General features: G+C 43.9%; 1 protein-coding gene across 1 annotated transcript; it reads right to left on the reverse strand.

Annotated features, from left to right (window-relative positions):
- Positions 1 to 260,536: 260,536 nt before the first annotated feature.
- LOC126354239 (collagen alpha-1(XVIII) chain-like) lies at positions 260,537 to 765,242 on the reverse strand. The gene is made up of 20 exons (XM_050003737.1): positions 765,155 to 765,242; positions 732,053 to 732,102; positions 722,097 to 722,207; positions 657,000 to 657,068; positions 599,875 to 599,959; positions 578,394 to 578,482; positions 567,901 to 568,050; positions 559,460 to 559,577; positions 554,678 to 554,764; positions 546,211 to 546,341; positions 535,770 to 536,015; positions 528,039 to 528,125; positions 499,497 to 499,646; positions 488,036 to 488,141; positions 478,582 to 478,742; positions 395,658 to 395,750; positions 351,667 to 351,780; positions 282,110 to 282,304; positions 271,019 to 271,134; positions 260,537 to 263,843 (listed from the first exon to the last, which is right to left on the reverse strand). The coding sequence occupies exons 1-20, from the start codon at positions 765,240 to 765,242 to the stop codon at positions 263,549 to 263,551; spliced, it is 2,541 nt and encodes an 846-aa protein (XP_049859694.1). The 3' UTR covers positions 260,537 to 263,548.
- Positions 765,243 to 1,153,433: the final 388,191 nt, after the last annotated feature.

The raw sequence follows: 1,153,433 nt of genomic DNA on the forward strand, positions 1-1,153,433 counted from the left end.
GCAGCTTTGCGGATGTGATCGTTCCAAATTAAGGCGGAACTGAGAAGAAGTTGGAGAGAGCCTCATCCAGCACATTTTGCAACTTGTGTAGAAATTGGACGACCGTTCAGACGAAATACGCGCATTGTGGTACATTGCAAACTAGATACCGATACTACAGTCTGAAGCAGATCTGCATCCATTCACAATTATCAGCCCAACACGCTATCTTCGTTATTCTTTACCATCCAACAGAGAAAAATCAAGTACTATGAAAGCTCCACTGACTTCATCCGATTTAGAACTCACCTAGGTGTCATTGCAACAGCGATGACGCAGAGTTGCCATGTGGATCCGCCGCAGAGAGAGAGTTGTTGCGATGCTTCCCAGAATAGCATTCCTAACGCGACGTCCATCCGTAACCAAATTTACCTGTCAAACTGCTGCTGCTGCCGATGTGGGACGCTCTTATTAAATATACAACTTTTGATCAATTTCAGAGGGCAGTTTAAGATTTCATCGCTCATGCTGTAGGAGGATGACCGTATCCCACAGACTATATTGTAAGTCGCAACAGATGCTCCCTGTGACCCTGTGTCATGGTTTGAAACATTGTTTTCTAACACGCTTTATACACTGCCATACATTTTGTTTTTCTGCCATGACTTCAAGGCCTGTGATTAAGACGTTCCGATCCACAGCATCTCGCAGAAAACTAAACGTCGCACCATGTAAATCTTTTTATTGCTGATGATGCCATAAAACGCTACACACACATTAACACCGGATGGCTTTCAGTAAAAGAGAGTTACAACATATACCAATTTGGGGAGTTTTTGCAGGGTTGTGGAAGGTTTTAGAACTACAGTCCAAAAGTGATTCATGAGGTCTACATTTACACTCGTCTGTCATACTCACGGAATAGCTGAGGATTCTATGATCCGTCCTATTGCAGTCATGTATGCAATCACTATTTCGGTGCTATCCACCCCAGAAGTTGCTGTCCATCCACCAAAACTCTTTCTCCGTCTCAAACAAGCGATATCAGTCAATCATTATGTGGTTACCACCAGTGTGCCTATGCAGAGATGGAATGGAAAAGACACCATTGATGCACTCTAAGCACGGCAGTGGATAGTGCGAACAATTTTCAACACCGACCAGTGATGTGACAGCATGTTTCTCAGTTTCAGTATCGTAGCTAAACCACCCCTCCTCCACTTTGCGAGTATGATTGCGAATGTGGATAGATGACTGTGCTGTATGTCCATTCATTGTTAATTCTGGAACACATACACCATCAAAGTATATCAGACAGCACTCTACATATTTCTAACACCTCGAGCATAGTGCTTTCTTTACGACCTATCTCTCTGCATATGGGAGTCAGAGCATTCTCTCTGTCTTAGGGTAAAATTAGAGAGAGAGAGAGAAAGTTACAGAGTGAAAGACCCTCCTTCTCACAATGTCATTGACCAACCCGCCCTGCAGCACACTTACTGATTTAATCTTCAACCGACCAGGAGAAGACCGCTGCATTCCACATCTCGTAAATGAATGCAGCTTGCCAAGTCCTCAGCTATCCAAGTGCACAAGTTTTCTCGAGATGTCCCCATGCCGAGGACTTTAGCACTCATTATCGATGTATAGTAACAGTTTGAAAGTGTCGTTATGTAATATCAGACGTTTAAGAAGAACAAGAACGTATGATTTTTATGCTTGATGCAGCTCCAGACGGACAGAGTTCGAAGCATTTTTACGTAAATCAGACAAGCTATCAATTTTATACTATTATCCCACAGTCTAGGTTCAGGACCTGGAAGGTATAAGTAAGAGAGAACATTAACACACATACTCCTAAGGCTAGAACGTTCTGCATTTAAAACGAGGTATAACGTTAATTGCTTGCGTTTCCGATCTACCAGTCATATGGAGTGTAGCGCTATTAATATTCCAATGTAAGAAATATATTTGAAGTGCACCACATACATCCTTATTTCCGGTTTCTTTATGATAAACTGTGTTATCGAACAATAAAACGAAGAAACAACTTCTGTAAAATATTTGCTCTGCGTGATACGAGCACAATATAGCTTTCCGGAGACGTGTAGCATCCACTATTCATATCCGATCACGGTTCAGTAATTATATGATGTCTGCATCAGTCCTATATAAAATGATCGTTAGTAACGGGGGACATCTCTTACAATGATACAGATAAACACACAGCAGCAGCGCCTTAATGTCAGTTTAGAACCTGACATAGACCTCAAAGTCGCGGCAACAAAACAAAATGTATGGCAGTGTACAAAGCGCGTTAGAAAACAATGTTTCAAACAATGACAGGGGGTCGCAATTAGCTTCTCTTGCAACTTACATTATAGTCTGTGAGATTCGGTCATTCCCCTACAGTACGCATGATGAAACCTTAAACTGCCCTCTGCAATGGATTAAAAGCTGTATACTTAATAGAATCATCCCGCATTGGCAGCAGCAGCAGTTTGACAGGTAAATTATATGACAGACGAGGTGACCCATTAGGAATGCTATTCTGGGAAGCATCGCAACAACACTCTCTCTCTGCACCAGATCAACATCGCAATAATGCGTCATCACACCTGCAACAACACGTAGGTGAGATCTATATCGGATGAAGTTAGTGAAGCTTACATAGTTCGTAACGTTTCTCTGTTGGATGGTAAAGACTAACGATGATAGCATATTTGGCGGATGGATGAGAATGAATGCAGATCTGCTTCGGACTGTAGTATCTGTATCTAGCTTGCAAGCATACCACAATGCGCGCATTTCCACCAAATGGTCGAAATACTGTCCTGTTCCACTAACTCACGTCGTTCTATTGCTATACGGATTGCAGAGAGTGGTGGATATGTCTTTCTCCGACTTATGCTCAGTTCTGACTTAATTTGGAACGATCACATGCGCAAACCTGCATAAATGGGAGTAGGATACGTAGCGTCTGACTAAAAGCATGTTGGAATTTTACTGTAGTAGTTAGGTACGATGAAATGATAGAAATATGATTCACTTGTGGCTGTGATTCTATCCAACTATGTAGTGAATGGAAGAACTTGATTTCAGATCATAGACATCTTTCCTAGATGATAGCGTACAATAGAGATCTGAAAAGCTACTGGACATTTCTAAAGGACTTCAATTGGCACACCATCTACCACCGTTTGTGATCCTTCTCAATTAGTCATCGCCTACAACTCAGTGGATATATTGCACAACTTCTGATATGGTATTGAGACAGGACATGTTACACATACTGGAGAAATATCTAGTGGAATGAGGGAGTTGCAGATAGCAGTTTCGTACCAAGTCCTTTAGCCGAAACACTTTCAAAATTGTGCAATTTTATTACGAGGTTGCATTGTGGGTTACTTGTAAGTGGACTGCTGGTCTGATAATATACATTCCTATGATCACTGTCTCGGTATCTGTCTGGAAAAACCAGTTCATTCGGGGATAATGTCATACTTCAGTGGGAGAGCAGCGTAATTGAGTAGGAGTCTTTTCGTATTTGATGATATGTAGGGTACGTGGTGATATATTGATGGTTGCAGGTTGGTTTCATGTTCTAATACTCAATCTCCTCTCCTCAGTGGGAGAGCCACGTAACTGTGTAGGAATCTTTCCGTGTTTGACGATATGTAGGGTACACAGTGGTACTTTGATGGATTGCAGTCAGTTTCACATTCTAATATTCTAGCTCCTGTCCATGGTGAGAGATCATTGTAATTGTGTAATATCCTTTCCGTATTTGACAATATGTAGGGGCACTTTGCAGGGTTTCATTGTCAGTGCAATAACGCAATTTGTTTAAAACAATTTTTATCCCTGAAAGTTTCATCTGCAGAAAGAAAGAAAATGTGGATGGTGCTTCATTACCGGCGGCGTCAGTAATTCGGTGGGTAAATTCGATAAGAGCCAATCATATACTTGATTCATTCACAAGACATTCTTTGTGCTGGGATATAGAAGACGTTATACAGCTGTGGGAACATTTGTGTGCGTTGGAAGCAGGAAGGGTAACATGTGATGGACGGGGTATCACGTTAGGACCGCTAGGAAGACTGCATTCGATATTATTCTGCGCTAATTTCGTTAACAGTTTCCGTTAGGGCAAGGATTTCAGTGCCTACATGCTGAGACAATACAAAAACTCTTACAAAAGTGCATGTTAAGTACTTCTGGGACACTACGCAATTTACTAGGGTTCGACTTGGTTATTATTTTACATAGCCATGTGGCTTCAGTATATGTTATGTAGCTACGTGCTACTACGGGTCAGACTCATGACTTGCGTGGTCCGTTGGGCCGCGCAAATGTGTGTTCGCTGCTGCTGGTGTGAACCCTCCTTCTAGATGCAGTCCACAGAAAAGCTAATTGCCGAGCGACGCAGTACATGCGGCTTTCTCCCTAGCGAGCGTCTGTGCTCTGTAAAAAGGTTTTCACTCGCGTCCGGTAGCGTCATCAATGGTGTGTGGGTGATCACGTATTTTGAGAGGTTTTTGTCAGATGTCAAGTATGAAGCGGATGCCGTCACCTCATGCTTGTAGGAACCAATTGTGCCACATGTGCATGCCTTGGCAGTTGACATTCGCATGACTTCAAGGAAGCTGCCACTAGCCTCCTGTGTGCTCTAGTGGACAGTGGGCGATGGACCATGCCTCTGTACATTGTTTGTGTGTCTGTTGCATCATTTTGTGTGCACGTAGGTACGCCGTGCTGTGCATAATTTGAACACTTTAAGAGTTGATTTCGTGTCTGCACATCTGTGTACTGCATTATTCAGGAGGAGTTTGCACGACTGTACTGAAATTATTTCGGTAATTTAGGAGTTGTTTGTGTGTCTGCAGAGCGATATTAGGGAGTAGTTTACAGGTCTGTGCGTTGTGAGGCGTGACCCCAATCATTTCAGAGTTTTGTATTAATGTGATAAATATACTATCTCAGGTCGCTCCCTAAATAAATTCTTCCAAAGTAAATACAGTACACTCCTTCCTCTCTCCAACAGCCCAGACAGGCTGTGTCATTTCCCCTCAAGACTGTCATCTCTGATTAAGTCACAGAACAGGCGACAGCGCCGTCTGGTGACAGTACTGTGTACTAGTTTGAGACCTCATGGCGACCACACAGATTCCTGCTATTTTCCCACCATCTTGGTTTACATCACGGGACAGATGACCGTGCACTCTGGTGACAGTACTATGTTGAGACCTTGTGGCAGACACACTGTTTTGCGCCATCTTGGATAATGGTACTTGCGTCATCAGCTGACATCATTGCCGCCATCTTTGATTACGTCACGGAATGTATGACAGCGGCTTCTGGTGATGGTACTGTGTAGTTGGTCAGTTGGACTCTGGACCTTGTGGAAAACACAGTGGATAATAGTAGTGCCTCAAAGTGTTTAAATAAAGACTAGTGCATGATTTCCATAGTTGATGATTGGGAAGCATGTTTGCAGAGTCTTTTAGATTGATTATTACTTTGACAATTTACTTCTTATTTGGCTCTCTGGACATAAATTTAGTGCATTGTTTACGAGTAGTTTGCATGTCTTTAGGCTGTGTGAAATATCAGAGTGTGTGTTCTGTATCACTTTGATAAATATACTATCTTTCAAAATCCATCCCTAAGTAAATTGTTCGAAAACAAATACACCCCTTTCTCTCTCCAGCAGTCCAGCACAGTCTAAGTCATTTTTCCGCCAATCCCTAGGAAGAGGTGGCAGTCGGGTGACTTAGGTTAGTGGAGGTAGTCCAAATGGCCTTTCTTTCTCGCCATTTTCTTAGGTTAGTAGAGATATCCATGGTATGACACATTATCCTGTTGGAATCTGATCTTCCCATCATTTTTCTGGTTGAGATGAGGGGAGTTTGGTTAGTGGATGTAACCCAATTGACCTACTTTCCCGCCAAAATTCAAACTTCCCATCAAAATCCGCCATCTTTGATGATGCCACAGCTGCCATCTTGGATGACGTCATCAGTGCCATCTTGGACTATGTCATCGTTGCAATTTTGGATAAAGGTACTTTGGTGTAGAGCCCCCTTTGCTCCAATACTGACAGAAACACAACCTTCCAGTCATGATGTCCAAGGTTCGCTGCATAGTTAGGAAGAGTGAGAAAAGACCATGGAAAGTGTTCCTTGACTGTATCAACCGTTCCACTTGTTCTACAGAAGTATTGGAGAACATCCAGAAGATTTCCATTAAACGCAGTTGTTTAAAAGTAGCAACAGTGCTGAAACGGGTGTGTATCCAACCAATCCCTGGAGGCATTCCTCAGATGATGGTAGATAGGATATCTTATTCGACTGTTTTAATATGATATGACAGACATGTTATTTCCCAAAACGTGAAAAGACGCATTGTGATACCTCACCTCAACCAGGAAAGGACTACAAACGTATCAGTAGTTACCACAGTATCACCTTAACGAGTTGTGTGGAAAGACCCTGGAGCGCATGATTAACCATCGTCTGCTCTATTTTTTGTAGACCAGGAAAGTCCTTAGTCGCAGTCAGTCTGAATTCTTGTGGTTTCGGTCCACTGTTGACAACCTGACCCAGTTATAGGGGGCTATTTAGCGGACTTTCCTACTAAAACATCACTGTCTCAGCATGTTATTTAATAGCAGTAAGATGTACCTTTACGAAACTATTTAGAGATACAGTATTCTTCCGCAACTCTATCAATGAGGTTTTCGCTGCCATCTCCCCATTTTCATACAGTCTCTCCTGTCTCAACGGTTTTATATGACCGGAATTGGTAAGACGGTGTCAGCTCGTTTTGAGCAGGAGAATAGAGGTCCTCAAGGTAGTGTTTCAAATATTACCTTCCTTGCCATAGCCATAAACTGTACCACGTCTATGGTAAGGATTTATGTAGAATGCTCGTTTGTGGATGATTTTGCTGTTTCTCCTCGAGTGTTGCAACAGCGATCTGCCAATTGCAACTTATAGTGTGGAGGTTAGAGGAGTGGGTTGCAAAGACTTGCTTTTAGTTTTCTGCAGGTAAGTGTGTGTGTTTTCATTTTAATAATTCTCGTTGTATTTTTGATTTACCTGGCTCTTATGTGTGGGACACCATTCTACACTTTGGGGACTCGGTGAGATTTCTAGACCTCATTTTTGATTCCAAATTACCTTGCTTACCACACCTAAGGAACCTGAAAACCAGAACCCTGAAAACATTGAACATCTCAAAGGTCCTAGGCAGTGAACGAAACACGTCTCCTCTGATCTTATAGGGCTTTCAAGTTCGCAGCTAGACTAGGGGTGCATAGTGTATGGACTGGTCCACCACGAGCGACCATGGCAATCATAGGACCAGCCCTATAACCAGTCTCTTTGTTGAGGCTAGTAATCCGCCACTTACAATTGGACAGCAGCTCTTCATGGTGCTTGAGGCATATAAGTTGTCCTCAGTTCCGACTTCACCTGATGCCCTACTGTTGCTCGTCCACCTCTGAAAAACCGTTTCTCCAACCGTCGACGAGCAACAAGGCCATTCGCTATCCGTGTGTGGCGTGTGCTGAAGTCACTTGGAGTTAGTACAGCCCCAAATCCACAGTTTTAGCTGTCTGCCTACCTGGTTACTGCAGAAGCGCTAATATTCTATTTGTTGCAGTACTGGAGAGATTGTGCTAATGAATATGCTTTTAATACATTATTTTATGTAATTTTAAACGAGCGCTAGAACTCCGCTGTTGTCTTTACGGATGGGTCGAAACAGGGGCATTAACTCGGTTTATCCTTCGTTTTCTCTGATCGTGTCCTCAAAGTCCGACTTCCTCCGGATTTTAATGTCTTTGACACCGAATTATATGCGCTCTTGTGGGCACTGGTGCAGATTAGATGTGCTCCTATCTCTTGCGAGTTTCTGAGTGACCTTGACTCTGTCCGACACTTGTGACCAGCAAATAAAGTAGTCGAGAACACCCAGGATGCTCTCTTCCACCTACAACGGTTGAGGAGGGAGGCGTCTTTCTGCTGGGAACCACGGCACATAGGGATTGTGAGGAATCGAAGCGGGGTTGTAGCAACCAATGTGGCGTGCTGTTATTCTCAATTGTTTCAGTGTGTCATACCCTGCATGATATCACCTCGCTGCTGAGGTACAGTCATGCGTCGATGGGAAGACGAGTGGCTGTAAACGTCTCGTCACGTTCACTATACGGTCATGGCGCAATGACGGGATGAGATCGCCCTCACTCGTCTTCGCATAGGTCACCGCCCTCTGACGTACGGCTTTTAGCTCCGGCGAGAAGACCCTTCAATTTGTGGTGTTTGAGGCGTACTCATCACTGAACGCCACATTTTACCAGACTGTATTTTCGTTTCGGGAGAGACAGCAACGGCAGATTTCCCGGCGGACCTACCCTCTATTTTGAGTGATTGTCAAACGCGTGTGGTGCAGGTTTTACTGTTTAATAGGCCTAATATGTCCAACTTGTTTCCCAAAATTTTCGGGAGAGGTTTTCAATTTGTTAACATGGTGGCACGGTCATCCATGTTTTTCTGTGCTTTGCAGCTAGATAAATTTCCCTGGGCATTCCTTTCAGCCCTTCTACAGTTTCCCACGTTTAGCACATTCCACCCTTTCTCAGTTGTCTTCAGGTGTGTAAGATAGAGTGACTGTGTAGCTCAACGCGAGTGAGGTGAAAATGAGTGAATGAATGTCCTTTTACAGATTTTATCCCCACTGCGAGCAACACTCTAAAAGATTTTATCCATATTAGTTTGTTTAATGGATGTAATGGCCCTAATAACCTCACTGTTGAGCCCCCATAAGCTCAAAACGCCCACCCGCCCACCCAACCACCCACTCCCCCTAATACCCACCCATCCACCTACACACACACACACACACACACACACACACACACACACACACACACACACACGCACATACACATACACACCTTGTGGTCATTGATGAGCTATTCTCTATACCTTGCTGCATTATTTGTACTGAATCTTCGTACACTTGGAGGAATACAAGTTAAGTAAACCTTTTGTTTGTTGTGTTGACTTCTTCACACATCATTTCCGCTCCTGTCCAGCTTTCCTACGACGACAGCTGCCACACTGCTCCGACGCCCACCTTTTCTTCCCGTCGCGTACGACGTCGTGCACAAAAAGACCTGGCGACACGGATTGGATTCGAACGCATAGGTGAAAAGCCATGTGAATATCACTGTCTTCGTCAAATTTGATGAAGTTACAGGATGGCTGAAACAGGAACGGCTTGGCCATTGCAAGCCTCAGCGTGTGGTGCGATATGCAAAATTTAGATTGGCCAAGTAATTCGTAAATGCTATGGTTGAGCAAAGTCACTGAAACTCCAGTGTCAAGTTGAAAATCAAACACCCTCTCTGGAGTCGTATGGTGTAAAACAACAAGTAATCAAACACTCACGTGTAAAGTATATGTTATTTATGTGTATGTTCCACATTTCTTTCGACGTCCCTGGATTCACTTCAAACTTCATACAAAGCTACTCTCTCTCTGCAAATATGTATTGTGGGGGTAAAAAAAAAACTAACGTACCATTGGAGTGGGGGTGATGAGGATAAAGTGATGATGGACAGAGGAAGAGGGTAGGAAGAGATGGACAGAAAAAAGGTGGAAGAGAAGTTGACAGAATGGGGTGAGAACGAGGTGGGTAGGGAGAGGCGGAGGGAGTGATGGACAGGGAAACAGCGAAAGAAAATGGAGAGGGAGAGGGAGATGGGCAGGTAGAGATGAGATGGACATACAGAGGGAGCGGAGGAAGATTGGGGGCAGATACAGGGAGATGAACAGAGAGAAAGGGGAGGAAGAGATGGATGAGAATGGGGGAGAATGAGATCTAAAGCTAGTGGAGGGTACAGGAGAGGAAATCTCATACATGGCGATGGAGGGGGAGCAAGAAGAGGATATAGAGGGTGTAGGAGGTGATGGACTGAGAGAGGGGGAAGAGGAGATGGACGGAGAGGGGAGGAAGAAGGTGATGGACTACTAACAGCTTGGAATAAATAAATATCTGGGAAAAGCAAAGTTTCAGAACTATAGTCCGATTAATATTATGTGATAGTTGGAACTTGTCACTTGTGCTACAGTGTTGCCACATAAGCTGCCATTCAGTTAAAGGTGAGATGCAAACATGACGGGTCACTCCACAAGTGCTGTTACGCGTAATGTGGAGGAATGTTGGGTGGGTGCCGTCAGATATGACGGGACCGTAAGATGTTCTGTCTAACCAATTACTGAGCTGCGTCAGAAGACGGGTTTTGTAGCCCTGAATCTACATTCGTCTCCTAAGCTACCCACAATCTAGAGACGTGCAATTTATCAAAGAGAATTGCGTTTATCAAACTTTAACAGCTTTGTTAATCTCTCTCGGTATGTTCATGGCGATTAAAGCTGTCTCTACAAGCATTCTGATGACAGAAAAATTTCAGCTTTAGCACTAAATGTGAGCGTAATTTCCCACATTCATTTGTTACCTGAAACACTGGCTATACGAGCTACCGTAGCACCAACCGACGAGCAGTCCTGATTGGCAGTTGGTTACAGGTTGTAGGTGAAACAGGCCAATTGTTAGCGAAAAAAGGATGATGGGAAGAGAAAAAAGGAGAATGATGACAATCGAGTAACAGAGGATTAAGAACGAGAAAACTACATTTGAAACAATTGATTGAATAAAAATTAATAATAGAAGTAATTTTGATAAATATTTAACAATAAAAGAATGTACACGCATAAAGAAAGGTCTTGCATCATCTCGGTTCCGAGAGTTCCGGAATATGTACAAAAAATTGGAATAGAGATCAACATAAACATTATTTCCGCCCCTTTTATTGCACATGAAAACAGCATATTGCATGTTGTACCACCAAACAGCGAGACCTTCAGAGGTGGTTTGTCGAGATTGCTGTACATGCCGGTAACTCTAGTACCCAGTATTGCTTCCTCTTGCATTGATGCATGCCTGTATTCGTCGTGATATACTATACACAATTTCATCAAGGCAATGTTGGTCCAGGTTGTCCCACTCCTCAACGGCGATCCCTCAGAGTGCTTGGTGGGCCACGTCGTTCATAAATAGCCCTTTTCATTCTATCCCAGGTATGTTCGATAGGGTTCACTTCTGGAGAACATGCTGGCCACTCCAGTCAAGCGATATCGTTAACCTGAAGGATGTGCACGATGGGGGCGTGAATTGTCGCCCTTGAATACGAATGCTTCGGGAATATGCTGCCGATATGGATGCACTATCATTCGGATGATGGCATTCACTTATCGTACAGCCATTACAGCACCTACCAAGATCACCAGCGGAGTGCGTCGGCCCCACATAATGCCACCCCAAAATAGCTGGTAACATCCACCTTGCTGCACTGGCTGGATAGAGTGTCTAAGGTGTTCAGCCTGGCCGAGTTGCCTCCAGACACGTCTCCGATAAGTGTCTGGTTGATGTCAATTGCACCACAGATCGGTGAAGAGTAGGTGATGCCAATCCTGAGCGATCCATTCGGCATGTTGTTGGGTCCATGTGTACCGCGCTGCATGGCGTCGTGGTTGCAAAGGTGGACCTCGCCGTGGACTCGGGAGTGAAGTTGCGCATCATACAGCCTATTGCGCACAGTTTTAGTCATAACACGACGCCCTGTGACTTCACAAAAAGCATTAATCAACATGGTGGCGTTCCTCGGAGGCATAATCGGTAGGTATCGGTCATTCACTGCAGTAGTAGCCCTTGGGTGGCCTGAGCGAGGCATGTCATCGTCAGGTCCTGACTGTATCTCTTTCGTGTCCGAGACTCCTTCATACCTCCCTTGTTGAGAGCCCTTCCTGGCACAAAGTAACAATGCAGACGTGATCGAACAGCAGTATTGATCGTCTAGGTATGGCTGAGCGACACAGAACTGCCTGAATGTAGTAACCCACACAACTGTTCATGCCCTCTAGCCACACAAACACACGTTAAGGTACTCGCGGTGGTTTCCTGTATAGGACTACACCACCTCTGCCTCAGAGGATGCGACCCCGCCTCTGCCTGGCGTCCTACGAACCGGGCATCCTCGTACTAAATGGTTACCTGCATTTAAAACAAGTCCCTGATTTCACTGAACCGCGTACTATACCTATCATGTTACGCTCGGGACCGGAGTTCTGATGTCCACCGATTAACTCATTTCGCTGGTTGTCGGCAGAGGACAATTTCGTAACACAGTTAACACGATTCTTTCACTCACTAACAGTGGCCGGAGGAAGAAAGAGTGTCATCCGAGAGCTATCTTCAGGCCGGATCTGTTCCAAGGCATTAGCAACTAAATTCGCCTCGTAAAAATTCCTACGCAGTGCCGATACTGCCTCCCGAACCCGCTCTACATTTTCAAACAACGATTTGTGGGACTCGTACACTACATCATTGTGCATGAGGTCCGATAACCTCCACAATCGATTGCCTCAGCTGCCCGATCATCCTACCCTGCTGTAAGGTTTCGGGTAGCAGATTACTTAGGCTACCTCCCCCTCCCCCAAAAAAAACCATCGACCTTGCCGTTGGTGGGGAGGCTTGCGTTCCTCAGTGATACAGATAGGTGCAACCACAACGGAGGGGTATCTGTTGAGAGGCACGACAAACGTGTGGTTCCTGAAGAGGGGCAGCAGCTTTTTCAGTAGTTGAAGGGACAACCTTGTAACACTAACCAACACGGCCTTGCAGTGCTGGTACTGCGAACGGCTGAAAGCAAGGGGAAACTACAGCCGTAATTTTTCCCAAGGGCATGCAGCTTTACGGTATGGGAAATGATGATGGCGTCCTCTTGGGTATAATATTCCGGAGGTAAAATAGTCCCCCATTCCGATCTCCGGGTGGGGACTACTCAGGAGGGCGTCGTTATCAGGAGAAACAAAACTGGCGTTCTACGGATCGCAGCATGGAAGGTCAGATCCCTTAACGAGCAGGTAGGTTAGAATATTTAAAAAGGGAAATGGATAGGTTATAGTTAGATATGGTAGGAATTAGTGAAGTTCGGTGGCAGGAGGAACAAGACTTTTGGTCAGGCGAATACAAGGCTATAAATACAAAACGAAACAGGGGTAAAGCAGGAGTCAGTTTAATAATGAATAAAAAAAATAGGAATGCGGGTAAGCTACTACCAACCGCACAGTGAACGCCTTATTGTGGCCAAGCCCACGCCTACTACAGTAGTACAAATTTATATGCCAACTAGCTCCGCAGATGACGAAGAAATTGAAGAAATGTATGATGAAATAAAAGAAATTATTCAGATAGTGAAGGATCACAAATGTTTAATAGACATGTGTGACTGGAATTCGGTAGTAGGGAAACGGAGAGAAGGAAACGAAGTAGGAGAATATGGATTGGGGCTAAGAATTGTAACAGGAAGCCGCCTGGTAGAATTTTCACAGAGCATAACTTATTCATAGCTAACACTTGGTTCAAGAATCATAAAAGAAGGTTGTATACATAGAAGAATCCTGGCGATACTAGAAGGTATAAGATAGATTATGTAATGGTAAGACAGAGATTTAGGAACCAGGTTTTAAATTGTGAGACATTTCCAGAGGCAAATGTGGACACTGACCACAATCTATTGGTTATGAACTGTAGATTAAAACTGAAGAAAGTGCAGAAAGGTGGGACTTTTAGGAGAGGGGACCTGGAGAAACTGACTAAACCAGAGGTTGTACAGAGTTTCAGGGAGAGCATAAGGGAACAATTGACAGGAATGGGGGAAAGAAATACAGTAGAAGAAGAATGGGTAGCTTTGAGAGATGAAGTAGTGAAGGTAGCAAAGGATCAAGTAGGTAAAAAGACAAGGGCTAGTAGAAATTTTTGGGTAACGGAAGAAATATTGAATTTAATTTATGAAAGGAGAAAATATAAAAATACAGTAAATGAAGCAGGCAAAAGCAATACAAACGTCTCAAAAATGAGATCGACAGGAAGTGCAAAATGTCTAAGAAGGGGTGGCTAGAGGACAAATGAAAGGATGTAGAGGCTTATCTCACTAGGGGTAAGATTGATACTGCCTACAAGAAAATTAAAGAGACCTTTAGAGAAAAGAGAACCACTTATATGAATATCAGGAGCTCAGATGGAAACCAAGTTCTAAGCAAAGAAGGGAAAGCAGAAAGGTGGAAGGGGTATGAAGAGGATCTATACAAGGGCCATGCACTTGAGGACAAAATTATGGAAATGGAAGAAGATCTAGATGAAGATGAAATGGGAGATATGATACTTCGTGAAGAGTTTGACACAGCACTGAAAGTCCTGAGTCGAAACAAGACCCCGGGAGTAGGCAACATTCCATTAGAACTACTGACAGCCTTGGGAGTACCAGTCCTGACAAAACTCTACCATCTGGTGAGCAAGATGTATGAGACACGCGAAATACCCTCAGACTTCAAGAAGAATATAATAAGTCCAATCCCAAAAAAGCTAGTGTTGACAGACGTGAAAATTACCGGACTATCAGTTTAATAAGTCACGGATGCAAAATACTATCGCGAATTCTTTACAGACGAATGGAAAAACTGGTAGAAGCCGACCTCGGGGAAGATCAGTTTCGATTCCGTAGAAATTTGGAACACGTGAAGCAATACTGACCCCACAAGTTATCTTAGAAGGTAGATTACGGAAAGGGAAACCTACGTTTCTAGCATTTGTGGACTTAGAGAAAGCTTTTGACAGTGTTGACTGGAAAACTCTCTTTCAAATTCTGAAGGTGGCAGAGGTAAAATACAGGGAGCGAAAGGCTATTTACAATTTGTGCAGAAACCAGGTGGTAGTTACAAGAGGCAGGTGACAAGAAAGGGAAGCAGTGATTGGGAAGGTAGTTAGACAGGGTTGTAGCCTCTCATCGATGTTATTCAATCTGTATATTGAGCAATCAGTAAAGGAAACAAAAGAATAATTCGGAGTAGGTATTAAAAAGCATGGATAAGAAATAAAAACTATGAGGTTTGCTGATGACATTGTAATTCTCCCAGAGACAGCAAAGGACTTGGAAGGGCAGTTGAAAGGAATGGATAGTGCCTTGAAAGGAAGATGTAAGATGAACATCAACAAAAGCAAAACAAGGATAATTGAATGTAGTCGAATTAAGTCGGGTGATGCTGAGGGAATTAGATTAGGAAATGAGACACTTAAAGTATTAAAGGAGTTTTGCTATTTGGGAAGCTAAATAACTAATGATTGTCGGAGTGGAGAAGATATCAAATGTAGACTGGCAATGGCAAGGAAAACGTTTCTGAAGAAGAGCAATTTGTTAACATCGAGTATAGATTTAAGTGTCAGGAAGTCGTTTCTGAAAGTATCCGCATGGAGTGTAGCCATGTATGGAAGTGAAATATGGACAATAACTAGTTTGGACAAGAAGAAAATAGAAACTTCGAAATGTGGTGCTACAGATGAATGCTGTAGATTAGATGGCTAGATCACATAACTTATGAGGAGGTACTGAATAGAAGTGGGGAGAAGAGGAGTTTGTGGCACAACTTGACTAGAAGAAGGGATCGGTTTATATGACATGTTCTGAGGCATCAAAGGATCACCAATTTAGTGCTGGAGGGCAGCGTGGAGGGTAAATATCGTAGAGGGAAGTCAAGAGATGAATACACTAAACGGATTCAGACGGATGTGGGTTGCAGTTTGTACTGGGAGATGAAAAAGCTTGCACAGGATAGAGTAGCATGGAGAGCTACATCAAACCAGCCTCAGGACTGAAGACCACAACAACAAGAACCGCCTGCTAACGGGTAGAGAGTCATAAATGATGGGGGAGCCTTAATGCGCCAGCATGCGACTCAAACGTAAGTAGCAGCCAAAAGCCATTTTCTATGGTTTAAAAAATGGTTGAAATGGCTCTGAGCAGCATGGGATTTAACTGCTGTGGTCATCAGTCCCCTAGAACTTAGAACTACTTAAACCTAACTAACCTAAGGACATCAGACACATCCATGCACTGAAGCGCTTGGACCCGCTCTGCCACTGCGTCCGGCTGTCTTTTCAAGTGACAATTCCCGACTACTATTTAATAGACACGGCATCGGGTTAAGGAGGCGGACTAAATATTCCCCAGATTGATCACTTAGACGTCGGACGACGGATCCACATTCGGCTGTTGGATTGTCAGCAAAACGTTCAATATTATTTGCATCAACCCTACTGAAATATTGTTTCCCAGGATACAGCGAATCAGAAGGTTTTGTTCCTGGATAGTAAGGCCCTGATCCTTCGGGACAAGGAATATTGGGGAAGCATAGGCAGATGTCAAATGCCTAATAACCCCTTGCTCAAGCATTCTGGATATTTTAGCTCTCAGTATCTTCACCTTAGTGTGTGAGAGGCGATATGGGGACTGTCTAGCAGGAATTTTGCGTGTATGGTAATTAAGAACATTAGTAACACCCAACTTACCTCAAAGACGCTCAGGGGACCTCTGTAGCAAATCCTATAGCTGAGACGCCTGATGTAGGGAGAGGTGTGGGAGATCGAATTCATTAGGCACAGCCTCATCTGCCAAGATGCAGGCATTTGGATGATCAGTATGCTTAGCACAGTCACAGAAACCAAACTTCTCCACAGGAGCGAACTTAAAGTTGTGCCTTGAATAATCTAAGACTAACCCAGGTTTACTGATGAAATCACACCCCAAGATTAAATCGACTGGCAGCTTCTTGACTAAGGCAAAATGACAAGGGCCAGGAGAAATCCCCAACCGATATACTCCCTCGGACCCAACCATGTAGAGGCAACACCTGGCAATTGGCCACCCGACATCTCTGTACCGGAGAAGGGACCGACTGAAGATTCGTAATATGACCAAATTCAAGAAACCATTCGACGCTCAATAGTGAAAGGGAGTTACCAGAATTTAAAAGAGCACAAATCGTGTCCCCACCTGCTCAAGAATAAATATAAGGCAAGGGCGGTGATGAAGGAGGGACAAAACGGGTACACTAAGGGTTAAAGGTTGGATCCCGAGGTCGCTGCCTAGCTCCGCGTCATTTAGTGGCTTTGGGTGCACGAGGGTGACTGCAAGAGCGCACGAAATGAGCCGTGCTACCACACCTGAAGCAACGCCGGGTTTCCCTTTTAATAGCCCAGCTGATGTAGGCAATTCGGAATTTCCCTTGACAATGCCAGTGGCCTGACTCTTAACTTCACGACATACATCGTTCGAAAGAGGCAACGCAGATATCGCTACAACAGCGGCATGGAGATCTTCCAAGTTTGGAGGACGATCACGAAAAACAAAGTGCGACTTATCCGCCGCTCGCATTCCCCTAGATACCCACCCTCTTCTGACAACAAGACCAAGCAGGCCGTCTGAACGCTCTCGACATACTGATGTAACTCCTCTTTATCCTGGTGCGCCTCCCAAATGTAACGACACTCAAGTTGTTTCTGAACTCCGGTGCTCAATCTCTGGTTAATGAAAAGCTCCCTCTATTGCCGCAAGGAAAACCTTTCTGCCATGGCTCGGGATAGGAGGTTCCGCGACTTACCTCTAGCTAATGGGTACTATAGTGACAAAACTACTTGTGGTGAATGCGAAAGGCAGCAGCATGTTGTTCAAGAGGAACCAACATCCATAATAATTTTACGATCTGATCAAGTCAATCTACAACTAATTCAGTAATATCTCGAAAGAAATGCTCCAAGAGGATTAGGCAGTTTGCCAATTGCTACGTCTAACTTCGCAGAGGATATAACAACACCACTGCTGGGCTGGCTCCCAGTTCCCCATTGATATAGCAAGTCCCGCTCTTCAGTCCTCTTCCCACCCAATTCTAAACATGTAAGCTTAAACTGCAATACATTAACCAAAGACCCCAATTCGACTGGTAACTTTTTATGATGAACCTCCAAACCTAACATGCATAAATTAGCTATCCAATTGGTGAAATGCACTAACTGTGCCTGCACCCTCTCCAGTTGACTGTCACTAGGTTGAGTGCTTTTCAAAACACAAATGGTGCCCTCAAGGCCCCTAACAGCCTTAAAAAAATGTTCCAAGGCTGCTTTTATCTCAACCACCACCACCAGCGTGACGTCAACGTGGTGAAGAACGGTTGCATGCAAGTGGGCCACTAAGTCTTGAACACTGACCTCAATAGGCTCGCGCCTTATCGCCAGCTCGTAAACGGGGTGGTCCTTTCTCAACAAGTCGATCCCCGGGCACTTCCTACCTGTCATTAAATAAGTCACCTGAAACAATCAACAACCAAAAAAGTATCGTGCAACACTAACAGAAATAAGCTGTAAACAACCAGTAACTGTAATGCCAATATCACAATCGTAATCACGGTCTGCTACCAGTTGAAATCTGGTTTCGCAAGGTAGATAGGATCAGGTTATGGTCGTGGAGCGGGCCGTAATCAGTTACTGTCAGTTGTACAGAACACACAAACTTTTATTTTTCTAAGAACCACTTAATTACACATTGCCTTAAAACGATCAAAATAAAACAATATGGCTGAAGGCCTAGTTAAGAAAACTTGAGATACCTCCTGGAATGAAGGCCCAAAACAACGCCAAAAACAAACATGGCTGTAGGCCTGAACACAAGCAATAAAAATTGCTTTGAAGAATACATGCGGCTGAAGACCTACTTAAAAAAATATTCACGTAAATACTCGGCTAAATTTCACACAAAAGACATTGAACAACTCAGGGCTTAGGGCCTGGATAACAAGAATTTCAGATAGAAAGAATAATTTAATAAATCGTTGTAAACAAATGAATCTTCAAATTTTACTTTAAGATGGCTGAAGGCCTTATCTTAAAAATATTTCAAGTAAAAGTTCGTCTGAAGGCCACACACTGGACACTGAACAACTCAGGGCTTAAGGCCTGGATAACAAAAATTTCAAAATTTAGTTTTTAAAAAAATCAATCAATCTTCAAATTTTAATTCAAGTTGGCTGAAGGCTTTACTTTAAAACAAACTAAATAAATAGATGGCTGAAGGCCTCCCACAGTACTTCAGACCAAAACGAAAACGGAGCTGTACCTCGCCCGTCGCCGGGTGAAACAGCGGTGTTTACAATCGCGCTAGACACAGTTTCTCTTATTAAATGCCCTTATGCAACACATGAAAACATATAAGTAATATTGATGACAAGAGCGTTTCAATTACTTAAACAGACGACGTATTTTCTTTTTTTTTTTTCAATTTGGAAACTGTGTGTCGATAGGTTTGGTGTTACGGTGTGCAACTATCCTTAAGAGTTAAACAAATTAGGAAACAATTATGACAGTGATAAGGCTTGGTTCAAAGCGAGCAACCTTTTCATTTCAATCAGCAACGAAGGTGCGACTGGATCCCAACCCATCCCTTTTGACAAACTTATTCTGACTAAAGCCCTGGTGGCAGTTTGCTGTTAATATGTCAAAAGTTAAACAGCTTCTCAGTTGTGATGGTAGCTTTGAAGGAACGTTTTAAAACATCTCGTATGAGCATTTATTACAAGAGAACTCACTCGGCGGAATCACAAAAGACAGGACCAAACCATTCACAGGCAGGGTGACGGCTCCAGCGAGCGACCAAATGTTGTAAATTGCCATGAAGATGACCCCATCGAGGTTTGAAACCGGTTGGTGGCAAAATAAATTATGCCATTCTGACTGTCATTTTGAATAATTGACAAAAGACAGGAATGCAAAGCTTGTATTGTGTATTGAACTGGGGACCTATAAACGACGGAGAGGCTTCGTCCCGGCGTAGCCCTCAGTGGTTCACAACCCCACAACAGGCCACAGCAGTCCACCCACCCCACCCTACACTGAATCCAGGGTTACTGAGCGGCTCGGCCCCCAGTGCACCCCTCTCGGGGACGTCTCATACCAGACGAGTGTAACCCGAATGTTTGACTGGTAGAGTAATTATGGTGTACACGTACGTGGAGACAGTGTTTGCTCAGCAATCGCCGTCATAGTGTGACGGAAACGGGAAAAGGAGAACCAGCGCGCATTCTCCGAGGTAGATGAAAAGCCGCGCTAAAAACAGGCTGGCGGGCCGTCGATACTACCCGTGAGCTAGTGGCGCCAGACAGAACAGTCTACTAATTTAATGTCGCCACGGGTCACTGTCAGTATAATTTAGCTATAAATGACTCTTGTGGGCATCTACCGACTGAGATGCCCAAACATGACTCAATAACGCTCCCTGACATGTATATTTCAGTCAGTGCCACGTCTTCTACCTTCCAGTTTTTACGGAAGCTGTCGTGCACAGCTTCCATGTCTACCAGTGCACGAAGTAAAGCTGTGAGTGTTGGTCGTGGATCGTGCTTGGATTGCTCAGGCGGTAGAGCACTCAGCCACGAATGGGAAAGATTATAGGTTCGACTCCGGCTCCATCACACAGTTATAATAAATCAGTAAGTTTTAAATCAGTACACAATCCGCTGCAAGGTGAAATTCACTGCGGAATTTACTACTTATTTAGAAACCAACAAATCCTTCACCAAAGAAATTAGAAATTATGAACAGTATAGAAGCTGGTGATGTGTGGTAACTTTAGACCACTGCACTAAATACCATATAAACAAAAGAGAATTTAACTGTCTGTAGTGACACTGCAGGTGATCTGCAAGAACAGCAAGATACATTGCCTAAGGGTTCAGGGACTTGCCAGAATCCTCTGACGAATGCTGTCATGTATTGATGACTTATGGACTTCTATTTTGTTAAGCTTACGGCTGTTGGAAGCCAGCGAAGGGCCTTCAAGATAGGAAATCAGTCACACGACGCAAAGAACCGACAGAAGTGTTAGGGATAGGTTACCATAGTACTGGTAGAAGCCTGAGAACTTGCACATGCTCAGACCAGATGCCCCAGGCTAGAGATTTCATTTTCGAGAATTAAGAGGTAACGTCACACACCGCCTAGGTACTGTTGTGAAGTGTCGGTGGACTACAGGCAGAGACAGAATGTTGCCACATTCCTTATAAAACCCTGGATTGTCGTTTCCAAGAGGTTTCTTATATCGTGGGGACACTCACTGTGCGTCGCTCGTCGTCAGACTCGGGTAAGCTCCATCAAGACCGTTTTGATACTTCTGTTACTGCTTACCCCAATTGTCAGATACTGACTTCTGTTGCATCCCTTGGTATTTTAGTGCTTGTAATTGCTTGGAATTATCCTGCAGTGTAATAATTACTGTTTAGAAAATAAGTTCATTCCAATCCTTGAGTCCCATGTGCCCGCTGAGAGTATCCTCACTGAACCCCAAATCCCTGCCTCTTTTAGTGTCCGGCACAGAGGGAACTACTTATGTGTGAATTTTCTTCCAGTTGAGAAGAAGTAAGAACTATTTTGTTAGACAGCTACGCATGTAGGCATGCTTTAGATTTCTACACCTGTAGAATGTTCCCCAGAATGCATTCAGTGGGAGAACTAATTCCGTATTGGGACAATAAGGTAGGTTTGCTTCACAATCAATTCCGTGAAGCTGTCCATGGTGCAATATCCGCGTCATAACTGGTGAGATCTTTGACGTTAGTAGGAAAGTTAAGTAGAGCACTATTTATTCAGAGACTGTATGGTGAGTGCGTACAGACAACTGCGTATGCAAGGGGCGAAAACATTGAGGTACGTATTACGCAGCAATAGCCAATTATGCAGTTATGTTCACCAAAAAAAAAAAAAAAAAAAAATTAAACGTAAAAATCCTCAGGGCAAAATGGCAAAAGTTACCATTAAGTGTTTCTCATGCTGACGTTTAGGGAACACGTCTAAGGATCACAGAAAAATATTATGTGCAAAATGGGTGGTAAATTGCAGCATTCAATTTGAGACTGCCGACTTGAGAAAATAATGCGTAAAGTAAAAGCAGATTAACTGTGTCTAGGGTCAGATCTGAAAGTTGCAGCTTAGTGGGGCCTAAATTTATCTGTAAGAAAGCGAAACCATTTGTATATTTCACGTGTCGTAAGCCAGAACACATGGCTAGAGACAGTACTGAGAACACGGGGTACTCTATGAAAAATAAGAAGCAGGGAAATGACGGATAAGGATAAGATCACAGTCGCCGTAAGCTGGATTGATAAAGATTTTCAAACCCGGCTGTGAAATTAAAAATACGTTTGTAGAAGTGGTCTGCCCACAGAATACAGAAATTCAATTAAAATTGCTTCTATCTGATGAAACATGGATAATGTTGCTTAATATGGAGTATCTGCGGAGCCACGTCGGGTATACCCCGTGGAAAGTATAAAATTGAAGATATTACAAGTCCAGTCACACATACAATCAGATGGCTGTTTTAGATCTTGGAATAGGTGTGATCTGGTTGTAGGCGAGGTGGATATTCCCTGTAGTGCTGTAATTGATAGAGACCTTTTTTGTGAAGAATAGTGTAGTAATCGATTATTCTGTGCAAAGTGAGAGGAATGCAAGGTGGAAATATACAGTGGCAGGCGCTCAGAAGAAATGCCATAGTTAACAAACTACTGGTAGACGGACGCTACAGAGTTTAAGATAGATCAGGTAGCTAAAATAACGTTATTCTTCTCGACAAGAAGATTTTGAGGGTAAATGTTGCTAACATTAGACTAGGAGAAGGTATTGTTGAGAAATACGAATTGCAGCAAGGTGTGTACGTACCAGACAGAGGTGCTGCTGAGAGAATGAAAAAACTCTCCTTTAATTAGCCTGTTATATACACGAGAGGGTGCGGTTTCTATCGAGCTGCCATGGCGTAAGGTGGAAGAATTTCCGCAGTTTAGCACAAGGTCGAAGCATAGTACGCATAAAGTAAAAAAGGTCTGTAATGAGAAAAAAATCTAGGCTCACTTTATTAAAAAGAATACTTATGGTTAGATGGTTTAAATATTGTAGCTAAGCAGTCCATAATAGAGGTGGATTGGGCGTATATATTTCAGAAGATAAGCTGACATTTACAGATAGAATTTCTATAAAATGAAATTGATTACCGGAGCAGAGTACTAGTAATTTGTCTCGCCCTTACAGAATACTCGAAGCACAGGAAGAAGTGTTACACAGGAGGTGATTTACATGTCAGACAATGATATTCAACTAGGTCCTGGAATTTTCCGTTAATACTGCATCCCAAATAAATAGACACATCTGGTGAAATGAATGGAGAGTATTACCTGATAAGAGGAAACTAAGTGCTATTATTGTTACGAGCTGGCTTCCGCTTAACTCCCTCAAGCTTCCGTGGTGGAAGCAGTAATTTGTTCCTGGCCGTGAACACCATCTAGACGATGACAGTTTGGAACTCTTCGTGGCGCAACTGCGTGACGAACGTCATCCTAATGTCGCCGTCGCTGAGTGCTGTACCACAGTGGATATATACCCGGTTTCCAGAGGTCTACTGGTCATCATTATTGTTATTTGTATGTAATTTTTGTGATCTGCTGAGTAAAACATATGTAAAATTAATCATAGGCTGATCATCATCATCATGAGTAATGACACTAACAAAATATATAAATGTTTAATCGAATCCCAGGATGTTATATGAAATTCATTTTAAAACTACTTGAAAATCTTTTTCCGATCTGCAAACGAACACTGATACGAAGAAGAATACTAACAAGAGCGGAAATGTAGGTCAGTAAGATAACGAGAAGTGACTCGGGGAAAACTGCAAACGAGAACGAGAACGGCAGCAAACTTCCGCCCTAGACAGTTAATTAAGCGTTTAATGTAATTAGAGCCTTCCCTGGAAAGCGGTATAATGGGGATTAGCTTTTTTCCCAAGTTTCTGGAAACGAAATCCCACAATTTCGGAGAACTACTTCTTTTTTTGTCCGGCATACCCGCCACAACCTCGAGGAGAGTTTACCGCCCACAGAACAGGCACCTACCCCCTACATCCCACGATTGATGAGTGAGCGGAAGCAACTGTGTGACCCATATTGTTTTCTTACTTACGCTACAAAATGCGCTAGAAACGGCCAGCAAAACTCAAGATGCAATTTCATCCCATACTTTTTACCTTCAGCCGAAAGCTTTCTAGAGGCTGTCCCACTTCGCTACCAATAGTTCCATTGTACTTGATCGAACGAACGGCCACGGATGTGTGGGCGAACTCCTATTTACAACTGAATCCAGAGAATAGACATTTGTGTTAGACCCGTCCGCTTGTGAACCATTTTTCAGATTAACATGCAGAGATATCTCTCGCATATGAGACGATAATAGGATAACTGTTTAATCAGAACGGACTTTTGTCGAAACTCTACTGAAATACGCAATACCGATATAAGCCACCGGCGAAAAAATAAAGACACAATAGACTTCCAATTCTCTGGGATATTTAGAGAATGTGCGACGAGCAGCGTTGAATATGAAGCCTTTTGTACTGCATTTCATTCGTTATCTGGTTATCTTCGCTTAAGAAGAACTCAAAATCAGAGAATTAACATGTAGAGTACAATCAAATTAACGACAACTAATACTCCTTAATAGGAATATCGCCATTTCGTCGTTACTGCACGATATTTGCGGTTGAATAACAACACGCAATGTGCATGGGGCATAGATAAACGTAGCACACTCTTGTATGAATTATCCAATACTTTATAGCTCACAAGAGAAATACTGTACTTTAAATTCCAAAGTTCAGTATCTAGATCTTATGTTCATTATGAGAGGGATAGTATTATAAAAATAAAGCAAAGGAAAAGAAGAGCATTCTTAACATTCGGATTTTAAAACTTCGAAATATCACTATTTAGTTTAATTTAAATTATTAATATGAAAATAGGTGAAGAAACTGAACAGAGATTATTAATTCTGGAGCACACAGACAACTGTGCAGTACATTAAATCTCATTGACAACATCAACTTCAATAAGAATAAAAAATAAAAACAGGAAAAAGTAACACTTACGATTAAATTCCTCCAGTAGTATGAAGACAGATACGTTTAGAGGCTATAGGGATGATATAACAAAATTTTTGTATTTTTTGAGAACGAAGTACAGCAGGAAAGTGAAGATAAAGAAAGTCAACTGTAGTAGTGACGGTAAAATAAATTTGCTACAATACGTATAATGTAGGACCATCCATGCCTGAATGGTTTTGGTAATCATTTGACGTATGCAATCAAGTGCACGAAATTTTGTAGCCCCTATAACGTCTCAGAATAAATTGACATAACTAAGTTTCGGATATGGTTTCTATGTCAGATAGCTCTCAGTGTTACTTGTACCAGTTCACTCTAGCAGCTTACCACGGCATAGTTCGCAGTAGATTCAACCTTATTAGAGCTGACGTAGTGACAGATTGCATAGACAAGTCATAGTTGTATACTGGCCACTAAGATAAAATTTCTGTCAGTTATGTGTTTTTGCTTTTTCTTTGTGCTTCTGAAGTGTTTGAATTTTATTTGTTTTCCATATGGGGTAGTTTTCTGTGATGTTATTGTCCATTCTAAATGCAATTTAACTACAGCTTACGCAAGTAAGAGGGAGATAGCGCATAGCAAGGCCATATTTGCATGTTCTGGTTAACAAACCCACTTCGGTTACTTTTCACTTATTTCTTCTGACAAGAGACAGTGCAGTCCTCTCTGACTGACTATGAGCCACTTTATTTTTTCGATCAGATAATAAGTGCTTGGCCGATTTCATTTGCTAAACCTCATCATTATGTTTTGATTATTATTTTATCATATCTATACACAGAGTATTCTTCATGTCACTGATGTTCTGCATGCCACTGAATCGCCTGTGTTGTGGGCTGCGATTTATTTTGCTGCATACATCCTATCACTATCTGATAGTGTGACGTCTTTAATTCAGTTATAGAAGACCAAGTAAATAATTACATTGAAGATGCTAAATGAAAAAAGCAACCGAGAATTTTGCTTGTCTGATTGACACTAACTCTAATTGCGAATTGAGAATATGAGGCTTGTTTTTGGGAAATAAATATAGTCTGTATACCAAATTACCTAAACTTTGATCTTGTTACAGAATGAAGTCCGTATAATCCCTGTCAAGACAAACTCCAAATCTTTAATCTCCTCTTTCTCTTTCCTCTTTGCTGATTGTGCTGACTGTTGAGAGGATCAGGGTGAGTTGACCGTTGTGCAATAATTCAATTGATCGGAATAATAAAAACTAAATCATTTATGTTTTTTCATTTATTGAACCGTAAATAATGAGGTAAAATCGTATACTCTGTCGTCATTAATCATAGCAATGAGAAAGAGGAAGCGAATGATCAAAGAACAAAGAACCATCAGATTTATATGCCATAAACAATTTTTTGCCATTGAATATAACTAAATTAATTAATTACATAGAAGGTACTCCTGGTTAACAACTGTAAATTCAACGACGACCAATAAAATGGTAGGTTTGCAGAATCAGAACTTATGAACAACACCACCGATTCATTCCTGCTTCAGACGAACGCAGTAAGTAGAGAAAATACTTTCCTGTTCCGAGGCTCTCCAGGTCGAAAATTGCTGAGTCATCATAAATAATTTTACAGTTTCGGTCATTATCTATCGACTCAATTTATTGTTATAGGAACATCAAACACTCATTTTGAATGGTGCACAGATCTCATTACTCCCATTTTAATCAACTTCAATTAAAACGTTCTGAAAGCGATAACTCAGACGGACATCCAGCAACTCTGTCAGTCATGCCAAGCCTCGTAACTGCATGCAGAAAGGCCAGGGGTGGACCAACGCGTTAGTGACTTGCTCAGTTTGTGAAGCTGTTTCTCTTGAATATATCATACGGTTTTTGTTAAATTTTAATCATTTGTTTGTCTGCACATGTACAGCACGCATTTACTTATGCTTAGCATGCAGTTGTACTGATGCAGGAATATGCTCTTTTCACCTATGAAGCACGCATTTACTTATGCTTAGCATGCAGTTGTACTGATGCAGGAATATGCTGTTTTCACCTATGAAGCAACCGAACGCTTAATAAAACTTAAATAAGATCTAAAAAAAGGTAAAGACGCTTCACAAAGGAATTATCCGAATGCGTAGGAAATCCATAGGTAGGATTCACATGTACAAAGAACAAAGATTAAAATGTCAGAGAAGTTGGCTGACATATTCAAGAGAACGAGTTTCACAAACTGAGTACGTCATTCACGAGTTGGTCTACCTCTGTCCCTTATCCAACGAGTTATTGATAAAGTTTTTGCGTGTTCTCCTGAGGGATATCGTGTCAGGTTCTGTGCAATTGGTTCGTAATGTCGTCAAAATCCCGAGCTAATTTATGGCCCTGCCCGTAATACTCCAAACGATGTCGGTTTGGAAGAGATCCGGCGTCCTTGATAGCCAAGATAGGGTTCAGCAACCACGAAGACAGGCAATAGAAACTCTCGCCGTGTGTGAGCGGACATCTAAGCCCACAATGCTTGCCATGAAGGGCAAGAGAATGGGGTGTAGACATACCGCCGTGCTCTAAGGCCCTGCCTGCCAGCTGTTACAGAAAACGACACCCCAGTCCATCACACCTGAGAAGTTTGTCGACGACAGCCAGGTTGGTCCTGCGGATCTCCACATCCGCCTTCGGCCTGGAATCTCATTGACTGGAATAGAACTGTCTTCAGTGATGAGTCCCGCTTCTAACTGAGCCCCGATTACCAGCGAAGACGCGTCTGGAGATGCTCCAGACACCAGTAGGATACCAACCTGCTGTAGCCCGCCATGTAGTTCGACAGCCAGGAGTGATGGTCCCAGATGCCTTTCCTTTTGATAGCAGGAGCTCTTTGGTTGTCATACACGGCATCCTTAGAACATAGCTGTAGGTCGACGATATTGTACGCCCCGTTTTGTTGCCCCTCGTGGCATGTCATCCTGGGCGTACACTTCAGAAAGACCTCGCCCAAGCATGACAATAGTTTCTACCGCTTGCCTTCGAGCTTGACTAACCCTATGTTGGCTAGGAAGTCACCGGATCTCTTCCCAATTGAGAAAGTTTGGAGCATTATTAGCAGGGCCCTCCAACCAGCTAGGGATTACGACGATGTAACGCACGAACTGGACAGAATTTGCCTCGACGTCCCTCAGACGGACTATCAGCAACCCTGTCAGTCATGCCAAGCCTCACAACTGCTTGCAGAAAGGCCAGGGGAGGACCAACGCGTTACTGACTTGCTCAGTTTGTGAAGCTGCTCTCTTGAATGTATCATCCAATTTTTCTTAAATTTTAATCATTTGTTTGTCTGTACATGTACAGCACGCCTGCCGGTTTGAATAATTCCTTCGTGGTACTTCTTATTTTTGTTTTGCTTTACAGTGCATTTATCTTAAATTTCTCCAATGATATGTCAGATTCCAGTTATTTTCAAATTAGTAAATTTTTAACGAACTTTAAATTTTACTCAACAGTTATCAATAGTTCAATTTAAAAGTTTTACATTTTTATTTCTTCCCACCTACCAAAGCAACCGTTGGCTATCTCTGTTAGAATACATTTTACTGTGTTTCGTTGTTCTTTTAATAGTAGTAAGTTAAATTCTATCAGAATATCAAAGAATTTGGGTAGGTGCGAAGGACCCGCACGCTGAAAGTTCCTTACAAACTTCTTATGTATATAGGCAGTTGATCCATTCCGTGAATCGACAATCTCGATTACTTTTGTTGGTTATCGAAGTGATACTGACAAGGTCCCAGTGATTCCAAGATTTTCAGAATGTTTCAATGATGTAAATGTAACATACAGTTATCAGAATGCAGGCGACCATTCATATAACAATCAGTAGTTCTCCATTCAGTCTGACTGTATCGCAGTGGTAAAAGTGAAATATTAGGCTAGGAATGACTTTGTTTCTCATACGAGATACACTAGAGTGCGAATGTTCGTTTCACATACAACTTGAAACTCTATATCTACATGCAATAATCGCTCATGGATTTCAGTTGATGGATAATTCCGGAAAGGAATTGAACCAGATCACTGGCCGATCATCAGCGATCGGCTTGTTATCTTTGGCGCGTATGTAATTTAAACCTGTTTCTTTGGGACACTGCTGTTCAAACAGGAGTGACGTAATGTTAATGAGTATTTGTTATTCAGCAAATGAAATGTATTTAATGTCTTGCAGTTTTATGGGGCACGCAGCTCTGTTGTTGAACTCATTTTGAAGTGTTCTGTTGGTTGAATGACTGCTCCCCACTTCAGTGTATTCTTTTGAGTAGTATTGTAAAACTTTTTGGATGTTTGTCAGTGGGGTGTATTGATTCAATTTTGTTTTTCTCTTTCTTTTGAATTACGGAGAACTGTTTATTTTATCTGGTTATTGCCTTAACTGGCGCTTCACGCACTAAATCAGCTGGTATTGAAATTGTTTTTTTTTTTTATTCCTGTTCAGTGTCAGACAGATTCAAATGTAACTTTATTTATGTTATTTGAAATAAATGTGTTGGATTGACCTTAATGAATTATGTACAACCGAAGTAAGTGACACAGTCCTTCATTAGTGCTTAACAGTGGCGTGTGGTACGGGTTGTGAGCTCCGTGCTCGGACCAGTTCTGGTAGCAGAGCGTGGTTGCTCTGTGGTTACTGCTATTGAACATGGTTCATGTTTTAATTAATGAATATTGTCTTTAAATTGTAAATTTGTTGTTCTGCTGTGTGCTGTTCGTGTGCATATTTTACAGAATTATCATGTCAGCACGTGCTGTCATGGGCTTTGGGTGCCTGAAGAAGGACCAACTGCAATACGAGTTAGGGATTCGAGGCAGCCTGACGAAGGCGGCGTGAGTGAGCTGTCTGCGCGGCGGCGAGGCGCGATGCCGCTCGCGGTGCAGGTGTCCGCGGCGCGCGTCGGTCACGTGGGCGACGCCTTGTTGTCTTGTAGCGCCTCTCTGGATCAGATTCAGTCAAACTTAGATTTACTAACGGGTAGTTCTCCCTCCCGCTCGCAAGTATACCATCTGCAGGTACAAATCACTCACTTCATTAACCGACTTAGTGATCTTGTTCAGGTGGCTGTCGGCCCGGTTTTTAAGCATAAGGCAAACGAGGTACGGGAGCGGGTTTTGAAATTGCAAGTCCAGCTGAGTGCTTGGGAACGGGAAAGCGCTGCGGTGGAGGGTGAGCAGGGAGGTGACCCTTCGTTGAATTTGCCAATGGAGTCCTCTGGCACCGGATCCCGAGATCAGACTACTGGGGATAATTATTTTGCTAAACTTCCAAACCTCTTGGTGTCCATATTTCGGTGAGTTGAGTCCTTGTCGATTGAATCCGTGGAGCATTTAGTTCAGTTTTTGTGGTTTTTAGTTAAGTTGGATTGCTGAAGTGTTAAATGCGCCGGCAAGGGTGGTGTGTCAGTTGCTCTATCCTTTGTCCAGTGTTTCCTTGACTCAGTAGCATCCGTTCTTGAGAGTGACAGTAGCTTGAGTGGGTTGCGAATAAAGATCGTGCAGGAAAGGTTAACCGCTTGGGGCAAAAGCCACCCAGTGAATAAATATGTATTCAGAGTACAGAGGAAGCAGGAGTTCCTCAGTGACTACATAACCGATGTAAGTAACCGATGTACGAACAGCTGTGCTAGCCTTTCACAGTCGCCTCCCGGAGCATGAAGTCGTTTCAAGTATAGTGTGGGGGTTGAAATCGGAATATCGGAGTTGTGTATTGTTCAGTGAAAGGCCGACTTCTTACGCAGACTTGGAACAGCTAGTTCATGAAATTGAGGGGGCTTCGCGAGCAGCTGACATGCGGGAGTGCGAAGGAATTTCCGGTAGCAGTGAGTATAAGGAAAAGGGAAGGAATTACCAGCCTGCAAGTAGCGTTCCCGCTAAGGTTGTGTGCTACCGTTGTAACCAACCGGGACATTTCGCACGTGAGTGCAAGGTCAAGGGGGAAGCAATGTCAAACATCTGACGCCAGCTGGCACGCAGGCGAGGTCGCCGCGGTCCCATGCCTAGGGCCTGCAATAGAGTCCGGGCGGTGTCGAACGCAAGATTACCGTTCGCTTCCGTAAGTTTCAACAATGAGCCGGTGTGTGCTCTGATTGATTGTGGCAGTAATATATCTCTTCCGACTATCGGTGGTATCAAAGATATTAGTCCATTTGTAAGTTACCAGTGTTGCGAAGTGTTCGGTAACCTTTCGCGGTGCGAATGGCCAGCATTTAGATGTGGTTGGCGAAATGAAGGTGGGGTGCAGACTTGTCGATTTTTCTTGGCCTGTTAAGGTATGTGTAGTGAGGAATTTGGGAATAGAAAACCTATTGGGGTGTAACTTTATAATAGAGCTTGGTATTGGATTACGTGGGAGGCGTGTTCTATTTTCGATTTTCTCCAGTTACCACGTTTCAGTTTTGTACCCATTATACGAGGGAGTGTCGGGTGTGTAGTCCTAGTAGTAATGCCTCCGGTTGTAGCTTGAGTCATCTTACCGAGCAGAGAGCCTCGCAGTTGTTGCAAGTCTTGGAGAAGTTTCCTCGTGTGTTAACGGACGAGCTGGGGGTCACCAATAAAACTCAGTACTGTATCCGTGTCACCGATAATCAACCGGTGAGGCAAGCACCGTATAGGCTGTCGCCTCCTAAGATGAAGGTGTTGAGGCGGATAGGTGACGACATACTCGAAAAGGGGGTTTATTCGGCCGCCTACGTCGCCTTATGCTTCCCCAATATTCTTGGTTCCTAAAAGTAATGGAGATGGCTACAGACCGGTGGTTGACTATCGGGCCTTAAATAAAAAGGTGGTCTCGGAATCGGTCCCACTTCCTGATTTGCACAACTGCTTTACATGGATTTTGGGAGCTCGTTACTTCACTGTATTGGATCTCAATCAAACTCACCACCAGATTCCGCTGGCCGAGGAGTCTAAGCGCCTTACTGCATTCACGACAGATTGGAATTTATACGAATTTAACCGCGCGGCCTTTGGTTTAGCGACCGGAGCCGCGGTTCTTTCTAGGCTTCTAGACTCTGTTTTGGGGGACATAAAGTTTCAATTTGCTTTTAATTACTTGGATGACTTGGTCATCTATAGTCAGACCTTCGAAGAACATTTAGGACATACTGATAAAGTGCTAGCTCATTTGGAACAGGCATGGTTAACTCTTAAACCTTCTAAGGTCGAGTTTGCCCGTCAGGAAATCTCCTTTCTGGGCCATGTGGTGTCCTCCAGTGACATCAAGGTTGATCACTCGAGGACCCATGCCATTCGTGATTTTCGACCACCTAAGAGTAAAAAGGGGGTGGCTAGGTTCGTGGGTATGTTACATTTTTTAGGAAATTCATTATCCATTTTCCGGAAATGGCGGTTCCGTTGAACTTTCCGAGAAAGAAAGGGGTGCCCATTAATTGAGCTAAAAAGCCAAAAAGGCGCCTTCGATGCTCTTAAAACTGCTTTGAGTAATGCCCCGATTCTGGCTGTTCCGAAATTTGAGCCTGCCAAAGTGGCCGAGTGGTTCTAGGCGCTTCAGTCTGGAGCCGCGTGACCGCTACGGTCGCAGTTTCGAATCCTGCTTCTCGCATGGATGTTTGTGATGTCCTTAGGTTAGTTAGGTTTACGTAGTTATAAGTTCTAGGGGACTCATGACCTCAGATGTTAAGTCCCATAGTGCTCAGAGCCATTTGAACCATTTTCGAACCGAATTTTGTTTTCCCCTTGATTTCTTCAAACGGATGCTTCAGGCTCCGGTATTGTGGGCGTGTTGCTTCAGGAACGGGATTGCGAACGCCGACCGATCGGTTATGCCTCACGTGCCCTTACTGCCACAGCGATGAAGTCTTCCACCCATGAATTGGAGGCGTTAGCGGTGCTTTTCGCCACCGATCGATTCAAGTTCTATTTTGAGCATCGCGAGTTTCTTTTAGAGTCCGATAATCAGGCTCTGACTAGGGTTTCGGCGCGACCACGGAAAATGGGTCGGATTGCCCATTGGGCTGTGCGTTTGTCGGCCTTTAAAATGTGCTAGCCGACACCGTGAGCCGCGTGTTTGAGGATTCCGATGAAGAGGCTGGCGAAACTACGTTTCCAACAGGGCACATGAGAAAAAGCTCTGTTAGCTGCTGTATTAGGGGCAGTGCATCAGGACAGGGAGTTGGCCACGATCAGGGAGTGGCTGGAAGCCGGAGGTACTATCTCGAGTTACGAGCTTCGGAGAAGAATTTTGTGTTTTTTTACTCGCTATGATCAGAGGTTTCAGATTTGCTTGCCCAAATCCTTGATCCCAGCCATCTTTATGTATTATTACTCTTCGGTTCTTGGAGGACATCTGGGGGTCTTTCAAACTATTAGTAAGATTAGAGAATAATTGACGTGGCCAAACCTATATCGGGATGGTAGGAAAATGGTGAGAGCCTGCAGGGAATACAGAATGGCTAAACCCAGTTGTAACGCGCGTCGGGGGTTGTTTCAGTCTTCACGTGCTGAGCGTCCTATGGAGTGCCCCTTTATTGATTATATGGGCCAACTGCTCCGTACCCAGGCTGGGTACAAATATATTTTGGTGGCGATTGATGCTTTCACTCGATTTGTCTGGATGTTTCCGATCACTGGAGTCACTGCCAAGAATACTATTGCTCATCTTGAGAGGATTTTCTCCTTGTTTAGTCTGCCCAAGGGTTTGTTTAGCGATAATGCGCCTGGCTTTGTTTCAAAAAAGTTTCGAAAGTTTTGTTTTCATCAATCGGTGACTCATGTCACACTATTATCTGCAATCTTCGTTCACTGAACATTTTTAACAGAAAACTTAAATTAGACTTGATAATTTATCACGAGAAGAGCCAGGCCAAATTGGACAGATCCCTCCCATGGCTCGATTTGGTCTTCAATACCGCCCGCCACGAGTCTCATTAAACCTCCCCGCCCACTTTATTGTTGGCACACTCTGTAAATTCTCCACTTGCTAACTTGTGGTTGATCCCGGACTTGTTGCCAGAGGAGATAACAGCAGAAATTATCCACGCGAATTGGCAGAGAGCAAAGGCCAATTTAGATCTCGCCCACAAGAGGGAGGCGGCACAATACAACAAGGATGTCGTCCTGCTAACATCAGAAGGGGCAAACTGGTTTTTGTTAAGTGTGGGCCAGGACGGGGGAAAGGACACAGAGCGTCATCTAAATTTGAGTCTCATTCTGAGGGCCCCTATCAGGTTTTTTCAAGTCCTCATCCCGGTGACCTACCGTGCACAGCATCAACAATCTGGCCACGAAAAAAGAGAGTTCGCATTGTGAGCCCGTACTCGGACAAGTTCTGGTGAGCACGGGCTCACAACCTGAACTACACGCCACTGTTAAGCCCTAATGAAGGACTGGGTCCCTGACTTCGATTACACATAATTCATTAAAGTCAATCCAACACATTAATTTCAAATAACATAAATGAAGTTACATTTGAATCTGTCTGACATTAAACAGGAATAAAAACAAATTTCAATACCAGCTGATTTAGTGCGTGAAGCGCCAGTTAAGGCAATAACCAGATAAAATAAACAATTCTCCATAATTCAAAAGAAAGAGAAAAAGAAAATTGAATCAATACACCCCACTGACAAATATCCAAAACGTCTTACAATACTACTCAAAAGAATACACTGAAGTGAGGAGCAATAGAACACTTTAAAATGAGTTCAATAACACGGCTGCATGCCCCGGAAAGCTGCGAGACATTAAATACACTTCATTTGACGAATAACAAATACTCATTAACATTACGTCACTCCTGTTTGAACTGCAGTGTCCCAAAGAAACAGGTGCTTATTCTGAAAGAACAATTTCTTTTTATATGTTTAATATACAGCATTAAGGAATTCCAAAAGATGTCGAATAGAACCCCGCCCCCCTTTTCAGCTGAGGCACAAATCTTTCCCCTTTCTAGGTGGAGGCTGAGGCAGAAACACAGAATGAAACAAAAACACAGTTTTTCTGTGAAATCTTACATGAAACCCAGAAGCAGTAACAGACAAGGGGTCGGCACCCACAAATAACACAGGCTGAGTCAGACTGGGAGCACACCATACAAGAACTTGTTCACACTATGCTCACCACAAACTGCAGACATTCCAGCTGCACATCCACTTGCGGTGGCTGACAGAAGGACGAAGCAACCAACAGGCCCACGCTGTGCTTCTCACACAGGCACCTCAATTTGTACAAACATCTCGGCCAACCCCAACTCCGGACTTCCCTCTCACTACGAGGCTTGGCACAGTTTATATGAAATGCCTTCCAGGCAACCAGTAACTACCACAGGAGCTAACAGTATCACCGGCTGCTCATTGCCCAGAGCCGCACACTTCCGTTTTTCTGCCACCACCACCCTGTGTGTTCTCCGACTCACAGATTTCGAGGCTCTGTGTGACGCAGACAACCATGTGAAGCCAGCCATGGATAAACAGCCACAACGTATGAGGGAGGAGGCACCACCGGCTGCTGGAGAGGAAGAGCAGCAGTCTCAAGAGGCTCGTGATGTGCCGGGGCCTCGTTGTGAAGACAAAGACCCAACTGCTGGGCACCAGGAAAACGTCGCGGTTTGGAGGGGCTGCCTGATGCAGCTGCTGAGTCTCCAGCGCTGGAGAAGGCTGGCACCAGCGGGCTGGAGTCAGGGATCTCGGCAGATTAAGCTTCTCCAGAAGGGCAGGAGAAGCCCCCACAAAAGAAGTCTGTGTCGCTGGAGCTCTCCCTGGAGCAAGCAGGTGTGAGCACCTCCAACCAGCGCGAGCACCTCCAACCATCAGCAGGAGAGGGATGGCCAAGAAACTCTGCCAGATGGCTCCAGGAAGAGAGTGTACACTTTAGAAAGCGTCTTGCAGGATGAAGTGAAGAAGCCCGTCTCGCAGGGCGTGCGCGCGTTGGTGGGGCGGCTAGTTCCTCCAGCCCGGCCACCAAGGGCCAGGTGGGCACCAACGGCGGTAGCTCGCGGGACCTGACGACCTGTCGGTGCTGCAGTAGGAGACACGTGCGAGGTGAGGGGGTGCTTCAGGGTGCTGATGCTCGGCTCGCCCACGCCGCAGTCGCTGACGACGGCTCCGCTGCAGCCGCCCCCGCAATCGCTGACAGTGAGTGACGCGATGCGTTAGATGTTTTCCTCCAGCACCAGCGACGTGAACTGGCCAGCCAGCATCCCCTCATCTCTGGAAGGCAGCCTGCTGGGTTCCAGGCCATCCTCCAGCCCCACCTCCAGCATCACCAGAGCTGAAGGGCAGAGTTTGCAGAACATGCCACCAGAACCTGATATGTCTCAAGATGCCACTGAGGGGAAAAGCATGTTGGAGGAGGAGGCGGAGAAGGAGGCCAGCCTGTTCCCAGGGCCGGACCTTGAGGGCATGTTCACGTGCTCTGCGACAGGCATGTTCCAGTCGTCCATCAGCGAAATACTAGCACTGAAAGGCATTGCAGAAGAGCCACCTAAAGAGCAGCAGAAAGTGGATGAACATCCAGTGTAGCATGAGACAGGTCTGGGGACAACACAGGGCCAGAATCAAGAGGTGGGCACACCTGCTTGGATGCTCGGGCCTCTAGCACCAATGGCCTCCTCAGAGTATGGCGAGCTGGAGCAGAAGCCAGAGCAGCAGCTGACAGCTGAAGAAGGAGACAGTGGGCAGCTTGTGGAGCAGCAGACAGGAGAGGGTGGGTGATGTTGCCTTGCGCCCATGCAGTATTACACTGTGTGTCTTCCCAGTGACCGAAATGACCAAGTCAGAGGACGTACGTTGCTGCAGAGTGAAAGCACACGTACTGTGGCAATGATGTTTGGGTGTGAGGAGCCACTGCTATTTCCCTTAGACTGTGGGGCTCTGGATGCCACAGAGGCGAAATTGGAGTTGGATATTGCCTCGCTGATGCTGTCCTAGCTGGGATGGCGCAGCAGGCACCCCGACTCGTAGCTGCCACGGCTGTAGAGGACAGTGAGACGATTCGCTGGTTTGTTGAGTCTGAGGACAGACCGAATGCAGCACCTGCACAGAGTGTGGTCGGCGTGGGTGAAGAGGCTATCCTACGAAGCTTGCTAGTCCTAGGTGAGGGCCGCGCCACGGGGCTGGACCTAGAGGCTGTAGCCAGGAACCTCTTCACGGCGCTGCCCGACGTGGCGGTGACGCTTAAGTTTTCCACGACTCGGCTGCTGCTGGAGGCGGGCGCACAGGTCGAGCTGGACGACCAGACGCCGATGGTGAACGCGGCCATGTGGCACGACGCGGCGCAGTGCGGCGCCCTTCTGGACGCGGGAGCCGACGTCGCGGCGGGGCAGAGGGCGCTGCACGTGGCGGCGACCCCGGGCGGCACCGGCGCGCTGAGGCTGCTGCTGCCGGCGCGTGGTTTGGCCGCCGCTGCGGGCGCCGAGGACACCCTCGGCCGCACGGTGCTGCACTGCGCGCTGCGGAGGTCCCCGCTGGAGGCGATGCGGCTGTTGCTGACTGCGGCGGCCTACACGCAGCGCATCGACGACACCGGCAGCACGGAGCTCCACTGGGCGGCCGCCAACGGCACGCCGGACACACGCCGGACATAGTGGAGCAGCTGCTCCGCCTCGGGCCGCCCAGGTGGCCCTGCGATGAGTGAGGCATGACGCCACCGGTGCGGGCGCTGGAGGTGAGCAACAAGTCTATAGTGGCGCTGCTGCTGGAGGCGGCATGCTGCCTGGAGCCGGCAGCCGACGCGACATGGCTGACACCGCACGCGCCGGCATGCCAGGGGCCGCGGCGCGGCTTGCTGGGGCAGGCTGACGGTGTGGGCGCCCGACGCAGAGGGCCGTGACGCGCTCACATGGGCGCTGCTCGCCTATGACGTGAAGACGACGGCGGCGCTGGTGCACCTCACGCCGACAACTTCAAAAATGGTTCAAGTGGCCCGGACCACTATGGGACTTAACATCTACGGTCATCAGTTCCCTAGAACTTAGAGCTACTTAAACCTGACTAACCTAAGGACATCACACAACACCCAGTCATCGCGAGGCAAAGAAAATCCCTGACCCCGCCGGGAATCGAACCCGGGAACCAGGGCGCGGGAAGCGAGAATGCTACCGCACGATCACGAGCCGTTGACCCGATAACTTCGGGCGCACCGTGGCGAAAGTAGCTGCGACGCGCGCCTGCTCCCCCATGTTGCTGGAGCTGCTGCACCATGGCGCCCACACGCACGCGGTGGACGCGGAGGGCCTGACTCCGCTGACGTGTGCGCTACGCTACAACGCGGTCGCCGTGGCAGACGTCGTGCGGTGCTACTGTGCCGACGTGGCGGCGATAGTGGAGGAGGACCGCAACGCGGGGTAGAGCGTGCTGCGTTGTGCCACTCTGCACTGCCAGGGGGGGGGGGGGGGGGGCAAACTTGGAGCAGGTGACGGGGTAGAAGGTGGGTGCCAGCAGGTCCGAAACGCCCTGGAACGAAGAGTTTGTAGGCATACTTCGTAAGACAGCAAAAAGGACAAGTGCCTCCTGGAGTGCAAATGATTAGTCGTCCTCACAACATGTACCATTTATCCTTCTATGCGGAAGAAAACTGATCATCCCTAACAATAAATTCGTTCCATGCCCAATATCTGACTTTCATCTTTCCTACCCAGTCAGCATGAATGCACAGCTACTGATTGCTCTAATGCAAAGTTTCAAGTCGTGTGAGAGATAAAGACAAATTAACGATTTTCAGTTTTTTTCCTTAACTTGTACTGTGACACCTTGCTTCTTACACAAATTTCACGATTTTAGGTCAATGAGAAGTACCATATAGATTTGCGAGTATCAATCTATGTGACATAAATGGCCGTACCTTTTAATTGTATTGACTTAGCAGCTAACGGTTTTTGTGCTGCCAACAGATCATAGATCTTAATACGTGCCATACATTTCTATTTTAAGCGTCTACCCTTTCCTAAGATAAAAGACATAAAGATGGACGAATAGACAAAGAGTCGGATAAGAAATAAGAAAGAAAATTTTGTTCATGTCATATGATTACAAATTAACAGTTTCTAGATTTAGTTATTTGACTGTACTGTGAAACCATTCTTATTGCCAGATTTCTTGATTTCTGGTCAACGAGAAATATAGTTTTTGGTGAGTGAGTAGCGAGCATTAAAATACGTGACAAAAATTACCGCGTCTTTTGATCATATAGACTTAGAAGCTTCAATTTCCTACAATGCCAAAGATCACAGACCTCAAAATGTGACATAAATTTCAACTTTGTACATCTACCGATTCCTGAGACAAAATGTGTTTTTAATTGTCGGATTTACCGACGCACAGACGGTTGACAAAGTGATCCTATAAGGTTTATATGTTTAATAATTGAGGTGCACTTTTTGCAATTCTAATAGGACCAGTACTTTGGCTGGTGGTGGTGATGGGGAGTTCTGTATTGCTGTCGACGAGTATTGTGCACATACAACCACACCAGTTTCATGGCTCACTGATGGCTATCCTTCCAATTACCAGTTGCTATGAGGCATAATTTGGGAATTTCACGTCATTTATAAATGCATCCATATGAGTCTCCAGTTTCAGGTTCACGCTAGGTGACGAATGGTTAGATGCTGTGGACCAGGAGGTACTTTCTCCACAGGTGCCACAATCTCTTACTCTCTTACACTTTTTACTCTGGCATAAATTTGCCGCCATAACACAGAGTGATAATTGACCACCCTTGTCTGTTCTGTCCTCATGATTCTAACTGTAGGCCCCATAATGGACCAGTAAACTCCACCGCCTGACAAAAAAGGGAAGTCCCAGAAGGAGAAGAGGAAACAGAATCAAATGGTTCAAATGGCTCTGAGCACTATGGGACTCAACGTCTGAGGTCATCAGTCCCCTAGAACTTAGAACTACTTAAACTTACCTAAGGACATCACACACATCCATGCCCGAGGAAGGATTCTAACCTGCGACCGTAGCCGTGGCGCGGTTCCAGACTGAAGCACCTAGAACCGCTCAGCCACACTGACCGGCAAACAGAATCAAACTTCACATATTGAAATGGTATGTGATGCTATTTCAGATTTCACAAAATGGAAAAAAAAATTATAAAGACCTTGTCAATGTGATCCCACCTGTCTGTTTGACAGTAGTGTCTTATTAAAGTAAAGTAAGCAGAGATAACAAACTTATATCAAAGTTGCTAGTAACGACTTCCGCTATCAGGTTGCACATTTGGGTGACATTTGAGGTCACCCTCATTTCCCTCGCACGGGACACCATCAGCACATGTTCGTGATACACTGAAGTTGATCCACAGAGACCCCCATACCTTCCTTCCCTTCCCCTTGCACTTGGTGACTTCATGGTTTCTAGACTGGAGTCAGTCCTCTGTCATCATAAGACCTGGGCATGCTTCAGCGACCACCGTGCGGCACGGCGATGAAACGTTGTGTGTCACAGTAAACGGGGATCTTGGCTTGACTGTCCAGATAACGAGGATTGTAAAAATCTCTTTAAAAAAACCTCAATCACACAATGCACTGTGTGCTGATGAGGTGCATGCTGTCGAGATGGAACAGTCATTAGCGGCTAACCTCTGGGGCCTGCCGCTCCTCAGTTGTTTAAATGTCCGCAGCTTCTGGTCTAGTAACTAGCGATGCTACCTCTGGAACACGGGGTCTCGGGTTCGATTCCCGGCCAGTTTGGGGATTTTTTCTGCCCAGGGACTGGATGTTTTTTTCTGTCCTCATCATTTCATCATCATCATTACCATTTGTGACAGTTGTTAGATAGGACTGTGTAAAAACTGGACTGTGTAAAAATTGAAACTTTGTACTGGCACTGATAATCTCACAGTTGAGAACCCCACCATCATCAGTTCTATAATACTTACTCCGGCAAACAGGAGTCTATGTAGATGGACTATTTGTTTCACTAATTGCTCGTTTTAATGTGGGACCATTATGCAATCCACGACTTTTCATTCACTTGCTATTGACAGTTCAGGTGGTCCATTGGGTACTACTGTTGCCCATTCTGCAATACAATCACGGGAGGATAGCCCTCCTGAGCAATCCTCCTCTATAGTGCTGGCGTTGTATCGTAAAAAGGTTGTGCCCAGAATGTTAAAATGTGTTTCTTGTGATATGGAGAGAAGATGGTACATTTGGGAAGGTACTGCCAATGTGTATACTAAAAGACCTTGATGGTTTGGCTGGAGCTTTCAGATCTGTTAAACGGTTGCGTAATGGCACATTTATGATCGAAACGGCAACATTAGAGAAAGTTAACAATCTTTTGAAGACCAAATTTTTGATCGACTAATATCCTAGTGTCGTTCAACAGCACTGTGTACCCTTAACTGCAGGCAAGTGACATTATGCATATAGACACTTCTGCCGGAGGAATGGTCTGGCAAAGATGTCATTGAGGTGAAACATGTAGTGCATCGTGTGGATGGAAAATTGGAAGACTCGACTCATTTACACTGATGTTTGATTCGCCGGACTTTCCAGACTATATTAAAGCTGAATTTTTAGTACTGGAAGTCAGACCATACATCCCCAAACCTCATTTCTTATCCGACTCTTTGTCTATTCGTCCGTCTTTAGTCTTTTAACTTAGGAATGATCAGACATATCAAGTAGAAACGTATGGCAAGTACTAAGATCAATGGTCTGTTGGCAGAGGTGTTTCAAGTGCCAGGGTTTAACGGATGAGCTTCATGTGGTAAATGTGGTATGGCCGACCACGCTGACAGAACAACGTGTACTTCTCCTGGCGTTTGTGTCATTTATACAGGTCTACGGCCAATTTGAGCAGAGAGTACATGGTGTACATGGCAGAAATTAAAATTAAGGAAGTAAAGGTGACTAAGCACGTGTCATACGCAGAGTCGAAGAATATGGACAAACCTCTTCAACTCCCAAACTTTCCAATTTTCTGCAGTACTCATTAAGAAACTTGCGACTGTGAGTGTTTCCACACATACATCACCTATAGACCTTGATACCAACAGATGCTCCTTTAGGTGCACCAGTGGCAGCAACAGTTCAGATGGAACTGTTTCTGTCTCCATGACCGTTCCATTGGTGACCACTGCTTCCTTCCCTGTTGTTGATGCCACTTTGCCAGTCCGAGTGCTGCACAGTGAGTCGGCAGAGTCTAAATCGGTGTCGTCCAATCTGAAGGAGAAGAGTATTCAAGTGATTATGAAACAATACCTATTGGTTTGTGACGATTTTTAACACATTCTAAGTTGATTTCTGAGCGACTCATAAGTTTATTTTTGAATGCGTGCATAGTGTATGAGATGTCTCTGCTAGGGAAATCGCCGTGGCATCTAACAATAAAAAAATTTCTCGCAACAAAAGGGGACGGGACTATACGCGCTGAGCCGAATAAGCCCAAACAGGTGAATGCCAATCGCTGTTTGTTGATGTGGTTGTTTGGGTGGGCGAATGATCAGCGTTGTTGTAATTACTAGCGAAATCCATTGATTCAGACTACCAGAGTGGAAATAAAGGACTAACAGCAATAATAGGTAAGAGAGATTACACATTGTCTTCTCTGTGTAACCAAGAAAATAAAATTCTGACAGGAAATTTTTTCGAGATGGCTACAATACTAGACTACAGTTGTACAGTTCCCGGTTAGCAACTGCTGAGTTCTATTTTCGGAAGAGTAGGGAAATACCTAGTACGAACTTGGAATAACGCCTAACGGGAAAATAAACGCGGGAAAACTAAACCGATGATTCTCGTAGTGTTAGGGAAGTTAACCGGAGAATAAGTTTTGACAATGGCAGGAATAGTTAACAATTAGTGGTGACAAGATTGTTTGTGAGAACAAAGATGGACAAGAAACGAGGTCATCACACAAATTATATGGAAGGATATTGTTGTTGTTGTGGTCTTCAGTCCTGAGACTGGTTTGACGCAGCTCTCCATGCTACTCTATCCTGTGCAAGCTTCTTCATCTCCCAGTATTTACTGCAACCTACATTCTTCTGAATCTGCTTAGTGTATTCATCTCTTGGTCTCCCTCTACGATTTTTACCCTCCACACTGCCCCCCAATGCTAAATTTGATGCCTCAAAACATGTCCTACCAACCGGTCCCTTCTTTTTGTCAAGTTGTGCCACAAACTCCTCTTCTCCCCAATTCTATTCAATACCTCCTCATTTGTTATGTGATCTACCAATCTAATCTTCAGCATTCTTCGGTAGCACCACATTTCGAAAGCTTCTATTCTCTTCTTGTCCAAACTAGTTATCGTCCATGTTTCACTTCCATACAAGGCTACACTCCATACAAATACTTTCAGAAACGACTTCCTGACACTTAAATCTATACTCGATATTAACAAATTTCTCTTCTTCAGAAACGACTTCCTTGCCATTGCCAGTCTACATTTTATATCCTGTCTACTTCGACCATCATCACTTATTTTACTCCCTAAATAGCAAAACTCCTTTACTACTTTAAGTGTCTCATTTCCTAATCTAATTATCTCAGCATCATCCGATTTAATTTGACTGCATTCCATTATCTTCGTTTCGCTTTTGTTGATGTTCATCTTATATCCTCCTTTCAAGACACTGACCAACCCGTTCAACTGCATTTCCAACTCCTTTGCTGTCTCTGACAAAATTACAATGTCATCGGCGAACCTCAAAGCTTTTATTTCTTCTCCATGAATTTTAATACCTACTCCGAATTTTTCTTTTGTTTCCTTTACTGCTTGCTCAATATACAGATTGAATAACATCGGGGAGAGGCTACAACCCTGTCTCACTCCCTTCCGAACCACTGCTTCCCTTTCATGTCCCTCGACTCTTAAAACTGCCATCTGGTTTCTGTACAAATTGTAAATAGCCTTATGCACCCTGTATTTTACCCCTGCCACCTTCAGAATATGAAAGAGAGTATTCCAGTTAACATTGTCAAAAGCTTTCTTTAAGACCACAAATGCTAGAAACGTAGGTTTGCCTTTTCTTAATCTTTCTTCTAAGTTAAGTCGTAAGGTTAGTATTGCCTCACGTGTTCCAACATTTCTACGGAATCCAAACTGATCTTCCCCGAGGTCGGCCTCTACCAGATTTTTCCATTCGTCTGTAAAGAATCCGCGTTAGTATTTTGCAGCTGTGACTTATTAAACTGACGGTTCGGTAATTTTCACATCTGTCAACACCTGCTTTCTTTGTGATTGTAATTATTGTATTCTTCCTGAAGTCTGAGGGTATTTCGCCTGTCTCATACATCTTACTCACCAGATGGTAGAGTTTTGTCATGACTGGCTCTCCCAAGGCCGTCAGTAGTTCTAATGGAATGTTGTCTACTCCGGGGGCCTTGTTCCGACTCAGGTCTTTCAGTGCTCTGTCAAACTCTTCACGCAGTATCGTATCTCCCATTTCGTCTTCATCTACATCCTCTTCCATTTCCATAATATTGTCCTCAAGTACATCGCCCATGTATAAACCCTCTATATACTCCTTCCACCTTTCCGCCTTCCCTTCTTTCCTTAGAGCTGGGTTCCCATCTGAGCTCTTGATAGTCATACAAGTGGTTCTCTTCTCTCCAAAGGTCTCTTTAATTTTCCTGTAGGCAGTATCTATCTTACCCCTAGTGAGATAAGCCTCTACATCCTTACATTTGTCCTCTAGCCATCCCTGCTTAGCCATTTTGCACTTCCTGTCGATCTCATATTTGAGACGTTTGTATTCCTTTTTGCTTGCTTCGTTTACTGCGCTTTTATATTTTCTCCTTTCGTCAATTAAATTCAATATTTCTTCTGTTAGCCAAGGATTTCTATTAGAGCTCGTCTTTTTACCTACTTGATCGTCTGCTGCCTTCACTACTTCATCCCTCAAAGCTACCCATTCTTCTTCTACTGTATTTCTTTCCCCCATTCCTGTCAATTGTTCCTTTATGCTCTCCATGAAACACTCTACAACCTCTGGTTCTTTCAGTCTATCCAGGTCCCATCTCCTTAATTTAGCACCGTTTTGTAGTTTCTTCAGTTTTAATCTACAGTTCATAACCAATAGATTGTGGTCAGAGTCCACATCTGCCCCTGGAAATGCCTTACAATTTAAAACTTGATTCGTAAATCTCTGTCTTACCATTATGTAATCTATCTAATACCTTTTAGTATCTCCAGGATTCTTCCATATATACAACCTTCTTTTATGAGTCTTGAACGAAGGATTAGCTATGATTAAGTTAGGCTCTGTGCAAAATTCTACAAGAACTCAGGAAAAATCCAGTTCCATTAATTTACATAGACAATCATGACAGTTACCATTAGGTTCTCAAAATGCAATCAAATTCCTGGTATTTATCACCTCACACAAAAAGTGGTCATGACAGAAAAGTCTCGTTCTTTAGAAAGTTTAGAATGAGATGTTCTAAATATTACAGATTTCATTTCTTCCCCCCAATCCATATTCACCTACTACGTTTCCTTCTCTCCCTTTTCCTACTGACGAATTCCAGTCACCCATGACTATTAAATTTTCGTCTCCCTTCACTACCTGAATAATTTCTTTTATCTCATCATACATTTCATCAATTCCTTCATCATCTGCAGAGCTAGTTGGCATATAAACTTGTACTACTGTAGTAGGTGTGTGCTTCGTATCTATCTTGGCCACAATAATGCGTTCACTATGCTGTTTGTAGTAGCCTACCTGCATTCCAATTTTCCTATTCATTATTAAACCTACTCCTGCATTGCCACTATTTAATTTTGTATTTATAACCCTGTAGTCACCTGACCAGAAGTATTATTCCTCCTGCCACCGAACTTCACTAATTCCCACTATATCTAAATTTAACCTATCCATTTACCTTTTTAAATTTTCTAACCTACCTGCCCGATTAAGGGATCTGACATTCCACGCTCCCAACCGTAGAACGCCAGTTTTCTTTCTCCTGATAACGACGTGCTCTTGAGCAGTCCCCGCCCAGAGATCCGAATGTGGTACTATTTTACTTCCTGAATATTTTACCCAAGAGGACGCCATCATCATTTAATCATACAGTAAAGCTGCACGCCCTCGGGAAAAATTACGGCTGTAGTTTCCCCTTGCTTCCAGCCGTTCGCAGTACCAGCACAGCAAGGCCGTTTTGGTTATTGTTACAAGGCCAGTTCAGTCAATCATCCAGACTGTTGCCCCTGCAACTACTGAAAAGGCTGCTGCCTCTCTTCAGGAACCACACGTTTGTCTGGCCTCTCAACAGACACCCCTCCGTTGTGGTTGCACCTACGATACGGCCATCTGTATCGCTGAGGCACGCAAGTCTCCCCACCAACGGCAAGGTCCATGGTTCATGGGGAAGAATATTATAATTTCAAATTTATATAGGAATTTCGTACTAATACTTTTCGACTGCGTGCAAGAGAAACTATAGCTTATGAATGAAATGTGAAACTATTTCCTAACATAAAAGTGTTTGCTTCTAGTAGGCCTAATAGGCATTTGATATTGCTACTCCTCGAATTGTATCCTGTCGTGATATTTATGTAAATGAGATACATAAAAACGACCGTTTGTTCCAAAACATTCTCACTTATTTGGCGTGTTTGAAATTGCTGCTGTATTAGAAAGACCTATTTCGTTTTATCTAGCGGACAGTGACAAAATAGACGTAATCATATCAAGAAATCGCACCAGCCTGGGTACTATAAGTGTTAACAGCTTTTTCAGTATTAGACAAAATTTGGATTTTTCCTGTAGCCAAACGTTTGACGAACTTTGATGAGAAAAAAGTTTCTTCCGCAGAAAAAAAGCACGTGATGTAAAGCTGTAGCAAGATTAGAGAGACAAAAATCCTGGGACCTAAAGATTGTACGAATGTGTACTGTCTTGCTTGCCTCTTGGTTCTTCCTGCATTTATGTTTTCTATATTTAATTTTATGCCACCAAAGGAGAAAGTTATTAAATAATAGACAACAAAGAGCGCAAATTTTCCTAAGATTTCTTTTTTTCCCGGTCACAAATAATCGTATCCAGTATTAATGTTCAGTTTTTTTTAAAGGGGGTTAGGATATAAAACCGGCCGACTGGGAGCTGGAGAGGCACCACTACATATAGTAATTTCCACCGCTCTGAATATAGGGTTGATGTCTTCCATTACGAAACACACATGTTTGAATTCCACCGAGTGAAACACCTTGCAGTTCAGCACACTTAACACCAAATAACGTCTTACATTACCTCGAACATATATTTTTTATACATCAAACTCTTCAGGAGGATGTCAGCTAAAACTGAATATATTTTTGAAAATTCAATATTTAAATTTTTGACGTCTTGTCTCAAACAATCGATGGGGTACAGGGGATGGGCTCTACTATATCGAAGATCGGGAGCTGTCCGCTCGCTGTTACGATCTCTAGTGTGTATCTGCCGACCAATGAAAGTTTGCGTCGGAGGGTCTCTACATCTACATCTACATGACTACTTTGCAATTCACATTTAAGTGCTTGGCAGAGGGTTCATCGAACCACAATCATACTATCTCTCTACTATTCCAATCCCTAACAGCGCGGGAAAATGGAACACCTAAACCTTTCTGTTCGAGCTCTGATTTCTCTTATTTTATTTTGATGATCATTCCTACCCATGTAGGTTGGGCTCAACAAAATATTTTCGCATTCGGAAGAGAAAATTTCGTAAAAAGATGTCGCCGCGACGAAAAACGTCTTTGCTGTAATGACTTCCATCCAAATTCACGTATCATATCTGCCACACTCTCTCCCCTATTACGTCATAATACAAAACGAGCTGCCCTTTTTTGCACCCTTTCGATGTCCTCCGTCAATCGCACCTGGTAAGGATCCCACACCGCGCAGCAATATTCTAACAGAGGACGAACGTGTGTAGTGTAAGCTGTCTCTTTAGTGGACTGCCAATGGAACGCAACCTTTGCCTCACCTTCCCCACAATATTATCTATGTGGTCTTTCCAACTGAAGTTGTTCGTAATTTTAACACTCGGGTACTTAGTAGAATGGACAACCTTGTGAATTGTACTATTTATCGAGTAATCGAATTCCAACGGATTTCTTTTGGAACTCATGTGGATCACCTCACACTTTTCGTTATTTAGCGTCAACTGCCACCTGCCACAGCATACAGCAATCTTTTCTAAATCGCTTTGCAACTGATACTGGTCTTTGGATGACCTTACTAGATGGTAAATTATAGCATTATCTGCGAACAACCTAAGAGAACTGCTCAGATTGACACCCGGTCATTTATATAGATCAGGAACAGCAGAGGTCCCAGGACGCTTCTCTGGGGAACACCCGATATCACTTTTGTTTTACTCGATGATTTGCCGTCTATTAGTACGAACTGCGACCTTCCTGACAGGAAATCACGAATCCAGTCGCACAACTGAGACGGTACCCCATAGGCCCGCAGCTTGATTAGAAGTCGCTTGTGAGGAAAGGTGTCAAAAGCTTTCTGGAAATCTAGAAATACGGAATCAACTTGAGATCCCCTGTCGATAGCGGCCATTACTTCGTGCGAATAAAGAGCTAGCTGCGTTGCACAAGAGCGATGTTTTCTGAAGCCATGCTGATTACGTATCAATAGATCGTTCCCTTCGAGGTGATTCATAATGTTTGAATACAGTATATGCTCCAAAACCCTACTGCAGACCGACGTCAATGATATAGGTCTGTACTTAGATGGATTACTCCTACTACCCTTCTTAAACACTGGTGCGACCTGCGCAATTTTCCAATCTGTAGGTACAGATCTATCGGTGAGCGAGTGGTTGTATATGAGTGCTAAGTAAGGAACTATTGTATCAGCGTAATCTGAAAGGAACCTAATCGGTATACAATCTGGACCTGAAGACTTGCCCGTATCAAGCAATTTGAGTTGCTTCGCAACCCCTAAGGTATCTACTTCTAACATACTCAAGCTAGCAGCTGTTCGTGTTTCAAATTCTTTAGCGGCACAGTCGTCGGTAACAGTACCATCGGCACTGCACAGCGAAGGTATTGACTGCGTCTTGCCACTTGTGTACTTTACATACGATCAGAATTTCTTCGGATTTTCTACCAAATTTCGAGACAATGTTTTGTTGTGGAACCTATTAAAGGCATCTCGAATTGAAGTCCGCTCAAAATTTCGCGCGTCTGTAAATTTTAGCCAATCTTCGGGATTTCGCGTTCTTCTGAACTTCGCATGCTTTTTCCGTTGCCTCTGCTACAGCGTTCGGACCTGTTTTGTGTACCACGGGGGATCCGTTCCATCTCTTACCAATTTGTGAGGTATGAATCTCTCAATTGCTGTTGTTAGTATATCTTTGAATTTGAGCCACATCTCGTCTACATTTGCACAGTCAGTGCGAAAGGATTGGAGATTGTCTTTTAAGAAGTCTTCTAGTGACACTTTATCCGCTATTTTAAATTAAATTATTTTGCGTTTGTTTCTGATGGATTTGAAAGAAACAGTATTGAGCCTAGCTACAACGACCTTGTGATCACTAATCCCTGTATCAGTCATGATGCTCTCTATCAGCTCTGGATTGTTTGTGGCTAAGAGGTCAAGTGTGTTTTCGCAACCATTTACAATTCGCGTGGGTTCGTGGAGTAACTGCTAGAAAAAAATTTCGCAGAAAGTATCTAGGACAATCTCGGAAGATTAAACAAGCATTTTTGCCACATATCGAGGGAAGGTTGAAGTCCCCACCAACTATAACCGTATGAGTGGGGTATTTATTTGCTTCGTGACTCAAACTTTCTCTGAACTGTTCCGCAACTGTATCATCGGAGTCTGGGGGCCGGAAGAAGGAGCCAATTATTAACTTAATTCGGCTGTTAAGTGTAACCTCCACCAATACCAATTCACACGGAGTATGTACTTCGACTTCACTACAAGATAAACCACTACTGACAGACACTAACACTCCACCACCAATTCAACCTAATCTATCTTTCCTGAACACCGTCTGAGACTTCGTAAAAATTTCTGCAGAACTTATCTGAGGCTTTAGCCAGCTTTCTGTACCTATAACGATATCAGCTTCTGTGCTTTCTATTTATCTCTGACATTATTCCCTATCGCCCTCAAACTAACCTACTTGTAGTAGCTTTTATGCATAAAAAGCACTATAAGGATCACCATAAACATGTCCCAGAGGTAGCGCTATCGAAAACCCTTATGGGTCAGATGAGTTATGGCTTCTTAACGTTGGCTGTTGCACACGCTTTAGTACTGCAATGCAGTCATTCTCGGCCATTAACATTGCTTGCTGTTCTCCTGCTCTTGCCGATAATGGATACCGAGAAGTAGTAGACGACTTGCTTTCCAGTGACCACTGCCCTATCTGGATCTACCTCTCAGATAAATCAGCCTCTGAAAGGAAACCGCCACAGTGGATACTTATCAGTGAAAACTGGAAACCTTACCGTCAATTAGCTGTTATTGGACGTCGAGATAGTTTCAAGGACTACGTAGATCACCTTACTAATATGACCTACCATATTGCTCGGAGGCGATATGTTCCATAGTGGAACAATGAGTGCTGATCCGCCATTAAGAAGAGAATGCATGGCCTTGATGCAGTTTAAATGTCAACCTTTTGCTATGCTAAAAGCACAACAGACAATTAGAGAGAACAAGAAGAGTTCTTGGCAAGAGTTTCTCGACCCGATCAATCGTTCCATTATCTCTTCGAACGTATAGGAAGACATACAGAGAATATCTGGCAAATGTGACAGACAACGTATAACTACTGTACTTCGGCAGGGGTGCGTATGGTCTGTACCTGGGGACCTAGTGAATGCCATGGCAGATTACTTCAGTTCGATCAGTGCCACTGTAAACCAACATCCAGCTTGCCATCGCCGTCGGGCATTGGCTGTGAGTGATGGTTAGAATTTTAATTCTTGCATCACCGAGGACCACAGCTGCCCCATTCCCGAGACCTAGCTTCAGTGTGCCTTATCTTGCGTCAAGAAGACTACCCCGGGCAATGGTCGAATCATGTACAGTATGTTACGGTATCTTCACCAGGATACAAAGGAAATACTCCTGTCCTCTTCAATGCAGTCTGGTTGACCGGAGACTTTAACAACTAAACGAGGGAGGCTATTTTATCGTTATGTGGCCCTCACTAGATGCATGGGAAATACACTAGAACACATGGGCAGCCGCTGTCTGGTTTGGGTCCTGATTTCTCACCCGTAATATTATTCAGCTGTACTGTACCACTACTGCTGCAGCAATAGCAAAAACTTATCGGGTGCCTTATAAGTAACTGCCGTCACTCGTCCACCTAGGCTAATGTTTCATTAGTGGATGAATCGGGACTCAAGCGTCTCATTTAAATAATTGTACGTGAAAGGTAGATGCTTAATCAGTTGTTCTTACGTACCTGCTAAATCACCATGTCTACCACGGAGTAGGAAAAATCGGTTATTGTTATCTGTTTCACAAACAACAGAGTGCAGTTTAATTGTAGGAGGCCCATTAGTCTAGCGTCGTGCATTCATTTTATATTGTTTATATTAGGGTTCATAGATGAAAAGCAGATATCATTCTTAAGCCCTACAACTAGTGTGAGCGGCGGGATTTGCTATTCTGTCATTCTACACAACGGATTAATCTGAGATGTACCCTTTGCCCTGTCGCTCCTGCAAAATGCAATTTCCACCCTCACACTACTACAGAAGTCAGACAGGCGCTCCTAACGTTCTAAAGAGAAATGCCTGAAAAACTTTCAGCAATAAATATCTTCTGGAGTAGTCAGCTGAAAGGAAATGACACAAAAATCCACAAAATTTCTTACGTACCTAGTAGCATACTTTGGTACTGGAATAGTGCTAGATAGTGTAAGAAAAACATGAAACTAAAGTAAATTATTATTTATTTTTGCAAAAATTCTGAAAAATCACAATGCCAGTTTTAGTTACGTACTTAACAATTTATTTCCGGGTTCTGTTCGGATGTGAAGTTATCTCTCAAGGATAGGATTCACTAATGAAATTTCTATACAGAGTTTACGATTATTATTGACTTGGCAGAATGGCTGAGAGATGTGGCTTCTCAACTTGAATAATTATCTGTTAGAATGTTGCCAGGTACGGTCGAGGCTGTCGATTGTGAAATGCAGTAAAGTGTACTGCTGTGGAGGAAATATGGGGCTCGCTACCTGCGCCGCTCGCTGCTGACAAATAAAATAACTCTCTTTGACCTTCACCAATCAAACTCTCCCTACGCCTTGATGAAGTCGAGTACTCCTACTCGCCCCTAGTGTAACTAATGGCGTGGTACACCGGTTAGATAACCAGCCCACCGCGATGTCCCTCAAAATTCGCTCGCAGGCGTTTTAACTATAATATGTCCATTCACACCGCACAATAAGTGTGGCGGCCAACACAGTGAACAACGCTTAATCGTAAGGACGCAGTATAGAGTCGCATTTCGATTCGCTCTCGACAGAGGTGCTCTCCCAGTGAAGGAGAACTGAAGAGAGACTTGTTCCTCGCTCTTTGAGTACACGTACGAGGGCGCACGCTCTCGTTACGTGATCTCCCTCCAAGAGCGACAACGGAACCGCCCCTCTCCACGCCAGACGTGAAGGGGTATATCTTTCGGTCTCTTCCATTACTCCTTCAACTCAAGGCGTCAGAAATATCGTCTGCCAATCAGTATTTCTCTTCTAAAACGGGAGAATGACGTTACGTTTAAGGCGACCAATCTGGAAATCTGTAGTATCAGCGATTGGCGTTTGCTGTCTCCCTGTGAAAATCTCTGAAACTTTGTGCTATATTGCAAAGAATGCGTAGGCTGGCCGCTCCCACACCAAGTAGCGGAATTTGCTTTTAAGCCAAACACGGGGTCGTTCCTCCTTTCCCTCGGGCGAACGCCGTCCGCTCCACGGGGGTCCACCGGCCAACGTAGATGGGTTGGGACTGGCCTCCTTGCATGCGGTTGACTCTCTCGAACTAAAAGCTCCTGTGACCGTCGTGTCTGGAATGTATGTGTGTACCCCAGCCTCGAGTATTTCAACCACGGTACGCACGTGCGATTTATTAGTTATTTGCATACCGTTCGAATAAAGCGTCTTCATGTGCTGAATATGATTGTGAGGGTGGAATATGTAAGCAGTGAAGGGCAGGAGACCACGACGGCTAAGACAAGCAACGTAAATGTGTGAAATGTTACACTGCAGAGTTATGAGCTGCGCTGCAAAGAAGTAATACTGCACTGCATTCGAATCGTTGAAGCTGTCTGTAAGTTTCCCATAAATGTCGAAAGGCACTTAACAAATACTACGTTATTTCAGTCTTGAAACTCGTAGCGGACAGCAGTAACTCCCCACTCGTCATCCTTGAAGTCACAATCATTTAGATACGCCGTAACACGGTCAGCAACATCCAGAACGTCTGGGTTCAGTCATTTTCTTTAATGCATCAAATGTATGCAGTCACTTTTCTCCCTGAATTTTTAGGTAATGGTGGATGCATCAGCGAACCTGACTTTCAGTATACGTTAACAATTAACACAGTCGTTCCACAAATGAGCACCCCATTGTTCATTATGGATGAACTGGCAGTAGAGGCTAGCGTATTCGTCATTTTTACACCGATTACAATCGATGAATAGCTCATCGAGTCGTGAGAGAACTGGCGAAGGATTAAGATGGTGAGGTGCTTAGTAGCAGGTGATATGAAGAAGTATCAGCCATGTAATGTGGCAATTATGTTGATTAATGTCAGATTCAGTTGAAACAATACGAGTTGTAAACGCTTCCGCGTCAGTTTGAGATATTAGTGGGAGTTTCAGCCATTGGTTTCATTAGAAGTTTCTCAGTTTTGTGATGTTAAACCGGTATTATCCATATATGAATGGAATCGACGCTGTGATACGTCAATGCATATTTGTTCATTATTGCACAACAAAACGCAAGTTTCTCAGTTTTGTGATGTTAAACCGGTATTATCCATATATGAATGGAATCGACGCTGTGATACGTCAATGCATATTTGTTCATTATTGCACAACAAAACGCACTCACGGTCTGTAATGTTAGTAATATTGTCACAAGAGGCGACTTACCAGGAAAAATTAATGATTTTAACAGCAGAGTGTGCGTACATCTACAGGAACAGACGTTTCAAGAATCTAATGTACGCAAGTTACTCTATAAAGTATGTTGCAAGACTGTACACAAAGGTGACAATCGTACGTCCGCCAATACTACGAGACATTGTGGAGTAAACTGTTGAGGGCCTCTCGCTAAACTCTGCACCCATCGAAAAAAACTGTCACTCAGCTGTATCATTGATCTTGTGCAGGTATGGAACTAGAAACTTATCAGCTAAGTGTGCCAGATGCAGGCACAAAACTGCAATCATATTTTAAGTCTGTTAATGTACCCTGCAATTCGCAAGTGTTTACAAATAAAATAGTTTCGGAGTTACACATTTATGTATTCTCAATAAAAAAAACACGATGTGCCAAAGTACTTAGTCATCATCAGGAATGAGAAGATGAAATATTACTTTCATAAGAGTCTTGTGGCAACCGGCCAGTCCTGCAGTGATTATGTTGGCCATCTTCGCAGAAGTATATACATATGGTTTTAAAAAACACTGTTTTAGCCAAAATATCAACTCTTGGTTGAGATATTACATCACATTGATGGGATAATGTAGCAGATTTTCGAAAAGCAAATAAAAAGAATGTATTCATTGTTGATGATATTACTCTGGAAAATCGGGATGAAATCCAGAAATACTTTTGCTTTTGCCGCCAAATGCAAGTCGACATATTTTATTTGCATTTGACATACTCAAGAATCCCAAAGCAGTTGGCTTGGAATAACGCGAACCTTATTATCGCTTTCAAACAAGACAATCTGAATTCAAAGCACGTTTACCAAGCACACGTAGGAATCAATAACAAATGTTTTACCAGCAGGGATTACTGGAATAACTTAAAGTAGGGCGTTCTGGTTATTAAAAGTAAATGTCGTGCCAGTAGGGCCTCCTGTCGGCTAAACCGTTCTCTGGGTGCACGTGTATCGATCTGAAGCCACTTCGGCGACTTGCAAGTCGATGGGGATGGGATGATGATTAGGACAACACCCAGTCCCTGAACGGAGAAAATCTCCGACCCAGTCGGGAATCGAATCCAGACCGTTAAGTTTGACATTGTGTCGCGCTGACCACACAGCTACTGGGGGGCCGACTGTTCTGGTTATTGACAAAAGTAAGAAACTGAGTGGGAGCAATAAGGACGAAACTTTGATAAGATTCTGTTCAAAAAGTAGTGCGCTAAAATGTAACTGTGTCAGTATATTAAGCTGTTGATAAATTCGCATGCATGAAATGTCATGATGAGAGGAAGCATAAGCCAAACATACATCGACAGAAAAATCGAGATAATCAACGCAAGAGTAACAGAATTGCATAGTTGTGTGGCTGCAAAAGGGAAATCTCAGCCAAATGATACAATCCAGTGAAGTGAGCAAGCAATCAACACAAGATTACCGTAATTGAATAGCCATTTCAATGCAGCAGTTACAAAAAGTGAATATCAGTTGAATGACAAAATCTAGCTAGCTGAGCAACCAATAGACACAAGGTTAACTGAATTGGATAGCATTTTGAATACAGTAGTTACGAAAGTTGAACAGTTGAGTGAGAGAATTCTGCTACATGAGGCACATGTAAAGGTAAAAGCTGAACCAGTCAATGGGCGTGCCAATGTACGAGTAACAGTAGTGAACGGGTTTTCAACGGAATAGCTATACTGCACGAATCTCTGAGTTGCGAGACCAATTAAAGAGCCCACTGACATGAATCGGAGGCAGAGGCGTTAAGGTGAAACACCCACCACCAGAACTAGCCCCGGCCCCACCCCTTTGCCTCTCATACTATTTTCTGAAAGGAAAGAAATCAAAGCTTAAAGATTGCATAATGACAAACACGCAAATGCGCGACAATGTTGCAGCAGGAAGTTTATACATCCCAAAGAGTAGGATATACATCATCATTAGTAGAGCAGTGTTGAGGGGTGAACATAGCGAAGACCAAGGCACTCACGCTAACCTTATAAAGCTGAACACAGTAGCTCTGGAGTTTACATATTATGATGACCGTAACAAAATCCCCCACCAACGCTTAATAGGTATGATATAAGAATGTCAGTAGGGAAGTAGCGACTAATTCTAATTGCATGTCATCCACTTCCTGCAATGCAGTGGAGAAGGAGGAACGTTCATAACTGTGCACAACTGTCAACCACATTTTGGCAAGTCACCAGTTGTGGACTAGGCACTAAAGCCGGAACAGCTGCCAACACAATACTTCAGCAGATTTATTTAAATCGCATCGATGGGCCTCATCCACCCACAGAAGGAAATAAAACAACTGGCTAAAAGAACACACAGTACTTTACATCCTGACAGAGGGTTTCTGCCTGTACTTCAACATACAATATTACAACATCATGAACATAAAAGGCTACAAGAATAAATTTATCAGCTTCCTAAGAAACATAATTGTGTGATATGTCGACATATGACAGTGAATGAGAATCAATCGGACTAAATGAAGAACGATAAAATCATTAAGAATATTTTTATATCATAAATTCAGTTTCAAGTTTCTGTCAGTGGGGAATTCAGACGTTTCTTCCAATACGATAGAGAAGAGGTTCCTTTATTTTGTTGTAACGAATGAATGAAGGAAACATTCTCTTTTTCCTAACGAACAATGAGTTAATTTGAATTTTATTCATATGTAAAGTCTATAACTATCTTTAATTTAATTTTAATCCTGGACAAGCAATTTGTTTCCCATGACACGTTTAAGGTTTAATCATAAGAAGAATTCAGATTATTTTCATATTCTGAATCCCTTTAATGGAAAGAGAAAACTCAACTGTAATTAAAACAAAAAAATTACAAGTACCTATGGCGGATAAAGCCAGCACCGATGAAGGCCAATAATAAAGATTGGAAAGATGGGTTTTAGAGGGGAAGAAAAAGAAAGTAAGTCAAGTACACCACCTGGCAATTCGTCTGCTCAGGCTCGATTCCCGCAGATACCATAATACTTTTCTTCGTTTTACTTCATTCCCCACAATGTTAACAGATTAATTTTAAAATTTAAATGAAATAAGTAATACAGCTTATGTACATAAAATCATTATATTAAATTTAGTTATGATTGCTACCCTAAGTTAAAATTCCAGGTGGTGGGAAAAAACAGTATACGAGGAAATTTTGCATGAAATTGTATGAAAATAGATGATGTGTGGGTATGATGTTCACCATGCAGTTTTCTGCTTTCCATGTTTCTTATTTGGGAACAGTGATGTGTGTAATAGAGGATGAGCGGAAGATCTATGAGGGATTAACGCATTAATAGAAAAAAACATAGCGAAACATACTTGATCTTAGTACATTAGGTGAAGCTAATTTGGCCTGTCGTGAAGACACAGTCAAACATTGTTTCTGTAATACTGTAGCACATTGGTAAAATTTTCCACTAGCCACCGCAGTGTTTTATATTTGTAACTGTTTTATGTGTGACTCAATATGAGCATGTGGAATTAGCTCACTAGTTACGGGCAAGAGCAGAACTGTGATTAGATTTGATTAGATTTTGTGAATGTCTTGTACTGGTCTATTTAGACGCAACAGCAACTGGCTTCAAATGGTTCAAATTGCTCCTGAGCACTATGGGACTTAATATCTTAGGTCATCAGTCCCATAGAACTTAGAACTACTTAAACCTAACTAAACTAAAGACACCACACACATCCATGCCCGAGGCAGGATTCGAACCTGCGACCGTAGCAGTCCCGCGGTTCCGGACCGCAGCGCGCAACAGGCTTCGAGGAGACATTTTCAGAGTTGGTTATTGACTGACAGCAGGCAGTCCTTCAATCATATTCTCAGATATTTAGGTATGAGAGAGAGATATACAAGCCTACTATAGTGGTAGTCCAGTGCTATTTAGGCAGCGTGTCAGGCGTATTAAATACACTGAAGAGCCAAAGAAACTGGTAAACTTGCCCAGTACCGTGTAGTGCCCCCTCGAGCGCGCAGAACTGCCTCAGCACGATGTGGCATGGAGTCAACTAATGTCTTAAATAGTGTCGGAAGGAACAGACACCATGAATCCTGCAGGGATTTTCATAAATCCATTAGAGCACGAGGGAGTGGAGATCTCTACTGAACAGCACCTATCAAAGCATTGCAGATATGCTCAATTATGTCCGTGACGGGGAGTTTGGAGTTTTTAAACTCAGAAGAGTGTTGCTGAATCCACTCCGTAGCACTTCTGAACCTGTGAGGTGTCGCATTGTACTGCTGGAATTTCCCAAGTCCGTCTGAACGCAAAATGGAGATGAATGGATGCAGGTGACCAAACAGGATTCTTACGTATGGGTCGCCTGCCAGAGACGTATCTAGACGTATCAGCGGCCCCATGTAACTCCAACTGCACACTCCCCACACCATTACCGAGCCTCCACCAGCTTAAACAATCCCCTGCTGACATAAAGGGACGTTGGATTAACGAGGCTGTCTCCACACCCGTACCAGTCTATCGTCACCATACAACTTGAAACGAGTTTCGTCCGACTAGGAAACATGTTTCCGTCATCAACAGTCCAATGTCGGTATTGACGAGCCCAGGTGAGGCGTAAAGCTTTGTGTCGTGCAATCATCAAGTGCACACGAGTTGGCCTTGGGCTCCGAAAGCCCACACCGATGAAATTTAGTTGAATGGTTAGCACCCTCGCACTTGCTGATGGCCCAGCATTGAAAAATGCAGCAATTTGTGGAACGGCTGCACTTCTGTCACGTTCAACGATTCTCTTCAGTCGTCGTTGGTCCCGTTTCTGCAGGATCCTTTTCCAGACACAGTGATGACGGAGATTTTATGTTTTACCGGATTTCTGATATTCACGGATGTTGTTGTTGTGTTCTTCAGTCCAGTCTCTCCATGCTGCTCTATCGTGTGCAAGCTTCTTCATCTCCCAGTATCTACTGCAACCTACATCCATCTAAATCTGTTTATTGTGTTCATGTCTTGGTCTCCCTCTACGATTTTTACCTCCACGCTGCCCTCCAATACTAAATTGTTGTTCCCTTGATGCCTCAGAATACGCCCTACCAAACGATCCGTTCTTCTAGTCAAGCTGTGCCACAAATTTCTCTTCTCTCCAGATCCATGCAGTACCTTCTCATTAGTTAAGTGATCTACCCATCTAATCTTCAGCACTCTTCTGTAGCACCACATTTCGAAAGCTTCTATTCTCTTCTTGTGTAACTATTTATCGTCCACGTTTCACTTCCATGCATGACTACACTCCAAGCAAATACTTTCACAAACGATTTCCTGACATATAAATCTATACTCAATGTTAACAAATGTCTCTTCTTCAGAAACGCTTTCCTTGCCATTGCCAGTGTACATTTTATATACTCTCTACTTCGAAAATCATCAGTTATTTTGCTCCCCAAATTGCAAAATTCCGTTACAACTTTAAGTTGGTTGGTTGTTTTGAGGAAGGAGACCAGACAGCGCGGTCGTCGGTGTCATCGGATTAGGGAAGGACGGGAAAGGAAGTCGACCGTGCCCTTTGAAAGGAACCATCCCGGGATTTGCCTGGTGCGATTTAGGGAAATCACACTACTTTAAGTGTCTCATTTACTAATCTAATTCCCTCAGCATCACACGACTTAATTCGACTAGATTCCATTAATCTCGTTTAGCTTTTGTTGATGTTCATTTTATATCCTCCTTTCAAGACACTGTCCATTCCGTTCAACTGCTCTTCCAAGCCCTTTGCTGTCTCTGACAGAACTACTCGTGAAATGGTGGCAGGGGAAAATCCTCACTTCATCGCTACCTCGGAGATGCTGTGTCCCATAGCTCGTATGCCGACTATACCATCACGTTGAAACCAACTTAAATCTTGGTAACCTGCCACTTGAATACGCATAACTATACGAGGTTTTTTTTCCTCTGCACGGTATGGAAGAATATTACGATTTCATATTTATACAAGAATTTCGTAGAAGCTCACATCTCGAGTGCAACATAAAATTATTGCGAGACATAAATGTCAATATCGATCTCATGGGGCAACTGTCGGTTCGAAAGTGGAGAGGGCAAAAGTTATTTTTTAAAGTATTCACACTGTTAGCAGAGACTGCGTCCAGCTCTTTACGTTCTCCCTTCTGTGCCGCGCTCGGAAGGCGAGTAACCGAACCACCGCCTGGGGGATGACGGGCTCTCTACTCCGCAGCACAGAGCGACCCACCTCCGGGGATTTGCTGCATTGCTGCAGGGGGCGGTCTGCCTCTCGACCCCCGACTCTCGGTGGCTCTCCAGATGACCCCCCTCGGGTACCCCCGGCCGCGGTCGCGCCTCGCTGGGCAGCCAGAGCCCTGATTAACGACACTTGTCCGTACCGCTCGTGCGTTAATTAATAAAACGCGGAAGCCGCACTGACAGACACTGGGCGCGCGGTCCCCCCTGAGTCCCGGAATAATGCATCAAGCTGGCCGCACTGTATTTGCCCTGGGGAAGCGCAGCCCGCTTCATTAATACTTGTCGTCTTGTGAGGGGCGGGCGTGCTCACAGTCGACTTCTAAAGGAGTGCCGAATTTGTGAGGTGTCTTAAACTGCATGACGAATGAGGCGCAGTTCCAGCACCAGATGGACAGTAAATTGCGTCCTCGCGTTAACATGCAGTCTGTTTAGAGCCAGGAAGTTGCAACGAAACAATCTCAGTGGCGCTCCCAATTCACATCACCTCGCACATCTCCACGTGTTGCGGCCACTAAAGTCGGGTGATTTCGGAAAAGTAAGCCTTTGCAAACCGGAATTTTTCTGATGGTTATATTGACACATTCTTCACACTGAACAATACTATTGTACGTTATTTAAGGGGGGTAGGACGTCAAACGGGTCGATTTGGAGCAGGAGAGTCACCACAGGACATTTTCGTTTCTACTGTCTATACTTTTACAAATAAATTCATAAAACTTTGTCAGCATGATCAGGAAGGATTGAGGACTCACACTTATCGCAGTGGAAGTTCAGAAATGTAACAAAATTCCTTTTTTTTTTTACATGTGAAATTTCATCAATTTTTCACTTATTACTGGCTGCATTTGTTGCTATACGTACACTTTTCTTCCTAAGTAAGAGAGATTCTTCGATGAATTTTTCATAGCATACAAACAGTAGTTACAGGTGTATGAAACTCTAGAATTTTCCAAATCTATTAAAAAACTGTGGAAAAATTGAGGTAATTAACTACAAAACTTGAGTTTTTTTCTAAATACGAAATTTAAAATGTTCACTTTTTCATAAATTAAATAACTTCCAGAGTTTCATACACCTGTAACTATGTTTTGTATGCTGTGCAAAAGTCATCGAAGAATCTCTTTTACTTAGGAATAAAGGTGTGCCTATAGCAACAAATGCAGCCAGCAGTAAGTGAAAAAATGCAGTAATTTCACATCTAAAAAAAAGTGTTTTGTTACGTTTTTGAGCTTCCACTGCTATGAGTATGAATCCTGAATCCTTCCTGGTCATGCTTGAAAGGTCTCTGTTAGATTCCTTTCATGTTAATTTCTTAAAACTGTTGTCATTTACGGCATAAATTCCTCTTCTAAATTTACTGTGGCGATTCTGACTATCCGGGAGGTGACTGAGCAGTGAAACGTGTTACTTTTACACATAAACAAGAACGATCTGTCACACTACTACACTTTAAAACACAGTTTATATGTAATTCATGTCACACAGTCTCATACGGAACCTACATCCGCTTTCTTCTATATACTGTATATGATAAGATACTGTCATCCCCCTTCCCTTCTGGTGTGAGAGGATGACTGAACAAATGCATTTCTAGTTGCATGCTTGAGGGTAGAAGACAAGCCTGTCTGCTAGAGAACAGTAGGACCAACGTCGGAAAGGTAGCTACGCTTTCTAGAAGCAAAGAGATTTCTATTCTTAGTATGGTCCTGTCCGTCCCTTGTCATGTTGGTATAGGTAGCTGCCTCTCTGGTCACTTCCGTTTGTATTTGTGAAGCACGCTCGGTAGGAGCCCAGCAGGTCAGTCTGTCCGCGGCGAGCGTCTGAAGTGGTAAGATCTCCGGCCAAGGGCGTGTCTGCTAAGTCCGTAGGACAAGGGATTTCTTAAGTTCTGCCTAACTGAAAATTTAATCACCTTTATTTCAGGTTTAGTTCTAAAATATCTAATGTTATCTTAAATTGCAACGCAGTGTATTTCGAGTGTGAACTTCAGAATATCTTCCAGTAGTTGCTTTGTCACTACTTTGTGAGTAAAGTGGAACCACGTGTTGACCAGAAACTCTAACTAAGATCATCAATCTTAAATGCGAATCAGCGTGAGATTATAACGTCTCGTATTAACAATATTTTTCAATATAGCAACTTTTCTTTATGTTCAACCCACGTGGGATGTACTTTGTGAGACCAGTACCACGTGCTTATACAATTGTTTGACCCATCAGGTTAATAGTAAGACGATAGTAACCAGTTCGAGGTTTTTCTTTTGTAAATTGCTTTTCGATCTAATTTATTTTAATTATCAGAATTATTGTGGAGTTACACTCTTTGTGTAAGCTAAGTTGACCACGTGAAGCATGTGGTGTAATCATCAAAGTACCCCTCAGCTATTCTTTTCGGGAAGATTTCACAGAGAGTTAGTATGAATTTAGTATACCAGTGTGTGTGGTAATTACATGACGGACAGGATTGCGTTACGAACGTAACTTCTTTGGGTGAAAATTGAATCGGTTCGTTGTGGTTAATTTCCTCTTGCATGTGTTTCAACGTTCTTCATGTGTTATTTTATGAATGCAGTGTTGTATGTAGTCTCCCAATCTTGGCTCCATATTTGATGTGTTCTGTAAGATTACAATCTCACAATTTCACAATCCTAAATAAGGCACCAGTTTTGTTATGAATCAAGATTAATATGCAGAAATTTCAATGATCAATGGTAAAATAAATTTCCAAATATAAACTGATTTACTTCGTTTCATTTAAATTCTCTTATATATATATATATATATATATATATATATATATATATATATATATATATATATATATCAACGGTTGTCGTATGACTATCAAATGATTATAATTAATGTTAGTCTGGTTGGGAATTTGGTAAGCTAGACTGGATACCTGGTCAAACATTTGCGCAGTAATGCGAGGTTAACTTTCTCAGATAGCTCACAGCTTTTAAACCAGTAAGCACCGCTTACATCTCAAATTAAGCAGCATCATTACACATTGCGACCCTGTTCTGTGATTCCGCTAGTCTCTAGAATCTCTGAAACGTTAGATTGCGAGCGTTGTATAATCTTAATTTCTTTTCTTCCCTGCATCGCTCAAACAACTTCTGCGTTGTTTCTGAGCAGACTTTCAAATTATTCACGGCGTTGTTGAGCGGCGTTGTGTTGTTTGTCTTGTTGTCTTGTTTTCTTTTGCTATATTTGTGTGTTTTATATGTGTGTGTGTTTTTTTTTCTCGCTTGTAAATTGCACTGCTTTGATCAAAGATAAAAATTTGTTTTGCTTGTGAAAAAGTGCGTACTAGGTTGGGCACCTTTCATGTAACTGTTGCAATTTTTGGGGGATACATTTATTGTGATTAGTGTGTTTCGTACCGCTTATAAATTGAACTAATGCAGACACGTAACCAGGCTAAAAGTAGGCGGTCCAACAACTTAAGCAACATGGACCAAGGGGATAATTTGATTTCGAATATTAACGCCTCGGGCGGTTCTGAAATCGTAATGGGGAATACTTCAGACGAAATGCAAAACAGGACGAACGGGCTCACAGCAGAGCCAGAAATTAATTTGCCTCCTACTAACCAAATTGATTTGGCAGAACTCATGAAAGCCTTATTGCAACAAAATATAGAAAACGCAGAGAAATCAGAAAAATCGTTCCGAGAACAAAAAGAATCATCTGAAAAATCGATACGAGAGCTAGGCGAACAAATTACGCAGAAATCTGAAAATTCGATTCGAGAGCTAGGCGAACAAATGACAAAGAAATCTGAAAAATCGATCCGTGAGCTAGGCGAACAAATGACGCAGAAATCTAAAAAATCGATCCGCGAGCTAAGCGAACAAATAGACGAAAAACTAATCCAGCAGACAAATAAAGTCGAGAAGTCGATGCAAAGAGTGTCCGATGATGTCTCACAAAGAATAAATAATCTGGCAAGTGAAATAAAAAGTGGTATTATGAAAGAATTAGGCCGTACGTTTAAACAAATCGATGAGCGTCTGCAAGCCTTAGAACAGGGCAAGCGGAGTCGCGATGCGGAATCCAAAGAGAACGAAGAATAGCTACTTAGGAATTTCCAGGCGCTGAGAGAAGAATGCCACAGAGAACACCAGCAGGTACTTTCCCGCGTCCATTAGCAACACAGTAGCGGACAACAGTCAAGCGATTCACGCACTCGAACACCAAGTAGAACAATTGAAGCAGACTGGGGCGGAGGACAACAGACAAATGCATGATAAGATTGCGGCATTAGCGGACATCGTAGGCACGATGAAGGTGGTAGAGAGCGATAACAATACTACACCGGTAGCGGTCGTAGAGACCGAAGAAGTGCGTTCGCTTCTTAGATTTCAGAAGGGACAGTTCGAAGTGAACAGGCGGCACAAAGCTGTAACAGGCGAATTACAAGAACGCGTGGCGCATCTGGAAAGCCGCATTGGGTGTGATTCCGAACTCGCCAATAGCACTAAAAATAGCCGTACGAACAGTGCAGAGAAGGACTCCGGCCACGAGGGAGATTTTGAAGACAGGGAAGAATGTATTTTGAGTGGCAGATATGAGAAAAATATAAACATTCAAGAGCCTCGCCGGGAGGAAATGCGAGGATTTGATTTCAAACATTTCCTTACGGTGAGAAAGTTTGAGATATTTCGAAATTCGCAAAAAGTAATACATCCACGAGCATGGCTCGAGCAATTTGAGTTCTGTCTCCCCCCCCACGTTCACATAAGATAGAATATTTCTGTGGCTATTTGGAAGGCGAACCGGCGATTCGCATGAGGTCGGCAGCCCGTCACTGCAACTCCACCGGGAGTTTCGACAAGCCTTTCTGTCCGCCTATTGGTCGGAAGCGGCACAAGATAGGGTCAAGCATGGGATAATTATGCTGCCAAACTTGAAGCAGTCTGGTTTCGGCAGCCCAGCATGCCTATTCGACCACATGATGCAGGCAAATCAATTTCTATACGACCCATACGGGCCTGCGGAACTAATTAGGATATGCATCATCAAATTGCCGATGCACTTGCGCCACGTCATTCTTGAGGGACGATGCAAAGAGGACGTGGAAACGTTTAAGACACTTCTCCAAGAGTTGGAATATAATACAGCAGAATGCCCGCCTAATCAGGCACAAAGTTATTATGGGGCACAGCAGCGCGATCGCAGTCGTGGCCGTAGTACTAATCAACGGCGTGACTGGTCGTCGCGACGCGAAAGGAACAATAATCGGAACCGGCCGTATAGAAACTGGGGTAACAGTCGCGAACACAGGTGGAACAACGGAAATGATCGAGGACGTGGACAAGATCGTGAACGCTACAGGTACGGCAACCAGAATCGATACTACGATGAATACGGTGGGAAAGGACTGTAGGCGGAGCACCTCATGATGTTGAAATTCGGCATCCTAACCCTAGACATAATCGAGCAAATGGAAATGAAGAAAACCGGCAATGACAAACGATCAGCGCAGAAGGCGCCCAATCGGAACAAATGAGCGACATGGCAAATGAGTAGAAACGAAAGTGAGAAGTAGAGAGGACGATGGGGAGAAAGAATTGATTAGTTTAAATTTGTGACGTATCCATTTTGAATAATATGTTGGTAAAAATAATGATAAAGATGTTTCTATGTGATTGATTAAAGTACTGTTTTTAGTTTTTTTTTCCTTGTGCAATTAGGATTTAGGTTGGTTCAAATGTGAAGATAAAAGGTTTCTTTGTGAACGAGTGAAATGCTGTTTATGGTTTTCTTTTTTTTGTGTAAATTGAAAAGAGTCGCTCCTGAGAGAAGCAAGATCTGTGTTGAATTAACGCAAAACTCAGGGGAATATCCGATCTGTGGGTATTATGGGTCTGGCAAACCCAGGCCCCAGCTGTTAGTAGCCCTGTTTCCTATTTTCTGCTTTCAGTGCTACTATCTATCTATTACTATTCTATATCTGTAAGATAGGAGAACTCTGAGAAAGGAATGAGTAAGTTTGGAATCTTGAAAACAGGATGTGATAAAACGATTATTTAACCAATGGCTTCCCAATATGCGCTAATATGTTAATATTGAAGATATATCTTTTTTTTAGCTCAATATGTAAAGTGCTGTCTGTGGATTTCGTCGGTATATTGATTCCCTTCACGGTGAAAAAAGAATTGTGGTTTGTGTAATTTACGTGGCCCTGAAATATTGTGGTAGTCAAATACGGGCAGTTTTTCAGCAAATGGAGAATGGAACAGAAATATGGATCCTTTCTGTAGTCTTGATTGATGTTGAGCCAGAGCCTGAAAAATTATTCTGCGTTAATACTTGTCCTAGAAATGCGACGTTTATGTATTTTGCTGATGCTGTGAGCATTACAACTTACTGTTTTCGCTGGTGCGGGATGCACTGCAGTCTATATGAGTTGAATTGAAGAAATTTCCCTCTTGAAGGTAGAGGAATATTAATTACTTTTGATTATGGGGCCGAAGAGCTTGGTTCCATGTAATAAAGATGAAGCAAATCATTTGTAATTTAAACTGCAAGAGGATTCGGATCTCTTGTGTATGTTGTAAGTACAAGTACAACTGTTTTACAGAATAGAGGAGACCACAATTTTGCCAGTCATGAGAAATGAATCCAGAATAACCACCACAGGCGAAATAACTGATTTGAAAGCGAAAGGTAACTTAAAGAAGGAACGAAATTGTAGCAAAATGGGTAATAAAATGTAATACAACGTGTAGGATAAAAAAAAAAAAAAGTTACCGTTCTCAGAGTCATCTGTGTGATTAATTCTTGTGATAACTTAATTATAGATGAAATTGTCTTACTGTTTTATGTATGAACATATGAGTATGATATATGTATAATTGCGAGTCTCTTATCAGGTGTGTAACTGGTATAAATGTTTTGGCGTGTAAATAACCATTGTTCTTTTTACTGTGTATGTTTAATGAAAGTTTCTCCATATTTGTCATGTGAGAAGACGTATACCGCGAGCATCAGGAAGAGGACGAATTAGAACAATGTTGTAGTGGTATAAACACTGTGTTGACGTAGCATTGAAGTAACTTGTTGGGTTAACTAGTAGTGTACTGAAGTAGAATTTTGAATAATACATGTTTATGGGTAGTTAGTTTGTAGTATAGGCAACAGGTGTGCATGTGTGTGTAAATAATATGTGAACCCTATGTTGTCCTGGCCTATACTTCCACAAGGCATAATCCTATTCATGTTAGTGAAGTAATAAGTAGCATTTGATTTTTTAAAACGCAAGTGAACACATTAGTGATGTGGATTTAAATATTATATATCAGTTCAATTAATTTTTATTTTCATACTGTCAAGTCATATCACTTTTATTTTTTATATTGCTAAGTCATTTAACTTTTATTTTCATATTGTCGATTCCTTTTATTAAAAAACTTTAATCTCACTTTTGTTCTCAAAAATTGTGAAAGACAATACTAAGTGGTATTATGTATGACATTTTGTAATCACATAACTATGATGAACAATTTCTGTGAATGCAGTTGAGAACGTGAAAGCGAAGCGGCTAAACTCTTACGAGACGGCGGGAGCAGCGAGGAGGAGGACTAGTTATAAACAGGCGGGTTTCCCAGCAGGACACACTGCCAGCCGGGCCACTTCGGCAGCGCGGTGGACAACAAAAGAAGGGATGCGGGGCAAACACTTTCCCTTGCACCCGGAGCTAATGGCCGGCCGCACCAGTGCGACCCTCCGTGGAGGCGATGAGCTGAGATGGGCGAGCGGTCCACCGCGCGGAAATCGATCTGCTGGCAACGCACCACACGCACGCGACCGTGGCGAGACGGGAGCGGTGAAACGACAGGGGATAAAGGGGCGTGGAGCCTTCTGACAGGTACTGTCAACGACGCCTATCAACATTTCCTGGCGGAAGCCCATTTGTCAAGCGACAGTAAATCATGGTTCGGTGTTCTCTGGTTGCTAAGGATGGGACAAAGAAGAGCCAATAAGTGTCATCCTTGCCCAGGAATGTCAAACCGGCGCGCTAATTGAGGATAACTCAAGAATTTAACAACACAAGGGGCGTGGAGCCTTTTGACACATACTGTCCAGAGAAAGTGGCAGACTTCAACGAGGCCTATCAACATTTCCTGGCGGATGCCCACTGTCAAGCGACAGTAAATCATAGTTCGATGTTCTTTGGTAGCTAAGGGTGCCACAAAGAAGAGCCATTAAGTGTCATCCTTGCCCAGGAATATCAACCTGGCGTGTCAAACGAGGATACCGCACGAATTTGACAACACAAACATGGAACCAAATCGAGATCTACGTGACACGGGCCACCAAGATAAACTTCATGAGAGGACAGAGACGGCGGGATTGCACGTAACAGATAGACAAAAAACCCTACTGACAGCTACGGCGACGAACCCCCCCCCCCCCCCCCTCTTAGTCCAATTCATATACATGTGTTCTTTCAGAGAAACTTTGATCGTGTATTTTGCAGGAGTTTGATTTATTGGTGTTTTTTTGTTTTTGTTTTTAGATGTTGACTACTGTACTTTCAGAGCTGTTTTATTTCTCAATGTTTGTTTTTGTGTGATGTATTAGATTTGTGATATTTTGTTTCGTAAACTCTTTTCTGTGGCATTGCTTCGTTTATCAGTCAGATAGCTATTCAGTCTCATTGGACTGTGATCGATTTGCCTTTGCATGGGGCATATTTATAGTGACGAACCCCTTAAGGGTAACAATTGAAACTTCCCCTTCGAACAAATATACATGACTGTGCTTAAACTGACATACAATATTTTTTGCGCAACGCAATCTGACCTAAAAAAATCTCTACAAAAAATGGCCCTGACTAACATTAACCAATATGTTTCACAAATCGCTTACCTCACAAAAATCTTTGTTACTCGAACTACTGCAATACAGCGAGCGCCACTACTGCCAGCTAAATAAAAGAGTCTCAAACTACTGAAGGCACGAAGTACTGACAGGCATAGTTAGCAAATGAAAGATTTTGATAGAGAACAAACAATGTGTTTACCTTAATAGTCATAATATATATATATATCAGTTCATGACATCCATTCTTACCAATTTCAAAACTCCGCCATCTCTCTCCCCACATCCACCACTGCTGGCGGCTCACCTCCAACTGCGCAACGCTACGTGCTGTTCACATCCAGCTGCCCAACACTACAATGGCGAGTATTACAACAATTCCAACCAGCCACTGACTGCACACAGCACAGTCAGTGATTTTTCATACAGAGCGCTATGTGGCGTTACCAATAAAAAAAACCTAAACAGGCCCTATGCTCCCCACAAAAAAAATTGCAAATTGTTTTGGGAAGTGGCCAATACAGATTTGAAAATTTGTTTCGTAATTACAATAACAAAGAAATGATATGCACACACTTATCGATACAATGTTGGTCAAAAGCTAAAATGTTCTCACTGTCCATAAAGACAGTCCTGATCGTTCATCACAGTAAAATAGCAGTGTTTTTGCTCAGTGTCTGAGCAGTAAAAGAAAATGCATATGGAAGTAGTGGATTTCCATTCAGTCTTGAAGAAGTAGTGTTGTCCTTCCAACGGAAAGATAGTGCTAACGCTTGACATGCAGACAGGTAATAGGCCACAACAGAGCAAACCCACAGCAGAGTCAGTCGAAGTTGAAGAATATTGGTAGGTTGGTCATCACAGAGCAGACCCACTGTAGTCCTAGTAGAGATTATGGTATTGGTGAGCCACCAGAGGTGCAGACCCACTGCAGTTCTTGTAGAAATAATGGTATTGGTGAGTCATCAAAGGTGTAGACCCACTGTAGTCCTTGTAGAGATGGCTAGCAGCCAACTGTTGCGACTGTGCAGGTGCACAATCACCATCGAAGAGTCTTGTGGACAATATAGCAAGTCCATAAACCACCACTTGCCCACTCACAAAGAATTTGTTTGAAATGTCCTTAGAACCAACAATGCTGTTATCCAGTCCCTTGCTGAATTATTAACACATGTGCAAACACTACCAGACCCTACTTCTCACATATTGTCCATATACTATGACCTACAGAAACGTGTGCAGTGAAATGTAATTTACAAGTTACTTAATTTGATGAACTGGTGTCAATTACAATTTTATAACATGAGAATACAATAACAAAGGTACAAAATATATCATTAAAGAACATAATAGTACAGATAACATTTGCAGTAATACAGGCTTTACAAAAGAATCGAAATAACAAATACATCAGTGTTACAAAAATTATGACATAAGTACAAACATAAAAGATCAGAATAACTTTTGAAACATCAACTTCACACATGAGCATTAGAACAAAACAGAATAAATAATGTGTAAACATCATTACGAAGTAAATAACATGTTATTAATGCAAATTATATTTGGGGATAACAGTATTCCTCATCATAGTGAATGTAGCTTAGTATTAAAAGAGAAAAAATTCTATGAAACAGTACACAGAGACAGGAAGAAAATGAATACACAATGGTACACAAACACATAGTGGGATAACACAAAAGGAAAGGACAGGGTTTGTTTTCAGTGTAACATTTGGTACTGCAGTCCAACCCAAAACTTCATTCCATAGATCGTCCCTCTTATTTCAATATTTGCTCCAGCCAAAAAAAGAAAAAAAAGAAAATATATCCTATACAAGCATGCTTTCTGTACACAACTTTTTGGCCAAACCATTTTCTTATAGCTTCCCAATGCTTTTCTTCCAATTCGTCATAGTTAGTTGCTTATATAGCCTACCCCCTCTTAAGGTAACTTAAATCTACTGAGCTCAGATGCTTAAACTAAGGGACGAGGCAATGCAGCAGCACAAAACAATTAATACAAACAGCAATGAAAAAAATGGAAATTGTCAAAGCAAGCAGCAATATTACAACTTATATAAGGCAATGCACAGCAAACAAGAAAAAACAAATCCGTAATAAAACTGGCTTAACAGAGTAATACAAAGTCAAATTCAGTAGCACTATGCCTGGCAAACAGCAGCAGCAAATGCAATAGCTTATATCTAAACATGACATAGCTCAAGCTGAAAAAATAGTACACTAAAGACAGGAATGCACATAAGGGAAATCTATATTCACATCTTAATGTCTATGTAATTAAAGTGTTGAACCACAAAAACTTATTCTATGAAATAAATTGCAAAGTACATGAAAAGAAAATTATGTATGCAGTTCCTGTGAAGGGAAATGTTTTTCTGTGCTCCCTCATTTTTTTGGAAGTATATCGCATTATTATTAGATAGTGGATCTGTAGACAGAAAATATTTATATTAGTACATCTATAAAATTTTATTTTAACCAATGCTGCAGTGCAGCTAGAAACTAGATATTAAACAAAATAGGCAAAGCAAGGCGTGAAACGTCATTCGCTAACCATAAGGCATTTTATAATGCAGTAAACAATCTTCCAACTAGCAAGACAATAGACATGAAACGTTTCTCATCATTTCATTTCAGTAAATTTCATAAATTAAGAGCTCCACAGTTAATCATATGTTTTCAAGTTTGAGTGTGTCGTATTTACGATGCTTTCTACAAAGGAATGTCAATATCGAGGATAATGGCCTCTTTTTTTTTTTTTTTTCTTTCTCCACCTGTGCCTCTGACAGGCACACACTAATGGCTTTTGTTCCAGGCTGGGTGCCCACGACGCATTACGTGAAGTTGGTCACTTAACTTTCTTACCGAAATTTTTTCGACAGCAGTTTCCGTTACAGTGACTCACATATAAAAATTTCAGAGGTCGAGAATTTGCGTTTCAAATCTGTAGAAACAAAATCCTGTAAATATAACAGTGTCCAAAAAATTTTCGGCGGCATTGTAATACATTCACGCATTTACATACATTTCAAAACTCTTAAAGTACGATTCTTGATTTCCAACAACCTTTCTCACAAACCAGAGTCCCTAACCACTACTTGTTATTCCTTACCTTATTCGTCGACACTTCTTCAATATTTTATCATAACAGATACGTAGCATAATCAAATAACTCATATAGCATCAGCTTATTCATCATAAACATACCGCAACAGCATAATATACATAGTCATCGTAATAATAACATCATAACACCTCAGTCAACTCTCAAAATCGTCGTAGCTTCTTCCAATAATTTCAAAACCTAAAAAAAATTCTTTGCTCATCTGCCTCAAACGTACTTTAAAAATCATGATCCCATACCAAATACATCATTCAAAACTCTCACAATATCACAATGGTTCCGAAAAAATATGAACATTTCACAAAGTACAGACAACATACAATTTCATAAGTGTGAAGCTATCCAACCGTGTAATTACGTAAACATCTGTCACTGATGTAGTAAAATAAATATTGGTCTCTCTCAGTTAAATGATCAGCTAGCTGTGTAACTAATGCGTTAGAGAAATATGGTACCGATGTGTAAAGTTGAATAAGCAAATACCATATTAGCTAGGGCTCCTTGTGCTTGCCAAACACATGGTACACAAAGTAAGCATTTACCCCACCTGAGGATTAATGTAATTATATCCTCAGGTGTTGCAGATTACAGCAATGGAATGAAATGTATCACGGAAAACCTTTGTATCATTGAACTTCAAATACCTTTAAAAATAAATGTTTTAAGTACAAAATTAGTCACTCAAATACGTGTACTGTAGCACTAAACTGTGCGTCTTGTTGTAAGATAATCTCTGTGGAAGTGTAGTAGTTATCGTTAAGCTAAGTTCTGCAGAAGTCAATGTACTTACCTTATGATAAACAAAAGTGAAATGCTTTGCGTATAGATATCGCAGTTACTACGGTTATTCCCGTGATGGAGTAAGTACTGTACTGTAACGTATTGTTGTGGTACAGAAAAGGCTGTCTCAATGTACCTATACCACAAAGTTACTATTAAAACATGTTTTCCTTTCCAGAAGAATTAAGAAAAACTGTGCAGATGTAAAACAGATACACCGCAAAAGCACAATGTAAATTGTGTGACACATTAGTAGCGCCGTGATATAATCGTGTAGCTATCAAAGAAACCAAATGCTAAGTCATCTTTAATCTCACGGAAAGTACTTCAAATAAAGGATGTCTTTTCAACTAAACGAAAATGTTGCATCAAAATCTCATTAACAGAATATGTTCTAAGTATGTGAGCCTTATGGTCGTTACGTAATCGTGCAACTAACAAGTAAGAATGTACACACACAATAACACTGTGTCGTCTGTTCGCTGTAACAATGCATTCGTAATTTCTGTTTAGATAAGTTCTCTTGGTTCTTGATTGGATATTTAACTTCGAAAATTGTTGCATGTTAACAGATTATAAGTCTGACAAAGCATACTAGTAATGTAAAGTGAAAAGTTATATGGCAAAGACAAAGTTAAAAAGCAGATTATCTTTCAATAAACGGTTTTACATGTGAAATGTAGTACAATCCTTTACTCTCCCTAGTGCTCAGAATTAACTTGAATGCAATTATCATGCGGTATACGTCTGTAAAGAATACTGGAACTTTTCTCAAGGTTTGCGTCTATGTTATTTTTCGCTGAGCCAGCCGGCGCACGTGGCTGCCTGCGGTGTGACTCATTGTCTGCTATCTCTTTGTTGGCGCGCGCAGTTATTGGGATTAGGAAACCTAACTTCTACAAATTCACCTTGCCGAGAGAGCCCTGCCCTGTTTGAGCCCCGCCAGTTCTGATGCAATTCAGGTCTGACGTTACGATCACATCGTCTGTCGTCATGTCGGTAGATTCCATAGTTTCTTTCTTGTCGGTCACGTAGTGGAGAATTTCTCCCTGAATTATCACTGCACGGTGGACCGTTGCGTCTGAAGTTATTCTGTCGCCCATGTTAATAATAGTTCTGGTTGCCATATTGTCTGTTTCTATGATTGTCTCTGTTATATTCATTACTACGGAAATGCGATCTTTCTCTGTAACTATTACTATGCCAGTGGTTGTCATATGGGTGGTGTCTGTTTTGTTCACGGTTTGCGCTGTAAGAATATCCTTGTCGTGTCCAGTTATTATTTCTTTCATCGCGGAATTGCGACGGATGTGATCTGTAATTGTTGTGTTCCTGTTTTCGCGCTCCGCGATTGTCAGTGTCAATTTCTAATTCTTGTAAGAGTCCCTGAAAAGCTTCAATGTCGTCTTTGCAACGTCCTGCCAAAATAATATGCCGTAAATGTTCAGGTAATTTGATTAAGCAAATGCGGATGAGTTCTTACGGGGTGTATGGGTTTGACAGGTACTGATTCTTGTGCAACATGTCTTTAAAATATTTGACAAGACTGGAAAATTCAGATTGTCCGAAATGTTTCATCATTATGATGCTATGTTTTACTCGGTCTTGTGTAGCTTGAGACCAATATGCTGAGAGGAAGGCATGATAAAATTCTCCTTCACTGTGACAATCGTGAATGACCGATCGCATTCTTACAGCTTGTTCATTCTCCAAGTAGCCACACATAAATTCTAATCTGTGCTCCAATGACCAGTTGGGAGGAAAACAATGAGAGAATTGATGGAGCCACGCTTGTGGATGAATGTCGTTGACAGAATTCTTAAATGTTTTGAATTTACATGTAGTAATGAAAAGCTTATAGTCAAAATCATCATGTCGGCGAGTCGCATGTCGGTCACTGTTACATCGTTTCGGTGGTTCCATCTCAAAATTCGGTGTACCTTGCCAATTTCTTTCATAATTTTCGAAGTGCCTTGTGTTATTATTTTGTGGCTTTTCCGTATTTCTTTGTCCCTCTTCCCGTATTGGAGGGCGAGTGTCCTCTGAAATACGTAATTCTTGTATTACCTGTGTCAGCTGATCTTGTACTTCCCGGATTTCTCTTTGGTGTTGCGTATTAATTTGATTCAGACTTTGTTTGAATTTCCTAATTTGTTCGAACTCTTCTGTGTCATTAAAGACTACCTGTTTGGTGTCATTAAGATTATCATCTACCTTCGTAGATAAATTATTTAGCTGATCCTAAAGTTCAACTACTTTCTCTGATAATGAACTGATTTCCTCCATGTGTCTTTCTGAACCAATTTTCAGAGTATCTACTGTGTCCTTTAAGTTTTCCTGAGTTTTTGCATGTTGCGTAACCGAATCGGTAGATGCAACTGAGTCAATTTTAGCTTGCAAGGTCTCATGATTTTCATGAACAATAGTTTGCAGTTCTTTTATGGCTGATTCGTGATTCTGTAATCCATTTTCATGCCGCGAAAAAATAGGTTGAAAATGCTCACAAATTTGTGTTTTTACGTCATTACATACTTTTTGATATTTCGATTCGATTTTATGTGACTCAGTAGTTAAATCTTCATGTGTTTGTTCAAGTGTATGTTCCAGTGAGTCTAACTTTTGAAGCTTTTGTTCCATTGTGTCTAAATGTTGCTGTGTTTGTCTCTGGTGTTGTTCCATTGTGTCCAACTTTTGAAGATTTTGTTCCATTGTGTCTAACATTTGAAGCTTTTGCTGTGTTTGTCTCTGGTGTTGTTCCATTGTATCTAACTTTTGAAGATTTTGTTCCATTGTGTCTAACTGTTGCTGTGTTTGTCTCTGATTTTGTTTCATTTGTTGCACTAATTGCAATGTGTTAGTGTCTGGAATCTGTTCCTCTATGCTTTTCGGCAGTGCATTTGCACCGGCAACATTCAAATTTTGACAACCAGAAAATGTATCTTTACTTATTTGAGAAAAAGGTGAAGATGCAAAACCTGAATGTACAGTACTTGCAAGATTGTGTCCTGTCATTTCGGATTCCTGACGCGAGCTGTCGCCGACCGATCGATCGATAATGCTTCCCTGTTTACTAATTGTTTCACTGCCTACACCATTATTTGCAGCCCGCTCCATTTCCCTATGCACTGTTACCAAATTACTACTTTGAACATTAGTTAATTCGTTACATGGTGGCGCTAACACACTGCTTTTGTCTTCACTGTCATTTCTCACGACAACACAGAAAACCACAATTTGAAGAGCAAAATAAGAGAACCCATTAACATAGCAAATAATATCTAGTTAATTGCAAGTGCAGCTGCGAAATACTTGGTGCAAATCTACATGCATGCCACAACTGTTTTACTGTACAACAATGAAAGACTACAACTACAAAGGAGATTCTCTCTACAATTACGCGCTAGCAATAAACAAAATCTACACTCATTACACAAACTACAACAAAAAATCAGAAGATTCCAGTGAGGTATCCTCGGCTAAGGGTCGACATATGAAACGCCCCTGTAGAAAAATTTATAGAGGACTGTGCTGAAAGTGACACACAATATTTTAAGCGCAGCGCAATCTGACTTTCAAAAATCTCTACAAAAAAATGGCCCTGCCTAACATTAACCTATACGTTTCGCAAATCGCTTACCTCACAAAAATCTTGGTTACACGAACTACTGCAATACAGCGAGCACCACTACTGCCAGCTAAATAAAAGATTCAAACTACTGAAGGCACTAACTACTGACAGGCATAGTTAGCAAATGAAAGATTTTGATAGAGAACAAACAATGTATTTACCTTAGTAGTCATCCATTCTTACAAATTTCAAAACTCCGCCATCTCTCTCCCCACATCCACCACTGCTGGCGGCTCACCTCCAACTGCGCAACGCTATGCGCTGTTAGCATCCAGCTGCCCAACACTACAATGGCGAGTATTACAACAATGCCAACCAGCCGCTGACTGCACACAGCACAGCCAGTGATTTCTCATACAGAGTGCTATGTGGCGTTACCAATAAAAAAAAAACCTAAATAGCCTAATTACACACTCACATAATTAATTGTAGTTTCAGTATAATGACACAGCAATCATTGTTTGCTAACTAACTGAAATATAGTAGAGTGATTAAATTAGTGCCACAAAGTTATTTTAATTCTACAAATTATTAGTTTTATAAGATATAGAATTTTTTGCGATAACCACTTTGTAAAACATGTTTTTTCTCTTATCTTCTTTTTGCTTTTGCGGATTGTGCATTGTAATGTTCTGCTGATGTTATTTTCATTTTTTTTTTAAATTGCTGTGGCACCATTGCTATTTTCATTAATTTTACTTGTTAACAAACAGTCATAAACTTTCCTTTGATCAGTTGGCTCTTGCAGTGAGCAAATACTGGTAAACTCCACAAGGGTAACAACCAGAAATTGTTTTCATATTAGTGACACAGGGACCATTGTTTTTACTTGCTGACCGAATTAGGTTTACACTATCTTTTAAATAGATGTTTTTTTCTCTTTGAAATTGGTAGATTCTAAAGATGTGTTAAAATTATTGTGTTTTAGCAAGTAGCTGGTGACCTTTTGCCTTTTCTTTACATTTTTGGTTTAAGTTGGGTGTGTCCTAGCAACTTCCTCACATGGCTCACAGCTGTTAACCCACTTTTATGGTGTTGAATAGCAGCACCGCTAACACCTCAAATTGAGCAACATCATTACATGCTGTTAAAGTTTTATGAATTTCTTTTTAGAAGTATAGACAGTGGAAATTAAAATGTCCTGTGGCGCCTCACCTGCGCCAGGTCGGCCCGTTTGACATCCTACCCCCTTGATGAGAATTATAAAACGATGTGAACGTTTCCCATCCTTTGCATTTTAATCGTTTAAAGTTTTAGAGAGCTACATACAACATGAGATGGGAACGTGTAAAAAACTTATTTTTCGCATAAAAACGTTTTTATTTGAGATATATGGTTACAGACATAATTAAAGTAAGTAAAAGTTATTCACCATAGTAATAACATTAATGCCAGAAGAGAGGTTACTCAAGTAAGTAAAAATTCATGATAAAGTTTTTAAGTTTATGTTTTGAACAGACATTATTTTAACTTTGAAATGAAGAATTTGTCTCACGTATTGTACAGGTAGGTGAGCTGTGTATGGACATAATTCTCTTGAGACGACAGTTTACAAATGTGGCAATGAATTCAGCCTTCAACGAATGTTTCGTTGATGTTACAACATTATTTCCTGTTCAGCACTGACTGATTCTCGGAAAAAAACTTATTATTTCGTAAAACAGGTTTTAATACCATTCTTTGCTTCCTCGAAAAACCTTCAAGTTTATAACCTAACATACTTATTGGAACTCAGTATTTTTCCCTATTTGTGATTTCGAGCAGTTTGAGATTTCTTCACTTTATCCATGCTATTTTCGTTCCACTTGTGGGTGACATCTCCTTATTTTTACGCTAAAGTGGAAATGGCAGTAAAAAATTTAATTTTTGTCGTATCTGTTTTTTCCGCTACTATCTGACGTTGTTCTGTATGATAGAACCGTAGCGTACCGCTGTGGTAGTTTAACGCTCCCATTGGCATCTTAAGGACTGGACTTTGCCACATTCTACAATTTCACTTGTATCTAAAGATACAATAAAAGTATAATGCTTCACTCCTTACTTGAAAACAATACACAGCATTCCAAGATCCGAAAGCGTTCTTGTTTTGAATCAAAATCATGTGACCGGTCCTACTATTGCGTACCTGACTCTGCAGTGGCGCTCTACGTGCTTATACTAGCGCTGTGGTTTAGAAATAATTTTCTCCGATACAATGCATTGTCCAATAGGACGCGAACGTTCTCTCAAAAGCGGCACGATGAGTAGAGTGTTGTCCATTTACACATGTTTCATAAAATATAAGGCACTGCAGACTCTGATGGTTATTCGCAATTGACGAAATTTATTAGTATCAACAATGCAAAGTTAATTTATAAAGAAATAATAACGTACAGTGGAATCCAATTAATGCTGAAGACTATAGCGACTGGCAGATTCACTAGACATGTGTATCAGGTATTACTTGGCAGGAAGCTAAACTGTTACCTGAAACAATGTATGTTAGCACATGTACTACTTACAGAGCTAAGTCTACAAAACAGAAGTCACGGAACACAGTAGGTTGTCACAGTTCGAAGCAGATATCTAGAGACCGATATACCCATGCATTGAAAATTACGTAGAAGTCTACATGTTACCTTTGTCAGGTGCCCATATTGTCACAATTCCTGTATTTTAATCATGTCACTGGAACTCCACACGGACTCCGCGAATGAAGGAAGAGTGTACGCCAACGTAGGAACTCCTAAGGTGCGAAATATAGATCCGTAATTAGTTGCTCTCCTTAGTTTTTAGATCGGTTAATATTCAAACATTGATCGCACAGAAATCCAGAGGTTTTTAGACACATCAGGGTGTTAGGCTACATGCACGATTTTCATGTGCCCATTCCCATTTACGCGGGCTCGTCACTTTATCCAGGTATAGGACACAGACAAGCCATTAAAATTAAGACTGCCAGCGTGTTCGTCCTGTTTTGAAACGCAATACAGGAGCGATAGTGGTGACATGGTTCAAATGGCTCTAAGCACTATGGGACTTAACATATGAGGTCACCAGTCCCCTAGAGTTAGAACTACTTAAACCTAACTAACCTAAGGACATCACACACATCCATGCCGGAGCCAGGATTCGAACCTGTGGCCTTAGCAGCAGCGCGGTTCCGGACTGAAGCACCTAGAACCGCCCGGCCACAGCAGCCGGCTGTGGTGACACGGATTTGCCAAGTCCTTGGTAGGTGTCACAAGATGTCAACGTACAGGTCGCGCAATTCCCATAAAGAGCAGGTGGTTTGTGTGCGGTTGCGGGGATAGCGCCCGTTACACTGCCAGCTGATGTGGTCCTTCGGGGACGGATAAGGGGAATTTCTTGGTCGTCAATGTGGGTTCACTGCCACGCTCCGTAGACTACCGTTGCACGGTTGTGGCCTTGTGACAGGGACATTTATCCTGCTAAAACCTGACATCTCCGTCAGGGAAAACAAGCATGATGGTATACAGGTGGTTCGTAGCTGTCAGTGTGTCTTCCATTACTACCACAGATCCTATGGAAACACAGGAGAATAGCTCCCATACGAAAATACTGCCTTCACCAGCCAGCGTCCGTGGCGCGCTACACGTTTCGAGCCGCTGTGTACCTCGATGACTGCATTTATTGAGACGACCATCGACCCAGTATAGCAGAAATGTGGTTTATCCGAATGCCGACACGGTTCGATTGATCGACGGTCGAATACCAATGGTATCCTTCCCACTGCAATAGTAACTGACGATGTCGCTGAGGCAACATGTGAGGGTGGTCTGTTGCATAGCTCCCTATTCAACAATGTACTATGAACGGTGCGTTCACCAGCATTCGTCTCTTTCGGCAGAGGTGCCATAGATCACAATCTATCCTATTTTACAGAGCACACAAGCATGCGAACCCCACGTTCTTTGAAGAGTCGTGGATATCTAAACATTTAGCGCGTAGAGGTAGTTTTACTATGCGTCTACGTCTTCCCGTAGATGCTCACAACAGTAGCACGTGAACTTTCCATCAGCTTCGCCGTTATCCAGGTACCCGTTCACAGGTTTTTCGTAATAATAGTCTGCCTTTTGTCAAAGTACCTTATCTCACTGTATTTCCCCATTTGCAGTCAATATATTCGCTAAGGTGATCCCCCGTCCGTGTACGCTTGGCTCACATACTTTCTGTACAGCGTCACTTGCCAGCATCCACGTAGCAGTGAGCAGTGGTCATAATGTTTTGGCTTATCAGTGTATCTACCGACAAGAATTGTGAGGGATGGAAAAGACCCATTGTGGTTTGGAAACAGAATTAGGAAACAGTAACGAAAGCAAAAGGGGCTTCACTGTCGAAGGCTCACAGACATACAAAAACTTAAGAAAGCCAAAAATAATGTTTGAAGGGCTACACGTGAAATGTTCAACGAGTAAGAAGGTAAAACTCTATCTACCAGCTTGACAGAAATTTCTAAGACGATCTGGTCCTACTTTAAATCAGTAAAACCGTTGAATTCACCTGTCCTTGGCATTAAAACAATGGATGGTACCAAAACGGCCGAAATACTACACGTCTTTTTTCCAAAAGTGTTGCAGAGGAGAAGATCACTCTTTCTTTTCTAGTTAAATCGTTACACGAACGAGAGAATGACGGACATCGAAATAAGTGAGTACGAAATAGAAAATCAACTGAGGAAGGACATCATAAAAAAAAGATATGACGGGATGCCAGTTTGATTCAACACTGAGGACGCAAACAAAATTGTGTACTAATTATTATTGCACTATGTTACAAGGAACTGTACAGACATGTTAATTACTATGTACAAGAATATAAGGATAACAGAACGTGGTGATTATGTCTATTGTGAGCGCAACATCCGGCGATTCCCTTATCTACAGCTTCCGCTCATTCCAGGAATGGCCTTACATTGGAGATGTGGTGCAGACCTTTCGATTGTTTGGATCGAAGTGTCTCCACTTCCAGTGCGTCGGGATGTGGAATGCGCCGTACCCGATATGGTCCACTGAGAACACTGAGAAACTTTTTGTGGTTTCTGACGAGGACCTTTTGTCAATCTGAAATACAATCGTTTTAACTCTTTTCTTATACAGCCTCTACACCCTGTTTAATGTTCTTCACTTCTAAATCTATAATTGCTTGACGCTGGAGTCACCACTCGTTTGGCCAGGAAACTGCCTCTTTGATCTTACTTGGCGGTTCCTTGTGTTTCAGTACCAAGATTGGGGGTAACCAGATCGATGAATGCGGCAGTTCGTTTAGTATGTCCTGAAACGATTTCATTGCTTGTACCACGTTCTGTGGTTACTGTGGCCATAGACCTTGCATAACTTTACGAGTTCTAGTATTACGCGTTCCGCGGGATTACAGCTCGCTTGGTAGACTGAAATGGAAGTAGGCATTACTCTCCCACGTCTCAGGATTTGTAACCATTCTTAGAACGAAACTGCAGACCACTGTCGGAAATCATCCGCTTCACAGGTCCTACTTGTCGCAAGAAGTTGTTTGCGAGCGCCTTTGCCACTGTCTTGCCAGTTGCTCAATTCAGTGGCGTGAGGGAAACAAAGTTGGATGTCAGTTTCACAGCCACTAGCACACAGACAAAGCCTGATCTAGTACGGACTACTGGTCTGAACAAGTCAACTGCGGCAATGTCACTAAATTTCGTGGGGCTTACGGGGTGGAGAGGTGCAGCTTACGTCACTGCGACTGGTTTAGCTCGCTGGCATGGCCCGCATACTCTAAAGACGCGACGTATTCGCCTGAACCTGTCATTAAAGTAACAGGTCTCATGTAGTTTCTTGAAGCATTTCCTCGCGCCGATATGCCCATAACTTAAGTGAATGGACCACACTAATTTGTCCACAAATACATTGGGAATTACTAGTAGCCAGAGCCTATCGTCTTTTGAATAGAACACAGTATTCTATTAAACAGAAGTGACAAATCGCCGCGTTATCGCAATCGCGCGATTTTTCTTTGATGTCCCTGAACACCTCATCTCTGTCCTGCTCGTGTGCGATGTCTCTTAGAGAAGTTGTTATGGAATTTTCTTCTGCCACCCCTTCCAAATATGGGATGCTGAAGTTGATGCCTCCAGGAGCACCATCTTCTGCATGTACTAATACTGCAGGTACACGCGAGATAGCGTCTGCAATGACGTTTTTTTCCCCGGGAATGTACACCACCGTAAACCGGAGTTCTTGGAGGTACAACGCCCACCTTGTTAGTCTCTTGTGGGATAGTTTAGCCGCTCATCAGAAACTACACAGTGCGGTGGTCGCTAAACATCCTTGTCGTTCGACCAAAAAGGTAGTACCGGAATTTGGTAAACGACCGCGCGATAGCCATCGCCTCCAATACTGTAACCGAATAATTTCTTTCACTGCCAGTCAGCACCCGGCTTGCAAAAGAAATTGCTTTCCAAGAGGATAGGTCGTTGATATCCTCTGCTTGGAATAAAATAACGCCCAAGCCTGGCAATGAGCTGTCAGTCATGGCACAGATATCCTGCGGTAGGTCGGGGTGGCAAGAATAGGTGCATTGATTTTGAGTCTTGAAAATTCGTGTTGCTCCTGCTGGTCCCAGACCCACAGAGCGTTCTTGCCAGTCAGGGCACAAACACGTGGTGTGGAGGTCAAGCTTCGGTTCAACAAACGCTTGTAGAAATTACAGAGTCCTAAAAACATCTTAATTGTTTTTTGCTAGTTGGAGTTACGCATTCCGCAATCGCACTAATTTTGTCCGGGTCGGGTCGTATTCCGTCCGCAGATACGATGTGTCCTAAGAATTTTATCTCCTTTCTGCCGAACTGTGACTTGTCTAAGTTTGCAGTCATTCCCACTTTCCAGACTTCCAGTAAACGGTCCACCACTTCACTGTGGTCAGCCCATGACTTTTCTGCTACCAGAACGTCGTCCACATTTGGAGTAACATGTGATCGCAAATCCTCCAGAATGATGCTGTTAAGCTCTCTAATAAAGGCGGATGATGAGATGTTCAGCCGAAACGGAAGGCATTTGAACTGATAACAGCTCCCATAACACAGAAACGCAATGTACAGTCTGCATGAGGGGTGAAGAACAATTTGCGAAAAGCTTGAATGTAAATAAATTGATGACAAGACTTTTACACCATGGAATCGTTGCAAAATCTCGTCCAAGCTCTGCGGTCTGCCTGTTTCATGTATAATAATAGTATTCACCTGCTTTGAGTCTATTACTAAGGGTGCAGACCCATTACACTTTGGAACTACAAATAATGGTGAATTGTACGATCTTCCCGCTCGTTCAATCACGCCCTGATCCAGCATGCCATGTATCTCCTTTTCCATTTGCACCCTATACGTCAGTGGAATGTGGTATGACTTCACTAAAAATGGATTGTGTTCACGCACCCTAAATTAATATTTGAAGCCTTGGATCGCGCCAGGCGAGCCCGAAAAATGCGGTATAGCCTCCATAGGTCAACTTCCAACGCTCCCATGTCGGCAGTACACCTCTCTGCACTCTTCGCGAAAACAGAATCTCTGTAATGCTCGTCGGATGGATAGCTCAAACCACTAATGTAGTTGACAAGGATCTCCATTTCGGGTTGCTATCCGGACCGAACACAAACGTTCAATCAGCTCACCTCAGATTCGTCACGCAGGACGCATTCATTAAAAACAAGTATCGTGGAACGTTCCCCAATTTTAACCGACATGGTTCCTCCACCCAGGTCAATAACCGCCTGGTGGGCATGGATAAAATCAGTGCCCAGAATTGCTTCTACAATAAGTAGCGATACTATTAAGAAATTCCATTCAAATTCTCTGCCTTGACGCTTAAACATAATTCGATTATACTTTCTCGTTTCGATACTCTTTCCGTAGATCGCTTCCCCCATCTTCGCTCCATGCAACGGAAGAGTCGGCCAATCCCCTGCTTCCTCACATCTTCGAAACTCCGTTTCGCTCAGAGTGCTGAACGGACTCTCAGTGTCGAATACGCACGAAAGTGACACTTCTCTAAATGAGATTGAAACCACAACGGCTAACGGCTGGAACCGTCATGCAAGTAGTTTAACGCCGTAATTCTTCTCTCATGTCTTCCCTAGCAACATCATGCAATACACCGAAAAAGTTGCCCGTTGAGAACCCCTTCCGTATCCAAGAAACTTCATTGCGGCATCCTCGGTCTGTCATTTGCCCGATTGTGGCGTGGATTAGCTGACCTTATTTCAACGTCAAGTCCCGGAGCAATGTTTTGATTTTGGTGCCTGCCATGTTCCTTGCGGAATTGGTCGTGGTTGCCGTGAGTGCGACTGTTATTATTTGCGGCGTTTCGTTCATTACGCCTATTGTTCTTGGCGTCGGCATTCCGATCATTACCCCCCTTTACGTTATCAGTCGCAATGGTATGGCTGCTGTCGGTTGTCACGTTGACTGTTTCTTCTCGTCCGACAGCGTTCGCGACTCTTATCGCGGGAGCACGGGCCGTAATTACTTCGTGGGGCTTGCACATCGTTTCATACACCCTCACTCGCGTCGTACTCCAGCTCTTGTAGGAAGTTTTTGAAACACTCTAGCTCATCCTTGCTAGGAGTATACGTCGAAGATGCGGTGGCAGCTTTGTGGTACAAATGCAGATAAGCTCCACCGCCCCATACTGATTGTACAGGAACTGATTTCTTTGCACCATTTAATCTAAGAAGCGCGCCGGACTCGTGAAGCCGGATTGGTTGAAGTTTGGTAGCATTGTGATACCATATTTCACTTGTTTCTGGACCACTTCTGAATAGTAGGTCGAAAGGAACGCCTCATAGAACTCGTAAACCGTGTTGCAGTTCCGACCAACCGATCTCATTCGTAATGCCGGTTCTCGTTCGAGATAGCCGCACATAAACTCCTTATGTGCGTGATGCCATGTGGGAGGCAACTAAAACTGGAATTGATCAACCCAGGCATTAGGATAAAATTCCGTTCTTATAGTTTCTGAACAATTATAATCGCCTGACGGTGAGGAAATGCTTATGGTCGAAATCGTGCGTTTCCCCTCTCGTCCACGCGCCACTTCGCTTTCGTGCCTGAGATCAAAGTCGTTCTCATGACAAGAGTCTCTGTCCTCAGTGTACCACCTGTCTTTTTTATTGTTTTCTTCTCTAGCTTCATTACCTTTGAGCCGGTTCTCTAGTAAAGACACGCCCTCATTGAAGTCCTCAGTAGCCCCTCTTTGTCTCCTGTTGGCTTCACGCTGCACTTCCTCTTTTTCGTTTACTGGCGTCGGCACAGTTTGTTCACTATCCGCAGATGCACTTGGGTGACTCTCGCTCTCCGCAGGTTTTTCTGGATCGCGCTTCGTCTTGGACATATACTCCTCGCAATGTCGTTTCCCTCTTCGAGGGAAGAAGTAGCAGAATTGTTCTTATCTATCCTAGCATCAGCGAAACTATTGTCCTCCGCCCTTGAGCTTTCCAGCAACACCAACGCTACTTTGCTTTCGTGTTGACACTCTTCCTTAACGGCCTGGATATCCCGCTCTATTCGGTCGCTGCATTCTTCGTTCGCCTTTGGCAAGAGTACCTGCGTCGCCTCTATTGTGTGTCATGTCTGCTCCGCTCATATAAGATGGTTTGTAGATAGAGTTTTACTTTCGTATTCGTTTCACACGTAGCCCTTCAAACGTTGATTCTGCCTTCCGTAAGTTTTTGTATGTGTGTGAGTCTTCGGCAGTGAAATTCGTTTTACTTGCGTTGCAGCTTCCTAACACTGTTGTCAGACCACTATGGGTCTTTTGTAGGCATGAATTTAAACTCGTGTCCTAGGCAGACCACATGTCGTGATGAGTAATGTACCTGAGAAGGCGGTGGTCAGCAGTCTCCGGCACACCTAAAATCACGATCGCTTTCTTCACAGCTATTAAAACTATCGGGAATATTGTTTAGTTCATTAGCGTTGTTTTCCGGTTTCCTTGGCGAAGTTTCTCCGCAAGGCACGGTGTTTTCCGTTTCGTAGCGCCAAGAGTTTCTCTCAGAGCGGCTACGCGCGTCCATTATTTATAGCTGATTAATTTCGCGCGCCAGTCACTTGCTGCAAGAACAATGCTTAGTATGCGAAAATTCTCATACGGTCCTAGTACCAAAATTACCGTACGTTACGCGTAGACGAGAACGTGATTGCAACAGCCTAACACGTCCCCGGAAATTGATACTGTCACACGATCCTACTATCGGACAATGAATTAACACACTAAAAATACACACATAAAATCAGAAATAAAACGAAAGAAACAACTTCGTACAGATCACAATTCCAGCCTGCCACTTGAATCAAGGCAGAAAATGTTCAAGAGCGGAAGGGGAAAAAAAATCTGAATAGTTGGTGCAGTGATACATTCTAAGAAACCTGAATTTTTCACAGAAAATTCCTAGGAAGCGCGTACTCAGAGATCAGGGTCATCCTATGAAATGAATTTTCACAGTTATAGAGTATCTTGGCATGTAATCAGAATGTGGCGGGTAAAGTGTAGCCCAAATACAACTGTTGGGTAAAAGGAATGCAGTAGGATGTGCCGTACATCAGAGCTGGATGAAGCAAGGAGTCGAATTTTATCGGTGAGAGTTAACACAAAAATTCTGGAAAAAGAACATGTATTAGATCGCTAAATTTAATTACACACACGAACGTGTATAATGAGTAATATGATAGTCGCTGTTGCTTGCAATCTATAACCCTAGAACTTTACGCGTTCTTCGGAGTCCCGTACGAGGTCTATCACCTATGGAAGGGAAATGATCAAAGCATCACGAACACTTACATTCACACGTACATGAGAAACTAACAGGAAGGAAAAGAGCTAAAAAGTCTTCGCTACAACCATACGTGGAAGTGGCCATAGGAACCCCTATTAATGTGCCAACCGATACAAAAGGTTCGCCCAAGGCAAGAAGAAACCTCTTTGCTACTTGGTACGTGTTTGCTACAGCTACACTCCCTCAGATCTACGCACTGAATTCCTTCCACACTCTCATTCATACATTCAACTCATCGGACAAGAAGAAGAAAGAATAGATATATTTAAATATGGCACTTAAATGTATGAGATAGGCGTGTGGGGCTCCGACAAGTACCAATAACCCTATGAAAAGTTAAAACGAAATACAGATAATACACCGTGGCCACCACAAACACGCTCAGCTGCTCAGTCTTTTCCCTTTTCTTCTTCACACCTAGGGTAACAAACTATTTGCGCCAACAATGAAGGTGCCAGAGGCAAACAGATGAAGCTGTGTGGTATGGCAAAATCATGAAGAGGCTTATGCAGAGACCCTTCACACGTCTTTGGAGTAATGCGAAAATAAATTGGAGCAATAGCCGTAGATTTTCTTTTGAAGAAGTACATTTGAAAACGGAGTTCAGCGCTTCAGCTTTAGCTTTCCTACCCTCAATTTCAATATCTATGGGATTCAGTCTGGAACCGCGTGACCTCTACGGTCGCAGGCTCGAATCCTGCCTCGGGCATGGATGTGTATAATGTCCTTAGGTTAGTTAGGTTTAAGTAGTTCTAAGTTCAAGGGGACTGATGACCTCAGATGTTAAGTCCCATAGTGCTCAGAGCCATTTGAACCATTCAGTATGTATCTCGTCAATAAGTGACAACACACTACCTTTTGCACCACTAACACCTCTTGCAAGTGATCAGAATTTCGCAATTTCATTGGGTTTTGTGACAGATCCCTCTATAACATTCTTCAGCATCTTCCTGTCTATAGCTCCATGCTTTTTATTTACACCTGTTACGCAGTAGTATTCCTTAGAAGAGTCTTTACAAAGACTTATCCTGCCGACGCTGTAACAGGACTCGACTAGGTTTCAGCAACGCCAGATTCACTAGGCTGTCCTAGTTACGTGTTGCCCGTAGTTACGAAAAGTGTGTGTGTGGTTTCTTTTTTTTTTTTCTTGCTGTGCTAGCGATAACCGTTTGGTAACCGTCTCTTGCACTTTGTCTTGTTGACAACCCGGATCCGTGGCTTCGTGGATCTTATGCCACCTCCAAAACCTGCCATCAGTTATTACCAACTAAAATCTGGACTGATGTGGCCATGACACGGATTTCCAGTCGTCTAGGGTCCAACAGACATGATCACAAACCCAGGATAGGCTCTGCAAGCGATGTCGGGCTGTTGGCAAAGGCAGTCGTGTCTTTCGTCTGATGCCATATCCCATTAACGCCGAATTTTGCCGTACTGACCTATCCTGTACGCTCGTTCCTCATTGATTTCTGAGGTTATTTCACGCAGTTTTGCTTGTGTGTTAGCACTGACAACTCTAAAGATACGCGTCTGCTCTCGGTCGTTAAGTGAAAGATGTCGGTCGCGCCGTCGTCCATGCTGAGAGACAATGCCTAAAATTTAGTATTTTCGGCACTCTTGACACTGTGGATCTCGGGATACTGAATTTCTTATCTATTTCCGAAATGAAGTGTCCCATGCGTCTAGCTCTAACCACCATTCGACGTTCCAAGTCTGTTAGTCCCGGTCGATATCCTTTTCACATGAATCACCTAAGTACAAATTACAGTTCCGCCAACTCACTGTCTTTGTACCTCGTGGACGCGGTACTACCGCCATCTGTACACGTGCATATCGCTTTCCCATGACTTTCGTCACGTCAGTGTATACTGTAGGTGGCCAATGAATTTCCATATCCAATTTTTAATCCCAATTGTTTTCTGGCTCATCATTCTTCTGACTGGTTTGATGCAGCCCGCCACAAATTCCTCTCCTGTGCCAACGTCTTCATCTCAGAGTAACACTACAATCTCTGTCCCCCTCAACAGCTTTTGCCCTCTACAGTTCCCTCTAGCACCATGTAAGTAATCCCCTGATGTCTTAACAGGTATGGTTCAACCTGTCCCTACTTCTTGTCAGTGTTTTCCACGTATTTCTTTCCTCTCCGATTCCTTGTCAGTCCACCTAATTTTCATCAATCGTATGTAACACCATATCCCAAATGCTTCGATTCTGCGACTGCTACGGTCGCAGGTTCGAATCCTGCGTCTCGCATGGATGTGTGTGATGTCCTTGGGTTAGTTAGGTTTAAGTAGTTCTAGGTTCCAAGGGACTGATGACCTCAGATGTTAAGTCCCATAGTGCTCAGATCTTCGATTCTCTTCTGTTCAGGTTTTCCCACAGTCCATGTTTTACTACCATAAAATGCTGTGCTCCGAATAAACTTTCTCAGAAATTTCTTCTTCAAAGTATGGCCAATGTTTGATACTAGTAGACTTCTCTTGGCCATGAATGTCCTTTTTGCCAATGGTTGTCTACTTTTGATGTCCTCCTTGCTTCTCCGTCATTGGTTATTTTGTTTCCTAGGTAGCAGAGTTTCTCGACTTCCTCTACTTCGTGATCATCGTTTATTTTATCGTTCTTCTTATTTCTGCTAGTTCTCATTACTTTCGTCTCTTTTCGATTTACTCTCAATCCTACTCTTTACTCATTGGACTGTACATCAAATTCAATACATCATGCAAATATTCTTCACTTTTAGTCAGGATAGCAATGTCGTCAGCGAATAGTGTCATTGATATCCTATAATCCTATAGCTGAGTGAACAGTCTGCCGCCGGCAGTGCTGCGAGGCGGTCACGCGCCAGAGCGCTGCGGGCGAGGCGCGCGCGGTGTGTTTGTGTTTACTTCGGCCGCTGTAAGTGCCGTTTTCCCTTCTAGACCACCATGGCGCACAACTATCGAAAGAAGACATTACAACTTTTGGTCAGACTTCACCAGACCCATGGCCCTGGAGGCAGAACGATTTATTCGCGACGAAGTTAAAATACCAACAACGGGTCTAATTGGTATCCACCTGTCCATAGTTAGCAGTACCGTATACTTCAAAATGATCAACGATGCGGCGTGCGACAAGGTGCTTCGAGAGGCAAAACGTGGACTGCGCTTCTGTCATTCCGACGGCAACGTCTGACCCGTTGCCGTCGATCACGCAGGACTCGGCACACGGACGATAAGGATCTTCGAACTGCCGTTCGAACTACCTGCAGACGTCGTCATCGAGGCGCTCCATCCCTATGGCAACGTTCTGGAACATGTTGCCGAACGATGGGTACAATTTCAAACCTATCTTGCTTTAAACGTTCTTAGACAGGTCCGCATTGAGTTGCAGAAACACGTGCCTTCCTATCTAGGTATCGGACGCTGCTGTGCCGTTATAATGTTCGACGGACATCCTCGCACCTGTTCCGGTTGCGGGAAAGAAGGCCATTTACGGTCTGAATGCATTCAACGACGTGTCGCGCAGCTCCCGTTGTCTGCAGCGTCCGTCACACACATTATGACCGCCCTACTAGTCACTTACGCAGCGGTTCTTTCCACGTCTACAGTATCTTCCAGCCCTTCGCCCGGTCCCTCTGACCGGCACGTCCCACGTCCCAGTCACCTACGGACGGTGCGGACGTCCCACCTGACGACCTTGCCGCGGAACAGTGTCCCGCGCAGAACGCAGAGGAGACCAGTACTTCTTCACAACACCTGTTTGACACTTTCGTTGTACCCACCGACGCCTTCGAACCAGGTCGCCGCTCCTCCTTGCCGTCGTGCGACACTGAGGAACACGTGCGCAAACAACACGTAGCCACAAACGCCGCCGCCGTTCACTCTCAAAGCGTCGCCACCCCAGAGGACGAAGACGACACCCAACCAGCCGACATTTCCACGCAGAGGTCGGCGGACAGCTTTCGAACCATTGCGCTGTCATTTGCTCCCTGGCTTTACCACCTGAGTCAGTATGGCGCAGCAGAGGTTACTGGAAGCTTAATGCCTCCCTCCTTATGATACACATTGCCTAAAATGTATTGCCACTACGTAGGCGTCTTGCGAACGATGCCTCCCGCAGTACACATCCACGTTCCTTTGTTGGCTCAAGTGTGCCAAACCTGTGATCAGAAAGGTCATCATACAGTGTGGCAAGGAAGCAGCAGCATGGTATCGAGATACCACAAATTTTCACTATGCCATCCTCGGTCAGCTCGATGCGCTCCTTCCATCTCCTGACACCTCCAGGGAAAAACGGCGTATTAAAACTCTCGTCTCCTCTGTCTCTAACCTGTACGACTGTATGGTTTTGTCGTGCGTTCCCGACGACAGGACCTCTTTCACGGCGAAAAGCCATCCATAATCCATGCCGCATCCGATCATCGTCGTCGACGTCGACTTCTCGCCCTCCGATGGTGTTCACCACACAACACAGGTGGCAGTGCTGTCTGCCTTTGCTGAACATTATCGCCAATGTAATGACGATGAACCGATGTCAACACCGTTTCTTGATTATCTCCATCCTCCCCCTGATCGGACCCTTACCGTAGCGTAGTCAACGTCCATGATGTCTGCAATCATCGCAGAAGAGGTGGTAGATGCGATCAACAAAGGGGCTAAGAACAAATCGCCAGGACCAGATGGTCCCCTAGAGGAGTTTTCCCGGGCACTGGACGGAAATTATTCAGGATCTCTAAACTCCGTCCTTCCCATTTCTACCTGAATTCGTCACTGGCATTCTTCTATCTTCTACCTGTGCCTAAGCCGAAGGGAGGGCCTCATGTATTTGAATATCGCCCCCTTACACTACTGAATGCAGACTATAAAGTCTATGCACGCCTGTTACGAGCGCGCATACGCACTAGGCTCCTTCCGCTGGAGCAGACTGCACGTGGTTGTGGGGCCACCCTACAAATAGCCTAGGAGAATGCCGTGGCGGCAGTTTGTCGCCATCGTGCAGCACTGGCATCCATCGATTTCACTAATGCCTTTGGTCGCGCTCGACACACATTCCTCCTCATGAGTTCCCATTACTCCTTGTCGATGCTTTTCGTAGCTTACTACTTCCATGGTTTCGATGTTACAAGTCAATGGAGGCTTGTAGGACCGATTCCTATACGTGCGTCAACGATGTTCTATGCCTACTTTACTAAACGCCATTGCACTTGAGCACCTCATCACTGACCTTACCTCTAAGCTGCAGGGTCTCACTTTACGTGACTACACCTTTCACTACAGGGCTTATGCGGACGACCTCCTCTTTCTCACTTGCTCCTCCGCGGAACTCAGTGACGCCATCCAATGGATCCACCAGTACGGATGTATTCTTAACGTCCGCAAATCGACTGTGCTGCACATTGGGCGTGGCCTCCTGGTTATAGTGCCGACCCCGCTCTCAGTCAGTTCCCCCCTTCGTTACTTGGGTATCGAATTTACGAGCTCCACACGCCACACAGTGGCCCTCGCTTACCGGCGACTTTTACAGTCAATTCGGCACCACGTTCGCGGTCAAGTGCACCGTAACTTAAACCAACTCCAACGTGTGTCCTATGTCAACATGTAGTCGCCCCTAAGCTGGTGCACATAACTCAGATCCTCCCAGTGTCGTTACTCCTTGGCCGCCGCATCTAACCAGCCTTTGGGTATTTCGTGTCAGCAGGCGAACTTTTCAAAGTCCTGTTAAAGGTGGCCTCGGACTCGTCAACGTGCAGTCACGATCTTCTGCACTCTTTGTCCATACTATATTGCTGCACTGGCAGGGGCCGGTCCCGTCAGCAATACGCACTCTCTTAGAAATCCTCCGACCAGCTTCTCTCGCAGCACCGATCAATGTGGCACCTGTTTCTCTATTATTGTACGATGTTGCCAATTTTTTCATAGAAAGCATTTTTCTTTCGTAGCTTACTGCAATCTTCTCAGAAACAAGCGCTTTTATTGGCGCAAATGCCGCTACCGGCGAGCCGTGGTCGGCCAGTTAGCTGGTAGGGGCAGAGTCTCTGGACAGCCAGGAATTTTTTGGTCCGTTGCCGGGCAACAACAAGGTCGGCGCAGAATCGTTGTGCCGCCGTGATCCGAACGTCGACGCCACAGCTGACGATTGCCGACGGCGTCTTCGACGGTGACGACGCCGACGTCGACGACGTTGAAGCAGCCGCACAAGGAGCCACATTACGCAGTCGCCACGCAGAACACGCACGACGAGGTAACTGACGCACGGACCCGTCGCCGGCGTTTACTCACTTAGATCCACAAAAAGAAACTGATGCTATGTAGACAGCTGTTGCCGCTGACGGAAAGGAGACTATAATAGGTCAGTTGCTGGCCACAGTGAAAGCGCAAACTTATCCAATGAGAATAGCAAATTTCCGAGTTAGTAGAAAAACTTGGTTAACAGACGCACGCTTCATATGCCCGTAATACACAGAGAGACGAATTTTTTTGTCGGCAAAAATTCTCAGAATTTAGATTTGCAGAGACAAGGAGAAGTGCTGAGTCAAGTGCTGTTGAATCTAAGCAGGGTTTGATAAACGAAAAATTCGAGGGAATAAGCGAGCAAAAGATTACGCTGGATTTACTGAACGATCGAGTAGGAGAGACTGGCATAGTTCTTTCAGGTCACACTGAGCTGTTCAGAGTCATTGACACTTGGTTAGAAGAGGCCGAGGGAAAAGTGAAAGAAATGGTGTGGCTGAAAAGACTGCGGCGCAGTACACAGTGATTAGCCAATTGATATCCCGTGTAGAAGGTCAGAGGTTACAATCTCGTCACATTTCTAAAACTAATCAAAACAGTTTTATTATACTTCTTTAATTAATTGGTTTAAATGTAATTTTTTATTTCTTATTCTTTGACACGTTATTTTCATCGCCGTATTGATCTTTTGAGTTCACATATTTTGCTTCCTATCATTCTTTTTTCATCGAATCCAGAGAGTTAAGGTTGGTGACAAGTAGGGGTGGGCAAGAAATCTCGTATCTTTTATAAATAACAGTGACTGAGAAGTCACATACATCACAACAACAACTTTACAGAATCTAGCTGCGATTTCAGTCACAACCATGAGTCGCAAGTAGCCTTTAACTTTCAACACCATGTGCAATCTGTTGGTCGAATTTGATTACTTTTTCCTGCGAACCTGTTGTCTAGCTGCGACTTCAGTGGCAAGTCGCAAGTAGAAGTCGCAAGTAGCAACTAAACGGAGTAGTTAACATTAGATGCCGTATGCGATCTGTTGTTCTACATCCGTGCTTTGTTCTGCCAGCATTGTGTCTCTCGATGTGGATGTATTACATGGTCGATGAAATGAATCAAGTAGCTAATTTGCTCTGAGAACAATTTTATACTCGGTTGACAATTGGTGCAGCCAAGTAATATAAAGGCCAAATAAAGATTGTGCTAACCCCCTTACCCCTTGGTTGCTCCTCTACTCTCCCGTCCCCAGCCCCTGCCACGCCTTCACTGTTGTGTCCCCCCTACACTCCATCTCTACGCCCTTTATCTACTTTCACAGGGTGGCTTCCATCAACTCCCCATCCTGGATGATGCCCTCTCTCCCTCCATTTATCCCTCCTATCAACTCTGATCCTCACCACCCCTCCCTACTTTCCACCATCCTTTCCCTGGGCTCCCTCTTCACCCTTTGCATCCTGTGTTGCTCCCCACCTAACCTCTCACTACCTATCTTCTACCCCACCCCCCAAGTCCTTTTGCCTTCCCGTCCTCTGCCTTCCCCACTCCCTGTCGCATCTGCCCAGCACCCCCCCACCCTCTTATGGGTCCTCATCCTCCATTGGTTCCTTTCCCACCTCCCCCCTTCGGTTTTCCTCACCTTCTCCCTTTTCTATTTTTCCATCATCTGACAAGTCTCCTCACACCTGCTCTCGACTGTGGTATGTCATATTTTAGTGCAGTGTTCCAGTGACTGTTCAGTGTCGTTTCGTGTTTTCCCATGTTGTGAACAGAAACCACGCTGTCGCTGGGTGTGAATTTTATGTCTTTTGCGAACATAAACCAGACTGTCTATTATTTTACCTGTCTGCTTCGTATGTATTTTATTAGCATCATCATCCCTTTGTTCTCTGTTTTAAGTTCGACGATTTTTTCGCCATGTTACCCTTTGTCTCCGATTTTGTCGTATGTTTTTTTTTTATTATATATTATCCTCTCCTTTTTTAAATAAAGTCTGTAGGCTGAATAGTGGCATACTAAACTGCAGCCAGCCCCCCCCCCCCCCCCCCCCGTTTGGGAGGAATCAAAATTCAATAAAGAAAAAAAAAGATATCTAAAGCATAGCGTGAAATTTTCATGACGTATTAGACACACTCTTCATCATAAAAGCTAAAATTTCACGGTAGTTTTAAAAACAGATAATGGATAAGTCTCCAATGAGTATTTTGATGCGTATTGTGCACACATACATCCAACATAAACTACAAAATAATGCAATCTGACATCTATTATGTAACTTTTACCAATTGTTTAACAACTGAATTTACAAGAAGGATACCTTTTTTCCGACAGCAGTACTGTACGCAATTCAACATTTGTCTATTTTGAAATATTGCATTAGTACCACTCAAAATTTCAAATTGGAAGTGTAAGATCAGCGCTTTGCACTATTTTGACTTGCACATCATCAATCTTAAAACACGCAACCTTCCAACCTAACCTAGACCATGGGCTACGCTTCAAGCCAATCTGTCATCACACCCAACATTCAAAGTGGGAGGGACAGACGGATCAGTATCACATTCTAGCAAGTCTTCATCATGAAATACATGGCAGAAAATTTTGGGGTATGGGATTAGAGTTGAGAATGGAATTTTCATTATTTACTCACAGTATAGTTCTAATTTATTTATCATCCCTTTCAAATCACATAATGACTTCAATGACACACTGTACCAATACTCATTTTGCACACTTATGTCATCAATTATGGCTCTTTTACTCTGCGAATTCTTCAAGAGTCGTTTTGAGTCCTCACGGTTACCTCTCTTTGATGTGAATGAGCACAGAGAGCAGGCAGTAATCGAAATGGGAACTGCGACTAGATCACGACGATTAGTAAAATTTTATACTGCTACTAATAACTAACAATGTAATTCACATTATACAGTAGCTAATACTTCTCGTAATGGAAGCACATCAGTGGGGGGGAGCTTTCATACTTTGTATAAACGATGCCCTGCGTTCATTCACAAACTTAGAAACTAACATTACTTATGATGAAGACGGTGTAAAGTCTCAGTGGCAACTTTTCCAGCACTGCTGTTACTTATATTTTCAGTTATCGCTGTATCGAGTGATTAATAACGTCACCCATAATACAAAGCTGCTCCCACCGGTCTGCGTCCAGCAGTTATCCTGGATGACAGCGTATCTGGACACGACCATCTACCTGGTTTTGCAATAAACGGAATTCATCCGACCACGCAACATGCTTCCAATGATCTTAGCTTAAATCCCGATCATCCCGTGCCCACATCATAACTGACGATGTTGGTGAGCCAACACGGGTGCAAGTTGGGGCACTTTGCTGCGAGACACCATGTTCAGCACTGTGCACTAAACGGTGTGCTCCAGAACACTTGTGTCAGCGCCAGCACTGTACTCTGTCGTCAGATGTGCCACAGATCGCCGCCTATCTTGCTTTAGAGAGCAGGGAGGCCTCCAATCCCTGTTCCGTGATGAGGTATGGACGTCCAACTCCTTGCCACCCACTTGTGGTTTAGCGTTCTTCAATCACTTTCCATAGATGCTCACGATTGTAGCAGGCGAACAGACGACCAGTTTCGCCGTTTCCGAGATGCTTGCTTCCATGCAGTGGACCATACCACTCTGGCTTTTGTCAAACGCTGTATAGTGGCAGAATAAATTAGGTCAATTCCGCACCTTAAATAAGTGTTTTATACATCGTAACGGGAAGGTGAATGTGACACCCAACTTACTTGTATCGAGCAGAATTGCCTGTAAGTATGTAAAGCAAAAGGGATGACACTCAATCGACAGTATTAACACACCGCTCCTTTATAATGCATGTCAGTTGTAAGTAGGCTGTTTAGGTTTTTATATTGGTAACGCCACGTAGCGCTCTGTTTGAAAATCACTGGCTGTGCTGTGTGCAGACTGTGGCTGGGTGGCATTGTTGTAATAGTCGCTATTGTAGTGTTGGGCAGTTGGCTGTTAACAGGACGTAGCGTAGCGCAGTAGGAGGTGAGCCTCCAGCAGTGGTGGATGTGGGGGAGAGAAATGGCGGAGTTTTGAGAGCGGAACTGCTATATATATTATGACGTTTGAACACTATTAAGGTAAATGTATTGTTTGTTCTCTATCAAAATCTTTCATTTGCTGACTATGCCTATCAGTAGTTAGTGCCTTCAGTAGTTAGAATCTTTTATTTAGCTGGAAGTAGTGGTGCTCGCTGTATTGCAGTAGTTCGAGTAACGAAGATTTTTGTGAGGTAAGTGATTTGTGAAAGGTATAGGTTAATGTTAATTAGGGCCGTTCTTTTGTAGGATCATTGAAAGTCAGATTGCGTTGCGCTAAAAATATTGCGTGTCAGTTTAGTGATATTCAGAATAAGAAAACAGAGAAATGTCTGAGTACATTCAGTTTTGCTCAGCTGTTGGAAAATCAAATTATGTAAGAGGTTTATCAGCACAGTGATTCATTAAATTTTCTTAATGGATGCGTCACAGTGGGCAGAAGGTGAAGCAAGCAGTGAGAGCAAACGTTTTGTGTGGAAGCAGGTGCAGGCAAAAAAGAGGCTCCACCATGGGAGGCACCACTAAAAGATCTTAGGGGGCATCCCGTGGTGGGAATAAGTGACCAGGCGTGTGACGAATACTGGAAAGCAAGTAACGGACCACCAGAAGTAGGACAGAAAGAAGCTTTAGTAATCTGCATTTCACAATTCCAAATGCATGCAAACAAAACCATTGATGCAGTTGATCACGTGAACAGCGAGTGGTACACATGTGATGTACGCATGTAACTTTTAGGTGTCTGGAGAGGGCACAAAACATCTGGTTGGCGAACTAGGAAGGAGTAAAGTGCCGAGATTTCGACGTAGTTTAATAGTAGGGCTTTTGCAATTGGAAGAGAGTCTTTTCACAAAATAAGTCGAACGCTCCTATTGGTCAAAAAAAAAAAGCCGTGACGTGGAGAACTAAAGAACCCAGGTGGGGAAACAGTTTGGCTACGAGAAAGACAAGAGCGAAATTTTCGAGGACTTTTCTCTGAACTAGCGTCAAGTACAGAACGGGGTGCATAACACTCTAAACGCCGCAGAGGAGAAATTTGTGTGAACACTGCGTTCACTGTGGCTGACATTCAGCTAGATGTTAGTTTTAGCATCGTTGAGCTCCGACCGTGAAGAAACGAACCAGGCGGTTACTTAACTGTTCTTGTGAGGACTGAGAGGGCATTTTAATATACATGCTGCTCTAGCCGTGTGTGCATATCGCCATGCTCCAAGACTAAGGTTCAAATGGTTCAAATGGCTCTGAGCACTATGGGACTCAACTGCTGTGGTCATTAGTCCCCTAGAACTTAGAACTACTTAAACCTAACTAACCTAAGGACATCACACACATCCATGCCCGAGGCAGGATTCGAACCTGCGACCGTAGCAGTCGCACGGTTCCGGACTGCGCGCCTAGAACCGCGAGACCACCGCGGCCGGCAAGACTAAGGATGAGTATATGTTTTCTTGCATAATGAGAAACATAGAGAGAGTTTCTTCTGGAAAAATCAGCAAAGGCTTAATTCGTTTTTATAGGAATTTCAGAGAACGAGAGAGGCCATGCAGAAGACAGCTCCCCGCAGCTAAGGTAAATACTGTGAGCAGAGGCGTAAACTTTTGGTTCACCAGCTTGCGTCCACTGTAAACTCGAGCGACCTTAGGTAATATTTTGCTCAACTTATCAGAAAACTAACCATCCTACGTAGATCTGATTGTCATCCTAAAAAGTACCGAACTTTGAACCGGAATCAGATGATTTATGGTAGTACTGGCCAACATCATGATGAAGTTGTGAGAATAATTATGTAAAGAAACTTCTAGTTAAAATTTACCATTGGTGTGGTTAGGATTGTTTCACTTTCTGAGGACAAGATGCGATCGTTTAACAAGTGTTGTATCATTGTCACATTGTAAAACATGTAAATTCTTGTATTTGTGTAATACGATTGCAACATTAAACGAAAAATATTTACAGCTTACACAATTCTTGTTCTCTACTCAAAACCTTACAAGGCGCTTAAGTCGGCGGATTTCCACATTTACACCACTTATATTAGCTTGACTAAAATGATTCCCTAGTCATGTCTGCTCCGCTCATATAAGAGGGTTTGTAGATAGAGTTTTACTTTCGTATTCGTTGAAAGTTTCACACGTAGCCCTTCAAACGCTGATTCTGCCTTCCGTAAGTTTTTGTATGTGTGTGAGCCTTCGGCAGTGAAACTCGTTTTACTTGCGTTGCAGCTTCCTAACACTGTTGTCAGACCACTATGGGTCTTTTGTAGCCATGAATTTAAACTCGTGTCCTAGGCAGACCACATGTCGTGATGAGTAATGTACCTGAGAAGGCGGTGGTCAGCAGTCTCCGGCAGACCTAAAATCTCGATCGCTTTCTTCACAGCTATTAAAACTATCCTTTAGGAGCAACCTCCAGACAGAGGAAGTTCAGTTTCAGCGGTAAAAGCAAACTGTAATTTCTTTCTGTTACTGATTACCTGAAATTATCCTGTCTGGCTACACGAGCTGCCACGTCACTAACCGATGAGCAGCCCTCGTAGGCACCTGGTTGCAGATTATCAACGACACAAGGAGATTCGATGAAAAAACAATGGTATGTAGCAAAATAAGAGCAAATAAGAAATTCAATATGATGGTATAAATGACATGGTAAGTAATTAGAACTAAAAAAATGTATTTGTACCGCATTTTTTTTCCTTCAAATATTCTTTACTGAACATAATGAGCATTACACACACGAAGAATGGTGTTTTATCTACACACGCTATTTTTCCAAGTAATCTCCATCCCATTTTATGGTCTACCTCCAGCGCGAAACTTGGCCGTGTATGGCCTGTCAGTACCAATCTTTGTCCTGGTGACGGAGCCAGTGCTCCACTGTGTGAGCCACCTCCCCATCGCCTAAAAATGTCTTCCACTTGCATCCTTTAATGGACCAAACAAGTGGTAGTCAGGGGGCGGGGGAGGGGGGGGGTGCTATGTCAAAGCTGTAGGGTGGATGAAGTAACACTGTCCAACCCTTTTTGGGATGTGTTCAGCAGTCCTCAGACTTGTATGGGACCGAACGCTATCGTGTGGCGCCGTAGTCGCCGCAATCGGGTCTTGAGTTTTGTTGATGTGTCGGCGTATGCCTCTGAATTAGTGGTACCACCTCTTGGCACCACATCTTCACAGCCCCAGAACACGGTGATCATGACCTTACAGGCGGTAGCAGCTGCTTTGAATTTCTTCTTCTGTGGGGAGTGGAAATGGAGCCATTCCATATACTATGGTTTTGTTTCAGGGTCAAAATGGTCAAACCCGGTTTCATGACCTGTCACAATCTGGGACAAGAAGACCTCCCCCTCACCTTCAAAACTTTGCAACAACTCAAAACAAATGTTTTTTTCTGTGCGGCTAGAGGTCCACCGTTAGACACCGCGGGACCCATGTTGCACACATCTTGCGCATCCAAGAGTGCGGATAATTGCATCCACAGTTCCTTTGCTGACTGACAGATGCGGCGCCAACTGCCTAATCGTACTGCGAATGTCCTCGCAAATCACTTCAGCTCGTCGCAGGGTGTCAGGTGTGACAGCCGTGAGTGGTTTCCCCGACCGCTGCAAATCGTGGAGCATTGCCGAACCGCCATCTGATGACCTCACCCACTTTGCCAAGCGACTAACTGATCTGTCGACAGCAAGTGGTCCATAGACTTTGAACAAGCCTTTGTGTATATTCCCCACAGTTTCTTTCTCTCCAGTGAGCAATTTAATGACAGCACGTTCCTTTTAACGTGCATCACCTACAGGCGGCATTTTGAAACTGTCCTGCAGCTACGCTATCTGTCGAAAGTCACGGAAATTTGACGCTCTCACACAGGTGACTTCAGATAATACATACGTAACGTTTCGCATTCGTAGCATCGTTTATGGTTGGAAAAAAATTCGATGCAAACGTCGTACGTATTTTACCGCGTCACGTGCCCTCAGCACCACCAGGCAACGAACAACTGATATCTGGGTCTCTTAGATGGACAGAGCGAAGCGGGTTTCCAGACTTTTGTCTTCGGAATCCATGTTTACTCTTACAGGGGAGATTTTGGGTCCCAACCGCCGTACCCATATGCCGTCGTACTCCACAGTGCAACGTTTTTCGTGAGTGTTCAGTGTTGTGCGTCCCCTTTTTTAGGTACTCAGAAACCAGACTGTCACCGTGTTTTTAATTGTGCCTGTCTATTTCCTAAGTGTTTTTAATCAACATCACTGGCCTCTTTGTTTTTTATGTTTTTTTACAACTTTTTCCCCATATACCAGTTTTAAACAGTCACCGTTATCTCACCTCTTTTTATTGTTATATCTCCTCATTCTGTATTGTAACTTTATCTGTAGGCTGCAGAGCAGCGTATTACGCTGTTCCCAGCCCGGCAGCTTGAGGGGGGGGGGGAGGGCTGATGATTACAGACAACGTGCAACATACATGCAAGTAAATCATAACAACGTGGAAGCCTCTGGCACTTCCAATGAGCATTCACCATAAATTGGCTAAAAACAATTTGTTCGGGATCGTTTTCACACCCGACTGCATTGAGGGTGTAGTGTCTGAGGACCAATACGATAGAAATCGTCTTGGTCCGAGAAAAACGAGAAAGTCCGGTCATAGAAGAAGTTCAATCGAGAAAGCGGCTTTGCTGTTCGGTTAAGGAAATCCAGTTGTCGGCGGATCCAGTGCCAGAATTCTCGTCCACAAGAGACAAATCTGTGTGATAATATATCAGGCTCATGACATGTGTCGCAAAGCCCAGTAGAACTATGACGAATGTGATGGAGCCGTTCATTGGTCGAGATTACATTGTGAGTGGCCCTATAACACATTGAGGCGACTTCCATTGGGAGGATAGGAATACTAACGTGAAACCACACTGTTTCGCAGGATACCTATGGGGCGGCTATTTTAGCTGGGGAGAGCAAAGATCTGGTAGTAAAGTGTGTCATTAATAAAATGTCAGCTCCCAGAAAACTTAATATACATTATAATCTCGTTATAGCGAACTCGCATAAGACGAACTCGCGGTTAACGCCAGGAATACATTCGTTCTGATGGTATGTTTTATCGGTTAACAGGAATTTCGGTTAAGGCGAATTACGAACTTTGCTTCAGTTCCTAGCGTAATTAAATTTCACTGTAACCGAAACTCCCGACCTTAGAGTATTCTAAAGCGTAATTTTTTTCCGAAATGAATGTAGGAAATGTAGCTACAAAGCTAATTATACTTATTGTTGACTCGTTTTTAACGTATTTTAGGTCGGTAGCCGCGATTATCACCTCAACAATCAGCGTATGCTCTACATTGTAAGACATTCAATAATATGTGCAGCAGCATTTAGGAATGTACTCAGTGACAGATTTGACAGGTGTTCTGTTAGTCGTAGCCGTATCGAGTTGGAATACTGAATAAAAACTACATTTACAACCGGTACCGTAGCACGCGAAAATGACAAAGAGGAAACAGACAGCTCTAAATTTACAGTTAAAGCTTAAGATTGTAGATGAAGTGGACCGTGGTACCACGAAAACAGCAATCGCAGAGCAGTTTGGAATACTCAAATCTACTTTATCTACGATTATTAAGAATCGAGAAAAAATTATTAATGCTGCGACATCAGGTTCTGGAAATAAATGTGAAAGACGTCGTACCGCCAAGTATGAAGACACCGAGAAGTTACTTTTACAATGGTTCAATCATATGCGTGCATCTAACACACCTTTAACTGGCCCTGTGATTCAGTAAAAAGCAAATGATATTGCTACAGATATGGGCATCGAAGACTTCCGTTGTTCTGCTGGTTGGTTGTATCGGTTCCAAAAGAGACATTCAACTTCATCTGTACAAATTTTTGATGAAGCAGATAAAGTTGATGAAGAAAGTGTGAGCAGCTAGTTGCATTACTTCAACCGAGTGCTGGAAAAGTATGTCTCGTGTGATGTGTTTAACATGGATGAAACTGTACTTTGCTACAATCTTTTTCCGAATCACACCATGGAGGATAAAAGGTGATAAGTGTCACGGTGGAGCACGAAGCAAACAACGTGTGACTGTTGTACTGTGTGGTAATGCTGACGGCAGTGAGAAGTTTCGTCCCTGGGTTATCGGTAAATCTGAGAAACCACGTTGTTTTAAAGACATAGATATGGACACTTTACCTTGCATCTGATCTCACCACAAGAAAGCTTGGATCGATGGCACATTATTTCGCAAGTAGCTTCTTCGTTTCAACAGTCGAGTGTTTGCTCAAAATAGACATGTTCTTCTTACATTGGACAGATGTACTGCCCATAACCTTCATGATCTGAACCTATCCAACATAAAGGTTCAGTTTTTACACCCAAGGCCACAAGCCGCCTTCAGCCTACCGACCACGGCATAATCTCTCTCATAAAGAGAGCTTATCGCAAGCGACTTGTAAGTGCTGCAATTCGTGCTGCTGAAAACAATATTGCAACCCCAAATTGGAATCTGCTTGACGCAATAAGAGCCATTGCAGCAGCCTGGAACTCAGTATCGCCACATCATATAGGAAAGTGCTTTAACAGAGCTTGGAGACATGGCAACACTGAAGATGTCCTCGCGATAGAAGATGCCACTTCACCTGACGAATGGACAGTTCTGCAGGACGTTGCGAACCCTGGGATTAGTTTCGAAGAATTCGTTAGTGTAGGCGACGATGTTGCCGTGTGTGCTTCTGAGGAATTGGATGTGCCAAAAGCTATGAACGAGGTGCAAGGAAGTCCATCAGAAGAAAGTGAAGAGGAAGAGCATACAGATACCATTCCACCTAACCGTCAGGAGATGTTTACAGCCTTAGATTGTTTAGAACGGTTCGCTTCAACATCCGACCTCACTGCTGGGTTTACGGACGCTATCATTACAATTGGTTGTGAAATTACGTAATATTATCGTTCCCATGAATGTCAGCGAATCATGACCGAATTTTTTCCAAGAAAGTAACGTACATAATTTCTGAGTACTTGGATTTTACAATCACTTTATAGTGTTATAAGTCTGCAATAACGTGATTGATATTGTAGAGTATTACACATTAGTGTACTTCTGTACATGTTTACTTATTAAAATCTGTGTTTTTCACTTAACACGAATTTTTTTAACAAAAACTCATGATTTTTGGGTCCCTTCGGATTCGTGTTAACGAAGTTTTACTGTAATGTAAAATTCACGTACGTGCCGCAATTTAGAGTTAATCCGGCCAACATCGGCAGAAGGAATCAAACTCAGCGGTAGAAGACACGTAAATAACTGAGATGTATTAGACTGAGTTGCTTGACTACATGTTAAACCGTATGTGGTGTGGTTATCACTTATGATGAAAAACAAAATGAAAGTGCGTGACCCATTAATAGAGCCGGACAAGGAACAGGAAGTTAACTGATAAATTGTTGTGGCAGTGTGGCAACGGCGAACGGTTCAAGCGTCACGTTTACAGCTCTGATTTGAGGAAATCAGCTGCAACACGTGTCAGCCGTCAAGTAATTTTAATCAGTCTACAGTAACAATCGGAATGCTAACCGGTCCGGATAGACGAGCTGTCACTCTGGACGGGGACTGGGCAACGACGGCGGACACAGCAAACAGTCAGAAAGAAACGTGATGCCGACACAATTTAGCAACGCCCGGGGTAGAAAGCGAAACTCCAGCCACAATCGGCGCGTTCTTGCGCTAACCACACCGCAGCTGGAGAGGGTAGCGACTACCGACTTGCGTTCCGAAAACTAATGGCCACATCTGAGCTACTCCCGCGCGCTTGTATTACTGAGATACGGCAGCCATGAGTGACTACACACAGGACTAGTGTGCGCCACGCAGCGAACAGTCCAACTGAGCGTTGTTTCCGAGACGTCGCAAAACTAACGAGAATTCAGGGCTCGAAAAAACACACAAGGTGGGTTGAACACGTCCCGCAGTACTATGAGATTATAAATGTAATACACGACTCAACGGGCCACTTCGCAGCCGATGTCGTGTTGCTCGGGCCAGAAAGGGCAGTGGCAGCATTACTCCCGTTCCCTGAAGGAGATCTGCAGTCATAGCTGTCAGAAGAATTAGACGAGAGGAAGCATCAAGAAAAGGTATGACACCGCCGTACCGGCGATCGATAAACAATTGGGAAAGTCTCTACCATCACCGGTCTGACAAAATCGAAAAGAAAATTGCGAAGTTCTACCTTTTATACGACGGTGTCTGCCGAATAGATGAAGTACTGGGTGACCATCCTAATATTGTTGTCGACTCTGATACTGGCGCAGAGGAAGGAATCCACAACATCTACAAAATTAAGCAGTTTGTCTGCTAAACACTTCTCGGTTTATAGATTACTAACCCCAATATCTGAAGCCTTGTTTACGAGTGTATTTATTGTGATAGTTGCTTGGTCAGTTAAAATTTCATTGAGTAATAAGTAAAGGAGTGAGGCTGTTTTTATTTATTTTATTTATGTGTACGCCGAGGATATGATATCACCTAATTCAAGATTTAAGCTGTGATTTGAAACTGTCCTTTACTGTACCTTCCAAGAGCGTAAGCAAGGGTAAGAAATAGTTTCAGAAACTGTTGAGGAGGGACGTACTTCGGAGAAGAGGACAGCGAGTCAGGCGCGTGTCTCGAAAGAAAAGGGGGGCAGCAGCGCGTGGGCTGTTCTCACAGGACACCCTCGGCAGTCCACTGCCGTGCTTGACGGGCTGTAACCGGTGCTGTCTGTCGAAGGCAGGTCGATTCTGAGAACTGAACTACCTCAATGAACTGCTCCCAACTCAGTAGGATAGTGTCACTGGATAACTCTGCCAAAAGCAGGAGAAACACACGAGCAACATGCACCGGAAGATGGAAAGGGATTTACCATCTTGGATGCCGAAGTAGAAAAGGCGCTGAAGGAGATGAAGAATAGGAAGGCATGTCGAATTGATGATTTGCCAGCAGAACTGTTGAAGAGTCTGGGAAACAAGGCAAGTAAAGAAATAGAGTACCTCTGTAACGAGATATATGACAAAGGAGAATGGCCTGAGGACTTCGTTGCAACAGTTATGATACCAATAGAGGAAAAGAGAAACACTAAAAAATGTGAAGAGCACCGGACCATCAGTCTAATTACCCTTGCAGCTAAAGTCTTGCTGAGAGTGTTGAATAGAAGGTTATATGGCAAGCTGGTCGGCTTTAGAAGAGGGAAAGCAACAAGAGATGCTATTGGCCTGTTAAGAACTATACGGGAAAGATATATGAAAAAGGGTAGAGAAATCTTTGCTGTTTTTTTAAGATTTAGAAAAGGCTTTTGACAGAGTTCAGAGGAAGAATCTTATGGATATTCTGAAGAGGAAAGGAGTAGATTCGAAAGAGAGACGACTGATACAGAATCTATACTTACACCAGAAAGTAAGGATAAGGATTGGAAATGACTGTTGCCTTTCCCCATTGTTGTTTAACGTATATCTTGAAGAGGTTATTGCGAAAAGCTTAGATGGAAAAAGACGAATATGTATTGGTGGAAAGAGAATAGAATGTATAGGATTTGCTGATGACGTGGTATTAGTGGCAGAAAGTGGGCGAAAAGTGAATAACATGCTCAAAGATCTGAATGAAGCTTGTGTGGAATATGTGATGCAAATAAACACAGCAAAAACAAAGAGTATGGTAATCAGTACAAGACGCAGACTGTCCAATATTAAAATAGGACAATCTACCACTAGCCAAGTAAGTGAATTTAAATATCTTGGAAGCACAGTAACTGAAGACTTGAGATGTACAATTCTCAAGGCTGTCAATTCAACTAAGTACCTGGGTGTTAAAATTACAAACAACTTCAGTTGGAAGGACCACATAGATAATATTGTCGGGAAGGCGAGCCAAAGGTTGCGTTTCATTGGCAGGACACTTAGAAGATGCAACAAGTCCACTAAAGAGACAGCTTACACTACACTCGTTCGTCCTCTGTTAGAATATTGCTGCGCGGTGTGGGATCCTTACCAGGTGGGATTGACGGAGGACATCGAGAGGGTGCAAAGAAGGGCAGCTAGTTTTGTATTATCGCGTTATAGGGGAGAGAGTGTGACAGATATGATACACGAGTTGGGATGGAAGTCATTACAGCATAGACGTTTTTCGTCGCGGCGAGACCTTTTTACGAAATTTCAGTCACCAACTTTCTCTTCCGAATGCGAAAATATTTTGTTGAGCCCAACCTACATAGGTAGGAATGATCATCAAAATAAAATAAGAGAAATCAGAGCTCGAACAGAAAGGTTTAGGTGTTCGTTTTTCCCGCTCGCTGTTCGGGAGTGGAATAGTAGAGAGATAGTATGATTGTGATTCGATGAACCCTCTGCCAAGCACTTAAATGTGAATTGCAGAGTAGTCATGTAGATGTAGATGTCACCAGGAGGTGAAAACTCGAATTACCATACCGAAGGAGACCTTCAACAGAAAGAGGAGACTTATGTGGCAAATTAGATAAAGGACTAACGAAAAGGCTTGGCAAATGTTTTGTCTGGAGTGTGGCACTATATGGGGCAGAAACATGGATGCTGAGGCGAGAGGATGAGAAAAAGGTCAGAAGCATTTGAGATATGGATGTGGAGGAGAATGGAGAGAATAAGCTAGATGGAAAGAACGAGTAATGGAAGAGTATTGGAAAGGGTTGGTGAGAGAAGATGTCTGCTGAAGGTTGTAAGAGAAAGGAAAAAAAAACTGGTTGGGACATTCACTGAGAAGTGAGTGCTTGCTAGCAGATGCTTTGCAAGGACTGGTTTGTGGGAGAAGACTGAGAGGAAAAAGGAGATACAAGATGATAGAAGACATAAAGGGAAGAGGAAATTATGCAGACCTGAAGAGGATGGCAGAAGACCGGACAGCCTGGATAACTACCATGTGAAAACCTGCCTTTTGGCAGAAAACTTATGATGACGACCTGCACATCATATTTTGATAACTGTACACTTCCCTTGTGAAATGTTCGCTTGTAGACACGCTTATTTGATTTCGTCACTCTATGAATCAAAGGATCTGTTCTCGGAGGCACTAGTTCCTTTGAGACTAACTTTTCCTGATAATTTAGTTTTCACATTTCACACTCCAGGAGAGTGTGCGCTGATAAAAAACTTCCCAGAAGATTACAACTGTGTACCAGACTGAGACTCGAAGTCGGGACCTTTACTTTTTCGCGTGCGAGTGCTATACCGACGGTTTTTTCTTTCTTTATTTTTTTTTTTTTTTTTTTTTTTTTTTTTTTTTTTTTTTTTTGCTGATATCATCTTGTTCACTATTTTCCGTTCGTAGGACACATGTTTAAGTTCGTCGTTGATCCGTTGACTTAGTTTTTTCTCTTGTATTACAGTGGGTAGCTAACCCTCTGACAGAACACGCTGAGCTACCGTGCCGTCGCCGACTGAGCTTCCCGATCACCACTCACAATACGGCCTCACAGCGTTACTTTCCTGTTAGCATTTGAAACAGATTGAACGTAGTTCATGTTTACGCTGCACACGAGTTCCTATTCGTGCACAGTAAACAACCGACTCCAAACACAAACTGCCGTTTGAGGAAATGATTAAACTCAAGTAGTAATGTCTACCAACATGGCCACTTCAGTAGAATACGAATGAGGCGCCGGAGATCCATAAGGGCCCAAAGCTTACCGCCGCCGAGCCCACGTTTAAGTGAATATCACAGAAACGAGTGGTACAGCTTTTCGTGAATTTTCGTATATACAAAGGGGGCCTACAGCACAGGTAAACCTGACTCACCATAAGATCAACACATTTCAGAATCATGAATAAATGCTACAGTCTCACATTCGACGGTGATTTGCTTTATGTCCTTATGATTCACCCTCAAAAATGGATCACCGTATGATAAAATTCATGACTTAATATTCTATAACTCATTTATTAACCCACAAAATAGGTTTTCTGTCAGTAAAACTTTAACATATACTGTAAAGTTGTAGTCGAGTGAGAAGGATTAGCTGTGCACATCGTGAGCCGTGCACACTGTTTATCAAATCCGTATATATTTAACCTGTAATACAATTACGCCACGGGAGCTGTGCATACACAAAAGGTCCTAAAAACATGCACAACTGAAGGTGGTGTCCCGACAGTGATGCCAAGTTTCACAGAGTCTAGGGGCGGACTATCGCGGTAGATTTAAGACCTTGTATTTCAGATTGCAACATTTATATACGTTTAACAGCATTCAAAGGAAAATAGCCACTAAATCCACAAGGTGTCGAAAGTTGGGGTGTTAACGTGCTCTTGTGGTCATACACAGTAGCTGCCGCTGCTTACCACAGTATAAACTGCGTTAGGGTGACCTAGGAAACACTTATTCCAATTTAAAGACAAACCATTGGTAAATACACCCGTTCTTCCAGAATGAAATTTTCGCTCTGCGGCGGAGTGTGCGCTGGTATGAAACTCCCTGGCATATTAAGACTGTGTGCCAGACCGAGACTCGAACGCAAAGGTCCTGAGTTCGAGTCTCCGTCCGTTAAGCAGTTTTAATATGCCACGAAACTTCACACCCGTTATTGGCTGCAAGTGCCAAATGTCACCAACGGAACTTGCTTCTCCCGTTGTGATTAGTTTAAGATTTTGGAATGTGTATTTATGGACAGAGATAGAGCTGTAAGAAGTGTAGATTTTTGTTTGTGTTGTTAATTATTGTGGCTTGTGTATTTAAAATTTTGTGTCTATTTGTATGTTACTTGTGTATGATCTGTAGACAAGGATCTCGGTGTCCAGAGCGGACAGCTCTTTTCCCAAATCCGTAGGCTTGAGGGGGCGGCTGTAACGCAGAGACTTTTTGAAGGCATACAACGACCAGGGCGCGACCACAACGGCTGTACTGGCCAGGTCTCATCAGAAAGGAAGAGAACCATAGAGAATTAATTCGGAAATTCTCACCACAGAATAACCACACAATTTCAAACTCATTGATAATAATCGGAATATCTACGGATCTTTAGGTAGCAATTCATAAATCTAAAGAGCTCATTAAAGTAGCATTCCACAGACAACATGCTTCAGCGAATGATTGTTTACATGGAGCACAGTCAAATGGAGGGGAAAGAGTGAGTTTCGCAGTCTCCGTTTCGTTAAGGTAGAAAATGCTCAAAATGGTGAACGTCCTTAACGTTTCCTGGCCGTTACGTTTGAATGTACGGTGAAGCAACGTGGTGATGCAGGCATACCTGTTTTCCCCTCGTTCGGAGATTCACGCACGCACAGGTACACCCCGAGGTGTTGTAGTGTAGACATCGCGTGTGAGCTGATGGCTGTCTAATGTTGCGTCTGCAAAGGAAATATTACGCCTATTAATAAGTTCGAAACAGCCCTGCCACTTACAACTTACATCTAGAGCAATACATTAGATGAGGTGTCTAGATCTACTGATGTTCTACCCCTAACTTAATTAGTAGCTCGACAAGGTAGAATAGGATCAAACTGGAATTACTATAATGAGATACCGTAAAATTATTTATTTTCAAATAACAAAAACATGCAGAAATACAGAATGTTAAATCTTACGCTTACTTCATCTTTGAGATTGAAAGAACACCTGTGCATTTCCTCAGAAATCCCGCTCCCTTTAATGAGGCGGGCACACTAACTTCGTTGATACTGGTTATCCCAATGAAACAGAAGACGTCCACCCCGAATGGCACTGACAGTAAACAGCTCAGTGAATGAGCAAATGCAAGTCAAAACAACTACTGTGATACTTTTCCGATCCGCATGTAGCACCGATTACAGTGCTGTGATGAATTGTACATCAGCATCGATCTGCTTGGTGCAGTTTGTCGCAATGCAGAGCCTGTACGTTGCTTCTCGATAAATTCTCTCTATGCAGTAGATGTATAATACAGTCTGTAAATCCCTAGAGCTGAAACTACCTCAGTACAACACAGAAAACGAATCAAGCTTCCTGTTTGAGCGTAAGGCGGGAATGGAAACTCAGTTCAAGCATTAGTTCATACAGAAGCACTTCCGTATCCTCAGACTACATAGAGAAGCACTGAATCATCACTCTGCTTACAGAGAGGATTGACAGTGTGAAGAGTGTGCTGAGAATACCAAATTTGAGACGTTGTCGCTTACCACGCACGACGCAGTGGCCGGCGGAATTAATTTAACGACGGGGAGCAGCTGCATTTGCGTGGAGTTGCCATTGCTAACAGACAAGCAACACCAACTGAAATAACAGCAGAGATCGATGTGGGGCGCACGACGAACGTATACGTTAGCAGAGAGCTGCGGTGTGGCGTCGATGGGCGATGGCAGCAGGCGAACGACCCCAGTGCGTTTGCTAACAGCGGGACTACTGGCCTACTGAACATATCAGTTGGACCCTAAAAGACCGGAGAACCGTGACTTGATCAGATGAGTCCCGATTTCAGCTGGTAAGACCCGATGGTAGGATTCCAGTGTGGCTCCGACTTCACGAAGCCATGGACCCAAGTAGTCAACAAAGCACTGTGCAAGCTGGTGGTGGCTCCATAATGGAGATCATTTACAGCCATTCGCGGACTTCGTGTTCCCAAACAACAATGCGAGATGTCACCGGGCCCCAGCTGCTCGCGACTGGTCTGAAGAACAGTCGGGACAGTTCGAGAGAATGTTTTAGCCAACCAGATCGACCACCACGAATCGCGTAGAACACTGGTGAGACATAACAGAGAGGTCTGTTACGCACAAAATCCTGTACCTGCAACCCTTCCGCAGTTATCTACGGCTGCAGAGGCAGCACGGCTGAAGATTTCTGCGTGGGAGTTCCAACGACTAGTTGAGTTGCTCCACTACGCCTGGGAGAAGAAGGTATGACACTGTGTTAGGTGGTATCCCGTAACTTTTGTCTGTTGTTGTTGTTGTGGTCTTCAGTCCTGAGACTGGTTTGATGCACCTCTCCATGCTGCTCTATCCTGTGCAAGCTTTTGCATCTCCCAGTACCTTCTGCAACCTACATCCTTTTGAATCTGCTTAGTGTATTCATCTCTTGGTCTCCCTCTACGATTTTTACCCTCCACACTGCCTTCCAGTACTAAATTGGTGATCCCTTGATTCCTCAGAACATGTCCTACCAACCGATCCCTTCTTCTAGTCAAGTTGTGCCACAAATTCCTCTTCTCCCCAATCCTATTCAGTACTTCCTCATTAGTTATGTGATCTACCCATCTAATCTTCAGCATTCTTCTGTAGCACCACATTTCGAAAGCTTCTATTCTCTTCTTGTCCAAACTATTTATCGTCCAAGATTCATTTCCATACACTCCATACAAATACTTTCAGAAACGACTTCCTGACACTTAAATCTATACTCGATGTTAACAAATTTCTCTTCTTCAGAAACGCTTTCCTTGCCATTGCCAGTGTATATTTTATATCCTCTCTACTTCGACCGTGATCAGTTATTTTGCTCCCCAAATAACAAAACTCCTTTACTACTTTAAGTGTCTCATTTCCTAATCTAATTTCCTGGGCGTCACCCGACTTTATTCAATTATCCTCGTTTCGCTTTTGTTGATGTTCGTCTTATATCGTCCTTTCAACACACTGTCCATTCCGTTCAAGTGCTCTTCGAACTCCTTTGCTGTCTCTGACAGAATTACAATGTCATCGGCGAACCTTAAAGTTTTTATTTCTTCTCCATGGATTTTAATACCTACTCCGAATTTTTCTTTTGTTTCCTTTATTGCTTGCTCAATATACTTTTGGCTAATGAGTGTATACGCGCTCAGCAGATGATCAGCAGTCCTGAGCACGTGTCAAATCAGTAACCTATGTCGTCATATTACCCTGGCAGTGGGAGAGGGCGATGTCGCTGCAGCCCGGCACCCACATTGCGTATGAGCTATAAGATGATCACTCAGCCTTAGCCATCTCGCTTGGCTGTGTAACGGCGGCAGTGTTGAGTGTACGCTGGGGGCCCAAACTTATTAGTCTGTGCCAGCGTGGTGGACAGTGTGGTATGCCGCCTTGGGGGACCCTTGGACCGTAGTCCCTTTGGAGGAGTGCTTCTACACGGCATGTCAATCTGTACTATCTTCGCCGAGGAAGTCGGCGCTCGCTAACTTACGTAACTGTAATCTGCAGTTGTAGCTCTTTCAGGTAACTGCTGTTTTTCTCATTATAAGCGCCTAGGCGGCCATTTATTATGTAACACTGTGGTCCCCCTTCTTTTAAAAGTGTAATTTTTTTAAAAAAAAATTATTGGCCGAGTTTTTGTAATTTGTATGGGGAGCTATTCCTGTTGTAAACTATCCACACTTTTGGTTTCGTAGTTTATGTAATGTGACTAGAACGGCACTGGATTTGGACGCTTCGCAGTCGGTTTGGGCACACTTGACTGTATTTAGTAGACGCGGTGCCTAGATACAAACAAATTATTCTTGTTTATTCCTTACACTGCCAGGTCATCGCCCTGGTCATCATCCATGCTAAACTATACAATATGATCAACAACGCCTACCTCGTTAGACTGCTCAGCACCCTCCTCCAAAACCCCAGGTTTCTTGTTGAATTTCAAGGACAACGCAGTCGCTGGAGAGCGCAGAAAAATGGTCTACCACTTCTCTTCCACATCTGTACCAACGACCAGCCATTGACCCCAGGCACAAGGAGATTCTTATATGCAGATGAGCTAGCCCTTGCTACGCAGAGCTCATGCTTTAAAAGAGTGGAGAGAAACCTGACAACTGCGCGTAGAACACTGTCAAGCTACTGCAATTGGAACCAACCCAGACCAAATCCTTCGAAGACACAAGTGTGTGCCTTTCATTTAAGGAACAGGGAAGCTAATCGTGAGCTACATATTGCATGGTCAGGCATCCAGCTCCAGCATCATCACACACCTAAATACTAGAGAGTCACTCTCGATAGAACTCTGATATTCAAAACTCACTGCAAGAACACCAAAATGAAAATCTCCGCTCGGAACAACCTAATTCGCAAACTAGCCGGGACACAGTGGGGGTCACATCCACAAACTATTCGCTGTTCTGCAATGGCACTGTGCTTTTCTACTAGTGAAAATGCTTCTCCAGTCTGGTACAGGTCATCTCATGCCAGACAAGTAGATATTGCTCTCAACGAAACCTGCACGATGATCACAGGTTGCTTAAGACCGACCCCAACTAATAAGCTCTACTGCCTGGTTGGAATAGCGCCACCATTGATACGCAGAACAGTGGCTGCCAACGAGGAAAGATTGAAAGTGGAACAGGACAGTGCCCATCCACTGCACGGACATAATCCACCACAGCAACGGCTGAGATCGCGAAAGAGCTTCCTGAGAACATCCGAGAAGCTCACCATTTCACCAGAGAAGGCATGGCTGGAGTTATGGAAGAAGTCGACGACTCACCTGAAGACGCCAGAAGCTGAAGAACTGCCACCTGGACACAACGAGAGTTGGCTGGTGTGACAATCTTTAAACAGACTACGATCAGGAGTTGGACGATCCAGAGACAACCTGAAGAGATGGGGCTTCATGACAGAAGATACGTCCTGTGATTGTGGACAAGAACAAACCACAAGCCACATGCTCCAGTGCCTTTTGTGCCCTACATCCTGCACGAAGATTGATCTCCTGCAAGCCACTCCAAGCGCCTTGGAGGTTGCAAAGTACTGGGCACATGTAATATAAATACAATTTACGTATATATATATATATATATATATATATATATATATATATATATATATATATATGTGTGTGTGTGTGTGTGTGTGTGTGTGTGTGTACATATTTATTGATGTGTATGGGTACTGTAAATTTGTATGTTTCTGATTCGAGAATAATAATAATCGCCCTGTAGGGTTATATTTATTGTGTTTTATCTCTGCTGGTTTTCCTTGATATTGAACGTTAAAGAAAAAACGTGGTGGGGATGGGGGTGGATGAGGGGGCAAGAGCAGGTCCAGCACCAAATTTTAAATTTGTTTTGCACTAATTGAATTCTGAGGTTAGCTGAGGCGCTAGAATTTCTTTCTCACTGGAGATATAGACGCAACGTCTAGTCCTGACATTTCGCATTTGTTACTTCTTTAAATTCTAAAATTCAGGCAGTTGTTCCTAAGTGTAATGGTTGTTAAGTATTGAATCAGCGCAGTGGGACAGGTGTGTAATGTCCTTGTCAAATGTTGTGGAAAATTGTATTTGACTCTTCTGCGCGCGCTAACGTTCTAGTAAGTTGTATTCTTTGTTAAAGTGTATTTAGTCCGATAGTAAAATTTTAGAGGTTTCCAGGTTTAGGGGCTCGTCTATAAAGAGTTATAATTTGATAAATAGCACTGTGTCATTTTGTATCTGTTGCCGCTATCCAAACTCTCGAGTAATGTTTTTGTAGCAGGGCTCAGAAATATTCTGATGGTGTATGTAGCGTCTTTTTAAATGGAAATAATGTTTATCAAATGGCAAATGATGTTTACTTAAAATCCCTGCCCAGTCCTTTCACTTGTTTGATTTAGTTAAGCCGCACTCTGAAAGGTCAGATTTCAATGGTCGTTCAGAGCGTGAGAACTCTACCTATCGCATAATTGATCATTACCTGGGTTATTTTTTTTAGTTACTGTAGTTTTTTTGTTGTGTTTGCTTATTGTAATTCACTGTTGTAATCATTCTGCTCCATTCGCATAAGTATCGCCAAGCATGGTGTCACGCCTTTGTCCTGGTATTTCCCTTCATAAGGAACATCATTTACCCTATGATGCCAGGATACGACAACTCTAGGCTGATGGAACTGTCACCGAGTTAGTCGACCGTCTGCATACAGCCATGGACAGCCCATTGCCTCTCACCTTGATGCTGTAGGAGTGATGGGCACCGCATTATCTGACTGCGCCGCTGTCGTATTGGCCTTGCGGCAAAAATGTAGAAGCTTGTCAACCTAACCTTGAATATGTTTATAGAATCCAAGCCCAAGTAATTCAATGGGGCAATCGTTTATGCTCTGTTCGGCAGTTTAAATTTAGTTCCGAAGAGGGTAGACTCGCTGAAAATTTGAATGCATAGGTGCAAGATTTATAAGCAAGTTTATGCCGGCAAGGTTTAGATGACTTGGTAACGGCGAGTGGCCAGCAGAAATCCTCACCTGGACGAGTAACGCTCGAAAGCAGTGGTGAAGTGGCAAGGCGGGTACAGCAGCCAGCTGGGGGTGCCTTTGGTAAATCGACTCTGTATGGGCTTTATTCTCCAGGGTATTAAGAAACTCTCAGTGAAGAATATCAGCGCCTTAGAATCCGTTTTGTGGTTTACTGTTAAATTTGAACTCCATGTTAACACTTCGGAGGGTTACATGATACTAGACTTCAGTTATCGTATCCTTTATCATGTGGTGTGTTAAGCGGTATATTTTCCTAAATTTTGTATGAGAAATAGAGCCTGAAGCGTCTGGAATGGCACATTATTTAGTTTAAGTTTTGGCTCCATATTAAAAATCAACGGCCGGCCGGAGTGGCCGAGCGGTTCTAGGCGCTACAGTCTGGAACCACACGACCGCTACGGTCGCATGTTCGAATCCTGCCTCGGGCATGAATGTGTGTGATGCCCGTAGGTTATTTAGGTTTAAGTAGTTCTAAGTTCTAGGGGCCTGATGACCACAGCAGTTAAGTCCCGTAGTGCTCAGAGCGATTTGAACCATTTTGAACCAAAAATCAACTCGAGCGAAAACACTTTCGAGAGTTCAGGCCACCGATGAGACTTGGATAGGTATATTAAGCAAATTTTGACTGTAGACTCAGCCTTGGAGTTCCAGGTTGCTGAAACCCAAATAGTTAATAAAATGTTGGAGGTTGTGAGGCCGGCCGACTGCCCGCGTCTTCCCTTCGCTAAAAGCCTTCCTCCATCCTTGAACTGGGTGTCTTAGTTTCTACGACTGAGGGTTAGGTTTCACAGACCAGGAGCTTGGTGCTATGGAGCGTCATTGTCTAAAGAATAACAAGGCGATTCCTTAAGAAGGGACACCTTGTGTTCCTCTAATAGCTCTTTGAAAGATTGTAGTGTGTTGTGCCCCTCTGGAATATTCGAGGTCAGTCACTTGAGTCAGAACGAGGCCAATAAATTGTTGCAGATTCTTAGGCGTTTCGAACAGTCTTAACTGATAAGTTGCAAATAATGAATAAGTTTCAGTATTTTGATGATCTGTAGTGATGAGGCCTCAGTTTGGCAAACTCCATATAGGCTACTTCTTCCAAAAATGAGTAACTTAGTTCTTTGCTAAGTACGTGTTACGTGATGCAGTGATCAGACCCTCTACACCGCATTATATATCGCCCATATTCCTAGTATCTAATGGAAGTGTGGGGAGTTCCGTCCAGTAGTTGATAATAGATTAGTTAACCAAATGGTTGTTTTAGATTCTGTACTCTTGTCTGATTTACGTAATTGTTTTACGTGGTTCGCTAGGGCAAAGGTCTTTACGGTTCTTGATCTTAATCAGGCATATTGTTAGATCCCTTTATCAGAGTATTCTAAACATGTTACCGCCTTCTGTACGGACTGGAGTGTTATAATACAACAGGAGTCTGCCTTGGGTAATCTGAAGTTTAACTGTGTGCAAAACTGTCTTGACGATGTTGTGGCTTATGGCACTACCATCGCTGATCATTTGCAACCCCTGACTGTTCCCGATTCTGAGCGCCCGTTTGTTATCCAGACGGGCGGTTCTACTTGTGAAAGAGCGGCCGTTCTACTGCGAGAATAATACCGGAGAGGGGTCGCGTAGCTTACGCTCCAAGGGAATTGTTATCCCCTAAAACTAAATATTCCGTCTACGAATGGAACCTCCCTCCATGAACCACGAACCTTGCCGTTGGTGGGAAGGCTTAGGTGCCTCAGCGAGACAGATGGCCGTACCGTGGGTGCAACAACAACGGAGGGGCATCTGTTGAGAGGCCAGGCAAACGCGTTGTTCCTGAAGAGGGGCAGCAGCCTTTTCAGTAGTTGCAGGGGCAACAGTGTGGATGATTGGCTGATTTGGCCTTGCAACACTAACCAAAACGGTCTTGCTGTGCTGGTACTGCGAACGGCTGAAAGCAAGGGGAAACTACAGCCATAATTTTTTCCGAGGGCATGCAGCTTTACTGTATGATTAAATGATGATGGCGTCCTCTTGGGTAAAATATTCCAGAGGTAAAATAGACCCCCATTCGGATCTCCGGGCGGGGACTACTCAAGAGGATGTCGTTATCAGGAGAAAGAAAACTGGTGTTCTACGGATCGGAGCGTGGAATGTAAGATCCCTTAATCGGGCAGGTAGGTTAGAAAATTTAAAAAGGGAAATGGATAGTTTAAAGTTAGATATAGTGGGAATTGGTGAAGTTCGGTGGCAGGAGGAACAAGACTTTTCGTCAGGTGAATACAGGTTTATAAATACAAAATCAAATAGGGGTAATGCAGGAATAGGTTTAATAATGATTTAAAACATCGGAGCGCGGGTAAGCTATTATAAACACCATATTGAACGCATTATTGTGGGCAAGATAGACACAAAGCCCACGCCTACTACAGTAGTACAAGTTTATATGCCAACTAGCTCTGCAGATGACGAAAAAAGTGAAGAAATGTATCAGGAGATAAAAGAACTTATTCAAATAGTGAAGGGAGACGATAATTTAATAGTCATGGGTGACAGGAATTCGTTAGTAGGAAAAGGAAGAGAAGGAAACGTAGTAGGTGATTATGGATTGCGGGGAAGAAATGAAAGAGTAAGCCGCCTGGTAGAATTTTGCACAGAGCATAACTTAATCATAGCTAACACTTGGTTCAAGAATCACAAAAGAAAGTTGTATACGTGGAAGAAGCTTGAAGATACTGAAAGGTTTCAGATAGATTATATAATACTAAGACAGAGATTTAGGAATCATGTTTTAAATTGTAAGACATTTCCAGGGGCAGATGTGGACTCTGACCACAATCTATTGGTTATGAACTGTAGATTCTAGAGGTGGCAGGGTTAAAATACAGGGAGCGAAAGGCTATTTACAATTTGTACAGAAACCAGATGGCAGTTATAAGAGTCGAGGGGTATAAAACGGAAGCAGTGTTTGGGAAGAGAGTGAGACAGGTTTGTAGCCTCTCCCCGATGTTATTCAATCTGCATATTGAGCAGGCAGTGAAGGAAACAAAAGAAAAATTCTGTGTAGGTATTAAAATCCATGGAGAAGAAATAAAATCTTTGAGGTTCGCCAATAACATTGTAATTCTGTCAGAGACAGCAAAGGACTGGCAAGAGCAGTTAAATGGAATAGACAGGGTCTTGAAAGGAGGGTATAGGATGAACATCCACAAAATCCAAAAAAGGATAAGGGAATGTAGTCGCTTTAAGTCGGGTGATGCTGAGGTAATTAGATTAGGAAATGAGACACTTAAAGTAGTAAAGGAGTTTTGCTATTTGGGGAGCAAAATAACTAATGATGGTCGAAGTAGGGATGATATAAAATGTAGGCTGGCAATGGCAAGAAAAGCGTTTCTCAAGAAGAGGAATTTGTTAACATCGGGTGTAGGTATAAGTGTCAGGAAGTCGTTTCTGAAAGTATTTGTGTGGAGTGTAGCCATGTATAGAAGTGAAACGTGGACGATAAACAGTTTGGACAAGAAGAGAATAGAAGCTTTCGAAATGTGGTGCTACAGATGTATGCTGAAGATTAGATGGGTAAATCACATAACTAATAAGGAGGTATTGAATAGGATTAGGGAGAAGAGAAGCTTGTGGGACAAATTGACTAGAAGAAGGGATCGGTTGGTAGGACATGTTTTGAGGTATCAAGGGATCACCACTTTAGTATTGGAGGGCAGCGTGGAGGGTAAAAATCGTAGAGGGAGGTACTCGGAGATGAAGAAGCTGGCACAGGATAGAGTAGCATGGAGAGCTGTATCAAACCACACTCGGGACTGAAGACCAGTACAACAACGTCGAATGGAAAGCATCGGCGCTCCTCTTTACCTTCGAGAAATTTTAGTTTTACCTTAAGCGCAGGGAGTTTCTCCTAGAAACGGGCTGCCCGCTATGGCCTAGCGGTTCTAGGCACTTCAGTAGGGAACTGAGCAGCTGCTACCGTCGCACGTTCGGATCCTGCCTCGGGCATGGATGTGTTTGGTGTCCTTAGGTTAGTTAGGTTTGAGTATTTCTAAGTCTAGAGGACTGATGACCTCAGATGTTAGGCCCATTAGCGCTTAGGGCCATTTTAACCATACTAGAGACGGATAACTAGGCCTTGTGTTGTGTTCTGTTACGTCCCAGAAAGACTAGGGGAATAGCGTATTGGGCGATTTGAATTTCCGCCTTTCGTTTGACAGTCAGATACACTAGGGTCCCTTACAATTAGTTGGCGGTTGTCTTAAGCCGCGTGTTCGAAGGCGAGGTCCTGGTTCACGAGGAGCAGGGGGTCGTCCAAGGATGGGGCTGCACGGGTGTTGACGGAGGTCCCTGAACTACATGCTAACTTGAAGAGGAGGTGAGAATTTGATCATAGAATTGCTGGGATTAAACGTAGGTTATTAAGATGGGAACAAGTCTCTGTGTAAAGTCTGCACAAATGGTATAATTCACTACAGCTGACGCGGAGCACGCAAACGTAAGATTTCTTTGCCCAAGGAACTGTCTGTCCTGTATTCTGTTACTATCATGATACTGTGGTAGGCGACTACTTAGGTGTTCATGAAACCATTGCCAAGTTTAAGGAGCATTTTCCTTGCCCTTTCCTTTGTAAGGATATTCGGAGACTGGTGGGTGAGTGTGAAAACTGCGAGAGCGCTAAGCGCATGTCTGACTCACGTAAGGGACTCTTGCAGTCCTCTAGAGAGGATTGTCCTACGGAGAAACTTTTTATCGGTTACGTAGGACCCTTCCCTCGTACTCATGCTGCTAATGTTTATGTCCAGGCGGTTACTGACGCCTTTCGCCGTTTCTTCTGGTTGATTCCGAGAAGCGGGGTTAAGGCTCCTTTAACATTCACCACCTTCTGAGAACTTTTCCCACCTTTGGTCGACCTAGGTCTGTTGTAAATGATAATTCTCCATCTTTCACTTTCAAAGTGTTTAAAAGGTTTTGTTTTAAGAATGCCGTTAACGGTATCCCCACCACTCCGTACTGTCAACAACAATCCCCTGGGGAGCGACTCAAGAGTAATTTGAAGGCAGCACTGATCATTCTTCTTGGGAGTTTTTTGAGGAAGTCGGATCTTTCGATATGCTGGCTCATTTTCGGGTCCTATACATGCCAGCATGTCTCTTATATTTGCTTATGATGTGAATTCACCTTTAGCGAACTTATGGTCTGCAGCAAATTTATCCGGAAATTATTCAGCGGAATTGGGGGAGGGCGAGACGCAACATCCGCAACGCCGATCAGAAGTTACACTCATGCATGCAAGGAGTTTGAAGAAAAAGCGTTGGACCTAGTAAACGTCGCCTTAAAATAGGAGGCAGGTTACACTAGTAAACTGGCTCTACAGATTCTCAGTCACTGTGAGACAGTGCGCATAACAAGTCCTGTTAATTTTCTTTTGCGGAATATCCAAAAAGGAATATGTTATCCTAGTCAAGGAGAATCAGTTAGTTCTATCAAAAAGCAAAAAGGGGGTGCAGGCTGCCCACTTTTTCTGGTTCTTGTGGTGGATAGAGGGGGGGGGGGGGGGGGGGGGAGCGGGTTAGGGAAGTTGAGCCGTATCACATCCGTTCCCTATTTCCAAATTGTTCACCTCGTCCACATGAGACCGTGACCGTGGTATAACTGCGCTGCTCATCTAGGAGTCGTGGTGATGGTCTCGCGATCGGGGAAGCGAGGCGTTGTCGCACGGACTAGTGAGCTGGGACCCGTAGTACATGGGTGGCGACGTCCTCCTGTCTCGGTCACATGGATCGAAGAATTTGCGGTTAGGTATACTACTCTGAGCATTGGGAAGTTTATGTGTATGCACTGGCTTTCTGGGATAACGTCCTTTCTTCGTGTACAGCTCTTGATTAATCTGCTGTGTAATAATCTAGTTGCACATGGTAACTGATTCGTGACTGTGGCTTTAAGCCCCCTTACTGCTTGTTCGCCTAGTGTGGATTTTTGCTCCGAGAAACCCTCTTCTTGCCTGAGAGCACAGATCGAACTTTTGGAAGTGAGACTGGTTGTTTCTGACCCTACAGTGGCCTCTCTGCCTCACCTGTCTCGTTACCAGTACCTTCGTAAATCGAAGAGGAGCATAGGTGAGTTGCAAATTTCTGTCTGTTTAGGTTTCTTAGTTCATACTCGGCAGTACATCTGGAATTATTTTTCTCTCCTACCAAGTTGTTTTACGATACCCACAGTGCATGGGTACTTTAACTTGTTTACTCAACTATAGCCATCGAATGGTTCAAATGTCTCCAAGCACTATGGGACTCTACATCTGAGGTCATCAGTCGCCTATACTTAGAACTACTTAAACCTAACTAACGTAAGGACATCATACACATCCATGCCCGAGGCAGGAGTCGAACCTGCGACTGTAGCAGGCGCGCGGTTCCAGACTGAAGTGCCTAGAACCGCTCGGCCACAGAGTCCGGGCTATAGCCATCTCGCTCATGGTGCAAGTGCGGCAGTGTTAAGCATGCAGTGGTGGCATGAACGTAGACGCGCCGTTAGTCTGTTCCAGCATCACAGAAAGTGTGGTACGCCACCTTACGGGACTCTTGTACCGCAGTCCTTTTGCAGCTATACTTCTACATGCACGTCAGCCTGCACAATCTTCGTGATTATTTCGTGTAAATATTTCTTTCTTCGCTCTTAAGGCCTAGCGATCATTGGAGGTCGTCACTCGATAACTTAGATAACTGTAATCTAGTATCTCCTTCCTGTAAAAGTTGTTTTTCTCATCATAATGGCCTAAGTGCCCATTATTCTATGCCAGTCTGATACCCCTTGTTTTAAAAGTGTAATTTTTCTTTCTATTTCGCGTCTAAGGTCACAAACGTGTCGGCCCTCAGACTACAATTCCGGTCAACAATGGACATCTTCAGGTCTATTTCATAATGACATGTCGTGATACAATGGAGCGATAGTGGCATCGTCAAATGCTAAACACAAATGAAATTAAATGATCGAATGGCATTGTTGGCCGGCAGGCCCCATGCGGGAGTTCGCCTGCCATATTGCAAGTCCTTTACAGATGACGCCACTTTGGCAACTTGCGGGTCAATGGTGATGAAAATAATGATGAAGAGTCCGCTGCCGGGAATCGAACCCGGGCCCCTTGCGTGAGGGGAGTCATTCAGCAACTCCAAATTTCTCTTGTCCGAAAACATAATATTTTAGAGAAGGGAGGCGTCTTTCTCACGGTAAGCATGGCCATGTTTTGGCAAAAAACATATTACCTATATAACTGCTAAAAGCTAGTACACGCCCCCCCCCCCAAAAAAAAAAAAAAACTCGTTGGCAATATCCCCCTCTCTCTCCACTCGTACACACATACGGTATAAACATCATAAACAGAAGGTACTCTCGAACATATACTTCATTAGGTTGGCAACAAATAGGTAAACATAGCAAAGTAGATGAAACACGAAATGGAGTCGCAATATTCACGTTGCGAAAAACAGTGTACGACGAAATAGTTGTATCGAGTGACAAAGGAACAATGTTCCACTACAAAAAAACAGTGAGAAGCATGATGAACAGTGTCTTGATGGCGAAAACACAAAGATGTTAATATAGGACAGTGATAAAAGTGGTAGTGCGACCTCCAAACCAGATGTGAGGAAACACAGATCAGCAAATCGTAAATAATTACTTTTTTTTACAAAATAAAATTACGAAGTGAACTGTTTAATTATCTAAAACTAACAAAACTATATACTTATAGATCCCACAGATGAGCTCTTAGGAGAAGACGAAACGCGTATGGGATAAATAAAGTAACTAGCAGCAGGAGAAGGCAGTTTTATTTACAAAACAAGTATTTATATGCTTGCCGCGGAGTATGGCCACACAAACAAACTTGTTATTTTGCAGTTTTTTTATCTTATGATGAGTTTACTAAACGATAAACGACAGTCTCATCTAGAACAACCTAACACGGCTGCTCAGATTGTCTCCTAAATTATTTTTATAGGTAAGGAACAGCAGATGGCCTATAACACAATTTCGGGGAACGCCATAAATCGCTTCTCTTTTACTTGATGACTTTCCGTCAATTACCACGATCTGTGTGTGACCTCTCTGACAGGAAATCACTTATTCCGTCACGTAACTGTGATAATATCCCATAAGCACTCAGTTTCACTACAAGCCTTCTGGATATCTATAAATTCGGAATCAATTTGAAATCGCTTATCAATAGCACTCAAAATTTCCTGCTTGTACAGCGTTACTTGTGTTTAACAAGGACGTTGTTTTCTAAATACGTCTCGACTGTGTGTCAACAGGCAGTTCTCTTCGAGGTAATAAACGGGAACACTGAGATCACCCCCTAAAAAAAAGAATGTTAATCTGATTGACAATATTTTTAAAGTGAGAGAATTGCTTGCCACCTCTAAGTAAATTGAAATTAGAGTATTTCAGTTTTATGGGCTTGCCTATAAAGAGTTATAATTTGATAAATCACCAAGTGTCAGCCGGCCTGAGTGGCCGAGCGGCTCTAGGCGCTACAGTCTGTTACCGCGTGACTGCTACGGTCGAAGGTTCGAATCCTGCCTCGGGCATGGATGTGTGCCATGTCCTTAGGTTACTTAAGTTTAAGTAGTTCTAAGTTCTAGGGGCCTGATGACCTGAGATGTTAAGTCCTATAGTGCTTAGAGCCATTTCATTTTGAACCAAGTGTCATCTTATACCTGTTGGCGGTATCAAAACTCTTATTAATGTATGTGTCGCTGATTTCTGAGATGTTTCTCTTAGTACAAGCAGGGTGAACATTAATAAAACTGACAAACTGCAGAGATAGATTCCTGACTGGAAATGAAGGAAACGATGGTCCTGTGAAAGTGTGTTCAGAAATGCATGACTACCACGGTAGATGGTGCTGATTAATGACTGTTCCTCTGACCTCGTTCGGCGTTTCCTTGTGTGATGCAAGTGATAGGGATGGTAGCCGTTGTCACGCACGATATACGTAGCTGCAATTTCTTTCACCGTGTTGGTGGGCCACCGGTCTGGATTTTGTACAAGGGCTCGTCTCAATACCCTATATAGCTCGCTCGTCCCGATCTGGGGTATGTACAGTCCGCCGCCTTCCAACACATTCTGGAGCGATCCATGACCACACAAACGTCCAAAAGGGACGTGACTTTGGTTGGTGTCTATGAAGATACTGCCTCTCGACCGTTTCCATGTCCTTGTCCGCATACAGATTGTCTCTGCTTGTTCCCGGGCTGGATACCAGACCATTCTGCTGCTTACAGTACGCTGCGTCCATTACACAGGCTGCAACACACAAGGAACACACGGCACATGGTCAACGGAACTGCCATTCGTAGGAGCCACCTGCCGTATCACTGACACATTTCCGGTCATGTGTTCACGGAACCCTTTTTCGTTCAATTCCAGTCAGGAAACCGTTCCTGCAGTGTATCGGTTTTGTTAACATTCACACTGAATAGTGTTTCTTTTTTAATACTAATATAGTCTGACAAATGGTGAATTATGTCTACTTATAGCTCTGTCCCAGTCCTTTCAAGTGTTTAATTTTGGTTTACCCACACACTGTCCTCGTGTGACTAAGGCCACCCGTCGCTAGACCTTTCGCTCGGTGCAAGTCTTTCGATTTGACGCCACTTCGAGGACTTGCGCATCGATAGGGATGAAATGATGATGATTAGGACAACACAACACCCAGCGGAGAAAGTCTCCGACACAACCGGGAATCGAACCCGGGCCGTTAGGATTGACATTCTGTCGCGCTGACCACTCAGCTACCGGAGGAGGACTGCCACGCACTGAAAGGTCAGATATCACGTGCATGTTCTTGCTGCCTGTGCCGAGATGGAGAATCAAGGAGCTTTATTGTGGTTCTTTGACCACGGAGAGATTCTTTTAATATTAGTCAAAGTGTTCATGTCAGTTGTATTTGATGCTGCAGAAGGAACTGAGTGGTTGAGCCACTTACACAGCAACAAGCCGTTTTGCTTTTGTGTGGCAGGAGGAATAGTTCCTCTTCCATCTTTCACCCTTCGTGTTTGGAAAGGGGTACATTTGGCAGATAGGGTTTACTCTGACAGTCCCAGCGCCCCAGAATAATAAAAAATTGCAACAGGAAATTGCGTAATAGAATGACACGTTAAAATTATTAAAGCGCTCTCGTCGCACATTAACGGGAGACTGCTCGTTAAGCCGTGGGACGCCAGCCATCTTTTTGCCAACGAGCGAAATTCGGACGTTGTTTGATGCCTGTGTTACCGTGGGAGCAAGCACTGGTATTTCATTCGTATGCTGAATCTCATTTGTTCCTTTCTTCTTAATGACGTTGTTGGTGAAACGGTCTTTTAGTGATGCTGTGGTCCATGATGTTGAAGGATTTTCTGTCTGGTAATTAGTTGTTGTCTGCAGTTCTTCGTTTTGTGCGTATGTCTCCTAGACAAAAGTAGAAAAACCAGCTGTTATTAAGTCTTAGCCGTATCTGTAGTATGTCATACAAACAAGTCAAACAAACGTAACAGCTAATACTAATATTCTGCGTGTATACATGATTAGGAAAATCCTCTACTTGATACATGAAGTTTTTTACAGTATGTGATGTTTATTTTAAGTATGTGATTTAAAAGCTTTTCTTTTTTCCAAAAAAGAAAAAAGAAAAGAAAACAGCAGCTGTCATATTGTGCAACTCGTTTCATATTGGTAGTTTATATTTTTAAATTTCAAAAGGAAAATAAGTTGTCGAAGTCGAAGAGTGTTTATATTTCGAGACTGTTTTGTTACATTAAGATTTCATAAATTCGTTGCCACATAAAGTGTAAATGCTAATAAAGTTGTGTTAAACGTCGGATATTAAGCTATTAAAGTTGTGTTAAAGGTCGGATATTATTTATTAAAATGGGGTTGGACACAGTAATATAGTTATTCAAAATTATAAATTTTGCGTCTGCCCACTTGTCTAATATGAGCGCCTAGGAAGCTATTTCCTAGGATCGCTAGACAACACTTCAAACAAATCGTATTGATAGAATTTATTACAATAAGTTAAATCGACAATACTTAACTTTCCTTATTCACAAAGATGCGTGGCAAGCAAATGGCGACGTGCAAATAATCAATGTCCTTTGGTATATACAATTTCATTGCAAGCAAAACAACACAGTTCATAAGCAACTGCTGTAGTGTCGTATGACGCCTCGTCTTCCACTACGGCCTCGACTAGACAGCGCGGCGCTTATATTCTCGTCGTGTAGAGGCCACCCCTGTCTTGGTTTCTTCTTTCGTCAGCGTACTATTGGCTGACGCCGTCTCACTTCCGCCTGTATATTTTCGTTCTTTATCGTCGTGCCGGCGCTTTTCGGTATGCCGGAACAATAAACGCTTGTCCAACAAGTTGTACGAAGCCTATTCGGAAAGTAAGGTCCCATCGGCCGCTGAATGGAAACCACCGTGAAAATCAAAAATATTTTACTTGCAACAGTTAGCTACACTTTCCAGTCACCACTCCGACGTAGACATTGTTTAACGTTCTACCAACTTCCCCACACCCCTCCTCATAGAAGGAAGGCGCCTGTGCTTCTTGCCAATTCTCTAAGCTGGTCTACAGCTCGTTGCTTGTGCCAGAACGTTTTCATATCCAGTGGTTCATATGAGTCACTTACGGGCCCCACCGAAAAAGCTGCAGGAGCATCTTCATTGTCGCTTCAGACTGCGGCCGAGAATTGTCATGCCCTAACCACCGTCTGCTTCACGTCTGCTGTGCAGCGAGCTACCTTAATTTAAGTATTATCTGTATTTTTCTTCCTTGTCACTTCTTCTTCCGTGTGTTTTTGCTTTTAGGAAGCTTTAATTGACGAGTGCTATTAATAGTGTTCCATAGATTTTGTGTTTGTTTTGAATACAGTCAGAGAGAGTCCCTTTAGTCAGCCATAGTGCCAGTAGTGATAGTGTTTGTTTTCAATACAGTGCAGAGACAGGTAGTGCTATTATCCTTGTTTTCTACAAGAAGTGGTTAGCAATCACAGTTTAGTCAATAATAATCAACCGCCTTTAGTGAATTAGCAGTCTAGTTAAAAGTTGAATAACACGCTATAGTAAATTGATTTCTTAGGATGGATAGGATGTGTGGCTGCTGTGTACGGACGCAGGAGGAGCTGGCCACTCTTCGCGAACAGCTGAGCGTGTTGATGGCCGCGGTCAGCCGTCTTCAGGCTGCTGCCTCGGAGTGTAGCGGCAGTGGGGAGTCTGGTGCGTCGCAAGGTACACCCCAGGTGTTACATGCTTCACCCACTGTCCCTGCTGTCGAGACATCTTCGCGGGTACCGGGCGCGGTTGGGCCACCCTCTCCCCAAGGGGAGTGGCGGGTTCAGCGGCGTTCGCGGCGCACGAGGCGGAGGGTCAATGTGGAGGCTGGCCGTGTGGCATCGCCCGCTCTGCCTGTGAGTGGACATGTAGCCGCTCCTTCAGCAAGGTCCGAGCAGGCACACGGGGGGAGGGGTTTATTAGTTATTGGGAGCTCCAACGGTAGGCGGGTGATGGAGCCCCTTAGGGAAATAGCGGAAAGGTCGGGGAAGAAGGCCAGTGTTCACTCTGTCTGCTTGCCGGGGGGTCTCATCCGAGATGTGGAGGAGGCCCTACCGGCGGCGATAGAGAGCACTGGGTGCACCCGACTGCAAATTGTTGCTCATGTCCACACCAATGACTCCTGCCGTCTGGGTTCAGAAGTCATCCTCAATTCGTACAGGCGGTTGGCGGAGTTGGTGAAGGCGGAAAGCCTCGCTCGCGGGGTGGAATCAGAGCTAACTATTTGTAGTATCGTTCCCAGAACCGATCGCGGTCCTCTGGTTTGGAGCCGAGTGGAGGGCTTAAACCAGAGGCTCAGACGATTTTGCGGAGAGCTGGGGTGCAAATTTCTCGACCTCCGCTATCGGGTGGAGAAATGTAGGGTCCTCCTGAATAGGTCAGGCTTGCACTACACGCCAGAAGCGGCTACGAGGGTAGCGGAGTACGTGTGGAGTGCACATGGGTTTTTTTTTAGGTTAGAGAATTCCCTCCCTAGGCCCGACAAGACGCCTCCTGAGACGCGGCAAGGCAGGAGTAGGCAAAATGCAACAAGGAATAACAATATTAATGTGCTAATAGTAAACTGCAGGAGCATCTATAAAAAAAGTCCCAGAACTGCTCTCATTAATAAACGGTCACAACGCCCATATAGTACTAGGAACAGAAAGTTGGCTGAAACGACATGTAAACAGTAATGAAATCCTAAACTCAGATTGGAATGTATACCGCAGAGATAGGCTGGACAGTGAAGGGGGAGGCGTGTTTATAGCGATAAGAAGTGCAATAGTATCGAAGGAAATTGACGGAGATTCGAATTGTGAAATGATTTGGGTGAAGGTCACGGTTAAAGCAGGCTCAGACATGGTAATTGGATGTCTCTATAGGCCCCCGGGCTCAGCAGTTGTTGTGGCTCAGCACCTGAAGAATAATTTGGAAAATATTTCGAGTAGATTTCCCCACCATGTTATAGTTCTGGGTGGAGATTTTAATTTGCCGGATATAGACTGGGAGACCCAAACGTTCATAACGGGTGGCAGGGACAAAGAATCCAGTGAAATATTTTTAAGTGCTTTATCTGAAAACTACCTTGAGCAGTTAAACAGAAAACCGACTCGTGGCGATAACATATTAGACCTTCTGGTGACAAACAGACCGGAACTATTTGAATCAGTTAATGCAGAACAGGGAATCAGCGATCATAAAGCGGTTACTGCATCGATGATTTCAGCCGTAAATAGAAATATTAAATAGGTAGGAAGATTTTTCTGTTTAGCAAAAGTGACAAAAAGCAGATTACAGAGTACCTGACGGCTCAACACAAAAGTTTTGTCTCAAGTGCAGAAAGTGTTGAGGATCAGTGGACAAAGTTCAAAACCACGGTACAATATGCGTTAGATGAGTATGTGCCAAGCAAGATCGTAAGAGATGGGATAGAGCCATCGTGGTACAACAACCGAGTTAGAAAACTGCTGCGGAAGCAAAGGGAACTTCACAGCAAACATAAACATAGCCAAACCCTTGCAGACAAACAAAAATTACGCGAAGCAAAATGTAGTGTGAAGAGGGCTATGCGAGAGGCTTTCAATGAATTCGAAAGTAAAGTTCTATGTACTGACTTGGCAGAAAATCCTAAGAAATTTTGGTCCTATGTCAAAGCGGTAAGTGAATCAAAACAAAATGTCCAGACACTCTGTGACCAAAATGGTACTGAAACAGAGGATGACAGACTAAAGGCCGAAATACTAAATGTCTTCTTCCAAAGCTGTTTCACAGAGGAAGACTGCACTGTGCTTCCTTCTCTAGATTGTCGCACAGTTGACAAAATAGTAGATATCGAAGTAGACGACAGAGGGATAGAGAAACAATTAAAATCGTTCAAAAGAGGGAAGGCCGCCGGACCTGATGGGATACCAGTTCGATTTTACACAGATTACGCGAAGTAACTTGCCCCCCTTCTTGCAGCGGTGTACAGTAGGTTTCTAAAAGAGCGAAGCGCTCCAAAGGATTGGGAAAGTGCACAGTTCATCCCCGTTTTCAAGAAGGGACGTCGAACAGATGTGCAGAACTATAGACCTATATCTCTAACGTCGATAAGTTGTAGAATTTTGGAACACGTATTATGTTCGAGTATAATGTCTTTTCTGGGGACTAGAAATCTACTCTGTAGGAATCAGCATGGGTTTCGAAAAAGACGGTCGTGTGAAACCCAGCTCGCGCTATTCGTCCACGAGACTCAGAGGGCCTTAGACATGGGTTCACAGGTAGATGCCGTGTTTCTTGACTTCCGCAAGGCGTTTGACACAGTTCCCCACAGTCGTTTAATGAACAAAGTAAGAGCATACGGACTATCAGATCAATTGTGTGATTGGATTGAGGAGTTCCTAGATAACAGAACGCAGCATGTCATTCCCAATGGAGAGAAGTCTTCCGGAGTAAGAGTGATTTCAGGTGTGCCGCAGGGGAGTGTCATAGGACCGTTGCTATTAACATTATACATAAATGACCTGGTGGATGACATCGGAAGTTCACTGAGGCTTTTTGCAGATGATGCTGTGGTGTATCGAGAGGTTGCAACAATGGAAAATTGTACTGAAATGCAGGAGGATCTGCAGCGAATTGACGCATGGTGCACGGAATGGCAATTGAATCTCAATGTAGACAAGTGTAATGTGATGCGAATACATAGAAAGATAGATCCCTTATCATTTAGCTACAAAATAGCAGGTCAGCAACTGGAAGCAGTTAATTCCATAAATTACCTGGGAGTACGCATTAGGAGTGATTTAAAGTGGAATGATCATATAAAGTTGTTCGTCGGTAAAGCAGATGCCAGACAGATTCACTGGAAGAATCCTAAGGAAATGCAATCCGACAACAAAGGAAGTAGGTTACAATACGCGTGTTCGCCCAATGCTTGAATACTGCTCAGCAGTGTGGGATCCGCACCAGGTAGGGTTGATAGAAGAGATAGAGAAGATCCAACGGAGAGCAGCGCGCTTCGTTACAGGATCATATAGTAATCGCGAAAGCGTTACGGAGATGATAGATAAACTCCAGTGGAAGACTCTGCAGGAGAGACGCTCAGTAGCTCGGTACGGGCTTTTGTTGAAGTTTCGAGAACATACCTTCACCGAAGAGTCAAGCAGTATGTTGCTCCCTCCAACAAATATCTCGCGAAGAGACCATGAGGATAAAATCAGAGAGATTAGAGCCCACACAGAAGCATACCGACAATCCTTCTTTCCACGTACAATACGAGACTGGAATAGAAGGGACAACCGATAGAGGTACTCAGGGTACCCTCCGCCACACACCGTCAGGTGGCTTGCGGAGTATGGATGTAGATGAATGTAGATGTAGATGAAGGAAACGTATGACAGCTATGTTTTGTGGGCTGCATGCCATCAGGCGAAATCCCACACCAGACCTTCATACTGGGCGGCAGACCCTATTGTTCTAATCATCTTTACCTGCTCACTGTGCGCTCAGAAATGAAAAGAGTGACGTGTCTCGATCCACAGGCATACTAGAGACACTGTCCAACACATCTGTGCATAGCTTCATCGGATTTTCCTTTCCGAATAGCCTTCGTATTTATTGTTGTAATAAATCGCTATTGAAAACTGATTGTTAAGTGTTGTAAGACAGAAGTAGGAAAACAGCAGCAAGTTCCAGTTCACAAACTGTTGTATCTGCCGACACAGTTGTTATTGTGTGGTCTTCAGTCCTGAGACTGGTTTGATGCAGCTTTCCACGCTACTCTATCCTGTGCAAGCTTCTTAATCTCCCAGTACATACTGGAACCTACATCCTTCTGAATCTGTTTAGTGTATTCATCTCCTGTCCTCCCTCTACGATTTTTACGCTCCACGCTGCCCTCCAGTACTACATTGGTGATTCCATAATGTCTCAGAACATGTCCTACCAACCGATCGCTTCTTCTAGTCAAGTTGTACCACAAGCTCCTCTTCTCCGCAATTCTATTCAATACCTCTTCATTAGTTATGTGATCTACACATCTAATCTTCAGCATTCTTCTGTAGCACCACATTTCGAAAGCTTCTATTCTCTTCTTGTCCAAACTATTTGTCGTCCACGCTTCATTTCCATACATGGCTACACTCCATACAAATACTTTCAGAAACCCCGACACTTCAATCTATATTCGATGTTAACAAATTTCTCTTCTTCAGAAACGCTTTCCTTGCCATTGCGAGGCTACATTTTATATCCTCTCTATTTCGACCATCATCAGTTATTTTGCTCCCCAAATAGCAATCTAGTAACCTCAGCATCGCACGATTTAATTCGACTACGTTCCATTATCCGCGTTTTGCTTTCGTTAATGTTCATCTTATATCCTACTTTGATGACACTGTCCATTCCGTTCAACTGCTCTTCCGAGTCCGTTGCTGGAAGAATTAGAATGTCATCTGCGAACCTCAATGTTTCTATTTCTTCTCCGTGGATTTTAACACCTACCGTCACGGTATTGTCCACTTATGTGGCACACACTAGGAAGACGAAACTCAGAGAGGTGAACCTGGCGACGTGGCCGACGGCGTTGCCTCGGCGAGGGGCACTCAAGTCCCCGAACAGCGCGCATGCCGCGGGCGCAATCAGCGGGCGGCACGCTCGCGCGCTCACCACGATGACGTCGACGCGCCCCCGGCGGTGCGAGGGCGGCCGCGCGCCGCCGACGCGCTCCAGGATGAGCCCTTTTTAAGTAATTGAATTACAGATGGCGGCCGCTATCTCGGTGGCTAGACCGGCGTCCGCCTTCCCCTTTCTTTCTCCTCCGCCGCTCCGCTTCGCGCCACTTTTCTGCCGTCAGTCGCCACTTACCCTCCACCCCCTCTCTCTCTCACTCGTTCCACCCCGTATTTCACGTGGAGGGAGGTGGCGAGTGGTTCTCAGCGGCGACGCGAGCGCTATCTACCGGAACGCGCAAACAGGCGGGCGCAGCTAATCGCGTAATTTACGCCCCCCACTCGGTAAATGTCGCGGATTAACGCCGTAAAAAACGATTGCGTCTGAAGAGGAGAGGAGGGGTTGAGAGAGCGGGAGGGGGGGTTGGTACAGAAATGTGTGGAGGGCGAGGGGGATGAAGAACAGTCCTCACCTGAAGGGGTTTAGGGGACGTCGGGACCAACTCAGTCCTTTCGCTAACCGAGGATCCGCCACCGCACCGGTGTGACTGCTAATCCGGCGTATTCTTGCCGTCATATTCTGCACAGTATTCGTCGCTTATGAGTCGGTCAAACTCTGCCTACCTGGTTTTGTTATTTAAAAAAAAGGAAAAGGAAAAATATGGGTGTGGAAGAGCTGCGGCGGAAGCCGGAGAACAGGAAATTAAGCGGAGCGTGCTGCATAAAAATTAGCTGTCCCGCTACGAATGTCCCCAAGTCGGAGCGACGCGCGAATGAACACTGCCGGGCCTGTGTACACAGCGCACTTGGTATCGTCTGCAATTTACGCTCTGCTGAACGTGAAGCTACCACAAAAATGCGTTAATGCTTTCTGTCTGCTCTATTTTCCTGCACAAGGACTGACTGCTTTTTGTTTTGCGTTCTCTATCCGTGCTGCAGTACCCTCAGTGTCCACGGTGCACCACAGTATAATAAAGTTGTTCTGTGGATAACAAAAGATGGTACAAAGGAAACATAATGGACAATGACGTAAGGATATCCATCCAAATTTGTGATTTATTCAAAATTTTCTCGTAATCCAAAACCCAAAAATAGGCAGTATACTGAAGTTAAAACCTTCTGGGTTATTAGGCCGCGTCATGTTTCTTCTAAAATGTTCGACTTTTCGACGCCTCTGCTGGGATCTTCCTGAGGATCTTTTGATTTCCACTGCTACTGTGTTCCAGCAGTAGTGGACACTAAAAGGCCCTGAAACGTCCCCGTGGAAAAAAATATGGATTACTGTGCTGATAAAACTCTTACGCTATTTGATTTTCAAACAGCTGAGCAAAACTGAACGTACTCAGACATTTCGCTCTTTACCTATTATGATCAACACTAAACTGACACACAACATTTTTAGCGCAACGCAATCTGACTTTCAATAATCCCCACAAAAGATCGGCTGTGTCTAACATTAACCTATACCTTTCACAAATCACTTACCTCACAAAAATCTTCGTTACTCGAACTACTGCAATACAGCGAGCGCCACTACTGCCAGCTAAATAAAAGATTCTAACTACTGAAGGCACTAACTACTGATAGGCATAGTTAGCAAATGATTTTAATAAAGAACCAACAATGTATTTACCTTAATAGTGTTCAAAAGTCATAATATATATCAGTTCATGACATACAGTCTCACAAATTTACTGTTTCTGATGGACACACGTCCACATCATCCGCTCTCAAAACTCCGCTATCTCTCTCCCCACATCCGCCACTGCTGGCGCCTCACCTCCAACTGCGCAACGCTACGCGTTGTTAACAGCCAACTGCCCAACTCTGCAATGGCGAGTGTTACAACAATGCCAACCAGCCACAGACTGCACACAACACAGTCAGTGATTTTCATACAGAGCGCTACGTGGCGTTACCAATACAAAAACCTAAACAGCCTACTTACAACCCTGAGGATGATCCCAGCAGAGGGGTCGAAAAGTCGAACATTTTAGAAGATACATGACGCGGCCTAATAACCCTGAAGATTTTAACTTCAGTGACAACGGCCACGAAAGCCTGCAGACTTACATAGGCAGTATACATCACCACATAGTGAACAAACTAGTATCTATATGCCATCGACAATGGAGCGCTACTTCATGCCATATTTCTAGATATTCAGAAGGCTTTTGACGCCGCTCTGTACAAGCGACTGCCAATCAGATATTGTGGCCAATGGCGTTACGCCGATGGGCCCTGGGGCGCCAATGGACTGCAAGCTTGGTGGCCCAACACATCGGGCGAATGTAATTTTTATAATCCAGTTGAATACACATCGTAATTTCTTTGCTGCCTCTATGTGTCTTATGACGTGTGATGTTTTTAACAGATTAGACGCTAGTATTGAACAAATAATACTTTAACAAGTGTTTTAGCTGTAAACATGTATCTGAGACATGTGCTCACTTCTTTCTTCGTAAACAATGGAAATGAATGGTAACAGAGGAGTCTATGGCTGTAGACAAGAGTAATATTGTCCAACAAATAATGGAATAGTAACAGAATCATAATAAGGTCTACAAAAACGACATGTTGTTTTTGCTGCAATTACATACACTTTCTAAAATATATATCCAGGTCCAACCATGGAAGAAGCGGCTGTGAACTGTGTGTCCATCTCTAAAATATTATTGTCGTTGTGTGTGTGTGTGTGTGTGTGTGTATGTGTGTGTGTGTGTGTGTGTGTTAACCTTGTATTCTTAAGATTTTGTTATTACTACTACTACAGTTATTATTATTACAGTTTTAGCTTAACTAGTATTACCTGAACCATAACAACAGTGACAATAGACCTCAGAGCGAAGGGTAACATCAGAGTGTTCCTGGTATTGACACTCAACATCTTCTTCATTACTGTAATTGCTAGTTGTGGAAGAATGTATTACACAAAAAGTGTTTTATTTTAAACCAATAACAACACACACACACACACACACAAACACACACACACACACACGCACGCACACACACACACACACACACACACACACACACACACACACACACACACACACAAACAAAGGGTGTAATTCTGGGGTAACAGTTGCAATAAACCTGTGTACATAACTGTAATTCTGCGGATTTAGCTCAGTTGAAAGCCTTTAAACATGTGTGGTGTATTATGTAGTTGGAATTTTGTAAGCAGCAGCATTCCCTCTCCACAAGATGTGTTCCTGGCTCATCAGAACTCTTGCCTTTCCACTATGCTGCAGAGCACAGCCCCAACAGCGACTGCCTGCAGCTGAAAAAGGACTTAATATATTGTGGGCAGGATTACTGTACCTGAAGACAGAGGTGTTCACTGAGGCACAGTAGCTATCTTCTACTTCGAGTTTATTTGGATTGCCAAGTAATCAGGTAGAATATTGCAGGATAATGAGTGGCTGTTACTGAAACTGTCTGTTGTAAACTGATGATATACAGGGTGTCTGACCTAATTCTGTGTACTCATATTTTTCTGAATCTAAATAAAGTGTGAAAAATGCAGTTGTACAGAGATGCACTTGTCTGAGGGGCTCACGCAATGGACAGGAGTGCACCGTTCATAAAAGTAAACAAACGTCACTTCCAATATGAAGTTAGTTTTTTTAATGCAATTTGTACCAAAACGAAAACCAGAGACACAGTCAGTAATGATAAACTTGGTTTCAGGGTTCAAACTCCATACCTTCTGAGTCACATAGACTTTAAAAGATGGCAATGACGACACAGTTTGTGCCCTAATGCCTACCGCAGGTTTAAAGGTAATGCAGGCAACCCACATTGTGGCATTACAGCAGTAGCTGTGGCGCCATTCCTATTATTCATATTTATAGATTCCAGGAAGTATGAGGTTTAGAGCAGTGAAACAAAGTCTACCATCACCAATTGCACCTCTAGTTTTCATTTCGTTGAAAAAAATCATACATGTGAAATCGAAAAAACGTAACATTATGTTGAAAAAGTGATGTTTGTTTACTTTTATGAACTGTGCTTCCCTGCTCATTATGTGAGATTCTGAGGTCCATGCATCCCTGGCCAGTGGCATTGTTCGCATTATGTTTCATTTCAGAAGTATATGAGTCCTTGGAGTTAAATATGATACCCTGTACATAAACGACGGAAAATATACTGCAACACCAAAAGATAGTCAATGTAGATTAATTAAACTTCGAGAAGACATTCTCTACGTGACGTATATATGGATGTGAGATATGTCACTGCAAATGTGTATTGCTTGTATGTTAGTAATGAGTCTAACAGCCAGAATGCTGAGTGTATTGTGCTTTACAGGTGCTAGACATCAGTTTGTGGGATGGAGTTTCTTGCCAGTTCCACTTGGTCGGTCAGGCAGGCACTGTTAATGCTGGTTGCAAATTACACTGGAGCTGTCATCCGATGGTGTCCCATATGTGCTCTATTCGAGACCGATCTGGTGAGTGACAAGGCCAAGGCAACATGTCGACACTCTGTAGAGCATATAGCGTTACTACAGCACTATGTGGAAGAGTGCTGCCTGTTGGGAAACACACCTGGAATGTTGATTATGGGTGGCAGCACAAGAAGTTGAATTAGCAGAATGACGTACAAATTTGCAGCCAGGGTGAGTGAGATAACCATGAGAGTCGTCTAGCTGTCATACAAAATCGCGCCCCATACCGTAGCTCTCGGTATACGTCCAGTGTGTCTACCACACAGACAGTGTGGTTGCAGGCCCTCAACTGGCATCATAACCAACACATGACTGGCAACGAGGTACAACCATCTTTCATCAGAAAATACAACAGTTCTCCACTCTGCCCTCCAGTGGGCTCTTGCTTGACAACAATGAAATCGCAAGTGGCGGTGGTTTGGGGTCATTGGAATGCTCGTTACACCTCATCTGCTCAGAGCTGTACTTAAAGAAATAGATTTGTTACAATTCGTTGTGTCACTGTAGTGCCAAATTCTGCTCAAATTGCTGCTACAGACGCAAGTCATTGCGCCAGAGCCGTACACCGAACATGGTGATCTTCCCCCTCCTTAATGCCATGGGTGGCCCTGAACCCCATCTTCTTCTGACCGTACATTATCGTGACCACTGCTGTTAGCAGTCATGACAAAAGTTACATTCCTGCCAAGTCATTCCGTAGTATCACAGAAGGTACATCTAGCTTCTCGTAGCTCTATTACACGACTTCGTTAAAACTCAGTGAGGTCTCGGTATTAGCGTCTTTGTCGTCTTAAAGGCATTCTTGGCTAACACCAACTCACCACGTCCAGCCTCAACGGTAGCCAACGCTCAAGAGCGCTACGGCATGTATTTAAAGGAAACCTAATAGGCATCCTCGTGCTGGAGCTACTAACGATACTCAAATGCGACTGGCGCGAAATGGTTAGACATCATGTTCCAAATGTGGAAACACGCCTATCTACTTTCTTTTATGTAGCACAACTTCTTCTTGGTGTTAACACCAGGAATTTTTCCAGTCAGTGTATGTATATAACATACGTCCTATATTTCTTTTTCGTTTTTCTACTCTATCATTAAATAACAGCACACAGTCACACACAATTGATGTAAATGCAGGGTATATGTTGGATTTACACTAGCATAATATTTTTCAACGGCATGTCGACACCACATACACAACACACTACAAATACGCTGAAGCGACAAAGAAACTGGCATAGGCATGCATACTCAAATACGGAGATATGTCAACAGCAGAATATGGTGCCGTGATCGGCACACCTATATAAGACAAGTGGCTGGCGCAGTTGTTAGACCGGTTACTGCTGCTACAACGGCGGCTTATCAAGATTCAACTGAGTTTGAAAGTGGTGCTATAGCCAGCCTACGAAAGTTGGGATGCAGCATCTCCGACGCAGCGATTACGTGGGGATTTTCTCGTACGACCCTTTACGGGGATGCCGCGAATATCGAGAATCCTGTAAAACATCGAACCTTCGACGTCACTGCGGCTGGAAAAATACCCTGCAAGAACGAGACCAACGACGACAGAAGAGGATCGTTCAACGTGAGATAAGTGCAACCCTTCCGCAAACTGCTGCAGATTTCAATACCAGGCCAGCAACAAGTGCCAGCCTGCGAACCATTCTACGAAACATCGTCGATAAGGGCTTTCAGAGCCGAAGGCCCACTCGGGTACTCTTGATGACAGCGCAACACAAAACTTTACGCCTCGCCTGCTCCCATAAACACCGACATTGGATTGCTGTTAACTCCAAAAATGTTGCCTGGTCGGACGAGTATTGTTTCAAATTGTAACGAGTGGACGGACGTGTACGGGTATGTCAGCAGAGGACTGTTGAAGCTGGTGGAGGTCCTATAATGCTGTGGAGTGTGCGCATACATCTAGATACGACTCTGACGGGTAACACGTACATAAGGATCCTGTCTGATCACCTGCATCTGTTCATCTCCACTGCGCATTCCGACAGACTTGAGAAATTCCGGCAAGACGATGCGACATCCCACACGTCCAGAATTGCTACAGAGTGGCTCCACGAACACTCTTCTGATGTTAAACAGTTCAGCTGGCCACCAAACTCCCCATTAATGAGCTTAGCTTTGACGCCCTGCAACGTGCTGTTGAGATGAGATCTCCACCCCCTTGTACTCTTACGGATTTATGGACAGCCCTGCAGTATTCATGGTGTCAGTTCCCTTCAGCACTACTTCAGTCATTAGTCGAGTCCATGCCACGTCGTGTTACGGCACTTCTGCGTGCTCGCAGGGTCCCTACACGATGTTAGGCAGCTGTACCAGTTTCCTTGGCCCTTCAGTGTAATAAAAGCCATAAATAACGTAGTTTACAGAAAAAGTAAATTTTTTTAACGTAGGAAATACCTTGTCTCCGCATATAAACTAGCTCCCTGGAGAAAGAAATATATGATTGACATGTAGATTTAAGTTTTAAGTTAAAATTATGCTGAGTGTTATTAAAATTACATCATACATAGATATATTAAGGTTTGGTCTCTCTGTATAATTACAAATGGCAAAAATTAATACAGATTTTATTCCAAAATATTTGCTTCTCCTTTTCGCTATCCCACCGCAGATCCTAAGATTTTACAACACGAAAAACTGTAGTGTTTGTGCTAATCTGTGATTAGCTAGCGCACATTGGTTCTTCTATATCTTTACCACCAAGAAAGTAATGTATCTCGTGGAATAATAGCTATTCTTGCAGTCCTCTAGCGGATTTTGTCATTATTCTTGATGCTAGCACGGAAAAATCCACTTGGAAGTTGGTCTTCTGTCAGCCAAGTCACCACAAATAATAAACCTGTTCCCCCAGTTATATGGCGTAAGAACTTGCAGCAGTCCACAGCAGTCTGCTGTCGTATTCCAATGGGGAGCCTCAGTGCATGCAGCAAAAGTAAAGGCTATGTATGTGTGCTGTTATCCAGTTTGTCTACAGGAGTAATAAGCCTGGGTAATGTGTTATTATAAGGAAAAAAAGCTAATAGTGTTGACTAGTTACTTTTACAAGCCCCAATTTGTCAACACGAACATTCCATCTACTGTTCAAATCGGATGTCATGTGTAAATCTTTGCCTATGTCACAGTACAAGTATTATATTAAAGTACCAGGAGAAATGTTTCTTTTCGCCACACTGCTAGCAAGCAATGTTATTTTGTAGATCTTAAGAAAACAGAACCAGTGTATCATATGCATATGATTATTTACCTATCTATAGTTTTAATGATAATACTACGAAAAGTATAGATTGCCACTCACCATATAGCGCAGATTTTAAGTCACATAGATGCACAATAAAATGGCTACTAAATAAATAAGCTCTCTGCGAGATGGCCTTGTTCTGAAATAGACAACATACACACAAACGCAGCTCACACATACATGACTACTGAGGCCAGACTACTAGAAAATGTGCGTGATGGTAGAAGCAGTCTGAGTGGTGGGGAGAAAGTGGCGGTGGGGAGTGGTTACAAGAGCAGAGTTCGGTGGAGTCCAGTATGGTGCTGTTTGCGGGAGTATGCAGGGATGAGGTGGAGAGAGTCTAGGGTAGCTAGGAGCAGTCAGGTGGTTACATAGCGGGTGTTAAGGGAGGAGGCGGAAAAGGAGGTAAGTAAAAAGACGGTGAGAGCGCTTGTGAATAGAAGGCTGTGGAGCTGGAACAGGAAAGGGGATAGGTGGGTGAAAGACAGTGGCTAATGAAGGTATAAGCCAGGAAGGCCACGGAACGTAGCCTATATTGCAAGGAGAGTTCTCACTTGTGCAGTTCAGGAAAGGTGATATTGGTAGGAAGAATCCAGATGCCACAGTCTGTGATGCAATCATTAAAATGAAGAATGTTGTTTTGGGCAGCATGCTTATCAACTGAGCGGTCCAGCTCTTTTTTGGCCAACGAAATTCTGCAAGAATATATATTAGATGAGCTAATTGCCTACACCCAGGCTTATGTGGAGTATTTTAACAGCGGCCTTATGCAGTAGATACTCTGCATGGTGAGTTTAACATGGACGCTGAGGAGTGATTGGGCCGCACCCACTTGAGATCACATTTTGAGAACTCAGCTCTGAGTGCTGTGGCACGATCAAGTTACCGAATTTGGGCATATGCATGTAGCTTTCAATGCTGAATACTCTGGACTCTTAATGATACGAAAGCAGTGTGATTTGAGTTAGTAAAATTTTGTGTATATCTGCTGACTGCTTCTGAACCATCAAGCAGTCATACTTTAGCCTCTGTAGTATGTGTCATGACGATTAAATATGTGGTATGCACAAGCTGACCGTTGCATTAATCAAAAATAGCAGGACGGGATATGTAAGCTGATGCCAGATGTAAATATGTTTCTCTGAGAAGGGTTTCTTCAGTCAATTATAGTTGCTGATTATTTTAGCGCAAATACGACGTCTGGGGCGGTGATAGCAATATTGTAGATAAATATCATCTTTCATTATGTGATGACAACAAATGATCATTGCTCTTTAATGAACGAAGTATGGCTTTCCAGTATATACACTGTAAGTTTACATACTCATGAATTTCTTTAAATGCTTTAATCGGTACATCTAAGACGCTTTTTCTCTCGGTGATCGGAACTCTGTCATACAAATGTGTGAGCAGGACAGTAACATGTCATCTCTATTGCTTCCCTAATGCATAATTCGCAGGAGGGCAAATACAAATATACTCGTAACTATTTTATATATTTGTTTCTTACTTATTTCTCATGTGCTCCTATGTTCTTCTGTAGCTGCTACTGACATGAATTGCCACAGGTCAAGATGACTTTTTATATTGTGGGGGATGTCATCGACCACTTATGTGCAGATATGTGAGTAATACTATTTATTCTGAAAATATATTAATAGTAATAATAATAATAGTAACAATAATTATTCACGTTTGAATAAAGGGACTGTGTGTTTCTTTTTCTTTTAGACACACTAGGCAGTAACATAGCCACCAATGTGGTGTTTTATTAAATGAAAAAAAAAAGAATCTAACTATATGCCCACCATCCCAAATGCCGGAAATAGGAAATGGTTAAATTCACATACCAACAATGGTGAATCACAGCAAATGTATAATGTATTATTATTGATGGATGTCTATTTCTTTTGCATGCATAATACTTATCAATCACAGATGTGTGTGGTAGCCGCATGCTCCTAGGCACATTGCCGCAGTCCACTTCAGAGTTTCGAGTCCTCCATCAGGCATGGATGTGTGTGTTGTCCTTAGTGTAACTTAGTTTAAGTTATATTAGGTAGTGTGTAATCCTAGGATCCGATGACCTCAGCAATTTGGAGGAAGGCTAACCACACCACCAATGTTTATGTACTCGTCAACCTGCAGTGGAGCCTCAAATCTGTGGCCACATGCACCACAAAACAGACTATCACACTCATTGTGATCATCACTTGTGACTCCCATCACCAAAGCGTGGGTTGGTGCTTGTCATCACCCCAGACTGGACCATCAGAAGGGTGTCCACAAGCACCAAGGGCACCAGTTGCAACTCTGTGAGCTGGAACATACCAGGAATTAGTTGTTTCTAGACATCTATGTTATAGTGGAAGTGAAAAATCATAAAGGGGAAACGTTCCCTGGTGGATGTACAACATCACTAAAATGATCAATTAGCGCTTAGCATAAACTGAAAAAAAAATCCAATTGTGAAGGTGAACCATCACTGTACTCTGCTAGCGAAAGTATACATTAGGATATTATCAACTACTGAAGGTGTACCATGGCTGTTCCCGGTTATTAACGAAGCGTTCAACAATTCTACTCATACCTTGCATCAGTGTGAATGTAATTGTAGTCAGCTCGTTATTGTTATGTTATACAGCAGTATGGTTGTGGTTGACAGTAGTGCAGTTGTGGTTGACATCAGTGCAGCTATGATTGAATCAGTGAAGCTCTACGAACATCTTAGAGTGGAATGGGGAAATCTCAGCTATAATTCTGTCTTCATGCACAGAGGAAAGTATGAGTCACTTATCAGCAAGTCTAAATCACTAAAATCTAGACGAAAGAGGAACAGCAACGACTTCAGGTTTCTGAATTGAGATGAAGTGCTGGAAGTGAATGGACTGACCAAATTAATACAACCTGTAACTGAAGATAGTAAGGTTAATTACTATGTTTGAGAGGTGGCAGAAGCCCCCTCTCATATTTCTATCTTACTGTGAGTTATTCGATTTTCCTCTCTTATTGCACGCAGTGAAAAGTTGCTATTCCTTCACACGCGAACTTCCCACGCGGCGTCTCTCGTCACACAGGTGGTCCGGTGACAGGCAGGCTCTGCTGATCTTGAAAGGATTAAGCCGATGAGTGTGAGAGAGTCGAGTGAATGCTTTCCAGACGCCGACATTGCCATAATAGCGGCGGAGACACGCCCGCAGGGGCCTGAAGGCCTGAAGGAGCGGCTGGGTTAGAGGTTTCTTTACTTCGCAGAAACTTTGCGAAAACACTTTCTGGCGGACTACCAGCGAGACGCGGGAATGACTTATGTCCCCAGGCAGTCTTGGCGGGGAAATTCCCGCTTTTTCTGCAAAATCGTAACTGTGATTGACAAATTCGTAATGGTTTATCAGGACCATCTCACTAAATTCGTTTTTCTCAGGCCACTGAAACCCAAAACAGATGAAGAGGTATGCGACAACATTATTGACATTTCAGGTTGTTAGGCGCACCCTCATTGTTGTAGTTTGACAATGGTAGAGAGTTAGTTACTAAAATAATGAGCAGTTTAACTGAACTATGCAGCGTCGAGCGAGCAAGTCAAGACATAGGAGCACAACACCACGGAGAGGAGCTGTGAATTAAGATTTGTGCAGTTATTGAAGAACAGCACTGTACACATTGGAATTAAAATATCTCTGTACAAAGCAATGTTTGGCTGCCCTCCTAAACATGATTTGTCTTCTCCAAGTTTACCTCCTGAAGCATTGATGAAAGTTCACTGTGAGGATGACCTTGAAAATATAATTAATCAAGTGAGTGTTAGCAGTGAGACAGGAACTGAAACGTTGCAGGGTAATGATCACAATAAATCTCCATTGCAAGAGGATAACATACCAACAGGAACAGAGGCTGAGAACAGAGTGAAATAAAGTATTTCTGATAATAATGACTACTGCTTGACCAATTTAGGCGAGTTATCTCGTGCTATTAAGAAACACAGAACTGAAGCGTACTAGTACTTGGAATAACAAGTGCAATGAATGCGGCAGTGTTCAGACCGCTGCTTTCCAACTGCGGAAAAGTGCTGTACTGTAAGAGTTCTAGTTCCTGGCTTCGATATGGAAGAGGAGATGCTACGTCGATCTTGGGTGTCACCCTCGAGACAATGACTGATGGCTTCTACCGAATCGGGATGAGAGATACTCTGTTGCGCCAACTACACACACGGTAATAAATGGTTTGTTTTAAATAAATATGGAAGGGAAAATACAATATGCCACAGCGGCTACAACTACAACATTTTGTTCCAGGTCCCATCTCAGTAATTGCCTTCTAAGAATAATCTCAGAGAAGGAAGTTCCAGGAAGTTCCAACAGAGGAAACTATTGCCTGTGAGGAGAGTTGCGACGTCTAAGTCGATGGTAAGCGACCAGGGATTCTTGAAATGCAACTGCCAGAAAAAATATAGATTTTTAGATACTTTTGCTAAAACAAAATTCTGTTCTGCAAATCAAAGAGCCATGGTGTACGTCCTTGCTGCAATAAATGAATTTTACATGATATGATTATGTTTTTAAACTGCAGATGACAAATGCAACACTCGAAGTACGTCTGTGTTATTAAAGCCATGGTTCACATTCCATACCTCTTGTTAAACCGGCCGGGGTGGCCGAGTAGTTCTAGGCGCTATAGTCTGGAACCGCGTGACCGCTACGGTCGCAGGTTCGAATCCTGCCTGCGGCACGGATGTGTGATGTCCGTATGGGGGACTGATGACCCGAGCAGTTGCAGTTAAGTCCCATAGTGCGCAAAAACCATTTGAACCATTTGAACCTCTTGGCAGTTAAGGTATACATTCACTAGTGACAGTGCACTATCCCTAGTCAGTGTGTATACTTCGGCAGAACTGGAATCATCTAAATGGGCCATTGAAGGTGAACTATCACCAGTTACGGTATACTTTCCTTGAAACTTCCACATTCACCATAACATATATAACTTTTGCAAGCGAGTGTACGTTTTCATGATGCTTATCGCCCTCAGGGGCTCAACATTTTTTTGGCTGAGTATGGCCTTGGCGACCCTGGAGGTCCCAAGCTGGGAACTGGTAGGCGTCGCCAGTTCCCTGACACCACACGGCCTGGGCATGCATCAGCGGCTACTGTACGGCTTGGCAGTGGAACCTTGTATGTCACAGCGAATGGGGATATTTATTTGTCCAGCTGGATCACAAGGATGGTAGAACTCTCCATAACAGAATCCTCAACGTCCAGGTGTGCCATGTACTGATGAGATTCATGGCTATTGGGCAACGTCTAAGGCACTTTATACACCTCAGTTGTATAAGGCTTACCTAGATACACTGGTTTCTGCCTAGGTGGACTATTTTTTCCCTAGCTGCTACTGTCACCGAGATTGGCCTCTTGTGACGAGCCCTCCAGATCCTGTAGTTGTCAACAGCGTTTTAATATTTAGTAACAGAATGCTTGATGCAGGTCAGAATGTACTTTAGCTAGGTTGCTCAGTGGGCACTATTTTTTAGCCATTGCCATTTGTTAAGTAGTGATCGCCCTTTACTTCCTGCTCATTGCCCTCATCATTTGACGGTTTGCCATGTCCTGAGAGTATGCGTTTTTTTCCATCACTTACGTTCCTGTTTGCATTTGCCGTCTGGGTTACCGGCGGTTTGAGCGAACGACTCGCGGGCTGTCGAGCACGTTTCACTTTTTATCCGTTGTAACAATATGGCGAAGGACACTTAGTTTTTAGTTCAGGACCTTCTTTCACTCTACGGCGTATTTTAAGGACCTTTCTCCAAGTCCTTGTTTTTAGCTGTCTTCCCTTCCGTCGATTGGGCTTGACGCCTAGGCGTTTGTAACCTCTTTTTTCGTGTTCGTCATCTAAGGATCCGATAAGGGCGCGTATGGCCCTAGTTATTTTTTCACCCTAAATCAAAACAAACAATGCTCTGCAGAAAGAGATTTTCACTCTGCAGCGAAGTGTGCGCTGATATGAAACTTCCTGGCAGATTAAAACTGTGTGCCGGACCGAGACTCGAACTCGGGACCTTTGCCTCTCGCAGGAGAGCTTCTGTAAAGTTTGGAAGGTTGGAGACGAGATACTGGCAGCAGTAAAGCTGTGAGTCGTGCTTGGGTAACTCAGTTGGTAGAGCACTTACCCGCGAAATGCAAAGGTCCCGAGTTCGAGTCTCGGTCCGGCACACAGTTTTAATCTGCCAGGAAGTTTCAATGCTCTCCAGTTTGTCTACTGGTGTACCGGTAAACAAACCATCTAATCACTGTTATTGCTGTTAACTATGTTCTGTCTTCAGACAGCTTTAATAAAACCCATTGCCTCCAACAATTACGACATGGATGTTCTGATTAAAGCAAGAGAAGGATATTCCTTTTACCATAATACCCACAAACAATGTTATATTGTTGGTGCCCGATTTACTATGTACGTAATTTCACGTATCAGGATCGCGACAAGTCCTGTAATAATAAATATTACTAGCAATCGCCGACTCAGTAGAAATGCATGTTTGTGTCGAGACAGGCTGAGACTTGCATAAACCCCAATATTTTAAAGTAGCTGCATGTAGAGGGCAGTGAGAAACATAATTCCTCGATGCAATGTTTTCTGCCAGCCGTTGTGAGCTAGCGGTTGTAGGCGCTTCAACCGGGAACCGACCTACTACTACGGTCGCAGATTCGAATTCAGCCGCGGGCATGGATGTGTGTGATGTCCTTAGGTTAGCTAGGTAGTTCTATGTCTAGGGAACTGATGACCCTCGATGTTAAGTCCCATAATGCTTAGAGCCATTTAAACCAATTTTTTCGATCCAGTTACCCATTCCAAACTCGTATCACAGATCTGCCTCAGTCCGCCCACAATTCTAGATCTGTGCTCTGTACAGCTACTACGTGAGGACAACAAACAGTGAATGACAGATGCAGAACCGAGATACATTTTCAGTACAGGCTACAATTCGACATTGCAATTAGCTCTCGCTCCATTGCTCTTTTGGGTAAAGACATACACGTGAAGTCAGGCAGGTAATTATTTATACTGATCGCATCTTTTTCTCTATACACTTAGTAAATAGATACACACACACACACACACACACACACACACAAACACTTGCATAAAGTGTCAAATTTTGGCTGATACATCTATCTGCATTGAGGCGCATCGCATCGACCTAAATTTTTACCACTCCGCAGCTTTGGCAGCACTCGATTAACATTTTGCAGACTGAACTATGACGTCACTATTTTCTTGTACTGTCAAGTGCATTACCGCAGCATATGTACGAGGTATGTGCAGTGTATGTAACGTGTAATTGTGGTTTATACGCCAATGTCAAACGTTACGCCAGCATATTTGTGCCAGCGTAAAATAATGCCAAGTAGAATAAAGTTAATTTGATAAATGACGAACACTAACTTCACTGAACGAAGGTGTATTCAACACTTGCACATACAAGAGCGTGGAGCGAACTGTCTGTGCCAGAACACATACAGTATATACAAACTACAGAACATTCCAGTACATTGATTCTTGACAAGTGTGTATACTTCTAGAATATACTCGAACCGAATGTAGAAATTAAAATTGTACCGTCCCGCTGAGTTTTGAACTCACGGTCCTCCAGGGAACATATTAGTATCGTAACCACTACAGCATGGCGCTACTCAGCTTCTCTTGCGACATTGCTCCCTACTTAAGTGAACAGCCTCTCGGAGTTACGTCATCCTAGTCCGAGAACGAGTCATAGGTCCTGCATACTCGGACTCCCCATTACTAATGCCGCCCTGGCGGGGATCTTAGAACTTCTTTTGCCGTTACCCTCTTCGATCACCTTTCCGCTTGCTCCCTGTCGCTGGAGGTTAGAAATTACCTTAGATGGCAGGATCCTTATAGGGCTTCATTCGAAGGACGTGGACCATGTCTCTGATCTTTCGATGTCTTGAGTCGGAGTCGAAATCTTCATCTTCATAGTAACATCAGACAACTTTCTTGCAACCTTTCAAGGTCCAAAGTAGCTCCTGAGGAACTTCTCAAAGAGACCAACCTTCCAAACAGGAGTGAAGATCCAGACGAAGTCACCAGGCTGGTAGACAACAGGGCGGTGGCTCGCGTTATACCTTCGGCGATCGTTTTCTTGAGCCTGGAGTGTGTGGAGTGGAGCTAACTGCTGAGCTCCGTCTGCTCTGGTTAACACCTGGTAGATTTAGACATCGTTCACGTCATCAGGATGTAATGGTAACACGGTGTCCATCGTCGTAGTCGCCTCACGTCCATGCACCAGGAGAAATGGCGTAAATCCTATGGTGTATTGTTTGGCGGTGTTGTAGGAAAACGTCACGAAATGCAGCACCTCATCCCAGTCGTTCTGCTCAACACGGACGAACATTGGTAGCATGTCGGCCAACGTCTTATTAAGGTGTTCAGTAGGTCCGTTAGTTTTCGGATGGTAGGCAGTCGTCATATGATGAGTTATGTTGCACCGACGTTTTATCTCTGTCACATTACACAAACCAAACGGCATTACCTTAAACTCACACGGGCCCTCAGAGGTCATGAATGCAGTTTTCTTACGATCAGCCTCATCTACTTCGATTTGCCAGTATCCCGAGTACATGTCCGTTGTTGAGAAGAACTTAGCCTTCTTCAGACAATCCAGTGTATCGTCAATTCGTGGAAGAGGGTAAACGTCCTTTTTAGTTATTAAGCTTCCTGTAATCAACACAATAGCGCCAACTGGTATCCTTCTTCCTCACGAGGATCACTGGTGACGACCATGGGCTCTGCGAATGCTGACTGATGCCATTCTTCATCATTTTCTCTACCTCGTCGCGAATTACTCGACGTTCCGTCGCTGACAAACGGTATGCTCTCTGGCTTATTGGTTGATGGTTTCCGGTGCTAATCCGATGCTTCACCATCGATTTGTTTTATTTTCTCTTCACCTGTGGATTGAAGCATTCAGAGAATTCTCGAAGAATGGCAAGTAGCTTCTTCTGTAGTTCCTTAGTGAGATATGGTGATAGTCTATCTAGAAGATCTTGTCTCGTAGTTGTGGCACTAATGTCGTCCACAGTTTCGGCATGGGAGGATTCTATGACGTTCATCTGTTCTTCAGAGCGGTTCAGCGTTTGCTAGGCGCATACGTTTTGGAAGTATCTGCGGTACTCGGCGACAGTTAATTATCCACAATTCACCGAATCCGTTCTTAAGCGAGACGACGGAGGCTTGGATGACCAAGTTATTCTTCAGTGGTATGCTTCTCTTACATTCCACTACAAGATCCATGGGTTGATGCATGGCATGACACATGACAGCGACCTTTCTAACGCTGACTGCAGGAATGATCACCTCATCCAGCACGCATAGTCTCCATACACGTGGATGCTCATCATCCTGTCCACAGTACCTCATCTCGTATACCGTAATCTTCGATCGACCACAACCTATAATTGCTGAGGAAGATTTCAAAAAGTCCCATCCGAGAATGACGTCGTGTCTACACTCTTGTAAGACGATGAATTCCAAGGGCTCCGTATGGCCACTTATACCCACACGAAAGGTACATCTTCCTGTACGTTTTACATATTTCTCATTAGCTACCTTCAGCAGACATGTTTTTGAGCCGTGCGCGACTCGTGTTCGTGCCGTCTATTATTTTACATCTTGTCTTTGCGGTACTGCCTTACCGTTCCTTATTCGATTTACTGGCATTACAAGGTTGCTGGCCTGCCTGACCGTGAGTGGCAGCAGTAGCGATATCGATAGTGCACTGTCGTACTACCTTTGGAGCGACCGCTAGTATTTCCGGGTCGTGGATTGCGGTGAATTCAGTCGGGGACGGAGCGCCAGTGAGGCGCGGACAGTCAGAGCTTGCCGATCGCTGTACGACGGAAGGAGATTGGAGCTTGAACGACCACCGACTGGCCGTTCGTTCGGTCGTCTTATCGGGCGAAGTGTATCGGGCGTCGTATTTTGACCGTTTCTGGGCCTCGTCAGTTGGTCATCATGCCGGACGTGGATGGGTTCCTTCCTCGTGCAAGGATGTCGTCGCCGATGGGCAAGAGTTACCTCTGCATGGCTGGGTCCGAGCCAGTGTGCCCAGGTTTTCGTGTCCTCGAGTTCCGAACGGACATCGAGTGGAGTCGGGTAGGAGCTGCAGTGAGGTCCAGACAGCCAAGACTCGCCAGGCATAATTTGAGTGGGAACGGCCCTGGTTGGTCTTTCGGTCGGTCGTCTGATCGGACGACGTTTATTAGGTCGCCGACAGCTTATGTTAACTCTGTGTGTGTCGACTTGTCATTTCTCCCTATTGTTCCACGGTAAATGGTTTAAGGACTGTAGGAGTTTTGGTGCAAGTCATTAAGTGGAACTGTGTGTACCTTCTTTTCGGTTGTCGTTCCGTTGGTCCGGTGGAAGGGAATTGATTAGGTTGTTGGTTGGTTCGTCAGACGTCCCTAGGTCGTGCTGCCACCCGATTACTTATGGTGAAGCTCGGCTGCCTGTTTCACCTAAACTGTTGTTAGAGTTTCCTCCCCAGACCGACCCTTGGAACGCTTCTGAGCACCACTGTTCTTTTGTTTGTGATTGTGATTTTCTTTTGTCGCAAGTACTGTGTCAGGCCTTCAGCCGTGTTTTAATTTTGTCTGTTCTACATTCAGTATATGTCCTTCAGCCGAATCTTATCTGAAGTATTATAATATTAGGCCTTCAGCCGTGTTTTATTTAAAATTCTTGTTTGCTCAGTATGTAGGCATTCAGCAGCGTTTGTTTTAAAATTTGTGGCTTTGAGCCGTAATGTGTAAATTCCTGTATGTAAGGTTCTTCATTAATTATCTTGAATTCTTAAAGTGGCCTTCAGTCGTACTGTGTAAATGCTTCTCTTAGGGTTTCTCTTTATTTTGAATAATTGTTTGGGCCTTCAGCCGTCAAGATATTTCAAGTTTACTTAAGGTTCTGTTGTACTGTGTAAATGCTTGTATTTAACGGTTTCCTTTTATTATGTTGAAATATTATTGGGTTTTCATCATAGGAATTAATTTAAATTTTCCTTGTTGTGGTCTTCAGTCCTGAGACTGGTTTGATGCAGCTCTCCGTGCTACTGTATCCCGTGCAAGCCTCTTCATCTCCCAGCAATTAGTGCCACCTACATCCTTCGGAATCTGCTTAGTGTAGTCATTTCTTGGTCTCCCTCTACGATTTTTACCCTCCACGCTCCCTTCTAATACTAAATTGGTGATTCTTTGATGCCTCAACACATGTCCTACCAACCGATCCCTTCTTCTGGTCAAGTTGTGCCACAAACGTATCTTCTGTCCAGTCCTATTCAATACTTCCTCATTAGTTATGCGATCTACCCATCTAATCTTCAGCATTCTTCTGTAGCACCACATTTCGAAAGCTTCTATTCTCTTATTGTCCAAACTATTTATCGTCCATGTTTCACTTCCATACATGGCTACACTCCATACAAATACTTTCAGAAATGACTTCCTGACACTTAAATCTATACTCAATGTTAACAGATTTCTCTTCTTCAGAAACGCTTACCTTTCCATTGCCAATCTACATTTTATATCCTCTCTACTTCGACCATCATCAGTTATTTTGCTCCCCAAATAGCAAAACTCCTTTACTACTTTAATTGTCTCATTTCCTAATCTAACTCCCTCAGCATCACCCGACTTTATTCGATTACATTCAATTATCCTCGTTTTGCTTTTGTTGATGTTCATCTTATATCCTCCTTTCAAGACACTATCCATTCCGTTCAACTGCTCTTCCAAGTCCTTTGTTGTCTCTGACAGAATTACGATGTCATCGGCGAACCTCAACATTTTTATTTCTTCTCCATGGATTTTAATACCTACTCCGAATTTTTCTTTTGTTTCCTTCACTGCTTGCTCAATATACAGATTGAATAACATCGGGGAGAGACTGCAACCCTGTCTCACTCCCTTCCCAACCACTGCTTCACTTTCATGTCCCTCGACTCTTATAACTGCCATCTGGTTTCTGTACAAATTGTAAATAGCCTTTTGCTCCCTGTATTTTACCAGTGCCACATTTAGAATTTGAAAAAGAGTATTCCAGTCAACATTGTCAAAAGCTTTCTCTAGGTCTACAAATGCTAGAAATGTAGGTTTTCCTTTCCTTAATCTTTCTTCTAAGATAAGTCGTAAGGTCAGTATTGCCTCACGTTTTCCAGTATTTCTACGGAATCCAAACTGATCTTCCCCGAGGTCAGCTTCTACTAGTATTTCCATTCGTCTGTAAAGAATTCGTTTTAGTATTTTGCAGCTGCGGTTTATTAAACTGACAGTTCGGTAATTTTCACATCTGTCAACACCTTCTTCCTTTGGGATTAGAATTATTATATCATTCTTGAAGTCTGAGGGTATTTCTCCTGTTTCATACATCTTGCTCACCAGATGGTAGAGTTTTGTCAGGACTGGCTCTCACAAGGCCGTCATTAGTTGCAATGGAATGTTGTTTACTCCGGGGCCCTTGTTTCGACTCAGGTCTTTCAGTGCTCTGTCAAACTCTTCACGCAGTATCGTATCTCCCATTTCATCTTCATCTACATCCTCTTCTATTTCCATAATATTGTCCTTAAGTACATCGCCCTTGTACAGACCCTCTATATACTCCTTCCATCATTCTGATTTCCCTTCTTTGCTTAGAACTGGGTTCCCACCTGAGCTCTAGATGTTCATACAAGTGGTTCTCTTATCTCCAAATCTCTCTTTAATTTTCCTGTGGGCAGTATCTATCTTACCCCTAGTGAGATAAACCTCTACATCCTTACATTTGTCCTCTAGCCATCCATGATTAGCCATTTTGAACTTCCTATCGATCTCATTCTTGACACGTTTGTATTCACTTTTGCCTGCTTCAGTTATTGCATTTTTATACACTCCTGGAAATGGAAATAAGAACGCATTGACACCGGTGTGTCAGACCCACCATACTTGCTCCGGACACTGCGAGAGGGCTGTACAAGCAATGATCACACGCACGACACAGCGGACACACCAAGAACCGCGGTGTTGGCCGTCGAATGGCGCTAGCTGCGCAGCATTTGTGCACCGCCGCCGTCAGTGTCAGCCAGTTTGCCGTGGCATACGGAGCTCCATCGCAGTCTTTAACACTGGTAGCATGCCGCGACAGCGTGGACGTGAACCGTATGTGCAGTTGACGGACTTTGAGCGAGGGCGTATAGTGGGCATGCGGGAGGCCGGGTGGACGTACCGCCGAATTGCTCAACACGTGGGGCGTGAGGTCTCCACAGTACATCGATGTTGTCGCCAGTGGTCGGCGGAAGGTGCACGTGCTCGTCGACCTGGGACCGGACCGCAGCGACGCACGAATGCACACCAAGACCGTAGGATCCTACGCAGTGCCGTAGGGGACCGCACCGCCACTTCCCAGCAAATTAGGGACACTGTTGCTCCTGGGGTATCGACGAGGACCATTCGCAACCGTCTCCATGAAGCTGGGCTACGGTCCCGCACACCGTTAGGCCGTCTTCCGCTCACGCCCGACATCGTGTAGCCCGCCTCCAGTAGTGTCGCGACAGGCGTGAATGGAGGGACGAATGGAGACGTGTCGTCTTCAGCTATGAGAGTCGCTTCTGCCTTAATGCCAATGATGGTCGTACGCGTGTTTGGCGCCGTGCTGGTGAGCGCCACAATCAGGACTGCATACGACCGAGGCACACAGATCCAACACCCGGCATCATGGTGTGGGGAGCGATCTCCTACACTGGCCGTACACCTCTGGTGATCGTCGAGGGGACACTGAATAGTGCACGGTACATCCAAACCGTCATCGAACCCATCGTTCTACCATTCATAGACCGGCAAGGGAACTTGCTGTTCCAACAGGACAATACACGTCCGCATGTATCCCGTGCCACCCAACGTGCTCTAGAAGGTGTAAGTCAACTACCCTGGCCAGCAAGATCTCCGGATCTGTCCCCCATTGAGCATGTTTGGGACTGGATGAAGCGTCGTCTCACGCGGTCTGCACGTCCAGCACGAACGCTGGTCCAACTGAGGCGCCAGGTGGAAATGGCATGGCAAGCCGTTCCACAGGACTACATCCAGCATCTCTACGATCGTCTCCATGGGAGAATAGCAGCCTGCATTGCTGCAAAAGGTGGATATACACTGTACTAGTGCCGACATTGTGCATCCTCTGTTGCCTGTGTCTATGTGCCTGTGGTTCTGTCAGTGTGATCATGTGATGTATCTGACCCCAGGAATGTGTCAATAAAGTTTCCCCTTCCTGGGACAATGAATTCACGGTGTTCTTATTTCAATTTCCAGGAGTGTATTTTCACCTTTCATCAATTAAATTCAATATTTCTTCTGTTACCCAAGGATTTCTACTAGCCCTCGTCTTTTTACTTACTTGAACCTCTGCTGTCTTCACTACTTCATCCCTCAAAGCTATCCATTCTTCTTCTACTGTATTTCTTTTCCCCATTCTTGTCAATTGTTCCCTTATGCTCTCCCTGAAACTCTGTACAACCTCTGGTTCTTTCAGATTATCCAGGTCCCATCCCCTTAAATACCCACCTTTTTGCAGTTTCTTCAGTTTTAATCTACAGGTCATAACCAATAGATTGTGGTCAGAGTCCACATCTGCCGCTGGAAATGTCTTACAATTTAACACCTGGTTCCTAAATCTCTGTCTTACCATTATATAATCTATCTGATACCTTTAAGTATCTCCAGGGTTCTTCCATGTATTCAACCGCCTTTCATGATTCTTAAACCAAGTATTAGCTATGATTAAGTTGTACTCTGTGCAAAATTCTACCAAGCGGCTTCCTCTTTCATTTCTTAGCCCCAGTCCATATCCACCTATTACATTTACTTCTCTCCCTTTTCTTACACTCGATTTCCATTCATCCATGACTATTAAATTTTCATCTCCCTTCACTATTTCTTTTATTTCATCACACATTTCTTCAATTTCTTCTTCATCTGCAGAACTAGTTGGCATATAAACTTGTACTACTGTAGTAGGTGTGGGCTTCGTATCTATCTTGGCCACAATAATGCGTTCACTATGCTGTTTGTAGTAGCTTACCCGCATTCCTATTTTACTATTCATTATTAAACCTACTCCTGCATTACCCCTATTTGATTTTGTGTTTATAATCCTGTAGTCACCTGACTAAAAGTCTTGTTCCTCCTGCCAGCTAACTTCACTAATTCCCACTATATCTAACTTTAACCTATCCATTTCCCTTTTAAAATTTTGTAACCTACCTGCCCGATTAACGGATCTGACATTCCACGCTCCGATCCGTAGAACACCAGTTTTCTTCCTCCTGATAACGATATCCTCTTGAGTAGTCCCTGCCCGGAGATCCGTAAAGGGGACTATTTTAGCTCCGGAATATTCTACCCAAGAGGACACCATCATCATTTAATCATACAGTAAAGTTGCATGCTCTCGGGAAAAATTCCGGCCGTAGTTTCCCCTTGCTTTCAGCCGATCGCAGTACCAGCACAGCAGTCAATCATCCAGACTGTAGCCCTTGCAATTACTGAAAATTCTGCTGCCCCTCTTCAGGAACCACATGTTTGTCTAACCTCTCAACAGATACCCCTTCGTTGTGGTTGCACCTACGGTACGGCTATCTGTATCACAGAGACACGCAAGCCTCCCAACCAACAGCAAGGTCCATGATTCATTGGGGGAGGGGGGGGGGATGTAACAATATCAACTCAAAAAAATCGATTCTCTGTACTAGTGTAAATGGCTTTACAGTTGCGTAAATGAATATATGATCCTTTCCAAACATAGGACATTATCGTCATATGTTACGATATATCGTAGCATCTTTGATACTCATATGTTTGTAAGCTCTTTGTACGTAGCAGAATGTGTGGTGCGTGATAGAAATCTCCTCAGTCACAAATCTAAAGTGTTCAGTGAGAAAAATTTACGTGTGCAACAATAAGAATTTAGTAGGAATGTATTCACATTTGTTGGACAAATGTGATGCAAGCAAACACTCCAAACCGACATTTCACGTAAGCCACATGCAACGAAAATCTGTAACGCAACCATCTGTGTGTGGCATGTTTATAATTATGTATTATTTATATTTTAGGACAATTAATCTGTAAAAAAACACACTACATGTCATAAACAAAGCGTGTAGTCCGTCTGAGGATGAATCACAACGATTCGAAACCAGTAACGGTACCCTTTGAATAAGGGAACTGAAAGTAAATTTGTGGCTGGTTGCTGTCCCAACACCATCAACATTTGTCTTCAAACAGAAGCCACGGTTCCCGTCATGTCATCATATGACAAAATTGCAAATGGTAGTCTGTTCGAAGTCGATGTGTGTACGGTTCTCCTGCGTGGACGATTTCTTGTAGTGAAATCTGAAGCTTCGCCCTTCGTTTTGCTATCTAAACAGCCGCACCAGACTGGTGAACAAGCTTCTGAGAAGCCTTAGACCCACTTAGCGATTTCACGTAGGAGCAGAGTGAAACTGTGCAAAAATGTGCCAAAAAGTTGGAAAAAGTGATAAATCCAGGAGTAGTGTACATCTTAACATGGGTAGCTCCCCTATGGACGGCGAAGTCAAAATTAGTCGCAGCAAGTACAGACATCTCAGCTATTACTCTACCTACGCTCAATACGGGAACGGAGCGCTGAAGTATCCCTGCTGCACGGTACGACGGTAAGATCCCTCTGCACCGACAGTCAGTACAGCGGGTGGGGCCTGAGTGAGCCCAGCAGTGCAGCAGACGCTATTGGATTGTGGCTGCGGCACAGCGAGCACTCTGCTCGCCCTTTCATCTTCGCGAGAACTCCTCTGCAGGGAGGCCGAACTGTCGCCGGCTCCACCTCTTGGCGGTTACGCTGCGACGCCCGCAAACCGCGTCAGACAGCGGATACTTCGTCCTGAAAACATTTGTGGAGGACACTACCAGAGACGCAGAAGAGTGGGCTACAAATCAGAAAAGACTCGGGCCAGATTCCGGCTCCGAGGAGCATTCGTCGAGTTATTATTATTTATTTTATGGCCTTCATTGGACCTCTCTAGTCAAAAATACAAAGTTCTAAACAAGGTGTTACACAGGGAAACAATTTGGTTCAACAATAACTTAATATGATATTTAGGTAATATAATTATTAGAGTCTATTCTTATATGAAAGTTGTTTTTCTCTTCTGTCTGCCCAATATTTCTTCATTCTTTCAGATCTTTTCTTTCTTTCTTCATCTGAGACCACTCTTCCTGTACTCCTTTAATTGATTTTCATTTGTAGTCTGGTTTGCGTGTCTTGCAGTATTCTGGTTTTCTCTTTTTTTAGGTCATCTACTGTAATTTGAAGTTCTTTTATATCTTCCTTAATTTCTGTGATCCATTTAATGTCGCTCTTGGTATTCAACAATTTTTGTATTATTTTTGTACTAATTCAGTTTTCTGCAGTTCTCATCAGATGTCCAAAGAATGAGGTGCGTTTCTTCCTGATTGTGCTCATGACTGGTTCTATTTTCTTATATATTGTTTCATTTGACGCTATTCTTGAATGTCCATTTATATTATACTGTTTATTTATACATGTCCTAATTATACTTCTTTCTATTTTTAGTATTCTGTCAATTTCTGCTGTATTAGTTGTTGTGAAGATAGTTTCAGCTGCATACGTTATTTCTGGTTGTGTAACTGTTTCATAGTGTTTTAATTTTGCATCTATAGATAGGCTTTTTTTGTTGTATGTAGTTTTGGTAATGTAATTTACGTAGTTCAGTTTTTTTATTCTATTCTGCCATGATGGCTTTTCATTTAGATTGTATGTTATTATTTCGCCTAAATATTTAAATTTATCAACAAATTAGATTTCCTGTTCTCCTATTGTAATTCTGTTTGCAAGTGGTGGATCAATTAGCATAATCTCCGTTTTTTCAAATGATATTCTAAGGCCTATTTTCTCTGCTATTTCTTGTAGTGATTTCACTTGTTGCCTGGCTTCTTGAACGGTTTTGGCTAGGAGAGCAAGATCATCAGCGAATCCCGAGCAGTTTAAGCTAATATCATCTTTTGCACTTCCAATTCTTATCCTCTTTGGATTGTCCTTGTACCATTCTCCCATTATGTATTCCAGTGGACAGTTGAACAGTAATGCTGATAGGCAGTCACCTTGTCTTAATCCTGTTTTTATCAGGAATGGTTCCGAAATTTCTCCTCTAAACTTCACTTTCGATTTGGTGTTGGTTAGAGTGAGTTGTATTATTTTAATTAGTTTTGGATGGAGTCTTAGGTTTCTTAAAAATTTTAATACTGAAGGTCCGTGGAGACACTCATATGCCTTCTTAAAATCTACAAATGTTATTGCCAGAGGTTTGTTCCGTTTCTTGTAGTACGCTATAATCAATTTTAAACTAATTATCTGCTCTGCACAGCTTCTCCATGGTCTGAAACCTCCCTGATATTCCCCTAAATCCTGTTCTAATTGCTCCTTGATTCTTTCATATAGGATCTTGGATAGAATTTTGTATGTGCAATCTAGGAGAGAGATTCCTCTGTAGTTGTCTGGGTTCCTCTTATCTCCCTTTTTGTGTAGTGGGTGGATGATAGCTGTGGTCCAATGTTCGGGAAATCGTTCTGTTACCCAAATTTTTGTTAGAGCCATGTGTAACTAGATTCGTATTCTAAGGAAGCGAGTTGATGTAGATTGACGAGGCAAAACATTATGAGAACTTGTCACGTGTTGATGACTTACTGAGGGCACTCCGAGACAGGAAACCAGAGACACAAAGCAGGTAGCGTTCAGCTTCCAAGAGGTAAACAGTAACGGCAGAGGCCTGCGAACTGCAGACGCTGCGCGTAGATGTTTCAGGGTGAAAGGTTCACTTCAGAGAAATATCTGGTAACTCCAAATATCGCTTCGAGGTTGTTGTAACCTGTAGTACTAGATGATGACTGCAAATAGCCACGTCTTCCTATATGCAGCATAACTTATTATTGTGCTCCTCAGAACATCAAAGTCAGTAGAGTCACACAATTTAGAGTAAGATGGGAAATGAGTAAAATTGCTAGAACAGCCGATCCAACTACCGAGAGAGAAGTCTCCACATGTCCTGGAGGCAAAGTGACATAAGGCTCTGTTGTTGCTGGTCGTGCAGCGAAGGGCTGGCCAGAATCTCTAGGGAGATACGCAGACGCACGTCAGGCTGGCCTACGCTTGTGAGTTGACGACTACAAACGGTGAAACGACCCCTTAGAAAAATTTATGAATGACTGTGCTAATAAACCCCTTAAGTTATTTGATTTTCAAACAGCTGAGCAAAACTGAACGTACTCGCACATTTCTCTCTTTACTTATTCTGATCATCACTAAACTGACACACAATATTTTTAACGAAACGCAATCTGACTTTCAATAAACCCTACAAAAGAATGGCCCTGACTAACAATAACCTATAACTTCCATGAATCACTTACCTCAGAAAAATCTTCGTTACTCGAACTACTGCAATACAGCGAGCGCCAATACTGCCAGCTAAATAAGAGATTCTAACTACTGAAGTCACTAACTACTGATAGGCGTAGTTAGCAAATGAAAGATTTTTATAGAGAACAAACAATGTATTGTGTTCAAAAGCCATTATATATATATATATATATATTAGTTCATGGCATCCAATCTATTTACTCTCTCTGATAGACACACGTCCAGATCATCCGCTCTCAAAACTCCGCCATCTCACTCCCCACATCCACCACTGCTGGCGGCTCACCTCCAACTGCGCAACGCAACGCGCCGTTTATATACAACTGCCCAACACTACAATAGCGAATATTTCAACAATGCCAACCAGCCACAGACTGCACACAGCACAGTCAGTGATTCTCATACAGAGCGCTACGTGGCGTTACCAACATAAAAACCTAAACAGCCTACTTACAACGGAGACGATCCATGTGTCAGCACGATACCATAAAACCTATGTTTTCCATTGAGAAGAGTTCTCTCTCAGATCCTTGGGACGCCCCCTGGGTGTCGCTCAACGTCAGCCTTGTATAAGCTCCGTTGCAAGACTGTTTCCTCAGTTGACGTGCAGCTCTCAAATGACAGTACTCTGATACGCTGCTAGTGACGGCTATTGCAGGTAGCTCTCACTCCACTGACTGAGACACCAATTTCTGATGTGCCGTCAAACTGTTTGCTTAGAAACAGCTTTCAAGATAGTAGTAAGTCTGAATTATCCCATAACGAATGTATTTCATACCCTGAGGTCCTTGTCTCGCCTCACGTTGGTGTCCTGTGACAGTGTTTTGCGCTGATACAAGAAGTCGCTTGCCATTACTGGAAGTTTGTATTTCTGCATTTTCTCCAAACAGATTGGAAACTTCAGAGTGACCTGAACTCCAATTTAAGCTCTCATACGCCTCCTCTGTCCGTCACCAGGACACGACACACTGTCGATCGCGACACCGAACCCCGCATGGATGCATCACCACCTTCTGACGCTGAAAGGAAATCGTCAGAGTGGCGCAGAGATAATTGATGAGGTGGATGAGCAAGTGCGGATGATCACTGAAGGGAAGGGACGAGTAGGCGACAATGTGTCGGACGTCCACAACTCGGCAGAGAGCGCGGAGGTCGGAGCCCCGCCTGCTCTGTAAAGTGGACTCACCTGACGACAGAGCACAGTGCTGCTGCAGCCAAAAATACTCCGGACCTCGTCACTCAGTGCACACAGTCGAAGACTGAATTCGGTAGCGGACTACTCCTACGTGTTCTCATATTCAGCCGACCACACTGTCACTTACGACTGCAGATGGGCGCGGGATCATCGAGACAGGACCGTTGATCGATGGCAACGTGACTCCTAGGCGCCTAAGTCACGTTTGTTGTAACACCAGATCGATGGACATCTCATGATATTCCGATATCTAGGATAACTGCTGCTCCAAACATGCACTGTTCCAGTAACATACAATGCCGACATTAACCTGGGCTCAGAATGAAATTTTCACTCGGCAGCGGAGTGTGCGCTGATATGAAACTTCCTGGCAGATTAAAACTGTGTGCCCGACCGAGACTCTAACTCGGAACCTTTGCCTTTCGCGGGCAAGTGCTCTACCAACTGAGCTACCCAAGCACGACTCACGCCCCGTCCTCACAGCTTTACTTCTGCCAGTACCTCGTCTCCTACCTTCCAAACTTTACAGAAGCTCTCTTGCGAACCCTACAGTACTAGCACTCCTGAATGAAAGGATATTGCGGAGACATGGCTTAGCCACAGCCTGGGGGATGTTTCCAGAATGAGATTTTCACTCTGCAGTGGAGTATGAGCTGATATGAAACTTCCTGGTAGATTACAACTGTGTGCCGGAGCGATACTCGAACTCGGAACCTTTGCCTTTCGCGGCCAAGTCCTCTTTGGAAGGTAGGAGACGAGGTACTAGTAGAAGTAAAGCTACGATGACGGGTCGTGAGTCGTTCTTGGGTAGCTCAGTTGGTAGAGCACTTCCCCGCGAAAGGCAAACGTCCCAAGTTCGAGTCTCGCTCCGGCACACAGTTTTAATCTGCCAGAAGTTTCATTAACCTGGGCTTCTAAGGGACCTGTGGCAGTAATCGTATGCACAGCAGTGGACTACGCTAGCGCTTCTGACCACCGCCTGTGCCCCACCTCCTTGGGGGCTTCCCCAACGGTGATGGCGTCTTACAGCGGGGTAACTGTTGGTGGTACAAAGCCATGATCAAGCTACAGTGGTTTGAGGCGAATGGAACTGAATTCACGCTGACGTCTTCACCATAAAAGTCAACTGATCTGAAGCCGATGGAAGACATCTGGAATGCTAAAAGGTGCCAACGACACGCCCACGACGTACTGGGCCCAGTTTTACGGAAAGTGTGTGCATTATGCGCAGAAATCTGGTACCACATACTCCTGAAACCACAATACACCGTTGTTGTATCCATTCTGTGCATAGTGTCGATGTCCTGCATTCCAAAGATGCACCAAAAGGGTATTCAGCAGGTGGTCGTAACGTTCTGCCCCGGCAGTGTAACTCACGACGCACTCGGCTGCCTACGGGCCTTTGCTGTTTCTTGAGAACCTTTAAGACTGGTCGCCTCTCGACATACTTAAAGCTAGAAAAATTCAGTTGTTCAAGGAAGCACGAAATACACTCCTGGAAATGGAAAAAAGAACACATTGACACCGGTGTGTCAGACCCACCATACTTGCTCCGGACACTGCGAGAGGTCTGTACAAGCAACGATCACACGCACGGCACAGCGGACACACCAGGAACCGCGGTGTTGGCCGTCGAATGGCGCTAGCTGCGCAGCATTTGTGCACCGCCGCCGTCAGTGTCAGCCAGTTTGCCGTGGCATACGGAGCTCCATCGCAGTCTTTAACACTGGTAGCATGCCGCGACAGCGTGGACGTGAACCGTATGTGCAGTTGACGGACTTTGAGCGAGGACGTATAGTGGGCATGCGGGAGCCCGGGTGGACGTACCGCCGAATTGCTCAACACGTGGGGCGTGAGGTCTCCACAGTACATCGATGTTGTCGCCAGTGGTCGGCGGAAGGTGCACGTGCCCGTCGACCTGGGACCGGACCGCAGCGACGCACGGATGCACGCCAAGACCGTAGGATCCTACGCAGTGCCGTAGGGGAACGCACCGCCACTTCCCAGCAAATTAGGGACACTGTTGCTCCTGGGGTATCGGCGAGGACCATTCGCAACCCTCTCCATGAAGCTGGGCTACGGTCCCGCACACCGTTAGGCCTTCTTCCGCTCACGCCCCAACATAGTGCAGCCCGCCTTCAGTGGTGTCGCGACAGGCGTGAATGGAGGGACGAATGGAGACGTGTCGTCTTTAGCGATGAGAGTCGCTTCTGCCTTGGTGCCAATGATGGTCGTATGCGTGTTTTGCGCCGTGCAGGTGAGCGCCACAGTAGGACTGCATACGACCGAGGCACACAGATCCAACACCCGGCATCATGGTGTGGGGAGCGATCTCCTACACTGGCCGTACACCTCTGGTGATCGTCGAGGGGACACTGAATAGTGCACGGTACATCCAAACCGTCATCGAACCCATCGTTCTACCATTCCTAGACCGGCAAGGGAACTTGCTGTTCCAATAGGACAATGCACGTCCGCATGTATCCCGTGCCACCCAACGTGCTCTAGAAGGTGTAAGTCAACTACCCTGGCCAGCAAGATCTCCGGATCTGTCCCCCATTGAGCATGTTTGGGACTGGATGAAGCGTCGTCTCACGCGGTCTGCACGTCCAGCACGAACGCTGATCCAACTGAGGCGCCAGGTGGAAATGGCATGGCAAGCCGTTCCACAGGACTACATCCAGCATCTCTACGATCGTCTCCATGGGAGAATAGCAGCCTGCATTGCTGCGAAAGTTGGATATACACTGTACTAGTGCCGACATTGTGCATGCTCTGTTGCCTATGTCTATGTGCCTGTCGTTCTGTCAGTGTGATCATGTGATGCATCTGACCCCAGGAATGTGTGAATAAAGTTTCCCCTTCCTGGGACAATGAATTCACGGTGTTCTTATTTCAATTTCCGGGAGTGTATTTCAACATGGAATTTCATTCATCAATATCGCTAACTATATATTCCATTAATGTCCACTATTAACATAGTGCTTTACATAGTGCTCTAGCCTGTTGGTACTCAACATTGAAACAATCACAATGAATTCTAGACTATCCTTTACTGCTACAAAGGCGAACGAACTGAGAGGTGATGGTTAGATTACATGGGAATTCCTCTTTACTAAGTTGCTGCAATATTGATGGCACTCCGCCATCAAGCAATTACAAAAGGCATGATCGGTACAGGGAACTACGGGCGTGCAGTGCGAGCCCACCTCTTTCCTGTGCTCTACCTATCAGCAGGTGGGTGGCCTGGAACGGCGGTTAGCGAGACAAGACGTGACGTGGACGACAATTCAGTAGTGCAACCAAAATCTTAGCTGCTGCGATCGTTATCTACTAAAGTAATAGTGCTATTTCCCTGACTACCGTACTGCGGAGGGTCAATGTGGAGGCTGGCCGTGTGGCATCGCCCGCTCTGCCTGTGAGTTGACATGTGGCTGCTCCTTCAGCAAGGTTCGAGCAGGCACACGGGGGGAGGGGTTCATTAGTTATTGGGAGCTCCAACGTTAGGCGGGTGATGGATCCCCTGAGAGAAATAGCGGAAAGGTCGGGGAAGAATGCCAGTGTTCACTCTGTCTGCTTGCCGGAGGGTCTCATCCGAGATGTGGAGGAGGCCCTGCCGGCGGCGATAGAGAGCACTGGGTGCACCCAACTGCAAATTGTTGCTCATGTCGACACCATTGACCCCTGCCGTCTGGGTTCAGAGGTCAACCTCAGTTCGTACAGGCGGTTGGCGGAATTGGTGAAGGCGGAAAGCCTCGCTCGCGGGCTGGAATCTGATCTATTTGTAGTATCGTTCCGAGAACCGATCGCGGTCCTCTGGTTTGGAGCTGAGTAGAAGGCTTAAACCAGAGGCTCAGACGATTCTGCTGAGATCTGGGGTGCAAATTTCTCGACCTCCGCAATCGGGTGGAGAAATGTAGCGTCCCCCTGAATAGGTCAGGTGTGCACTACACGCAGGAAGCGGCTACAAGGGTAGCGGAGTACGTGTGGAGAGCACATGTAGGTTTTTTAGGTTAGAGAATTCCCTCCCTAGGCCCGACAAGACGCCTCCTGAGACGCGGCAAGGTAGGAGTAGGCAAAATGCAACAGTGAATAACAATATTAATGTGCTAATAGTAAACTGCAGGAGCGTCTATAGAAAGGTCCCAGAACTGCTCTCGTTAATAAACGGTCACAATGCCCACATAGTACTGGGCACCTGAAGGATAAGTTGGTAAATATTTCGAGTAGATTTCCCCACCATGTTATAGTTCTGGGTGGAGATTTTAATTTACCGGATATAGACTGGGAGACTCAAACGTTCATAACGGGTGGCAGGGACAAAGAATCAAGTGAAATTTTTTTTGACTGCTTTATCTGAAAACTACCTTGAGCAGTTAAACAGAGAACCGACTCGTGGCGATAACATATTAGACCTTCTGGTGACAAACAGAACCGAACTATTTGAAACAGTTAACGCAAAACAGGGCATCAGAGATCATAAAGCGGTTACTGCATCGATGATTGCAGCCGTAAATAGTAATATTAAAAAACGTAGGAAGATTTTTCTGTTTAGCAAAAGTGACAAAAAGCAGATTTCAGCGTACCTGATGGCTCAACACAAAAGTTTTGTCTCAAGTACAGCTAGTGTTGAGAATCAGTGGACAAAGTTCAAAACCGTCGTACAACATGCATTAGATGAGTATGTGCCAAGCAAGATCGAAAGAGATGGAAAAGAGCCACCGTGGTACAACAACCAAGTTAGAAAATTGCTGCGGAAGCAAAGGGAACTTCAGAGCAAACACAAACATAGCCAACGCCCTGCAGACAAACAAAAATTACGCGAAGAGAAATGTAATGAGAGGAGCGCCATGCGAGAGGCGTTCAATGAATTCGAAAGTAAAGTTCTATGTACTGACTTGGCAGAAAATCCTAAGAAATTTTGGTCTTATGTCAAAGTGGTAGGTGGATCAAAATAAAATGTCCAGACACTCTGTGGCAAAAATGGTACAGAAACAGAGGATGACAGTCTAAAGGCCGAAATATTAAATGACTTTTTCCAAAACTGTTTCACAGAGGAAGACTACACTGTAATTCCTTCTCTACATTGTCGCACAGGTGACAAAATGGTAGATATCGAAATAGACGACAGAGGGATAGAGAAACAATTAAAATCGCTCAAAAGAGGAAAGGCCGCTGGACCTGATGGGATACCAGTTCGATTTTACACAGAGTATGTGAAGGAACTTGCCCCCCTTCTTGCAGCGGTGTGCGTAGCGTTCCAAAGGATTGGAAAAGGGCACAGGTCATCCCCGTTTTCAAGAAGGGACGTCGAACAGATGTGCAGAACTATAGACCTATATCTCTAACGTAGATCAGTTGTGGAATTTTGGAACACGTATTATGTTCGAGTGTGATGACTTTTCTGGAAACTAGAAATCTACTATGTAGGAATCAGCATGGGTTTCGAAAAAGACGATCGTGTGAAACCCAGCTCGCGCTATTCGTTCACGAGACTCAGAGGGCCATAGACAGGGTTTCCCGGATAGATGCCGTGTTTCTTGACTTACGCAAGTCGTTCGATACAGTTCCCCACAGTCGTTTAATGAACAAAGTAAGAGCATATGGACTCTCAGACCAATTGTGTGACTGGATAGAAGAGTTCCTAGATAACAGAACGCAGCATGTCATTCTCAATGGAGAGAAGTCTTCCGAAGTAAGAGTAATTTCAGGTGTGCTGCAGGGGAGTGTCGTAGGACCGTTGCTATTCACAGTTTACATAAATGACCTTGTGAAGGACATTGGAACTTCACTCAGGATTTTTGCGGATGATGCTGTCGCATATCGAGAGGTTGTAACAATGGAAAATTGTACCGAAGTGCAGGAGGATCTGCATAGAAATGACGCATGGTGCAGAGAATGGCAATTGAATCTCAATGTAGACAAGTGTGATGTGCTGCGAATACATAGAACGAAAGATCCCATATCATTTAGCTACAATATAGCAGTTCAGCAACTGGAAGCAGTTAATACCATAAATTACCTGGGAGTGATTTAAAATGGAATGATCATATAAAGTTGATCGCCGGTAGGGCAGATGCCAGACTGAGATTCATTGGAAGAATCCTAAGGAAATGCAATCCGAAAGCAAAGGAAGTAGGTTACAGTAAGCTTGTTCGCCCACTGCTTGAATACTGGTCAGCAGTGTGAGATCCGCACTAGATAGCGTTGACAGAAGAGATAGAGAAGATCCAACGGAGAGAAGCGCATTTCGTTACAGGATCATATAGTAATCCCGAAAGCGTTACGGAGATGATAGATAAACTCCAGTGGAAGACTCTGCAGGAGAGATGCTCTGTAGCTCGGTACGGGCTTTTGTTAAAGTTTCGAGAACATACCTTCACCGAGGAGTCAAGCAGTATATTGCTCCCTCCTACGTAGATCTCCCGAAGAGACCATGAGGATAAAATCAGAGAGATTAGAGCCCACACAGAGGCATACCGACAATCCTTCTTTCCACGAACAAAACGAGACTGGAATAGAAGAGAGAACCGATAGAGGTACTCAAGGTACCCTCCGCCACACACCGTCAGGTGGCTTGGGGAGTATGGATGCAGATGTAGATGTAGAAGACGTTAGGCTGCCAGAATATCCAAACATACCACTGGATCACCAGGCTCGAGAAGAAGAAGATAAATTAGCAGAAGTGTAGAACAGGATTGCTCATTCCCAACACTAACAGTTAATTCGTATAATTATGAAACAATAAAGGAAATGAAGGACTCGTTTGATGTAGGCGCTGTTTTTCAATGACAGAAATCTGCATGTCACGGTTCAGTTATGACGTACTGGTCATCGCATGGTTTTGATGGCTTAATGAAGTTTTATGATTACAGTGAAATGCACATAAACGAAAACTGTGGTAACGTTGGTCAAACAGATGGATGTACTGACTGCCTACATGCAAGAACATGTGCAGAAGACTTTTGAAGAGGTGGATGAGCTGTTGTCTGCTAATTGGAAAAATAAGCAACGCAGATGCAAGAAAGTCGTAGTAGCACGGACCGAAAAAAATTTATCATGTTAAGAAGCATGTAAGATGCTATTGTGTAAAATCTTTCACCTTGAGATCAGAGGAAAAGGTGAAAGCTCGCATGTAGGTGTAAGAATGTGAAGCATGGACTCTGGGGAAGACAGATGAAACTGTTAGAACGTCATGTTATAAGATAATTCTGGCTATATGAATGACCGAGTTACGAACAAGGAGGTCCTGCAACGAGTCATGCAGAATAAATACCTAAGAATGTAATGAATGTTTGTGGCAGAATGGGTGGACAGAAATTATTGCTGAATCTATAGTTGAGTGTTTTGTGGCAAGAAAGAATTACCAGAATATTTGTAGCTATGAGTTCGTACAACAGATCGTTGGTAATGTACATCGCAGCAGTTACATAGAAACTAAGAAAAGGCGAGACGAATGGAGAACTGCTTTAAACCAACATTACAGTTGATGACGGATACCACACTCTTGGGCAAAGAGGTTTTGACGAGCAGTTACAGTTTAACGTTCGTTGTCCAGAAACAAAACAGCGTATCATCTGATTTTGACAATATGAAACATTTTGTTACCAAAGATTGGTTTCAGATCAAATACGTATGAGAAGTTTGTGAAGTTTCCATTGTATAATGGCTGAAGTTCAGTTTTGCATTAATCTCGTCGTTCCTAATGTTCGTTAGATCAGAGCGCGGAGATGGGAATTGTTTATTGAGCACAGTACAAATGACAGAATTCACTAGGCGAACAACCCTCCCTCTCATGCAGACTCATTTCTTCACCCGAAACCACACTTCACTACACTACCGCTCTCAATGGTCCAATACTGATAGTACGCACACTGCGAAACGACAATGAAGCCGGCTGGTGTGGCCGAACGATTCTAGGCGCTTCAGTCTGGAACTGCGCTGCTGCTACGGTTGCAGGTTCGAATCCTGCCTCGGGCATGGATGTGTGTGATGTCCTTAGGTTAGTTAGGTTTAAGTAGCTCTGAGTTCTAGGGGACTGATGACCTCAGCTGTTAAATCCCATAGTGCTCAGAGCCATTTGAACCATTTCTTGAGACAGTGAAACACCCAGAGGACATTATGTAATCTAAATGTAACTTCAAATACGTACACACTATCAGCTGGTACCTAAATGATTACAGTTACAGTTCTCTGTGGCAAGTGGAACGGCTATCAGAGTACGGTATTTTTGTTCATTATACTGTTGTTGCCAGATCTGGTATCGTATGCAATGGGGAGCGAACAGCGTCAGGTGTTGAGTGACCACTGTGATGGACGCGGACATCTCGCATTCTCGTGTGAGACAGAGCCAGCAGCACCGGCCACAGACTGGAGAGTGCCTCGTTGTTTGCCTCCATTAGGCCAGTATTTCGAAACGTGCGATATCCAGGTTTCTGGGACAGTCTGATACGAACTGTCCTGTGTCGACACATACCGGACTAGCGCATAATTGCTCCGTGTGTAAGCTGCCGTTAACAACACAGACGGTTGCTTTTGGAGCGGTGCCGTGTCCGGAAATCATGGACTGCTGAAGAGTGTTGTCGCGTTGATTGTGTTCAGTGATGAGTCGTCGATCTGTCGTACGCCAAAAGACCACGAGCGACGCGTATAGCCGCTACATGCGCTGAACTCGACGTCTTAAATTAATTTGGAGAGGCGCAGCGCTGTTACGACGGTATGGGCAGCCATCGGATACGAATCAGGTCAGGCTGGTAGTGAGTGAAGGAAATCTGTTCGCTGAAGGGTACCAGCATGTCACAAACATCCTGCACCCTAACGTGTTACCTGTCATGCAACGCTACTGTGGTACTATTTTACCAAGACAGTTCTCGTTCAAGCGTGACACGTGTCTCTATGACCAGCCTGCGTGATGTAGAGACACTACCATATCCAGTAAGAACCCAACATCTGTGTCCGATAGATCGTGCGTGGAACTAGCTCCGACGTCAACTCCGTCCATGGGACAGTTTCGAGGATATCAAGCCTATGTTTCAGGAGAGGGCAGGGAGCAGGGGCCTTGTGACAGCCTCCCCAGGCATCCAGGCCATATAGGGTGCCACTTCATACTGATGGGTGGACTGATGATGCTAATTTCTCAACTTTCTAATAACTGAAGTAACATCGCATGCACTCTAAGCCCTTAATGTTTCATTTCGTCCCCTCCCTCCCCATCTGACAGATTCACTTTTTTTGGTAAACAGTCCACAGAAGCGTCTGTCTCTTGTCACCTCATCATCACCACATTCAACACATGCTGGCGTCAATAGTGAACGTTTTCAGATCAGTTGACTGTATTAGCCAGTTTAAAGTTTGGTGGGAGCAAATCCTTTGCTCGAAATGTAAACGCTAAGAGAGAATACTGTACAACAGAATGCTGAACGAAAGCTAATAGAATTCCATTTCACCAATATAAACTAATCACAGGGACAGAATCAGGTTTCTGATATTCCTAGTTGTATAGCCTCCAGTTCGAAGGAAATGTGACGGATAAATTTATCAAAGAAGACAGCAGTTCCATTCGCGCTCCAGGATGGGTTAGGAACCATACGCCCAGAGATTTAGGAAATATGTAAATGTGAAAGACACAAGCGGTATATCATATTCATGAAACATTTCGTTAGGATAGTGGACTATTCCATTTGCTAGGAATTTTTTAGATATTTATTCTAATTCGTTATGTGATGTGTGGCTATAATCTGGTGGAAAAGCTGATTTAACTTTTGTCTGTAGTAACCGCAACTTTTTGCTGGAATAATTTCCATTTTTGTGCCACATGCATACATTTAACAATAATTTTGCAAGATCTAGTGTTTTATTAAATCGGAATTTATTGATGGAATGACTGCGCAAATGTTTCATGTCGAATTGCAGTAAACATTTTCCATCTGACACAATGACATAATTCAAGTTCCAAAAATTGCACAGGCCTTCGACCAGGAGACCAGAGCCATATGGTTTGCATACTGCAAAACAGTGTTTATCGTGTACACGCCCCCAAATGCTTTCAAAGTGCTCATGTAAATAACATGTATTTATCCACTTCCCTGACCGGGATTGCATGTTAATTAACCAAGTAAATTTTCCTCAGCATGTATAAACGGTCATGGTTTCATGCCAACTAGAAACTACAGCATTTCCCGCCCACGTATGAACACAAAGTGAACTCATTGTCAGTGCCCTGGATGGTCCCAGGTTCGCAAATGTCTGTTCGGCAGTCGTTACATGTGTTAGCGATTTTATCTATCACATCTTTCATTGAAAGAATGTTGGTTACATGGCACAAAATGACTGAAGCTTGACCACAAGTGCTTCTTCATCTACATCTCCATAACGGTTCTGTAATTCACAGTTCAGTGTTTGGCAGAGGGTTCATCGAACTAGCTTCAAATTATTTATTTACCGAAACAGTTCCGAGCAGCACGTGATTCATCACTGTCTTCTCATTTCAATATCTGGTTCTCATTAACCCGGGAGACATGACTAGCAGCATCATTCGATTTAGTTTTCGTAAACAAAACCGTACTTAACAGCTAATAACTCGAAGTACCTGTTTCATCCTTGTCACTATTTTTATTCAGAATTTTAGGTTAAAACCCGCAGTAGAGTATGTTACCAGTATGCCGTAGCTTTGCAGCAGCGTAAGATGTGGGTCCTCCTTGGAAGATAATCCAACAACAACATTCGTAAGTAGCAAGGTAATTGGTCTTTTTCCCTTTTCTTGCGTCGCTCCATGAGACTACACAAACCGCGTTTATGAGCTGCCATTGTATACTCACTTTCGACAGAACCTCAGGGTGTCTAATGGACGATTTTGCGTGTTTTACAGGCTGTTTCACAGTTTCTGTTATAGGCTTCCAGAGGCTGTACAGAGGAGTTAGTAGAAAAGGTTTTAATACGAAATCCATGTCCGGAAAAGTGCTGTGTTTGAAGACTGGATCGCATTAAAATTTCCACTTTACGATATGCACATAAACTGACAAGCGGGCACCATCGTCAGTCCGTGACGTCACACATACCACTTTCGTCCAACTATAGCACCGGCTGCGAGAGACTGATATGTCCGCCACTGGGCCTGTTGAAGCGGTGCACTTTCGTCTTTGAACAAGACGTCCTTCGTCCCGTAGATGACAACCAGACGGCGAGCACTCCAGACGCTGACAATCCCATTGCCTCCTGTAGAGTACAGTGGTTAAAGGTCATTCTCTGGTGAGTGCGTGCTGTGAACCAGGAGCCTCGAAAATCATCCAAACGGGTACTGTGAAGTAGGAGCGTCGAATGTGATCCAAACGGTACGTTCCCAATCATGGGCTCATTGGGACCATCTACCAAGTGGCCGAGAAACGCGGCATTATCCTGGTATTTATTTATTACAGGCCACCTTCATCTCTGTCCTAACCCTGCCCCTCTCCTCCTTACGCCACTCTCTGTCCACATCTCCCACCCCTTTGTCTCTGCCCATCTCCTTTTTCGCCTCACTCTGACCATCTCCTCCTCCACCTTCCGCCTGTGAACTTGCCCATCCCACCTCTCTCCATCTGCTACGTGTCTCTGTCTGCCTCCTCCTCCTCCACCACCCTCTCTGTCTCCTCCTCATCCTATCTCTATCCATCTTTTCCTCTTTTCTTTCTCTGTCCATCTCCTTCTCTCCTCTCTCCCTGCCCATTTTCTCCTCCCCTATCTCTGTCCATCCTTCTCCTACTTACTGTTCCTACTTCGTCATTGCCCTTGCTGTTTGTCCATCACTTCGTCATTCCTTCTTTCTCCACGTTACTCCACTCACACCAGTCGGCGATTAGTGGTTCTTATCTTCCATCATTTTTTGTGACATCACATCTCCTGAACTATGTACTGTACAATGACCTAATTTTGCAATAACGTCTACTGGTATATGTAGATACCGTCCCTTAAATGTGTTGTGAATAGAGTTAGCAGTAAAGACGTAATAAATTAAAATGTCATGCAAGATGTGGCAGTTTTTTACGAACCTCCGTTCTTGATGTCCTGAATTACGACATGATATATTTTTATAGATACTTTCGGCGCCATTTGTGTATACTTTATGCTGAAATGTGTTATGAATGGAGTTTGTGGCAAAGAAAATTGGAAATGACCGTGTGGTATCGTGGACTGGGAGGCCCCATACGGGGGAAGGTCGGCCGCCGAGTGCAAGTTTTATCTCAGGGGCGACTTGTGCGCCGTGAGGACGATGAAGTGATGGTGAGCGTAACACCCAGTCCACTAGCGGAGAAAATATCGAACCGGGCCGGCCATCGAACCCGGGCCCGATGAACGGGAGGCAAACACATTACCGCCAAGCTGAGCAGGCAGACTGTGGCAAAGAAGTAATACATTAAAACGTGATGCTTTCTCTCGTATCTCAGTATCTGATGTCATATCGCCTGTAGTATTGAGACGACCGTTCATTTGAGTGCGTCTTTCTTTACAGTATAGTCTATCAACCATATACGGTATTTTATCATTTTCATACGCCATCTTTATCATTTTCCATTTTCTACTCAGACCAAAACCTATGAGAAGTAATCTGTGAGACTGAGTTTTATTTTAATCTGACTTTCCCTTTATGATCAGCGGTCTCTATTTCATGAACAGTCCCTACATAAAGCCCATTTTGTGTTCTCTGCAAGCTTAGTAACGGAGGGCTGCACAGGACAATAGCAGACGTGGGGGGGGGGGGGGGGGGTAAAGTCGAAGAACAAGGTGAGAGATTGTTGCAGAGGACACAAGCCCTCTATGTCTTAACGTAATCATTTGGAACAAGTTGATGGAACTATCTTCCCTTCCAGATTCGCGGACATGTGTTTGCATTAGATTCTCGAAGTTTTCAATAGGCTAGATGTTTTCAAATCTTTCAAGAAGGCATGCTTTTGACACGTACCGATTGGCCCGTCTCATTTCTAGCCCAGAAGCTACAAATGAGACTGGTCGAAAGGTTATAATATAATAAAAAATAAAATTTAGATATACATGGAAATAATGAAATCAATTAATGGCAGATAAGAGAGTAATAAAGAGGTGATCTGAAATTGGAATTCTGATTATTGTGTCTTATGAAATTTTCCGGTGTGTCGGACAACAACAATAAGCGGAGCTATGCCTGTAAATGGGTTAAAAATCTTTTCATATTAGTTCCACATAAACGAAATAGTCTTTCTCTTATTGTAGATTTATGTTTACCAATTAATGATACTACGTCCGATCAATGTATACAGCTACAAATCTTGACTGTGTCTTTTATATTGTTGTAATCGAATCTTCGTGGTAACTCCGAAGTACACAGGTTGGCTTCTTGGTTTCCTATACAGGGTGAGTCATCTAACATTACCGCTGGATATATTTCGTAAACCACATCAAATACTGACGAATTGATACCACAGACCGAACGTGAGAAGAGGGGCTAGTGTAATTAGTTAATACAAACCATAACAAAATGCACGGAAGTATGTTTTTCACACAAACCTACGTTTTTAAAAAATGGAACCTCGTTAGTTTTGTTAGCACATCTGAACATATAAACAAATATGTAATCAGTGCCGTTTGTTGCATTGTAAAATGTTAATTACTTCCGGAGATATTGTAACCTAAAGTTGACGCTTGAGTACCACTCCTCCGCTGTTCGATCGTGTGTATCAGAGAGCACCGAATTACGTAGGGATCCAAAGGGAACGGTGATGGACCTTAGGTAGAGAAGATACTGGAACAGCACATTACGTCCACATGGTAACACCTTTTTATTGGTCTTATCCACTTACGCACATGTACATTTCGGTGAGGGTTGAGGTACACGTACACACGTGGTTTCCGTTTTCAATTACGGAGTGGAATAGAGTATGTCCCGACATGTCAGGCCAATAGATGTTCAATGTGGTGGCCGTCATTTGCTGCACACAATTGCAATCTCTGGCGTAATGAATGTCGTACACGCTGCAGAACATCTTGTGTAATGTCGCCCCAGGCTGTCAAAATACGTTGTTTCATATCCTCTGGGGTTGTAGGCACATCACGGTACACATTCTCCTTTAACGTACCCCACAGAAAGAAGTCCAGAGGTGTAAGATCAGGAGAACGGGCTAGCCAATTTATACGTTCTCCATGTCCTATGAAACGCCCGTCGAACATCCTGTCAAGGGTCAGCCTGGTGTTAATTGCGGAATGTGCAGGTGCACCATCATGCTGATACCACATACGTCGACGCGTTTCCAGTGGGACATTTTCGAGCAACGTTGGCAGATCATTCTGTAGAAACAAAATGTATGTTGCAGCTGTTTGCGCCCCTGCAATGAAGTGAGGACCAATGAGGTGGTCACCAGTGATTCCGCACCATACTTTTACAGTCCACATTCGCTGTCGCTCTACGTGTCTGAGCCAGCGAGGATTGTCCACGGACCAGTAATGCATGTTCCGTAGATTCACTGCCCCGTGGTTAGTGAAACCCGCTTCATCGGTAAACAGGTAGAACTGCTACGCATTCTCTGTTAATGCCCATTGACACTATCGAACAGAAGAGGAGAGGTATTCAAGAGTCTCCTTTAGATTACAATATCTCCGGATGTAATTAACATTTTACAATGCCACAAACGGCACTGATTGCGTATTTGTTTATATATTCAGATGTCCCAACAAAGCTAACGTGGTTCCATTTAAAAAAAAAAAAACTTTTGTTTGTGTTAAAGAACATACTTCCGTGCAATTTTGTATGGTTTGTATTAAATAATTACACTAGCCTCTCTCCTCACGTTCGGTCTATGGAATCGATTCGTCAGTATTTGATGTGGTTTACGAAATATGTCCAGCGATAACGTTAGGTGACTCGCCCTGTATATTGCAGTACTACTAGGAGTGAAGACTCATCCTTTTTTTCACTGGTAAAATAATACTTTTTTCTTCTTTCGAGGTACATCAAAAACACAAAATTTTCACTTATTCTCATAGCCGATTACGCTGTAAAATAACATTCGTCTACCTTCGTTCATTAACAGAGAGTGAGTCCTTCCTCTTATTGAGGAACAAGAAGAAATCTTTTTTTTTAACATTTGAAAACCAAAAGACATGACGGTAGGCGAAGGCTCTGCGCTGGGCTACCGCTTCACATTTTTCTCTTTAACTCTGAAAAAAAAAAACGAAAACGTAAGAAAAAGAAATACAAAAGGTACATCGTAAGGTTGCGCCAAAATGTGTGTCCTCTAGCGAACGCGGCGAACGTGGCAGCTGAAGATGGTACGAATTACAGGCTGGACTTGTTTGGGATGCAGCTGAACCACTAAGCAGCGATGGTGACACACAACGCAGCTGCTTTGCTGGCGTAGCGTTAGGTAGTTCGTGATAGGAGCTGGCCAGAATAGCCACTTCTTCCTATACAACTATTTCCGAATTGCTGAAGTCTCTACCACATGTGTCGTAAACCAAATTCTGTACACTACTCTGTTTTAGGTTGAACAATGTGTTCGTTCTACTAAGTAATTGTGACGACTGTATTTCTTAAGGGACAGTAGCAGTTAAAAACATTATTTGTTGGACAGTTCAACTTGCCCCATGTAAAAGGTAACTGTAATAGAGCCAAAGATTTAAAGCGAGTCCCTTCCTTTGAGTATTACAGGTCATATTTAGACGCTTATATATATGACAGAGCTAAACACTGGGTTTGTCTCCCAGACCGTGCTGCTTGTTTCGGGTAAAGAGATTGTTTTACTTCTTTTCAGAGGAATTCCTGCTGCTTTACTTAACCATAGTGTGGCCATTGCACTTATGGTGTATGTCAATAGGGATTAGCAGTTAAATATATTCAAGTCAAATTGTTGCCTATTTTTGACTAGAAACACAGATGATCACTATTTTGCCAAGAGATCACTCCATACTACCACACATAAAAGCACAGCCGGCACCTTGTACTATGAGTCGTAAAATGATATATTTGTGGAGCTACATTCAGCGACAAATATTGGTACTCCGTGAGGAAAGTGTTGCGATTAGATTTAGTGACAACCAAATTTTAAATTTAAACATCTCCTACGATGCGGCAGTGTATCACACATTCACGGTGTATGACATTGTATCTCCAGAACTAAATGTTGTACAATGTAGTTGTTGAGGTACATTCAATATTATATGTCAATACCTACTGCAAAGTGTGTCAAAAAAAAAAAGGTTGAAATGTGTGTGAATACCTAAGGGACAAAACTGCTGAGGTCCTCGGTCCCTAGACTTACACACTACTTAAACTACATTAACCTAACTTGTGCTCAGAACAACACACACCCATGCCCGAGGGAGGACTCGAACCTCCGGCAGGAGTGGCCGTGCCGTCGGTAACATGGTGGCTCAAACCGCACGGCCACTCCGTGCGGCAAAGTGTGTCATGAATACCTGAGAGGTGGCATGAGCCCCCTCTCATATTTCTTACTTATTCTGAGTAATTAGATTTTCCTCTCTAATTCCATGTGGTGAAAACTTGCTATTCCTTTACACATGGACCTCCCACGCAGCGTCTCACATCACCCAGGTGGTCTGGTGACAGGCGGGTTCTGGTGATCTTGAAAGAGTTTAGCTGACGGGTGTGAGGAAGTAGAGTGGATGCTTTCAAGGTGCTGACATTGTCATAAGAGTGGTGGCGACACGCCCACAGGGGCCTGACGGAGCGGCTGGACTAGAGATTCCGTTACTTCGCAGAAACTTAGTGAAAACACTTTCTGGCGGGCTACCAGCAAAGGCGTGGGAATGACTTGTGTTCCCAGGCAGTCTTGGCGGGCAAATTCCCGATTTTTCTGCAAAACCCTAACTGTGGTTGGCTTGCTCAGGGGATAGCTCCATGACATAGCAAAATCGGTGCAGAAAAGGCACCAAGTATCTCCATTGGTGGAATAGTAGTGCTTTGGCAATAGAGTGGAATTTTCCGCCGGTTTTCGAGTTGCTGATTGGAACGTTTAACCACAGTCACTGTCGTGGGGGCAGGAATGTTCTGTGTTCGGCTTGTACAGGTGCTCCTGAGAGAGTCGGCTCTCGCCTCTCGGTCAGAGTAGATTACAAGACTGAGCTCTCGCTGCTCTGTACAGCCTGCCTACCGTTGGCTATATTACTTTTATTTACTTCTAACTGTTTGACGAAGTTGCTGAAGTTTCGACTTCAACGTAACATTCCGAGTACAGGTGGCAATTGCGCCTTCTGTGTACAAGCGGCCTATGTTGTCCGTCTTGAGCAGTTTGGGCTAAAGTTGACTGTATCGGAGTTACTGTTGACTTCGCTTGTTAAAATCAATCACTGACAGTACAGCCTTATTCGTCTCCCTCAGAGGTGCATTTGTATTGATACGAAGTCTTTAGTCTGGAACAACCAGACCAGGATAATTTGTTTCAGGCTATATTCGCGACATTATCATCACCACGACTGGACGTCGAAGCAACCAGCCATAGCTTCCAGTACGCCAGGTCGTGTCCTTGCAATTAAGAAGACAGCTTGGTAATGTATGTCTGCAGCACTGGCAGATTAGGGAATTTTGCTCTGTGACAATCAGAGCTCAGCAGAGCGCGCCTGTTCCCGTCTTTTCTTACGTGGTTCTGTCTTGGGTGTTCATTGTCTGAGTTCTCACTACGGTAGCAGCAATTAATGTTGGGTTGGCTGGGTATTTCTCTTAAGATTTGAGTTGTAATCAATTGGCTCCCCACACCATTTGGTCATAATCGTCACAAGCTAGTATACAGACAGTTTCACCTTCACAGCATTTATTTGAGTATCCAATTTGACGTGTTGTAAATAGTTCATGTGTTGTGTTTATTATATTGAGTATTAGTCGTAATAAATCAAATTTTTATTTTGGGCCAGCCGCGGTGGTCTGGCGGTTCAGGCGCTCAGTCCGGAACTGCGCGACTGCTACGGTCGCAGGTTCGAATCCTGCCTCGGGCATGGATGTGTGTGATGTCCTTAGGTTAGTTAGGTTTAAGTAGCTCTAAGTTCTAGGGGACTTATGACCCCAGCAGTTGAGTCCCATAGTGCTCAGAGCCATTTTTTGTTATTTTGGACAGAACTTTCATTCTGTAGTTCTGTAGAGCAACCCTTTCATTACTCACCACGTTAATGAAACTTATTTATTTAATTAAATTATTACAGGTGCCAAACTCTTTTCTACTCCACTTGCAGGGTCGATTACAGTCAGTTCGCGTTTATTCTTAATCAATGTGCAACAGCAAAAGTCGGAGTTATAAAAGGGGGGGGGGGGCTTAGAGTATGATTTCCATATGAAGACTACAGAAGAATATAGTGTTAAATACACTGCTAGCCCCGGCACCTCGCATACCGTTAGTGCTAAAGAAGTAATAAGTAAATAAGTCATGTTTCATGTGGATGAACACCGAAAATATCGTTAGCGACAATTGTCTTCCATTCATCATATTCTGGGGGTCGTCAGTGAAAAAAAAAATTGCGTAAAGGTTTGAGATGTAGGAGGAGGGAAAAAATGGGAATGGACTCGATATCAGCTGCAACAGTACTTTGTACGACATCCTTCCCATTCTCTCCCCTCCTCCTTCAAATTACATAATATGTATCACAACCGTACATTCCGCGTGGCATGCCGAAAGAACAGACACCAAACATTCACTGATTCGCCTCGGTGGGCAATGAAGCCATCACACTGAGTAGGGATGCACAACTACGTCCGATCTCTTGAGGGAATCTCAGAGTAGCGAGCACGGAGTACATGGACAGGGACTGTGGACAGGTGGCGGTAGGTGGTTGTGTTGGTCAGCTGAGATACGTGCCGAGTCGGCCCGCACAGCTACCACACACTCTTGTGTCCAACGGGTAGCCTGCTTTCGGTAGTGGTGAGGCGCGCGCATACTTTGCGTCGAACCTGTTGTGCCGCTTGCGAGCCAGCGCGCGTTTCTTTACTTCCGCGTGGTGGCTTGTTCCGAAGTCCGACTTCATCGACCATCAGAGGCTTTTCTTACCGGCAAACCACAATTGAATTAACTTGGCCTTTGGATCGCGAACGACGGATGGCATACGGTTCAAATGGCTCTGAGCACTATGGGACTTAACATCTATGGTCATCAGTCGCCTAGAACATAGAACTACTTAAACCTAACTAACCTAAGGACATCACACAATACCCAGTGATGGCATATGAGGGAGAACGTTTTATACGGGATGAAATGCGTCTCCCACCACAAGATGTTCTCAGCATTCATTTCTGGATCCTTAATACTACTGTGTACATGAAGCTGGTGAATGACGAGCTGTGCGCCGACGTTGTGCGGTGCCACGGTAACGCCCTCTAGTTCTGATACTCTGACGGACATAAAGGGACTGTCGTGGTCGATCACGCAGGTTTTGCCCTCCAAACGTTGCGAGATTTCGAATTCCAGTTTAAGGCACCGTCGGACCTAGTGGTGGCCGTCCTTAAACCTTACGGCAACGTCGTGAGTCACGTTACTGAAACGTGGAAGACTTCGAAATAGTGTCCGTCAGATAAAAATTTAACTACGGAACCACGTGCCTTCCTACTTGGTTATTGCCGAGTGTACGGCTGTCGTCACCTACGCAATTCGCAAGCCTGGAATTTTGGCAGCCCATGAACTCAGCCAGGCGTTCCATCAGGTCGATCACGACAACCTGGAAGGGGTACTCCGGAATATGGGGCGCCTGATACTACCGTCGACGTCGTATTGCGTCTCCTTCTTGGAGCTGCGTTTCGTGTACTCTACAATGGACTCTCACTCCTCCCATCTCGATCCGTCTATCAGTGCGTCAATGCCGCACTGATGTATGCTTTCGCCGTGGAACCGTCGCTCTGCGGCCTCCGACTTCTCCCTGGGATGTCCCTACGTGACCACGTATTCAGCTGTACTGAATAGTGCAGTCGATCTTGTTATTGTTCATCGAAGCGTTTCTGAGGTCAGGAAGTCACTGGAATGGGCTACCACCGACGGCGAAGCTTCTGGTAGCTGCCTTTACGCCCGAAAATATGCCCTCACGGCTATAGATGTGGGGTTTCTTGCAGACAGCGCTGCTCCTTTGCGTGTAGCTGATACTACCAGATGTTTAGGACTCGATTTCGCAAGTGATCTGCGGCGCGCCACTGTCCTCAACTGCCGGCGCCTACAATGCCAACTATTAGATCACCGCTTACGAGCACTCTGTCCTGTGCAATGGTCACAATATGTAAATTTTTATTTGGCGTCACGTATCCGCCACTTCCTGTTCCGCCATCCACGGCCCGCCGCACCCTGCTAGCGGCATTTGTTCCATTTGTTTGCCGTGGCTTGCTGTTGAAGGTAAGGTACGAGACCCTCACCCTCCCGCGGTGCAGGGGCAGTTTAGGTCCGTGTCGTGTTGCTTGCAGAGCGATAGCCATTTCATTAGCTCTCACAAAACGCTGTGGCGCCGTTTTCCTACGTGCCTTACGAGCCTATTGATGGAGGCCCTTGCACCACACTTTCTCTCAGCGCCACCCACCGTCTTTCTGTTACTTCCGCTACTATTTGCTCGAACCTGGCTACACCCGTACTGCGATAATGCCAGCGCACATGACACCCACGAAGGCGATTTATGACCTTCTGCAGCAGCACAGGCTACGAATTTGATTGAGGGTAAGGATCTCCAAGTCAACCGGTGTGCCGTTTTGCGACCGGTGTGCGCTCCTTATTTTGCCACTGACGACCGGTCTGCATCGTACTTTACTGTCAATGGAAAGTAAGTATTCCGGTCACGCTTTCACGCGACTCGCCTCGAAATCACCCGATTGTGTGTCACCTGTGATGTTTTGGACGCTGACGAGCATTGCCTGGTGTGCAGAACGTCAAGAGGTGTCTAGTTATTGGTGTGACAGATGTTTTCCCTAATTACCCGTACATCTACATCTACATCTACATGACTACTCTGCAATTCACGTTTAAGTGCTTGGCAGAGGGTTCATCGAACCACAATCATACTATCTCTCTACTATTCCACTCCCGAACAGCGATCGGGAAAAACGAACACCTAAACCTTTCTGTTCGAGCTCTGATTTCTCTTATTTTATTTTGATGATCATTCCTACCTATGTAGGTTGGGCTCAACAAAATATTTTCGCATTCGGAAGAGAAAGTTGGTGACTGAAATTTCGTAAAAAGGTCTCGCCGCGACGAAAAACGTCTATGCTGTAATGACTTCCATCCCAACTCGTGTATCATATCTGCCACACTCTCTCCCCTATAACGCGATAATACAAAACGAGCTGCCCTTTTTTGCACCCTTTCGATGTTCTCCGTCAATCCCACCTGGTAAGGATCCCACACCGCGCAGCAATATTCTAACAGAGGACGAACGAGTGTAGTGTAAGCTGTCTCTTTAGTGGACTTGTTGCATCTTCTAAGTGTCCTGCCAATGAAACGCAACCTTTGGCTCGCCTTCCCGACAATATTATCTATGTGGTCCTTCCAACTGAAGTTGTTCGTAATCTTAACACCCAGGTACTTAGTTGAATTGACAGCCTTGAGAATTGTACTATTTATCGAGTAATCGAATTCCAACGGATTTCTTTTGGAACTCATGTGGATCACCTCACACTTTTCGTTATTTAGCGTCAACTGCCACCTGACACACCATACAGCAATCTTTTCTAAATCGCTGTGCAACTGATACTGTTCTTCGGATGACCTTACTAGACGGTAAATTACAGCATCATCTGCGAACAGTCTAAGAGAACTGCTCAGATTGTCACCCAGGTCATTTATATAGATCAGAAACAGTAGAGGTCCCAGGACGCTTCCCTGGGGAACACCTGATATCACTTCAGTTTTACTCGATGATTTGCCGTCTATTACTACGAACTGCGACCTGCCTGACAGGAAATCACGAATCCAGTCGCACAACTGAGACGATACTCCATAGCTCCGCAGCTTGATTAGAAGTCGCTTGTGAGGAATGGTGACAAAAGCTTTCCGGAAATCTAGAAATACGGAATCAACTTGAGATCCCCTGTCGATAGCGGCCATTACTTCGTGCGAATAAAGAGCTAGCTGCGTTGCACAAGAACGATGTTTTCTGAAGCCATGCTGATTACGTGTCAATAGATCGTTCCCTTTGAGGTGATTCATAATGTTTGAATACAGTATATGCTCCAAAACCCTACTGCAAACCGACGTAAATGATATAGGTCTGTAGTTAAATGGATTACTCCTACTACCCTTCTTGAACACTGGTGCGACCTGCGCAATTTTCCAATCTGTAGGTACAGATCTATCGGTGAGCGAGCGGTTGTATATGAGTGCTAAGTAGGGAGCTATAGTATCATCGTAATCTGAAAGGAACCTAATCGGTATACAATCTGGACCTGAAGACTTGCCCGTATCAAGCGATTTGAGTTGCTTCGCAACCCCTAAGGTATCTACTTCTAAGAAACTCATGCTAGCAGATGTTCGTGTTTCAAATTCTGGAATATTCCATTCGTCTTCCCTGGTGAAGGAGTTTCGGAAAACTGCGTTCAATAACTCCGCTTTAGCGGCACAGTCGTCGATAACAGTACCATCGGCACTGCGCAGCGAAGGTATTGACTGCGTCTTGCCGCTTGTGTACTTTACATACGACCAGAATTTCTTCGGATTTTCTACCAAATTTCGAGACAATGTTTCGTTGTGGAACCTATTAAAGGCATCTCGCATCGAAGTACGTGCCAAATTTCGCGCGTCTGTAAATTTTAGCCCATCTTCAGGATTTCGCGTTCTTTTGAACTTCGCATGCTTTTTCCGTTGCCTCTGCAACAGCGTTCGGACCTTTTTTGTATACCACGGGGGATCCGTTCCATCTCTTACCAATTTATGAGGTATGAATATCTCAATTGCTGTTGCTACTATATCTTTGAATTTGAGCCACATCTCGTCTACATTCGCATAGTCAGTTCGGAAGGAATGGAAATTGTCTTTTAGGAAGGCTTCTAGTGGCACTTTATCCGCTTTTTTAAATAAAATTATTTTGCGTTTGTTTCTGATGGATTTGGAAGAAATGGTATTGAGCCTAGCTACAATGACCTTGTGATCACTAATCCCTGTATCAGTCATGATGCTCTCTATCAGCCCTGGATTGTTTGTGGCCAAGAGGTCAAGTGTGTTTTCGCAACAATTTACAATTCTCGTGGGTTCGTGGACTAACTGCTCAACTGCTCCTCTTTTGGGACGTTTGATACTACCCGCAGGCGAAGATGATCTCTGTAATGCGGATTTGTGGACACGCAGCTCACTACTTGTTTTCTGAAGGTGAGGAAATTATCCTTGATTTTTGGGGTTTCCTTAATGAATGCCATCGTGCAGTTGTTCGCAATTTTTCTCCAATTTCTTTTGCAGTGTCTTCCTTAATCCACCCCAAAGTTGGGGTGTTCCTGTCATGAAACGTTGATCCCCACCTCTTCCTCACTTACAAACAACACATTCTCTGGTCATCGGAATGTTCTTCTTGGGAAAACTATACGTCGACAGTCTCATGGAGTCTGACGCCTTCCTGCGCCCTCCTCCTCGCGATGCCAGTTCCCTGCTATTCTCGACAGTATTAATTTAAGAAAAAAATGGAATAAAAATACATAAACTATTGATGTCCATTGTACCTGTACTCCACGTTCCCTATGCGTTCCTTGGTTCCCCAAGGGGGGAACCGAATATGATGGCTAGGCTTGCGACCCCTGCCCACTTTGCCCCCACCCCTACCTATGGGAGTTAGGAAGTTCCCTATATAAAAAAAAAGGAAAAGAAAAAGGTTGGTACAGCACTTGCCCTGGAAAGTCCGTAGTTCAAATCATGGTCGGGAAAACACTCTAAGAAAGAGAAAGTGGTACAGGGGTTAATGCAAAGGCTTACCAAGCAAGAAATTCCGGGTTCTAATCACGGTATGACACCCATCTTCGTTCGTCGCAGATGATGTCGCGCGACGTTCTGATGCAGCTGACATCAATAGTCCCGTCCCTTTTCGTTTTTCTCCCTATTCTCCTTTGTTTTACGTAATATATATCACAGCTGGGGATTCCGCGTGGGTGTCTCTTCTTTCGGACATGATCAAAACAATATACATGAAATATTCATACAAAGCATGGGCTTTCTCGATTCGTGGGCTGCAGTGCTTTTGCAGCCCCAGTCGCATTCCTTTGATAGGTGGGTGGTTCTTACCCACATAGTGATTTTTTTTTTTTTTTTTTGAGGGGCACTATGGGACTTAACTGCTGAGGTCATCACTCCCCTAGAACTTAGAACTACTTAAACCTAACTAACCTAAGGACATCACACACATCCATGCCCGAGGCAGGATTCGAAGTTGCGACCGTAGCGGTCACGCGGTTCCAGACTGTAGCGCCTAGAACCACTCGGCCACCCCGACCGGCACGAAGTCTAGTTGAAATCATTCTAGTGATTTCGGATGAGATGTACAACATACATATATAATTTTTTATAACTTGCATGGGCTCCTCTCTAAAATAAACAAATTTTACTATTTCCACATTAAAGCATTAGGATTTAGCTAGGTAGAAGAGACTTTTGTGCGTTTCCCGAATTTCATAGTCATATATTCTCGCGATCGTTTCTCTCCCACTTACTCGACTCGAAGTTTTTAATCGCTCTTGACAAACGAATGTAGTTCAACCAGATGAATGGGTTTACACGCCAGAATGCAACTTAACCCGTTAGTACCACTCTGATGCTTGAAACTTAAGGAAAACTGCAAAAAATTGAATGCCACACCATTTGCACGTGAAATACAAGAAAGGAAATATGTTACTGGAACCGCCCCACGGAATACGTGACATCTGTCAGACGTGGTGTAAGATATCGACGGAACTAGACAGTCAGTAAGAGTATTACGTAGGCGCTGTATTGCGTTTATATGTTGCCGCTTGGACAACCAGTATCTTTCCTCCTACTTGTCGTTTTACCGCCCAGCAATCGCTTTCCAGAGATGCCCACATCAGTGGCAGGCGTACAGCCACTCAGCTTTGCCATTGTCGAGATTCTCGTTCACACGTTCACAGACGCCGGGCCATAACCACCTGCTCTTTGTGAAAATGAATTATGACACTGGATCTCCGCATTTGTGGTCCGTATAGTCGACAGAATGATTGACATCCGCTTAGACAGCCTCATGTGCCTGCAGACCCACCACACAGCATACACTCTGTGATGGTGGACGTTGGTCCTAGTGTTTTGGTTCACCACTGCGGGTGTGCTTCGGCAGCAGCAAGAGTAAGTGGGATACGAATTCGTTAACTTCTCGTAACGTTTGGTGATCATCTAATTTCAATAGTCAGCAACAGTCAGCAAATCTCTAGCACGTTTACATACAAATAAATGAAAGGTGTATATGCTGATGAGCCGAAACATTATGACAACCTGCTTAATAAGTTGTTTTTCTGTCTTGGGAACGAAACACATACTCTGCGTATCAGGAGTTCAACAGTTTTTTGGTAGGTTTTCGGAGGTATGTGGCGTTAGATATCTACGCTTAGGTTATGTAATTCGCTTAAGGGGGGTAGGACGTCAAACGGGCCGACTTGGAGCAGGAGAGGCACCACAAGACATTTTAATTTCCACTGACTAGACTTTTACAAATAAATTCATAAAACTTTAACAGTATGACCAGGAAGGATTCAGGATTCATACTCATAGCACTGGAAGCTCAAAAACGTAAGAAAACACATATTTTACATGTGAAATTTCATCATTTTTTCACTTACTACTGAATGCATTTGTTGCTATAGGTACACTTTTCTTCCTAAGTAAGAGAGATTCATCGATGACTTTTGTACAGCATACAAACCATAGTTACAGGTGTATGAAAACTCTATAAGTAATTTAATTTATGAAAAAAATTATGGAAGTGTTACCTTTTAAACTTAACGTTTTGAAAAAACTCAATAGATAATTACCTTCTTCCACAGTTTTTAATAGATTTGGAAAATTCTAGAGTTTCATACAACTGTAACTACCGTTTGTATGCTGTACAAAAGTCATCGATGAATCTCTCTTACTTAAGACGAAAAGTGTACCTATAGCAACAAATGCAGCAAGTAATAAGTGATTTCAGTAACAGGAAATTTAACCAGCGGGTAATATTACATTATTTCACTTGTGGAACATAACGTCCGTTGCACTGTTTCAGTGCGTGTGCCTGAGGGTGACGGCTGAGAACAGCGAGGCTGCGTTGTATAATAGGAACCTTATACATTTTCGTCACTCCATTAGAAGTACTGACGGCCTTGGGAGAGACAGTCCTGACAAAACTCTACCATCTGGTCAGCAAAATGTATGACACAGGCGAAACACCCTCAGACTTCAAGAAGAATATAATAATTCCAATCCCAAACAAAGTAGGCGTTAACAGATGTGAAAATTACCGAACTATCGGCTGCAAAATACTAACGGGAATTCTTTACAGACGAATGGAAAAACTGGTAGAAGCCGACCTGGGGAAGATCAGTTTGGATAGGGGAACACGTGAGGCAATACTGACCCTACGACTTATCTTAGAAGCTAGACAAAGAAAAGGCAAACCAACATTTCTAACATTTGTAGACTTGGAGAAAGCTATTGACAATGTCGACTGGAATACTCTCTTTCAAATTCTGAAGGAGGCAGGGATAAAATGCAGGGAACGAAAGGCTATTTACAATTTGTACAGAAATCAGATGGCATTTATAAGAGTCGAGGGGCATGAAAGGGAAGCAGTCGTTGGGAAGGGAGTAAGATAGGGTTGTAGCCTCTCCCCGATGTTATTCAATCTGTATATTGAGCAAGCAGTAAAGGAAACAAAAGAAAAATTCGGAGCTGGTATTAAAATCCTTGGAGAAGAAATAAAATATTTGAGGTTCACCGATGACGTTCTAATTCTGTCAGAGACAGCAAAGGACTTGGAAGAGCAGTTGAACGGAATGGACAGTGTGTTGAATGGACGATATAAAATGAACATCAACAAAAGCAAAACGAGATTAATGGAATCTAGTCGAATTAAGTTGGGTGATGCTGATGGAATTAGATTAGGAAATGAGACACTTAAAGTAGTAAAGGAGTTTTGCTATTTGGGGAGCAAAATAACTAATGATGATCGAAGTAGAGAGGATATAAAATGTAGACTGCCAATGGCAAGGAAAGCGTTTCTGAACAAGAAAAGTTTGATAACATCGAGTGTAGATTTAAGTGTCAGGAAGTCTTTTCTGAAAGTATTTGTATGGAGTGTATCCATGTATGGAAGTGAAACATGGACGGTAAACAGTTTGGACAAGAAGAGAATGGAAGCTTTCGAAATGTGGTGCTACAGAAGAATGCTGAAGATTAGATGGGTAGATAATGAGGAGGTATTCAATAGGATTGGGGAGAAGAGGAGTTTGTGGCACAACATGACTAGAAGAAGAGATCGGTTGGTAGGACACGTTCTAAGGCATCAAGGGATCACCAATTTAGTATTAGAGGGCAGCGTGGAGGGTAAAACTCGTAGAGGGGGACCAAGAGATGAATACACTAAGCAGATTCAGAAGGATGTAGGCTGCAGTACGTACTGGGAGATGAAGAAGCTTGCACAGGATAGAGTAGCATGGAGAGCTGCATCAAATCAGTCTCAGAGCAGAAGACCACATCAACAACATACATTTTTGTTGCATAGACAACCTTTATGTACGAGTTAATAAACACCGAGTGTTGCGCTTTCAAATCAAGGAGACATTTTCAAATTTTTAGGATACAGGCTCTAACAAGTTGAAAATTTCAGGACTAGACCCCAAAACAAGGGAACAGTGTCAAGCGCCTTTAAAGCTTGTCTTGTGTTGCATGTGCTCTAAACAAAATAAAATTATTTTCGCCCAGGACAGTTTTCTAGTTGATAGGGAAAAGAAAGAGCCTTGTTTGTGTAGGGTGGAGCAGTTTATTGTGGAAGTTTCTCTAATATCCTCTGCGCCCGTTATAGTCGGCGGGTCACGGCGGCCGGTCGTGTTGTTTTGTGCTCCTCTGAAAAGCCGCCCTATCACCGACCTGGCTATTGTGTGGCGGCGGCCGCGATAACGAACGAGAAACGGCGTTACGGCGTTTCGCATTCACCGGCGTCCGCCTGCTGTCCCCGTATTCTCCTTCCTCTTCGAACAACTACAATATCCTCTCAGACAGGATCCCCGACCCAACCAACCCCTATCCCATCCTCGCTCTGCAGTTAGTTATATGTCTGGACGTGCGCCAGTACATGCGTCCGCGTAAGTGTGTGTCTGTCTGTGTGCCAGGGTGAAACAGAGAGAGAGAGAGAGAGAGAGAGAGAGAGAGAGAGAGAGAGAGAGAGAGAGACTCACACGTGTCCAAGGCGAATCACATCTGCTTCCAACAGGACCGTGCCTTCTTGTCACCAGCTCTTTCGTCCAAATTTATAGTATATCGGTAGCCTGACCAGAAGTGAAAGTGACAGATGTGGTCAACTTCAAATAGATAGGCACTCAAAAAAAAAAAAAAAGTGAATTGGCACGGGTCAGAGAGGTACGTTAATGTGATTTTGAGGCTTGGTTGACGCAAAGGAAATACACACTTCAAAAATGTTTTGCATCACTCTGGTTCCCATAACTCCTGAAGATAGACGTTGACTGTGGATATTGTATCACAGACACAGTCCCTTTGACTGTTCAGAGAAGTCACTAAACACGCCCAAAGATGTAAACAACCATGCATGAGCAGCGCCCATTCACGGAGGGGGTCCGACAGCCGATCAGTTCCAGACATTCCACCACGAAAGAGGTACACGACTCGTGTTGTCTGTAGTTCAACAATGCCTATACGATCAATACCGCGGTTCTATCGCGTCCGCATTGTTACCTTGTGACAGGAAGGGTTCTCAACAAGCCAAGTGTCCACGCTTTTTGGAGTGAAGCAAAGCGATGTTGTTCGGACATGGAGGATATACAGAGGGACAGGAACTGTCGATGACATGCCTCGCTCGTGGCGCCAAAGAACTACTACTGCAGTGGATGACCGCTACCTACGGATTATGACCCGGAAGAACCCTCACAGCAACGCCACTATGTTAAATTATGGTTCATGCAGCCACAGGACCTCGTGTTACGACTCAAACTGTGTGCAATAAGCTGTATGAAGCGCCACTTCACTCCTGACGTCCGTGGCGACGTGCATCTTTGCAATCACGACACCATGCACCGCGTTACATATGGGTACAGCAACATGCTGAATGGACCGCTCAGGATTAGCATCACGTTCTCTTCACCGAGGAGTGTCGCATATGCCTGCAACCAGACAATTATCGGAGACGTGTTTGGAGGCAGCCCGTTCAGGCTGAACACCTTAGACACACTGTACAGCGAGTGCAGCAAGATGAAGTTCCCTACTGTTTTGAGGTGGCATTATGTGGGGCCGACGTACACCTCTGGTGGTCATGGAAGGCGCCGTAACGGCTGTACCATAGGTGAATTCCATCCGCCAACCGATAGTGCAACCATATCGGCAGCATATTGGCGAGGCATTCGTCTTCATGGAGGACAATTTGCGCCCCCATAGTGCACATCTTGTGAATGACTTCCTTCGGAATAACGACATCACTCGACTAGAGTGGCCAGCATGTTCTCCAGACGTGAACCCTATCGAACACGAATGGGATCGACTGAAAAGGGCTGCTTATGGACGACATGACCCACCAACCTCTCTGAAGGATCTACGCCGAATCAGCATTGAGGAGTGAGACAATTTGGACCAACAGTGCCTTGATGAACTTGTGGATAGTATGCCACGAAGATTAGAGGCATGCATCAATGATAGAGGACGTGCTACTGGGTATTAGAGGCACCGGTGTGTACAGCAATCCGGACCACGATCTCTGAAGGTCTCGCTGTATAGTGGCACAACATGCAATGTGAAGTTTTCATGAGCAATAAAAAGGGCGGAAATGATGTTTATGTTGATCTCTAGTCCAGTTTTCTGTTCAAGTTTTTGGAATTCTCGGAAAGGAGGTGACGCAAAACTTTTTTTGATGTGTGTAGTACAGAATAGTAGTCTGAGTGTTGTAAAGTCGAATCCGTATTCAGAAACGTTTTTATTCTCAATTTACAATATTCGCTCTGTCCGAAATAATTCTCAGTATATCGTTTTTGTTGTGTACGACTTCATACACAATGCCAAGAAGAGTTGTCTACAGAGCGTGTTAACACAGAAAATACAGATAAAATACTTCCTGCGCCATCCAGAATTTTCGCCGTTGAGTATTTGTTGATAACTTGCACTGCACTTCTGATTCTGAAGCCGTAAGCTGTATTACAGAAACTGTATTTAATGAGTAATCGATGTACTAGTGTATTTAATTTTGAATGTGTATAACTGATTGTAATTATAATGAAGATATTGTAAATTGTTAGGTAATAGCCAAGGGAACTTTCCTGAAAAGCCTCGAAAGCAACGATGAAATGGTAATAGCTGTACTATTTTTGTGTGGAGAGTCTCTGTTATGCTCGCGCAAGTGCACACGCATCTGATTTGTTAACCCGCCAGTATTGAGAGCACAGTAGCAGTGGACGGACGGAGGAAGCTGCAATTTCAGTCATTGCCTGTTCCATAATCATCCGTGGCTCTGGAGCACATTGGGTGTTGTTCTCACCGAGCAGCAGCAGCATCAGCAACGGCCGCTCAGCATTGTCGTTGGCTACAATATTTGTCGTCCGCACAGCTACAATGTCGTAAGACTGTTAACTGACAAACATAGTAATGTAGAGGCTTTGCCTAGTTGATTTTCTCTCACAAATTATGAATAACCTGAAGAATAACTTGCTATAGTTAAAACTTGAGGGCAGCTGTGTTGTGATTGTTCTCAGACAGTATTACCAAGCACGGTCCCTTACCTTTCCATGCAATCACCCAGTATCGTAAGAATATGAAAAGGGATTAACTATTTACTGCCAGTTAGCGTGTTTAAAAATCCCGTTTCAATCTAAATTTTCTGCATAGTAACTGTTCATTCCTGTAGTCCATAACAGAGGCTACTTAGAGTAAAGTAAAATTTCACTGGCAAAACTAATAACTAAAGATACAGCAGGGAGCAGTATGTCGTCCTGAACGGGATAACTTCAAGAGAAACAAGAGTAACTTCAGGTGTACCACAGGGGAGCGTAATAGGTTATCTGCTTTTTACGATTTACATAAACGATCTGGTTGATGGTATTGACAGCGGCCTTAGACTGTTTGCCGATAATTCTGTAGTCTATAAGAAAGTAGTATCACACGAAAGTTGTGAACAAATCAATGAGGATGTGCAGTAAATAAATGTGTGGTGTAATGACTGGCAGTTATCTCTCAATATTAGTGAGTGTAACCTACTGCGTAAATCAAGGCGAAAATTCCCATTAATGTATGAGTACAAAATAAATGATCAATCTTTGGAAGTGGTAACATTCGTCAAGTATGTGGGTGTGACTATTCGAAATGATCTCGAATGGAATGATCAGATTACACAAGTAACGGGTAAGGTGACCTCTAGATTGCGGTTTATTGGTAGAATCCTGAAGCGATGCAGTCCTTCAACCAAAGAAATAGCTTAGAATACGTTAGTTCGTCCAGCCTTATTGTTCGTCTGTATGGGACCCTTATAAGTTGGGTCTGATTCAAGAGATCGGGAAGATCCAAAGAAGAGCGGCAAGATTCGTCATTGGTACATTAAGCCATCACCAGAGCGTTACAGATCTCATAGAAAGTTTGAAGTGGGACACACTTGCAGATAGACGACGCGCTAATCAGAAGGGGCTCCTCACTAAATTCCGAAATCAAATCTTCACCGAGGATGTAGAGCATATATTATTACCACCAACTTTCAAATCGCGTAATGATCATCATTCAAAGATAAGGGAAATAAGAGCTCGAACTGAGGCGTTCAGACAGTCGTTTTTCCCTCGCGCGATCCGCGAGTGGAACAGAGAGGGGGAAATATGACTTAGGAGCGAATTGTGCCCTCCGCCACACACCGCTTGGTAGTTAGCGAAGTATATATGTAGATGTAGATAGAATTAAGAGCGCGAACTTTCATTTATTCTGTATTTAGCTTAGCGAGTGACTTCTGATGGCTTGGTATGTATTTTATTGTTATTTTAAAAGTAAAACCGATTGCTCATTTGACTTAGTATTAAGAAAACAGTCTTAATCACGATTTTTTTAATTTAGTGCCGACCGGTTTCAGCAGGGGTCATCTTCAGGGCGAGCATATGGTCGACTGCTGGTGGCGTCACGTCTACCGAGGTGTGACAGTCTCCTGCCGGTCTCCTGCCAGTCTCCTGCCAGTCCCGTGCTAGTCTCCACTAAATAAAAAAAATCGCGATTAAGACTGATTTCTTAATATTGAGTTAATTTATAGCAACCGCTGTTCCTCCACAAAAATGTTGTCCAAATTGCTCATTTACTTAAAGTGAATTCAGTTCAATCTTTCATTTATCAAAAGTAATTTTTTGCGTTTTTCTTAATTTTGTATTACGTTACACTGACGGTACTGAAAGTATATAGACATAACAGAGTTTAAGTTAATCAAGTCATTCATTTCACCAATAATTTCATTTAACGCTACTTTCAAAATTCATTATTTTAGAATAAGTAACTGCAAACTCAGTGGTTTCTGACTCATTTATTTTCTTGTGAACTGTTGTGCTGTGGAAAAGCGTGTCAATCTTCTGTAGTGTCAATCTCCTCTTATTTTTTAAAATAAACCTTGCTTCTGTTTTTGTTTCTGGTGTTGAGAATTTATAAGTTCCAATTTTTTTCCAGAGTCTTTACACCTTTATGAAAGTTGCTTAAATTTCTTTCCATTACCTTTGTTAATATTGTGGAGAATCATTGCCCTATCGAGCTGGTGACCGTTTAATTATCTTTTTTGGCTAATGAAAGTTTTCTTCGTGTTATCAGTGACTTTTATAGTAAATATTACGTGGTACAATACCCCCCCACCCCCCCTCCTTGTGAGGTTCGTGATCGATTGCACAATATTCCACCCATTTCAAAATTATCATCTGAATTTTGCTTAAGTGTAAAATAGATTCTTCCTTCAGAGTAGTCTGTTGTGCACTGCGCTCCAACTAGCCGGCGTTATTTACCTTCGGTAACGATAGCTTTACAAACTGTAAAGTTTCATTAGGCACATGAGATCACGGTCAGTTATATCGTAATCAAGTAGGCCAATTATAGAGGGGAAGGTGGCAACTGTCATCGTAGGCAGGCTGGAGAGGGGCAGAAATGTTAGCGCACATGTTAATGCAGTAAAGAGAAGGTTTATTTAACTTCTATTTCTCCGAGCATACGAAGACTCTTTACAAATAACGCAGCAAAAAGTGGAGTCGAGCTGATAGAATAGCAACTAGGATAAGGCGCGCTATACTGCGTGCTTTTTATGGTGTTGTAATGATGCTCCAGATGCCGGCCGTCCTATGCTGCGCTAGGAGAGGGCGCCCGTGGTACCGAGCTGCTGGGAGCTTGGCTCCGCGGGTGTGCACCACTGAATCTGCCAGACACCACGCGACTGCTGTCAGTGTCAGAAGGAAACTTGCGGATCTGTTGCTATGATGCCAATGGGGTGGGCTCGATACGTGATACCACGTCCCTCTCTCCCATATGTCCTCACCATTGTCGTGCAGTGTAGATGAGAGAATGACGGTGGGGGCAGAGCTGAATTCATGTGGCAGTGAGGAGATTGAAGCTGAAACTGAGACCGTTGCTGAGTCCCCAGCCGCGCCTCGACATACGCTCTGAGCCTGCACGGGAGCACCAGCAAAAATCCAGGCAGAGGGCGCTCACCCACATCCAGAAGGGCAGCAGTAAACAAAGACGGAGGCATCTCGATGACTTCAGAATGATCCGAGGTAGCATGTAGGATAGCCGCCGTTAAGAGAGACCCGCCTCCAGACGACCTAGGATGTGGAGGGGGCGATGAATGTGAAAGGGCGCTGACTTCCATCAGCTCCAGGACTCGCGCCGACGGCACGGGGCTCATGGGAGCGGATGCAGCGGGGGGAACTGCGTCCAGATAGGCTTGGAATCTGAAAGCAGAAAGTCTATGGCAGGACCACGCAACTAACAAAGAGGAATCTAATTTTGATAGTGTCGCAGGCATCCTCTAAGTCCCATTGTGCGACGTGAACATACAATGCTGCCGCACTCCTAGCTTCTCCATCCGCCATACAGTATGTAAAAGGGCCAAATCCTTAGTTTGATACTTTGTCTGTATGGGCAGAGTTGTTGCGGCCCACCGTGGCGGGTACAGCAACTGAAGCAAGGTATGGTGACGCCGTTCGTTTAACAATTCCACCGGCGATAGTGCGTCAAGTGGCTAGGAGCTGTAGGAAAACAAGGATACCAACAGAGATTGATCCCGTGTGTTTGAACCACGAAGTTCGTCCATACAAAGAGCTCAGCATCACCACTGAACTGTGTATAGTGCAGTGCACTTTTGATGTGACTGATGTCGGAGGCGGTGCAAAACCGGTCGAACTCGGCGGCAACAAGTTGAGGCCCATTGTCACTCACTATCACTTCAGACAAATCTCTGATGCAAAATATCGACGACATGGCATGAGTTGTGGAAAGAGCTATAAGAGCTACAATAGAGTGTGTAGGCATCAAAAGGGGAAATTTGCTGAAAGCTTACAACGACGATGTGCAGTGAGGACATAAGAAACCCGAATGATGATGTTGCCAATGTGCCTGCTTTTTGGACCATGCAAAAAACTCCTCAGGTGGGACTGACTGATGTCCAGGACAGGCCTGGCACTGAGAAGACAACTTTTATTTTTATTTTTTTATTTTTTTTTTAATTGTGCCTAGGTCTTACAGAACCACAATGGTCATCGGTCCCTAAGCCTACACACTACTTAACCTAAGTTACACTATGGACAACACACACACCCGTGCACGAGGGAGGACTCGAAACTCCGATGGAGGGAGCCGCAAGACAACTGTTCAGTTGGCACATCCAGGCTGTGGCAAAACCGCAATGACTATACACCAACTGCTGGTGCGAACGACGCATCAGTGACCTTGGTGTAGAAAATGAAACAAGTCATGCTGGAGATCATGGAGAACCACAACAGTTGACAGGTCATTATCGGTGTGAATCAAAATGATCGCTTGATGAAAAGTAAGGGCATGCCGATAGGCAGTATATCAGCGAACCATAGAGCTACGAATGCGTCTGGCCGAATACAAACAACCAGTAGGGATGGAGCGCAACAAAATCTGCGAATCGGAATCTGCTGCTGTAGCCTAGGAAAGTTGTCGCTGATTAAATGAAAAGTCATTGAGCCATGGTAAAAAAAACTGGTGTTCGAAGAGCACGCAGTTGCGCGTTGTGCGAAGCAGTCTCTCTCCGTTTCTGGCGGTGGCGTCGTTGTGGTAATCGCGGCCTTGGTGTTTCCCTCTGGTGTGAAAGCTGAAAGGCTGCCTGTTCATGTGCATTTAAGGGGCGCTGTCAGGTCATCTGGGGCTCAGTCGGAGTGAGGCTAGGTCAGTCCTGCGTCACCAGTTGCTGGCCTGTCTCTCGTCTGCATTTTTGCAGCAGTTAGTGTCTGTCTGTCGCCGGAGTGCTAGAATGGCTGTCGTTTGGATCAAACCTTAAAGCCAGAAAATGAGAGTCTTGCCACTCCACCAGAAACAGAACTCTGCTAGTGGTCGCCCGGTCGGGGCTGAGTTCTAGCATCTGTCTGTGCGTTAGGCCACCAGTCTGCTCGAGTTGCTCGGGCAACGGTCATTGGCGGTTAGATTGGTCGGTTGGTTGGTCGCGCACTGAGACACGAGATGACTTGTCCGCCTTGAGCGTCGGCGCATGTGAGGTCCCCACCTGAGTCCAGTAGGCCGAGGGGTAGTAACTTCGCGGACGACATGAGAGAAACAGGAGCGAAAACACGACATCGGGCTGGCCGGTGCGAGCTGCGATGCCGTGAGACGAGAGATCGGCGCGACATCCTGCGTCCGTTGAAGCGGCTGGCAGCGGACGGTTCGGGAGAGCATTGAGGGTGCTGCGCCAGGTCTTCGCCAGAAATTGCAGTTTATTAGTCGTTAAGTGATTGGAGATATGTTGTTTTATTTACTTGTTAAATTCTACTTGTTTTCTTGGTTAGGTCACCGGCCGCTTTGTTGTGGGGTCATCCCACCATTCTTCTCCGTTTTCCCACCCACGGGAACGTGGTTATTATGAATTGGATGGTCCGTTTTTCCCTTGTGGAATTGGGGAGGTTCAAAGCAATCTGCGGTTCGGGTTCTTCTGTAACCCCCTCCCCCCCCCCCCCCCCACCGTCAATCTGCGTACGTTAATAGCTGCCTCTGTCATGGTTGTCGGATTCGCTGTCGACGAAGTTATTGTTTAAAGGCCAAATTCTTGAAATATGTTTCTATCTTGCTTATCTTTTTCCGAGGAAAAGCTTGACACGCTTCCACCGCAAGAGTCCTTAAAAAATGCGCTTTCGGTGGCAAATAATTTGAGGGTTGTACCATTTCCATTACTCTATTACTCTTACGGGGTGCACAGTTTACACGTTTGTGTGAGTTGTTAAAATTTTTTTGTTTAAAGTAATCTGGTGAGTTGCAGATTTGCACTAGTGTACTCTTTCAGAGGTTGTTGTGAGCGGTCATGACTACGGCCGTGTTGAAAGGGAGCAGGGAAACTTCTCAGCCAGAAGGCTCCTACTGCTAACATTGTTTTTTGCCTCTAAATAAAGCTGTTACTTCATATTTCGAGTGTGCTTCAAATTTTAAATCGTTTTTGAAAAGGCTTTTAGGAATAAAATTCACAATTGTGACTTGATATTTGGAGTGTGCTTTTCTGCTTATAATTTTAAATCTGTTTTGAAAACACTTTTAGGAATAAATTCGCATTTGTTAAAAGTAATTTTCCATCAGTTACTTCCTGGCAACTACATCCACGCTCACCTTGTGTGAAAATGTGTCAATGTTCTTGATGAATCGCTAGGAAGTAAAGTAAATTCTAAAAAAAAAAAAAAATTGAAAGTAAATTCAAAGTTCAGTCTTGAAAAGCATCTGTGTCTTGTGCATCAAGAAGCAGAAGACTCACCAGATGTCGAATATTGGAACGTTGTTACTTAACACCTGCTTTGTTTAACCTTTAGATCTAAAGGGAGTGGAAGGTGTGACCCAATAAAATGAACATTTCAATTCCAACGTGTTTATTAACTACCAAATACAATCTCACATAAAAAATTGACAGACGTCACTCAGCAAACACTCTGCACATAAAATCGTAAGTAAGCTGATAAATCATTAGCCAAAATCTCCCATAAACATTGAGAAACGCCACTCTCTCATTGCATAAAATCATTAATAAACTAATAAACCATTAGCAACGATCTCATATAAAAATTAACAGAAGCCTCTAAGGATGAATCTGACCATAACTTTAACAAAGCAACTCTATTTAAGACACGTTATTTAAGACTCTTCCAATTCCAATACTTTTACATTACATGTAAAATAACAGTTGACACACAGACTCAATTTTAACACGAATACTTAGAACACATTTATTAAAATGTAACTTGTGCCATCTTGCAAATTACTGAACCACGAAATTATTCAATTACCCATTGGCTTGCAAAATGGGCTTTTAGGGCATAGAAAGTTAGACTTTGTACAATCATAAACGTGTAATAACAGAAGTAAGGCTCAAGCTTGTAAGGCCGAAGCTTAACCACGAACGGTGGAGCCGATTGAGGGAATTCTCAAATATCGGCTCGGAGATTAAGATAGTTGGCATTATATATATAAGATCGTTCAATTGGCTCTGAGCGCTATGGGACTTAACATCTAAGGTCATCAGTCCCCTAGAACTTAGAACTACTTCAACCTAACTAACTTAAGGACATCACAAAACACACAGTCATCACGAGGCAGAGAAAATCCCTGCCCCCTCCTGGAATCGAACCCGGGAACCCGAGCGTGGGAAGCGAGAACGCTACCGCACGATCACGAGATGCGGGCCCCGGCGTCTCCTCCAGAATTATGTGTTATAGAAGGAGGTGTAATTAGATGAATAATGAACACATGATATCGGGCGTTATCGTCGCGAGTAGGATTCAGTAACATCAGCCGCAATTTTCGTGCATTGGCTTGATAATAACTTCAAAACACTTATATGAGCGGCATAGTAATCGACTTGACGCTTAAAGCAAGCGAGAAGTGATTTACTGTCGGGATACGACAAATAGTAATCATTGCATAGTCAGCTTGTTGATACGTTGCCTAGCAACTCATAAACAAACAGTGATATGATCTTTTAAGTATCAATAAACACTACACACACATCAGAAATTAACTGCGCTAGCTGTGAGTGACTTCTGGATAGGGTGAGGTTTTTTTATTTTGTATTTCAGCTAACTGGTATCAATAAACTTCTTTCGAGGTTGAACTTGATCAATGCTGTCACAGGCATTAAGTTTAGTAGAACGACAGATAAGACTAGCTACGCTACTATTTATAGTTTTAAAAGAAAAGAGAGCACACACCTGCTTTTCTTTTGAGAAATGTTAGTACTTCAGTCATCAGTCTTCTCAAACCAGAGGCAATAAGGACGTTTCCTCACGGCACTACAATATCGTGAACAACCACATACATGTGCCACCTTCACACTACATTTCTCCATTGAAAACCCTGAGATATAGCCGCGGTACGACGAAGGAAGAAAGAAGAGGAAACATCAGCGAAAGAAACGGAGCAAAGAGAGAAGGGGAGGTCACATTTGGCGCCTGGCTACGTTGCAGAGCAGAAGGCATCTGGCCACGACGTCTAACTTCGCACGGACTGACTGAATAAGTACTCGCTATTGAAATGCGAGACACGCAGGTATGAGCAGAGTAGTGAATTAAAACTTGTTATTGTATTCTTTTGTGAGTGTCGTAACTACGTCAGTAGCAGTGGTGCGTTGGGAGATTTAATACTCGAAGAAAAAGAGATTTTAATAAGAGTACGAAAAATATGGACGCAGGGAGTAGTGATCAGGAAACAGAAATTGAGTCTCAGGGTGGGACGTTTCAGGAATTAATTGTGGCACAGACGTTGCGTAGGCTAAGAGAGGAGAGCCACGAAATGTCACAAGTGAGACAGATAGAATCACAAACACCATGTTTGGGTGAGAGTGATGCGCATGGTACTGAAACAGATAGGGCGATAGGTGCCACAGCCCGTGTCCCAAGTGAGGTGGAGATGTCCACTAGCGTGATAACGGACGGAGACACCAAGGTATTGGATTTGTTGGTGGCACTGAAAGCAGACATACATTCACTGAACACAGGCATAGGTTCACTGAAAACGGAAATGGGTCCTATAAATGAGAAATTTGAGAAATTACAGCTGGGAAAGACAATTAATTGCTAAATTCGAAGAATTTGAAACAAAAGTATCTAAGAATATTAATGATTTATATTCTGAACTTAAACGAAAAGTAAATGAAGTAGACAGTAAATGTGATATGATTTCACGAGGGCATACCGATTTATCAAACAGACTTAGTAGTTGTATGAAAACCGGTGTGCAGACCGAGGATCTGTCCAGAAAAATGTCAGATTTCGAAAGGGACACATGTAAGGGTACTGATAAGTACTTAAAGGAACAAAATGAAAATTGGAGGAGGAACTTAACGAATGGTTTAAGATTAAGAATATGGAGGTTGAGGAGAAATTTAATAACGCTCTCGAAGTGAAACGATCGGAACTTATCGAAAGGAAACTGTCGGAACACGACGAACGTTTGAAATTGTTTACTGATGAATTTTAGGCAATTAAAGAAAGGATGATTGAAGAACTGCTGAAGGGGCAAAGCGACACGAATTTTAAAATGTCTGATTTAGGTCGGAGGTCATCGCAAAATGTTATGACTGACGATAATCATTCAATGTAAAAATCGAAAAACAGTAGATACTTTTCAAATGCTTCCAGGAATTATCAAAGAGTTCGAGTTTAATATTCAGACCTATACTCGTTAACCCTTTTGTTGCACTTAATACTCTATTCCGTGGTCTACGAGATAGGCAGTGAAAAAGAAATCACTAAGAAGTTAGAGTGGGGAATAATAGAACCTTCTAATTCTCAATATTCAAGCCCTATCTTTTCTGTCATCAAATCGAATGGTGATGTAAGACTATTTCTTGACGCTAGAGAAATTAACAAAATTATTATTTCACTACAAGCGAGACCAGAGAATTTAGAAGAACTTATTCAGAAGTTTAACGGTGCCCGCTTTTTGACATCCCTGGATATGAGGAGTTCCTAATGGCAGACAAGGATATCACCTGAATCACGGAAGTACACTGCTTTTATCTTTCTTGGGAGAAGCTATCAATTCACGGTTATGCCATTCGACATAAACATCAGCGGAGGACAGTTTACTTCCGCATTATGTATCGTACCCTCGGAGTAAAAAAGAATTAAATTCTTTTTTGTGGCTTGCTTCATTCCTCTGTCGATTTCTACCTGACCAGATTATTAGCCAAGACTGTTTCCTACAACTATTGGCTAGGTTCAAATGGCTCTGAGCACTGTGGGACTTAACTTCTGAGGTCATCAGTCCCCTAGAACGTAGAACTACGTAAACCTAATCAACCTAAGGACATTACACACATCCATTACCACAACTATTGCGAAGGAACATTCCTTGGTAATGGTCCTAGGAATACAGCCAAGCGTTTGATAAAATCCGTCATTCATTGAATAATGCAAAACTTCTGCACCACCCGAATCTTGAACAAGACATTGTACTGCAATGAATGATTCAGAAACAGGTTAAGTTGTCATATTGGTTCAAACAGATGATTCGCGAGACCTGAATACCTTCAAAATTATAGGCTTTGCAAGCAGAACATTGTCTAAATGCGAGAGAGCATATCCTACCGCTGAGTTAGAGGCGTTAGCTGTTATTTGGGCACTCAAGAAGTTGAGATATTTTGTGTATAGCAAGAGGACTACAATATACTGTGATCCTAAGGCTTTATCAAATATACACTCCTGGAAATGGAAAAAAGAACACATTGACACCGGTGTGTCAGACCCACCATACTTGCTCCGGACACTGCGAGAGGGCTGTACAAGCAATGATCACACGCACGGCACAGCGGACACACCAGGACCCGCGGTGTTGGCCGTCGAATGGCGCTAGCTGCGCAGCATTTGTGCACCGCCGCCGTCAGTGTCAGCCTGTTTGCCGTGGCATACGGAGCTCCATCGCAGTCTTTAACACTGGTAGCATGCCGCGACAGCGTGGACGTGAACCGTATGTGCAGTTGACGGACTGAGCGAGGGCGTATAGTAGGCATGCGGGAAGCCGGGTGGACGTACCTCCGAATTTCTCAACACGTGTGGCGTGAGGTCTCCACAGTATATCGATGTTGTCGCCAGTGGTCGGTGGAAGGTGCACGTGCCCGTCGACCTGGGACCGGACCGCAGCGACGCACGGATGCACGCAAAGACCGTAGGACCCTACGCAGTGCCGTAGGGGACCGCACCGCCACTTCCCAGCAAATTAGGGACACTGTTGCTCCTGGGGTATCGGCGAGGACCATTCGCAACCGTCTCCATGAAGCTGGGTCACGGTCCCGCACAACGTTAGGCCGTCTTCCGCTCACGCCCCAACATCGTGCAGCCCGCCTCCAGTGGTGTCGCTACAGGCGTGAATGGAGGGACGAATGGAGACGTGTCGTCTTCAGCGATGAGAGTCGCTTCTGCCTTGGTGCCAATGATGGTCGTATGCGTGTTTGGCGCCGTGCTGGTGAGCGCCACAATCAGGACTGAATATGACCGAGGCACACAGGGCCAACACCCGGCATCATGGTGTGGGGAGCGATCTCCTACACTGGCCGTACACCTCTGGTGATCGTCGAGGGGACACTGAATAGTGCACGGTACATCCAAACCGTCATCGAACCCATCGTTCTACCATTCCTAGACCGGCAAGGGAACTTGCTGTTCGAACAGGACTATGCACGTCCGCATGTATCCCGTGCCACCCAACGTGCTCTAGAAGGTGTAAGTCATCTACCCTGGCCAGCAAGATCTTCGGATCTGTCCCCCATTGAGCATGTTTGGGACTGGATGAAGCGTCGTCTCACGCGGTCTGCACGTCCAGCACGAACGCTGGTCCAACTGAGGCGCCAGGTGGAAATGGCATGGCAAGCCGTTCCACAGGACTACATCCAGCATCTCTACGATCGTCTCCATGGGAGAATAGCAGCCTGCATTGCTGCGAAAGGTGGATATACACTGTACTAGTGCCGACATTGTGCATGCTCTTTGCCTGTGTCTATGTGCCTGTGGTTCTGTCAGTGTGATCATGTGATGTATCTGACCACAGGAATGTGTCAATAAATTTTCCCCTTCCTGGGACAATGAATTCACGGTGTTCTTATTTCAATTTCCAGGAGTGTAATTACGGGTCGAATGTTACATTCACGGTTAACCCGATGGACCCTGTTGTTACAACAATACGACGCTTCGCTGCAATACATAAGGAGAAAAGACTACGTAATTCCTGATGGGAATTTAAGGTGATGGGACCTGGATAAACTGACTAAACCAGAGGTTGTACAGAGTTTCAGAGAGAGCATAAGGGAACAATTGACAGGAATGGGGGAAAGAAATACAGTAGAAGAAGAATTGGTAGCTTTGAGGGATGAAGTAGTGAGGGCAGCAGAGGATCAAGTAGGTAAAAGGACGAGGGCTAGTAGAAATCCTTGGGTAACAGAAGAAATATTGAATTTAATTGATGAAAGGAGAAAATATAAAAATGCAGTAAATGAAGCAGGCAAAAAGGAATACAAACGTCTTAAAAAATGAGATCGACAGGAAGTGCAAAATGGCTAAGCAGGGATGGCTAGAGGACAATTGTAAGGATGTAGAGGCTTATCTCACTAGGGATAAGATTGATACTGCCTACAGGAAAATTAAAGAGACCTTTGGAGAAAAGAGAACCACTTGTATGAAAATCAAGAGCTCAGATGGAAATCCAGTTTTAAGCAAAGAAGGGAAAGCAGAAAGGTGGAAGGAGTATATACAGGGTCTATACAAGGGCGATGTATTTGAGTACAATATTATGGAAATGGAAGAGCATGTAGATGAAGATGAAATGGGAGATATGATACTGCGTGAAGAGTTTGACAGAGCACTGAGAGACCTGAGTCGAAACAAGGCCCCCGGAGTAAACAACATTCCATTGGAACTACTGACAGCCTTAGCAGAGCCAGTCCTGACAAAACTCTACCATCTGGTGAGCAAGATGTATGAGACAGGCGAAATAACCTCAGACTTCAAGAAGACTATAATAATTCCAATCCCAAAGAAAGCAAGTGTTGACAGATGTGAAAATTACCGAAATATCAGTTTAATAAGTCACAGCTGCAAAATACTAACGTGAATTCTTTACAGACGAATGGAAAAACTAGTAGAAGCCGACCTCGGGGAAGATCAGTTTGGATTCCGTAGAAGTGTTGGAACACGTGTGGCAATACTGTCCCTACGACTTATCTTAGAAGCTAGATTAAGGAAGGGCACACCTACGTTTCTAGCATTTGTAGACTTAGAGAAAGCTTTTGACAATGTTGACTGGAATACTCTGTTTCAAATTCTGAAAGGGAAGCAGTGGTTGGGAAGGGAGTGAGACAGAGTTGTAGCCTGTCCCTGATGGTATTCAATCTGTATATTGAGTAAGCAGTGAAGGAAACGAAAGAAAAAATCGGAGTAGGTATTATAATCCATGGAGAAGAAATAAAAACCTTGTGCTTCGCCGATGACATTGTAATTCTGTCAGAGACAGCAAAGGACTTGGAAGAGCAGTTGAACGGAATATAAGATGAACATCAACAAAAGCAAAACTAGGATAATGGAATATAGTCGAATGAAGTCAGGTGATGCTAAGCGCATTAGATTAGGAAATGAGACACTTAATGTAGTAAAGGAGTTTTGATATTTGTGGAGCAAAATAACTGATGATCGTCGAAGTAGAGAGGATATAAAATGTAGACTGGCAATGACAAGGAAAGCGTTTCTGAAGAAGAGAAATTTGTTAACATGGAGTATAGATTTAAGTGTAAGGAAGTCATTTCTGAAAGTATTTGTATGGAGTGTAGCCATGTATGGAAGTGAAACATGGACGATAAATAGTTTGGACAAGAAGAGAATAGAAGCTTTTGAAATGTGGTGCTACAGAAGAATGCTTAAGATTAGAAGGGTAGATCACATAACTATTGAGCAAGTATTGAATAGGATTGGGGAGAAGAGGAGTTTGTGGTACAACTTGACAAAAAGAAGGAACTGGTTGGTAGGACATGTTCTGAGGCATCAAGGGATGACCAGTTTTGCATTGGAGGGCAGCGTGGAGGGTAAAAATCGTAGAGAGAGACCAAGAGATGAATACACCAAGCAGATTCAGAAGGATGTAGGTTGCAGTAGGTACTGGGAGATGAAGAAGCTTGCGCAGGATAGAGTAGCATGGAGTGTTGCATCATACCAGTCTCAGGACTTAAGACCACAACAACAACAACAATTCCTGATGAAGAGGAGGGTGACCTGTCTTTAAATTTTAAAGTAAGACATACCAGTAAGTTACTATGTAGTACAAGTTTCAGAGCTGTGTCAAAAGCTATCACAGTTGCAAGAAGAAGACCTACTTTGAAAGCCTATTAGGGAAGTGATCAAGCACAACAATCCTACTGATACTCAATATCAATATACTGTACAATATAAGGTATTAATTAGGAAAGAAACTACTAATACCAACTGTAAAGTTTCTGTCCCACAGTGTTATATACGATCATTACTTTGGTATGGGTACTTTTGTGCCTTCTAAATGTAAAACGCAGTTTGATGAATATTGCTACTATCCGAACCTAGAACGAGTAGCGAATAATATTCTGAAGAAATGTAAAATATACCAACAGACTAGATCAATAAATTATAGTCGAAGTATCGAACTACATTCTATTATTCCTCACCAAACATAACAATAATAGCTTGCCATGTTTTTGGTCCGTGTAATACTGCACGAGGAAGGTTTAAGTATATACTGCTTGTTAACACTTTTTTTAATATGTAAAACTATATCCGTTACAGAGTCTTCACGTCCGACCAGTGTTACGGAGATTTATCAGCAGTTACATTACTGATTATGGGAAATCGAAAATGATTCTGACGGACAATGTAGCATATTTTACTAGTGCATTGTGGAAAAGAACTATGATGGAACATAACCTCAAATATATATATACATTTCCGGGTTTCATCCTTGTCGGAATCCGGAAACCACTTTCCAAGGGCACATACACCACAGAACCAATACGAGGGAATTCGATAAGATCTACAATGACCTACCATATGTTTCTACTGGGTATTCACCGAATCAGATAATGCATGGGAGAAACGAATTTCAAAACTAATTAGGGAATTGGCCCAGAATTCAAGATGATGTTCGTACACAAGGGGATATTCTGCAAAAAGTTTATGAGAACGTACAACATCAGGCTAAACTACGGAAAGCAAAGTTAGCAAAAGTGCAAAGTAAGTATTCACATATACAGTTGGTGAGAAAATACTATTAATAAATCATCCAAAACCTTCTAGCAGGAAAAAACTCAACAAAAAGTGGCAGTATTTGTATACCGGGCCTTACAACATAATTCAAATACCACGTGAAGGAAGTAGCTGATTGTGATTCACATACCATAAAAGGATTGTTTCACCATACAGAAATTAAGAACTACTTTCAATAAGAGGAGAAGGAGAATAATATGGAAATAAACTGCAAGAAAGAAAAAGAAAGAAGAAATTTGATACTGAGACACCATTAATGGAATAAAGCCTAATGAATGATACAAAGGCGTATCATGAATGTTATTGTGTGTAGGTAATAAACAGTTAAGAAGAGCATTTTGATTTGTTTTTTGTTATGAAAATAGTATATGTACACAGTAGGAAGTATTATATGTGTGTTAAGAGGAGATGGAATGAAGAAAATCATAAGAAGCAAAAAGAGGTATCCGAATTGGAAAAATAATTGGATAATAGATTTTCTGTTAAAGAGAGAGGGAATGCTATCGGTTTTCAGAAGTGTTAGTCAGGGGAATGAATAATCCATTTAAGATTTGTAAATATTTTTCTTACATTTTTAAATGTTTGTAAATATTTTTCTTACATTTTTAAATGTTATGAAGAATATATTTTTAATAATAGTATTAATATCAAAAATAATTTCATGTGTGTGTGTGTGTAGTGGGTATGAGAAAGAAAAGGACAGGACTTTATAAGAAGGAACATGCATATGTAAAATTAAAAAGATATCGTAATCGTCGCGAAGATGATCTGCAACAGACCACATAGGAGAATTCATTGTCAGATTGAATCTGAACACGAGATATATTAAAATAATTTTATGACTATTATCCCAAAATTATCATCAGTAAGGTACGAAATGGGAGAACGAACATCGCGTGGACATGAAAATGATCGAAACGCTGGAATGGTTCACCGAAGTAGTTTAGAAACAACGGCAGATGGGAAAGGATTTTAATATAAAATGGAAGAGTATTATGACGCAAATTAAAAGTGACTCGCAAGCAAAAATACTATAAATATACTCACTGAGTCAATGAAGGATAAAACAATTCAACATTGAAGTGAGCTCACAACAGATTCGTGGAATGTGTCACACGATAGTGAAGTATGTATTCAATAATAAACAAATGGAGTACAGTAAACACGAACAAGTGCCAAGCTGTGTTATTAATGTTAATATCTCTTATCAAATTAAAATTTGGAAATCATTCGCCGTATAATTGTAGATGAAAGCCGGAACAGATTACGTTACCACATGCAACGACGTGTTGATAAACATGAAATGTCAAGGATACAGTGCTCACATCAAAGAAAATCTATAGACGCACAGTTGAGAAATAGAGATGACCCTATCACCTGAACTATTAAATAACCCGGCAGTGTGAGAGACCTGTTTAAAAGCTGGAACCGAAAAGATGACAGAACTGTCTCTAGCAGCCTGGACAGTTCGGTGGCAGACACTGCCTGGTCATTTTTCCGTCGAATCTGGCTGCAATCCCTGCTTTGTACAGTCAGTTAAAGAAGGGCTTCTCAGCTAATAGTGTTGTGAAGATAGTTCAGTGAAGTGAAAGTGTAATATTTGTGTGAAAAGTGCTTAAACAGTTTGGACAAATATTATGACGTTTGTGGTTTATTTAATTGGCAGATCCTGTTAGGCCTCACATTTAATCAATGCTGTAAAGGTCGATGTACGATGTTCATTTTTTTCGTTTTTTGGCCACGACTTCGAGGCCTGTGCCAGCTTCTAAACTGATGTTAAGAAGTTCTGATCCACGGCCTTTCGCAGGAAACTAGACACTGCACAATCATGTTCTTACGGTGGATGCCATAATACGTCACACATCGGCTGATTTTAAATAAAAGTCAGATACAACATAAGGAAACCGGAAGAGTTTGCTCGCATTGTGTAGAGTCTCCAAACTACACTCCAAAGGTGATTCACGAGCTCTACATCTCACACTGACTGAATTGCTGATAACTCTACGTTTCGTTTCGACTGATTCTTCATATTGCAGTCATGTTCGCCATTACTGTTTCGGTACTATCCATCCCACCCCAGCCGCCAAAACTCTCTCTCCAACTCAAACAAGCGATGCCAGTCAGTCATTATGTGGTAACCAGTAGCGTACCACTGGACTGATGGGATGGAAAAGTCAACATCGATATACTACAAACATAACAGTTGATAGTGCGATCAATATTAGCAATTTTACACTAATTTCAACATCAAGCAGTGATGTGACAGCATTTATCCTAATTTCGGTATCATAGCTAAGGCACCCCTTGCCAACTTTCCGAGCGAGTATCATTGCGAATGTAGATAAATGACTCCACAGTATGTCCATTCAATATTAATTCTCGAGCACAGACGTCATCAGAGTATATCAGACAACACGCTACATGTTTCTAACACCCCGAGCATAGTGTATAATTTATGCTGATGAGAGCCACAGAGCATTCTCGCTATCCTAGGCTAAAACTAGATGGTGAAAGACCCTCTCCCAGTCATTGGCCAGCCCACCCTGCAGCACCGCTACCGATTTAATCAGCATCCGACCGGAAATAGGTGGCTACATTCCGCGTCTCGTGAATAAATGGAGCTTACTGAGTCCTCACCCATACAAGTGCAGAAGATTTCTCGAGATGCGCCCATGTCGAGGAGCTTAGCACTACTTATCGATGTATAGTAACAGATGTAATACCAGACGGTTAAGAAGAACAAGAAACGAATGACTTTTAAGCGCGATGGTGCTCCAGATGGATGGAGCTCGACTCATTTTTACGTTAATCAACCAAGCTATCAACTCCAAGGTATTGTTCTTGCGTCTAGGATCGGTACCTGGAAAGTATTGGCAAGATATAACATACACACATACTCTTAAGACTAAAACGTTCTGCACTTAAAACAGGCTTTAATGTTAGATCGCCTCCGCTTCCAACGTATGAGTCGTATGGAATGTAGAGCTGTTAATATTCCAATGTGAGAAATATACTTCAAGCGCGTGACATACATCCTTCTTTCCGGTTTCTCTACTATAAACTACGTTATCTATATGTAACACGAGAAAACTACTTCCTTAAAACACTGTCTATGCGTGATACATGGACAATATAACTTTCCAGAAATATATAGCATCCACTGATCGCATCCGATCACGTTGCATCAGGTCTATATAAAATGATAATTAGTAGCAGAGGATACATCCTACAAGGAAACAGATAAACGCATTGTAGCAGCGTCCGATATGTGAAAATTACAAGTCATCTGCCAGGCAAATGTGTACACGGGGATGGCAGCGCCTCACAAGCAAGTATTGCTAACTCTGTTATGACGCTGAAGTCTCGATTTTACACCTAAGATGCGACAGTGAGGATGGAGTACATCGCGTAAATCAGTTTTCGTTTAGAGGAATGTGTCGAACTTCGTCACACATGAGATGGAAGTCCTCTGACGACCGACAGGTTTACCGTTAACGACCGCAAGTAGAAGAGTGCTTTAAACCACATATAGAACACGTGGCTGTATACGAGTAGAACGCATGCTATGCTATGCGACTAATGCATCCGGAGAGAACAGTAGGAAAATTGACCTGCAGCAACTTCTCCATCTCTAGAATGCATCAGTGAACCATTAAATTGTACCTCGTTACAGCTCCATCTCAATTGATCACCCCGTCCACTCTCTGTTACCCTTTAATGCAGATGCAAGTAAGTTTGCAGGTAAATTGTCCTCTGTCTTCCTGAAAAGCATCAAATACAGTACATTCGCATATATCACGGGTACCTCAATAGACGTACAGTATAATGCTGCCTCGACGGAAAAACAATGACTGCCTCCCTGATTCCCTTCGTTTCGATGTCGACGTATTCTCGTATTCCTGTCGTTGCCGCATACTTATTCTCATGTACAAATAGTTCTTCGCGAACCAGAAGATACGCAAGTACTTCCTCAATTTTCCCCCATTTCGGTGTACATTAAAGAAGAGATGTTATGTGGACATGTGTCCGGAAACGCTTAATTTCCATGTTAGAGCTCATTTTAGTTTCGTCGGTATGTACTATACCTCCTCGATTCACCGCCAGTTGACCCAATTGAAGGAAGGTAATGTTGACTTCGGTACTTGTGTTGACATGCGACTCATTGCTCAACAGTACTAGCATCAAGCACATCAGTACGTAGCATCAACAGGTTAGTGTTCGTCACGAACGTGGTTCTGCAGTCAGTGCAATGTTTACAAATGCGCAGTTGGCAGATGCCCATTTGATGTATGGATTAGCACGGGGCAATAGCCGTCGCGCGGTACGTTTGCATCGAGACAGATTTCCAGAACGAAGGTGTCCCGACAGGAAGACGTTCGAAGCAATTGATCGGCGTCTTAGGGAGCACGGAACATTCCAGCCTATGACTCGCGACTGGGGAAGACCTAGAACGACGAGGACACCTGCAATGGACGAGGCAATTCTTCATGCAGTTGACAATAACCCTAATGTCAGCGTCAGAGAAGTTGCTGCTGTACAAGGTAACGTTGCCCACGTCACTGTATGGAGAGTGCAACGGGATAACGAGTTGTTTCCGTACCATGTACAGGGTGTGCAGGCTCTATCAGCAGTTGATTGGCCTCCACGGGTACACTTCTGCGAATGGTTCATCCATAAATGTGTCAATCCTCATTTCAGTTCAAATGTTCTCGTTACGGATGAAGCTTCATTCCAACGAGATCAAATTGTAAATTTTCACAATCAACATGTGTGGGCTGACGAGAATCCGCACGCAATTGTGAAATCACGTCATCAACACAGATTTTCTGTGAACGTTTGGGCAGGCATTGTTGGTGATGTCTTGATTGGGCCCCATGTTCTTCCACCTGCACTGAATGGAGTACGTTATCATGATTTCATACAGGACACTCTACATGTGCTGCTAGAACATGTGCCTTTACAATTACGACACAACATGTGGTTCATGCTCGATGGAGCTCCTGCACATTTCAGTCGAAGTGTTCGTACGCTTCTCAACAACAGATTCGATGACCGATGGATTGGTAGAGGCGGACCAATTCCATGGCCTCCACGCTCTCCTGACCTCAACCCTCTTGACTTTCATTTATGGGGGCATTTGAAAGCTCTTGTCTACGCAACCCCAGTACCAAATGTAGAGACTCTCCGTGCTCGTATTGTGGACGGCTGTGATACAATACGCCATTCTCCAGGGCTGCATCAGCGCATCATGGATTCCATGCTACTGCTGGTGGATGCATGTATCCTCGCTAACGGAGGACATTTTGAACATTTCCTGTAACAAAGTGTTTGAAGTCACGCTGGTACGTTCTGTTGCTGTGTGTTTCCATGCCATGATTAATGTGATTTGAAGAGAAGTAATAAAATGAACTCTAACGTGGAAAGTAAGCGTTTCCGGACACATGTCCACATAACATATTTTCTTTCTTTGTGTGTGAGGAATGTTTCCTGAAAGTTTGGCCGTACCTTTTTGTAACAGCCTGTATAGTATATGGCAGAATGCTAAATCAGATGTCGTATATTGTGGATCTGCACTCCAACACCGCTTTGTAAATTGCGCGTGGCACATCCACCTTCAAACTCTGTCCTGTGCGTGGCATATTGTGGATCCGCATCTCAACATCGAAGCGGATATAATGCGCAGTGGATCCACATTCGAATGCTAACTTGGGTCTACTCAGGGTTGCATCGTCAATGTGAGGGTGCGAGGGTTACAGTAAACTGGCAGTGGTGCACGGGAAACAAGGTACTTGACTATGAGAAGAAGTTCCAAATGGTGACCGTAGCTGCGTTAGTTGCCTGGAGAAGTCCGCATGGAGCCTGCAGTATTCCGTCGGGAAGCAATGTCTGTGTTGCATAATCTTTGTGAGGTTTCGAGGATTACAATATACTCCCAGTGGCGCATGGGAAACAAGCAAGTTGACATCCTGGAGACATTAAATACGGTTACGGTAACCCCGTTTGTCGCTTGGTTAAAAGTCTGCATTCAGCCTATAGTAGACAATCGCGAAGCAACTTCTGTGTTTCATCGTAAACCTGAGAAAGCGATTGCTCCAGTAAACTGGCAGTGGTTAATCGGGAAACACCTACTTGACTCCCAGGAGAAGTTCAATTCGGTGATTACAGCCGCGTTAGTCGCCTGGAGAGAAGTGACATGGAGCCTCCAGTATACAATCGCGACGCAATTTTTGTACTGCATGGTCAATGTAAAGGTGCGAGGGTTACAAGGAACCAAAAGTGGTGCATAGAAAACAAGCTATTTGACTCCAAGGAGAAGCTGCGTACGGTGATAGTAACTGCGGTTGTCTCTTGGAGAGAAGTCGACATGGGAATACAGTAACGAATCGCGAAGCAATTCTGTTTTGCGTTGTCAATGTAAAGGTGTGAGAGTTACAAAAAACTGGAAGTGATGCATCGGAAACAACCTATTTGACTCCGAGGAGAAGTTGCTTGGAGTTACCGTTATGCGAAATGTCTCTTGGAGAGAAGTCTGTTTGGAGCTTGTGGTATTCAATACCATAACAGTTTGTGTGTCCCATCGTCAATTTGACGGTGTGAGGGTTACAGTGAACTATCAGTGGTGTTCGGAAACAAGCTACTTGACTCCGAGGCAGAGTTATTTACCTTGACCGTTGCGACGTTAGTCGCTTGGAGAGAAGTCGGCATGGAGCTTGTAGTATTCTTGAACGCAGTTTCGGAGATGCATCGTCAATGCGAGGTTACGAGGGTTATAGTAAACTAGTAGTGGTGCATCGGAAACAACGTACTTGACTCTCAGTAAAATTTCCATAGGATGACCCAACCAGCATTAGTCGCTTGAAGAAAAGTCACCATGAAGCCTGCAGTACTTTATCGCGACGCAATTTGTGTGTTCCATCGTGAATGTGAGAATGCGAGTGCTACAAAAAACTGGAATAGGTGCATCGGTAACTACCATTCGACTATGAGGAGAAGTCACACGTGGTGACCATAGCGGGAGTAGTCGTTTGGAGAGAAGTCGGTACAGAGCCTATAGTATTCAATCGCAACTCAATTTCTGAATTGCATTGTCAATGTGAGTGTGCGATGATTACACTAAACTCGCAGTGGTGCATCGGAAAAAAGCTACTTGACTCCTAGGAGAAGTTGCATACGGTGACCGCAGCCACGTTTGTCGCTTGGAGAGAAGTCCGCATGGAGACTGCAATATTCAATCGCGACGCAATGTCTGAGTTGTACAGTGAGTGTGGGGTTGCGGGGGTTACAGTTAAGTGCTAGTGTCGCGTCCCAAGCGTGGGTTTTGCGAGGGATTGAGCGACACGGTTCGTAAACGGGAATTAGCCGGTTGACCTAATTGAGAGGGAGACTTTTGATCTGGCTAAGATGTTAAATTCCCTGGTGTGAAGGTACAAGGCTAGGATGTTGGTAGAAGTAAACTCGTATGGACGTTATAAAAGTTCTAATTTATTCATAAAGAATACAGATCACCCTAACTTCGTAGTGATTGTACCTACAGAATAGCCAAGCCCATTACAGAGACGGTGACTGACTTCCACCGTTCTGGCTGCCTGATAGAACTTTCCAGCACTTTGCTGCCCACACTAGCACCCTACGTCAGAGTCCCGCGGTCGCTGCCTAAACGCTCATCGGCGACTATCTCCAACTGTCTGCCTGCAGCCCGCCCTCAGCCCAAGTCGGCTGCTACTCACGCTGACTACCGTCGCTGCCTAAACCCGAGAGAGAGAGCTCCGGAGCGGCGTGCCTCCGAGTTTTGTTAGCTCTTCCCCTTCGACCCCGCCAGCGCTTGGCATGACGTAGCGTCGAATGCAACTTTTCCTTATTAGGGATTGTTTTAGTATTAACTTCAGTACTTTTCTTCATAAGCTGGGTGGAGGGGTAGAGGGACCTCTCCCTATATGGTCACGCACTGCGTCCTGAGCCCTTCATTGGCTCCTCATGACGTAGTGCGGTCCCCACCTAGGGCCCTCTTTCTTTCTCTCTCCGCTCCCAGACTTCTCCCTCTAGCCAAGAGTGTTGATACTGTAAGTTATTGCTTATTAAGGGACCTGCCCAGAGCGCCCTTTTTATCTTAATAGCTGAGTCTGCTTCCTTGCTTATCACGCGCAGCTGCCTGGCCGCTTGGACCGCCGCCTCGGCTATCTGGCTGCGTCGTTATCTTTTGTGACCCCTCTGACACGCCTGGCGTCCCCTGTTAACTCTATCTCCCCGTATGATTTCTGGTGTATCGTCTGAGAACAACTGCATTTAGACTTGGCTTTTCTGCGGTTACAACACTAGTGATGCATCGCAAACAAGCTATTTGACTTTTTGGAGATGTTCCATACGGCTATATTAACCCTTTTTGTCAGTTGGAGAGAAGTCGGCATGGAGCCTGTAATATTCAATGGCGACGCAATTTCTGTGTTGCATCGTCAGTGTGAAGGTGCGATGGATACAACAAATTAGCAATTGTGTATCGGAAACAAGCTATATGACTCCTAGGACACGACCTCTGCAGCGACCATAACCACGCTAGTCGCTTTGTGAGAGGTCTGCATCTGGTTGTAATATTCAGTCGCGTCGCAATTTCTGTGTTACACAGTCACTGTGAATGTGCGATGGTTGCAGTATAGTAGTAGTGGTGTACCGGAAACCAGCTACTTGACGCCTAGGAGATGTTCTTTTCGGTGACCATGTCCTTGTTAGTCACTTGGCGAGAGGTCTGCATTCAGCCTGTAGTAGAAAATCGTAACGCAATTTCTGTGTTTCGTCATCAGTGTGAGGGTATGGAGGTAACAGTAAACTAGCAGTGGTGCATCGGAAAGAAGCTATTTGACTCCGAGAAGAAGTTGCATACAGTGACAGTAGCCGTGTTTGTCTCTTCCAGAGAAGCCAGTTTGGAGCCGGTGGTATTCAATCGCGTAGCAATTTGTGTGCTGCATTGTCAATTTGATGGTGTTCGGGTTACAGTTAACTACCAATGGTGCTCGGAAAGAAGCTACTTGACTCGGACCAGATGTTCCATACGGTGACCGTAGCCACGGTAGTCACTTGGAGGTAAATCCTCATTCAGCCTTTAGTTTCCAATCGCGACGCAATTTCTGTGTGGCATCGTCAATGCGAGTGTGCGAGAGTTACAGTCAACTGGCAGCGGTGGATCGGAAACACCCTGCTTTGACTCGTAGGAGAATTTCTAAATGTTGACTGTAGTCACGACAGTCATTTGGAGAGAAATAAGCATGAAGCTTGTAGTATTCAATCCCGACGAAATTCCTCTGTCGCATCCAGAATGATAGGGTAGGAGTTCTACATTGAACTGACAGTGGTGCATTGGAAAGCACCTACTTGACTCCCAGGAGAAGTTTCATTCGTTGACCGTAAGCGCGTTAGAACCTTGGGGAAAATCCAGCATGGAGCTTATAGTACCAAATCGCGATGCTGTGTGGCATCTCCAATCTAAAGATGCGACTTTTACAGTAAACTGGCAGTAGAGCATCGGAAGCAAGCTACTTGACTCCCAGGAGAAGTTACATACTGTGAACATTAAAGGTGGTAGAATAAATTAAGGTCGGACTCGCACCTTATATGAAAGCTTTATACATCGAAACGGGATGGTGAATACGACTCATAACTTAATTCGGCGGTAATGAGCAAATTCGTCTAGCAGTATTTAATGTAAAAAGGGATGACACTCAATCGACAGTAATCAACACAGCCTTCGTATGATGCAAGTTTGAGTGGAATGTGAAACAATCAGCGAGATTCATCTTAGATTGTACTTCACAGGATGAGGGCGGAGGCAAGGCCGCGCTACAGGAGGTACCACGGAAACATCTTAAAGGGTTGTCCCAGGTTTAAAGTCAACGACCGACCAGGTGACTCAGAGGGAGAGAGTGAGTATAACGGCCCATCTGAGAGAAGACAGGAAAGAAAGCTTTAGAAAAAACTGCATTTCGTAATTCCAATTCGATACGAATCAAGACCAAGGACACATTTTCGATCACGTTTCCAACGAGTGATACACACGTATGACAGCCAATGTACGTATTTAGGCGTCTGGAACGGGCACAAAACGTCCGACTGGCGGAAAAGTGCTAGTAAGGTGAAAAGAGCCAAACTTTCGACGCAATTTAATGATACGGCCTTGCGATTGGTAATGAGAGTTTCCACACGATAGGAGGAACGCTCCTATTGGTCGAAAAAAGCCGTGTCATGAAGAACGAAAGAACCCCCAGGGGGGGGGGGGGAGACAAAAAATGATTCAAATGGCCCTGAGTACCATCCGACTTAACTTCAGAGGTCATCAGTCGCCTAGAACTAAGAACCAATTAAACCTAACTAACCTAAGGACATCACACACATCCATGCCCGAGGCAGGATTCGAACCTGCAACAGTAGTGGTAACTCGGCTGCAGACTGTAGGGCCTAGAACCGCACGGCCACTCCGGCCGGCTGGTGGAGACAGTTCGACCATGAGTAAGACAAGACGGAAAGTTGGTGGATTCTTCTCTGAAGTGGTGTCTAGTGCAGAACATTGCGCATAATGCTCTGTATGACGCAGAGAAGTAATTTGTGTGAACACTGCGTTCACAGCGGCTGATATCCATACAGAAATAAGCTGTAGCATTGTTCAGCTCCAACTGTGGCGAAACGAACCAGCCAGTTAGTTAAGTGTTCTTGCGTGAACTGACAGGGCATTATAATATGCTCGCTGCTCCAACCATGCGCGGTACATAGCCACGTTCTAAAACTAGGGATGAGTACATGTTCTCTCGCCTAACGAGAAACATTGGGAAAGTTTCTGCTGGAAAATACAGTAAAGGTGTAATTAGGCTGATAGGAATTTCAGTGGAAGAGAGTGACCTACTATATGACAGCTCATCGCAGCTTAAGGTAAATACCGGTTGCAGAGGCGAAAAAGTTTTGGTTTAGCAGCTTCCATCCACTGTAAACTCGAGCAACCTTGGGTAATCTTTTGCACAATTTGTCACATAAATAACCATCCTCTGTAGACTTGATTGTCATCCGAAAAGTAGTACTGAACTTTGAAGCGTAATCGGACGATTTTCGTAATGTTTACCCACATCATAACTTAGGTGTAGGAACAATATTGTAAAGAAAAGTCTAGTTAAACTTTAATATTGACGTGTTTAGAATAATTTAAACTTCTGATAGTTAATATTTAATATTGCTGTGCTTAGGATTATTTCAATTTTCGTTTTTGATGAGCTGCGTTATCCTGACTGTGTGAAAGCGTGTGTTTTTGTGCCAATTTTGCGACATTAAACATGTCATTTCAACTTATGCAGTTGTCTTAAGTCCTAGAAAATTAAACCAAAAATATTGTCCTTTACAAATGGCGACCCTGCCTGGAAAGCAGTTGCTGAAATTAGTAAGAAAAAGATTTTTATCTTGGAAAAACAATTACGCACACGAGAAAAGAGCAATTTGGGGCGACACATGTACCAATTGCGCAATTTCCAAGTTCCAGTACAGCAGGATGTAGACACAATACAATATGAATATAATGCAACACTGAACCATTAACGGGAAATGTAAACGAATCTTTCAGTCCGATACACGAGGAACTTTTTTTTTTGTCATTAGTCTACTGACTGGTTTGATGCGGCCCGCCACCAATTCCTTTCCTGTGCTAACCTCTTCATCTCAGAGTAGCACTTGCAACCTACGTCCTCAATTATTTACTTGACGTATTCCAATCTCTGTCTTCCTCTACAGTTTTTGCCCTCTATAGCTCCCTCTAGTACCATGGAAGTCATTCCCTCATGTCTTAGCAGATGTCCTATCATCCTGTCCCTTCTCCTTATCAGTGTTTTCCACATATTCCTTGCCTCTCCGATTCTGCGTAGAACCTCCTCATTCCTTACCTTATCAGTCCACATAATTTTCAACATTCTTCTATAGCACCACATCTCAAATGCTTCGATTCTCTTCTGTTCCGGTTTTCCCACAGACCATGTTTCACTACCATACAATGCTGTACGCCAGACGTACATCCTGAGAAATTTCTTCCTCAAATTAAGGCCGGTATTTGATATTAGTAGACTTCTCTTAGCCAGAAATGCCTTTTTTGCCATAGCGAGTCTGCTTTTGATGTCCTCCTTGCTGCGTCCGTCATTGGTTATTTTACTGCGTAGGTAGCAGAATTCCTTAACTTCACTGACTTCGTGATCATCAATCCTGATGTTAAGTTTCTCGATGTTCTCATTTTTACTACTTCTCATTACCTTCGTCTTTCTCCGATTTACTCTTAAACCATACTGTGTACTCATTAGAGTGTTCATTCCGTTCAGCAGATCATTTAATTCTTCTTCCCTTTCACTCAGGATAGCAATGTTATCGGCGAATCGTGTCATTGATATCCTTTCACCTTGTATTTTAATTCCACTCCTGAACCTTTCTTTTATTTCCATCATTGCTTCCTCCATGTACAGATTGAAGAGTAGGGGAGGAAGGCTACAGCCTTGTCTCACATCCTTCTTAATACGAGCATTTCTTTCTTGATCGTCCACTCTTATTATTCCCTCTTGGTTGTTGTACATTTTGTACATGACCCGTCTCTCCCTATTGCTTACCCCTACAATTTTCAGAATCTCGAACAGCTTGCACAAATTTATATTGTAAAACGCTTTTTCCAGGTCGACAAACCCTATGAACGTGTCTTGATTTTTTTTTTAGCCTTGCTTCCATTATCAGCCGTAACGTCAGAATTGCCTCTCTCGTCCCTTTACTTTTCCTAAAGCCAAACTCATCCTCACCTAGCGCATTCTCAATTTTCTTTTCCATTCTTCTGTATATTATTCTTGTAAGCAGCTTCGCTGCATGAGCTGTTAAGCTGACTGACCGATAATTTTCGCACTTGTCAGCTCTTGCCGTCTTCGGAATTGTGTGGATGATGCTTTTCCGAAAGTCAGATGGTATGTCGCCAGACTCATATATTCTACACACCAACGTGAATAGTCGTTTAGTTGCCACTTCCCCTAATGATTTTAGAAATTCTGATGGAATGTTATCTATCCCTTCTGCCTTATTTGACCGTAAGTCCTCCAAAGCTCTTTTAAATTTCGGTTCTAATACTGGATCCCCTATCTCTTCTAAATCGACTCCTGTTTCTTCTTGTATCACATCAGACAAATCTTCACCCTCATAGAGGCTTTCAACGTATTCGTTCCACTTATCTGTTCTCTCCTTTGCATTTAACAGTGGTATTCCCGTTGCACTCTTAATGTTACCACCGTTGCTTTTAATGTCACCAAAGGTTGTTTTGACTTTCCTGTATGCTGAGTCTGTCCTTCCGACAATGATTTCCTTTTGGATGTCTTCGCATGTTTCCTGCAGCCATTTCGTCTTAGCTTGCCTGCACTTCCTATTTATTTCATTCCTCAGCGATTTGTATTTCTGTATTCCTGATTTTCCCGGAACATTTTTGTACTTCCTCCTTTCATCAATCAACTAAAGTATTTCTCTGTTACCCATAGTTTCTTCGCAGCTACCTTCTTTGTACCTATGTTATCCTTCCCAACTTCTGTGATGACCCTTTTTAGAGATGTGCATTCCTCTTCAACTATAATACCTACTGCGCTATTCCTTATTGCTGTATCTATAGCGTTAGAGAACTTCAAACGTATCTCGTCATTCCTTAGTACTTCCGTATCCCACTTCTTAGCGTATTGATTCTTCCTGACTAATGTCTTGATCTTCAGCCTACTCTTCATCACTACTATATTGTGATCTGAGTCTATATCTGCTCCTGGGTACGCCTTACAATCCAGTATCTGATTTCGGAATCTCTGTCTGACCATGATGTAATCTAATTGAAATCTTCCCATATCTCCTGACCTTTTCCAAGTATACCTCCTCCTCTTGTGATTCTTGAACAGGATATTCGCTATTACTAGCTGAAACTTGTTACAGAACTCAATTAGTCTTTCTCCTCTTTCATTCCTTGTTCCAATTCCATATTCTCCTGTAACCTTTTCTTCTACTCCTTCCCCTAAAACTGCATTCCAGTCGCCCATGACTATTAGATTTTCGTCCCCCTTTACATACTGCATTACTCTTTCAATATCCTCATACACTTTCTCTATCTGTTCATCTTCAGCTTGCGACGTTGGCATGTATACCTGAACTATCGTTGTCGGTGTTGGTCTGCTGTCGGTTCTGATTAGAACAACCCGGTCACTGAACTGTTCACAGTAACACACCCTCTGCCCTACCTTCCTATTCATAAGGAATCCTACACCTGTTATACCATTTTCTGCTGCTGTTGATATTACCCGATACTCATCTGACCAGAAATCCTTGTCTTCCTTCCACTTCACTTCACTGACCCCTACTATATCTAGATTGAGTATTTGCATTTCCCTTTTCACATTTTCTAATTTCCCTACCACGTTCAAGCTTCTGACATTCCACGCCCCGACTCGTAGAACATTATCTTTTCTTTGATTATTCAATCTTCTTCTCATGGTAACCTCCCCCTTGGCAGTCCCCTCCCGGAGATCCGAATGGGGGACTATTCCGGTATCTTTTGCCAATAGAAAGATCATCATGACACTTCTTCAGCTACAGGCCACATGTGCTGTGGATACACGTTACGTGTCTTTAATGCAGTGGTTTCCATTGCCTTCTGCATCCTCATGTCGTTGATCATGGCTGATTCTTCCGCCTTTGGCAATTTCCCACCCCTAGGACAAGAGAGTGCCCTGAACCTCTATCCGCTCCTCCGCCCTCTTTGACAAGGCCGTTGGCAGAATGAGGCTGACTTTTTATGCCGGAAGTCTTCGGCCGCAGATGCTGATTATTTATCAAAGTTTAGGCAGTGACGGGGATCGAACACGGGACCGAAGACGTATTATTACGAATCAAAGACGCTATCCCTATACCACGGAACTGTGTAGATGACTGACCACCACTGCATACATAAGATACCAGATGGGGCATAAATACGTCATACCAAGACCCAAATGTGGTAGAACGAGTACAAGAGAACATGACACAGTCGAAGAGAACGAGTAATGTTGTAAAAACACGAACGCCATACGGTGAAAGAGAAAAATTGAAAACGATCACATTTTGACAATCAGAAAATTCCAACATTACAAAGAAAGTGGGAATGGCTTACATCGGCGCACATTTACAAATCAATTTCAGATCGGTTTACCAGAGAATTGACCACTTAGCCATAAACTTGACTTCATTTGTCGGCATACGGACAGCGCAATAGCGGAATCCATGCGAAGAGAAGCTGTAAACTGTCAATCCTATGATTTCCGCATTCTCGGAGTGATACTGGTCCACAGAAACACAAAATAAAGTACAGTTATTACAGAAAAAGTTGTTCGAAGGTTCAGGAGAAAAGAACCCATTAGATTTTTCGAGGAAATGACAAAAGGGAATCATTGCTTAGATAATCCATACAAAGATGGGGAACTGATACGGATGTGCACAATAAAGATACCGTTACCTTATGAGCAGTCACTGGTTAGTAGGGCAGGAATGTTAACAGAACTTGGATTCATATTTTGTGAAGATTACGCAAAGAAACAACGTAAATTCAGAGAAAACAATAACAGGGGGCGTAACAGCAACCTGTCAGGTTTTAATAGTAATAATTCCAATGGCAATAATAACGTAGATAAAGGTTAATGGTTTTGGAGGGAGTGGTTGTCGCCCTTGGGATAATAATTATAATTATGGTTTTGAAGCCACATGGATTGCAAATAACAATTAAGGTTTTGGTGGGCCGCGGAATTAAAATGGTGGATTTCGTAACTATGATCTTAGATACAATCCCCGTGCACACGAAGGTGGAAAGTTTAGAGGTTTTCAGCAGAAAAATCCAGGTTATTCAGGTGGTAATCAAATGGCCAGAACGCAGAAAGGCTGGGAAAATCAAGTTTCAGCGGGACAAAACACGTGAAATGAAGCTGTAGAGGAGGTCGATTTGAGGCCACCAAACCGAGGTGAAAGACAGAATTGGAGAGACGAACAGTAAGAAGACCAATAGTAATACCCAAGTTAGAAGTCCCTCCATTACCGAAAGTAAAACATCGACATTTTGTAAAATTAGCCCCAAGGTTACAGCGTTGAAAACAAATTCTTTTCTATTTACAAAGGCCCCATGGCAGTTAGTAAAGTAGTACATAATAATGCAGTCGAATTGATTAATCCAAAAACAGGTAAATCATTAGGAGTGGTTAGGCATGAGAGGAAAGGACGCTGAGTGTGAGTGCCTGGTACGTCACCTACGAGTTGACGAAAGAAGAGATCTTGGTGGAAGCAACGTTCCTAGAGGATAACTCCTCTGTGGAAAAGTTTGGAGAGCTACAACGCATCCTGGATACGATCAACATGTACCATGACATGATCTTTATTCATATGAAAGCCACACAAGCGTTATAACAATAGTTTTGGGAAAGTTTTCGATATGTGGCACTTAAATCACCAACTATTCAAAGCAGCATATGAAGCGAAAATGGATGTCCATCGAACCGGAACGGAGGCAGACATATTACGGCGAGGACGAGCGGAGACTTAGATTCGTCACAGGAAGAAGAAGAAACGCATTTCTGCAACTCAGTGTGCAGAATAGCGGAAAATGTTATCACACCATATGAAATGCGGCAATTGAGAAACAGTCAATGAACACTCATGGCACGGAACTAGAAAACGAAGGAAGGCTGTGCAACTTATGTAGATGAACAACCGATTAAAATGAAGAATACACAACAATTGCAAAGGAGACGTCATAAGAACGGTTTAAACGAGAACGAGGTTAAACAGGTCTTCGGTCCTAATTCCCGGTCCAGAAAAGAGCGAAGATACAAGAAAGAAGACAGCAAGATGCACCAAGAACCGAAGATGCAACGCAGAATATTTGGAAGAAGGAAGTGCCTGGACCAGGAGAGATCAAGAAACCTTTACAAATCCCTTTCCACACACGACCATTGTTGCATTTAACTACCAACAAGAATCCAATTTAAGTGTCCTAGCGATATATGCGTCCGATATTCTTTATGGCAAATTGCAACACCTTCGGATGTCATACCGAAAAACGGGAGATAATAACTTGTATGGAAACTCTATGCTCAACAGAGACACCACGAGGTGCACGACCGACGGTCATCCATCTTCGACGGTGACACGTCGAGACACTCGAAGAAAAACAAAAAGACAGTTTTTAATAAACCATGTTAAAGCTGTAGGAGAAAGACCTGTCTGTGACAGACTACTATCCGAAAAATGGGGGATTTTTCATTGGTTTAAAAATACGTGAATCTGAAAATTTGAGGTGTTAGAAATAGATCTTTATTAACGATGTTATTTTTATTTTATCTTGACTGTCAATAATATTTTCTTATGTTGCATATTTTTTTAAACATGTTTAAGTAAAGAAAACGTAATATTAACATTTTTGGAGGCTTAAGATTGTAGTGTAATGTCTTCATTAAAAATATAGGATAGATAAGTATGAAGGGGTTTCAACATTCCATGATACCAGTTTAAATTTTCTAAAGTAATAAGTAGGACTAAACATTTAATCTGTTTGTAAAAGTCAAATTTGAAAATTTTTGTAAAGTCTTAATGCATAGAAGTAAGACTTTTGGGGAATATTACAATGTTAATGTATACAAGTATGCATGTAAAGTCATCGATGTGGTTGAGTTATAGATCATAAAGCTTAATTGTAAGAAATCAATGGATCTTCAATTAGGATTAAAAAAAGGTAGAGAACAGTAACATTTACTTTAAAAGGGGAGGATAATATTAAATTAGAAAAACCATATCAGTCTCCAATAGTGAAAATTTTTGAGATGATTCATACTCATAAATGTATTATCAAATTATTTTAATTACAATTAAAATTAAAAATATAGTCAACTATTTTGAAAGAAAAAAAATACTTATACAATTTAAATAAAAATGTATAAAAAATCAGAAAATTAGAGTCAATGATAAGTTATAAAAGAAAAAAATAAAGAAAATCACTTACGAAGTCCAATCTGTAGACATGAAATCAAGTATAATATAAAATAATGAGACTAAATCCAACCACTGTTTAAAATATACAAAATATTAAAATAGGAAGTTTTTCATTAAATTGGAAATTGCTATAGTAAGCAGTTGCAACCAATTTTGCACGGACTTCTATCAGTTACTAAACCACTGATTGACCCAACACAAAATTCAACACATAAGAAGGAGGATATGTAAAGTGGCTGAAAAAATGAAGTTCAGATTCGCACCTTACATGAATGCTTTATGCATTACAACGGGAAGGTGAATATGACATCTAACTTAATTTGGCAGTAATGAAAGATTGCCTAGCAGTATGTAATGCAAAAAGGGATAATAATCAATCGACAGTAAGTAACACACCATTCTTGTATTGCATGTTTGAGCAGAAGGTGAAACAACCAGCGAGAGGCGTTTTAGTTTGAAATTCCGAGGGACGAGGGCACAGGTAAGGCCCCACTACAAGGGGTACCATACAAAAACACTTCAAGGACTGTCGCAGGTGGAAAGTCAAGGACCGACCAGGTGATTCAGATGTGGAGAGCGACTGTAATGGCCCATCTGAGGGAGGACTGGAAAGAAAGCTTTTAGAAAACTGCATTTCGGAATTCCAAATCGATACGAAACAAGACCAAGGACGCACTTTCGATCACGTGTCCAGCGAGTGATACACACTTGAGAGAGTTAAGGTACATATTTAGAGGCCTGAAACAGCACAAAATGTCCTATTGGAGGAAAAGCGATAGGAAGGAGGAAAGAGCCAAACTTTTGAAGTAGTTTAAAGGTAGTGACCTTGCAATTGTTAGAAAGACATCCCAGAAAATAAGTGGAACGCTCCAATTGGTGGAAAAAAGCTGTGACGTGATGAACGAACAACCCAGGTGGGGGAGGCAGTTCGACTATGAGTAAGACAAGACGAAAAATTGGTGATGGATGACATAAATTGCATCGAGATCAATACATCAGTCTCCAACCGACTTCTCACTAAGGGTCTATGCAGACATGGTCACTGGTTGGACGTTCTCCGGGGAGTCAAGTGTCTTATTTCCGACGCAAAACTAACCCCGGCTCTCTCGTATTGACGATGAAACACACAATATGCGTCACAATTCAATACCTCAGTCTCCAGCCAACCTCTCACCAATGGTCTAACGCTGAGGCGGTCAACGGTTGGACGTTCTCCAATGTGTCAAGTATCTTACTTCCGACACAAAACTGACAATTAATTGTAACCCTCGCACTCTCATATTGACTATGAAACACACAAATGGCGTCGTGATTCAATATATCAGTCTCCAGCCGACTTCTCTCCAAGGTCTAACGCAACCATGGTCACCGGTGGGGCGTTCTCCTGGGACACAAGTTACTTGATTCCGACGCAAAACTGACAGTTATTTGTAACCCTCGCAGCATCGTAATGAGGATGGAACACACAAAATTCGTCGTGATCAATACATCAGGCTCTAGCCGACTTCTCACCAGGGGTGTAACGAAGCCGTGGTCAATTGCTGTACGTATTCCAGGGAGTCAAGTATCCCATTTCCGACGCAAAACTGACACGTAATTGTATCTTGATTCCGACGCAAAACTGTCACTTAATTCTAACCTTCGCACTCACGTATTGACGATGAAACACACAAATTGCGTCGCGATTCTATGCATCAGATTCCAACCGACTTTTCTATGAAAGACTAAAGCACCCACGATAACCGGATGGACGTTCTCCCAGGAGTGAAGTTTTTTGATTCCGACGCAAAACTGACAGTTATTTTTAGCCGTCGCAGCGTCTTAATGAGGATGAGACACACAAAATGCGTCGCGATAAATACATCAGTCTCCACCAAGGGTCTAAAAACGCCACGGTTAGTGGTTCGACGTTCTCCAGGGATCCAAGCATCTTATTCCCGACGCAAAACCGACACTTAATTATAACGTTGGCACTCTCATATTGACGATGAAACACATAAATTACATCGCGATTTTATATATCAGATTTCAGTCAACTTTCCTATGAGCGACTAAAGCAACCACGCTCATCGGATGGACGTTTCCCTGGAAGTGAAGTTTGTTGAGTTTGACGCAAAACTGACAGTTATTTATAACACTCGCAGCGTCGAAATGAGGATGGAACACACAAATTGCGTCCCGATCAATATATCAGGCTCCTGCTGACTTATCACCACGGGTGTAACGAAGCCGCGGTCAATTGTTGGACGTACTCCAGGGAGTCAAGTATCCCATTTCCGACGCAAAACTAACACGTAATTGTAACCCTCGCACTGTCGTATTGATGATGAAACACACAAATTACGTCGCGATTGAATACATCAGTCTCCAGCCCACTTCTCTCCACGGGTCTAACGTAGCCACTATCACCGGATGGACGTTCTCCTGGGAATTAAGTTTCTTGATTTCGACCCAAAACTGGCAGATTTTTGTTACCCTCACAGCGTCGTAATGAGGATGGAACACACAAATTGTGTCGCGATTCAATACATCAGTCTCCAGCAGCCTTTCCTCCAAGCAACGCAGCCAGGGTCACCGGATGGACGAACTTCTGTGAAGCATGTCATCTGTTTCCAACGCAAAACTGACAAATAATTGTAACTCTCCCACCCTCCTATTGACGAGACGACACACAAATTTCGTCGAGATTCAATACATCATTCTCCAGACGACTTCTCTCCAAGTGACCTATGCAACCACGGTCGCCTGATGGACGACCATCTGTGATTCAAATCTGTTATGTCCGACGCAGAACTGGCTGTTTATTTTGACCCTCCGATTCTCCTAATGACAAGGGAACACACAAATTACGTCGCCATTAAATACATCAGTCTCCAGCGGACTTTTCTCCAAGGGTCTAACGCTGTAACGGTTATGAGGCGTCAAGTATCTTCATTCCGACACAAAACTGACATTAATTGTAACCCTCGTTCCCTCGTAATCAGCATGGAACACACAAATTACCTCGCGATTCTGTACGTCAGACTCCAGCCGACGTCTTACCCATATACTTACACACCCACGGTCACCGGCTCAACGTTCTCCTGGGAGTCATGTTTCTTAATTCCGAAACAAAACTAACAGTTATTTGTAACCCTCTAACCCTCGTAATAACGATGGGAAACACAAATTACGTCGTGATTCAATACATTACTGCGCAGCCGACTTCGCTCCAAGTGACTAACACAGCCACGGTCACCGGATGGACGTGCCGCTGGGATCTACTTTCTTGTTTCCAACGAAAAACTGACGGTTAATTGTAAACCTAGTACCGTCGTAATGAGGATGGGAGACACAAATTGCGTAGCAATTCAGTACTTCAATCTCTAACTGACTTGTCTACAAACGATTAACGTAGCGACGGTCACCGGGTGGATGTGCTCCTGACACTCATGTTTCTTGTTTCCAACAAAAACTCAGATGTAACTGTTGCCCTCGCACCCACGTATTGACGATTTAACACAGAATTTGCGTCGCGAATTAATACAGCAGTCTCTAGCCGACTTCCCTCCAAGGGTCTAACGCAGCCATGGTCACTGGATGGGCGTTCTCCTGGAAGTTTTTTAATTCCGACACAAAACTGACAGTTATTTGTAAGCCTCGTACCTTCGTTATGAGGATGGAACACACAGATTACGTAATTCTATGCATCTGTCTCTAGTAGACTTTTCTCCAAGCGACTAATGCAGTCACGGTCACCGGATAGACGTTCTCCTGGGCGTCAAGTTTCTTTATTCCGACGCAAATCTGACTGTAACCCTCGCAGCGTCGTAATGAGGATGGAACACACAAAATGTGTCGCGATCAATTCATCAGAGTCTAGCCGACTTCTCTCCAGGTGACTAACACAGCCACAGTCACCGGATGGACGTTCTCCTGGAATTCAAGTTTCTAGTTTCCGACGCAAGACTAACAGTTAATTGTAGCCCTAGCACCCTCGTATAGACAGTGGAATACACTAATTGCGTCGCCATTCGATAACCAGTCCCCGACCGACTTCTCTCCAAGCGACTAATACAGACACGGTCACCGGATGGCAGTGGTGTAGCGTGGTTGTGAAGCCTGGGAAGACTGCACTTATTATAGGGAGACAAAATTCTACAATAAACAATGATTTAAATAAATGATAAAAAATGCATCAAATAAAACAACAACAGCTACTACTACTACTACTACCACTACCACTATCACTGCCACTAATAATAATAATAATAATGATGATAATAATAACTAACTTGTTCAAGAAACTCCAGCAGCAAGAATGGAAGCACTTATATATTCTTGTACACAAGTGCAATACACCTGTCTTTTCTTTCCACGAATAAGTCTATAACACGGTCTACAAAGGTCTGATCACTGGATATCTGTCCAAGTAGTGTGTTTTCTATTGATAACTTGCTCAAATACGACAGTTGGATGTTGGACATTGAATTCCTTAAATAATCCTTCACTCGTTTAAGAGCACTCATGCTTCGTTCACTGCTTGCTGTAGTTGCGGATAGGGTCAAAATCAATCGCAGGAACTTCGTTGTTTCTTCATAAACGGAGTCTAAATCATTGTTGATAATGTACTATAACAGGAGTCCTGGATATAAGTGTTTTTTCTCATCAGCTTTCATGTTACACATTTAATTTTCAAGTTGTTCTTGTTTGAACAAAAGGTACTATTCTAATAATTGATGCAGTTTCAACTTTGGGAATTCTTGTTGATAATTTGGGAAACAGTTTTCGTTCAAAAGTTCAACAAACTGAATCTGGGGAAAGTCATGAAATCTTCTTTCCATCTGAACAATTTTCAAATCCAGTATCTCGTAAGTTAGAGAGCCCTGAGAGATGTCTTTTGACTGTCACAGAATGATAAGTTGCCATTCAAACACAAGCTGCATTTAATGCACTCATCAACTAATATTTCCGTTCTTAATTGTCGTAAGATTCTCAAAACAGTTCTTATTTCGTCGGGGCAAGCAGTTATACTGACATGTTATGACTGAAGAACATTAAAGAGATGATCAACATAAACAAAGCACCCTCGATAGAAACAAAGCAAGTAGACAAACGCAAGATCATCCATCCGTCGTTTCATTCCCACTGCACAGCTCAAAGATCTTGGATCCCACTGAGAGTCTGTATCATCAAATATATAATTAGAAACACTATACAGTCCTAAGAAATGCCTAGATATTCTTGAAACTGCCCTGTAACGAAAGTTCCAGCTAGTGTTGCTTGTGTGTGGCAGTTTAAATCCATTCTCACTTGGCAATACATATCGTTTTGATTATTTGCTGAAAAACGAATGGAATGTAGTAAGATCACTTACAAACATACGTATTTGTCATATGATTTTGGGAGCATGGAACAGTTCCAAATTCGGTTGGTGTGCGTAACAATGAATAAACATCGCGTAGGGACAGAACTGCTTCCCCAGTTGTTGTAGTCTCTTTCTCTGCCCGCCAGTGCTGGAGAGCCATCATATGTTTGACTAGCCACTTTTCCTTCTACATTCCATTCTTTCAATACTGCATGAATAATGTTTGACGAACTTTCAGCAATTTTATCACCAGAAACATCATAAAATCCAACGAATCTTTCCTCAATTTTATCAGCAATACAGTACATGAATATTATACTCATTTTACTCTTGCATGACGCGTCTCATGTTTCATCAGCCTGAATCGAAATGAAATTGCAGTTTTGAGTTTCAGATTTTATTTTCTCATTAACTACCAGTGTTATCATTTCTATTACATCATTCTGTATATCTGGAGAAGTTCTTTTAAAGGGTGAAGATGATGACAGATGGACTAGGATTAACTGCTCTCCTTGAGCTAGTAAATCCATCAATTCCAGATAGTTACCTTTGTTGCTGGAGGATTCGTCTTCTCGATGGCCGCGAAAGGCTAGTTCTTGTTTACAAAGAAATACAATTGCCTGTATAAGACGAGCCAATACTCTGCTGCTCAATAGAACTTGTTTGTTGTATTTTATTGCTGTCAGACGAGCGGCTTCAGAAAGGACGTGCTCAGTTCTACTTTTGCCCAATAGCTGAAATGATTTTTTGTTCTGCAGGTGACGTTTTGATATCTGATACTTTTGCGCTTTCAAAGTTCTTTATTGTACACATGCCCCCCTTGCATCATTCCTTTTCACCGCCAAACAGAAGACATATACAACACTGTAATCTGTTATTAACAGCATTCGCAGTCAGCCAAGCATACTTTTCGCACCAGGCTACCTGAAAAGTGCGTTTTTGTTTGGCTTCACTTAAAACACGTTAACGTAGAGAAAGGCGTTTTTAATAAAAATTCTATAAGGTGATTAGTTGCTGGCTCACTCATGTTGGCGACACAACGAAAATATGCACTAAAATAACACAAGAATGCCTATGAACACAAACCGCGCGACTGTTCACTTCCGTGTTAAAAGCCAGCATAGAAGAGGCAGAGACTATGTCTCGATACCTGCCAGCAAGTCCAGCGCACCGGCCTTCGTGGTAGAGGGGAAGTGGAGGGGAGCCAAGAATGCCATTAACTCTCAGGCGCACACAGCCAGGTAAGGGATAGGGAGGCAGAGACTGAGAGCAGTCGAGTCTCAAGCAGGCAGATACACCAATACTCGGTGCGGCGGCGCAGGCTTCAAAACTGATGTCTTCGCAACATTTAGTGCTCTTAGTAGAAAATTCTTTATGTTTTTATTATGAATTACTGTTGCATCTTATTTAAGCAGGAATACATGGGAGACCAGGTCTCGAAGTCTCTCCTCACGCTACGCCACTGCGGGATGGACGTTCCCCTGGGAGTCAAGTTTCTTGATTCCGACCAGAACTGACAGATATTTGTAAGCCTAGTAATGAGGATGGAACACACAAATTACTTCGCGATTCTGTAAATCAGTCTGCAGCCGACCACTCTCCAAGCGCCAAACGCGGATACGGACACCAGATGGACGTTCTCCTGAGAGTCAGGTTTCTTCGTTCAAAAACAAAGTTGACATTTAATTCTAACCCTCGCACCGTCTTAATGACAAGGGAACACACAAATTACGTCGTGATTCAATACACTTGTCTCCAGAAGACTTCCCTCCAAGGGTCTAGTGCAGCTATGGTCACCGGATAGACGTTTATTAAGAGTCAAGTTTCTTGACTCCGACGCAAAACTGACGCGGTCATTCTCACCAGATGGACGTTCTCCTGGGAGTCAAATTGTTCCGACTTAAAACTAACTGTTAACTGGAACTCTCGCAACTCTGTAATGAGGATGGAGCACAGAAACTGCGTCGCAATTCAGTACATCGGTAACCACCCGACTTCTCTCTAAGCGACACACAAATTGCATCGCATTTCAATACGTAAGTCTCCAGACGACTTCACACTAAAGGCCTAATGCTGCCACAGTCACCGGATGGGCGTTCTCCTGATACACAAGTATTTTGTTTCCGGCGCAAAACTTACATTTAATTGTAACACTCGCACCCTTGTAATGCGTATCGAACACACAAATTGCGTCGAGATTCAATACATCAGTCTCCAGCAGACTTTCTCCAAAAGTCAAACTCAGCAAAGGTCACCGGATTGACGAGCTACTTGGTTTCGATGCAAAATTAAAATTTAATTTTATCGCTAGAACTCTCGTAATGAAGATGACACACACGACTCGCATCGCATTTCAATACATCAGTCTCCAGCTGACTTCTCTCCAAGGCCCTAACGCTGCCACAGTCACCGGACGGTCCTTCTACTGGGACTCAAGTTTCTTGTTTCCAGCGCAAAACTGTCATTTAATTGTAACTCTCGCAATCTCGTAATTGGGATAGAACACACAAATTGGGTCGCAATTCAATACATCAGTCTCGATCTGTGTCATCACCAAGGGTCTAACGCAGCCACGATCACCGGATGGACGTGCGCCTGGGAGTTAAGTTTCTTGTTTCCGACGCAAGACTGACAGATAATTGCTACCCTCTAACCCTGGTACTGACGTCATTTCACAAAAATTTCGTCGCGATTCAAAACATCAGCCTCTATCCAACTTGTCTCTAAGCGACTGAAGCAGCCACGGTCACAGGATGGGCGTTCTGCTCGGAGTGAAGTTTCTTGATTAGAACGCAAAACTGACATTTAATTGTTATCCTCGCACCGTCGTAATGAGGATGCAACACACAAATTGCATCGCGATTCAGTACATCAGTCTCCGGCCGACGTCTCTCCAGGGTCTAACGCTGCCACCGTCACCTGATGGACGTTCTCCTGGGAGTCAAGTTGTTTCCGACGCAAAACTGACATTCAATTGTCGCCCTCGAATCCTCGTTTTGTCAATAGAATACACTAGTTGCGTCGCCATTCAATACGCCAGTCTCCTGCCGAAGTCTCTCCATGCGACTGACGCAGACACTCTCACCAGATGGACGTTTTCCTGGGAGTCAAGTTGCTCCGACGCAAAAATGACTGTTAATTGTAATTCTCGCAGCGTCGTAATGAGGATGGAACACAGAAATTGTGTCACGATTCAATACATAGGACTCCACCCGATTTCTCTCCAAGCGACTAAAGAAGTCACTGTCACTGGATGGACGTTCTCCTGGGAGTCAATCCCTCGTACCCTCGTAGTGAGGATGGAACAAACAAATTGCATCGTGATTGAATACATCATCCTTAGCCGAATTCTCTCCAAGCGACTAACTCACCCACGGTCACCGGATTGACCTGCTCCAGGGAGACAAGGTTCTTGGTTTCCAATCAAAACTAAAATATAATTTTCACCCTAGAACTCTCGTAATGAGAAAGGAACACACGGCTTGCATCGCGATTCAATACATCAGTCTCCAGCCTACTTCTCTCTATGAGTCTAACGCTGCCAGTCACCTGGTGGACAATCTCCTGGGAATCAAATATCTAGTTTCCTAGGCAAAAACGTCATTTAATTATAATACTCGCAACTTGTAAAGAGGATGGAACACACAAATTAGGTCGTGATTCAACACATGAATCTCCATCCGACTTCTTTCCAAGGGTCTAACGCTGCCGTGGTCACGTGATGGGCGTCCTCCTGGGAGTCAAGTTTCTACTTTACGACGCAAAACTGAGAGTTGATTGGAAACCTCCCACCCTCTAATGAGGATAGGACATACAAATAAAGTCACGATTCTATACATCAGACTCTAGCCGACTTCACTCCAAAGATCAAACGCTGCCACAATGACTTGATTGACGTTCTCCTAGGAGCCAAACTGGGAGATAATTGTAACACTCTCATCCTCGTATTGACGTTAGTTCCCGCTCATCACGTTTCTTGTTTCCGACGCAAAACTGACATATAATTGTAACCCTCGCACCCTCGTAGTGAGGATGGAACACACAAATTGTGTCGCGATTCAATACATTAGTCTCCAGCCGACTACTCTCCCTGCGACTAACGCAGCTACGGGTACCTAAGCGACGTGCTCCTGAGAGTCAAGTTTCTCGTTTCCATCAAAATACTGAGTATTAATTGTTGCACTCGCATCTTCGTATTGATGATGGAACACATAAATTGCGTTGCGATTCAGCACATCAAACTCCAGCCGACTTCTCTCCAAGTCTATAACTCTGCCACGATCACCTGATGGTCGTTCTTCTTGGAGTTAAGTTTCTTGTTTCCAACGCAAAATTGACAGTTAATTGTAACCCTCGCATCCTCGTATTGACATTAGTTCACACAAAATTAGTACATCAGCCTCTAGCCGACTATTCTATAAGCGACTGAAGCAGCTTCGGTCACCAAATGGTCGTTTTCCTGGGAATCAAGTTTCGCATTTGCAACGTAAAAGTGTCAGTTAACTGTAACCCTCGCACCCTCGTAGCGAGGATGGTTTGAGGGCAGTAAACTGGCAGCGATGCATTTTGAACAAGCTACTTGACTTTCAGGAGAAGATCCATTTGGCGACTGTGGCGCCATAATTCACTTGCAGAGAAGTCACCCTGGAGTCTGTAATATTCAATTACGACACAATATGTGTGTTGAAGCGTCAATGTGAAGCTACGAGGGGTACAGTATACTGCCAGTGGTACATAGGAAACAAGCTACTTGACGCCCAGCTGGAGTTACATATGGTGATCGTAAACTCTTTAGACGTTTAGAAAGAAGTCGGCACGGAGCCTGGAGCAGCCGCGAGGCAACTTCTGTGTTTCATCGTCAATGTGGATGGACGAGGTTTAGGTAACTGGCAGGGGTGCAAGGTAAACAAGCTACATGACCCCTAGGAGAAGTTGCATACATTGACCATAGCAGCGTTAGTCGCAAACAGAGAATCAGCCTGGAGTCCGTAATTTTCATTGACGACTCGATATATGCGTTGGATCGTCAATGTGAACCTGCGAGGGATACAGAGAACTACTAATGGTGCATTGCGAACAAGCTATTTGACTCACAGGAGAATTTCTGTATGGTGACAGTAAACTCTTTAGACCCTTGGAAAAAAATTCGGCATGGAGCATGTAGCATGCAGTAGCGACACAACTTTTGTGTTTCATCATCAATGTGAGGGTACAAATTGTATAGTAAAGTAGGAGGGATGTATTGGTTCGAACGTACTTGACATCCCGGGAGAAGCTCCATTCTCTGACCGTAGATGCGTTAGACGCTTGCAGAGAATTCATAATATAATCTGTAATACACAGTGACTAAGGAATATATGTGTTGGATCGTCATTGGGAAGCTGCGGGGGTACCGCAAACTGGCAGTGGTGCATCACAAGCTTGCTACTTGACTCCAAGAAGAAGTTAAATGCGGTGAGAGTAAACTTTCTAGTTTCTTGGAAGAAAGTAGGCATGCAGCCTATAGTACTCAGTCGCCGCGCTATGTGTGTTTCATCGTAAATGTGAGTTTACGAGGTTTTAAGTAAATTATCAGGGGCTCGTCGGAAAAAACCTGCTTGACTTCAAGGAGAAGATACATACGGTGTCCGTAGCCGCGTTAGTCACTTGCAGAGAGTGAGAGTTGAGTCTGTAACATTCGACGTCGACACAATATGTGTGCTGGATCGTGCATTTGAAGCTGCGGGGATACCGTAAACTTTCAGTGGTGCATCGGAAGCAAGCTACTTGACTCACAGGAGACGTTCCCTACGGTGACAGAAAAACTCTTCAGACGTTTGGAAATAAATCGGCATGGAGCCCGTGGCATGCAGTCGCGACGCAAATTCTATGTTTTACCGTCAATGTCAGGGTACGAGTTTTATCGAAAACTATCAGGGGCACATCGGAAACAAGCTACTTGACTCCCACGAGAAGTTCCATAGGGTGACAGTAAACGTTTTAGACCCTTGGAGAGAAATCGTCATGGAGCCTGCAGCATTCAGACTCGTGGCAACTTCTCTGTTTCATCGTCAACGTGAGGGTACGAGGTTTTAAGTGAACTGCCAGTAAGCATCTGAAACATTCTACCTGACTGTCAGGACAAGTTGCATACACTGACAGTATCCGCGTAAGTCGCTTGCAGAGAAGTCGGCCTGGAGTCTGCAGTTTTCAATGGCGACGCAATATGTGTGTTTGATTGTGCAATGTGAAGCTGCGAGGGTTATAGTTAACTGGTAGTGGTGCAACGGAGACAAGTCATTTTTCTCCCAAAAGAATTTCCGTACGCTGACAGGAAGACTCTTTAAATATTTGGAAAAAAAGTCGTCATGGAGTCTGTAGCATTCAGTCGTGACGCTGACTCTGTGTTTCATTGTCGATGTGATTGTACGAGGTTTATAGTAAACTCTGGGAGTTGTGCATCGGAAACAAGCTACATGACTCTAAGGAGAAGTTCCATACGGTGACAGTAAACTCTTTGGACGCTTGGAAGGATGTCGACGCGGAGTCTGTATCACTCAGTCGCTACGCGAATTCTGTGTTTCGTCGTCAATGTGTTGGTACGAGGTTAATAATAATACGGCAGTGGTGCATCGGAAACAAGCTACTTGACTCCCAGGAGTAGATCCATGTGGTGTGAGTAAACTCTTTACATATTTGGAAATAATTCGACATGGAGCCTACAGCATTCTTTCACGACGTAACTTCTGTGTATCATCCTCAATGTGAGGGTACTAGGTTTGTAGTAAACTGGCAGGGATGCATTTGAGGCTGACTGTAGTACAGTTTTACTGCCTCCAACTTAAATTTCGCGGGAAGACCACAAAGATAAGATAGAGAGATTAGGGCTCGTACTGCATATAGTCATATAGGCAGTCATTTTTCCCTCGTTCTGTTTGGGAGTGGAACAGGGAGAGCAGATGCTAGTTGTGGTACTCGGTACCCCCCGCCACGCACCGTATGGTGGATTGCGGAGTATGTATGTAGATGTAGATGCATCGGAGGCTAGCTGCTTGACTCCCAGGAGTAGTTCCATACGGCGACAGTAAACTCTTTAGACGCTGGAAAAGAAATCGACATTGAGCCTGTAGCATTCAGTGGCGACGCAACTTCTGTGTTCCATTGTCAATGTGAGAGTCCGATGTTTATAGTAAACTGGCAGGGATGTATCGGAAACACTGTACTTAGCTCCCAGTAGAAATTACATACGTCGACCGTATCCGCGTTAGTCATTTGCAGAGAAGTGGTGCTGGAGTCTATAATATTCAATTACGTCGCAATATGTATGTGTGATCGTCTATGTGAAGTTTCGAGGGTTACAGTAAACATGCAGTGGTGCATCAGAAGCAAGCTACTTGACTCCAAGGAGATATTCTGTACAGTATCAGTAGTCTCTTAAGACCCTTGGAAAAAAGTCGGCATGGAGGCTGTAGCATTCAGTCACGACACATCTTCTGTGTTTCGTTGTCAATATGAGGGTACGATGTTTATAGTAAACTGGCAGTGATGCATTGGAAACAAGCTACTTGACTTCCAGGAGATGTACCATATGGTGACCGTAGCCGTGTTCGTTGCTTGCTGAGAAGCTAGCCTGGGCTGTGTAATATTCGAAGGCTACGCAATGTATGTGGTGGGTCATCAATGTGAAGGTGGCAGAGTTGCAGTTAACTGCCAGTAGTGCGTGGGAAACAAGGTTCAAATGGTCCAAATGGCTCTGAGCACTATGGGACTTAACATCCATGGTCATCAGTCCCCTAGGACTTAGAACTACTTAAACCTAACTAACCTAAGGACATCACACAACACCCAGTCATCACGAGGCAGAGAAAATCCCTGAATCCACCGGGAATCGAATCCGGCCGTGGGAAGCGAGAACGCTATCGCACGACCACGACTTGACTCCCAGGAGTAATGCCATACGGTGACAGTAAACTCTTTACATGCCTGGAAATAATTCAGCATGAAGCCTGTAGCATTCTTTCATGACGCAACTTCTGTGTTTCATCGTCAATCTGAGAATACGAGGCTTATAGTATAGGTGTGCATCAGAAACAAGCTGCTTGACTTCCAGGAGAAGTTCCATTCGGTGACCATAGACGCGTTAGTCTCTTGCACAGAAGTCAGCCTGGAGTCTGTATTGTTCAGTGACGACGCAATATATGTCTTGGATCGTCAAAGTGGAGCTGCGAGGGTTACAGTAAACTGGCAGTGGTGCAACGGAAAAAGGTACTTGACTCTAAGGGAACATGCCATTCGGTGACCATAGCCACATTTATCGATTACAGAGAATTAATCATAGAGCGTGTAGTATACAAATGAGACGCAATGTCTGTATTGGATCATCAGTGTGAAATTACGAAGGTTACAGTAAACGGGTAGCGATGCATCTCAAACAAGTCGGTTGACTCCCTGGATAAGTTCTATACGGCAATCTTAGCTGCGTTAGTCGCTTGCGGAAAAGTCTGCATGGAAGCTGTAAAATTCAATGACGACTAAATATATGTGTTGGGTCGTCAATGAGAAGCGGAGATGGATACAGTAAACTGGTTGTGGTGCGTCGGAAACAAGCTACTTGACTCCCAGAGGAAGTTCTATTCGGTGACCGCAGCCGCGTTAGTTGCTTGCTGAGATGTTAGTCGTCGGTACTAGTCTTATAGTAAGCTGGCAGGGTTGCATTGGATACAAGCTACTTGACACCCAAGGGTAGTTCCATTAGGTGACCGTAGGTGCGTTAGTCACTTGCAGTGAAGTGAGCCCAAAGTCTGTAATATTCAATGGCGACGCAATATGTGTGTTGTATCGTCTATGTGAAGCTGTGGGGGTACCGTAAACTGGAAGTGGGGCTTCGGACGTAAAGGTACTTGATTCATAGGAGAAGTTCCATACGGTGACGTTAAACCCTTTAGACACTTCGAGAAAAGTCGTCATGGAACCTGTAGCAATCAGTCGTGGCGCAAAGTCCATGTTTCGTCGTCAATGTGAGGGTACGAGGTTTATAGTAAAGTGTCAAGCTGCATCAGAATCATGCTACTTCACTCCAAGGAGCAGTTGCATGCACTGACTGTAACTATGTTAGTCGCTTGGAGAGAAGACAACCTGGAGTCTGGAATATTCAATGACGACACAATATGTGTGTTCTATCGATAACGTGAAGCTGCGAAGTTTGCAGTAATCTGGCATTGGTGCATCGTAAACAAGCTACGTGACTCCAAGGAGAAGTTCCATTCTGGTACCGTAGACACGTTACTCGCTTTCAGGGAAGTCAGCCTGGAGCCTGTAATGTTCAATGACGACGGAATATATGTGCTGGATCGTCAATGAGGAGCTGTGAGGTTTACAGTAAACTGACAGTGGTGCGTCGGAAACAAGCTGCTTTACTCCCAAGAGAAGTTCCATACGGTGGCAGTAAACTCTGTGGACGTTTGGAAAGATGTCGACACGAAGTCTGTATTATCCAGTCGCCACGCTAATTCTGTATTTCGTCGTCAATGTGTGGGCACGAGGTTTATGATAATCCGGCAGGGTGTGCATTGTATGCAAGCTAACTGACTCCCAGAAGAAGTTCTTTTCGGTGACCGTGGACCCGTTAATCTCTTGGAGACAAGTCAGCCGGGAGTCATTACTATTCAGTAACGATGGAATATTTGTTTTGGATCGTCAATGAGAAGTTGCGAAGAATACAGTAAACTGGCAGTGGTCCATCGCAAAAAAGCTATTAGGCTAACAGGAGAAGTTCCATACGGCGACAGTAATCTCTTTAGACGCTGGAAAAAAGTGGACATGGCGTCTGTAGCATTTAGTGGCGACACAGCTTCTGTGTTTCATCATCAATGTGACGTTACGGTCATTGCAGGGGTGCACTGGAAACTAGCTACTTAAGTTTCAGGAAAGGATTCATACACAGACCGTAGCCGCGTTAGTCGCGTGAAGAGAAGTCAGCCTGGAGTCTGCAATATTCAATGCTGACAGAATATATGTGTTAGGTCGCCAATGAGAAGCGGCGTGGGATATAGTAAACTGGCTGCGGTACATCGGAAACAAGCTTCTTGACGCCCAGGAGAAGTTCCATACCGTGGTAGTCAGTGAAATTCATGTATGAGAAATGTATTAAGTTATTTAAGGAATAAAGCATTCAATTAGCAATGAACTATATTCTGTTTCAACTACAAGTTACAAACATAAGTGTATTTCTCACGTGAAGCTGAAATTCACGTATTACGTGTATGAAGTGCTCAATTAGCACTTAATCTGTATAATATGTGTAAACATACATTAGCGCAAACCACTTGGGATGTGAATAGCTCGAGGTTGTACCGAGACCTTCTTCTCTGAAATAGATAGAAATAGGCCATTACCAACCAACACGCTACTTAGACTGCATTACACATCCTAATATAGCACAGCACTTCCCTTTATATATTACAAATTATCCTTAACCACACTCATAGTGTTACATCGTCTTTTTTTCATATTTCATTGAATTTTGCATTATATAAAATAAATTATATTCTCATCAACTAGGTTGTTACAAATTATATGGAACCATTTCAACAATGTTAAGCATTCAATTCACTGTAACCTCAGAGAAATCTTTATATATTGTGTTCTTCATATTATTTAAAAAAATCATTAACAACTGTATACCAATAATACTGTAACAATGAGAAGTCTTTGCTATTAAATTCAGAATCATCCGACCCACCTTACATTTCAATGCAGTGCTTTACTCTGTACTGTCAATGACTTAATAAATAAATAAACTCCTAGGAGAAGTTACATTCGGGAATGTAGACGCGTTAGTTGATTGTAGAGATGGCAGAATGGAGTCTGTAATGTAAAGTGACGACGCAATATGTGGGTTGGATCGTCAATGTGAAGTTGCACGTGTTACGCTAAACTGGCAGTGGTGCATCGGAAAAGAAGGGACATGACTCCTAGGAGAATTTCCACACAGTGACAGTAAACTCTTTAGACGCCTGGAAAAAGTCGTCATGGAGCCTGTACCATTCAGTCGCGACGCAACTTCTATGCTCCATCGTCAATGTGAGGGTCGAGATCGATATAAAACTGGCAGGGTTGCATCGGAAACAAGCTACTTGACTCCCAGGAGAAGTTCCATTCAGTGACCGTAGACGCGACAGTTGCTTACGGATAAGTCAGCCTGGAGTATGTAATGTTCATGACGACACAATATGTGAGTTAAATCATCAATGTGAAACTGTGAAGCTTATAGTAAACTGCCAGTAATTCATTGGAAACAAGGTACTTGACTCATAGGAAAAATTCCCTTCAGTTACCACAGCCGTGTAATTCAATTACAAGAGAATTTGGGATGTAGCCTATAGTACTCGAACGCAACGCAATGTCTGTGTCAGATCATCAGTGTGAGGGTGTGACGGTTAAACTTAACTGAGATTGGTGCGCCGGCATCAAGCTACTTGAATACCAGCAGAAGTTCCATATGGCGACAAGAGCTGCGTTAGTCACTTGGGTTGTAGTTGGTATGCGGCCCGTAGTGTTTAATCGCAAAGCAATATCCGTGTTGCATCGACAGTGTGAGGGTGTGAGGGTTACAGTTAAATGTCAGTGGTGCATCGGAATAAAGGTTATTGACACAGAGGAGAAGTATCATACAGTGACAGTATCTGTGCTTGTCGCTACGGGAGAACTCGGCATGGATCCTATAGTGTTCAATCGCGACACAATTTGTTTGTCGCATCGTTAATGTGAGGGAGCGATTCTTACAGTAAACTGGTAGTATTGCATCGGAAACAAGCTACTACAGCCTGAGGAGATATTCCATTCGGTGACCGTAGCAGTATGAGATGCTTGAAGAGAAGAAACATTCAATCGCCTGCAGTTTAAGTGTTGCATCGTCAATGTGACGGTGTGAGGGTTACAGTAAACAGGCAATGGTGCATCGGAAACAAGCTACTTGCCTCCCATGAGAAGTTTCATTCGGTGACGGTAGCAGCCTTAGTCACTTGGACACAGGTCAGTATGGAGATTGTTGTATTAAATCGCGACGCAATTTCGGTGTTGCGTCATGGATGTGAGGGTGCGAAGATTACAGTGAATAGGCAGTGGTGCAACGAAAACAATCTACTTGTCTCCCAGGAGAAATTCCATATGGTGACCATTGCGATGTTAGTAGCTTCTTAGAGAAATCCTCATGGAGCCTATAATATTCAAACATGAAGCTATTTGTGATCCATCATCCATGTAACGGTGGGATAATTACAGGAAACGAGCAGTGGTGCATTGCAAACAAGCTATTTGACTCTCAAGAGAAAATCCGTACTTCGACCAAACCCGCAATATACACTTGGACATCAGTCAGCATGGACACTCTAGCGTTTAATAGAGACGCAATTTCTGTGTTGCATCGTCAATGTGAGGGTGCGAGAGCAATAATAACTCAGATGCACTTCGGTAACAAGGTACTCAACTACAAGTAGAAGTTCCATGCAGTGCCCGTAGCCACGTTAGTCTCTTGCAGAGAAGTCAGCATAGGGTCTGTAGTATTGAATGGAGGCGCAATTTGTGTGTTGGGTCGTCAATGTGAAGGTGCGAGGGTTACAGTAAACTGGCAGTAGTGCATCAGAAACAAGCATCTTCACTCTCAGTAGATGTTCCATACTTTGACAGTTGACGCGTTACTCACTTTCATAGAAGTAAGTATGGACTCTGTAGTATTCAATGGTGACGCAATTTCAGTCTTTCATCGCCAGTGTGAGGGCGCAAGTATTATAATGGACAGGCTGTGGTGCATCGGAAACAAGCTACTTGTCTCCCTGAAGAAGTTCCATTCGGTGACCGTTGCCACATTAGTCGTTTGCAGGTAAATTAACATGAAGTCTGTAGTATTCAATGGCAACGCAAATTGATGGTGGATGGCCAATGTGAAGATGCAAGGGTTACAGTAAACTGGCACTATCGTATCGGAACCAAGATACACTCCTGGAAATGGAAAAAAGAACACATTGACACCGGTGTGTCAGACCCACCATACTTGCTCCGGACACTGCGAGAGGGCTGTACAAGCAATGATCACACGCACGGCACAGCGGACACACCAGGAACCGCGGTGTTGGCCGTCGAATGGCGCTAGCTGCGCAGCATTTGTACACCGCCGCCGGCAGTGTCAGCCAGTTTGCCGTGGCATACGGACCTCCATCGCAGTCTTTCACACTGGTAGCATGCCGCGACAGCGTGGACGTGAACTGTATGTGCAGTTCACGGACTTTGAGCGAGGGCGTATAGTGGGCATGCGGGAGGCCGGGTGGACGTACCGCCGAATTGCTCAACACGTGGGGCGTGAGGTCTCCACAGTACATCGATGTTGTCGCCAGTGGTCGGCGGAAGGTGCACGTGCCCGTCGACCTGGGACCGGACCGCAGCGACGCACGGATGCACGCCAAGACCGTAGGATCCTACGCAGTGCCGTAGGGGACCGCACCGCCACTTCCCAGCAAATTAGGGACACTGTTGCTCCTGGGGTATCGTCGAGGACCATTCGCAACCGACTCCATGAAGCTGGGCTACGGTCCCGCACACCGTTAGGCCGTCTTCCGCTCACGCCCCAACATCGTGCAGCCCGCCTCCAGTGGTGTCGCGACAGGCGTGAATGGAGGGACGAATGGAGACGTGTCGTCCTTCAGCGATGAGAGTCGCTTCAGCCTTGGTGCCAATGATAGTCGTATGCGTGTTTGGCGCCGTGCAGGTGAGCGCCACAATCAGGACTGCATACGACCGAGGCACACAGGGCCAACACCCGGCATCATGGTGTGGGGAGCGATCTCCTACACTGGCCGTACACCTCTGGTGATCGTCGAGGGGACAGTGAATAGTGCACGGTACATCCAAACCGTCATCGAACCCATCGTTCTACCATTCCTAGACCGGCAAGGGAACTTGCTGTTCCAACAGGACAATGCACGTCCGCATGTATCCCGTGCCACCCAATGTGCTCTAGAAGGTGTAAGTCAACTACCCTGGCCAGCAAGATCTCCGGATCTGTCCCCCATTGAGCATGTTTGGGACTGGATAAAGCGTCGTCTCACGCGGTCTGCACGTCCAGCACGAACGCTGGTACAACTGAGGCGCCAGATGGAAATGGCATGGCAAGCCGTTCCACAGGACTTCATCCAGCATCTCTACGATCGTCTCCATGGGAGAATAGCAGCCTGCATTGCTGCGAAAGGTGGATATACACTGTACTAGTGCCGACATTGTGCATGCTCTGTTGCCTGTGTCTATGTGCCTGTGGTTCTGTCAGTGTGATCATGTGATGTATCTGACCCCAGGAATGTGTCAATAAAGTTTCCCGTTCCTGGGACAATGAATTCACGGTGTTCTTATTTCAATTTCCAGGAGTGTATATTCCATTCGGTGACAGTAGCGGTATTAGACGTTTGAAGAGAAGTTGAGACAGACCGTGTAACATTCAATCGCCACCCATTTTAAGTGTGGCATCGACAATGTGATAAAGTGATGATTATGGTAAACTTGTAGTGTTGCATCAGAAACAAGCTACGTGACTACCAGCACAAGTTCCTTGCAGTGACAGTAGCCACGTTAGTCACTTAGAGACAAGTAATTACGGTGATTTTTGCATTCAATCGCGACGCCACTTCTGTGTTGCATCGTCGGTGTGAAGGTGCGACTGTTACGCTGAAGAGGAAGTAGTGCATTGGACACAAGCTACTTGTCTCCCAGGAGAAGTTCTACACTTTAGATACTTCCAGGCAAGTCATCATGGAGTCTTTAGTATTCAATGGCAACGCGTCAATGTGTGGGTGTGTGGGTTACCGTAAACCTGCAGTGGAGCGTCGGAAACAACTACTTGACACACCGTAGAAGTTCCATATGGTGACCGTATCTGTGCTTCCTTCGAGAGAAGGCGGCATGGAGCCTGTGGTAGTCAATCGAGACGCAATTCCTGTGTTGCATCGTAATTGTGAGGGTGCGAGGATTACAGTAACTGGAATGTTGTATCGGAAACAAGCTACTTGGCTCCCACGAGAAGTTCCATTCGGAGACCAGTTACCCGTAAAGTGACTTGGAGAGAAGTCGTCATGGAGGCTGTAGTATTCAACTGCGACTCAATTTCTGCGTTGCATTGTCAATGGAGGGGGGGGGGGGGGGGGTGCGAGGGTTCCAGTAAACTGGCAGCGGTGCATCGGTAATAAGCTACTTGACTCCCAGGAGAAGTTCCAGATGGACACCGTTGCCATATTAGAGAAGATGGCGTGGAGCCTATTCCATTCAATCACGAAGAAATTTCTGTGTTACATCGCCAAGCTGATGGTGCAAGGATTGCAGTAAAGCTGCAGTGGTGCATCTGAAATAAGGTACATGAATCCTAGTGGATGTTCTATATGGTGACTGTAGTCGATTTAGTCGCTTGGAAAGAAGTCATCGTGTATCCTGTAGTGTTCAATCGCGACACAAATTGTGTGTTGCGTCGTCAATGTGAGGGTGCGAGGGTTACAGTAAACTGGCCGTAGTGCATCGGAAACAAGCTAACTGGCTCCCAGAAAAAATCCATAAGTTGACTGATGTCCCATTGGACACTTGGAGATAAGTCGGCATGGAACCTGTCGTATACAATCACGACCCAATTTCAATGTTGCATCCCAAATGTCAAGGTGCGAGGATTACAGTAAACTTGCGGTGGTGCGTCGGAATCAAGCTACTTTAGTCCTAGGAAAAAATCCATATCGTCACAGTAGTCGCTTTAATTGCTCGGAGAAAATTCGGCGTAGATCCTGTAGTATTCAAATGCGAAGCAATGTCTGTTTTTCATCTACAATGCGAGGGTGGGACGGTTACAGTAAACTGGCAGTAGTTTATCGGAACAAGCTTCTTGACTCCCAGGAGAAGTTCCATATGGTGACCGTTCGCATTAATCGCATGGGGAGAAGTTGGCATGGAGCGTGTGGTATTGAACCGCGATCCAGTTCCTGCGTTGCATCTTCATTGTGAGGGTGGAAGGGTTACAGTAAACTAGTAATGTTGCATCGGAAACAAGGAGACCCTAGCCGCGTTAGTCGCTTTGGTATGTTTGAACGGTTTTACCACGTGTACCGGTATGAAATGAGCGTCTTTTTGTGAAAGTGTAACACTAATTTTGAATTGGAAAGTAAAAACATTTTATTAAAAGTACTGACCATTGCTTTCAATACATTTTAACCAACTTTCTGGAAATTTGTGCACACCACGCCAATAGAAATGTTCGTCTTTTGAAGCAAAGCAATCAGACGACCAATTTTCGACTTCTTCATAGGAATCGAAGTGTTCCTCAGCCAATGTGTTTCCCATTGATGAAAACAAATGGTAGTCGGAAGGGGACAAGTCTGTTGAATACGACGGGTGGGGTAGCAGCTCCCAGCCAAGTGTTTTGATTGTATCCCGAACCAGGTTTGCTTTGTGTGCAGGTGCATTGTCGTGTAAAAAATTTACTTTGCCATGTCTTCTGGTCCATTCTGGTCTTTTATCGATCAATTCATCGTTAAAATTGTAGTGATTAGTATTCACAGTTTCACCGGGTTTTAGAAGGTCATGATACACCACACCTTTCTGATCCCACCAAACACAACGATCTGGTTTTGCAGTCGATGTTGATGGCTGTCCCGGATTAACCCATGACTTTTCCCTTTTAGGATTCTTAAAATAAATCAATTTTTCATCGTCAGTAACAATTCGATGCAAAACTGATTTTCTTTCATGCCTTTGAAGCAAATTTTGACAAACGCTTTTTCGGTTTCCCATCTGTCTTTCATTCAATTCATGTGGCACCCATTTTCCATACTTTTGGATACTTCCCGAAGCTTTCAAAAGGTCAGAAATTGTTTGTTGTGCAACATTTAGCATTGAAGACATTTGCTTCTGACTCAAAGTATCATCTTCATCCAACACTGCTTGCAATTCAGCGTCTTAGAACTTTTGTTGTGGTCTTCCACGTTCTTCATTTCTTACATCATTATTTCTGAACCGTTGAAACCATCTTTTGCACGTTGCAAAGCTGTTGAAAGCTTTGGGAAATATCCAAAAGTATGATGTTTGTTCCATGATTTGATGTAACTAAATATCTTTGACAGATGTCATACCAACCAAACAAACAAAATTAAGGCTTGTCCACAACAAACGTTCCCTATCGACATATTTGTATCTTAACACTCATTTCATACCGGTAAACCTGGTATATCTTTCGTTCTCACACAGTTCACCCATGGTGGATTCCGACTTGGTCCGAAAATCTGAAAAACAGGGAACAACAGGATTTGGAGGTATAAAGGGATAAGATCACGAAAACTCAAAACAGTGGTTGACAGTCTCGTAATTATGCAAACGTTTTGAATATACAATTCCCATACTGGGTAAAATCAGTCGAAAATAGGTTTCGATTCCTTGGAAGGAAGTTTTCGATTGCAGTCTTTCCGTATTGCAGACAGCTCACAATACACTTCTACAACTCAAAATGGAATATTGTTCTTGAGACTTTGTATTTGGGATACATGTGAATTTGTTCTAACAGGGTATACCTACAGCTGAAACCTCACTACATCTACATGGTTACTCGGCAGATCACATTCAAGGGCCTGGCAGATGCTTCATCGAACTACCTCCACAATTCTCTATTATTCCAATCTCGTACAGCGCGCGGAAAGAACCTGTATCTTTCCGTACTAGCTCTGGTTTCCCGTATTTTATCGTAAAGATCGTTTCTCCCCATGTAGGTCGGTGTCAACAAAATATTCTCGCACTCGGAAGAGAACGTTGGTGATTTTAATTTCGTGAGAAGATTCCGTCGCAACGATAAACGCCTTTCTTTTAACGATCTCTAGCCCAGACCCTGTACCATTTCCGTGATCCTCTCTCCCATATTTCGTGATAATACAAAACGTCCTACCTTCTTTGAACGTTTTCGATGTACTCCGTCAGTCCCATCTGGTAAGGATCCCACACCACGCAGCAGTATTCTAAAAGAGGCCGGACAAGCGTGGTGCAGGCAGTCTCCTTAGTAGATCTGTTACATTTTCTAAGTGTCCTGCAAATGAAACTCAGTCTTTGGTTACACTTCCCCACAACATTTTCTATGTGTTCCTTCCAATTTAAGTTTTTCGTAATTGTAATACCTAGGTATTTAGTTGAATTTACGGCTTTTAGATTAGACTGATTTATCGTGTAAGCGAAGTTTAACAAATGCTTTTTAGCACTCAGGTGGATGACCTCAGACTTTACGGTATTTAGGGTCAACATCCAATTTTCGCACCATTTACATATGTTTTCTAAATTGTTTTGCAATCTGTTTTCATCTTCTGATGACTTTATTAGTCGATAAACGACAGCAGCATCTGCAAACAACCTTCGACGGGTGCTCAGATTGTCTCTAAAATCGTTTATATAGATAAGGAACAGCAAAGGGCCTATAGCACTACCATGGTGAACGCCAGTAATCACTTCTGTTTCACTCGATGACTTTCCGTCAGTTACTACCAACTGACAGGAAATCACAAATCTAGTCACATAACTGAGGCGATATTCCATAAGCACCCAGTTTCACTACAATCCCCTTGTGTGGTACAATGCCCAAAAGCCTTCCGGAAATACAGAAATACGGAATCGATCTGAAATCCCTTGTCAATGGCACTGTACACTCCATGTGTATAAGGAGCATGTTTTCTAAACCCATGATTACTGTGTGTCATTTGACAGTTTTCTTCGAGGTAATTCAAATGTTTTAACACAATATATGTTCCAAAATACTGTTGCATATCGACGTTAACGATACGGGCCTGCAATTTAGTGGATTACTCCTACTACCTTTCTTGAATATTGGTATGACATGTGCAACTTTCCAGTCTTTGAATACGGATGTTTCGTCGAGCGAACGATTGTATACGACTGTTAAGAATGGCGCTGATGCATCAGCATATTCCGAAAGGAACCTAATTGGTATACGTTCTGGACCAGAAGGCTTGCACTTATTAAGTGGCTTAAGTTGTTTCACTACTCTGTGGATATTTACTTCTACGTTACTCATGTTGGCAGCTGTTCTCGATTCGAATTCTCGAATATTTACTTCGTCTTCTTTTGTGAAGGCATTTCGGAAGGCTGTGTTTAGTAACTCTGCTTTGTCAGCACTGTATTCGATAGTATCTCCACTGCTATCGTGCAAAGAAGGCATTGATTGTTTCTTGCCGCTAAGATACTTGACGTACGACCAGGATATCTTTGGATTTCCTGCTAGGTTTCGAGAAAACGTTTCGTTGTGGAAACTGTTATAAGCATCTCCGTGCTAAATTTCGAGCTTTTGTAAAGGATAGCCAATCTTGGGGATTTTGCGTCTGTTTAAATTTGGCATGTTTGTTTCATTCTTTCTGCAATAGTGTTCTAACCCGTTTTGTGTACCAAGGAGGATCAGCTCCGTCGTTTGTTAATTTATTTGGTAAAGATCTCTTAATTGCTGCCGATACTATTTCTTTGAATTCAAGCCACATCTGGTCTACACTTACATTACTAATTTGGAATGAGTCTTCTTTTTTGAATAGGTATATTTTTCATTTATTTTTGGAGGATTTTCGGATTACAATATTCAGTCTTGCTACGAAAACCCTGTTTTCACTAATCCCTGTGTCGGTTTTAATGCTTGTTATTAAATCAGGATTATTTGTTGCTTGGAAGCCAGGTGTGTTTTCACAACCGTTTACTATTCGTGTGAGCTCATGAACTAAATGCTCGAAATAATTTTCAGAGAATGCGTTTAGCACGATTTCCGATGGCATTTTATGCATACCTCCTGAATTAAACATGTATTTTCGCCAACATATCGAAGGTAAATTAAAGTCACCACCAAGTATTATAGTACGCGTTTGAAATCAAACTCAAGTTTTTCTTTGAACATTTGAGCAACTGTCGCTAAAAGGAGCCTTTTATTATTTTATTCTGGTTGCCATGAAGCACTCTATGGAGTACCAGGTGGTTATAATCAAAATTTCCCTACTTAACACGTACTAATGTCGAAACCAATCACTCTACGAGGACCAGGCTTGGTAACCTTAATGTCAATGACGTGGGGAAGAGAAATAATGCAGTATAAATTCAGCTGAAACACTTTCAATGTTCTGCTACGGTACATCACAACATTACATACTGGTACCATTTGTGCTACAAAAGTGGTTCAATATCGTGCCCATCAGTGTCCAGAAGTCTGAAAGCGCAGGATTGCAACTGTTGAGTGGTACTTAACATAGGTAAATAAATTAGTGAAATCAATGTGAAGTGAAGTATAAATTAGAAAATAAATGAAAAACTTAGTTTAGTTTAGAAGAGTTACACACTGGCAAACAGCGGGCAGAGCAGAAGATGCAATGACTGTGAAGTCATCACGTTGAGGAGGGGCCATCGCCCTCCCCACATAAGAAGTAGCTGTCGATTCAGTCATCAGGGCATCGACCGACCGGCTCACGTGTTTCTCAATTGTTACATGTGATCCCCTCGCCTACATTCCAAGAGCCAATGACCAACGTTAAGAAGATTCTTCGAGAAGCTTTTCAACGTGACAGAAGAGGCAATGACCGTGAAGTCGTTCACCTCCAGTGAACTGAAGTGAATAAATACGCGAGATGCAGTGGGCCGAACAGTAATTTTCAGTTCCGTTTCGGTTCGAGTTCAGTTCCAGTACAGTTGAGTCGGTGCTGAAGACCGTCATGCAGGAAGAGTCTACATCGTACACAGAAGCACGAAGTCCGTCGCTGTAATGGAACAGCAAGCAGCAGCCTCGGTGCCAGAAGACAGAAGGTATTTGATTTTTATGTACCTGGGTGACACGTGAGGATGGAAAGAAGACGGCCTCACATCAGAAGTCACCTGTGAGCTGGGATGAAGATCTGACAGCCGAAGACAGGCAAGCTGGAGTCCGTTGTTAGAGTCCGGGACACTGGCCTTCCCCCGCCGCACCGCTCCACTGGCCGACGCACAACACTGACACACGCGGCCTCATAGAGAAGAGAAACACTGGGAAGCCACATCCGAGGTATCACCATCCGATTCACGACTTCGTTCTCAACAATTAAATGGGCCACCTAGCGATGCGCGTCTCCAGTCAAATAGGCGAAACAGCGACACGAAATATACACCGCCAAGCGTAATCAGACGCCGCTGCTCACGCAGCAAGGCTTCGCAAACGACACAGCTGCTGCTCTCCCAGGCTGAACAATACAGTAAGGAAACCATTGCACAAAACTTTCAATTAAAAAGTTGTCTTACGTATAAATGCTGTTTCATTGTACCTCATACCCGAGTCAAGGAAGAACTCACCCTGCCCACATGTTGTTAAGAGAGAAAAAGTAATTTATTTAGTGTTTTTCATCCAGATATAATGCTTTAGAATCGAATGGCCTTTGCAGCAATACTCATCCTCACAGCTAACTAGCATCAAGAGATGTCACCCAGCTACACATCGAAGCATGTCCGCAAATATTCTGTCTGCCTCTCTTGATATGCTGCGCTTCAGATCAGCACATGTGTGAATGTTTCGCTGGTAAACCCAACCATTCAGGTAGACCCACAACCAGAAATTACAGGGAGTGAGATCGTGTGATCGTGCTGGCCAAGCATTTGGAAACGATCGGCTGATAATTCGATCGTTTCCATATGTATTTCGGAGAAGCAGAAGAACTTCACGAGCGATGTGCGGTGGGGTTCCATTTTGCATATAAACTGTTGAATTCAATGCGTCTCTTCCCTGTAGGGCGGGTATGGCATGCAAGCGAAGCATTCCAGTATCGCTGGCACATCTTTGGTCCTTCAGCACCAACCGGGGCCACACCATACGGTGACACCTTCACCATAAGGACTAACTTCTTGCATAGTGATGGGAGTTGATGATCCCCACACTCAGCAGTTCCTTGTGTTCACCTCACCCGTGTCCGCAGCTCGTGGTCCAGTGGCTAGCATTGCTGCCTATGGCTCATGGGCTCCCAGGTTCGATTCCAAGCCAGGATGGGAATTTTTCTGTGCCTGGGGACTGGGTGTCTGTGTTCTGCTCATCATTTCACCATCATCATCATCATTCGTGTCGGTGGTTAGACTGGACTGTGCACAAAAATTGGGCTGTGTAAAAATTGGTACTTTTTACAGGCGCAGGTGACCCTGCAGTTGAACGTCCCACAGACCAAACATCATCATCACCTCATCCATCAGGGAAAAATGAGCTTCGTTTGTCAATAGGATGGTCTATGGCCGGCGCTTGGTAACTTCAATCCTTGTGAGAAAGTGGAGAGCGAAGTCAACATGTCGTTGTGTGTCCTGTGGTTCAAGCTGCTGTACCATATGGATCTTGTATGGATACCATTTGAGAATGGTTCAAAGCGTCTTCTGTATAGCGGACCACGGGATGGCCAACTGTCGTGACGCAGCACGATCACTGCGTGACGATCGGGAACTGCACGCAGGCTTGCCTGTCATAGCAGCAGCGATTGCACCTGCGGTCCAACCTGTCATCGGCTTCTTCCCGGAGCGACGCCCAGTTCTCCAGATGATCCGAATTTCTTTATCATACTCCACACAGCAGGCGGAGAAAGAAGACCCTTCTGTAATCCTTTCAGCCGGCGATATTTTCGAATTGCAGCTGCAGCATTTCTGTAGTTTTGATAATAGAGCTTCACCAACAATGCCCTGCTCCTCTCGTTGACACGTCAACAAGTGCACTTCGACTGGTCAGGTGTGTGAGACTAGGAATCACGATGACTGATCACAGCACCCGGAGGCCATTATTGGAACTGGACGGTGGCGCTGTGGCGCATGGAAACCATGCACCTCATACTCTGGACGTTAATGTTACGAAGCATGGTATTTGTACGGTAATTAGTTTCTGTATTACAATGTGTTAAATAGGGAAAATTTAATTATAAACCGATATGTAGCAGAGGGTATTTTTCGTTGTACTGAGTATTGGCATGTTCCTCATCGCATTGTGTACGAAATGTGGGAAGGATGACGGCAGAAATGCATCTCAGCGCCATTTAATTAGGCTTAGCTTATCTTCGCAGCGCATATCTGAACGATAATTTGGGTTGTCTAGTGTATTCTTATGTTACCATTATAATACTGACGCCCAGATTTTGAAAATACACTTCTAGTGAATTTTTAGTATCTATTTTCAAGTACATGACATTATTGAGGGTCCAGCCTAACTTCTTCCATACGTCTAGCCTTCTTTGTATACACACCTTCAGTGTTTTCTGTTAATCCTGTTTAGGTCCCACACATTTGAGCAATATTCTAGGATGAGCCAAACCAGTGTTTCGTAAATAATGTCCCTTCATTTAGATCGTGTTTTTGGAATATCGTACCAATAATCCCTAGTCTACTACCAGCTGATTCTTTGTGATCATACCACTTCTTGTCACCACAAACTGTTACACCTAGGTGTTATCAAAAATGGAATGATTCTAATTTTAGCTCAGTGATACTGTAGCCTCATAGGATACTACTTTTTTAGATTATGTGAAGTAAACACTTTTAAGTTTCTCAACATTAATAGGAATTTTTCATTCATTGCACCAATTTGATTACTTATCAAAATTTGACAGTGCAATTTGCGCTCTTTCTTTCAGACAGCACTTCATTGTACGCAAATGCATGATCTCCAAAATAGTCTTAGGTTGCTGTTAATATTGACTGGCAGGCAAGTGAAAGCAGACAAGAGATGGTGGAGTGAATAATCATAGGCATTTGGACAAGAGTAATGACTAAATAATCACAGTGTCGCCCTAACCGCCGTCTGCTTCACGTCTGCTGTGCAGCGAGCTACCTTAATTTAAGTATTAACTGTATTTTTCTTACTTGTCACTTCTTCTTCTGCGTGTTTTTGCTTTTAGGAAGCTTTAATAGTCGAGTGCTATTAAGTGTTCCATAGATTTCGTGTTTGTTTTGAATACAGTCAGAGAGTCCCTTTAGTCAGCCATAGTGCCAGTAGTGTCAGTGTCGCCCTAACCGCCGTCTGCTTCACGTCTGCTGTGCAGCGAGCTACCTTAATTTAAGTATTAACTGTATTTTTCTTACTTGTCACTTCTTCTTCTGCGTGTTTTTGCTTTTAGGAAGCTTTAATAGTCGAGTGCTATTAAGTGTTCCATAGATCTCGTCTTTGTTTTAAATACAGTCAGAGAGTCCCTTTAGTCAGCCATAGTGCTAGTAGTGCTAGTGTTTGTTTTGAATACAGTCCAGAGACAGGTAGTGCTATTTTCCTTGTTTTCTACAAGGAGTGGTTAGCAATCACACTTTAGTCAATAATCAACCGCCTTTAGTGAATTAGCAGTCTATTTAAAAGTTTATTAACACTCTATAGTAAATTGACTTCTTAGGATGGATAGGATGTGTGGCTGCTGTGTACGGACGCAGGAGGAGCTGGCCACTCTTCGCGAACAGCTGAGCGTGTTGATGGCCGCGGTCAGCCGTCTTCAGGCTGCTGCCTCGGAGTGTAGCGGCAGTGGGGAGTCTGGTGCGTCGCAAGGTACACCCCAGGTGTTACATGCTTCACCCACTGTCCCTGCTGTCGAGACATCTTCGCGGGTACCGGGCGCGGTTGGGCCACCCTCTCCCCAAGGGGAGTGGCGGGTTCAGCGGCGTTGGCGGCGCACGAGGCGGAGGGTCAATGTGGAGGCTGGCCGTGTGGCATCGCCCGCTCTGCCTGTGAGTGGACATGTGGCTGCTCCTTCAGCAAGGTCCGAGCAGGCACATGGGGGGAGGGGTTTATTAGTTATTGGGAGCTCCAACGTTAGGCGGGTGATGGAGCCCCTTAGGGAAATAGCGGAAAGGTCGGGGAAGAAGGCCAGTGTTCACTCTGTCTGCTTGCCGGGGGTCTCATCCGAGATGTGGAGGAGGCCCTACCGGCGGCGATAGAGAGCACTGGGTGCACCCGACTGCAAATTGTTGCTCATGTCGGCACCAATGACTCCTGCCGTCTGGGTTCAGATGTCATCCTCAGTTCGTACAGGCGGCTGGCGGAGTTGGTGAAGGCGGAAAGCCTCGCTCGCGGGGTGGAATCAGAGCTAACTATTTGTAGTATCGTTCCCAGAACCGATCGCGGTCCTCTGGTTTGGAGCCGAGTGGAAGGCTTAAACCAGAGGCTCAGACGATTCTGCGGAGAGCTGGGGTGCAAATTTCTCGACCTCCGCTATCGGGTGGAGAAATGTAGGGTCCCCCTGAATAGGTCAGGCGTGCACTACACGCCGGAAGCGGCTACGAGGGTAGCGGAGTACGTGTGGAGTGCACATGGGGTTTTTTTAGGTTAGAGAATTCCCTCCCTAGGCCCGACAAGACGCCTCCTGAGACGAGGCAAGGCAGGAGTAGGCAAAATGCAACAAGGAATAACAATATTAATGTGCTTATAGTAAACTGCAGGAGCGTCTATAGAAAGGTCTCAGAACTGCTCTCATTAATAAACGGTCACAACGCCCATATAGTACTAGGAACAGAAAGTTGGCTGAAACCAGACGTAAACAGTAATGAAATGCTAAACTCGGATTGGAATGTATACCGCAGAGATAGGCTGGACAGTGAAGGGGGAGGCGTGTTTATAGCGATAAGAAGTGCAATAGTATCGAAGGAAATTGACGGAGATTCGAATTGTGAAATGGTTTGGGTGAAGGTCACGGTTAAAGCAGGCTCAGACATGGTAATTGGATGTCTCTATAGGCCCCCAGGCTCAGCAGCTGTTGTGGCTCAGCACCTGAAGAATAATTTGGAAAATATTTCGAGTAGATTTCCCCACCATGTTATAGTTCTGGGTGGAGATTTTAATTTGCCGGATATAGACTGGGAGACTCAGACGTTCATAACGGGTGGCAGGGACAAAGAATCTAGTGAAATATTTTTAAGTGCTTTATCTGAAAACTACCTTGAGCAGTTAAACAGAAAACCGACTCGTGGCGATAACATATTAGACCTTCTGGTGACAAACAGACCGGAACTATTTGAATCAGTTAATGCAGAACAGGGAATCAGCGATCATAAAGCGGTTACTGCATCGATGATTTCAGCCATAAATAGAAATATTAAAAAAGGTAGGAAGATTTTTCTGTTTAGCAAAAGTGACAAAAAGCAGATTTCAGAGTACTTGGTGGCTCAACACAAAAGTTTTGTCTCAAGTACAGACAGTGTTGAGGATCAGTGGACAAAGTTCAAAACCATGGTACAATATGCGTTAGATGAGTATGTGCCAAGCAGGATCGTAAGAGATGGGAAAGAGCCACCGTGGTACAACAGCCGAGTTAGAAAACTGCTGCGGAAGCAAAGGGAACTTCACAGCAAACATAAACATAGCCAAAGCCTTGCAGACAAACAAAAATTACGCGAAGCGAAATGCAGTGTGAGGAGGGCTATGCGAGAGGCTTTCAATGAATTCGAAAGTAAAGTTCTATGTACTGACTTGGCAGAAAATCCTAAGAAATTTTGGTCCTATGTCAAAGCGGTAGGTGGATCAAAACAAAATGTCCACACACTCTGTGACCAAAATGGTACTGAAATAGAGGATGACAGACTAAAGGCCGAATTACTAAATGTCTTCTTCCAAAGCTTTTTCACAGAGGAAGACTGCACTGTAGTTCCTTCTCTAGATTGTCGCACAGTTGACAACATGGTAGATATCGAAATAGACGACAGAGGGATAGAGAAACAATTAAAATCGCTCAAAAGAGGGAAGGCCGCTGGTCCTGATGGAATACCAGTTCGATTTTACACAGAGTACGCGAAGGAACTTGCCCCCCTTCTTGCAGCGGTGTACCGTAGGTCTCTAGAAGAGCGAAGCGTTCCAAAGGATTGGAAAAGGGCACAGGTCATCCCCGTTTTCAAGAAGGGACGTCAAACAGATGTGCAGAACTATAGACCTATATCTCTAACGTCGATCAGTTGTAGAATTTTGGAACACGTATTATGTTCGAGTATAATGTCTTTTCTGGAGACTAGAAATCTACTCTGTAGGAATCAGCATGGGTTTCGAAAAAGACGGTCGTGTGAAACCCAGCTCTCGCTATTCGTCCACGAGACTCAGAGGGCCTTAGACACGGGTTCACAGGTAGATGCTGTGTTTCTTGACTTCCGCAAGGCGTTTGACACAGTTCCCCACAGTCGTTTAATGAACAAAGTAAGAGCATACGGACTATCGGATCAATTGTGTGATTGGATTGAGGAGTTCCTAGATAACAGAACGCAGCATGTCATTCTCAATGGAGAGAAGTCTTCCGAAGTAAGAGTGATTTCAGGTGTGCCGCAGGGGAGTGTCATAGGACCGTTGCTATTCACAATATACATAACTGACCTGGTGGATGACATCGGAAGTTCACTGAGGCTTTTTGCAGATGATGCTGTGGTGTATCGAGAGGTTGCAACAATGGAAAATTGTACTGAAATGCAGGAGGATCTGCAGCGAATTGACGCATGGTGCACGGAATGGCAATTGAATCTCAATGTAGACAAGTGTAATGTGAAGCGAATACATAGAAAGATAGGTCCCTTATCATTTAGCTACAAAATAGCAGGTCAGCAACTGGAAGTAGTTAATTCCGTAAATTATCTGGGAGTACTCATTAGGAGTGATTTAAAATGGAATGATCATACAAAGTTGATCGTCGGTAAAGCAGATGCCAGACTGAGATTCATTGGAAGAATCTTAAGGAAATGCAATCCGACAACAAAGGAAGTAGGTTACAGTACGCTTGTTCGCCCAATGCTTGAATACTGCTCAGCAGTGTGGGATCCGCACCAGGTAGGGTTGATAGAAGAGATAGAGAAGATCCAACGGAGAGCAGCGCGCTTCGTTACAGGATCATTTAGTAATTGCGAAAGCGTTACGGAGATGATAGATAAACTCCAGTGGAAGACTCTGCAGGAGAGACGCTCAGTAGCTCGGTACGGGCTTTTGTTAAAGTTTCGAGAACATACCTTCACCGAAGAGTCAAGCAGTATATTGCTCCCTCCTACGTATATCTCGCGAAGAGACCATGAGGATAAAATCAGAGAGATTAGAGACCACACAGAAGCATACCGACAATCCTTCTTTCCACGTACAATACGAGACTGGAATAGAAGGGAGAACCGATAGAGGTACTCAGGGTACCCTCCGCCACACACCGTCAGGTGGCTTGCGGAGTATGGATGTAGATGTAGATGTAGATGTAGATTCTCTATATCTCACTTTTAGAGTGGAAACTGCGTGTTTTCTTTGGTCTCTTAAGCATCGACACCGGAAACGTCTTGGAGATTGAAGTACACTCCTACAGGTGTTGGAGGAATTATTATTCCCGCTCTCCACTGTTTACTGGATCGAAAATAACCGTAATAAATCCAGTTTTTTTAATATTTCGACGGAAACGTTAAACACTTCACATTCGATATGATCCCAGTGAGAAAAAAATTCCAGAGTATTGCGATCTGTTGGCCTTGGAGGCCAAGTTACAGGTTCATTTTGACCAGTTCATCACCTTGACCACATTCGTGAGTTGAATATCGTTGAAAATATGGTGCAGTGAATTTTACAGTCTTGTTTAGCGTCACGAGGTGTTTTGGGGGCGTTAAGTATATGTAATTCACGGCAGACACAACAGTTAAGTTAGTATTGTATCCAAGTGAGAGGACGTCATGTGAAAGACCTCCTCCAGCGGGCAAGAGTGTACAGGAAATTGTAACACCTAACGTGCTGAAGGTGTATTTCATCCCTTGTTAATGTTTGCCATAGGTGTAATTTGAGACAAGTCAGGTAGAACTTAAAAAAAATTTTACATTTTAAATGCTTTGTGCTCAGTGAGGCACTATTTCATAATGGATTCAGCGGCGTATCGTTAGCAGTTAACTCACAAGCAGCTAGTTCGCGGACCTGTGGTAACAGAGTGCTTATCCTGCTGTCTCGTGTACTTTCCCTGCATTAGTTTCTGTGTTAACTATAATGGAGACTGTATAGATGGCATGCTCACAGTCTAGAAAACTCACCTTATTTCTCAGCAAACATCTGGAAACACTGTATTTCGAAGAAAATTCACCACTCCATGAATAACGTAACTGCTGAATAATGAGTATCACACACTTTGGAAAATGGAATAGGAAGTAACGGGACTACTTGTAAAGACAATAACAAACGTAAACACTCGACATAGATTTATTTCTTATACCAGTGTAACTGAAATCATAATTGATCTACACAGCTTCTAAACATCAACAGTGTTATTCTTAACTAGACAAAAAGTATTGGGTACAGAAGGAAGGATGTTGTTTAACAGTTAGGCAACATTTATAAACTTCCATTCTTACATGAAGTTTCAGACATTTTAAGTTTACTTGGTTTTATTCGTGGTTTTAACACCCCTTTCGCAAAAATGAGAAAGTAAGGTAGGCAGCCGAATGACTGCACACGCCAGAACGTATAACGATTTCAGTTGCATGAAAATGTGAAGTAAGACTTTAGCTTCATTGTTCATTGAACAGATACGCATCAAATTTCCACTTTTTTGAAACAATAATAAAATCTTTTGCAAGTCTTTGAAGTACGAAGGAGATATGTTAAATAGTCGTGGATATGTATAATTAATTAGAGAAAAAATGTTTAACAATTCGACAGTAAGTACATCTTATATTACGGCAAATATCAAATAATACATGGCAGTGGAATTGTTCGCCTTGTCAAGGAATATTTTACGTCTGTTCTGTCAGAAGAAAGTGATCCCTGAATACAAACATTACTTGTCGACGCAAATAGTGTAAGAGAAGGAGATGAATTAAACACTATCAGTGAAACGATGGTCAGACATTTGTTCGTTCACAACTTTACAAATATTCATGTTACGCAGACGGTAGGTAGAATATCTGCAATTATGGCACGTTTATAAGTAAGGAACGCTCTAAAGTTTGTACAAAAATTCAAGCGGCCGGATTCTGAACAGGGATCAGTATTGCATCGCCACGTATAAGCTAGCTACCGCGCACAACACAGACGATCTTCTATCTTAAAAATCACTCAACTCTTCCATTCCTACAGTTCTACATCTCTTATAGCGACTTCAAAATAGGTGTTTGGTGAAAGCACTAAACAACATTCTGTACACACATATCTTACGAAGTTGCCCGTCTTGGGGAATATTTGTGCCAACATTGCCTCGTGTAGCACACTAACGCGTTGAAAAATAAAGTCACTTTTATTATTTTCTGTAAATGTAACACGTTTGTTATATACACTGCCAACTAATGTACACTCTATCTTGTGACACAAGTTAAAATTGCACCTTTTTCTTCTTGAATTATTAAGTATTATAAACTCTTTTCAAGTTTATGGTAGCTTTAATAGAGTCTGTGCTAACAAATAGGAGGTTTAAATATAGCCCAGGAATCTCAGAACCTGGTATTGTCCAATTAAGTAACATGTAGATGAGCATTCAGTATAAGCTTATAAAATTAAGGACGGTCATTCTTGTTGTTGATAAATGCACTACATGTCTCAGATTTGACAAATTTGTTGTCTCTGTCAGTACATTTAAGTGTGTTTCGAAAATTAAATAATTTCATCATCATCCCTGAAATAATAATCAAATGCAGAATGAAAATATTATTTTGACATTGTTTGATTAAAACGCTGTATAAGTATAAACAGTTAATATTTAAGCAAAAAAGAATTTTTAATGAAAGTTATGTTGAAATAAAGTTACTGTGCATGTTATTTCTATTCAAAGGACAAAACGAAGCTACATATTATATTTGTTATGATGGGAAGCCTACCAAAATTATTCCAAGTTACATTTACTGTATTCCAAAACATTTACGATGAGTTCCCATGGTCAGAAAATATAGTTCAACCAATTTATGTTCTAAACATCACGTAACATTTTGTCATCTGGCAAAGTGCATTATATATCACTGCAGCATTCATAACAATATGACAGTGATAGAAGAAAATATAAGGAGTATGAGTTCTAAAAATTTAAATTGTATATAGATCAAACTTAATGGACAGATATAGGTAAACATATAGAGAGCAATTCTTGTTTTCACCACATTGACATAGAATAGTATATATTAAAACTCTGCAAATATTGTTTGCAAGGAATGTCTATCAAAACCTGAATTCATTAGACAAAGAGATATTCATTACTATACAGTAGAATGGTAATAATAGAAAGATGAATCAAATAAAATTAATCTATCGGTGCAGACTTACAGCTGCTCGAGAAAATGGGTAAGATATTTATGGTACCAGATAGAGTCATACCTGTAGTATTTCTACAGGTTCACAGTTCCTCAATCTAACAGTTTCATATGAATTTAACTGATAACGTCTTGGATGACTAGTATTCACATACATTGTCATGAAATACATCTTACGACAAGTGAATTAGAAAGGTATCACACATACATCAGCAACGATAAAAAATGTATTGAGTGTGCACATGATACTTGAAGTGCTGTTGTCCATATTATGTGTCATTAATTATCACTAGATATTACTAGTGTTATTAAGATATATGGACACACTTATTTGTCACTCTGTGAAGTGAGGGAATATTGCACACCATTTTGCCACAATCATAGTGCATGGCTCCTTGTGGGACACATAGATAGGTAGATTACAACGTATATAAACTGCCTAGACTATAAAATCAAAACTGCAGTATTCATATTTACTGGAAAGGGGCAACTGAAAAACATCCGTGTTAAGCAGTTTTCAGTTTTTTATGTAAGTTGTTAGTAGGTGTAATATTCATACTAATGTTTACCTCAGTCAGGGTATTTGTGAAAAAAATTGAAACAGCAAGTGATTAGATCGAAGGGGGGAATTACATGTAAGAAAGAAAATGAAGATATCATACGTTTTTGATTCTATTTGTAGAGTGGTATCATGTGAGCCAGTCGCAGAAACGATCTGTAATAGTTTGTAAGTGCAATGGGCGTTTTGTGCAAGAGTGTACGGAAGATGTTAAAATTTACTTTTTCCGTGATGAACACATACTATCTGACACTCATGGGTGGAAGCCTACGCCAGTACACAAGAGTCAGACGATTACGGGGTGTTGTGTTTCATGCACAGTAGTCCAAAACTCCCGGCACACACTCTTGTCTGTTCTGTGTTGTCGCGGGCGTTTTCCGGCAGACTCGGCGCCTGCTCTCACTGGTGCTCGTCGTCCAGCGGCCGGTACTCTCCCGCGTCGTCGTCATCTTCGTCTCTGCCGCCGCCGCCCCCGGCGCCGCGGCGCCGCCTCCTGGCCGGCAGCTGGCTGCTGGCCTCGATGCAGAGCACGGCGAGCCGCGCGCCGCACGCGAACCGCTCCTGCGCCAGCAGCCGCCCCGACGCCAGGGGCGACGCCAGACCCTCGCCGCTCGTCGACTGCCACGCGTCGCAGTAGGCGTCCATCTTGCGTTCCCCTTCCGGCGTCGAGCCGTGCCACACCAGCTTCTTCGACCTGCAACAGCCGTCTCTGCGTCGGTTCGCTTCCTCGGTTCCTACCGCTCTCACAGCCTGTCACAGGTGGTATGCTAACCGCAAGTATTGTCAATCATTTTGATGCGGATGGAGTTTCTATGGAGCATACCGGGACATAAAGAATCTACCCTGTGTAACGTCCCTCTCAATGTGAACGGACAGTCGGCAGCTCGTGGTCGTGCGGTAGCGTTTCCGCTTCCCGCGCCCCGGTTCCCAGGTTCGATTCCCGGCGGGGTCAGGGATTTTCTCTGCCTCGGGATGACTCGGAGTTGTGTGATGTCCTTAGGTTAGTTAGGTTTAAGTAGTTCTAAGTTCTAAGGAACTGATGACCATAGATGTTAAGCCCCATAGTGCTCACAAGGGAACCTCCCCATCGCACCCCCTCAGATGTAGTTATAAGTTGGCACAGTGGATAGGCCTTGAAAAACTGAACACGGATCAATCGAGAAAACAGGAAGAAGTTGTGTGGAACTATGGAAAAATAAGCAAAATATACTGAGTAGTTAATGTGCAACATAAGGCACATCAAGTACATTATCAGCTCAGGAGCGCCGTGGTCCCGTGGTCAGCGTGAGCAACTGCGGAACGAGAGGTCCTTAGTTCAAGTGTTCACTCGAGTCAAAAAGTTTTAATTTTTTATTTTCGGTTTATGTGACAAACTCTTATATTTTCATCACTTTTTTGGAGTGATTATCGCATTTACAAGAAAACCTAAATCGGGCAAGGTAGAAGAATTTTTTACCCATTCGCCTAGTGTACAAGTTAGGTGGGTCGACAACATTTTCCTGTCATGTGACGCCGTCACCAGTCTCGTAAAGAATATATCAGACGTGCTTTCCTGTGGAGCGATCGGTTGACCTATGACCTTCTGATCAAATGTTTTCGGTTCCCATTGGTGAGGCACGTCCTTTCGTCTACTAATCGCACGGTTTTGCGGTGCGGTCGCAAAACACAGACACTAAATTTATTATAGTGAACAGAGACGTCAATGAATGAACGGACAGATCATAACTTTGCGATAATAAAATTTTCACTCGAGGAAAGGCTTGAACCAAGGACTTCTCATTCCGCAGCTGCTCACGCTAACCACGGGACCACGGCGCTCCTGAGCTCAGCCTACCCTTGATGTTGCCTATGTTACACATCAACTACTCAGTTTGTATATTTTGATTACTTTTCATAGTTCCACACAACTTCTTCCTGTTTTCTCGATCGATCTGTGTTCAGTTTTTTGAGGCCTATCCACTGTGCCGGCTTATAACTAAATCTGAGGTGGGTGCGATGGGGAGGTTCCCTTGTCAGAGCCATTTCAACCATTTTGTGAACGGACGCTTCTTTGGAGTATAGTAATACTCTTATGTTATTTGCGTCATATCTGTTATGTGAAGAGAAAAGAGCGCTTACTTTTATTGAATGTGCGTATGCAACACATTCATATTTTCATAATTTTTGTGAATGAAATAAAAACTTAAGTAGTAATAACGTAGCGGAGCTCGTAACTAATACACTACTGCCCATTACAATTGCTACACCAAGAAGAAATGCAGATGATAAACGGGTATTCATTTCACAAATATATATACTAGAACTGACATGTGATTACATTTTCACGCAATTTGCGTGCATAGATCCTGAGAAATCAGTACACAGAACAACCACCTCTGGCCGTAATAACGGCCTTGATACGCCTAGGCATTGAGTCAAACAGAGCTTGGATGGCGTGTATAGGTACAGCTGCCCATGCAGCTTCAACACGATACGACAGTTCATCACGAGTAGTGACTGGCGTTTTGAGACGAAACAATTGCTCGGCCACCATTGACCAGACGTTTTCAATTGGTGAGAGATCTGGAGAATATGCTGGCCTGGGCAGCAGCAGACATTTTCTGTATCGAGAAAGGCCCGTACATTACCTGCAACATGCGGTCGTCCATTATCTCGCTGAAATGTAGGGTTTCACAGGGTTCGCATGAAGGGTAAAGCCACGAGTCGTAACACATCTGAAATGTAACGCCCATTGTTCAAAGTGCCTTCATTGCGAACTAGAGGTGACTGAGACGTGTAACCAATGGCACCCCATACCATCACGCCCGGTGATACGCCAGTATGGCGATGACGAATACACACTTCCAATGTGCGTTCACCGGGATGTCGCCAAACACGGATGTGACCATCATGATGCTGTAAACAGATTCATCCGAAAAATACCGTTTTGCCATTCGTTCAGCCAGGTTCGTCGGAGAGTACACAATCGCAGGCGCTCCTGTCTGTGATGCACCGTCAAGGGTAACCGCAGCCATGGTCTCCGAGCTGATAGTCCATGCTGCTGCAAACGTCGTCGAACTGTTCGTCCAGATGGTTGTTGTCTTGCAAAGGTCCCCATCTGTTGACTCTGGGATCGAGACGTGGCTGCACGATCCGTTACAGTCATGCGGATAAGATGCCTGTCATCTCGACTGCTAGTAATACGAGGCCGTTGGGATCCACCACGGCGTTCCGTATAACCCTCCTGAACCCACCGATTCCATATTCTGCTAACAGTCATTGGATCTCGACTAACGGGAGCAGCAATGTCGCGATACGATAAACCGCAATCGCGATAGGCTACAATCCGACCTTCATCAAAGTCGGAAACGTGATGGTACTCATTTCTCCTCCTTACACGAGGCATCACAACAAAGTTTCACCAGGCAACAACGGAGAACTGCTGTTTGTGTATGAGAAATCGGTTGGAAACTTTCCTCATGTCAGCACGTTGTAGGTGTCGCTACCGGCGCCAACCTTGTGTGAATGCTCCGAAAAGCTAATCATTTGCATATCACAGCATCTTGTTCCTGTCGGTTAAATTTCTTGTCTGTAGCACGACATCTTCGTGGTATAGCAATTTTAATGACCAGCAGTGTATTACTGTGATATTCCTGCTGTCAGTACCAGCCATGATGCACCATCATAATTGTGACGACATAACAGACATAATTTGAAGTGCAGAGGAGATACTACTTGTAATCGCAATTATCATGGGTAAAAATTTTTGGCGAAAAAAAAGGTACGTATCGTCTACGATCATTTTTTCGATGTTGGATACTCGGACCTTCATGAAACGAGTATTCTGTTTAGCAGTCCAGTGCATAGTGATTTCTTCGCGAATTAACAGTACTGTGCGAATCTGCTACCATCGTGTCCCGAACGACGTGCAACATTCCGCTGTCACCTTGTATGTTAAAGACGTTGCCTTTTTTTGTTATACAGGTCAAAATTTTAAAACCTCTGCACCTAGAAAAAAATCAAAAGAGAGTTTAAACCCAGTAGCTGTCTTATCTGTGTCAAAGTCAGAGGGCCGGCCGATGTGGCCGTGCGTTTCTAGGCGCTTCAGTCTGGAACCGCGCGACTCCTACAGTCGCAGGCTCGAATCCTGCCTCGGGCGTGGGTGTGTGTGATGTCCTTATGTTAGTTGGGTTTAAGTAGTTCTAAGTTCTAGGAGACTTATGACCTAAGATGTTGAGTTCCATAGTGCTCAGAACCATTTTTTTTTTCAAAGTCAAAGGTCAAGTTAATTAATTTTCTTTACGGCGTAGCAGTTCATTACAAATTCGTAGGATTCTTTTTTTAAATATACAGTCTGGTGGCAGTGAAATAGCAGAAGGAACGGAAATAATTATTACAAATGTGTGTCGGTTACTCAGTATTTCTAGACAGACTGCAGCTATCTTTGAATGCATTCAACCTTGTGAAATGCGTCGCTTTATTGCTAGACTGGAGCATCTCGTATTTCATTATGTTTCACTCAGTTCATGTCAGTATGAGTCACACTCCTGCCAGTTAACAATAATTTGGCGCTCAAAGCTCTTAATGGCAGTGGCTGTAAGCATAAAGCCAATAACCGCTACCTAAATTAAGAATTAACTCGCAAAATGTGATTATGGTTCCACTTTTGCTGTAGAATACCTCAGCACAAATGTGAATTTTTGCCGGACTGGGACTCGAACCCGGATTTCCTAATTGTCGAGAGCGGCCACTCTAACCGCTTCGGCTACCCGAGCACGCTTACAGAAGCAGCCAAGGACAAATGGAAATATGGGCTGGTCCAGGAACCGTGTTCTGGTACACATCACTTATTTCCTCGTATTTATACAGTAGTGTACCGGTACTGTTGCCCAGTTTCACCTGTCGCACAAGTCACAACAATGTGCATTAAAATGAGTTCGAACTATGCAGGTGTACCTTTACGATACCAAGCTAAACAGAGGACTCCTTTATTACTGCATATTTTAAATATACTTATTGTATGGCCACCGTGGTCGTATTCTCTTTGGCGGCTGCCCCATTCTCACCGAGGCGTCGGCTGCCCAGTGCTACACAAATTCAGACAAGGTCTGCACAACGGGGCCGAGTTCCTGACATCGCTCTTTCCGCAACATTCTTTTCTCTTTTACTATAATCGGAGAGAGAAGTTTCCTCCAGTATGGACCGTGCTTATCTTCTTAGATGGCACTATATAAAATATTCGCAGACAACTAGGGTTGAGTAATGAAGTAAACTATAAGTGAGCCGTTACTAAACATAGTATCCAACTATTCGCCAAACAAAACAAAAAAGTAAATTAATAGACAACAAAGTAAGTGAGACATGGAATAATACGAGGGGCGCTCAGTAAGTAATGTTTGGTTTTATTCAGGATTACAACGCACCATGGTATTCCACTTGTATCTATAAAACCGTATTTTTTATCATAATCTCCGTCCAATTCGAGGGCCTTACGGTGAGGGCCTGTAATCCCGCATGCTACCATTCCACTGGTCGACGTCAGAGCCACCGTCTTACTACACCGGCAACATAACCTCCCTGTCGTCCACGTACTGCTTCCAGCTGAGGGCATCCTTCATTGCGCAAAACAGGTGGAAGTTGGAAGGTCGCGAGGTCCAGGCTGTAGGGAAGGTGAGGAGAACAGTCCAGTGAAGTTTCGATATCTTCTTTCTGGTGCGTAGACTTGTAAGAGACCTTGAGTTCTCATGGGGAATTTCGTTAGCTTTTTGTGGTGACAGACACGCAGAAGTTTCTTCAATTTTTTGAGCGTAGGACAATACATCGGGTGACCAAAAAGTCAGTATAAATGTGTAAACTGAATAAATCACTGAATAATGTAGATAGAGAGGTACAAATTGGCACACATGCTTGGAATGACATTGGGTTTTATTAGAACCAAAAAAATCATAAAATTTCAAAAAATATCCGAGAGATGGAGCATCATCTGATCCGAATAGCAATAATAAGCATAACAAAATAAGACAGAGCAAAGATGATGTTCTTTACAGGAAATGCTCAATATGTCAAATGGTTCAAATGGTTCTGACCGCTATGGGACTTAACTTCTCAGGTCATCAGACCCCTAGAACTCATAACTACTTAAACCTAACTAACCTAAGGGCAGCACACGCATCCATGCCCGAGAAAAGGTTCGAACCTGCGACCGTAGCGGTCGTGCGGTTCCAGACTGAAGCGCCTAGAACCGCTCGGCCACCCTGGCCGGCTCAATTTGTCCACCATCATTCCTCAACAACAGCTGTAGTCGAGGAATAATGTTGTGAATAGCACTGTAAAGCATGTCCGGAGTTATGGTGAGGCATAGGCGTCGGATGTCTTTCAGCATCCCTAGAGATGTCGGTCGATCACGATACACTTGCGACTTCAGGTAACCCCAAAGCCAACAATCGCACAGACTGTAGACTGGGGACCTGGGAGGCCAAGCATGACGAAAGTGGCGGCTGAGCACACGATCATCACCAAACGAAGCACGTAAAAGAGCTTTCACGCGTCTAGCAAAATGGGATGGAGCGCCATCCTGCATAAACATCGCACGTTCCAGCGGGTGTTTATCATCCAGGCTGGGGATGATACGATTCCGTAACATATCGGAGTACCTCTCACCCGTCACGGTAGCAGTTACAAAACCAGAATCACGCATTTCCTGGAAGAAAAAAGGACCGTTAACTGTAGATGTGGTAAATCCAACCAATACCGTGTCTTTCTCGTCGTGCAGCTCCCGATTGTCATGCGCTGTCACTGACGTTTTGCTGTCCAGCACCATCTGTCGGACATTTTGTGAAATTTCGTTTTTGTTTTAATAAAACCCGATGTCATTCCAAGCATGTCTGTTAATTTTTACCTCTGTATCTACATTATTCCGTGGTTTATTATGTTTTCAAATGTATACTGACTTTTTGATCACCCGGTACCCAGAGTCGATCGTTGCACCATGAGAGAGGTCATCAAACAGAACAACCCCTCCTGAGTCTCAGAAGACGATGGCCACGCCTTTACCGTCTGAGGGTGCGACTTCGAACTTTTTCTTCAGACGTGGTGTGGCGCCACTACACGGTTCGCTGCGTTGTTTACGGTCCGAAATGATGGAACCACGTTCGACATAAAACTGCTACCCTCAGTCTCGTAACGAGCAAGCAATTCCGCACAGATAGTCCTTCGTTGGTCTTCTTCGAGGAACACACTGGGCACTTTTGAGTATCCCAAGTAATGGACGAGAGTGCCTAGCGACAGAGACGTCCAACTGTGCAGCGAGGTGTTTGATGGTAATTAGTCAATATTCTCCAGTGAGCGTGTCCTGACGTTTCAACATCGTAGGTGTCTCAGATGTGTGCGGTCGGCGGCCACGCGGGTGATCGGATAGGTTTACGCGAACTTGTTGCGATGGCGACAGACACCTCGTCCAACGACTCACCGCGCTTTTGTTCACCGTCAGGTCTCCGTAGTCACTCTGCAAGCGACAGCGAATGTCTGCGAAGCTCTTCTTTTCGACTAAAAGAAACTTAACGACAGCTCTCTGCTTGTGACCCACCTCCGTCAAGACGCAATTTTGAAGTATATGTGTAGCACAGCCATATATAGGAAATTCGTGAAACTATAGGGGCTGAAGCAAGAATGCTCCACAACGTCCCTCAATAAATTCTTCATTTATCAAACGAAATTAGTCAAGAAGAAACATATGTTGCGTTACTTACCGAACGCCCGTCGTATGTGCTGATGGTAGATGCTGCTATATAAGCAAAGAAAGAAACAGCTTATCTAGTTGCCCACAGGCACTTAACGTCTGTCGCTTTCATAAAGCACAGCGACTGACTAGACCTCAACAAATGGACTTACCAGCCGTAGTCGGTCATGATGTTCTTGCCGTTGAAGCTGAAAATTCTCGCTGCTCGCGGGAAGGGTGCTTCGTCACCGTTGAACATATCTCTCCACGAAGTGAACAAGATTTCGCCCTGCAAACAGAGAAGCATATTGTCAGTACAATGAGATAGACAGCCCAGATCGCTCGTCTGGTGACGATTTATGACCGCTTCATTACGATCTTTATAGTATTTTCTTGGAGTATAGTAAATCGTAACTTCTCGAGTGAAAAACATATATTACAATCAGCTGTGAGGTCGCATTGTCGTGCTGTGGCGCTCGGAGGTAGCCGCTTCGAATCCTACCCCCGTATATAGAGGTGACGGCCTACAGTTTGTACACTACTGGCCATTAAAATTGCTACATCACGAAGATGACGCGCTACAGACGCGAAATTTAACCGACAGGAAGAAGATGATGTGATATACAAGCGATTACCTTTCCAGAGCATTCACACAAGGTTGGCACCCGTGGCGACTCCTACAACGTTCTAAAATGAGGAAAGTTTCCAACCGATTTCTCAAACACAAACAGCAGTTGACCGGCGTTGCCTTGTGAAACGTTGTTGCGATGCCTCGTATAAGGAGGAGAAATGCGTACCATCACGTTTCCGACTTTGAAAAAGATCGTATTGTAGCCTATCGCGATTGCGGATTATCGTATGACGACATTGCTGCTCGCGTTGGTCGAGATCCAATGACTGTCAGCATAATATGGAAACGGTGGGTTCAGGTGGGTAATACGAAATCGTACCACTAGCTGTCGAGATGACAGGCATCTTATCCGCATGGTTGTACGGATCGTGCAGCCACGTCTCGATCCCTGAGTCAACAGATGGGGACGTTTTCAAGAAAACAACCATTCTGCACGAACAGTTCGACGACGTTTGCAGCAGCATGGGCTATCAGCTTGGAGACCATGGCTGCGGTTTCCCTTGACGCTACATTACAGACAGAGGCGCCTCTGATGTTGTAGTCAACGACGAACCTGGGTGCACTAATGGGAAAACGTCATTTTTCGGATGAATCCAGGTTCTGTGTACAGCATCATGATGGTCGCATCCGTGTCTGGCGACATCACGGTGAACGCACACTGGAAGCGTGTATTCGTCATCGCCATACTGGTGTATCACACTCCGTGGAGGTATGGGGTGCCACGATTACATACCTCGGTCACCTCTTGTTCGCGTTGACGGCACTTTGAACAGTGGAAATTACATTTCATATGTGTTACGAACCGTGGCTCTACCATTCATTCGATCCCTGCAAAACCCTACATTTCAGCAGGATAATGCACCACCGCATGTTGCAAGTCCTCTACGGGCCTTTCTGCGTTCAGAAAATGTTCGACTGCTGCCCTGGAGAACATATTCGCTAGATCTCACACCAAATGAAAACGCCTGGTCAATGGTGGCCGAGCAACTCGCTCGTCACAATGCGCCAGTCACTACTCGTGATGAACTGTGGTATCGTGTTGAGACTGCATGGGCATCTGTACCTGTACACCACATCCAAGGTCTGACTCAATGCCCAGGCATATCAAGGCCGTTCCCCATGAACCATGGACCTTGCCGTTGGTGGGGAGGCTTCCGTGGCTCAGCGATACAGATAGTCGTACCGTAGGTGCAACCACATCGGAGGTGTATCTGTTGAGAGGCCAGACAAACGTGTGGTTCCTGAAGAGGGGCAGCAGCCTATTCAGTAGTTGCAGGGGCAACAGTCTGGATGATTGACTGATCTGGCCTTGTAACAATAACCAAAACGGCTTTTTCTGTGCTGGTACTGCGAACGGCTGAAAGCAAGGGGAAACTACGGCCGTAATCTTTCCCGACGGTATGCAGCTTTACTGTATGATTAAATGATGATCGCGTCCTCTTGGGTAAAATATTCCGGAGGTAAAATAGTCCCCCATTCGGATCTCCGGGCGGGGACTACTCAAGAGGATGTCGATATCAGGAGAAAGAAAACTGGCGTTCTACGGATCGGAGCGTGGAATGTCGGATCCCTTAATCGGGCAGGTAGGTTAGAAAATTTAAAAAGGGAAATGGATAGGTTAAAGTTAAATATAGTGGGCATTAGTGAAGTTCGGTGGCAGGAGGAACAAGACTTCTGGTCAGGTGACTACAGGGTTATAAACACAAAATCACATAGGGGTAATGCAGGAGTAGGTTTAATAATAAATAGGAAAATAGGAATGCGGGTAAGCTACTACAAGCAGCATAGTGAACGCATTATTGTGGCCAAGATAGATACCAAGCCCACACCTACTACAGTAGTACAAGTTTATATACCAACTAGCTCTGCAGATGACGAAGAAATAGAAGAAATGTATGATCGAATAAAAGAAATTATTCAGATAGTGAAGGGTGACGAAAATGGGTGACTGGAATTCGGAAGTAGGAAAAGGAAGAGAAGGAAACGTAGTAGGTGAATATGGACTGGGGCAAAGAAATGAAAGAGGAAGCCGATTAGTAGAATTTTGCACAGAGCACTTAATCATAGCTAGAACTTCGTTCGAGAACCATAAAAGAAGGCTGTATACATGGAAGAAGCCTGGAGATACTGACAGGTTTCAGATAGATTATATAATGGTAAGACAGAGATTTAAGAACCAGGTTTTAAATTGTAAGGCATTTCCAGGGGCAGATGTGGACTCCGACCACAATCTATTGGTTATGACCTGTAGATTAAAACTAAAGAAACTGCAAAAAGGTGGGAATTTAAGGAGATGGGACCTGGATAAACTAAAAGAACCAGAGGTTGTACAGAGTTTCAGGGAGAGCATAAGGGAGCAATTGACAGGAATAGGGGAAAGAAATACAGTAGAAGAAGAATGGGTAGCTCTGAGGGATGTAGTAGTGAAGGCAGCAGAGGATAAAGTAGGTACAAAGACGAGGGCTGCTAGAAATCCTTGGGTAACAGAAGAAATATTGGATTTAATTGATGAAAGGAGAAAATATAAAAATGCAGTAAATGAAGCAGGCAAAAAGGAATACAAACGTCTCAAAAATGAGATCGACAGGAAGTGCAAAATGGCTAAACAGGGATGGCTAGAGGACAAATGTAAGGATGTAGAGGCTTATCTCACTAGGGGTAAGATACTGCCTACAGGAAAATTAAAGAGACCTTTGGAGATAAGAGAACCACTTGTATGAATATCAAGAGCTCAGATGGAAACACAGTTCTAAGCAAAGAAGTGAAAGCAGAAAGGTGGAAGAAGTATACAGAGGGTCTATACAAGGGCGATGTACTTGAGGACAATATTATGGAAATGGAAGAGGATGTAGGTGAAGACGAAATGGGAGATACGATACTGCGTGAAGAGTTTGACCGGGCACTGAAAGACCTGAGTAGAAACAAGGCCCCCGGAGTAGACAACATTCCATTGGAACTACTGACGGCCTTGGGTGAGCCAATCCTGACAAAACTCTACCATCTGGTGAGCAAGATGTAAGAGACAGGCGAAATACCCTCAGACTTCAAGAAGAATATAATAATTCCAATCCCAAAGAAAGCAGGTGTTGACAGATGTGAAAATTACTGAACTATAAGTTTAATAAGTCACAGCTGCAAAATACTAACGCGAATTCTTTACAGACAAATGGAAAAACTAGTAGAAGCCGACCTCGGGGAAGATCACTTTGGATTCCGTAGAAATGTTGGAACACGTGAGACAATACTAACCTTACGACTTATCTTAGAAGAAAGATTAAGGAAAGGCAAATCTACGTTTCTAGCATTTGTAGACTTAGAGAAAGCTTTTGGCAATGTTGATTGGAATACTCTCTTTCAAATTCTGAAGGTAGCAGGGGTAAAATAGAGGGAGCGAAAGGCTATTTACAATTTGTAAAGAAACTAGATGATAGTTATAAGAGTCGAGGGACATGAAAGGGAAGCAGTGGTTGGGAAGGGAGTAAGACAGGGTTGCAGTCTCTCCTCGATGTTATTCAATCTGTATATTGAGCAAGCAGTGAAGGAAACAAAAGAAAGATTCGGAGTTGGTGTTAAAATCCATGGAGAACAAATAAAAATCTTGAGGTTCCCCGATTACATCGTAATTCTGTCAGAGACAGCAAAGGACTTGGAAGAGCAATGAACGGAATGGATAGTGTCTTGAAAGGAGGATATAAGATGAACATCAACAAAAGCAAAACGAGGATAATGGAATGTAGTCGAATTAAGTCGGGTGATGGTGAGGGAATTACATTAGGAACTGAGACAGTTAAAGTAGTAAAGGAGTTTTGCTATTTGGGGAGCAAAATAACTTATGATGGTCGAAGTAGAGAGGATATAAAATGTAGACTGGCAATGGCAGGGAAAGCGTTTCTGAAGAAGAGAAATTTGTTAACATCGAGTATAGATTTAAGTGTCAGGAAGTCATTTCTGAAAGTATTTGTATGGAGTGTAGCCATGTATGGAAGTGAAACATGGACGATAACTAGTTTGGACAAGAAGAGAATAGAAGCTTTCGAAATGTGGTGCTACAGAAGAATGCTGAAAATTAGATGGGTAGATCACATAACTAATGAGGAAGTATAGAATAGGATTGGAGAGAAGAGAAGTTTGTTGCACAACTTGACCAGAAGAAGGGATCGGTTGGTATGGCATGTTCTGAGGCATCAAGGGATCACCAATTTAGTATTAGAGGGCAGCGTGGAGGGTAAAAATCGTAGAGGGAGACCAAGAGATGACTACACTAAGCAGATTCAGAAGTATGTAGGTTGCAGTAGGTACTGGGAGATGAAGAAGCTTGCACAAGATAGAGTATCATGGAGAGCTGCATCAAACCAGTCTCAGGACTGAAGACCACAACAACAATAACAACAAATGGTTGTTCTGGGTACTGATTTCACAGGATCTAGGTACCCAAATTGCGTGAAAATTTAATCACATGTCAGTTCTAGCATAATATATTTCTTCAATGAATAGCCGTTAATCATCTGCATTTCTTCTTGGTGCAGCAATTGTAATGGCCAGCACTGTAGTTACCTGACGGTGTGCCAGCGTCCTGGGTGAAATTCCAAGCGTCTGGGCAGTGTCCCACGGAGCGAGGGCACGTGATATTATGTTGACAATCTGTCCACCTGATCGCCAGATGGGGACGTTCCGCTCGGTGGACCCCAAACCCCAGCGTTTCTATTCCAGAGTAGCAGGCTGTGTGCCGGCACACAGAGTTCCAACCACTCTCTTCCTGTCTGATCGCAATAAATAGGACAAACACTGTGCACAAGTTACCATTCAGGCACAAATCACGCATTGCGAAGTAAAGATTTCATTAGGCGCGAAGGGCAAAACCATTTCGAGCTGGCTGGCCGAACCAACCGGTTGGGGCTTCTTAGTCAAGAATACCATCCAACGCTCCCTTTAGACGAGTTTTTCCTTCAGATCTTCATTTGTCCGTCGTGCAAAAATCTTTCCCGGAAGGCTGAGTTTATATGTTGACGGTATGCGCATCAGCTTTCAAACGTGGGCACTGCTCTTTAATGGGTGCTATTTCCTCGTGAATTTTGAGTTCACGCGGATCTAGTCGCGGGCTATGCGTAATTAAAGCAAAACTTTTCCGGCATCAGTAATTTTTTGCTCGAATAATGACGTAGGTGCAGTTTCTCATATTGTAGTTATTGTTCTCTACTGAAAGCACCTTTCATTCGTTTGGGCCATCGATATCCATGTTTTTTCATCATCACGGACTGATAAAAAAATCTGTGATTGCTTTTTATTTATTGAGCCTGCAAAGCATCGAAGGCTGTCTAACGATATAGCACCTTGAAAATTTCTAAAGTGACTGGTGCAGTTTTTAATACATCCATTAAATATCCGGAATGTGTCCAATGAACAGTGGGGAGCGCCAAATAATAAGCATCGTAATGAAGGTAGAAGCTGGACTCAGATTCACTGGAATAGTACTCAGGATTCTTCCGCGAAAGGGAAAAATCTAATTCGACCGATTCCTCAGTATCCTGTCTCAGCCTGTGTCCTCTACTGGGTACTATTTACGGTAAACAGAGAAGACTCAAAGAAGAGCAGCATATTTCATCACGGATTCATTTAGTACGAACGAGAAACGTGTCAGGGATACCAACCCAAGTAAAACGCCAAACACTGGAAGAGACGTGTTCAATAATATGACGTGGTACGCAGTCGTAATTGTAAGAAGAATTACCTAACACATTTTTTCCCGTATATCTCACAAAGGACCGTGAAAGAAAATCATTTCGCGACTGGAACAAGGAAATGCAGGGGGGAGGGGGGCGAGGGGGGGTTGAGGAGCTTGGTACAGGAAATCTACATCTACATCTACATTTATATTCCGCAAGCCACCCAACGGTGTGTGGCGGAGGGCATTTCACGTGCCTCTATTGCAGAGTCTGCCACTTGAGTTTGTTGTACATCTCCGTAACGCTATCACGGTTACCAAATAACCCTGTGACGAAACTCGCCGCTCTTCCTTGGATCTTCTCTATCTCCTCCGTCAACCCGATCTGGTACGGATCCCACACTGATGAGCAATACTCAAGTATAGGTCGAACGAGTGTTTTGTAAGCCACCTCCTTTGTTTATGGATTACATTTTCTAAGGAATCTCCCAATGAATCTCAACCTGGTACCCGCCTTACCAACAATTAATTTTGTATGATCATTCCACTTCAAATCGTTCCGCACCCATACTCGCAGATATTTTACAGAAGTAACTGCTACCAGTGTTTGTTCCGCTATCATATAATCATACAATAAAGGATCCTTCTTTCTATGTATTCGCAATACATTACATTTGTCTATGTTAAGGGTCAGTTGCCACTCCCTGCATCAAGTGCCTATCCGCTGCAGATCTTCGTGCATTTCGCTACAATTTTCTAATGCTGCAACTTCTCTGTGTACTACATCATCATCCGCGAAAAGCCGCAAGGAACTTCCGACAGTATCTACTACGTCATTTATATATATTGTGAAAAGCAATGGTCCCATAACACTCCCCTCTGGCACGTCAGAGGTTACTTTAAAGTCTGTAGACGTCTCTCCATTGATAACAACATGCTGTGTTCTGTTTGCCAAAAACTCTTCAATCCAGCCACACAGCTGGTCTGAAAATTAAACTTTTTACTCTACGGAAGACTTGAAACAAGGACCTCTCGTTCCGTAGCTGCTCACGCTAGCCACGGGACCACGGGGCTCCTAAATGGTGAATGGAAGCGAAGACAATACACAAAGTGAAAGCGAAGACAGTACACAAAGTTCCCTCCGCCACTAAAATAGATGGCGGAGATAAATCTAGATTTTGGCGTTTGCTACTACACAGTTATCGCAATGTTTAGCCCCTAATAGAGAATAAATAAAATAAGGCAATAACACGCGTCTCTCGTGTTAACCGGTTGTCCTAATATCACACAGTTCAACCAATTTTGGTTACATACTATAAGTTTTTTCGTACTGAGGACAGGTCACACTCCTCACATACTCGAGGAACAACCTTTTACCCGTTTAGCAATGTCACTGAGGTAAACAGAGAAGACTGAAGGAAGAGCAGCATATTTCGTCACGGATTCATTTAGTACGAACAAGAAACGTGTCAAGGATACCAACCCAAGTAAAGTGCCAAACACTGGAAGAGCCGTGTTCTATAATACGATGTGGTACGCAGTCGTAAATGTAAGAAGAACTACCTTGCCGTTCATGCTCGATGCATGTAGTTTCGTTAAAGTCCGAAGTCCGGCAGAAGTCAAACTAGTCGCTTTGTACGCAGGAGAAATTTTTTTCGACTTGCATCACTGCTCGAACGGTCCGACTGTCCACTCTGGGAAAGGGGGAAATGCCACTTTTCCGATTTTCACACTGTGTAACTTGTCATAGCGTAAATACTCATTCCTAGATCGATATAAAAGTCGCACACTGATGCACGACGAGAAATAGTTCATTTGTATTGGAAGCAGTGTTTTACCACTTCTGTCAAATGCTGATGATACCTAATCTATGTTTACTTAATGTAATAGTTGACGAAAACGTGTAAGCTTTCAGTGCTATAATAAATTCAAAACTACTCAGTGGGGTATGCATGGTGGTGGAAATTACTACTAGGGGTAGAAAAGTACACAAAACGATGAAGAAACAGTATGAAATGGGATAGGAAATTAGGCTGGGAATGAAAAGAAAAGGAGAAAGGAGGGGCATGTAGTCATGCGAACGACTGGTATATGCCCGAAGGTACGATCTACGAACTTATTTTTTCATCAGTGGATTTACGTTCCTTGTGAGAAAAGAATAATGATAATTTTCATTTAGCTTTATTTGTTATTTATATAATGGTTGTCGGTTGATTTTGATGGAAGTACGCAGTTCAAAAATCACATTTTTTGACACTGTAGTAGTGTGAAATCTTAGCTTCTTAATAAACCACTTAACTTTTCGTAAGTCGTAAAAATCATGGTGAACAGACACTATTTGTCAGCAATGGACGGCACAGGGTTATTTCTCCGATTTTGTCGCTACAACAATTCGCGAAACGTGTGTGTGAACAGGTAGTATGTTGCTCCACAGTTCTTAGAGTACACGCTCCCAAAAACTCAATAAAGAACATTTCCCTGATGCACGATGCCTCACTTTTAACGCCTGGCAGAAGAGTTTGTGGAGCATCTGTGTAACGGACTCGCGCTTACGATCATGTGACGAACATGCCGCTCTTCTCCGGTTGTTGTCTATCTCCTTGATTAATACGTGCAAGAATCGACTAAAGTAACAGTTAGTAAGCCACTATTTTATGTGCATGAATTACATTACGTTGTTTTTTATCATTGAATCTGAACCTGGCGTCTGCTCTTCTACTGTCCATTTTATATGGGCATCACAATTTATGGCTCTCTGAAGTATTATTCCCAGATCCTTTACGGTTGCTACTACACTCCTGGAAATTGAAATAAGAACACCGTGAATTCATTGTCCCAGGAAGGGGAAACTTTATTGACACATTCCTGGGGTCAGATACATCACATGATCACACTGATAGAACCACAGGCACATAGACACAGGCAACAGAGCATGCACAATGTCGGCACTAGTACAGTGTATATCCACCTTTCGCAGCAATGCAGGCTGCTATTCTCCCATGGAGACGATCGTAGAGATGCTGGATGTAGTCCTGTGGAACGGCTTGCCATGCCATTTCCACCTGGCGCCTCAGTTGGACCAGCGTTCCTGCTGGACGTGCAGACCGCGTGAGACGACGCTTCATCCAGTCCCAAACATGCTCAATGGGGGACAGATCCGGAGATCTAGCTGGCCAGGGTAGTTGACTTACACCTTCTAGAGCACGTTGGGTGGCACGGGATACATGCGGACGTGCATTGTCCTGTTGGAACAGCAAGTTCCCTTGCCGGTCTAGGAATGGTAGAACGATGGGTTCGATGACGGTTTGGAAGTACCGTGCACTATTCAGTGTCCCCTCGACGATCACCAGAGGTGTACGGCCAGTGTAGGAGATCGCTCCCCACACCATGATGCCGGGTGTTGGCCCTGTGTGCCTCGGTCGTATGCAGTCCTGATTGTGGCGCTCACCTGCACGGCGCCAAACACGCATACGACCATCATTGGCACCAAGGCAGAAGCGACTCTCATCGCTGAAGACGACACGTCTCCATTCGTCCCTCCATTCACGCCTGTCGTGATACCACTGGAGGCGGGCTGCACGATGTTGGGGCGTGAGCGGAAGACGGCCTAAAGGTGTGCGGGACCGTAGCCCAGCTTCATGGAGACGGTTGCGAATGGTCCTCGCCGATACCCCAGGAGCAACAGTGTCCCTAATTTGCTGGGAAGTGGCGGTGCGGTCCCCTACGGCACTGCGTAGGATCCTACGGTCTTGGCGTGCATCCGTGCGTCGCTGCGGTCCGGTCCCAGGTCGACGGGCACGTGCACCTTCCGCCGACCACTGGCGACAACATCGATGTACTGTGGAGACCTCACGCCCCACGTGTTGAGCAATTCGGCGGTACGTACACCCGGCCTCCCGCATGCCCACTATACGCCCTCGCTCAAAGTCCGTCAACTCACATACGGTTCACGTCCACGCTGTCGCGGCATGCTACCAGTGTTAAAGATTGCGATGGAGCTCCGTATGCCACGGCAAACTGGCTGACACTGACGGCGGCGGTGCACAAATGCTGCGCAGCTAGCGCCATTCGACGGTCAACACCGCGGCTCCTGGTGTGTCCGCTGTGCCATGCGTGTGATCATTGCTTGTACAGCCCTCTCGCAGTGTCCGGAGCAAGTATGGTGGGTCTGACACACAGGTGTCAATGTGTTCTTTTTTCCATTTCCAGGAGTGTATTTCCAGTGATTAATTGTGTACAGTAAAATCGAACGGTAATTGATCTCGTACATTGTTCATACACAATATCTTGCGTTATTTACGTTCGGTGTCAAATGCCTACAGCCGGTCCTCTGCAAGACTTCCCAGACGTCGCTATACTTTTGTGTCATACTACCATTTTAGAAACAACAGCATCATTTGCTAACAGTGACACTGAGCTTCAGTTGTTACTCACTGGACCACATCTACATATACTGTGAACAGTAACGGCCCCATGACACTTGATACTCCGCTGGACTACCCCCAGGAGAGATACCTACTACACTTTACTAAAACGATCTCACATTACGATTGTTTGTATTATTTTCCCCAGTCTCAGTTCTGATGACCTTAATTAGGCGACATGAGAGCTTTCCATCGTCAGCACTCTTCTACAGGACCAATTAAACTCGTTAAATTAAACGTAAAAGGCTTTCCATTCTTGTACACAACACTTATCTCATTTTTGGTATGTTAATCAGTTTACCCTTGTGTTACAATGATTAATAATAACTGGAAGCTAAAAATAAATTATTTTCCATGCTCTGTAACAATAGTGACATTGGAATAATCAGTTGCTTGTCAAATGGTAACTGCCAGTTGCATGAGGTAGACAATTTGTTTATAGCCGCTATAGGAAACACAGCTTGCAACAGCAAAGGCTTTTGATGAATATTATTAGATTTGCACGGCGCGTTAGACCTGCTGTTACAGAGAGAACAGAACGCGGTACCTTGGTGTTGACGACGGGCAGCGAGCGGTCGGCGGGCCGCACTATGGAGTCTGCATTCTGGACGCGCGACGCCAGCAGCGCCCGGAAGGTTCCCCGGAAGCCGGCCCTGCGAGCCTGCCGGTAGCACGCGTTGTCGGCGCCCCGGATGCCGTGCATGTCGCCCGACAACGGCTCGTTCAGCGCCGCCAGCCGAAGCTGCTGGCACAGGAGAGCTGCGTTTTGGTGTCCCACAAGGTTCCATCTTAGGTCCATTACTTTTATCTATTGTTTCCATACTGTGTCAACTACTAAACAAACGTTATTCGGAGCAAAGAAACACTTTTACTGATTCAGATAACAGCGAACTTCAAGTTACTGTGTTAGCTTCTGTCACAAGCGTATCTTTATTCCTGTGGTTGATTGTGATACACTGTTCTGTATCCCATTAAATTCCGGGAACCCACACAAAGCCAGATTACTGCGGTTACTGGTGACAGAGCGGTAACTTTCTTCTGTTTTTACATGAGAATCACCATTGGGGAATTATGCTGGGCAATATGTTAAAATAACGGATGAACTCCACAAATGCTTAAGAGTCCACAGGAAAGTATGGTTTACTAACTTCATAAGAATAGTACAGTACTGATCGATTAAATAAAAAAGCTTTTTGTTCTCTTAAGAGGTAGATATTCTGTGCCTCTTTCAGTTCTACAAAACCACCGGTGATAGAGATATTAAATATAAAAATTTGCACTCTAGCATCTTAGTAATGTATAACTAATACATGAAAAGGAGGAATCGTTATATTTATTAAGACCGAACACAATTTCAAAACATGGAGACAAATAGATTTTGTTATGACCACTACTGAGATGTGTGTGCTTGTAGGTTAGTGCTGAAAATTAGATCAGTTTCGACTGTAGCTCTATTTTCCCACTGGAAAATTTTAAACTTTTTGTGGGTAATTTGGATTCCTTAGCAAGCTATCTGTCAGAAAGCAGTTAATAGTTTGTGGCGATTTCAAAGTAGATTTTCTAAATGATTTTCACAAGAAAAAGGATCTGGAAACCTTATTTGCATCCTAATGTTTCAAGTCAGTATCTCAGTAATAAACTTTCCAACAAAGGTGGATAAACACAGTGAGATTGTGATTCACAATTTTTTATTATGAAGCTGAAAGCATAGAATAATTGTACAACAACCGTATACAGAGTAACAAACGTTGTTTCTGATTATGATGCACAGTTAGTTAGGTAAATAAGATAGTCTTACAGTACTGAAACAGCTACGTGAAAATCATCTGCAGTAATCAGTCACCCTGGAACAGGTGTTTCTAAGAATAGTTTACAAGAGATGAAGTGGCATGAAATTCACAATGAACCAAATGCTCCCATTAAATTTAATATATTCCATCATAAATTCATACAACGTTTCGATAATACATTTCTGCGTAAGCTAATCGGGACGGACATTAAACTCCCATGCAAAAAATCTTGGCTCACTAGAGGGTGCCAAGTATCAGTAGTATCTCGTCAAAGGAAAAGAGACCTTTATCTGTTGGAAAGAATAAGCAAACATCCTTAGGTATTGTACAGTACAAATAAAATTACTAAGAATTTTTTTAAAAAAGAGTTAAGACACATGCACATATGTCGTATATCAGTAATTCCGATCACTGACCTAAAGACTACATAGAATGTACTGAAACGGAAGACGGGACAACTGGCCACAGAACAGGGTAACCTCACTACCGAATTAAATGGACAAGCTAAAAATGATGAGTCACAGATAGCAAGTAAGTTCAATTATAATTTTAGAAATACAGCGGAAAATTATGGACAAACGGACAAAAAGGAGAATCGTGGTAGTATGCTGAAACTGAAAGTGTCATAAAATTCTGTTATATAATGTGTTAACAACTTCTTTTGAAATTAGGAACATTACGTATTCTCTCAAAAACAAAAGCTCATTTCATTCTGATTACACTTCCAACAGAGTACTAAAGATATGTTCCTGTATAAGAAGCCGTCCTTTGTCTGAAATACGTAATTCATCACTTATCTCAAGCAATTTTTCCAAAGATATTGGCATTTTTTTGTTGAAGCGCTCTACAAAATATGTTAGAGATGTAAATCACTTCTTGCCTCTCCTCAACAGACTGCGTTTTATGCGATTAATGATATAGCCAACCAATACATAATGTCATATAACAAAAGAATACAGAAGCTGTATTAAGTAGCTCAAGCAACATAATCAGCGGAGATTCTTTTGACTGGGGAGAAAACAGTTATTGTATTCCCCACGGCTTAATTTTAGTTCTCCTATTGTTCCTCATACCCGTAAACAATCTCCCATGTAACATACAAGCGTATACAGCAACGGAAGATATGGTAAGCAATGTTCTTAAAAGTGCTGTTAACTGATTAACTGTGAATGACTTCACTTTAAATTTTTAAAACCATAAAACATTCAGTTATCCACATATAGAAGCACTACATAAATTGTAAATGTAGCACATTATGAGAAAATAATGAATATAAAATACTTACGTGCCCTTATTGATGAGAATTTGAAATGGAAAAATCACGTTTTGAAATTCCTAAAAGCCACATTTGCACTTAGGATCGTTGAAAATCTCGGCAAGAGCCACACAGTAAGTTGACATACTTTGCACATATTCATTCAGTTATGTGGGGCAACCCAGCTTAAAGAACGAAAGTCATCATTGTTCAAACACGTGCTATGACAATAATATGTGGTGTTCACACACAATCACCTTTTAGACATGTTTAAGGAGTTCAGCATTTTGATTACTGCTTCACAGCGCATCTCCCCCCCCCCCCCCCACCCCCAATGTAGTATGTTGTAAACAATCCACTACTGTTCAAAAGGAACAATGATGCACATAAATACAATTCCGCAAGAGAAATGACATTCGTTACTCCACAGTGGGATTTGTTGTTAGCACGAAACAGGGTAATAAAAGTTGCAACCAAAAATTTTGAGCACTAATGCGGTGATAAAAAATGTTTGATACACACCAAAGCAAAATTAATCAAACTGAAAAGTTTCTCCATCACAACATTCCATTCTGTAAAGGAATTTCTATTATTGGAACATATAAAAGGTGGTGGGTTGCAATTACTAACTCACAACATCATATTAAAAAAATAAAATAGAAAATTAAAAATTTTGAATCATCAGCATAGTCACATTTACAAATAAATTTGTGATGTGAATGTAAAATGACTTGCTCCACATTATTACCATTTGTCGTGCAAATGAGCCATAGAACATTGAATTCATTACTTAATCAAAGGTTAGTTGTAACTTCAACTGACACCATACTGAAATTATGAGTGTGGAGACACTTGAAAATGGAGCAATGCTTCTGATGGGAGCGGAACAAAGTTGTATCCTATACTCAGCTTATACGTTGAGTAAGCAGTATAGGAAACCAAAGATAATTTTCGAAACGTTATTGACGTTCAGGGAGGAGAAATAAAAACTTTAAGCTTTGTTGATGACATCGTAGTTCTGTCAGAGGAGGGAAAGCATCTGGAGTACCAGTTGAGTGGAATGGACTGTATCTTGAAGACAGCATATAAGATGAAAATCGACAAAAATAAAACAAAAGTAATAGAATGAAGTTGCATAAAACGAATGTTAAAGACCACTCAAAGTCAATATCGCACAAAATACGGACAGTTTCAAAGTCTTATCTGCCGCCTTCAGGTCTTAAATATTTTTTGTAATAAAAGTTCATTTTACACTAATCCTGATGCACAAGATGTCAAGTGGACAAAACTAAGCACATTATGAACTTTTGCCATCGCTAAAGTGTTTAAAAACACACAGCACCTAGTCCAAAAGCTGTGTACCGTATTTGTTTCACGTAACAAGCATGTGAGCAATATGTAAATGGACATTGCCTTTTGGACAAAATGCTCTTTGTTTTTAAATATTTTAGCGATGAAAAACGTTTATAATATGCTGAGTTCTATCCAGTTGACATCTTGGGCATGATGTTTAGCGTAAAATAAATATGTTTTACTACAAAAAAGTTTATGGCCTGAAAATGACAGCTAAGACTGAGAAAAACTGGTTGTCTCGAATAAAAAATATTTTGTGCGATCTTGGCTTTTGAATGGTTTTTAACAATTAAAACAGGTCGCGCTTCAGTAATCTCATAGTAAATAAATTATGTCGAATGAAAGAACATGATTATGAAATAGAACATTGAACGCAGCACACTAATTTCGCCCTTTGGGTATTTGAATGACTCATGATAGCAGAAATGAAGAAGATACAAAATGTAGAGTTGCAACAATAAGAAAAGATAAGTTTCCTGGAAAAGTGGCATATAAATACGCTGAATATTTAAATTTATATTGTAGGAAGTTTTCTGAAACTATTTGTATGGAACCTACCCCCGGACAAAAACAAAACATCGAAGATAAACAGTACAGTAGGAAGGGAACAGCATCTATTTAAAATTGATCCTACAGAAATGGGAGTGTAGATCTAAAGACATCCTCCTGAAACGAAGAGGAAATAAAAGAATTTTATGGCAGAAAGTGATTAAAAAAAGAAACTGTTATTAGGACACACCCCTCCAACATGAATAGATAATTAATGTCATCATGAATATAAGAATGATGGCTTCGCTACAGTAAGCAGATTAAAGTGTATGTGGGTTGCTACAGTGATGCAGAGATGGGTAAGTATGCACAGGTGGGACTAACATGGAAACCTGTCTGTAACATATCTGTGGACCAAAGACACTAACAACAAGATCTTTACTCTCGTGTTTAACTTAAGTTATAAATCTGCTCTAAAGGACGGAATTTTGCAGCTATAGCCAATACAACTATAACAAAATCAGAGCTGTGTCGAAGTATTCTTCAAATCAAAGAGGACACTTGTCACGCCAAATTTTCGGTGTACGTAACTTGTGGAATGGAACAGAGAGTAACAGAAGCAATTCTTCACTCGGAAAGATGACGTAGGAAATCTCTCTGTCTGACGGAAGGTTTCAGTTACTTAATGGTCGATACCACAAATAGTGACATGTTCGTGAGCATTGTCCGTGGTGTAAAACCAACATTTGATATGTCAGGTGTTCTGAGTTAACTTGGGAACAAGAAGGGTATTTGTGTTACAATGTTTCTGTGTTCAAATCACTGCTTCAAAGACGCTGCTTTATGACAGGGTAAGTTGTTATTGAAGAAATGTATGACGAAATAAAAGAAATTATCAGATAGTGAAGGGTGACGAAAATTTAATAGTCATTGGTGACTGGAATTCGGCAGTAGGAGAAGGGAGAGAAGGAAACGTAGTACGTGAATATGGATTGGGGCTAAGAAATGAAAGCGGAAGCCGCCTGGTAGAATTTTACACAGAGCAAAACTTAATCATAGCTAACACTTGCTTTAAGAATCATGAAAGAAGGTTGTATACATGGAAGAACCCTGGAGATACTAAAAGGTATCAGATAGATTATGTAATGGTAAGACAGATGTTTAGGAACCATGTGTTAAATTGTAAGACATTTCCAAGGGGAGATGTGGACTCTGACCACAATCTATTGGTTATGACCTGTAGATTAAAACTGAAGAAACTGCAAAAAGATGGGAACTTAAGGAGATGGGACCTGGATAAACTGAAAGAACCAGAGGTTGTACAGAGTTATAGGGAGAGCATCAGGGAACAATTGATAGGAATGGGGGAAAGAAATACAGTAGAAGAAGAATGGCTAGCTTTCAGGGATGAAGTAGTGAAGGCAGCAGAGGATCAAGTAGGTAAAATGACGAGGGCTAGTAGAAATCCTTGGGTAACAGAAGAAATATTGAATTTAATTGATGAAAGGAGAAAATATAAAAAATGCAGTAAATGAAGCAGGCAAAAAGGAATACAAACGCCTCAAAAACGAGATCAACAGGAAGTGCGAAATGGCTAGAGGACAAATGTAGGGATGTAGGGGTAAGATAGATACTGCCTACAGGAAAATTAAAGAGACCTTTGGAGATAAGAGAACCACTTGTATGAATAGTAAGAGCTCAGATCGAAACCCAGTTCTAAGCAAAGAAGGGAAAGCAGAAAGGTGGAAGGAGTATATAGAGGGTCTATACAAGGGCGATGTACTTGAGGACAATATTTTGGAAATGGAAGAGGATGTAGATGAAGATGAAATGGGAGATACGACACTGCGTGAAGAGCTTGACAGAGCACTGAAAGACCTAAGTCGAAACAAGGCCCGTAGAGTAGACAACATTCCATTGGAACTACTGACGGCCTTGGGAGAGCCAGTCCTGACAAAGAATATAATAATTCCGATCCCAGAGAAAGAAGGTGTTGACAGGTGTGAAAATTACCGAACAATCATTTTAATAAGCCACAGCTGCAAAATACTAACACGAATTCTTTACAGACGAATGGAAAAACTAGTAAAAGCTGACCTCAGGGAAGATCAGTTTGGATTCCGTAGAAATACTGGAACACGTGAGGCAATACTAACCTTACGACATATCTTAGAAGAAAGATTAAGGAAAGGCAAATCAACGTTTCTAGCATTTGTAGACTTAGAGAAAGCTTTTGACAATGTTGACTGGAATACTCTCTTTCAAATTCTAAAGGCGGCAGGGGTAAAATACAGGGAGCGGAATGCTATTTACAATTTGTACAGAAACCAGTTGCCCGTTATAAGAGTCGAGTGAAATGAAAGGGGAGCAGTTTTTGGGAAGGGAGTAAGACAGGGTTGTAGCTCTCCCCGATGTTACTCAATCTGTATATTGAGCAAGCAGTAAAAAAACAAAAGAAAAATTCGGAATAGGTATTAAAATCCATGGAGAAGAAATAAAAACTTTGAGGTTCGCCGATGACATTGTAATTCTGTCAGAGACAGCAAAGGACTTGGAAGAGCAGCTGAATGTAATGAATAGCGTCTTGAAAGGAGGATATAAGATCAACATCAACAAAAGCAAAACGAGGATAATGGAGTGTAGTCCAATTAAGTCGGGTGATGCTGAGGGATTTAGATTAGGAAATGAGACAATTAAAGTAGTAATGGAGTTTTGGTATTTGGGGAACAAAATAACTGATGATGGTCGAAGTAGAGAGGATATAAAATGTAGACTGGCAATGGCAAGGAAAGTGTTTCTGAAGAACAGAAATCTGTTAACATCGAGTATAGGATTAAGTGTCAGGAAGTCATTTATAAAAGTATTTGTATGGAGTGTAGCCATGTATGGAACTGAAACATGGACGATAAATAGTTTGGACAAGAAGAGAACAGAAGCTTTCGAAATGTGGTGCTACAGAAGAATGCTGAAAATTAGATGGGTATATCACATAACTAATGAGGAAGAATTGAATAGGATTGAGGAGAAGAGAAGTTTATGGCACAATTTGACCAGAAGAAGGGATCGGTAGGTAGGACATGTTCTGAGGCATCAAGGGATCACCAATTTTATATTGGTCGGCAGCGTGAAGGGTAAAAATCGTAGAGGGAGACCAAGAGATGAATACACTAAGCAGACTCAGAAGGATGTAGGCTGCAGTAGGTACTGGGAGATGAAGAAGCTTTTATAGGCCACAACAACAACAACAACAAGTTGTTATTCTCATACAACCATCGTTCCGAATTGTTCCTTTTCTATACACATTGTATAACGCTGTGAGATGTGAACACGTCCTTCCGTATTTAGCATTTTCTTAAGCACTCTGTGGGGGCCGCACTCTAACTATGAACACCACCCACACACTATAACATCACCTCTTCCCAATTTCACTGTCGACACAGTCGATTTGGGTAGCCTTAGAATTGTTGAAATGTCCGCGGTACATTTGTTACACAGGGGACATGCAGTGCTTAGTTGACGTTCGAAGTCTCGCAGCTCTCCTGACCGATCCGCTGTGCTTTTACTGCTAACCGTCGGACAGTCACAGGATACAGCGTGACTACTACAGCACTCACATACCGTCCAGTCGATCGCTCTTTGCGCCATTTCGAGAGACGCATACTATTCTGTGCAGGAATTAGAACCTACTTGACCTCTGCACGCCAACCTTTTTAACTCGCTTTGTGCACTCATTGCACTAGCTGTACTGCTTATGGCACTGTGGAACTCATGAGAGATCCCTTCAGATGATTTTTAGTATTTTGTGCTTCAATCAATTAGAAGTTTTGTTATCCATCTGTTTCTGTGATTCCTAATACCATTTTTTCTGAGGAACAGTAAGACGAATCAAGTTGAAATACATGTCACATGCTATTGTATACGTTTCCTTGTTGTTGTTGTCTTCAGTCCTGAGACTGGTTTGATGCAGCTCTCCATGCTACTCAATCCTGGGCAAGCTGCTTCATCTCCCAGTACCTACTGCAACCTACATCCTTCTGAATCCGCTTAGTGTACTCATCTCTCGGTCTCCCTCTACGATTTTTACCCTCCACGCTGCCCTCCAATGCTAAATTTGTGATCCCTTGATGCCTCAAAACATGTCCTACCAACCGATCCCTTCTTCTAGTCAAGTTGTGCCACAAACTTCTCTTCTCCCCAATCCTATTCAATACCTCCTCATTAGTTACGTGATCTATCCACCTTATCTTCAGTATTCTTCTGTAGCACCACATTTCGAAAGCTTCTATTCTCTTCTTGTCCAAACTAGATATCGTCCATGTTTCACTTCCATACATGGCTACACTCCAAACAAATACTTTCAGAAACGACTTCCTGATGCATAAATCTATATTCGATGTTAACAAATTTCTCTTCTTCAGAAATGCTTTCCTTGCCATTGCCAGTCTACATTTTATATCCTCTCTACTTCGACCATCATCAGTTATTTTACTTCCTAAATAGCAAAACTCCTTTACTACTTTAAGTGTCTCATTTCCTAATCTAATTCCCTCACCATCACCCGATTTAATTTGACTACATTCCATTATCCTCGTTTTGCTTTTGTTAATGTTCATCTTATATCCTCCTTTCAAGACACTGTCCATTCCGTTCAACTGCTCTTCCAAGTACTTTGCCGTCTCTGACAGAATTACAATGTCATCGGCGAACCTCAAAGTTTTTACTTCGTCTCCATGAATTTTAATACCTACTCCAAATTTTTCTTTTGTTTCCTTTACTGCTTGCTCAATATACAGATTGAATAACATCGGGGAGAGGCTATAACCCTGTCTCACTCCTTTCCCAACTACTGCTTCCCTTTCATGTCCCTCGACTCTTATGACTGCCATCTGGTTTCTGTACAAATTATAAATAGCCTTTCACTCCCTGTATTTTACCCCTGCCACCTTTAAAATTTGAAAAAGAGTATTCCAGTCAACATTGTCAAAAGCTTTCTCTAAGTCTACAAATGCTGGAAACGTAGGTTTGCCTTTTCTTAATCTTTCTTCTAAGATAAGTCGTAAGGTCAGTATTGCCTCACGTGTTCCAACATTTCGACGGAATCCAAACTGATCCTCCCCGAGGTCTGCATCTATCAGTTTTTCCATTCGTCTGTAACGAATTCGCGTTAGTATTTTGCAGCCGTGGCTTATTAAACTGATAGTTCGGTAATTTTCACATCTGTCAGCACCTGCTTTCTTTGGGATTGGAATTATTATATTCTTCTTGAAGTCTGAGGGTATTTCGCCTGTCTCATACATCTTGCTCACCAGCTGGTAGAGTTTTGTCAGGACTGGTTGTCCCAAGGCCGTCAGTAGTTCTAACGGAATGTTGTCTACTCCGGGGGCCTTGTTTCGACTCAGGTCTTTCAGTGCTCTGTCAAACTCTTCACGCAGTATCGTATCTCCCATTTCGTCTTCATCTACATCCTCTTCCATTTCCATAATATTGTCCTCAAGTACATCGCCCTTGTATAAATCTTCTATATACTCCTTCCACCTTTCTGCCTTCCCTTCTTTGCTTAGAACTGGGCTGCCATCTGAGCTCTTGATATTCATACACGTGGTTGTCTTCTCTCCAAAGGTCTCTTTAATTTTCCTGTAGGCAGTATCTATCTTACCCCTAGTGAGATAAGCTTCTACATCCTTACATTTGTCCTCTAGCCATCCCTGTTTAGCCATTTTGCACTTCCTGTCGATCTCATTTTTGAGACGTTTGTATTCCTTTTTGCCTGCTTCATTTACTGCATTTTTATATTTTCTCCTTTCATCAATTAAATTCAATATTTCTTCTGTTACCCAAGGATTTCTAGCAGCCCTCTTCTTTGTACCTACTTTATCCTCTGCTGCCTGCACTACTACATCCCTCAGAGCTACCCATTCTTCTTCTACTGTATTTCTTTCCCCTATTCCTGTCAATTGTTCCCCTATGCTCTCCCTGAAACTCTGTACAACCTCTGGTTCTTTCAGTTTATCCAGGTCCCATCTCCTTAATTTCCCACATTTTTGCAGTTTCTTCAGTTTTAATCTACAGGTCATAACCAATAGATTGTGGTCAGAGTCCACATCTGCCCCTGGAAATGTCTTACAACTTAAAACCTGGTTCCTAAATCTCTGTCTTACCATTATATAATCTATCTGATACCTTTTAGTATCTCCAGGGTTCTTCCACGTATACAACCTTCTTTCATGATTCTTAAACCAAGTGTTAGCTATGATTAAGTTTTGCTCTGTGCAAAATTCTACTAGGCGGCTTCCTCTTTCATTTCTTAGCCCCAGTCCATATTCACCTACTATGTTTCCTTCTCTCCCTTTTCCTACACTCGAATTCCAGTCACCCATTACTATTAAATTTTCGTCTCCCTTCACTATCTGAATAATTTCTTTTATTTCATCGTACATTTCTTCAATTTCTTCATCATCTGCAGAGCTAGTTGGCATATAAACTTGTACTACTGTAGTAGGTGTGGGCTTCGTATCTATCTTGGCCACAATAATGCGTTACGTTTCCTTAGCAATGTGTAATATTTAAACTATTAAGTCAATGTAATCAGAAGATACGGCCCTTTATGTCCATATCTCGGTCCCCGACACCTCCCTCATCATAAACTGTAGGCCCCATTGACAAGCAGCAAGGTTTCACAGTACAAATGAAGGAAAAATATCTGAAGATTGTTAATCTGTAACAATATCTCATTAAAAAAATTATTGCCACTGGTTGCCCATGTGTCTCTCTGTCGGTCTGTTAATACCGCTTTCCCTCATGAACGAGTATAAGCATCGAGTTGAAACTGATGTGAGATGCTAGGGTCTACGGTCCCCTGGCGGTGTAAGAAATTTTAAGCATATTTTGATATGCGCTATCTACCTCCATACTGATCCTGGAAACCTAGCAGTCAGTTGTGCTTGGAGCGCCGAATGGGCCAGACGTGTTTACTCTGCCACAGCGATTCGAGTCCTACATGACGAGTCGGCCGGAGTGGCCGAGCGGTTCTAGGCGCTACGGTCTGGAACCGCAGGTTCGAATCCTGCCTCGGACATGGATGTGTGTGATGTCCTTAGGTTAGTTAGGTTTAAGTAGATCTAAGTTCTAGGGGACTCATGACCTCAGAAGTTAAGTCCCTTAGTGCTCACAGCCATTTGAACCTACGTGACGTGTTGTGACATTTGTGAGTGGTTATTCGTCATTGTATCATCTACTGTTGTAAGTGTGTTTGTGGCAGCGGTTCCGACCGCTTCGTTGTTGTGATGGCGGGCAATTTGATAACATGTAAAGGTACTGTTGCTTTTGACGAGTCTACTCGGGATGCTTAGCCAAGTTGCCTCCAGAGTCGGTTAGTGGAAACGCTTGATGTTACTTCAGATAAATACTGCGTATTTCGACACTGGGCTTTATGTTTTCTTTATAAAATTCGTGAACCCTCTCCAAGTAGAGCGGCTGTACTTCAAAACGGCAATCAGGTCTCTTTCCGTCGTACAGATGGGTGAGCTGGTGTTGTACTCCTTGTCGATGCTGATGTTGAGTATACCGATGTGCCGGATTTCAGCTTGCCGCCTAAAGTTGATGATAAGCGTCTTAAAAACGTGACGCTTCAATCTGGTGATGAAAGGGCATTCGCTGGGAAAGCTGGTCGAGTAAACATTGCCTTCAATGGTATAGTGCCACATGTTACGTCGACGAATACATTAAACAGAACATCTCGAGATTTGAGGTTATCAGATCCATGTTACTTATAATGGTCAGGTGGGAGCAAGCTTCTTATGTAATGAGAGTGATCACCGACGTCTCAATTCCCCGAAGCGGGCTATTGTTCTCAAAAATTCTATTCAACAGTGACATGAATTGACAGTAGCAGATTTCTCTCCACCTCGTGCTCCGATGTCGATTCTATTTGCAATCCATTGCCCGATTTGAGTGTATCCGCTGGCAGTTTTCCGCAGTTAAAATCTATGACGGATCTTGCGCCGTCTGCCCCAGTGCCGAAGCTCAGGGGCAGCAAATGTTAGCCTCTGCTGTGTCGAGTGTCTGTCTCGGTGATAGTAGTCTGCCGTCCTGCTCTGGAGGCTGAGGGGGACGGCGGATTTGGGCGTTCGTTCGGCCTGTGGCACGGGTCTTCCTCCTCACCGCCTGTCCAGATGTCGCAGCCTGACGAACACTGGAGCCTCTCCTTCCCGTGTCGACCGCCATAGACGCTGCTTCGGTTACGCAACGTTCGGAGCTCCGCCGTTGAATCTTCTACTGCAATAGCCACCCCACGTTTTATGAGTCCTGCCGCCTGCTGCGCCTGTTGTTCAGTCCCCGTCTGTCGTGCCAGACAGTTTCTCTGCGATGTGGGTCACTTTTCCTGGTCCGTCGCGGGACTAATGCTTCATCTCCCTACTCCTCAGGCTGCCTCACGGTCAGCGTACACAGCGTATCCAACAGTATCGCGCTGTCTTGCGTCATAAGGGATCTGTCGGGCGTGTGACTAGTCGCCTTCCCGCGGAGTCGTCTACGCACTCGGCAGTGGATTGATGGTCAGAATCTGGCACAGACGGATTTAGCTTTTGTCCGTCTTTGGTAGATGACTCAGGCATACACCCTTGATACTTTGAAAGTCAATCGCACTGAATCTCAGTTACGTCTCGCTTTTCCCAGTCAGTTTATTTACGATTGTAGTGCAGACATTACGTCATTGTAGGAACTATTGTTTACTACTATTACTCTCCCCGGGTTTCAGATTTTTCTTAATACAGCACCTAAAGAATCGACAAGTAGTGCTCTGTTTTATCGGTAAGGTATTTCTAATTTCCATCAGTTCTCGATTTTAGCCGCGAGACTGGTTCTCATCTCTCTGTCCTTATCCCGATTGTGCTTCATTCACCGTCTGATACGTGTCAAACGGTGGCACGGTTGAAATTTTACAGAGAGGAGTTCCCTTATATTTTCCACAGGATGCTATGAAGGATTCGCTAGTTCGTCATTTCAGCTGCGTGTTGCATCCCGTTGGTCATTCCCCCCATTTTAATTTTAGTCATGATCTCTATCAAGCGGTTCGTACTAAGGGTTTGAGATGTATCAGAACATAAATTTCCACGGTTGGTGGAATGTGTTTCTTACTGCATAGTCTAGCAGATTTCACAGGTTTTGCTGCTTCGATGTCCGCCCCTGGTAGCTGAGTGGTCAGCGCGACAGAATGTCAATCCTAAGATTCCCGGCTGGGCTGGAGATTTTCTCCGCTCAGGGACTGGGTATTGTGTTGTCCTAATCATCATCATTTCATCCCCATCGACGCGCAAGTCGCCGAAGTGGCGTCGAAAGTATTGCACCAGGCGAACGGTCTACCCGACGGGGGGCCCTAACCACACAACTTTTTTTTTATTGCTTTGATATTTTGCGTCATCATATTCTTGCAGTCGACGTAATTCCTGAACCTTTCACTGGTTACCACGCTGTTGCAGGGGCTATCAACCTCGCCCGACAACCGATGAAATACTGTCATGCTCAATGGATGCCCATAGCTGATGCCGTGACAAGTGCTGAGTGGGAGTTTCGCGACCGCTCGGTAGAGCGATACCTTTCGTTATTCGCATGGCTGTCTGAGTAGGCGTAGCCGCGAATACAAAAAACGCTGATAAGCTATTGTGCTGGAAGGGCGAGAGACTTTCGGAACACGTATGACTCTTATTATAGCGTTCTTCGTGAATTACGTGCATGACCAGGTGATGCCTCGATGAGGATCGCTGAAGTTCGGTGGGTCAAGGCCAAGTTGCTGCTGAGTAAGAAGCAACAGGTGGAAGGGTCGACGGTGAAGTCGAAGTCACGGCCTCTCGTCAACAAGAAGCAGACATCCTCGTATCACATGCTTCGCCACTACACTCCTCGTTGCCGCTGTCGTATTACCTCTCTCACCGCCGCCAACTGACCACTCAGGGTGATGCACCTGAAGCTTTACATCAGGGTCAAGCACAATTATGAACAGCACATGATGCCTTAGGCCCCCCTTCCGATGCTAGTTTTGCTGCCGTCTGTGAGATGACTACGCCCGATCAGATTGTTGAGTTTTTTGCAGATTTTCAGCAGAATGATGCGTTTTATTTTATTGCTGACTGCCCCTCTCATAAATCCCCTGTCAAGGTCGGATTTCCCAAACAATTTTATTTACATTTTTTGCATCTCTTGCGTTCCACTTTTACTTCGCTTTTAGACTATATTTTGCGCCGCTCTGCTATGCCTACGAGGTTTAAGGTGGGGAAAATTGTTCTCATCCCGAATTAATTGTGGCCGTTCAACAGTGACTCATAACCGTTCCCACATGCTACGCAGTTCTGAGAACAAAACTGTTGCAGGGCCTCTAAAGACCTAATTGTCCATATTGTTTGGATGTGTGATTGGTACACACCAACGTTGCCTCCTTGGCCTTACAGTTTTGACTCCGGACGCAGAATAAAGGGACGTGGTTTCGGTTGCAGTTGTTACATCTATTCACTGCGCTTTTTCCTTCTTTTTCTAAGGCATGTGATTGCGCTACTCACGCGTATCTCGACCGCCTGTTCGAGACTGTAGCTCTCACATTTTCTGCACGTGTCGTTCTTTCTAACTTGTACAACAACATTGCACCGTCACTAACGTCGCCGGTTGTTCTGTGTAGGGGAGTGCCTCATGACGTCCCCTCTCCATGTATTTGAGAGTCCTGTGTCTTGAATCGTTGTTGTGCCGTTCCTGATCGGCTCACAGTTCTAAAACTGTGAGTGGGAAACCTCACAGTTAGGGGTATGCCGATGACGTGTTGGTCCTCCTCCGTCGATTAGGCGCTTCAGTCTGGAACCGTGCGACTGCTACGGTCGCAGCTTCGAATCCTGCCTCGGGCATGAAGGTGTCTGATGTCCTTAGGTTAGTTAGGTTTAAGTACCTCTAAGTCTAGGGGACTGATGACCTCAAAATGTTAAGTCCCATAGTGCCCAGAGCCAGTTTGAACCATTTTTTTGAACCAACGCTCGATTACCATTTTGTAGGAAGTACAAATATTGGATACCTATATTTTGTGTGAGGCATTTTATACCGCGCCGAACTTTTCCCTTCCCAAGATGGTAGCAAGGAAATCAAATATCTTGCCGATTTAAATAGAAAGATCATATATTTAAACTACGTCACGAGATTCTGACGAATCCGCGCACTGAAAGAGGCTTCTCTTTGTCAGATATCACACGCAAATGGTCTGCATTATATGACCGATGCATGATACCGATAGCTACCTATGGTTACCTACTAGCACATCAGGACTCTTTACTCTCGTACAGCCAGTGAGTATAATGATGAATTACGTACTACCACGTCACGACCCTTCAGCCTCGTACACACAGTGAGTATTGGTTCGCCTGTTGACGTGGGTCGCATTCATTTCAAACTGCGTCACGTTCGAGAAATTTATATTCCGGTGAGCTGTCTGAGAGACGACATCTTGAGGCGGCGGCTGGTCACCTCACAGCTCCTGCCTGCTCGAGGGGACGGGGTAGTCCGGCAAAATCCCGTTAAAAGTATTACCACAGCGCATTCCTTCGAAGAGTGAATGGACGAGCATCAGCCTCCCGATTCACACAATGGATGACACAGACGCATTAATAACTTATTACAAACAAATCAACGTCTACACCGTTAACGATCCGTTTACTTGTTGTCGATGTGGATTCTTGGTTACACATCCACACAGATGTAGCTGCGGTGGTAACCCGGTGAACTGGCTCTGCTGCGGCATCATCTTGCTTTCCAAACCACCGACATTATCCACCGGTCGGATTTTTCCTTTCTGATACGTAAGCCGCTTTTCTTTTCTCAGCATGGCTCTATGATTTCGTGTATGTGGCATCTGAGATGTAGTCAAGGGAAAAGAAAAACATAATAAGGCATCTGGGTAGAGAATTTAAGGTTGAAGAACCGAATGTCGGCTGGGTCTCGTTTTCTTTTTTTGTACTCTGCCCTTCAACCTAGCCCAAAAATGGCGGTAAAGCACGTGCGTGGAAGCCGAGAGGATTGTGGGTCGAATCTCGGTCGGTCCACGGATTTCTCAGTATTGATTTTAACCCAGCCTTCATCTCTGTGATGAGTCTACGTTAAACCTCAGGTCCCGTTTCCTCCGTCGCATAACTCTAGTAGTCGACAAAGTGGCGTCCAATAGAAAGATCTACCCCGGGTCATTCACCCACACGAAATAATTTTATGTATATCCAACTATTTCTGTATAGAACACTGAGAGTGTGAGCGCTACTCACACTTGTCCGACTGTTTTCTTTACATCCACGCTCTACAATCCTCGATGGTCCCTTTTAGCGAATGTATGCTACCCCCCCCCCCCCCCCCCCCCATGAACCATGGACCTTGCCGTTGGTGGGGAGGCTTGCGTGCCTCAGCGATACAGATGGCCGTACCGTAGGTGCAACCACAACGGAGGGGTATCTGTTGAGAGGCCAGACAAACGTGTGGTTCCTGAAGAGGGGCAGCAGCCTATTCAGTAGTTGCAGGGGCAACAGTCTGGATGATTGACTGATCTGGCCTTGCAACATTAACCAAAACGGCCTTGCTGTGCTGGTACTGCGAACGGCTGAAAGCAAGGGGAAACTACAGCCGTAATTTTTCCCGAGGACATGCAGCTTTACTGTATGATTAAATGATGATGGCATCCTCTTGGGTAAAATATTCCGGAGGTAAAATAGTCCCCCATACGGATCTCCGGGCGGGGACTACTCAGGAGGATGTCGTTATCAGGAGAAAGAAAACTGGCATTCTACGGATCGGAGCGTGGAATGTCAGATCCCTTAATCGGGCAGGTAGGTTAGAAAATTTAAAAAGGGAAATGGATAGGTTAAAGTTAGATATAGTGGGAATTAGTGAGGTTCGGTGGCAGGAGGAACAAGACTTCTGGTCAGGTGACTACAGGGTTATAAACACAAAATCAAATAGGGGTAATGCAGGAGTAGGTTTAATAATGAATAGGAAAATAGGAATGCGGGTAAGCTACTACAAACAGTATAGTGAACGCATTATTGTGGCCAAGATAGATACGAAGCCCACACCTACTACAATAGTACAAGTTTATATGCCAACTAGCTCTGCAGATGAAGAAGGAATTGAAGAAATGTGTGATGAAATAAAAGAAATTATTCAGATAGTGAAGGGAGACGAAAATTTAATAGTAATGGGTGACTGGAATTCGAGTGTAGGAAAACGGAGAGAAGGAAACATTGTAGGTGAATATGGATTGGGGCTAAGAAATGAAAGAGGAAGCCGCCTAGTAGAATTTTGCACAGAGCACAACTTGATCATAGCTAACACTTGGTTTAAGAATCATGAAAGAAGGTTGTATACGTGGAAGAACCCTGGAGATACTAAAAAGTATCAGATAGATTATATAATGGTAAGACAGAGATTTAGGAACCAGGTTTTAAGTTGTAAGATATTTCCAGGGGCAGATGTGGACTCTGACCACAATCTATTGGTTATGACCTGTAGATTAAAACTGAAGAAACTGCAAAAATGTGAGAAATTAAGGAGATGGGACCTGGATAAACTGAAAGAACCAGAGGTTGTACAGAGTTTCAGGGAGAGCATAGGGGAACAATTGACAGGAATAGGGGAAAGAAATACAGTAGAAGAAGAATGGGTAGCTCTGAGGGATGTAGTAGTGAAGGCAGCAGAGGATAAAGTAGGTACAAAGACGAGGGCTGCTAGAAATCCTTGGGTAACAGAAGAAATATTGGATTTAATTGATGAAAGGAGAAAATATAAAAATGCAGTAAATGAAGCAGGCAAAAAGGAATACAAACGTCTCAAAAATGAGATCGACAGGAAGTGCAAAATGGCTAAACAGGGATGGCTAGAGGACAAATGTAAGGATGTAGAAGCTTATCTCACTAGGGGTAAGATAGATACTGCCTACAGGAAAATTAGAGAGACCTTTGGAGAGAAGAGAACCACGTGTATGAATATCAAGAGCTCAGATGGCAGCCCAGTTCTAAGCAAAGAAGGGAAGGCAGAAAGGTGGAAGGAGTATATAGAAGGCTTATACAAGGGCGATGTACTTGAGGACAATATTATGGAAATAGAAGAGGATGTAGATGAAGACGAAATGGGAGATACGATACTGCGTGAAGAGTTTGACAGAGCACTGAAAGACCTGAGTCGAAACAAGGCCCCCGGAGTAGACAACATTCCATTAGAACTACTGACGGCCTTGGGACAACCAGTCCTGACAAAACTCTACCAGCTGGTGAGCAAGATGTATGAGACAGGCGAAATACCCTCAGACTTCAAGAAGAATATAATAATTCCAATCCCAAATAAAGCAGGTGCGGACAGATGTGAAAATTACCGAAGTATCAGTTTAATAAGCCACGGCTGCAAAATACTAACGCGAATTCTTTACAGACGAATGGAAAAACTGGTAGATGCAGACCTCGGGGAGGATCAGTTTGGATTCCGTCGAAATGTTGGAACACGTGAGGCAATACTGACCTTACGACTTATCTTAGAAGAAAGATTAAGAAAAGGCAAACCTACGTTTCTAGCATTTGTAGACTTAGAGAAAGCTTTTGACAATGTTGATTGGAATACTCTTTTTCAAATTCTAAAGGGGGCAGGGGTAAAATACAGAGAGCGAAAGGCTATTTATAATTTGTACAGAAACCAGATGGCAGTCATAAGAGTCGAGGGGCATGAAAGGGAAGCAGTGGTTGGGAAAGGAGTGAGACAGGGTTGTAGCCTCTCCCCGATGTTATTCAATCTGTATATTGAGCAAGCAGTAAAGGAAACAAAAGAAAAGTTTGGAGTAGGTATTAAAATTCATGGAGACGAAGTAAAAACTTTGAGGTTCGCCGATGACATTGTAATTCTGTCAGAGACGGCAAAGGACTTGGAAGAGCAGTTGAACGGAATGGACAGTGTCTTGAAAGGAGGATATAAGATGAACATTAACAAAAGCAAAACGAGGATAATGGAATGTAGTCAAATTAAATCGGGTGATGCTGAGGGAATTAGATTAGGAAATGAGACACTTAAAGTAGTAAAGGAGTTTTGCTATTTAGGAAGTAAAATAACTGAGGATGGTCGAAGTAGAGAGGATATAAAATGTAGACTGGCAATGGCAAGGAAAGCGTTTCTGAAGAACAGAAATTTGTTAACATCGAATATAGATTTATGTATCAGGAAGTCGTTTCTGAAAGTATTTGCTTGGAGTGTAGCCATGTATGGAAGTGAAACATGGACGATAACTAGTTTGGACAAGAAGAGAATAGAAGCTTTCGAAATGTGGTGCTACAGAAGAATACTGAAGATAAGGTGGATAGATCACGTAACTAATGAGGAGGTGTTGAATAGGATTGGGGAGAAGAGAAGTTTGTGGCACAACTTGACTAGAAGAAGGGATCGGTTGGTAGGACATGTTTTGAGGCATCAAGGGATCACAAATTTAGCATTGGAGGGCAGCGTGGAGGGTAAAAATCGTAGAGGGAGACCGAGAGATGAGTACACTAAGCAGATTCAGAAGGATGTAGGTTGCAGTAGGTACTGGGAGATGAAGCAGCTTGCACAGGATAGAGTAGCATGGAGAGCTGCATCAAACCAGTCTCAGGACTGAAGACAACAACAACAACATGCTAGCCGCTTGTAGTGAAATCTGCAAAATGGTTCAAATGGCTCAGAGCACTCTGGGTCTTAACTTCCGAGATCATCAGTCCCCTATAACTTAGAACTACTTAAACCTAACTAACCTAAGGACATCACAAACATCCGTGCCCGAGGCAGGATTCGAGCCTGTGACCTTAGCGGTCGCGCAGTTCCAGACTGTAGCGCCTAGAACCGCTCGGCCACTCCGGCCGGCGTAGTGAAATATACGTAACAGTCCATTGGTAGTTCAAGTTGTATACAAGCTAATGTGAAAATTCTAGGCTCCTTTCTCCTTTATCATGCTGTTTTGATTTTCGTTTCATTCTTGTTTCTTCTCATTTATTTACAAATTTTGAACAAATTATCCGTTTTAAATGCTGTTCAGTAGCATTTGAGAGCATGTCGGAATGAGAGATTCTCCGTGAGTGCACTGGACACTCACTGTACTTGCTGCTGTTTCTCAATAGACTGTTTCAAGCATGGTTCTCCGAGACTGATTAGTACAATGCAAGTATAACATTTTGCATTTCCCCGCAGACCATGAAGTCATAATTATAGCCTGTGAAGGGGATTATGTATGATCTACGTTGAAAAATATATAAATGTGAGCTTTTAAGGTAGGTGCTGTCTGAAGACAGATCCACGAGTAGCGGAACTCGTCCACAGGGACATTCCGTGCGCGTAGCGTGTATCGTTGGCAGATTACTAGAGTCACCCATTACAGGGAGAATTTTCATTAACATACGTTGCCAAGACACTTTTCTTATGGGGTTCATCCGCTGGTAAAGATTAGCACCTACTTTCAGTACCCTACGGTATGTCATCTAGAAAGTTTCTGTGTGTACTTTCAACGCGAATACGTACAAGTACTTAAAGTTGCAGTCTCTCCCATGCAGCTGTGTGACTTCGATTTTAAAATTATGTCCAGTAGAACATCAGCACAAATCAAACTTAATACAATATTATGACCATACCTCACATGGCGAGTCGCAAGTTTACAGTCTTTCTTTGTGGGACCCTGTGGTGATGTGATGTTATTGTTACGAATCGCTGTGTGATATGTATTCATCACACGTTCAGTTTATCGCCGTTACGTTTGTGGACACTTGGACGATGTGTCGGAAGAAAAAATCGTGCATCCTGCTGGCGTTTTCAGATTGGGTTGGGTGTCCTTTACTTCGACTCACTGCGTCCAACACGCCTTCGTGCGGGCAGACTAAGTATGGCATAAGTCAGGTTGGCAAGCGGGTTACGGCACTCTGGGTGGTGGACTCAGTGTTTGCATCGCCCATCATTTCAGTGCCAACAATGTGAGTACGCAAAGAGGAGAATGTTCTTCGTCTTTAGAACGAGTTTTCGAAAATTTTCCGACAATTCTCAGCTGTCACATTGACAATAGTGCAGAGCCTGCGCCCCCCCCCCCCCCCCCCAACACACACACAAACACTTGGAATTTTTTAGAAGTAAGTTGTGCAGGAAGAAGGAACTTTCCAGGGATTCAAAGACAGAGCTTTTGAGGGAAGTGGTCGGTGATCGAGGGAAGCTACAGATGACGACCAGTTAGGGCTGTTTCGCTGCACTCTGCTGATCTGATCAAAGATAAATTTTCTCAGTCCACAGTAGCGTGACCCCTTGTCTGAGCAGTTCGATCCTCGTATGTTTTGGATGTGCAACCTGAGGTTCTGTCTTAATTTCGAGTCTGATCTTGGGTTCTTTAATGTTGCGAGACTAGGCTGCACAGATAAAATAATCCTGGTGCTGAAGCCCCCATACGGTTCCTCACACAGATTACGTTTGATCAATATTTGTTTTATTCAAAACGGAAGAGAAATTCTGTTAAAGGCAAATAACTTTTGATCTACGTTTGTTCACATTTAGAATAAATAAAAAATTATGTAAAAATCAGACTTGACTTACACTACAAGACCATTAACATGTCCTATAACTTTACTGGTAGGCGACTATTAAGACAACCTGGTACACTATCAAGCTGTGCGTTGTTAAGTTCCTGTTGTCCTTCGAATACAGTGATCAGATTAGATGAAACGACAGTATTATATCACACGGCGTGCAAGAAGGAGCTGTATCTCTCACGCTGTGTAACACATATAGAACCAAATTTAAGACTGCCCCCCTGCCCTTCATGTGGAGTTGTAGAGAGTATTTTAGCCCATTCTGAGTGAGAACTAGGCTGCAGCCACAAAATATGCTTACGTCGTGCATGTGAATGTTGTGTTTTGCAACAAATTATTGTATTTACGTTTTTGTATAGAAAATTAGTGTGTGAGTGAAGATTTTACTTTGTGACGATTCATTGTATTGCGGGTGTCTTTACTTTTCGTGTCTAGGGTCACTAGTTTGTGCTGAATTTTGTGGGGTAGTTCTTTTAATTTCAGCTGTTGTATACATAGAGATGCCCAGTCGGTCACAATCGAGACAAGAAAGAAAGGATTTAGGGCTAGAGGATTCTATGCAAACAGAACAGTCCGCATTGGAATTTTCAGTAGGAGAGCGCTACCAACAACTTCCTTGCCTGAAACCAAGGATATCGAAGTTACAGCTGAATTCGCGAGAGAGAATCGACTGTGCCACATGGCAGTACAAACTTTGGAAACGTGGGAGGCATGCTCTAGGGATAACCCAAATGGTAGATGTTGTGGTTGGCAGGAGAGCCAACACCGTTTTATTAAAGGCGGCCGAAATGCACGCGTTTTAGCTCACGCAGGCTGGCGTGAGGTCTGGAACACGACAAGGGAATTAGAATTGAGAAAAACGGACGTAGCTGGTGGAATACTTAACTTTAATCCATTAATGACGAACGTCGCTCTTGACGGTACATGATTTACAATAGCAATAGAAACTGATCATGGCGCCTTGCTAGGTCGTAGCAAATAACGTAGCTGAAAGCTATGCTAACTATCGTCTCGGCAAATGAGAGCGTAATTTGTCAGTGAATCATCGCTAGCAAAGTCGGCTGTACAACTGGGGCGAGTGCTAGGAAGTCTCTCTAGACCTGCCGTGTGGCGGCGCTCGGTCTGCAATCACTGATAGTGGCGACACGCGGGTCCGACGTATACTACCGGACCACGGCCGATTTAAAGGCTACCACCTAGCAAGTGTGGTCTCTGGCGGTGACACCACAGTAGATATAGCGCAAGTGGACAGAAGAAAGGCAGAAGAAGACAGAAATAGGGCAGAAGAGAGAGGGAGAATAACAGACGAAGGCAGGAGAAAGGCGGCAGCAGATACAAGGAAAGCGCAGGTGAGAGTGGCAAAGGCCGAAGATGATGAGAGGTAAGCAGATGCAGACAGAAAACTGTTAGAGAAGAGATGCCAGCGCTGCACGGAGAACCTGATGAGAGAAGCAAGTCCATTGAGGAAAAGGAGGCTGACGTTTCATAGACAGTCGTAAGGAATGTGAGCAGTCTGGTCCAGGCTGACACAGGTCTCAAGAAAGTGAAGGAGGCAAATGCTTGCTTATATAGATAATACAGATTCTACAAGAGGCCTGCACCACATTTTCTGCGAGAATATAGGATCTGGAGGAACGAGCTGATTCTGCAGGTAGAGAACCAGTGTGATTATCCAAAACTGAGAAGTCTGTGTCACTAAAACTAAGTTTGGAGAATATATGAATAGAAATAATGGTGCCACGAGCCATGGGCGATTAATGTTTCTAGCAGAGAGTAGGATGTAGATTGTTAATGAACGGCATAGTTGTGCGAATTCAGAATCTAGTTGTGTGCAGTCAGCGACCAGCATAGGGTGATCACGAGAGAATCGTTTCGGTCATAAAGAACCGTGTTCGTCAACAGAAAGGACTTTGATGAAAATAACTGTTTCATTTATGCGTAGGCAGAGACTTCCACGTGGAAATCTCGTTAGGCCAATTTAGAGGCAGTCTGTTGAATTCTTGGCCAATACACAGATAATTACAGGTCATGATTAATAATATCAGTGAAGAAGTTAAAGCGAAAGATAAATGTATCACATTCGATTGAGTCGGATAAGAAATTTTTGAAAATGTAATGGTCGGCCACGAAGTATAATAAGTATAATAAAAGACCCATCACTGGCAGCAACACGGTTCCAATCTTATTCTCAATACCTGGACGAAATCTGGAAGAGAAATCAGTATGTCAGATCAGTTTTTTATGTGATCTAGAGGTGTAGTGTTGTCGTCATCATCGAGAATTATGAGCGGATAATCACGAAATACAAAGGTGTTTCTGCAATGTAACAACTACTGTATCGTTCCTCCAAAGCTGTTCCTTTTTCGGGATGCTTGGACTCATTGTCTTGACATATGGCCAACGTCCTGTCCAATTCTAACTTAAATGCCGAGATTTTGTATAGGGAAAACTTCAGCATCTACCCTTGTCTTTGGGTTTAGGTGATTGTAACGGTCTGTTTTGCGACATTGGAGGATTCTGAAGTGGGCATGAGCACCAAATGTAGTTTCCTTGCTCGCGCATGGACAGTACGCACTGCACATGTGATTAAGGGTTATTCGACTTACGAGAGCCCTGCGATATTGTCAACAATTTTAGGATTCTTAGGACGTCAGTTTTCCAGAGAGAGCGCTGAGCGGTACTAGCTGTGTTTCCTCACCGTTTCTTTTTTCTGTTTTCACTTGCCTAAGAGTGCTCATAAAGTTGATAATCTGTAGTACGCAACCCACTCTGCTCCAAACGAACGGATAACGCAAATCTCTCGTTCAGTCAGCATGTGGACAGATGTATAGTAGTGCACCAATGTAATTTTTTGGTTTAAGACCTTTTGTGGGTAACTAGACCGTTTAGTATGAGGACTTGAAATTAATTTCTGCTGTGCAAAACATGTCTGTTTGAGATCATTCAAAGCTAAAGAACTTAAGGAAAGCATTCCATGGTCGCACAGTTCACATCATGGGGTTATCTTACACTGTGTCGACCACGTTACACGGACACAAAAACTCACTGAAGCTTTCACCTGTTATAGAAAGACGAGTAAGGAGAAAATTACTTAATAACTTACAGTGAGCAGTTTTTTATGACAACTACGATTTGTCACAATAACATGTCCATTAAAATAATGATAATCTCAGAGTAACTTTCCACAGCGCTCATTCTGAGTTTTACATTGAACAGGACGCTGGCTGGCGTGCTTCTGCACTTGCACCAGTGCGTCTCGTAAGCAGGCAGCCTGTGATCGTCGTGTTAGCAGAAAACGATGCCACACTTTTCGCGTGAGATTAGAGGGAGCAGCTGTTGTGTGCTTTGCTTCACTCTGGCGAAGTCACTGACTGTGACTGATGTTCAGCGGTGGCACAACTACACTCGTGAGCCACCTTCCAACAGGTTACATAGCAATATCTTGCAGATGAGATGTTTTCTCTGCCTCTGACGCCTGAAAGACTGCGCTGTGATCTGATCAGTTCTTTTAATTGAACAGCTCGGTTACTACATCTGAACAGATTACTTGCTAGCAGCTTTTGTTGCTTCATAGCAATCCCGCCTTTTCCCACTTTCCTAAAATGATCGATGTAAGAATATTTGCTACTAATGCTTAGCTGAAAGCAAGGGCCGTAATTTTTCCCGAGGGCATGCAACTTTACTGTATGGGTAAATGATGGTGGCGTCCAATTGGGTAAAATATTCCGGAGGTAAAATAGTCCCCCATTCGGGTTTCCGGGCGGGGACTATTCAGAAGGACGTCGTTATCAGGAGAAAGAAAACTGGCATTTTACGGATCGCAGCGTGGAATGTCAGATCCCTTAATCGGGCAGGTAGGTTAGAAAATTTAAGAAGGGAAATACATAGGTTAAAGTTAGATATAGTGGGATTAGTGAAGTTCGGTGGTAGGAGGAACAAGACTTTTGGTCAGGTGAACACAGGATTATAAATACAAAATCTAATAAGGGTAATGCAAGAGTATGTTTAATAATAAATAAAACAATAGGAATGCGGGCAAGCTACTACAAACAGCACAGCGAACGCATTGTTGTGGCCAAGATAGACACAAAGCCCACGCCTACGACAGTAGTACAAGTCTATATGCCATCTATCTCTGCAGACGACGAAGAAATTGAAGAAATGTATGATGAAATAAAAGAAATTATTCAGATAGTGAAGGGAGACGAAAATTTAATAGTCATGGGTGACTGGAATTCAGTAGTAGGAAAAGGGAGAGAAGGAAACGTAGGAGGTGAATATGGATTGGGGACAAGAAATGAAAGAGGAAGCCGCCTGGTGGAATTTTTAAGCTGCATCAAACCAGTCTCTGGACTGAGGACCACAACAACAACAACAAAACTTGTTCCAAGAATGCTGGGAACTGCATGTCCAATGGCCCACAAAGTTTATAACATCTAGTTAGTGATATGGTCCATCAAGTGAACTGCCGAGAACCTTACGTACCCTCATATGTCAACGTGCTGTTATTTCCCACTTTTTTCGGTTATTAAATTATCAATTTTTTCGCATCATACTTCGACAAAGCCCTCAAAGTTGGCAACGGGAACGTAGGTTTTCACCAGCCGCGAGAGCAGTCGCGCAGAGTCGCGGCGGATGCAATGGTGAGTGCCTGCTGAGCCACGCCTCCAGTGACACCGACTACGGGCGCCCTCTGCCGCCGCAATATACAGTAGGCCGGCCGACGGCAGCAACACACCCAGACTCAGCCGCCCTAGGACAGTCTTCAGTCTTTGTCACCTTCAACAGTTCGCTCATGCATTATTAGCAGAAGCCTCACACTGCACAATATCCTTCTGCTTCTTGTAATAGCTGGACTTCATTGCTCTTCGTTCTTCTGTAAAGTTTTCTGCGGCGCTTGGAGATACCTACAAGCTAACTAAAACTTCCGTTTATTATATTTCTGCTTCCAAACGACAAAAGCTGCTACACCACTCTATAGTCCAGCGCTCCTTATCGTTACGTATTAAACTGTACCCAGCAATTCGTTTCACTGATGGAGTGATGTGCAACCCACACACAGCTTTGTTCACCTTAGGTAACAAGTGCTTGCCAAAAGTTGGTCCTAAGATTAGTCTCGGTTCCACACAGGTAATCTTTAAAGCAAGATACCCCCCCCCCCCCCCCCCATTTTCAGATGAGAATTAATGCGCGAATTGCACACGCCCGTCAAAGTGTTGTCTCGGCTGTCTAGAGTCCAGTGCGTTGTTTCTACACCTCCCTGCCCCTGCCCCTCCCCCATGTATCAATGCTTCTTTTCTGTATGTATTCATGAGCCTGTAAAAATAAACGCTGGAACTGAAATTTTTTATCAGCCCTAGTCTCATTCATTTGCATCTTTCCACCCACGTTGTGAAGTGCAACGAACATTAGTACGCACTCGTGGTTCATTAGAGTGTTCGGTGCGTGGAATGCATGGCCATTACCCGTTGCACATATCAGACAGTCTGCTTGTTTATTGAGCATGACTAGGATTATTTTCGAATGGCAGTCAAAATTATACATTCGTGTTGTAACAGGACATCCTCCTCTAGCATTACATTTTCTCAACTGTACTTATCTGTACCAGTAATTTTTTTTCTCGTGTGTTGGACAGGTCAATATTGTCACAGTTGCTTTTCTGAAAACTTCCATATAATTTTAAACACAGTATGTTATATTTGAAGCTAAAATGTATGAAAAGGAATTAGTTAATAAAATATATTTGTTTCGATGATACAGATCTGAATGAAAAAAGAAATTTCTTTTAGAAACATTTGATATTAGGCATTATTTGCGCAATTAAAACTTCTTTTATTAATTTACGCAATCCTCCCCCGTTTATTATGTTTATTTCTGGATACATTTATGAAATAATAATCGAAATTAATAACGTTACGAAAGCTAATAGGAGTTCGTTTGTGAAGAAAAATGGTAAACCCTTTGAAATATTGTTATTTCCGAAGGGTCAGAAGCTTGCCTCTGATGTCGCCGAACGTAGTTTTCACAATAGGTGCGAACAATGTAATTTCGTCTTTGAAGATGCGAAAAATCAAAAAGTTGTATGAGATACTGAAATGTGAGAAAATCAGCGGAAAATATACACTCCTGGAAATGGAAAAAAGAACACATTGACACCGGTGTGTCAGACCCACCATACTTGCTCCGGACACTGCGAGAGGGCTGTACAAGCAATGATCACACGCACGGCACAGCGGACACACCAGGAACCGCGGTGTTGGCAGTCGAATGGCGCTAGCTGCGCAGCATTTGTGCACCGCCACCGTCAGTGTCAGCCAGTTTGCCGTGGCATACGGAGCTCCATCGCAGTCTTTAACACTGGTAGCATGCCGCGACAGCGTGGACGTGAACCGTATGTGCAGTTGACGGACTTTGAGCGAGGGCGTATAGTGGACATGCGGGAGGCCGGGTGGACGTACCGCCGAATTGCTCAACACGTGGGGCGTGAGGTCTCCACAGTACATCGATGTTGTCGCCAGTGGTCGGCGGAAGGTGCACGTGCCCGTCGACCTGGGACCGGACCGCAGCGACGCACGGATGCACGCCAAGACCGTAGGATCCTACGCAGTGCCGTAGGGGACCGCACCGCCACTTCCCAGCAAATTAGGGACACTGTTGCTCCTGGGGTATCGGCGAGGACCATGAAGCTGGGCTACGGTCCCGCACACCGTTAGGCAGTCTTCCGCTCACGCCCCAACATCGTGCAGCCCGCCTCCAGTGGTGTCGCGACAGGCGTGAATGGAGGGACGAATGGAGACGTGTCGTCTTCAGCGGTGAGAGTCGCTTCTGCCTTGGTGCCAATGATGGTCGTATGTGTGTTTGGCGCCGTGCAGGTGAGCGCCACAATCAGGACTGCATACGACCGAGGCACACAGGGCCAACACCCGGCATCATGGTGTGGGGAGCGATCTCCTACACTGACCGTACACCTCTGGTGATCGTCGAGGGGACACTGAATAGTGCACGGTACATCCAAACCGTCATCGAACCCATCGTTCTACCATTCCTAGACCGGTAAGGGAACTTGCTGTTCCAACAGGACAATGCACGTCCGCATGTATCCCGTGCCACCCAACGTGCTCTAGAAGGTGTAAGTCAACTACCCTGGCCAGCAAGATCTCCGGATCTGTCCCCCATTGAGAATGTTTGGGACTGGATGAAGCGTCGTCTAACGCGGTCTGCACGTCCAGCTCGAACGTTGGTCCAACTGAGGCGCCAGGTGGAAATGGCATGGCAAGCCGTTCCACAGGACTACATCCAGCATCTCTACGATCGTCTCCATGGGAGAATAGCAGCCTGCATTGCTGCGAAAGGTGGATATACACTGTACTAGTGCCGACATTGTGCATGCTCTGTTGCCTGTGTCTATGTGCCTGTGGTTCTGTCAGTGTGATCATGTGATGTATCGGACCCCAGGAATGTGTCAATAAAGTTTCCCCTTCCTGGGACAATGAATTCACGGTGTTCTTATTTCAATTTCCAGGAGTGTATTTACGTAAAAAATTCTGCAACAACAATCTTCCAATTTGTTTAGTTCAAACCAACTGTGAGGGCCTGATGTTACATTTTTCATCTTCAAGAATCAGACCCTTAGACAAGAAGAACTCGAGCCATCTCAACATGACAGGCTAAGTAAACCCGAAAGTTTATTGTAACCTTCATTCCCCCCAAATCTACATAAAAGTCTTTGCTCATTAATTACTTGGATTGGGCATTATTTAATGTAGATAATAGACAGAAAAAGGAAGGAGGAGGGAGGTTACAGTGTGCAAAACGTAAGGATGAATGTCACATTCGCATGATGTGTCATTCCCAAGCAACATAGCTCGAAGGAACTTGGACATTACATAGAAAAAACTGCCGCAGTGTACCACAGAAGATAACTGAATGATATACGCAGTTAGACGGTTCAGTTACTCTGAAGTCAGCAAGATTCGAGGTGATCCCTCGAACATAACCAAAGATGCGAACATGGTTCTCAGTGTGTTGTGTGAGCACAAATGGCGGCAGTGCATACTCTGCCACCTGGTTTCACGCTCCCCACTGGGGAGTCATTCGGGTACGGTGTTCCATTCCTCAGTCAGCTCGTTTGCCAATCGATTGGAGGTTTCTCGCGCACGTGGAACTCCTACAGTACGTCTCACAAGCGCTCGATGACATTTAAGCCGGGGAACAGACAGGCCATTCCGTTCGTCGAATACCCAAGAACCTTCAACATCGCAGCGCGTCATCAATCGAAGGTTAATATATTAAAAAACTAAAAACCCGCCTCGATTGCGAAAAAAGCACCCAGTGTTAACCCCGGTTTCGGCGTAGGTAACTACACCTTCTTCAGAACAGCAATAAAACCCACAAGTGCCTAAGAAGACCTTTGTCAATGATTAAAAGAACACCATAGGTATACATTAATAAAAGAAAAGGAAAACACAAACAGTACATATGTACAAAGTCAAAACCACTACTTAACTTAATAGTTTATGGCAGAGTCATGGCTCATCGAACATAGGCCGGTGTCAGGTGGAGCGTACACTATTAAGTTAAGTAGTGGTTTTGACTTTGTACATATGTACTGTTTGTGTTTTCCTTTTCTTTTCCGTTTATAAATGTATAGCTATGGTGTTCTTTTAATCATTGACAAATGTCTTCTTAGGCACTTTTGGGTTTTATTGTTGTTCTGAAGAAGGTGTAGTTATCTACGCCGAAACCTGGGTTAACACTGGGTGCTTTTTTCGCAATCGAGGCGAGATTTTTAGTTTTTTAATATAAGAATATCCAAGAGCTTCTCATCTGCGCTGTTCGATGCTGTCTGTCATAATCATTAATAAAAATGAAGTAATGGCCGAATCCACCCTGAAAAGACTTAGTTGCTGAAGGAGTACAGTGTTAAAACAACGTCTACCAGTGTTCAAAGATTTGGAGGCCAGTGTGTCTATGCAACATTGTGCCTCCCAACATCATAACAACTGGACCATCAAAACCATCGTGTTCGGCAGTGCTAGACGCGAACATGTAATGCACCAAGGAACACTACCGAAAACGATCGTTTTGGCGGTGCAGGTGTTACGTTGTAGAGAGATAAAATGTGGCATGGGCAATCTGACTCCCAAATCGTTGTAAACGTTATAGTTACCGGTCAACGTTGTTGAGACACTGTACTCCCTGGTACTTGAGCTCTTGAACGAATGAACAGGCTTGCCGGTTCCCCCAGCTGAAACACCGTCGAGGACGTGTGGGATGAGTCTGAGATTCGTACTGCAGACACGTCTGCATACACCAACGGCTATCCAGCAGTGGTGAACGACGCTAGTGGAGGAATGGGAACCCCTGCCGCAAGAACCCCACACCTGGCCTGTGGGCAGCCTGGGAGCGCGCTGCTGAGCAGGCTCTGCCGTCCGTGGTGGTCACACGCCCTATTAAGAACCACGGCCCACCTTCTGTAATGTCAAACGGACCACAAGCAATAGCGGCGAATTCAGTGTATCTTTGAAAAAGAGTATCAGTTCTGTTCGTCTCACTGCGCATTTCTTCCAGTTATCTTTTGCACTATACTGTGGCAGCTCTTTCTATGTATGATCCAAGTTTCATCGACCCATACTATTTGGGAGTGACATGTCATGTGAAAGTTACTTTCCCCCTGAAGTTCTGCATAGCAATGTATCTAGCTCCTCAATCACTGGATTGTTCAGTGAGCAGGAGAAAGTTTAACAATGAACTGTAATGAAGAAAATAGTCATTGATTAACGTGATAATTAACTCAAAATGAAATAAGGTTGTTGTAACAATATTGCCTGAACTTACGCGAGATTCTTGGAGTCAGTGTGCCTTACACATGACCTAACGGAAAGTCCAAAATAGACCAGGCTTAATTTTATTTGTCATTATTATTTTTCATGACTTTTAATAAACACTTCCTTGCCACAAACGGTCTGCTTCTCCACTGACGCGCCACAGAAATTGGTATAAACATGCAGTTTCAAATACAGAGATATGTAAACAGAATATAGCGCAGCGGTCGACAACGCCTATATAAGACTACAAGTGTCTGGCGCAGTTGTTAGATCAGTTACTGCTGCTTCAATGGCAGGTTATCAAGATTTAAATGAGTTAGAACATGGTGTTACAGACAGCGCACGAGTGATGGGACGCCGTACCACTGAGGTAGCGATGAAGTGGGGATTTTCTAGTACTACCATTCCATGAGTGTACCGTGAATTCCAGGAATCAAGTAAAACATCAATTCTCCGACATCGCTGCGGGTGGAAAAACATCGTGCAGGAACGGGCCCAACGACGAATGAAGAGAATCGTTGAACGTGACAGAAGTGCATCCCTTCTGCAAATTTCTTCAGATTTCAGTGCTGGGTCATCAAAAAGTGTCAGCGTGCGAACCACACAACAAAACAGCATCGATATGGGCTTTCGGAGCCGAAGGCCCACTCGTGCACCACTGATTAGTGGACGACACAAAGGGTTACGCCTCGCCTGGGCCCGTCAGAACTGACATTGGACTGCTTATGACTGGAAATATGTACCTTGGTCGGAGTAGTCTCGTTTAAATTTTATCGAGCGGATGGGCGTGTACGGTTAGGGGAACAACCTCATGGGCCCCGCATGTCAGCAGGGGACGGTTCAAGCTGTTGAAGGGTATGTAATTGTGTGGGGCTTGTACAGTTGGAGTGATATGGGACCTCTAATACATCTAGATATGAGTCTGACAGGTGACACGTACGTTAACATTGTGCATTCCGACCGACTTGGGCAGTCCCAGCAGGACAATGCAACATTACATTTTCCAGAATTGCTACAGAGTGGTTACAGGAACACTTCTAATTTTAAACTCTTCCGCTGGCCACCAAACTCCCGCGTTATAAACATTACTGAGTATATCTGGGATGCCTTGCAGTGTTCTGTTCAGAAGATATCTCCACCCCATCTTAGTCTTACAGTTTATGGACAGCCCTGCAGTATTCATGGCGTCAGTTCCCTCCAGCACTACTTCAGACGTTAGTCGAGTCCATGCCACGTCGTGTTGCGGCAGTTCAACGTGCTCGTGGGGGTGCTACACGATATTAGGTAGGCGCACCAGTTTCTTTGGCTCTTCAGTGCAATTACTGTTGAAGACGGCTCAATTAATGAGGTTTTCATGGACGCATCCTTACTTCGTACCATGTTGGTCAAGCTAAATGATTTTTCCGCCAGCAACGAAACCAGCGGAATGTTAAACCGGGACGTAAGCTCTCGCACTACTTGTGAATGCGGCCATTGTCAGAACTGACACAAAATGCCGTAAAGTGCCAGCCGTCTCACACAACGGACATATTCTACGTCTCTGACACATGCGTCATCGAATTCCACAGTGAGTGGCTGCAGCACTCAATTGCTGTGGTAGAACACCTGTTTTCTGTATTACCGACCACTAAAGATTACGATTACCTGTCAGCTGCGACCTAGCAGGATTATAAGATCATTTACTGACAGTTGACACAGTTTTGTGATAAATGGCAAATTAACAAACATTTCCCCACGGAAATTAAAATTCAAATACGTTTCGGAGCTGCAGCTGGTCGTTGTTTACTTCGAGGCGCAATCTTTCAGCTGCACGTCTGTCACTCGCCGTAGATCAGTGACGTACATCTTTTACTGGAGTATTCCACGCTTTTTTCGTGCATGTGTAAAGTAGTAGACTAATGATCAAAATTTAAGGATGAAATAAGCTTTTGCATTCCGTTAAGTTTTCGACGAGATTTAAGTTAGGGGGGACTGACAGAGATGTACAGTGGTGCTCAAAAGTATCCGAACGTCCAGAATTGCATTTCGCCTGATCCGAATGCAACCCACATAGCGCAGCTGTCTAGCAGGTCCTCTAGTCGCCCCTCGGTACAGTCGTTTTACTATTGAAAATGGTTCCAACAAGTCACCACTAGAAAACACTGATCTGTATCACATTAACTTCAGATGTAAAGTAATACCAAGGTACAACAAATATCAGGGAACATCTTATCACCGATAAGACGGTTCTTAAGGCTTGTAAGCTCACATTTATTACAATAAATGACATATGTGCAATGTTACAACTCTCATTGTTACGTCAGATAGCTAATTCACGTAGTAAGTTCGTCGTTTTCATGATTTCCTCTTCAAAATAACATACAGTACGTATTATTTAACACAAAATGTCATTAAGAATTTAAGTTATTCACGAGCACTTAGTTGAGAATATGTATGAACTTCAAATGACACGACGAACCGTCTCGTGCTGCATGTTGATTCAAACCCAGGTCATGCAGACTAAGCAAAGACTTCGTGACTGGCGCATACTAACAGTCATTCTTGACTAGGCATACAGAGAGTGATATACCTCGATTTTAGACAGTATCCGTTAGCAAATATCAACTTTAAATTACATAACGTAAACATTTTTAACGGACGCCAATTTCTACCCAGCATTTATTGTCCTTGTTAACGAACTACGAGATATGTTAAATATGGCTCCTTCACAAGTAACTTACTTGAAATGCCGTGAAGTAAAGCTGTGTGTTGGACAGGGATTCGAACCTAGAACCTAACTGGATTGTCATCGAAGCACATGCAGTAACAAAAGATTGTAAATTTAATGTTTTCAGACCAGGAAAGTCGTTGCACGTGAAAATCGCATCTAATTTCGTCCCTGAAATAGCGGTTTACGAGTTCTAGCCACTATTGGTCTCGTAAGAGGAAACCTAGACGCATGCCTTTTCCGTAGCTGTGTGGAAACGTGCTAACCTGTGAGAAAGTGTGTGTTATGGTTTGCGGTTCCAGTCTTGCTGACTGTAACGTTTTTATCCCTTCTGTGAAAGAGCTACAAGCAGTCAGATCACACATCGATAAGGAAATCACAAGAAAATACTTTCGGCTCAATGTTGAAAAACTTACAATGCTGCACAACAGGTAACTTCTCTATCCGCTGCTGATAAGGAAATTTTGGGTTTCTAAGAATACTTAACTTCATTTATGAAATGTCACATTTGCATACCACTTGAGTATGACACAGCATACCAATCAAACACAGACCCAATCAAAATCTAAGTGATTAGTATTTTACTAATTCGTGCCGATAAAGGCACGCTTGTGTACAGATGCTCAATTTAATTGAAACAGACTTTCCTCGTCAGTTTACCCCTTTTTCCACATGCGACTATTTTGGGTTGAGAAGTGAAGGGGATTATGTTCAAAGTTCCATTAGATCGATAACTTCAGCAGACAGCAGTACGGCGTTTTTTAATACCATGTAGCTGTGAATGTACCCAAACTCACGATGTCTTATCAACAGTGCGCGACGCTTACCGTTGGGCTACTAGCTAACACATAGCTACAACACTTCCAGAACTACCGCATTGCACAGTAATGTGAGATAATGAATATGGCCGGATCTAGACTTTTGAGAGACAGACATTTACAGCTTTTCTTTTGCACTGCACGACGTTTTTAACAAACTTACGGTCTGGGTTCGATTCCAACTTCTGCTGATGAATTTTGATAATGAGAGACAGATTCTGATCTCTTCTGGCTACGCCAAGTGAAGAAAGTATTATGGCATTGTGGCCTGACATTCACGTTAAAGCCGGCCGCGGTGGTCTCGCGGTTAAGGCGCTCAGTCCGGAACCGCGTGACTGCTACGGTCTCAGGTTCGAATCCTGCCTCGGGCATGGATGTGTGAGATGTCCTTAGGTTAGTTAGGTTTAAGTAGTTCTAAGTTCTAGGGGACTGATGACCACAGATGTTAAGTCCCATAGTGCTCAGAGCCATTTGAACCATTCACGTTAAACATGATATTCGTTCTCTACCAAGTAGACGTTACGTTGAACCACAATAAAGTCAGGAGTCGCGACACGTAGAAACTCTATCAACAGCAACCTTCTTATACTAGTTATTTATTTCCAGTGACGAAACAAACGCTATGTATGGCCGCAGGACACTTATTCCATCTTTTATTTGAGCTCCTGTGTGTCGATAAAATTGGTTCTGAACTGGGAATGCAACTCAGACTGCCCTTAACGCGGAATTTGATCCCTTCGTGACAATACAGCTCGACTGCAATTTGTTGTTTGTTCAAAACTGCAGATTCCTCAACATCTCCACATATTGCACTTGAAAGAGTTCGAATCCTGGCAAGGCACTAAAGCTTTCATTATGCATTATCAAGCTCTAGCATGAGAACACCTATCTGCTGGTGGGTAATAATTTTGATTTTTAATGTATTTTCATTCGTTGTCAACAATAACGATATCTGACGTTTTTGAGTCCCAGTGAGACACAGAACTGTTTGCGAAATCATTTTAAATTCAAGGATGTTATTCCGAGCTGCTGGTGGAGAAAACTTCGGTAGCTGACGCCTCTTAGTGTGCAGTCAACAACGATATGTGAGGGGCTCGATTCCCAGTCAGCACTGAACTCATCGTCATATTATTTCTAGGTCAAACATGCTCACGTATCGCTGCTGGTGTAACAAACCCATACTTACCGTTCGTTTCCTCTAGAATATAACAGCAATAGGTACCAATTTGGAGTCCTGAGAAGGAAAAAATTAATGTTTCGTCTCGTCATTTCAGTTAAAACATCTAGCTACTGCCGAGAAAATCCGATATGTCACACTTGATTGTGCTTCGATGACAATCCAGTTAGGTTCTAGGTTCGAATCCCTGTCCAACAAAAAGCTTTACTTCACGGCATTTCAAGTAAGTTACTTGTGAAGGAGCCATATTTAACATCTCTCGTAGTTCGTTAACAAGGACAATAAATGCTGGGTAGGAATTGGCGTCCGTTAAAAATGTTTACGTTATGTAATTTAAAGTTGATATTTGCTAACGGATACTGTCTAAAATCGAGGTATATCACTCTCTGTATGCCTAGTCAGGAATGACTGTTAGTTTCCGTCAGTCACGAAGTCTTTGCTTAGTCTGCATGACCTGGGTTTGAATCAACATGCAGCACGAGACGGTTCGTCGTGTCATTTGAAGTTCATACATATTCTCAACTAAGTGCTCGTGAATAACTTAAATTCTTAATGACATTTTGTGTTAAATAATACGTACTGTATGTTATTTTGAAGAGGAAATCATGAAAACGACGAACTTACTACGTGAATTAGCTATCTGACGCAACAATGAGAGTTGTAACATTTCACGTATGTCATTTATTGTAATAAATGTGAGCTTACAAGCCTTAAGAACCGTCTTATCGGTGATAAGATGTTCCCTGATATTTGTTGTACCTTGGTATTACTTTATATCTGAAGTTAATGTGATACAGATCAGTGTTTTCTAGTGGTGACATGTTGGAACCATTTTCAATAGTAAAACGACTGTACCGAGGGGCGACTAGAGGACCTGCTAGACAGCTGCGCTATGTGGGTTGCATTCTAACCAGGCGAAATGCAATTCAGGTTGTTCGGATACTTTTGAGAACGACTGTACATTCGCGGATCGTCGAATATCGTCTGATTGCAAGAGCTCTGATGGAAGACCAGCGCTGTTCAATGCTGTCGCACGTTATCATCCATTAAAATGAAGTCAGCAGCGAATGCGCCATTGGAAACAGTGGAAGGAGTACGGTGTCACAATAGCGTTGACGGATGAGTATACATTCTTCAGGGGTTTGAAGGTCCTTACGCGAAACGGTCATGTTCGACATTGCTGGACGTACCTTCATAGGGCTAGAGGCCTGAAGTCGTAATACACTCTGGAAAACTGTCAGGCATGATTGGCTCGGTGAAGGTGGTGTTATGGTGTGGGGAGCCGTAATGTTGCTTAGGCATACTGAGTGCCAAATCTTGAAACACGGTACACTCAACGGGTAATGTTACGGTGACCCTTTGCTCCTAACCCATGTGTGGCTTTTCAGGAGTGCTTTCACCCCTAATTTCATTTTTATGGATGACAGTGCGCGGCCGAATCGTACAACGTTGGCGGAGGTGATTTGGGAATGAGGAACGAAAGAATATTCGACATACAGAGCGGTTTCCCGTTCCCGCGATTTAAGCCCCATAGAGAACGTGTGGGAAGAGTTGGGGAGACGTACTGGAGTCCGTCCACATGCACCGACAACCATCTAGCGGTTGTCAGCCGCACTGGGGAGGACTGGAACGCTCCACCACAGGGACTCCTCAGCAGAATTGTGGCCGGCAGCGGGGCACGCAGGCATTGTCGTCTATTGTAATCACACTCCTACCGAAACTTGAAACGCCGAGCGGACATTTACGTCCCACAGAAAAAGGTTGAAACGCCCCCATCTTTCTAATTGTTTTAGAAGGTGGATGAGGTTTCATGTTTTTAAATATTTATTTGCTTAGTTAATTATGAAATAGAAGTTCAGGTTGTCAGAGCAAATATAAAAGTAATTTAAACCGTTGGATGCAACATTTTTGTCCCAGAGAATAAACTCAGTGCTGTTGTTTGTTATACATTGTTGGTTGCCTTTATTGTGTCTGCTGCTGCACTACAGATGTGAGACTGTAAGTGAGGTGCCTTTGAAAAGAAAAAATTTATATGAGTAGAATAAGCAATCATGCGATATAGTGTAGTGTGGTCTCATAGTGAGGAACTTGAACCGAAGGCAGAATATGTAGATTGATTCTGATTATGATGCAAAAACGGACGCGAAATTGAGGTACAGAGTTTGAAGCGCCTGGCAGAACGGAATGAAAAGTAGTTCCTTCCACTAGTGGAACACGTGGTAGGCTTGGACAACATAATGTTCTGCGGGAAAACTATTATGCTTCTCCATACGTGGAAGCTTGGGCGATGAGCGACTTTCCATCCCGTTTTTGACGTTTGCTTATTAATAAGTATATTCTCAATTACATTCAAAAATGCATTGAAACACAGAGCTTGATACATTTCTCCCTACTCTGTTCGTCCGGGGTGCCACGAATCGAAAGGAATGGAAGCAGATGTTCTTTGGTCAAATACGTGGGGAATACAGTTTTATGAATCTGTGATGCCACATAGCTGCTTCAGGAAAAACATGAGGTTCCTCGAACTTGATCAGAGGTCGGTACGAGCTGAGTGACCAAAAAATTACAAGTTTGCTCTTACGTCAAACGTATGGGAGAGAAAAACAGCAAACTGACAAGCGTATACATTACACGTATACATATTTATGTCGATGAGCCGTTGTACGAGTCCAGCTGTAGATATTGGTGCACACAGCTTAAGGCCTCAGAATAGGAGAGCTATAGACGGAAATACCGGACGGTTGTCGATTATGTTTCCCGTAACTTGGCGACAATGCAACTCTTCCTGGTGGTGAGCGTGTTAGTGACTTTGTAGTGAAGCAACTTGTAGATCCATACCTAAATTACGGAAGAAATGTATGGAGTATTCCGTCGGTTCTTGGAGGAACGCAGTCATATTAATAACTTGAATACAACCTATTGATGTTCCACAATAATATTTATTAGTTGGTTATGAACCAGCTTTCGGCTTCTTACGCAATCGTCACATAACTTAGTGATGAACAGATAGTCCACACAACTTCACCGAGAATTATAGCTGTACAAAGATATGTGTCATTTTATGACGCTGTCGAATCAAAACACAAGCGTGATGTAATACCTAAACAGAGTGTGAACAAATAAAGCTTATATTAGTGTATATTCACGTATTGAACCTATGTGAGTGTATAAAACACAAAAAATTAAATGAGCGTTTGGCGTCATTGGCCGGGAGGGCCCTTAAGGGGCAGGTCCGGCCGCCTAGGAGCAGCTCTTATTACATTCTACGCCACATTGGGCGACCTGCGCGCCGGATTGGGATGAAATGGTGATGAAGACAACACCCGTCCCTGAGAGGAGAAAATCCCCGACCCAGCAGGGAATCGCATCCAGGCCCGAACGACGCAAATCCGTCACGCTGACCACTACTTTATTTTCATTTTGTTCGTTGTTGATCGTTGTGTTTGGTCGTTGTGGACGTCACATGACATCCGTTTAAGTTCGTTTGTTGATCCTTCCACTCAGTTTTTTATTACTGAGGCCAATCAGCTCTCTGACCGAAAACGCTGAGCTACCGTGCCGGCGACCACTGAGCTATCGGGGCGGACTATAAAACAGAAACATTGTACAAGCGAGTAAAGGGGGAGACTACTGCATCATATGGACAAATGGTGAATGTGATGAGCAGACCGAATAAAGGGAGCGGAAGGAAGACGTCTATGGAAAGTGGGTAACGGTGAGACAAAAATCAACTGCCCACCACTTTCATAAGGGTGGGTAATGGAACTGTGGTTGGTCATTAAGGAAAAGATAACCATTCTTTGATTGGCGTTCATTAATTGGAAGAATTTCAAGTAACGTTAGTTTTTTCCCTTTACTTAGTTTATGAATAACATCACATTTCACATCATTTGAGTGCCATTCATTCAGAGCATGTTCAGCAGAGGTCTAATCTTTGTAAGTCTCTAGCTCCTTTCACTCTCAATCAGTCTAATAGTTATAGCCCTACCTGACTGACCTTCATATAATTTTCCACACAAATTGCAAGAAATTCTGTAAATTCCACTCTGTTTTGAAGGTGGAATCTTATCTTAACAGTAGGTGGGCAACAGTATTCCCAGTGTAAACAGTTGAGGTACATTTCTTGGATTTTAATTTCCCGGCAAGAACCTGTGAAGTCCTAGCCAGGTGTAGCACGGTTGCCCACTTGCTATCAGTGCGGTTTTGTGCTGTCTGAGGTGGATAAAGGAGAGTTGTTATCCTGTGTCTCTTCCTTGTCAATCAGCGTAGTACTATAACGATTACTGAATGCTGTTTGTTTAGTTATTTTCAATTCATTTTCAAAATCTGGTTTCGTTTGCGGCACAGATAGTAGGCGGTGCAACATCGAGTGGAAGGCTGCTTGTTTATGTGTTATTGGGTGCAGGGAACTGGCTGTCGAGGCTAATTTTCTGTATATCTTAAATAAATGCTCGTAGTTACAGGTGTCAGTGAAGAGTGGCAAAATACATGTCAGTCAGTCAGATAGGGTTATAGCTACCAGACTGATGAACTGACTAGACTGAGAGTCTAAATGACTTATGAGGCATCAGTGGTTGGATAATTTACAAAGGAGTAACAAAACCACCTTTCCTTCTCAAGCTCGCAGAGAAACTTGCCGACGACTATTCAGAAGGCAGGGTCAGGGCTCTAGGCATTCACAGTGAATCATCAGACGTTGGTGGAAGCCACTGCCTGCTGGGTGCGAAAATCTTGCAGGGAAGGGAAAAGTTCACATAAATGTGCATCGCGTGACAAGTCAGTTTGCAGAATGTGCTTCTCCTGTGTCTGTGAAGATTGCAAAGTCGTGTCTACAGACAACGACGATCTGAAGGTATCGAAAAATTTAGCTCTATAACAGACATTTACAATATATTTACTGCGCATTATCGGTTCTTGCTTATTTGTAGAAAATTTCACTGTGTACTAAACCTTGTTATATATATATATATATATATATATATATATATATATATATATATATATATATATATATATATATATATATATATATAAGGTGTCTTCGTGAGATTACGAATAACTTTCAAGTATTTGCATACTTCAGTTATTCTGGAAAAAAATTGAGGTAATATTCAAGTTTTAGTTCGTTACATGAAAATATTTTGTAAAAACTAGGAGTTTTTGGCATGACGTACTTAATATTTAGAATTAAAACTAAACAACGGACAATTAGTATGATTATTTGTTACAGAAGTACTCAGCCGCTAAAATAAACAGATTAAGAACAAGCTATTAGCACATTAGCTAGAGATGGTACATTTCTGTTTCGACGTCCGCCTCCGTAGCGTAGCGGTAGCGTTACCGCCTACCACGCAGGGACCGGGTTCGATTCCCGGCAGGGGACTGGGTGTTGTGTGTCCTTCCTCGCAAGTCGCCGAAGTGGTTTGAACTAAAAATACTTGCAATACGGCGGCTGAACTCCACCGAATGGGGCCTCCCGGCCAACAATGCCATACGATCATTTCCATTTTTTTCTGTTTCGACGCGCGATTTTAGAGGGTTCGCAAGCCCCAGCGGTTGTAGTGTCAGCAACCATGTCCCACCTTCTCCAAGGGACCATGACAAATCTTGTGATTTGAGCGTAATTATTGTCTTCGGTATTTCTTTCACATGGCTTCTGTTCTACAGGGTAGCAGTAATTTCTACGTGTGGTCGAAGTTCATTAGCCATTGACAGATCAGCTGGAAGTTACTTTGGTCCTTAAGTTCCCGAAACTGGTGCATTAACAAGACTGTAAGCACTTCCGTGTAAAACGGAGAGCTCCACTAATGATGAGATTTCACTGTGAGATGGAGGCGGCTAGTGGCTTGCCGCTTGCCGTGGCAGTAGGCGTACTCCGCTGTCTTCGCTGACAGTGAGAGCAGCTATTCGAAACGACGTGAGCCGTCCACGCATTATCCATCGATAGCTACTACTACGTCCTCAGTTGATGGGGGCATTACGTCAATCTTCGACACTTTACCTAGACGCTATCTCGTCTAAAACAGGCACTGTGAAAACCGTAACTGTAGTGTAAATTTAAAGTTCGTAGTTTGAAACAACAATCAGTCAAAAATATGGTACCAAAAAATTTATTTAAATCAAACCATTACCGGTTTCGGAGTTCTAAATAATTTATTTTCATAAGCCATAATAGTAGACCCAGCCACAGTACAGAATTTAACTTAATGTTCAATATTAAAACACATTTTTTTTTTTACAAATACAACGAATAGAATATTTTGCTCAGGTATTGCACACAGTTTAGGACCGCATATAATTTAACTCATTTTAAAAAAAATTTCAATAAATTTCATCAGTTTAGGGAAGTCATATTTAACCGCGTCCGTGTATTCTACACAGCGTTTGCAACAACATATTTACTACTTTAGCACCACTGAAACTAACGCTTTTGTTACCTATGTGAAACACGGCCACGTTATGTAAACCTGGAGCGTGTTTGCTGCCATAAAGAGTAGGATACTGTGCATTCAACCAGGTTTCTGTAACTTAACAGCACTCACGTGCCAAAATGTGGAATTTTCAAAATGTGTAACAGAAACACGCGGAATATACGTCATACAGAAATGTACAGCACAGTAGTTGTCCCCGCATCTCACATTTTATTAACTTTACGAGCTTTTCGCATATATTTTTCTGCGTAGTACAAAAAGAACCTAATGACTGTTACATTTACCGATTTTTGAATGAAAAACTTTTATTTCTGTGTGCAGAACCAATAACGACTAAACAGCAATACTGCAGCAGGAAAACAAAAAAAAATCGAACCAAATCTCAAACCCATAATGATTTCATTCACATACGCTTCTCTAAACCGTACTTCTGGCTGAGTGCAGTTTGAAATTATGGACATCATACCTCCTTTAAAGAAGGCCAGCATGTGTCCAGTAGAGTGCCAGTTCTGCGAAGTCAAGGACGGCCAGCTGTTCAATGAAATTTCCATTCAAATAAATACATGATTAGTCGGCGATTGTTTGTTCTTAAATGTTGAAGAGATTCGTTACAGTCAGCCTTTGCCAGCAAGATCGAACCAAATTGAGGATAAAGCTACGAACAACCTATGACGGCTCGCTTATACAGGGTGTGGCGCATAAATCCGTACAAATGAAACATCTATTTAAAGCAAATTTATTAAAACAAAGTAAAAATTAAAATCGTATGTTCAAATGTGTGTGAAGTCCTAAGGGAGCAAACTGCTGAGATTATCGGTCGCTAGACTAACACACTACTTGAACTAACGTATGCTAAGAACATCACACACACCAATGCCCGAGAGAGGACTCGAATGACAGGCGGGAGCAGCCGCACAATCCGTGACACGGCGCCTCAAACAGCGCGTCTACTCCGCGCGGCAAATTGAAAATCCTTTTACATATAACTAATGATTCCTTCTTTCAAGAGTAACATTACTCGATGTACCTCCCCCCCCCCCCCCCCTTCAGCCACAATGGTCGCTTCCAATCTTGTCCTGAAGCAATCGCACGCACTCTTTAAAACAACGCTGTCCATAGCCGCCAATACTGCTTCGATAGCGGTGCTTAGAGATGAGACATTACGGTGCCTCGTCTTCCTGCTAACTCTTTCGACTACGCTCCAAACATAGTAGATAGTAGTCCTGTCGCCGAGCGGTTCTAGGCGCCTCAGTCCGAAACCATGCTGCTGCTGCGGTCGCAGGTTCGAATCCTGCCTCGGACATGGATGTGTGCTGACCTTAGGTTAGTTAGGTTTAAGTAGTTCGGCAGTGATGACCTCAGCTGTTAAGTCTCCTAGTGCTTACAGCTATTTGAGATAGTTGTCGACCCGTTTCAAATAGGGGCTATTCGTGGGCCAGAACTCCTTTGACCCGAACATGTCAACGTTATCCTGGCTGTAGTGGACATTAACTCTTCATTACTTTGGACAGAGCTTAGCAATGCCGCTCGAATTCTTTCGTCGTTTCGGTCTTCTGACGATCGCGAGTATTTCGCGGTACAACGACACAGCAGTAGCACCAGCCGTGTGGTGAGATTAATACAAGTTTGCGGTCCCTCCCGGTCCGGACTCCCCAACACCGCCCCCTTTTTTTGAAGCCTGAACCTGGTTCTCGTCGTTTAGCAGTCTCTATCGGGTGTTTTCGCAGTTACGATTGTTCATCTCTGGTTCATTCCTGATTCTGTGTATCGTTTTGTGATTGTGTCGGTGCAGACTGCCCTCAGTCCAACAGTACCTTGTTACACTGATCTGTCAAAAATTGCGTCCACCTAATTACTAGCAGGAATGTCCATCTTTGGCACAGGCGACGTGTCGTGGCGTGGAAGCAGTGAGGCCTTGGTAGGTCGCTGGAGAATGTTAGCATCATATCTGCCTACACAAATCAGCTAATTCCGATAAATTCCGGGGAGGGGGTGATGAAAACAGTGGGAGAGGGCGATGAACTTATGTTCAATTACACTCGATGGGGTCCAGATCTGGCGAGATGGGGGCTATCAGGTAAATTGGATCTCGCAACTGTTTTCCCCGAAGCACTCCATCACACTCCTGGCCTTGTGACATGTGGCATTATCTTGCTGAAAAATGCCGCTACCGTTGGGTAATGTGATTGTCATAAAGGGGTGAAGGCGGTCTGCAACTGGTGCACGGTAATCCTTAAACGAATCCACTGGGCTCACGGATGACCACGTGAATTTTCCCCAAATTATGATGGAGCTGCCGCCAACTTGTCTACATCCAGCAGTACAGGTGCCAAGGAGATGTTCCGATGGAAGAGTACGAATTCGCGATCTCCCATCGGCATTATGAGGAAGGTATCGGGATTCATAAGACTACATAACACTCTGCCACTGTACCAATCTCCAGTAGCTACTGCTGTCGTGGTGTTAACATTGATACGTGCATGGGTCATAAGCTGCGGGAGCTTATGGTTACAGGAGTTCGGTGCACTGTTTTCAGACACACTTGTATTCTGCCCAGCATTAAAGTCTGATGTTAGTTCTGCCAAAGTTCGCTGCTTGTTCTTTTTTACCAGTCTGCCCAGTATACGACGTTCGACGTCTGTAATGAGGTGTGCCCGCCCTTCCTCTCGACGTCTGGTCATGGCTTCATCTTGGTTTCGCCCTGTGTTGAGGATACTCACCACATTAGCTCTCGAACCTGGCAAGTCGTGCAATTTCCCAAATCATCATAATCTGCCCTCAGTCAAACTCAGATAGATACCACGCCTTCCCTATTCTACACACAGCATCTGACTAGCACTTACTCCCCTCCAGGTGACGCTGCCATCGTCTGGATGGATTTATAAAGATAATAGGCCGGTGGTATTAATGTTCTGGCTGACCCTTATTCCAACTTACTCAGAAAAAATATCAAACAAACAATTTTGCCGGTATAGTTCTGGTTCGCCCTGTGTACGTGGTTGAGACCATTACATTGGGAAGAAATGGTGCAGAACAACAAGAGGTAGAAGAGAGAAAATACTATGCCCTAAAAGAGATGCATGCGAAGCAAGGGAAGGAAGTATACAGCCACTGATATGCCAGAGATCAACTACAGAGGAAGATCTAATAAAGGATACACAATCACTAGTCGAGCGGACAAGGGAAACGGATACCGAAGATCTCGGAAGAAGAGCAGGAGGGGAGAAGAGAAAGCATCAAAAGGTACTCGGAACAGAAAAGGACAGTGCAATCCGTAGAGGGTCCCGCACGGGACACCACTACTGTATTTAATTTGCTTGTATACCGCAGTAGTAGCGAAGACCAAATAAATAAATAATAACTTTACATCTGTGTGATGCTGTTAATTTTTCGATAATATGTTGCTTTCGTGACTAGACAGTGATAGGTACTGTCAAAATCACGTATTTTCATTTAGAATTAACGTAACAAGTGTACCGAGAACATCTAATACAAATTTTCATTCTACTTCTGAAACTACAAAAAACTAATTGGATGAACCATTTAATTAGTGGCTGAAGGTGTCAAAATAATTCTGTCGAAAGTTGTGGCATATGTTAATATAAATTACACGGCTATACTTCTCCGTGTTGTTAATTATTCGAATCACTTGATAAACATAATCATCATTACGATAACTATTCTCTATGTAAGCGTCCACCACATGTAGCTTGAATTGGAAGTTCAATGTGCCACCCTCGCCCTCCCACGGGTGCATGGTTGGGTTGGCTTAGTCCACATGCCGGACAGAGTTATTGCAGTTTCGTTAGCTCACAACTGAAAGTCTTGCGCCGTTGTCCGACGAGCCTCGCTGGCCTGCTTTTACATGCACTGATCTCCATGTCAGCCCCAGACATGTTATCACACATGCCACCCACGCTTATTACATCCGGCATTTCTGTGTACAACTAAGTTGCGCCCTCCAAGTCTTACTACTTCCGCAAATACTCTGGACAAAGACTGTACATGACGCATTACAAGTGCACCGGCCCCCCAATCCCAGCAAACACAAGTTTCCCCGGATTACATGGACAGCGGTGCATGAGGGCTTTCTCGACCCCAGAGTCCAATCCGCCTCATGTATTACCATCAATAGCAAACAGAGCAACCAGTTTCGTTTGTACTGCATCCTCCTCGCTGACGCAACTATACTGGGTGTTACAAAAAGGTACAGCCAAACTTTCAGGAAACATTCCTCACACACAAAGAAAGAAAATATGTTATGTGGACATGAGTCCGGAAACGCTTACTTTCCATGTTAGAGCTCATTTTATTACTTCTCTTCAAATCACATTAATCATGGAATGGAAACACACAGCAACAGAACGTACTAGCGTGACTTCAAACACTTTGTTACAGGAAATGTTCAAAATGTCCTCCGTTTGCGAGGATACATGCATCCACCCTCCGTCGCATGGAATTCCTGATGCGCTGAGGCAGCCCTGGAGAATGGCGTATTGTATCACAGTCGTCTACAATACGAGCACGAAGAGTCTCTACATTTGGTACCGGGGTTGCGTAGACAAGAGATTTCAAATGCCCCCATAAATGAAGGTCAAGAGGGTTGAGGTCAGGAGAGCGTGGAAGCCATGGAGTTGGTCCGCCTCTACCAATCCATCGGTCACCGAATCTGTTGTTGAGAAGCGTACGAACACTTCGACTGAAATGTGCAGGAGCTCCATCGTACATGAACCACATGTTGTGTCGTTCTTGTAAAGGCACATGTTCTAGCAGCACAGGTAGAGTTGTTGTTGTTGTGGTCTTCAGTCCTGAGACTGGTTTGATGCAGCTCTCCATTCTACTCTATCCTGTGCAAGCCTCTTCGTCTTCCAGTACCCACTGCAACCTACATCCTTCTGAATCTGCGTAGTGTAGTCATCTATTGGTCTCCCTCTACGATTTTTACCCTCCACGCTGCCCTCCAATACTAAGTTGGTGATACCTTGATGCCTCAGAACATGTCCTACCAACCGATCCCTTCTTCTGGTCACGTTGTGCCAAGAGTATTCCGTATGAAATCATGATAACGTGCTCCATTGAGCGTAGGGCAAGAACATGGGGCCCAATCAAGACATCACCAACAATGCCTGCCCAATGAGTCGCATGTCAACACAAGCACCGAAGTCAACACTACCTTCCTTCAATTGGGCCAACTGGCGGTGAATCGAGGAAGTACAGTACATACTGATGAAACTAAAAGAGCTCTAACATGGAAATTTAGCGTTTCCGGACACATGTCCACATAACCTCTTTTCTTTATTTGCTTGTGAGGAATGTTACCTGAAAGGTTGGCCGTACCTTTTTGTAACACCCTGTATGTGTTCCCTGTGATGTGGTCGGCACAGACGCCCACTGATTCTCTTGTGGTCCATAGTCTGACATCTCGAGACTTGTGCAATTTCCTTATCCGACAGACAACCGATCAGGTCACTTTACAGACTCTTTTATTCCTAGACGTGATTCATTATCCCGTGGTGCCTTTTTGACTCCGATGAGGAATCAGCTCTGGGTTATCGGGCGTACCTTAGTGACTGACACTGTGCATCTGTTCGCAACCTCAGATAAAAGCAATTTTTTCAAAGTTTCTATCGAGCGCGTTTCACGATACACGTTCCAGCTGAAACTTCCAAGCCGTGAAATAAATGCTGTTGCTTATTTTGCCGACATGATGCTCTGAACCAACTGGGAACGGAATCTCATTTTGAGAAGACGTTTGAATGTTACACCATCTCAAGGCGCGAGGGACTCCCGGAACCTTGGTACATAACAAAATAAATAAAAATAGATCAGTGTAAAAAATAAAATAAAAGGAATGACATGAAAGCCCCTACGCAAGTACCTGTGTGTGCTATCCCCCTACTTTGTTCCTTTCCTACCCCTTCACCCTTTTAGTAACAGGTCAGTTGTTTAGGGATAGGCGTAGATAGGCTCAAACTCCTGAAGAGATGCAGTTCTTGTTTTCTTATGACAGAAGAAAAAAAAAGAGTGGTCAGGAGAACCCGGATTCGAATATTGGTCAAGCGCACAGTTTCGGTCGTTCCGGCTAATTTCGCGTATGGTCTCGGTGCAGCTGATATCACCAGTTCCTTCCCTCACCTTTCCTTCCCTCCGCGACTATCCAAATTCAGTTTACATAATAAAATCGTTTAATAAAAGGCAGTCTTCCGGGCCAGATATTGTACCTACTAATTTGCTTTCAGAATATGCAGATGAAATAGCTTCTATTTCACAACTCATATACAATCACCCGCTCGGCGAAAAATCAGCTCCTCATTACCTCAAGACTGACGGGTCAAACCTATAGGCGAGGTAAGATATGTAATTACCACCGCAGGATTACAAAATGAAATCCTTAACATTGGTCTGCAAGAGGATTTTAGAATGTATACTGTGTTGAACATTATGAAATACCTCGAAGGAAACAATTTATTGACTCATGGTCAGCAGGGATTCAGAAAATATCGTCCCTATGAAACATAAATGGTTCCTTATTCATAAGAAGTATCGATTGCAATCGACAGGGGGTCTCATATTAAGTCGATATTTATAGAATGAGATTTTCACTCTGCAGCGGAGTGTGCGCTGATATGAAACTTCCTGGCAGATTAAAACTGTGTGCCCGACTGAGACACGAACTCGGGACCTTTGCCTTTCGCGGGCAAGTGCTCTACCATCTGAGCTACCGAAGCACGACTCACGCACGGTACTCACAGCTTTACTTCTGCCATTACCTCGTCTCCTACCTTCCAAACTCTTCTGCGAAGAGCTTCTGTAAAGTTTGGAAGGTAGGAGACGAGGTACTGGCAGAAGTAAAGCTGTGAGTACCGGACGTGAGTCGTGCTTCGGTAGCTCAGATGGTAGAGCACTTGCCCGCGAAAGGCAAAGGTCCCGAGTTCGAGTCTCGGTGGGGCACACAGTTTTAATCTGCCAGGAAGTTTCATTTCGATATTTATAAATTGCCAGAAGGTTCTTGACATTGTTCCTCACAAGTAGCGTCGAATGAGATCGGCTGGGTATGGAATACTGTGTCAGGTGCGAGTCTCGATTTGTTATTTTCTGCCAGAGAGTCCAGAGATTATAGTACCTGACGGGAAGTCGTAAATCGATGTCCACGGTTCCAATGGGAGCGTCATTGGCGCTCGGCTGTTCAGAATTTATATGGAAGATGTAGGAGAGTCTCCGTCATCAGAAAATCAAAACGAATTGCAGAGTTATTTAGACAAAATACCTGATTGGTGAGAAATGTAGCTGTTGCCCTTAAAGAACAGTAGTTATTGTCCTTAAAGAATAAGTGGTGTGAAGGCCTTCACATGAGTACTAGGTTACAGGATGTGTATCACAGATTCAAAGGTTGTCGATTTAACTAAATAGCTAGGGATTGCAATTAATAAGAACTGAAATTGGAACCATGAGGTAGAAGAGGTTGTGCAGCAAGTGAGCCAAAGACTGAATTTTATTGGGAGCACACTGAGACGATGCAACATATCTTTTAAGACACTGCCTACAATATGCATGTCCGTCCTGTTACTGCACGGAAAATGTATTGATGGAGAACATCCGAAAACTTCAAAAGAAGGGCAGCTCGTTTTGCATGAAGGCCAAGAAATGGTATTTGCCTAGAGGAAAGGCGTTTCTCTTTGTGGCGCGATTTTTTCACGAAATTTCAACGCCAACACTTTCCTCTGGACACCAAAATATTTTATTAACTCCCTCTTACACGTGGAGAAATTGTTACAGGAATAAGATAAGAAAAATCCGCTCCCACACGACATTTTTAGGTGTCTATTACTCCCACTTGCGGTTCGAGAGTGGAACTCCCGGGAAATAATCTGAAAGTCGTTATGTGAACACTATGTCAAACGCTTGAGTGTGTACTGAAGACTAATCATGTAGATGTGGATATAGCCTGTATTTTTAACAGTCCATGTAATAGCCAAATTTAAATGATGAATGTAAGAGACTCTTTGCCATTGTTTTGCAATGTTTTCCTTTTGCAGCATGGTGTAACAATATTTATGGACCGTACTTATTCGATTAAAACATCTAAGTAAAGTGATAATATTTTCCTCTGCAATCTGCGAATATTTCCAGCGTTCGGGCGATGGGGATGCAAATTTCGAGGACTGATCTACGCGTTGCTTGATTATCATTCAGCACGTTTGCACTGAGCGGCAGAGTTAAAACAGGCGGTTGTTTCGGATTTATTCACACAGACATTTCGGAGTCTATGTTGACGTGAGTTGGACGAAGTACTGAATGGCAGCGCGATCAAAAACTGCGCAATAATTGCAGCGGGCAAGCGATCTTTTATAACGACGGTGGAGCAGTGGTCGAGTCCGATGAATATGAAACTGCACGCAGCAGATATGTTGGGCGAGACGCATACAAAACGACAATTAGCTATGATTTTAGCATATTTATGAACCGTTAATTTTAATTAGCGCTTTCTAGGCCGCCGATGCTCAGATAATGGCACAAATAACAAAGAAATTGACTATTCAGTTCCATTTCCATTGTCAGGCGCGGCTGCGAAACAGACAGAGCCCATTCTGCTCCTAGCTTTTTTTATTTTTTCCTTCTTTTTTCCAGTACTCTTTTTTTTACTTTTTTGGGTGGGGGAGGGGGATACCACTGATCCGCATTTCGGCCGCGTATCTGCCTGCAAGCCAGACGCCAGCCAGCAATGGAACGCACATTAACTGGGCTTATGAAAGGTCTTCACGCCGTCACCCTCGTTAATACGTCAGTTCAGTAAAAAAATGTTGCCCTCAAATTTTTTTTTGGAAAACTGGATTCAGTGCTAATTAGTTATCGTTAATTTTTTATACGATTTCTCTGTTTCTGTCATATATTGTCGACATCGTGGACAACACTTAAACTGTTTTGGAAGATAATTTTACAGCTCCTAAACGTGTTTGTAGTTTGTGTGTGTGTGTGTGTGTGTGTGTGTGTGTGTGTGTGTGTGTGTGTGTCGCATGTCACGTGATGGAGCAGAGAAGCTTTCTGCTGACGCAAAAGTTACAGGGTGAGGAGAGGCTAAAGTCGCAGCTATCTATTTCGTTCGAATAGGATTAAAATGATGGAAATGTACTTTTCGTAACAGAATATTTTGAGCTAACTACATTGAATTATATGATTCTTGTCTTAATGTTTCAAAATTTTTGCAGGATGTTCTTCGGTTGGAGAAACCCATTGCCGCAGTCTATAACTTTCAGTCTGTGAGAGTAAATAAGGCAGTGTTCCACTGGATTACGATAATATTAAATGTAACAAAATGTCAGCTTTGGGGAAAGATGAAGATGGGAGAAGGAAAGGACAAGAAAGGTGACTGTATACAGGAACAAAAATTTTACCCTCGAATGAGAGACTGAAATTGGTAATGAACTTGAAAACATACAATTACTTCATTCCTGCTACTGGCAGATCGTGTGTTAGAAGAGAAAAACAAAATGTTTTCTATTTGAAGAAAACAAAAATATGAGGTATACCCAAGAAGTGCCATTGTTTCTTTCCCATACGACACAAAAAGCGAGCGACAGCGCAGAACAGATAAAGTAAAGCTGGTATGAGAAATGCAATGGAAACAAGCTGCGTTGTTTCAGCAGTTCCCGAGTTCTAGGAAGGAGAGATTATTCCGTGAAACGGACGGCACGGTAGAATAAAAAAGGGGTTTCTTTCACCGTAAACAATAATTCTCAATTGTAAACTCTTCACACGACTGGAAAGCATTTAAAGTTTCGCTGTTACTGAAGTGAGTGGGAGTCGCAGTTTCAGTCACAAAGGCTTTCCTGACGAATTGAGCAAATACGTTTCAGTGGCAGCATTCACTATGTCCTGCTGAAAATCTACGTCACGGTCATTCCCTACTAGACAACCTCTGTTGGCGGTTTACGAGTCGTTGGAGATGGAGAACATACGGACGAAACTGGTTACAGTGGTTCAAATGGTTTAAATGGCCCTGAGCACTATGGGACTTAACATCTGAGGTCATCAGTCTCCTAGAACTTAGAACTACTTAAACCTAACTAACCTAAGGACATCACACACATCCATGCCCGAGGCAGGATTCGAACCTGCGACCGTAGCCGTCGCGCGGTTCTAGACTGAAGCGCCTAAAACCGCTCGGCCACTCCGGCCGGCCTGGTTACAGTGGGATAAACTAAACGCGGTTGTACTACTCAAGTTTTGATAATGTATCAGCGTATCTATTCAGCAAACACGATAGAATCTGGCGATATAATGACTTTAATCTAGAAACGGTATACCTATTACTGTAAACACGGACAGATTCTTTAAGACCCTTTTTGCACCTGGAGAGTCATTTTCAGTGCTGCACCTTGTTTAAACCTCCTTTTCTTATCTACTTCCCTGCGAAACTTTGTTCTGAATGCGCTGCCAGTAATTATATGTAATAGAAAAATGTACTTATCGGTTTGTATCTTCTTTAGATTAAAAGTTTAATTCAAGCAGCGTCTGATGCAACTTGCGGGAGGGTGCTCGGACGTCAAGCCGTCGGGTGATGCTACATGAAACGAATAAAATTTCCCTGATTACGGCAGAGTGCAATCGAAACGCGCCGTCATTCACGGAATTTGTGCCAACGATGTGTTCCACGACATTCCATTCTTACTTCCTCAAGGTGTACTATCAAAAATGCGGAGGAAACAGAACCCCTGGCATAGCTCGCAAATACAGCTTATGTACACGTTTATCTTGCGGGTCTTGTGAAATTGTGGAAGAAAACACAAGCGAGAATCTTGAACAAGTAAATTCAAAACAAACAAGCCCGTACCAGGAACAGTGAAGTTTATGTGATATGGTTGTCTTTCTCTGCGAGTTGAACTAATATAAGCCTCTCACGTTTCCAGGCGGGTCAGTTAGTCGAAATGGAACGATGTTTCGACGAGTGTCACTATTGTCATCTGATGGCGAAGGTGGACAGAAGACACGTAGCGCCATTTCAACGAACTGACGCGCCTCCAAATTCTCGAGAGTTACCTGAGTGCAACTTATGGTTAGTGCCGTACCAGCTATCGATGGGCTGCGAGCTGTGCTTAGCGCTTCCAACTTAACTTTCTAACTCCTCACACAATGCAGATATAATACGCGCAGTTATAATGGCGCCACATATTTTAAGCTGGCGTTCACCACGTTGGTAACCCCAAACATTAGCTTTTGAGGGAAGTGTTTCGATAAAAACGTGCCAGATCGCATGATTAAGAGGCATACTAGTCGTTTTGATTATTGTCCAAAACGAAAAGGACTCGCATTTCATTCGAAAGTGGACTCGATCAAGCGACATTTTCTTTTACGGTATATACATGAGTTGTAGTTGCCCTGCCTATTTTTGCTGTAGTACTTTGATTTCTGTAATTTAACTTTAGATTTCGTGTCAACGCAATTCTAAGAGCGCTCTGGTTGAACGCTGCGAGGAGGAACTGTTACAAACCGCCCAGACATAGTGAAATTGTTCTCAGCATTTTCGGGAAGAGAACACAGATTGGACAACAGTTTCCTCATTACTTATTAAGGAGGACGTTAGATTACGAAATCAGCCTCTTCACATCACATACATCGCTTCTAGATTATTCGGAACGTGTAACAACAAGGAATTTATTGTAAAGAGGGCAAAAGCGTCATATTACCGGTTCAAATATACCTTTACGATCATTAAAGTGTCTGAAAAATGCCTTCCTGAGACATTGTTATTCACGAATTCACTGTAGCATTTACTATTTAAAACAATTATTTCGCGGACACGACGGAAGTTAAGAACACGAAGTAATTGTGAACATTAGTCTATTAATGGGCTCAAAGCAAAGCAGATCGTTGTGTAGCTCCACCTCTCCTCGCTGTACCTTTGGCCCGTACGAACTTGGATGCGCCTAGTCAGAGTTATCGATCCATGTGGGCGCTACACAAAGGGGTCTATAAGTACGGGACATCCCCTGGTAATTTGTTAAATATTCCAGCTAACCAGCTCTGGATATCTTTCCCACTTGTCTGACTTATTGAATGTGAGAGGAAATCAGAACTATCACGAAGGCTGAAAAATTTCCACGTCCGCGGAATCTACTGCTGTTAAAGGAATAAACAATCTGTCATCTTGACGTAAGTATTTTTCACACAGCAACGATTGTTCCTTCTCACGCTAAACACCAAGTCAAGATTCTCATTAAATCTGTATGTCTTATTCTTATACATATATCGCGCCGTTATTCCCCGACAGCGGTTCAAATTTAATGACAGTTAACCTAATCTGCCACGCACAGGCAATAGAAGACACCTCTCTTGACAAAAGAATAAGGACATCTCTCTTGACAAGACAGTGCAAGACAACCGAAGAGCCGCGGTTATCGAAGTCTTCGCGCTGGGCGTTTTCCCACTGAAATATTTTGATTCTTCGGGTACCCGAGAAACTGTCTACGATATTGTGGCCAAGTATAATGTGTCGGAGAGGTCTGGGGCATGTTCCGCTAACCCGGCGAGGAAACCTCATTCAAGGAACGCGTGTCACGAACCGCGGCACACGTGGAAAAGGCTCAATCGTTGATGTCGGAGGTCCCGGGGAATCGCTGAGGAAACTGGCGTCAATATTGAATGTCAAAGAGCGAGCAATGAGTCGGATGACAGAGTCGGACAGAGTCTGGGGCGCCGTGTCACGGTCCGCGCTGCTCCCCCAGCTGGAGGTTCGAGTCTTCCCTCGGGCATGAGCGTGTGTGTTGTCCTTAGCGTAAGTTCGTTTAAGTTAGATTAAGCAGTGCGTAAGCTTGGGGACAGATGACCTCAGCAGTTTGGTCACATAAGACCTTACCACAAATTTCCAATTTCCAAATACTTATTGCGAAGACGTGGTTGCAAGAGATATGGAAACTTCTGGTCCTCTCAAGGAATGAGCTGGAGCTGTAAGTAGCTTTCGGCTGTTGTTGTTTTGAGAGGTAATAATTCGTTCAAAATGACGGCGAGCGTTATACAGATTCAGTTTTGAACAGATGTGGTAGTGGGAGGCGCAGGGATACAGAAACCCCTCCGTCCTGGAGGTTGTGTCGGCGCCAGGGCAGGCAACCCGTGTGGCAGAAACGGAGCCGCCAGTTCTAAGGCGCAGCACGCGAAAACCAGCCGTCAGCGCACCGTACAGGTTGCCACCAACCCCATTTATAGGAGGCGCAGGTGTATGCCATCCACTCAGCTGGCGAAACTCTGAGAGCCGCCATAGCGGCAATCTCCTTCAAGAGCGGTTAAAAAATTTACTACCTACGACTCACACTTTGTCGGAAACGACCATCACATTCAGTATGGAAAAACAAGGCTCGTACTCATGTCACGAAGTCAGTAATTGTTTTCTGTAAACAACATATGTTCTGCGGCGTTTGTACTTATGTGCATCCAACCCTTTAGCTGTCCCCACAGGAAATAGATGAAGGGCCGTATATCAGAGGAATGTGGCTGTATCACAAAAGGCTCTGTCCCACAAGTCATATCCAATTCCTCCTAAAGTGTAAAACTGCTTGTGATCACAAATCAACAATGCAATATGCCGGGGGTCCACGCTGTATTGCTCTAGGCGGAGCTCTGCAGTTCCACGAGTGTACTGTCGGGAAACAGGTGTTTAACTGCACCGCGCGAGCCATGACAACTTTGTAGCTTCGATGATGATGTTTCGCGACTGCTAGGGTCGCAGGTTCGAATCCTGCCTCGGGCATGGATGTGTGTGATGTCCTTAGGTTAGTTAGGTTTACGTAATTCTCAGTACTAGGGGACTGATGACCTTAGCTGTGCTCAGAGCCATTTGAACCATTTTTGATTATGTTTGGATTGTGGGGCGGTCAACTGCGCGGTCGTTTGTGCCCGTACATACACTCCTGCAAAATTGAAATAAGAACACCGTGAATTCATTGTCCCAGGAAGGGGAAACTTTATTGACACATTCCTGAGGTCAGATACATCACATGATCACACTGACAGAACCACAGGCACATAGACACAGGCAACAGAGCATGCACAATGTCGGCACTAGTACAGTATATATCCACCTTTCACAGCAATGCAGGCTGCTATTCTCCCATGGAGACGATCGTAGAGATGCTGGATGTAGTCCTGTGGAACGGCTTGCCATGCCATTTCCACCTGGCGCCTCAGTTGGACCAGCGTTCGTGCTGGACGTGCAGACCGCGTGAGACGACGCTTCATCCAGTCCCAAACATGCTCAATGGGGGACAGATCCGGAGATCTTGCTGGCCAGAGTAGTTGACTTACACCTTCTAGAGCACGTTGGGTGGCACGGGATACATGCGGACGTGCATTGTCCTGTTGGAACAGCAAGTTCCCTTGCCGGTCTAGGAATGGTAGAACGATGGGTTCGATGACGGTTTGGATGTACCGTGCACTATTCAGTGTCCCCTCGACGATCATCAGAGGTGTACGGCCAGTGTAGGAGATCGCTCCCCACACCATGATGCCGGGTGTTGGCCCTGTGTGCCTCGGTCGTTGCAGTTCTGACTGTGGCGCTCACCCGCACGGCGCCAAACACGCATACGACCATCATTGGCACCAAGGCAGAAGCGACTCTCATCGCTGAAGACGACACGTCTCCATTCGTCCCTCCATTCACGCCTGTCGCGACACCACTGGAGGCGGGCTGCACGATGTTGGGGCGTGAGCGGAAGACGGCCTAACGGTGTGCGAAACCGTAGCCCAGCTTCATGGAGACGGTTGCGAATGGTCCTCGCCGATACCCCAGGAGCAACAGTGTCCCTAATTTGCTGGGAAGTGGCGGTGCGGTCCCCTACGGCACTGCGTAGGATCCTACGGCCTTGGCGTGCATCCGTGCGTCGCTGCGGTCCGGTCCCAGGTCGACAGGCACGTGCAACTTCCGCCGACCACTGGCGACAACATCGATGTACTGTGGAGACCTCACGCCCCACGTTTTGAGCAATTCGGGGGTACGTCCGCCCGGCCTCCCGCATGCCCACTATACGCCCTCGCTCAAAGTTCTTCAACTGCACATACGGTTCATGTCCACGCTTCGCGGCATGCTACCAGTGTTAAAGATTGCGATGGAGCTCCGTATGCCACGGCAAACTGGCTGACACTGACGGCGGCGGTGCACAAATGCTGCGCAGCTAGAGCCATTCGACGGCCAACACCGCGGTTCCTGGTGTGTCCGCTGTGCCGTGCGTGTGATCATTGCTTGTGCAGCCCTCTCGCAGTGTCCGGAGCAAGTATGGTGGGTCTGACACACCGGTGTCAATGTGTTCTTTTTTCCATTTCCAGCAGTTTATTCCGTATCTGTTCACAGACCAATCCAGTAACTTTTCATGAATGATGACGGAATGATAAGAGCAACAGAAAAACTCAGTTACAGGGCAGAGAGAAATACGAATCCAGGACCCTGTGATTCACAGCTAGCACCACTAGAAACTACACCACGAGATGATGAGTCCTAGCTTCGATATTTTAGCGATGTTATTAAGTTGTATAAAATTTATGACGCTGTCGCTTAAATATTTGCATTCAGATGAAAACTGTTTCTTTCGTATTCTACTACATAACATCAGTATCCTCGATTCTTTAAAAGCATCGGAATCTTGTTATCAAAACAGCTTCAAACGTTTTATTTCTTTATAAATGTGTTACTGTGTTGAATATTAAACGATAGGGATATAATATCTTTATGACTGAAGGCGGAAAACCCCATTTGTCTTGGATTTGTTAGTTTCGGGTCATCCAATGGACGAAAATGGTCTGGGTAATTTGTGCTTGTTATTTAGCCGTGGTCTAGGGGAAGCGTCTGTGATTCATAGTCAAAAAGTCTTCAGGTCCGGGGTTCGATACCCGCCACTGCCTAAACTTTGATAAATAGTCAGCACTGGCGGCTGAAGACTTCCGGCATAGGAAGTCAGCCTCATTCTGCTAACGGCCTTGTCAATGAGGGTGGAAGAGCGGATAGAGGTTCAGAGCACTCTCTTGTCCTAGTGGTGGGAAATTGCCCCTAAAGGCGGAAGAATCAGCCATGATCAACGACATGAGGATGCAGAAGGCAATGGAAACCACTGCATTAAGGACACGTAACGTGTATCCACACGACATGTGGCCTGTAATTGAAAAAGTGTCATGATGATCTCCCCATTGGCAAAAGATTCCGGAATAGTCCCCCCATTCGGATCTCCTGCCAAGGGGGAGGTTACCATGAGAAAAAGATGGAATAATCAACGAAAGGATAACGTTATACGAGTCGGGGCGTGGAATGTCAGAAGCTTGAAAGTAGTAGGGAAAGTAGAAAATCTGAAAAGGGGAATGCAAAGGCTCAATCTAGATATAGTAGGGGTCAGTGAAGTGAAGTGGAAGAAAGACAAGGATTTCTGGTCAGATGAGTATCGGGTAATATCAACAGCAGCAGAAAATGGTATATGAATAGGAAGGTAGGGCAGAGGGTGTGTTACTGTGAACAGTTCATTGACCGGGTTGTTCTAATCAGAATCGACAGCAGACCAACACCGACAACGATAGTTCAGGTATACATGCCGACGTCGCAAGCTGAAGATGAACAGATAGAGAAAGTGTATGAGGATATTGAAAGGGTAATGCAGTATGTAAAGGGGGACGAAAATCTAATAGTCATGAGCGACTGGAATGCAGTTGTAGGGGAAGGAGTAGAAGAAAATGTTACAGGAGAATATGGGCTTGGGACAAGGAATGAAAGAGGAGAAAAACTAATTGAGTTCTGTAACAAGTTTCAGCTAGTAATAGCGAATACCTTGTTCAAGAATCACAAGAGGAGGAGGTATGCTTGGAAAAGGCCGGGTGATACGAGAAGATTTCAATTAGATTACATCATGGTCAGACAGAGATTCCGAAATCAGATACTGGATTGTAAGGCGTACCCAGGAGCAGATATAGACTCAGATCATAATATAGTATCGATGAAGAGTAGGCTGAAGTTCAGGACATTAGTCAGGAAGAATCAATAAGCAAAGTTGTGGGATACGGAAGTACTAAGGAATGACGAGATACGTTTGAAGTTCTCTAACTCTATAGATACAGCAATAAGAAATAGCGCCGTAGGCATTACAGTTGAAGAGGAATGGACATCTCTAAAAAGGGCCATCACAGAAGTTGGGAAGAAAAACATAGGTACAAAGAATGTAGCTGCGAAGAAACCATGGGTAACAGAAGAAATACTTCAGTTGATTGATGAAAGGAGGGAGTACAAACATGTTCCGGGAAAATCAGGAATACAGAAATACAAATCGCTGAGGAATGAAATAAATAGGAAGTGCAGGGAAGCTAAGACGAAATGGCTGCAGGAAAAATGTGAAGACATCGAAAAAGATATGATTGTCGGAAGGACAGACTCAGCATACAGGAAAGTCAAAACAACCTTTGGTGACATTAATAGCAACGGTTGTAACATTAAGAGTGCAATGGGGATTCCACTGTTAAATGCAGGGGGAATAGCAGATAGATGTAAAGAATACATTGAAAGCCTCTATGAGGGTGAAGATCTGTCTCATGTGATAGAAGAAGGAACAGGAGTCGATAGTCGATTTAGAAGAGATAGGGGATCCAGTATTAGAATCGGAATTTAAAAGAGCTTTGCAGGACTTACGGTCAAATAAGGCAGAAGGGATAGATAACATTCCATCAGAATTTCTAAAATCATTGGGGGAAATGGCAACAAAACGACTATTCACGTTGGTGTGTAGAATATATGAGTCTGGCGACATACCATCTGACTTTCGGAAAAGCATCATCCACACAATTCCGAAGACGGCAAGAGCTGACAATTATCGCACAATCAGCTTAACAGCTCATGCATCGAAGCTGCTTACAAGAATAATATACAGAAGAATGGAAAAGAAAATTGAGAATGCGATAGGTGACGATCAGTTTGGCTTTAGGAAAAGTAAAGGGACGAGAGAGGTACTTCTGACGTTACGGCTGATAATGGAAGCAAGGCTCAAGAATAATCAAGACACGTTCATAGGTTTGTCGACCTGGAAAAAGCGTTCGACAATATAAAATGGTGCAAGCTGTTCAAGATTCTGAAAATTGTAGGGGTAAGCAATAGTGAGAGACGGGTCATATACAAATGTACAACAACCAAGAGGGAATAATAAGAGTGGACGATGAAGAAAGAAGTGCTCGTATTAATAAGGGTGTGAGACAAGGCTGTAGCCTTTCGCCCCTACTCTTCAATCTGTACATCGAGGAAGCAATGATGGAAATAAAAGAAAGGTTCAGGTGTGGAATTAACATTCAAGGTAAAAGGATATCAATGATACGATTCGCTGATGACATTGCCATCCTGAATGAAAGTGAAGAAGAATTAAATGATCTGCTGAACGGAACGAACAGTCTAATGAGTACACAGTATGGTTTGAGAGTAAATCGGAGAAAGACGAAGGTAATGAGAAGTAGTAGAAATGAGAACAGCGAAAAACTTAACATCAGGATTGCTGGTCACGAAGTCAATGAAGTTAAGGGATTCTGCTACCTAGGCAGTAAAATAACCAATGACGGACGGAGGAAGGAGGACATCAAAAGCAGACTCGCTATGGCAAAAAAGGCATTTCTGGCCAAGAGAAGTCTACTAATATCAAATACCGGCCTTAATTTGAGGAAGAATTTTCTGAGGATGTACGTCTGGAGTACAGCATTGTATGGTAGTGAATCATGGACTGTGGGAAAATCGGAACAGAAGAGAATAGAAGCATTTGAGATGTGGTTCTATAGACGAATGTTGAAAATTAGGTGGACTGATAAGATAAGGAGTGAGTAGATTCTACGCAAAATCGGAGAGGAAAGATATATGTGGAAAACACTGATAAGGAGAAGGGACAGGATGATAGGACATCTGCTAAGACATGAGGGAATGACTTCCATGGTACTAGAGGGAGCTGTGAGGGCAAAGACTGTAGAGGAAGACAGAGATTGGCATACGTCAAGCAAATAATTGAGGACGTAGGTTGCAAGTGCTACTCTGAGATGAAGAGGTTGGCACAGGAAAGGAATTCGTGGCGGGCCGCATCAAACCAGTCAGTAGACTGATGAAAAAAAAAAATAAAAAATAAAAAAATAAAAAATAAAAAACTGCTCCGTTTAAGGTTTTCCACGCATATCAATGTTTATGGCATATCTCCTGATCAGTATGTCGCACAATGGTTAATTTTTCATGTACATTCGGTGCTGTATGTGGATACTGTCTGCAATATATGTTACGAATAGAGTTAGTTGTAACAAAGTACTAAATTAAAATGTCCTGCTGGATGTTGAAGTTTTACTAAATGACCAGAGAGAATGTAGCAAGGGCGTTCATTAATTTGTGCGGAGAAGGGGTGGTGACAGCGAGAAAAAGTTTTGAAATTATGTGTAAAGCTCTCTTTTCGTCAAGTGCTGGTTGCGTAACTCGTGTGCGGCGAGTTACGCTGCCTCAGAACATGGTTCCTAACTTTTAATACTGGATTTGTTGTTTCAAACCTGTAAAGTAAGATTATGGCAGATTTTAAAGTTTTAAATTCGATAAGTATTATAAATAAAGAAAATCTAAAAGTTTTGTGGGCCCCGGCAGCCGTTAGAAGCGCGACCTGCAAAGAGGATTGGATGATTGTTTAGTTGATTAGTAATATATGAGGGTTGCCCAGAGAGTAATGTACCGCATTTTTTCCTCAGCCGAAAACAATGCTACGACTGCCAGACGTAACGTGTGTTTCATTTAAAGTCTTTTAACTGGACGCGCCAAGTTCCCGTCACCTGCGACAGATAGCGTAGCTCCAGGACAGTTTCAAATTGGAGTCTGTAGGTGATATACGTTACGAGCAACGTGCCGTCATTGAATTTATCACTGCACTGAAGAAAACTGTGGGGGTTATTCACAAACGCTTGTGTACAGTCTATGGAGCATTATGTCGACAGAAGTACAGTTAGTGGCTGAGCACGGAGGGTGAGATCATCAAAAGGCGGTTGGGCGGAGCTCCACGATTTGCAGCTGTCGGGGAGGCCATCCACGGCTGTCACATCTGACATTTTGCAGCGAGCTGATATCATTCGCGAAGAGAGACGCTTTACGACTCGGCATTTTGTGCTGCATCTGTCAGTCAGCAAAGGAAGTGACGATGCAATTATCCGCATTCTTGGATATTCAAAAGTGTTTGCAAGATCTGTCCCGCAGTGTCTACCGGTCGATCACAAATCGCACAGAAAAAACATTTGATTTGTTGCAACGTTATTAAGCTGAGGCAGGAGGCCTTCTTGTCTTGGATTGCGACAGGTGATGAAACCACCAACCAAACAGGTTCACCATTTTGAGCCTGAAACAAAACGACAGTCGATGGAATGGCACCATTCCCACTTCTCACAGAAGAAAAAATTCAGAGCAACTGCTGCCGCTAGTAAGGTCACGTTCACCGTGTTCTGGGACTGTGAAGGTGTTATTATCATTGATGGGATGCCAAAAGGCGGTATCATTAATTCAGAAGCATATGTCAACACATTAAGAAACTCAAGACGCGCTTCCGGCGACGTCGGCGTCACAGCAACCCAGGAGATGTTTTACTGCAACACGAGAAGGCTCGGTCCCACAGAAGTGTGAGGTTGTTGAACACATCGCAAAACAGGGTTGGACAGTGTAATCCCATCCACCCTACAGCCCTCACCTAGCCCCTTCGGCCTTCCACTTGTTTGGGCCATTAAAGCGTGCCATTCGTGGAAAACATATTGAGGTCGATGAGGAAGCGATACACACAGTGAAGCACTGGCTCCTCCACCAGGTAAAGGATTGGTACTGACAGGGCACACACGCCGTTGTTTCCTGCACATCGTTCATGCGTGTGTGTAATTCTCTTTACGTTCAATAAAGAATTGTTGAAGAAAAAACTTCGGTGCGTTGCTTTCTGGGGAACCCTATTAGCCAAGTGGCATGTAGTAGTCAGAGCACAAGACTGAACTACTTAGTCTAGTATCTCTTTTCAGACACCTTTTCTCAATGACAATTAAATCATGACCTTAAGTTGTCGACCGGCGTTGATATACCGGTACATCAACGGACACAGTTGAAAATGTGTGCGTCGACCGGAACTCGAACCCGGGATGTCCTGCTTACATGACAGACGCTCTATCCATCTGAGCCACCGAGGTCACAGACATGTCAGAAAGAACAGATACCATCTCCATATAGTTAAGGCTAACCGGCCATAGACCTTCTTCTGTGCGGATGCAGACGCATTGCCCGAACTCTTATGGGACTCGGTAAGATTGTCTGCCGCCAGTAATGAGTGTAATGGGCAGGTGCACTACGAATGTAGTGTGTGGACATTAAGTTAGGAATGTGGGTCTCACGGGGAGCGTGTTCTATGCTCTGTGCCGTCGATGGCTCAGATGGATACAACGTCTATGTCTGCAGCTCGTGGTCGTACGGTAGCGTTCTCGCTTCCCGCGCCTGGGTTCCCAGGTTCGATTCCCGGCGGGGTCAGGGATTTTCTCTGCCTCGTGATAACTGGGTGTTGTGTGATGTCCTTAGGTTAGTTAGGTTTAAGTAGTTCTAAGTTCTAGGGGACTGATGACCATAGCTGTTCAGTCCCATAGTGCTCAAAGCCACACAGCGTCTGCCATTTAAGCAGGAGATCCCGGGCCGGCCATGGTGGCCGAGCTGTTCTAGGCGCTCCAGTCCGGAACCTTGCGACTGGTACGTCGCAGGTTCGAATCCTGCCTCGGGCATGTATGTGTGTGATGTCCTTAGGTTAGTTAGGTTTAAGTACTTCTAAGTTCTAGGGGACTGATGACCTCACATGTTAAGTCCCCTAGTGATCAGAGCCATTTGAACCATTTTTTTGAGATCCCTGGTTCGAGTTCCGGTCGGGGTACACATTTTCTGCTATTCCCGTTGATTTATATAAACGCCTATCGACACCTTAACGTCTTGATTTAATTATCATTTCATTCTAGAGACTGCACGGTCACGGATGGTCTCTGTTCTCTCGGGGACATGTCCGAAAAAACAGATACAATTTTCATATCTTTTCTCGATGTCTAGATCCGTTCTCTGTTGACCTGACGCTAGTTCAGTGGCCTCTGAGGAGTAATATCAAATTTCCATTACGCCTTGCAAAATATTTGATTTTTTTAAATGATCTTCAAGTAGCATGAGCATAAAAAGGATATTAATATTTCCAAAGAAAGCAAACGACGTACTGCACAAGAGCACTAAAATTCTGGAAAACCACAACCATACATTCATCTTAAGAAAACTAAAAGTTACGTGTTTTGCGCAGTCTCGTACCGATGAACACGACACAGCAACTCTGTAGAAGGACCAAAAAATCCTCACGAAAATTCAGTATTAGTCTGATAATTTCAGTGGTTCAAAATAACAAGACTGCACACAGTCAGCCCTCAAAAATGATATTACCCTGGTAATTCTTGAAACAGCGGAAAACTTAAATTTCAGTTCTGTGGAAAAGTGCAAAACATCCCCACATCTCCTACTACGGCGTGCATCAGCTCTGACACAGACACCTGTCTCCGAACTGACGTAGCGCTCCATTGATTCGGGCTGAGACACCCTTCCTTACTGTAGGACATCTGCAAGATCCGCCATGGGATGTACAGCGGCGAGGGTATACAGGCGGACGCCCACTCACGGAACAGCTTGTGTGAACCTGCAGACTACAGAGCCCGTCATCATGCAAAACATTTCCAATCAACGTTTTGTGCTGGAAAATATTTGAAAACTCCTATATATGTTCAAAGCTATGTTCGAAAACATTTCTCATATTTCTTTCATTATACTTGGTAAGCCAATGGAAATGTTAACAAACATTCAGAAGTAGCTTTCACACTAAACTGAACTGAATTATGAGCACTTTGAGAAAAGTGAGTTGGCCTAGCCAAACAGCGTCCCGGGCGCGCTCCTGCCCAGCGCTCTGAGCGCTTTTTCCATCGAGTGATGCTGAGGAACGAGGAGGGACAGGAGAAGAAAAGCAAGGCTCCAGCCAGACGGCGCTGGGGCGCGGCAGTCGGATTGTCACAGTTTGCCGACAATAACAACCGTGGTAAATTAGAGCTATGTTCTGAATTAGGAGCACCGTTGTGTCATGCAGTTGTTCAAAAACAAGAAAAAAGTAGAGAAAACACATCACTTAATGCTGAATTGGAATTGCTTTCCGCACACAATGCAAAATGCTTAACACGTCATCGCACTATCACGACCTCTAGAAACATTCAGTGGAACACTGTCACAACACCAGCCACTGAGACGGCGTGATTAGGGCGGAAACTGAGCTGAAGAGAAAACAGAGGAGTGACTTGAGCTGACAGACGTGCAGTGTAACACCCGGCTCTATGACCTATTAGTCGATCTAACAATTTACTAAATCTTATAGAATGTTGCCACAAGAAACGTATGCTTGACTGAACGGACAAGTTGGTGAAGTTAGTTCAGTGTCTGTATGCGTGTGAATTTTGTTCTGTTATGAAACTGAAAACGTCATCCCCACTATCGGGCTTCACAGATGTTGTATCACGAACCGTAGTTCCAGGTACATTACATACTAGCTTAGCACTACTCTTTTGCTTGCTTAGCCTGTATGCTCTACAATTTTTTTTTCTTTCATAACATTTTTACGTTGTTCAAATATTGCAAAGCTTTATAAGGCAACAGAGACGTGGTCTTTGCGAATGTGCTTCTCACCATAAAGCAATTCTGGTAGCTGGAATCCAAGGTTTTTGTAATTCATACCCTTCGCGGTTTTGTGGTGATACTTCAGTACGAACATTTATCACCTAACACATATTTCTTCATATCTAACTAAGAAGTCAAATATCACTTTTCATAGACTTAGCTCTAAAAACTTTTTCACAATCAAATACTTTCATAAAACTTTTCACCTCCTATGTCACCCCACTAGGACAGAATTTCAAAAAAATTTGACGGGTGCAATATTTTTTGTTTTTACCAAAGAAGCCAAATACAACTATTCATAGACGTAGAGTCAAAAATGCTTGCATGACGAAAGATTTCCAGAAAGCATTTTATGCCCTATTTTACCCTCATACGGGATGAATTCCGAAAAACAGTATTCCGTGTTACAACCGAGAGGCCAAATGCAAATTTTCGTAGATTTAGCTTTGAAAAGGCACTCGTAATATAATATTTCATAAAACATTTCGCCTCCTATTTTACATCATTAAGGGCTTAATATGCAAACACACTGAAACGTATGTTTTATTTGTAACTCAGAAGTTAAGTGTAATGATAAGAGATGTAGCTTCAAAAAATTTTAATATTTCTTTAATAATGATATATTTTCAAGAATGTTTCACCCACTATTTCACCCCCATAGGAGTTAAATTTCCAAACAGGCTGAAACACGTATTTCTTTTTTTTTTACCGGGAAAACAAATACCAATTTTCGTAGCTCTCGCTTAAAAATTGCCTTAATAGATTTCTTAAAAGACGCCTACAATATAAAATTGACATCCTACCCAAATTTCATGTTTCTATCTTTAGCTGATCTTCCTGGACGATGACGAGTCAGTGAGTGAGTCAGTCGGGACGTTGCGTTTTGTGTGCAGAGATGGTGAAAATCAAAATCACTGGGACCGTGTGAGGGCTTTACGAGCCTACTAGGGTGGGTACACCTGGGCGGTCCAAACAGTTTCGGGTGGTTTGCTGGCATTTCAGTCACAAAATATATTTAGTATCATCTACTATGTTCTCCGAATACGGTACTAAATACGTTATCGATACTGTGTAGTGACGTAAATCATACACTACTGGCCATTAAAATTCCTACACCACGAACATGACGTGCTCCAGACGCGAAAAAGGTCGGGGTGGCCGAGCGGTTCTAGGCGCTACAGTCTGGAACCTTGAGACCGCTATGGTCGCAGGTTCGAATCCTGCCTCGGGCATGGAAGTGTGTTATGTCCTTAGGTTAGGTTTAAGTAGTTCAAAGTTCTAGCGGACTGATGACCTCAGAAGTTGGTTCCCATAGTGCTCAGAGCCATTTGAGCCATTTGAACAGACGCGAAATTTAATCGAAAAAAATGGTTCAAATGGCTCTGAGCACTGTGGGACTTAACATCTATGGTTATCAGTCCTCTGGAACGTATAACCAAAGGACATCACACAACACCCAGTCATCACGAGGCAGAGAAAATTCCTGACCCCGCCGGGAATCGAACCCGGGAACCCGGGCGAAATTTAACAGACAGGAAGAAGATGCTGTGATATGCAAATGATTAGCTTTTCAGAGCACAAAGTTCACGCAGGTGGCGACACCTACAACGTGCTGACATGAGGAAAGTTTCCAACCGATCTCTCATTCACAAACAGCAGTTGACCGGCGCTGCCTAGTGGTACGTTGTTGTAATGCCTCGTGTAAGGAGGAGAAATGCGTACCATCACGTTTCCGACTTTGATAAAGGTCGGATTATAGCCTATCGCGACATTGCTGCTCACGTTGGTCGAGATCCAATTACTGTTAGCACAATATGGAATCGGAGGTTTCAGGAAGGTGATACGGAACGCCGTGCTGGATACCAACGGCCTCATATCACTAGCAGTCGAGACGAAAGGCATCTTATCACATGGTTGTAACGGCACGTGCAGCCATGTCTCGATCCCTGTGTCAACCCTCTGCACAAACAGGTCGATGACGTTTGCAGCGGCATGGACTATCAGCTCGGAGACCGTGGCTGCGGTTACCCTTGACGCTGTATCACAGAGAGGAGCGCTTGCGATGCTGTACTCAACGACGAACCTGGGAGCGCGAATGGCAAAAACGTCATTTTTTGTGATGAATCCAGGTTCCGTTTACAGCATCATGATGTTGGAATCCGTTTTTGGCTACATCGCGGTGAACACACATTGGAAGCGTGTATTCGTCATCGCCATACTGGAGTATCACCTGGCGTGATGGTATGGGGTGCCATTAGTTACAAGTATCGGTCACCTGTTGCTCGTACTGACGGCACTTTGAACAGTGGACGTTACATTTCAGATCTGTTACGACCCGTGGCTCTACCCTTTATTCGGTCCCAGCGAAACCCTACATTTCAGCAGGATAATGCACGACTGATGTGGCAAAAAATGTTCGACTGCTGCCCTGGTCAGATTTCTCAGCAATTGAAAACGTATGGTGAATGGTGGCCGAGCAACTGGTTCGTCACAATACGGTAGTCACTACTCTTGATGAACTTTGGAAACGTGTTGAAGCTGCATGAGCAGCTGTACCTGTACACTCCCTCCAAGCTCTGTTTGACTCAATGCCCAGGCGTATCAAAGCCGTTATTACGGCCAGAGGTGGTCGTTCTTGGTACTGATTTCTCGGGATCTATGCACCCAAATTTCGTGAAAATGAAATCACATGTCAGTTCTAGTATAATATATTTGTCCAATGAATACCCGTTTATCAGCTGCATTTCTTCTTGGTTCATCAATTTTAATGGCCAGTAGTGTAGTACAGGCTAAATTAACATAAAAGAAGATGTATGGCGAGAATTTTTACTCACCATTCCGGGAAACCACTGCGGCAGCGTGAGGGGACAGAAAGGATTAATGCTAGTTAGTACGAGCAAGTTGGGCAGGACACAGCAGAGGCAGTGTAGCAGGAGTGTGGTAGGAGTGTACTTACACTCGGCTCGTTGACGACGTTGAAGGCCTCGATGGGCAGGGCGCGCGTCGACGGGCGCTCCGTCGTCGTGGTGGTGGGCGGCGGCTGCGTCGATACCGCCATCAGCGACCCCAGCTGTGGGCACAGAGCGCCGTGAGTGCGCGGCCGACACAGTTCTGAGGCTAAAAAAACTTGCAATTCGCGATTCAACCCAACACAAAACCCGAGGTAGGCAACCCAGGTTACATTGTCCATGCCCAGGACAAATGGTGCAAAATGGGCTGCCTATCTTGAGGTGCGTGAAATATTTTCCTGGGAGGTTTTATTTTGCCCACGCTCTACACCTAGATCTATGTCCACACTCCTCAAACCACTATGAAGTATATGGCAGAGGCTATTTCTCACTTATCTGTAATTAGGGCCTATTCTGGGCCTGTTCATGAATGGAGCACCGGAAGAATTATTACTTAAATGTTTCTGTGCGATTTGTAATTGGTCTAATCTTATCCCCGCCGTCCCTACAGCAGCGATGAGCAAAAGAGTTCTAATATATTCCTAGATGGATCACTTAAAAGTTGAATCTTGAAACTGAATATTTGGACTTCTCTCGGGAAAGTCGACGATTATCTTGAAGCATCTTCCAATTCGGTTCTTTCTGTATCTTTATGACATTCTTCCATTGTTCAAACAATCCTCTCATCTTTCGTCCTATCTTTAGCTGTATATATTCAATGTCTCCTGTTAAGTCCTTAATGGTATAAGTAGCGCATACGTTAGTAATGTTCTAGTATGTTTAAACTAATGTTTTGTAACCAAATTCCTTTATAGAATTACTGCATTTTCCTTGTATACCATCAACCTGGATCTGCTACCTGCTTTATCTACGACGAAGCGGATGCGATGATTCTATTTTATGCCCCTACGAATGCTTACACGCAGATATTTCCGGGACTTGACCAATTCTGGCTGTAACTCGTTGATACTGTAGTCACAGTATACTAGGTATTATTTTCATTTTTTGCAATGCAAAAATTTTTATTACTAAACATTTAAAGCAAGATTCACTCCTCTGAAATTTTCATTATCAAGACCGAATTGTGTGCTGTTTCAGTACCAAGCCTGAATATTTGTGCAGTCTTTTTTCACATAGTACTTCATCATACGTAACTTTAGCATTCCCAAAGAGTCTACTGTTACTATTAATATTCTCTGAAAGGTCATTAACACGCAACATGAAAAACAAGAATCCAACACCTCCTTCTGAGCCATACCTCAAACTACTTCTGTTTCGATGTCTCTACATCCAAAATACCGTAGACGTAGGCTTCCGCAGCCGTTGTCACAGTCAATAAAATTCTTCTGTGTTTCAGGCCTAATTGACAACTATATAATTTCGACGTGTCAGTGACTACTGCAAGACGCCTTCATCAGGGCGTATGGCTTGTGAGTAGTATTAACAACCGACCTACAAACTAGCGAAAGAATTGCCTCTGTGGCTTAGATGTCCAGAAAGCCACACAGATTCATACTTCAGGGACTCCGTCGACTTTGTAGCACTTTTGAAAGTCTCGGGTACGATTCTGACGGTCAGTTTTGACGTCAAGTCTTTATTTACGCATGTAACAGTGACGGACACCATGAACATCTTAGAGGAACGCATGGCACATGGCACCTGGTATATGCGAGCTAGTGCGCCACTGTTTGACGACCATCTCTTTCAGGTGGAAAGGGGATTTCTATGAGCAGACGGGCTGTGTAGTTATGGGTTCCCCTATATCGCCTGTCGCAGCACGCATTTTTATGCAAGCGTTCGAAGAACCACCACTCCAGTCCGCACCATTACGCCCAGAGTGCTGGTTACGACACGTGACGACACCTTTGTCATCTGTGCCACACGAAGAAGAAGAGCTTCAGAACTGCCACCCACGTCTCAACCAGCAGCACAGCAAAATTCACTTTACCATAGAGATAGAAAAGAACGGGGTACTGCTTTTTCACGATGTGGAGGTATACCGTATGCCTGACGGGAAGCTTGGACACAGAGTTCATAGGAAGCCATCAACACGGACAGGAACCTGCATGGATCCTCCCACCACCATCCTATACAAAAGAAATCGGCCCTGCAAACTTTAACTAAGAGAGCCTACAGGATCAGCGACGAACCCAATCTCGAATCTGAACTACAGAACCTCAGGCCCATTTCTGAGGCTAGCTGAGGATGATACATAAAACTATGGCGCCAACGGAGGAAGATAATAGGGAGGTACAGAACGAAGCACAGAACACCGTCCTGCTATCATACGTACAAGGGGTTACTGAATGTCTGGGTGAAATTCTCTGCCGGGCAGGAAATAAGCCGAGTTTCCGTAGCGACAGCAAAATAAAAGACGTCCTGGGCTAGACGAAAGATACAATTGACAAGTTTCATGTCGCTGGAGTTTATGAAATCAGGTGCGAATGTGGACTGGTGTATGTAGGTGAGACTGGGCGTCCAATAATCACAAGGTTATCTGAACATGAGAGATATATCCGTCTCAAACAATACAACAAATCAGTGGTGCCAGAACACCAGGAACAGTGCACGATGAAGATCGAAATTCGAACGGCCCGTGTACTTACGAAAGAGCCGTTTAATTTAAGGCAAAATATTGGAGAGGATATAGAAATACATCTAATTCTACATTTATACTCCGCAAGTCACCCAACGGTGTGTAGCGGAGGGCACTTTACATGCCACTGTCATTACCTCCCTTTTCTGTTCCAGTCGCGTATGGTTCGCGGGAAGAACGACTGTCTCAAAGCCTCCGTGCGCGCTCGAATCCCTCTTACATTCGTGATCTCCTCGGGAGGTATAAGTAGGGGGGAAGCAATATATTCGATACATCATCCAAAAACGCACCCTCTCGAAACATGGCGAGCAAGCTACACCGCAATGCAGAGCGCCTCTCTTGCAGAGTCTGCCACCTGAGTTTGCTAAACATCTTCGTCACGCTATCACGGTTACCAAATAACCCTGAGAGGAAACGCGCCGCTCTTCTCTGGATCTTCTCTATCTCCTCCGTCAACCCGATCTGGTACGGACCCCACACTGATGAGCAGTACTCAAGTATAGGTCGAACGAGTGTTTTGTAAGCCACCTCCTTTGTTGATGGACTACATTTTCTAAGGACTCTCCCAATGAATCTCAACCTGGTACCCGCCTTACTAACAATTAATTTTACATGATGATTCCACTTCAAATCGTACCGTACGCATACTCCCAGATCTTTTACAGAAGTAACTGCTAACAGTGTTTGTTCAGCTATCATGTAATCATACAATAAAGGATCCTTCTTTCTATGTATTCGCAATACATAACATTTGTAAAGGGTCAGTTGCCACGCCCTGCACCAAGTGCCTATCCGCTGCAGAACTTCCTGCATTTCGCTGCATTTTTTCTAATGCTGCAACTTCTCTGTATACTACATCATCATCCGCGAAAAGCCGCATGGAACTTCCGACACTATCTACTAGGTCATTTATATATATTGTGAAAAGCAATAGTCCCATAACACTCCCCTGCGGCACGCAAAAGGTTACTTTAACGTCTGTAGGCGTCTCTCCATTGATAACAACATGCTGTGTCCTGTTTGCTAAAAACTCTTCAATCCAGCCACACAGCTGGTCTGATATTCCGTAGGCTCTTACTTTGTTTATCAGGTGACAGTGCGGAACTGTATCGAACGCCTTCCGGAAATAAAGGAAAATAGCATCTACCTGGGAGCCTGTATCTAGTATTTTCTGGGTGTCATGAACAAATAAAGCGAGTTGGGTCTCACACGATCGCTGTTTCCGGAATCCATGTTGACTCCTACAGTGTAGATTCTGGGTTTCCAAAAACGACATCATAAGCGAGAAAAAAACATGTTCTAAAAATTCTACTACAGATCGACGTCAGAGATATAGGTCTATAGTTTTGCGCAAATGCTCGACGTCCCTTCTTGAAGCCTGGGATTACCTGTGCTCTTTTCCAATCATTTGGAACCTCCCTTTCCTCCAGAGTCTTGCGGTACACGGCTGTTAGAAGGGGGGCAAGTTCTTTCGCGTACTCTGTGTAGAATTGGTATCCCGCCCGGTCCAGTGGACTTTCCTCTGTTGAGTGATTCCAGTTGCTTTTCTATTTCACGGACAATTATTTCGATTCCAGCTATTTTTTCGTTTGTGCGAGGATTTAGAAAAGAAACTGCAGTGCGGTCTTCCTCTGTGAAACAGCTTTGGAAAAAGGTGATTAGTATTTCAGCTTTACGCGACCCTATAACGTGAATATAGAAGACTGGGCCGGCCGCTGTGACCGAGCGGTTCTAGGCTCTTCAGTCCGGAACTGCACTGCTGCTACGGTTCGAATCCTGCCTCGGGCATGGAAGTGGGTGATGTCCTTATGTTTAAGTAGTTCCAAGCCTAGGGGACTGATGATGCTTCAAATGACTCTGAGCACTATGTGACTCAACATCTGAGGTCATCAGTCCCCTAGAACTTAGAATTACTTAAACCTAAGGACATCACACACATCCATGCCCGAGGCAGGATTCGAACCTGCGACCGTAGCAGTCCCGCGGTTCCGGACTGCAGCGCCTAGAACCGCACGGCCACCGCGGCCGGCGGGACTGATGACCTCAGATGTTAAGTCCCACAGTGCTTAGAGCCATTTGAACCATTTCAAGAGAAGTTGGGCACCGACTTCCAGCGTATGGCTACCAGCAGTCACAGCTTTGCTGAAGGTCAGCTCACGCAAAGCAATAGGCGCGCGGTAGGCCGCAGCGGCGGGGGGTACACAGAGTACTGACGTGCCCTAGAAGGTAGTAGGCAGCAGTATACAACGCTACGCTGCAGTCGTCGCCTAGTTTCTACCAACGGCAAACAATAATGGAAACTCCAATGGAAAATGCCTATTTCTGACAATGATATCACGTAATGCAAAGACCAATAAAATAACACCTAACAGCCTTCCCACTCAGCCTCATTTCCAACGACGGTACTCCTCCATAGTGTATAAGTAACTAAACGAGTGCTCGTTCAGCAGTTAGCAGTACACCCTGAGGAAGGCGACTTGCAGTAGTCGCAAAAACGTCGAAATTTAATAGTTCACAATGCCGCCTCAAACCCAGGAGAATTTTGTTGACTTAAAAAAATACTGTATGAAAAACGATTTCCTTGATCCACGACTTACATGATGTCATGTGAGAACAGTGAGTGTAGAGTTTCAAATGAGTCTGGTTTCCCTCATCCGTGATGATTGCTATGGAGGAAAAGAATCTCGATCGAGACACCTTATTGTTACAATTTAGCTCAAAATATGTTCTTACATTCTCCACAAATGTTTTTAGGGGAATTGTGAACTGGTGTGACACACGTTCTCATGCAATCACTGGTTGCGGTATTTTATTGAAGGAACTTACCGTATATTATGGTGGCTAGCGGAGTATGGATGTAGATGTAGATGTAGAAAGGAACAGAATCCGGTAGGGACACGACCGGACGTTGGAGCTTTGTTCAGTTTTCACGATATCAGGACGACTGGCCCTGAAATGTGTGTAGTATATCAAGCGAACTGGTACAATAGACAGAAATTTCCATTCAGTGATTCCTGCGCCTTTTGGCGTAAGTCATTTTGCTTCATCCAGAAGTCGTTCTTCCCCATATAAAAGCTTCGACATACACTGATGAACCAAAATATTATGACCACTGCCCACCGCGACGGCGGATGCCTCCTGGTGGCGTCTTGGGCAGGGGGCGCGCTATGAAACGTATGTAAGCGCAGCAGAGATGGATGGGGATCACCCTAGCGAAGATATGGGCTCCAGGTAGGGAAGTCCTCTGAGATAAGAATTTTTCTCAGATTATTAATAAGAAAAGCTTTTGAACGACTATCTAGAAAACGGGGGAGCTGGTCCAATGTTCACGTGCTACTGTCGCGTGCATCTATGTAAGAGGATAGGGCAGCGAAACTACCACTACGCGTTAAATGGTTGGGCGTCCAAGATTCTTCAGAGGTCGTGGTGTGCAGAGGCTTGTCTGCTCTGTAAAGTTGAATAGATGGCGATATGTCGCATCTCTGCCGAAAGAGCACAACGCTAGTGTTTCGGAAATAGCGTTAATCGTACATTGTTGTACACGGAGCTCCGCAGCAGACATGTACACATGTTGACCCAACGAAATCGTCAATAACGTTTGCAGAGGGTATGGTACCCTCGGGATTCGACCGTAGATCAATGGAAACTCCGCTCTTTTCATGAATCACTTGGTTGCTTCACTAGGTCGCTGATCGTCCTCAGAAACGCCGTCATAGGGTGAAAAGCGGCTTGAAACGTGCAGTGTGCTACGGATGCAAGCTGCTGGGAGCAGTAGTACGCTATGGGAGACATTTTTCTGTGTTTGCATTGGACCTGTGGTAGTAATAGAAGACACACTGGCAGCTGCGAACCCCCTGCATCCCTTCTTGTGTGAAGTCTTCCCCGATGGCGACGTCATCTTTCATCAGTATAATTCTCCGTGTCTCGGAGCCAGGATCGTGTTACAGACGTTTGCGGTGCATTGTAGTGAACTCACGTAGATGTCTCGGGGACAAAATTTGCTTGATGTAAATGCTAGGGGACCTATCTGGGTCGCAATCTGGCACCATCACCGCATGTGAAAGTCAGCGGCGCTTTATTTAAGCAAATTACGAGACCTTTTCGTAGACATCTAATGTCCAGTACCTTCAGAAACCTAGTAACGAAGTGTCGGATCCTTGATACACAGAATCAGTGACGTACGTCTTTCTAAAGACAGGCGAACAGTTTCTTAAGCAGGCAGTCATAATGTTTTGGTTCTCCAGTGCATATTAGAAACAGATCTATGAAACTAGAGGTAAAGTTCAGCTTTAAGTTGAATGCAACATTGATCGCAAAGGCACCCCGAATACCAGGTGTACTAACTGAAGCTATCGCTTTCACTGCTTCACAGCGGTTACAGGGTTTTCTCTACACCAGGACTCAGTCACACTTCGTACATAAGGTGATCAGAACCTGCAGGCAGTGCCAACTCTTTTCAGAGTGAACATTTTTTTAAACCATCATCTGATACATGAAGTACATAATGCAATTGTCATGTATTCGTAAATTGATGTTATATTTTTCGGAACTGAGTTATCCTTGTAAAATCATACAGTGCTATGAAATAATTAAGTCTACGGCTTCTGTAAATCTTCCATAGGATGCAGACTGCCGCTCTAAGAGTTCGAGCACCTAACTGGAGGCCGTAGCTGAGAATGAAGTGGAACTAGATTGTAGCCTGTGCCCCTGTTATTTAATCTGAACATCGAGTGAGCAACAAGGAAAGCAAGGATATATTCAGTAGAAGGAGGAAAGTGCCCCATTGTGGAGGGTATCTCCTCTACATCCTCCTAGAAAGGAACGAAACGTTGGCTTCCAGCAAGAAATTATTGGAATATTTTAATACGTGTGACTTTGCAGACGTTTACGCTTTACAACTTTCTGTTTCCGTCTGCGTGTCTAGATGCGCGTGTGTTTGGAGGGGTTTGGAACTGAAGGATAAGACGACGTGGGATAACAAATACTGATGACAGACTGAGAGTCGTAACCAACTCACTCACAAAGGAAGCAGCTTACAAAGCAGCGATTCGTCCTGTTACTGAACGATGCTCGCCATTCTGGGAGGCTTTCAAGGTGGAATTAACTGAGGAGATAAGACCCTAGCAAAATGAGCGCGTCGCAACGTGGTTTAGTTTATTCTGAGGAAAGCACAAAGAAACTATCTGGAGCCCCTTCTGCTGCAGGTTCTGAACGAGTATATATGGCGAGAATCACCGCGCTGCAGTTACCGCCGTTTTGTTTCGAGTGTTGCCTTCCGTCACTTGGGGAGGAACCTCGTGTTTAGCGAGCCGCGACCTGTTCGTCACGGTTTGCGTTCGGAAGCGCACCGTAGCTGGCGTCGCTCGGACTGGGCTGCCGCGAGGTATCGGCATTCCACGTCCACATGTCACGACGCGGTAATCTTTACACTCCACCCTCAGTCAGTATCCGTTACCAGTAACTGCCTTCTTTCCTTACCGTGTTTCAGTTGCATTTACGTCTCGTATTTTCTTCCTAATGACTTTGTTCTGCTACTGTAAGTACTTCCGGAACTACCTGTAACACCTAACTTGTCCTACAGCAAGTCAGTTTCTCTCCGCTTGTCTATTACCTGCGACAGTTAGCTTTTGACTGGGCTACCTCGTATTTCTTCGCCCATGAACCACAGACCTCGCCGTTGGTGGGGAGGCTTCGGTGCCTCAGCGATACAGACAGCCGTACCGTAGGTGCAACCACGACGGAGGGGTATCTGTTGAGAGGCCAGACAAACTTGTGGTTCCTGAAGAGGGGCAGTAGCCTTTTCAGTAGTTGCAGGGGCAACAGTCTGGATGATTGACTGATCTGGCCTTGTGACACTAACCAAAACGGCCTTGCTCTGCTGGTACGGCCAAAGGCTGAAAGCAAGGCGAAAGTACACCCGTAATATTTCCCGAGGGCATGCAGCTTTACTGTATGATTAAATGATCATGGCGACCTCTTGGGAAAAATATTCCGGAGGTAAAATAGCCCCCCATCCGATTCTCCGGGTGGGGAATACTCAAGAGGATGTCGTTATCAGGAGAAAGAAAACTGGCGTTCTACGGATCGGAGCGTGGAATGTCAGATCCCTTAATCGGTCAGGTAGTTAGAAAATTTACAAAGGGAGATGGATAGGTTAAAGTTAGATGTAGGTTGAATTAGCGACTTTCGGTGGCAGGAGGAACAAGACTTTTGGTCATGTGAATACAGAATCAAGTAGGTAAAAACATGAGGGCTTGTAGAAATCCTTGGGTGACAGAAGAGATACTGAATTTAATTGATGAAAGGAGAAAATATAAAAATGCAGTAAATGAAGCAGGCGAAAAGGAATACAAACGTCTCAAAAATGGCTAAGCAGCCATGACAAGAAGACAAATGCAAGAATGTAGAGGCTTATCTCGCTAGGAGTAAGATAGATATTGCCTACAGGAAAATTAAAGAGACCTTTGGAGAAAAGAGAACCACTTGCATGAATATCAAGAGCTCAGATGGAAACCTAGTTCTAAGCAAAGAAGGGAATGGAGAAAGGTGGACGGAGTATTTAGAGGGTCTATACAAGGGCGAGGTACTTGAGAGCTATATTATGGAAACGGAACAGGATGTAGATGAAAATGAAATGAGAGATATGATACTGCGTCAAGAGTTTGACAGAGCACTGAAAGACCTAAGTCGAAACAAGGCTCCGGGAATAGATAAACATCCCATTAGAATTACTGACAGCTTTGGGAGCCTGACAAAACTCTACCATCTGGTGGGCAAAATGTATGAGACGGGCGAAATACCCTCAGACTTCAAGATGAATATAATAATTAGAATCCGAAAGAAAGCAAATGATGACAGAACTATCAGTTTTAGACGAATGAAAAAACTGGTAGATGCCGACCTCGGGGAAGATCAGTCTGGACTCCGCAGACATATTGGAACACGTGAGGCAATACTGACCCTACGACTTATCTTAGAAGCTAGATTAAGAAAAGGCAAACCTACGTTTCTAGCATTTGTAGACGTAGAGAAAGCTTTTGACAATGTTGATAGGAATACTCTCTTTCAAATTCTGAAGGTGGCAGGGGTAAAATACAGGGAGCGAAAGGCTGTTTACCATTTGTACAGAAACAGTCGGGAGACATGAAACGGAAGCAGTGGTTGGGAAGGGAGTGATACAGGGTCGTAGCCTCTCCCCGATTCTGCATAATGAGCAAGCAATAAAGGAAACAAAACAAATATTCGGGGTAGTTATTAAAATCCATGGAGAAGAAACAAAAACTTTTAGGTTCGCCGATGCCATTGTGATTCTGTCAGAGACAGCATAGGACTTGGAAGATCAGTTGATCGGAATGGCAGTGTCTTGAAAGGAGGATATAAGATGAACATCAACAAAATCAAAACGAGGATAATGAAATGTAGCCATATGAAGTCGGGTGATGTTGAGGGTATTAGATTAGGAAATGAGACACTTAAAGAAGTAAAGGAGTTTTGCTATTTGGTTAGCAAAAGTAACTGATGATGGTCGAAGTAGAGAGGATATAAAATGTAGACTGGCAATGGCAAAGAAAGCGTTTATGACGAAGAGAAATTCGTTATCATCGAGTTTAGATTTAAGTGTCAGGAAGTCCTTTCTGAGAGTATTTGTATGGAGTGTAGCCATGCATTGAGGTCAGTCATGGACGATAAATAGTTCTGACAAGATGAGAATAGAAGCTTTCGAAATGTGGCGCTACAGAAGAATGCTGTAGATTAGATGGGTAGATCATATAACTAATGAGAAGGTATTGAACAGAATTGGGGAGGAGTTTGTGGCACAACTTGACTAGAAGGGATCGGTTGGTAGGACGTGTTCTGAGGCATCGAGGGATCACCAGTTTAGTACTGGAGGGCAGTGTGGAGGGTAAAAATCGTAGAGGGAGAGCAAGAGATAAATACACTAAACAGATTCAGAAGGATGAAGGCTGCAGTACGTAGTAGGATATGAAGCAGCTTCCACAAGATACAGTAGAATGGAGAGCTGCATCAAACCAGTCTCCGGACTTAAGACCACAACCGTAACAACAACCTTGCATTTGTGTTTCCTAATTTATGAAAATATGGTTCCATTACGAGAATCTACAATCTTTCAGTAGTCTGTAGCTTTCCTGCTGTCCCTCCTGTCTCTAATTAAGTCATTACTAGGCGATGGAACACTGTAGTAGGACAGGACCACGCACGGTCCGGGACAGAGCATTAACAAGTGGGTGGTCTGTTAGGCAGCAATGAGATTTAGTAAATCTTTGAAAGTCATTCATTCCATATTTCCATAGTCTGCGTAACAGCAGACAGCTAGAAAACTTGGAAAGGCCGAGTGGACACACAGACATGATTGAAACTTTTTATACTTTGCAGAGCGTTTGGATCTTGTGTCAAAACCCTAGAGATTTCCGATGGTTGTCTCCGGCCATGGAATGTTGTGTGTGACTTACAGTCGAGGCCGTATAATATTACCACGATACTACACCTGCTAATTAAGGGAATGAAAGAAAGGAGGGAGCGAATCATGGTACTGGCACCTAAGTCAGCATCAAGTAGGCTGTCGGACATCACATTCGTGGAAGAGGTCTCAGTACTGCGAAGTGTGGAAAGCAGTTCTTGGAAAAATCCTAGCTGTGAAGGAGGGTAATCGATCAGCGTGTAGGGGCAGTTTCCGTCAAACACTACGCTCCGACCCTGAGTCTCGGTCTTAATCTGGTAAGGCTGCTCACAATATGAAATTTCCTGTTGCAGGATGAATGATTAATTCCAGAATCAACCCTTGGACTGTGAAGTTCGTCCCCGATATCCATTTTCCTATACTCCACTGCACTTTCTGGTGTTTAAGGTCCGACGTTTCAATGTTGTCATGACAAATACTGTATGTAGGTAGGTGGAAAATCGCCTTGAAGTCTCTGCTTTCTACAAAATCAAGTGAAAAATCTGAAATTCACGTATCGATCTATAGGATCTGAAACATGTCGAAAATCTGTTCTCAAGTAAAGGCTTTTCATCAGAATGAAACCGTCGCAAGAAAAACTGCGTCAAACGATTGATGTGGTTTTTTAGGAGAACGATACGCAACAGTTTCACAGCAGCAGACTGCTTTCCATTCGTGTCACACATTTTCGGTTCTGATAAAATTAAGAATGAGTACAAGTAGGTGACAGATAGATACCGCATACACGAAAATTAAAGAAACGTTTGGAGGCAAGAAAGCAGCTGTGTGATATTAAGAGCTCAGATGAAAAACCAGTACTAAGCAATGATCGGAAAGCCGAAAGGTTGAAGCAGTGTATATGGGGGCTATAGAAGGGAAATGTTATGTTATGGAAAGGGAAGAGGACGTAGTTGAAGTTGAGACGGCAGAATTTTTCAGGCCACTGAAAGTCCCAAGTAGAAACAAATTCCCTGGAGTAGATGACATTCCCTAAAAGCTACCCACATCCTTGGGAGACAATGTCATGACGAAGCTATTCCACCTGGTCTTCAAGATATATGAGACAGGCGAAATACCACCAGACTTCAAGAATAATGTAATATCTCCAAAGCAGGAGCTGACAGGTGTGAATATTACCGAAATATCAGTTTGATAACTCATGGTCGGAAACTGATAACACGAATTATTTGCAGAAGAACGGAAAAACTGGTACAACCCGATCTCGAGAAGGATCGCTTTAGATTCCGAAGAAATCTAGGAGCACTCGATGCAATACTGAGCATGGGCTTGTTTTAGAAGACAGGTTAAGAAAAGGCATTTGTAGACTTAGGGAAAAATGTTTTGACTGGAAACCTCTCTTTAGTTAGCATGGGTATGAGACAAGGATCTAAAGGTTAATTACGACTTGTACAGAAAACAAGACGGCAGTTACAAGACTCGAGGGCCACGGAAGGGACCCAGTGGCTGAGAAGGGAGTCAGAGAGGACTGTAATCTATGGTCGATGTTATTCAGTCTGTACACTCAGCAAGTAGTACAAGAAAGCAAACAAAAGTATGACGCATGAATTAAGGTTCAGGTAGAAAATTAAAAAGTTTACAGTCTGCCGATGGCATTGTAATTCTGTCAGAGACAGAAAACGACGCGAATGGACAGTTGAATGTAATGGTCAGCGTCTCGAAAGGACGATATGAGGTGAACAGAAGCAAAACAAGTCTGATCTAATATAGCTGAATTAAATCAGGCGGTACGGAGGAAATTACGTTACGAAACGAGATACTGAAAGTGGTGGACGAGTTTTTTCTATTTCAGTGGTAAAACAGTTTGGGATGGTCGAAGTAGAGAGGATATAAAATGTGGACTGGCTATGCAAAAAATAGGAAGTCGTTTCTGAATGTAGTTTCAAGAGTGTAGTCTTGTATGAATACTAACGTGGAAGATAAACAATTCAGGAAAGAAGATATTAGAGTCTTTTGAAATGTGTCGCTGCAGAAGAATGCTGAAGATTGGATGGGTAAATCGTCTAACAAATGAAAACATATTTGACAGAATTTGAGAGAAAAGAAATTTGTTATACAGTTTGACTAAAAGATGAGATCGCCTGATAGGGCACATTGTGAGACATAATGGTACCGCCAGTTTGGTATTATAGGAGAACGCTGGCGGTAAAAATCGCAGAGGGAAATCGAGACATGAATACAGTAAACAGATTTTCAAGACTGTAGGTTGCAGCAGTTATTCGGAGATGAAGAGGTTTGCACAGTATAGAATAACATTGAAAGCTGCATCAAACCACTCTATGGACTGTAGGCCACAACATCAACAACAACAATAACACAATTAAAAGAATTATGGATCTACTGATGCGGAATAAGTAACTCCTAGCTACGATGATGCAAACAGAAATCGTATTCCTGTTCAAAAAGCGGCACATTTGAAACGTGTGACGAGGTTGAATCTGCAACGAGACGACGAAAGATTAAAAGAAAGGCGTACAAAACCGTAAGTGAAAAAGACGAACTGTGAACAGTTACTGTGTGCGCACGTTTAAACAACAAAGTTTCAGGTACGTGTGACTAACAGTGTCAGGTAAAATTACTGCTCATACAAAGTGCGCCTACTACATTCTTTACATGAAGTGTGTGAAGAGAAGAATGAGTAACGTCAACACAGGTATTCCCGCGCAGTATACTTTTTGTGTCGTTGTAAAGAAGAACAAGTTTAGAAAACGTTTTTGAAAAATGTAGTTGAGCGCCTTGAGGTGCTGGTATGTTAGGCGAAACATAAAATTGTCAGATGATAAAACAATGAATACTCTGCTGGTATCGTATCATAAAAACTGAGCTGTGGCGTGTGCACATTCACGTTAAAACGATCATCGTCACTAACGATGTGAAAGATAAAGCGTTAACGTGAATGGGTACAGTCCATATCACAGTTTTTATAGATTGACGATGTCAGTTATATTAACACAGTTGAAAGAATTATGAATCCACTGATGGGGAAGAAATAACTGCTAGCTTAATGGTGCAAACAGCAATCGCATTTCTGTTCGTAAAAAGCGGCAAATGTATTTTTTATGGTTTTATCATCTGACGATAACGATCTTGCATTGACGCTGTAAATACTTTGATGAATCTGACGTTGATCAGACGACTGAAATTGTTCACTGGAATAAAGTATTTTACTAGCAGCTCAAGGCGGTAATATGACGTTTTTAAAGTATATAACTGTGGCGCACACCCCTTTCGATAATATATTTTAAAAAGTAATTTGAAGTAGTTTATGGTATAAAATATTGTTACTAGATTATTTTATTTTATGAAATCTGTTCCATAAAAGTGGGCAGAAAATCTGTTAAGGAGGAGAAAGACGTACTGTCAAGAATGAGACATATGCCATAAAATATGGAAGATACATCTTTGTGTAAAATTACTAATCCTAGTTTCTAACAACCACCACGGACATCATTAATATTTTTTTCACATAAATTAGAGTGATGACTCATAAAAATTGTTTTCATTTTCTTCACCACTGGAGCACCGTCTGCCGATACGGAACCTCATTCATTAATTGAGTAGGGGATACGAGTATTAGTTCCACCAAGCATCTGAATGAACTGTTACAGCACTGCCCAGCCTCACCAGCCTCAGATTTTATTAGCTTCTCCGTCCTGAGTCATCTGCCTGTTTTAATGCAGCCCACCACGATTTCCTCTCCCGTACGAACCCTCTCGTCTCTGAGTACCGACGAACTCTCTTAGTTACATTCTGGGTATACGTCTTATTCTTTTTCACGTGTGCAGTTACTTCTCTTAACACGGAATTTATTCCATGATGGCTTAATACAGATCGGGTCATTGTATCCCTTCTTCTTTTACGTACATTCCTTCCCCTGGCGGTTCTCCAGATGATTCAATCACTTCTGATCTGAGCAGCCCATTTCATTTTCAGCAACCATCTCGAGCACTTGGTTTGTCTTCTTTTCCGGTTTTCTCTGTGTCCATTGTACATTTGGTCCCTAAGTTTGATGTTAAGTTTATGACTAATATCGTTTATAGAATGAAATTTTCACTCTGGAACCGAGTTTGTGATGATATGAAATTTCGTGGTGGATTAAAATCGTGTGCCGGCGAGATTCGAAGTCGGAAACTTTGCCTTACGCGGGCAAGTGCTCTGCCAACTGAGTTCCCCGAGCACAGCTCGAAAGCCGTCCTCACAGTTTCACTTACGCCAGGCAAATGTCATAAGCTCGAGTCTCGGTCCAGCACTCACTTTCAAATCCTCCAGGAAGTTTCAATATCGTTTTGGATACTTCCGATTACTTTCGCCTGTCTTTGGTCTACCGTCAGTACACTCGACTAGTGTCTGAAGTCGTGCTGAAGGCAACTGACACCGTGAACCCTGCTGGGTTCTGCGTAAATACCTAAGGCATGCTGCATAATGTTCGTGTCTGGGGAGTTTGGTGGCCAGTCTAAGCGTTTACCCTCAGAAGAGTTTTCCCGGAGCCACTGTGTTGCAATTCTGCACGTGTGAGGTGTCGCACTGTCGTGCTGCAATTGCCCAAGTCTGTCGGAATATACAATGGACAGGATGTTTACGTACGTGCCACCTGTCAGATTCGAATCTAGACGTATCAGAGGGGCCCTTATCACACCAAATTCACACGGCCCACACCATTACAGAGCCTCCACCAGCTTGAACAGTCCCCTGCTGACTTGCAGGGTCAATGGATTCATGAGTTTGTCTCCATACTCGTGCACGTCCAACGGCTCGATACAATTTGGAACGAGATTCGTCCGACCAGGAAGCGTGTTTCCAGTCGTAAACAGTACAATGTTGATGCTGATGAGCCTAGGCGAGGAGTAAGGTTTTGCGTCGTGCAATCAAGGATGTCTCGTTCAATGGTTCGCACGCTGACACTTGTTGATGGCCCAGCATTGAAATCTGCTGTTATTTGCGGAAGGGTTGCACTTCTGTCACGCTGACGATTCTGTGGTTTCACCGCCAGACACCACACTTGCTAGGTGGTAGCCTTTAAATCGGCCGCGGTCCGTTAGTATACGTCGGACCCGCGTGTCGCCACTATCAGAGATTGCAGACCCAGCGCCGCCACACTGCAGGTCTAGTATAGAGAGACTCCCTAGCACTCGCCCCAGTTGTACAGCCGACTTTGCTAGCGATGGTTCACTGACTACATACGCTCTCATTTGCACAGACGACAGTTTAGCGTAGTCTTCATCTACGTCATTTGCTACTACCTAGCAAGGCGCCATATTCAGTTACTACGAATGTATTCTGAACAAATAATATTATGACTCATGTACCGTCAAGAGCGACGTTCATGGTTAATGGATTAAAGTTAAGTATCAAACTAATTCCGTCCGTTTTCTGAATTCTGATTCCTTGTCATGTTCCAGACCTCACGTCAGTATAGTCCTTCCCTCCTCACGCCAGCCTGCGTGACCTAAAACGAGTGCATTTCGGCCTCCTCTAGTAACACGGTGTTGGCTCTTCTGCCAACACAACAGATCCTTCAGTCAATGTTGGTCCCGTTCCTTTTTTGACCGCAGCGATGTGGGAGATTGGATGTGTTACAGGATTCCTGATATTCACGGTACACTTGTGAAATGGTCGTACGGGAAAATCGGCACTTATCGCTACCTCGCAGATGCTGTGTCCTATCGCTGATGCGCCGACTATAAACCACTTTCAAATTCGCTTAAATCTTGAAACTAGATATTGTATCAGCAGTAACCGATCTAAAACCTACACCAGACACTTGTTGTTTTACACAGGCGTTAGCGATCGCTATGAGGTATTGTGCCTCTTTCGATATCTCTGTAGTTGAATACACATGCCTACACCAGGTTCTTTGGCGCTTCAGTGTAAATGTGTCACTGATGGGTACTTCTCGCGTACAAGTAGTGCTGCCGTTCGCTGCTCCATCTATATTTACTTATCGATTCATCTGTGTGAGCGCACAGCGGTGACAATTTTTTCGTCACATCAGCTTATTTATGAAGATGGCCTGCGAACACGACGTCGGGCTAGTTTATCGGAGGCAGCGATTTGTCGTGTCGAAAGCAAAGAGCAATAAACGTAAAACGCCAGTCCTACCGACTGGGTCGCAGTGATACAGCTTGTATTATACTCACATGCCGGCCCCGCGTCTCGTATTTCGCGACGTAACACTCGTAAAGAGTTATCGCGGGATCCGGGGCGTTCTGGAAGCCCCCACGGCAGAGCGGCGGAGCCCCACTTGCCGCGGCGTAGCACAGTGGCTGCAGCGCCGGCACTCCATAACGCGGCGCTCGTAAAGCGGCCGGAACGGGCCGCGTCTGTCTGCGAGCGCCCGGCGGCGTTTATTCGCTCGCTGAGCGCTTTATTCGGGCCGGCAAAAGGTTGCCGCCTACTCGGCGGCTCGCCGGCGCCGGCAGCTGGACCGGGCCGACGTGAGGGCCGCTCGACGGCAATCACAGTTTACGGCGGCCGGCCTGCGACCAGGGCGGGGGTGCGGCTGCGCCTCCAGTTCCGTCCAGTGGCGCGCGGCGAGGCTCTGCCAGGTGGCGCGCAAAGCCTTGTTTACGACTCGCCGCCGCGCTAAATCTCGCGAGATGGCACCGTGAACGCTATCCCCTCACAACGTTCTTCACACGGCCTCCGCCGCGACCGCGACCGCGACGCTGTACCACTTTGCTACGGCTACGACTCGCTCTCCGTTGTCCCGTAGTGGGATCTTCTCCAGGAGCAGGTCTTTCTTAGTGGTTGAACGATCTACATTCCAGTGTGTGAGGTTCCAGTGCTCCCATTCCGGCAATGATACGTTTTCATGAGTGCGTAATGTACAATGTAGAGATGGACAAACTGAAACACGTACCTGTTTCCAGACAAATGCAACAGTACAATGTAATGTTTCGATACGCTGTTTGGAAACAGTGAAACAGTGTGTGTTTTGAAATCTAATATCCTTATACATTTTATCAAAAAAATGGCTCTGAGCACTATGGGACTCAACTGCTGTGGTCATTAGTCCCCTAGAACTTAGAACTACTTAAACCTAACTAACCTAAGGACATCACACACATCCATGCCCGAGGCAGGATGCGAACCTGCGACCATAGCAGTCGCACGGTTCCGGACTGCGCGCCTAGAACCGCGAGACCACCGCGGCCGGCATACATTTTATCATTTTGAATGTCTACTGTATAAGTATGTCCATTGTTGTTGTTGTTCTTGTGGTCTTCAGTCCTGAGAGTGGTTTGATGCAGCTCTCCATGGTACTCAAACCTGTGCAAGCTTCTTCTTCTTCCAGTACCTACTGGAGCCTACATCCTTCTCAATCTGCTTAGTGTATTCATCTCTTGGTCTCCCTCTACGATTTTTATCCTCCACGCTGCCCTCCAGTACTAAATTGGTGATCCCTTGATGCCTCAGAACATGTCCTTCCAACCGATCACTTCTTCTAGGCAAGTTGTGCCACAAACTCCTCTTCTCACCAATTCTATTGAATACTTCCTCATTAGTAATGTGACCTACCTATCTAATCTTCAGCATTCTTCTGTAGCACCACATTTCGAAAGCTTCTATTCTCTTCTTGTCCAAACTATTTATCGTCCATGTTTCACTTCCATACATGGCTACACTCCATACAAATACTTTCAGAAATGACTTCCTTACACTTAAATCTACACTCGATGTTAACAAATTTCTCTTTTTTAGAAACGCTTTCCTTGCCATTGCCAGTGTACATTCTATATCCTCTCTACTTCGACCATCATCAGTTATTTTGCTCCCCAAATAGCAAAACTCCTTTATTACATTAAGTGTCTCATTTCCTAATCTAATTCCCTCACCGTACCTCGACTTAATTCGACTACATTAAATTATCCTCGTTTTGCTTTTGTTGATGTTGATCCTTTCAAGACACCATCCATTCCGTTCAATTGCCCTTCCAAGTCCTTTGTTGTCTCTGACAGAATTACAATGTCATCGGCGGACCTCAAAGATTTTATTTCTTCTTCATGGATTGTAATACCTACTCCGTATTTTTTTCGGGTTCCTTCACTGCTTGCTCAGTGTACAGATTGAATAACATCGGGGACAGGTTACAACTTTGTCTCACTCCGTTCCCAACCACTACTTCCCTTTCATGGCCCTGGACTCTTATAACTGATATCTGCTTTCTGTACAAATTGTAAATAGCCTTTCACTCCCTGTATTTTACCCACTGCTTCCGTTTCATGTCTCTCGACTGTTTCTGTACAAATGGTAAACAGCCTTTCGCTCCCTGTATTTTACCCCTGCCACCTTCAGAATTTGAAAGACAGTATTCCAGTCAACATTGTCAAAAGCTTTCTCTAAGTCTACAGATGCTACAAACGTAGGTTCGCCGTTCCTTAATCTAGCTTCTAAGATAAGTCGTAGGGTCAGTATTGCCTCACGTGTTCCAACATTCCTACGGAATCCAAACTGCTCTTCCCCGAAGTCGGCTTCTACTAGCTTTTCCATTCGTCTGTAAAGAATTCGCTTTAGTATTTTGCAGCTGTGACTTATTAAACTGATAGTTCGGTAATTTTCACATCTGTCAACACCTTCTTTCTTTGGGATTGGAATTATTATATTCTAGAAGTCTGAGGGCATTTCTCTTGTCTCATATATCTGGCTCACCAGATGGTAGAGATTTGTCAGGACTGGCTCTCCAAAGGCCGTCAGTAGTTTTACATCTACATCTACATCTACATGACTACTCTGCAATTCACATTAAAGTGCTTGGCAAAGGGTTCATCGAACCACAATCATACTATCTCTTTAAAATTCCACTCCCAAACAGCACGCGGGAAAAACGAACACCTAAACCTTTCCGTTCGAGCTCTGCTTTCTCTTATTTTATTTTGATGATCATTCCTACCTATGTAGGTTGGGCTCAACAAAATATTTTCGCATTCGGAAGAGAAAGTTGGCGTAAATAGATCTCGCCGCGACGAAAAACGTCTTTGCTTTAATGACTTCCATCCCAACTCGCGTATCATATCTGCCACACTCTCTGCCCTATTACGAGATAATACAAAACGAGCTGCCATTTTTTGCACCCTTTCGATGTCCTCCATGTGGTAAGGATCCCACACCGCGCAGCAATATTCTAACACAGGACGAACGAGTGTAGTGTAAGCTGTCTCTTTAGTGGACTTGTTGCATCTTCTAAGTGTCCTGCCAACGAAACGCAACCTTTGGCTCGCCTTCCCCACGATATTATCTATGTGGTCTTTTCAAATGAAGTTGTACGTAATTTTAACACCCACGTACTTAGTTGAATTGACAGCCTTGAGAATTGTACTATTTATCGAGTAATCGTATTCCAACATATTTCTTTTGGAACTCATGTGGATCACCTCACACTTTTCGTTATTTAGCATCAACTGCCACCTGCCACACCATACAGCAACCTTTTCTAAATCGCTTTGCAACTGATACTGGTCTTCGGATGACCTTACTAGACGGTAAATTACAGCAGCATCTGCGAACAACCTAAGAGAACTGCTCAGATTCTCACCCAGGTCATTTATTTAGATCAGGAACAGCAGAGGTCTCAGGACGCTTCTCTGGGGAACACCTGATATAACTTCAGTTTTACTCGATGATTTGCCGTCTATTACTACGAACTGCGTCCTTCCCGACAGGAAATCACGAATCCAGTCGCACAACTGAGACGATACCCCATAGGCCCGCAGCTTGATTAGAAGTCGCTTGTGAGGAACGGTGTCAAGAGCTTTCCGGAAATCTAGAAATACGGAATCAACTTCAGATCCCCTGTCGATAGCGGCCATTACTTCGTGCGAATAAAGAGCTAGCTGCGTTGCACAAGAACGATGTTTTCTGAAACCATGCTGATTACATATCTATAGATCGTTTCCTTCGAGGTGATTCATAATGTTTGAATACAGTATATGCTCCAAAACCCTACAGCAAACCGACGTCAATGATATAGGTCTGCAGGTAGATGGATTACTCCTACTACCCTTCTTAAACACTGGTGCGACATGCGCAATTTTCCAATCTGTAGGTACAGATCTGTCGGTGAGCGAGCGGTTGTATATGAGTGCTAAGTAGGGAGCTATTGTATCAGCGTAATCTGAAAGGAACCTAATCGGTATACAATCTGGACCTGAAGACTTGCCCTATCAAGCGATTTGAGTTGCTTCGCATCCCCTAAGGTATCTACTTCTAAGAAACTCATGCTAGCAGCTGTTCGTGTTTCAAATTCTGGAATATTCTGTTCGTCTTCCCTGGTGAAGGAATTTCGGAAAACTGCGTTCAATAACTCCGCTTTAGCGGCACAGTCGTCGGTAACAGTACCATCGGCACTGCGCAGCGAAGGTATTGACTGCGTCTTGCCGCTTGTGTACTTTACATACGACCAGAATTTCTTCGGATTTTCTACCAAATTTCGAGACAATGTTTCGTTGTGGAACCTATTAAAGGCATCTCGCACTGAAGTCCGCTCCAAATTTCGCGCGTCTGTAAAGTTTAGCCAATCTTCGGGATTTCGCGTTCTTCTGAACTTCGCATGCTTTTTCCGTTGCCTCTGCAACTGCGTTCGGATCTGTTTTGTGTACCACGGGGGATCCGTTCCATCTCTTACCAATTTATGAGGTATGAATCTCTCAATTGCTGTTGCTACTATATCTTTGAATTTGAGCCACATCTAGTCCACATTTGCATAGTCAGTTCGGAAGGAATGGAGATTGTCTCTTAGGAAGGCTTCTAGTGACTTTGTTTCTGGTGGATTTGGAAGAAACGGTATTGAGCCTAGCTACAACGACCTTGTGATCAGTAATCCCTGTATCTGTCATGATGCTCTCTATCAGCTCTGGATTGTTTGTGGCTAAGAGGTCAAGTATGTTTTCGCAACCATTTACAATCCGCGTGGGTTCGTGGACTAACTGCTCGAAATAATTTTCGGAGAAAGCATTTAGGACAATCTCGGAAGATGTTTTCTGCCTACCACCGGTTATGAACAAGTATTTTTACCGACATATCGAGGGAAGGTTGAAGTCCCCACCAACTATAACCGTATGAGTGGCGTATTTATTTGTTACGTGACTCAAATTTTCTCTGAACTGTTCCGCAACTATATCATCGGAGTCTGGGGGTCGATAGAAGGAGCCAATTATTAACTTAGTCCGGCTGTTCAGTATAACCTCCATCCATACCAATTCGCACGGAGTATCTACTTCTACTTCACTACAAGATAAACCACTACTGACAGACAAAAAAACTCCACCACCAATTCTGCCTAATCTATCTTTCCTGAACACCGTCTGAGACTTCGTAAAAATTTCTGCAGACCTTATTTCAGGCTTTAGCCAGCTTTCTGTACCTATAGCGATATCAGCTTCTGTGCTTTCTATTAGCGCTTGATGTTCAGGGACTTTCCCAGCACAACTACAAAAATTTACAACTACAAATCCGACTGTTCCTTGATCCAAGCACGTCCTGTATTTACCATGCACCCTTTGAGATTGCAGCCCACCCCGTACTTTCCCGAGGCCTTCTAACTAAAATTAAAAAAAAAAAAGCCCAGTCCACGCCAAACAGCCTCTGCTAGCCGTGTAGCCGCCAGCTGAGTGTAGTGAACTCCTGATCTATTCAGCGGAAACCGAAACACCACCACCCTATGGCGCAAGTCAAGGAATCTGCAGCCAACACGGTCGCAAAACCGTCTGAGCCTCTGATTCAGACCCTCCATCCGGCTCTGCACCAAAGGTCCGAAGTCGGTTCTGTCGACGATGCTGCAGATGCTGAGCTCTGCCTTCATCTCGTAAGCAAGACCGGCAGCATTCACCAAATCAGATAGCCGCTGGAATCCAGAGAGAATTTCTTCAGATCCAAAGCGACACACGTCAATAGTGTCGACATGTGCCATCACCTGAAGCTCGCTGCACCCTGTGCTCTTCATGGCATCCGGAAGGACCCTTTCCACATCAGGAATGACTCCTCCCGAAATGCACACAGAGTGCACACTGGATTGCTTCCCCTCCTTAGCCGCCATTTCCCTAAGGGGCCCCATTACGCGCCTAACATTGGAGCTCCCAACTACCAATAAGCCCAGCGTCTGCGATTGCCCGGACCTTGAAGGCTGAGAATGATCCTCTGAAACAGGGCAGGCAGCTGCTTCTGGCTCAGCCAGAGAAAGTGCCTGAAACCTGTTTGTCAGACGCACCGGAGAGGCTTTCTGATCAGCCTCCGGGGACGTTTTTCGCTGCCTGCCACGCCTTGGAACGACCTCCCAATCAACCACAGGCGAGGGCTCAGCCCCACTGCGGGCACCAACCGGGGCAACCACAGCGGCAGACCGATCTGGGGACAGACGGGACGAGGTTGACATCCCCGTGATAAAGAAAGTCCGGCTCCCCACAGTGGTACCCATCGGCAACAGCCTCAAGCTGCGCGACCGAAGTCAGCAACGCTTGCAGCTGTGAGCGAAGGGATGCCAACTCAGCCCTCATCCGAACACAGCAATCGCAGTCCCTGTCCTTCTAATCGATGTTGAACAACAGTTACTGAAACACGAGTCTGTGCCTAGATAACGCAAGCGAAACACGCAAAGAATGTATTAACTAACCTGTACAAATGCCTAACGACTTCGCTGCAATCTGCCTCAATTTACGATTACAGTAACTAAAACTCGAAATTACACCTCCTATATGAAACTCACACGCAATTTAAGTAAGAATCTACGAAGTAAACAGTGAAGCGCTACTCTACAACTCTCAAATACTAAAATACGCCTGAAATTTATGAATTAAACAATGCAAGTACCAAAAACACGCAAAGAAATTCCAATGGAATGTTGTCTACTCCGGGAGTCTTATTTCGACTCAGGTCTTTCAGTGCTCTGTCAAACTCTTCACGCAGTATCGTATCTCCCATTTCATCTTCATCTACATCCTCTTCCATTTCCATAATATTGTCCTCCAGTACATCGCCCTTGCATTGACCCTCTATATACTCCCCACCTTCCTGCTTTCCCTTCTTTGCTTAGAAACGAGTTTCCATCTGAGCTATTGATGTTCATACAAGTGGTTCTCTTTTCTCCAAAGGTCTCTTTAATTTTCCTGTAGGCAGTATCTATCTTACCCCTAGTGAGATAAGCCTCTACATCCTTACATTTGTCTTGTAGCCATCCCTGCTTAGCCATTTTGCACTTCCTGTCGATCTCATTTTTGAGACGTTTGTATTCTTTTTTGCCTGCTTCATTTACTTCATTTTTATATTTTCTCCTTTCATCAATTCAATTCAATATTTCTTCTGTTACTCAAGGATTTCTACTAGCCCTCGTCTTTTTACCTACTTGATCCTCTGCTGCCTTCACTACTTCATCCCTCAAAGCTACCCATTCTTATGTCCATATTAACACAAATTAGGTGCGAGAGCGCTAATCACATCGCAGAAAGTATGAAACTATCACTTAGGTGTCTTGGTAGTTTCGTATTGCTGCAGCAAATGCGCTGCTTTCGTGTCGTGTGACTTTCATAGTTTTCAATTGGTTGAGGACAGCGATAGCTGAAGACAGAAGAACCACAACGAACAGGAGGTGGGAGCAAACTGCAGAAACAACGGATATGCTACTGGGATTCCCACATTCCGTTAGTATGGGTAATATACCCATCCTGCTAATTTCCAAGTACACAAAGGGAATCATTGTGGATAATAGGCACAACGTATATAGACTCACAAATAACGCTAAATAATTCGAATAAATAGCAAAATATAACAGAATTTTTTTTCGAACCGTTACTATAAATTCACCATGCTTCCCAGACCTTCCCGTTCACCATTACACTATCAGTGATATGTCAAACAGATTGCATGCAATTATACCTACCTCAGATTTATGTATAGGTCTAATAGCTGTCACTCTGCGCCTTGTTTTGTTCAGAAAGTTGTAGGCTTACTTGCGTTTGTCAATATGATTACTGCACATGAACAGAGAAGCGTATGTTATTAAAAATGTGTAATTTAACTAAATGATTTTCACATATTTATTATTTTGAATGTGAATAGTATACGTTGTTTTGTTGTTTGGTTAGTGTTTATTAAGCATTGCCATTACGGAATAGGACAGTCAGCTAGAAACGAGGCTTTATTTTCGGATATCTTAAGATTCATGGTATTGCTTGTCAAAAAGATCTCGATACTCTTGAAAGTGTTTCATGAAGTGGTATGTTGTGTTTCAGTACCTGAGCCGAGACCGAATCTCGTCCGACACAGTGCGGAATGAAACATCGCTGTTTCGATACAATTAGTCCGTTCCAAGCACAGGTCGACTGAAACAACCTTATTTTGAAACAACGGTACAGTTTCTGTGTCTGGTTCGAGATCGAATCTGGTCTGGTTATCTGAGACAGGGGCGGAATGAAACACCACTGTTTCGAAACAGTGACCCACAGCCGCTCCGAAACACAGAAACAGTTCCACGTATCGAGACACTGTATCGAAACATAGAAACAGTGAGCAAGTCTAGCAGAGTGCGTATGACAACGAGGGGCGAAAAACAAGAACGGAAGAGCAAGAACGACTTGCTCGGAATGGAAAGAACATGACACAGGACTGCAGTCTCCCATTCCCCACTGTTCAATATACAGGACCATTCAAAACTGACGTCTGGATGCATGCTCCAAAATGCAACCTTCAGATCTATGATTTTTATTGAGTAGGAGAGTCTGTTTCGCAGAAGCGAAGACGAGGAAAGGTTCATAGCTTATAACGTATGCAATTTACAGTTTGACACAAATGGAAAAAGTCAGTTTAGTAGTGGGGTTAAAATGCAGGTTGAGAAGATATCAAAAATACATTGACGACATTGCTATTGTCACGGCGTAAAGTCAACCACCTGCGTGCCAGTACGGAAAGTCAATGAATAGAAGAAGGCTGTGAGAAGTGGGTCTACCGCACGCTGACCGACCACCTTCCAGGATGACAACGCGACGGCAGCGGCCCCTGTGTGAAGAGGACATAAGCGCCGTGCCCGACTGGTGGCGGTCCACTTCAACAGCGGCTTCAAGATGATCGACTTCGATAGCAGCTTCGACGTTAGCGACTTCGTTAGGAATCTCTATGTAGCACAGACTTCTATTTGTCTCCTATTTGTCTTCTATTTGTTTTCTATGACGCCCTTTGCTGCGACATTTCTTTCAAGGATACGTACTGTAGTTTTCTTATTGTATGTAATACAACTCATTAACACGAGGCGTTTGTTTCTCTAGCGAACCAAGTAGACAGGATTCCTAGACAGAACAGCTATCATTGATGAAACTGAAGAAGAATCACAGCAGATGTTGAACGAAATGAACAGTCTGATCAGCACAGTAGTATCAGAGATCGTCTTTAATCTGTGGAAGAAATTTCAGAGAATTTATGTTTCGAGGACAGCATTGTATGCACGTTAATCAAGGAGTCCGGCATAACGGGAGAACAAGACAGTCGATGCTACTTCAGACGGATGTTTAAAATTAGGTGCACTGATAACATAAGGGATGTGAAGGTTCTCCGCTGAAACGACGAGGGGTGCAACATGGAGAAAACATTGACTAGAAACAGGGGCTGGACCCTGGGACATGTGTCCCTACATAAAAGCATAGTGACTATGGCACTAGAGGGAGCTGTAGGTCACAGAAACTGCGGCCGAGGGTCGGAATGTGCGCGAAAGTAATTGATGACGTGCTAGTGCTACTCCGAGAAGAAAGGGTTGGCAGAGGAGAGGAACTCATGGCGAGCCGAAAAAGAGGAGACAAAATACTGATGATACCTACACATCAACGCATAGTGTTAAACAATCGTAAATGAACGAAGTTAAAAGCATCGTTATAGTCGGCGCCATAATAATGTATCCGAAAACCACAGCGAGTCTGCGAGGCTCAGTTAGCTTTAGAAGGTCGGAATTGTGAAGTGCATTCTCGCTTTACGCACTACGTGACCATTTCGTCCTTTGACGTAAACTAAGAAAAATATCAAAAAAAGTGAGATCAGTCAACAGTTATTTCATATGAGTGTATCAGTATGAATGACTCGAACGTCCCCCGTGTTTACCATGTTTTTCACAAGCCGTCGTGCTCACTGCTGACCTTCGTGACGGCACGAACCGACCGTCTCAATTGCCGAGGGTTACCAGCTTCTCTCAAGGCCTGCTGAGCAGGGAGAAGGGAAGTGTTCGTGCGCTCACCCCTCCACCTTCTATCATCTCTCCCCCTCGCTCTCTTGCGCTGAATCTTCCCACCCATTTTCTCCATCTCCATGTGGCTAAGGAAATGAAGAATTATTTTCTTGCCAAGAGAAGAAACGTAGCTGGTGACGATGAATTTTTCAATGATGCATGTTTTACTTCTTGTTTCGATCCACTGTAGGTGCAGCATCCTGCGCCAGCACCAAAGCTCAAATATGGCTTCAAACTCTGGCTTTCAGGGTACACATTTCGCAACCGTAAAATATGACAGGAAACATCATGTTTCAACAAGACGGATCCCTGTACTGTTCGTTGTCGCTATATTCCGCCAGATGTCGTTGATCTTTTTCATGGCCTCCCGCCCTAGAGTGATTCGACTTCGATCTCATCTTCACACTCCACGTGTTGCAAGTGGTTGACCCAAGGTAGATGAATAACGCACGATTTCCCGTTCTTTTTATAGACCTGTGAGTTGGACCTGTGCTCCCGATCATTTATCATAAGTTTAGACTTGTCGAGATTCATGTCTAGCCTGTACTTTACTCAACAACTACGCATATTCGCTGCTGACTGTAATTCAGAGATTGTTAATAGTTCTTGCAGCAGTTGTGGCGCCTTTACTGCAACCACTAAGAAATATGTTACATTAGAAACCAAGTAAACGGTGTGTAGACGGACCGGTGATCCCAAAGTCAGCCACACTGCACCAGGCAGGCACATGCCGACAGCGCAGGCGTTTCCCATGCAGCCAACGAGCACTACGTTGGTTACATGGCGCGCAGTGCTCGTCATTCTGTTTGTTTAAGCAGCCGACTAGGTGGATATATGTCTCATCCGACAACAGCGCCTTGTTTCACACCTCGTGTCGGCTACTAAAATTTCCAGAAAGTGCAAGGCGAAGGTTTATCGGGCAATTTTATCTTGTTCGTTTCATTGCTGTTCGACCTGAAATTTGTCGTGGTGAAAGTGAAAGTTATCACTTGATGATTTGCCGCAGGGAACGATCTGAAACTGTTGGCGCGAGGACACGTCAGGCAACGGAATGGCGACGGGCTTCGTAGAGTGTTTGACGCGCCTCCTGCGTTCGTTCCGCGGTCCACCGTGTTCTTCATCGCCCTGGACTTCTCTTTTGCACAAAATGTAGTAGTCCTAAATTACCGAACCCACCGTACAACCGTTAGTTGTAAAAGGGGAACTATCACATACTTTCAGCTCGAAACGGTAACGAGAGAGTCGCTGAAATGTGTTGGGAGACCTTATAGTTGAAGTACGCTTCGACAGCGACTGCTCGACGCGATGAAATCCACTATGCTGCAATTACAAATGGCAGTCCTACCTCACTGCATCATGCGCATACTTATTTCGCGCGGACCCTGTACAATGCTCTCGGTTTTCCGACAACCTCGTTGTATCTGGGTTTGATGCATTTATCGTTATGTTGCCAGATAGCTCGTAAATTCAGCTCTGCACATTCAACACTCGCTCTAGTGTATTCATTATCATGCAGACTCCTCTCATCCAGTGTTATAGGCCATTTCTTTTCCGCTTTAACAGTTTCCAGTAGTTGTCTTTTCTCGTTGACACAACCTCACTCTTTACTTTATCTGTGCATTACCCAACATCCGTTCTCTAGATTCACATAGCAGAAGTTCCTTAACATTTATCGTCTCTCAAACGGGCCAACACTCCATAGAAAACACTTCGCATATCTTTAACTTAATTTTTAATCTGACAGACCAGAGAAAATACTCCTCCTTTTTTAATAGACACCCCTCTTTTTCTTTCTTGATTACATGTCATGTTACGGGAAATTTTGAAGGTAGCTATCTGGATTTCTTAACCTGTTATACTAACTTATCATTAAATGAGTAACCTAGAAACGTGTAAGGGGATAGCAGAAAGTTTCGAGACTAGCTCTGTAACTCTCCAGCAGATCACAGCACAAGTCTGCCAGCAAAGGCACAGGGAGCAGCGACCTTGACAAAATGGTCACCTGACACCAGGCATCCACTTACAGCTGGTGCTATTCTGACTACGTTTGTTAACACTCCTGTTATCTTAGAATCGGCAGCAAGTTATAACAAGGAGCGAACGTGATATTCTGTATGAAACTGGGGAAATCCGCTACAGAGGCGCATGTCATGATTCGGCAGGCCGGCCGTTGTGGCCGAGCGGTTCTAGGCGCTTCAGTCCGGAACCGCGCTGCTCCTACGGTCGTAGGTTCGAATCCTGCCTCGGGCATAGATGTGTGTGATGTCCTTAGGTTAGTTAGGTTTAAGTAGTTCTAAGTCTAGGGGACTGAAGACCTCAGATGTTAATTCCCATAGTGCCCAGAGCCATTTGAACCATTTTGAACGATTCGGCAAGTACACATCGATGTCGTAACGTGTAGTACGAGGTGTTTTGAGCGGCACGCCCGCTTCTGGAGCGAAAGAACGTCTTCGGAAGATAACGAGACATAACGTCGACCTCGCACAAGCGAGATACGAGGAAATGTCGGCAGCAATCAGCGTCCTGTGCACGTGGACCGTCGGCGAACGATCCATAACATCACTGCCCATGTGGGCGTGTCGTACGGAACAGTGCACGCAACACTTAAGCGGAAACTCAAGGTGCGGCGTGTGGCCGCCAAGTACGTCGCCACGACTAGGGTGATGAAGTCACGAGCGAGAGCAACAGTCTGTACAGTGAAGGAGCCCTTCACGACCGAAAGAGACGAGGCATGTTTGGTGCGCGGCTAAGAGTGTGCTCAAGACCTTTCTCGAAATTGGGGGCGTTTCGCATCACGAATTCATATCCAGACGCCATACTGTGAGTAGAGAGTTCTACCGGTAGGATTTAAGACGTCCGAGGCCGGAGCTACTCCTCGCGAAAAAGTGGCTACTCTTCGACGAGTGCACACCCTGTCAGTACGCACTCTTCACAGGCGAGGTTCTCATCAGAAACAAGATAATCGCACTTCCGTTCCCACAATACTCGCCGGATTTGGCTCCTGCCGACTTCGCCACCTTCGCAAAGCGAAGATACAGCACAAAGGTCGCCGTTTTCCTACCGCTGTGAAGTCCAGCGCGGCTTCCGGAGGGCATTTGGTATAATATTTTGGGGTAAATCTTCAACTCAAACAAAAGTTTCCAGAGTCCAAAAGAGTACAATATTATTTGTGGAGTAAATTCACGGACTCTTCAAAGAACTGGGTATACTAACTACTGCCTCTTAGTATATTTACTCCTGAATGAAATTTGTCCTAAATAATATATCTCTTTTTACAACAAACAGCTCAGTTCATACATACAATACCAGGAACAAAAATGATCTGCACAAGGACATAAAAGCACTTACTTTAGTTCAAAAAGGGGTCCACTACTCAGGAACACTCATCTTCAATCATTTGCCAGCAAACATAAAAAATTTAGTTACAAATAAAGATCAGTTTAACAGGAGCCTGAAAGACTTACCAGTCGCCAACTCCTTCTACTCCACTGACGAATTTTTTAATAGAAAAAAATGACGTATTGTATATATTCATACTATTAGTATTGTTATTTCAGCTTAAAAAAAGATTGACATGTTCCACATCCACGAGTATCTCCTCAGCACGGATCTATGGAATGAAAAACTAATCTAATCTAAACGCTTCGGTAAGGAGATTTCGGGTACAAGTTTCAGCTGAGAACTCTGTATTGCAGTACAAGGTGACCATTTGGAAGGTGAGAGCGTGTAAACGTAGATACGTAAATGAAGTACTTTGTTATAAACGGAGACAGTCTAGAAACTCTGTACGTACCACTCTCTTAACAGCCGTGAAAACAAGATTAGACTAAAGGCAAATCACACAGAAGCATCTGGGCAGTCAATTTTGACAGCGAAGAAACCTTAACATCCTGTACAGATTCAAGCATCTTCTGCCACGCACATCACAGCTGTTTGGTGATTGTGGTTGTAGTTGTACAGGGACTTTCTATAGTATGAAGGAAATGGAGGTTTGAATAATATGTATAATTAGTTTGGATTCCGTAGAAATATTGGAACACAAGAGGCAATACTGACCTTACGACTTATCTTAGAAAGATTAAGGAAAGGCAAACCTACGTTTCTAGCATTTGTAGACTTAGAGGAAGCTTTTGATAATATTGACTGGAATACTCTCTTTCAAATTCTAAAGGTGCCCGGGGTAAAATACAGGGAGCGAAAGGCTATTTAAAATTTGTACGAAAACCAGATGGCAGTTATAAGAGTCGAGGGGCATGAAAGGGAAGCAGTGGTTGGGAAGGGAGTGAGACAGGGTTGCAGCCTCTCACCGATGTTATTCAACTGTATATTGAGCAAGCTGTAAACGAAACAAAAGAGAAATTCGGAGTAGGTATTAAAATCTGCGGAGAAGAAATAAAAACTTTAAGGTTCGCCGATGATATTGTAATTCTGTCAGAGAAAGCAAAGAAGTTCGAAGAGGAGTTGAACGGAATGGACAGCGTCTTGAGGAGGATATAAGATGAACAGCAACAAAAGCAAAACGAGGATAATTGAATTAAGTCGGGTGACGCCCAGGAAATTGGATTAGGAAATGAGACACTTAAAGTAGTAAATGAGTTTTGTTATTTGGTTAGCAAAATAACTGATCATGGTCGAAGTAGAGCGGATATAAAATGTAGACTGGCAATGGCAAGGAAAGCGTTTCTGAAGAACAGAAATTTGTTAACATCGAGTATAGATTTAAGTGTCAGGAACTCGTTTCTGAAAGTATTTGTATGGAGTGTAGCCATGTAAGGCACAAAATGGCTCGGAGCACTATGGGACTTAACATATTAGGTCATCAGTCCCCTAGAACGTAGAACTACTTAAACCTAACTAACCTAAGCACATCACACACATCCATGCCCAAGGCAGGATTCGAACCTCCTACCGTAGCAGTCGCGCAGTTCCCCAATGAAGCGCCCAGAACCACACGCCACCGCGGCCGGCAGCCATGTAAGGAAGTGAAACATGGACGATCAATAGTTTGGGCAAGAAGAGAATAGAAGCTTTCGAAATGTGGCGCTACAGAAGAATGCTGAAGATTAAATGGGTAGATCATATAACTAATGATCAAGTACTGAATAGAATTGGGGAGAAGTGGAGTTTGTGGCACAGCTTGACAAAAAGAAGGGACCAGTTAGTAGGATATGTTCTGAGGCATCGAGGGATCACAAATTTAGTATTGGAGGGCAGCGTAGAGGGCAAAAATCGTAGAGGGAGACGAATAGATGAATACACTAAGCATATTCAGAAGGATGTTGGTTGCTGTAAGTACTGAGAGATGAAGAAGCTTGTACAGGATAGGGTAGCACGGAGAGCTGTACCAAACCAGTCTCAGGACTGAAGGCCACAACAACAACATCATATAGAAGTGGGTAAGCCGCTGGACAGAGCGAAAGTGACCGTAGTATGTGAGAAATCTCACAGCCGGTAACACGAAGTAAAAAGCGTCAGCGACTGCAACAGAGTTTACGGTGGCGGGATGCGCTGCAGCGAGTTAGGCTGCGAGAAACGGCGCCGCCGGAATTTTTCTGCCGCCTCCCACCAGCTCAGTTATTAGTCGCAATTACGAGAGTATTAATTTCCCTCGCCGCCGAAAGCGGGCGAAATTCATTAGCGGCCGTTGGCACCCGGCTGAGCGCCTGCTCGCCCGAGTCGCCCGACAGTGGAGCTCCGCGGGTAAACTGTAATGGTGAATTATGGCCCTCAAAAGGCGAAAATTCAGTCGTTAATTTAATGGCCTGCCCGGTCCCCAAGGAGGCGCCGCAGACGGAGCGATACATTTTTTTAAAAAGCCGCGTGCGATCTTGTATAATTATGCGTACGTACGCAATGCACTTGTCCCCTCTCCCTGTCTCGCCTCCAGACCGCCTCTTTCGCCATTTGTCTTCCTCATATTCTCTCTCTCTCTCTCTCTCTCTCTCTCTCTCTCTCTCTCCCTCAGCGTTGGTACTTTCGAGAGCATTCGACGTCGTTTGCGCGACGGCCACATTAAGCAGATACGCTCTCCACTGAGGACAGTAATTATGAGACGAGGTCGTTGGCGTAGCTTCGCACCTCGGTCAAAATTTTCTTTCCCTCTGCCGGCAATAATTTTGAGTGCTCAGCCACAGTCCTACCTCGCAGAATGAGTAAACCTTGTTCGTCGTCGATACACTTACAAACACTAACACACAGACACAAACACGCAGAAGACATGCATGCATACACACACACACACACACACACACACACACACACACACACACACACGTATGCACTTTTCGAAATGGATGATCCGTCATCAGGTAACGGTCCTCATTTGCTGAAAGTGCTGGAGGAATATTTTTTTTTCGGTCTACGGTGGTATTCCTCTGAGACCAAGATTCGCCGACGAGGAACTAGGTCACTAGTGGTGCGGCTGTCACATTACCGGCACGCGCAGTCTGTGACGTGCTGCACCGCTGGGACATCGACTCCCACGCTCGCCAGAACAGAAGTAACAGAACGTCTGCGCTCCGGAAGTGCCTCTCTATGATGTATGCCCAATCCTCATTGGAGATAATCTCGAAAAAATAATCCGGTACGTATTGAGATTGAGCAAAAGTGAGTTTTTAGTGTAATTAAGGATCTGCTGTGTAGCGCTGCTTCACAACTTCACTGAACGACGATATGGCACGCTTCAAACTGCTGCCCAGCGGTGAACAGTGAATACTTTGAACGTAGTCTGGAGGGAGTGCAGAAAGAGGTTCCAGCCAATTTTGGTACTGCTATGTTCCTGTGCAGCTTTGGATGAACGCCTCAGCAGGGCGCAACACATCGTCGCGACGTGTGCTCGTCATCTCAGAACAACCTCTGCTCTTGCAATCGAACGCAACATGGCACGTGTAGTGAAAATTCTGGTCTGGTGGAACTGCCTGTAAACGCTCGTGTGCGTTACACCTACAGACTCTTTTGTTTGACATTCAGCGTACGTGACTGCCACGCGGAACTCCTACTTCACCTCAGCGCGCGTGTGCCGTAGTACTTGTGACAGACAGCACGTACCGTACCACGGACCTCACCATAACGCCCGCTGTTACCATTCTTAAAACAAAAACATACCAGTACCCGCTGCTGCTGCTCGCTCTCGAAGACGGTAATCCTGTACGCTGAATTACATCTACATCTACATCATAGTTCGCAAGCCACCTAATGGTGTGTAGCGGAGGGTACTTTCGGCACCACTATCTCATCCCTCCAACCTTGTTCCACTTGTGAATAGTGCGTGGGAAGAATGATTGTCGGTAAGCCTTTGTATTGGCTCTAATTTCTCTAGTTTTCTCCTCTTGATCAATACGCGAGATGTACGTGGGGGCAAGTATTATGTTATCCGACGCATCCTGAAAAGTGCTGCCCCTAAATTTCAGTAGTAATCTCTCCGCAATGAACAACGCCTCTCTTGCAACGTCTGCCAGTGGAGTTTGTTTAGCGTCTCCGTAACACTCTCTCGCCAGCTAAACGATCCCGTGACGAAATGCGCCGCTCTTCGTTGGATCTTCTCTGTCTCCTCTATCAGTCCTAGATGAACAATACTCAAGAATCGGGCGAACAAGCGCCTTATAAGCGACTTCTTTCGTGGATGAGTTCCTTAAGGTTCTTCGGATCTGCTTTTCCCACTATCTGTTTTATGTAGTCAATCCACTTAAGGTGGCTCTGGATAGATACGCCTAGATTTTTGCGGCAGACGCCGTCTCTATTTCTACATCTACATCCATACTCCGCAAGCCACCTGACGGTGTGTGGCGGAGGGTACCTTGAGTACCTCTACCTGTTCTCTCTTCTATTCCAGTCTCGTATTGTTCGTGGAAAGAAAGATTGTCGGTATGCCTCTATGTGTGCTCTAATATCTCTGATTTTATCCCCATGGTCTCTTCGCGAGAAATACGTAGGATGGAGCAATATACTGCTTGACTCCTCGGTGGAGGTATGTTCTCGATACTTCAACAAAAGCCCGTACCAAGCTACTGGAGTTTCTCTATCATCTCCGTAACGCTTTCGCGATTGCTAAATGATCCTGTAACGTAGCTCGCTGCTCTCCGTTGGATCTTCTCTTTCTATCAACCCTATCTGGTACGGATCCCATACCGATCAGCAGTATTCAGGAAGTCTCCATTTCTTTAACATCAATACTGTAGCTGTACAGCAATGGATTTCTTTTCCTATGTATGCGCAATGCGTTACATTTATTTACGTTCAGGCTCAACTGCCAGACCCTGCACCATTCATCGATTCTGGAGGTCGTTCTGTAAATTCTTACTAACTTCTGGCGTTGCTACTTTGGTATAGACAACTGCATCATCTACAGCTAGCCTTATAGATCATCCTACGCATTCTACAAGAACCTTTTATTTATATATCGTAAACAGCAACGATCCTATCACACTTCCCTGTGGTACTCCAGATATTGCCTTTACATCTGTCGACGTTTGTTTCCGTAAAGAGCGGTGTGTCGAGTTCTGTCTGCAAGAAAGTCTTGAATCCAATCGCAAGTCTGCTCCGATACTCCGTAAGTTCGTGTTATTTTTTCATTAAACGGCAATGCGGGACTGTGTCAAATGCCTAACTGAAATCAAGAAACACCACATCATCATCAGAGCAGTTCTCCACTGTGCTATGGGTCCTTTGGGTCTCATGCAGGAACAGAGCGAGCTGTGTTTCGCAGGATCTCTGTTTGCGGAATCCATGTTGATTTTTATAGTGGAGATGTTTATTTTCCAAGAATTTCATAATTCTTGCGCATAAAACATGTTCCATAACTCTGCAACGATAGAAGTCTATAACTGTATGGATCTGTCTTACGGACTTTCTTAGAAACGAGAATGACCTGTGCATTTTTCCTGTCGTTAGGTAGCTTCTGTTGCTCAAGCGATCTACGATAAATTACTGCTATAAGGGCAGCAAGTTCTTTCACATTATCTTTATAGAATTTTATAGGCATCTCATCTGGTCCTGACTACTTTCCACTACTAAGCGATTGTAGTTGCTTTTCAATTCCGCCACCATTTATCTCAGTAACTACCATTTCGACGTACGTACGACGATTGAAGGAGGGATAGTGTTAAGATCTTCCGCGGTGAAACAACTTCTGCAGACCGAATTCAGTATTTCGGCCTTCTCTCTGTTTCTTTGCCGGTGTGGTCGCTGAGAGAATGAATAGATGGTTTTGGCCCACTTACTGATTTTATATACGATCAAAATGTCTTTGGGTTTTTATTCAGGTCGGTTGACAACGTCTCACTTTCAAAATCATTCAACGCTTGTCTCACTGCTCTCCTTACGCTCATTTTCGCTTCATTTAGCTTTTGTTTGTCAGCTATGTTTTTACTTCTCTTGAATCTAAGATGAAGTGCTCTTTATTTACGCAGCACTTTTGTAACACGGCTATTAAACCATGGTGGATACTTCCTATTCCTTAAAACCTTACTCGGAACGTTTTCCTAGGGCATATTGAACGATATCTTTTCATTTTTTCCATTTGTTCTCCACATCTTCGTCCACATCACCGAATACTTGATGCTGACTGGTGAGATATTCTGAAATTTGTATCCTATTACCCTTGCTTAGCAAATATATCTTCCTATCTTTCTTAACATTCCCTGTAAGACCGGTCGTCATAGATACTGTCACAGCCTTACAATCACTGATACCTTCCTCTTCGTCGATTGAATTCGATAAGTTCAGGGCTGTTTGTTACCAGGATGTCTAAGACGTTACCGTCACGAGTTGGTTCAGTAACTTCCTGCTCAAGGCAATTTTCGAACAAGACATCCAGAACAATACCATACGGATCACTGTCTCTGGCACCAGTTTTGGTGGCATAACACTTCCAGTCTGTACCTGGCAAGTTGAAGTCCTCCCCTATTACGAAGGTATGATCAGGAAAAATTACTAATGATATTCTGAAAGTTCGCTCTACAACTACCTGACCCAGGTAGTCTATAAAAGCATCCATTCACCATTTATGACCGTTCTTTGATACTCAGTTTCAACCAGATTAATTCACATCCGAAATCCATGACAACCTCACTAGATTTTATCGAATTTTTTACTGCAATAAATTAGGTGATATGTTGATGAATACAAAGATGAAGTAGCCTACTTTTGTCATCCTCGTAACTGTGTCCTTAAAACTTCTCTGAAAGAGTTAAGCACATTCCACCTTGTCCTAGTTGCAGTGATTTTTCTTTCTGTTTCTCGGTGACGGCCCTATCTCTCCCCAACTCGTTATCAGTACTGCCCTATCTCGTTACACTCCCTTTTCCTGTTATATGTACAGTACAGTCGGAAAGAGTCTGAAAGGGTGTTGCAGGGCAGCTTCTGATGAGAAATAACTGTTAAGAAAAAATTCGGTACATTGAACCATTTCCGAGTTAATTCGTATACAGGTTGGCCGCTCGGGCCGTTGCGCACGCCGATTTCAGAGGCCCGCGCGGAAATGGTGATCGCCAGAGTGTTTTTCCTTGGGTTTCCTAAGACCGAACAATAGAGCGATACGAAAATTGGACATGGGACAAGAGTAAGGAACGAACCCGAGGCAAATCCTGGGCAGTCTTGTTCACTATCATCTACGCTACGAGAAAAACTGGCACTAGTTGTATCTGGCAGGCGGCTTCAGTCTGCTCGTGTAATGATCTAATTGGGTAACTTCGATGCTAATTAACTCGACAACGGTGCAACGTTTTTTTTAACAATTATTTCTCAGTTCAACCTACCCTGCAACGCACTTACCACAAGCTTTACATTCTGTTTCTGATCCCTTAATATCAGTCTGTGGTAACGGTGCGCTGAAAAAGAACAGTTGCAAACCCCCCGGGAAAAGGAAGCTGGAAAACGGTGAGAGTAAAAAGAAAGTAGGAAATGAAGAGAAACAAGATTCTGAGCTGAAGAACAAGAACGGGGAAGCAGTACCGAGTGACCGCAAAAGAAGATAAAGAAGATCGGAAGAATGGCAGAAATAGCGGAATGACCGGAGATATCGGATGTCTGCCAACTTTGAGGTGACGACGGTGACGGTGATTACAATAATCAGTTTTCTGGTACGTGGAAATCACTACCGACACGTAGTGAAGAAATTGATGAGTTGCATCCGTGAACGAGCTGACGAAACAGTGAACTGTGGTACAGGTGTGTTCGTTCTTGTGCTGTGCTGCAAGTGCTGGAGAAGACACCCCAAACCAATGCCTGGGATGACCGCTTTTCGGGGAACTAACGTTCTAAAAATTGTTCGGATGCGGCAATGAAATTTTTTGTACATTCCAAACTTCGATGAATGTGTCAAATTAATATTTTTGCGTATATGCGAAGTATTCTCCGACTTTCCTCTCTGGAGAAATGTTCTATTTTGGTATAAGATACCTGTTGTCTTCGGCGGCTCGTTACAGAGTCATTATGTTTCGTTTCATTTCTTACACTCATTTATCTTTTTGTCTGTATTGCACTGGAAACATGTGTGCCGCAGCGTAAATGTTTGCGGCCTGCACTTCGAGTCTGTTCTGGAAACAGACCTGTTCCACTGACGCACGGTACCCGCGGTCGACTACACTCTTCACCCTTCGACCCAAGCTTCCCTCCAGTACAGCTCGTTACATGGCTCAGAAGAATTACAAAATGAAGATGAGCGACAAACGATTGCTTATTGTACACGAGGAAACATCACTAAACGTTATCAACGCAATAGATCGTATGAAAACGTTTCTAATGGAGGAATAATGTCCCTCTATTATATTTCAACATTATTCTTCCATTCAGGAACAGTTACTTTGTGATAGAGATTATAGAGCTTATGGTTTTAAGACGTGCGTTACTACTTGAGAATATTTTGTCTTATTTTTGTACTTAAAATGCTATATACGATGAGTTTGTTGTGAGTTCGATACTGCCCTGCACGTTGGGCCTCCTGTACAGACCTTCTCATCTCCGGATAATTATTGCAGACTGCACCCATTTGATCCTGCTTATTGTATTCGAGCCTTGGGCTCCCTCTACAATTCCTACCCTCTACATTTCGCTCCATAACCAAATCGGCGATTCATTGACATCCCAGAAGGTGTGCTATCATCTGATCACTTCTCTTAGACAAGCTGTGCCACAAATTCCACAACTCTTTTTTCCCCAGTTCAAATTAGTACCTCCTCCTCATTCTTCTGTAGCACAACTACCAAAAATGTACGTTCTCGTCTTGTCTGAGCTGCCTATCGTCCACGTTTCTGTTCCAATCAAGGCTACACTACACACAAGTACCTTCAGTAAAGATACCCTGACTTTAAAATTTATATTCATTATTAAGAAATTTCTCTTTTTCAGGAACGTTTGACTTGCAGCCGCCAATATGCATTTTACGCCTCACATACTTTGACCACTTTTAGCTATTTTGCTGCCCTAGTAGCAAAAGTTATCGATTGGTTTTACTGTCTCACTTCATAATTTAACTCTATGTGAATCATCTGATTTAAACCGACTATATTTCATTAGGTTTGTTTAACTTTTGTTGATGTTCATCTTACAATCTCTTTTTCAAGCCAGTATTAGCTCCATTCAACAATTGTTGTAAGTCCTTCTCCGGCTGTGACAGAATGACAATGCCATCGGCAGACCCTCAAATTAATATATCGTATCCGTGTACTACAATTCTCCTTCCAAATTTCTCCGTGGTTTCCACGCTGCTTGCACAATGTGCAGACTGAACAACATTAGAGAGAAGGTATAGCCCAGTCTCAATCGTTTCTCTACTACTACTGCCATTTCACATTTTCGATTCTTATAACTGCAGGCTTTTCTGTTCAAAATGTAGACAACTTGTATTTTTCCACTGCTACATTCATAAATTTAAAAATTAAATTTTGAAAAAGTCTTAGTACTATGAAATGAATTGTTTGAAAGTAATAAATAAAATGGATCATCGAAACATTTGACACGCCTTTCAATGAGCTCGAGATCATGGAACAATTACCCTACGCACCCTTAACAATTTTCTGGTACTAGGTTAAACATTGAATTGCATACTCTCAACTGGCACCTCATTTGTTGTACATGAGAGAATGATTTCGAGCATCATTCAAAGGCGTGTCAGATGTTTCTCAAATGTATTTCATTATTTACTTGCAAATAAATCGTTTCATTATTATTAAGAGAATACAGATCAAGAGAAAGCGGTGAAGTGTCAATTTGTGCTGTAATTTGATATTCATTTCATTTTTTTCAATACGAAAGAAATAATTCCACAATTTCTACACCAGTACAACTTTTTTTGCGTAGAAAAGTCCTAGAAGAGATGAACTTCTTTAATATTTGATTTAAATAGCTAGTTTAATCTGTTAATGAGCTATTTCAATTTTCTCTTAAATCAAAATCTACCTTATACGCTGCTCAGTTTAGTTCTTCATTTGTCCATTTGCGACTCATCGTTCGTCTATGAAAATTACTGTGGTAATTTTCCTTCATATCACTGATTAAATTTTCCTCAGTTCCCTGATTGCTTCCAAGCAATTAAATGCTCTTTTCGAAACAGGACCCCACGCTGGTCAATATGGTACCCAATTTATCGGTTTCTGGCTATGAAAATTCCGAAAGAGCCCATTGGGTAATTTTAATGAGTCTTCTTCCGCACCGTTCAAACATTCAAAGAGAAAAGACATTATAGTACTAAGCCGTGAAATATTATTTTGAAAACACTGTCCTATTTCATTACTTAAGAAACTGCAATTAACATTTATTAAGGGAATGCACTTTTCATTCATTGAAAATTCATGTGTTTGCCACATGTATAAGATGTGGAAAAACCACTTATACACAACTTATGGGTTAGAAGACATAAAGAGAAACACTTTACAGCGTGATGAAAATGGCTCTCCGCTAGCGGCCAAGGAAGATCTTGACAGTGACGTTTACAGTCGGTGTTCAAACTTCCGTGTGATGAACGATACTTTGAAGGTGTTGTTAATTGTTTTGTCATTTTCCGTTAATGGTCAAGTGGAATCTGCGTGGTAATGATTGTCTAACACGGTCGTTCGTGGAATCACTTTCGTGTGATTTGTTTCTGTACCACTTTCGAACATCACGCGGTGAAAACTAGCACTCATATCTTTCCGAGCGAGCTCTTAGTTTTCTTAGTTTATTACTATGATCATTCCTCGCTATTTAGTAGGCATTAACAAAATATTTTCGCATTCTGGGAAAAAGTTGGAGACTGAAATTTTGTGAAAATATCTCGCCGCAACAATGTTTTAGTGATTGCCGTCCCAACTCGCGTATGTATTCCTCACACTCTCTCCCATATTCCGCGATAATACAAACCGAGCTTCACTTCTTTGAAGTTATGCGACGTACTGCGTTAATCCTAGCTGGTACGAAACCCATTCCGCACCGCAATACATTCGCAGAAAACGGACAAACGTAGTGTAGGCAGCGTCTTTAGCGGATTTGTTTCATCCTGTAAGTTTTCTGCTAATGAAATGTAGTCTTTGTTTTCCATTCTCCACAACGTTGTCTATGTGATAGTTCCAATGTAAGTCGCTCGTAGTTGCTGAATTGATAGTAACTTTTCTGCAGGAAAGCATGAATCTGAAAATCTAGGGAATGTAATGAGTTTGATATCACCTGGCGATAACGCTCATTACTTCGTTGTGTTTCACAAGAGCGGTATTTTCTGAATCCGTGCTATGTATCAATACATTGTTGTTTTCGAACTAATTCACAATGTTCGATCACAGTGTATGTTCCAAAATCCTACTGCATACGGTGATAATGGTCTATAATTCTGCAACTCATATTTCATTTCTCGAGTATTGGTGTGACTTCTGCCACTTTCGAGCCCTTAGGCACGTGCCTTCCGTCGAGCGAAGAATTGTCTACGATTCCTAAACAGGGGTCAAACAGAAGTTTCACGCATAATGGCCTCAGCTTGAGCCAAACGTGCAGGAATCCGTGCTGGAGTATCTGTCGGTGACCGGTACACCAGGTGCTCCATCTCACGCCACCAGAAGAAATCATTACGAAGTGAGCAGCACATATGAAACCATAATCATGCTCAGCCTTTGATAAGGACACACTGTTCGTGTAACTTCAGTGTTAGAAACAAAAAGTCTTTCTTGTTTTCTTCTCTAAAAAGTTTCAAGTTCCTTCTAAGAAGTTTCTTTTCCGCACTCTATACAGGGTGAAAAGTAGGCTATTTAAACCGACAAACTCTGGGAGGTTGTAGGGGACATCAAAAGAAATATTTTTCCCTAATCTCGTTTTTTCCTATGAGGAGTACTTAAACCGTTACAGGAAGATTTCTTTGGTCGCAAATTAATTAAACCAAGAAACACTTTTCCATTTTTTTATCACCAAGAGACAACACATTAACACCACCCAATTTCATTAGATTTTCAAAAATGCCTCCATTGACACGTAAACAAAAGTTACACCGTTGGATCATGTTCTGTCTGAAACGGGCAAAAACCCCAGGAGTATCCTGAATTGTTCCTGTTACTGCTACTATCCGGGCAACCAGATCCTCTTCAAATGCAGCAGGGGTTGCGTAAACAGGATTGCGCATATAGCCCCGCACAAAAATGTCCAGAGGGGACATATCTGGGGATTGAGCAGGCCACGGTACAGGACCACCTCTGCCAATCCACATCTCTAGGAACCGTCGGCCCAGGAATCGACGCACACGACGACTGAAATGTGCCGGCGCCCCGTGATGTTGGAACTAAATGCGTTGTCTTGTAGGGAGCGCGACGTCTTCCAGCAATTATTGCAATGCCCCGGCGGGAAAATTGTAATAGTGACTGCCATTTAATGGCCAAGGTAGCAGATACGGCCCAATTACGCAGTCCCCAACAACAACGACCCACACATTAACGAAGAACTGCACTGATTGAAGGATCCCGCTCCACATGCCGCAAGACACGTTCCTCAAATAGCAGCGTTCTTACCGTTCGACGGTGTCCCTGTCCAGGTAATCTGATAAATGACCCGGTCTCACGCAGACGTTGGTACACAGCGGCAAAGGTCGTATGATGCGGGATACGGCGATTAGGATATTCTTGTTGATAAACCCGCTGTGCAGCTTGTCCGTTGTGGTGCGCTACGTAGTACGCACCGACCGTATCAGTGTACTCACTCCAGATGTATCGCTCCATTAGTAAACAGAGACAATGCACAACTACACTAGGGAACAGCAGTTGCCACTACTGAAGAAAGTAATACGGCCCCTAACAAGTGACTACCGTAGTACGGCCGCCACCGGTTTAAATAATCCTCTTAGGAAAAAATGACATTAGGGAAAAGTATTTGTTTCGATGTCCCCTACAACCTCCCAGAGTTTGTCGATTTAAATACTTTTCACCCTGTGCGTGTGGCAGCAAAACATATAGTACTGGAGGTAGTAGGCAAGCTACTGTGTGTGTGGGGAGGGGAGGGGGTGCTGAACTTGGCTAAAACTGCTCTAGTAGTTCCAGAGCTGTGCTGGAGCGTATACTCACACACACACACACACACACACACACACACACACACAGACACACACAAATCCGTTATTTGTACATAGTTTTGTAAAACATAACGCAGAGTGAAGTGCAGTGTGTAGAGGGTAAGTGGTTGCGGGATGTAGGAGAGATGGGCGACAATTGGCAGGGCGCGCGCCAGCAGACGGACAGCCGTGCAGCGCGGCGGCGCGCCAGCACACTGGCGCCAGCTGGGTACCGACCGCGACGTACTGCCAGCCGGCGGCGACGCGCACCAGCAGCGCCTGCTCGTCCATCACGTACGCCAGCGTGCCCACGGGGCTGGCCGCCGTCATCTGCAACACGATGGCGTGTGGTCACCACCCTCTGCCCTTCTTTGCCGCGGCCACGATGTGAACACACCGCCCCTCCGCCTGCGTGTACACACAGGGTACAGAGCTGCTCTGCTCTACTGCAACGTCACTACACTGTATTACAACTCATCGCCCACTTTCCACGAATGCTGCGGAAAGGAACCTCTCCAATAAGGAAAGGCACAATACCCCGAATTTTTTAGAAAAGTGATAACAATGGAGGAACACTACATGTGAACATTTATTGTTAGCCTTTACCCAGAATTATCGAATGAAACAAGTTTAGTACGATAATGATGCAAAATGAGGAAATGAATTAAAATTTGTATCACAGTCGCGACTGGAACCCGCATCCCCTCGTTTACCGAGGCAGAAATACTGACCACTACTCCACCACATTACTACGGTTAGCATCGCCGCACGAACTATCCAAGTCTAGTGCCGTTCCCAACACAAACTTCAATTGATATCTTCAGTTTATTTTCCCCCTAAATCGTTACTATTACCAGGACTCTCCGGTATTGCAATCGCAATCCAACGTTGGACGTAATGTCGAAATGGGAAAGTCCTGTACCTTGGGTGGTGTAATAGATATACAGGATGAGTCGCATAAGACGTAACACCCCCTTTATTCCGGGGGCGATTGCACGTATCGGCATGCGGTTCTCGGCGAATCATAGCCGACTATGGGGCACATACTTCGATACGTGCACAATAATCACAACGTTTTTATTGACCGAGATAATGAGGCAAGTACATGTTTTTTAAATGGGACGCCATGCTTTTCTTACCATCATTCGAACGCTCTTTAAAAGTCGCGAATAGTGATATAACGCATGTTGTTACTGCGATTCAAACTTTGCTTAAACCAGAGCGGATGAGGATGTACCTACGTATCGTAGGCCGTGCGTGCTGCACAGAGCACGGCAACTCGGCTCGCGGGTCGTGCGAGGCGTGTGTACAGTCTGCAGCCGCTTCCGACCGCCTCGACCTCCAATCGTCCAATATTTCCCAGCGTCTTTTAAGCGAAGTTTGAATCACAATAGCAACGTGCGATACATCACTATACGCGTCTTTTACACAGCGTTCGAATGATGGTAAAGAATGTATAGTGTCCCATTAAAAAGAACATGTACTTGCCTCATTATCTCGGTCAATATAAACGTTGTGATTATTGTACATGTACCAACGCATGTGCACCATAGTGCTCTACGATTCGCCGAACACCGCTTGTCGATACGTACAATCGTCCCCCGGAATAATGGGGGGTGTTACGCGACTCACCCTGTATATAGATATATACCATCGAGTGCTAGGGTGCTATTCCAGTGCTGGAGAGTCCTGGAAATAGTGACGATTTACGGAGAAAAGAAGCTGAAGGTATGAACTCTGAGTGAGGGTGGGAACCGCATAGGCAAGACTGTTACGCCTAGCGCTGTGGCACTGTGACGGTCAGCATTTCTGTCAAATAAGCAAAATGACCCGCGTTAGAGTCCCGGCATTCGCACAAATTTTAGTATATTTCTTCAGTTTCCATCATCATCGTAGATAAAGATGAGACTTAAATGTCTCGGGGAAAATTAATTCTAACAAGTTTAGTGCTGCCTCTCATTTATTTCTATGACACGTTGCAGGGATTTAAACTTCCATCATCAGGAGGATTAATGTGGCTTGTATTTGCTGTTTTATAACTTTCGCGTAATCTCCGACAGTGGTACACGCAATGTAGCACGACATATAAATCATTCTGTGACCACTGGAAACATTGCCACATGTTACCCCAGGGTCATTTTATAACGCAGACAAGACACATTAATCCACATGATGATGGAGGTTTAAACTTTCGAAATACATGACTAGTAACAGTAAATCTGTTTTTTCATTCGATAAAATGGAATAACTAAACGTTTTGTCATATTATTGTATTGGCTAATACTAAGTACAAAATGAAGTTGGAGCATTAATTTGAAGAGTTCCTGCGAAGACACTCTTCAGTGGTATGGTGTAGAAGGTGATGCACCAAAGATGGTTCTTCATTTCTTTCTTGAACTGTAGTACATTAACTTCTAAATGCTAATATGTATACAATTACTGAGCACATAATAAACACTTTAAATGATAAAATACCGTCAGGAACTTCAGTGGCCGAGTGAAGGCATCTAACTTCATCTGTCGCAATTTTGTTTTAGAAAATTTAAGCTTTTCGTCGATTACATACTTCAGCACACGCCACATATACTTTTTATTTGAGAAACAGAAGGCAAAAATCTGCTCTAGGTTCTACTAACATGTAGCACAGTTAGTTGCAACGTAATTGTTGGGAGTAGCATACAAGTAACAGCCAGCATCATCATGTGTGCTGGGAGGAAGGCTTGAGCACACGAGGTGGCGTAATGGTGTGCGTATTGCTGTCGGTACACGTTTAATGAGAGCCACACAGTTTCGTGGGCAAGATAAGTGTCACATTTAAAATTTAAAAAACAATTTCCAAAAGTGCGTCTAATATTAAGAAAGAGTAATGACGCAAAAGCAGACAAATGTTATAAAAATATTGTGCTATATTAAGGAAAGTCATTAAAGGTCCAGAAGTATGTGTATTATATCGGAGATTACCTACTATGGTGATAAAATTCAAACAAAATGGAATATTATTGAAAGAGAAACAAGCCAAGGAAGAGCACAGCAAGACTGAATGAAAACATTATTAACAGAAATCAGACGTGGAAAACAGTTTAATAATCATTTTTTAAATGTTGTGGAGAAAATAGGATTCACATGTTCATGAGAAAAGACAAAGCTACATATGCAAGAGGCAATACCTATCGAATTTGATAAAACTGAAATTCTATCCACCTTCTGAAGTTAGGAAAATAACAAACTAACTCAAAATTAAAAGCTTCCATGGAATTATTGGTATCTGTGACAAAGTACTGAAGGCTAGTTCTCTACGGATAAGAACGACTCCCAGCCACATGTGTAGCAGTTCACTGAAGCACGTCATTTTTCCTGATAGATTGGAATAGCCTATAGTTAAACCATTTCAGAAAACAGAGGACAGGTCTGATGTCAGCAGCTACTGCCCAATCTCACTTCTGACAGCTTTGTCATCATCACTTGAAAAAGTAACGTATTCAGGACTAGCTTCACATAATTGCAAAAATATAGTATTAACAAAATGTTAATTTGGTTTTAAGAACGGAGTCTTACAGAAAATGCTATATACGCTTTCACTGATCAAATATGAAATGCTCTGAATAATCGAACATCACTAGTCCGGATTTTCTGTGACTTTTCAAAGAGTTTTGGGTAAGTAAGTCGTGGAACCGATATCGATAAGCTTAGGTATTGTGGTATGAGTGGAACAGTGGACAAATGGTTCAATTCAAATTTAACTGGAAGAATACAGAAGGTTGAAATAGACAACTCATATAATGCGCAAAAATCATCAGATTCCTGAAAGTAGGGAAATACCAAGAATCCGGCCCCATAAGCTTTAATCTTGGGCCTTAATATGTACACTAGGAGATGAAAAGTGTCAGGACACAAGGCTGAAAGTGACTTACAAGTTCGTGGCGCCCTCCATCGGTAATGCTAGAATCCAATACGGTGTCGGCCCACCCTTAGCCTTAATGACAGCTTCCACTCTCGTAGGCTTTCATTTAGTCAGGTACTGGAAGCTTTCTTGTGGAATGGCAACCCATTCTTCACGGACTGCTGCACTGACGGGAGATATCGATGTTGGTCGTTGAGGCCTGGCATGAAGTCGGTGTTCCAAAACATCCCAAAAGTGTTCTATAGGATGCAGGTCAGGACTCTGTGCAGGCCAGTCATTACAGAGGTTTTATCGTCGTGTAACTACTCCGCCACAGGCCGTGCATTATGAACAGATGCTCGATCGTGTTAAAAGATTCAATCACCATCCCCGAATTGCTGTTCAACAATGGGAAGCAAGAAGGTGTTTGAACATCAATGTAGGCCTGTGCAGTGATTGTACCACTCAAAATAACAAGGGTGTAAGCCCCCTCCATGAAAAACACGACCACACCTTAACAACACCGTCTCCGAATTTTACTGTTGGCACTACACACGCTGGCAGATGACGTTCACCGGGCATTCGCCGTACCCACACACTGCCACACGATCGCCACGTTGTGTACCGCGATTCGTCACTTCACACAACGTTTTCCACTGTTCATTCGTCCAATGATTATGCTCCTTACACCAAGTGAGGCGTCGTTTGGCATTTCCCGTCGTGGTGTGGTTGATGAGCAGCCGCTCGACCATATATCCTTTTTCTCGCCTCCCGCCTAACAGTCAGAGTACTTGCAGTGGATCCTTATGTACTTTGTAACTGCTGTGTGTGGGATGGATAGATGTCTGCCTATTACTCATTACGACCCTCTGCAACTGTTGGCGGTCTCCGTCAGTCAACAGACGAGGTCGGTCTGTACGCTTTTGTGCTGTACGTGTCCCTTCACGTTTCCACTTCACTATCACATCGGAAACAGAGGACCTAAAAAGGTTTAGGAGTGTGGAAATCTCGCGTGAAGACATATGAGACAAGTGACACCCAATCACCTGACCACGTTAGGAAGTCCGTGAATTCCGCGGAGCGTCCCATTCTGCTCTCTCACGGTGTCTAATGACTACCGAGATCGCTGATGTGGAGTACCTGGCAGTAGGTGGTAGCACAGTGCACCTCATATGAAAATATATTCTTGGGGGTGTCCGGATACTGTTGATCACACAATGCATTAATGACTTGCCACTCCATATTCACAAAGATGTGAACCTAGTTTAGTAATGCAGATGAGAAAAGTAAACATGTCCAACAAAGAACAAACAGCTGAAGAAGTTGTAAATTACGTCTTTCAGAAAAGTACTATTTGGTGCTCTGTAAATGGACTCTTGCAAAATTTTGATGAAACACAACATGAACAAATATAGATTGGCGACTCGGCAGAGTGCTGTGTGCACAACGACCATATGATAAATAAAATTAGAGAGATGGTCATCGTTGGCCATAATTCTGATGATTTATTAACAGCAAAATCAATGTTCGATCACAGCATCTTCAGTGCTGGAAGTTAAAAATTTTCACATAGCGATCAGTAAGAAACTAAAGACCACAAATACACCTGAGTATAAACCAACTGTTGGTAAGAACATGCCTTTACCGTACAAATTAAAGCTCGTAAGCACTGGTGTCTAGTTATTAGCAGTAACAGAAGCAATGAAACGATCACAACAACTAAAGCAGCTTTTTACATTCACCTATACAGCAGACCTCCGTGTGGCAGGGGCACAAAACGCCTTCTATGTGACATGTGTCACGTGAAGACTGAACATTGCTTTATTTGGCAAGAGATTACCACAAAATACCAAATGTGCACTTGCAAATCATTAATTGAATATTTCAAATATAAAATTGTACATTAAAAACGCATAGCAAAATGGAAGGGGGAAATTCACATTTTGCCAACATACATTGGCATGTTAGTTTCAAAACAACTTAAAAAACATCCAATAATAAAAATCAACATGTAAAATTATAAGGTGTCAGATTACAGGAATAGTAAAAAAGAAAAATATAAAAATAATGTAACATGAAATATAACAGAATTTGTTATAACACAGTAACCGCCACCTGGCGTGGGAAGTCAGAGGTGCAAAGTTCTTAATAAAATATTACTTTGAAACCGAGAAGTCAAATACATAAATAGTGGTAATTTACAATATGTGTCACGATTTAAGAGGTCAAAATTTGATGAAACACATTATGTTGTATAGAAACTCTAAAACAATTTTATACAGCATAACGTATTTCATGACATGTACATAGCTTCAAAACTAGGATAGACGCTGATATTCACTACTCTCTCTGACTTTGACACAGAAAATCTTTGTTCACTTAGCAAATAGCTTAAAAAAAATCTGACAGATAGCTAACCAATATTTAAACACAAATTACAAGAACTTCTTAAAGACAACAACTTCTGCTCAACAGACGGATTCTTTGATATAAATAAGTAATATAAGAACTAGAAAACCTTGGCTTATGCTATGTAAAGAACCCTTTTGTTAAACTGAGATATTGAAAACAATTACGAAGCTCTGAGGATCCCTCTGAGCACATATGGTGGTGCTGGTCATTGCTTCTATGGTACTTGAACAGTTAGAGTCTATCAGAGCCAATTGTGCTACCTTTATTTCACATTTTAGTAACGAGAGTGTATTGTATCTACAATGTTATAAAATTACATTTGAGTGAAAAAATTACATAAAAAGACCTATGACTGCACGAGAAACCGCTGAAAATGGTAACTGGCATCACGGAAGGGGTGAAGTGCATAGTGCCATGGTGACATGGTGAGAAGACTATGTTTTCCATCAGCCTGTAAACAGGAATATAATGGTTTGAGTCACTTATAAGGAACTACACGACTACCCGAGGCTCCCTGGTTTCTTATCGTACCCGTAATGTCACAAATGAAGCAAACTTACCAGCAGTATAGATGGTCAAGTTCGAAACCCAGTCTAACACTAATGTCAAACTATCAACAGTGTATTTATTCCTTTTCAATTTCTGTAAAGATATCGATCATATCACTTCCTTCATTTAATTCAAATTAATTCCATTTATTTCAAAGAACTGAATTTAAATGTTTCCTGTACACAAATTCCTTAGGCAGAGCAAGCTGAATTTTTCCACCGAATTCGGTTCCCCAGCGGTACTGTTCCAATGCGTTCCGTGAACCAGGAAACGACGAGACGAAACGTCAGTGGCAATATTTTAGTCGTACGCAGAGACTAATCTCAGAAAATCGCCGCTTCATTACCTCGTGGACACAAAGTTAACGCAGGGCATTACAGTTTATAAAGGTTGATGCTCGTCAATAAAAGACGACTGTTATCTTACTGAACCCCGTGGAAATCGGTACGAACTCAAAGAGAATATTTATTTAATTCCATCTGCGTATACAGAAGAAAGCATTTGTTTTATTTTCCTCTCGTGGAATGAAATCACACAATGAAGATCTGACGGGCAAGGCTAAATACGAAGAAGTGTCATACAGACTCAAGGAATTTTTGTTATACATTCCTAAATGTCTGATAACAGTATGCGACTTATAGTGCAAAATACGTTATTTACAATTTTACTAATTAACAGTTAAAAAGTAATTTAATTTTTAATTTAATATCCACTTTCAAGACATGAATCAGTAATCCGTAGCTGAACTCGCTCTTCAGCAAGCAAAGTGCTATGTTGCGGGTTGAATACATGAGTGCAGACACCACTCCACAGTACGTAACAGACCCTGTAAGACGTGTATATTTCTATTGTCTATTGTCAAACCACAATTTATGAAAAATGTTTATTTTTCATTAATAGGATTAAGTAGCAATAATTAGTATTTGTCATGTTGGAAATAATTGTGGTAGCAAGGAATGTCTGCACCAAAGTATTGTTGGCAAGAGAGACCGCACATTGACATAATTTTTAAAAGGGCGGAAGAGACCGCGTATGGATACATTTTAAGAAAAGAACGGGAAAGACAGCGCATTGATATGTTTTGTAATGGCAGAAGGGATTGTTTGCACCAGAAAGCTTTGTTGGCAGGAGAGTCCGCACTTCAGCGTTCGTAGAAGTCAGTAGTAAGCGAGATGCGAAGTGAGTCGGTAACAGGTCTGAAGCGAGAGGTTCAGAGGAGCAGTGTGTCTGCCAGCCACCAGCTATGATTTACAAGAGATTATAAACGGATGTATAGAGACATCAGATAACTATTGTCATAAGAGGAACTAATATTATTGAATTAATTTTTTTAGAAACTCATGTTGCTAGTTGTAAGATTATTGTAAGTCCCATTTGAACGTTTGTACAATCATTTTATTCAGAATATAATTAACTTTTGCCAGCAATATTGCATTACTGATTAGAATCCATCCCAAAAACCATCAACGAAAAAAATTTGCAAAATTTTATTGTTGTCAGGAAAAAGGTTAACTATAAACTACGTAACTTCAGTCAAATTAATTAAAGAATAACGTCAGCTTTGCTATGAAAGAATAATGTCAGCTTTGGTAATAAATGCAGCCACTTATTATGACAGCCCACCAGCGGCTAATAGGGTATAATAAAACAGAGCAAGTATATTCATGTTGCAGTTCGATGTAGCAGTCAGATGGCGATCCAGTCACAGTAATAAAGGTAAGGAACAGTTTTGGGTTACTGCAGATAACGACTGAGGGCCACGACGACGACACATTCTATGTTTCGTCGAAATGATCAGAAAATCACTTTTAATAAGCAGCAATTACATTTGTATGCGAAGATTGAGAAAGAGAATAAATTTCAAAGGGAAGATATCATTTGTTATTATTAAGCAAGAGGGAGAAATCATAAGGAAAGATTTCATAGGTTATTGTAGAAGGGAACAACAAAGCTATAGAAGAGATGGGAAGGTTTCAACCGCTGATGTGACTAGTTGGTCCTGATCGAAACGCTGTTATTAAAAATAATCGTATTCACTTACGGTTTTAAAAATTATTTCACTTTTGGTCATAGCGATTACAGTTCCGAGAAAAACTCAGAAATTTCAAATAAAAATACGACTCCGGCACGTCCGCTAGTCCAAACATCAAGCGAGGACGAAATGTCCAAGACATAGACTTCACAGATTGACACAAAAACGGGTAAAACCAATGACAGTAACGTATTTCTTACGTTCGTATGGTTCCGTTTTACAGTTGGATTACATTTGCTCTTCGCTAACACAATAATTATTAATGATGTTTTAGTCACACACGGGATGGATCAGGTACCATCTTTTTTGTCGGATATTAAAAGGAAAAAAGATGATAGGGAGGTAATTTCATCGAAAAGAGAATATGAATCAGAGATCTGATGTGAAAGGAAAAGGTTAAATATTTGTCAAGCATGGAAGGCTTTCATGAAAATAATCCAGAGCGAAAGTGAAGTGGGAAGAAGAAAGTTTTCTTCTTTGTTTCTTTTTTAGTTGGGATGGGGAGGACTCAAGGAGGTAGCAAAATCAAAGTGGACCTGGGACACTGTTGCAACTCTGGTGGAGCGAGGATACCGAGAGCGGGGGACAGCGAACGAAATATTCTTCATGAATCACAGACACCACGACCCGCTCGTGTGGCGTAAACGCATGAGCCTTGTTTCCAAGACTGCAAGTCACAACCGGACCCAATCCGCGTGGCGCATTAACGACCCCCGACCACAACTGAGGTATCGGCAGGACTATGAGCGGTTTCTAGACGGTTTCGCGCGCTCTTTTAAAGAAATTCTGCGCTGGTTGCCAACACCCACATCAGAAAGTGCAGTAGATGGACAGTTAAAACACGATCGCAAGCAGAACAAAGTTCGTACAGTCCAATGAGAGGTCGTGCGCAAGATTCCCTGCCTTCGGAAACTGACAGCTGCGGCTACAGGGAGGGCATTAGACAAAAACAGTTAAAGAAATCATTTTGGCAAAAGTTGAATACTATAAGTGTTTGACGCTAAGAAAAAGCAGAATCATACACTCGAATCACTTCAACTATGACAGATACAGTTAAAATACCTTGCACAGAATAAACATGTCCGTTATTTTAATCTATCGTGTGTTTACTTGGAGCAGCAAACTCCAAGCTCCTTCCACTGCAACGCAGCAGATGGGTCTCGGGAGGCGAACATTCACATCGAGTCCATTATGACATGGCGTCCGTGACACGACACTGATTACAGCTGCGTCGTGACAAGGCGCATCTGATACTGGATTTTTACACTGCTTCCCCGTCTCACAACCCTGCTGAGCATGAAATGAGATTCTGGAACAGCGGCGGAGAGATGACGAGAAGAGGCAGTGAGGGAGATGCAATTGTCTCAAGGATGATGAACGAGGTGGTACGACGTGACGGTAGCGAGAACTAATGACCTGACGAAACCTTACTATCTACTGGGATGTAACGTCTTGCAACACCTGACAAATGTTTGCACATTATTCTGGATTTTATTACGTGGCATCTGGTGGCATAACCTGTGTGTGGAAATCCCGGTAATGCGTGGAAAAGTATGAAAGGAACCTCTACATCTACATCTACATCTCCATTCACACAGATACTCCGCAGGCCACCGTACGGTGCGTGGCGGAGGGTACCCTGTACCATTACTTGTCATTTCCCCTCCTGTTGCACTCGCAAATAGAGCGAGGGGAAACGACTGTCTATATGCCTCCGTATGACACCTAATTTCTTGTATCGTGGTTTCTTTACGCTCAATGTATGTTGGCGGCGGTAGAATCGATCGCCAGTCGGCTTCAAATGCCTGTTCTCAGGTAATTACGTATCTCGAAAATAACGTCGCCTTCCCTAAAGGAAATCCCATTTGGGTTCCCGAATCATCACCGTAACACTTACGTGTTGTTCGAACCTAACGGTAAAAAAACTAGCAGCCCGCCTCTGAATTGCTTCTTCATCTTACTTCAGTCCGACCTCATACGGGTACCAAACACTCGACCAGTACTCAAGAATAGGTCGCACCAGAGTCCTGTATCTGACCTCTTTCACGAATGAACCACTCTTTCCTAAAATTCTCTCAATGAACAGAAGCTAACAATTTGCTTTACCTGTCACAGTTTTCACGTGGCCGTTCCGTCTCATATCGCTCTGGAACTTACGCCCATATATTCAAACAACTTGGATATGTCAAGAAAGACACTAGCAATACTGTATAGGAACAGCAGTGGATTACGAAGGGCTGAATCTGAGGATGACGGGCGATCTGAACTTACCTACCAGTAAAACTGTGTGAAAGCGCGATCTGTATTGGAAACTGACAGGTTTTGTGACAAATTTGGACTTGAAGAGACGCAAAGAATGTCAATAATTTATTTTGCCACTGCGGGCTCAGTTCAAAAAGGTATAAAAATAGGCGCGCAGTGTCAAATACAAGAGGCAGAATGTAGTCTTTAAACAATACTTTTAAGGTATATGTATTTCATTTATTTATTTATTCATTTATCAGGTTTCGTGAGACCGTGCAAACCTAAGTAACTCCGTGACGAAACGTGTCGGCATATAGTACATAACTCTGATTAGAAAATTTATAAACAGGGAAGTAGCTAATACATAAATCTCGAAAAAACAGCGACTATGGCAATAAATAACACATTACAGAAAAACTTTCTCAGGTACTGCGAGGAAATGTTCTACAGAATTGATGAGGTGTGCCACAAGAAATACCTTGAACTCGGATCCGAATATTTGGGATTTACCCCAAATTTTTTTTCAGTTCTGCTAGAAAACTGCAGTTCTTCTAGAAACCTATTTAAAATAAAACCTGCTGAATAGTTCAGACCTTTCAGTACAATGCTCAACGAAGTGTTAGCCACGTCTATATCGTTTGACCGTCCAGTGTTCACTGAGTAAGTGTCGAAGTTTCTTCCGAATGGATCAGTATCGCCAGTAAGAAATCCTGCTTTGGGATGTATGCACAGGGACGTCAGGGTCAGAATTCCAAGACACCGAAACAGCGGAGCAGCCTACACGAAATTCGCGAGCTGACGCCACAGTTATGTCTCATCACACTTTTCGGGGACAAGAACATTCCTCGTGTGCGCACTCAGCTGCCCCAATATACAACAGCATACGAGATAAAAGGGAGCAGCAGAGTTAAAACTCTGAGGAGACGCAAATTTACACACTGTGTAGTGACATAAACCCACTAACACACTATGCCAAGACAACAGTGGAATCGCTACGTGAGCATCACGTTGTTTTACGATTCGCCACGTATGTCACGTGACATACGTTGGTACAACGGTCGGACGAAATATGGAAACATGGTGAGAAATACGAAAATGGCTCTGAGCACTACGGGACTTAACATCTGAGGTCATCAGTCCCCTAGAACTTAGAACTACTTAAACCTAACTAACCTACGGACATCACACACAGCCATGCCCGAGGCAGGATTCGAACCTGCTACCGTATCAGTTGCGATGTTCCGGACTGAAGAGCCTAGAACCGCTCGGCCACCGCGGCCGGCGAGAAATACATATTAGCCAAGTATGCTGGTTGTGCTGTCGTATGTGACCACCTGTGCCGTGTCCTGATTGGTGATGGTTGCGAAGTCTTTGGTGTTTCATAAGGCACTATATCGAAAAATTTTGCAGCATACAGGGAGAGCAGAAAACATCAACCACTAAGTCACAACGGGAACGAAACTGTATGCTGAGTGATAATGAAGGACGGCCATTGAAGAGGATTGTGACGAAATTTTAGAGGAAGTAGGAGCAAAAGTCCCTGCAGAACAAATCTCGCACTGGCAAACTCTGTCAGCACCAAAACTACGGGAGTTCCATGAGCAGGGAATTGTAGAAAAAGCTGAAATTCCAAAAACACTAATCACTGATGCAAATGCCCATAACAGGAAAGTGTGGTGTCGAAACCGTAATGCCAGCTCTATGGAGCAATGCAAGGAAGCCATTTAGTCGGATGTGTCTTCCTTCACATTGTTTCCAAATTCTGCCAGAGTTTACGTCGCAAGACTTCAACATGTCAGGGTTTCGATGATGATATGGGCAGCTACATCGTGGTATACCACGGGCGCCAAGATTACTCTGTACGATCACATTACTGCCAAGATTTATGTGGCCATTTCAGCTGGTCAGGCCTATCCTGTGGTGTGACGTTTGCCCCGGTAGTGATGCTGGATTCCAAGACGACAAGGCCGTTCCTCACACGGCTCATACAGTCGATGACTGGTTTCGTTACTTTTTATCGCAACTCCCCAGGCCACCACAGTCAATATCTTTGAACCTTCGTGGCGAGCTTTGGAGAGAAGGCTGTGTGATCTCTGCCCCCCACCTGTTACCTAAACGTATCACTAGTTTCCAAGAAGAATAGTATGAGATTTCCTTGAAAACCATACAGGATCTTTATTTATACATTTCGAGACGACTCTGTAAGATATTTTGGAAGGTCAAGGGTTGTTTGTTTCTACGACTCACAGCAATCCGTTTTGACTGTGGTGTTTCCATTCTTGGCCACCCTTTGTAGGTTTTACAGCTCTCTATATGAAAGTGCTGTGGGTTCTATATACACGTTCTGAGTTATTCGTGTAAAGCAGACCCTATGGCTTATTCTCTCAAATGGTTTATGTAGTTAAAGCTTGCATCTTCTTTCATTTGGGAAATTTTCCACGAGAAATTGCCAAAGTCGAGTGTTATAGCGTAAAAGTAGTCCGAAATCTATTGCAAATATTTTGCAGAAATCTTCTGATACTCCAAAAAAAAAAAAAAATGTATCTGACTTCCGTGACAGGCGGTTGTTCAATATTTGTCAATCTGTACTTAACTCTATAAATGAGTGAATGTATTACTGACCAGGAATGTTTAATCTTGGACCTACTGAGTAAGAAGTGACACTTAGTGATCAGAACGAACACAGAAGAACTTACTTTAAACCTCACAGTTTGCTATCATGCCAATATTCTTACTTTTGCATTGAGTTAGAATAATTGCATAACTCAATTTCTCTTTTTATTACTTAAATACCTGCAGATTATGTTAGACAAGCGAGAGATAAATTCTGTAGAGCATGAGCTGTGAAGAGAAATGAAACAAATTATAGTAAAATCAATAGGGAGGTTGTGAAGCGAGGTCGTTATCATACGGGAATGGATCGCTCTAGAAATTGGTTGTTCCGGTACTGCCAGCCAAACACTAGGAGTAGAAGAAGGAAAGCGACACTCTAGTAACAACATGGCAGTTAATTTAGCAACTGTTTTATTAGAGTAGCGTGCGACGAACCCCTGCTCACAACTATTTTTCTATGGAGAACCTATGTAGTCGTTCTTTATATTTTATTATATAATATTTTGTTGGCTGTGCATTTGTTAATATAAATTGCAAATTTGTCTTTAATATCATGGTATTTCCATATATGGATAGCTAATATTTATTATGAGGACTTGTGTGTGAGTGGAGAGTCAACCATCAATAATGTAGAGACTCGCGAGTTCTTCACCCTATCGAGCGGATGCTACAGGATATTTGTGTGCCGCGGAATTGCTAAACTGTCGAAAATGCCATGCGACCTGTGTTAACAGGGAGAGGAGGAGGCCAGTAGGTGACACTAAACAACCAGGGCGGAGTACAGCTACATCCACCAACACAGTCACTCGAAAACCTGGGACTAACTTCAGGTGCGGCGCGGGGGTGTGTGTTGACACTGCTTCTGTTCATGCTGTATGTTGATTATCTTGCAGACACTATCGACAGGCACGTCAGACCTTTCGTAAATAATGCGCTTATGCATAATGAAGTCTTATCATGAAAAATATTCTGCCGTATCTTGATAACATTTCAAATTGTTCAGAATGGTTCAAATGGCTCTGAGCACTATGGGACTTAACTTCTGAGGTCATCAGTCCCCTAGACCTAGAACTACTTAAACCTAACTAACCTAAGGACATCACACACATACATGCCCGAGGCAGGACTCGAACCTGCGACCGTAGCGGTAGCGCGGTTCCAGACTGTAGCGCCTAGAACCGCTCGGCCACCCAGGCCGGCTTCAAACTGTTGCAAAGCTAAGCAACACACTTAAGATATTCGTAAGACTAAAGCATAAATAGTCACAACAAACATCGTTCAAGTCACACATGTACCCAAGTGTAACACTTTCTGGAATCTGAAATGGAACAATGACACATACTCCAACGTCGGTAAAGCAGGAGACAGATCAGTTCATAGCTATGAAATTGGGAAAACGGTGTTGGTCCACAAAGAAGGCTTACAAAATTCTTTTTCGATCACGAACGTACCAAGCAATTGAAGTGGCAGACGCCTGAAGATCCCGTGAAGACGACTTAAAAAATTTCAAGAACCATCTTTTACGTACTGAATCTAGGAGTATACTAGAATCCCCTGTGTATTTTTCCTGTACGGATCGTGAAGAGCAGTTTTAGGCTAATTACAGGGCACACAAATGCGTTTCATGAATCACTGTTACTGCCCTCCATGCATGAATGGTACTGGAGGAAGTCCTAACAACTGGTACACTGGGAAGTACTCTCTACCATGTGAGTGTGTGTGTGTGTGTGTGTGTGTGTGTGTGTGTGTGTGTGTGTGTGAGAGAGAGAGAGAGAGAGAGAGAGAGAGAGAGAGAGAGAGAGAGAGGGTGCATTCGTCGACGTATGCATGCACTCGAAACTGTCTAACTGGCATTGATATCAAGAGTACGAGAAAAGTGAGAAAGTTTTCCCTCACACGGGAGAGTACGCAAAGGTTTAAGTTTTGTGTCTGAGGATAAATTCTCATCTGTCTTACGTAAATGTACAGGCAAATTGGATTTAGTGAATAGTATGGAATAGGACAGTGTACGTGTAATTACACTTCATAATTCATTACTTGGGGCGTGCTCGCGAGGAACACGTCTGATGCTTACAACGCTACGATGTTTCAGCTTCGACGACAAAACCCAGAGGAAAGTAACAGGAAAATTGTTCAAAACGCACGGACCCATTATCTTCGAATACAGTATCGCCGAATGTCAGAACCGGCAACCATTGAGGTTCTGGAAGAATGGAATCCAGTCATGAAATCGTGTGAGACACAAACGCTGAGACTTTTGTGACAGAGTTTAATGTTAAGTAGGTTCTCATTTACGCAAATTATGTATTAACTGCTCTCTATTTATAATTGAAAAACGTATAGTTTTTAGCAGATCGAAAGTAATGTATGCAGACGTTGATGGGTTCGTAATTAACGACATTCCTTTTATATTCCCTTTTCTGTACTAAGTATTTGTTGCCACTGAAACTTACGTAATTTACCGCTCAGCCATGTAGATAAATTTGGCTATGAAATTACTTTCTTTTTGTAAAGTCAAACCAGCCAATATTAATTTTGCGAATACATTAACGTATTACCATCAATAGTGAAAACAAATAAATGTTCAGAATTAACACGAGATTGTATCAAAATATTATTTAAAAATGATTTTATACCACAAACAGATGCCAAAATTCAACTGATAAATTGCGGTCGCTGTCATTAAAGTGCATATTATTGCGCACTTCATCAACAGAGCCCAACACAAAGCTCACATTTCCTCTCATTCGCATATTACAATTATACATGTAAATGATCATAGTAGTACACACACCCACACACACACACCAAAATTCATTTCATGTATGTTACAAAACCATTGAGCTATAATTCACGACATAACTTCTTTTTTTTTCAATTTCCAAGTGCCTATGAAAAATAAAACTGGTTAGATTATAAAAAAGTAAAAAGGTAATAAACTTCATGCTGTTACCGTCTTCAGTCCGAAGACAGGTTTGATGCAGCTCTCCACGCTACTCTGTCCTTTGTAAGCCTCTTTGATCTACGAACAACCTCTGCAACCTACATCTTTTTGAATCTACTTGCGGTGTCCATCTCTTGATTTCCCTCTGCGATCCCCCCCCACCGCCACACTTCTACTGCGTCTACATTTACATCCACACTACGCAAACCACCGTGAAGTGCGAGGCAGAGAGTACGTCACATTGTACCAGTTACTGGGATTTCTTTGCGTTCCCTTCAGCCGGACGGGGTGACAGAGCGGTTCTAGACACTACAGTCTGGAACCTCTACGGTCGCAGGTTCGAATCCTGCCTCGGGCATGGGTGTGTGTGATGTCCTTAGGTTCGGTTTAAGTAGTTCTGAGTTCTAGGGGACTGATGACCTAAGAAGTTAGGTCCCATAGTGCTCAGAGCCATTTTTTTCGTTCCCTTCACGTACGGAGCGCGGGAAGATGATTGTGTGAATGCCTCTGTGTTGCAGTAATTATTCTAATCTCATCTTCACGATCCCTATGTGAGCGAGACGTAGGGGGTTGTAGTATATTTCTAGAGTTATCATTTAAAGCCGGTTCTTAACACACTCTCTCGACATAGTTAGCGACTATCTATAAGTGTCTTCCTGTTCAGTTCCTCCAGTATCTCTGTGACACTCTCCCATGGATGAAACAAACCTGCGATCATTCGAGCTCCCCTTCTCTGTACACATTCAATATCCCCTGGTAGTCCTATGTGGTACGGGTACTACACACTTGAGCAATATTGCACAACAGGTCCCACGAAACGTTTGTAAGCAATCTCCTTTGTAGAGTGATTGCGCTTTACCAGTATTCAACAAATAAATCGAAGTCTGCCACCCGCCTTATCCACGATCACTTCCATTTTACATTCGTACAAAATTTGACACCCAGGTATTTGTATGCATTGGCCGATTACAACAGTGACTAATTGATATTACACTCGTAGCATACTACATGTTTCCATTTTGCGAATTGCACAACTTTACATTTCTGAGCATTTAAAACAAGTTTACAGTATTCGCAACACTTCGAAATCTTATCAAGATCTGACTGAATATTTATGCAGCAGATAGTACTTCACTGTAGATAACTGCATCACCGGTAAGAGTCTGACGATACTATTAATATTCTCTGAAAATCATTAATATGCGTCATGAACAACAAGGGTCCCAACACACTTCCCTGGGAAGCACCCTAAGATACTTTTACATCTGACAATGATTCTCCATTAAAGATAACAGGCTGAGCGCTCCCTATCAAAAAGTCGTCAATCCTTTCACAAGTTTCGCGTGAGATTCCCATGTGTTGGTACTTCTGACAATATGCGTAGCTGTGGCATTGAGTCAAATACTTAGCGGAAATCTAAAAATATTGCGTTTACCAAGTTAATCTTAAGCTTTCAGCATGTCATGTAAGAAAAGTACAAGTTGGCTTTGACACGTTTCCGGAATCCATACCGGTTGTCACTGACTATATCATTCTGTTCGAGATACTTCATTATGTATGAGCTCAGAATATGTTCCAAGATTCTACGTAACAAATCGATGACAAGGATGTTGGACGGTAGTATTGTCGATCACTTTTACTACACTCCATGTAGACGGGTGGGACCTGCGCTTTTTTTCGAGAGCTGGGCACGGTTTTTTGATCGAGAGATTCACGATAGACTATAGAGGAGGGGCTAGCTCAGCTACAAGTTCAGTACAGGATCAAACAGGATTCCACCGGGACCTGAAACTTTGTTCAGTTTTAATGATTTCAGCTGTTTCTAGACATTACTGACGCTAATACTGGATTCTTTCATCATTTCAGTGGTACCGGGATTAAATTTGGGCAATTCTCCTGGGTTTTCCTCTGTACGGGAAAATTTGAAAACGTTCAGCATTCCAACTTTCGCTTCGCTACCCTCAATTTCAGTTCCTGTCTCATTTGCTACGTGCTGAACACTAACCTTGGTGCCACTAACAGCCTTTGCATATGACCATAATTTCTTCGGGCTTTGTGAAATATCTTTTGGCAGTATTCTGTTACTGAAGGCTTCAATCATTGGTTCACAGCCAAAAGTGTTTCATTCAGCATGTCTCCATCTATAGCCCTACGCTCTGTTTTACACCTATTATGCAGCAATATCGGTTTCTCTAGAAGTACCTTTAAAGTGACTGTATACTATGGAAGCTCCCTCCCATTATGAACTCTTCTACTGCGTACATATCTATTCATTGGATAGTCAAATATTCTGTTAACCTTCACATAGTAAACTATTCTTTCAAACTTCAGCCATAGTTCCTCCACATGCTCCTCCCCTGTGCTGAAAGTTTGAAGTTCCTAGTGTCTCTTTGTCTAGTCTACTGAACGTATGTATCTTTCTGCTTGGTTTAGTTGTCCTTTGTACTTTAGTTATAATCACTGTTGCCACAACCGCGTCATCGTCACTAAACCAGTTTCGATATGGACGTCCTCCAAAAGATCAGATCTATTTTCTGTCATTACATTCAATATATTTCCATCATGAGTGGGGTTGATAACTATGTGTTTTAGGTAGCTTTCACAGAAGGCGTTTATTCATGTTTTGATGGATGTCTTATCACAGCCACCACTAATAAAATTGTAATTTTCCCGATTAATTGTTGGATGTTTAAAATCTCCAACGATGATTACAGTATGATTTTGGAATTTACATGCAAGTAATCTAAGGATTTCACTTAAGTTTACGGTTACATGAGGAGATGAGTTCCGTGGGTAATAGGATCCAGTTACTTTATGTTGAGATGTGCCCAGACAACTACACATGCAGCGTCAATTTCTGCCTTGATGGACCTGAGTTCCTTGTCTAATACGACAAATACACCATCTCCGTTTCTCATTTGCCTATCTTTTTTGATGTACACTTACATATTCCCCAGAAATCTCACTGCTATCAATTTCAGGTTTCACCCAGCTCTGTGCATCTGACGTTATGTGAGCTTCACTGCTTTTCAGAAGCTCTTTAAACTCGGGCACTTGCTTGCGAATGCTTCGGCAGTTAACCATTAGAATTTTAATATTCTCTACTGTGGGATGTCTTTCAACTATACACTGATACTTTTGCGTTTCCTACAACCATAGTTATCTGTATTCGATGGAGATTTGCCTTATCTATAAAACCTTTGGGTGCACCCTGCACTTAGGCCGCTACCTGATTAGCAGCCTCTGATGTGTAGTGCACACCTGACCCATTTAGGGGCACTCTACAGTTCTCAAACCAGTGGCATAAGCCCATGAAGTCGCAGGCTCGCTTTTCACAGAATCTTTAAAATCTCTGGTTCAGGCCTTACACTCGACTCAGAGCCAAAGGTCCAGTATGAGTTCTAGGGGCAATGCTGCAAACTGTGAGCTTCGTTCAATCTCCATGCACAACTCTGGTCTTCTCATCCCTGTCTACCAGTCGCTGGAATGATCCAAGTATGAACTCGGAGCTCAGACGACAGGCATCATTTGGTCCAATGTGCGCCCCAATCTGCAATTGGTTGCACACTGTCCCCCCAATGGCCGTTGGAATAGCCTCTTCAACATGTTGAATGCGGCCCACACGCATACACGCTGAGTGCACATGGTGCCCTTTCCTGCCACTTGTTGCCATTTCTCTAACAGCTACCATCATTCACCATACGTTTCAACTGCTGGCGATTAACAGATCACCAGTGTTTTGGGTTTGGCTCGTCTTGACATCGGACCAAACAGGATTCCAAAAAACAGGTGAGGTGAGTAACACTGGCTGAGTTTCAGTTTCAGTAAAGGACAGCACCCCAAACTTTTTGTGGGGGGGGGGGGGAGATTAGTACAACGCCCTGAGTCTTCTCTGGTCCCCATCCAGCCTGTACGGGCCGCCTAGATCTACCATTGACAGGCCACTAGCAGTCACTTGGGCGAGTAATGACAGATGCCGCGCCTCTTGCAGAGGAGACCAGATCCACAGCAGAGGACAGTACTTGTTGTACCCCTGGTATCAGTATCACAGGTACACAACTCTCCGGAGCTCCTCCAATACACCGACTCTTAGCAGCTGCCAAACACTTGACAGTAGTCAGGTCGTTTTCCAGCTGCTTACGAACATCAAAAACTTATCCCCTCTTCGAGAACAGGATTCACAGTGGGGTTGCAATGTATTACGAGTGAACAAATAACTTTAAATTAAACCAGCTGATTATCTTTCAATCTGTTGAGCTCATAATTCATTATAGGAATTGAAGAAAATATACAAAACGAGTTTTCTATTAAGCCAATACAAAAAGACTGTGGCAAAAATTACTAGTTTCCTAAAACGTTTTGAAGTTAGTCAAGTTGTTAACTAAGTTGAAAACAGTTGTTTTACAATGAATTTAGATAGTATGTGGGACCAATCCCATTTAAGGGATACTGGATGTAACACAATAGCCGGCCAGAGTGGCCGAACGGTGCTAGGCGCTACAGTCTGGAACCGGGGGACCGCTACGGTCGCAGGTTCGAATCCTGTCTCGGGCATAGATGTGTGTGATGTCCTTAGGTTAGTTAGGTTTAAGTAGTTCTAAGATCTAGGGGACTGTTAAGTCCCATAGTGCTCAGAGCCATTTGAACCATGTGTCACAATACGTTAGTTAGAATATCTGCTACAATAAGTAAATAACAAAACGCCGAATTACTCGTAGATTCTGCAAAGGACAATGGTTGTCTCCGAAAATTCTCATTACCGGAAGTTTATTTGCGTTTATATACTAAGAAATTCAAGAGTAATGTATTCTTTGAGAGTAATTATAAACCACAAACGCTGATTTGCTACGAACTCCGTTACGTATCTAAAACGCTCGTACTGGGGTAATCTACGCAGATCTAGTTTTGTAAGCGTCCGAAAATTCTCAAAAATAACGTATGTCTCACATAATTTTACAATGAAAGAAAGGAAGATTCTTTCGAACGACGATAGGCCTAGTGTTCTCAATACTTTTAAAGAGCAGAATTAAATTTAAGCCTACAACTGAAGACAAAAGTACAAGTTTAACGTGGCACACGCGAATGCACTAAATTTCCCGATGTATCACAATAGGAACGTGGATTGATCATTCAATGAAATACTACGCAGTAGCGACGCTAACAGCAAAATATGCGAATCTAGAACTTCATATCAGAATACTACTCTTGTATCCATGGTCTCACACAAAGGAAAATTCCGAAGTCGGCTTTTATATATGAATACACGTGCGCTCTGCACGGATTTATCACTTAGCTGTTTCTGTGCACACTTCTACACTGGCGTGCCAAAAAAGAAGTCTGAAGTACTAAACTGGTGATCCCTTGATGTCACAGAATGTGTACTACCAACCGATCCCTTCTTTCGGTTGTGTGGCGCCACAAATTTCCAACGTGTGTAGCACGGAGAAGCTGCGCGATGTCTGCAATGTCCCGGAGCCTCGGCACGATAATTTCGGAAACTGCCCGACTTTTCGGGTGTTCGAGGGGTGCTGTGGTGAGTGTCTTCAACATATGGCGAAACCAAGGTGAAACCACGTCCAGAGCGTCGTGGGGTTGGGCACCTACCCCTCACTACAGAAGTCGAACGTTGTACAGGGGCAGACTGGTAAACCAGGTCAAGCGACGAACTGTGGTGGAACTAACATCTGACTTTAATGGTGGACAGAGTACAAGTTTGTCTGAAGACGCAGTGCACCTCCAGAGCTGACTACCCATGCACGTGTCAATGTTAACAACACGTCATCGGCAACTACGACCGAAATGGGCAAGTACTCATCAGCACTGGACATTAACGAAGTGTCAGAGCATTGCATGGCCTGAAGAATCCCAGATACTTTCCTCAACATACTGATGGGCTGGGGTAGGGGGCGCGAATCAATCGTCTTCCAGCCGGACAGCTCCTTGACACCTACGCTGTGGGATGGACACATGCTGGTTGCGGTTCCACAGTATCCTGATGATCTTTTATGTGTAAGCATCCATAGGTCCATAGGAGCTCTTACAAGGCACTGAGATGGTCGAGTAGTACCGTACACTGATTGCCGACCATGTACACACCTTCATGACGATTATGTTTCCTAACAGCAGGGGCAGTGTTCGACAAAATAATGCGCCATGTCACAACTCCAGGAGTATGCTGGTGGGGTTCAAGGAGCATAGTGGCGACTTCTAATTGTTGTGCTGGCTGCCTATCTCGCCAGATCTGAATCCGATCGAACACATATGGGATGTGATTGAACGTGGTGTCAGGACTCATTGGCTTCCTCCCCGAAACTTACAGGAATTAGGTGATTTGTGTGACTAGATATGTTGCGAACTACACAGTGCGCACTAGCTTCCTTCCCCTCCTTGGCAATCATGACCCTCTGGGACGCCACACCACGCCTAACATTGGATCCCCAACTACAAATAATCCCACCCTCAGTGACTACCTGGAAACCGCAGGCTGAGAGAGGTTTCCTCTGAAGCAGACTTCGTTTGGCTGATGGACATTGTCATTCACACTAATTGGGGAGCCCTAAGGTTGAGTCCCTCCCTGGAAGCCTTTCGCAGCCTGCCATGTCCTGAGGTGACCTCCTATTTGACTGCGAGTGAGGGACAACAACCAGTACCGACAATAACTGTGCTGGCCACCTGTGAAGACCGATTGGCGTACACGTGGGTCTTGCTGGACGTTCGTTAGATCCCCGCAGCCAGTCCACAACAATAATTCCCATCCACTGCAGCCTCAAACTGTGTAACAGAAGCCAGTACAGCCTCTAGCTGAGAGTGATATGTCATCAACTCAGTTTGGATCCGCACACAACAATCGCAGTCTCTATTCATACAAAGGACAGTGGAGAACTATACCACACAGACAAACATATGACTATCGGCATGCGCCAAGGAACTCTACTGTAGACATTAACTAAAATGCAAGAACTGTATCTCACGAATTACATTAACACAAAGACATTCAGGAACTAAGCTACCAAAGCACGCAGGTGAAGGTAAATAATTCGCTCTTGGTTGGGAATTTTGAGAGAAATCACCTTTACATCCTTTAATGTGAGTTTTCGTGGTAGTATCCAGTGGCTGTCTTATAATGTAGTTTCGTCTGATCCTCCAGCTTTAACAGAAGTAGAGAGGGAGAGAGATTTAGCTTGGTCATCAGTGTTGGTACAATACCACACAAAAGATTTAGGTTGGCAGGTAACACATGTGCATCTTTGATGGATTCGCACCAGGGGTATAGCGGAAGCGGCAGTCTGGAGGCTGAAGGAACTGTTCTGTTGGAGCATGGTGAGTGCGGACTGACATGTGCGCAACCCAAGTATGGAAGTATTTGAATTATGTAGAGTGTGAATCTCAGTCACTTTTACTTTGTTCCTTTGGTAGTCACGAGTAATCGTGTTAATGATCGTGGGAATAACTTCATGTGTTGGTTCTTGAGATTTTCAGTAAGAATACGGTGTGTATAAGTGAGCAAGGCTCGATATGTAAGACATAACAAAAATGACTTTGGCTTCCCAGGCGGTAAGTGTAGCAGATTCGTTCTCAGTTTATAAAGTAAGTTCATTAAACGGAATTACGAGAAATTCGGGATTGCATTTTAGATCGTAATTTTTTTTAACTTCAAGGTTGGTGGTTTTGTACAAGCATACTGCCATAGGATCGATGGCAGAGTCTAACCACATTCTTTGTTATTCTACAGTAAATGTCCGTACTTTCAGTACGTGAGCATTGTATGAAATGCATTGCGAATTTCTACTGAATTTTTCTGTTGTAAATATATGCTTTGCACAGTGGAAATTTGGGTTTCTCAACCAAGTATGAGCAACAGTAAAGTGATTACATGCTATGGTGTGGAATATGTGTTTGCTTAACCAAGTCTCTTTGTAATTCGGGTCTTGAGCACTTCCGCTGTTTGTGGAACTTGATCGGATTTAGTTCGTCCTTTTATTATTTGTCTAACGACTTCTCACGCCTTCGGCATTAGTGTATCGTTTGTACCCTTTACTATATTTCTGTACATTCTTACGAAGGTACAACCGGGGCTTTCCTTTGTATGTATTGTGCCACGTTCTATCTCACCACTCTAGTCAAGATACTCTCTGCAGAGTAGTCATTGTGTTTCGTGGTAGTTTTGGTAGTAATAATACGGTTTTTATTTCGATGTGTTGGTGCATTGTGGTGTGTGTGAGTACACGAGCGGATGATTCGCAATTCCTGTTCTCTTTGGTTTCCTAACGAATCAAAGTTATTGTTCGATTTGGGGGCCTGGTGTACTTCATTGAATCTTCACGTAAAGTAGGGAACTACACCAGCCCTTTCCTCTAACGTAATTGTGTGAGTTCAGAACCTAATTATTTAATCAGAAGTCCTGCTCTGTCTCTTTGGATAACAGATTAGTTATAAAAGAGATTTTTCCATTGTGCTTTCTTTTCAAATGATTATCAGAAGAAAGCAGTGAATCGGTCTTAAGTTAGATCTGAAACGTAAAGAGCTTTCTCGAAAGTGAAATAACTATTTTAATCTAATCCTCGACTTGCACGTTTTAATAGTACCAGGTAAGTTTCAACTTGTAAAAGTCACAAAATTGGTTACTTCCCGACACAAAGAAAAACAGGAGAACTGTGTCTAGAAAATACAGTATTACCAGGAAAATTCTAAAACTAAACTATCAAAGCACACAGTTCATGATTAGAAACCGGCAAAATGTTGGAAAATTGGTTTTCTTTCGTGTTACCGCTGCTCTCGGCCTGCGGCTGCTGCCAGATTGGAATCAGGGGACACGTGCAAAATTCCAATGCGAACCACTTCAACTGAGGACGATTGAAAGACGATGGCACATAGCAGAAGAATGTCGCAGACTGCTTTAGCAGCGGCATGGAGGGGTTGGACGGTGCTCCGGAATGAACGTAGCTACGAGTCGCGATTGCATTTCCGAGTCATCTTACTGTCATAGCAAGCGAGCAACAAGATTATTAACTGCATGAAATTTTCACTCTGGAGCGGAGAGTGCGCTAATATGAAACTTCCTGGCAGACTAAAACTGTGTGCCGGACCGAGACTCGAACAGACAGTTTCTGTGAAATTTGGAAGGTAGGAGACGAGGTACTGCCAGAATGAAGCTGTTAGGGCGGGTCGTGAGTCCTGCTTGAGTAGCTCAGATGGTAGAGCACTTGCCCGCGAACGGAAAAGACCCCGAGGTAGAATCTCGGTCTAGCACACAGTTTTAGTCTGCCAGGAAGCTTCAAGATTATTAACCGGTTAGTCGGAGGAACAATTAATGATCTTGTTGCTCGCTGACTATGACACCTAGCGAGGCAGAGCTCTTGCTGAGAGGCTTGTTTAAAATCCTTGATTTCAAAGAGAAAGGGACATTGCGTACATGACTCTGCTTTTGATATCAGACCTAACTGTGCCAGCGTGCGGAATTCTCAGTTATGTTATGGCGTCCGAAAGTGGCTTCTTATGGCAGCTAGCCTCTCTATATTCAGTCGCTACCACAGAACATTGAAGTAAACAGAGGGGCTTCCGTGCGGCGAGAGGTGTGTCAAACTCCCCCCTCCTCCCACCTCCCCTCCCGTTTGGGCAACAGCAGCAACTGAGACGCTCCTTGCTCCAAGCACGATGCACGAGGAGTGAAATTTCAGGTTACTCCGATTTGCCCAGAAAACTTGTTTTATGCAGATGAAGCAAAACTACATAGGCGTACATCTCTGTAGTTAGTTTCTCAGTAAATCTTTCAATTTTCGTATAAAAAAATTAAAATCATTCTTTTGGGGTTGCGTTAATTCTCCACTATGCAGTAGTTTTCATTCGATTTTGAGGAAACTCCTCGGTAAGAAAACATTATTTTTCGACATCTTATAGCCACAAATTGCATCTTGATAATAATTCCTTCCGTTATGACCCATAGTTATTGCGATTCTTCGAAGTAAAGTACAAAATCGCGTACATTTTCAAACGTTTCGAGTAAAAAATGTAGTCGCTAACCAGTTTACGTGTCTGGTGTGTCTTAGGTCATAGGCTGCTGTATACGAAATGTACCTCACATATCGAAATTGGTTTTAACCGTGGAGGGAAATTTATAGCTCTTTCCGTTCTCGAGAAAATACTTGAGATATATTAAAGATTATTCGCGATGAGGTTGGCAATTACCGCTTGCTATGCCCTACTATACGAAGTGCGCAGCTGCCTCGTGTTTCCCTTCTTCATGTGCTATAGACACGAAACGAGCCTGGATAATGAAATAAAAACTTGGTTAAATAAAAAAACAACAGGGAATTATCAGCTCATGACGGTGGCTGTATACTTTTTCAGTCCATGCTGCCTGATTTCAGGAAAACATGTCGCCTGTATTTTTTTCACATCGTTACCTATATCATTTTGTTCACAACGATACCTGCATTATTGAATTTGTTCGCTCATTTATGTGTACAACTTGTTCACATTGAAATTGCAGTTTTAGCTAATCCCGCTGCGAACTGTTGACATTTTCTGTATTGGTTGTTCCGGATGACGCACGAGGGATATAACTGCGCTCACTCAAAATGTAACACGTTTCCTGAATTGTACTTGCTATAAGTGCAGCAAATAGATCAATCATTCAGATAACACAAGTTCACAGAAATGTAATCGAAATTAATGATAGGAAAATAAAAAAATGTTTCATAGTGGAAAATGCACCTGTGCGTGTAGGAGACAACGGTATTTTCGCTTTTAATATATTTTACAGGAAAGCGGCGAAATGAAAAAAAGAAAAAAACAAATAACAAATGGCTCTGAGCACTATGGGACTTAACAGCTGTGGTCATCAGTCACCTAGAACTTAGAACTACTTAAACCTAACTAACCTAAGGACATCACACACAACCATGCCCGAGGCAGGATTCGAACCTGCGACCGTAGCATTCACGCGGTTCCGGACTGCGCACCTAGAACCGCGAGACCACCGCGGCCGGCGAAATAACATGAAGCTGCCGTTAAAGTCTAGTAAGCGAAGCGAATGTGTCATACAACTGTTATCAATACGTTCTTATAGAAAGAAATGTACGAAACTAAAATAATACTGTTGTTTTACGATCTAATAACTACAGTTGTGGCTCAGCTCATAGTTTTAAATTTATTCGCACCTTTCTCGTTTTCTCTCATTGTTCTAAGAACGTGTGTAGGCCATGCTACAACGTAATCCCCTTTAACCAGAAATCCTACATTCACTTTTTTTTTTTTTTTTCAAGCGAAGAAAACCTTTCGGTGTTTCATCTCGATTGAATTGAGCAACGTTACTCATCAACATTTTTCTATCTGGGCGTATTCTTCGATAACGTATATTTACGCGATAACTATCTATTTCAGCAGACGCTTACACAGATGTAGTAGTGCACTATGACTATAACAGTAACCATGTACAACGCGGAGGTGCGTGCGTCAGCCGTGTACTGCCGAGCATTGTGGGACGGCTTTGCTCCCGCCTATACGTAAGCGACGTTCTGCCGTCGGCAGTTGTAAAATGAACAAGCCATAGTTAACTTGAAAACTAACAAACCAAAAGCAAATCCAACAGGACTGCGACGGAGTAAACAGCAGTGCGCTGTAGGTATCGGGAAAGGCCCCTCTACTGACTACTACCCTTTGTGTGCGCAACTACCGTATTGCTACGGTACGCTTGATGTTCTTTGCCTGGAGTAGGGATGTCCAAACCTAGGCCCAGGGGTAGTATGCTGCTCAAAGAAAGTACCAATGCGGTCCAAGAAGTGAGCATCAATCACACGATCATTCGTTTATGTAAAATTATGTTAAACGTAATATTATCATTCAGAAAGTACCCGAACACGATGCCATTAGTCCATCTCACTCCACCCCCTTCTCTCTCTCTCTCTTTTCCTCCCGCTCATTAGTTACTGTTAAGTATATTATGTGCGGCCAAAAACTGCTCGTCGTCTTCCAACGTGGCCAAGGTAAGCTATAACTTTGGACACCCCTGATCTACAGAAAAGTGGCCATGTTGAAGTGGCACAATTAATCATTCCCCTCCAAAATAATGAATAGGGTAGTGTTTGGCTAAGAAATTAGGCAGGAGTCTCAGTTAATCCCGTTTACTACATTAGAAGCAAGCGATAAAAAACAGCTGCAATGGTTGACAAATGAAACCTAATACCTTGGCAAGGATAGCTAAAGCTGACTCTAACAAACGCGTACCAGTACAAAACAATGATACTCGCGAAGCTTACCACGGAGATGTTAGTATTAAAATAGAGATATCACATATATGTACGAAGTGCCGGCAGAGAAACAGGTTTACACGCGTCGGTGGGATCTCTGTAATTAGTCTTGACTGTCCTTCGCGATCCGTATGGGTGCGATATGCAAGGGATGTAGTATATTCTTAGATTCCTCATTTAAAGCTAATTCTTAAAACATCGTAAGTACACTTTCGCGGGGCAGTTTAGATCTACACCACTGGCCATTAAAGTTGCTACTACACGAAGATGAAGTGCTACAGACTCGAAATGTAACCGACAGGAAGAAGATGCTGTGATATGCAAATGGAATCGGTGGGTTCAGGAGGGTAATACGGAAGGCCGTGCTAGAACCCAACGGCCTCGTGTCACTAGCAGTCGACATGGCAGGCATCTTATCGGCGTTAACAGATCGTGCAGCCACGTCTCGATCGCTGAGTCAACTGATGGGGACGTTTCCAAGACAACAACCATCTGCACAAACAGTATGACGACGTTTGCAGCAGTATGGACTACAGCTCGGAGACGATGGCTGCAGTTACCCTTGACGCTGCATTACAGACAGGAGTGCCTGCGATGGTCTACTCAACGACTAACCTGGGTGCACGAATGGCCAATCGTCAGTTTTTCGGATGAATTCAGGTTCTGTTTACAGCACAATGATGGTCGCATCCGTGTTTGGCGACATAGCGGTGAACGCTCATTGCTAGCGTGTATTCGTCATCGCCATACGGGCGTATCACCCGGCAACATGGTATGGGGTGCCATTGGTAACACGTCTCGGTCACCTCTTGTTCACATTGACGGCATTTTCAGCAGTGGACGTTACATTTCAGACGTGGCTCTACCCTTTATTCGATCTCTGCGTAACCCTACATTTGAGCAGGATAACGCACGACCGCATGTTGTATGTCCTGTCCAGGCGTTTCTGGATACAGAAAATGTTCGACTGCTGCCCTGGCCAGCACATTCTCCATATCTCTCGCCAACTGAAAACGTCTTGTCAATGGTGGCCGAACAACTGGCTCGTCTCAATACGCCAGTCACTACTCTTGATGAGCGGTGGTATCGTGTTGAATCTGCATGGGCTGCTGTACCTGTACACGACATCCAAGCTCTGTTTCACTCAATGCCCAGGCGTATCATGGCTGTTATTACGGCCAGAGGTGATTGTTCTAGGTACTGAATTCTTAGGATCTATGCACCCAAATTGCGTGAAAATGTAATCATATTCCCGTTCTAGTATAATATATTTGTCCAATGAATACACGTTTATCATATGCATTTCTTCTTGGTGTAGCAATTTTAATGGCCAGTAGTGTATCTTAAAGGGTGTACAAGTTCAATTTCTTCAGCATCTCTGTGACAGTCTCCCATGAATCAAAACAGACGTAAACAGTGGCGCCGTCCATATTTGCTAACAATCAGTACCTTTCGTTAGTTCTACACGGTATGGGTCCGACACAACGGAGCAATATTCAATGATGTCGACTGGTTGTATTTTCTTAGTAACCTACCAGTGATCGCTCCAACCTCTAATCGCCGGTGCATCTAGACATCTGTATGAGTTGACCAATTCGATTTGGGACCAACATGTAGTGTCGGTACCGACAGAATACTACAACTATCGTTTTGCGAATTGCAGTGTTTTACATTACTGAACATTTAAAGCAGATTCGCCGTCATTGCATCACTTACAGATTTTATGAGTATGGCTCTGAGCACTATGGGACTTAACATCTGTGGTCATCAGTCCCCTAGAACTTAGAACTACTTAAACCTAAGTAACCTAAGGACATCACACACATCCATGCCCGATGCAGGATTCGAACCTGCGACTGTAGTGGTCACGCGGTTCCAGACTGAAGGGCATAGAACCGCACGGCCACAACGGCCGGCTTTTATCAGTATCTGACTAAAAATTTGTCCTTCTTCCTCTTCCCTTGATGTAGCAGGGGAACTGCATGTCACGAGAACTCATCTTTTGTATGGCTTTTTACGCGCCTTCTTCCACTACGTTTGTAACTGAGGACCTTTACCGTCTTTCCCCATCGATAATGTTTACATGTTCCATCCCCTTCCTCCTATTTTCCTTTATTTTTCAGCTCACGCTGAATATTCCTAACGCTTTCCCTCTATCCTGTTACCTTTTGCAATCTTCTCGTGTACATATGTACAGAATGTTTCGGCGTAAAGTCAAGCGCCTGCACGCCAGTCAGGAAAGACAGATCAGAGAGGGCTGTGACAAGACGTCAGCCAATCGCACGCTGACCGACCCCTCTCCAGGACAACAACGTGACAGCAGAGGCCTCTAAGCGAAAAGAACATAAGCGCCATTCCCGATTGGTCGCGGGGAGTTCTACAGAGATTAAGGTTAGTACTTCCTTGGTTCTGGGTACCTTCCCTGGCCTTGACCTGTAAATTTTATGTGATCGTTCCACATATCGAAGTTAATTCTATAATTTTTTATGCTAGTCATCTGTATATTGATACGTGATGTCTTATCCTAGTTATTCAAAATGCTTATCTCGCTCTAATGTTTTAGCATTGAAAACTTGATCTTACTGGTTGTAGGCTCCGAAACGCTGTAACCTTTGTTTTATCCACACACAATTTACGGTTTTAGCATCAGGCTAACAGCAGTAATTTGTAGGTCATCTTCGTTCTCTGCAATCAGAGTTAGGTCATCCGCATATAAAATTGCATTAAGTCTAGTAACACGGTCTAAAAGTGCTCCTTTTTTATTCAATATTTGGCATTTACTGACCACTTTGTCAACAGGTATATTGAAGAGCGTCAGAAAATACGGCATCTTTATCTTATCCCTCTGTTTGCGGTGAATGACTCTGTGATTGTATTTCCCTTACCTATAAAAATTTTGGTGTTTGTGTAAAGCCTCTTAATAGCATTTATGAAACGACATAGATAACCTTGTTCAGCCATTATAAAGGGTGGTCCATTGATTGTGACCAGGCCAAATATCTCACGAAATAAGCGTCAAACTAAAAACCTACAAATAACCAAACTTGAAGGGGGAAACAAGATGGCACTATGATTGGCCCGCTAGATGGCGTTGCCATACATCAAACGGATATCATTTGCGTCTTTTTTTTTAAATAGGTGCCCCCATTTTTATTACATATTCGCGTAGTACATAAATATATATGAATGTTTTTGTTGGACCACTTTTTTCGCTTTGTGATAGATGGCGCTGTAATAGTCACAAAAGTATAAGTGCGTGGTATCACGTAAAATTCCGCCAGTGCGCACGGTATTTGCTTCGTGATACATTATCCATGTGAAAATGGACTGTTTACCAATTGCTGAAAAGGTCGATATCCTGTTGATGTACATATACTCTACACCTCCCACAGCCTTGATCCCCCTCACCCCCTGGTTGCTCCTCTCCTCTCCCATCCCCTCCCCCTGCGACGTCTTCACTGTTGTGTCCCCCCTACCCTCCATCTCTACACCATTCATCTGCTTTCCCAAGGTGGCTTCTATCAACTCACCCTCCTGGATGATGCCCTCTCTCCCTCCATTTATCCCTCCTATCAACTCTGATCCTCACCCCCTCCTCCTTTCCTCCGTCCTTTCTGTGGACTCCCTCTTCCCTCCTGTGTTTCTCCCCGCCCAACCTCTCCTTACCTCCCTCCCCTCCCCTGAGTCCTTTTGTATTCCCATCCTCTGCCTTCCCCACTCCCTGTCGTGTCTGCCCAGCACCCCTCACCCCTCTTATGGGTCCTCATCCCCCTTCGATTTCCCTCATTTTCCCCCCTTTTCTATTTTCCAATCATCTGTTCAGTTTCCCCCCACCTGCTCTCGGCCGTGGTATGTCGTATTTTAGTGCAGTGTTCCAGTGAATGTTCAGTGTTGTTTCTTCTTTTCCCATGTTGCAAACAGAAACCATGCTGTTGGTAGGTGTGAATTTTAGGTCTTTTACGAACAGAAACCACACTGTCGCCGTGTTTTATAATTGTCTGTGTATTATTTTACCAGTCTGCTTCATGTGTATTTTATTAGCATCATCATCCCTTTGTTCTATGTTTTAACTTCCACGAGTTTTTCGCCATGTTACGCTTTAAGTCTCCGATTTTATCGCCTGTTTTTTATTATGTATTATCTTCACGTTTTTAAAACAAAGTCTGTAGGTTGAAGAGCATCATACTAAGTAGCTGCCAGCCCGCCCCCTTCGGGGGGGGGGGGGGGGGAATCGAAATTCAATAAAGAAAAAAAAAAGTTGTGTGACATACAGGAAAGTTTGTAGGTGTGTTTCTACATCTGCAAGATTATGTCTATTGAAATTTCCCGCCAGTCGCAAGTTTGCTGTCGTGGGCGTTAGTTACCTCTGAGACTGGACGTGGTAAGTTAATGTTACTTACGAACGCCTTTAAGGCGACAAAGACGGCATAATCAACCTCACAGATTTTGAATGAGGTCGTGTAATAGGGCTACGAAAAACCGGATGTTCCTTCTGCGATATTGTAGAAACACTTGGAAAGAATGCAGCCACTGTACATGATTCTTGGCAGCGGCAGACACGGAAATTTAAAGTAGCTGTGCTCTGGATGGCCACGCGGCACTGCCGAGTGGGAAGAACAATGTGTTCGGCATATGGCAGCAATGTGAGCAGCAGTTGGCACCACAGTGACACAAGGAACTGCTACAAATCGGGTATTTCGAGGACAGCACCGTTCTAGACTACCTGTCTCACTGACTCCATCCACCGCCATTTGGGACTTGAGAGGTGTCAAGCGTGAGCTCATTTGGGGGCCCAGTAGAGAGAGGTGTTTTGTGTTTTCTGAAGAAACCTGGTTCTTCCTCAGTGACAGTGAAGGCCATGTGTCGGTTAGAAGAAGACCAATTGAAGGCCTGGAAAGAACCTGTCTGCGTGATAGACACACTGCAGCTAAACCTGGAGTTACGGTCTGGGATGTGAGTTTCTACGACAGCAAAAACACTCTCGCGGCTATACCACGCACTGCAACTGCCAATCTGTAGAACAATCTGATAATTTGACTTGTTGCAATTCACTGATCGCGTTCCCGTTTTCCAACACGATAACGCTCGCCAAAGTACCATTGTTGTAATCCAACATGCTCTACCGAGGCCTACCAGAAAGACAGGCCGCGGTGCGTACTTCAGGAAGGTAGGCCTGAGCTTGCTCGCTCGCTCAACTCAGCAGTCAAAATGCGTTTTTACGTATGTTAACTCGTAATGAGGTGTGTACATACTAACGAAAATTGCATCTTCTACTGGAATCAGCCATTATGGAGTCTTACTGTTATTAGTTCTACAATGGTCGGAAGTCGACAGGCCTACTTATAATTTGTTACGGCTGTACTGCGATTCAATAACATTAAAATCATGTCAAAATAATTATCATTTGCATAATCCACCACTTCTTGTATGAAATGGGGACGTAAGGAGAAGAGACTAAATGCTATAAACAAGGCTTTATACCATTTACATCGAGTATGGATCTTAGATTAAATTTTGTTGCAGTACTGTTAATCAGTAAGACCTCATAATAGCAGATTCCCGTAGACGATTCAATTCTCGTTGGAACGTACACGTCCAGCTGCGAGTAAACGGGTTTGAAACGAATTTTGTACGCCGAGCTGCGCGATCGAGCAAGTTCAGGCCTACCTTGGTGACGTACGCGCCTCTGCCTCTCGTTCTCGTAGGCTTCGCTCAAACGGTTCAAATGGCTCTGAGCACTATGGGACTTAACATCTGAGGTCATCCGTCCCCTAGAACATAGAACTACTTAAAGCTAACTAACCTAAGGATATCTACACTTCCATAACCGAGGCAGGATTCGAACCTACGACTGCAGCAGGCGCGTGGCTCCGGACTGAAGCGCCTAGAACCGCTAGGTCACAGAGCCCGGCTGTAGGCTTCGAGCTCTACAGGGTGACATAATGTCGCCTTGGCTTGATCGATCAGCAGACCTGGCTCCAATAGGGCACATATGGGACTCATTGGACGATAACTCCAGCGCCATCCAAGAATAGTGTTAATCGTCCCTCTATTGACCGACCAAGTGCAACAGGCATGGAAGTCCATCCCACAAATTGATATCCGGTACATGTACAACAAATTGCATGCACGTCTGCACGCTTCCATTCGTAATTCGGGTGGATACATCTGTTATTGCCAGCGTTTTACATTTGCAATGACTTACCTAGCGCTTAAATTAACCTGTGATCTTGAAATGTTAATCACTTAAATATATTGCCAAGACAAATGTATTCCAGAAATTTCATTATCTACATGAATTAATTTTTGGCACTGCAATTTTTTTCCGCCTGTGTATTAGGTGTTGTAGTATAACAACGTTGACAATACTTTACAGTCCCTTTCTAAAACATGACTGTACTCAGAAATCAGTTTTTGACGACAATTTTTCCATCTTGCGCTGGATATTTTGGCAGTTGATTTATTTTTATCACCTTTTTCAACGAAAGATATGGATTTGGAATTTTTTCAGACAATAGAGGATGTAAAACTTTTATCCATTCTGGATTTGGAACACTGCGACTGTCTTGTTAAAGGTTTCAGGAATTACTGCAACCAATCGCCGTTTTTTCTTCAATTTTTATTTATTTATGACCGGTTTCGAATCACCTGGAGATTCGTCATCAGTTGATAGAATTTAGATAGTAGTATTGTGGGGGTCGTGCATCTGTGGCAAATATAGAGACCAGAGGATGTATCAAAAAGGATCATTCGATTTAAAAAAAAATCATAACTATTACGTTATTTGAGATTGTGTGTGAACAACGTATTGTTGGAAAGAGGAAACTCACGAGTCTTACATGGTTCCCACTACGTAAGAGCAGTGTAGGCCCACTTCAATTCTAGAAAAACGGTGTCTGTACAACAGAAAACGTTTTGTGTTCTACGTTTTGCGCGTTGCGCGTTGCTTGTCAGTAATAACTGTTCGGCGTGACTCGCACTAGGTATGGTGTGGATCCTTCTACACCACAGAGCATTAGACGATGACAAGAACAATTCAGAGAAACGAGTTGTTTGTGTAAAGGCTAATCGCCAGGTCGTCACCCAGTGTCTGACACAGACGTCGAACGCATCCGCCATAGTTTCATAAGGTGTCTGTAGGAATGTGTTTGCTGTGCAGCTCGGCAGCCAGCAGGTGTGGCCCTGCGGTTCTAGGCGCTACAGTCTGGAACCGCGCGACCGTTACGGTTGTAGGGTCGAATTCTGCCTCGGGCATGGATGTGTGTGATGTCATTTGGTTAGTTAGGTTTGAGTAGTTCTAAGTTCTAGGGGACTGGTGACCTCAGATGTTGAATCCCATAGTTCTCAGAGCCATTTGAACCATTTTTGGCAGGCCGACATCTCAACATGTCTGCAATGTGCTTCTTCAGTCACCAACATGATGGGGCACCTCGAGAATGGCTTCTGGAAGTGCGGGAATTTTTAAATCCAGGGAGTGCTGAATGATGGATCGGTCTCACTGGACCAAATGAATCAGCCTTATATCACTGGCCTCCAAGGTCATAGAACCTGATTGTAGGAGGCTATTTCTTGTGGGGGGTTGATAAAAGACTGTGTTTATGTGCCTCCGTTCCCAACAACAGTGAATGAACTGAGACATCGCATAACAGGAGCTGTGGAAGGTGTCACTCAAGACATGCTCGCTGCAGTGTGGGAACAATCTCAATACCGCGTTGACATGTGCCGTGCATCTCAAGGGGGCGTATAGAACACCTATGAAAGGGTATGAAAAAAAAAATACTTTTTAAGTATCCCGCTCATCAAAAAACAAAGTTTATTGCGTATGTTTATTAGTTTCAGAAATATAGATGTGCCAAATCGGACGATTCTCTTCGATGCGCGCTATAGGTGACGAGTAACGCTGGTGACGGCGACGCGTGCCTGCCACGGCCGCCTCCCCCATCAACGCCCCTACTGCCGGGGCACTTTGCGCCGCGGGCCGTGTCACAGCTCTTCGGAACGGCGCGGCGCCCGCATCTGCCGGAAGCTCGTAGCGGGCCTAGATTGGCTGTTAACAGCGCCGCTCTCCCGCGTCGACTGTGGCGCCCGGCAGCCACTCACCCGGCCGATCGCCGCGCAAAAGCTGGCCGGCTCGTATCGCCGCGCGCGGGTCGAGTGCGGCGCGCTTCCCGACCCGCTGCTCCATCGCGCTCTCAACACTGCACTGTGCGCCCTTATCGTCGCAACGGCGCCGACTGACAGCACCGGCACCGACGCGGAGGTAACGTCTGGGGGGCGAATGAGGGGCTGCTCTAGCACCGCAGTCCCTGTAAACGAGCCAACGCGCCGCGGGTACGGCCCCAATAGATACCTGGCAACATGTTGGTCGTACTTTCGCGTAGGGTACGCAATATATTGCACTAGAATAGTTTCCAACAGTTCTGAGGTGTGGGGTTGATCTGTTATTCTGCACAACGGATTAATCTGAGATGTACCCTTTACCCTGTGGCTCCTGCAAGGTGCAATTTCCACCCCCACAGTACTACAGAAGTCACACAGACGCTCCTAACGTTCTAAAGAGAAATGCCTGAAAAACTTTCAGCAATAAATATCTTCTGGAGTCGTCCGCTGTAAGGAAATGACACAAAACTTCACAAAATTTCTTGCGTAACTAGTGGGATACTTGGGTACTGGAGTAGTGCTAGTTAGTGAAAGAAAAACATGAAACTAACGAAAGTTATTATTTATTTTGCAAAAATTCTGAGAAATCACAATGGCACTTTTAGTTATGAATTGAACAAGTTATACCCTCGTTCTTTTCGGAATGTGAAGTTACCTCTCAAGGATAGGATTCGCTAATGAAATTTCTATACAAAGTTTAAGATGGGTGTTGACTTGGCAGAATGGCTGAAAGGCGCGCCTCCTCAACTTGAATAATTGTCCTTTAGAATGTTGCTAGGTACGGTCGAGGCTGTCGCGTGTGAAATGCAGTGAACTGTACTGTTGCGGAGGAAATATGTGGCTCGTAATAGCTGTATGCGCCGCTCGCTGCTGACAAATAAGGTAACTCTCGTTCTACCTGGATTGACCTTCGCCATTCAAACTCTCCCTACTCCTTGATGAAGTCAAGGATTTCCATTCGCCCCTAGTCTAACTATTGGCGTGGTCCACCGCGATGCCACTCAAAATTCGCTCGCAGGCGTTTAACTATAACTCTGTCCATTCACACCACACAATAAGTGTGTCGGCCAACACAGCGAACAACGCTTAAGCGCAAGGACTCAATATAGAGTAGCACTTCGATTCGCTCTCGACAGAGGTGCTCTCCCAGTGAAATACTGGGGAGAGACTTGTTCCTCACTCCAAGAGCGACAACGGAAGGGCGTCTCTCCACGCCAGACGTGAAGGGGTATATCTTTCGGTCTCTTCCATTATTCCTTCAGCTCCAGGCGTTAGAAATATCGTCTGCCAATCAGCATTGCTCTTCTAAATCGGGAGAATGACGTTTCGTTTAAGGCGACCAATCCGGAAACCTGTAGCATTGGCGTTTGGCGTTTGCTGTCTCCCTGTGAAAATCTCTGAAACTGGGTGCTATGTGTAAAGAATGCGTAGGCTGGCCGCTCCCTCACAATGTAGCGGAATTTGCTTTTAAGCCAAACACGGGGTCGTTCACCCCTTTCATTCGGGCCCACGCTGTCCGCTACACAGTCGGTCACCGGCCGACATAGGCTGGGTCGTCCTCTGAAGGGACCAGCCTCCAGGTGTGTTGTCTACCTTCCTCTAACTAAAAGCTCCTGTGACCGTCGAGTCTGGAATGTATGTGTGTATGCCAGCCTCGACTATTTCTTTTTAATTGCATATCGTTTACATGAATTCATACAACATTGACTTTATCTTACCGAGTTTGGGTTCGAATGAAGCCTTGATGTGCGGAATATGATTGTGAGGGCGGAATATGTAAGCAATGAAGGTCAGGAGACCAAGACGTCTTACACAGTTAACGAGAGTTTCCCAGAAAGTAATGCACCATTTTTTTTTTCTCTACCGAAAACAAAGCTGCGAATGAGAAACGTAACGTATGTGTTATTTGAAATCTTGTGTGTGAGCGCGCCAAGTTTCCGTCATCACCGACAGATAGTGTACGTGCAGTACAGTTTCAAAATTATGATGTACGTTACAAGCAACATGCCGTCACCGGATTTCCCAATGCAGAGGAAGAAATTCTGGGGAATATTCACAAACGCTTGTGCAAAGTCCATGGAGCATCTGCTGTCGACAGTTAGCCGTTACGCAATCGACAGTTAGCCGTTAGGCAAGGAGGGTGAGCTCATCAGAAGGCGGTTCGACGCAGCCCCACGCTATCCAGCGGTCGGGCAGACCGTCCACGGCTGTCATACCTGTCATTTTGCAGCGATCTGATGTTGTCACTCGCGAGAACAGACGCATTACGACACAGTGGTTTGCGCTGCATCCGTTAATTTCACAATTGGAGCGTAGACGCAATTATCCGCAGTCTCGGATATTCAAAAGTGTGTGCAAGATGGGTGCCACGGTGTCTAACGGTCCATCACAAATCGCGCAGAAAAAACATTTGTCATAATAGGTTGCAACGTTCTGAAGCTAATGGGGAGACCATGAACCGAATTGTGACAGGTGATGAAAGCTGGGCTCACCACATTGAACTTGAAACAAGACGACAGTCGATGGAATGTCGTCATTATGATCACCGTGTTCTGGGACTGTGAAAGTGTGATACTTATTTGGTGGGATGCAAACAGGCGGTACCATTAATAGAGAAGCATATGAGAACACATTAACAAAACTCAAGAAGCGCTTCCGGCGACTTCTGCACCACGGCAATCCAGGAGACGTGTTGCTGCAACACGATAACCCTTGGCCCTACACAAGTCTGAGAACTGCTGAACACATCGCAAAACAGGGATGAAGAGTGTTACTGCATCCAGACCACAGGCCTTGGTACTTCTGCTAGTCGGGACATTAAATAATGCCCTTCGTGGAAGACATTTTGAGGAGGTGATTTACACAGGGCACTGGAGGAAGGCCGTAGAATGGTATGGAGATTACGTGGAAAAATATGGTGTGTAGATGTAACCCCATTCTTTTCTGTGTGTAGTTGTCATTATGTTCAATAAAGAATTGTTGGAGAAAAAATGCGGTGGATCACATTCTGGGCAACACTCGTACATTAAACTGAAAAACTTGTGGCACTACAGGAACATAAGAAGCTTTCATACGAGGCCTGAACTCGTAGCCACTTACAGCGGGTGGACAAAAATACGAAAAACAGAATACGTTACCGTGTCCAGGAAAACCATTGGCATACAAATCAGCTACTAGTCGCCTCAGGATGGATAAATACAGGTGCTGTATCGTTTTCAAGGGAATATTCTACCATTTTCCCTAAAAAGACCTGATGAGCCAAAATGGTCATACAGTCACTGGAAGTAGTGCTGTCTTGCTGAGTACCAATGGGAGCCATGGAATGCGGTGCATTACATTCTGGGCAACACTCGTACATTAAACTGAAAAACTTGTGGCACTACAGGGGCATAAGAAGCTTTCATATAAGGCCTGAACTCGTAACCACTTACAGGGAGTTGACAAAAATATAAATATACGAGAAACACAATACGTTACTGTGCCTCGTAGTGTCTGAGAAAACCCTTGGCATCCAAATCAGCTACTAGCTGTTTCAGAATGGATAAGTACAGGTGCTGTATCGTTTAAAAGGGAATATCGTCGTAACTGCTTCACGTCTGCTGTGCAGCGAGCTACCGTAATGTAAGTATTAACTGTATTTTTCTTACTTGTCATTTCTTCTTCCGTGTGTTTTTCCTTTTAGGAAGCTTTAATTGTCGAGTGCTAGTAATAGTGTTCCATAGATATCGTGTTTGCTTTGAATAGTCAGAGAGAGTCCCTTTAGTCAACCATAGTGCCAGTAGTGCTAGTGTTTGTTTTCAATAGAGTCCAGAGACAGGTAGTGCTGTTTTCATTGTTTTCTACAAGAAGTGGCTAGCAACCACAGTTTAGTCAATAAACAGCCGCCTTTAGTGAATTAGCAGTCTTGTTTAAAGTTGATTAACTCCCTTCAGTAAATTGATTCCTTAGGAAGGATAGGATGTGTGAATGCTGTGTACAGACGCAGGAGGAGCTGGCCACCGTTCGTGAGCAGCTGAACGTGTTGATGGCCGCGGTCAGCCGTCTTCAGGCTGCTGCTTCGGAGTGTAGCGGCAGTGGGGAGTCTGGTGCGTCGCATGGTACACGCCAGGTGTTACATGCTTCACCCACTGTCCCTGCTGTCGAAACATCTTCGCGGGTACCGGGCGCGGTTGGACCACCCTCTCCCCAAGGGGAGTGGCGGGTTCAGCGGCGTTCGCGGCTCACAAGGCGGGGGGGGGGGGGGGTCAAAGTGCAGACTGGCCGTTTGGCATCGCCCGCTCTACCTGTGAGTGGAAATGTGGCCGCTCCTTCAGCAAGGTCGGAGCAGGCACACGGGGGGAGGGGTTTATTAGTTATTGTGAGCTCCAACGTTAGGCGGGTGATGGAGTCCCTTAGGGAAACAGCGGAAAGGTCGGGGAAGAAGGCTAGTGTTCACTCTGTCTGCTTGCCGGGGGTCTCATCCAAGATGTGGAAGAGGCCCTGCCGGTGGCGACAGAGAGCATCGGGTGCACCCGACTGCAAATTGTTGCTCATGTCGGCAACAATGACTCCTGCCGTCTGGGTTCAGAGGTCATCCTCAGTTCGTACAGGCGGTTGGCGGAATTGGTGAAGGCGGAAAGCCTCGATCGCGGGGTGGAATCAGAGCTAACTATTTGCAGTATCGTTCCCAGAACCGATCGCGGTGCTCTGGTTTGGACGATTCTGCGGAGATCTGGGGTGCAAATTTCTCGACCTCCGCTATTGGGTGGAGAAATGTAGGATCCCCTGAATAGGTCAGGGGTACACTACACACCGGAAGCGACTACAAGGGTAGCGGAGTACGTGTAGAGTGCACATGTGGGTTTCTTAGGTTAGAGAATTCCCACCCTAGGCCCGACAAGACGCCTCCTGAGACGCGGCAAGGTGGGAGTAGGCAAAATGCAACAGGGAATAACAATATTAATGTGCTAATAGTAAACTGCAGGAGCGTCTATAGAAAGGTCCCAGAATTGCTCTCATTAATAAACGGTCACAACTCCCATATAGTACTAAGGACAGAAAGTTGGCTGAAACAAGACGTAAACAGTAATGAAATCCTAAACTCAGATTGGAATGTATACCGCAGAGACAGGCTGGACAGTGAAGGGGGAGGCGCGTTTATAGCGATAAGTAGTGGAATAGTATCGAAGGAAATAGACGGAGATCCGAAATGTGAAATAATTTGGGTGAAGGTCACGGTTAAAGCAAGCTCAGACATGGTAATTGGATGTCTCTATAGGCCCGCTGGCTCAGCAGCTGTTGTGGCTGAGCACCTGAAGGATAATATGGAAAATGTTTCGAGTAAATTTCCCCAATATGTTATAGTTCTGGGTGGAGAATTTAATTTGCTGGATATAGACTGGGAGACTCAAACGTTCATAACGGGTGGCAGGGACATAGAATTCAGTGAAATTTTTTTAAGTGCTTTATCTGAAAACTACCTTGAGGAGTTATACAGAGAACCGACTAGTGGCGATAACATATTAGATCTTCTGGTGACAAAAAAAACGAACTATTTGAAACAGTTAACGAAGAACAGGGAATCAGCGATCATAAAGCGGTTACTGCATCGATGATTTCAGCCGTAAACAGAAATATTAAAAAAAAGTAGGAAGATTTTTCTGTTTAGCAAAAGTGACAAAAAGCAGATTACAGACTACCTGACAGCTCAACACAAAAGTTTTGTCTCAAGTACAGATAGTGTTGAGGATCAGTGGACGAAGTTCAAAACCATCGTACAGTATGCTTTAGATGAGTATGTGCCAAGCAAGATCGTAAGAGATGGAAAAGAGCCACCGTGGTACAACAACCGAGTTAGGAAACTGCTGCGGAAGAAAAGGGAACTTCACAGCAAACATAAACATAGCAAAAGCCTTGCAGAAGACAAACAAAAATTACGCGAAGCGAAATGTAGTGTGAGGAGTGTGAGGAAGGCTATGCGAGAGGCGTTCAATAAATGTACTATGTACTGACTTCGCAGAAAATCCTAAGAAATTTTGGTCTTATGTCAAAGCGGTAGGTGGATCAAAACAAAATGTCCAGACGCTCTGTGACCAAAATGGTACTGAAACAGAGGATGACAGACTAAAGGCCGAACTACTAAATGACTTTTTCCAAAGCTGTTTCACAGAGGAAGACTGCACTGTAGTTCCTACTCTAGATTGTCGCACAGATGACAAAATGATAGATATCGAAATAGACGACAGAGGGGTAGAGAAACAATTAAAATCAATCAAAAGAGGAAAGGCCGCTGGATATGATGGGATACCAGTTCGATTTTACACAGAGTACTCGAAGGAACTTGCCCCCCTTCTTGCAGCGGTGTACCGTAGGTCTCTAGAAGAGCGTAGCATTCCAAACGATTTGAAAAGGGCACAGGTCATCCCCGTTTTCAAGAAGGGAGGCCGAACAGATGTGCAGAACTATAGACCTATTTCTCTAACGTCGATCAGTTGTGGAATTTTGGAACACGTATTATGTTCGAGTATAATGACTTTTCAGGAGACTAGAAATCTACTCTGTAGGAGGAAAAAGGCGGTCGTGTGAAACCCAGCTTACGCTATTCGTCCACGAGACTCATAGGGCCATAGACACGGGTTCGCAGGTAGATGCCGTGTTCCTTGACTTCCTCAAAGTGTTCTACACAGTTCCCCACAGTCGTTTAATGAACAAAGTAAGAGCATATGGACTATCAGACCAATTGTGTGATTGGATTGAAGAGTTCCTAGATAACAGAACGCAGTATGTCATTCTCAATGGAGAGAAGTCTTCCGAAGTAAGAGTGATTTCAGGTGTGCCGCAGGGGAGTGTCATAGGACCGTTGCTATTCACGATATACATAAATGACCTTGTGGATGACATTGAAAGTTCACTGAGGCTTTTTGCGGATGATGCTGTAGTGCATCGAGAGGTTGTAACAATGAAAAATTGTACTGAAATGCAGCAGGATCTGCAGCGAATTGACGCATGGTGCAGGGGATAGCAATTGAATCTCAATGGAGACAAGTGTAATGTGCTGCGAATACATAGAAAGATAGTTCCCTTATCATTTAGCTACAAAGTAGCAGGTCAGCAACTGGAAGCAGTTAATTCCATAAATCATCTGGGAGTACCCACTAGGAGTGATTTAAAATGGTATGATCATATTAAGTTGATCGTCGGTAAAGCAGATGCCAGACTGAGATTTATTGGAAGAATCCTAAGGAAATGCAATCCGAAAACAAAGGAAGTAGGTTACAGTACGCTTGTTCTCCCACTGCTTGAATACTGCTCAGCAGTGTGGGATCCGTACTAGATAGCGTTGATAGAAGAGATAGAGAAAATCCAACGGAGAGCAGCCAGCTACGTTACAGGATCATTTAGCAATCGCGAAAGCGTTACGGAGATGATAGAGAAACTCCAGTGGAAGACTCTACAGGAGAGACGCTCAGTAGCTCGGTACGGGCTTTTGTTGAAGTATCGAGAACATACCTTCACCGAAGAGTCAAGCAGTATATTGCTCCCTCCTACGTATATCTCGCGAAGAGACCATGAGGATAAAATCAGAGTGATTAGAGCCCACACAGAAGCATACCGACAATCCTTCTTTCCACGAACAATACGAAAATGGAATAGAAGGGAAAACCGATAGAGGTACTCAGGGTATCCTCCGCCACACACCGTCGGGTGCGTGCGGAGTGTGGATATAGATAGATAGATGTAGATTCTACCATTTTCCCTACGAAGACCTGATGAGCCAAAATGATAATGCAGTCATTGGAAATAATACTGTCTTGCTAAGTACTAATGCGACCCATGGAATAGCACTAAACGGCTGCGCAAGTCATCACCGATCACGGCTATGTTTCACTCATGCGACGAAAAGTCGGCTAGAAACTGGAAACAGTGTGAAGCAAGACGCATTCGACTAAACGAAAGTCTTCCATTGCTCCTTGGTCTAGGGTTTATGGCCTTGGCGTCCTCGTGTGGCAGTCATTTGCGTCACTGGTGAGTGGTTTAGGAATTGCAGTTTGCGCTACATTTCCAACTCATTAAGCAAATGTTTTGGTACTGAGGGGATTCGCGAGTGCCACATTGGGCTCTGCAGTGACTTCTGTAGCTGCCTTCCTCGCAGGTTTCATCACAATCTTCTTCAATCACTCAACATACAGTTTCGCATCCGTTGTGACTTGGCAAATGATGTTCCCATCTTTCCTTGTATGCAAAATCAGTTGGCTCTGAGCACTATGGGACTTAAAATTTGAGTTCATCAGTCCCTTAAAACGTAGAACTTCTTAAAGCTAACTAACCCAAGGACATCACACATCCATGCCCGAGGCAGAATTCGAACGTGCGACCGTAGCGGTCGCGCGGTTACAGACTAAAGCGCCTAGAACGGCTCGGCCACAGCGGCCGGCCCTTGTACGGAGTAGAAATCTCGAATACGGCGCCTTTCCAGACACTAAACGCTTCTGTTCCCTTACTAACGGAAGCAACCACCATTTGAGTACCAACAGTTTGCGTATTACCTCCGACATAACGGACGCTCGGTCACACAGGACACTGTTCGGACTTCGAGTGACACTTGTCACGTAGTGAGGACCCAGCGCACGTGGTGTTCGTGGTCAACAACAGTGCAACCTGCAGGCTTGGCCAGCATTTGCATTCATGTTCAAGCACGCGTTTCTCGAGCGTTTGCACACTTTTGCCCACACCCCTGTGTCTAGGCAGGGACATCCTAAAGTAACCTACGCATATTATCCCACGGTAAAACAACAGAACAACACGAGTAGCACATTGTCAGAAGAGAGTAAACATTCAGGCTCTCCTGCAGACACAGCTGGTCTGCAGTGCTGATATCAGGTGCGAGACTGTGTGCGCGTCACTGGAAATATACTCGACACTTGAAGTTCGCTGGGCAGTAAGATTGTGATCGAAACATCTGAACTGTACATAGATCCGCCACAAAATTCTGGCGGTATGTGGACGCAATGCCGTGTCGCGTGCAGCCGTAACGAAGCGGTGCCATCAACTGGGCCGAGGACTCACAGCCGTGGGCGATGCTAGTCGCGGTAGACGACATCGGCAACGACCAGGGGCGACGATGAGGGTCTGTTTCGCAGCAGTCGCAGAACCGCTATCGTGGACATCGCTTGGCAGGCGGTGACCACTCCATCGTCGCAGATAGTCTGCGGACTTGATAACAGTGCGAACGGTGACATCAATGGCGTCTGTGGACTTCAGGGAGCGCTACGCACTGCAAGGCAATGATTTCCTAAACAGCATTATTACGAGTCGTGAGGTAACCGTCCATCATGTATTGCCTTCAACAAGGAGAGCGTCTGTGGAATGCAGATACAACTTCTGGGCTCCGATAAGGAAATGTTACGCCATCAGCACGGACGGTCATGACCATCGTTTTTTACGACTGTGAAGGAGCTGTATTTACAAAGTTTATGGTAAACGATACAGCGATTTGTACAAAGCAACGCCAACATCGATGCTGGGCCTGGAAAATTACCGAAAGGCATTCGAATCCTGCACAACAGTGCAACAACCTGTACGTCGTGCTGAATACAAGCTTTGCTTCAACGTTATCAATGGAAGGTATGGAAGCATGCGACATACATTCCAGTTCCCGCACGACCACGGAATTTCCATCTTCTCGGCAAGCTGAACGGCTCTGTGACCGAAGAGTGGATTCCTGTTGTTCAGCAACTAAACGACTGGCAGAACCTTGTGACAGTTGTCTACGGAGACTTGCTGGCTTCGTTGAAAAACGTACAGTCCCACGTGTCTGCGTCGCCTTGAAGTGTACTGCAGCATTCGGTGTAATTTACGTGGCCTACAACACTGCGTAAGCGTGGGCTGAAGCCGAGCATGTAGCAGCGGTTGTCCATCACACACCAACCACGCAGATACCTGTCACCAGCACGCTTTCACACGGAAGAGCGCTCGCCGAAGTGCCAACGTAAGAGGCGCATATGCCTTTCCACGCGGCTGTCAGTCAAAAACTGGCAGTTAGCTACGTCACAACGCAGCTCGCGAGGCCCACCTGAAAGACACGTCGTGGCGCTTGCGTCACAGAACGCCACACTGCAGGTCTTACATAGGGACAGCAGCCGTCATCGGCGGGCAGCGAGTAACTGTTTCAGAAAAGTTTCATTATTCTTGGCTGCGTGTTTAAACGCTTGCAAGTTTTCAGTAGCACACGAAAAAGTTGAATTAATTACTTATTTCCCGTGGGCTCTGCACGGAGCCGAACCTGCGCGAAGTGTGGCGGGTAAGACGATTAGCGCAGCCGGTACCTCGTCCACCCCAGCTGCACGGGTCCTAGGGAATGGTTATACCTTGCACCCACTGCAGTTCGCGGCCTACGTGCACGCTCGTGATCTCCGAGTGCCTATGCGAGCCGCGCATTACGTGAACTACTGCCGCACGTCCTTGGCGACTTTCGCCAAACGGTTCGAAATTTATGATTCCGTCTCTGTAGCAGACGGTAGCTGAGCCAAGTCATCGCGCATCGAGGCGTTATCCAACAGCGCCCGTCCTCCCACACTCGTGGCTGCAGCTCTGGAAAAACGACTGTCGATAAACCTCCGTTCAACATCTGTTGGTCTGAGTAACTCATCCCGGGAACTTCCTGAGGTCTATGACGGAGAAAGTAATACTTACCTAGATTCTTCTTAGAATGTACGCTTTCAAAATTTCAACAACCAACCTTTCCGTGATGCACAATGCCTCTGGATCCCTGTAACGCCTTACTCTTACTAAACGATTGCATCCCGAAACGTTGCGCTCTTAGTAAGACCCCCTCTACGTGTTCTACAGCGTAGGGCTAATAAGAGTGGCCTGGAGAACGGAGTTACTGGGTACAAAGAAACACAGAAAAGGAAAGGAATAAGTACTATATTTACCATAGCAGATGTTGAAACTGAGCACCTTTCGCCTCTTGGCACTTTTGGGCCCTGGTTTGAAATGTTTTTTGACACGTTCAAAACACACCTTATATGACGCCGTTCTCCGACTAAGCGTTGCATGAGACTTTTTGCTGGCACTTCGACAAGATTAAAGTTCTCAGTAAACATCTGACCGCACCGTTTCCACGACACTGTCGTGACGTAACTTTCCACAACGAACACCGGCTCCTCCACAGTGAGTGACATCGTTTCCTTTGCACTGCTCCACTCACACTGACGCAGCCCGTACTACGGTCTGAACCAACGTCGGGCTCACAAGTGGTGTACGCGTGACGGTGTGTCGTTATACACAAACATTCACGTCCAATCGTATCCACTCGTCCGCGCCACTTTTATTTGGCCCATCCTGTATTAATATCACGTGCTTATACTCCTACAGTGATAAATAACCTTCAGGCACAAAGCTTAGAAGAGTTTTGCAAATAGCAGAAGAGAAATGACAGCACGTGAATCTTATTTTTGATGAAGTGGAAATCGACTGCTGTCATTTTAAAGTGGCTGCTGTAGTGGCGTATTACAGTACTATGGAGCGGCAGCTACAGAGTGTACCACAAATTTGGACAAGTACCTGAAAACAGACAAAGTATTTATGGACAAGTACCCACAAACAGACAAAGAATTACTTCTTTTGCTGTGGAAGTTACAACTTGATGCCTGCCCAGTGCACCTCTTGTCTGCTCACCATAGCGTGTTCCACCTCCGTTTGCAGTCTCAGTCTAACTACACTACGTGATCAAAAGTGTCCGGAAATTTGGCTGAAAATGACTTACGAATTCGTGGCGCCCTCCATCGGTAATCCTGGAATTCAGTATGGCATTAGCCCACCCTTAGTCTTGATGATAGTTTCACTCTCGCAGGCATACAGTGAATAAGGTGTTGCAAGATATCTTGGGGAATGACGACCTATTCTTCACGGAGTGCTGCACTGAGGAGAGGTATCGATGTCGGTCGGTGAGGCCTGTCACGAACTCGGCATTCCAAAACATCCCAAAGATCTTCTATAGGATTCAGGTCAGCACTCTGTGCACACCATTTCATTACAGGGATGTTGTTGTCGTGCAACCACTCCGCCACAAGCCGTGCATTATCAACAGTTGCTCGATCGTGTTGAAAGATGCAGACGCCATCCCCGTATTCTCTTCAACAGTGGGAAGCAAGAAGGTGCTTAAAACATTAATGTAGTCCTGTGCTGTGATAGTGCCACACAAAACAACAAGCCTCCTCCATGAAAAACACGGCTACATTATAACACCATCGCCTCCGAATTTTACTGTTGGAACAACCCACGCTGGCAGATGAAGTTCACCGGGCATTCGCCATGCCTACACCTTGCCATCGGGTTGCCACTTTGTGTGCCTTGATTCGTAATTCCACACTATGTTTTTCCACTGTTGAATCGTCCAATGTTTACGCTCTTTACACCAAGCGAGGTGTCGTTTGTCATTTACCGACGTGTTCTATGGCTTATGAGATGCAGCTCGACCGTGGAATCCAAGTTTTTTCACCTCCCGCGTAACTGTCATAATAATTGGAGTGGATCCTAATACAGTTTGGAATTCTTGTGTGATAGTCTGGATAGATGTGTGCCTATTACACATTAGGACCCTCTTCAACTGTCGGTGGTCTCTCTCAGTCAACAGACGGGCTCGGCCTGTACGCTTTTGTGCTGTACGTGTCCCTCCCCGTTTCCACTTCACTATCACATCGGAAACAGTGAACCTAGGGATGTTTAAGAGTGTGGAAATCTCGCGTACAGGCGTATGGCACAAGTGATACCCAATCACCTGACCACGATCGAATTCCTTGAGTTCCGCGGAGCGCCCCATTCTGCTATCTCGCGACGTCTAACGACTACTGAAGTCGCTTATATGAGGTACCTAGCAGTATGTTGTAGCACAGTGCACATAACGTGAAAAACGTATGTTTTTCGGGGTGTCCGGGAACTTTTGATCACATAACGTATGGGAGTGGGAGATGATTCCAGTATAAAGGGCGGAGGAGGGAATGGTTAATTTAAACTAAAATAAGCGCTTAAGTACGAGGTGCAAACCCAGAAACAGGAGCGATTAAATAAATAAACATAAAATGAAAAACTGTAGGTGCTGAAATATTATTCCTAGGAAACTACCTTATGAGGTACAGACACACAGTTAAAATTTCTTCTTGTACATTAATGCAGCGGATTCACTGTGTTTTACTTAATCTGTGTGGCAAATGCTGGGATGCTACGTTTCAGTCAGGCAGCACCAGCCGGTCGACACACAGGCACCAACAAATAAGTAACCGATTTTGTGAAATTTTACGAGCTCCTAACCAGGAACGAATTGTATAGTTTCACCTGTGCGATTTTGTACTTTAGTTTCTTCAGTTTCTGCGTGTTACTTAAATATTTAATAGACACAGTTCTCACGTTTTCGATTGCGTCGGAAAGTAAACCGATTTTGTGACTTATTACAAATTTCTAATCAGGAGCGAATTATTTAGTCTCTCCAGTGTGCTTTGGTAGTTCAGTTTCTGAATCTCTGCGTGTTACTCGTTTATTGGACACAGATATAGCGTTTTCCTCAATGTCCACAAAAGAGTTCCATAGTGCGTGTCGATGTTTGTCTGTATCACGAATATTTCCATTGGATAGGGACTGTGACGGTTGTGTGTCGGTGTGAGCCGACTTGGTGAAGCTTTGTTCTCAGCTCCAGGCTGTGATGGCTTCGGTTACCCAACTTGAAACTGCAGTGAATTAGCATCACTGTTGTGGCCAGCTGTGAGGATCCAATGGGCGTCCAGGACGTCCGAGTAGTCTCATCAGTCCCCACCAGTGGCCAGCCCAGTTACTGCTCGCACTCAGGTTGACGATTCACCTGTGGTCGACTATGAGGTCGCCTCAGGATGTGGCATGTGGCAAAGGCTTCCCAGGGGACCGCACGTAAAGCCTCCACCTTTGGTCTGACAAACAGCTTCCAGGTGCTGTCTGCGGCTGACACTGTCCCTCAGCCAGATATAGTCACTTGTCCTGTGTCAGTCTGCAAGATCCAGGCAATCACAGAGGGTGGAATTATTGATAGTTGGGAGCTCCAACACTAGGTGCGTTGTGGGGCCCCTGCCAAAAAGGGGAGAGAGACAATGTGCACTCTGTGTGCATACCGGGTGGAGTCGTCCCAGACATGGAGCAGGTCCTTCCAGATATCATGAAGAGCACCGGCTGCAACCACTTGCAGGTGGTGGCTCACGTTGGTATCAATGATGTGTGCCACTTTGGATCGGAAGAGATTCTCTCAGGTTTCAAGCGGCTAAGAGAAGTAGTGAAGGCTGCCAGTCTTGCTTGCGAGATGAAAGCTGGGTTCACCATTTGCAGCATAGTCGTCAGGACCGAGTGGGCTGTGGAAGGTCTGAATTAGAGGCTCAGGCGGTTCTGTGACCGTTAGGCTGCAGATACCTCGCTTTGCGCAATAGAGTAGTTGGGTTTCGGGCCCCGCTGAATAGGTCAGGAGTCCACTGCACACAGGACGTGGCTACACGGGTAGCAGGTGCTGTGTGGCTTGGACTGGGCGATTTTTGGGGTTATAAGGTCTCGGGAAAATACAAAAAGGGCTTCATTCTCAAAGGGAACTGGTCAAACAGAAGAATAACGTAGATACAGGAACCATCGGTATAACAGTTGTAACCGTGAGACCGACGCAGTTCCGAGGGGAGAAAAGAGAACAGAAGCTGAGAGCAGAACCGTGTTAAGCTAGAAGGCCCTACGATAAGGGACGGACTGGACACCCACGTCGCCAGCCTACCTCTAAGACTACGCCCCGCACGTTTTAGCGTGAGACTTTTTCGCGTCTCTGTTACATTAGGACCACCCCCCAGCCCATGTTAAAAGATAGAGTCCTCCAGAAGAACAGTATAGATCTTACGATAACGCTAAAAGGACCACACCAGTTGCAGGTTTTAGCGTGAGACTTTTTAGCGTCTCTGTTACGTTGCAAACCTTAAAAACATTGCCCCACCACGAAAAGTATAACGTTTCTCATTGGATAGACAGAATTTTTGTAGGCGGAGCTTAAGGTTAACATTGAGACCCTGATTGGTCAGATGAAAACACAGCCAGATAGTTTTTTTCAAACCAACTTCGGTAAATTGTAGTAAGGGGAACTTAGGAGAGAGTTGCTTCCGAGACGGCGAGGTGAGCGGAGCTGCGCCGGCCGCCGCCCCTGACAAACACCAACAAGGTAATGAACGGACGCGATGCCAAATAACAGCGCATAAAGCTTCACTCAGAACTGCAGAAATCTAATCTGTTACACCCCCTTTTTGCGTAATACTAGTGTCGATCGTCAATTAAAGCTCATGGTGTTCACATTTGCCACTTGAAGTAAAAATCTGAAACGCGATGATTTCTCTGTTATATAGATATTGAAAAGCCACATTAGCCACTGTAATTTACGACAAGTTAGATAAGTTATTAAAGATAATTGAGGGTCACTGTAGACTATTTTGATAGTTTTCTCTTTTGTGAAACTTAATTTAAACCTAGATTAGAGATGTGATATGGCATAGATCATCCTTCGATCGATTGTAGAACTTGGAAACCCATTCGGGGAATATTCGTTCACATTTTTGTTGAACGCAGTTGGTTTTTACCATCCTGTATTAAACCATTTCCTTTTATCAATAGTGTAATTTATAAACAATGTTTTGTGAGTAGAATAAAATTTCCAATGGTAAACTTAACTGCTTTTTCGACGTTATTTTACCAGCTAACTAAAAATAGGAAAGCCTTGAACCCTTTCCACTAAATTTAGTTAGTATTAAGATTCTTTTACAGGGAGTGCAATGGAGCTGACGCTGAGATCATTTAGTATTTGGTTATATCATCGCTAGTCTCACTGAACTCTACTGAATTCTACATGTCATGCGTGGTCTGGCGTCTCCTTACCAGCATCAGGTCCCAGGTTCAAACTAGTCAATTCCCTAAAAAACACGCTCAGAGCGTCGTTGCGCGAAAGTGGTAGGGAGACACGATATAGAACAATCAGACACCACCATGAATGTTAGAACTAAAAAAGCAGAAAAAAATCAATTGACAGCTTCATGAGAGACAACTTTCACTCCTTCCAAATTAACTGCGTAAGTGCACTATTCAAAGAAATAGCGTGGACAGCAGTTGAGAGATTTATACCAAATAAATTACAAATGACGTAGCTGTTCCTCCATGATACACAAAAAGGGGTTGGAAAACTGTTGCAGAAACAACGAAATCATGTCAAATTCAGAGGACCTCAAAATCCCCAATATTGGCTTACAGAAGCTCGAAATTTAGCGCTGACTTGAATGCGAGATACTTATAATAGTTTCCACAAATGAAACTTTGTCTCGAAACTTGGCAGAAAATCCAAAGAGATTGTGTCCTTATGTGAAGTAAGCTAGCGGCAAAACAAAATCAATGCCTTCTCTGCACGACAGGAATGGAAGTGCCATCGACAATAGCGCTTCCAAAGCAGTTAGTAAACACAGCCTTCCAAAATTCCTTCACCGGAGAAGACGAAGTAAATATTCAGAAACAGAATCAAGAACAGCTGGCAACACGAGTAACATAAAAGTAGATATCCTCGGAATGGTGATGCATCTTAAATCACTTAATAAAAGCAAACCTTACGGTCAAGACTGTACACCGATTAGTTTCAGAGTATGCTCACGCCATAGCTCCATACTAAACAATCATATACAACCGCTCGCGTCATGAAAGATCCGTACCCAAAGCTTGGAAAGTTGTACAAGTCAAACGGATATTCGTGGAAGGTAGGAGAAGTAATGTCTATATTACAAGCTCATATCATTATCGTCGATATGCAGCAAGATTTGGAGCAGATATTGTATTCGAACATTATGAATGACCTCGAATAGAACGGTCTATTGGCACACAGTCAACACAGATTGAGGAATATCGGTCTTCTGAAACACAACTAGCCCTTTACAAATGCAGTGTTGAGCGGTATTGACAAGGGATTTAAGAACTGATTCCGCATTTCTAGTTTCCCAGAATGCTTTTGACACTGTAGTACACAGACGGCTTGTAGTGAAATTGCGTGCTTATAAAATATCGTCTGAATTATGTGGCTGTATCCGTGATTTCCTGTCAGAGAGATCACAGTTCGCAGTAATTGACGGAAAGTCATCGTTAAAGCAAAGTGATTTCTAGCATTCCCCAAGGCATTATTATAGGACTTCTGCTCTTCGTTATCTATATAAATGATTTGGGAGTCAATCTGAGCACCCATCTTAGAGCGTTTAGCAGATGATACTGTCATTTACCGTCTAGTAAAGTCATTAAAAGATAAAAACAAATTGCATAACGAGCTATAAAAGATATCTGTATAGTGCGAAAATTGGCGATTGACCCTAGATAATGATAAGTATGAAGTCATCCAGAGCATTGCTTAAGAAATCCGAGAAGCTTCGGTTACACGATAAATCAGTCAAATCTTGAGGCGGTGAATTCACCTACATACATAGGAAATACAATTACGGACAACTTAAATTGGCACGAACACATAATAAATGTTGTGGGGAAGGCTAACCAAGGACTGCGCTTTACTGACAGTACACTTAAAAAATTTAACAGGTCTACTAAAGAGACAGTCTACAGTACGCTATCCTTTCTCTTCTGGAGCACGGCTGCACAGAGTGGGATCTTTACCACATGGGTTTAACGGAGTACATCGAGAAACTTCCAAGAAAAGCAGCACGTTTGTACTATCGCGAAATAGTGGAGACATATTACAGGATTTGGGGTGGGCATCATTAAAACAACGGCGTTTTTCGTTGCGGCGGAATCGCCTCACGAAATCACGATCAACAACTTCCTCGTTCGAATACGAAAATATCTTTTTGTCGCCGACCTAAGTAGGGAGAAACAATCAGAATAAAATAAGGGAAATCAGAGCTCGCATCGAAAGATGAAGGTGTTCGTTTTCTCCGCGCGCAAACCATGATTAGAATAATAGACAATTTTGTGAAGGTGGTTCGATGAGTCATCTACCAGGCACTTATATGTGGTCTGCGGAGTATCCATGTAGATGTAGATGCAGAAAAATGCTGTGGTTGATACAACAGCAATCTTTCTTCCTGTTCGAATTCGTATTCTGTTGTTAATTACATCGTAATCGACAGGACATTAAATCCTAAAAATAGCCTTGAAAACCATTAAAGGTTGAAGCGATATAGGCTGGATCATTTACCACAATATGTTTTTGGTTTGGATGTAACGATTTTACTCTGTGTCTAACTGACTGTGGAATGTTCTCATAAACGAAGAGTTGTGATCATGGGGTGAGCCACTAACGCATTCAATCCAGTTGCATTGCACAGTCTACTCGATTTGATTATTACCAGAGCAGCGGTACTCAGTCTCCGGATATCGTCGTACTGACGTCTTGTTGTCAAGTCTTCGAAGGAAGCACTCGAATAACGAGTTCACGGTATCCAGACACCGAGGCTCCAGTATGGCAATATCGATAATCTGAATGCCTATACATGAGGTGTATGTAGGATCTGAAATGGCGTACTGAAATACCGAAAGAAGTTGTCAAAATGAAATAAACTAACTTCTCAAAACGTACGGTGATTTTCCTTTGGGGAAAAAATATTGATATCCTGCTGAAATATTTGTTACCAGCACATACACTTTTCCGTTTGCTTGGGTTCGATGTCGTCAATCTAAGATTTTTGAACTTTCGGGTCGAGTATTATTATTTGTCTGTCTGAGGACGATTGCATTGCCTTGTGTGCGGCAGGACGCCGTTAAATTTCCCGTCATCCTCTGGTCCTTGTGAGATGGGGAAGTCTGTAGTGGGGCCTCGTGACGCCAGGTGAGGAACTGTTTGGTTAAAGGAGGAGCCTCAGGTTCAGCTACCGCCAATAGCAGCTGGAGGGCCCAGACACACGCTTCCCCAGCATGTTATAGTCTTAGGTGGAGATTTCAATTTACCAGATATAGACTGGGACACTCAGATTTTTAGGACCGGTGGTAGGGACAGAGCATCGAGTGACATTATACTGCGTGCACTATCCGAAAATTACTTCGAGCAATTAAACAGAGAACCGATTCATGAAGATAACATCTTGGACCTACTGATAACAAACAGACCCGATCTTACGGCTCTGTAAGAGCACAACAGAGAATCAGGGATCATAAGGTCGTTGAAGCATCCCTGAATATGCGGTTCAATCCCGCGTCTGGCCATCCTGATTTAGGTTTTATGTAATTTCCCTAAATCACTCCAGGCAAATGCCGGGATGGTTCCTGTGAAAGGGCACGCCCGACTTCCTTCCCCATCCTTCCCTAATCCGATGAGAGCCAAACAACCAACCAACCATCCATGAATATGGAAGTTAATAGGAATATAAAAAAAGGGAGGAAGGTTTCTCTGTTTAGCAAGAGTAATAGAAGGCAGGTTCCTGACTATCTAACAGATCAAAAAGAAAATTTCTGTTCCGACACTGACAATGTTGAGTGTTTATGGAAAAAGCTCAAGGCAATCGTAAAATGCGTTTTAGACAGGTACGTGCCGAGTACAACTGTGAGGGACGGGAAAAACCCGCCGTGGTACAACAACAAAGTTAGGAAACTTTTGTGAAAGCCAAGAGAACTTCACTGCAAGTTTAAACGCAGCCAAAACCTCTCAGACAAACAGAAGATAAACGATGTTAAAATTAGCATAAGGAGGGCTATGCGTGAAGCGTTCAGTGAATTCGAAAGTAAAATTCTATGTACCGACTTCACAGAAAATCCTAGGAAGTACTAGTCATACGTTAAATCAGTAAGTGGCTAGAAACAGCATATTCAGACACTCTGGGATTATGATGGCATTGAAACAGAGGATGACAAGCGTAAAGCTGAAATACTAAACACCTTTTCCAAAGCTGTTTCACAGAGGAAGACCACACTGCAGTTCCTTCTCTAAATCCTTGCACAAACGAAAAAATGGTTGACATCGAAATAAGTGTCCAAGGAATAGAAAAGCAACTGAAATTACTCAACAGAGGAAACTCCACTGGACCTGACGGGATACAAATTCGTTTCTATACACAGCATGCAAAACAACTTGCCCCCCTTCTAGCAGCCGTGTACCGCTTGTCTCTAGAGGAACGGAAGGTTCCAAATGATTGGAAAAGAGCACAGATAGTCCCAGTCTTCAAGAAGAGTCCTCGAGCAGATGCGCAAAACTATAGGCCTATATCCCTGACGTCGATATGTTGTAGAATTTTAGAACATGTTTTCTGCTCGCGTATCATGTCGTTTCTGGAAACCCAGAATCTACTCTGTAGGAATCAAAATAGATTCCGGAAACAGCGACCGTGTGAGACCCAACTCGCTTTATTTGTTCATGAGACCCAGAAAATATTAGATACAGGCTCCCAGGTAGATGCCATTTTCCTTGACATCCGGAAGGCGTTCTATAGAGTTCCGGAATATCAGACCAGCGGTGTGGCTGGCTTGAAGAGTTTTTAGCAAGCAGAACGGAGCATGTTGTTCTCAATGGAGAGACATCTACAGACGTTAAAGTAACCTCTGGCGTGCCTCTGGGGAGTGTTATGTTACCATTGCTTTTCACAATATATATAAATGACCTAGTACATAGTGTCGGAAGTTCCATGCTGTTTTTCGCGGGTGATGCTGTAGTATACAGAGAAGTTGCAGCATTAGAAAATTGCAGCGAAATGCAGGAAGAACTGCAGCGGATAGGCAATTGGTACAGGGAGTGGCAACTGACCCTTAACGTACACAAATGTATGTATTCGCAATACATAGAAAGAAGGATCCTTTATTGTATGATTATATGATAGCGGAACAAACACTGGTAGTAGTTACTTCTGCAAAATATCTGGGAGTATTCGTGCGGAACGATTTGAAGTGGAATGATCATATAAAATAAATGTAGGTAAGGCGAGTACCAGGTTGAGATTCATTGGGAGAGTCTTTAGAAAATGTAGTCCATCAACAAAAGAGGTGGCTTACAAAACACTCGTACGACCTATACTTGAGTATTGCTCATCAGTGTGGGATCCGTACCAGGTCGGATTGACGGAGGAGATGAGGAGATAGAGAAGATCCAAACAAGAGCGGTGTGTTTCTTCACAGGATTATTTGGTAAGAGTGATAGCGTTACGGAGATGTTTAGCAAACTCAAGTGGCAGACTCTGCAAGAGAGGCGCTCGACATAGCGGTGTAGCTTGCTGTCCAGGTTTAGAGAGGATGCGTTTCTGGATGAAGTATCGAATATATTGCTTCCCCCTACTTATACCTCCCGAGGATATCACGAATGTAAAATTAGATTCGAGCGCGCACGGAGGCTTTCCGGCAGTTGTTCTTCCCGCGAACCATACGCGACTGGAACAGAAAAGGGAGGTAATGACAGTGACACGTAGAGTGCCGTCCACCACACACCGTTGGGTGGCTTGCGGAGTATAAATGTAGATGTAGATGTAGATCACATGTCCCAGGATTAAAGATCGCTCCTCGTACTGCCTTGTATCCAGCAGTTGGCTTGATGGGTGAATAGAGTATTGAGCTTAAAAAATTAGATACAAACGCTGTATCTCTTAAATAAGAAGTACCCCTGTCTTTACGAACAAAACTTAACAACACAACCCAGTAGTAAATGTGCCATGCAGACGTGATGCGCTCATTGGTAAAGCGAATTGGCGATTCCAGCAGCCTCGTATTATGAAATGCACAGCAGAACCTATTTCGTACAGCTTCGTTGATCTTTGCTGCAAGAGCATTGATTTTCCCTGGGCCCAAATTATGCCGACGAAAGCATTAATCCGGTTATTCGAAACCAGCGGAAATTGTGGCGGTGGGAACGGAGTGGCGAGACACGGCAGCGGCCGGTGCTGACAGCGGGGCAGCAGAGACTGGCCTAACGCTGGCGATATTTCGCTAATCGGATACGCGCGGCGGTCGGCCGCTCCCAAACAGCCGGATTAACGCTGAACGAGGACTTTCCCTCGCCAGAGGGAAATGGAAAACGCGCCCGCGCACGGCTTCCGCGGGGGATCAAACGGCGGGGCCAGCAATGGCGCGTACGCACTAAGAGGCTGGCGCCACTTCTACCAGCCCAAGCAGGGTCGGGTCCTAAAGGTCGCCAGATGCAACTTCTACCGACCACTCACAATCTGCGCTGATGAGCCAAAATATTATCGCAATCTGCTTAACAGCTTCTTTGTCCGTCTTTATACCGAGATACATCACTGAGTCTGTATATCAGGGATCCTACAGTTTGTTGGGAGGTATGTGGCATTTCATGTCTACCCACAGGCCGTGTGATTAAGGTAGATAACAGGCCACTGACTTGCGTATGCGTTGGTCGTGCCCGATAGCGGCCCACATGGGTTCTACAGGGTTTACATCATAGTATTTGGTCGCCGAGCCATCATACAACTGTATCCATCGAACTACAGACCTATATCATTGATGTCGGCTTGCAGTAGAGTTTTGGAGCACGTACTGTATTCAAACATTATGAATCACCTCGAAGGGAACGATCTATTGATACGTAACCAGCATGGTTTCAGAAAACATCGTTCTCATGCAACGCAGCTACCTCTTTATTCGCACGAAGTAATGGACGCTATCGACAGGGGATCTCAAATTGATTACGTATTTCTAGATTTCCGGAAAGCATTTGAAACCGTTCCAAAAAAGCGACTTCTAATCAAGCTGCGGGCCTATGGGGTATTGTCTCAGTTGTGCGAATGGATTCGTGACTTCCTGTCAGGAAGGTCGCAGTTCGTACTAATAGACGGCAAATCATAGAGTAAAACTGAAGTTATATCAGGTGTTCCCCAGGGAAGCGTCCTGGGACCTCTGCTGTTCCTGATGTATATAAATAACCTGGGTGACAATCTGAGCAGTTCTCTTAGGTTGTTCGCAGATGATGCTGTAATTTACCGTCTAGTATGGTCATCCGAACACCGGTATCAGTTGCAAAGCGACTTAGAAAAGATTACTGTATGGTGGGGCAGGTGGCAGTTGACGCTAAATAACGAAAGGTGTGAGGTGATCCACATGAGTTCCAAAAGAAATCCGTTGGAATCCGATTACTCGATAAAGTAGTACAATTCTCAAGGCTGTCACTTCAACTAAGTACCTGGGTGTAAAAATTGCGAACAACTTCAGTTGGAAAGACCACATAGATAATATTGTGGAGGAGGCGAGAAAAGATTGCGTTTCATTGGCAGGACACTGATGCAACAAGTTCACTAAGGAGACAGCTTACACTACACTCGTTAGTCCTCTGTTAGAATATTGCTGCGCGGTGTGGGATCCTTACCACGTGGGATTGACGGAGGACATCGAAAGGGTGCAAAAAAGGGCAGCTCGTTTTGTATTATCTCGTAATAGGGGAGAGAGTGTGGCAGATATGATACGCGAGTTGGGATGGAAGTCATTAAAGCAAAGACGTTTTTCGTCGCGGCGAGATCTATTTACGAAATTTCAGTCGCCAACTTTCTCTTCCGAATGCGAAAATACATAGGTACCTACATAGGTATGAATGATCATCAAAATAAAATAAGAGAAATCAGAGCTGGAACAGAAAGGTTTAGGTGTTTGTTTTTCTCGCTGGTAGAGAGGTAGTATGATTGTGATTCTATGAACCCTCTGCCAAGCACTTAAATGTGAATTGCAGAGTAATCATGTAGATGTAGATGTGGATGTATCACGGTTCTGGCTCCGAGAGACAGACAGATATACTACTGAAATCAGGCATGAAGGATGTAGGCGGTTCACATCTGTCAGCGTGTTTTCGATTATTACCACAGTCCCATGTCTTCCACCGAATAATACTGCTCCCACCAGCCTGCGTCCGTGGTCCGCAGCGCGTTTCGAGCCACCGTTCACCTCGGTGACGGAGTTTGTGAAGATGACCAGCAACTTGGTGTAACAGACATGTGATTCCCCCGAAGAGGCGACACGTTTCCACTGATAGATGGTCGAATGCCAATGGTCCTGTTCCCACTGCTGCCGCAACTGACGGTGTTGAGTCAACTTGTGAACACGTAGGGGCGGTCTGCAGCGAAGCTTCGTGTTCAACAATGTGCAGTGAACGGTGTGCTGCGAAAAACTAGTGGGTGCACCAGCGTTGTGAACTTTGGCAAGGGTGCCACAGATCACCATCCATCCTACGTTACAGAGCAGACTAGCCTCCAACTCCACAATCTGTTAAGAGCCGTGGACGTCCAACCATTTAGCGCCTAGTTGTAGTTTCACTGTCATTCTACCTCTTTCCGTAAACGCTCACGACAGTAGCACGTGGACATTCGATCATCTTCGCCGTTTTCGAGCCATTCGTTCACAGGCCCATCGTAATAATAATCTTCCCGCTGTCAAAGTCGCGTACCTCAATGTATTCCCCATTTGCTTCACATGTCTGCACCAGAGTGATACCTTGTCAGAGTTCGTTCCGCTTGCATACCGTGTGGTGATAATTAAACCTTCCGTATTTAACATGTTATAACATGTAAACTAACTGCCGTGCGAGGACCTAATTTGGTGGCATTAATGTCAAGGACACGGAGATGAGAAATAATGCAGAATCAGTTCAGTAGAAACACGTTTAATGTTTGGCTACGGTACATCACACCATTACATATCAATACCATTACTGCTACATAACGGGGTCAATACTGCGCTCATCAGTGTCCAGAACAATCTGAAAGCACATAATTGCATTATGAACAGCGGAACTAAGCATGTTCGTAAGTATGTTGGCTAGCTAATTTGATATGCTGCGCTTCAGATCAGCATGTGTGTGATTGTTCTCCTAATAAACCCTGCCCTTCGGGTCGCCCCGCAACCAGAAATCACAGGGAGTGAAATCAGGTGATCGTGCCGGTCAAGCATTTGGAAACGATCGGCTGATATTTCAATCCTTTTCAAATGTGTTTCGGAGAAGCAGGCGAACTTAACTAGCGATGTGCGTAGGGACACAAGTTGCATGAAAACTTTTCGAGTTCGATACGACTCTCTCCAGCAGGACGGGTATGATAATGTGGTGAAGCATATCGCAGGAACACTGGCCAGTCACACTGCACGTCTTTCCGTCCTTGAGCGCCAAATTGTTGAAAAAAGAATGGACCAACGATGAACGTAGCCGTAACGTGTTCACCATACAGAAAAATTCATACAGAGTGACTGAAAGTGAATGTCCCCACACTCAGAAATTCTGTGTGTTCACGTCATCAGTCAGTCAATACGTCGTTGTGCGTCCTGCGCTGCAAGTGTTTTTTACGGGTACTAATATATCCGCCGTCCGCGGATAGGAATATCTCAGAGTGTAAGTTATAGCATTTTTATTCAAACTTAAGTCTTTCTTCAAAATTACAAAACAATATTCGTGAAGTAGGACTGATCCTCCAAGCCTACCAATATCTAAATCAGAGATTCTTCAAAACATAAACTGTCTGTAGTAACGATATAACTTCACCAAACCAAGCCCCGGGCGTCTCGTGAAGAGCGGCCCGGAGTCCATGTTGCCGTCACCTGAGTCGGAGGACAAGAAGAGGTCCTGCGGGCATGGCTCCGCTACACTGGCCGCGGTGGACGATGACGCGGCGGCTACCATGACACCAGTGGGCTCGCTCGGCGTGAACTGCCTCCTAGGTTTTTTTCTTTATTGTTATATTCAAACCTGTTTACAGGCAGGCCTGCAGCAGCATACTACGCCACTCTTTGGCCTCAGAGAAACACACAAGATACAAATGACGACAATGTGAGACAAAAATACCGTGGACATATAAACAGAGACAAACCCTTATTAAAATACATGAAGCAGTTCACGGGCGTAGAGTCCAAGATAAAAGTTGTTCAGACACTTGGACACATACATAGACGAAAATTGTCACACGTGAACGTAGGTGCACAAAAGCGAATAACACTGAACCACTTAAGCAAAAACGACGGCACACACAGAAACACGAGGCGTTGATCTCTGGCGCGCGAATGTTCACTAACCGTGAATGAGTCCGGGGACCTGCAAAGAGAAGAGGAGTGGGGGAGGGGGGAGACGGAGAGGGAGAAGGAGAGGAGAGAAACGATGCCATGGGCAGTGGTGATAGGGGGAGGGGAGAAGGAGCGAGGCCTGGGGGAAGAGGGGTGGAGGAGGGGGATGGGGGAAAAGGAAAGAGAAGGGAGGGAGGGTGTCAGGAGGAGAGGACACAGGAAGTGGGGGCGGGGAGGATCAAAGTCGACAGGAGGGGTAGATTGAGGGGAGGAGGACATCATCAGGGAGGGGCAGCTGGCGGAAGCCACCTTGGGGGAGGGTAAGCAGGGTGGGACGTGGGAATACAGGCGCGGCAGTGGGCAGGGGTGGGAGAGGATGGGCGAGACAAGCGGATGAGGAGGGTCGAGTTTGCGGAAGGTGTACAGGATCCGTATCCTTTCAAGGGATAGGAGGAGTTGGGGGAAAGGAATGAGATCGTACAGGATCCGCATTGGGGAGGGGAGACGGATGGATTAGGCGAGGCGGAGAGCATGGCTTTCAAGGATTTGAAGGGATTTATAAAAGAAAGGGGGGGTGGAGATCCAGGCCGGATGGGCGTAGCAACGGATAGGGCGGATGAGGGCTTTATAGGTGTGGAGAATGCTAGAGGGGTCCAGACCCCACGTACGGCCCGAAAGGAGCTTGAGGAAACAGAGTCAGGAGTGTGCCTTGGCTTGGATTGTCCAGAGATGGGGGGTCCAGGAGAGGCGACGGTCGAGGGTGACGCCAAGGTACTTGAGGGTGAGAGTGAGGGCAATAGGACGGCCATAAACGGTGAGATAGAAATCAAGGAGGCGGAAGGAAGGGGTGGTTTTGCCTACAATGATCGCCTGGGTTTTGGAGAGATTTCCCTTGAGCAACCACTGGTTCCACCAAGGGGTGAACCGGTAAAGATGGGATTGGAGAAGTTGTTGGGAGGGCTGCAGGGTGGGGGCAAGGGCAAACAATGCGGTGTCATCGGCAAACTGGAGAAGGTGGACGGGGGTGACGGCGGCGGCATGTCCGCCGTTTACAAAAGGTACAGAAGGGGGGAGAGGACAGAGCCTTGGGGCACACCGGCGGAGGGGAAAAGGGTGTAGGAGTCCGTGTTATGGATGGTGACGTAGGAAGGACGGGGAGAGAGAAAAGAGCCGATCAGACGGATGTAGTTAATGGGCCTCTCAAGGCCCCTGCGCCAGCCTAAATACTGCTCGGCACATGGATATGGTTGGCTCTATTTGCAGTCACGTGTCGAATGTAAGGAAAGAGGTCCGCGGCTGTAGCGACCTCATGCGGCGCCGTGGACGCCTCCTGGTGGTCTCTAGGAAGCGTCTGTTTTTCCGGGACTACCGGCCAGGCTCACCCCTACTCGGTCCGGGGCCCGCTGTACCGCTCTGCTTCGCGGGAAGCAAAGGTTGCAGGCGCTTAATCTGGACACTTTAGGTACAATTTAAGAAGGTTCTAAGTACCTTCCGTACAATGGACCACTGGATGTTCAACTGTCGTGACACAGCGTGCGCACTGCCTGACTGGAATTGCGCGCAGCGTTATTTGCCATAGCAACAGAAATTTCATCCACCACCTGTGGTGCAACTGGTAGTCGTCCTGTTCCCGGAGCGATCTTTCTAACTTCTTCATCATTTTCCGCACTGCAAGTGTAGAAGGAGGTCCCTTCAACTATTAATCCTTCCAGCCGGCAACATTCTCGAAGTGCAGCTGCTGCGTTACTGTTGTTTCGATAATAGAGGTTGACCAATAATGCTCTACTCCTTTTATCCAATCTCATGTTGACACCTCAACAAGTGCTCTGCGACTGGTCAAGTGTGTGAGACTATGAATCACGATGACTGATCACAGCACCCGGAGGCCGTTATTGGAACTGGACGGTGGCACTGTGACGCATGGAGCGGTTGTAGGCGCAACAGTCTGATACCGCGAGACCGCTACGGTCGCAGGTTCGAATACTGCCTCGGGCATGGATGTGTGTGATATCCTTAGGTTAGTTAGATTTAAGTAGTTCTACGTTCTAGGGGACTGATGACTTCAGAAGTTAAATCCCATAGTGCTCAGAGCCATTTGAACCAATTTGTGACGCATGGAAATGATGCACCCCACACCCTGGACGTCAATGCTTCCACGTTTGGCACTCGTACGGTAATTAGTTTCCGTGTTATAACGTGTTAGATAGCTAAAGTTTAGTTAAAACCATCCACTACTTCTGTTACAGCGTCACGAGGCGGCAACACCACCAGGCAGCACCCAAGTTCGCGTTGGCCAGTGCTAATAATGTTTTAGCTGTTGAGGTCAAATGTAAATAGTACGTGTAGTGTACATGCGAATAGAAACAAGCGTGATTTTCGAGACCAAAGGCATGGAAAAAGCGGTCTAAATATTTGTGGGATGGTAGAGAAATTCTCTACGCGTAAAATAGCATTAAATGCCCTCAGGACAATATTAATCAGGCCTAGTGAATCTATCCATCAGACTCCAGTAATGTGTGTATATGTGTCTGCCTGTAGGTTTTTCTAAGCGAAGTAATGTCGGTGATCTTCGGCAACTGTACGAGGCTTCAGCAGACATAATCTCCCTTTCCGTAGCTATAGTTGTTTTCAGTTATTTTTACCTAAAAATATCTCCACTGTCCATCCACCTCTATCCTTAGGGGAAAATATTATCTGCAGTCTCCCCAATCAGACTACCGATCCCGTAAACTATAAAGTCGATGACAAAATCTGTCGGTCACGATTATTTTTACAATGATACGTCATTAGTACCCCCACCCAACTGCAGGGAAGTCTCAATGCGATCGGATTGTGTTCCCTATAGCAAATGCGGCTTCACAGTTCAGCTCGTTGGGGCGTGGGGGGCAGGGGGGAGGGAGTCACAGTTTGTGAGAGTCTGCCCCTTCCCACCCCTCAGTTCTGAAATATACGCTGCTCTCACTCTCACACACGTTTACAATAATAATTACAACTTTTTCAGGAAAAATTTCAGTCAGTTGCAAATAATTTTTGTTGGGCTTTACAGCTTTCGACAAATTAATTTGTCATCTTCAGAAGCTTAAAAATTAAGGACATTATAAATCTTTAGACTTTGGCTATACATTTATGTGAAGTACGGAAAGTGATCCATGCCTCTTCTTGTCACCACTTTAAACACAACCTGGCATTCATTCACACTATGTTCGAACATACCACTGAGATGCCGCTAACCCCTTCTGCTACTGGTAAAGAACTTAATAACTTAAAGCATATAGCGGTCAAAAACGGCAATTAAACAAACCTTGTAGAAAAACTTTACAATAATAAAAGAAAGAAGAATATAAATTCCACTACACTTAATAAGAATGGCCTTACTATAAGACATACACTACAATTCCATTTCTAGGCAACAATTGATACCGTATACCCAATTTCTTAAGAAAATTTGACTTGATCAGTGTCACTAAGTTGCTCTTTATACATAATCAGAAACCTCCTGTAACGTCCCCTCAGAAAAATTAATGAATTACTGTGCTGATAAACCTCTTACATTATTTGATTTTCAAACAGCTGAGCAGAACTGAACGTAGTCAGACATTTCGCTCTTTACCTATTCTGATCAACACTAAACTGACACACAATATTTTTAGCGCAACGCAATCTGACTTTGAAAAATCCCTACAAAAGAATGGCCCAGACTAACATTAACCTATACGTTTCACAAATCACTTACCTCACAAAAATCTCCGTTACTCGAACTAATGCAATACAGCGAGTGCCACTACTGCCACCTAAATAAAAGATTCTAACTACTGAAGGCACTAACTACTGATAGGCATAGTTAGCAAATGAAAGATTTTGATAGAGGACAAACTATGTATTTAGCTTAATAGTGTTCAAAAGTCATAATATATATAGCAATTCGTGACATCCAGTCTTACAAATTTACTGTCTCTGATGGACACACGTCCAGATCATCCGCTGTCAAAATTCTGCCATTTCTCTCCCCACATCCACCACTGCTGGAGGACCTCCAACTGCGCAACGCTACGCGCTGTTAACAGCCAACTGCCCAACACTACAATAGCGTATACTCCAACAATGAAAACCAGCCACAGACGTCACATAGCACAGCCAGTGATTTTCATACAGAGCGCTACATGGCGTTATCAACATAATAACCTAAACAGCCTACTTACACTCCAACTGACAATTTTTTCAAATCCAGACAATTCGTGTAAGTCAACGTTTGCAGACCACCTCAAAACAGAGAAACAAGCACTTCCTCTCCGTCCTTGCTTAATAGAGAAATTTTATATGACACTGACAAGTCTTACAAAATGAACCTCTTAGAAGAATTTGAAATACACAAACATTATCACCCAAATTCAAAACACTTGTTGAATAATCAGCCTGCATTAAAAAATAGACTCTATTTTGATTGTGTATCATTTCTTATAAAATATGGAAATTGCCCCTTCTTTTCCATTTATTAGAATTATGCGTTACGTTTTTTAGGTGTAATATATATAATTTCTTCATATGCCTTATATTTTTATATATGCTTTTATACATGTTGCTCTCTGCTAGCATAACAAATACATATATGTGATTCAGTTATTGTAAACTGTCAAACTATGCTTAAAATAACCACGTACAGTATGTAAATTTCTGAGCATACCATGGCATTATCGCTCTAAGAAGAAGATACTGACCATATGCTAAAATAAATGAGATTCTGTAGTATACGTTTTATACTTCATACTTGACGCGCGAGTCGCCGAAGTGGCGTCAAATCGAAAGACTTGCACCAGGCGAACGGTCTACCGACGGGAGGCCCCAGTCACACGACATCTCATTTCATATACTTCATATAAATGTACAGCCGAGGTCTATAGATTTATATTCCTAGATCTGTAGGCTTCTAAAGACAGCTAGATATATAGATTAATTTATCGCAACAGGTAAAAGATAATAAAATTTATCTGCAACTGATGACTGAAATTTATCCTGAAAAATAATACTATAGTTACTGTAAATTACAGCCATGAATGTAATAATAATAAAATCTACGCGAAATAATACAACCGAAAGTTCTCGGCAAGAAGCGAACATTGCAATGGCAGGACAAATGGTAGCGGATTTTCAATTAACAAAAAACTTGTACAACAAAAATTCCTTATCCGTAATTGGAAAACTTTGGTACTACTATACTGTCATGAGTCCATAATGCCTTTATGGTGCAGAATGGCTTTCGTTAAAGGCAGCCAAACAATTTGGTGCAACGGAAAAGAAAAGGAGAAGAGTCCAGAAGATACTGGGACCACAATCTGACAATAGGAAGTGGAGGTTAAGAAATAATAAAGAACTTTAAGAATAAACACAATGAACAGAACCACACTCTGTGGAAGAGAATAGTTGAATGAACATGTAAAATGGGTGCATGAGAAATCTATAACAAAGGAATTTTTAACTTCTTGATAGAAACTCAGACATGAAAGACGTGGATCAAATGAGTTAGAGCAGTCCCGAACGAAATGGTAATGACGGAAGAAGTAAAAGGAAAAAGACAAAAGTTCGAAGCAAAAGTATAAAGAGAACTTTTCCTCTTCATACTTTTGCTGCGAACTTTAGTCTTAGCCATGTGGATGAACAAAGAAAAGAACAGTAGTGTGAAAGAATGAAAAACTAGCTACAGAAAAAAAGGAATATTGAGTACGCATAAGCTCCTTCATTTGGTTCTCTGTAGCACAAAACACTAAAAACTGTTTTAAATCCATAAATAATGTGTTGAGACAGGTATATCGCATTAGTATAACATCGCAACAAATTGAAATTTCGAAAAATGCACCATTTGAAATGTATTTGTCCGAAAATTTGAAGAGTGACTATATATGTGTCATTCAAATGATTTAAGAACTATAACTGCAACAAACTCACATTTGTGGGCAAATTTAAATTCAAACAGTGCACTCTACTCTACAGGCTTACTCAACTTCTTTCCGTTAAGCGGTCCTGCGTGAGGACTCAGAACCGTAACGGATTTGTCGTAGACAGTACGTACGACAGGACACAATTCGGTCCACGTGGGCTGTAAGCTAACAAGTGTCTCGTGTCAAAGACGATTTGCACTTTACTACAGTTCCTCATTTTTCGCTATTCTTAGTTTTCGTGCTACTTTACCCACCCAAAATTATCTGAGAAAATTGGAAATTGACGTAAGTAATAATGAAAACACTTCTACAAAAATGTTTTCTATTACGGGTGGCGGCCGGTTATGACCACCTTCAGCCTACTCCATTGGATCCACTGTTGCCAAGTAGGAAATCACATGTGTGCTAAAAACCGTGCCATGGACTCACAAATACCCCCTCTTACAGTTGTTAAGTGTTTCAGACAAAAAATACTTTTCTAATTACACTACTGGCCATTAAAATTGCTACATCACGAAGACGACTTGCTACAGACGCGAAATTTAACCGACAGGAAGAAGATGTTGTGATACGCAAATGATTAGCTTTTCAGAGCTTCCACACGAGATTGGCGCCGGTGGCGACACCTACAACGTGCTGACATGAGGAAAGTTTCCAACCGATTTCTCATACAAGCAGCTGACCGGCGTTCCCTGGTGAAACGTTGTTGTGATGCCTTGTGTAAGGAGGAGAAATGCGTACCATCACGTTACCGACTTTGATAAAGGTCTGACTGTAACCTATCGTGATTGCGGTTTGTCGTATCGCGACATTGCTGCTCGCGTAGGTCGAGATCCAATGAGTGTTAGCAGAATATGGAATCGGTGGGTTCAGGAGGGTGATACGGAACGCTTTACTGGATCCCAACGGCCTCGTATCACTAGCAGTCGAGATGACAGGCATCTTATCCGCATGGCTGTAACGGATCGTGCAGTCACGTCTCGGTCTATGAGTCACCGGATGTGGACATTAGGAAGACCACAACCATCTGCACGAACAGTTCGACGACGTTTGCAGCGGCATGGACCATTAGGTTGGAGACAATGGCTGCTGTTACCCTTAACGCTGCATCACAGACAGAAGCGCCTGCGATGGTGTACTCAACGACGAACCTGGGTGCACGAATGGCAAAACTTCATTTTTTCGGATTATTTCTGGTTCTGTTTACAACATCATGATGGTCGCATCCGTGTTTGGCGACATCGCGGTGAGCGCACATTGGTAGCGTGTAATCGTCATCGCCATATTCGCGTATAACCCAGCGTGATGGTATAGAGTGCCATTGGTTACACGTCTCGGTCACCTCTTGTTCTCACTGACGGCACTTTGAACAGTGGAAGTTACATTTCAGATGTGATACGACCCGTGGCTCTACCCTTCATTCGATCCCTGCGAAACCCTACATTTCAGCACGATAATGCACAACCGCATGTTGCATGTTGCAGGTACGGGCCTTTTTGGATACAGAAAATGTTCGACTGTTGTCCTGGTCAGCACATTCTCCAGATCTGTCACCAGTTGAAATGGTGGATGAATTGGCTCGTGAGAATACGTCAGTCACTACTCGTGATGGTATCGTGTTGGAGCTGCATGGGCAGCTGTACCTGTACACTCCGTCCAAGCTCTGTTTGACTCAATGCCCAGGCGCATCACGGCTGTTATTACGGCCAGAGGTGGTTGTTCTGGGTACCGATTCTCAGGATCTATGCACCCAAATTGCGTGAAAATGTAATCACATGGCAGTTCTAGTACAATATATTTGTCCAATGAATACTCGTATATCATCTGCATTTCTTCTTGGTGTAGCAGTTTTAATGGCCAGTGGTGTAGTAAGTCATTATGTTCCAAATTGAGGTGAAACTGCTTCCATCATTCCATAGCAGTATATGGAAGTAAGTGCCGATGACAATGCAGAGAATATGAAAATAATTTTATTACGTCTGTTACGTACTTCACATTTCCAAGTTTCTGCCATGGACTTAATGTGTCTTGTTTGATACTACTTCAGCCAAAATACACATACCGTCATTTCTACAGAGGAAAATAAATGTTGTGAATTAAATTTATATTGTAGAGAATTTAAAGATTCCCTTCTTCAATCTGCCGGCTGTTCTTATAGTTCTAACACACGCTAATACAACTACTCTGAATTTATACAGTGGGTACTGTACAACAGAACACTGTAAAGTATAATCAACCTAAGAACGCCAGGCAGTACGGTGTAAGGGCACGGCCCGTTTGGGCGACATTGCCTACTCCAGCAAAAACCACTATCTGACCGAAGGGGGTGTGGTCGCCGGGAGCAGGCTCGGTCGGCAGCAGTCTGCTCCACCTGCAGTCGACACAGCTCGTCACGTGTCACTCCAAACAGGTGTCTGCTGACGAAGAAGGGTAGGAGGTGTCTGAGTCTGACCAAAAACAAGCGGTGCGTGCTCCCTTGTGTCCAGTGTGAAAGCATGCGGCCGTCTAACGGACAATTTGAAACCACTGTCGCAACAGGAAGTCCACTAAGCCACAGCTATGTAAGCATACCGGATTGAAGGTCTCGGTGACACGAAACAGAACCTACGAAGAACCTTGTAACGCAATTTGTTTTAGGAGCTGCAGAGCCTTAAAGTAATACAAATTATTCGAATATGTTATATTTTGTTGTATTAACTGTAGGTAACGACGATTCAAAATACGCGAATTTCAAAATATAGTCAGAGTTTCGGTTTCACAAGGAATCACTTATCTATTCCGTTTCGCAAGGATTTTTGAGTTCGCCTTCTCTACTCTGCACTGACATTGAGTTTGGTCCTGAGCTTGATGATGGAATGCAGACGTTTCTGGGATCACGAAGAACCCGATCCTTAGGTGGTTTGCAGATCTCTCCCACACAACAGCTTCCTGCAAACCTAGCGACTGGGAAGCTGCTGTACCATAAGATGAGAAATTGTATTTTTTTGTATGAGGACTTTCCCCTATTTTGGACATAATTTTAGTACAAATAGTGTTAATGTTGATTTAAAAATAAGAAACCCAGCGCTGCCTGATGAAGCAGAGCCAAAGGTGAGTCGACTGACATGTTGCGTCCTAAGGTGCACTCAATCTGACCCGAGAAACCGTCACTAAGCCGTTGAAAAAGCACGACTGCCATCGTCCGAAACAGCACCAAAAAGTAGAGTCCCCTTCCAAAAACACCCACCACATGAAAGCTGATGATCTACTTAGATTAGATTAGATTAATTTTCGTTCCATAGATCACTGTTTAGGAGATCCTCGTGGATGTGGAACATGTCACCTTTTTTTAATTTTTTATTTATTTTTTAAAGCTAAAATAACAATACGAATAGTACAAATATATACAACACATCATTTGTTTCTATTAAAAAATTCGTCAATGGAGTAGAAGGAGTTGGCCACTAGTAAGTCTTTCAGGCTCCTTTTAAACTGATCTCTATTTGTAACTAAATTTTTTATGTTTGCTGGCAAATTATTGAAGATGGGTGTTCCTGAGTAGCGGACCCCTTTTTGAACTAAAGTAACTGCTTTTACGTCCTTGTGCAGATCATTTTTGTTCCTGGTATTGTATCTATGAACTGAGCTGTTTGTTGGAAAAAGAGAGATATTACTTAGGATAAATTTCATTAAGGAGTAAATATACTGAGAGGCAGTAGTTAGTATACCCAGTTCTTTGAAGAGGTTTCTACAAGAAGTCCGTGAGTTTACTCCACAAATAATACGTGTTACACGCTTTTGGACTCTGAAAACTTTTGTTTGACTTGAAGAGTTACCCCAAAATATTATACCATATGACATTATGGAATGAAAGTAGGCAAAGTATGCAAGCTTTTTCACTTTTATGTCGCCTATGTCTGCTAACACTGGAATTGCAAATACAGATTTGTTAAGGCGTTTCTGCAGTTCTGTGGTGTGCTCCTCCCAACTTAATTTATTATCAAGTTGCAATCCCTGGAATTTAAGACTGTCAACCTCTTCTATCTGCTCTTCCTCGTACTTTATGCATATGCTGGGTGGAAAGCTCTTACAGTTTCTGAATTGCATATAGTGAGTCTTTTCGAAGTTTAATGTCAGTGAGTTGGCTTTAAACCATTTATTAATATCCATGAAAATATCATTAGCATATCTTTCAAAACTACACTCGACATACTATTTATTGCAATACTTGTGTCATCTGCAAACAAAACAAACTCTGCTTCTGGCAGTGTAACTGATGAGAGATCATTAATGAACACAAGAAAAAGCAATGGCCCTAAGATGGATAACACATGTAATTTCTTCCCATTCTGATGATGACTGATGACTTAATTCACTAGTCCCTTGCACTGACACCCTTTGTTTCCTGTTAGCGAGGTATGACTTGAACCATTTTGCAGCACTGCCCGTGACACCATAGAATTCTAATTTATTTAAAAGGACGTTGTGGTTTACACAGTCGAATGCCTTTGACAAATCACAGAAAATACCTGCTGCTTGCAACTTGTTATTTAATGAATTAAGTATATTTTCACTGTAGGTGTAAATAGCCTTTTCGATATCAGAACCCTTCAGAAATCCAAACTGTGTTCTTGATAATATGTTATTTGTGGTCAGATGGTTGAGAAGCTGACTGCAGATTCCTTTTTTAAAAATTTTGAGAATGCTGGCAAAAGTGAAATCGGTCTGTAGTTTGATGGCATCTCTTTATCCCCTTTCTTGAATAGAGGCTTAACATCTGCATATTTCAGCCAGTCAGTAAATGTCCCAGTTATAATTGACTGGTTACACAAGTAACTTAGAATTGTACTAAACTCACAAGAACATGCCTTAATTAACTTTGTTGATATCTCATCATAACCACTAGAGTGCTTTGTTTTTAAAGATTTTATTATGGAAGTTATTTCTTTTGGTGATGTGAGCAACATATTCATGTTCCTAAAGCTATTTGTAAAGGCTAGTTTCAGATATTCAAGGGCATTATTTACTGACCCTGACAATCCCATTCTATCCGTAATGGATATAAAGTACTTGTTAGATAGATTTGCCACACTATGCCCATCGGTTACTAATGTGTCGTCTACCCTTAGTGCTATTTGCTCCTGTTCCTTTCTGGTTCTACCAGTCTCCTCTTTTACTATATCCCATATTGTTTTTATTTTGTTCCCTGACACTGCTGTCTTCTTCTCGTAGTGGATTTGTTTAGATGCCTGAATTACTTTTTTTAATATTTTACAGTATTCCTTGTATTTAGCTAAATCATCAGTATTGGAGCTATTCTTGGTTGACAGATACATTTTCCTTTTTGTCTTACAGGAAATCTTTATTCCTTGTGTGATCCATGGTTTTATTATAGACTTCTGTTTAATTTGAGTAACCTTTAGAGGAAAACAGTTTTCATACATGGTACTGACATTGTTCATGAATGTGTTATATTTTTTATTCATGGCATGAGCACTATAAACATCTTTCCAGTTCATATCTTTGAGCAGTTTTCTAAAACACTCAATTTTTGGTTGATTGAATACTCTCCTGTACTCAGATTTAGCAGTCTTGATAATCTGCTTAGAATTTACATCTGAAACAAGGAGCTGCATGTCATGATCTGATAGTCTACTTATTACAGGTTTTACGATATGATTTTGTTCCTTCGATTTGTCTATAAAAATGTTATCAATGGTTGTCCTTGAGGATTTAGTGATCCTAGTTGGAAAATTTACAGTGTGAGTTAGATTGAAAGACAACATTACTAACTGCAGTAAATGTTTACTGCAAGATTGAATTAGAAAATCTGTGTTAAAGTCACCAGCAATCAAAATTTCTTTGTTTCCTACTGTTAAATAAACCAAAAGAGCTTCTAGATGATTTATGAATAGATTATAATTTCCTGCAGGTGCTCGGTAAATAGTTACCATTATATAGGATCTGTTATGGAACTCTACTTCTGTTGCACATGCTTCTAGATGCTGCTCTAAACAGAATTTATTAATGTCAATGTTCTTGAATTTATGGCAGTTTTTAATAAGTGTGGCAACTCCTCCTCCCTCCATATCTACTCTGCAGAAGTAGGAAGCTAGCTTAAATCCTGAAATGTCTAACATATCCATACCAGTGGTCACTTGATGTTCAGAGAGACAGATTACGTCAATTTCGTTAGATGAATTCATTTCATTGATACAAATGAGTAGTTCATCAACTTTATTTCTGAGTCCCAGAATGTTCTTGTGTAATAAAGATAACTGTACTGCATACTAATGCGATTATAACTGCTTTGGTGAAGATGAACTCGCAGTTTCTGATTACTTTCTGTTAAACATTGTTTAAATGGAGGCTGTATGCTGAAATCTGACTTCTGTTCATCTATTTTCTCAAACTAAGTCTGTCTGCCAATCTCTCTTAAAACTCGTTTTCTATCCCCCTTCCCTATCCTCTGACACCTGTGACCACTGGTATTTTACCACTTGTGACAGTGTCCCCCCTTAAGTTTTGTGCAATCAAGCCAGACAGTTTTCCCTTCCCTTTCCTATTGAGGTGAAGGCCATGCCCAGTGTAGTCCCTCCTATCAGTAGCATCCACAGGAATCAAACCAATATGAGACCCTATATCCGTCCTAAGCAGCCACTCCAACTCCAAGTTCACCCTCCCTACAGAAGAGTTCAAATGAGGCCGATCATGGCGTCTCAACACAGACACAAATCCCACACTCGTATGCTTCGTTGCTGATGCTATCTTCACCAGGTCACTCTCTATGGAATATTCAGAGTCTCTGTCAATGCTGTTTCCCGGACCACCCACTACAACCACGGCATTCTCCTTCGTGAAATCCTTGCATAGAGAACCTATATCCTCTGTTACCTGACCCAGATCTGCACTAGGCTTGAAAAAGTTTGTGACCTGGTACTGTGGACCTAGATTTTCTTGCAGTAGTTGGCCAACTCCTCTACCATGGGAACTACCTAACAACAGAACTTTCTTTCTCTTTACAAATTTCCCTACCTTTTTCAAGTCCTTGAAAGCTTGTTGTGCCCTTTCTACAGCTTCAGTTACATGAGGCTCATCCGATTCTGACTGAGGCAACAGGTCAAATCTATTTTCAAGATTTATCACAAAGCTGTCTGATGCTTTCCTTTGCATGTTCCCCCTATTACCTGTTACCACTTCCCACCTCTGTTCACCCTTCTCCCTCTTTAAACTGTCCAGATCCTCCCTTGCCTTGTCTAGGTCAGCTTGAAGAGCTGCAATTTTCCCTTCCTGTTCCAGTATTTTCCTATCTCTACTGCAGATTCTACAATACCACTAGTGAACCTCATTTATGTCCCCAGTTCCCACGCCACTACATTCGCCCCAATGAAAGAAACTACAACATCCATCACACCATACCCCGGAACTAACGATCCTACGGCATGTCACACACTTCTCACTCATGGCAAAAGACAGAAATCGTATAAACTGATTTAAGTACTGGTTAATACGTAAACAAAGGACCCTAGAAACTATTCAGGCAGATATAAATAACTTGAAAGCGTAATGAATAAAAAACACTGGAGATTACATATAAGTTTAAGTCACTGTTTACTTAAGAAACGCGTGCGTGAAATTAAGCCTAAAGTCTGTGCTATAGGCGCGAGAAGGAAAATAAATTTCTTGTCCCGTTTAATCTTATTTAACACTTCACCAACACTTCCACTAATGTAACAACACTTATAATATATTTATACCAACTGGAAACGTTTTTCCTATAAGTTTAATTCACTGCTTACTTACGACTCGCGATCGTGAAATTAGGCCTAGGATTCGTGCTACAGGCGCGAGAAGAAAAATACGCTTCTTACACCGTTTAATCTTATTTTATTCTTCACTAACACTTCCACTAATTGAACAACACTTATATTATGTTTATAACACCTATAGACGTTTAAAAATAGCTTAATAACAACGCTTTTTTATAATTATTTAGCGCAGCAAATACTCGAAGAGTCCACGTCGGTGCAGTGTTGCCAAATGCCTCCTCAGCATATCACACTGCAAAAACCACATGTCTTTGTGTAACTTTTAAATTACGTAGCATTTTTTTGGCACTGTACAGATCGTATGGGAGAGGTATTACTCACAGAGAATTTGTGAACATCACACTATATGTACGCCTTAAAGATGTGAAACGGGACATGTATAACGCTTTTGCAACTTGAGAAACTTCTATTTAGCGAAGTAACTTGTAATTTCAATGGCTACGATGAACGCTCCCTTCCACTGTAAATAGTCCAACACGGGCGCTTTTGCAGGAAGTCTTTTGTTCGCCAACATTGAAGACGGCCATGATGGCGAGGGACAGGATGGTGGTGAGCGATGAAACTGCCACATTTGGCACTTGGAGATGTTCTGCAGATTGTCTAAGGTGTGAAAGTTAGAAATATTACGGCTAGTATTAAAATTTTTCTGCAGTCTTTGGACGAAGAAGTTCTGCTAACTGCTAGATTGTGGGACTTACAAAAATATTTCTACTGAACTTTGAATATTGTCGACTATCGTCGGAATTTGAAATATTTTCTGCAGTTATCGAACTTTGAGCCACTGAAAGGCACCTTTGGGTTCTGGAATATTTCGGACGATGTTCACACTTCAAATATTTCATGTGATGCGGGAACACGGCAGGAATCTAAACACTCAGGCAGCGATCATAACCCATTCACATTACATATGACCAGCATTGTGTTCTCAACGCCTACGCTGAGTAACGGAAATAAATACGGAGTCGAGGATAAGGATAAAGACTAAGGGTTAATAGGTCTGTATGATAAGACTTGCTAATGACGTTACTACACTCTTGAAAGTGAGGAAGAACTACAGGACACATAAAAATACCCGTTGCCTTTCAAGGAAAATAGCATATGACGGCAACGTAAGGACGATATAAGGAGTATACTCACGTCCACATAGTGGTCCTATGAACTAATGTGTCTTATGCGTGCACTTGCCATGACCTGATCGTGATTCAGTGCACTGAAATTTCTAGTTAATCCAGTCATAATGACCTGATTGTGACCCAATGAACTGATACGTATAATATGTCCAGCAACCATGACCAAATCATGATCCAGTAAGCAATTATGTCTAATACATTGAGCCACATTGAGCAAATTGTGAACCAGTGCACTGACATATCTGATAACCTAATTATGATCCCGGGCACTGATATGTCACTACCAGATCTTGATCCGGAACATGGGTATGGCTAACATATAGGACCGCCACGACTTGGATGTGATGCAAGGCACTAATATATGTAATGTCTCCCTCCACCACAACTTTATCTTGATCCGCTACACTAGCACGTCTAACATTTAGGCCACACTGACCTGATAGTGATCCATTGTACTAATATGCCTAATGTACCTTCCACCTATGTGATCGTGACCCAGTGTGCTGATATGTCCGATGCATCCAGCCACCATGACTTGATCATGATCCTCTGTACTGATTCGTCTAACATGTCCAATCACACTCACCTGTTGGTGATCCAGTACATTTACATATCTAATGCATATGGCCGTCAGGACCTAATTGTAGTTTAATGTGATGATACGCCTAATGCATCTGGCCACCATAACTTGATTGTGATCCATTATTCTGATATGTCCAATGCATCCAGCCACCACAAACTGTTCGTGATCCAACATGCTGATATGTCACATGAATCCAGCCAACACAACCAGATCATGATTTGGTGCACTGATATGTCTAATGTGTAAGGCCACAGCCACCTGATCGTGATCTGATGCGCTGCATCTAATGCATCCAGCGACTACGACATTATTGTCGAGTACACTGATAGCATGGCTCGCACGACATGATCATAGCCCAATATGCCTATATCTCTAATGCATCTGGCTGCCAACACCTGATAATGATTTGATGGTCTGATACGTGAAATGTATCCAGTCACCATAACCTGATCGTAATCGAATGCACTGATATGACTAATGCGTCTGGCTGCCACATTCTGGTCACCATGTAACGCACAGGTTTGCCTAACTCACTTGGCCACCATAACATGATCATCTTGCAGTGCAGTGATATGTTTAACATATCCCGCCACCACGATCTGGTCGTGATACAATAGGCTTATGCTGTTGCCCTATCAGTCCTGTTCTAAATTGTCTTGCTAGCGACTGACACCAAGTCTGCTGACAAGTGACACGCTGTCATTAGCTGTTTTGCACAAAGATATCTGCGCCGGCCAATGGGGCCGAGAGGTTCTAGGCGCTTCAGTCTGGAACCGCGCGATCGCTACGGGCGCAGGTTCGAGTCCTGCTTCAGGCATAGATGTGTGTGATGTTCTTAGGTTGGTTAGATTTAAGTAGTTCTACGTTCTAGGGGACTGATGACCTCAGATGTTAAGTCCCATAGTGCTCAGTGCCATTTGAACTATTATTCAAATATACCTGCTGTCTCTACAATGAGGTGACGAAAGTCATGGAATACCTCCAAATATCGTGTCAGACCGCTTTTTTCCGGCGTAGTGCAGCAAATCGACGTGACTTGGACTCAACAAGTCGCTGGAAGCACCCTACAGAAACATTAATCCATACAGAATCTATAGCCATCCATGATTGCGATAGTGTTGTCAGCGCAGCATTTTGTGCATGAGTTGACCTCTCGATTATGTCCCGTAATTGTTTCACAAGATTCACTCGGGGTTCTGTGTGGCCAAATCATTTGGTCGAACTGTCCTGAATGTTCTTCAAATCAATCGTGAGCAGTTGTGGTACAGTGACTTGGGCACTGTCATTCGTTCCATCTGTGAATGGCTGCAAATGGTCTCCAAGTTGCCCAACGTAACCATATCCAGCCAATAACAGGTTCAGTTGGACAGGGGATTCAGTCCATTACTGCCTACACTATTATGGAGCCACCACCAAGTTGCACAGTGCCTTGTTGACAAGTGCGGTCCATGGCTTCGGGGGGTCTGCTCCACACTCGAACATCATCTGCTCTTACCAACTACAATCGGGACATCTGAGCAATCCAGGTTTTTCTAGTCGCATATCGTCCAACCGATACGGTCGCGAGCCCAGTAAAGGCGCTGAAGGTGATGTCGTGCTGTTAGTAAAGGCACTCGCGTTGGTCTTCTGCTATCGGAGCCCATAAGCGTCAGATTTCGCCGCACTGTCCTAACGGATACATTCGTCGTTCGACCCATATTGATTTTTGAGTTTATTTCACGCAATTTTTCTTGATTGTTAGCACTGACAACTCTACGCCAACGCCCCTACGTCCTTACGTGAAGGTCGTTGAACACTGCGTTGTCCGTGGTGAAAAGTAATGCCTCAAATTTGATGTACTCGGCACAATCTTGACACTGTGGATCTCGCAATATTGATTTCCCTAACGATTTGCGAAACGTAATGTCCCAAGCGTCTAGTTCCAACGACCATACCGCGTTCAGAGTCTTCTAATTCCCTCCGTACGGCCATAATGACGACGGAAACCTTTCCACATGAATCACCTGAGTACAAATGACAGCTCCGCCAATGCACTGCCCTCTTATACCTCCTAATAGCGAAATTACCACCATCTGTATACATGGATATCGCTATCTCTGTAACGTCAGTGTAATTTATTGTGGGTGCGTATAAAAATTAAAAACATACAGAAGTATATAACCGTGCCCCCCCCCCCCTTTGATCATCATAATGATTTGAGCGCCAGAGGTGAGTTGTGTATTGTCTTATCATTCCACAGTAACTCTTATGAAGTAATTATTTGAATGGAGACCCAATGCTCTGTTGAGCTCTGAAGTCACAAGCAGGCACGCTGTGCAGTTCTCATTTGCATACATACATCGTGGCCCATCAGTATGGTTTCATGCACACATTGGTGTCCAAACGTAGGTTCAATAGTGCATCTGGGCTGGGGATGGGGGACGGGGGAGACGGCAAGGAGGTGGACAGGAGGATACTGTGACACCTTGTTGATTAATTGGTGAGTTCCATAACTGGCATATCTGGCATTGTCCTTAATGCCTCGCCATATAGAATTGTTGGGTACAAGTAAGTTCACAGAAAAAGCCGTCTAAACCCTAATCGCTTGGAAAATGAGATGTGTAGTTAGTAATATTGAATGGCTCGTCAAGATGGCGAACAAATTTAAAGTGAGACCTTGGTGTTCAGAAGCTTGATGCAAACCTCATGACTAAAGATTCTTGCTATCCAAAACTTACACGTATTTCTTAAATATCAAGTACATATCATACCCATCTCGAGCTGTGGATATCACTTGCATGTAGTTGAAACTTCCTGGCAGATTAAATCTGTGTGCCCGACCGAGACTCGAACTCGAGACCTTTGCCTTTCGCGGGCAAGTGCTCTACCATCTGAGCTACCGAAGCACGACCCACGCCCGATACTCACCCCTTTACTTCTGCCAGTATCTCGTCTCCTACCTTTCAATCTTTACAGAAGCTCTCCGGCGAAGTTTGCAGAACTAGCACTCCTGATATGAAACTTTCTGGCAGATTAAAACTGTGTGTCCGACCGATAGCAGAGATGGTAGAGCACTTGCCCGCAAAAGGTAAAGGTCCCGAGTTCGAGTTTTGGTCGGTCACACAGTTTTAATCTGCCAGGAAGTTTCATATCAGCGCACACTCCGCTGCAGAGTGAAAATCTCATTCTTGCATGTAGTTGTTTGTTGTCGGTCTCTGATGCCTAATATGAACCCTAAAACACGCATTAAGCGTTATTCGCGTTAAAGTAGAAATGGTAATTTCATCTAAGAATGTATCTTCGGTTAAGTCCTCCACTAATCATTTGGATTTTCCTTGCCCAACTCGTTGGTCAAAAGTACCCAAGATTCATCAACGGTTGTTGTTGTTTTGGTCTTCAGTCCAGAGACTGGTTTGGTGCAACTCTCCATGCTACTCTATCGTGTGCAAGCTTCTTCATCTCCCGGTACATACTGCAACATACATCCTTCTGTATCTGTTTAGTGTATACATCTCTTCGTCTCCCTCTACGATTTTTACCCACCACGTTGCAATCCAGTACTAAATTGGTGATCCCTTGATGCCTCTGAACATGTCCTATCAACCGATCCCTTCCTCTTGTGAAGTTGTGCCACTAACAGCTCTTCTCCCCAACTCTATTCAATACCTTCTCAATAGTTATGTGATCTACCCATCTAACCTTCAGCATTCTTCTGTAGCACCACATTTCAAAAGCCCCTCTTCTTGTCCAAACTATTTATCGTCCATGTTTCACTTCCATACACGGCTACACTCCATACAAATACTTTCAGAAACGACTTCATGACACTCAAATCCATACTCGAATTTAACAAATGTGTCTTCTTCAGCAACGCTTTCCTTGCTATTGCCAGTCTAAACTATTTATCGTCCATGTTTCACTTCCATACATTGCTACACTCCATACAAATACTTCCAGATACGACTTTATGACACTTAAATCTATACTCGATTTTAACAAATTTCTCTTCTTCAGAAACGCTTTCCTTGCTATTGCCAGTCTACATTTTATATCTTCTCTACTTCGACCATCATCAGTTATTTTGCTCCCCAAATAGCAAAACTCCTATACTACTTTAAGTGTAGTATGTAGAAAACGTATATATGATAATTTTCGATTCCTATTGTGTATTCCTAAAAGGGCTACGCGTCCTGCTTCATTTCGAGTCCTGTAGGGAGACTATTCACACAAACGAGATCTGGGAGAGAAACCATTGTCTGTTGTTGGTCGCTACTGCAGTTCCGTTTGCAATTAACAATATGCCTAGAGGCTTACCATAGGTCGATAGGTCTTTTTACACGATAACACAACAACTAAATGTTACTTGTCTGGGTGCCTTTTGGCTAAACCCAAGCCACTCTGTCATACACACACTTACACACACACACACACACACACACACACACACACACACACACACACACACACGCACACACACACATACATACACATACACACAACAAGCAGTTCTCCCATTATACGTCTCGCAAAACACTGCCGCAACACACGAGACGTAACTTCGAAGTGTAACGTAAATAAAAGTTTGTCCTGTGATCTTATGTTTCAAGTGTCAGCATGTCGTTGGGATAGTATGTATTATTAAGTTGTCATCCGTAGTTTGCGTCAGTGAGCGGCTACTGACCCTCGTCATGGCGTCTGTGGTGTCGAAGGTGACGGCGCCCGGCACGATCTTCACGTTCCGGTCCTCCTCCGCCCCGTAGCTGGCCTTCTCGCTCCTGAAGCGTTCTTCGAACGCCGTCCGGTGGGTGTGGCCGCTCCCATTGTACTCCTGGGCCGCCGGACCTGCCGAAGAGCGATTATGTGTTACCCGCAGCAATCACCGACACGAACGCGAAGCTATGGCTAATTATGGACAACGAAACGAACTTATCGACTGATGCACTTCTCATTAAGCGAAAGGATACAGTAACATATCTCATTATGTTCAAATGTTTCTTTCCAGATTAGTTACTCTACATCCGCACATATATATACATTCCGCAGGCCACCTCATGGTACGTGGCGGAGGGTACACTATACAACTTTCCTGTTCCACTCGCAAATAAAGCCGAGATTTCAACAGGAAGAAATGGAGTGAAAATTGTTCGTAACATAAATAGAAATGGGAAAGGAAAAATGGTGTGTAGAGTTGTTAAAACACCTGCAGTAATTTTCTCAGTAATGCATTTTTTTCTGAACTCGTGACTGTGCACTTTTTTCTTCATAAAAGTCTTACAGCGAGAAACTAATACCTCTCTTCGTTGCTGCACGCTTCCTGAAACGTGAACCACATGTCAAGTGCCAACAGTCAGAATACTGCTGCACCTTTTTATAACCGCATTAATATGAAAGGTAAAGATACTGTGAGACGGAGATAGCACAAAGCGGCACGGTTCTAATATGTAGTGATTTTGTTTGTGAAAAAATTACGCAGTATTTGAGTTTCACGTAGAAACTATTTCTTCATTATAGTAAAATAAACATCAAAACGTAAACACCTTTTAACAAGAACTGAAACACGTCTAAAAAAAATTCGGAACTCAATACGTTAAGACTAGTTTTTTAGTGGTCCACTGGTTTCCCAGGTAGGACGTACAAAAAATTATCTCAATATTGATCAAAAACAGAAGTATTTGAATCAGGAAGCTACACTCTCAGTATCACATTTTGATTGACCACGGTCGTTATCGTCTTCGACTAACGGAGGAGTCTACAAAAACCTACATATAGAAACTGAGCCATAATTTTACAATATCGACCGTTGTCATCTTCCAAAATCGTCTTCCTGCTCTTACGCTTCCTCTTCGTCTATATCATCCGCTGTCAATCCACTCAGTTGCTCCCAACGTAAACAAATCTTCCACGTTGTGGGATGTATTTTTTTCAGAAACACTGGTCTGGGACTGTCACCTCAGTGCATACATACACCCATAGAAAGAGATCCGTTTAACTAAAAAAACACTGTTTTTCTTCCTTGTTTCACAATTTTATTTCTAATGTTACTGCACAACCTAGGTTTCGGGCTATATACCTATTTTCAAGAACATTATTGATTCCCAAAGAGTATAATGCCCAGATAAACATGATGACAAGGCAAAGATATCAACTTCTTGAAGTATCGAACCATAGCTTAATGTAAAATTATGGCAAAGACCATTTTTTAACAAATTGCTGGATATTGACGTAATTTTGCATTAAGCTATGGATCGATAACTTAAGAAGTTGAGATGATTATCTCTGCCTTGTCATCATGTTTATCTGTGCATTATAATCTTTGGGAATCACTAACGTTCTTCAAAATGGGCTTATAACTCGAAACCTAGATTTTGCAGTAACATTAATAATAAAATTGTGAAATAAGACAAAAACGGTGTTTGTTTAGTTCAGTTACAATGTTTCAAAAAGAACCCACAGTTGATTCAATTAAAATGAGATCCTTTTTTTCACTTTAAAAACTAAAAAACATTTCTGTATTGAAAATATTTTACTTATATTGCGTTAACAAACAATGTAATAACATTAAAAATATTGCAAAGTTACTAACAATACTTGTGATTTCGTTACAATCGAAAATAAACTTTTTCAGGATTAAAGACAGTCACGTACCCGTATCCTCAAGGGAATGCCTGAGTTCCTCCAGATATGCCAATTCTTCAAGTGCCCTAATCTCTTCCAAACGCCGTCGTCGTCCTTATGAGAATCCAGAAGTGAGCAGCGTGCAACAAAACAAATTTCCTTTTTTTTTTTACCACAAACAACTTGTGTAGAGTAGCTTCTCAGATACGGGCTTCTACATTACGCTGTACGATAATACATGGCCTTTCATTAAGTACAAATAATTGAGACAAATACCGAATATTTTACTACACCAGTAGTGGTGCAAAATTTTAACACTCAGTAAGATTTCGCTTGAGTCATATTTGTATAGGAGCAGTTGTGATTAAGAGGTGATGCAACTATCGCGGAAAGCTTTGTTGAAATAGTATCAAACGGATTGTCTCACTGAGGAAGATTGTAAAGCGGTTTTTCCTTCAAACCGTAGCATTAACCTCAAAATTACCCTTATGGGTATAAGTAACGACAAGATAGGAAATAATGTCTAATCACTCAAGAGGGAAAGGACGCTGGTCCTCGTGGATACCAACAAGATTCTACATAGAGTACGAGAAAGAACGGGCGTCTATTCTAGCGCCAGTCTACCGTAGAACATTGGAGGAACCAGTGTTTCTCAGCGATTGTAATAACGTGCACGCAATTGCCGTTTACAAGAAGAGTCGTCGAACACACGAACAAGACTATGGGTTTATATCGCTGATTTCGGAGAACGAAAAATCTCCTCCGAAGGAACCAAGACGGGTTTCGCAAACAACAGTCGCGCGGTCCACGAGACCTAGCGGGAAGCCTTATGTATTTTAAACTTGCAGAAGGCATTCGAAAGAGTTCCGCACTGCTGCGTAATGAATAAAATACGAGTGTACGGAATACCAGAGCAAATGTGGGACTGGGCTGAGCAGTTGCTAACAAACACAACGCAGCGTGTCGTTAATAACATCCTAATACGTTAATGTAATTTCAGGCCGCTGGACGACTATTGGGTGGCTAGATCGCTTTATATTCCAGTACGCTATACAGTACAGGAGTCTGATTCCTATTGGCCTGTTTTCAAACTACTGTGGGGCGTGGCGTGAGGAGCAACAGGAGGCATCGACACTGAACGTGGTGCTTCACTATTTTCAAAATATCAAATTATGGTGCTCCTCACAGAGTGGAAGTTTCTCTTGTGTCACTGGACAGCAAACTTTTGTTTCAATTGCTATTGCTACACGTCTACGATTTTCGTTCGACTCAAAGTACAAACAACTTTCTGTGAAGGGCAACCACAGGTCAGGGCATTATGAATAACAATAACATCATTCAGATCCCAGAAACCATTTAATTATCACAAAAATTTCAACAACTAAGAATGAGGAGGTGTTTCCAAAAGCCGCATAGCTCTATGAAGGTGTTTTATTCGCAGTTGCCGTTTTCTCGTGATTTTAGACGCATCTCCAGGTTTATAATGGAAATATAACCATTATAAAACTGAAAACGCGTCTATAGTGGCGTGAAAGTGATAGTTGCAAATAAAACACTTTCATGCAGTTAAGCAGCTTCTGGAACCACTTCACCGTTCTTGACTTTTTAATTGTGACAACTTGAATGGTTATTGAGTGTCGTTATTGTTGTTAATAAACAAGAACTTTCTCTAATTGTGCAAATTTATTCGCTGTAACGGACAGCCACGAAATGGTAGAACACGTGGGTTCTAAATTATTATACAGACTTCATACAAGAAGAAAAGGATGCAGGCAGCGAGAGAGATTATCATCAATTATTAAAAATGTTTTTTTCTCAGACGTGACAAATTTCGAAGCAGCTTGTATACACTATCATCGAAGACATGAAGTAAAAGAAGTTATCTCACGACATGTTCGCAAGGGGTAGGAATGAATTAACGAAGTTAACTCACGGCATGTTCGCACAGGTAGGTGTGAAGTAAAAGAAGTTAAATCACGACATGTTTCCACAGGTAGGTATGAAGTAAAAGAATTTAACTGACAGCATGTTCGCACAGGTAGGTATGAAGTAAAGGAAGTAAACATGCATCATGTTTCCACAGGTAGGTGTCAAGTAAAAGAAGTTAACTCACAGCATGTTTCCACAGGTAGGTGTGAAGTAAAAGAAGTTAACTCAAGATATTTACGCACATTTAGGTATGAGGTAAAGGAATTTAACTCGCAGAATGATCGCACAGGTAGTTGTGAAGTAAAAGAAGTCAGCTTGTGGCACGTTTGCACAGGTAGGTGTGAAGTAAAAGAAGTTAACTCATGTCATATTCGCAAAAGTAGGAATGAAGTAAAGGAAGTTAACTCGCAGCATGTTCGCACAGCCGTGGCATGTTCGCAAAAGTTGGTGAAAGTAAAAGTAGTTTACTCGTGGCATCTTCGCACAGGTAGCTGTGAAGTAAAAGAAGATAAATCATGGCATGTTCGCACAGATAGGTGTGAAGTAAAGGAAGTTAACTTGCAGCATGTTCGCACAGGTAGGTATGAAGTAAAAGCAGTTAACTCGTGGTACGTTTGCAATGGTAGGTGAGAAGTGAAAGAAGTTTATTCGTGGCATGTTCGCACACATAGTTGTGAACTAAAAGAAGTTAACTCGCGACATGTTCGCACAGGTAGGTGTGAAATAAAAGAAGATAACCCATGGCATGTTCGCACAGGTAGATATGAAGTAAAGGAAGTTAACTCGCTGAATGTTCGCACAGGTACTTGTGTAGTAAAAGAAGTTAACTCGCAACATGTTCGCACAGGTAGGTGTGAAGTAAAAGACGTTAACTCACGACATGTTCACACTGGTAGGTGTGAAGTAACAAAAGTTATCTCGCAGCATGTTCGCACAAGTATGTGTGAAGTAAAAGAAGTTAACTCATGACACTTTCGCACAGGTAGGTGTGAAGTAAAAGAACTTAATTCGTGGTATGTTTGCACAGTTAGATGTGAAGTAAAAGAATAACTCGTGGCATGTTCGCACTGGTAGGTGCGAAGCAAAAGAAGTTAACTCACAAAATGTTCGCACAGGTACTTATGAAGTAAAACAAGTTATTTCACAATATGTTCGAACAGGTAGGTGTAAAGTAATAGAAGTTAACTCACTACATGTTCGCATACGAAGGTGTGAAGTGAATGGAGTTATCTCACGACATATTCTCACAGGTACGTGTGAAGTAAAAGAAGTTAACCCACGTCATGTTCGCACAGGTTGGTGTGAAGTAAAACAAGATAACTCACGAAATGTTCGCATAGGCAGATGTGGAGTAAAAGAAGATAACTCACGACACGTTCGCACATGTAGGTGTGAAGTAAAAGAAGTTAACACATGACATGTTCGTACAGGTAGGTATGAAGTAAAAAAAGTCAACTCGCAGCATGTTCGCACAGGTAGGTATAAAGTAAAAGAAGTTAACTCGTGGTATGTTCGCACACGTAGTTGTGAAGTAAAAGAAGTTAAATCACGACATGTTCGCACAGGTAACTGTGAAGTAAAAGAAGTTATCTCACGACAAGTTCTCACAGGTAGGTGTGAAATAAAAGAAGTTAACTCACGACATGATCGCACAGGTAGGTGTGAAGTTAAAGAAGTTAACTTACGACATGTTCGCACAGGTAGGTATGAATAAAGGAAGTTAACTCGCAGCATGTTTTCACAGGTAGGTGTGAAGTAAAAGATGTTAACTCATGGCACGTTTGCAAAGGTAGGTGTGAAGTAAAAGAAGTTTATTTGTGGCATGTTTGCACATTGAGGTGTGAAGTAAAAGAAGTTTGCTCGTTTCATGTTCGCAAAAGTAGGTGAAAGTGAAAGTAGTTTACTCAAGGCATGGTCCCACAGGTACTTATGAGGTAAAAGAAGCTAACTCACGATATGTCCGCATAGGTAGGTATGAACTAAAAGAAGTCACGATATGTTCGCACAGGTAGGTGCGAAGTAAAAGAAGTTAACTCACGACATGTTCTTACAGGTAGTTATTAAGTAAAGGAAGTTAACTCGCAGTATGTTCGCACAGGTAGGTGTGAAGTAAAAGAAGCTATCTCACGACATGTTCTCACAGGTAGGTATGAAGTAAAGGAAGTTAACTAGCAGCATGTTTTCACAGGTAGGTGTGAAGTAAAGAAGTTATCTCATTGTACGATTGCAAAGTTAGGTGTGAAGTAAAAGAAGTTTATTTGTGGCATGTTCGCACAGGTAGGTGTTAAGTAAAAGTAGTTTTTTCGTGGCATGTTCACAAAAGTTGGTGAAAGTAAAAGTAGTTTACTTGTGGCATGTTCGCACAGGTAGGTGTGAACTAAAAGAAGTTAACTCGTGGCATGTTCGCACAGGTAGGTGTAAAGTAAAAGAAGTTTACTCGTGGCATGTTCGCACAGGTAGGTGTGAATTGAAAGAAGTTAACTAACGACATGTTCGCACTGATAGGTAAGACGTAAAGGAAGTTAACTCGCAGCATGTTCGCACAGTTGTTGTATGAAGTAAAAGAAGTTACCAAGTTGCACGTTTGCAAAGGTAGGTCTGAAGTAAAAGAAGTTTATTCGTGACATGATTGCACAGTACGTGTGAAGTAAATGTAGTTAACTCATGACATGTTCGCACAGTTAGGTGTGAAGTAAAAGAAGTTACCTCACGACATGTTCGCACAGGTAGGATTGAAGTAAAAGGAAGTTAACTCACAGCATATTCGCACAGCCGTGGCATATTCGCAAAGGTAGGTAAAAGTAACAGTAGTTTACTCGTAGCATTTTCGCACAGGGAGGTGTGAAGTAAAAGAAGATAATTCACGACATGTTCGCACAGGTAGGTATGAAGTAAAGGAAGTTAACGTGCTGCATGTTCGGACAGGTAAGTGTGAAGTAAAAGAAGTTAATTGGCGGCATGTTCGCACAGGTAGGTGTGCAGTAAAAGAAATTAACTCACGGCATGTTCGAACTGGTAGTTGTGTATTAAAAGACGTTAACTCACGACATTTTCTTACAGGTAGGTATGAAGTAGAGAAAGTTAACACGCAGCAGGTCCGCACACGGGGGTATGAAGTAAAAGAAGTTAACATACAATATGTTCGCACAGGTAGGTGTGAAGTAAAAGAAATTAACTCAAGAGATTTACGCACATTTAGGTATGAGGTAAAGGAATTTAACTCGCAGAATGATCGCACAGGTAGGCGTGAAGTAAAAGAAGTTAGCTTGTGTCATGTTTGCACAGGTAGGTGTGAAGTAAAAGAAGTTAACTAATGACATGTTCGCACAGGTAGGATTGAAGTAAAAGAAGTTAACTCGCTGCATGTTCGCGCATGTAGGTGTGAAGTAAAGGAAGTTAACATACAACATGTTCGCACAGGTAGGTATGAAGTAAAAGAAGTAAACCCACAGTATGTTCGCAGAGGTAGGTGTAAAGTAAAAGAAGTTATCTCGTGACATGTTTGCACAGGTAGGTGTGCAGTAAAAGAAGTTAATTCGTGGCATGTTTGCACAGATAGGTGTGAAGTAAAAGAACTTAATTTGTGGTATGTTCGCAGAGGTAGATGTGAAGTAAAAGAATAACTCGTGGCATGTTGACACAAGTAGGTGTGAAGTAAAAGAAGTTGACTCACGACATGTTCGCACAGCTAGGTATGAAGTAAAAGAAGTCATTTCATAACATGTTCGAACAGGTAGGTATGAAGTAAAACAAGTAAATTGGTGGCATGTTTGCACAGGTAGGTGTGAAGTAGAGGAACTTAATTCGTGGTATGTTTGCACAGGTAGATGTGACGTAAGAGAATATCTCGTGGTATGTTCGCACAGTTAGGTGCGAAGTAAAAGAAGTTAACTCACAACATGTTCGTACAGGTAGGTATGAAGTAAAGGAAGTTAACTCACAGTATGTTCGCACAGGTAGGTGTGAAGTAAAATAAGTTAACTCCTGACATGTTCACACAGGTAGGTTGGGAGTAAAAAAGTTAACTCTTGGCATATTCACACAGGTAGGTGTGAAGTGAAAGAAGTTAACTAAAGACATATTCGCACAGATAGGTGTGAAGAAAAGGAAGTTAACACAAGACAGATTCGCACAGGTAGGTATGAAGAAAAGAACATGCAGCATGTTCGCACAGGTAGGTCTGCAGTGAAAGAAGTTAACTCACGGCATGTTCGCGAAGGTAGGGGTGAAGTAAGAGAAGTTGACTGACGTCATGTTACCACAGGTAGGTATGAAGTAAAGGGACTTAACTCGCTGCATGTTCGCACAGGTACTTGTGAAGTAAACCAAGTTACCTTGTGGCATCTTTGCACTGTGTAGGTGTGAAGTAAAAGAAGTTAACTCGCGACATTTTCGAACTGGTAGTTGCGAAGTAAAAGAAGTTAACTCGTTGCACATTTGCAAAGGTAGGTGTGAAGTAAAAGTAGTTTATTCATGGCATGGTTGCACAGGTACGTTTGAAGTAAAAGAAGTTAACGTGTGGCATGTTTGCACAGATAGGTGTGAAGTGAAAGAAGTTAACTCCCAGCATGTTTGCACAGGTTGGTGTGAGGTGAAAGAAGTTAATTCACGACATGTTCGCACAGGTAGGTATGAAGTAAAAGCAGTTAACTCACGGCATGTTCGCACCGGTAGGTATGAAGTGAAGGACGTTAACTCGCAGTATGTTCGCACAGGTAGGTGTGAAGTAAAGGAAGTTAACTCTTGGCAAATTCGCATAGGTTGGTGTGAGGTGTAATAAGTTAATTCACGACATGTTCGCACAGATAGGAAGTAAAAGAAGTTAACTCATGACATGTTCGCACAGGTAGGTATGAAGTAAAAGAAGTTAACTCATGGCATGTTCGCACAGGTAGGTATGAAGTAAAAGAAGTTATCTCACGGCATGTTCGCACAGGTAGATATGAAGTAAAAGAAGTTAACTCACGGAATGTTCGCACAGGTAGGTATGAAGTAAAAGAAGTTAACTCACGGCATGTTCGCACAGGTAGGTATGAAGTTAAAGAAGTTAATTCACGGCATGTTCTCACAGGCAGGTATGAAGTAAAAGAAGGTAACTCACTGCATGTTCGCACATGTAGGTATGAAGTAAAAGAAGTTAAGTTACGGCATGTTCGCACAGATAGGTATGAAGTAAAAGAAATTAACTGACGGCATGTTTTTACAGGTACGTATGAAGTAAAAGAAGTTATCTCACGGCATGTTCCCACAGGTAGGTATGAAGTAAAAGAAGGTAACTCACTGCATGTTCGCACATGTAGGTATGAAGTAAAAGAAGTTAAGTTACGGCATGTTCGCACAGATAGGTATGAAGTAAAAGAAATTAACTGACGGCATGTTTTTACAGGTACGTATGAAGTAAAAGAAGTTATCTCACGGCATGTTCCCACAGGTAGGTATGAAGTAAAAGAAGTTAACTCACGGCATGTTCGCACAGGTACGAATGAAGTAAAAGAAGTTATCTCACGGCATGTTCCCACAGGTAGGTATGAAGGAAAGGAAGTTAACTCTTGGCATGTTTGCAGAGGTAGGTACTTTTGTAGATGACGTACCTGTTCTGCCGGCGTTCGGGTCGTCGTACTGCAGGAAGCGGAAGCTGGGCGCCCCTGGTTCTCCGGGCTCGCCTTTCTGGCCCATCACGGACACACCCGGAGGACCCTGGAAAAGCAACGGTGGATGACATCCGGATAGCAAAGGCGCCGCTGCTGTCAGTTTTGTGTGAGGCAAATCTTGTCTGCCATCAGTACTTCCGCTTAAAAATTAATCAATAGTAGCAAGTTATTTATACTGTTCACGTCATACTACTAATATTTTGCTAACAGCGCAAATAACGAAAGTGCTTTCCACAACACTTTGTTCCTTCAGTAGCTTTTCCTTGAACAGTAGAGAGCAAAACGTCTTGCTTCAGACATGAGTGCGACGCTAGTAGGCTCATATGAATTCTTCAGAAATGATTTCTACAAAATAAAATATGATTAGACAAATCTCCTTGTAGGTCTACAGTTATCCACAGTTTATAATTGACGTATGTCTTTCACTCAATTATTTATCGACGTAGTTCCTTTAAACCAGGTGGCTCGCCGCACACTTTCGCCTACAGTGCACCGTGGATGCCAGGTGCAAATAGCTCTTTAGATGGAATTTTAAAATCAGCAGTGAGTGTTCTAGTTCCTGGCTTTTGGCAGCTGTTATATGCGAGGAATCACTGGGAAATTTCCAATAGCTGTGTGCTCGTGGATTTGTGCTGGCCAAAGCTGCGATGCTAGACGGCCGAAAAATAGCTTAAGATACGATATTTCAGACCTGTGTTGGTGAGAAGAACAATGGAATATTCCTTCGAATGTCAGAAGAAACAGACAATGTGGCGACTACAACTGTTACGAATTACACGAGGTACATTTGCAGTTGCGAATACGAAGAGGGAATGAGGGAATGACGACAGTGAAAATTTACGGTGTATGTATTTCATGACGGCTGTAGTCGCCGTAGCGCCTGTTCCTACGGACATGCATGCATGCCGCAAGGAACACTACATTGTTCTTCTCAACACTACAAGCACTGAAATATCGTATTTATACAGCGATACCAGGCACCGACTCTCAGTTAAAGTGTCCTCTCTTGTATGAAAATTACGTACATAAAGTGTGTATGGCTCTGAGCACTATGGGACTTAACATCTGTGGTCATCAGTTCCCTAGAACTTAGAACTACTTAAACCTAACTAACATAAGGACATCACTCACATCCATGTCCGAGGCAGGATTCGAACCTGCGACGGTAGCGGCCACGTGATTCCAGAGCGAAGCGCCTAGAACGGCACGGCCACACCGGCCAGCCTAATGTGTGTAGGGAGTACAGGTTGTGACTCTGGAACGACGAGATACGGGAGTTTGGTTCTGGCCGTGCTTCGTGCAGGGATAGCCAAAGCGGTTAGGGCCATTGCTCGCTTTGAGCTAGAAATACGAGTTCGAACCCAGTCAGGCAAAAATTTTCACTGTCGTTATTTCCTCATACAGCGGATGGTTGTTCGTATCCACAACTGCGATTACATTTCGTGTGAAGCTGAAAGTCTGGTATGGATTATGATTATTATCAATATAATCCATACAGATTGTGTATTACAGAAAGGGACGAATGGGAAAATGGCGAAATAATTTGCAGTTCAAATCTTAATAACTACACAGCTAAGTGCTCTTAGGCATCTTTCTCGTAATTTGCTCACTGGAGGTACACAGAGGTTCCCAAATTTATGACCAGCAACTCAAAGCCCTTGTTATTAACCAGCAGATAACGTCTGGAGCAGGTCCAGCTCTATGGACAGTTTGTATATGAAAACAAAAAGTTCCTATGTAATGAGTGGAGAGGGACTAGCGGAATTCAAATTTCACTGTTTAAGGATCACATTTCGCAGGCACTATCTGCAAATGTGCAGATAACTCTGCGTCAATTAACAGCACTGCTGACGTTCTTGGATGGTACTTGGAGTGGCCTGAACCATCCCTAGCGTGGCTCAGCGGCTCAGTGATCGCTCATCCCCACAGCGATTCAGCTATGGCTTTATTGTTAGCCACAATCTAGGTAACTATTTTATATGACGACGGATTCATGATACTATCCAGAATTTGAATGTAACTTATATTATCGGAAATTATTAACGGTAGAAATTACGCTTGAGTGCTACAATATCTAATCAAACAGTGAGATATGCCACGTGCTGTAATGAACTTTACATATACTATAATTGCTTTTCTTTCCAGAATGTCTATTGTATTCTGTATAAGAGCTAAAACGATTGCGGTTAACCGCAGTCAGCAATGCTTTATCGCCGTCTGTGATTAAAATCCAAACGCTAATATGTCCATCGTACTGACGGAAATCTGAGGGTAGTTTGAGGCGAACTGAACGCTATCAGCTAAACTTTTACGGAAGCGTGTGGCTGATGTGATGATGTGGAAAGACACTTGCGCACGCGAGGCAGCTGCACGTCCTGTCGCTTGACGATGCGGAAGTGGCCGACCTGGACTGTGCCAGGAGTCTGCTGACAGTGACTCGACCAATTGCTCGCATTGCTCACTCCCAGAGCCGAAGCATCTCAAGTGATTTTGAAGTGTCTCACCACCCTACAGTACCGAATGAATTCGAGAAATATAGGAAAGCAGAATGTATCTGTCCTCTGGCATGCGCTGTTTTCAGTTTCTGGTGTATTAACAGAACAAACAGTGTCTGATACGAGTGCTCTTTCCTAAATGCTTTATTCTTTGGAAAATCTACTTTTTCTCCATGAATGTCACATAGTTTGAGGTTAAATTATAGTGTAGGATTACGGAAAAGACTGTGGTTAGGGCTATCCGCCTCTTAGTCGCTGTGTGCGTTTTATTAATCTTTTTACACATCGGATTGGCTTTTGTGTCCTTCTTCAATTTCACTCACTATTTTTTTTATTTACACGTCAAGTTCCGTAGTACCAAATTGAGGAGGAAATCTCCAAGATCATGGAACGTGGTACATGACATTACGACATAAAAGTAATAACAGATAAAAATAAAATATTTATGAACCCGAAAAAAGGCAATCCATAATTTACTTAAGTAAACGCTATCAACAATACAACAAGAATCAGCTTTTTTTCAAGTAACTCCTCGACAGAATAGGAGTGGCCCATAATGAAACTATTCAGTTTCGATTTGAAAGCGCGTGGATTACTGCTAAGATTTTTAAGTTTGAGTGGTAGCTTATTGAAAATGGATGCAGCATTACACTGCACACCTTTCTGCACAAGGGTTAAGGAAGTGGGTTCCAAATGCAGCTTTCATATTTGCCGAGTATTAACTGAGTGAAAGCTGCTTATTCTTGGGAAGAAGCTAATACTCTTAACAAGAAATGACAGTGAGGAATATATATATATTAAGAGACCAAAGTCAAAATACCCAGACTCGTGAACAGGAGTTGACAAGAGGTTCGTGAACTTACACCGCTTATTGCCCCAATTTCTGAGCCAAAAATATCCTTTTAGAATTGGAAGAGTTACCCCAAAATTTAATACCATACGGCATAAGCGAATGAAAATAAGCAAAGTAGACTACTTTTCGCGCCGAACTATCACTCACTTCAGATACCGTTCGAATAGTAATAATTGCACCATTAAGTATTTGAACAACATTATGAACGTGAGCTTTCCATCACAGCTTACTATCCATCTGAGCACCTAGAAATTTGAACTGTTTAGTTTCAGTAATTATATACCGGTTCTGTGAAATTAAAACGTCAGGTTTTGTTGAATAGTGTGTTAGAAACTGTAAAAACTAAGTCTTACTGTGATTTAGCGTTAGTTTATTTTCTACAAACCATGAACTTAGATAATGCACAGTACTATTTGAAACCGAGCCAATGTTGCGCACAACAGCCTTTACTACCAAGCTATTGTCATCAGCAAACAGGAATATTTTAGAGTTACCTGTAACACTATAGGGCATATCATGTATATAATTAAGGAAGAGGAGTGGCCCCAGCACTGAGCCCTAGGGCACCCCCCACTAGACCGTACCCATATCGCAGCCGGGATCAACATTGTGAATAATGACCTCTTGCTGTCTTTTGCTGAAGTAAGACGTAAACCAGTGGTGAGCTACTCCCCGTACTCCATAATGGTCCAACTTATGGAGCAATGTTTTGAGATCAACACAATCAAACGCCTTAGTTAAATCAAAAAATATCCCTAGCGTTCGAAACCTTTTGCTTAACCCATTAAGTACCTCAAAGAGAAAAGAGAATATAGCATTTTTCGTTGTTAAACGACTTCTAAGGCCGAACTGTACATTTTTTAGCAAACTGTGTGATATAAAATGATCAATTATCCTTACATACATAGCCTTTTCGATAAGTTTAGCAAACACTCAGAGTGTCCAGTGCGTAGACTTTATTACTGTAGTAGTATCCTGCGTGGTGGAGGATAGCATTCAGGTTATACTAGCACCAACACAATAGAGGTGTTTTATTCTATCCGTCTTTGAACTGGTTTGTTGCCATCGACCGTCTTTTGTATGTTGTGTTACTCTTTCAACGGCTGCGTAGCCCTATAATCTTCTTTTGCGTATCCCAGACTTTATCTGTCCCAAATGCTCCTCAACTGTTCCACCCAGCGTCAGTTTTATTCATTCACGCCTTATGTAGCCGATCACTCGCTCACTGCGCCATTCACTTGGTAAAAATTTTCCGTAGATATTTGCATTTCACTCCCATACACTACACACAATGAGGATTTTTCAGTACCTGATACGAATAGTGGTACTGTAATGTAGGAAACTGTTTTGTCCCGTGCCAGTCTACTTCGTACGTTTTCAATTGTTCAACCATTCCTCTCCAGGTGAACTGCCGGAATCATGAAGTGTTATACCACGAACACGTTGACCGAACTTTGCATAATGGTACAAGAGCACTTCTACACCTGCTGGATGTGTTGCTTACGAAGTATCCTCGGAGCCACGGCCCCAGGCGACGCAGCTAACAGGGCGACAGCCGGTGGAAGAGCGGGACAATCCTGTCTGCACCGCCCGGCCACATCATTAGGCCACATGGCGATATTGTCGTCGGAACGATACAGTTACAAATGCAGAACCTCAAGGCAGTTGCAGAATTTGAGGTGCTCCAAAACAGAGTTGTAAGAATTACCCTGAACAAATACTATACCTACTTGAGCCCTAAGAAATATCTTGAACACTAAAAGCGAAGAAAAGTTTCGTTTTCCTTAGAGGGAGCAGTTACTGATGAGACTTTTAGTCTTATAATTTTCGCAAAGGTAAGACCAGTGTGTTTAGTGCGGACAGACGTTTCAGTCCAGAGACTCTTCTCGTTTTCGTCTTACTGTCCTTGAACTACTCGTAGGCGTGACGCCGACAAGCGACTTTTAATTTCTTCAACTTCTTTGTCGTTGTTTAGAAGAGAGATGCTGTGTGCTACTGTTTATTTTAGAGTTTCATCAAGTTCCACATGTACCTAAATTAGTTAATTACTGTAAGAAGAAGTTTGTTTTATGCATTTCTTAGAATAAACTCTACGACAAAGAAACGACGCACCACGCAGGAATTATCTAAATAGGCCGGAATGCGGAAGATGTGATGTACATGTATAGACTAACAGATTTACTCGAGAGGAATACCTTCTCAAATTAAGCAAGTCAGTAACGTTTTCATCTACCTCTGACCCTTTTGCAAGGATTTATTCGGCTTGGCATCGATTGATAGACTTGTTGAATGTTCTGCTGGGGGATACCGCGCCAAATCAGTCCAACTGGTGTGTCAGATCGTCAATATTCTTATTTCGTCGGAGGGCCCTGGCCACAGTGCTCCAAACGGAGAGGTTTGGCGAACTTGCTGGTTGAGGTAGGGCTTGTCAAGCGCGAAGACAAAGCCGCAGAAACTCTATCCGTGTCTGTGCAGGCATTTTCCTACTTAAAGTAAGTCCAGGATGACTGGCCGTGAAGGGCAACGAAACGGGGCCGAGACTGCCGTCGACGTGTTGCTGTGCTGTAAGGGAACCGCGGATGACAACCAAAGGTTCCTGCGGACTTAACGTAGCCTACATCAGTGTATTCGAAAAATAAGAGCCTTACAGACGATATTGGAAGATAGACGAAAAGAATTCGTAGACAAGGCTTTAATTTCGTTTCAAGAGCGTGTAAAGAATTTGACATTTCTTTTGAACTTCCAATCTGAATCACAAGGAGAAACATTTGTGACGACGGAAGTAGACATGTCAGCTTATGGAATTTCGCTCCCATATATTACACACTTTCAGCATGTTTTCTTCATTAGATAAAGTAACTGCTGACATTCGTGAAAGTATCCAACAGTTCCAGAATTTGGCCGAAAAATATGCCTTCCTGAGGCCTGTATACTACTGGGGGTCGTTGATGAGGAATGCCAACTAGACTAAGGTCCCCAAGATACTGACAGCGAAGAGATTAAGTTCAAATGTGCGCGTCTGTGGACTAGTCACAACTTACTTATTCTGGCCCAATGTGTTTATTAAATTTTATTTGTGAGTGCAGGCGTGAAGAAGACTATAATCATCTTGTGAATGTTGCAGTTCTTCTTATTCCCGTCCTCGCTAAGAAAACTGGAGAGAAATTCCACCTTATGCAAGACATCTTTGTTATTTTCTTCTCACCCGAACATGTTTCACTACTTTTTGTACTATCTTCAGTGGGTTCTTTTATTTTCCTTCTCACATGGAGATACTGGTTCATATTAGTAGCTTTAGGTCTACTATGCTAACTACAACTTGTCATAGTTCTTTTTATACGATTGTATTCCTATTCTTTATGTCGAGATAACATGCTTGTTCCCTTCGCTTTTGTCGTTACACATTTTATATGATTTCTTGCCAAGCTTGGTAAAAAGAAATAAAAACACCACAGCATCAAAAAATTATGACAACTTATAGACAGGATTGTAGACCTAAAGGTACTAGCAGTCAGCCGCTGTGGCTGAGCGGTTCTAGGTGCTTCAGCCCGGAACCGCGCTGCTGCTACTGACGCAGGTTCGAATCTGCCTCGGACATGGATGTATGTGATGTTCTTAGGTTAGTTACGTTTAAGTAGTTCTAAATCTAGGGGACTGATGACCTCAGATGTTAAGTCCCATAGTGCTCAGGGCCATTTGAACCATTTTTGATGTTTGGGTTAAAACAAACAAAATAAAACTACAAAGGTATCTTGCATAAGGTGAAATTCCTCTCCAATGGAATATTATCTAACGTGCTTTTATAATGCTAAGTCGTAAGAACCCAGTACCCTCAGTGGCGTAGCTTGGGTATTTGACACCCGGTGCTTACCCTAAATATGCCTTTCTCCCCTATTTTCGCAACTTGCCAAAAATAATAGAGACCTTTGATAATGCACCGCAGTATTTGGTCGACGGTTAGCAAAAGAAGATAGGGACGTTGCCATTTATTTTCCTTGCATAAAATTTTATCTCTCTTTCGTCTTTTCCGTTATGCTGAACAAATCGTTTTCTGAAATTATGTGTCTTTTTGTGTGAGTTGTGCGTAACAGCAAAGACAGTTTCAAGAAAAAAACGTACACGTTCGTGCACTGAAAAGTAAATGATTTGTTACATATAATTTTTGACCCTAGAGGGAATGAGTTTTCATAGTAATAAATTGTGGTCTTTTCATTCAAGTTTGTGGGATACTTTTACGCATATTTAGACTACAATAATTCCTTGTCAGTAGGCATTTACAACGGTCATTACACAATATGTATGCAGTCTGCACGTGCTGGTTTTCCACCAGCCGATGGAGTGACTTAAGTTCAACCACATTTTGTTGGGTTCATCAGAATTCCACCACTCATCACCTTACCCTGACGTATAAACATTTCAACTTCTTGTGACGTTGGGATAAACGAGTGGTCAGCAAGCGACACCAAGAAGGAAAACGCTAGGAGCGAGAAAGTACCAGCGGCAGAAGCGAGGAAGAGCCAGTGGTTGGTATATGGGGCCGGAAGCCTGTCAGCCTGTTATCACAGCATTTGTTGGTTGAAACATTGGAATTAAAATGAATATCCTCCGGACTAGAGATTTAGAGGACCTAATAAGAAATTCCTGCGGAGCCTACAGCACAGGTAGGCATTCCGCTGTGAAGGGTGAACAGGTGGTAGAATTTTTGGCAGCTCTCAATTGCGAGGGACACTGCTTGTCTGTTAACTTAAGCATATCCGTTATTTTTTGTGGCGACCGTGTGTTACGCTGTAGACGTAATACTTAGCTGCAGAAGGGTTTCGACTTGAAAGGACTCGTCCACAGCCAGGGCTAAAAACTGTGCCATTCCTCTACCAAACAGAGGCGGACCTTTTAATATTTCTATAATCGTCGATAAAAATTCAATTTACGTTTTGTTTAGCAATGGTGCCGCAGTTAAGATTATTTTGTTTAGTGAAACAAAAGTGACGTCACCTCTAGTACAGGGACGAGGGCAGCGCACGCCACAGGAGAAGTTACGTCACAGTTTCATTAAGTTCTGGATTTGGTCCAGCTACCTCGTCAAACAGAGAACAACGAATTCAAATAAACCTGTGTTATTTACATCAAAATTAAGCACCCAATGACGTTCTTTCACTATTTGTAAAAGCATTTTCCTTTATCAAAACAAGCTGTTAGTGCTCATCACAAACGCCACCGATATTGCTTGCAATCGGCCGCTTCCCTCAACCTTACCACACAGGAGTGACTTGGCAAGCTGTTTCAGTCATTATTTCGAACCTCAGTGTCACGAAAAATGAACTGCTGTGTTTAGGAGCCGTGACATTGATCTTCGTATGTTGACTAAAACATTAAAATAAATAATAATAAACTTGTTTTGGAAAGCTTTTACAGGGAACGGTAGACTACCTTAAAGAATGCACTACATTTTTCATTGTCACAACCAAATTGAGTACAGAACTGATCTGATCTTTCTGAAAATGCCCTGAAAATATTATGCTTTTTACGCAAAATTATGACCGAAGAATGAATATTAACGTGAGTTAACTCCGATTTCAGTGGTATATTCGGAAGTGAGAAGTTTTGGCATAGCGCAGTGCAAACTATAAGAAGAGCTTACACATACATTTATCTCAATACTACATCATACCTCCCAGTTTCCTGACAAAATCTGTCTCTCTGTTCTCTCGTATGGAGAGGACGCGTGATATGGGGTTATAATACCTCGCTTTGTGAACATTAGAATATATTCACAAATCAGCTGCAAACACAGTTATCAGACAATACATATTCACTGATTTATCAAGTGAAAATGCATGGAAAGAATTGGAAGAAAAAAGTAAATGTGATAGTCTGTCATTTTTTCAAATAGATTGAAAATAAAACATCTTTCTTAACCTGAAACAATATTCTGTGTGTTTTTTGCAACGCAAACTCATAATTTATTGGTGAGTGCTAATTTTTAGCTTTTGTTCCGTTGAAAAATATCTAGATTTGTTGATTTTAGCGTCGGTTTTGTTTGTCTTAAATAATTTTTTATCTGTTTCAACAAGTTTGTCTCAAAACTAGCACTACATGTAGCAGCTTCAACGGACAACTCACACAAAAAGACACATAATTTCAGCATAACGTAAAAGACGAAAGAGAGAGAAAATATTATGCAAGGAAAATAAATGGCAACGTCCCTATCTTCTTTTGCTAAGCGTCGACCAAATACTGCGTTGCATTATCAAAGGTCTCTATTATTTTTGGCAAGTTGCGAAAATAGGGGAGGCATATTTAGGGTACGCACCGGGTGTCAAATACCCAAGCTACGCCACTGAGAGTAAATGGTTCTTAGGACTTATCTAAGCAATTTCGCAGTTAGCTTCACACATTCTGTAAAAGAGAAATACTGCACTGAGAAACAAACTGCAGAGAGTGGGCAAAATATACTGGCCCAGAAAATATAACATGCACCTTAAGACAGACAAACCAATCACAAAATATACACGAATTGTGGAACATTTAAATTGGATTGAATGTGTTATGGTGCCAGTTCCGTTTCTGTCTGCGGTGTACGATAACAGATCAGCTGTTGTATTACAGACCGAAACTGTCGTCGGCAGCTGACTGGTGACCGACACAGAGCACAGAAGGATATAGAGCGGCCTTCGGCAGACGCGGGATGTGACAGGTAACCCCGCCTCCCTGGCCACCTACCGTGCTGGGGTCCTGCGCTGCCGTTCTTTCCTTTATGCGAACAGGTATGCAGTCTAGAGCTGTTCGTTGTTCAGTCCAGTTTTGGTTCGGTGTAGAGTCGGAGACGAGTTGTTATTGCGTGAGATTTTGCTGTTGTGCGCGAAAATTTTCCTGCTTTCGAATGGGTATGTGTGTGGCGTACGGTCGTAATAACCGTAAGAAAAAAATAAAGAAAGAAAGAAAATATCGAGAGGAGAAGAATTTCTTTCACCGCTTTCCTAACGATCCAGAACTGAAGGAGAAATGGATTCGAGGGATCAGAAGAGACTACTGGAAACCTTCAACTCACAGCCGTATCTGCAGCTGTCATTTTAGAGAGGAAGACTTCGAGAATTCTTCTCCTTTTCGAAGATATTGAAAAAAGATGCAGTTCCATAGATATTTAGTTCACATCCACCACATCTACAGCCATCAACACCAGCTTCAAAGGTAAGAAGAGTTCTCAAACGTGTTACTTCACCTATTCCATCGTCAGTGGCCGAAAAAGTACCAAAACCTGATTTAACGAAAACTAAAGAAAAACTAGAAAAGACCCAACAAAAACTAAATGAATCTAGAACAAAACTGCGGAATATGAAACTGAAACAAAAGAGACTGCAATTAAAAGTGACTAGTGTAGTAAGGCATAAATGCTGAATTATGCTAGGATTGAAAAAAAAAAAAAAAGCTTTTCCGTTATGATTTCTAGGAAGAGAATGGTGCAGAGAGACAATGAAAAAGAATTGTGCACAACCTATGTGCTTTTTCCGTTATTTCTTTTGTGAATATATTAAACATAACAATAATCTACAGGTAATTTTGGTAACTTATTGCCATGCGAAAGTAATAAAATTAGCAAGCAATTATAGTACGTGTGAAAAAAGTAAGTTTTTCAGTGAAAGTAATGCCATCGAATTTGATTTGTATTTAGGTTTTTTAATCTCGCCGCCTATATTATTTAGATTATTTGTTCATCTCTATGAATACGTTAATAACTAACAACTAGGGATCAGAAAATCAGGTGATATAAGGTAGTAAGCAAAAACATTAGGAAGGAAAGAGGAGCGCGGCGCGGGCTGTGGCCAGCCGGCCAGATAGGTGCCCAGAGGGGCAGGCGAGCACATGCGTGCCGGGCCTCCGCCTTGGCGAAGGCCGCTCTGTATCCTTCTATGCTCTGTGGTGAGCGGCATCTGAGACAGCAGGTATGACTGAGAGCGTGCTCACGCTGATTTTTGCTGTGACAGCCGTCCTGGCAGTTACTTTGTTAATGTGATCCAGGTACAGTGGGAGTGGTCCCCTACTGTGCTGTACTCACCGGCGGCCCAGGTAAGCCCGGAGGTCCTGGGACGGGTATGTACCCGACGCGGCCCTGCGACGTGGACGTGGCACCGGAGGGTCCCGGGGGGCCAGGGGGGCCGGGGGGGCCTGGGGCACCCACGCCGGGCTCGCCCTTCTCGCCCTTCAGCTGAAACACCAACAAATACACACAATTATCTCAACTCTGACGCAGTAGATAAGTGGGTCAAGTACTAAATGTACACCCAGCAGCTGCAAACAATGTTTGTCGAATATCGAGATTGCTGTCACTGTGGGCCTATCTTCTATTCAGAGCCTGTAACACAAATCATTAATTTACATTTACTGCGCCGAAGATGGCCATACAGTGACTGAAATCTGGATCTGCAATAAACATTAAGTGCGATTGATAGCTGTATGCTTTGCTGTCTGAAATAAATACAGTCGCTGGGCACAACTGCTTCCCAAATGAATCAAATCCGATAGTACATGCGTCTTTTCGACCTACACCAGTATCGTTATTCTGGTACGGCGCGCAGCGGAATTTGGATTCCCACCAGACGTCATGGACGTCGAAGACCCATAGAGGTCTCTGCACCATCACGCTGTAAGCCGTGGCGGCGCGAGCCTCCTGGCGGGCTTTCAGTGTGGGGGCGCCACAGTGGAACACGTGGTTGCAGCGGGCAAGAGCGGCGTGCCCGATACAGTACTTAAGTGCCTGCCTGTTGCTCAGCCGCCCCATCCCTGCCCCCTGCCACATCTTCACTGTTGTGTCCCCCCTACCCTCTGTCTCTACACCCTTCATCTCCTTTCCCAAGGTGGTTTCCATCAACTCCCCCTCCTGGATGATGACCTCTATCCATTTATCCCTCCTATCAACTCTGATCCTCACTCCCCCTCCTTTCCCCTGTCCGTTTCCTGGGATGCCTCTCCTCCCCCTTCCATCTTCTTTTTTCCCAACCTCCCCTCTCTCTGCCCCCTTCTCTCCCCTGAGTCCTTTTGCATTTCCCTCCTCTGTCTCTTCTCATTCCCTCTCGCGTCTGCCCAGCCCCTATCCCCCCTTATGAGTCCTCTCCCTCCTTAGTTCCCGCCCACCTTTTTCGTCTTTTCCTCTCCTCCCTCCTTGTTTTTCCCCCTCCTCCAGGTCACCCCCCCCCCCAATCTGCCTTTGGCTCGGGAGTGTCATCTTTGTGCCGCCATTTTCGTGCAGTGTTTTACAGTGAGTGTTCCGTGATGTGTCTCTTGGGAAGTGTTGCGAACGGCCATCATACTGTCACTGGGTGTGATTTTTTTATCTCTTGCGAACAGAAACCAGACTGTCGCCATGTTTTTTAATTGTGTGTCTACTATGTTACGTGTCTGATTCCTGTGTCTTTTATTAACAATGCCAACCCCTTTTGCTTTCTGTTTTAACTTTCCGCATTTTTCCGCCATTTTACACTTTAAGTCACCGTTTTATCGCCTGTTTTCCTTGTTTCTTTTCTTCTTCCGCTTTTAAAAAAGTCTGTAGGCTGTACTACCCTGCTGCCAGCCCATCCCCTTCGGGGGAAATTGAAAATCAATAAAGAAAAAAAATGCTCATCCGCCAGTCAAGCCTAGTGTGCGTCTCAGGACACATCGCCTCAGACAGCGTGTTGACTTTCATGTTTCTGTACGAGTGGACGTGTTTGTCTTGTTTGGTTCGTGACTCTGTTGCTTATTCTTGTTTTGTGTTGTAACATCCTCCTTAGGTCGTGTCCGTCCTCTCCGTTGTGTTGTTGTTGGCGGACCGCTCTGCGGGTCCTGCCGCGTTTCCGTCACTATTATCCCGCGCCGTTACAACAATTATCATTATTATGACTTTGAAATCCACAGCTGTACAAGCTCCCCATGTCAATTTGCCACAAATAGAAGTTTTCTGATGGAAGTACAGCGGGTCTCAAATGTTTCACTACAACTTCAATGCGTTATGGCATCCAAAATAATTAAGATATTCACTCACGTTTAGCTTAAGTGGCAGAAAAACTGACAAAATTTTTTGTGTGTGTGTTCCTGATTGTCGAGAGTGAAGCGTAATGACAACGATTCAAGAATAGATTATGTGTGGAAATCCGAGCACGATTCACGGCCAGACCCAAACGTCCACATGTCGTCAACCATGACTCTCCAATCTGTACTCGTGCATCCACTACGTATATTTCTGCATAGGGGAACAGATTTGCGCCGGCCGCTGTGGCCGAGAGGTTCTAGGCGCTTCAGTCCAGAACCGCGCTAATACTAGGGTCGCATGTTCCAATCCTGCCTCAGGCATGGATATGTGTGATGTCCTTAAGTTAGTTGGGTTTAAGTAGTTCTAAGCAATAGTGCTTAGAACCATTTAAACCACTTTGAACCGATTTTCAAGTAAGGCACTCAGACGAGGGGTTCGGTTGCCCTAAGATAGAGGAGAGCAAGGAGTGTGCTTTTGTGGCCTGTAGCCTTTTTCTGCCAACTAGTCAAGGACAGATTTGTGTCAGTTAGGTACAGTGTCTATAATCCGTTCACCATAAGAATAAACGTGATATAAACATTGCAGTATGTATTCTTCTGCATTTGCTGGAGCCCCATTAGATTTCCGTTTCACTTGGGACTGCATCCAAGCTGTCGCGAGTACTGTAAAGTATGATAATAAGGGTACGTTACGCGCACATCGACTTAGCGATAGTACGGGACAACAGCTTTACCGGCGCATTTAACGTGGACAGCATTGGCCGGTCACTTGGTACAGCTAGCCTGCAGTGACGTTGCCAGCTGCAGTTCACACGTAAAAAGAGGCTAGCAGAGGAGCAACACAGATTCGAATGTCATTTAATTTTTAAGCAGAATGAAACAATGCACTGGAAATCTCCCCCAATACGCTCCTTAGACGACTACACAAAAACCGAAACACGTTATCGTTTTTAGCTAACGTACTATTGTGATAAAAACAAGAGCGATGAAAATTCCTGACTTAACCACAGGGTACTTTTTCTGCATACGCTGTGTGTAACGTAAGAGAATATTGAAGCATTTTACCGTATAGTTAAATGCTGAAGCCAATGAAGGTATTACAATCAGTCGTCCGGCAATCACATAGCTCCTTCCTTATCCGAATCCGAGAAATACATTTAAGTTCTTGAAGTGTCACCTGCTACGTTGATAATTAGCCATCAACAACAGAATCCACGAAGCTAACCAGGCGCAGCATTTTGTCTTCTTCCTTTATGACGAGCCGTTCTATATCCCGCCATCGTTCGGCAGTTACGTGTGGAAAAACTGCGTGCGTTAGTTCCAGTACGAATGTCAGCGTAAACAGTCTTGCTACTTCACGGGCCAAATCCCATAGCTTTGCTACAGATAAGTTCTGTTTGGTTCATATTGTAGCGGTACAGTAGCAAACGTAAAAATTCAGCATTTGTATGATGTGCTCGATGCTGTGAAATGATTGTTTCTCATGTTTCTAAAATACTTGTCTACCTCTGAGGTATAAAACGACAGACACAGTCCAAATAAAGAGGATTTGGTTTCTCAGTTTTGCCTTAAAAATTAAATTGTTGTGTTTTCCGAATTCAAACAACTTTTATGAAACTTCCTGACAGATTAAAACTGTGTGCCGGACAGGGACTTGAACTCGGGACCTTTGCCTTTCGCGGGCAAGTGCTCTACCAACTTTTTTTTTTCAGTTTTGTTCGTTGTTGGTCGTTGGGTTTGGTCGTTGAGGACGTCACATGACATTCGTTTAAGTTCGTTTGTTGATCCTTCCACTCAGTTTTTTTATTACAGAGGCCACCCAGTTCTCCGACCGACCACGCTGAGCTACCGTGGCGGCTACCAACCGAGCTACCCAAGCACGACTCACCACCCGTCCTCACAGCTTCAGTTCTGCCAGTTCTTCATCCATGCGTGCTAGTTCTGCAAGGTTCGCATAAGAGCTTCTGTGAAGTTTGGGAGGCAGGAGACGAGGTACTGGCAGAAGTCAAGCTGTGAGGACGGGGCGTGAGTCGTGCTTGGGTAACTCAGTTCGTAAAGCACTTGCCCGCGAGTTCGAGTCTCGGCCCGGCACACAATTTTAATCAGTCAGGAAGTTTCATATCCGCGCACACTGCGCTGCAGAGTGAAAATCTCATTCTGGAAACTTTTATGAAGTCTTTCATAAAACATCGATAATTAAGAATTTGTGTTTGAAATTAAAACAGAAAATTCGCGTGTGTTTAATAATTGCGAGATAAAGGTATTTCAAATTGAACGAGATCAAAAAGACACTAAAGAGATTTGAATCAGCGCACGGAAAACCTGCATTTAGTTTATATTCCACTACGCTACCGACTGCGTTACACATTCAATCAAGTTCTGATAATAAACTGTAATATACAAACGATGGGAAAACTTCAAAGCCGATTATCTCCGTAAATTTATGAAAAACACTAAGGACAGCCTATTTCTCGACACTTATTACATGTTCACTACGGGACAGAAAGCAGTCTCAGCCATTTTCATACGGCACATGAACAGCGTAACGATCAAAGCACAACGCTGCAGATGCTGTGACTGTGCACGGTTTTTTAAATAAAAATTACGTAGCTAAAGCGTGATTAAGGAAAACTTTGATGGCTGTTAATAAATTTAAATGCCTTAAAGTTTCATTTAACGTAACTTAGTAATAAACATCTAATACATAAGTAGGACCGACTTCCTAGAGCGCAACAACACCAGTGTACGTGTGCTACAGCTTCTGACTAATCATCGCGTTTGCGTTTGTTTACATAATGTTTATTATTATGGTGAACGGATTATAGTGATTCCGCCTTGTAAGAACGTTTCATGGCAGGCACAGATCGGATGGCGTGGCCGTAAGTTCAGAATCGTGGTTTAACTATTATTCTTCTTACAAACTGTGAATGTGCGGTTTTGCACCTCGTCGTGAGATTTCTGTGAATCTTCGCATTGTGATTATTACGCTGTGAGCGTGGTGTGCTTGCTGTGACTTAAGTCTTATGTATGTTTGAAACTGCACCTTACATTACATAGTCCGCTGCACAGCACCTAGTTGAACAAGTGCTATTGTTATTGCCAGTGAATTGGTTTTCCTCCAGTCCGTACGTATGTCGTAACTCGTACGCCTTAACTGTACCAAGTTGATATTCAGCGAGTAATACAATGATACTGTCGAGCTTCTAATAATTATAAAGGCCTCCTTGAGGAACAAATGGAGGACAGGTACTCTTGTCAGCAAAAGCTGTACAGCGTTTTCTACAGGGCGTTCAAGACACAGCCAGCCTCTGGGCTCCCACGTGAGTTGGTACGCTCCACAGTGCTGTCTAGGCACGTCTGGAAGGGCTCCACACTGTCTGACCCAACCAACGAACGGTATCGTGCTCACTGTGTGGAGATCCACTTGCGGACCGCCAGCCCGTAAACTTACGCTTGCTCCCCAAGGGGAGACATCGTGGCAGGATGCCCAGCAACACTGTAGAGGTAATATTGCTAACATGGCTTCCCATCCGCAATTTGTTCCTCACGACAACGTTTCTATTGACTCAAGGTTTTCCGCTACAATCTGTGTAACGCCGTTCTATCGGAAAACAGAACCATTTGGTCAGACACACGTGCAGCCCATTATTACAGTGACTTCACATAATATTATGGCAATGACGTACCGTTGTTGGAAGATGGGTTCCTACTGCTCTAGCCACCGAGGAGCTTCTGTACGTCATTACTAAAAGAGATAATGCTCGCTGATGCAAAGGAGAGTAAAGCAAACTAACAGACGATTATATTATGGACAAGTTCGCGGAGTATATGTCGTATTCCAGTCTCGCTAGCACGGAATATGAATAACTGCAATCTTTTTATTTATTTATTTGCTTTATTAAGAAATCGCCAACGGCCTTACCGTAGTAGTAACACCGGTTCCCGTCATATCACCGAAGTTAAGCGCTGTTGAGTTGGGCTAGCACTTGGACGGGTGACCATCCGGTGTACTGAGCGCAGTTAGCAAGCGGGGTGCACTCCGCCTTTGTGAGGCAAACTAAGGAGCCACTTGATTGGTAAGTAGCGGTCCCGGTGTCGTAAACTGACGTACGGCCGGGAGAGCGGTGTGCTGACCACTTGCCCCTCCATATCCGCAAACAGTGACGCCTGTGGGCTGAGGATGACAAGGCTGCCGGTCGGTACCGTGGGCCTTTCAGGGCTTGTTCGGACGGAGTTTAGTTTTTTTATTAAGGAATTTATCTTTTTCACTGCGTTACTATGCCCTATGTCGGCCTCCGTTGCGAGGAAGTCAAAGTGACTGCCTACCATGCAGGGGAACCGAGTGCCATCGCCGGTACTGCCAGAGATGTTTCCGTGGTGGGAGTACCCGTGGGAAGTATATTGTGGAGCTACTCGAACGATTACTTGCGGTTCCAACATCAAGAAACCCGACAACGACGAGGAAGACGGTGTGCTGAAAACATGCCTCTCCATACTGCATCTGATGACGCCACTGGCGGTGGATGACATGGCGGTCGATCGTGTCAGACTGACTCGTCGATGACCAGAACGCGTAACTTTTTTACGTTTACTTACCACGAGCTATGTTTTTGAGTGAAGCGTGCTAACCACCGTATGCAACCCACGGTAGACATCTTGTAGTTCGCTGTTGATCTTCTTCAAAGACATCACTGCATTTTACCAGTTTTCTTGCTGTTGTTGCTGCCAGAATGTGAGGTTCTACTTCAGGAACGGCCTCCGAATTGTTGAGTTCACTAACATGGAAAGCAAGGATAAGTGCAGTGGAAGAGATTTTTGTCGCATTTGCTAAAATCTGTTTCCGAACAGGAGACATCGATTCAGTGTTTCTGTTAATTTGAAGACGCCGTGAGAGGTTTGGTAATCAGCATCAACCGGCGCGAGTACTGAAGCCTGAGCTACACATAAAGGTCACGAAACTCTTGCAAAAGCGTAGCTGGACTAATTCCATGAGCTACTCTGGCCGAATTCCGCAATGGTTTCGCCCCCCTCCGCATCCTCCCCGCACACACACACACACACACACACAGAGAGAGAGAGAGAGAGAGAGAGAGAGAGAGAGAGAAAGAGAAAGAGAGAGAGAGAGAGAGAGAGAGAGAGAGAGAGAAAGGGGGAAGGGAGAGAAATTGAGAGATGGAAACGTTTTATTTACAAGTTTGTGCATTGTACTTTTTTTAACAGTACCAAAGACCAAATATCAGATTCCAAGAATCCAGTTTCCTGCTACCTCTTTGGTTAGGAGGATTTCCTTGAAAATCTGGGCCAGGATGGTTCTTGATAATCTTGTAGGAATTTTTCTCTCACCAACAGTAACAGGGCTTATAACGGATACCTGCCTTAATCTAGTTTACATGGTGAAACTACGTTGCAAAACTAAGTTTAGGAACCATACTCCCAGCCATTGCCCATGTGTGGTCCTCAGCAGCAAAAACCATTCGCGAAATCGGTCTCTTTCGCAGCATTCCATCTTTTACGACAGGAACCACGGAGGTTTTTTCTCAGCGGCCGCGCCCGGGCACGAGTGCCAGTGCGCTCAGCCTCTCTTTACATTTCCCCACCACCATGTCATGCTGGCTCAGAATGAGGGCGGGGAAGAGGGGAAAACTGCGAATGCGCCACATATAAATGGCGTTGAAGTCACACTACGCACGTCACGGGTTTATATTTCACATTTCTCAGCAACGTAGCTCACATGCAAAACAAAATTCCGTATTATCTGGTGCCGACTTTCGGCATACGGAGGGAGGCAGAAAATTTCTCAGGGTTTCACACTCCAGTTGCCATCTAATCGTGACATACTTAGTTTCATAATAGAAAAAGTATTTCACACAAATATGCAGCTCAAAGTATTGTAACAGTTTTACAACCTCATTACGGAAACGTGGAAACTACTTGAGGAAAGCACTGTAGACGTCCTGGCCTGTTTTAACATATAAGGATTTGTCATTAAAACGTCAATTACCTTGCACGCCAGTCAGCTACATCTGCACGTCCTCAGGCGCACTTTCAACTGAAACGGCAAACCATCTTAAAATAGCTTGACAAAAGGCGTATAACTGACAGTGTCTTCAAAATATTTACGGAACTGCCGTTGCAATTCCATCAAAGCCAGTGAATTCCTGAAACTTTGCATTTCCTTTAATGACAGTGGACGTAGGGAAATGACCTTTGTCAAATTGTGTCCCTTCTACATTGCGATTTCCTTTTTAAATGCATCCCCATCAAACCAGAAAGAAGTTACCTAGCAGTGTCTCACTGTGGGTAGTGTGCAGTCCAGTCCAGTTAAAATGTGAAGCCTGCAGTCCATTTCGGATGTTTTCATTTTTGATTGTGCTCCCCTTTTCCCTCCATTAATTCTACAGTAGCCAGTTTTAAATAGAAAAATCATTCCAGGCATGCCTCTGACTTAACCTACGTACTTTACAGTAAAATATGAAGTCTCCATGCTCTTCGTTCAGTTCCATTGAAAAGTGTTGCAACTAACAATGGAATAACGCGTGCGACTTCACAATTTTTACAGTTTGTACCACCAATTTCTTCACGTGCTCCAGGCCTGCAAATTAAGCAGAAAGGGGACTTCTTCTTTCATTGTCAACGAAATCTTTAAATTCTATCGTTTCATAGCAAATACATTGATCGGCCAGAGCATTATGACCACAGATCTACTATCGATATAAACCAAGGTATAGCAGCGTCACATTGTGAGGAATGGTAGTTAGTCAGACACATGTACAGTGAATGCAGTATCAAAAACTGGAAATGTTGTGTGGCTAAGGCCTCCTGTTGGGTAGGCCGGTAGCCTCGTTCAAGTCTTTTGAGCTGACGCCACTTCGGCGACTTGTGTGTCGATGTGGATGAGATGATGATGAACACAACACAACACCCAGTCCCTGAGCAGAGAATATCTCTGAGCAGGCCAGGTATCGATACAGGGCCCATTGGCATGACAATTTGTCGCACTGATCACTCAGCTACCCGGGCGGACATGCAGTATCAATGAGCGTGCTGTCCGTGTGTAGAATGAGAAAGGCGCGCCATCTATCTGAGTTTGACGGAAGGCATATCGTGATGGCCAGGAGGCTCGACAAGAGCATTTAGGAAACAACACAATTTGTCAAGTGTTGGAGGAGTGCTGTGGTGAATGTCTTCAACACATGGAGAAACCAAGGTGATTCAAATGGTTAAAATGGCTCTGAGCACTATGGGACTCAACTGCTGTGGTCATCAGTCCCCTAGAACTTAGAACTACTTAAACCTAACTAACCTAAGGACATCACACACATCCATGCCCGAGGCAGGATTCGAACCTGCGACCGTAGCAGTCGCACGGTTCCGGACTGCGCACCTAGAACCGCGAGACCACCGCGGCCGGCAAACCAAGGTGAAACTACGTCCAAATGTCGCGGTCTTGGGAGGCCACCCCTTAATACAGATGTCGGACGTCGTGGAGTGTTCACACTGTTAAAACAGGACAGGCGGCGAACTGTGCCGCAACTAACGTCAGAGTTCAATGCTGGGCAGAGTACAAGTGTGTCTGAACACACGTTGTTATTGTGGTCTTCAGTCCTGAGACTGTTTCGATGCAGCTGTCCATCCTACTCTATTCTGTGCAAGCATCTTCATTTCCCAGTACCTACTGCAACGTACATCCTTCTGAATCTGCTTGGCGTATTCATCTCTTGGTCTCCCTCTACGATTTTTACCCTTCACGCTGCCCTCCAGTACTAAATTGGTGATCAAAAAAATGGTTCAAATGGCTCTGAGCACTACGGGACTTAACATCTAAGGTCATCAGTCCCCTAGAACTTAGAACTACTTAAACCTACCTAACCTAAGGACGTCACACAGATCCATCCCCGAGGCAGGATTCGAACCTGCGACCGTAGCGGTCGTGAGATTCCAGACTGTAGCGGCTAGAATCGCACGCCACTCCGACCGACAATTGGTGATCGCTTGATGATGTCCTACCAATCGATCCCTTCTTCTAGTCAAGTTGCGCAAAAACCTTCTCCCCAATCCTATTCAATACCTGCCCATTAGTTATGTGATCTGCTCATGTAATCTTCAGCCTTGTTTTGTAGTACCACATTTCGTAAGCTTCTATTCTCTTCTTGTCTAAACTATTTATCGTCCATGTTTCGCTTCCCTACATGGCTACACTCCATACAAATACTTTCAGAAACGACTTCCTGACACTTAAATCTATACTCGAGGTTAACAAATTTCTCTTTTTCAGCAACGCTTTCCCTGCCATTGCCAGTCTACATTTTATATCCTCTCTACTTCGACGATCGTCAGTTATTTTGCTCCCCCAATAGCAAAACTCCTTTACTACTTTAAGTGTCTAATTTGTAATATAATTCCCTGAGCATCACCCGACGTAATTCGAGTACATTCGATTATCCTCTTTTTGCTTTTGTTGATGTTCATCTTATATCCTCCTTTCAAGACACTATCCATTCCGTTCAACTGCTCTTCGAAGTCCTTTGCTTTCTGTGACAGAATTACAATGTCATCGGCAAACCTAAAAGTTTTTATTCCTTCTCCATCAGTATTAAATTTTCGTCTCCCTTCACTATACGAATAATTTCTTTTATTTGCTCATACATTTCTTCAAGTTCTTCGTCATCTGCAGAGCTATTTGACATACAAACTTGTATGTATTTATAAACCTGTATTCACCTGACCAAAAGTCTTGTTACTCCTGCCACCGAACCTCATTTATTCCCACTATATCTAACTCTAGCCTATTTGCACGATTAAGGGATCTGACATTCGACGCTCCGATCCGTAGAACGCCAGTTTTCTTTCTCCTGATAACGACATCCTCTTGAGTAGTCCCCGCCCGGAGGTCCGAATATGGTACTATTTTACCTCCGGAATATTTTACCCAAGAGGACGCCATCATCATTTAATCATACAGAAAAGCTGCATGCCCTCGCGATGAATTACGGCCGTAGGTCCCCTTGCTTTCAGCCGTTCGCAGTACCAGCACAGCAAGGCCGTTTTCGTTAGTGTTACAAGGCCAGATCTATCAATCATCCAGACTGTTGCCCTTCCAACTACTGAAAAGGCTGCTGCCCCTCTTCAGGAACCACACGTTTGTCTTGCCTCTCAGCAGATACCACTCTTTTGTGGTTGCACCTACGGTACGGCTATCTGTATCGCTGAGGCCCGCAGGCCTCCCCACCAACGGCAAGGTCCATGGCTCATGGGGGGTTCTGAACACACAGTGCATCGAATACTGCTAACGATGGGCCTCCGCAGCCGACAACCCATGCATGTGCCGATGTTAAACCCTCAACATCGGCAACTACGACTGAAATGGGCACGTGACCATCGGCACCGGTCGTTGGAGCAGTGGCATAGCGTTGCACGGTCTGATGAATCCCGGTACGTTCTTCATCGCGCCGACGGAGGGGAGCGAGTCAGTCGTTTTCCCGGGAGCAGCTCCTTGACAGCTGTGCTGCGGGATGCAGGCAAGTTGGCGGCGGCTACATCATGCTGTGGGCGACATTCATTGGGCGTCCATGGGTCCAGTGGAGCTCGTGCCAGGCACCATGTCGGTCAAGGAGTGTTACACATTGGTTGCAGACCACGAGACCACCTTCATGGCGATCATGTTTCCCGACGGCAATGGCATTTTTCAGCAAAATACTGCGCCATGACACAAGGCCAGGAATGTGATGGAGTGATTCGAGGAACACACATGAGTGTTTCAATTTATATGCTGGCCACACTTGAGGGAATGTTATATACGAAGTGTGATTAGAAAGTTTTAAGAATGGGCTCGTAATTGTACAATGGTGGTACTAACATGCACTGAGATGCACCTCCTTCAAAATAGTCCCCTTCTGACTGAACACACTGGTTACAACGGTGTTTCCACTTTTGGCAGCATTCCTGAAAACTTTTTTCCTGAAGTGTGTTAAGGACGCTCTCCGTATTTGCCTCGAAGTCTTCAGTCGAGTGAAATCGCTTCCCTTTCAGTGGAAATTTCAGTTTAGGAAACAGGTAAAAGTTCGCAGGGGCCAAATCAGTGGAATATGGTTGTTTTGAAAGCACAGGAATTTTGAATTTGGTCAAAAATTCAATGATGGGGAAGGCACGATGAGCTGGAGCATTGTCATGGTGTAGCAACCAACTCCTGTCTTTCCTTTTCTTCTGCACCTTTTCGCGCAAACGCTCAAGGACACATTTTTAGTGTTCCTGGTTAACGGTCTGTCCTTTAGTGTAAAATTCATGATGCACAATACCGGTAGAATCGAAAAAATCACCAACATTGTCTTCACCTTCGACCGATTTCGCCGTGCTTTTTTCGGTCGTGGTTAACTTGGAGTCTTCCACAGCGAAGACTGTACTTTGGTTTCAGGATCAGGTACGCAAGATTTTTCACCTATAATTAACCTATTCAACAAATCTGGGTCATTTTTAGTCAGATTAATCAGTTCTTGGCACACTCCAATTCACTTGACGACACTATTGGAATGAATTTTGCGGACACTCGAAGCATGTTCTGATCTCCAGTTAAAATTGACTGAACTGCATAAAAACTTAAATTAAGTTCATCAGCCATATGCCTAATTGTAAGATTGAGAACGCAAATAGTCGCGAACTTTCACAACACTTTCATTCGTTTTTGAGGTGGAAGGACGGCCGGACCGTGGTTCATCTTCAAACGATTCGCGGCCATTATTATGTTCAAGCAGACAAAAAAATTTGACTGGCTCATACAATTATCTCCAAAAGCTGTTTTAATAGTTCTTAAGTCTCAGAGGCTGATTTCCCGGTTTTAAAACAAAATTTCACACAAACTCGTTGCTCCGTTTTTACTTCTATTTTCATGCAGATAGAATCCGGCAACAAGCCCTAACAGACCCGCTCTCAACCAACTGCCACAACAAACTGAATAAAAGAAACGCAGTTTCCTGTCAGAGGGCGTTAAAGGACAAGGCAATGACTCACTCCCCACCCTCCGTGTATCTGCTCGCCAAACCAGTAGGCAGTAGCGGATCCCTTCATAAAACTTTCCAATCACACCTCGTAGAAGGTCAGCCCATGTTCAATGGTCAGAGAGTTGGCGCATCCTCTCCCATCCGTTTTTTATATTTTTTTGGTCGATGGTTGGAAGGAATGGCGTAGTGAAGAGTGTGTTGCAGAAGGTTCCTATTGCAATCTGTGAAGAGTTGACTGCTGGAATCAGTGATGTGTTTCACAATATGATGCAGATTAAAGCCACACTTTATAGTGTTCGGCGGTAATTTTTGAAACGTTACTTTTTGGAGTTTGCCGGTCCTTACCTACAGTGGCCTGTAGGATATTGACTCATGTTTACTAGGACTGTTGATATTTTTTAAATTAACGAGAATTCCATATATCGTTATTTAAAAAGTATCATTACCGACCAGGTATGTACTGAAATAGTTATCGATACATCGATATATCGACGGAGAAAATGTCAATGTACCAGTCAAATACATATACACATCGGCTGCACATTGTAAATATACCGTCATTTTAGAGCTGTATATTTAACTATTGTGTACATCAACAGGCTCATCCCCATTGGACCAAGAATTGAAAGGAAAACGATGCATGTTCACGCTTGGAGATAACCACTTTGCGAACAACGGTAACTGCAGTTAAGTGCGACAGCAAATAGTGTCCGTTGGATCCGTCGTTCGGTTTCGTCACATATCGGATTTGTCTCGAACTTCATGTCGACTTCCCTGTTTTTCCATTTCTGCAAACGTGAGAGATCTGGCAATAGTAGTACCAAAACTGCGTGGTGAAGTCAAAGGTTTGAGTGTCTGTTGGTAGCCCCGGGCGCTGATTACTTCAGCATTTCCTCTCACACGTCTCTGCCCACCGCAAAGACCAGTCTTCTCATTTAAAGTTTTGTTCATCAGTATCAGGAACTGTTTTCAAGAATGCCGATGTGAACAAACAGAAGTGGTTTATTTACGCAACTGGTGCGCTGTATCTTTTGTTAATCAATTCACCCCCCTCCCCTCCCCCACCCCAGAGCAGTCGGACTACTTCTTCGTGTCACTTGTACTTGCTTCACAGGGTCAAAGAGAGAGACTGAACGTGATGGATGCTCAGAAAGTAGTAAGACTCCTCCACATAGCGAAAAAATGAGAAAAGAATATCACAGACGTATATTCACACTTTTTCGAGAAAACTATTGACATATCGGTATATCGATATTTTATCGCCGGCTATTGTGGCCAAGCGGATCTAGGCGCTTCGGCTTGGAACCGCGCGACCGCTACGGTAACAGGTTCAAATCCTGCCTCGGGCACGGACGTATGAGATGGCCTTTGGTTAGCTGGGTTTCAATAGTTCTAAGGGACTGATGACCTCAGATGTTGAGTCCCATAGTGCTCAGAGCTATTTTCAAATTTTATCAACGGCCCTAATGTCTATTGACTACCGAACTATCAGCTTAATAAGTCACAGCTGCAAAATACTAACGCGAATTCTTTACAGACGAATGGAAAAACTGGCAGTAGCCGACCTCGGTGAAGATCAGATTGGATTCCGTAGAAATGTTGGAACACGTGAGGCAATACTGACCTTACGACTTATCTTAGAAGAAAGACTAAGGAAAGGGAAACCTATGTTCCTAGCATTTGTAGACTCGGAGAAAGCTTTTGACAATGCTGACTGGAATATTCTCTTTCAAATTCTAAACGTAGCAGGGGTAAAAAACAGGAAGCGAAAGGCTATTTACAATTTGTACAGAAACCAGATGGCAGTTATAAGAGTCGAAGGACATGAAAGGGAAGCAGTTGTTGGGAAGGGAGTGAGACAGGGTTGTAGCCTCTCCCTAATATTATGCAATCTGTATATTGAACAAGCAGTGAAGGAAACAAACAAAAAATTTGAAGTAGGTATTAAAATCCACGGAGAAGAAATAAAAACTTTGATTCTCGCCGATGACATTGTAATTCTGTCAGAGACAGCAAAGGACTTGGAAGAGCAGTTGAACGGAATGGACAGTGCTTTCAAAGGACGATATAAGATGAACATTAACAAAAGCAAAACGAGGATAATGAATGTAATCGAATTAAGTCGGGTGATGTTGAAGGAATTAGATTAGCAAATGATACATCTAAAGTAGTAAAGGAGTTTTCTTATTTGGGGAGCAAAAGAACTGATGATGGTCGTAGTAGAGAGGATATAAAATGTAGACTGGCAATGGCAAGGATAGCGTTTCTGAAGAAGAGACATTTGTTAACATCGAGTATAGATATAAGTGTCAGGAAGTCGTTTCTGAAAGTATTTGTATGGAGTGTAGCCATATATGGAAGTGAAACATGGACGATAAATAGTTTGGGCAAGAAGAGAATAGAAGCTTTCGAAATGTGGTGCTACAGAAGAATGCTGAAGATTAGATGGGTAGATCACATAACTAATGTGGAGGGACTGAATAGAATAGGGGAGAAGAGGAGTTTGTGGCACAACTTGACAAGAAGAAGAGACCGGTTGTAGGACTTCTTCTGAGGCATCAGGCTATCACAAATTTAGCATTGGAGATCGGCGTGGAGGGAGACCAAGAGATGAATACACTAAGCAGATTGAGAAGGATGTGGTTTGCAGTAAGTACTGGAAGACGAAGAAGCTTGCACAGGATAGCGTAGCATGAAGAGCTGCATCAAACCAGTCTAAGGACTGAAAACCACCATAACAACAACGATGTCTACTCCCTCAGTACACGCGTTACGTTCAGCCGCGGTGACGTTCACGAAAGAAGGAAGGATGAGGAACGTGAATCGGCAGCAGTGACGTAGTGGATCGTCAGAGGCTTCTGCATTCCGACAGCCGACGGCCGTCGTTGTCAGTGTGATGACGTGCAGTGTGCCACATCACTTTGTCATCGGCGGTACTGAAGCAACCGTCCTGAAGTTCTTGTGAAATTACGTAAAGGAGAGAGGGAAACGTAAGAAAACATCAAATGAAGGTAGTTCCGTGTCGATGAACCGATTCTTCTCCGTTTCTTGCTATATGTTACGAGGCGCTTGTGGTTTTCGCATTCAGTTTCACTGACCTCACTGCGAAGTATCAACGTTCTAGGTGTACCTCTTGAGAATGCTTACAGATATTTTCAATCGATAATACTGAGGACTCGTTATGCTGAACCAGGCACCCATTTCATTGCCTTTTTCCTTTTTTGAATGATGTCAGCGTTTAGTCTTCATCGATTTCGTTTCTCACTAAATCGATTCGTTTTCGTTACAGTTCTGTATAAATATATTCAGAATGAAATGTGACTGCTGTCAAATTTGAATCTGACCAGTATATTTCACTAAAAATAACACTGCCATAACGAAGAAAGGAAACTCCAGCGACGAAGTACAGAAACGCAGGCGTTGTTATTACGCTATTCAGAAATTTCATTTAATTTTGCAAGTGAAAGATTGTGATCTAGAATAAACCAGCAATTAGGATAGCATCACTTCGGATTGGCCTAAATGGACTAATGTCACGTAATAGTGCTGTGCACCTATACAGTTGGTGGTGGTATTCTGCACGCCAGGTATAAAAGGGGGGTGCAATGGGGAAGCCGTCATTTGTATTCAGGTGATTCATGTGAAAAGGTTTTCGATGTGATAATGCTCGCGACGGCTGGGATCAGCAGACTTTCAACGCGGAATGGTAGTTGAGCTACAGGCATGGGGCACTCGATTTCGTAAATCGTTAGGGAATTCAGTATTCCGAGACCCACAGTGTCAAGAGCATGCCCGGGATACGAAATTTCACGCGTTTCCTCTCACCACGGGCAGCGCAGTTGACGATGACTTACACTTCCCGACCGAGAGCAGCGGCGTTTGCGTAGATTTGTCAATGTTAACAGACAAGGAAACTACGTGAAATAACTGCAGGGATCAATGTGGGTCGAACGACGAACTTATCAGTTATAACTGTGCGACGAAATCTCGCTTCAATGGGCTAATGCAGCGCCACCTCTCCTGGGTTCGTGACCACGTCGGTTGAACCCTAAACCTGGTGAGGTGAGTCCCGATTTCCGATGTTAAGAGTGAATAGCACCATTCGAGTGTGATGCAGATCCCACTCAAGTTGTCATCAAGGCGCTGTTCAACTGCTGGTGGCTTCATAATGATGTGGTCTGTGATCACACGGAGTGGATTTGGTCTTCTGGTCCAACAGAACCGATCATTGAGTGGAAATTGTTTTGCGCTACATGAGACCACTTGTTCCCAAACAGTGATTGAATTTTTATCGAAGACAGTGGGTCATCCTGAGAGGCCACAATTGCTCGCAACTGGTTTGAAGAACATTCTGCACAATTCGAGCGAATGATACGGCCACCTAGATCACCCGATGTGGATCCCATCGAAAATTTATGGAACATAATCGAGAGGTCAATTTGTCCAATAAATGCTACACCGGCGACAGTTTCGTAATTATGGAGGGCTATAGAGGCAGCACGGCTCAGTATTGCTGTAGGGGGGTTGTGTTGAGTACATGCCACTTGGAATTGCTGCACAATACAGGGCAAAACGAGGTCCAACAGAATATTAATAGGCAGCGCATGACATTTGTCAGTTCAGTTTATTACGTATTATTTTAGAAATACGAATCGAGATAAACAGAACAATATATTATGCTATATTCATCGACCCAGACGAAGACATTTGACACAGTCGACTGAAAGATTTGGTTTCGAGCAGTGAGCAAAGATGCAACTGGAAAGACGAAATACTAATTTTCAATTTAAAGGAAAGTTAGAATACAAAAATAGATAGTAGTGATGGTAACAAAGAGGTTAAAATAAGGTAAAGTGTCAGACATTCCTGTTCTCTTTCTCCATGGCTATTTAATTCAATTGAAGAAAATGTAACAGGGATGAGGAAAAATTACGTAAATTACCAAATAAAGCTCTATAACCATACACTGAATTAGGTGTTTGAGATGTTGGTAGAATACCACAAGCTACAGGTCAATACAAGTAAAACATACTCCTGTCGATAAAAAATACAAGTAGAATTTGAGAACCAAATCAGAATCATGAAACAACGACGGAGAAAGGTGAGCTAATACTGCCTTTGGACAGTACAGTGACTGAAGACCACAGGAGCCTAAAAGACCAATCGTAGTTACCAAATGAACCCTCACATATGAAAGAAATCCGTTAACAAGCTTTTTTCTACGTCATGAGATGATGTTTGAAGGTTTTAGATTATAAAAGCAGTTCTTTCGTCTGATGCACAATATAATTTTCTCGTCAAAGCTAAGATATTATCTGATTTATTTTGAGCACGACACGTTTCCATTATCAAGCGAGTGACACTTGTAAGTGTGATTCTACAGCTCGCATATTACGTACATCACGCATGTGAATATTACGTATGGTGGTCTTCGGTACAAAGACTGGTTTGGTGCACTCCTTCTCACTTGTCTAACGTATTCAGGACTCTCGATGTCTGCACAACTCCTGCAGTCTTTATCCACTAGAACCAGCTTAATGTAGTGAAGCCTCGAGCTCCCTCTACAGCTTTCAATTTTTACTCCTCATACAGCCTTGCAGTGCTAAACTAACAATTTCTTGGTGCCCCAGGATGTGTCCTATGAAGCGACCCCTTCGTTTAGCGAGGTTCCAGCATAAAGTTTCTTTCTCGAATTACATTCAGTAACTATGCATTATTTCCTCTATCTTCTTCTATCTACCAATCTCAACTTCAGCATTACTCTGTAACACCAAATTTCAAAAGCTTGTGTTCTTGCCTTGCCTGAACTGCTTATTATTAACGTTTGACTTCCATAGAAGACTACACTAAAGAATCACTTAAGAAAAGAATTCCTAACATTTAAATTTATGTTAGGTGTTATCAAGTTCCGTCTTTCCATAAATGATTTTGGTGCTATTGGTAGTCTGCATTTAACATTCTCCATACGTGTGACATCATCAGTTAGTTTGCTCTCCAAAAAGCAAAATCGATCGACTAGTTTCAGACTCTTTTCTAACAGCATTGACTGATTTAATTCGACTAGACCTTTGCTTTACTTTTATTGATATGAGACTTATAGACTCTTTTCAAGCAGGTATCAATTCCACTCCACTTCTGTTCCACGTCCTTCGACGTCCCTGATAGAATAACAAGTCATCAGCAGAGTTAAAAAATTTTATATTCTGCTCCCTGACCTTTTTTCTCCTTGGTTGGCTTTACTGTTTGCTGAATGTACAGGTCGAATAACGTATCTTACCTCTCGTTTATAGCTTCCCATTATTGTCCTGACTATACGAAAAGCTCCATTGATAATGGGTGTTATTTCACAAAACTTGTCGCGAAGTAAATAAGTAAAGATGAGTAGCAACTGGTAGCAGCAACTGGTAGTGTACAACAAACGAAAACATCATCGACAAACTTGCACTTCAGAACAGAACAAGTAAAAAATTGTCTGTTTGTGGACTTGGTAAACAGGGATGGAGAGAATCCGAAGTAGTAGTGATATGAGTGTGGAGAAGAGTAACAAACGTTGAAGTGCAGAAAAAGAGTGCTTTGTCGGTGGCTATTCACGTCGGAAACGAGTTTCTTTTGTGTCGCTTACTGATTGCAGCTGCTTATACGTATTTCATGAACGTTCATAGCTAGGTCGGTTTCTTCCACCTGAGCTAAATTTCCACCACTAAACACTCCTCTTTCGATGGACAGTGGGCACTTATACAAAGATCATAATCGGAGTATACAACAAAAGTAGCAGAAGCGAGCTGTAATGATCCCTAATTGTGATTCATATATTTCAACCAATAAGAATACATGGATACTTTTTCGAGTAACAAGATAATCAACAACGCTGAAATTGAAGAAAAAACTGGATGAACGTCGTTTATGTAGGGCAACAATCTGCCGAAGTAAAAGACATCGAACAGTTCGTAAACGACAGCGTTTAGGGCGGCAATTAGGTCCGTTGAGAGTCGCGGAGGTTTCGCAAGAGTCTAGCGAGAGGTAACTTCAAGAGTACGGCTGGTCTGCCGGTTATTACGAGCGATCAGCAGCCGCTGCTCGATACGCCCTGCTCAGGTGCTTCCGGGCAGGAATTACGCCGGTGCCGGCGGCGTCAGGGCGGCGAGCGAGCGCTAATCTGCACGGCTGCAGGCGCCATAAAACCCGGGGGCCGCACCTGCAGGCGACGCGGACAAGGACGCCCTCCGCGCCCTCCGACGCAGGCGACGCCTGGCGTCATGCCGCCGCCTCCTACGTTACAGAGAGGCGCCTCTGCCTGGAGCCACGTCAGCTTTACGCCCCAGCACATATGAAACCCGTTGTCGACGATTGGCCTCTCGCGTCACAGTTCCTGTGTAGCTCAACAAGACTTCGCAGTCGGCGTGACTGCACAGCTACTCACCACTAAGTAGTCCACATTGTGGTACCGACCAGCTGCAGCCCTATTCTGTATCTTTCAGTTGCTTTGTCGATCGTTTTGGTATTTGAGCGCACCGAGCGGTACAGTTACCGAAACAGAGCCTCCGTGCATTTCCCTGAGACTCTCGGTAGCGAGTCGGTATGGAGCCCGAGGCACTGAGGTGGGCCTGTGCCATGTTGCCATCTCTCGTCGTGCCGGCCGATCAAAAACGAGCGAACACAGCTGCAGGCATTTTCATCTGACGACTGTACTGCAATGCGTACAACGCCACACACCGGAAACTGCCAGCTGACACAACTACCAGTCGCGCTATTCTCTTTATTGTTTCCGAAAATGTGTTAACAGTGAATAGTGGTGGTCATGTAAGAGTGCAAGAAAATGAAAAGGTTAGCACATTCAGGTGCAACGGGGTGGCTGTATCTCTATGATCGGCTTTCACGTACGAACTTATTTTCCTAACCAAATTATGGGCCGCCTCCCTACTCAATCAGTACACAAAGACGCTCTTGTGCATTTCAAAAGAGTTCAGCTTGGCGGCCGTTCGAGAAAAGTAGGCTCTCTTCTCTCATCATCATCATCATCATCATCATCATCATCACCATCACCGCACAACAAAAAGAATACTATACTACACACGCATCCATTACACACTTGTACAGTCTACAAATACAGAGATGGCATAGCTCACGTATGGCAGTATGGAAAGCTATGCCATATTACTTTATATCTATTGTGTTAGAAAACTAGCTTAACACCCTCTGCTTCGCTCTCGTGGACTCTAAGGTCAACAAATATTTTTGTTTCTTGTTTTTTTGTGTTCTTCAATCGAATTGCGACGTTGTTAGCAAACTGTAACATCTTCTTTACTTTTAAAGCTATTTAAGGCCATAGGAGTATGGTCTTCCCCGAATGTACTTCTCATCAAAAAGCGATCCTGGTAGCTGGAGTCCATCATTTATGTTAATCACGCCTTTTGCGTTCTTGTGGTGGTATTTCCACATAAACTTTCAGACCGTAACGCGTATTTTTTATACCTAACCGAGAAGCGAAACACCATTTTTCACAGATTCAGCTTTAATTTTTTTAATACATGGAAATATTTTCTTAAAAATTTTATTCCACTCTTTTACCCTCTTATGGGTTGACTTTCTAAAACATTGAAATATGTATTTCTTTATTTGTGACAAAGAAGTTACAAATTTTCATAGTTTTAACCTTTCATCCCCTTTATAGTTGAACTTCCAGAAACAATGAAACACGATGGTTTTTTATTTGTAAGCGATAAAACAAATACGAAATTTCATAGATGTAACTTCGAAAATACTTGTACTTCTTTAATAATTAATTATTTCCTAAAAAGCTTTCACCCACAATTTCACCGCCACAGTAGTTAAATGCTCCAACACATACACTCCTGGAAATTGAAATAAGAACACTGTGAATTCATTGTCCCAGGAAGGGGAAACTTTATTGACACATTCCTGGGGTCAGACACATCACATGATCACACTGACAGAACCACAGGCACATAGACACAGGCAACAGAGCATGCACAATGTCGGCACTAGTACAGTGTATATCCACCTTTCGCAGCAATGCAGGCTGCTATTCTCCCATGGAGACGATCGTAGAGATGCTGGATGTAGTCCTGTGGAACGGCTTGCCATGCCATTTCCACCTGGCGCCTCAGTTGGAGCAGCGTTCGTGCTGGACGTGCAGACCGCGTGAGACGACGCTTCATCCAGTCCCAAACATGCTCAATGGGGGACAGATCCGGAGATCTTGCTGGCCAGGGTAGTTGACTTACACCTTCTAGAGCACGTTGGGTGGCACGGGATACATGCGGACGTGCATTGTCCTGGATATGTACTGGCCGATGATGAATCAATTAGTCACGACACTGCGTTATATATATGAACACTGTTTCTTCACTATTCTGTTAGATAACACCAGTACCCTCGTTTCACAAAGCATCGGACTCCACACAGCTTCAACCCTCTGATTACTTTACATATGAGTTAATTAGTTCTATATGAGCGAAAGTGTAAAACCCTATTTCTGTCGCTTTTATTAGGTTCGCATCATCCACTGTATGAGTCTAGTCAGGATAATTTGTGCTCCGTTTTAAGAAAAGCTAGTTTTTCGCGCATATAAATGTTTTAGGTGTATCTCTGCAACTGTATGTATGCAGTGATATTATTTTTCACGTACATATCAGTAGTATACGTGGATGATGTCTGCAAGGTTTGTTGCGAATAGAGTTAGTACACTGAAGCGCCAAAGAAACTGGTATAGGCATGCGTATTGCATACAGTGATATGTAAACAGGCAGAATATGGTGCCGTGGTCGGCAACGCCTATATAAGACAACAAGTGTCTGGCGCAGTTGAAAGATCGGTTACAGCTGCTACAATGACAGTTTGTCAGGATTCAAGAGAGTTTGAACGTGATGTTACAGTCGGCGCAGGACCGATGGGCAGAACATTTCCGAGGTAGCGATGCTGTGGGGATTTTCCCGTATGACCATTTTACGAGTGTACCGTGAATATCAGGAATCCGGTAAAACAACATTAAATCTTCGACATCGTGGCAGCCGGAAAAAGGTCCTGCAAGAACAGGACCAACGACGACAGCAGAGAGTCATTCAACGTGACAGAAGTGCAACCATTCTGCAGATTGATGCAGATTTCAATGTTGGGTCATCAGCAAGTGTCACCGTGTGAACCATTCAACGAAACACCAACGATATGGGTTTTCGGAGCGGAAGGCCCATTTATGTACCCTTGATGACTTCACGACACAAAGCTTTACGCCCCGTCTGGGCCCGTCAGTACCGACATTGGACTGTTGATGACCGGAAACATGTTGGCTTGTCGGACGAGTCTCGTTTCAAATTATATCGAGCGGATGGACGTGAAGGGGTATGGAGACAAGTTCATCAATCCACGAACCCCGCATGTCACCAGAGGATTGTTGAAGCTGGTGGAGGCTCTGTAATGGTCTGGCGAGCGTGCAATTTGAGTGATATGAGACCCCTCATACGTGTAGATGCGACTCTGACGGCTGACCCGTACGTAAGCGCCCTATCTGACCACCTGCATCCATTCATGTCCGTTGTGCATTCCGAAGGACTTGGGCAATTCCAGCATGACAATGCGACACCCCGCTCGTCCAGAATTTCAGCAGATTGGCTCCAGGAACACTCTTCTGAGTTTAAACACTTCCGCTGGCCAACAAACTCCTTGCAACGTGCTGTTCAGAAGAGAACTCAACCCCCTCGCACTCTTACGGATTTATGGACAGCCCTGCAGGAGTCATGGTGTCAGTTCCCTCCAGTACCACTTGAGTCAAAGCCACGTCGTGTTGCGGCACTTCTGAGTGCTCGCGGAGGCCCTACGCTGTTAGGAAGGTGTGCCAACTTCTTTGGCTGTTCAGTATAGTAACAAAGTGATAAATTAATACGTCATGCCTGATGTTAAAGTTATACTAAATGATTAGTGAAAATGTAGTAAGGGCTTTCATTATTTCGTGGGGGGTGACAGCGAGAAAAATGTTTTGAAATTATTTAAAATTTTGTATAGAGTTTTCTCATTGTTTGGGTAATTTGCACGCGGTGTGTTATAATACCTCACGACATTTACATAGTTTCTAAATATGATACTTGCTTATTGAGTTCAGTCTGTAATGTAGGATTATACCTCTTAATCTTTAGACTGCAGTAGCATTTGCAGTTAGAAAGCCAACCTGTTAAAAGCTAGAACACAATACTTCACATCTTAGTACTTATCGGACATCTTGCATCAATATCTCGATCCGTTTCCTGTTTCTTTAAGACCATTCCAGTGGTCTTTGGGAAGTAATCTCGAAACTGGTTCCATTATGGCTCTAAGATATTTGACATTTTAAAAAATTCTCTGCAAATAGGGTAAATATAAGAAGCATACTAACATTCACAAAATAGAGCCCACGCATGTTACGTAAGAGCACTCACATTCTGGAAAGCCATAATCATACATTTATGCTGAGTAAACAACGAGTGTTTAGTTTATCGAGTAATAACATAATAGTTATGCACTCAGTGCATTCCGGTACCGATGAAAATGAAAACGTCAGATGTTTAGAAGGACCAAAAAATTCTCACGAAAATTCAGTATTAGTCTGATAATTTAAATGTTTCAAAATAACAGGGCTGCACACAATCACCCCTCAAAAACCATATTAGACTGGTAATTCCCGCAACACCAGAAAACTTTAATTTCCATTCTCTGGAAAAGTACAAGATGTCCCCAGAAACGCCTGAGGTTTGCTGGTGCTCCAACCACGCCGTTCGTCAGCGCCGGGAAGGACACCTGTCTCTCAACTAACAGGGCGCCCCATTGATTCGGGCTAAGCTGTGCCTCCTTGCTCCAGGACAGCTCCAACATCCACCCGAGGCAGTCGACGATCGACGAGTCTTACGGAGGCGAGGACGTGGATATTTTATAAAATAGGAGAACCTCCACTGGTGGAACAGATTTTGTCAACCTGCACACTATAGCGTTCCTCATGATGCAAGATACATCCAGTCAGCGTTATTTTTTTGTATTATTATAGAGGAATCGACACAAGGGAAGTCTATTTGCACACAGCCACTTTCACCCTTAAGAGAGAAAAAAATTACTGGGCCATTTCAGGCGTTTGCCCCTAACTACGCCTATCCCAATAGTATTACTTGTACTAAGAAAGGACGAAAGAAATGGGGCGAGAGAGTATCATATTCATCACATATATGTAACGGAGAAGAAATTTTTCCCAGGAGTGCTTATGGCGTGTTTGCGAAGCCGCTCGTGGCAGTCGAGACATCCATTCACGTTCAAATGGCTCTGAGCACTATGGGACTTAACATCTGAGGTCGTCAGTCCCCTAGAACGTAGAACTACTTAAACCTAACTAACCTAAGGACGTCACAGACATCCATGCCCAAGGCAGGATTTGAACCTGCGACCGTAGCGGCCGCGCGGTTCCAGAGTGAAGCGCCTAGAACCACTCGGCCACCCTGGCCGGCTCCATGGGCGTCTTCTCGAAAATATAGAGGAATACCATTTTGGATCATTGCATGAAAAATCCAAAAACAGTGTATCAGATCAAATCAACTGCTTATTGTGGGGAAATTCCAACTACATGGCGGATCGTAGCAGCACTCCAAAGTAAGAGTTAGAGATGTATTACCCGTATTTCGGATTCCAGACAATGACGCAATGTCTTTCGTTCACGAAAGTCCAGAAATGAAGGACAATCTCTGAAAAAACACACACACACACCGTGAGAGAGAGAGAGAGAGAGAGAGAGAGAGAGAGAGAGAGAGAGAGAGAGAGAGAGAGTCCTCATCTATGGGTAGTACACTTCATCCAGGAACATCAGGTGTGGTGTCGCACGAGTGAAGAAGGCCAGTATTCGCTGGACCAATTGCCCGACATCTACTGCTGGGCCAAAAAAGAAGCGATAATCATCCGTGTCCAGCAGGTTGCATGCGACGCAGAGTGGAGAATTTGCGAGATAAAAAAATGGCATGTGACTAGGGCCTCCCGTGGGGTAGACCGTTCGCCCCGTACAAGTCTTTCGATATGACGCCACTTCGGCGACTTGCACGTCCATGGGGATGAAATGATGATGATTAAGACAGCACAACACCCAGTCACTGAGCGAAGAAAATCTCCGACTCAGCCGGACCCTGAGGATTGATATTCTGTGGCGCTGACCATTCAGCTACCGGGGCGGACATTTCCAAGGTGAACTTGGTGGAGACAAGAAGGATTGGGTAGTTTTCTGTTGACAGTGACATACCACATGGAGCGTGCAGTAGTGCGAAGCAAAGGAACACTCATCGCCCGCCATATATTACGCCCCTGCAGTGCAGGTACTTCAGTCACATTATGGGCGAGAGACACTTGCATCTCAAAGCAGACCGCCTCAGTCGACAAAGAGGATACAGGCGGCAAAGCGGCAGAAAGATAGCTGTGCTCCAGTAAAAAAAAGAGTTCAATGTGATAAGAGCACTGGGTTGTCCAACAACATCGCCTGAGAGGCCAAAATTAATGATGATGTTGGTTTGTGGGGGGCTCAACATCGTGGGCATCAGCGCTCGTACAACTTCCAAACCTTGCATTTCCTGTCTCGGCACTTCCCGAATGATGATGAGATGATGAGGACATCATAAAAACTCAGTCCATCGGAGAAAATGCCAGACCCGGTCTTGAATCGAACCCGGGACCCCGTGGTCCTGAGGCAACAACGCTAGCGACTAGACCACGAGCTGCAGGCAGGGCCACCGAGGCTGGGGCATATAACTAAGAAAATAAGCTGGTGAACCACATTAGGCAACACCGTCACTTCACCGACGGTGACCTGATAAAAACGGCCCGTGCTCGATCCATAACATGGTATAAACCCACACTCCCTTGAGCCTGTGGAATAGTGAGGTACTCAGTAACAAATGAAGCCATCATAGCTAACATGTGGCGAGCCAGGGTGTACAGGACTGGAAGGGATCTACGATGCCATGTGAATGCTGACATAGCATTTGCATTGCAGTAGTCATCCGGAGTTTAGGGCCGCAGAGCGCCGCAGGTCAGCCATGCCAAGGCAACATAAAGTATCGACCAAGTTGAGTGCATCAACATTCTCCTCAGACAGGCCAGTTTCGACAGACATTGCCTGTGATTTACCTACACTACGCGAGCTGCGTGAAACTTCGCCGGAGGTCGCCACCCACGGAAACGCTTCCTACGTTGGCACTTCGAAGGCAGAGGACCAAAACGTTCCCATATTCGGTGGAGAAAAATCGATGTCCATTTTAAAATGTTGCCGAGAGAGACATATCCTCGACTGCACCGACAAATCGGTAGAAGTAGTACAATGTTTGGTTCAATGCATGTGTGCGAAAGGCTTTCTTTCCTGTTATGAAATTGAGAAAGTCCCACAAACGTTCAGGTTTACGATTTCAGTCCGCGTATAACCATAATGTTTGTATCACAAACTACAGTTCAAGAGAGGTTACATACTAGGTTAGTACCTGCCTTCGCTTGCGAAATCTACATTTTTCTTTTTCTTTTCCTTTTCATTTTTTCTTTACATTTATTAAAAATTTTGTGTTGTTCACAAACTACAACACCTTTTAAATTTTCACATCACTTAAGGCCATAGTAGCGTGGTATTTCCCGAATGCGTTTCTGAACAAAATGGAATACTGATAGGCCGAGTACAAGAATTTTGTCAATCACGCGTTTTGCTTTCTTATGATGATATTTCCATAGGATTATCATTTCCTAAAATATATCTCTTCATATCTAATCGAGAAGTGAAATATTGGTTTTCATAGACATAGATTTTAAAATTTTTTAATATAAGGAAATATTGTCTTAATTTTTTTCCATCTCTTATTTCACTCCCTAAAGGTCTAAATTTTTTGAAACAGTGACAAATGTATTTTTTATTTTATAATTGAGAAGCTAAATACAAATGCTCGTAGACTTAGCTTTAAAAATGTTTTACAATGAAATAATTTCGTAAAACTTTTCATCCCCTGTTTCACTCTCCTAGGGGGCTGAAGTTTCAAAAACATAGAAATATGTATTTTTTGTATGTTTAACTGAGAGGTCAACTACCAATTTTTTTACATGTAAGTTTAAAATGCTTTGGTAGTTCTTTAAATATTAATCATTTCCAAAACAATTTTCACCTACTGTTTTACTCCCTTAATAGTTGAAATTCCAAAAATACTGAAACACGTATTTTTTTTGTGACTGAGAGGCCAAATATTAATTTTCGTAGATCTATCTTCGAAAGTGCCTTAATGGTGACAGATTTTTGAAAAGCCTTTCATCCTCTTTTCAACCCCTTAGGGCACTAAATTCCAAAACTTCCTCTCCAGATTTCAAGTTTCTATCCTTAGCGGTTTGTGCTGGAAGATGAGGAGTCCGTGAATGAATCAGACAGTCAGCACATTGCCTTTTATATATGAGGATTGTGGTCTTCCACTGGCACAGTAGTGGTTACTTCCGACTGCCATCTTTGCACCACGTCAAACCTGAGATACCCTGCATATCTGAATGTTGTTTTTGTGTATAAGGCCCTTGCGTACAGACATTTTAGGTTAGTTTAGAGCAGTCACAAGTAGACTTACCTTGGTGGCGTCACAGCAGTCTCCTTTCTCTCCTTTGAGTCCAGGTTTCCCAGGTGGCCCAGGTTCTCCAGGGAGACCAGGCAGACCCTGTAACAACAGCGCTTGGAATTACATTAATGCCCACAATGTGTTTTGTTGACATTCGAATTTTCAGTTCTGTGGAAGAGTCCTTTATACAACAGTAAGCTGAACCTTTCTCAACGAACTTTGTAATCGCTTTTAGATACCACTGAATAATATGTTGCAGTATTTATCGGTTAACTATGTTTTTAAGGACTTGCTTACACTGAACCAACAAGGCTAATTAAATAACTGAAAGTTCTAACAATCTTTCAAGCAAAAGAAAACTACATCATTTTTCGTCATCAATTGCTGACAGGATCTAGAGGTGATGTATACACGCAGAATGAAGGAATGAATGAAAATCTGTATCAAGCCCAGGATTCGAACCTTGGTCTTCTGCTCCCGAGGCAAATGGGTTAACAACTACACCACCCTGGTACAAACGGCTTTACACAATTGCATCTACATCTACATCTACATGACTACTCTGCAATTCACATTTAAGTGCTTGGCAGAGGGTTCATCGAACCACAATCATACTATCTCTCTACTATTCCTCTCCCTAAGAGCGCGCGGGAAAAACTAACACCTAAACATTTCTGTTCGAGCTCTGATTTCTCTTATTATCTTTTGATGCTCATTCCTACATATGTAGGTTGGGCTCAACAAAATATTTTCGCTTTCGGAAGAGAAAGTTGGTGACTGAAATTTCGTAAAAAGATCTCGCCGCGACAAAAAACGTCTTTGCAGTAATGACTTCCATCCCAATTCGCGTATCATATCTGCCACACTCTCTCCCCTATTACGTGATAATACAAAACGAGCTGTCCTTTTTTGCACCCTTTCGATGTCCTCCGTCAATCCCACCTGGTAAGGATCCCACACCACGCAGCAATATTCTGACAGAGGACGAACGAGTGTAGTGTAAGCTGTCTCTTTAGTGGACTTATTGCATTTTCTAAGTGTCCTGCCAATGAAACGCAACATTTGGCCCGCCTACCCCACAATATTATCTATGTGGTCCTTCCAAATGAAGTTGTTCGTAATTTTAACACCCAGGTACTTAGTTGAATTAACAGCCTTGAGAATTGTACTATTTATAGAGTAATCGATTTCCAACGGATTTCTTTTTAAACTCATGTGGATCACCACACACTTTTCGTTATTTAGCGTCAACTGCCACCTGCCACATCATACAGCAATCTTTTCTAAATCGCTTTGCAACTGATACTGGTCTTCGGATGACCTTACTAGACGGTAAATTACAGCATCATCTGCGAACAACCCAAGAGAACTGCTCAGATTGTCACCCAGGTCATTTATATAGATCAAGAACAGCAGAGGTCCCAGGACGCTTCCCTGGAGAACACCTGATATCACTTCTGTTTTACTCGATGATTTGCCGTCTATTACTACGAACTGCGACCTTCCTGACAGGAAATCACGAATCCAGTAGCACAACTGAGACGATACCCCATAGGCCCGCAGCTTCATTAGAAGTAGCCTGTGAGGAACGGTGTCAAAAGCTTACCGGAAATCTAGTAATACGGAATCAACTTGAGATCCCCTGTCGATAGCCGCCATTACTTCGTGCGAATAAAGAGCTAGCTGCGTTGCACAAGAGCGATGTTTTCTGAAGCCATGCTGATTACGTATCAATAGATCGTTCCCTTCGAGGTGATTCATAATGTTTGAATACAGTATATGCTCCAAACACCTACTGCAAACCGACGTCAATGATACAGGTCTGTAGTTAGATGGATTACTCCTACTACCCTTCTTAAACACTGGTGCGACCTGCGCAATTTTCCAATCTGTAGGTACAGATCTAACTGTGAGCGACCGGTTGTATATGAGTGCTAAGTAGGGAGCTATTGTATCAGCGTAATCTGAAACGAATCGGTATACAATCTGGACCTGAAGACTTGCCCGTATCAAGCGATTTGAGTTGCTTCGCAACCCCTAAGGTATCTACTTCTAAGAAACTCATGCTAGCAGACGTTCGTGTTTCAAATTCAGGAATATTCCATTCGTCTTCACTGGTGAAGGAATTTCGGAAAACTGCTTTCAACAACTCCGCTTTAGCGGCACAGTCGTCGGTAACAGTACCATCGGCACTGCGCAGCGAAGGTAATGACTGCGTCTTGCCGCTTGTGTACTTTACATAAGACCGGATTTTCTACCAAATTTCGAGACAATGTTTCGTTGTGGAACCTATTAAAGGCATCTCGCATCGAAGTCCGTGCCAAATTTCGCGCGTCTGTAAATTTTAGCCAATCTTCGGCATTTCGCGTTCTCGAAGATTGGCTAAAATATGCAGACGCGCGAAATTTGACACGGACTTCAATGCGAGATGCCTTTAATAGGTTCCACAACGAAACATTGTCTCGAACTATTGCACGGACTATTCTAGCACACATCCCTCCCCTTCCAGATTCTCATTCGTGCCTCAGCCCACTTCGTATTCCCCTAGTTTGCATATATACATATCAAAGATATTTGGGGCTTCAAAACGTACCTGGAACCATACAGTTTCAATTGGATGTGTACCTTAAGACAAGGACTATATAGAAGGTATTCTGATCAATATAAATGTTTAATTTTTTATAGTAACAATTTATTGCATTTACTTTCTACGCCCCTCTTGATTGAAGTTTGTCATCTTCAAAATCAATAATCCGGAATAAAATATGGCTTAAATTAGTGTGCCAGCAACTCAAGTACTCATAAACTCCGACAAAGATCCTGTTACAATATCTATACAGTTACATGCTTGTTATACATGTATCGTCTTTGGAAGAACATATTATGAGATTCTTGTGTATAAAGCCCTTCTGTACAGACACTGTAAGTGCAGAAATAATGGGAGACCTATAGTATATCATGACAAGTAATATGAAGAGCCTTGTAGATTCCTCAGTTTACTCAGGGTTCCTCAGTTTACTCAGGACTGAGTTTCGTTTGACAGCTCAAAAGTCACACTTTTACCTTAGTATACCAACAAGATCAAAAGAATTCATTGGCTGGCAATGCAAGTCATCGATAAAAGCCGCGCGGGGTAGAAGCGGGGTCTAGGCGTCCAGTCACGGTTCGCGCCGCTCCCCTCGTCGGAAGTTCGAGTCCTCCATCGGGCATGGGTGTGTGTTTTGTCCTTATCGTAGGTTTGTTTAAGTGAGATTAAGTAGTTTGTGAGTCTTGGGACCGATGACCTCAGCAGTTTGGTCCCATAGAAGCTTACCATAAATTTCGAAATTTCATAGATTAAATCCGTTAATCAAGTAGCTAATGTTATGCTGTTTCTGAAAATACGCTGCACATTTTGTGTAACGAACAGTTTTAACGATCACACTTATTGCAATTCCCCTGCCCTCGTGTATAAGACTTTTGGCGAGGAGCGTTCAAAATACGAACATATGATGCCTTTTAGTGCCAGTCAGTGTCGCTACTAGCTCGCTATCTTACATTCAAGCGGTTCACATGGACTACCACTCATCTTCTTGATCTACAACAATTGCGATTCGAGGCTGCACCTCCTTGAAACTCTACAGGTACAGAATTGTACTTCATGAAACACTGTCTGTACCGTGTTCTCTCTCACAATGTGTGTCCAGGTCCATTGGAAGCCATAGTTGGATACTGTAGTCTCAATGATCCTTCTATATGAAATCTATCGCCTGTGTGCAACGACAAAGTGGTTACTCAAAAATCTCACAAATGAACTCCTGCATATTACCTTGCTGGGAATTCTGCATCATAGCTGTTAAACATCTAAACCGACATCATCTGATGGAATGTTAATTCTTTTGTTTTAATGATGCGCAGTTCAACAATACCTCCCGCTACTGACGTCTCTGGAGATCATTTTAGTATCCACGGCGCATAATATTCCTGTTTACTCTTCTCACGTGTAATTAACATCAGTTTGGTACGAGACATATTTTCTCACAGGGGCCGTGCACTCCTCTCACTGAATGTGCTGCAGGATCTCACAGCCTCAAACTATGACAAGTATATTTTTCCGCTACCACTGACAGCCCTGTCTGAAGCCCATTCTGACCACTACTATACGACGATATCACATAGGTACCTGTGCCCCATACGATTCACTTCAGTTGTTGCTATATAAGGGCTTTGTCTAACATTTGCAGCCTTCGACTAGCTCTTAATTCTATCTTTATTCAGTCTCCACGATCGTCAGCGCTGGTGCAAAATTCCACACTGCTCATGATATCAAAGATCATCATTCTGCATCACTAACATCACACTTCCGTGTTACTTTAAGGTTACTGCCTCCCATATCTACTCTCAGTGTAATCAGTAGTTTTAAACTACAGCTTGCAGATCCCCAACTTATCATTTCTTTAAAACACTCACCCACTCATTCTCTCCAAATTGCTTCTACTCTCACATGACACACTTTCACAACGGCGTTCTCTGGTTGATAGCCTAGATGTGAGCAATACTCCAAAGTACAAGTGAGACACTGAGATTCCCCACTTAGCTGCAACCTGCTATTGACAAACCAGTACAGTACACATCACCATATGAGCTGACAGATTTTCTCGCGAGGATTTTCATCTTTTAAACCATCACTAATAAGCGAGACATGAACCATGCCATGCTGTTCCATATCAACAACACCACATTATTGTTTGTCATCTGCAGTCAGCACCATACACCCACGTTTATCCCCTGACAACAAGTGTGTGTTCTTGGACCCAGTTCTCTCCAACAACACCAGATCTATCATCAACTGTCACTTTACTTTTTATTCAGAGTCCTCACACGCCCGGTACCCCGATTAAATAAACTTTTCTAAACGCAATCGTTTTTTTCTTTGTTCTGCACCCCAGGATCATGGAGATGGTGCTGATGGAGATGACAGTCTATACATCATTTAGCATGAGACTTCCTGCATCCACATTTCCACATGAGTGACACGTCCCAGTGACTACTCTGGCTTCCAAGGCAGGTATTGTCTGTATAGATGCTTCCAAATCTTTCTGCAACTCCTTACTCCTAGGAGTTATCATGAGGTAAGCGGTTTCTGTCATCACCACACGATCTGTTTTCCCTAGAGTCCCCCTTTTCAAAATGGTTCAAATGGCTCTGTGCAATGTGGGGCTCAACTTCTGAGGTGATTAGTCCCCTAGAACTTAGAACTAGTTAAACCTACCTAACCTAAGGACATCACACACATCCATGCACGAGGCAGAATTCGAACTTGAGACCGTAGCGGTCTCGCAGTTCCAGACTGCAGCGCATAGAACCGCTCGGTCACTTCGGCCGGCCCTTCCCCTGGTGAGGGACAGCATGTCTGAAGTCAACATGTGACTTTACATTCACCAGAGACTGTACATTAGACACTACTGTCCATTAAAATTGCTACAATACGAAGATGTCGTGGCGCAGATGCAAATTTCACCGACATGAAAAAGATGCTGTGATATGCAAATGATTACCTTTTCAGAGCATTCACACAAGGTTGGCGCCGGTGGCGACACCTACAACGTGCTGACATGAGGAAAGTTTCCAATAGATTTCTCATATACAAAAGAAGTTGAGCGGCGTTACCTGGTGAAACGTTTTTGTGATGCCTCGTGTAAGGAGGAGAAATGCGTAACATCACGTTTCCGATTTTGATAAAGGTCGGATTTTAGCCTATCGCGTTTGCGGTTTATCGTATCGCGACACTGCTGCTGGCGTTGGTCGAGATCCAATAACTATTAGCAGAATATGGACTCGTTGGGTTCAGGAGGGTAATTCGGAACGCCGTGCTGGATCCCAACGGCCTCGTATCACTAGCAGTCGAGATGACAGGCATCTTATCGGCATGGCTGTAACGGATTATGCAGCCACATCTCGATCCCTGAGTCAACAGATGCGGACGTTTGGAAGACAACAACCATATGCACGAACAGTTCGACGACGTTTGCAGTAGTATGGTCCATCAGCTCGGAGACCATGGCTGCGGTTACCCTTGACGCTGCATCACAGACAGGAGCGCCTGCGATGGTGTACTCAACGACGAACCTGGGTGCACGAATGGCAAAACGTCATTTTTTCGGATGAATCCAGGTTGCGTTTACAGCATCATCATGGTCGCATTCATGTTTGGTGACATCGCGGTGAGCGCACATTGGAAGCGTGTATTCGTCATCGCCATACTGGCGTATCACCTAGTTTGATGGTATTGGGTGCCATTAGTTACACGTCTCGGGCACCTCTTGTTCGCATTTCCGGCACTCTGAACAGTGGACGTTACATTTCATATATGTTACGACCCGTGGCTCTGCCCTTCATTCGAACTCCGAGAAACCCTGGATTTCAGCAGGATAATACACGACCGCATGTTGCAGGTTCTGTACGGGTCTTTCTGGATACAGAAAATGTTCGACTGCTGCTCTGGCCAGCACATTCTCCAGATGTCTCATCAACTGAAAACGTCTGTTCAATGGTGGCCGAGGAACAATATGCCAGTCACTACTCTTGATGAACTGTGGTAATGTGTTGAAGCTGCATGGGCAGCTGTAACTGTACACGCCATCCAAGTTCTGTTTGACTCAATGCTCAAGGGTATCAAGGCCGTTATTACGGCCAGATGTAGGTGATCTACGTACTGATTTCTCAGGATCTATGCACCAAAATTGCGTGAAAATGTAACTAGAACTGTCTAGTATAATATATTTGTCCAATGACTACCCGTTTATCATGTACATTTCTTCTTGGTGTAGCAATTTTAATGGCCAGTAGTGTACATACTATGTGGCTGGTCACAGCCATGTCACCATGTGGAATATGTTTCCCAAGAAAATTCCTGCCCATCGTGTTTACTGTGAGGCTAGATGTTCCAACACCACCAAACAATCCCAGCCTCCTGGGTGGCCCATGTCCACCACACTTACTATGAAACCTGCTGCCACAACATTACCACATGGCACTAGTATCCCTAGAGGCTCTGGTAGATGTTCAGGCCCATGTCACCACGTGGTAAAGATTCCTATGATGTGCCTAGCCCTTTCCAGTGCACCAGCGCTATGTGCTACCTGATTTACTGTAGGCTGCCTCTGTACATACTGTGAGGCCAATTGGTCCAACATCACCAGAGGACCTCGTCTTCCCCAGAAGTCTCCCTATGAAAGGCATTCTCCACGAGTCCAACTCTCACATAATAGTGTGGGCGCAGAGAGCTCCTAGAGGTTTCCAACGCCTCATATTACCAAATTTGCTAGGTGTCCTTTAAACACTCCCAGCCAATATAACTTACTAGTATAAGGCTGAATATTTTTTTGTCTTCACAGGTTTCTCACCTTCCTGGAGAGACCCAGCCTCCAGTTGTTACAGAAATGCTGAGTGTCCTCATGTTGCCAAATATTCTCACCTTCATTTCAGGCCGTCTGCACCTATCACATACCACGAATCTGGCTGGAGTCACATTCCCGTGTGTTCCCCAATTCCATAGCGGCCTCACCCGTCTGTGGCCAGCTGACCACCCTGCGACACGGTCCTGTCTTCGCTGGAGAGCCCCTGGACTTTCCTCGAGCCCCTTACTCACCGTGAGGCCGGCCGCCCCCAGGTCTCACCCGTCTGTGGCCAGCTGACCCACCCTGCGACACGGTCCTGTCTTCGCTGGAGAGCCCCTGGACTTTCCTCGAGCCCCTTACTCACCGTGAGGCCGGCCGCCCCCAGGTCTCCCCGCGGCCCCGGCTTGCCCGGCGGCCCCAGGGGCCCCCGCGGCCCCCGCCGCCCTCGCCGCCCCGGGTCGCCCTTGTCGCCCTTCTGCAGCACCAGCGGCGTGCCGGCGCCCACCTCCACGCGGGGTCCTGGCGGACCGCGCTCTCCCTTCGGCCCCGGCGCTCCGGTAGCTCCGGGCAGGCCGCGCTCGCCGCGGTCGCCCTGTTCACCTCGTGGGCCCTGCAGCAACATAAAGGAATGAAAGCTGGAGTTAATCGAGGTCATTTGAGCACCAAATAAAAGTAAGACACAGATGGGAAAGGAAAATGACAGTGTCCTCTTCAGAGGTACAGTAACAACTGTCGAAATGATTGATATCAGAACACAAGCTGCGACATCATCGCGAAAAAACACACTGACCAGTATACGTAATAAGTTTCCTTTAATTTACGTCTATGGTCACAATCTTTTCTGTTTAACAGGTTACTGGTTTCAGTCTTTAATGACCATCATCAGATCTGTTTCATAAAAACAAAGTCCTAATACACTGCAGCCATAGTGGCATCGTCAAATGCTAAATGCAGATCTCATAATGGTCATTAAAGACCAAAACCGGTAATCTGTTAAACAGAAAATATTGTGACCATAGCCGTAAATTAAAAGAAACTTATGATATCAGAACACTAAAGCAAGTATAAAGATGGATGATTTGATTTAGATTCAAAGGCATCCCTAGTTCTAGTCCAGTGTTTTTATAAATATGTCACCTCTCTTGGTCTTACAAGAAAGCTGCGCTTCATACTTGAGAAATATTGTAGTAGTTTTGTACAGTAGGTACCTGATCTACACAGTATCCTCTGGTAACGTTCCACGTAGAAATGACTGCAGATACACTTTACTTATCGTTGTCATCGTCGAGCTTAGGCCCTCAAATTAAAAGTAGCAGCCACACAGAACAATCCACAAACATAATTGTCTTTGGAATACTCTAGCGTGAACACCTTTTCGCTTGTATTTGACGCCATTTCACAAGGAGAAGTCTTGGTAAATTCATTTAAAGGGACGGCCACAATGACGTAAGATTAATCGCTTTCTTCCTTATTCTGCAACTTTCAGTTTCTTCTGTACGCTGATATTAAGCTACAAACTTCTGTTACAACTTCTGTTCCAGCCTTATATGAAATTAATCGTGTCTCCTTTCCGTGAATTAGTATGGATCTCACCCGAAGGAATTAAAGGTATAGTTTCGAAAGACGTCGTAAGTAGCAATTTTTGAAGTTTTCGTGATGTACCGAGTGTTCTATAACCCTTCGCGCGTGCTTTCAGAACAGTATTGAACTTCTTAACTATACAGGTCAGTCAGCGACGGAATTAAAATCACTTGACGCACACACTGCGGAATAAAATGCGCCATAATTAAGACAGTCACCAGAAAAGTGCCAGTCTGAGATACAACTAATATTTCTATGAATAAAATATAACAAAGTAAATCCAGGTGCTTGCAAATACTATGGATAATTGTTAAAATGCGTGCCAGTTGTTGGAATACCAGGTAGCGAAACGTCAGAGCAACAATACTTCTGAGCTCACAGACGTGAAATGATTGGTTTACATTAACTATAAAGCTGGAAATTCCTGAATTGTTTAAGTACGTCGTCTGCTAGTCGTATTTCCTCGACCGCTGAATCCCAGAAGAATGTGGCTCCACGCAATCCGTTGAACGGCCAGTGAAAGTACAGTGTTCAGCGACTGCACTTCAGTTAGGCTGAGTTCGATGCAGCGGTCTTGTAGTTCTAGTGTTGTTTGTTCCATATAATTTTTGACGCACTATCTGGCTGTGTTGTGATAAATGTCTATGACGCATGCGCACTGTACTACATAGTGTAAGTTGGTTTTAACTCAGCAACCGACTCATCTTGAAGATTTTTGTCGGCTTCACAGACGATATATCGGAAGGTAACATATTGCTGTTCGTCTCTGTTATCAACAAAAGACGTTAAGCAAAGTAGCTTCACTTATCATTTTTACTTCAACAGAGCAATCCATATACTCTACATTTCCTTAGTCATTTTTGAGAATATTTCTCTTGGAGAACAGCGGTTTTTTTCATTACTTAAAAATGCACATGAACTGTCACAAGAGCAAGAAACTTCTTATTTCTGTGAGGTTACCCGTTTCGGTCTGTTTTAGACCATCTTCAGACCTATCACCACGATGGTAGGCGATGGCGGTAAACGGGACAGGCGCTACGACTCCACGAACGCTAATTGCTTAGTCGTCACATAAAGTGGTACGCAACGGATTACTAAGGTGGAAGCATATTAAAGTGTACGCCACGTGGATAACATCACAGTCAAGGTGACTGACTCTTTCTGTAATATAAATACTTAAACCTAGTCTATCACGTACACCGATAACAAAAACATTATGACCACTGCTCACCGCGACGCTGGATGCCGCCTGGTGGAGTTTCGGTCACGTGACACATTAACAAAACATGGACATAAGCAGGTTTTACAAAGAGAAGATTATTATTACGCAGAGGCTGTGAACAAATAATCTCGAAAACGGCGAAGTTGGTCGAATGTTCACGTGCTATTGTCGTAAGAATCTACGAAAAGAGGTAGAAGCACGGCGAAACTATCACTAGGTGGGGTTCGGAGGTTTCATTTCGCTGTAAAGTAGGATAGATGGTGATCTGTGCCATTTCTGTCGAAAGAGCATAATGCTGGTGCACACACAAGCGTTTCGGAGCGCACTGTTCGTCGTTCGTTATTGAACATGGAGCTCCCCAGCAGACTACTCCTACGTCTTCACGTGTAGAAGCAAGAACATCGTCAATTATGACTGCATTGGGCACTGGACTATCGGAATCCGACCGTCGATCAATGGAAACCTGTCGGCTCTTGGGGGGAATCATAGTTTTGCTGCACTAGGTCGATGACCGTCTTCACACAGGCAGTCAGCGACATGACAAGGACGCAAGTTGGTGTGAGCAGTATTATGCTTTGGAAGAGATTCTTCTACGCCTGCATGGGGCCTGTGGTAGTAATCGAAGACACGCTGGCAGCTGCGAACCACCTGCATCCCTTCATGGTTGTTGTCTTCCCCGACGGCGATGTCGTCTTTCAGCTATATAATTGTCCCTGTCTCGGAACCAGAACGGTGCTACAGTGATTTAAAGTGTATTATAGTGAACCAGCGTTGATGTCTCGGCTACCAAATTGGCCTGAAGTTAAGCCCATTGAAACCATCTGGGTCGCTATCAGAAGCGATCACCGCGTACGCACATCAGCGGCCAGTTATTTGCTAGAATTACATGACCTGTGCGCAGACATCTAATGCCACATACCTCCACAAACCTACCAACAAATTACCATATCCCTGATGTGTAAAATCAGTAATGTAATTCGTTCCAGAGACAGACAAACGAGTTATTAAACAGGTGGTCGTTATGTTTCGTCTCGTCAGTGAATTTCTGTGACAGGCAGTGTTCTGGCGGTTTAATGATAAGAAATCTGTTCCGGATCCTACCTTGATGTTGCCAGCTCACGACCTTACAGTTTACACCTATGCTACCTCACTGCACCTAATACATGTGGCGCTACGTGGATTTTATATTTTCATCGTGTAATTGTTGAGAACGTATCTTAGAAGAAAGATTAAGGAAAGACAAATCTACGTTTCTAGCGTTTGTAGAGTTAGAGAAAGATTTTGGCAATGTTGATTGGAATACTCTCTTTCAAATTCTGAAGGTGGCAGGAATAAAAAACAGGGAGCAAAAGGCTATTTACAATTTGTACAGAAACCAAATGGCAGTTATAAGACTCGAGGGCATGAAAGGGAAGCAGTGGGTGATAAGGCAGTGAGACAGGGTTGTAGCCTATCCCCGATGCTATTCAATCTGTATATTGAACAAGCAATAAAGGAAACAAAAGAAAAGTTCGGAGTAGGTATTAAAATCCATGGAGAAGAAATAAAAACTTTGAGGTTCGCCGATGACATTGTAATTCTGTCAGTGACAGTAAAGTACTTGGAAGAGCAGTTGAACGGAATGGACAGTGTCTTGAAAAGAGGGTGTAAGATGAACATCAACAAAAGCAAAACGAGGATAATGGAATGTAGTCGAATTAAGTCGGGTGATACTGAGGGAATTAGATTAGGAAATGAGACACTTAAAGTAGTAAAGGAGTTTTGCTATTTAGGTACCAAAATAACTGACGATCGTCGAAGTAGAGAGGATATAAAATGTAGATCGACAATGGCAAGGAAAGCGTTTCTGAAGAACAAAAATTTGTTAACATCGAGCATATATTTAAGTGTCAGGAATTCGTATGTGAAAGTATTTGTATGGAGTGTAACCATGTATGGAACTGAAACGTGGACGATAAATATAAGCTTTCGAAATTTGGTGCTACAGAAGAATGTTGAAGATTAGATGGGTAGATCACATAACTAATGAGGAGGTACTGAATAGAACTTGGGAGAAGAGGAGCTTGAGGCACAGCTTGACTAGAAGAAGGGATCTGTTGGTAGGACATGTACTGAGACATTTAGGGATCACCCATTTAGTATTGGAGGGCAGGGTGGAGGGTAAAAATGGTAGAGGGAGACCAAGAGATGAATACACTAAGCAGATTCAGAAGGATGTACGCTGCAGTAGGTACTGGGAGATGAAGAAGCTTGCACAGGATAGAGTAGCATGGAGAGCTGCATCAAACCAGTCTCAGGACTGAAGACCACAACAACAACAACAATTGTTGACAAACCGATGTACTTACGCTGTACGAGTATTATGAGTGCAGTGTGTCTGCACTTTAAATTTCCGAAAATAGATGATCACAGCAAGCTTCTGTCGAAGCCGATCACCGTAAAATAAGCAATATACAGCGATATTGGCATCAGAAAAAAATCCTTTCCTTTAATTCCTACCCCAATGAGAAACTGGTATATTGTTTCCCGTGAACGCATGCACGGTTTTAAATAAAGCGGAATGTTTATTCGGCACTGAAGGGGGCTCGTCGTCTCTGTTTGCCAGTTTTTCCAGCAAAACTTTGCAACGATCAACGTAAGTTATGCAGAGTGCTTGCAGTGAACTGTTTTTCCTATCTTTTCTTTTAATTTTCGTAGTGTCCCTGAAGTGTGTGGCGACCCTTAAAGCGTGCCCGTGCGACGGCGCGGGAGAATGAGATTCAACTAAGAAACTTTGTGTTGATAAGAAACCAAGCAAAAACAGGTAACGCGCGTAAAGAGATTCCCTCAAGGGAAATGTGGGCGCCTCTACCAGTATACGATTATTAAATATAAGAGTCGCTTTCGAAAGTTTGGCTTATCTTTTCCGCAGAATATTATGGCAATATATCTGGTAGCTAATTTGTTCTTTTCTCTGCTATAACTGTGAGATTTATTCATAATTCTCAACTGTTCTGCTTTGCTCAATTTCTTACAAAGCCTTATTTGCTGCAGTGACGTTCATTATAGTCTAATAAAAAGTATGGCATTTGAGCATTTGAGAGTTCTTTCTTAAAATATGAGCATGTTGTGGGTGTCGAAGCTATCCACTTCTTTCCTAGTGTGTATTTTGCTTGTGTTTGTATCTTACTACTTGTAATCCTTACCCTCTCTATTTCCCATGTCAATAGTGGAGAGTTTCACTGTAAACTTGTTTATTTTCGTCTTAATTCGCAAATGATAACAAAGTTACATCTTTACGTTCTTTTCCCGTGTAGTGGCAAGTAATAATTTAACTCCAAAAGTGCCCATATCTCGTACAATACGCATCGATTTCGTTCTCTCCCGTGGAGGCACAGCATTTGAAAGCGAACGAAGGAAACACGGATAAGTTCACTTTTATGTTTCTAACGAAGACATATGATCATTTTTCACTTTTTTTTTGATATCGTCACAGAGGCGCGCTTCTGACATAGGGGTTTTGTCAGCGACATAACACAGGTTCGACTGAGCTGTCAAAAGCGAAGCAATTTTTGTCTTTACGACACAGATAATTTACGATGTGTTAATTAATCATTTAACTGAACACATCGACAGTCTTGAGAGGCAGCCATTCCTATGTAAATGGTATATGATTGCACGTATGAGGGATTGCATGTATGAGCGAAACAGTCACTTCTACATGTCGGACATAATAGCGTTATCTTCGAAATAAAACGTTGACCGCAGGGTGTCTCTGAACAGTTAACTCATTACTGAAATATAAGATATTCTTACTCCTTTTGTAATGCAGGACATATCAAAAAGTCTGGACTCCTCAAAAAGTGAAGCTTATATTGCAAGAATTTTTTATCCAGAAGAAAACGTTATTTAATGTTTTCCGAAAACTGATCGATACAAAAGAGATGTAGACGCTAAATCACAATTTGAGACACTTTTGAAACATAAAATCTTAATCTGGCTTATTGTATCAACATGTCATCGGTCATATGCTACACTGATGAACCAGAACGTAATAAGCACCGACGTACCAACGATATAAGCCCGTCCAGGCTCTGGCAGCGACACCTGGCGAGGAATGACTGCTGTAGTCAGACTGGCGAAGACGCACATTCTACCTGAGTTTGATCGAGGTTGCGATGGCCTGGAGGCTCGGCACGACAATTTCGGAAACAGCACGAAACTTCGGGTGTTCGAGGAGTGCTGTGGTGTTCTCCAGCACTTAGCGAAACCAAGGTGAAACCACGTTCAGACAATGTGGGGTCGCGCAGTTAGCCCTCAGTAGAGATGTCGGACGCCGAAGTCTGGTGTTAGCAGCACGACATTGGGTTCTATTACTGAAATGGGCGAAATGGCAGAACTTTGCACGGTCTGACGAATCCCGATACTTTCGCCATACCACGGGAGGGCTCGGATCGGTCTTCTTCCAGGAGAACACCTGTTCTGCAGGACAGAGACTGTGTCCATGACTTCCCGGGGAACATTCACGTTGGTATCCACGGGTCGAGAGCAGCACGTGGAAGGCTCCTTGACGGCCAAGGAGTGTCGCACACTGGTTGGAGACCATTTACACCTCTGCATGACGATCGTGTTTCCTCATGACAGTGGCATTCTTCAGCAGTATAATGCACCAGCTCACTAGGCCATGAGTGTGTTGGAGTGGTTCGAGGAACACAGCGGCGAGTTCCAGTTGATGTGTCGGCCCTCCAGCTCGCCAGATATGAACCCAGTCGAGCACAACTGCGATATGGCTGAACGTGGCGCCTATGATCATCGCACCCCCTACCCGGCATTTACGGGAATTAGGTGGGTTGCGTGTGCAGATGTGGTGCAAACTCCCTCCAGCTATCTACGCATCGTCGGTGTTATCCGTGCTAAAGGGTCGCTGTAGGTTTCTTTCATCTGCGTCTGAACTTTGCCTATAGTTCAAATTTATGAAGCGTTTTCTTTATTGGCATTGCCGTTTTTTCCCTTTCTACATCTACATCCATACTCCGAAAGCCACCTGACGGTGTGTGGCGGAGGGTACCTTGAGTACCTATATCGGTTCTCCCTTCTATTCCAGTCTCGTACTGTACGTGGAAAGAAATATTGGCGGTATTCCTCTCAGAGAGCTCTAATCCCTCTGATTTTATCTTTATGGTCTCTACACGAGATATACGTAGGAGGGAGCAATATACCGCTTGACTCCTCGGTGAAGGGATGCTCTCGAAACTTCAACAAAACCCCGTACCGAGCTACTCAGTATCTCTCTTGCAGAGTCCTCCACTGGAGTTTATCTATCATCTCCGTAACGCTTCCGCGATTACTAAATGATACTGTAACGAAGCGCGCTGCTCTCCGTCGGATATTCTCTATCAACCTTATCTGGTAGGGAACCCACAGTGGGCGAACAAGTGTACTATAACTTACTTCCTTTGTTTTCGGATTGTATTTCCTTGGGATTCTTCCAATGAATCTCATTCTGGCATCTGCTTTACTGACGATCAACTTTATTTCATCATTCCATTTTAAATCACTCCTAATGTGTACTCCTAGATAATTTAAGGAATTAACTGCTTCCAGTTGCTGACCTGCTATATTGTAGCTAAATGATAGGGATCTTTCTTTCTATGTATTCGCAGCACATTACACTTGCCTACATTGAGATTCACCATGCGTCAATTCGCTGCAGATCCTCCTGCGGTTCAGCAAAATTTTCCATTGTTACAACCTCTCGATATACCCCAACATCATCCGTAAAACTTCTCAGTGAACTTCCGATGTTATCCACTAGGTCACTTATGTATATTGTGAATAGCAACGGTCCTACGACACTCCCCCCTGGCGCACACCTGAAATCACTCTTACTTCGGAAGACTTCTCTCCATTGAGAATGACATGCTGCTTTGTGTTATCTAGAAACTCTTCAGTCCAATCGCACAATTGGTTTAGTAGTAAATATACTCTTACTTTGTTCATTAAACGACTGTGGGGAACTGTATCAAACGCCTTGCGGAAGGCAAGAAACACGGCATCTACCTGGGAACTCGTGTCTATGGCCCTCCGAGTCTCGTGGACGAATAGTGGGAGCTGGGTTTCACACGATCGTCTTTCTCCAAACCCAAGCTGATTCCTATAGAGTAGATTTCTAGTCTCCAGAAAGGTCATTATACTCGAACATAATGTGTATTCCAAAATTCTACAACTGATCGACGTCAGAGATATAGGTCTATAGTTATGCACATCTGTTCGATGTCGCTTCCTGAAAACGGGGATGACCTGTGCCCTTTTCCAATCCTATGGAACTCTACGCTCTTCTTGAGATCTACGGTACAGCGTTGCAAGAAGGGGGGCAAGTTCCTTTCTGTGACTTGTAGGCTACGAAGACCTAAAACGAAAGTGCGAAATATTTTAATCTAACCAGTAATAAATATTTTTATACACAGCTGTTGCAAGTTCCAATGAAATTTTCATACGAAGTACTATCAGTTTACTTCAGCGTAACATTTGAATTAACTTTCATTTGGTGTACGTTAATAACACAACAAAAACCACAGAAGAGAGCAGATCGATTGCACATGTCTTTCAATGGTTAGGTCTACAACCAAGGTGTAAATCATTAAAGTACTGTTGTCATCTCATTATTATCAGCGACGTGAGGCATTAGTATCGATGCTATAGCAAGCTGAGGAGTCGGAAGAAGCGTGCTGAAAGTGATCACAGCAGTATTGGAAAATCGTGGAAAAATTAAGTAGGAATATCTAGGTAGTGAGTTTAGTCCCTTCCCTTCAAAATACCTCGTTTCATGTGTCCGTACATAACACCGGACTAGATCCACAGAACTGCTGCAACGAAGAAAACTCGGAAATAAATACGATGAGACTTTAGTGTGACTGGAAATGACGTGACTATCGACTGTCACAATTTAGTAATTGAGTTCTGAAGATAAGGGACAAATTTCAGATATTACTTTCACCATGTGTGTAACGGTTTAAATGCACAGCCCCTGGGCGTCATGAGCCAGAAAACCATATTCATCGACTTTCGGACGCTGTTGAAGCCTTCCGTTTGTGGCGTACTGACAAAATGTGTGTACAAGCAGTTCCTATTGCCACATTTGATTGTAAAAAAAAATTGAAACACTGACAGAAGCCTGGGTAGATGAAAGTAATGGTTTAGGTGCCCTTATTTATCTCAGGAAGACAAATGTATGGACACACCGATGAGCCGAAGCGCCGCGAAGAAGCGCACAAGGAGACTGGACGTGACGCGGTAAGGAAAGTATGTGAGGCAATCAGGCATGAGTGGAGAATCAGTACAGCGCCAATACGGGGGATCCACTGCCACGGTTGACTTCCGTAAAGAATAGGTTGTTACGACCCACTGGCTATCGAGGAGCGTCTCGGAAATGGCGAAAGACGGCGGCTCGTGTGCCACTGTTGCGGGCTCCGATGGCGGGGACGGTGAAACCACCAGCAGATGTAAATGTGGCGGACATTCACAGAACATGAAGGTAGAAGGCTTGGCTGCTCTATAAAGCAGTATAGACGATGTTCTGTGGCAAATCAAATGACAGGGTATAATGCTGGTGCAGCACAAGTGTTTCTGAACACACCGTTCAGGACACGTTGTAGAAAACGGGGATCGCCAGCGGAAGAACCTCACCAACCAAGGATTAGCGGACTCGATCCATGCTACGCAGAATCGTTCCCGTATTGTATTCCAAAGGTGGACCAACACGATACTAAACAGATGGTCATAATTTTTTGGCTCATCACTCTAAGTAACAAAAAATGATGCCCCAAGTGCACCAGTTCTACAACTCTGAGAATGGGTCGCGTCCTGTTGACGCAGTAGCTACTTCCATTAAGTAGTTTCCCATTTCTGGAAGCTCAGTCACGTCTTGACCATGTTGCTGATAAGAAATTTTATGCGCAGAGTCAAGAAGCCGCAGTATTTAAACTGGTTGTTTGTTTGCAGGATGAGTTTGCTCTGAACTTACCTGCGGTCCTGGACCGCCGTCCTCCCCTGGAACTCCAGGTCGCCCGGGATCGCCCCTGTCGCCTTTGGGGCCGGGCTCTCCAGGCGCGCCCTTTGGTCCAGGCTCTCCTCGATCGCCCTTCTGTCCTGGAACTGGAACACCGCCAACACTCTAGATGTGTACGAGTAAGGGTCGTCGACATTCTTACAACAAAATATACAGCAATGACCTTTGTCTTTGACTTCGTTTATAGAACCACACTGCCAACAGCTTGCAAAATAAAACTGACTTGCAAAAAAAATTCACGCAGCTTTAGGTAGGCAGCACAGCTTACATAATTCGGTCTTGTTGCGCCTGATATAAGTTCGATTGACTATCTTAAGCTGCGTGAAATATATTTTAGTTTGGCCACCCTGTAGAAGGGAGTGACACATCGTTGTAGCCTCTCCCCGATGCTATTCAATCTGTATATTGGGCAAGCAGTAAAGGAAACAAAAGCAAAGTTCGGAGTAGGTATTAAAATCCATGGAGAAGAAATATAAACTGAGGTTCGCCGATGACATTGTAATTCTGTCAGAGACAGCAAAGGACTTGGAAGAGCAGATGAACGGAATGGACAGCGTCTAGAGGAGGGTATAAAATGAACATCAACAAAAGCAATGCGAGGATAATGGAACGGAAATTGTAGAGGGAGGCCAAGAGATGAATACATTAAGCAGATTCAGAGGGATGTAGGCTGCAGTAGGTACTGGGAGATGAAGAAGCTTTTACAGAATAGAGTAGCATGGAGAGCTGCATCAAATCAGTCTCAGGACTGAAGACCACAACAACAACAAAAACAACAACAACAACCCTGGAGGAAATTGCAATTTAAATTATTTATGATTTTTGTACAATATTCACTTAAGTACAATATTTACAGCAAAGGGATTTTGCATGTCTATTGTAGAAGGAATTAGAATTTCACAAGAATTCTTCAATTATTGGCAAGCATCGGCTGGAAATTAGTTTTTACGCAATCACAGATAGTAAAAAATTGTCATAAACTGTCTCATGTAAAGTGAAAGAGTGTCTTCCATATTTTAGTATCTTCGAGACACAATGAAACTGAAACAGATAACAACAAAATTTGATATACACATGTTACTCTCTCGTATAAAATTAAAGAAGGCTTTTTATATTTGACTATCTTCGTACACAATAAGAATGAAGCACTAGTTGGAGAGGCACCTCTAATTTCACAAGATATGACTGTAAGCGGTCCTGGTGTGGTTCGAAAAACTGCAGGAAAACAGCAAGTGGTTTAGATAAGCATCCTTTTGCTTCTGACAGTCGCAGTAAGATTAACGTGTGATTCCTCTCCGATATAAGTAGCAGGAGTATGCACCGGCAACAAGGTACATAATCTTAAATGGTGAAGACAAAAAGTTCGCACTCTTTAATTCTCTTTCAGCTTACATGTCTTCTCTCCATCTTCACTCTTATCATCTCCGACATTCTGATGTTACGATGCGACTATCGTGAAATGCAAAGGGTACTAGGAAAATTTTGCAATAGAGCTTTATTTATTGAATTGTTTCCAAGTAATTTCCGCCATATTGAATACACCTCTGCATGCTCTGAAACCATACCCTAAACCCATTCTCCCAAGTTTCTGTAGGGAGTGAGGCACACTCGTTGTCCCAAGCACTCCGTAGAATCTCACCACTTCCTTCAGCTTCATTTCACGAGCGGAAACAGTGCAGAGTCACAAGGAGAAAGGACTGGACCGTAAGGAGTTCAAAATGGTTCAAATGGCTCTGAGCACTATGGGACTTAACATCTGTGGTCATCAGACCCCTAGAACTTAGAACTACTTAAACCTAACTAACCTAAGAACATCACACATATTCATGTCCGAGGCAGGATTCGAACCTGCGACCGTAGCGGTCAGCGGTTCCAGACTGTAGCGGCTAGAACCGCAGTATCGTATCTTCCATTTCATCTTCATCTACATCCTCTTCCATTTCCATAATATTGTCCTCAAGTACATCGCCCTTGTATAGACCCTCTATATACTCCTTCCACCTTTCTGCTATCCCTTCTTTGCTTAGAACTGGGTTTCCATCTGAGCTCTTGATGTTCATACAAATGGTTCTCTTATCTCCAAAGGTATCTTTAATTTTCCTGTAGGCAGTATCTATCTTACCCCTAGTGAGATAAGCCTCTACATCCTTACATTTGTCCTCTAGACATCCCTGCTTAGCCATTTTGCACTTCCTGTCGATCTCATTTTTGAGACGTTTGTATTCCTTTTTGCCTGCTTCATTTACTGCATTTTTATATTTTCTCCTTTCATCAATTAAATTCAATATTTCTTCTGTTACCCAAGGATTTCCATTAGCCCTCGTCTTTTTACCTACTTGATCCTCTGCTTCCTTCACTACTTTATCCCTCAAAGCTACCCATTCTTCTTCTACTCTATTTCTTTCCCCCATTCCTGTCAATTGTTCCCTTATGCTCTCCCTGAAACTCTGTACAACCACTGGTTCTTTCAGTTTATCCAGGTCCCATCTCCTTAAATTCCCACCTTTTTGCAGTTTCTTCAGTTTTAATCTACATGTCATAATCAATAGATTGTGGTCAGAGTCCACATCTGCCCCTGGAAATGTCTTACAATTTAAAACCTGGTTCCTAAATCTCTGTCTTACCATTATATAATCTATCTGATACCTTTTAGTATCTCCAGGGTTCTTCCATGTATACTACCTTCTTTTACGATTCTTAAACCAAGTGTTTGCTATCATTAAGTTATGAACTTTGCAAAATTCTACCAGGCGGCTTCCTCTTTCATTTCTTAGCCCCAATCCATATTCACCTACTACGTTTCCTTCTCTCCCTTTTCCTACACTCGAATTCCAGTCACCCATGATTATTAAATTTTCGTCTTCCTTCACTATGTGAATAATTTCTTTTATTTCATCATACATTTCTTCAGTTTCTTCCTTATCTGGAGAGCTAGTAGGCATATAAACTTGTACTACTGTAGTACGCGTGGGCTTTGTATCTATCTTGGCCACAATAATGCGTTCACTATGTTGTTTGTAGTAGCTTACCCGCAATCCTATTTTCCTATTGATTATTAAACCTACTGCTGCATTACCCCTATTTGATTTTGTGTTTATAACCCTGTAGTCACCTGACCAGAAGTCTTGCTCCTCCTACCACCGAACTTCACTAATTCCCACTATATCTAACTTTAACCTATCCATTTCCCTTTTTAAATTTTCTAACCTACCTGCCCGATTAAGGGATCTGACATTCCACGCTCCGATCCGTAGAACACCAGTTTTCTTTCTCCTGATAACGACATCGTCTTGAGTAGTCCCCGCCCGAGATCCGAATGGGGGACTATTTTACCTCCGGAATATTTTACCCAAGAGGACGCCAGCATCATTTAATCATACAGTAAAGCTGCATGCCCTCGAGAAAAATAACGGGAGTAGTTTCCCCTTGCTTTCAGCCGTTCGCAGTACCAACACAGCAAGGCCGTTTCGTTATTGTTACAAGGCCAGATCAATCATCCAGACTGTTGCCCTTGCAACTACTGAAAAGGCTGCTGCCCCTTTTCAGGAACGACACGTTTGTCTGGCCTCTCAACAGATATCCCTCCGTTGTGGTTGTACCTACGGTACGGCTATCTGTATCGCTGAGGCACGCAAGCCTCCCCACCATCGGCAAGGTCCATGGTTCATGGGGAAAGAGAGACCATAGATATAGAGGATTATCTATATGTGTATTTCCGAGGAGTCTTTAAAGACGTAATTTGTTTCAACGGCCGGTCGGTGTGGCCGAGCGGTTCTGGGTGCTTCAGTATGGAACCGCGAGACCGCTACGGTCGCAGGTTCAAATCCTGCCTCGGGCATGGATGTGTGTGATGTCCTTTGGTTAGGTTTAAGTAGCTCTAAGTTATAGGGGACTTATGATCTCAGATGTTAAGTCCCATAGTGCTCAGAGCCATTTGAACACCACAGGAGGGCACGAAGAAGAGGGCTGAAAGTGAATAAACACTCTTTGCTGCACTGGATTACTTTTGGATTTCGCTGAACGGTTTTGAACGGTACTGAGTGGTTCTTTCCTGTATTCCACAGTAAAACTTGCGGTCGTACGACGCATAAAGGGGTCATATCGTGATTAATGTGTTTGTGTCACCGCAATGTGCTTAGGGAAGGGATGACTCGTCTGGGGCGATGTCAGCGGTGTCGAGCGTTGTCATAAGCATAGCTGCTCATCACATTACGAACTGTCGGTTTAGAACATGAGGCAGGCGGAAATCGACGCTCCAAAGGAATGAGTGGTTCAGTGATGCCCTTTATGCCATCTCTTGAAGCCTTTTCGTGTCATTTCTGAGCGGGAGTGTATCTGAAATATTTTCGTCGGTCACCTGTAAGATTCCAATGCTGGACATCGTGGTACTAATTTCCATTGCAGAGGTGTCAAAAGACGGAGTGGAATGTGGACAAGAGGCGGGCTCGACCACCTTCCCATCGTCTCAGTCGTCCACGGCGATGTTGCGCAAAACTGAAGCTGAACTCTGGCGCCATTAACGTATCTTACACTTCATACGAATTTCTGAGCTCTGGCCTTTTTCTCGCATGTGTCGACAGCCGTTGTCTGAGGCGTGTCCGAGCCCAAGGGTGACGTCGCAGGATGCAACGCTTTTGTTTCATTACCCAGGACGGTGCTTACCTTTGAGACAATTGTGAAACATCTCAACGGGAGTCACTTTCGAGGGCTTAAAAATGTGACCTTTTATTTGTGCAGCACACTGTGTATTCTAAAACTACTTCTGAGGTCCTGTGCTTATAGACTTAATACTGTCCATTTTAAAACTGTAGTACTCAAAACAATTATGAGTCATATTCTTACGTAGTTTTTCTAGGTTTTTTCATAGATATATGCTCCTATTTTTTCTGATGAATGATGTATAATGACTAAATCAGTAATTAACATAAATGGTTATAGGTTAAGGGCTTCCCATTATCATGGAAAATTAATGTTGTTACCGTGTTCAAAGATTGACACATTCGAGAAAATTTACAACAAACAACAAAAATTAATCTCTCAGTACGATCTCTGCTGAGCCAAATGACTTTATACTCAACTTATCTACTGGTTGCCGCGAAATAAAAATTAATATATGTTAGCTAGTATGATTGTTTTACATGCGCCATAGTATGATTTTGAGTGGAGTTCTTAATTTAGAGAAAGCCACACTTTTTACACAGCAGTGCACCTTCACTTCTTTTCCTCTTTAGTAACAGACAACACACCTTTTTGTGCCTTTGGTATTCTCAGTTGGGGTTATGTGTATCTAGAAATGAGCTCACGTTTTTTTCGGAAGTCGCTTGTGAGCAGTGTATTCAGGTAGCTGAGAACAGCGTAGCTGTTACTGTGCAAGTCTTGCCCTGAAGTCGTCGTGGAAGGGTTTCCCTTCGTTCCACTGACCTTGTGATACAGAGCGAAGAAGCTGAAGGTACACATACCAGTACGACAAAAAAATATATTTCTACAGCCCCTATTGTGCGTCGTGTGATTGGAAATATGTCTTGACGGTATACGGCACATTTTTCCTTCCGATATCCAAGGGCACTTTGAGTTACTTTTTCTGGTTCTTCGAAATCTGAATCGATGAAAGACGAATCACTTGTGCCTTAGTAACCTCATGCGACTACTGCACGTCATTGTATGAAAATGGAAGCAGTAATGCAGTATAACATCGAGATGTGCGTTTCAGCATATGAAAGGAACGTCATTTTTATTGTTATACCTGCCTTAGTAATACAAAAAGCAATTATGAGGAACAAGGTGAAATAATGTTAGTGCGATGTGGATACGGAGGAAGACGGCTGGAAGGAAAGAGTCAACTACGGGTAAGTATTGCCAAGGGCTGGCCGGAACAAGACAAATATTACAGGATATTTTAAAAAGAAAGAAGAAATCGTTACGACACCATCCGAAGAGACTTCTTGATTGACAGATGCTTCAGAAGATTGTGAAAGGAATTACAGTAAGAGACGATTATGACATGATATGCATTCGAGAAACCGACAAGAATTACTGCATTCTACTGAAAGAACACGTTACAGCTAACGAAAATAATAGACGTGCAGTCGCGATGCATGTCATACACAACACACTGATGTCCCTAAACATTTTCGATACATCCTCCATAATGCAAATAAAGAGAAGTATATTCTGAAAGAAATAAAAAACTTTAGTCATTTTAAAGATGAATCAGGTACATTTCTCTACCTACAAAACTGAAATACAAAACAGAATCCCACAATTTTATTGGTACTCTGATTACGGCTAATCAAAACCAAATTAGCAATTCTATTCGCAGTTTCCACACTGACATGTAGGATTAGGTATATAGTTTGTATACCAATGGAAATTTTAAAATACTCGAATAATCTATTTTGAATCATGTTTTAATAATTTTATTTTTAGTAGTTCTCTTTCATCGATATACGCTCACGGACGTACCCTCTCCCCACCACCATCCCCGCCCCCAACCAACACACACACACACACACACACACACACACACACACACACACACAGAGAGAGAGAGAGAGAGAGAGAGAGAGAGAGAGAGAGAGAGGGTGGCTGGGAGGGAGGGAAGGAGGGGGGCGAGGGAGAGAGATATCTGAAACTCTTACAGCACCCTCACTTCCGTTTTTCGGTCAGAGAACATTGACGCATTGGGTGCTCCAGCTAACTGTCAACGATTGTAATCTCTCACCCGGAAAAAGACAAATATTACAGGATATTTTAAAAAGGAATAAGAAATTGTTAGATCATCAGAAGAGACCTTGATTGACACATGCTTCAGAAGATTCCATTTTTATGCGTGTGGTATGGAAGCGGCACCGACGGTGGAACAGAACTGAGGGTATCTTACAGGGACCCTTCGACATCTTATTCAGTAAAGTGTTAATGATGAATATGCTCGTGACCACATCACAGGAGGGAACGAATTTCCTTTCAGACCGTTCTGTTCCTGGCCCTTAGCGGTCGTGTAGTGTGCTTGTCTACGCACATAAACCCGGTTAATGGTTTCGAAAAGCCGAAATTTGTTGTGAAACAAAGAAAAAGTGTAAATACATAATAACGCAAGTGGAAAATGCCGCAATGGTTTTGATATCCATAACCCTTTCGTGAGCAGTGGGAAACATGCTTCCCACTACAATAAACTCGCTCCTAGTCCGGTGGGATTCACAGTTCCCACCTCTGTACGATGCTACCACCTAGTGAACTTCCAATCGGAAGTTCCCGCAGTTTTTGATGTACCTTCTCGCAGAGGCATTGTATAGCTGAGTGTTGCTCTGTAGAGGAGCCTTTCAGTGCTGTTTGCGTGACATTTTGTGATTCTTTTCCTCAAAGCTATAGTATCAGGTAAACACTTCTGATGCACCCAAATTTATGAAGGAAAACGTAAAATGTGAACGAGGAGAATCCAGTTTGAAACAAAGGGACCCATTTCTGCAGTAAAATGGATGGGTAACCGTCCAGTCACTTTCCTTTCCTCAATTCATGACTCATGAGAAACGGCCAGAGTGAAAAGGATAAACAAGGATGGTATTAGTACAGAGATTTCTTGTCCTGAAGTTGTGGCAGAATACAAGAAAATAATGGGTGGTGTCGATAAGTCTGATCAATTACGAGAAAGGTATGCAATTGGCAGACGTTCTGTAAAATGGTGGCACAGAATATTTTATTTCCTGGTGGACGTTGCTGCAGTGAACAGTTTTATCCTGTGGAAAATAAGTAAAAGTGGACAGCATGATCAGCTCACATGCAGGACCCATCTAGCCAGAAAATTGATTGCTAGCTTCTCATCCCAAAAAAGGCGTGTATAGATACCTGTCTTTCTGGCAAAAAGGGGTAAAGTACCTGAAGATTTTCGTCATGTGACTGTAGGGGAGCATCAACCCATTTTAGAAGAAACCTATTGAACGTGCCGTCATTGTAGTACCAAAGCTGCGGATAAGAGCACTCGCTGTCTTTGTACGTATTGTCAAATACCACTTTGCATAGACCCATGTTTCAGAAAATTTCATGGCACGTGATTGTGAACAATCACTGTATCAAGAGAAGTAAATTTATCAAATAAATATGACATATATTGAAAAAGTTGTTTTTGTCATTTAACACCAAGGAAGGGCAGTGGGAAGAATACTTCCCACCTTGTTGTGTGACCTCACTTTCACAGTTGGAGCAAATTTGTATTCTGTATGATAAATATACCTATCTGTTAACTACTATCTGTTCTCCATTCATTAAAAAAACTGCTCAATAATTTTGGCCACGAAAGGGTTAAGTAAAGCAGCCGTCCAAACGGCTGTACCCGATCCGTCCATGCCTGAGAGCAACAATGATCTTGGACTTGATAAGCGCACAGAAGCAGGTTTGCAGGGGCGATAAATGAGGTGAACACACTTACCTGGAGCAACCTCGTTGAGGATGGGCAGCTCCGGCGTCGGTCCTGGAGGGCCGGGTGGCCCCTCTCTCCCTGGAATCCCTGGATCACCTGCGACACGACAGAGAGCACACTCACTCAACCGGGCAGAGCTGCAGCAGGAAAACCTACTGGCTAGCACTGGGAGTGACACTGCAGCAGGGCAACGGAAGCACTTTGTCTGCCTACGAAGCAGCATTATAAAAGATTGGCCTAAGCAAAGAAAATATCAGAGGTACATCGATGTAAGGAAATGAAGCTGTCACTCAGCGAAACAGCTCTGCCAGAACCAAACATAGACTTTAAACGGGAAAAGTTTGCAGATCGTTTACGTCTGGAGCACAGAACTGTATGGTGATATAATATTAATCAGAGGGAAAAGGAAGAAGAAGGAATTGGAGGTATTTAAAACGTGATGTTATAGAAGATATTAATTGTAACACCCCACTCGTCACTTAGCTGGTTTTGGCGTGTGTTCACTCCAACTAATTGACCAACAGATCGACACGGAGTGCAAAACTGCCGCAATATCGGATAACGCAAAAAAGTAATAAGGGCCTGTGACTCCTGATTGAACTGCGATGGCAGTGTTGACATTTATTTATTCAGAATTGATCACTTTTAATTAAAAAGGGGTGCACATTGATGTTATATTCAGCTACTGAACACCAGATGCAAATGTTGAACATAAAATTAATTAAGAATGTGACTTGGGATTTCAACTACTTGATTGAAAACAGATGCAGTCGATTAGCACAAATTTATTTTAACTCCCGACCTTCAGTCATCACATTACAAGACTCTCCTATCAGGAAGTGGTAATAAACTGCGTTTGCTTGGAGTAAAGCGCGATAACTCAAAAGTAATTCCTATCGACTGACCCGGGCGTAATACGAAGTGCGAGAAGAATTCTACAATACATGGCCCATGAAACCTTCGTGAAAACTTTGCCGACGTGATCCAACAAATTCAGTGGCCGGAGCGGGCGCCATATCACTGAGTTCAGCGTGGCGGAGCGGCGTCGTTGTCGTGGTGCTGCAAGGCTGAGCTCGTCTGTTCACTCCTAGCTATCTTGCTCAGTACATAGCTGAACCAAAACTTCCTCTCCAAACTCAATCGTTCCATTTGCAGAGATGTTCACTCTTTCTCAGGCAAGCTGAGTAAAGAACGCCACGTCAGCACTCTAGGCAAGCTGGGAACGGAAGACCTCTACGGAGACTTGTCAAAGTCCGCTCTTCGCCTCGGTTTCCTATCCAGCAAAATCACTTACGCCAATTGCAGCGCAAGTCACGTTAATTATGCGTAGCTTCCCAGCGCCGACCAATGCCTGCTCTGGGAAGTGAACAAATTCCCACAAAATTTCCCTTCCTCTCAACATCTATTTTGCTCCTCCCAGGCCACCCACCAAGGTTAGCGTCTGCACAAATATCAAGTTTTCCGGAATTCTGACTCCCTGGAGAGTACTTCAAATTAATTGGTCCCACGTTCCCATTGGAGGCCGGCGAATTTCATTCTGTCGCTCTTCACCTGATATGTTTCAGACTCTATGGACCGTGAATTCAGCGTGAAGTTGCTATAGTGACGAACACGCATATTTTGACCTCTGTTGACCGCTCCACCGTACCTTTGCGCGGCTTTCTCGCATGTTTCACAGAAAATGGGACGACAGCCATTTATCAACAGGCGTGCAAGTTCTCCGTCTGTTTCCCGGTACACCAGCATCGAGTCGGGGTCGACCACCCACTCACTGTCACTCACCTTAAGGCGGCTGGAGGCCGCGTCCCGTTACCGCTTTCTCAGAGCTTGAGCCGCCCTAAGCTGCCTATTGTCGCTTCCCTTAGCCCCGCCCCTGGCGGCCACGGTCCATTCCGAGTACTTCCCTGGGGTAAACTAGCCTACAGTAAATCGACGCGTTTCCACAAAGTTTTCATGTCGTGTGAATTACTTTAAAACCATCACCAGACATTAATTATTCCAATACGTCCATACTATACCCTCTACAAGATGCATTGTGCCTTGACATTCATTTTTGCTCAGCCTTACTGTTCGCTCAACGTTAGATGATCTTTAATGACTTCATGTAAGGGGCATAGTTCTTGCCATCTTACATAATAATATATGGGCAGATGGGGAACAAAATGAAGGGTGCTGGATATAGAACGTGGTGGTATAGCAGAGTTAAAAATAAGTCGGTAATATGGTAAAAAATGAAGGGTGGTATGAAGAACAGGCGAGGCAGGAACTCTATAGAAAACAGAATACGAAGGGGTAGCAGGAAGTATGTAGAAACACAGGTGGTGGAGCAAATTTCAATAAAAACATGAAAATATTGACAACGATATGTACTAATACTATTATGGATGCTGAATTAACAGTGTGTGCAGAAATGAAAACATACGCTAAACTAATGTAAAGACATGGCGCACAGCGACAAACTAGCCATTCGATTACCAAACAGACATCAACCTGACACATTCACATCTTTTGCAACTTAATTACCTTTATAAAGACCAGCTGCTTGTGGCCCATTGTGAGTGGACACGGATTCAATATCAAAAGGTAATAAAGGGATAAGCATTTAAAACTAAGAGAGTAGTTCTGGTGACACTTATAATGTGAATGATATCGATTATGAAGACTTTCTTGTGTATCTGTGAAATCAAGGTCTGTTTCTGGGCACCATTTAGTACCATGTTGCTCCATGTACTTCTCTGTAACATGTTCGGATCCTCCTTGAAAGGCTATCAACAACATGGTAGAAGTGTTGCTGCTCAAGTGTCACCTAGTATGACCCTCCTGAAGTCATCAGAAGGGGTTATTACAGGTGTTCGTAATGGACCACTAGAGCCAAAATTGATCACACAGACTGGTTTGTCTACAGCCAGAGTCGACACAGTGTTCCTGGTTATCTCCAGAAAGGTTGTGGAAACTTCTGTTACAATATAATCATGGCTTATAATAAGGGTTATTCAGCAATATCTCTGGGGCTACAGAAGATGACTGCGCGAAAGTTACAAGGCATACAGAACAATGAAACACACCAGTGGATAGTGTCTTTCCAAATTTCGACACACAGTGCTCACCGTGGCATAGATGCACAGCGCATCATTATTGGGCTGGCTTGTCAGAACATAGTGAAAATAACCCGTTTGACATAGTAAACAAGGTGAACAGAGTAGGGAGAGGTGTAATAGACACATAGGTGCTAAATAAAATAGTAACAAGGAACATCCTTAGTCCACAGTGTGTGGGAGTAAAGTTATAGAAATTTAATTACACGCAATATGACCTACACTTGACAGTGGTACACTAGGCAATACCACAAGTCCTGATATCTTCCAAATATACAGTTTTTTGTTTGCATTCAAGTGTTATCATTGCCAAGCTATGCGATTCAGCTTAAGCACATGTCTTTCTGTAGTCACACGTGCCTTACATAATGTTCTTGTACCTTAGACGATGTTTTAACTAATATGTTGACTTGGCCTGAACACTGTAAAACATTGAATAAATTTTTTTAAGCTGATGAAGCAGGAACGATGACATTAAAACGGCGAAAATGGTGTTTCTCAAAAAGGAAAAAATAAATTTAGCATATATCTTAACTACTCGTGGTACTGGTAAGGATCCTGAAAAATTAAAAGTTATTAACAGTTGTCCAGCACGTGAGAAACGAAAAAAGTGCAAAATAGTTTAAGGACTGTTTGTTTTTATGGGAAGTTTGTAAATGGAAAGCCTTCCAGTAATCCTAGCTTGAATAGTTTTGTAAGGAAAAACTATGCTTTCATATAGATGGATGACTGCCTGTAAGCCTTTAGCTCCAAACACATGTTGACGGAGAATACCATGTTGTACTATTCCGATTTATCTTAAGCCTTCCATATGAGCGCTGAGATCAGCTATTACAGTATGGAAGTAGAGATCCTCCAACGAATAAATAATTTCAAAGAAAAAATATATAAAATAACTGCGTTTATGGATAGGGCCTTGAACAAGTGATATAAAATTTTGGAAAAAGAAACTTTGCAGTAGTACTTGGTTTTAAGAAACTTGGAAATTATTTGTGGAGACACAACGTAGTCATAATATGTATCACAAACATCTAACATTTGCAAAAGGTTTCTGCCTTTTGCTTTGGAGATTGTCTCGTTGCAGACTAATTGAACTTTTCTCATGTAGTAGCTTAATTATGACATTTATTAAATAAGAGGTATTGACACTTATGTGGCCAATGTGTTGTCTAGATTATGGCAAAATTTAATGGAATTATGTACAGAAAATGATGTTAACCGAAGCTTCCAGGGGAATTACTCAAAAGATATAAATGAGAAGAAAAATATGCACAAACATCAGCAATAAAAAGCAGAGATGAGTTTGTGAAATTAGTTAAAACCAATTTTGATGGTAGATATAATTTTATACTTTCTTAAAAGCATGCTGTGTAGAAGTGTGGGTCTTAGCAGGGAAAATTAGAATGTTTGATATAGACCCCAATTTTAAAATGAAATTATATTTTTATCTCTCAGTGTGGACCCCAAAAATGATCTGAGGAAATCTCAAGTTGAAAGGTATTTGATAATATGCTGAAAAAGTTTACCAAACGAATGAAATGCTGTGACATATGCGAGGGGACTAAAATGATAATAACCATGAATAAAATATTCATGTAAACACTGAAAGTGAAATCGGTTTCAGTCATTTCCCCTGCCTTCAACCTGCAGACGTCAGACAGACTACCGAAGTACTAAGGAGGAGTGAACAGTATACCTTTGAGGCCCTTGTCGCCGTCCCTGCCATCGGTTCCGGGCACGCCGGGCGCGCCGTCCAGTCCCGGAGGCCCTTGGCTGCCCTTCGGTCCTGGGACTCCAGGTAGACCCGGAGGACCCTGCCGGACAAACCACACGGATGTCATGGAAGTGTGCGTGACCGCTGCCAAACCTCTCCAGGTAGCTGCCAGAGTGTGTATCTCTTGCACTCAAGGGAATTGTGTCTATCAGATGTAATATAAGTAATTTATTACCAAAACTGGAAGTATAATAAATCTGTCATTAAGTAAACTGTTTACCTAAAGTGTGCTTAACAAAGTACATCCCACGACCCCACAAAATGTCATATTACCGCGGGGCTTACAAATCGTACATAAAGTCTGTTGAAAACATAATGAGAAATTATATTAGCTTTCCTTTCTTCGAAATAATACTTTTTATTCGTCTATATCAATGTTCCGCTCATCAAGAGTGTCACCATTACGCATTACGCACGTATTCCAGAGATTTTCCAATCCGCGAAACCATTCTGCAAATTGATCTTTAGGATAGCTTCTTGCTCTCTCAGCGATGCGTCTTTATCTGTTCTACGCTTACAAAACGACAGCCATTCAAGGTTTTCTTTATTTCTTTAGAACTGAAAAGATTCACGTGATGCTGTGTCTGACGAATACGTAGGGCGGAATAATCAATACGTTCTGGGTTTTGGTCAACATTCACGAACTAGCGACGGAATGGGAGCAGCTGCATTGTCGTGGTGCAAATGTTGTAACATACATCGCCACAAACGAACGGATTGCTTCACGTTAACTCCGTTGAACTTGCAGGTAGTGCTCCTTATCGAACGTTTGACCTTATAGCAAGAACTCATTGTGATCAGTGCCGTTAAAATCATAGAACGCAGGGAGCATGACCTTCACATTCGGCCGCATTTGTCGAGCTTTTTTCGGTCGTGGCGATCCAAAATGTTTGCACCGTGGAGCTTCCGTTGTACATATCTGTAAGCATATTTCGGAACAGATTTTACTGCCATAGGTTCCATGCCCTAACCACCCAAAAACCTCATGACTACAGTTACCTGACCTGCCAACACCATCAGCGATTTTTCTGATGGTGATCGTTCACAATCATTTTCTTTCACGTAATCCACGATTTCATACCTAATAACACGCTGTGGCATAGTTGCGCTACGGTGCAGGAGTGTCAGGACGTGGAAACAATCATTTCTTTCACGTAATCCGCGATTTCATTCCTAATAACACGCTGTGGCATAGTTGCGCTACGGTGCAGGAGTGTCATAACGTGAAACATTCACCGGCGCGCTACGTCAACCGCGCCCGCAGATAGGCAACACACAAAACTGGTTTCGGAAGCAGACTGGGTCGCGGTCGCTCGTTCCCAGTCACATCGTGTCGGTGACTTCACACACATATTGCCGTTTGCCACGCTGCAGACGGTGCCAATATTGAGCACCTATAACGTGAGTTAAGAACCTTCAGAGGTGCTCAGTAAACTGATATGTGTCTACTCTCTGTATTCCTTACAGTCATGAATAATTCGGTACACATTCTCCAATCAACTTTCCTACAAAATAAAGGATTGCCGATTCTACCAAAACACATGTTACCTTTTTCACGGCTAACAATAGACTAAACATTCGATGAGGTTAATTTTGCACATATATGAAATAGTTTTAACTGCATCAGTAACGTCTTAGTAACAGCTATTAGCTGAAGACGTCTCGGCAGCATACTGTCATCAGACACACATGTTGCTTGTAGTTTGTACATTGCCTTAATGTAAAGAATAATGAGTATTATTTGTGGAGGTGTCATTAAAGTTAACCTAGCACAAAAAGATACATTTACTTTAGTGTGTACCATAACTGAGTCGTATGTTTGTATCATTTTGCTGGCGTATTTAGTTACATTTTTGATGCAAATTTATTTGAGTGCAGCTCAGAGCACAGAAATGAATACACTCTACTCCGTTAACACTTTTACATCTAGATGTTTACACCATACCAGAGACTCTTAAGTGCAAAGATAAACTTACGGTAGTTGAGACTATGAAGACTGGAACTTTTTTATACAAGCACTTTTGTGTCACTGTACGAACTCATTCATATGATTATATGGTAACTGTACGTTATACAATAATGTTAAGATATCTCTTTTTATTATTACTGAAACAGTCATTCCACTTTGGAGAAATGTTTGAAGAAATTTACACTGGTCCTTTATAACTTATCATTTAGCAAGCTGTTCCCATGTACTGTACCATGAATGATAATTTGTACTTCTTGATAGAAGTCCATATGGTGTCCTTTAACCATTCTTATACATAAAGATCATTTGCGATGTCCTGAAATGTGTTGCTAGTGTCCTTTACGTTGGCTGCTGTTGTCCATGTAATAGGATTATTAGTGTGGTAAGCACTTATGTTTTCAGCGTATCTATTTCGTAAGTCCTTTTTTCTGCAGTACACATTGTTTTGATATGATAGGTTGTGTGTGTTTATCTGTCCATCTCTTTATGTTGCGTTATTGTGTGTCTTGTAGTTTTTTTTTATCTGTAGTGAAAGTGAATGAAAAGAAAGGCTTCACGTTTCTGTGGAGCTAAAAAATACCGACTGATGGTAGAATTTGGTTTGTACTACATCATAAATATGCCTGTATAAAAAGATTCGATCTTCATTGTTTCTACTATATTTTCAACTGAAATTCGTTTATCTAAGCAGTTAAGGGTGTATGGAGCTTTTTAGAAGTGTAAATGTGAACGTGATACCTCTACATGATGTCTTTATTCTTGTGCTCTGTGTGTGAGACATACATTCCACCAAAAACTGTAAGCCAATACACTCTCGATAGGATTTAGACATACAGCTCACTTAAGGCACACATTACAATTTTTTGTTATGATTTTACAGAAGCTCATACTTTGTAAAAATAGGCACTAAATATTAATGAAAGTCCTTTATTTCCAGAACACGTTTTGGGCGTGGCCCGGCGTCAGATGACCTGCGAAATTAACAACACCTTATTATATTACAAATGTGAACACATACAGAAGCGTATTCATACAGGCACAACGGTTTGAAAGAACCTACCTCGCAGAATAAATTGCTAAATATCAACGTCGCCCGTGTATGCTCCTGGTAGCTGAGTGGTCAGAGGGACAGAATGTCAGTCCTAAGGGCCCAGGTTTATCTTTTAAAGAAATAATGGCCACAGTGCAATATGATGGGGTTGGGTTGTTTGGGAGAGAAGACCAGACAGCGAGGTCATTGGTCTCGCCGTATTAGGGAAGGAAGGGGAAGGAAGTCAGCTGTGTCCCTTCAAGGGAACCATCCCGGAATTTGCCTGGAGCGATTTAGGGAAGTCACGGAAAACCTAAATCAGGATGGCCAGGTGTGAGTTTGAACCGTTGTCCTCCCGAATGCTAGTCCAGTGTGCTAGCCACTGCGCTACCTCGCTCGGTTGTGCAATATCAGTGTAATGATGTGACAAGTATTTCGACTTATGAGGCATGAAGATACTGTATTCACATAGGAACAGAAATATTGATATGACATATAGACAACTAACAGAACAAATGAGTATAGTGGCTCCCAACACTGAGTGAGTAAACTGACTCGCGCTGTATGGTGTGTGAGTGATGGTGCTGCAGCCCGTCAGTACAGGATAGCAAACTATTACTTTTTAACAATATTAATTTTACAGTCATATCAGATACTTATAAAAATTTATAGTGGTTTGTATTTCGTCCCAACACATAGGCAACGTAAATCATATTTAAGGCATATGGTAAAAGGTATAAATTAAAGTAAAAAGATTAAATCTACGCATAAAATCGTAGTTACAAAACAAACACTACGTGTACATCACAAACAAAACGGAAATAGTACGTCTGCACTAGCAAACAATGTAAAAGAGGAATTAATTAAGCTGGCAATCAAACATGCTTAAGAACAGTTACCTTACTTGGTCATTGGTTACATTATCTGGGTTAGTACGGCGACGAGCACGACTTTCAAGGTCCTCTAAACTACACAAACCCTACCTCTGGGTTCCAGATGTAGAATGTTAAACCTACTCCGAATAGGACGTAAGTTGTGGTCATATCCCTTCAATTGACTTCTTAGACCACTACCATTACTCGAATAATTGTGTTCACTGAATCTTGTTTTAAAATCCCGCCCAGTCTGGTCTATTTAAATACTGTCACAAGACCTGGATCTAATTCTATACTTGCTTGTATGACTGAATTTATCTAATTTTTCATCCGAAATATGGCTTGAAAGATCCTAAATTTTTGTTTTTAGAGAATCGAACCTGCACTTTAAGACTTCCAACAAGCGTTTGCAATGAGTCCCACCAAAGGTTAAAAAATGACATGGACATGTGAGAGACCCTGTGTTCAAGTGAAACTTTCTGCTTCTTTACACTATTAAAAATTCTTTTACCCAAATATGTAATTGTTTTTCTTTCTATAAATCCGTTACCTAAAGCAACCTGTGTTATCATATTAATTTCTTCATAAACTACAACACTATCGAGTCCTAACACTACATCCGATAAAACACTGTAGCTGTGCAGCTGTGTGGCAGGACTGAACTGCAATGATTAGACCTATTATAGCTGGCTTAAAATAAATCAGTTTTGAGCCCACCCTTGAAATTTGGAAATCTACAAAATTTAAATTAACCTCATTGCATATTCTACCGACAACAAATTTTTTTTCATGCATGCAATTAAACGCTTATGTGCTGCCGGACCATCTTGACAATTACCTAGATTAATAATGAATATATCAGCTGTTATAAAGGAGAATTGTTTACAAAGATTTTTAAGGACAAAAACATTTGTTCTCTAAATTATCTATAAAAATATCAGAAAGAATGTCAGAAAGACTAGAGTCCATAGCGATGCCATATTTCTGGTGATATGTTTTTCAAGTGAATATAAAATACATAAAAGGCTTGGTTGTACTCAGTTTTCCCAAATTTCCAAAAAAAGAAAAAAAAGAATTAAGACAGTATTTAAAGTTTCTGCAGCGGGAACATATATATTGAGATTCTCGACATCGAACGGAAACAAGTACTGCACAAATTGGAAGGTCTAAACTTTTCAAGATGGGCACCATTTCTTAACTATTTTTTATACCGTACCAATGATGAGAAGTAAACGACTCTTTTGTCTTGGTATTACAGAAGCTATTAAGTAGTTAGGGCTTCAACAAAAACTGATAATTCTGCAGATCGGAAGGGGAGGGATTTTAAAACAAGAGCCCGCATCTCGTGGTCATGCGGTAGCGTTCTCGCTTCCCACGCCCGGGTTCCCGGGTTCGATTCCCGGCGGGTCAGAGATTTTCTCTGCCTCGTGATGGCTGGGTGTTGTGTGCTGTTCTTAGGTTAGTTAGGTTTAAGTAGTTCTAAGTTCTAGGGGACTGATGACCATAGATGTTAAGTCCCATAGTGCTCAGAGCCATTTTTAAAACAAGATTCAGTTAGCGCAATTATGCAAGTAAAGGCAGTGACCGGCGCTTGAGGGAAAGTTCTAGTTGAGATAGTTTAAACAGTCTACATTTGGAACCCAAAGGCAGAGATTTGGACATTTTAGAAGATCCAGAAATTTAATGCTCATTATCTTCGTAACCCAGAATATGTCATTAATCACGGAGCAAAACCAATAAGAAAGTGATTGGCGACTCCAAAGAGTGTTCTGAGCACCACGAGCAAATAGTGGATATAATTGGAAGGAGAATCAGCAATGGTCGTATTTTTTTGTTTTATTATCCGCAAAATCGATTTTCGGTAGGCACTGGTATCAACAAGCTTAGAGCGATATTACAGCACTGAGGATGGTCACGATTTTGCGGATAATAAAACAAAAAAATACGACCAATCCTGATTCTCCTTCCAAATAGAAAATGGTTCTTCAGCATTTTTGATGAGCTGCTTTCTTAATTTCACCTTTACATTTTTCACTGGTACAAATGTAATACCTTCTGTATTACTTGCGACGTACGCATAGTGCCAAATAAAACGAGTAACTTTGTAACTATGGTTTTATCCATGTTTTTAATTTTACTACTTTGATTTTTTACCTTTTAGCTTATGCTTTAAGTATGATTTACTTTATCTATATGTTGGCATGAGACACACGCCATGTTAATTCAATAAAATTTTGTTCTTATTGTGAAATTAATCTTATTAAAAAGTAATAGTTTACTGTCCTGTACTGACGAGGTCCACCACTCACACCCCCAAATAGTTGTTACAACCCCCAACTGTTCAGGGGCAGTAATGGGTCAGAATGGCCGATAGGTATGATTAGGGAGAGATGGGTGACTCACGCTGAAGCATGCAGAGAATCACAGCCAAGTAAGTCACTGACTTTACGACATCGACTGCACACGAGCGATGGCTCGAACCCATCCGGAATCTGCAGGGTCTGCGTCTGGTCGCCCAGCCTTGCGGTAGTAGCTCTCCAGTCCGAGGCAAAGTGGCCGCTGCCTGCGATGGCTCTGGTATCCAAGTAGAGCGCCGAAGGGGAAAAACCAGCAGCCGTCGTTGTAATGGCCGGCGCTGTAGTGAGCCACAGCAGCTCCGACCATTCACCCTGGGCAGCTCAGTCAGTGACCACAGAGAGCCCTGCAGAATAGCGACACGACTGCCTGATTTGAACCTCCGGGCTCACTGGATTGTGGCAAGTGGAGTGCTCTTTGGTAATTACATTGTCAGCTCTCTTCAGCTCGTTTCAGCACCTACACACAGTGCAGTAAGCGCTGTTGTAACTACAGTGTACGGGTTCTTCACAGCACATCAGTGCCCTGTTCTGTCATGAGCTGTGAATTAAATCTGCCTCGCAGAATCATTTGCTAAATATCAAGATGGGCCGTGCCCGCCCCCGGTAGCTGAGTGGTGCCGGCACGGTAGCTCAGCGTGCTCGGTCAGAGGGTTGCGTGCTCTCTGTAATAAAAAAACTGAGTGAGCGGATCAACAAAGGACCTGAACGGCTGTCATCGGACGTCTGCCACGAACAAATTCATCGACCAATGTAAAGCAAAATGAGATTAGAAAAAAAAAGTGGTCAGCGCGACAGAATGTCAATCCTAAGGGCCCGGGTTCGATTCCCGGCTGGGTGGGAGATTTTCTCCGCTCAGGGACTGGGTGTTGTGTTGACCTAACAATCGTCATTTCATCCCCATTGACCCGCAAGTCGTCGACATGGCGTCAAATCGAAAGACTTGCACCCGGCGAACGGTGTACGCGATGGAAGGCCCTAGTCCCACGACATTTACATTTTAACATCGCCCGTGCCTGCCGTCCCATGTGCCAATCGGTCCGTTAACTTCTAACTTCCAGTCATAGCTGCTCGAAACTTACAGGTATTTCCCAAATACCCACCTTCACTCATTCGTGGTACAGCATAGCGCTCGCCATTTTATTTACGTGGTGTCGAGAGCCGCTGTATTTATTCGTCTGCTAACTGTTTGTATGTCATAACAGTAATTCTGTCCTTAATGTGAACACAGTAATTTCATGTCTTCTAAGTTCAAAGACTTGTTTGTTATAGGATTGTACTCGTATTGCAGTGTGGTACTTATTTGTCTAATAAATTATTAAATTTCGTTAGATAATATTGTGCTCTAAAATTAAGAAAATGACTCTGAGCCCTATGACACCTAACTTCTGAGGTCTTCAGTCCCCTAGAACATAGAACTACTTAAACCTAACTAATCTAAGGAGATCACACAAATCCATGCCCGAGGCAGGATTCGAACCTGCGAACGTAGCGGTCACGCGGTTCCAGACTGTAGTGCCTAGAACTGCTCGGCCCCTGGGCCAGCTCTAAAAATACGTTTGTGCATGTCTTCAGATTTGTAATGTAGCAATGGGTTATTTATTTAGGAAGTCATCTAATGAGCCACACCCGAAACATATAATGAAAATTATGGGATTCCCTCAACATCTAATGATAATTTTCGTGATCTATAAGCCTTTTTACAACAACAACAACAATAATAATAATAGTCATTAAAATGGTGGCACACCTCACTGACGTCCTTCAGTCGTACTTAGAAAACTGCAATTTATTATTGAGTCCCTACTGAGTTAAAATGCGATTCATAACCTCACTGGCACTGCCAGGAAATAACACTCATCATACAGTAGATTAATGTAATGTGCATTAACTGTTGTGTACCTGATGTTGACAGTATGCCACCGAAACGCTTTGTGCGGAAAATTATTGGGTAAAAGAGCCTGACGCAATTGACATTATTTCATAAATTCTAAATACAGTTGGTTGCCTCAAAACAGTTCCCTAAACGTGGACAAGGTGAAGCATCCTCAGTATTTTCAGATACCCACACTAAAAGGAGCACATGTCGCGACCCGGACAAGGTGAGCACGCGAGACGAGCGCAGCGGCGCCTACCTGGTGCCCGGCGGCGCCGGGCGCGCCTGCGGGGCCCGGGTCTCCTTTGGGACCTGCGGGGCCTGGCTCGCCCTGGCCTCCACCCGCTCCAGGCAGTCCCGGCTCGCCTTTCTCGCCCACGGCTCCCGGGGGACCGGCCGTCGCCAGCGCCTGGACAGAAGCACGTCGTTACCCGCCGGCAAACGCCTCCGGCGCCGCCCACAGCACTTACCTGGATTCGTGCCCAACTGGTGCGTATCCCCAGCCTGCGCTGGAACGCCGTGCCAATTGTCACACGTGCGGAGAGCGAGATCCACCTTTTATTAACCAATTATGTCCCACCGTCCTCATTTTCTTGATGGGAAGGAAAGCTAGAGGTTATCGTAATGAAATTTTAAGCTCTGTTACGGTGCATGTTGAAAATACATCACTGGCCATTAAAATTGCTACACCGAGAAGAAATGCAGATGATGAACGGGTACTCATTTGACAAATATATTATACTAGAACTGACATGTGATTACATTTTCACGCAATTTGGGTGCATAGATCCTGAGAAAGCAGTACCCAGAACAACCACCTCTGGCCGTAATAACGGCCTTGATACGCCTGGGAATTGAGCCACACAGAGCTTGGATGGCGTGTACAGGTACAGCTGCCCCCGCAGCTTCAACACGATACCACAGTTCATCAGGAGTAGTGACTGGCGTACTGTAACGAGCAAGTTTCTCGGCCACCGTTGACTAGAGGTTTTCAGTTGGTAAGAGACCTGGAGAATCTGCTGGCCAGGGCAGCAATCGAATATTTTCTGTATCCAGAAAGACCCGTACAGGACTTGCAACATGCGGTCGTGCATTATCCTACTAAAATGTAGGGTTTCGGAGGGATCGAATGAAGGGTAGAGCCACGGGTCGTAACACATCTGAAATCTAACGTCCACTGTTCAAAGTGCCGTCAATCCGAACAAGAGGTGAGCGAGATGTGTAACCAATCGCACCCCATACCATCACGCCGGGTGATACGCCAGTATGGCGATGACGAATACACGCTTCCAAAGTGCGTTCACTGCGATGTTGCCAAACACGGATGCGACCATCAAGGTGCTGTAAACAGAACCTGGATTCATCGGAAAAAATGACGTTTTGCCAGTCGTGCACCCAGGTTCGTCTTTGACTACACCATCGCAAGTGCTCCTGTCTGTGAAGCGGCGCACCCATGGTCTCCGAGCTGATAGTCCATGCTGCTGCAAACGTCGTCGAACTGTTCGTGTAAATGGTTGTTGTCTTGCAACCATCCACATCTGTTGACTCAGGGATCGAGACGTGGCTGCACGATCCGTTACAGCCATGCGGATAAGCTGCCTATCTCGACTGCTAGTGATACGAGGCCGTTGGGATCCAGCATGGCTTTCGGTATTACCCTCCTGAACCCACCGATTCCATAGTCTGCTAACAGTCATTGGATCTCGACCAACGCGAGCAGCAATGTCGCGATAAGATGAACCGCAATCGCGATAGGCTACAATCCGACCTTTATCAAAGTCGGAAACGTGATGGTACTCATTTCTCCTCCTTACACGAGGCATCACAACAACGTTTAACCACTCAACGCCGGCCAACTTCTGTTTGTGTATGAGAAATCTATTGGAAACTTTCCTCATGTCAGCACGTTGTAGGTGTCGCCACCGGCGCAAACCTTGTGTGAATGCTCTGAAAAGCTAATCATTTGCACATCACACCATCTTTTTTTCTGTCGGTTAAATTTCGCCTCTGTAGCGCGTTAACTTCGTAGTGTCGCAATTTTAATGGCCAGTAGTGTATAATGAAAGTAAAAAAATGTCCGCCCTCCACGAAGACAGATTTTCTTTCAGTTAATCCCCAAACATGTTTCACCAGTTATCGCATCCTCCGTGGCCACTGCACTACCACTTTGGGCATATTTTGCGTGAGCGGAAGGGTGCATTATACTGACAACGCTTTGTAAAGTTTTACTGACTGGAAACAAACAGGTTTCCGACTCTGGACCCTTGCGATGTCTCTAGAACTCTTGGACCCGTCAATTAAAACCACGTTTAGACCTCATAGCGGTTATTACGTGCATATTTTAAGTGCAGAAGTATGGTACTTTTGATCCTCTGGATCTCGGAAAAAACATAATGAAATGGAGAAAAGTGTCGATGGTTCTCGAGAATCTCATATGTAGAATATATGATAAAAATATCAACGTTATGCCATGAATATTAATTATAGAATTGCCTATGCCTACAACCTGTACTTTTCGTGCCAAAACTCATGTTTTTTCGGCGTTTTCCTTAGGAACAGCCATGAAAAATTAAACAACTAGGTTTGTTCTAACCGAGTCGTTTAATTTTCCACAACTTTCAACGTCCGACGACGATTCACCATTGCAAATATTTGAAAATAATTTCGGTACCAACTGTGATCTTTCTCATTATGTTCTTCGGAATGAAACTTTAGCCACACAATATTTTATGCCCTGACGATATTTCGCTTCCACACTCCATTTGGGATTAGGAGTAACAGAACATTGCGCAAACATAATACTACGAAGGTGAATTTTTCTTCGTTCCCCTGAGACAAATTATCTTTGGAACGACTAGCAGTGACAGTCCTCGACGTATACTCAAGGAAATAAAGTATGTGACAAAAATGAGATCGACAGAGAGTGCAAAATTGCTAAGCAGGGATGGCTAGAGGACAAATGCAAGGATGTAGAGGTGCATATCACTAAGGATAAGATAGATACTACCTACAGGAAAATCAGAGAGACCTTTCGAGAAAAAAGAACCACTTGCGTGAATATCAACAGCTCAGATGGAAACCCAGTTCTAAGAAAAGAAGGGAAAGCAGAGAGGTGCCAGGAGTATATAGAGGGTCTGTACAAGAGAAAAGATATTGAGGACAATATTATAGAAATGGAAGAGAATGTAGATGAAGATGAAATAGGAGATATCATACTGCGTGAGGAGTTTGACAGAGCACTGAAAGACCATACTGCGTGAGGAGTTTGACAGAGCACTGAAAGACCTAAGTCGAAACAAGGACCCGGGAGTAGACAACATTCCATTAGTAGAACTACTGAAAGCTTTGAGCGAGCCAGGCCTAAAGAAACTCTACCATCTGGTGAGCAAGATGTATGAGACAGGCGAGATACCCGCAGACTTCAAGAAGAATATAATAATTCCAATCCCAAAGAAAGCATTTCCTGACAGATGTGACAATTACCGAACTATCAGTTTAATAAGCCACGGCTGCAAAATACTAACACGAATTCTTTACAGACGAATGGAAAAACTGGTAGAAGCCGACCAAGGGGAAGATCAGTTTGCATTCCGTAGAAATGTTGGAACACGTGAGGCAATACTGACCCTACGACTTATCGTAGAAAATAGATTAAGAAAAAGGAAACCTACGTTTCTAGCATTTGTACACTTGAAGAAAACTTTTGATAATGTTGACTGGAATACTCTCTTTCAAATCCTGAAGATCTCAGGAGTAAAATAAAGGGAGTGAAAGGGTATTTACAATTTGTACAGAAACCAGATGGCAGTTATACGAGTCAAGGTACATCAAAGGGAAGCAGTGCTTGGGAAGAGAGTGAGACAGGATTGTAGCCCATCCCCGATGTTATTCAATCTGTATATTGAGCAAGCACTGAAGGAAACAAAAGTAAAAGTTGGAGTAGGAATTAAAATCTATGAAGAAGAAATAAAAACTTTGAGATTCGCTGGTGACATTGAAATTGTGTCAGAGATACCAAACACCCTGGAAGAACAGCTGAACGGAATGAAGAGTGTCTTGGAAGGAGGATATAAGACGAACATCAACAAAAGCAAAACGAGGATAATGGGATGTAGTCCAATTAAATCGGGTGATGCTGCGGGAATTAGATTAGGAAACGAGACGCTTAAAGAAGTAAATGAGTTTTTCCATTTGGGGAGCAAAATAACTAACGATAGTCGAAGTAGATAGGATATAAAATGTAGACTGGCAATGGCAAGGAAAGCGTTTCTGAAGAAGAGAAATTTGTTAACATCGAGTATAGATTTAAGTGTCAGGAAGTCGTTTCAGAAAGTATTTGTATGGAGCGTAGCCATGTATGGAGGTGAAACATGGACGATAAATAGTTCGGACAAGAAGAGAATAGAAGCTTTCGAAATGTGGTGCTACAGAAGAATGCAGAAGATTAGATGTGTAGATCACATAACTAAAAGGAGGTATTGAATAGAATTGGGGAGGTGTTTGTGGCACAACTTGACTAGAAGAAGGGATCGGTTTGTTGAGCATGTTATGAGGCAGCAAGGGATCACCAATTTAGCATTGGAGGGCAGCGTAGAGGATAAAAATCGTAGAGGGAGACCAAGAGATGAATACACTAAGCAGATTCAACAGGATGTAGGCTGCAGTACGTACTGGGAGATGAAGCAGCTGGCACAGGATAGAGTAGCATGGAGAGCTGCATCATACCAGTCTCAGGACTGAAGACCACAACAACAAGTGCAGAATAAAGTGTTCTTGTTTAATAAGTTCTTTAGCACAGATGACATCTTAAATGGAAATAAAAGTTTTTTTATGCCTGCAAATGGCCAGACTTACGCTTCATTTATTTCGTCGCGAGTTTGACTCAACTCCGACGTTTCACTTCAAATCGTCCTTTCTCAGTGTCGTGCGCGAGAGCCTGACAAGAGTCGCTCTTCGTACAACATAAATTACCAACAGTTTTGTGCCGCACTCATTCACGGCTACACGTTCTTAGCACTTCCGAAAAGCATAACCAAACAGATTGTCTTTATTCTTTGGATATAGCATAGCGTCTCATACTGCGTACTGCGAAACATCGAACTTTCGAAATTTTAAGGACAGTAGCAATTAAGTGAAGAGACAAAACCGTAATCTAAAATATCTTTTAAAAAAGCAACAGTGATAAACTGCGAGCATCAAGAGGAAAATCAGTATACGGAACTGTGGACAGAATAGAAGGAAAAGGGAGAAAGCGTTTCAAACACATTTCTTCTTTGCAGTGAACACACAGTGCGTAGTGGGGCGATCCGATCACTCTGTTGTAGTACTAATTCAAAAGCCATATCACTTAAATTCTACTTACTGGATAACCGATTTCAACACACTAAAGGTACTATCATCGGATCTGAACGTAGCTTAACATTTATATCTAAACGGTGTATAAATGTTAAGCTACATTCAGATCCGATGATAGCACCTTTTGTGTGTTGAAACCGGTTATCCAGTAAATAGAATTTAAGTGATCTTGGCTTTTGAATTAGTTCTACATTTCTTCTTCTCCAGTCACCGAAAAGGTAAAGAAAAAGGAAGAATTAAACGTAATGATATGAAAACAAGGCCATAGAATACACTCGTAATCCATTTTGTATCGTACGAACAATCAGTCAGGAAGTAACAAACATAAAACAAAAGTGAATGTGAAAGTAATATATTTACAAGACGTGTAACCACTTTTAGATGGCTGGAAAACTTCGTCATTTCTGCCTACCACAACAGTTACTGGTGCTACTATCATAACAATAAAAATTATAACATCAATAATAAAAGCTTCAGCACAGCAGTAAAACGAGAAAGGCTCAACGCAAGCGGATGCCTAGCATTCTACAATAAATTAGAGTACACAGTACAATTACAAAGAGAAGTTTAAGTCCAAGACTTTGCATTAAGAGTCACAATACAACACGTCAGAACACAACAAAGGACAACGATATTGAAAGGAAGACATAAGTTTTTTATGTATGACGAAAGTGAACGGCAATGGGCTAACGAAAGAACACTCACGTGTATCTGGTATAGAGATTCATAGCGAAATGGACCTAAGAAGTTCAAAGAGATATGATCCTACAGATTACAAAAGAAATGGCAAAAGGAATAAACGGTTTCAGCAGGAATGTATTAAAATTAGAAGTATTCCAAGGTAGAGTCATTAAGGAAACAGGTGTAAATTGCTCTGAAGGAATAAAAAAGAGAAGCAGCGAAGAAAGAATGCAAGAACTTTAGAACAAAAGGACAATAAGGTACGATCCTAGTTGGCCACAATGAAAAAAAAATCTGTATATACAAAAGACCAAACAAGAGGCGGAGAAGCAGAGAAAACAAATTTTCGCTTCACTCAGTAACTACATGGAAAGCCAAAGTAGCTGAGCTGAAATACATTACCTCAACGTATGACCTGCTGTTCCATTCCCCCTTGAAAGCATGAAACATTCAACGTAACATAGTTAAGGACTATTAGCATACCAAAAGTAACGTGAGAAGCTATGAATGTATGAAATAATTTGCTGCAACACATAAATAAATTGTCAGGAACCCTCTACAACTGAGCAGATACAAATTGTAATTTAATCCAGAAAACGGTGACGCAGATAATATGTTTAAAATGCAATGATGCAGTAATTCATATACATTTTTCATTCGAATTAACATACTTCGTCCTGTAACAAAAAACAAGATGTTAATCATTCCGAAGCTGTAGATCATCAAATGAAGAAACGAACCTTCGTTTCTAGTACTAAACGTACAAGTAAATTACTACGTACTTAAAACAAGAACTAATGCAGATTATGTGATGTTCCTTGATCTGTTCTTGCACATATTCTCGTATTATTGTCGAAACTAGACATCTGCATTTCTTTGCATGTGCCCATTGCTTGTAAGACATTAACTTTTATTATTCTGAAATGCGGTTGAGAAAATCATAATAACACACTGGTGCTCAAAATTAAAGGAACAAGCCGCTATTTCTGTGTCCTGTGTGTAATTCACAATATAATCATACAAACTTTCAACAAATGTCGGTACGATCGTGTTCTGCCCAGAAAATGGCATTCTAGACAACGGCCAACCACACCAACTATGACTTTAGGATAGCTATTGTTGTGTACATAGTTCCGCGTAGTCAGCGTGTACACAATTTTCCCACTAGAGCGCGCCCCGTTAAGCACAACAGCGCAGGCGCAGCGCTCGTCCGTCTCCGCACTATGAGATGGCGCTGCCTTAGAGACGGACCAAATTCTGCTTCCGCCGTTCCATGTATTAATATGTAACGCAGCCAATGAGATTGCTGCTAACGTAGAACCTTTTCTCCTCGCGGATCACACTCGTGCAGTGATATCTGAACGCGCAAGGTATTATAACGAGTGTACAGACCTCCAATTAGTCAGTCTGCATTAGTCTGTACGAGTCTGCATTTATCTGCACCAGTCTGCATTAGTCTGTACCAGTCTACAGTCAAGTTTCAGTCTGCGCCTAATAAAATTATCAAATTCCTGTACATAGCCATGAAGATAAATGAATAAATACTTTGTCAAGTATCAGAGATATGTGAGAATAAGTTTAATGTACCAAGACCAAAGGAACTTCAGACTGTCAATTGTAAATAGCATCCAGAATCAAGTTACGTAAGGTTTATGGTTGTTATTATTTTAATAAATGTGTGGGAAAATTAATCAAGTTCTTTTTAAAGTTGGTCACCATCAGTGTGCTACTCTAAGCGTGCAAGTGGCGCTTCTATCGTCTGACCTAACGGCAGAAGATAAACACGCCACGATAAGACCACGAGACATATTGCTGACACTCGCCTTCTTCGTTAGAGCGACAAGTCATATAATCTGATGGTGTGTGTACCGAAGGTCTTACAGTACACACACCACACCTATCAAACGGAGTCGTGTTTGCCGGGTAATCCCACCTCCACAATTTCTGTGTGGACGCAGTCATAGACAGTGCAGAATGGCATAGAGACGACGCCTACCACACTCTCTGCAGTGGAATTTAATAGGAAGGATGGAAACAGGACAGTCGCAAACTCATGTGGCCCGATGGCTTAACGTAAGCCGTTCAGTAAAAACGGAGAGACATGTCAGGTGTGTTGACAGTTTTCAGAGACAAAAACTGTATCACGAAGACCAGGGCTGGGCCGACCACGTGTGACATCAGAGAGAGAGGATCGTTATTTGGCTGCAAGTGGCTGACATTACCACCTTAGTACAGCGCAGCAACCGGCATCTGTCCTCGCAGCATCCACTGGACATTGTGTTGTATCGAGGCAGATGATGCACGGAAGGCTTCAACAGAGTGGTCTTCACTGTCGGAGACCTGCTGTGTGTGTGTGTGTTCGCAAAAGGGAACCTCTAGAGTGAGTTGTCAACATGCCACCTGGACAGTCGAAGAGTGGACCAATGTTTTTTTTTTTCCATAGATGAGTCCCGATTTGTTCTAGACAGTGGTTGTCTTCGCATTGGCATCTGAAGGGTATGTGGAACACGATTTCGAGAACCGAATTTTGTAGAAAGAGATCGATATTGAGGAGCATCGCCAATGGTGTGGGTAGTGATTATGTTGATCACTCGAACATCTCTTCATAAGATTGTACAGGTGAATCGGAAAGGTTTAACTGCTGACAGGTATCGTGATTAGGTACCACATGTACGGTTGTTGCGCTGTGCTGTGTGCCCAGACTTCGTACTGATGGACTATAATGCTTGACCACGTGGAGCACGAACAGTTGATGTTTTCTGGGAGACGGAAGATGATGCTCGCTCTCCTGATTTGAATCCCGTAGAGCAAGTCTAGTAAGCATTAGGGAGACGGGTTGCATCACAGCAGCATCCTCCAAGCACTCTCCAAGACTTGCGTGCAACTGCGCAGGAACAATGGGCGTTATTGCCTCGACATTGATGACTGTATTAACAGCATGTTCCGTCGTTGTCAGGCCTATATTGTTGCCATTGATGGTCACATCTCACAGTGAGCACATGAACCAGTTGTCGGAATGTGTGTACAAATCTGTTAAGTTTGGAAAAAGAAGATAATTTTCGTCTACTATTATGCATGTTGTAGTTGTTCACGTTCTGTATCCTTTTCATTGCTTCTACTTTGCTTTGACCTGCAAAACGAACGCAGCCTTGCAAAATTTCCTTTTGTTGATTTAACTTTGAACACCAGTGTAGTTCAGAGACCAAATAGTTTCACCTCTTTACCTCAGACAATACGAGGAAGACCAAATCAGTTTTAAAAGCTATTACATCACAAATTCTTGAAAAAAAAGGATAATACAGAAGCAGTTTTTTCTTAATATAGCTTCTAATCCAGTGGAATTTCCATGCACATATTAAGCAGACGTCCCAATGGAAGGACAGTTAGTATGTTTTCTATGTCACCTATTTCAAACATATGCGTTACACTCATATGTTTTATTTCAAGCATTTCATTTCTCATTTCATATTCAAATACCATTGGACAGCTTGAATCACGTAATTAAATACCGTAAATTGTTAAATGAATTCTAACTTATTACACGAAAGGTAGAATTTTATTAAGCAGCTTTTCTACAGGTAAGTCTTCGAGAAACATAACAGAGCGTACACACATGCCACTACGAGACGTAGACACGATGATACCAGGAGCCCGTGCACTATGTGCGGCAGTTCATAGACTATTGCAGTGACACTAGTCGTAGATGAAAATTTAAAAAAAAAGTTGTTCGGTCCTAAGCGAAAATTTACGAAACGCAAAAATTTATGGAAGCCAGGGATAAATACCAACATGCGTCATTCATTAATAACCGAAATACCTCTCTACTACATTTTTTTCACATGTTAAACAAGAAAAATATTGCTTACATATCTCTTGAAAATCATTTATACGATTATAAACGAAAAGGGAACATTACACAGCGTTCTATTCTACGTAGAGCTTCCACTCAGTGGCTAAAATTCTGGCAAGGGAAAGCATTCTAAATGTATTAAGAAGCACACATTGTACACCAAGATTAAGCATCTGCTATCCTATGACTACAAGCGAAAAGTTAACTGACTTAATCTGCCATTTTTATTGTATTTCCATGTGTTTCAGTTTAAACCGTCAGCGCATGAACGCTTCAAAGTATCTTTAGAATAAAATACGATGCATTCTTCAAGCTTTTATTTTTGTTTCTATTAAGTATGAGCATGCTACCCAGCCAAAGATTGGGAAAAATACTCAACATTGTCTTCTTTAAGATGAACTTCTACGCTCTGATAAAAGTCATTATTACATACACCAAAAAGGAGCTGAAGGACTCAATTTTGTTGCTATAGTTGGACTATTTCGTCATCACCTAGCAGACGTTAAAGCTTAAAATGATATAGTGTGGAATAACACGCATGTGGTTTATACCATTTTAAGCTTAGAAGTTCACCAGACAATAAATAACTTTAGAGACGGTTTTTGGAGGTACGTATAAATATTCTATAAACACTTCATAAACACTTTCAATCATTTCATCTGAAGAAGATTTAGAAAACAGAACACTAAATAAAACTTTTTTATCAAGTCTTTTCTGTGTGAACTGAAATTCTGTAGCAAAGAAACGGTTTGGCATGCATCTACATACGTAGATTTGGGGCGACAGTCACAGCCGCAGAGTGATTGGTGGATATAACATCATCATCATCATCAGCAGCAGCAGCAGCAGCAGCAGCAAGCGCTTACCTTGAGTGTGTCTGGGTCCACTGTTCCAGGCGGACCGGGGCTTCCAGGCGGTCCAGGACTTCCAGCTGATCCATCTCTTCCAGGCTCGCCTGCAACAGCATAGCGCGTACTGTAATGGCGCTCGTATCAATCCTGCTTGTGCAGTCAACGTACAGAAAAATGTAACACAAGGGGCTACCAAAAAGCTTCAGTGCGAAGGCCGGATAGTTAGAAAAGGTATGCCAATCATGCGAATCCGCAGTGAGCACTGAGGCAATCATTCCACCAACACACTAGGTTACCCGTTTGGTAACACACCACGTCCTGCTGCGTGAAGTAGTTTGTAGCTGCCCGCAGCACATCCTCGTCCTACAGGAACTGTCGCACCTTCAAGGTCTTTTTAAACGACGGAACGCGACAGATAATAGAGGGTGAGAAATCACAACTATAGGGTGATTGCTCGAATGTCTCCCACTTGAGTGTGCGAAAATTCGGCGTTACGACATTTGCGACATGCGGACTTCCCTCACCATGAAGCAGCACCACCCCTTGTCGCAGATGGTTTTTGACGAATACGGTGCCCCACAGACAATCTTCATTCTGCGATGGTTGTATACCGGTCTTTGACTCTCGGCAGCCAAGAAGATAATAACAATAGCTGGTCCTGTTTGGATGAATTTGGTATCAAGACCGCCACGGTTCACATCTCCGCATTTACAGCACGCACGTCCTGAAGACGCGAGAGCCACACTAATCCCATGCCCACGCGTCGGTGCTCCTAAACCCGCAGCTGAGTCGCAGCGGTACCCTCTCAGACGGAAACGTTTTGATCGTCCCTTATACGTTCTGCAGTTCAGTGTAGCGTCAACTTAATATATCTTCTATTTTAATATGTTGTAAGTCTTAATACATACAATTCTTATTTTCATAAGATACGATTGTTTATGTGGAGCGAACATGTGCCGCCACATACTGGCGGGTTGGGTCGCGACCTGACCGCTATTACTTCAGGACGCAAGCTGAAAGATGCAACCGCTGCTTTTTGCTGTTAACAATAACTTTTGTTAACGATGGAAGCAGAAAAAAGGAACTAAAATTCGTGACACGTCTGGGACGCGAACCCAGGTCTTCTGGCTAACTAGGCAGAAATGGTGGCCGTCACATCACCGCAGCACGACGGCAAACATACAGCCGGCCGTGGTACAAATTTTAATTCCTGTGTTTTGCCTCCATCATTATCGCAGATAAAGACGAGACCTAAGTGTCTCAGGGAAATCTTTCGTTAACCTTTTGTTTCTTTGTAAAATGAGTGAAGGAAGTCAAGTAGCTCAGCTACTAGCAATGTAACACTGTTGAAAATATGGGCTAATACTATATCAACAAGATACACATATCAAAAAAAGTTCCCTGAACGTTGACTGTGGATACTGTATCACAGACACAGTACCTTTAATTGTTCAAAGATGTCACTAAACCCGCCCAAAGATGTAAACAACCATGAACGAGCAGCGCATATTAGACGGAGGGCGTCCGACAGCCGATCAGTTCCCGTCATTCCACAAGCAAGGAGGTACACGGCTCGTGTGGTGCTGTAGTTCAGCCATGCCTATACGGTCGATTCGATCGCGTCCGCACCGTTACTTTGCACCAGGAAGGGCTCTCAACAAGGGGAGTGTCCAGGCTTCTCGGAATGAACCAAAGCGACGTTGTTCGGACATGGAGGAGATACAGAGGGACAGGAACTGTCGATGGCGTGCCTCGTTCAGGCCGCCCAACGGCTGCTAGTGCAGTGGGTGACTGCCACCTACGGATTATGGCTCGGAGGAAGCCTGACAGCAACGCCACCATATTGAATAATGCATTTCGTGCAGTCACAGGACGTCGTGTTACGACTCAAACCGTGTGCCATAGGCTGCAAGCTACGGAACTTCACTGCCAACGTCCGTGGCGCGGTGTATCTTTGCAACCGCGACACCATGCAGCGCGGTACAGATGGGCCCAACAACATACTGAATGGACCGCTCAGGACTGGCATCACGTTCTCTTCACCGATGAGTATCGCATTTGCTTTCAATCAAACAATCGTCGCAGACGTGTTTGGAGGCAACCGGGTCAGGCTGAGCGCCTTAGACACACTGTCCAGCGAGTGCATTAAGGCGGAAGTTCCCTGCTGCTTTGGGATGGCATTATGTGAGGCCGACGTACGCCTCTGGTGGTTATGGAAGGCGCCGTAAATGCTGTACGATACGTGAATACCATCTTCCGACCGATAGTGCAACCATGTCGGCAGCATATTGGCGAGGTATTTGTCATGATGGACGACAATTCACGCCCCCGTCGTTCACATTTTGTGAATGACTTCCTTTACGATAACGATACCGCTCGACTAGAGTGGCCTGCGAGTTCTTCAGACATGAAACCTATTGAACATGCCTGGGATAGATTGAAAGGGGCTGCACGACCCACCATCTGCGCCGAATCGCCGTTGAGAGATGGGACCATCGGTGCCTTGAACTTGTAGATAGTATGCCACGACGAATACGCATCAATGCAAGAGAACGTGCTACTGGTTATTAGAGGTACCGGTGTGTACAGCAATCTGGACTACCACCTTTGGAGTGTCGCCGTATGGTGTTACAACATGCAAAGTGTGGTTTTCATGAGCAGTAAATTGATCTCTATTCCAATTTTCTGTACAGGTTCCGGAATTCTCGGAACCGTGGTGATGCAAATCTTTTTTTTTTTGATGTGTGGATTTAACGTTGGCTGTATATGACTTCGGAGCATTTTATGAAATTTCCTGCGTTTTTGAAAACTTTCACTTACACTGAGCCGTGTGTGGCCCGCGCTTATGCTGTTCATTGCTTGGCATCTTGCAATAGCGATAGTGCCGTCTCGTTTCCTTAGTGTGTTCACAGGCGCCACTACGTTTGCTCGCCTTGTCTCTCCGTGAGTGGCAGCACCAGCACTTATCGATAGAACGTACTGTGGTACCATCTGTGAAGCGGCCTCTAGTATTTCCGGGTCGTCGTGTGTCGAGCGAGTTGTGTTGGGAAGGAGCAGCAGTGAGGTCCGGACAGCCAGTACTCGCCCGACCGCTGGCGATACACATGCACTGATCGACGGAATGATGAGGTCACGAGAGTTCACGAGCATGCCAAGCACCAGCTTGGGCGAGAGTTACTCGAATGGACCGTCATATTCGAATGGTGCGATTTTCACTTTTTTTTTAATCTCATTTTGTTCGCTTTTGTTCGTTGAATCTGCTCTGGGCGGACGTCGTGACATCCGTTTAAGTTCGTTGTTGATCGATTAAATCAGTTTTTTTGTTACAGAGGGCTGCTAACCCTCTGAGCGAACACGCTGAGCTACCGTGCCGGCTATCACTTGTGTGTGTGTCCTCATGGCAATAAGTTGTCAGTCGACGATTTATACTGGGATCTTTCCCGTGCCGACTTGAATGGGGATCACTGTTGGTTGGTCGTTTGGTCGGTCGTCGCAACCGACGACGTTCATTTGGTCTTCCGACCACTTCTTGCTTATCTGTGCCGATTTATAATTAGTCCGTGTTGTTTCACAGTAACTGGTTTTTGTATTGTGAGTTGTTGGTGGAATTGTTTTGTCGAATCCGTGGCTACCTTGTGGTTTTGATTTATCAGTTGTTTTAAAGCTGTCCGCGTACTGGATTTGGTGCAGAGTGGCGAACGGGCATCAGTTCCGTTGGGGCGCAGCACCGAGCAAGTCCGTGCAGCACGGGGGAAAGCCGAGGATGCGGAATGCCTCTGCCGGATCCACAAGCGGTAGCTGCGAGAGCGACGACTTTGTTGCACACCGAGCCCTGGACGTTTAAGTCAAGTGAATGGTTAACTGATAATGCAACCTCGACTATTCTGAGATCTCGCCTTTGATCGGCGAGTTGTTGCTCCCAGGGCCGCTGAACCTGGCGGCCACGAGTGAAGTGTTTCGAGGCGGTGAAATATGGGAGCCGTCTTTCTCTATTTGTTGTTCATCATCGAATTTAGTACTATTCTCATTGCTGAAGTGCAATCAGCGGTATTTTCTGCCTTGTAGCCGCTAACGCCCCAGTTACCTGCCTTGGAGGTTAGCGTACTTTTCCGGCAGTGTACGTTCCCTCGTCGTGTTGATGCTGTCTGACACGGCGTGTAGTTCGACAGCTTCTTCAATTGTACTGTGCATATTTTTTGGTAGGTCTACCTAGGTTCTACTGTTTCCTTCGGCCTTGGATGTTTTCTGAAGATGTAGTGCTGCCTGTCTCTTTGTCCTTCCCTAAAAATATTCCATCGTTGTACCAGTGTTCGCACGTTAGACGGATTGGTTAGTCGGTCGGTCGGCGCTTAAGCTGCCTCTAGTTTGAGTTGCCATCCTGTTACGCGGGTACAACTCTTGGCTACCTGTCTCATCTTATGTTACCTTCCCAGGCCGACCCTTGGAATACTTGCTTAAGAACCGCTTGTCCTGATTCCTTAGATCGTGATGTTTATTTTAAGGATATTTATTGTTGATGGGGCTTTCAGCCAAGTAATAGTACCACTCGTTTTATAATAAGGCCTTCAGCCGTCATGCAGTCAATTGTGTTTTTTTAAGAGATTGTTTTAAAATTTTAATTTCTTTAAATAAAGTTCACTATTTGTTGTGCAACCGAGAGTAACTGATTACGGCCGCGTCCACAATCGTAACCTTACCCTGCCCCATTCTGAGAAACCAGCTCTCAGACACTGCAATTATAATGTTGAGAAAGAAACACTACAGTACCAATTTCTAAGAACTCATATCTACTAGCAACTTTTGCAATGCTAAATGAGCTAAGATAACGCAGAGCAAGAACGAATAGGGGTTACGTTTCAGAACACTATCTCGAGTGGCTTGATGTAACATGTGAGCCCGCTATGGCACTCGAGGGAAATCAGTGCAATAAAATTCGGGACACAGTGGCACTGTTCCTGGAGCCTGCAGCGTCATTTCGGTATTCGGCGGCGCTTTCTGGCCGCCCCTCTTGTTTCGCTTTGCTAATCCTCAAAAAATGGCTCTGAGCACTATGGGACTTAACTTCTTTGCTCATCAGTCCCCTACAACTTAGAACTACTTAAACCTAACTAACCTAAGGACATCACACACATCCGTGCCCGAGGCAGGATTCGAACCTGCGACCGCAGCAGTCGCGTGGTTCCGGACTGCGCGCCTAGAACCGCTCGGCCACCGCGGCCGGCCGCTAATCCTCGTTTTATGTTTGACATGTTTGCATCTCTCGCGGGATCAGACTGCCAGTCAGACGCGAGAAGTGACCCACCGCCGCGTACCTCCACTTGTCAGGCAGTCGCTGATGCCACACCAGACGGCTGCGCGGTCGTTGTCACCGAATTCTGTTAATTCTGTTGGTTCGAAAGTAACATCAGTGGACACCTGAGACGTGGTGCCATCTTTTACTTGTCTGGTGCCACTGGCTCGAGTTTGCTGTCGATTTACTATTCAGTAGCGTCTTTGGTCGAAGTCGGACTTGGAGGAAGTGCTGGCGGTGTGGTGTATCTATGGGTGGGAATACATTTGGTCTGAGACAGTAGTGTTGCACGTTAGAGCCGTGTTGTAGCATTGGTTTCCTATGTGAGATCAGTTGGGCTGTTTGAGCCAAGTTGGTCCGCGAAAGCCGCCTCCGACCGAAACAGGAAATTGGCTGTTGGACGAGTGGTGTGTGAGGCGTGCCGGTCGATTGTTGGGGTCTGCCCCTCGCGTCCGGCAGCCACTGCGGGCCTCCGGCTGTGGAAAGGGGCGACTTTGTGGCCGTCCGATCGTTGATTAGTGACACCGCAATTCATCGGCTCGTATGGACTGCGGCTTCACGTTGCTGGCAGCCTAGTTCGTTTGCTTCAGCCTCGACCGATCTGCCGGATACGCCACCCGACTGTTATTACCATCTCAAAGCACCCCTTGCATCCATGCAGCGCCGACACCTTACAGAAAATCAGACAAGATGAGAATTAAAAGTGGCTTCGTTTGACTGCAGTACGTACGAATGTATGTATTCAACCGTGGATTTAGTTACAAAGAATATTCTTAGAAATTTATTTTATTTACTAGCGATTCATAAAGAACATTAACACATTTAATCACACTATGTGAGCGTGGAAGTAGTTGCCAGGGTGTAACTGACGAAAAAAAAAATTGCTTTTAACAAATGGGAATTTTATTCCTAAAAACCTTTTTTTAAAGAAACAGATTTAAAATTATAAGCAAAAAGCTCCCTCTAAATATCAAGTTACAATTTATTCAGAGGCAGAAAGAAACAAATTTTTGAATGTATGAGCTTTCTCGCTGAGAACCTTGCCGCTCCCTTTTGACACGGCCGCTCACAACAACCTCTGAAAGACTACACTTGTGCAAATCTACACCACACCAGTTTACCTTAAAGTAAAACTTTTAACAATTTACACAAGCACATAAACTATGCACCCCGTAGGACGGATGGAAATGGTACAAAACACTAAAATTATAAGATTAACTTGCCAGCGAAGTTACAACTTGATTTTAACTTCAAAGAAAAGTCTTAGAGTGGAAGGATGCCAACTTTATATACTAAAATTACCATTTAAATAAAAGCCCATGAACTGCAATCTTATATAAAATTATACAAGCTTGGCCAAACGAGCTAACATGATCCACAGTACACATATACCGCCTGTCAAGACGATAGGCAAGATAAAAAATATTTCAGGAATTAGGCCGTTACACTCCAAGAAATAAATTCGTTAACACACTGAATCCGACAAACATGACAGAGGCAACTATTAACGTACGGCAGATTGATAGAGAGATTACCGAACAACCCGAACAGCAGGTTGCTTTCACCCGCCCCTACTCTACAAGGGGAACACGGATCACCCAATTCATAAATAAACACCTTCCCAGGGTTGGGCAAACGGAGAGGAATGGTGGGACGACCCCAAAACAAAAAAGCTGGTGACCTCGCCAAGAAAACAAGTAGAATTAAAAAAATAAATGAAAGAACATATCACCAGTCACATAACTTCTAATAAACTGCGATTTCTGGAGAAGACCTGGCTCAGCACCCCCAAATCGCTCTCCTGAACCGTCCGCTGCCAGCCGCTTCAACGAACGCAGGAAGGCGCGCCGATCTCCCGTCTCACGGAGTCGCAGCTCGCACCGGCCAGACCGATGTCGTGGGTTGACTCCTCTTGCTCTCGTGTCGGCCGCGTAGCCACTACCCCTCGCTATACGGCGCGGCCCACTGGACTCACGTGAGACCTCACTTGCGCCGACGCTCAAGGCGGACAAACCTTGTGTCTCAGTGCGCGACCGACCAACCGAGCGATCCAAACGCCAATGACCATTGCCTGAGCAACTCGAGCACACTGGCGGCCTAACGCGATGCGGGAACTAAGCCCCGACCGGGTGGACCACTCGCTGAGTTCTCTTACTGGCGGAGTGGAAAGACTCTCATTTACCCGGCTTTACAGACTGATCCGAACGAAAGACATACTAACACTCCGGATGATAGACAGACACTATCTACCACACAAATTTGGACGAGAGACAGACTAGCAAGCTGGGGACGAGAGACTGGCCCAAGACTGACTCCAGACTCACCCAGACTGACCAACTGGCGAGCTCATAGCACACCTTAAACGCACGTAAACAGGCAACCGTTCCGCTTTTCCACCAGAGGCAGACACCAAAGCTGCGACTGCCACAGCGGCGCCACCGCCAGAAACGGAGGGCGACTGCTTCACTCAACGCGCTGCGGCGCGCTCTTCAAAACAGCAATTTTTACCACGTCTCATGTATATATGTATTGAACCGGGGACCTAGAAACGACGGAGAGCCTTCGTCCCGCCGTATCCCTCAGTGGTTCGCAACCCCACAACCCCCAGCTGCCGCCCCACACCGAACCCAGGGTTACTGTACGGTTCGGCCACCAGTGGACCCCCTAGGAACGTCTCATACCACACAAGTGTAACGCCAAAAGTTTGAGTGTTAGAATAATTATGGTATACGCTTACGTGGAATGGTGTTTGCGCAGCAATCGCCGACAAAGTGTAACTGAGGCGGAATAATTGGAACCAGCCGCATTCGCGGAGGCAGATGGAAAACCGCCTTAAAGAACAACCACAGGTTGGCCGGCACGCCGGACCTCGACACTAACCCGCTGGGCGGATTCGTGCTGGGAGCCGGCAAGCCTACCCGCGTGGGAAGCAGCGTGTTAGCCGGGCGGGCTTGACTACAGTGGTCTGAAAAGAGTGACCTTGAAATCATATTTCTCCAAACTGTGGCCTTAACATTTAAATTGCAAATTTCGGCTGAATTTTTATGTAGCTGGCCTCTTTTCTTGTTATTATTATTATTAAATGCATGTTATATTTCTCCAAAATGTTGCCGTACATTGTCGTATTTATGTCTTGATTTTATGTTAAATTTTTACATACCAATAAATAGTTATTTCCGTGAAATAATAGCCAGTTGATTTGTGGACCTGGTCCTTCCCGTTTTCCTTAACTCCCGATTCTCTAAGCAGCTGACGTTATAGAAGCGACTTCGACTGGACCCATGTACAGCATTACGATTTCAGACTTCCGGATGCGTGCATCAGTGAAGAAAGAACTTATTTCGAATGACATTAACTTTCATTGTAGGGTGTCATCATTCTGTTGTTCAGAAAGGCTGTTTGATTCAACCTAATTCATCACGCTAGGGCAGAAATAATTCGTGTAGTCAACACAATTTCAGAGATTGCAGCATCGCTGGCCGTCTTCTTAAGCCACGAGGGAGGAGAAACTTCTTTTGCGTGCATCTTTGAATATCAAGATATACTGGCAGTAAAAGTAAATTTCACATAGTGACGTGTCGGCTACACAACAAGAAACTACATGCATTTTAAAGACTTCCTTTACTTATTAGCAAAAATTTCGTAACCCACAATAAAAAAGTTAATGGCGTACAGTATTATAACTTTGTCAAATACGAAGTGTCAAGTTTTGTAAAATCTTCACTGGTGTGTAAGCAATTTTGCCACTGAAATAAAAATAAGCAGCTGGAGCACAGTAAGTACACAATGTAAAAATAATACGGTCTACAGTTCCGCAATGCCCTTCACCCACACGGTGAAGTGTGGTACATATTTTCAAAACTTGTTTCGATGGTTCCAATAATTCCGGTAAGATTCGCAATGACGTATCGTAACTACCGTACAATGTATCCCATTACTGATACTTCAGAAACACGGACGCAGATTCAGTCTATGGCTATTCGCAACTGCCGGACCCACATATGGGCGGGAACTATATTTTCATTTCCAGGATAGAGGCTCCATGTGACCGGCGTCAATAGATATTTCAGTCGCTTAAATCCTTTCTGAGCCTATCGTTACAGTACGTAAAACAAAGCTTCGGTTCTTAGTGTAGCTTCGATGTAAACTGACAGGACTTGTTCGATACGGCTGACGATGAAAGCTGGCAAAGCTGGGTATTACGTCAATGTTGTTCCATTCTGAGCTGAGTGGGTGGCGATCCACGTTCAGCGGTTTCCGGGAAGCAGCGAACAATTAACACCGATGGCAGCGCGTGACCTTTCTGGGCAGTCTCCCATTATAGCCAGTTCGCCAGACGTAATATAGCTGTTAATGGTTCCTAATGCTTGATGTGCAGCATCGTTAACTCGAGTAACCTACAGTATTCGCAACGGAGCCGCACAAATTCCGGGACCATTTCAGTTTGCCGACATTTCAGGGCTACAATCGGAAAGAAAATCAATACCCCACATGTATCACAGTAGTCAAGACAGACAAACTTGTTTGTGGTATCTTACGTTAGAATTAGTACCGATTTTACGCACTAAAAGACGCTACGAACTATGAGACGCACCTTAAGTTTTGAATAATTTTTTAAAGTGACGTTTTTACCACTTTTATGACTAGAATTCAAAGCCAGGCTAAAAAAAAATTATATAAAACCATCTTACTTTTAAAATCCCGAAAATCTTCATCTCATTCTTCTTCTTCTTCTTCCTCTTCGTTGTCGTCGTTGTCCCCTACATATATAAGATGCTTTCCACTGCTATCGAGAGCGATACTTATGCCGCACATCTTGAAAGATTTAACAGTAATGCCTTCTCTCAGTCTACGAGTGTTTTATCCACTGACACAATTGTTTGATTGTTGGTCGTTTTAAAGCGTTGATGGGTTTCATCTATCATCCGTTTGTTCCATTCCTCTCTCATATACACTTTATTTATCGAGACATCAAGAGGTTGCAATTGTGAAGTGAGTCCACCCGGAATAACAGCAATCTGTATTTCCCTGTCTCATTTTCTTTTTCCAGAACTTTTAAAATGACTACTAAAATGATTTAGCACAAAAAGAGAACTCTTCTTCAATGAAGCGCCTTTTCTTCTCTCCCACACACTGTTAATCCATAATTTCATACCAGTCTCGTCTCCGTACGTGAGCAACGCCACCTGGCGGTATTTTGGAAGGTTTTGGTATTCCTTGCTTTTTTCAAAATGACTATTGGATTAAATTTAATACCGTCAGCTTGGTGTATTTTTTCATTTCCATTTGTTTTTAAAGTTACAGTTTTAGCATCTCGGCACATCAAATGTCAGAGGAGTTTCTTCCATATTCGCTCTTTGGCTTACATCCACAATGGCTTTCGTTAGATGCTGATTTCCTCTTCGTATTGTTGTGGCATTTTCTGTGATATTTTGGTTTTGGTTCGCATGCTAAGTCCATGACGCTTAATAAACCTGCACCGCCACCTTTAAAGTCTGAAGTTCCATTGTAGCGCTACCTTAGCAGCGTGTATATGTATCATTTTCGTATTAATTCCGATGATATTTTCACGGTGTCTTTGAACCTATATTAGTACGTTACTTCTGCTTTTGGCCATTTTGCATCAGTCCATTTGGACATTTAGTCTTCCTCATTTATCTCCGTTCTTATTTACTCTACCGCCAAACGAGAATAGAGTTTTTTTTTCCTTGGTTGAGGGTCAAAATGATGCTCAGCTGCTGCTGTTTCCATTTTCTTCTGCATATCTTATTACTTTCAATCTATAGCCAGCATATACAGGGTGCTTCAAAAATGACCGGTATATTTTAAACGGCAATAAAAACTAAACGAGCAGCGATAGAAATACACCGTTTGTTGCAATATGCTTGGGACAACAGTACATTTTCAGGCGGACAAACTTTCGAAATTACAGTAGTTACAATTTTCAACAACAGATGGCGCTGCAAGTGATGTGAAAGATATAGAAGACAACGCAGTCAGTGAATGCGCCATTCTGTACGTCGTCTTTCTGCTGTAAGCGTGTACTGTTCACAACGTGCAAGTGTGCTGTGGACAACATGGTTTATTCCTTAGAACAGAGGATTTTTCTGGTGTTGGAATTCCACTGCCTAGAACACAGTGTTGTTGCAACAAGACGAAGTTTTCAACGGAGGTTTAATGTAACCAAAGAGCCGAAAAGCGATACAATAAAGGATCTGTTTGAAAAATTTCAACGGACTGGGAACGTGACGGATGAACGTGTTGGAAAGGTAGGGCGACCGCGTACGGCAACCACAGAGGGCAACGCGCAGCTAGTGCAGCAGGTGATCCAACAGTGGCCTCGGGTTTCCGTTCGCCGTGTTGCAGCTGCGGTCCAAATGACGCCAACGTCCACGTATCGTCTCATGCGCCAGAGTTTACACCTCTTTCCATACAAAATTCAAACGCGGCAACCCCTCAGCGCCGCTACCATTGCTGCACGAGAGACATTCGCTAACGATATAGTGCACAGGATTGATGACGGCGATATGCATGTGGGCAGCATTTGGTTTACTGACGAAGCTTATTTTTAACTGGACGGCTTCGTCAATAAACAGAAATGGCGCATATGGGGAACCGAAAAGCCCCATGTTGCAGTCCCATCGTCCCTGCATCCTCAAAAAGTACTGGTCTGGGCCGCCATTTCTTCCAAAGGAATCATTGGCCCATTTTTCAGATCCGAAACGATTACTGCATCACGCTATCTGGACATTTTTCGTGAATTTGTGGCGGTACAAACTGCCTTAGACGACACTGCGAACACCTCGTGGTTTATGCAAGATGGTGCCCGGCTACATCGCACGGCCGACGTCTTTAATTTCCTAAATGAATATTTCGATGATCGTGTGATTGCTTTGGCCTATCCGAAACATACAGGAGGCAGCGTGGATTGGCCTCCCTAATCGCCAGACATGAACCCCTGTGACTTCTTTCTGTGGGGACACTTGAAAGACGAGGTGTACTGCCAGAATCCAGAAACAATTGAACAGCTGAAGCAGTACATCTCACCTGCATGTGAAGCCATTCCGACAGACACGTTGTCAAAGGTTTCGGGTAATTTCATTCAGAGACTACGCCATATTGTTGCTATGCATGGTGGATATGTGGAAAATATCGTACTATAGAGTTTCCCAGACCGCAGCGCCATCTGTTGTTGACAATTGTAACTACTGTGATTTCGAAAGTTTGTCTGCCTGAAAATGTGCTGTTGTCCCAAGCATATTGCAACAAACGGTGTATTTCTATCGCTGCTCGTTTAGTTTGTATTGCCATTTCAAATATACCGGTCATTTTTGAAACACCCTGTATTCATATTTTTTCCATTACGAAACTAGCTACTAACAAAAATATTGTAATGTTACCGATAAACCAAATCACTGGCATCGTAGATTGTAATGACGCACCGTAGAGTAGAGAGCGATGATGGGGTAGGAGCAAAAGAGCGTTAGTTGTTGTTGTTGTGGTCTTCAGTCCAGAGACTGGTTTGATGCAGCTCTCCATGCTACTCTATCCTGTGCAAGATTCTTCATCCCCCAGTACCTACTGCAACCTACATCCTTCTGAATCTGCTTAGTGTATTCATCTCTTGGTCTCCCTCTACGATTTTTACCCTCTACGCTGCCTACCAATACTAAATTGGTGATCCCTTGATGCCTCAGAATATGCCCTACCAACCGATCCCTTCTTCTACTCAGGTTGCGCCACAAATTTTTTTTCTCTCCAATTCTGTTCAGTACCTCCTCATTAGTTATGTGATCTACCCATGTAATCTTCAGCATTCTTCTGTAGCACCACATTTCGAAAACTTGTACTCTCTTCTTGTCTAAACTATTTATCGTCCATGTTTCACTTCCATACATAGCAACACTCCATATAAATACCTTCAGAAACGACTTCCTGACACTTAAATCTATACTCGAAGTTAACAAATTTCTCTTCTTCAGAAACGCTTTAGTTTCCATTGCCAGTCTACATTTTATATCCTCTCTACTTCGACCATCATCAGTTATTTTGCTCCCCAAATAGCAAAACTCCTGTACAACTTTAAGTGTCTCATTTCCTAATCTAATTCCCGCAGCATCACCCGACTTAATTCGACTACATACCATTATCCTCGTTTTGCTTTTGTTGATGTTCATCTTATACCCCCCCTTTCAAGACCATGTCCATTCTGTTCAGTTGCCCTTCCAGGACCTTTGCTGTCTCTTCCAGAATTACAGTGTCATCGGAGAACCTCAAAGTTTTTATTTCCTCTCCGTGGATTTTAATTTTTACTCCAAATTTTTCTTCTGTTTCCTTTACTACTTGCACAGTATACACATTGAATACCATCGGAGAGAGGCTACGATCATGTCTCACTCCCTTCCCAACTCTTCCCTCAACTCTTATAACTGCCATCTGGTTTCTGTACAAATTGTAAATAGCCTTTCGCTCCCTGATTATACCCCTGCCACCTTCAGAATCTGAAACAGAATATTCCAGTCAACATTGTCAAAACCTTTCTCTAAGTCTACAAATGCTAGGAATGTAGGTTTGCCTTTCCCTAATCTATTTTCTAAGGTAAGTCATACAGTCAGCATTGCCTCATGTGTTAAAACATTTCCACGGAATCCAAACTTATCTTTTCCGAGGTCAGCTTCTACCAGTTTTTCCATTCGTCTGTAACGATTTCATGTTAGTATTTTGCAGCCGTGACTTATTAAACTGATAGTGCGTTAATTTTCACATATGTCAACACTTGCTTTCTTTGGAATTGGATTCTTCTTGAAGTATGAAGGTATTTCGCCTGTCTCATACATCTTTCTCACCAGATGGTAGAGTTTTATCAGGACTGGCTCCCCCAAGGCTGTCAGTAGTTTTAATGGAACTGTCTGCTGGCTCTTTCAGTGCTCTGTCAAACTCTTCACGTAGTATCATATCTCCCATTTCATTTTCATCTACATTCTCTTCCATTTCTATAATATTGTCCTTAGGAACATCGCCGTTGTATAGACCCCCTATAATACTCCTTCCATCTTTCTGCTTTCCCTTCTTTGCTTAGAACTGGGTTTTCATCTGAGCTCTTGATATTCATACAAGTGGTTCTCTTTTCTCCAAAGGTCTCTCTAATTTTCCTGTAGGCAGTATCTATCTTACCCCTAGTAAAATCAGCCTCTACATCCTTACATTTGTCCCCTAGCCATCCCTAGTTAGCCATTTTGCACTTCTTGTCGATCTCATTTTTGAGACGCTTGTATTCCTTTTTGCCTGCTTCATTTACAGCATTTTCATATTTTCTCCTCTCATCAATTAAATTCAATATCTCTGTTACGCAAGGATTTCGATTAGCCCTCGTCTTTTTACCTACTTGATCCTCAGTTACCTTCGATATTTCGTCTCTCACAGCTACCCATTCTTCTCCTATTGTATTTCTTTCCAACATTCTTGTCAATCGTTCTCTAATGCTCTCCCTGAAGCTCTCTACAACATCTGTTTTTTTCAATTTATCTAGGACCCATCTACTTAAACTCGCACCTTTCTGCATTTTCTTCAGTTTTAATCTATAGTTCATAACCAATAAATTGTGATCAGAGTCTACATCTGCCCCTTGGAAATGTCTTACAGTTTAAAACCTGGTTACTAAACCTCTGTCTTACCTTCCAGTATCTCCAGGCTTCTTCCATGTATACAACCTTCTGTTATGATTCTTGAACCAAGTGTTAGCTATGTTTAATTTATGCTCTGTCCAAAAATCATACCAGGCGGCTTCCTCTTTCATTTCTTTCCCCCAATCCATATTCACCTACGACGTCTCCTTCTCTCCCTTTTCCTACTATCGAATTCCAGTCACCCATGACTATCAAATTTTGGCCTCCCTTCCACTATCTGAATAATTTCTTTTATCTCATCATACATTTAATCAACCTCTTCGTCATCTGCGGAGCTAGATGGCATATAAACTTGTACTACTGTGGTAGGCGTGGGCTTCGTATCTATCTTGGCCACAGTAACGCTTTCACTATGCTGTTTGTAGTAGCTTACCCGTATTCCTATTTTCCTATTCATTATTCGACTTACTCCTGCATTACCTCTATTTGATTTTGTATTGATAACCCTGTATTCACCTGACCAGAAGTCTTGTTCCTCCTGCCATCGAACTTCACTAATTCCCAATATATCTATTTTTAACCTATCCATTTCCCTTTTTAAATTTATTAACCTACCTGCCCGGTTAAGGGATCTGACATTCCACGCTCCAATCCGCAGAACGCCAGTTTTCTTTCTCCTGATAACGACGTCCTCTTGTGTAGTCCCCGCCCGGAGATCCGAATTGGGGACTATTTTACCTCCGGAATATTTTACTCCAGATGATGCCATTATCATTTAACCATACAGTAAAGCTGCATGCCCTCGGGAAAAATTACGGCTGTAGTTTCCCCTTGCTTTCAGCCGTTCGCAGTACCAGCACAGCACGTCACGACGTCACATGATTTACAACTAAGAGAAGCATATATCTCAAATGGATGGTAGAAAACGTAGACAGTGGTGATGAATATGATGACATTTTCTGCATTAAGCAAAAACCCATGAGTATTCTTGAGGCTGTCAGCGCTATACAAATGGAAGGTATCTGCGCTAGAAGGTAGAAACAGAATATGTAAACTGTGTAACAAAAATGTACGTCTCAAACTGCAGGACACGTTCCTCACAGGTAGACGAAAAATTACGTCATATGAACATGGGTCTGAAAACGCTTGTTTCTATGTTACAGCTCGTTTTGTGCAAGCCACTGAACTTGGGAAACACACACGAAGAGAACGCTCCTGTACACCGTATGTAACTCTTTCAGAAGGTGTTCAGTACGCCGTGTGTGGGTACTGACAAATGCGTCAGTCCTCAGTCGTAGTGAACCTCGGATGCCCTGATGTACTGCGTGTGGTTTCGCATCCTTCCATAATGCAGGCACCGTGTAAACATCTTGTACTGGGGCTCCGTACACAGGAGCTTTCCAACGTCCCACAAATAAAATGCCAGTGGGTTTAGGTCCGGAGGGCGTGGACACCAGGCAATTGTCCGTCTCTACCTATCCATCCATCACTGAAACTGTTATTCAGAAACTGACGGACGAGGGTGTGGACAGCAGGCGGTTGTCTATCTCTACCTATCCATCTATCACTGAACCTGTTATTCAGAAACTGACGGACATTAACATTGAAATGGTGAGGTGCTCCATTGTTCATGAAATAAGTGTTTTGTCACACAGCTAAAGGCACATCAACATAAAGATAATGTAGGACAATCTCTACGAAATTAAGATAACTTCGTCCGTTGAGCCTGGGTGGAAGAAGGTGAGGTCCTATCGAACAGTCACCAACAATACCAGTCCAGACATCGACAGAAAATATTTGTTGTAGACTTGCTTCAAGAGTTGTATGAGGATTGAGATCTTTAAAACATACCAACTGCGAAAATTTACAATCTGATCTAGTTGAAACTCGTTGGAGAAAATGAGTTGGAACATACAAACAATGCGTATCAAGACCCAAGTTCATATAACATTACTTCTCCGTCCCTGTGTGTAGAATGTGTTCTGTAATTTGAGCCATACATTTTTGTTAGACTAGAATTCTATTTGGATATAAAAACAACAGCCATTAAGTATCCTAAGACCAACATTGTTAAAAATACAGGGTGTAACACACATATATGCACTGAAGAGCCAAAGTATTTGGAACAACCACTTAATATAAAGGGCTTATTTCAATAGTGACACAAGTACATTTTTGTTCATTTTGAGATACAGTGTCCTAAGGTTAAATGAGAACTGAAAACTCTGCAGTTGAGATACCAGAAATATTCAAGTATATGGCTTGTTGCTAAATATGAGCCTTTCTTTCTATTTGTTTCGATCATCAATTTCAGCTGCAGTATAGGCAGAAAAGTGAAGGTAATGGAGCTCTTCCACTATTGAAATAAAATGAATTGAACATTGTATATAAACCTTTTAATGTGTCACTTTCATTAGTGTTAGGGCAATGTTTATGTTCCTGTTTTGACCACCACACGTGTCACTGTACGCAACTATCTGTTTTTGAGAAGAGACACACTTTTCAATATGATTCAATAAACAGGTATCAGTTTTCTGTGAAGCCCTTGATCTAGATGTTTCATCCCAAAAATACATATTTACTTTGCCGTCAGTTAAATTGTGGCAACCAAAATTATACACGTACATGTTTCTTTCGTAGTACGATATCGATGTTGTCAGTTTAGGAAATGCAGGTGCTTTTGCAGGTCAAAGGTAAACTCGAACACCTGGGAATATACCTCTTCACTAAATACTGTGTCTCTAGCCACTGATGTTTCTGCAGCTTCAGCCCCCTTAAAGTGAAGCTCATTTTCAGTTTGAAGCTTTCTTTTTTTTCTGCATTGGTAGCAGCGACAACATACCACAAATACAAACAGAAATAAAACAAACAGAAATATATACACCATGTGCAGCAAACAATGTGAAATTAGTACTCCACAAAAAACGCAACACTTCCCCCAGTCATTACTTCATTGCTTATTGATACCTGATAGAATACACTCTCTCCTTTCTCATCACCCGTGCTACCCTTCTTCGCCACTAGCTTCTTTACAAGTTACTGTTCTCAACTATGGAAAACCTACAGAATCCTACTTTTCCTCAACCCTACAAACCTCAAACTGATACCTTCTCCTATCATCCCGTCTCTCTCACCTCAGTGATTAGCAAGGTATTCAAATCTATCCTCTTCTGATGTATTCATGAACACTTGATCCAACACCACCTTCTTCCCAAAAGCCAGTGTGGCTCCAGCCCCAATTTCTCCTCTGATGAGCAGCTCCTGCACCTGACCTATCTCATAGCTCAACTCAAGTAAATCCGCTATTTTTGTCTCCCTTGGCCTAGGAAAAGCCTACAACCATGTATGGCGTTCCAGTCTCCTTTTCCAGCTCCAGGCAAGCACACTTCCAGACAACTACATCCACCTTGTTGCATCCTTCCTACCTAACTGCCCCTCCTTTGTTACTATTAACAAAATCAGTTTCCATACCCAGCATTCCACTCCATGCCCAAAGGCTCTGTCCCCTCTCCTCTCATCTCCTCTACACTGCTGACATGCTCAAACCAACCCACCAGTCGACCTCATTCGGTGTGTTGATGACATCACTTTCTGCACTTTTAAACTACACCCCAAATCCATCCCAATCTGTTTACCTCAAGATCAACCCCTCCACAGCCAAAGCAATTATTATAGGACAAACCATCCACACCTTCTTCCTCCATGTCTTCCACTTACTGTTTACAACCGTTCTATCGAGCTAGCTAACACACTAAAATATCTTGGACAAACTCTCAACCAGCAATTAATATGAACAGAAAGTTCATAATAGATTAAAGCTACTAAATCTACCAACAGGCTGGACTTGGTAATTCTACACTGTTCTCCATACCTACAAAACCAGAATTCAACACATCCTATATTATGCCAATGTTGTATAGATCCCTGTCCCATCAAAGCTCTGTAAGTCCCTCCAAATTCTTGAATGTCGTGCACACCATCTTGATTTCTTCATCCATTTACCTTAGACCACCTGGATCCTCTGCCATCTCATCAAATTCCCACCACTCACTACTCACATCGAACACCTCTCTATCTTCCATACTATCCTCAAATTATATTCCAATCACTCCTCTGATTACCTACCCTCGTATGCTGCCATGACTAACCATAAGACAGAGAAAGCTGCCTGACAATATCAGGTATTTAATTTCAGCACTTGTTATCCACAGCAGTCGGGATTTCTATACAGTCCAAGGGTTTCATGGTTGTGTTTTATCATCTCTCAAGATCTGGTATGATATATTAGCAAGATGTGGTCACTTGCACACCAACAGTGAATTTGGTGAGGCGGTATCTGTGGTCACGGAACACAGACTTCTGGCAATTTGACACGAATATTTTCTTTCTTTCAGTTAAAATTTTTCCAACAATTCTGTTCGCTGTTCTTTCCAGAAGGCTTATTTTAGTTACTTCTTCTATCAGATTTCTTTGAAGTGTTACAAAATTGTCATCAAAAGCCGGGCAGTTAATCTTAATTCCATTTGATTTCATTTCCAGAACTAGCTCAGTTTTGTGATTTTTAACTCCAAATCCCAGATTCTTAGAACTTTTTAAAACATTGTGACAAGCCGTCCCCTTATCTTCCTCCAGCTTTTATTTCATATGAGTGATACAATTTTCTATAAATTTCCCTTTAGATACCTTATTTGTTAGATTTTCACGAATCATGTTTGGTAATTGTGTCCAGTTTAATTCTTTTTTTATTGTTAGAACGTTCTGTCAGTGTGTCGTTCCATCCTTACACTACAAAATTAATTTTAATTAATTTAATTAGTTTATTTAACATGAACAAATTAAGGCCTTCAGGTCATCTCGTAAATCGGATCAGCTTTTCACAAACACAATACATTTGTAGATTACGGTTACTTATCTCAAGCAGTGTGCAACAACAGCTGTAATAGAAATTATATTAACGATTGGACTTGTACTACTGTTGATAATAATGATAACCATCAGGCAAAGAACATACTAAACGTATTTATGAGTATATAACAGACAGATTTTGTGGCATATCGTGTAGTGAGGGAGAGAGATTAAGGTAGAAAGGAAGTGTGGAACAGGGTGAGGGTCTGGGGAATGATAGGTATTGAACTGCAGTTAGATAAGAGGTGTGTATATATCAAATACAGATATCACTACCGTTTTACAAGATGTGCCATTAAGCGATTTTCCAAGCTAATTACAGGCCAGGTTTTGTTACTGAGAAGGATACAGAGATGGTGGGTAGAGACGGAGTGGGACTGAAAAAATTTTTCTCTGGTGTTAACGAATGTTTCTGCTGTAATGACCACACGAGGCTGTTAAGGCTGATGTGAGAGATAGGAGATTCTGTACGTTGATAAGTTGGTAATGGATACAGTGAGCGTGTGGAAATTGCTATTCTTTCCTGCACATAGCCGATTAAGGTGTACACAAGACATTGAAACATGATATAAGAGTGAAAATTCACCACTTTCGCATGTATTTATCTGGGCACAAACCGCTGTTAGTTGTCCTGTAAAGGACGTCGCAGGATAATATTTCAGTAATCAACAATTGAAAGTACAAGTGTGTGTGTGCATTGTTCTTTCCGGTAAGAAGAGAAGACCCTTCATACACACTGTATCTAGATGCTGCTTTCATGTTAGTTACACCTTGTGAGATCTTAGTTTCTCCTTCCGTACACAGTGTTAAAATAACTTACTGTATTCCAGCCGGGTTACGTCCATGACAACCGCCGTTATTTCGACAGGAGCACACTCTTGTCATTTTCAAGGCAAAACTGCAGGAAGTAAGCGCTGTGCAAGCGAATTTTAAACCTCGGATTTCACAGAAAAGACAACGAACACACCACACACACACACACACACACACACACACACACACACACTGTACGGCACTAGAGCCTACAGTGTGTATGTATTTATGTACGGCACTAGTGCCTACAGTATGTATGTATTTGTGTGTGTGTGTGTGTGTGTGTGTGTGTGTGTGTGTGTGTGTGTGTGTGTGTGTGTTATCTTCACTGAGTTACTGCGAAAACCGAGGTTCAAAATTCGCTTGCACAGCGCTTAGTTCCTGAACTTAAGGCTTGAAAATGTCAGGGAGTGCTGCTGTCGAAATACCAGCAGTTTTCGATAACGTAACTCAGTTTCAGTCCAATAAGTTATTTGAACATAGCTTTCCCCTCATTATTACTTCTGGACTTCTGAGTCTATGTATTCTAATACTCTATCCTTATTTTTGATTGGTAATCAAATTATTTTTCTACCATAATAGTCGTAAACACGTTCCTAAGCATTTGGTCAACTGCGGCTGACAAAGAAAATGACGTAACGTGCTAAACTATGTGTCCCATCAAGACCTGTATCAGGGAACTGCCCAAAACTATCGGTACCAGCCACCATCTCTATCAGCAACAGGAAGCCGACTTTGGAATGGTGTGCCTCACTAAAGTAAATTAATGGATACCTTTAGGAGACAGTAAATAACACGTCGACAACGTCCTAGGTATGCGACTCTCAGACTGGAGCGACTACAGTGCCTACTCGCTACTCACCTTTGAGTCCCGGCGGTCCCTGTGCTCCTGGAGCTCCAGCGTCCCCTTTGTCACCCTTTGGTCCCTGAGGGCCGGCTATGGCATCCTGTAACACACAGTACAAGAGATCTCTTATGTAGCATCAGGAGCGAACGAAGAAACTAAGTGAAACTGTAGTGCAAGTGAGAACAAGACGCATAAAGAAAAGAACAACCTCAAGTCGCAGATGCAAGATCCGCAGGTATCTTGAGGGATAATTATCTATGATAAATCGAGGGTGGTCATTCTAAACCGTTAAATCAGAAGTTTCTGTACATGATGGTTGTAATATTTCATTCTAAAAGTAGAGGTATAAATACAATAAACAAAGAGCTTAGATTCGGAATAGAAGAAGAATAACCAAATAAACATCTTCGGTATAACCATTAAGAAAGGAAAAATTCATCATACCTTTCAAATCTGTTTTAAGTGAACAACAACTGACCCAACCGTACATTAGACTTCAAATCACCCACACTCACAATAGAAACGAGCACTGAGGTACATGATTCGTAAAGTCAACACAGTATCACTTACACATAAAACCACCAGAAAGAACAATATATCATTACGCAAATAGCAACAACTAATGGCTACAATAGTAATCTAGTCACAAAATTAATCATCACAGAAAGTAGGTATACACTCAAGCACCAAAGAAACTGGTATAGGCATGCGTATTCAAATACAAAGATATGTAACCAGGCAGAATATGGTGCTGTGGGCGGCAACGCCTATATAAGACAAGTGTCTGACGCAACTGTTAGATCGGTTACAGCTGCTATAATGGCATGTTGTGAAGATTTAAGTGAGTTTGAACGTGGTGTTACAGTCGGCGCACAAGCAATGGGACACAGCATCTCCGAGGTAGCGATGAAGTGTGGATTTTCCCGCAAGGCCACTTCACCAGCGTGCCGTGAATATCAGGAGTTCAGAGAAACATCAAATCTCCGACATCGCTGCGGCCGGAAGAAGATCTTGCAAGAACGAGACTAATGACGGACAGAATCGTTCAACATGACAGAAGTGCAGATTTCAATGTTGGGCCATCAAAAAGTGTCGGCGTGCGAACCATTCAACGAAACATCGTCCATTTGGATTTTCGGAGCCGATGGCCTTATGTACCTTGATGCCAGCATGACACAAAGCCTTACGCCTCGCCTGGGCCCGTCATCACCGACATTGCACTGTTGATGTATGGAAACACGTTGTCTGGTCGGACAAGTCTAGTTTCAAGTTGTATAGAGCTGGTGGACGTGTACGGGTATGGAGACAGCCTCATGAATCCATGCTCCTTGGATGTCAGCAAAGGACTGTTCAAGTTGGTGAAGGCTCTGTAATGGTGTAGGATGTGTGCAGTTTGAGTGGTGTGGCACCCCTCATCCTGATATGTCTAGATACGACTCTGACAGGTGACACGTACGTAAGCTTCCTCTTTGATCACCTGCATCCGTTAATGTCCATTGTGCATTCCGACGGACATGGGTAATTCCAGTTGGACAAAGCGACACCCCCCACGCAAAGAATTGTTATAGATTGGCTCCACTCTCCTGAGCTTAAGCACTTTCGCTGGCCACCAAACCCCCCAGATATGAATATTATTGACTATATCTGTGATGCCTTGAAACATGCCATTGAGAATAGATCTCCACCCACTCGTACTCCTGTGGAGGGCCCCGCAGGATTCATGGTGTCGGTTCCCTCCAGAACTACTTCAGACATTAGTCGAGTCCATGCCACGTCGTGTTGCGACACTTCTGCGTGCTCGCGGGGCTCTACACGATATTGGGTATGTGTACGAGCCTCTTTGGCTCTTCAGTGTACTAGACACATACAGAAACAAAAACAACAGCACAACGAAACATCACACAAACAAGCACACAAAACAATGGAACAACGACACAAAGAATACGTGAGAACAAGAAAGATGATTCAAGATGGTACCTAATGACCTACAAGCACAAACGTACGAGTAAAATATGTAATAGTTTCAAAAGAAAAGACATAAACATAACATTCAAAACATAGACTTGAATCCAAAAGTACATTCCAAATATAACAAAAAACAAAGACATCTACCACGAAGCATGAATATGCCAACTATAACGCAGCACATCTGATGGAAGATATGTAGAAAACCAGCAGAACATTTGAGGCCCGGTACAAGGAACATACCAGACCACGGAAGTATGGGACAAGGAAAAGTCATTCAACGGAAAAGACTTAAAACAAATAATGAAAGACACCTTATGTGTTCACAATCGAATTATCATGTATACAAAGTAGAGACTGAATAAAAAGTTTCTACTGATCTAGTGAATATGATTAACCACTCACTGTTTATACTGATTGATTATTTAACAGACAGTATTCCCAATAGATGTTCACAAACACCGTTTCTATTCCAAGTATATAAACGAAAAATGAAAAAGGAAAAGAAATGATAATAAACAGTAAAAAGATAAAAAATGTTACAAAATAAATAAAGCAATACAGTAGAAAATAGAAAAGGGACACACATACACACACATACACACACACACACGCAAGCACACACATACACACACGCACACACACACACACACACACACACACACACACACACACACACACACACACACACAGAGAGAGAGAGAGAGAGAGAGGGATAGAGAGAGAGAGAGAGAGAGAGAGAGAGAGAGAGAGAGAGAGAGAGACAGGTAAATACATTTGTACACATGTAGTCGAAGAAAAAAAGTTGAAAGCAGAGGCTGAGAAAGTTGGCAACACTTAACAGAAATGAATGTCACTCTAGAGACAGAAAATAGAACTACAACGTTGTATTTCGAATACAGAGACCACAAGGGAAACAGCAAACATTCAACCAGTCTGCACATGAGAGAAAACTATTTGAATTACAAATGGTGAATTAAGACGCCGATTTGTACAAACATTTTTATTTTAACATAAGAATTTCACTGGTCTCTTTTAACGCTATACACCACATTGTCAAATAGTAACTTATTTCTGCAAAGGAAATATTTGTGTAATATTCCGAGAGACTCACTGAAGATACCGAGTAACTAAGGCAAAACGCGTCTACTCGCACAATTAAAATTTTAAAAAAAGCATAATCTGCAGCACGAAAATCCTTTTTTCCTTTTGAACTGTTCTCCCAAATATTTCTATTGAAGAAAATGAGAAAGAACATATTTTATAGATATTTTTGGTGCCTTAGCTACTTTCTATTTGGACATCGCTCTCGGTAAATTTACCACTGTGTTATGCATACAGAGTTGCACTAAGTTCTTGGACCAATCTCCGTTTTCTTTCGGTTCGTTGTATTGTCGTGAGACAGGGAAGAGAGGGCCACGAATATGAGTGCGAATTCCGATGCTAATCGTTATAACAAAGGTGTTTTCAACTACGGTACTATCTTCTTGTTGTTTTGCTGTGGTCCTGTCCTGAGATTGGTTTTATGCAGCTCTCCATGCTATTCTATCCTGTGCAAGCTTCTTCATCTCCAAGTAACTACTGCAACCTATATCCTTCTTAATCTGCTTAGTGTATTCATCTCTTGGTCTCCCTCTACCATTTTTATCCTCCACGCTGCCCTCCAACACTAAATTGGTGATCTCTTGATGCCTCAGAACATGTCCTACCAACCTATCCCTTCTTCTAGTCCAGTTGTGCCACAAATTTCTCTTCTCCCCAATCCTATTCGATACCTACTTATTCTGTGATCTACCCATCTAATCTTCAGCATTCTTCTGTAGCACCACATTTCAAAAGCATCTATTCTCTTCTTGTCGACACTATTTATCGTCCATGTTTCACTTCCATACATGGCTACACTCCATACAAATACTTTCAGAAATGACTTCCTGACATTTAAATTTATACTCGATGTTAAAAAATTTCTCTTCTTCAGAAACGCTTTCCTTGCCATTGCCAGTCTACATTTTATATCCTCTCTACTTCGAACATCATCAGTTATTTTGCTCCCCGAATAGCAAACTCCTGTAAGTGTCCTATTTCCTAATCTAATTCCCTCAGCATCACCCGACTTAATTCGACTACATTCCATTATCCTCGTTTTGCTTAATTTGATTTTCATCTTATATCCTCCTTTCAAGACACTGTTCATCCCGTTCAACTGCTCTTCCTAGTTCTTGGATGTCTCTGACAGAATTACAATGTCATCGGCGAACCTCAAAGTTTTTATTTCTTCTAGATGGATTTTAATACCTACTCCGAATTTTTCTTTTGTTTCCTTCACAGCTTGCTCAATATACAGATTGAATAACATCGGGGAGAGGCTACAACCCTGTCACTCCCTTCCCATCTACTGCTTCCCTTTCGTGTCCCTCGACTCTTATACCTGCCATCTGGTTTCTGTAAAAATTGTAAATAGCCTTTCGCTCCCTGCATTTTACCCCTGCCACCCTCAGAATTTGAAAGAGAGTATTCCAGTCAACATTGTCAAAAGCTTTCTCTAAGTCTACAAATGCTAGAAACGTAGGTTTGCCTTTCCTTAATCTAGCTTCTAAGATAAGTCGTAGGGTCAGTATTGCCTCACGTGTTCCAATATTTCTACGGAATCCAAACTGATCTTCCTCTAGGTCGGATTCTATTAGTTTTTCCATTCGTCTATAAAGAATTCGCGTTAGTATTTTGCAGCCGTGACTTATAAACTGATAATGCGATAATTTACACATCTGTCAACACCTGCTTTCTTTGGGATTGGAATTATTATATTCTTCTTGAAGTCTGAGGGTATTTCGCCTGTCTCATATATCGCGCTCACCAGATGCTAGAGTTTTGTCAGGACTGGCTCTACCAAGTTTGTCAGTAGTTCTAATGGAATCTTGTCTACTCCCGGGGCCTTGTTTCGACTCAGATCTTTCAATGCTCTGTGAAACTCTTCACGCAGTATCATATCTCCCATTTCATCTTCATCTACATCCTCTTCCATATCCATAATACTGTCCTCAAGTACATCGCCCTTGTATAGTCCCTCTATATACTCCTTCACCTTTCTGCTTTCCCTTCTTTGCTTAGAACTGGGTTTCCATCTGAACTCTTGATATTCATACAAGTGGTTCTCCTTTCTCCAAAGGTCTCTTTAATTTTGCTGTAGGCAGTATCTATCTTACCTCTAGTGAGATAAGCCTCTACATCCTTACATTTGTCCTCTATCCATTCTTCTTCTACTGTATTTCTTTCCCCCATTCCTGTCAGTTGTTCCCTTATGCTCGCCTTGAAACTCTGTACAACCTCTGGTTCTTTCAGTTTATCCAGGTCCCATCTCCTTAAATTCCCACCTATTTGCAGTTTCTTCTTATGAAACTTCAATCACCAAGTTTCTCCTACACTTTGTTGGCGGCCATCTGCGTGAAGGGAAATCATCACCGCAATAAAATAAGAGAAATCGGAGCTCGCACGAAAGGATTTAAGTATTGGTCTTGCCGCGTGCTTTTTGTGAGTGAAACGGTTAGAGAAATAACTTAAAGATTGTTCGATGAAGCCTCTGAGAGGTATTTGAACTATAAATTGTAGATTAGTAGATTATTAGACTAGTAGGTGCAAATTTTTCTTCCAAAAAACTTGAAGTTTGGAAAAGACATGGTATCCACTCTATACAAAACCGGGCTGTGAGGCGAAGTTTGAGAAACTTCCCGCTTAGTCTGCGGAGCTAAATTTTTTGTCAACGCTGCAGAATGCGGGCGAGCGACATGGTGAAGACGCAAGAAACCGCTGGAGAGCAGACCACGCTACGCGGCGGCGAGGCAATCCACACAGGGCCACTGCCCCTATGATCTTTCCTGTAGGCAAAAAGTCGACCAGTAGGACGCACTTCTGATCCCAAAACATTGCAGCCAAAACATTTTTGGTGCTCCAAATGTGTTCGACATTTTCTGTTTTTTGTTTTGTTGGAATTCCTGAAAGATGCATAGCATTGATCGACGTTTTGTCTATGCACTTCGGTGTGAGACCCTGGTTCTGTCACCAGTAGCATCGGGTCAAAAACGTTAGTGCAGCTACCATTTGTTGCTTTTTTTGTGTCAATGTGTCAAAAGCCGCGGAATTGATGAGGCATGCAAATTTCTATCTCTCAAATGACCGCCAGCATCTTGATAAAAACACTGTTAAGTTTCAACAAAACACATCAATAGTGAAATATCTGTCTTGTTAAATATTTTCCTCGATTCTTGACTGGAGTTCGTCAGTCACAACATAAAATCCCTCAAAACGTTCTTATTCACGGATATACTCTTGTTTACCACTGAGCATGGTGCACCACTTTCGAACTAAAGCTTCATCCGTCATATTTCGGTACACACAGGATATCTGTCTGCAAACACCGACAGGCCGGTTAGTTGTTAGCATCGTACTAGTGCTAGCGATTAAGGAGGCCTATGACACGGATACGGGGTGAGGGGGAGAACTACGTAGCTCGTCATACGAAAATGTTCTTTACTTGTAACATGACTCTCGTAAGAGTTCATGACTCTGAGACTCCACAGAGGAGGGGAATTAAAGAATCAGCTCCGTCTCTAACAATTAAAACATGTGAATACGAACGGAATGATTACATTATTAAAGAATCGCAATAAGAATTCGTTAATTCGTACCAGGGTGAAGATGTTGAGGAGTCAAATAAATGGCTCTGAGCAGTATGCGGCTTAACTTCTGAGGTCATCAGTCGCCTAGAACTTAGAACAAATTAAACCTAACTAACCTAAGGACATCACACACATCCATACCCGAGGCAGTTTTCGAACCTGCGACCGTAGCGGTCGCTCGGCTCCAGACTGCAGTGCCTAGAATCGCACGGTCACTCCGGTCGGCACTGAGGAGTGGAAATGGAATGATTACAGAACACTAATCGTACTTAAAGCAGGAGGTAGCTATCAGTTCAGTGGTTGTTGAGCAGGAAAATAATAACTGCCAATAAAACTGACTGCTTACATTAAAATCACGTGTGTCTGACAGGAGATACTGAACATATACGAAGAAGAGCAGCATGAGCCGGCCGCGGTGGACGAGAGCGTTTCTAGGCGCTCCGTCCGGAACAGCGCGACTCCTACGGTCGCAGATTCGAATCCTGCCTCGGGCATGGATGTGTGTGATTTCGTTAGGTTAGTTAGGTTTAAGTAGTTCTAAGTTGTAGGGGACTGATGACCTCAGATGTTAATAGTTAAAAAAAAAAGGAGAGGATCATGAACAGTCACAGTTTTAACTGACTCACGGGATTCCGTCACCGCCGTACCGGAAATCCTCAAATGGCAGACACTTGAAGCCAGACGCGCTCAACCCGTGAAAACCTGCTTACAGGGCTTCTAGAATACGGGAGACCCGTGAGCATCGCTCCCGCACGGTCTGTGAAGTCAAGTTTGGACTTACCACAGGGTGAGCGCAGTGCTATTCTGCTCACGTAGCGTGTGTGATCGAAACAGGTTCACACATCGACATCTGACACAACGACAGTGGCGTACACCTCCTGCCGTGCACAGTACACTGATTTTCACCTATTTGTGACGTGTAGACATTGACAGCCTCTGATATATTTAGGAAAAGATTATGGTTGGGTCATGGTGCTGGTGGTAGTTATACAGCGAAATTTTGTGACAACATTTTGAACTGGCGGAACTTCCGACTGAAGGAAAACAAATAGTCGAAGACCCCGGACAGGCGTCTGCTTCTAACTGGTGAACAGGAATGAAGACCACTTCTCGAGAAGAATTCAACACCCTTGTTGAATGCAACAGCTAATTACTCCCATCTCACAACACTGCTTCTTAGAATTGTCAGAACTTCTGATGCAATGGCACTGTTTGGCGTCTCCTTTCCGGACATTCTGTGGTGCTGTCCAGTGGATGGGTGGATCCTCTGAAGTCAGCACCTTCCATTTTCGCTCACTCTTGGTCTTCGCATTACCAACAGAGCGAGGCGGTTACAGCATGCCACTTTTCTTTGGCAGGAAAAGAGTTCAGTTTCCAGTGCAGGCATACAATTTGGAGTTTCGTCTAATCCCCCAAATGTATCAAGGCGGATGTGTAATGGTTACTTTGAAAAGAACTTTGACTGTTTCCTTGTTCATCGTTGTTCTCTCAGAGAGTGTAGTCCACATGTAGCACCCACTACTGGACACCGTGTAGCACACTCTGTTGCTTCCTACCGACACCAAAGCTATCTGCCAGCTATCCACTGTGAATGTGAAGAAGGCCTACATGGGCTAGTGAAAGGAGTTAACAGACACATGAGCATACAGTGTGGAATGAGAGTAAACCAAATAACGACGAATTTAGCGAGGAGTTGCAGATAATAACATCGGAAATGGGGACCACGGAGGAGAGAAGGAATTCCGTTACTGAGTAAGCAAAATAACTCGTGACAGTTGGAGCAAGGAGGAAGGTAGAAAACGATCCAGCACGAGCGTAGAGGGCATTTCTGGCCAAAAGAAGTTTATTGGTATCAAGTATCGGCCTTAGTTTGAGGAAGAAACTTTTGAGACTTTATCTTTGGAACTCAGCATTGTACGTAAATGAATCATGGATTGCGGGGAAGCTGGAATCGAAGAGACTAAGAGGTGGTGCTACATACAGACGCTGAATGTTAGGAGGACCGATTCCACTTAACTCCGTCTACAGGTCACAAGTGGCCCATCGGGGCCAGCCGATCGCCGTGTCATCCTCAGAGGAGGATGCGGATGGGAGGGGCGTGGGATCAGCACATCGCTCTCCCGATCGTAATGATCGTATTCTTGACCGAAGCCGCTACTATTCGCACTACAAGGCCGAGTGCATCCCGAAAAATGGCAACAGCGCATGGTGGCCTGGATGGTCACCCATCCAAGCGCCTACCACGCCCGACAGCCCTTAACTTCGGTGGTCTCACGGGAACCGGTGTAGCCACTGCGGCAAGGCCGTTGCCAAGAGGGCCGATTACATACGAAATTAAATTCCCCACAGAAACGAACAGCGAAGCAACGTGTGGAAAACGTTGACAAGATGATAGCTCATGTGTCAAGACATCAGGGAATAATTTGCATGGTACTTGAAAGACTCGTACAAGATGAAAACTGTGAGGGAAGATCAGAGTTTCAAATATATGAAACAAATAATGAAGTACGTTGGATGGAAGTGATCCTCTCAGATTCAGAGGCTGGCACAGCTGAGGAATTCGTGGCGGGCCACGTCAAAGTAATATCAAGATAGATGAATTAAGCACAGGTCTGCGGTTAATAGTGCCATCCATTAGAAATTGAGGTCCAAACCCTAGGTCAAGGTCACGACAGCAACTTACCAGTCAGATCCCAGCTCAGCAGGAACTGACAGCACTTGAGAGAGTTTCCTGCCCTTTAGCGACCGTAGCGAGGTCCAAGTTTGAAAGCCAGATGACCGACCGTGTGTAAATATTTGGTCCAAGTTTGAAAGCCAGATGACCGACCGTGTGTAAATATTTAGTACAGGATGATCAAAGTAGAAAATACACAGACGAGCCAAAACATTATGATAACTGCACACCACGAGACTGAATGCCTCCTGGTGGTGTTGCGGGCACATGCCGCAGTAACGAAAGAATGTAAGAGGAAAAGGGATTCATGGGCAGTCTTTATAGCGAAGATACGGGCCTCAAATGCGGACATCCGCTGATATAAGCGGTTTCGAAGAAGGGCACATTGTAGTGATGCTACGGCTGGAAACTAGAATCTCTGAAACGGTGACGCTGGTCAGCAGTGGAGATACTACTTCAGGCAGTATCCACGGAAAGTGTTTGAAGAATGGTGAAATAACGAGTAGCCCGTATGGTATTGGACGACCACGTGTCGTCACAAAACGTAAGATGTCGGAGGACACCCCACTGTGTAGTCCAGGACAGGAAACGATCTGTGGCACATCAGCCGACAGAGTACGACGCTGGTGCGGGTACAAGTGTTCCGGAGCACACCGTTCAAAAACCCTTGTTGAACATCGTGCTCCACATCACACGGCCCCTACGTTTTCCTGTATAGACCCAATGACATCGCCCTTGTAATTGCAGTGGCCACAGCATCACTGAGTTTCCTCCGTGGATCATTAGAAACGTGTCACCTCTCGAATGATTGGCATTTCTTGTCACACCAGGTCAATAGTTGGGTCCTTACAAGCCGTCATCCAGGCTGCACAAAACACGCACCGCGCCACATTTGCAGGCTGGTGAGGGCTGAGGTACGTCGGGCTGGGCTTCCACGGGATCTGTGGTGGTAATTGAATGCATCATTACAGCTGTGAACTACGTGAAAATTAATACGGACCACCTGGAACGCTTCATGTTGGAAGTCTCCCCTACGGCGATGACATCTTCTAGCAGGCTACACGACCGTTTTGCAGGGTCAAACTCGTGCTGCAGTGGTTTGAGAAGCATTATAGTGAGCTCACATTGACGACTTGGACAGCAAATGATCTGTACGAATTGGAACAGACATCGGCCACGAGTTGCGTGCTCGTAAACCACCATCGTGTAATTTTCGGGAATTGCTCGACCTGTGTGTAGACATTCTGGTGCCACACACTCCCGGAATCCTGTCAAGGACTTATAGAATCCATTCCAAGTAGAATGGCAGGTGGATTGTTTTTGTATAGTTGATCAACACGCTCTTAAACAGGTGGTAATACTGTTCGGGCTCGTCAGTGTACAGTCGTGGAGAAAACGAGCGAGACCCCTCGCCTTTTCGTTATGCTGATCCGGACAGCTTTGAAGTCTGCTACACAGCATAATAGACAAGGCGACCAACGTACTATGCTTAGGCGTGAAATTGAAAAGCTATCCGAAATTTGGCAGACTGTTTTCAATCATGTGTACGACTATATAAATGCTGATTAGTATGTTAACCACTACACCTAAATATACCTGTAAGCTTTAAATGAAAGAAGAAACGCTAATTAGTACGAACTGTACTAATAAAAATGAATTTCAGCTTATCGAGATAACATAACTGTTTTAATAAAACAAAGTAGCGACAAAACGTATTGGGGACGTGAGAATTTCTTAAAATTGCTTTACTGCTAGTCTATCTGCTTCCATCGATGTTAGAACCGTAAACAAACCAGACCTCCGTTGCAGTAGCAAACACCTCTCACTACACTAGCAAACAACCCTGGCAAACAGCCCTCCATTATTACGCCAGACATGAATAAGCCGGAAATTTCGCAATGAAATTGGCAAAATGATCGGCAGTTTCTGTTGCATAGAGCTTCCTGGACTCAGAAACTCGTATTGTCTACTTTTATGTCAGCGCTTATGTGACAATCATTCGGGATGTTTAACGAAATAACAAAAAACTGTTATTAGCGAGTAAATTTAGTAGGATAAATCTGTACCACCCCAAGAATAAAACGGCGACGTAGGTGCCAAACGTATTCTACTATTTTTAGAATTTTCCTTTAGACGTGCCACAGCCAGAAAACTCATTAGCCGAAGTGTCCCTTAAGGTAGCTAGCAATGGGAACGCTTGCACATCTAAAACGCGGTGGCATTAATAGTGGGATCTGAATTACCACGTGTGTAGGCTAATGGATTTTATTTGCATTCCTGTAAACGTGATTTCGATCGAAAGTGCAGCTACGATTAATATGCTGATGTATCGACTGGAACTGGAACATTGAGAATAAAGAGTAGAGGAGATTATTATGCGGCCCTCATCACCAGTAACTGTGGAAGCTGTTGTCGTTGTCAGGATTACGTCACGTAAATCGGTAAAAATGGAACCCTACTACACTCACTTTCTTCACCGTCTGTCTGTCTACCCAACCCTTAAAACCCGTTTACCTCGAGTACGGGTGGACATAATAAGCGGAAATGTGTCGCACTTCCTGCGGTATACGGTCCCTTGGTGGTGTAAAAAGTGAGTATGTATGTCAACGCAATCTAAAGATACGCTCGTTTATGTAAGGAAAATTTACGCGAAAGCTCAAAAAATGGCTCTGAGAACTATGCTACCAAACTGCTTAGGTCATCAGCCCCCTAGACCTATAACTACTTAAACCTACCAAATCTAAAACACATCCATGCCCGGGGAAGGATTCGAACTAACGGCACAAGGAGCCGCGCGGTCCGCGATATGACGCCGTTGAGCGCACGGCTAACCTGCGCCGGCTAGCTGTTAACATCATCTGGTGTTACTAAAAAGTTATTCACTTCTGGTGAATGATTTTCTGCGCAGCCCATTTAAGAAAGAATAACTAAAATATATTTGATGTTACGGAAGAGGAAGGACGCCTAATTCATTTCCCCTTGTCTTTATTCATGATGTTAGATTCGCAATCTGAGCATACATACTATCTATTACCACACTTTAGATCCAAGTCACAGTCACATATATGCGAATACAACACATTGGCTTATACTTGAGGTATTTGGTTTCCCACGAAGTGGTGGCAGACGATGTTGTGGTTTTCGAAGCGCGAGTTTCTCCAGTGCTAGCTGTATCAGCACATCAGCTGAGCGAACATGCATAGTATGTTGGTAGCACTTGGTCGCCTTGCCTGTTATGCTGTGAAGCAGACTTTAAAGCCGTGCGGATCAGCATAACGAAAAGGCGAGGGGTCTCGCTCGTTTTGTCCACGACTGTACATCATGCAACCTGAGACAGGCAAGCCACCTTACATCGTCCTGTCCTGGAGCGGATTGTGGCTTGCCTATCTCGAGATGGATGGCGCACTTTCCGGACCAGTGTTGTTTTGTCCTCCGCGTACAAGGTGTCCCGAGACGCAATCGAGACCACGCTCAGCGTACGTCTCCCTATCGGTAGCTGAGAGCAGGCGCGTTAGCCGGGCGCGGGAGGCGGCCGCAGGTGTGTGGCGAGCGGCAGCAGGACTTTTTAATTAAGCGGCGGCAGGTGCGGCCGAGCGGGGCAGGAGGGTCCACTAAGCGGCTAAGGAGGGCGCCTTCAGCACGCGCCTTTGCGCGCGCCGCAGGAAATTAAAGCGGAAACGCTAAAGAATGCCACCTTAATAACGCGACCGGCGCGGGCTGCGCACCCGCCCTACGAGCCCTCTGCAGTCGGCGTAATTACTCCGTTGTTCTCTTGTTCGAGTGTGCAGCCAAATCTTATTCTCAGGGTCCCGGTAACTCACCTGAATTGCCGTTCCGTGCCACCTGCGCAGTGTCGGCTTACTTTCAGTGGACAATAACATCGGATAGGATTACGGAATTTCCTACAGCATGAAAGGATGCTTTCCGCTTAACAGATATCATAGTGACACCAGGAATATCGTGAGGACGAAACTCAACATTGTCCTGAAGTGCAGTTAATCGGGACGTTTGCTCTAAGTTTTGGAATCAGACACTCCTCCACTCTATATGGCGCTGATGTAGGCAGATGAGACAATGCATTTTGACGAGAAGGTCAAACACCTGTTCCATTTCTTATTCGACGAAACTCTTAACATTCATAACTGGTCCTGCTCTATCATCTGACACTGTATACAATCGTCTATTCGTGTAATGATTATACAAGAGCTATTCGGAAAGTAGGGTGCGATGATGTGCGAAATGGAAACCACAGTGAAAATCGCATGAAGCTTCACACAGATGCATTAGGTTGTGCGTCTAATATGCCCGTCGATCGCGTCACGTTGCTCTTTCCAGTTCTGAGTACACAGAGAGCACATAAAGGTGCTTAGAGCAATAGTGTCTCCCGCCAAGTATGAAGCCCTGGTGTGAGATTTCGCCTGATGTGATGCAACCCACATAACATAGCTGTCATGCGCTTACTTCTGCATGAGATTTCTCGGCCGCAGTCTGCAGGCTCAATGAGGATGCTCCTGCTGCGTTTACGATGGCAAGCGTTTGATCACCCACAATAGAGCCGGTAATTGACTGTCCCTGAGTTTTATCTCTGTCCACATTAACCGCTAGCTGCGAAGACATCTTTCTCGATGAGAGAACCAGTGTAGAGATTTGGTAGTGGTTTCCATTTTGCGACCGATTGGATCTTACTTTTCGTTAGGCCTCGTAGCAATCAAACAGAAATTTCACCTTCGTTCAAGAACGTGGAGAAGACATAATGTCGTTTCAGTTTGTAAAATATTATGCAAATACAGCACATATCATGGAGGAACACACCAATATGGGCACAGTAATAAATAATTTCTATGTTTTAAGAGAGGTGTACAGGACGCAACTGTGTAACTGATTGTATTACCTGTCTGTCTTGATCATCGTATTACCAAATACAGACAGGGAAATTAGATTTCTCACACAGGTACCGATATTCACTTGCAAGATTGTTTTGAGATTAAGTGATTGTATGTAGTAGATGTATTTGGAGATGCACCTTCCAATAGATGTACTTTCAGTGTATGCTCCACAGATTGGCAACCCTTCTCATAGTAATGGTGTACCAAAGGCGTAACATCCAAGGGGTTGCGTCAGCAGACGAACGAGATTCAACCAAGCGCGCTGCCTACGCCTGCAGGCGACACAGCGAACACCGCCACAGGTGGCCGTTTCGTGGGTCAGTTTGCTCCTGCGGGCCACATGATCGCAAATATTTCCTCCGGTATCTTTACGCGGACAGGGTACTTAGGGTGGCACAAGGCGCCTCCGGGACACCATCCGTCGAGGTCTGGGCCAGGCACCGGCTGCACCCGCAGTCCCTCAACAGCGTCTCGATCGGATCCGTCGCTACATAGGGCGCCACGTCGCACCAACCACCGCAGATCGAGTCGGCCCCCAGTGTCTGCCTTCACCATTACTAGCCCATGGCCTCTGCATCGGAGAGGAACTTGGTACCTTCACTACATTACTATTTTGTTCCACTTTCTTGTGAATATTAAGTTCCTCATTACATTTCACCAATACAGCTTTCAGCTTAAATTCGGACTTCCGCAAAATCACTGCTGTTTCAGAACTTTCACAAAGTATTAAAACGGTTAACATTTCTCCACTTGGTTTATGTACTTTTCAATAAAGTGCTCTGTATTGATTAGACGGGTTGTGGGCCTTAACTGCCACAAGACAAAATTTGGGGACAAGGATTTTCTCCACGAATTAACCTTTTGTAATACTTTTACGTCCCAGGTAAATAGCATCTGTATGTTTCCCACCACTTTTTTAATTTTATTGTGGCCTCTGGACATAATCCAATCAGCAAGTCTCCAATTCATGATATATTTAAAGGTACATCCAGTCATATTTATCGCAGACGTATAACCAAGACTCAGATATAGTCTTTACATTGGTTTACACAGAACAGTAGTAAATGAGTTTTGCTATTTGGGGAGAAAAATAACTGATGATGGTCGAAGAAGAGAAATTTGTTAACATAGAGTATAGATTTAAGTGTCAGGAAGTCGTTTTTGAAAGTATTTGTATGGAGTGTAGCCATGTATGGAAGTGAAACATTGACGATAAATAGTTTGGACAAGAAGAGAATAGAAGCTTTCGAAATGTGGTGCTACAGAAGAATGCTGAAGATTAGATGGGTAGACCACATAACTAATGAAAAAGGTATTGAATAGGATTGGGGAGAAGAGAAGTTTGCGGCACAACTTGACCAGAAGAAGGGATCGGTTGGTAGAACATGTTCTGAGGCATCAAGGGATCACCAATTTAGTATTGGAAGGCAGCGTGGAGGGTAAAAATCGTAGAGGGAGACCAAGAGATGAATACAGTAAGCAAATTCAGAAGGATATAGGTTGCAGTAGGTACTGGGAGATGAATAAGCTTACACAGGATAGAGTAGCATGGTGAGCTGCATCAAACCAGTCTCAGGACTGAAGACCGCAACAACAACAACAATAATTGTGTGCTGGTATTCTCTGACTTTTGTCTTTTACGAAAACTTTTTTAATCTCGGCATTTTCTTAGCAGAAACGATAAAAATTAATTCGAGTGTACAAATGAAAGAATCATATCTTCTTCTCGTACCGACAAGCGACCTTCCATTGTCACCTAGGTTACAGGCTGGGAAACCAATGAAAGATAAATGAAGAGTGCTTACTGGAAACAGCACGAAGTCATCCGAGAAACATATGCGAATACTTACAGTAACGCGAAAACTGGTGTCGCACGTAAGTGCAATGTACTGTAAAATTGTAAGCATCTTGGAAAATAATGATCAGACTTGCATGAAACGAAGTTCATTTTACAAAGAAAATTGCACAGCATTTGAAATGACAAAAATATAAATTTCGATTTTTTAGTCAATTTGGCGCAAATCTCTTAATAACGTTAGATATTAAGGATAGAAGATCAAGTGAGTGTTAAAAGAATGAGTTCTTTCATACCGTACCATATATGGAGAACGTAAGCCGTAGCGGTGAGTTGACTATCCGGAAAATTATCAGTGCGATATCATAAATACCTGTATGACTTTCAAGTTTATCTGTAATAGGCACACTGACCGGCGACTTCTGGTACTGTAGCGGGAAGGGATTACCAGAAGTGGGTTGTAATATGAACTGTCCTGGCATCCAGAGGCTTCGTTATTCTGGAGAGAGCGTGCGTCATCGCTGCTGGTCGCTGTTGGCATCACGCAAGTGTCAGCAAGTGTCTGGTGAGGCGGTACCTGCAGGTTTCCCGCACATGGCTCCTTGAGCTGAAACGTCAGTGGCTTTCCATGCAGTCTGAATATTCTCTGTCCAACGCGGGGCACTTGCTGTCTGTACAACTGGGAATTGTTGTTGGTTTATCGTATTAAATTCAGCAGATCGCACGGCCTTGGAGTAGACCCTGTTCTGGTACCGATTGATTGCCGCTTGCAGCGGAATATCATTCATTGTCATTCTTTATTTAATGTCTGCCCATTTCTTAAACTTAGAGCAGATCCTGTCAGCTAAACCATGGATTCCAGGACAGTGCACACACATAGAATATTACTCTCGCAGGCTGATACGTCATGGGCGTCAACATGTCTTGCACAACGCTGCGTCCCACGGCATTAAACACTGGTATGGTTGTAGCTTAAACACCGATAGCACTGCAGAACTGAGTGGACGTAAATGGCTCTGATCAGCAGCGCGTGCCAAGTGATGCAACACATTGTGATATGACAACCACTACTACGGACTGGATCACGGTTTAAGTGTGTCGTGTGTAGTGCTCCTCAAAACATCATAGTGGACTCTGTTCTGAAGTGGTATTTGTTGTTATCCCTATCCTATCATTCAGTAGGTCCTTCCTCAGCACTCTGCATCTAGCAGAGTGAGCCAACTTAGGAACACTATAGTGGCTTAAAAACCCAAAAGCAATGTCAGATTCCCACTTGATGAATGTACTGCTTTCAGCAGTGGTACTGCGAGCACACATCTGAACAGACCCTCCCACAAAGTGGATAACGACATAGCATGCAACTGAGCAGAAATCACAAATTATCAGCCAAATAATCTGAAAGGCGGAAAACTAGGGTTTGGAAACCAGTCAGTTGTTGTTGTTGTTGTTGTTGTGGTCTTCAGTCCATAGACTGGTTAGATGCAGCTCACCATGCTACTCTATCCTGTACAAGCTTCTAAATCTCCCAGTACCTACTGCAACCTACATCCTTCTGAATCTGCTTAGTGTATTCATCTCTTGGTCTCCCTCTACAATTTTTACCCTCCACGCTGCCCTCCAATGCTAAATAGGTGATCCCTTGATGCCTCAGAATATGTCCTTTCAAACGATCTATTCTTCTAAACAAGTTGTGCCACAGATTTCTCTTCTCCCCAATTCTGTTCAATACCTCCTCATTAATTATGTGATCAATACATCTAATCTTCAACATTCTTCTGTAGCACCAAATTTCGAAAGCTTTTATTCTCTTCTTGTCTTCGTCCACGTTTCACTTCCATACATAGCTATAGTCCATACATATCCTTTGAGAAACGACTTCCTGACACTTAAATCTATACTCGATGTTAGCAAATTTGTCTTCTTCCGAAGCGCTTTCCTGGCCATTGCATCACACGATTTTAATCAACTACATTCCATTATCCTCGTTCTGCTTTTGTTGAAGTTCATCTTATATCCTCCTTTCAACACACTGTCCATTGCGTTCAGCTGCTCTTCCAGGTCCTTTGCTGTCGCTGAGAGAATTACAATTTTATCGGCAAACATCATAGTTTTTATTTCTTCTCCATGGATTTTTATTTCTACTTCGAATACCTCTTTTGTTTCCTTTACTCCTTGCTCAATATACAGAGTGAATAACATCGAGGATGGCCTAAAACCCTGTCTCACTACCTTCCGAACCACTGCTTCCCTTTAATGCCCTCGACTCTTATAACTGCGATCTGGTTTCTCTACAAATTGTAAATAGCCTTTCGCTCCCTGTGTTTTACCCCTGCCACCTTCAAAATTTGAAAGAGAGTTTTCCAGTCAACATTGTCAAAAGCTTTCTCTAAGTCTACAAATGCTAGAAACGTGGATTTGCCTTTCCTTAATCTTTAGGAGCGGTGGTCTTCGGTCCCGGGTTCGATTCCCGCCACTGCCTAAATTTTGATAAATAATCAGCATTGGCGGCCGAAGAATTCCGGCATAAGAAGTCAGCCTCATTCTGCCAACGGCCTTGTCAAAGTGGGCGGAAGAGCGGATAGAGGTTCAGGGCACTCTCTTGTCCTAGGGGTGGGAAATTGCCCCTAAAGGCCGAAGAATCAGCAATGATCAGTGACATGAGGATGCAAAAGGAAATGGAAACCACAGCATTAGAGCAAGTAACGTGTATCCACAGGACATGTGGCCTGTAGTGGAAGAAGTGTCGTGCTGATCTCTCCATTGGCAAAAGATTCCGGAATAGTCCCCCATTCGGATCTCCGGGAGGGGACTGCCAAGGGGGAGGTTACCATGAGGAAAAGATTGAATAATCAACGAAAGGATAACTTTCTACGGTTCGGGGAGTGGAATGTCAGAAGCTTGAACGAGGTAGGGAAACTAGAAAATCTGAAAAGGGAAATGCAATGGCTCAATCTAGATATAGTAGGGGTCAGTGAAGTGAAGTGGAAGGAACACAAGGGTTTCTGGTCAGAGGAGTATCGGGTAATATCAACAGCAGCAGAAAATGGTATAACAGGTGTAGGATTCGTTATGAACAAGAAGGTGGGGCAGAGGGTGTGTTACTGTGAACAGTTCAGTGACCGGGTTATTCTAATCAGAATCGACAGCAGACCAATACCGAGAACGATAGTTCAGGTATACATGCCGACGTCGCAAGCTGAAGATGAACAGATAGAGAAAGTGTATGAGGAAATTGAAAGGGTAATGCAGTATGTAAAGGGGGACGAAAATCTAATAGTCATGGGCGACTGGAATGCAGTTGTAGGGGAAGGAGTAGAAGAGAACGTTACAGGAGAATATGGGATTAGGACAAGGAATGAAACAGGAGAAAGACTAATTGAGTTCTGTAACAATTTTCAGCTAGTAATAGCGAATACCCTGTTCAAGAATCACAAGAAAAGGAGGTATACTTGGAAAAGGCCGGGAGATACGGGAAGATTTCAATTAGATTACGTCATGGTCAGACAGAGATTCCGAAATCAGATACTGGATTGTAAGGCGTACCCAGGAGCAGATATAGACTCAGATCACAATATAGTAGTGATGAAGAGTAGGCTGAAGTTCAAGACATTAGTCAGGAAGAATCAATACGCTAAGAAGTGGGATACGGAAGTTCTAAGGGATGACGAGATACGTTTGAAGTTCTCTAACGCTATAGATACAGCAATAAGGAATAGCGCAGTAGGCAACACAGTTGAAGAGGAATGGACATCTCTAAAAAGGGCCATCACGGAAGTTGGGAAGGAAAACATAGGTACAAAGAAGGTAGCTGCAAAGAAACCATGGGTAACAGAAGAAATACTTCAGTTGATTGATGAAAGGATAAAGTACAAACATGTTCCGGGAATATCATGAATACAGAAATACAAGTCGCTGAGGAAAGAAATAAATAGGAAGTGCAGGGAAGCTAAGACGAAATGGCTGCAGGAAAAATGTGAAGACATCGAAAAAGATATGACTGTCGGAAGGACAGACTCAGCATACAGGAAAGTCAACACAACCTATGGTGACATTAATAGCAACGGTGGTAACATTAAGAGTGCAAAGGGAATTCCACTGATAAATGCAGAGGAGAGAGGAGATAGGTGGAAAGCATACACTGAAAGCCTCTATGAGGGTGAAGATTTGTCTGATGTGATAGAAGAAGAAACAGGAGTCGATTTAGAAGAGATAGGGGATCCAGTATTAGATTCGGAATTTAAAAGAGCTTTGGAGGACTTACGGATAAATAAGGCAGAAGGGGTAGATAACATTCCATCAGAATTTCTCAAATCATTAGGGGAAGTGGCAACAAAACGACTATTCACGTTGGTGTGTAGAATATATGAGTCTGGCGACGTACCACCTGACTTTCGGAAAAGCATCATCCACACAATTCCGAAGACGGCAAGAGCTGACAAGTGTAAGAATTATCGCACAATCAGCTTAACAGCTCATGCATCGAAGCTGCTTACAAGAGTAATATACAGAAGAATGGAAAAGAAAATTGAGAATGCCCTAGGTGACGATCAGTTTGGCTTTAGGAAAAGTAAAGGCACGAGAGAGGCAATTCTGACGTTACGGCAAATAATGGAAGCAAGGCTAAAGAAAAATGAAGACACGTTCATAGGATTTGTCGACCAGGAAAAAGCATTCTACAATATAAAATGGTGCAAGCTGTTCGAGATTCTGAAAAAAGTAGGGGTAAGCTATAGGGAGAGACGGGTCATATACAATATGTACAACAACCAAGAGGGAATAATAAGAGTGGACGATCAAAAACGAAGTGCTCGTATTAAGAAGGGTGTAAGACAAGGCTGTAGCCTTTCGCCCCTACTCTTCAATCTGAACATCGAGGACGCAATGATGGAAATAAAAGAAATGTTCAGGAGTGGAATTAAAATACAAGGTGAAAGGATATCAATGATACGATTCGCTGATGACATTGCTATCCTGAGTGAAAGTGAAGAAGAATTAAATGATCTGCTGAACGAAATGAACAGTCTAATGAGTACAGAGTATGGTTTGAGAGTAAATCGGAGAAAGACGAAGGTAATGAGAAGTAGTAGAAATGAGAACAGCGAGAAACTTAACATCAGGATTGATGGTCACGAAGTCAATGAAGTTAAGGAATTCTGCTACCTAGGCAGTAAAATAACCAATGACGGACGGAGCAAGGAGGACATCACAAGCAGACTCGCTATGGCAAAAAAGGCATTTCTGGCCAAGAGAAGTCTACTAATATCAAATACCGGCCTTAATTTGAGGAAGAAATTTCTGAGGATGTACGTCTGGAGTACAGCATTGTATGGTAGTGAAACATTGACTGTGGGAAAACCGGAACAGAAGAGAATCGAAGCATTTGAGATGTGGTGCTATAGACGAATGTTGAAAATTAGGTGGACTGATAAGGTAAGGAATGAGGAGATTCTACGCAGAATCGGAGAGGAAAGGAATATGTGCAAAACACTGACAAGGAGAAGGGACAGGATGATAGGACATCTGCTAAGACACGAGGGAATGACTTCCATGGTACTAGAGGGAGCTGTAGAGGGCAAAAACTGTAGAGAAAGACAGAGATTGGAATACGTCAAGCAAATAATTGAGGACGTAGGTTGCAAGTGCTACTCTGAGATGAGGAGGTTAGCACAGGAAAGGAATTCGTGGCGGGCCGCATCAAACCAGTCAGTAGACTGATGACCCCCCCCCCCCCCCCAAAAAAAATCTATTTTCTAATATAAAGCTTAGGATCAGTATTGCCTAGCGTGTTCCAACATATCTACGGATCCAAACCGATTTTCCCCGAGGTCGGCTTCTACCAGTTATTCCAATCGACTGTAAAGAATTCGTGTTAGATTTTTGCAGCAGTGGCTTATTAAACTGATAGTATGGTAATTTTCACATCTGTCAACACCTGCTTTCTTTGGGATTGGAATTATTATATTCTTCTTGAAGTCTGAGGGTATTTCGCCTGTCAGATACATCTAGCTAACCAGGACTGGCTCTCCCAACGCTATCAGTATTCCTAATGGAATGTTGTCTACTCCCGGGGCCTGGTTTCGACTTAGGTCTTTCAGTGCTGTGTCAAAGTCTTCATGCAGTATCATATGTCTCATTTCATCTTCATCTGCAACCTCTTCCATTTCCATAATATTGTCCTCAAGAACATCGCCCTTGTATAGACCCTCTATATATCCCTTCTACATTTCTGCTTCCCCATCTTTGCGTAGAACTGGGTTTCCATCTGAGCTCTTGATGTTCATACAAGTGGTTGTCTTATCTCCAAATGTCTCTTTAATTTTCCTGTAGGCAGTATCTATCTTACCCCTAGTGATATAAGCCTCCACATCCTTACATTTGTCCCCTAGCCATCCTTGCTTAGCCATTTTGCACTCCCTATCGATCTCATTTTTGAGACTTTGTAGTCTTCATTTACTGCATTTTCGTATTTTCTCCTTTGATCAATTACACTGAATATTTCTTCTGTTACCCAAGGATATCTACAAGCCCTCGTCATTTGACCTACTTGATCCTCTGCTGCCTTCACTATTTCATCTCTCAAAGCTATCACTTCTTCTTCTACTGTATTTCTTTCCCCATTCTCGTCAATTCTTCCCTAATGCTCTCCCTGAAACTCTCTACAACCTCTGGTTCTGTCAGTTTATCTAGGTCCCATCTCCTTAAATTCCCACCTTTTTGCAGTTTCTTCAGTTTCATCTCCAGGCTTCTTCCGTGTATACAAATTTCTTTCATGATTCTTGAACCAAGTGTTAGGTATGATTTAGTTATGCTATGTACAAAATTCTACCAGGCGCCTTCCTCTTTCATTCATCACCCCCATTCCATATTCACCTACTATGTTTCCTTCTCTTCCTTTTCCTACTCTCGATTTCCAGTCACGCATGGCTATTATTCGTCTCCCTTCACTATCTGAATAATTTCTTTTATCTCATCATACATTTCATGAATCTCTTTGTCATCTGCGGAACTAGTTGACATATAAACGTGTACTACTATGCTAGGCCTGGGCTTCGTATATATCTTGGTCACAATAATGCGGTCATAACGCTGCTTGTAGTAGCTTACCCGTATCCCTGTTTTTTTTTTTTTTTTTTTTTTTTTTTTTTTTTTTTTTTTTTTTGTCATTATTAAACCTACTCCGGTTGGTTTGGGGGGCGAATTACGACAGACAACCGGTCCTAGTACGCAGCTATAGGATTCAAGAAAACCTAGCTACACACAAAGGGCTATCGACTTAATTAATTATTCATTTAATCTGACAGAGTAAGGGAAAATTCCCAAGACAACCACAGCTGGAGTTTGGAAGTTATCCACTACTTTATCAGGACAAAGGTGGGGTTAGCGTGGCACATGACAGACGTTTCCTACTTCTTCTCAAATGTCTTTGTTCCACGCACTGCAGGTTTCCATAGCAGAGAACAAAACAATGTAACGAGTACCAACCCCAGAACTGCATGAGCGGCAAAGAGGAAAGGGACGGGGTTTGGAGGGGCTTCTTAGACTGTGTCCATAAAAACAAGCAGGAGCTACTTGAGACAGAGGGAAGGAGGGGGAGAGAAAGGAAGAGGGAGAAAAGAGATAGAGGGAGGGAGAGAGAGAGAGGGGTGTTGAGAGGGGTGCAGCACGTGAGTCTGGTGTGAGTCCAAGGACCTGTTTGTGTCGGTAGGTACCTGACTGCAAATGATTATTCCAGTATCTCTACTCGGCCTGAGTAATGGTGGCAGAAAAACGCTCGGAGACACCTTCCCTCGAGGTTTGGACAAAGCATCAACTTTCATGAAGCGTTACAATGATTAATTTTTCTCCAGCCGCGGTATATCCTGGTTTATGTACTTTTCAATAAAAGTGTTCTACGTTGTTCTCCTGGGTTGTGCTCTTATTGCGCCTTAACTGCCATAAGACTTAGCATAACTGCCTCAGCAACTATGTACACAAGGCAAATGTTCTGTCATCGCTAAAAGCAGTGTCGGTACACGCAAGTAACAGTAATATTAAAATACAGCGTGCCAAGGGAGTTTCGTTGGGAAGCATTAATTGTAAGTCTATTAAGTAGGTACATACTATCGTGTTTTCTCTGGTCTTTTGTGAATTGTTATGTAAAAAGGAAATATAAGAGTCACTCTTTTGGAACAAACTCACAAAAATACGGGCAGCATAATGGAGATCAAGTTTATCTCCTACCTTTTACACCTTTTCGGATTTTTGTTGTATAAACTGTGTCTGTTTCTTCTGTCATTGCAATAGCACAACACAAATTTTTTATAAAAGACCTCCAAATATGTGAACTTCCGTACGGAAGTGATATTTATTCTCGTATGCTACATCAAGAGGGTGTAGTAAGGACAAATCGAAGGGTTTAACAAGAACAGACAGGCTGAGAAATGAGACCATCCGGAAGAATATACGGATTCATAACTGAGCTGCAATAATTATGGGCACTAAGAATATTGTTCTTTTCATGGCGACTAATGCTTTCTAAAACAAATGCCCTCGCCGAAGAATAGACGTTGGCAAACCGAAGAGAAAGTGCCGGCAGGGGTGGCAGAGCGGCTCTAGACGCCACAGTCTGGAACCACGCGACCGCGACGATCGCGGGTTCGAATCCTGCCACAAGCATGGATATGTGTAATGTCCTTAGGTTAGTTAGGTTTAAGTAGTTCTCAGTTCTGTGGTACTGATAGCCTCAGAAGTTAAGTCCCATAGTGCTCAGAATCTATTTTTTGAAGAGAAAGTGGAAAGATCAAGATTTTGCAACGTATTAACTTATCTAATGTTTGATGGGGAAAAAGAAGACGAAGAAAGAGAAGAAGAAGAAGGAGGAGGAGGAGAAGAAGAAAAAGAAGAAGGAGAAGAAGATGATGATGATGAAACATATGGAAGGAAGGAAGCGATCAGCGGAGTAAAGTCACTGATAAAAAGGACGAACGCTAGTTTCGGTCTTCCACATGGGATGGACCGAACATCGAATGTATGAAAATGTGGGTTTAAAGGACCCAAGAGCTACCAGCTGGCAAAAAATCTGTGTGAAGAAGTTTAATGTCGTGTGATTAAAACTGCTGAGCTTCTGCCAACGAATTTTGAGGGAAGAGGCGCTACTGTACGAGCTATGAATACTGGATGGAAACGGCTGGGTAGCAGTGCCTCTTGCTGAATAGCAGTGGGAGTGTTTAATTACTGCGTGATACTTTTTTCTGTTTAAAAACTTTTTTCTCTATTGTAATTTCAGCCCGACGTTTCAGAGAGGCGTGAATGGGCTGGCAACAGAGTAATATTATGCTCTTCATCTGATAGAATTTAAGAGATATACAGGTGGGATAAAAATTTTAAAAGGATGAATTATGTGGAGATCTTTAAATAGTATACATAAAAGGACGCTTTTTACATATGACGTGTAAGTAGCACGCAGGAAAACGTTCGATGAGACTTTGAAACAACATTATATGACAAACTTGAAGTAAACAGCGCACTGTATTACACTTCACTACAACTTCGTTTGGAGGAGTAACAGGAAAAGGGGCAGTGGGTCCATGTGAGCTGGGGTATGTGGATAGGTCTAACGTGGAACCACGGTTAGTGGGAAAACGTGGAACTCGGAATAGAGATAGGCAAGACAGAGGGCACACCATGGTCATGTGAAGAAAGAAAACGTAACAGGGGAAGGGAGGGGAGCCCTTAAATCGGAAAGGAGTAGGGAAGAGCAACTTAGCTCTGATAGGGTTGTATCGTCACGAAGGAGTTCGAGTCTCTTAAAACTGCGCTGGTGCATTATACGGAGAGCCTGCAAGTATGGACTAACAGTGGGGTGTGGCTACAAAGGAGCAGCAGCACACCAGGTGTGTGGAGGGGACACAGGTGAGATAATAGGGTTGTCTGAAGGGATTTTACGTGTAGTTTAGGATATACCAAGGCGAGAGTGTAGATTGGGAAAGAGAGACGAGCTCGTAAGGGATACCTGTAGGCCCGATAGATTTATATGGAATCCTAGGCGAAGAGTGTGGCCTTCAGGATTTGCAAGGGTTGATAGACTCTCGGTGGAGCAGACTTTCCAAGAAAATTTGCGTATGAAAAGATAGCCCAGATCAAGGCTTTGTAGTGTCAATGGTGGTAGAGTTTGGAAGCTTTAGTCTCTTGTTAGATGGTTTGCAGGTATGGTTTCCATCTTAGTTTGCGATCAGGGGTTGTTCCGACGTATTTTAATGTGTTTGCGGATGGGAGGGGACGACAATACAAACGTATGATAAAATTCACTGAGCTGGCCGCTGTGGCTGAGCTGTTCTAGGTTTTTCAGTTCGGAACCGCACTGCTGCTGCAGACGCAGGTTCGAATCCTGCCTCGGGCATGGATGTTGTGATGTCCTTAGGTTAGTTAGGTTTAAGTAGTTCTAAGTCTAGGGGACTGATGACCTCAGATGTTAAGTCCCGTAGTGCTTAGAGCACTTTTTTGTTCCGTATCATTCCCTGGCGTTGGTACACGGTGGGAAACATCACTCTGTATAGGAGTGGGGAGGACGGAGCTTCGGGGCACATCTACAGCTAAAAAGGCTATCTGAAGACTGGTAATGATGATAGCACAAGAAAATAGACAGAAGCGAGTCATATCGGGGTACCTAATTGGTAGTGCATACATCTGGAGTTTTAAGAGGGGGCCTGTGTTCCATACAGGGTCATTGACTTTATCTACGTCAAGCGAAACAAAAGAAACTAATTTACGATTATTAAAATGATGGAATACGAGTTGGGTTAGGAATAGGTGATGGTCATCGAGAAAATAATTTGTGACCGAAACTGATGTGATGTTAGGATACTGTTTCACAAAGGAACTTACTGGATTTTAGAGAAAAAAATACGATTCTTGAGGTTTTCCACACTTTAGTATAGTATCCTGTGTAGAGAATAGAGTTCTGATGAGTTGCAAGGTTTACTAGAGAGGAATGTGTGCATCCTTTAAGAGATCTCTAGGTAAAGCAGCCGGGACTGAGAGCAGTATTGCATTTCTTGTGTTAGGTTTTGCTTAATGTTATGGGCTGTGACTGATATGTTCACTTCTCTATGTGTTATGCTGCCCAGGTTCTGGACGCTGGGGACGAGGGGTGGGGCAGGGGTACCGTACGTTCATGGACCGTATGGAACAGGAAGTAGTCGAAACAAGGATCACCAGGAACTGTGGAGAAAGGATGTAAAATGAATAGTTTTACTCAATTTCTCAGTTATGGGGTAGTTATTGTGTAAGAGAGGATAGCTGCAAGGTTTTTCGCGTGAATCAGTGGAAAGTTTCCAGTATTTGGACGAGTTGAATAATTCATGCCTGACTAGGCATTTCTCAGTGTTTAGGGGTTTTTTTCTGGCGATGTGTGAGTGAATCCAGGTGACGAGTCTGCACAAAGAGCCGATGTGATCGATAGGGATCCTAAACAAGTGGTAGAATTCGTGGTGAGAGAGTTAGTCGGTTAGGAGAGTTAGGTTTGGTTCGTATAAGAGATGATACAGTGTTTAACAAGGTCTGCCATAGAAAGGAAGTCCTATTTTCAAGACGTCATCGGGCGCTGCACTACTGTGAATTTTCCGACATGAATATTCATGGATTTCCTAAACAAGCGATCGCTCCAGTCTAATTACACAGGGTGGGCCACATGTCATTTGTCTAAAATTCTTTTGATGCAGTAGTACATAACAAATTAAAGTACAAATTCATTATCAGCACAAAATATATGTAGAGTTCATGGAACCTACAAAAGTTGCTCAAAGTGGTGATCATGCTGTTCTAAGCAAACGTTGCATTTTTTCAACACTGATTTACAATTTTCGTTTTGCAAACCTTTCGGGACTGTGAATCTTCAAATTTTGACTGGAGTCGTTCCTTCTAATGGTCAACTTCAAGAACCTTGATGGAATGAACCTCATATTTAGGGGAACTGCAGACCGAAAAATCCGTAAGAGTAGTTTACGGATATTTCTGAGGATATTTAGTAGTAACCCATCCGCCATTCCGTTCATCAAAGTATCAACGTAGAAAGTCCCTCGCAGTAACTCCATAACGCATGAGTGCTGCATCTTAATGTCATGTCACCTTTTCATCAACCGGCGGCACATGTTCAAAAAGTGGACAGTTCTTAAGCTGTAACGACATTTCTTGAAGTGAACTTAGGTGATGTACAGAATTGTCAGTACGGTAAATAAATAAATAGATAAATAAATAAAACGCTGAAAATCGCAGCCCATACTGTCAGCCCTAGAAAGTTTAACTCTCTCTCCCTCGACGAATGGGGATTCGTAGAATCCCAGTAGTTGCATCCGTTCACCCTGCCATTCACCTTAAAAGTCGGTTCATCGCTACAAAGAATGCTCTTGTAAAACCTCAGATAGGTTGCTCTTCGGATTGCCTGAGACTCGCAGACTTACGTACGCCTGTGCTAGTCATCATCATTTAGGCCTTGGGGTAAAGTACGCCCATAAGGTCTCAGTTTCAGATTTTCTTCAATCGTCGTAGGTTTTATCTTTAAATTGCATACTGCTTAGGTGATTTACTTTGAGATTTACTCTGTGACTGCACAAAACATTGAACGATGTCAGACTTTGGGCTATCTGAACAAGGAAGTTCCTCTACCCAGCCAGTCTCTTCATATCTTACATTTAATTTACTAATATATCGTTGACATGGAAGTTAGAAGTCCGTAAAACGTTTCACAAAACGACTGCCTATTTCACTGTGATTACATTCGCGTTTTCCACCACGTTTCCAAAACAAATGTACACTGATTTTTAGTTAACTTTCTGTTGCTTGTTTCTCACATATTAACAATCTACACTATCTCAAATTGTTAGTGTCAACTAATTAATGGGTTCCACGCACAACTCAAGTTCAGAACTAGCTACCACTATGCTAGGCAAAACTAAGCGTAAGGACTGGTAGTAACAACTGACTTATAACTCACACCGTATATCATACGTTAAAATCAAATGTGATTGAATACTAGAGATTTTGGGCACAGATTCTGTTCCTAGTTTATTTGTTCTTTTTAGGAAAGGTGCCTTATACATTTTAATTGTTACCTAATAGCGGCAACAATAGTTTTGGTACGTATTCACGTTAAGGCGGCACGACCACTTAACAGAATCAGCAATCGAGATTGTAAGTAGTCTGTTTAGGTTCTTATATTGGTAACGCCACCGCCACCCAGCGCTCTGTATGAAAATCACTGGCTGTGCTGTGTGCAGTCTGTGGCTTGGTGGCATTGTTGGAATTTGCTATTGTAGTGTTGGGCAGTTGGATGTTAACAGCGCGTAGCGTTGCGCAGTTGGAGGTGAGCCGCCAGCAGTGGTTGATGTGGGGAGAGAAATGGCGGAATTTGAGAGCGGATGATCTGGACGTGTGTCCATGAGAGACAGTACTGTTATATATATTATGACTTTTGAACACTATTAAGGTAAATACATTGTTTGTTCTCTAACAAAATCTTTCATTTGCTAACTATGCCTATCAGTAGTTAGTGACTTCAGCAGTTAGAATCTTTTATTTAGCTAGCGGTATTGGCGCTCGCTGTATTGCAGTAGTTTGAGTAACGAAGTTTTTTGTGAGGTAAGTGATTTGTGAAAGGTACAGGTTAATGTTAGTTAGGGCCATTCTTTTGTAGGGATTATTAAAAGTCAGATTGCGTTGCGCTAAAAATATTGTGAGTCAGTTTAGTGTTGATCAGAATACGGAAAGAGCGATGTGTACGAGTACGTTCAGTTCATCTGTTTGAAAATCAAATAACGTAAGAGGTTTATCAGCACAGTAATTTATTAATTTTTCTAAGGGGACATTTCAAGATAGAGAGATAACATCAGTCTCACCACTTACGAGGTCAACAAGTGGCAAGGCAACACTGCAACCGGCACATCTTGGGAACAGAATACCACATAGAGCACATGGGTGGGGGTGACAAGAGGGGAAGTCAGTATCGTTAGTTTATGGACATGCACAGCTCAAAGAGTTCAACGTAGGGTAAAACATAAGAAAGACCTAACATAAAACGTATTTCTAGTTCGTAATTTCGTCCCAGACCTACGAAATTATATATATACACCCATGAACCATGGACCTTGGCGTTGGTGGGGAGGCTTCCGTGCTTCAACGATACAGATAGCCGAACTGTAGTGCAGCCACAACGGAGAGGTATCTGTTCAGAGGCCACACAAACGTGTGGTTCCTGAAGAGGGGCAGGAGCCTTTTCAACAGTTGCAGGGATAATAGTCTGGATTATTCACTGATATGGCCTTGTAACATCAACCAAAACAGCTTTACGGTGGTGGTGCTACGAAGAGCTGAAAGCAAAGAGAAACTACAGCTGTAATTTTTCCCGAGTACATGCAGGTTTACTGTATGCTTAAATGATGGTGGAGTCCTTTTGGATAAAATATTCCGGAGGTAAAATAGTCCTCCATTTGGATCTCCGTGTGGGACAACTCAGGAGGTCGTCTTTATCGGGAGAACAAAACTGGCGTTCTACGGATCGGAGGGTGGAACGTCAGATCCCTTAATGGGTAGGTAGGTTAGAAAATTTAAAAAGGGAAACGGACAGGTTATAGTTAGATACAGTGGCAATTAGTGAAGTTCAGTGGCAGAAGGAGGAAGTGTGCTCGTTAGGTGAAACATTGTTATAAATACAAAATCAAATATGGGTAATGTAGGAGTAGGTTTAACAATGAATGAAAAAATAGGAATGCGGATAAATTACTACGAACAGCATAGTGAACGCATTATTGTAGCCAAGACAGTCGCGAAGGCCATGCCTACCACAGTAGTACAAGTTTATACGCCAACAAGTTCCGCAGATGATGAAGAAATTGAAGAAAAGTATGAGCAATAAAAGAAATTATTCAGAGACTTAAAGAAGACGAAAATTTAATAGTTATGGGGAACTGGAATTCGATAGCAGAAACAAGAAGAGAAGGAACAGTAGTATGTGAATATAGACCTGCGGGGGGGGGGGGGGGGGGGGTAAAGAATGAAAGAGGAAGTCGCTTTTTAGAATTCTGCACAGAGTACAACTTAATCATAGCTAAGACTTGGTTTAAGAATCATGAAAGAAGACTGTGTACGTGAAAGAGTACTGGCGACATTGGAAGGTTTCAGATAGATTATATAATGCTAAGACTCTTAGGAACTATGTTTTAATTTGAAAGACATTTCCAGGAGCAGATGTGGACTCTGACCACAGTTTATTGGTTCTGAACTGTAGATTGAAATTGAAGAAACTGCGAAAAGGTAGGAATTTAAGGAGATGGTACCTGGATAAACTGAAAGCGATGTCATCTATGTCAGAGGAGATATCGAGCGAGAAGAGAGACGGGTGGTACGCTATAAAGTAATCCACAATTTTGATAGTGTAATCGGTTACTACCACAGATCCCCATAGCACGATACTCTCTCTAGCCGTCTGCGTCCGTGCTGAAGCGACTTTTCGACCAACCGTTCGCCGGATGCAAGCGTTTCCAGACATGATCATCAATCTGATGTAACAACACCCGACCAGGGGATACGTTTACATCTATGCATAGTCCAATCTAGACAATCCCATGCCCAGTCCAATTATTACATTCAAACAAAAAGGGGCATTGCATTTTATACAAACGTATCCAGTATCACTTCGTTTGTGATGTTCCCCACATGCAATACACCTTCTCCAGGCGGCCTTCTCCTCTGATGTTCCTCACATTCGCGAGATGACGGTGCTTTCGGTTAAGCGCAAGGGATTATCACCATCACGCGATCAATACCTACGACGGCCGTCTGTTTGCGGTGGTGGTGAACCTGAAGGATCTCCTTTATGAGTGTCTGCCGAAAATCAGACACTGAAATATTTCTTCCTGTTTCAGTTTTGTATAGTGGATCCGCGTTTACGATGACAGATCCACGAAGTGAAAGTGTACGTTTTTTTATAACGTTCTGCAGTTTTTCGTACACATGAGCATCATATCACTCTTGCCGACCGCCCTCATATTTTCTGTGTAGCGTACGATAAAAACTGCCTTTCTTTTTTCGATCATTTGTACTTCTGTCAAGTTTGTCAGGCCCTGTTATTTCGTTTTTATGAAATGTTGAAACCGTCTTCATTTGCCGTTTGTACAGCCACTTGAGACAAACACGTTTATCTGTTGACATAAACTCGATCTCAGCTGTTTTAAGCTCTTTCTTTCTTTTCTTTTTTAAGGAAGAGTGTCTTAAGTGTTTTCCTTGCAGTTCAAGAGTACTAATCACTCTGTATGCAGATAACAAAAGAATGCTGTTCTGGTGTATCAGTCGATAACGTACTTGTATGGCACTTAGCAACGTAGCGTTCTAGTAAAGTAAGAGCAATGTTTCCAGGTATAGCAACATTTCCACCAAAATCAGTTCCTCTTTTTACGTCTGTTGCTGCACCCACGTCAACAATAAAGTCAAGAATATGTCTAGTTTGACAAACACACAGAACAAAAAAGTTTACGCATGATCCGTGACGTTTGGATGTAATGTATTGTTCTAATAAGGCATCACTTTTCTAATTAAACTTTTGTCAGAGTAAAAATTTTTAAAAGTATGGAAAGCCTCTGGTAATGCTTTTCTTTCGTGAATCACAATTCGTGTTATTTTCCATATTTTGTCACCTCCAGGATCTGGTCTGTTACCAACAAAGTGTAACATTCTTAATAACATAACGTACCTACTTCATTGCATGATTTCCGCAAACGTTGGAGTAGACAGTAACGGACCGTTGGACGAATAACTGTTTATTTTTTTATTTTCATTTGAGCCATCAGAAAACTTATGTCAAGGAAACAGTCAATTTCACCACTGTTTGTGTTTCTCCAACGTGGCAATATTTATTTTTCACTGGCGTCGTTGCAAAGGTACTCGTAAGGTAAATCGCATTGTTCAGCTAAGTAGCCTACTATTTCTTGTCGAAAAACACTTGGAAGCACTCATATACGGTAGACGAATTAGCTAAACTGGCGATTTTGCAACCGTAATGAGAGTTATCTAAGTTATACACTTTGAGGTCCAAATCGGAGTCCTTCCGTCTAAAATCGCCTGTTTTCCGTCCCTTTGCAGATTTGTCAGGCATGTGCTCAGGCTCTTCTTCGGAATCGGAGGAAGAATCGATGCTAACATCAAAATCCGGATCTGCATTCACTTGTTGAACGTTTACTGGTTCACTAATATTTTGAATATTTGTGGTGAAGGATTCAGCTACAGGCTCATAGGCATCACTGTGTGTCCAATCATGCTGCATGATGAAGTCCTCGACGTCGCTTTGGTTTGGAATATTGAACAGTTCATCTTCTGTAAACGGACGGAAACGTCATTTTATTCGGTAGCACGTAAAACGCAGGAGACAAACTAGGTAAAGTGACGATACGAACGACCTCTAAAGAGAGTCCAGTAGTCAGCAAGTCTTAGGGAAAATCCCAGTATTTCAATAATCAGACGGCAGACTTGTGCACAAATCTTCTCCGACTTGCTGCCCGGGTACTAGATGTTATGTATAGGGCTGCAGCGGAAAACTGCTGTAAATATTTTTCATAGCATGTACTGCACAGGATAAATCACCTAAAACTTGAACCGCAGATATTGTGCAAATGGAAAGTGTTATTAATTTGCGGTGTTTGCAGAATGGGTGAGTAATTAGGGACTCGTGTTGTTGGCCAATAAACAGCTTGAACAATATTTAAAATTTTGTTAAAACATACATTATTCTTTAAAAATGGGACAATGCGTAATGACAGTGACAGATTAAACGTACGGTATTTTAGAAAGTCAGTGGTGTTTGTTACAGGATACTAGAGGCAGTCATTTACGAGGTACAGTATTTTGAGAGGTTTCCACATAGATTAGGTAGTGAGTGGACGATGGGGTTTACCAATGCAGAAATAGCCGACATGCTCATAGTGTATGGATAGTGTAGGAAGAACGCAGTTCTTTCTTGTACGGTGTACGCGGCAAGATATCCCAATAGACGACAACCATCCCAGCACTTATTAATCAGCCTCTTCAACCATTTACTTGGAAGTGGTAATGCAACACCTAGACACCTTAACAGAAGGAAGCAAGTCACGACAGGAGAGAGGGAAATCAATGTTATTGCAGCTGTTGCAGTTAATACGCATCACATTTCTCTCCACCAAGAACAGCATGGAGACAATAATGGCATTCGTGTTAACTTCTGTACATCAATAGCACTTTCCATTTCCGCAATATTTTTTGTGCAAGTATTATGTGTTTCACCTTGTATATACGCATGGAGCATTAAGGCGGCTAGTGTATTTATACTTGTGGAGCAGTGAAGGGGTCAACGTACAGGATGAAGAGTAAGTGTCCCTATACATTTCTCGAGGTCACATAGGAATTTGATCACAAATCTTTCGACAGTTTTCCATCAAAAATTAACACGCTGTGTCCTCCCTACCAAGAGATCCACAATCAACATACAAAACTCACTTGATACAGTTTACGATCGTACTTTGGTGCGCTACTTTGACATTGAACTGAATAAAATGCATCCAGGGAGTAATGGAATACTGCTTCCACTTTGTTGAATACCTTCATCCGCGCCATTCAGTACATCATGTCATAAAAGCGCAAGCTGGATTTCGCATACCAATGTTTTCCAAACCCATACAGGCTGGCATGAAGGAGTTCGTCCTCATAGAAATACCACCCTTATATTTGAGCCAAGAATGTGGTCGAAGATCCTAAAACGGACTGTTGCCTGTAATACAGGATGATACGACGGAAGTTCGCGGAGTGGAAACATGAAGGAAGCGGCAATCCACGGCACTATGCGGAGACACTAAACCGGCTTTGTTTCTGACGACATGCGTAGGGCAGCTACAAATATGACTTAACCTTATCTCTGGCATTGGTGCACTCGACCAATAGGTATAGCGACATGAGTGCTATAAATAGAGCTTCCCCATGTCATGTCTCTCCTGACACTGGAGGCTAGCATAATCTCCCAACAGACAGCAGACACGCACACGATACATGCGCGCTCACGTTCTCCGGAGCATCAAATCCCGTCTTCTGAGCTGCTGCAAATCGAACATGCGTCGCATCAGCTCGGACGTCAAGTCAGACCCACCACCAATCTACTGGACCTCGAGAGTTGCAACGGCTACTGCACGCGGAACACCACGTCTAATCAACTCGATTATCCCAGTGGGACTATATACACCGCTCTCGCCCATTCAGCCCCTGTTCGGGTGAATGATTTTACGTTGCGGAAAATTCCGTCTCCGCAGCTCCCAACCGTTCACAATTTGGCTGACCTAAACGAGCATCTACGGACCAATTATCGGTTCTGTATGGAAATAAAATACGGGTTGCTGAGCGGCAAAATTTACTTAAATGTAATTCTTCCTCATTGCACAGTTCACAAGACGAATCAGTATTTAAAAATTACTTCTCCTCCGCTGCTAGCTTCGTACAACATCCATTGTCCTCTGCACGTGATACGTTACTTATTGAGAACATATTCACGACAACACTGCGAAGGTAGTACCTAAATACGGTTGACGTATTAACTAACCGCTTGCAATATGTGATTACCATTGAGTGAGTTGCACTTGCTTTTGTACTTATCTTCGAGCAGAAAAGTCATCCGCCTTCCCTCAGAACATTTCTATGTTCACAGCAGAGGTAGGCTGGCCGTTCTGGCCGAGCGGTTCTAGGCGCTTCAGTGCGGAACCGCGCTGCCGCTGCGGCCGCTATGGCAATATGATGGTGTAAACAAAACTTTGCTTCATCCAAAAAAAAAGACGTTTTGCCATCGGGCACGCCGGTCCTTCGTTGACTACACCATCGCAGGCGCTCCTGTCTGTGATGCAGCGTCAAGGGTAACCGCAGCCATGGTCTCCGAGCTGATAGTCCATACTGCTGCAGACGTCGTCGAACTGTTCGTGCAGATGGTCGTTGTCTTGCAAACGTCCCCATCTGTTGACTCAGGGATCGAGACGTGGCTGCACGATCCGTTACAGGCATGCGCATAAGATGCCTGTCATCTCGACAACTAGTGATACGAGGCCGATGGGATCCAGCACGGCGTTCCGTATTATACTCCTGAACCCACCGATTCCATATTCTGCTAACCGTCATTGGATCTCGACCGACGCGAGCAGTAATGTCGCCATACGATAAACTGCAATCGCGATAGGCTACAATCCGACCTTTATCAAAGTCGGAAACGTGATGGTACGCATTTCTCCTCCTTACACGGGGCATCACAACAACGTTTCACCAGGCAACGCCGATCAACTGCTGTTTGTGTATGAGAAATCGGTTGGAAACTTTCCTCATGTCAGCACGTTGTAGGTGTCGCCACCGGCGCCAACCTTGTGTGAATAGTCTGAAAAGCTAATGATTTGCATGACACAGCATCTTGTTCCTGTCGGTTAAATTTTGCGTCTGTAGCACGTCATCTTCGTGGTGTAGCAATTATCTGCCTACCTCTCCGTGTTTGAAAGATGCTGATCTGACTGTACTAGTGTCTGGTTGCTGATTTTTGGGTTCGCTTTATGATGTTCTTTGGAAATACGACATGTTGAATTTTCTGTTACTTTCCACCAATCAACGGCGACGTTTTAGTTCCTAGGGTAATTTACAATTTTCACTGTGACGAAAAGTTGCAAACTGCAGTCATCGTTTCTAAATTCTGCTCACTTTCGAGTGTGGTGGAACAGAGTACCTGTGCTAGTCTTGAGCTGCTGTTCCGTCCTTTTTTTAGACTGCTTACGATTTGTCGTAGTAACTCCATTTTTCAGTGCAATTGCTGACATGGTGGTGGTGGTAGTAGTAAGTTCCTATGGGATCAAACTGCTGTGTTCATCGGTCGATAGGCTTACACACCACTTAATCTAACTTAAACTGCCTTACACTAAGGACAAACGCACCACATGCCCGAGGCAGAACTCGAACCTCCGGAGGGTGGAGTCGCGCGAACTGTGGCAAGGAGCCTCAGAACGCGTTGCTACCCCGCGTCGTTGTACAGTTTCTGAGTTGTTCCCTAGACTGTGGCTAAGTTCTTCACTTAATGTTATCCTACTCGTGTAGTACATCGTGGGACTCCATTTTGTATCTCTTGCAACACATGCCTCCTCGTTTTGCTGGTCGTCGCCGATGTGGTGTAACCATACGTGATTCTAGGATCTCCTGTATGGGAGGTCGCTGTTTTGTCTCCATTTCTAAATGTTAACCGAGGACGAACGGATATTGCGCTAAGGGCAGTTGTTTCTGGCAGGCATTACGTTCATTTGAACGACTCTAAACAAAGAATCGTAAGAATCGAATCGAGATACGGACGAATCGTCGTTCAAAAGAGTCGTAAGAACGACTGCGTGTTTCCGAGTCCTGACAACTCCAAGTTCCAACGATTCATCGACTCTCAGTACGCTATGGTTCGAAGGCAACTTCCGAATCATGTCGAGCCGTGCCGAATGATTACGATCGCCAGATGGCAGTCAAGTGGAGGATGCGTATGAACAAAGGAAGCTCGGAACGATCAAACGAAGTTCGGGGTCCTTAATATTACTCCCGAAAACCAAGCTGACAGATTGGCGGTTGCTGACGGGAACGAGCGTAAAGGCATTTCCCATTTATTATGGCTACCATCAGCCATCGCGCCGACGTCAGCTTAGTTTGCGCGAGTAAGACACGAACTAGTGATGGCAGAAACGACATACAGCGAGTACACAGCTCCCAATACACACGATTAAAATCAAGAAATCCAAGTATGATGAATAAATACGTACCTCTTATTTGTTGCAGATACAATGAAAAACACACACACCTTTACACACGAGCAATAGTACTTGGATTATGTATTATATTTCGCGTATCTCGAAAACGGCCCTAACGATTTGGATGAAATTTTGTATTTAGACTGGTTTTTGCTTTTTGAGTTTACCTACATAGTTCCATTCTTTCGTAAAAAGTCAGTTTTATAATATATACATCCTACATAGTTCCTTTCGTAAAAACGCAATTTACATTATAAAAACGCTATTTCACATGTTCTTATAACGCCATCTTGTAAACCTTTGTTAGTACGTATTGAATTTAGTTAAGGTTTTGGTTTTTATGTTTATCTGTATATAGGCGTCTTTCCTTAAAGCACACGATTTTACAAAAAAGAATTTTTAAAATAAAAACGCGAATTTCGTGTTTCTTGGGAACGGCTTTAACAGTTTGGATAAAATTTTATATTTAGATACGGATTTTGATTTTTAAGTTTATCTATATTGGTGTGTTTCCTGCAAAAACTCGATTTTACACAATAAGTATTTTATATTGCAATTTCGCAAATCTTTGACACAACGTCTGTAGTTAGATACATTGAAGCCACACAACCAAACTGGCATACCAAGTAACTTTCCTGGCATACTGAAATAAAACAATAGATGCAATCAAATCAAATGTGACCTTTCAACAATTAAGGCTTACACGTATAAATCGAGAATCACACTTGTAACGTCATGTGCATGTTTACACATAAATAAACTATTTCTGGCATATCTTATTATGACACAGTTCGATTCTAACCCCATTGACAATTGCAGACATGTCCTGCTATATGTGAGTAAGATGTAGAACATTTTGCATTCCATAAGAATCGTGCCATCGCAGACTAGAATGAATCGTGAAAGAATCGTGAACGAATCGGAGGAATGGATTCGCAATATAAGATTGAATCGTAGGAATAGAATCGGGAAAAAGAATTGTGTTGCCCATGTCTATTACGTATAGCCCTGGACGGGCGGAGCAGTGCAGGCCACGTGACACAGACTGCGTGCCTTGAGGTCACGCCCTCTCCGCTCACAGGAACCGACGTCACAATGCAGCCGTCCTCCGAATTGTCGCCGGAAACTTCCGTAATCAGCTCCATGTATACGTCTAATGACTGCGTCCCTGCGTCAGAGGTGCCCTCTTTGTTATCGTGGTCTGTCACCGGAACTAGCTCCGTATTTACGTTTTATGTTGCAGGTCGGGACACAACGGGTAGCCTGTCCTTCTGCTGTGATGTGTATATGGAATCAGCGTGCAGAAGACGGCCACATGCAGACTGGCACCTTACTATCGCGTAGTGTCCACGGAATCTGTTTATTGCCACCTTAACGGCCCGAGTTTCGTACGCTGACTTGCTTTGGCACTGGGATGCTGCTACGATTGTGAACCTGGCCGCGTCGACTGTCGCGCACCGTCTGCTATGTGGTCAATGCACGTCGCTGCCTCGGATTTCATTGTCTAGAAATTACAACACTCGAAACCGCAAAAGTCAATAACATTTGCGGTATTTTGAGTACTAAAGTGTAGAGATTTCAGACAAGTCGTGCTGAACCCCAGTAAGAATCAAATACACTTCTGGTTCAAATGTGGCGACTAGATCCGGCGGAGGTTCGAGTCCTCCCTCGAGTGTGTGTGTGTTTGTCCTTATGATAATTTAGGTTAAGTAGTGCGTAAGCTTAAGGACTGATGACCTTAGCAGTTAAGTCCCGTAACATTTCACACACATTTGAACATTTATTTTGTGGTGACTAGAAATCTAATAGAATGTATTATGTATTGATCCAATGGATAAGCCTCTCTCCCAGTCCACTCAACTTCATATGCTCCATTACAGTAGTAAAACACGTAGACGCATATGTCGAACAATGTGCAAGCCTTCTTTGTATAGCGACAGGTGTCAAACCACACGGGCAGCGTACGTGCCGATCAATAAACATGTCTGGAGTACGGTCTGTCACCAACTTGTCCCTATGGATTTTCCAATAAGCACTACTGGTGCTTTGTGTTCCATCCTGAAATCTTTTCTCCTTACCGAAAACACAATAACAACTACGCTTTCTGATTTTTCAGCTGCACTTCCGGAGAGAAACAATAATATTGCATTATGGCTTGAAAGTAGATATTTACCATTGCTATAATGGGGCATGTACCTACACAATAGAGACAACTACTAGTACATCAATATCGGTGAACATCCCATACAAGCGAAAGAAATATGCTGTCTATGAAGCATCTTAGTTGAAGCATTGCAGTCAAGAAGAGCATAAGTATTCTGTGGCGAACACTCTGTTAACGCAAATATTCAAACAGAAGTGTAGTAGTTCCTGTCGTTCTAGGGCACAGTAATGTACTGGAGAAGTAAACAGGTTGGAGTTCCGAAAATTGCTAAACATTCTCGCACAGAAAGAAATTAAGTACATATTGACACATTAAGTGTCTAATGTAGCTCTAAATGTAGACAAATAGAAGCTAACACAAATGGGCAGGAAACAATCCTGTAAGTTCGAATTAGTGGTGTGCTGCTTGACGCATTAAGTTGGTGTTAGTTGTGTGCTACTTGACACATTAACTATGTATTCGTGACGTTTAAATGCGATACGAAATAAAAAGACCACCGTAGGTCGTTTGTAGGGAACCCAAACGGTCGACATCAATTGATCAGGAGAATTTTAGGACACTGTATCTAATGTGTAAAGGAAGCCGAGGAAAGAGCACTTGTGGCGACTTACTCTTGAGTAGGCCTACCGCTCAACTCTTTGTTATCCCCACCAGGTCGAATTAAAGACTTCGAATTAATTCGGAGGCGAGCTGTTACCGGCTGGTACGATCGATACTAGACTGTTATGGGATTGCTCAGAGAACTCAAACAGGAATCCCTGGAGGGAGGAAGACGTTCTTTTCAAGAAACACTTTACACAACATGTATTTGCGGATGGCTGCAGATGAATTCTACAGCCAGTAACGTGCACCTCGCGTAAGGATTACGAAGGCAAAACAAGAGAAAACAAGGCTCGTATGAAGCCATCTAGACATCGTTTTCCCTCGTTTTATTTCCACGTGGAACAGGAAATGAAATAACTGGCACCGGTACAAGGTATAATCCGCCATAACCGGTGTTGGTGGCATGCGGAGTGCTTATTAGATGTGTATGAGACGTATTAGAGAAAGACAAACAATGTGTCGTGAGAACCTATGGCAGTAGAGTGATCTCCATGATAGTTTAATTACTACATGAGAAGTTGTTAAGAAGACAGATAAGAGATGGTAGCATCTAGAAATTTTCATTGTGTTGGAAGAACAGTATGCTACTGATCTTTTTTCCAGGTTCATTTTAATCCTCACTTACACCCTTACCTTCTTTCTTCCCTCATTTTTATCCTCCTCCTCTTGCTTTATCTCATATTCTCCTCTTTCCACTTGTCTTTCTTCTCGTTATTTTCCCCTTGCCTTTCTACTCCTTCTCTTCGATCTCTCTATCCCTCTTTGAGTTCTTCACAATTTTCCTTTTCTTCTGCTTCTCATCCTATGCCTCCACCTCCTCGTCTTACTGCTATTCGCAAACGATATCCGTACTCAAACGTTTCAGGTACAGGAAAATAGATTTACCAATTTTAATAATGTAACTGAAACAACTACACTCATGCTCATTAATTAAGGATAACGCTGATACATGATGAAACAACGCCCTGGTGGGCGGTTTTCGGGTTTAAATCACTTCGGGGTATGACCACGCGGTGCATTTGACCTGCGATAGTTGCACGGAGGCGCTGGCAGCAATCCACATACGCAGAGGAGTGTTGGTGCATGTCAGAGTAAGGTGCAGCGAGTAAGTGTGCAGACGTTTCCAGACGTGCTAATGGTGTCTGTGTGTTGAAAATGGCTCAAAGAACACAAATTGATGATGTTATGAGGGGTAGAATACTAGGGCGACTGGAGGCAGGTCAAATACAGCAGGTCGTAGCACGGGCCCTCCGTGTGCCACAAAGTGTGATCTCAAGATTATGGCAACGATTCCAGCAGACAGGAAACGTGTCAAGGCACTACAGTACGGGACGTCCACAGTGTACAACAACACAAGAAGACCAATATCTCACCATCAGTGCCAGCAGACGGCCACGGAGTACTGCAGGCAGCCTTGCTCGGGACCTTACCGCATTTGTCTCCAGACACACAGCCTACTGAACAGACATGGTTTATTCACCCGGAGACCTGAAAGGCGCATTCCACTAAGCCCTGGTCACAGGATAGCCCGTAAAGCCTGGTGTCAAGGACACAGTACATCGTCATTGGAACAGTGGCCACAGGTTATGTTCATGGACGAGTCCAGCTATAGTCTGAAAAGTGATTCTCGCCAGATTTTCATCTTGCGTGAACCAGGAACAAGATACCAACCCCTTAATGTTCCTGAAAGGGGCCTGTAAGGAGGTGGTGGTCTGATGTTGCGGGGTGGGTATACGTACACTACTGCATGTCTTTGACAGGGGAACTACAACAGGGCAGGTGTATCGGGACGTCATTTTCCACCAGTATATCCGCTTTTTCAGGGGTGCAGTGGGCCCATCTTCCTCCTGATGGATGATAACGCACGGCCCCATCGAGCTGCCATCGTGGAGGAGTACATTCAAACAGAAGATATCAGGCGAGTGGTCTGCCTGTTCTCCAGACGTAAACCCCATCGAGCACTTCTGGGATGCTCTCGGTCGACGTATCGCTGCACGTTATCAGACCCCTAGGACACTTCAGGAGCTCCGACCGGCATTGGTGCAAGAATGGGAGGCTATACCCCAGCAGCTGCTCGACCACCTGATCCACAGTATGTTAACTCGTTGTGCGGCCTGTGTATGTGTGCTTGGTGTGATCGTATCCGGCCGGTCGGAGTGGCCGTGCGGTTCTAGGCGCTACAGTCTGGAGCCGAGCCACCGCTACGATCGCAGGTTCGAATCCTGCCTCGGGCATGGATGTGTGTGATGTCCTTAGGTTAGTTAGGTTTAATTAGTTTCAAGTTCTAGGCGACTGATGATCTCAAAAGTTAAGTCGCATAGTGCTCAGAGCCATTTGAACCATTTTTTGATCGTACCCCATACTGATGTCGGGGTACATGCGGAGGAAACAGTGGCGTTTTGTAGTACATGTTTTTAGGGACGGTTTTCTGAACTTATCATCGATACGGTGGACTTACAGATCTGTGTCGTGTGTGGTCCCTGTGTGCCTATACTATTAGCGCCAGTTTTGTGTAGTGCAACGTTGTGTGGTACCATATTCTGCAATTACCTTTCATTTATGAGCATGAGTGTATTATAATTATAATGAACGTAATTATCCATTACTAGTGTTTTAATTATCTGAAACCTTTCGTAACTTCATGTAGAAAACAGTTAAATTCGATTTGATTAATTATATACCTATTTTCACAGCACTAAGGAAACAACAAAACATGCCCCGGTAAAATAATGGCTCTTTCATTCTATCACACAAACGCAGTGGACCTTTCTTGTATGTAAATTTGGAAATTTGTGGTAATGTCTATGGGACCAAATTCCTGAGGTCATCGGTCAATAAGCTTACACACTACTTAATCTAACTTACGCTGAGGACAACATACACATTCATGCCCGAGGGAGGACTCGAACCACTTACGGGGGCAGCCGTGCGAACCGTGACACGGCGCCCAAGACCGCACGGCTACTCTGAGTAGCCTTATCGTATGTCAATGACGACATCCGTTATGATCCGTTATGACGTACGAATTTTAGTTCGCTACTTGTGGTGGTGAGTTCGAACACTGGTCTGATGCAGCTCTCGACACTAGTCTATCCTTTATAAGCCAATGCTTGTTAGCACGTGAATCCGCACATTCATGAGGCTTGCCCACAATTTTATTCAGCTGTGAGCGTGCTCAGTGTATCACAATACGATGTAGTAGAGACATCCTTCATCTTCCACATGCTCAGTGTTTGTAAGAGAGTCTATATGTCAACTGCCGTAGAAGTACGCAGTGAAACATGCTGGCTGCACCCTTGTTCGAATAATGTGATGTCACATGTCCCCTCTGCGTCACGGCTTGCTGATACGCTTCGCTGAAGTGTATGGAAGGCCACGTTCCAGCAGCCACCTCTGTTCCCACGGCTGATACGTTCTTTTCTTGAATTCTGCAGAAAATACGAATATGGTAGCTATATCAGCAGCGGATTCTTTCATTGACGATAGATTTTGGACAGTCCGTATGACACGTTATCAACATTCTAAGCTCCATCTACCACCACTAAAACCGAGTAATTCGAGGGTGAATAAATAACCTTTTACCTCATTTCTTTAGCCAAATTGCGGCAGTAAAAATGAGACCAACATATCCGTTCCCAGTGGTGGACCTTCCTTGGACCGCCTCTGTCTTTTTATCCGGTAGCTCCGTGGCAAGGTCCAGCTGTAACGTGGCGGTTATGCTGCATACGTCCACCGCGTACGAGAAATAAGGAGTGATTTGCTTCCTAAGAAGCGAGGGACGCACGCTCATCGAAATCCACAGGGAAATGCACTCATCTATTTGGAAAAGTCTCGCTTTGAGAAGCGTGACTTTGTGGAGTTGAGTTCGCAAAAGGCCGTGAAGGCTTGCTTCACAACAGTCCGGGAGGTTGCGCTCGTCGCTGACAGAAGTCAAAATTTCCTGCGTGGATGGAATAGGAAAAGTAGATCGGCGTGTGCACTTCAAGGGCCTTTCCGGCGAGTTTGGCATTTTGTATGGAAGTGATTGCGACATCGTTCATGGATCCTTATCGTGCAGGAAGGTTTCATATCGATGGGTTAGATGACATGATAAACGACAAGCAAATGATTGCTTCACTGAGTCACCTACAACGGTATGTCAGGAAGGACAACTTTCCTGGACCACATTGTCATAGACAACGAAACATGGATAATGCACCTTACGCTTGAATCCAAGCAGTAGAGCAAGGTGTGGAAACAGTGCCACCTGTTGGCAAGGTGACGTTAACGCTCTTCTGGGATCACTGTGGACGGCTGCCGCTCGAAATCATGCCACTAGATGCAACCATTAATGTTCCACACTGGTAAGTCTGCGGGCTGCCATCACGAAGAAGCGTCAAGGGATACTCGATGTGGAGATCGTTGTAATCCACGACGGCAGTGCGAGGGACGCCGGGACGCTCTGGTTTTTCACTAGAAGAGTCCAGATGCCCAACGTATACTGTAGTCTGGACCTCGCCCTCGGTGTTTTAAACATTTTCCGCATCGCTAAAGAAGTTCCTGGCAGGACAGCGATTCACGTGCAACGATAGGGCCAAGACAGCAGTTCTACGGTAATTACGCAGTCAGCCGGACGAATTCTGCCATAGGGACATCTCAAATTTAATGCTGCGATGGGGCAAATGTCTGAACTGGTCAGGCGACTACGCAAAAATAGTGTAGAGTAATACGTATACTTGTAATTTCCTGTATGTAACTTATTTCAGATAATAAAATATAGGATCAAAGACTCGTAGTCATGTACGAGGCTGGTTTGATGTGATAAATTTTCATGAAAGAATGGAATATCTTTGTTGCGTCTTCATGGTTCGCAAGCTTGATTGTTCCAAAGAACGTACAAAGAATTTCACCGATGTACCGCTTACAGTTTATTGTTGACAGCCGGCTTAACTGGTCATTGTGTCGAATGAAATTGAAAATGGAGGAAATGAGTTTCGTCCTTTCATTAAACATTCTTCATTATAAGGGCTGGACTGCAGCACAAATCAAAACAGAACGGGATGAAGTTCACCCGGTCCCTGCACCATCATTGAAGACCATTTACTTTTGTATTAATGAATTTAAACGTGCTCAGACAAACACCGAAGACGAACGGAATTCTGGCCGTTGAATTCAGGTCACTGGAAAGGAAACCACTAACAAAATCCATGACGTGGTAATGTAAGACCGCCGAATAAAAATTGTTGAGATTGTTGAGACTGTAGTCATTGCAGCTGAGTGCATGTATAATAGTTTCTATAGAGAATTGGTAATGAAGCAGCTCTGTACGAGATGGGTGGCGCGATTGTTCACAGTGCTCCAACTGCCCATCTTGCACACTTCCACACAGTATCTGGCGATGTTAAATCGCAATCCGCAAGACTTCTTGCGCCCATTTCTGACTGTTGATGAAATCTGGATCCATCATTACAAACCAGAATCAAAATGTTGGTCGTAACAATGGACAAACGCTGGTGCAAATGCACCGAAAGAGGCTAAGACCATTTTGTCAGCTAGTAAGGTCATTACTGTTTTTTTCGGATTCCCAAGGAATAATGCTCACATAAGACTTGGAAAATTGTAAAACCATTCCTGGGCTCCACTATGCTTCATTTTTGGATTGTCTGAAGCCTGTATTGGCTGTAAAAACAACAGGTTGGTTCAAATGACTCTGAGCACTATGGGACTTAACATCTGTGGCCATTATTCCCCTAGAACTTAGAACTACTTAAACCTAACTAACCTAAGGACATCACACACATCCATGCCCGAGGCAGGATTCGAATCTGAGAACGTAGCAGTGGCGCGGTTCCGGACTGAGTGCCTAGAACCGCTAGACCACTGCGGCCGGAAAAAAGACCAGGGATGGCACGAAAAAAAATACTGCTCTTTCTCCAAGACAATGCGACATCCGACACATCAGCGAAAGCAGTGACAAAGCGCGTGAACTGGGCTCTGAACGGTTCCTGGTCCACCCTATTCCCCAGACGTAGCCCCAAAAGACTTCTTTCTGTTTCCTAACCTGAAACTTTGGATTTAGGGGAAGAAATTTACATCAAATGAACAAGTGATAGTTTACTCAACGCGTATTTTGCATACTGTGACCGAACCTATTTTTCCGATTGGATGAAAAATCTGGAGGCATGATGGACCAAGTGTGTATCACTCAAAGGAGACTATGTCGAGAACTAAGGTTAGTTGCTAATGCATGTTTTCTTACTTTTCTACCAGACTTATGAAACCACCCTCGTACACGGAAGAGTTTTCTTTTACATCAACTGTTCCATGGACTGGTGCTTACTACTTACAAACATATCTCCATAAATAAATCTCTACACCACTCCTTTTTGACACACACCTACTGTGGTAGTTCTCTTTAAAGTATCTCCGTGACGGACACCCGGCTGTTTTACGTTCGAAGCTATGAAAAAGTTGCCATTAATGCTCACAAAATAATGTCCCTGTAAACGAGTTTCGTCGAGACACATAAATGAATTTCAAATCTGAATAAATAAATGTTAAATTTAAAATATTCCTGATTTGCATTTCGTGATTAATATTTCGATTAATTATACGTAGAACATAATTACTATAATTACTGATGAGATAGTGCTGTTTGTTCATGGAAAGAAGCTATGCAGAATATCAAATTTGTGTCCATCATGGGAGAGCAAATTTTTTAAGATTGATGGAGAAGCAAAACAGGGATCCTTTGTCAGTAAACGCCCTAGTCATAAATTATAACCCAAGGCTGCTGTTGCCTGTAGCTAACAGCTAACACACTGAAGCCACTCGTGGCTCTCACTGCAACAGGCAGATGCATCATCAACCGTGATACGGCATATTTGTACACCTCATAGTGTATATGATTCTGTACAGGAAGCTGCAAGGAACACTGACAAATCCCTATTTTATGTCGGATGTTGTCTTTCAGCATACCTAGGGATGTCGGTCGATCACGATGTACTTGCGACTTCAGGTATCCCCAAAGCCAATAATCGTACGGACTGAGGTCTGGGGATCTGGGAGGCCAAGCATGACGAATGTGGCGGCTGAGCACACGATTATCACCAAACGACGCGCGCAAGACATCTTTAAGCTACCAGAAGGGGATGAGGAAATGAAAAGAAACTTTACGGGGTATTTGATGTTATTTTAGTGGTTACAAAATGGAGACATATCTGCAAAGAGCTTGGCAGTATGGACTCACTTATCACGGTGACGTTGCAGCCCCTCTGGACTGCCTGCTTGCGCTGATTCGGTTGGGAAGGGTGTCGTGAATCTGTTCTGTCCTCTCCTGAGGTAAAATGGCACACCACCGTTGTAGATGATCTCCATATCGTGGATGCTGGAACTGGGGTGGAGTTGACGTTCGAAATGGCGCCGCACGTTCTACCGGCAGCGGAACTGGGTATTTTTCTGGCCACGGGACAACCTCAATATCACAGTCACGTGACACTAGTTTACATGTTCTGACCTGTTGGAAAGTGGGACAACGATACAGTCGCATGAGGCGTAGCGTGAGGAAGCAGGAATGCCACGATCCGCCACTGCGCCGTCTGGGTTCCTTCTGACACAACCAGCCGTGATCTGAATTCCCGCTTCCATGCAGTCCAACATCTATGCACTGTCAGATGCGAGTACACTACGAATCTAGATATCGCGCGTTCCGACCAGTCAGCCAAATGGACCCATAGTGCAGCCCCTTTCAAATTGAGTCAAGTGCTGATAACGCTCTCACATAAGTACGCAACATCTCCGTGCCCTTAAGAGTGACGACTCATAATCGGCCGCTCTTCATGCCCTACCGGACTTGGTCACAACATCATGCATGAATGACACAAATTCACTGAAGTGGCGCTCTAGTTTTTGAAGGGGATTGTCCCTGTAATCGTTGACATACACACACACATACAGATGGTATGTACATGTACAAAGTTACATTCAAGTCTTATTAGTACTCCACGTTTTTTGTCAGGCATTATAAATAAAGATATACGTCTTCCTTAAAACGTATGATACGATTAGAAATACAGAGTTTTCTCCGATGTTATTGCCTGCAGAATGATATATGATCGCCTATCGATTATAAAGAAATGTGGGAAAACAGTATTTCCTCCCGTTATCCTGAAGTGACTAATTGCGAACAGGTGGAAAGAAAAGTCACATAGCCAAGAGGATGTACCTGATATAAGGAGAATAATAAAAGTAATGCTGAATTTGTGAAGTCTGTTACATTGTTTCAAAATAATATTAGCAAGTGGAGCGAAGTAGGCCAAAATGTGAAAGCACTGTAAGGGAATGCTAACGTAAGATCTACGAGGGTCAGTCAAAAAGTAATGCCTCCTATCTTTTTTTCTACGTTTAATTGTCAGGAAATTTAAATGCAATTACATAGGTTGAAAACCACAACATTGAGGATCCTTTTGTCATTTTTCAATGTAATCTCCGCCCATCTCTACAGTTTTGGTGCATCTTTGAACAAGGGCATGTATCCCAGCACGGTAAAAATCACAGCTCTGCTTCCTAAGCCATTGACGCACGGATGTTTTGACGGCCTCCTCATCTTCAAAATGAATCCCACGATGAGCTTCTTTTAGTGGCCCGAACAGATGGAAGTCTGATGGTGCCAGGTCAGGGCTGTATGGGGGATGAGGCAAAACTTCCCATCCAATTTTGACAATCTCGTCAGAGGTGTGACGACTGGTGTGTGGTCTTGCATTGTCATGCAAAAGAAGAACATCTGCCATTGATTTTGTTGGGCGAACTCGCTGAAGACGTGCTTTAAGTTTTTTGAGGGTTGTGACGTATTGAACAGAATTTATTGTGCATCCCTGCTCCAAAAAATCAACCAGAATCACACCCTCTGTATCCCAGAAAACTGTTGCCATAACTTTCCCTGCCGATCGCACAGTTTTGAATTTTTTCTTCCTCGGCGAGCTTGTGTGACGCCACTCCATTGACTGCCTCTTTGATTCGGGTTCCAAAAAATGCACCCATGTTTCGTCCCCGGTCACAATTTTTTTCAGAAACTCATCTCCCTCCAAACGGAAGCGCTGCAATGGTTGGGAGGCTATTGTTTTCCTTGCCTCTTTATTCTGATCGGTTAACATTCTTGGAACCCACCGTGCACAAACTTTTGAGTACCCCAATTGTTTAATAATCGTGATCACACTGCCTTTATTAAGAGAAATAATGCGACACACTTCATCTGCAGTCACCCGACGGTCACCACGAATGATGTCATCAACTTGCTGAATGTTGTGTGGAGTCACTGCACTCACCGGCCTGCCGCTCCGCTTTTCGTCAGTCAACGGTGTTTGCCCTTCAGCTTCCTTACAACGACGAACCCATCGTCTAACAGTGCTGACATCCACTGTCACAACACCATACACCTTCTTCAGTCTTTCATGAATGCGTATGGGCGTTTCACCTTCTGCATTCAAGAATTCAATCACACAACGCTGTCTCAAACGAACATCGATGTCGGCCATCTTACAAACTTCTGCTGTGCTGCCACCTGTTGACACAGAAAGTTACTACTGCAGTGGATTGCAGAAGAAGGTTTGAGGAATGGCGCCAAATTCAAATTTTTCACTTAACTTAATTTTTTTAAGTAGAAAAAAAATGGGAGGCATTACTTTTTGACCGACCCTCGTATATTTGCTGAAAAAGTGCTGGGAAAGATGTTGTTCAACACCTAGTTCAACTGTATTGCTGCAACGTTTGCAGTTTTTATGAAGCAGGGATGGCAGCAGCCAGCACATACAGAGACGCACTGCTAGATTTGTAACAAGTCGGTGTAGCTCACACCGCCGTGCAACAGAGCTATTTAGTGAGTGAGTGGATTTCTTGTGAAAGCCTGAAGGATAATTTAAGATAAGCAATATTAGAATAACGTTATAAATTAAGTGAACACATTAAATGTGAAATGAAGAAGTACAAAAGTGAACACGTTAGGACGCCTGTGGCCAAAATTATAGGCGAAGCAAGTAAATGTGTACGCTGTATGTTTATAATCCTCCTGTCAAAATTTTTCGGAGGAGAAACTTTCACTCTAATGATTCGGAGTATGGATTTACGATTTTGCAGATTTACGAGATCTATTAGAAAAGTATTCGACCATTATTTTTTTCGAACACCTGATGGATTTGAATCTAGCGTGCTTGCATAGGCCAGCGTTGAACCTTCGGCGTGCTCATGAAATTGAGGTGGTGTGTAGTGCTCGCCTCGGTTTTTCATATCAATGGGAATGACGGACAGACTGGAGCAACACTGTTCAATCAAAACTCGTCAGGAACTGGACGAGAGCCATGTTGAAACCATTAGGGAGATTCAGACGGCTTACATTGTGACCGAAGATTTGGACATGTAGAGAGTGTCAGTGATATTTTTACTGAAGTTGATAATGGTGGAGCAAAAGCAACTTCGTGTTGAAATATCACAAGACATACTGGATCCCGCAAACAGTGACCTCCAGTCCGAAAGAAGCTTCTGCGGCACGCTTCCAAAAATGGCGGCACTGCTGGAAGAAGTATGTGGAGCCTATGGGAACTCCTTCAGAAGCAGGGCAGAGACGATACAAGAACCGTTTGCATTGTTACCAAATTACCTCCTCCTGCCGCAGCCCGTTAAAGGGTTATAGTAGTAGATACGGAAACATCAAAATTAAAGCACGCGAATTAATCAATTTAATTATGCAAATCAGCCATACGCATTCCCCCAGTTGCCCTATTGGCGGGAATAACGAGATTTGGAGGAAATTTCGAATTTGGGAAAGGAGCTTCACCACGGTTGCTGCTTTAGCTTCAAGACTCGTGAATGCAATTCACAAGGCAATAACAGGAGAGCTCCCTGCAGTGATTTGTCGGAAAGGCTTCTTTTTCTCGTTCGATGAGGACCTACTGCAGTGACAGCTAGGTATAAATGCATATTCAGTTGGGCCAGCGTTCGTGCTGGACGTGCAGACCGCGTGACACGACGCTTCATCCAGTCCCAAACATGCTCAATGGGGGACAGATCCGAAGATCTTGCTGGCCAGGGTAGTTGACTTACACCTTCTAGAGCACGTTGGGTGGCACGGAATACATGCGGACGTGCATTGTCCCGTTGGAACAGCAAGTTCCCTTGCCGGTCTAGGGATGGTAGAACGATGGGTTCGATGACGATTTGGATGTACCGTGCACTACTCAGTGTCCCCTCGACGATCACCAGAGGTGTACGGCCAGTGTAGGAGATCGCTCCCCACACCATGATGCCGGGTGTTGGCCCTGTGTGCCTCGGTCGTATGCAGTCCTGATTGTGGCGCTCACCTGCACGGCGCCAAACACGCATACGACCATCATTGGAACCAAGGCAGAAGCGACTCCCATCGCTGAAGAAGACACGTCTCCATTCGTCCCTCCATTCACGCCTGTCGCGACACCACTGGAGGCGGGCTGCACAACGTTGGGGCGTGAGCAGAAGACGGCCTAACGGGGAGCGGAACCGTAGCCCAGCTTCATGGAGACGGTTGCGAATGGTCCTCGCCAATACCCCAGGAGCAACAGTGTCCCTAATTTGCTGGCAAGTGGCGGTGCGGTCCCCTACGGCACTGCGTAGGATCCTACGGTCTTGGCGCGCATCCTTGCGTCGCTGCGGTCCGGTCCCAGGTCGACGGGCACGTGCACCTTCCGCCGACCACTGGCGACAACATCGATGTACTGTGGAGACCTCACGCCCCACGTGTTGAGCAATTCGGCGGTACGTCCACCCAGCCTCCCGCATGCCCACAATACGCCCTCGCTCAAAGTCCGTCAACTGCACATACAGTTCACGTCCACGGTGTCGCGGTATGCTACCAGTGTTATAGACTGCGATGGAGCTCCGTATGCCACGGCAAACTGGCTGACACTGACGGCGGCGGTGCACAAATGCTGCGCAGCTAGCGCCTTTCGACGGCCAACACCGCGGTTCCTGGTGTGTCCGCTGTGCCGTGCGTGTGATCATTGCTTGTACAGCCCTCTCGCAATGTCCGGAGCAAGTATGGTGGGTCTGACACACCGGTGTCAATGAGTTCTTTTTTCCATTTCCAGGAGTGTAGTAAATAAATGCCGTATGGCTAGGGCCTCCCATCGGGTCTTTCGAGTGGACGCCGCTTCGGCGACTTGCGTGTCACAACACCCAGTCTGTGAGGGGAGAAAATCTCCGACCCAGCCGGGGATCGATACCAGGAATTTAGGTATTATATTCCGTCGCAGTCACCACTCAGCTATCTGGGACGGACAAGAGAAATAGTAGGAGTAATGCACTAAATTACAGGCCCACATCATTAATGTCGACATGCAGCAGGATTATGGAACGTATATTGTGTTCGAGGATTATGAATTACTCGAAGAAAACGGCCTATTGACACACAGACAAGAGGGCTTTAGAAAACATCGTTCTTGTGAAACACAACGAGCTCTTTACTTGTGCCAAGTGTTGTGTGCTATTCATAAGGGATTTCAAATTGATTCCGTATTTCTGAATTTCCGGAAGGCTTTTGACGCTGTACCACGCAACCGGCTTGTTGTGTAATTGTGTGCTTATGGAATATCGTCTCGGTGAAGTGTTTGGATTCGTAATATCTTGTCAGAGAGGTTACAATTCGTAATAATTGACGGAAAGTCATCGAGTAAAACAGAAATGTTTTCAGGCGTTCCTCAAGGAACTGTTATAGGCCCTTTCCTATTGCTTTTCTATTCTAACGATGTGGGAGATATTTTGAGCAGCCCTCATCAGAAGATCAAAACAAATTGCAAAACGAGTTAGAGAAGGTATCTTTATGGTGCGAAAATCAGCAGTTGACTGTAAATAACAAAAAGTGTGAGGTCAACCACGTGAGTGCTAAAAGGAATCGTTAAACTTCGATTACACGATAAATCACCCCACTCTAAAGACCGTAAATTCAACTACATACCTAATAATTACAATTACGAACAACTTATATTGGAAGGAACACACAGAAAATGTTGTGGGGAAGGGTAACCAAAGACTGCGTTTTATTGGAATGACAGAAAATGTAACTGATCTACTAAGGAGACTGCCTACACTACGCTTGTCCATCCTGTTTTACAGGTAGAATACTGCTGACCGATATGGAGCACATCGGAAAAGTTCCAAGAAGGGCGGCATGTTTTGTACTATCGCGCAATTGGTGAGAGAGTGTCACTGAAATGATACAGGATTTGTGATGGACAGCATTAAAACAAAGGCCTTTTTTCGTTGCAGAGGAACCTTCTCACGAAATTGCAATCACCAAATTTCTCCTCGTCAAGTTTTGACGCCGATGTACGTAGGGAGATACGATCATCATGATAAACTAAGGGAAATCAGAGCTCGCACACAAAGATAAAGGCGTTCGTTCTTTCCCTGAGCTATACGAGATTGGAAAAATAGAGAATTGTGAAGGTGGTTCGATGATGCCTCTGCCAGGCACTTAAATTTAATTTGCAGAGTGTCCATGTAGATGTAGATGTAGGTGTAGAGAGCTGGCGGCAGTGCGCGACGACGGTGCGCTCGGGCGCTGAAGGCGGCGGCTGCAGCCGGGCCACGAACCCACGGCTGCTGGGGACGCTCCATCATCCCGCGGCCCGGAGTCGTGATGCTGCTCCAGAATTCGTCGGCTATACCGAGCAGACTGCTGGATGAAGAGTCAGTGACGAATTTCCCGTTCCTCAAATTACAGAATTCTTTCTGTCTCTCTCCAGCCCATTTTTTCCCTTAAAACTAGCGGCTAGTGACATCATTTTTACAAGGACCAGCCCAGGTGTGATGACATCCCTTTCCCTTTGCGGCGGCTACTGATGCGTTGTGCTGTGTTCTGTTGCTTTGATCGAACAGCCCGCTTGCCTTTCTGCTTATACTGTCCAACACGTTTCCACATAGCCGGCTTCCAGCCCGTGGCGGCTAATGCAAGCTGTCTCTTACTACTTTTTCGCTGAAACTTAGCCGTCACTGCAGCTGTTCTGTTAACGGTGCAACGGATTATCTGAATGACACATTTAAATCACGTCTATCTCTTGTTTGTGCCTGATGCTGCCATTTGTATTTGTTTATCGAACTGCGTACTGTCTTGGTCTACTCACAATGAGACTAAGGCAAATCGCCTCACGATGTCTGTCACAGGAAACAGCAATAGTAACAGTAGGTTACAGAGCCGGAAAGAGATGTGGGAGAGAGCAATAAATAATATTACACCCATCTGACTGGTGCTTCATGGTTAGCACTTACTTTTTCTGTCAGGGTGTAAGGTAGGTACTATGATCGTAGCACGACATATTGGCGGACTACAACGATATCAGTGGGACAGATACAGTGGAACGTCCCTGTGTGACTATTAACAGAAATCTCATGAGAGTGCTTGTTTATAACGTGAATCTCCACAAGTTAAAACCAAATCTCGAATTCAAATTGTGCCTTCGTTAATAGTCCGGAATGACTGAGCCTACTGGAGCGATACAGCATGAGTGCTTCTATTCGTCATTGTCAGTCATGAGATGTAAAACTAAACACTGTGGCTATCAAACCGCTTCGACTTGGCAATGACCGACAGCGTTGTTGGATGTCGTCCTGAGGGATATCGTGCGAAATTCTCTCTAATTGGTGCATTACATCGTCAGAATCCCGGTCTGTTTGGAAGGCCCTGGTCATAACGCTCCAAACGTTCTCTGTTGCGGAGACATCCGGCGAACTTTCTGGCCAAAATGGGTAAGCACAAAGACAAGTAATAGAAACCCCCGCTGTGTGCGGGCGGGCATTATCTTGCTGAAATGTAAGTCCATGATGGCTTGCCATGGAGGGTAACAAAACGGGGCGTAGGATACCGCTGACGTACCACTGTGCTGTGATGGGGCTTCCGATGACAACCAAACTGGCCGTGGTATGAGAAGAAACGCCGCTCCCGGTTGTCGGGCTGTGTGAAGGGAGGCAGTCACGTCAGCGTCCTATCGCTGTGTCTGGAGACGCGCGGCAGTGGGTCGCCAATGTGACTGTCGTCCGCTATACGGGCCGACAGCCTTCTCATATTGTAATCATGTATTTGTCCGTATATGTACATCACACCTACCGACTTCCGTCCCATTGGGATAATTCCTTCGTGGCACTTTTTTTTACTTTTTCTTTTCTTCTTAGAGTCTATGCAGTCAACTGATCATGATAAGTTGGCAGTTGCTTTAATTTTAACATAAATAACTATCGCCCTAGGCAGGACGCATGAACTTGGTCACTGTTGCCATACGAAGTATGTCCTTTCTTGGTAAGATTACAGAACTTACCCGCATGGAGATAACGATGAATGTAAAACTCTTCCTCAGTCATTCTTGCGCAGCACCCAACTTCTGCGTACATTAAGCTTGCCCTTACAAGTATAAGCACGTGTGTCATTATTAACCTTTCGTGACTAAATTCATAAGAGGCTGCAGCACAGGACTGCGTAGTAAGAGACAGAAAATGAACGCGGCTGGCGAATGGATCCGGCATCACTCTCTTACTTTATTGAGTTGGAAGAACAATTTTGCCACAAAGAGAACACGTTCAGCTGTGGAGAAAGTGGAACATAAGAAAATGAAAACTATTAACACTAATTTGGAGCAAACTGACGTAACTTTTGACTGTGGCGACTAAAGAAGAACGGCGCTTTGACTTCTCAGAAAAGTTGTTTGAAACACGAGATATTTTAATCATTTTATTACAATGTGTAAAAATAAGAAATTCTCAGATTATTTGTGCACTGAAGGTGGTCTCATGGTAATACAATGACCCACCTGATGCATAACGGAGCGACCATGCCACGTGGACAGGTGTTACATGAACCTTTAGTAAACACAGAAGTTAAATGTGTATGCGATAAAGCATTGCTTGTATTTCCCTAGCATAAGGTCTCTACTTTGAAAGAGTTAGTATGAGCTTGATAGTCATGTTAAATTTCGAGAATGTCTTTGATTTCACCACTCATGCAGACGTTAGTCATTCGTGAAGGGAACAAGTCTGTACCCTACATGGCATTGGAATAGAACATTACGTTATTTTACCTTAGGGCAACTAAATTGTCAACCGAAGTCTGAAAAACATAGGAAACGTGTTACGGTCTCACTATTGTAATCTCCAGCCACGACTTCGAAGCTGACCGGCTCTCTCCGAGCTCAGACGAACAGTGGGAAGTCTGTGTCCTCCCACACATTTGTTCGCGTCTCTCGAAAGAAGGCACGAAGACAAAGCACGGCGCGCAGAAAGCGAGTCGTAGCTCACGTATCTTTCTCAAATAATATGTGCAGGGCACGTTTTATGAAACAAGGCAAAGAAGTCGACCGTTACAGCATTACTATATTCATGAAGGAAATGCTACGTTAACGGTCCAAATTATCGATATTCCCGATACATCGATGAGTCGTTGGCATCTTTAAGCACGCAGACGTGCGCGCTTGAGGCAGCACTAGAACAGCAGATCGTAGTAGTGTGTATGTGTGTGGGGGGGGGGGGGGGGGCTGTGTGGGTGGGTGGGTGTGCGGGTGTGTGTGTGTGTGTGTGTGTGTGTGTGTGTGTGTACTCACCTCGGCTTTAGGCTGCGGCCGGTCTTCACACGAGCACACCCCAGGCGGTCCCGGTGGCCCTCTCCAGAGCTGCAACACAACGAGCAAGCGGTCTTAGAACGAGGAACCGACTCGCAGGATGCATATGAGCTGCATTAAGTAATACGAATTTGTAACACCATCAACTGGTTTCACATATACACTTTACAAGTAGATGAAAAGCTGCCGCATTTGCAATTAAATATTGTAAATAAATATTTATTTGGAAATTTGGAAATTAATATGAGGCCGTGTGTAGATCTGTTGTAATTAAAGGAAGTATGACTTCTCCATTGGCGACTCCATGGCGTGTTGAGTGCACCACGACCAAAATAGTGGATAGAATTGGAAAGAAAACCAGCATCGGCCATATTTTGTTGTTTTATTGTCATTTTTGGTCACTTAGCAACCATCCTCAGTGCTGTAATATACAATTAAAATTGGTAGGCACTGATTGTTGTTGTGGTCTTCAGTCCTGAGACTGGTTTGTTGCCGCTCTCCATACTACTCTATCCTGTGGAAGCTTTATCATCTCCCAGTACCTACTGCAGCCTACATCCTTCTGAATCTGCTTAGTGTAGTCATCTCTTGGTCTCCCTCTACCATTTTTACCCTCCATGCTGTCCTCCAATACTAAATTGGTGATCCCTTGATGCCTCAGAACATGTCCTACCAACCGATCCCTTCTTCTAGCCAAGTTGTGCCACAAACTTCTCTTCTCCCCAATCCTATTCAATACCTTTTTCATTAGTTATGTGGTCTACCCATCTAATCTTCAGCATTCTTCTGTAGCACCACATTTCGAAAGCTTCTATTCTCTTCTTGTCCAAACTATTTATCGTCCATGTTTCACTTCCATACATGGCTACACTCCATACAAATACTTTCAGAAACGACTTCCTGACAAACCTATACTCGACGTTAACAAAATTTCTCTTCTTCAGAAATGCTTTCCTTGCCATCGCCAGTCTACATTTTATATCCTCTGTACTTCGACCATCATCAGTTATTTTGCTCCCCAAATAGCATAACTCCTTTACTACTTTAAGTGTGTCATTTCCTAATCCAATTCCCCGATCACCCAACTTAATTCGACTACATTCCATATCAAGCTATAACCACAAGGTTAGAGCGATCACATGTGCTGATTTTTCCTTCCAATTCTTTCTAGTATGATTTCTGATGCACACATAGTAAGTTACGACAGGAAAGTTGAAGCTGCTTTGAAAGAGAAACGGAAAATGGAACGAGTACCTCTGCAGCAGAGAAATCTGGGGATTGGAAAGGAAAATATGGCAGAATGTCACCAGTGTGTGTTCAAACACAGGGACAGTCAAATGAGAGCGTGTGCCAAACACATTTGGTGGTATGCAAGTGTCCACGAACAAATTAGTTATACCGATAAAAATAGTTGAATGTAATTGCTGTGTCTTCTGAACAAGACATAACCAGGCCAAAAACACTACAGGCGCAAGGATGCGAGCTGCTGTCAGTACCATAGAGACTCGCCCCTCGCGCGAGATCCACCAGCGACACGGTTGGCGCTGAAGTTAAAGATACCGACTTTGCCTCGGGCAATTGCGGGCCAAGTGCAGTCCACCAATGACCAGACAAAAACGATCAGAATCCTACTCGGACGACAGAAGAAGAGCAGCTGCCGCCTACTTGGTTATAGATCATCGTCCAGCGTTGACTTGGACAGGGATAGTCGTTTAATGAACTTTTAGAAGTGAACAGACAGCTGTTGTGAAATTCATTTGCTACATTCTGTGAAGTTTACCTCTGATCAATTGCACTTAGCCATTGAGGGCCTTTTTTGTGTTATATTAAAAACACTTTTGCAGACTTCATTGTTCAACTAGTCACAAAGACAAGTAAACTTTTTAACTCATTTGTGTGAATTCGTTACTAATTTGTTGAAGTGTTCTAGAACCTTCGTTCTCCTATCGTGTTACCTGGGCCTGGAGCACAGTTGTGTAATAGTGGCACAAATTGTCTTAGCGGTGTACTGCAACAGGAGCCGTTTCATGAACTCACATACTCGGCCGACCGCAACAATTGTGGCATCTCGGCCGCCACAGCAGTAGCGAAACTGGCGACGGGGGTTTACGAAAGCAATAGTTTAAGAACACGGAGAACTTCAAAGTATGAAATATTCACACATCTGCCTCTAGGCAACGTTTCGTATCCGACAGTGATTTGGACTGTCTGCTCAGCCCGAGTATCGAGTGGGGAAAGGTGAGGCTTGAGCTCGCTCCCAGTACGTCATGGGGGCCGTCCTGTGACGCGAGAGCGTCCGTGAGCACAGTTGCTTCGCGCTCTGTTCGGCACTGTTCACTACTTACGGCCGGCCGTGCTGACCGAGCGGTTCTAGGCGCTACAGTCTGGAACCGCGCGACAGCTACGGTCGCAGGTTCGAATCCTGCCTCGGGCATGGATGTTTCTGATGTGCTTACGTTAGTTAGGTTTAAGTAGTTCCAAGTTCTAGGGGACTGATGACCTCAGAAGTCAAGTCCCATAGCGCTCAGAGCCATTTGAATTTGAACTACTCTACGAAGTCTTCTATATGTGGTATTGAGAGTAGAGTGATTCACGTAGCCAGTGTATGTGTTTTCCTGTTCGGATCCCTCCCTGGACTGTTTGTGCACACTTACGACAACTTCTAATATTCTGTGGACTTTGCTTCTGGCTACATGTTCACTATGTGAACTCTGCCGTCGTGGACCACAGCAATCACCTTCTTATTCCACCGTTACCTGATTCAATGCCCTACCTACATCCAGTATCATACAAAAATTTTCACACGTTGTTTCCACAGATTTCTGTTAATTAATTGTTAGCTACTGAAATGTCATGATTCAAAGTCAGATCTTAACTTAGCACTTAACTACACGATCTGTCCAATTAGATGAGAGGCTGATTTTATTCCCGGCATATAACCGACTGAGCCGGCCGTTGTGGCCGAGTGGTTCTAGGCACTTCAGTCTGGAACTGCGCGACCGCTACGGTCGCAGTTTCGAATCCTGCCTTGGGCATGGATGTGTGCGATGTCCTTAGGTTAGTAGTTCTAACTTCTAGGGACTGATGACCTCAGATGTTAAGTCTAATAGCGTTCAGAGCTATTTGAACCATATAACCGACAGCAGTGCAGTAACTAGAGTGATAGCTTAAACCAACAAACGTAAATAACAGATATGCATTCATCTAGGGCAGGCAGTGTTAAGCAGTCGACATGCAGACATGGTGTACCGAAGTTGTTGTGTCGTGTATCACAGAGACAAAGTTGTTGTGTCACATAATCCAATGGAGGAACATTTATAATAAGTTTTGTAAATTTGTAGTAAGGTAATATGGGACCAAACTGCAGCGGTCATCGGTCCCTAGTCTTACACAGAGCTTAATCTACCCTAAACTAACTTACGCTAAGGTCAAAACACGCACACACCCACGTCCGAGGGAGGACTCGAACCTCCGGCGGGGGGGCCACGCGGATCGTCACAAGGCGCCTCACACCGTACCGCTACCCCGCGCGGCCATCATTTATAAATCAAGTATTCAAGAAATTCTGCCGAATGGTTTGAAAACGAGGCAACCGTGTGCAGAGTTTGCCCTCCACACCCAGACTACAGCGTGTGGACGCCTGTCCCGATTTGATTGAAGTGCAAAACACGAGAAGTTCTTTTCTGGTCCCGGCGGAGGTTCGAGTCCTCCTTCGGGCATGAGTGTGAATGTTTGTTCTTAGGATAATTTACGTTAAGTAGTCTGTAAGCTAAGCGACGGATTACGTTAGCAGTTAAGTCCCATAAGATTTCAAACACTTTTTCTTTTTCCTTTCTGGAAAAATCCACATGGGTGACAATATTTGGCGTTATCAGAATGAAACCACACTACAGCTGTAAACAACAAATGCGCATTTCGCTTGTGAGATGTGACCAGACAGCATTAACCAGTGGATGTGCGGCTGTTGCGTTTCAACGTAGTTGCGTCACAAATTTCGATAGAGCCACATCTGTAAATCAAGTGCTGCAAACGTTCTCCACAATGTTTCGAAGAAGAGAAAAGTGCGTGCAAAGTTTTTCACGCACATCCTTACCCCAAACAAAAATAACGGGGTGCGGACATACCACGAACTTATTGAAATATAAAACACGGACAGTTTGTTTCTGAAAAAAAAAACACCACAGCCGACGAGTCTTGGTGTTAACAGTGCGAACCTACCATAAAACAACAAACTGCATTCACATGTAGGGTGAACGACACTCAAGACAATGTGACGCGCGAGTTGATTAACATCCCAAAAAGATCTCTTTTGACAGTTTCACACAGTTGTGTGAACATTCTGTGCATTGTACTCAAGTGGAGTGAAACTAACACCTGATGCACTGAAACGACAACCGTAACTTTTCGTTATTCATACTAATCCAGTCTCGGAAACCATTGAATACTGTTGCGTGTGAGCGTGTGTACAGCTGTTGTATACGATTAATAATGTCAGTAAATTCGTTAATAGTCTTTTACACCTGCTAGCTAAATAAATGTTCCCATGTGCTCTCCAACGACGCTTCAGTGAGCCTACCATTTTAGTATCGCAGTAGTTAATTTTGGTAGAATTGCCATATTTATGATACGATATCTGCCTAACATCTAAAGTATCGAATGTCACGAGATGGGGCAGCAGGCGATACGATGAAGTGTGAAGGCGACAAGCCGATAGACAACAGGGCAAAGTTTATCTGCCTGATTTGGGGAACAAAGTATTTATCCAGAGGAGAGAATGGGGGAGGAGAGGCATGTAAAAAAGTAGAGAGGAATATTGCTTCTTGAGTTAGGCTGAGGTTATCAGTCCCCTAGAACTTAGAAGTACTTAAATCTAACTAACTTATGGACATCACAAACATCCATGTTCGAGGCAGGATTCGAACCTGCGACCGTAGCGGTGTTTTCAAGCACAGTACAACAGGGATTCCGCTTGGCAAGGTTTCTAAAAGTTCTTGATATGATTTCAGAAGTATGTGGCACCAGATGCCTACACACAGGTCAAGCAATTCATGCAAATTACGGGATGATGATTTAAGGACACGCATCTGGTGCCTGATGTGAGTCCCAGTGAGTAAAGATCAGCCGCAATTGCTGGCCAAGGCATCAGTGTGAATTCACTATAATGCCCCTCAAACCACTGTACCACTATGTGACCTTGCAACACAGACAGCTAACCTGCTGGAAGATGCCTTCGCCGCAGGGGGAGACTTCAAGTTTGAAGCGATGCAGGTGACCCGCAGTAACGCTCACGTAGGTCCCTATTGTCATGGTGTCTTCGATTACCACCACAGATGCCACGGAGTCCCAACTCAGTGCACTCCATTGGATAACTCTGTCCTCGTCGGCCTTCACCTTTTGCGCATTGCATCTTTCGTGCTGCCATTCGCCTGGAAGACGGCGTGTAGGGACCCAACCATTGACTTGGTGTGACAAGAGATGCGATTCATTCGACAGGCGACACAGCCCTAATGTACCACGGTGACCGGCGTATTGAACGAAGATTGTGTTAAAATAGGGTTTTACAAACATAAGAGTGGGAAATAATATGGTGTACTGAAATAATGAATTGAATAAAGGTCACTTCAGACCTTTGTTGTTTTCCATTCTTCCAATATGTCTTATTTTACCTAGCACATGTTAAAGAGAAGTGGCATTCTTACTTCTAAGACAATTTCTCCGTGTTTAATCGATTCGGTATTTATTCTATCTCTTCTTGTGCCACTAATCTCACACCACACATACACACACAAATCCAGTACTGCCACAAAGTTGTTGAAATTCTTCGCCGACGGAGATAAATTTTTGTGTGGTTTGCGAAACACGATCGATTTGAAAACCAAATTCACATTCGGCTGTTAATAAACATAACACAACAGATAGAACAGATGCCCTTTGATCAACAGCATTTCTGTAAATACTATTTCGGTCAATGTGAGAGGTTACTCTTTCGGAGCTATCTTGGAAGGACATCACTCTGGCGATCGTCATATATTCATTTATTCGACGAGCCATAGAGATGCTATCGGCTGGAGCAGTCCTTGAGTCATGGGCAAATAGTTAATGTCAGGTGAATCATCTATTAATCAGGAACAGACTCTAAGCAGTTGTACGAATGCGGCCTCCTGAAATAATTCCGTGAGTCCTTACATTATATTTGCCCCGTTTCGTTGAGACAACAGAACCACTGAAAAATACGAAACTACTGTCGAAATCACAACTGAAATTCTAATGTGCTTCGCGCCCAGAACTCAGCAGTCCGAACTGCGCGCGTCTTTTGCTGTTTCTTACGTGTACACAAGCACAGTGGTATGTGCAAAAGAAGACTCGTCACTTTCATCGTTCGATAGTTCGGTATTTTTGTCTTATTTTCTTCTATTATTTCCCACTTCAGGCTGTTTATTGTTTGTTACGGTTCTCATTTTTCCTAAGACACCCAATATCTCATTTTAGTTCGTATTTACCTATCCTTTACGGAAATATTTCTAGATATATCAGTTAAAGTCCCTCCCGCGCTCCCCCCCCCCCCCCCCCCCCCAATCCAATCGTCTCTTCATTCCTCTAACTGCCCATTTAAGTTGCGCGTGTCTGGTTAATTTCTGTTTTTGTCTTTTCTTTTACATCCCAATCTACATCTTAGAATCTTCATCCTTGTATGCTGGAAATACTTTTTTTTTTCTTCTTCTTTACCACCCATGATACACTTACATTTAAGAGCAATGCTAGAAATGGTAGCATTTATTGTCAATGAAAATTTTGTCCTTAGTTGCGTCTTTACTTCTGAATGCCATGTTTCCAGTTTCATGCTTAGAAATTTCCAGATTACACTTATAAGGTGTTTTGTTCCGTTCATTAACTTCTACCTACATGTCATTTTTTTACAAGCTGTTTTGTTCCATTCATTAACTGCTACTTAAATATCACTTTATTTTACTTTTGCACCGTCAATGTTAATATTAAATGGAGGAGCTGAAAATTAAATTTTTTCTCTGACACTTGTGTCTGTTCGGCCTGCGTTTCTTACATTTCCATTTAAATCCAACACAAATAATGAGTTATCTATATGATCCGAAGTGCTTTTTCACGTGAAAAACCTGTTCTACATTAAATTCTGTAGACTTTCTTCTTAAAAACTATCGACACTTTCTGAAAATCTGTAAGTTATATTTCTTGTGGAAATAGTCGATATTGTATTACTTAAATACGACTCTTTCCAAGGCGATATACTGCACAAAGTTTCACAAAGTCTTGTAGTAATTTCATTCCAGTATGGCGCTGAAGGACTATGTGAAGAGTATTTGTGAACTAATGTAAAGAGTTCACATGAGATGTAATTCCACAAATAACTCTTTATAACAACATACAGCAGTAACAACAGTAGGCAGTAAACAATCAAGGATTGTCAGGTGCGAAACGTTATCAACATCATCATGATTTCGCCTCGCTAACGTCATGGAAGATAAATTATGCTTCGTTTAAGAACGTAATATATATTGTGAGAGTTGCTGATGATCAGTCAAGTCTCAAAGCGCTTAGCGAAATGTTTCGCCTACTTGAGTTACGTTGGACTATCACAAGCTCCATTTTGCCCAGGATTTTTTTTATGATAATTGATGTTGAGGAACATACGTACGCCGATTTCGGTATCCTTATTGATATGACCCCAAAATCATTCATATCAATAAATCTGAGCATGTTACAAGAGATTTACTGAGGGTGAAGCTTAGGATTTGAAATGGGTAATGTTAACTAATACAATAACATGTGCCTTCCTACAGTACATTTTGTTACCAATATTGATGAGGATCACAATGATCCCTACGCCTTAACATTAACATTAAAGGGAGTAATAAGAAATTTAGTGACGAAATCTACCCATTTATTTGAACATACCTGTAAATGGTATCAGGCGACAGAAAGCCGAAAGTCACAGATGGAGCGTCAATAACAGTAGTTTTATCTCGATACAAGGGGAAAAGTCTTTAAAGACCGTCCATAAATTAACTGACTTGCAAATTTTCTCTACAAACCCATCCATAATTGCACCGTTTCTCTCTCAAATGGTTTCTTTGTCTGCTCTGTCCCACAGAACAGAGTTTCCACAATTCTGAGACGGGTGGTGCAGATGAGTCCCTTAGGTGACAGTTGACCGCTTGGTATCTGTACTACGTGGTAATGGTTGAGACTGATGAACAATCGGTCGAACAAGGGCCTTGTAAGACGCATCTTTCGTGGAGTGAGATATATTTCCGTAGGTTCAAATAGTTCAAATGGCTCTGAGCACTATGAGAGTTAACTTCTGAGGGCATCAGTCCCCTTCAACTTAGAACTACTTCAACCTAACTAACCTAAGGACATCATACACATCGATGCCCGAGGCAGGATTCGAACCTGCGACCGTAGCGGTCGCGCGGTGTCCGACTGAAGCGCCTAGAACCGCTCGGCCACTCCGGCCGGCACATTTCCTCAGGATTCTCCCTATTAATCTCATTTTGGCATATGCTTTTCCTACTTGAAGCCGCTCTGGATAGTTACTACCAGATATTTTCCGCCAGATACTGTGTACAGAAAAAGTCATCAGTTGTGTAGATGTGCAGTAGTGGAATTCTTTTGCTACATATACGCAATTTTCCCATTTTTTATTGACGTTCAGGGACACATGCAGAGACTGCGCTCTTCATACGTTCTCTGCAGGTCAATCGGCAAATCGATACTGTCTTTAGAAGTTGCTACTTTCTTATAGATAGCCTTAAGGAGCCTCAGACGCCCTGTATTAGATCATTTATGTACATGGTAAAACACAGCGGCCATATCACACTTCCTCATGGTGCTCCAGAAATTACCTTAATATCTATCGATTTTGTTCCGTTAAGAGGGACGTGTTGAATTCATGTCTTTAATCCAATCGCAAATCTGGTGCTATACTCGCTAAGCTCTACGCTGGAGTGCGGGACCGTGTCAAATGCCTTCCTGAAATTGAGGAACTTGGCATCAATATCAGCTTCATCGTCCACGGCGCTGTGGCTCTCGTGGAAGAAAAGAGCTATCACTAACGTGTTCATTAGTTTATGGATGTAATGTCCATATCAGACTAAAAGTATGTAGTTTCTTCTTACTTATTTTCACGGCGAGTAAACATGACTTGCGAACCGAAATCGTTAGAATAATTAAGGAAATTATTTGAGAATGTGGCTGCAGTTAAATATAATGTTGTAGGTGGTTTAACGTCTGACGAAGGGGAAGAACTGAGGGGGAATCTTCCGAAACCACCCAACGTATACGCTGTAGTACGCTATACGCAAACGCGATGTGCACTGCATAGGTTGCTAAAAACGGGGGATGTACCTACACTGAACAGCCAAAGCATTTCACCATCTATCTAATAGACGGTATGTCTACATCTGGCACGAATAACTGCGGTAACACGTCAAGGCATGGAAGCAGTGGCGCCATGCTAGGCCGCTGGAGGTGGTTGGCACCACATCTGCGCACACAAATCATCTAATTCCCATAAATTCCGGGGAAGGGACGATTAGCTCGACACGACGTTCAACCACATGCCAGATGTGTTCCACAACGGGGTCAGATCTTGCGAGCTGGATATCAACTGGAAAAAGTCAATGTGTTCCTCGAACCACTTCGTCACACTCCTGGACATATGACATGCCGCATTATCTTTCTGAAGAATGCCACTGCCGTCAGCAAACATGATCGACATGAGGAGGTGTATGTGGTCTGCAACCACTGTACGATACTCTTTGACCATCATGTTGCCTTGCAAGAGCTCCACTGGACCCATAGATGTCCACGTAAATATTCCCCAGAGCAAAATGATCCGCCACCATCTTGTCTGCGTCCCACAGTACAGGTGCCCTGGAAGACGACAGATTCGCGCCCTCCCATCGGCACGATGAAGAAGGTATTGGGATTCATCATACCATGCGACGCTCTGCCACTGCGCCAAAGTCCAGTGATAACGGCCATGTGCCCACTGCAGTCCTAGTTGCCGATGTCACACAGTTAACACTGCCACATGCATGCGTAGCCGGCTGCGGTGGCCCATCTTTAGGAGTGGGTCCAGACACTTCTGTGCTCTGCCCAGCATTAATGTCTTCGTTCGGTGACTGTCCTGTTTTACAAGTCCGCGCAGCCCACGACGTCCGACATCTGCAACGAGAGGTGGCCACCCAACTCCACGACGTCACCTTGGTTTCGGCACGTGTTGAAGACACTCACCACAGCATTCCTGAAAGTTTCTTGCCGAACCTCCGGGCCACCAAAATCTGCCCTTGGTCAGTTTAAGGTAGATCTTCATCTACATTTATACTCCGCAAGCCGCCCAACGGTGTGTGGCGGAGAGAACTTTACGCGCCACTGTAATTATCTCCCTTTTCTGTTCCAGTCGCGTATAGTTCGCGGGAAGAACGACTGTCTGAAGGCCTCCGTGCGCGCTCGAATCTCTCTAATTTTACATTCGTGATCTCCTCGGGAGGTATAGGTAGGGGGAAGCAATATATTCGATACCTCATCTAGAAACGCACCCTCTCCAAACCTGGCGAGCAAGCTACACCGCGATGCAGAGCACCTCTCTTGCAGACTCTGCCACTTGAGTTTACTAAACATCTCCGTAACGCTATCACGGTTACCAAACAACCGTGTGACGAAACGCGCAGCCCTTCTTTGGATCTTCTCTATCTCTTCCGTCAACCCGATCTGGTACGGATCCCACACTGATGAGCAATACTCAAGTATAGGTCGAACGAGTGTTTTGTAAGCCACCTCCTTTGTTGATGGACTACATTTTCTAAGGACTCAAAAAATGGTTCAAATGGCTCTGAGCACTATGGGACTCAACTGCTGTGGTCATTAGTCCCCTAGAACTTAGAACTGCTTAAACCTAACTAACCTAAGGACATCACACACATCCATGCCCGAGGCAGGAGTCGAACCTGCGGCCGTAGCTGTCACACGGTTCCAGACTGCGCGCCTAGAACCGCGATACCACGGCGGCCGGCTCTAAGGACTCTCCCAATCAATCTCAACCTGGTACCCACCTTACCAACAATTAATTTTATATGATCGTTCCACTTCAAATCGTTCCGCACGCATACTCCCAGATATTTTACAGAAGTAACTGCTACCAGTGTTTGTTCCGCTATCATATAATCATACAATAAAGGATCCTTCTTTCTATTTATTCGCAATACATTACATTTGTCTATGTTAAGGGTCAGTTGCCACTCCCTACACCAAGTGCCTATCCGCTGCAGATCTTCCTGCATTTCGCTACAATTTTGTAATGCTGCAACTCCTCTGTATACTACAGCATCATCCGCGAAAAGCCGCATGGAACTTCCAACACTATCTACTAAGTCATTTATATATATTTTGAAAAGCAATGGTCCCATAACACTCCCCTGTGGCACGTCAGAGGTTACTTTAACGTCTGTAGACGTCTCTCCATTGATAACAACATGCTGTGTTCTGTTTGCTAAAAAGTCTTCAATCCAGCCACACAGCTGGTCTAATATTCCGTAGGCTCTTACTTTGTTTATCATGCGACAGTGCGGAACTGTATCGAACGCCTTCCGGAAGTCAAGGAAAATAGCATTTACCTGGGAGCCAGTTCTAATATTTTATGGGTCTCATGAACAAATAAAGCGAGTTGGGTCTCACACGATCGCTGTTTCCGGAATCCATGTTGATTCCTACAGAGTAGCTTTTCCCATTCTGCAAACGCACACCACACCCACTGACACTGCATTCCCCGTGCGTGTGTCTGACTGCCAGTTACTCCTTCCAAGGTGACGCTGCTACCATCTGGACGGGTGTATTGCCATAGTGGGTTCGTGGTGAGAATGTTCTGGGTGATGAGTGTACAGTGTACTGCTGGGCGGCTGGAGCACTGAGTCCTGTGAGTACCGAACGGTCCGCCCTCGGTAGCTGAGTGGTCAGAGCAACAGAATGTCAACCCTAAGCACCTTGGTTAGATTCCCGGCTGGGTCGGAGATTTTCTCCGCTCAGGGACTGGGTGTTGTGTTGCCCTAATCATCATCATTTCATCATCATCGATTCGCAAGTCGTTGAAGTGGCGTCAAATCGAAAGACTTGCACCCTGCGGACGGTCTACGTGACGGAAGGCCCTCGTCAGACGACATTTATTTGAGTGCCGAGCGAGGTGGCCCACTGGTTGGCACACTAGACTCGCATTCGGGAGGACGACGGCTCAAACCCGTCTCCTGCCACCCTGATTTAGGTTTCCCGTGATCTCCCTAAATCGTTTCAGGAAAATGCCAGGATGGTTCCTTTGAAAGGTCACGGCCGATTTCCTTCCCCATACTTCCCTAATCCGAGCTTGAGCTTCGTCTCTAATGAACTCGTTGTCGACGGGACGTTAAACACTAATCTCCTCCTCTTGTCAGTGGATCCCAGTTGCAAGTTGCCTACTCAGTGGCTCCCAGCAGCGGAAAAATTTTTATTTTGTGTGCTTCCTATAATTAGTGACAGAATTTAAAATTTTGAAATGCTGTCACAATCCTCATCACACGAGGTATAATGTTACGTTAAAGTCTTAAGGGAGCAACGCAAGTATTTAAGTTGGAAATTGTGTACATGCTTGATGTTGTGTAGTTCGCTGTGCACAAGCGATCCAGATTGCTTTCACCCAGGATTTGAGAATGATTACTTAGTGCCCTGGAACAGTTTTTCACTCATTACTTCAATTCTTTCAAAACCTTACGTCGGTGACACATTCCAGAAAATTGTGAGAGGAAAGATGTTTCATCGCTTACTACCTTTTGGCTGTTCATGCATTTATATTTCAGCATCAGGGGTGGGGTTTTCGTTTGATACGTCTTGATTACTTAATCCATTCTCAGCACATTTTGCGCACAATATATACATTTGCCACTGAATGTACTTGCAGTACTACATAACTGTATAAAACACAATTCAGTAGATATGACGTCGTAAACATTTAAACGCGTAGAAACTAGAATTTTCCGTAAAATAGAGCATTCTTTTTATTGTTGTCGATATAAGCGTGAGGCAATTTTATACAGGATAGGGAAAATAAAAGTGGCCTGGAGAATAGAGTTCCAGAATGCAAAGAAACAAAACAGAGGAAAGGAATCCAGACTGCACTAGATTTTGAAATTGGGATCTGGTCAGCAAGTTGCTGAGGGTGGATCGAAGCTGGCCTTCTGGGATTGCTGCAGTCTCATCCGAAATGTTCCACTGAAGTTCTTGAAGACTCTGATGCGGTACACCTCAGACCGGAGGGTTCCCCACATAAAGTAATCTCATACTTATGTGTCACGTGACCTAGGGCCGCGACAAAACGGACCTCTGCTAACAGCTCTGTTGGGTGTGAAGATTGTGTAAATGTTGTCCAAGGTTTGGCCGGCACTATTGGCAATTGGTTCATCACGTTGGAAATAACTGTAACTATTTTCCTTCACCGTGAATGCTGTCACAAATGGTTTGCATTAGTCTTAGCGACTTTTAATTTGCCCCACTCTGTACAAGGTAGTTCGATCTTTTAAAGAGTCTGAACTGAGGGTTACTGTATGGATAAAGTGGGACTGATGTAATGGCATGGCAGATAAGCAAAGAAGTTTAGAAAAGTAGGGGGTGCCTCAGGCATCAGTATTGGGGCCGTTCCTGTTCCTTATTTATATAAATGATATGCCCTCTAGTATTATGGGTAACTCTAAAATATTTCTGTTTGATGATGACACTAGCTTGGTAGTAAAGTATGTTGTGTGCAACATTGACTCGGTTTCAAATAGTGCAGTACATTACCTCAATTCATGGCTTGTAGAAAATAAACTAACGTTAAATCACAGTAAGACTCAGTTTTTACAGTTTCTAACGCACAATTCAATAAAACCAGACGTTTTAATCTCACAGAACGGGTATATGATTAGTGAAACTGAACAGTTCAAATTTCTAGGTGTTGAGATAGGTAGTAGGCTGTCGTAGAAAGCCCACGTTCAGGATCTTGTTCAAAGACTTAATACTGCATTTTTACTATTCGAACGGTATCAAAAGTGACAAGTAAATTAGTCACCGTCATCATCATCATCATCATCATCATTTAAGACTGATTATGCCTTTCAGCGTTCAGTCTGGAGCATAGCCCCCCTTATAAAATTCCTCCATGATCCCCTATTCAGTGCTAATATTGGTGCCTCTTCTGATGTTAAACCTATTACTTGAAAATCATTCTTAACCGAATCCAGGTACCTTCTCCTTGGTCTGCCCCGACTCCTCCTACCCTCTGCTGCTGAACCCATGAGTCTCTTGGGTAACCTTGCTTCTCCCATGCATGTAACATGACCCCACCATCTAATCCTGTTCGCCCTGACTGCTACATCTATAGAGTTCATTCCCAGTTTTTCTTTGATTTCCTCATTGTTCCCATCTACTAGTACCTGCAATCATCCTAGCTACTTTCATATCCGTAACCTCAACCTTGTTGTTAAGGTAACCTAAATCCACCCAGCTTTCGCTCCCATACTACAAAGTTGGCCGAAAGATTGATCGGTGCACAGATAACTTAGTCAGTAAATTAGTGTACTGTGCTTATTTTCATTCACTTATATCGTATGGTATTATGTTTTGGGGTAACCTTTCCCATTGTAGAAGGATAATTTTGGCTCAGAAACGGGCGGTTCGGGCAATAAGTGGTGTGAGTTCACGAACCTCTTGTCGACCTCTGCTCACGAGTCTGGGTATTTTGACATTGGCATCTCAATATGTATATTCCTTATTGTCGTTTCTTGTTACCAATATTAGTTTATTCCCAAGAATAAGTAGTTTTCACTCGGTTAATACTCGGCAGAAACAAACCTCCATTTGGATCGAACTTCCGTAACTCTTGTGCAACAAGGTTTGCAGTACACTGCTGCATCCATTCTCAATAAGCTGCCACTCGAATTCAAAAATCTTAGGAGTAATCCACGCGCTTTCAAATCTAAACTGAAGAGTTTGCTCATGGGTCACTCCTTTTATTCAGTCGAGGAGTTTCTTGAAAAATTAAGCTGATTCTTATTGTATTGCTGATAGCGTTTATTTAAACTTATGGACAGACTTTTTTCAGGTTCATGAACATTTATTTTTGTGTGTTATTACTTTTATGTTGTAAGTTCATGTACTGACACGTTCCATGACCTTGGAGATTTGCTCCTCGATTTGGTCCTACGGAACTTGAAGAGTAAATAAATAAATAAATAAAATAAAAACAGCCCTTACAGAACCGGATCATTAAGAAGTAATAAATCAAGAAGTAATAAACAAGAACGCCACCCCTGATGTTGAAGAATAAGTGCATGAACAGTCAAAAGGTAGTATGAGATGAAATTTTTTTCTCTCACAATTTTCTGGAAAGTGTCACCTACGTAAGGTTATGCAAGAATTGAACTAATACTTGAAAAATTGTTGCAGGTCACTAAGTAATCATTCTCAAATCCTGGTTAAAAGCAATCTAGATCGCTTGTGCAAAGCGAGCTACAGAACCACAAGGCATGTACACAGTTTCTAACTTAAATACTTGAGTTGCTCCCTTAAAACTTTAACGAAAGATTATATCTCCTGTGAGTAGATTGTGAGGCAACGGCCTTGACGCAGTGGATACACCGGTTCCCGTGAGCGCTGTCGGGCGTGGTCGGCACTTGGATGGGTGACCATCCAGGCTGCCTTGCGTTGTTGCCATTTTTCGGGGTACACAAGACTTTGGAGGCTATCTAATTAATGTACACGAGAGTAATTTAAAGAAAACGGTGAAGCAATGGTTACATCATGTACTGGTATACATATACTAGAATGAGAAAGAAAATAAAACAATAACGAGGGAATGTAACACTGGTCATTGTGTGAAAATAAAAGGAAAAGGTGGCGTTTCTTGCTGCTGGCAGTGGCCTGTATCTGACGTCCCGGATGAGTTATCTGGACGTCTCCGGGCTGGAGGCACGTGTACGCGTAGCCGCCGCAGTCATCAGCTCTCGCCGCCGTACAAAGAGGAATAAAAATTCAGCGCAGCCCGAATATCAGCACGGGTAACGAGGCGTGACACGGCTCCTAATGTCAAGCGATTTGATCACGAGCGCCAGGCGTGCCATTGTGTGTTAAAACGTACGCCGTCGCCACACGTCACGTTACGGCGACTCAGGTACTATTACAGGCGCTCCGCCGAATAATAACACCCAATCTGTCCCTACAGCGACAACTTGTTGGACCTTCCCCTGGTTACGAAGTACCGCTTTGGTGTAGTGATCTCCACCGCGCTACGAAATTTCCATCCCATTGTGGGTACTCAGTCGTGAGTCGCGGCGCGGAGGACAAACCCATTACGTGAGAGGGACACATGCTCGCTGTCGATCCTCAAAGCACTAACTACATGACTCACAAGCATGAATAACAGCACAAGAATATTTTGTGACTTCTTAAAATTTGTGGCAGACTGGGGACTCGAACTAACATTACCTTCTTTGTCGTGGTTAAGTTCTACGGCCGTCTGTCTTAGACAATCCTTAAGCTGTCATCAGTTTGTCTTCAGGAAAGGCAGCGGCAACACACAGACCGTTCTGACTGTGCGCCTGGTCAGGGGAGCAAAACAACATTCGTTCATATGATTTGTCGATACGAATAGATGTTCGAAAATATAAAACGGTACAAGACCTTGGAAATTCTGAGGAAAGAAGGAGTAAGTTATGTTGCTGTTGTGGTCTTCAGTCCAGAGACTGGTTTCATGCAGCTCTCCATGCTACTCTATCCTGTGCAAGCTGCTTCATCTCCCAGTATCTACTGCAGCCTACATCCTTCTGAATCTGCTTAGTGTATTCATCTCTTGGTCTCCCTCTACGATTTTGACTCTCCACTCTGTTCTCCAATACTAAATTGGTGATCCCTAGATGTCTCGGAACATGCCCTACCAACCGATCCCTTCTTCAAGTTGTGCTACAAACTCTCTTATCCCCAATTCTCTCCAATACCTCCTAATTAGTTATGTGATATACCCATCTAATCTTCAGCATTCTTCTGTAGCACCATATTTCGATAGCTTCTATTCTCTTCTTGTCCCAACTATTTAATCTCCACGTTTCACTTCCATACAAGGCTACACTACATACAAATACTTTCAGAAACGACTTCCTGACACTTAAATCTATACTCAGTGTTAACAAATTTCCCTTCTTCAGAAACGCTTTAATTGCCATTGCCAGTCTACATTTTATATCCTCTCTACTTCGACCATCATCATTAGCTGAATGCACTGCTATCCTTAGTGAGAGTTAGGAAGAATCACAGGAACGAAACAAGCTGTCTACTCAGCACAATGAATGGACTGACAGTGAACCAAGGAAAGATGAAAGTGATAAGGAGCAGAGAAATGAGATTACTGATAAAATTAACACTAAATCTGGAGACAGCAAACTAGACGGATTAAAGGGATGCTGCTTTCTTGAAAGCAAAGTAACACATGATTAATGAAGCGAGGGGGACTTAAAAAAGCATGGTAGCTCAGGCAGAATGCATTCCTGGCCAAAATAAATCTGTTAAAGTGGCCGGCCAAAAACAGGCCTCAGGGTCACGGTCGCTGCCTGCTGCCAGCAAGGGCTCTGGGCCGTGATTTGCCCGCCTTTCGGCTTTGTTGCCATGTAGGTAACGTTAGCGGTGCGGTGGGACAGAGCACCTGAAAGCTCAGTGTTGCCGTGCTATACAGAGTGTTCACGTCTGATCTCAGTGTCTCAGTGTTTTGACGTGTGGTCAGTGGTGAACAATAACGCAGGAACAACGGCCTACTTGTAGTACTCTTCCGGTAAATTGCGGAAAGACTTTCGTAAACAATCGAAAATTATGATATCGACTGTATTCAAGTTTAATACTGATCTGGCCGACAATGGGAACAGCGAGGAATAACTTAAATTTTACCCAGATTCATAAGCTTACTCCTAAAGCATGTGGTGTCTCCAAGTCAACTGGAGGCCGTATTAACAAATCTGTCATTGGCAGAATCTTCAGACATGAATGAGTGTTTCGATTCTCTAAGAAAGGGATACGAACGAGAACGGAAATCAACCGACTTTGAAGATTTTAACAAAGAGCTCGTGCATGGAACTGTACTTGGATATTACGACAGAAGAGAGTGCCCAACGGCTAAAAAAACACACAAGCTAACTTCTGGGAAAAAATTAATTACTCGGGCTCAGAGACCTCCGTTCTTCGTTTTCTCCGCTCCCTTGGTTTCCGATTCAAGAAGTATAATGACAGACGGAAATTCCTAATGGAACGCAGAGACATTTTAGCAGCAAGAGAGAAGTTTTTTCGTACAATGGAGTTCTTGCTTGCTGAAGACACCAGGGCTATAGTGTACTTGGATGAAATTTGGGTTTCACAGAACCATACCAATAAGTGTATATGGCAAGACTCTAAAGGAAACTGCGGTTTGAAGGTCGATTACTCATTGCCCATGCTGGTTCATTAACCACAAGCTTCATGCCAGAGGCCAGACTTGTTTTTCGTGGTGCGAAAAGTTCTTGCCAATCCAATTAACATTCAGAAATGAATGAAGAAGTTTTTAAGAATCAGTTCATTCGAATGTTGTCTGCGCTGGAAGAAGGCTCAATTAACGACAGCTACCACTCCATTCAGATAGAAAAGCTGCCACGATGAAATTAGCGCAAGGCAGATATTTTGGAGTGGTTAGAGAGAAAGAATGTTCCATTTTCAGTCGATAAAACTAACGCTGAACTCCTGTCTAAGGAAGAAATTGTAGGTGCCAAAAAGACTTACGAATTAGCCCAACTAGCAAACGTAATGGGACACCAAGCGGTACGTCTACCACCGTATCACTGCCAATATAATCCCACTGGACTGATATGGGCCCAAGTAAAGCGAGAAGTAGAGAAAAGAAGAACTAGTTTCAAACTTTATGATGTCGAGAAGCTAACACACGAAGCTCTCTTCACAATATTACTCAGCAGGACTGGGAGAGGTGCGTAAAACACGCAGAAGCATTTGCAAGAAACTGATTTCTTGAACCAGAGTTTAAGAGACACCACACTGGAATCTGTGACGATACACCAGGCTGGAACAAGCGACAGTCAATCTGAAGACACGGAGCTGGAAGATTCTCTAGTTTAGGTAAGTGACGTCTACGCAAAACGCTGACTTGATTTAATTGTTTGCCTATTCATTTCAGTTATAGAGGACATACTGCGAATGTTTTTCCCTTACAGTAGACGTCTGATAAGTTTATCACAGGGGGTGGCGATTAGTTTACTAGACAGTAACTGTCAGTTAAAATAAGATTGTCAATTCTGCATTAATTAATAACAAACATTCGAAATATAACTCCTTTTTTCATAGAAACATTTATTCGCTCTTTTGTAGTAAGGGTAATGCTTTTCGTAAAATGACAAATCATTGTGGTGTTTCCGTATCGACTGTATATATAAACAGTGCAGTAACATCAGAACAGTCCCAGCATCTATACTGATTCTCCGAGAAGAGCATAGAAATCTATGATAATTGACGACTTTTACACAAAGCTAGAAAGTATAACTGTATTACTTTAGTATGACACAGGATAGTATCCGATGGTTAGAGAAATTCAGTGTAATGTCTGTGATAAAATGTATTATTCTGGCCAGTCACTTCAGTGCACTGTCCCATCCGCCCACTTGGTTTTTAATTCAGAAACTGTAATGATGGACGAAATTTGTAACACAAGTCAGGGGCATGGCAGTAGTAAGAACGAGGTTTCTGTGTACCAAGCACGTATCACTTGCTGAGAATAACAGGCTTACAGCAAATTTAGATAAATCATGGGTTTCACAAAACCTTTCGAACAAATATTTTGCTCGAATTCAGTAAAAATATTTGCTTCAAAATAACCGCAATTACTTTTGCGCAGCGTATATTAGCGTTTTTAGTGAGGGATGCAGTGACGAAGGATATGTATTAGAAGCCAGTAAAATATATTACGGAAGTAGGAAATATTCTCGGTCATATTAAAGCGAGCCGTCCGAACAAAACCCTTGGCGACGGCCTACGACGACTCGCGCGCGACTTCGCACGGAATATAATGGAAGTAATTTCCCTGTGTACGTGATGCGAGAAAATAATGATGTCTGAAATGTTAGCCAGCAGGCGAGTGTGTCTTTATTGGCCACGACTTCACACATTTTCTGAAACCATGTCTGTTTGCAACAAGTCTGCTTTACGTCCGTTTTACACGTACATATGAAGATCCGTTAAGTATCTGTGTTTCCCCTACCTCCCCCACCATTGGCTACGATGTCTTAATGTTGTATTACTCTTTGAATAACAGAGTCAATGAAGAGTCCGTGTATCGTGTTTTCACAGTGTTTGGTTGTGGATAAAATTCCCATCTGTTGCTGCGACAGTTTAGCCAACTCACTTATAGGCTCAGAATACGGCAAAGAGGTTTGGATTCTTCTTATCGAAAAGCTATTGTGCCTAAATTGGTAGGGTGTGGAAAGGATTTTCTCTGGCCTCTTCCGCTACGTCTGTGGACTCTGATTTTGCCAGGCTGCTCTTCACTCGCTCCTGGGATTTTAGTGACGTTACTCCGGAGATCTCGCCCGCAGTAGTTGAGTGAAGTAACTGAGACGGCGTACGTGTCAGCCTAGCTGAAGTATTAATCCATTTCTTTTCCAGCTTCGGAGCTTAACGACCATGTGGTTCAGTTTGTTTGTGCGTCTTCGGATTTTGTTTGTAATCAGTCGATTGTTATAGCTAGTTACTTTGTTCAGTCTGCGAAGAAAATAAATCAGTGGTATCACTAAATTTAGCGATAATAGCCATAATCTGTTGTGTTTGTCATGTCACGAACTGAGGCATATAAGTAGAAAATGGTTAACAGAGTTCTATTTTACTTAATTTTGACCGCGAATTTTGGTTATTTAACCTCAAAAGAACCCGATTTACTTCCTACTTTACCTAAAATAACCATGTCAGTGTTTGGTAATTAACTCAGAAAGAGCACAAAACACAAAAATCAATCCCGTAAACAATTGCGTAAGTCGTGACTAATAGACTGTAATTTAATTTTATCCATTGTTTACCAGTGTTTCGTCCGCGACTGTTTTACTTTCGTAAAATAAAGAACAAACCGCCTTCAGTCACAAGTTGCATTTATTTATTGCACTATGCATTTCGAGCCCTGGAGGCTCATCTTCAGGTGCTTTTTAGACTGTAATTTGGTTCTATGGGGATGCCGTAATATGATGTTCTATTGAATGTGAGGACAGTTAACGTAGATATGAGCTATTACATTCGAAACTCCCAGCTATAGTGTGCCTTGCGCCAGTAGCAGACGAGCAGCCCAGCTGTGATTGGTCGACTCTCGGAACTAATGGCGGACAACACAACTTACTCGAGTTTCCACATATCACAACTAAATGTGTAAATTCACTTGATGAAACACTCATTCTCCGCATATCTAAAAGCACAACCGCTCAGACGATACGTTAAAACCCTTTCAATAAAAGTTACATTAAAATCTGGAGAAAGATGGAAGTACTGTGTGACTGGTCCCGGCGGAGGTTCGAGTGTTCCCTCGGGCATGGATGTTTTTGTTTGTCCTTAGGATAATTTAGGTTATGTAGAGTGTAAGCTTAGGGACTGATGACCTTAGCAGTTAAGTCCCATAAGATTTGACACACACACACAAAGATGAAAGTATCAAACAGTAAACACTATTGTTTATGGTGGAATCAATAATGTCAATGCTGGCTGCGAATACTCTTTACAGAAACTACAGTTATTTAACGAAGCAAATGTTAAGAAAATGAAATTTCTTAGGAACCCATACGAAATGCTTCGAGTCCTTACAGGGGGAGAGAGTGTGACTTTGCAGCTTATCATTTTGTAAATGATGCGTTCTGACTTCAGCAGCAGCAGCTCGTTGGTCCTGGCGGCATAATTAAACTTGCTCCATCAATTGTGAAACTGCAGCGAATATCCTCTCTTGTTTAGAGTATAATTCTTCTGGCGATAATATTGTCCTTCATTGCAATCCTCTTATCACTTATTGGTCGGACGTAATCGTTACTGTGTAAATCCGGCTTCGTAGGTGCACAACAAAAACGTCTCTTACACACGCGATTACGTTATAAACGTCCCATTAACAGTTTCAAAACAGTAAAGAATTTACTTTGACTCTCAGATCGCGAAAGTACAATCCATCCGCAGCGTGGTTTCGCGGTTCTAGGCGCGCAGTCCCGCACCGTGCGACTGCTACGGTCGCAGGTTCGAACCCTGCATCGGGCATGGATGTGTGTGATTTCCTTAGGTTAGTTAGGTTTAAGTAGTTCTAAGTTCTAGGGGACCGATGACCACAGCAGTTGAGTCTCATAGTTCAAATGGCTCTCATTTGAACCATTTGAACCATCCGCAGCATCAGTGTGTACTATAAACAACGTTGTATGTCCGAATGGATAGTGATTTTCAGTGTTATAACTGAACGGTGTCAGATCGAAAGGAGTCACACGAACTAATTTACTTTAAAATACTTATCTCATGTGCAACATAATGACCTAGAACGCGCGTGGCAACATTAACTGCCGCCGTGGACAGCTGTAAACGCTTTCTTGCGTGTTGTACGGCCTTCGGCAGAGCAGTGAATTCGCAATCGTGGTAAAAGCGGCTAACATTTTGTTTCAATACGTCGAAACTTAGTTTGTAGCCTGGGCGAGAAAACAAGAAGGCAGAAATCAGATTTCGTGTTTCTGTATAGCACGATTACACAACATCGCGCATACACGCCAACGCATACAACTGTCACTGTTCGACTGCAACTAGAATCGATATCGCTCTCGCATCACAGTTGATACAACAGTTCTACATACTTACTACCTTTACTTTTACACAGTGCATTTATTAGAAGCATTATAAAGAAGATAAAATATATCCTGACATTTAGCTAACGTAATTAAAAAAATTATGACAAATAAAAAAAAATTAAATTTCATAATCTACAACAAAACAAAAAATTTAGAACCTCAGAGACATTTGTAGATCGTAAATGAAGCTAAAGAAAAGACAGAAGGAAACATTTCTCCACTGTAATTAGCAATCTCATCACAAACCGAGACTTAGGAATGTGGGAAAATGGTGCGCGAGCTATGATCGATTTCACCTAGAATTCTCATTATTCGGTATGAATGTGGTCCGGAGCACAGAGTTCCAGGGTACGAAGAACACAGCAGAGGAAAGGAAATACACTCCTGGAAATTGAAATAAGAACACCGTGAATTCATTGTCCCAGGAAGGGGAAACTTTATTGACGCATTCCTGGGGTCAGATACATCACATGATCACACTGACAGAACCACAGGCACATAGACACAGGCAACAGAGCATGCACAATGTCGGCACTAGTACAGTGTATATCCACCTTTCGCAGCAATGCAGGCTGCTATTCTCCCATTGAGACGATCGTAGAGATGCTGGATGTAGTCCTGTGGAATGGCTTGCCATGCCATTTCCACCTGGCGCCTCAGTTGGACCAGCGTTCGTGCTGGACGTGCAGACCGCGTGAGACGACGCTTCATCCAGTCCCAAACATGCTCAATGGGAGACAGATCCGGAGATCTTGCTGGCCAGGGTAGTTGACTTACACCTTCTAGAGCACGTTGGGTGGCACGGGATACATGCGGACGTCCATTGTCCTGTTGGAACGGCAAGTTCCCTTGCCGGTCTAGGAATGGTAGAACGATGGGTTCGATGACGGTTTGGATGTACCGTGCACTATTCAGTGTCCCCTCGACGATCACCAGATGTGTATGGCCAGTGTAGGAGATCGCTCCGCACACCATGATGCCGGTTGTTGGCCCTGTGTGCCTCGGTCGTATGCAGTCCTGATTGTGGCGCTCACCTGCACGGCGCCAAACACGCATACGACCATCGCTGGCACCAAGGCAGAAGCGACTCTCATCGCTGAAGACGACACGTCTCCATTCGTCCCTCCATTCACGCCTGTCGCGACACCACTGGAGGCGGGCTGCACGATGTTGGGGCGTGAGCGGAAGACGGCCTAACGGTGTGCGGGACCGTAGCCCTGCTTCATGGAGACGGTTGCGAATGGTCCTCGCCGATACCCCAGGAGCAACAGTGTCCCTAATTTGCTGGGAAGTGGCGGTGCGGTCCCCTACGGCACTGCGTAGGATCCTACGGTCTTGGCGTGCATCCGTGCGTCGCTGCGGTCCGGTCCCAGGTCGACGGGCACGTGCACCTTCCGCCGACCACTGGCGACAACATCGATGTACTGTGGAGACCTCACGCCCCACGTGTTGAGCAATTCGGCGGTACGTCCACCCAGCCTCCCGCATGCCCACTATACGCCCTCGCTCAAAGTCCGTCAACTGCACATACGGTTCACGTCCACGCTGTCGCGGCATGCTACCAGCGTTAAAGACTGCGATGGAGCTCCGTATGCCACGGCAAACTGGCTGACACTGACGGCGGCGGTGCACAAATGCTGCGCAGCTAGCGCCATTCGACGGCCAACATCGCGGTTCCTGGTGTGTCCGCTGTGCCGTGCGTGTGATCATTGCTTGTACAGCCCTCTCGCAGTGTCCGGAGCAAGTATGGTGGGTCTGACACACCGGTGTCAATGTGTTCTTTTTCCCTTTTCCAGGAGTGTATGTTACTATCGTGACCATAGCAGGTGTTCAAACTGGCCACCGTTAATCTCTTGGTACTTTGTGGCCCCGGTTAGCAACTTGCTGGAGGCGTATCGAAGCTGGTCTGCTGGAATTGTAACAATCGCATCCGAAATGTTCTGCTGCTGTTATGAAGACTACAAGGGTGGTGGCGATACAGCTTAGAATTGAAGGCTCCCCACAGAAAGTAATCGTACACTTACAAATCAGGTGACTTGGGTGGCCTCTTGCGACACGCATCGGGCTGATTTGTAAGGACTCTGAAGCATTTTCTGGTGAACACAGCCACATGTCCTGGTGTGCGGTCACGTTTCGGAATGTTGTTTCACTTAATTAAAACAGATCCTGTCTAATGCCATTTCCGGAGTCAGCGTTGCATGGCACAGTTTTCCAGCAGTTTGATACCATTAGACTTCCCAGCAAACCGTTGAGCACGCCGTTTCCACGACTCTGTTGCCACGTAAATGTCCACAAAGAACACCCGCTGCTCCACTGTGAGCACTATCGTCCACTTTGCACCGCCCCACTCACACTGACACAGCCCGTAACTCCGCTCTGAACCGGTATAGATGACATAGCGGGCGTACTCGGGGTTGCACGCCACAGCGTGTGGTTGAATGCATACATTCATGTCCAGTCGTATCCACTCGGCCGGGACACTTTTATTTGCCCCACCCTGTAAATGGTTTAGATACCCTCCAGTTCTCCGAATCTTCTTACAATCATTTTGTGTAATTTTCTTGTGTGGGCAATTCTTTCACCGCAAAAAAAAAAAAAAAAAAACGATTTTCAGAATTTTCTTCTTTTTTTCCTTCATGGCTTGGGCCGCATGGTCGGAAAAAATGAAGAGTAATGAGTGAGCCTTCAGCTCGTCGTCCTCAAGTTTCTCCCTTTATCAGTAGGCTTCAGATACTTCCATTCAAGTGACTGTTATTACTTACATGTACTTCTGTATATCTCGCAATTTTTCGTGATTCATGCTTTGCACCACCGTATATGATTACAATGTGATTGAGTTTGCGATTATCAAATGGTTCTGAGCACTATGGGACTCAACTGCTATGGTCATAAGGCCCCTAGAACTCAGAACTACTTAAACCTAACTAACCTAAGGACATCACACACATCCATGCCCGAGGCAGGATTCGAACCTGTGACCGTAGCAGTCGTGCGGTTCCGGACTGAGCGCCTAGAACCGCTAGACCACCGCGGCCGGCTTGCGATTATCTTAGCATCACAGTTTATTTTAAATTTGCGGCTTCCTGTTTGTTTCTTCTGTAAGATAACTCGTTCGGCCACGTAGTTTTTTTCTGGTCTGTGTTAGGTATATCTGCATATTTGTGCGTAATTGAGCCTCTATCTCCGATCTGAACACCGTTTCGTAATCTCATTTCCACCCAATTCTATGGCAAGAATTTTTGGTATTTATCATTGACGCGTTAGGCAGGTGCAGCAAACCCTTGCGGATTGTATATGCTCGTGCTCCATGCTCTATTTAATCTAGTTTCTTATCCTTCTCCTGCGTGGTGTTTGTGCAGATGCGTAGGGCGCGTGTCCTTCCCTTAGCGTAAAATTATTTTTAGTTTACGATGATGACTTACAATCCCGTGAGGCAAGGTGTCTGTTTAATTTTTTCACTAACTGGGTTATCTAAAACAAGCACCAGCAACTATTATATTTTTACTAATTTTCTAAGTAGAATAAATCCTCCGTCCAGTTCACTCTTAGTGCTAGTGATTTAGCCCTCACATGGAAATCTCTGTTTCATGGGATGCGCCCTGCAGCGTTTTCTCTTGTGCAAATTTATGCAGACCCATTCATTTATATTCATATTAAGTGATGATCCATCTTATAAAGTGCGCAACCTAGCAACAGATAGATTGTGTGAGTCATTATGTCTAAACTGTAAGTCGTCCACTGCACTTTCAGCCTGCCCTACAGCCAGAAGAACCATTATTTTGAATATGCACTATCATTTGACGATACAAGCTTCCTCTGCTTGTTAAATTCAAGTCGCTTATTGCTGATCCTAAAACTTATCCAGAAATTGCACCACTGGCTCATTTAATATATTAATTTTAAATAAATCAAATTAAAACCATATACCACAAACTATCTTTTGGCAATGACCTTGAATTTTATGTTCTTTAAGAATTAAATCTTTATTGAATATATCTTTAGATGAGCAAGTAACCGATTATACAAAAAAAGGAAATACATATATGGACACATACCGTATACAACCACACAAATTGTACAAATCGATTCCACGTAATACGTGTTCACGTCTTGTTGATTACATAGACACAGATGGCTACATAGATTGCTTTCATTTAGCATTTGGCTCTCCAGACGCAATGAATTGTGTTTTTCTTTTGAAGTTGAAGTTGTGGTAGAGTTTACAACTGAAACTGTGACGCATTAGACAATTTTACTCCATCGTTTTCCCATGCTCCCCGTATTAACAACTGATGAGTATGCCGGTGTGGTATTTGTGTACGGGTTTTGTAGTAGAAACATCGCTGGGTTTCTTAAACAATACAGTATAGACATGCATATTCAAATAAAATAGGAAGCAAACAATCAGAATATGGTGCTGCAGTCGGCAACGTCTATATAATTCAACAAGCGTCTGGCGCAGTTATTAGTTCGGTAACTGCTACAATTGCAGGATATCAAGATTTAAGTGAGTTTGAACGTGGTCGGCGCACGAGCGATGAGACACAGCATTCCGAGTTAGAGATAAAGTGGGGATTTTCCCGTACGACCACTTCATGAGTGTAATGTGAATATTAGGAAGTGGGGATTTTCCGCACGACCACTTCACGAATGTATCGTGAATATCAGGAATCCGGTAAAACATAAAATCTCCGACATTTCTGCAGCCGGAAAAATGTCCAGCAAGAACGAAACCAACGTCGACTGAAGAGAATCGTTCAACGTGACAGAAGTTCTAGCCTCCCACAAATTGCTGCACAGATTTCCATGCCGGGGCATCAGCAAGTGTCAGCGTGCCAACTGTTCAGCGAGACATCATCGGTACGAGCCTTTGAAGCCGAAGGCCCACTCGTGTACCTTGATGACTGCACGACACAAAGCTTTGCCCGTCGCCTCGGCCCGTCAACACGGACATTGGACTGTTGATGACTGGAAACATGTTGCCTGGTCGGACGAGTCTCGTTTCAAATTGCATGGAGAAAACCGTATGCGTCTATGGAACCTGTGTGTCAGCAGGGGACTGTTGAAACTGGTAGAGGCACTGTTATGATGTGGGGCGTGTGCAGTGGGAGTGACGTGGGACCACTGACACTTCTACATACGCCTCTGACAAGTGACACGTACGAAGGCATTCTGTCTGATCACCTGTATCCATTCATGTCCATTGTGCGATCCGTCACACTTGGGCAATGGCAGCAGGAGGATGCAAGACTCCACACGTCTGGAATTGCTACTGAGTGGCTCCAGGAGCATTCTTCTACGTTTAAACACTTCTGCTGGTCCCCAAATTCCCCAGACATGATGATTATTGAGCGTATCTGGGATGCCTTGCAACGTGCTGTTCATTAGAGATCTCCACTCCCTCGTACTCTTACGGACTTAGGGACAGCCCTGCAGGACTCATGGTGTCAATTCCTTCCAGCACTACTTGTCGAGTGAATGCCACGTCGTGCTGCGGAAGTTCTGCGTGCTCGCACGGGCCTTACACGACATTAGGCAGATGTATCAGTTTCTTTGGCTTTTCAGTGTAATAAAATAAGGGAAGCCAGAGCTTGCACGGATAGATATAGGTGTTCGTTTCTTCCACGCCCTGTTGGAGAGTGGAATGGTAGAGAATTATTGTGAAGGTGGTTCGACGAACTCTCTACCTGGGACTAAAGTGTGATTTTTAGACTATCCACGAAGATGTAGATGTAGAAAATAAAAAAATACAAGCCAAAGGAATCGAAATACTTTAGCCGTAACAGATGTGACACCTTTTCGCTTACGTCATTACTGCTGACCGACTTTCACTGTTGAATGCGAGCGAAGCATTCGGTCTGACTGAACCCGAGCAGCTACTGCAGCTCCTGCAAGCTCCAAACCGCATCTCGTATTACTAGACGGCTATTTAGTGCGAGCACGTTGCTGCTTCCAGGTTGACAGATAGACATCCGTTTTCTGCGGTGGAGCGGACCTCCACGTGCGACGTCAAAGGGTCTCGAAGCGACGCGTTCTCCTTATAGTTGAGAAATGGAGACTGGGTCTCCATGCTTTTGTTACGTCGGACAACAGCCCGCATCTTGCCATGTCCAGGTTGAAATAGAGAAATCACTATGCTACGATCACGATGATGTAGAGAACAGTCACTTAATTAGAATGCTGCCTACGTGTGCTCGTTGTGTACACACTTAAAACTTCCGTTTGTTGCAATCTAAATAAGTATGTATGAAGTACCTCAATTAAGAACGGGAAGGATCTATCGCATTTTAATAATAGCATTCAGAAACAAAGATTACTGCAGTCTTGTATCAGAAAATAGAACAGAAATGTTGAAATCGGAAAATTCAGTAGAAATATATATGTTTCTAATGGTAACCATGCGCGCTGCATGTAACTGCTTACGTTACCGAAAGTTCTTTCCAGAGAATAGTCAAGTCTTACGTAAAAACTTTAAGTTTGTGAAAGCGGCTATTCAGTACCTCGTCAATCAGTCTTTTCAGGGAATAGGAAGCAAAAGAATGGTCCACGTATTGAACTTCGCATTTAAAAATCATTCACTCAGGGGAATTGTGTAGATTTACTCTCCTTGGACAGCCACACAAACTCTTAAATGGATGACTTAAATCGAATCAGACCCCAGTCCTTGATGGAATTCCAATTCGGTTTCGCAGAGAGCATTCTGCGGCAGTTGCGCCTTCCTTAGTTCGCATTTACCGTGAATCTCCCGCACAGCGGCCAGACCCAAGAGGTTGGGGGAAAAAAAGGAGGTTACTTCGATATACTCGTATAAGAAGCGCAACGTAACGGACGTGAAAAGCTACAGACCAGTATCCCTATCGTTGATTCACTCCAGTAATCCTTAGCTTATTCTAAGTTCGAATGCAATGAGTTTCCTAGAACGATATAAACCATGTTTAATTCAGCATGGATTCAGAAACCATCTATCTAGTTAAACAGTTCAACATTTCACACCCGTTATCCTTCGCACAATCGATGCAGCAAAGGGCACATGCTGTATTACTATATTTCCAGACAGCGTTCGATAATTTACACTCGATATAGCAGTAACAATGGTCCGAGGACACGGAATGGATTTTCAAATATCTGACCCCACATAATATGTAGGTGTAACATCAGACGTTAACACATTTCGTCTATTGAAGTGAATTATAACTGTCTACGTAAAAACCTCTACTTGCGCAATTTAAAAAAAAATGTAGACAAAGCGCTACGAGTACTTACTGGAGCGATTAATTCGACGTCCAGGCGTTAAACCCAACGTCATACAGGGTGTTACAAGAAGGTATGGCCAAACTTTCAGGAAACATTCCTCACACACAAAGAAAGAAAATATGTTATGCGGACATGGGTCCGGAAACGCTTACTTTCCATGTTAGAGCTCATTTTATTACTTCTCTTCAAATCACATTACTCATGGAATGGAAACACACAGCAACAGAACGTACCAGCCTGACTTCAAACTCTTTCTTAAGGAAATGTTCAAAATGTCCTCCGTCGCATGGAATCCCTGATGCGCTCATGCAGCCCTGGAGAATGGCGTATTGTATCACAGCCGTCCACAATACGAGCACGAAGAGTCTCTGCATTTGGTACCTGGGATGGATAGACAAGAGCTTTCAAATGCCCCCATAAATGAAAGTCAAGAGGGTTGAGGTCAGGAGAGCGTGGAGGCCATGGAATTGGTCCCCTCTACCAATCCATCGGTCACCGAATCTGTTGTTGAGAAGCGTACGAACACTTCGACTGAAATGTGCAGGAGCTCCATCGTGCATGAACCACATGTTGTGTCGTACTTGTAAAGGCACATGTTCTAGCAGCACAGGTAGAGTGTCCCGTATGAAATCATGATAACGTACTCCATTGAGCGTAAGTGGAAGAACATGGGGCCCAATCAAGACATCCCCAACAATGCCTGCCCAAACGTTCACAGAAAATCTGTGTTGATGACGTGATTGCACAATTGCGAGCGGATTCTCGTCAGCCCACACATGTTGATTGTGAAAATTTACAATTTGATCACGTTGGAATGAAGCCTCCTCCGTAAAGAGAACATTTGCGCTGAAATGAGGATTGACACATTGTTGGATGAACCATTCGCAGAAGTGTACCCGTAGAGGCCAAGCAGCTGCTGACAGTGCCTGCACATGCTGTACATGGTACGGAAACAACTGGTTCTCTCGTAGCACTTTCCATACAGTGACGCGGTCAACGTTACCTTGTACAGCAGCAACTTCTCTGACGCTGACATTAGGTTTATCGTCAACTGCACGAAGAATCGCCTCGTCCATTACATGTGTCCTCGTCGTTCTAGGTCTTCCCCAGTCGCGAGTCATAGGCTGGAATGTTCCGTGCTCTCTAAGACGCCGATCAATTGCTTCGAACGTCTTCCTATCGGGACACCTTCGTTTTGGAAATCTGTCTCGATACAAACGTACCGCGCCACGGTTATTGCCCCGTGCTAATCCATACATCAAATGGGCATCTGCCGCATTCGTAAACATTGCACTGAATGCAAAACCACGTTCGTGATGAACACTAACCTGTTGATGCTACGTACTGATGTGCTTGATTCTAGCACTGTAGAGCAATGAGTCGCATGTCAACACAAGCACCGAACTCAACATTACCTTCCTTCAATTGGGCCAACTGGCGGTGAATCTGGGAAGTACAGTACATACTCACGAAACTAAAATGAGCTCTAACATGGAAATTAAGCGGTTCCGCACACATGTCCACATAACATCTTTTCTTTATTTGTGTGTAAGGAATGTTTCCTGAAAGTTTGGCCCTACCATTTTGTAAAACCCTGTATTATCGTCGCGGATACAGGTCTGGTAAATATGCGATCACGCACTGAAGAATAACTTGTATCGGCGTAAAGAAAGAACTTCTAGCAACACTGCATGAATAGACAGTGCCAGACAAAACGAGAAGTGCAGCACCCAGATGAGGAAACTGAATAAATATTCACAAGTTGGGACGATATCTTTTGCGATTTCAGTGATCACAAAATCGAGTCCAATGCACTAAGAGTTCGGTCCATGAGCACATTTACCAGCACGACGCTGCGCCTCAGCTAACCTGCATTCGGGTGTACACAGCTCTCTGGGACGCGTGTCCTGTGACCATCAGAGCTCCCTGGGGCGCCACCAGCCGTGGCATGAAGTAACACCCGATGGCTTGTTGACTGGCTGACTTGGAGAAGGGAAAGAAACAGCGAGGTCATGGGTCGCATCGGATTAGTACAGTACATACTCACGAAACTAAAATGAGCTCTAACATGGAAATTAAGCGGTTCCGCACACATGTCCACATAACATCTTTTCTTTATTTGTGTGTAAGGAATGTTTCCTGAAAGTTTGGCCCTACCATTTTGTAAAACCCTGTATTATCGTCGCGGATACAGGTCTGGTAAATATGCGATCACGCACTGAAGAATAACTTGTATCGGCGTAAAGAAAGAACTTCTAGCAACACTGCATGAATAGACAGTGCCAGACAAAACGAGAAGTGCAGCACCCAGATGAGGAAACTGAATAAATATTCACAAGTTGGGACGATATCTTTTGCGATTTCAGTGATCACAAAATCGAGTCCAATGCACTAAGAGTTCGGTCCATGAGCACATTTACCAGCACGACGCTGCGCCTCAGCTAACCTGCATTCGGGTGTACACAGCTCTCTGGGACGCGTGTCCTGTGACCATCAGAGCTCCCTGGGGCGCCACCAGCCGTGGCATGAAGTAACACCCGATGGCTTGTTGGCTGGCTGACTTGGAGAAGGGAAAGAAACAGCGAGGTCATGGGTCGCATCGGATTAGTACAGTACATACTCACGAAACTAAAATGAGCTCTAACATGGAAATTAAGCGGTTCCGCACACATGTCCACATAACATCTTTTCTTTATTTGTGTGTAAGGAATGTTTCCTGAAAGTTTGGCCCTACCATTTTGTAAAACCCTGTATTATCGTCGCGGATACAGGTCTGGTAAATATGCGATCACGCACTGAAGAATAACTTGTATCGGCGTAAAGAAAGAACTTCTAGCAACACTGCATGAATAGACAGTGCCAGACAAAACGAGAAGTGCAGCACCCAGATGAGGAAACTGAATAAATATTCACAAGTTGGGACGATATCTTTTGCGATTTCAGTGATCACAAAATCGAGTCCAATGCACTAAGAGTTCGGTCCATGAGCACATTTACCAGCACGACGCTGCGCCTCAGCTAACCTGCATTCGGGTGTACACAGCTCTCTGGGACGCGTGTCCTGTGACCATCAGAGCTCCCTGGGGCGCCACCAGCCGTGGCATGAAGTAACACCCGATGGCTTGTTGGCTGGCTGACTTGGAGAAGGGAAAGAAACAGCGAGGTCATGGGTCGCATCGGATTAGGAGAGGATGGGGGAGGAAGTCGGCCGTGCCCTCTCAAAGAAACCAGCCTGGCATTTGCCTGAAGCATGTACCTACACAAGTTGTAAGTAGGCTGTTTATGTTTTTATATTGATAACGCCACGTAGCGCTCTGTATGAAAATCACTGGCTGTGCTGTCTGTAGTCTGTGGCTGGTTGGAATTGTTGTAATATTCGCTATTGTAGTGTTGGGTAGTTGCACGTGAACAGCGCGTAGCGTTGCGCATGTGGAGGTGAGCTGCCAACAGTGGTGGATGTGGGGAGAGAGATGGCGGAGTTTTGAGAGCGGATTATCTGGACGTGTGTCCATCAGAGACAGAAAATTTGTAAGACTGGATGTCATGAGCTTTTATATATATATATATATATATATATATATATATATATATATATATATATATATATATATAATGACTTTTGAACACTATTAAGGTAAATACATTGTTCTCTATCAAAATCATTTGCTAACTATGCCTATCAGTAGTTAGTGCCTTCAGTAGTTAGAATCTTTTATTTAGCTGGCAGTATTGGGGCTCGCTGTATTGCAGTAGTTCGATTAACAAAGATTTTTGTGAGGTAAGTGATTCATGAAAGGTATAGGTTATTGTTAGTCAGCGCCATTCTTTTGTAGGTATTATTGAAAGTCAGATTGCGTTGTGCTAAAAATATTGTGTGTCAGTTTGTTGATGATCTGAATAAGTAAAGAGAAATGTCTGAGTACGTTCAGTTCTGCTCAGCTGTTTGAAAATCAAATAGCGTAAGGGGTATATCAGCACAATCGGTCATAAATTTTTCTAAGGGGAGGTTTAAAAGTATACGTCACACAGTGCAGGAATTGTTCCACTTCATTTCGTAGAAATTATTTCGCTATTCTCTGACATAACCTAAAAAATAAGAGCAGTAGCAGGGCAGTTCTAAAAACCTGTATAAAGCAAGCAGTGAGGTGAGGGCGCATATGGTATCTAACAGCAACAGGATAACAAAGTGAGGCAGCTCGCCGCTGAGCTGCTGCCAGCGGCCTGCCAGTTAGTCAACCAACAACCGGGAACTGTGTTTTAAATGTATAGCTCTGAATTATGTTTGTCTGCATTAATTTCTATGTACTATTAAGTATACCTTAGTTTTAAAAGTATTATGAATCTCTGTAATTAAAGCTGTAATGAGTCACGGCTTTAGGCTTAAGTTAATATCTAAAGGGACTTCCCCGTGAAAGCGTAATGCGGGAGAAACGTTGCGACAAAAAGTTCCAGAAATGTTGTGAAGTGGCGTGTGGTGCGATGCCGAAGTATTGTATTGTGCGGTGATCGAAAGGAGCACAGTCATTGTACAACGGCCTCGGATGGACGGGAAATTATTGCTACACATAATTCTACAGTATTAAGCAGCTATTTGTCAATCAAGCAGAACTGGCAATGTTATTACGAGGGCCAGTGAGAAGTCGTCGTTGGCTGTGGAGGAGGCAGACACTATGTTGCAAGCATTACCCAGTGCACTGGACAAATATTACGATGGGAATCACGACACTGAGCCGGCCGCGGTGGTCTCGCGGTTCTAGGCGCGCAGTCCGGAACCATGCGACTGCTACGGTCGCAAGTTCGAATCCTGCCTTGGGCATGGATGTGTGTGATGTCCTTAGGTAAGTTAGGTTTAAGTAGTTCTAAGTTCTAGGGGACTGATAACCACAGCAGTTGAGTGCCATAGTGCTCAGAGCCATTTGAACCATCACGACACTGAAGCCACTGTGCAAAAGCTGCTAAACCATCCAGTGGTAGCAAAAGTCTCGCCAGAGGCTGTAATACGTTGCTCAGTACCACAAAAAGACTGAAGTATTTATTTTTATGGTGAAGTTTAGTATAGCGACGGACTGACGCAGCTCTGTGATGTCACAACCCCTCTGGGACTTCACAGGCCACTTACACGGAGCAGAATTCTGGCATACTGGCCGAGACTTGAAATAACTGGGACAGGTTCTATGTCGTCATCAGAATCCAGGTTTGGAAGACTGGCACCACGACGTCTGAGACAGAAGATGGTTGTGACAGTCTCTGCCTCTCTGCTGACCTTCCTGACACGTTATCCCCACAGGCTATTCACTCAGATATGTATCGTCACTGCTTCTCCTAACTCTCTGAATCTGGATCTACACTTGCGTCTTTATTTTTAAGATGTACTAGAAACTGAAATATACTAGAAACTGATAGAGGTTCCATATATAGTGTTACGGCAATATGAATAGATTCTGAGGCTCGCAAAATAGGAATAGTAACTACAAATCTAAAATCAACACACCGCATGCAGCGTCAGCGGGATGTAGAACGTGTTCGTCACAAGTTCTATGATACACCGGAACAGGACTCGTAGAATTGTTTTCCGATTTCACTTTAATGAAACATTCTATTTCTAGCCTACACTGCTTCATATCAATACAGCACTCCTCTATATCATTATTTTACATGTAGTGGCCTGCATGACCATGTCTAAACCAGCAGCACAATCCATCTGCCATCGGATAGACCGGCAGACACAGAGCACCTCGTGTTCCTGCTACTAATAAGGCGAGTACACCGTTCGTCTGTTATACATTTTTACGAGCTTCCAACAGGAGTGACTTACTTACAGATACCGTTATAGTTACTAGATTATTTTTGTAATTTCCTGCGTGTTGAGTGCTTACTAGGCACGAATTTTCATTTTAATAACAGCGTAGCATACAATACCGCTGCTATTATCGACCCTCGTATCGTATTGGCTTTTGTTTGTTTTGGCTAGTGTAGCTCAGTGTCGGTTAGACCATCAGCGAGAGAGCACTTGGAGTTCCTGTTGCTAATGTGCAAAACACAACGTTCATTTGTTACATATTTTTACGGGCTTCAAACAGGAGCAACTGCAGTACTGAATAGGAGCTTTTTTGCTGTGTACAGATGCAGGCTGAGTTGGCGACCCTTCGTTCAAGCGCCAGCGTTGGTTTCCGTCACACAGCTTGAGGCTGCGGCTAAGGTGCATCACTGTAAAGGGTCGGACGCGTGGATGCGAGGGACGTCGAGCACGTCCCACGTGGCTCCCGACTGGTCCACTACTGTGGCTGCTCCATGTACTGCCTGCACTGAGACTGACCCCTCACCCGTGGTCGAGGGCGAGATAAAAACATCGTTCAAATGGCTCAGAGGACTGTCGGACTTAACATCTGAGGTCATCAGTCCCCTACACTTAGAACTACTTAAACCTAACTAACCTAAGGACATCACGTACATTCATGCCAGAGGCAGGACTCGTTCCTGCGACCGTAGAAGCAGCGCGGTTCCGGACTGATGGGCCTTGAATCGCTCGGCCACAACAGCCGGCTAGTGGGAGAGTATGGAAGTCAGCGAAAAACGATACGAGTGGCCGATCTTAGGGCCTACCCAGTTCGTCTCACTAAGTGGATTCGGACGTTATCTGTGTCTGACGATGTCTCTTAGCCGGATGTATTCGCCCACCCTGTTACAGAGGAAGCTTCTCTGCCCACAAGATGTGGGCTTTCACAGAGGGTGGGTTTGCTAGTAGTTGGGAGTTCGGCTGTTAGGCACGTAATGGGGCACCTTAGGAACATGGCGGCCATTGTGCACTCCGTGAGCATACCGTAGGGAGTCATTCTGTATGTGGAAAGGGTGCTTCCGGATGTCATGAAGAGTACAGGGTGCACCCAACTTACAGGCGGTTATTCATATTGATACCAATGACATGTGTCGCTTTGTATCGGTGGAGATTCTCACTGGTTCCGGGAGGCTAGCGGAAATGGTAAAGACTGCCACTCTTGCTTCCGAGATTAAGTCGGAGCTCACCATCTGCAGCATTGTCGATAGAAACGACACTGATACTTTGGTCCAGAGACGAGTGGAGGGTCTGAATCAGAGTTTCAGGAGGTTTTGTGGCCGTGTAGACGGTAGATTTGACTTGCACCATCGGGTTCTGGGTTTCTGGGTTCTGCTTAATAGATCAGGAGACCACACAGGAGGCAGCTACACGAGTAGCGGAGACTGTGTGGAAGGGACTGTGCGGTTTTTTAGGCTAGAGGGACTCAGAGAACCACAGAAAGGGCGTCCGTCTGAAAGGGGGCAGGTAAAACAGAGTAAGGTGGTTTTAGAAACTATCAGTATTGTAAATTGTCGTAGCTATGTTGAGAAAGAACCAGGGCTCCAAGCCCTAATAGAAACCTCTGAGTTATAGGTACAGAAAAGTGGCCAAACGATCTAAAATGTTCACAAAGGATAGATTAAATACAGTTGGTGGTGGAGTATTTATTTTTGTCAGAAATTGTTTGCCTTGTAGTGAAATTGAAGTAGATGGTTTCTGCTAAATAGTATTGGTTGAGGTTATAACTGAAAATCAGTCTAAACTATTAATTGGATCGTTTTACCGACTCACCCGACTAAGAAAATATAGTTGCTGAACAGTTCAAAGAAAACTTGAGTCTCATATCACATAGGTACCCCACTCATACAATTATAGTCGGTGGTGACTTCAATCTACCCTCGATATGCTGGAAAAATTATACGTTTAAAGACGGCGGCAGGCATAAAACTTCATCAGAAATTGTTCTATATACTTCTCAAAAAATTATTTTGAACAAATAATTCATGAGCCCACTCGAAGCGTAAATGGTTGCGAAAGCATACTTGACCTCTTCGCAACACATAATCCTGGACAAACACCGAATGTCGTGACGAAGACAGGGCTTAGCGACAACAAGGCAGTTGCTGCTAGGATGAATACCGTAACACCTACAACCATCAAGGTATATCTGTTTAAGAGAGCTGATAAAATGCTATTAACACCGTCTTAAGAGACAGTTCACTTCTTCCGATCTGATCATGTAAGAGTAGAAAAGTTGTGGAATGATTTCAAAGAGATAGTATCGACAGCAGTTGGGATATATATAGCACATAAATTAATAAGTGATGGTACTGCCTCCCCATGGTAGACAAAACGGGTCGGATCGGTGTTGCAGAAGCAGCGTAAAAAGCAGTTCAAATTTAAAAGAACACAAAATTCCCAAGACTGGCAAAGTTTTGCAGAAGTTCGAAATATACCGAGAACTTCAATGCGAGATGCTTTTAATGACTTCCACAACGAAATTCTGTCTCGAAATCTGGCAGAATACCCAAAGAGATTCTGGTCATACATAAAGCACACCAGTGCCAGACGCAATCGATACCTTCTCTCAGCGATAACAATGGTGAAGTTAGTGACGACAGTGCCACTAAAGCAGAGTTCCATAACACGGTTTTCCGAAACTCCTTCACCAAAGAGGACGAAATAAATATTCCTGAATTCCAATCAAGAACCACTGCCAAGATCATAAACATAGAAGAAGATATCCTCGGTGTAACAAAGCAACTTAAATCACTTAATAAAGCGAAGGCCTCTGGTCCAGATTGTGTACCGGTCAGGTTCCTCTCAGATTATGCTCATACAATAGCTCCAAATTTAGCTATTATATACAACCGCTCGCTCACAGAAAGATTCGTACCTAAGGACTGGAAAATTCCTCAAGTCACACCAATACCCAAAAAGTTAAGTAGGAGTAATCCGCTGAATTACAGGCTCATACCACTAACGTCGATTTGCAGAGGGGTTTTGGAACATATACTTTATTCGAACATTATGAAGTACCTCGAAGAAAACGATTTATTTACACATAGTCAGCACTGTTTCAGAAAATATTGTGCTTGTGAAACACAACTAGCTCTTTATACTAATGAAGTAATGAATGCTATCAACAATTGATTTACAGAAGGCTTTAGACACCGTCCTTTACAAGCGTCTTCTAACCAAACTGCATGCCTATGGAATATCGCCTCAGCTGTGCGACTGGATTCGTGATTTTCTGTTAGAAATATCACAGTTCGTAGTAACAGACGGAAGGTCATCGAGTAGAACAGCAGAAATATCCGGGGTTCCCCAAGGAAGCGTTATAGACCCTTTATTGTTCCTGACCTACATTAACGACATTGGAGAAAATCTGAGTTGCCATATTAGATTGCTTGCAGATGATTCTGTCATTTACCGCCTTGTAAAGTCTTCAGATGACCAAAACGAATTGAAAAATGATTTAAGTACGATATCTGTATGGTGCGAAAAGTGGCAATTGACACTGACTAAAGAAAAGTTTGAAGTTATTCACATGAGTACTGAAAGAAATCCGCTAAATTTCGATTACGCGACAAGTCACACAAATCTGAAGGCTATAGATTGAACTATATACTTAGGGATTACAATTACAAATAACCTAAATTTGAATGATGATGTTGTGGGTAGAGCAAACCAAAGACTGTGATTCATTGGCAGAAAACTTGGAAGATGCAACAAGTCTATTAAAGAGACTGCTTACACCACGCTTTTCCGCCCTATTCTAGAGTGTTGCTGTGCGATGTGGGGTCCGCATCAGGTGGGGCAAACGGATGACATCGAAAAGTGCAAAGAAGGATAGCTCGTTTTGTAGTATCGCGAAATAGGGGAGATAGTGCCACAGACATGATACGAGAGTTGGAGTGTCAATCATTAAAACAAAGGCGTTTTTCTTTGTGATGGGATCTTCTCATGAAATTTCAATCACCAGTTTTCTCCTCCGATTGCGAAAACACTCTGTTGGCACCCACCTACGTAGGGAGAAATGACCATCACGATGAAATAAAAGAAATAAGGTCACGCAGAGAAAAGTTTTCCCGCCAGCCATTCGAGAGAGGAACGGTAGGGAGACAGACTGAACCCTCTCCCAGGCACTTTATTGTGAATATCAGAGTAACGATGTAGATGTGGATGTGTACAGATTCCCTGCTCCCCCCCCCCCCCCCCCCAATACAGTTTCATGTCTACAAACACGTTTTTTACTCACCTGGAATGTAGCACAGTATCCCGTGTAGTGGAGTAATGGTATTTAAATTACGTTACTATACAGGTACTAACCTGTTTCATCATAGTCCACACTGTAAGGACAACATAAATCAGTCAGCGAAAAGTACACTTCATGCTGAAAGATCAGTAGTAGTCTAATGTGTGCGTATTATAACGCTGTACAAACAAATCTTTGCATATTTGCAGGAGCCGCCTCGGTGTATGTGCTGTCACGACATGAAAAGTCTAAGAGTTATATATTCAGTTGCAGCTCCGGTGCATCATCTTGCAAGTGATCAGGAAGGAGGAGGTGCAGGAGAAAAAGAACCAGATCTCACGTGGCTCAGATGATAGCATCCGGTGAGCGCTCAGTGCTAGGATTACGGTGAAAACTCTAGATGTAGAGAAGGCGAAAAGAGTGGATCGTCGATAGGTGGAACTAGAGGAAGAAGCAGTACGAGAAAAAAGATCTAACGTGGGTCTGACTTGCAAAAAGCAGCCCTGTGGTCAGTGTCTTTCCACCAGATATGAGGTTGGGAACATATTCCTCAGAGCTAATAATACTGAGTAGTAACTCTAGGGGTCTCCTTCCACTTACTCAACAGGCAATTAACAATGCAGACGCAATTTGTGAGGAATTTTACCCCAGGGAACACCAACCTTCCATTCGGATTCTGGGGCCTACAACACCGTTGAAAGGATAAGTTGGGGCGTTCTGACTCCTGCTTTAAACAACACAACTACAAAATCAAACACAGAAATATACATTAACGCTAGTTTTAACGTAAATTCACTCTTAAAAACAGGAAAACTTAAAACGTTTAAAAACTCTCTTCAGAAAAAAATATAAAACAATAACAGCACTGCAAGAAACAAAATTTGCTGATGAACATCATTTAGATTCAGAGGAATTCAGAATACTTGAGGAAAACGAAGGAAAAATTTGTGAAAAACGTACCCCAATATGAAACACGTTTTGCTAAACAAAAACAAATTAAATTCAATAGTAGAATTTACGCCAGTTACTGAAGGATTTTCCACACTAACATTTAAATCATCAAACAAAGTTTGATTTTACATACACACAGAAAAACAAATGAGTAAGACGGATACAAACAGGCAAAACAGAAAATTTTTGCCAAAATATGTCAAGCACTCTAGATCACATTCAGTCTATCAAAATGTTACTACTACCACAAGACATTAATGCACAAATTGGCAAAGAACGTCAGTACAGTTCAACAGTATTAAAATTCCCTGCACATAAATGAATAAATGCAAACACAGAAAACTCTTAAGCTTGTGCAGGCAGCATAACACAGTAATGAAATCTGCATTCTTCAAAAACCTTCATAGAGAACAAACTACGTGGGTATCACCAAATCCCATCTGTGATGAAAAACAACCTGATCACGTTGCTATAAGCAGATGCTCCGCCATGGATGTACACTATGTAAAAACCGCCAAGAGAGCCGGCTTAGATTAATTGAATTCAAGGTTAGATCAACACTTAACCCCACCCCCGAGAAGAAATGGAAACATGTTTCGTAGAATGATGAATGTGATGAGTTAGATATACAGAGACAAAGAGCTTGTAATATCTGGAACGCAAGTAAAAATGATAAGGACAGGAAAAATTTTATGGAAGCAAGGAAACATGCAACAAAAGATCTCAAAAGGATCAAACATAAGAAAGATAAACTAACGTCAAATGAGTCATATTTTAAGCAGAACCGCTCAAGGAACTTTCACAAAACATTCAAAAGTAATTTAAAGAAATGCAACCACCAGGTTTACAATTTGTAGATCCAAAAACACAAAAGACTGCATACAATAACAGTGAAAATTTCTGAATACTTGCGGACTACTACAAAGTACTATACAACTGCAATCTACCAAAAGAAGATTTTGATTGTGATAATTTAATCCAAATATAACCACACTCAAAGCCACCAACAATAGAGTAATTCAGAGAAATCATAAAACAACTTAAAGATAAAGCATCAGGACAAGACAACATCGTTGCCTAATTGTGGAAACACTCTAGTGATAACATAATGCCAAGTCTAACAGAAATCATTAATGAAATTTGGACAAAAAACACCATAGTATCAGAACAGACTTTGGCATTAACACATACCCTTCATAAAAAAGGAACGAAAACTGATCCTGACAATTGTAAGATGTATTGCATGGCACTTTAAATGGGAGCTGAAGCAATACTCGACCCACAACTAGGAGGGTATCAAGCAGGATTTAGAAAAGGCAAGTATTGCACAGAGTAAACACCAAATCTAAGCAACACAGAAATGAGGGGAATCGAAAACGTTAAATACGTGATAAGTCTGGTAGAATTTAAAACTACATACGACTCAATTAACAAAATTGCACTGATCAACATTTTAAAGGAATTCGGACTCGCCAATAAAGAACAGAAATGATTAAAAGTCACTTAAACAAACACAACATCAAAAGTAGTATTATTTGGAAACTACCAAAACGTTTCGAAATAGAATCGGGAGTAAGAAAACGATATTGTTTATCATCCCTACTTTTTAACTGTGCATTAGAGAAGATAGTGAGTGAATAGAGGAGTGTGGACTAGAAACAGAATGCTTCGGCAACGCGAGCACTGGATACAGTTCTGCACGTCCTGCTCAAGTGTGTTATAGAGCTTGCCACACACCACTTCGGCGTCCCACTGAGACAGCATCCTCTGTGTTGATTTCAGATTTGTGGTTATTCTTCCTATATTACGAGCCTCAGGAACTATGTGTGTTGCCGTAAGACTATATATGGAACCTATATTAGTTTCTAGCAGATTTGCAATGCTCCCATTTTACCCTCATTCAAGTAAATTACTTGTGATTGAGGTTTACGAAAGTCAGCTGGTATAATACACTGTATTCGATTAGTTAAATGTTTCTCAAGTAATGACGTAGGGTGTTGCGAATAGGATGGTTCAGAATGCCTCAAATTACTTCCATGCGCTGCACGAAAGGATTTAGGTGTTGAATACCACACCCAAAGATTTGTGTCAGCCTTATGTAAGATTTACCTGGTTAATATTCAATTCTACTGGCCTGTGTAACAATCATTCTCACGTCTACGATGTGGGCTATCCTAGAGACAGATGCCTCCATCAGCGACGTTGTCTAGGATAGGATGACTCTGCCTTCTGGCGTCATACTGCTCGCTCTAGTATTTTCATGAGACATACACATCTCGAGAGATATGTATGCGATCTGTATGTCTTCTCGCATCACACACCTATGGCACTTATCTATGTTCATCTAGTATGCAGCAAGGCCAGAGTTTCGTCACCAACAAAGGCTGCTCTGTCACGTCTAGACGTACTTGCAGCACATAGGTATAGACTTTCCGGCCTCTTCTGCTAAGCTACAAACTCAGTCTTCAGAAAAGTGAGTATACTTACTGAAATTGTATCTCACCTAAAGCAGATGGCAAACATTTTTCCATGTTAAAGTCCCTGATTTTCAACACAAAATTGAAATATTAAATTGCGATCCCGATTGAGGTTTTTAAGACTGCCAACGAGGAAACGAGTGGGAGTGTGTGGACTCTACCGCTTCTCTATCACATCCGGTGTACTTGCGCAGAGAATTTCTCCGAGTCCACAAGCACGATCATTTCACTTTAAATCTCCTGATAAGCATACCACTGCAATTACAATGGAAACACAATAAAATTTCGTAAAATATACTTCGCTCTACAAAACAGCATTTTCGCAGAACCATCCTTTAGTGCTAAATCATTTACGCATGTCGATATGAGTGACATTCGCAATTCAGAATAGCGCACGATATTCCATTAGTTAAATATCCCCTGACTAAAGCCGTAAAAGGTTTAAAATTGGATGTTAGTAGAAAGCCTAAAGGTCGTTCCATTCACTAAAAATCAAATCCAAAATTTACCCAGGGAGGTTGTGTTGTACTGACATGTATCACAATGGCTCTTAGTATTAATAACCGGTAGTGGGTAGCATTCGAGACGTGAAAGTGGGTCCGACGGTCATGCAAGTGGAGGGTTTGTGCACTAAAAATAGCCTTAGTCAAGGGTACAGCGTGTTTCTCCTAGCGCCAGCAGAACTATGCACCGTGTAGTTCTTCGTCTGCGTCATTACCTTACTTCAGCCGCCGGCCTCGGTTTATAGACGAATTTATAATCTACCATCCATAAAATCGATTCTTATTAAGCTACTGTTTGCAATTCCATGGTACTCCTACGATATTTCACGCTAAGATATGTAGTATTTGTATTGTATGCTATGTCATATGGGGCATCAGTCGATTTCTTACTGCAGGTTGCCTACATCAGGGGCAGGTATTCACTCAGGGACAAATCTATTTCTCTCCTTCAATTGACAGGTACCAATCCTATTGTTCTCCTTTGATTGACAAGTACTTAACATATTGATCTCCTAAAAGGATCCTTCATCTTGATTGACATGTACTTTACCTATTGTTCTGCTAAAATGATTCTTCCTTTTCATTGACGGGTCCTTAACCAAATATTCCCCCACCCCCTCCATACTCGCTGCTACAGGTAAACATTCAGGTCTGAGTTATTGGAACAGCACCTCTTACCAATTTGACTGACTACTTAATTAGATTGATCAATTAATTAACCTCTGCCCCTCTGGTAAACCCCCCTCCCCTCCCAATATCCCTTATCGGAAATTGGCGGAAAAAGACACAGTTGATAGGTCATTTAGAAGGAAATCGATTGCTGTGTATGGAATATTGTTTAAACAATTTAGAAAATATGTGGAATATTGTTTATTTCAACAATTTAGAGGATACAAGGCACTGTATTGAATATATTGCAATTGGTGAAGAGCAAGGATCTCATAACATGAAACATAAGGGTATACTGTTTCTTTATAAAAAAATTCAGTTTGTGGGGGATTGGATTTGTCTTGCTCATCATTCTCTGCTGTTTGGAAACATGTAGGTCTTGTAAGAAGCACTTACATGGGCAACACGTTGCACAACCTAAAGTTCGGCGCTGTACTATGGGTGTCTTAACCTAATGTTTATTCCTTTATCAGCACTTAACCTATTGATCTGTTAAGTGGTTTTCCATGTCACCCCCATTTACTTAAACTATTGTACCATCTTTTATACCAACTTAAGTAATCAGTTATATCCTCCGACCATTTTTGGTACAACTTATCGAACTACAAATGGTTTTGAACGCAATTTTTGGCGCCTTCTTCTTGTCACCCACGCCCTAAAACTATTATACTGCGCTTTACATAAAAATTATGGAAATAAACGTAGTGTTCCGCACTTAACCTGTGTTCTGCTCCATGTCACTCACTCATGCACACACACCCCTCAACTGTTGTACCACTAACACCACACTGATATAAAAAGTTTATGCAAATTAATTAAATCGATATTCTTCACATGTAAGGGGTATATTTTTTTTAATTCACGGCATCCTATTGGTCGGTCAAATCGATGGAATATAGTTTAAACAAAGGATCGCTAGTAAAAAAACACACATCCCACCACTCGGCGCCTGACAACAATGCTGCCGACTCCGCACACATCTCCAGGAGTCGGGATGCACTGACGGTCCCCACGAAATGACGACATGGTCACCAGCTGCCAAAGACGCGGTGGTGTCAGTTCAGGTACCACAAGGATGAGGCAGCAGCATCTCTTTCATACCTGTCACCTGAGAAATTCCTGTCGAAGTATGTGTTCACCTAGGCACCATTCCTGGCGCGATGACACATAACTGTGGTGCTGGTTCAGTGCCAAGAGAGATGTTCCAATGCTTCCCAGAACGGCACAGGGCGCATTGTTCCCAGCAATCCTTATGGGAAAGCCCATTCGTCTCTGAATTTACGCATCAAACTCCAGCTGCTGTCGGTGTGGGAGCAACGCCCAACATTGTTTTTGCAGACGAGACTTTGAGTTTCAAAATTATACCCCATACTTCGCGACACAGTCTGAACACAGTCTGAAAACGGTGCCCCGCGTGGAAACTGGCCCTTATACAAATTACATTACTGTCAGAGACCTGCAAATACTAGCGTAGAGTGTTGCAAAGGTGTGTTTTATTTTAAAAAGCGTTAATTGTTTCATACAAATACACTCCTGGAAATTGAAATAAGAACAACGTGAATTCATTGTCCCAGGAAGGGGAAACTTTATTGACACATTCCTGGGGTCAGATACATCACATGATCACACTGACAGAACCACAGGCACATATACACAGGCAACAGAGCATGCACAATGTCGGCACTAGTACAGTGTATATCCACCTTTCGCAGCAATGCAGGCTGCTATTCTCCCATGGAGACGATCGTAGAGATGCTGGATGTAGTCCTGTGGAACGGCTTGCCATGCCATTTCCACCTGGCGCCTCAGTTGGACCAGCGTTCGTGCTGGACGTGCAGACCGCGTGAGACGACGCTTCATCCAGTCCCAAACATGCTCAATGGGGGACAGATCCGGAGATCTTGCTGGCCAGGGTAGTTGACTTACACCTTCTAGAGCACGTTGGGTGGCACGGGATACATGCGGACGTGCATTGTCCTGTTGGAACAGCAAGTTCCCTTGCCGATCTAGGAATGGTAGAACGATGGGTTCGATGACGGTTTGGATGTACCGTGCACTATTCAGTGTCCCCTCGACGATCACCAGAGGTGTACGGCCAGTGTAAGAGATCGCTCCCCACACCATGATGCCGGGTGTTGGTCCTGTGTGCCTCGGTCGTATGCAGTCCTGATTGTGGCGCTCACCTGCACGGCACCAAACACGCATACGACCATCATTGCCACCAAGGCAGAAGCGACTCTCATCGCTGAAGACGACACGTCTCCATTCGTCCCTCCATTCACGCCTGTCGCGACACCACTGAAGGCGGGCTGCACAATGTTGGGGCGTGAGCGGAAGATGGCCTAACGGTGTGCGGGACCGTAGCCCAGCTTCATGGAGACGATTGCGAATGGTCCTCGCCGATACCCCAGGAGCAACAGTGTCCCTAATTTGCTGGGAAGTGGCGGTGCGGTCCCCTACGGCACTGCGTAGGATCCTACGGTCTTGGCGTGCATCCGTGCGTCGCTGCGGTCCGGTCCCAGGTCGACGGGCACGTGCACCTTCCGCCGACCACTGGCGACAACATCGATGTACTGTAGAGACCTCACGCCCCACGTGTTGAGCAATTCGGCGGTACGTCCACCCGGCCTCCCACATGCCCACTATACGCCCTCGCTCAAAGTCCGTCAACTGCACACACGGTTCACGTCCACGCTCTCGCGGCATGCTACCAGTGTTAAAGACTGCGATGGAGCTCCGTATGCCACGGCAAACTGGCTGACAGTGCGGCGGCGGTGCACAAATGCTGCGCAGCTAGCGCCATTCGACGGCCAACACCGCGGTTCCTGGTGTGTCCGCTGCGCCGTGCGTGTGATCATTGCTTGTACAGCCCTCTCGCAGTGTCCGGAGCAAGTATGGTGGGTCTGACACACCGGTGTCAATGTGTTCTTTTTTCCATTTCCAGGAGTGTATTTACCAGTGTAACTAGAATTAAATATTACGATTGCTCCTGGAGTTTGACATCGATTAATGTACAGGTAATGTCTCCTCTTGACAGCTGTGGTTCTGGAACGAATTTCAGTATGTATAGCACACATAACTTTCCACATAAAAATCGCTCTCATACCCTCGTGGTTATCACTGTTCTGAATCTATTCACGATAGGACACACACTCATCTTCTCTGGTCTCATCACAACATTAGGCACAGCAATTTTAGACTGCAATGTATACACACTTTAACCAAACCGTGAAGTTACCTTTTACAACTGTACAGCGCCTGGAAAAATTATGGTATGCCTACACTCTAAACGGGTATATGTCACGATTCTCCTCAGTCTTAGGAAATTACCTGACAAAGTCTTCGAATTACTGCTTCTGGAAGGTGCTGCATCCTGCCAAGATTCTCTGAAACAAGTGTTATGAAGGACAGGTTTCCGCGATAATGAATACCGCGCTGCGGACGTAATACTTGGAAAGACATCACCGACGTGAGTTGGTGTACTGTAATCAACACTTTCGATAGAACAACAAGGAAAATGCGAAGGTAAACTTTGGGGTTGCCGATGATGGGACGTATTGTTGTTCTATCGATAGTAATGTTGATTACAGTACACAAACCCTCGTCGGTGATATGTTTCCAAGCATTATATCCACATTTGCAGTTGTGGTATTCATGCATAGTACCGGACGCCTTTCCTTCGTAACACTTGTTTGATAGAATCTTGGGATGATGCAGCACCTTCCAGAAGCGCTGATTCGAAGACTCTGTCATATAATTTGCTAGGACTGAGGAGAATCGAGACACATAGACGATGTGTGTGTAGGCATACAATAATTTTTTCAGGTACTGTACAGATATATAAGATAACTGTTTGTTTAAAATGTGCACACATTGTAGGGTAAAGGTACTGTTACTTATGTTGTGGCATAACCAGAGAAGATGAATGTGTGTGTCCTATCATAAGGGATGTATAGGTTCAGCACATCGATAACCACAAGTGTATGACAGGGATTTATACGTGGAAAATTATGTGTGCTATAGATACTGAGATTAGTTCCAGAACCACAGCTGTCCAGAGGATACATTACCTGTACATCAAAAGGTGTCAGACTGCAGCAGCAATCGTAATATTTAATTGTAGTTACACTGGTAAATATGTTGCTGGCTCGCAATATTCTTGTAAATGCTGAATGTATTTGATTATCTGTAGAGAACTTTTGAAGTGTTTAACTGTCAGTCAGTGTAATGTAGTTATCTGTGCAAAATAATTTTGATGCTTTAAGTCTCATCTGCAGAAAACAATGGCGGACGCTTCTCCCGCACTGGCAGCACCAGCAATTTGTGGTGTAAATTCACTGATGAATGGGATGATCAATTAGGATTGCCAGGAAGCATGCAGCCTGTGCTTTTCTGAGAAGCATTGGAATATCTCTCTTGGCATTGGACCCACACTGCAACAATGCTTCATCATGCCAGCAACGGTGCCTAGGTGAACATGTATTTTGACAGAAACTTCTCATCTGTCAAGTATGAAAGAGATGCCACCGCATCATTCCTGTGAGACCTGAACTGACACCAACACGTCACTTGGCAGCTGACAACAGCGAAGTTATTTCGCGGGGTCCACCGGTGCATCGCGACTGCTGGAGATGTGTGCGGAGTGTGTGCGGAGTCGACAGCGTAGGTGTCCGGTGTCAAGTCGTGGTATGCGTTTTTTTATTAGCTGTCTTTTGTTTAAACTATATTCCATCGATTTGACTGACCAATAGTATGCCACGAATTTAAAAGAAACTACCCCATTCATGTGAAGAATATCGATTTAACTAATCTGCATGAATTGTGTTAGTGGTACTATAGTTGAGGGGTGGGTGTGCATGATTGGGTGACATGGAGCAGAACACCAGGTTAAGTGCAGAGCAGTTCATTAATTTGCATAATAAGTAAAACGCAGTACAATAGTTTAAGGGGTTGTGTGGCAATGAAGAATGCGGCAGAAATAGCGTTCAAAAGCATGTGAAATTCTAAAGGTGTACCAGATGTACCTAAATATGGTGGGAGTACATAACACATTACTTAATTTGGTTTAAGGCGGTACAATAGTTTAAGGAAATGGGGGTGGCATGGAAAAGCACTTAACAGAGCAATACGTCAAGTGCTGACAAAGGCCCAAACCTTAGGTTAAGACACTCAGAGCGCAGTGCCAAGCATTAGGCTATGTATAATGTTTGCCCAATGTAATTCCTTCTTACAAGACCTACATGTTTCCAAACAGCAGTGAATGATGAGCAAGAGGAATCCAACCCCTCACAAACTGAATATTTTAAAAATAAATAATATACCCTTTAGTTTCCTGTTATGTGATCTTTCCTATCCACCAATTTCCATGTATTCCATACACTGCCTTGAATCCTCTAAATCGTTGAAATAAACAATATACCATACATTGATAAATTGTTTAAACAATATTCCATACACGTTAATCGATTTCCCAGAGGGGTAGAGATTAATTAATTGATCACTTTAATTAAGTAGTCAGTGAAATTGATAAGAGTGAGAGGGCTGTTCCAATAACTCAGACCTGAAGGTTACCTATAGCAGTGATGGAGCGGGGAGGGGCAGGGGAGGGTTTATGGGAAGAATAGGTTAAAAATCTTTCAATCAAAAGGAAGGATCCTTTTAGCAGAACAATAGGTTAAGTATCTGTCATTCAAAGGGGAACAATACTTTAAGTACCTGTCAATCATAGGAGAACAATACAGGTTTTCCCCTGAGTGCATACCTGCCACTTATGTAGGGAACCTGCACTAACAAAATGCACTGATGCGCCCCTTGTCCTCCAACAAACGGTCTGTGACTCGCCTGCTGGTTTATAAGACCACACTGCGGATATAGAACTTGGGAAGCAGTTTGTGGAGTTTTAAAATTGGTGGAGCAATTGCATTTAACAGCAGTTCGTTTGACAGAGCGGTCAACTTCCAAGTTGGCTACATGGAGTCGTTTACACAATGTTCGATAGTATTTATGACCCTAAGGCCAGTTTACCGAAATTATAAAGTGTCTAATTAAAGAAGGGGATGGCATTAGCGTATGACACAAACAAATACTACGACAGACGGTGGATCAAATATCGAGACTTTCCAATCCACGCAGTTGCACTTTCCAGTATGGTTGCCTGAGAAAGCTGCCTGCACTGCTGTGACCTGGGGTTGCTGATAGCACCGTATCTGTGCGATCAGAACGTCAGCGCCGCTGGTGTGGCTGGTGTCACGTGATGTGATCAAGGACTACTTGCAGGGAATACTCAACTGTGAAAGGCTTTGTCAAACAATTATATACGAGGGATGTCTGAAGCTCGGTATGCCCTGTAGACCAATGCAGTACTGCTCTATTGATTTTACTTGAAGATATGGACCTAATGGGTGTTGGATGGCGTTAAGTCACCATCGGCACACTGAGACGACTGTACCACAAGAAATATGCTGCATATGTCGGATTTCCTATGCATAACGCAAAAAATTATAGTTTTGTTGAGATTCTGCCTGCTCTCTGCATACGTATCTCACGCTATTTTCTTGACAATTATTGTGCGTGTGTGAGATATTGCGGTGATCTGGTGTTCTGTTCTGTTCTTGTTCCCGACGTTACTACAGCACACTGTTAAGTTCAGATGTCAAACTCTGCTCTCCAGTACACGACCGTTTCTGTCAAAGAGATCGCCTATAGCTTTCGCAGAATGACAGCCGCGGATGAGGAATGTGACTATGGTACGTGCTTTATTCTACGGATAGTGCGGAAATATCTGAGCATGCCTCTGTCTCGTGCCCTAGAAGAGAGGGCATATCCAGCAGCTTATAGTCTCCTGCTAACCGATCAGGATGGGAGCTGATGCTATCTCCAGTTGTGAAGTGGCTCGTCCACCTCATACACCTGGTGCCTGAGAATACAAGCTGGAACATTGTCGAGTAAGGGAAGTCGGCGGGAAAATGACGAGGAACTGTAAATAATAACCGAGACCGAAAAACGAAGTAGGGCTGGAAATTAATGTCGAATCTGTACTAACCACAATCAACAGCGGGATCGCCTTGGGCTGCGGATCGGAACCGCCAGGTGGGGAAGCCGCCGGCGATGGAGCACGCACCACCAGGTAAATACAGGACTAGTCGGACGACTGACCAACGACAACTGACAAGAACCGACCACGACCGACTATGAGCGACACAACAAGGAAGAGATAAACAATAGAGGCTTGTGGAAACCACAAAACCAAACGTAAATCCACTTGGAACCAGAGCCAGGCAAATATCAACAACGAGCAATGACCAGAACGCAGTGCCGCCTAGAAATAAACACAATCAAGAGCGAGTATCAGACTGGCTGGACTACGGTTTTTTTTTTTATTGTGATTTCATTCTCCTGCCCCATGTGGGCAGGGGAGGGCTGTCAGCGGCACAATCCGCCGCTCTTCAGCCGAGTGACACAATAACTGAAACAAGAATAAAATGATACATACATAAGAAGGTAAAAAAAGGGGAACAGAAAACAGAGTAAAGATAGAAAATGGAGGTAAAAAATACAATGACATGGAGGTGTTCGTGGGGGACAGTTAAGAAAAAGCACCAGAAAGTTAAAAAACACAATTGGCGATTCTTAAAACACAGAGAAGACACTGAATGCGCAGGCACAGCTTAAAAGTCGGCCACAGTAGTAAAAACACTCTGAAACAACACACTTAAAACCCACTTGGAGCACACACGACGAACAATAAAACTGCCAGGTGGGATCTGCCGAGGGAAAAGGTCAGAGAGTATGGAAAAGGAGGGGAGAGCAATGGGCAGCTAGGGAAACTGCGGGATGAAGAGAGGAGGGAGCATCAGTGGGTTCATGAAGATGCAGGAGACACATGGGGCAGGAGAGGAAGAGGGAAGACAGGGCAGGAGGGAGCGCAGAGACACTGGAAGGAGGCACAAGAGATGTATGGGGAGTAGGAGGGGGAAGCCGCTCAGGAGGAGGGAGGGGGAGGAAAGGGAGCCCAGAGGAGGAGGCAGGAAGAAGAGGTTAGAGTTGGTAGGAAGGGTAGATGTCAGGGCGGAGCTCATCATCCGGGAGGGGTAGACGGTGGAAGTTGTGTTGGGAAAGGAGATGGAGGGTGTGGACATGGAGAGAGGGTGGGACACAACGGTAAAGGCACGGCAACTGGTTGGGGGTTGAGAGAATGGAAGACACCAGGGGGTGAGGAGGATCAAGGCGGCGGACAATATAGAGTGTGAGGATGTGTTCAAGGAAAAGGAGAAGGTGAGGGAAGGGGATGAGGTCATAGAGGATGCGTGTGGGGGATCTAAGGCGGATGCGGAACGTGAGGCAGAGCGCATGGCGTTCTAGGATTTGGAGGGCTTGATAGAACCGGGGAGGGGCAAAAATCCAAGTGACGCTGGCACAACAGAGGATGGGGCAGATCAAGGATTCGTAGGTGTAAAGGATGGTGGAAGGATGCAGACCCCACATCCGGCCAGACAGGAATTTCAGGAGGTGGAGGCGGTTGTGAGCTTTGTTTTGGATGGTAAGGAGATGGGGAGTCCAGGTGAGGTGGCGGTCGAGTGTGAGGCCAAGGTATTTGAGGGTAGGAGTGAGGTGGATAGGACCGCCATAAATGGTGAGGTAGAAATCATGGACGCAGCAGGTGGTGCGGCCTATGATGATCGCCTGGATCTTGGAGGGATTAACACAGAGGAACCACTGGTTGCACCAAGTGGTGAATTCGTCAAGTTCGGTTTGGAGGGTACGTTGGGACCGTTGAAGGGTAGGATAAAGGGATAGGAAGGCGGTGTCATCAGCGAAATGGAGAAGATGAACAGGAGGGGGAGGTTTGGGCATATCAGCAGTGTACAGGAGATAGAGGAGAGGGGAAAGGACAGAACCTTGGGGCACGTTGGCAGAAGGGTAGAAAGTATGGGAGTTGGAATTGTTGATAGTCACATAGGAGGCACAATGGAAGAGGAAGGAAGCAACGAGATGGACGAAGTTGATGGGGAGAGCATAGGTCTGAAGGATGTCAGACGCAGTCATAGGCGTTCTGGAGATCAAGGGAAACACAGATAGCGAAGGGACGGGAGAAGTTGGAGGGAAAGAAGATTGGTAAGGTTAAGGAGCTAGTCGTCGGTGGAGAAGGCTGATAGCCACATTGGGTAAGAGGAAGGAGGTGGTGCTGGTTAAGGTGGCGGTGAATAAAGCAAGAGAGGATGGCCTTGAAGACCTTACTGAATGTGGAGGTGAGGCAGATTGGACGATAGGAAGAGGTATCAGAGGGGGGTTTGTTAGGTTTAGGGAACAGCAGGACACGGGAAGTCTTCCACAGGTCAGGGTAAAATCCAGTGGAGAGGAGGACATTGTACAGGGTAGCAAGGACAGACAGGAAGGATGGATTCCTTGAGGTGACGGTAGGTGACGCCATCATGACCAGGGGCGGTGTTGCGTTTGGAGTGGAGGACAAGTGTGATGTCTTGTGCAGTGATGGGAGTGTTGATGTCTGAGGGGGGCAACCGATCCAAGTACTGGAAGCTGGGGGCGAGTGGGTGGACAGAGGTGTCAGTGCGGTCAAGGATGGTGGCGACGAGGGAGTAATCAAAATGGGGATCGTCAGGAATGGAGAAGACCTCAGATAGGTGGGAAGCAAAATGGTTAGCCTTACTGAGGTTGTCAGGAAATGGTGGATCGTCATGGAGGATGGGGTAATGCGGGGTGGGATGGCTACCAGTAAGGCGGTGGAAGGCTGACCAGTACTTGGAGGAGTTGACAAGAGGGTGGAGTTGAGGCGTGTGCATGTCTGGAGCCAGTCCCGGCGTTTCTTTGCTGTAAGGAGGTTCCGGGTATGTCGCTGTAATTGCCGGTGGCGGGTGAGAGTATCCTGGTTACGAGTGTGGAGGAAAGGGGCGGTAGAGCCTGCGGGATTCACGCAGAAGAAGGACGGCCTGTGGAAGAAGCGTAGGGCGGTGAAGGTGGATGATTTTGGTAGGAACATGAGCCTCCATAGCGTCAGTGATGGTCTTCTGAAGGAAGGAAGAGGCATACGTGATGTCATCAGGGTGGTGACAGGAGAAAGGGTGGCTTTCGATCTGTAAGGCAATGGATTCCCAGTAGGCATCCCAATTGGCACGGTGGTAGTCATGGACAGACTTTGGAGGGGCAGCTGGGCGGGTGGCTGCAGTGGCCTGGACTACGGCAGAGTGGGTCCCTATATACGAAACCGGAGGGAGTGGCTATTGGCCGCTGTCTGCACGTGGCTTAGCGGTGGCGCCCTCCCTGCGCGAAAGCCGCTGGGCGGAATAGCCGCCGCGGAGGCGGAGCCCTCTATGGGCTGACCACGTCCATTTGTTCTGCCGCGTGTTTCACTTCCACGGCGGAAGGTACTAGAGAATCCTACAGGGCACATTGACTATGCAGTACAATCCTGAATAAACCGCCGGTCGAAGTGTCTGTGTGATACTAGGTGCTACAGTCTGGAACCGCGCGACCGCTACAGTCGCAGGTTCGAATCCTGCCTCGGGCATGGGTGTGTGTGATGTCCTTAGGTTAGTTAGGTTTAAGTAGTTCTATGTTCTAGGTGACTGATGACCACAGCAGTTAAGTCCCATAGTGCTCAGAGCCATTTGAACCATTTGAACCTGAATGAACCCTGTGCAGCTAAGTGCCACGAGGTACTAAGTTTCGTCCCGGGGGAAGAGTAGCGCAGGTCCAGCGTCAGAGGCAGAGAGAGATCGGCAGCGGCGCCGCTTATATAGGATCGGATGACGCGCCTCCCACGCGACCACGCGCTGTCCTCCTGACCTCGGCTCCTTCCAGAAGCTTCAACGCTGCTGGTCACGTAGTCCACGCTACACATTCATACCTATGCAGGTGGGGCTCAACAAAATACACTCCTGGAAATGGAAAAAGAAACACATTGACACCAGTGTGTCAGACCCACCATACTTGCTCCGGACACTGCGAGAGGGCTGTACAAGCAATGATCACACACACGGCACAGCGGACACACCAGGAACAGCGGTGTTGGCCGTCGAATGGCGCTAGCTGCGCAGCATTTGTGCACCGCCGCCGTCAGTGTCAGCCAGTTTGCCGTGGCAGTGTGGACGTGAACCGTATGTGCAGTTGACGGACTTTGAGCGAGGGCGTATAGTGGGCATGCGGGAGGCCGGGTGGACGTACCGCCGAATTGCTCAACACGTGGGGCGTGAGGTCTCCACAGTACATCGATGTTGTCGCCAGTGCTCGGCGGAAGGTGCACGTGACCGTCGACCTGGGACCGGACCGCAGCGACGCACGGATGCACGCCAAGACCGTAGGATCCTACGCAGTGCCGTAGGGGACCGCACCGCCACTTCCCAGCAAATTAGGGACACTGTTGCTCCTGGGGTATCGGCGAGGACCATTCGCAACCGTCTCCATGAAGCTGGGCTACGGTCCCGCACACCGTTAGGCCGTCTTCCGCTCACGCCCCAACATCGTGCAGCCCGCCTCCAGTGGTGTCGCGACAGGCGTGAATGGAGGGACGAATGGAGACGTGTCGTCTTCAGCGATGAGAGTCGCTTCTGCCTTGGTGCCAATGATGGTCGTATGCGTGTTTGGCGCCGTGCAGGTGATCGCCACAATCAGGACTGCATACGACCGAGGCACACAGGGCCAACACCCGGCATCATGGTGTGGGGAGCGATCTCCTACACTGGCCGTACACCTCTGGTGATCGTCGAGGGGACACTGAATAGTGCACGGTACATCCAAACCGTCATCGAACCCATCGTTCTACCATTCCTAGACCGGCAAGGGAACTTGCTGTTCCAACAGGACAATGCACGTCCGCATGTATCTCGTGCCACCCAACGTGCTCTAGAAGGTGTAAGTCAACTACCCTGGCCAGCAAGATCTCCGGATCTGTCCCCCATTGAGCATGTTTGGGACTGGATGAAGCGTCGTCTCACGCGGTCTGCACGTCCAGCACGAACGCTGGTCCAACTGAGGCGCCAGGTGGAAATGGCATGGCAAGCCGTTCCACAGGACTACATCCAGCATCTCTACGATCGTCTCCATGGGAGAATAACAGCCTGCATTGCTGCGAAAGGTGGATATATACTGTACTAGTGCCGACATTGTGCATGCTCTGTTGCCTGTGTCTATGTGCCTGTGGTTCTGTCAGTGTGATCATGTGATGTATCTGACCCCAGAAATGTGTCAATAAAGTTTCCCCTTCCTGGGACAATGAATTTACGGTGTTCTTATTTCAATTTCCAGGAGTGTATTTTCGTATTCGGAAGAGAAAGTTGGTGACTGAAATTTTGTAAATAGATCTCGCCGCGACGATAAACGTCTTTGCTGTAATGACTTCCATCCCAATTCGCGTATCATATCTCCCACACTTTCTCCCCTGTTACGTGATAATACAAAACGAGCTGCCCTTTTTTGCACCCTTTCGATGTCCTCCGTCAATCCCACCTCGTAAGGATCCCACACAGCGCAGCAATATTCTAACAGAGGACGAACGTGTGTAGTGTAAGCTGTCTCTTTAGTGGACTTGTTGCATCTTCTAAGTGTCATGCCAATGAAACGCAACCTTTGGCTCGCCTTCCCCACAATATTATGTATGTGGTCTTTCCAACTGAACGTGTTCGTAATTTTAACACCCAGGTACTTAATTGAATTGACAACCTTGAGAATTGTAGTATTTATCGAGTACTGGAATTCCAACGGATTTCTTTTGGGATTCATGTGGATCACCTCAGACTTTTCGTTATTTAGCGTCAACTGCCACCTGACACACCATACAGCAATCTTTTCTAAATCGCTTTGCAGCTGATACTGGTCTTCGGACTACCTTACTAGACGGAAAAGTACAGCATCATCTGCGAACAACCGAAGAGAACCGCTCAGATTGTCACCCAGGTCATTTACACAGATCAGGAACAGCAGAGGTCCCAGGACGCTTCCCTGGGGAATAGATCGTTCCCTTCCTGGTGATTCATAATGTTTGAATACAGTATATGCTCCAAACCCCTACTGCAAACCGACGTCAATGATATAGGTCTGTAGTTAAATGGATTACTCCTACTACACTTCTTAAACACTGGCGCGACCTGCGCAATTTTCCAATCTGTAGGTACAGATCTATCGCTGAGCGAGCGGTTGTATATGACGCTAAGTAGGGAGTTATTGTATCAGCGTATTCTGAAAGGAACCTAATCGGTATACAATCTGGACCTGAAGACTTGCCCGTATCAAGCGATTTGAGTTGCTTCGCAACCCCTACGGTATCTTCTTCTAAGAAATCCCATTCGTCTTCCCTGGTGAAGGAATTTCGAAAAACTGCTTTCAGTAACTCCGCTTTAGCGGCACAGTCGTCGGTAGCAGTACCATCGGCACTGCGCAGCGAAGGTATTGACTGCGTCTTGCGGCTTGTGTACTTTACATACTGGCACAACGTGTGCAACATTATACCCTCAGCTATGCACACACATTGGTTCACGCTACTCGTTTGCGACACAACGCGACAAGCCTCCCTCCCTCACTCAAGCTGTCACAGACATATGATGACGCAGTTTTGGTTACGATGCTTGGTTTTGCCACGGTCGACGTGCATGATCCATACGGACTACACCCGTGGGCTATTCAGTTTTAAAGTTAGGGTGAGTGCTCTACAGTTTGACAGCCAGCAGACATTCCATCATTTTAAACATGGGGCAAGTGAATTTTCTCACAATTTCAACTTAAGGTAGCTGTTGTGGAGTGGTAAACCGTTTAAACTCAAATATCGGAGGTAGTGTAGAGGGCTGCTGGAGCATAGCACAAGTGTACTTGCGGTGGGGGAAGGGAGCAGGCACTGGGCGAGAGATCAAAACCTACAGTTACGAGAAGCAGTATATAGCAATGGTACACCTCTGAGGGGCGAGTATTCCGGGATTTTACACTGTTACAAACAACCTGACATGTCGGAACTGGATTGTGACGTCATAGAGCCAGTGTCAGTATTCCAAAACCTAGAGTCTGACGTCAGAGAATTTCGCCACTATGCCGCGGTCGCCATGTTCGGTAGCCATGTCGTATTCAGATGTCACAGATCCTGTCGCAGTATCCCGACTCCTGGATTCCAATGTCGCAGAGCCAGTATTTAAGTAGAGCCCTCTTGCATCGCAATCTCCGAGTATGACATCAAAGAGCCTGTTTCATTATTCCAAGTCAAGAAGCGTTAGATGAGCACGCTAGTAAGACGTCCTTCCCATTTTTGAAGAACGGTCATCGTATTGAAACACATAACTGAACATCTGTGCAGCTTCCATAAATTGCCTCGAACATATCTTTTGCTCTAGTTGGGGACAGAATAACATTAGTCCATAGACACTGATTCTGTGCACAACTCAGCTCACTTCGTTTTTACGTGAGACACAGAATAGTAAGATGGGCCTCCTAGATGTGAAATTCTTTTACGTGGTTGCTGTCACGTGTCACTTTCTGGGTAGATAATTAAATCTGATTTTTCGGTGTATATTTCCAACGATTGCGGAGAGGTAGATGTGACGCGGAAATTCTGAGATTTATGTGTAAAATTCATTATTGCGCAGTATATCGCTAATTTAGACATGTTAAATACAGTTCCGATATGTTACAACCCGAGCATAAATCCGTAAGGTGGAATTTCATGGTTTTCGATAGGTTATGCGTTGATTTCATCATACAATTGACGTCAAAATTAAATGATTTGCTGTATGTAAGTCACCAAACGTCATTTAGAAATGCTATGAAGAGGTTTGATATTAAGTATGCATCCTAAAACGCGGGTAGATTCGACTAATTTTCCAAGACATGAAAGGAAGTCTCATAAGTTTTATGACTTGGGAAGAAATTATGCCGGATTGCTGTCGTTATTTCAGCGTCCGACGTGGAATCCATTGTATTCTGCAAGTCTTTATGCAACGCGCATGGACTGTATCGTATACTGCCGTTATTGTTAGGGGCGAGCGGACTACGCTACAGACAGAACCTCGCCACGCAAGATTAATCATACAACACTCTTGTGTATTTATGGCAGCACACGGTATTGTTCATACTCAGAGACCGTGCAGGAGGGCAGCCATTTCGAGCGCGCTGTTTTCGGCACGGCTCATGGATCATATAGGGTGAAAATGCTGGCGTGCATTTCTCACTGTACGATGTGGCGTCCAAGTCCCCAACAGTGCATAGCGCGAGAGCGCTATGACTCGTGGCATCCCTTTGCTGAACTTTTGTTTAAATAAGGACGCAAGTGGACAATCCAATCTCAGAATTTGGAGAAACTGTGATGGTGCTCCTCTGAGAGAACGGTTTTTGGGCAGGACATGTCAGGTAGGCCTGGACCTTGTCCCAGTCACCGTACTGGCAGCCTTCCGTTACTTGGATTCGACGTCATAGAACCTGTCTCGGTATCACACGTCTGGGCCAGTATGCCAGATTTCTACACGTCTCATCCTGGACTGTGACATAGTAGAGCTGCACCAGAGTTCTCCCCTGCCCCTCCCCCCCCCCCCCCCCCCCGCCATCTTAGATCGCCATCTTGTATTCCTGGTCAGCCATCGTGGATTTCGACGTCACAGAGCCTGTTCCAGTGCTCCTGATTTTCGATTCTGACGACATAGAGCCTGTCCCAGCAGTCCAAGTCATCCAGCAGTACAATGCGTTATTTTGGATATCCTGCCAGTTTAAACTTAGGACAACCGGCCTGTGTGGCCTATCGGTTCTAGGCGCTTCAGTCTGGAACTACGCGGCCGCTACGGTCGCTGGTTCGAATCCTGTCTTGGGCATGGATGTTTGTGATGTCCTTAGGTTAGTTAGGTTAAAGTAGTTCTAAGTTCTAGGGGACTGATGACCTCAGAACCATTTTTTTTAACTTAGGACAACAACGCTTGTTCCGTTGGAAGCACACTATCCCAGTTGGACTATTTTTTGAATATCCAACAAAATTTTTTATTTTCTCGCCTTTAAATAATGGGCAACTGGCAGGGAGATGGGTGGGGGTGGGAGAAACCCACGATACAACGATTTCGTCATCCATGACGCCTCACCAGGCCTGGTAACGACACTGAACGAGAACGTCACTAACGCATTGTGGAGTCCACTCCACTTGTCACAGAGAACTGCAGCTCTCATCATTTACACACTTACGGATGGTGCGTGTGAGCATGAAGTTACACTGGCATGTGTCCATGTCTTGTAGGTGAGTCTGGATGTAGAGGCACTGTAGAGCGGCTCACAGGGAGGTGCTCCTCCCTGAGTTTATTACAGACTGGCAGTTCATAATCTTGTCAAGCTACCACTAGCGTCTACACGCATGCAGTAAGCGCAAAAGAAACTTGAAACTAGCGTTGCCACAGTGCTGATACTCGATGCATAATATGAAGAAGCTCTAACAAGAATAGGTGCGGTAACATGTCGCTGGAGGGAGAAGGTGAAACACAATAATAGCAGACAGATATGAGGTTAGAGGATACTGACTACAGTAGTTCCATTGAGATAAAAAGATAAACGTGTAAGATGACAAGGACTATGCCCCTAAATGAAGATCAGTGAACTCACAACGAGCGAACAGTATGGCTGAACAAAAATGACTGACAAGGCACAATGCATCTTGTAGAGGGTATACTATGGACATATTACAATAATTAAAGTTGGGTGATGGTTTTAGAGTAATTCAAGTGACATGAAAACTTTGTGGAAACACGTCAATTTACTGGATGCTAGTTTATCCCAGGGAAGTATTCAGAGTTGACCACAGCGCGCGGCTGGGGAGCGGCGAAGGGAAGTGACAATAGGCAGCTTAGGGCGGCTCAAACGCTGAGAAAGCAGTAATGGGGCGCGGCCTCCAGCTGCCTTAAGATGAATGACAGTGAGGGGGTGGTTGACCCCATGCTGGTGGGGAAGTAGACAGAGAACTTGTATTCCTGTTGATAAATGTCCATTGTCCAGTTTTCAGTGAAACATGTGAGAAAGCCGCGCTAAGCTTTGGTGCAGCAGTCAACAGACGTTGTTAGAAGACAAATCCCCTGAGATCCTGTCGTGTCTACTATCAGCAAGCCCGCATCTCGTGGTCGTGCGGTAGCGTTCTCGCTTCCCGAGCCCGGGTTCCATTCCCGGCGGGGTCAGGGATTTTCTCTGCCTCGTGATTGCTGGGTGTTGTGTGTTGTCCTTAGGTTAGTTAGGTTTAAGTAGTTCTAAGTTCTAGGGGACTGATGACCATAGATGTTAAGTCCCATAGTGCTCAGAGCCATTTGAACCATTTTTACTATCTGCAAGAGCTATAGTAGGCTATTTGAAGAGATCGGGTCACTCGGGGCGTGTGCGGCACTCTGTGAAGCAAGAAGCTGTAACTCGGTGGAACAGTATACTGTTAATGCTCAATTCCGTCATCAGTCAAATCGACGATATTCGAGATCTACTAGAATCCCGGGGCCAATCGACACTCTTAGAAACCTTCCAAGAAGGGTGCGTACGAGACGTTGCTGCTTTTCTAACCCCCTTTAAAGAAGCGAGTTTGCATTTGGAAACTGCAAAGATAACAACGCTGGAACGTGTGCTGCCGTGGTACAAGAGTCTGTTACATCATTGTGAACCAATAGACAGTGACAACGAGGTAAGAACACTTTCTATAGGTTACGATCCTTTATACAACTGTTGAATTATCAGAGTGTAGTTATATATATTGGGTTTCCTTTTCAGCTCACGGCGAAAATAAAAAGAAGAGCAGCATACTTCATCACAGAGAAGTGCAAAATTGAGGCTATCCATTACGTTGGCACGGTTCTATGGCCATCACGGCGTCATTTGAAGAAATTCACAGCAGACGAAAAGCAAGCCGCGTATGTTGAAGTTCGACGATTGTACTAGGAACTGCCCGTAAATGGTAAGGTTCATTCACTGAAACCAATTAGTAAACGAATGTTTGTTTGTCTAATCTGCCATCTTTCGTTAGATCAACATTTATTTCGTCTACAATGTGATATTTGGGAAAGGTTTCGCAGCTTAAACATTCCACAATGCGTTTTGACGTAATTTGTGCGATATATACAAAATGTCACCGTAAATATAGTCGTTTAGTAACCAGTAATACTAACTACGGTGTATACATATTTGGAGGTAACAGGAATATCGTACGGGTGTTTTCATTCATGTTTAGAGTCCATTCAAGCAAACAGTGACTAAGTTCTTCCCACGAAAAAGCCCAGGATGGACTGGAGTTCGGATGAGGACGACGAAGGTGGACACACAGTTGCTACGAATGAACTCGACACGTACCTTTCGCTCTCCAAATCCGACTGTAGCTGGATCTATGGACAAATTTTGCAGTGGTGGAAAACGCAAGCGGGGTTATTTCCAAGGCTGTCGGTAGTAGCCAGAGGAGTTCTCTGTATTCGTGCCACTAGTGCTGCAAGCGAGAGAAATTTTAGCCTGGCGGGTCACCTGCTGTCCAGCAAAAGATGGTGCCTGGAGTCAGACAAGGTGGATGATCTCTTATTGATCCATCACAATTACGCAAGTATTCACAACATAACAAATAATCACAAGGAACGAAACATTCCTCAAACTCTATAAATGTATGATTCATTGACTTCACAGGAAGAAGTTCAAACCGCCAGCTGTAGTAATAGCTCCAGGAACACAAATGAGCCTGTGTATCAGGGAGCAGCAATGACGAAAAACGAATTGTATAGTCATGATTCACTTGTAACGTTATTTACAGGTCATAATTTGTTCAGAAATTAACGTTTGTGCAACAAAATTTCGTGAGTATAACTTTTAACTCCGTCATTTCTTCCCGATCGTGCATTCAGTATTAGTGCAACGTATACGTGGCCGAGTTTGGAGATAGGCTGCACATCGTCCACAATAAGACCACTGGGTTCCCGTTAGTCTACGGAACGGAACAAAACACTAAATACAGACATCACAGTTTTTAACGTTACAATTACTGGAGCACATGACAACCTCAAAGGCGAAACTGCAGAAGTCTGCAGCATATTAACAAACATCAAATGTAACGTATACAAGTGTATTATTTAGGTCATAGAACTGGTAGTAAGCAACGAAAGACATTAGTAAAACAAATAAGTGAGTGGTTAACGTGAAGCGGTGGCCTCTGATCTCGAGGCGTGTGACGGAGCGCCGCTCGCTGGCACTGAGTCACCGGTTACTGGCGGCCGGCCGAGCGCTGGCGATCGGCTGCGGAAGAGGACGCATACTCCGAGGATCGGAAATAATGCAGACCTCTAGAATCCACCTTAGTGCTTTAGGTATGATGGTTAACAGCAGAACAGAGCAAAACCGATGATCAGGCAAGCTTGGAAACGGTGATGAGTTTAACATTCGCTGCTGAAGGAAAACGTTGTAATCGGTAGAACGAATAGCAGAAGACGCCCTATCAAAATACAGAAATGTCTGAGAGTAACAAGAAAGTGAGAAGCGCCTCAACTACCACAGACCTACAAACTCAGGTGATGATGAGTAGATGACGAGCATGATTATGATAGTGGGTTGACAATACTGCAAATATCCATTTTAAACTATATCCGTGGCAGAAGTGAGCTATTCTTTGAAAGTAAAAACTTATATGTTTTGCACGTCCATCCTTTTTGCTGGAGGTCTTGGGGACCACGACCATTCACTGTCGTAACAAAATGAAATTCTCACGACCTTATTTATAGTGTAGCTACCAGTTTCGGTGCTTCAGTGGGTCCTCTTCAAGCCTTAGATAGTGCTGAACGGGTTATCACGAACCATATATACGCCGCATCAGTAGCCAACATAACTGGTTTATACAGACTCTCTGTAGCCCTGATGTTAACACACCAACCATCAACTGCTGACTAATTGAGGTTACAGACAGTCTGTGTAAACCAGTTACGTTGTCCATTAATGCAGCGTATATATGGTCCGTGATAACCCCTTCAGCATCAATCAAGGCCTGAAGATGGGGCACTGGAGCGCCGAAACTTCTAACTTCACAGTAAATAAGTTCGTAAGGGCGGCTGTAGGCGTTTCATCTTCCTACATGTACACATCATTGGACCACTGGACACTGTGAGAAATCTCCATTCATTAATGAAACGTCACTGAGAAACTGGTTTCACATGTGGAGAGTCTGCTAAGAATGTGCCCATTAATATTCCCTGTCGATTCCGCCTTACAGTTTCTTCCGTCCTGTTGCCTTGCACTGTGCGCTTGTAGCATGTGTGAGGTGTACGTCGGGAGCACTCACCTGGTACTTGGGGTCGTCTGGATGGATGGCCAGGGGCTCCCCAGGAGGTCCAGGTGGTCCCTGAGGACCCGGAAGGCCTGGCGGACCCTCTACACTATCTCCAGGAGGACCCTGGAACAAGCCAAACGGAACATTACAGCTCCTCCTGCAGTGGTACAAATGAAACTACACTAACATTGCTTACACCAAAGTCATCACCGTTAGTAATTTTACAATTCCTTTTAGTTTCATGCAGAGTATAGTTTCAAAAAGCATTGGACAATACGCATAACACAGAAGGACGGAATTTCTGAAGGAGAATCACTCTTTTTTCTCGTCATGAGTCGTATAGACGGTCTGGTCGGGTGCAACATAATTTCTTCTACTATGACAACCTCGTCACCTCATAGTGTCAGTTACACTCAAAGTCTTCAGCTATTTTTACTTATTTTACTTGCACGTCAAGTTCCGTAGGACCAATTTGAGGAGCAAATCTCTAAGTCATGGAACGTGTCAGTACATGAAATTACAACATAAAATAATAAAAGATAAAAATAAAATGTTTGTGAACCCGAAAAAAGTCAAGCAGTAAGTTTAACTAAACGCAATCAACAATAAAACAAGAAACCAGCCTAATCTTTCAAGGAACTCCTCGACAGAACAGAAAGAATGACCATTGAGGAAACTCACACAGTTTCTGTTTGAAAGCGCGTGGATCACTCTAATTCGAGTGGTAGCTTATTGAAAATGAATGCAGCAGTATACTGCACACCTTTCTGCACAAGAGTTAAAGAAGTCCGATCCAAATGCAAATGTGATTTCTGCCGAGTATTAACCGAGTGAAAGCTGCTTATTCTTGGGAATAAGCTAATATTTGCTATTTGGTAATAAGGAAACATTTGTTGAATATACACCAGTCTCTGTCCCTTCAACAACTGTCGGCCTATACGTCTCCCTCTAGTTCCAGGGACACTATTCCCTATTGCCTTAACACTCTGTTCTACCGTCGTGTCCCTTCTAATTAGTATTCACCAAATAGCAGCTTCGTATCCAGTTCTGCGGACAAAGATACGTTTAATTCTACGTGGACTGCTTTAGAACGAAATAAATACTACGGAACGAGCAAACTTAAGTAATCTATGCTAGCATTTTCTCCCTTCATCTCAGAGTAGCACTTGCAACCTACGTCCTCAGTTATTTGCTTGATGTATTCCAATCCCTGTCTTCCTCTACAGTTTTTGATGTCTACAGCTCCCTCTAGTACCATGGAAGTCATTCCCTCATGTCTTAACAGATGTCCTATCATCCTTCCCCCGCCTCCTTAACAGTGTCTTCTACAAATTACTTTCGTCTCCGATTCTGCGGATATTCTCTGCATTCCTTACCTTACCAGTCCCCCTAATTTTCAACACTCGTCTGCAGCACCACATCTCAGATGCTTCCATTCTCTTCTGTTACCGTTTTCCCACAGTCCATGTTTCACTACCATACAAAGTTCTACTCAAGACATACATTCTCAGAAATTTCTTCCTCAAATTAAGGCCTATGTTTGATACTAGTGGACTTCTCTTAGCCCGGAACGCCCTTTTTCCCTTTGCTAGCCTGCTTTTGGTGTCCTCCTTACTCCGTCCGTCATTGGTTATTTTACTGAGTAGGTAGCAGAATTCCTTGACTTCATCTACGTCGTAACAATAAATCCTGATGTTATGTTTCTCACTGTTCCATTTCTACTACTTCTGATTACTTTCGTCTTTCATCTATTTACTCTTAATCCATATTGATTCCATTCAACAGATCACGGAATTCTTCTTCATTTTGATTCAGGATAGCAATGCCATCAGCGAATCGTATCTTTGATAGATATCCTTTCACCTTGATTTTTATTTCCACTCCTGAATCTTTCTTTTATTCCCATCACTGCTTTTTCGATGTACAAATTGGACAGTAGTAGCGAAAGACTACATCGCTGTCTTACACCCTTTTTAATCCGAGCACTTCGTTCTTGGTCGCCAATCTTAATATTCGGTTTTTTGTCTTGTACATATAGTATATTACCCGTCTCTCCCTATAGCTTAGCCCTGTTTTTCTCAGAATTTCGAACATATTGCACCATTTTAGTACCCTACAAAGACAAAACGTTGTTTCCGAAAATCTCGAATCATTCTTGTGTGATTTACGTCAAATTTTTACACGATACTCTGAAAAACATTCAGGTGGTCATAGGTTTTATATATAGGACAAACATCGTTAGTAATAATTTCGAGTTCTTAACCGATGTACTTCAGATTTTTTCACGATAATTTAGTAAACGAAACTTGGTTAGCGATATCACTAAAAATTCTCGACTGACTTACTTCAAATTTGTACATGATACTCTAACACACATTTGGAGGGAGACAGGCTATATATGTTTTGAAACAACAATGTAATGGTTTACTATAATAGCTCACTGCGGGAAAGAGAATGTAGCGCTGTGCCGTGTTGATAACGAGCGTTTCCTTCTATCTCGCAGTTACTTTTAATTGCGACAGCATGCCATTATTTCAGACTGAGCACAGGGACCACCGCTGTGCTGTTGCGGGCAGAAGAGATGTGCACGGCGTCCTGTACGGTGGACGCAGTGACGTCTGCAGCCAGAAAAGGTCGAGGAAGGGCCCACAAATCCCCACGCCCCAACTCAGCGGCTTGCGCAGCACACACAAGATCCCGCGACCGGCAACCGCCCGCTAGAATGTGATATGCTGGTGACGAGGGCTGCAGATGATCGACCAAGAGCGGTAACGCAAAAATATTACGATTGAAAATTATTATATTTTTTTTTATTTTCTGTCGGACCTAGTATTTTTTTAAACTTACGGCAAGAGAGTTGAAAACGTTAAAACCGGGGTTTTAAAAAAACGTACTCGTCTAATCACCAGAGCATACTATAAAATAAAATATGATCTATACGCTCGCCTCAGCATAGAGTACATGTAATCCACATACGGTGCTTTGTCATTCTAACGAAAAAGCCTTTATGCATGTACAGGCTGAGTCACAACTCCAGCGACGAAATTGCAAAAGTTGTCAAGGGCTATTTTTCGAATAATTTGTTGCAAGGCGCACGCGGTTTACGGCGGCTCATTACAGAGTAATTACATATCGTTTGATTTCTTACTCCCTAGATCGCTATTGAAGAGCCAAAGAAACTGGCACACTTTCTCAATACCGTGCAGCGCCCCCGCGAGCACGCAGAACTGCCGCAACACGACGTGACACGAACTCGACTAATGTCTGAAGCAGTGCTAGAGAGAACTGACATCATGAAACGTGCAAATCTGTCCATTAAATCCGTAAGACTACGAGGGTGTGGAGATCGCTTTTGAACAGCACATTGCAAAGCATCCCACATATCCTCAATAATGTTCTTGTCTCGGGAGTTTGGTGGCCAGCGGAGGTGTATCAACTCAGAAGAGTGTTCCTCGAGGCACTCTGTAGCAATTCTGCAAGCGTGGGTTATCGCGTTGTTCTACTGGAATTGCCTGTCGGAATGTAAAATGTACATGAATGGATGCAGGAGATCAGTCAAGACGCCTGAAAGTGTGTCACTGTCAGAGTCGTATCTAGACGTATCAAGGGTCCCATATCACCCCAACTGGACACTCCCCACACCATTACAGAGCCTTCACCTGCTTGAACATTCCCCTGCTGACATGCAGGGTCCATGCATTCATGAGGTTGCCTCCATACCCCTAAACGCCCATCTGCTCGATAAAATTTAAAACGAGACTCGTCCGACCAGAAAACATGTTTCCAGTCATTAACAGTTCAATGTCGATATTGACGGGCCCAGGCGAAGCGTAAAGCTTTTCGTCGGGCAATGAAGGGTACAAGAGTGGACCTTCGGCTCCGAAAGCCCATATCGATGACGTTTCGTTGAATGGTTCACACGGTCACACTTCTTGATGACGCACCATTGAAATTTGCAACAGTTTTGCGGAAGGGTTTCACTTCTGCCACGCAGAACGACTATTTTCAGTCGTCTTTGGTTCCGTTCTTGCAGGATCTTTTTCCGGTCGCGGCGATTTCAGAGATTCGATGTTTTACCGGATTCCTAATATTCACGGTACACTCGTGAAATGGTCGCACGGGAAAATCTCCACTTCATCGCTACCTCGGATATGCTGTGTCCCATCGCTCGTGCGGACTACAACATCACGTTCAAACTCACTTAAATGTTGATAACCCGCAGTAATCGATCTAACATTGCGATGGACACTTGCTGTCTTATATAGGACTTGCGATCGCAGCCCCGTCTTCTGTCTGTTTACATATCTCAATATTTGAATACGTTTGCCTATACCAGTTTCTTTTGCTCTTCGGTGTAGCTGCACAACTGTTAAAACTTGGACCATGTGCACTGTATGTCTTGATCGAAAACAAACTCGTTCCGTTCACTTCCTGTTCACGACAGTAATTCCCGCTTTACTCTTCGCCCTGTAGCCTAGTGTTGACTACTGCTCGGTCCGACCTAAGGTTGGTTTTCCCAGCAGTGTTAGTTGTACGGTAACAATGATACACCAGTGTGGTTCCTTAGTAAACCAAGGAATCGTCTCCATTGGTTCAGTGAATAAATCGGAAAAGCGGCAGAACGACAATATACTCAGTTGTTAGCGCAGTGACGTAAAACAACGTAACAGTTTTGTGTGTCTACGTGGGCGTGCACGACTAACAGAACCGTTTCGTGTTATTGCGCTTTGTTGATTCAATATTACAGAGTTCCTCATTGTTGTGTAAGTATTTTCACTGAAACGAAGATAATTCTGGTAACAAACCCAGATAACTCTCCATTACATTATTATTTTCTAACTGTCCACCGGAGACCACAGGTCTCCCGCAGCACGATACTCAGAAAATATGTCTGCCAAACCTTCTAAACTTTGCCGGTGGAGGTCACACTATAGGTGACATGAGTTTTACTCAACTACTTCTCCCATTCCTAGCGCTACCTGTACGCATCCCCTTTGTTCTTGTGGTCTTCAGTCCAATAACTGGTTTGATGCAGCTCCCCATGCTACTCTATCCTGTAAAAGCATTTTCATCTTTCTTCAAGTACCTACTGTAACCTACATCCTTCTGAATCTGCTTAGTCTGTTCATCTCTTGGTCTCACTCTACGATTTTACCCTCCACGCTGCCCTCCAATAATAATCTGGCGACACCTTGGTACCTCAGAATATGTCCTATCAACAGATCCCTTCTTCTAGTCAAGTCGTGTCACAAATTTCACTTCTCTCCAATTCTATTCAATACCTCCTCATTAGTTACGTGATCTACCCATTTAAGCTTCAGCATTCTTCTGTAGCACCACATTTCCAAAGCTACTATTCTCTTCTTGTCTAAGCTATTTATCCATGTTTCACTTCCATACAGGCTACACTCCATACAAATACTTTCAGAAAAGACTTCCTGACACTTAAATCTACACCCGATGCTAACAAATTTCTCTTCTTCAGAAAAGCATTCCTTGTCATTGCCAGTCTACTTTTTATATCATCTATACTTCGACCAATATCACTTATTTTGCTCCCCAAATAGCAAAACTCATTTACTACTTTAAGTGTGTCATTTCATAATCTAATTGCCACACCATCACCTGATTTAACTCGACTTCATTCTAATATCCTCATTTTGCTTTTGTTCATGTTCATCTTATATCCTCCATTCCGTTCAACAGCTCTTCCAGGTCCTTTGCTGTCCCTCACAAAATTACAATGTCATCGGCGAACCCCAAAGCTTTTTTTTTCTCCATGGATTTTAATTCCTAGTCCTAATTTTTCTTTTGTTTCCTTTCCTGGTTGCTCAATATGTAGATCGAATAACATCGGGGATAGGCTTCAAACCTGTGTGACTCCCTTCCCCACCACTTCTCTTTCATGCCCTTCGAATCTTATAACTGCCATCTGGTTTCTGTATAAATTGTAAATAGCCTTTAGCTCCCTGTATTTCACCCCTGTAACCTTTAGAATTTGAAAGACAGTATTAAAGTCAACATTGTCAAAAGCTTTCTCTAAGTCTACAAACGCTAGAAACGTAAGTTTGCCTTTCCTTAATGTACCATCTAAGATAAGTCGTAGGGTCAGTATTGCCTCATGTGTTCAAACATTTCTACAGAATCCAAACTGGTCTTCCCCAAAGCCAGGCGTGGTTTATTAAACTGATAGTTCGGCTATTTTCACACTTGTCAACACATGCCTTCATTCAGAATGGCATTATTATATTCTTCTTGAAACCTGAATGTATTTCACCTGCCTCATACATCTTGCTCACTAGATGGAAGAATTTTGTCTTAGCTAGCTCTCCCAAGGCTACCGGTAGCTCTAACATAATGTTGTCTACTCCCGGGATCTTGTTTTGACGTAGATCTTTCAATGCTCTGTCAAACTCTTCACGCAATATCATATCTCCCACGTCATCTTCATCTACGACCTCTTCCATTTACATAATATTGCCCTCAAATACACTGCAGTTGTATAAACCGTCTATATACTCCTTCCACCTTTCTGCTTTCCGTTCTTTGTTTAGAACTAGTTTTCCATCTGAGATCTTGATATTCATACAGGTGCTTCTCTAGTTCTCCAGCCATCCCTGCTGATCCATATTGAACTTCCTGTCGATCTCATTTTTTAGACGTTTGTACTCCTTTTTGCCTGTTTCATTTACTGCATTTTTATATTTTCTCCTTTCGTCAATTAAATTCAATCTCTTCTGTTACCCAAGGATTTCTACTAGTCCTCAGCTTTTTGCCTACTTGATCCTCCGTTGCCCGTATTTGTCAAATGATCCCTAACGCTCTCCCTGAAGCTCTCTACAACCTCTGGTTCTTTCAGTTAATCCAGGTCCCATCTCCTTAAATTCCCACTTTTCTGCAGTTTCTTCACTTTTAATCTACAACTCATAACTAACAGACTGTGATCAGAGTCGACTTCTGCCCCTAGAAATGTCTTAAAATTTAAAATCTGGTTCCTAAATCTCTGTCTTACCGATATCTAATCTACCTGGAACCTTCCAGCGTCTCCAGGCCTCTTCCACATACATACCCTTTCAACTGATTTCATCCATTATAAATGGTTCTGAAAGCTTGCGACTGTGAAAACAATAGGTTTGTTTATAAATAACTCATCTACTACCAGTCAGGATTTTTTTATTTTATACATTGCAGTAAAATGAATTAAATGAAGAAGATCCTCACACATCGACACATCATATAGGAATGATCTAACGAACACAAAAACCGCACTTGAAAATGGGAATCATTTCCCGAATGGCGTCCTGCGAAAAATTAAATAAAAAAATCGTGGCTGGTAGCAGATGAGTTATTTATAAACAAACCTATAACCTTCCATGATTCTTAAGCCAAATGTTAGCTATGATTAAGTTATGCTCTGTGCAAAACTCTACCAGACGGCTTCCTCTTTCATTCCTTACCCCCATTCCATATTCATCCACTACTTTTCCTTCTCTTCCTTTTTCTGTTATCGAATTCCAGTCCCCAATAATTATTAAATTTTCTTCTCCTTTCAGTTTCTGATTAATTTCTTTCAGGTCATCGTATATTTCTTCAATTTCTTTGTCATCTACGGAGCTAGTTGTGCTATAAATTTGTGCTGCTGTGGTAGGCGTGAGCTTCGTGTCGATCTTGGCTACTATAATGCGTTCACTATACTGTCCGTAGTAGCTTACCTGCGTTCTTGTTTTTTTATTCATTGTTAAACATGCATTACACCTATTTGATTTTGTATTTATAATCCTGTATTCACCTGACCAGAAGTTTTGTTCCTCCTGCCACCGAATTTCCCTATTTCCCACTGTATGTAACTTTAACCTATCAATTTCCATTTTTAAATTTTCTAACCTACCTGCGCGATTGAGGAATCAGTCATTCCACGCTCCGATCCGTAGAACGCCAGTTTTCTTTCTCCTGATGACGTCTTCTTCCTGAGTAGTCGCCGCCCGGGAATCCGAGTAGGGACTATTTTACCTCCGGAATATTTTACCCAAGAGGACGCCATCATCACTTAAACGTACTGTAAAGCTGTATACCCTCGGTAAGAATTACGGCTGTAGTTTCCCCTTGCTTTCAGCCGTTAGCAGTATAGCAGTACCATCACAGCAAGGTCGTTACAAGGCCAGATCAGTCAATCATCCAGACTGTTGCCCCTGCAACTACTGAAAAGGCTGCTGTTCCTCTTCAGGAACCACACGTTTGTCTGGCCTCTCAACAGATACCCCTCCGTTTTGGTTGCACCTACGGTAAGGCTATCAGTATCGCTGAGGAACGCAAGCATTCCCATCAACAGCAAGGACCATGGTTCATGTGACTTAAGGATATGCAATCAGTTTTCTATATAACAATAATTCTGCGTCTACTCCCACCATACTGCACAAATCACAGTGAAGCGCGTACCAGAGGGTACGTCCGATTGTATCAGTTATTGTAGTTTCTTAGCGTTCCATTCACATATGGAGCGAAGTAAGTATAATTACTTAAATGTTTCACTGTGCGCTATAATCAGTTTAAATTGTCCTCGCCAGCCCTATGAGCCGGTAAGTGGGGGTTGTACTACATTCCCAGTTTCATCCTTTAAGGCTGGATCTCGAAATTCGCTAACCAGTCTTCCTCGGAAACAGTTCGCCTTGACCTCAAAGCGGCTGCCATTTCTGTCTCATCCGAATCTCCGCGACACTACCCCACTGCTCAAACTAGCCTGTGACCACTAGGGCTGACCTTGTCTGTATATGTTCAGTATTTCCTGTTAGTCTAATACACTTGATCAATGTTGTAGGATAGCTCGCACGAGTCTTTGGTAAACAGTCTTCTCTGTAAACTGACAGAATGTCCCTAGTAATCTACCGGTGAACCGAAGTTTACCACCCGCTTTTTTACGGCTGAGCCTATGTGATCGTCCATTTCATACTGCTTCGCCCAGGTATTTATATGAGTTGACCGATTCCACCTGTGGCTCGTTGCTGTAGTAGTCGCAGGAAACATCGCTGTTTCGCTGTTTTAGTTTTGTGATGTGCACAAGTTTACATTTTTAAACATGTAAAAAAGTTGCCAATCTTGGCATTACTTTGGAATCTTATTAAGATATAAATGAACATTTAAGTGTTTTTTCTCACCTAGTACTTCATAATAGATAACTACATCATCTGCGTAAAGTTTGAGGTTACTAAAATATTGTCTACAAGATCATTACGATACATCATTAACAATAGGAGTCCTAACACACTTCCCTCAGGCACTTTAGAAGTTGATGTCAACTCTCAGCACTGTAATTGCCCATGTGTCGTTGCCAGAACCGCACTACTCTGGTTTGAGGAGCACAGTAGTGAACTATCTCGGCGACCAAATCCTATGGAACCTATCCAGCACGTAATCGCGTGCCATCACCTATGACGCAGATCAGCGGCCCCTATTTACGCGAGTTACTAGACTGGTGCGTAGACATCTCATGCAAAAGACCTCTTCAAACCTATCAACAATATATCGGATCCCTGATATGCAGAATCAGTGACGTATTTCGTACCGAAGTCGGAGAAACGAGCTACTGAGTAGGTGGTCAGTATATTCTGGCTCATCAGTGTACAATATAATGAATACATACATGTTCCGTGAGCAGCTGCCACATTACCTCGCCCAATGAACTACCTCTATTGGCCAGCGGCCGATCCGTTGCCAGCTGACTGCCATAACGACCAGCAGTATAGACCACCGGTAAGCGCGGGAGAAAAGGAGCAGGTGTATGTTAACACGCTCTGTATCGTCACTGGATTAATTTTCCTTATGTGCATTCTTATCCTTCAATATTTCTCCAGGCGTTTTCTAAAGTAACTCGTTTTGGAATTTAGATTTTAAAATCGTGTTTAGAGGTGAAGTAGCTATACTATGTTGCTGTTGAACTGCTGTATAAAACCTATAAAAATCATTTTACTTACCGGAGAGCCAGGGTCCCCCTTCTCGCCCTTTGGTCCCGGTAACGGGAAGCCTGAAACACAGAGAAGGTTGTTTGGTGCAGTGTCACTTAATACGTCTATGCAGAGTACAAGAGTAATGAAAAGTAGCTGGTGGGTTACATACACTGTATAAATTGATATAGAAACACTCCCTGTCCGAAACACATTTTTATACTAGGTGGTTATAATTAAAAGGGAGTTACAGAGATCCAGTGTGGCCTGCAATTATGGTATGGCAGCGAAATTTGGTAGATATGCTAAAGCATTAATGCGGAATCGATTTAAGCTAAAGAAAGTTAGTTCCAATTTTAGTCACCAGGTCCAAATCTGACGCTGCGAATGCAAGGAAGACGAAGACATGTTTCCATACGTAATGGATTTCTAACGGGACTTGGGCAGAACATACCAAATAAGCGAGAATCACGTAATATTGATTTTGTTATAAGACGTCGCTAACACAATTTGTTCAATGTGAGCACGGGAGACATCTACAAGATGCTGCATCCTTAAAAGGATATGATCAACAGTTGCTCGCAAGAGTTCTGGTGGAACCTGATCAAAGTGTTCCTGTATGTCAGGTAGGGAGCAAAAGCGCTCTGTTAATGGAAGGTTGCATTAAGGAGATCTCTCATTGGTCGAGTGACGCTGGGTGTTGCCCAATCTTGCATGAAAACAGTGCTTACCACACAGCTGCGCTCTTCCAAAGCAGGAATTACGTAGTGTACAGTGAGGTCTTGATAAAGTGCAAACGTCACCGTGCACCTGACGGGCCCCTGGGCGTATTCTCTACAAAGAGGACCGGACTGAGAATCCACACCGCACAGTCACAACGGTGAGAGGGATGGCTCTTCGTCAACAACAGGTGGTTTAACAGTACCCTTAAGTCTACAGTCCTGTGTATTCACTGCACCCTGTAGTGTAAAATGTGCCTTGCCTATCCACAGAATATCGCCCGACCACAAGTCGTCAACCTCTATCGGTGCCAGAAACCTACGAGCAAATTCAGAACGTTCCTGCTGATCGTGAGGTATCAATTGCTGAACCCTCTGGATGTAGTACAGATGGCAGTGTAAAAGAGACTGCAAAACTTCCCGTGCTGTTGACACTGGGATTGATAATTGACGTGACACTGAACGTGATCCAACACTACCCGGGACACCTGCTACAGGGTCAGCTGCGCAACAGCAACCTCCTCAGTAGCTTTCACCGGCACAGGGCGGACTCCACTTCCACCTGATACACCAAGTTCACCCGTCTTTTAGAATTTCATTACAATCAACTTTACACCATTTAATGAGTCAGATGTCTCCTCAGACTCTGAGTCGGCGATACTGTCTCAATGAACCACTTAAATTGTTGCCGTTCACATACAAAAGTTTCACTAACAGTGCACGGTCTCACATGTAGGCAACATACTGTTCGCCCACGTTATGGCTTGTCAAACGACAGCGTAGATGTCATACCATGATACAAACGGTCACAGCGCTAGATTTGCACCTAGTTGCCAAAATTGGATTTTTTTGTTAACAGCGTAAATCCGTTCCACATTAGCTCATCATCATAACCACTAAATTTCCCTTCCATACGATGACTACAGCCGACGCTGAACCTCCACGAATAGCTGCACTTAAACTGAAGGGCTTATTTCAAAAGTGGTACAAGTCCATTTTTGTTCATTCTGAAATACAGAGTCCTACAGGTAAATGAGCGCTGAAAAATATGCAACTGAGATACCAGATATATTCAAATATATATACTTGATTTTTCAGCGCTCATTTAACTTTAGGACGCTGTATCTAAGAATGAACCAAATGGACTTCTACCAGTATTGAAATAAGCCCTTAAATTATAATTACCCAGTATGTATGGTCATATTATGCGAACAGGCAGAAATTTTCCGAACTGAAAAACGCCACAAAGTGCAAAGAACAACATCAATCTAATGCATTAAACACTGAAAGAGACACTATGCCTTTGAGTCAGTAGTACTAACATCATACGATAATGATACACAGAGATTTGCACAAAAGCTAAATCGACGTGGAATCATGGTGCTTGGCCTAGTTCACTAAACTTTCCACGTGATTCAACAGTTTTTCCTTTCAGTTTTATAGTTTATAGTAACTAATTTAATAATTTCTCCTTCTCTTTCCTCGTTTCTTACTCCGTGTTAGGCATTTGCCAGGTACTACATCTTCTTCATTGCTCCTGTTGTCAGTCGTTAGTTTCCGTTTCATCTCTTCACCAGTTTCTTGCCCTGCTTATCGTTATTTTTCCTATCGTTCGATACTTAATTATTGTTTTAGACGTTCCATTTAGATTCTTTTTGTGAAATACATCCATAATCCTTGATATGTTCATGAACGCTTTTAAGACCTAATTTCTGTCTAATTCCTTTTTCTCATACGAGTGAGTTCTTAGTTGCTCTTCTCAAAAGCCTCATTCACGCAGTATGAGTAGTTCATTAAATTAGCATCAACAACATAGATATTGAAACACACTGAAGACAATCTCCAATCTCACCATGAGCCTGTATTTATTATTATATTAACTTTCTCTTTTAATTATTAACAGCTTTTTGTTGATGACAATGATGACACCATTCAAAAATCCGTTTACAAATTCGATATTATACTGAAGAACTACATCTTGACAATCTCGTCCCAAAAAGTGAAACTAACAGTTTGTAAATACCCAACTAGGTTTATAGTAAAATTATAACAAATGACCAAAGGACAGAGAGAGTGATTGGCTTAGAGTTCTCCAACAACAAGGAAGGACAAACCAAAGAAACTGCAAGATTAAATTGCATTAATGGGAGTGTGTCGAGAATATGGAACAAATAAGTCAGGAAAGGGAGGAAAGAAAACCCAGGAAAGTTGTACGGAACAATGGTAACGGCATCTGTGATTACGTCATAGCAAGCCGCCTTACTCACAGATTGGTGCTGATCTCCTGCCCACATCACGGAACTATGGTGGTGCGGGCTGTTTTCTCTTATGTACACAAAAGAAAAATCAATGGTTTCGGATCGGGACTGTGTAGCTCCATAAAATAGTACATTTAATTACGATTCTGCAGCAACAATTTTGAATTGTGAAAGGTGCCTAACTAGCCGCAAGAACTTGAATCCGAAATTTTTCTTATTCATTATTCACCAAACACCAAGTATTTTCCTGTTGTGTAGCTGAAGGGGCCGTGCAGGCACAGCCATAGAACGAGAGGTGCCCATAAAAGCGGAGTTTGGAAGTTTTCCCGGAGAGACACTTCCGCGAAAATAGTTTAATATCTTAGGAGCCTGAGTCTCTTGCTCGGATAGGCGGCTCATCTCTGGTAGCACACAGGCACTCCAAGAAATTGTGCAACGTAGCACACGTGTTACTTAGAGTTAGTTTTAATATCTGTTGAACGATTGGAAAAACTGCGATAAGTCATTTTATGAGACAGTTTATTTTGCATTTACTAATTTCTACATCTACGTCTACATTTATACTCCGCAAGCCACCCAACGGTGTGTGGCGGAGGGCACTTTACATGCTACTGTCATTGCCTCCCTTTCCTGGTCCAGTCGCGTATGGTTCGCGGGAAGAACGACTGCCGGAAAGCCTCCGTACGCTCTCGAATCTCTCTAATTTTACATTCGTGATCTCCTTGGGAGGTATAGGTAGGGAGAAGCAATATATTCGATACCTCATCCAGAAACGCACCCTCTCCAAACCTGGACAGCAAGTTACACCGCCATTCTTGCAGAGTCTGCCACTTGAGTATGCTAAACATCTCCGTAACGCTATCACTCTTACCAAATAACCCTTTGACGAAACGCGCCGCTCCCCTATGGATCCTCTCTATCTCCACTGTCAACCCGACCTGGTACGGATCCCACACTGATGAGCAATATTCGAGGTCGAACGAGTGTTTTGTAAGCCACCTCTTTTGTTGATGGACTACATTTTGTAAGAACTCTCCCAATGAATCTCAACCTGGTACCCGCCTTACCAACAACTAATTTTATATGATCATTCCACTTTAAATCGTTTCGTTCGCGTACTATTACATATTTTACAGAAGTAACTGCTACCAGTGATTTTTCCGCTATCATACAGTCATACAATAAAGGATCCTTCTTCCTATGTATTCGCAATACATTACATTTGTCTATGTTAAGGGTCAGTTGTCACTTCCAGCACCAAGTGCCTGTCCGCTGCAGATCTTCCTGCATTTCGCTACAATTTTCTAATACTGCAACTTCTCTGTATACTACAGCATCATCCGCGAAAAGCCGCATGGAACTTCGGACACTATCTACTAGGTCATTTATATACATTGTGAAAAGCAATGGTCCCATAACACTCCCCTGTGGCACGACAAAGGTTACTTTAACGTCTCTCCATTGATAACAAAATGCTGCGTTCTGTTTGCTAAAAACTCTTCAATCCAGCCACAGAGCTGGTCTGATACTCCGAAGGCTGTTTCTTTGTTTATCAGGCGACAGTGCGGAACTGTATCGAACGCCTTCCGGAAGTCAAGGAAAATAGCATTTACCTGGGAGTCAGTTCTAATATTTTATAGGTCTCATGAACAAATAAAGCGAGTTGGGTCTCACACGATCTCTGTTTCCGGAATCCATGTTGATTCCTACAGAGTAGACTGTGGGTTTCCAGAAATGACATGATACGCGAACAAAAAACATGTTCTAAAATTCTAGAGCAGATCAATGTCAGAGATATAGGCCTATAGTTTGGCACATCTGCTCGGCGATCCTTCTTTAAAACCGGAACTACCTGTGCTCTTTTCCAATCGTCTGGAACAGCGGTACACGGCTGTTAGAGAGGGGGGGGGGCAATTTCATTTGCATACTCTGCGTAGAATCGAATTGGTATCCCATCAGGTCCAGTGGACTTTCATCTGTTGAGTGATTCCAGTTGCTTTTCTATTCCTTGGATACTTATTTCGGTGCGGGGATTTAGAGAAGGAACTGCAGTGCGGTCTTACTCCGTGAAACAGCTTTGGAAAAAGGTGTTTAGTATTTCAGCTTTACGCGTATCATCCTCTGTGTGAATGCCATTATCATCCCAGAGTGACTGGATATGCTGTTTTGATCCACTTACTGATTTTACGTAATACCAGAACTTGCTAGGATTTTCTGTCAAGTCGGTACATAGAATTTTCTTTTAGAATTAACTGAACGCGTCACGCATAGCTCTATGTACGCTAACTTTGACATCGTCTAGCATCTCTTTGTCTGAGAGGTTTTGGCTGCGTTTAAATTTGCAGTGAAGCTGTTATGCTCACAATCAGACGAGGTCTAGGTCAAGTTGACATGTGGCAAATTGGTTATGATTTATCGAAGCCAACGACTGTGAAAGCAAAACAATCTGCTTGTGGCCACAGACTGATCTGTAGCTTAGTCTGAGGTCTAGGTTAGATTGGTTGGTGACAGACAGTCTGGTTAAGAGTTCGCGAAGCCACGCATGTGACTGCCTATCCGTACAGCTGTCAGTAACAGAAACGTAAGAGCAGGAACTCCATCTCTGTCTCCAAAGTAACTGACACGGCAAATGATTCGTGAAATAAAAATTAGAAAGTCATTGGAAGTAAAGCGATTGGATAAGACTTGCTCGAATATTAATAGCTACTACTACTGATAATAATATGATTAACTGGCTTGAGCGTATGCAATCCAATATCGAAAATGAAATTCACTGAAGCGCCAAAGAAACTGTGCATGTGTACTTAGATACAGAGATATGTAAACAGGCAGAATACGACGCTGCGGTAGGAAACTCCTATAAAAGACAACAACTGTCTGGCGGAGTTGTTAGATCGGATACTGCTGCTCCAATGGCAGGTTATCAAGATATAAGTGAATTTGAAAGTGGTGTTACAGTCGGCGCACTAGCGATGGGAGACAGCATCTCCGAGGTAGCGATGGTGGGGATTTTTTCGTATGAGCATTTCACGAGTGTGCCGTGAATATAAGGAATCGGGTGAAAGTTCAAATTTCCGACATCGCTGCGATCGAAAAAAGATCCTGCAAGAACGGGACCAACGAGGTCTGAAGAGAAACCTTCAGCGAGACAGAAACGCAACCCTACCGGAAATTGCTGCAGATTTCAATGCCGGCCATCAACAAGTGCCAGGGTGCGAACCACTCAACGAAACATCATCCATATGGGCTTCCGGAGCCGAAGGCCCACTCGTGTACCCTTGATGACGGCACGACACAAAGCTATACGCCTCCCCAGGGCCCGTCAACAGCGACACTGGAGTATTAATGACTGGAAACATGTTGCGTGGTCGGAAAAGTCTCGTTTCAAATTTTATCGAGTGGTTGGACGTGTAACGGTACGGAGACAGCCTCATGAAACAATGGACCCTGCTTGTCAGTAGGGTACTGTTCAGGGGGGTGGAGAGTCTGCAATGGTGCGGGACGTGTGCAGTTGGAGTGATATGGGACGTCTAGATACGATCTGACCCGTGACACGTTTGTAAGCATCCTTTCTGATCACCTGCAACCATCCATGTCCATTGTGCATTCCGACGGACTTGGGAAATTCCACCAGGACAATGTGACACCCCTTACGTCCAGAATTGCTACAGAGTGGCTCCAGGCACACTCATCTGAGTTGAAACACTTCCGCTGACCAGCAGACTCCCCACACACGAACATTATTTAGCATATCTCTGATGCCTTGCAACGTGCTGTTCAGGAGAGATCTCGACTCCCTCGTACTTTTAAGGATTTATGGACAACCCTGCAGGATTCATGGTGACAGTTCCTCCCAGCACTACTTCAGACATTAGTCGAGTCCATGCCACGTCGTGTCGCGGCAGTTTTGCGTGCTCGTGCATGTTCCTATTTATTAGAGTTCTGTTCTGTTTGTTAACCTAAGAGGTATATATATATATATATATATATATATATATATATATATATATATATATATATATATATATATGTGTTCTGTTTGTTAACCTAAGAGGTATATATATATATATATATATATATATATATATATATATATATATATATATATATATATATTATTCACCACATCAGTGAACCTTTTTTAAATTTCTCAGCACTTGCAGCAACCACAGATAAATGCCTTCAGATGATAGCCACCATGGAAAGCTTGTACTAATTGTACTGGTGCAGGCAAGGGGTAGAAAATAAGTATGTAAAATCCTTGTGAACGACTAGCTTAAAGAAAAAGCCTCTGTGGTACACAGTTTATAATCTTAGTGGAATGATAGCTGCGACAAGATGGGAGTAAAGAAACAAACTCTATTGTCAATCCTCGATAACACTTAAAATATACCTCATTCACCAGCTCAGCTATTCGTAAAGGCGTCACCATTTATGAGGCATTATTTTTCACAATAACACTGTCCATAATTAACACTTTTGAGTAATGTACTTGACTCGGTACTAATAACAATATCTAGGGTATCCAACCCTGTCAGTGATAAATTACCACGAGCTTTCCGCCATGTTCTCGTCGACCACTGTCAAGTGCTAACTGACTGCCTCATTCTTCTACAGCTCTGCTGCCAGCTTTGGCGTCACTCGTGCTCAGTCCAACGCCAAATATCCAGCTGGGCACAAAATCGCATGCAAATTAACCAAGCAATCTGCTACTTTCCCAGACTACCCACAAAAAATTTAATTTTTCTATTTTCTACCCATCTTGGTGTGGAAATGGCCAGGGATAAATGTACATGTATACGCGAAGACTATTTGTAAATTAAAAATTTAGTCAGTAAATTAAAAACGTAACTAATCAAATTAAAAACTTAATTCATAAATTAGAAGTGCTTATAGCTTCTTGGCAGTTGTATAGTTGGGAAACACAATGCCGATCACGTTACCTCAGTCAGCTGTCTGTTTCAGTCGTCAGTATGTAGGTAGAATGCGACTCAAATAGACGGTGTTACTGTGTCACCCACCAGCTTTAGTATGTTACTTCTTCCACTCCCTGTAAGCACGAGGACTCTACGCAGCCGAAATTCATCGTCGATTTTGTTCAGTGCGTTTGTGCTTCTGTGTGTGTGTGTGGGGGGGGGGGGGGGGGGGGGGGGGGGAGTTATGAGCGACGGTGCAGTGAGGCAGTGGTGCAGCAAATTCAAGGATGGCCGCACAGATGTGCATGATGAAAGTGGTTGAGGAACACATTGAGATGCCACTGATGAATTACTGGGATATGTTGACAAATTTGTGCGTGGGAGTCGTCGGTTCACAATTTCCTAACTTAATGATCTTATGTCTCAGATTTATTTTGGATTATTCAGAATAATGGTGTGGACTCATTGTTTGGGCTATTTCTTACCTTCAGGGCCATGCTCTAGACCCATGTCTCGTCCCCAGTGTAATGGTTCTTTATTTACGTGACCATTACGGCACTCCAACCACATTTCTCGATACCAGTAATATCGTACTACTTTTCTGCGAAGTAACAGACCTATTTTTGTGCCAATATTCACATTTGGTTTTATTAATGTATAGGTACTCCGATGTATCGATATATTACAGTCATATGGTTCTTGTGTGTATTCATTTCTGTGAGACTGTCATAATCTTTGGCTTACTTGTAACCGTTTTGGTGCGAATGCGCACAGAGCAGTCTTTGTTTCACTTTGCAGGAGTTAAGTTGTTATTTCGATTTCTAAAAGAACAGTCAAGTCTTGTGTTTGGTTAAAGTGGAAATTAAATAAACGAAAATTGATACAAAACTCTTTTCTTGATGATGTGACAATTAAGAAGAAGTGTATGTGAATTTACAAGAAGTTTAATAAAAATGTGGATCGTGAACACAAAGTCAAAAATGATTTCTACCATACCATTATTCTGATCTGCGATTGTTTGATCATTAAGAGTTTCCTGAAAAAGGCATTTGTTAGGTCTTCCAATATTGCTGAAATACAGATCTCTACCATCTATCAGTCAAAGTGGGATCACAACAAGATGAGCCATAATAACTTTGACGAAATCTACGTGGGAATCCATGCAAAATAAGTGCCAAAATTAATGACTTTTTTACAGTGACTACATTATTTCCACTCTGACGATACCATCCACAGTCAATAACTTTGTTGTTGCCCGATAAAGCGAACATATGCTCCGTGAGCAACATTATTAATCTGATTCCTATCCTACTTTGCAAGTGGTGGTATTGTTAGACCAGCCACCATCCTGTTGAAAAATTCCTTCCTCTCTTCATGGCACAACTGAGGGAATGTCAAGGCCGAACTCACTTTCTTTATCATTGTTACAGACTGCGCCGTTGGTAGCAAAGTATGTGACTGATGTCTACGCCGGCCGCGGTGGTCTCGCGGTTCTAGGCGCGCAGTCCGGAACCGTGCGACTGCTACGGTCGCAGGTTCGAATCCTGCCTTGGGCATGGATGTGTGTGATGTCCTTAGGTTAGTTAGGTTTAAGTAGTTCTAAGTTCTAGGGGACTAATGACCACAGCAGTTGAGTCCCATAGTGCTCAGAGCCATTTGAACCATTTTTGAACTGATGTCTACAAAACTGAAAGAATGAGTTTGGCGTTGATATTCCTTCAGTGGTGCCATGAGGAGAGGGAGGAATTTATGAATGGAACCTTGACAGGGAGCGAGACATAGGTGCAGAGCGTGAGCCGTCAAGCCAAGAAACAGTCCACACACTGAATGCACTCGCTTTATCTCAAAAATCTAAAAGAAAATAAAGGATGCTGTCATGCCGTAAAATGATGGTAATACATTTGTTTTTAATATCACAAAGGATTTTGGAGCAGATTTCATGAGAGTAGCGCCTAAGACAACTGCGATATGACAGGTTTATTCTGAGGCTATTATGAAACCCCAATGACCAGTCCAAGAGGAACGCCGCAGAATGATTGGCGAAGGAATAATTCTCCTTGACGATAGTGTGCGACCCCATACTGCGAATAGAAGGGAAAAGGCAGACTCTTTGACTGGGACATCTTTCGACATCGTACCTGTAGTCCGGACTTCCCCAAGAAAGCATTGCTGGCTACTTAGCACTTCAGGACCCACCATAACCACAAGGATGCAGTCAACAACTGGCTAAAGCACCAGGTGACCCGTTTCTTGATCAAGGGACAAGGAACCTGGTATCAAGATACGAGAAATGTTGGATTTTTTATGGTTACTATGAGGAAGAGTAATGTTAACAAGCTAGTACAGATTTTATATAAAAAATACATAAATCTTTATGTTCTTCTTCTTTGTAAAAAATCGGAGGTTAATTTATGAATGCGTCTCCTATATTCTTTAATTGGTGTCCTTACTTTCAATCATTTCATGTATAGTGGTGGGCAAAACTCAAGGACGAAAGTAACTTTTCCATGGTGTGTCACTGTCAACAAACTTAGCTCCATGAAACTTTGAACAAACACAGAGAGATGTGCTACAGCGAAGTGCAGAATGTAAATGAAAGAAATACGCAATGAGACGAACATAAATGACGCTACCATTCAAAGAGTATACGTAATCATACTAAAGTCACCGCGATTAGTCAAGGTCGCCAGAACGGTACAAAAGGCGGACCACGTTTCTTAACAGGGTGTGTGAATACCCGCGGACAGCAATTCATGCTCTCAAGTACACTACCAGACTGACCAAAAGCTCGCGAATTCAATAGGAATTAAGTCGGTTGATCGGACAAGCCATTCCATTCGCCGAATATCCTCTAGTTCCGAGAGCTCCAAAATATGCGCAGTTCGATGCGCTCGAATCATCATCCATAAAAATTAAGTGAGGGACGACTGCACCGCTGAACAGACGGACATGGAGAAGTTGTACAGCGTCACAGTAACGTTGACAAGTGGGCGAACCGCGTTCAAAGATGATGGAGGTCACTGCGCCCATCCAGCGTTGTGCCTCACTACAGCACAACACCTGGGCCGTCGAAACGATCACGTTCGACATTGTTTCTGGCTCTATCACGTGTTCCCACTTCTCACCTTTTAAGGCTACGTCCGGAATCGCCCGAGAGGAGCACGCTATCCAGTTCCTCGTTGGTCCAGCCCCTGTGATTTCGACACAATCGCAAACTGTACCGCCGACCTGTGTGTGTTACCGGAACACAACGTACAAGTCGTTAGGCAAAAAGACGACCTCCATGCAGTCGCCGTGCCACTGCAAAGCATGAGGTAGCGTGCCTAGCAGTTAGTTAGCTATTTAGTTAGTTTCATGTTCAATAGATAATTTTTCACGAAAAAAATAATGATGCGCTACGAGTCATTTCACATTCAATTTCAAATTAATTTGTGAATGTTTTTATTTGCTGAAAATTTATAAGTATTTTATTTTTTTTAGCAGTTTCGTTACTTTATTTTTTTAGTATGCAGGATGAGTTAGTAATTCTTTCCCACGGTCTTCCAAACATAAAAATAATAGAAATTCTTTTACGGAATAGAAAGAGTTGTCAAGTAGTGGCTTTTCCCATTCGTTTTTAAATTTTTCTTTGCTGTCTATCCCTTGGTAAGCGATCAAACATTTTTATTGCGGCATTTTGTACCCGTTTTGGTGCTAAAGACAACCCTAATGCGCAGTAATAAATCTCATTTTCCCTTCAGATATTGTATTTATGTACCTCCTCGTTCTGTTTGAACTATAGTGTATTATTTACAACAAACTTCATGAAGGAATAAATATACCACAAAGCGGTAGTCAGAACGCCCAACACCTTAAACAGATATCTACAACATGATTGTGGTTGAGCAGCTCGTATTGTTCTTACAGCTTGTTCTAGAGCACCGAAGCTTTCCTTTCGTAAAGATGAGTTACCCCAGAAAGTAAATATGTAAGTAATGTCAAATCACTGATTTGCCTATTCTCAAGACTTGCAATGGTGAAGTACAACTGTGGCTGAACTATGTTGTTTTATCAGTTCCAAAACGTGTTTTCCAGTTTAAATTCTCATCAATATGGGCACTTAATAATTCTGAAGTTTCCGCCCTATTTATTATTTCCTCACCGTGTCTTACTCTGATAACTGATGTAGTACCTCTAGATGTGCAGAACTGAGTATGTTGTGCCTCTTTACAACTGAGAGTGACACCATTCACAGAATACCAGTCAATCATTCTTTTAAGAACACTGGCTACAATTTCTGCTGTTTCTGTATGTGTTCTTAGATTAATTACAATAGTAGCGTCATCTCCAAAAGGAACAGTTGGGACTAGGGGAGCCACATACGTGATTCCTCCGCGGTTAGAACTACGTCCCTGGATTACGGTGATTGACTTACTAAGTACAACTTTCTGCAGTGTTTCGGATAGATATGACATTATCCTTTCGTTTGCTGTATCACCAGTCCCATAAGACATCAATTTATCCGCGATAATACTACGATTCATACAGTCAAATGACTTAGATAGGTTCAAAATGGTTCAAATGGCTCTGAGCACTATGGGACTCAACTGCTGTGGTCATTAGTCCCCTAGAAATTAGAACTACTTAAACCTAACTAACCTAAGGACATCACACACATCCATGCCCGAGGCAGAATTCGAACCTGCGACCGTAGCAGTCACACTGTTCCGGACTGCGCACCTAGAACCGCGAGACCACCGCGGCCGGCACTTAGATAGGTCGCACAAAATATCAACCGGTGCTATTTTATTATTTAACACTTGTAAAATTTTTTTGAGTGAGCATGTAATTGTCGTTTCGGTAGAGTAACGCTTCTGAAACACAAACTGTAGTTTTCTGAGGATATTATTGTTGCTAAGTGAGATACTATTCCAGAATACGTCGTCTCAAATCGTTCCGAAAATTATGACAGCAGTGAAGCAGGTTAGTACTTACTGACATCTCTCTTATCACCTTTCTTAAAAGGCATATTTGAGTCTCTCTGGATAACATCCTTGAGTCAGTAATGCATTATATATTTTAGATAAGACTGGGATTATTATAAGGGAATTAATCTTTAGAACCTTATTTTAAACACCATCAAAACTACATGAGCTTTTATTTTTCAGAGGCTGTGTAAGCTTCTTAATTTCAGGAGGATAAGTTAGTGATACATAATTCATGGGCTTGAATTTAGTGAGACTTACTTTTTCAGCATCCTGCTGTGATTTTTTTTTTAAAAATTGACCCTACATCTTCTACTATATCTCAGAAATGATATTTAGAGTTGCTACCTGTGATTCACCATTTATAGCTCTACCATCCAGTTCAGTAGTGATGTTATCCTCTTATGTGACTGGCTGTCCTCTCTCTCATTCCACTACATCCCATATATCCATATGTCTGTTGTCATAATTAACGATTTCTGAGATTATGTACATGTTCCTTGACTTTTAATAACCTTTCTTAGTAATTTTGAGTATTTATTGTAATTTCCAACCATGCAGTATCCCTACTTGTTTTTTCAAACAGATTCATATCCCTCTTTCTTTCATCAGGTATCTTAATTCGTCTAGTGATCCACGGATTTTTTACATCGTTGTTTACTGCCCCATCTAACTAGCTCCTGTATAAAACTATTCTCAAATAACGCTAAGAATTACCATAGGGTAGATTAAATTTTATATTAGCCTTTGCTTCAATAAATTTAACTGCAGACCATCTCATGCAAACTCTTCTTAAAAATGGAAAGTTTTGTATCAGCACTCACTCCACTGGAGAGTGAAAATTACATTCAATCCTTAAAAACCTTTGCCCTGAAGTCATTAATAATTCTCACTGATCCACTGAGGAGTATCCATATAGTAAGGCATTGTTTTATTTACCATAACTGAAAGTGCATCGTGATCAGAGAGTATACGTTACTGCGCAAACAGTTATAATTTTTGCTTTGTGCTCAGCAAGGAAACAATACCTGTTAGTTTCCAATTGTCTTCATACACTTGTGTTGGAAACTTAATTACTGAGATCAAATTATAGAATTTAAATAAGGTTTCCAGATAATTTTACCTACTAAATTCCCTTAGAAAATCTACACTGAATTCGCCACAGACTATTAACTTCTTGCTGTCGTCCGACAGAGAGCACAGTAAGAAATCCAAATTCCTCATAAACAGTTCACAGTTACAATTAAAAGTGAACAGTTTTTCATTTTTCATTCACAAGCACACACTTCTATGTGCTGTGCACTGCGAAATCTGCTTGTCTCATTGTTCCTTTTAACATATTAGTTCTGCATGAGTTAGCTGTAAGGATGTAATGTTTTATATGTAACTTATGTAACCTGTAGCCATATGGTGCTCATACAGGCACAGGATGTCTCTCTTTCCAAAACAGACAAGACGCTTGGCCATCTAATACCTGTATTTTGATTAAGTAAGCTAACCTTACTTTTCTGTGCATTCTTAAGCATTTTTGGTGCTCTCCTGTAATTCCCGCTTTTTCGAAACATGATGCGCAAATCCTGATTCCAATCTAAGAAAAGCACTTCTTCGACGCCAGTAACCACGCATGACTTCAGTGGTCTTGCGGTATGATTTCAAAGGCTGCAGGTGACTAAGAGTTTACGTGCTGACAGCGGTCACTTTAGCAAGTAAGACCCCACTTACGTACCTTGCCCATGCATCTGCCAAACTGATTTTGCGCTTTGACTGTGGTTGTTGTCGTTAGTCTTTATTTGAGCTTATCACTTTTATCAGAATCTAAATAATCTTGACCGCTGAAATAATTTAGTGAAATGGAGGCCCTATCATTACTGTGGTCATTTGTTGATGGGTGATTAATATATCAACATGGGATTCATCTCTTATAAAAATTACGGCACAGGTTCATTGATCATAAAATAGGACTAACAATTCAATTCAAGCGTGATGACACATAAGTCATAATCTATTTGGAACACAAACAGATGCAACAAATATTTACCGCTCCACTGGGTGACAGTTACTTGCCAAAGAGTAAAGTTTGTTTGATAAAACTCTGGCTGAAAACATGGGTAACACAATCTGAAATTATCTAACGCTAAACAGATTTTGTTGGATATATTCTACCTAGAATACTACGTCGGTGCAGCTGAGAACAAATGGCGAGACTGTGATTCTATTTACCCCAACAAGCCAGAACGGCAATACTGTAACCCTTTCTCGGTGTGTAGTGCTGTCTCAGGTGATGGTTGTGGCTCAAACGTCTGCTGAGCAGCCGTGTGCAGCGCCTGTAATTCGTTATCATGCTCACGAAAGATAGAAAGTCATGGCTGGCGATCTGTTAGATGGATCGCAATTGCTCTCTACTTGTTCCCTGAAATCTCAGTAGATTTCAGCGTGTGACACATCTGTTCGCCAGTCACACCATGGACCAATTTGACTCATTTACACGGAAGTGCGCGCAAGGAGATAAGTCGGCAAGGCCGCTGACCTGACACTAATAAGATTGCCTTTGCACAGCGAGTTGTCCAAGATGAATGAGGCCTAAACTGCCACTACAGCTAAATCCTCACCACAGGCTCTCCAGTGAAGACCAATGCAAGTCACTCTTAGGACAACTGTCCCAACTGCAGCCCACTCTAGTTATGAGTCTAGGCCAGAAACCTCACCAGACCGGAGTCTGAATCAGAAGACCAAGTTTCTCCTCTTCACTTTCCATAAAACTTCATCAAAACGCTCACACATCCGCCCCTATTAGGGTTTCATGCCAGTCATAAGACTCCATGAGCTCCATGTTCCCCTCTATCTTGTTTGCTCTACCTATCACCCAATCCTAATCAATGTTAACAACATTCTTATCTTTTCTTGGGAAGCAGCTAATCCCTGACTCATAAATTCCCATAGAGGCAGGAGAAGACATAGTGCTTCAAACTTCTTTTTTCCTATGGCCACTTTAGGCTGCATGTTCTGAGTCTCTGTTTAGCCCTAAAATGAACATGATATCTATCTCAGAGATCATTATCCGGTCAGGCTGAACGTTGGAGCATGTCTGACCATGGGCATAAGCTAAAATAAGAGAAGTACTTTTGTGTCCCAACGTAGACCGTTTTAGAGCCGCCATAAATGTTGTGCTCCATTCTAAAATTCTCTTGAAGACTGAGGCTTCCCAAAAACTCAGCTGGCAAAGGTACGTCACCATCTGACAGCTCCCTTGATAGTGTGTGGTCCACGGTGAACATGGAAACGCACGAATTTTTATGGCCACCATCCCTGTTCAGAAAGGGCCTTTACGAAACGCAATGGCCTCGCGTCTTAAGTGTCTCTCATGCCACCACCACTGCCGTGTCTAGAGGTTCCTAACACGTAGGTCCAGGTAGTCAGTATTTTCACATCTTCCGTCAAGGGCATTGTCTGCGCACTGATGCAAGAAATTCTTGGGACCAACATTCTTCCCTGGTATGGCTTCTAAGCCCCAGCCGTCCACTGCAAGACTTACTGTTTAATGTCCAAACTTCTTTCTTGTTCTCAACGTCAGAAAATACCATTCGAAGTAAAGAGACCATAAAGATCCTGCATGCATTAACAATGCACATGCTCCTATCAGAGTCGGCGTCAGAATCGTCGAGGAAAGGCATGTACGGAAGAAGGGACAGGATGATAGGAGATTCGTTAAGACATCAGGGAAAACCTCTACGGTACTAGAGGGAGTACTAAAGGGTAAAAACTGTAAAGGAGGACAGAGCTTGGAATACATCAAGCTAATAGTAGAGGACGTAAGTTTCAGGTGCTACTTTGAGACGAAACTGTTGGCAAGGAAGAGAAGGCGGGCCGCATCAAACCAGTAAGAAGAAGAACGACACACACTAACTCACACACACACACACACACACACACACACACACACACACACACACACACTCACACACACAAACAAACAAATACAAACGAATCTATCTGAACCTGACTGGATTTGCTGACCATACTCAAAAAAGAGAACCCAGAGCCTCTACAAATATAACTCACATTTGCTTTTTAGTGCTACCTTTCCAGTGATGCAATTTTATAAAAATGTGTCGAGTACTTTGATCTGAGACTCGTCAGGGATCGATGACATATAAAAAGGCCTTTATGCTTCCTCGACAACTGTTCACTACATTTTCAAAACAATTTTTTTCCTGTTTAGTGCAGGATGTGTCACAACAAACATTAATCTTTATCAGTGCTCCACTCTATTCTGTTGAAAGTTGTTCAGTCTACATCATCAACATCGTCAGCCATTTCACATATGCTCTTGGATACAAACTTCCTCTAAACTTCTGCACTGCTGTCTTGAGTTATATGCAAGTATTCTACTTTCATAAATCTACCTGCCAAGAAACCATCGTCTCGATAGTTCCTTACCTCTTCCAAAGCATCAAATAACTTTCTCGCCCTATCTACCATTCACTCTCCTAACAACTATTTTATTTTCATTACGGTGGGAGCTGCGTCTTCCGACCCTGCCTATACACAGATCAATTTGTTTTTTTCCGTGCGTTTCTTGCTAATTCTCAGAAATAGCCTCTCCAGCCTCGCACCTAGCGGCGTGGAGCACTAATTTGGCACCGGACTTGTATTCAGGAGGACTGTGATCAAATACCCATCTGACCAGTTTCACTTTGGCTTCCACTGAATTCTGGAAAGGTCTTAAGACGAATGTCAGGATGGCTCCTTTCATAGGACACAGTCGATTTCCTTTCCCATCCTTCCCTGATCCGAACTCTGTGCTTTGTCTCTAACGACCTCGTTGTCGACTGGAGGTAAAATGCTATCTTCCTTACCCCTCTTTCTATGTTCGCAGAGTAGTTCTCAGTTCTAAATAAATCCATGTTTAGTACCTTTGGTCACTGTGTGTGATTCATAGTTTTGCTTTCCAAACACAACATGAGCATAGTTTTCAGGCCCTATTTCGTTTAACAGAAAGACCAATTATCATTTTTACTATTCTATTTACTTCCTTTCCTGTCTGCACAGTAGTTCTCTTCAACTTTCTCAAGTGTAAAAATACGTGCATTTATTCAAGGACATTATTGTTAGTTAGTATCAATATCTCTTTGACGTGTGCGTTTTCCATAATTTCGTCTTTTTGTGATAGACTTTAAATTCAGCTTTCAAACCGGCCACTAGATTATCCCATCCATTGCTCAGCTTTTTCTGTGTGATAGGCGAACAACACAATGTAACATATGGTCCATTGACACATTAATGCTATGTTATCCCTGTTAAAGATCCTGAAAACTTCCTCTGTGACAGTTGACAATATTTTTTGCGTCATGGAGTCACCTTATCTGATACCTCTTTCAATACTGAATTTATCTCTAGTGTGGTGACTATCAGTGTCGCCTTTGTTGTTAGACTCTGAAGTGGCTTTTATTGATATCAGTTGCAACTACTAGTAGACTGTTACCACTCACAATTTGTTTTATTTTCACTTCTATGAAATAAATGGCGACTGGTAACAATAAACTTGTACTTTCAGTTGACTATTGTGATGAGGTTTGGTGGGCGCTATAGCACTGATGTGTAGATTAGTTAAACTAATTCACTGGTGAGAAAAACTGAAAGAAGATAGGTACAGTAAGATAATAAATTAACTACCCAGTGGAAAGGAACTTAACTACAGTAGCATGTTGCCAGAAGTGTACAGGAATCTAGACGATACTTGCTTGAGGTCGTGGTGATTATGGCGCTAAGTGGGGATGGTCGCAGAACGCGAGGCAGTTGAAAAAACTGGAGGTGATAGTGTGTGCGAATCATTAATCACTTAGGGTGCACAATGGTGGTCTTCTTTATAACGAAATGATCCACAGGCAACATCTGGATGATTTCGCATGGGGAAAAGTCATCGGAAAACTGGAAGAAGAACGAAAGGAGAGAAATGTAGCCCAATGAATTGGTATTGTCCACAGCATTACTACACATGCTTGGAGATCATTCTGAATCACCGGCACTGCTGCACAAAAGAGAGGAGGTGGCCGAACACAGTCAACCAGTCCTTAGCTTATCGGTCCAGCTAATTTGTAATACTACATATCACATCTCAAGTGCTTCTCTTCTATTCTAGTTTCAGCACAGTCAGTGTCCGACTGCCACACCATGCTATGCTTCAAACGACCTACTCGGAAATATCTTTCTCAACTGAATGTTTGATGCCAGTAGACATCTATTGGTCTGGAATTCCCTTTTGGCCGGTGCTAGTCTGCTTTGTATGTCTTCTTGCTCCGACATTCCTGCGTTATTTTGCTGCCTACGTAGCAGAATTCTAACTCCTTCCATTGCATTCAACAGTGGATTTCCCATTGCACTCTTAATGTTGCAGTTCTTTCCTTTGATTTTAACGAACGTTATTTTGACTTTTGTATATGCTGAGTCAGTCCATCCAGTAATCATTTCTTTTTCAAGTTCTTCACATCTTTCACGCAGCCATTTTGGTTTAGCATCCTTGCAATTCCTTCCTCTACCAGAGATGTCACTGCGGACGTGATCAACAATTTCGATATTTTCCCGCTGTTCTCATTTCTGCTACTTCTGATTACTTTCACCTCTCTACGGTTTATTGTCAATCCATATTGTGTACTCATTTGACTGTTCATTTCAGTCAACATATCCTGCCTTATTCACCTTCGCTATGGATAGCAGTATCATCAGTGACTTTTATCATTGATATCCTTTCAGCCTGGGTTTTAATCCCACTATTGTTCCTTTCTTTTATTTCCGTCATTGCTTCTTCGACGTATAGATTGAACAGCAGGGGCGAAAGACTACAGCCCTATTTTACACACTTTTTAATCCGTGCAACTTCCTTCTTGTACATAATGTATACAACCAGTACTTCTCCATAGTGTACTCCTAATTCTCTAAAGATTCCCAACACTTTGAACCACTTTACCTTGGCGAACGCTTTTTTCAGGTCGACAGATCTTATGAATGTGTCTCGATTTTTCTTCAGTCTTGCTTCCATTATCAACTGCAGAGTGAGAACTGGCCCTTTACCTTTCCTAAAGTCAATCTGGTAGTCATCTAAGACATTCTCAATTTTCTTTTCCATTCGTCTGTACTTATTCACGTCAGCAGCTTGAATTCGTGAGCAGTTAAGCTGATTGTGCTATAATTCTCGCACATGTAGGGTCTTGCAATCTTGGGCATTGTGTGGATAACGTTTTTCAAATGGTTCAAATGGCTCTGGGCACTATGGGACTTAACATCTGAGGTCATCAGTCCCCTAGAACTTAGAACTACTCAAACCTAACTAACCTAAGGACGTCACACACATCCATGCTCGAGGCAGGATTCGAACCTGCGACCGTAGCGGTCGCGGGGTTTCCAGGCTGAAGCGCCTAGAACTGCTCGGCCACATCAGCCGGCAACGTTTTTCATAAAATCTAATGGTATACTGCTAGTGTCATACATTCTCCACATAAACGTGAATAATGGCCTTGTAGTCACTTCCTCGAAAGATTTCAGAATTATATCCATCCCTTCTGCCTTATTTAATTTTAATTTTTTCAAATTTCGTCTTAGTTCTGTTACTAATACTGCATCCTCTACCTCTTTTTGTCGACTGCTGTTCCTTCATGCATCACGTCGGCAGGTAGGTCCTCCCCTTCATAGAAGCCCTCAATGTACTCTTTCCACCTATCAGTTCCATCCTTTGGACTCAACAATGGAATTCCCATTGAACTCTTAATGTTGTCGCCCTTGCTTTTAATTTCACAGAAGGCTGTTTTGACTTTCTGTATGAATAATTTCTTATTCATGTTCTTCACATGTGTCATGTACCCATTTTTCATTAGCTTCCTTGCACTTCTTGTTTATTCCATTCGTGACATGTTTTTCTGTATTTCTGAATTTCCCTCAACATTCTTGTACTTTATTCTTCCGTTGATCAGCTAAAGTATTTTTTCTGTTACCCATGGTTTCTTAGTAGTTACCTTCCTTATACCTATGTTTTCTCTACAATTTATGTGATTGTCTTTTCAGAAATGTCCATTCCTCTTCAACTGAACTGCCTACTGAGCTGTTCACTGTCGCAGTATCAACCTATAGCCTCAAAATACTTCAAACATATCTCTTCATTCGTTAGTACTTCCGTATCCCACTTTTTTGGGCAATGGATCTTCCTGACTAGTCTCTTAAGTTTCAGCCTTCTCTTCATGATTACCAAGTTGTCATTTGATGAGCTTCAGATCAGTTTATTTATCATCATCATCATCATCACCATTTAAGACTGATTATGCCGTTCAGCGTTTAGTCTGGAGCATAGCCCCCCTTATAAAATTCCTCCATGATCCCCTGTTCAGTGCTAATATAGGTGCCTCTTCTGATGTTAAACCTATTACTTCAAAATCATTCTTAACCGAATCCAGGTACCTTCTCCTTGGTCTGAACCGACTCCTCCTACCCTCTAAGGCTGAACCCATGAGTATCTTGAGTAACCTTGCTTCTCCCATGCGTGTAACATGAGCCCACCATCTAAGCCTGTTCGCCCTGACTGCTACATCTATAGAGTTCATTCCCAGTTTTTCTTTGATTTCCTCATTGTGGACACCCTCCTACCATTGTTCCCATCTACTAGTGCCATGCAATCATCCTAGCTACTTTCATATCCGTAACTTCAACCTTGTTGATAAGGTAACCTGAATCCTCCCACCTTTCGCTCCCATACAACAAGGTTGGTCGAAACATTGAACGGTGCACAGATAACTTAGTCTTGGTACTGACTTCCTTCTTGCAGAAGAGAGTAGATCATAGCTGAGCCCTCACTGCATTAGCTTTGCTACACCTCGCTTCCAGTTCTTTCAGTATGTTGCCATCCTGTGAGAATATGTATCCTAAGTACTTGAAACCATCCACCTGTTCTAACGCTGTTCCTCCTATTTGGTACTCAATCCGTTTATATTTCTTTCCCACTGACATTACTTTCGTTTTGGAGATGCTAATCTTCATACCATAGTCCTTACATTTCTGATCTAGCTCTGAAATATTACTTTGCAAACTTTCAATCGAATCTGCCATCACAACTAAGTCATCCGCATATGCGAGACTGCTTATTTTGTGTTCACATATCTTAATTTCACCCAGCCAGTCTACTGTTTTCAACATATGATCCATAAATAATATGAACAACAGTGGAGACAGGTTGCAGCCTTGTCTTACCCCTGAAACTACTCTGAACCATGAACTCAATTTACCGTCAACACTAACTGATGCCTGACTATCCATGTAAAGACCTTTAATTGCTTGCAAAAGTTTGCCTCCTATTCCATAATCTCGTAGAACAGACAATAACTTCGTCCTAGGAACCCGGTCATATGCCTTTTCTAGATCTATAAAGCATAGATACAATTCCCTGTTTTCCGCTCATAACACTTCTCCATTATTTGCCGTAAGCTAAAGATCTGGTCCTGACAACCTCTCAGAGGCCTGAACCCACACTGATTTTCATCCAATTGGTTCTCAACTAATACTCGCACTTTCTTTTCAATAATACCTGAGAAGATTTTACCCACAACGCTGAGTAAAGAGATATCTCTGTAGTTGTTACAATCTTTTCTGTTTCCGTGTTTAAAGATTGGTGTGATTACTGCTTTTGTCCAGTCTGATGGAACCTGTCCCGACTCCCAGGCCATTTCAATTATCATATGTAGCCATTTAAGACCTGACATTCCACTGTATTTGATGAGTTCCGACTTAATTTCATCCACCTCCAGCTGCTGTATTGCACTGCAATCTATTGACCATTTTCTCCACTTCCTCAAATGTGATCCTATTTCCATCATCATTCCTATCCCATTCTACTTCGAAATCTGAAACATTACTCATCGCATTTTCACCTACATTGAGCAACTCTTCAAAATATTCCCTCCATCTGCCCAAGGCATCCACAGGATTCACTAGCAGTTTTCCTGACCTGTCCAAAATACTTGTCATTTCCTTCTTACCTCCCTTTCGAAGACTGCGAATTACACTCCAGAATGGTTTTCCAGCAGCTTGACTCAAAGTCTCCAATCTGTTTCCAAAGTCTTCCCAAGATTTCTTCTTGGATGCTGTAATTATCTGTTTGGCTTTGTTTCTTTCTTCAACGTAACTTTTCTGTCTACCTGAGTTCTAGTATGTAGCCATTTTTGATACGCCTTCTTTTTCCTTTTACAGGCTGCCTTGACTGTGTCATTCCACCAAGCTGCTCGCTTCATCCTACTTTTACACACTACTGTTCCAAGACATTCTTTAGCCACTTCTAGTACTGTGTCCCTGTACCTTGTCGAGTCCTTTTCCAAGGACTGTAATTGACTACATTTAAATAACTGGTACCTTTCTGAGATCGCTATTATGTACTTGTGCCTGATTTCCTTATCCTGAAGTTTCTCCACTCTTATCCTCCTACATATGGACCTGACCTCCTGCACTTTCGGCCTCACAATCCCAATTTCACTGCAGATTAAATAATGATCAGTGTTATCAAAGAATCCCCTGAATACACGAGTGTCCCTCACAGCCTTCCTGAATTCCTGATCTGTTATTATATTGTCAATGACAGATCTGGTTCCCCTGCCTTCCCAAGTATACCGGTGAATGTTCTTATGTTTAAAAATGGAGTTTGTGATTACTAAGCCCATACTGGAACCGAAATCCAAGAGTTGTTTCCCGTTCCCGTTGGCCTCCATATCCTCTCCAAATTTACCCATAAACTTTTCATACCCTTCTGTTCGATTTCCAATCCTGGCGTTAAAACCACCCATGAGCAGAACACTGTCCTTGTCCCTTATTCTAACAACTACATCAATGAGTGCCACAAAAAAAAACTACCCATCTTATATCGATCTGTCCCTTCACAATGCGAATATACTTACACAATCCTAATTTTCTTGCTAGACACTGTCAAATCTATCCACATAAGTCGTTCGTTTACATACCTTACTGCAACTGCGCTTGCTTCTATTTCTTTCCTGATGTAAAGCCCTACACCCCATTGTGCTATTCCTGCTTTGACTCCTGACAGGTAGACCTTGTATTCTCCCACTTCCTCTTCTTTCTCACCCCTTACACGAATGTCACTAACAGCTAAAACGTCCAGCCCCATCTTACTTGCAGCCTCTGCCAGTTCTACCTTCTTCCCAGAGTAGCCCCCATTGATATTAATAGCTCCCCATCTCTTTACCATTTGTTTGTCAAGTCGTATCTTAGGAGTCCCTGGTTTGTCAGTTAGAGGTGGGACTCCGTCACCTCCAAAGTTCCGAGGCATTTTGCTCTGATTGTTGCCAGCATCATATTTAAAGTACCGGGGAAGCAGGTTGCTAGCCTTACTTGCCCCGCGTCCCAATGGGTTTTACCCCTAACGGCTGAGGGACTAACCGGTGGATTTGGTAGTCTTTGCTGTATGGGCACAAAGGTGACCACGACTCAAAATATGTCCGAGATGCCCAGCCTTATTCCAAAGTAACTGGTATCCCGACTGTCGGGACCACTTACTTGGCCACTCATACGTTTCCCGTGGTTAATGAACTAGGACATGACTACAGGAACCCACACCATGATTTATTTATCAGTCTAATCAAATCACATTTGAGATCAGTTTATTGACTTATTTATGTCCAGATTACAACTGAGGACTTGTGCTCGTGTCAGTATGAGTGGGGTAGGCAAAACACCCACTGTCCTTGGTGGCAGAGAATAGTCGTGAAGGTCCCTGCAGCCACCGCTCGCGGTGTGCCTTGTGAGTGGAATAGCCTGGTGTGCTGGGCAGCCCTTGCCGGCAGTTAACTTGTGTCAGGTGACGGTGCTGCGGTGAGGTACAGCCAATCTGCTGGGAGTAGCCGACCTGCAAATGTCCAAGGTGCAAACGGCCAGCCTCATCATATCTGGCAGTGCGTGGTGGCGGCAGCCGTCCAATGAGAGGGTCCCAGTTCGTTCCTCTGTCCACTGACGTGGAGCATCGATCCCCAAGGCAGCAGAGACCAGAAACGGAATGAGTACGTGTCTGTTGTTGAGTGGGCATATCTTATAAATCAAGGCGCCACTCTTACGTCGCTGCTGTAACGGCTTCCTTAATTCATTCTAGAGTTCTGCAAGTATGACGGGTCTGAGAACGGTGGTGTTGCAGCCGAAACTGAGTAATGCCGTGTTTACAATTACGAATGTACTCCATTAGAGGAAATACGACATCTCCAAAGGTTCGCTATTGTAGTCCACCCTCAGACGTACAAAATTCGTCAGATGCAAACAAAGTGGTTCTACTCTTGTTTACTCCATCTCGACCATGAGAAAGGATTCGTGCTCCATCAAATGAAAACACCATTGTTGCGTTCTGATACCAAAAAGCGTGCTACTTTTTCTTCCTTTTGGTAATGGTAACATACGTTTCTTGGCTAACAGTGAGTTGGATACGCTCTCATTCATTTCTGTAACTTTTGCCTTGACTGCTGTAAATTTATTTTAATAATTAATCACCATGTACGGTATAAATTTCATCCTAGTGTTTTGTTTTCTTGGCTCCACAGATTCGCTAATGTGTCGAAAGCCGGCTCTGACTATTAAAATAAACTTACAACAGTCTTCGAAAACTTATCGTACGTACAGAGACATGAAAACACATCTACATACAAACATACGTGCAGTCACTTCCACAAGAAAGTGTAAGCAGTCAGTTCCACAAGAAAGTGTATGCAGTCAGTTCCACAAGAAAGTGTACACCGTTATACATATGAAATAAAAGACGCTACCATAAATTATGTTTACATAAAAATACATGTTAATCTTACCTGCTGAATCACGTGATAGTTAACCCAGTCACCTCCATTATCGATTATAGCTTTTCACTTTAGCCCTCTCTCTACAAACTAAGCGCCATTTCATACAATAGAATGGCCCAAGTTCACCGAGTGTGAAAAAGGCTAACGTACCTACCGGTAAATACATATAAATACGTACACAAATACACACACACACACACACACACACACACACACACACACACACAAATATATATATATATATATATATATATATATATATATATATATATATATATATATATATATATATATATAATGGGAATAATGGGAATAATGGGAATATATAATGGGAATAATTGTAAATATTTATATTTGTGTTACCTTAACATGTACACACATCAGTGTGCTTGTTGTTTCCTTCTTTTTCTGCATCGGACACTCTTCCCAGAAACACGTCACATTAATTTATTACCTGATGTTTACTGCATAGTTGGTGTACTAACTGGCCAAGGCAGTACAGAATATAGGTTTCGAGTCCGCGTGTCGTCGTTTTTAAAAATGATCTGCTGCTCAGATGAAAGTAACGTCTAATTCCTTGCACTTGGCGATACTACCCAACCTAAAAATATACTACTCCTAACAGCTCTAGTTGTTGTTGTAGTCTTCAGTCCAGAGATTAGTTTGATGCAGCTCTCCATGATACTCTATCCTGTGCAGGTTTCTTCATATCACAGTACCTACTGCAACCTACGTCCTTCTGAATCTGCTTAGTGTATTCATCTCTTAGTCTCTCTCTAAGAATTTTACCCTCCACGCTGCCCTCTAATACTAAATTGGTGATCCCTTTATGCCTCAGAATATGTCCTATCAACCGATCCCTTCTTCTAGTCAAGTTTTGCCACAAATTTCTCCCCAATTCAATTCAATATCTGTGCGTTAGTTACGTGATCTACTCGTCTGAGATTCAGCATTCTTCTGTGGCACATTTCGAAAGCTTCTATTCTCTTCTTGTCTAAACTTTTTATCGTCCATGTTTCACTTCCATACATGGCTACACTCCATACAAACATTTTCAGAAACGATATCCTGACACTTAAATCTACACTCGATGTTAACAAATTTCTCTTGTTCAGAAAAGCTTTCCTTGCCATTGCCAGTCTACATTTTATATCCTCTCTACATCGACCGTCATCAGTTCTTTTTGCTTCCCAAACAGCAAAACTAATTTACTATTTTAAGTGTCTCATTACCTAATCTAATTCCCTTAGCACTACCCCATTTAATTTGACCACGTTCCATTACCCTCGTTTTGCCTTTGTTGATGTTCATCTTATATCCTCCTTTCAAGACACTGTCCATTCCGTTCAACTGCTCTTCCAAGTCCTTTACTGTCTCTGACAGAATTACAATGTTATCAAAGAACCTCAAAGTTTTTATTTCTTCTCCATGGATTTTAATAACTACTCCGAATTTTTCTTTTGTTTCCTTTACTGCTCGCTCAATATACAGATGGAATAACATCGGGGAGAGGCTACAACCCTGTCTCACAACCTTCCCAACCACTGCTTCCCTTTCATGTCCCTCGACTCTTACAACTGCTATCTGGTTTCTGTACGAGTTGTAAATAGCCTTTCGCTCCCTGTATTTTATCCCTGCCAGTTTCAGAATTTGAAAGAGAGTATTCCAGTCAACATTGTCAAAGGGTTTCTCTAAATCTGCAATTACTAGAAATGTTGGTTTTGCCTTCCCTTAATCTATTTTCTAAGCTAAGTCGTAGGGTCAGTATTGCCTCACGTGTTCCAACATTTCTACGGAATCCAAATTGATCTTCCCCGAAGTCGGCTTTTACCAATTATTCCATTCGGCTGTAAAGAATTCGTGTTAGTATTTTGCTGCCGTGGCTTATTAAACTGATTGTTCGGTAATTTTCACATCTGTCAGCTCCTGCTTTCTTTGGGATTGTAATTATTATATTCTTCTTGAAGTCTGAGGCTATTTCGCCTGTCTCATACATCTTGCTCACTAGATGGTAGAGTTTTGTCAGGACTGGCTCTCCCAAGGCCGTCAGTAGTTCCAATGGAATGTTGTCTACTCCCGGGGCCTTGTTTCGACTTTGGTTTTTCAGTGTTCTGTCAAACTCTTCATGCAGCATCGTATCTCCCATTTAATCTTCATCTACATCCTCTTCCATTTCAATAATATTGTCCTCAAGTGCATCATCTTTGTACAGACGCTCTATTTACTCCTTCTCCCTTTCTGCTTTCTCTTCTTTGCTTGGAACTGGGCTTCCATCTGAGCTCTTGATATTCATACAAGTGCTTCTCTTTTCTCCAAAGGCCTCTCTAATTTTCCTGTAGGCAGTATCTATCTTACCCCGAGTGAGATGTGCCTCTGCATCGTTACATTTGTCCTCTAGCCATCCCTGCTTAGCCATTTTGCACTTCCTATCGATATTGTATTTTAGACGTTTGTATCCCTTTTTGCCTGCTTCATTTACTGAATTTTTACATTGTCTCCTTTCATCAATTAAATTGAATGTCTCTTCTGCTATCCAAGGATTTCTACTAGCCCTCGTCTTTTTACCTACTTGTCCTCTGCTGCCTTCATTATTTCATCCCACAAAGCTACCCATTCTTCTTCTACTGATTTCCTTCCCCCATTCCTGTCAATCGTTCCCTAACGCTCTCCCCGAAACTCTCTACAACCTTCTAATTCTGTCAGTTTATCCAGATCCCATCTCCTTAAATTCCCAACTTTTTGCAGTTTCTTCAGTTTTATTCTGCAGTTCATAACCAATAGATTGTGGTCAGAGTCCACATCTGCCCCAGGAAATGTTTTACAATTTAAAATCTGGTTCCTAAATCTCTGTCTTACCATTATATAAACTATCTAAAACCTTTCAGTATCTCCAGGCCTCTTCCATGTATATAACCTTCTTGAACCAAGTGCTAGCTATGAATAAGTTATGCTCTGTGCGCAATTTTTCTCTTTCATTTCTTACCCCCAATCGATATTCACCGACTATGTTTCCTTCTCTCCCTTCTCCTATTGTCGAATTCCAGTCACCCATGAGTATTAAATTTTATCACCCTTCACTACCTGAATAATATCTTTTATCTCATCATACATTTCATCAGCTGTAGTTATTAGCTTGCAAATGATATAAATACTGAAGTAATGTTATTCGAGACACTGTCCTCAGCCGTATATCTGCTCTTATACCCATGAAACCTTATATTAAATCATGTCATGCATCCATCGTGTTATCACCACATCATGAACAAAGTAAACTAAAGAAAGAAAAAGTATCCATAGTGGAAAGAGTGAGAGCTGCTTGGAAATACTGAAGACTGAAACATAACAGGTTCGTGTGATGTGACGGGATTCAGTATATATTCACTGTGTTGGCATATAATAATCGTCGTGCCCAGCATTTTACTAACGTAGCAGCGATGCTGCAAGTCCTCAATTACACATGTGATTTCATGTAGCCGTTCCACTTAATATACTAGTGGAGTCCACCTGTACATGGCAAGACTCTAGCGATGAGTTCATCGTTAAATGTCTAGTGCCAGAGACTTACGAGTCGTTTCTCCAATAGTATGGAGACAATGAGTTTGCAGTTAACGTAAGACGACCCTGTGACAAGTTTAAGGTGGTATTATGGAGGTCACTTCTGAATTCTGCTAGGCAGTCGGTCGCATAGGATGGCGAACGGAGATGTCTTCCCCAGCGGATGGTGGCTGAACGACGATGTCTCCACGGCCTCAAGGTGTTAAACTGCTCTACAGCAGTCGCTCATTCGATCCGACTTGCAGGCTGGGTGGTGTAGCTGTGCGTACCAGGTTTAGGTGCAGATGCCTCTTCTGTTACGCAGACTCCTTACTGCAACGCTGCGGAAGCATCCTGGATGTCAGTAATGCTACTCGTCTTCGACGGAGCGGCCATACCAATGTTCCTGCTCTGCTACTTTTCTGCTGCAAGAAGGGTGATTATGGTAACAAATGCTAACACTGGGCAGCAGCTGAATGGAATGGACAGTGTCTTGAAATGAGGAATTAATATGATCATCAATAAAAGCAAACTAGGATAATGGAATGTAGTCGAATTATGTCGGGTGATGCTGAGGGAATTAGATTAGGAAATGAGACACTTAAAGTAGTAAAGGAGCTTTGCTATTTGGGAAGAAAAATAACTGACGATGGTCGAAGTAGAGAGGATCTGAAATGTACACTGGCAATGGCAAGGTAAGCGTTTCTGAAGAAGAGAAATTTATTAACATCGAGTATAGATTTAAGCGTCAGGATATCGTTTCTGAAAGTGTTTGTATGGAGTGTAGCCATGTATAGAAGTGAAACATGGACGATAAATAGTTTAGACAAGAAGAGAATAGAAGCTTTCAAAATGTGCTACAGAAGAATGCTGAAGATTAGATGGGTAGATCACATAACTAATGAGGACGTATTGAACAGAATTGGGGAGAAGTTAGTGGCACAACTTGGCAAGAAGGAGGGATCGGTTGGTAGGACATGTTCTGAGGCATTAAGGGATCGCCAATTTAGTGTTGGAGGGGAGTGTGGAGGGTAAAAATCGTAGAGGGAGACAAAGAGATGAATAAACTAAGCAGATTCAGGAGGAGGTAAGTTGCAGTAGGTCCTGGGAAATGAAGAAGCTTGCACAGGACAGAGTAGCACAGAGAGCTGCATCAAACCAGTCTCAGGACTGGAAACCACAACAACAATAATTTATAATTTACCAGTCTTGAGCAACAATACACTGACAAGCCACTGACTTCAGTACTCCAAAGTTTTACACCATTGAATTTTAATAAAATTTTCTTTTATGGCTATGCATTATTTATGATATACACTGAAGCGCTTACAAGCCCTCAACGTATCCTGAGTATTAACAGTTATTTAAGTTCCATTGTATACTTATATAGCATAATTGTTATGCTATCATGGCAGGGCAGAATCGTAGATGATAGGAACATGTGAAGACAGTGGCTAGAGGACAGGACATGGTGAAGTGACACTTCGTAACACATGATGGGATAACTTCATTGCGCCAGAAGAAGTGGAAAAAAAACTGTACCATATGGGAAACACTGAATGTATGCGTCAAGTAACAGAGGATTTGGTCGTAAGTGCCACTCCGAGATTAAGAGTTTCGTGCAGTAGTGAAAATCGTGGAGAACGCACGAAATGAAGCAGAAAGTTGATGCAAAATGTCGGCACGGGGACGTTTCTACAATAGTGCAAAGGCAGAGTGCTTTCGAAGCAACTCTTCAGGTCGTTTCCGATGCACATCAGAAGTTAAGCAAATTTTGTAACAATGCGAGAAACGTATTGCAGTAATCAAAATATCCACGGGTGTACTGCCGGTCTATAGTGTCCAACGGGCACAATATTTCGGCGATCAAACATGTCGCCATCATCAGGTGAACTGACGGACTGAGCTCCTGTGAACGCGCCGGCACGGAGATCCGTACGCTATGGCTGCTCAGGGGGAACTGGGTTCGGTCGCGGCGGCGGCCGATTGAAATACCCTCCGCCCGCGGCGCGCTCCCTCCGCCGTCCGCGCCCCTCACCTGTAGATGGCGACATGTTTGATCGCCGAAATATTGTGCCCGTTGGACATTATAGACCGGCAGTACACCCGTGGATATTTTGATTATCAAATTCGCCGGGAGAAACTCAAGAATCGTATTGCAGTAGTTGTAAAAAGGGTTTCTAGGGTTGTAATATGTGCTGACTGGCTCACATAAACTGGATCTAGTTTTGGGGTTAACGCCCGTACGATCACGACAGACGGAGCAACGGGTGGGATTCGTAGGTCTCAAGAATACCTTTAGATTCTTTACTAGCACTTGAAGTTGGGTAATCAGTCATTGACGGGATAGCTGGACGCCACAGGGTAGCTGGCTTTCTCAGACAGTCTCCTCTTTCCCTCTTTTCTCAGTCCATCTTCTCCTACTACTTTTCCTTTGACATCCTTCTTCTCCCATAATCGAATTGCAGTCCCGCATTACAATTAAGTTTTCGTCCTCCTTAACTATGTGAGTAATTTGTTTCATCTGATGATATGTTCTTCTAATGTCTTTATCATATGCGGAGGTAGTTGGCATTTAAACTTGCAGTGCTATAGTTGGTATTGGCTTTATATTTATCTTGGCTGTTCAAATAACGTACCCTGTTACTTTTTTTCTCATTCATGCTCAGATCTCCTCCTCATTATCCCTACTTGATTTTGTGTTCATAATCATATCCTGACGTGAGCAAAACTCTTGTTCTTCCAAACACTGCGCTTTACTAATTCGCACTACATTTAACTTCAACCCAACTGTCTCAGTTCCTACGTTCTCTCAACTACCTATCCAGTTGATGGATCTAAAATTACGCTCTATGAACTGTTTCGTTTCTCCACATGACAAAAAGCTCGTGAGTGGTCCCCGTATGGAGATCAGAACCGATGACTATTTTACGACTGAGATATTCCATCCAAAAGAGTGACTCCATCATTAAGCAATACAGTTGGGCTGCAAGCCTTCGGGAAATATAACTGATATAAGTGAAGGACCGTTTCAGCTTGTTTGTGCATCCCCCTACTCCAGTCTACCCTGTGGAGACGTTCTGATCTGCGCGTAACTGCTACAACCTTTCATTCTCTTGATAACCTAATTACTATACTCTCTCACCACAACTATACCCCCAACCGCAACCCTGACTTCCCTGCTTCAATCAATTGACTGTTCGTTGATGCCAATTCTTTTTTTAGTGAAATTGTGCCACAAATTACTACTCGCCCTAGTTCCATTCAGTACCTCTGCATTAGTTACCTAATCTATCCATCCAATTTTTTACCCTTCTTCTGCAGCAGAAGCTTTCAAAAGCTTAAAAATTTCTTCTTGCGTGTACTGTTCATTCTCAACGTTTCACTTCCACATAAGGCAACAAACCACACCAATAGTTTTAGAAAAAATATTCTAACAGTTAAATTTATATTAGGTATTGAAATATTTCTCGTTCCCAGAAACACTTCTCTTGCCGGTGTGCGTATCATGTCATGTCTTCTTCGACCGTCGACAGTTATCTTTATGCCCAAATATGAAAACTAATCTATTATCGTTAGTGTTTCATTCCTGAATGTAATGATATGCGGTAGCTACTAACTTACTCGATTACTATTCGCTACCCATGTTTTAACTTTTACTGAAATTCGTTTTGTTAACTACTTTCAGGATGCTATTCAGCTCACAGGTTATCATTTGTACTAGCGAGCTTGCCAGTGAAAGACAAGCCCACTACATTACAGAAAGTTGGAAGACCAGACGCTTTTCCTTCATATACATATGTGCACGTCTGTAAGTCAATCCAGTGCACACAGTGGGTATGCTGGCTTCACTTTCCAGTACGAGCTACTTGTTAGTGAGCACAAAGTAGGTGTGAGTGACTAAGGCAGCAGCTTACCGTGTGGGTTGGGAGGCGGTGGAGGGGGCAGCGGTGGACCACCGCGGCCGCTGCCGTCGATGTCATCGTCTTCCCGGTCCTGCAACATACGGCACTCGCTTTAGTGTTCTGCGTATCATCTATTTCGCAATTTCTTGATGTAAATTCTGATGACGAAACAAGTATCCTAAAATAACTTCACAATGTTTTATTAGTACATGCCATAAATGTAATAGTATAAAAATCTCTGTTTCTGTGAGTTGATAGTTGTCATAACCTTCATGTGACGCTGAGCGTCTTTCGTGTGACAAATGAAACTGGCTGTAGTACACCACAAGTCCGTCTATAGACACTCATTAACCATTTAAAACTAACAGATATATCATGTGTATTGATATTCAGAATAAGTAACATCTAATTTCTACTAAGCAACAAGAAAAAAGGATTAAGTAGACGCATTTCCAGTTTCATCTGCACAGTGCAAATGTCAATGCCATTATGGTTACAACAATACATACATTAATTTTTTATTCATAGTTTATGTCATACCAAACAGGTGATATTAAGCTAAATCAACTCGCAAATAAGTTTAACTTGCTCTGCTGCTCACTGCTTTATATTCTTGTTTTTTTCCAATAATATGTTGAGATTACTGTCATCTCTCAACTTGTTGATCCTTTGATGTCTTCTTTGCGGAAGAAAGATTTTCATTTCATGGAAGAATATGACTGACTAGAATGTTAACTTTCTTTAATATCACACAAACAAAAGTGTTTTATCAGCTTGTAAGTCGTAATAGCAACTCGAAACCCTATCTGACGTAAAGTAACCAATGTATACTTGATATCTGGCACTTCTGCGTTTCATCCGTCTTTGTGAAAAAAGGGTACATTATCTCCGATCAGACTGTTCAGACTACAAATGTTAGTGGTGGCACATTCTTTAGAAATATTCCTGACTGCGCCGGCAAGAATGGGAACCACGTTCATAACTACAGCAACGCAAAAATCGATATTCGTTGAAAGTTTTTGACGTTTGTGATGCATAGCTTCTCTCTCTCTTTGTGTGTGTGTGTGTGTGTGTGTGTGTGTGTGTGTGTGTGTGTGTCTGACCGAATGGTGTGGAGATGAAGAGCGGAGAATTTAAATTTAGAGGGTAGTCACATGAAGTTTTGGAGCAGGACTCATTTATGTTGTTCTTCTATCTTCTATTGTGGCAAAGAGGGTGTTACTGCACAGTGATGTGTATTCGTTTAGTACTTTCTTTCTTGTGCTACTGATTTTTTTGGATGAGACAGGTTTTTTCTATCGTTAATTTTTGGTGGTAGGGTGTTTCTAGTATTTAGAATCTTTAAATCAGTTTCTATATTTGTTGAGTGGCGATTCTGTGCTATTACGTGATCTGCAATTGTTGTGTGTGAGCTATCACTTTTCAGTGCTGTGAGATGTTCTGTGTGCCTGATTCTAAAATTCCTACGTGTTAGTCCCACAGATGCACACTGGCAGCAGTTTCAAGTTTGTTGATATACACCAGACTGGCCATATGTGTCAATGTTGGTGATATTTCTTCCAAGTCTGTTCTGTACTGTGTAGTTTGTTCTGTATGCTGTGCTGAGTCCTTGTCTCCACAGTACAACTCACACCCTTTGTGTGACTACGTTGCTGTAAGGTATTAAGTGGCATTTGTTGCTTAGTGAGTGATGATTTGTTGTGAGCGGTGTTATATCTGTGTGTGGGTATGTTTCCTGATTACGTGTTGCCCGTTTTTGTATTTTGTTGCTTATTTTATCCATTGTCTTTCCATCATAATCACTCTCCTGTGCAATTTGTTTTATTGTGTTTAGTTCTCCTGTATAGTCATGTTTGTTCATCGGAGTTTAGTACAGTCTGTGTAGTAAATATCTGAAACTGGTTTTTCTTTTTTTTTTTTTTTTTGCGAGTCGTGCAGTGATAGGATTGATTATGTGAATGATGGGACTGCAACATTCGCAAGATGACGTCTAAACAGACTGCGTGCTTACAGATTACCGTATCAATTGTGTGACTGGAGTCGTGATTTCTTATTAGAAAGGGCACAGTTCGTAGTAACTGATGGAAAGTCATCGAGCAAGACAGAAGTAATATCTGACGCTCCCTAAGGAAGTGCTATATGCCCTCTGCTGTTACTGATCTATCGTTTATAAATAAACAACTTAGGAGGCAATCTGAGCAGCCTATTAGATTGCTTGCACATGATGCTGTCATTTACCGTCTTGTGAAGTCATCCGATGCTCAAAATCAATTGAAAAATGATTTAGACAAAATTTCTGTTCGGTGCGAAAAGTTGTAATTGACTCTATGTAATGAAAAGTGTCAAGTCATGAGAACTAAAAGGAGTCCGCTAAATTTCGGCTACACGATGAATGACACAAATCTCCAAGCTGTAGATTCAACTAAATACTTAGAGAATACAAGAATTTCCAACGATTATATAGATAATGTTGCGTGGAAAGAGAACAAAAGTCTGCGATTTGTTGGCAGAACACTCAGAAAATGGAATAGGTCTACTAAAGAGAGTCCTTACACTTCTCTTGTTTGCCCTGTGTGGAGTGTGATCCGCATCAGGGAGAACTGACGGAGGACATCGATAGAGTTCACAGAATATCTGCTTGTTTTGTACTGTCGCGAAATAGGAGAGAGCGTCCCACGGGCATTACACACGAATGGGGGTGGTGCTCATTAAACAAAGGCATTTTTCGTTGCAGCAGGATGTTTCAGTCACCAATGTCCAGCTGCGAATATGAAAATACTTTATCAACCCTCGCCTACAGAGAGAAAAATGATCGTCATAATAAAATAAGGTCAGAGACGGCACGGAAATATTTTTCTCGCGCGCTCCACGAGGGTGGAACGGTACCGAAAGAGCTGGAAGGTGGTTCGATGAACCCTCTGTCAGGCATGTAACTGTGAATTGCAGAGTCGTCATGTAGATGTAGATGAAGTGAGTGCAAAGTGGAAAGTCAGTGACAAGTACTAATAGTTCACAATGACTGCAGCTGCCTTCTGTGCCGACGGAACTACAGATGTGGCTGATTAACGTGTGTTCTGCCGCAGTCAAGATTAACATGCACCCCACAAGATTATTACTACTGATGGAAATGCACGCGCTCAACATGCAACATGGCAGTTGTTTAAAAGCCACCAATATGTAAATTCGCCATTCAGCTACTACAGTTAGGTGACAGTGAACAATTTAAATGAATATTAAGGTTGCCCTCCGTCATAATACCACGACATTTAACATAAACATTGTGTGTCTTTTGATCTTCTGTTAGTGATGGATTATTCTATGCTGTCAGTAAAGAACAGTCCACTTTTTTGTGTATTTGTAAGACTAACGGCATCGCTGCAAGCATAGTAATTGCACACTTATCAGTGAGTATGTATTGTGTGGTGTTTTCATCTATAAAATTCTTAAATTCAACCGCTCCTTTTCCCAGGCCCCAAAAATTGTTATTCTGTGACTTTTATTCTCCTGTTTACTTCGAGAGCTGAGAGGAAACATTCAGTTGCCATATATAATTAAACTACTGATGGCTCTGAGCACTATGCGACTGAACTTCTGAGGTCATCAGTCGCCTAACTAACCTAAGGACATTACACACATCCATGCCCGAGGCAGGATTCGAACCTGCGACCGTAGCGGTCGCTCGGGTCCAGACTGTAGCGCCTAGAACCGCACGACCACTCCGGCCGGCTTAAACTACTGAGACCCTGTTCATTTAGTAATCACAATTTTTCATAAAATATACGGATATCGAAAAACTGTTGATGAACTGCAAGAATAAATAACGCTCCCAAGTGCCTGGTAACACTATTTTTCCGGTCCGACACACAATGATTAAATGCAATTGATGAGTGAGGAAACGGGGGGGGGGGGGGGGGGGGGGGGGGAGAATTTGCTGTTGCGTGCGCCTTCGGCAGGCCCATAAATATTGTGGTGTGAGCAGACCTCTGGAATGCCGTGGCATTAAGGTGAACTAATAAATAAGAGAACTATTATCTTTCAATGAGTAGGGCTTCTAATAAGGAGGCTGCCGGGGGGAATAAAAATAAATCTCCGTGAACTATTGTGCAGGTACGAGCGCGAGCACGCCAAGCGCACACGGCGGTTAGGCAGGCCCCGTAATAGGAGCGGCAGCGACTGCTAATAATTGCCGGTTTCGCTCATAAGAGGCGTGGCCACAAGTGTCCTGGGGGGGGGGGGGGGAGACTTGTTCCCCACGAGCGGCTGCAGAGCCTCACCTCAGCAGGCCGAAGAACGGCGCTGGGTGCGGAGTGACGGCCGAAAAACGCTGCACTACTCACTATCGTGAGACCAAGCGCTGTTCTGCATGGCCACTCAAGCACGACCGCAATTTACGAGCAATATCTTGCGGCATGACGTTGCGGAAAACAACGGACTCTTAATGGAACGAGCAGAATCAAATTCCACAGGCGCCACAATAGAGCATGCTGTAGCTTAAAAGAACCACTTGCACATCTGGAACACGTGAGGCAATACAGACCCTACGACTTATCTTAGAAGCTAGATTAAGGAAGGGCAGACCTGTAGACTTACAGAAAGCTTTTGACAATGTTGACTGGAATAGGCTCTTTCACATTCTGAAGGTGACAAGGGTAAAAAACATGGAGCGAAAGGCTATTTACAATTTGTACATCAAGCAGATGGCAGTTATAAGAGTAAGAGTCAAGGGACATAAAAGGGAAGCAGTGGTTGGGAAGGGAGTGAGACAGTCATGTCATTCAATCAATGTCATTCAATCTGTATATTGCGCAAGCACTGAAGGAAACAAAAGAGAAATTAGGAGTAGGTATTAAAATCCATGGAGAAAAATTAAAAACTTTGAGGTTCGCCGATGATATTGTAATTCTGTCAGAGACAGCAAAGTACTTTGAAGAGCAGTTGAACGAAAAGGATAGTGCCTTGAAAGGAGGATATAAGATGAACATCAACAAAAGCAAAACGAGGATAATAGAATGTAGTCGAATTAAGTCGGGTGATGCTGAGGGAATTAGATTAGTAAATGAGACACTTAAAGTAGTAAAGGAGTTTTGCTATTTGGGGAGCAAAATAACTGATGATGGTCGAAATAGAGAGGATATAAAATGTAGACCGCAATAACAAGGAAAGCGTTTCTGGAGAAGAGAAATTTGTTAACATCGAGTATACGTTTAAGTGTCAGTAAGTCATTTCTGAAAGTATTTGTATGGAGTGTAGCCATGTATGGAAGTGAAACATGGACGATAAATAGTTTAGACAAGAAGAGAATAGAAGCTTTTGAAATGTGGTGCTACAGAAGAATGTAGAAGATTAGATGGGTAGATCACATAATTAATGAGGAATTACTGAATAGAACTGAGGAGAAAAGGAGTTTGTGGTACAACTTGACAAGAAGAAGAGATTGGTTAGTAGGACATGTCCTGAGGCATCAAGGGATCATAAATTTAGTATTGGAGGGCAGCGTGGACGGTAAAAATCGTACAGGGAGACCAAGAGATTCAGAAGGATATAGGTTGCGGTAGCTACTGGGAGATGAAGAAGCTTGCACAGGATAGAGTAGCATGGAGAGCTGCATCAAACCAGTCTCAGGACTGAAGACCACAACAACACAGCAACAACAACAACATCTGCAGCTTCATCTACATACTGTAGCGCGTCAGGAATACGCTAAATTTCTAATATGAAGAGGCCGGTATCGACTGCAAGTTGTACCATATGATGCAGTCATCTATCAGTAGCTCTAGGCACATGTTTACAGATAAACTATGAGATACATTTTAGCTAATGCACAATGAACCTCTATTTTATCGTATCAGTAATTAACGTGACCATTCCTTTCGGTAATGATTTTTCAGAATACCCAAACACAGTATTTGAGATCATTAGTAACAATGACAGAGATATATTTAATTATTTCACGCTGTACTTTTGTTTCACACTCTCTCTTAAATATGCAAGTAATGGTCAAATTTCGAAGTGGTAGACATTTAATAGAAACAATATTCCAAATACAATTGAATTACCGACAAAATAGATATTCATTAGTTTCTATCAAAAATATGTTATTAAAAGGAAACTCAAAAAGTTGTAACGTCAAAGAATGTAAGGCTTAGAATTTTCTACCGGTAATATGAAATACACTTAAACAATAATAACTTCTGTCTTGCAGCATTAAAATGGACATTACCAAAAATTTATTATTTGTTACAAAAGAAGTTTAAACCAAAAAGTGATTATAAGTAGAAAAGAGTGTTGTAGCTGAACTTTCTTCCGTAACTGTAGCTATAAATAGAATGTGCGTCCACCGGAGGTCTTTTGTGTCTTATCAAATGGTTCAAATGGCTCTGAGCAATATGGGACATCTTAGATCATCAGTCCCCTAGAACTTAGAACTACTTAAACCTAACTATCCTAAGGACATCACACACATCCGTGCCCGAGGCAGGATTCGAACCTGCGACCGTAGCAGTCCCGCGGTTCCGGACTGTAGCGCCTAGAACCGCACGGCCACCGCGGCCGGCGGTGGCAGGCTGTGACATGCGCAGAAAGAAGGTCTTTTGTTATTTAGCTCGAAGGCGCATGAAGTATGTCATTATTTCTTTGCAGTTGGTTTGTGACAAGTTCTACGGTGGTTTTCCAAAAAGATGTCAGAGGAAAACTTAATTGTAATATCAGGAAAGTAGTGTTTTAACTAACAGTCCAGAAAATCTGGACTTCAAGACTATAGTAGTATGTGCAAATGTGGCTCGAACTGCAAACATTGAGGGTAAGAACTACAATTTAATAGGGTTTATAGCTTACACTTTCCATAACAACTTATTATATACTCGGACAACAGTCATTAACGCTAAAACAGCAGTAAAAAAAATTATCCCAAGAGGTGGATACCGAAGCAGTATTAAATTGCATGCAACTACACTGAAGCGCCAAAGAAACTAGTACAAGGACGCGTATCCAAATACAGAGATATCTAAACGAGTAGAAGACGGCGCTGCGGTCTGCAACGCCTATGTAAGACAAGTGTCTGGCGCAGTTATTAGATCTGTTATTGCTGCTACAATGGCAGGTGATCATGACTTAAGTGAGTTTGAACGTGGTGTTATAGTCGACGCACGAGCGATGGGACAGAGCATCTCCGAGCTAGCGTTGAAGTGGGGATTTTCCCGAACAACCATTTCACGAGTGAACCGTGAATATCAGGAATCAGGTAAAACAACTCAATTCTTCGACATGGCCGGAAAAAGATCCTGCAAGAACGGGACCAACGGCGACTGAAGACAATCGTTCAACGTGACAGCCTTCCGGAAAATTGCTGCAGATTTCAATGCCGGGGCATAAAAAAGTGTCAATGTGTAAACTATTCTACGAAACATCGTCGATATGAGGTTTGAGAACCGAAGGCTCAGTCGTGCACCCTTGATGACTGCTCGAAACAAAGCTTTACGTCTCGCCTAGGCCAGTCAACACAGACTTTGGGCTGTTGATGTCTGGAAACATGTTGCCTGGTCGGACGAGTCTTGTTTCAGATTGTATCGATAGGATGGACGTGTACGCCTATGGAGACAACCTCATGAAACCGTGGATCCATCATGTCAGAAGGGAGCTGTTCAGGCTGGTGGAGGCTCTGTAATGGTGTCGGGCGTGTGCAGTTGGAGTGATATGGAACCTATGATACGTCTGGATACGACTCTGGAATGTGATACGTACGTAAGCATCCTGTCTGATCATCTGCATCCATTCATGCCCATTATGGATTCCGATGGACTTGGGCAATTCCAGCAGGAGGATGTGACACCCCACAGGTCCAGAACTGCTACGGAGTGGTTCCAGGAACTCTCTTCTGAGTTTGAACACTTCCGCTGGCCACCAAATTCCCCAGACATGAACATTATCGAGCTATCTGGGAACGTGCTGTTCAGAAGAGATCTGTACCGCCTCGTACTCTTACGGATATATGGTCAGTTCGCTCCAGCACCACTTTAGACATTTTTCGAGTCCATGCCACATCTTGCTGCGACACTTCCGCGTGCTCGCGCGGCCCTACACGGTATTAGACAGGTATACCACTTTCGTCGGCCATTCAGTGTATATGGCATTATTTGTGCTGTTTTCCTGTGCTGGAGTGCAACTTACAGAGACTAGGTACGCAAGTGAAGCTGCAGCGTTGCGTCTTGTATCTCTATTTTGCTACCTCACTGTTTCCGGCAATTCTGTGGAATAGATTTACTCTTTAAGTCAATTTCCTCCAAAATGTTCGCGTCGTGCTGCTTAACTACGATAACGCTATGTAGTGTTATGCTGGATGTTACGGGAAATATTTATGGGAATCTTGGACCCCACCATATAGTTGGGTAATAAATATGAATGCAAATGTAGATCTATGAAACTTACAGACAGTCGAAAATTGTGGTTACGATGTTGTTGTGGTCTTCAGTACGAACTGCTTCGATGCCACAGTGCTGTGTTGAATGTGCCGAGTTTCTAACGTCGTAGCGTGAAACGACACGTCGTGGGGTGTTTGCGGAAGTGCAGAGCAATATCTGGCACGTCAGGTATTATCAATGTGCGTTTTTACGTTGACAAATATGATGGAAGAACACCACTTACCTCACATGCACGCCTCTAATTGAAGCCAGTATGTATATGTGACGTTTCTGAGCACCATCAAATTGGGGTGCTCTCGAAAACCCTCGTTGTAGTAAAATGACAAGAAACGTCGTATTCGTTTTAAAAGAATTATTGTAACTTGAGTATGCCATTTGAAATCAACAGCATATTGAGAATCCATTATAAACGCATTTTCCTTTTTAGAGCTTTCACAGGACACTGTAACAAACCAGAAATTGTCTCCCAACGCGCGTGGGCGTGGTAGCGCATTGAGCAGCGTAGCAGGGTAATAGTGATGTTCTGAAGCGTTGGTTGTTCGCGCCGCTCTATAACCAATTTGTTTTTGTTTAACTTTCGATTTCATAATAGGTTCTGATACTTTCTTATTAGTTTAATATAATTATATAATATAATATTCGATATAATGTAAATGTACGCTCTTTTTTTAGGAGTGAGTTTGATCGATTGGCTTAATGAGCAGTACACGCTCCACTACTTGCATTAAGACATTTTGCCCTTCTTTTTTAAGTTTTGTAAGTCAGGTGCAGAGACTCCGCTGCTGAATAGGAATAGTGATCAAGTAAGAATGACTTAAGGGTTGTACTAAAAAGTAAGAATTATGAAATAACTTTTATGTTATGTGGAGAACTATTGTAGGTTTTTAATGGACTATTTGTAATGGAACTTTTATAAGCCAATGTCATGGCACTTTAATTTTTGCCTTATAATATTTTCAGGGATGTTGACATTGTTTCTGCACACTACATACAGAACAACCTTACTTGCATATGGACAAGGGAGAAAAGTACGTTTTAATAGAGCTAACATGGGAACTTTACTCCCGCCCATTTCATTAACAGATCTGCCAACCAGATACAGCCTACAACTGCCACTGGAGCACGTTGCGATATCGTGTATAACGTTGGGGCACACGTGTCGCATGCAAGTGTCGCATCGTCTCTGAGCGTTCAGTAACACCTTGAGCTATTCACGCTCAACGTTCACGTTCGATAGCACTACCCGTGTGCTTACGACTTTGCTATGGTCTTGCGCTGGCCCCGCTCTAGGGTGTTTACGCCCGGTACTTCCTGCATTAGCCGCACTGACGGTGCCTTGATGACTAAAGACGGGTCGAGTTGTACCATAAATTTATTTCCACTCCAGTTCGAGTCTGTATCTCCTCATCTATTATTCCATCTACTCATCCAATCTTGAGCATTCTCCAGCAACAGAACTCTTCACAAGCTTCTTTTCTGTTATCGTCTGATCCATTTCCAGTCCACGTTTAACTTCCGTAAGAGATTACACTACAGATAAATAGCTTATGGAAACAAGCTGCGCTACAGTCTGGAACCGCGCGACCGCTGCGGTCGCAGGTTCGAATCCAGCATCGGGCATGAATGTGAGTGATGTCCTTAGGTTAGTTAGGTTTAAGCAGTTCTAAGTTCTAGTGGACTGATGACCTGAGATGTTAAGTCCCATAGTGCCAATATTCTACATAATGATATAAATATCAAACAACGTCGATAGTGTACCGGGTAATATTAAACAACCATAAAACAAATAGCTAAAGGAGCCACTAATGAAAGAAAACACAGTGCTGCACATAATCATCGCCCTCTGTAAGCGCTAATGCCAGAATTCCGCACAGGCGGGAAGTGGTTGGAGGAAAGTGACCGGCAGAGGGCCCCTCGTACCCTGCGGCACTCCGTTACTAGAAAAGAATGACAAAATTCCGTAACAGTGAATCATCCGCATTATCTGATTAATGTAGTCTGTGAAATGAATAGAGAAGGAACAAGAACATACTAGAGTCATGCGTAAAATGTATGCCAGTGTGCATCTGATATCCTCTCTGCCTCGGCCATCGTTAGGTGTTTGCAGCCCTAATAATAAAGCTTATTTGTATATACTACATTTTACTGTCTCATTCCCACTGTAATTCCCTTTGCATCCTTTGATTTACTTCGACTGTATCAAAGTGCCCCTGTTTTACTTTAGTTGACATTCATTTTATAACCTGTTTTCGAGACACTATTTTGTTCTGGTGATCTTCAAATTCCTTTGGCGTCAGGTACGTATTTACAGTGTCACTTTCAAATCTGAAAGTTCGGATCGTTACCCATGAACTTCAATTCCTGTTCCAAATATCTACTAGCGAATCCTCCACAGATAGCTCCACGTACATCGGGACAGGCTTTGTAACGTTTTCTGTGTCATCATTACTTTCAGCCATGAGGTATTTATGCGATCTTAGAACATGGGAACGTGCAATTCACACTCTCTAAGAATCTGAAGCAGGATTATTAACTCTTATCCGGTTCATTTCATACTTCACATAAAGTCTATCGGTGCTAGTAAAATTATACTGTTAGAAATTCATGCCGTTAACTATGATACATTCAGAAATATTTTAAAAAAACATGACAAATTCACTTGTAATACGAAACAGAGTTAAGGATTACCATCTGAAGCTATGATTAGAACATGAATTTATGTCGAGTGTTTCCGTAAGACCGTGCATAAAAGTAACAAGACATAGAGAACGCTCTACCGCTTTGTCTAGCATTACTGTTTTCCAGCTTATTTACAACTAATATGCGTGCAAGTTTACAAGTGCTGTGCTGTTTGTTTACATACGCATGCTTTATTTCCTGCAAGGAAACCAGGACGACGAGCCTGATTATCAGGCTCTGTTGTATCATACTACATTGTCCCATGACGGAATCTGCTATGACTCAACGACCCATTCCTAACTTAGAGCTACTCAGAGACGTACAGTGTAATACGATGCAGCAATACTGCTACAATATTTCCTGGTCGCTGGATTGGAAGGGAAGGTCCTATTCCATGGGCTGCGAGGTCACATGATCTGAATCCCCTTGATTATTTCCTACGGTGATACTGAAAGTCACTTGTGTGAGAGACACCAGCGGATGCCGTGATGGTATTAATGCCAGAATTGTAGCTGCCTGTGACGTGATTTGAAACACGCAAGGGATATTTGTGAGGGTGCGTCAGAAACTTTTTCGCCGATGTCATGCTTGATTTGAAGATTATGGCTATCAGTTTCAGCACATTTTGTAAGATACAGTACGAATGGTACGTTCATTGTGTCAATGATGGTATTTGCAGTTAACTGCTGTAAATAAAAAAGTATACATTAATGTGATTTTATTCTTGTTATATACTTAAGCTGGCTTCCCCGTCCTCCGGTTCAAATGGCTCTGAGCACTGTCGGACTTAACATCTGAGGTCAACAGTCCCCTAGACTTAGAACTACTTAAACCTAAAGACATCACACACATCCATGCCCGAGGCAGGATTCGAACCTGCGACTGTAGCGGTTCCGGACTGAAGCGCCTAGAACCGCTCGGCTCCTGCCGCTTCTAATTTAGCCAAACTCACACCACTTTTCGCGCCAATTGCAGTTTGTTTTCCTTGTGAACATGTCTCCTAACGGGTGACAGTTATTGAACTCTATAGAAAAACGTAAATTACGGACTCCGGGAGGACGACGGCTGAATCCCGTGTTCGGCCATCCTGATTTAGGTTTTCTGTGATTTCCCTAAATCGTTCCAGGCAAATGGCGGGATGGTTCCTTCGAAAGGGCACGGCCGACTTCCTTTCCTTTTGTCCAATATGTAAACGTCACTACAGATATTCCGATTTATGACACTTCTATGTTCCTGCCGTCATTGGCGATGATATGGCGCAGACGAATAGCGAAATTCGGAATGACCCGCTGAAGTGTCGGAACTTCTTAAGTAATAGAATCAGTACGTTGTCCACGATGGTGAGTGTTCATCGGAGGAGAGGGCCCCAGGGAGGTGTGGTAGGTCCGCTGTTGTTTTCAATCTATATAAATGATCTTTTGGATAGGGTGAATAGCAACGTGCTGCTGTTTGCTGATGATACTGTGGTGTTCGGGAAGGAGGATACAAGATGACTTGGACAGGATTTGTGATTGAAGTAAAGAATGGTAGGTAACTCTAAATATAGATAAATGTAAATTAATGCAGATGAATAGGAAAAGAATCCCGTAATGTTTGAATACTCCATTAGCAGTGTAGCGCTTGACACAGTCACGTCGATTAAATATTTGGGCGTAACATTGCAGAGCGATATGAAGTGGGACAAGCATGTAATGGCAGTTGTGGGGAAGGCGTATAGTCGTCTACGGTTCATTGGTAGAATTTTGGGAAGATGTGGTTCATCTGTAAACGAGACCGCTTGTAAAACACTAATACGACCTATTCTTGAGTACTGCTCGAGCGTTTGGGATCCCTATGAGGTCGGATTGAGGGAGGTGATAGAAGCATTCAGAGGCTAGATTTGTTACTGGTAGGTTTGATCATCACGCGAGTGTTACGGAAATGCTTCAGGAACTCAGGTGGGAGTCTCTAGAGGAAAGGAGGCGTTCTTTGCGTGAATCGCTACTGAGGAAATTTATAGAACCAGCATTTGAGGCTGACTGCAGTACAATTTTACTGCCGGCAACTTATATTTCGCGGAAGAACCACAAAGATAACATAAGAGAGATTAGGGCTCGTACAGAGGCATATAGGCAGTCATTTTTCACTCGTTCTGTTTGGGAGTGGAACAGGGAGAGAAGATGCTAGTTGTGGTACGAGGTACCCTCCGCCACGCACCGTATGGTAGATGTAGATGTAGAACGTCGATGTTGTCTATAACCACACGAATAGCTGTTTTCAGCTCAGCTGTGGCTTTGGGGCTAATTCTGTGCACCTTGTTTTTAATAAACCCCACAAAAACAAGTCACATGTGTTCAGCCCAGCTGACATAAATTACTTACAGAAAAACTTGTGAATTTATATCAGAATACGATCGTCGTGTCACAGCAGGACACACTGCAAGAATCCTCTACAATTTCTACTCTGGTGTAATTTTATCTATTCTACATTAGGACATGGAATCAATGGTTGGGCAAGCATGGGTATAACAGGTAGTGACTTGGTTGTGTCTCCATTGCCTCGGTTGTCTGGTCTCATAATTTTTGGTAACTGTTGTAAGATGTATGGTTACAATTCCCATTATATATTCTCCAACTGATGTTTTACATTTGAAAATGACGACGCAGTTCGTTGAAACCGGCAATGTAAGCCCGTTTTCAAAGAATAATTTTATGTACTGTGACCCTGTCTTCACTATTGTAGTGTCAAATAAAGATTTAACTTGTATTATAGACACAATTGTGTCGGAATGTAGAAGACAGGAGTAACTGAAGTATAATAGTTTTCCCCTAAATAGATAAAATCTAGAAAGCTGGATATTTTCTTACGAACTTGCGGATACTCTCTCCCAGCTGCAGTCACGCGACCACTGCTTGCTAGCCGGCCGAAGTGGCCGAGAGGTTCTAGGCGTTACAGTCTGAAACCGCTAACCGCTACGGTCGCAGGTTTGAATCCTGCCTCGGGCATGGATGTATGTGATGTCCTTAGGTTAGTAAGGTTTAAGTAGTTCTAAGTTTTAAGGTACTGATGACCTCAGCAGTTAAGTCCCATAGTGCTCAGAGCCAATTGACCCATTTGAACTGCATGCTAGGTGTTAGTTGGTGTCTTTCCAACGCTACTTTTAATCAACTGAATTGATGTCCATTCTCACTGAGTGAAGAAGATGTGGGTCAAGAAGCCTATCGAGATAGGTGGACTGAATTTTCTGCACTTAAATGGTTCAAATGGCTCTGAGCACTATGGGACTTAACATCTGAGGTCATCAGTCCCCTAGAACGTAGAACTACTTAAACCTAACTAACCTAAGTACATCACACACGTCCATGCCCGAGGCAGGATTCGAACCTGCGACCGTAGCAATCGCGGGGTTCCGGACTGAAGCGCCTAGAACCGCACGGCCATCGCAGCCGGCCTGAAATTAAAACTTGAACTTGTTTGGGAGAAGTAGTTGTAGGAGAGTGGGAGAAATGAACACGCCCCTGCTCAGCCACAGCCCTGCCTAACTCTCTACATTGCTGTTTTCCAAAATATCCTTCGGCTATTGTACCTGAAATCTGGTTTTTGTGTAAACCACCGACAGCCTTTCACTCGCTGTGTTTGGTCCATGCTACGTTCAGAATTTCGTGCGGAGTATTACGACGCATAACGAAGGAGAGACAGAGAGAAAGAAACAGAGAGAGAGAGAGAGAGAGAGAGAGAGAGAGAGAGAGAGAGAGAGAGTGGGAGAGAGGGCAGAAAGAAAGCGGGGGAGGGAGAGACAGAGCGAAAGAGTGAGAGAAGAACAGCGAGCAGGTGAGAGAGAGAGAGAGCGAGAGAGAGAGAAACAGCGAGAGAGAGAAGTCTACAATACCCAACACATCCGGACATTCTGGGGTGCAAGATGAAGACGTTTGTGGTAACCGTATCGAAAGACGTTCGTGTCGAATAATCGTTACACTGTGAGTAGGAAGAAGAGGTCGTGCTGTGGGAACAGATGATGTGTGGAAAATCGCAGGGCACAGTGTAGAGTGTTCACCAGTCCGAAACGAAATAGTCGCCGCCATTGAAATTCCGGGGACCGCGCCAGTCGGTGCGGTAATTGCGGTGTGCGGCGTGACGTAAAAGGCAGCCGCGCTGCATCCCGAGAGTTGGAGCCGTCCTCTCACGGGACGTGAAAACTCACGTGGTGGCGCCTCAGCGTGGAATTCCGCGTTCCACCACGGTGAAGAGTGAAACAAGGAATCTGGCACGTCAGATATTTGCATCCTGGAGAGGACCGCAGAGATACAACATCGTTTCTAGGTCACGAGCAGATCTTAAAAACCTCACCGTATTGAGTTAAACTCAAGTTTTCGCGACCACAGGGTACGTGGTTTTAATATAAGCTCTTTTGAAAGCATCAGCAAATTGAGGATCCCACAAAAATACGTCATTTTAGCTAACGCTTTGTTGTGATAAAATGACATGAGACTACATAAAGGTCGATAAAGGCTTCCTATCTTTGTTATTTTTAATGTAATAACTTGCGTACAATGCTAGTATACCAGTTATATGGTAACGCAGAATGACTGTTGAGCCGTGGTAAAAATTGCTGTTTTGAAGAGCGCGCCGCAGCGCGTAGTGTGAAGCAGTCGCCCTCCTTTTCTGGCGGTGGCGCCGCTGTGGCAATCGCGACTTTGGTGTCTCCCTCTGGTGGGGAAGGGGTAAGGTACCTGTTCACGTGCATTTAAGGGGCGCTATGAACACTCTAGGGGGGGGGGGGGGGAGTCGGGTCATTTTGTCAGCTGGGTCAGTGTGGGGCAGTCAATGTCTGACTGTCGTCCGGAGTGCTAGTATGTGTTGGGCAGCCAGTCTGCTCGAGTTGCTCGGACAGCGGTCATTGGCGGTTGTATCGATCGGTTGGTCGGTCGCGCACTGGGACACATGATGACTTGTCCATTTTTGGCGTCAGCGCATGTGAGGTAGCCACCTGAGTCAAGTGGACCGCGCAGTATAGCGAGGGGCCGACACGAGAGCAACAGGAGTCAACCCACGACATCGGACTGGCCGGCGCGAACTGCGACGCAGTGAGACGGGAGATCGGCGCGTCTTCTGCTTCCGTTGAAGCAGCTGGCAGCGGACGGTTCGGAAGAGCGTTTTTGGGGAGCTGCACCAGGTCTTCGCCAGGCATGGCAGTTTATTAGAAGTGATTCGTGGTATGTTGTTTCATTTGCTTGTTAAATTCTACTTGTTTTCTTGGTCAGCCTCGTCCCCAGCTTGCTCGTCTGTCTCCCGTCAGCATTTGTCAGGCAGTTAGTCTGTCTGTCTGTCTGTCGGTCTGCGTAAATTAATAGCTGCCTCTGTCATGTTTGTCGGATTCGGTGTTAACGAATTTATTGATTGATGTGTAACGGCCGAATTCCTGAAATATATTTTTATCTTGTCTATCATCTTGAGAGGCGGTACATGTGTAATGTAGAGCATGTTTGGCCAACCTTGTATATTTTATGTAAGACTCCATTTCATGCGTTTTTGTTTGGATGGTTATTTTAGCATATAAAGTTGCCACCCTTCCACCATAAGAGTCTTTTTTTAATAAAATCAAGTTGCACCTACGGTGGCAAGTTAATCTTTTAATGTTAGTCTTTTGTACCGTTTCCATCCCTCCTAAAGGATGCATAGATATGTGCTTGTGTGAGTTGTTAAAATATTTTTAGTTTAAAGTAATCTGGAGTGTTTCAGATTTGCACCAGTGCCGTCTTTCAGAGGTTGTTGTGAGCGGTTGTGACTACAGCCGTGTCAAAAGGGAGCGGCAAGGTTCTCAGCCCGAAAGCTCATACTGTCAAAGATTTGTTGTTTCTGCCTCTGAATAAATTGTAACTTGATGCTTAGAGGGTGTTTTGTGATTATAATTTTAAATCTGTCAAAAAAAGCTTTAGGAATAAAGTTTCCATTTTTTGAAAGAAATTTGATTTGTTTCCATCAGTTACCCACTGGCAACTACTTCCACGCTCACATAGTGTCATTAAATGTGTTAACGTTCTTAATGAATCGCTAGTAAATAAAGTAAATTCTTAAGAAAAGGTTTCGAAAGTAAATTCACGGTTCAACTGTCTATCGTCTAGATACAATTTGTCATAGGTAAACATAAAATAATGACATTTCTAGGTACAGTCTTTGGACGTTGGCTGCGCTGCAGTGTTGACTACAACGTGAGCCGTGAAGAGAATGGCAGTAGCTTCATATCCACTTCCTTCCAAATTTTTTCACCTTTTATTTTCTAAAGCCTTCCTCATTTTAATGCAAGTATCAACAGTAGTGGTTGACATTATTTCTTATAAATAAAGTATTTGCTGCAAGTCTTGTTACAAAGGCCAACGACTGGAATGTTTCCCTAGTCGGCAGAAACCTTACCTGTCAGCCTACTTCAAAAAGTACACACAAATTACATATTAAAAGTCTTGGAAATTATGGAAATTTGTGTGTAATATATAGGTTGAACATTAATAATACCGACAACTGACTGGAAGTGGAGGAAAAAACACTCTACGAACATTTTGCCGGAAATGCATCGTTACCACGGAAGATGCCGCTGAGTATGATAGCCGCTATGGCTTCGTGCCGTGTGTTCGTTGTGTGCTGCAGGCTGTATGGTTGGCGTTCCGTACTGTAAGCAGCAGAATGGCCCGCTATTCATCTCGGGAACAAGCCGAGGTGGTGTTTGTTTACGGCCAAGCAGACGGAAAGGGTCGAGAGACGGCACAGCTATACCAAAACAAATATTCTCGCAGAACGATCCAGATCACACAATAGTTAAAGCCTTTCTTGGGCGTTTCTACGATCGTAGTCCTTTCAGACAGACAAACGTGCAGGGAGGCGGCGGACTGTGAGCACACCTCATTTGGAGGAGCGGGTTCTGCGTCTCGACTGTTTCCATCTGCGTGGCCGTACACAAACACCATCTCGGCTCGTTGCCGACGTGAATACCCCACCGTTCTGCTGCGTAAATCACACAGCCTCGGCGCGCTCAGCGTCGACGTCGGAAAGCACAGTCCGCGTGTCGACGCCTTACGTGTGGCGCGTCGTTCCAGAACGCGCGGCAGCAGCGACGCGCAGCACGCCCGGCACGCTTCGCGATGACAAACACGTCCCGTCCACTGCGAGGACGGCTGGACGGCTGGACGGCTGGAAGACGGGCTGGCGACGCGCTGGCGCCCGACTGCGCGCTGCGCATGCGCAGGCATCCCGCCCCGTCCACCGTGCCGCGCTCCACGGCGTGCCAGACACTTTGCGCCGTGGAGAATCGCAAGGCACGACGAGAGCGGCCAGCAGCCAGCGGCCAGACGCCGGACCCGGCTCTCTACCGAGTGAACAGAGCGCCGCGCCGGCTGCGCAGTCAGACCAGACCGTGCGGCATGAAGGGGACCGGTGTGTCAGTACTGAGCCTGTAAAACTAGCGGCTTCAACAGGTGCTGCCCAGCTGGTAAGGCCCCCGTAAATGACCAAATTTGTTTGTCAAACGCGCGGATTTGTCAAACAAGCTCGTACACGTTCACACGAAGTTCGTCAGTTTAATCTCACTTTGAAAAAGACGCTATTCTTAAAAGACATCATAGTCGCCGTTGACTGTATGAAATACTCGTATTTATTATTACGATTGCAATTTCGGCATTAGGGCAATTTTGAAGTAACACTGCAAAAGTTACATTCTGTCGGAATATGAGACTATCTGACATGAGTACGTGTCGTCGTTAAAATGCAGCTTTTGAATGCGAGAGTCCCACAAGATCCGATGAATACGACACTTATTACATCCCAAAATGTAGTTAAATATGTGCTGAATTGTCAATGTTACCATCGTTCTAAAAATCTATCACAATTAAAGCTCAGGCAGTATTTTTAGTAAATGTGTTTTCGCGCCAACAGACTTAGCTCTACATCTTGTCATTTCACCTGAGTTTCTCTAAATCCTCGCACGAACGATAAAAAGGCTGACATCGCAATAAGTGTCCAAGGAATAGAAGAGCAACTGAAATCACTAAATAGAGGAAAGTCCACTGGACCTGTCATACCAATTCGATTCTAAACAGAGTACGCGAAAGAACTTTAACCCTTTCTCACAGCCGTGTACCGTAAGTCTCTCGAGGAACGGAAGGTTCCAAATGATTGGAAAAGGGCACAAGTAGTCACAGTCTTCAAGAAGGGTCGTCGAGCAGATGCACAAAACTATGGACTTATATCTCTGACGTCGATCTGTTGTAGAGTTTTAGAACATGTTTTTTGCTCGCGTATCATGTCGTTTTTGGAAACCCAGAATCTACTCCGTAGCAATCAACATGGATTCCGGAAACAGCGATCGTGTGAGACCCAACTCGCTATATTTGTTCATGAGACCCAGAAAATATTAGACACAGGCTCCCAGGTAGACGCCGTTTTCCTTGACTTCCGGAAGGCGTTCGATACAGTTCCGCACTGTCGCCTGATAAACAAAGTAAGAGCCTACGGAAAATCAGACCACCTGTGTGGCTGGATTGAAGAGCTTTTAGCAAACAGAACACAGCATGTTGTTCTCAATGGAGAGACGTCAACAGACGTTAAACTAACCTCTGGCGTGCCACAGGGGAGTGTTATGAGACCATTGCTTTTCACAATATATATAAATGACCTAGTAGATAGTGTCGGAAGTTCCAAGCGGCTTTTCGCGGATGGTGCTGTAGTATGCAGAGAAGTCGCAGCATTAGAAAATTGCAGCGAAATGCAGGAAGATCTGCAGCGGATAGGCAGAATACATAGAAAGAAGGATCCTTTATTGTATGATTATACGATAGCGGAACAAACACTGGTAGCAGCTACTTCTGTAAAATATCTGGGAGTATGCGTACGGAATGATTTAAAGTGGAATGATCATATAAAATTAATTGTTGGTAAGACGGGTGCCAGGTTGAGATTCATTCAGGTCCATCAACAAAGGAGGTGGCTTACAAAACAATCGTTCGACCTACACTTGAGTGTTGCTCATCAGTGTGGGATCCGTAGCAGGTCGCGTTGACAGAGGAGATCCAAAGAAGAGCGGGCGTTTCGTCACAGGGTTATTTGGTAAGCGTGATAGCGTTACGGAGATGTTTAGCAAACTCAAATGGCGGACTCAGCAAGAGAGGCGCTCTGCATCGCGGTGTAGCTTGCTGTACAGGTTTCGAGAGGGAGCGTTTCTGGATGAGGTATCGAATATGTTGCTTCCCCTTACTTATACCTTTCGAGGATATCACGAATTTAAAATTAGAGAGATTCGAGCGCGCACGCAGGCTTCCCGACAGTCGTTCTTCCTGCGAACCATACGCGACTGGAACAGCAAAGAGAGGTAACGACAGTGCCCTCTGCCACACAACGTTAGGGGGCTTGCGGAGTATAAATGTAGATGTAGATGTCGATGCAGAAGATACCTTGTGCCGCCCATGTCTCGAATCCTGTGAAGGACTTGTAGAATCCATACCAAGCACAATCTCTGGTCTGCTATGTTTGAAAATTGAAACAACACTCTATTAAACATGTGGTCCTAATTTTTGGGTTCAACTTGTGAATGCGGCAGCAGTATTAGAAACACCAGAAATCAAGTTCATGAATGCGCACTCCCGTAATTTTATGGATGAATTATAGCGTCGCGAAAACATCAACATGCAAATATAACAAAATTCGGAGGGTGGCATGCTCTTGACAAATAACGCACGGAAAATTCTCCACACTCCTGAGAACTGAAAGAATGTATAAAGTGTAGCCCAAACACTGAGAAACGTCTCCATTTATCCGCTCTAGAGAATGTACACTTATATACACGTCTAGAATTATTTGTGGGACAGTAACCAGCATCGTCTTACTACGCCCTTTGTCCACAGGCCCACAGTTACCGATGTGTTGTGACTGTCTGATGTACCACAGGCGAGGCGGGCAGCAAGTCCAAGAACTGCAACTTCTACAATTTCGTTGGTAGCAGCCTAACGCCAAATACATTTTCTTCAGGCGAAATGTCCAGTCTCACGAACTCTTTTGGTGCTCTTTCGGTGTGTTTTTACTCCCTGATTTCGTTTTAGAAGTACAAAAGAGTTATATTCCTGAATATGTTGAATCAATATCTGCCATCCTTGCAGCAAAAGATTATAAGTTCCGTTAAAAAAACAGTCTGGATACCCCGTATCAAGGTTACCGCTGAAATTCCTCGAATGCTCTTTTGTAAGATGAGCGCCTCGCATAAGCGAAAACAAATAGAAACCTACTTAAATAATAGATGTACAGTGATCAGCCAAAACATTATGACCACTGCCTATCGCGACGTAGGACTCCGCATGGTGGCATTGCGGGCACGTAACGCGGAGGTAGCAGTGTGTAAGCGGAGATGACGCGAACGGGGAATCACCTTGGATGTGGGCTTTCCATGTATCCAATGAGATAAGCTACTCTGACAAAAAGCAGATTATTATTACGCAGATCCCGTGAAAGAGTATCTCTCAAATGGCGAAGCTAGTCGAACGCTCACGTGCTATTGGCGTGAGGATCTACGGAAAGAGGCAAGAGAGTGAAACTACCATTATGCGGTAAGTGATGGACCTCCACGATTCTTTACAGCACGTGGGGTCCGGAGGCTTGTCTGCTCTGTGACGTAGGACGGATCCGTGACATCTCTGCCGAAAGAGCTCAATGTCAGTGCAGGCACAAGTGTTTCGAACCACACTGTTCATCGTACAGTGTTCAATATGGAGCTCAGCAGAAGACCACCCCTACGTGTTAAAATGATCAAATGGCTCTGATCACTCCGGGACTAGAACTTAGAACGACTTAAACCTAACTAACCTAAGACAGCACACACATCAGGATTCGAACCTGAGACCTTAGCAGCAGTGCCGTTGTGGACTGAAGCGCCTAGAACCGCTTAGCCACAACGGCGGGCCTACGTGTTCACATACTGACGCAGCGACATCGTGCATTACGGTTGCAGCGCGCACGGATCACCGGGATTCGACCTTCGACCAATGGAAACGTGTCGGCTCTTTCGATGAATCACGTTTTTGCTGCACTAGGTCGATGGTAGCCCCACAAACGACGTCATCGAAGAGAATGGTGGTTCTAAACGCTCAGCGCGCCACGGATCCAAGCTGGTGGGAGCAGTACTACGTTGTGGGAGACATTCCACTGCGCTTGCTTGCATCCTGTGGTAGTAATCGAAGACACGCTGACAGCTGCGAACCACTTGCGTCCATACATGTTTGATGTCTTTCCCGACAGCGATGTCGTTTTTCAGCAGTATAACAGTCCGTTTCTCTCGAGTCCGAACCGTGCTGCTGCGGCTTGAGGGGCATTATAGTGAACTAACGTTGATGTCTCGGTGGCCAAATTCGCCTGATGTAAATATTATGCAACCTAAAATCAGCGGCCCGTTACTAACACAAATTATGTAACCTGTACATAGTCAACGAATTGCACATACCTCCATAAACCTACCAGCAAACTGTCGGATCCCCGATACGCAGAATAAGTGATGCATTTCGTTCCAAAGACGGACAAATAGCTATTGATCACGAGGTCATAATTTTTGTCTCGTCAGTGTACAATATATACATTTAAATTCAGTCACTACCTAAGATTATTACGTTGCGAGAAAATGCACATCGGAAATCAGCTAAACATGTAGAGTAAATGACTGTGATCGCAAAAAAAAACAGGAGAGAAACAGAGTTTCCTTTTGCTAAACTACTGCTTTTACCTTTATTTTTCGGAACTAAGCCTTTTCCTACTGTTTTTGTGAATTAGCGAATTGTGCCTTATAGAGTTATAGACTCACACTTCAGTTATTTTCTGTGTGCACTCAGATCCCTGTCTTCCCCCGACATTTTTGCCGTCTACGCCTCGATCTGTACCTCCAGCAGATTCTACGTCTACATCTACATGTACCCTGTTCCATGAATAGTCGTTTCTTTCCCCGTTTCACTCGCAAAGTAGAACGAGGGGAAAACGACTGTCTATATGAGTCCTAGTTTCTCTTATCTTCGTGGTCCTTCCGTGCATTGTATGATGGAGTTAACAGAATCGTTCTGCAGTCAGCTTCAAATGTCGCTTCTCTAAATTTTCTTAATAGTGTACCGTAAAAAGAGCGTCGCCGGGTATTCCTATTTCCGAGGCGGACATGACCGGACGTGGCTTCGTGTAATATTGACTCTGCTAAAAAGAGCGGACTATGCCGCATCACGAGGCTGGAGAGCCGTCGCAAGACGCAACCCTCGGACAGCGGCGTACGGCCTGTTCGTCGCGTAGCCTCACTTGCCTATAAAAAGACTAGCCGCCATATTGTTGGGAGAGCGATGGTACTGACGGCAGTGATGGAGCAGCAGGTCAGTCGGTCAGATACGGTTTAGCTGGAGTTCTGATGCTGTGACATCGCAGTGCAGTGCTGTGTAACTACGAGGGGACTCGGACTTACTTCCATGCAGTCAACACTTAGTCCGGCGCACCCGCCTTTGCTATATTGGGACGTAAACTCAGGGAACTATGAGAAGTTACACTACTAAGACGGTTGTCAGTAGACTTTGTATATAGAGCTGTTTATAAAACGGATGTGCCAGGGATGCTTTACAGTGTGTATATCCTCATGCACTGATTTGTGATTGCGTCCAGTGAACCCTGAGATCCCAGCAGAGTTTCGTATTCCAGCTCACCCTGCAGCCCTCTTTTCAGCGGAGCAGGTGCACAGAAGGCAGCCCACGACCACGAGACCTCCTACCGAGTAACTTCTTTGGCGCGTTTTCTTGCAGTCCTACTCCCTCTCAGGACTCGTCAGTGGGACGCGACAGCGTCTCCATAACATTTGTTGTTCAAACCAACCAGAAACAAATCTAGCAGCCTGCCTCTGAATCCCTTCGATGTCTTCCTTCAAACACACCTGGTACCGATCCCAAACACTCAGCAGTACTCAAGAACAAGCTGCATTAGCGTCCTATGCACGGGCTCCTCCACAGGTGCACCACACTTTCCTAGAATTCTCCCAATAGACCGAAGTCGACCTTTCATCTTTCCTAATTCAATTCTCACATGCTAGTTCCATTTCATATCGCTTTGCAACGTTATGCTCAGATATATAAATGATGTAACTGTGTCAAGGAAGACACTTTCGTTTAGCACTCCTGACGATATCCTTGCCTCTGATGAACATTCGCCGTCGAGGGTACGATACTGGGCTCTATAACTTATAAAGTTTTCGAGCCATTCAAATATCTGTGAACCTATTCCAAATGCTCGTAACTTCTTTAACAACCTGCTGTGGAGCATAGTGTCAAATGTTCTCCGGAAATCCAGAAATATGGACTCTGCCTGTTGCCCTTCATCCATAGTTCACAGTGTGTGATGAGAAAAAGGGACAAGCCGAGTTTTGCATGCGATGGTTTCTAAAACTACGCTGATTCGTGTACATAAGCTTCTGGATCACCTCCCTCAGAAAAGGTGTGATGGGCGCCTTCTGTCGTAAGCAAGTCCATCGGATGGGACAATTATGGGTTTGAGCGAGAAGTGGCGCTGTGCTGCGGCAATGGGATCACCACTCACCACGCACAGTCCTCGCAGCCGCACCTACAGCTGCTGATCGCTCCTCCACCCTCCCCCGCCCCCCTCCACTGCTCACCGAGTGGCGCAGTCAGCGAGACGAGTGTTGAAGGGGGGGGAGGGGGGAGGGCGGCGTGCAGCTCGATGGAGCGAGGGCAGGGCTGGTCCCGCCGCCAGTTCTGGCACGGAGGCCCTCGCCCCGTTGGCCGCAAAGTGGCTAACCACGTCCGAACCTCGCTCTCCCTCTGACCCCGAACCCCACAAACCGCGTTAATACCGCACGGACGGAGGTCTTTTGTCTTCGGCCACAGGGCTTCCCAGAGACTACAAATCTCGCCAGCAGTGTGTGATTCATTGCCTCCCATGATTCAGTCAGGCAATAAAATGTTATCACCCCATAGATATACGTATGCGTCCAATTTAATTTAACTGCATACTTGCTGCTTTGGCAACGTTATAAAGAACAGTCTAGATCATCTACATCTACGTCTACATTTATACTCCGCAAGCCACCCAACGGCGTGTGGCGGAGGGCATTTTACATGCCACTGTCATTGCCTCCCTTTCCTGTTCCAGTCGTGTATGGTTCGCGTGAAGAACGACTGTCGGAAAGCCTCCGTGCACGCTCGAATCTTTCTAATTTTACATTCGTGATCTCTTCGGGAGGTATAAGTAGGAGAAGCAATATATTCGACACCCCATCCAGAAACGCACCCTCTCGAAACCTGGCGAGCAAACTACAACGCGATTCAGAGCGCCTCTCTTGCAGAGTCTGCCACTTGAGTTTTACTAAACATCTCCGCACCGCTATCACGGTTACCAAATACCCCTGGGACGAAACTCTCCGCTCTTCTTTGGATCTTCTCTATCTCCTCCGTCAACCCGATCTGGTACTGATCCCACACTGATGAGCAATACTCAAGTATAGGTCGAACGAGTGTTTTGTATGCCACCTCCTTTGCTGATGCACTACATTTTCTAAGGACTCTCCCAATGAATCTCAACCTGGTACCCGCCTTACCAACAATTAATTTTATATGATCATTCCACTTCAAATCGTTCCGTACGCATACTCCCAGATATTTTACAGAAGTATCTGCTACCAGTGTTTTTTTCCGCTATCATATAATCATACAATAAAAGATTCTTCTTCTTATGTATTCGCAATATATTACATTTGTCTATGTTAAGGGTCAGTTGCCACTTCCTGCACCAAGTGCCTATCTGCTGCAGATCTACCTGCATTTCGCTGCAGTTTTCTAATGCTGCAACTTCTCTGTATACTACAGCATCAACCGATAAAAGCCGCGTGGAACTTCCGACACTATCTACTAGGTCGTTTATATATATTTTGAAAAGCGATGGTCCCATAACACTCCCCTGTGACACGCCAGAAGTTACTTTAACGTCAGTAGACGTCTCTCCATTGATAGCAACATGCTGTGTTCTGTTTCGTAAAAACTCTTCAATCCAGCCACACAGCTGGTCTGATATTCCGTAGGCTCTTACTTTGTTTATCAGGCGACAGTGCGGAACTGTATAGAACGCCTTCCGGAAGTCAAGGAAAACAGCATCTACCTGGGAGCCTGTGTCTAATATTTTCTCGGTTTCATGAACAAATAAAGCGAGTTGGGTCTCACACGATCGCTGTTTCCGGAATCCATGTTGATTCCTACAGAGTAGATTCTGGGTTTCCAAAAACGACAAGATAAGCGAGCAAAAAACATGTTCTAAAACTCTACAACAGATCGACGTCAGAGATATAGGTCTATAGTTTTGCGCATCTGCTCGACGACCCTTCTTGAAGACTGTGACTACTTGTGCTCTTTTCTAATCATTTGGAACCTCCCGTTCCTCTAGAGACTTGCGGTACACGGCTGTTAGAAGGGGGGCAAGTTCTTTCGCGTACTATGTATAGAATCGAATTGGTATCCCGTCAAGTCCGGTGGACTTTCCTCTATTGAGTGATTCCAGTTACTTTTCATACGTTTATTGCTGTTGTATTCAGCAAATGACCGAAAGCAGTTGCTCCTGTGATATGGATTGCTTGCTCGTGTTATGTTCTTTAGTGGATGCAGGAAAGAGAAACAGACGCTGTTCATGAAAATTCAGATATTAATTTATTCTACATCTAACACCAAATAATGATAACAGCACCTAACTTTTTTGCTGTGTTTGCAGCGTCAGTTGCTAACACTAGATCTGAAAGTCGGAATACATACAGATACTGCAAGTAGGCTGTTTAGGTTTTCTTATTGGTAACGCCACATAGCGCTCTGTATGAAAAATCACTGGCTGTGCTGTGCGCAGTCTGTGGCTAGTTTGCATTCTTGTCTGCCATTGTAGTGTCGGGCAGCTGGATGCTGGATGCTAACAGCGCGTAGCGTTGCGCAGTTGGAGGTGAGCCGCCAGCAGTGGTGGACGTGGGTAGAGAGAGGGCGGAGTTTTGAAATTTGTAAGAATTGATGTCATGAACTGATATACACTCCTGGAAATTGAAATTAGAACACCGTGAATTCATTGTCCCAGGAAGGGGAAACTTTATTGACACATTCCTGAGGTCAGATACATCACATGATCACACTGACAGAACCACAGGCACATAGACACAGGCAACAGAGGATGCACAATGTCGGCACTAGTACAGTGTATATCCACCTTTCGCAGCAATGCAGGCTGCTATTCTCCCATGGAGACGATCGTAGAGATGCTGGATGTAGTCCTGTGGAACGGCTTGCCATGCCATTTCCACCTGGCGCCTCAGTTGGACCAGCGTTCGTGCTGGACGTGCAGACCGCGTGAGACGACGCTTCATCCAGTCCCAAACATGCTCAATGGGGGACTTACACCTTCTAGAGCACGTTGGGTGGCACGGGATACATGCGGACGTGCATTGTCCTGTTGGAACAGCAAGTTCACTTGTCGGTCTAGGAATGGTAGAACGATGCGTTCGATGACGGTTTGGATGTACCGTGCACTATTCAGTGTCCCCTCGACGATCACCAGAGGTGTACGACCAGTGTAGGAGTTCGCTCCCCACACCATGATGCCGGGTGTTGGCCCTGTGTGCCTCGGTCGTATGCAGTCCTGATTGTGGCGCTCACCTGCACGGCGCCAAACACGCATACGACCATCATTGGCACCAAGGCAGAAGCGACTCTCATCGCTGAAGACGACACGTCTCCATTCGTCCCTCCATTCACGCCTGTCGCGACACCACTGGAGGCGGGCTGCACGATGTTGGGGCGTGAGCGGAAGACGGCCTAACGGTGTGCGGGACCGTAGCCCAGCTTCATGGAGACGGTTGCGAATGGTCCTTGCCGATACCCCAGGAGCAACAGTGTCCCTAATTTGCTGGGAAGTGGCGGTGCGGTCCTCTACGGCACTGCGTAGGATCCTACGGTCTTGGCGTGCATCCGTGCGTCGCTGCGGTCCGGTCCCAGGTCGACGGGCACGTGCACCTTCCGCCGACCACTGACGACAACATCGATGTACTGTGCAGACCTCACGCCCCACGTGTTGATCAATTCGGCGGTACGTGCACCCGGCCTCCCGCATGCCCACTATACGCCCTCGCTCAAAGTCCGTCAACTGCACATACGGTTCACGTCCACGCTGTCGCGGCATGCTACCAGTGTTAAAGACTGCGATGGAGCTCCGTATGCCACGGCAAACTGGCTGACACTGACGGCGGCGGTGCACAAATGCTGCGCAGCTAGCGCCATTCGACGGCCAACACCGCGGTTCCTGGTGTGTCCGCTGTGCCGTGCGTGTGATCATTGCTTGTATAGCCCTCTCGCAGTGTCCGGAGCAAGTATGGTGGGTCTGACACACCGGTGTCAATGTGTTCTTTTTTCCATTTCCAGGAGTGTATATATATTATGACTATTAAGGTAAATACATTGTTTGTTCTCTATTAAAATCTTTCATTTGCTAACTGTGCCTATCAGTGGTTAGTGACTTCCGTAGTTTGAATCTTTTATTTAGCTGACAGTAGTGGCGCTCGTTGTATTGCAGTAGTTCGAGTAACGAAGATTTTTGGTGAGGTAAGTGATTTGTGAAAGGTATAAGTTAATGTTAGTCAGGGCCATTCTTTTGTAGGGATTATTGAAAGTCAGATTACGTTGCGCTAAAAATATTGTGTGTCAGTTTAAGCACAGTCGTGTATAATTTTTCTAAGGGGACGTTTCATAATACAACAGTTTTATAGTGAATTTTATGCATAGTGGATGCTGTTGAACTACGTGACCGTTCCTTCACAGGGTATGGAAAAATTTCCGTAACCAGTCACAATAAAAGATTATTTATTTTACGCACGACCGGTTTCGCACTTGTGCCCATCCTCAGGTGTTTATACATTCATGTAAATGTTTATATTGCTGGAGATCACTGTGTAAATACAAAAAAATTAATTACTGGTGACTAAATAGATACAAATGAAACGACTGTAAGTGGCAGGGAGAAATTTGTTGAAAATACATCTGTACTTACATGAAGCTGAAACATCATGACGCTGTGGTGACAGTTTTCCTCTTAGTTGCACACTTTTTATCATTTTCACGTCCATATTTCATTTCCCCCCCCCCCCCCCCCCCATGAACCATAGACCTTGCCGCTGGTGGGGAGGCTTGCGTGCATCAGCGATACAGATAGCCGTACCGTAGGTGCAACCACAACGGAGGGGTATCTGTTGAGAGGCCAGACAAGCGTGTGGTTCCTGAAGAGGGGCAGCAGCCTTTTCAGTAGTTGCAGGGGCAACAGTCTGGATGATTGACTGATCTGGCCTTGTAACAATAACCAAAACAGCCTTGCTGTGCTGGTACTGCGAACGGCTGAAAGCAAGGGGAAACTACAGCCGTAATTTTTCCCGAGGGCATGCAGCTTTACTGTATGATTAAATGATGATGGCATCCTCTTGGGTAAAATATTCCGGAGGTAAAATAGTCCCCCATTCGGGTCTCCGAGCGGGGACTACTCAAGAGGATATCGTTATCAGGAGAAAGAAAACTGGCGTTCTACGGGTCGGAGCATGGAATGTCAGATCCCTTAATCGGGCAGGTAGGTTAGAAAATTTAAAAAGGGAAATGGATAGGTTAAAGTTAGATATAGTGGGAATTAGTGAAGTTCGGTGGCAAGAGGAACAAGACTTCTGGTCAGGTGACTACAGGGTTATAAACACAAAATCAAATAGGGGTAATGCAGGAGTAGATTTAATAATGAATAGGAAAATAGGAATGCAGGTAAGCTACTACAAACAGCATAGTGAACGCATTATTGTGGCCAAGATAGATACGAAGCCCACACCTAATACAGTAGTACAAGTTTATATGCCAACTAGCTTTGCAGATGACGAAGAAATTGAAGAAACGTATGATCAAATAAAAGAAATTATTCAGATAGTGAAGGGTGACAAAAATTTAATAGTCATGGGTGACTGGAATTCGGTAGTAGGAAAAGGGAGAGAAGGAAACGTAGTAGGTGAATATGGACTGGGGCAAAGAAATGAAAGAGGAAGCCGCCTGGTAGAATTTTGCTCAGAGCACAACTTAATCATTGGTAACACTTGGTTCAAGAACCATAAAAGAAGGCTGTATACATGGAAGAAGCCTGGAGATACTGACAGGTTTCAGATAGATTATATAATGAGATTTAGGAACCAGGTTTTAAATTGTAAGACATTTCCAGGGGCAGATGTGGACTCTGACCACAATCTATTGGTTATGACCTGTAGATTAAAACTGAAGAAACTGCAAAAAGGTGGGAATTTAAGGAGATGGGACCTGGATAAACTAAAAGAACCAGAGGTTGTACGGAGTTTCAAGGAGAGAATAAGGGAGCAATTGACAGGAATGGGGGAAAGAAATACAATAGAAGAAGAATGGGTAGCTTTGAGGGATGAAGTAGTGAAGGCAGCAGAGGATCACGTAGTTAAAAAGACTAGGGCTAGTAGAAATCCTTGGGTAACAGAAGAAATATTGAATTTAATTGATGAAAGGAGAAAATATAAAAATGCACTAAATGAAGCAGGCAAAAAGGAATACAAACGTCTCAAAAATGAGATCGACAGGAAGTGCAAAATGGCTAAACAGGGATGGCTAGAGGACAAATGTAACGATGCAGAGGCACATCTCACTCGGGGTAAGATAGATACTGCCTACAGGAAAATTAGAGAGGCCTTTGGAGAAAAGAGAAGCACTTGTATGAATATCAAGAGCTCAGATGGAAGCCCAGTTCCAAGCAAAGAAGAGAAAGCAGAAAGGGAGAAGGAGTAAATAGAGCGTCTGTACAAAGATGATGCACTTGAGGACAATATTATTGAAATGGAAGAGGATGTAGATGAAGATTAAATGGCAGATACGATACTGCATGAAGAGTCTGACAGAACACTGAAAAACCAAAGTGGAAACAAGGCCCCCGGAGTCGACAACATTCCATTGGAACTACTGACGGCCTTGGGAGAGCCAGTCCTGACAAAACTCTACCAGTTGGTGAGCAAGATGTATGAGACAGGCGAAATACCCTCATACTTCAGGAAGAATGTAATAATTCCAATCCCAAAGAAAGCAGGTGTTGACAGATGTGAAAATTACCGAACTATCAGTTTAATAAGTCACAGCTGTAAAATACTAACGCGAGTTCTTTACAGACGAATGGAGAAACTGGTAGAAGCCGACCTCGGGGAAGATCAGTTTGGATTCCGTAGAAATGTTGGAACACGTGAGGCAATACTGACCCTACGGCTTATCTTAGAAGCTAGATTAAGAAAAGGCAAACCTACGTTTCTAGCATTTGTAGACTTAGAGAAAGCTTTTGACAATGTTGACTGGAATACTCTCTTTCAAATTCTGTAGGTGGCAGGGGTAAAATACAGGGAGCGAAAGGATATTTACAATTTGTACAGAAACCAGATGGCAGTTATAAGAGTTGAGGGACATGATAGGGAAGCAGTGGTGGGGAAGGGAGTAAGACAGGGTTGTAGCCTATCCCCGATGTCATTCAATCTGTATATTGAGCAAGCAGTAAAGGAAACAAAAGAAAAATTCGGAGTAGGTATTAAAATCCATCGAGTAGAAATAAAAACTTTGAGGTTCGCCGATGACATCGTAATTCTGTCAGAGACAGCAAAGGACTTGGAAGAGCAGTTGAACGGAATGGATAGTGTCTTGAAAGGAGGATATAAGATGAACATCACCAAAAGCAAAACGAGGATAATGGAATGTAGTCGAATTAAGTCGGGTGATGCTGAGGGAATTAGATTAGGAAGTGAGACACTTAAAGTAGTAAAGGAGTTTTGCTATTTGGGGAGCAAAATAACTGATGATGGTCGAAGTAGAGAGGATATAAAATGTAGACTGGCAATGGCAAGAAAAGAGTTTCTGAAGAAGAGAAGTTTGTTAACATCGAGTATAGATTTAAGTGTCAGGAAGTCATTTCTGAAAGTATTAGTGTGGAGTGTAGTCATGTATGGAAGTGAATCATGGACGATAAATAATTTGGACAAGAAGAGAATAGAAGCTTTCGAAATGTGGTGCTACAGAAGAATGCTGAAGATTAGATGGGTAGATCACATAACTAATGAGGAAGTATTGAATCGGATTGGGGAGAAGAGAAGTTTGTGGCACAACTTGACCAGAAGAAGGGATCGGTTGGTAGGACATGTTCTGAGGCATCAAGGGATCACCAATTTAGTATTGGAGGGCAGCGTGGAGGGTAAAAATCGTAGAGGGAGACCAAGAGATGACTACACTAAGCAGATTCAGAAGGACGTAGGTTGCAGTAGGTACTGGGAGATGTAGAAGCTTGCACAGGATAGAGTAGCATGGAGAGCCGCATCAAACCAGTTTCAGGACTGAAGACCACAACAACAACAACATTTCGGTTTCATACAATTTAGCTGCATATTTCACTATTAAGACGTGCACTCATGAAGTACACTGTGTTTACATACAAACATGTACGCTATGGTCAAGAACGTAGACGTACGAGGTGTAAACATGTTGATCATACAGGGACATGCACGTTATGGTCAATGAACTAGCCATAGCAAGTGCACCTATAGAGACTTAAAAAGCTATTATAAACTGCGAAGTTGTTTTAATCCACATTATGAAATTTTTTTGATCCACACTTTGTCAGAGAACTTAGATCTAAGAAGTACAGTGATGTTACATAAATGAAATTACTATGAAGTATTACAAATTAAAATATGACAGAAGTGTTGTCTGACAACAGTGTGGCTCAGAACAGAAACATGCAGCTAACCTTTTTAAAAACTGAAATATCGACGTGAAAATGAAGTAAAGTGTGGAACAAAGTGGTCTTATGACAGGGTGATTATAATAATGATGCTTAATCGTCTTTAAGTACGAGGAGGTGAAAGAAGAGGTTCATAACTTTCTAAACAGCATGGCGGCGAGCTGGTATGACATGGGCATACAAAAACTACCACGGTGTCTACAAAAATGCATCGACAGAAATGGTGATTACGTCGAAAAATAGCTAAATGTTCAAGGTGTAAACTAGTGTAAGCCATTGTAGAAATAAACAGGTCAATGTACTAATAAAAAATAGGACACCTTACTTTTGGGATTACCCTCGTATTTTCGACAAATGCCGTTTTACCACTTACAATTGCTCCACTTGTATCTGTTTAGTCACAAGCAAATATTTTTTTTATATTTATACAGTGATGTCCAGCAATATAAACATGTACACGAATGTATAAACAACTGAGGATGGGCGCAAGCCCGAAACCGGCCGTGTGACAAATAAATAATCTTTTATTGTGACTGGTAGCGGAAATTGTTCTACACCGTATAAGAGATTTATAAATGTGTACTTTTCAGTACAATGTCTATTCAGGAAATGTCGATCCGTGGCCAGTACGAATATTTGTAAATGTTATACAACTGACAAACCCACAGAATGGCGCTCACTGTGTAAATGCCTGCTGCTGGAGTTCGCGACAGGCAGGACTTCCATTTCATTGAGAGCGGCGTAATGGTTAGTGGCAGCGATCTCGTACCGCGGTGGCTGCACAGTTCGCGGCCTATATTTGAAAGTGCGTTCGACTGTTTCGCCACCGATACCGCAGTGCGCAGTACCTCTACAGCTTTGTCTGGGGCAAAGTAGGATTAGGCTTCAGTTACGGCAACGTACACTCACTGTCGTAAAAAGACCTGCACCCAGGAGGACTAGGCGGATTGCGGTGTTGGCAGGCAGGCAGATGGTGCCACACGTGCAAAACTATTACAGACTGTTAAATACCAACATTTAAGCGTCCAAGCGTCGTAGTCGTACAGATCGGGGATGGAGACCTGCGATACCGTCTCGTGGGGCTTGTACCTGAGCCCGCAGATCCCACAGACCTGTGGATGGAGTTGGAGTCGTGACGGGTGGCAGCCGTACGAGGTCGAAAGTTGTCCTGCTGAAATGGGGCACGGGCGCGAACATTCACGAACAACAGACCTACTGGTCGCAGCTCGTCATCTGTGTATGTGCGGCTGTCACGGAGCCCGTTAAGAACACTACCGGCGAATGGGCACAGTGGGAAATTCATCCCTACCCCACCACACCAATTGCCGGGACGTGAGGCGGGAGACCTGTAGCCGGTCTCCGATACCTCTCCAGCCACGGACCCGGTGGTCGTCGCCTCCGACGCCTAAGCGCGACTCGTCCGAATAGCGAGCCACAGGCAGTCTGCAGGGTGCCACCTCCGCTCTTGCCGACACTGGGCGAGTCGGACGGGGCGCCGCGCCGCAGGAGGTGAGTGGCAGCCGCTGAAACCATCGGCAAGTGGCGAGCGCTGCGTCATGGGAGCACCTGCAAACAATCTATCTGTGCTCCGTGTTGTCAGACATGCAGATACTACACTTTGCTCATGTATGCATTTCTGCGTTCACGGCCGCCTATAACAGGTAACGGTGGTGTCCGTACGAACAGTACGCAGCGGAATTCAGCGACAGCAGCATCCAGCCTCCTGCAGTCTCACGAAACGTCCGCTCGTGAACTCGTCTAGCTACGGTGTGTCGCCAGCGCACAGCGCACGTTCAGGTGATGCTCCAGTCATGGTACCTGCTGTCGTACTTGCTATATGGATCCGTCTTACACTGATCAGTCAGATTGCTATGACCACCGACCTACCATCGAATAAACCCATTCAGGTGATAGCAGGAAGAATGGTATTCAGACGCACATACTATGTCAGTGAGAGTGTCGTCCGTGTATAGAAATTGAAGGAATTAGAGCTGATGCATAGGCTTTGGGGCAATCATTCTTCTCTAGCACTATTCGCCAATGGAACACGGTTGGAATAATCAGATAGTGGCCAGGTAACCGTTTTAGCTGGACAGTAATACGGATCCTCCAATTTCATTTTAACGGGCTTGTTCGGCGACTGTGCAGTGCTGGAAGAAATTTTGAAAGGCAGTATTTGACTGGCAAAGGTAAGAGAGTTTACGATGTAAAGCTCCTGATCGCTAGAAGTTGCATCAGTGTCCTGGATTAAATTCCAAACCTCTCCGCAGTGAGGGCATGTGAAATTCTTGTGGGGATCCGTCCGCCTGACGGTAACGCTAAGTCCGGTGGCCCCTTTGATGCTATTCCAGAGGAGTGGACTGAGGCGACACCGGGTTCCACCGCCTCCCTTCTCTCATCCATCGCACATGCAACACAAACATAGTATCGCATTATGCACCCATCCATGACACTCAGCTCCACTCAGGAGGAACACTCTAGACGCATCTTTGACACGATGCGAAGAGCGGTAGGGTGGAAACCCGTTTCAACTAACCAGTTGGACTACTCCTCGAAGTCTCTCAGACACCAACGCCATAACACACTTTCTTTCAGCTTTCTTTTTTAACTGTGTAATGTAAGTGTATACTCATAAACATTTATTAATTTATAAGTCAATGGTTGCCTGAGACAAGCGGGAAGTTAAGGTTTCATAAATCGTCTTTTCGTTTCATTGCAATAAAACGGATTCCGAAGGGCTAAATCTTCCTGGCACAGTTTGTCTGACTGTTTCCATTAAATCTTGCAGGCCAGAATGACGCGGCCGAGCTTAGCCATTTGATTGGCCTCCGATGGAAAATCACGTAGCTCAGAGCCTGTAGACATGGCTCCTATTACACACGTCCACATCTACACAACTACTCTGCAATTCACATTTTAGTTCTTGGCAGAGGAAAAATGCATACTTAAATCTTTCCGTGGCAGCGGTTAGCACACTGGACTAACGTTAGGGAGGAATATTGTTCAAACTCGCGTCCGGCCATACTGATTTAGGTCTTCCGTGATTTCCGTAAATCGATTCAGACAAATGCCGCGGTGGTTCCTTTGAAAGGGCAGGACCGATTTCCTTCCCCATTCTTTCCTAATCCTATGGGACCGGTGACCGGTGATCTCGTTCATTGGTTCCCTCTCCCAAAACAAACAACCAAACAACAATAATCATCTCTGCATGTGTAAATAAGGGTCATCAATATATTTTCGAATTTGGGGGGGGGGGGGGGGGAACGTTGGAGATTGACCTTTTGTGGAAATATATCGCGACGACGAGGATTGTCCTGTTTTAATCCTTGCCGTACCATAACCGCGACACTTTCTCCCCCATTCCCAATAATTCAAAACGAGCTACCTTTCTTTGAACTTTTTTTTAATGTTCTCCGTTAATCTAATCTGGTAAGGATCCCACGCGATGCAGCAATAGTCCAGAGGAGGAGGGACAAGTATAGTGTAAGTAGGCTTCTTTTGTGGATTTGCTGCATCTTGTGAGTGTTCTGCCATTATAATGCACTCTTTGATTCCGGTAGCCTACAATATTATTTATGTGATCCTTACAGTTTAAGTTGTTTGTAATTGTTATCCACAGGTATTAGGTTGATCTGACACAGTTTAGATATGGGTAACCGGAAATAAACGTACTCCTTTTGGTACTCATGTGGATGTACTCAGACTTTGCACTATTTAGAGTCAGTTGACACTTTTTCCTCCATACAGATTTTTAGTGTAAATCATTTTGAAATTAATTTCCATCTTCCAAATACTTCACGATAAATGTCAGAATCATGCGCAGACAAACTAGGATGTTTGATAACATTGCCTCCTAGGTGCATTTTAATAGAAAAGACACTTTAAAAGATCTGCTTTCGTCGTAAAGCTTATTCCTCAAGAACATTCAGCTTGATGAGATATCGGTATAAAAGCGTTTTTCATTGACTACAGGTTTCGAACAAGATACCTCAGTGCCAAATGGAACTTCATTAACCAGTTACCTTCTGGTACGGATGTGAAAATGTGAAATTCTTGCACTTTGGAAGAAGTGCGGGAGGGAATGAAACCTCTGACTATTAGTACTACTGGTTATCTCAGGGTCGTACACATAAACATACGTGTCTTACAAATTAATTCACATACACACTGAAGACCCAAGGCAACTGGTACACATGCCTAATTTCGTGTATGGCTCCCCCACTCCAGTGTCGGTGTTGATGGTCCCAGGCGATGCGTAAAACTCTGTGCCGCGCAGTCATCAAGGGTACACTAGTGGACTTTCGGCTCCCAAAGCCCATGTTTCGTTGAATGATTAGTACGCTAACACTTATTGGTGGCCCAACATTGAAATCTGCAGCAGTTGGCAGAAGTGTTGACCGTCTGTCATGTTGAACGATTCTCTTCAGTCGTCGTTGATTCCGTTCTTGCAGAACCTTTCTCCGCCCGCACACGGAGATCTGATGTTTTACCGGATTTATGATATTCTCTGTACACTCGTGAAATGGGCGTACGGAAAAATTTCCATTTGCTACATCGTAGATGCTATGTCCTATCGCTCGAGCGCTGACTATAACGCCACGTTGAAACTTACGTTATTGTTCATCACCTGCCATTTTGGCAGCACTAACCGATCTAAGGACTGCGGCAGACGCTTGTTGTCTTACGAGGCGCAGTGCCGTTTTTTACCTGTCTACATGTCCCTGTATTTGAATGCGTATGCCTATACCATTTTCGTTGGCGCTTCAGTGTATGTAGCTTATGACGGAGGTTGAAATCTGTGAAACGTGTAGCGGAAAAAAATGGAGTGATTAGAGTAAATCTACAATTTCGACTTCAGTCCTTTCCTTACTACAGGGAATTGTTGTGCGACGTACATTAAAGTGTACGCGGCCATCGTACAGTTGTAGATCTTAATAGCTAGTCACGAGCGCATTCGTTGCGCTTTGTAAGATGGGCGGCTTTTATGTGGTGCTGGAGTAGCTGCTCGCCTTTTCCCTTACTTTTTTTTTTTTTTTATCTGTTGCTTGACGCCGACATGTCCTTGTCAGTGGTAGATCAGATGCTGGAGATCTCATTGTTTCTCGCCGCATCCTTGGAATACCGCCGGCGTCCGCAGCTCGCATCGAGCCGGCCGCGGCCTGCACGATCCATGAAATCTGATAGCGGCGCGGCCGGCCGCCACAATGGGCAGGCCAGCCTCCATAATGCATGCGGGCGCGGCCCCACCAGCATGTGACGAGTCTGTATCGCCTTCGACACGACCCGCATCTGCGACACGCGCTATCAGCTCAGCCGGCGCTCCAGCCGATACTGCACCACTGGACACAGCTACACGTCGCAGCCGCCACGCCGCGTACCGGCAAGTGGAAGTGCCACAGCTCTGTCACTATAGCACACGTACAGAGGGTTGGCAAAATAGTGTGAACGCTGCTAGTAATGGGATGGCTGTGTCTGACGGTCAACAATGCAGCTAAGGCACGTGTCGCGATGGACTGCGCATGTTCAGTACGGACTAGGAATCAGTGCACGTTGTTTACGAGCGGCGCACACTTCGTGTTTGCATTCACAGGGCGAGGTCGACGTGCAACGAAAGACCTGACAGGGTTCCAGAGAAGAGATTGTAGGGTTCCGATTAGCAGGAACATCAGTAACCGAGACAGCCAACTTACTGAATGCTCCGAGAGTAACTCTTTCAACAGTCATGACAACCTACACAAAACATGGAAAGGCATCATCGTGTAAACGTAATAGTGGGCGCAAAACAGAACCAAATGGCAGAGATCGTCGTACAGAAACACGAATTGTGTCAAAACAGCACAAAACTATAGCGGCTAAAGTCACTGCAGAGATCAATAGCCATCTTCGAGACCCCGTATCCATCGACAATGTCGGTTTAGAATTCCACAAAGCGAATATTCGTGGACGAGTTGCTATACCAAAACCATTAGTGAGACAACCAACGCAGCCCGCCGGAGTGGCCGTGCGGTTCTAGGCGCTGCAGTCTGGAACCGAGCGACCGCTACGGTCGCAGGTTCGAATCCTGCCTCGGGCATGGATGTGTGTGACGTCCTTAGATTAGTTAGGTTTAATTAGTTCTAAGTTCGAGGCGACTGATGACCTCAGAAGTTAAGTCGCATAGTGCTCAGAGCTACGCAAAGAAGCGTTATATGCGTTGTCAGGAGAATAAATCCTGGACTGCTGATCAGTGGAAAAACGTCATATGGTCCGAAGAGTCAACGTTTTTGTCATTTCGCCGGTCGCGGTAGTCGTGCGGTTTTAGGCGCTCAGTCCGGAACCGCGTGAGATGTTAAATACGGATCGGGACAGCGCAACTCTTCTTCAGGACAATTACACATGTATGTCTTGGTAAAAGATTCAGAAATACTCTAAGAACGAAACTCGCACGATTGAACAAGATGAAAAGGCAGTGTAACTGTTGGCCAAAGTTCCTGGATACGAGACCGTTATTACTGGAGCTGCAGAAAACGCTCTACAAGTCGAGAAAATCACAAAGATGCGTTATGAGAGAGCGTGAGCAAAATAAAGAAATAAGACACGTAATTGAGCGCAAGCGATAGAGAGGTAGAATCTAATGGTAGCACACGACAGCAGAAAGTGGCAGATTGCCTTAGCAGCATTGTCCAGATGCGTTCGCAGTTACGAGTTAGCATCGTAATTCCAGGCCATTTGGTCGGCGAGCAACAGGATCGTTGACTATTCCTCTGACTAACCGGCAATCTTATATCGACCTTAGGATACCTGTAGTCGTTCACCTGTCTCAAAATGGAGCCTGAACAGCAGGATGACGTAGTATGGAGACTGACTGCACCAGACACGGAGACGTGTCTTGACGGCGGAGGAACTGGATCCCAGTAGGGCAGAAGCGAGGGTTTCCAACAGAATGGCCGAGTGCGCACACGGCTCTACTGGTCACGGCTAAATTAACAGTGCTGCGATAAGTCAGGCTGTCCCGACGCTGGTTTATTCGGATAGCCAGAATCCCTTCTCAGACGCTTCTCTGGTCTACTCGTGTGTGAAGAAGCGTTCAAGCTCAGTACAAAGGAATACCCCGTACTGGTCAAAATCACTAACTTAATTCCAATTACCACTAGAAAAAAATTATGGACAATAAGAGAAAAGAAGCTTTCGAAATGTGGTGCTACAGAGGAATGCTGAAGATTAGATTGGTAGATCACATAACTATTGAAGAGGTACTGAATAGAATTGGGGAGGAGTTTGTGGCACAACTTGACAAGAAGAAGGAACCAGTTGGTAGGACGTGTTGTGAGGCATCGAGGGATCACAAATTTAGTATTGGAGGGCAGGTTGGAGGGTAAAAATCGTAGAGGGAGACCAAGAGATGAACACACTGAGCAGATTCAGAAGGATGTAAGTTGCAGTAAGTACTGGGAGATGAAGAAGCTTGCACAGGATAGAGTAGCATGGAGAGCTGCATCAAACCAGTCTCAGGACTGAAGACCACAAAAACAACAACAACAATCTCTATACTAGATCATCGTTACTGTCTATTTGGCATCTGCCGTTCGCTCTGACAACACCCGTAATATCACGAATCAAACTAAAGTCAACATTAATGATTTCATATAGGTCTATCATTGCTACGCTCAGAAAATGGTTAATCTCTGATGAGGGCCCAATGTAGGGACGAGCGAGCCGGACATTTGTCCGAGGTGCCAAAATTTAGGGCCGTTACTTCGGCTGTAGGTGTGCGAAAAATGTTCGGGTCTTAAATATTCAGTAATAGAAAAATATTACTACAGGCGAATATAAAATCCAAGTAGCAGTCATACGAGTGATTTCCTTTGCGTCGGTTACCTAAGGTTTCGTTATTATGGTGACATCTCTGGCTGCCCAGCCTGTTGCTGCGCGATCGAGACCGTCTGATTCCCGTCCCCTCTGTGGGATACCATCGTCGCTGTTATGTTGTGTGGCTCGCGGTAAGTCAATCAGCAGCCGTGCACCATTCGCATATGACAATAAAAGGGAACTTCTCATACGAACCATCAAAGGTACAAAAGAACAATATATTTTTTTAATTTTAATTTTACGATCTTTCAAGCACTAAACGCACTAGGTGATACCGGTAGATTTGAACCAAGTTAGTAACCATAGTAAATATTTTCAAATTATACACAATATACATGATTTAAACACAATGTGCAAAGAAATGCTACTAAAATGCTGTAAGCTTTTGGATCATATTTCAACTGATGGTGATTCTGTTCGCATAAATAGGGTTGATTTAGCAGTGGAAATTTCAGCAGTACGTTCGGTTTTCGGCAGAAAAGAAATGTAAGTAGGCTGTTTAGGTTTTTTTATTGGTAACGCCGCTGCCACGTAGCGCTCTGTATGAAAATCACTGGCTGTGCCTAGTGCAGTCTTTGGCTGGTTGGCATTGTTGTAATACTCGCCATTGTAGTGTTGGGCAGCGGCAGCTGGATGCTAACAGCGCGTAGCGTTGCGCAGTTGGAGGTGAGCCGCCAGCAGTGGTGGACGTGGGGAGAGAGATGGCGGAGTTTTGAAATTTGTAAGAATTGGTGTCATGACTAGTGAGGTAAATACATTGTTTGTTCTCTATTAAAATCTTTCATTTGCTAACTATGCCTATCAGTAGTTGGTGCCTTCAGTAGTTTGAATCTTTTATTTAGCTGGCAGTAGTGGCGCTCGCTGTATTGCAGTAGCTTGAGTAACGAAGATTTTTGTGAGGTAAGTGATATGTGAAACGTATAGGTTAATGCTAGTCAGGGCCATTCTTTCGTAGAGATTTTTGGAAGTCAGATTGCGTTGCGCTAAAGATATTGTGTGTCAGTTTAAGCACAGTCGTGTATAATTTTTCTAAGGGGACGTTTCAGAAAGCATAAGCAATGTACTGAGTTTAATTACAAATATAAATGTTATCCGAAATCTTTATAGTCTTTTAAGAAAACTGCTAACGACATCACTAACTGTATCAAGAGGCGAAAGGAGTTATTCTAAATCAAAATTAATTAATGACTTTTCAGTTCGACTACAGACTATTGCCTCAATTATTTGAGGATTCTGGCAACTGAGCATGAAATGCTGATCAAGTAAGTTTAAAAGATGTATTAAGAATGTTTGCGGAATTTAATGTAAGAAAAAAATACAATTTTGTGATTTCAGCGTACTTGATGTTACCTTCATTCATTTTCAAAATAATGGTATTTAAAATTGTGAAAAGTATATGATTAACAATTCGTGGCTAGGTATTGTTTTATACTGTTTAATTATAAGTCGTAGCTTATATGTTTTTCTCTAAAAGTATGTTTTTATTAACATATAAGCAAAATTATATATTGTGTCACGAAATTTGAACGCTGGATAGCCGATGTCAGCAGGAACTTAAATTACTAATGTTGTGTAGGTCGACAACGCACCATTTTTAAACTACGGCAACTTTGGCGCCACGCACTCCTATTGGCCGTGCGATTGCCCTGTTGCCGCACGTCAGCTGACGTGCAGCGCTGTGGTATATATAGGGGGCGACAATTTCTCTTTTTGTCTGGAGCGGCGTAGCCGCCAGAGCGGTCTCTATGTGTAATTAACGTAACAGTAATGTCGCGGCAGCAGTTTGCCACAGCCGGAGACTGTGAAACCACAATATCTCCTCCTAATGAATATGTAATATGCACTGTGCTGCACCTAACTCTTTCACCGTCAAGTGCCTCCTTGCAGTGTGTAATTGCTGGTAATATGAGCTCACCAAAAACAAACAACTCGCCAACGTGATCTCCCGCGCCTATTCATCACTAAAAAGAAACCCTGATACTTCTTTTGTTTCGTTCTCCTTTTATTTCATGTAAACGCACGTCACTATTTCGCAATAGTTGCTGCGATACAATTACTCAGCAAGTCTGCCTAGAAAAATGCACGGATGAAAATTTATTTATCTGCAGCCTTTGTGCCCAGTTGAATCGCACACAACACGAAAACTTGAGCACCTCTAAACGTTATCTTTCACAGTGCTGATAACGCCAGCCATAAGCTTAGTGCACTAGTACCATCTGGACACAAACTAGGCCACACTATTCGCACTTCTAAAGCACTAAGCACTCTGGTTTTGTGTGCTTATTTGTTGGTATTGATCCCTGTGCCACGTAAGTCAGTCACGTCGTTTGCACAGGACGATCAGGTTGTCATTAAAGCATTTGTTAAACTCAGAACCAAGAAGCCAATTATGTGTAACTTTTAACGGAACATTTGACTAACCCCTGAGTGAATAATACGAAAAAAATTTTGTTTTATCGTATTGTATGAAAACGGCGAGAGACCCTATAAATCCGTACATTTTCGAATATATAGTGTGAAGCCAATGTCTGACATTTGTCTCACTCTCCTTCAGATTGATATATCTCATAATTTCTTTTGTCTTCGCTTATTCCTGTGTTTCCTACTCTATGACGAAAAATTGGACGCAGAAGAAATTTGATGCCGGTTGATTACTCATCCTCCCAGTAGAATAGTGTTAAATTTAGCGTTTTGTTGTCTATATTTCCGTTATTTGTTGTCGATGATCAAGTGAGCCGTTTCAGTGAAATTATTTATGCGCCGCAAAATCGAGCAGGTCCAAGCAAAAATCTGTGGAAGGGCGTCACTGTGGATTTTGATGTTAGTCCATTATTTACAGCCCCCACATGTTTCCTTCGCCACGTGTGCGTCAGTTCCATTCCGCTGTGTTTTAATCACTTCAATGCAACTCCGCACTTACACTTAGTTGACAAGTGAGAGAAAAACGTGCTACGGCATAGTCACTTCTGTCTACATCTGCATCTGCAATTGGAAACACCAAGAAGGAGTTGTGCTACATAAACGAAAGCTGTAGGCGTGTTTCTACATCTGCAAGACGATGTCTTATCAAATGTCGCGCCAGCCGCATGTGAGTGTCGCTAGGATCGCCACTATAAAGATACAAACCAGGTTTGCTTTAAATACACGCTGTAACGGTAGTGAGCGTTAAAACCCTCGAGATTGGATATGGTGAGCTTATGTTAGTCAAGAATGACTTTAATCCGACAAAGATGCCGTTATCAAAACTTCACTGAGTTTCGACGAGGTCGTCTAACATGCCTACGAGAAGATGGATCTTCCTTCTGGGGGGAACTTCCTTCTGCGATATTGCAGAGAAGCTTGGCTGGAATGTACCCACTGTACGCGACAGTTAGCAGTGCTGATGTCGAGAATGTACGTTGACAAGAAGACCGGACTTTGGAGGGCCACGTGGCACTACCGAGAAGAAAGAACATGGTGTTAGCCATATGGCTAACATGGCTCCGGCGCATCTGCAGCAGCAATTGGATCAACAACTGGCACCACAGTGGCACAACGAACTGTTACAAATCGCAGCTCCGAGTCAGATGCCCTGTAATGTGTATTCTACCGACCCAAACTACCGTCGTTTACCACTTCCGTGTTGTCAAGCGAGAGTTCATTGGACGGCAGGGTGGAGGTCTTTTGTCTTGTCTGATTCAAGATGGTTCTGCCTCGGTGCCAGTGATGGCCATGTTTTCTTTAGAAAGGGACCAGCTGAGGAAGTGCACCCGCTGTCTGCGTGCAAACCAGACTGGACCCACACCTGAAGTAATGTTCTGGGATATGACTTTGTATGACAGCACGAGCACTCTGATGTTTATCCCTGGCGACAAATTTGTACGTCAGTTTGTTGATCGGACCCGTTGTACTGCCATAATGAACAGAATTCCAGGGGGTGTTTCCCAACAGGATAACGCTCGACCACATACACTTGCTGTATCCCAAAATGCTCTACAGAGTGTCGACACGTTGCCCTCGTCTACTCGGTCACAAGGACTGTCTCCAATCGAGCAGGTGCAGACAGAATACCATCGGACGGTGACTCCGATGTCTTCCACAAGCATCATTAAGCGTCCGTGCATTGAAGGACCAAGAGCAACAGGCATGCAACTCCAGCCCACAAATTGACGTCCAGTATTTGTACAACGGAATGGACAGTGTCTTGAAAGGCGGATATAAGATGAACATCAACAAAAGCAAAACGAGGATAGTGGAATGTAGTCGAATTGAATGGGGCGATGCTGAGTGAATTAGATTGAGAAATGAGACACTTAAAGTAATAAATGAGTTTTGCTATTTGGGGAGCAAAATGATAATAGTCGAAGTAGAGAGGATATAAAATGTAGACTGGCAATGGCAAGGAAAGCGTTTCTGAAGAAGAGAAATTTGTTAACACCGAGTATAGGTTTAAGTGTCAGGAAGTCGTTTCTGAAAGTATTTGTATGGAGTGTAGCCATGTATGGAAGTGAAACGTGGACGATAAATAGTTTAGACAAGAAGAGAATAGAAGCTTTCGAAATGTGGTTCTATAGAAGAATGCTGAATATTGGATGGGTAGATAACATAAATAACTAGGAGATTTGAATAGAATTGGGAGAAGTTTGTGGCACAACTTGACAAGAAGAAGGGATCGGTTGGTAGGACATGTTCTGAGGCATCAAGGGATCACCAATTTAGTATTGGAGGGCAGCGTGGAGGGTAAAAATCGTAGACGGAGACCAAGAGATGAATACACTAAACAGATTCAGAAGGATGTACGTTGCACTAGGTACTGGGAGATGCAGAAGCTTGCACTGGATAGAGTAGCAAGGAAAGCTGCATCAAACCAGTCTCTGGACTGAAGACCACAAAAACAACATCTGTACAATATGCTAGTTTGCATGCTTGCATTCAACATTGATGCAATTACACCGTTTACTAATGTACTGCCGTTTCACATTTGCAGTGGCTTATCTCGTGCTAACATATTCCTATAATGTTGCAATGTTAATCACTTAAAGATTTGCCAAGACATATGTATTCCCGAAATTTCTGTGCTCTACAATAATTATTTCTGGTATTGCATTTTTTCCGTCACTGTGTATAACGAAAATCGCCATACGGTGCTTGGATGAGGGTACCTCTGGTATGATAACTTTACCACTTCCTAGTTCCACTCGCTAATGACGCACGGGGAGAAAGTGGTCATTTCATGAAACGTACAAGGCAGGAAGGAATGAAGTGTTGCCCCGCTCTCCCTTCGACGTACCCCGCCGAATTTGAACGGTAATCTTGTCAGTGACGTTGAACGTCTGACTTGCAGTGCCTCCGACTGAATTCGTTGAAGACCTCCACAACGTTCTCGCACCGACTAAACGCTCGCAGGACGTAACGCGTTGCTCTTAGTTCGAACCTGTCTGAATCTCTTATTATCCAACCAGACTGACGAGTAATGGCCAACGATCTGCCGAACGAGTGTTTTGTAGGCTACATCTTCCGTGTATGAATTATATTTCGTTGAGGTTCTCCTTATCAGTCACAACCTACAATTGGTTTAGTGTGATCATTCCTCTTTAAGTCGGTCTGAATGGTTACTTGTAGGTGTTTTACAATAGTTGCTTTTTGTAGTTATTTGTTACATACAGTGCAGCCGTACATCACTGAGTCTTTTCGCTCATTTCCGCGCAGTGTGTCACATTTAGGGTGCAGGTCAGTCCCTGCATTTGTCGACTGTGCCCTGTAGGTCTTCCTGTGGTTGGGTACAATCTTCTGGCGGTGTCACCATGTTATAAACAACTGAATCGTCTACGAATATCGTGATGGCGCTCCAGACGTCTTCCAGTATATTATTTGTACATATTTTAAACAGAAATTTGCGTGTCTCGCTTCCTGGAGGTGGTCCTGAAATTAGCTTTACATCTGACGGTTTCATTGCGTTAAGAGCGATGTGTTGATTTCTAAGTGGAAATAAGTCCTGCTTCGATACTCAGTAACTTCGACTTTCGTTTGCTACACGACAGTGGCAAACTGTATGAAATGCCTCGAAAACAATTTTTCAACGACCTGACGCAAGTCTTTTAATTGGACGGCACTTCGGCGAGGTGTACGTACGTAGCTTACCCCAGTTATACAACTGGGACAATGGGGCCTCAAGCTTAGACTGGAATCCTAACTGTGTATGTCGTCTCTGGCGAATCTCCATATAGCTGAGAAGTGAAAGCTAGGTTTAAACGTAAACTGAAAACTCCACAATGCGGCTGGGATTCGATCTGTTCAACTCTAATTTTCCAGTCACACGGTTTGCCACAGAGCAATCATAAACGATGGGTGCTCTCCTGTATTACATTAATCTTGATGTAATAGTTTATCTTGGGATGTACGACTGCGTAACTACTGCACACTCTAACTCATATTGTTTCGGGAAATGTACAGCATCTTACCAATTAATGCCTCAGTTATAATTCTTGTCAGTCTGCTGATCCTAGTTGTATGTTAGACGCTTCTGCATTCTTAGCAGTTTCTGCTTTTGTAGTCCTTAAGATTCTTTAATCTTCGAAAAATATATTGCACTATGAAGCAGAGTTTTACACATAAATGCCGGCCGGAATGGCCGAGCGGTTCTAGGCGCTACAGTCTGGAACCGCGGGAGCGCTACGGTCGCAGGTTCGAATCTTGCCTCGGGTATGGATGTGCGTGATGTCCTTACAAGGGAACCTCCCCATCGCACACCCCCCCCCCCCCCTCAGATTTAGGTATGTTGGCACAGTGGATAGGCCTTGAATCGAGAAAACAGGGACAAGTTGTGTGGAATTATGAAAAAAATAAGCAAAATATAGAAACTGAGTAGTCCATGGCCAAGATAGGCAACATCAAGGAGAGTGTGAGCTCAGGAGCGCCATTGTCCCGTGATTAGCGTGAGCAGCTGTGGAATGAAAGGTCCTTGGTTCAAGTCTTCCTTCAAGAGAAAAGTATAATTTTTTATATAATCAACTTCGTTCTCCAAAATTCCAGGACGAGTTCAGATTTGCTTGGACATATGCAGGATTTGACGGTCTACACACGGGAATATTTGATAACGTTAAAAACATATGTTTTGACAGAGCACAGGGAAACTGTGTTACTGTGAAACTGTTGCATTCATTTGTTGCAGTTTATGTGACAAACTCTTGTGTTTTCACCACTTTTGTGGGAGTGATTATCACATCCACAAGAAAATCTAAAGCGGGCAACGTAGAAGAATCTTTTTACCCATTCGCGAAGTGTACAAGTTAGGTGGGTCGACAACATATTCCTGTCATGTGACGCACATGCCGTATAGATTATATCAGACGTGTTTTCCTGTGGAGGAATCGGTTGACCTCTGACCTTGCGATCAAATGTTTTCGGTTCCCATTGGAGAGGCACGTCCTTTCGTCTACTAATCGCAGGCTTTTGCGGTGTGGTCGCAAAACACAGACATTAATCTTATTACAGTGAACAGAGACGTCAATGAACGAACGGACAAATCATAACTTTGCGAAAATAAACTTTTTCACTCCAGGAAAGACTAAAACGAAGGACCTCTCGTTCCGCAGCTGCTCACGCTAACCACGGGACCACGGCGCTCGTGGGCTAACACTATCGTTGTAGGGGACTGATGACCTCAGATGTTATGTCCCATAGTGCTCACAGCCATTTGAACCATTTTTTTGAACACATAAATAATCTCGATGTGTGGTACAAGCGGCGCATCTCCATATCTGTAAATGACTTTTGTTCGGTGTTAGCCGCTCTAGCCGTGGTACCTGCCTGCAGAGTGGTTGACGCGCAGTCTCCTCCACCCCCTCCCCCTCCCCCCTAGAAGAGTGATTCTATGATGAGAGTGTTAACCTGTTGCTGGCCGGCCGGCTGGCATTTACATAATGGGAGTGGACGGGTCGCGAGATGGATGGCGCCGGAGGCTAATAACGGGTCAATAAGGAGCCCGCCTAATTGGCACCGCCTGCTGGCGCTGAAGGGCGCAGATTTACGGCCTCCAGGGGTTACGGGGGCGCGGGAACGCGGCCTGCGGCCCAGCACGGCAAGAGGGCTGCCACCGAACCCCCCTGTGTGCGCCCTCAGCAAGTCAGTCCAGCAACTAGCAGTGGTGTTAATCGATGAAGGTGGCCTTCTGTCTAGTCACAGGTGTACACGTAGCAGCAGTGCCATACACTAGTGAGACAAAGCATGATCACCACCTGCTTAATAGCTTGTTTGTATGTATTTGAAACGAAATGCGTCATAGATGTTGGCTATCAGGAATCCGATAGTTAGCTGGAAGCCTTGTGGAGGTTTGTGGCATTAGACGTCTATGTACAGGTAATGGCGTAAAGAAAGGGCCACTAATTTGCGCTCGCGGTGATGGCGCCCGATAGCGACCGAAATAGGTTCCATACGATTTACAGAAGGCGAATTTGACCGCCGAGACATCAACACAAGTTCATTGTACTGCTTTTCAAACCATTGTAGCACGGTTATGGCTCCGAAACGGACAATTATACTGCTGAAGATGACATCACCGTCAGGGAAGACATCAAATATGAATGGGTGCAGGTGGTTCGCAGCTGTGAGTGTGTCTTCGATGACTACCACAGGTCACGTGCAAGAGAAGGATAATGTCTCCCACAGCCTAATACTGCTCCCACCAGCCTGCGTCCGTGGAGCGCAGCACGTTTCTAGGAGCCGTTCACCTCGATCACGGCGCTTGTGGAGACGATTGTCGACCTAGCGTACCAAAAACGTGATTCACCAGAGGAACCGACCCGTTTCCACTGATCGACTGTAAAATCCCGATGGTCTCGTGTCCACTGCGATAGTAGCTGGCAATGTCGTTGGCCCATCATACAGACATCAAAAAAAGTTATGAATCACATCGGTTCCGAGAGTTCCGAAACCTGTAAAGAAAATTGGAATACAGATCAATATAAAATTCATTTCCGCCTTTTTTATTGCTCATGAAAACCACACATTGCATGTTGTACCATCATACAGCCAGGGCTTGATAGGTGGTGGTCTAGACCGGTACTTCTAATACCCAGTGGCACGTCCTCTTGCACTGATACATGCCTGTATTCGTCGTGGTATACTATCCACAAGTTCATCAAGGCCATATTTTCCCACTCCTCAACGGCGATTAAGCGTAGATCCTTCAGAGTGGTTTTGGGTCACGTTGTCCGTTAACCGCCCTTTTCGGTCTATCTAGGACACGTACAATAGGGTTCACGTCTGGAGAACACGCTGGCCTTTCTAGTCGTTCGATGTCGCTATCCTGAAAGAAGTCATTCACAAGATGTGCACGATGGGGGCGCGAACTGTCGTACACGAAGACGAATGCCTCGCCAATATGCTGCCGATATGGTTGCCCTAACGTTCGGAGGATGGCATTCACACACCGTACAGACGTTACGGCGCCTTCCATGACCATCATCGGAATACGTCGGCCCCACATAATGCCACCCCAAAACAACATGGAACCTCCACCTTGCTGCACTCGCTGGACAGTGCACTCACCCTGACCAGATTGCCTCCAAACACGTCTCTGACCATTGTCTGGTTGAAGACATATGCGTCACTCATCGGTGAAGAGAACGTGATGCCAATCCTGAACGGTCCATTCGGCACGTTGTGGGGCCCATATGTACCGCGCTGCATGCTGTCGTGGTGGCAAAAATGGATCTCGCCATGAACGAAGGGAGTGAAGGTGCCCATCATGCAGCCTATTGTACGCAGTTTGAGTAGTAACCGACGTCCTGTGGCAGCACGAACAGCATTGTTCAACATGGTGGCGTTGTTATCAGGGTTCCTCCGAGACATAATCCGTAGGTAGTGGTCATACAATGCAGTAGTAGCCCTTGGGCGGGCTGAGCGAGAAATGTCATCGACAGTTCCTGACTCTCTGTATCTCCTCCACGTCCGATCGCTTTGGCTCACTCCGAGACGCCTGGACACTTCCCTTGCTGAGAGCCCTTCCTGGCACAAAGGAAAATGCGGACGAGATCGAACCGCGGTGTTGACGATATAGGCATGGTTGAACTACAGACAGCACGAGCCATGTAACTCCTTCCTGGTGGAATGACTGGAACTGATAGGCTGTCGGACCCCCTGCGCCTAACAGGCGCTGCCCATGCATGGTTGTTTACATATTTGGGCGGGTTTAGTGACAACTCTAAACAGCCAAAAGGACTGTCTGTGGTACAATACCCACAGTCAACGTCTATCGTCAGACGTTCTTGAAACCAGGGTGAAGTAAAACTTCTGTTGACGTGTGTATGAACAGGAGAGTGTGGTCTGCTGGGAGCTCCATGTTCAACATTATACGGTGAATGGTGTGCTCCGAAACACTAGGGCATGCACCAGCATTGTGCTTTTTCGGCAGAGATGCCACAGATCCCCATCTACCCTACTCTACAGAAAAGACAAGGCTCTGAACCACACGTTCTGTGAAGACTCGTGGGCGTGAAAACATTTAGCGCCTTGTGGTAGTTTCTCTTCCTTCTACCCCTTTCTATAGACGATCAGTAAAGTAGCACGTGAAAATTCGGCCAGCTTCGACGTTTCCCTTTGTCAACGTCGCTTATGTCAATGGATTTCCGCATATTCAGTCCATACCTTTGCTTACTTAGTACTGCTACCGCGTCACTCGTCCGCAAAGAAATCAAGTGGCATCCAGCGTCACAGTGGCCTGTGGTCAGAATGTTTTGGCTCATCAGTGTAATTTCAACGCGTGAATGGTTATGCCTCTAACAAAACTTCGGCGTTGAGTGCTTCTCTTCAGCGTCACACTGCACGGATGATCAATTACTTCGGAGGAACGAAGACAGACATTTATGGTCCCGACGCAACGAGGTTGTTAGACACAGATCACAAATTCGAAATTTTTGTTGCTTTTTCCAGTTCGCAGACCGGCTTAATGGAACTCTCTACGCTGGTCTATCATGTGTAAGTGTCTTCGTCTCAGTAAAACTACGGCAACCTGTAGCCTTTTGTACGTGCTTACTTTCTCCACGCACTGGCAATAATCTACAATTTTTATCCTCCATAGTTCCCATAGTTGTCAAAATGAATATTTCATGATGCATCAGGATTTTTCCTGTCAACCAATTCCTCTCTTTGCCACGAATTTCTTTTTTTTTTCCTAATTCGATTCAGTGCCTCCTAATTACGTATTCAATCTAAGCATTTGATCTTCAGTATTCTTCTTAGGCGTCAAAGACTTCTATCTACTTCTCATAATAACTGTTTATTGTCCAGGTTTTCACTTCCATACAAGGCTACACTCCATACTTCCCAATATCTAAATTTAATTTCAGTGTAAGCAAATTTCACTGTTTCACAAACGCTTTTCTTGCTATTGAAAACTTTTTAAATCTTCTCTAATTCCGTCATCATCAATTATTTTGGTGTCCAAATACCAAAACTCTTCGCATACTTTAATGCTCCCTTCGTAATGTAATTGTATTAGCGTCACAAGATTAGATCGATTGCATTCGATTACTCTTGTTTTACTTTTGTTGGTGTTCATTTTATAATATTTTCCGATGTACTACACATTCCGCCCAACTACTCTTCCAGGTCCTTTCCCATTTCTGACACTACTACAGTGTCATCAACAAACCTCGAAGTTTTTATTCGTTCCCCCTAAACTTTTGTCTCTGTCCAAATTTCTCCTTTCCTTCCTTTCTACTTTCTCATTGTACACACTGAGTACCATTAGCGATAGGCTGCAATTCTATCTTACTCCCTTGTCAACTACTATCTTACTTTCATGTTCTTCGATATTTACTACAGCATATAAATGCTATACAGCTTTTCGCTTCCTGTGTTGTTTCCCTCTCCATTTCAAAGTTTCAAAGAGTGTTCTTCTGCCATCGACGTCAGCAAGTTTTCGCTAAACTTACAATTGTTGTAAATGTAAGTTAGTATTTCTTCAGCCTTCTTTTACAGAGAAATTGTAGAGTCATCATTTCCGTCGCGTGTTCCTACATTTTTTTGGAACCCCTACGGATTTTCCCGAGGTCGGTCGGCCCTCCCAAGGATTTCACTAATTATGACGGAAAGCGACTGCTGCTAAGAAACAGCAGAAAACAACGAAAAAGAGGAAAGGGGTCCGACAGAGGCTGAAATTGAGAAGAGACGTTTCGCATGTTAATTTACTGGCTAAAATGAGAACGCCGGACCCGAAAAATTTGTAATACTCTTTTCGGATGAATATTCAATCGTAAGATAGATTATTAATGTTAACATGGCACGAAATATAGTAGTAAAATACGTTAATTAGCGACACAGTGTTTGTCGACTAGAGACTGGCTGTGACCCTCAATTACTGGCGAGAGGCTGGTCAATTCACTGCGTCAAGTGTAGTGTTGTGACGTCAGCGAACAGAATTAGGAAAACTTTCGTGGAAGCCTCTAATAATAACACTGGCGCGGTGCAAGTCTATTCCACCGCAGTAACTAACGCGGGTGACCGGTAACCAATGTTTAACGTGGTATCAGAACTGTGTCCCTGGTGCGTCCTCACATTATTGAAAGATTAAGGTAAAATTAAAGATAGGCTGAAAATTATCGTGGTCCAACCTGGATTCGAACCCACGACCTACAGGTACGGAAATCTTTTAAGCAATTTTACCTTTTCTGCAAGGATAATTCATGTAATTAACCTAAAATATTACTTTTTTATGCTTTGTTATAAGCTAATGAGAGTAGCACACGTTTCACAGACACCTGACTATTCGTTACACACCTTTCGAAGTGGGAACGTTTTTCCTCACTGGAGTATAATTCTATAATCTAATACTATATTTTGAAAGTAATGAAGAAACCAGTACTTCAAGTGAATGCTCTAGTGACCTTTTCCAAAACCACAAACACCACGTCTATTCCTATATGCCTGTAAAAGTGTTTTGTGTGTGTGTGTGTGTTCATTAATTCTTCATAGGTGGCATTTTTTTTGGTCCGTATATTCCCTTGAAAACTGATTTCACACTGACCATTTTTGTCTGTAGCACTTTATTAACTGGGACAGTATTTCTCTGTTTATTTTGGGAAGTAAAGAAGGGAACTATGGGCATCTGCTAAGAGGAAGAAAGACGAACTGAAGACATAAACGCTGCAGCCTAACGCCGGGTGGCTAGTTCATGAAGCTCTGTCAATAACTGAATGGTGAATACTGTCTAACACTCAATACTCATCCTCACATGACATCAATAGTGCTCGTCAATATTTCTGGTAAAGGCAATATGTGAATATGCGCCTTCACACGGTCAATATGTTGACAGTTTGACAGTATTATTGAACTTATTTAGTTCCCTTTACTCCTATTACCATACACGGACCTAAAGTACTTGGCTTCAGTGTAGAATGCCATGGATGATCAATCAGATGGGAAAAAGGAAGATTAGTGTTAAACCTCCCAACAACTACGTTATTATGCACACAGCACAAATTAGGATTGGGGAAGGAAATCGGCAATATGCATTTCAAAAGGACCACTCTGGCATTTATCTCAGGTGACTTAGTTTCGCGATCCCGAGGGAAACTTACATCTGGTCCCTTCGAACTTCTTTAAACCATTTTTTTGTCTTACTGTTCCAAAAGTTGTAAAAAAAGTGTTTCTGGAGACTAGTATCCGGTAACGATAAAAAGTGGCCAAACTATGCAACCCTCCCTTTTCGCACTGTGTCAACATTGGAACCACTTTCTCGGTAAATCAACAAATTGGGCAGGAGTCTCCAGTGACAGTTAACTTGATGTTTCTTTTATTGATAATCTTTCGAAGCAACCTTCTATAGACTTTCTGCAGTTTGTCAGTTGTCGCTTGAGTGTTTAGTTTACATAATGCTCCACTTGCTTCGTAGCCTCCGGTTTAACGACGGAGGAATAATGTCGAACTTCAGAATTTATTGAAAGAGATTGTTTCTTGTAAGTTGGCCACTTAGTTCTCTGTACTCGTTGTAGTTTTGATGTTCTACCATTTATTGAGTTCCTTCATTGGCATTCCAAGTAATAATATCATTTACCACCTTAATTTTTTGAGCGCTGTGCTGTATAATATGGGATGTGAGGTGGGCATATGTTTTCTGTTTTCTCAAAAGAAATGTGCAACCCACCTTTGCCGCTAATCGCTCTGGTTCTTCAGTCTGAAACTTAGTTTCATCGATAAATAAAGTAACGACAGAAATTTTGATTATAAAAAAATGTTCAAATGTGTGTGAAATCTTATAGGACTTTACAACTAAGGTCATCACTCCCTAAGCTTACACACTACTTAACCTAAATTATCCTACGAACAAACGCACACATCCATGCCCGAGGGAGGACTCGAACCTCCGCCGGGACCTTTGAATTATACATTTCCTATACTGCATACGGTTTATTACTCTGTTTCATAATCTCGCAGCTATGTCATTACTAAGTTGCTTTTGTTACTAACCGAGAACCAGGTGTGTCTCCCCGCTACACCTGATTGTCAAGCTTAACGACTGTAAGCGTCATGTAAACGTAATCACTATTAGGATTCCGGGAAGTGACAGACCTGAGAGGGGTGCCTCCAACCACAAGCGAGCAGGAGTCGAAACACTGACCACTGTTCGCGGGGCACCACGTGCAGTCGGCATCGGAAGTTAGACTCACAGTCAGCGTTTTTATGAACTGTTCCTCCTCGGGAGAAAAGATAGGTATTAGAGGTATTAGAGGATCTGTTGTTGGCAAGACACTCGTCACGTCAGTAAGCAGTTCCAACAGTACGATCTGTCGAGTTGCCTCAGCCTGCAGGACCTGAAGCACCAAGGTCCGTAGCACGTTCGGGTCCACACGAGCCCGGTTGCTGAGCCTCTGGTGACTGCGACCCAAAGGTAATTCCCTGAAGACAGCGCAGCCCCGAGCGAGTGCTCGACAAATGCCGAACAGACGAATTGCTCTCTGGGGAGTGGAGGAGAACTCGGCACATGGCGACAACGTTGAACCGGATTCTCTCATACGGACATCGCCGTGCATCCAGTCTCATTTTGGAGCAACGAATATTCCCCGCTCAGTACCTAGCGCGGCTACTGTTCAGTTGCTGATTTGTGGTAGATTTCTTGTGGAAGAAAAAGAAACTGAGAAGAAGGAGAGACATTGGGTGATGTCAGTTAAGGCAGAGAAAGATAAACATAAGTTAGTTGTAAATAATTTGCCTTTAATAATCTGCTTTTTTAAACTTAACTTTGCTGTTGAATTTATTTGCTACTGTACTTCAAAATTCGATTGAAATTTCGTGGTGTCGGTATACATTTGAACCATCCTAGTGACAGACTTGCTAACAGAATGAGCCGGAAATAGCGTCTTTTTTTTGCAAACTGTCCACTGTATTTTTTGTATACGTTAACAGCAACACACAGCAAAAGGCTCATGGAAACTTTGTTCTTAAAAAAATGATTCAAATGGCTCTGATCACTATGGGACTTAACATCTATGGTCATCAGTCCCCTAGAACTTAGAAGTACTTAAACCTAACTAACCTAAGGACATCACACACATCCATGCCCGAGGCAGGATTCTGACCTGCGACCGTAGCAGTCCCATGGATCCGGACTGCAGCGCCTAGAACCGCACGACCACCGCGGACGGCTTTTGTTCTTCTTGATACTTATTTTTGCTTAGAGGTTTCCTGCATATACCCTACACGAAAGGCCTGGTGCCTGCCGTCTCATAACACAACCACAAAATGCAAAACCATAATATATCACAACCAATTCACACACAAAATTAACAGAATCTTCAAAAATCATATAATTAGTATACCACAAGCAAACGGCACTATATAAAAGAAAGAAAATTAAAAAGTGTGACAGAAGGGAAACATTAATACGAGAGCTTGCTGGAAAGTAATGCCCGGAATTTTTTTGTGATAACTCGTACAGGTTTTTATGTAACACAAATATTATCAAAATTTCTTCATCTTTACATATTTATTTCTCAACACAGTCCTCCTAGCAACGAACATATTTCTCCAAACGGGAGTCCATTTGTCGATACCATCATTGAAGTATATTTGACTTTTGATGACGGAACCACATCAGCACTCCTTGTACCGCTTCATCACTGTCAAAGTAAGTCCTCGAACACGTTCTTTAAGTTTTACAAACAGATGAAAATCGGATGGAGCCAGTTCGGAGCTGTGTGGGAGATGATCGATGACAGTGGAGCCGAGGCGTAAGGACTGCTGCAGATGTAGCTTTGCTCGTGTGTCGACTGGCATAGTTAAGGTCAAGGCGAGGGTGCTCCATGTGTGGACGAACTCTTCGAATTTGAAACTCTGTAACAACACGCTGTTTTTCACGCACTGTCATAGTTACTACACACACAGCGATGTGAAATTTGGGTTTCGCATAGGGCACCTATTCTGAGTGTGCATCGACTAAGCTTGCCGCGCGGAGTGGCCGAGTGGTTTGGGGCGCCGTGTCACGGATTCAGCGGCCCCTCTCGCCTGAGGTTCGAGTCCTCCCTTGGGCGTGGGTGTGTGTGTTGTTCTCAGCATAAGTTAGTTTAAGTAGTGTGTAAGTCTAGGGACCGATAATCACATCAGTTTGGTCCCTTAGGAATTCACACACATTTGACTGAGCTCCTGCCGTGTGGTGTCGCATTCCCATATAACATACGGTGTGCGAGCTGCTTTCAGTCATCAATGAGCAAGTAAATGAGGATTTTGATGAAGGTATGAATGATTTAGACAGAAACCATTAATATTTTGCTGTTGCAGAGCAGCTCCGGGTTCCTTCTGGGCTTGCCTCGTATGAATAGTTTAAGAGAAATAAATGGCTATTTTCATTTCCTTTCTCTTGATTCTTCAACATTAAGTTTTTTTTATAATAACAATGTCGAATATCTCTTTTTCTGTTTCCAAAGCTTCGAGATCGGGAAACGACATCATTGTATCTGCTTTACCTTCGAAGAAATCTCACTTATTTTTCCTTTCTTGTCTGGCACTTGGTGCGGTTGCCGGGTCTCAATCCAGGTTGTTATGAAATTAGTCAGTACAGTTTCGGGATTGTTATCAGAGCTTCCATGTGAGATCGAAGTTCCCTGGCTTTTCTGTTTATCTGGCAAATGCGCTTAATATGGCGAACTTGCAGGATAGGAAGTACTGCGATCCACCGAAGATGGACCGGCCCCAACATCCTCGTCTTTTTCTCCATTTACATTATCATCTAGGGAACAATGAAAGTCGGCAAAAGTCTGGCGGTTAAAGAAAAGGGATTAAAAACTGCAATTCATCTCCGTTTCTTTGTCTTCTTTGTAGGAGCGCGAATAAAATACGGCCTCAGTGGCGCCCATTTTCTTCTGCATTCCATCACCAATAAGTACGTACAATTATAGCTTAAAGTGACAAATATGGTCACTGTTACCTTCAACAAGTACAAGAAAAGGCAACACGAACAGTAATCCGAAACCTATAGTTAGTGGAGTTCTGGATGATGGCAAACGAGCAGTAAAAGCTCTTCGTCGATGCTCATGAAAAACAGGCGGAACTTAATGTGAGATCAGAGAGGACACGTGCGTTCCAGAGAGACTCGTAGCAGTTCTGGCAAAGTTGGAATGAGTCGAAAACCAAACCCCCGCCAGAAAGGGACGTACCAGCGCCTTACAGTTTCCACAAGACATAATGTTCCCGCTGCGCACCTATCATCTGTCGTGGAATCGCTCCCCAGATGGATAGGAAACGCCACGGACCTGGCAGTGACGTAGCAGGCTACGTGGAAAACGGAGCCCCTGCCTATGCAAGGGCGAATAGGACGAATTCAGTCGCGAACCCATACTTCGCGACACAGTCTGAAAACGGTGCCCCGCGTGGAAACTGGCCCTTATACACATTACATTACTGTCAGAGACCTGCAAATACTGGCGTAGAGTGTTACAAAGGTGTGTTTTATTTTAAAAATCGTTAATTGTTTCATACAAATAATTCGGAGGCATTGTTTTTGACTACGCCTTCATAGAACACAAATGCCCGAATTAAAAATAATTTCTTTAACTTTAAGAATTTTGCAATGGAACCACAGTTTTACATTTGTAAAAAGTTAGCTAATTTCAATATACTGCCAGGAAACACTACAGACTTCCTATAAAAATATGTATAATTAAGGAATTTCTTATTTGTGTTATAAACGACTGATGTTACTAGTATGAATAGGCCAAACATATATGGTTAGAAACAAAACAACAGTAATTTGCGAGAGACAGAACTACTCTTATCTACATTGTAAACATAACTGAAAAAGCAACTGAGAAAGAATCGTTATAAATATTAACAGTACTAAACGTTGCAGTTCAACAGATGGGACTGCTAGCCCAAGGGCTGGTGCGGAAATTGCAACAGGCATATTTTAGTGTATATTGAGATTTGTGGCAGATTAAGTAACGTAAAACTGTCTGAACGTTGACTGCCTTATTTTTATCTTCTGTAAATTTCCAATGGTTTTGAAAGGAACGAAAACCAGTCGAATAAGTAAAGAACCCATTGTGGTCCAGGTGGTGAAAAAAAAAACTGTTGCCAATTACAAGGATCGCGAATCCCAAAACATTATCTTACAGTTTATTTACAAAAAGATATTTCAGCAGTTCTGCTAAGTGTCTAATTAGATACATAAGGAAGGTTATCGCATTTGATGCAGCTTATCGTATCGGGAGAAATGCGCTCTCTTCTGAGAGCAAGTGGGGGAATGTAGTCACAGCCAGACACAAGTTGAACGGAAAGCTTTGCCCCGAGGAAGGTGAGGGTGGGCGACTCGCCCCGAAACTTCCCAGAGGGGCCTAACGACACTTGTGGAACAAACTTCGCTGCCCGACCACAGGATTAGCGCGCGCTTGCCGCCGTTTTCGCAGATTTCATCACAGAAAAAGACCGCGGATCTTTCTCGATACTTTCTCTCAAAGGCTGATAACAAATTGCTCCTTCCGACTTATCCCTTACTTCTGTAAGCCAGTGGCAATATCGCGAGGGACTCGGAGACTCCTTCCTGTTCGTTATCCGCGCTCTGAGAGCGTACTTAAAGTCAGGTCTGGATCTCTGCCGCCGCGCCTGTAGGCTAGGTCACGGTGAGGTCGAGCTGGTCGATTACAAGACTGACGTGATGCCCAGAGGTAGCAACGAATATCGTCAGTGGCGTGAGGTCAATCTCGTTGCAGTAACTACCGAGACAATGGGGCCTTAGGCGCAACGCGCGTCGCAGCAGTGCCTCTGGACACACGGTTCGCGCAGCGGACCCAAAAAGTGATTCGCTTCGTAAGCGAGGCATAGATGAGGATGTGTGAGCCACGCTGTGGACTGTTAACGGAGGTCCGAGCGTACAGACTAGATTTTCAGAAACATTAGTGCCTCAAGACTTCTCGAGTAACAGAACATAATACAGTGTCTAGGATGAGGAATATTGATAGCGGGCAAAAGGTATCGCGAGGAGATCCCCTTGGAAATGTGGAGACAGCGCTCGTGTTCTCTGTATACACAACGAAATGACGCGTAGGGAGAGCAGCGAACTGCGACTGTTTGTTGATGACGCCGCAGTGTCTGGGAAAGTGTCGTCTCCAAGGGGTATAAGAGCATGCAGGATTACTTATTTCGTGCGAGCAATGGGAGCTTGCTATGAACGAGGGCAAGAGGGAAAGTAATCACGTAATGTGTGAATGCAGTGTTACTGGTGTGCTACTTGACTCGGACACTTGGTTAAACATTTGGCCGGAACATTGCAAAGGAACGAGAAGGTAAGGACGGCAGTGGGGAGTAAGTTTTCTTTAATTTACGTCTATGGTCACAAACTTTTTGTTAACAGATTACCGGTTTCGGTCTTTAATGACCATCATCAGATCTTTTTCATAAAAACAAAGTCCTAATGTACTGCAGCCATAGTGGCATCGTCAAATGTTAAATGCGGAATCAGCACCAGCATCGTAAAATACATATAAATAACATCACAAGCACATGAAACAGACCTGATGATAGTCATTAAAGACCGAAACCGGTAATCGGTTAACAAAAAGTTTGTGACCATAGATGTAAATTAAAGGAGACTTGTTAAATATACGTGTCACTGTTTCTTTCGCGACGATGTCGCAGCTTGTGAAGGTTGTAGGGAGGCCTAATGGCTGACTACTTTTTGTCGTGAGAAGTCTAGGGAAGCATCTATAAAGCAGACCACGCCTGGGATACTAACACGACAGGTCCTTCACTACAGCTCGAGTGTTAGGGATTCCACCAAAAAGGATAGAAGGGCAATATAGATCAATCCAGAGGCGAACTTATACATTTGCTACTGGAAGATTCGATAAACATGCGTGTATTACGGAAATACTAGATCAATTCAAGTGGAAATCTTCAGACAGAGGATGACTTGCTTTTCAAGAAACGCTGTCGAGAAAGTTTAGGTAACAGGCATTTGCGACAGACTAAAGGAAGATCCTACTGGCACCGACATACCCTGAACAGCCAGAGAAACTTGTACAGACATGCGTATCCAAATACAGAAATATGTAAACAGGCAGAAGACGGCGCTGCGATGCAACGCTTATATAAGAGAAAAAGTGTCTGGCGCAGTTGTTAAATCGGTGCTGCTGCTACAATGACTGGTTATCAAGATCTAAGTGCGTTTGAACGCTGTGTTACAGTCGGCTCACGAGCGATAGGACACAGCATCTTCGAGGTAGCGATGAAGTGTGGATTTTCACGTACAACCATTTCACGATTGTACCGTGAATATTAGGAATTCGGTAAAACATCAGACGTCCGACATGGCTGCGTCCAGAAAAAGATACTGCAAGAACGGGATAAACGACGACTGATCAGAACCAGTCAGCGTGTCAGAAGTGCAACCCTTCCTCAAATTTCTGCAGATTTCAATGCTGGGCCATCAATAAGTGTCAGCGTGCGAACAATTCAACTAAATATCATCGATATGAGGGCGACACAAAGTTTTAAGCCTCTTCTGTGCCCGTCAGCACTGACATTGGAGTGTTGACGACTGGAAATATATTGCCAGGTCGGAAGAGTCTCGTTTCAAACTGTATCGAGCGGATGGATGTGTACGGGCATGGAGACAACCTCATGAGTCCATGGACCCTGCATGACAGCAGGGGACTGTTCAAGCTGCTGAAGGCTTTGTAATTCTGTAGGGCGTGTGCAGCTGGAGTCATATTGGACCCCTGATATGTCTAGCTACGACTCAGGCAGGTGACACGTGCGCCTGCCGTTAGGGACGAGCGCTTCCGTCTGGAACCGCGCGACCGCTACGATCGCAGGTTCGGATCCTGCCTCGGGCATGGATGTGTGTGATGTCCTTAGGTTAGTTAGGTTTGATTAGTTCTAAGTTCTAGGCGACTGATGACCTCCGAAGTTAAGTCGCATAATGCCCAGAGCCATTTGAACCATTTTTTGTAGGGGACTGATTACGTCAGATGTTGAGTCGCATAGTGCTCAGAGCCATTTGATACGTGATTAAGCATCCTGTCTGATCACCTGCACCCTTCCACATTCATTGTACTTCCCGTTGGACTTGGGCTTTTGCAGCAGGACAATGCGACACCCCACACTTCTAGAATTGCTACAGAGGACTCCAGCAACACTCTTCTGAGCTTAAACACTTCCGCTACCCACCAAACTCCCCAGACGTGAACAATATTGAGCATATCTGGGCTGCCTTGCAACGTGCTCTTCAGAAGAGATCTCCACCCGTTTTACTTTTACGGATAAATGGACAGCCCTGCACAACTAATGGTGTCAGTTCCCTCCAGCACTGCTCAGACATCAGCCACGCCACGTCGTGTTGAGACACTTCTGGGTGGTGCTCGCTGGGACCATACGCGATATGAGGCGGTTGTACCAGTTGCTTTGACTCTTCAGTGCACCTCTCGCATAAGGACCGCGACGCCAAGATAACGGAAATTAGAGCTCTACCGGAAATATATAGACAGTTGTGTGTCTGTCGTTCCAAGAAACGACATTTTCTGGTATATAGTATTTTCCACTTGCGGAATATGTATGTAGATGCAGATGTGCATTAAACTTGTTGTCTCCTGTGATGCGCATTATACTTTTTGTTTCCTGTGATGTTCATTAAACTTGTTGTTTCCTGTGATGCACAATGCAGGGTCACACGAGACGTTAGCAGGTCTAAAAATCTACGACAGCATTCAAGACACCAATGCCACTGAACACACTTTGGTTCGGAAATAATAGTACCCGCTTATAAAACATAGTAGTATAAACGCTCGAGACGATGTAGACCTCGAAGGTCGAGTTGAGGACGCATGTGGTGAGGAAGATAGCGCGGTACATTGAGGTAACACATGAGGTTGAAGCCCACTTATGAACTGCAAATATCAATAACGGCGAAGAACTGCTTCACATGGTTTAATTGAAACCAGTAAATAAATTTAATTCATTTTTGCGGAAATTTCAGTTTCGTGTATTTTGTGACTTTTCCTGTATTCACTGTATTGTAAGGCTGGACTTTTTTTATTTTATTGCGGAAGTTATTAGCGGTAGCTGCCAAGAGTTAGCTGAACTGGTAGCGATGTAAATATTCCAGTGGCGTGACCGGATCTCAGGAGTTTTCTTGAGAGTAATTACACAACTACAGATCTTTCATCTATCGATTGTGGAACAGTGGGTTCAAGCCAGTCTCGCGGGTCAAAGCGACGCAGGTCTCCCTCCTATAGACTGATTTTACAAGTTTAACACTGCAGGCAGCTAGTCCGCGTCCACATCTGCCGCTCTGTTCAAATAATACCAAAGTATGAAATTTAATTCTCACAGTAAAATTTCTTCATGTGATTAACCAATATGTAAATGTTAGTAAGCATGTGTTGGATGACGGTACTGTAGAGTCTCTTCCTAAGTTACTTGTTGCGTAGCTTAGAAGACAGTGAAAATACTAGTCCGGAATATTCGATGAAATACGTGGCCCAGCTCGTTGTCCAGTACATGTTAATAGATATTTCGTGATAAGACCCAGGTTTTCTTACGTTTCCGAAAAAAATATTAATTTCTTCAAAATAAACTACCACATTAGATTTTTGCAGCTTTAATACCCATTTCTCATTATAAACGTACAAAAGACTGGCTTTAAAAGATCACTTTCATAATAGACGCTGATGAATTTGTATTTCTCCACAAAAATGATGATTGGCAAAAGTTGACATTTAAGTTACATACTGTACTGATGGCAATCAATACACAAGAAAATATTTCGCTTCGTCTTATGTAAAGTCATGTCCCAATCCTTCTTTCCAACGTACGTTCACCAACACTGGTTCACACAGACTCTTACTACCTAAACGAAACAAAGATATCACAACCCTTTGACTCAAAGGATCAGAAATGTTTTTTTTTACAGTAAGTCAAAGTTAAGGTTTATCACGAAATCGACGTTCGGAATAGAAACAATTTTTATAAAGTCGAATTTCTTAAACGTAATTTTATAACGAGGTTTTGATTATTTAAGAATCCAAATGGATAACCGTGGAGCTACTGACGAAAGAAGCAATTGGAATCCCATTAGGACAATTAACGTTCTTAAAAATCAAAAAGCGAAAGAAATGTGTTCCAAAGTATTGTAGAAATTTCAAATAAACGTCTCCAAACAACAAATAGATCCCGAACGCTCCCTTCATGAACATAAGATCCGGAAATTTCGCAAAAAAAAGAAACAAAAAAAAACGTTAAAAATGATCGGAATCGGAAAATTCGTTAAACAGAATATGTATCGTCATGTACTACTGAACAGAAGTCGCTGTGGTATGGTTTGGCATAAGTTGTCTCGTCCCAGGAATACGCGACCTCTGGCCGCGGCCGTCACTAGGACCTCCTAGTAACCAGCGAAAGTGACGTCACACCCAGGGCGTAATGCGCCACAAGTACGAGACTTCTGTACGGGGCGTGGATCACGAGCGGCCGATTGGTGCGCCAGGTTGACAGCGGCGGGGCGACAACTTCTCGATCTCTGCGTAGCTACTGCAACCTACACCCAGTTCAAGCTGATTTATGTACTGAATCCTTACTCCCCATCTACACTTTTACCTGCCCAGATTTCCCTCCATTAACAAACTAAATATTCCTTAATACCTTAGGACGTGTTCCATCTTCCGATGTCTTCTTGTAGTCAACTAGCGCCATAAATTTCTTTTATCCCCAGTTCGTTTCAGTACCTCGTCATCAGTTACACAATCACCACCACTCTTCTACTGCACCACATTTCAAAAGTTTCTATTTCTTTATTGTCTGAGGTGAATGTTAGGTATGTTTCTCTTGCGTACAGGGATACACGACTATTTTCAGGAAAGACTTCCGAACAGTTAAATTTACGTTTGATTGTAACAACTTCCACTTTTCCGGAAATACTTTTTGTGGGTTCACCGCAAGGCACCCTACTCGTACTTGCTACGTTGTAGGCTTCAAATTGGCCGTGGTTCGTCAGTACACACCGGACCAGCAGGCCGCCACTGTCGACGCTAGCAGACCGAGCGACGCCACGCGGCTGGTCTTACGAGACCAGATAGCGCACTGGCCAGTTCTACGGAAGACTTTAGCAGCAATCGTTCACTTGTTATAGCTTCAGAGATCTGATTTGCAGAGACGCTTGTTAGCATAGCCTTCAGCTAAATCAGTAGCTACGACCCAGCCAGGCGCCACATACAGTTTATGCATTGAGAATTGATCTGTAAGAGTGCAGCAATCAGAATTATAAAGAAATAATCGCAGTTCAGTCTATAAATACAATTGTAAATATTATTATACAAAGTCAAGTTTGACGTTCATCGCTGATTCTGTAATAAATTTAAGTATTTGTATTCAAAAAATTGTTCAAATGGCTCTGACCACTATTGGACTTAACATCTGAGGTCATCAGTCCACTAGAACTTAAAACTACTTAAACCTAACCATCCTAAGGACAACACACACATCCACGCCCGAGGAAGGATTCGAACCTGCGACCGTAGCGGTCGCGCGGTTCCAGACTGAAGCTCCTAGAATCCCATCAAGTATAGTTCATTGATCCTCACGTCAGCCTAGGTGATCAACGCGTGCAATGACGGCGACCCCTTGTGATCAGACTAAGAGGGAAATTGAGTGACTCAGCCGGGTCACCCTTTCTCCATGTGGCCCATAGTTCCGCCTCATACAAAACACATTTCTAACTGTTTGCACTCTGCTTCTTCTCCTTTTCTTTGGCTATCATCAGTAATTTTTCTTCCCAGCACCAAAATCTATCGACTTTCTCTAACATCGTCACTTCATTTACTGGTCTACTTTCAATTACTGTTGTTTCGCCTTTGTTTATGTTTGTCTTGTAACCTCTTTGTGAAACGCGATCCATTCGGTTTACCAGCTCTTCCAAGCACCTAGCTGGCTCTGACAGATTTACAATGTCATCGGGACACCTCGAAGTTTATACACTACTGGTCATTAAAACTGATACACCACGAACATGACCTGCTACAGACGCGAAATTTAACAGATAGGAAGAAGATGCTGTGATATGCAAATGATTAGCTTTTCAGAGCATTCACACAAGGTTGGCGCCGGTGGCGACACCTACAACCTGCTGACATGAGGAAAGTTTCCAATCGATTTCTCATACACAAACAGCAGTTCCCCGGCGTTGCCTGGTGAAACGTTGTTGTGATGCCACGTGTAAGGAGGAGATATGCTTACCATCACGTTTCCGACTTCGATAAAGGTCGGATTGTAGCCTATTGCGATTGCGGTTTATCGTATCGCGACATTTCTGCTCGCGTTGGTCGAGATCTAATGACTGTTGGCAGAATATGGAATCGTTGGGGTCAGGAGGGTAATACGGAACGCCGTGCTGGATCCCAACAGCCTCGTATCACTAGCAGTCGAAATGACAGGCATCTTATCCGTATGGCTGTAATGGATCGTGCAGCCACGTCTCGATCCCTGAGTCAACAGATGGGGACGTTTGCAAGACAACAACCATCTGCTCAAACAGTTCGACGACGTTTGCAGCAGCTTTGACTATCAGCTCGGAGACCATGGCTGCGGTTACCCTTGACGCTGCATCACACACAGGAGCGCCTGCGATGGTGTACTTAACGACGAACCTGGGTGCACGAATGACAAAACGTCATTTTTTTCGGATGAATTCAGGTTCTGTTTACAGCATTGTGATGGTCGCATCTGTCTTTGGCGACGTCGCGGTAAACGCACATTGGAAGCGTGTATTCGTCATCGCCATACTGGCGTATCACCGGGCATGATGGTATGGGGTGCCATTGGTTACACGTCTCGGTCACCTCTTGTTCGCATTGACGGCACTTTGAACAGTGGACGTTACATTTCAGAAGTGTTATGATCCTGGGCTCTACCCTTCATTCGAACCCTGCAAATCCCTACATTTCAGCAGGATAATGCACGACCGCATGTTGCAGGTCCTGTACGGGCCTTCCTGGATACAGAAAATGTTCGAATGTTCGACTGCTGTCCTGGCTAGCACATTCTCCAGATCTCTCACCAATTGAAAACGTCTGGTCAATGGTGACCGAGCAACTGGCTCGTCACAATACGCCACTCACTACTCTTGATGAACTGTGGTATCGTGTTGAAGCTGCAAGGGCAGCTGTACCTGTACACGCTATCAAAGCTCTGTTTGACTCCCCAGGCGTATCGAGGCCGTTATTAAGGCCTGAGGTGGTTGTTCTGGGTACTGATTTCTCAGGATCTATGCACCCAAATTGCGTGAAAATGTAATCACATTTCAGTTCTAGTATAATATATTTATCCAATGAATACCCGTTTATCATCTGCATTTCTTCTTGGAGTAGCAATTTTAATGGCCAGTAGTGTATTTCTGCTGCTTTAACTTTAATTTTCTTCCTAAATTTCTGCTCGGTTTCCTTCACTAGCTCCTCGATGTACATAGAGAACTGCATCGGGGATATAACACTGCCTCACTGCCTTCTCAACAACTACATCCATTTCATGACCTTCGACTCTACACTCACGTTTCCGTACAAGTTGCACATAAATTTCTCCTCCCTGTATTTTATCACTGCTGCTTTCAAAATTTCAAAATTTGTCATTAGTTACTCTTAAAATAATTGGAGCTCACAAACTGGCCATATTTTGTTTACAGAAATGGAGCCTTTCGTTCGACGATTTTCTCCGTTCGAAACTGTTTGTATTGTCCTGATCACTGAATTCCTCCTCACGAGTTTGCAAAGTGGTGTACAGCAATGCCGTACGCTAATGTCCATGTTTTATGATTTTCGGAAAACCCCTATCACTACAACAGTGCTCCAAGTAATTTCAGTCTAAGCCAATCACCCCCAGAAGACACTTTTACCACTGGCTTACAAACATTTTATTATTGAAGGCGGTCGGTGAGCCACTTACTATCGTGTGGTATATAGAAGACTGCAGTACAGTTCATATTGCTGTTAGGAAGATGTCGTACCAGTGCATTCCCCACAATGAAACCGAAGCGCAAAAACAGAATACTGTCAAACGTTGTAAGGAAATGATCCACTTAGAAAGCACAAAACATCTATATGCTGCAAAAGCACTAAACTTTGATGAATATTCTTACGAGCCGGAGGCTAAGTAGCAGGCCATTGTTTCGTTGTTCCAATACCAACCATCATAAACAAATGTTTTTCTTCGCGAAGCACTTGCGAGACACGAATAGCTTGTTTCTTTGCTTACATTCGACATATCACAATGTTGCTTCAGATGATCAAAACTTAGCTATTGCTGAATAGTAAACGACAATTTCAATTGCCTCAAGTCGTCGATGAAATGAGGAAAAACAGCGGACAGCATAGCGTCATCGCTCACCGTGACAATGATAGCTGTCGCACAAAGCGTCTAGCCGTTCATTACTTGACGGAGAAAAATGTGTAATTAATGTCGCTTTGCCCCTATTTATCTGAGCTATGACCTATGAACTTCTTGTGCCATTAAATGAGCCATAAAACGTATAGATAGTGATTTTTAATACATCAATAAACAGACGCATTAAAAAAAAGCGTAATTGGGAGAAAAGTGGATAATTTACGAACTGACTGACTTTTGCAGACGATTTTGCAATATTATCTGACTCTACAAAGCGTCCTACGACGCAGATAAATCTTCTACAAGAGACAGCTGCAAAAGCAGGTTACGTAAACTGTACGTTTTGAAAAACTCTTATACCTTTTGAAAACCACAGTGTATGACAGATAGGAAGAAGGCAGATTAAACTCACTATGGGTGCATCGCAAACGCTACAAAATTTAAATTTCTAGCTGAAATATACAGCCAAATGCTTTGGAGGAGTAGCTATCTCAATTAAAACGTATGCAATACGAAATCTTCATTCGTAAACGCAGAGCTGCGGTGCTACAACACTGTCACTACCCCAGACTCTCATTACGCATCCGAATGGCTTTCGTAACAAACAGCCAAACAACTACGTGAAATGGAAAAGAAAGAAACCGAAATAGTCTGCAAAAGTCTGGGATCAGAATACGGAAATGGGAAATGAAAATGAAGTAGTGACGCAGAAATTTATAAAAGAATAGCTCGAATATCAGATACAATGAGGATGACAAACGACGTGTTCTGTGGACACCTAAAGGAAGCGACAAAAAATTGTAACTTCTTGGCATAAATCCTAAAAAAATCAATGACGGGGATCAAAGAATTTAAAACAGAGCTGAGAGAAATGGAAATAACGGAGCAAGAAATAGGAAAAAGGGAAAATTTAAGAGCAACAGTAAAGAGTTTCTGGTGTTTCCACGAGGAAACAAAGAAAAAGAAGGGCGCCATTGGACAGAAGACAGAAGAGAACAAAGAAAGCAAGGAGAAAAGAAATGAATCATTACTTGCTTCATGTGGTCCTCTGTAGGCCAAATCCGTAAAAAAAATGTACCATTTGTGCCTGAAAAATATTTTTGTAAATTGCTTTTTAAAATGCTCTTTTATTCCAGTCTCCGATCACAATATGAATTCTTTAGACGATGACCGGTTTCAATCTGTAATGACCATCCTCAGATCTTTTTTGTGAATATTTTTTCATCTCTGGGTTCACTCAGAATATCGATGATTATTTATGCACAGTGTGGATCGCTTTGTAGGCGTCTAAATAATTCAGATCAAACGTCACATCAAAGCAACAGTTCGACATGAGTGTCAGCTACAACACTGATGAGTCCATCACCTATCTATTTAATGGCTTTTAGACTTGATCTCTCCTAAAGAACACCTGACTGCTTGTTTTACAGGAGCGATCAACAAGACATCAACATTTATGTCGTTACTGATAGCATTCATGTGTCCCAACAGTGAGTACTGCTACGGATGGAAACAGAAAAGTACAGACACGTCTTCAATTCATTTGTGCGCTGAGGGTACCTTAACGCAGAGAGCTCTTCAAGTGTTCCTCCGATGAGAACCACAACCATTTTTCAGTGCACCGGAAAATTAATTTCACGTCAGTCAATGTATATAATAGCAGCTCGAATATCATTACCAGTCCATCTTTTTTTTGGAAGCGATCTAACGACCTGTACGGGAAGAAAAAGAATGAGGAAGATGAAGGGAGAGGAAATAAGGGACCAGGGGTCTCGAAACAAGAGCTGGCCGTTGCGTCGGCCGCCGGCACTTTTGCTCGCGTGCCGTCGTTTGAACACGGGCTGCTGCGGGCGCACTGCGACGAGAGTACGTTGAGAATTCGGCGGTGTCAACAGCGAATTATTTCGCAGCAGCTAAATTAGAAAAATGGCAAACAGGGCGGCACTGTGCAAGAAGCAACATCCCCCCCCCCCCCCCCCCCCACGATAACAGATTGCTTTGTATACAGCGTGCTACGAGTTACCAGACATTTGCAATTAATTCCAGTGCTGACGGGCGTCGTAAAACGAGTCCGCAGTGTCAGAAGTTACGGACAGCGTGCTGCTTTGTTAGGTGAACAATGCACGCGTTGATGACCAGTGGGAGGAGGTACGCTACGGGAAGCATCGCACACTGCTTTCGGTTTCCATACTGGGACGGCTGGACGGCTGTGAGTGAGGTGAAGTACTCGAGTTCCGAGGAGTCCTACAAAAATTGTTGTCCTCTTCAATTATGTCGGAAAATACAGATTTTGATCACTTCCATCTGAAACACGCGTGTTGAGAAAACCGCGAAGTTGCACATAAAGCAGCGGCAGTAAAAACTGGCTGGAACAGCTCACTTTATCAAGCAAACTCCATTAGCAAGCAATAAACTTGTTATTAATTGAAACTAAAGACACGTAGGCGGGTTCTGTAGGTACAAACATACCGAGCGAGGTGGCGCAGTGGTTAGCACACTGGAATTGCATTCGGGAGGACGACGGTTCAATTCCGTCTCCAGCCATCCTGATTTAGGTTTTCCGTAATTTCCCTAAATCGTTTCAGGCAAATGCTGGGATGGTTCCTTTGAAAGGGCACGGCCGATTTCCTTCCCAATCCTTCCCTAACCCGAGTTAGCGCTCCGTCTCTAATGACCTCGTTGTCGACGGGACGCTAAACACTAACCACCACCACCACCACCAGGTACAAAATTCCACTTACTCAGGAGAGCAAGTTTAAATTTAGCAGCTGTTAGCTGCATATTTCCCAAGTAAACTAGATGACTGCAATAACTTATAAATGTTATCTTTGTATCAAATGTGTAAATTCATTGTTAAAAGTCTTTGACTACACCAAAATTAAGAGTGTGAAAATGATTCTCTTGAAAATGATTTCAGAGGGGGTCTGAGCTTAATTAATAATTGACAATCTACCCAAAAAAACTTAATTGTTATTAATTGTCAAGTGATACCAAGGAAAAGGAAAACCGAAAATGAAAATTCCGGCAATAAGTTTATTTTGATGTTGCCGTGGTTTCATCAAATTATTCGTCACTGTTTAAAACGTTTCCATGACCAAACTTATAAACTAATAATGCTGGCAAAGATGTATAAAATTGAAGTGTTTCGACATTCTGTTCTCTGCTATCGTGACGAGTTTTCGGTCAGAGGAAGCTACTTGGAACACAGCTCACTGACCGGCACCAAGCCCTGCCTCCAGAAGCGTGACCTTCTCTTAGATCAAAGTGCTGTAATTCAGCCATGTCATTCAGCGTTTATTTGCATATAAAAAACACATGTTCCATGCTTTTTATCTTACTTTGTGTGACCCATTTTCCAACCGTTTCTTACATTACCAGAAATTTCTTCTTTTTATCATGACACACTGTAGAAGGTCTTTTGTTTGAGAATCTGACCTTTTTAACTCATAAAAAACAGACTCATTATCTAGCAAGCAATGGTAGCAGACTTGACTGTCGTGATGGTTTCGACGCAAACGTCTCGATTGCCAGGCCTCTCGCAGTTTTGTTCAATGTGAGTGAACTACAGAATTACAGCACCTTTCATAGGTTTGGAAACAAACAGAAAAAAATTTATATTTACTTTGAGAAATAACAGATTGTTCAAATGGCTTTGAGCACTATGGGACTTAACTTCTGAGGTCATCAGTCGCCTAGAACTCAGAACTAATTAAACCTAACTAACCTAAGGACATCAAACACATTCATTCCCGAGGCAGGATTCGAACCTGCGACCGTAGCGGTCGCTCGGTTCCAGACTGTAGCGCCTAGAACCGACGGCCACTCCGGCCGGCGAGAAATAACAGATAAACAACTAAACGCATTATGTTTGTTATTCCAACAGACAGAATGATATTCACAGAGTAATAAACCGAAAGTTTTACTCCATTTAATGGCTGACAAAATACAAATAATTTCATATTTATCTGAAATAACATAGATGTGCCTTTGCAGAAGTTTTGGGACAAAGTGCAATAATAAACCAAAAACTAGGAAATACTGAGGAATTAGCGCTTTGTACTTCTATCGCATTGTTTTAACACTTCTGTCAACCCTTTTGGCATACAAGCTTCTGTGAGTACGAAATGCTTAGATTTTCCCATCCTTCTCCTGACGTCTTGTTTCCACCGTATGGGGACTTTTCGAATATTTCTTTCTAACGGATCCAATAAATTCTCTGAGTGGTTCCTGTCCGGGCTTTGTCGAGGGGCATTGACAACTTTAACACATTTGTACAGGAGCCTTAACCGTACAATGTAGGCGGTATGTTTGGTGTCGTTGTCCTGATAAAATTTGAAACACTCTCCAATCCCCACATTTACTGCGCTCTTCTCCAAATTTTTCCTTATAATCTGCCAAAAATGGTTCAAATGTCTCTGAGCACTATGGGACCTAACATCTGAGGTCATCAGTCCCCTAGAACTTAGATGTACTTAAACCTAACTAACCTAAGGACAACACACACATCCATGCCCGAGGCAGGATGCGAACCTGCGACCGTAGCGGTCACGCGGTTCCAGACTGAAGCGCCTAGAACCGCTCGGCCACACAGGCCGGCTTACAATCTGCAGGTTTACATTTTTATTCATAGTTTTGTCAAAGAAGACCAGCGCATTCGCTCCTTGGGCCGACATACAACCCCAAAACATAACATGACCCCTTCCATATTTCACTGTAGCTTCCATATTTCTTTTCTTCCAGCTCTTTGTTGGGCTGCCGCCACACCATTATTCGTCCATTCGGTTCTGATATGTTAAATTTCATTTCATCCAAAAATTATATTCATTCCGCAACTTCATGTTCTTGTTTATTTGTTCCCTTGCAAATAGCAGTCTTTTCTTCCTATTGGCAGGACTGATGTAAGAGATCCTTCTTGCAATTCGCCCATCGTAATTTTTCTGTTCAGTACTCGTCTGATTTTGCTAGGACTGGCCTTCTTCCCAAACTCTTAATCAGCATAACAGACAATTCCTGCAGCTGTGATTCATGGATGTTTCTTGGTCATTTGTACTATTGCCCTCTCTTCTCTCCTCACAAATACCCTTGGACGGCCTGTCTATGGCTGATTTTCTATCCTGTTATCATATTTATATCGACAGACGATGTTCCCTACAGTACTTTTCTTCATATTCAGTAACGTTGCTATTTCGCGGCATGTTCTTCCCTTTTCATGGTGTAATATTACTAACTGCCACTATTCAAAAGTGCTATTTTTACCTCTACGTACCATTGTACACAAACACACTTGCGTTTCCTTTGAGTTCTCGACAGGTAATGACTGACATCGCAGGAAGTAAAGAGTAACAGAGATATGCACACTGACACTGTTGGCAACATTTCTATCAAACTGCAGAGTTTCATTTCTCGCAGTAACAAGTGGTTGTTGTTCTGCTGTAAACAAGCAAACATACGTGATCGCCCATAATTACATGTACAACTTGCAGATGATTATCTTTATTTCTGTATTAACCAACATAAATTCTTTCATACCCAGACATTATGTGCACAATGTTTGTCCCAGAACTTATTAGAGGCACTGTAGGATCCAAGTGACTTGTCGCATATAAAGATCTGCCTGTCTAGTAATGATAAGTGGTATCAGGCAAATTTTTCAGTTAAAAACGTTAAAATTAAACAATGAGCAACAGTATAACAACAAAATACAGGAGAAGGGAATTGTGTGTTACCTTACCGCCACAGCTCTCCTTCACTATGAGCAGAAGAACATGAATATCATGTGGAGACTCGTACGGCTCCCTGGGGCTCAGCTTCCCGAGCATTACAGAACTGGATGCCGGTATGGGCGCTACTCCGTAGAAGCCACGTCCCAAATCTCTGCCAATAACCGGCATTTCAACACAAAGCCTCAAGACTCCCTGCTACCCACCTTAAAAACTGCGATATTGTCCAGAGATCCCGGTGCCACACCAAAGTCAGCAACGTTAATCGATGCCACAGACATCACTAGAGCTCACTCTGAGTCGCAACAAGCAAAGAGGAACACCACAGAAGACACCCGCTCTCAGTACAGCAGCGCACTCATGCTGACGTCAAATCAGTGGCGAGAATGCAAGAAATCTGCCCCAGTTCGCGACCTCGTCTGAAAAAGTCAGTATCATACTGTAAGACCAACGAGATGTTAAAACTCAGCCGAAGCTGTGCCGTTGTAAATGACGAGCGTTTTACCTCAAGAGAACAGTTTGTTAATTAGTGCATCAAGTGATTCTGTCACAGTGAATGACGGTTGTAAATTATCCAGTATTCCCGTGGCAAATAAGTCTGTCGAACTTAAGTACCTCTTTTATTCGATTACGTAATACAGTGAACTAATATTTCATGTCTTCCTAGTTGATGAGCCTTCTCCCAGGCAATCAAAAACCCACAGTTTCAACAGAATGGATGTAGTTTCTTCTGCTCACAACAAAAACATGAGTCGATATCGACGATTTAACAAAATATATATTTTTACCGATCGCTAGGCGCGGAGCCGCCTCAGAGCTTGAGCAGATGTTGGTTGTTGTTGTTGTTGTCTTCAGTCCTGAGACTGGTTTGATGCAGCTCTCCATGCTACTCTATCCTGTGCAAGCTGCTTCATCTCCCAGTACCTACTGCAACCTACATCCTTCTGAATCTGCTTAGTGTTCTCATCTCTCGGTCTCCCTCTACGATTTTTACCCTCCACGCTGCCCTCCAATGCTAAATTTGTGATCCCTTGATGCCTCAAAACATGTCCTACCAACCGATCCCTTCTTCTAGTCAAGTTGTGCCACAAACTTCTCTTCTCCCCAATCCTATTCAATACCTCCTCATTAGTTACGTGATCTATCCACCTTATCTTCAGTATTCTTCTGTAGCACCACATTTCGAAAGCTTCTATTCTCTTCTTGTCCAAACTAGTTATCGTCCATGTTTCACTTCCATACATGGCTACACTCCAAACAAATACTTTCAGAAACGACTTCCTGATACATAAATCTATATTCGATGTTAACAAATTTCTCTTCTTCAGAAACGCTTTCCTTGCCATTGCCAGTCTACATTTTATATCCTCTCTACTTCGACCATCATCAGTTATTTTGCTCCCCAAATAGCAAAACTCCTTTACTACTTTAAGTGTCTCATTTCCTAATCTAATTCCCTCAGCATCACCCGATTTAATTTGACTACATTCCATTATCCTCGTTTTGCTTTTGTTAATGTTCATCTTATATCCTCCTTTCAAGACACTGTCCATTCCGTTCAACTGCTCTTCCAAGTCCTTTGCCGTCTCTGACAGAATTACAATGTCATCGGCGAACCTCAAAGTTTTTACTTCGTCTCCATGAATTTTAATACCTACTCCAAATTTTTCTTTTGTTTCCTTTACTGCTTGCTCAATATACAGATTGAATAACATCGGGGAGAGGCTACAACCCTGTCTCACTCCTTTCCCAACCACTGCTTCCCTTTCATGCCCCTCGACTCTTATTACTGCCATCTGGTTTCTGTACAAATTATAAATAGCCTTTCGCTCCCTGTATTTTACCCCTGCCACCTTTAGAATTTGAAAAAGAGTATTCCAGTCAACATTGTCAAAAGCTTTCTCTAAGTCTACAAATGCTAGAAACGTAGGTTTGCCTTTTCTTAATCTTTCTTCTAAGATAAGTCGTAAGGTCAGTATTGCCTCACGTGTTCCAACATTTCGACGGAATCCAAACTGATCTTCCCCGAGGTCTGCATCTACCAGTTTTTCCATTCGTCTGTAAAGAATTCGCGTTAGTATTTTGCAGCCGTGGCTTATTAAACTGATAGTTCGGTAATTTTCACATCTGTCAGCACCTGCTTTCTTTGGGATTGGAATTATTATATTCTTCTTGAAGTCTGAGGGTATTTCGCCTGTCTCATACATCTTGCTCACCAGCTGGTAGAGTTTTGTCATGACTGGCTCTCCCAAGGCCGTCAGTAGTTCTAATGGAATGTTGTCTACTCCGGGGGCCTTGTTTCGACTCAGGTCTTTCAGTGCTCTGTCAAACTCTTCACGCAGTATCATATCTCCCATTTCGTCTTCATCTACATCCTCTTCTATTTCCATAATATTGTCCTCAAGTACATCGCCCTTGTATAAACCTTCTATATACTCCTTCCACCTTTCTGCCTTCCCTTCTTTGCTTAGAACTGGGCTGCCATCTGAGCTCTTGATATTCATACACGTGGTTCTCTTCTCTCTAAAGGTCTCTTTAATTTTCCTGTAGGCAGTATCTATCTTACCCCTAGTGAGATAAGCCTCTACATCCTTACATTTGTCCTCTAGCCACCCCTGTTTAGCCATTTTGCACTTCCTGTCGATCTCATTTTTGAGACGTTTGTATTCCTTTTTGCCTGCTTCATTTACTGCATTTTTATATTTTCTCCTTTCATCAATTAAATTCAATATTTCTTCTGTTACCCAAGGATTTCTAGCAGCCCTCGTCTTTGTACCTACTTTATCCTCTGCTGCCTTCACTACTACATCCCTCAGAGCTACCCATTCTTCTTCTACTGTATTTCTTTCCCCTATTCCTGTCAATTGTTCCCTTATGCTCTCTCTGAAACTCTGTACAACCTCTGGTTCTTTCAGTTTATCCAGGTCCCATCTCCTTAATTTCCCACATTTTTGCAGTTTCTTCAGTTTTAATCTACAGGTCATAACCAATAGATTGTGGTCAGAGTCCACATCTGCCCCTGGAAATGTCTTACAACTTAAAACCTGGTTCCTAAATCTCTGTCTTACCATTATATAATCTATCTGATACCTTTTAGTATCTCCAGGGTTCTTCCACGTATACAACCTTCTTTCATGATTCTTAAACCAAGTGTTAGCTATGATTAAGTTGTGCTCTGTGCAAAATTCTACTAGGCGGCTTCCTCTTTCATTTCTTAGGCCCAATCCATATTCACCTACTATGTTTCCTTCTCTCCCTTTTCCTACACTCGAATTCCAGTCACCCATTACTATTAAATTTTCGTCTCCCTTCACTATCTGAATAATTTCTTTTATTTCATCGTACATTTCTTCAATTTCTTCATCATCTGCAGAGCTAGTTGGCATATAAACTTGTACTACTGTAGTAGGTGTGGGCTTCGTATCTATCTTGGCCACAATAATGCGTTCACTATGCTGTTTGTAGTAGCTTACCCGCATTCCTATTTTCCTATTCATTATTAAACCTACTCCTGCATTACCCCTATTTGATTTTGTGTTTATAACCCTGTAGTCACCTGACCAGAAGTCTTGTTCCTCCTGCCACCGAACTTCACTAATTCCCACTATATCTAACTTTAACCTATCCATTTCCCTTTTTAAATTTTCTAACCTACCTGCCCGATTAAGGGATTAAGCGCTGTTATTCCGAAGTCTTCAAATGGTTCAAATGGCTCTGAGCACTATGGGGCTTAACTGCTGTGGTCATCAGTCCCCTAGAACTTAGAACTACTTAAACCTAACTACAATAAGGACATCACACACGTCCATGCCCGAGGCAGGATTCGAACCTGCGACCGTAGCGGTCACGCGGCTCCAGACTGTAGCGCCTAGAACCGCTCGGCCACTCTGGCCGGCCCTAAGTCTTCGCAGAGCATTGTATTCCCCACCGAAACGTCACTTTTCGGAGATATGGCGTACGCTGTGGCATAGTTTCTGGAGTCTGCTGCTCCAGTCCGTCATAGGTAACGCATAGCTCTTTGTGCAGCCTCCAAACACCGCTAAAATGCGCAGCAGTCCCCTCAGCTATGAACTCAGACCGCAAACGGTCCAGAGAAAAAACCAGAGCTCTGTCGTAACACGGGCGCTCGTTAAGAGGCACGACGGCTCAAAAAAGCTGTTTGGCTGGCTCACTGAGCGCCGCTCTGCCAGCGCTGGCTCACGCCCAACGTCTCCACTGTTGCGCCATCACGAACGGCCGTCTGCAGCAAGGTGAGCGGCTGCCGGGGTGCTTCACACGAAGCTGTTCCGTAGCCGCTCGGTGCGGACGTTGTCCCCTGCCAACCGAGGAGCCCTGTACAGCAAGTAGCAGCCCGTGTTCGTTGCCGACAGTCACTCCGCTCCTCAGTACGAAGCTTTACGCATCACGGCTGATATCCGGAAAAGGGTCAGCTGGTACCTGACACATAGCCAGTCATTTCATTTTGAGCCAGTTTCTGCTATTCTGTAAAGTTCTACAATCTAAGAACCCTATAACATATAAACATAATTTTCACTACCCCATTTAGATTTTGCCCTCTACTGATTCGACATTGTAGACAACGCTGGTAAGCGACGTAGGATGCCCTCTGGTGGCACTACAGGCACAAGACGCGGTGGCCAATGTTTGGAAGCGGAGCAGGGGGATCACCGTAACGAAGATATGGGCTGCAAATGACGAAATCCACTAACGAAAGCGACCTCGACAAAGATCAGATTATTACGACGCAGAACCTGTGTATGAATATCTCGAAAATGGCAAAGCTGATCGAATGGTCACGTGTTACTGTCGTGAGCATTCTACGGTACGAGTTAGGAAGGAGAGTGAAACTACCACCAGGCGCTAAATGGTTGGATGTCCACGGCTCTTCACAGAACGTGTAGTTCGGAGAGTTGTCTGTTCTGTAATAAAAGATAGGTGGTGATCTGTAGCATCTCTGCTGAAAGAGCACAATGGTGGCACACAGCCAACTATTGCAGAGCTCGCCGTTCAACACACATTGTCGAACATGGAGTTTCACAGCCGACCACGCTTACCGTTCAGATGACGACACTTTACATTACGATTGTAGTTGGCGCGGTACCATCGGGATTAGACCGTCGATCAATAGAAACGTGTCGGGTCATCTCCACAAACACCGTCGTCGAGGTGGATGGCGCTTCGAAACGTGCATCGCGCCGCGAACGCAGGCTGGTGGTATTTTATTGCGGCAGACATTCTCCTCCCGCTTGCACGGGACGTGCGGTAGTATTCGAAGACCCGCTGACAGCTGCGAACCACGTGCATTTATTCATGCGATGTCTCCTCCTCCGACTGTGTCGTCTCTCAGCAGCACAATTGTCCGTCTCTCGGAGCCTGAACCGTGCAATATTTATTTGAGGAGCATTATAGTGAACTCACGTTGATGTCTCGGCCACCAGATTCGCATCATATAAAGCCTATGAAAGACAGCTGGGCCGCCGGCCGGTGTGACCGAGTGGTTCTAGGCGCTTCAGTCTGGAACTGCGCGACCGCTCCGGTCGCAGGTTCGAATCCTGCCTCGGGCATGGATGTGTGTGATGTCCTTAGCTTAGTTAGGTTTAAGTAGTTCTGAGTTCTATGGGAATGATGACCTCAGATGTTAAGTCCCATAGTGCTCAGAGGCATTTGAACAGCTGCGTCGCTATCGGGCACGATCACCGCGTACGCAAATTAGGGGCCCGTTATTTAGACAAATTACATCTAATGTCATATACCTCCACAAACATGCCAAAAAATTTTCGGACTCCTGATATGCAGAATAAGAGATGTATTTTGTTTCAAAGACGGACAAACAAACTATTGAGCAGGTGGTCATAATGTTTGGTCATCAATGTATATAACATAATTTGTATTTAAATAAGACTTTACTTTACAAATATTCAACTAGTTACCAACAATTATTTCAAAGATTATCTCTATGAAGACTCTTTGCCTTTGTCCAGAATAAAGTTAAGTATCTTGTGATTTAACGCCTTTGGTATATTCTTGACTCCCTGACACTACAGTCTTCTTACCCAGCTTAATATAAATAAATGATAGTCGTACGGTATTGCTCGCTGAGCTAACAACTAAGGGTTCGGCCACGTAGGTCATAAAGGCTTTCTACGCCCGCACTGGCTGTATTTTGTTCATTTGCTGGCCGCTAGCGTTACGTCTTTAAATGTGTTTCTTCGGACCGCGTGCGACGTGCTGTGTTGACGGTGACAAATTGGAAAGGAATGACGGAACTCAGTGCTGGCACACAGACTACATCTCAGCCAGAACCTTATGTCCTCCGACGCACAATCGTCCAGGCGACAGCAGCGCCACCTGGCGAGGAACGACTGCTAGTCTGACAGGCCCACGGGGCAGGCAGTATCATTGGGGGTGCTGTCGGTGTGTAGGGTGCGTGCGAGCTATCTGAATCTGAGGTCAGACTTCCATGGCCCAGAGGCACGGCACGAGTATTTCGGAAACTGCACTACTTGTCGGCGGCTGTTCGAGGACTGCAACACGTGGCGGAACCAAGGTGAGACCACGTCCACACGTCCGGCCACCACTCTTTACAGATGGTCGTCCTAAGCTCGGCAGGCTCATAAAGCCGGACGTGTGGCGAACTGTGGTGGAACTGACATCAGACTTTAGTGCTGGTCAGAGTACCAATGTGTCTGAACACACACTGAACCGAACACTCCTAACGATGGCCCCCACAGCCGACGACTCGTGCATGTGCCAGTGTTAACACCATGACATCGGCAACTACAACCGAAGGGTCAATGGTGCAGTGACAGAGCCTTGCCTTGTCTGATGAATCCCAGTACCTTCTACATCACGCTGATGGGAGGGCGCCGGCTAGTGTTGCCGAGCAGTTCTAGGCGATTCAGTCCGGAACCGCGCGACCGCTACAGTCGCAGGTTCGAATCCTGCCTCGGGCATGGATGTGTGTGATGTCCTTATGTTAGTTAGGTTTACGTAGTTCTAAGTTCTATGGGACTGATGACCTCAGATATTAAGTCCCATAGTGCTCAGAGCCATTTTTGATGGGAGGGACCGAAACTGTCCTCTTCCAAGGGAACAGCTTCTGGACACCTGTATTGCAGGAAGGAGAAAAGCTGACAGCTGCTGCAATATGCTCTGGGGAGCGTTCATGTGGGCATCCATGGGTTCAATGGATCTCGTGCAAGGCACCGAGACAGCCAAGGAGTACCGTACACTGGTTACAGACCACGGACACCCCTTCACGACGATCATGTTTCCCGACGGCAGAGGCATTTTTCAGCAAGATGATGTGCATTTCACAACACAAGGAGTGTGACAGACTGGTTCGAGGAACAAAGTGGCGAGTTCCAATTAATGTGATGCCCCCCTCCCCCAATTCACCAGATCCTAAACCGATCGAACACTTCTCGGATGTGTTTTAACGTGGCATCACAGCTCATTGGCACCATCCCCGGAGTTTACGGAAAGTAGGTAACTTGGGTGTGCAGGTGTATTGCCAACTCCCTCCAGCGATCTGCCAAAGCCTCATGGCTACCACCCCATGGCCCGTCGCCGCTGTTGTCCGTGCCAAGGGTGCACACACCGGCTGTTAGGTAGGTGGATATGTTCTCGCTGATCAGAGCATAGCACCAAGGGGGCGCCAAGCTTAACATCTTAATCCAACGGGCGGATCGACATCACATGCCCTCGGTCCATCAGACACTGCAGAGGGTTCAAATGGCTCTGAGCACTGTGGGACCTAACCTCTAAGGTAATCAGTCCCCTAGAACTTAGAACTACTTTAACCTAACCAACTTAAGGGCATCACACACATCCGTACCAGGGGCAGGATTAGAACCTGCACCCGTAGCGGTCGCACGGATCCATACATAGCGCCTAGAACCGCTCGGCTACTCCGTCTGGCACTGCAGAGGGTCTCGGTACCCTGCGCAGGTCACTAGGGTTAACTGTGAAACCCTGGTCCACTACATCTCCTTTGCTAGCGGATGCTTCTTCCACCGCTATAAGGACCGAATCCGCTATCCCGTAGCGGGCGTCACAAGAGAAGTACGTTCCAAAATAAACGGTGGAAGCCCTCAGGTAGGTTGTAGAAACGAAAAGATGTAAGCTTTCAGTGTAATGTAAATCGAAGTCAGCGTTATTAGAGATGATGCCTTAGCTAGGTTACACATTAAGGGTGATGAAAATCTTCGTTGTTTCAGGTAGCATGCGGCTGCTTTCACGATAGATGCCATGTTAAAGGTATTCTGTCTCAATTTGGAAACTGCTGTCAGTCATGAAACTGTAGAAATACTGATACCAATATACAGTTTCTTTCACTCGTGTTATTGTCACGGTCTTCAAACCTGTGTTGATGCAGTTGTACCTAAGCAAATAATTCACTCCTGCTTATATCTGAACCTCCCTACACTGCTGAAGTCTTGATCAGCCTGTACAATGTTTACCACTCAGAATTCCGTCAGCTGCCAGTCTGTTACCTCAGGACGGATGCGGCCTACCCACCCTTTCCTTTAGGCAGGCTGCACCGCGCACCTCTCCCCTTCCCCGTTCCATTCAGATGCTACCTGACCTACGCACCCAGTCTTCGTCTGAAATGTTATTTACCCATTTCTCACTCTCACAGAAGGTTTTACTTCAGGTACTTTCAATAAGGACTCGCTAACACTTACATTTTCGTTAGATCTTAAACATTTTCTGCTTATTTAGGTAGGGTTTTGTTGTTGTTTTCACCCTTCATCTTACATTGTCTTTCTTCTACGATCGCCGCTCGGGATTAGCCACGCGGTCTGAGGCACTGCAGTCATGGACTGTGCTGCTGGTCCCGGCGGAGGTTCGAGTCCGCCCTCGGCCATGGGTGTGTGTGTTTTTCCTTAGCATAATTTAGGTTAAGTAGTGTGTACGCTTAGGGACTGAGGACCGCAGCTGTGAAGTCCCATAAGATTTCACACACATTTGAACATTTTTTTTCTTCTACGATCGCCAGTTATTTTGTTCCCTACACGCGAACCTCGTAAACTACTTTTAGCGTTTCCTTTTATAAATCCCTTGGCTCTGCCAAATTGAATTCAGCTACATTCCATAACCATTATTTTATTTTAGTTGAGTCTTATCTAATAATCTTTCTCCCAAGGCAGTATCGCTTACACACAACTGTTTTTCGATTTTTTGTTGTCACTAACAGAATTAGAATTTAATGGGTTAGCAAACTGCCTATTGGCTTCTGTCTCGGGTTCTTCGGCCAACGTTCATGTGATGATTTAACTGACGTTTCGCCAGCACGAGTGGCTGGCGTTTCAAAGCTTCACCCTCCATTGCCGGTTGTGAACTAGAGCCGAGTGTGTGTCTCCTCTCTTTTTTCCTCTACTGTTAGAGGGGGGTGTTGGTGGAGGTTGTTGTCGAATTTAGACATTTCCTCCTCTTTTCTTTTTTGTTGTTTTTAATGCCGGTCTTTTGTGTTTAGCTGATTTTTGAGAGGTGTCAATTTACTGATTGTGCTACTGCAGGAGTAGCGACTTCGGTCTTTTGTATCTGTCCCCATTCTGTTCATATTGCCCAAGGGTGTTTATTAGGTCATTTTGTGAATTCCGTGCCGTGGCGTAGAAAACTTCTGCCATGGCACGAAACCGTGTTGTTAGCGGCTCTATGTCTGCAGCTTCGTGCAGGTCCGCCGCGGGGAAGCGCGTGGGGACGTGTAAGGCCCGTCTTAGCGCTCTGTTTTGGACCTTCTGTAAGCGATCTATCGTCGATCTGGCTGCATAGCCCCATACAGGGCACGCATATTCCAGTATCGGTCGAATTAGACTTCGATAGATAGCTACTCCTGTTGCGGGGTCGAGGGAACTGGTGCTGTTTAATACAGGGTACAGGATCTGCATCCTGGCGTGAGTCTTTCTGCGAAGTTCCTCTATGTGACACTTCCATGTCAGGCGTCTGTCAAGTGTGACACCGAGGTACTTCGCAGAATTTCTCCATGGCAAGTTCTGCCCCTGTAATCGCAGCAGTTGGTATGGTCTTCTTGGGGGTCGGCGTTTCCCGTATCGTCTGGTGAGCAGCATGGCTTGTGTTTTTTCCGTGTTTATTGTTATTCGCCACTGCTTGGCCCAGTTTTCCGTCCTGTTTAGGGCGGTTTGTAGACGCCTTGTAGCCAGGTTCCTGTTTGTCGAGCAGGAGAAGAATGCAGTGTCATCTGCATATTGTGCAGTGTGTACATGCTGAGTCGTAGGGATGTCATCAGTGTAGACACTGTAGAGGATGGGTCCCAGGACCGAGCCCTGGGGCACACCTACACCGATTCTTCTCCTGGTCGACAGGGATCCATCGATCTTAACTGAGAAATCGCGGCCGCAGACTATATGTACCTGGCGCGCCAACATCCGAGGGCTTCTCCGCGGTCATTTCCGGTGCGGTTCTGCTCTTTCTACCTGTGACGGTCGTTCGCTGCAGTACGGAAAGCCAGGATCCGCTTACCCTTAAGGCCTTCCTCTTTCTTCTTAAAGCTATTCGCGTGTTTTTGTATTTCTACAGCTTCTCTGAACAAGCGGGTGTAATAGTGCTCTTCTGCAGCCAGAACTTCCGTGTCGGCGAATTTTATTACGTGGTTCGTCTCACTCAGTGCGTGCTCTGCCACGGCAGATTTCTCCACCTGCCCCAACCTGCAATATCGCTTATGTTCTTTGATCCTGGTGTTGATTGATCGTCCAGTCATTCCGACATTAACTTTTCCGCATGTGCATGGTGTGCGGTATATTCCCGACACTGCAAGAGGGACCCTTTACTCCTTTTCCCATCTAAGACACTCTCTGATCTTCCTTGTCGGATTGAAAATCGTCTTTTATGCCGTGTTTGCGCAGTACAAGGCCGATTCTGTCCGTCACTCTGGGAATGTATGGCAGAAACGCCGTAGCCGACATTCTTCTTCTGATTTCTTACTTCGCCGAGTGTTTAGCTCTGTTACACTTCTAATTTAATTTGTGAAGTACTCACTGCTCCTCAGCACACTTTCGAGGTGTTGCATTGCCCGTCTGAGGTGCCGCGGCTCACATATTTGTCCTACTCTCGTTTCGAGCGTATTACTCATGCGTCTTTTCTGGCTCGGGTGGTGGTTTGATAGTTTGTGCAGGTATCGGTCCGTGTGTTGGTTTCCGATACACTCTGTGTCCCACGTTTTCGCCATGCCTTGTGACCAGCACATCTAGAAATAGCAGTTTTTTGTCCTTTTCTACTCCTATGGTAAATTTGATGTTGGCATGGAGGCTGTTCTGGTTTTGGTTTTCGTTTCTTTTAGTTTAGACTGACCTCGGAAGTTTTTCTTCGTTTCGTTAAGTGCTTGTTCAATACACACACTGTAAGACATGGGAGAAACGCTGCAGCCTGTCTCGGTCTTTTGTAAACCGCTGTTTCCTCTTGACGCCCTGTTTTCTTTTGACGCCCTTCGACTCTAATATCTGCGGTATGGTTTCGGTACTTCCGACACGCAGAGTCTGTGTTTTCGAGAAATAACGTTGACTCCAATATCGTATTTATCTGCCGATACTTGACAGATAGTTTTAATTAAAAATGTCCTCCCCTATACGGAAATTACATAAAATGTGTACAAGTACAGGATGTTACTCAGGAACCACGACACATGGAAGTGAGTCGTGCTGCAGGGGTCCATCGTTAGGAGTGTTCTGTTCTTTGTGTATTCAGACACATTTGTAGTCTGACTATCATTAAAGTCTGATGTTAGTTCCGCCACAGTTCGCCGCATGTCCTGTTTTATCAGTCTGCCCAGCCTACGACGTCCGATATATGTAATAAGGGGTGGCAACCCAGTCCTATGACGTCTGAACGTGGTTTCACTTTGGTTTAGCCACGTCTTCAATACACTCACCACAACACTCCTCTAACACCCAACAAGTCGTACAATTTCCAAAATACTCGTGCCGAGCCTCCGGGCCATCATAATCAGCCCTCGGTCAAGTTCAGGTAAATCGATCAGCTTCCCCTTTCCACACACCGAAAGCACACTCAATTATCGAGTTTACGTCGATAGTATGTCGGTGGTCACAATGTTCCGGCTGATCAGTGTACTTTGGAGCTCTCGGACAATTTATTTAAAAAGAAATAATCTACTGTGTGCTTTACCGGTACATTCTGGAGATCTCAGACAGTTTATTTGTTGTTGTTGTTGTCTTCAGTCCTGAGACTGGTTTGATGCAGCTCTCCATGCTACTCTATCCTGCGCAAGCTTCTTCATCTCCCAGTACCTACTGCAGCCTATATCCTTCTGAATCTGCTTAGTGTATTCATCTCTGGGTCTCCCTCTACCATTTTTACCTTCCACGCTGTCTTCAAGTACTAAATTCCTCTTCTCCCCAAATCTATTCATTAGGTATGTGATCTACCCATCTAATCTTCAGCATTCTTCTGCGGCACCACATTTCGAAAGCTTCTATTCTCTTCTTGTCCAAACTATTTATCGTCCATATTTTCTTCCTCACATGGCTACAATTCATACAAATACTTTCAGAAACGACTTCCTGACACTTAAACCAATAATCGACGTTAACAAATTTCTTTTCGTCAGAAACGCTTTCCTTGCCATTGCCAGTCTACATTTTATATCCTCTCTACTTCGACCATCATCAGTTATTTTGCTCCCCAAACAGCAAATCTCCTTTACTACTTTAATAAGAGTCTCATTTCCTAATCTAATTCCCTCAGCATCACGCGACTTAATTCGACTACATTCCATTAGCCAGTTTATTTAAAAAGAAATAATCTGGTGTGTGCTTCACCTGGGAGGATCTGGAGACCACCTGCGCTGATGACCGGAATGCGACGCGCCTGTGCTGAGGTAGCTGCTGCCAGCATTGTGTGCCTGCTGTCGCGCCCCAGTTGACTCGCACTCTGCTTCCCCTCGCCGCAGAGGCCGGCCGGCGTGTTTACTTCGCCGGCACCGGGCGTCCCCCTAGTACCAGCCGCCTGTGTGGTCCCTGCAGCACAGCCACGCCGCCCTGACCCCGCTCACGCGATGGCCCCTCCTCCTCCCCCCCCCCCCCCACCCCACCAACCAGCCCACAACAACACAGGCGGCCGCTTTAATTACATCTCCAGACGGAGTGCCTTAGGGGATCTCCGAGACTATACACAGGCGCTCGGCTGCGCTGCGCCCAGCCGCAGACGTCTTCATCCGCCGTCGCCACATTTCGTCGCGTCTTCACCCCGCTCTGAGTCCGCTCGGCCCACCCACGCCCTCTCCGGCCCATTCCAACAGACCAGTGTTGTCACTCCCTGAAACGAATTAAGGCGACACGCAGCGCATCGGGTCCTATACCACGGAGGAACCGGGCTGGCAGGTTTCAACACAGGGTACCGACCCGCCCGTTACTTACAGCCTTTATCTCGCTCGTGTGTTACAACGAGGCACGTCCACCGGTGTAACTCGGGCCCGACAAAGCTTGGCTTTCGAAAAGCGTCGTAGGCTTTATGGAATATGAGGAGATAAGGAACTTCGCTATGGTGGAGGACAATAAACTTGTTAGAAGCAAATTATTTCCCATGAAAGTAGATATCTTGTTCCCAGACGCAGCAGTAAGAATCTGGCTGGCTTGTTACCAAAGACAACAGTGGACACTTCCGTAGGGTACACGAAATGTGGTGGCCGTAGAAGCTTTACACTGACGCGTACTATATATAATCGTTTCTGCGATGGGACATGTGTATCTGTTCCTAACGGTGTAACGTTTAACACTCGTAAGTGAAGAACGCACGTTTATTCAGTACCGAAAATCCTACTGAAATCGTGATCTCCAATGGAACACTCCCCACGGAAACGGCTTTTTGGTACCCATACCGATGCAACACTGAAGCTACAAAAATGGTTCAAATGGCTCTAAGCACTATGGGACTTAAGATCTGAGGTCATCAGTCCCCTAGAACTTAGAACTACTTAAACCTAACTAACCTAAGGACATCACACGCATCCATCCCCGAGGCAGGATTCAGACCTGCGAACGTAGCGGTCGCGCGGTTCCAGACTGAAGCGCCTAGAACCGCTCGGCCACACAGGCCGGCACTGAAGCTACAAACATTGCTTAGGACGTCATTAAAAAATAAAACATACTTTAACTGCACCTATAGATTTAGAGTAAGCTTTACACGCTGTTGACGAAGACAGATTCATTCAAAATTATGAAGGTAGCAGAGAGAAAATACAAGGAGTGAAAGGTTTTCTCCAACTTGTGCAGAAAGCACACTGAGGTTACGAGAATCAAAGGGCATGAAAAGCAGAAAGTAGTTAAGAAGGGATTCATGCCGGGTTGTTGTCTTCCCAAGTGTTAGGTAATATGTACACTGAGCAGGCGGCAAAGGAAAGCAAGGACAAATTTGGAAAAGGAACTAGTGATCAGCGAGATAAAATGGAAAATTTGGGGTTTCCCGACGACCTGTAACTCTGTCAGAGACGACTTCACGGGTCAGTACCGGCTAACAAGAGACAAAAAATAAACGTCTAATATAGAGTGTTTAGACTCTCTTTTATGAAAGCACTTCTCAGAATTTTAGCGTCACACAGAAGTGGGAGAGGGACTATCGAATTCTCTGAAATTTCGTGCATCAGAAGAATGTTGTTAGTGATTAGATGACTAGGTCGAATAAGAAACGAAGAAATACTGACCCTGATCGGGGAGGAAAGAAATTTATGGCACAAATGGGCTGAAAAAAGCGGTTCAGTTCTCAGTGGAGGAATGTGGGCGGAACAAGAATTGTTGAGGGAGACAAACGATTGACTCAACTAAGCTGTTTTCAGTAATCAGGGAGAAAACATTACATATGATGGACTATTCAGGGCTATCCTCGAGTAATTTCAACAAAACACGACAAAGCAGAATCACATTATCCAGGTGAGGATCCGAACACTTCTGCTCCTCACAACCAGCAACTATTCTTTGTCTGCTGTGACAGCATGTTACATCGTACCTGCAAACCGGTGCTTATTATTTTCTCTTAACTTACGTCTGACTTCCCTTCTGAGCAGGCTGTCCTACCGGAGTAAATTTTTCTGAGGGACTGAAACTGAGTGGAGGTCTGACACTCGAACACAGGTCTTTAGCAACTGCGGGTTGTGCACTGACAGTCTGCAGAGGTCACAGGTACTAGCAGAATTGAAGCTACCGTGCCGAGACCCCTGGCGGTAGTCGCACTGCCCCGAGAGGCGTGTGTCCGGTTCGAGTCTGGGATAAGACAACAACTTTTAATCTGCCCGGAAGAATCACAACAGTGCACCGTTCGATGCAGCATTGAAATCTTCATTTTCGCACAGTGCAAGCATTCAACATTGAGATGTTGCCTATCTTGAGCAGTGAACGTAAGAGACATGTTGACTACCGGAGTATGTCCGCGGATGCGCTAAAGAAACCGTTATACGGTTGCGTAATCAAATGCAGGGGTATGGAAACAGGCAGAATACGGCGCTGCGGTCGGCAACAATTATATAACACAACAAGTGCCTGACGCAGTTGTTACATCGGTTATTGCTGCTACAATGTCAGGTTATGAAAAGTCAAATGACTTTGAATTTGGTGTTATAGTCAGCGCACGAGCCTTGGGCCACAGAGTCTCCAAGGTAGCGAAGAAGGGATTTTCCCGTACGATCATTTCACGACTGTTCCGTCAATATCAGGTATCCGGCGAGACATCAAATCTCCAACGACGCTGCGGCCGGAAAAAGATCCTGCAAGAACGGGACAAACGACGACTAAAGAGAATCGTTCAACGCGACAGAAGTGCAACCCTTACGCTAATTGCTGCAGATTTTTAGTGCTGAACCATCAACAAGTGTCAGCGTGCGAACCATTCAACGAAACATCATCGATAAGGGCTTTAGGAACCGAAGGCCGACTCATTTACTGTTGATGACTGCAAGACACAAAGCTTTATGCCTCGTCTGGACCCGCCAACACCGACATTGGACCGCTGATGAGTGGAAACATGCTGCCTAGACGCATGAGTCTCCTATTAAATTGGACGGGTACGGGTGTGGAGACAACCTCATGAAACCATGGACGCTGCATGTCGGCAGGCGACTTTTCAAGCTGGTGGAGTCTCTGGAATGGTGTGGGACGTGTGCAGTTGGACTGATTTGGGGCCCTTGATATATCCAGATACGACTCGGACAGTTGACACGTACGCAAGCATTCTTTCTGATCACCTGCAGCCATTCATGTCCATTGTGCATTCCGACGGACTAGGGAAATTCTACCAGGACTATGCGACACCCCACATGTCCGGAACTGCTAGAGATTCTCCAGGAGTTCAAACACTGCCGCTGGACACCAAACTCTCCTGACATGAGCATTATGGAGAGTACCTGGGATGCCTTACAACGAGCTGGTGAGAAGGTATCCCCCCCCCCCTTGTACTTTTACGGATTTATAGAAAGCCCTGCAGGGTTCTTGGTGTCAGTTCCCTCCAGCACTACTTCAGACATCAGTCGAGTCCATGACACGACTGTTGACGCAATTCTGCGTGCTCACGGGGGTCCTACACGATATTATGCATGTGCAGCAGTTTCTTTGGGTTCAGTGTACGTAGAAGTAGAGAACTAAGGACACATTACTGGCAATAGACTTATGCGTAGAAGCTATACAGTGCACTGCGCTAAGATCTTCGTGTCGATACAACGGCCATGTCTCTTCATAATCTTATTTACCAATCATCAGACGTCTGACTGGTCTGATGCGGTCCACCAGGACTTCCTTCAACAACCTCTTCATCTCAGAGTAGGACTGGCAACCAATATATTTAGTTATTTGCTGGATGTTCCCCAATCTTTACCTTCCTCTACCATTTTCAGCTCCTGCAGCTTCGCCAAGTTCTATGGAAGTTATTCCTTGATGTTTTAAGGTATACACTATCAGTCTGTGCCTTCTTCATGTCAACGTTTTCCACATATTCCTCATTTCTGAGAAATCGTAGAGAGACTCCTCCCTTGTTATCTTATCATCCCACCTAATTTTCAACATCCTTCTAAAGGACGACGTCGCAAACCCTTTGTTTCCCTTCTACTCCGGCTTCCCTACAGTCAGCTGTCATTAAGGGATCTAAAGGGGAAATCCTGACCCTTACACGATCACTTTGTTCTCAGTCTCTTTGTCTGACTGCCAGACTGTTAGAATGTTTTGTCTCGAGACAGAATGACGTATCAGGTTGAAATGGACGTCACTTACAATATTCTACAGCACAAAAATGCGGTGCTTGTAAGTCAATGCAGTCAAAAAATATGGCCATTTATGTCATATTTTGACACTCGCATAATCACTGGTTAAAACCTGTGAGGTACTTTCCGCTGGCCAAGAATCATTAAATTTGTAAGAAGGAAGGTTTCACCTTCCAAGAAACGAAAAAAAAATGAGAAAATCCTTTATTTCCAATTACAGCACTTACAAAATTATTTCTTTTGTTATTGGTTATCCGACGTCAGACTTAAAATGAAAATATTCTGCGAAGTCTTTGAATTCTCGCCACAGATATCTTGCCATTAACAATATCGATAACTCGCATAAATCGCCGAGATTCCCGATTCCAGGGACGGATGAACTGCCTCTGTATGTAATTAAGTTTGAACGTATGTCAGAACGCGTGACCTACTCGCACCTAGGCAGGGTTGGTTTTTCCTTTTTTATCCCTGCACTTATGCTAATTATTGCTTTCTGATCAGATGAAGCACCGTCTGTCGGACGTTTTTTGAACGTTTGTAGTTTCTTTTTGTTCTAATGAAACCCCATGTCATTCCAAGCATGTGTGTCAATTTGTACCTGTCTATCTACATTATTCCGTGATCTATGCAGTTTTCAAATTTATAATGACTTTTCGATCACCCGGTATATATGACAACGAAGTCGCAAGTACTGAAGACTTTCCGTGACAGATACGAAATGTTGAACGTGCTTAGAAGAGTTACAAAATAGTAGTAAAAAGTTTGCTTTACGCTTCTTAGTGGTCGGTTTATACAAAATTCATACCACATCATTTTATTTTTTACGGTAATTATGTTAAAACATCCTTATGCCTGCAGTATGGACAATAAAGGACAGAAATGCACTGTCAATCGTGTGTGAATGACAGAAATTGAAAACGCCGAGACTGGGGGAAACGGCAATAAATAAATAATTAAAAATATCTATATAGCGAAACTGTTGGAACTGTTTCTTTGAAAAAGATGTGTGAAATTTCTTTCCGCATCTATCCAGTAGGAAGTTGGATTCTCTTTCTAGTTACCTCATTATTGACTGAACCCGAATGCCGAATAATGCAGCCTTTATTCCGAAACTCCATAGTATACGAACCGGACAACTCTTAGGAGAGACGCCCGATATTTTTTAACAAAATGAAATTAATTATTACCCATAACTGTCTTACATTAATAAACCGTATGAAATCAGTCAGAAAGAGAAACACGAAGGAGGGGAAAACGTTACATCGAGAAGTTTAGAGAGACGTATCCCCGTTTTTGATAAAAGTGGGGGGAAATGGAATGTCTTTGTTAATTCGCGTCACACACTGTACTGGGGCACACCGCCGAGGCCCACGTACAATGGCCTCTTTCCTCGTGACGACACAGCGTATGTTGGATTTCCACAGGAGGCCAGGCCGGTGAGTCAGCAGTTCGCCGCCTAATGGACAGAGACATCAAAGCCCGCCAGCTGATCACGGCTCCGAAGCGCAAAGAAACCTACAAAGTCGTCACGGCCAAAGCGAATCGTTTGCCCTTCACGGAATGGAAATCTCCAACTTGTAGGCAACCGTACGAAATCGCTCAGTAGGCAACTGCCCAGACTTAATGACTCAGTCACCGCTATGACTTAAATCAGATGATTAGTTTTTTGTTTCAATCATTGTGACGATACAGCAGCAAAGGAAAAACATCACATTAGAAAGGAAACCACGAAGGTCAGCATTTGACTTCCAGACGACAAAGATATAGGACCAGGGTAGGTCGCGCTGTTGTTGAATAAACCATTCGCACATAACACACACGTAACACATCCACCGAAACTCCACATCTCGGCAGCTGTTATCCGTAAAGTCGATTTAAAAGTTTAGGAGCTTAACATTCCATCTACATGTAGCTCATTAAATGGTGGAGCACAGAAATAACTTGGACAAGATGACGAACGAAATCGGCCGCGGTTTCGCAACCCACATTCGCAAGAAACGACCCAGGGAAAATGACCCCAGGTAAACGCTATAACAGCGTTTTAGGAGGGAGATATGACTTCCAGTTGTCCTGAAGTCGAGTGAGCGCAGAGCGACCATTGTGATGTACTTTCAGTATCGTGATATATATCTAAAGTAGCTTACAATGTTTAATAAGAACTCGACGCATTTGTATATTTTTATCCTATAACATGTCTTTTCAGTGTTTGGGTGATAATACATATTTCGAAAAATAATCAAGAAAGGTTTTCTTTTAATTCTGAAATTAAATACACTGTCTCGTATTAGAGAGGTCAAATTTATATAAGAAACTAATGTTAACAAATATAGACGAAAGTTTTAAATAATCCGTCACAAGAGGTCCGTTGTGTTATTATTTGAACACGATAAACTAATTCTGGTAATAATTTTTATCAAATTCTGAAATGATAGTGTAGAAGAATTATGAATAATTTCGCGGCTGTGGTCGCATGTCTCAGCGGCTTTTTTGCATTAGTCAGGCGGAGTATAATGTATTGCTTAGCTGTCAGTGCTCTGATGATCTGGTGACAAACGTATGAAGTCATGTGAAGCGGTTATGTGTTTAGAATGAGATTTTCACTCTGCAGAGGAATGTACGAGGGTATGAAACGAGGTACTGGCAGGATTATAGCTGTAAGGACGGGTCGTGAGTCATTCTTGGGTAGCTCAGTTGGTTTATTTGGAGGTGGTTTCATAGAATTCATGGATTTTTGGGTCTATTTAAAGTGCCATTATTTTCTTTTACTGCGAAGAATCCTAAGTGCAGTCAATACTTCTCGAACTTGTTGCGGAGCATCTACCATTCTCATACCCGTAGCTGGATTCTTCATCGCAGGAGATAAATTTGATACATTCACACAAGGAGACGAACAGATAACAGGACCTACGTTACAAGAACACATGCCATGAAAATGGGGCGTCGGCATCCGTGTATTATCTACGACGCATATGCGTGTTACAGAAGTGTAGCTTTGTGTTTATATAGTTGTAGAGCACTTGCCCGCGAAAGGCAAAGGTCCCGAGTTCGAGTCTCGGTCCAGCACACAGTTTTAATTTTGCCATGAAGTTTGTCTAATGTTTTTAATTGTTTCTTACTCATGCAGCAAGATTGCAGGGCCGAAAATCATCCCCTGAACGAGCTAAATTACCTACTTAGTATTCGTTTTTATTTTACAACGTGCTGCTTTACAAATAATTTTCATGCACTAGATAAGCAGTTTCATTTACCTCGGTAAAAGTGCAGAGGTTTCAGAGTTACTGAAATAAGAAACTCGCGTTTACGGCAGAAGTTGGCAACGTTACAATGGCTTCTCCAAATCTTTCAGGGTGGATAGACGAAGAATTCTTAGAAGCACATCACGACCCATTTCTTTCATTTTCTTGAAAACAAAGGAAAAGAAAAACAGAATTGTGTTCCATGTCTACTAACACTACCGGCTACACACACTGAGAGCTAACTTTCTTTTTACTATAAAACAAATTGTGCGTCATACTTGTAAATGGTGTATCCTTTACTATGTGCTAAAAGTCATAGGACTTCAGAAGATGTGGCTGCCGTGGAATATACTATCAATGCATTCATTTCGACACTTCTAACATAAGAACAGCCCGTAAAGTTAATAGATCGAACCACCTCACCACTACGTCTGTCGTTGTCATATTGTGCAGCTGATAGAATTATCAAACTTTCTGAATATCAGGAAAAATTTGTTCGACAAATGACAGCCGGAAAGCCACAGGAAAGAGCAGGTGACAGGGCCGAAAGGCTTCAGGGTCTCAGTCATTCCTCCAAGAAAACATTCTGTGACAACTGAGAATCTTTGTGTTAGGATAACAGGAACTGCACGTTTAACTATAAAGGGCGGAGTAACGTGCGATGTTCTGACGGGTAAATCAAAAATTTTCTCATGTCCCAAAATTATTTTAGAGATTTATAAGCTCTAATTCATTTTATAAAACTCGAGTTTGCTGCTGTGGGACTAAGGATGTTGTTAACAGAACTTTTTTGTAGGTGCACAAGGCGTTCTTTATGTGGGGGACACAATTTCTCTATCGAACAGTACAGAAATATAGCAGGTAGAATCAAAAATGACATTTGTGCAAATGTAGGCAGGAAAGTTCATTGCTTTGGCTGATATGTTAAATGATGTACACTCATTGTTTTTATACGTCGCTGCTGTAACTGTCCATCTGAAGAGATCCTTTCCTTTCATACACAGAAACTGGGGCAGAAAAAAGGGCGAGGTAATGGGTGGATGATTTTATGTAACAAGGAGAGCGATATTTTGGCAAACGGCCCTGCGGCTGAGAAGTATTAAAATACACCGCCACGTATCTTCAAAATTGTGCAACATTTTTTTCACATTTAATCGCACAAAAAGCTACAGTAAATATGGGATAAGGGATAAACTCATGTTAATCTGCAGAAGAGTGAAAAATATTTCGCCAGTCCAGAGAGCGAACCGAGTCGTGATAAAATTAAAAGCTCTCGTTTGGTCTGAATGCGAAATTCTGGAATTATCACCGCAATTAGCAACAGTTAATTAAAAGAACGCAATCGGAAACACGCAGTTAATTCCGGCTACAGTGCGCGCTGCGGCCACGCTCCAGTCCTTGCCTCTTCATAAGGTTTTCCGTGGATCTGGTTTGTGACTGAAAAGTAAACCCCAACTCACAAAATTCCGTTCCTATCTGCATCCCATAAGTATGGAAATGTTTTCCGTGCACACGTACACGGTCTTTGAAAATCTCAATGCATTGCTTTATTCCCTTTCCCTACGTTCTTTACGACTTCATCACTTTCATTACCGACCGTTTCAGGAGTGCTGCAACAGTAGACCTGTTTTTATGATGATTTTTCCACCAGGACGAGTGACTGGCGTTGTCAAAGCTTCACCCTCCATAACTGGTGGTGGACTGGATTCGAGCTCGTGGCCAAACATTAGAAATGCCTGGTGCTCCCAACGTCCGAGAGGTTATCTGTGGTCGTTTGCTGTCATTTGCACGGAACGCACGACAGTGTAGGCAGCAGACAGGGTGTTCCAGAAGCAGCACACACCGACCTGTCCGCCGATACCTGCGACGGACGCATTCTGGAGAAGGCCGAAGCCCATTTCCTGCCCAAACGTCCCTGTCCCCGCACCATTTCGTAGTGTGCGTGGCTTTCTCACAGAGTTCAGTACTGCCGTTGACCTCTGATTGGCAAGTAGTCTTCGTGTTTTAATACTTAGATAACTGAGTTCACCGAGACTACCAGAGGGAAGTCTTTACTGATTTACAACATGCATCAGTATGTAGTGGACTAGACAAACAAACATGAAGTGAGTTCATGGCGTTGTGCAAACTTAAAAAAAAAAAAAAAAAAAAAACGCAAAGAACGAGTATCCAGAAGAAGTAATAAATTTCAGAGTAGCCGCGTTTGTATTCGAGATGAGGTGCGCAAACATTTTGTCAGCGAAAAGAGGAAGGCATATGAAACAGACATTGCAGTTTCATTGGTTTATATTTAAGAACTAGGCCAGCTCTTCAATCGAGGCTACGACTCGTAACATCGTTACCATCACGCAGAAGTACGAAACAACCGTTACATAGCGTTAGGCGAAAATACATGGGGACTACGCAACATCCAACCGATTTTGGAGGAAATTTCTTCCAAGAAAATAGCTTACTGATGAATGATGGTAGAAATTTTTTTACGTGCTGATAGCAACAGGGGACCGAATGACAAAACTGGCGTTTACTAGTGAAAAGGGAAAAGCGTGTTTATCAATCTGCGAATCATTCTTTCTGAGCGGACGTTCAAGACTTCGAACAAGCAGTTTGGACAGTTCTTTATATTCCTCGCCGACATTACTAGTTCCTGGGGGAGAACAAACACCATTCCAGTTGTTTACGCTTTGCTGCCAAATAAGAAGCGAGAAACATATAAATGTTTTTAAAGCCATTAAAACCAGTGTGCCTTGATGGAACCCTAAACCTGTGATGGTGGACTTCGAAATTGCTTTCGCCCAAGCAGTTAACAGTTTGTTTCCTGGAACAGAGGATACAGATTGCAAATATCATTTTAATCAGTGTTTGAGAGAACAAGTTCAATGTGGCGACCTTACTCCAGCCCATAAGGAAAACGAGGAAATATGCTGTGTTCATTTCATCTTCATTGAAAATGTTGGACGATGGTTGGCTGTGTGCTCAGGAGAACACGTCCTGGAAACCAAAATTATTCGGTTTCACAGAGAGTACTCTACTGCATTGGCTCCTTACTTAACTTGCATTTATCGCGAATCTGTTGCCCAAGGTAAAGTCCCGAGTGACTGGAAAAAAGCGCAGGTGACGCCTGTATATAAGAAGGGTAGAAGGACGGATCCTCAAAATTACAGACCAATATCCTTAACATCTATTTGCTGCAGGATTCTCGAACATATTCTCAGTTCGAAAATAATGAATTTCCTTGAGACGGAGAAGTTGCTGTCCATGCACCAGCACAGCTTTAGAAAGCATCACTCCTGAGAAAGGCAACTCGACCATTTTTCACATGATATCTTGCGAAGCATAAATGAAGGGTATCAGACGGATGCCATATTCCTTGATTTCGGGAAAGCGTTTGACTCGGTGCCCCACTGTAGACTCCTAACTAAGGTACGAGCATATGGGATTGGTTCCCAAAGATGCGAGTGGCTCGAAGACTTCTTAAGTAATAGAACCCAGTACGTTGTCCTAGATGGTGAGTGTTCATCGGAGGTGAGGGTATCATCTGGAATGCCCAAGAGAAGTGTGGTAGGTCCGATGTTGTTTTCTATCTACATAAATGATCTTTTGGATAGGGTGGATAGCGATGTGCGGCTGTTTGCTGATGATGCTGTGGTTTAGGGGAAGATGTCGTTGTTGAGTGACTCTAGGAGGATACAAGATGACTTGGACAGGATTTGTGATTGGTGTAAAGAATGGCAGCTCACTCAAATATATCTAAATGTAAATTAATGCGCATGAATAGGACAAAGGATCTTGTGCTGCATTAGAAGTGTAGCGCTTGACACAGTCACGTCGGTTAAATATTTGGGCGTAACATTGCAGAGCGATATGAAGTGGGACAAGCATGTAATGGCAGTTGTGGGGAAGGCGGATAGTCGTCTTCGGTTCATTGGTAGAATTTTGGGAAGATGTGGTTCATCTGTAAAGGAGACCGCTTACAAAACACTAATACGACCTATTCTTGAGTACTGCTCCAGAGTTTGGGATCCCTATCAGGTCGGATTGAGGGAGGTGATAGAAGCATTCAGAGGCGGGCTGCTAGGTTTGTTACTAGTAGGTTTGACCATCACGCGAGTGTTACGGAAACGCTTCATGAACTCGAGTGGGAGTCTCCGGAGGAAAGGAGGCGTTCTTTTCGTGAATCGCTACGGAGGAAATTTAGAGGCCAGCATTTGACACTGTCCATTCCATTCAGCTGCTCTTCCAAGTCCTTTGCTGTCTCTGAGAGAATTACAATGTCATCAGCGAACCTCAAAGTTTTTATTTCTTCTCCGTGGATTTTAATACCTACTCCGAATTTTTCTTTTGTTTCCTTTACTGCTTGCTCAATATACAGATTGAATAACATCGAGGATAGGCTACAACCCTGTCTTACTCCCTTCCCAACCACTGCTTCCTTTTCATGTCCCTCGACTCTTATAACTGCCATCTGGTTTCTGTACAAATTGTAAATAGCCTTTCGCTCCCTGTATGGACGGATACCCAACACAAAATTTTTACAGCGGAAACGCCGACAAATGTAATTAAATCCATACTTTCTTCTACATCAGGAGATGAGCAAACCAACATGAAATTGGCAAACGGAAAATAAATTATCATAAGAAAGTGAGTGTTGGCAGTTTAGAAACCTTTCAGCATTGGTTACAACTAATTGCCAGTAACATATGTCGTAGACCACCGCAGGCATGTTGAGGATGCAGCTAGGCGAGCAAGAACGCTCACCCTCGCTCGCCGCCTGTGTTGCAGGCCCTCGCAGTCAAATGGGGCGGTCAACGGTCAGGCATCGTTAAGTAGCACGGCCGACTGGTTGCGCAGGGAAGTGAAAACAAATGTGCTGCCTTCAGAAGAGTGGCGATAAACATGTTCGACGTTGTCTTACGTGGGAATATATAGTACATACGGCGATTGGCTAAGATAGGAGACCACTAAAAAATTTAACTGTTCTTCTGCTTTGCCGATAGCAATCAAATTCTAAAATCGTATCCATTATGTAAACATGTAGCAACACCCTAGTTTTGAAGCCCATAACTTCAATGGTTTTCGAATTTTGAATTTTTAGTAATGATTTTAACGGTTTTCTTGAAAACCAACTTTTGCTACTCGCGCCACAGCTTCATATGTCAGGTACACCCACACGACAATTTCAACGGTTCTCTGCATTCATTTCATGAGAAATATTAATAAATTGTTTGCAGTGTCATTTCCAACTTCAGCCCTAAATTTTCTTCACTTGTCGGTACATAAATGTGATGATAAAATAAACAAATTACATTTTCGATAATATTAATGCGTAGATTAATTCCTGAAAAAAATTCATTCAAGCTGGTTAGTATTTACAATAGGAAAGCAATGAGCTTTGAAAAACATGATAAAATGGATTTTAACACTTTATCGAAAAATGAATGTTCCTACAAGACACTTACCCATTAAAATTCACTGGCACCATAACATTTTCCCTTCCTGCTTATATGAGGCTTCTTCTTCTAACTTCAAGATCAGGGTACCCTCTTTCATGAATTTTCTAAATAAAATCTACTCTCACTTTTGATCGCCTCAGGGCGCTACAGTCTGGAATCGCGAGACCTCTACGGTCGCAGGTTCGAATCCTGCCTCGGGCATGGATGTGTGTGATGTCCTTAGGTTAGTCAGGTTTAAGTAGTTCTGAGTTCTAGGGGACTGATGACCTCAGAAGTTAAGTTCCATGGTGCTCAGAGCCATTTGAACAATATGAAGCACTTTTGATGAGGAGATGCAGTGATAGGGATATATGATTGTAAGCCAATTCCTGTTTTCTTGGAGCGTCTTGATTGTACTCACCAGGACTTCAGTGTATTCCCTGAATATAATTCCCTGAATATAATTACCTATGGCATATTTCGGTGTGCTACAGTCCCTTATACAATCCGTATTCCAAACATTCCTTAAATGTACTTGTTAATTCGAAAATAGGCAAATTGTTTTGGGATTTAAGAGAAAACGTCAGTCGAAAGATCTGAGACAAAAGCCAACAGGCAGTTTTTCAACAAGTAGCAACGAAAGACTTATCAGATTTGTTCTATAGCTATACTGACACTTGTAATTATTCTTCGTACGTAATCTAAGAAATCTTCTTTGTTACTCATGAAAAAACAACGTTTTCAAAGTAGTTAAAAATCCTTAAGCAACTGTAAAAAAATATTTAACGCAAGCTTTCGCTTGGTTTGAACCCCACACTGATTTATCAGGTATGGTCGTATTGGATCTAACATGCCCTTGCTTTGCTCTCCACTTAACGAGTCAGTTGCCGGCTACTGACAGTTGAACTAGAACGTCGAGTCAGCGTGGAACTTCATCTTCTTCAAGAGGTGAAACAAGTGAATGCGTCACTACACTCACCACAGACCACAGAGCGTACACTCACCCTTGCGTGGAAAGTTCCTTGGCTTGTTCGACAGAGAAATAACGTCTTTGTTACGATTATTCGATACCTAGGCCGCTTAGCATTATTGTATTATGCACAGGTCGCATTTCACATTTTCTGTAGAATATTTGTTGGCTGTTCGGTATCACTGTGTCTTATTTCAGTGTGGTTGATGATTCTGCCAATTAAGTGAGCTCCACTTGTCTGTTCTCTGATTTTACACACTCGTGGTACAGCGTCAGTGGATAACTGGTTGATGTTACTGTTTAGTAGAAGAAAGTTGAATTAATATCGTAATCGAAGACACTATTAGCAGGCAGAATTTTAAAGTAAAGTCTGGGATGCAGCAGAGTATTATGCTGAAGCGACGACTTCACATTAATTTCAAAATAATACAACCGCCTGATGAATGACTTGAATAAAGTTTGTTCTGAATGTAACCAGAATATTTCAACGCATTAAAACCAAAAGCGTAGCGTTCATTAGTAAATGCTCAATTCGACCTAACTTTCGGTTAACAATAAACACATCAAATACCTTAGATATGAAATGTATTGAGATGCGGACGCGTAAGGTAAAGTGAATAAATTTAACAAACGTTGCTGAATAATCAGAAAATATGTGGAAAACAAAGCTGTCAGTCGTACCCGATTAAAGGTTAACAATAATGTTGTTCTACCATCATTATGACACGGAAGAGAATAATACATACACTCCTGGAAATTGAAATACGAACACCGTGACTTCATTGTCCCAGGAAGGGGAAACTTTATTGACACATTCCTGGGGTCAGATACATCACGTGATCACACTGACAGAACCACAGGCACATAGACACAGGCAACAGAGCATGCACAATGTCGGCACTAGTACAGTGTATATCCACCTTTCGCAGCAATGCAGGCTGCTATTCTCCCATGGAGACGATCGTAGAGATGCTGGATGTAGTCCTGTGGAACGGCTTGCCATGCCATTACCACCTGGCGCCTCAGTTGGACCAGCGTTCGTGCTGGACGTGCAGACCGCGTGAGACGACGCTTCATTCAGTCCCAAACATGCTCAATGGGGGACAGATCCGGAGATATGGCTGGCCAGGGTAGTTGACTTACACCTTCTAGAGCACGTTAGGTGGCACGGGATACATGCGGACGTGCATTGTCCTGTTGGAACAGCAAGTTCCCATGCTGGTCTAGGAATGGTAGAACGATGGGTTCGATGACGGTTTGGATGTACCTTGCACTATTCAGTGTCCCTTCGACGATCACCAGAGGTGTACGGCCAGTGTAGGAGATCGCTCACCACACCATGATGCCGGGTGTTGGCACTGTGTGCCTCGGTCGTATGCAGTCCTGATTGTGGCGCTCACCTGCACGGCGCCAAACACGCATACGACCATCATTGGCACCAAGGCAGAAGCGACTCTCATCGCTGAAGACGACACGTCTCCATTCGTCCCTCCATTCACGCCTGTCGCGACACCACTGGAGGCGGGCTGCACGGTGTTGGGGCGTGAGCGGACGACGGCCTAACGGTGTGCGGGACCGTAGCCCAGCTTCATGGAGACGGTTGCGAATGGTCCTCGTCGATACCCCAGGAGCAACAGTGTCCCTAATTTGCTGAAAAGTGGCGGTGCGGTCCCCTACGGCACTGCATAGGATCCTACGGTCTTGGCGTGCATCCGTGCGTCGCTGCGGTCCGGTCCCAGGTCGACGGGCACGTGCACCTTCCGCCGACCACTGGCGACAACATCGATGTACTGTGGAGACCTCACGCCCCACGTGTTGAGCAATTCGGCGGTACGTCCAAGGACCAGACTGTATCAGAACTGAGAAATGAGCTAAACAGATATCTACATCTACATACATACTCCGTAATCCACCACACGGCGCGTGGCTGAGGCTACCTCGTACCACAACTTGTATCTTCTCTCCCTCTTCCACTCCAAAACAAAACAAGGGAAAAATGACTACCTGCATGCCTCTATACGAGCCCCAATCTCTCTTATCTTATCTTTGTGGTCTTTCCGCGAAATGTAAGTTGGCGGCAGTAAAATTATAATGCAGTCAGCCTCAAATGCTGGTTCTCTAAATTTCCTCAGTAGCGATTCACGAAAAGAACGCCTCCTTTCCTCTAGAGACTCCCACCCGAGTTCCTGAAGCATTTCCGTAACACTCGCGTGATGATCAACCCTACCAATAACTAATCTAGCAGCCCGCCTCTGAATTGCTTCTATGTCCTCCCTCAAGCCGACCTCATATTGATCCCAAACGCTCGAGCAGTATTCAAGAATAGGTCGTATTAGTGTTTTATAAGCGGTCTCCTTTGCAGATGAACCACATCTTCCCAAAATTCTACCAATGAACCGACGACGACTATCCGCCTTCTCCACAACTGCCATTACGTGCTTGTCCCACTTCATATCGCTCTGCAATGTTACGCACAAATATTTAATCGACGTGATTGTGCCAAGCGCTACGCTACTAATGGAGTGTTCAAACATTACGGGATTCTTTTTCCTGTTCATCTGCATTAATTTACAAATACAGTGCAATAAAGAGGCGAGAGGGTTGGGTTGTTTGGGGAAGGAGACCAGACTGCTAGGTCATCGGTCTCTATGGATTAGGCAAAGAAGGGGAAGGAAGTCGGCCGTGCCGTTTCAAAGGAACCATCCTGGCATTTGCCTTTAGTGAGATAGGGAAATCACGGAAAACCTAAATCAGGATGGCCGAATGCGGGATTGAACCGTCGTCCTCCCGAGTGCGAGTTCAATGTCTAACCACTGCGTCACGTCGCTCGGTGCAATAAAAAGGAGAAACTGGCAAGAAGATAATGGACAGTGGAAAGAACTGGTACAAATAATGGAGTCTGAAGGATTACCGGTAGAATTAAGGAAATATAATACAAAAGGAAAATTGACGTCACAGAAGACTGAGAAAAACACGGGAAGAGGCAGCAGCGTGGTTCAGCGCCGTTTCGCGCAAGCGTGACGTCGCGGTCGGCACAACGCTCTCGTTGGCCGTCCCTCTCGGCCAGCTACGAAGTCCCAAGGTCACGTCGGGCCTCAGGCAGCGCCCGGGCTTACAGCGGGGTCCAGCTGGAGACCACCTTCTCACAGCTGAGCACAAACCTGTTCCGCGGTCGTGCTCTGCGTCCTTTCGTCCGGCTGGAAACACTCTGCCTTACTGGATTTGCCGCCTGTCCGTGCACTTCACGGAATGCCCTTGTAGTGGTGAACTTTGCTGGTCACACGCATCGTTCATGAGCCATCAGGCGTCTAAATGATTGCTGGACGACTGTAGGCTGTTTAGGTTTTCTTATTGGGTACGCCACGTAGCGCTCTGTATAAAAAATCGCTGGTTGTGCTGTGTGCAGTCTGTGGCTAGTTTGCATTGTTGTCTGCCATTGTAGCGTTGCGCAGTTGGAAGTGAGCCGCCAGCAGTGGTGGATGTGGGGAGAGAAATGGCGGAGTTTTGAAATTTGTAAGACTGGATGTCATGAACTGCTATTTATATTATGACTTTTGATGATATTAAGGTAAATACATTGTTTGTTCTCTATTAAAATCCTTCATTTGCTAACTATTCCTATCAGTAGTCAGTGCCTTCCGTAGTTTGAATCTTTTATTTAGCTGGCAGTAGTGGCGCTCGTTGTATTGCAGTAGTTCGAGTAACCAAGATTTTTGTAAGGTAAGTGATTTGTGAAACGTATAGGTTAATGTTAGTAAGGGCCATTCTTTTGTAGGGATTTTTGAAAGTCAGATTGCGTTGCGCAAAAAAATATTGTGTGTCAGTTTAAGCACAGTCTTGTATAATTTTTCTAACGGGGCGTTTCACAACGTATCTCTGAGTGTGAACCAACAACAGTAAAAATGTATACGCAGCTCGGAACAGATTAACCGAGGGAACTCGTACATTAAAAGAAGCAAATTGCTTTTAGTTAGAATTTTCAAAGAAATAAGGAAATTTAGGGACAGACTGTGCGAAGGTCACAGGTGGCGTATATATTTCAGCGAAACTAGACGAGTTATTTTCGGCCTTCACTAGGGACCGCCGCATTAAACCAGTCACATACTATGCAACAATGAACTGCAAAGATGTTAGGTTCAAATGACTCTGAGCACTATGGGACTTAACTGCTTAGGTCATCAGTCTCCTATAACTTAGAAATCTTAAACCTAACTAACCTAAGGACATCACACACTTCCATGCCCGAGGCAGGATTCGAACCTGCGACTGTAGCGGTCACGTGGTTCCAGACTGAAGCGCCTAGAACCGCACGGCCATTCCGGACGGCACCAAGATAGGAGAACATTAGACAGAATATACAGTTTCATCCCGAACGACACAGACGATTGTTTGGTAACAGGGCGATCCATACTTGACTGTGTCAAACACTTGGACCGAACTCCAGTTTGTCAGGCGAAGCAGCCTTTCCCACTTTACGATGACTGACGTGACGTGTAGTGTGGACAAAGATTTAATAGCAGTCAATAAACACAAATACGTAATCAATTATTACTACATAAACGTTATATAAGATGTCCAGTACATCATCAACTACTGCACGTAAGGGCATTTTTTTTAACAGACAGGCCATAACGATTATAAACTTCCACAGCGTCCAAACATTTCGTACTCTCAGTTGCCTACAAGATAGTATACAATATAATATATCTCGTCGGGTAGAAATTTTCATTATGAAAAGTAACTGTTTTATGTTATTTTTGTTCGATTACAAATGATGTGGGCGAAACGTAAAACAGACGTGTAAACAAATGAGATTGCAGCAAGTGCGAAGTGAATAAGCTATAAATATAAGGAGGTGGAATCATGTATGACTGTTGGAAAGATGTTACGACGGGACGAAGCCTCTCCGTCGTTTCTAGGTCCCCGGTTCAATACACAATACACAATGGGAAAGATACAGTAGATACTGACTACAGGAAAACTTTAGACGCCCTTGGAGAAAAGAGCTGCAACTGTATGAGTATCGAGAGCTCAGGTGGAAAACCAGCCCTCAGCAAAGAATGGGAAGCCGAAAGGTGCGAGGAGTTTATGAATGGTCCATAGAAGGGAATTGTACTTGAAGGCTCTGTTACAGGAAGGGAAGAGGACGCTGACGGAAATATGACATTGCGACGACGATTTGACAGAGCACTGAAAGGCCTTAGTCGAAACTAGGCCCCGGGAGTAGACGCCATTTCGTACCAGTGGTTGAGAGTGGAATGAGACAGGGCTGTAACCTATCGCCCATCTTATTCAGTCTGTGCACTGAGCAAATAGTAAAGGAAACCAAAGAACAATTTGTGATAAGAATTAAATTTCGTAGTGAAGAAAATAAGAAAAACTGAGTTTACCGATGACATTGTAATTCTGTCAGAGATAGCAGAGGACTTGAAAGTGCCATGGGAAGGAATGGACGGGGTTTTGAAGGAGGATAACTGACATCAACAAAATCAAAACAAGGATAATGAAATGTAGTCATACTAAATCAGGAGATGCTGAGGGAATTAGATTAGGAAACGAGGCACTTAAAGTAGTAGATAATAACCGAAGTAGTGAGGATATAAAATGTGAACTAGCAATGGCAACGTTTGTCAAGAAGAGAAATTTGTTAACAACGAATATAGAGTTAAGTGTTAGGAAGTCTTTGCTGAAAATATTTGTTTGGAGTGCACGCATGTGGGGAAGTGAATCATGGATTATAAGTAATTGGGACAAGAAGAAAATAGAAGCTTTTGAAATGTGGTGGCACAGAAGAATACTGAAGATTGGACAGGGAGAACACGCAACTAATGAGAAGGTACTGAACAGAATTGGGGTGAAAAGAAATTGGCAGTGTAGTCCGAATAGAAGAAGGGGTCGGTTGATAGGACACATTTTGAGACATGAAGGGAGCACCACTTTACTATTTATTGTGTGGCGGGTAAAAATTTTAGAGGGAGGCCAAGAGAGAAATACATTAAGCAGATTCAGAAGTATGTAGGTTGCAGTAGTTATTCTGAGATGAAGAGCCTTGCATAGGATAAAGTAGCATTGAGAGCTGCATGAAACCAGTTTCCGGAGTGATGACAGCAATCACAACAGTACTGTCCGTTATCAGTTTCACTATATTGTGATGATATCCAGGAACCCACGTTCATGAATATTGCGTTTAGTGGCGTGATTTTACATCATTGATGTAGTCCTGGTGAGATTCAATTTCAAATGGAACCGCCGGCCAGTGTTGCTGTTCGGTTCTAGGCGTTTCAGTCCTGAAACATGCGACTGCTACGGTCGCAGGTTCGAATCCTGCCTCGGGCATGGCTGTGTGTGATGTCCTTTGGTTAGTTAGTTTTAAGTAGCTCTGAGTTCTAGGGGACTGATGACCTCAGATGTCCCATATTGCTCAGAGCCATTTTTTTCAATTGCAACCTCGTCCAATGTCTCCCTGCCACCTTATCCAAAGGAATTTTTCGTGGTAGGTTGAATAAGTGATGCAGTCTTTCCGATTGTTTATATTGTCTCACATCATGGAACACACTTAAATCAACATAGACAAATTGAATTTAGGCTTATAAAGAGTAGTATATGCGATTCTTTCATTATGTATAGTGTCATGTAATGAGATGATGTTCAAAATCGTGCTTCACCGAACACCGTTTCGGCCTTAATAAAAACATTATTGTACCAGATTTGGTCGATTTCTTACTCAAAAATGTTTCAACGTAATTAACCGTGTTTGATGGTAGAAGCAGAGTTGTTTCTTTACTGTGAAGCAACTATTCTCTTTAAAGAGGGCAAGATCAAGAGAGAGCTACGCTATTACGATAAAACTCTGCTCCTAGTATCGACTGCCATTATCGATAGGTGGAAATGATAGGACGGTCCGTCGGCGATATGACAGACACCTCACCAACGCAGTGCTGAACTGCAGCATTTGAGCACCGTGGAAGAGACGGAACACCTGTCCACCACAAGTCAGGCGGAAGAGAGGAATTATGTGAAGTTGTTGCCAACGTATGAAAGGGCTTAAATTGGTGGAAGAGACGCCGAACTCCATATTTTCTGCCATCCATCAATCCCTGCCTAAGAACATCCGATCTGGTCAGGGCAAAGAGAGAGTGAACAGCAACAGTATTCCTGGATACTGAAAAAGCTTTTCACCATCTATGGCACATTGACCTTATCTACAGACTTGATCAATCAGACTGTTCAGAACACTTAATCTTGATCATTTATTCATTTCCTGGGGGGGCTCAGTTTAATATAAGAAACGTAACGCTACCCAGCCAGGCACAGTCGACTGCGGGAGGAGTTGCGAGGGGTTCGGACTCAGGCCCAAGCAAGTAAATGGTGAAATAATCATTGTGCTGCTACTGCTACATTAAATCTATGAGAATAGCCAAGAAATATATATAGGAACCTATGGAACATAAATGTACCCTTATTAATAGATTCTAAAGTGAACGAGGGTGTTAGAAAAATTTACGAATTCGAAAAGGGCTTAATTATGAGTTGAACTGCTGGACTACGGTAGCCAACTGACAAAACACTCTCAGCATTTACTACAAAATAAAATTCTGGGGCACTAAAAATATCGTGGAATTTTATTATGCCATTTTAAGGGACTTGCAAAGTCATGACAATAGAGTGCACACATCCTTACAAGAAATAGAAAAGATCAAAGCAGAAATGCAATAAACAGCGACAATTAGGACTGGAGATGAAAGAAAAATCTGGAACTATTGCAACAGAAGATACGACTTAATTCTGTCACCTAAAAATTGCAGAAAGAATAGAAAAAGAATTCATGTAGGGAAACTTGAATCGGATAGCGCAAGTATATTAACAGAACAATTGGTGATCATGCAGGAAACATATAAGTTCTAAACACACAAAACTGCGATTTGGGAAGAACTAACTGGAGTAGCTGCATAGCTAATTGCAGAAGTCAATATTCGTTCTCTCTCTATTTTGGTAATAAGGAGGTATACGATCTCGTCACCAAATTGGGGTCAAACGTATCACCAGGGCCCACTGACTTACCAATAGAATTTTATAGTACCTACTGGGAAATTATCGGGAATACTACAACACAGTGAGTGAAGTATAGAGGAGAATGAAACTACTTAAGGGGTTCAAGGTGGGTAAAAGATGCACATTCCAAAAGAAAAGAAAACACACAGCTAAGAAGTCTAGGACCTAGAACGAAGCAAGAGTAAAAAAAGAAGGTCTCTGATTCGTGAACATCAGACACAAACGCTCGCGCTCATCCCTGTACACTACGTGAATTAATGATGCTTTAAAGGACAATGAACAGAGCACCACTGAATAGTGCTTCGTGCTACTGTTCCAGAAGATTGATGGCCCCTGCAGATGTGGGAAGGATCCATTACATGCTAGGTATGTAAGAGTTTATTACACAGAAATAAGTTATCTCCAGCTGAGCACAACAACTAAGGAGAGAACGAAGAATATGCAGAACAAAGAAACAAAGAATGGGACTGAGGAGGAAACTTCATGGAGAAAACGTAAGATTGTTGGATGTGAGGTCCGCCAGTCATGCAAAACACCGTTCTTTCTCAGTGTCCAAACATGTTTCGACACCTCTGTGCCATCATCAGTGGGTTTTCATTTTTATTATTCTGTAATGTGAACTTTTTGTTAAATGATTATAAAATTATGCTGATGTTTAGTTCAAACAGTAGATCGTTTGTTTTTGTAAATACCTTTACATTTGGTATGCATGAATTTTCCGGATCACTTGTGTGTTAATTACAACAGGTAGCTTGTCATCTGAAACCAAACGATGTTGATGAGAAACGTTTTTGCTGGGACTTAACCTACCTCCTAGAACCTAATTTAATTTGTCGCCATGTTTTCGCGCCTATATTCGTTTTTATTTACGTTTTCGTGTGCAAACACTTTCATTCTCCACATCATGGTGAGATGTTGGGTTTGGTTGCAGATAACAAGCTACCTGTAGTAATTGACACACAAATGATCCGGAAAATTCATGCACACCAAATGTAAAGGTATTTACAAAAAGAAACGATCTATTGTTTGAACTAAACATACACATAATTTTATATACATTTAACAAAAATGTTCACATTGTAGAATAAATGAAAACGAAAACCCACTGGTGATGGCACAGTGGTGCCGAAACATGTTTGAACACTGAGAGAAAATAGTGTTTTGCACAACTGGCGGGCCTTATATCCAACAATTTTAATTAGAAACACGGCCAACACAAGGAGCTGCAAATCAAAATGATGAATAAAACGTAAGTCTCAATATACACAGAAGTAAAACTAAAACGGCGTGGTATATGACCTCAGTAACACTATCAGCACAAACGAAAGGTTACTTCTGATCTGACTACTCGTTTCCTATCTGTGCCAAAAATGTAACGTAACCAACAACATGCTTCAATTATAACTGGCGCTAACCATATGACGATTTTTAAATGAGCCAGGACTAATATCACTCTTTCAACTGGACAACATGACACACAGATACAACCGCCTAATGCTCCTCATCACAAAAATGTAAACGAACCTCTTCGTGACAACGCATGGCTTCACACAAGTCTGCGTACCAGAGAGAAGCTCAGAAAAGTTCACTGAACTGTTCTGCCTGTTCCGCTCTACAGCCTGAATCTGGCACTTTCCGACTTCCATCTGTTTGACCCAATAAAGGATGCGCTCAGCTGGAAGTAGAACATACATAATGGGGAGATTACTGATGCACCATTACTTTTGCTTGACGTCGGTCATTAGAGTAGTACAATAGGGGTATATAGGACTCCCAGAAAGCTGGCGTAAGACCGTCGCAATGAACGGTGAATATGTCGAAAAGTAGGGTTTTGTAGCCAAAGACGCGGGGAATAATATGGTGTATTCGAATCCTATATAAAACCAAACCGCTTTCAGAAAAAATGTGTTCCATTACTTATTGAACTTCCCTTGTACTAAGCACACTAAAAATTAAGTAGTTTCTCGAATTTTCTGGGGGTAGTAAAACACACTTCATCCTCATCTACATCTACATGACTACTCTGCAATTCACATTTAAGTGCTTGGCAGAGGGTTCATCGAACCACAACCATACTATCTCTCTACTATTCCACTCCCGAACAGCGAGCGGGAAAAACGAACACCTAAACCTTTCTGCTCGAGCTCTGATTTCTCATATTTTATTTTGATGATCATTCCTACCTATGTAGGTTGGGCTCAACAAAATATTTTCGCATTCGGAAGAGAAAGTTGGTGACTGAAATTTCGTAAAAAGGTCTCGCCGCGCCGAAAAACGTCTATGCTGTAATGACTTCCATCCCAACTCGTGTATCATATCTGCCACACTCTCTCCCCTATAACGCGATAATACAAAACGAGCTGCCCTTTTTTGCACCCTTTCGATGTCCTCCGTCAATCCCACCTGGTAAGGATCCCACACCGCGCAGCAATATTCTAACAGAGGACGAACGAGTGTAGTGTAAGCTGTCTCTTTAGTGGACTTCTTGCATCTTCTAAGTGTCCTGCCAATGAAACGCAACTTTTGGCTCGCCTTCCCGACAATATTATCTATGTGGTCCTTCCAACTGAAGTTGTTCGTAATTTTAACACCCAGGTACTTAGTTGAATTGACAGCCTTGAGAATTGTACTATTTATCGAGTAATCGAATTCCAACGGATTTCTTTTGGAACTCATGTGGATTATCTCACACTTTTCGTTATTTAGCGTCAACTGCCACCTGACACACCATACAGCAATCTTATCTAAATCGCTTTGCAGCTGATACTGGTCTTCGGATGACCTTACTAGACGGTAAATTACAGCATCATCTGCGAACAGTCTAAGAGAACTGCTCAGATTGTCACCCAGGTCATTTATATAGATCAGGAACAGTAGAGGTCCCAGGACGCTTCCCTGGGGAACACCTGATATCACTTCAGTTTTACTCGATGGTTTGCCGTCTATTACTACGAACTGCGACCTTCCTGACAGGAAATCACGAATCCAGTCGCACAACTGAGACGATACCCCATAGCTCCGCAGCTTGATTAGAAGTCGCTTGTGAGGAACGGTGTCAAAAGCTTTCCGGAAATCTAGAAATACGGAATCAACTTGAGATCCCCTGTCGATAGCGGCCATTACTTCGTGCGAATAAAGAGCTAGCTGCGTTGCACAAGAGCGATGTTTTCTGAAGCCATGCTGATTACGTGTCAATAGATCGTTCCCTTCGAGGTGATTCATAATGTTTGAATACAGTATATGCTCCAAAACCCTACTGCAAACCGACGTCAATGATATAGGTCTGTAGTTAAATGGATTACTCCTACTACCCTTCTTGAACACTGGTGCGACCTGCGCAATTTTCCAATCTGTAGGTACAGATCTATCGGTGAGCGAGAGGTTGTATATGAGTGCTAAGTAGGGAGCTATAGTATCAGCGTAATCTGAAAGGAACCTAATCGGTATACAATCTGGACCTGAAGACTTGCCCGTATCAAGCGATTTGAGTTGCTTCGCAACCCCTAAGGTATCTACTTCTAAGAAACTCATGCTAGCAGATGTTCGTGTTTCAAATTCTGGAATATTCCATTCGTCTTCCCTGGTGAAGGAATTTCGGAAAACTGCGTTCAATAACTCCGCTTTAGCGGCACAGTCGTCGATAACAGTACCATCGACACTGCGCAGCGAAGGTATTGACTGCGTCTTGCCGCTTGTGTACTTTACATACGACCAGAATTTCTTCGGATTTTCTACCAAATTTCGAGACAATGTTTCGTTGTGGAACCTATTAAAGGCATTTCGCATCGAAGTACGTGCCAAATTTCGCGCGTCTGTAAATTTTAGCCCATCTTCGGGATTTCGCGTTCTTCTGAACTTCGCATGCTTTTTCCGTTGCCTCTGCAACAGCGTTCGGACCTTTTTTGTGTACCACGGGGGATCCGTTCCATCTCTTACCAATTTATGAGGTATGAATATCTCAATTGCTGTTGCTACTATATCTTTGAATTTGAGCCACATTTCGTCTACATTCGCATAGTCAGTTCGGAAGGAATGGAAATTGTCTTTTAGGAAGGCTTCTAGTGGCACTTTATCCGATTTTTGAAATAAAATTATTTTGCGTTTGTTTCTGATGGATTTGGAAGAAATGGTATTGAGCCTAGCTACAATGACCTTGTGATCACTAATCCCTGTATCAGTCATGATGCTCTCTATCAGCTCTGGATTGTTTGTGGCCAAGAGGTCAAGTGTGTTTTCGCAACCATTTACAATTCGTGTGGGTTCGTGGACTAACTGCTCGAAATAATTTTCGGAGAAAGCATTTAGGACAATCTCGGAAGACGTTCTCTGCCTACCACCGGTTTAGAACAAGTATTTTTGCCAACATACCGAGGGTAGGTTGAAGTCCCCTCCAACTATAACCGTATGAGTGGGGTATTTATTTGTTACGAGACTCAAACTTTCTCTGAACTGTTCCGCAACTGTATCATCGGAGTCTGGGGGTCGGTAGAAGCAGCCAATTATTAACTTAATTCGGCTGTTAAGTATAACCTCAACCCACACCAATTCGCACGGAGTGTCTACTTCGACTTCACTACAAGATAAACCACTACTGACAGACACAAACACTCCACCACCAATTCTGCCTAATCTATCTTTCCTGAACACCGTCTGAGACTTCGTAAAAATTTCTGCAGAACTTATTTCAGGCTTTAGCCAGCTTTCTGTACCTATAACGATATCAGCTTCTGTGCTTTCTATTAGCGCTTGAAGCTCAGGGACTTTTCCAGCGCAACTACAACAATTTACAACTATAATTCCGACTGTTCCTTGATCCAAGCACGTCCTGTAATTGCCAAGCACCCTTTGACATTGCAGCCCATCCCGCACTTTCCCGAGGCCTTCTAACCTAAAAAACCGCTCAGTCCACGCCACACAGCCTCCGCTACCCGTGTAGCCGCCAGCTGAGTGTAGTGAACTCCTTACCTATTCAGCGGAACCCGAAACCCCACCACCCTATGGCGCAAGTCAAGGAATCTGCAGCCAATACGGTCGCAAAACCGTCTGAGCCTCTGATTCAGACCCTCCACCCGGCTCTGCACCAAAGGTCCGCAGTCGGTTCTGTCAACGATGCTGCAGATGGTGAGCTCTGCCTTCATCTCGTAAGCAAGACCGGCAGCCTTTACCAAATCAGATAGCCGCTGGAATCCAGAGAGAATTTCCTCAGATCCAAAGCGACACACGTCATTAGTGCCGACATGTGCCACCACCTGCAGCTGACTGCACCCTGTGCTCTTCATGGCATCCGGAAGGACCCTTTCCACATCAGGAATAACTCCTCCCGGAATGCACACGGAGTGCACACTGGATTTCTTCCCCTCCTTAGCCGCCGTATCCCTAAGGGGCCCCATTACGCGCCTAACATTGGAGCTCCCAACTACCAGTAAGCCCACCCTCTGCGATTGCCCGGACCTTGAAGGCTGAGAACGATCCTCTGAAACAGGGCAGGCAGCTGCATCTGGCTCAGCCAGAGACAGTGCTTGAAACCGGTTGGTCAGACGCACCGGGGGATAAGCGATCCACAGAGGAGAAGGACACCAAACAGAATAACCCCTTCCTAGTGTCAGAGGACCATCGCCATGATTTTACCGGCCAAGGGTGCGGCTTTGAACTATTTCTTCCTACGAGAGGTGGTATGGCGCACCTCCATGGATTGGCGTTTTGTCACAACCAGCCTCGTAACACGCAAGCAGTTCCCCACAGATGGTCTGTCGTTGCTTTTTATGGTCTTCTGTTAAGCTGCGAGGGACCCAGAGGACACAAATCTTTGAGTACCCCAGCAGTTGGACGAGTGTGTCACCACTACCTACGAAGACGTCCCGTTGAGCTGGAGGTGTGTGACTGTTCCGTAGATCACCTCGAATGAGAGTGTCCGCACGTTCCAGCGTTGCGGGAGTCATAACTGTGTGTAGCAGGCTGGCATGCCCAACGACTCGCCATGCTTTTGTCCACTGCCATGTCGTAGTGGACATTCTCCAAGAGCCTATGGCTATCTGCAATGCTCTGATATCCCGACAAAGGCAACTCAGTGACACCTCTGTGCTTGGAACACATCCCCGTGACAGAAGCCGTTTTGAAGGTTACGTCTGGCACCGCTGCCTATCGGTACTTCATTAAATTTCGGATATTCCACAATGTACCAAAAGAAATTCCGAACATTTTTCAAACGAAGTTAGCCAAGAAAATATTGTGTTGCATTGCTTATTCAACGCCCTTCGTATTTGTCACTATTGGTCCAGCGTGGCTGCTGTGAGGCACTTAGTCTGCGTATATCCTCACTAAAGTGTAATGTAATAATATCAATACGAAGCAATGTGATAAAGTAGCTGTTAAAATGACCAGATACTTTTCCATCCAACTGAGCAAGATGGATCGGTCGTTAGATGGTGTTTTTTGCATTCAAAGGTCGCCACTACAGACATCTGTCAGGCGTCTTCGTAACAATAAAACAGTTTTATTCCGCCACGAAGATTAAATCAGTGCACACTCCGCTGCAGTCAAAACTTACTTTGGAAACTATCCCCAAACTTTGCCTTTCTCAACCAACGTGTCCTGACACACTGACGTGTCGCGAATAGATGCCAAGAACGTCCCGAGATTTTTTATCTGTTTTAATCTTCAGCACATAAAATATGTAGAAGATCATGAATTTTTCGCCATATATTTTCTTAGAGTAGCCCAATTTTCAAGAAATCGTCAAACACGGTACGTGATGAAGCGCATAACAATAACAAAATCTACTGACTGTGCTTTGTGTCTTTGCGTTTTTGCATCTTGGACAAAAATTATATACAGATTAGTCGAGCATTTTTGAAATGTGCTCCGAAAGGAGAAAGTGGTGAGAATGGGGGTTCTAGCGTGTGGCTAAACCACATCTCCACAATATACTGCAAGGTATGCTGGAGAAATTCTGTGAAGATCGTACTGTAGGACAAGAGGTAGCAGCAGAAGTAGCAGGCCAACAGGGGCGCACGTGCATTTTGTTTGTGCAGGTTGTGTACATTTAGAAACAAGCAAACATTCAGGGGCAAGCCTATTATTATGCTAGTTAATTTATTACCCTTGGGGATACTCCATCCTTCTTGAAAACACCCCACCCCTTCCCCTCTCCCTCCTCTTCCCCCTCCCCACTGGAAGTCCCCAAACCTCCATCCCCCTTCTTACCGATACAAGAACACTTTTGATATCAAAATGATTCACAATTAAATTGATCAATTAATTAACCTCCTCCTAGGAAATCTCCAAACCTCCCTTCCCATCCACAACCCTATCCTCCATCACCTGGAAACCTATGGGAAGACTCGGTTTCTGCTGAGCTACTGGAGAGGGAGGAGAAATGCTGGTTTATTTGATTTTACTTCGGGTTCTACCGTGTTGGTAATTGGAAGGATAAGCTCAGCCTCTGCGCCTCTCGTTATCCCCCTCCTTCTGTCACCATGTTCATATGAGTGCAATTTTTCAATTTCGAGCGCTTTTGAAACATGTTCCGGGTTTACTTTCTTTGTCATTCCCCCTTAACCTATTGTTCTGTTCCATGTCACCACTATTGTTATCAAATTAATTGATTAATTAATTAAATTGAGCGAAAATAATTGGTGGCAAATAGCTCAGTTCAGGTACCCACCCCCCAATTAACTTATTGTGCCAATTTTGGTATTCCATTTTTAGACACGAGCTGCTTCATGTCAGGCCTGAGTTATTTGGATAGCGTCACTCCCGCTCTATCCATTTGATTGATTACTAAATTTAATCGATATCTTTTTTGTGTGGGACTGTTATTCCTGGTGGACACAGCCCTCTTCTGGAAATATTGACTAATTGGTGATTTTCCATCAATCAATCAATGTTTCTAGAAGGGACCGAACCTACCAAGGACAACTGAGCCAGTTAAAAAATATCGATTTAATTAGTCAACCAAATTGATAAAGTGAGAGTGGGGTGCACGAATATGTCACACCTGCCTTGAAGAAGTTCGTGTTCAACGAAAGAATACTAAAAGTGGCACAGTTGGTAAGGGAAGAGGAGCGTCTAACTATGCTATTTACCATCAATTCTTTTGCTTAATTTGATTAATTAGTTCATTAATCTGACATTAAATGTTATGACACGGAAAAGAACAATAGTTTAAGTGGATGGACATAGAAAGTACACCATTACAAAAGCGTGTCCTCGTATCGGTGGGGAGGGCTAGTAGGGGTGAGTCGGGGATGGAGGGGACGGCTGGGTTTCTCCTGTCAATAAAGCACCCTATGTCCTTCCTCTGCAGCAGCCCAGCACATGTCGTCTCCCTTTCCCACCTATTTCCAGATGTGGGAGGGATGAGTGGAGGACAGTAAGGGAGGACTGTGGGATTTCCCAGGAGGGGAGGGGGTAATTAATCGATCAGTTTAATTCGTTAGTCAATCAATTTGATATCAAAGGTGGGGTTGTATTGACAATGGTCAGCCGGAAGGGTTCGGGATTTCCAAGAGGGGTGGGAGGAGGGAGAGGGTAAGGTATGGACAGTTTCTCAGAACGGTGGATTTTCCCTCAGAGTTCATGTATCAACTCTTTGAGGATCATGTCTATTACCAAAACATTAGAATTGCCCCATAATATATGCTTGCCTCTGAATGTATGCAACCAGCGCTAACTTACTGTTTGAGAATCCACGTTACCCTATTACTGCCGTCCAGACGATAGTTGTCGTACTGTCGGACGAGAATTCAGATCTGCGATTCCAACATGCAGCCTCATATACAAAATATTATGACCACTACCCAGGGCGAAATTGATCGCTGCCTGGTGGCGTTGTGGGTACATGACGTGGTATCAAGAGTACCTAAGCGGAGCAGACACGTACCGCGGATCAGCCTTGCGAAGATATTGGCTGCAAACGGGGAAATCCACTGAGACAGGCGATTTTTTCAAAGGACTGTCTATTATTACGCAGAGCCTGTGAATGACTATCTCGTAAAAAGCGACGCTGGTCGAATGTTCATCTCCTACTGTTGTGAGGATCCACAGAATGAGGTAGAATGACAGTGAAACTACCACTAGACGCTAAATGGTTGGACGTCCAAGGCTCTTCACAATACGTGGTGGTCGGAGGCTTCTTGGCTCTGTAAAGTAGGATAGATGGTGCTCTGTGGCATCCATGAGAAGGAGCGCAATGTCGGTGCTCGTGTTGGCTCTTCACGTTTCTGCTTTGCGAGGTCGATTGTGGTCTCAACAAACGCCGTCATTGATGTGAACGGCGGCTGGAAACGTTCACCGCGCCACGGACGCAGGCTGGTGGGACCAGTGTTATGTTTAGGGAGACATTCTCCTGCGCTTGCATGGGACCTTTGGTACTAATCGAAGACACGGTGGCAGCTGCAAACCTGTGTGTAGACATCTAATGCCACATACCTCCCAAACTTACCAACAGTATGTGGGATCCGTGATAGGCTGAAGCAGTGATCTATTTCGTTCCAAAGACGTACAGTTGGTGCAGGCGCCCAAATGGAATTGTCTATCCTGTAATTGACATTTTTAAACATTACGGAATATTTCTACCAAATTCTGTGTTTGTCGTTTCATTGCATTAAAGGGTTTCCTTTGACGCTAACTCACGTAGTTTTATATATTTGCATCTTTTCTGGGTATCTTCACGATACGTGTACCTATATAATGGTTCTCCTTCAATAAGAAACGCACCTGCCTTACATCGTTAAGCGCTCGTCTGCTGCCTTTCTTAAAACTTAACAGCTACGAGCTTGCTGCGATCTGATGATGTTCGCAGGTCGGAGTAGCGACGTCATAACATCGGTCTCATTACATAAATGTCTCCATTATTCAACATAATTAAGAAGCTCTTGCCCTCGTTGCTCACTTTTAGATCGTACAAATAGCAGACACATTTGCCTTGCTCGAGTTCCGTTTAGAGCGTGATGTCGATTACACGTCTATTCATTAATGCAGCTGCATTAATCGCTGAGAAGGTTGTACGGAAACTGGCCGCAACCAAGGTAAAACTAGTTTCGAAATTTTATTTAGACATTTAAGTCAGTTTTTAAGACGACGGAGGACCTTCAACGTCGTATAATTGCTTTAGAAGTTTACTCACCTTGTGAATTGAGTTCCAGTCGGAATTAGAGGAACAGGTGTTTCATTATTGGAATCACAACTGCCACGTGGCCTGGCCGTTACCTGATACTCAGCCCCTGGCTACCGACCACCTGCCACCCCCCCCCCCCCCCCCCCCCTCCTGACACGACGCCAGCAGCCGTTTGTTGCAGGCGAGCCTGCCGCGACGCCTTTCACAGTGATCCCTCCTTCCGACGCGCCCGAGCAGCGGTTCCATTCAGCAGACGGCTTCTCGGAAAATGGCTTTCTGATACACGGCTGCGCCATGTGAGAGACGCCCACGTCCGACGATGCGTGGAAAATTAATTCCCGGTTACGACGGAGCGCTGGAGCCCGCACGACAGAAAGCCTGCGAGGACAGAAAGCCTGCGAGGCGGCGACGGCCCGGCAGCTGTCGCGCCGCAGCCACGCTTTGGAACTGGAAAGGAGAAGGGACGCCGGCATCTCATCTCGCGGCTGGCTCCCGATCCCACGGAGTTCTTCCCGCCATCGGCGGGCGCTCCGCCACAGTGGCAGGCGCGTTCCTGCGGTTCGTCCGCCTTGTACGCTGAAGCGCCAAGGAAACTCGTACGGGCATGCGTATTCAAGTACAGAGATGCAGTAGGGTGTCGATAATCCAAGTAATTGGGGGACATGGGTGTTCGGAAAACTGGTTTGTTCGGATAGTCGAACTGTGTATGTTTATTTGCCAAAACGAAGTACTGCACAGTAAATTTATTCATAAAACAGGCACCTCTTTTAGTATTGTAAAGTAACATATAAAGGCAACTTCAGTAGGAATATATAGTATGTGGCACAGCTTATTAAACAAAAAAATATATACATATTACATACGCATTTTACATTAACAACACACGCAGTATACAAAATTAACGTTTCAAAAAATCGTTTATTTTGATCTGTCTAAGCAAGCCTACACGCTTACGAGCAGCTAAGTCACGTACTTTTTCATTACAGATATCTGAAACTGGTCACTTTCATCTTGTTCTTCAAACCATCGCAAGGCAGTATCTAAACAATTTAACGCCTCAGAAGCTGTTGGTATACTTTCATCATCACTTTCTGGAGCACTGATTGATGAGCTGCTGGCGGCGTCATCTTTATCAGTGACGACGTTTACAATCTCGCTGTCCTGCATGATTTGGTGTCCTGGATCTGCATCATCAATATTCATCCATTCATGAACGTCTTCTTCATCACATTCGTAGCAATCTATTTCTTTTAGCATACCGAGAATTTCGGACATATCATTCTGTTCGTCATTTTCAATCATATCTTGTGAATTTTCTTCTCTGTACAAAATTTTATTCCAGGCTTTCTTTACACTATTCCATGCTGCGCTGATCATGTAGGACGGTCTTTCAAGTCAATATTCTTATGATTTCTTAAGAGACTTTCTTCTCCATCCTTTCTCTTTCTAGCAATAACTTACGCAACAATTCTTTCCCGTAATATCGTTTGAAAGTCTCAATAACGCCTTGATCCATGGCCGGTAATAAGCAGGTTACGTCAGACGGTAGAAATATTACCTTTATGAACTCGTCTTTTTCGTTTAAAATATCATATGACGGATGAGAAGTAGTGTTTTCTCCCTCTTCCCATTCTTTAGCTGATGAGCTTTTACAGAGGGTACGAAAACTCCCAGAAATCACTTCATAAAAATCGTAATATCTATCCAGGCACTCTTTTGTGAGGTGTACACAACAGGCAAGGCTGAGATATTAACTTGTTTGAAACAACGCGGTTTTTTACTTTTACCAATGGCGAACTTATGCAGTCGGATACTTCCAGTAGCATTAGCAGAAGCCGAAGCTGCAATACAGTCCTTGCTTGTTTTAGGACCAGGTGCTGCTAATTCATGACGTGAAACAAGAGTTTTTCTCGGTAAAGCTTTCCAGTTAAGTCCAGTTTGTCAGCATTGTAAACGTTTTCGAGAGCATAATCTTCTTACCTTAATAGGTCCCTTAGTTTGACTTTGAAAGAATCAGCTGCTGAAGAATCAGCCGACAGTTTTTCTCCCTGCATTGTAAGCTCACGAATGCCGTGTCTTGACTTGAAGCGTTTTAACCAGCCCGTGCTCGCTTTAAAGTTCGAAGGCCCTCCAAGTTTTTCGTTGAACTGCACTGACTTCCCACAGAGTGGGACTTTTTGTGTAAACCACTTGTAAACAGCATCATCTAGATCTGTGTTAGTGGCGAGCTTCATAGTTTTACGGCTCTTTGATCCATCAGTAGAATCGAGCATAGCTATAAAATTTCCTATGCTCGTCTTTTTTTTTTTTTTTATATCCGTAATTGTCGACTTCCCCACCTTGTACTCATTGGGTAAAGTGGTTGCAGATGCAACTTCTTCTAACCTTTTAATAATCTAGTACTTGTCCCTCATAGAAGGGACAACACGTTTACGTTTAAGCATTTTGTATCGTCAAGTTCACTTCTTCACGCAGCAGCACACAAGTGGTCTTAACAGAGAACAGGTGACTGCACCGTGAGAAGCTCTTCTTGGGGGCGCGCAATCATTCAAACTGCGCGGAGCGGCACGCCTGAACTCTAAGCTGACGCAGCTGTTGCTGTGAACAGCTTTGATACTGCCAGTGCCAAGCCGACAGAAGTGTGCTGATTGTTGAAAAACAGTGACTGGCGGCTCGGCCCGTCAGCAGCGCCTTGAGAAGGCCCCATTAGAAGCAATGTTCAGCCAGCGGTGGCCCAGTGCGGCGACTACTGTGGGAAACTTGGTTTGGGAGTGAGGGGGGTGATGGACGGTAGGGTGGGAGAGTAACAGGTGCGAGCGAGCACACAGTTCGGTTAAGCGGTCGTTCGGTTGACCGACGTTCGGATAACCGACGCTCTACTGTATGTAAACAGGCAGAAGACGGCACTACGGTCGGCAACACCTGCATAAGACAACAAGTGTCTGGTGCAGTTGTTAGATCGGTTACTACTGCTACAATGGCAGGTTATCAAGATTTGAGTGAGTTTGACCGTGGTGTTATAGTCGACGCACGAGCAATGGGGCACAGCATCTCCGAGGTAGTGATGAATTGGGAATTCTCCTGTACGTTCATTCCACGAGTACACTGCGAAATCAGGAATCCGGTAAAACATTAAATCGCCCATATCGCTACGGCCGGAAAAAGATCCTGCAAGAATGGAAGCAACGACATGATATTAGGCAGGAGAACCAGGCACCAGTTTATTTAACTCTTTTGTGTAGTTGCATTCAGAACTATGATACTGCAAAGACAGTTGCGTCATGTTCGGCTCTGTGACGACTAAAACAGCAGCACGTTGTGAAACTTATAGATCTATGTCTCTTCAATGCAGACAAGCTGGCAGTGTGCGGCGGTGGATCTTCTGATATCACTGCAACTCCTCCTTCAATGTTTGATTTCTGTAGGTGCATAGGAAGAACTAAAGTCCGTAAACCTCCGTTTGAGTTCTAAGTTATTTGAGTTTCTCGTCTTGGCCATTATACACGTAGTATCTCATCTTCGTCGGCACTTTAGAGTCTTGTACCGTAAGGAAACAAGGGAGAGCATGCTGTTTGGGGGCTCACTGTCCTCTTTTTTCAACACAAATGCACACGTGGATTAATATTCTTCTTGCAGACACTACCGGAAATCTCGCTATTACTGTGTACTGTCATAGCCTGTGATGTGAACTGAGCCAGCTCTGCGGTGAACTGACAGGCGCCAACTGAAGGGTGAGTCAGTGAGGCCCTCTGATCAGCGGCGGCGGCATAAACACTTGTTGTCGAGAGGGCGTTGGTGGCCTGTTGCTTGCTAGTGTGTCTTAGATCTCTCTCGTGATAGACGCACTTGATCCAGGGGCCCACTAATCGATCTTCGCTTCATCTCTGCTGACCGGTGTGCTGGGGACAGCTTACACCAACACAATACGAGATGTATGTGGGAGAAATCAGACTGCGAAGACTTTGTAGATCAAGTTTTACATAGGAAACCATGAACGGAAACGTCATCCAAGTACGTTACAGAATGTCAAAGTTATAGGCACCAGTGCCTGGAAATGCGCTGTGATATTGTGATGATGTTACAGACTTTTTAGAACGATGGAGCAGGATAAATGCACCATTTTGAGCTAAGGGTCCCTCTACAGGAAACGAACTGGTCGAAAGTACAAGCGAAAACTGTTACGATGTCTCTGACAGTGTAATACACTTACTAGTACTGTTGTTGCTAAGACTGTAGGGTAGACAACTTTCAGAGGTAATAGTATGGACCAGAAGAAGAAAAAAATGTATGGTATACATAGGCTTGAAGATGCATACCTTAAGAATCATGAGCACTTCTTCAATAGAGGATATGTGCTCCACAGGGGCGAAGATAAACAAGTGCTCATAGGTCCTCATGTATGAATTTAAGGGCTCCTGTTTACTGGACACTTCTTCATTGTTTGGGTTCATACTATCACCTCTGGAAGTTGCCTACCCTACAATATCAGCAACAAGAGTCCCAGTTCATGCATTCCAGTGTCAGATAATCAGAACGGTTTTTGCTTATAACTTCCGACTCGTACGTTTCAGATTGAAGAACTCTTACCTCAAATTGATAACTTTATCCTTCTGCATCACCGTAGAAAGTTTGTAACATTATCACAGAATCAGGCTGTGTGTAGATACAGTAAATTTGCAGCCGCCGGCGTCTATAACTTCTATGGTATGTCGCTTCATTGGATGACGTTTGCGGTCGTGGGTTCCTACGTAAAACTTGATGTTCAAATGTTCAATAGTGGAAGCGTATTAAAGGCAAGCCACAGTTAAGAAGAGGTCGAGAAAGTGTTGTAACCTACCCTCGACGTATTTCGTCTTTACAATGAGCCAGCTGTGAACGAAAACAACGACAAATTTGCGAAGGGAATTCAAGTTCAGAGAGTAAAAATCTTTAAGATTACCTGATCATACTCTTATCCTGTCAGAGATCGTAAATCGTTTGGAAGTGCTCTTGAATGGAATGGATAGGTCTTGTAAAGAAGTTACATGATGAACATTAACAAAAGCAAAACAGGGGTAGTAGAATATACTCAACTTAGACTGTGCTGAAGACATGAGATTGAGGAATGAGACACTAACATTGCTGAGTAGACCCAGAAGAAGGACGTTGCGACCGTGGTCGGAACGTTGTATTTTTCTCCAGTAGCAGTAATTTTATACATTAAGACGCGGTACCTCATCCAGAAAACGTTTATGTCTACTGACTCTGGCGGCGGAAGCCTACGCTGTTATATTGCTCAATACGTTTTGTTTTTTGGACAACAACAAAATTGACGATGGCCGAATTAGAGAGGATATAAAGCGCAGTCTGGCAACAGCAAGAAAAGCATTCCTGAAAAAGTTGAATTTGCTAACTTCTAACTTAAATTTAAATGTTGAGAAGCATTCTAGTAAGGAATTTCAAATGTCACCTTGTACGGTGGTGAATCTTTGACGATAAGTCAGTTCAAACAAAACGATGAGTGATGGAACACTGCCTGAAGCATTAAGCAGTTCTGAAGTTGGTAGTGAAAAGGAAGTGTGCTGTATAAAAATTACACACGATGACCTATGCTTGGATACAGTTAACAGGTCCCAATGCGTGTAGGTCACAGTAATTATGCAGAGTTGAAGCGGCATGCACCGACTACGTTGGAGAGCCGCATCAAACCACTCTTCGAATTGAAGACCACACAACAATAACAAAAGCAACGGCAGCACCAACGATGTGGGAAAAAGTTTAATGTTCCCATCTCTTGTAGAAACTTAGACCTACGCTATCGGAATGTCTACTTGATGCACAACGCCCGTCTTGCAAAGTAAGCTACTTTCTGCTGGCCACCTCATGCGGTTTCTTAACGAGAAGATACGGAGCGCGTTTCTTGCAATCTCCTCTGTGTCTTGTACGAGTCCACTCTCGTAGGGGTTCTTGACTGCTGAGCGACAGTAAGGAATCATCTGCGCTTCCGGTATCGTCCACTAGATCAGTGGCACTGAACGGGGCCCCTACCACACACTAGAGGCCTTGCACTTTTCGTGTTGGCCGGTAGGCAGCAGGTGTTTGAGAAACATTTTCATCAGGTCTTTATAAAATTATTATATAAAGTATTTGGTAAATAATTGTTGTTGTATGATTTGTCTTGTCGTAAATCTGCTTCATAAATTTCATAGAGTAAAATTACTTCTCTATATCAGCAATCAACATCACCGATGGGGGATCAGAAAATGTTACTGGTAGTAGATATACAAAAGTGTTCCTTATGTGAAAAAGTTTGATTGTCACTGCAGTAAATCATCTACACAAGGGCGTGATAAAAAGTAATGCCGCCGAATTGTTAATTTCAGAACTCTTAAGGCTTTTTCAAGAAAACAAACGTTATTAACATTGTACATCTTTATTCCTCACATCTCTATATATATTTCTCAGCAGAATGGCACTGGCGACGAATGCATCTACATCTACATGATTACTTTGCAGTTCACAATTAAGTTTTTAGCCGGTCCGTATGGCCGAGCGGTTCTAGGCGCTTCAGTCTGGAACCGCGCGACCACTACGGTCGCAGGTTCGAATCCTGCCTCGGGCATGGATGTGAGTGACGTCCTTAGGTTAGTTAGGTTTAAGTAGTTCAAAGTTCTAGGTCACTGATGACCTCAGATGTTAGGTCCCATAGTGCTCAGAGGCAATTAAGTTTTTGCTACCAAAAAACAGTCTTGATCACAATTTATTTATTATGATGACTGGTTTCGACCACTACTGTGGTCATCTTGAGACCAATGAGTAAGAATCCCTTTCTGCTGGGGTAGTGATTCTCCAACAGAAGGAGGTTCTTACTCATTGGTCTGAAGATGACCACAATAGTGGTCGAAACCTGTTACCATAATAAATAAATTGTAATCAAAACTGTTTTTGATAGTAAATATTTGTAACACATTGATCACTGTCACTCCCATAATGTATTCAATTCACAATTAAGTGCCTGGCAGAGGGTTTGTCGAAACACCTTCAAGCTACTTTTCTACCGTTCCACTCTAGAACGGGGCTCGGGAATACCGAGCACTTAAATTTTTCCGTGCGAGCTCTGATTTATCTTATTTTATCATACTCATCTTTTCGCCCTGCGTAGGTAGGCGCCAACAAAGCATTTTTCCAATCGGAGGAAGATCCTGCCGCAACGAAAAACGCCTTTGTTTTAGTGTCTGCCACCCCAGGTCACTTACCATATCCGTGGTGCTCTCACTCCTATTTCGCGATAGTACAAAACAAGACGCCCTTCTTTGAACAGTTTCGATGTCCTCCGCCAGTCCTATCTGACACGGATCCCACACTGCACAATAATACACCAGAGACGAGGCCGCAAGCGTAGTGTAGGCAGCCTCTTCAGAATTACTGTTCCATTTTCTCAGTATTCGGCCAGTAAATCGTAGTCTTTGGTTTGCTTTACCCAAAACACTATCTATGTGACCGTTCCAACTTAAGTTATTCGTAACTGTGATTCCTAGTGTTTCGTTTACTTTCTGCCTTTAGATTCGTATGATTTATCGTGTAACCCGAATCTGGAGGACTCCTTTTAGTACTGATTTGGATGATTCCACACTTTTGATTAATTAGAATCAACTGCCACTTTCTGCACCATATAAATATCTTGTCTGAATCATTTTGCAGTTAGTTTTGATCGTATGATGACTTTAGAAGACAGTAAATGACAGCATCACATTCAAACAATATGATTGGGCTGCTCAGATTGCCTCCTACATTGTTTATGTAGATCTGGAACAGCAGAGGGCCTACAACACTTCGTTGGGGAACGCCAGGTTTTACTTCTGTTTTACTCGATTACTTCTCGTCAGTTACTCTCTGACAGGAAGTCACGAATCCAGTCACACAAATGAGGTGACACTCGATAGTCACGCAATCTGATTAGAAGTCGCTTGTAAGGAAAGCTGTGAAGAATCTAAAAATACAGAACCAGTTTGACATCCACGTCAATAGTACTCATTGCCCCGTAAGAATAAAAAGCTGATGAGTTGCCCAAGAACGATATTTTCTGATTCCATGCTGACAATTTCTCAAAAAATCTTTTCTTCGAGGTAATTAAGAATGTTCGAACACAGTATTTGTTCCAAAATACTATTGAAAATTCCTCCCAACGAGAGACCAGTTTGTTGATACTGTCACTGTAGAGTGGTTGTCTCTTTTGACGGGGCCACAGCCTCACCTCTGTTTATATTGCATCATCAAAATGAAACTGAAGTCCCCGAAGGTATTCTTTAAGATTCGGAAACAGACGGAAAACGGTTGGGGGCAATATCGGGATGGTACGGATGGAGGTCGATGACACCCAGGGTGTCGCGTTGTTGCAGGTGTTGCAGCACTCACGTGTGTTCTTACAATGGTATGCTGAAGAAGAGGTGTGCTCCATGTGTGGACCAACTCTTCCATTTCGAAACTCGATTACAGCACGCTCTTTGTTACGCACCAATATAGTTACGTTACACATTGACATGTTACACGATACATTTCGGAGTCCTCTAGCGGCAGGAGGCTGCAGACATGTTAATTACGTTTGTTTCACTTATAAAGCTTTAAGATTCTTCACGTAAAAAATTGGGAGGCATTACTTTTCAGCATACACATCGTATATATTGTGAAGAGTTGCGGCACTGTGACACATCTTCGGTGTACTCCCGAAATAATATATACATGTGTTGAATTCGGCCCTTCAACAACGCCTCGTTGAGTTCTGAATACTAGAAAGTGCAAAAACCAGTCACAATTTGGTTCCATGTTTATTAAGTTCGAATTTCGTTAACTTTAATATTTCAATACTTATACTTTCCTGCTGTGCAGTTACGGTCAATGCCTTCACGAAAAAGTATTTGCGGTTGCCTAGGAAACCATGATTCTGCGTCCGAAGCTAACTGACGACCCCAATGTCTTTCTTCAGGGCTCCAGGAATAAGGACATGTCACGGGGACAGATCGGGACTGCGCGGAGGACATTTAATGGCTTCTCAACAAAACTTCTGCAGCATAGTCGAAACAAATGACAACTAATTGAAAACCTCAGCTGCCTACAGGTGTTGTTCATACACCTCGATGTGGACAGCTGAAAATGTGTGCCCCGACCGGGACTCGAACCCGGGATCTCCTGCTTACATGGCAGACGCTCTATCCATCTTTTTTTTTTTTTTAAGCCCCCCCTTTTTTTTGAAACCCCTTCATTAAAATGGAACTTAAAAAAAAACCAAGTGCCACCGCCACTTTTCATCCTATAAAAAAAAAAATCTGGTCCACTTCAGGCGTTGGCTCCTGACTAAACCTACCCCAGAGAGCTGCCTATATACCAGGGCAAATATAAGAAATCAAGGTTAGGGCTATCCTTACAAACAAAACAAAATCTTCCTTTTTCGGAATTTTATTTTTATTTTTATTGTTGTTATGTTATTATTGTTTTTTTGTTTTTGTGTAGTTTTGTTGAGTAATTGATCAGAGGCCTTCTGCGCCCCGCTGGTAATATGTTGAGTCACGTCTTCTCGAAATTGATGTGTTCTGTTCAATTGTTCAGAAACGTTCATTGGTTCAAACAGGAAACGTTCTTCTCTCTTGGCTTAACACATTCCAGCCGCGAGGCGGGTCGTGGAAAGCACTCCCAAGGAAGTTCGAGAAAAATTGTCTGTATTTTGGGTGACGGACAACGACATAATGACGGTCATTGAGGTATGTCCAAAAATCGAGTACAGAGTCTACAGTTTGTCCAAATAGGTAGTGAATGGCATGTCCGCGAATCCAATTCACAGAACTGGTCTTTGTCCGAGAAAAATATTCACGATCCGGAAATAATAATGAAAGGGGAGTAATCCGATCTGACAGATTGAACATTCGTGTCAAGGTAACTGGCGAAAACCGCGCGCCATACATGACGCCAGTCAACCTGGGGGAACTTTTATTCAATCGGGTTAGGTGGACGACCTAATTGGAGGACATTGTATACTGCCTTTGTCTTGAGTAAAAGCTGTCTTGGTAAGGTGAGGCGTAGATAACTGAGTTCAAGAAAGAAATATCGTATATAATGGAACTGGGCCGGAACGTCCGAGATCATCACTGGGGCTGACAGTGAGACCGGCGTATATGCCGACAGGTGGAGACCAGTGAGGCTCGTTGGGCATCGTGTCCATACCGTCATCTGGGAGCTGAGAAATAGGGTGCGAGCTCTATCCGGCACGTGAAACAGACCTATCCCACCTCGTTCACGGGGAAGAGTAAGGGTTGCATACTTAACTATGAACAACAGCCCAGAGCTGACGAAAGATGCCATCGCTGCCAACATGCGACGTGCCACAGTAAGCGGGAAAGGTAGAACTTGTACTACATGGGGAACTCGGGATGCAATATATATATTGACATATCGAGCTCGTTCGAGAATATCTAGGGATCGAAGGCGGTGGTCCATAAGACCTGCTCTGATCATTAAAAGGAGGCGTCGGCAGTTGATGGCGGCTGAAAGCCGGAGATCAGATGAAAAGTCTATTCCCAAACATCGAATGGTATCAACGGTGGTGAGAGGTGTAACACACTCCACAGGGAGTCCCGTGCCAATGAACATAACTTGTGACTTACGTACGTTTAAAGAGCTACCCGACGCCTCACCATAAGTCGCTACCCACGTCAAAATAGGTCGAACCTCGTCGGCATTACGTAAACAGATGACTACATCGTCAGCATAGGCCGTGCAAAAGAATCGGTATCAATCTATGGACAACCCTACCAAACGTTGTCTGAGTCCACATAGCAAGGATTCCAAGGAAAAGGCGTACAAAATCGCTGATAGAGGGCAACCTTGACGTACGGATCGACCTCTTTTTATCGGAGGAGTGAGTCTGCCATTGTACATAATCCTGGAAGATGCACCCCGCAGAAGGCGCATCACTACCGTGATAACGGCAACTGGGAAACCCATATTGTGGAGAACGGCCGTAAGGAACGAATGGTCAACCCTATCAAAAGCTTGATTAAAGTCCAAAGACGCAAGTGCCCCAGAGAGGCGTTGTGCCTGGGTAACGGCGATCATATCCCTGTAGCGGCATAAAGCCGTGCGGATATTATTATCTCCTCCCAAAGATGCTTGGTCTAGCGACACAACATATCGGGCAACGTTTTTAAGTCGTGCCGCCAAAAGGCGAGTGAAGATTTTCATATCATTGTTAAGGAGGGTGAGGGGTCGATAATCACTGATATTGTTGCCACCATGTGGTTTATGTACAGGAATAATAATTCCTTCCATGAAAGCGTCCGGCACAGGTACTTCCGGAGACATCAGTTCCCGACAGATGGAGGTAAAGGTGGACTCTAACAAATCACGGAAGGTGCGATAAAATTCGAGGGGAAGACCGTCGGATCCTGGGGAGCGATTGATGGTTCCTACTCGGATCGCATCGCGGACTTCATCATGTAAGTAGGCTGTTTAGGTTTTCTTGTTGGTAACGCCACATAGCGCTCGGTATGAAAAAATCACTGGCTGTGCCGTGTGCAGTCTGTGTTTAGTCTGCATTGTTGTCTGCCATTGTAGTGTTGGCCAGCGACAGCTGGATGCTAACAGCGCGTAGCGTTGCGCAGTTGGAGGTGAGCCGCCAGCAGTGGTGGACGTGGGGAGAGAGATGGCGGAGTTTTGTAATTTGTAAGACTGGATGTCATGAAGTATCATATATATTTTGACTATTAAGGTAAATACACTGTTTGTTCTCTATTAAAATCTTTCATTTGCTAACTATACCTATCAGTAGTTAGTGCCTTCCGTAGTTAGAATCTTTTATTTAGCTGGCAGTAGTGGTGCTCGCTGTATTGCAGTAGTTCGAGTAATGAAGATTTTTTGTGAGGTAAGTGATTTGTGAAAGGTATAGGTTAATGTTAGTCAAGGCCATTCTTTTGTAGGGATTATTGAAAGTCAGATTGCGTTGCGCTAAAAATATTGTGTGTCAGATTAAGCACAGTCGTGTATAAATTGTTCTAAGGGGACGTTTCAATCATCAGTCATCTCTGACACCAAGTCAATCGCCACGTCTCCTGGGAGACCACCGAAGTTGAGCTGTGAGACTTCGGCGATCAACTCTGGGGAATGTGGAATTGCGGCGTAGAGCTGCTGGTAGTGGGCGTGAAGCACATTCCCTATTGCAGATTGGGTTACGTAGCGCCGCCCTTCTTGGTCTGTTAGGACGGGAATAAATTTTCGGCGTCGATGTTGGCGTTCTTGGATGATATGGTACATAGATGGATGTTCATGAGACATGCGATCAGCAGTACGAGATCGTATTATCGCTCCTTCCAAATGCCTTCGCATGAGATTGGAGATTTAGGCCTTAGCATGGTTCATCCTTGTATGGCGCTCATGGGAGGGTGGCATCGTGGAGCATTCTCGTAGGATCCTGTAGTAAAAGTCCATAGTGCTCTTCCTCCAGGCGACAACATCTTTGCCATACCGGATCAAAGTTTTTCGAAGAGCAGGTTTTGCACACTGGATCCACCAGGATATGGTAGACGGATACGTGGGACGGCGTCTATTACATGTGATCCAAGTGTCTTCTATTAGAAGTCGACAGTCAGGTGAATTAAGAAGTGCCGTGTTCAGTTTCCATAAACCACGTCCGTGCCATACTGCCTGTCTTGTGAGAACAACGTCACAGAAGTAAGCCTCATGATCTGAGAAAGCAACAGGCCAGATTTCAGCCTGTCGTGTGTGTTGAATTAGGGATCGCGAGATGTAGATGAGATCCAGTCGGCTAGAGGAGTGCGCAGTGTAGTACGTAAAGCCCAAACGACCACTGTGAACATGTCTCCACGTGTCGACAAATTGTAGCCGCGTCACGACTGTTTCCAGAGCAGCGCATGGTGAGTGACACGGCAATTGATCCTGAGGTCGCTGGGTGCAGTTGAAGTCTCCACCCATGACCCAGTCATCGTGTGGTCCCATAAAAAGGGGTGTAACGTCATCTGCGAAGAAGGCATTGCGTTCACGACGGTAGCTGGAGCCCGACGGCCCATAAATGTTGACGATGCGTACACCAAAGAGAGTAAGGGCCATACCTCTGCCGTTGGGGAGGTACAGGACATCTTCGGCAGGAAGACCTTCTCGTAAGATGATGGCAACACCACTACCGGTGTCCGAAGCGGGAGAAAGATGCGCCGTGAAGCCATGTGGTGGTGAAAAATCGGCAACATTCACTTCCTGAAAAAATCGCAATATCAATGTCCGCATCATAAATCATATCGCGGAGCAGCGCTAGTTTGTGGGGCGCACGAATGGTCGCGAGGTTAATCGTTGCGACACGATAATGCTGGTGTTGGAGTCCCATAGGCACAGGTGGGGCTGCTCCTTCAGGAGCGAGAGGTTGTCGATCTTGCCGGTCCGCGGAAGAGGTTGCTATTGTGGAGAGTTTGCGGGCGCGGACGCAACCGATGGGGGCGCCACATCATCAGCACCGTCCACCCCAGTCCCTTAGATCTCCACGTCGTCTGCCCAGGAGACTGATACTGCGGTAGGGTACCGACTGTGTACATCATCCATGTGGAGAGGAGACGTAGTTTTCGGCCCAGCATATAGACTTTCTTCAACGTCGACTTGTGGGGGCGACGGCGCCAGTAAGGAGGGGTGATCGTTGCCAGTGGTCGCCTGTGGCGGGTCATTCGCATCAGACTTTTGGACATCATAGATCGGTTTGTCGTCCATCTTCGGTTCTGCATCTCTGGCATCCATCCGTAGAATGGATTCATCAGGGGGTGTACGGCTACGTTTCTTTCTCTTTCGTGTCGACCCTTGTTTTCGAACAGGTCGTTCCGAGTTTGATTGCGGGTGGCTTTCGTCTGACTCCGGACCAGTCTGAAGGAAAGCAGAAGTAGATACTACTCCCGGATCAACGTCCATCTCAGTAGCATTTTCAGTCACCGTGCTGCGAAGACTCAGCAGGTCAGGATCTGGCTTCTGTGGCACCTCAGAAGGAGCAGGAAGACCCAGTGTAGAGGTGCTACCTTCCTGGGCAAGCTTGGCATATGTGACAGGGATCTGAGTTATCACCGATGGGGACGCTTCCTCGCCGACCGGCGTCTGGATCAGGCGGCATCGCATGCAGGCGGATCTGACGTGGCCTTCTTGTCCACAATCCGCACATCTTCGGGGTTGGCCGTCATACATGACAATGGCTCGCACACCGCCAATTGTCAGGTATGATGGTATATGTTTTTTCAGTTCAATTTTGACCTTACGCACACCATCAAGGACGTGGTAGGTCGTGAAGGTTTGTAATTTTTCCTCTACTTAACCGATGACGTTACCGTATGGTTGTAACGCAAAGACAACTACGTCCTTCGGCACTTCAAATGGTAGTTCACAAACACCCTAATCGTGCGTTGACCGTACTCTGCGAGTTCAAGTGTTACTGCTCCGACGTGACCATCAGAGTATTTGAACTTAAGTCCATTGGTATGGCGGCGAATAACATCTTCACACACCTCGGTGTTTGTCATTTTAATATGAACGATACTACTCGTGATCGAAAAATGGATTCCGATAACGTGGTTAGGATCTAAACGAACTTCTTCACGTAGGAACGTTTCAACTTCATGTGCACGAGGTCGCGCATGTTCAGCTGGGAAGGAAACTTTAAGGGTCGCACGGCGGTAGGCGCTCGACATGTTGTTCATGGCGGACGGAGACAAGCCTGCAGCGGAGCACGGGGCCGGCGCGCGGGGCGGTCCGCCCTCTGCCACGGCTGAGAGCCGACTGTCCATCTGAGCCACCGAGGACACAGATGAATAGCGCGACTGCAGGGACTTATCCCTTTAACGCTTCCCGTGAGACTCACATCCCCAACCGTCCACAATTCTACATATGTATTGTACCTTACAGACATTTGCCCACCCACTTATTACTCGCGCACGCTTTGGCCATTCCCGTAAGAGTTTGGGCAACTTGTGCGCACTCGCACACACGAAGGTCAATGGCTCGGTAGCCTTTTAACTATATATGCGAAGACAGTAACTTGTTCTCGAAAGAAACAGTTACTGTTGATGACCGTGCAATTTCAATTAGTCGTCATTTATTCCTGGGAAAAGCTGCACGGTCATCAGCAGTAACTGTTCTTTCAAGAACAAGTTACTTTCTTCGTATATATAGTCGAAAGAGTCTTGGTAACATGTGAATGGGCCCATACCCACGGCGATTACATTTAGATTATTAAAAAGTCTACTTATTTTTATTTTCATATGTCTCATTTTCATTTGAGTGCCCCTTAAACATAAACGATTTATCAAGTACGGTGAGGTGTACACTAAAACCGTTCAGGTAGAAAGCAGCTATCAGCTGGGAAGTATCGTGACTGGGAAGATGAAAATGACAATCACCTTATGCGTCCTCTTTGAGGGAGATGTTTCGCTGTTGCCTTCCTCCGGCCTCTTATGAAGCACACTATTTGTCGTGTCGATGACAATGGTGAGTGCTTGAACAGAACAGTGCTGTGTTCCTGATGGTGTGAATGAATGGAAGGAGAGAGAGAAATACAGAGCCAGCAAACAGAGTACTCTGCTCGAGTAGCAGCAAGTGTGCCACCAGTTTTAACGCCTCCACCTGAAGGCAGTCACTACAGTGTCGCATTCCTTCGCTCCATGGGGCACTGCGGAAAGGGCTGGAACTTAATCCAGAAGGCTGGAGCAGGGGTGATTGTCAGAAACTTAACGCCTTCCCCTCCCTCTCCTCCCTTCCCGGCCAAATGCTGGCCTTGAAATTTCTTCCACCACCAAGATTCGAACCAGGTATCTAGAAGTCGAGTGCCAGCACACTGGCGCACGTTCATGTCGTCGACTACAGTGAGGGGAACTGAATGTGACGTAAATGGAATAGAAAGTCCACACCGAAGAGAACTTTTTGGTGGGAAACATCTGACAATGTCGCACTACACAAATGCAATAGTCGACAAAAAAGTGACGCACCAGGAGACGTGGTCGGATGCCGATGCCGATGCCGATGACAGATGAATAACCACCGGAGTGCATTGGGGTTGTTCTGGGTTGGTGTGTCATGACTGTGTTGAGTAATGACTGCGGAGAGCACGGCCATTCCACGTACTCGTGTGAGGCACCGTTATCAGCATCTGACAGAGTTTGAATATGACCTCATCGTGAGTGTCCATTCAGTCAGCTAGTCGAATCGACCAATATATCTAGTTGTGGGGTGTTCTGGTGTGACAGTACCATGATTTTCGACTTCATGGGAACATAAGGGAAGGCACACTTGCGTCTAAGTTCCGGGAGACTACGTCTAACCAACACAAGGGAGCACCGCCATATTCTGCACCATGCATGTCGTAGGCGTATCACATCTGAGCCTATCATCCGAAAATAGGTAACGCAACATCCCGTGGAATCCCACACTACTGGTCAGAGGCCACCTGATGCCCGACTATGGAATTTCCGTCCCATGCGTAGGCTGACGTCACCGCCATAACAAAACGGCTGTGTTCTGAGCAATGCCGTGACCGTGAAGCACAGGCTGCGTCATCAGTGAGCGTGGTGGCGATCCGAGGAGAGAGCACGTTCTGGAGAGGCACAGCCAAGTTACTTCTGGTGTGACGGTGTGACGACCCATCGTGCACAGCTTCACATTACTACTGACAGTGACTGAGGGAACTCTGATGGGTCAGCTGTGAGCCGCGGACCTCCTGCGTCCTCCTTTGCTACCTATGCGACAGTATGGTGATGCCATTTTTCTACGAGACACTCATGAAACGTGTGTCTATGGACAGTCTGCGGGATGTTGAGGTAATCCTATGGCTGTGAGTTCTGCAAATCTCACCCCAATATGCTCGGGATGTACTCGACGTAACTTCATCCCATTCAGGGGTTGTGGGTCAGCTTCTCTCGGAGAAGATACAACTGCTTTATGACACCCTTCTCAACCTGCTCATTGCATGGTTCCGTGCCAGAGGAAGTGCAACATCGTACTGATAACTGGGGTCCTATGGCCAAGTTGTCGGTAAGTTTCGATCGATTTCGTAATTACCAAAATAAAATTATATATCCTGAATGAAATTTGACTCTACAGTGGGGTGTGCGTTGCTCTGAAACTTCATGGCAGATTAAAACTGTGTGCTGGGATGAGACACCATCCTGGGACCTTTGCCTTCTGCGGCAATGTGCGCTACCGACTGTGTAAAGAAAGCAACTATTGTTGATTTCCTTTGAGCACTCCATGAAGTGATAGCTTCATCTCCTGTCGATGCAGTACTGACGTGAGTAAGCACACGTGCTTCAGAGCGCGCTATTTTCTTAATGGCTCGCCCCTGTTTGAGCAAGAACGATGGCTAATGGTATTAGTAGTTTGTACTTTGAACATCATTTGACCTATTAAACGACGTGGACGGTGGAAGTGGACGCTAGAGACACCAGTGCTGGAATGTGAAGTCGCTAAAGTAACAGGGCCCACATATTTACCAAACACACAACATACAACGTGCAAATGGAAAAAGATCGAGTATAGACTACTTCTGCCTGTCATACAGACATATCACTGCGCGCTCTTCGAATCAGCACTCAGCGTCGCAAGTAGCACGTGGGTACACCGACTGAACATGGTCGCCAACAAAGCATCAATCAGACGAGGGCAGAGAAGTGTCCTACTTAGGCTCTCTGGAGCCTTCGGCATCACCTCAATGGTTGCACTGTGTGTGGTGCTCGGGATATGCCCCATAGATACCACGATCGTAAACAGAGCTGTAAGGTACTGGTTAAAGATAGGGACACTAAATAAAGCACACACAGTACCTTGTGTACCGATAAAGACAACAAGTTACTTTAAGAGTTGGTATTTAGATATATGGCAAGGTGAGTGGGACGTAAGTAATAAGGGAGTACTCTGCACGCCTTATTCCCTGAAATAAGGGAGCGGCTGAGAATGAAATACATCGATCCCAGCTGCGGTAATTTTCTTAACTGGACATGGACCTCATTCCACGCAGTTAAGCCGTGTGACTGTGAGACAGACACCTACATGCACCAGCAGGGAAGAAGATTCCCCATACACACTGTCTTCTTCTGCGGGCAATACGCGAACAACAGACATACACTTAGACTACACAGAAACAGACAGACATATGTACACAGCAATAAGAGACGAAGAACAATGGGCACAGTTAAATGCACTGACAAACAATATTTCAAAAACAACACACGAAGAGTACCTGCAAAAACGACAACAGGCAAACGCACCGTAACAACAATCTAAAGAGGGTGGATGGCGACGCTCAGAATGACAGCGAAAGCAGTGACAATGAGGAGGAACAGGAGATGGAAGAAGATGAGATGTGACAGTAAATAAGTGTAAAGTACTGGTGATCCAGCCAAGAAAGTACCCAATGTTGCAAAAAAATGGTTCAAATGGCTCTGAGCACTATGGGACTCAACTGCTGTGGTCATTAGTCCCCTAGAACTTAGAACTACTTAAACCTAACTAACCTAAGGACATCACATACATCTATGCCCGAGGCAGGATTCGAACCTGCGACCGTAGCAGTCGCACGGTTCTGGACCCCAATGTTGCATGTGGATGAGCACCTAATGTTACCACATAGGATTAGTAATACTTTTTCTCTACCACTTATCAAACTTTCTTGTTGTGACAGGTGGTCAACAGCTCGAAGAAACCATACCAATCACAATCTGTGATGGTACTAATAAATTTTGCTCTGTCCTACGTCTTTGTATATTCTTCTTACAACAACCAAATTTTATTGATATTTCAACCTTAAATTATTCTTAATTTGAAAAATTATTATTCTGTGTCAAATTTTGCAGATAAGAACAAAACAAAAGTAGTACAAAAAAGATGACAAACGAAAACTGAAAGCTGTACGACCTGTTTTAAGACATCGGGTGAAAGGTCTTTAATTTTGCAGTAAATGAAAAAAAAATGGAATGGAATAAGCAGGTCCTGCTGTTCTCAAAGGGAGCAGGAAGGCAAGAACACTTAAAGGCGATGGAACGCGATGTGAATCAAGGATCTGAATCTTCCGGGTTGCGATTCTAAGTCGCAATCGTCTTTGGCAAGCAGAGGAGTAAAGTGCTCTTGTAGGAAGCAGCTGTCGTCCGCCCCGCCGGGAATAAAGGCGTGATTGTCCCGGGAGGCTGCGGGGATTAGCGCCTCAGCTCGGCTCAGCTCGCCTCACCTCGCCGGCAGCCATTATCCGCCGAGAACTGGAGCCAGGTGCTGGCTCTTCATTTGCCGGCGGGGTCGCTCGTCTTCATCGACCTGCCGACGTTCAAAAGGGGACCTCCGCCTCCATCTAAACCAACAATTCTCCTCCGTGCCGAGTGTTTGCGCGGCATGTCAACGACGAGTCTCACAGTTACTACTCGCGGCATATGTTCCCGGAAAACGGCAGTCGGCGCTTTCGTGGAATAGCTGCAGTTCTTTTTCTGGTGCTCGACTGACGTCTGCTAAAAACGGGAATCCGTATCACAGCGTGCAGCTGTACACCTGCCACAAAGATATTTCTGTCAGTGCTGCATTTGGCGACCGTGACAGGATACGAATCTGCAATCTTCGGCATGACAATAACAATAATTCACAATCCATTTTCAGCTGGCAAATATTTCTTTTACTGTTGGATACGGCCTAACCGGCTGTTGCTTCATAATTATCAGCAAAGAATATGTAGATATTCTAAACAATAAGCTTATAAAATGATAAGAATAGTAAATAATATAATTTTCAATGATTTATGATCCTTACACGGCCCTCGCCATGAGTTAAGGAACAGATGTCACTCTACTGGCAGACTGAGCTTAGGCACAAGTGACATGATTAATGCTGGATGTCAGAGTGAGTGCTTGAAACACTTGTCATAAGAGAGTTGTACACAAACTCCAATAAATAATATTTGCGGTTACTTTTAAAGCAGATACAAAAGAAAGTACGTCAGTTGAACAGCTCGGTTGCTGTGCAATGGCTGCCGAAGGGTGCCTATTTCGAAGAACTTGAATACAAGAATACATCCCACCACTAGTGCACAGATAAATGGGTAATGGAAATCACAGGTAAATACAAGCCTTAGCGAATTGACTGTTCAAACAAATTTCGGGCTTGCAGCCGGTCGTCGTTCAATACTTGGCACGATATTTCAACTGGGCACCTGCCAGTCATCTTCAGGTGAGCCGTCGCAGACTGGCGTAAACGTCCTCCGTTCCGCAATATATAGCGTACTGTGCCTATTCTGCGCATGCGTCGGAAACTTGATAGTTGAACCACACTGCCTGCCGGCAGCGCCCTCGCTGTTCGAATAGCGGAACTCTGTCGCCCTCTGCGTTGCTGTTTGCACGGCCGTCGACGCACTCTGTCGCCTTCGATTTGAGCAAAGCGTGGAGATGATGGGATTCCGTGCACTGTCCCTCTGGTAGCCGCTGTCACGGTTTAACAGATTTTCCGCCAGTCGTATCGCTACGGATTCTTTAATAATGGAGTCGCAGAAAGACGTTGCTGTGGACAAAATCGTTGTTTTCTCATACTCCATCGAATGTCCAGTAGAAATACAATGTTCAGCAATAGCGGACTTGCTTGGCTGCAAAAGGCGGGTGTAACGTTGATGTTCAGTGCAGCGTTCTTTCACGGTGCGTGTGGTTTGACCTATGTAAGCCATACCACATTGGCACGGTATCTTGTAAATTCCGGCCTTTCGTAGTAACAGATTGTCCTTAACTGATCCCACAACGTCCGCAATCTTCGATGGTGGCGTAAAACCACTTTTACCTGAAATTTTTAGAGGATTCTTGCTATTTTAAACGAAGTGTTGCCAACGAAAGGAAGAAAAGCTAAAGATTGTTTCGGCATGTTCTCCACTTAATTCACTTCCTGCTTCTTAGTTTTAACTGTTTGTGCCCTGTTAATCTGCCGGATGGAATACCCATTTTCGCTGAATACTGTCTTTAGATGCGCGAGTTCTTGAGGTAAGCTATCTAGATCTGAGACAGTATGAGCTATATGAACAAGTGTTTTAAGCAAACTCATGGCTTGCGATGGGTGATGGCAACTCGATGCTTGCAGGTACAAATCAGTATGAGTGGGTTTCCGGTAAACTGAATGCCCTAGAGTACCATCATTCTTCCTACGAACCAGGCATTCAAGAAAGGCAAACAACCATCTTTCTCTATTTCCATGGTGAACAGGATGTTGCTATGAATGGAGTTGAGGTGATGTATAAACTCCATTAATTTATCTTCTCCATGAGGCCACACTATGAATGTGTCATCCACATACCGCCAAAAAACTGTTGGCTTCAGGGCAGCTCATTCAAGCGCCCTCTCTTCAAAATCCTCCATAAAAAGGTTGGCCACCAAAGGAGACAGGGGGCTACCAATGGCGACACCGTCAGTCTGTTCAAAATACTCTTGATTAAACATAAAATAAGTTGAGGAAAGTGCGTGCCTGAACAAAGCAGTGATATCAACAGGAAACATGTTACCAATCAGTGTCAAAGAATCTGCAAGAGGAACTTTGGTAAAAAGTGAGACCACATAAAAACTTACTAAAAGGTCTACACTGCTAAGACGAAGAGCCCCCAGTCTATTGATAAAATCAGCTGAGTTTCGTATGTGATGTGAGCACTTGCCTACGAAAGGTCTCAGTAAGGAAGCGAGATGTTTAGTTGAATCATATGTAGGAGCTCCAATGTTGCTCACTATTGGACGCAGAGGAACACCCTCTTTATGAATCTTTGGAAGGCCATACAGTCTTGGAGGTACACAACCATGTGGTCTTAACCTCTTGATGGTCTCTTGCGGTAAGGAGGAGGAATTTAATAGTGCTAAAGTTTTTTGATGCGAACGTCCTGTAGGATCGTAATCAATCCTCCTATAGGTAAAGTCACTTAGCAGACCATACATCTTATCTTTATACACACCACGAGGTAACAAAACAGTTGCATTACCTTTGTCAGCTTTCAATGCCACTACGTCAGGGTCCTCTCTCAGATTTCGTAATGCAGCCGCTTCTGCAGAGGTTAAATTACTGCGTTGAGTAGGAGCCTTCAACAGAGCACGGCAAGTTTCCCTTCTTATTTCGTCTGCAGCATCCATAGGAAGGCGTCGTACAGCTTCTTCAACACCACTCAAAATACTTATTAATGGCGGTGCTGTAGGTGTAGGTGCAAAATTGAGTCCCTTGCTTAATACAGACAGCGTAGCGTCGTCCAAATTCCTCTCCGTGAGATTGACAACGGAACCCCATCATCCCCACGATTTGCTCAAATCGAAGACGACAGAGTGCGTCGACGGCCGTGCAAACAGCAACGCAAAGGGCGACAGAGTTCCGCTATTCGACCAGCGAGGGCTCTGCCGGCAGGCAGTGTGGTTCAACTATCAAGTTTTCGACGCATGCGCAGAATAGTTACAGTAGGCTATATATTGCGGAACGATGGACGTTTTCGCCAGTCTGCGACGGCTCACCTGAAGATGACTGGCGGGTGCCCAGTTGAAATATCGTGCCAAGTATTGAACGACGACCGGCTGCAAGCCCGAAATTTGTTTGAACAATTACGAGACTGAGAGAAAGATATTGTCAAGCAGCATACAACAACAGCAGAACTTTTTTGTGAGATGGGCGCTAGCAGTGATGGCCGTAAATTCGTGCTGCCATCGCTAAATTAGCCGAAGAGCTATCATGTCTCAGCGAGTAACTATACAACAGAAATAACTGCTCGCTGAGACTGTAGCCTTCACTACCTTGTTAAACACTCGGGTGAACTTCACCCCTGAACAGTTGGTCCATATGATCTGCTGGCTAACAATGCTGACTGTGGACACAAGTGCTTCTGCTTCTAAGTGCAGCTAAAAGGTGAGCACGGTTGCTCCTTCTAACTTCTGTTTCAAAGCTAGTGGAAGGCACTGCTTTCTATGAGACAGGTAAGTGGGTTTACGCAGCAACCTTTCTAACATGTGGATAGTTTCGCGGGGTAATAGTGTCTTGTCCACGAAGAAAATATCTTACCGAAAACTGCCACCTTGGTGATAATTTGCAGCCTGTTAACTCAAATAGTTAATATGTCGTAAAATTCCCATCTGGCAACTCGGTCGTTAGCATTGCTGCCTCTTGATCCTAGGGTCCCGTGTTCTATTTCTGGACGCGTCGAAAACTTTTCCCTCTCAGGATCTTAATGTTTGTGTTACCTTCATCATTCTATCTCATCATCAGCGGCGCACAAGTTACCTAAGAAACCTCAAACAGAAATCTTGCCATGAGGCAGCCAAACATCCCTGCCAATAACGCCATAAGATCATCCTATTTAATGGCGTAAAAATTGTGGGAGAAATATCTCTGCAGTTAAGGAACATCACTACGTTCTCGTCGTATGTCACAGATTTCCAGAGCAGACGTAGATCTAATATTAAATTGCTACTGCTTAACAATCAATAAAGTTTATTATTTGCCCTAGTCAATTCTATGTAGACCTTAATTTCCAACATAACATCGTCATCCCCACTTTACTACTGGAGCAGTACCTTGCAACGTGTTTACACGTGTGATTAGAGGCCCAGCTGCACAACAACTGCCATTTGTTACACTGGTAAGAGTCCACCATTTGGTATACACTGATCAGCCAGAACATGACGACCATCGACCTACTGTCGACATAAACCCTTCCAAGCAGCAGCAGCGTCATCTGCCGAGGAATGACTGCCAGTCAGACACACGCAAGATGCATGCAGCATCAGTGAGCGTGCTGTCCGTGTGTACCATGGGAAAAGCGCGCCATCTATCTGAGTCTGACAGAGGGCACACTGGGATGACCCGGAGGCTCGGCACGAACATTTCGGAAACTGCACGACTTGTCGCGTATTCAAGGAGTGCCGTGAGGAGTGTCTTCAACACGTGGCGAAACAAAGGTGCAACAATGGCGAGAAGTCTTGGAGTTGGCCGGATACCCCTCATTACAGATGTCGAAGGTCGTAGGCTGGTCAGACTGGTAAAACAGTCAAGGCCGCCAGTTGTGGTGTAACTAACACAAGACTTTAATACTGGGCAGAGTATCAAGTACGACTGAATACACAGTGCACCGAACGCTCTTAAAAATCGCTCTCTGCAGCCGATGACCCATGCATGCTCTGCCACGGCATCGGCAATTACGACTGGAATGGGCACGTGAAAATCGGCACTGGACGTGGATGCTGTGGCAGAGCGTTACACTGTCTGATGAATCCCGATACCTTCTTCACTGCTTTGATGGCAGGGCGCGATCCGTCGCGCTCCAGGGTAACAGCTTTTTGACACCCGTACTGCGGGACGGACTCAAGCTGGCGGCGCCTCCACTAGCCTTTGGGGAACGTTCACGGGGGAATCGACGGGTGCTGCGGAGATAGTGCAAGACGTTACGACGGCAAAGGAGGGCCAGGAAGGCGCTCAGTCGCTGCTGGAGAGCTGATTGTTCTTCATGATTAAACGTCCCTCTTACTACAGGTAGATACAACGAATATTGCACTAGACTACATTTAGACTGCTCTGTCGAATTGGCCCGTAAAATTGCGCTTTTTTGTTAACGGGAAACAAAACAACGGATTCCGTGGACACTGGTCGTCGTATAAAAGACGTCACGAGCACTATTTGTTTGGAGTGACTCCAGTTTGAGTCAGTTGACAGATTGAGGAGGTGGACAATGTGAGGCGGAGGAGGACATGGGAAACGATAGGGGGGGGGGGGGCAGGAGTTAAGTACATACGCCTAACTGCCATGCATATTTAGAAATTGAGAAGCACTACCAGGTTCTCTTGTTCTTAAGGAAATGCTTCACTGACATCCTGTCGTGTCAGATGTGTCTCAAGTTTTAACGAACCTGTCCATCGTCATAGTCAGGGGACATTTCATGAGGCTGTCAAGTACTTTAGTGGACCGAATTGTGTCATGGAGACGTCACGAAGTGACGGAACTTCCATAGGCTACCGGAGATTATGTCGATGTCTGTGACTGAAGCCCATACTGATTTCGTCAGATGATGGATGACTCAGCTAATTTCTCTGTTGCCTTTCAGCAACAAACCCCCGTTTCTATGCACGACTAAAGCTGTTGCTACTTCTCTGTGGAGCATAGAGAGTGTTTTCGTCATGGTGTAACAAACTATCAGGGACGATGGAGAAGGGCGAAATCTATCAACTTGAGGTAAGTGGCCATGGTCCGCAAACGGTGGAATAAAAAGATATAAGCGTAAACCTACTCAAGCTTTGCCTTAGCCTCACGCAGCAATCACACTAAGGACCTGAACATGCGAGCAATGATCATGACGTACAGAATTCTCTTTGTACCTGAGACAATTTTCCCTGCTGATGGACATGTAGCAGTGCACGTAACTTGATGTCCTAAATACCAAAAGTCCTGAGTTACGGTACCGTTTACATGCACAAGTTTCACAAGGTCCTCGCCATCCAGTGTCAGTGTAGGCACGGCGTCGTCTTACCAATTGTCACACAGCTGCACAAGAAAAAATTAGGTGGAGTGAGGTCAGGTGAACCTGCTGGCCACGAAACAGTACCTCTTCTGGGCATCCATTTTCAGGAAGAGTCTGATCAATGTGCTCACGAACCCTCGTGTAAAGTTAGGTGGAGCTCCATCATGTTAGAACAACATCCGTTGATGATTAGCGAGTGGGATTGCCTATCCTAAAGTCTTAGCAACAGCAGTCCCGGTACATGTTCTGCACTGTCAGAAGTATCACAAAGATGTTCGCTTGTAACTTTAGATTCGGTCGGTTGTTTGCGAAGAAGTGTACCTTATTACGCATTGATACATTGATCATTCTCCGTCATCTCTGAAAGTCTGTAACATCATCATGGAATCACTCTGTTTGTGTACATGTATATAAGGCAAAACATGGACAATCGTTTACTTCTGTCAGATCCTTAGAAAAATTTTCCATTAACTATATGATGAAGTCGAGTAATTTTATTGCAGAACATTTCAAAATATTGTACAGTATCCACTTTGTTGTGATTGGTGCATATTTAAGACGTTTTCAATATTGCCATCGCTGTATCATGATTGAAGTTTATGGGCAGCTTTTACCGACCTTGTTTGAAAACTGAAGTTACAACGTGTTCATTAGTCCTCAGGATCAAATTCCTCCCGCATTGAACAGACAGTAATGGCTTCTGATTCACAGCGGATCTGTTTTACCAGATGACTGAAACACTGACATAGTCAGCAAGCCCTAGGTGACGGTTTGGGCCAACTGGTAAGACAGACCCGCTGTGAAGTCTGCAGCCATTACTGTCTCATCAATGTGGGACGAATTTCATCCCGAGGTCTGGTACTGAATGGTGTCCGTCATGCTGTCTGGAGTTATTATAGCTGATGAGCCAAATGGCCTTTTTAATCAGTCTCCAGGGGTCATCAGTCAGTACGGGCAATTACGTTTTATCTTCATTACTGACGAACAGGCAGACTGATGGAGTTCACAAAATATGTAGAGGCAACGGACATGTCGAATAACTAACAATGCTGAGATCTGGTAAACGGCAGATGAAAATGTCAGTTAATGCACGACACAGTCTGGATTAGTCGTTTCCCTATCCCTCTGCGAAGTCATACAAATGTCGGACGTTTATATTCGGAAACAGGACTGATAGTGGGTAAGACTGCGCAGACGTATGTAGATAACAGCAGTGTGGTAATGTAGTAAGAAAAAAACGACCGTTGCCTGTTACTGACAGCATTGGTGTACCACGAAACGCAACGAGATTCTGGCGCTGACACTTTCTGTGTTGGCGCCTCAATGACGGTAACTGTAGTTTTCTTCGAGCATTTGGTGAACGGACCGGGAAGTATTTATCGACAGAAACAGCATGTATTCCGTGGCGACTTTTTAGCGAATACTAATGGGGGTGCTGCTTAAAAAAATTACTAGCCTTGATTTAAAATTGTGTTAAAGGAAACAAGAAAGAAAATTTATTCATTTACTTAAAAAACCCTAGCAGAGCTACATAAAATATTTGTTACTTAATTTAGCATAATCTGCTGGAGTTCAAGCATGATCTCGTCATTTAAAAATGAAATCCATTCTTTTAATTTGTGCAGAAAGATGAACAATTTTTTCCTCGACCTCTGGATGACGAGTGAGGATGTTTCTCTTCAGTGAAATTAATGCAAGCGCCTTCAACCTTTCCGAGGTCAAAGTGCTTCTTAAAAAAGGTTTTATTCCCTTCCTTATTGTTGAAAAGCACCATTCCGCCTCTGATGTAGGCATGGGAACTGTGGCGAGAATTTTTATAAGTACCATAATTTAACTAAGAACATTGTGGCGTTGATGCCACATCCCCGCCCACGTTTCCTGCAACTATGTTTTAGTGTACAGTATAATTATGAACTTAGTGTTATAGGAGACTAGCGAGTAGATAGGATCACAAGGCAGACGCATGAACTGACGCGCCAGATGGTGACACAGCGTCATAAAGGAGCAGAGGCAGTGGGGATTCACCTACAATTGTGGGAGCCAAGCACCGAATATTTTGTTATTTACATTTAGTGTTAAAATATTATTATACGGTCTTAACCATGCTGATGACGTTACATGCACTCAGATCTAGTTGATAATAATTTCAGTATCACTCAGTTCATCAGGAAATGTTAGTTACAAATTTTAGTTACTGTAAGTGCTTACTGAAGAATGCAAGTACCAAACAGCTAACTCACGATTGGTCCATGATCGGTTTCCGACGAATACGTGTATGAAATCTGATCTCATTTAATGACGGAACAGTTTGTTGAGAAATTACCTCGGATGACGTACTCGTGCGATGGTGTGTTAATTCGAAGCATTGTACGATGGTTTTGGAGGTGCCAACGCGAGAACTAGTGTGTGAGCTGCAACTCCACATAAATACGGGAGTAATTCTTATAGTACTCTCGGAAAATTTATTTATCCGTTCTCGTGTTGATTATAAGACTATGTGAAGCATTTTTGTGAGTTTTGCGGTGCTCGGGAACTAATGATTAATGACCAAGAATCTTATTATGAATATTAACGATAGAATGAGTCTACAAATCGTTTTACCAACATTGCGAATAATGAAATAAAACAAAATTAATCCGAATCCTAGCATTTTCTATCCTTATTATTCTTAGCTCATAACCCTAGCCAAATTATGAGGATCTGTTTATGGCACAAACGTCAGAGCTCGCGACCCACGTAGAGGAAACCAAGTTGGACAGTCGCTACGGGTACGTGAGGTAACCAAGTCGCCAGCAGTTGTGCAATGGAAAGTGATCACAGACACTACTTGCTAAAATCTACCGTATTTATTAATTCCTGCACATCTTCATCGTGGTAAGTTTCAAATGGTTCAAATGGCTCTGGACTCTATGGGACTTAACATCTAAGCCTCTAAGGTCATCAGTGCCTTAGAACTTAGAACTTCTCAAACTTAACTAACCTAAGGACATCACAGACATCCATGCCCGAGGAAGAATTCGAACCTGTGACCGTAGCGGTCACGTGGTTCCAGACTGTAGCGCCTAGGACCGCTCGGCCACTGCGGCCGGAATGGTAAGTTTAATTTACTGTAACCCACTATGTAGGTTATGGGAGTAAAATCCGCGTTTACTGCGAGACTACATTTTACCACCGGTAGAAATATTCGTTACACTTGGTATCCCTGTGCGTGCGTGTGCGTGTGTGTGTGAGTGTGTGTGTGTGTGTGTGTGTGTAAACAGGAAGATTATACTTTCAACAAGCGCTCTTTCAGCCCTCACGTAACATTCGTTCCACTTGCCATCCCTAAGTGGAGTACGCGGTGTGTAATCGATGTGGCAGCAACTACACTCCTGGAAATTGAAATAAGAACACCGTGAATTCATTGTCCCAGGAAGGGGAAACTTTATTGACACATTCCTGGGGTCAGATACATCACATGATCACACTGACAGAACTACAGGCACATAGACACAGGCAACAGAGCATGCACAATGTCGGCACTAGTACAGTGTATATCCACCTTTCGCAGCAATGCAGGCTGCTATTCTCCCATGGAGACGATCGTAGAGATGCTGGATGTAGTCCTGTGGAACGGCTTGCCATGCCATTTCCACCTGCCGCCTCAGTTGGACCAGCGTTCGTGCTGGACGTGCAGACCGCGTGAGACGACGCTCCATCCAGTCCCAAACATGCTCAATGGGGGACAGATCCGGAGATCTTGCTGGCCAGGGTAGTTGACTTACACCTTCTAGAGCACGTTGGGTGGCACGGGATACATGCGGACGTCCATTGTCCTGTTGGAACAGCAAGTTCCGTTGCCGGTCTAGGAATGGTAGAACGATGGGTTCGATGACGGTTTGGATGTACCGTGCACTATTCAGTGTCCCCTCGACGATCACCAGAGGTGTACGGCCAGTGTAGGAGATTGCTCCCCACACCATGATGCCGGGTGTCGGCCCTGTGTGCCTCGGTCGTATGCAGTCCTGATTGTGGCGGTCACCTGCACGGCGCCAAACACGCATACGACCATCATTGGCACCAAGGCAGAAGCAACTCTCATCGCTGAATGCGACACGTCTCCATTCGTCCCTCCATTCACGCCTGTCGCGACACCACTGGAGGCGGGCTGCACGATGTTGGGGCGTGAGCGGAAGACGGCGTAACGGTGTGCGGGACCGTAGCCCAGCTTCATGGAGACGGTTGCGAATGGTCCTCGCCGATACCCCAGGAGCAACAGTGTCCCTAATTTGCTGGGAAGTGGCGGTGCGGTCCCCTACGGCACTGCGCAGGATCCTATGGTCTTGGCGTGCATCCGTGCGTCGCTGCGGTCCGGTCCCATGTCGACGGGCACGTGCACCTTCCGCCGACCACTGGCGACAACATCGATGTACTGTGGAGACCTCACGCCCCACGTGTTGAGCAATTCGGCGGTACGTCCACCCGGCCTCCCGCATGCCCACTATATGCCCTCGCTCAAAGTCCGTCAACTGCACATACGGTTCACGTCCACGCTGTCGCGGCATGCTACCAGTGTTATAGACTGCGATGGAGCTCCGTATGCCACGGAAAACTGGCTGACACTGACGGCGGCGGTGCACAAATGCTGCGCAGCTAGCGCCATTCGACGGCCAACACCGTGGTGCCTGGTGTGTCCGCTGTGCCGTGCGTGTGATCATTGCTTGTACAGCCCTCTCGCAGTGTCCGGAGCAAGTATGGTGGGTCTGACACACCGGTCTCAATGTGATCTTTTTTCCATTTCAGGAGTGTATTCCGGGACACTAAACTTACGGATTGCAAATCATGTGTGAAATTTTAAAGACAGTGAATTTTGAACAGTGCATATTTGAAGAGAAATGTGAAATTAAATTTTGTTGGTCTATGACATTGTAATACTGATTATAAAGATCCCCGCGTGACTGTTCAAAACCCACGATATAATTTATCACGAACGATGGACTTATGGGAGAGCATTGCCTTTGAACTGCAACTGTAAAGCGGATTTCATGACGTACGAATTGATAGCTATTGTCATCTTAGTCTGATGGTGGCGTGTATAGTGCCGGTGGAGTTGGCAAATGAAAACGACGTCACCATGGGACGCGGCGCGCGACTTCGAGTCTGGCGGCGGCGGCGGAGGCGGCGGCAGAGGCGCAGTTCCGGCGGCTGGAGGCTGTGCGACCAGCAAAAGCTTTTCGTGGGGAGCGCGTGCCGGCGAGTGGGCGGCGTCGGCGTCGGCGGCGGCGTCGGCGGCGGCGTGGCGGAGGTGGGACGTCAGGCCGAGACGGCGGCTGGAGGCGCGTGGCCGCGCCGGTTTCTAGGACAATGTTTTCCGTGTCATCTCAGGCGCTGGCAGATACGTCCCCAATACGCACATGAGAGGCTTTTTAGGCCAACCGTCCATATACACACTTAATCGGAGCAAATGTGCAAAATTCTACGAAACAACACCAACTTCGCCCCACATTCTCACACAAAATTTAGGACTCGAACCACCAGGAGCTTCTCAAAAACGCTCAAAATTAGCCCTTACGCGTCATTTTAGGGGCCGATAACACACACTAAACACTGCACACAAACTTACGTACTGGAAACACATGCACAACGCCAATCTCTCACTGTTAAGAAATTTCGTGGTGCATTTCAAAGTCAGACGGGCACAGGCCGGTGGTACTCCACACGCAATGAAAACAAACACAGCCTCGTCGCACGAGTTTTCTAACAGCGCGTAGGCGGAGTCTGACTTTTCAGTGATCAATGTAAGTTGTGCTTACTTTCTTCTTACGGAAACGAAATTTTTTCGTAGTTTAAGGAAGAGCGATGTAGACATTTTGGGAGCTATAATTTCCTGTGCCGCGCGGAGTGGCCTTGCGTTTAGAGGCGCCATCTCACTGATGTCGCGGTATCTCCCGCCGGAGGTTCGAGTCCTCCCTCGGGCGTGGGTGTGTGTATGTGTGTTGTTCTCAGCATAAGTTAGTTTAATTAGTGTGTAAGTCTAGCGAACGATGATCTCAGCAGTTTGGTCCCATAGGAATTCACACACAGTTGAATATTTACTTTCCTGTTTTACGAATTCTTGCGTCAGCAAAGGATAAAAGGTGTATTCTGTTAATGACAATATATGTGATGAGATCATCACCCAAGTGGATGTGACTAACGATGAGGACAATTTCATCAGTTAATTAATTAACTGCTACATTAAATTAGACAATATTTGCTTGGCGTTGGTGACAGTATCTATGAGGTGATCACCTATCAGGGGAATCCTGCTAAAAATCAAAATAGTATTAATGAGTTAATTATTAGCGGAAATGATAAATTTTTTCTGGGAGTTAATATGGAGGTAATGTCTTGGCAAATGAGTAGTATTTCGTTTAAGATATGGGCTTCTAATAAAAGCCTGGTATAATTTACTATGGACTATTCCTACAGAATAACCCAAGCAAAATGAGTGATGTTAATAAGAATAGGGGCACTGAAACGTTCATTCAGGAAAATATTGTTAATTTGTGTAGTTATGTTCATATGTTGGCTAATAACAAACCTACTACAATAGCTGAAGTTAGTAAACCTCAGAACGGGAAGGATCACGTTGAAAGTAAGGTGACTGCCAAACAAAATGTAAATAAGGTTTAAATAAAATAGTGGCAGTAGCCAATAAAGAGAATTGTTGAGTAACACAAGTTGAATACAAATTAATGTTACAAGAATCGAGACTGCTGTCAGACAATTGTCGAAAGACTTTCTTAGGGATCTGAAAGTAAACTGTAAACAAACCAGTCATAAGTTAAAACAAAGTGGCCGAACTAAGCTCTGAATTGATAAACTGGAAAAATATGTTAACTACTACAAACTTGGTATTGAGAGTGGTGAGTTAAATACTGAATAGGAAATGTTAGGAGATGTTATATATGGTGAAAATAAAGTACAAGACTGAGGACAGGGGTTATGAATTAACGTCAGAGGAAGGTGTCTTAAATGAAAATATAAGAAAAGAGTTCTTTGAAGGAGAAACAGGGTTTGAATGTATGGGAAAAGTGTTGAAAACGGTAAACAGAGCAATACACTACTGGCCATTAAAATTGCTACACCACGAAGATGACGTGCTACAGACGGAAATTTAACTGATAGGACGAAGATGATGTGGTATGCAAATGATTAGCTTTTCAGAGCATTCACACAAGGTTGGCGCCGGTAGCGATACCTATAACGTGCTAACATGAGAAAAGTTTCCTACCGATTTCTCACACACAAACAACAGTTAACCGGCGTTGCCTGGTGAAATGTTCTTGTGATGCCTCCTGTAAGGAGGAGAAATGCGTACCATCACGTTTCCGACATTGAAAAAGGTACGATTGTAGCCTATCGCAATTGCGGTTTATCCAATGGCTGTTAGCAGAATATGGAATCGATGGGTTCAGGACGGTAATACGGAACGCCATGCTGGATCCCAATAGCCTCGTATCACTAGCAATCGAGATGACAGGCATCTTATCCGCATGGAAGTAACGGATCGTGCAGCCACGTATCGACCCCTGAGTCAACAGATGGAGACGTTTCCAGCAGCATAGACTATCAGCTCGGAGACCATGGCAGAGGTTACCCTTGACACTGCATCACAGACAGGAGCGCCTGCGATGGTGTACTCAACGACGAACCTGGGTGCACGAATGGCAAAACATTTTTTCGGATGAATCCAGGTTCTGTTTACAGCATCATGATGGTCGCATCCGTGTCTGGCAACATAGCCGTGAACGCACATTAGAAGCGTGTATTCGTCATCGCCATACTGGCGTATTTCACGGCGTGATGATATGGGGTGCCATTGGTTACACGTCTCGGTCACCTCTTGTTCGCATTGACTACACTTTGAACAGTGGACGTTACATTTCAGATGTGTTACGACCCGTGGCTCTACCATTCATTCGATCCCTGCGAAACCCTACATTTCAGCCTGATGATGAACGACCTCATGTTGTAGGTCCTTTACGGGGATTTTTGGATACAGAAAATGTTCGACTGCTGAACTGGCCAGCACATTTTCCAGATTTCTAACCAATTGAAAACGTCTGGTCAATGGTGGCCGAGGAACTGGCTCATCACAATATGCCAGTCACTAATCTTGATGAACTGTGGTATCGAGTTGAAGCTGCATGGGCAGTTGTACCTGTGCACGCCATCCAAGCTCTGTTTGACTCAATTTCCAGGCAAATCAAGGCCGTTATTACTGCCACAGGTGGTTGTTCTGGGCACTTATTTCTCAGGATATTTGTACCCAAATTGCATGAAAATGTAATCACATGTCAGTTCTAGTATAATATATTTGTCCAAAGAATACCCGTTTATCATCTGCATTTATTCTTGGTGTAGCAATTTTAATGGCCAGTAGTGTACCTTTTAGCACAATGAGTTGTGGAGGCATTTCCTCACGTGAAACACAAAGTAAGTTATGCTATATTTCGGCCAAGTGTTTCGTAAAGTAGAAACAGTAAGAAGTAGCAACGCTCCTTACGTCACAAGCAGAACATCGGGGGCCACGAGAAATACGGACCTTGCAACGAACTTATGACGTCACGCTACTTGGCCTGTCGGCCATACTTCGAGACGTCTCGGCTTCTTGTTGAGTCCGCGGGGAATCAGTATTTAACTGACGTGGCACCCACTAAATGTCGTAATTTGGTCGTGTGCTGTGGTGAACTTGTATTTATTTAAACACGCAGTCAAGAATTATTGGCGTCGTCTGAAATAGTTACCAACTCCCCGCCGGCTACCTTTGCTGGTATTGATGTTAACGTTTATTAACGACATCCCCTTTAAATACATACTGATGCGTAAGTAGAGTCCAGAACCTGAAAATACCTTCTAGCACAATATTAGCAGTAGCAACACATTTTCCCTAATATGTACACAGAGGAAAAGGGTATTTCACGAGCAGAATAAAAAACTTTGGAAAAAAAAGGTTTCGTTAGTTGAAATTGATTCTTTTCTCAACCTGTGACGTAACACGCGACGGCCTGTCTTTCTCGTCGGTCTCCCAGAACATGTGAGACGCTACGTCGTGTTGAGCAGAAGTCCATATTCGCTGGGTTTTATGTTACACTACTGCACCCTATGAATATATGCCATTTCTAAGCACCAACACACTGAATGTCTCGCGAAAGCGTCGCTCTTGGTACGATTTGGTGTAATAAACTGACAGGAAACGTCATGTTGTTGGTTAAGAGATTTTCATGTTTAGTTATTTTTGCGTTATAGCTCGCGGCTGTGGCCGAGCGGTTCTAGGCGCTTGAGTCCGGAACCGCGCTGCTGCTACAGCCGCACGTTCGTATCGTACCTGGGGCATGGATGTGTGTGATGTCCTTAGGTTAGTTAGGTTTAAATAGTTCTAAGTTATAGGGGACTGATGACCACAGAAGTTAAGTCACACAGTGCTCATTGCCATTTGAACCATAGCGGTTAGAGCCATTTGAACCATTTTTTTATAACTCGCGTGTTATGAAAGAGCCTTTAAGGCAACGGGTCATTAAAGATTCATCAAAATTGTGTCACATTTACGTTAGGAGTGCTGTAGTTAAACGTTAGTTAACAACGTATTTGCGGTTAAAGGCTTTAAGAGACTGCAGAATAAAATAAAAGGCTATTCACACCCGATCTTGAGCGTAGTATACTTAACATGGGAGTTTTGTTCTAGAACAGCAAGATTCGAATATAGAAGTCTTCATGTCCCGCTCTATCAACTATAAATTTTTTTTTAACTTTCGCGTTTCCAAAAATGTTGTGGGACTTCCTAATGGAATTAGTAGAAATGACTATTGTAAAATTTGATGTTATGTATACACAAGTGCAATTTCTGTCTTGAGTGAGTTTTTTTTCCATTTTGTAAATTTTTACAAGCTGATGCCCTTACCGTCTCGACAAGTATCTTTTTCTGTTATTACACGTTCACTGTTATTATTTATGTGTTCAAAAATGGTTCAAATGTCTCTGAGAACTACGCGACTTAACTGCTGTGGTCATCAGTCCCCTACAACTCAGAACTAGTTAAACCTAACTAACCTAAGGACATCACACACATCTATGTCCGAGGCAGGATTAGAAACTGCGACCCGAGCGGTCGCGCGGTTCCAGACTAAAGCGTCTAGAACCGCTCGGCCACACCGGCGTGCTATTTATGTGTTCCACAGCCAGAATAACGTGACTACCATACAGACAAGGGAGGAAATGTTAGTTTTAATAGTGCAAACGTAGTAAATTTTTGGTTTGCCTATTTTTGTCATGTAAAAGTACGGTCTGTGAGCAAAATAAAGCCGACAACAGCCGTTGGAGAGCGCAAAATCACGTTAACCATCTCGTCTCGTGTGCCAACGATGCTGCGCCTCCTGACGCTGGATATCCCGTCCGTGTGACGTCAGCGTTAGCTGAATCCATCCTTGTGACGAAAGCTTACAGGCTCGCGTGCAGCAACTCAGACACCACACCGCTGAAACTGTAATGTGCACAGTTCCACAGTTCTGTCATTCACTGGCAGATGACTACTGACATTAAGCTTATGCATCATATATTCTAAAAACATAAATACATAACTAAAGGAGAAAGGACTGCTTACGTTAAACAGTGTCCATAGTATAAAGTGGAAATGCAGATCCACAGTGCTTATGTGCAAGCCGCCACTGACCTATTCTTAATGGGATATGAAAGAATGCATGCACGAATCACTTCAACAAGTGCTGGGCTTTCCTTTAATTGCTGAGATCGTTTTGAAGATTATTAATATTTCGTGTTTAAAGCTGATTTCACTTCTACGTGTTATAGCCCATTCAATCTTAAGGAAGCAGTCTTTCTCCTTGCAAGCTGATGTCCAGTAGCACCAAATTTCTTATGGATGAGTACGCAGTTAACCGGATCTGGAGACCAACTCTGCCCTGCACCCATATCTGATATTGAAGTCTCCTCGGTTACAGAAAAAGAAATAAAAAATCATGAGAGAATTTGACGTTTAAGCAAAATAAGCAGATATATTATTAAAAATTTAATAAATAAGATACTTAAAGTGAAATGTCTGGGAGAAATATCTCAGTCAATTGGCATTCCGAATCAAAGCTGACGTAAAGCAATTATAGGAATTATCATTTTTACTGTTTAACTGTGTTTTACAAAAGGTGTAAGGATTTGGAATTTGCAACCAAAAAAATTACAAATTTGAAAATATAGTTTTTGGAAAGAATTCAAATGGAAGATTAATTGCCTGTCTTTTCAAGGTCATTTTATTGTACTTTCAGATAATCTTACAGAAGAAGTTAGTAAAATAATTCTCCAGCAAAAAAAGTGTTCTGAGAGTTTCAGCTGAAGGAACAGAATTCATGAGAAATATAGGAGTGGATCAGATTATGGAAGCATAAACAGGTACAATAGAGCGAGTAATTCAAGAAATGGTTCAAATGGCCCTGAGCACTATGGGACTTAACATCGGAGGTCATCAGTCCCCTAGAACTTAGAACTACTTAAACCTAACTAACCTAAGGACATCACACACATCCATGCCCGAGACAGGATTCGAACCTGCGACCGTAGCGGTCTCGCGGTGCCAAACTGAAGCGCATAGAACCGCTAGGCCACGACAGCCGGCAAGTAAGTCAATTTAGATATATTAAATGATTTGAAGAAATCATATGGCACAATGGACTACAAAAATTTGGAAGAGATATAAGAGTTAAAGGGGAGAGCGTATTATTTGACAAAGATATTTGAAAGAAATGCATACCATCTAGGAAAAGAAAACTAGTCGGCCGCGGTGGTCTTGCGGTTCTAGGCGCGCAGTCCGGAACCGTGCGACTGCTACGGTCGCAGGTTCGAATCCTGCCTCGGGCATGGATGTGTGTGATGTCCGTAGGTTAGTTAGGTTTAAGTAGTTCTAAGTTCTAGGGGACTGATGACCACAGCAGTTGAGTCCCATAGTGCTCAGAGCCATTTTTGAAAGAAAACTAAAATTTTATAGCATACTAGGAAGACCAGAATAGTTTCTGTTTATGTCAGTTCTTAACGATGAAGCATAAGCTGGACAGAGCAGAAGTGCTTGAAAGATGGAGTATTAAAAAAAAAACATGTGCAAGACAAACTACAGATAATTACAAAATGAGAAGTAATGAGGAGATCTATGAAAATTTTCAAAAAAGTCAGAAGTAGTAGCAAAGCAAAGACTGGATAACTCTGATTGACTGAGGACAGACTAACGAAAAAAATATTAGTGCGTTTCTAGAAAACAACAGAGACAATAGTGTTGTTCACAAAAAGAAGAAAAGAGCTGTTAAGAAACTACAGCTAACAAACGGAAATAACAGAAAGAGTCGTTTTTAAAGAAAGAATGGAAGGCTCTCAAGCCACAAGGAATACGAAATCGAAAACAATGCTGAAGGAGTAAACAGAACGACCGCATGGCTACCTGATGGAGAGGTCATAGAAAAGTAGGAAACAACAAAGACAGAAGAAGAACTTAATACGTGATCGTTTTGGTCAGTGTGAAGATAGGAACATGTAGGATACTTGACTGTTGTAATGGTTCTTAATTTACGTGACCATTACGGCACTCCAACCCCAGTTCTCGATAACAGTAATATCGTACTACCTTTCTGCGAAGTAACAGACATCTATTTGTGACAATATTCACATTTGGTTTTATTAATGTATAGGTACTTCGATGTAGCGATATATTACAGTGATATGATTCTTGTGTGTATTCATTTCTGTGAGACAGTCATCTTTGACTTACTTGTAACCGTTTTGGCGTGAATGCGCACAGAGCAGTCTTTGTTTCACTTTGCAGAAGTTAAGTTATTATTTCGCTTTGTAAAAGAACAGTCAAGACTTGTGTTTGGTTAAAGTGGAAATTAAATATATGAAGATTGATACAGAACTGTTTCCTTGATGAAGTGACAATTAAGAAGAAATATATAGAATTTACAAGAAGTTTAATGAAAATGTGGGTCGTAAACACCAAGTCAAAAATTGTTTCTACTATACCATTGTTCTGATCTGGGATTGTTTGATCATTAAGAATTTCCTGAAAAACGCATTTGTTAGTGTTGTGTTGGCTGAAGAGCCATCACCGTGTTACTAAAGGAGGCCGAAATGCACGATTTCTAGCTCACGCAGGCTGGCGTGAGGAGGGAAGAACTATACTGACGTGATGTCTGGAACATGACAAGGAATTAAAATTCAGAAAGCGGACGTAATTAGATACTTAGCTTTAATCCATTAATGATGAACGTCGCTCTAGAGGGTACATGAGTCACAATTTTATCTGTTCAGAAGACATAGTAAGTGAATATGGAGCCTTGCTAGGTAGTAGCAAATGACGTAAATGAAAGCTATGCTAAACTGTCGTCTCGGCAAATGAGAGCGTATGTAGTTAGTGAACCATCGCTAGCAAAGTCAGCTGTACAACTGTGGCGAGTGCTAGGAAGTCTCTCTAGACCTGCCGTGTGGCGGCGCTCGGTCTGCAATCACTGATAGTGGCGACACGCGGGTCCGACGTATACTACCGAATCGCAGCCGATTTAAAGGCTACCACCTAGCAAGTGTAGTGTCTGGTGGTGACACCACAGTTAGGTCTTCAAATGTTGCTAAAATACAGATCTAGACCTTCTGGCAGTCAAAGTGGAATCATCCTAGAATCAACAAGATGATCCATAAGAACTTCGACGAAATCTACGTGGGAATCCATTCAAGATAAGTGCCAGAATCAATGACTTTTTTACAGTGACTTCATTATTTCCATTCTGACGATACCATCTGCAGTCAGTAACTTTGTTGTTGCCCGATAAGGCGAACATATACTGCATGAGCAACATTATTAATCTAATTTCTAACCTACTTTGCAAGTGGTGGTATTGTTAGACTGTCTTTGAAAACAAAAGTTTGATATTCGTCTCTTTCGTCCTACGCTTGTGTGTGTGTGTGTGTGTGTGTGTGTGTGCGCGCGCGCGCTGGTTTGATTGCGGGCGTACAAGAGAGAGAATGGAAAGCAAAAAAGAAAATCGAGGGACACAAGAGGAGTAGGATAGCCGTCCTGCGCCACTGAATGTGGCAGTTCTCAGTCTGGTCGGGCCCGTACAGTGGATCTCTGAATACTAAAACGCAGGCGAGCCGAACCGCTCCGCATTGCGCCACACCGCTGCGGTGTGGTTAGAGCTGTTTGTTGCTTAGGCAAAGTCCCGTGCCGCCCTCTTATTGGCAATAAGGCTGGCAGCACTGCAGCTCCGCTGTGCGGCCCAGTTTTAAAGAGAGCCTAATCCACGGGAGTCTCCGGAAAGAAAATGGGATTGCATCATTAGAGGCGCTGCCGCGCGGCAGAGTAACGCCTCCAGTCTTCCGTAACAGGGCGGCGGCGCGCAGGCAGTGGCTAGGCCTGCCTCTACCCCTACACTGTATCGTGTGCACCGTTCGGTTGCGTAGGACAGCCTCGGTAGTGACGTCATTTGCGGTCCGGTAGCCGAATTTTCTATTCAGTACGCTACTGAGATCTATCAACGACCGGTCCACCTGCCGATTTTTCGTCTACTGTACTGAGAATAAAGGTTGAAAAGAGTAGGTGATAGACAGCATCCATGTCTTACTCCTTTTCCTAGTCTGATCCAGTTTGTACTTTCTCCTCTCACTTTAACTGAAACGTTTCGATTAAGATATAGTGATTTTACCAGTCTTCTGGTTTTCCAGTCCACTCTCTTTTCCCTCATTATAGTCGCCAGCTTGTCCCAAACCACATTGTCAAATGCCTTTTCAGCCTCTACTTGGAAAATATGATTGACCATTGGTCATTAGATGACAAAGGCGTAGAAATTGGAGGAAGAAGAGTAGGGTGTTTGAGGTTTGCTGATGACATGGTCCTTCTAGCCACAGGGGAAAACGAATTACAGGATTTGGTGGCCACCATTGAAACTAACGGGAAAAAATATGGAATGAAAATTAACGCAAGTAAAACAAAAGTAGTGGCACTAGGAGGAAATAAGGAGATAAAAATTATGCTGAATGGAGAAATATTAGAACAGGTGAAAATTTTAAGTATCTAGAAAGCAGGATAGACACTGACTGGAAGTGCACAACAGAAATTAAAACAAGGATAGAAATGGCAAAAGAGGCGTTTTATGGGAAAAGGAGAATTTTCTGCAGCGGTCTCGACAGAGAACTCAGGAAGAGACTCATAAATGTCTTCTATGGAGAGGTTCTTCTATATGGCGCTGAAACATGGTCTAGGAGGAAGAAAGACAGAGAAAGGTTGGAGGCTTTTGAGATCTGGACATGGCGGAGGATGGAATGAGTAAGTTCGACGGACAGAATAAAAAACGAAGAGGTACTGAGAAAGTGGGAGAGAAAAGACAGTTACTGAATGTAATAAAGAGAAGAAAAAGAAATTGGATTGTGTATATATTAAGAAAGAATGACGGACTGATAAAAACAGTTTTAGAAGGTTATGTAGAAGGGAAAAGGAAGCGAGGAAAGAAGAGATTCCAGATACTGGGTGACATGAGAAGGAAGCAATGGATGGCAGAAAATGGAGAGGCAAAGGACCTGCTAATATGGCAAAAACTGATGATGATGTACTGAGAGATGGTGAGACGTCGGTAAGGCCGTTCGTTCAGTGTGCTTCGATTGTGGAGACAATTTGTTATTTTAGAAATATTGAGTGATTATTAATTTTGGATGTAGTGATCATGTTTTATTGTAGAATCAACAGGATGCATCCAAGAGGGAAGTGAATTCATGAATGTTATAATGTATGCATTACAGCTGGGAATCACGTGGACGTGGTGTGGATGGTACTGTTATGAAGAAAAGAGTAACGAAGGTAGGCAGGCAGCTGAAGGAAATGTGTTCCCATCCGATATACTAACATAATCTGCGGGACAAGCAGAACCCTTCTGAAATGCTCGACAGCATCTTTGTGGGGGGAGGGGGCAGGGGGAGTGCCAGCCAGTGTGGCCGAGCGGTTCTAGGCGCTACCGTCTGGAACCGCAGGACGGCTACGGTCGCAGGTTCGAATCCTACCTCGGGCATGGATGTTTGTGGTGTCCTTAGGTTACTTAGGTATAAGTAGTTCTAGCTTCTAGGAGACTGATGACCTCAGAAGTTAAGTCCTATAGCGCTCAGAGCCATTTGAACCATTTTTGTGGGGGAGTGTACCAACCGAGAAGAAAGGAGGCCCATAATTTGGTAGAGGAACAGCAGCTGTATAGGAAGCCCATCAAAGAACTACAGCCATCCCTCTGCGAGTGGAGAGATGGCAACACGGCACGAGCCCACCTCGGGAACTCTGATGCCGCTCTGACTCAAGCCGAATGCTTCATGGAATTGCACGGAGTCGCAGTTGCAGTAACCATACTGCCGCGCGTGGTCACCGACCGCCAAAGCGACTGAACGATACAGAAAAGGGCTGCTGCCCACATACTGGAGTTGAGAGTTCAATCTAGTCCAGGACAGCCTAGCCTAGGCTTCTTCCGCAACTGCAAGGGGTCAGTTCAGTGCAGGTGCCGGATGCTGACGACTGTGGATCGAGTCACCAGTGGCAACCAGCACTCGGTCTCTGGTTACACAACGACCAGTCTGCATCCCTGATTTGACTTGGTTTTATCTCTTTTTACTTTTCCTGCTCTTCATACTGCACGTGTACACGTGAAGTGTTTTGCCTATGGATGCGTAAAGTGGCCCTGTTGATTTGGCCTAATTAACTATTCTCCTACAAAATAATGAGTAGGGAAGTCGTTAGCTGCGAAATTAAACAAGAATCACAATTATTTCTCTTTATTAACTTCAAGTACGTATTAAATCACCTGACAAACATTGACATAATAGAACTAATACCTCGGCAGTGCTGGCTAAACGGAAAGGGTTCCGGTTCTAACAAAAACGTAGCACTACAAGACAATTATATTCGTGAAGGCATATCGTGACTGCAGGGATGTTAGTATTAAAAGGCAGATGGCAGAACAGAATGGTATACATTTGTATCTCTGGCTGAAGTTGAAAGCATATAGTTCATAAAAAGTGTTCCGAATGAAGCTCAAAGTTAATGAAATTCAGTGAAAATGATTTGACTGTACCTATGTCTCATCTCTATGCAAGAAAAGCGTTTCTGAAGAAGAGAAATTTGTTAACATCGAGAATAGATTTAAGTGTCAGGAAGTCGTTTCTGAAAGTATTTGCATGGAGTGTAGCCATGTATGGAAGTGAAGCATGGACGATAAATAGTTTGAACAAGAAGAGAATAGAAGCTTTCGAAATGTGGTGCTACAGAAGAATGCTGAAGATTAGATGGGTGGGTCACATAACTAATGAGGAAGTATTGAATAGTATTGGGGAGAAGAGAAGTTTGTGGCACAACTTGACCAGAAGAAGGAATCGGTTGGTGGGACATGTTCTGAGTCATCAAGGGACCACCAATTTTGCATTGGAGGGCAGCGTGGAGAGTAAAAATCGTAGAGGGAGACCAAGAGATGAATACACTAGGCAGATTCAGAAGGATGTAGGTTGCAGTAGGTACTGGGAGATGAAGAAGCTTGCACAGGATAGAGTAGTATGGAGAGCTGCATCAAACCAGTCTAAGGACTGAAGACCACAACAACAAACAACATGTCTCATCTCACTGTTGCAGCTAGGACTCGTCATCTTAATCTGAAGGTGGAAGCTTAAGTAGATGCGAAATCAGCCAGTGGTCGCGTCTGGTACTAAGTTCAACTCGGCTGAAAATCTTTCAAAGCCCCTGGGTCATCTGCTCTGAGAGGCACTCAGCTACTCGGCTGATGAAGTATGGCGCAGAAGTCTGGCAGAGAAGGACGCTGGTGTTAGAAAGCCCTGGCTGTGAACTGATTTTGTACCACTTGCTTCTTAAAAGGGAGACTAGTATTTCGCGTTTTCGTTCGTCACGTCAGTTCTATTGACTAACCTAAAGATTTCAAGCGGCGACCAGTGACAAGATCCTTTAAAAGAAACTTGTCCTCGACACTTTTTTCTGGTTGATAACCTTTAGTACACCCCATAAGACTTGGTGCTAAAAAGCTGTGTCCTGTTCTCTTTCTGCCTTTGTCTACAGTCAGTGAGGTTGGACCTCGCCAGAACAGTCGAGTTGCTCTCGCTAACTTTTATATTATTTGTGTTAGTCAGTCTTGGCTGATCTTACACTGCGTCAACCATTTGGTCTTTCTAGTGTCTGAGTATGATGGCGTCTCACATGATCAGAGGTGGCTTAACTCTTGGGTTCCACCTCCACTTATCTTATCTGCAGGGGGCAGTGTATTGCAACCAAGTTCTAAACAGCCTCTGCTGGTGACCCTACACTATAGGAGGTCGTACCTGTATTGTTGCTCCAATGTCTGCGTCCAGCGGGGTGGCTCCACAAATAAAAGCCCACTGACTGAGTGGCATTGACCCGTGTATCTGCGAGGTAATGGCTTCTGAGAATTCTCCTGGGGTGGGCTCCCTGTCCAGGAAACATAATCCACTTAGCACCGGTTTACTTGCAGCTCAACTTAATGCTCTTCCAGACTGGTCTCTTATTTAAGTGAATAAAGTGAACCACAACAGTTAAGTATAAAAATGCAAACTACATTTATTCACTACTGTCACTCACTGGTACTGATACACATTTCATTTATTGGTGTGGATTAATTATTTCAAATTGACAGATCGTTTAAACTCTTGTTTATATCAAGTATGGGTTGGAAGAAAATGGTCGTGTAACATTATAAGCAACAAACAGGACAGTTTCTACACCTTCACTTAAAACTTCCACTGTACCTCCGAGGATGTCTCCCGCAGTCGGAGACGAACCGTCAGGGTAGAGTTTTATACTTCGACCACAGCCTATCATCCCGGAAGTCTACAATACCGGCCGTGAAAACTTACACTGTATGAGTTTCTACACCGTTTTACCACAAAAGCGACGTACAATTTGGTTCTCCCTCCGCTCTCTGCCTTTAGATATCAATTGCCTCTCCTTGGGCTTTATGGTTAAATAATGCCCACTTATTGACATTATCCGCAGGTAAATACTTGACACCATTGTTTTTAGATATATATTAAACATCCAGCATGAAAGATCTTTTAAATCAAGCTACTATTTGACAAGTACAGTGCAGAAGAAAATGGAACGCCACCAAAGTAAAGGCATTGAACAAAACGAGGAGACATTTGAATACATCAGAAAATACTTCAAAAACAGCTATGTTTTGGAAAACACTTGGTTCATTTATCAGTTGATGAACTTTTTTAATTGGTGAAAATTTCAAGCTTTTCAAAAGTATTCAAATGGATTTTTCTTGTTAAAGGCCATAAACCTTTTAGCCCATCGTCTGAGTTAGATGTATTAGCGACACGCAAGGGCACACTGAACGAGGGATAAGAGGGCAAGGATGTGAGGAGGAACTGCTCCTCTTATCTTCTGTTGCCCTTCACAAAAAGCTATGATGTTTCTCAACTGAACTCACGCCCTATACCGCAATACACACGTCAAAAAAGTCAGAACATGTACTGCACACTGAAGAACAGCAAGAGCTACCCCAATTATATATACTTAAACTATTAAGCCATTCCCCTCCATTCTCCTTGCAACTGCAAATGCCAACATGTTCTAGGTTTTAGAACCTTCCAGCAGCGTACTTTAAAAAATCTTGAAGCATTAAGTAAATGTGAAACATCCTACTTACTAGGGGAAATCATGCGACTGCAGTGAATGAGTTCATCGATTTCCTGGGCGTGGTTGCCTTTGGTCAGTCAACAGCTTCCCTGCATTATCAGCATCAGTCACGTTGTGCACCTGTTATCCGAAACGCAGCAGACCTGCGTCTGCAGGTAGCCCGTAACATGTGCTCTCGGTTGTATTTGACATATGTTACGGAATATAATTTAATTTTCAATAAAAATTAATCTTTTGCTAGTTCTAAAGCAGGCATGCAATTATATTCGCTGATACTCGCCTCGTATTTATTGTACTTATACCGTCAATGCGGCACCTTCGTAATTAATTACCTGCAGGAATGTGCACCTGTCGACAGCTTATCTAAGCAACGAAAGTCTGTAATTATTCGCCCCCCCCCTTCCGTCTTTAACCTCCCCCCCCCCCCCCCATGTTTCATGTTGAGTTGCTATCCGACAAGGTGCCACCACAGAAAATAAATGGCAAAGCTTGAATAATACGCTGCGTTTATTTAGACATATATGTCACATTTTACAAATAAACACATCCAACGGGACAGGCGATAAAAAATAGTCCTCTGTGAGAAAGGCAAATATAACGCAAATGTCAGTTTTTCACGATGTATACGTGTACATCACCTCCGTCGTCTCGTTTCGTGACTCCAGGACGCTAACAGCAGAAAACATACGTTTGAAAATGAGGTACGACATGTTTGAATTAGAAGATGTGCTTGACTAATATATGTTTTACAAACTGGCAGAGTTTTCCTTTCCGCTGATGACAGAGGGTGCACGGGAAACTGAAAAAAATGGTTCAAATGGCTCTAAGCACTATGGGACTTAATATCTGTAGTCATCAGTCCCCTAGAACTTAGAACTACTTAAACCTAACTAACCTAAGGACATCACACACATCCATGCCCGAGGCAGGATTCGAACCTGAGACCGTAGCAGTCACGCAGTTCCGGACTGAGCGCCTTAACCGCGAGACCACCGCGGCCGGCGGGGGGAAACTGGAAGAAGTTGTTTATTTGTCGTTGGTCGTTTTGTTGTGTAAATCGAAGCACGTTGCGTTGCTGGCGACTTCACATCACAGAGAGGTGAAGGTTTTAGCAGAAGGAGACCGAACGTTTCCGTGGTCCGGCTGAGATCGGGGGTGCAACCTCACCGCTGTCAGTCACTCGCTCCAGAGACTGCCAGAAATGACTTTTTATGACATGACTAGTTTCCGTTAAAGCTGATCATTGATGATCTACAGATCTAAATATAAAACGGCAGCAGGAAAATGATTGAACTGTAAATGACATGTTCCGTCCCCTGTAATTAGAGTACTGTCATTATATTATGTTCGGCCGTCAACACTTGTTCTTTTCTTTAACCTTCGTTCGTTAGTTTTAAGAAACAGTTATCGGAAATGTGTGTGTGTGTGTGTGTGTGCGTGTGTGTGTGTGTGTGTGTGTTATGTGGGTTAATGTTCTGGCAGTGCTTTTAGAACTGAGAACAGGGCTCCATTCCAGAGTGCAGTGCATTCATATATTATTTATTTTTGTGCTGCAAGGGGCAATAAAAAAAATCCCGTTTGAGGACGCTGCTGCAGCGTATACTGAACATGCTGCGACTCCAGTGGGGATATGTAAACGCCAACATCTATGCGAAGAATTAGTGTGGCATTTGTGTCCTTCCGTCGTGGATGCCGTAAATGAGGAAACATGAACCATGGCGACGTCATTACCAAGTGTGTGCATGTAGATGTCCAAGGGGCTGTCATTCTTTTCTAGGCCGCCGAAGGACGAACACCGGTGGTCACTGAAATATGTAGGAAATCAAGTCTGTCGAGTACGACCAACATCGAGTGGTGTGCCCAAACCCCGCGCTGGTCGCGATTTGACGCGAGAGGCGGTCGATGCCTTAATCAGAAACTTCCGCCAACTCAATACGGAAACATTCGAGTATCTCGTCCCACGCGATTGTCACGCCTTCGGTCCTTAAAAAATGGCCCTTGGAGGGTCGATGATTCCTATCGGACGAGCACGTGCACCAGGCAGTTACAGACTACTTCACGTTGGTATTATCAACCTGGTGTATCGGTGAGATTATTGCCTCCGTGGTCAAGGCGATTTTTCCTGATTAGCATACCGATTCTGGAATGTACCGCCTTCGAACGGAAACTTCTTGATGGCCTCTTATACTACATCTTTTCTTACATAGTAATCTTCTTCATTTATTACTTTTTCATTATGTATAGTATCTAATAATTTTCTACTATTCTGAGTTTCTATGGAGTGTTATTGTTGCATTTAAAGATTTTTAGGTCTGTATTCCTGTCTGTTGCTCTGTGGTTCTTAACCATTAGATTCTTTGCAAATGTTGCATGACTTCTGTTACTTTTAGTTCCTTAGTTTTTTAAATATTGTTTTATGCTGAGATCTCAATATGATCATTTTCGACACTAATTATATCCTAAAAATATAATGTGGTTGGAGGAACAGCAAAAAAAAAAAAAAAAAAAAAAGAAAAGAAAAACGTAAATTGCATACACTGAACAGGATTCGAAATTAGGAGTCTTCATACCAGATCCGTAAGTCAAAGAATGTAATAATTTTTTGTTAATTTCTTCTTGTGTGTTTGACAGGCATTTGTGAAAAATGTAGCTATAGACAGCTGTTGTGCCGCAGAGAGAGTACACTCCAGGTCCTGCGGTGATTGCAGTCAGCATTCCAAGTGGCTGGAATGTCGTCATAAACTGGAGAGCTCTGCTAGGCGATAGTGGAACTCGCCGTGAGCGTGACACGTGTGTCACTGCCTTTCATCGGGGCCGATCGTCGGAGCTCGAGGCAGCGGACGCTACACCTCTGACGTATAACACGATGTCTTTTTTAAAACTTCTTACTACTCATATCACTCACCGGGCTAACCAACAATTCGTAAATGGAGTTAGCTATAGTCTCTTGCAAATAAAAATGGTAAAGCGGTAGGTATAGATCCGATACCGCGAGAAATATTAAAATCCTTGAACCAAGATGGAATAAGAGAAATATTGAGATTATGTAACAAAATATATGACAGTGGTGAACGGCCTGAGGACTTTCTGACAACAGTAATGATTCCATTACCGCAAAAACAAGGAACCAAGAAATGCAGTGAGCACAGGACAATCAGCCTCATTTCACATGCAGCCAAAGTGATGTTAAGAATAATTAATAAAAGACTTGGAAAAGTAATGGAGGAGACTCTTGGCGAGGAGCAGTTTGGCTTTAGACGGAATAGGGGCACCAGAGATGCAATAGGGCTCCTACGAATCTTGGGAGAAAGGAGTATTGAAAAAGGAAGAGACCTATATATGTGCTTCATCGATCTAGAAAAGGCATTTGACAATGTGGTTTGGGACAATCTGGCGACTATAATGAGGGAAAAGAGAGTGGACTGGAAAACCAGAAGACTTGTAAACTCATTATATCTTAATCAAAAAGTTTCAATTAAAGTGAGAGGAGAAAGTAGAAACTGGATCGGACTAGGAAAAGGAGTAAGACAAGGTTGATGTCTATCACCTACTGTTTTCAACCTCTACTTGGAAAATATGATTGACCAATGTTCATTAGATGACAAAGGAGTAGAAATTGGAGGAAGGAGCGTAGGATGTTCGAGGTTTTCTGATGACATGGTCCTTGTAGCCACAGGGAAAAAGAATTACAGGATTTGGTGGACACCATTGAAACTAAAGGAAACAAATATGGAATGAAAATTAACACAAAGCAAACAAACGTATTGGCACTAGGAGGAAATAAGGAAATAAAAATTATGCTGAACGGAGAAATACTAGAACAGGTGAAAATTTTAAGTATCTTGGAAGCAGGATAGACACCGACAGGAAGTGCACCACAGAAATTAAAACAAGGATAGCGATGGCAAAAGAGGCATTTTATAAGAAAAGGAGAACTTTCTGCAACGGTCTGGACAGAGAACTCAGGAAGAGACTCAAAAAATGTTTTGTGTGGAGTGTTCTTCTGTATCGCTGTGGAAGATGGACTATGAGGAAGAAAGAAAGAGAAATGCTGGAGGCTTTTGAGATCTGGACATGGTGGAGGACGGAAAGAATAAGTTGGATGGACAGAGTAAAACATTAAGAAGTATTGATAAGAGTGGGAGAGAAAAGATAGTTACTAGATGTAATAACGAGAAGAAAAAGAAATTGGATTGGGCATATATCAAGAAAAAATGACGGACTGATCAAAACAGTTTTAGAAGGTTATGTAAAAGGAAAAAGGAAGCGAGGAAGGAAGAGTTTCCAGATACTGGATGACATGATGGACAGTACAACATACAGCGACCTTAAGAAGGAAGCAATGGATCGCAGAAAATGAAGATGCAAAGGACCTGCTAATATAGCAGATAACTGGTGTGATGATGATAGTCTCTTGCTAAGATTTCTCTCTTCTTTCAGTTTGCCTCCTCTCGAGGATCAGGGCGGTGGAGGGCGAAGAGAGGTGCCGAGTCTGTAACAGCTCCTTGGGAAGAAAGGAAAAGAAGGAAAGAAGCACTTGTTGGCAACTGGAATGTGCCATGCCTGGTGTCACGCTCAAAGAACAGCCACAGGTTACAGAACTTGCCTGGCAGACTGTCGACGTCGGGCTGTCTTAGAACGGCTGAGAGGCCGGATTGGGAGGAAGAACAGCGCTACGGGGCTCCCGGATTGTAACAGAAGGCTGCCTGGCCAAATGTTCCACACTCGCAGGACACACGAAACTACCCTGCGGCCACCAGCTTCTGCGCTCTTACAGCAATCCACTGACAAACTCCACTTTCTGCGCTGCAGTTTTGCATTGAGTGGTTCCCAAAGGAGGGAGTGGGAGACTAGGATTCAGTGTTCCACCCGTGACGGCGTCATTGGAGACGAAGCATTCTCTCGGATGAGGGAAGAATGAGGGAGGCATTTATCTCAAATCTCTTGCCCAACGTAAAGTCACGAGCGACTGGAAAAAAGCGCAGGTGGCGCCTGCATATAAGAAGGGTATAAGGAAGGATCCTCAAAATTACAGACCGATATCCTTAACATCGCTTTGTTGCAGGATTCTCAAACATATTCTCAGTTCGAATATAATGTATTTCCTTGTGACAGAGAAGTTGCTGTCCATGCATCAGCACGGCTTTAGAAAGCATCGCTCCTGCGAAACGCAACTCGACCTTTTTTCACATCATATATTGCGAACCATGGATGAAGGGTATCAGACGGATGCCATATTCCTTCCGGAAGGCGTTTGACTCGGTGCCCCACTGCAGACTCCTAACTTAGGTACGAGCATATGGGAGTAATTCCCAAATACGTGAGTGGCTCGAAGACTTCTTAAGTAACAGAACCCAGTACGTTGTTCCCGATGGTGAGTGTTCATCGGAGGTGAGGGTATCATCTGGGGTGCCCCAGGGAAGTGTGGTAGGTCCGCTGTTGTTTTCTATCTACATGAATGACATTTTGGATAGGGTCGATAGCAATGTGCGGCTGTTTTCTGATGATGCTGTGGTGTACGGGAAGGTGTCGTCGTTGAATGACTGTAGGAGGATACAAAATGACTTGGACAGGATTTGTGATTGGTGTAAAGAATGGCAGCTCACTCAAATATAGCTAAATGTAAATTAATGCGCATGAATAGGAAAAAGAATCTTGTACTCCATTAGTAGTGTAGCGCTTGACACAGTCACGTCCGTTAAATATTTGGGCATAACATTGCAGACTCGACATGAAGTGGGACAAACATGTAATGGGAGTCGTGTTCGGTTCATTGGCAGAATTTTGGGAAAATGTGGTTCATCTGTAAAGGAGACCGCAAAAAAAAACCACTAATACGACCTATTCTTGAGTACTGCTCGAGCGTTTGGCGTCCCTATGAGGTCGGATTGAGGGAGAACATAGAGGCAATTCAGATGCGGTGGCCGGCCGGAGTGGCCGTGCTATTCTAGGCGCTACAGTCTGGAACCGAGCGACCGCTACGGTCGCAGGTTCGAATCCTGCCTCGGGCATGGATGTGTGTGATGTCCTTAGGTTAGTTAGGTTTAAATAGTTCTAAGTTCTAAGGGACTGATGATCTTAGAAGTTAAGTCCCATAGTGCTCAGAGCCATACAATTAGTTCTAGATTCTAGGCGACTGATGACCTCAGAAGTTAAGTCGCATAGTGCTCAGAGCCAATCAGAGGCGGGCTGCTAGATTTGTTACTGGTAGGATTGATCATCACGCAAGTGTTACGGATATGCTTCAGGAACTCGGGTGGGAGTCTCTGAAGGAAAGGAGGCGTTCTTTTCGTGAATCGCTACTGAGGAAATTTAGAGAACCAGCATTTGAGGCTGACTGTAGTAACAATTTTACTGCCGCCAACTTACATTTCGCGGAAAGACCGCAAAGATAAGATAAGAGAGATTAGGGCTCGTACAGAGGCATGTAGGTAGTCATTTTTCCTTCGTTCTGTTTTGGAGTGGAACAGGGAGAGAAGATGCTAGTTGTGGTACGAGGTACCCTCTGCCACGCACCGTTGGTGGATTGCGGAGTATGTATGTAGACAGATGTAGATGAACCGGATTGGTCTCCTGAAAGGAATCTTACCGGGATTCGCTTTAAGGAGTTAAAAAAAGATGGAGTACGACGTCGCTCGGGTATAGTATCACCAGTGTTTTCCTATGTTTTTTTTTCAGGTTTCCATTCCACTGTATTCGAGTCCCTGTGGCGTTGTACGTTACGCGGTCAGTACCTAGCCTGTCTGTGGCACGAGTCCGCCCCCACCGGCCGCCTCTATTAGGGGCGCTGTTCTCCTACACGGCGGGGGTGGGCAATACGGCGATTACGCGCCGCCGCCCCCGGGGCTTTGTCGCTGGCCGCCGCCGGGCTCTGCGCTAATTGCTATTAACGGCCTCCGCATCGGTTGCGCCGCCTGGGCAAGTGTCCGGTGCGCCTCTCCGTGTCGCTATTACGTAAGCATTCAACGTTACGGCAGCCTACAACACGACTAGCGCGCCGCCGAGCTCGCACGGGCGTAATAACGTTCCGCTCCTCAGTACGGAACAGGCTATGCATGAAATTCTCGTAGCTCGTCTCAGCGTTCAGAGTGGATTCCGATACGGTAGCCTAATCGAATTCATAGATTTATGTGGTTTTCCGCGACCTGTAGTTACCTAAGAAAACGTGTAGAAGAACATCGTAGTTACAGAGACCACATATCGGCAGTAGTGAATAAGGCTTCCATAATACTTAACATACTAACAAGTACAGGAGGTACTAAATTCAGTCACGAGAGCGTACCGAAGTGTCGGATTCACAACAATATTTACTACTGGAGTCACCACTCGCGTGTCGTGCAACGGAGAACAGCTGTGCCTTGACAGAATGATTCAAATGGTTCAAGTGGCTCTGAGCACTATGGGACTTAACTTCTGAGGTCATCAGTCCCCTAGAACTTAGAACTACTGAGACCAAACTACCTTAAGGACACCACACACATCCATGCCCGAGGCAGGATTCGAACCTGCGACCGTAGCGGTCGCGCGGTTCCAGACTGTAGCGCCTAGAACCGCTTGGCCCCACGGCCGGCGATAGAATGAAGTGCTAGTGGGAATACGTGGGTCGTTTCCACCCATTTCAGTCAAGTCGTTACACAAGATGCCCCAAGAGGAATGATCAATATCGAGGGATATGACAGAAACGATTACTCAAAGCAAAAGAGTCTCATGAACATGAGCTCTAAAATGCACACTGTAAGAGCTGTGACTACTTCTTCACCTTGAACGCTGTGTAACAAATTTCTTCTACTGCAAGCTCTTTGCTTTCTATCTTTTGAGAGGAGCTGGTACGGACCGAAAGAAGAAGAATTTGTCTATCATAGACGGGCTCTAAAATGTATACTTTAAGAGCTTCCAGCGCTTGTTCAGTACACGAGATGTGTTCCGCATCAGCGAAGATCCTCATAGCTCTTAAAGTATCAGGTTAACAGCGCACGCCAACTGAAAAACGAGTTTCAGTAGGCGTCTAGCACGTCTCAAAATACGGAAAGCAAAGAGCCTCCAACACAAGAAATTTGTTGCACAGTAGCTTAGAAGTCCTCATACCTTCAAGGTATGCATTTTAGAGTGCTGTGAGTGATCGTTCCCGTCATATCCCTCAATACCTCATTCCTACTACCACAACCTGTACCTGGTTCTGGGAATGTGCCCGGCAGACATCGCTGTGAGCTGCAATGCTGCTTCATACTGGCTAAATACGGAAGTACTGAGAAAGCCCACCAGATAACTAGTGTTATGGTCATCAATACACTCCAGTTAAAAAACTGTAGGATAGGTACCTGGCACAATCACGGACGGACGCATTTACTCTCTGTTCTTCGATCCCACTCAGGACACGGTATATCTTTTGACACACCACGGCCTTTATCCCACTCACCTCGAACTACAGAAACACAGGCCAGGCAGTGAGGCGTCTGCGAGTGCAGAGACAAAGGAATTCCGTATTATGCTATCTTCCACTGCGCATTAAAAACTTAATATATTTGTAAGCGGCTGTAATAGACCCTGAAAACTACATATAACTAATCATACTGAAAACGTAATCTCAGACTCTTAGCAGAATTTAAGATAAGGTTTCATCGCGCACTTCCCAGGTTGCCGCGTGTGTACATCCGGAAGTATGACCACACAGAGAGTGTGGATGAACTGGAAGTGATCAATGACTTCGTCAGTTTTCTCCATAGCATGGACTTAGGATATCACGTACGAGTGAGAGTATGCTGCAACACTAGCTATTGTGAAGTCTAGTTATCTCCCAAACATGTTTCACCTTCGTGTGGCTTGATGGTAATTGCGACTGTCAGACAAGTTTGTCCATTTGATGTGTTTAACTATGCAGTCTCTTGAAATCTGTTGGACAGCAGAAACTGTGCAGTTTTCAGTGCAAAGCAAAGGGATGTTTTAAAACAGTTAATGACAGCTAGTGTGCCAGAACGCTAAGAACCAGAAAATTGTTGATGGCTATGCACCTTATTTGCAGCAAAAATATTCGAGTGTTTTAGACAGAAGCATTGTGGTATCTACTCATCGTTTTGGAGACTTCTTCTATAGCCAGCTTATCTGCTAAGCATTTCTAAGTTTAGTATAACAATTATAGAACGTTCTGTGTCTGCAAATGTGGCTCCCTTGCTAAATGATCTACCACTGAAAGTGGTAGATTTCGGTATATTGACTAATTCTGTTTTAGTGACCAGTCAAACAACTGCCTTTATTATTTAGTACACTGGCCGTTACATGAAGAACGAAATGTAGGCAAAATTTCTGTACCATCAACAGGTATAGGTCGGTACAAAGTTCGCATACATGGCCGAACCATCTACTGCAGAGAGAATATGGCTGCCCTGGGGTTTCCTTCCCTACTGCTGGCTGTTAACATGGCCTGCCCAACACGCAGCGGCCTAAGCCAATCACCAGGAAGACAAGACCGCGGTTGGAAATTCGCCAACGAGCTGGCGCCAGGAACGTGGCGCGCGCCAGTCGGTGCTAAATTGTAGCAAGCAGTGTGTTGCTACTCTGTAGATTGCAAAACGCGGAAAAAAACGACGATTAATACGCAGATGGCGCATTTTAAATAACGACGATTTAAAATTCTTTTACTACACGTCTATGGCCACAAATTTTTTTGTCATCAGACTAACGGCTTCGGTCTACAGTGACCGTCTTCAGATCTGTTTGGTAAAAACATGTTTTTATAAAAAGTATCTGAAGACGATAATTATAGGCCAAAACCGGTACTCTAATGCCAAAACTGTGAGACCACAGATGTTTATTAAACGAAATTTATTCTATATTCGGGTCACTGTTCCATATGCGACCATGTCGCAGCCTGTGTAACGACGATTTGACAAATACTTCAAATAATTCTGCCCTTACCCGAAGGAATACTAATTAACGAACAATGTATGTGCTCTAGAGCACAAGTGCGACTCAGCGAAAGTGACATCCCACTGCACATACCCATCATTCACAGAAAACAGCAAAATTGCTGTATCACTTTCATTTTACAACCTGAAGTTCAGCTTCTATTATTAGTGTACTGACGTACGAGGAGTTACAGGACGTGTTCAGTGGGATGAAAAGTCTAATGCGCACAGAACGTAGACCAGCAATACATCGAAGAAAGATGGAAGTAAAGAGGAGTAGCAGAAATGAGAGTACCGATAAACTTAGCAGCAAAAGTGGGCACCACGAAGTAGACGAAGTTATGGAAAAAAATGGCTCTGAGCCCTACGGGACTTAACTGCGGAGGTCATCACTCCCCTAGAACTTAGAACTACTTAAACCTAACTAACATAAGGACATCACACACATCCATGCCCGAGGCAGGATTCGAACCTGCGACCGCAGTGGTCGCGTGGTTCCAAACTGTAGCGCCTAGAACCGCTCTGCCGATCCGGCCGGCGAAGTTATGGAACGATCCGGCCGGCGAAGTTATGGAATGCTGATATTTTGGAAGTAAAATAACACATGACGGACCGAGCAAAGAGGACATAATAACAATCACAGGCGGAGAGGGCATTCCCGGCCAAGAGGAGTCCGCTAGTATTAGACATCGGCCTTAATCTGAGGAGGAAATTTCCAAGAATGTACGTATGTCGCTGGCCGGAGTGGCCGTGCGGCTCTAGGGGCTATATTCTGGAACCGAGCGACTACGGTCGCAAGTTCGAATCCTGCCTCGGGAATAGATGTGTGTGATGTCCTTAGGTTAGTTAGGTTTAAGTAGTTCTAAGTTCTAGGCGACTGATGAACTCAGAAGCTAAGTCGCATAGTACTCAGAGCCATTTAACTATTTTTTTTCTTTTTTTGTTGGTATGGAGTACAAAATATTGTGTTACTGAATCAATGTCTATGGGAAAACTGGAAGAGAAGATCATACAAGTGTTTGAGACGTCTTGCTATGGTAGGGTTTTGAAAATTATGTAGGTTGAAAGTCAGGAAAAGAGAGGAGAAACGTAAGGAAAATACGGACAAGATAACAACCTTGAGAAGATTATAGGACACGTGTTAAGACCCCAGGGAGTTACTGCGCTGGTAGTAGAGGGAACTGTAGAGGGTAAAAGCTGTACTGCAAGACGGAGACTGGAACACACTCAACAAATAATTGACGGCGCAGGGTGCAAGTGTTTCTGGCAGGTGAGGTGCTTGGCACAAGAGACAAGTTTGGTCTCGTCTTTAGAAGACAGCTGAAGAAAAAAAGCAATAGCTCCCTTTCGATCCTTAGTAAGGCAGACAAAATGCAAAAACACTAGTTTTGAATGAAGAATCACGCCGAAAATGACGTGAAGTAGAAGCACCGCTTTTGCATTGGGGTACTGAAAGAAAACAGTACAAGACGTTCGAACAGTCCACGGGTATACTGCCGATTCATAGTGTCCAACGGGCGCAATATTAAGAAGACTCTCGGCAAGAATTACGAACTGGCGACCATGGCGGACGTAGCAAGCACATCGGCGCTACGACAGATTCCGACGCCCACGTCTTCGCACAGTGGTCAGCACATTGGACTCGCATTCGGGAGGACGACGATTCAATCCCGTCTCCAGCCATCCTGATTTAGGTTTTCCGCGATTTCCCTCAATCGTTTCAGGCAAATGCCGGGATGGCTCCTTTGAAAGGGCACGGCCGATTTCCTTCCTAATCCTTCCCTAACCTGAGCTTGCGCTCCGTCTCTAATGACCTCGTTGTCGACGGGACGCCAGCGTGCGGGCGCGGACTGCGAAGTGTGTGGCCCGCGGGGGGAGGGGATATAAATCGGCCGCCCGCCCTCAGGAGCTCAGTTCGTCAGCGCACTTGACGATGGCGACATGTCTGATGGCCGAAACATTGTCCTCGTTGGACACTATGAACCGGCAGTATACCCGTGGACTGTTCGAGCAACAAATACGCCGGGAGAAACTGAAGAATCACAATACAAGAAGTAATTAAAAGTGTCGCTCAAGAGATGGTCGATGAAGGACGGAAGACGACCACTTCAGCTGCCTGAGACATGAAATTCAGTCTTTCGTGAAAGGTACACATATCCTTGGGTCGACGCTTTTCTGGGCATATTTTTCTGACTAACCTTTCGTCTCCACTACTGGAGCTATTCTGGGAGATTGTGGAGACGTAGTTAATCAATATCATTTGATTTTTCGTTCTTCGTGGAAATACAAACCACGAAATCTTTCAGCCCAGTTATGTTTCGCAAGATTCATCCCACCATCAGCTCGTCATATTTTACTAAATTCTGAATAATACAACTTGTTTAACACAACAAATAATGAGCGAAACATTAGATTTAGAAACATTTTATAATCTACGGTATTCTTTATCTTAGTCTCCAAAGGATTCTTCTTTGTAGCACATTCATTAAGTGGCCAGTTGCAGCAACATGATGCTTTTAGGAAACTGGATGACGAGTGACGACTTTTTGTTTAACAGTAACTTCGCTGAGCGGAAAATACTACGATGATATTTTATGATCGCTACAGTTTTATTCGTTTCATTTCTACTCATACTTGAGTTTAGTTCTTTCAAAAGTAGGCGCTGAAGAACGGTGAATTTAATTTTGCTAAACAGCTCCGGCAAGTGTGCGTGGCCCGAGTTAATGTTCGAGTGCTTTCCTCTTGGTTCTAGCGCCTCATTTGGGTCATGTTCCATACTTTTCAAGAAAACTTTTCTGAATGCCGCTTGTTTATCCACAAGGTGAACGCTGGGGAACGAAAGCAACGCTGGCGCAACTGCTACGACATGTAAGTGTGGAGCGGAAAGCCCACGTTAGATTTCTAAACGAAATTTTATTTTTGTTTGTACTTTCTCCATTTAGAAATTGATAGGAATGGGAGGTATAATAAGGTAAGTAAATCAGTAAGAAATGAAAACGATGTGGGGAAACAAATTTGTCAAATGAGTTGCATTAGTAAAGAATTAAAAGTTTGATCTCCGTTACACGAAAACAGCTGCGAGTGGAGTGCTGAGAAGACGTGCATTCGAGGAACGTTTATCGCATAAGGGAGAAAAGTGAACTTTTGTTGCAGTTGATAGCATAATGACGAATTCGTACACGAAACGGTATTGCTTCTGGATAATTTTTGCCTAAAAGTTTCCTTTGCTTGTAAGAAACAAGAGATTGATCTGGTCCTCGCGGTATAGAAGAGGTGAATCGTTTAATCGCCTCGTAAATGTTTACGCCATTTGCTCCAAACCCAGTGAACGACAAACAAAATTTTGGGAATACTTTAAAACCTTACGTTGCTGTTAAGAAGTTTTGTCTGATAGCAGATTCCTGCGGTGGACGAACCAATAACGCCATGTGTAGCAGTATGTTTCTAGACGACTAGAGTCAACCCATTTGCACGGTAGAAGTAATACAGCCAAATGGCGCATCTGTGTGCTTGCTGTTTGTTCTTACCACCAAGTTAAAAGTTTTATTTCGAGGCTTCAAAATTGCAATCAGATTCTGGAAACCCAGCGTCAACTGCACAACGCCGCGTATGGAATAATGATTCAATTATCCATTTTCAGCACCGATTACTCAGGAAATGTCATTGTATGCGTGGTTGGCAACAAAATTAATTCCCAAAAAAGAAATATTTCAAAACATAAACCAAGTCTTTTACGCACTGAACCTTTGAGAGGAACTATATAATTGAGCGAAGATTGGATTAATTAAACTAGCTTGGTGCGGCGAGTTGATTTTCTTCATATGTTTATATGAAAGTACCATCAATCTAGCCGTTCAAACAGATCGAGGACACGAAATAGGATGAATGTGAGAAGCGTTGTAATGCCACCAGAATTACATTTGAATTCCTTAGAAATCTATGTCGTTTAGAGGACATGTAACAGAGTGACTGAAAGACCCGTTCTAAAGAGACGAGGATTACATTTTAATTCCTTAGAAATCCATGTCGTTTAGAGGACATGTAACAGAGCGACCGAAAGACCCGTTCTAAAGAGACGAGGATTACATTTCTAAGTCTAAAGGAATACATGTCGTTTGAGAAATTTGTTTACCTACCTTTTGAGTACTTCTTACTGATTTACTTACCTTATTAACTTCTCTATTTCTAACAATTTCGAAACGGAACAAATACAAATGGAAAATGAATGTTCTTGGGAGTCGAAAGCATATTCCCTCCTCCCAACCAGATGCCTTGTTCACGACGCCAGCGTTTATACGCATGCACTAGAGGGGAAAAAAAAAGTTTCCTTCATCGATATGTAGGGAAAAAAAATTCGTTCCTGAATACAATAAGTGTAGTATCGATAGCTACGATGCCACGGCGTAGGTGCAAGTTCGTAGGTTGGCACTACGACACCGACGACAGCGCCCTACAGGTGGCGCTGTGCAGCTCCACGAGCGCCGCTCCAGTTTCTGTCCATTTGATGCCGAGCAGACGACCAATCAACATTGTTTCTATTTCATAGTGGGCGAGGCACTACTTGTAACTTTGTAGCTTGATGTACAGCTTCACACCTACGTGCTCATCTGTCAGCCAAATTTAAGTACAGTTGATGTATTCAAGTTGTTGTTTGGCGATATAATAAAACCACTTTTAATAGCCGTACCAAGTGTTCTACCTCACCTGCTCCTCCTAGCTTCCTAAATTCGGCCTACCCTTCAGTTTTCAGGAACAGACCCACGCGCCGCCTATCCAGGCGGGATACGAAAATATGTGATGAAGAAATATGCTTGATTTTCAATTATCTATCGATGCCGTGTACGATTGCGCCCGATGAATTTCAGAGGCGGTTTCCTGACAAAAATGTGGTTGCGGGAGGGGGGGGGGGTGCCCTGTATGAGGCTCACATCATCCTATCCGTAATGTCAAACAGGAGTCCAACAGGAGCACTATCCTATTGCACAACATACGCTGTTCGGCACGCCAGAATTGTCGAGTTCGCTAGCAGCCAATGAGATCACCTCTGCGCGTACGAGGCACCTATCATAGACCTGTGGGAGTAATATGGCTCGCTGGTAAGGCTGCTGGTAACACCAGAGACCGGGCCGCAGCGTAATGCGAGGAGGGTGTTGATTAATTTCATTACAATGAGGGTTGTTTTTCGACAAGATATAAACATTTTGAGACCTAGAGCTAAGATACACAGCACATTCGTCTGTCATCATAACCTTACGACGAGCCACTAATGTTATAAAATCTGCAAGTAACTGTCAACCTGTCAACACGAATCAAATTTTTTTTTTTTTTTTTTTTTTTTTGGTCGTCTGTCTACTGACTGGTTTCATGCGGCCCGCCACGAACCTGTGCCAACCTCTTCATCTCAGAGTAGCACTTGCGACCTACGTTCTCAATTATTTGCTTGACGTATTCCAATCTCTGTCTTCCTCTACAGTTTTTGCCCTCTACAGCTCCCTCTAGTACCATGGAAGTCATCCCCTCATGTCTTAGCAGATGTCCTATCATCCTGTCCCTTCTCCTTATCAGTGTTTTCCACATATTCCTTTCCTCTCCGATTCTGCGTAGAACCTCCTCATTCCTTACCTTATCAGTCCACCTAATTTTCAACATTCGTCTACAGCACCACATCTCAAATGCTTCGATTCTCTTCTGTTCCGGTTTTCCCACAGTCCATGTTTCACTACCATACAATGCTGTACTCCAGACGTACATCCTCAGAAATTTCTTCCTCAAATTAAGGCCGGTATTTGATATTAGTAGACTTCTTTTGGCAAGAAATGCCTTTTTGCCATAGCGAGTCTGCTTTTGATGTCCTCCTTGCACCGTCCGTCATTGGTTACTTTACTGCCTAGGTAGCAGAATTCCTTAACTTCATTGACTTCGTGATCATCAATCCTGACGTAAAGTTTCTCGCTCTTCTCATTTCTACTACTTCTCATTACCTTCGTCTTTCTCCGATTTACTGTCAAACCATACTGTGTACTCATTAGACTGTTCATTCCGTTCAGCAGATCATTTAATTCTTCTTCACTTTCACTCAGCATAGCAATGTCATCAGCGAATGGTATCATTGATATCCTTTCACCTTGTATTTTAATTCCACTCCTGAACATTTCTTTTATTTCCATCATTGCTTCCTCGATGTACAGATTGAAGAGCAGGGACGAAAGGCTACAGCCTTGTCTTACACCCTTCTTAATACGAGCACTTCGTTCTTGATCGTCCACTCTTATTATTCCCTCTTGGTTGTTGTACATATTGTATATGACCCATCTCTCCCTATAGCTTACCCCTACTTTTTTCAGTATCTCGAACAGCTTTCACCATTTTATATTGTCGAACGCTTTTTCCAGGTCGACAAATCCTGTGAACGTGTCTTGATTTTTCTTTAGCCTTGCTTCCATTATTAGCCGTAACGTCAGAATTGCCTCTCTCGTGCCTTTACTTTTCCTAAAGCCAAACTGATCGTCACCTAGCGCATTCTCAATTTTCTTTTCCATTCTTCTGTATATTATTCTTGTAAGCAGCTTCGATACATGAGCTGTTAAACTGACTGTGCGATAATTCTCGCACTTTTCAGCTCTTGCCGTCTTCGGAATTGTGTGGATCATGCTTTTCCGAAAGTCAGATGGTATAACGCCAGACTCATATATTCTACACACCAACGTGAATAGTCGTTTGTTGCCACTTCCCCTAATGGTTTTAGAAATTCTGATGGAATGTAATCTATCACTTCTGCTTTATTTGACCGTAAGTCCTCCAAAGCTCTTTTAAATTCCGATTCTAATACTGGATCCCCTATCTCTTCTAAATCTACTCCTGTTTCTTCTTCTATCACATCAGACAAATCTTCACCCTCATAGAGGCTTTCAATGTATTCTTTCCATCTATCTGCTCTCTCCTCTGCATTTAACAGTGGAATTAATGTTACCACCGTTGCTTTTAATGTCACCAAAGGTTGTTTTGACTTTCCTGTATGCTGAGCCTGTCCTTCCGACAATCATATCTTTTTCGATGTCTCCACATTTTTCCTGCAGCCATTTCGTCTTAGCTGCACTTCCTATTTATCTCATTCCTCAGTGACTTGTATTTCTGTATTCCTGATTTTCCTGGAGCATGTTCGTACTTCCTTCTTTCATCAATCAACTGAAGTATTTCCTCTGTTACCCATGGTTTCTTCGCAGCTACCTTCTTTGTACCTATGTTTTCCTTCCCAACTTCTGTGTAGGCCCTTTTTAGAGATGTCCATTCCTCTTCAACTGTACTGCCTACTGCGCTATTCCTTATTACTGTATCTATTGAGTTAGAGAACTTTAAACGTATCTCGTCATTCCTTAGAACTTCCGTATCCCACTTCTTGGCGTACTGATTCTTCCTGACTAATGTCTTGAACTTCAGCCTACTCTTCATCACTACTATATTGTGATCTGAGTCTATATCTTCTCCTGGGTACGCCTTAGGATCCAATATCTGATTTCGGAATCTCTGTCTGACCATGATGTAATCTAATTGAAATCTATCCGTATCTCCCGGCCTTTTCCAAGTATACCTCCTCCTCTTGTGATTCTTGAACAGGGTATTCGCTATTACTCGCTGAAACTTGTTACAGAACTCAGTTAGTCTTTCTCCTGTTTCATTCCTTGTACCAAGCCCATATTCTCCTGTAACCTTTTCTTCTACTTCTTCCCCTACAACTGCATTCCAGTCGCCCATGACTATTAGATTTTCGTCCCCCTTTACATACTGCATTACCCTTTCAATACCCTCATACACTTTCTCTATCTGTTCATCTTCAGCTTGCGACGTCGGCATGTATACCTGAACTATCGTTGTCGGTGTTGGTCTGCTGTCGATTCTGATTAGAACAACCCGGTCACTGTACTGTTCACAGTAACACACCCTCTGCCCTACCTTCCTATTCATAACGAATCCTCCACCTGTTATACCATTTTCTGCTGCTGTTGATATTACCCGATACTCATCTGACCAGAAATCCTTATCTTCCTTCCACTTCACTTCACTGACCCCTACTATATCTAGATTGAGCTTTTGCATTTCCCTTTTCAGATTTTCTAGTTTGCCTACCACGTTCAAGCTTCTGACATTCCACGCCCCGACTCGTAGAACATTATCCTTTCGTTGATTATTCAATCTTTGTCTCATGGTAACCTCTCCCTTGGCAGTCCCCTCCCGGAGATCCGAATGGGGGACTATTCCGGAATCTCTTGCCAATGGAGCGATCATCATGACACTTCTTCAACTTCAGGCCACATGTCCTGTGGATACACGTTACGTGTCTTTAATGCAGTGGTTACCATTGCCTTCTGCATTCTCATGTCGTTGATGATCGCTGATTCTTCGGCCTTTAGGGGCAATTTCCCACCCCTAGGACAAGAGAGTGCCCTGAACCTCTATCCGCCCTCTTTAATAAGGCCGTTGGCAGAATGAGACTGACTTCTTATGCCAGAAGTCTTCGGCTGCCAATGCTGATTATTTATCAAAATTTAGGGAGTGGCGGGGATCGAACCCGAGAGCGAAGACGTTTACGATCATCAGTCAAAGACGCTGCCCCCTTTTTTTTTTATATGAAAATTCCTCGCAGATTAAAACTGTGTGCCGGACCTTTGCCTTTCGCGGGCAAGTGCTCTACTAACTTCTTCTTTTTTTTTTTTAAGACGCTACGCCTTTTTTTTTCCTAAGTTTCTCCTCATATACTTTTCAATGAAAAATGGAAAACCCACCGCCATGAATTGTGTTACTGAACAGAAAGAAAATAATTTTTATTCAATAATGTACCTAATTTGTTAAAGATAATGTAGGTTTGGGAAACTTTCTGAATAATTGGTGGAATAACAAAAGAAAATGAAACAGAACAAAAAAAGTGCCAGAGGAGGAATCAAACCCGAGACCTCTGGCATAACAGCCCGAACCCTAAACGTCTTTTTTTTATTTTTTTTAAAATCATTTCATTCAGAAAATAATTAACTTTTGCCAGCAATGTTGCATTACTGATTATAATCCATCCCAAAAAAATATCAACATAAAACTTAACAAAATTTTTATTGTTGTCAAGAAATGAAATGAAATGTCGTGTGACTAGGGCCTTCCGTCGGGTAGACCGTTCGCCTGGTGCAAATCTTTCGAGTTGACGCTACTTTTTTTTGGTTTTTTTTTTTGGGAATGCATAAAAAAAACAAGGCAGCCATGCGCAAAAAGTTGCCAATTGCCAATAAAGTGAACTAAAAAGGGCCATCTTGCTCGCCGCGGTCACATTGCTAGGCGGGCGGCCAGGAACGGGCGGTCGTCATTACATTGGACATCACCAGCCACCAATCGTTGGAGCGCTCGGGGCCGCTGCACACAGTCAGAGACTGTTTCTGTTACCATAGGGGAATCGTGGAAAGATCACATCTACAAGTTAATGTCTTCTCACACCCGGCACACCCCAGCTGGGTGGTGGGTCCATGAATGACGAACCCAAATAGTTCGCAAAAAGGTTCCGGTAATCCTGTCTGTTCGTTAAGACCAGAAACTCGTCGATCATATAGTACCATAAATCGAGGACGTCTTTGTCTCCATCGCGGTATATGTAGTGTATCGCCATTCCTCGTACCCAATTAACCGCATTCATCCGGGTCATAGGGAAATAGACAGCGTCGGGATGAAAGAGTTCTTGGGGTAAAATCGAAACGTAGGGGCGGCGGAGCAGGAAAGCCAGGATCTGGCGGATCAGTTTCCAGCACTCACGCGCGGGGCCACAGTTCAGTCTATGTTCGTCCGTGTCTAACGTCGTGCAACGGGGGCACACAGGGTCGTCAATTAGGTGAATGGCATGCAGCCGTTGTCGGGTTGGAAGTTTCTCGTTAACGACCACATACCACGTCGACCGCACGAAAGTAGACAGGAACGGCGCGTGGATGGCTCGCCATACCCGTGGCCAGTCGACCGTAGGGTGGCGCCGTACAATGTCGTTATCCGGAGTCCAGTGCTGGAGAGCACTATAATAAGTCTTCGCTGTCGGATTCCGTGTCTCCGATATAACCCGCAACACATAGCTATGCTCTACGAAAAACGTTCTAATATGTGACAGCGAGGGCGATAAATGTCCAACTGGTACCGGTGGGTACAGCGTACGTGGGGCCACTTCTTCAATCAGTAGGCCGGGGAGACTGGCTGTTGGTGAAAGCCAGAGTCGCCTCATGGAACGGAGATACAGTGCCAGCGCTCTGTGCTTGACGTGAGTGAGTCCAACACCGCCTTTGTCGAAGGGTAAAGTAAGCGTAACAAAACGGATCTTGAAAACAGCACCATCGTTCACCACGTGTCCAAACACTGCCTGTATCCTGGAAGCCATCGTGTCCGTTATCGGCAGTACATGGGCGTAATGGTTAAGGTGAGAAGCCATGTACACATTGACGTATTGTGCGCGTTGCAAAATGTTCAATGATCTGAATTTATTGAGACGAGCCTCCTCTAAACGGAGTCGTCGTAAGACCATACGATACGTAAAGGCCGCCGTGCGTTGTATTTGTCGATGGAGTGATATCCCTAAACACTTGAGCATCGGGACCTTTGTTAGAGGTACGGCCAGACCTGCAGGCATTCCTCGTCCTACCTCCATGTAGCGTGATTTCCGAAGGTTGAGCACACTGCCTGCCACCGCCCCATACTGGTGGAGCCAGGAAAACGCCGTGTGTATTTCGTCACCAGACCGTGCTAAGAACATCACATCGTCGGCGTATGCACCACATCGAAAGGTTACGGAACGGAGGGTAAGACCTTCTAAGCGTCGCCGTAGTCCTTGAAGAGCTGGTTCGAGGGCAACGGCGAAGAGCATGGCAGAAAGAGGACAACCCTGACGGACGGACCTGTTGACACGGACGGGGGCGGACCGACAGCCGTTGATCATAATCCTCGTGACGGCCCCATGGATCAATCGAAGCACAACAGACGTCGTCAGACGCGGGACACCGATGTGTTCCATAACAGCACGCAGGAAACCATGGTGAACGCGGTCGAAAGCATGGTCGAAGTCTAGCGCCACAAGAGTGCCTTGGAGGCGGCAAGTTTGCATGAGCGCCACCACGTCTCTATAGGTGCTTAAAGTCGTAAACACATTAGTGTCGCCCCCGAGGCAGGTTTGATCAGTGTGAATGGCCGCCATTACCGTAGGTTTGAGCCTCTCACGGAGCATGCGTGTCAACAGCTTATAGTCAGTGTTTAGCATTGTCAACGGGCGAAAATCAAGAGGGCGACGGCCTCCGCCGGGTTTGGGCACAGGGATCAAGAGACCCTCAGTAAAGTCAGATGGTACCTGAAAATCGGCGTCCAGGAGTTCACTGTACATCCTGACCCACATTGGGCCCATGAGATCAAAGAACCGCTTGTAAAATTCAAGAGGGAGGCCGTCAGGGCCAGGCGTTTTGTTGGGAGAGCCACGCAACAGAGCCTCTCGCAGGTCTTCCAAAGTCACCGCCGACAAGAGCGTAGCATCATCTTGTAGGTTCCGAGAGACTGGTAGGTCAGATAGTACTTCCCTGACCCCTACATTCATGTGGGACTCCCTCTCGTAAAGAAGTTTATATGACTGTGTGAACGCTCGGACGATATCCATTTGTGCGTCAACGCGTCGCCCATCCTCCGTCTCAACCTCGGTAATGAGCTGCCTCTTGCGTCTTCGGCGTTCTTGAATGATATGGTGGAGGGAAGGTCGTTCACCACGAACATCATCAGTCGTCCTCGCTCGCACCCGCACACCCGCAAGACGTACGGCGTTGATACGAAGCAATTGTGCCTTGACGCGTTGTACTGCTGATTGTCGCTCTGGCGACGGCGTTTGTACAGCCAGTTCGCGGAGCGCAGTATAGTAAAAATCAGTAGTCGCAGTATACCAGCGCGCTCGGTCGCGTCCATAGCTGACTAATGTTCGGCACAGTGCGGGTTTTGCACACCGTAACCACCATTGAAGTACAGAACGGTAGGCGGGTAAACGCCGGTGGCAATTGCTCCATGTGGACTCTACTGCGCGTCTGCAATTTATCTCATCAAGAAGGGCCACATTGAGGCGCCACGGACCCCTACTTCGGCGGACCCGCTGGCGGGGAAGGGTGAGAGTACACACATATGCGAGGTGATCCGTGAACGCTGCCGGCCACATCTCAGCGTCGACAACGGCCGATCGTAGGCCGCGGGTGACGTAGACTCGATCCAAACGGCTCGCGGAGTGACTAGTAAAGTAGGTGTGTGCTCGACGGTCGCCGTGTTGGATGATCCAGGTGTCCAACAAGGCCAAGTCCTGTACAAGTGCCTGGAGTGCCGGGCAGGTGGTATAGTGTGGCTCCTGGTCGGATGGGCGGAGCACACAATTAAAATCGCCGCCTACTACCAAGTGGTCGGTATTGCCCTGGAAGAGCGGGGCTATATCTTCGGCAAAAAAGGTGCGCCGTTCTCTCCTTTTGCCGGTGCCTGAAGGAGCATATAAGTTCACCAGACGTGCTGTACCAATCGTGAGTGCGACCTCCCGGGCCGACGGTAAATAGGAGACATCAGTGGCCATTATCCCTTCCCGCAGTAGAATCGCCGTACCTCCGCCGCCCACATCTGCAGGCATAGTGTAGGCGTCATATCCGTAGGCATCGAGACAGGGTCCTGATCGGACTTCTTGAAGGAAAACAACGTCCAGATCCGCAGCGCGTAACGTATCCTTCAGCATACGGGTCTTGACATCAGATGTAATGCCATTGACGTTGATCGTGGCGAGGCGGTATACCTGGTCCATCAAGTCTCGGGAGGTGACCATGGTATGACAGGAGGGCAGTAGTCGTGACGTGGAGCGCCGGTCTTGCGAAGTGCTAGGCAGCGATGAGAGGTGCTCATGCCGCCCTAGGCGTCTGTCGCCGGCCGCGTAGACGCTGCCATCGGCATCGGTGCATCGTCTTGGTCCTGAAGCGCATCCTGCAACTCATCTCCTGCGCCCAGTCGCCCAGGGACGACGTAGAACAGCCCGAGGCGACACCACTGGATCTCGAGAGGCAGACGGAGGCAAGGGTGCATCCCCGGTGTCGGAGCTGCGGTGATCTCCCGCATCCCCATGTGGTCCAGACCCAGCGGTAGTGGGAGAAGACGTCGAACCGTGTGAGACGGTAGGGTCGCCTGTGTCGGTGCGGTGGAGCGGTTGAGGCACCTCGTCATCCAGCAGTGTCGCCTCGGGCTGTTCTACGTCGTCGGTTGTCTTGCGCCGCTTCTTATGACGCTTGGGTGATTTCTGCTTACGCTGTCGCGCCTCTGTTTCCGACGTAGGGCAAGGGGAGGACGCTGCATCCTGTGCTTCAACTTCCGTCGCACCGTCGGCGAGACGTTGTGACGGTGCGCCGGGGTCCGACGAAAGGACATCAGTAGCATCAGCACTGAAAGACGCTTGGGGCTCCGTGGAAGCTACTGCAGGGTCCTCCAAAGCTCGCACCAATACAGTGGGGTCGTCATATACAGCTGGCGTCTCCCGTCTCGCCGCCGCAACATACGTAATCGGCAGAGAGGTCGGTGTCGACGGACGAATCTGGTCGGTCGAGGGTGTCTGCACGAGACGGCGTTGCAGGCATTCGGTACGCATGTGTCCCGTCTGGCCACAACCGGAGCAGGTTCTCGGCTGACCGTCGTAAATAATTATTGCCCTGCAACCAGCGATCGTGAGATACGAAGGAATATGGCGATGCAGGTCATTGCGGACTTGTCGCACCCCGTTAAGGACAGGGTAGGTGTCGAAGGTCTTCCATTTTTCGGCCGTGTGGCCGAGAACTGTTCCATAGGGTCGAAGAGCAAGGGTGACCAAATCCGCTGGAACTTCAAAAGGGAGCTCAAACACGCGCACATTTTGGATTCCCAATCCAGCACGTTCAAGCGTCACCACACCCACGTTTCCGTCTGAGTGGCAGAACCGATAACCTGCCGTCGAGCGTCTGAGAAGTTTGTCACATGCTTCGTCGTCAGTGAACTTAAGATAGACGACGCTGGAGACAATAGATAAGTGGATACCGATCAGCTCGTTAGGATCAACATGTACCACATCGCGTAAAAAACGCTCTACTTCGTGGGCCTTGGGTCTAGAGTACGTAGTGTCGAACTGCAGCTTGATCGTGGCTTTCCGATACGAAAGAGCCATCGTGTGTCAGGAACGTGACGGCAATACGTAACACTAGCGCGCCGGCGCGGTAAACAACAACACACCCGGAAACGCGACACGGAGCGGCCGGGACGTACCGCACCGCACCACAGCCAAAGGCCGACTTGCCCCTAGACCACTTGCACATCCTCTACCCTTAGACCAAGTGTGCATCAATTATTATGATCACTTAATTCACTGACACTGCCGGGTCAAAATGAACGGTAACCTTGTTTCTTTATTCAACGACGCATGTAGGTTCGAAGAATGTTGACCTCCGCCTACCGTTTCCTTGTCGATTTTGCTGTTGAACAAAGTAATGACGCATTTAAGCGTTCGGTGACTTCATTGTAATTGTCATATTTATTGGGTCTTCATCTGCGTGGTGCATCTGTTACAGACGCAAGTGCAAAGACTTTCCTTCTCAGTTTTCGAAGATAAGCCTCCGTTGGAGCTTCTTTGTTGAAGAGATTAAAAAAATGACCCTAATTTCATCACAAGTCTGATCCGTTCGTTCCTCTTCATGCACCATATTCTGAGAAAAAATTTGTGAATCTAGTTGTACCCCTATTATAGCACAAATGCTTACAACAGTGTCACCTTACTAGGGAAACGGAGGACGATTACATGCCGTGGCATTTGCCTGCATTTTTGTAATGTGAGTGAATTCTACGTGAACACAGAGACGTACTACGGTTAGGGAACACTATTTTCAACCTAGAATACATTTCTAAAGCCATTTAACCGAGAAACTACACGTCGAGTCACTTGCAGAATTTCTGGTCTTGAATTGTGGTCCGCCCTCCACACTACTGCTCTTACAAACACGTCCCGTTTAGTAACACACAACACAATCAGTCCGGAATCAATTCAGGATTTCAGACGTGGGAAGGCAAGTGAAGTCATAAGGTGTGTTCTAGAGCACAACAACGATAAGAAATACCCGCCTAGAGCAGACCTTGCTACAGTGGCTTCGTAGTTCATCGGCTTAATTTGTATACTACCAGGCACCTGCGGGGGGTTAGGATTCGCATCAAATTAGACTATCGGACGGTGTTTTTCCTGTTTTTGTTTTATTGTACTTAATAAGATTCTTCGGCTTTTAAACGAGCACGGTGTGCGTTTACTTTCCACTTGATATTCCATCGAAACGCAGTTTCAGTGGTCATCTGAGATCGACAGTCAGGGTGGTGGGAAACAAATCTCTCATTTTCTGCCACCTGCTTCCATGAAACTAGAGCGACGTTACGAAAGATATCCGAGATTTCTCGACGATGATTCAGGTTAGGTTCCGCACTGTCCGTTCCATCTGCGCTCACACGTTTACGACGGGGAGGCGTCGGCTGCAGGAGGTGGTCAGTCGAGAACAGAAGTGTCATTCCGTTCTGCAAACCACTGCTGCACCGTGGCTCACATATGTATCCTAGACTGAGCCTGCTGGAAACAGATTCAACCCTCAGGTCGTTGTTCTCGCACTGATTGAATTACAACATTAGCTGCAACATAAGCGTACCGGGCAGCGTCAAGTCGGCCATGTATCCTGCGAAGCATCTCAGCTCCACACAACGCTTGCACAGATACAAGGCCAATGTGATATTTATTACACGGCACATTTTGAATCGAAACGGACACCACGTGACGTATACACCGATCAGCCAGAACATCATGACCACAAACGTACTATCAATATAAAACTGTCCAGGCGACAGCAGCGTCACCTGGGGAAGAATTGCTGCTAGTCAGACACACGAACGGTAAATGTAGTACCAGTGACGGTCCTGTCCAGTGGGGAAGGCGCACGATCCATCTATCTTTCGATCGATGGCAGATAGTGATGGCCCAGAGGCTCGGCACGAGCATTTCGGGAAGTGCACCACTTGCCGGATGTTCCAGAAATGCTGTGGTGAGTGTCTTCAACACGTGGCGAAAGCAAGGTGACGTGGTGCAGTTGGGCGGCCTCCCCTAGTTAAAGATGCCAGACGTCGTAGGCTGGGAAGACTGGGAAAAAGGGGTAGTCGGCGAACTGTGGTGGAACTAACATCACACTTTAATACTGGTCAGAGTACAAGTGTGTCTGAACACGCTACAGTCTGCAATCGCGCGACCGCTACGGTCGCAGGTTCGAATCCCACCTCGGGCATGGATGTGTGTGATGTCCTAAGTTAGTCAGGTTTAAGTAGTTCTAACTTCTAGGGTCTGATGACCTCAGAAGTTAAGTCCCATAGTGCTCAGAGCCATTTTAACCATTTTTGTCTGAACACACACTACACCGAACACTCCTAAGGGTGGTCCATCGCAGCCAACACCCCATGCATGTACCCACAGCACGACATCGGGTACTACGACTGAAATGGGTACGTGATCGTGGGAATTGCTCCACGACACATGTACTTCGGGACGGAGGAAAGCTCGCAGGGACTGCGTTATGCTCTGAGGAACAAACATGTGGGCAGTCATGGGTCTAATGAAACTGGTGCAAGGCACCATGACGGCCAAGTAGTATCGTACACTAGTTGCAGACGATGTACACCACATCATGACAGTCATGTTCCCCGACGGCAGTGGCACTTTTCAGCAAATAATGCGCCATGTCACTAGGCCAGGAGTGTGATGGAATAGTCGAGGAACACAATGGTAAGTCCCAATTGATGTGCTTGTCATCCATCTCGGCAGATCTGAACCCGATACAACAGAAGTGAGTTGCGACTGAAGGTAGCTTCAGAGCTCATCGCCCCCATCATTCACTGCGTATTACAATTATTCGTAGGAAAGTACTGCTTTTCACGGTAAAGCTTTGCTATGGTGTTTCTATGTCCATTACCTTGCAAGAGCGTTGATACCAGTCGGCGTTCAGCTCCAGACGCCTTCTTCATTTTAGATATGGTATTTTCCGCCTGGAGTTTGGGTTGCTGCGTTAAATTTTTTTATTATTTACCAATGACACGTTCCAGATGTATTTATGTGTCTTCGGATTGGCCTACGGAAGTAGTACAAAATTTCATAATAGTGGCCTGACTCCATTTAGTGAAGGTGAATTACCAAGGACGTGTTAAACATCATACTTATATTTGGTAGCAATCGTTGCATGCGATACCGTCCATATTCGAGCAGGGAAATATCCCTTGCCAAAACTGTAAAAAAAAAAAAAAAAACTGCGCGGTGTCCTACAAAACAGAATAAAACAGAAGACGACTGGACAGTAGTTTCGTTTAAATGTACGTAACCTGCTTTGTTCCTAAATTCGCAGCCTACACTGGTAATAAGAAAGGAACAGTTGATTACATTATTACGGCGTGTGTAGCAATCCAACGCAAACCAGACGGAATCAGTCCTACAGTGAAACTTTACACCACACACACGCCGGAGGTTTACTGCATATTCTAGTTGCACACATCACACATGTGAAAACAATTGAAAGCCCCCTAAGACTGGTGCACGCAACTCTCGGTAGGTGGCGCCTGCTGGCTTTGAGGTACGAAAGTGTTCAGCTGCTAACTCCTATCAGAACACAAACCATGACAGGTGTTACAGATGACTGGTGTTATAAGCAATTGCTAATAAAATGCTTATATTAATAACTGGAATAATCAGGGCGAATTGAAAAGTGAAGTATAGATAAATACATTCCTATAGGGGGAAGCATAAAAGTACATAGGGGGAACAACGAATACCATTTTTCAGTGTCCCAGGTGGTATTATAGCTAATAACAACATTGTACATACGCGGATCTCTCCTCCTCCACCCAAAGCACGAGATTCGTCACTACTGACTGATTGTCAATATTATGTCCTGATGCCGAGAAAGTGCGGAATCTTAATCATAAGACACACTTAAGTAGGACACTAAAAAAGCAGACATTAACACAAAGTAACCCATGCACCCTTCTTGAGGAGTTCCAGCAATCAGCTGGACAAACTTTGGAAGGATTGGTTGGAATTGGGTAGAAGCAAAGGAAAACTGGAGGAACAAATATACACCGACAAATATGCCGGAGATCAATGACAGAGAAGAATACAGGAAAAGATTAGAGTGTCACCAGTGGAGACGACAGGAGAAATGGAAACTGAAGATCTCGGAAGACGAGTGGGAGAGAAGAAGAGAGAGAATGAAGAGGTTCTGGGAAAAGAAGAGGAAAATGCAGTCCACGAAGGGGCTACCCGTGGTCCTACAGAGGACGTAACACAAGAAGAAGGAGAAGGAGACATAGAAACGTCAAAAACTACCAGTGTTAAGTATATGGCACACAAGCAAAACACTGAGATCCTCACTGCAGAAGCGGATAGCAAGAATCAAAATTAAAAACCACACTTTCAGACAATAATAAACCTTTTTAGTAAAAACATAGAATTTCATCTGCTCAAAAGCGCCAATGGCAGCTATATGTTGCAGGGTCCATAGTAAGAACCCATAAGCCTAAAAAAAAAATTCATTCCCCGAGCCATAAGGGGCATTCTTGTTAAAAATTTGAAGTTACGTCAGCACAAGAGCGCCAGTGGCAGTTACATGTCACAGCGTCCACAGTATAGAGTACACACTGAGTTATCATCATCATCATCATTTAATACCGATTATGACTTTCAGCGTTCAGTCTGGAGCACAGTCCCCCTTATAAAATTTCTCCATGATCTCCTATTCAGTGCTAACATTGGTACCTCTTCTGATGTTAAGCCCGTTACTTCAAAATCATCCTTGGTCTACCTAGACTCCTCCTACCCTCTACTGCTGAACCCGTGAGTCTCTTGGGTAACCTTGTTTCTACCATGCGTGTAACATGACCCCACCATCTAAGCTTGTTCGCCCTGACTGCTACATCAATAGAGGTCATTCCCAGTTTTTCTTTGATTTCCTCATTGTGGACACCCTCCAACCATTGTTCCCATCTACTAGTACCTGCAATCATCCTAGCTACTTTCGTATCCGTAACTTCAACCTTGTTGATGAGGTAACCTGAATCCACCCAGCTTTCGTTCCCATATAACAAAGTTGTACTTCCTTCTTACCTCCCTTTCGAAGACTGCTAATTACACTCCAGAATGGTTTTCCAGCAGCTTGACCCAAAGTCTCCAACCTGTTTCCAAAGTCTTCCTAAGGTTTCTTCTTGGCTGCTGCAATTATCTGCTTGGCTTTGTTTCTTTCTTCAACATAACTTTCTCTGTCTACCTGAGTTCTAGTATGTAGCCATTTTTGATACGCCTTCTTTTTCCTTTTACAGGCTGCCTTGACTGTGTCATTCCAGCAGGCTGTTTGCTTCATCCAACTTTTACACACTACTGTTCCAAGACATTCTTTAGCCACTTCTAGTACTGTGTCCCTGTACCTTCTCCATTCCTTTTCCAGTGACTGTAATTGATTACATTCAACTAACTGAGTGTAACTGTAAAAACTAAAAAAATACGAATCAGTAAACTTTAAAATTAGAAATTTAAAGGACAGCCTTTTGAACAACGTAGTGGGTGGCACGATTCAGCTACCGGCGGAGAATTCCTCACTTGTGGTTCTGCCGCTCAGAGGCGTGTCTGTAGCTGTCTACAATACTGTGCCACTTCACCTCCGTCGCGTGCCAGCGGGGCTTCGCCAAACACGCAGCCAGCAGCTGCCTCTGCCCCTCTGTTAAGGCTGGGTCAAAACGATGTGCGGCCGTGGCGGCAGAGCGCGCCGTCGCCCGCCGGCCACAGTCGGCGATGTGCAAACAGACCGCGGGCCGCGACCCGGCGCTCCAGCTGTTGAGCGAAGCTCACTTGTTAGGGAGTGCTGGCAGCGGCTGCCGCTTTGTTGTTCCGTGTGGGCAGAGGCATGCGTCACCTCGCAGCCGCCTACTGGGGCAACGCAGCTGCGAGGCGTGAACCATTAACCGACGATTGCTTTTAATCCGACTATATCCCGAACATCCGCTCGCAGTGAACTGTGGCGATAGCAAAGCGGTAGATAAACAAAGCGCAAGGACCATTTTCTTCGCCACCGCGGTCTCATTCCAATCGTGAACGGTTGACGACGGAGTGATGGAAACTGTCACAAGGTCTCTCAGCTATTTTTCAAGAGCTCTAACTGCATTTAAAATTTAAATTTAAATTTAATTTATTTTGTGTACGAAAATAAACACTACTGCGCTTTGCATTGGCTTGTGCAGACAATTAATGCGCACCTACAGTTCACCGTGGACTGTCAAGCACGATGAACAGTTGCTAGTGGTGTAAGAAGCTTAAGTGACAAAAACAACTGAATGGATTTTGAAAGAAATAAGCACGAGCTTAAGTGGAACAGGGTCTAAATGACTCGAAGCACTATGGGACTTAACATCTGGGGTCATCGGCTCCTAGACTTAGAACTACTTAAACCTAACTAACTTAACGACATCACACACATCCATGCCGAGGCAGGATTCGAACCTGCGACCGTAGCAGCAGCGCGGTTCCGGTCTGAAGCGCCTAGAGCCGCTCGGCCACTGCGGCCGGCAGAACAGGGTTTTCGCTCCTGACAATTTACTACTCTGAAACGCAGTGCTGAAATCCTTTTGATACATAAAACCCACATTCTCTTGAAAACTAGTTTCTTTGTGTGCTAATTCGATTAATAACTAAATTTTGAAACGAAAATTCCCCTTAAAACTACAAAACTTGGGGCAGTACGCAATTCTCTTAATATGTAACCGCCCATAAACCCATAAATAAAGTTCTTGGCATAGATGTTACTGAAAAACTAGTCCGGCACATATTCCCTCGTGGTATTAGCGGGAAGTCTGAAGATTAGAAAGGAAAACCGCTTGTTACGAATTCTGCGATGAGTTTAGTGTGCAATAATTGTCTATGTATGTACAGTAGGTAATATTTACTTAATAGAAAATCACACAAAGCTAAGAAGGCGTCTTCCATTCACTATCTATTCCAAAGCAAATGCGGGGCGTTGCTCTTCGTTCCTTTTTGCTTATGTGATAACAAAGGATTCACTGTTCACAGTATCAAACCCTGCGGCGCGTAGGACAGAAACACGGCCTGTTCTAAGCCAGCATACGGCAACGTATCGCCACTTCTACTGACGCCCATCGATGGAAGAAAATTTCCCGTAACTGTGCGACTGCGTACAGAATGCACTGAGTTTCGTACATGCTCCGTAAGCTATAGTCTTGTCTTAGCTGAACGCGAGGTGGCGCAGTGGTTAGCACCCTGGACTCGCATTCGGGAGGACGAGGTTTCAAACCTGCCTCCGGCTATCCTGATTTAGGTTTTCCGTGATTTCCTTAAGTCGCTTTAAGCAAATTCCGGTATGGTCCCTTGGCATGACTGACTTCCTTCCGCATCCTTCCCTAATGAGATAGGACCGATGACCTCGCTGTTGTCCGCAGTTCGTGGTCTTGCGGTAGCGTTCTCGCTTCCCGCGCACATGGTTCCGGTTTCGATTCCCAGAGAGGTCAGGGATTTTCTCTGGCTCGTGATGACTGGGTGTTGCATTTCATCGTCACTGACTCGCATGTCACCGAAGTGGCGTCAACTAACTTCCCCGCAAGGGGCCTCCCGGCCAACAATGCCATACGATCATTTCATTTCACTTCACCTCCCTGTATGGTTCCCTCCCACAAATCAACCGACCAATCAGCTGGAAGTCAGCTAAACTGTCCGAGATCATATTACTCAGCAGTAACAGTTTTAGATAGCGTAATCGATAGTGGAACCACTCTACTCCTTAGTGCTAACATCTGTAAGTGTGACGCGAACATCCTTATGACTTGATAAGACCTGGAACATTATTTCCTTGCGCATTTTGTAAGTATTTCTCTGAGACCTATGGCCGGTTGCTATACGACTTTTGCCTCGTCGCAGAACTTGGTACATATCAGTTACATGTTAGCTCTGATTCAACAACACGTTCCTGTCTGCCGACAGTAAAATCTACTCTTAGCTGCCTTATGCCAGCTTCGTTCAAGAAATTAGTGTGCGTTAATACTGTACATGATACACATGATTACAAGGCTGCAGGCATAATCAGTTTAATTGTATATGATACACTGGAATAGTCGGTAGTGGTAAAGCAACGTTTCATGGTTGTTGCGGGGGGGGGGGGGGGGTTGTAATTTCCTAACTTCTTGGCACATACCACAGCAGCAGACGACATATCGATGAAATCTTCTAGTACGTAACACACTTTAGAGTACACAAATTATGATAATAAGGGTTTCGAAACCAGGGGTACAGTAACTAAACTATTTATTTATTCCATTCATCATTCATCTGACATATCATTTCGAAATTATCTTGCAGGGAACGAAGGCGAGTCTCAAGGCACGAACGCGACTGTCAGGCTGCCCTGGCCTCGTCATGTTTTTCTCAGAACGGCCCTGGAAATTGACTTATGCGATTTTCAGAAACCACAGGGAAACGAAATCTAGACTGCCGGACGGGGAACTGAAACCCAATGCTCCATTCCCGTGAGCAAGTGAGACTAACGTCCTTACTGTAGCTCATGCACGTAAGGAACCTTGACTGGTCTGTCTAGTTCTTCAGCCGCAGGCCTCGCCTGGGATATGAGGGGGAGACGCATACTTTCGTGTCAGCCTCGCGCCCGCAGTCTTTGTGAAACGGAACGACATGTGTATCAGAGACGGCAAGAAATTCCCCGAAATGACGCTAAAACGAATCCAAGATTGTTTTCGTAACCTTCGCAATCGCACCTCATAATGATGTTGATAATGGGCGTCAGTTACAAAGAGCACGGAACTAAATTTTAACACGCAGAACGTGATATACATCTCCACACAATTTGAGAAATTTGGGGCACGTTCTTCATCGTGGGACACTCTCCTTTTCATAGGTGTATGACTGTATATCGTGATAAGACTGTCGTTGCTTTGTTTCTGTTGTGGTGGTTTTCATTTCGAGAGGTGCAGCTGCTGAACACACGCATCTACTGAATTCAAGCCTTAGTCTTCCTCAAACACTTTTTCCTCCCCCGACCCCCCTTCCCCACACGCACATACATTTCCGTCACTAACAAGCCAATAATTCCCTTATTCCACAGGATATGTTCCAACAACCAGTCCCTTCTTTTGTCAAGTTCCGCCATAAATACTTTTTTGCCCTCGTTCGATTCAACACCTCCTCATCTATTATAGAGTTACTCATACAATTCTCAACGTAACTCTGTAACTCGACATTTAAGAAGCATCTATTCACTTCTTTTCTGAGCTGCTTATCGTCCACGATTCTCTTCCGCACAAGGCTACACTCCACACAAACACCTTCATAAAAGACTTTCTAACACTTAAATTGATATTACATTCATGTTTTTCAGAACGCTTTTCTTGATGTTGCCAGTTATATCCTCTCTACTTTAGGCGACATCAGCAAACAGCAAAACTCTTCTACTACTTTCAGTGTCTCATTTCCTGATCTCATTCCCTCACCATTGTCTCATTTAATTCGATTACATTGTCTTGTCCTTGTTTTTATGCTGCTGTTTATCTCAGAATGTTTTTCAGTACGCTATTCATACCGTTCAACTGCTCTTCTAAGTCCTTAGTCGTCTGTGATAGCATTATAGTCTCATCGGCAAACGTCGAAACTTTTATTTCTTCTCCGTGAGCTTTAATTCCATTCCGAAAGTTTGCCTTGGTTTCCTGCGCAGCTTACTCATAGTTCTGGCTGAATAACATCAGGCAGACGGTATAACCCCCTCTCACTCCATTCTTGACCATTGTTTCAACTCATGACAGCAGTCTCATTTCCGTACAAACTGTTAAGAATTTTTCGCTTCCTGTATTTTATTCCTGTTATCTTCAAATTTTCAAGGAGTTTCTCCCGCTCAGTGCTGTCAAAAGCCTTCTCTAAATCTACAAATGCTACACACATAAATTACCCATTCTTCAACCCATCTTATAAATCGTACGATCATTACTGCATCCCGTGTTTCTCCACTTCCGCGCAACGCAACCTAGTCTTCCCCGATGTCGGCATCAAACAATTTTCCCACTTTTATGCAAATAATTAAATCGTTTCTATCGCAGCTATGACTTATTAAAATAGTGCTTCACAGCTGTATGTGGGTATTTCGCCAGTGGTTAGACACTGGACTCGCATTCGGGAGGACGACGGTTCAATCCCGCGTCCGGCCATCCTGTTTTAGGTTTTCCGTGATTTCCCTAAATCGCTCCAGGCAAATGCCGGGATGGTTCCTTTCAAAGGGCACGGCTGACTTCCTTCCCCGTCCTTCCTTAATCCGATGGGACCGATGACCTCGCCGTCTGGCCTCCTTCCCCCAAAACCAACCAACCTAACCGATTAAGAAGTCTATACCACGCCCCGCTCCATAGAATGCCAGTTTTCATTTTCCTAACGATGAGATACTCTGATATGTACTTGGAGATCCGAATGGGGGACTATTGTAACTCCAGAATATTTTATCCAATCCATAAAGTAGATATGCATATTGCGTCCTCATTGCCACTATAGAATCTTGTACAACGGAATCAAGGGAGAGGATGTTGGTTCTTAGTCGGTATCCTCTTTGTACAACACGATTGCACACATGTATTGACAGGGTTCTTTATTTATATACACAGGAAGCTGCTTACCTTCAGTACAGTCCATGTGTTGTGGTACAAGCTCTTCTGTAATAGTCCATGTTAGCCTCACTGCTGGTGAAGTAAAAGTTCTGCTATGGGATGAATGACAGGCGCTAGCTGGAGTGCTGTTTGGTGCATCACTGACTGAGCTAGTGACTGAGCGACTGAGTCTAGTGACTGATACTGTGACTGAGGCCCTCCAGTCAGCGTTTTAAATACTTGCGGTCAAGAGAGCGTTGGCGGCTTATCCTTGCCAGTCTGTCTTCGGTGTCTCTCCTGACAGATGCGCCTGATACACTGCATAACATCGATCTTTTTGCTACATCTTTGCCGACCGGTGTGCTGCTGACGCCGACCGTTGTCGCCGAGCGGTTCTAGGCGCTTCAGTCTGGAACCACGCGACAGCTACGGTCGCAGGTTCGAATCCTGCCTCGGGCATGGATGTATGGTATGTCCTTACGTTAGTTAGGTTTACGTAGTTCTAAGTTCTAGGGGACTGATGACCTCAGATGTTAAGTCCCATAGTGCTCAGAACCATTTGAACCATTTTGGTGGTGGCTGCTTATGCCAATACGATGCATATCCTTGGGAAGAAAATTACAGTCGCAGTTTACCGTTGCTTTCACCCATTCACAGTGGCAGCAGAGCAAGGCCTTGTTGACTAATGCTATAAGGCCTATGATCTAGACGTATGCTCCTGCAACTACTGAAAAAGGCTTGTGCGTCTCTTCAGGATCCAAGGGTTAGTCTGGCGTCTCTGTTGTGGTTTCACCTACGATGCGGCACTCCGTATCGCTGAGGCATACGAGCCACACCACCTCGGGAACCTTCGTGGTTCGTGGTGGGAGCAAAGACTATGGAGGTAGAACTACAAAGATTCGAGCTTTAGTTTCGTGTGGCTCAATGGCCAGGAGCAATTGTTTCAATTGCACGCCACTTAGCGACTTGCGCGTCCCTGTTCTTCCCGAATTATCAAACAGGGGAAAGCTCAACGTAGAATCCGAACCGCGTGTCGTTCCTTGCGACTCTCCTCACAGGCTGGAGAAGTGGAGGTTACACTGAATGTCCCCGCGGTGCCACTGACCCAGCGACCCCCGTACTGTGTAAGCAGACGCGACCGCCGTCCCTCTCTGCACTCCTCCACGGCCCACCCCACCCCCACCAACCCCCACCGCGACCTCCACCCAGCCCCACCCCTTTACAGAGGGATGTTTCCGCGAGACGGGTGAGGTCGCCCCGGGCCGAGCGCCAAAACGGCCTCCGCTCCACATAAATTTGAATTTTTAGCGCGCTGCTTGTTAAATATTTATGGATCATAAAAACACTTTACGCGGCGCAATAAAAGTAATAGGAAACCATTAGCAGTGTTTTTGTTACGCCGTGAAAAACTGCCGCGAACTGTCGTCGAACTCCCATGTTCCTCCGAGACTGTTACACGAATTTCGGCGCTTCCGCTGCCACCTCAACTGGAGTGAATGGAGAAGCAGCTGTCGCTCCAGAAAAGCTCCCTTTCAGCATTGCGGCGTTACTGAAGAGTCGTAGCTGATTATGTAGGAAAATCAAAATTCGTTCGTTGTATGCTGTAAGTTTCATCGCAGTTAGTATAAGGGGGACACAAATGGAAAAAAAGTAAGCAAAGCTATTTATTATTTCAAAATCGAGATAACTGTTAACACATTATACCACTGTGAGACAAGACGATTAGTGCCTTCATTTTGATTGGGGAACAGGATAGGAAAATCTGTGCCCTTCAGGCACAGCTGGAGGAAGCAAGAAAGGAACTGATTAGGATCAATGGAGATGGGGGACGACGGTAGCTGGGAATTGGCAGTTAGTAGGAGGATAGGAAGAAAGAGATCGCGACCTGACAATTTCATCATAAACAACAGAAACAGGTATCTACTACTGCATGCGTTAAGTGGAGAAGAGCCCCAGGTAGAACGAGCTGCAGGAAATGTACAGCACACTTCAACCGAGGCAAAAAAGCCTAGGAATGTACAAAGTGGCGAGTTGTAGGACCGCAGTTACAGGAAAGTTTGGGGGCAGTGTACCAAGCCACCAGTATCTTCAAGCCAAACACAGGGCTAAGTCATATGATAGAGAACTTAATGGTCTTTATGTGAGGACTTTACAAAAGAGGACCATGTAGTGATAGTGGGTGGGATGCAAAACAGTTTCGACACGGATGGGGCAGGTGACATAGGTGGTGACATGCACAAGATGGCTTTCATGACTCATGGCACCAACATACACTTTGCTGTGCTGTTGCAGCGTCATGATCGACCACACCTGACGCAAATCAGTTCCGAATTAGGGATGGCTCTGAGGACAGCCAACTTTGCTCGTGTTTCTCTGGTGCCCGTCGGGACTATCAACAGATGGGGTTTCACTAGGCGTGGCCTACACCTAAACAGGACTGGGAAGGGAAGATTGGTACAGCTGATTCATGAAAGTACAGGGGGTGGATCTCGGGCCACACATAGTCAAATACCTGTTGTCATGGGCAGGAAAAATGTCTTTTTTAGGATAAATCCCGACAGTAAGTTCCCCTGCCTAAAGAGTATCCCCATAAGTTTAAAAAATTCTGAAATAATCACTCACAACACAGATTTTAACACTGTAAATATTACACATACAGATGTCGCAAAGTTAAACAAACCATTTGAAAGAGTAACATGGGGCATTTCACAGGATTAACAGTCCTACATCAAAACATCTACATCTACATCAATACTCCGCAAGCCACCTGACGGTGTGTGGCGGAGGATATCCTGAGTACCTCTATCGGTTCTCCCTTCTATTCCAGTCTCGTATTGTTCGTGGAAAGAAGTATTGTCGGTATGCTTCTGTGTGGGCTCTAATCTCTCAGATTTTATCCTCATGGTCTCTTCGCGAGATATACGTAGGAGGGAGCAATATACTGCTTGACTCTTCGGTGAAGGTATGTTCTCGAAACTTTAACAAAAGCCCGTACCGAGCTACTGAGCGTCTCTCCTGCAGAGTCTTCCACTGGAGTTTAACTATCATCTCCGTAACGCTTTCACGATTACTAAATGATCCTGTAACGAAACGCGCTGCTCTCCGTTGGATCTTCTGTATCTCTTCTATCAACCCTATCTGGTACGGATCCCAAACTGTTGAGCAGTATTCAAGCAGTGGGCGAACAAGCGTACTGTAACCTACTTCCTTTGTTTTCGGATTGCATTTCCTTAGGATTCTTCCAATGAATCTCAGTCTGGCATCTGCTTTACCGACAATCAACTTTATATGGTCATTCCATTTTAAATCACTCCTAATGCGTACTCCCAGGTAGTTTATGGAATTAACTGCTTCCAGTTGCGACCTGCTATTTTGTAGCTAAATGATAAGGGATATATCTTACACTTGTCTACATTGAGATCCAATTGCCATTCCCTGCACCATGCGTCAATTCGGTGCAGATCCTCCTGCATTTCATTGTTGCAACCTCTCGATACACCACAGCATCATCTGCAAAAAGCCTCAGTGAACTTCCGATGTCATCCACCAGGTCATTTATGTATATTGTGAATAGCAACGGTCCTATGACACTCCCCTGCGGCACACCTGAAATCACTCTTACTTCGGAACACTTATCTCCATTGAGAATGACATGCTGCGTTCTGTTATCTAGGAACTCCTCAATCCAATCACACAATTGGTCTGATAGTCTGTATGCTCTTACTTTGTTCATTAAACGACTGTGGGGAACTGTATCGAACGCCTTGCGGAAGTAAAGAAACACGGCATCTACCTGTGAACCCGTGTCTATGGCCCTCTGAGTCTCTTGGACGAATAGCGAGAGCTGGGTTTCACACGACCGTCTTTTTCGAAACCCATGCTGATTCCTACAGAGTAGATTTCTAGTCTCCAGAAAAGTCATTATACTCGAACATAATACGTGTTCCAAAATTCTACAACTGATTGACGTTAGAGATATAGGTCTATAGTTCTGCACATCTGTTCGACGTCCCTTCTTGAAAACGGGGATGACCTGTGCACTTTTCCAATCCTTTGGAGCGCTTCGCTCTTCTAGAAACCTACTGTACACCGCTGCAAGAAGGGGGGCAAGTTACTTCGCGTAATCTGTGTAAAATCGAACTGGTATCCCATCAGGTCCGGCGGCCTTTCCTCTTTTGAGCGATTTTAATTGTTTCTCTATCCCTCTGTCGTCTATTTCGATATCTACCATTTTGTCATCTGTGCAGTGCAGTCTTGCTCTGTGAAACAGCTTTGGAAGAAGACATTTAGTATTTCGGCCTTTAGTCTGTCATCCTCTGTTTCAGTACCATTTTGGTCACAGAGTGTCTGGACATATTGTTTTGATCCACCTACCGCTTTGACATAGTGCCCATTTCAGCCGTAGTTCTCGATGTCCTGGTGTTAACATTGACACATGCATGATTCGTTGGTTACGGAGACCCATCGTTATGGGTGTTCGATGCAATGTGTGGTTAGACACACGTGTACTCTGCCCAGTATTAAAGTCTGGTGTTAGCTCCACCACAGTTCACCACCTGTCCTGTTTTACTAATCTGCACAGTCAACGGCGTCTGATATCTGTAATGAACTATGGCCGCCCAACCCCACGATGTCTGGCTGTGGTTTCCCTCTGAGCCTCCTGGCCATCACAATCTGCCTTCGGTCAAACTCAGACAGATCGCACGCCTTCCCCATTCTACACACGGGCAGCACGCTCACCGATACTACACGCACCGTGCGAGTGTCTGGCCAGCAGTCATAACTCGCCAGATGGCGCTGCTACTGCGTGGACAGGTTGGCTGATCAGTGTGTACAGAGCTCCTTTGTGTTTATTCACTACTCATAATACTAAGCAGATTCAGATGGCTGTAGGTTGCAGTAAGTACTGGGTGATGAAGCAGCTTGCACAGGATAGAGTAGCACGGAGAGCTGCATCAAACCAGTCTCAGGACTGAAGACCACAACAACAACAATACCAAGCCAAGCAGACTCCGAGTCTTAATCGTTAATGCTTGACTGTGCTTTGGCGGTAGACTCGCATCGACAGCCTGTTCGAATCCTCGTGTCGAATGTTTTCATTGGCAGTATGGCGTCGGTAAGGGGCAAGAGGTGATGACGTAAAGTTCTTGATCACAACACTTTTTAGCCAATTTCCTGGGTTAAATTACGAACCTCTTCTCAGTGTCTCATTTATTGAGGGCTTGTGACACAGTTGTGATGAGTGACACTGTTGATGATGATTCGTCCGTAGAATTGGGACTTCAACCTCGAGAGGAATCGCCCATCTGCTGGCACGCTTTCTCTTCCCGTCATCCAAGAAATCACAAACACTGCACTGCTGTGTGTTTCTGAAACCAGATACACACAGGAAGTCGTTTTGATAACTTTGGAGCTATGTGATGACGAGATGAGAAACTGACCGAGGACAGAACTTTTTATTTACGTGAACAATATTTAGTCTTGGTTATTAAGTCATAACGTTTTTATAAAATACGACTGGTACCGCGACCAGGTCGTACGTACTCTTCCGGCGAATAGGAAGTATGTGATTGAGTATAATGCTCTGCAGGATTTTTCGTGTATTTCATATTCTACTACATCTTATCGACATTATGCGAAACAAACATCAGTAAACTGTCTTGGAAAAGAATGCAGATGTAAGACTGGGGAGCTGTGGGTCATATAGCTCTCCTACGTAATTTTTTGTCTTTTTCTCTTTGTCGACATCTCGCTACTGATTGGCAGGCAATAGAGCACCCATACTAAGCTGCACTGGACGTTTCTTTAGCGCAACCGTTCGTCCAATCTACATGGCGTTGTCTAACGACTTCAATTGGTAGCGAAAATTTAATTTTCAGTATTTGATAAAATTATTGACCGGGATGAAAATTATTTAAAATGCTGTCAAATCTACTCATTAACACATGAAAGATTTGAAGCAGTAAGTTAAATATTAAAACAGTGTATATGTCTTCAGACAGTCTTATTCAATATGTATTAATGTAATACCTGATAATGATAGCACTGCCGGCCGCGGTGGTCTCGCGGTTGTAGGCGCGCAGTCCGGAACCGTGCGACTGCTACAGTCGCAGGTTCGAATCCTGCCTCGGGCATGGATGTGTGTGATGTCCTTAGGATAGTTAGGTTTAAGTAGTTCTAAGTTCTAGGGGCCTGCTGACCACAGCAGTTGAATCCCATAGTGCTCAGAGCCATTTGAACCATTTGAATGATAGCACTTAGCGATTTCTGATGCTTATTCGACATTATTTCAAACATCTTCAACCCTTTACCTAGCTGAAACCTACTCACAATAAAAAAGAAATTCGATTATCGTCCACTATAAACTCGCTGTTTATGCAGTAAACCCCGAGCATCAGGCACGATATTTTAGTCTGTAACTTCTTTGCAGCCATCACTGGTATCCGCAGCACAGTTTGCAGACAGTACCCTCGTGTATTACTACATGCACTTGAAAACTTATGTCACTGTAAAACAAATCGTTCAGGAAATATGACACCAGAAATATTGAGATGCTTGAAAAATTACCCGGTCTTAAAACAATTCTTCAAGCCGTCCAGAAGGTGGTGTTACTGGAATATGTTGTGTGGTGTCGGTTGTGGTCGTGGTATAAGATGCAGAATACCAAATTCTGGTGCCCAACAGAATGGGGATGTTCGTGTGAATCAATTAAAAACAAGGGGAAATGAAATGATCGTATGGGATTGTTGACCGGGAGGCCGCATGCGGGGGAGTTCGGCCGCCGTGTTGCAAGTCCTTTTCTTTAGCTGACGACACTTCTGTGACTCGCGGGTCAATGATGATGAAAACGATGATGAAGGACACACAACACCAATACTGATGGGGAAAGGAAAACGTCTTAGTTAGTTACATGTTTCATGGGTCATTTTGTACGATGGATCGTTGTGATGTGGTACGGCTGATTTTACATTTACATCGGAAATTAATTTGTACATACAGTAAAATTCACAACATTTCCAATATTTTTTAATTTTTTTTGTTTACAAAAGGAGAAAAAGTTATACATTACAATAATACACGTGCATCTACGGAATAGAGGGACTTGTCAAGCAGACAGTTTCTCAGTTTATTACGAAATTTTACTTTGCTCTTTGTGAGACATTTTATATTATTGGGTAAGTAATCAAAAATTTTTGTTGCAGCATTGTGCACCGCATTTTGCGTTTAAAACAGCCGTACTGCGGAGTAATAAATGTCAATTTTCCTTCTGGCATTGTAATTAGGTACCGCAGTAGATTATTTACGACAAACTAACTTCATGAGGGAATACACATACGTGAGGCAGTAGTCGAACGCCCAACTCCTTAGACAGATACCTACAAGATGATGGTGGTGAGCACCACACATTATTCTTAAAGCTCGTTTTTGCTCAATGAAACCTTTCTTTCTTAAAGATGAATTACCTCAGAACATTATGCCATATGACATTATTGAATGAAAATATGCAAAATGTATGTCTCTCCTATAGATTTGCAAATGATTGCATGAATATTAATAGGAGTGGCTCTATTGAGCATGAAACAAATGGGTGTCACTCACACAGATACATTAATTGGAGGAGGGATCTTCTAGCTATGAATGGAAACAAATTGACTCAATAACAGATAAACTTATTGCCTTCTAAAATGAAAGTTACCCACTGACATCTTAAAAAGTTTTATTAACGATTGGAAAAGGGAATACAACTCAACGTATAACTTTGGCACTGGTGTGTGCTTGGGATGAAACGCAGAATACGTTAATAATTCGCGAACACGGTCAGCGGCTGCCAAAGTTGTTAAGTAAAAGTAGTAAGTACACAGAAAGGTAAGACCGAACGCCGTAACATCGACAAAAATGCGCATTGAGAGCAACAGGCTGGATGCATGACATAGAAGGTGGTGTACCCATCTCCTGAAGGTGAACGGTGTTGGCGGGAGCGACGATTACAAGCGCGCACGCAGGGTGACCGAGCATAGCTGGCGGCAGCAGCAACTGGAGAATGTCACTTTCGCAGTCTCTTTGTACTTAGTGCTCAAGTACAGAAACTGTTCCACCGGCAGCTAGGCTTGTCTCATCAGTCAGCTCGCCTGTCTGGACCTGAAGCCTTTATGAAATCCTGAAAAGACGTGTCTACTTTTCAAATCCCTAAAACCAAATAATTACTGTACGGAAGCTTAACACGGAGTGAGTTCTCTAAGAGCTGTCTGAAACGTGTTGCCGGAGCTGGAAGTCGCCACCCAGTAAACTCAGAGGTTCCGAGCTCCGGCAAATAAGAAATACGTACGGCGTCAAACGATCTCGTACTCTTTTCTGTCTCATTGTACTTCAATCAGTTGCTCAGAGGCAGGCAGTGGAGCCAGGGAACTTCTCTCACTCCACGACATAAATCGGAACTCGACGGATGAAAAACCCACCACGTAGGTACAGAGCGAAAGCACGAGCTCTCCCAAAACAACGGCATGACCCAATCAGAAGACTGTATTGTAGAAGTTCAATACGATATTGCCAGTGCCTATATTCTCAAAGAGAACAAAGCAATGTTCCTCCGGACGTGCACACGTGGTTGTGACACGAGGATGACGACATACGGAAGTTCGACTTTCGCCGTTCGTCGAGCGCTGATAGCCAAAGCGGTTAAGGCGACCGCCCGTGTAAAGCACCAAATCCTGGTTCGAGTCCCTGCCTGATACAAATATTCATTGGTCGTTCGTTTCTCTTATTGACAACAGCGAATACATTTCATGTAAAACTGAAAGTGTAAACCCAGCATTACCCCGGAGCGTCGTAGTGAACATTCACTTACCCTGAGGGAAGCCATACCTGCACGGAGGCTCCATACCTGGCTGAAAGACTTTTGCGAAGAATTCGACGTTTACTTTGACACAGAAATGCGTTTTCTGTAACGCTCCTGTATAGTGAGCTGTGGGAAAGTGAAGGCCAACCCCGCTACCTGTGACGGGCACCTGCCGACAGTACAGCAGATGTACAGAGGCCAATTCGTCTTAATGGGACCCTTAACTGCTGCATCCAACTTTTAGACTTTCGGGTCTTCGATACGTACGAGAAAGGTAGGAAACAGACAACAAAGCGGAAAGAGTCACTGGCAATGCTAACCCAGATCTGCAATTACAGAACAGTGCAACTGACACTTGACCAAGCGAATTTGAATAACATCCCCTGACATATGTTAGTGGACAGTTACAGAGAAATACGCCACGTTACAATATACATTATGAGATTATATGTAGAAGAGATAGAGAAGATTCAACCTAGAATGGTCCATTTCGTCACGTGACCGTTTTAGTAACCACAAGAACGTTATGGAGGTACTCAAGACGATCAGACGATCAGCGGGAGAGCATATTGCGTTTTCATACACATGTCTCGTGAAACCCAAAAATCAGAGATTTTGAGCTCATATTGACGTTTAACAACAGTTATTCTCCCAGTCGGCGACGCAAAAGAAAAGTGAATTTAATAAAATGAGTGAACATATCTTTACTGTGTTATCTCACAGTTTTTCATTGCGGGCACATAGCTATGTAAAGCAACTGTCGAACTGAGAACAAAGTGTATACCGTACAAAGATGTGTTGTAATATTACAGGCATGTGATGTTAATTCCTTCGGGAAAACAACGGGCATAAGCTCAGCTAAGAAACTGTGCAGTCACGACAGACAGTTCGTTGGTCTGAAAAAATAATTTGTCACATAGCAGAAGGAAAACACGTGATACCGTGTACAAAAGTGGAAGAAAGCAAGCACATTTCTTTAGACCAGTGGCTGAAACCTTTCTGAGATCATTACCTCGAATGAGCTCGTATAGAGATCAGTACCCGCAACAGAGTGTAATATCTAACTGAAGTGTGGATGGGAAAAATAATTTGAAAACTCCTATTTTTAAAATTACAGGAATATTCATAATATTTTATTAAACCAATGAAACTCACGTATTTTTAAGCATTATTTTAAATCAACATATAATGAAAGTCAGTGAGTTGTTTGATGTTGCCTATTTTTAACAATCTTATTTTTTTTATATGAAATTGGTTTAGTCTTGGGCAATGCAAATCGTAAATCATGTTCCAACTACAATCAGTTCCTTGATTTTGATTTCACTGACATAACAAACGCAAATCCACTCTACATCTACATCTACATGGATACTCTGCAAATCATATTTAAGTGCCTGGCAGAGGTTTCTTCGAACCATCTTCACAATTCTCTATTACTCCCATCTCCTATAGCACTTGGAAAAAACGAACACCTATATCTTTCCGTGCGAGCTCTGATTTCCCTTATTTTATTATGGTGATCGTTTCTCCCTATGTTGGTCGGCTTCAACAAAACATTTTCGCATTCGGAGGAGAAAGTGGGTGATTGAAATTTCGTGAGAAGATTTCTCCACAACGAGAAACGCGATAATACAAAACGTGCTGCCCTTCTTTGAACTTACTCGATGTACTCCGTCAATCCTATCTGGTAAGGATGCCACACATAGCAGCAGTAATTTAAAAGAGGACAGACAAGCGTAGTGTAGGCAGTCTCGTTTTCTAAGTGTCCGGCTAGTAAAAGTCAGTCTTTGGTTAGCCTTCCCTATAACATTTTCTGTGTGTTCTTTCCAGTTTAAGTTGTTCGTAATTATAATTCCTAGTTATTTAGCTGAATTTACGGCTTTACATTTGACTGATTTATCGTGTAACCGAAGTTTAAGGGGTTCCTTTTAGCGCTCCTACGGATGACCTCACAGTTTTCATTATTTAGGGTCAATTGACAATTGCCGCACCTACAAGTTGTGATGAATGCTTGGTTTTGTTGATAATAGATTTTGATCGCCAATCTTACTCCGAAATGTTGCTACTTCTGTTTTAGAGAAATATATTTTCTTTGTGTTGGCTTCACGGAGACCAAGAAAACTGCTTTGGCTAGAAATTCACAATCTAAAAGTGTTTCTTCATTCACTGAAACCGATCTTAAAAGCTAGGTTGTTGTTGTTGTGGTCTTCAGTCCTGAGACTGGTTTTATGCAGCTCTCCGTGCTACTAAAAAGTAATACCTAGCTTTTATATCAGGAGATATAAAAGCTAGCTATTACTTCTGTATTCTCCATCTCGGGAAAGTAGTTACTGGTTGAATTTATTACTGATGATAAGTGCTGATTTATTTCATGTGTGGACGAGCATTTTTCACTGTCGACGTCGAGCATCACAATCAGTTCGTGCTACATAGAATATCTGGAACTTCCGCCCTGCGTTGCTGAAGTTCCACTATGCGAAGAGAACTGGCTGCGCGTATCTCTGCAAGCCGAAGTTAGCCATATTTAGTTCTGGAAATAAATCCGCAAGATAGGCTGCTTTGGAAATAAATGGCGACTAAGTCTTTCTCCTTTTCCGTCCATGTCCTTTCCAGAAACAAAGCGTCCGCTGTGAAAGCTTGAACACTCTAGTGTCCAGTGATTTCCGAGAACAAGTATTTTTCTCTCAAGTTTTCTTTTCCTGATTTATTAGCGGCGAACTTTCGCTGGGACGGAGTATGCATTTCTGAGTCTGATGTTTCGTCGTCGGACCCAGGCATCTTCTTCAGGTGGCGAGACTTTTGCTACCTGGACACCAACCAGCCTACCAAGTGCTGTCAGCCTCGCGCCGCTATTTATAGCTGTCTGTGAGTTCGACTACTGCCGCCCACTACTCCGTCGATGCCCTTCTGTTTTTCAAAGCCTCCTAAGATATTCCGCGGAACTCACACTGCCTCATTGTACCCAGTTCTGATGCATGTTGTGGTCGGCGATATCTTACTTGAGTGGCAGACCACTAGGTCTGTTTAAATTGAAACTTTCCTCCCGATGAATTAGGTTTTCTGCCATTTTTATTACGAAATAATCCTTCATTGTGCTGTTCCAGAAACTTGGCCTTTACACCACAATACTGGGGTCCCGATATTTCATTTTGTAATTATATCGGACACAGAGCTATTCGACAACCTACTCGCTTTAGTCATGTGTGTGGCGGATGTTATTTACACATCTCCTCGACTGTCCTATGAGAGAATTCCCCGCGTCACACATGCCATATTCACGAGGAATACTGTAACGCAAAGCTTCCGGAGCCCTTGATCGTCTTTTGCATCACCATTTGTTGAAGGGAGCAAATAAACTGGACGTTGTGTTTCCCAAGGAGTCTACGAATCTTGCCACATGTTGAGCAATCATGAGACAGGTAGGCGATTCTCGGCTTCTTTTTCTAAGTCTCAGTCTCAGACTCTTTCTTAGGTGTTCTTCATTCTGACTGCTACACCTGCCCAGTTAGACGAATTTAGAACCCATTTATTCGGAACACTGTTCATAGGTATGGTAGCTGTTCGGCGAGATTAGTCCTGAGATTGGACAAGAGTGTTTTTACCACTGAACGTCGTTGTAACCGATGGCGATGGTGAACTTAGCACGTTGTAGATGCGTTGCTTCGAAGTGTTTCATGTATAGGTTCGGCATGACAGGCGAATGCCAACTACACGTCGTCACAACATCACTTTATTCATAATATTTTCCGTCGAACAGGAAGCGGGCTTAAACTGACATCAAAACGTGCCTATAACGTTTAATAAAGCAATCGTCTAACCTTTCAGATATTAATTCCAAGGTTTTAGAGATTTGAGTCTCTCATAAAGAGGGAAACTGCATCGAAGTTTACCATACACTGTATCTGAAGACGCAGCTGACATAGCTGATGTCCAAAGGGAGCGGAATTGTCTGTGTGGTGCTCATACTTCCCCACCCATGCACTGAGTAGGGCCGGTTTAAGGCTGAAGTGAAACAAGCGTCCCCTTGAGGCGCCAAGCTTACAGCGCTACCAGAGGCGCTCAAGTGCAAAATTTGTACGGCGGTTGTTTTATAATTAGTAGTGAAAACAGCCTGTTTTCAGATTCATTCTTGGTTTTATTTTTAAAAGTACTACCAAAAACCCCAGGAACGGTAAGTAATGTGTGAGGGAACGAAAGAAGGAGGCGGGGGTGCCAAATGATATGTCGCTAGTGTGGAAAATGTTCTCCAGCCGGCCCTGTCGCTGAGAATTCGTATCCGTATTTTTGCGACGGGTCTGTAAGTGCTTCAGTACTACTGTGGACTTTAGAGGAAGGCCTCTTTTATGTGCATAAGTTCAAAAATGGTTCAAATGGCTCCGAGCACTATGAGAGTCAACTGCCGAGGTAATAAGTCCCCTAGAACCCAGAACTACTTAAACCTAAGGACATCACGCACATCCATGCCCGAGGCAGGATTCGAACCTGCGACCGTAGCGGTCGCGCGGTTCCAGACTGAAGCGCCTAGAACGGTTCGGCCACTCAGGCCGACTGTACATAAGTCCCAGGAGCTGTTCTAGGCGCTTCAGTCCGAAACCGCGCTGCTGTCACGGTCGCACGTTCGAATCCTGCCTCGCGCATGGATGTGTATGATGTCCTTATTTTAGTTAGGTTTAATTAGTTCTAAGTCTAGGATACTGATGCCCTCAGATATTATATTAAGTCCCATAGTGCTTAGAGCCATTTGAACCATTTTGAAATGGGCACGGGACTATCGGCAGTGGACATTGGCAAAGCGTTGCATCGTCTGGGAATCCCGATACCTTCTTCATCGTGCCTATGGGAGTGTGCGAATCCGTCGTTTTCCAGGGGAACAGCTGTTTGACACCTGTACTGCGGGACAGAGACAATCTGGCGGCGACTCCGTTATGCCCTGTGGAACATTCACGTGGGTATCTATATGTCGAGCTCGTGCAAGGCACCGTAAAGGCGAAGGGTTATCGTGTTTTGGTTACAGACCTCTTACAAACCTTCGTGACGATCATGTTCCCCGATGGCTGTGGCCTTTTTTCAACCAGATAACGCGCTATGTCACACGGCCAAGACTGTGATGGAGTCGTTTGTGGAACACAGTGGCGACTTTCAGGTGATGTGCTGGGCCCCCAACCCGCCAGATCTGAGCCCGATCGGACACACCTATTATGTGACTGAACGTGGGGTCAGAGCTCATCGCCCCCTCCCCGGAATTTAAGGGAATTAGATGACTTGTGTGTGCAAATGTTGTGCCAACTCGCTCCAACGCCGTATCATGATCTCTTTGCTTCCATACCACGACGCGCCGCCGCTGTTGGTGTTGCTAAAGGTGGACGTACCGACTATCAGGTGGGTGATCATAATGTTCTGGATGATGAGTGTACATTGGTCTGCAAAACGTTATGAAAAAACTAAGTTTCGCATGATGTGTCACTGCCAAGTAACATTGCTGCATGAGACTTGAACTACACAGGGAAAGAACCACCACAATCTAGAAGGTAACTGAAAGAAATACGATACGAGTAACAGATATGAGACTATTGTTCAAAGACAATAACTGCACCGTAGTCGTCGATATTTCTGATGGTTGTCTGGACATTACGAAAGGCGGGACATGAAGGTCGGGACACACAGGTCCGGGCCGTGTGAGGGGACGAACGTGGGACGAGTGGCGGCCGTTCCTGCAGGGGCCACACGTGACCGGGGCACGGCCTTGCCTCTGTTGTTGCTTGTAGTGATCTGTGTTTCTGTTTGTGAAAGCTGTAAAACATGTTCACTATTTTCGTAATGGTGAATCACGGCTTATAGCACTTGCTTTAGACGAAGAGGAAAAAGAACGAAGGCAAACAAGAAGAAGAAAATTATGGATCCACAGCACCTGGAAAACGAGATCACTACAGGGAGACTTTCGAACATTATTTTCTCATCTCATAGATGATGAGACTGTTTTATGAATATTTTAGGATGACGCACTACACTTTCCGTGAACTTTTAAAGAAACTACAACCAAGACTGAGAAAAAACGACACTTTCTGGAGAGTATCAGTTTCACCCAAAGAACGACTGGCTGTTTTTTTAAGGTAGGTAAAGAAAAGCACACAGAACACAAAAAATAAGAAGTTTTAAGGACAGAATTTTTATTTTATTACTTTAGTAACTGTAAGATAAATACATAAGCTAGTAAATAAATTTCTACTACCCAGGTAGGTTAGAAAATTTAAAAAGGGAAATGGATAGGTTAAATTTAGATATAGTGGGAATTAGTGAAGTTCGGTGGCAGTAGGAACAAGACTTCTGGTCAGGTGACTACAGGGTTATAAACACAAAATCAAATAGGGGTAATGCAGGAGTAGGTTTAATAATGAATAGGAAAATAGGAATGCGGGTAAGCTACTACAAACAACATAGTGAACGCATTATTGTGGCCAAGATAGAAACGAAGCCCACACCTACTACAGTAGTACAAGTTTATATGCCAACTAGCTCTGCAGATGATGAAGAAATTGAAGAAATGTACGATGAAATAAAAGAAATTATTCAGATAGTGAAGGGAGACGAAAATTTAATAGTAATGGGTGACTGTAATTCGAGTGTAGGAAAAGGGAGAGAAGGAAACATAATAGGTGAATACGGATTGGGGCTAAGAAATGAAAGAGGAAGCCGCCTAGTAGAATTTTGCACAGAGCACAACTTAATCATAGCTAACACTTGGTTTAAGAATCATGAAAGAAGGTTGTATACGTGAAAGAACCCTGGAGATACTAAAAGGTATCAGATAGATTATATAATGGTAGGACAGAGATTTAGGAACCAGGTTTTAAGTTGTAAGACATTTCCAGGGGCAGATGTGGACTCTGACCACAATCTATTGGTTATGACCTGTAGATTAAAACTGAAGAAACTGCAAAAATGTGGGAAATTAAGGAGATGGGACCTGGATAAACTGAAAGAACCAGAGGTTGTAAAGAGTTTCAGGGAGAGCATAAGGGAACAATTGACAGGAATAGGGGAAAGAAATACAGTAGAAGTAGAATGGGTAGCTCTGAGGGATGTAGTAGTGAAGGCAGCAGAGGATAAAGTAGGTACAAAGACGAGGGCTGCTAGAAATCCTTGGGTAACAGAAGAAATATTGAATTTAATTGATGAAAGGAGAAAATATAAAAATGCAGTAAATGAAGCAGGCAAAAAGGAATACAAACGTCTCAAAAATGAGATCGACAGGAAGTGCAAAATGGCTAAACAGGGATGGCTAGAGGACAAATGTAAGGATGTAGAAGCTTATCTCACTAGGGGTAAGATAGATACTGCCTACAGGAAAATTAAAGAGACCTTTGGAGAGAAGAGAACGACGTGTATGAATATCAAGAGCTCAGATGGCAGCCCAGTTCTAAGCAAAGAAGGGAAGGCAGAAAGGTGGAAGGAGTATATAGAAGGTTTATACAAGGGCGATGTACTTGAAGACAATATTATGGAAATGGAAGAGGATGTACATGAAGACGAAATGGGAGATACGATACTGCGTGAAGAGTTTAACAGAGCACTGAAAGACCTGAGTCGAAACAAGGCTCCCGGAGTAGACAACATTCCATTAGAACTGCTGACGGCCTTGGGACTACCAGTCCTGACAAAACTCTACCAGCTGGTGAGCAAGATGTATGAGACAGGCGAAATACCCTCAGACTTCAAGAAGAATATAATAATTCCAATCCCAAAGAAAGCAGGTGCAGACAGATGTGAAAATTACCGAACTATCAGTTTAATAAGCCACGGCTGCAAAATACTAACGCGAATTCTTTACAGACGAATGGAAAAACTGGTAGATGCAGACCTCGGGGAGGATCAGTTTGGATTCCGTCGAAATGTTGGAACACGTAGGCAATACTGACCTTACGACTTATCTTAGAAGAAAGATTAAGAAAAGGCAAACCTACGTTTCCAGCATTTGTAGACTGAGAGAAAACTTTTGACAATGTTGACTGGAATACTCTTTTTCAAATTCTAAAGGTGGCAGGGGTAAAATACAGGGAGCGAAAGGCTATTTATAATTTGTACAGAAACCAGATGGCAGTCATAAGAGTCGAGGGGCATGAAAGGGAAGCAGTGGTTGGGAAAGGAGTGAGACAGGGTTGTAGCCTCTCCCCGATGTTATTCAATCTGTATATTGAGCAAGCAGTAAAGGAAACAAAAGAAAAATTTGGAGTAGGTATTAAAATTCATGGAGACGAAGTAAAAACTTTGAGGTTCGCCGATGACATTGTAATTCTGTCAGAGACGGCAAAGGACTTGGAAGAGCAGTTGAACGGAATGGATAGTGTCTTGAAAGGAGGATATAAGATGAACATTAACAAAAGCAAAACGAGGATAATGGAATGTAGTCAAATTAAATCGGGTGATGCTGAGGGAATTAGATTAGGAAATGAGACACTTAAAGTAGTAAAGGAGTTTTGCTATTTGGGGAGCAAAATAACTGATGATGGTCGAAGTAGAGAGGATATAAAATGTAGACTGGCAATGGCAAGGAAAGCGTTTCTGAAGAAGAGAAATTTGTTAACATCGAATATAGATTTATGTATCAGGAAGTCGTTTCTGAAAGTATTTGTTTGGAGTGTAGCCATGTATGGAAGTGAAACATGGACGATAACTAGTTTGGACAAGAAGAGAATAGAAGCTTTCGAAATGTGGTGTTACAGAAGAATGTTGAAGATTAGGTGGGTAGATCACATAACTAATGAGGAGGTATTGAATAGGATTGGGGAGAAGAGAAGTTTGTGGCACAACTTGACTAGAAGAAGGGTTCGGTTGGTAGGACATGTTTTGAGGCATCAAGGGATCACAAATTTAGCATTGGAGGGCAGCGTGGAGGGCAAAAATCGTAGAGGGAGACCGAGAGATGAGTACACTAAGCAGATTCAGAAGGATGTAGGTTGCAGCAGGTACTGGGAGATGAAGCAGCTTGCACAGGATAGAGTAGCATGGAGAGCTGCATCAAACCAGTCTCAGGACTGAAGACAACAACAACAACAAGGAAAAACAAATGAGGACTATTCAGTGGATTAGTTTCTGAAGCTGACGAGGATGCAGGGGAACTCGGAGGATGATGGGTTTGGTTATTTATATACGAATTGTGGAAATCCCTTTGCAGATCCAAAAGACACTGTGTAGGTTCTTTTGACTCGTTTTCCACAAGTGAAGGATATGGTGTTGAAACAGATTTTGCTGAGGAATTGGAGGACGATGGAGTGAATTGATGGACTGATACGTCATTCGTGAGTTGCTTCAGTTCAAAGTCTTGTACAATTGAAGAAATTCCTACTTTTAGCTTGATGAAAAAGTAGAGGATGCAACGATTTTAGGGCTGGTGCTATACCAGCCAAAAAGGATCAACTGGGTTTTGTATTTCTCTCTGCTTTTCAGCTTTTTTTCTGCCAAATTGCAAGCGATGAGCTGGCTTTATGCACATTCTTGTGGTTTAACCTCACGCTGAAATTTTCGTTTCAGTGGTGGTTTCATAAACGTGTTCTCATTTTAAGTGACGGAAGAATGAGGTGAGGACGTCTGGGAATGCCTAGTGCGCTCTATTAATTCTCTGTTTCACTACCCTGGGTTTTAATGATCCATTCTTCATCTGCAATGTGTTCTTGTGTAGACTCTTTTTCGTTTTCAACAATAGAGTGCTCCTCTTGGGAATCTGTATTTGATTCTTGCTCATGCTCATTATTGTCTTACGCGTAAATAACACTGGAAACTGTTTCTCGTTCTACCATGTAAGGTAGCAGGAACTTTAAGAGATCTTCATACTTATATTTATGTTGATAAACAGCAGCTTGTCCTGAAACAGTTTTCCTTTTCTGCAGGGCCTTCCTTAGTTGGTCACGAACAGATGAACTTTTTTTTTTTTTTGCATTCCTCTATTCCACCTGTAGCAAAAATATTTTAAATCGCGTATTTATATTACAAGGTTTAAAATGCTGCAAATATTATAGATTATACAGTATTTCTCATATTATACAGTTCAAATCTTTTTCAGTTTTCTTGCTACAGGAGATTCCTTTAAAACTATTTCCTTTAGCTACAGGTTGGGAAAATCCACAGTTGGAGCTATCGTCCATGACACCTCTAGAGCAGTTACCGATTTATTGTTAGAAGAGGTGATGCCTGTGCCGAATGAAGAAAAATGGAATGCTATAGATGAGGAGTTTTGGACAAAATGGCAGTTTCCAAAATGCATTGGATCTTTAGATTGAAAGCACGTAACAATACAGGCTCCAAGCAACTCAGGAAGTCTCTATTGGACTTACAATAAAAAAAAAACATATTCCATTGTGCTTCTTGCTCTGGTTGACCCATGTTATAATTTTCTTGCAGTAGACTCTGATGGAGGCGTTCTAGTAAATTCAAACCTTGGAATGTCATTGGAAAACAATACGCGTAGCGTCCCAAAGAGTAAAACTTGGAATGTCAAGAACATGTCGCCTTGCCGATATAACGATGACATAAACTAAACATCTGTTTGTAAAATAGAAAGTAAATAAACATCTTTCGGGTATTAAAACCTGTATAGTTTTTATCTTACCTTTGGCTTGTAGATCTGTTGCAATTGTCTTCCAAACTCTGTCTTGTACTCGATATTTCTGTAGTTTTCACTTCCCTGATCGTAAAGAACAGGTAACTTACGAACTTGTTCTATTAGTCGTTCCACATCCATGTTTTGTACACAGAACAGTCTTGCGCAGTTGCACAGCTCACAAGACAACACTACCGCCAGGCCGTGTCCATCACGTCAAAAATTAAAGACGGCGAATCCCGGCCCCGGCCCGTTGACGTTCCCCGTGCACGGCCCGGTCAAGTGGGGCCGGCTACGGTACATTTGCTTTGATGGTGTATTTCGTTGTCCGGGTGACGGCCGATACTCGCAAGTGTCCTGGCATGGACACGTTCCGGACATGCGTGTCCCGACGCTAAGAGTTCCTCCAACTGCTCTGCTCAGTGTGGTCACGCATTGTCGCAAGTGAAAAGACGCACGTAAGGAAGGAGTATAGTGTCACGGAAACAGCGACCAATCTCAATTGCACCGGTGTACGAATGGAATGGCCTGCCACAAGAAAACCTCACCGACCTTGTGGACAGCATAGGAGCACGGTGGCGACTGCGCATTGGCGTCCGTGATGAACACGGGGAACCTGGGGAGCGACATAAATCACTGTGTCTTCTGTGTAATTACTGTGTTCGAATAAAAGTGTCGTTTCTGTTAGTCTCATTGCGTGCTTCTTTCAGTTACCTTCCGTCGTGTACTGCAGCGTTTCTTCCTACGTAAAGTCCACGTTTCAAGAAGGTATGTTTGCGGCAGTCACACGCGGTATCATATAAAAGTTAGCATCGTCCTCAAGCCTCACGCGCCAGTGTAATACTGCTGAACGTATCTAGGTATACCGCCTGCTTAGTCTGTAACGATATGATCGTCTACGGTGCACTCGACCTAAATTTACTGACCGGTTAGGGGCAAGGACGTTCGCCTCCTTCCTGAACGACTGCCATGCGGAGTCCACGGAACGACGCGCGCGGACGTCTGTGGCCATCAGACAGCGTGGCGTAACTTCCGTCAGGTGCGGAGAGCCTCACTTGCTCCGTGGACAAATTTACATTTTATGATAATGGCACGCGGCGTCCCTGGAGCAACTTTGTTTACTCGCCCATAGACACGCGAGCGGCCTGACTTTTAAGATGCCATGTATATGCGGGAGAGCACCGGCCCCGTCGTATAAACGTTAAAAAGGAAAAGGAAAGTAAAGTTTCTAAAAGTTCGCTACCGTGGCCGACGTTACTTGGGCAGTTTAGTGCCACGTCGCCTGCACCAAGCGAGACCAAAAGCTAATTTTAGGGATGTTTTGGGAGATGCTTATCTTCTCACTTTCTCGATCTTCCTCCGCCACTGATTCTCGCTCTAATTAATTTTAACGCATTAACGATTTTAATGAGTGTGGTGCGTGTGTGTGTGTGTGTGTGTGTGTGTGTGTGTGTGTGTGTGAGAGAGAGAGAGAGAGAGAGAGAGAGAGAGAGAGAGAGAGAGAAAGAGAGAAGTGAGGAAAGGGGGAAGCAGAATAAAAGTATCGGCAAGCGGTGGGATGCATGCCTTTACATTTTCGACGTATTTGAATATGAACGACACACATTGTCCCTGAGTAATATGATGGCGCAAAACACCAGCAAATATTATATAAAAAACTTTAATTATTCACTTTGCGCTCTCATATCGTCTGTCAGGAAAATACTTTACACGCGTCAGTTGACAGCAGATCAAATACTATAAATTAGTCCGTACGCCAGCACGCCGCGTCATTGGAAATATTGACGTCGTGGTCACGGTTAAATGTGTCAGTACGTTCTGAAAGCTTCGTAAACAGTGTTAAAAATTGAAGGGCGAATGATGTAATGGAATCGAGAGCCGGCGAATGTTTGTTGCTTGTGTTTTCCAACATGCAGCACTTCTAGCGGGGCTTTCTTGGGTAATCCCCGTTGAATAAGACAGTATAGTTGTCCATATTAAAGACATACTCTCGTTCATTTTGAGGTGACTCTATTTCAGCTGCCGATGTTAATATTTCGAGTATATCAAGCTCTAGAAGTAATACGAGTCTAAAAAACGTCTACAATCTTATTTAAGTACAATTTAAAGATCTGTAAATCTCGTGTTTTTTGGGTACTAGTTGTAAATTCACAGTAAAGTGTCTGATCTAGAATCGGCGTAGCTACCCTGCTTTTGAAGACGTACGTATTTATGCAAATTACTGAAACGCATCTGACTGTCTGCAAACGAAACTGAAAATAAAAAATGGTTATCAATAACATCCTCCCCCCCCCCCTCATGAACCATGGACCTTGCCGTTGGTGGGGAGGCTTGCATGCCTCTACGATACAGATAGCCGTACCTAGGTGCAACCACAACGGAGGGGTATCTGTTGAGAGGCCAGACAAACGTGTGGTTCCTGAAGAGGAACAGCAGCCTTTTCAGTAGGTGGAGGGGCAAAAAATAGTCTGGATGACTGACTGATCTGGTCCTGTAACACTAACCAAAACGGCCTTGCTGTTTTGGAAGTGCGAACGGCTGAAAGCAAGGGGAAACTACGGCGTAATTTTTCCCGAGGGCATGCAACTTTACTGTATGTTTAAATGATGACGGAGTCCTCTTGGGTAAAATATTCCGGAGGTAAAATAGTCCCCCTATCGGATCTCCTGGCGGGGACTACTTAAGAGGACATCGTTATCAGGAGAAAGAAAACTGGCATTCTACGGATCGGAGTGTGAAATGTCAGATCCCTTAATCGGGCAGGTAGGTTAGAAAATTTCAAAAGGGAAATGGATAGGTTAAAGTTAGATATGGTGGGAATTAGTGAAGTTCGATGGCAGGAGGAACAACACTTTTGGTCAGGTGAATACAGGTTTATAAACACAAAATCAAATAGTGGTAATGCAGGAGTAGGCTTAATAATGAATAAAAAAGTAGGAGGGCGGGTAAGCTACTATAAACAGCATAGTGAACGCATTATTGTGGCCAAGATAGACACGAAGCCCACGCCTGCTACAGTAGTACTAGTTTATATGCCAACTAGCTCTGCAGATGATGAAGAAGTTGATGAAATGTTTGACGAGATAAAAGAAATTATTCAGATAGTGAAGGGAGATAAAAATTTAATAATAGGAATAAGCTTCATGAAGTATTTATAAATGAATAGGAAAGAAACTGTAACTAATTTGAACAATTATACTTTCTCAGTATTATCTTTCTCAGCAGTGTGATAAACGATAAATTTTGTTTCAACGCAAAGTTCAGATTACGTCATGTTTTCTCTTTTACATTCCTAACGAAATATCATTAAGCTAAATCTGATGGGGCAAATTAATTACAATAGTGAATACATTAATGATAACTGAGCCTGGACACCGACATGTAGGTACTGCTGAACACGATAAAATCTTTACATTACAATAGTTATTGAACCAGTGCTTGAAGTAAATAAAGTTACCTTTTTCGAAATGAGTCACCTCTTAATAAAATCATCTCAAATCCTCCTTTATCCTCAAATTATACATGGATCATCTGAAATAACCTTGCATTCTTAATGCAACATGCAATAATGCAGTCCTTAAGACTCCTCACTGTGTAATGACACAACTCAACTCTCTCTCTGTCTCTGTCACTCTCTCTCTCTCTCTCTCTCTCTCTCTCTCTCTCTCTCTCTCTCTCTCTTTCTCCCTCTCTCTCTCTCTCTCTCTCTCCTCTCTCTCTCTCTCTCTCTCTCTCTCTCTCTCTCTCACACACACACACACACACACACACACACACACACACACACACACTGGTCTGACCGATAATGCGTATAAGTCATGCGTTCAAGCGTGCCAAAGGTGCTCGAAGTGGCAATACTTCCGAACAACAGTGATTTGTTTTGACATTCACTTTCAAAGGTACACCCAGTGGAAAACATACCATATAAAACGGTGATTTATCATGACATTGAAATTTTTTGCAACCATTACAGCTAATATACGCTGATAAGCCAAAATGTTACGACCACCGCCCACAGCGACATTGGATGCAGCCTGGCGGCGATGCAGGCACGTGACACAGTAACAGAAGCCTGTAAGCCGAGCAGCACAATGTCGGCACTAGTACAGTGTATATCCACCTTTCGCAGCAATGCAGGCTGCTATTCTCCCATGGAGACGATCGCAGAGATGCTGGGTGTAGTCCTGTGGAACGACTTGCCATGCCATTTCCAACTGCCACCTCAGTTGGACCAGCGTTCGTGCTGGACGTGCAGACCGCGTGAGACGACGCTTCATCCAGTCCCAAACATGCTCAATGGGGGACAGATCCGGAGATCTTGCTGGCCAGGGTAGTTGACTTACACCTTCTAGAGCACGTTGGGTGGCACGGGATACATGCGGACGTGCATTGTCCTGTTGGAACAGCAAGTTCCCTTGCTGGTCTAGGAATGGGTTCGATGACGGTTTGGATGTACCATGCACTATTCAGTGTCCCCTCGACGATCACCAGAGGTGTACGGCCAGTGTAGGAGATCGCTCGCCACACCATGAAGCCGGGTGTTGGCCCTGTGTGCCTCGGTCGTATGCAGTCCTGATTGTGGCGCTCACCTGCACGGCGCCAAACACGCATACGACCATCATTGGCACCAAGGCAGATCGACTCTCATCGCTGAAGACGACACGTCTCCATTCGTCCCTCCATTCACCCCTGTCGCGACACCACTGGAGGCGGGCGGCACGATGTTGGGGCGTGAGCGGAAGACGGCCTAACGGTGTGTGGGACCGTAGCCCAGCTTCATGGAGACGGTTGCGAATGGTCCTCGCCGATACCCCAGGAGCAACAGTGTCCCTAATTTGCTGGGAAGTGGCGGTGCGGTTCCCTACGGCACTGCGTAGGATCCTACGGTCTTGGCGTGCATGCGTGCGTCGCTGCGGTCCGGTCCCAGGTCGACGGGCACGTGCACCTTCCGCCGACCACTGGCGACAACATCGATGTACTGTGGAGACCTCACGCCCCACGTGTTGAGCAATCTGGCGGTACGTCCACCCGGCCTCCCGCATGCCTACTATACGCCCTCGCTCAAAGTCCGTCAACTGCACATACAGTTCACGTCCTCGCTGTTGCGGCATGCTACCAGTGTTAAAGACTGCGATGGAGCTCCGTATGCCACGGCAAACTGGCTGACACTGACGGCGGCGGTGCACAAATGCTGCGCAGCTAGCGCCATTCGACGGCCAACACTGCGGTTCCTGGTGTGTCCGATGTGCCGTGCGTGTGATCATTGCTTGTACAGCCCTCTCGCAGTGTCCGGAGCAAGTATGGTGGGTCTGACACACCGGTGTCAATGTGTTCTTTTTTCCATTTCCAGGAGAGTACTTTCAGAAACGACTTCCTGACACTTAAACCACACTCGATGTTAACAAATTTCTCTTCTTTAGAAACGCTTTCCTTGCCATTGCCAGTCTACATTTGATATCCTCTCTACTTCGACCATCATCAGTTATTTTGCTCCCCAAATAGCAAAACTCCTTTACCACTTTAAGTGTCTCATTTCCTGATCTAATTCCCTGAGCATCTCCCGACTTATTTCGACTACATTCCATTATCTTCGTTTTGCTTTTGTTCATGTTCATCTTATACCCTCCTTTCAAGACACCGTCCATTCCGATCAACTGCTCTTTCAAGTCCTTTGCTGTCTGACAGAATTACAATGTCATCGGCGAACCTCAAAGTTTTTATTCCTCCTCCATGGATTTTAATACCTACTCCGACTTTTCTTTTGTTTCCTTTATTGCTTGCTCAATATACACATTGTAATGTTACTGTGCGCTAAATGGTTGGACGTCCACAAGCCCCCACAGAACGCGCGTAGGCTTGTCTGCTCTGTAAAGCAGACAGATGGTGATTTGCGGCATGTCAGCCGAAAGAGCACAATACTGGTGCACACCGTACATTGTAGTTTGTTGAACACGGAGCTCGGCAGCAGACCACCCCTACGTGTTCACATGCTGTCCCAGCGACATCTTCAGTTAACATTGCAGCTGGAACGGGTCCTCCTGCATTCGACCATCGATCAATGGAAACGTGTCGGCTCACTAGGTGAATGACATTTTTGCTATGTTAGGTCGATGGTCCTCTCCACAAACGCCGTGACCGGGGGGAACGTCGGAGATCACCTGCTTCTGTTAATACTTCATGTCTTCCCCGAAGCCGATGTCATCTATCAGCAGTAAAATTGTCGGTGTCTCGGAGCCAGAAATATGCTACAGCAGTTTGAGGAGCATTGTAGTGAAGGCACGTTTATGTCTCGGCGACCAAATTCGCTTGCTGCAAATCCTATTCCACCCACCTGAGTCGTTCTTGAGCGACAACACCAACTACGCAAATCAGTAGCTCGTTATTCACGAGAATTACATCATCTGTGCGTTGACGTCTAATGAACATTCTTCCTCAAACCTACCAACAAACTGTCTGATATATGATACGCAAAATCAGTGGCTGGCACTGAGCACTACTGGACTTAACTTCGGAGGTCATCAGTCCCCTAGAACTTAGAACTATTTGAACCTAACTGACCTAAGGACATGACACACATGCCTGCCCGAGGCAGGATTCGAACCTGGGGCCGCAGCGGTCGCGCATCTCCAGACTATAGCGCCTAGAACCGCTCGGACACCACAGCCGGCCGCAAAATCAGTGATGTGTTTCTTTTCAAAGACGGGAAACAAAGCCACTTGTCAGGCAATCATAATGTTTTGGCTCCTCAGTGCACCATTGGTGACTCACTTGAAAGAGCATATTAGAGGTGTATACGTGCTGCACTCTGTGCCCTCTGTGCCCCCATTCAATGTGTGCGTCCCAAAAAAAAAAAAAAAAAAAAAAAAAAAAAAAAAAAAAAAAAAAAAAAAAAAACTCGCCATTGCAAAAAATGAATGGAAGCATCAGAGAAACTACAGCCCCCACCGACTCGGCAGCATTTGTAAAGTGTTTGTGGTTTGTGCCACATATATTTTGTCGTTATTTCCAAAAGGCAATTCGCCTTTTTAATTGATCCTGTTTTTAAAACATCGCTTGACCGCTGGAAATAATTTAGCGCTCGGTTTCAGTTCTCGCGCGGCGAGCAGCGCAGCCGCAGAATTTGTGGAGCGACCGCCGTAGCCGCGGAGCAATTTCTAATTAACGGAGTTCAGAAGTCGTTCATTAAAAACATGGCGCCGCGCTGGCGATCGCACCAGGCCCGCCTGTGACCCCGAGGGTGCAGCTCAGGCTGGGCGTCTGTGTCTCTGGAACTGTGGAGAAAACGTAAAGTCCAGTTTCTGTGTCACAATCTAACGACACGAATAAAATCTATAAACGGTATTACACTCGATTAAATTGACCCATAATATTCCATGTAGTTATGTTGGTATTTTTAAGCTTTTTATTTACTTCGTAAGTAATTCGTGTGGACGATAAATAGATTAGACAAGAAGAGAATAGAAGCTTTCGAAATGTGGTGCTACAGAAGAATGCCGAAGATCAGGTGGGTAGATCACATAACTGATGAGGAGGTATTGAATAGAATTGGGGAGAAGAGGAGCTTATGGTACAACTTGACTAGAAGAATGGATCGGTTGGTAGGACATGTTCTGAGACATCGAGGGATCAGCAATTTAGTACTGGAGGGCAGCTTCTAGCGTAGAAATCGTAGAGGGAGACCAAGAGATGAATACACTAAGCAGATTCAGAAGGATGTAGGTTGCAGTAGATACTGGGAGATGAAGCAGCTTGCACAGGATAGAGTAGCATGGAGAGCTGCATCAAACCAGTCTCAGGACTGAAGACCACAACAGCAACAACAAGTAATTCGTCGACTCCGAATATCTTGACGTCAGCTACATTAGGCGCACAGCTCCTGCTACGCAACAGTGAACATGAAACTTTGTGTCGGAGCGGGACTCGAACCCGTGTTTCACGGTTATCGCGACTGGTCGCCTTGACGACGTCTTGTTACAAAGAAATGCCGCTGATACCTTTCCTCTTGCGACACAAATATCTGTTATATCTATGTATTTAGTATTTTAAATCAGAAATACAAAAAATCTGCAATAATAGCTAATTGGAAAATGTGCTGAGCATTATGAATAAGAAAATGTCACTGCAATTTTTTCCACTTGGGGCATGAACAAAATTTTTTAAGTAAGTTGATGTACTTACATGTTTCTAACAATAGTGATCAAAAAATTACCATACAAAATGAAACCTGTGTGACAGCGTTATATTTTAATAGTAAACAACGTAAAGCAGTACAACCAAACTGAAGGAATCCTTCCGGGAGCACAACGTAATAATGATGACCACTCGGAAACATCAAAAAGTAAATGGTGTCCGTTCCCAACTCTCCATAGCTGGACCTGGGTACGTCTTGTGGAAGTGAAGTTCCATACAATGCTCCACTGCGAGAATCAAATCTGCATGCACCACAATCAACTTCTCTTACCCAGTAATTGTCAGCCCCCGGTAGCTGAATGGTAGTCGTGACGGGTTCGATTCCCGGCTGGGTCGGGGAATTTTCTCCGCCCAGGGACTGGGTGTTGTGCTGTCCCCATCATCATCCTTTCACCGTCCCTCGACTGCAGGTCGCCGAAGTGGCACCAAATCGAAAGACCGGCACCCGGTGAACGGTCCGCCCGAAGGGGGACTCCAGCCATACGAGTAAAAATAAAAAAAATAAAAGTCTGACGAAAGTCAGATGATATCTGGATTAGTAGGCAATTGATCGTGTCGTTTCTGCAAGAAAGTCCAGAAGTCAAGTACAGCTTCGAAGGCGTCCTGAGAAAGATAGTAAGCAAGAGGTCCTTTCATACAGTTCATGACATGTGCCTTTCGTTGGGGAAGTAGGTCTTAAGCGGGTGAAGGAACATTTTGAGCTCGATCATGTGGAGCAACACTCGAAGATAAAAGGCAAGTATGTTCTGAATTCGCTCATCTATGGAATATCCAGAGAATGGTCATCCTTAGTGGTCCCATGACACCGCATGCACGTCAGCAAGTCAGTTAAAGCAATGTCTTGTAGTGTACGTCTTGCAGCGAACTTTTCGTTGACCACAGGGTACCAGGTGGCGCGGATCTTTATGGTGAAACATTTTTAGTTAAGCACTAGCAAGCAACGCCACCCCTGAGTAGCGTCCTTCAACCACATTCTCGGGGTGATTCGTCATCAACAGGCCGTACACATCACGTTCCGTAGGTGAGCTGGCACGGGAAAATTCGTGTGCACATAGATGAGATCGAGGAAGAAGGTTTTGATGTGGTAGAGTGCTGGTGCAATATGAGCGAATACAACAGGGCGACGCAATGCAGGTGATAGTGAGGACGACCATTTTGGCCATGAAGTGTATCCATTGTCTACAGTGGCGCCACACTCCCCTCCCGGAACCCTCTGCCGATTTCCATGGTATGTGACTTGGACATGGTTATGTTGCCTCCTGGCGCGTTGCCATACCGCTCAGTCCATACTAGTACCAGCTGGATCTCCTCTTCAGAATGGGCGAAAATGACTAGATCATGTCTGCAGTGGAGCCTTGGAACTCGTGTTCTCTCAGAGTGATTTCCAGAAGATGTCGTTCAGGCCACACAGAATGGCTCTCTTGCTGTTGTGTAGAATACCACTGCGAGTGGGCTGTCTTGTTGGACTGAACGTAAGATAGGAATGTATCCCTCCACCCTACAATTAATCATCACTCTTGACTAGGCTCCATGGGAAATGTTCAGGATCACAGTCGTAAAGGCGACAGCGAAGCCACATGGCTCATCACAGTAGCCAGGAAAAATGGCTCACTTTATCAAACGTGCAATCGATGTCCACTGAGACCAGTTCAACGTCACAGGCTGACACAGGCATGATGACATCTCGATAGTTACTAAGGGCCATCTGGGTATTACGATTCCCCCTTCCCTTCCCCCCATTCAAAGACGTTTCCTTATTTGAAATAACTTGGCGCAACATTCGCATAAGACACATCGCCAAGGTTCTCGTGAAGTGCAATTCATACCATGTGCCTCCAGGAGTTTTATGCACTGGAAGACAGAGACCCTCCACGAAAGCCGTTGGTATGGGGATCATTAGTAACGGAAGCTCTTGTTACACCTCCCCCCGCTGTGGGGCCATCAGATCCTTAAGGATCCGGTAGAATTTCAACAGACAACCCTCAGGACCCTGCCCCCTTGATAATGATATCCACAACTTCATTGCTCATGGTCCCCTCCAAAAGTGACACCCTTGCCGAACCGTCAGGTATGGCCAGTGAGGGTCCGGGGGATAGCTGCGAAGGCCACACCATCATGGCACACCTCCTGATATAGTTATGATAGTTGTCGAAGAATGCATGTGCAATTTATGTCTGGGTCATCAACTTCGCCATGCCTGCTTCATCAGACAACTTTCAGAAATAATGTGGTGCATAGAGGACGCTGTCTTGAATCTCATTCTAGGGGTGAGAATCTCCAGCTGGTGATCGAGGGACGTTGGGAGCGTCATAAGTTCTCGGTGAAGCACATACTAGAAGTCTACCGTTTTCCAGTACCAGGGGGCTCTTTCCTTGCTGTAACCAACTGGCACACTTAATAGAGCCGGTTCGTTGTATTTGAGCCACCTCTCAATCTATGTCGTCCAGGTTAAAAGGCAGCCATGGACCGAACCACCTCATGAAGCTCCATCCCGCCGTGGGGCTTCTCCTCACCTCCTTCAAGAACTGGCGAAACGGGAGGGGGGATAGTGTTAAGAGTCGGCCAATCCCCCTCATCCCGACTTGACATTGCCATTTGTGAAAGATCCTGTGGGTGCTCAGGTTCATGCATCAGTCTGGGATCCATTCAGAGCGCCGCTATATACGTGGGAGGTACCAATGTCAGGGAGGTTGGATGCATCAGAACGTTAGGTCGCAGCAGCGTAATCTATCGTTGTACACACTCCGAGCGAATATGGCCCTCTTTGCCACAACCTGAGTAGGTCTTCAGCTGACGTCATGTGTGATGATCACTCTGCATCTCCCAATGTAGAGGGAGGATGGAAGATGCCTGCTGAGGGCAATGTGTACCTGCTACCTTCCATTCAACACACGGTACGTGGCGAATTGTGCCCTGTTCTCCAGGATATATCTCTCATTCGTTCCACAGGGCCTGAATGCAGACACTACGTCGTCCAGCAGCACTTCGAATGCGTTATGTTTTCCTTTGCACGCTGTGTAGTTATTTAGCAGACACAGGAACTACCAACTGTTGCCGTTCATGAACACAGAATTCAGATATTAATTTTGTCTACATCTAATATCAGATAGTGAAAATAATACATAACTACGTTGCTAAATTTGCAGCGTGAGGTGCTAAAAGTAGACTTGAATGCTGAGATACATACCGACAGAAATGTGTTTCACTTTAGACAGTCTTCAATGCAATGTCTATTCAGAAGACGTCGAGCACTGGCCATTATGAAAGTCTCTACATGATATTCAATAGGCAAACGCACAAACTGGGGCCAGTCTATGAATGTCGAACTTAAGCACACCCGCCGCTGGAGCTCCGAACAGGGGATGTTTGCATTTCATTGGCAGCGGCTTCATCGTTTGTGGCAGGCAGCGCCCTCATTCCGCGGTGGTGGTTGTAGCAAACGCGGCGGTGTAACTGGTGGCGCGAGTATTTGAAAATGCGGCCTACCGTATGACTACTGATACTGCAGGGAGTTCCGAAATGTGGATCGTCCTGAGGGCGAGTCCCACATGATCCTCAGTCGGCAGACCAATGTCACCGCCCAAATGCCGGTACTTGAGCCCGTCTTTCGTCTTCTCAAAAATTGCGTCGCATGGAGCATCAGCTACTAATTTAACGTAAAACACGCTTCTCATATTAGAGAGTTGGGTCTCAACAAGATCAGGACACGGGAGATTCACATCGTCTCGCAAAATCGCGAATCCCGCTGAAGCAGCCGGCCGGTGTGGCCGAGCGGTTCTAGACCCTCAGACCCGCGTAAAACCGCGCGACCGCTACGGTCGCAGGTTGGAATCCTGCCTCGGGCATGGATGTGTGAGATGTCCTTAGGTTAGTTAAGTTTATGTAGTGATGACCTCAGAAGTTAGGTCCCGCTCAGGGCCACCTAAACTTTTCTTTTTTTTTTTTTTTTTTTTTTTTTTTTTTTTTTTTTTTTTTTTTTTTTTTTTTAACCCGCTGAAGCGCGGGTCGTGGCGACGACGTCAACAGCTCCGACACCACACGGAACGACAGAAACTTCCTAAAGCCACATTGTGTACATCCTTATACCTCAGTCCACTACAGTCATCACGTAATACTCGAAACTTTACTTGGATTCAGGCTTCGAGTCCCGGTCCGGCATAAATATTTTTATGTCACTATTGAGTTCAAAATGGTTCAAATGGCTCTGAGCACTATGGGACTCAAATGCTTAGGTCATCAGTCCCCTAGAACTTAGAACTACTTAAACCTAACTAACCTAAGGACATCACACAGATCCATGCCCGAGACAGGATTCGAACCTGCGACCGTAGCAGCCGCACGGTTCCGGACTGCGCGCCTAGAACCGCGAGACCACCGCGGCCGGCTCACTATTGGGTACCAGATAACGTAGATGAGGTCATCTCGTGGAAGGTTGTACCTCCAGTGGTCTGCGTCTTACCGGCACAATATTTCGACAACGCGACTCGGCGTCTTCGTCAGATGTTTCCTGCGACAGCTCGACAAACTGACCAGGTCCTACATTTACGCATGGGCGGTGTCTGGTGTTCCCAACGCCGTTCTCACCAGCTTCGACCGTTTCTGGAGGTGCTATTTATCTCTGGGCGTTCCGTACAACGTCCGCGCAAGACTCGTTCCCAGCACTATCGATACCTGGAGAGCTGTCTTATGTTGTTGGCAACCGCTCTGGCTTGTCCCGCCTAATAAGATCGGGGAGCACTTTTCGCATAAGATACGTCATCAAGGTTCTGGTGAAGATCTTAAAGTCACAACTGAGGAGGATGACAGGCTGGTCTTGCTCATACCATGTGCCTCCAGCTGGTTTCTGCACTGGTATACAGAAGCCTTCAAGGATACTAAGGCGGCCAAATAACGATACTCTGTTTCTGAAGTCACACTTGGTCGGCCCTGCCCTGGTTCTCTGCGAACAGTTTTGGTCTCTCAGGTCTCTCAAACTGTCGCCACATTTGACGAACAACATTACGTCACTGGGCCACATGAGTTTACATTCTTCCTTGGCCGCTCCACCGCAGAGGGTCTGGTACGCGTGTTCTCTTTGCCATACTGTATCGTTTACCACTGTGTACACAGCGATTGTGGATATAGGTCTACCCACAAACACTAAGACGTTTGATAGGTGTTATGAAGTCATCGTTGGAGTGATAGCTCGTACACAGCAATGTCATCTTCCGTGCAGAACACGATCGTACAGACATCTGTTGACAGTTTTTACGATTATATCGTGAATTAGATATAAGACGGGGAACCAAAGGTGTGTTGCGTTGATTCTGGGCACCAGCGGAATTTCTACAGCATCACCTGATGTACTTATACTTCTTTGCATTAGCCTAGAGTTAGTTTGGTCGCGTATCACGACCATGAATTGTATAAGCATATGTCAGAAAGTAGTGTGTAAACTTAGGGACTGATGACCTTAGCAGTTAAGTCCCATAAGATTTCACACACATTTTAACATTTTTTTTATGAGGAAAGAACAGGGAAGGAAACCGCTCATGTCTTTTCTAAAGTGATCGCGTGGAGCTCTCACTGGATTGGGACTACTCCCCAGACAATAATTTCTGATTCGACTCCTTCATCAGTTGCTTCATTCTGTCCGCAACCTTTATGAATCCGAACATGCAGTACGTACAGTGACATATTTTACAAAGCACATGCTGGTGTGTTGTTCCTCATTCCCCATGAAATGCACATGTTGTGTTTTAATTAAGTAGGCCGCGAGAAGTGGCCCGGCCGTTTAGGGCGCTATGTCACGGATTGCGCGGCCCCTTCCGACGCAGGGTCGAGTCCTTCCTCGGCCATGGGTGTGTGTATTGTTCTTTGCATAAGTTAGTTTAAGTAGTGTGTAGGGACCGATGATCTCAGGAGTTTGATCTCTCAGAAATTCGCACACATTTGAACAATGAAGTAATTAAAACACAGCAAAATGAAACAGCTCGTACCAAGGAGCTGGATAATGTGATCACCGTGTCTTTCAATATTGGACTGTTCTGGTAAAAATCCATCGAAATAAATAGTAACATCAGACCTCTTGTTGATGCTGCAGTAATCTGTAATGAAGTATCCTCTGAAAAAAATTTCACAACGTTTAAGTCAGATCTCAGCAAAATTTGAGCTTGGTGCTAGATTAGAAGGTTGCTTTCAACGTACAGAAACATAAAACTTTTCACGTCATGGAAAAAAGTAATACGCTGTAACTGAAGTATCAGCGAGTCAACACATGCAAATATCTGGGTTTAACACTTTGTAGAAATATGAACTGGAACGATCGCATGAGCTTAATGGTAGGTGAAGCAGATAGCAATCCCAGGGGAATTCTGTTTGTCCACAAAGGATGTTGCTTACAGATCACTTGTGCGACGCATCCTAGAACATTGCTTAAGTGTGTGGGGCATGTACCAAACAGGACTAACAAGGGACACTGATCATATGCAAAGAAGGCTAGAACGTGAGGTCATACGTTTAATTGGCAGCAAAAAAATAAAAAAATAAATAAATAAAAATAAAATAAAATAAAAATAAATAAAAGATTAAAAAAATAAAAAAATAAAAAGAAGTAGAGAAAAATTAAATGGAAGACGCCTGAACATAGACACAACCCACCCCGCGCAAGCCCTGTTCAAGAAGAACCATTAAGTGATGAATGTAGGGATATACTATAACTCCGTTCATATCACTCCCGCAGGGACGTTCAGGCAACCATTTTCCCCGCCAAACATACGTGACTGCAGCGACAATAAGCCCTAATAACTGACACAAGGGGGCGTAACCTCTGCGATGCAGTTCACAGTTGTTTCTAGAGTATGGATGCAAACGTTGATGCACGTGTAAATTGATGTAGCATGGCCGCATCTTCCTCCTGGCAAGTTCGCCTGCTACTCCATTCCACTGTGTTTGAATCACTTCACTGAAATTCGGCGTTTGCTCTTTGATGACGAATGAACACGGTCACTGTTATATCTAGGAATCCTGCATACTCGACCCGCTTGACTTGTATTAATGAGTGTTATTACAGCAAGACAAATACAAATACTTCATTTTGATAGTTGTGCCGTAAGCAAAGGGCGACACACAAAATAACAAGAATTCTTCAGAATAGACAAACACAAGTGTGTCATACGTAGTGTTTGCTAACGATCGAGGCTATGATACGTCGGCTAACGAAGTGACTAACGTTGAAGCTGCTATCGAAGTGGGCTGCCACCAGTCGGACACTGCGCTTGTGTCGTCATCACCTATGGGCCGCTGCTGTCGCGTTGTCGTCCTGGAAGGAGGTCGGTCAACGTGGGATTGGCTGACTTCTTCTCACGGCCTTCTCTTCTCTGTCGTTCCCGACTGGCGTGCCGGCGCTGACTTTACGTCGTAACAATCACAATCAAATTCCAGTTTAAAAACTATGACTGTAAGTGAGGCATTTTCAACTTCGTTTGAAGCAAATTTTTAGCTTTTTGCCTAACAATGCCCCGTTCAGAACCCTGTGAATCTGTTGGTCACAACTTCAGTTAGATTCTTAGCCCTGAGGAATACGGAAATCATCCAGAAATTAAATTTCCCTATTTCTTTTAGGAAACGTATTTAGCCGTAAATATAGGGTGAGCGCATAACAAATATATGACGCCTGGAGTAGTCTCAACAGTTGTCAGTCACTGATGACGGCGGCACTTATTGTTTCTCTCAACCAGTTAAGCAGAAACTTCTTAATAGACACAACACTGTACCCATAGAAATTCATCGTCGGATGTGTCTTGTATACGGCGTGAATGCCATGAACAAACAGATGAAGAGTCGCTGGTGTAGACAGTTTTCCGAAGGTTGGCAAAATGTGACCTCACAGGACAGGACCGTGGGTGGTTGTCCCTCACCAGTGACGCTCTCGTGGTGATGTTGCGCTGTGAAGAACCGACGCTCCACAAATAGGGACCTCAGAAGCAAGCTTCGGCTAATACCGTGATACCTGTTGTGAATGTTGCACTTCTTCTTGTTTCTGTACTTCTAAGGAAATTGCAGAGGAATTCCGCCTTGTGCAAGACACCTTTGTAGTTTTGTTTTCGCCCACACATATTCAGCACTTTTTGTGCTATCTTTAGTGTGTTTGTTTATTTTCCTTCTGCAAAATTGTTACATGTAAACTTTTGAAGGAACTTTTGCTACAATATACATACATTCGTGAAATGAGCGATTACTGTCAAACGTTTTCACATTTCTTTGCGTGTAGTACAGAGCTGAGTTTGACATTATATATTGAAATTATATGTTGTTTATTTACGATATCTCCAAAATTTCTAGTTTTGTAGTACATTTGGAAATAAAGTGGATGTATGCATTTGTTTACATACTTCACATGATATTTATGATACTAGGTTCAAGTCTACTATGCAGTCTACAGCTTGTCATCTGCACAGAGCAGAACATTATTTTATTTTTCTGTTTATCATGCTTTTGCGACCGAGATTCATTATGCAGCATTTTGTTTGGCGCTGCGGTGTTTACATTCTTTGTGCCGAGATAACACGTATGTTTCTTAAGTTTTTCACGTTACAAATTTACCTGCACGATTTTCTGCCAAGCACAGAGCTTTCACCGCCATTACGTGTTGTTGTCGCTGTGTGGCATCTTTGTTCGTGATGTGGCGCGCGTATTTGAAATGATTTTGACGATTGTGGCGTTTAGGTTGTGTGTGTGTGTGTGTGTGTGTGTGTGTGTGTGTGTGTGTGTGTGTGTGTGTTTCCTAGATCAAGAGAGAGACAGAGAGATATTGGCATCTACTGTGATTGTGTGCAGTGTGGGGAGACAAAAAAAAAAAGGTTCAAATGGCTCTGAGCACTATGGGACTTAACTTCTGACGTCATCAGTCCCCAAGAACTTAGAACTACTTAAACCTAACTAACCTAAGGACATCACACACATCCATGCCCGAGGCAGGATTCGAACCTGCGACCGTAGCAGTCACCCGGTTCCAGACTGTAGCAGCTAGAACCGCTCGGCCATGTAAGGAGACAGGAATTTGATTTTAGAAGTTGATCGTATGTAGTTCTGGGGTAGCTGATATTCAAAAAGGTCATCTGTTGTGGAAAAGAGATTGTATTGCACAGTAATGTGTATTCGTTCAGTACTTCCTTTCCATGGGCTATTGATTTTTGGCTGTGATGGTTTCCTACTATTGTTAATTTCTGGTGCTGACTGTTATTAATTTTAAGAATTTTGAAGTATGTTTCTGTGTTGGCTGGGTGGTGATACTGTGCTGTTAGGTGATCTGGAAATGTTGAACATGAGCTATTACTTCTCAGTGCTCATGGAGGTTCTGTGTACCTGGAGATAGCACAAAAAGTACTGACATGCGTGCGGATGAAAACAAAAGTGGAAAGATGTCTTGCATGAATACCTCCCCAATATAGTGATCCTTCTTGCAAGAAATTATCGCTAAGCAACCGCTGTTGAGGAAAGTGTGCGCCAGGTGGGGACCGAGAAACCTCACACCCCGACATAAAATATGTCCCTCAGAATGAGTAGCGGCATACCTGCATCTCTAACATGATAACGGTGACAATTATCTCAACAGAATCGTCAAGGGCCACGATGAGACGTGTGTTGCTCACTGGACGGAGCAGGAGTCCATTCAGTGGCGTCAGAGCGCATGTCCGGTCAAGACGAAGTTCAAAGAGGTTGTGCCGGTGCAGAAAGCGACCTGGAACAGGAGCGGCATTCTGCTCGCGGGCTTCTAGCCCAGGCAGCAAACAATGAACGCTGACCGTTCGCTCTGATACTCTGCGGAAATTGCGAAGCGCCAATCAAGACCGGAGGCCAGGGACGCGCTGTCGAGACACGGCTCGGGGCGTAACGACTGCTCTGAAGGCGATTTGCTGGGATCTGCTTGATCACACAGTCCAGATATTCTTCACACCTACTCACATCTTTTCTTGCACCTCAAGATACTGCAGTATCCCGGTCATCATTTTCACAATGAGAGAGAACTGAAAAAACTGTCACACACTCTTTCCTTTCCCAAGCGGTAGACATGATAAAGGGGCAGTCCAGAATGAGCACGGAAATCAGGCAAAGTCGCTCTGGGGGCTGAGGCAATCATCGCTCCAACACGACTGGTTGAAGATACCCGTTTGGTAAAACGTCTTGACCTGCTGCACAAGAAGTCCGTTACTGCCTGCGCCTCGTCCGACACTCATCGTCGACCCTTCAAGGCCTTTTTAAAGCGTGAAAGTCGTATGGGGAGAGGCAGGTGCAGAGTATGTCTCCCTTGAGCTGGGGTCCTGTGTCGGATTGCTACCAGCACGAAACTTGGCGCACAGTTCCATAACAATGGTTTTCAACAGACGTGGCTGCCTCAGAAACACTCATCATTCTTCGACGGATGTCTACTGGTGCTCGTACTTACGCAGCCAAGAAAAGAATAACTGCACTACAGTCCAGTTTGTTTCGACGCACATGGTAATAACTTCGCCACGGTTCAGGATTCTCTATTTACCGCACGTTCCTCAGAAAGACATAAATGCCACACTAATCTCTTAACTAACCGTTGCAGATAGACACCAGAAAAGCCCCTTACACAGTATAGGAACATAAAAGTCGAATCTCCGATATGACATGAGACATGATACGATTCTCCCTCCTGTGTTTGTCTCCTCATTTCAGATTAGCACCTATTCCTACATACTGAATTATGTATTCGAATCTGCCTTTTCCACTACAACTTTTACCCTCTATCACGTACTAAGGAAATTGTTCCTAGGCGTGCCAACACGTATTCTATTATCCTGCCCTTCTTCTTGTGGACGGCGTCCGTCACGACCAATACTGCGGGGAACCTTTTTATTGGTATACGCCAGTCTGTTTTTTACGTCCTCCATCCTTCATCAGCCATGCATTATGTTGTGGTTGGCAAGAGAGCCAACACCGTGTTACTAGAGGTGGCCGAAAGGCGATTTAGCTCACGCATGATGGCGTGAGGTCTGGAACAGGACAAGGAAATTAGAATTTAGAAAAACAGACTTAGTTGGTGGAATACTTAACTTTAATCCATTAATGATGGACGTCGCTCTTGACGGTACATGATTCACAATATCAATTGTAACTGAATATGGCGCCTTGCTAGGACGTAGCAACTAACGTAGCTGAAGGCTATGCTAAACTATCGTCTCGGCAAATGAGAGCGCATTTTGTCAGTGAACCATCGCTAGCAAAGTCAGTGCTAGGAAGTCTCTCTAGACCTGCCGTGTGGCGGCGCTCGGACTGCAATCACTGATAGTGGTGACACGCGGGTCCGACGTATACTGTGGTGCCTGGCGGTGACACCACACATTACGTTGCTTCCAAGATAGAGCAGCTCCTTCACTTCATTTTCTTCTTGGTCGCTAGTTTTGATGCTAAGTTTATCGCTATCGTCATTTACGTTTCTCTTCATTACTTTCTCCTTTGTTTATTTTACCCTTTACGTAGTTTTTGTACTCATTAGACTTTATTCCATGTAACACGTCCTGTAGCTTTTCCTGACATTCCCTGATGAGGCTAATATCATCAGCGAATCTGATCGCTGATATCTTTTCACACTGAATTTTAATCCCACATATGATCCTTCATTTTGTTTCCCTCATTGCTTATTCGATATGTAGACTGAACACTGGGGATGAAAGACTACATTCCTGCGTTCCACCCTGTTTAATCATTCTTACTGTATCTCCGTGCACGAAAGGGAAGCAGTGGTTGAGAAGGGAGTGAGACATGGTTGAGGCCCATCTACGATTTTATTCAATATGTATATTGACCAAGCAGTAATAGAAAGAAAAACAAAAATCCATGGAGAAGAAATAAAAACTTTGAGGTTCGCCGATGACATTGTAATTCTGTCAGAGACAGCAAAGGACTTACGAGAGCAGTTGAACGGAATGGATAGTGTCTTGAAAGGAGGATTTAAGATTAACATCAAGCAAAACGAGGATAATGGAATGTAGTCGAATTAAATTGGGTGATGCTGAGGGAATTAGATTACGAAATGAGACACTTAAAGTAGTCAAAGAGTTTTGCTATTTGGGGAGCAAAAAGCTGATGATGGTCGAAGTAGAGAGGATATCAAATGTAGACTGGCAATGGCAAGGAAAGCGTTTCTGAAGAAGAGAAATTTGTTAATATCGAGTATAGATTTAAGAGGCAGGAAGTCTTTTCTGAAAGTGTTTGTATGGAGTGTAGGCATGTATGGAAGTCAAACATGGACGATAAATACTTTAACCAGAGGAGAATAGAAGCTTTTGAAATGTGGTGCTATAGAAGAATGCTGAAGATTAGATGGGTAGATCATATAACTAATGAGGAGGTACTGAATAGGATTGGGGAGAAGAGGAGTTTGTGGCACAACTTGGCTAGAAGAAGGGATCGGCTGGTAGGACACGTTCTGTGGAATCGAGGGATCATCAATTTAGAATTGGAGGGAAGTGCGGAGGGTGAAAATCGAAGAGGAAGACCAAGGCATGAATACACTGAACAGAAGGCTGTGGGTTGCGGTAGTTATTCGGAGATGAAGAAGCTTGCTCAGGATAGGGTAGCATGGAGAGCTGCAACAAACCAGTCTTTAGACTGAAGGCCACAACAACAACAGTATCTTCCAGGTTCTCGTACAAATTGTGTTACCCGCCTTTCCTTACAGCGTTAATTGATTTTTCCAAGAAAATATTGCACCATTTTACATAGTCGATCCCCTTTTTTTGTGTAACATTTCCTGTCAGGAAGTCTTGATTCGACTGTGAAGTGCAATGTCCGAACTGTCTCTTTGGTGCCTTTACCTTTGCTAAAGCGAAAGCGATCATCATCTAACAGCCCAGCACCTTTCTTCTCCACTCTTCTGTACATTATTCTAGTTAGGAATGTGATACATGAGCAGTGCGATAGTTCTCTTGCTTATCTCCCCGTGTTAAGTCTGGAATTACGTTTACAATATTTTTGCGAAAATCTGGTATGCTCTACACACGAACATGAAGAAGCAGATAACACTTCCTCAGTTATTTCAGAAGTTCTCGTTCATTTCATCGCAAGTCTTCCAAAACTCTAGCGCTGCATACCCTATGCCTTCCGTATCAGTTCTCTTGTCGTCGGACAGTTCGTCCACCCAGTAGAACTCTTGAGTGTAATCTTTGCACGTGTCATTTCTACTCTCGGCCGACAGCAGTGGTATTGGTGATGATTATGTCGATAATTAGCTACAACTGTTGGCAACAAAGTCCTCGCCTATGCTTTAATTTAATTTTTTTAATGGGGAATATTAATTTCTGGACGTATCTCACACATCATTCCCAAATTCAGAGCCTCATCGGTAAAAGGAATTGGTGGGTCACAGTACAATGTGCCAGGGAGGAACGTGCACTAATAAACACCTGTCGAGCCCATCAAACTGCAACAACAGGCACCAGAGCTACTGTCCCACCGAAGGAGCAAGTGAACAACCGAAACTTAGCAGATGGCTGGTCTACTAAGGAGCTGTTGTAACACTAAGCAGATCCAGAAGGATGTAGGTTGCAGTACGCACTGGGAGATGAAGAAGCTTGCACAGGATAGAGTAGCATGGAGAGCTGCATCAAACCAGTCTCGGGACTGAAGACCACAACAACAACAACGAGCTGTTGTAGGCTACTTGCCTTGTGAGTGTTGACTGGAGAGAAAGTAATAAAGTTTGCTGACACAGGTGGTGGGCGAGCAGCCGCGTGGTTGGTGATGAGGCGCGCCGGTGCGTGGCATGGAGCCTGGGCGAGAATGTGCCGCAGGCTCGCCCAGCCCCCAGGGCGTCGGGCAGTAAACCGGCTGCGACGCGGAGGTGGCCCGTGGCGCCGCCGTGGCTAATCTCGGCTAACGAGCCGTGGCAGGGGGCGGAAAACACAGGCGCGGCTGGGACCTGGCGACGGAGGCCGCATTCCTCCCTCGCTAGCGCCAGACCTCCACCACCACCACAACGTGCCGAGACCAAGTAGCACGTCACAAGCGACGCTGCGGGCTTAACATCACGGCCGTTTTATAGTCAGTAAGTTGTGACGATCAGATAGGCTACTGAATTGTAAGGAATACCTAGGAACAAGTATAGACTCAGACCACAGTTTAATAATGATCAAGAGAAGGCTGAAGTTAAAGAGAAAGTGAAATTTATTCACACGCAACTAAGATGATTAACGAACACCAGGCAATCCGGATTCCTTTTGCTACTTACAGAAGAGAATTATGTCATGTAGTTTTACAGGTAGTGACTGTGGCTTCCGAAGGATGAGGTAAATCCTCTCTATAGACACAAGACAACACAATAATATGTCTATTTCTCACTGAAATACGGGAGGGTGTAGTAAGTGAAGAATAGTGTACCTAGTGAAACGTCCCCTCAGAAAAATTGTACAAGACTGTGCTTAAACTGACACACAATATTTTTTTAGTCAAAGCAATCTGATTTTCAATAATACCTACAAAAGAATGGCCCCGAGTAACAATGACATATACCTTTCAGAAATAACTTACCTCACAAAAATCTTCGTTGCTCAAGCTACTGCAATACAGCGAGCGCCACTACTGCCAGCTAAATAAAAGATTCAAACTACTGAAGGCACTAACTACTGATAGGCATAGTTATCAAATTAAAGATTTTGATAGAGAACAAACAATGTATTTATCTTACTAGTGTTCAAAAGTCATAATATATATAGCACCTCATGACATTCAGTCTCACAAATTTCAAAACTCCGCCAATTCTCTCCCCACATCCACCACTGCTGGCGGCTCACCTCCAACTGCGCAACGCTACGCGCTGTTAACAGCCAACTGCCCAACACTACAATGGCAGACAACAATGCAAACTAGCCACAGACTGCACACAACACAGCCAGTGATTTTCATACAGTGCGCTACGTGGCGTTACCAATAAAAAAACCTAAACAACCTACTTACATAGCCCCCATGCTCCCCACAAAAAATTTTACAAATTGTTTTGGGCAGTGGGCAATAAAGATCTGAAAAAAAATTCGCTACGTGGCGTTACCAATAAAAAAACCTAAACAGCCTACTTACACTAGTAAAGTGTGATGCTTCCTGCTCGCTTTTTCAGTGTAATGGGCACTTTTAGGAAGACGTGAAGGGACAGGCAAAAGAGAACACAGTACATCTACATCTACATCTACATGACTACTCTGCAATTCACATTTAAGTGCTTGGCAGAGGGTTCATCGAACCACAATCATACTATCTCTCTACTATTCCACTCCCGAACAGCGAGGGGGAAAAACGAACACCTAAACCTTTCTGTTCGAGCTCTGATTTCTCTTATTTTATTCTGATGATCATTCCTACTTATGTAGGTTGGGCTCAACAAAATATTTTCGCATTCGGAAGAGAAAGTTGGTGACTGAAATTTCGTAAAAAGGTCTCGCCGCGACAAAAAACGTCTATGCTGTAATGACTTCCATCCCAACTCTAGTATCATATCTGCCACACTCTCTCCCCTATAACGTGATAATACAAAACGAGCTGCCCTTTTTTGCACCCTTTCGATGTCCTCCGTCAATCCCACCTGGTAAGGATCCCACACCGCGCAGCAATATTCTAACAGAGGACGAACGAGTGTAGTGTAAGCTGTCTCTTTAGTGGACTTGTTGCATCTTCTAAGTGTCCTGCCAATGAAACGCAACCTTTGGCTCGCCTTCCCGACAATATTATATATGTGGTCCTTCCAACTGAAGTTGTTCGTAATTTTAACACCCAGGTACTTAGTTGAATTGACAGCCTTGAGAATTGTACTATTTATCGAGTAATCGAATTCCAACGGATTTCTTTTGGAACTCATGTGGATCATCTCACACTTTTCGTTATTTAGCGTCAACTGTCACCTGACACACCATACAGCAATCTTTTCTAAATCGCTTTGCAACTGATACTGGTCTTCGGATGACCTTACTAGACGGTAAATTACAGCATCATCTGCGAACAGTCTAAGAGAACTGCTCAGATTGTCACCCAGGTCATTTACATAGATCAGGAACAGTAGAGGTCCCAGGACGCTTCCCTGGTGAACACTTGATATCACTTCAGTTTTACTCGATGATTTGCCGTCTATTACTACGAACTGCGACCTTCCTGACAGGAAATCATGAATCCAGTCGCACAACTGAGACGATACCCCATAGTTCCGCAGCTTGATTAGAAGTCGCTTGTGAGGAACAGTGTCAAAAGCTTTCCGGAAATCTAGAAATACGGAATCAACTTGAGATCCCCTGTCGATAGCGGCCATTACTTCGTGCGAATAAAGAGCTAGCTGCGTTGCACAAGAGCGATGTTTTCTGAAGCCATGCTGATTACGTGTCAATAGACCGTTCCCTTCGAGGTGATTCATAATGTTTGAATACAGTATATGTTCCATAACCCTACTGCAAACCGACGTCAATGATATAGGTCTGTAGTTAAATGGATTACTCCTACTACCCTTCTTGAACACTGGTGCGACCTGCGCAATTTTCCAATCTGTAGGTACAGATCTATCGGTGAGCGAGCGGTTGTATATGAGTGCTAAGTAGGGAGCTATAGTATCAGCGTAATCTGAAGGAACCTAATCGGTATACAATCTGGACCTGAAGACTTGCCCGTATCAAGCGATTTGAGTTGCTTCACAACCCCTAAGGTATCTACTTCTAAGAAACTCATGCTAGCAGATGTTCGTGTTTCAAATTCTGGAATATTCCATTCGTCTTCCCTGGTGAAGGAATTTCGGAAAACTGCGTTCAATAACTCCGCTTTAGCGGCACAGTCGTCGATAACAGTACCATCGACACTGCGCAGCGAAGGTATTGACTGCGTCTTGCCGCTTGTGTACTTTACATACGACCAGAATTTCTTCGGATTTTCTACCAAATTTCGAGACAATGTTTCGTTGTGGAACCTATTAAAGGCATTTCGCATCGAAGTACGTGCCAAATTTCGCGCGTCTGTAAATTTTAGCCCATCTTCGGGATTTCGCGTTCTTCTGAACTTCGCATGCTTTTTCCGTTGCCTCTGCAACAGCGTTCGGACCTTTTTTGTGTACCACGGGGGATCCGTTCCATCTCTTACCAATTTATGAGGTATGAATATCTCAATTGCTGTTGCTACTATATCTTTGAATTTGAGCCACATTTCGTCTACATTCGCATAGTCAGTTCGGAAGGAATGGAAATTGTCTTTTAGGAAGGCTTCTAGTGGCACTTTATCCGCTTTTTTAAATAAAATTATTTTGCGTTTGTTTCTGATGGATTTGGAAGAAATGGTATTGAGCCTAGCTACAATGACCTTGTGATCACTTATCCCTGTATCAGTCATGATGCTCTCTATCAGCTCTGGATTGTTTGTGGCTAAGAGGTCAAGTGTGTTTTCGCAACCATTTAAAATTCGCGTGGGTTCGTGGACTAACTGCTCGAAATAATTTTCGGAGAAAGCGTTTAGGACAATCTCGGAAGACGTTTTCTGCCTACCACCGGTTTTGAACAAGTATTTTTGCCAACATACCGAGGGTAGGTTGAAGTCCCCACCAACTATAACCGTATGAATTGGGTATTTATTTGTTACGAGACTCAAACTTTCTCTGAACTGTTCCGCAACTGTATCGTCGGAGTCTGGGGGTCGGTAGAAGGAGCCAATTATTAACTTAATTCGGCTGTTAAGTATAACCTCCACCCATACCAATTCGCACGGAGTATCTACTTCGACTTCACTACAAGATAAACCACTACTGACAGACACAAACACTCCACCACCAATTCTGCCTAATCTATCTTTCCTGAACACCGTCTGAGACTTCGTAAAAATTTCTGCAGAGCTTATTTCAGGCTTTAGCCAGCTTTCTGTACCTATAACGATATCAGCTCCTGTGCTTTCTATTAGCGCTTGAAGCTCAGGGACTTTTCCAGCGCAACTACAACAATTTACAACTATAATTCCGACTGTTCCTTGATCCATGCACGTCCTGTAATTGCCAAGCAGCCTTTGACATTGCAGCCCATCCCGCACTTTCCCGAGGCCTTCTAACCTAAAAAACCGCCCAGTCCACGCCACACAGCCTCCGCTACCCGTGTAGCCGCCAGCTGAGTGTAGTGAACTCCTGACCTATTCAGCGGAACCCGAAACCCCACCACCCTATGGCGCAAGTCAGGGAATCTGCATCCAATACGGTCGCAAAACCGTCTGAGCCTCTGATTCAGACCCTCCACCCGGCTCTGCACCAAAGGTCCGCAGTCGGTTCTGTCAACGATGCGGCAGATGGTGAGCTCTGCCTTCATCTTGTAAGCAAGACCAGCAGCCTTCACCAAATCAGATAGCCGCTGGAATCCAGAGAGAATTTCCTCAGATCCAAAGCGACACACGTCATTAGTGCCGACATGTGCCACCACCTGCAGCTGGCTGCACCCTGTGCTCTTCATGGCATCCGGAAGGACCCTTTCCACATCAGGAATGACTCCTCCCGGAATGCACACGGAGTGCACACTGGATTTCTTCCCCTCCTTAGCCGCCGTATCCCTAAGGGGCCTCATTACGCGCCTAACATTGGAGCTCCCAACTACCAGTAAGCCCCCACTTTCTGGAATTTTATACTGTTTTTGTTGTTGTGAGATATGACATTGTATTTTGTGCGGCATTTGTAAATAAATTGTACAACACAAAGAGCTAATTTCTTGAAACCCAGTAATTGTCTCCCATTATGATGCATAAGTTGGAAATTTGACTCAAAGGAGACTACAAAATTCCTCCGTAATGGTGCAAAAGCATGGCGCTTTGCAACATGACGCTTGCGCTCGCTGATGCTTCAAACAGCACCGCAAGTGTGCCAAGCAGTTGCCTACATTTAGGCGCTAGGGTCACTGTGCAGTTTTTCTCTGTAAAGTCACACTCTTAAAATTCTCAGTATCTCTGAGGCAGGTACAATCGAGGATATTTCTGAACCAGGGGGCTTTAGAGAGACTGTTTTCCCATTGTATTCTCACATATATCGATGTTGCACCCCTCCATGATCACATCACAGAAGGGTGTGAAGCAGAAGCACTGAAAACGCGTAAGCACCATCGGCTGCTTGGGATCATGTTCAATTTTCCTAGAAGGATTTTGAATGGTCCAGAGTGGTTCTAACTTGTATACGAGAGCATAAATTGCTTTAGAGCTCCACTCCAAAGAGATGCCGCCATGTTCAGTGAGGAAGCAGCTCCACAGTGTCCTTAGAGAGGTTTCGACAAGTCCATTGATGTCAGCAGCATCAAAGGTTGTCGAAACGTTGTCACGTGCTCATTTCACTAAGAACTATAATTTTCGACCGCGAAATGTGCAGAAATAAATGCTCCACAGAAAAGGTATGATTTCATTGACGAACTTTACGCCATCCCCTGTGACCTTGACATGTCGATTCTTAGTGGCAGTGTGTCTGAAATCTTTTCCTTGGCCACCCTTCGAATAAATGGTCCTTTAATTATGTTATCAAGAGTATTAATGAACTGAGTTTCTTCAAAGGCTTAACATTTTCCCTGTCTCAAAAATGGGATTTTGTTTTAGCTGTCAATAAGTTATATTCCATAACCTTTTCAACTTGTAACTGATTTTCATCTTAATTTGATTTAATTTACTCACTATTAGTAGGTAGTATAGTAATAATTTAACACATAGGCTACTGAATGCAGTACGGACAAGACTTTCTCCATTGCAATATTTTAAAATTAAATAAGATATTTGTCTCTAGGTACATAATGATCCTCTACCTTGCAACAGATTTTCACATTTGGAAAACACTTACTTCTCCAGTATAATTTTCGTAGTTTCAGAAAAAGATTGCAGCACACAGAAAGTGAAAGCTAACGTTTCGATATGGAATTAGAAAATATATTAACGTTAATGATACGACGAAAGTATGGAATGTGTTCCATGGTACAAGACTTCCGTAACACAAGTTTGTTACAGAGTTCAGCAAGTGTACGGACAATCAGAACGATGTTCAGTATTTTCAAGATAGCACCTAGCTGTGGGGATTGGGCATCCTGAATGTGAATGAAACAATACAAAGGAACGCAAACACACAGACACACACACACACACACACACACACACACACACACACACACACACACACACACATACACACACACACACACACATTGTACAAGAAAAGCTAGATACAGCAAATTAGCCTTCTGCAGCAAGTCCCCGTATGATTGAATGACTTTAAGAAAGGCCTAACCGAGGAAAAATGCCGGAGTACGCCTCGAGGGAGAGTAATGGCGGGATGGCTCACCTCATGGGAACGGCCACTTGTCGACGAGCTGGTGAGTATAGAGACGAGCCGCGGGCGGCCACCTTCCTCAACTGAAAACTGCGAAAAACTGAGAGACGACGGGAGTTTGGCAGCGATGTAGACTCGCTGTCGAACTCTTCTGTTAAACAAAGCCGCCAACACGTTGTTCCAGATACAAACACAACCTCGGGCGATCTGAATGAACGACCTGCAACAGATTCCGACCTAAGCCAACGTGGAGCAACACCTGCAATTGGAAACAGGTTCTCAAGTAGTTGCGAAGGCACTGGAGGAGTATTGTGCTGGGACTGTACGGTGTTCTTCCTCCTAGAGGCCGAAACTGGCACCCTTTTCATCGGCCTGCTGTTTCGATGACGATGTTTGGTTTGTGAGGCGCTCAACTGCGCGGTCATCAGCGCCTGTACAAAGTCCCAATTTTCACACAGTCCTATATTTTTCACATTTCAATCAAACCACTGCCACGAATGATGATGGTGATGATGAAATGAGCAGGACAACACAGACAGCCAGGCCCCGGGCAGAGAAAATCCCCATCCCGGCTGGGACCCCGTGATTCAGAGACAGCAACGCTCTCACAGGACCACGAGTTGCGGACTGCTACTTTCGAGGCAGCCGTCCCCTCTCCTTATTTGTAACACTAAACCTTACTCAATTGAATTAGCTATCCGTATTGTACTTCGTGCTGTTATAGTAGAAGTGGCAGAGAGTGTAGTAAGGTCACAGGTATCTCTCGCAGTTTTCATTTTATATATTTAATTGGTCTGTTGGTTCAGATCTTCCAGAAATAACTTTTCAAAGAGAAGAGGACAGGTGCTCTTTCACACTCGTTTTAGAAACAAAAACTAAAGAACGATGAAGTGCGTTTGAAGTTATCTGAGGATGTAGATACAATGGTAATGGACACCACAGTAGGCAGTCCAGTTGAACAGCAACTGTCATCTCTCAAAAGGACAATCACAGAAATTGGACAGACAAACGAGGAAGGGAAGAGCGGAAGTACTATCGATAACAGAAGAAATACACTACCAGAAAAAGAAATAGACCTGGAAAGACGAAGTCGATTTTGATCCTATGACGGCATACGGCAACTGTTGGGAGGGAGGGGGGGCAGCTAATATACTGACAATGGTTACAGCATCGTCTGCCAACAGGCAGTTTAGTGGCACAGCCACCAGAGTGCCATCTGTGTTTAATACGGAATGCTCGCAGCCAGAGGGCTCAATATGTTGCAAACGTGTGAAGCAACCATGCCACAGACACCCACTTGTACTTCATATAGCCAAATGAGAGAGTTTGGGTCAGATTGTGTCCTTCCGAGTGGGGGATGGTCCTTTCGGAGAACTGCCTCCCAAATTGGATGTGCTTCGTCAGGTGTGCACCGACGCTAGTATCAGTGGTCACGTGATCACTCTCACACCTGAATGCCGGCCAGGATGGTCGTATTGTAAGGGCCGCAGTGGCAGATCGTACAGCTACCACAACACGCATAAGAGGGCTTGTGCGCCCAGACGTGTCAACACGAACTGTTGCGAACCCAGAGGGAATACGGGGGCACACACACCTCTAGCCCGTCTTCCACTCACGCCACAGCACCGATGTGCACGGCCTGACTGATACCGTCGAAGAATCGCTTGGAAGACGGAATGGGACGTCGTGATCTGTAGCAGTGAAAGCAAGCTTTCCCTTCTAGGAAATGATAGTCGTTTGCACGTAGGACGTGCATTCGTCCAATACGCACTGGCCCCATCCAAAGCCTTATGGTCTGATATCGGATATAAGCTTCATCTCTCGTTCACGTTTGGTATTTCTGGAGTGGATGCTAACCAGGGCTCCGTACGAGCAGAATGTTGTTAGACCCGTTCTTTTGCCGTTCATGCAGCGAAAAGTGATGCGCTCTTCCACCAGCACTATTCTAGGCCACACACTGCACGTGAAACTCAACGTGCTCTGGAAGACTTGCACCAATTTCTACAGTAAAGTGTTGCCCACTGGATGGCAGCCGATGTGGCAGATTCTTGGCAGTCGTTGCCACTGTTGCAGAAGGAAAGTGAAGGCAGTGCTAAGTGGTGCATGTTTCTGCATTGGGTGGTTATGTTACAACATGTCTGAACACTTGTTTCTGTCGGTAAGCTTCCAGTGCGCTCTGTGTCCCAGAGATTCTGAAAAAGAACTTTTGGGACAACAGCTGTTGCAAAGGCATTATAATTCAACTGAAGCAAAGAGAAAGTAGACAGAAAAGACAACATTCTCAATCGAAAATAAACGGTAGTCAGAGAAACATAATGAAGACTCATATCAGCAGTGAGTAATGTCGTATCTACATATAGGAGAGTTCTTGTAAATGGATAACAATGGCTACGAAAGCTGAAGATGTATATTGTAAGATGTCAAACAAATAACACACCTTACATTGAATTCCTGAAGTAATTCCGGTTAAAGCGAAAAGACACACGAGACACACGAAGCTCTATGAATTTGATTGACACGCAGATCTAATAAATAAGCCAGCATTTCACGAATATAAACCCCTAACACTCACACTAGTAATTGCATACAAGTAATTTCCCCTACCAGAGCTATGAGACGCCGTTCTGAGGCAATGAGGATTTTATGATGGCACAGCCATCCTGCATTAGGCCAAAAACACTCACAGCAGATGCAATGAGACGCCGGAGCCACTGTGTAGGCCATCAGCAAAAGCCGCCCCTTGTCGCTGCTTTTAACGACGACCCTTTGGACAGCCTTTCTACAGGAACATGGCCGGATATGGAAGATAAACGTTCGGAGAAACCCAACGCAAAACACTGGTGACTCACTGTAGCCCATCTGTGTTAAAACTTGCATGAAAGAAAACGCTGTTTATCTCAGTATTACGTAGTAAAAGTTAAACTCTGCCCTATAAAAGAATCGACGCTTGTGATAGGCTGCAAAAACTCTAGTGGATGGAGCTAAAACAAGTACAAATGCTCTGATTATCCAGAAGGAAAACGTGTGGACACCAGCTTTGATGTAGGCAAATTGCAGACAGAGTAATTTGCCTCTTCTCTTGCAGAAAATTGTCAAGTGTTTGAGCAAGGCGACTCGCGCTACGCTGAGATAATTGCGAGAGTCATTACGGGAACACTTTTGCACAGACTCATCTTAACTCATAAGGAGTTAAACTGCAAAGTCTCATAGTACAGAGAGTCGCACCAAGCACTGGTGGTTAACGCTTGTGAGTGATTTCAGAGCAACGATGTATGTGGTGTTCCAGCCAAATAGTGTGTAACATGCCAATTAACTTAGCTAGAGAATAACTGGGAGTCTCGCCTTCACTGAAGATGGACGAAATGTTTCGAACTGTTGTTCAACAGTCGAGAGAGACTTTAGAATAGATTCTCAGGTGTGCAGGTCACGCCGACAACAGCCCCTGCTGATGCCGATCAAAGGTAAACACGCGCACTCTCGCTACGAAAGCAAGTGATATTCAATTCACACTCAAAACTGCGGTCTTTTCCATCTCTCCTATCATTTTTCTAGTTCACCCATGACGTTTAGTTAAACATATTCACGACTGTCGGGCTTAACTGAAGCACAAACGCGAGACATCCGGTCTAACAAGAAGGAGTGATCAGCCACTGCAGAGTGCTTTGTACTCTGAAATTACTGAACTGTTTTAAATGTGCATTTATCTTTGCAGTGATATTTATGCACCCTACACACAGACCCCATTCTATTTTGGGTATTTTCATTGTGCATTTTAGCGTAATTGATATCACTGGCCTCAGTTGTATTTAATTTGTTTATATTTTTATCGAGCCCCGGACATGGTCATCAACCCTCTTACCATTAAAAACCTCATAATAGTTGCTCACGTCCGTAGGTTTAACCTTAAAAAACCCTACACATGCCTCCTGGCTGGTGATAATTGAGCAACAGTGATTACAGCCTGCCAGACTATCCATAGGATCTCCTAGCAATGACATATCAACTAAACAACAGAAACAGTTTTTCTTTTTTTCAATTTAATTTTATGATACGTCTGTATTAGCCATACGCTAAGTAAATAAAATAAATAAAAAATAGTTAGGAATTTCGTTTCACCATTGTGAACACCCAGTATCAATATTTGAGCATCCTTTACTTAATTTTGCTAATATTGGTATGTGATGAAGCAGTACTTAGAGGAAAAATAAACCTTACAAACGAAAACCTAAGATTTTCGTTTTTGCTAACATATAGTTAAGCGTGAGCCCGCACATTAATTTCTATTAGTGAAAGTGTTTCCTTTACAGGGAGCGTAGTGGAACTGACATTGAGATCATTGTCTGATTACATCACTGTCTGTACTGCTGTACTCTTCTGAACTCTTCATGCATCAGATCGTATCTTCCGACCTTGCAGGCCATAGGTTCAACATCAAATTCCTTGAACACTAACAGAGCGTCCTTGCACAACTCTGGTAGGATGATAGATCAGAACCAGTCTCACACATGTTAGAATATATCGAGAGTCTATCTGAGAATACTCTGATGAGCTCAGTACTGCAAAATTGCGATTCTAGCTATCACGAAACTGAATGACTGAATCACTGTTTGATGCCATAGCACACTGTAAACTGCGCATGCACCAGCATTGTGTTCTTTCAGCAGAGATTGTACTGTACATAGCAAACAAATCGCTAAACCCGCATTCTGTGAAGAGTTGTAGACGTCCAACCATTTAGTGCGTAATAATAGTTTCAGTGTTCTTCTACCTTTTGCGTAGATGCTCACAACAGCAGCATGTGAACATTCGACCAGCTTCCCCGTTTTCGGGATACTCGTTCACAGGCTCTGAGTAATAACAGTCTGTCCTATGTGAAAGTGGCTTATCTCAGTGAATTGCCTCATTTGAAGCCCATATTTTCGCTAGGGTGACAACGCATCGGTGTTTGCTCTGCTTACATATTTTTGTTACCGTGTCACGTGGCCGCAACGCCACCAGGGTGCGTCCAATCTCGTTGTGATCATAGTATTTTGGCTTTCATTCATTTTTTCCGGTATCAGTTACGAAAGAGCATGTAACGTATTACTATTTTTATGACGCTATCTCGCATTTCTAGCTGCTTTTCTCACACAAATAATGATAAAAATTTAGAAATTCAGGGTCACCACCAGCCCCAGCCATTCCTAACCATTTAGAAAAAAAACGGAGCTGGAAAATTATTAGTTTAATTACATTAATAATTTAACTACAAGTGTGCAAATTTCTTTAAGTAACCAGATAAATACCACTCCATGTCGTGCATGAAGCAACTTGATTAACTGAGGATTGAAAATCGGAGTAAGTAGGTAAGATAAACACCACAGAAGTTATCTTTCACATAATTTATTTATTTTATCTAAGTATTAGGTTGCACATCCTAACTACAGGTGCCTGGTGCCTGACTAGAAATATTTAAGTAAGAATTACGTGAGAATGAAACAGAGCACAATTTAACTACATTAAGAAGAAACACAGAAAACGGGGGTAGGAGACAATGATACTGTCGTCTCCTTTGCATCCATACCATAAAAATATCTCAGTGAGACTCGCATTACGATTCTACACATGCACTATTCTGGATAGAGCTTTAACCAATGCACGAGGTTGTGCGATAATTATTCAACATACTGCGTCTCCTGCTTGCAAACGGCCCAACTAGAGCATGTGGTGCACTCCGAATCAAACTGTTGGTCTGCTTTGTAGAAAGCGCACGAAAGAACAGATATTCTTGCAGAAATTATAGCTCATTAAGCAAGCAAAGTGTTACAATAAAGCCTATTGTGGTGCCGTGGTGGACCAGAAGGGTCATTGATTACCAAACACGTGGCACAAAATCGACACACAAAGAGAAAAGCAACTTCCACATAATATAAGATTAAATATCAAAAAATCATACTCGCTTCGACTCAGTATTACTCTCACGTACGGTTGAAGTGATCCTAACCAGCATTTCCTAATCAGATTTACCGTTTGAAATTCTACTTCATCGTTGTTCAAAATGAACGAAGTAACTTCCACGCTTTAACACCCAAAAATCGCCTATTTAAAGCAATATAACTGTGGCCCATTCGAAAAAATAAGTCGCTTCACACGCTTCAGTTAAACTGAAGTTGTTAAGAGCTTCAACAGTAAAACATAACGAAGTCCTAACTCAACCTACTTCCTATCACCGGAAACCCCCCTTAAGATCTACAATCCGTCCTCACCAAGCGTTCACCGTAGAGTGCCGCTTTCTCTTTCGAGATTATCTAGTTCCACGTGCAGCGGAAGCTACCAGAGGGGTAGCCCTCCGTCACCAACCTCACACACACAAACAGCCTTCGACGAAGATGGGTAAACCCCTCTGTTCAGGTATTGGAAACCGAAGTTGGTCATCCTGTGCTCTCCTTGGAACGAGAAGCAACATCGTCTGCTCCCAGCGTTTCCCACAATACAAAACCTAAACTCCACATTAAAACACACATATAATATTCAATAGGCCTTATTTGAGTGCTCAGTCTTTCTGGAAGAGTTCATGAATTGAGCCAAAATCAGGTTCTTGTTGTTGTTGTGCTCTTCAGTCCTGTGACTGGTTTGATGCAGCTCTCCATGCTACTCTATCCTGTGCAAGCATCTTCATCTCCCAGTACCTACTGCAGCCTACATGCTTCTGAATCTGCTTAGTGTATGCATCTCTTGATCTCCCTCTACGATTTTTATCCTCCACCCTGCCCTCCAATACTAAATTGGTGATTCCTCGATGTCTCAGAACATGTCCTACTAACCGATCCCTTCTTCTGGTCAAGTTATACCACAAATTCCTCTTCCCCCCAATTCTATCCAATACCTCCTCATTACTTATGTGATCTACCCATCTAATCTTCAGCATTCTTCCGTAGCACCACATTTCGAAAGCTACTATTCTCTTCTTGTCTAAACTATTTATCGTCCATGTTTCACTTCCATACATGGCTATACTCCATACAAATACTTTCAGAAACGGCTTCCTGGCATTTAAATCTATACTCGATGTTAACAAATTTCTCTTCTTCAGAAACGCTTTCCTTGCCATTGGCAGTCTACATTTTATATCCTCTCTACTTCGACCATCATCAGTTTTTGAAAGGACGATATAAGATGAACATCAACAAAAGCAAAACGGGGATAATGGAATGTAGTCGAGTGAAGTCAGGATTCGGAAATGAGACACTTTCAAATTCAGGTAGTAAAGTGAATAAGTTGTACAGATTTCGACAAGCGTCTTATAAAACGGCTTCACAGAGACGTTTCAAGCCGCTAATCTTTTCCAGCATGTACGAGTAAGATAATCAAAAAGGAAGAAGAAAGCTTTTTGGAAGAAATGGTGTAATAGTGTTTTTGTATCTCAGGCTCAACGTGCTTTCGTGGATACCTTATGTATTTATCGGTGCTTTTCCATGTATTGGTTCTAAACTGCTCCGATTTTTTCCATATACAGAACATTATCTGGGTCAGACCTGAGTTTCTCCTGGCGTATACTATTTTCGAACAACTTACGGGAATTCAGCCAGACTGAAAATATTATCTGGCTGAATTCCCATAAGTTGTTCGAAAATTATCTGGGCCAGTACGCCACACGCTGAAGCCGTATTCCACGCCGTAATGTTGTCCGATAGAAATATTCCCCGCAGAGCAGTTTCCGCCGTATTCGAGGGGAAAAAAAGAAGAGAAGGCACGGAAGAAGCCTCTCGAAGCAGCGACCCCAAGGAAATCAAGCAGGGACGGTTGCTGGCAGAACGTGGCGGAGGAGGAACGGACGTCAGCGGGCAACGCATAAAACTGGATGGCCGGCGCGCGGCGCCACGCCGGTGCCTGAGGACTGCGCACGGCCCGGGCTCTGCAGCCACGCTCTGACGAGAGTCACCACCTCTTTAGGAATACATTTCAACACGGCATTCGTGTCAGGTGCTAACGCATGCTGACAGTTTCTTTAACAGCGGTAATGAAAGAGATTCGTCAATATTATGTTCGAGTATAAGGACTTTTCTGGAGACTAGAAATCTACTGTCTAGGAATCAGCATGGGTTTCGAAAAAGACGAACGTGTGAAACCCAGCTCGCGCTATTCGTCCACGAGACTCAGAGGACCATAGACACGGGTTCACAGATAGATGCCGTGTTTCTTGACTTCCGCAAGGCGTTCGATACAGTTCCCCACAGTCTTCTTACCGATAAATCTCAAAGTCCATGACTTCAAAAAATGGTTCAAATGGCTCTGACCCTATGTGACTTAGCTTCTGAGGTCATCAGTCCCCTAGAACTTAGAACTACTTAAACCTAACTAACCTAAGGACATCACACACACCCATGCCCAAAGCAGCATTCGAACCTGCGACCGTAGCAGCATTGCAGCTCCGGACTGAAGCGCCTAGAACCGCTCGGCTACAACGGGCGAGCCCATGATTTCTAGGGGTATTTTCCCAGTCCCATATGCCTTGCATTACACGTGCAAAAGATCTGTCACACTGGCTCCCCCTAGCGTCTCAATAATTCTGTGGGAATTTCGTCTACTCCATGGCGGTTTGTTTCTACCTAAGCCTTTCAGTGCCTCGTCAAATTTTTCAGCCTCGTAGTTCTCATTTCGTCTACACCTCCATCCTCTTTTTTTTTCTGTAATGTTCTCAAATTTATTTTCGTTATATACGTAGGCAATCTATATACTCCTTCCACCTTCCAGATTTGCAATCTTTGTTTAGAACTGGTTCGTCTTCTGAGTTGTTGATATTCCTGCAATTGTTTCTCTTTCCTGCAAATGTCTCTTTAATTTCCTTGTACGTAACGTCTACTTTTTAGTAGTAATGCATCTTCCTAAAGTCTTACACTTTTCCCTCTGCCCCTCCTCTTTAGTTGTTTTTCATTTTCTACCTCAATTTTTAACGTATATTATCTCTCTCGCCTTCGTCATTTGCTGCAATTTTGTGTTTTATTCTGTTGGCAATCAAATTCAATTTCTAGGTTATCAATGATTTCTACCAGGTATTGTCTTTTTACCTACGTCATCTTCTGCTTTCCTATTTCTTCTCTCAAAATTGTTGAGGCTTTCGTGGCCACTTGTTGACAAACTGCCTATTGGTTTCTGTCTCGGGTTCTTCGGCCGACGTTCATCTGACGTTTCGCCAGCACCAGTGGCTGGCATTGTCAGAGCTCCTGTGAGTAATGCTGTCGATCTTGTCCCAATCGTCTCGATGCATTCTGCTACTTAGTTGATAGAAAATGTCCGAAAGTTCTTGATCCTTTCTTGCCACGTCTGTCCGTGTAGTACGAATTCGCTCACGAAGGTTAGGCTCGTTCTGTCGTGGATACGATGTGCTTGAGCGGTGGTGAATAGGCGTTTACATTTCAAGAACTTCGGTGTAGCACCTTCATCTCGCCACCGTGATAGAAACGTGAGAGAGGACATCAATCGCGCTTTCTTCTTCCGTCGTTGGTCAAGGCGTCGGTACAATCTGTAAATTTCCTCTCCGTAGAGGCGAAATACAAAACGTTTAAGCCATCATGAGGCAGAGAAAATCCCTGACCCCGCGGGGAATCGAACCGGGAACCCGGGCGTGGGAAGCGAGAACGCTGCCGCACGACCACGAGATGCGGGCTTGCTTTAATAACTTCCATCCCAACTCGCGTATCATATCTGCCACACTCTCTCCCCTATCACGCGATAATACAAAACGAGCTGCCCTTTTTTGCACCCTTTCGATGTCCTCCGTCAATCCCACCTGGTAAGGATCCCACACCGCGCAGCAATTTTCTAACAGAGGACGAACGAGTGTAGTGTAAGCAGTCCCTTTAATGGACTTGTTGCATCTTCTAAGTGTCCTGCCAATGAAACACAACCTTTGGCTCGCCTTCCCCACAATATTATCTATGAGGTAACTGAAGTTGTTCGTAATTTTTGCAACCACGTACTTATTATAATTGACAGCATTGAGAATTGTTCTATTTATCGAGTAATCGAATTCCAACGGATTTCGTTTGGAACTCGTGTGGATCATCTCACACTTTTCGTTATTTAGCGTCAACTGCCGCCTGCCACACCATAAAGCAATCTTTTCTAAATCGCTTTGCAACTGATACTGGTCTTCGGATGATCTTACTAGACGGTAAATTACAGCATCATCTGCGAACAACCTAAGAGAACTGCTCAGATTGTTACCCAGGTCATTTATATAGATCAGGAACAGCAGAGGTCCCAGGACGCTTCCCTGGGGAACACCTGATATCACTTCAGTTTTACTCGATGATTTGCCGTCTATTACTACGAACTGCGACCTTCCCGACAGGAAATCACCAATCCAGTCGCACAACTGAGACCATACCCCGTAGGCCCGCAGCTTGATTAGAAGTCGCTTGTGAGGAACGGTGTTGTGCACTCGGTCAGTGCTGGCCGAGAGAGAGGCGAGGCGCGACTCTCGCCCTCCGCGGCGACCGACGGCTGCCCACTTGTTCGGCGACGCGCTGCCTCGCCGGACGGACGTGGCTGGTGCGTAATTTACGCGTCGGGTCGACCGCGGCTGCGGCAATCGATAGTCGGTCCGGCGATGCGGGCCGCGGACCGGCGCGGCGGCCAGCCAAGCCGGTGGCACACCTGCAGGGTCGCCGCTGCCGTAAAAGCGGCCACCACTGTAGGGGGGAGGACGGGCTGCCTGCCTATCTGCGGAGATACTCACGCCTGGCCGCTCCACCGCAGCAGTAAATCATGCGTCAGAGTTTACCGTAAAAGATCCCGCGGCGTCAGCGCTGCGGTGGCTGCCGTTCTGCTCGGAAGCACGACCCCCCTGCGGCCCCCTTGCCAAAACTGTTGCTATTAAACTGAGGTTTGTTCACCTTCTTCACAGTCTGCGCGCCGGCCATAAATGCTTTGGAAGGTGTCGCCTTCCCCCACTTTGGCACAGAGAATCTTTGCCTTACGCCATCGCCAGAGATCAGCCAACAGCTGAGTCACATTCCGAATGGAAGGTTCCAAATGATTGTAAAAGAGCACAGGTAGTCCAAGTCCTCAAGAAGGGTCGTCGAAAAGATGCGCAAAACTATAGACCTATATCTTTGACGTCGATCTGCTGTAGAATTTTAGTACATGTTTTTTGCTCAAGTATCATGTCCTTTCTGGAAACCCAGAATCTACTCTGTAGGAATAAACATGGATTCCGGAAACAGCGATCGTGTGAGACCCAACTCGCTTTATTTGTTCATGAGACACAGAAAATATTAGATACAGGTTCCCAGGTAGATGTTATTATTCTTGACTTCCGGAAGGCGATCGATGCAGTTCCGCACTGTCGCCTGATAAACAAAGTAAGAGCCTACGGAATATCAGACCAGCTGTGTGACTGGATTGAAGAGTTTTTAGCAAACAGAACAGAGCATGTTGGTTTCAATGGAGAGACGTCTACAGACGTTAAAGTAACCTCTGGCGTGCCACAGGAGAGTGTTATGGGACCATTGCTTATCACAATATATATAAATGACCTAGTAGATAGTGTCGGAAGTTCCATGCAGCTTTTCGCGGATGATGCTGTAGTATAGAGAGAAGTTACAGCATTAGAAAATTGTTCCGAAATGCAGGACGATTTGCAGCAGATTGGCACTTGGTACAGGGAGTGTCAACTGACCCTTAACTTAGACAAATGTAATGTATTGCGAATACATAGGAAGAAGGATCCTTTATTGTATGATTATATGATAGCGGAACAAACACTGGTAGAAGTTACTTCTATAAAATATCTGGGAGTAAGCGTGCGGAACAATTTGAAGTGGAACGATTATATAAAATTAATTGTTGGTAAGGGGGGTACCAGGTTGAGATTCATTGGGAGAGTCTTTAGAAAATGTAATCCATCAACAATGGTGGTAGCTTACAAAACACTCGTTCGACCTATACTTGAGTATTGCTCATCAGTGTGCGATCCACACCAGGTCGGGTTGACAGAGGTGATACAGAAAAGAAGAGCAGCGCGTTTCGTCACAGGGTTATTTGGTAAACGTGATAGCGTTACGGAGATGTTTAGAAAACTCAAGTGGCAGACTCTGCAAGAGAGGCGCTCTGCATCGCGGTATAGCTTGCTGTCCAGGTTTCGAGAGGGTGCGTTTCTGGATGAGGTATCGAATATATTGCTTCCCCCTGCTTATACGTCCCGAGGAGATCACGAATGTAAAATTAGAGAGACTCGAGAGCGCACGGAGACTTTCCGGCAGTCGTTCTTCCCGCGAACCATACGCGACTGGAACAGCAAAGGGGGGTAATGAAAGTGGCACGTAAAGTGCCCTGCACCACACACCATTGGGTGGCTTGCGAAGTATAAATGTAGACGTAGATGTAGATTTCCTTCGTTAGGTTTTGGTGGAATCATCGAGGCTGGAACCCAGTGAGCCAGAACATTACGACCACCGACCTGTCATCGATATAAAGCCGTGAGGAATTACTGCTAGTTAGACACACGCACGGTGCATGTACGAGAGTTGCCCGGAAAGTAATGCACCGCATTTTTTCCTCAGCCGTGAAAAATGCTACAAATGCGAAGAGTTACGTATGTATTGAAACTTCCTGGCAGATTAAAACTGCGAACCAGGAGAGCTTTTGTAAAGTTTGGAAAGTAGGAAACGAGACACTGGCAGAAGTAAATCTGTGAGTACCGGGCGTGAGTCGTGCTTCGGTAGCTCAGATGGTAGAGCACTTGCTCGCGAAAGGCAAAGGTCCCGAGTTCGAGTCTCGGTCGGGCACACAGTTTTAATCTGCCAGGAAGTTTCATATCAGCGCACACTCCGCTGCAGAGTGAAAATCTTATTCTGGATACGTATGTCCTGAGCGGACGCGAATCGTTTCCGTCCCTTCCGACAGATAGTGTAAGTGCAGGACAGTTTCAAAATGGAGCCTGTAAGTGATGTACGTTACAAGCAACGTGCTGTCATTGAATTTCTCACTGCAGAGAAAGAAACTCTGGGAAATATTCACAAACGCTTATGCAAAGTCTGTGGAACATGTTCTGTCGATAGAAGTACAGCTAGCCGCTGGGCACCGACGGTGAGGTCACCACAAGGCGGTTCGGCGCTGCTCCACGGCTGTCACACAAGACATGTTGCAACGAGTTCATGTTGTCATTCGACATTAAAGCATGCCATTCGTGGAAGAAATTTGGAGGACGATGTGGAGTTGATTGACACAGCGAAGCACTGACTCCGCCACCAGGACAACGACTGGCAGCGACAGGGCGTACACGGCCTTGTTTCGCGCTGGAGGGAGGCCATGGAGCGGGATGGAGATGGGGTGTGTAGAGAAAACACCATTCTTTCGTGTGTGTAATTCTCATTGTGTTCAATGAAGAATTGTTCAAAAAAAACATGCGGTGCATTACTTTCTGGGCAACCCTCCTAGTATCAGGAGCGTACTGCCCATGATTAGAATGGGGAAGGCACACAATCTATCTGAGCTTGACCAAGGGCGGATTCTGATGGCCCGGAGGTTCGGCACGAGAACTGCGGAAACTGTACGACTTGTCGGGTGTTCGAGCACTACTGTCGTAAGAGTCTCCAACTAGTGGCGAAACCATGGTTGAACCACGTCCCGACGTCATGAGGTTTGGCAGCCAGTCATCATTTCAGATGACGGGCGTTGTATCCTGAGCTGACTGATAAAACAGGAAGTGCCGAACCGTGTTGGAACTAACATCAGACATTATTGCTGGGAAAAGTGTAAGTATATCGGAACATACACTCTAACGGACACTGTTAACGACGGTCCTCCGCAACCGATGACTCGTGCATGTGCCAACGTAACACCATGGCCGGCAGGGGTAGCCGAGCGGTTCTAGGCGCTACAGTCTGGAACCGCGCGACCTCTAAGGTCGCTGGTTCGAATCCTGCCTCGGGCATGGGTGTGTGTCATGTCCTTAGTTTAGTTAGGTTTAAATATTTCTAAGTTCTAGATGACTGATGACCTCAGCAGTTAAGTCCCATAGTGCCATTTGAACCATTTGAACCGGCGATGTCACCTTTCAGCAAAATGCCCCCGTCTCGGAGCCGGAACTGTGCTGCAGTGCTTCGAGCAGTATTATAGTGAGCTCACGCTCACGTCGCCTGATGTAAATTCTATGGAACCCATTCGTATCGCTATCGGCGGCCACCACCGCGAACGCAAATCAGTGGTCCGTTACTTACGCGAATTCCATGACCTGTCCTTAGACGTATAATGCCACATACCTCCACAAACATACCAATAAACTACTGGTTCCTCTCAAAATGGCTCTGAGCGCAATGGGACTTAACATTGAGGTCATCAGTCCCCTAGAACTTAGAACTACTTAAACCTAACTAACCTAAGGACATCACACATATCCATGCCTGAGGCAGGAGTCGAACTTGCGACCGTAGCAGTCGCGCGGTTCGGGACTGTAGCGCCTGGAAACGCTCGGCCACCGCGGCCGGCTATTGGATCCTCCATACGCAGAATCAGTGATTTATTTCGTTCCAAACTCAAAGAAACAAGCAATTAAGCAGGTGGCCATATGTTCTTGCTCATCAGTATATACCTTCTTGCTTAGATGCTCCAGAGCGTCATGTTACGCAAGGAAAGTGCGAAGGCAAGGGGGATGGACAGTAACTGAAACAACACAGTGGGGACAGCTTTAAAGACGTCCGTATCGCATGTCTCAGTCTCACTGTTTTGTCATCCTGTCTGTGTTCCGACGGAATGACAATATCGCCAGTTACAGAATAACCTAAGTGGGGGATCGCGAAGTGTTGCCAGCAGCTGAAAGAAGACTTCACCTCGGAGAACACAGCCAGGTAGCAGTGGTGGGGCGTAGCCGCTGCAAGCTGCCTTGCTGTCTGGCCGCTACAGTGATTGAAGTACCGGGTGATCAAAAAGTCAGTATAAATTTGAAAACTGAATAAATCACGGAATAATGTAGATAGAGATTTACAAATTGACACACATGCATGGAATGACATGGGGTTTTATTAGAACCAAAAATATAAAGTTCAAAAAATGTGCGACAAATGGCGCTGCATCTGATCAGAAAAGCAATAATTAGCGTAACAAAGTAAGACAAAGCAAATATGATGTTCTTTACAGTAAATGCTCAATATTTCCATCATCTTTCCTCAATAATAGCTGTAGTCGAGGAATAATGTTGTGAACAGCACTGTAAAGCATGTCCGGGGTTATGGTGAGGCATTGGCGTCGGATGTTGTCTTTCAGCATCGCTAGAGATGTGGGTCGATTACGATGCACTTGCGACTTCAGGTAACCCCAAAGCCAATAATCGCACGGACTGAGGTCCGTGGACATGGGAGGCCAAGCATTACGAAAGTGGCGGCTGAGCACACGATCATCACCAAACGACGCGCGCAAGAGATCTTTCACGAGCCTAGCAATACATTTTTTATTTGTTTGTTCTAATAAAATCCCATGTCATTCCAAGTATGTGTGTCAATTTTTACTTCTCTTTCTATATTATTAAGTTTTCAAATTTATATTGACTGTTTAATCACCCGGTACATGTGGGCGACTATGGGCTTTCACGTGATAAAGTACCTTTGCGAACTTGCGCCTGTAAGCTCTTGTGCGTGATACCGAAGTACCGCCTCCCTGTATCCATTCACTGTCGCCGATCTGGGTGCCTTCACGATGGCCGCCGTCTGTGGACCGCTGGCTGCAGCCGCCCAGACGCACGTGCTGCTATGGCAACGCTAGGCAGAAAAGTGGTGGCGGAACGTGTGGGAGGGCAGCGCCTCCCTCGCCACCCACGCCTCCCGGTGTTCGCGGAACGTCTGAGCCGGCACAGCCACCGTCGCTGCCTATGCACCACGTGACTGCGGAACATATGAGGCGGGCACCGCCCACGCCACCAGCCCAGAGGGCACCGCCTACGCCACCAGCGCAGCACGTAGCTGCGGTAGCGGTGTCACGTCTTCCTGACGTGGCATCAGTACTTCTACGCGACGCTTGTGCTTCCGCACCAGGATAGCTCTGCACACTTTTCGCAGTAAACGAATTATATTCCACATACCGAGGTTTCACCGACGCCGCATGGTGAATGACAGCACAGCGGTACCGTTACCACATCAGCTGCTCAACTTTCCCGTCCGTTGACAATTATTACTTCTTAAGTAATAGGACCCAGTACGTTGTCCTCGATGGTCAGTGTTCATCGGAGGTGAGGGTATAATCTGGAGTGCCCCAGGGAAGTGTGGTAGGTAGGGTGGATAGCAATGTGCGGCTGTTTGCTGATGATGCTGTGGTGTACGGGAAGGTGTCGTCGTTGAGTGACTGTAGGAGGATACAAGATGACATGGACAGGATTTGTGATTGGTGTAAAGAATGGCAGCTATCTCTAAATGTAAATTAATGCAGATGAATAGGAAAAAGAATCCGGCAATGTTTGAATACTCCATTAGTAGTGTAGCGGTTGACACAGTCACGTCGATTAAATATGTGGGCGTAACATTGCAGAGCGATATGAAGTGGGACAAGCATGTAATGGCAGTTGAGGGGAAGGGGGATAGTCGTCTTCGGTTAATTGGTAGAATTTTGGGAAGATGTGGTTCATCTGTAAAGGACACAGCTTAGAAAACACAGGTCGGATTGAGGGAGGACATAGAAGCAATTCAGAGGCGGGCTGCTAGATTTGTTCCTGGTAGGTTTGATCATCAAGCGAGTGTTACGGAAATGCTTCAGGACCTCGGGTGGGAGTCTCTGGAGGAAAGGAGGCGTTCTGTTCGTCAATGGCTACTGAGGAAATTTAGAGAATCAGCATTTGAGTCTGACTGCAATACAATTTTACTACCGCCTACTTATATTTCGCGGAAAGACCACAAATATAAGATAAGAGAGGTTAGGGTTCGTACAGAGGCATATAGGCAGTCATTTTTCCCTCGTTCTGTTTGGGAGTACGCCACGTTCAGTCACATCCCAGATTTGTTCGATCGGGTTCATCTTCCGAGTTGGGAGAGCAGCACATTAATTGGAGCTCGTCACTTTGTTCCCCGAATCCTGCCCTTATGACATGGCGCATGTCTTGAAAAATGCCACTTACGTCTAGTAATCATGATCGTCATGAAGGGCTATATGTGGTGTGCAATGTACGATACACCCTGTCTATGATAGTGCATTGCACGAGCTGTGCTGGGCCGGTTGTTCCCCAGAGCATGACGGAGCCGACGCCACCTTGTCTCCGTCCCGTCGTGCACCTGTCAAGGAGCTGTTCCGCTGGAAGACGACGCATTCGCCCCCTCTCATCGGCACGGGGAGGGAAGTATCGCGATTCATCAGACCATACACTGCCCTGCCACGGCGCCAACGTTAAGAGCTAATGGTCATGTGTTCATTTCAGTCATCGTTGCTGATGTTGTGGCGTTAACATTGATACATGCATGGGTCGTCGGCTGCATATGCGTACCGTTAGAAGTTTTCGGTGCACTGTGTGTTAAGTCGCACTTTTACTCCGCACAGCATTAAATTCTGATGTCAGTTCCGTTATATTTTGCCGCCTGTCCCGTTTTAACAGTCTGCCAGCCTGCGATGCCTTAAATCTGTAATGAAGGCTTTCCGCCCCACCCGACGGCGTCTGGGCGTGGTTTCACCTGGGTTTCGCCACGTGTTGAAGGCACTCACTACGGCACTCCTCGAACACTGACAGGGCGCGCAGTTTCCGAAATGCTCGTGTCGAGCCTCCAGGCCATCACAACCTGCCTCCGTCAAGCCCAGGTGGATCGTTAGTCTTCCCCACTCTACACATGGACAGGACGCTACCGATACTACACACAACCCACGTGTGTGGCTTGACCAGCAGCCATTCCTCGCCAGCTGACGCTGCTATCGCCTGGACGGTTCACACCGCTAGTAGGTCGCTGGTCATAATATTCTGGCTGACAGGGTAATGATCTTGTTGCTCGTTAGTTGCAAGAAACAGATCATCCGCAGTTACGATGGCAACTCATAACTATGATGGCATCAGGAGCACCGGCGCCTCAGCGCCGTCCCTACGGGAATGTGCCGCTCTCTGCTGGCATTTGACGTCATTTAACAGTATGTCTCTGTTGCATGCGCTCAACTACGTGGTTTAGTTCTTCACTTTTTATGCGTCCTGCAGTTACTTACGTGTTTGTTTTTCTTGATTGACCGAGCAGTTTCTCCCCTCCAGTAGCAGCCATGTCGTACGGTACCCTTGCACTTTCTCCTATTTCCTTTCCTTTTTATCTGGTTCAATCACATGAGATTCATTATTAATGCATTTTCCTACCTTTCATCAAAATATCCGTATTTAATTGGGCCTTATCAAAGCAGAGTTGTGCACCTTCTTCCATCCTTAATCTACCATCGGTACCGGTAGTATGACGCGAAATCACGTGCGTAGTGGGAAACGAAGTCGGTTCTCGAATAGAACAGCGAGAAGAGCGGTGAGTTTTCGTTTGCAAGTCTCGCAGCTCGGAATGCACTATCACATTTCTACAAACTCCTCTTAGTTACGCTACCACTTTCGATTTAAAAAGCCATTATCGAGTCTTCATCCAACTGACCTCCATCTAAACCGCGCTCGGAACTCCTGCTGTCTTAAGAGTGTCGGGCAAAAAACTGTCATTGTTCGAATCTTGCCCATGCAGCGCTTACCAAGTCTGCAATCACATGAGACTATTAGATCGGATATTCCAGATTTCCGGAGAAGAACACGATGGTTTCAAGACTATTGCAATTGGAACGTGATAATTCTGCTGTCGTATTTCAGAAGTCTTGTGTGATCTCGATGTTCGTTGGCTGATCAGAAAATTGTTTCTACACTGCTTATGAGTTTCCCAAACATTCCGTTGTTGTGAAAAAGGCATGTGCAAAAGAATGCATGAATATGTAGCAGAAACGAGTAAATTAGGTACTGTGTTAGACAGACTGTAGGTATGTTTGATTCGTAAAATGAGGTGCTGTGAACACTGCAGACGTCTCTTGAACAAAGCCGATGTCGTTTACTCAGACATGCCATTCTTGCCAAATATTACCTTTGATCAGTGCGTGAACTAGTTAAATGTAAACTGATTTTTAAATTTCGACTCCAGTTACGTTTCAGTCTAAAACGAAATTCATTTTTACACCATTAGTATCTGAAGAGATGCACTTGGCCACTAACATTTATGTTGCCACTCAAATGTTGCATTTTATTTCCTTCAAAGGTTTAGTCATAGACATTTAAGACAAACTGTCTGCCCTTATGGTTGCTACATGTGGTCTACTTTGATGCACACAGATATGCATACAAGGTGGCAGTTACACACATAAGCCAAGATATTATGAACACGGCGCATCCCTGCGTAGGGTGCCGCCAGCCGGCATTGAGGATACGTGTCCCAGTAACAAAAGTATGTAGGGGGAGTAGACAAGCACGGGGGATCATCCAAGCGAAGAGCAGATTATTCTTCCGCGGAAACTGTGAACGAGTATTTCGAAAACGGCGCAGCTGGTAGAAGGACAGTGAAACTACCACTACCCACTAAATGTACGTCTACATGTTTACTCTGCAAATCACATTCAAATGCCTGGCAGAGGGTTCATCGAACCTCCCTTTTCTATTATTCCAATCTCGTATAGCGCGCGGAAAGAATGAACATCTATATCTTTCCGTGCGAGCTCTGATTTCCCTTATTTTATCGAGGTGATCGTTTCTCCCCATGTAGGTTGGTGTCAACAGAATGTTTCAGCATTCGGAAGAGAAAGTTGGTGACTGGAATTTCGTCGCAACGAAAAACGCCTTTCAATTTAATGATTTCCAGCACAAATCCTGTATTATTTCAGTGACACTCTCTCATAATTCCCAATAATACAAAACGTGCCGCCATTCTTTGAACTTTATCGATGTGCTCCGTCGGTCCTTTCTGGTAAGGATCCCACAAAGCGCAGCGGGATTCTAAAAGAGGACGGAAACACGTAGTGTAGCCAGTCTCCTTAGTAGATCTGTTATATTTTCTAAGTGTCCTGCAAATAAAACGCAGTCTTTGGTTAGACTTCCCCACAACATTTCCTATGTGTTCCATATAATTTAAATATTTCGTAATTGTAATACCATGGACCTTGCCGTTGGTGGGGTGGCTTGCGTGCCTCGACGATACAGATAGCCGTACCGTAGGTGCAACCACAACGGAGGGGTATCTGCTGAGAGGCCAGACAAACGTGTGGTTCCTGAAGAGGGGCAGCAGCCTTTTCACTAGTTGCAGGGGCAACAGTCTGGATGATTGACTGATCTGGCCTTGCAACATAAACCAAAACGGCCTTGCTGTGCTGGTACTGCGAACGGCTGAAAGCAAGGGGAAACTACGACCGCAATTTTTCCCGAGGACATGCAGCTTTACTGTATGATTAAATGATGATGACGTCCTCTTGGGTAAAATATTCCGGAGGTAAAATACTCCGCGATTCAGTGGAAAAATACTTAGGAGAGAGAATTGTGAGAGATATGTGTAAAGGAGTAGGTTTAATAATGAATAGGAAAATAGGAGATAGGTAAGCTACTACAAACAGCATAGTGAACGCATTATTGTGGCCAAGATAGACACGAAGCCCACGCCTACTACAGTAGTACAAGTTTATATGCCAACTAGCTCTGCAGATGATGAAGGAATTGATGAAATATATGATGAGATATAATAAATTATTCAGGTAGTGAAGGGAGACAAAAATTTAATAGTCATAGGTGACTGGAATTAGAGAGCAGGAAAAGGGAGAGAAGGAAACATAGTAGGTGAATATGGATTGGGGCAAAGAAATGAAAGAGGAAGCCGTCTGGTAGAATCTTGCACAGAGCATAATTTAATCATAGCTAACACTTGGTTCAAGAATCATAAAAGAATGTTGTAGACATGGAAGAGTCCTGGAAATACTAACGGGTATCAGATAGATTGTATAATGGTAAGGCAGAGATTTAGGAACCAGGTACTCAATTGTAAGACATTTCCAGGGGCAGATGTGGACTCTGACCACAATCTATTGGTTATAAGCTGTTGATTAAAACTGAAGAAACAGCAAAAAGGTGGGAATTTAAGGAGATGGGATCTGGACAAACTGATTAAACCAGAGTTTGAACAGAGTTTCAGGGAGAGCATAAGGGAACAAATGACAGGGATTGGGGAAAGAAATACATTAGAAGGAGAATGGATAGCTCTGAGGAATGAAGTAGTGAAGGCAACAGAGGATCAAGTAGGCAAAAGGACGAGCGCTAGGAGAAATCCTTGGGTAACAGAAGAGATACTGAATTTAATTGAGGAAAGGAGAAAAAACAAAAACGCGGAAAATGAAGCAGGCAAAAAGGGATACAAACGTCTCAAAAATGAGATCGACAGGAAGTGCAAAATGGCTAAGCAGGGATGGCTAGAGGACAAATGTAAGGATGTAGAGGCTTATCTCACGAGGGGTAAGATAGATACTGCCTACAGGAAAATTAAAGAGACCTTTGGAGAAAAGAGAACCACTTGCATGAATATCAAGAGCTCAGATGCAACCCAGTTCTAAGCAAAGAAGGGAAAGTAGAAAGGTGGAAGAAATATATAGAGGGTCTATACACGGACGATTTTCTTGAGGTAAATATTATGGAAATGGAAGAGGATGTAGATGAAGATGAAAAGGGAGATATGTTACTGCTTGAAGAGTTTGACAGAGAACTGAAAGACCTAAGTCGAAACAAGGTCCCGGGAGTAGACAACATTCCATTAGAACTACTGACGGCCTTGGGTGAGCCAGTCATGACAAAACTCTACCATCTGGTGAGCAAGATGTATGAGACAGGCGAAATTCCCTCAGACTTCAAGAAGAATATAATAATTCCAATCCCAAAGGAAGCAGGTGTCGACAGATGTGAAAATTACCGAACTATCAGTTTAATAAGTCACAGCTCCAAAATACTAAAGCGAATGCTTTACAGACGAATGGAAAAACTGGTAAAAGCCGACCTCGGGAAAGATCAGTTTGGATTCCGTAGAAATACTGGAACACGTGAGGCAATACTGACCTTACGACTTATCTTAGAAGAAAGATTAAGGAAAGGCAAACCTACGTTTCTAGCATTTGTAGACTTAGAGAAAGCTTTTGACAATGTTGACTGGAATACTCTCTTACAAATTCTGAAGATGGCAGGGGTAAAATACAGGGAGCGAAGGCTATTTACAATTTGTACAGAAACCAGATGGCAGTTATTAGGGTCGAGGGACATAAGAGGGAAGCAGTGGTTGGGAAGGGAGTAAGACAGGGTTGCAGCCTCTCCCCGATGTTATTCAATCTGTATATTGAGCAAGCAGTAAAGGCAACAAAAGAAAAGTTCGGAGTAGGCATTAAAATCCATGGAGAAGAAATAAAAACTTTGAGGTTCACCGATGACATTATAATTCTGTCAGAGACAGCAAAAGACGTGGGAGAGCAGTTGAGCTTAATGGACAGTGTTTTGAAAGGAGGATATAAGTTGAATGTCAACAAAAGCAAAACGAGGATAATGGAAAGTAGTCGAATTCCGTCGGGTGATGCTGTGGGAATTGGACACTTAAGGTAGTAAAGGAGTTTTGCTACTTGGGAAGCGGAATAACTGATGAAGGTCGAAGTAGAGAGGTTATAAAATGTAGACTGGCAATGGTAAGAAAGGCGTCTCTGAAGAACAGAAATTTGTTAAAACCGAGTATAGATTTAAGTGTCAGGAAGTCGTTTCTGAAAGTATTTGTATTGAATGTATCCATGTATGGAAGTGAAACATGGACGATAACTAGTTGAGACACGAAGGGAACAGAAGCTTTCGAAATGTGGTGCTACAGAAGAATGCTGAAGATTAGATGGGTAGATCATATAACTAATGAGGAGGTATTGAATATAATTGGGGAGAAGAGGAGTTTGTGGCACAACTTGACTGGAAGAAGGAATCGGTTGGTATGACATGTTCTGAGGCATCAAGGGATCACTAATTTAGTAGTGGAGGGCAACGTGGAGGGTAAAAATCGTAGAGGGAGACCAAGAGATGAATACACTAAGCAGATTCAGAACGATGTAGGCTGCAGTAGGTACTGGGAAACGAAGAAGCTTGCACAGAGTAGCATGGAGAGCTGCATCAAACCAGTCTCAGGAGTGAAGACCACAAAAACAACAACAACAGGTATTTAGTTGAATTTACGGCTTTTAGATTATACTGATTTATCGTGTAACCGAAGTTTAACGGGTTCGTTTTAGCACTCATGTGGATGACTTTTCGTTATTTAGGGTCAAATGCCACTTTTTGAACCAATCTGATATCTTTTCTAAATCGTTTTGCAATTTGGTTTGCTATTGTGATGACTTTATTAGTCGATAAACGACAGAGTCATCTGCAAACAGGTCGAAGAAGGCTGGTCAGATTGTCTCCATATTCGTTTATATACACTACTGCCCATTAATATTGCTACACCACGAAGAAGACGTGCTGCAGACGCGAAATTTAACCAACAGTAAATGATTAGCTTTTCAGAACATTCACACGAGGTTGGCGCCGATGGCGACACCTACAACGTAGGAAGGTTTCCAACCGATTTCTCATACACAAATAGCAGTTGATTGGCGTAGCCTGGTGAAACGTTGTTGCGATGCCTTGGTATCAACTTTTAAATGAAAACGTATTTTACGTTTTCTACTAATTTCACATCCTAGAGGACCATTTCATTTAGAATCTGTAATCGGAGGTTCTACGGAGAATCGGCGAGGAAAGTAGTATATGGAAACACTGACAGGAAGAAGGGACAGTGTGTTAGGACAACTGTTACATCACAGAATAACTGTCGCGGAACTAGAGGCAGCTGTAGAGGCTATAAATTGTAGAGGAAGAGAGAGATTGTAATACATCCAGAAAAAAAGATAACGCTACTCTTGTAAATGGGACCGAGCGCAGTGGTTAGACACTGGACTCGCATTCGGGAGGACGACGGTTCAATCCCGAGTCCGGCCATCCTGATTTAGGTTTTTCGTGATTTCCCTAAATCACTCCAGGCAAATGCCGGATGGTTCCTCTGAAAGGGCACGGCCGACTTCCTTCCCCATCCTTCCCTAATCCGATGAGACCGATGACCACGCTGTCTTGTCTCCTTCCCCAAACCAACCAACCAACCATCTTGTAAATGCGGACTATGTATTTTTCCCACGACGTGTTCAACGTCCTTTTATTCGCACTGCGTGTTTGTGAAACGAAAGTAATTCTGACTGTAAAAGTTTAATTTACGTTATTAGTAACGGAAGTGCACAAAAATATATGAATGGCATTACTAACTGTAGTGAAACTTTCATTCGTTTAGTGAATCCTGGAAGTAGCAAATTACTTTTCATTTTTGTTTTTCCTTTCCTGTTACACAGGAGATTTCAACTGCGGGCCTCCTCTGTGATATTCAGATGAAGCGCTCAGGGGCACTGCACGTAATATACAGTTAAAGCAACAGCTGGTTTAGAGGTATATACGAAGAGCAAATTGCCAGCAGCGAGCGTTTTTGCACAGTTTGAGCCATGGACATGTATTAGCCGAACATCAACACAGTGTAGTTATTTAACGTCCTCTTCGCTGCCTGTAATTAGTAGTGGCCGGAATACGAGCGATATAACTGCTGTTATTGTTCGCTGATGAAACTGCTTCCTGCAGCCCCGGGCGACGTCGCTATAATCCTGACGAGAATATCGCGGACGTAAAGGGCTCGGCGCGTAATGAAACCCACCTAGAGCCGAATATGCGCGCTCCAACGTACAGGGCAACGGACGCTGTATTGCGAACACACTGGGGTAATCGCGTCATTCCGGAGCATTTTTCTCTGACTTGCCTATCACAGACCAGCAATCGCTATTGTCTTCCTGTAGTGCTGCAAAATCTCTGAGCCGGCGGCACGACCGCGATAATTGTGTTGTCGATTCCAGACCCGGATGACTTCCAACGATGGCGAAATGTCAGCGCCCGCTTGCTTGCACTCTCGTGATAAAAGCCACAAATCTACAAGTTCCATTCAGTAATTAGACAACCGTACATAATGACGCAACGCCAGAGGCAGGCAATCGAAACATTTTTAAGCACTGGTACGATTTGCAATGTCCGTGTTGTACAAGCTATAGTGAATAGTTCCATTAATATTCACGTAAACATAAAGTCTACCGTGCTGCTTACGATCCTTGTTCGCTGGAAGAAGTTACTCTTGGGAAACAACGCTCTGAAAGTTTTTTATTTTCGAAAAATGTGCAGCCATCGGAAATATTCTCTCGGATGAACAAACAAATCGGTACGGTGCGTGTTTTTAAACGCGAGTGGAAAATTTTAAAAGTGGAAGTAGAAGCATAACCCAAGAGGAACGCTTCGGAGGTCCGATAACAGTATCATCCTCGGCCATGGCAGATCGTGTCGACTCAGTTATCCAAGAAGACAGACGACTTTAAGTTGAACAAATTACTGAAAAATGTCGATTAACTGTTGCTATATCTCATTCCTTCATTCAAAACAAAAGAAAGAACTGTAAGACTTATGGCATGTAGGTTACCAGAGAGCATATTATTCATTACAAAAAAAGTACTAAGGTCGAAGTACTATGGGACTTAACATCTGAGGTCATCAGTCCCCTAGAACTCAGAACTACTTAAACCTAACTAACCTAAGGACATCACACACATCCATGCACGAGGCAGGATTCGATTCTGCGACCGTAGCAGGCGCGTGGTTCGGGACTGAAAAGCCTAGAGCCGCTCGGCCACAGCGGATTGCATTTATTACAAAGACCAGAGGTTTACCACTCGCATCGAGTTCAATATGAAGATGAAACTTGCAAGTATCGATTTTAGCCAGAGTTTAAATGTCAAAACCTGCAGCTTAAACACCCTGAATCGCCTGGTCGTGAGGTACTCAAAACGCAACCATCTGTTAACTATTTTTTTGGGGTACCCATTGTCAGATTTACCGTAATTTTTTGATGAAGCAACGCACTGTCAACAGCCCATACTACTCAGGTATGACAGAGAATGGAGTCAAGCCAGCACTGAAGAGCACACGTGTTGAACTGCAGAGCAAATGCGAGTTTCTTATTTTGAACAGATGCTCGGCCATATACGTACAGCTGACGCTGGGAAGTATTAGCAAAGTAGGCTGGGCGCTCCTGCGTCAACCTCCTCAGGGCCCTGAGACTTTCTCTTCGAATATTTGTCTGTACGGTCCCATGAAAGTAGCTTTACGTGACATCAAGTTGAACCACAACGAAGAGGTAAAGAAAAAGGCACAAAACTAACTCCAAGATCAACTTAAAGAATTCTTAGCTTTGGGTGGTAATAAGAGTAGTAAGAAGACGGAACAACTAAAGTTGATATGAAACTAAAGTTGTTGGCGATTCCGTGAAAAACAGAAAATAAGTTCTATTTATTTACGAATAACAAATAATTTTCTTTGTACGTGTATTCGTCTGTTTAATTATTGAATAAAAGTTCTAACTGTCTAAAATGTATCTGAAAGATTAGGTCCTACGTAAAATTGGGAGAAAGCCATGTGTCTTAATGCTCCCTGATAAAAATAGCACCCAAACAGAAAATGTAAAATTTGAGATTAAATAACACGGAGAAAACCACAACGCAGTTTCTGTACTAGATCGGCACACAGATGTGAAGATGAGGGTTAGTAAGAAAACTCTGATGTTATTTTAACGATTTCGGTTGGAGAACACAGCATCTGTTTTCGTAGATTACAGTGTAGGGAATACTGCAATCAGCTACAAGTTTTCTTGGAATGGTTTTATTACACCGTTACTCGTTCAAGCCCGAGCCCATCGTCAGATGGAAGCGTGACTCTTTGCAGGTTTTACATTTGTGTGTTCCTTAAAAGCCCTCCTCCACATATTATAGGGCAGAGGTTGGATTTTCTTTTGCAGTCCATACTGATCAGTACAGACTGCAAAAGAAAATCAAACCGTTGTCCTATAATACGTAAAGCAGGGCTTTTCAGGAAGATACAAATGTAAAACTTGTAAAGGAGTCACGTTACCATTTGGCGATGGGCTCAGACCCGAAATTAATTTCAAGAAAACTCGTGGCAGCTTGCAGCAATCCCTACAGTGTAATTTACAGCTGTGATAGAGTGATAGGGAGAAGGCCACCAAATTGTGTTCGTGTGCCCAATAGATTCTACACTAGACATATGGAGGAAGTGAGCGCCTCAGCTAACATCGGGCTACAGTAGGTCACTCGAACAAGGCAGCATGGCACTTGACTGGTAATGATCAGTGTCGATCCAAACGTATTTGCTCATGACGCACCAGTCCGAGATAAAAATGGCTCTGAGCGCTATGGGACTAAACGTCTGAGGTCATCAGTGCCCTAGAACTTAGAACTACTTAAACCTAACTAACCTAAGGACATCACACACATCCATGCCCGAGGCAGGATTCCAACCTGCGGGAGTACCGGTCGCGCTTAGAACCGCTCGGCCACACGGCCGGCCGCACCAGTCCGATCTATGTCAAAATTTGTGGAGACTTCCACCACACAGCTTTCATAGTATTCGGTACTGATGTCTATGATCAGAATCAGGAGCCCTATGAGCTCGAATACATTGCTGCATTCGTTGTAGCATGGACAAATAATGTCCAAAAGTCGTCATGACTCATTTTTCGTAATGGATGAACACATGTTGTTTCAGTGCATGAAGATTACTGGCTGGAGGATGTCTTCTCATCGGATCCCAGATACGTTCACTCAAGGAATCGTACATTCCTCACGGCGTTTATGATGTGAATTGCAGTGAGGAGTGTTGCTCGACTACGCCACCTGGCAGCATGGTTGCGAAAGGTACGATGACAGGTTTTTCCATTCCTGCCATTGGAAAACATTCATCCCCCATTCAACAATTATCAAACCATATCTGCTGTCACATCCAACAGCTCCGTACAGCGCGGTGCAGGAGTTGCAGAGGTGTGGGTCTCCAGAACCACTGCGTCTCTGTGACCTTCCACCAGGTCGTCTGCGGACGCCTTGTCATTAGTCTTAGCGCCACAGACACAAACTGAATTCGCAGCTGAATACGACACAACGTCAGCCAGTGTCCCAGGTGTCTCTTGCAATGCAACTTGGGAGTTTCTGTTGTCCACGAAATGGCGTCAGTGGTAAGCGGTGCAGGACAACTCGGGATCTCAAGCACGCTTCCGATCAGGTCCCGAGGGTTGGTGGTACTTCTTTGCCCGTACCCTCCGTCCGATCCCAGCTGTTGCCATCGGTCTGTTCACCAGAACCACTCGAACAATGCAGCAGCCTTCTAGTGGTGCGGTCCTTCAGGATGTTATCTGTGACCTGCAGTGATATCGACGCCGAAAGACTGAGAACGGTAACACAATTAGTCGCCAACACAGGATGGCAAGCCAGGCGTCTTCCGTTCGCTCAAAACTGCTGCACAAGTAAAGACTACAGCACACACTGGAACATAGTTTCAACAAAAAATTCCTGAAAACACATGAAAATGGAGAAGTGTCACTGGTAACAGCGTCACGTTAAAATAAATTAAAATTGAAGAGCCTGAAATAATCTCCACTATTTCCGACTCTCCACCTTTATTTCTATTCATGGACAAAGTTTATCTGAATCTGAGTAACGTCCGCATCAACTTACTGCCCTTCCTCAAAACCAATCGCGGTAGCAGAACATGTTCCGTCCAGCGTTTTACCGACATTGCTCTCGCCTCCCAACATTAAATTAACTACAGATACTTGCATCTGCCACTGTGCATTACGCTGCACAGATCTCAACTTTTCCGGCTCCCCTGGTAGCACTGCCGAGCTCTTTCTTCCAGCCGCTAAAGCTCTGAACCTCCCACACACCGCCGGGGTCAGCATCGCCACCCACACACCGGCTGCCCACACCGGCCATCGCCGCCTGCAGGGGCTCCATATGTGCTCACCTACTTCCACGCACTCTGTGAACTTTCTCTGCTGCATTTGTTTGTGTCATAAACGTCAATAAAACTGAGCTCGCACTGGTCACTCCCCCTGCTCTGCTCCGCCTACCTGCTAGGTCCTCCCAGGATAATTTCCTCTAACAACCATCGTTCGCAATATCAAGGATATTACTTTTCCAGAAATACACTGATCAGCTAGAACATTACGAACACATACGTAATAGCCAGTATGTCCACCTTTGGCATGGATAACAGAGTCGACGCATCGAGGCATGGAGTCAATAAGGCCTTGGTAGGTCGCTGGAGGGAGTTGTCACCACATCTGCACTCACTACATTTTTCCATTAAATTCCGGGGAGTTGGACGAAGAGCTCTGACACATCGTTCAATCACATCCCACATTTGTCCGCTCGCGTTCGGATCTGGCGACCTGGGAGACAACCACATCAACTGGACGTCGCCACTTTGTTCCCGAACCACCCCATCAGACTCCCGGTCTTGCGACACGGCTCATTATCTTGCTGAAAAATGCCACTACCGTCGGGAACCACGACCGTCATGAAGTGATGTATGTGGACTACAAGCAGTCTACGATAGTCCCTGACCGTCATTGTGCCTTAGACGAGCTCCACTGGACCCACAGACGCGCACGCGAATGTTCCACAGGGATAACAGAGCCGCCCTCGCTTAGTACAGCTGTCAAGGAGCTGTCCCTGTGGACGACGACGGGTTCGCGCCCTGCCATCAGCATGACGGAGAAGGTATCGGGATTCATCAGACCATGTAGCCTCTGTTACTACGCCAACGTCCAGTGCCGATGCTCACGTACCCATTTCAGTCGTAGTTGCCGATGTCAGAGTGTAACACTGCCACATGCGAGGGTCGTCGGCTGCACAGGCCCATCGTTAGGAGTGTTCAGTGCAGTGTTTATTCAGACACACCTGTACTGTGCCCTGAATTGAAGGCTTATGTTAGTTCCGCCACACTTCGCCACCTGTCCAAACTGTCCTGCCTACGACGTCCGACATCTGTAATGATGGATGGCCGTCCAACTCCACGAAGTCCGGACGTGGTTTCATCTTGGTGTCGCCACGTGTTGAAGACACTCAACACAGGAGTCCTCGAACACCCGACAAGTCGCGCAATTTACGAAATGCTTGTGCCGAGCCTATGGGGCATCACAGTCTGTCCTCGGTCGAACTCAGGACAGTACCCTCAGTGATACGACGTGCACCGTGCGCCTGTTTGAGTAGCAGTAATTCGTCGCCAGGTAAGGCTGCTATCGTATGGACGGGCTTATATCGATAGCAGGTCGGTGTTCATAACGTTCTGGCTGATTAGTGCACATCCGGTTGATGTTCACGAATTGTCTCAAATTTCCCAGAGCTGCTGTTGTTCAGTAGCTAGTGCGGGTATGCTACAAGCCTCGTACCAATTCAAAGAGTGAGTGGGTTAAGTTTACAAAGTTCGGCTTTCCCTAAGCACTTGTACTATAGCGCTTAGAGAAGCCTGTCTGAAGGCTTCTCAATATCGCCGTTCAGCACAAACGGTCACTCTCCATCAGAGTCACTAAAAGTCGCGGAAATGCAGAGCAGGTGCTGGCGCTGAGGAGGTTTCACTCATTGGCCCTTATTTAAAGAATCGTAGGTTATGAGACCAAACATTCCAACCAGTTAAGGCCCAATTAAATTAACGATGACATGTGGAGGTAGTCATACGTCAATGTATTAGTAGTTGTAACGTGAATGGTGACGTAGTAACAGTCATGTTACTAGAGACAGTCATACTAGCAGTAATAGTAATATTTTCCTTTACTTTTCATCTACATCTGCATCTACATGGATACTCTGCGAATCACATTTTAAGTACCTGGCAGAGGGTCCATCGAACTATCTTCAAAATTCTCTATTATTCCAATCTCGTGTAGCGCGCTGGAAGAATCAACACCTTTATCTTTCCGTACGAGCTCTGATTTCCCTTATTTTATCTTGGTGATCGTTCTTCCTTATGTAAGTCGGTCTCAACAAAATATTTACGCATTCGGAGGAGAAAGTTGGTGATTGGAATTTCGTGAGAAGATTCCGTCACAACGAAAAACGCCTTTCTTTTAATTTTCCCAGTAGTGTCATTATTAGTTAACCTAAACTAAATGTAGAAACATAATTGTAGGCAGGAAATACTAAGGAGTAGGCTATAATGCAAAATAATTAAAAAAATCCATAAATAAATTCTTTGATTTGAGACTTGTCTGTGATTTCAGTAACAGTGTCAACAACTGCAAATGTGCGTACCCTTTCGCCAAAGGAATGGTAACCGAGAGTGCGTGGAGAGGTGCAAGTGCAGAGCTTCTAGCTCAGAGTAACAGGTCTGATCCTCCTCGCTGCCTGACCCGTCAACTCTTTCGTTGCCCGGTTCTAGGCGCTTCAGTCTTAAAGTGCGCGACCGCTACGGTCCCAGGTTCGAATCCTGCCTCGGACATGGATTTGTGTGATGTCCTTAGGTTAGTTACGTTTAGGTAGTTTTAAGTTCTATGGGACTGATGACCTTAGATGTTAAGTCTCATAGTGCTCAGAGCCATTTGAATCATTTGAAGCCTCATCTCTGGGTTTTCCTGTCCACGGGGTTGCATGGGAGAAGTTTTAGAGTGGGATAGGCAGTCTGCTTCCAGATATCCAAGGGTCTGAAGCCGACCGAGGTCTCTTCGAAAAAGGGTGAGTTGATTTAACGGCGTGGCGCTTTGTCTCAAAGCGAGAGGGGAGCTTTTTGTAATTCAGCCTCACTGAACTTGCACCTTGTAGCAGGAAGGAGTGCAAGCCTTTTGCAGACTTTCAGTTTGATTCTTAATGCAGACTTTGGTCCTTAAGAAGAAGGTAGCACAATGGTGTTGCATATGTTGAAGCGATCTCACGTAGGAAGTGCGCCCTCGGTGCAGCGTGAATGTTTGTGTGCCTGTGACTGCGTGTATATACATTCTAATCTTTTCCGAATCTTGATAATTTTTGCCTCTTTGTGAATTTTTTTGTTTCATTTCCATATGAGCGTTGGAAACAATCCACGTGGGTTAACATTAGAATTTGTTGGCCCTCTGCCACTACCCTTTGTCTATTCAAATGTGTAAAATGTTAACTGATCGCGGCTGCGTGGTTTAATGTTGCTAATTTTTGGGAACGGTATATAGAAATTGTGTCCCCGCGAACCACATGGGCATACGGGTTAACTGTGAACCTATCTGTCCTATGGCCCCCTGCCTCTGGCCTATGCTCTGATTTTCGAATACTACATATATTCTGTCCGGATTATACAATGGCATTTGGGGTTTGTTATTTCATGTTAAGCGCGTAGGGGTGTATGTGTGGCCCTCGTCGAGGCTGTTCTCGAAACCGAGGTTAAATTTTAAATGCAACCGTGATGTTCAGATTTATTCTTTTATTTAATCATTTCTCAACACAGCGGAACAAACCTCCTTGCTTCGTTGCATGTTGGGGCCGTCCTTGCTGTTCTTTGAGTGAACGTGGGTCTGAATGCGAGTGTTAAACCTTTCCCGTCCCCTCTAATTACGACCGCGGTTCTAAATTAAGAGATTTTGTGGTGAATCCTGTAGCGTTTGACAAGCAACGTAAGTAGTTACCAGGCAACAGCAGTTATATAGATGTCTGATGTCAATGTCTTAAGAAGTTTTGTTTCAAGTCTTATCCAGTGTTACGTCTCCTTTACCTTGTAGTTTCCTTCCAAGCGCATCCATAGCGTTTCCACGCGCACAGGTCTAATAACTAGTGTTCCCTTTTCATTTAAAACAAAATCTTTAGAATAAATCTTGTTCTCAGGAACGTTGCTGCAAGCTGCTCTTACGCACAGTGTTAACACACTTTTTACTTTATTTTAATATTTGTTTCATGTGAACAATCCCTGAATCATATTAATAATTACATCCCATTCTTTATGAGTGGCTTTACAATGAATGTTCTTTTATGAGTTTTTTTTCCTATGACTAAATTAATTAATTCTCCAACTCAGTCGAAGCTCTTATTGTCGTGTGGCTAGAGTTGGTGGAGACGCAATCTTTTACTGTGATTTTAATGTCAGATAGCATTTCCATTTGCGTGTGGCTCTTTTAGCTCACCGCTCCACTCATTTCATAAACACCACGTAAGCGCACGTCACCTACACACAGCGACCCTTTACCTACGCCACTTACAATACCATATCGGGAAACACAAATCCAGGTTTAATCACAGCTCTTTATACAACCGTTTCTATTTTGTTGTGCAGAACTACATCTGTACAGCTTCCGCTGGACGGGTCAGCTACTCAATCGAGACTAATGGCTCTACATACTGATTACGACTTTTTTGCTTTTTTAAATGGTTAAAATGGCTCTGAGCACGATGGGACTTAACAACTACGGTCATCAGTCCCCTACAACTTAGAACTACTTAAACCTAACTAACCTAAGGACATCACACAACACCCATTCATCACGAGGCTGAGAAAATCCCTGACCCCACCGGGAATCGAACCCGGGTTTTGATTCTTTAGACGATGACCGGTTTCAGTCTGTAATGACCATCTTCAGATCTTTTTTACACCATATCCTAAAGTGATACGGCCATAATGGCATTGTCAAAACATATAAATATAATCAGCATAGCATCGTCACATAGATATTAACAATTACCCGTTTTGTTGTTACTAGTGCAACTCAGACTTGGTTTCACTCATAGATGTAACAATTTGCTGGCTATTTTGTCTAGGAGCTCTTTGCGTAGTAGGTTGGTGGGTACGTATGAGAAAAACTGTATTCCTTTTGAGTCAGCTGACGTATTAAGGCACTGTACTGAACAGGTCGTTGAATGTCGTGCAGGAGCAACTGCATTTAATGAAATTCTGATTTTTAGGATATTTCTGTTGAAGGTGGAATGTTCTTTGTTCACTTTACAGAAAGTATCAATAATTAATTGTATGTTGTAACTTTAATATAGCCTTAATAAGTGACTGTGCAAGAAAAAGTCAGTTGGAAGATCTAAATTCGTATCATCTGACACAGAGTGCGGGGGAACTGTAGCACAACCATAGACAATGTCCTGTTTTCATTACTGGAAGGGCATTCCATTAGTAAAATGTTGAGTTGCCTTCCAGACTATGATGTACAAATTTTAACAATAATAGGGTTTTGCGCACACTCACCTATACAATGTAGTAAGAAACTGTTTAGAAACGTTGATCCAGTGGCAACGGAGACATTTTTAAACCTCATTAAACAGCAAGAGTGGGCAGTAGTTTATAGGGCTCTTCGAAATTTGCTTCCCATTAGAAAGTTCAAACCAGGGTACTAGCAGTAACAGGTAACTTGGATGGCTGGCTAAAATGATAAACAAATCTTCTAGATTGAAGTGGGAATTGTATGAAAACCTTAGAAACAGCCACATCCGAACTGCAGTAGCACACGGCAAATACTGCTGAAAGGTGCAGAAAAATTTCATTAGGAAGGCAGAGAGCATATGCTATGCAAATAGAGTAGATAGTTCTCAAGATGAAATTAAAACCGTGCGGTAACTCGTGAAAGATGTGTCTGCTCAGTACGTAATACGTAGCAGCTGTTCCTGTTACTGACTGTCGACCTGTCTTCATGAGTCTGAGAATTCTGACATCGGCCTGTCAACATAGATTTCCTTTAATGCCGCCTTTTGTTACTAACACGAGCCTATTCACACGAAGTAGCACCTAGCACTCGGCTAAAACTACGCTGTAATCAAATTTGCACTTGGATTGCACTGCATTGACTCTTGTGCGAAAAGGTGTACAATATTTTATGGAATCCATTTTCAGTAAGCTGCCACAAGCATTAAAAAGTCTTAGCAAGAATCCAGTGACTTTCAAGTCCAAACTGAAGAGTTTTCTCGTCGCATTTTATGTTAATTTCATATGGTGACTCGTTCCATGACCATGATGATTTGCTCCACAGTTGGGCCCTACGGAACTAAACGCCTCAAATAATTTTATATAAACTACGACTGAAGAGAATCGTTTAACGTGACAGAAATGCAATACTACCGCAAACTGCTGCAGATTTCAGTGCTGGGCCATCGTAAGTGTCAGAATGTGAACTATTCAACGAAACATCATTGGTATGGGCTTTTGGAGTTGAAGGTCTACTCGTATACCCTTGATGACTGCGCGACACAAAGCTTTACGCCTCGCTTGGGCCCGTCAACACCGACTTCGACTGTTGATGACTGGAAACATGTTGCCTGGTCGCTTGAAACTGTATGAAGCTGATGGACGGGTACGAGTGTGGAGACAACCTAATGAATCCATCGACCCTGAACGGATCTTCAAGCTGGTAGAGGCTCTGTAATGGTGTGAGGCGTGTGTAGTTAAACTGATATGGGACCCCTGATACGTGTAGATACGACTCTGACAGGTCAAATGTACTCAAGCATCCAGTCTGGTCACCTGCATCCATTCATATCCATTGTTCATTCCAACAGATTTGGGCAATTCCAGCAGGGCAACGCAATGCCACACAGAATTGCCACAGAGTGGATCCCGGAACACTCTTCTGAGCTTAAAGACTTCCACTGTCCACCAAACTCCCCACACATGAACATTATTGAGCATATCGGGGATGCCTTGTGACGTGTTGTTCAGAAAAGATCTCAACCCCCTCTTACTCTAACTGATTTATGTACAGTCCTGCGCCGGCCGGATGAGCCGAGCGGTTCTAGGAGCTAGTCTGGAACCGAGCGATCGCTACGGTAGCAGGTTCGAATCCTGCCTCGGCATGGATGTGTGTGATGTACTTAGTTAGGTGTAATTAGTTCTAAGTTCTAGGGGACTGATGACCTCAGGAGTCCCATAGTGCTCAGAGCCATTTGAACCATTGACAGTTCTGCAGGATTCATGGTGTCAATTCCATCCAGCACGCACTACTTCAGACATTATTCGAGTCCATGCCATGTCGTGTTGTGGCACTTATGCGAGTTCGCGGGGGCCTCACACGATTTTAGGCAGGTGTACCCATTTCTTGTATATACTGTCGGAAAAAGGAAGTATTACACTTGAAAAACAACGTCCACTTTGATCAGATGACGGCATATGCCACCTCAGAGAGACAGTAGATGCATTGATAATGGTTTCAACGTTGTCCGCCAACAGATAGCGTAATGCCGTAACTACCAGAGCACAATATGAGCCTACCCTTTCACAGGGCATTCTCGCAGTCGGAAGGCTCAGTGTTGTACAAAAAGCGGGAAGAAAGCAGGAACAGTGGCACTGAGACGCACTCGTGATTCCTGCAAGAAGCCGAGTGAATCTGAAAGGGATAAAATTGTGGCTTCTGAGAGGCGGCATGGTCCTTTCGTAGATCTGTTACATGAGTTGCAAGTGCTCCATCAGTTGAGCAACTACGCTGGTAACATTGGTTACGTGAACATTCATACTACCGTAGGCGGGGTTGAAGACGTCATGTTTATCGTACTGTGAGGGCAACGGTTTGAAATCGTACAGCTACCACAGCACCGAAAAGAGGGCTTGTAGGGACAGATGTGTCGATGCGGACCTGTTATGAGCAGTGCCACTACGGGCATGCACCCCTCTAGCCAGTCCTCCACCCACGCAACAGCGTCGACGTGCACGGCTCGACTGCTGCCGTTACAGTATCACTTGGAAGATAGAATGGCGCGGCGTGGTCTTCAGCAATGAAAGCAGATCCCAACAAACTAATGCTTGCCTACACACTGCCCGTGAGACTCAACGTGCTCTGCAAGACGCCTGGCAACTTCCGTGACAGAACGGTCTCCAACTGAACACGTGTGGGACACGATGGGTCGAGAAGTGACTCGTGTGACTTGTCACCCAACAACTCCTACAGAACTATGTCAACAGTTGGATCACGCGTGGTGTAACGAATCCCAGCACTGCGTTCGCCACCTGTGCGACCCACCTGGTACCTCAGAACAGCTTGTGCTAGTGATCTGTAAACGTAATCATTACTCTATACGCTCTGCTGCAACAATAAATCTTGAGTGAAGAGGAAGCCTCTAAAAGGGTCTACTAACCACAGAATAAATTATTCTTGGATCTAAAATATGGCCGGCCGGGGTGGTCGAGCGGTTCTAGGAGCTACAGTCTGGAACCGCGAGACCGCTACGGTCGCAGGTTCGAATCCTGCCTCGGGCATGGATGTGTGTGATGTCGTTAGTTAGGTTTAAGTAGTTCTAAGTTCTAGGGGACTCATGACCTCAGAAGTTAAGTCCCATAGTGCTCAGAGCCATTTGAACCATTTTTTAAAATCTAAAATATGATTGTGAGAACGTCCAGTACACAGAAGAAGCAATAGAAATAATCGCTTTTGTTCTAAAGTTCAAGTATCAGTACCAACAACGACTGCAGCAGATTAGTCTGGAATGTCACTGGCCTCATGGTCGCGCGGAATAAATTTATGTTCGTGTGAAAGGCATCTGTCAGGAGGTTGCATGCATTTTGTGATATCAAGAGTTCATCGATATATCAAGTAGCCATAACAATTGGAATTCGTCTTTATCTGAAAGAAATAAATAGGCGCTGCACGCGATCGCGTGCCTTATGGGTTAATCGAGAGCCAGATTTAATATTTGCGCAAATATTTCTTCCGCAGTCCGATAGAGAAATTGCTGCTTTCGCTCATTATCTCAGAGCTGGTATCTCAAAAAGCCGTGTATACCTGCGCTGAATGTGCCAGGTACTTCTACTGCCGTGTAAATAGAGTCGTAGTTTCTTTTTATGTGAAAGCAAAATTTCATCTATAGCATTTCTTCAGTTCCAGCTTCCGAGTTACGTAACATGCGACTGCCTCATTAGGACGAACATCAGCCTACACTGTCTGAGAATTATGTAGCTATATTCTGCACGCAGGGAGCTAGCAAACGCGTCCAAAATTTAGAACTTAGTTTTGATTATTACACATATACCCATAAGTTCAATTCTTAGCATGAAATTTATATATTATACCCAGTTTTGATGATTTGTGAGTTGCTATCTGCTGCGCAAACGGAATTCTGCTGGACACTTATCGACTGATGGTTTAAAAAACGCATTTCTTGACACCAACTGCAAACTATTTGGGCAGACAGAGACTGGAATATATCCAACAAATAACAGTGGCACGTGAGACGAAGTAGCTGGCACAGGTGAGAAGGTCGTATCAAACCAGTCAGAAGACTGAGGTCCAAGCAGTACTACACACACGACAGGCGTGGCTCGTGACGTAAGACATGGCTGTGATAGCAGCCTGGACAGAGAAGTCTCTGTCTTATTATAGCGGGTATTGTCCGGAACCCACAACTGAACGCTTGTTCGCTGCAGCCAACGTTCACTGCCCTCTTGTGTAGCTTGCAGGATAAAATGTTGTAATCTTGATGCATTAATTTGTTCTGAAAGCGGTGCTGATATTCAAGAGTTTATAGTTGGACATTTATTTTAACATTGATCATTGTTCCGTTAAAATTTCAGCATATTAAATTTGTTTCATAATTAAACTGGTGACTTATTTAGGATTGTGAAAATGTGAGTTAGTAATCTTAGGGAACACATCAAATATGGAGCCAAGATTGGGAGACTGCATACGACACTGCATTCATAAAATAACACACGAAGAACGTTGAAACATATGCAAGAGGAAATTAACTACAACCAACCGATTCAATTTTTACCCAAAGAACTTACATTCGTAGCGCAATCCTGTCCGTCATGAAATTATCACACACTGGTATACTAAATTCATACTAACTCTCTGTGAAATCTTCCCGAAAAGAATAGCTGAGGGCTACTTTGATGATTACACTACATGCTTCACGTGGTCAACTTGGTTTACACAGAGCGTAACTCCACAATAATTTTGATAATTAAAACAAAATTACATCGAAACACGAATTACAAAGAAAAAACCTTGAAATTGTTACTATTGTCTTACTATTAACCTGATGGGTCAAACAATTGTATAAGCACGTGGTAGTTGTCTCGCAAAGTACACCCCACGTGGGTAGAACATAAAGAAAAGTTGCTATATTGAAAAATATTGTCAAGACGAGACGTTATAATCTCACGCACATTCCCTTTTAAGATTGATGATCTTAGTTAGAGTTCCAACACGTGGTTCCACTTTACTCACAAACTAGTGACAAAGCAACAACTTGAAGATATTCTGAACTTCACACTCGAATAACACTGCTTTGGAATTTAAGATAACGTTAGATATTTTAGATCTAAACCTGAAATAAAGGTGTTTAAATTTTCAGTTAGGCTGAACTTAAGAAATCCATTGTCCTACGGACTTAGCAGAGACGCGCTTAGCCGGATATCTTACCACTTCGGACGCTCGCCGTGGACAGACTGCCCTGGGCCCCTACCAAGGGTGCTTCCAGATACAAAACGGAAGTGACCAGAGAGGCAGCTTCCTATACCAACATGACAAGGGACGGACAGGACCATAGTAAGAATAGAAACCTCTTTGCTTTTAGAAAGCGTAGCTACCTGTTCCGACGTTGGTCCTACTGTTCTCTAACAGACAGGCTTGTCTACTACCCTCAAACATGCAACTAGAAATACATTTGCTCCTTCATCCTTTCACAAAGAAGGGAAGGGGGATGACAGTATCTTATCATATACAGTATATAAAAGAAAGCAAATGTAGGTTCCGTATAAGACAGTGTGACATGAATTACATGTAAGCTGTGTTTTAAAGTGTAGTAGTGTGACAGATCGTTCTTGATAATGTGTAAAAGTAACACGTTCCACTGCTCAGTCTCCTCCCAGATAGAGTCAGAAACACCACAGTAAATTTAGAAGTGGAATGTATGGCGTAAATGACAACAGTTTTGAGAAATTAACATGAAAGGAATCCAACAGAGACCTTTCAAAGTTAAGCCTCCGGTTGTAAGTGCGCAAGGAGAGTAAAGGAGAAATGAAAGCGCGTTGCTGCATTTGAGAGACACTTCCTGCGCCATTTCCTCTGAGAACGCCTGGAATCTTTTCGATCAGTCTGCCGCTGTTCGCCCCCCGCTCTCACAAGGAACCCGTTTAGTGCGAGGTCTCAAAGGGCCAATCATGTTTACGACATTCGACGCCCCACCTATCGTCCACCCTGCAGCCAAAAAATTGTCTGTCAATGCAACAGAGAGATGGAACTGGATGTATGCAGTGGTGAACACAGCATGAGGTTACAAAGCGTAATTGACTTGCTTAGTCGACGAGTGACTCACAACACTATTACAGTGCTAGTGGTTTTGATACAAAGTAAATCAATGGCAACAATGAATAAAGCAAACATTGCATTATATCTGAAACAACAGTTACAGACGTTCATATTTCATCAGAAAGAAACAAAAGGAATTTCGCAGAGTGAGGAAGAAGTGGCAGACGAAATATTAGCGTTTCTGCAAGACGAGTCAGTGGAATGTGTGGTGCCGGCCGTTGTGGCCGAGCGGTTCTAGGCACTTTAATCTGGAACTGCTCGACCACTACAGTCACACGTTCGAATCCTGCCTCGGACATGGATGTGTGTGCTGTCCTTAGGTTAGTTAGGTTTAAGTAGTTCTAAGTTGTAGGGGACTGATGACCTCACATGTTAAGTCGCATAGTGCTCAGAGCCATTTGAACTATTTTGAATGTGTGGTATCGTAAACGCTCGACTGTGCGAACAATGTACATGATGAGAACAATGATAACAATACGTGCTTAACAAGTCAAAGTGCAAGTCGTGCATCATCCTTAACGGACAGAGAGCAACGAATCCCGCCTCCAGTGAAACGTAGTAAAGGACAATCGCTGTCCAAGGGCCGGATATTAAATATAATTACGCACATGGAAGCAAGGAAGATCACCATCTGGAAAAAAAAGCGAACAGATTTGAAATAAGTCACATGCAGTATGAGCGTGTAGTGCATAAGAAACACTACGAATATTCAAGGGAGGACGACGGGAATTTGTTACAAAAGCTGGTGTTTTCGCTCTTCAGGGATGTTCGATATAATTTACAGAATGTGCATGATAGTGACCTACTAAGTTATGCACATAAAATTATACACGACAATAGAGCACAGTGATTTCGAGGGAAGCAGTGGATGGTTGCATAGTTTCAAACAGTGTTAGGGAAATGGAAGACGTAAGATAACGAAATGTCAAAGAAAGCGTTAAGTTGAAGACGCACAGCTAACTGCGGAATAGGTCCGACAATTTGTAGATGAGATAAACAAACTTACCGCACCGTTCAATAAGGAAATTGTTGCAGTTGTCAGGAGAGCCAACCGTGTTCCTAAAGGAGGCCGAATTTCACGTGTTTTAGCTCACGCAGCCTGGCGTGAGGTCTGGAACATGACAAGGGAATTAGAATTGAGAAAAACGGACGTAGCTGGTGGAATACTTAACTTTAATCCATTAATGACGAACGTCGCTCTTTACGGTACATGATTTACAATATCAATAGAAACTGATCATGGCGCCTTGCTAGGTCGTAGTAAATAACGTAGCTGAAAGCTATGCTAACTATCGTCTCGGCAAATGAGAGCGTAACTTGTCAGTGAACCATCGCTAGCAAAGTCGGCTGTACAACTGGGCTGAGTGCTAGGAAGTCTCTCTAGACCTGCCGTGTGGCGACGGTCGGTCTTCAATCACTGATAGTGGCGACACGCGGGTCCGACGTATACTACTGGACCGCGGCCGATTTAAAGGCTACCACCTAGCAAGTGTGGTGTCTTGCGGTGACACCACAGAAATTGTTTTCAACTGCGAACAATCGGGATTTGAAGAGGAAAAGGCTAGAAAGGAAGCTTGGAAATTAGAGGTACGAAGAAAATTCCACCAAGATAACTAACACCAACGCCTCAACGCCTTTGTATAGAATTATGCGAACTCTCAGTCTACATGGTACATTGGCTGGAAAGTTATTTGTTGAGCTGCGAGAAGTTGGGAGGTGCTCAGACCCCTACGATTCATTCTATTGTATGTGATCTTCCAAGGGAGTAGGGGACATTTAGGCCAGAGCAGTCAAGAGTGAGAAAATGGGCTTAAGAGAACTATAACAATGGTATGGGCGCTGCTTTTGCCCTACAACTGGTCAATATAACTTGCTTTTGCTTGGCTCTTGGTCTGAGTATAAAAATCATATTCTTACAGAGGAATCTGTCCCTCGTGTGACATTTCACTTCATACCATCTGCAACCACTGCACAAATCCAAACTCTGAATGTTTGTTTTTTCCGTGCCTATAAAATATGTTATCGCACTATCCACAGCTACGCCATAGAAGATAGACAGTTTCACGATAAGCTCCATGGCTGACCATTTCGCATTCGGTTGCGTGCCATCACATTCCATCAGCTTTCATCATTCCGTTACACCAATATGATAGGATATGCATTCTTTAAGAGTGGATATGTAGCTGAACGCGCCGCAAGGTTTGTAACTCCCAATGCGTTCTCCTTCAGTCTTGATGCTGAGAACCGTTATGATTACTGTGTCGCGCCATTTTTCATACACTGTTAATGCTGTCTATTAATAGTCTGTTTTTAACATATCTTGAACCTCGAGGATATCCATCTTGTGAAACGTAATACATATATCCCATGGCAGAATGATTTCTGCACCTCCTGGTCACTTATTTTCTGTCACCCGCCTGATGCACATGGCGATTCATCAGCGGCTAACATTTTTCCTCTCGTAATTGTTGACATAATACTTCCAAATGAGCCTTGATAAAGACTGAACTTGTGACCTCGGAATCAAGGCGTCCCTTTTCGGATATTCACTTCCCTGTACCAGGATTGTACCAAGACTCGTACTCCGTTTTGAACAAGATCACTGACCCTTTCGCTTACGACACACGTCATCGTGTGTATATGATCAGGTAATCACACTTCGAACAGACGATACTTTAAAATAATTGGAAATCGTTTACCAGTATTTCAAGTATATTCTAAGTTGGAAGAACGTTTAAAGTTTACGCTAGAAGAAAAATTTGATGCTAATAGAGAGTTATGAACTCGATGAAATATTATTCACAGTTCTTCCTCAACAATAGATTACGTATAACTTATGCCAGCCTAGGTGTGGACAGTGACCATCCAAGGCTACTTGCAGCCGCTTGTCTACTAGATTCACAGAGTACTTTTTTGTTATAATAATTAAGTGACACACAGATTATGATTCAAACACGACTTATTGAGAAAGACGATGTTGTACTCTTTACATTTCACTGCTAGCTGAAGGCTAGTTACGTGATCTAGTGCCTGTCAGCGTTGGCTGCTGGTCTGGCAGTCCTGAGATGGATTACGAGACCTCTTGAAACCAAACATAACTAAAAGAAAAGCCTTATCCAAATGGTATCACATCGAAACGCTTGGGCCAGACTAGCAGTTACAAGTGATACAGGGTGACAATTATTGAACTATACGAAATGAAGTCGTCACACCTCCTGAACGGTTTGCGTCTGGACGTTCAGACTGCACGGTGGGCCGCGGGGCGCGATAGGAATTAGTATGCACATGCGAACGCTCCTTGTTGTTGTCGGCCATTTGCACGCGAAATATCATGGTATAGCGTCCTTGGCCATATAGGCCTTGTGGAGGCCTACTATGCGAGCAATAACAGCCCAACTGCAGCTCAAGGAAGTTTGCGACCGAGTTCAAGCTGAAGGCAACCGGTCCACGTGTGCTACCAATCAATACTTTGATTCGCAAGTTTGAAAGGACGGGTAGTGTTCGCGATGTCAGTGTTGGCAATACCAGTCGTCCGGAAAGGCTGAAAACGTCTGAAAATATCGAGAAAACATGCGCTGTGCTTCGGACGAGCTGCACAGCAGGTGACAATCAACCGGGAGACACTGAGACAAATTGTCTTTCAAGACCTGCATCTCTTGCCATATGACTTTCAAACCCATCAGCCATTAAGCCCGAGCGGCCTTGGAACAGCGGTTGTGTTTCGCCTACACGATTGTCCACAGAATGAACGAACAGGACTTTGATGTGAATATGGTTTGGTTTAGCGACGGAGCCCATTTTCATTTGGATGGGTTCGCCAATAAGGGAAATTTGTGCATTTGGGTGCCTGAGAGTCCGCATTTCGCGATCGAGAAGTCTCTTGACCATCAGTGGGTGACTGTGTGGTGTGCTGTGTCCAGTCACGGAATGATCCTTCATGGCACGTTGACTACCGAACGGTGTGTGAAGGTTTTGGAATGTGATTCCATCCCCTTTATACAAAGCGACCCTGATTTCGACAAGATGCGGTTCATGCAAGACGGAGCTCGACTCCATCGAAGAAGTGTTTCATGTTCTGGTGGAGCACCTCAGGGACAGCATATTCTCTCGATCTGAACATATGCGACTCCTTTTTCTAGGGCTACATTTAAAGAAATAGTTCTGAGCACTATGGGACTTAACATCTGAGGTCATCAGTCCCCTAGAACTTAGAACTACTTAAACTTAACTAACCTAAGGATATCACACACATCCATGCCCGACGCAGGATTCGAACCTGCGACCGCAGCAGTCGCGCAGTTCTGAACTGAAGCGCCCAGAACCGCTTGGCCACCGCGGCCGGCAGGGGGGGGGGGGGGGGTGGAGAACAGAAAGATAATAAGGCAGGAGAGTAACCCCAAAACCATTGCTGAGCTGAATACAGCCGTTCAGGAGCTCACCGACAGCATCGATGTTCCGACGCTTCAGCAGGTCATGCAGAATGCCGCTATTCGTCTGCGCCACATCATCGCCAATGATGGCTGGCATGTCGAACATGTCGTAACCTAAATCCGAATAGCTGTAGTGATGTTTCCACGCTGAATAAAATATGCGCGCGTCGTAGTAACTAGTTTACGTTCTTTTATATATATAGTTCAATAACTGTCAGCCTGTATAATTTACCGAGAACAGACGCACAGAACCATCTCCTTCTTCTTTTGCTAATAGTAGTGTTTCTAAAATCCATTGTGATCTCAAAGTAAAATTACAAGTAGATGGTAAAAGGTCGTCAATAGTTACACTACCGACTGCAAAGATTGAAACTGAAGAACCCAACACAATTCCCTTATAGGTCACAAAAAAACTTCCTAACCACAGTGTACCATACGAACTGCTACAGATTGAAGTAATAGTCCAGCTAATAAGTATGCCAAGAATTCAAAAACCTGTTTGCCAAAAACTAAAAAAATGGCCTCAACTATGTTAAAATTCGTTACGAACATGCAATGCAAACATACTTGAAGAGACCACAAATAACATCGTCACTTCATAACAGAAATGAAAAGAGAATATGAAACAAGGATGGGTTTCATAATTTGTAGAAACACAGTGTTGGCCTAAAGTCTTTGTACCAATACCAATATTTACGTTACAAGAACTACAGAACTTACAAATTTGCGGTTTGTGACAAATGAAATAATGAATCATCAAGTTCGTTTGCGCATGTTTGTTGTAGAGAGCACTACAGTCGTTGGTGTTGTAAAATGGAGTGATGCAAGAAGACGCACTGGATTCTGTAGTGTCACGAGGCAAAATTTCCAAATACTGTGCAGCGAAGTTTTCGTAGAGAATAGGGAAGAGGACCACATGATACAAGCGGTACGGCTGCGCACTACACGAAGTCCGAACAGACCGGCAGTGTATTGAGTCTCCCGCGAACAGAGCGGCCTTCGGTCAGTTCACAAATCTTCCGTGAACAGAGCGGGCTTCGGTCAGTTAACGAAGTGTGGGAGCAGTGTGACAGCAGTGTATTGGGAATTGCTAAGTCCAGAGTGTGAAGAATTCTCCACAGTAGAGTGCACCTACGTGAATACAAGGTCCAGATAAAACGCCCCATACAACAAGGTGATGGAACTTGTCGAGCAGATTTTGGGACTGAGACATCAGTAGGTATTCGAATCGACACCAACAAAGAGTATTTTCAACGAATATATTTTTGACATGAGGCTACTTTCCACATGTCAGGTTAAGAAGCAAAGTGAGAAGATGTGGAGTTCAGACAGACCGCAAGCTGCGTTACATCACTTTCGGAGTTCCTGTAAAATGAATGCGTGGTGCGGTTTGGCCCTTCGTTTTTTGCAGAAAAATCTGTAACAACTGACATCAACCTGGATGTACTAGAACAGTCTGCAGAGTCCCAGGTGAGAGACTTGTCGCCTGATGTAATTTTCCAACAAGATGGCGCACCATCGAACTGGGGATTACATGTCAGAAACTTCGTTAATGAAACATTCACGACAGGTGGATTGAGCGTGATTGTCCGATTGCCTGGCCTCCTAGATCACCAGATGTACGCCCTTGGATTTCTTTCCTTGAGGCTACGTAAAGAACAGAATTTATGCTACACAAGTACCTGACATGGATAGATTAAGAAGAAAAATAACAGATGCTTTTCCTGGTGTTACACGAGGGATATTGCTAAACGCATCGATTATCAATTAGACGTTCTCCCAGCAACAAGCGGCATGTATGGTGAAGATGACTGACATCATAACGAGAACTTGGTGATCTATTTATTTATATGTCAGAAAACCACAAATTTATAAGCTGTATGGTATTTGTAAAGTAAATATTGATAATAGGGTATTTCAATGCTTTCTGGAAACAGTCTTAAGACTGAAATGGGTAATCATGTCATTTTGTGCTCACAACAGGTTTTTTTCTCATGAATTTCGGCGTATAGCAAATTGAAATCCAAACAATGTAATTTGGAAGACGGTTAAAATATTCTATTTCAGCCATATAGTGCCTGTGGCGTCCTAGTGTCGTAGAGCTGATTACAGTGTAACCTTGTTTTGGAATTTACGTTTAGGAAAAGGCATTGCAAATGGAGTGTAGCACCACATTGTACAAATTGATCTACAAAATTTACCGAAAAGTTGTTTGTGAGTGTTCCAAGAAATGAGAAAATACGTTAAATGTGGTTGCAACTCGCTCCAAGTGAGACAGTGGCCACAGCGTGTGTTTACTTCTGTACAGATCCTGAACACGTTGTCGCTTGTAGCGTGAGAGGAAGCGTGCTGAACTGCTCAATTTCTAATCCAATGCACGAAAAATCATTCCTCAATCGTAGCAACCTTTTTTTTCCTTTTTGTCTTGTTCACTTTGTTTAATAGTACTGTCTCTACTATCTTCTAAACTTTACTTTATTCGTAATATAATTATGTAAAAGCTTCCCATTCTATATCATGTTATATTTTAATATCTATTTTCATTTATTTGCTTCATGTTACGTCCGATCAATTTGAGGTGAAGCACAAGGTGGAATATAAGAAACTGTGTTTCATGCCTGATGTCATTCTTATTCTGAAGAATCTGACAAACCATTTAACAATTTTCGGCAGCATTATTCATGTCGTTGAAGACAGTTTACCACAAAATGAAACGCTTTTAACAGGCGTGAAGTGGTCAATAATGCCTCAAAAGTTTGGTGCGTTGTCTCTTGCGTGTGGACAATAACGATGTACTGTGGAAAAAGAGAAAAGCTAAAATGAAATCAGTAATCACGTCTATATCTTTAGGAAATACGTGTGGCGCAGTTATTTCTTTGATTTCTACGCCCCCTCACCACCTTATCAAATTAGCTTGTCCACTGCAAGTCGTTTAGAAAATTCATAATTATTTCTAGCATTGTTGTACTGGTAGGTTATTTTTCACGACTGCGCTCTAGTAATTGTATGTTTCACCTCTCTCCAATCCTGTAGCTGTGGAGTGATACACGGCGGCAATGTTGCTGTGCAGCTCTGCAGGTAACATGGATCCAAAACGTATCCATTTCGACTAACGTACTCGGCTTTTCTTCCAGAAGAATCGATGAGTTACGTTAATCTAGCGATGGTATTTTATGGAGGTACGTCAGCTTGCCACATAAGCCACTTCGCACGAAGTGTGAGCGTACCATCACCACACCGAACGCCGTATTTGAACGTTCACGCACCGTGTTTCGAGGCATTGTCGCCGGAGCTGGTCAAGGTTGTCAGCTGCTCGGTCAGCGCCGTGTCGTAAAGCAGATCACGTTAGGCAGGAAGTGCTAATGTTTACACTAATCCTTCGCTGGAATGTGGTGTAACTGTGGAGAATCGGACGAAAGTATTTTTATAGAAGTCTACTGTATTCGCTAGCCAATGCGAGATGTTGTTGCCTCATGGTGCTTATATACACTCGGGGATTATTATTGAGATATTTACGACTGTCTCTCTGAGAACTTCACTAACGCTACTAAACAGAACCGTGCTTCACGTGTATAAATGTGTTTACTGACAATGCGATGGCAGTAGTTACGAGTTTCATTGCAGTAGGGGAGGGGATTGTACCAAAACGATAGCATACCTAGGAACACGTGGTATTTCCTGATCCATCTTTCAGTATAATGACTGATTTGAGAATCATGAACAAATAAGCAAAAGGAACTTCAGTACGCAATATCCGTCATTTTCCATTGTTTTTGTAGTTGTGAAACATGAAGTGGTTGTTCGTGCAGCGTTTGTCGATATTAAGAGTTCTACGCATTTAAGGCCTGTAGAAAATATTAAACCTAGTTGGAGGACATTGTTAATTCTTCAGTCACAGAGTTCTGTGGTGAGTTAAATTATGTACATACACTCCTGCAAATGGAAAAAAGAACACATTGACACCGGTGTGTCAGCCCACCATACTTGCTCCGGACACTGCGAGAGGGCTGTACAAGCAATGATCACACGCACGGCACAGCGGACACACCAGGAACCGCGGTGTTGGCCGTCGAATAGCACTAGCTGCGCAGCATTTGTGTACCGCCGCCGTCAGTGTCAGCCAGTTTGCCGTGGCATACGGAGCTCCATCGCAGTCTTTAACACTGGTAGCATGCCGCGACAGCGTGGACGTGAACCGTATGTGCAGCTGACGGACTTTGAGCAAGGGCGTATAGTGGGCATGCGGGAGGCCGGGTGGACGTACCGCCGAATTGCTCAACACGTGGGGCGTGAGGTCTCCACAGTACATCGATGTTGTCGCCAGTGGTCGGCGGAAGGTGCACGTGCCCGTCGACCTGGGACTGGACCGCAGCGACGCACGGATGCACGCCAAGACCGTAGGATCCTACGCAGTGCCGTAGGGGACCGCACCGCCACTTCCCAGCAAATTAGGGACACCGTTGCTCCTGGGGTATCGGCGAGGACCATTCGCAGCCGTCTCCATGAAGCTGGGCTACGGTCCCGCACACCGTTAGGCCGTCTTCCGCTCACGCCCCAACATCGTGCAGCCCGCCTCCAGTGGTGTCGCGACAGGCGTGAATGGAGGGACGAATTGAGACGTGTCGTCTTCAGCGATGAGAGTCGCTTCTGCCTTGGTGCCAATGATGGTCGTACGCGTGTTTGGCGCCGTGCAGGTGAGCGCCACAATCAGGACTGCATACGACCGAGGCACACAGGGCCAACACCCGGCATCATGGTGTGGGGAGCGATCTCCTACACTGGCCGTACACCTCTGGTGATCGTCGAGGGGACACTGAATAGTGCACGGTACATCCCAACCGTCATCGAACCCATGGTTCTACCATTCCTAGACCGGCAAGGGAACTTGCTGTTCCAACAGGACAATGCACGTCCGCATGTATCCCGTGCCACCCAACGTGCTCTAGAAGGTGTAAGTCAACTACCCTGGCCAGCAAGATCTCCGGATCTGTCCCCCATTGAGCATGTTTGGGACTGGATGAAGCGTCGTCTCACGCGGTCTGCACGTCCAGCACGAACGCTGGCCCAACTGAGGCGCCAGGTGGAAATGGCATGGCAAGCCGTTCCACAGGACTACATCCAGCATCTCTCCGATCGACTCCATGGGAGAATAGCAGCCTGCATTGCTACGAAAGGTGGATGTACACTGTACTAGTGCCGACATTGTGCATGCTCTGTTGCCTGTGTCTATGTGCCTGTGGTTCTGTCAGTGTGATCATGTGATGTATCTGACCCCAGGAATGTGTCAATAAAGTTTCCCCTTCCTGGGACAATGAATTCACGGTGTTCTTATTTCAATTTCCAGGAGTGTATTTAAAACTTGTTACGTAACTTGTGAACGGTTAAGCCGTACTTCATCACTCATGCAGCATCGTCTACCTTGAAAAGGAACAAGGTCTTCTACCATGGAACACATGATATCTGCAAATGAACTGAGTTTCTCTAATGTCCCAACAAGTTTTCCTGTCCTGAAACTTAAAATTAGTGTTAGCCGTCAACACCTCCTATTTCAATGTTTTTTTTAACTACTAACTGGGTTTTGCTAATAGTTACTGTTTATATGTGTGCAGTAGAGTAATAATGTAAACGATAGACTATTTAAAGAAGTGATAACGAGATTTTCTTGGTGTAACACACTTAAATGAGAAAAGAATATTCGTTTCTAGGAAAATTACCGTGTTATACCTTGGACCAGTTTTCCACGCTTGGAAAAAACATTACTTTACTGTAGTAATTTGTGCAATTTCAGAAAAGCACTGTAGCACACATAAAGTGAAAGCTATCAATTCAAAATGGAACAGGGAAAAGAAAAAAATCTTCTGCTGCACGACTGCATTGACACCAAACGTGTTCTAGGGTAGAGGGCTCTCCGCTATTAGATTGCAAAAATATTCTTAAGATACATAAAAAGTAATGACCAATCATTAGTTGTTTCGGATGCTATTTACGGTTATTAAATGTAAAATACATTTGTTTATTCCTGTTGAAGAGTTTTCAGAAAGTGGGCGAGTGTATTTTTGTGTTCGTGGCCTCCGAGACCCACTGCTTAGCTGAAAGGTGCCAGGACAATAGCTAAAAAAAAAAAAAAAAAAAAAAATGCCCGCCTGGTTGGAGATTTTCTCCGTTCGTGGACTGGATGTTATGCTGTTCTCATCATCACCAAAGCGAAAGTCGTCCTATGTGGCGTCACTTGGAATAAGACCTGCACGCCTCGGCCGAAATTCCCCTCATAGGGCTTTCCGGCCAACGTGATTTTATTTTTGTGGACTCCGAGAACACACATCTTTGCTTCTGTAGTATGTTACACAGAACTAGCTTTGCTACAAACGTAGTCAACACTTCCAGTTGTAATCGAGTGCAGTGTGGACAGAGAACGATTGGAGCCTGTATGCAGTGGGAAGGTGAATCACCCATATAAACTGTGGCGCGCTCTGGTTGCATATTAGCGTGCGCTGGAATGCACCACATATGGTGGTTTTTTCGCAGTTTGAAATGTACAGGTAGAGGCAACGAGGTCGTATATTCTAACAAAAACAACACAGACAAACTAAAACAGTTACATAAGCAATCAGTGAGTCGTGGACAGTAAAGTATCCTCAGTCGGAGACCGAGACATCGGTAACACCACCCTGACAATGAAAGTGCTAAATGGATACAAAAGACGTAATAGAGTTCCATGGGGCTAGGAGAGCGTGAATATAAGACCTAACTTGCAGGTATTGCGGCGCTGTTAGCTGCTGCGGTTCGCATCCCCCAAATGGAAATCTCACCTCGCCGGCTCTCATCTGTATCTGGAAAATTTCCCCCCCCCCCTCCCCCCCGAGAAAATCTGCTAGTCGTCTCGCCTAAGAGCTCCTTACGTCGGAAGGAAGAGCACTTGCGAGGTGGAGGGCGCGCGCTTCAGCTGACGGAGTAATCAGACGCTGCGGAGCAGGAACCGTTCCGCAACGGCGGGGCGACTCCTCAGCGACCGCAACGCCGCCACGCGGCCACCGAGCGATGCCGCGGGCGGCAGCAGGCGGCTAAGTGTTACGACCCGCTCTCGCCGTTACGATTTCATTGTGCGCCCCAGTAAAAGGCGAGGCAGGCGGGCGCGAAATTATTTCCCTCCCTCTCTTTTTTTTCTCCTCTCCCTTGCTCTTTTTCTTTCCTTTATGTCTTCGTACCTGCAACCGGAGCCGCAGTCATAACAATAAAAGCAGCCGCGGCGAGTCCGCGCCCACTCGGAAGTCTCTCCCCCCCCCCCCCCCTTCTCCCAAACCCAACTCTCTGGCACGGACGGGGCCACAGACAAAGCAAAACAGAACCAGCCGGCAGACGAACCGCGTCGCTTAACGCGACAAACGGGCCCTCTAACAGCGCGGCACAGTAACAACACCGCCCTCTGCTTCCACCCCACCCAACACCACAATTTCAACTTCCGTCATTACTCCGAAAGTCTGTGAAATGTAGTATAGTGAGGGATGCGACGGACACATGATTAAATAACAATATCCAAGGCTGTATAACGAATTACAGGGAGTCTTTCTGACACATTTCGTGAACAATAAAAGGAAAAACCCACTGAAGATGCTATAGTTGTGGTGAAACGTACTTGAGGATAAAAAAAAAAACAGAAAGTAGCGTTCTTGCAAGAATTCCGCCCCTCATTTAATCGTTATTTCTTTCTACAATCACGGAAACAGAGTTTAAAATTCTATAGTGATACATCGAGGGCAGTATGTAGGATCTGCAGACCATTAGGCTGAACCTGTGATGCAGGCTCTAGCACGGGAAGTTTTGTGATAACCAATCCCCGAAAACAGCGCTTAAGAGCAACTTTCAATCCAGAAACATGTAACAAAATATTTACGGTTCATTGTCAGATCTTAATATTATCGAATGTCTTAATCACTGTGAGAACTAGCCGACTCGGCATAACTGGGTGAATATCAATCAAATCATGTCCGTCAAGAGATTGAATGATAACCTCATGAACAACCACAGAACACATTCGACCCTGAAATGTACATTCTGAGTGTAGAGGAAATGTACACCTATCGCACTGTGCTGCATAATGTCAAAAAAGTATCTTTTCCAGTGGGTACTTACTATTTCTATCGATAATTTCGCCTTTGCTTGGTACAATAACTTCATACTTACGTGTGTGATGTGTGATGTCTGTTCTGTCAGCCACACACACACACACACACACACACACACACATATATATATATATATGAAGCGCCAAAGAAACTGGTGAGGCATGCCTATTCAAATACACATACAAACAGGCAGAATACGGCGCTGCGGTCGGCAACGCCCATATAAGACAAGTGTTAGCACAGTTGTTACGTCGGTTACTGCTGCTACAATGCAAGTTATCAAGATGTAGGTGAGTTTGAGCGTGGTGCCATAGTCGGCACTCGAGTGATGGGACACAGCATCTCCGAGGTACCGGTGAAGTGAGGATCTTTCTGTACGCCCATTTTACTAGTGTACCGTGAATATCAGGCATCTGGTAAAACATCAAATCTCCGACATCGCACCGGACGGAAAAAGATCCTGCGAGAACGGGACCAACGACGCCTGAAGAGACTCCTTCAACATGACAGAAACGCAAACCTTCCACAAAATGCCGCAGATTTCAATGCTAGGCCATCTATTAGTGTTAGGCTGCGAACCATTCAACGAAACATCATGCATACGGACTTTTGGAGCCGAAGCCCAACTCGTGTATCCTTTGTGACTGCACTACACAAAACTTAACGCCTCACCTGGGCCGGTCAACACAGACATTGAACTTTTGTTGACTGGAAGGAAACATGTTGCCTGGTCGGACGACTCTCGTTTCAAATTGTACTGAGCAATTGAACGTGTACGGATCTGGAGACAACCTCATGAATCCATGGATCCTGAATCTCAGCAGGGGACTGCTCAAGCTGGCGGAGGCTCTGTAATGGTGTGGGGCGTGTGCAGTTGGAGTGATATGGGACCCCTGATACGTCGCGATACGACTCTGACAGGTGACATGTATGTAAGCATCCTGTCTGATCACCTGCGTCTGTTGCCGGCCGGAGTGGCCATGCGGTTCTAGGCGCTGCAGTCTGGAACCGAGCGACCGCTACGGTCGCAGGTTCGAATCCTGCCTCGGGCATGGATGTGTGTGTCGTCCTTAGATTACTTAGGTTTAATTAGTTCTAAGTTCTAGGCGACTGATGGCCTCAGGAGTTGAGTCGCATATTGCTCAGAGCCATTTGAACCTGCATCTGTTCACGTCCATTTTGGATTCCGACGGACTCTGACAATTCCAGCAGGACGTATGCGCACCTCACACGATCACAATTGCTACAGAGTGGCTCCAGGATCAATCTTCTGAGTTTAAACACTTCCGCTGGCCACGAGACAACCCAGACATGAACATTACTGAGCATATCTGGGATGCCTTTAAACGTGCTGTTCAGAGGAGATCTCCACCGCGTCGTTCTCTTACGGATTTATGGACAGCCCTGCAGGATTCATGCTGTCAGTTCCCTCCAGCACTACTTCAGACGTTAGTCGACTTCATGCCTCGTCGTGCTGCGGCTCTTATGCGTGCTCGCTAGGGCCCTACTCTACATTAGGCAGGTGTACGAGTTTGTTTGGCTCTTCACTGTATAGCTTTGACTGTCATGATAACTTCAGTGCGGATCCACAACGGGCTCCGAGCGTCTTCAGGAATAAAGGACCGAGCAAGTAGGCGAATGGACAGCGGATGATACTAGAGTCTGGCAAGTTGAGAATAACGACCGGAGAGGAAGCCTGTAATTACAAGACCCGTAATTAAAAGGCCGAAACCGGTCAGAAATTAACATCGACAGCGATAAAGATACCTTAAATAATTTTATGACAACAAAGAGCGCTGTTCCCCAAACTGTGATAAAACATTTCATTTAGTGATGACACTTAGTTTTGGGTATTTGTTTCGTTATTATTTAAAGGGCTAGCTGTGTGTCGGTTTGGGTTTTGTGTCTTCGTGATTCAGGAAACATTTATTTTCCAAGCCAATGAAAATTTCGTCTGATACACCTGCCAAACTATTGCCAATTGAAACTTCAATTGCCAATTGCTAAACCATCTGCCTGATATATTTTGTTGCTGAATTCAATGTAATTGAATATACTTTATAATATTTTGTTACGTCTATTTTTATATTATGACTAATTTTATCTTACAGTAACATTATCATCATTTACGACAAAGCGTCTACCTGCAATGATCGTTATACGCGATACTGCTTGCACTAAAGTGATACGTAATTGTTTTACTTGTTTCTGTGTTAAAACATGTATTAGATATTGAAGTCGAATATTCACCTGTAACTTATTTCTCATGCATTTTCCGATTCGATAACGGGATTTCAGATTTGCCAAAATTAGTCATGCGACCTTGGCAAATGAAGTGTTCTTTTAAGAAGACATCTACAGTTGCAATTAAGAATCGACTCCTATAAGACTGATTACGTCAATTAACCGAAATTTAAATTTATATTTGATATTAACAAGTTTATTTGTTCAGAAAGGCTTTTCTTGTCAAAACGTTTAAATGGCTCTGAGCACTATGGGACTTAACATCAGAGGTCATCAGTCCCCTAGAGCTTAGAACTACTTAAACCTAACTAACCTAAGGAGATCACACACAGCAATGCCCGAGGCAGGATTCGAACCTCCGAACGTATCGGCGTTTCTTGTTAATTTCAATCTGCATTTCATATCTTCTTCGCTTCTGTCGTCATTACTTATTTTGCTGTCAAAACCGGTCAAGTACTTTCAGTGTCTCATTTCCTAATTTTATTCGTTTCAACTTCGCCTGATTTAATTCGACTTCATTCCGTTACCTTCGTTTTGCACTTCTTGGTATTGATCTTGTAACCTCTTCTCAAAACACAAGCCTACGGGCTGAATTGTTCTTCCAAGTCCTTCGCTGTCTCTTGCAGAATTACAATGTTATTGGCAAACATGAACGTTTTACTTCTTCTCCTTTAATTTCAATCAAATACGGAAGTTACTCTCAGTTTCCTGCTTGCTCGGTACACAGACAGAATAACATCGGGGATATGCTGTAACTCCTTCCCAACTACTCGACACGTAATTCGGCTCCCGCCGTATGGCTTATAAATTTTACCTGTCTTCAGTCTATATTCTAAGACAAATTGTTGGGTCAGTAACATCATGCGTGTTCCTACATTTCTCCGTAAGCCAGGCTTTGCATTCCCGGGATGGCCGTGCGGTTCTCGGCGCTGCAGTCTGGAACCGCTAGACCGCAGGTTCGAATCTGCCTCGGGCATGGATGTGTGTGATGTCCTTAGGTTAGTTAGGTTTAACTAGTTCGAAGTTCTAAGGGACTCATGACCTCAGAAGTCGAGTCCCATAGTGCTCAGAGCCATTTTGAACCATTCCCGGGATCTGCTGTTGCCAGTTTTTCGATTCTTGGTTAAGCAAAATGCGGCATTATTTTGGAACCGTGCTTATTAAACTGGTACTCATCTAATATTGTCACCTACCAGCAGGTCCCTTATTTGGAGCTGGACACAGAAAGTACACAAGCCGTACAGTTTTTTTTCAATACTATTATACTATAGCTTTAGTACGAGATAGGTAACGTAACATAACATGCTCACTCAGAGGTGCGCAGAAAGTTGGACGTCAGACGACGGGAGGTCAGCACGAGTGTAGCGCCAAGTGTGGCTGCCCGCGCTGCAGAGGGCAGGTCATAGAAACACGAACAGACGGCGTGATTACATCGGAGAGAGGAAACCGTGCCCTGACGCGGTGTTCTTCGTTAAAAAATATCCCGGAAACAACACTTGTACGACTTCACAAAGGGATGAACAATCGAAAACGCAGAAAGACAAAGCGAGACGAGTGTAGCACAAGGAACTGCTTATAGCTTTGTTTCACGTACATGGGGAGCGTTCTGAACCATAGGCACTGCTGCCCGAAGGAGGCGAACTGATCTATCACTGTCACCTACAGCAGCAAATGAACGGTACATCGTGCAACAGGCAATACCATGGTCAACTACAGCAGCAAATGTACAGTACATCGTGCAACAGGCAATGAGGTGTAAGACGTCGTGGTCTCCTGACCTTCATTGCTTCTGTATTCCGCCCTCACAATCATATTCCGCACATACAGACGCTTCATTCAAACCCAAGCTCGATAAGATAAAATGAATGTTGTATGAATTCATGTAAATGATATGCAAATAACAAGTGTGCACCGTGGTGGAAATAATCGAGGCTGGCGTACACACATACGTTCCAGACACGACGGTCACAGGAGCTTTTAGTTTGAGAGAGGTAGAACACACACTAGGAGGCTGGTCCCTTCAGAGGACGACCCAGCCTATGTCGGCCGGTGACCGCCCGTGTAGCGGACAGCGTGGGCCCGAGTGAAAGGGGGGAACGACCCCGTGTTCGGCTTAAAAGCAAATTCCGCTACATTGTGTGGGAGCGGCCAACCTATGCATTCTTTACACATAGCACGCAGTTTCAGAGATTTTCACAGGGAGACAGCAAACGCCAAACGCCAATGCTACAGGTTTCTGGATTGGTCGCCTTAAACGAAACGTCATTCTCGGGTTTTAGAAGAGCAATGCTGATTGGCAGACGATATTTATGACGCCTTGAGCTGATGGAATAATGGAAGAGACCAAAAGATATACCCCTTCACGTCTGGCGTGGAGAGGCGCCGTTCCGTTGTCTCTCTTGTAGCGAGGAACAAGTCTCCCCTCAGTACTTCACTGGGAGAGCACCTCTGTCGACAGCGAATCGAAGTGCTACTCTATATTGAGACCTTGCGATTAAGCGTTGTTCACTGTGTTGGCCGACACACTTATTGTGCGGTGTGAATGGACAGAGTTATAGTTAAGCGCCTGCGAGCGAATTTTGAGTGGCATCGCGGTGGACTGGTTGTCTGACCAGTGTACCACGCCAATAGTTAGACTAGGGCCAAATAGAAATCCTTGACTTCATCAAGGCTTAGGAAGAGTTTTATTGGCGAAGGTCAATCCAGATAGAACGAGAATTATCTTATTTATCAGCAGCGAGCGGCGCAGAGAGCAGTCATCGCAGCTTACGGTATTCTGCGCTACAGCTCTTGCGAGCCCCATATTTCCTCCACAGCAGTACACTTCACTGCATTTCACACGCGACAGCCTCGACCGTAGCTAGCAACATTCTAAAGGATAATTATTCAAGTTGAGGAGGCGCGCCTCTCAGCCATTCTGCCAAGTCAACACCCATCTTAAACTTTGTATAGAAATTTCATTAACGAATCCTATCCTTGAGAGGTAACTTCACATTCCGAAAAGAACCAGGATATAACTAAAAGTCCCATTGTGATTTCTCAGAATTTTTTGCCAAATAAATAATAACTTTAGTTAGTCTCATGTTTTTCTTACACTAATTAGCACTGCTCCAGTACCCAATTATTCCACAAGTTACGTAAGAAATTTTGTGGATTTTTGTGTCATTTCCTTACAGCGGACGACTCCAGAAGATATTTATTGCTGAAAGTTTTTCAGTCATTTCTCTTTAGAACGTTAGGAGCGTCTGTCTGACTTCTGTAGTAGTGTTGGGGTGGAAATTGCATCTTGCAGGAGCCACAGGGTAAAGAGTACATCTCAGATTAATCCGTTGCGCAGAATAACAGATCAACCCTACACCTTTAGAAAGGGACTCACGTCGTATAGCGGGTGAAGTTGCAACAACGTGTGATCGGACTGCAGGGCGCGCGGTCTCACGTGCCACAGTCGCACGCCGACTGACGGGGGACGAAGACGAGTGAGCTGTGTTCCGTCAACACCCGCACATTCGCCGTATTGTTTGCTGTCAGAAGCACAGGGGCTGGCTGGACCAACAAGAAGTGTGGCCCCGTGATCTTCTCCTATGACAGCAGATTCAGTCCGACCTTTATAATGCAAGAGGTGGTAACACTTGATGCACTCAAGAACATAGCAGAACACGATGGTTCTGGTGGTCCAGGTGTCACAATGTGGGAAGGCCATATGTAGCATGGGCGTACTGAACTCGCCACTCTCACTGGTCAACATTACTATGACACTGTATTGCTTCCTGAAGAGCGCCTTTTCATGTGTGAGCTCGCCCCTCGCTTCATTTATAGGAATCACAATGCGCGACAATATCGAGCAGCACAGTTGGAGGAGCTCTCGAAACGAGGAGCTGTTCAGCCAATGTACTACTGTCCTGCCCGTTTAAATGCTATGGAGCAGGTGTGGGACAAGTTGAGGAGGCGTACTGCGCCATTTACACTTCCACCAACGACCACCCAGCAGCTGTCAGAAGTTAACGCCGTCGCATGAGAATCCCTCATCAAACTGTTTCGTCGAATGGTTCGCATACTGATACATGATGATGGCCCCGCATTGAAATCTGCAGCAGTTTGTTGAAGGGCTGGACTTCTTGAACGTTGAACTATTCTCTTCAGTCGTCGTTCGTCCCGTTCAAAAATGGTTCAAATGGCTCTGAGCACTATGGGACTTAACGGCTGAGGTCATAAGTCCCCTAGAACTTAGAACTACTTAAACCTAACTAACGTAAGGACATCACACACATCCATGCCCGAGGCAGGATTCGAACCTGCGACCGTAGAGGTCTCGCGGTTCCAGACTGTAGAGCCTAGAACCGCTAGGCAATCCCGGCCAGCACACGTGAAACAAGCTGTTAGTACAGATTGTAGAGTTATAATAATTGTGTATAATAAATATGTGTTATTTATGATTGTTCAGACCAGAAAAGTACATAAAGACTTATTATGAGTTAGTGAATATTTTAGAGACTTTGACACGATAAGCCTATTCGGAAGCGGAAGCAGTCGAACAAGGAACGCCGGCTCGTGTGTGACATTAGTCACGTTTCTGCCCGAAGTCAGAAGCACAGATAAACGACCGAAGAGTCCGAAACTTAGCGACATTGGCAAAAGCATCGAATAAATACATCCGACAAACGGGCGTGAGAGGGTCCCTCGAGGTGGTCCTTTGGAAGTTCCTTCGAAGGGAGAAAGAAGACACGAACAAACGTCGCCTGCGCGGTCCGGCCGATGCTTAGTCAGCAGACGTCACACTTCGCTACAAAGACTTAGCCGGTACGCCGCTCGACAAAAGCAGGTCAAAGCAGAAGACGCCATTCCACATGTTACCAGAAAGAAGTTCGTTTGGTACTGGGGAGGACGAAGGATGGCCTGCGTACCTAGCGATTGATGAATTCCGCCAGAAGACGCCGAATCTGAGGGTCGCTTCTTCGATTCCGGGACGAAGCACTAAGCGTCACGCCGTAGCCGCTTGTTAGTTAACGCAAAGAGTGAATTCACTAGTTGAAGGCCGAGCCGCCGCCGCAGTGAGTCACTGGAGAGAAGAATACGCCGTCGGCGTGCCGCTGCAACACGAATCGTCGCCGCAACAACTGTCACCGGAATCTGCACGCTACTTTGCCGCTCGGCCGCACCGAGGAGTTGAGCGAGCTAAAATACAATGTATTAGTCTGTTTGTTTAAATGGTCCAGTGTCTGAATAAATGTTAGTGGGACAACCAATGTCTCATTCACACCTCGCCCACTGCGCCAAGGAAAGAGCCCACTGCACCGCCCACAAAACGTCTCTTCCTTCCTGCCATCCCTCACAAAATAATGACCTGGCACTGACGCACAATATCTCGAGTCACTAAACCACGACCAGCTACAAGATAGAGCATCTCTTGTACAGACGCTTGCACTGGAAGAAAAACACCATGCAGCGGCTGGCTCTGCGGGCTGCTTACAGTAGAAAGATCAAAATATCCGTGAAAAGCTATTACGAGGCTTGTGATGTAACGCCGTTCCTCGCAGCACTTTTGGAGAGGAAGTTCACTGTGTACCACGTGCGCTTACAATGTCCGGTTAGTCCACTACAGTATCACCACTGCAGTGACCTCAGTGACACTCGGCTCTCTCCAAATGTTATGTCACGAATTCATAGGTGAAACCCATGCAACAGGAGAAAATAATTATCCTGTTTTCAAACTACTATGAAAGCTGCTTGGTTCGGATTTCATGTAACTTCGTCATCGGCTATCTCGTACCCAACGCTCGACTATGGCCTCTTCAAGACTCGTCCGCCGGCCGGTGTGGCCGAGAGGTTCTAGCCGCTTCAGTCTGGAATCGCGCGACCGCTACTATCGCAGGCTCGACTCCTGCCTCGGGCATGGATGTGTGTGATGTCCTTAGGTTAGTTAGGTTTAAGGAGTTCTAAGTCTAGAGGACTGATGACCTCAGATGTTAAGTCCCATAGTGCTCAGAGACATTTGAACCTACTGAAGACTCGTCCATGCGTTGCCGTCTCAAGCGAAACGCACTCATATTGCAAATTAACCTCTAAAGGAACCAGAAAAATGTTATACTGTGCACAGAGCATAGAACTTTTTTGGGTCATCTCACATTCATCTGCCAATCTACATCAACTCCAATTCATTTCCACTACAGTCAGTATTACTTCCTTCTCTCCACTAAGTTCTTCAACTGACTCGCTCATTTTCCCGCCTCTCGTTGTTGTTCGCAACCCTTATGCGTGTATCCGTTGTTCATTTATCAGCACTAAATTTTCGAAACGTGTTAGTGTCAAATGTTGATTTATCGCTGCCGGAAGTCAAAATATGAACCTTCTATTTCAGGCATTCTGGAAGTTCGGTTTCGAAAACTTTCTCTAGTTAAACACAAGCACGACACACCTATATCCAGTCGTTAGCTCCAAGTGCCCAAACTATATATTCTAATCAACTGGGGTTGTGACTTTACACTTAATTAGTAGTATTCTCTTTTTCATTTACTCATTTAAATTTTTTTTAGTGTAAATATAATTGCTTTTAAGTCCCACTCCCAAAATCCCTCATTTGAGTTCTACGATACGCTGTTGACTTTTATTTACTCTTGTTGCGACCAGAACAATATCATCGGCAAATTAAAAGAGTTTCATATACTGTATTAAGACCTATTCCTCTTTGGTTTTTCCGACAGTATCATCATTCTCCTATTAAAGTGTCTCCCTGAGAAAATCCTCATTCAGTTATAAATTTCTCATAGTGCTATGGAGTCTAATCGACATGCGTATCTTCAGTATAGCAACATAGGTTGACTCATTACCTTGTTGCTGAAGGGTTATTAGTACGGAAAAATGCCTTATCAACACAACGAATCTCACAGAAAGTTGTAATTATTAATCATAAACGCGTTTCATAATTTCTTTCACGTCTTCAAGTGTTCCATTAGGTACGACAGAGGAGGAATATGAAAGGCGCTGTTGACCTACAAGACAAAACACAGAAGAAATGCCTGTATAATCGAAGGGGAGGTGGTTAGACCAAAAATTTAAATGCGTAAAGTACGCCAAATAATGTGACGTATGATGGTGAGGCTGCTGTTGATAATGATAATAGACATATTTTGACATAATTTTTGAGTGATATTAGTTAATGGCACGGTATTAATCACCGAAACGCATCGTTCATATTCTCAGTGTTGAGAAACTTAGATAAGTTAGAATGAACCATAGTCGATAGGGGACGTCGGCACCGTACAGCTGGTCAGCGCCACAATTTCTTACCTCTCGGGATTTTAAAGCTTGTAGGACAAGGGAATCAAATTTTCCGGCAGCCTTTAGCAGATGGAGGCGGCTTTACGCCGAACCCACAGTTTCTGCTCCGCCAGACATTCCAGCTGAGCCATAGCTGACGTTATTGATTTAACGCTCCAGAACTCGGCCTTTGCTATCACCTTCCTCACGAAATTCCAACACTCGGGGCACGCGAGGAAACAGTAACTGAGGAAATTAGCTCTTCGACGGAACCGTTTGCCTCGCATCAAAGGAAGATCTACAGTTTCCGTATCTCGGTTGTGGTATAAGTTCCGTTCTCCCGAATGTCTTCAGTCACTAATATTCATATTGATTTATGAGGAACACATATTAGAAGGGTAACATCTGCAAAACATGCATGTGTTTTTGTAACGCTTATACGTGGGATGCTCAAAAAGTAACGGACATTTTTGTAGTTGCGCGTGTTATAGTAGTCCGATACACGCTATTTTTCGTGGTTGTGTTGCTAAACATGTGTGAAAACCACCCGTCAAATGTCAGGATATTTTACCTGTTATCAGCTGTTGCATATAATTTGGTAGTGTCGCCGAGTATCTATTTTGTATCAAAAAGCGTATGAGATTTTGTAATAAATTTTGCTGCATGCATGGAAAATATTGCATGAAAATTTTAGAAATGTTAAATGTTGTTTTTGATGAGTCTACTAAAGGCAAAGTGCACGTTTACCAGGGCTATACGAGTTTAGAAGGAGGCCATAAAGTCAGACTTCCAATGCCCAGGACGCCCCAGCACGTCATCACCGACATACCTGTGGAAAAAAGGAAAGAAATTATTATGAACGATCGCCGAATCACAATCAGAGAAGTCGATTAAAATGCTAAAATATCAACTGGCTCATACCATGAAGCTTTTTCAAATGTGTTTGGTGTGACAGGAAAACTGAAAACACCGTCTGATACAAATTGCTTAAGAGTTTTTATATGAAGTGAACAACGATGTAGAACCACTGAAACGCGTCATAAGAGGTAGAGAAATATGGATTTACGAATATGACGTCGAAACTAAAGCCTAACTGTCCCAGTGGAAACACACTGGACAACCGAAACGAGAAAAATATCGACAAGTGGAGTCGAGTGTGACGGTTATCTAGGGTGCACTTTTTTTTATTTTAACGGCATACTGCAGCGTGAATTGTTGCCACAACGTCAATGATCAGTAAGGAATACCACTTGGAAGTTCAACGCCGCTTTCGTCAACCACTTCGAAGAAAAATAACCGGATTTGTGGCGAAACACTTCATGGCTTTTGCCCCACAATAATGCACAGCCTGTTCGTGAATTTTTTGTCAAGAATAATACTACTGTGATGCCCCTGCTGCCATATTCCCCAGATACTTCGACTTCCTTTGTTCTCAAACGTAAATAAAACCATAAGCGTATGTCATTTTACAACCACAGATGACATTAGAAAAATCATGCTCAGTGACCTCAAAACTAAACGTAGTCAAGTTGCAGAACTGCCTCGGGGACTGGTAAAAGTGCAGGCACCAGAGCATACTTTTTTATTACTTCTGTTGCCTTCTTGTAGCAAACAGAACAGCCATTGCAATTGCTTAGGTTAGTTAGGTCAGTTAAATTTTAACTACACATCTGCTTCATGCACTAACAAAATTACAATTACAGTGTTTTATATGTTAGAGCTTTATCGCCGCCTCTTGTTGGGAACATACTATTAAAGTATTAATTTTGAGGTTGTTCTCACACACTAATATTTTAATAAGCCTGGTGAGGAAATCTACGTTTTTGTATGGTTTTTCAACACTTTATTTTGATATGGAGCATATTTGGAGCATCCTAAAATGATATGTTCAAGATTTCCTTTGTCTTCCGGATGTTAACTGCATCTGGGAGCGTCTGTCACTCCATTCCTATAGAGGTGTGATGAAACTTGCATGTCGCAACCTTATTCTAATAACTGATGTAGCATATATCCGAGGGAAATTTTCCTGACAGTCCATGGTTCTGTTTGGTATATTGCACTGGACTAAAGCGAACGAAAAGTCCTTTCTCTGCTGCGATGTTTGCCACTGTTGTTCCTATTGATTGTATGCCTCCTTTTCTGTTTTTCTTTAAAACAAAAGAAGTGGAGAAATCGGAATATATCAGTTTTAATTCTTTGGTGCTTTCTTTTGCAGGACCATCTACCACTTAGTAATAAGGAATACCTGACTGCCACTTTAAAATCAGCTGTATGGACTTATTTTCGATGTCGGCTTTCGGTATTAATTCCTTCGCATCTTAGATAGGGCTGTTATCAGCTTTCCATTTTTAATGCTCTGATTGCTCCAAAGCGTTTCTAGAATCAGTCAGAATTCCTTTTTGTTCCCTCTCTCCGTTCCAGATTCAATTGCATCTTTCACAGCTGTTATTTCTACCATGTAAATACTAATTAATAGTGGTAATATAAACGTTTTAGCTATCTGTGACCTAGGGCAATAATATGCGCATCTAACTCTCATGAGTTTTGGATCCGTCAGTTTATATGTGCAAAAATCTGGCTGTCCATTCGCATTCCGGGTAGTTTATTATCTTCTTACTAATTCTAAGCTCTTGAATCACTCAGGTAGATGAAAATTTTCAGGTCGGAGGCTTATCGTATTCACTGGAGACGTTCGATGTTTTCTTGCAAAGAAAAGTACAGAAGGTTTTGTTGCTACAAACTGAGACCGTTCTTTAGAAGCCATTTGGACATTAAATCAGAGACATTATCCGTCCATGAGCAACAAAACTGCAGGCTGGTAGCTGACGTGTACATGCAGACATCATCCGCGTATTGTAGCACGTGAATAGTGGTGTCAAATACGTTTTTTTTTTTTTTTTTTTTGAAATCTGCTAAACACAAGGCATATGAGAGAGGACTATGAGACATTGCTTTCCACAGTGACAAGGGAAACCTTTGACCCCGAACGCTTGGAAGCGCACGAAACCATGCTTATACTAACACTTGAGCATAACAACAACAGTGGCCGGTTTCATTTCCATGCAAAATTCAGCACTTGTCTGCTAACGCCATTAAATGGTGGCATGTTGTAGCTGGACTAACAAGTGCTCGATTTGCGCGAATGGTACAGCTGCAGTAGCAACGTGGCTCTTGGACTGTTCGCACGCGGGTTATTGGCAAATGGCTCTGAGCACTATGTGACTTAACATCTCAGGTCATCAGTCCCCTAGAACTTACAACTACTTCAGCCTAACTAACCTAAGGACATCGCACACATCCATGCCCGAGGCAGGATTCGAACCTGCGACCGTAGCAGTCGCGCGCTTCCGGACTGAAGCGGGTAATTGTATAAACTGAGTACAATGATGTCGTGAAGATAATTAACACCACGAATTTGGTCCAAACAATAGGGACAAATTTTCGAGGTGCTGAATATGGAAATGAAACCGGGGATGAAGATAGGGAGTTCACAGACATATTATGTAACATAATAACTCAGAAACATAACGGGGATGACGCATAAATACATGTAGTTACGCTTGATCGATACACAGATTTTGAAGAACAGGAAGAGCCTGAAGATGAAGGTGGCTGGTCAAGCAGTACGAGATGTTCGTCTCCTGAGCAACAGGAACAGTCCAGTCAAAGTGAGTAGAAACTGCCTCCAGCCAAGCTCTCGAGGCCCATTGTACTAGAAGACACTGATGACAGCGTACTAGAGAACATTCATGAAGACTATACAATCGTGGCTTCAGTTCTTAGAGCAAACTATTGAGGCACTATAAGTGTATTCAAAGTAAATCAAATTAGAGATTAACTCTAAATAATGTTTGTAGCGAGCACTAGCTCGTTTGGAAGGAAACCGACTGTCGCAGTTAAGAACCATGAAAGAGCATGTAATATCTCAATTTGATAGAGTAAGGTCGTATTGATCTACAGTCCTTGAGTGTTTAGCGGCGAGCTCCCGCTTCCGGATCCCACGACTTTGTCACAACGAGACTGCTAACTTCGTTGTTATTTTGCTGCGTATGAAGCTCTTACTCTCACAAAACACATGGTGTCGTCAGACCCTCACAAACAACTAACCGACGCGAGGTACATATTTAATTATAAATTCCTTAGTTGAAGGAGGTAAGTAGAATGTTCTTTCAGTATGGTGGTGTTGAATTTACAGGTTTGATTTATAGGAAACCACATTGCATATTCCTGTATAGTTCTACTCGTATATCTTCTTTCTTTTCCACAAATTCCTTGAATTATTGTCTATTACTGCAACTGTCTCTGACGTTTCACTCACAATCATTTCTCGCTCTTTATGTTCTGCATTCCCGTAGCTCTACTGAGCACAGCTGTGGTAAGCAGATACTTCACATAACTAACAGAATGAGTATTGCACTCAGGATTATTTTTTAATGTTCTGGGTACAATGTCAAAGGCAAAACAAACTGAGAAAGTGTCGTAAATTGTCATTCTATAGCACAGAGGTGTAGAAAGCTAAACTGCAGCACGCGACGTTCAGCTACATACACATACATGGATACTCTGGATACGTAAGTGCCTGGCAGAGGGTTCATAGTACCACATTTACAATAATTCTATGCCATTTCACTTTCCAACAGCTCGCCGATAAAGCGAACATGTATATTTTTTTCCTGTGAGCTTTGATTTCCCTGATACTATTGTTTACATCGTTTCTCCCTATGTAGATGGGCGTCAACAAAATATTTCCATTTCGGGGGAAAAGTTAGAGATTGAAATTTCGTGAGATCTCGCCGCAACGAGAAACGCCTTTGTATCAATGATGTCCACCCCCAAATCCTGTGTCATACCTCTAGATAACACAAAACGTGCTGCCCTTCTCTGAACTTTCTCGATGTTCTCTCTTAATCCTATCTGGTAAGGATCCCGCAACGCAAAGTTGTTCTCTAAAAAAGAACGGACAAGCATAGTGTAGGCAGTCCCTTTATTACATCTGTTACATTTTCTACGTGTTCTGCCAATAAAACGCAGTGTTTGGTTTGCCTTTTGTCTTCCCCAAAACATTTTCTACGTGTTCTTTCCAATTTAAAATGTTCGTAATTGTAATTCGTAGGCATTTAGTCGAATTTGTCGCCTTCAGATTAGACTGACTTATCGTGTAACCGAAGTTTAATTGATTCATATTAGCACTCATGTGGATGACTTCACACTTTTCATTATTTGTGGTCAACTGCCAATATTCACACGATAGACACATCTCTTCTAAATCATTTTGCAATTTGTTTTGATCTTCTGATGATTTTACTTGGCTATAACATCAGCTGCAAACAGCCTAAGACGGCTGTCTCCTAAATCGTTTATACACACAAGGAAGAACAGTGGGCCTCTAACATTACCTTGGGGAACGCCAGAAATCTGTTCAGTTTTACTCGATGACTTTCCGTCAGTTATTACGAACTGTGATAGGAAATCACGAATCCAGTAACATAACTTAGACGATACTCCATAACCACGCAATTTGATTACACGCCAGTTGTAAGTTACGGTGTTGAAAGCCTTCTAGAAATCTAAAAATACAGAATCTATTTGAAATCCCTTGTCGATAGCACTCAACACTTCATGTGAGTTGTGTTTCACAACGACGATGTTTTCTAAATCCGTGTTGACAATTTGTCAATGGAACTTTCTCTTCGAAGTAATTAATAATTTTCCAACACAATAATATGTTATAAAATTATACTGCAGATTGGCATTAATGATACGGGTTTGAAATGTAACGGACTGCTCCTGTTGCCATTCTTGATTTCTGATGTGACCTGTGCAGCTTTCATGTATTTGGATACGGATCTTTAGTCGAGCGAGGGGGGCTATGGAAGCAATGCAGATTGCCAGCCGACGCGGCTACGTCACGTCAGAGTGTTATGCGCCGCCCCATTAGACTGCGCGTGTGTCTCGCCCGCTTTCTCCAGCTGTGTGCAGGCCGCTTGCTGCGCCTGCATGGCAGTTGCCTTCTCAAACCGCCTCGCTTACAAGGCGTGCCGCTGCGGCTGCTGTTGCGAGCGGCGAGGTAGCCCCTTTCACTCGGCACAGTCCCAGCGAAATGAATGGTTCAAATGTCTCTGAGCACTTATGGGACTTAACTTCTGAGGTCATCAGTCCCCTAGAACTTAGAACTACTTAAACCTAACTAACCTAAGGACATCACACACATCCATGCCCGAGGCAGGATTCGAACCTGCGACCGTAGCGGTCGAGCGGTGCCAGACTGTAGCGCCTAGTACCGCTCGGCCCCCCCGGCCGGCAGCGAAATGAAGTGCGAACAAATACTTGCATGAGTTTTAACTTAGCGTCATTTCAAAAGAAGGAGAATACAGTGGATTCACACATTTTCTACACATCATGTTACGGTCTGTGTTGTGTTGCATAACTTTATGCCATGTAACTATGTACACATTATCGATAACTAGGCTTGGACAAGTGCAACCTGCTGGATAGGTACGTCGAGAAATTTCGACAAATAGACTGAAGAACTTATTGATGAATCACTTTCTGACTTAAGCTGGGTCCGTAAGCTGACCGTTTTCAAAATTATAACGGTGTTACGGATTATACAGGAAAAAAATTTTAATAAACCAAAGTGAGAGATAAGGATGTAGTTTACTGCGTACTCTTTTTAATATTTATGAAGATGACGTCATTCGAAAATGGATAGAAAGAGCGCCAGCAGGGATTCATGCAAACAAGAATAGAATACGTTAATATACTATCACAAGCTGGTGACATTGTATTAATTGGAAATTTTGAAGACGGTCTACAAAAATCTTTTCATCTTTGTGACTTTTTTGGAAAGGACTATAATTTTAAGATAGCACTACGTAATACTAAGGCAACGGCAATCCATGGGAAATACCCAGCACGAAACAAAATTGTAACTCAAGATAATATTTTGGAACAAATTCAACACTTCAATTGCGTAGGGAGCTATATCACTTATAACAAAGGTACGGGTGTGGATATTAAATTACAGAGATAACACTGTGGATGTAAAAGATACACAAAGAATAACAAAAGTGAAATTCTCTACGTTTATGGCCGTAGCTGTTCTACTGTATAGCAATGAAACCTGGACTATAAAGAGAAAAGTTTCTAGTCACGTTCAGGCGGCTGAAATGAAATTTTTATGAGTAGTCAAAGGTTGCATTAAGTTGGACAGCATTCTTAATGAAGATGTAAGAGAAGAACTGAGTACTGTTGCGGTAAATGACAAAACAGAACAGAAGCAAAACTGGTAGGAACAGCTTGAACTGAATGACAGAAAAGAAGGTGCTAAAGATGTCTTTACAATACAAACCCAAATAAAAGAAGGACATGGGGTGGCTGCTTGAAGGTTGGGACTGTGGTCAGAACAAGTCGATACGCCTAATCTGTGAATGAAAGAAGGAGGCAGTAAGACACAATTTCAATGAAAAAATCTTTTCAAGTGCTAAGCTATAACGCAGTGGTACTATTAGCCTCGCATAAAGAATTAGAATTTCATTTTAGCTGTGAAGTTACCATGTTTTATACCGAGAAACAGTATGCCATACCCCTGAGACTGTTCAGATGGCTCTGAGCACTATAGGACTTAACTGCTGTGGTCATCAGTTCCCTAGAACTTAGAACTACTTAAACCTAACTAACCTAAGGACATCACACACATCCATGCCCGAGGCCGGATTCGAACCTGTGACCGTAGTGGTGGCGAGGTTCCAGACTGTATCTAGAACCGCTCGGCCACTCCAGCCGGCTATCCCTGAGATTCCACAACCATTTTCAAGACAGCTGAGTATGATTATGTATAACCAAAATTAAAGTGGTAAACGAATACTGAGTATTATTAACGGACATTGATTTGGCTGTAGACCTGCAACATGGTGTGAATGACGAGATAACGAGATACGATAGTGCTCGCATTCGGTCTACAGAGAAAATCGCGCGCTGACAACGAAGCGATCTAAGCAGCTTATTCTGTTTTCATTGCTAGTTGCAGAGATATGTCAGCAGAGCATAATATCGAATGGATACACGAGCAAGCTGATGCCTGTTACCCACCCTCAGGTTCCTACATTGCCCAGCTGCGAGACACGATTGAAGATTTCCTTAAGTGGCCTTGATTTGTTTGGTGCAGTCTTCCCAACAGGAGAATATCTCCAAACAGCTTCATTTTAGGTGCCCTGTTGGCCATTGTGTGACTTCCCTGGTCTGATTTTGCACATACCTGGTGCTCGAAACAAAACTGGACTTTGCAGGTACTTCATGCATCTTAAAATACACAACCCAACTTCATCATCTGCGCCAGGCACGGATGATGTAAGTTTGGCTGCCTATATTAAGATGCGTGAAATATTTTCTGCCCTGGATCCAGATGACGTAAGTTGGGCTGTCTGCCTTAAAGTGGATGATATATTTTACAGACCAGGTTAATTTTGCCCACTCTGTACTTGTGCCCTGGTACTGATGTGAACTGACGATGTTTACCACGACAGGTTGGTTCAGCTGATCACCTCTCCCGTGCGTCCAGCTATCGTACACCTATTCACGTGATGATCTCTGCGGCCTGTGCCGTGTGATGGGCTGAGGTAGACTTTTTCCTCAGTGCCGTCTGCACGCCTTGGCAACGAAGCGCCTCTGGATTGTACGACTGCTCACCGGTAGGGGATGTACCGTACTGAATTGCAAATTAATCACTGTGCTATTGCCAGGCTAGCCACAATTGCGATTCTCAAAAATCGACAGCAACCTCTGTCATTAACATGTTGCTGACCAGCACAGGTGACTCCGGGGTGAAACTAGGTAATGACGGTACACACCAGTGACATTGAGTCACAGTGCCCGCACGTGCTCAGTGATGAGGCGTCACAGGCAACGGACACCCTCCGTCGTGTCGCAGCAAATGCCCTGAGAGCAGGGTATGTGGTTTCCGGCACAATGAAGTCCTTTTTATGGATGCCATACCTAATTTGCCTGTTCATAGTGTCCCTGTAGTAGATGTCATACCATAAGTTCCTGGTTTCTAGTAAGGTTGCAAACTGCCTTTATTATTGCTTAAGCCATTTTCCGACAGTGATACTAACTAATCTTTTCTCTCTGGCCGAAAGGCGGATCAATGGAGCAATCTGTAATGGTGTACAATGCACGCACATTTAAAAGTGTTTTGCTGAAACTATAATGTTGCACTGTTCCTCCAAATTAACTCTGTGGCGTCAGATTCATAGTTCAACATTTTATTTCTCTTGTCAATTCAACATTCTGTTTTTGTCCACAAATGATGCACACGAATGGCGTTGTTTGATACCTTCATAAGAGGCTTCGCAACTCTTTGATTTATGTACACGTGGTGTCAGTCAAAAGAACAGACACAATTTTGATCCGAAAAGGAATTAATGACATGAGCTGCGAGTTGGCATTGATTTAAATCAGAGTGTAAAGTTGAAAATTTGTGTTAGACCGGGATTCGAACAAGTGTCTCCCGATTACTACCCGGGTGCGCTGACAACAGCACCATCTGGACACAGTGTCATGTTGACACAACAAACTCCCACAGCACGCCCCCTGCTGGATAACATTCTCGTTTTGCCCACACACTGCTGATGTCGAGCTCCTCGCTCTTATCCACATTACTGGCAGCATCTAGCCGATTCCCATGACGGTCCGAGCACACTGTCGATCCACACCCAAGTGGCTATTTACCGTCCTCGCCTTGACTATATGCCTTTCGGACACATCCTCAACTGAATTATACAGGGTGTTACAAAAAGTTACGGTCAGACTTTCAGGAAACATTCCTCACACACAGAGAAAGAAAATATGTTATGTGGACATGTGTCCGGAAACGCTTACTTTCCATGTTAGAACTCATTTTATTACTTTTCTTCAAATCACATTAATCGCGGAATGGAAACACACAGCAACAGAACATACCAGCGTGACTTCAAACACTTTGTTACAGGATATGTTCAAAATGTCCTTCGTTAGCGAGGATACATGCATCCACCCTCCGTCGCAAGGAATCCCTGATGCGCTGATGCAGCCCTGGAGAATGGCGTATTGTGTCACAGCCGTCCACAATACGAGCACAAAGAGTCTCTACATTTGGTACCGGGGTTGCGTAGACAAGAGCTTTCAAATGCCCCCATAAATGAAAGTCAAGGGGGTTGAGGTCAGGAGAGCGTGGAGGCCGTGGAATTGGTCCGCCTCTACCAATCCATCGGTCACTTAATCTGTTGTTGAGAAGCGTACGAACCCTTTGACTGAAATGTGCAGGAGCTCCATCGTGCATGAACCACATGTTGTGTCGTACTTGTAAAGGCACATGTTCTAGCAGCACAGGTAGAGTATCCGGTATGAAATCATGATAACGTGCTCCATTGAGCGTAGGTGGAAGAACATGAGGCCCAATCAAAACATCACCAACAATGGTTGCCAAAGAGTTCACAGAAAATCTGTGTTGAATATGTGATTGCACAACTACGTGCCGATTCTCGTCAGCCCCCACATGTTGATTGTGAAAATTAACAAATTGATCACGTTGGAATGAAGCCTCATCCGTAAAGAGAACATTTGCACTGAAATGAGGATTGACACATTGTTGGATGAACCATTCTCAGAAGTGTATCCGTGGAGACCAATCAGCTGCTGATAGTGCATGCACACGCTGTACACGGTACGGAAATAACTGGTTCTCCCGTAGTACTCTCCATACAGTGACGTGGTCAACGTTACCTTGTACAGCAGCAACTTCTCTGACGCTGACATTAGGGTTATCGTCAACTGCACGAGGAATTGCCTCGTCCATTGCAGCTGTCCTCGTCGTTCTAGGTCTTCCCTAGTCGCGAGTCATAGGCTGGAATGTTCCGTGCTCCCTAAGACGCCGATAAATTGCTTCGAACGTCTTCCTGTCGGGACATCTTCGTTCTGGAAATCTGCCTCGATACAAACGTACCGCGCCATGGCTATTGCCCCGTGCTAATCCATACATCAAATGGGCATCTGCCAACTCCGCATTTGTAAACATTGCACTGACTGCAAAACCACGTTCGTGATGAACACTAACCTGTTGATGCTACGTGCTGAAGTGCTCGATGCGAGTACTGTAGAGCAATGAGTCGCATGTCAACACAAGCACCGGAGTCAAAATTACCTTCCTTCAATTGGGCCAACTGGCGGTGAATCGAGGAAGTTACTGACGAAACTAAAATGAGCTCTAACATGGAAAGTAAGCGTTTCCGGACACATGTCCACATAACATCTTTTCTTTATTTGTGTGTGAGGAATGTTTTCTGAAAGTTTGTCGGTACCTTTTTGTAACACCCTGTACATGTTGTGCGTGTTCTGCCAGACACGTTCGGGGGAACAGACGCGACGTATGTAAGTAAGGAGAGGACGGTCGATGATCGCGACGGTTCTGGTGCACACGACGCTCCAACACTTACGGGAACTTACAAATGCTCTGAGTAATGAGTATAAAGGGCAAGAACCGGTACATCAGTAGTGTGTGGTATAAGCTGAGAAGTTAGGTCTGACGGGAGGCGTGCTGGTTTAGGCCTTCCAGTTCAGTTGCGATGACCACTGCGTCTAGTTCGCGCAGTCGTCAGCGCATCTGCCTAGCAAGGAGTTTGGCGGCAGCTGTGCTGCGAACTCTTCGATGCAGGCTTTCTCGTCCCCTCGCCATCCCTCCCCCCCCCCCCCCCCTGAAGTTTTGGAGGAGATGATTATCCGTCTGCCAAAACCAAACGGGAGGTGCATACCGCAATATTTCCGGCGTTGACATTAGTTAGATTACAATATGTTTGCCCCCATACTTCGTCCTCAGCTCCTCGCTGCTGTCAAAGGTGCCGTTTATGCTCACCAAACAAGTCTGGGAGGCGGCAGTAATATAAACACGGCGTTAAACTCTAAGAGAGATGTGGTGGCGCTCATGTCGGCATGTCGCCTAGGAGGCGTCCTCGTGGTAGTGGACCTAAATCACGCGTCTGACCGAGTTCAGTACCATTTCCTGCAGGCTGTTTTAGAGAAGATGGAACTGTCCCATATATCCGCAGGTGTGGTTATACGTGTCAGCCACGCAGCCCCTTCCACAGTCCTGGTCAACGGCTACCGCTCGCCACTGTTCACTACTGAGCGCTCAGTGCGAAAAGGATGCCCTCCGTCAGCATTCCACTTCGCCGTCGCCCTCGAGCCTGCACTTCATGGTCTACGGCAGCGTCTGGGGGGCATTCGCCTCCGCAGTGTCCATTTTAAATGCTGTGTCTTCGCAGACGGTGTAGTTTTCTTGGCGAGGTCGGCAGAAAATATATGTACGGCGATCGTCTGGCTTCAGCGATACGTCGAGATGGCCGGAAGCCGTATCAACCTGCGGAAGTCGCACTACGTGGATGTGGACAGAGGACTGAATGTGAGTACGCCAGTCTCCGTTACCAAGATGCCGGCAGTGCAATGTTTGGGAGTGAGCTTAAGCGGGAACGTGCAGCGTACAGCAGTAGTTACGTATTGCAGACTACTTAATGTCATCCTCACGCAAGTTCGTTTCCATACCTGCATTTTGTCAGTACCTAACTCGCTCCCAAAATTTAATTACAAAAACTTTCTCCCAAAGGTCGCTACGGTGGCTGACAAGTTCCAGGTGGTCTTCGGTCATTTCGTCAGGGCTTATGTGACTTAACGCCGACATACGGCGGTTGGTTGGAAACGGGTGTTGAGTAACATACACTCGTCATTCCTTCCCACCGCGGTGATGGCGTTGTGGTATGTGATAACGACTCTAAAAATCCCCACTCGAGAACGTTTATGTACTGTACATCTTGCCGAGGACCCCCCCCCCCCCCCCATATTCGTCGCTGTCGACACCGACGGGCTCCTTTTCCTTTGTGATACGGCTGCCTACCGCCGGTTCCCCATACGGCGCATCGTTACTGCGACGGACGTCTCAGTCGGTAGAGCCCACCGAACTGATCAGTCCCGACGTCAATTACTACCTCGATACTAGTCACAGCGCCACGGTGTCGATTAAGGGTATGGCACTGCCATACTTTGTTAGTGGGGGAGTTGCAGGTGGTTAGATTTTTGGCACTGTTTATCTTGCAACTACGCGGTTTTACGGCACAAGGTGTCGTATGGTTCCCTTTTAACGAATTACCATTGGGGTGTACAGGGTGTGAGAAGTGATTGACGATAACGCCCGTTGCCGACTGATGAAAGACATCAGCGGTAACTATAGCGTGTTTCACCCTCGCTGAACGCGAAGATGACCTGGACATCCCACGGTATGGCTGATGTTGACACACTCCGAAGAAGATTCTATAAAATACTGAAGTGGTGACACACAACCGTCCTAGTTAGCTTTTAGGGTAAAAGTGGCGGTGGCACAAGCTCTGTTTTTCGTTGTAGGTCAGATAGGTCTTTAGGGGTAGCGTGGCTGAAAGGGGCCAACGCCTCAAGTGGAAGAGGTGTAGGGAGAAAACTGTGGGGTAGGGAGTTTGATAAAAAATGTAAAAAATGGTTCAAATGGCCCTGAGCACTATGGGACTTAACAGCTGAGGTCATATGTCCCCTAGAACTTAGAACTACTTAAACCAAAATAACCTAAGGACATCACACACATCCATGCCCCGTGCAGGACTCGAACCTGTGCCTGCAGCGGTCGCGCGGTTCCAGACGCGCCTAGAACCGCTCGCCCATACAGCTCGGCAAAAAATGTAAAAAAATAAAATAATAAACATAAAAATGTAAGCAGGAGACCCGGGTTCAATTCCTGGTGTGGCACAGATTTTCAACTTCCCGCTGATTTAAATCAGTGCCCACTGGCAGCTAATGTTAATCCTTCTTTTTCTGGGCTGAAATTTTATTAGACGTTAACAAATCCCTCTTTTTCAGTCACCGTTTTTGGGCTACAACCTTCTGTTCTGTCGTTACCAGCTGTTTTACTGCCCAAATAGCAAAAGTCATCAACCATTTTTAGTGTCTCATTTCCTAATCGAATTTCTTCAGCATCACCTGACTTAATTTCACTACACTCCATCGTCTCCCTAAACCAGATGAACTCTTTCTTTTATCTCGTCATATATCCTTGTTCTCGTGCTCTATGCGGCTTTTAAGTGACTCGTTCGGCTGTGTCAAAAGCGACTTGATCCAAATATAAAATCTTTTAATAAAAATGATCTGATAGGAAGGTGTTGCTTCTGACGCAAACGTCAGCGTATGTTCCTCCCATCCTAGGCTCGACTTCCACGCTGTCGGTTTGTACAGTTTCTCATTACACAGCCAATGTGGTGCATTACATGTCAGACGGTTTCACTCCTTATGGCGTCAGGTATCGATATTTCTCCAAGACATCAGCTGTCGCTCGTACAACTGTTCATTAGGATCAATATGTTGTGGCTGCTATTCTGCCAACTTGGACGCATTGAGAGAGAAGCCAGCTTCGCATTTCAGTCGCGGCCTGCATTGAAACACAGTTTACTTTACTTACTACCGACTCCTGTTCTAACACAGTACAATATTCATGACTGGTAGCGTTTTACTGCTCACTTTGTCTCTCTCTGTGATTTTGCTAATTTTAGTATTTATTCAGAATACTTCATCCAGCTTGAACATGGCAATATTGTTTTCAATTTGCGCTTTTTTTTAATTATCAAGTTTCAGAACAATGTAAAGGGGTTTGTGCCTTTGTTTACAAACATCACAACACCATTACGTGATACAGGACAGAAAAACAGAAATTACCATTAAATGTTTCTAACAGCAAATGGAAAAAATGTGTTCCCAATAATGGCAACAGACAACCTGATGTGCTATAGGACAGTAAAATATAGCCACTGAAATGCTATCACTTCTACTTGAAAGAAAAAAAAATGATATTCGTGAGAAGCCCATCATTTTACATAATATAAGTACAAGATGAGAGTTAAGCGTCCACCAGCACGACTGTAGTTTACGAATACTTGAATTTCCACTCTGATGTCTTGTGTTGTACTGCCATAAGAATAGCATTTATATGTAAGCTTCCTGCGATTGGCCATTTTCCTCGAGTACGCAAAAATTTTTCGTGACACTTTGTGATTGCAGCTAAACCGAGGATGTTCTTCAGGAAAGCAGAAACAGAACGGGTATGCAAAGGGACCAGCGTAGCACATAAGAAATGGACTAGTTTGGGTCACTAGTGCTGGGACACTACTCCCCTTCGGCCAGGTAGGTAGGCACCCCCGCCTTAAACAACAACTGCCAGTCCTTTTTTATGCTTGAACATATGGTAGTGCAGTCTTCAGCTGCTCCAAGAATGATGACCATGCAAAGGATGTTTTGCGTGCCGGCAGCGGCGTACAGTCGTAACAATGATTAATTTGATGTACATTTCAGTACAGAGAATGATTTTAGTGGGATAAGCGCCGAGTGTCATCAAGACGATTAAAACCGTCGCCCATATTTTTCAAAAGACTTTGAAAATTGTGTGGGGAGGGGGTAGTTGAGGTGAGGGGGGGCTACTCCTTTCGTAGGCTGTACGGAACTAATGGTGACGGATTTCCCTGATCTGACCAAGGTACACCACTCAGGGAAACACCCACTGTTAGCGAATACGTGCATGCTTTAACGACTCTGCGGGTCTAAGGTGAGGTGAACAGTCATATAAAATGTCCAAAGGTAATCTTAGACGTATTAGAGGACACCCAGCCTCAATATTTGCATTTATCCACTTTATCTCGTATTCAGTAAGACAGAGTCGACTTGAGAAACGAAATAGATAGGGGATGCCAGATCCCAGCTTTGCATCGATCCGTGGCTAACGCCGTTTTATGCTCCGGAATCTAATGTTATACTGCTAAGCCTTGAGCGAAAAAGTTAATACACTTTGTCTTGAACACTGCAAATACACAAACCGTCTGTCCCGACAGCCGAGTGGTCAGAGCGACGGAATGCCGCGAAAAGGGTCCGGGTTCGATTCCTGGCTAGGTGGGGATTTTTCTCCGCTCAGGGACTGGGTATTGTGTTGCCCTCATTGTCATCATCGTCAGGTGTTGTCTTCATCATCATCTCATCCACCGAGGTGGCGACAGGGAGGGCATCCGGCCACCCCTTAAATTAACCTTGCCAAATACAATCATATCCATGCCGACCATGCAAAACTGCGGGTCAAAAGCAAAAGGAAAAGAAGAAGACTCTAAATACTCAGCCGGAGGTCTTAGCTATATTATTGTTAATTACGGACAACATAAGAACTACAGCCATCAAAAGATACACCATATTCTTAAAGAAATATTGCCCACTGGCACCTTTAGTAAAGGAGAAAAAGCCTAAAATAGGCATTCATTGTCTCTAACAGCAAATGAAGCAAGAGGTATGGGTACAGAGGTGATACGTCTGTTTAGCTGAAGATGACAGATGAATACGGCTTTAGAGCCTTTTATATCATTTAGGGCGGCCATGATAGTCGTATTTAGCGTTCTAAACACGAAATCATCATCAGCATCTTCTTAGTGTGTAGCGTTACAGAGAAAAACAAAAAAGTACAGTATGTTGGCCGTACGGCAAACTTGGTACTTTTAAAGGAGAAAAAAGTGCCCGGATGCACATTCCTTGTGGCCTTGAGAATAGGCCGACCGAGGTGGCTGAGCGGTTCTAGGCGCTGCAGCCTGGAACCGCGCGACCGCTACGGTCGCAGGTTCCAATCCTACCTCGGGCGTGGGAGTGTGTGATGTCCTTAGGTTAGTTAGGTTTAAGTAGTTCTAAGTTCTAGGGGACTGATGACCGCAGAAGTTAAGTCCCATAGTGCTCAGAGCCATTTGAACCATTTTTTGCCTTGAGAGCGGAGACGTCAAAGTTTCTTCCGGTTCTTTTTGTTCAAATGGTTCAAATGGCTCTGAGCACTATGGGACTTAACATCCTTGGTCATTAGTCCCCTAGAACTTAGAACTACTTAAACCTAACTAACCTAAGGACGTCACACACATCCATGCCCGAGGCAGGATTCGAACCTGCAACCGTAGTAGTCTCGCGGTGTGTATTTTCCGCGTCGAGGTTTTTTAAAACTGTAACGCGTATTCGCGCACACTTTGTCCTCAGTGTTTCGCACATTTTACTTTGCGCCCAGTAATAGGGGAGAGTGTTGGATCTTCAGACACTTTACAGACTTCCGGCTCTAGCCAGTTCTGTAACAGAATTTATTATTCCATTTTTAAGTGGTGGCATTCACTTTTCATGCGCTGTACTCATTGTCTAAAAAAATTACCGTTTCTCCAAATGTAAAATCGTGTTCCAAGAAATAAAATTATAGTATGTCTAGGAAAAAGTATTCAGACAAATTCAGAAGTGCTGTAGTAGACAAGGTCTTATTAGTACTGTCTTTCATTGTCCATCTTGTCATTATTACCCTACTACACACCAACAGTAAGAAAGTGAAGTGTTATCAAAAACCAGTTACGTTTTGAAATAGAAGCTATTGGCAACTAACACAAATGTTCACTTTCAAGACTCGTCTAATTGTTAACACATTAACAGAACTCAGATAATTTGAAAATATCACATGTACCATGATAAAATACAGTTTTCTTTTCCTTTTTTTGTTTTCAAGGTACAAGACGACGCCCAACTGAAGAAGTATGACTATACCGTCCACATGCTATACAAACAGTTTTAAAAATATACAGGACTTTACTTGCCACAGAATTCTGTAACTCATGAATTTCCAGTATATTCCACATAGTTGTAATATATCATAGAAACTTAAATGTATAAAACTCGCAAGGCTGCTCAAAACATAAACAACGTCATGTCTAGAAACAACAAAAAGCGTACAAAATGTTAGAGACCGGTGAAGGAGGTCTCTGTTGTGCATGCGCATCCCTTCATGTGATTCTAGAGTCATTCACTAGACAGAAGAACCGATCAAAAAAACAATATGTCTTCCTAGGTACACAACCGTCTGTGTACAGTTCTCACATACTGACTGGTAATCGTATATTTGCTGTATATGCTATAGGCACTTAGAACGCTGTATCAGGTGTTTCATTTGAGAGTGAACCGCCCACCATCAGTAAGCAAGTGGCTTCAGTGTTTTCACGATATCTTGTGGAGTTTTGCCGTTCACAATATTAACATCCACCCATCCTCTAGAAAGTCCAGGGTACGATAGTAACAGACTACCAACGACAAATACTGTCTCCAGGACGACATTAATATTGGCGCAAAGCCCAGTCACAAGTTTTATTGTTATTCATCTGTAAAAGCACGTTCACTCTAGGCGGCTATGTGAGACCGTACAGCATTTAAATTCCAAAGGATGAAACAGGGAAGTAGGCAAGCTTTTCGAAGTAGCGTGCACTGTTTCTGCATTCTTGTGCGGGCTGGAGCAATTTCGGATGAGGTCGTTGAGCCGTCTCTGCAGCTGGCCAGGAAGAGGTCACTGCTCTGCTTGCGTGCGGTCAGTCTCAAAATAGCCGGTGTACCTGCTCCAGGTGCGATGAATCTGCCAATTTCGAGAAGCTTTTGTAATGTTCTGATCTCCGCCATGCTCTTTTTGCATTCGTTAACAAAATATCGAACGCTGACCGACCATGACATCCCAGTCGGTCTCAGATTTTGATGCCCCACACGACACAAACTAAGAATTTCTGATCACGGGTTCCCACCAGAATAACGACCATCCGTATCACGAACCACGCAGTTTCCGTGTTTTACTTCACCTCTACACTTATAACTGATTAATACTTCACTGTTCATAAAAACTGGATCTAGGATGAAATACAGTGCAAACGGAGAACTACAGGAAACTGGAGATATTCGTACAGAAAGATGAAACTTGCGAAGCGATAATGGACGTTACATTTAATGAGTACATTGGAGAACCAGACCAACGGCTACATAATTAGCCCTATGAATCAGCGTTAAGCGGACATCCTCGATTGCTGCTAACCCTCAACTGTTCGAGTGGCTTTTATTTATCTACTTCACTTCGTAAACTCGTAAGCTTCGCGTAAAAGCCAGTCGAAAACTCCTCTAATTATTCATGAATGCCAGGGCACTTCGTAAACTACGAGCGTAAGCAGTAAAAGGGCTTTAGTGAGACGTGCTTCTCTATTGAAGACATTTCTCTTTTACTCAAATGGCGGAACTTCCTGACGTCGCTTCTGTAAGACGTTTCGAAAAATACCTGTCATTGTCAGAGGAGCTGGTCTCTTGCATGTACCAATATGCGGAACGAGAAAATCTGAAAAGGTGTACGGATATCTTTAATATTACATGAAAAATCAACAGACGCAGAAGACTTCGATTATTTTGCAACTGCTAGGTTGCATGTACAAATACACCAACCAGTCAGTTTTTAAACTTTACCTGTGCACGGGCGCTTTACCTTCCATTGGCGCACTGCAGCTACCTTTATATCGCCATTATGTTTCTGTCGACTGAATTTTGTATGATGCCAACAAATCGTGCAAATTTACAATCTCTTTGTAATTAAGTTTTCACGAGTCTTATTTTACGTCTAATTTACAATTATATGCATTTGCGCTTTCATTCTGTCAGCGTGTCTGTACCTCCAGAGTTTCATAACGTATTTACTAACAGTGGGTCACACTTTAGCAAAAATTTTGGAACGAAATAAGTAGATTTGTATGTTCGTCATAAGGGAATGAATTACAGCTGTATGTAGTTCATGTACATCTCTATCTGGCGGTGTTAAAAAATGTTCAAGTGTGTGTGAAATCTTATGGGACTTATCTGCTAAGGTCATCAGTCCCTGAGCTTACACACTACTTAACCTAAATTAGGCCAAAGGCCAAAGACACACACCCATGCCCGAGGGAGGACTCGGACCTCCGCCGGGACCAGGCGCACACTGGCGGTGTTAGTCTGACCCTTAGACTGTCCTGTAAATGCAAAGGCAGCCCTCAGAAATTTTAACAAACATTTCAGCCTTCTACATACCTAGTCAAGTTGTGTTTCGAATTCATTATTTCTTCAGTAACTGCGATTTATTTAAGGTAACAGGGAAACGACCAGTGCTCCAGATAGGGGGTCAAGAATGTACTGCATGTATTGTCGTTGTCAGAATGGAAAACAATCTCTAGAACCGTAAGAATGACTGAACTCTGCTATTTCCCAAATGCCCATAAATATCACCTGGTCGCAGAGTCCTGCATCGCTTCTAGTAGTCGCATCAATGTTTAAGAGTGATGGGGGTAGCGACATATTGGCCAGAAAGAACGGAGCAGGACAGACTGTTGAACAGTGGAATATTTTGCAGACATTCGCTTACAGCCAGATCTGTGAAAGAAGTCCAGCATATTTACTTATTCACATTTGAAATGGTAGGGTTCACTTTACGTGTGGTGCAGTTTTTTCTGAAATTACAAAAATTTCTCCGCAAAAGTAATGTTTTCCAAATGTTAAAAACTTTTCCATGGAACAATATAGTCATGTACCTGCAACAATTATTCTATTCGAATTTAAAGGTACTCAAATCGATAAAATATTGTCAATGCTGTATTTTACTTTACAGGTCCGTCTTGAGCAAACACACTTTTACTTATAACTTCCACCGGTTTCGGCTACTGCCATCTTCGATCTCTCACAAACAAAAATAATATGTAACTAACTGAGTTAAGTTTGCTGACGCTAAATCTATAAACCAAAACTGAACTTAGCTACATAGTATATTTGTTTGTAACAGATCTGAATATGGCAGTAGCCGTAACCGGTAATAGTGATAGGTAAAAGTCTGTGTCATGAAGACGGACCTGTAAAATAAAGTGCCAAAATATGATAACTGACTCGTTTTCAGACTTTATGTCTTCAGTTGATAATAATGTATTTAATACTTTATGTGTTACATTATTAATCTACTACACACCCATAACTAGCAAGGGAAATCAAATTAAAAGGTAGTATTATCAAAAACCAATTACAAGTTAAAAACACTTTGTAACAGAAGCTGTTGGCAAGCAAAACAAATTTCTCTTTTCAAGGCAGGTAAAACTTTAAGATATGAATGAAAGCCAGATAATTTGCAAATATCACGTCCTTCCATTTCAAGGTACTAGACGGTGCACGACCGGAGATGTACAGCTTAATCGTCTACACGTTAAGTAACTTGCTTTAAAAACATGCTGAATTTTACTCACCATAAAACTCTGTAACTGAAGTAATGGCAATATCGCCCAGATAGTTTTACTGTATTAGAGAGCACGTAAGTATGTAGAACTAGTAAAATTTACAAACGTTGCAGAAAACGCAACATCATGTCTCACAACAACGTAAACAATAGAAAATGCCGGAGACAGCTTTCGGCGGCTCCCGTTGAGCGTGCCACCGTGCGGTTGCAGAATCAGTCACTACACAGACACACTGATCTGTATACACCGTGTGTGTTCTCTCATATACTATCTTCCACGTCATAAGTTCTCCCCTACTGCAACACCATATCACTCTCAGATACTGTCGCTGCAATGCTTTTACCGCATTCGGTGTGGCTAGAAAGAAAACTTGCCTGCGTTATTCATTAACTGTAACAGTAGCATTTTCTGACAGAGAAGCCGATTATATCGACTAAGTCGTTTGGGAAATGTCAAATATTGTGGCGTTGTCAACCGCAAAAGATAAGGTGCTAAGAGTTTTCCTTGTACCGCAACAATCTCTAAACTTTATCTGGCATCCTATTTAATTTCTTGCAGTTTCCATATTTTATGTGTAGTGTCTTTGCCATTCTCTTTACTTCTCAACGATCTCTGTACTTATCTGAGATCACATTTAACTTCTCGTGCTGTTCAAATATTTTATTGAGAGTGTCCTTGCTATTCTCTTTACTTATCTTGCGTCCTATTTAATTTCGTGTACAACTGGCACTTCTTATCGATTGTGCTAAAGCTACACAGTCGTCCATACTCTTGCTGTAGCAGTATTACAGCGCAAGCTTTCAATATAATACCATGAGCAGCAATTTCCCATCCATTTCGAAAGACGTTCGTTTAATATTGTGGATGATACACACAAGGGAATGAAAAACGCTCGCGTCAAGGAACTCTAAAACTTTTACACACCCAAGCACTTGAACAATGTAATGTACTTCATTTATTTAGATAGAAGCCTGTCTTCGATCTACATTAACATCCAAGTGGTACTTTATTACGTTCCACTTTTGTTCAAATTACAATCAAAAGATATTTGTAGCAAAACAAATGTTCAACATAACTTGTAGTTATGTAGTGAAGTAAAATGTTAAAAGTCAACAGCTAAAGGCAACTAACCAAATCCCACCTATGTACTACTGCTTCTTTTCTGTTCTACGTTTGTGCAAGGTTTTATTACAGTTTGAGAAATATTTCGAGTCTTTCCAGTCTTTTGTGCATCCTGACTTGAGTAACTACTCTGCTGTGTGTCCAATCTACTCACCAACCTCCGACTGTTACATGTCTTTTTTTTTTTTTTAGCTTGTGGTTGTTTACCAAAAATATCTTGAACGTTACTACTCGAGTCATCGCAAGTCTATTCATTCTCAAACTAATTTACACATTGCTTGTAACATTCTACAAAACATCCAAATGAGCATTGACAACATTTAAACGTGAACAATATACCTCACTGCAATAAACTTGGAATAGTGAGGTGCTGAAAATTATTTATTCCGCAAATGGAAGGAGGGTAAATCATTTTTTACACCATATGTCGTCGACATACACTGTTCAGCGTTTTGCAGAATGCAGCATAGATGTGGAGTACAAATAAATTTAGCAGCTCTTACCCTCAAATATGAAACCAGTCATTCAGTTGGAATTCAGACAGTCGTTGATGTTATTTTTACAAGACGTTGCGAAACTCACTACAGCCAATGCGACTGAGCACAGTAAGACTATATTGTCGTGACGGATAAGTGAAGACGGCGATAAATAATAATCTATTATATTTTGGATGTTAGTCGTCCTAATTTAGGAATTCTGTCGTAAAAATGGTGTCTAGTTTACAGAAATTTACGCAGTGGACAACGTCTAGGCGACCCAACTTACGTATTCCACCCCTGGGGAGCAGCTTGTATGTTCGGTTGCCTGTCTTAAGGCGCATGACATATTTTCAGGGACAGTTTTAAGTCGTGGAGGAGAAAGAGATTAGTGTTAAAAGTCCCGTCGACATCGAGGTCGTTAGAGAGGGAGCACAAGCTCTGATTAAGGAAGGATGGGAAGCACATCGGCGGTGTCCTTTCAAAGGAACCATCCCGACACTTTCCTGAAGCGATGTAAAGGATGAGCCAGACAGTAAGAGATTTTACTTTATTATATGAGCACCCAAACGGTAACTTCATTTTTCCATTGCGGCCAAGCCACGGCCGGCAGTGTTAGCCGCCTGTAAATTCTTTCGTCCCACGGTTTAGCAAAAGGAAGTCAGCACCAAGGAAGCGCACCTTGTTCACGCACCTCTCTCATGTGCTTACGAGGTAACGCCGCCCCAGGCGTCGCTTAGGAGGCAACGCTCTGGAAAGTTCCATGCCGCCCGCACGGTTTGCTCGGTCCTGACCAATCAGGGGGGAGGAAGCCGCGTGGTGCGTCGAATATACACGGCCGCCAGTCGCCGGGCCCGCTCGCTTGTATTCTCGCTCACCCGCGAGTCGGATGCGAGCCCTGTAGCATTGAACATCTCCCGCTTCTCCCGGTGCTGCGGCGCTGTGGACTTAGTTTTGGCAGACAACAACTTTCGTTAGCTTCGCGAACAATGTTCGCCAAATTATAAGCTCTGGCTCACCCTCACCTCCCTAGGCCTATGTAGCCCCTTTTCATCATGCTTTAGCCAATAAATGGCCTTTCTCTAAAAATTACCCTATTATTTCACAACGCCCACCGCCTGCCCAAACGCACCATCCTGTACAGGGAAATCATGGATGACTTCAAACGGGTTCCAACCACAGACAGCGTAAATTCTTGCCAGAAGAAGATATTAAATCTCGACAGGCTTGTCATAGAGATCACGTTTTAATGATTCCACAGGAAGGAATAAGTGGGTTCGGGTCAAGTGAACGATCCGGCGAACTTTCGGGGAATGTCTGATGCAGAGATTCGAGAGCAAGGTGTTGTGAAAGTGGTTTGCGGTTTCACCATGTTGCAGCTACATACGAGCACGAACAGCATGTGGGATAAATAGCTCAACTACGGTTGAAGATGGTGGGTGCAAGGACCATAAGCCCCAACAGATATGTAATAATAAGTCTATGTGGCTCAATGGCCTGGTGCAGGCCTTTCTGCAGGACGCCATTTCGGCGATTTGCGCGTGCCCAATGTACCCCAGTTATCCAACTGGGGAAAGGGGACATACAGTTTAACGTGGAACCCGAACCGTTAATATCAATGAGACATTAAAGTTAAAATAAAAGATAGAAAGAAAATTTCTGTTCTACAGCTGAGGTTCGCTGTCGCGACCACTTGTTGTCAGGACACATGTTTTTAACCGCCAGACTGCCGGGCCCTACACGGATTCTGCCCGAGCTTCGCTGCTGTCTGAGCTGCAGCGTGTCTTTGTCTTACCGCTTTTCCCGCCTAGATGTCGCCTCCTCTTTAGCTGACGCGCTAGTAGTCCCCATCATTCCCGAAATGTTCGATGCCAAACGGCATTACTTAACAGTCATAAATTATGAGCACAAACACTACTCGAGAATGAGTCTGTGTATTACTGAATACCGTATTAAAATCTCTCAGATCATATACAGTAGTAACCTAGAAACTCCGGCAGGGGACTTTGATTTACAGTAAGTACACGCAGATGCTTGTTTAGATGCAAGAGAAACATCTAGCCATTATTGTCCAGCTATGTGGCTTCCGTCCCAATTTCTCCTCTGATGATCGACTCCTGTACCACCTCCAATCCCACCAAATCAACATTGCAAATCTGCCATTTTTGACCCCCTTGATAAAGAAAAAGTGTATGACCGTGTATAGCATTCCAGCCTACTAATTAAGCTCCATACCTGTGTGCTTCCCATAAATTACGTCCGCCTCATCGATTCCTTTCTCTCTAACAACGCGTCTTATGTCATCACGAACGATACCAAATCCCGTATCTCCCATCCACCTATACATGTGCCCTATGTTCGCCACACTGCCGATGTGCCAAAACCCCCTCTAATTCATCTCCTCCAGCATGCGGATGACGCGGGCTTCCTCGCCCCCTAACCTACCCTTCAGCAATTCCAACCACCCCTCCAGCCCCATTTCAATCACTTCGCCCACTGATGCTCTTAAAAACTGACCGTTCCAAAATCAAGGCAATAATTACACGCCCCCAAAACTTCTGCATTACTATTTACGACCGCGCTATTCAGTTAACTAACACGCTAAATACTTGATTGACGACTAACATGGAAGCTTACAACAGACTAAAATTAACCAGCTGAACGTGGGGATTGCATGCTTCCACAATCCTCCACACATATAAATCCCTGATCCGATCCATTTTCTGCTATGTAAATTTTGCATGAACGTCCACTAATTCCTCCTTTGATGACGCCCCAAATCCTCGAACGCCATGCACTCCTCCTACCCATGCGGACTGACTTACCCTCCCCCACTTACATTATTTATCAACTTATAAAATTCCACATCCCACTCTTCCATCTAGAACACCTGCAAGTATCCTGCGTTATCCATGAAACGACACTAACCACGCACTAGCTTCCTCCCCCCCTGCCCTGCTCACTGATCCTGGTACTCTGACACACCACTAACACACTACATCTCCACACTCTCCACGTCCTTCGACAACAAAACCTTAAACGCCTCAACCATGAAATCCGCCTAGATTTACACCCGTCCTACCAGAACTAAATATGCCACGCGTCCCCCGTCCCCTTGTCTGGGCTCCCTTCCTCTCCCAGCCTCGCGGGGTTAGCCTCGCGGTCTAGGGCGCCTTGCCACGATTCGCGCCGTTCACCCCGTCGGAGGTTCGAGACCTCCCTCGGGCATGGGTGTGTGTGTTACCCTTAGCGTAAGTTAGTTTTAGTTAGATTAAGTAGTCTGTAAGCCTTAGGGACCGATGACCTCAGCAGTTTTGTCCCACAGAAACTTACCACAAATTTCAAAAAAATTTCTTTCCTCTTCATTACTCTCCCCCCACTTCGTAAGTCTTAGTTCGAAACCGCTGTCCTCTTCACTCTCCCACTCTCTTCCAAACATATTCCCACACGAACGCCCTCTGACACACTGACCCGAACGCTACATTCTGATGACAACCCTGTTCCCGGCAGGTTTTACTCTGACCTAGCTGGGGAGCGGCATATTGTATCCGCTGATAGTTCACCTCCCTCCCGTATGGGGCGAGCGAGATGAAATAACAAATAAGAAAAAAAAGGAAAAGAAAGTTAGAACAGAGGGTATGATGGCCATAAAGTCGCCATGTTCAATAACTTAACAAATAAACATGTGCTCAAATAATGCCTTTCCTGTAAAACACTACCTCATTTTAACCTTATGACTGCTGTGTAGCTTTCTCGCAACTTGTACGTAAAATATCTGCCCCTACAATTTAGTTCTGCTACTTTTAGTATTTAAACCACTGACTTACTAATATTTTTACCAACATTCGATCTCATATTTGCTACTTAATTTTACGAAAATCAGTATAGCTTCACTCACACAGGTTTCTCAAAATGATATAATTTATTCATATGAATTCTTTATAAATCTATTCTCACTACTCATTGAAGCGATCAGGGGTGAGGATAAAACTGTTTTATAAGTTTTTGTTGGTGCGGTATACCCGGATAAATATAGGCATCTGCTATGCCACTAGATATTTCTCACACTCACAATGTGTATCACTTTTCTTCTTCCTTGCTTTGCGCACTAGACAATTTCTGGAGGGTGTCTTTTTGATGGGTTTGGGGGAGAGGAGGATAATGATAATAAAACCTGAAAACGAGTGTTTATAACCCGCAAAATATTAAAGATAATCGAGTGTGTTATACACGACTAAATAGCCAGTTTTCTCAGCTTTCCAATGATATATGACAAGTCACGTCTACATCTAGATCCATACACCGCAAGCCACCTGACGGTGTGTGGCGCAGGGTACCTTGAGTACCACTATCGGTTCTTCCTTCTGTTCCAGTCTCGTATTGTTCGTGGAAACAAGGACTGTCGGTATGCCTCTGTGTGGGCTCTAATCTCTCTGATTTTATCCTCATGGTCTCTTCGGGAGATATACGTAGGTGGGAGCAATATACCGCTTGACTCCTCGGTGAAGGTATGTTCTCGAAACTTCAACAAAAGCCCGTACCGATCTACGGAGCGTCTCTCCTGCAGAGTCCTCCACTGGAGTTTATCTATCATCTCGGTAACGCTTTCGCGATTAGTAAATGATCCTATAACGAAGCGCGCTGCTCTCCGTTGGATCCTCTCTATCTATTCTATCAACCCTATCTGGTACGGATCCCACACTGCTGAGCAGTATTCAAGCAGTGGGCGAACAAGCTTACAGTAACCTACTTCCTTTGTTTTGGGATTCCATTTCCTTAGGATTCTTCCAATGAATCTCACTCTGGCATCTGCTTTACCGACGATCAACTTTATATGATCATTCCATTTTCAATCACTCCTAATGCGTACTCCCAGATAATTTATAGAATTAACTGCTTCCAGTTGCTGACCTGCTATATTGTAGCTAAATGATAAGGGATCTTTCTTTCTAAGTATGCACAGCACACTACACTTGTCTACATTGAGATTCAACTGCCATTCCCTGCACCATGCGTCAATTCGCTGCAGATCCTCCTGCATTTCATTACAATATTCTATTGTTACAGCCTCTCGATATACCACAGCATCATCCGCAAAAAGCCTCAGTGAACTTCCGATATCATCCACTAGGTCATTTATGTATACTGTGAATAGCACCGGTCCTACGACGCTACCAAGCGAGGTGGCGCAGTGGTTAGCACACTGGACTCGCAAGCGGGAGGACGATGGTTCAATCCCGCGCCCGGCCATCCTGATTTAGGTTTTCCGTGATTTCCCTAAATCACTCCAGGAAAATGACGGGATGGTTCCTTTGAAAGAGCACGGCCGACTTCCTTCCCTAATCCGATGAGACCGATGACCTCGCTGTTTGGTCTTTTCCCCCCAACCAATCCAGTCCTACGACACTTCTCTGCGGCACACCTGAAATCTCTCTTACTTCGGAAGACTTCTGTACATTGAGAATGACATGCTTCGTTCTGTTATCTAGGAACTACTCAATCGAATCACACAATTAATAGTCCATATGCTTTTACTTTGTTCATTAAACGACTGTGGGGAACTGTATGGAACGCCTTGCGGAAGTCAAGAAGCACGGCATCTGCCTAGGAACCCGTGTCTATGGCCCTCTGAGTCTCGTGGACGAATAGCACGAGCTGGGTTTCACACGATCGTCTTTTTCGAAACCCATGCTGATTCCTAGAGAGTAGATTTCTAGTCTCCAGAAAAGTCATTATACTGGAACATAATACGTGTCCCTGCCACCTGTCATCTATTAACAGACCAGAAGAGGCTACAGCTGTTGTACCGGCCACACTTTGCCCTGTAAAATACTGTACAATTTAGTTTGCAGCCTACAGGACTAGAGGTAATTGTGTAGCCCTTAATGAACTCTGTCATAGCTGCCTTCCACCCTCACCGTCCGACTGCAGGCAACGCAGCAGGGCAGATCCACTTTTGTTCCCCATCGGGTATTCCCTTTTCAGTCGCTCGCTGGTGGGCCACATTCCACAGCGGACGTCGCGTGGGTCAGCCAGGGCCGGCCGATTAATCCCGCGACGGACCGGAAGGCGAACGCAGCCTCGTTATCCGGGAGGGCCGACCTCTACCTGCCACGCGTCGCCCCGTCCTTTCTGTCTCTGTCTGCCCTCTGATGGCCAGCAGAGTCTCCCAGTCGCCCCTGCTGCCAGCAGCTCTGCGTGGTCGGGCGACGGACCGCCTCTGTGTCACCGTAAGCCGATTTTCTACAGCAGCCTCCGACCTCCTGTGTCTGCATTCGCGGGCAGTGCAAATGCCACTCTCAAATATTGGCCCCCTTTTTCGCGATGGTTGCAGTGAGGGTGAAGGGAGGGGATATTAGGTAGTAAAGATGTGTTGAGAGATTCGTGTGAAGATCTGGCGAAGAAATATGCCGGGGTATGACGACAAGATAAACGTTTGCCGGAGAGGTAGGCCGGATGAAAGTGGATAGGATGACGAACAGAGTATGGGAAACAAGTCAGTTACTGAACTCCGGAAGGACTTCTAAGACAATGAAACGCCTACAGCCGGCCCTAGGATTTTATTTATTGAGCAGCTATCAGTTTCTGCGCTTCAATGTGCCATCTTCAGGCATTAGTTGATACTGGAGGGGCTACCACGATCCATATAGACGCTGCATTAGTGGCCAACATAACTGGTTTACGCAGACTGTCTGTAACTGTGACGCCGGCTGCAGTGGACGAGCGGTTCTAGGCGCTTCAGTACGGAACCAAGTGACTGCTACGGTCGCAGGTTCGAATCCTGCCTCGGGCATGGATGTGTGTGATGTTAGGTTTAAGTAGTTCTAAGTTATAGGGGACTGATGACCTCAGAAGTTAAGTCCCATAGTGCTCAGAGCCATCGGCGCATCCGCGACACTAACAGCGAGCCCTGCGAGGTGCGTCTCTAGTTAATTTCTGATGTATTAAATGCGCCACAAATTTAGCAATCCCGTCAGGTGCGGGTTTCGTATTGTAATATGGTTTCTGAATGCGCATTAAGTCCATCCAATGGATATTTGGAGGCAGATAATAAAAATTTATGGAAATTTACTGATCAAGCATTAGTTTGAAAATGATGCATCATCGCTGATGGCGGGCGTGCGAATATTCATGATGAATATTAGGTTTTGCAGAGAGTACTCTACTGCATTGGCTCTTTATTTAGCTTGCATTTATCTCGAATCTCTTGCCCAACGTAAAGTCCCGAGCGACTGGAAAAAACCGCAGGTGACGCCTGTATGTAAGAAGGGTAGAAGGACGGATCCTCAAAATTGCAGACCAATATCCTTAACATCGGTTTGTTGCAGGATTCTCGAACATATTCTCAGTTCGAATATAATGAATTTCCTTGAGACAGAGAAGTTGCTGTCCACGCATCAGCACGGCTTTAGAAAGCATCGCTCCTGCGAAACGCAATTCGCCCTTTTTTCACATGATATCTTGCGAACCATGGATGAAGGGTATCAGACGGATGCCATATTCCTTGACTTCCGGAAAGCGTTTGACTCGGTGCCCAACTGCAGACTCCCAACTAAGGTACGAGCACATGGGATTCGTTCGGAAGTATGTGAGTGGCTCGAAGACTTCTTAAGTAATAGAAACCAGTACGTTGTCCTCGATTGTGAGTGTTCATCGGAGGTGAGGGTATCATCTGGAGTGCCCCAGGGAAGTTTTCTGTCTACATAAGATCTTTTGGATAGGGTGGATAGCAATGTGCGGCTGTTTGCTGATGATACTGTGGTGTACGGTAAGGTGTCGTCGTTGAGTGACTGTAGGAGGATACAAGATTGGACAGGATTTGTGATTGGTGTAAAGAATGGCAGTTAACTCTAAATATACACAAATGTAAATTAATGCAGATGAATTGGAAAAAGAATCCCGTAATGTTTTAGTACTCCATTAGTAGTGTAGCGCTTTACACAGTCACGTCGATTAAATATTTGGGCGCAACATTTCAGAGCGATATGAAGTGGAAAAGCATGTAATGGCAATTGTGGGAAAGGCGGATAGTCGTCTTCGGTTCATTGGCAGAATTTTGGGAAGATATGGTTCATTTGTAAAGGTGACCGTTTATAAAACACTAATACGACCTATTCTTGAGTACTGCTCTAGCGTTTGGGATCCCTATCAGGTCGGATTGAGGGAGGACATAGAAGCAATTCAGAGGCGGGCTGCTAGATTTGTTACTAGTAGGTTTGATCATCACGCGAGTGTTACGGAAATGCTTCAGGAACTCGGGTGGGAGTCTCTAGAGGAAAGGAGGCGTTCTTAACGTGAATCACTACTGAGTAAATTTAGAGAACCAGCATCTGAGGCTGACTGCAGTACAATTTTACTGCCGCCAGCTTACATTACGCGAAAAGACCACAAAGATAAGATAAGAGAGATTAGGGCTCGTACAGAGTTTGGGAGTGGAACAGGGAGAGAAGATGCTAGTTGTGGTACGAGGTGCCCTCCGCCACTCACCGTATATTGCGGAGTTTGTATGTAGATGTAGATGTAGATGAAGAACGATCAGTCTGACATTCAATTCTGACTGACAAACTTATATGTTTTCTAAAAACATTCAACAGGATACACGTTACACAACCGACGAACGGAGGTTGCATTTCCCCGAAATTAGTGTACCAGCTCTTTATCAAAGTGTTAGTGGTGATTTGGGCTATGTAACAGTACTTGCGACGTGTGTTTCTCAACATTTGATAGACGAAGACAAGAAACAACAAACTGCAGCAGCACTGACCTTCATCACTCGGTACGACAAAGACGGCGGCGACATTTTGAGCAACACTAGCGCTCGCAGCGAGGCCCGGGCTTCGCATAAAAATCCGGAAAAGAGGCCCCAGTCAAAGGAGTGACGTCGTTTACGACACCTCCCCCCCCCCCCCCCCACAAATCAAAAAAAGAAAGCCAATCAAATCCTGAGCTCCAAATAGGTCACGGCCACAGCGATATTGGATCGCAATTGTGTCCTACACATCGACTACGCCGTGCTGTACCAAAGAAAGGGCATGGCTGGTTGTCCAGCGGCGTTTTGCTTCTCCACCGCTATAGCACACAGCTGCTTTCTGCTGTGTTCGCGAAGGATTTGCTCAGGCAAGTTAAGTGGCAAGTCTTCCAGCATTCACATTAGGCCCCGACTTGTCCCCAAGTGATTAATATCTTTTGCCCGAATCGACAGATATTTTGCGTGAAAAGCAAAGGGGAAATGACAAAGGACTGAAAGAGGACGTTAGCGTCTGGTTCAACAAGTTCGTGGCAACTGACAGGGGAACCGGGTGACCTCAAATGTGCTCAAAATATAAATGGATCATACCAAACAGGCCACGTTTGAAAACGTAATTGGTGTGACGTTTGATATTAGACTGCTGGAATGGAGAAGTATTGTTGAATGTGAAAAAGTAGCTTTAGTCGGATGTCCGTTTTCTTGCGTTCCACTTTGCTTTAAGGGGAGATTGTACATTATATATTTACAACGTTAAATTTGTCAGTTTTAGTTACATTTATCTCGTGAACGGTACATGATAATGTTATAAAATTTTAATGACTGGTAGAGGAAGATTCTCCCTCCATTGACCAATTTTTTTTAGATAAGTCACCTGCATAATCTATTTCTTACAGATGTTTTTGGTAAGTGTAAAATTTTTTCCACATATTTAAGATTTATTAATTAATCATTTCTACAGTATTAATCTGAACTTCTTTTAAAACTGCATCATTAATGTTCAGCCCAGTTGTGTCTGTTTCACTGTTCGATGATGGTAAGTTCCTGAAAAAATGTACCCAACCAGTAAAAAAATTAATTCTCAGGAATCCAGATTTGAAGATGAACATAGTTTGTGACTGACCTTATAACATCGCTACACCATTTCCTGGGTCATTTGCATTTCCTTGATCCTCCCTGTCTCTCTTAGCATTCCTTAAGCGCATTCTTGCCATCCTAGCTATCGTAATCACTTCATAATTAGCTTTCTTGACACGGACAGCACCCAATTCGGAACATGCCAACACCATTTTTTTCCCAGGTTGTATGCCTAAATTTTGAAGCAGCCTAACTGTCCCCACATTGTAATAATTAAATGAAAGAACTGAATCACAAACATCACAATTCAATGAATCCTTACCTAAATACATTGTTTTAGAAATTCTAGACCATATGACACTGTTAAATGATTCATTTGGGTGATGGAAGGACAAGGAACAAGTGAATGTAGCGCGCGAACGGGGCAGCCGACTGTGAAGACGAAACATTTTTACAAATCACCAAATTAGGGTTTTGTAGTTGACAGAAGGCAAAAGGGGCGCGTGGCAACATGTGCTGCCCTTAAAATAAATGAATATTTAAAGCCTTTAATAGCTAAAATGCCCTCATAAAACATGACTGTACAGTAAAATACACTCTATGGAATTATTCTGAGAAAAAAAAACAATATTTTGTCCCTACGGAGGTACAATCTCCCCTTAAGGATTTCATTAAAATTTCTTACTTACGATTCCAAGAGTATTAGGCCAGCAGAAAATAAATTGTTGTTGAGATTACGTGAGTTTTTAAGTACAGGAAAATATAGCGTTAAGTGACGGGATGGAAACGTGCGCTTTTGGTTCTGTTAGGCCAACACTGATACGCTGGTAATATCCGTTCCCACAGTTCCTCTCTCAGACATTCAATACGTGATCATTCAAATATGTCTGATGTTCAGACGCGCGGCTTTGCATCAGAGTAAACCATACCACAGTTTTCCGGATGACTGATTTGCATTGCGGAGACATGTTCGAGTGGTTCTCAGCGTTCTAGATCACCTGCTTCCCTCGCGTGTGTGCTGAAGGCGCATGAATTTCTGTGAATTGGTGTGACAAATAGCTAAGATAACGAAATATGTCTTAGAACATGTTTTATTTCACTATCTAGTATAATAATGTCGGAACATGTCACTTTACTCTTGTAGAGGCCACCGCATGTACGTCTACGTAGGGGCACCTGATGCAGGCGACGTGATGGAAGTAAAGACTCGTACACTGTAATCTACCAAAGGCCAAAAACCGAATGAATAATTAAGTAGATATTAGTCGGATACTGGAAATGCTTCAACAGGCTGTAACGGGAGTAATGAGTGCACAGCAGATCTCCAGCGCGTTCTCAATTACCTCATCGCCTCCTAACACCTGACGGCGGGCAGCTGCATTGGCACAAGTGAATTATCGGCGGAGGTGCTCCGATCGCTGCCACAGTCCGAGTTACCACGGGCGATGCGCAGACGTCGCGGAAGCTCCCACTGTTGGCCGCTCTGGCTGTGACGATGACGCCTGGCACCCGGAACGACATTAACCTGTAATAGCGGCAGGAAGCGACCACGGTGACGCGGCATCCAAGCAATTTAGCTGGATCTAATTACCGCTTTGGGGCGCACAATGGTGCCCGATCGCGGCTATTGTTTTGCCGCTCTCCGCACACACTGCGGTCATTCCCTCCATTTCTAGCCACCACCCGTCGTCACCAAAGGATTTGATGCCAGAAACTTGACGACTTTAAGGTGTAAAGTGCCATTTACGTACCACTCTCTATCAAACAAAGAAAAGACAACAGCTACAAAGCGAAGTCCCAATATAGTAGGGAAGACGAAGCCTTTTATCTTGGGTGGAGAGTCGTCGAAAAATGTAATTTTAACTTTCGCTGTGCAACAGGGAAATGTGTTGGGACCTTCGGGTTCAGACCATAAAGAACATTACGATCATCTAACTAATAGCCGGTACGTCCACCTTCGGCACGGATCGCAGCGGCGACGCGACGTGGCATGGAGCAACGACCTCTTGATAAGTCGCTGGAGAGGGTTGCCACCATACACAAGTGCCCTAATTCTCGTAAATTCAGAGGAGGGTCCCACGAGGTCTGACGCCACGTTCAATCACATCCCGGACGTGCTCGATCGAGTTAGATCTGGCGAGCTGGGATGCCAGCACACCAACCGGAACTTGCCACTGTCCTCCATGAACCACTCCATCACACTCCTGACCGTGTCACTTGGCGCATTATCTTGTTGAAAAAGGTCACTACTCTCGGGAAACATGATCGCCATGAAGAGGTACACGTGGTCTGCAACCTGTGTGCGATACTCCTTGGCCGTCATGGTGCCTAGCACGAGCTCCACTGGAATCATGTATGTACACGCGGATGTTCCCCAGTGCTTAATGGAGCCGCCGCCGCCACCACATTCCCGCCCAGTAGTAGAGATGTCAAGAAGCTGTTCCACTGGAAGACGACGGATTCGCGTCCTCCCGTCAGCAGTGCGAAGAAGGTATTGGGATTCATCACACCGTGCAACGCTCTGCCTCTGCACCAACGCCCAGTGACGATGGTCAAGTCCCATTTCAGTCGAAGTTGTCGATGTCGTAGAGTTAATATTGCACATGCATGGAGTGATCGGTGCATCGTGTGTTCAGACAGGTTTGTGTGCTCCGCCCAGCCTTAATGTCTTATATGTTTCGCCAGAGTTCGTCCGACATCTGTACGGAGCGGTGGCCGCCCAAAGCCACGACGCCTGGACGTCGTTTCATCTTTGTTCCACAGCCACGTGTTGAAGAATTGAAGGCGTTCATCACAGCACTCCGCACGCGCCCGACAGGTGGTGCAGTTCCCGAAATGCTCGTACCGAGCCTCTGGGCCATCACAATCTGCCATCGATAGATCACATTTTACACGCGGATAGAACGCCCACTGGTACTACATGCACCGTCCATGTGTCTGTAGCAGTCATTCTTCACCAGGTGACTTCCCTATCGTCTGGATGCGTTCATTGATGTTCTGCCTGATCACTGTATTTATGACCTTGCAGTCAATATTAATGGTTAACCCGCCAGGGTGGCCGAGAGCGCTAACGGGCTGCTTCCTGAACTCGGGTAGGCGCGCCGGCCCCGGATCCAATCCGCCCGGCGGATTAACGACGAGGGCTAATGTGCCGACCCGTCTGGATGTGGTTTCTAGGCGGTTTTCCACAGCCCACTATGTGAATACCGGGCTGGTCTCCATCTTCCGCCTCAGTTACACAGATCGCAGACATCTGAACACATTCGCACTATTCTACGGATTACACTCGACGCAAAAAGTTGGGGTACACTGATTTCGTCCCAGGGGGTACGGGGTGGCGGCAGGAAGGGCATGGCCACCCTTTAATCATTAACATTCCGAATCCGATTAACAATGGTTGACCCTGCGGGGCAAGGGTCAAGCGACAGAATAGATAATATTAATGGCTACTTCAGACTTTTTGTATCTAATGAGGTTATCCACTGGTGCAATTTCTTTCATTTTGCTAGATTATACCACGTTTCAATATGCTCTCGGGTGTATTCAAGGATTTATTAATTAATTTATTTATTTATTTTTATTTATTTTTTTTTTTTTTTTTTTTTTTTTTTTTTTTTTTTTTTTTTTTTTTTTTTTTTTTTTTTGAGATGTGTCCTCGTTGTGGCCGACGTCGTGAGTTACCTGATGCAGGGAGCAAGACGCAGGGAGCCAAGTGCGCCAGCAGTCTGCAAGCTCTGTTGTGTGTGTGTTATCGCGTTCTAACTGTCTGCTTATCGTGTTTTCTGGAACGGTCAGTGTAGACCGGCCCAGCACTGCCTGAAGGAGCTCGCCGGCCACAGGCGATAGTCTGCCGCGCAGATTCGATACTGGTCCGGCTTACCCCCACGTCGCGCTAGCGGACAAGCCAGCGTAACTGTCTTCGGGCGGATCGATTATCTATGAAGAAATACTATCCGAGGACGGCTGCGCGAATATTCAATTTGGTCTCGATATGGTTTCAAAGTGATGAAAAGAATGACATCTTGCGTTAAATCTCAGAAATTTGAAACTGCCTGAGCCGTGGTAAAAATTGCTGTTCCGAAGAGCGGGCCGAAGCGCGTAGTGTGAAGCAATCGCCCTCCGTTTTTGGCGGTGGCGCCGCTGTGGCAATCGCAGCTTTGGTGTCTCCCTCTGGTGGGAAAGGGGGAAAGGATGCTGTTCACGAGCATTTAAGGGGCGCTATGAGCTCACCAGTTGGTCAGTCTGTGTCAGTCTCTCGTCCCCAGCTTGCTAGTCTGTCTCTCATCAGTATTTATGAGGCAGTCGGTCCACCGGTGTGCTAGTATGTCAGTCGCTCGGATCTACCTTTAAAGCCGGCAAATGAGAGTCTTTCCACTCCGCCAGTAAGAGAACCAAGCTAGTGGTCCCCCGGTCGGGGCTTAGTTCCTGCATCTGAGTCTGTGCGTTAGGCCTCCAGCAGGCTGCTCCAGTGGCTCAGGCAATCGTCATTGGCGACATGTCCGCCTTGAGCGTCGGCGCATGTGAGGTCGCCACGTCAGTCCAGTGGGCCGCGGCGTTTAGCGAGGGGTAGTGGCTGCGCGCTCGACACATGGGTCGCCACGAGAGCAACTGGAGTCAACCCACGACATAGGTCTGGCCGGTGCGAGCTGCGGCGCCGACTTCTGCGTTCGTTGAACCAGCTGGCAGCGGACGGTTCGGGAGAGCGATTTGGGGGTGCTGCGCCGGGTCTTCTCCAAAAAACGCAGTTTATTAGAAGTTAAGTGATTGGTGATTTGTGGTTTCATTTACTTGTTAAATTCTACTGGTTTTCTTGGTGAGGTCACCAGCCGCTTTGTTTTGGGGTCTTCCCACCATTCTTCTCCGTTTGCCCACCCGCGGGAAGGTGGTTTTTTATGAATTGGGTGACCCGTTTTTCCCTTTTGGAGTAGGGGTGCGTTAGAGCAACCTGCGGTTCGGGTTGTTCGGTAATCTACCTATCAATCTGCCGTACGTTAGATCTGCCTTTGTCATGTTTGTCGGATTCGGTGTGTTAACGAATTTATTGCTTGGAGTGTAACGGCCTAATTCCTAAAATATGTTTTGACCTTACCTGTCATCTTGAGAAGTGGTATCTGTGTACTGTAGAGCATGTTAACTTGTTTGGCCAAACTTGTATAATTATCTTATATGATTGCGTTTCATGGGCGTTATTTAAATGGTCATTTTAGTACATAAAGTACGCTTCCACCGTAAGACTTTTCTTAGAAGTAAAAATCAAGTTGCACCTTCGGTGGCAAAGTTAATATTTTAATTTTAGTGTTTTGTACCATTTCTATCCCTCCTACGGCCTGCATAGTATGTGTGCTTGAGTGACTTGTTAAAGCTTTTAGTTTAAAGTAATCTGGTGTGTTGCAGATTTGCACCAGCGTAGTCTTTCAGAAGTTGTTGTGAGCGGTCGTAACTACCACCGTGTCAAAAGGGAGCGGCAAGGTTCTCAGCCCGAAAGCTCATAAAGTCAAAAATTTGTTTCTTTCTGCCTCTGAATAAATTGTAACTTGATATTTAGAGGGTGCTTTCTGATTATAATTTTTAATCTGTTTCTTTTAAGAAATGCTTTAGGCACCATTAAAGTGAATAAATTACCATTTGTTAAAAAGGAATTTGCTTATGATTTCATCAGTTACTCCCTGGCAACTACTACCACGCTCACATAGTGTGATTAAATGTGTTAATGTTCTTGAGGAATCGCTAGTAAATAAAATAAATTCTTAAAAATATTCTTTGAAAATAAATCACGGTTCACTGCCAGTTCAAGAAACGAAAAACTTAGTATCATATGTACAGAATGTACACTGATCAGCCAGAACATTATGACCATCGACGTGCTGTCGACATAACCTCCTCCAGACGATATCAGCGTCACCTGGCGAGGAATCACTGCTAGTCAGACACACGCACGGTGCTTGTAGCACCAGTGAGCGTGCTGTGCGTGTGTAGAATGGGATAGGCGAGTGATCTGTTTTTCATCGAGGATAGATCGTGATGCCCCGGGGCTCGGCACGAGCATTTCGGAAATTGCACGACTTGTCGAGTGTTCTAAGAGTGTTGTGGTGAGTGTTTTCAATAAGTGGCGAAACTAAGGTGAAACCACGTCCAGGCGTTGTAGGGTTGGGCGGCCACCCCTCATTACAGATGTCGCATGTCGTAGACTGGGCAGACTGATAAAGAGGATAGGCGGTGTACTGTGGCGGAAGTAACATGAGACTCTACTTCTGGGAAGAGTACAGTGCGCCGAACACTTTTAACGATTGTCCTCCGCAGCCAACGACACGTGCATTTGCCAATGTTAACGCTACGACGTCGGTAACTAGGACTGAAAAGGGCACGTGACTATCGACACTGACGTTGGAGCAGCGGCAGAGTGTTTCATTGTCTGATAAACTCCGATACCTTCTTCACTGTGCCAATTGGAGGGCGTGAATCCGTCGTCTTCCAGACCAGCTTCATGACAGCTGTACTGCGGGACGGATACAAGCTGGCGGTGGCTCCACTATGCTCTGTCGAACATTCAAGTAGGTATAACTTTTTCCAGTGGAGATCGTGCTAGGCACCATGCAGGCTAATGAGGACCATACACTGGCTGCACACCACGTGGACCTCTTCATGACGATCATGTTTCCCGACGGCAGTGGCATTTTTCAACAAGATAATGCGCCATGTCACACGGCCAGTGAGGTGATGGAATTGTTAGAGGAACACAGTGGAGAGTTACAGATGATGTCATGGCCCCCAACTCGCCAGGTTTGAACCCAATCGAATACATCTGGAATGTGACTGAACGTAACGTCAGACTCATCTTTCAACTGCCGAAATGTATGTGAATTTCGTGAACTGTGTGCAGATGTGGTGCGAAGTCCGTCCAGCGACTTAGCAAGGCTACATAGCTTCCAAGACAGAACGCGTGGCCACTGTTATCAAATGGTTCAAATGGCTCTGAGAACTATGGGACTTGACATCTGAGGTCATCAGTCCCCTAGAACGTAGAACTACTTAAACCTAACCAACCTAAGGACATCACACCCATCCATGCCCGAGGCAGGATTCGAATATGTGACCGTAGCGGTAGCGCGGATCCACACTGAAGCGCCTAGAACCGCTCGGCCACACTGGCCGGCGCCGCTGTTGTCCGTGCAAAAGATGGACATACTGGCTATTAAGTAGGTGGTCATAATGGTCTGGGTGATCAGCGTACAGTGAAAGCTCTCGGGAAGGCTATCACCATACCCCGACTTCCTCTCTAAAAGACTATATTTTTAAGGAACGGAAATAAACATCCAAGAGTCCAATGGGTCTCCATACCGTTCAAGGGGACCACCCACCCCTTCTCCCGACCAACGACCACTCTTTAACAATGTCCTGCTTTTAAGATGGTCACAATCAATCATAGGAAACTGAATTACGATTTTCTACCACTGTAAGGTTTCTCGTCGACAATATGACACAACAGTCTCTACAATTTCATTGCCTTTCATACTTCTAATGCCAAACTGCTGTCACGTTTCCTGTGCAGTGAACAGCCAAATAAAAGAAAACTCTGTGTTCTTTCACTACAACAGTGAATTTCTATTATTAGAGAGAGTGAAAAAGGAAAATCTCAGCTACAGTTAGCGAGGGACTTTAATCATGGAAACTGTCAAATATCGAATGCAATAGCAAATCGCGATTGGTACGTTAATTATGCAACAGAAAGAAAACGTCAACAAAAATTCGAAGAAAGGAAGGTGGCAACAATCTGAAGACTTTAATAGTGCTGTTTTAAAGTGATTTAATAGAGCACGTGCCAAAGGACTGTCTATTAGTAGACGGATGCTACAAGAAAAAGTTTTTAAATTTGTTTCTTATCTTGGAATTCCAATGCAAGCAACGGCTGGTTGGATCGACACAATACTGTTTTCCGACCCGTCTGTGGAAAATGTGCAGAATCTCTCATTATTTGTACAATGGAATGCACTTCACAGTAGTTTTCAGAGTACGAATGCAGCTGTAGACATCATCACACAAACTTTTATACAAATAAATTACCCGTATCCCTCCTTCTGTGAATTTTCCACGATCAGAGGAAATAGTCGTATAATGTTTGATAATGCCTTGGCGCCAACAGAATGTCAACATGACCAGTCTGTGTCTTAAAATTACGCCCTCACCTTGAAGAACATGGCAGCTGGCTCGGGGAAATGAGAAAAGGAAATATGAGTGATTATGTCACCCTTACAGTCGTGGGCAACTACAGCTTTGTGTTGAATGTTTCTGTTTGTGATGGAGCAGAATATTACTCCACAAATTCGAGTGTATAAGTTTTTTCTGACCGTAGTTTCTGATCTATATAATAAGCAGGACGACGCAATGGTCTAAGAAGCAAAATAGCGGCATCAAATCTAGAAAGAGAAGGTTTGCCGAAATAAAATGGTGAAGGACGAGCGGATTATTTGCATAGTTCCGTAGAAATGAAAAGAATAATGTTATAATAACAACAGTTGATTGTAAGCATAATAACCGTCACGAATAGATGGTCGTAAACACACTACAAGTGTTTACAAAGAGCAACCGGCATCTGTTTGACAGTTTAATATAAATGGAAAAGGAGATCAGTGGGGAAGGCTGGGATAATTTCATTCTGTCGTCTGAATATGTTAGATCAAGGAACACTTTACTACGGCATAGATATTTGTTAGTTATTATATGAAACATTATTATGTTAAAGACACTTCCACGGATTATAGGACTAGTAACTCAGTTCCTATAGATGTCTATGAAACTGAATCAGCCAACAGAAAAAATTAGCTACTAGGAATGTCATACAGTACGATAAATTTCTTACGCCATATCGAAACATTATCGGTAGCGTAAAAAGCAGATGAAACAGTAAAGACAACTGAGGGCCAAAAGACCAAAGTACAGTATGAATCGTGGGATAACTCAATACAAGTTAAATTTCGTTTATTAGAGAAGAAAATTAAAAAAAAGGTTGAGCAAACGAACTAGAGAAAATTAGAAATTCGAAAAAATGTGAGTGACAGAAAGAGCAAACAGGCGAAGTAGAAAGAAATTCAAAGTTGTCAAAGCATCCGTGGCTACGGCGAAGATAGATGCCACGTAAATGAAAATCAAATCAACATTTGGAAGATAGAGAAGCAGACGGATGAACCGAAGAGCTTAGATGGCGATCCAGTGCTAAGCAATGTATGGAAAGTAAAACTTTCGAAATGGATATATAGAAGGGCAATACAAAGGAACTGAGATTGAGGACTTTATTAAGAAGGAGGCTGAAAATGAGAGAAGGATACAGTACTAAACTAAACTAAACTCCTCCCGAACAGGCAATGGAGGCCCAACGGTACCGACCGGCCGCCGTGTCATCCTTAGCACATAGGCGTTACTGGATGTGGATATGGAGGGGCATGCTGTCAGCACACCGCTCTCCCGGTCGTACGTCAGTTTTCGAGACCGATGCCGCTACTTCTCAACCAAGTAGCTCCTCTGTTTGCTCACAAGAACTGAGTGCACGCTGCTTGCCAACAGCGCTCGGCAGATCGGATGGTCACCCATCCAAGTGTTAGCCCAGTCCGAGAGCCCTTAACTTCGGTGATCTGGTTCAAATGGCTCTGAAGACTATGGCACTTATCATCTGAGTTCATCAGTCCCCTAGAACTTAGAACTTCTTAAACCTACCTAACCTAAGGACATCACACAATCCCATTCCCGAGGAAGGATTCGAACTTGTGACCGTAGGGGCCGCGCGGTTCCTGATTGAAGCGCCTAGAACCACTCGGCCACTCCGGCCGGCTTTCGGTGATCTGACGGGAACCGGTGTTACCACTGCGACAAGGCCGTTGGCAAGAATACAGTACTGCGAGATGAATGTGACAGAGCACTGAAAGCCCTAATGGAAAGAAGGCCCCTGAGAATTTTTGACATACTGAGCAGAGCCAGCCATGGCAGCAGTATTACACCTGGTGTGCAAGACAGGTGAGAGGTGAAACAGCGTCAGACTAGAGAGAAAACCAGAAATCCAGTTCCAAAGGATACAGGTGCCGACAAGTGCGAATTTTCCCGGTCCTAAAGCAGGGAGATGAATATCACTAAACTATTAGTATAGTAAGTCATGATTGTAACGTACTGACACAAATTATTTACAAAATAATGAGAAAACTGGTAGATCCAAATTCGGGTAAGATTAGTTTGAGTTCTGGAGTGACGTAGGAACACACGAGGCAATACTGACCCTTCTACGTTTCTTAGAAGCTAGACCGAAATAAAGCATACCTATGGTTATAGATTATGTATATTTAGAGAAAAGTAGGAAAAATTTTGGAATTGTGAAGATAGGAGGAGAAACACACTGGGCGCAAATGCCTATCTACAACTTACATACAACCCAGACTGCAGTTATCGGAGTCAACAGACCTGACAGGCAAGCAGTAGTCGGGAATGACAAGGCTGAGGTCTATAAATCATATTACTCGGTCTACGAAGATTTGGAAAAGTATTTGAAACTAGGATAGAGAAAATGAAAACTTTAAGGAAATTGTGTCAGAGTCAACAAAGGACTTGGAAGATCAGTCGAACGGAATGAAGAGTGTCTTGGAAAGAGTTTATGTAACGAATCTCAACAAAACAAAATTAAAGTAAAATGAGTGTAGTTGACCTAGATCTGGCGAATTCGACCTGGATCTGAGGAACTAAAAGCAGTTGGTGAGTATTGCTACTTGGACAGTAAAATAATTGATGATGACCAAAAGTAAAGATGAAAAATTCAGACAGGCCATATCAAAAGAACTGAACTAAAATCTATACTCTGCCCGGACAGGCCATGAAGGCTCAAGGGTAGCGACCTGCCACCGTGTCACCCTCAGCCCACTGGCGTCACTGGATGCGGGTATGGAGCGGCATCTGGTCGGCACACCGCTCTCCCGGCCGTCTGTCAGTTTACGAGACCTGAAGAGCAAAAGAAGAAAAGAGGAATTTGGTACTGCGGAATTAAAATATTTAATTGTTAGGAAACCTCTTCTACTAGTAGTTTTTGTTTTTTAGTTAAGGTCTGCATGAAACCGGAACGTACACATCAAATGACAGTGACAGGAAGAGAATAGAAACTTTTCAAATATGGTGCTGCAGCATAATGCTGAAGATTAGAAGGCTAGAACGATGAGGAACTGTAGAAAATCTGTTTGGGCCTATTACAAAGAGTTAAGGAATAGCTAGCATGCTAATGGAGGTAAGTGTCGGGCTGAAAACTATACAATTTGATGTAAATTGGTTGACATGCACCTAGGTTGCATCAGATATGCAGGATGATTACTTAGGTAGATACGCTTAATATGTGAAGAGAAACAAACAGAATGAAGAAAGCGAGACCGAATAGAGGTATTCTTGATGTAGGGAACGGCAATTCTGGAGTGACTCTGAGATTATGAATGATAAATGAAAGATCGTGATAGCAATATATCTGGATTAACTGGTGGAATTTATGTGTTCTGAATGTCTTTATGACACTTTTCGGGCTGCATATAAGATGGAAAATGATTGATAGAATCTAGAAAAAAGTTAGAATAAAGAACAGAAGTTAAGACAGAAAATTAAAATTTTTTAGCCAGCGGAATCAGTGTGCTGTTGAAAAGCACGCAAGGATAACTGTTTGAATCTGATCACCTATAGCGTGTGAATCGGTAGCGGAGTTAACATGGGAAGAGAAAAAAGAATAACAAGACGAGATCGATATATAAAAATACCCGTCCTGCTAGAAGTCGATTGTTATTGACACATTGAGTGTCACAAAAAGTAAATACTAAAACACCTACCCTATACTGGCGCATACAATAAAATAACACACGTAAGGATTAGCAGTTTGCTCTTTCCAAGTGACATTAAAGGAGTGTGTGAGAGCGGGAGTTGAAAGCCAGAAGAAATAGAATCTTGCCAGGCAATGAAACCTTGGTTCGGCTTAATGGTCAGCGGTGTTCCTGATAAAGGACTGGACAGTTGTTTGGCGTTGGCGAAGACAAGGGAGGAAATAGCAGGCACAAAGCGCTCGCAGTCTCGCCCTAAAAGCGTAAGCTGTAATGTTTATGACTTGCGTTCGCGACTGCGTGTGTGGACTTCGGGGAAAGACAAAAACGAAACCAATTTTCACTGTAAGGCAATTTTAGAGCGGAATAGTTTGTGAAAAAGTATAAAGTGGAAAGAAGGGCACCGTCTAACCCGATGACCATCGTCAGAAATAGCTCGAATCGCCAGACAGACTGACAACACAAGCAGTCGCACGAACTGCAAGACACGCTGTCTGACACATCTCACAGCTACAAGAAGGGAGGAGATAACTCTTCCGCACTAGGTTTCGCGTTGACCATATCGAGTTCCTCCGCATTACGCTTAGTGCTGACAGTGTCTACCTCAGTACTTACGAACTGGCCCTCAGCACTGGCGAGACTGCTATGACATAGACCTTACGCAGCTTCCATGTCTCATTTTTATACAAACTGGCTGCATCGTGCACTTTTGTATACAAGATGATGCAGCAAAGCTGTTCACCAGTTGTTCACCATACAGCTAGTCTGAATTATACTTAATAAACAGAATACAAAACATTGTGCTGAATAACTCAGTGTTGGAAGAGTAGAAAATTTTAGCCACTGTGAAGAAATTACCACCTCTAATTTGAAATAAAACTTGAATCTAGATATCAAATTAAATGTCCTTAAAATTTGAAGCTACGTAAACAACTAAATGAAAAATCTATCTTTAACAGCAACTTTGTATGAAGAACTGGGGCCAAACAATGGAACCATTTCTCTTTCACTTGCCATAATTGATTTGCATAAGAGACAGCAATAATTACCAACACTATAACTTTTTTTCCAGTTTCCTGAAAACGGCTGCGGTCCACAGTTTGCTTGGAAAACGATTTGCTTGGTAGTTCTTTATTTGAACTGCGAACAGAAATAATGCTTTCCCTTCGGAAAATATACATGATTGCACGTTTTACCGAATCTAACAATTATATTTTAATCACGGCCGAAATTGCGCATAAGGAGATCGCGATCCAAACGAAAAATTTCCGTATCTACACTCCTGGAAATTTAAATAAGAACACCGTGAATTCATTGTCCCAGGAAGGGGAAACTTTATTGACACATTCCTGGGGTCAGATACATCACATGATCACACTGACAGAACCACAGGTACATAGACACAGGCAACAGAGCATGCACAATGTCGGCACTAGTACAATGTATATCCACCTTTCGCAGCAATGCAGGCTGCTATTCTCCCATGGAGACGATCGTAGAGATGCTGGATGAAGTTCTGTGGAACGGCTTGGCATGCCATTTCCACCTGGCGCCTCAGTTGGACCAGCGTTCGTGCTGGACGTGCAGACCACGTGAGACGACGCTTCATCCAGTCCCAAACATGCTCAATGGGGGATAGATCCGGAGATCTTGCTGGCCAGGGTAGTTGATTTACACCTTCTAGAGCACATTGGGTGGCACGGGATACATGTGGACGTGCATTGTCCTGTTGTAACAGCAAGTTCCCGTGCCGGTCTAGGAATGGTAGAACGATGGATTCGATGACGGTTTGGATGTACCGTGCACTATTCAGTGTCCCCTCGACGATCACCAGAGGTGTACGGCCACACCATGATGCCGGGTGTCGGCCCTGTGTGCCTCGGTCGTATGCAGTCCTGATTGTGGCGCTCACCTGCACGGCGCCAAACACGCGTACGACCATCATTGGCACCAAGGCAGAAGCGACTCTCATCGCTGAAGACGACACGTCTCAATTCGTCCCTCCATTCACGCCTGTCGCGACACCACTGGAGGCGGGCTGCACGATGTTGGGGCGTGAGCGGAAGACGGCCTAACGGTGTGCGGGACCGTAGCCCAGCTTCATGGAGACGGTTGCGAATGGTCCTCGCCGATACCCCAGGAGCAACAGTGTCCCTAATTTGCTGGGAAGTGGCGGTGCGGTTCCCTACGGCACTGCGTAGGATCCTACGGTCTTGGCGTGCATCCGTGCGTCGCTGCGGTCCGGTCCCAGGTCGACGGGCACGTGCACCTTCCGCCGACCACTGGCGACAACATCGATGTACTGTGGAGACCTCACGCCCCACGTGTTGAGCAATTCGGCAGTACGTCCACCCGGCCTACCGCATGCCCACTATACGCCCTCGCTCAAAGTCCGTCAACTGCACATACGGTTCACGTCCACGCTGTCGCGGCATGCTACCAGTGTTAAAGACTGCTATGGAGCTCCGTATGCCACGGCAAACTGGCTGACACTGACGGCGGCGGTGCACAAATGCTGCGCAGCTAGCGCCATTCGACGGCCAACACCGTGGTTCCTGGTGTGTCCGCTGTGCCGTGCGTGTGATCATTGCTTGTACAGCCCTCTCGCAGTGTCCGCAGCAAGTATGGTGGGTCTGACACTCCGGTGTCAATGTGTTCTTTTTTCCATTTCCAGGAGTGTATATATTTCACCTTTACCCACGTAAATCTTTTTACTATAGGTTTCATTGAAAGGTCATTAAATAACGTAGTCTATTTATCTTTTTTCAATGTGAACCAACTTTTACGACAATAACATGAGTTAATATGGCATAACGACAATCCCGTACAAGCAATGATAACGGAGACCATAGCATAAGAGAAATAGCAAGAGAACAAGAGCGTACGAGAACAAGACAGCAATAGGTCTTTCTGCATTAATACACGACTTTGTATAGTACTTTAAAATTCTTATCTTTGTGTATTTTTTATCTAGGTAATACTTACAAAGGTCATCCATCACCGCTTTAACGGTATGGTTAGGCAAAAAAAAATATTTAACTCAAGTTAACTAGACGCTGTCATTTTATAAGTATTATGCTTGATACGAGGAAATTCCTTAAGTCTGGCTGTGACACCTCAGAGAGTCCCACAGGGGTCACTTTGTGGCCATTCCTATTCGATATACAGGGTGTTACAAAAAGGTACGACCAAACTTTCAGGAAACATTCTTCACACACAAATAAAGAAAAGATGTTACGTGGACATGTGTCCGGAAACACTTAATTTCCATATCAGAGCTCATTTTAGATTCGTCAGTATGTATCAAATTGTAAATTTTCACAATCAACATGTGTGGGCTGACGAGAATCCGCAAGCAATTATGCAGTCATGTCATCAACACATATTTTCTGTGAACGTTTGGGCAGGCATTGTTGGTGATGTCTTGATTGGGCCCCATGTTCTTCCACCTACACTCAATGGAGCACGTTATTATGATTTCATACGGGATACTCTACCTGTGCTGCTAGAACATGTGCCTTTACAAGTACTACACAACATGTGGTTCATGCGCGATGGAGCTCCTGCACATTTCAGTCGAATTGTTCGTACGCTTCTCAACAACAGATTCGGTGACCGATGGATTGGTAGAGGCGGACCAATTCCATAGCCTCCACGCTCTCCTGACCTAACCCTCTTGACTTTCATTTATGGGGGCATTTGAAATCTCTTGTCTACGCAACCCCAGTACCAAGTGTAGAGACTCTTCGTGCTCGTATTGTGGACGGCTGTGATACAATACGCCATTCTCCAGGGCTGCATCAGCGCATCAGGGATTCCTTGCGACGGAGGGTGGATGCATGTATCCTCGCTAACGGAGGACATTTTGAACATTTCCTGTAACAAAGTGTTTGAAGTCACGCTGGTACGTTCTGTTGCTGTGTGTTTCCATTCCATGATTAGTGTGATATGAAGAGAAGTAATAAAATGAGCTCTAACATGGTAAGTAAGCGTTTATGGACACATGTCCACATAACATATTTTCTTTCTTTGTGTGTGAGGAATATTTCCTGAAAGTTAGGTAGTACCTTTTTGTAACACCCTGTGTATGTGAATCATCTTCCTCTTAATATTTGACTTGCAGAATTGGTATTTTTTTCAGACGTCAACCAAAGCGACCTTGCTGTGCTAGTACGGCGAACGGCTGACTGCTTTGGGAAACTACAGCCGTAATTCTTCCCAGGGATATGCAGCTCTTCTGCACGGTTAAGTGATATGGCATCATCTTGGGTAAAATATCCCGGAGGTAAAATAGTCTCCCATTCGGATCTCTGGGCGGCGACTACTCAATAGGATGCCGCTAACAGAGACATAAAAATGGTGATCTACGTATCGGAGGGTGTAATTTCACATACCTTACTCGGGCAGGTATGTTAGAAAATTTAAAAAGCAAAATCGATAGGTTAAAGTTAGACATAGTGGGAATTAGTGAAGTTCGGTGGCAGGAGGAACAGAACTTCTGGGCAGGTGAATACAGGGTCATAAACACAAAATCATATAGGGGTAATGTAGGAGTAGGTTCAATAATGAATTAAAGAACAGGAACGAAAATAAGCTGCTATGCGCGGCATAGTGAAGGCATTATTGTGGCCAACATAGACACGAAGCCCACACGCACACAGTGGTACATGTTTAGAGGCCAACTAGCTCCGCAGATGATTAAGAGTTTGAAGAAACGAATAAAGAGAGAAAAGAAATTATTCAGATAGTTAAGGGAGGCGAAAATTTAATAGTCATGGGTGACTGAAATTCAATAGGAGGAAAAGGATCATAAGGAAAAATAGTAGGTGGATATGCACTGGGAGGGAGGAATAAAAGAGGAAGCCGCTTAGTAGAATTATGCACAGAGCATAATTTAATCATCGCTAACACTTGGTTTGAGACAAAGAAGATTGCATATGTGGAAGAGATCAGGAGACAGCGGAAGGTTTCAGACTGATTATACAACGTATGACAGAGATTTCGGAACCAGATTTCAAATTGTTAAACATTTCCAAGGCAGATGTGAAATCTGATCACAAATTATTGATTATGAACTGTAGATTACAACTAAAGAAATTGCAAAAAGGTATTAAATACGGGATATGGGACCTGGATAGGTTGAAAGACCCAGAGATTGTTGAGAGTTTAGAGGGAGTATGAGGCAACGGTTGGTAAAAATATGGAAAGAAATGGAGTAGAATGCGGATAGGTAGCTTTGAAAGATGAAATAGCGAAGTCAGCAAAGGATCAAATAAGTAAATAAGGCAAGGCCTAGTATAAATCCCTAGATAACACAGAAGATACTGAATTTTAACTGATGAAAGGACAAAATATGAAATAGCACCAGTCGGAAGAAACTACAAACGGCTAAAGAATGAGACTGGTAAGAATTGCAAAATGGCTAAGCAGGAACTACTAGAGGAATTGGGAGGTATGATATCGCGAGAAGAATTGGACAGAGCACTGACAGACTTAAGTCGAAAGAAGGCCCCAGGAGGAGACCACATTCCGCCAGAACTATTGATACCCTTTGAACAGCCACCCACAGCAAAACTCTTCCATCCTGTGTGCAAGACGTATAACACAGGCGAAGTACCCTCAGACTTTAAGAAAAATGAAGTAATTCATTTCAAAGAAAGCAGGTGCTGAAATGTGTGATATTACCGATTTATCAGTTTAATAAGTCGTGGTTGCAAAATATTAACACGAATTCTGTAAGGAAGAATGGAAAAACTGTTAGAAGCCCACATCGAAGAAGGTCGGTTTCGATTCAAGAGAAATCCAGGAACACGTGAGGCAATACTGGCCCTAGCACGTTTCTTAGAAAACAGGTTAAGAAAACGCAAACCTACGTTTAAAGCATCTGTAGACTTAGAGAAATCCTTTTTCAGTTTCTGAAGGGGTCAACAGAGGGAACATAGGCTGTTTTTAACTTGTACGGAAACAAGAGGAGCTAATGAATGACATAATAATTCTGTCAGAAATTGCAAAGGACTTGACAGAGCAGTTGAACGGAATGGACAGTTTCTTGAAAGAGGATATAAGATAAGCATGAATAAAACAAAACAAAGCTAATGGAATGTAGTCGAGTTAAATCAGATGATACTGTGGGAATAAGATTAGGAAACGAGACACTTAAAGTGGTAGATGAATTTTGTTACTTTGGTCAGCTAAATAACTGATGAATGTCAAAGTAGAGATAATATGAATTGTAGACTGGTATTGGCACGTAAAGCGCTTCTGTATAAGACACATTTATTAACATAGAACATAAATCTAAGTGTTAGGAAGTCTTTTCTAAAGGTATGGAGTGCAGCCATGCATGAAACTGAAACATGAACATGTGAACAGTTTACATAAGAAGAAAGTACAAGCTTTTGAAATGTGGTGCTATAGAAGAATGTTGAAAATTAAGTAGACAGTCATGAAGCTAATGACGAGGTACTGAACAGATTTGGGGACAAAAGGAGTTTGTGACATGACATGACAACGGGAAGGGATCCCTTGATAGAACACATTGTGGGACATCAAAGAATCACCAGTTTAGTACTGAAGGGAAGTGTGAAGGGTAAAAATTGTACAGGGAGACCAAGAGATGAATACGGTAAGCAGGTTCAGAAGGATGTTAGTTGCGATAGTTATTTGGAGTCAAAGAGGCGAAGATCTGCATCAAACCAGCCTCCATGACCACAACAGCAACAACAACAGCCAGTGTTATAATAAATTTCATTACAGAGAAAGCAAGAGAAGGGACTGTGATTGACATTTTCGAAAGAATTACAACATGATTCTCAAAAAATGGACTCAACGTAAATCTTGAAAGAGACACTATTTTCAGTTCTTTAAAACATATAGATTATACCAACAACTGAAGCGGCACATGGTGAGCTGTGAAGGGTGGGATGGTCTAATTTTTGGATGCACATATTGATGAGAACTTGAACTGAAAGAAGAACATTACTTTGCTTCTCAAAAAGTTAAGTTCAGCTACTTTTCCTCTTCGTATGCTTGCTAGCCTGGAAACAAACGAATTAAGCAACTGACATATTTTTCATATTTCCAACCAATAATGTCTTATGCAATAATTCTCTGGGGTAACTCACCACTTAAAAAGAAAGTACCGACTGCACAAAAGCAATCAGTAAGAATAATCTGTGGTGTTCGCCCACGGATGTCATGTATACACATCTTCGAGGAGCAAGGCATTTCTACTGCTGTGTCACAATACATATATTCACTAATAAAATTCATTATAAATAATCTATCACAATTTGAGACAAACGGTGATCTCCATATTTACAGCACTAGATGGAGAAATTACCTTTATTAGACATTATTAAAGTTATCAGTGGCTCTGAAAGATGTTCAACAAGAAGCAACGGGAATCTTTGATATCACACGATTTCTACGTATCTAACTCCTCGACACGAGTATTTCCCAGAGGGAGAAGTCAGCTAGTGCGACTGGCAGAAACGAACAGCCGTTAAAATGGAAAATGAACCGCACCGTACTGCACTGCGCCCCGACGTACAGAAGGAAATTCTTCCAATATATGAAGATTTATTAAGGGATGAATTACTGGAAAGATGTTTAGGTGGCCACACAGAAAATGCGATTGGAAGTTTTAATTCCACTGTTTGGTGGTTAGCTCGTAAAGACTTGCACTCCGGACTAAAAGTCGTCGAACTGAAATCGTCTTTAGCAGCGGGCTTATTCAATGAAGGAAATTCATCCTTTCTGATGGGCATGAACGAAGCAGTAATTGAAGTGGGCACGCAAGGCTTCAACTATGCCGAACAAATGGATATCCAGCGCGTGATCCGGCAGAATCGACACAGTTCATTGAAGTCGAAGGGAGGCCAGAAAGCTCGGAAAGCACTGCTGCAAGCGAAAAACGAACCCTGTCAGGAAGAAGGATTAAGGATTACTATACGGTGGTGGAATCGCAGATTAATCGGTAAGCATTTTACACTATTGTTAACGTCCTTGAATTTCTAGTTCCCGAGAATTTATTTTTCAAACGCTTTTATCTCGAAAGGCCTTTTTTCACATTTGCGTGTAGTCTAACTTAAAAAGTATAGAACCGATTAGTATGAAAATTGATAGTATGATTCTTTATAAAATTAAGAATTTTATGAACCAACTTGTAAGATGATATCATGATTTTAAGGGTGTTTTCCTTGCATAATTAGAGAAAAATCGTGAAGATCGAAGTAAATTGTTCCAACACCTGCAAAATTCTTAATTTTCATTATTTTCACCTGCATTGAGGCTTATATTCTTAGAAAATATGTTTTAAATGGAAAACCAAAACCTGTTTGATTTCATATGAAATTCGGAATGGCTACATTGCACGCAATTGGAGTACTATACTCACTACCTTCGGCGGACAGCACAACGTAATTTTATTATTTTTGACTGAAATTATTCAAAAAAAATCACAAAAACTGTTCGAAATATAACTGAAATGATGTCGAAATTTGATGAAATTCTAATTAATTCATCTCACCCAAAAAAAAGCGAAAATCTCAGTGTCAATCAGCCTTCTAATGAGGTTTCTCCCCTTAATAGTAGTGAATCCACCTCTCTTTACATCTAGTGGTCAGATAGAAATTACGTTGAAGTGTAAAGGTACTTCTGATGACGTAATGTTGTCGCTACAATAAGTGGACTTTTTAAGTGTTTGTTGAATTTTGGAAAGGCGAATGATTAGATCGATTAATTATGACATACTTATTTAGCACAAACTATGCATAGTTACTGAAGGAGCTAGAGCAGTAGTGTAAACCGCGTACCAGCTGCCTGCAACACGGAGAAATAGCTTATAAGTAACAGTTCAGTTGTAGCTCTTGTTCTCGCTCATAATCTAGTACGAGCAATGTTCCTGTTTATGGGGATTAAGTGCACTGATTCCTCTCGGATAGGTGACGACTAGTAAGCTGACAACATAGACTGTATGATTTCGTGCACCTTGCTAGTCAGGGGTGAGCTTGCTATACGTGGGAGGTGTCCAGACACTTGCCACGCCGGACATTTGCCACGGTTTTACCCGCTCCGAAGGGCTGGGTCCCTTGTCTCCCCCTCCTCCTCCTCCTCCTCCTCACCCGCCCGCCCAGTTTGCTTTCGAAGTTCCTAACGTGACCATCAGTATGGAAGTCATTACAACGAACAAGGGCAGGCCTCCTGCTCATTAGAAAGGCTACGTGTATCTTAGAGGGAATCTAAAGAACGTGTTGTTACATGGATGTGCTTACGCCGAAAAGCGGATCATTGCAAGGGAAAGATGCTTGTGAGGAACGGAGAAGTGTTGAACGTATTAGAACATCTCTGTGGACCACCTGACGAGAAAGCAAATGGAAAGAGCGAAGTGAAGGACTCGAGAAGAAACTACACAGTTATAGGAGATATACGCGGATGAAACAGGAAATCTACATAATAAAGTTTATGACTTTGTTACACTGATGCCTAATTCAGAATCTATGAAGAGAACCAGGCGTCGTCGATGGAGTCAAGAGCGGGAGAACCAACAAGAGACTAAGAACTCTTATGAAACTGATCTTCATGAAGATCTATTAAAAATGGGAGATGGCAGTAGTTTTCTTCTGGAAGACGATAGATCAGAGGTGAGAATATAGATTTTCAGTGGAAGCAAAGGAAAAGAAAGTTTAAAACATGTTTCCATTTTTTTATGGATGGAACATGTAAGAGATGCAGCAAGCAGTTTACACAGATCTGCACCATACATGTAGACTTAGGAGGCCCGATTAAATAAACAAACGTTCTGCCTACTGTATTTGCACTGCACCCTAATAAGAAGAAAGACACATATGTTGGTCTGTTTCCTCTGATAAAACAGGCAGTCTCTGAGTGGCGTTCTAAACAAGTAAAGGTGGACTTTGAGGCAGCTGCCATATCGGCCATTCGTCAAGTGTTTCCCGAAACTGAAATAAATGGATTCTATTTCCATATGAACAGTTTATGGAGAAGAATTCGAGTTCTCGGTCTAGCTGAGGAGTACCACTAGAACGAGGATTTTAGACTTCACGTCAGCATGTGTGCAGCGCTGGCAGTTGTAAAACCGGAGGACGTAAGCAAGGGATGTATTGAGATTCATGCAGAAGCTCCTGATAACGAAAGGTTCTCTCAATTTTTTGACTACTTTGTGGATAACTGCCCAGAGATTGAGGATATCGCAATAGAAATGTGGGACTGTTACGGAAAAAGGCACCGAACGACGAATGCTGTTGAAGGGTGACACAACAAAATGAATAGTATTATTGGAAACCCTCACCCTAGAATCAACTATTTGGTGGAGTGCTTGAAAAAGCAAGCAGAGCTCACAAACTGCATGTACATGAAATTGGAAATGAATGTTGAAGGTAAGAAGTAGAAGAAGACGACAGGATAGAGAGAATCGTAAAGAATTATGGAGAGACTGCCAACATTAGGCCTTGCTTGAAAGCCATTGCCTATATACAGAAACTGGACTAAAATACGTTACAAATAATTTAATAAAAAACTATGTAGACCACTGAGTCCTCGCAGTTTACTGAGTTAAAATTATTAAAGCATTTATGCAGCATTATCGGTGCTAATATTAAGATGTAATTGTAAATAGAGTGTACATTACGTCAGCCTGTTTAGGCTGATTTTACACACTCCAGAATGGTAGATGGTGATTTATAATTTTCACGGTCCAAAGCCTGTGCAAAGTGTGATGCGAATCAGCCTTTAATGTAAAAATTAAAAAGCGTTTCAAGCCTCACAAAAGTATCCCTATTGTTGTCAAGTTAAGATAACTTTTTCTACCTTCCAATATTATGGCCGTACTATTAAATAATTGTGAGTTCTAAAATAATTTTCTGAAGCTTCAGAATCGCAACTACCACCTAAAATATCATGGTTTGTTAAACTGATAGTATACGATTTTGTAAAAGAAAATGGGAACTGACCCTTTGAATTGCACCTAAAATTGACGTCCCAAAACTGATCTGATCCTAAGGTTGACAATTTTGGTACCTCAAATATTTTTTATTTAAGTTTAGCTGCAAACATTTGTAGTATACGTAAATCTACTTAAGTACATTTAGATATAGTCCTTTAAAAATTAAAATTTCTACTAAACTATTGATCATCTTTAAACAGGTTAGTAAAAACAAGGAGCTTACTACGGAAAATTAATTGTTACTAAAGAACATCAGAAACAAATGTATTAGACCTACTTTTCTTGTACATTAAAGACTTTTTGAAAAGATATTTGATCATTTCCTCTATCACTGACAGTGTAATTTCAGTTGCTTTGCAACAGCAGGGATATCTACATCTAAATTATGTTTGCAGCTGTTCTCATTTCGAATCCTGGAATATTTACTTCGTCTTCTTCAGTGAAGGAATTTCGGAAAATGCATTTACTAACTCCACTTTAGTGGCACTGTCATCAGTAACATTACCATTGCTGTCGCGCAGTAAAGGTACTTACTGAGCCTTTCCGCTGGTTTACTTAACATTGGACCAGTATCTCTTTGGATTTTCCGCCACATTTCTAGAGCGAGTTTTGTTGTGGAAACTATTTAATGTAATAAGCATTGAAATCCGCACCATATTTCGAGCCTCAGTTAAACTTCACCAACCTTGGAGATTTTGCGTTCGTCTAAATTATACGTGCCTTTTGCGGTGCTCCTGCAACAGCTTTCTGTCGTGTTTGGTGGACCAAGGGGGATCAGTTCCGTCTCTTATTAATTTATTTGGTATGAATATCTCGAGTGCTGTCGATCCTATTTCTTTTAACTTAAGCCACATATGGTCTTGATTTAGATAGTTTGGAAGGACTGGAGACTATCTCTTAGAAAGACGTCACCCGAATTTTTAGCTGCTTTTATAAATAAATATATTTCGCGTTTAGTTTTGGTGAATTTCTTTGTTACGGAAGTGAGCTTCGCTACGACTGCTTGTTCACTAATCCCTGTATCCGTCGTGATGCTCAGGATTATTTGTGGCTACGAGGTCAAGGGTGTTTTCGTAATCATTAACAATTTAGAACAATTACGGAAGTTGTTTTCTATTTAGAATAGGGTATGAAAATGTATTTGTGTCAACATGCGGAAGACAGATTGAAGTAACTGCCAAGTATAATTGTATGAGTAGGGTACCTATTTGTGATGAGACTCAAGTTTTCTTTGAACTGTTCAGTAACTGTTTCATCTGAGACAGGGGGTCGGTAAAAGGAACCAGTTATTAATTTATTCTGGTTGTGGAATATAACCTCTGCCCATACTAAGTCACAGGAACTATCTGCTTCAAAGTCGATTGTGAGCTTACATTATTTTTCCTTAAGTTGTCCTTCTCGTTTCTGTTGTAGTGCAGATAATTACAATTACGGCTTTTCCCTCCAGAACCTAAGATGCTTTCTCTGTGACCCTGTAAATACCAGAGCTAGACAATCTAGAAGAACAATGTACGTTACAAGCATTCTGTATTACTTCATTTCCTTAGTTCTAACATTTTAAAACTGTAAGTCGACTTTAGATGAGATGTCAATCATAGATGTTCTTATCTCTATTTAGTGAACGTGTTTTCAGTTATGTTTTGAACATTGTCCCGCTACACTTTATTAACTAATGTTTTTAGAGAGTAAATTAATATGGAGTATGTCGTTCTCCTTTTCAAACATTCACATACCCATTTGTTCTTTCCCTATTGCCTTTTGGGTATGCAGTTGTAGTAATTAAAGTAGGCACAAATGCAGTAATCAAAAAGAGATGATTAGCGTACATTCGCATTCTCGTTACATTGTTCCTTCCATGTTGCTCCCATGCCGATGGACTGTTTCTATCGCAATCAGTAAGCGTGAAAGAAAGCTACTGTACAGACAGAGGAATCTATATTTATACTTGGCAGAACTAATTACGTACTGACATAATCGTCGGTATCGCTTTCGTTTCGCAAAAGTTATAAATATTTCGATTTCGGAAAAGAAGCTTTGTATTAGGCCAAGATGTCGAAGAAGAAGGTCCCTTACGTATTGGTTGTATGGAGTAAGATGTAGGGACGGCGGTTTGAAAGCGAACAGAAGAAGTATGAGGAAGGGCGTCCCTTACCTGAGGGATCGCTACATGGCCAAGATGTCGAAGAAGAAGGTCCCTTACGTATTGGTTGTATGGAGTAAGATGTAGGGACGGCGGTTTGAAAGCGAACAGAAGAAGTATGAGGAAGGGCGTCCCTTACCTGAGGGATCGCTACATGGCCAAGATGTCGAAGAAGAAGGTCCCTTACGTATTGGTTGTATGGAGTAAGATGTAGGGACGGCGGTTTGAAAGCGAACAGAAGAAGTATGAGGAAGGGCGTCCCTTACCTGAGGGATCGCTACATGGCGAAGGGGCAAGTGTGGCAAATGTCCGGCGTGGCAAATGTCCTGCATTCACGTGGGACGACCGGCGACGGTTTATGATGTTACGTTACACCGTTGCGAAGCCCGCAGCGCCAAAATACCCCAGCGGGGATCGGCGGGACGCTTCACGGTTTCCGAGACAGCGATCGCCGGCCCCCGAGTGGCATGGTTTGAAATAACAGAGGAACACGTTGGAACAAAACTTGGCGCTGAGAGGAAAACTATGGTTATGTAAATAATGTGCTTGGTCAGCGGCCTACAAATGAAATGAATCTACCTGAACCTGTCTTAGTGGATAGAGAACCGATTGCGCACATACAGGAGGAAAACCGAATGTTAATTGAGCAGTGTCTGATAATAGTAGGGAGCCTGTCCGGTGGTTGGGGATTTTGGGAACTCGGATTGGCCGAACTTTAAGGCTGAGCTGTTACATATCGAAGTGCTGGCCATCCCAGTCTGCTTCCAGAGGTGCCTCCGGAGATGCAGGGAGAGCCCCGCTTGCTTAGATTCTGGGTACTGTAGCACTTGTACCATTAGTGGACATCATTAGGAGATGATTCGCCGTTTGGTGCCATAATAAGAGTGACGGGATAATTAGTCTAAGTAACTGTTAGTAGCTACTTATGACATGAAGTTCTTAGCGGCGACACTTGTACAAAACCTTCTCCTTGTTTAGAACTTGTTAAGTCGAAGTTACAAAAACTCGAGCTTTCCATGGTTACCATCCCCTTTTTCATCAGGAGACAACTGGCCACCGGCAGCAAAGTCTGCTTCCTTTATAGTGGTGCTCAACCGTGACTGATCAGTGCCATCAGTTGTAATTCCACCTTATAATGTGATGGCACATCAGCTGCAGGGCGGAATTTGCACACGGTATTCCCCTCCCCTACCCCACCGGGACGTGACTGGGGAGCGCAAGGGAAACGCGCACCACCACCATCATCGGCTACGACTTTAAGAAGTGCTGTCTTTGTTTACAATTGTCCGAAGACGACCCGTCTCATGTTCTCGCCTCCGAGCATTACTCAGACTGCAGCGTCAGTGTCTATTTTAGAAGTTGGAATTCAAAAGCGACGCCACCCAACCAGTGACAAACTTGAAGAAAGCAGGCTTTGCTCCTGGCAGATAGTTACCTCACGACGAAGATGGTGTTAATCTTGAACGAGTTTTAACTCCGATATAACGCATTTTGAAAAGAGAATATGCTTAACATATTTTGTGATGGTTTACAGCAGATTCATTTGTGACTATACGTCAAAGTGATAGGTACTTTCAAACGCCTACCAGTCTGTGTACCATGGATTTAAACCTGCTCGCACGCAGGTGTTTAAACTTAATTAGTATTATTATTTGTCTGGAACCGCGTAACCGCTACGGTCGCAGGTTCGAATCCTGCCTCGGTCATGGCTGTGTGTTATGTCCTTAGGTTAGTTACGTTTAAGTAGTTGTAAGTTCTAGGGGACTGATGACCTCAAAAGTTAAGTCCCATAGTGATCAGAGCCATTGTTTTGTTATTATTTAACTTACATCAAGAGTTTCAATGTCTCCCTAGACTCGAAACTACTTGCAGTTCTCTTCTAGCTTAATAACTACTCTTAAGTGACCTCGTATTATGTGTTGAGCATTTCTGAGTGGTAATGCTGAGTGAGGACATTTTTGGGTTAATGTTGCTGTGGTCCGTTCCAGACTCATTTTTCGGCCTTGCAACAGGGTCAAGGAAAAAAAAAAAAGAATATAGTACAAAGATTATGACCACCACCTTAATAGCTTCTCTGTCAGCCTTTGGAACGATATACATCGCTGATTCTGCGTACCAGACATCAGGCAGTTTGTTGGTACGTTTGCGGAGGTGTCTGGCATTAGATGTCTACACACAAGTCACGTAATACGCATAAATAACGGGCTGCTGATTTGCCTACTCGGTGATGGTGGCCGACAGCGACCCTGGTGTGCTCCAGAGGGCTCACATCAGTCGAATTTGGTCACCGAGACATCAACGTTAGTTCACTATAACGCTCCTGTACTACTGCTACTGCTCCTGTAGTACTGCTACTGCTACTGTAGCACGGTTCTGACATGGACAATTGTACTGCTGAGAGGTGACATCGCCGCCGTGGAAGACATCAACCATGAAGCGATTCGGGTGGTTCGCCGCTGTCAGCGTGACTTCGATTACTAGAACTCCCATGCAACAGCAGGGGAATGTCTCCCACAGCATAATACTGCTCCCACCAGCCGGCATCCTTGGCGCGCTACACGTTTCTAGCCGCCGTTCCCGTCTATGACGGCGTTTGTGGAGACGAGCATCCACCCAGTGTAGCAAAGGTGCACCCGAAGAGCCGACACGTTTCCATCGATCGACGGTCGAATACCCATGGTCCGTGCCAACTACAATCACAGCTGATGTTGGCTCAACATGTGAAAACGTAGGAGTCGTCTGCTGCGGAGCTCCATGTTCGATAATGTACCATGAACGGTGTACTGTGAAACACCTTTGCGTGCATCAGCATTATGCTTTTTCGGCAGATAAGCCACAGATCGCAATCTATGCTACTTTACAGACCAGCAAGCCCCAGAACGCCACGTTCTATGACGAGCCGAGGGCGTCCAACCAATTACTGTCTGAACGAGATTTTGTCTCTGCAGCGGAGTGTGTGCTGATATGAAACTTTCTAACAGATTAAAACTGTGTGCCAGACCGATACTCGAACTCGGGACCTTTGCCTTCTCAAGCAAGTGCTCTACTAACTGAGCTACCCAAGCACGACTCACGCCCCGTCCTCACAGCTTTACTTCTGCCAGTACCTCGTCTCCTAACTTCCAGACTTTACAGAAGCTCTCCTGCGAACCTTGAGGAGCTAGCACTCCTGAAAGAAAGGATACTGAGTAGACATGGCTTAGCCACAGCCTAGGGGATGTTTCCAGAATGATATTTTCACTCTGCAGCGGAGAGTGCGCTCAGTTGGTAGAGTGCTTGCCCGCGGTAGGCGAAGGTCCCTAGTTAGAGCCGCGGTGTGGCACAAAGTTTTAATCTGCTAGAAAGTTTCATATCAGCGAACACTCCGCTGCAGAGTGAAAATCTCTTTCTGGAAAGTTCCCCTAGGCTGTGGCTAAGACATGCCTCCGCAATATCCTTTCTTTCAGGAGTGCTAGTTCTGCAAGGTTCGCAGGAGAGCTTCTGTAAAGTTTGGAAGGTAGGAGACGAGGTACTGGCAGACGTAAAGTTGTGAGGACGGGGCGTGAGTCGTGCTTGGGTAGCTCAGTTGGTAGAGCACTTGCCAGCCAAAGGCAAAGGTCCCGAGTTCGAGTCTCGGTCTGGCTCACAGTTTTAATCTGCTAGAAAGTTTCAATTACCGTCGATTGGAATGTTCGCTGTCCTTCTGCCTCTCTCCATAGATACTCATGACAGTAGTACATGAGCATTCTACCGGCTCTGCGTAATAATAACCTGCCCTTTGTCATAGCTTCTTATCTCAATGGATTTCCCCAGTTGCAACTGATATCTTCGCTAGGGTTATCTCCAGTCCGTGTTTGCTCCGCTTACATACATTTGTTAGCGCGCCACGTACCCACAACGCCAGAAGGTGTCATCCAACGTTGCTGTGGACAGTGGTCATAGTATTTCGTGATCAGTGTGTAGACAGACGTGGTACAAAAAGGGGCACAGCAGCAACGACTATACAGCGGGAAATGATCAGTACGGCCAGAACGAAAAGGCTGGAGGAGTCTGTGCCGGCTTGGCCACGCTGGCCCGTGCTGGCGTGCCATCGCAGTGGACGCACAGTGGCGGACGGCGCCGGCGGCCCCAGGAATCGTTAGGCAGGCGCGCCGCCCCCGTAATGAGTCCGCCATCCCGGGCCGCTCCGGCGAGACACGGGATCTGGCGGTCATTATTTCACGATAGCGCGAGCCGGAGAGCACACTCGCGTTTGTCAAAGTCCTCCGGAGGCAGCTGCGTCGTCCGTCTGCACGAAAAGCCTTTCCGAGCACTCCTCTCTCCTTCTTTCTTTTTCCTTCGGTGTTCGACAGCAGATTACAAGCTCGTATGCATACAATGCTACATTGAAAAGTACTGATGACTTCGCTTTCCCTCTGGAACCCGGCTATATTGCCAGAGACGAGAGTGCGACCGAAATAGTACATAAGGCCTTCTTCCTTCCATCTTCCCGTTTTCTATCGTTACACATATCACATTTTTGTGTACCTTACTCACGTGCACTTGGGCGTAACTGTTGGGATAGAACATCATCACCATCTACATCTGGGGTTCTTGAGCGTTTGGCCCGTTCAGTCTCCTTCAAAACTGGTCAAGCCATCTCTTCATTAGTCTTCCTAATAATCATTCGTCTCTTGGTTTATATTGTTTTATTATTTTACTGATGTCCAACCTGGTATATGGTTTAGGTGTTTACATGATATTGTTTCATTGTGTCATTTATGATTTGTCTGTTGAGCTTAGGTCGAATAGCCGGCCTGCTGTGGCCGAGCGGTTCTAGGCGGTTCAGTCCGGAACCGCGCAACTGCTACGGTCGCAGGTTCGAATCCCGCCTCGGGCATGGATGTGTGTGCTGCCCTTAAGTTAGTTAGGTTTAAGTAGTTCTACGTTCTAGGGGACAGGTGACCTCAGATGTTAAGTCTCATAATGCTCAGAGCCATTTGAGCCATTTTTTCAGTTCGAATATCAAAATTTCTCGTTTTATCCATCACAGTGTATCCATCCACATATCTAACGAAGTTGATCTAATATGCTTGTGCTCTCTTTTCATCTCCTTACTTAGAGATTTTTAGCATCGACAGAGCAGATCAGATATACCCACTGCCGTATAGAACTTCACTGGAGTTGACTTCCTTTCCCAGCTTTCTGGGTATAATTACTCAGAAATAGTTAAATAAATCTAACATATTTTGTATTCATTATTTGAAGTATTTGTAATATTGTACCCAAAAAATTTAAACGTATGACAGTGCTCTACGATCTGCTTCCAAATTTCGACGTTAACTCGCATGGGCTGATTTCATAAAAATGACACTGATTTCGTCTTCTAGACAGAGATGTTGAGATTCTGTTCTTCAGCTTGTTGCAGGTCAGTTTGATTCTGGCCAGCAATTACTTAGTGTCGGTACCGGTTTGAATTACCGCGATCGACGGTTTAACATCTGCTTGTGCTTGTAGGCTGAATAAGAGAAGTAGCCTTGTCTCAGCTCGATGGAATAATTTGTTAAGGAAACCCTGCGCTCGGAACAGACAATAATACACTGCAACCGATACCTCGTGCGAAGGCGTGAGAAATGTTCAGTACGGTAAATTATTCCGTATCTAACGCACTTGGATTCTAGCTTTCGCCACAGAGTAGAGCGTGGAATAAAATCACAAATCAAAGAATAAAAAACAGAACAAATGTTGCTTGTGTATAGCGTCTCTGGCGTCCAGCGGGAAAGTTTCGCAGCACTGTACTTTCAAACACCCGAGCATGTCACAGCGCTGGAGAATGACAGAAGACGCCACACTTACTACACAGAAAAATTATAAATTTTAAGATGTTTCATTGTATGTAAGCAAGTTTTGGTTACCTCATACTCATTAGTACATTAGATTCGTTCAGTCCACACTGTTGGTTGTTGCCATAACGCGCAGCTCTTAAGTTTGGAGAATGCTTTTTCGGCTTTATGATACTTTTCGCTCTAAATGGTCGTACATATCGTCATAAATCACACTTTCTTAACAGTATTCAACTGAAACTGAATTATAAGCTAAGAATGGTGGAACCACACATTGTTAACGCCAATCAAATAGAAATAATTGTTGCGTAATAAAGTACCTTGTCGCCAGTTTTGGCTACAGACCCTAGTTGTGTTATTTCAAAAGGGCTTAATTTTTGTACAGCAACAGTATGTAAAACGACAAGTTTTACCATTGAAAATTTGGAGAAAAAGAGCGGCTTATTTTTGGGTCAATACGGTAACTGAAATTTGACAAACGGCCGCCTTTACTCAAAATGAAAAGAAATTCACAAGAAATGTGTACGTAAACAAAGTGTTTGGGCTAACTAATCGTCTCAATGAGAACAAGAAAAACTTAAAGTACTGCACACACGTGTGTACTACATAGCTGACTTACCATACAGTACTTCTTTAGAAATGACAACAATCACGATTCCATGTTTCATGTTCTATAAAGGTTCAATTGGCTCTGAGCACTATAGGACTTAACGTCGGAGGTCATCAGTCCCCTAGAACGTAGAACTACTTAAACTTAACTAACCTAAGGACATCCATCTCTATAAAGGTCAAAGTAAAAGAAAAATGAGTATGCTCTTGTACATAGACTTCCCACTACTTAATTAACATGCTTATGTCGTGGCGAATGTTCAGACTGACCACCGTTTTCACGCAGGCGCGTTCTCTGAAATACACCAGGAGCACTCTGAGTCACTTCTGCCGCTGCCATAATGAGAGCCGTCAAGTCCTGTTCATCCTTAACTGGTGTGGCACACGCACTGTCTTTCGTGGTGCCCCAGAGCAAAAAAATACAGTGATGTCAAGTCTGGCAAACGTGGAAGCCACAGCGTTGGTTCACCATGTCTGATCCATCTGTTAGCAAATCCTGGTTAAGTGATATCGGACAACATGTGTGAAATTACGATTGGCACCGTCATTGAAACCAAAGGTTCTACCTCACTACAAGCGGTATCTCCTCCACGAGCGCAAGCAAGAGATGTCGCAAAATCACAAGGTATGAGTGAGCATTTGAAATGTAAGGGCTAATGAGCTAGTCATTCACGTTTTTCTGCTCACGTCTATACACTGAATCGCTCTTGATGACCAGGAACGTACGTTGTATGAGGGTTCCCGAATTCCAGACGCACAGGGAAGTCGTCCGGAACCACAGGGTGTACCTTTCGTCGCATGAAAGGATGTAGACCATTCTCGTGAACGACCTTCCCTTCCAGATGTGACGCCAACGCACGCCAAGTTCGTGAACGATTCGTCTGGTACTCGTGCCTGTACCTTGCTCTGTACGATGTAATACATCTTCGTCAAACTCAACTGTACGAACAGTGCTTACAGTTGCGCTCTGCCAAAACTACGATTCGGTCGTTTTGGTGTAATACGTAAACGACATAATAAATGGTGGGATTACCAGTAGTACTGGTAGAGAAAGAGTGTAAATGAATGTGTGAGAGAGAAACTGGGAATCACGATTCTCTTTGTTTTGCACATAATCAACACCGCACATCGTTCACAGTTAGTTCACGCGTATTCTGCGCCGCTACAAAATAAAAAAATGCATTTTATAAGTAACAAAAATCAGTTGATAGCGTAACTTAAGTTCTTTTATCAAACCAAAGCAATTACTTTTGACGCGAGTACAGTTTATATTGACAAACATAAAAGAATCCATATAATTATTGTTCTCAACAGAACGTTCTTCGTCGTTATCAAAGGAAAGAGATTCCTGTTATTATTGAGAAGTATGGAAGTTGTTTACGAATAACAGAAACATATTTTATATACGATCGACGAAGTATTGAAGACATGTTTGGTACGTTTTTGTTTTGTGATCTTTAAAATTTTGCTTTTTTTTAAGGTAATTCTGTTTTCCAGCGCTGTATGGTAAATCTGTATTGTTTTTTACTTCTACCACAACATCCCTCTGCTTATCGTTACAAATCAATAATTTTCAAATAAAATCTGCATTAAATATTGACAATTCAAATTTTGCTATAATTTCTGTTTATTTAAGTAAGGGAGAGGAGGATATCTATGTAGAACGAGTGCATTCAGAAGCTTGCGCGCCCCTTTACATGTCTTAACATTCTAGACGGTTCAAGGCTTCCGATTTCTAGGGGAATCTTATAGTAAGACACTGATCGAATACGCGAACAGAGTGATCGAAATGTAACGCCCAATCGGTATGCAACACACCGAACAAGCAGTTCACGCGCTTACGATCAAAACTGACCAAAACTAGCAGAACTTCCGTAGCCTACGCTTAATTCTGACAGTCTGCTGCAGCCTTCGGTAGTTCTACAACTATCCTATCTCCATCATAAGTCGGTCAATTGACACTGCAGTATTCTTCTCTTCAGTCTGGAACCGCGAGACCACTACGGTCGCAGGTTCGAATCCTGCCAGGAGTATGACTGTGTGTGATGTCCTTAGGTTAGTTAGGTTTAAGTAGTTCTACGTTCTAGGGGACTGATGACCTCAGATAGTGTCCCACAACAGTCCCATGGTGCTCAGAGCCATTTGAACCATTTTTAGTATTCTTCTAGGGTATTGTACGACCCACCTTTGCATTGCCATGAAGAACACCGCAGGCCGAGTGTATGCCCCTTAGCTTATTCCGTGTTGAGCCGTGTTCCACGTTGGTGCTGCTCATCACTCGCTCACTCTTTGGCACCTGCTCCATGCGGACCACGGTATCTACTGAATACAATGAAAGGGTACTTAAAACCGACGTTCTGCACTGCACGTCAGTATCACCTAGCGGCAGGGAGTGCGGTTTGTTCACATCTGGCAAACACAGACAAGTTTCAAACTTGAAGACAGTCAGACATCTGGGGTGATGTTGACACATGTAGCGCGAGTAAACATACAGTTGCGACCTCTAGGTCCAATAATCAGGTTCCTCCGTTTGATGCCGTCTTTCTGGCATACTACACTTTGGTCAAATTGTTTTTCCGTGCCCTGTATATAAACCTTGTACAACTGTTACCAGATGAGACAGGAACCACATGTTTCTTAAAATGTCTCACAGCCCTTTTCCATTTACTATATAAAACGACTTTTCGTAGCCAATGAAGACAAGAAAAGTTGATAAATGGAATTCACCATGTTTTTCAATGAGTTGTGCTATAGTGACGACACATTTCAGCATGACCTTTCGAGTTGTGCGTCTAATAACATAGTTTCAGCGATATGCCATAGATGTTTTGTTAAAAATTTCTACCATGTATTAAGAAGACTAATGCCATTGTAGTTCCGACATTCAGTCCATTTTTTCCTTACAGCTTCTGAATATCTGCGCCATATTCCATTCCTTAGGTATACAAGTACTTTTCCAGCATATGATAGAAAATTTGACAGAAAAATTGTGAAACATAGAAGAGAAAGAAAACATTATTTTAGAGCTAGAAGAATAGATGTTTGATGAGCAATATTCATAATACTGAAGATAAGAAACATCAGAATTATCAAACATGAAGAGGACAGCACAAAACAGAGATCAGTGGCTGCAGCGACAATGCATACCTTGTAGGAGGAGGTGATGCTTATGAAGGACCATTTAGACACCTATGGAGTACATACCTCCGCCAATTGTTGAATGGTTCGATCTTTCACCGACAGCACGAAGAGAAAGGAGGTTTGAGCGCATTCTCTCACCGCCTACGAGAGCACTACCCCGTACCGGACAATGCATTCGCCTTCAAGTCATGAAGGAAACAACAAGAAACCTAAATCAAGATACCCGAACGGCGGCCTTGTCCTGAGGATTTCTTCTCTGTAAGATAGAGGTGGGTTTGCTCGGTGTATTAGCAAGCAGGTACTGGCATCCAATAACGAAGTGTTGGCAAGTTCCCTCTGAAAGTAAACGATAGCACTGTTCGGTTACTTAGGCTCACCTTCGTCGGCACTTATGGTCTCCAAATTATGGTTTCGGTATATACTCCTTACCAAGCATACACCTCTTACTATCAGTTACTTCTGTTTTGAAACAACTTTCTGTTCTACCTATTACTTGCACACAGTTAGAGAATGACAGTAGGTATGGGATTTTACAGTGAGCACTTGTACAGCGACTTAATATTAAATTTAAATGTCACATTCCTGGCCTTCAATGATGGTTATTAACCTTGTGGCCAGTACGTGGCTCCTTCTTGTACTGGACTTAACTACTCGCACACAGAGGATTTTCTGCCCTAAATACAAGCATCATGAGTTCGCCAAATGTACTCTGCCGACCAGAGAGCTTGAAACGGGACACGGTGTTCCTATGTCGCCCTGATCACTCTTGACTGATTTTGTCCCTGGTGGGCAGCACCGGACGACGACGTGGAACACTTGGCTGGTTGCTACCTGGAGGTCATAGGGACTGGAGTGTTAGAGAGAGACAGAGAGAGAGAGAGAGAGAGAGAGAGAGAGAGAGAGAGAGAGAACACAGGGAGCAGAAAGTTATGGGCTACAAAGTAGGAGATGTGCCTGTGACGCATCACAAGCGTAACTTGATGATTTTTATGTCACTATTTGGTTTTATTTGTAATTATTTTTCAAGAAAGTAAATTGGAACAAAACTAAACTTTTGAACATTAAACAGTGTCAACATATTTACGGACGCTATTCTGCCATAAAAACACGTGTATGAAAATCACTGTTGTTGTAACAGTGACAATTTGGTAGATTTTGCTTTCTGTGATAATTCCTACTGAACAAAAAATAGTTTAATCATCATAAGAGTGGCTCCTACTTATAGCCGAATAAATATCCATAATGTACGCATCTGAGAGCACATATTTACTGAACATGTTTTTCTTGTTTTGGTCCACACTACCGCTTGAAAAAATATGGAAAGCAAAGAGCTTGCTGTAGAAGAAATTTGTTTCACAGCATCGAAGATCAAGAATTGCTCACAGCTCTTACGCAATGCGCCTTAGAGTCCATGTTTACTTGACCTTTTAGTTTCGAGTGGTCATTCCTGTCATATGCCTGAATATTGACCATCACTTCAGAAACACTCTGTATTTTGCCTACTCACATAAGAGAAATGGGTGGTAAGTTCTGTAGAGGTGTAGCCGGTGTGTAAACTGGAAACTGGGCACCGCAGGTAGTGGACGAAGTTGCCTTTCCCTAAAGGAAACTACATCTGGCGTAAAGAACGACGAAAAATCAGATTCCTTTTTAGCAGTGCGGCGACAAAAGATCTATTCTTTCAGTGCGGATGCACAAGAATTATGATCGCTTGCGGGAGTCCGAAATAGTGAGTGATGGGTTGACGAGGAGGCAACGCTACACTGTACAGTAGCGTGTAACGGGCTGCGAGTTTGGGTCGGCTGTGGAGCGTGCTCGGATGGCCGAGGCGGTTAGGTCAACTGCTCGCGTTAAGCGGCACATCAGTGTTCGTGTCGCAGTCTGACACAAATTTTCTCCAGCTACCACTAATTCATTTCAAAGCGCCAATGCAGCTCACGTCAATCAAAACCTTTGAATAGTGCGCAGATATTCAAATAGAATCTGTCAGTGTTCGTTACTTCCGTAAGTGTTATCAGTAACTTACATTTGCATTCTGAATAGTGTTAACGCAACTTGTGGGAAATAAACAACCCTGGAAATGTCTGCGCACTGAGTCGCCAGCGCTTCATGAGGTGCGCTTTGAAGGACCTTTGCATCTCGGCAGTTGCTTCTTGTGACGTAGTGGGTTAGATAGAGCGGATAATCACCTGCTCCATCTTAAGTTTGCAGGCCTATAAAGGAGGAAACTGCGAGACCACAATCCGGCGACTTACTTTCCCTCACACACTGGCCCAATATTAGCGAAAGAGAGGCTACAGTAGTTTGGCCTCATCCTTCGAGTTGACAGAGGCCTCCCAACGGAATCCGCCATTATCAACCTGCTGCAAATGGCCAAGGGGACGTCCATAAAGTGCGACCGATCAGAGGCGGTAGATGAAGCATGAGATCGGCAACGGTTGACTGTCATCTGTAGCAGATGTCTTTTCTGTTGTGACTGACTGGCTTCCATTTCTATAGCGCTTTTTGTAAAGTGTTCTTTTATAATCTTTTATAGTTCGCTGTTTCTTTACATTTGTAGTGCGGATATTTCTTTTCTTCTTCCTGCTGTAGCCCTTAATGTAACAAATACTGATGGATTTTGGTTCGTCGACTGAAATAACTTCTGATATTCTCTTGTCCTTTTGGTGAAGAAAGATTAATAATTTCTTGATTAACACATAAATACTGGAAATGGTTTCCTGTTGTATTACAGGTTTATAAAAGAATAAGATCTTTAATTATGGTGTTGGATTGCGTCTCACATCACCCTCGCCATCCTTTAAGACTCATTTCCAGAAACTGACAAGACGACGAGTATTTTGATTTTGATTCAGCAGACATTCTGTATTAAAGTACGAAGTAATTACAGACAATACTTTGTATCTTAATTCGTAGTCCCTGCAGGATCAAATTGGTGTCAATTCTTTCAGCCATATCCGAAAGAAAAGACACTACATGCATATAATTAAGGCGAGGATGGACAATCATCTCTTCAGGGTGGATTCACTGTAGGCTCAAACTCCTACGAGAATCGGAGAAATGCCACGAGTAATGAGGATAATCGACAAGGGGCCCTACATAACTAGTGTGAGAAGTTAAGCTGAGAATATGGGTCTGGCGTCAGGCGTGCTAGGGTAGTCTGTGCATCTGCAGTGGCCACTGTCCGGATGGCGCAATGGTTGCCAGCACTGTAGCTCAGCGTTTTCGGTCAGAGGGCTGGATGCAGTCTGTAATAACAAAAAAACTGAGATATTCAACGATCAACTAGAACAGCTGTCATATGACCTCTGCCCCGACCCGGCTGACTACACCAAAAATAACATGATCATAGCATTTGCCTAGTAAGCAGAAGACCCGGGTTCGATACGCGGCAAAACATAAATTTTGAGCATTCCTCACTGACTTAAATCAGCAACCATGAGAGGCCATCGTCTGTAACTCCTTTTTATCTTGAGATCAAGAACGTTTTAGTGGAATAAAATCAATAGGAAGTAATGAATGGATCGAACATTTGAAGTAGTATAGATATTAACTGAGTACCGCATTAAGAAATATGTGGTAACAGTTGTTAAAGTTTAACTGATGCAATTCCTTTTAACGTACAACATCTATGATAACACATGCTACTGTTGAGTGGTACTTAAGATACGTAAATAAATTAGTGAAATCAGTGTGAAGTGAAGTAGATGAAAAACTTGGTTTAGAAGTGTTACACACTGGCAAACAGTGGGCAGAGCAGCAGCGGCACCGACCGGCGCTTGAAAGTCAGCACGTTCAGGAGAAGCCATCGCCCTCCCCACACAAGCGGAAGCTGTCGATTCAGCCGTCAGGGCATCGCCCGACGGGCCCACGTGTTTCTCAGTTGTCACATGTGAGCAAAGGCCCTCGCCTACATTCCAAGAGCCAATGACCGACGTTAAGAAGATCCTTTGAGACGCTTTTCAACGTGACAGAAGAGGCAATGACGGTGAAGTCGTTCACCTACAGTGAACTGAAGTGAATAAATACGCGAGACGCAGTGGGCTCGACAGTAGTTTTCAGTTCCGTTTCGGTCCGAGTTCAGTTCCAGTACAGTTCAGTCGTTGCTGAAGACCGTCATGCAGGAAGAGATTACATCGTACACAGAAGCACCTAGTCCGCCGCTGTAATGGAATAGCAAGCAGCAGCCTCGTTGCCAGAAGACAGAAGGTATTTGACTTTTATGTACCTGGGTGACACGTGAGGATGGGAAGAAGACGGCCTCACATCAGCAGTCACCTGTGAGCTGCGATGAAGATCTGACAGCCGAAGACTGGCAAGCTGGAGTCCGTTGTTCGAGTCTGAGACACTGGCCTTCCCCCGGCGCGCCGCTCCGCTGGCCGACTCACAACACTGTCACATGCGGCCTCATAGAGAAGAGAAACACTGGGAAGCCACATCCGAGGTATCACCATCCGATTTAAGACTTCGTTCTCAATAATTAAAAGGGCCACATCACGGTGCGCATCTCCAGTCAACTAGGCGAAACAGCGACACGAGATGCACACCGCCAGGCGTAATCAAACGCCTCCGCTCACACATCAGAAGGCTTCGCAAACGACGCAGCTGCCGCTCTCCCACCCAGAACAATCCAGTAAGGAAACCATTGAACAAAACTTTCAATAAAAGTTATCTTATGTAAAAATGCTGTTTCACTCTACCTCATACCCGAGCCAAGGAAGAACCGACCCTGCCGACATGTTGTTAAGAGAGAAATAGTAATTTATTTGGTTTTTTTCCCCCGTGATATAACGCTTTAGAATCAAATGGCCTTTGCAGTAATGCTCCTCCTGACTAGCATCAAAAGAGGTTACCCAGCTACACTGCTGCTTGTGCTGTGCCGTCTGCATACTAATATTTCTTATGCAGGGTGTTACAAAAAGGTACGGCCAAACTTTCAGGAAACATTCCTCACACACAAAGAAAGAAAATATGTTATGTGGACATGTGTCCGGAAACGCTTAACTCCATGTTGGAGCTCATTTCAGTTTCGTCAGTATGTACTGTCCTTCCTCGATTCACCTCCACCAGTTGGCCCAATTGAAGGAAGGCAATGGTGACTTCGGAGCTTGTGTTGACATGCGACTCATTGCTCTACAGTACTAGCATCAAGCACACCAGTACGTCGCATCAACAGGTTAGTGTTCATCAGCATCAACAGGTTAGTGTTCATCAGCATCAACAGGTTAGTGTTAATCACGAACGGGTTTTGCAGTCAGTGCAATGTTTACAAATGCGGAGTTGGCAGATGCCCATTTGATGTATGGATTAGCACTGGGCAATAGTCATGGCGCGGTACGTTTGTATCGAGACAGATTTCCAGAACGAAGCTTTCTCTACAAGAAGACGTTCGAAGCAATTTATCGGCGTCTTAGGGAGCACGGAACATTCCAGCCTGTGACTCGCGACTGGGGAAGACCTAGAACGACGAGGACACCTGCAATGGACGAGGCAATTCCTCGTGCAGTTGACGATAACCCTAACGTCAGCGTCAGAGAAGTTGCTGCTGTAGAAGTTAACGTTGACCACGTCACTGTACGGAGAGTGCTACGGGAGAACCAGTTGATTCCGTACCATGTACAGCGTGTGCAGGCACTATCAGCAGCTGATTGGCCTCCATGGGTACACTTCTGCGAATGGTTCATCCAACAATGTGTCAATCCTCATTTCAGTGCAAATGTTCTCATTACGGATGAGGCTTCATTCCAACGTGATCAAATAGTAAATTTTCACAATCAACATGTGGGGCCTGACGGGAATCCGCACGCAACTGTGCAGTCACGTCATCGACACAGTTTTTCTGTGAACGTTTGGGCAGGCATTGTTTGTGATGTCTTGATTGGGCCCCATGTTCTTCCACCTACGCTAAATGGAGCACGTTATCATGATTCCATACGGGATACTCTACCTGTGCTGCTAGAACATCTGCCTTTACAAGTACGACACAACATGTGGTTCATGCACAATGGAGCTCCTGCACATTTCAGTCGAAATGTTCGTACGTTTCTCAACAACAGATTCGATGACCGATGGATTGGCAGAGGCGGACCAATTCCACGGCCTCCGCGCTCTCCTCACCTCAACCCTCTTGACTTTCATTTATGGGGGCATTTGAAAGCTCTTGTCTACGCAACCCCGGTACCAAATGTAGAGACTCTTCGTGCTCGTATTGTGGACGGCTGTGATACAATACGCCATTCTCCAGGGCTGCATCAGCGCATCAGGGATTCCATGCGACGGAGGGTGAATGCATGCATCCTCGCTAACGGAGGACATTTTCAACATTTCCTGTAACAAAGTGTTTGAAGTCACGCTGGTACATTCTGTTGCTGCGTGTTTCCATTCCACGATTAATGTGATTTGAAGAGAAGTAATAAAATTAGATCTAACATGGAAAGTAAGCTTTTCCGGACACATGTCCACACAACATATTTTCTTTCTCTGTGTGTGAGGAATGTTTCCTGAAAGTATGGCCGTACCTTTCTGTAACACCCTGTATAAATAATGAGTGGACAGCGTTTTTTAACCCAAGGAATGGTAACGTAGCGTTAACAGTAAAGAGCAGTAACGCTTCTGTATGCCAGTTGGAGCAATAGTCCGCTTCCCTTTATGAGCTCACGGAGGCCCTCCACTAGCTCACCAGGCGCGCGCGCTGAATCACGCCGTGTTCAATGCACTTTAGGCTCTGACAGCAGCATGATGCATGGAACAGATTGCCTCAGCAGACGCGTCATCTGCCATTAGTGGCGGCGGTAGTGAGCGCCGGCTGTCAGCTGCCGTGAGGTACGGCGGGGGTCGCGGTGTGCGGCACAGCACGAAGCACAGCTCGGCCGCACACTGCTCTCGCATCCCCCCCCCCCCTTCCTCATCAGCGTCATCTGAATCACCTCTTGCAGTTGCATTTACGGTACATCTACATCTGCACCCATACACTGCAAGCCACCTCACGGTGTGTGGCGGAGGGTACCTTGAGTACCTCTATCGCCTCTCCCCTCTATTCCAGTCTCGTATTGTTCGTGGAAAGAAGGATTGTCGGTATGTCTCTGTGTGGGCTCTAATCTCTCTGATTTTATCCTCATGGTCTCTTCGCGAGATATACCTAGGAGGGAGCAATATCCTGCTTGACTCTTCGGTGAAGGTATGTTCTCGAAACTTCAACAAAAGCCCGTACCGAGCTACTGAGCGCCTCTCCTGCAGAGTCTTCCACTGGAGTTTACCTATCATCTCGGTAACGCTTTCGCGATTACTAAATGATCCTGAAACGAAGCGCGCTGTTCTCCGTTGGAGCTTCTCTATCTCTTCTATCAACCCTATCTGGTACGGATCCCACATTGCTGAGCAGTATTCAAGCGTACAAGCGTACTGTAACGTACTTCCTTCGTTTTCGTATTGCATTTCCCTAGGATTCTTCCAATGAAACTCAGTCTGGCATCTGATTTACCGACGATCAACTTTATATGATCATTCCATTTTAAATCACTCCTAATGCGTATTCCCAGATAATTTATGGAATTAACTGCTTCTAGTTGCTGACCAGCTATATTGTAGCAAAATGGTATGGGATCTTTCGTTCTATGTATTCGCAGCACATTACACATGTCTAAATTGAGATTCAATTGCCATTACCTGTACCATGCGTCAATTCGCTGCAGATCCTCCTGCATTTCAGTACAGTTTTCCAGTGTTACAACCTCTCGATATACCACAGCATCATCCGCAAAAAGCCTCAGCGAACATCCGATGTCAACCACAAGGTCATGTATATTGTGAATAGCAACGGTCCTACGACACTCCCCTGCGGCGCACCTGAAATCACTCTTACTTCGGAAGACTTCTGTCCATTGAGAATATGCTGCGCTCTGTTATCTAGGAACTCTATAATCCAATCACAGAATTAGTCTGATAGTCCATATGCTCTTCTTTGTTCATTAAACGAGTGTGGGGAACTGTATGACGAAGTCTCACATCTCTGTAAGATTCTAACTAACGACGTACAACTCTTACCTTTGTTAAGACAACACTGTAGTATAACCATATGCGAGAAAGTCTCATCACTGGCTAAAAAGAAAAGCGCACTTGTGTATTTATAAGATGAACGTGGAAAAAATAAGACACGCGTTGTAACTGAGTGTAACTGAATTAAAGCAGGCAATACATTACGAAAAGACCCACTGAAAATAGTACCCGGTGTTTTGTTGTACCTACAGAAAAATAAATAACGATGACTTGTGAACGGGATGTGGTGTACGGGAAGGTGTCGTCGTTGAGTGACTGTAGGAGGATACAAGATTACTGGGACAGGATTTGTGATTGGTGTAAAGAATGGCAGCTAACTCTAAATACAGATAAATGTAAATTAATGCAGATGAATAGGAAAAAGAATCCCGTACTGTTTGAGTACTCCATTAGTAGTGTAGCGCTTGATAAAGTCACGTGGATTAAATATTTGGGCGTAAAACTGCAGAGCGATATGAAGTGGGACAAGCATGTAATGGCAGTTGTGGGGAAGTCAGATACTCGTCTTCGGCTCATTGGTAGAATTTTGGAAAGATGTGGTTCATCTGTAAAGGAGAGCGCTTATAAGACATAAATACGACCTATTCTTGAGTATGGCTAGAGCGTTTGGGATCCCTATCAGGTCGGATTGATGGAGGACGTAGAAGCAATTCAGAGGCGGGCTGCTAGATTTGTTACTGGTAAGTTTGATCATCACGCGAGTGTTACGGAAATGCTTCAGGAACTCGGGTGGGAGTCTCTGGAGGAAAGGAGGCGTTCTTTTCGTGAATCGCTACTGAAGAAATTTAGAGAACCAGCATCTGAGGCTGACTAGAGTACAATTTTGCTGCCGCCAACTTATATTTCGCGGAAAGACCGCAAAGATAAGATAAGACAAATTAGGGCTCGTACAGAGGCATATAGGCAGTCATTTTTCCCTCGTTCTCTGTGGGAGTGGAACAGGGAGAGAAGAGGCTAGTCGTGGCACGAGGTACCCTCCGCCACGCACCGTATGGTGGATTGCAGAGTATGTATGCAGATGTAGGTGTAGACTGCATTAGACCAAGAAAGAAAGGTCTGAGAATGTAAGAGATATCAACAATTGATTGAAATTTAAATGTTGCCAAATTTTATTATGCGAGTATTATTTAGAATGTAGCATTAATTGCTAGAGAAACATGAACATTGCACACTATGGGCAGAAAGGCAACAGAAGCTTTCGAAATGCGATGTTGAAGGTTATTTGGCTAAATCGTATATCTCATGAATGGGTGCTGAGTCAAATCAACGGGAAAAAAGTGAGGTACAACTTGAGGATAAAGAGGAAGTAGGGTTGGTAGGACATGCCGCGTCGTGTAAAGAGTGAGGTCCCAGGCTACAGGTAGTACCTCAATACGGCACCACAGGCTGAAGGCAGTCGCCAGCAGACGAAGCGACGAATGAGACACGTTAGGGAAGACACGCCCTCAGCAGCATCCATTCGCCAGCTTTGCTGTATGACTACTTACGTTTGAGGGCAGCGCCGCTCGGCCCCCTCTTTGATCGCCGATTCAGAGACCAGCATCAACACACACTGATACGCCAGACATTATGGCCACTGCCCACCGCGATGTTGCATGCCGCCTGGTGGTGTTGCGGGCACTTGATGCGCCAGCAAAAGTAAGCGGAGCAGAAAGGGACGGGGGTTCACCCTAGCGAAGATATGGGCTGCAAATGGAGAAATCCATTGCGATAAGCGAGTCTGAGAAAAATCACATTATTATACTACTCTCCATTAAAATGGCTACATCAAGAAGAAATGCACATGATAAACGGGTATTCATTGGACAAATATATCATACTAGAACTGACATGTGATTACATTTTCACGCAATTTGGGTGAATACATCCTGAGAAATCAGTAACCACAACAACCACCACTGGCTGTAATAACTGCCTTTATACGCCTGGGCATTGAGTCAAACAGAGCTTGGATGGCGTGTACAGGTAGAGCTACCCACGCAGCTTCAACACGGTACCACAGTTCATCAAGAGTAGTGACTGGCGTATTGTGACGAGCCAGTTGCTCGGCCACCATTGACCACACGTTTTCAGTTGGTGAGTGATCTGGAGAATGTGCTGGCCAGGGCAGCAGTCGAACGTTTTCTGTATCCAGAAAGGCCCGTACAAAACCTGCAACATGCGGTCGTGCATTATCCTGCTGAAATGTAGGGTTTCGCAGGGATCGAATAAAGCGTAGAGCCACGGGTCGTACCACATATGAAATGTAACGTCCACTGTTCTAAGTACCGTCAATGCGAACAAGAGGTGACCGAGATGTGTAACCAATGGCACCCCATGCCATCACGGCGGGTGATACGGCAGTACGGCCATGACGAATACACGCTTCCAATGTGCGTTCACCGCGATGTCGCCAAACACGGATGCGACCATCATGATGCTGCAAATAGAAGCTGGATTCATCCGAAAAAATGACGTTTTGCCATTCGTGCACCCAAGTTCGTTGTTGAGTACACCAACGGAGGCGCTCCTGTCTGTGGTGTAGCGTCAAGGGTAGCCGCAGACATGGTCTCCGAGCTGATAAGTCATGCTGCTGCAAACGTCGTCGAACTGTTCGTGCAGATGGTTGTTGTCTTGCAAACGTCCCCATCTGTTGGCTCAGGAATCGAGACGTGGCTGCAAGATCCGTTACAGCCATGCGGATAAGATGTCTGTCATCTCGACTGCTTGTGATACGAGGCCGTTGGGATCCAACACGGCATTCCGAATTACCCTGCTGAAGCCACCGATTCCATATTCTGCTAACAGTCATTGGATCTCGACTAATGCGAGCAGCAATGTCGGATACGATATACCGCAATCGCGATAGGCTACAATCCTCCCTTTATCAAAGTCGGAAACCTGATGGCACGCATTTCTCCTCCATACACGAGGCATCACAACAACGTTTCACCAGGCAACGCCGGCCGGTCAACTGCTGTTTGTATATGAGAAATCGGTTGGACTCTGTCCTCATGTCAGTACGTTGTAGGTGTCGCCAAGGCGCCATCCTTGTGTGAATGCTTTGAAAAGCTAATCATTTGCATGTCACAGCGTATTATTCCGGTCTGTTAAATTTCCCGTCTGTAGCACGTCATCTTCGTGGTGTAGCAATTTTAATGGCCAGTAGTGTATTACGCATAGCCTGTGAACGGATATCTCAAAAACTGGGAATCTGGTCGAATGTTCACGAGCTACAGTCTTCAAGCATCTCCGGAGAGAGGTAGAAGGACAGTGAAATCGTGTATGTACGTCCACCACTCTTCACATAACATGGGCTTCGGAGGCTTGTATCCCCTGTAAAATAGGAATGACAGCGATCTGTCACATCTCTGTCAAAAGAGCACATTGCTGCTACACGCACAAGAGTTTCGGAGAACACCGTTCATGGTACGTTGTTGAACACTGAGCTCTGTAGCAGACCACGACCACGTGTTCACATGTTGACCCAACATAGCCAGTTACGATTGCAGGGGGTTCGCGACCATCGGTATTCGACCATTGATGAGTGGAAACGTGTTTCCTTTCGGGTGAACACCTTTTTGCTCACAAGGTCGAGTGTCGTTTCAACATACGCCGTCACCGAGCTGAACGGCGGCTCGAAACGTGCAGCGTGCCTCGGGCGCAGGCTAGTGGGAGCAATATTTTGCTCTGGGAGACATTCTCCTGCGCTTGCACTGTAATCGAAGACACGCTCACATGTGCGAACTACCTCTGTCTCTTCATGCTTGATGTCTTCACCGATGGCGGTTTTTCATCTTTCAGCAGTACATTTGTCAGGGTATGGGAGCCAGAACTGTGTTACAGGGGTTTGAGGAGCATTATAGTGATGTCACGTTGATATTTCAGCGACCAAATTCGTCTTTGTAAATCCTATGGAACCATCTGGGTCG

Source organism: Schistocerca gregaria, chromosome 3, assembly GCF_023897955.1.
Source record: "Schistocerca gregaria isolate iqSchGreg1 chromosome 3, iqSchGreg1.2, whole genome shotgun sequence".
Lineage (NCBI taxonomy): Eukaryota > Metazoa > Arthropoda > Insecta > Orthoptera > Acrididae > Schistocerca > Schistocerca gregaria.

Excerpts from the sequence above, each read along its gene's own strand:
- LOC126354239 (XM_050003737.1), bottom strand. The coding sequence starts at position 765,242 with ATGTTGCAGGACCGGGAAGACGATGACATCGACGGCAGCGGCCGCGGT. Across the intron at positions 657,069-722,096 it reads CAGACGACCCCAAGTACCAG|CTCTGGAGAGGGCCACCGGG; the intron begins GTGAGTGCTCCC and ends GTTGTGTTGCAG. Across the intron at positions 478,743-488,035 it reads CCCGAACGCCGGCAGAACAG|GTCCGGCGGCCCAGGAGTAC; the intron begins GTACGTCATCTA and ends GCTCTTCGGCAG.